The following is a 1,153,433-nucleotide window of genomic DNA, read 5'->3' on the forward strand; positions in this document are numbered from 1 at the left end:
TAAATTGCAACATAATGCCCCATTATCTCTAAATACTTCAGTGGGCATTTGTTTAAATACGGACTTTCTCTCCCTATAACCACCATAGGAGTACTACAAACCAAGAAATTACCATTGATGCAATGTTATTACTTAACCTATAGATATTCAAATGTAGTCAATTGTCCCAATAATGCCCTTTTTTAGCATAAGAAAATGTTTTTTCTGGCTGGGGATCAGCTGTCACTACCGTAGTTTCCGTTAATCTGGAAGAGATCCTCACTCTTCGTGTTTAGTGATCTTGAAGATTTTGAATAGCGCAGGCCAGTAATTTTGTAGACTGTCCCTCAATATGGGTTTGTCTGATGTTCCTTCACGATTAAAAGCATGTTATGCGAATTTTTGGCATGACCAGTACTACAAAATTGGTTCGTGTTTTTCTTAGCACATTATCAGGAGGCACATGATGCCCATTTGTTTAATTTCTGGAGATGCTTATTTTCATTCCCAGATGAAACATTGTTTTGTCAAGTTTTTCCACCTTAAAGTTTCTATTTCGCCCTTTGAAATAGTATCTGGTCGGGAGATACTTTGATACTATGTAAACAAGTTGCCTAAGGTTACAAAGACATGGGAGACACTGTGGGGGTCGGCACTGGTGGCTGCGTTTCCCAGGACCGATTTCTCTTTTCCTCGCTAGATTGTACTAGCATAATGTCTGGCACACAGTAAATGGCTACTTCTTTTATGAGTATTTTTATTTTTAATCTCAGCGGTTAGCAAGGTGTATTGTAATCGAGCTGCTTATATGTTTGTCTTTCCCACAGACTGTGAGCTTGTTGAGGGTAGGCGTCATGGTTTATTGTTTTTCTATTCCCAGTGTCTAGCACATATTAGGTGTTTGGAAAATATATGTTTGAATTAGTAGCCTTAAGTAGATACTACGGAAGAAGATAAGGGCTACGAGTCGGCCTGGGGATGGCACTTTTCCTGTTCGAAAGGGAAGTGAGGGCAAGGGTGGTATAGGGCGCGGCCAGCGACGTCACTCTGCGAAGGGGCCCACGGGTCTGGGCCACCTCGTTGGCCACAGGGCCTTAGGCTTCCTCAGGGTGGGGAGGACCGTGGAGCGGGAAATCGAAAAGTGAACTCGCAGCTCCCGGCATTCTCAGTGGGCGGTGCTCCCCTTTGACCTCTAGCTCGCGTGCTACACATCCGGGCTTCTGTTACTAGTGAGAGGAAGATGGCGGCCGCGACGGTGGTGCTTCCCGTGGAGTGGATAAAGAACTGGGAGAAATCTGGGAGAGGCGAATTGTGAGTGTCTGAGCTGGAGGCGGGCGCACGGCCGGGCCGGGCTCGGAGTTACTCTCACATGTGAGGGGAGGTTGCGGAGTGGGGGTGGGGGGTGATGTGTCCCCTCCCCCATCCGGGCGGCGGGTGTGGATGGCTAGGAGTTTCGAACTCGGGGAGGAGAGCTACTGTTACCGCCGCCGATCTCCTTCCTTCCCTGGCCTCCCCGAAATCCCTGCTGCCCGCCGTAGCCCGCCTTCCTTTAGCCTCTTAGCAGAACTCCCGTTTCGTCCTTGCGCTCCTGCTCTCTCTTTTTGTCCCCCTCTTCGCTTACGCTCACTTGGCTCCTTTCTCCTTACGGGGCCGCGCCGGGTGGGTTCGGACTTTCCATCTCTCTCTGTCCCATTTCTTCACTCTGCACCCATTCGACTCCGCAGTTTGGAGCCCGGCGCCTCCTCTTCCAGAAGTCGGAGGAGGGCGAACCATCCCGGACTCCTTCTCCTCTTCTCCGCCCGCCGCCGCGAAACCCGGGGCGTCGCGAACAGCCCCTCTTGTCACCTCTCGTCCTCCCGGGGAGCGGTCTCTTGGATTGTCCCGGCCTCGTGGGGCGCCGCTGGCCGTGGGAGAAATGTAGCAGGGGTTGTCGCTTTCCACGAAGACGTACCGGCATTTCTTTGCTCCATCTTTTCACCTTAGAGTCATTTCGGGTTGGCCTCAACTTTCGTTATTAAATGTTTCCTAAATCCCATTTTGTCCTGGGACTACAACTAATTTTGGCAACTCTCCAAGGTTCTCGAGTACCTAGAAAAACGCGTTTCCTTTAGTTATAAACTCCCCCCCCCACAAGTAATACAGAAAATACTAATTTGCCTTACTCGCGGTTTCCTCGCCCAATATTTCAGCGCTCTCGGGGGGGGGGGGAATATCGCTTAAGTAGCAAAACAAACCCCAGATTAAAAACAACAACAACAACAACAACACAATTTCTCATTTACTTCTTTGAATCAATTTATTAGCTAAAGCTCAACCCTGTATGAGTTAATGCCTTAGCCATTTTTACCATCGTCAGTTTACGGTTGCTGGTGGAGAAGATAACGAATCTTTGGAACTTCGTTACTTAGAACGAAACGCACGGGGAACGTGTTGCCGGATCTTGCGCCTGTCGTATTGCCTGCCTATATGGCCTCTTCCCCCCCCCCGCATTTGCACCGCTTTACGAAGTCTTAAGAGTGTGAGCTCTAGAATGGAATTGCCTGGGTAAGCGGCGTTCTTAGCCACTTAACTGAGTGACCTTGGGTAAGTTCCTTAACCACTTTGACAGTATCTCCTTGAGTAAATTGGGATAAGTACTCAAAGGATTGTTGTGAAGACTATGTAATGCCTGTAAAACACTGGGCTTATAATAAGTGTTCAAATGATAGCTACTAAGTGTAATATTATTCCAATCTTTAGATATTTAAACTTCCTGGACAGCTCTTGCACTTAAAGTCTGTACCACGAAGGTGAGCAGTTAATTGGTCACTCTTTCATGTGTACTCCTGTTCTCAAGGAATTGAGACCCTTGAAGAGTGGGGGCTGGCTCATTTATTTTGTTTCAATTCTCCAGCCTACCCCCACCCTAGCCTTTCTAGTATTTGCTTGGAGTGCTTGTTGGCTTATTAACTGACAGAGAAGTCTATTTGATAGACATTCATTATTAACTGGAGCATTTTCCAAATCCTCGTACTGCTAGTTAACAGATAGCTGTTAGGTTGCTTGTGTGCAGGGAGGACAAGATGGGAAGTTACCAACCAAACTATCATCGTCATCTATATTACATTAGGGTACCTCCCCACCCCAACCGATAAATCGGTTCAGTGTTTTGTTTACTTTTAAAGCCAACTTATTTATTTAGGGGCTGTCGTTTTTGTAGATTGCTCAGCTTCCTCCTTCTAGCTAACTGTTTTTGACAGTTTTACTATTATGACTGCCACCTTGTAATGAGTAGTTTTAGGGCTAGGAGGTTGCTTGTGACACAAAGAAATGCTGCTTGGCTTCTGATTAGCAGTCGTTGGTGAAAAAAACTCTGATGTAGGAGATCAAAATTCCTAGTCAAAATGGAGTTTTCGATTCACTTTATGTATATTTACATAACATATGCTACCGGTCATAGTTCTGTGTTTGAAGAGCTGCTTCAAAACTGTTATTGGGACTTAAATGTATATGGTTATTGCATGGCTTGTGGAATGTGGTTTGAATTTCAGTAGCTCCAAATCAGTATAGTCAGTTTTATAATTGTTTCCGGTTATATGGAGAGTTTGAAGTTGCTAGTTGTGTTACGTAATGAAATATTTTAAATAGTCGAACACATCACCATCCAGTACTTAGTCTTCATTTATTTGATCTCTTTGCCCTCTGTGAAAACTTTGTTGCATATAATCTAACTGGATATTTTGTATCTTGCTAAAGATAGATGTTAGCGTTTTCATTGTATTAGAACAAATGATGTAACTATATTACAAAAAAATCCTTTCCTTTTCTTAAAACAGCCTCTTAAAAATAAACCAGCAACTGGAAATGTTAAAAATGAAGGTAATGTGCCACTCAGTTATTAGTGAATCCATTTATTGATCTGGCTTTTAGAATATGACCAATATTTAATATTTTATCTTGGACAGATTTTTCCTTTTTATCAAGATAAATTAGCAGGTGAGCTTTAACTTGATTGAAAATTATTATTATTTTTTTTTATAAAGGCATGATGTGTTTCATGAGGTTCATTTCTTTTTTTTCTCTTACCGTTGTAAGTGTATTCCAGGAGTTGTCAACTGTAGCATAATAGTGTTAAAGCAACATATGAGATGTATGGGGCATTTTATAACTTTAAGAGAGGGCAAATTCTTAATTGTGCCTCGTGAAAAGCAACTGTTTATTAAGATGGGAAGTCTTGGCTTTGAAGAATAAGTTTTGTTAGGAAATTAAGGAGAAAAAAACTGTAATTTGCCTGAGTAGTCAGTCACATACTTAGCTAACCTGTTCTGTCCAGAAATATTGATTATGTTTTTAATGGTAAATAACAGAACTCTTTTTTTAAAATTGAAGTTTATTGGGGTGACAATGGTTAGTAAAGTTACATAGGTGTACAATTCTGTAATACATCATCTATATATTACATTGTGTGTTCACCACCCAGAGTCAGTTCTCCTTCCATCACCATATATTTGATTCCTTTTACCCTCATCTACCACTCCTCCCCCCAATTATAGAACTCTTGAAATGATTTTTTTCCAAGTGATATCAAAAGGACAAAGGAGAACTACCAAAACATAATTAAGTGTCCTGTCCAGTAACACTTAGATTACTCTTACAAGTTTCACATCTAAATACACACACTTTCAAATTCTGCGACATATGCAAGATATGGATTTAATCACTTTAATTTTGGAATTAGCATTTTCGTTTCTTGATGATTTCATATTAACATGGGACTTGCCATGATTAAGCTAATAAGCTTACGTGTACTGGTAGATCCAAAGAAGAATTCTATTTTTGGTAGAAATCATTCAGTGAATTCAGCATTTCTTTGTGTTACAAGGAACCTTAATGTAGGATTTATGTTCCAAGCTCGTAATCTGAAGATCTTAGCCTCCTGTCAATACTTAGTCTAATTTTGAAATATTTATATTTGTCGAATATCATCTATTTGAAGAACTTAATTCTTTTAAAAATTTACATTTCAATTAGAGTATTTTAGGTCTTATTATTGGTAATAATAAAAAAGTTTTAAAATTTAATTGTCAAATGTTTTGGTTGCCATTCTTTTCTGCTGCTACTAAATTATTTTACACATTCCGGAACTTATCTAAGTACATTTGTATGTTCATTAAATGTTGTCTGACTTGAATTTTTTGGAAGGAAGTAGAAGGGGTGGGGTGGAGTTTATGGCAAATAATCATTCTAAGGAATTTTAGTCTTGGTAGTTGAATTTCTTTTTCTTCAAAAGGTGCTCTAAATTCAACTGAAGCTTTATCTGAAACTTTTTCTTCATGTTTTAGTTTTCATTTGGCATTTATTTTCTCATTTTGATCTGTATTCATGAGTTAAATACAAGTCTTGGTCTGTTTTCCTGGTAAGAGAAATGCATTCTTCAGAAATTGTTGGAGCAATATGAGATTTTCTAGATTATTACTGTTTTCTTTGTTTTTAGAAAAATTAAATTATTCTACAGTGCTTAAATATTAAGGTAGTGCTATTAATGTACTTGTATGCAGGAACTTCTGTTGTCTTTTTAAACATTTTTTAACATTTCCTGTTCCCTAGCCTCCTTGTAAATGCATGTTTTCATTTTCATAAATGGATGTTTCAAGATAAAACTACATGTCCCAATATTCATTTTTTGTGGGTTATATCTCTCTTCTAACAATGACAATAGAAATAGCACTTTACTCAACCAAATTTAGTCCTTCTTTGTTGTTTTGTTTTTAAGACTTTGAAGCACAGATTAACATTAGTTTTTTTATATGTGAAGCCAGGTTTGAGATGTTGACCATAATCAAGTAGTTCAGGCTTGTGCTGTGTTTCGTTTTTTACTGCAAAATGGGAACAAGTAATGTGGAAAGCTATCATGTTAAGAAGTATTCACAAAATACTTAATTCCTTGATAGAACTTAAGACATTTTATTCAGTTTAAGTTTCACAGATCTTTGACAGAAAGTAGATTCTTTGTTTTCAGGGATCTGAGACAGCATCTCCACAGTAGCACCAAACACTAAGTGGAAAAAAATGGAGTGGAAAAAAACTCAATTATTTGGAGATTATTAAGGGACTGAAATAATCATTCGAGTTTGGACTGAGGTGGAATATTTGGTTATTTTTTTTATACCACATAAAAATGGGCAACTGTTTGTTTCTCCACTAATCATTTAGGATAGAGTACTAAAACTGTTTTAACAGGTGTAGTAAGACATGCAGCATGCAGAAACAGAATTGTTTCTTTAAGGATATTTCATGATCTTCTGTTAGTGGATTACTTAGGGAGAAGAGCATGTACAAATCTACTGATTGGAGGAAAATTTTTTTAGCGATTGTTTTTTAGTTTTCCTCCTACAACTAAGGAAGAAGTGTTTATTCTAGAAAAATGAAAGTATCTGTTAGGCAAGTCAATTGCCTTACTGTAATAATCCCTCAGTGATTCCTTACACAATTTGAGCAAATCTTTGAGATGCTAATTAATAGTTCATGATGACACCATCTGCATCCTAATGAATATGTTTGTGGCTTGTGATGGACAAGATGGAGTTATATTTCAATTATTTCTTAAAATTCTATAACAATGTCTGTACCATTAGATTAGGTAGGAATTGGAACACTGACATTTTCCCTTCCCCACTGGAAGGACTATCACAAAAGACATATACATTATGCATATTAAAACAAATAGAAAATGAAACAACTGAAAATATGAATAAGCACAAACATTCAGCATAAGAAGGAATAGTTGGCTTTGTTTTTTCGTAGCCTGGTACAAAGGGAAAGATGAATTTACTTGATTCCATTACATTCCTCTGTCAAAGACATAATTCCTGCTATTATATTCTAAAGGGAATTGAACCTATGGGGATAGTGAGAACTACAGGGGAGAATTGTTTTAATACTTTGTAGCAAATATTGAAGCAGTCTTGATACACTTTATATTTACTCTACAAAAGAGGAGCTAGATTGCAGACATTTTTAGGTTATATATATTTTATTATTAGTTTCAGGTGTACATAGGTTATATTTTCTGATGCTAGTCTGAAGCAAATGATATTTCTGTGTTGCTTATTGGAAGGAAGATTGATTTTGTTTTATATTCCAGATAAGCTTCTGATATGTTTAACATATTTTGAGAAATTAGAAACTTAACCACTGTTCTCAACACATTCGAAGTAGTTGAAAGTACTTGGAGTCAAACTTAAATCAGTTTATTTTACCATTTTTAAGGTACTCTGAAAAAAGTTTTTTGTTTTTTAATACTTCTCCTTTGAAAACTAATAACTAAATGAGATTTTCAGACTATGCAGATTTAATTTAGTAATTGATCTCCATTGGCAAGTTTTTTTTTTTTATTCTTTGGTTTTTAAAATAATTTTGTGAGACCTACACAAGTGAATTGTTGACCAGAAAAAATTTGCTTTGACTTTTAACAGCCTTACACTGCTCATCCTGATGATGGAGTATTGAAATACTCCAAATACCCAAGGTTTGGGTAATTTGCAAAGTAGATAATCTCTGTGGATGATGGTAATGTGGCATCATATTTCATCTTAGGTGTGATATATAAGCATATTTTATAAGTCTTAAAATTAATTGTTTTATTAACTATGGAAAAAAAAAGGATTGCTTGACATAAAGAATAAGAAATATCTGCCTTCATTGTTTTCGGTTGTTGTTAGAGCCTTGTGAAACTTGTAATAAGAATATTTCTTTTCCTAAATTGTAAAATTGAAAAAAATATAGAAAAGTGCATAAAAACTAACTGTAGAGCTTCACAAATCTCAAAGATGCACACATATGTAACTCACACCTAGGTCAAGACAACAAAACCTCCTTTGCTGATTGCATCCTCTTTACTTTCCCTGAGGTAGCCAGTATCCTGATGTTTATGGTTTTCTCTTCCTTGTTTTTATTTAGTTTTACTACCCATTAAGTTTGTTCTTGGAATTCATATAAATGGAATCAGAGGGGGTGTATTCTCTTGTACCTGGCACTCTTGTACTTTTGCTCAGCATTATGTCTTTAGGATCCATTCATGTATTTGCAAGTATTTGTGTTTTATTTTTTTTGATTTTCATAGTTACAAGATGCTCCATTGTATAACTTTACCACAAATTGTTGATCTCTTATGCTCTTGATAAACAAATTTGTTGTTTTGAGTTTCTGGCTATTACCAACAGCTGCAATAGAAATATTCTTAGACAAGTGTCTTGGTGTATACAAGCATCTGTTTTGTGGCATATATACTTAAGTGTACAATCTCTGGGTTCTAGATTGCGATTAACCTCAGCTGTACTAGATATTGCCAACTAGCTCACAAAATATACTCCTATCAGCATTCTATTTTGTTCACCTTGCTTCACATCCTAGCTAACATTTAATATTGTCAGACTTTAAAATTTTTGTCGGTATGGTATGTATGTAATGGTATTTATTGGGGCTTCTATTTTCATGGGCATCTTTTTTATGTTATTGGTCATTCAGATTTCTTGTGAAAGGCCTCTATATCTTTTTTCCCATTTTTTTCTATTGGATTGTTTGCATTTCTTTTATTGATTTGTAGGATTTCTTTATATAGTTTGTATATGCACTCTTTGTGGGTTATACTGTATGTATGGCAAATATTTATTATTCTTTGACTTGCATTTCCCCTCATAATAGTGACTTCTGATGAACAAAAGTTATTCACTTTAATGTAGTCAAATTTATCAGTCTTTTGCTTTATGATTAGTACTTCTTTTGTATTTAAGCAACCTTTTTCCTATTTCAAGATTAATGAACTTATCCTCCTTTCATTTTCTGGAAACATATTATTTTGCTTTTCATTTTTAGTCTTACCTAACTGGAGTTGATTTTTATGTGTGCTGTAAGGTAGGGGCTGCAATATGTTGTTGTGGTTGATGTATAATGAAGAAAATCCAGTATCACAGATAAAGAGTTGGGAAAAGGAGAAGTATTTTAAATAGCCTTTTTAGATAATTATACATATTCTTCTTTGATAGCATGTCAAAATTCATGATGTGGTAGTTTCTTAATGATTTGTTGCTATACCAAATCCAAAACCACATCAGTGATCTTTTGTAATTTGTTAAATTAAAATCCGTTTGTCTCTTATTTGGAATCTTTTACCCATGCATTATATTGCAACATCATGCATTGGTTAATCGGAAAGCATTGGTTCACTGAATGATGCAGCTCTTCCAAATATTGATACAATACATTGTATAATGATAAAAAAGCATTCTTTAGTGTCATCACTGCACTAATCAGGAAACTTTTTATGAATTGGGAACTTGTTAAGTCCATGGTGGTAGATACAGGCTTTCCAAAATTCTAATTTTTGTTTGAAACCTTACATTTTATCATTGGCAACAAACACTCAGTTGTTTTCCTTGAAGTGACTGGCTACTTGGCTCATTTTTGAGAAAATGCCTGCCAGAGACACAATTCTGAATAACCATAATTTGTCAGTTGTTCTTTGAAGTAAAATGGTGTTCTATGGAAAAGCAGCAGCTCCAATTCTAACAATTGCATAAGTGATTTTCCTTTAGACAACCATAGTATTTTGGAGCATGGCTGAAAGGCTTAATGTGAACTTTCCATTTTGTCACACAGAAATTGAAAATACATGTTCAAAAAAAGATATGTTCTCAGGGCTCCAGATTTAATAAAATTGACATTTTTTACTACTTCATCAGGGCATTTTCTCCCCCCCTTTCTTCTGCCTAACCCCTCCCTCCAGTTGAAGCCGTTGTTTCTCAGTCTAGTTGTGTAGGATACAGCTCCCTGGCCCATGCTGGTATTATGAGCTTTGCACTCCCCCGGGCTGAGGCATTCGGTCGCCAGTCGGTCGCCAGTCGTTGATCGGCTGCTCATAGCAGCTCAGGGTATCTCTCGCTGGCTGCTGGCCGCTCACACCGGCTGCTGTCCATCCATGGTGGCACATAACAGCTGGGGTAGCACTCAGCACCCCACGCCAACCTCCGGCTGATCACGGCAGCCCAGCTCCAGGGAGAGCTGTTGTTCATAATCTTAGCTGTAGGGGGCGCAGCTCACTGGCCCATGTGGGAGTCAAACCAGCTGCCTTTGGCCTTAGGAACACAGCGCTCCGACCGCTGGAGCCACTGGGCTGGCCCAGCATTTTCTTTATTGTTGCTAAAAACACATAACATGACATCAACCTTAACACAATTTTAAGTGAACAGTAAATATAATATTAATGATAAACACAATGTTGTACAACAGATCTCTAGATTTTTTTCATCTTACATGCCTGAAGTTTTATACCCATTGAACAGCCATACCCCATTTCTCTTTCCCCCAACTCCTGGCAACCACCCAAATTCTACTTTAGATACCTCACGTAAATGAAATCATGTAGTATTTATTCTTCTGTGACTGACTTATCCACTTGGCATACTGTCCTCAGGGTTTGTACATGTTGTAGTATGTGACAGGATTTCCTTCTTATGACTGAATAATATTCCATTGTATATGTATGCCACATTTTCTTTCTGCATTCGTCTGTGGTTGGACATTTGGGTCATTTCTACCTCTTGGCTATTGTGAATAATGCTGCAATGAACATGGGAGTGCAAATAACTTCTTTGAGATCCTGATTTTAACTCTTGAGCTAAACTCTTTAACTTCTGGTATTTACCCAGAAGTGGGATTGCTGGATCATATGACATATACACACACACACACACACACACACACGCACACGCACACACACATATATGGTTGGTGCAAAAGTAACTGTGGTTTAAAAGGTTAATAATTGCAAAAACCGCAATTACTTTTGCACCAACCATACATATGTATATATATATTTTTTTCCTTCCTTCCTTCCTTCCTTCCTTCCTTCCTTCCTTCCTTCCTTCCTTCCTTCCTTCCTTCCTTCCTTCCTTCCTTCCTTCCTTCCTTCCTTCCTTCCTTCCTTCCTTCTCTTCCAGACTGTTTTTCATAGCAGCTGCACCATTTTACAGACACACGAACAGAGTTCAAGGGTTCCACTTTCTTCACATCCTTCCCAACACTTGTTATTTTCTGTGTTTTTCTTTTATAAGAATTATGTTTTTTACATCAGTTTTAGGTTCACAGAAAAATTGACAGGAAGGTACAGAGATTTCTTATTTATCCCCTGCCCTCACACATGCATAGCCTCCACCTTTATCGACACTCCCCACCAGAGCAGAGGTGCATTTGTTACAATTGAAGAACCTACATTGACACATTATAATCACCCAAAGTTTGTAGTTTACCTTTAGCTTCTCTCTTAGTGATGTGCGTTTCATTCTCTGGGTTTGGACAAATGTGTAATGGTGTGCATCCATCGCTATGTCAACACAGAGTATTTTCACTGCCCTAAAAAGCCTCTGGCTCTGCTTGTTCATCTCTTCTCCTACCCCCAACCCCTGGCAACCACTGATCTTTTTACTGTCTCCAGTTTTGCCTTTTCCAAAACGTCATGTACTTTCAAACATACTCTATGTAGCCTTTTTCAGATTGACATCTTTCCCTTAATAATATGCATTTAAGTTTCTTTGATGTCTTTTCATGGCTTGAGAGCTCATTTCTGTTCAGTGCTGCATAACATTCCATTGTGTAGATAGACCAGTTTATCCATTCACTTATTGACGGCCATCTTGGTTACTTCTAAGTTTTGACAATTGTGAATAAAGCTGCTCTAAACATCCATGTCCATGTTTTCACCTCCTTTGGAGAAATATGAAGGAATGGGATTGCTGAACTGTAAGGCAAGAATATTTAGTTTTGTAAGAAACTACCGAACTGTGTTCCAATGAATGAGAGCTCCTATTGTGCCACAGGAGGACCTGCGTTTGGTGTTGGCAGTGTTCTAATAGATGTGTGGTGGTATCTCATTGTTGTTTTAATTTGCATTTCCCTGATATGTAATGTGGAACAACATTTCATATTCTTATTTGCATCTGTCTATCTTCCTTGATGAAGTGTTTGTTAAGGTCTTTTGCTCATTTTTAAATTGGGATGTTTGTTTTCTTATTGTTGAATGTTACAATCTGCTACTCTGTGCCTTTTGAGTGGTGAGTTCAGTGCATTTACATTTAGGGTGAATATTGATATATAAGGATATCCTATCATTCTATCTTTGGTTTTCTGGTAGGATTGTGTCTCCATTGTTTCTTTGCTTTTTTGTTGCTGTTATTTAAGTGTGATGGTATTCTATGATTTTTCCCTCTGTTGTTTTATGTTATATGTTTCAGTTTTGGATTTTTTTTTGAGGGGTTACCATTAAGTTTATGTAAAAGAAAGTTTCATATATAGAGTGTTCCATTTTCTTCAGCGTGCTTACCGGTTCAGAGCTTTACTCTCCCCCCTCCCTTTTTAAAATTAATTTATTGGGGAATATTGGGGAACTGTGTGTTTCTCCAGGGCCCATCAGTTCCAAGTTGCTGTCCTTCAATCTAGTTGTGGAGGGCGCAGCTCAGCTCCAAGTCCAGTTGCTATTTTCAATCTTAGTTGCAGGGGGCGCAGCCCACTGTCCCATGCAGGAATTGAACCGGCAACCTTCTTGTTAAGAACTCACGCTCTAACCAACTGAGCCATCCAACCAACTGAGCCATCCGGCCGCTCTCCCATTTTAAGTTTTTGTTGTTACAAATTATCTCTATTTATGCTGTGAGTTGGTTTCTGCACTGCAGTAGCAACTTGTCTTCCTCTTTTTTTAAAAAAAAAGTTGTTTGTTTTCCTTCTTTACCTTGTATGTTATATTTAAGTGTGTAGTGTCTTATTTGGTGTAGGGTTTGCCATTTCCTGCTTCTGTCTGTTCGTAATACTACTTATGATTTTGTATTCTTTTGCTTTTTTTTTTTTTTTCTGTTTCAAGTCAAATACCCTCCTTCAGTATTTCTTGTAGTGCGGGTCCTGTGTTAGAAAATTCCCTCAGCTTCCGTATGTCTGGAAAGGTCTTTATTCCTCCATATCTGAGTGATATCTTTGCTGGATATATTATTCTTGGCCCATAATTTCTCTTTTAATACTTTGAATATTTGATTTCACTCCCTTCTGGCTTCTAGAGTTTCTGCTGAAAAATCCGATGATAATCTAATGGGCTTTCCTTTGTGGGTTACCAATTTCTCTTCCCTGGCTGCCTTGAAGAATCTTTCTTTGTCATTAATTTTTGACAGCTTCAATACAATGTGCCTTGGAGAAGGCCTGTTGGGATTGAGGTAATTAGGTGTTCTATTTGCTTCTTGGGTTCAAAGATCGAGTTCTTTCCACAAGTTTGGGAAGTTCTCATCGACTATTTGTTTGAACATACTCTCTGTTCCCTTCTCTCTTTTTTCTCCTTCTGGTATGCCCATTATTCTTATATTGCTCTTTCTGGTGGAGTCAGAAAGTTCTTGTAGAGTTCTTTCATTTCTTTTAAGTCTCAAGTCTCTCTCTTCTTCCATCAGTGTGATTTCCAGGTTTCTACCTTTGATGTCACTGATTCTTTCCTCCATCTGGTCAACTCTACTTCCTAAGCTGGTTATTTCATTCTTCATTTCTTCTATTGAGTTCTTAATCTCCAGACATTCTATTTGGTTCTTTTTTAAAATTTCAATCTCTTTCGTAAAATGTTCATGTTGTTCTTTGATTGTTTTTCTGAGTTCATTAAATTGCCTTTCTGTGTTTTCTTGCATCTTGTTGAATTTTTTTCAGAACTGCAATCTTGAATTCTCTGTCACTTAAGTCACATATTCCCATGTCTTTCGTTCATTTTCTGGACACTTCATTTTCTTTCTGAGCTGTCTTGTTACCTTGGTTATTCATGGCAATTAATAGATTATTATTTCTCTTCCTGGGCATCTACAGGAGTGGCTTCTGCAAGAGGTTGATAGGAAGAGGTCTTTTTTTTGCTTTCCAGTATGTGTTGGTAGAATGCTTTATTTTCTCTCTGACTGCAGCCTTTTATTCTCTCTCACGCTGTAGTGTTATATTTTCTCTGCACTGTTCTGTCTTCTCACATTGACAGGGGAAAGGGGGTTCCATGGAAAGTGGGCTTCTCCTCTGTGAGCAGATCACCTGGGTGTCAGGGCACCACCTCCTTTGGGGGATGTGGAGAGCTTCTGAAGTTTTGAAGCTCTTCCCACACCAGATTCAGGGCCTGTGTATTTCAAGGGCTCTGTTTACCCCTGCAGCGATCTTCCCAGATAGTTGGGGGTAGGGGTGGGGTGGGTTGTGAGAGGTAGCTCTGAGCAATGGCGGTTACCACCACTACAGCCAATCCTGCACGCAGGGCTCCTTCCCCTTTGCCGGAACAAGTTGGGCTTCGAGTCCATGGCTGCAGGGCTACAGTTTTCAGAACTGTAAATATTCTGTTCTTTTGATCTGACACTGCTACTGTTCAGCTTCTAGCACTGGAAAGCTGGGGGTGGGAACGCTCTGGGACAGTGGGGAGGTGTCAGCTAAGCTCCATGCCTCTGTCTTCTGCTTGGCAGTGAGAGCTTGAACCACTGTTCTTACCCTTCTTCCCTCAGTCTTAGCTCTGAGGTCATGAGTGTTGGGTTCAGCTGTGTATATGCTGATCCCTCAGGCAGGACTGTGGGCCATAAGGGGTGCAGTAGCAGTCCAGATTCTTCCCTGTCCCATGGCTGCAGTAGCTCCAGAATGCAGGGAGCTCGGAGCTACTACATACTAGCTCTAGTCTGCATTCTGTGGTTGGTGGTGCCACTTCTCCACACTTCACCCTTCCCTGCTCCCTCCCCCTCCCTTCCTCCTCGCCCAATTTGCCCACTTTTAGATTATTTCAGTTGCGGGTCTCTTAGTCTTGCCTGTCTGCAATGCAGGGAGTCCTCTGTGGAATTACCGTGTTTCCCTGAAAATAAGACCTAGCTGGACTATCTGCTCTAATGTGTCTTTTGGAGCAAAAATTAATATAAGACCCGTTATTATATTATACCCGGTATTATATTGTATTGTATTATATCACATTACATTACATTATATTCCCAGTCTTATATCATATTATATTATGTTATACCCAGTATTATATTGCATTGCATTGCATTGCATTGCATCATATTATACTATACCTGATCTTATATTAAAATAAGACCGGGACGTGTTGCTCCAAAAGATGCATTAGAGCTGATGGTCTGGGTAGGGCTTAGGCATAGCTGTTCAATTTGTTGTAAATTGGAGGGGGTATTTTAAGAGGCTCACCTCATGCCACCATTTCTGCGATGTAATCTTTTCTTTTCTTTTTTTGATAATCCTTACATGTATAGAGTCATATCTCTTTGTGGGTTTGATTCACCTTTCTCTGATAAGTGACATTGCACATCTTTTCATATGCCTATTGGCCATTTGTATGCCTTTGGAGAAATGTCTATTCAAGTCTTTTGTCCGTTTTTAAATCAGGTTATTATTTTGGTTGCTGAGTTGTCGATATTCCTTATGTATGAGATCTGACAATTCAGTTCGTGAACTTGCCACTGTGCGCTTACATTGGCAGCACTGTACAAACAGCTTGGTAAGGTTTCTTAACCTTGGTATATCAGTGTCTCACAGCTGTGTCCGTGTAGATGTGTGGCAGTGTCTTGCTGAGTCGTGTTCATTATTATTGCATGTTTCTGTGTGTCATAGCGAGAATGTCTGAGCTTGAATTAGAGCAATGAACAAACGTTAAATTTCTTGTTAAACTTTGCAAAAGTGGAAGTGAAATCAGGGACATGTTAGTCCAAGTTTATGGGGATATTGCCATGAAGAAAACGGCAGTGTACAAATGGATTAAACGTTTTTCTGAGGGAGAGAACACATCACTAATGAAGAGAGGTCAGGGTGGCCAGTATGGAGCAGAACTGACGAAAACATTGCAAAAGTCTGTGGAATTGTGCGTCAAAATTGTTGACTGACTGTGAGAAGCATAGTAGACCAAGTAAACATCGATAGAGAAACAGTTAGAAAAATCTTAACTGAAAATCTTGACGTGAGAAAGGTGTGTGCAAAAGTGGTCCTGAAGGAGCTCACTGATGAACAAAAGGAAAGGAGAGTCGAAGTTTGCCAAGACCTTTTGGAGAGGCAAGATGATGTTTTGGGCCGTGTTATCACTGGTGATGAAACATGGGTGTACCAATACAACCCCGAAACAAAGTGCACAATGGAAATCAGCCAATTCTCCACGACCAAAAAAAGTTCTGTCTGTCCAAATGAAGAGTCAAAACAATGTTGCTAAACTTTTTTGATATCAGGGATTATTCATTATGAATTTGTACCAACTGGACAAACAGTTAAGGATGTTTACTATTTGGAAGTGCTGAAAAGGCTGTGTGAAAAAGTTAGACAACCTGAGCTTCTTGCCAACCATTCATGGCTCTTGCATCACGACAATGCACCAGCTCACACGGCACTGTTTGTGAGGGAGTTTTTAACCAGTAAACAAATAACTGCATTGGAACACCCTTCCTACTCACCTGATCTGGCCCCCAATGACTTCCTTCTTTACCCAAAGATAAAGGAAATATTGAAAGGAAGACATTTTGGTGACATTCAGGATATCAAGGGTAATACGACAACAGCTTTGATGGCCATTCCAGAAAAAGAGTTCCAAAATTGATTTGAAGGGTGGAGTAGGCGCTGTTGTCAGTGCATAGATTCCCAAGGGGAGTAGTTTGAAGGTGACCGTAGTGATATTCAGCTATGAAGTATATAGCACTTTTTCTAGGATGAGTTAGTGAACTTAATTGTTAGACCTGGCTGACCAGTTATGGCTATTAATCCCTTTTCAGATACATGGTTTGCAAATATTTTATTCCAAATTCCACAGGTTGTCTTTTCATTCTGTTCATTGTTTCCTTTGCTGTGCACACAATTTTTAGTTTGATGTCCCAGTTGCCTGTTTTTGCGTTAGTAGGCTGTGCTTTTGGTGTCATATCTAAGAAATCTTGGTAAGACCAATGTCATAAAGCTTCCCCCCTATGTTTTTTCTAGAGAGTTTTACAGTTTCATGTCCTATGTTTAGGTACTTAATTCATTTTTTTGAGTTCAGGTTTGTATTATGGTGTAAAATAAGTGTCCAATTTCACTGTTTTGCATAATGCTGTTGAAACTTTCTAGTGAATTTTTTAGTTCAGTTATTACATTCTTTGGCTCCAAAATTTGTTTAGTTCTTATATTTTCTATCCTTTTGTTGAAATTCTCATTTTGTTCATGCATCAAATTCCTGAGCTTGTTCAGTCTTTTCATGATGGTTAATTTAAATTCTTTTCAGATAATTCATGTATCTCTGATTCTTTAGAGTCAGTTTCTGGAGACTTAGTTTGTTCCTTTTGTTGGGTCATTTTCTCTGTTTATGTCCCTTTTAATTTTGTGTTGGTATCATTGCATTTGAAAAGCACTCTTCTCTCCTAGTCTTTATGGACTAGGTTAGTACAGGGAAAGGCCTTTATCAGTCAGCCTGGTTATAGATTCTGGGCGCCTCTCAACGTTTTCTCTAGATGTGTCTTCTCAGGACTTCAGTGCATTGATTCCAAATTAGAAAGATTTTCCAGTTTCTTTTTTTCAGAAGCTTGTACTCTCATATTTTCTTTTGTCTATCTGTTGTACCATGGGTCCTCTGAAGCAGCATCACACCACCCAGCTCTTTTTTGTTCTTAGTGGCCCCCGGGCAGCTAGAGTACACCAGGTACTGTGAGCACCCTAAGTCAGGCTAGACAGAAACCAGTCACTCAGGCAGCCACACCCCCAAAGCTGGAATGTTGGACACACTCCAGTCTTCTCTTTCTCCCCAAGGCAGAGGTTGCTGAGCTGTATTGTATTGGTCTCTGTTTCCTGTATTGTTGGTTTTCTGGAGCTGCAGCTCACCACCCTGCTCTTTTTTATTCTCAGCAGGCCTTAGCCACCTAGAGTATGCCAGGTCCTGTCTGTGCTCCAAGATGTTTGAGAAAGAAACCAGTCTCCCAGAGAGCCTCCCTCCCCAAGTCAGAATGTTAGATGTACATTCCAGTTATCTCTTTTCCTCCTCGGAGAATTTGGGAGCTGGGAGTTTCCTTCCGATTGTGTGGTGCTGTGCCAAGAGGAGGGACTATGGTGAAAGGGTATCATGAATTTTCCTACTCGTTTTAATGCAGCTGGTTTAGTGCTTGCCTTGAGTGCAGGAGCCCCTTAACTGGTTTCTGAATTTCCCATAAAGGGAATTGGTATGTGTACAAGTATTGTTGTTGAATGGGTGTTTCTATGGGAGGAAGGAAGGCCTGGAGGTTCCTATGCTGCCATCTTGATGTCACTCCCATCGAGGACATTCCTAAGTGAAACTGGCTTTTGCTTATGAACAGTCATGAAAAATATAATGAAACTGTTTGGTGACATCTTACATGAGACTGGCTTTATTATGTCCTTCAATTTTTTTTTTTTTTTAGATTTTATTGGGGAAGGGGAACAGGACTTTATTGGGGAACAGTGTGTACTTCCAGGACTTTTTTCCACATCAAGTTGTTGTCCTTTCATTCGTAGTTGTGGAGGGCGCAGCTCAGCTCCAGGTCCAGTTGCAGTTGTTATTTGCAGGGGGCGCAGCCCACCATCCCTTGTGGGAGTTGAACGGGCAACCTTGTGGTTGAGAGGACGCACTCCAACCAACTGAGCCATCCGGGAGCTCAGCGGCAGCTCAGCTCAAGGTGCCGTGTTCAATCTTAGTTGCAGCGGGCAGAGCCCATCATCCCTTGTGGGACTCGAGAAGTCGAACTGGCAGCCTTGTGGTTGAGAGCCCACTGGCCCATGTGGGAATCGAACCGACAGCCTTTGGCATTAGGAGCACTGAGCTCCAACCGCTTGAGCCACCAGGCGGCCCCTCTTTTCTTCAATTTCTTGGTCATGAAGAATTCAATGAGACAGTTTTGTGTTTTGCCTTGATACATGCTAAGGTGCAAGCAGTGTTATCTTCCTTTGTTTTTGAACTATTAGTGCAAATGTCAGTATGGCAAAAAAACGATAATGAAATCTTAGTATTATTACAAATAGAGTTCTGACCTTGTACAACTCCAGAAAGTGTCTTAGTAATCAATGGTTTGTGAACCATAGTATCAGAACTGCTACTTTCAAATTGTAAGTTCTTTTCTATTCCTATTTTTCTAAGAGTCTTTAAAAAAATAGTAATGGATATTGAATATTGTCAAATGTCTTTTATGCATCTATTGAACTATAGTCTGATTTTTTAAAATCAGTTTAATGTGGTGAATTAATTTGAACTAAATTTGTGTATTTGAGATAAATCCACATTAATCTTGATGTATTTTAATATTATTTTTTCACTTATATATCTATATGTTTAATGCTATACATGTTTAAATACCGCAAGACACTATTATTATTCAGTTAATATTCATGTAGAGTTACCCATATGTTACCGGAGCATGAACTCCCCTCAGCGTGGTGTCCAGGTTCTTTGAATCCTGAACAAAGAATTGAATGGGACACCAAAAGGCAGTGGTGAAAGAGCAGCTTATTAGAAGCGAAACTGCACTCCAAAAGGATAGGAATGGGCCTGAGCAACAGAGTGGCTCACAAGGCGCCAACTGGCGAGGACTTGTAGTTATTATTTCCTTCTCTTCTAGAATGGGTTACTCCTCTCTGGATGTGGGGTCTCTTGATTGGCACTTAGGATTGACAGGAGACTATTACCTCATCTGTTCAGATTATGCATGTTCTTTCCCAGAATTCAGTCTGTTAAAATGATACTAATGAACTTCCGGGCATATGTATGATATTACAGTGATGGTGTAATGAGGCTAGTGTGAAATGAAGGTCATTGTAGCCTTTACTACTTAGGTGTGAGTGACAGGTCGAATCTAGTCAGATATTTGTATCCTTTAGCTTCCTTACAGTGGTTGATGGTTATAGTAAATAAGGGAAAGGTTTGGGTGTGGAAGTGAGGTTTCTGGGCGGTTGCAATTCGTAGGTTGTATTGGATGTGCAGGAATGTTTGGAGAGCCAATTCCTGCTACTAACTGCCTGCCTTATTTCCCCCTGAGAGGCATGATCCCCATAAATATCTATGGTAAGTTGAGGAACAGGAGGTCTCTTCTTCTGTTTCTGCTTCCTGCTGAATGTAGTCGTTGTCTCTGCCTATTGGGAATTCACAGAACTCTCGCCCTGTCGGATCTTAAATGAGAGGAAGGGGTCTCGAGATCCACCTGGAAGACCACGTCGGCCTCCTTGGTTGGTGTACTGGAAGCCTTGCTGGGGATACATCATTTGTATCCCGATGGCCCCTAGATGAGGAGAGATAGATTTTGGTTAATAGATTTAAAAATGTTGGCCCAAGAAGCAGGACTCAAAGCTACTGATGCAGGGTGACTACGTGATAGAAAGTCCGTTTAGCTTCATGGAGCCTGTGGCTTTTTCCTCTGGCTTAACCGGTCATTCAGGTGGCGTTATTCATCCAGGAGCTGGCCTAGAAAGAATTCTGGGCCACGGTGATTACAATCAACAAGCATAAATCACAAGTTTCTGGAGCAGGGGGCAGGAAACATTCTGTGGTTCAGGCTAGGAACAATCTTTTGTTTAAGATTAAGAAACTGTTTTGAAAAGTGATTAGGACCAAGGACTAGGGAACTAAGAAACTAGGGAAAAGGAGACTTAAAATCCCTATAGTGGAGAGGGTGGGGGCTCTTTCATTTGGTCCATATCACATACACTTAACCACTTTTTCCTTTGTCATTTCTTGCTGCAACTCTAAGGTTCTATTTAGAATTATTTTTATCCCGCCTAAAGAATGGCCTTGAACTTTTCTTTTAGTGTGTGAACTCAGTTATTGTTTGACGTTTAGTGCTTATTTTGCCTTTTCTTGGAATTCTGTTTTTTGGATATAGAATTTTAGGTTGGCAGATACTTTGTTTTAGCACCTTACAGCTCTCTCTGGCACTCTGTTCTGTTGAGAAGTCATGAAGATAATGTTGTCTTTTATTTTCTGAGTTCCTTAAATTATTTTGTCTTTGATTTTCTGTAGCTTTACTGTAATGTGCCCAGATACGGATTTCATTTCAGTTTTGGAAAACTGAATTCTTGCTTATTATTTCTTCAGATATTGATTTCGCCCATTCTCTCTCCTTTCTGGAGTTGCAAGTGGGCATACCTGTTTTCACTGTAGCCTGTATATCTATTCTTCTTAGCTGTATTTAAGTTAATCTAATGAAGAAGTATTCAAAATACAAGTATTTTTTTCAATTTGTTGAAAACATTCAATGTTTTGTTTTTAAACTTTATTATTGGGAAAAAATCTCAGATGAGACAGTAGAATGGTATAACAGCCTCAATGAAATCATCAAGTAGCTTCTATAGTTGTCAACTGCTGGCCAATCCTGTTTCATCTATAACCCTACTCATTTCCCCATTTTATTGAACTAAATATCATTTTATCTCTAAATATTTCAGGGTCTACCTCTTAAAGATGGCGTCTTTATAAAATATTCCAATTGACTCATAATAAAAATTAACTCATATTAATTTTTAAAATACTTTCTTGAAACAGGATCCAAGTAAGGATTCATGCACTGTGATTGCTGTCTCTCTTATGCCTCTTTTACTCTGAGGATCCCCCATCATCTTTTATTTTTCATAGCAATATATGTTTGTTGAAGAGACTGAGTCATTGTCCTGTAGAGTTACCCGGAATTTAGGTTCATGCCTTTTAATTTTTTTGACAACTTCATAGGTGGGTAGTGTATTCTTTCATCAGGATCAGGCGGCACATAATGTCACATTGTCTCTTTTTGTGATGTGAATAGTCATTGATAGATGATGCCTAGCTCTTTATTAGGAATCTTAAAATGATGATGCAACTCTATCATTCCTTCATTATTTATTAGCTGAAATACTTCAATACAGAGACATTTCTTATCAACTGTTGCTTCCTTTATGAAGGCAGAATAAGTGCTTGATTTTTTATTCTTTTACCAGTTTTCAAAATCATAAATTGATTCACTAGCATCCTCCAGTTCTGACAAATTAGGATTTTTTAGGATTTTTAGGTTTGTTTTATTCTCATTATAAACTAATGGATTTAAATATTTGATACGTTGCCAAATATTTTTAGTTTGTATAATTTGCTCTGTAAGGATCATCTATGTTGGGATTTGAAATTAATGCAGACAATTTCTGTTTTATTCTAGTTTGCATTTATGCCGGATCCTCAGTGAAAATAAAAGTCATGATAGTTCGACTTATAGAGGTAAGACTTTTAAAAGTATCAAAGCTATTATTTTTGGCTTGGTCAAAATTAATAAATATCCTGTTTTCCATCAAATTGTTACAAATGAAAACAAAAGGTATAAGATAGTTCACATTATATAAAGCTTTTGTATAAATATATTACAGTTAAGATTAAAACTATAGTTATAGTAAGACTGTATATTTTTGTATAAGGATGTTATTTGACTTGCATAGTAGTAGTCATATGATATTGCATGGTTTTTATAATTGTGACCTGGTATATTCAGCAGTTGCTAGCTGTATTAAAAATTACTCAGGCTAGTTATCGTCATAAACAGAAGAGAAAAGCTAGCATTGAAAGAAAAACTATTGTGATCTTATTTACACTAGGAAATTTCCAGAAACTGAGGTTCAGTATTTTTACTAAAGCTGATTACCTCGGGATCTTATTAAAGGAAGTTGTCATGGAAAACATTAAAAGCAAAAGGAGTTTACTGCATATCACAAATATAGTTTATTAAGTAAAATGTTATATAATTAAGATATAAATTTGCAGTTATTTTAATTTTGAAGGATGTTACTATTTAATATTCATTAATTTAAAAATTAGGCATATAGATTTAGAAAAGGAGGGGCAAAAACAAAAGCAATTATGTCTAGTAAGTTTAAAGCATTTTCATAGATAGCTTTCATTGGTAGAACCCATAACATTTGTTTCTTGATCTGGAAAAGGTAATTCATAACCAATGTTCTATTTTAAACCAAAACTTATTAGATAAAATTTATTGTAACTATTTAAATTATGCCTTTGTGAATAGAAGATTCAGAACAGAATATTTTCTGTTGGTAAGTTTACTTTTGTTTTATCAAAAGTTAAATATTTCTTAATATGAGAGTATATACTTTTAAAAGAAAATTTGCTTTTTTGAGTGGAAAGCAATTTTATAACAAATGACTGAGCCATTTTTTTTCTGTCATTTGGGTAAGACCTGTTTTAAGACTTAGCATTCCTAGCCTGGGTCCCCAGAGTTTTTTTCCAATTCATCCTGCTTATAAAATTGCATTACCATTCATAAAGATTTCTGGTTGATATAATGCCTTCTTTTTTGAATAAGCAGTTGACTGCCAGAAGTGTAAGAAAGTAAAAAAAAAAGAAAGACTCTAAAAGCACTGGATACTTAATTTTTTTCTTCCCCATGTTTAAAACATATTGTTAACTTCTCAGTTAACTGTGATCTTGTTTGCAATTGAAACCATAAATGGATAAAGAGAAAGAATTCTCAGAAAGACTATAAATATTATTGCATAAGACAGGCTGATTACTCTTAGTTTTAAATGGGGGCTGTGTGGATCTTTAATAACTATCAGATTATTGTTAATTTGCACGGTTGTTCTGATCCATGTTTGAAACAAAAAATAGTTATGAGTATGGTCTCATTGGCTGAATTGCTGGTGCTTTCTGGCTTGCCCTTGCCTGCTTCCTCAGCACGTACACTGTTTGGCTGATATCTGCCAACAATCAGCTTTGGTTTGAGCACACTAGTTGGTAGTAGTCCATGCAAGAAAGTGGATGGTATTTCTTCAAAATTTCCTTTGTTCTATCTAAGGGGGATTGAGTTTGGGTAGTGTTCCCTCAGTCCTTGCCCTTTATGCCCTTGTCTTGAATTGATTTCATTTTAGGCAGGTAGTTTTCCTTTGCACACACTACTTCACCTTGTTTTTTGTAAGTCCCTTCCCCCCTAATAAAATAACATTGTAATGATGGCTGATAAACATGAGTAGTCAGTGATATTTGACAATCAAAAACTGATGTCTTCAATGTTCAAATTCCACAATGAACCTAAGAATCTCTAAAAGTCCCTTTTACTTGTGGCTATTCTTAAAACTGCTTTTTTCTGAAATGTTAGCATTAAGTTAAAATCTTTTTATTTTTTGTGTGTAATTATAAGGGTTGTAAGTTTTCCTCCCAATTGTAAATACAGTTTGTCAACTTTAGTATGAATTTTACAGGATTTTGTAGGGCTAGCCTAGTAGTCTTAAGGCACCACTTACTGTTACCTAACCACTTAAATGGGCATTTAAATAACATGTGAATTGGGGACTATTTTTGCTACTTTGTGAATTACATTATGATGGTTTTATGTCACTTAGTATCAGTAAAATGACCTGGGCCATTTGTTCTCTATTTTAATCTTCTCCTGTGATTATTATTAGAATTCCCTCAGCTGCTGCTGCTTTTTTTTTTTTTTAATTGGGGGAATATTGGGGAACAGTGTGTTTTTCCAGGATGTCAAGTCATAGTTTTTCAGTCTGATTGTGGGGGGCGCAGCTCAGCTTCAAGTCAAGTAGTTTTTTCAATCTAGTTGTGGAGGCTCAGCTCACTGGCCCAGGTGGGACTTGAACCTGGCGACCTGGGTGTTATGAGCACCACACACTAACCACTGAGCCAACTGGCCGCCCACTGCGGCTCAGCTTCAAGCGGTTGTTTTCAATCTAGTTGTGGAGGGCCCAGTTCCCTGGCCTATGTGGGAATCAAACCGGCAACCTTGTTGCTAAGAGCTCGCTTTCTAACCAACTGAGCTATCTGGCAGCCCCAAAGCCTATATTCTTATGGGAATTTAGTTTATGCTCAGCTCTTTTGTCCTTCTAAGAGTGAGTGCTTTTTTAAAAAAAATCTTAGTAATCTAGATAACTTTAAGTATTACTTATTTTAAAAAACATTTTATTAATAGAAATTGAAAGCATATTCCTACCATACTAATAAGTAGAAAGCCTTTATTTTAGCTTTGCAATTAGATTTGCAATTAGCATTTTAGCTTTTATATAGTTTATTATAAGCATAATGAAGACATATTTGTGAAAAAGGTTGAACATATATAATAGAAGGTAAATATATTTAAATACTTCACAAGGAATTGGGATTATCTGGCTATATTTCTTTAGCAAATAATGGGATAAATTTATTTCATTGTAAAATACTGTTTTCATTGTTTAAAGGAGGATTGATATAAGTTTCAATTTCTATTATGTTCCTTTTTTGTGACTAGTAGTCATACCAAGGGACATTTTAAAAAATGTTTTATTTTTTACTTGCTGTTTTGCCCTGAAAGATTTTTGGTTTATCTCAAAAGGAGATTATAAATTGATTTTATTTTACATTAATATTTTAAGAGCTACTTGTTTTCCTACTTTTAATGAGAGGAAGGAAGTAGAGTTTTTAGTGTATGGGACTAAAGAAGAAGGTGGCTGGGAGGAAGTGTTCATTTGACCATTAATTTCCCCCCCCAAAAAAATTCCTTCTTTAGGAAAGGGGTTTATGCTAATTGATAGGGAATGTGACTTCTTGTGGTTGACTCTCATGTTCTCATAGAACTGCCGTTTCATATATTTATGTATGCAGTTTTTGTTTGCATTCTGATGGAAATAGAGGAGAAAAGAGATTTAGATTCTAGGAGAAATTTCTCTGATGGTAGGATAAAATTTGATTTTTATTTTTACTGCTATGCCTTACCTGTTGTCAATGTAGCCCTGATATTGAATTGACTATAATTTGAATATATTTAGGAAAACCTGTGCAATCTTCTTGTGAGAGGAATGGTTAATTTAGTTTATGTCTATGTCCACTTGCTGGAGTTCTGTGCAGTCATTGCAAATAATTTTGGGGACTTTGGTAGCATGAGAACATGCTTTTAAAAGTGTGGGGGAATCAGAATACCAAATGATGTGTGCTGTGAATGCAAATATGTAAAATATATACATATACAGGAAAAGACTGGAAGGAAATGCTCACGCAATAGGTAGTAGTGGAGTCAAGGTTAACTTTTTCCTACTCTTAGTTTTGTTTTTGTGAAAATAAAAGGAAAAAATCTGCTAAAATAAAGCATTAGAAGTATATTTTTCTTATTGTTATTGATGTTTATAATTGATGTTTATGTTGATGTTTATAATTGATGTTTATAATGTTTATAATTTCTGAGAAGTAGGAAATATATAGATCTTCCCAGAGGATCTGCCTTTCATGTTCAAGATACTGCGTCCTTACATTCTCTTTTATGTTCAACAGATTTCCAGCAAGCTCTCTATGAGTTATCATACCACGTCATTAAAGGAAATCTAAAGCATGAACAGGCATCTAATGTTCTTAATGACATTAGTGTAAGTATTTTACACATATGTGTGTGTATGTATGTATATATACATATATATATGTTTTTTAATTTAATAATTGTTACATATTTCTTTTTGCCTTTGATACAAAGATGACTGATGTGTATAACTTGCATTTCATTTTATTTTAAGTTATAATAGTGAATGTTTTAAGGCAATATTGGTAAGCCATTGTTGCTAGACAGAAACAAAGATATTTTAATCTTTTTGTCTGGTTGTAAGTAAAGCAGAAAATATTAGGTAAGTTGGGAGGGCAAAACCGGCATTGTAATAAAATGAAGGTATAATTAATTAAAAATGCTACTATAAAAGTATTTTGGCTAGAGTATTTTTCTCTCAATATAGCAGCATATCAGGGCATTTTCTTTTGTTTGTGGTTATGTTTAGAAAATAATTTTTAAATTGATGATTACATTATTTTAAATTGAGATTGCATAGCCCTAATGTTCACTTGATGTTAATTTTCATGTGTTGGCTGGTTGTTTTAGAAACTATTAGGTACGTAGATTTTTTCCTTAACCTTTAAGTGGTTATTCTGCTTCACTCTTTTATTTATTAGAGAATTGAAGTTAGATTCAGATCAGATACTTTTCATGGTGGTTTGTTATTTGAATTGAAAGATGACCTCTCAAATTGTAAGCGTGTGAAAGGGTGTTTATTGTAAACCAGTTGTTAAGTCTGAGTTTTTACAAGTGGTGTATCATTCTATTATTATTAGGCTGGATTTTAAACTCATATAAATAACATTATCTGCCCAGTTGAGAACAACTTTCATAATGAGTATTACTGATGTGGGACCTAGAACTTCCTGGTATTGGTGCAAATTTCCCTTGTGCAGCTTTAAGGTTCTGTAGCCTTTTTCTGTTAGGGTAGGTAATCTCCTTTGTATGATTTTTGTGCTTTTCTGAGATAGTCTTAAAGAACGTCTATGTTTAGCTATTGTAATCCCTCTTCCCCATATTGCAATGTATTTGAGCAGTAGGGGTTTAATACGAGTTTCTCTTTTATCCCTAAACTGTCTTTATCAGATAACAGCAGCATTAGTCATGTTGGGGTAGTCTATTTCTTAAACAACTAATATTCCATGTTTGAAAACTCTCGTCTTGCTCTTTTGTTTTTGGTTTTCAAGTAGCCTGAGTACTTGCACTCAAGTAGACATAGCCAGAGTTCATAGCCATTAAGAAACTTGAGACTGAAATCTGGTTGACAATTAAGGTTATTTCATTCTGTAAATTGTAGAGTTTAGTGTGGTTATGGAATCTGAGTCTAATACTTTCCCATTTGTTAAAAATGAATAGTCCAAATGAACTTAATGTGTATTTGGTTTTTACTTACCTTCCTCTTTTCTTTGAGTCCTTAGTGATATACTCATATATATTCATATTCTGTAGCTGGATTATCTTTGTCATGGATTTCTCATAGTCTCATATTACACTATCCCATATCTTACCCACAGAAGCATATTTTGCATATCTCTTATAGATGCCAGTTTGTTCTTTAGAATTAAATTTCTTTCCTTTAGTCTCTGAAAATAGGCGAATTTTAGGGTTGCTATAGTACCAGCAAACTAATTGCAGTTTTTGAACTATGATCCTTACTAATGAAAAATGGCTCTAAAATTGGGCATGGGAGTGGGAAGTGCTGAAATTTTCATCCAGAAATGAGGGGAGAATTTTGGGTCAGTTTCTTCAAAGGCTGCAGACATCAGTGCATAAGGAAAATAAAGATAGATTTTTGGTAGTTAATTTTATCTTTAGAGAATCTTGAATTATGGAACAACAGCTTGTAATTGTTTTTGTAATTTTTAGATTTCTGTTCTTCTGATACCACTGTGATTTTTGCATAAATCAGTGTTGGCTCAGGCATGAGCACACCATTTAAAGTTTTGGATGAAAAAATGTACCATTTTAACAGTCTTGCTTTAAGTAGGCAACAGGTACTTCAAATTCCAGTGGTTTCTAACATGAAACTTCATTGGAAAAATGTTACTCATTTGTGCTTTTAATATTTCCTGAGGAGCTTGTGTAGGTTTCTGTTTTTTTTTTTTTTAAATCAAGTTATTTCATGGTAGACATTTAAACATTTTTTCCTAATCATTGTCTTCCTCTTTTTATTTTCTCTATATTACGAAACTTGAAGAATTTTATTTATCAGCATAGTGGTATTGAGGTTTTGTTAGTTTTTAGGTTTTACTGAAGAGTGTTATTCTGAAGCCATAATACTTTGTAGTGTGCTATTCTGATATTTACTATGAATAATTATATTTTTAAAATTAGGAATTTCGTGAGGATATGCCCTCCATTCTTGCTGATGTGTTCTGCATATTAGGTAAGTATTAAGCCTTTATTTTACCATAAAAAGTGCTGTGGTAAATTAATGGTACTGTGTTAAATAAAATATTTCCTTTCAAACTAAAGATTCTACAAATACACAAATATTTCTACAAATGTAGCATATGTGTTTTTTTTACTTTATAAAGAATATAGTATTGCAAGTAAAATGTGAGTATAATCACTGTTCATAAACCAGCTTTAGATAGTTTTAGTTTATAGTTCAAATAGTTTGAGTTTTTAAGAATGTGCCTTTATAAAATTGAGCTAAATTAAGTCTTTTCAAGTAAGTCGTTTTTTGAAGTTAAGTTAGTCTGAATTATTCAGATTTTAGTAACCACATAATGAATCTTATTCAACACAGGTTATCAATGAATGTCAAAATCTCAAATTTAGGGCACTCAAAAGATATTTACTATTTTACTCTTCTGATTGTGTTTAATTTTAGAAAGAGCAAGAAGAGCCAAAGTAATCAAAAGTACTTTTGTTTTGAGGATCAGAATCCAGCTTTGGAAATAACAACTTCTCTATTTGTCCAGAGTAAATAAGAATTCTTGCAAGATAAAAAAGGAAAGTTTCTTTGACTTAGAGCCAAAGGTAGTGTCCCTCCATGGGAAGCATGGATTTTAAAAAATAATGTATATTACAAATTTATTTCTCTGATTTTACATCTGAAATGTTAATTAACTTTGAGCACAGTTTTCCCCATCAGTCTTATGCGTTCTATAACTTTGATCTAATAGAAAACACATCAAATATATGGTGATGGAAAGAGAACAAACTCTCGGTGGTGAACAAACATAGATGATGTATTACAGAATTGTACACTTGAAACCTATATAATTTTACTAACCAGTGTCACCCCAATAAATTTAATAAATTAAAAAAAGAAAAAAAACATGACCAGATATTACAGTATTCACTTTAAAATAAGACTTAACCTCAGAGTTTGTCAAGTTGGAATGAATTACTTTAGCTCATTAATCTTAATTACTAGAATTAGATGGGTTACTTAAATGTCTTACTGAGAGTTTGGAATTCGATCACAACAAATCTAAATGCCTGATGCTTGATCCTTCAGGATGTTTAAGATGTCATAACAGCAGTAATGTTAGGAACAGGTCAGAAGGTATGTGGACTGTGAGTGAGAAATGAAAAGAAGAGACCGTTCATGGGATGACCATATGTCCCAGTCTCGTTTTGTTTTTCCTGGCATAATTATTAGTAGTGTCTTCTTTCAGTCTTAAAACTGTCTTGGTTTGGAGGATAAAGTATATGTTTATGCTATCTGTTGGATTGATTGATTTATGCCAACAACAAATAAACCTCTTTAAGCTTAATTTTTAAGGCAGGCACTACAGATATTACATTACATTACAAATTAACATGAAACAAGTTTCAATTGAAAAAATTGTTTTTATTATAAATTTTAAGACTGAAAATGATTTGTAAGTAACATTTTGTGGAAGCTGTTATTTCTTGATAGTTTCAAAAGTATATTTTATGTTTTTTGGGGGTAATCATTAATTATCAGCTTACTAGTAAGCTCCAGTAGTAATTTCTTTATTGACTTGTTTTATTAGGATATAGTTCCCTTCATAGTTATTTAGTAATACGAATTATTGTTACAAGTCATTGCTTTTTACTAGTAACATGAATTCATGAAGATGATGATTGGTTGCTCTTGGGAAATTTCTTTTAGCCTATCCAGCCCATTTTTACAAGCAACATTAGGACGGCACACTTGGAAAGAGAATTTCCCTCACCTGCCCCCTCACTCACCCACCCCCACCCTTGGCAGAAAAAACATGATCCAAGGGTGACCCCTTGAATCAAGGTAGGGGAATAGCAGTAAGAACATGAGCTATCTCTAATAATAACGATGATGGTGATAATAATGATAACAATGATGATAATAGTAATAATAATATAGGTACCATTTTTGGAGCACTTTCTATGTTCTAGGCATTGTATTAAACATTTAGTTTCATTTTAATCCTCACAGCAACTTGTGTAAGGTAGATGTATAGATCAGAAAATTGAAGCTCAGAGAAGTGACTTTTTTTTTTTTTTTTTTAAGGCCACATAGCCAGTAAAGCAGGATTTGAACCTGAGGCTTTTTGGTTCCAGATCTTTTTACTACATCATGTTGTTTTAATAATATTTTAACAGTTATGTGACAAATGAGTGCTGCACCTTCCTAATTAAGATAACAATTTTCTGAGGGGGCCTGAGATCTATATTAACCTTAAAGGGGGAGTCTGATATAACTTGATGTGCTAATGGGACCTCTGAGCTTGGGTAGATCATTGGTGTAACTGGGACCTAGAGTTGCAAATGGCTGAGGGCTTTTTAGTGAAACCATAGAGGAAATTAAAGAGAACTTATTAGGTACTGATTTAAGGTTGAGGAGACAGAAATAATGAATGAATTTATTAGAACGGTTTCATGAGTTAGGACAAAAAAGGATTAAGAAAACAGGGAAAACATAATTGGGATACTAAGAATTCTGTATTGATTGTTGAGATAGCTCAGCTAAGAAATTTACTGAGGTCCTAATAAAGTATTTCCTAACATGGTTAGAACCCAGAGAACGGTATCTTAATCATGTTAGATGGCTAAGAGGAGAGCAGACTTGACTTGAAGAGGATGAACCTGCCACCCAGGTGCTCTGATTTTAGGAACTTTGGGGGGAGAGCTTAGGGACTTTAGGGCCTTGGACTGTAGATATATGTTGGTTAAAAGAATGGGCCCAGTTTAGTCCCGATCCCTCAAGATCAGTACCCTTGAAGTTCTAGGCTGAGGAGGGACTAGAAGACCAGATAATGGGTGACAACTAGGAGTTCCTCGAAGGAATTGATGAGACATACACGGATTAAAAATCTTATTGAGAGATTGAAATTTGACTGCAATTTACATTGCATAAATTACACCTGAAATTCCTTTAATACACTTGAGCTGACTGTGTGCTCAGCTACAGTGGCCAGGATATTGGGAAATGGCACTGTCCAAGAAGGGAAAGTGGAGAAGGGCCATGAAAATGTAGATATGTTTGATGATAATTGTCCTTCTCATTTGATTCTCAGTGATGGCAATAGAAGGTAAACTGAAGCAAAGCAGTGGTAGGGCATCTTTTTGGGGAGAACCCTAGAACCCTTTGAGGACCATTTTTATTACATCACTAAAATTGGTACCTCTTTTTGTAGCACATTCTAAATTATGAGTTGGCTTTAAAAATAGGACAATAGCATATAATCAGTTAAAGAAATGATCCTGAGATCAACCTGGTAATCAGTCCTGCCAATCCTGGTTGAAATTTTTGGTGCTTGGCATTTAGAGGTAATTCTTTTATTCCTCCGTACTTAAGATCAGAACATTGCTTGACAAATTTTCTGAATAGTTACTGAAGCTCAGTAGTTACTGAAGCTCAAGGAGGTCTCAAAATTTTTTTTAATATTTAGGAAGAAAACAAAAATCTTGAATAGATTTGTTTGCTACCTGGAATTGTAATTCAAAATAAGATGTTAAAAACATCTTTTAATACTGTCTTTTCATAGAGTTGGTGGCAAGGTAGCCTGGTTGGAACATGGTACATGGTACCAAGGTGGCCACTGTCAAGGGTTTCATCTTCATGAGTAATGGAATGTTTAGTATTAGAAGAAGTCTTTCTTGTTACCCAGTTCAACTTTCCACCTAAGAAAGGAATCTCTTCTTCAGCATCTCTGGCATGTGGTCATTGAAACTTTGCTTGAATGTTTCCATTCCTGAAAACAATATATTTTTTTGAAACCTTGTTGCTTCCAGTGCCATAGCACATAGCTTCTTTGTAATCAAATCACCATTTTATGGATATGTCATTGGTGACATGTTCAGTCTCCAGTATCAGGAGAAATCAATGCTAAGGATACATATGCATATGAAGGACAGCTCAGATTTACCACAGTTTAAAATTTTCCCCCCAATTAAGAATGAGGCATTTGTAAATAAGCTAGTTTTAAAGAAAATAAGTATCTTATTACAGTGCTGGAGTAGAAAAATCAATCAAACTTTCATTTTTTCCTTTGTCATTATAGATATTGAGACAAATTGTTTAGAAGAAAAAAGCAAAAGAGACTATTTTACACAATTGGTATTAGCGTGTTTGGTAAGTTTTAAAACATACTTTTCCTTTCTAAATTTTACATTGAACAATTGTAATCACAGTTAATCATGTTAATGGAGAAGGATATCGACATTCAGTTGACTATTCATTATAAGGTGAGATTTGGGTTTTGAAATAGAATGCTTTGTAAAATTAGACATGATAATTATTTCTATGAAATCGGCATGCTACCATATCATTTAAACTATCTATACATATATGAAACCTTTGGTGGTATTCCTGACCTAGTAAGTTTCTAACTAAATAAAAGGTAAGCATCTATCAAGTGAGTAGAAATGATGTGAACAGCTTTTAAACTAAACAATTTTTCATAAATTCTTTATTAGGAAAGGAGAAAAAGAATGGAGGTAGTTTAAAAATAATAAATTCTAGAACTTGTTATAATCATTGTCTAGTAAACCATTTTATGTTCCTAAATTTAGAACCAAGGAGAAATACCACTACTCAGACCTGAAGAATGTCCTTGTCTTTGTTGTACTAGATAGAATTCATTTGACTTAAACAGTAGAAACCAAAGAAGATTTAAGTGCTGTATTATCTTAAAGAAGTTCAATCGACAGACTCAGTTTTAATCAGAATTTCATCTGTATTCTTCTCATTTGTAGGTCGTGTACAGCATGCATATACTTTTTAAGTGAGTTTTTTAAAAAGAGCTATATGTTATACTTTTCAGTATTGGGAGAGTCATCATTTTTGTTCAAGTTCCTACTGTTTTTAAAAATTATAAGTTGGCATACATAATGTGATGTTAATATTAGGTTGAAGCAAAAGTAATTGAGGTTTTAGCTATTATTTTTAACCTTTTAAACTGCAATTACTTTTGCACCAACCTAATATTTTTATTAATTACTTTGAGTATATTTAAGATTGTGGATGCATAGTTGGAATGCTGAGTAATAAATGGCCTTTAATATTTTTTAATGCAGTATTTAGTTTCAGACACAGTTCTAAAGGAACGGTTGGATCCAGAAACATTGGAATCATTAGGGCTTATCAAACAATCACAGCAATTCAATCAAAAGTCAGTTAAAATCAAGACAAAGCTCTTGTAAGTACATATATTTTTATGTGGCAGATCAAGTACCTGAGTATGTGTTTTAATTCTAATTTTAAATTCTAGAAGTTTCGAAGGGCAGTTTGAAGATTTTTTGTTACTGTTAGCATGTGTCCTTTGTTTCTTCCTTTGAAAAGTAGCCTGTGACTGAGTGCCTGTGTGAAACCAATGTTAATTTTTTTTTCCATATTAGAAGTTAAAATAACATTAAGTACTTTTATTAGTACCAATAAAATAATTTACAACTGCGGCTGTACTCTAGGGTATATTCTTAGTCAATGATGGAAATAGTGATATGTTTTTGTTTCTTGGGATTAGCAATATCCTTTCCTTGTGTTCTGGTTTTCTCTGTGTAATTAACATTGGAATGTCCCTTATGAACCACTGTTATTTTCTATCCTAAAAGACATGCAAAGAGGTAAACTTCCAACAACTATTCTTATGGTTGTTGTATATAATAGAGATAAGAAAATTCAATGAGAAGAATACATTACTCGTATGTAAGCTTGTTAATTGAAGTTAATTTTATCCCCTTATGATGTTTATCTACTTTCAGTTATAAGCAGCAAAAATTCAATTTGTTAAGAGAAGAGAATGAAGGTTATGCCAAACTGATTGCTGAATTGGGGCAAGATTTATCTGGAAATATTACTAGTGATTTAATCTTAGAAAATATCAAATCTTTAATAGGTAAGATATATATTGATATATAGTATGTGTTACTAAGATAATTTTTTTTAAACTGTGGATAATATCCATAATGAAGAAATGAGCGCATGCCCTAACTTTTTTTAAAATTAAGAAATGACAGAAGTGTCCACCTTGTACTTTTAAGATTTTATCAATAGTAATAAATTTGGGATGATATCTATGAAATTTTTTTTTTTGTCACTGTTACCTGTGGTGTTTGTATTAGTTTCTGTTCTGTCTAGTATTTCTATTTTTAATTATTTCTTAATAATCTTATAGCAAGCAGGAAATAAGTCATCAAATATGAAAGTATAATAAACTCTTTGGTTTGAACTTTGGAAATGTGGAGATGTTTAGTTCTTTAGAACTTGATTTTAAAAATACCTTTACAAGGGACTTTTATACACACCTTATTTTATATTTACAACAATCTTAAAATTAGTGCAACAGATGTAAAAATGTAACTGATAGGAAAGTGTTATTCTCCCTATCTTTTAAATAGAATTTATTCTTTTTTTGTGGATTTTATTTTTCAATATTATTTGACACTAATTTCAGATGTACAGCATAGTGGTAAGACATTTATGTAATTTAAGACTAGTACCCACCTGGCACTACACACAATTATTATCGTATTATTGACTATTTTCCCTGTGCTATATTTTTTACATCTCCGTAACTATTTTGTAATTACCAATTTGTACTTTTTAAGACATTAAGAATTTATTCTGTTTGCATTGAGCATTTGGAGGAAATAGTTGGCTTCTATAGAAAGAAGGAATGAATGGTAGAAAATAGGGTAATATCCTGATTTTTCAACAATGGAAAGAATTTTTGCTATTGTTTGTTAGGTACTGTGCTGTCTTAGGGAAGATTTTGCAACACCTAGATGTCTTAGGTTTTGAGACTTGTTGAATAAGTCATATTCCCTACTTTACTGATTATATTTTAGGGTGTGGTTTTGCTCAACTTTTTAGTTTTTTCTCTGTTTTTGACATTTATGTATGACTAAAAGAGAGAGAGGAGGTGTCCCAATCCTTATCCCCTTCTTTCAATGTTATGTGTAGGAATCCATATAAAAATAGATTTATTACAGTCATTGCTGTTTTTTTTAATTAAAATTTATTGGGGTGACAATAGTCAACAAAACACAGACAATAGTTTAGTGGTTACCAGAGGGTAAGGGGGAAGGGGAAATGGTAGAAGAGGGTAAAGGGGTTCAAATATAAGGTGATGGAAGGAGAACTGACTCAGGGTGGTGACCACATAATGTGATACATAGATGATATTTTATAGAATTGTACACTTGAAACCTATGCAGTCATTTCTGTTTTTAAGGTAGGCTTTGGGTGACTAACAGGTACAGAAGGTAAGGAACTTTTAGTTTATATTTATCCTTTTCTTTGAAGTAAGTCTAGTTCTGCAGCTGATTTACTACTCTTTGCTACTTCCTCCTGTTGTCAGCTTACATCAAGACTGGCAATCCTTCAGGGCTGCAGGGCTCTTGCTTACCTGTGTAGCAGTGACCCATTTAAAAAAAATCCTCCTGTAGGTTTTCCTTTCTATTCTTTCCATGGTAGGCTCTACATTTTTCCTGCAGCACTTTGATCTAGCTTGAGATGCTTGTCAGTACTGCTTTACTGTAGATTTGTCTTTCCTTGTATCCTGCCATGTACTTTCTTAAGATGGTATTCCCATATAAAAGTTACGTGCTCTGTAAGTTCATTAGCTGTTTTTGTTTTTACTTTACCTGCCTATTTGTTGACATCTCTTTTCTGTCTGTTTCTTCTATTTTTTTGTCTTTGTGAGTTTATACATTTTTAGTCCTTTGTTATTTTAGGAACATTTCAAAAAGGAATTTTCTTGGACGTGTGCTTTTATCTAACTGGGAAAAGGTACATTACTTTCTTTTCTTGAACTTTGCTCTCATAGAGAATAGTTTATGTTACTGTCTCTGAAGAATAGTGGCAATCACAACTGCAAGTTCATGATACACATGGGTATTCCATGAGTGTATACAATTTGATTTCTTGGGCTAAAACTCTATTCTAGTCCATCAAGTGTACTATGAAGCACGCTAGGTCAGAAGCACTCAAATGTCGCCTCCTCAGTGTAGCCGTCCCTAGTTACCCCTCTACACTCCCTGTCATTCACTCTTTTTCTTCTGTGCACTGACCACCATATAACATGCAATGTATTTTATTCCCGTCTCCCACTGGAATGTAAGCTCCATGAGGACAAGAGTTTTTGTCTATTTTGTTTAGTACCTCTGATCTCAGTGCCTGGTAGGTAAATAGGTGCTGAATAAATGATTGTTGAAAAATGAATGAATCTTTCCCCCTTTCTGGTAGAGTTTATAGTGATTCTTACCCTTTTATCCCCTGACATGAAGGATTTTAAAAAGTTCATCTTCCTGGCTCAGTGCTAGTTTTTGTCTGGCTGGCTGACTCCCTGATCTCCCCCATTGCCTGAAAAAGGATTTTTTTTCTTTTTAATTAAAATTTATTGGGCTGACAATGGTTAGTAAGATTACATAGGTTTTAAATGTACAATTCCATAATACATTATCTGTATATCACATTGTGTGTTCACCAGAGTCAATTCTCCTTCCATCACCATATATTTGACCCCATTTACTCTCTTCTACCACCCTCTCCCCCCTTACCCCCTGGTAACCATTTTATATAAAATTTTTCAGAAACCTAACAAAAAAGTATTAATAGCATGGATTTGGCATACTTTTTCCTTATCTCTCTGCTAACGTCTACATATTCCCAGGTTTATATAGATGTCATATGTACTGTGTCCATCAGTAATTTCAGGCAGAGATTCTGAAATAAGACATAGAATTTGAGAACTTCTAGAGTGATCCTCCCCAAGCTACATAATGACAAAATGAGTTCTTAGAGATTTGCAGCAATAGAATTTCTGGAATCCATGCCTTTTCTTGCAAATAACTACTTCATATATTTTTAAAATAAGCTTTATTGACGTATAACTTATAAGCAACACAATTCTTTACCAAGTCCTATTTGGCCTACTTTACTATTATGAATAAACTGTAATCATTGGACTAAAAGTTGTTGTTATCAAAATACAGTATATTTTTATTTCTTCTGGTAAATACGTAGGAGTATAATCTCTCATTGCGTGACAAGTATATAGGTAGCTGCATAAAAATTTACAAAACTGTTTTCCTAAGCGGTTGTACTATTTGGTATTCCTACCATTAATGTATGCGAGTTCCAGTTGCTTTACTTCTTCACCAAAGTTGGTCTTGGTCTTTGGGCAGAATTGATATTGATTGCACCTTGCTGTTACCTGGTGTCATCACTTTCAAATTAAAACTATGTATCAGTTTTGTTTTTGTTTTTATTATGGAAAATGTAAAAAAAAGCGAGCTCAAAAAAATTTGTATTGAAATGACTAATGAAAAGATGCAATAAATATCATTTATCTAGCTAAAAAAATTCAGTGTCAGTATTTCAAACACAATTGTAGCAACAATACTACTCAGGAACTACAAGTACTAACATTTTAGACTGGAGTCACCTCATTCCCTACATTAGGAGCATTTCGCAAGATGTGCAACCACAGTATCAGTACAGGACAGTTATGCAAATGAACTTGCAGAGCTGCTGACATAGCTGCAGAAACATTTCTCAATGAATGGATGATTAAATTACAGTTAGGGAGCAATTTGTACCTCCTATTTGCATGGTAGGGGCCTGGGTTCAAATATATATGGGAGAATTTTCCCTAAATGTACTCCATCCTAGGATTTCTTAACTGTTAAATAGGACAATTGGTGATAATTGGTACATTCTCTTGTCTTGTAACATGACAGCATTTTACCTTCTACCTTTATCAGGTTAATGAGTAGGATGTGTGGAATCTTTAGAGTTGTCTGATCTACTTCTGATACGCATAGAACAAATTAGCTGAGATGTCACATTGAGTGCCATCTATCTGAAAATATGTTCATGTTCATGAACAGATGCTAAACATCATAAGATACAAAGAGCTCTCCAAAAACTAAGATCAATTAATACAGTCAAATTAATTAAATTAAGGATAAAGGTTGCTCTGGCAGTGTTTTTGTTGTCTATTATTTCTGTGTGGTGGTATTCTACGATGTTTCCCTGTTTCTTCTTTTATTACAGTATATATTTCAGTTCTGAATTTTTTTGAGTGATTACCCTTAAGTTTATGTAAAAAAAAGTTTGACATTTAGAGTATTTCATTTTCTTCAGCATGCTTACTTTCTCCATTCCCATATTCCTGTTCAGGCCGTTACTCTCCCACTTTTTATGTTGCCACAAATTGTCCCTGTTGATGGTGGTCGAATAGCCTCCTTTAGTATTTCTTGTAGTTAGTGCAGGTCGTGTATTAGAAAATTCCCTCAGCTTTTGTATGTCTGGAAAGGTCTTTATTCCTCCTTCATATCTAAAGGATAACTTTGCTGGATATATTATTCTTGGCTCATAATTTCTCTTTCAATAGTTTGAATATTTGGTTCCACTCCTTCCTGGTTTGTAGAGTCTGCTGAATAATCTGATGATAGTCTAATGGACTTTCCTTTGTAGGTTACCGTCTTCTTTTCCCCGACTGCCTTGAGGATTCTTTCTTTGTCGTTGATTTTAGACAGCTTCAATACAATGTGCCTTGGAGAAGGCCTGTTGGGATTGAGGTAATTAGGTGTTCTATTTGCTTCTTGGATTCGAGTGTCCAGTTCTGTCCACAACTTTGGGAAGTTCTCATCAACAATTTGTTTGAATATATTCTCTGTTCCCTTCTCTCTTTCTTTTCCTTCTGGTATTCTTATATTGCTCTTTCTGATGGAGTCAGAAGGTTCTTGTAGAGTTCTTTCATTTCTTTTAAGTCTCAAGTCTCTTTCTTCTTCCATCTGTATAATTTCCAGGATTCAATCTTCAATGTCACTGATTCTTTCCTCCATCTGGTCAACTCTACTACCTAAGCTGGTTATTTCATTCTTAATTTCTTCTATTGAGTTCTTAATCTCCAGAAATTCTATTTGGTTCTTTTTTAAAATTTCAATCTCTTTCGTAAAATGCTCATGTTGTTGTTTGATTGCGTTTCTGAGTTCATTAAATTGCCTGTCTGTGTTTTCTTGCATCTCGTTGAGTTTTTTCAGAACTGCAATGTTGAATTCTCTGTCATTTAAGTCACATATTTCCATATCTTTATAAGTTCCTTTTCTGGAGACTTCACTTTCTTTCTGAGCTATCTTGTTGCCTTGGTTATTCTTGGCAATTACTGATTTATTATTTCTCTTCCTAGACATCTACAGGAGTGGCTTCTGCAACAGATTGATAGGAAGAGGTCTTTCTTTTGTTTTCCAATACTTGTTGGTAGAATGTTTTATTTTCTCTCAGACTGCAGCCTTTTTTTTCCTCTCTCACACAGTAGTGCTATGTTTTCTCTGCACTATTTCAGCTTCTCACACAATGGGGGGATTCCCAGGGAGACAGGCTTCTCTTCTGTTAACAGTTCGCCTGGGTCATAGGGCATCATGTCCCTGTGGGGGTGCGGAGAGCTTTTGAAGTTCCAAAGCTCTTTCTGCACCAGATTCAGAGCCCATATGTTTCAGCAGTTCTGTTTACTCCTGCAGGGATCCGCCAGTATAGGTGGGGCCAGGGGCGGGGTGAGTTGTGAGAGGTGGCCCAGAGCAATGGCGGTGACCACCACCACAGCTGATCTTCTTCCACAGCTCTCTCCCCTTTGCCGGAACTAGTTGGGCTGTGAATCTGTGTCTGCGGTTCACAGTTCTCAGAACAGCAAATATTCTGTTCTTTTGATCTGACACTGCTACTGTTCCCCTTCTTGCTCCGGGCGGGGTGGGGGGAGTTCTGGGAGGGTAGGGAGGGGGCGGCTACTCTCAGTGCCTAAGGCTTCCATTCTCTGCTGGACAGTGAGGGCTTACACCACCGTTTTCAGCCTTCTTCCTTCAGTCTTTTCTCCGAGGTCTCTGCTGTGAGCGTTGGGTTCAGCCGTGTTATATGCTGCCTCCTCAGTCCTGTGGGCCATAAGCGGAGGCCTAGCAGTCCGAGTTCTTCCCTCTCCCACAGCTGCGGTAGTTCCGGGATGCAGCGAGCTCGGAGCACTGAGCTAGGTCTGCGTCCTGCACCCATGCGGCTCTGTCTTCGCATTTCTCCCTTCCCTCCTCCCTGGCTCGCGCGATTCTCCCACCTTTAGGTGAATTCAGTAGTGGGCCTCTTCGTCTTGCCTGTATGCTGTGCAGGGAGTCCTTTGTGGAGTTATTGTTGTTTGATTAGTTGTAAATTCCAGGGGAGTTTTATGGAGACTCACCTCACACCACCATTTTGATGCTCTGGCCAGGAATTTTTCATTGATATGAAAATTGAGGTTAAGACTTCTAATTCCAATGAGTATTAGAATGTGTTGGATTCCTTTCAGTGGAAGCTATGTGAAGGCTTTGTCTCATCTGGCCAGAGCAGTTCACTGACACAACATAGTATTTTTCATGGAATTTTTTGATGTTTCCCCTTGTTTATTCCCATTGTATTCTGTTTAGGAGCAATTTAGACAGATAATACCTCATACAGAGCTATCTCAGTTCTGATCTCCTTCACCAGCCATAAGCAGAATGGATATCTAGTTTGGGAGGTATGCATTTTAGATACATTTACATTTCAGTGTACTTGGTTGAATAAGGAGAAAACCTTATTTATCATCCTTTAATTAAATGATAGTCATTTGCTCCCTGAATGATTCTGACATGTCAAAATGTTTATATCCTAAATATGAAAGAAAAAAACAAACAGTGTTTATATCCTGTTAGATAGTCTGGAGCTATTTACTTCATGAGCAAGCAGGGGAGTAGAACTATTATGAGTCTGCATGGTGGTTATGATTTCAAGTATGATACTAAATTTGAAAAACGTATTAAATACGAATGGATAGTGATTAGTTTAGGCTCTTCAGCTGCCAAGTCATAGACCCCACACAAATGATCCCTGAATCAAGTTGGCAAAAAGTTTCTTTCATAAATTGGAGGAAAGTATATCAGAGGTGGACCCCTGTGATTGCTGAACTAAACTATAAGTACTCTAGTGAATGAGCTTCAAAAAAATAATAGCTAAAAATGTTCTTCCCTTTTCTTCTAAATTAGTGGTCAGCAAACTTTGTCTCTAAGCAGCAAGATTATATATATACACACATATATACATATATATATACATATATATTGTATTCTGTATATATATGTATATAAGTATATATATTTGCTTTATAGGACTTGTGGTTTTTGTTGCAACTACTCAACTGTCATTGGCACCCATAGGCAATATGGAAATAAATGAGTGTATGTCTGTGTTCTAGGAAACCTTTATGACAAAAACCTGATAGAGTTGATCCACAGGCCATAGTATGCTGATTCCTGCTCTAAATCAAATGTTCTGGCTGAAAGTTAGTCATGGAGCTAGCTTACTTGAGTTTAGTTTTGGAGAGTGAAAATGGTTCTTCCTGGTTTTGGATGTAGTAGTCCAGGATGTTTTGGCTTAGGATCTATCTCTTCTTACCCAGAATCAGAGCCCTCTTCACCACCCCCCTCCCCCCCAGAACCTTCATTTGTTGCCTGGTATCCAAGACTGTAGATTTGGCTGGGAATGGGGAACGATAAGGTGAGAGTCTCTGCCCCTTCAGTCTCGTAAGTCCTCTTGGTACCTTCTCAAGTGACCACTGAAACATTAAAAACTAAGTAAAACCCCAAGCCAGATGATTTTATTCTTGGGCAGATTATGGGACATTTAATCCCTTTGACTACATTATCGAGTATATTTAGTATTTTATCTTTGGACCAGTTTGAATATGAAGGCCATTCAGCTTAGAAGCATCTTATTGTGTCAGCTCTCTCCTATCCCTTTGAAATGGAAGCCAGTTGACTGCCTCATTTACCTAAGTTTTTGCTTTATTGAAAGTTTCTTTACTACACACTAGTTATGAAGAAGTTGTTTTTCTTCATGAAAAAGGTGACAGCAATTGGTTTTCTCAAGCATAGTTTATTTTTTACAATTAAATTTTTTGTTAAGTGCATTTCTCTGCATCTTGGTTCTCTGGTGGTTCTTGCCTTTGACGTGCAGTTGTGGTTTTTTTCGTTTGTTTTGCCAATACTGTTCTAGAAATAACCTATCACAGGTTTTCATTAGCCTATTTTAGTTCATTCAGGCTGCTATGTGGTAACAAAATACGACAGATTCGGTGGCTTATAAACAACAAAAATGTGTTTCTCACAGTTCTGGAGGCTGGAAGTCCAAGATCAGGGCACTAGCATGTTTGGGTTCTGAGTAAGGCTCTCAGTTGGAGACTGGTGGCTTCTTGCTGTATCCTCACATGGTGGGAGGGGCAAGGAAACTTTTTAAAAATATTTTATTGGGGAAGGGGAACAGGACTTTGGGGAACAGTGTGTACTTCCAGGATTTTTGCAAATCAAATTGTTGTCCTTTCAGTCGTAGTTGTGGAGGGTGTAGTTCAACTCCAGGTCCAGTTGCCGTTGTTAGTTGCAGGGGGCACAGCCCACAAATCCTTGCTGGAGTTGAACCGTTAACCTTGTGGTTGAGAGGACTCGCTCCAACCAGCTGAGCCATCCGGAAGCTCAGCAGCAGCTCAGCTCAAGGTGCCGTATACAATCTTAGTTACAGGGCACAGAGCCCACTATCCCTTGCGGGAGTTGAGGAGTTGAACCAGCAACCTTGTGGTTGAGAGCCCACTGGCCTATGTGGGAATCGAACCAGCAGCCTTTGGTATTAGGAGCACTGAGCTCCAACTGCCTGAGCCACTGGGCCCCAGAACTCTTTTTTTTAAGGGCATTAATCTCATTCATGAGAGCTCTGCTCTGATGACCTAATTACCTTCCAGGGGCCCAATTCCTAATACCATCACATTGGATATTAGAATTTCAACATATGAATTCTGGGGGACACAAACATTCAGACCATAGCGTAGCTTGTTTCTAAAGTAATTCTAGATGCAAGATGTCCTTTTGTTCAAACACGTTTTTTCTCTGACTCAAGGTCCATTCTGTCAGGAACATGATGATTGAAGCTATTGTTCTGTTTTCTTGTCTGAAAGGTACAGGCTAGACATCTCTCCCAGTCATGTTTACAATATTACCTTGGCCTTTTTTTTTCTGTTAAGAATCACAGTTTGACCTGTTCCTAAAAATAGCCATTTTCATTTTAATCATACCTTTTGCCTCTGGTTGCAATTGCTCTAATATGCTGGCCTTCTTGTCCATCTTTGGGGAAATTTCAATTACTTTTCAGTGCATTTCTTCAAAGACGTATTATTCTAAAGGTGTGAACTCTCCTCAAGTGTAGGGAAGATATTTTATTAATCTCCGTATGACAAGCACCTGGCACACAGTGGGTAGTTATTTAATGTTTATTTAAATGAAAGAATGAATCCATGGCCATTACAAGTCGGCTATTTCTTTATTTTTCCACTGTTCCCATCCAGTATGTTTCTCTATTTGTTTCTCAAAAGGCATAAAGGCATTTGTGTGTGTGTGTGTGTGTGTACATACATATATATTCCTTAATGTAGTTGGTGATAGAGGTAGGGAGCTAGGCTTATGATGTCTCTCAAGACCATGTGACTATCCATGCTTGTGTTGGATAAAAGCCTTTCTAACATGCTTGAGCACACCATAGCTGCAATTAGAAAACAATTTATTTTGGACATTTCAAGCTTACTGATTCTTACTAGAGTCTCATTGCGTATGAAATAGTTTGACTGTCACTTAGCAAATTTCTGAGGTTTTTTTTTTTTTTAGTAACTTATTGGGGTGACAACTGTTAGTAAAATTACATAGATTTCAGGTGTACAATTCTGTATTACATCATATGTAAATCCCATTGTGTGTTCACCACCCAGACTCAGTTCTCTTTCCATCACCATATATTTGATCCCCCTTACCCTCATCTCCCTCCACCCACCCATCTACCAGTGGTGACCCTCTGGTAACCACTAAACTATTGTCTGTATCTATGAGTTTTTGTTTCTCATTTGTTTGTCTTGTTCTTTTGTTGTTTTTGGTTTATATACCACATATCAGTGACATCATAGGGTTCTCAGCTTTTTCTGTCTGACTTATTTCGCTTAGCATTATACTCTCAAGATCCATCCATGTTGTCACAAATGTTCCTGTATCATCTTTCCGTACTGCCAAATAGTATTCCATTGTGTATATATACCACAACTTCTTTATCCATTCATCTATTGAAGGACATTTTGGTTGTTTCCATGTCTTGGCCACCGTAAAAAAAGCTGCAATGAACATTGGAGAACACGTGTCTTTATGTATAAATGTTTTCAGATATTTTGGGTAGATACCCAGGAGAGGGATTGCTGGGTCATATGGTAATTCTATTCGTAATTTTTTGAGGAACCTCCACACTGCCTTCCATAACGGCTGCACCAGTCTGCATTCCCACCAACAGTGTATGAGGGTTCCTTTATCCCCATAGCTTCTCCAACACTTGTTACTATTTGTCTTGTTGATGATAGCCATTCTGACTGGGGTGAGGTGATATCTCATTGTGGTTTTTATTTGCATTTCTCTGATGATTAGTGATGTTGAGCATTTTTTCATATGTCTATTTGCCATTTGTAAGTCCTCTTTGGAGGTTTGTCTCTTCAGATCCTCTGCCCATTTTTCAATTAGGTTGTTTGTTTCTTTATTGTTGAGCTTCATGAGTTCCTTGTATATTTTGGGTATTAGCCCCTTATCGGAGGAACTGTTTGCGAAAATCTTCTCCCATTCGGTCGGTTGCCTCTTTATTTTGTCCATGGTTTCTTTTGCTGTGCAGAAGCTTTTAAGTTTCATATAGTCCCATTCGTTTATTTTAGTTTTTACTTCCATTGCCTTTGGAGTCAAATTCATAAAATGCTCTTTGAACCCAAGGTCCTTAAGTTTAGTACCTACGTTTTTTTCTATGCAGTTTATTGTGTCAGGTCTTATGCTTAAGTCTTTGATCCATTTTGAATTAATTTTGGTACATGGTGACAGATAGCAGTCCAGTTTCATTCTTTTGCACGTAGCTATCCAATTCTCCCAGCACCATTTATTGAAGAGGCTGTTTTTCCTCCATTGTATGTTTTTAGCTTCTTTGTCAAAATTATCTGTCCATATTAATGTGGTTTTATTTCTGGGTTCTCAATTCTATTCCATTGGTCTGTGTGTCTGTTTTTCTGCCAATACCATGCTGTTTTGATTATTGTAGCCCTGTAGTACAAGCTAAAGTCAGGGAGTTTAATACCTCCAGTATTGTTCTTTTTTCTTAAGATTGCTTTGGCAATTCGGGGTCTTTTGTGGTTCCAAACAAATCTGATGATTTTTTGTTCTATTTCTTTAAAAAATGCCATTGGCAGAAAAACAGAAAAAAATTTTTGGAAGACTTTGAGCAGGATTGGTATTAGATCCTCTTTGAACGTTTGGTAGAATTCACTCGTGAGGCCATCTGATCGGGGACTTTTTCTTTTGGGAAGGTGTTGGATGATGGACTCAATTTTGTTACTGGTGATTGGTCCGTTTAGATTTTCTAGTTCTTCATGGTTCAGCCTAGGAAGGCTATATGTTTCTAAGAACTTGTCCACTTTTAGGTTATTGAATTTGGTGGCGTATAGTCCTTCATAGTATTCTTGGATGATCATTTGTATTTCTGTGGTGAAAACTTCCGTGATAACTTCCACTTTTTCATTTCTTATTTTGTTAATTAGTGTCTTCTGTCTTTTTATGTTACTGAGTCTAGCCAAGGGTTTGTCAATTTTGTTAGTCTTTTCAAAGAACCAGCTCTTTGTCACATTAATTTTTTCTATTGTCTTTTTGTTCTCTATTTCATTAGTTCTGCTCTTATTTTTGTTATCTCCTTTCTTCTGCTGACCTTGGGTTTCATTTGTTCTTCCTTTTCTAGTTCTTTAAGGTGTCACATGTGGATATGTATTTGGGATTCTTCTTGTTTCTTGAGATAGGCCTATAATGATATAAATTTCATTTTAAAACTGCTTTCACTGCATCCCAAAAATTTTGTAATCTCCATGTATTTGTGTTTCTTCCTGTTTTCTTTCTTCAGTTGATATCCATTTTCAAAGTCTTGTGATCAGAGAATATGCTTGGTATGATTTCAGTCTTCTCAAATTTGCTGAGGCTGATTTTATGTCTCAATGTGTGGTCTGTCCTTGAGAATGTTCCATGGACACTAGAAGAAAATGTATAATCTGATGTTTTAGGATGAAGTGCTCTATAGATGTCAATTATGTCCATTTCATCTAATGTGTCATTTAGGGCTGTTATTTCATTATTCATTTTCTGTTTGGATGATCTATCCATAGCTGTCAATGATGTATTTAAGTCCCCTAGTATAATTGTGTTTTGGTCAGTTTCTCCCTTTTGTTCTATTAGTAGTTGCTTGGTATATTTCGTTGCTCCCTGATTGGGGGCATAAATATTGATGACTGTTATGTCTTGTTGTGTATTCCACTTTAGCATTATGAAATGTCCATCTTTGTCTCTTGTTACCTTTTTCACCCTGAAGTCTGTTTCATCTGATATCATTATGGTACACCTGATTTTTGTCTGGAAACCATTTGCTTGGAGTGCCAATTTCCACCCTTTCACTTTGAGTCTATGCTTGTCCTTGTAGCTTAGATGTGTCTCTTGTAGACAGCATATGGTTGGGTTTAGTTTTTTGATCCAATCTGCTACTCTGTGCCTTTTTATTGGTGGGTTCAGTCCATATACATTTAGGGTGATTATTGATATGTGAGGATTTCCCGACATTGTATCTTTAGTTTTCTGGAAAGACTGTGTCTCCATTGTTTCTTTGCCTTTTTGTTGTTGTCTATTATTTCTGTGTGGTGGTATTCTATGATGTTTCCCTCTGTTTCTTCTTTTACTACAGTATATATTTCAGTTCTTGATTTTTTTTGTGTGGTTACCCTTAAGTTTGTGTAAAAGAAAGTTTGATATTTAGAGTATTCCATTTTATTCAGGACGCTTACTTTCTCCATTCCCATATTCCGGTTCAGGCCTTTACTCTCCCACTTTTTATGTTGCCACAAATTGTGCCTGTTGATGGTGGTCGATAGCCTCCTTTAGTATTTCTTGTAGTGCAGGTCGTGTATTATAAAATTCCCTCAGTTTCCGTATGTCTGGAAAGGTCTCTAGTCCTCCTTCATATTTAAAGGATATCTTTGCTGATTATATTATTTTTTGGCTCATAATTTCTCTCTTTCAATAGTTTGAATATTTGGTTCCACTCCTTCCTGGCATGTAGAGTTTCTGCTGAAAAATCTGATGATAGTCTAATGGGCTTTTCTTCGTAGGGTACCCTCTTCTTTTCCCCGACTGCCTTGAGGATTCTTTCTTTGTCGTTGATTTTAGATAGCATCAATACAATGTGCCTTGGAGAAAGCTAGTTGGCATTGAGGTAATTAGGTGTTCTATTTGCTTCTTGGATTGGAGGATCCAGTTCTGTCCACAAGTTTGGGGAGTTCTGATGAACAATTTGTTTGAATATATTCTGTGTTCCCTTCTCTTTTTCTTCTCCTTCTGGTATGCCCATTATTCTTATATTGCCCTTTCTGATGGAGTGAGAAAGTTCTTGTAGAGTTCTTTCATTTCTTTTAAGTCTCATGTCTCTTTCTTTTTCCATCTGTGTAATTTCCAGGTTTCTATCTTCGATTTCACTGATTTTTTTCCTTCGTCTGGTCAACTCTACTACGTAAGCTGGCTATTTCATTCTTAATTTCTTCTATTGAGTTCTTAATCTCCAGAAATTCTATTAGGTTCTTTTTAAAATTTCAATCTCTTTTGTGAAATGCTCATGTTGTTCTTTGATTGTGTTTCTGAGTTCATTAAACTGCCTTTCTTTGTTTTCTTGCATCCTGTTGAGTTTTTTCCTGACTGCAGTCTTGAATTCTCTGTCATTTAAGTCACATATTTCCATATCTTTAAGTTCCTTTTCTGGAGACTTTTCACTTTCTTTCTGAGCTGTGTTGTTGCCTTGGTTTTTCTTGGCAATTACTGATTTATTCTGTCTCCTCCTAGACATCTACAGGAGTGGCTTCTGGAGCAGGTTGATAGGAAGAGGTCTTTCTTTTGTTTTCCAGTACTTGTTCGTAGAATTTTTTAATTTCTCTCCGACTGAAGCCCTTTTTTCTCTCTCACACGGTTGTGCTACGTTTTCTCTGCACTATTCCAGCTTCTCACAAAATTTGGGGGGATTCCCTGTGAGTCAGGCTTCTCCTATGTTAATAGTTCTCCTGGGTCACAGGGCGCAATGTCCATGTGAATACCAGGAGAGCTTTTGAAGTTCCTAAGCTCTTCCTGCACCAGGTTCAGATCCCTTGAATTTCAGCAGTTTTGTTTACTCCTGCAGGGATCCGCCCCGTTAGGTGGGGTGAGGGGTGGGGTGAGTTGTGAGAGGTGGTCCAGAGCAATGGCAGGGACCACCACCACTGCTGGTCCTGCTTCCACAGCTTCCTTCCCCTTGCCGGAATTAGCTGGGCCACAAATCTCTTTTTGCGGTCCACAGCTATCAAAACAGCAAATATTCCGTTCTTTTGATCTGACACTGCTACTGTTCCTCTTCTAGCATTGCTATTGTTGGGGCGGGGCGAGCCCTGGGAGGGTAAGGAGGTGCTGGCTAGTCTCATTGCCCAAGGCCTCTGCTGTCTGCTCGGCAGTGAGGGCTTTAGCCACTGTTTTCAGCCCTCCTCCCTCAGTCCCCTCTCTGAGGTCTCTGCTCTGAGTGCTGGGCCCAGCTGTGACATATGCTGTACCCTCAACCCTCTGGGCCACAAAAGGAGCCCTAGGAGTCCCGAGTTCTTCCCTATCCCACAGACGCAGTAAGTCCGGGATGCAGAGAGCTTGGAGCACTGAGCCAGGTCTGCGTCCCGTGCCCGCACGTCTCCGTGTCCACATTTCTCCCTTCCCTTCCCCCCCTTCCCGCTTGCACGAATTGTTTACCTTTAGGTGAATTCAGTAGTGGGCCTCTTCGTCCTGCCTGTCTGATGTGCAGGGAGTCCTTTGTGGAGTTATAGCTGCTTCATCAGTTGTAAACTCCAGGGGAGATTTACAGAGGCTTACCTTATGTTGCCATTTTGACTTCTGAGGTTTTAAAAATTATTTTCTAAATCCCTGGTTTGGTTAGGTTTTCCATCCTATGTAGCAAAGGTCATTCTAATTGATTGGAGTATCTTATGGCACCTGAGACACTTAATAGAAAATTTGTAAGCCAGTTTTTCTTTTGTGAAAGATTGATACTGTTACAAATGAAAGTATGTGCCTCTTCTACATTACTGTCTTAAATTGAACCTGGAAAGAAATTGGTAGTTAGTTGACAGTACAGATCACTGATAGAATAACCTTTATGGAGTACTACTATTAAATAAAGCATTATGTCAATGGTTCACATTGTCACACCTTGAAAATACTAACTTTAAAGCAATGTGAGTGAAACACTTAAAAGATTTCCGTGTAACATGTTGCTCTTCTAGTCCTTATACAGGTTTTGCGTATGTAGCTTAATGGGTAATTATTAGCCAGCCATATTTTCAAAATTATATTCAGTGTTTCTTTTGTCCTCTTTGATTTATTGATTGAATTTTTATATTTAGTAAATGTAGGAGCAGTTGTAAGGTTGGAGAATTTGCTGGACCTTGCTTCCATAATCTGCTGTCAGTGTTGCAGCAGTTTGGAGGCATTTTTTCCAGCTTTATTCAGGCATAATCGGCATACAATAAACTGCATATTTAAAGTGCACAACTTGAGTTTTGACATGTAAACACTTGTCAAAACATCACTGCAATCTAGATAATGCAAATTTCTATCACTCCCCCTCCCCCAAATTTCTTCTTGTCCTTTGTATTTCATCCTCTCTCACTCCCCCTTTCCCTCTCCAGGTATCCACTGATCTGCTTTTTGTCACTATAGATTAGTTTGCATTTTCTAGAATTCTTTCATATTTGGAATTATATAGTGAGTATTCTTTTTTTGTCTTGCTTATTTCAGTATAATTATTTTGTGATCATCCATGTTGTTGCTTGTATTAATAGTTCTTTCCTTGTTATTGCTGAGTAGTGTTCCATTTTTTATATATATCTATATATTTGTATTATATTGTAATATATATGTATATATATTACAATTATAGTGTACTATAGTTTACACGTTGATGGACATTTGAGAGTGTCCTATTTTAAATCTTGTATAAATATTTGTGTCTAAGTCTTTGTTTGGACACAGATATTTATTTCTGTTGGGTAAATTCCTAGGAATTATATTGCTGGGTCATATGGTAGATGTAAGTTTGCCTCTTAAGGAAACTACCAGTTTTACACAGTAGTTGTACCAATTTAAATTTTATGTTCCCCCCAACAGCATTTGAAATTTCCAGTTGCTATTTTGGAGTCATTTTGACATTCATAGTCCATACTTTTTGGGGGTACAGGGAGGGCAAACATTTAGATGTTTTCTTCCCAGAACTTTAGGTGTATATGTCTTTTGGGAATTTATAAAAATCTGGAGCTCTTTTCAGTGAGACGTGATCACTGCTTTTATCCATTTTTTCCTTAGTATGAGAAATAGAAGAAAACGTGTTCTTAACTTTGTTTTTCATTTTATTTTATTTTTTAACATTTTTAAAAATTAGTTTGAGGTGTGCAAAACAATGTACTTGTTAGAATTTCATAAAAAGAGGAAAGAAATACTTCTTGTATTTGGAGAGTTTGGTTTTCTAAGTGAGTACTGTTATAAGATACAGCGGGTCCTCATTCAACATTGTTTCATTATAATATTGGTGAAATGCTGTAGGAACTTCACGCTTGTTTATGCCAATTAATCTGTGGTAAAATATTTCATTATACTTCATTTTGCTTAAAGCTGTAGAATATCGACGAAGTTAAATGAGGACTTAACGTACTGTGAATCAGACATTAGTTTTATAGCTTTTAATTAAATGTAGAGTTAATAGAAGTAACTCTGGAAATCTCTTATCAAATAGATTATATGACTTTTCTTTGAAAAATCCCCTAATTTATCCACAAGGTATAGTGTTTAGACCTCACATGTCTCCCTAATTTCAACATAGTTTTTCCTTTTTTCCCTCCAGCATTAGAAGAAATCGTGTTCATTTGCCCCAATGAAAATGTTAGCTAGCATTTAGGGGCTATGTCTAATGAAAAATATGTAATATGAAATGCTAGAATTCCATTCAACTTGATGCACAAAGCATGTGGGAACTGTTATAAATTGAGGGAACTTGCTCGCTCTGGGCCATAAGCATACATTTTTTTGAGAGGAATGATGGGTAGAATGGCCTATATCATTAAAATTACTTCTTTTTTTTCTGTGTATAAATAGGTGCATTCTCATAAATTAAGTGTACGTATGATGTGACTGCATTATAATACAATTATGGTAGCAGCTGAAGCTGAATGCAAATAGAGATAATGTACACATTAAGAGTAGGGTTGCTGATATGAATGTTTATTAAGTCCATGTCAATGGACCCTTTTTAGCTTTTAGGAGATTAGCAAGTATAGGTAGCCATCAGCACTTATTCAGTGCTTCTTTCCTTCGTTTTCCTGTTGTACCTAGATTGTCCTGTTTTTTTCTCTCTTTGCTTGTGTTATCTACATTCTTTTGTTATGTCACCAACTCTTTGGTGTTCTTTCTTTTTAGTATCAGTAGTATACCTGTTTTCCCTCTAGAATGCTGCCAAAACCCATAAATATAAATCAGGTATACAGTTATATTTTGTAGCTTTGTTGTGTATATAAGATAAACTACGAAATTATTCTAAAAATGGTGTACTTTCATGAACTGTTTAGCAACATTTCAAATACTTCTGCATAAAAACTCTTCAGTTGCCTAAATTTGTCAAATGCATTGTTTGATTTTCATATTTTGCTAAGAATTAAAAATGTAGGTCTCTTTCACTAGTGTGAGTAATCAAGAAATCTATGTAAATTTACTAACAATTGTCACCCCAATAAAATTAATTTAAAAAAAAAAAAAAAAAGAAGTAATGAGACAGCGTGGCATAGAAGAAAGTTTATTTGACTTGGTGTCATAGGTCCTGTGCTCTAGTCCCAGCCTTGTCATTAACCCACTTTGTAATCCTGGGCAGGTCACATTTCTCATCTGTAAAATGTGGGGAGTGGACTTGATGATCTTAAAAATTATGGTTTCCCTCTGGGGCAGGGGAAACAAAGTTGTAAAAGAAGTTGTTTTTAAAAATGATTTTATCTTGTTATATAAGTTGTCCATGAAACGTTAATAGCATTACTAGAAATGATGTATAATCACTTTTGAATTTGTGTGTATCTCATTTGTTGCAGGATGCTTTAATCTGGATCCCAATAGAGTTTTGGATGTTATTTTAGAAGTGTTTGAATGCAGGCCAGAACACGATGACTTCTTTATATCTTTATTAGAATCTTACATGAGTATGTGTGAACCGCAAACACTGTGTCATATTCTTGGGTTCAAATTCAAGTTTTACCAGGTAAAAAAAATGTGTGTGTATCTATATTTATCTGTATCTGTATCTGTATATGTATATGTATCTAGTTAATTTCATTATTTTATGTGTACAATTTAATTTGAATTTTATTTGTAAATGATTAGTTTCAGCTCAGCCATTCTAGCAGAGGAGATAGATAAATGAGTAGCTAACAATGTGATGTGATAAATACTATATTGGTTGTATGAATGATGTGATGTGAAAGCCTAGAGGAAAGCATAATAAATTTTTGCCTTAGGAGAGATAGAATCAGAGAAGATTTTATAGATACAAACTTTTAAAAATCTGATCTTTGAAGAATGAGTAGAAGTTTGTTGAGAATTGTCTGCGGAAGTAACAAATGTATGAGAGTGAAGATTTGACAGTATGAATGTACATAACAGATTGAATAAATGTACATGTGGCTGGATTGTAAGATGTGGGGAAAAGAAGAGACAGGAAGTGAAGGTGGAAAGGTAGGAGCACTTTTGATTGTCAGGGGTCTTGAATACTGTGTTGAGTTAGAATTTTATTGTATAGACAGTGACCACTGGAAGTTTTTATGGATATAAATAAATTCTTGAGGTGTATCGTACATCATTTTTTACTTAAACCACTGCAGTAGTTATCTAGCAAATCTGATTATTTATCTTTCAACACATCTTTCATATTATTACTACTGTTATACTTTAAAAGAGCTCTAGTTGACACACTGCTCAAAACCTTTGCCTACAGGATAAAATTCAAACTTCTAAACATGGCAGAAAAGTCTTCACAATCTAGCCACATTCTTTCTTTTCAACCTCATCTTGAGTGATTTTCCCCCTCAAATCTAATATTCTAGTCATAACTAATTATTTGCTATTTCCTGAACTTAGGTCTAGACATTGCTATGTATAGACATTTGTTTACATTCAGTTCCATATAACTAGAAAACTTCTTACCTGTCTTTTCTTCATCTTGTGAACTCCTATTTAGTCTTTAAGATCAAATGCTACTTGATTTATAAAGTCTTGACTAATACTTCACCTATGCAGAATTAGTCACTTCTTGATCTTGGTTCTCTTAGAATTTGACACAGACTTGTAATACTTATCAGGTTATATTAGAATAAATTATATGTATCTCCTTTTCCAGATTGTTAAGACATTTAGGGCAGGGTCTATGTTTTACTAATTTCTCTGGATTAATTTAATGCTTAGTCTGTAGTAAGCTCACTAATTGTAAATGAGTAATCTATATTTTAGGAAGACAACTCTCTTGATAGCATAGAGGATTTAATGTATTAAGGCCTCCATTATCCTTTTGGTATAGCTTTCCTGATTTGTCTTCTTGCTTGGGGTACTCAGCTTGTCAAGAAGTAATAATTTATTGAGTGTTCGTGATATGCTGTTGCTTTGCGAAACACTGAGGATTCTCTGGTGAAGCGTGTCTGTTCCTGTCCTGGAACTCAAGTTAAGGATAGTTAAGGTGATTTCTTTTAGGATTCTTAAATGATATACTACCTACTGCCTCTGGTTATCTTTTATTTCCAACTCTCTGGGATGCTCCAGAGGAGAAATCAGATCAGAACTTAAAAGCACATAGCTTTTTGATACGAAACAAGACACATGGTGGGGTTTTGGGACAAGAGTGCATCACCTTTGTTCAAAAATGTGTTCAAAAATGAGTCATGGCAGCTGTTCTTGTTCCTACCACAGTCCAGAGAGTCCAGTTTTAGTATAGGGAAAGAGAAGTTCAAGTTTTTTACCACATTTTAAGAGGCACTATGATAGCTTTGGGTTTGAGAACATTAAGCCAACGCTAAAAGTAGGAGGGGAGCTGAAATATAATTTGGGCATGATTAATTAGACTGTAAGTTTGGGCTTTGGAGATGGTAGATTTCAGAGCGTACTGTAGTGAGTAATGATGATCTCATAACATCAGGTGTTGTTAGTTGAATGTGACTTTTAGAATTAAATTTTTTGTGTGAAAATGTTCCTCATAATGGTAACACTATGTGAGCTGAATTAAATTATTCCTGGGGGTTGACAGTGTTGGAATAATCCTTTTTTTAATAGGTAATGGGCCTTTTTCTTATATAAGAAATACCCAACCAAGAGACATTTGATTTAGAAATAACCTATTATTGGAAAGAGTGACTTTTGTATTGCTCTGTGTAATACCATTCCCTCATCTCTGTTGCCTGAGCTATCTTGTGAGAATCTGCAATCTTAAGTGTCACTAATGGCAGGGGAAGGAATGTCAGAGATTTTAGGTAATTTGTGGTCTGGGAGGTAAAGTAAGGAAAACCATGAAAATCATGAACTGCTTAAGGGATGTAACCCGGGGAATTGGCTCCTAGGCATGTGTGATCACCATGTATGTTCATTTCTTGCCTTGCTGCACCCTCCCGTCTCCCATCACTACCTGAAAATGTTCATGCCCCCTGCCTACAACCCATATTTTCACCAGTTGGACTTACTTGGATTAACAGGTTGCTTCTTCCTCTCCCCCTCCCCGCCACCCCACCCAATGCTAGGGCTTCTAGGCAAAGCTAATTATTTCTGCTATGAAGTCAGAGTGATTTTATTCTAGTTTCAACCTATGATTGGCTACACTGAATGCTTTGACTTAGAAGAGTGATAAGGGATATAAGCGGTTTTAGAGCATGTGACCATTTTCAAAAATTGGGCAGGCACATCTGCTTGATTCCCCTCATTGCTATAATAGAGGATTTAGGGACAGCATGAGGGGCAGTACAAAGGACAGGAAGAATGGAGTACTAGAAAGTGAGAGGGTACCAAAAGACAAACTTTCCTAGACTTGTTTTGCCACAGGAAAGAAGAAGGAGATGATGACTCATCCATATCATAGCCCCTTGATTTGTGGATGCAAAACACAATAATAGTAGTAATAGTGGTACCATGGTTAGGCACTATTAAAACTCAAATTCAGTCATTTAAGAAATATTGAGTACTTCTAATGTTCCAGGTAATGTTCTAGGTGCTGGGGCTACATCTGTAAACAAATAGAAATTTTTGCCTTCATGATGCTAACATTCTAAGTAAATTATATGGTATGTTAGAAGTTGATCAATGAGATGGGACAACAGAAAATATAGAGCAGGATAAGGAAGATTGGGGGTGCTAGAGTGGCAGGTTGCAATTTTAAGTAGAATAGTGAGAGTAGACCTCATTGAAAAGGTGAGGTTTAAGCAAAGAAATGAAGGATGTGAGGATGTAAACTATGCAGGTATCTGGGGAAGAGTCTTGAGACAAAGAAAATAGCCAATGCAAAGGCTGTGAGCATGCTGATGTGTTGCAGAACAAATGGTAAGGAGGCCAGTGTGGTTGGATCAGAGTGATTGAGTGGGAGAGTGGTAGGAGATGAGGTCAAAAATGAGGGACTAGATCACAGAGATCTAATGCAAGGTTTTCGATATTGGTGCTTGGTGAAGCCAGTGGAGGATTTTGAGTAGGAGAATGATATAATCTAACTTCATTTTTTCATTTTAATATGAACATTTTCAAACATAAGGAAAGAGAATGTAATGGCCATTACCTAGAAGTAAGTTTATTAACATGATGTACTTTTTTGGACATATTAATACTTTTTACTGATATCATGAACGTTTAATCCTAATTACCTTAGTTTGTACTTTTGAAAAAGTAAGAGCATTTTTCTATTTAACCATGATAACAATATCAAATGTAAATAGATTGCTATCATAATAAACCCAGACCTTATTTAGATTTCCCAAATTGCCCCCCAGGTGCATTTTACAACTGGTTTGTTCAAATGATGACCCAGTCAGAGACCACACATTATATTTGATTATTAGGATTCTTCAATCTCTTTTAATTTAGAATAGTATCCCCCTTTCCTTTAATGGCATTGACTTGTTAAAGATATCATTCCCATGGAAGACTCCACCTTTTGGATAAATCTAACTGCTTTTTCATGGTTGGTTTAATTTCTTCTTTGTCCCTGTCTTTCTTATATACTTGGAGTTAGGTCTAAAAGCTTAATTTGACTATGTTCAGGTAAAATGTTAAATGGCAAAAATACTTCAGAGGTTGTGCTTTATGTTTTATATTGAATAGCATCCAATATCTATCTGACTTTTAATGTTCCAGTAAGTTGATGACTCATCCCTCCATTATACAATGACATTATCTGCAGGTTGATACTTTGGCATCATGTGAATACTCACTTTTTCATCAACCTTATATTAAGTGGTTTAGAATACAAGGATGATCCTTTCCTGAGTCAGTTATTTCTTTAAGGTTCCAAGTTGTTGATTTACTAATTGTATCATGCCCTCTACATATATTAGCTGTCATTCTTCTATGAAGAAGAGTTGTTCGTTATCAGTTTTGGTTATTTGATTACCCTGAACTACAGTTCTTACTGGAAAGGCAGGACAAATGCCTTCATTTTTTCCCTATTAATTACTAGCTGTTAGAGTAAGGAGTTTCTTTAGTAGTCACCTCTAATGGTAACATGAGAGATGTGTGAGAGAGAAGGACAAAAAGAGAGATTGCATTTGCATTTTGGCCTAGGTTTTCAGAGAATCAGTATGTTTATGGTAGCAGTGGAAGTTGATGAAATTCTTAATATATTTTGAAAGTAGAGCCAATAGTATTTTCTGATAGATTAGATACAGAATGTGAGAAAGTAGAGTTAGGGACTTTTTTAGACTGAGCAGCTACAAAGATGGTGTTATCATCAACTGAGAGGGTAAATTTCAGGTGAAATGGATTTGGAATGTTGGGGGTAGTAATTAGGAATTAAGTTTTGGACATGTTAAGTTTGAGATGTCTGCTAGATATCCAAGTAGAGATGTTGAGTAAATAACTATGTATGGATCTGATATTCTGGAGAAAGAACTGGGCTAGAAATAGAAATGTGGGTGTCAAAAGCATGTAGATGATATTTAAAGTTGTGTTTACTGGATGAAATCATCAAGGGTTGGCTATAGAGAGACAAGAGATCCAAGGGATGAGCCTCGGCACTCCAATGTAAAAAAAAAAAAAAAAAAAAAGCCTGGGCGGAGAGGAGGAACCAGCAAAGGAGGTACAGAAGGATCATATAAGGTAAGAGGAAAACAAAGAGAATATAGAATCTTGGAAGCTAAATGGAAGAAGGAATGATAAACTCTGTTAAATGCCTCTGATAGGTCATTTAAGATGAGGACTAAAAATTGAGCATTAGATATATTAGCAAGGAGATCAAAACTAACCATTTTGGTAGAGTTGGGGTAGTGTTAAGAGAATGGGGAGAGTGGAATTGGAGATAGTGAGAATATACAACTATAAAGGAGTTGCTACAAAGACAGACAAATGGGGTGGTAGCTGATAGGGGAAGTGAGCTTGAGAGATTTGTTTTTGAAGATGGGAGCGCAAAAACATTTGTATGCTAATTAGAATGATTGAGTAAAAAGGAGGAAAACTGGTAATGTAGGAGATAGAGAAGATAATTATTGGAGTAGTGTTCTTGAGTAGGAAAGAGAGAATGCAGTTTATGGCATACATAAGTGGATGGATTGACTTTAGGAACATAGAGAGTTCATCTATAATAGCAGGTGGAAAGGCAGCATATGTAGGTATAGTTGTTGGTACATGGGGAGATATAGTGAAGGTTTATAGAAGTCCTATTGATTGCTCCAGTTTTCTCACTAAAATAGAAAGCAAGGTAATTAGCTGACAGAATGGGAGAGGAGGTATTGGAGGTTAGGAGAGAAGGTAGGAAATAGTTTTGTAGTGCAGTGGGAGAGTAAATGGACAAGAGAAATAGAGTATGACTGGTCAGCAGCATTGAGGACCCACTTGAAGGTGGATATGTGAAATTGGCATTTTGGAGGTATTGTAGCTATTTGTAGCTATTAAAATTTAGGATATGGAATGGATGGCTGAGATAGGGTAGATGAGAAGATCTTTGGAAGTATCATTTACATGTATATGAAAATCTCCAAAAATTAAGAAAGGAATAGAGCTGGAGAGAGTGACAGTGAATTAGAAGGGCAGTGCTAAATGAAGGGCAGTGATCCAGGGGTCCATAGATGGCAACAGTAGGACATCCCTGGAAATGGCAAAGTAGGGAGCTCCAGAGCTTTTGCCCTCCATAAAAGCAACCAATGAGCTGGCAAAATCTGTCAATCAACTTTTACAGAACTCTGGAATTTCATAAAAAAACTTACAACAACCAAGAAAAGCCTTGGTGAAGAAAGAACTGCTGCTTTGGGATAAGACAGCATTGTGACATTTTAAATTCCCTGCCTATTATCCATCACACCCAGATCAGTGGTGGCTGTGAAGATAGAAGCCTGCACTCCTAGTACAGATTGCTAATGCCACAGGATACAAAGAATTATTCTCAAAGAATTGTGGGTTGCTCCCTGCAGGACTGGCACAAGGGCCTATTTTTGTTTCACCTAACTGGGAGCATCCCCAGAGCTGGGCAGCTTTTGCTCAAAGCATTTAAAGGCATGACTATTGGCTTTAGCAGCCTGGAGCAAGAGGCAACAGTTAGACAGCAGTAGAGAGACTGACAGCCTGGGAAGGAAGAATTTGAATAAGGAGATATGTGGGAGAATAATGGCTTTTTAAAGCTGACACACATATCACCGAATCAGGGAAAAAAAGGCCATGTACATGCCCAGAACTGGATGCATGCTCAGAAAAGGGTGAAAAGACCCTAAGCTTTTACCTCTGGCTGGCTTTCAGGCTCTGAACAAGCAGGAGGTAAAGACTAAGGAAGAATTGTAAATGGCCTGGCCAAATGTTGAAGAGTGCCCTAACAAAGAGTGAATGTGCAAAGAGTGGGAAAGTATTTTTTTCTCTTTTCCTTCCTTTCTGCTTTCCTGCCTTCAAGAAATCTTAAAACAGCTGACCACTAAGCTAACAGAACACAGATTTCTGTGGCCATACATGGCAATGATATAGACTTTATAAAATGAGTTTAGAAAAGTCACTAAACAAGTAAACAACAATAAGCCACAATAAGCAGCATCAACAAACCCTGGAGAAGGTGCAGAAGCTGATTTTCAGAGTTGCCACATAATAGTCAAAATGTCTAATTTTCAACAAGAAATAATGTTGTATGTAAAGAAACAAAGTATGGCTCATTCACAAGAAAAGAAGAAGTTACTAGAAAGTATCCCCGAGGAAGCCCAGGCAATGGACTTACTAGATAAGTAATTTAAATCAACAGCCCTAAATATGCTTATAACCTATAGGAAACCATGGACAGAGAACTAAAGGAAACTAGGAAAGCACTGTCTCACCAGACAAGAGAATATCAATAACAAAATAGAAATTATAAAAAAGAAACCAAACAAATTCTGAGTAAAAATGTACAGTAACGGAAATGAAAGATTCACTAGAGGGATACAAGAGGATTCACTAGAGGGGTACAATCAGCCAGTTTGATAAATCAATTGAAGTTATTGAGTCTGAAGAACAGAAAGAGGAAAAAATGAAGAAAAATGAACAGAGCCTATGAGACCTATATGATACCATAAAATGGACCAATATGTGCATTACGAGTCCCAGAGGCAGAGGAGAGAGAGAGAGAGAGAAAGGGATAGAAAGCATATTTGAAAAATTAATGGTTGAAAACTTCCCAGATTTGATGAAAGATGTTAATCTACACATCTTAGAAGCTCCGCAAACACTCAAAAGAGACCCACATCAAGATACATTATAGTCAAATTGTTGAAAGCCAAAGATAATCTTGAAAGCAGCAAAAGAGATGTGATCCATTGTGTACAAGAGATCTTCAATAAGATTAACAGCTGATTTCTCTTCAGAAGACAGTGGGATGGCATATATTAAGGGCTGAAAGAATAAAACTGTCAACCAAGAATTCTATATCAAGTAAAACTGTCCTTCAAAAATGCGAGATAATGATGTTCCAAGATAAACAAAAGCTGGGGGAGTTTGTTGCTGGTAGACCTGACCTACAAGAAATGCTAAAAGAAGTCCTTTGGGCTGAAATGAAAGGACACTACGTAGTAACTTGAAGCCATATGAAGAAATAATTAACACTTGTAAAGGTAACTATGTAGGTAAATATAAAAAGCCAATACTATTGTATTTTTTTTTTTTTGGTTTGTAGCTTCTTTTTTTCCTATATGTTTTGAAAGACAAAGGAATAAAACAATGACTATAAATCTAATTTATATAAAAAGGGGAGGGATAGAGATGTACAGGTGCGGAGTTTTTGAAGCTAAGTTGGTATTAATTCAAACTGCATTATTATAAGTTTAAAATGTTAATTGTAACGATACCAAAATAACCACTAAGAAAATAACTAAAAACAGAAAAGGAAATGAGAAGGGAATCAAAATGGTACACTACCAAAAAAAAAAAAACCAAAACAAAACAAAAACGAAACAAACACAAAAGAAGGCAGAAACGGAGGAAATGAACAAAAAATGAGACATATAGAAAACAGATAGTGGCAGAAGTCCTTCCTTGACAACAGTTACTTTAAATGTTAATGGATTAAACTTTGTAAATAAAAGGTAGTTCAGCAAAATGTGTAAAAAAGCATGATCCAACTATATGCTATCTATAAGAGACTCATTTTAGATCCAAAGCTACAAATATATTGAAAGTATGGAAATAGTTACGTCATGCAAATAGTATCTAGGAAAGAGCTGGGTGGCTATTCTTTTTTTTTTTTTGGTGGCTATTATAATATCAAACAAAATAGACTCTAAGATAATTTTTTTTACAATAGACAACAAAGAACATTCTGTCAAGAAGATACAGCAGTTGTAAACACATATGCAACAAACAGATTCAAAATATATGAAGCAAACACTAACAGAATTGAAGGGAGAAATATACAGTTCTAGAATAATTGTTGGACATTTCCATACCCAACTCTCATTAATGGATAGTAAAACTAGACAGAAGATCATTAAGGAAATAGAGGACTTGAATAACACTATAAACTAGGGGTGTCCAAACTGTGGCCCGCGGGCCAACTGCGGCCCGCAATCCATTTTTAATTGGCCCGCAGCAAATTCCAAAAATATATTTAGTTTACTTAAATAAACCAGGTGAGGCAATATGTACTTTACCTCGAGTGAGTGGCTCGGCTGTTTGTGTATTTTACTGCATATGGCCCCTGGTGAAAAATGTTGAAAAAAGTTTGGACACCCCTGCTATAAACCAATTAGATTTAACAGACATACATAGAACACTCCATCCATCCTGAATAGATAACACATTCTTCTGAAGTGCACATGGAACATTCTCTAGGATAGACCCTATTGTAGACCACAAAACAAGTCTCAATAAATTTGAAATATTAAAATCATACAAAATACCTAATTTGATCACAATTGAATGAAAATAGCAGCAATAGTGAGGGATACTGAGTGATAGGAAATTAAAAGCTGGGTGGACTTTAGAGAGGCTGGAGGGAGAATAGTGTGAAAAAAACTATAAAAAGCAGAGATGAGTTGTACCCCACTTGTGGCCTTGTAGTGTGAAGGGTCTGGGGAAATAGCCACCACTTGACTAGGTTATAGTGGATGTGGTGTTCCTGGGGAACGCTAAGCTCTGAGCATGAAGGTGGACGGAACATTAGAGGAGAGGTAGGGGATTTTGCTGAGGATGGATCATGAATTCCAGAGGATTCCATGGAAGTTGTTCGAGAATGCAGAAAGGTGGGATAGGACAGAACAGGGATTATGCAGAGCAATATGAGGACCAGATTGTGGGAATTGACGTTTGGCCTGGGACTCAGGGCTTCTTGTGGTGACTCATTTAAACAGATAATGGGAATAATGAAAATACTCTTGGTGGATTCCAGTCAGGTAGTTAGCTTTTGTGGGTTTGCTCTGAAACCCTGACCACCTTTTGTTTTTATGGGAAAATGTTTTGATACTAAATAACCGTTTATAAACATTTAGAATTAAACCATTTTTAAGTTGAAGACGTATTTGTCTTAAAAATTACAGTGAAATGGTGCCTTCTTTATAAGATAATCTGTTAGTTTGGTTAGCTTCACATGTTATGTGCATAATACTTATCACAGTTGTGGGGGGAGCCTTACTTAGAAAGATCTCATTTTCAGTGTTGAGTAGAAGCATAACATAATGTATTGTCATTGCTTTTCATTTCCATTTGGCCGTTTATTGTCAGTTGTCCTCATTTCACTTTTCCATTCATCTGACCCCAAGCAGTTTAAAAATTAGGGAAAAGTCCTTCTTGATAGTGTTCAAAGATCCTTCTGTTTCTTTGTAGGGTCCACAGGGATGGCCTGAAATTGGCCATTCCATATTTTAAAATGTTGATTTATCCATGTGTAATATGTATAGACACCTATTTTGAAGGGGGAAATTAGCTGACCAGCATACATACTTAGCACAAAACCCAAGAAATAAAAGAACAGGGAGAATAGTATAAAGCAGACACAGATGGTTCTGCACTTCCAAATTTGTCAGTCTTGTCTATGTGCGTTTTTACTGAGAACTACTTGAAAAAAGCAAGTTAAGAAAACATACATGTGAACAGAAACCCAAATTAAATGTTACGCAGTTTAAAATCTCCCTTGTATTCGTTTTTTAGATTTATTCAAATATTAGCATGCATTGTAAAACGTGTCCATATTTGAAACTCTTTGTGTTCATCAGAAGATGTCCCAATGTGCAAAGGGATGTTAACATAATTATCTTTGTCCTGAATTCAGATGTTATGTATGCTCAGGAAGAGCAATACAGCTTATTGTAGAGCAGGAATTATTTGATCTAATTGTTCTTAAATATTGGTAGGTAAATGATACGATTTTAGTTACACTTCATGCACTAAACAATCTTTTCTTTTGTTTTTCAAGGAACCAAATGGAGAGACTCCTTCATCTTTATACAGAGTTGCAGCAGTGCTTCTACAATTTAATCTTATTGATTTAGACGATCTTTATGTACATGTAAGTCAAATGGACTGCTAAGAATGTTTGGTTGTCCATCTCAGGGATGGGGAAGAGGGATAGGTAGCCATATAGTACCCAAGGTTAGTCCTAGGCTCTTAAGTCTCAACTTTTGAAGCCCTAATGCATTGTTACTTTATGTTTATTTTATAAAGTGAATTAATTTAATTTTTTCACAAACTTCGGAAATCAGATACCTTTTTATCAGATATCACCCTTATAAAGTTCAAGGTTGGATATGAAGTTCAAGTTCTTAATTGTCATCAGGTCCTATCTCATGGGAAGAGAGGCCAAGTTCTAACCAATGTGGTTTTAGACTTCTGTTGTTCACAAATTATGGGAAATATGGGGTTACCTAGATACTTCTTCCTTCTCCCCAACGTGTTAATTTTAGGCATTCAGGATGAATGGGAAAATCTTCTTTTGACTAATGGAATGAAGTCTACAATATGTAGTTGAATATTTCACTGTTTCCTTTTATTGTTTACTAATCGTTTACTTTGCATTATACTTAGCTTCTGAAATAGATTATGCATTTATAGGGGCAGGAACATACTTTTAACAAATGGCTTTTCTTGTGTTTTTACTGGGTAATAAATGACTAGTATTATGCTTTTATTGCTGGATCCAGGATCTAGAAGAGTATGTATGTGGTTGTGATTGATGACTTTTAATGTGGCTTGTCAATTTGGAAAAACTAGGTTTGTAGTATAGAATTTTCTGTTTTATTAGGTTGTACATTAGGATATCTATGAACTTAAAACAAACCAGTCCAAAGATGACATCATCTTCACTGCCGTTGAGATCACTTTCTAACTTCTTGCCTATCATTATGTATGTACCATGGTTACAGAGTTGAATACAACTTGATCTTTACCCTGGAAGCAGTCATAGTCTAGCAAGATAAAACATTTAGCGTTATATAATAAGACCTATATTGGAGGTGTTCACATAGTGCTCCGGGCGCCCAGGATAGACAGTGATCATTTCTGTCTGAGTGGATTTTGGAAGGCTTTTTTCAAACTAGTGATGTAAAAATGGGATTTTGATAGATGAGTAGGTGTTGGCCATGCTTTAAAGGTAGGAAACTTTGTAGGTAGAATTAATTGAGCATAAAGGCAAGATATATGAAAGGTGTTCATATCACCTTAGGGGAACACCAGGAAGCTCAGTGTGGTTGGGTGGTATATAGGGGAGTTCAGGATGGAAAAGTAGGTTAAGGCAAAAGTGTGAGGGGGAGGGTCTTAAGTGCCATAGTAAGGAGTTTGGATTTTTTTTTCTTGTCAGGAGTAGAGAGTCATTTAAAATTTAGAGTAGAGAAGTGATATACAAACTGAGAACATGGAACATTTGTCAGAAAGAGTAGAATTTGAAGACATAGGTATGAGTTTGTAAGTGTAGACTGGCAGGACAAATGGAAAGTACAAAAATGATAGATTTATTACTGATATCTTTGAGTTTAACAATAAATGCAGGTGGACTGTGTTCCTGTTAAGGTGACAAAGATTTTCAGATGGGATATTAAAAACCAGTTTATCGTTTACATGAGACTTCTAAAACCTAAGGACAAAGAAAGGTTGAAAGTAAAAGGGTCAGAAAAATATACCAGGGAAATTATTACCGTTAGACAAAATAGACTTTTTGGCAACAAGAGAGAGTTACTTCATAATAAAGTTGTGTTCACTAGGAAGATACAACAGTTGTAACTTTATATATACCTAATATACATATTGTCAAAATACACAGAACTAGAAATTGAGAGAACTATAAGAAGAAAACTATAGTTCACCCATTAATTATAATGGGAGATTTTAGAGGCAATTGCAGTAGTCTAGGTAAAAGATAAAGACCTATTGCAGATAAGTAAAGCAATAAAAATGTGGTTGATTGCCAGTGGAGAGCATAAAGAATGAGAAAAAAATCTTGCTTACCTCCTTGCACAAGTCCGCAGTGACTTTTCTCTCCCCCCTTTTGACTAATGGAATGAAGTCTACAATATGTAGTTGAATATTTCACTGTTTTATTGTTTACTGATCATTTACTTTGCATTATACTTAGCTTCTGAAATAGATTATGCATTTCTAGGGGCAGGAACATTTCTTTTATAACTCACTATAGTGCCTACCTGAAACTACTAAATAATGATTTATTGGCTGTATTTTTCTTTGTGTCTGTATTTTATGAAATGTCTGCATTAACCATTTTCCACTCATTACACGATGGCTGTCTTTGAGATACTTGATCCTTTTTCATAATGGTGAACTATACACTTTCTCTTTTGTACTAAACTAGAAACCAGTTTCTGACTTAAGTCAAATAGATATCTAGAAAATGAAAAGTGAGATGTCAAATTCATAACTTTTCTACTTGAGATTTTTCATTTAGAGGAATCAAATTTACCTGTTTATTTAATTCAGTAGCTCACCTCTTCCAAATTGGGTCCATATGCAGTACTTTATTTAATTTTGAGTTTGGCTTTTAAAGGGGAAACCCATAATGTTTTTAATTGAACAAGTACACATTTTGTTGGGTAAGCTAATTTAATGTTAAGCATCATTATTGTAGTATTATATTAATTTAGGACCTCTAATGACAGGAGACACTAAACTTTGAACTACTACCTAATTTTAAAAGGTGTACAAAATTCAAGTACTTAACCTTGTCAAATTTTAAGAAAGTTGTGGAGAGATACTTATTTAGAAGGCAAATCATGGTCATGAATAGGCTAGACTTACTGCTTTTTACATGTGCAAATAGTATTAACTGTTTCATGAAATTTTAATGAACCATTTTTAGCTTCTTCCAGCTGATAATTGCATTATGGATGAACACAAACGAGAAATTGTGGAAGCTAAGCAAATTGTTAGAAAACTTACAATGGTTGTATTGTCTTCTGAAAAAATTGATGAGCGAGAGAAAGAAAAGGAAAAAGAAGAGGAGAAAGTAGAGAAGGTATATATAATTCGTTCTGGTAAAATTGACGTTGTTTTCTGGATTTAGAATTATGAAATTTAACTTGTAATAGTAATCAACTTATGGAAGGATAATTTCTTAATTTTGATTGTGTGAAACCTGGGTTTTGGAATACTAATTTGTAAAGGTGGTTTTGTTTTTAATTTGATTGGCACCTTCCCAAAAGAAGCTGCCATGTTTTTTTCTTACATAAATTTCAAAATATTCTAAGTAAAATCACAAATGTATTCACTATACTATGCTCTGCATATTAATGTCTGTCAAGTCCTAAAGGGATTCTCAAAGGTGAATGAAATCTATTTCCCTGTGGCCCAATAAAAATTAAGTATAACTTAATTCCAAGTCTGTAAACTGTCACACAGTGTCTGCTAAATGAAAAAGAAAGATTCTTTTTTTTTTCTTCAGTAGCTAAGAGACTTGATTGTACTTGGCGGAAAATGCAATTGCATTTCTCGTGATGGCAGCTATTGTTGATATATGTTGTTGTGTTGTTTAGCTCAACTTTTTATTTTTATTTTATTTTTTCCCCTTCTTCCACCTCTCCCCCATCCCCACTCCGGTTCAAGTATTTCTCAGTCTAGTTGTGTAGGACACAGCTCCCAGGCCCATGCTGGTATTATGAGTCTTATGTTCCCCCCAGCTGAGGCAGTTGGTCGCCGGTTGTCGGTCGGCTGCTCACAGCAGCACACAGCAGCCCACGGCCTCTCACGCTGACTGCTGGTCAGTTACGCTGGCGATGAGCCACTCCTGGCAGCACACGGTAGCCCATGGCAGCACAGCAGCCAGGGGCAGCCCAGGGCAGCCCACGATGGCAGCCCAGCTCCAGGGAGAGCGGTTGTTTACAATCTTAGCTGTAGAAGGTGCAGCTCACTGGCCCATGTGGGAATCGAACCTGCGACCTCAGTGTTAGGAGCACGGCGCTCCAACCCCTTGAGTCACTGGGCCGGTCCTAGCTCAATTTTTTAAATGAAAAATATTAAGATCTATTGGTATCTGTATTCTGAATATCTTTTCTGTAATTGCTCATTTTTAGCCACCTGACAACCAAAAACTTGGTTTGTTGGAAGCCTTATTAAAGATTGGTGATTGGCAGCATGCACAGAGCATTATGGATCAGATGCCTCCGTACTATGCAGCTTCACATAAGCTAATAGCCCTTGCTATTTGCAAGCTCATTCACATAACTATTGAGCCTCTCTACCGAAGGTATGTTACTGTATGCTTTGCTAAACATTGAGGTAGAAGTAGTTTATCACTACAAGAAAAATCTGCATGTTTCTCTTGTTTCCTCAAACGATGCAAATATTTTAGTATCTTTTATCAGAACGTAAGAACTGTTCAGAATACATCAGTCTAATATGTCTTAATCATGATTTATCTCCTAATGTCTAGACCAGGTATTGGAATACGTGTGCTGCAGTGTGGTTTAAAAAGTATAGGTTAGACTTCTAGGGTGGGTTTGCTCCTTTGAGAATGAAAACTCCATTCTTCTGTTTTTCACTTTTGCTCCTCTATTGGGGGCAGAGAATCCTAAGGCTTTTACTTAGTGTAATTTTCCTCTATCCATGTTGAATGGCTCTCAGTGAGGACCTTGCCTCTCTCCTTGCCTCATGTCTCCTGGAATATAGGCTGCTGTTCTAGAAATTGCTAGTGCAGCTTCCCTTATTGTCCCTAGTTACAGTGTTGGTTGACTGGTCCTCAAGCCATCAGCCTACTTTCAGGATATTTAAGAGCAGTGTTGGAAGCAGCTCTGGCTTCAGCTCCACAGATCAGAGCCTGCATCAAAAGTCCCAGCCCTTTGACTTGTGTATAGCTGCTGGCTGCTGCCTTTAGTGCCATCCAGGCTGTAGGTCATGAAGTGCTTCCACAGCAGGACACCTGCTCAGCAGGTGAGAACTCTGGGCCTGCTGTCCTTTTTAGTGACACTCTCTTTCATTATGCTGCTGCTCACCTTCCTTACCGCTCCCTACCTCATACTCAGTCTAAGTAGTGGAACCCAAATTGAGAAATGTTTATTGACTTGAATCAGTATTGTTATAGTCATATTTTTTTTTTGTTTCATCTTCCAATGTCTCTGAGGTTCAACCCTTGTTCCCCATTCCCATATCCAAATTGCTGATACTGGCCAAACTTAACTAAAAACAAATTCATATGACACATGTTAAACGTTACTTGGAATCGGCGTTTGTCTGATTTCCTTTTCTTATATAGTTAATTTGAAACATTCTGCTCTGAGGTCTGATTTTTTTCAAATAAGTATTGTTTTTGTCTTTTTCTACCAGTTAAATTAATTGGCATAATAAAGGCAGGCACAATTGAAATATAGAAAGCAAATATGAGCAATGAAAGTTATACTTACTGATAAATATGACCATGTTAACTTAAAATGAGGTATAATATACATATAAATTTTGCTTGTTTTTATAGAGTTGGCGTTCCTAAAGGTGCTAAAGGCTCACCTGTTAATGCTTTGCAAAATAAGAGAGCACCAAAACAAGCAGAGAGCTTTGAAGATTTGAGGAGAGATGTCTTCAATATGTTCTGTTACCTTGGTCCTCACCTTTCTCACGATCCCATTTTATTTGCAAAAGTGGTGCGCATAGGCAAATCATTTATGAAGGAGGTTAGTAAGATTATTTTCTTCCAAGCAAAAAATTAAATTTTGAAATGAAAATGTTCTGAATATATTTGTATTATATGTATCCCTAGAAATAAAAAGAAAGTGAACTCTGATTTAAGAAAAGATTATATTGAGTAAGGTTTATAGAAAGTCCTTTGTGTCTTAACCATTTATTCATATATATACACATATAAACATGTATATATATACACATATATACACATATGTATACATACATATACATATGTATGTGTCTGTGTATATATATACACACACATATAAATTACATAGAGTATGTACTCGTATCTATATAATTATATCTGTCTGTCTGTGTCTCTCTCTCTCTCTCTCTCTCTCTCTCTCTCTCTCTCACATCTATCTAATCTATCCTAAATCTAGCTAGATTATTAGTCAAGTTCCCCACATAGGAAAATGTCCTTTGGACAAGTGAATGCTTTTTAAATCTCCTCTTGTAATTAGTGGTTAACTTGGCATTCTTTCCCCTTGCTCAGTTATTTTCTTGCCTGCTATTTTTCGCCCCCTTCTTCCGCCTCCTCCCTCACTCCGGTTCAAACGGTTGTTTCTCAGTCTAATCATGTAGGATGCAGCTCCCTAGCCCATGCTGGTATTATGAGCCCCCCCGACTGAGGCAGTCAGTCGCCGGTCATCAGTTGGCTGCTCACAACAGCTCACTGCAGCTCTCACGGGCTGCCGGCTGCTGCTGGCCACTCACACTGGCCATCGGCTGCTCGTGGCAGCACAAGGTAGCCCACGGTTGCACACAGCAGCCCACGGTCACTCACACTGGCTGCTGGCTGCCAGCCACTCACGCTGGCCACTAGCCGCTCCTGGCAGCACACGGTAGCTCATGCCAACCTCTGACCTCCAGCTAATCACTGCAGCCCAGCTCCAGGGAGAGCTGTTGTTCACAATCTTCGCGGTAGAGGGCGCAGCTCTGGCCCATGTGGGAATCAAACTGGTGACCTTGGCGTTAGGAGCATGGTGCTCCAGCCACCTGAGCCACTGAGACTCTTGGCTGCTATTTTGAATGATTGCCACTATTTGTATGAAGTCCCTTGAACCTCAGGCTGCTCAGGATTCATTTAAAAATATTTTTAGTGAACTTTTTATTGAAATAAATATACATACAGAAAATACACAAATCATAATCGTACAGCTTAGTGACTTTTTCCAAATTAAACACCCATGTATCCACCACCCAGATCAAGAAATAGAGCAGTATCAGCATCCAAATTTCCTTTCTAGTCACTACCCAAAGGGTAATCTTTTACTTTTTATTTTTAAATCAGCTTTGAGTTATAATTTACATACAGTAAACTTCACTGATTTTAGGTGTACAATTTGAGGAGTTTTGACAAATGTATACAGTTGTATATCCACCACCACAATATTTTCATTACCCCAGAAAGTTCCCTCTTCCTCCTTTGCCATAAATTCCCTCCCTTCATTGTTGGTTCCTGGCAACGACTGATAGTCTTTCTATCACTATAGTTTTGATTTTTCGAGAGCTTCATATAAACGGAATTATACAGAATGTACTGGTTTCTCCCACTTAATGCTTTTGAGATTCATCCAAGTTTTTGCACGTGTCAGAAGTTCTTTTTTGCCAAGTATTGTTTCATTATATAGACACAACTAGAGTTTATTCATCAGTTGGTGGGCATTTGGGTTGTTTCTAGTTGGGAGCTATTATAAATAAAGCTGCTATGAATATTCTTGAATAAGTCTTGGGGGGGGCACATGATTTTGTTTTCCCAGGAATGGGATTTCTGGGCCATATGGGTAATATTTACCTTTTGCCAAACTGTTCAACATGTGTGACTGTTTTGCATTCCTGTAAGCAGTGTATGAGTTCCAATTGCTCCAGATCCGCATCAACACTTGGTATATTGTTAGTCCTTTAACTTAGTCATTCTGATGGGTGTGTATCTATTGTGCTTTCAATTTACGTTTCCCTGATGATCAGTGATGTTGAACATGTTTTCATGTCCTTATTTGCCATTTGTAATCATCTTTATTGAAATGTCTTTTTCAAATCTCTTGCCAATTTTATTTAGGTTGTCTTTTGTCATTTTTCAGTCTAATTTGCCTATTTATTTTGTTAAGTCTTTTGAAAAGCAAAAAATTTTAATTCCAATTTAGTAGTACTTTTTTTATGGCTTGCTCTTTGTATTTTAAGAGATCTTTGTTGAACCCAAGGTCTTGAAACAGAAAAATAATACAAAATTTCTTTTCAATTGTAAAACAAGGCAACCAAAAGAATCCAGAAATTGTTACAAGCACAAACTCAGTTCTTTGGTGTTTGGTGATTGTCTCTAATTTTAATTTTTGACAACAGTAACTGCATAGAAAATTTAACAGCTATTGTATATATTAATCCCTTAACCCCTGAAATATTTGATTGGTTTTTAGTACTTAGCTGGTAGATTAGTTTTTTTAATGTTCACTAATATACTCTGAATAAATCTCCTAACTAGTTTATTACTACAGATATAATTTATTATATAACATTTACATAAAAAGGAAGCATAACAGTGTTTCGTTATCTTGATCCTTATAGTCTAAAAAGGATGACTCATGTTAACTAATGCCTGTTTAAAGAAAAAAAAGTTTGTCTTTCCCAGCATATCATATTGGGAAGCATGTGAAATCAATTTGTCCCATTACTGGTGATGTTAACATTGATCACATTAACCTCGATGGCTGCCAGGTTTCTCTACTGTACAGTTACTCTGTTTCCCCTTTGTTAATATGGATCTTGTGGGGAGATACTTTGAGACAGTGTAAAATAGCCTCTTTTTCATCATACGTTTTACCTACTAATACTATCCCTTTTAAAGGAAAAATGTAATGTTTAGATCTCTTGTTCTGAAATTCTTTCTTTGGCTGCAAGTACCATAAACTTCTAAGCTGGAGATCAAACATCCAACTCGTGGAAGTCCTGTACAGGGACATACGCATAAACATATACAGTATTGTTACCAAGGTACACAGATTTTAGAGCTGTCACCCTTCCTCTCTGCCATCTCCATTGCAGCCCTCCTATACTTCTGTTTATCACAGTTGTGCCTGATGGCTGCCCCTAACTCCAGTCTATATTTTGGCGGAGGTATAAGGGCAGAGGAGATGACAAAAAAAAATGTTTATTTTGATCACAGTGTGGGAAGAAATTTGTCTCCTTCCGTTGCTAAGGCTGTGGTAAGAAAAGTGAATCTTTCCAATGATCTGAGTTCGAAATTTGGTTTATTTTTATTTATTTTTTATTTGATTATTTTCCCCTTTTCTTCTGCCTCCCCCTCCCACTCCAGTTCAAGGCATTGTTTCTCAATCTAGTTGTATAGGACACAGCTCCCCGGCCCATGCTGGTATTGAGCCTTGCGCTCCCCCCAGCTGAGGCAGTCAGTCATTGGTCGTTGGTGGGGCGCTCACAACAGCTCACAGCAGCTCTCGCCAGCTGCCAGCCACTCACAATGGCTGCCAGCCACTCATGCTGGCCACCGGGTGCTCCTGGCAGCACACGGTAGCCCATGTCAGCACAGCAGCCCGCAGCAGCACACAGCAGCCCATGGCAGCTGACAACGATCTCTGGCTGCTCAAGGCAGCCTAGCTCCAGGGAGAGCCGTTGTTCACAATCTTCGCTGTAGAGGGTGCAGCTCACTGGACCATGTGGGAATTGATCCTGCGACCTCAGCATTAGGAGCACGGCGCTCCAACCACCTGAGCCACCAGACTGGCACCTGGTTTATTTTTGACCCATAAAAATATTTCATTATAACAAACCATTTGTTCTGTATTTATAGGTTTAAAGGTTTTTTTTGCCTTAGCTAGAAATTTAACTAAGGTTAATATGATTGCCTTTAAAGGTGAAGTGTGACCTTACCTCCAAATAATGTATTTACAATTAAACTTGTTTTTAAAAATCTCTCATTTATAAGCTCGGAGTTGCTTAAATATATATAAATTGTGCATATTTTTAGAAAGTAGCTTATATACTTACCCATCTATCATTTAACAGACTAGTCTTTCCGTCTGTAGTTATTTGTAATCATTTATCTCTGTGTGTGTGTTAGTAGTCTTTAAATTTGAGGTAGTTAGTATAGGACTACTAGTACAGTAGGTCCTTGAATAATGTCATTTTGTTATAATGTTGATGAAATGCCATAGGAACTTAACTCTTATTTACATCAATTAGCATATAGCAAAGTTGGTTTTATTATACGTTGTTTTGCTTGAAGCTGCAGAACCTATGAACAATATTAACTAAGGGCTTACTGTACAGTGATTCTCACACTTTGGCATGGATCAGAATCACCTGGTAGTCTTCTTAAAACAAATTGTTGAGCTCTGTCCTCAGAGTTTCTAATTCAGTAGGTCTGGGATGGGACCTGAGAATTTGTATTACTTTTTTGTTTGTTTGTTTTTGTTTTGTTTTGTTTTGTTTTATTGGGGAAGGGGAACAGGACTTTCTTGGGGAACAGTGTGTACTTCCAGGACTTTTTTCCAAGTCAAGTTGTTGTCCTTTCAGTCTTAGTTGTGGAGGGCGCAGCTCAGCTCCAGGTCCAGGTCCAGTTGCCATTGCTAGTTGCAGGCAGCGCAGCCCACCATCCCTTGTGGGAGTCGAGGAATCGAACTGGCAACCTTGTGGTTGAGAGGATGCGCTCCAACCAACTGAGCCATTCAGGAGCTCAGCGGCAGCTCAGATCAAGGTGCCCTGTTCAATCTTAGTTGCAGGGGGTGGAGCCCATCATCCCTTGTGGGACTCAAGGAATTGAACTGGCAGCCTTGTGGTTGAGAGCCCACTGGCCCATGTGGGAATTGAACTGGCAGCCTTCAGAGTTAGGAGCATGGAGCTCTAACCTCCTGAGCCACCGGCCCGGCTCGAGAATTTGTATTTCTAACAAGTTTCCAGGTGATGCTGATGCTGCTGATCCAAAGACCAAATTTTGGGAACTACTGTTCTAGAATATGAACCAATTTTGGTCTTTATTTCAGGCTTACAAGTGTGGGGTGGCTCTATAGAATATTTGTATATGAATGGAAACATTTTGCTATCTTTAAATTTTTCTTTAATTGTAAAACACTTTCATATGCTCACTTGACATACTTAAATATTTTTGATAGCACCTACACACTTGAAGATGAATTCCTTGGTGCTTTTTTGCACCCAGTTGATGTTAATGGATTAAGTTGCTTATCATAGTGATAGTGAATTTTGAGCTTTTACTCAGTGCCAGGCCCCATTCTGAGTACTTTATGTGAATCAGCTGATTTAATCTTTACCAAATCCTTTGTGCTATAAGTTAAATAACTTGTCCCAGATCACATATTTGGTATGGGACAGAAACGCGATTTCTTTCTTTCTTCCTTCCTTGTTTCCTTCCTTCCTTCCTTCCTTCCTTCCTTCCTTCCTTCCTTCCTTCCTTCCTTCCTTCCTTCCTTCCTTCCTTCCTTCCTTCCTTTCTTTCCTTAATTAAAGTTTATTGGGGTGACAATTGTCAGTAAAGTTACATAGATTTCAAGTGTACAATTCTGTATTACATCATCTATATATCACGTTGTGTGTTTACCACCCAGAGTCAGTTCTACTTTCATCATCATATATTTGATCCCTTTTACTCTCATTTACAACCCCTCTCCCCCCATAACCACTAAACTGTTGTCTGTGTCTATGAGTTTGTGTTTATTCATTTGTTTGTCTTGTTCCTCTGTTGTTTTCAGTTTTATATCCCACGTATCAGTGAAATCATATGGTTCTCTGCTTTTTCTGTCTGACTTATTTCGCCGACCATAATCATCTCATGATGCATCCATGTTGTCACACATGGCACTATTTCATCTTTTCTTATGGCAGAATAGTATTCCATTGTGTACATATACCACAACTTCTTTATCCAGTCATCCATCAAAGGACACTTTGGTTGTTTCCATGTCTTGGCCACCGTAAATAAAGCTGCAGTGAACATCGGAGCATATATATCTTTATGAACAAATGTTTTCTGATTTTTTGGGTGGATACCCAAGAGAGGGAATGCTGGATCATATGGTAATTCTATTTTTAATTTTTTGAGGAACCTCCACACTGGCTTCCATAGCTGCTGTACCAATCTGCATTCCCACCAACAGTGTATGAGGGTTCCTTTTTCTCCACAGCCTCTCCAACACTTGTGGCTATTTGTCTTGTTGATGATAGCCATTCTGACTGGGGTGAGGTGATATCTCATTGTGGTTTTTATTTGCATTTCTCTGATGATTAGTGATGTGGAGCATTTTTTCATATGTCTATTTGCCATTTGTATGTCCTATTTGCAGAAATGTCTCTTCAGGTCCTCTGCTAATTTTTTAATTAGATTGTTTGTTTTTATGTCATTGAGTTGTATGAGTTCCTTATATAATTTGGATATTAGCCCCTTATTGGAGGCATTGTTTACAGAATTCTTCTACCATTTATGTGGTTGACTATTTTATCCATGGCTTCTATCGCTGTTGAGAAGCTTTTTAGTTTGATGTAATCCTATTGATTTATTTTAGCTTTTACTTCCCTTGCCTTTGAGGTCAAATTCATAAAATACTCTTTGACACCAAGGTCTATAGTACCTATGTTTTCTTCTATGTTTATAGTTTCAGGTCTTATGTTTAGGTCTTTGATCCATTTTGAATTAATCGTGGTACATGGTGACAGATAGCAGTCCAGTTTCATTCTTTTGCATGTGGCTTTCCATTTCTCCCAGCACCATTTATTGAAGAGGGTGTGTTTCCTCCATTTTATGTTTTTGGCTTCATTGTCAAAAATTATCTGTCCATATTAATGTGGTTTTATTTCTGGGTTCTCAATTCTATTCCATTGGTCTATGTGTCTGTTTTTCTGCCAATACCATGCTGTTTTGATTATTGTTGCCCTGTAGTACAAGCTAACGTCAGGGAGTGTGACACCTCCAGCATTGTTCTCTTTTCTTAGGATTGATTTGGCTATTTGGGTCTTCTCTGGTTCCATACAAATCTGGTGATTTTTTCTATTTCTTTAAAGAATGTGATTGGGATTTTGATGGGGAATTGCATTAAATCTGTATATTGCTTTGGGTGATATTCCATTTTAACTATGTTGATTCTTCCAATCCATGAACATGGAATGTCTTTCCATTTCTTTGTGTCTTCTTCAATTTCTTTTAAAAATCTCTTATAGTTTTCAGTGTATAAGTCTTCACATCCTTAGTTAAGTTTATTCGTAGGTATTTTATTCTTTTAGGTGCAGTTGCAAAATGAGTTTTTTAAAAAAACTTTTTTGAGATTTCATTGTTAGTATATAGGAATGCAATGGACTTTTGTACATTGATTTTTGTAGCAGGCAACTTTACTGCATTCATTTATTGTTTCTAATATTTTTGTGGTGAAATCTTTAGGGTTTTCTATATATAGCATCATGTCATCTGCAGAAAGTAACAATTTAACTTCTTCGTTCCCTATGTGGATGCCTTTTAATCCTTCCTCTTGCCTGATTGCTCTGGCTAGGTCTTCCAACACTATGTTGAAAAGCAGAGGTGGTAGGGGACAGCACTGTTGTGTTTCTGAACGTAGAGTGAAGGACTTCAGTTTTTCACAGTTAATTATGATATTAGCTGAGGGTGTGTCATATTTGGCCTTTGTTGTGTTAAGGTATTTTCCTTCTATACCCATTTTATTAATTGTTTTAATCATAAATGGATGTTATATCTTGTCAAATTCTTTTTCTGCATCTACTGACATAATCCAATGATTTTTGTCCTCTATTTTGTTTATGTGGTGTATCCCACTGATTGATTTGCACATGTTGAACCATCGTTCTGTTTCTCGGATGAACCCCACTTGGTTGTGATATATAATCTTTTAAATGCATTCTTGTATTCTATTGCTAGAATTTTGTTTAGGATTATTGCTTCTGTATTCATCAGAGACATTGGTCTGTAATTTTCTTTTTTTTAATTATCTCTACCAGTTTTGGGGATCATGGTAATTTTGGCCTAATAAAATGAGTTAGGGAGCGTTGTGTCTTCTTTAATTTTTTGGAAGAGTTTGAGTATGATAGGCATTAGGTCCTGTTTCAATATTTGGTAGAACTCACTAGTGAAGCCGTCTGGTCCTGGACTTTTACTTTTGGGAAGGTTTCAGATGACTGATTCAATATCCTTAGTGTTATGTGGTCTATTTAGATTTTCCAATTCTTCATGATTCAGCTTAGGAAGGCTATGTGTTTCTGTGAACTATGTTATTGAATTTGGTGGCATATAGTCCTTCATAGTTTTCTTAGAAGATCCTTTGTATTTCTGTGGCATCGGTGGTAACTTCCCCTCTTTCATATCTGATTTTGTTTATTTGTGTCTTTTCTCTTTTTATCTTTGTGAGTCTAGCCAAGGGTTTGTCAATTTTATTAATCTTTTCAAAGAACCAGTTCTTTATGCATTAATTTTATCTGTTGTCTTTTTCTTCTCTATTTCATTTAGTTCTGCTCTGATTTTTATTTCCTTCCTTCTGCTAATTTCGGGTTTCATTTGTTCTTTCTTATTCTAGTTCTTTAAGATTTAATGTGGGGTGGTGTATGTGGGATTTTTCTTCTTTCTTGAGATAAACCTTCAATGATATAAATTTCCCTCTTAAAATTGCTTTCACTGCTTTCCAAAAATTTTGGTAGGATGTGTTGTCATTCTCATTTGTTTCTATGTATCTTTTGATCTCTCCTCCTATTTCTGCTCTGACCCAGTTGTTGTTTAAAAGTATGTCGTTTAATCTCCACATATTTGTGGTTTTTCCTTCTTTTTGCAGTTGATATCCAATTTCAAAGAATTCTGATCAGAGCATATGCTTGGTATGATTTCAGTCTTCTTAAATTTGCTGAGGCTAGTTTTATATCCCAATATAAGGTCTATCTTTGAGAATGTTCCATTTAGAGTAGAAAAGAATGCATAGTCTGACGTTCTGAGATGAAATGCTGTATAAATGTCAGTTATGTCCATTTCATCTAATATGTCATTTAGGGTTGCCATTTCTTTCATTATTTATTTTGTGTTTCGATGATCTATCAATAGCCATCAAGGATGTATTTAGGTCCCCAACTATAATTGTGTTTTGGTCAATTTCTCCCTTTCATTCTGTTAGTACTTACTTGGTATATGTCAGGATTCCCTGATTGGGGGCATAAATATTTATGAGTGTTATGTCTTCTTGTTGTATAGTTCCCTATATTATTATGAAATGTCTGTCTTTGTCTTTTGTAACCTTTTTTTATCCTGAAGTCTGTTTCATCTGATATCATTATGGCTACACCTGCTTTTCTCTGGATACTATTTTCTTGGAGAGTCAATTTCCACCCTTTCACTTTAGGTCTGTATTTGTCCTTGTAGCTCAGAGGTGTCTCTTGGAGGCAGCATATGGTAGGGTTTAGTTTTTTGATCCAGTGTGCTACTCTCTCCCTTTCTATTGGTGAGTTCAGTCCATTTGCGTTTAGGGTGATTATTGATATATGAGGATTTCCTGTCATTCTGTCTTTGGTTTTCTGGTAGGACTGTGTCTCCATTGTTTCTTTGCCTTTGTGTTGCTGTCTGTTATTTCAGTGTGGTTGGATTCTATGATTTTTCCTTGTGTTTCTTCTTTTCTTATGTTTTGTGTTTCACTTCTGGATTGATTTTGAGTGGGTACAGTAAGTTCATGTAAAAGAAAGTTTCATATTTACAGTATTCCATTTTCTTCAGCATGCTTCCTTTCTCCATTCTTTTTGCCAGTTCAGACCTTTGCTCTTTTCCCTTTTATGTTTTTGTTGTCATAAATTATCTTTATTTGTGCTGTGAGTTGATTTCTGCACTACAGTAGCAAGCCTTTTCCTCTTTTTTTAGAAGTGTTTGTTTTTTTTTCTTCTTTAACCTCTATATTTAAATGTATAGGATCCTCTTTAGTGTAGGGTTGTTATTTCTTGTTTCTGTCTGTAATACTACTCATGGTTTTGTATTCTTTTTCTGTTTTGTTTTACTTGGAATAGTCTTCTTCAATATATTTTGTAGTACAGGTTGTATTTTAGAAAATTCCCTCAGCTTCTGTATGTCTGGAAAGGCCTTTATTCCTCCTTCACATCTGAATGATATCTTCTCTGGATATATTATTGTTGTCTCATAATTTCTCTCTTTGAATTCTTTGAATATTTGATTTCACTCCCTTCTGGCTTCTAGAGTTTCTGCTGAAAAATATGCTGTAATCTAATGGGCTTTCCTTTGTGGTTTACTAATTTCTCTTCCTTGGTTGCTTTGTGGAATCTTTCTTTGTTAATTTTTGATAGCTTCAATACAATGTGCCTTGGAGAAGGCCTGTTGGGATTGAGGTAATTAGGTGTTCTATTTGCTTCTTGGATTCGAGGATCCAGTTCTTTCCACAAGTTTGGGAAGTTCTTGTCGACTATTTGTTTGAATGTACTTTCTGTTTCCTGCATTCTTTCTTCTTCTTCTGTTATGCCTATTATTCTTATATTGTTTTTTTCTGATGGAGTCAGAAAGTTCTTGTAGAGGTCTTTCATTTCTTTTAACTCTCAAGTCTCTCTGTTTTTCCATCTGCTTCATTTCCAGATTTCTGTCTTCAGTGTCACTGTTTCTTTCCTCCATCTGGTCATCTGTATTACCTAGGCTGGCTATTTCATTCTTCATTTCTTTTATTGAGTTCTTAATCTCCAAAAATTCTATTTGGGTTTTTAAAATTTTCAATCTCTTTAGTAAAATATTCATTTTGTTCTTTGATTGTCTTTCTGAGTTCATTAAACTGCCTGTGTGTGTTTTCTTACATCTCCTTGAGTTTTTTCAGAACTGTAATTTTGAATTCTCTGTCACTTAAGTCACATATTTCCATATGTTTAAGTTCATTTTCTGGAGACATTTCATTTTCTTTCTGAGCTGCCCTGTTACGTTGGTTATTCGTGGAAATGAATGAATTATTATTTCTCTTCGTAGGCATGTACAGGAGTGCGTTCTGCAACAGGTTGGTAGAAAGTGCTCTTTCATTTCCTTTCCAGTAGGTGTTGGTGGAATGTTTTATTTCTGTCTCTGCAGCCTTTTATTTTCTCTCTCACTGTCGTGTTACATTTTTCTCTTGCACTGTTCTGGCTTCTCACATGATGGGAGTCTTCCCTTGAAGGTGGGCTTCTCCTCTGTGAGCAGGTCAGGTGGGTCTCAGGGCACCCACTCCCTAGAGGGATGTGGAAAACTTTTGAATCCCAAAGGTCTTCCTGCAACCAGATTCAGTTCCTGTGTCTTTCTACTGCTCTCTTTACCCCTGTAGGGGTGCACCCAGTAGTTGGTAGTAGGCATGGGTTGGGTTGTGAGAGGTGGCTCTGAGCAATGGCAGTGACTTCCAGCACAGTTAATCTTGCCCCAAAGTTCCCTTCGCTGGAATTCGTTAGGCTGAGTCTGTTTCTACGGGGCTGCAGTTCTCAGAAATGTAAACATTCTGTTCTTTTTATCTGACACTGCTATCATTCTGCTTCTTGTACCTGGAGAGTGGGAGTAGGATGAGCTCTGGGAGGGTGGGTGGCATCCGCTAGGCTTTGTGCCTATGCCTTCCCTCCTCTGCTTGTCAGTGAAGGCTTAAACCACCATTTTCACCCTTCTTCCCTCAGTCTTTGCTCCTATTTCTCTGCCATAAGTGTTGGGTTCAGCATCGTTATATGCTGATCCCTCACGCAGAATTGTGGGCCATAAGGGGAACGCTAGCAGTCCCAATTTTTCCCTGTCCCACGACTGTTGTAGCTTCCTAGTGCAGGGAGCTCAGAGCTTGGTTTGTGTTCTGCAGCCTTGATGTCCGCATCTCTGCACTTCTCCCATTTATCCTTCCCTGCTTGTCCAATTTGGCCACCTTTACATGATTTCAACTGCATGTCTCTTTGTCTTGCTTGTCTGCTGTGCAGGGAGTCGTTTGTGGAATTATAGCTGTTCAATTTGTTGTAAATTCCAGGGAGATTTCAAGAGGCTCATGTCGCGCCGCAATTTCTGTGACATAATCAGAGCTGTGATTTCAATCCCAGCAATCTGACTTCAGAGGCCAATCTCAAAATTACCATGCTCTATGACCTGTAGAAATGTAGTATGTCTGAAATTGAAGAAATTAGTTATCTGAATTTTGGAATTTGTGAAATTACTTGCTATTCAAATTATATCTGTTTAGTGGGGTTTTGTTAGATTTTCTCTGCGATCTATTTTTATCTCATGTATCTCATTTCCAAGCTTCTCCTGTTTTGTTTTGTTCATTCTTAATAGTTTTTTTCTATGATTGTATATAGATTCTTACAAAGAAGCATCTGCCTCTATCCCTTTGTGTTCTACTTTTGTCCAGACTAAGTTTATTTGTCCTGAATGTGCTTTACTTTTCTGTTCTTTTTTTTTTTTTTTGGCTATTTGTTTCAATAGTATCCACAGCATTTCTTTTCATCTTTATATGGACAGCTCTGTTCAGACCTTCTTTCTCATAGAGTGTGAATAAATCCTTATACCCTCCCCACCTTATTTAAGACCTTATATAAGTCCTCCTCCCTCCAAGCTACTGTTTGAGTACTGGCTTCTCTTTTCAATCTTTTTTGCAGTCTAGGATATAGAGGAATGAGCTTGGTGAGCGCTCATTTAGGGGACCCCTGCTTTCTCACCTGAGATCCTATTACCTAGCCTTTAGTGTGCATGCCCAGCTGAGTGGGCATCCAACTCCCTTGAACGTTGACTTCTTCACCCGTCTGAGCACAGTTCTTTTGAAAGGTATTAAGCCTTGGCAGCTGGTTCTCCCTTTGCCAGAGTCCTGTTGGGCTTCTACTCTCTAAGGTTTTTCCTTAGGCTACTTACTTACCTTGCAGGCCACCTAGTCTAAAATATTTTGTTGAATAACCTTCCTCACTCGGTACTACTGGGGATTGATGTGTGTGTGTGTGTGTGTGTGTCCCCTTGAAGTTAATAGCATAGTTTCTTTTTTTCTTTCTTGACTGGTGGTTAATTTGGGGCATGAAAAAAAAACAAGAAGACATACTTTGTTCATTGCATTAGGGATTAGGGCGAGAAATTCTGTGTTTATGTTTCATTCTGTCATCTTAATTCATTTGCCTGGCTAGGCTCCTTATGAATGACTGTTTCTTATGTTTGCCTTTGGTAAAAGCCAATGTACTTTAAATTTATTCACAGATAAAGCTTAGAGAAACCTAGAGTCACAGGGTCAGAATATATCTTAGACTGGGTATTAGATGATAGTAGCAATAGTTGTGATAATATTGTGGTAATGTGGAAGAATGTCTTTTTTCTTAGGAGATGCATGTGGAAATGTTTAGACAGGAAGTGTCATGTCTAATTTTTTTTATCAGTCAAAATAAAAAGGCAAAATGTTAATTGTGGAATCTACAAGGTAGGTACGTAGGTATTTATGGGTAGTATACTACCCATTCAATTTTTACGTAAACCTGAAATTTTTCATAATTATAAGTTTAGGTTGCTAGGGAGACAGTGTACTTTAGACCATTGATTCCAAAAGTCTAGTTTATGAATCAGCTACTTTAGAATTTTGGCTTGATGTTTACTTTTTTGTTGTTGTTGTTTTTCATCAGCTGTTAGGGGAGGGAGGGGCTGTGATCCTTCTTTACTCCATTTGTTTTCAAATTTGAAGGTCTACCTTGATTGTGTAGGTTAGAGCGTAAAATTAATATTCCATTTGGATGAAGGTACAGGGTTCAAGTACAGTGGAATTGTGCCATACCTGTGCTTAATTTATGTGAATATGGCCAGACTTGTTCCGTCAGAATACTCAGTGTGTATGCCTAGGAGTAAGGGTGAAATTGGAGATACCTTTTCTTTCAGTTTGGTTCAGTTTCTCAGGTCCCTTTGAGAGAGCTCACCACATTGTGTGAGTCTCGCTTTTAAACTAATGTGTTTTCATGTAAACTGGCCCTTACATGCAAGCCAATCAGTTCATCTCATGTTCACATGAATTCATGTTTACAACTCATGTTCACTTACCAGTCATTTCTTCTAATACTGGAGGTGAAAAAACAGGTGTGTTGAACTTAAATGAAAGATAATGTGTTTGTATACTTTATAGACAATTTAAGGGACTCTTTAGGGCAATTGTGAATATGCAGATGTCTGAGAATTCGGTTCGTGAACTCATCCTGGAAAAAGTGCTACATACTTCATTGCTGAATATCACTGTGGTCACCTTTGAAGTCTCCCCTTGGGAAGCTATGCATCAACGCCAGTGCCTAGGCCACCCTTCAAAGCAATTTTGGAACTCTTTTTCTGGAATGGCCATTAGAGCGGTCATCGTATTTATAGGCCTGATGTTCTGAAGGTCATCAAAATGTCTTCCTTTCAGTATTTCCTTTATCTTCAGGTAAAGACAGAAGTCATTGGGGGTCAGATCAGGTGAGTAGGGAGGGTGTTCCGTATAGTTATTTATTTTCTGGCTAAAAACTCCCTCACAGTCAGTGTCGTTTGAGCTGGTGTGTTATCGTGGTGCAAGAACCATGAATTGTTGGCCAAAAGTTCAGGTCGTTTTCGTCTTTTTCCTGCAGCCTTTTCAGCACTTTCAAATAGTAAACTTCTTTAACTGTTTGTCCATTTGGTACAAATTCATAATGAATAATCCCGCTGATGAGAAAAAACGGTTAGCAACATCGTTTTGACTCTTGATTTGGATGGAACTTTTTTGGTCATGGAGAATTGGCTGACTTCCATTGTACACCTTGATGCTTTGTTTCAGGGTTGTATTGGTACACCCATGTTTCATCACCAATGATAAAACAGTCCATAACATCATCTGCCTCTCCAAAAGGTCTTGGCAAACTTCAGCTCTCCTTTGCTTTTGTTCATCTGTGAGTTCCTTCATGACCATCTTTGCACACACCTTTCTCATGCCAAGATTTTCAGTTAAAATTGTGGAGGGCGCAGCTCAGCTGCCGTTGTTAGTCGCAGCTGCACAACCCACCATCCCTCGCAGGCATCAAGGAGTCCAACCAGCAACCTTGTGTTTGAGAGCCTGTGCTCCAACCACCTGAGCCATCTGGGAGCTCAGCTGCATCTCAGTTCAAGGTGCTGTGTTCAGTTGTAGGGGATGGAGCCCACCATCCCTTGTGGGAGTTGAGGAGTCGAACCGGCAACCTTGTGGTTGAGAGCCCACACTCCAACCAACTGAGACATCTGGCCACCTAGGAGCTAAGCAGCAACTCTGACTTCATTCCAGTTATGGCGGGTGGAGCTTACTGGCCCATGTAGGAATACAACCGGCAGCCCCGTTGTCCAGAGCTCGCGCTCTAACCAACTGAAACACCCGTCCACCCAAGAATGTTTTTAAGATAACTAAGACCTTTCATTATGATTCTTATTGTTCTTATTGTTCAAATAGAGATATACATTGCTATCTTTTGCACCATTTGTTAAGCTCTTTTATGTACTTTTGCTACTACAAGTCTTATAAAAAGAAAATGAGGAATTCTAGAGAGTTGGAGACCAAATTTAATCCACAACACTCTTGCTATTGAATGAGCCTGAGCAGGGAAGAACTGTTGGGATGTTTATATTTGCACTTACATTGTCACCTATAATAATTAGTTTGAACTAAGGTCACCTTTGCTATTAGTGGATATCTTCATCTGACACTTCTATACATGGTGTAGAATCATAGTTAAGGTAATAAATTACAAGTAGGATCTTAATTTTTCTCATTAGCTATACTTTTAACCCAAGAGATGTATATAAACATACAAGGTAGGCAGATATTAAGTCCATTAATAGCTAAATGTAGACACTATGTTCAAATAATATAATTCTTTAGAAGTACATTTTATACATGAAAGTGGAATTTTTAGTGTGGGTCAAGTGCACACTGCAAATAATTGATTCAACCCCCATGCCTCCTTTCAAAGACTGTTTTCTAAAATTGAACCTCAATGTTCAGTTTAAAAAAAAATCAAAGTATATAAAAGAGAAGTAACATTTAAAAGTATTTTTGAAAATGCACACCTCTTAGAGGTTTTGCCCTTTGTCTGTGCAGGTCATAGCAGATGCTGTCAGATCCTTTGGCTTTTATGCCAGGTCCTTACCATTTCAGTGTGTGGCAGCCCAGTTTTAAACTGTTGGCACTTGCATCTCTTTGAGGGCTTTTCTGGCCCTGGGAGACTGCATGGATAGTGCAGGAATTGGTAGCCTGGATGCTGGGGAACTAAATTACGTCATCCCCTGTCCCCAACTCTCAACCAATGAAATGATGGGAGTTGCCCTCAAGTGAGATAACCCTGAGATGTATTTTCACATAGACCCTCAGAGTCTCTAGTGAGATTAAACTTCAGTGACCCACAAAAATAATTTCCTATTGGTGATTCCTAGGATTACTTCCCAAATAAACTGTGCCTGAACTTGAATAGGGTCTGCTTATGGGGGAAATCTAAACTAAAACACAGGGCATATTACTTTAAACAAATTCCATATGAAAACCTTCATTTGCCCTAATGATAGGTTTACAGGGCAGTTTTTTGTTTTGTAAGAGACTTCTGTTATGAACTCTCTTTTTATATTTCTATTATTAAAAGGAATTCATTTAAATAAATCACCTATTCATATTCATGAAATGCATTGAAGACACCCATTTTTATACACATCTTGTTAGAACCATGCTTGTGTAAGACAAAGCACACTTTCATATCATAACCGTGTTTTAACCAAAGTAATTACTTTTGGGTGGTGAATTTTATGAAACTGAGCATAGCTATTTAGGAATTTGTTTTGTTTACCATATTTTAATATTTAAACCACCCCCACAAGTCATTTACTGCAACTTGAATATTAAGTAGGGAGACCATGTACATGCTGAATGTACATGAGTGCCTGGTACATGCTGAATGAATGAATGAAGGCATATCTTTTGTTTCTCACTTTCTTCCTCCCATTCCTTCCTGGTCTGGCCAGTCAAAGCTTCTAGTATTGTATTATTGGAATGGAGAGTTTTATATTTACTCTGAATTAAAAAGCAAATTGAACTGAAAAAAAAAGCATCAAGGGGATGGAATGTGTCTATATCTTCTTTTTTTTAAAATTTATTTATTGGGGTGACAATTGTTAATGAAATTACATAATTTCAGGTGTACAATTCTGTATAACATCATCTACAAATCCCAATGTGTGTTCACCACCAAGAGTCAGTTCTCCTTCCATCACCATATATTTGATCCCCCTTACCCTCACCTCCCCCCACCCCCTTACGCTCTGGTAGCCACTATTGTCTGTGTCTATGAGTTTTTGTTTCTCATTTGTTTGTCTTGTTTTTGGTTTATATACCACATATCAGTGAAATCATAGGGTTCTCTGCTTTTTCTGTCTGACTTATTTCGCTTAGCATTATACTCTCAAGATCCATCCATGTTGTCACAAATGTTCCTATATCATCTTTTCTTACCGCCGAATAGTATTACATTGTGTATATATAACAGAACTTCTTTATCCATTCATCTATCGAAGGACATTTTGGTTGTTTCTATGTCTTGGCCCCCATAAACAAAGCTGCAATGAACATTGGAGCACACGTGTCTTTATATATAAATGATTTCAAATTCTTTGGGTAGATACCCAGGAGAGGGGTTGCTGGGTCATATGGTAATTCTATTTGTAGTTTTTTGAGGAACCTCCACACTGCCTTCCACAGCGGCTGCACCAGTCTGCATTCCCACCAACAGTGTATCAGGGTTCCTTTTTCTCCACAGCCTCTCCAACACTTGTTGCTATTTGTCTTGTTCATGATAGCCATTCTGACTGGGGTGAGGTGATATTTCATTGTGGTTTTTATTTAAATTTCTCTGATGATTAGAGATGTTGAGCATTTTTTTCATATGTCTATTTGCCATTTGTATATCCTCTTTGGAGAAATGTCTCTACAGGTCCTCTGCCCATTTTTCAATTGGGTTGTTTGTTTTTTTTGTTGTTGAGTTTCATGAGTTCCTTGTATATTTTGGATATTAGACCCTTATCGGAGGAACTGTTTGCAAAAATCTTCTCCCATTCAGTTGGTTGCCTCTTTATTTTGTCAATGGTTTCTTTTGCTGTGCAGAAACTTTTAAGTTTCATATAGTCCCATTTGTTTATTTTAGCTTTTACTTCCATTGCCTTTGGGGTCAAATTCATAAAATGCTCTTTGAACCCAAGGTCCATAAGTTTAGTACCTATGTTTTCTTCAATGCAGTTTATTGTGTCAGGTCTTATGCTTAAGTCTTTGATCCATTTTGAATTAATTTTGGTACATGGTGACAGATAACAGTCCAGTTTCATTCTTTTGCACGTGGCTATCCAATTCTCCCAGCACGATTTATTGAAGAGGCTGTCTTTTCTCCATTGCATGTTTTTAGCTTCTTTGTCAAAAATTATCTGTCCATGGCCTCAGGGTTTTTTGAAAATTAATTTGGGGAACTTATTCAATAATGTTGTAAAGATTTTGTTAGGTATCCGATGGACATGCGTCCTATTTGGGAGACCACCTCAGAGATACTGTGGATGCCTGATCATGGCATTGTACACCGGAGGCTGGGCATTGATGAATGACAACTATAATTTTATATATGTGGTGTGGTGGATCGGTGTGGGGTTGAGGAGGTGGTGGGTGGGGCGAGGGGAGTTCACAGTGTGAGGGATGTGAATGATGAACGTCTAAGTATTACCTTGTCTTGTACACCTGAAACTAATAAAAAAAAATATCTGTCCATATTTATGTGGTTTTCTTTTTGCGTTCTCTATTCTATTCCATTGGTCTATGTGTCTGCTTTTCTGCCAATACCATGCTGTTTTGATTATTGTAGCCCTGTAGTACAAGCTAAAGTCAGGCAGTGTGATACCTCCAGCACTGTTCTTTATTCTTAAGATTGCTTTGGCTATTCGGGGTCTTTTGTGGTTCAAAAGAAATCTGATGATTTTTTGTTCTATTTCTTTAAAAAATGCCATTGGGATTTTGATGGGGATTGCATTAAATCTGTATATTGCTTTGGGTAATATGGCCATTTTAACTATGTTGATTCTTCCAATCCATGAGCATCGAATGTCTGTCCATTTCTTTGTGTCATCTTCACTTTCTTTTAAAAATGTCTTATAGTTTTCAGCATATAAATCCTTCACATTCTTGGATAAGTTTATTCCGAGGTATTTTATTCTTTTTGCTGCAATTGCAAAGGGAATTGTTTTTATATTTCTTTTTCTGAGATTTCATTGTTAGTATATAGGAATGCAATGGACTTTTGTACGTTGATTTTGTAGCCAGCAACTTTACTGTATTCATTGATTGTTTCTAACAGCTTTTTGGTGGAGTCTTTAGGGTTTTCTATATATAGCATCATGCATCTGCAAAGAAGGATATTTTAACTTCTTCATTCCCAATTTGGACGCCTTTTATTTCTTTCTCTTGCCTGATGGCTATGGCAAGGACTTCCAACACTATGTTGAAAAGCAGAGGTGATAGGGGACAGCCCTGTCGTGTTCCTGAACGTAGAGCAAAGGGCTTCAGTTTTTCACCATTAATTATGAGGTTAGCTGAGGGCTTGTCATAGATGGCCTTTATTATGTTAAGGTATTTTCCTTCTATCACTATTTTATTAAGTGTTTTAATCATAAATGGATGTTGTATCTTGTCAAATGCTTTTTCTGCATCAATTGATATAATCATATGATTTTTGTCCTTTATTTTGTTTATGTGATGTGTGACATTGATGGATTTGCGGATGTTGAACCATCCTTGTGCCCCAGGGATGAACCCCACTTGGTCATGAGAAATAATCTTTTTAATGCATTGTTGTATTCGATTTGTTAAAATTTGGTTTAGGATTTTTGCATCAGTATTCATCAGAGATATAGGTCTGTAGTTTTCTTTTTGTGTGTTGTCCTTACCTGGTTTTGGTGTCAGGGTAATGTTGGCCTCATAAAATGAGTTAGGGAGTACTGTCTCTTCTTCAATTTTTTGGAAGAGTTTGAGCAGGATTGGTATTAGATCCTCATTGAATGTTTGGTAGAATTCACTAGTGAAGCCATCTGGTCCCAAGTTTTGCTTTTGGGAAGGTTTTGGATGACTGATTCAATTTCTTTACTGGTGATTGGTCTGTTTAGATTTTCCAGTTCTTCATGGTTCAGCCTTGGAAGGCTATATGTTTCTAAGAACTTGTCCATTTCTTCTAGGTTATTGAATTTGGTGGCATATAGTCCTTCATAGTATTCTTGAATGATCCTTTGTATTTCTGTGGTGTCCGTGATAACTTCCCCTTTCTCATTTCTGATTTTGTTAATTAGTGTTCTCTCTTTTTATCTTAGTGAGTCTAGCCAAAGGTTTGTCGATTTTATTAATTTTTTCAAAGAATCAGCTCTTTGTCACATTAATTTTTTCTATTGTCTTTTTGTTCTCTATTTCATTTAGTTCTGCTCTGATTTTTGTTATTTCCTTTATTCTGCTGACCTTGGGTTTCGCTTGTTCTTCTTTTTCTAGTTCTTTAAGGTGTAACATGAGTTTATTTATTTGGGATTTTTCTTGTTTCTTGAGATAGGCCTGTAATGATTTAAATTTCCCTCTTAAAACTGCTTTCGCTGCATCCCAAAAATTTTGGTAGGATGTATTTTCATTGTCATTTGTTTCTATGTATCTTTTGATCTCTCCTCTAATTTCTTCTTTGACCCAGTCGTTCTTTAAAAGTATGTGGTTTAATCTCCATGTATTTGTGTTTTTTCCTGTTTTCTTTTCACAGTTGATATCCAATTTCAAAGCCTTGTTATCAGAGAATATGCTTGGTATGATTTCAATCTTCTCAAATTTGCTGAGGCTGCTTTTATGCCCCAATATTTGGTCTATCCTTGAGAATGTTCCATGTACACTAGAAAAGAATGTATAGTCTGATGTTTTAGGATGAAGTGCTCTATATATGTCAATGATGTCCATTTCATCTAATGTGTCATTTAGGGCTGCGATTTCGTTATTTATTTTCTGTTTGGATGATCTATCCATAGCTGTCAATGATGTATTTAAGTCCCCTAGTATAATTGTGTTTTGGTCAATTTCTCCCTTTAGTTCTGTTAGTAGTTGCATGGTATATTTTGGTGCTCCCTGATTGGGGACATAAATATTGATGACTGTTATGTCTTCTTGTTGTATAGTCCCCTTTACCATTATGAAATGTCCATCTTTGTCTCTTGTTATCTTTTTCACCCTGAAGTCTGTTTCATTGGAAATCATTATGGCTACACCTGATTTTCTCTGGGTACCATTTGCTTGCAGTGTCAATTTCCACCCTTTCACTTTGAGTCTATGCTTGTCCTTGTAGCTGAGATGTGTCTCTTGTAGACAGCATATGGTTGGGTTTAGTTTTTTGATCCAATCTGTTACCCTGTGTCTCTTTATTGGTGAGTTCAGTCCATTTACATTTAGGGTGATTATTGATATGTGAGGATTTCCTGTCATTCTATCTTTAGTTTTCTGGTAAGGCTGTGTCTCCATTGTTTCTTTGCCTTTTTGTTGTTGTCTATTATTTCTGTGTGGTGGTATTCTATGATGTTTCCTTCTGTTTCTTCTTTTATTACTGTATATATTTCAGTTCTGGTTTTGTTTTGAGTGGTTACACTTAAGATTATGTAAAAGAAAGTTTGATATTTAGAGTATTCCATTTTCTTCAGCAGTCTTACTTTCTCCATTCCCATATTCCGGTTCAGGCCTTTCCGCTCCCCCTTTTTATGTTTCGGTTGCCACAAATTGTCCCTGTTGATGGTGGTCGAATAGCCTCCTTTAGTATTTCTTGTAGTGCAGGTCGTGTATTAGAAAATTCCCTCAGCTTCTGTATGTCTGGAAAGGTCTTTATTCCTCCTTCATATCTAAAGGATATCTTTGCTGGATATATTTTCTTGGCTCATGATTTCTCTCTTTCAATAGTTTGAATATTTGGTTCCACTTCCTCCTGGCTTGTAGAGTTTCTGCTGAAAAATCTGATGATAATCTAATGGGCTTTCCTTGCTAGGTTACCATCTTTTTTTCCCTGGCTGCCTTGAGGATTCTTTCTTTGGTGTTAATTTTAGACAGCTTCAATACAATGTGCCTTGTAGAAGGCCTTTTGGGATTGAGGTAATTAGGTGTTCTATTTGCTTCTTGGATTCGAGGATCCAGTTCTGTCCACAAATTTTGGAAGTTCTCATTAACAATTTTTTGAGTATATTCTCTGTTCCCTTCTCTCTTTCTTCTCCTTCTGGTATGCCCATTATTCTTATATTGCTCTTTCTGATGGAGTCAAAAAGTTCTTGTACAGTTCTTTCATTTCTTTTAAGTCTCAAGTCTCTTTCTTCTTCCAATTGTGTAATTTCCAGGTTTCTATCTTCGATGTCACTGATTCTGTCCTCCATCTGGTCAACTCTACTACCTAAGCTGGTTATTTCATTCTGAATTTCTTGTATTGAGTTCTTAATCTTCAGAAATTCCATTTGGTTCTTTTTTAAAATTTCAATCTCTTTTGTAAAATTCTCATGTTGCTCTTTAATTGCGTTTTTGAGTTCATTAAACTGCCTTTCTGTGTTTTCTTGCATCTCGTTGAGTTTTTTTCAGAACTGCAATCTTGAATTCTCTATCATTTAAGTCACATATTTCCATATCTTTAAGTTCCTTTTCTGGAGACTTTTCACTTTCTTTCTGAGCTGTCTTGTTGTCTTGGTTATTCATGGCAATGACTGATTTATTATTTCTCTTCCTAGACATATTAGCTTTTCCCCTTTCAGTTCCTAAGGCTTCCGTTCTCAGCTCTCAGCCTGGCAGTGAGGGCTTAAACCACGGTTTTCAGCCTTCTTCCCTCAGTCTTTGCTCTGAGGTACTGCCGGGAGTGTTGGGTTCAGCCGTTTTCTATGCTGCCCCCTCAGCCCTGTGGGCCGTAAGCGGAGCCCTAGGAGTTTGAGTTCTTTCCTCTCCCGCAGCTGAGGTACTTCCGGGATGCAGCGTGCTCGGAGCACTGAGCTAGGTCTGCATCCTGACCCTGCGCAGCTCTGTCCCCGCACTTCTTTCTTCCCTCCTCCCATGCTCGCGCAATTAGCCCACCTGGAGGTGAATTCAGTAGTCGGCCTCTTCGTGTTGCCTGTCTGCTGTGCAGGGAGTCCTTTGTGGAGTTATTGTTGTCGGATTAGTTGTAAATTCAAGGAGAGCTTTACAGAGGCTCACCTCACGCAGACATTTTGATCGTAGTCCCTATATCTTTTTAACCAAAGTAAAGGCGATTACTTTTGCTTGCATGTACCTCTTGATTTACTTTTTGTTCATCTTTGTTATAATTAGCTTTTGATAGGAAGTTTTCTTAACCGTTTCTCTAGATGGTTCCATTTTACTGTCCATATTTCTTTATCTTTTACAGTTTTTTTGTTTATGAAATCTAGAGAACTGATGTAGACATCAGAACCTCGTATAATTATCGAGTAAGGGAATTAGGACAGCTTAGTAACTAAAAAATGTTTTATTTCTATGGAGAAAATTATTTGTAGCTTTATTAAGTTTGTTTGAATAATAGCATACCAGAAAAGGAGTAGCTTAACTGCCTTTATCCCCAACATAATGTATTATAAACCTAGTTCTTCCAATTATGACATACCCTTATTTCTGCCTCCCAGTGTACACCAGTATGTCACCAGAATTTGCCCCTTCCCCAACAAATAGAAAACAGAAGCAACTATGTAATTTGTTTTCTGCCAGGCAATTCCTTCATAACCTGACTCCATATTTGCTGACCGGGGTATATGTTGACTTAATAATTGTTTCTATGAAAGGGAACTATAGCTTTTTATCCTGTCTATTAAAACAAATATGATTGTGTGTGTGTGTTTTCTCATCAAGGTAACATGGCAGCCCCTGAATTAGTCTAAGGTGAAAATTTTGCATAGATGTTATACTTCCCTTTAGTTACACCCATTAAATTGCTTAAGCATGAAAACATAATGCACAAAATACCCTTATCTGCCAAGAAAACAAGAAGCTCGTTAGCTGCATATTAGCTTTTCCCCTTCCCTCACTTGGTGCCCTAAATCCTATACAGGACTCTAGATTGGCCTTGAGTATCTGTGCTTCAGTTGTGCTTTTGGTCTTTGCACAATCCCCCAACCCTCCACCTGCCTATACACATACACAATTATTAATCACTGCTTCATTTGGAATGAATGGACAGCAGTGTCAAACATGGCACTTAAGCTGCCCACCTGCAAATCATTGATATAATACTGGCCCACATTTTTGCAGTGTTCAAGTTAAGCAGTGTCTTTGGCAGCAGCGTTATTAATATTTTGGGCTTATTTCTCAGTGAGGGCTTAAATAATGGTGAATTAAAACATAGCTTTACATTTTTGGTAGTTTAACTTTTTTTCATTGTTGCTTTAGTGTTAGATTTTACCAATTCTGTAGGGGAAAAACTAGAATGTCTGGATAGAAAAATGCAAATGCATTGTAACTAACGTGCTGGCTAAATTTTACAATAAGTACTTTGATTCGTTTTAGGATGCTTTGGTTTGTGATAATGAGTTTGAGAAAAGAATTGGCTTATAAAATTGGTGTTTAAAACCCCCGAATGTTTTAAATTTATTTAGAGGTTAAAAATATAGACGAAATTTTAAAATGTTAATTGGTAATTCGGGCTACATGTGTGTAAATAGTAAGGAAATAATTCACAACCATGTGCAAGCTAATTTTTTTTCAAATTAGAAACTAAATTGACATCATAATCTTAACCTCTCCATTTTATTTATAGTTTTTTTTCTAATTTTAGTTTCAGTCTGATGGAAGCAAACAAGAAGATAAGGAGAAAACGGTAAGAGACTAGAGAAAATCCAGTGTGTCTAATGTTTGTCTAGGTATAGCATACTGCAAATTTTACTGTGGACAAGCGTTAATCACCTGTATAAATAATTGTTTTATACTTTACATGCTGAATATAGCTTTTGGCATATTTTACAAGTTACCTTTTAAGATTTACAACCTCCTATTTTTGAGGATTACCATGTTGAAGAAAGAAGAGAGATAATAAATGTCCCCCATTCTCTTGCTACCCCTTTCTTTCCCTCAAGTCATTGCTTTCTTAGATTGGAGAAACACAATAACCATTGTGAAAAGGACAGTGATAGTGTGGGGAATTAGATATGGTGTGCTATGAGATCAAGGAATGACAGTTTTTCCAAGGCTGACATAAATTTAATTGGGGGAGGGATTATTATGTAGCTCTTGCTGAAATAATTTTTCCTCCCTTCTTCTTAGGAAGTTATCCTTAGCTGTTTGCTTAGCATTACTGACCAGGTACTACTTCCATCTCTTTCTTTGATGGACTGCAATGCTTGTATGTCTGAGGAACTATGGGGAATGTTTAAAACATTTCCATATCAGCATAGGTAAATATATAATATTTTTGTATTTTGAACTACTATTCTAGTGCGTTAACCTCTACGTGTATAACTTTTTCTAATTCTTCATCTCATCACTTTTTAAGATATCGTCTATATGGCCAGTGGAAGAATGAAACTTATAACAGTCACCCACTTTTAGTAAAAGTTAAAGCTCAAACAATAGACAGAGCCAAATATATCATGAAGTAAGTTTCAATTTATTTTTCTTCATATTAACCTAAGTAAACCTGGATCTAATTTACTTTCTTTCAGCCAGCTTATGTCTGAGCCTCAGTTTTAAGGAAGCCTAAGAGTATTTGCTAATGGTATACCTGATTATATACTGCAGATAGAATGACTACTAATTTTTGTGTTTTTTAGCTCATTTTGATCACCAAGTTAGTTTTTGTGTTTGTCATGTTTGCATAGCTATGAAATCTAATAAAAATCCTCTTTAATGCATCATATTATACGATAAGTGTTTTCTTTTTCTTTTAAAGGACACACTGTTAGCCTTTGCTCAGTTTGCAGAATTCATTTAATGACTTGTACAAGACAGTCAAAGTTCTAGGAATTTCCTCTGCTGCAAGTTATTATAATAAAGATTTTTTTCTCTTTGGAAGATTTACTGGAATTATGCAGAACTATCTTCATAGGGAGTCAACTTTAGAAAAATTTCAGTTGTTTTCATTTGTGTGCTTTATTTCCATGTCATTAGGAACACAACAGTTAGGTTTTTTTACTTCCTGGTAAACTGTTTAAAATTTAATTATAAAAATTATGTACTTCAGATTAGTATTGGTTTAAATAACTAAATCCACTGCTGTATTACAGGTGTTTTCAGCAGGGCTATTGCTATTAGGTTGGTGCAAATGTAATTGCGGTTTAAAAGGTTTCAAAAAAATCGCAGAAACAGCAAGTACTTTTACACCAACTTAATATTATTATGATTTTTTTTACCATTCGTGCAGTGGTATGGTGATTCTAATTTAAAGTAGTGTGTTCTCTAGTTTAACTAGATCTCACAGTTTGCAACATCACTGTCTTTGCCTAATGATACTGTCCCTGGTCACAGTCTACTGAGGAAACTGGTGTGTGCACAATCACATTCTGTTTTAATAGAGGCTGTTATACAGTATGTATAAAGTTCTGTGGGAGGATGAAGAAGAGAGTGAATTATGTGGAAGTTGGGGAAGTCATGGAAGGAGATTATATTAAAACTGGTTCTTCTGAAAGAGTTTTGGTCTTAAGAATTCCCCACGTAGAGCTTTTAGCTTAACAACAACAGCATATATTTATGGAGCCATTACTGTATGTGCCAGGCACTGAACTAAGTGCTTTATACAGATTATTTAATAATATATTACATATTATTAAATTTCTTGAATCTGTCTCTTCCACTCTCTACTACTATTAACTTAGTTCTTTTATCTGGAGTATTACAGTGCCTTGTGTTATTCTCTTTCTTCAAAATCCTTTGGTGACTAACCATTGTCTACAGGTTATATGCCAAACTTTATGGTATGGTGATGTAAGAGACCCTCCATGACCTGTACCTCCCTATTTCCAGCCTCATTTTGTGCCAATTCTACCTCCGGCTATGCTAAGCCCACTTATGTTTCTCTGAATGTGCTACAGTCTCCTTTTCCTTTGCATACATTTTCTTTGTTTCTTCTGTTCGTACCAGTTTTCCCTTACCTCTTTTCTCTGTCTGGTGACCTTATGCTTGGTGAGTGGCCTCCAGTGTCACCTCTATGAAGCTTTTCATAACACATACTACCAAGCAGAATCGATTGTTCCTTGTGCCACCACTGTCCCATATGCATATAATGCTATCATACCACTTCGATACATTGCTATGATTATTTTTCTTTTTAAATTATCTAACTTTTGAATAGTTTATACATTCACATGATTTAAACTTCAGTAAATATAAAAAGGTTGACAGTTAAAAGACTCTCACCCCATTCCTCTGTCCACTCAGTCCTCCCAAGGGGAAAAAAAAGTAGCCACAATTTAGTTTCTGATTTATCCTTCCAGATATGTTTATGTATATACAAGTAAATACAAATATATCCCCCCCACCTTTTACACCTTTGATAGCATATAGTAAGTACTGTTCTGTAATTTGCTCTATTTTTTAAAGAACATAAACATTTAACAAATGATTTTTAAATCTGTCTTCCCAGCTGGACTGAGCATGAGAGCATCCTTTTTTCCTAGTGCTTAGCACTTTGCCTGTCGTAGAAGATATTAATATGAATGAATGAATAAATTAATAAAATATTTACCACAGAATATGTGCAGAATTTTTAATGTACTTGGATTTTTGTTATATTCTTAAGCTGTAACTATTTCACAAGGCTTGAACAATATGACTTTGGTGTTGATTGAACATTTTATGTTGAGAATGGAATGTATTAATTTATTACTTGCGGAATATCACAAGTTTTGATTACTGCTTAAAACATGCATTTGCAATATAACATCCAATAATTCATTCTACGTATGTTCATTGATTGTGTTCCATATGTCAGACACCATGGTAGCTTGAGGGGAAGACATAATCAAGAAAGTACTCCTTTTATTTTTGTTTGTTTTTCCCTTTGGGGTGGTGGCAGAAGGGAACAGGATAAGAAGTGTAGAGAAGAAGGGTTAGCTTTGGCAAGTAGGAGGGCCACCTGAAATAGTAAGGTTAGAAGTAAGGACAGGTGGTGGTAAGTATCAAGGTGAAACAGCATAGCCAAAGTTTGAAACTGATGGATGTCTCTTCTGTGGAAAAAAATTAAAAAGAAAGAAATTGGGCCAGGGAGAATAAGAAAAGGAAGCAGTAATTTTGATTGATGGGTCAGTTTTTTTCTTTTTTTTAAGAAGCTTCTTAAGATAATTATTATATCAAGTATGTCACTTCCAGAATGGTCACATTCCTTGAGTTATCAATGAGTTCAGCATTTGCTTCATTATATTTTCATTCTAGAAAGCTTCCTGTCACTTGTAAGCTTTACCAGTTTCACGTTTCTAGATTTATTATGTAATAATCTCATTGGAAGAGTTTAAGATGCTACATAATACTTGTTTTGAACTGTAGACATTTCGTAGATATAAATTTCCAGAATATTAGTAAAATAATACTGAGCAGAGGAAGAATTAAAGAGGAAGGAAAGGCGTAGAATTGATTTTTCACAAATTGTTTACTTTCAATATGAAAACCAGAGAACTTTCTGTATCAAGGAGTACAACAGCATTAGCTACTACTCTATTAGGGTCACCAAGACAGATGGCATGAGGCATTTCATTGTATTACACCAATTTGGATATCTTAATCCCTAAACTGATAAATGAGCCCTTCTAAATCTAAAATAATTATGATTCTCTATAAGAAGAGTTTTATGGACTTTTCGAGTAAATTAAGAGTTTTAATACTTATTAGACTATTACTATAAAATGGAAATGTGTATATTAAAAATATTAAGCATTAATACAGAATATTAATACCTTCTGGGAAAATACCTAATCAAAATAACCTGAGTCCTACAGTAAAGTCTGTGATGAATGTGGTTGTTTGGATGGATCCATTTTGGATATCTGGTTAGGAGTTGTTTTGATGTAACAAAGCTATCAACATTACAAGGGAAATTACTTAAGATGATCCCTATCACTTTTTCTCTCATTATAGGCGTCTAACCAAGGAAAATGTGAAGCCTTCTGGAAGACAAATTGGGAAATTGAGCCACAGCAATCCAACCATATTGTTTGATTATGTATGTTTTGAGGTTAATATTATTTTAAGGGATTTTTCTTTTTGTTGTCTCTAAGTCAGCACAAGTGAATATGGAATGATGTAATTTTTAAAAAGTTTGGTAATAGTTTTAGGGGAAAAAAAAACCTTTAGCAAATGAAACATTGTATGGTTGTTCTAAAAACAAAACTTAGTATACAATATATTTGACACATTGATCTACTTTTTAATATGTAACAATGCTGTTATAAACAGTGTAACATCTTGTTCACCACATTTTGATTTTCTAGAAACATTAAAGAGATTCATTATTTGATTTTAGTTGTTAGAAACATTTGAATCACATTTCATTGTGATTCAGATGTAATACTTTCATATTTAGAAAGATTTTTAAAACACATTTGACATGAGACTAGCCTCTATAATGCTAAAATTCAAGTTTAGATACCCTGGAATTATTTCCTAATTGGAAATTGTAGTCTGAGAAAATATTTTCTAAGGAAATAATAAGATAGTAGGTTTTATATAAATACAAAATGGAAGGAAATTACTTTTGAAATATAAACTGTATAGCATTTATTTAGTTACCACAGTTATCTTGATTAGTTAACACCATCTATTCTTTGTTGCTGCCTTCCAGATCTTGTCACAAATACAGAAGTATGATAACTTAATAACACCTGTAGTAGATTCACTGAAATACCTCACTTCCTTGAATTATGATGTCTTGGCCTGTATCCTTTCAAGTGAAGTAGTACATATATTTCACATTTCATAGATCTTAATGGTGAATATTTTATTTTCATTCTAAGTTCCTTTAGTAACAACCTGAGGTTGATTCAGTTGGCTGATCTGAAGGTTGGGCAGTCAGGAGTTTGTGTGTGTGTCAATGTTGTATATAGGGAGAGACAATGCTATGTTTACTAAACATCTTGATACAGGTGGAATCTGTTTTGCTTGTTGAAAGATGGAAAAGAGGCTAAAGAAGAAAACTTGGTATTACAGTGAGTGTCTTTTTCAATAATTATAATAACTTGAAGCTAGCAATTTAAGTTTTTTCCAAGATTGGCATTTTTTAATTGTTTTAAGGGTCTTTGTTAGAGATGTAGTGATTTAAAATTTTTTTCTTAATGTATGAAAGATTGTATCATTGAAGCTTTAGCTAATCCAGAAAAGGAGAGAATGAAACATGATGACACAACCATCTCAAGTTGGCTTCAGAGTAAGTATTTTTGTTTTTCGAAGGATGAAATTTCCATCTGTTATAATTGCTATGCAGATATTCTATTGCCTATGCTAATAACCTGTTGACAAGAGCTCTTGAGAATATCTAGCCACTCAACTTTTCCTACAGAGTATCCAAGTTCTTGGTTGTGTAAGCAGGTTCATATAGTACTTACTCATTTTCCAACTCAAGAGGCCAGTATTGGCTATGATAGAATTTGGGCAAGCATTACTGGAAAGATGAAAATTCTCTTCTATTATTTTATAGGAATTAATCTTAAGGGAACTATTCTCCCATCTTTCATTTTCATCCGGACATTCCATTCATTTTAATACAACAAAAATTTGGTGGTTTAGTAAAAAACCCTAGCCTTTTAAAAAAATTTTCTTGTACCTTTGATTTCTAGCAGCCAGTTCCCTTTTCTTTCAGCCTATCATGTCTAGTAGCTGAATCTTGCAGTAACTCCCCAGGCCCTTTAAAGTCTGAAATCTGTAGTAAGTCATACAAATAAGTTATTTGGGAACCAGGTTCTTTTTGTTGTTGTTATTGTTTTAAGTCACTTAGTTTTGTTCTTGTTGTTGTTGTTTTTTATTAAATTTGTTGGGGTGGTGTTAGTAAAATTATATAGGTTTCAAGTGTATATTTTTATAATACATCTTACTGTACTAGCCTCATCGTTTGCCTCTCCCCAATATTCTAGGTTCCATTAATACTGAACTTTGACTTTCCATGGCCTGCTTGCACGTTATTCCCTCTACTTGGAATACCCTCCCATGTCTACTCATCTTCTCCATCACATCTTAGATTTCAGCTTAGAAGTCATTTTCTTTAGAAAGCTCTCCCTATGAATGCTCCCACCCAAAAGTCAGAATTAGGTACCCCTCTTCTGTACTCCCATGGAACCTTTTATTAATTATGGTTATTACAGTTTTCTGTATCCCTCATTAGACCATAAGCTCCTTGAGGACAGGACCTGTGTTTTGTCTAGTATCCTTTAGATGCTCAGCAAGTAATTGTCAAAAAGCTACAGATAACTTGATTTAGGATCGCCACCTCTTGACTGGGGTATTCTCTCTATCATGATGTGATAAGGACTGTTGGTTAAAATTGGTCTTTTGTCTACTTCTTGGTCTGGCAATGTTTTACATGTTTCCTTGCCCCTCCACAACTAGTAGCATGCTCCTAGATAAAAAGAGATTTTCTTCATGACTCAAACATTTGAGCGGCAGGTTTTTTGTTGATCATTCAAGTTTACTGAGTCATCTGAAAGATTTTGTTGGGGCCTAATTAATGTCATAGGCTTTGGGATCAGGCCATATAGATTTGAATCATTGCTCTACCTCATGCCAACTATGTGACCATGAGCGGGTTACATGATACATGTGTTCTAAATTTTCATCAGTGATAGGTTTATAGCAACCTGAGATGATTGTTGTAAAGATTAAATGAAATAATTAATATAAAGTGCTTACTACAGTGCTTGGTATATGTATGCTCAATAAATATCAATTACTATCAATTATAAAATTCCGTTAAATGGCATCAACAATACAATTATTCTGACCTCATTTTGTTTTAGAAATTGAGTTAGTTGAAGAAATGACACTTTGTAATATTGTAGTTTTTGTTTTATGAATTGTTTTCTAAAAGTCCTTTTTTTAAAATTTCATATAGGTCTGGCTAGTTTCTGTGGTGCAGTTTTTCGTAAATATCCAATTGATCTTGCTGGTCTTCTTCAATATGTGGCTAATCAGCTAAAGGCGGGCAAAAGGTATTCATGGCAAATTATATGTAAATTAAATTCAATAATTAGAGTACTTCTGGTGATATTGGGATATTGAGATTGCTGTTATCCTGAAAACCTATGTTTGTTGTAGGCTTAATGAGAATAGCTGCTCACTTATTTATGTAGAATTCTTCAATTAAAATAAATGATAATTTAACACATAAAAATATTTTTTTTTGCAGAAAGAAATTAATATTTGGCTATTAGGTAACTCTTAAAAGACTAACTCATTTTGATTACCTGTTAGGCTTTTGAATAAATGGTTAATGTGGTGTATTGTAAATCCTCTTCTGACAAAACATTGCACTATTGATTATGCTGCTGGACAGTTATTAGCTTTTACGTTGACCATTTGGTAAGAACATGTTTATTTTGAGGGTGTGTCTAGTATCTTTAACATAATTATTTTTGGAATTTGAACTTTAGAGAGACGTAAAGCTTACATACCTTGTGGATAGTGTCCACTTTTAAAATAAATACTAAGTTTTATTATTTTATTCTGGACCAATATCAGTGCTTAGAGATTGAATTAGTATGTATATTAAACCTCATCAGTAATAGACTGACTAGAATCAAAGAACCAACTGGAAATTGTTTTCAAAAGCTTTCTGGAAGAAAGCAAACAAAAATCTATAAGCTATCTGGTGTTCCAAACAAGTATTACCTAAGTAATTCTTGACATTATTTTAGTTTAGTGGAAACTTTATTTGAAAAAAAATTAGATTCAGGACTTGATCAGCATATCATTTATGCTATGTGTATCTATCAGACATTCCTACACATTTTATTCTTCTGTGTCTATAGGCCAGAAGAACATAATATTATTTTGAAATCTATCATTCAGTTTTCTGTACTGTGTATATAGTTTTTGTGACTATCTAATTAGAAGATAGTTTAAAGAAAAGTTAAAATATTTCATTGGTACTTGTATACTAATTTGCACAAAGATCCTCTTGTTTTCAAAAACTATATTTAGGGAAGACAAGGCCAGTTGAGAGAGTAAAGCACTTATTAAAAATGTTAGAAAACTGTTCCTTTGTCTGTTAACTTGTCTTGGTTATGTATAGCTTCACCTTTGGAAAAAAACATGTGTATTTGTTTTCTAGGGAACAATGCTTTCACTTTATCTTCATTACTTAACTAATTAAAGAAGATCTTGGAAGTCATAGGTGTTCTTTCCATTGGCAGTCCTAAACTTTGAGAATTAAAATGTATAGCTGTTGGCACAGTAATAAATGTGCTTAAGATTGGCCACTAAACTGTCGTCTTAGGCTCAAATAGCACAACTTGGAACTTCTGTTCCCTTCCTTTTTTCCTTCCCTCTTTCCTTTTCTCCCTCTCTCCCTTCCAACTGTGTGTGATTGTTTAGAGAGATGGCTCTATACCATCAAAAATGTATATTAGCCATCCTGTACTGGATGATTAAAAAATGCTGTGGAGGACATTATTGCGTCAACTGATAATGAACTGTAGGTTAGATAAAAGTATTGTATCAGTGTTAGATTTACTAAAGTTGATCTATGCTGTGGTTAAGTAAAAGAATAACTGTATTTTTAGGAAATGCACTCTTAGATGATGTATTCTTAGGAATTTTAAGGGTAAAATGTACCCTTAAAGTGATGTTACTTACTAAATAAGTTATTCTCAAATAGTTCAAAAAATTGTGTGCATGTGTATGTGTAAAGAGAGAGAGGGGAGTGAGAGAGAAAAACACAAATGATAAAGCAACAAGAGTAAAAATGTTAGGTGAAGTTGAAGTACAGGGTATACATGGATGTGCTTTGTACTATTTTTATTTTTACATGTTATCTGTACGTTTGAAATTATTTCCAAGTAAAAAGTTAAAATAAGGAGGAACCAAGATGGTGCAGTAGGTAAACGCTGTGCTTACCTTCTCTCATAACCACATCAAAATTACAAGTAATCTACAAAACAACCATTATTGAGAATCACCTAAAATCAAGCTGAACTGAAGCCTTTCAACTAAGGGCATGCAGAAGAAGCCACCTCCAGATTGGTAGGAAGGTCAGAAACGTGGAAAAGGCTGGTCCCACACTCGTGTGTGATCACGAGGAGGGCTATTTTGGCTATGGGGGTAGCTCACCATCCCCTAGAAGGGCAAGAGATCACAACCCCCCTCCAGCGGAGGGTTCCATTGCCAGGGAGAGAAGTCCCCATAATTTCTGGATGTGAAAACCAGCGGAGATTGTGATTGAGTGAGACTGAGTACAGCTGCACTCCCAGGTGCTCATCTTAAAAGGACTGCATATGGACTTACCCACCAGTGGAATCACTTGCTCTGAGCTCCAGTGCTGGGGCAGCAGCTGAAAAGGCAGCAGGGACAAATGGTGGGGAATTGAGTTGTCTGGCTTGGGATGGGGACTGGAGAGGCAGCTTTCTCCTGGATGGGGGATCTGGTGGAGGCCATTGTTTCTTTGTTGAGCCCTCTCCCTTCCCATGCATGAACAAAGGCCATATCTGAGTCTCTGCAATTTGTTCTCCCTGGTGATTTGAGACCTGGCCCCGCCCAACTTTCGGTCACACCCAGCCTGCTTTCAGTGGCTTTGCTTACAAACCATCTGCCTTGGCTCAAGCTGCAGACTTTCTTAGACTCTCAGAGGTTTGTGGAACCGAGGCAAACAGCATCTGGCTTGAGTGTGTCCTGTACTTCTGGTTGAGAAGCCCTAAGTTGGCACAAGCGACAGCTGGACTAGGTTTGTGGCTTAGCCTCTCAAGGCACTTCCAAGCATAGCACGGGTGCAGCCATCTGCGGATTTCTTTCTGGCTCCCCTTGGGAGGCCCCGGGTGGGGCACGGGATGTGGCTGAAGTAGACCTAAACGGATCCCGTCCAAGTTGGTCTTCAGGCTGGCGCCCCCGATGGCCACCTTCAAAATGAGCTGGAGCCATAGGGTCATCCCCTGCACAACAGCTCTTCCACTGTAGTCAAGGGCAGTCCTCACAACTAGTGAGCTCAAGTGTTAGTCCCTCACATTGATGTGCAGTTATATGCGAAGGCTCAACTACAAGAGGAGGGCACACACAGCCAACACAAGGGACACGCCTGGAGTGCACCACTCACGTGACCAGAAAGACTGCACAACTGAAACCCACAGCACACCCACTACATAAGGCCATTCTACTCAGACTGGAAGACATAGAAGCTTTGGAAGACATAGCAGTTTGTTCCTAATATATAGAAATAAACACAGGGAGGCAGCCAAAATGGGGAGACAGAGAAATATATCCTGAATAAAAAAACAGAACAAAACTCCAGAAAAAGAACTAAGCGAAACGGAGATTAGCAATCTATCGGATGTGGAGTTCCAAACACTGGTTATAAGAATGCTCAGTGATCTCAGGGAGAACTTCAACAGAGAGACAGGAAGCATAACAATGGAGATGAAAAGCATAAAAAAGAATGAGTGAGAAATAAAGGATACAATAATGGAAATGAAGAATATATTACAGGGAATCAACAGTAGATTAAATGAAGCAGAGGATCCAACCAGCGATATAGAAGATAAGGTAGTAGAAAACACCCAACTAGAACAGCAAAAAAGAATCCAAAAAATTGAGGAGAGTTTTAAGGGGCCTCTGGGATAATATCAAGCATACCAATGTTCACATTATAGCGGTACCAGAAGGAGAAGAGAAATAGCAAGGAATTGAAGACCTATTGAAGAAATAATGACAGAAAACTTCCCTAGCCTGGTGAAGGAAATAGACATTCAAGCCCAGGAAGCCCGTAGAGTCCCGAACAAGATGAACCCAGAGACCAACACCTAGACACATCATATTTAAGACGCCAAAGGTCAAATACAAAGAGAAAATCTTAAAAGCAGCAAGAGAAAAGCAGTTACCTAAAAGGGAGCCCCCATAAGACTGGCAGCTGATTTCTCAACAGAAACTTTGCGGGCAAGAGGAGAGTGGCAGGGAATATTCCAAGTGATGAAAAGCAACGACATACAACCAAGATTGCTCTACTCAGCAAGTCTGTCATTTAGAACTGAAGGACAGATAAGGAGCTTCCCAGACAAGAAAAAGCTTAAGGAGTTCATCACCACCAAACCAGTATTACAAGGAATCTTAGAGGGATTTCTTTAAGATGGGAGAGGGGTTAAGGATGGGTGAAAGGGGAAGGGATTAAGAAGTACAAATTGGTTGTTATACAGTAGTCATGGGGATGTAGGGTATAGCATAAGGAATATAGTCAATAGTATTCTAATAACTATGTATGGTGCCAGATAGGTACTAGATCTATCAGGGTGATAGATGGGAATGGGGTTGGGGGTAGGGTGAAAAAGGTGAGGGCATTAAGCAATACAAATTGGTAGTTAATACAGTATGGGGTACATAATCAATAATGCTGTAAAGATCATGTAAGTTGCCAGATGGGCACTGGACTTATCAGCGGGATCACGTCATAGACTGTGTAGGTGCCTGACCAATGTGCTATACACCTGAAGCTGAAGTAGAATAATATTGAATGTCAACTATAACTAAATATATAGGTACATATAGTCACAGGATATGGAGTACAACATAGGGAAGATAGTCAGTGGTATTGTAGCAGTTACATAAGTTGTCGGGGTCATCGCTTGGGGAGTAGGTTATCATTTTATGAGGGGTTCAAATGTCTATATGTTGCTTTGTACACCTGAAACTAATTAAAAAATGGGGAAAAAAAGTTAAAATAAAGATAAACATATTAGATAGCCCAAATATTTTTCAGTATAGTTCTAGGAATGCAGTTTTTCCTCAAAAACCATTCTAGCCCCTTTTTTCTCATATTTGTATACAGATAATTAAGGGATTCTTAGTATATTAATTATAATATATTGTCACTATTATGTTTGAAGTTTCAACTATAGGCTGTCTCTTATTTTTTCTAAATAGTTTTGACCTGCTTATATTGAAAGAAGTGGTACAAAAAATGGCAGGAATAGAAATTACAGAGGAAATGACAATGGAGCAACTAGAGGCCATGACTGGTGGGGAACAACTGAAAGCTGAGGTGAGTGTTGCTATTTTTGTTTATTGACTTTTTAAATTCAAAACGTGTACATGCGTATAGTAAAGAATCCAAACAATACATAACTGTTAGGTTGGTACGAAAGTAATTGTGGTTTTTGCAGTTTGTAACCTTTTAAACCATAATTACTTTTGCACCAACCTAATACATAAAGCCAAACATTAGAGCCATGCATACCCTCCTCACACTATTGCCCCCTAGCGCCCTTTTAAAAATTGAGATATACTGCTTATTTTAATCTTTTTAAAAAGCTGAAACAAAATATAAAAAGAGTATAAGTAATACGTTTGTAAGATAAATAAATATCAAATCTTCTGTGGTCTTGATATTCTAACTGGCATAAATCTGAACATAGTTAACTCTTTTGTTGAATCTATTCCACACTGTATAAAGAATAATCCTTTATAAGGGACTGCAAGGTAGAAAATGGAAAATATGTAGAAGCTTCAGGACAATTGACAGTTATCTTTAAGCCATTGACTATAACCAGTAATGGTGTCACTAAAATAATTTGTGCAGAAAGGGAATGAATGTAGACTGTGTGAGTTATGTTCAGGATTATAACTGAACCTTTTCTGTCTTTTTTCAAATCAGATGGCATATGTTATGTACTGTACGCTGGTAAATCTATGTCTTCTCTTTCGTAGGGTGGTTATTTTGGCCAGATCAGAAACACTAAAAAGTCCTCCCAGAGATTAAAGGATGCACTATTGGACCATGATCTTGCTCTTCCTCTCTGTTTGCTTATGGCTCAGCAGAGGAATGGGGTGATCTTTCAGGAAGGTGGAGAGAAACATTTGAAACTTGTGGGAAAGCTCTATGATCAGGCAAGTTGAAGTGACTTTTGTGTTCATGTGGATTATTTTTATCCTGATAATGGCAAATATAGAGTGTTATATAACTTGGAAAATATCATTTTGCACATCATATGAGTGTGAAACAGCTCTAATATAAAATAGACATTCTGGAAATATGGGCTATTTCTGTGCAAATTATGATATTTAAGTGATGGATCTTGGAGATGTAATAATCTGTAGAAGTATTCAATTAAGTAGATAACTTGAAGTTGTTTGCTCTCATGTCTTTCCTGATATCTGTAAATCTGTAATTTCAATCACAACAACGTAGATTGATCTTTATTTATAAATGTTAAGCAACAAACCCTATGATTAGCCTACAAAATGTGTTTGACTATCACTATATTACAAGGAAAACAAAAATCATATATGTTTAAATAAAGATTTCATTTTTTAAGAGCTAAAGAATTGAGTTTCATATACATAAAATTGTTGTATGTGATTTAAGTAAATATATTCTACTAAAAGTGATGAACGATAGCTTGGAACTAAAGCCTTAGATTAGTCAACTTTTCAGGATCTCAGTGTCTTTTTTGTAATATGATTATATGATTATGTTTGTAGATTGTCTCTAAAGTTCTTTCAATTTGTAAAATTTGAATTCTTGTTAATCAAAATATTAAAATGACATCTTAATCATTTTGGAAAATGTTTATGTAAAATGGTGGCACATTTGTGTTTTTTTGTCTTATTTTTTAAATTTAGTGTCATGATACCCTGGTACAGTTTGGTGGGTTTTTAGCATCTAATCTAAGCACAGAAGATTATATAAAGCGAGTGCCTTCAATTGATGTGCTCTGTAACGAATTTCATACACCCCATGATGCAGCATTTTTCCTGTCTAGGCCAATGTATGCACACCATATTTCAGTAAGTATAAATCTTTGCTGCCACTCAAGAATGATTCCAAACTAGTTTTTAACTGTTTTATTTGTAATTTCATTTTACTTTGACATAGATATAGATTATGTCTCTTGGGGAGTTACTCTTTTGTTAATACCCAGCACTGAGCAGTGTACAATGTAAATGCCCCCTTTAAAATTAAGAACTAGTCTTACTAGTTCTATAATTTTGCTGTTATTATGCCACCAGCTGTCCAGGTTGATGTCTTATGGACCCTCTGGAACTGTAATTCTCAAACATTAGTGTAGGTGAGAATCACCAGGGAAGCATCTTAAAACCTCAGTCCCATGTCCCTAAATACTAATTTAGTAACTTGAATGGTACCTGTGAATTTATTTTGTTTTGTATGTTTGTTTTTCAACAAGTACTAGGTGACGTGACACTCCTTTTGAATAGTCTTGTTTTCTCAATGACAATATCCCTGTCAGATAGTTGACTTGTCATTACACATACTGTCTTGAAAGAAATAGACTGTTCTAAAACCTCTTGTGGTCTCTGTTGTGTGACTTCTAGGAAAGGTGTATCTGTGGTTCTTGTTTTATTTCTCTCCACCTAAATGAAACAACTAAAACCAAACAACGACAGTCAAACTAGAGCCTTCCCAAACAGGGTATCCCAGTAGTGACTGTATTGAAATTCAAGTAAGGATGTGGAGGAAGGGGAGACAGCCCTCTGTCCTCTATCTGCCACCTGGACTCTGCAAAGAACTGACCTCTAATGGGAATTCGCTTTTCCTTTTCCTTCAGGGCTATGGTCAATCCTTTGGAAACTGTGGTACTTGCCCACTCTGACTGGAGTCCCAGCATATTCTTCATTTTTATGTAGACTTGAATTCTGTTTATTTGTTGTTTTTAAGTCTGTACTATACAAGGCTTTCACTACAGATTTGGGAGATCTTGGTCCTTTCTCTTAAACTAGGATCCTGTCTTTGTTCCCAGTAAGCATACAGGGCTGTGTAGTAAGAGACGTGGAAAAAAGCCTGCTGAGAAATTTGGGGCTAATTAATAATTTAATGGACCACCAGCTCTTAGTGTTTACATACCAACTGCTCCAGTTTCATACCTCCCTCTAACTAAATGTTAATTGATTTAATTATCACTTTATTGTCATTATGCAGCTATTTTGTGCTATATACTCTCTAGAGGGGTAAAGGAGTAGGATTAGGCCTTCTTTTAGAATCCAGAAAATTGTATGCTCTCTTTGCCTAGTTATGTCTTGTGTTGTCGCCCCACCCCACAGTAGATCAGTCTCAGCTATACAACAGGGGACCTGATTTCTTGAAGGACTGAGGTGGGAGAATTTCTTCATCTCAGGAATTCTGCCCTGCCCTGTGCTATACTGAGAAGAGAACACCCTAATCAGCGATATTGAACCCTAGCAAACAGGAACACCTGGTTGCCTGAGGTTGGCTGAACTTTTCCAGGTCAGAAAATGGAGCAGGTCATTCATACCAATAGCTACCTTTTCTGTATCCTGTGTAAAATATTATGTCTTTATCATTTTAAGAGATACAAAAATTGAAACAAAAGAAATGTCATTTCCCTCTCAGGGTTGAGGAGGAAAACAAAGATCTATATAGAGATTGCTATACAGTCAAGTCAAGGATAAGTCTGTTACCCATAGACCCTGATGCCACATGCCACCTTCTGCAAAGGGAGTTCTTTGGAACCTTGGTTGTACTGGATGGTATCTAACCTTCCCTAGATTCTTGCTTTTGCTTCTTGGGTGAAAGCCCCTCTTGAAGAGCCTTCGAAGAGAGAGTATGAGTATTGGAGGACTGCTAGGTCCCTTTCGTAAATTGACTACCAGCAGGCTTTCATGGGAATTCAGCCAACCAAACACTGCTTAGATTATTGAGCCAACAAGAGCTTTTTGAACTATAATTAGAAGTACAGCAGTAACTGTGAATATCAGTTCTATCCATAGATCTAGTTCCTCAGGTGATTTGAGATGTAGAGCGATTATGCTTCTTCATTTGGCTGAAGATGTGAATTTGACAAGGGAATTAAACTGACTTTATACAAGGAAATATTCATCCTAGGTAAATATGAAATGTAGGTGTCTTTTCTGATCATGCCTATCATTTTTAACTAGGTAGGGAATGGGGTGCCTAGCAATAGAAGTCACAGATTCAGAACCAGAGGATTGGGGAGACTGGGACTATCATATAACCTATAAACTATAACCTAATTTTCAGTTTTAACTGCTGAGACCCACCTTGCAACGTGGGTCTGAAAGAAAGTTAATAATCTATATATCTCACCTAAATCAGGTAGCTAAACTATCTTATGCAGGTAGTTTCAGCACTGTTTTATCCTGTGTTTTGTTAGAACATTGACAGATGTCATTCTGCTCACATAGATTTATATTAATAGTTATCATCAATGGACCTGCCCTCAAAATTTAAAAACCCTTTCTTATCCCAGGTGCTATTCTCTCAGGTCTTGATGTAATTGGGGCTTCTCTCTCATAAGTAATGTTCTTTGTAGCTTTGTCACCTGTGTGGTCTCAGTAATTAACAGTGTGCTTTCCAAAATGCGAATAACAAGATGTAAATCTTCCCATTTCTAGAGTAATTATACGATCTCAGAGCCTGCTTGAGATACCCTCTGGAACAAAGAGTACTTGGTATATCTTCAAGTCCAGTGAGCCTGGGATATATCGGCACTCAGGAGGGAAGGCAGCTGGACCATAAGGAACCAAGACTCTTGCCTATCACAATGCAAAACTGGAAGTAGAAGCTTTGACCTCTGACCTTCTAGTTCTGGGTTTCATGTTTAGCACAAACTGAATGATTTAAGTGCTTTTCTAACATAAAGAAGAATCTAGTTTTAGATCTCCTCTTAGGTTCATCTTTAGGGATTTAGCCTAACCCAAACAAAATTTTCTGGGTGAGAGCTCTTTCATCCTAAAAAAACCAAAGGACAAGAAAATAGCAGTAGCTCCACTTGGTATTATTTTCTTTTTGACATTTGGCATATACTTTGTGAACTAATATGTAGGTCCTCCCAATTGTACTAACAGGTTCTTTTTCTCATATGGCCTTCCTCTGACTCTTCCCCCAAATTAGGATAAACCAATCAGACCAAAAAAGCTGCAGTGTTAGTTCCCACACACTTTAAACTTTAGCGTACCATAGCAATTCATAGTAAACCTTATTTAGCTTAGCATTAGGGTGACCAGTTGGTCCTAGCTTACCTAGGACTTTCCCAGTTTTAGCGCTAAAGTCTTATATGCCAGGAAACCCCTCAGTCACTGGCAAACTTGGACAGTTGGTCACCCTACTTAGCAGTCTTACGGTAACTTTCTTATAACCTTTCTTAGTGTTGATCCAGCTTCTTAATTGACGAATTGGAACAGCTGATAGGGGCTACGTAGTGATAAAACATTCTGTCCTGGTTGGCTATTATTAGTTCCATTCTGCCGCTTTACTAGTGTTAAGACCCTCTACTTGGTCCCTTGAATACCTCAAAAGCAGAAGTGGAAACCCTACATGTCCAATCTTTCAAGCAGCAGTAAGAGAGAATAGGGTGGGGGGAATGGATTGGGGACACACATACCCTAGTCACTTATTCGACAGGTCATGTACAGTAAGAATCTTCTTGAAAGCTCCTAGTGAGCACACAGGACTAAAAAGTGGAACAGCTTTCAGGGATGATTTATCTTAAAATAAATGTTCACAAGAAATTAGAATTCCTACAACAGTTTTGATTTGTCGTCTTCTGATTCTTGAAAAGGGAACATAGGTTTTTACACTATGAAAGTCAATGCTATAAATTGTGCTGTGTTTGTGTTTACTTTTTATTTCCAGTCCAAGTATGACGAACTTAAAAAATCAGAAAAGGGAAGTAAACAGCAACATAAAGTTCACAAGTACATTACGTCATGTGAAATGGTGATGGCTCCTGTCCATGAAGCAGTGGTCTCTTTACACGTTTCCAAAGTCTGGGATGACATCAGCCCTCAATTCTATGCCACATTCTGGTCATTGACAATGTATGACCTTGCAGTTCCACACACCAGCTATGAACGGGAAGTCAATAAACTTAAAGTCCAGATGAAAGCAATTGATGACAATCAGGAAATGGTAGGTTTTTGTTTTAGTAGCTCAAGTACAATAACTTCATGGGTTTAATTCAACATTACCCAGACTTTGTATTAGCTCAGGTTTCTTAAAGCTACAATCTTGTTGCTAAATGGGTTTAATGGTGACCTCTCGATGGTTGGGGCAGGTGCTTGGTGGGTACATGGAGGTTTTGATCAATCAAAAGGTGTTTGAGTTTGCTTTTATACTGAAGGTTGTGTTAGCAACTTAAAATGATCTGTGTGACTCCATTTGCAAGAGCAATAGACGTTCCCAAAAGGAGAACTTTTTAGGAGAAGGCTTTATTGATGAGGTGAATCTTGATCTGGGTAGCCCTTAAAGGTAGATTGAGTTTGAAAAAATGGAGGCAAATTGGCTACTCCAGAGATCCAGAAAAGGTGTGAAGTAGTACCAAGTTTAAGGACACCACTTTTACTTTAGTGAATGGGCTTAGTGATAAATTTGAGTGGTTGGGATGGGGCCAGAGTATGTAGAGCAGTGAATGTTAGAAAAGAGGACTTGATACAATTGAGAGCTATTTTAGATTCCTGACTAGGGGTGTGCCAATGGTAAAAAGGTACTTTAGAAAGGTTACTTGTGACAGTGGTATGAGGGATACATTTGATAAGAGGAAGGGACTGGCTTTAGGCTAGAGATCAGTTAGGTGGCTGTTTTCAGTAACTCATTGCGAAGTACTAAGAGCATAGACTATGGTGGAGGTAGTAGGAATGAACAAGACTTGTAAGCAATTGGGATATTGGAATGAAGGAGAAGGAAGAGTCAAACATGAATGCCTCAGACTAAAAGTACCAGTGTTTATATACCACATGTCAGTGAAATCATGTGGTTCTCTGCTTTTTCTGTCTGACTTATTTCACTTAGCATTATACTCTCAAGGTCCATCCATGTTGTCACAAATGTTCCTATATCATCTTTTCTCTGGGTGGTGGACACACAATGGGATTTATAGATGATGTAATACAGAATTGTACACCTGAAATCTATGTAAATTTACTAACAATTGTCACCCCAATAAATTTAATAAAAAAAGTACCAGTGTTGGGAAGGTAGTCTGTTTTGATGGGGTACAAAGACTGGATGACTTTGCCTCGAACTCATTAAGTGGAAGTGAAAGCACATCTAAGTCGACTCCTAACATCCCTGTTTAAGTAATGAATATAAAATATCAGCATTTATCTCTTTTTGAATTTTTTAATTAAAAGAAAGGGAGGTAATGTGCCTGTAGTTAGAAAAGTATCTAACTTATACTTTGTAGCCTCCAAATAAAAAGAAAAAAGAGAAGGAGCGCTGTACTGCTCTTCAGGACAAGCTTCTTGAAGAAGAAAAGAAACAGATGGAACATGTACAGCGAGTTCTACAGAGACTGAAATTGGAAAAGGACAATTGGCTTTTAGCAAGTAAGTTGTTGGAATTGCTAGATTCTTGCTACTGCTAAATTACAAAAGCAAACCACATAACTTTGGAAGTGTCGAAGTGTATTATGTTTGTGTTTCAATTCTGTTCACTATCCCATTCTTTGGTTATTCATTAATGCAGAATTAACTTCTCATGTTCACTGAAGGAACTGATTTAGTTTGCTGGTGAAATTAACATATCTATAATATTGGCAGCTTATCATTCAAGTTTTCTGTATAAATTCATATTTCTGGAGAAATTATAGATACAAAAGTGTCCATAGAGTGAAAATGAAAGTCTTATCCCAGGCATGACCTTTTGGTTACAAACTATAAATAGTTTGTGGTTTTATAGCATTCTCTACACTAAAGTTAATATGTTGTCATGTTTAGTAGCCTTGAGGCACTTGAGGAAGTTTACCACTTAATATATTGTTCCCTTATTTTTAGAATCTACCAAAAATGAGACCATCACAAAATTTCTACAGCTGTGTATATTTCCTCGATGTATTTTTTCAGCAATTGATGCTGTTTACTGTGCTCGTTTTGTTGAATTGGTACATCAACAGAAAACTCCAAATTTTTCCACACTTCTTTGCTATGATCGAGTAAGTTCTTTTTATTGCAACCTTTGAAAAAAGTCTCACACAAAGATAGCTAAACATTATAATCTATAGAAGTATTATTGTGTGTGTTGTTAAAAAGCATGAACTCAAGAGCCAAGTGCCTGAACTTGAATCCTAGCTCTGCTTTCTAGCTACATGATCTTTGATAAGTTTTTTTAACCTCTCTGTGCCTCAGTTTTCTTAACTGTAAAACGGGATAATAGTACTTGCTTTATAAGATTGTTGTGAGGATTAAATAAGTCACTACACACAAGAGCACTTTGAATAGTGCCTGATACATAATAAATACTGCTAGTTAATCTATTAACTCAACATTTGGGTATATATGTTTGTCATAATAGGTAGAAATCTCTTTCCATTTTTAACCTTCACCCCCTCAAAAAGAACAAAAAAAACCTTTATACCTTCACACATACATAAAAGCAGGGATGCTTTTCAGTATAGTTACATTCATAGATTTTTTTTGCAACTGGCTTTTTTCTTAATAAATTACTGCATTTTGTGGTCTAAAAATATATGTTACAGCATGTCAACTTCCTATTTCAAGTTTCTATCAGCCTCACCTCTACTTATTGTCTCCCTAACCCCAGTAGTATCTATGGGCTAAGTCTTTGTTAAAGAAGTTATGATTTAATAATAATGATAGTTTTTTTCTGTCATTGTAAATCAGCTGTCTTTATAAAAGTTATTTTTGTTGTTGCTTCATGAATGTGCTATTTCCTCACGAAAGTCAAAATCTTTGAAGATCTCTGGAATTGTAACTATAAAAGAGGAAGACACATTTTGACTAAACCTACCTGTTTAGTTTATGATTTGCTATAACATGATCTTTTAATCTTTTGAACTAATTTTGACCTTGATTTGTTTTTTATTTTTCAAACATTTTTTTCCTGTAGGTTTTCTCTGACATAATTTACACAGTCGCAAGCTGTACTGAAAATGAAGCTAGTCGATACGGGAGATTTCTTTGCTGCATGTTGGAGACTGTAACCAGGTGGCACAGTGATAGAGCTACATATGAAAAGGTATGATTAATAAATATACTTACATTTATACCTATGCATATGACCACTTCCAGTAATCTCTAGGTTGTTCAGTTATAAAAAGGAAGCTGAGTTGAAGATTCAGTTATAAAACGATGTTTAAAATTTAAGCATAATTCATCCATTATTAAAAAGGGCTATATATATTTTTTATGCTATCTCAAACTGACGACATTCCAAATTAATATCATTGAATAAGATGAACCTAACTGTGAAAACTACTTATTATTCAAATATACATCGTGTTTTCACGTGGAATCATTAGTCTACTTAAGTGACAGAATTTTTCTCTTAAAGTAACAACCTTTTTCCCCTTTAGGAATGTGGAAATTATCCAGGATTCCTTACTATATTGCGGGCAACTGGATTTGATGGTGGAAATAAAGCTGATCAATTAGACTATGAAAATTTTCGACATGTTGTACATAAATGGCATTACAAACTAACCAAGGTAAAAAAAAATGTATTTCTCAAAGGTGGTATTTTCTCTTCATACACATACTTTTATAATAACAGATTTTTAAATGTTTGTTGTAGGCATCGGTACATTGCCTTGAAACAGGCGAATATACTCACATCAGGAATATCTTGATTGTGCTAACAAAAATACTTCCTTGGTACCCTAAAGTTTTGAATCTGGGTCAGGCTTTGGAAAGAAGAGTGCATAAAATCTGCCAAGAAGAAAAAGAGAAGAGGCCTGATCTATATGCATTGGCTATGGGGTAACACAATTATACTTTAATGTGATTTATGAGACTAGATGACAGAAGGATTCTGAAGACTTTAAAATGTTTTACAGTGGTGAAGTTTATCTTCTGCCTTACTTCAGGAGATTATGGGAGATTATGCGATCATGTTCCCACAGGCTGGTGAGAGTTGTCACTTCTAATTATCAGCTTCCAGTCTATACTGGATGATAATTTCACAAGTCATATATAATAGATCTTGGTTTCGAAAAAATGTAGTTTTATCATCAGTTGGGTTATCAGATCTTCAATAGTGAAAAAAGGCATCTTAAAGGATTAGTTTACATTGAAATTTTTATTTTTAAGAAAGTATCTAAGGCTCTCTATAAAGACCTTAAGAACGTACTGAAAATTAAGATTTTTTGTTCCCTGGAACTAAGTAGCAGAGTGAACAACTTGCTAATTTTATTCTTTTAAACCCCATGTTTGTGCTTTTTGATTTGTATTTGTATATTTAAACACTTTGTGCGACTTTCAGCTACTTTGGGCAGTTGAAAAGTAGAAAGTCATACATGATACCTGAAAATGAGTTTCATCACAAAGACCCGCCTCCGAGGAATGCAGCTGCCAGTGTACAAAATGGGCCTGGTGGTGGGCCTTCTTCATCGGCCATAGGAAGTGCGTCTAAATCGGATGAAAGCAGTACTGAGGAGACTGGTATGCTTATTTGTAGAAATTTATAAGTAATATGCTTTGTTTGAACAAACTGAAATGTTTTGTATCACATGACAAGTAAAATACTGGCTTAGTATTACTTTTTTATTGCCTAGGTAAGAGTATGTAACCGTCAAGAAATAATTAATCCTTTGTTTCTTTTTAATTAATCTCTAATCATTTTACTCCGAAATTGTAGTTTACTTGCATTTAGGGACTCATCAAATAAAACCTTACCTTTATTTCAGATAAATCAAGAGAGAGATCTCAATGTGGTGTGAAAGCTGTTAATAAAGCTTCTAGTGCCACACTGAAAGGGAATTCAAGCAATGGAAATAGTAGCTCTAACAGGTAGGAACACTGTGCTCGCTATATAAGTATGTGTATGTCAAAATTCTGAATTCTTACATGACTAACCTCATTAGACATGAATGGAAGAAGGTAGTCGTTGAATGCTATGAAATTCATTTATGTTGGACTTTGACGTTTTGATGATGTGCTTACCATCCTCATTGTGTTTTGTATAATGTTAAGACTGACTTTGTTTCCACTGCTGGGATATGCAGAGGAAGGTAGGTGGTGAAGTTAAAACATTTTACGATTGAGTGTTTTCTGTGGACAATCTGGATAAGGATACTTAACATAAGAGAAGACTACACTGATTTAGGTCAGTGATCCATCCAGCCAAGGAATCTAGTTCCTGATAGTAGCACCCTTGGTTGGCTTATGGGATAATTTTGGTTGTAGTCCTCAAGGTTATGAATGTATACAAAAAAGTGCCTGGCATCACTTTGATCATTCTTTATAATCTGCTATTCATGAATTTGATTATTTATTACTTACGGTACTTCCTTTTTACTTGTCTAAAAGTTGTCCTTTAGTTTTCAAAGGATATTCTTAGTTCTATAATTTTTTTAATTAAAGTTTATTGGTGTGACAATTGTTAGTAAAGTTACACAGATTTCAGGTGTACAATTCAACATAACATCATCTATAAATCCCATTGTGTGTTCACCACCCAGTGTCAGTTCTTCCATCACCATATATTTAATCTCCTTTACCCTCATCTACCAACCCCCTCCCCCCTTACCCTCTGGTAACCGCCAAACTATTGTCTGTGTCTCTTGAGTTTTTGTTTCTCATTTGTTTGTCTTGTTATCTATCTGTTGTTTTTGGTTCTTATACCACATATCAGTGAAATCATATGGTTCTCTGCTTTTTCTATCTGACTTATTTCTCTTAGCATTATATTCTCACGATCCATCCATGTTGTCACAAATGATCCTATTTCATTTTTTCTTGCCACCGAATATTCCATTGTGAATATATACCACAACTTCTTTATCCATTCATGTATCGCAGGACATTTTGGTTGTTTCCATGACTTGCAACCATAAATAAAGCTGCAAGGAACATTGGAGCACACGTGTCTTTATGGATAAATGTTTTCAGATTTTTTGGGTAGATACCTAGGAGTGGGATTGCTGAGTCATACTGTAATTCTATTTTGAAATTTTGAGGAACCTCCACACTGCCTTCCATAATGGCTGCACCAGTCTGCATTCCCATCAACAGTATATGAGGGTTCCTTTTTCTCCATAGCCTCTCCAACACTTGTTACTATTTCCCTTGTTGATGATAACCATTCTAACTGGGATAAGGTGATAGCTCATTGTGGTTTTTATTTGCATTTCTCTGATGATTAGTGATGTTGAGCATTTTTTCATATGTCTATTTGCCATTTGTACGTCTTTGTAGAAATGTCTGTTCAGGTCCTCTGCCCATTTTTCAATTGGGTTGTTTGTTTTTTTGTTGAGTTGCATGAGTTCCTTGTATATTTTAGATATTAGACCCTTATCTGAGGCACTGTTTGCAAAAATCTTCTCCCATTCAGTAGGTTGCCTCTTTATTTTGTCGATGGTTTCTTTTGCTGTGCAGAAGCTTTTAAGTTTCATATAGTCCCATTCATTTATTGTAACTTCAACTTCCCTTGCCTTTGGGGTCAAATTTATAAAATGTTCTTTGAATCCAAGAACCATAAGTTTAGTACCTATGTTTTCTTCTATGCAGTTTATTGTGTCAGGACTTATGCTTAACTCTTTGATACATTTTGAATTAATTTTGGTACATGGTGACAGATAACAGTCCAGTTTCATTCTTTTGCACGCAGCTATCCAATTCTGCCAGCACCATTTATTGAAGAGGCTGTCTTTTCTCCATTGTATGTTTTTAGCTTCTTTGTCAAAAATTACCTGTCCGTATTTATGGGGGTTTATTTCTGGGTTCTCAATTCTATTTCGTTGGTATACGTGTCTGTTTTTCTGCCAATACCATGCTGTTTTGATTATTGTTGCCCGGTAATACAAGCTAAAGTCAGGGCGTGTCATATCTCCAGTATTGTTCTTATTTTGTTAAGACTACTTTGGCTACTCGGGGTCTTTTGTGATTCTAAACAAATCTGATGATTTTTTGTTCTATTTCTTTAAAAAATGCCATTGGGATTTTGATGGGGATTGCATTAAATCTGTATATTGCTTTGGGTAATATGGCCATTTTAACTATGTTGATTCTTCCAATCCATGAGCATGGAATGTCTTTCCATTTCTTTGTGTCATCTTCAATTTCTTTCAAAAATGTCTTATAGTTTTCAGCATATAAATCCTTCACATCCTTGGTTAAGTTTATTCCGAGGTATTTTGTTCTTTTTGCTGCAATTGCAAAGGGAATTGTTTTTTGTATTTCTTTTTCTGAGATTTCATTGTTAGTATATAGGAATGCAATGGACTTTTGTATGTTGATTTTGTAGCCAGCAACTTTACTGTATTCATTGATTGTTTCTAACAGCTTTTTGGTGGAGTCTTTAGGGTTTTCTATATATAGCATCATGTCATCGGCAGAGAGTGACATTTTAACTTCTTCATTCCCAATTTGGATGCCTTTTATTTCTTTCTGTTGCCTGATGGCTCTGGCAAGGACTTCCAACACTATGTTGAAAAGCAGAGGTGATAGGGGACAGCCCTGTCGTGTTCCTGAACGTAGAGCAAAGGTCTTCAGTTTTTCACCATTAATTATGAGGTTAGATGAGGGCTTGTCATAGATGGCCTTTATTATGTTAAGGTATTTTCCTTCTATCACTATTTTATTAAGTGTTTTAATCATAAATGGATGGTGTATCTTGTCAAATGCTTTTACTGCATCAATTGATATAATCATATGATTTTTGTCCTTTATTTTGTTTATGTGATGTATCACATTGATGGATTTGCGGATGTTGAACCATCCTTGTGCCCCAGGGATAGACCCCACTTGGTCATGAGAAATAATCTTTTTAATGCATTGTTGTATTCGATTTGCTAGAATTTTGTTTAGGATTTTTGCATCAGTATTCATCAGAGATATAGGTCTGTAGTTTTCTTTTTTTGTGTTACCCTTACCAGGTTTTGGTATCAGGGTAATGTTGGCCTCTTAAAATGAGTTAGGGAGTACTGTCTCTTCTTAAATATTTTGGAAGACTTTGAGCAGGATTGTTATTAGGTCCTCTTTGAAGGTTTGGTAGAATTCACTAGTGAAGCAATCTGGTCCCCGACTTTTGCTTTTGGGAAGGTTTTGGATGACTGATTCAGTTTCTTTACTGGTGATCGGTCTGTTTAGATTTTCCAGTTCTTCATGATTCAGCCTTGGAAGGCTATATGTTTCTAAGAACCTGTCCATTTCTTCTAGGTTATTGAATTTGGTGGCATATAGTCCTTCATAGTATTCTTGGGTGATCCTTTGCATTTCTGTAGCATTCGTGATATCTTCCCTTTTTTCATTTATGATGTTGTTTATTAGTGTCTTCTCTCTTTTTATCTTAGTGAGTCTAGACAAGGGTTTGTCAATTTTGTTAATCTTTTCAAAGAACCAACTCTTTGTCACATTTTTTTTCTATTGTCCTTTTGTTCTCTATTTCATTTAGTTCTGCTCTGATTTTTATTATTTCATTTCTTCTGCTGAACTTAGGTTTCATTTATTATTCTTTTTCTAGTTCTTTAAGGCGTAAATTGAGGTTATTTATTTGGGATTTTTCTTATTTGTTGAGATAGGTTGTAATGATATAAATTTCCCTCTTAGAACTGCTTTCGCTGCATCCCAAAAATTTTGGTAGGATGCATTTTCACTGTCATTTGTTTCTATGTATCTTTTGATCTCTCCTCTAATTTCTTCTTTGACCCAGTTGTTCTTTCAATGTGTGTTGTTTAATCTCCATGTATTTGTGGTTTTTCCTGCTTTCTTTTTGCAGTTGATATCCAATTTCAAAGCCTTGTGATCAGAGAATATGCTTGGTATGATTTAAATCTTCTTAAATTTGCTGAGGCTGCTTTTATGTCCCAATATATGGTGTATCCTTGAGAATGTTCCATGTACACTCGAAAATAATGTGTAGTCTGATGTTTTAGGATGAAGTGCTCTATATATGTCAGTGATGTCCATTTCATCTAATGTGTCATTTAGGGCTCCTATTTCATTATTTTCTGTTTGCATGATGTATACATAGCTGTCAGTGATGTTTTTATGTCTCCTAGTATAATTGTGTTTTGGTCAATTTCTCCCTTTAGTTCTGTTAGTAGTTGCTTGGTATATTTTGCTGCTCCCTGATTGAGGCCATAAATATTGATGACTGTTACGTCTTCTTGTTATATAGTCCCCTTTACCATTATGAAATGTCCGTCTTTGTCTCTTGTCTTTTTCACCGTGAAGTCTGTTTCATCTGATATGATTATGGCTACACCTGATTTTCTCTGTGTACCATTTGCTTGGAGTGTCAATTTCCACCCTTTCCCTTTGAGTCTATGCTTGTCCTTTAGCTGAGATGTGTCTCTTGGAGACAGCATATGGTTAGGTTTGATTTTTTGATCCAATTTGCTACTCTGTGTCTTTTTATTGGTGAGTGCAGTTCGTTTATATTTGATTATTATGTGAGTGTATCCTATCATTCTGTCTTTAGATTTCTGATAAGATTTTGTCTCCACGGTTTCTTCGCCTTTTTGTTTTTGTGTGTTATTTCCGTGTGGTGGTATTCTATGTGTGTGTGTGTGTGTGTGTGTGTGTGTGTGTGTGTGTGTGTTCTTTTTTCTGGTTGTGCTTTTATTAGAGTATATATTTGAGTTCTGGATTTTTTTTTGAGTGGTTTCCATTAAGATTATGTATAAGAAAGTTTGATGTTTAGAGTATTCCATTTTCTTCAGCACATTCACTTTCTCCATTCCCATATTCCGGTTCAGGCCTTTACTCTCCCCCTTTTTATGTTGCCACAAATTGTCCTTGTTGATGGTGGTCAAATAGCCTCCTTTAGTATTTCTTGTTGCGCAGGTCGTGTATTAGAAAATTCTCTCAGCTTCTGGATGTCTGGAAAGGTCTTTGTTCCTCCTTCATAGCTAAAGGATATCTTTACTGGGTTTATTATTCTTGGCTCGTAATTTCTCTCTTTCAATAATTTGAATATTTGGTTCCACTCCCTCCTGGCTTGTAGAGTTTCTGTTGAAAAATCTGATGATAATCGAATTGGCTTTCCTTTGTAGGTTACAAAGGAAATGGACATCGTCTTCTTTTCCCTGGCTGCCCTGAGGATTCTTCCTTTGTCGTTGTTATTGACACCTTCAATACAGTGTGCCTTGGAGAAGGCCTGTTGGGGTTGAAGTAATTAGGTGTTCTATTTGGTTCTTGGATTTGAGGATCTAATTCTTTCCACAGTTTTGGAAAGTTGATGTCAACTATTTGTTTGATTATATTCTCCATTCCCTTCTCTCTTTCTTTGCCTTCTGGTATACCCATTATTCTTATATTGTCCTTTCTGATGAGTCAGAAAGTTCTTGTAGAGTTCTTTCATTTCTTTGAAGTCGCATGTCTCTTTCTACTTCCATCCATGTCATTTCCAGATTTCTATCTTTGATGTCACTTACTGTTTCCTCCATCTGGTCAACTCTACTTCCTAAGCTGGCTATTTCATTCTTAATTTCTTCTATTGACTTTTTAATCTCCAGAAATTCTATTTGGTTCTGTTTTAAAATTTCAGTCTTTTTGATAAAATGCTCATGTTGTTTTTTGATTGTGTTTCTGAATTTATTAAACTGCGTTTTTGTATTTCTTGCATCTCGTTGAGTTTCTTTTCCTAACTGCAATCTTGAATTCTCTGATATTTAAGTCACATATTTCCATATCTTAAGTTCATTTTCTTGAGACTTTTCAGTATCTTTCTGAGCTGTCTTGTTGCCTTGGTTATTCTTGGCAAGTAATAATTTATTATTTCTCTTCCTCAACATCTGTAGGAGTGTGTTCTGCAGGTTGTTAGGAAGAGGTCTTTTGTTTTCCAGTACGTGTTGGTAGAATGTTTCATTTTCTCTCTGACTGCCACCCTTTTTTCTCTCTCACACTCTAGTGTTATGTTTTATAGTCACTATTCCAGCTTCTCACATAATGGGGGGATTCCCTGGGATACGGGCGTCTCCTGTGTTAATAGTTCACCTGGGTCACAGGGCACAGTGTCTGTGTGGGTATACGGAGAGCTTTTGAAGTTCTAAAGCTCTTCCTGCACCAGATTCAGAGCCTGTGTATTTCAGCAGTTCTGTTTACTCCTGCAGGGATCCGCCCAGATAAGTAGGGACAGGGTCACGGTGAGTCCTGAGAGGTAGCCCAGAGCAATGGTGGTGACCACTGCCATAGCCCGTTCTTCTTGCACAGTTCCTTCTACTTCGGCAGAACTAGTTGGGCTGCGAATCTGTGTCTGTGGACCACTGGTCTCAGAATTGTAAATATTCTGTTCTTATGATCTGACACTGCTACTGTTCCACTTCTATCACTGGGCAGGTGGGGGCGGGCCGTGCTCTGGGTTGGTAGGGAGGGGCGGCTAGTCTCAGTGCCTAAGGCTTCCGTTCTCTGCTCGGCATTGAGGGCTTAAACCACCATTTTCAGCCTTTTTCCCTCATTCTTTGCTGTGAGGTCTGCGATGAGCGTTCGGTTCAGCTGTGTTATATGCTGTCCCCTCAGCCCTGTGGGCCATAAGCGGAGCCCTAGCAGTCCTAGTTCTTCCCTCTCCTGCAGCTTCAGTAGTTCCGGGATGCAGCTAGCTCAGAGCACTGAGCTAGGTCTGTATCCTGTGCCTGCGTTGTTCTGTCTCAGCACGTCTCCCTTCCCTCCTCCCCTGCTCATGTGATTTTCCCACGTTTAGGTGAATTCAGCAGTGAGACTCTTCTTGCCTGTCTGCTGTGCAGGGAGTCCTTTGTGGAGTTATAGTTGTTGCATTATTTGTAAATTCCAGGGGAGATTTCCAGAGGCTCACCTCACCTCGCCATTTTGATCCATTTATTCTCCAGTTGTATAATTTTTGAAGTCAGTAAGAAACCCATAATGATTTAAAGCATGAAATGTGTTTTATGTCAGATTTTATCTCAATATCGTGTATTTTTTTTCTTAAGCAGCAAAACTGTTAAAGAAAATGACAAAGAAAAAGGAAAAGAGAAAGAAAAAGAGAAAAAAGAAAAGACTCCAGCTACTACTCCAGAGGCCAGGGTACTTGGTAAAGATGGTAAAGAAAAACCAAAGGAAGAGCGGCCAAATAAAGATGAAAAAGCAAGAGAGACGAAGGAGAGAACACCTAAGTCTGACAAAGAGAAAGAAAAATTCAAGAAGGAAGAAAAAGCTAAAGATGAGAAATTCAAGACCACTGTCCCCAACGTAGAATCAAAATCGACTCAAGAAAAGGAAAGAGAGAAGGAGCCGTCCAGAGAAAGAGATATAGCAAAGGAAATGAAATCAAAGGAAAATGTTAAAGGAGGAGAAAAAACACCAGTTTCTGGGTCCTTGAAGTCACCTGTTCCCCGATCAGATATTGCTGAGCCTGAAAGGGGCAAGTTTGCCTTTCTTTACATTTGTTTAGCTTTGGTTTTTGTCTCCTTGTTTGGCAAGTTATCTAGGGACTTCACTGGGGGCACCTAGTACTTAATGACCTTAAAAGTTGGTGATTTTTTTTGAAGTGTTTGGAAAAATTGGAAATATACCTTATTGTGACTATTTCTTTTGTCCCCACAGAACAAAAACGCCGCAAAATTGATACACACCCTTCTCCTTCACATTCCTCAACAGTAAAGGTTAGTATAGCCTGAGGAAGGCAGCGTCCATGTTAGGCTCACCTGTTTGGAATACGTGTCCTGACTTCCTTCAAGTCTTGTGCCAAGTATTCACTGGAGCCACTGGAGGTTTTATGGTGCATTATAGAATGAATTTTTTGCATATTGGTGGACTGATATTTTTTCCTATTGAGTATTTTTGTAATAAAAATGTTAAAACTTCAAGGACCTAGCACTAATTTTGTAGTGTTTGAAAGTACAAGAGAAATTTTACCCAGAAGTGCCTCACTGCTTTAAGCAGTCTTTTTGGAGTGCAATGGTAGCTACAAGCAAATGAATCTTTTCATCAGAATGAAGCCTATTTTTCGGAATAAATATTGAAGAATATATAGCAATGAAGACATCCTGGATGATATAGGATAAACAAGATACCTCTGAATTCATCAAGCTTCTTGATGAGCATCATACCGATGTGTGCCTTCTAAGAAGGAGTCTTGAAAGGAGTTCCATTTCAAAGTCTCCTTGGTGATCAGTTCTCCTGTAGTTGTGTATATTCAGTGAGCATGCAGCTTCTGTTGTATCTTCTCTTGGAGGTTTGTTTATACCTGTTGGGTTCCCAACAAGTTGAACCTTGCGTTACGATAAAAGCAGATGTGGCATCCAATCCTACCACCCAGCAAAGAGAAACCCCAGGCATTCAACTGCAGCACAAAATCGTGGGTGTAGCCTTCTTGAAGACTCAGGGTAGCCATTCCTTGCTCCATATTTAATTTTTATTCTAAAGTCATCTAATTTCATGGAATCTTTGAATTTGCAGTACGTTGAACTTTTAAAACTGTAAGTTAACTAATTCTTCATCAAGAACACTGTGGTGGAATACCATAACTGATTTTCTTTCTTTCAAGTGTTGTGTGTGTGTGTGTGTGTGTGTGTGTGTGTGTGTGTTATGAGATTCACCATGAGAGGCAGTTTGCAAAAAAACTGATTACTCTTTTGTAGAATATATTTTATTTTTTTGTTAATATAATGCCACTGAGTTTTCTGTCTAGGATTAAAAAAAATGTATATATTTATGTTGGAGTCAGAGTAAAGTGAAAATTGAAACCTCCCAATTAAAGAAAAAAAACTATGAAAATGTAAGACAGTGTTGTTGTTCTACAGTGACCTCCACTATTTTAAACTTTATGTGGAGAAAAAAAATGTTTTGATTTCTTAAGCCTCTTAATATAACTTAAGTGTAATGAAAAAATGTGGCATTGACATTTATTTTTAAATTCTGAGCAGAGAAAGATTTTTATTCGTTACATTGAATACATATAATTTAGTATTTTTTAACATTAGAATTCCATTACATGGTTTTGCTTTTGTTTTTTATTGTTGATATTCATACAATAATGACATCACGAGATTTATCCTCACAAGAAGTAGCTGGTTTATTTCCAGGTTACAGCCATACTTCCCAAAGTTCCTCTGGGTTCTGAGAACTATGCCAGCTCACCTGTCATCTCCATTCATTTTCTACAGGACAGTCTCATCGAACTCAAGGAGTCTTCAGCAAAGGTTTGAGTCTTTTAAAATCATCATGCCTAAGTAAAGCCAAAAAATTCTTTACTTCATTTATTTAGTAGAAACCCTCACCCTAGTAAATTCAGTAAGCTAGTAAAATAACCTTTAAAAATACCTGTCACAAACTGAAACAATGGATGGCAGTGGTTCCTTTTAATGAGATTGTTATAAAATGTGTGTGATGTGGCAACATTTCTATAATCTCTCCTTGCTTGCTGTGTTATTAATTATCCTTTTATGCTTCAAAATCCTGAAATAAATTTAAGGTTTGGGGAAGGCATTGTTGGTTTGTTTTGGGGAATAGGCTTATTTACTTTCTTAAAACAAATCTGTCAGGCTGTTCTCTGACTTTTTTAGATAACCCGAAAGACCTAAAAATAAATTTGATGCATTCACATAACTGTTCTAAAAACTGAGCCCATCTCAATCCATAAAATTCTTTATATTGCCTCTGCTGAGCTACCTTTTTGGTAGTTGTAGCATAACATCAAGAAATATGGTTAATGTAAACTAATCATTTTTCTGGAGGGGAATACTCAATTTGATGATTGTGTTTACATGTCAGTATTACTTCTTGCCTATTATTCTATTTTCTTGAGCATTCTACTAAAAATGTGCAGTTTGTGTATCTTATTACAGTTCTTTTTATTATTGTAGTTGAATTGTCCATTGTTCATGTTATTTTGTCTTTATTATAAAACTTGTACCCTCCTTTACTTTGATTTTCTACTTTGCCTCCTCTTATATCTGCTAAATATGATTCTTTACTGGTGGACCAATACAAAATGAAATTTTGAAACATAGTCAGTTGACATTACTAACTGCTTTTAGATCTATAGCTTTAAAATGAAATGTCTGTGGATATTGGGCAAATAAGCATTAATTTTTAACAATTTAGATTAGCCAATGTGCCTGAAATTGTAGCATTGTTTTCAGAATATACTGTATTAATCAAAAGAGTATCAGTTGTACTGTGAATGCTTTCTTTTAAAGTAAAACTTTTTATTGGCTAAATTAAATATGTATTGCAATATAGTAGGTTTTCATAACCAGTTTGGGATTGTGTATGTCAGTCTTAACCATCAGTGGTTTATGTGGGCTATTTTAAATTCATGCATTAACAATGTTACTTTGTATTTATTTCCTGAAAAATCCTTTGAAGCAGTTTGAAACCTGCTGTTATAGTTAACTGGATTTTTTAATCAATGATGAAGATTATGGTTCCTTACATTTGTGAAAGCCTTTTGAAAATAAAACATATGTGACAGAAACATATGTTATCTCATTTTATGCTCATTACAGTGCTGTGAGGTAGATAGGGCAGGTGGTAGTGTCTTTTTGACAAATAAGAGACTAAAAACGTTCTTGATCCTTTCCCAGTGGCATATAACTTGTCAGTACTAAAAGTTGGACTACAATTGAGGTTCCTCATTTGTTCTTACCACAATGAAAAAAATTACAAGAAAAGAAATTAATGGTTCCTTGATTCTTAGCACCCATTTCACCAGTAGTTGACAGGGTTCCTAACTCCTGTAGTATGTTTGTCTTGTTTTTAGTTAGTGATTCAAGTCAATCTTTTGACTTCCCTCCCTTTAAAAAACGATGGGGACTGGAGACATTTAAAATTCAATAGATTCATTTCACATTCAACTAGAAAATTTTGAAAATGACAGGCATATGAACACGCTTCTAAAAAATTATGTGACTCATACTACTGGCAATATTATTCAGTGTTCAGTAAATGTTTGAAATGAACTCTCTTAGATCTTTGAACTTTGGTAAAGCATCCAAAGTTTACTGGTCTGCGTAGTAGTTGATGTTAATTTTTTTTGTGTCTAGGAAATTTTAATAGTATTTGAATGTCTTAGAAAAAAATTTACTGGACTTTGAATGATCTCTAAAATTGATGATCTGTGTACACTCACTGTTCGGGGGGTAACTTTTACTTTTTAGAGGACTTGAAAGACGTGTCTTTTTTCATGTTGTCTTGTAACTCTTACATATAAAATTGTTCCCTGCTTTAGTTGAACCTTTTAGTTATGCCCTGGGATCTTCCTTTTTTATGTAAAATTACTTACTATGATCACTTTCTAATCCACGGTAAAATGTAATACATGGAATTGGCTTTTCAAGTAAGATTAGTTAAAGGAGAAAAATCTAGCTTAGTATCCAAATATTTTGTCAGTTCACCTCCCACTCCCAATTTCTAATTGGCGGTTTTGGTCAGTTGTGTTTTTACCTGGCAATCCTACCAGCTACATTTGATGAAGAACGTGTGAAAAGCATGCTCCTATAACCTAGTTTCTCTGTAATTTAGGAGGGCAGCAATAACCACCTCAAAAGAGAATGCTACTTTTAATTCTGTTCACCATCTTAAAAAAAGCATTTACAACCAAACCCAAGTCTGCAAGTGAGGCCATCTTTACATATTGTAGCCTTAATCAGATCAATGTAGCAGTGTTCTATTAAACAGATTTTGAAAATCAGTCATTGTTTTTCGAACCTAATGAGCCCAATGTCAAAAATAAAAGCAAATCAAAAACAAAATTCAACAACACTACATATAGATCTATTTAACAAATCATTAATTTTATTTGGCATACATGTATTGAGTACTCACTGCGTATAAGGCAGTGTTTAAAAGTAGAAAAGGCACATTAGCTTTCTTACCATACTGGAGACTATGTTATGGACAAAAATAAATGGTATGAAATTATTGGGATACCTGTCACAAAAAAGGTTAGGATAAAATAATATGAGTTCACTGGAAAGTGAGTTGCAGAATTGAGGGACAGTCGAACTGCCGGATGACTTTTGAACTGTCTTTGAAGGCTAAGTAGGATTTTAAGAGATTAAGGTATAAGTGAGCAACCATTCTGGTGAAGAGAAGTAGGAAGGATAGGGTGTTAGGGAGCAGTGGTAGCCACAGCATAGAGTGCATTAGGTTGCTCCATAGTAGGATATGATTGTGCAAAGATTGTGAAGAGTTTGGAACACCTAAGCAAAGGAGTATGCATTTTATTCCATAGGTAATGAGAGACTCTTTTAGTGGAAAAGAGTATTGTGATCAGAACAATTCTCTTAGAAGGATAGAAAGAAGGAATAGAATTGAGTCCATTTCTAAACTAAGAATTTCTAGGTTTCTCAATTCCTTGCAATACAGGATTCAAATTAGGCACAGTTAAAAACATTCTTGGGGGGGGGTGCACACGTGTGCTTATTTGTAACCACAAACTATTTTTTTGCCTTTATTGGGAAAATTGAGCAATACTTCCCTTAGAGAAATCTTCTTTGAGTATTGCATAATATTTCCTTTGTCTTAATCAGTTTCATGAGTAATATTAAAATATGAATACACCTTACCATTAGAAAATCTTGAAGTGTCATTTAGGGCATTACACCCAGCAAGAGTACCTTTCAGACAAGCACTTTTATGACTGTTTCTCATTCTCTTGCTCTTTGTTATTAATGAACATTTTGTCTATTTCAGTTGATCATCAACTTTTAAACATTGAAATTTTAAAGAATCTACTTCTGCACTGTTATGGCAGTATTTCTGAGCCAGCTGAATTGAAAATATTTGGTGGTGTTAAAAAATAAGTGTTTCTTTAATTCTCAAACTGATGGTTGTCTTTTTTCATGTATTCCTTTGAATACCAAAGGATTTCCTCATGTAAAATATTTGACTTTTGATTCTCTATTATTTTCATTCTTAAGGTATATCTAGAATTGCATAGTTATATAATAAGTTATGTTCAGTATTCTGCTGCCTAAAACTATTAGTGTCTTAAATTAAACATAAGCTTGTAGCCCAATTATAAACACTGTAAGGTTAGGTATCTGATTACTTCCTTAATATTTTCTTTTATAATGGATTTTCATATTTACAACTTACATAAGTAAGGTTATCTCTTAATTATTTAGAATTAGCAAATCCTTGATCTTTGGCTGTTTTATTGCCCATGGGCCTTTTGACAGAGGAAGAATAAGCAGAGGAGAACACTGATTGATCATTTTTCAGTCTTTGAGTTGTTATGTCATCCTTAGCTGACTAGTTTTCTGAGTTATTTAGAACCAGTAAGACAGATTTCACAGTTAATTGTGATTATTTGATAGAAATTGGAGTGCTTTCAGAAGTAGAGAATATGCAGCCTTTACCTTTGTAAAAATAATTTAGGTTAACCTATGCATGGTGTACACTGAGGCAGAAAGATTTATTAGTCAGTCATGGCTAGGCTTTATTTTACACTTTTGCTCACTGTCATTTATTGCCTATCAATAGATGATAAAACTATTTAAAATTTGCATGATTGTATAGAGGTTTGTATGTGTTTTTTTTTTAAAGCCCAGTAACTATTTTTCACATATCAACTCTTGTAATGATGGTTATAGGTCTTCACAGTAGGGCTATAAAAGGAACTGTAGCTTGTGAATTTATGAATGAGTTACAGTTGAGGCAGGAGTGAACTGATTGAGTTTAAATGATAATTTTTATAAGGCCAAGAATTGAAGTCTTTGTGTAATTTGTGCCATGTTCTTTCATTTTATCTCTTATAATCCACACAGCTAACCAGTTTTGACTTTGAAGTCTAACTACCAATTGTCTTTCATTAAATAAACAATCAAGGAAATGTTGCCCATACTGGAAAACTAATAATCTTTAGTAATATTGCCTTAATTTAACAGCTCTACCTTAATCATACTCCTCCATCACTATCCAAGAGTAAGGAGAGAGAAATGGAGAAGAAAGATTTGGACAAGTCAAGGGAAAGATCCAGAGAAAGAGAGAAAAAAGATGAAAAGGACAGGAAAGAGCGGAAAAGGGTTTGTAATTTTTTATAACTAGTTTGGAAAGCTCATTATCCTGTACAGTAATATGTTTGTTGCCTTTTTTAAAGTACTAGTTTGTTGCATGGGAATCTGTTATTTAGTGTTTTAACTGGTATTTTCACCCTAAACTGTGTTTGGATATTCTACCGAAATGGGAATCTTCAACCTAATAATCTCTTCCAGCTCTGCTTGTCTTTCATGTCATTTTATCAAGTATATGAAACTACCACAAATATTCTTCAGTGCTGCTTAGCTGTGCGCTTTTTGTATAAAAAATAATACTTTAAAACAAAAACATAAACTCTTGATCAATGCAGTTCACAATTCTTGGTTCTAGGATCACTCAAACAATGATCGTGAAGTACCACCAGACTTAACCAAGAGGCGAAAAGAGGAAAATGGAACAAGTAGGTAGACTTATTAACACTTTTGAAGCAATTGTCAAACTGAATTGGAAAAGGCTTTCATGATTTTCTTTTATAATTTTAGTGGGGGTTTCAAAACACAAAAGTGAAAGTCCATGTGAGTCTCCTTATCCAAATGAGAAAGACAAGGAAAAAAATAAGTCAAAATCGTCAGGCAAAGAAAAAGGTGGCGATTCATTTAAATCTGAAAAGATGGATAAAATCTCCTCCGGTGGCAAAAAGGTAAATTAGGAAAACAAAGGAACAGTATACTTTTTTTTAGAAAACTAACTTTGAAAATTTAGCAAATATTGAGGTTTTTTGCAGTCAAATAGTCTTTTGTTGTTTGGGGATAGGGTACGTTATCTGCGGAATTCCAACCAGTTCAGTCCCAAGTTACAGGAAGGGTAGAATTAGTTTACCTCTGAAATTCCTTTTCCTCTCCATTACACTCCTACCTACTTCTGGTCACTGAGTTTCAGCCTTTCTTTCTGTGTTTTCTTTTTCCTTCGCCAACAAATGCTTTTAGTTTCTCTTCATTCATGAGATTGAAATATGCTTAGATGTATTCTCCCTGATTGCTCCATTGTCATAAAGTCCTTATTAACTGTGATTTTCAATATTTTTGTTTCATTTTCTTCTAATAAACTTATGTTTGCAATTTGTAATTGATTTTCAAATTAAGTATAGTATGCATTCTCTTAGATACTAATGGTTGATATTCAAAATACATCCCATGCATCTGTCATAAAGTAAGCAAGTCATTACTAAAGTGTTAAGTGTTTACAAAGCATTAATATGGTATAGATTCAAAATATATGCCATATGTTTATAGTTCTTAAAAGCAGTTTGGGAAAGTTATAAGGTGATAGTTTTAAATTTTCTATATGCTTTAAAAGGGAGGCTGTCCTGTTAAATAAGTATTTTTTAAATTGAGGTAAAATGTGCATAACATAAAATTTACCATTTTAAAGTATACAGTTCAGTGGCATGTAGTATATTGACACTGTGCAATCATCATCTCTGTCTAGTTCCAAAACATCCATACCCATTAAGTAGTCATTCCTCATTTCACCCTCCCTTTATCCCCTGGCAACTACTAATCTGCTTTCTGTCTCTGTGGATTTACCAATTTTGGATATTTCATGTAAATGGAATCATATAATAATGTGGCCTTTTGTGTCTGACTTCTTTCACTCAGCATAATGTTTTTGAGATTCTTCCATGGCGTAGCGTGTATCAGTACTTCATTTGGCTAAATAATATTGCATTGTAGACCACATTTGTTTACCATTCATCAGTTGATGGACTTTTGTGTTGTTTTCCACCTTTTGGTTATTGTGAATAGTGCTGCTATGAAGTATTTGTTTGAATATTTGTTTTAAATTCCCTTGGTGTATATCCATGAGTAGAAATTCTGGGTTAAATGGTAATGCTATGTTTACCTTTTTGAGGAACTGCCAAACTTTTCCACAGTGGCTGCACAGTTTACATTTCTACCAGCAATATATGAGGGTGCCAATTTCTCTGCATCTTTGTCAACACTTGTTATTTTCTGTTTTTAAAAAATTACGTTTATTTTACTTTTTTTATTATAGCCAACCTAGTGGGTATGACATGGTATTTCATTGTGGTTTTGATTTTTGCATTCTTTAATGACTAATGATGTTGAACGTCTTTTTATGTGCTTTTTGGCCATTTGCATATCTTCTTTGGAGAAATCTATTCAGATGCTTTGGCCATTTTTTAAATTGGATTTTGTCTTTTTGTTGCTCAGTTGTAAGAATTCTTGATATAGTCTGATACTAGACCCTTAAGAGATATGATTTGCAAATATTTTCTCCTATTCAGTAGGTTGTCTTTTCACTTTCTCACTAGTGTTCTTTGATGCATGAAAGTTTTTACTTTTGATGAAGTCCAATTTTGTTGTTGTTGCTTGTGCTCTTAGTGTCATATTAAATGAGTTTTTGAAGAAAAAATTATGACTGGTGGGTGACTGAAAAGGGATTTTGAGCTGATTTTTATATTTGGTTTTCCCTTCCCCAACTAATTCCACAATTCCTTATAGGAGTCCAGGCATGATAAAGAAAAGATAGAAAAAAAAGAGAAACGGGACAGTTCAGGAGGAAAGGAAGAGAAGAAACAATATCCTTTTCATCTTATTGATGCTTTTAATCAGTGCAATGGAAAGCTTTGATACTGGTCATGTTTTGAATTGTACCCTTGTAGTATGTGGTGTAAATGTTTAAGAGCTTCTTAGCTTTTAAATCGTCTCTCCAGTTAACCCTCTCAAAGGTACGAAATGTGGAAGTGGGAGTCTTGATAATTTTTTTAACTTTGTTGGTGACTGAGGTTGTTTTACGCCACCAAGGGATTTAGAGTCCCTCTGGCTGTGTTATCACTGAGAGGAAAAAGGGAACACAGAGTCCCTTGGGCTGGGGGTATGGGGAATTGAAGGGCAAGGTGATGCGGACGAGCAGAGCTGGTAGAATTTGAGGCTCCAGTCTGGTTACAGCCAAGTAGGCCTGCAAGCTGAGGGATTGTACTAAAAGATGAGACACGGTTCTTTTTTTTTTTTCAAGTTGTTTTCCCTTAATTTGTCATCTACTCATAAGTCCTCGGACAAGCACAGATAATGAAGACTTTCAATCAAGGTGAGTGTTCTCTCACCTCCTTTTCATTTAAAGAGGAATTTTTATAAAATGAGGTCTGATAATGTTGAAGAAGCTAGATCCATTTTGCAGGGTACTACTAGAATTTTCCACCCAAATATAATGACTAGGTCTTTGTGTATAGATGCAAAACAAGAGTCACAGTTATTTTTGAGCTGTTTTCATTTTAAGTTGGTTGATTAGCTATGCATTTTTTTCTTTTTAAGCATCAAGATGTATTTTAGAATTTCTGGCTTTCTTTTCACCACTCATTCCCATCTTGTCTGGATAATTAATTACCTTTTTTAAAGTGCCTATAGCCTTGTAAGTGGTAGTGGTATCTGCATTTTACAGGTGAAGAAACTGAGACTGAGAGGTTAAGTTGAAGAGTGTGACAGATACTAGCTGGCAGAGCCAACACTTAAACATAGGTCTTCTTGCCATTTAGTATTCTCTGTTTTTTTGGCCTTTTCACACAGATATGTTATTCAGAGATTTTTGTTTTAAGTTTTTGTGCCTCTTTTTCTACCAGTGCCAAACTTTTGCTAAACTAAAAAATGTGGTCTGTGCTTTTAGTTCTGGAATTTAAAATATGCAGCTTTGTTTTCAAGGTAGTTATTATGCCTTATGTGAGATTTAAAGTGTTTTAAACATCTTAGATAAATTTTATGTGGATAGTAATCCACTGTCTTAGTGGACAGTATTGAGAACCTAATATAGACTTTTGAGCACTCAGGTCATTGTCTGAGTAGTTCTTGTTTGGTGATGCCTTAGGATTATTGAGGTATGTAGGAGATTTGCCCTCTACATTTAATGGTTCAATATGGCTGTATTTGAAGGTGTTGATTCTTTTGTGTAGTCCATTTTCTGGTTTCCATATTAGCTGTTACTTCTAAATGATGTAAAGTATACTTGCTGTCTATACCCTCCGCCTAATATTATTTGCTGCTTCTAATCTTTTATGAAACCAGATAGATAACCAAGGCTGTTTACAGTTATTTAAGAGTGAGAAATGCCTGAAAGCCTGTTCTGTATAAGGGTTTGAGCTTTACCGTATAGATTTCGTCATAGTTATTTTGGCTGCAAAGCAGGGATTTGAGGTTGCTAATAAATAGGTAACCTCCTGAGTAGTGTTGTGCTTTTTCTGCTTTGTTATTCTGTGCTTGTTATCTAAGTAGTAGAGTATGGTAAAATGAGGGCATTTAGAATTTAGTGATTTTTTAAAATAGAAATATTGTAAAAGAAATAATTGTTGCCCATTCTTCAATTGTAGCCATCCCGTGCCCCAAGAACTAGCTGTCTTCACTAGTGAACTACAAAGTCTTAATCTTCTTTTTCTTTCTTTTAAAATTCTTCATTTTAACCTTTTTTCTAGTTTGGCGTTTTGCTTTTTACTTCTTGCTTTCCTATGGTCTCCATATTAAAGAAAACCCAAAAAAACCCTACCTCTTATATCTTTAGTAGGAATGGGCCAACCATAGTCACTGATAACTTTCACTGTGATTTTATCTCTCTCTCTTCACTTAGTACCTAAATATTATGCTTTGGTATGTGAAGGTTATGCTACAGATTCCTTTTGAGTTCTTCTTCACACAGGCCATGGATTTGTACTCTACCTCTCTATATAGAATCTCTCAGGAACAAAGGCATGAAAAGACTGACCTGGGTGTTAGATCTTAGGTTGGTGGTATTGTAGCAGAGCTACTCAATTCAGATACCCTTTTAAGATACATTTAGCTTGATGTTCATCCTGTTCAATTTCTTGTTGACAGTTACGTACTGTACTTTCTGGCTGTTCTGGCTGCCTCCTATTGGATACATTTTAGGGTCGGTCACATCTTCTTCTTGTTCTTTCTTTACCTTTAAAGGTCTCATCATTTTGGATTGGCACCATTTACCTTTAGGTTACTTCACATTTGCTGCTCCCTACTCTGCTTTTTCCTTATTTTACATTCTGAAAAAAAAAAGAGCTGCTGCGTATGTCACATTTCTGTGATTCAAAGATGTCATTAATTATAAGATTTATTATTGGTTTCTAGAACTATTTTGTGAGAAGGGTGAATAGAGAAATGACATTGATTTGTAAGTACCACCCTGATTTCAGAAACATTGAAATGATTGCATTAGAATTAAGAAAATGCAATGTGTAAATGTGACCCAGATTAAATTGTTTCCCTCTTTCATAATTTCAGTTGCACAATTCTTTCTGCTTGTTCTCTGTATCTTCTGTTACTTGTTATTGCTAGAGTCTTTGTCCAAATTCCTTATCTCTCCTTGATTTAGTCCCTTGAACATTACTAGCTACTTTGCCTTTAATCTTTTCCTCTAATTTATTTTAAATTTCTGCCTATTAAAATTTCCTTTTTAAAACCATCCTTTAGGTTCTTAATTTTAATTTGATACATGTGGTCCTCAATTCATGAATGTTGAGTTCAGCTAACTTACTGAAAGTCCTTTTATGAACCAGATACTGTGCTACACTGAAACTTGCTCCCAGACTTTGAGAAGCTCAATCTTCTTGAATTTTATTTTTGATTTCAAAGAACATTAGCAGTTAGCTCTATCCTATCCATCTGTATTTGTAATATACTACATTCCTATTCTAATCCTCCACACCAATGAAGCCTAATATATTTTACAGGTCCATCTCTTACCTCAAGTCTTGTATGTGTAACCTAACTCTTTTATCCTTTAAACCCAAGGTTGTAAAAACTCAGCCCTTGGGCATAATGTGGCTTGTTAGATGTATCTTCTGGGTCTCACAACAATATTTAACATTTTAAAAAAGTGGTTGCCTTTAAAAATCAGAAGAGTTGACAAAAATTTAAATTTCAGTTTCTGTTGAAGAATTGAGACATCTGGCAATATTGTGTCCTGATTTCAGCATGGCAGCAATCGGCTAAACCTGCCTAGGAGCTGCCCTCCTTATAAAGAGAATGGGTGCTTTTTATAGTTTAGCTCAATCAATTGCCACCAAGCTTACTTTGTTTCCATTATATACTAATCCCTGTAAATAATATATTTTGTAATTATTGTCATGAGTCTTTTTTCTTCAGTCCATACTTGGAAACTGACTTCCTAAAGGCTCAAAGATTGCTTATTTGGGGACTGTGTTGCCATACTGAGCCATAGTCCTAGATGCTGGCAATATGTGTTGAAGTAAGGAGTGTTCAATTAAGTTTCTTTCTCAGTGGTTTTCCATTGCTTACGTGTTTGGGGGCTTGTCTACAGAGTCCTAATCACTGATTCTTATCTACATATGAATATGTTACATACCCGTCTACTTACAGTGTGATCTTATAGAAGGCAGGAACTGCCTTCTAATCAAACAACGAAATATTTTTATTTATAACCTGCTATGTTTCAGTTACTTTGTTAACTTTACATGGTAACTGTTAACTTTACATGGAAAACTATGTACAAAAGTATTAAGTATATCTCTTTGGGGTTGATAAGACACAGCACTGACTTCTTTTTGCCCTCAAAGGAATGTTCCATTTATTTACAGCATTTTATAGTATACTGTTTAAAAAGAAGTTGCTTTATGTGCTGCAGCATATTTTTTTGAGGGCAGGTTTATTATGCTTTCATTTGGGTCTGTAGTAATCATTGAATGTGTACAAAAGTTTTGTTTGGTTGAAATGATAGGCACAAACTATTTTTCCTTTTCGTTGTCATCCTTTATGCTTTTAAAAGTACTGGGTGTGAGTTCTGTGCACTGGCATTCATGGGCACCAAACAGTTGGAGAGAGCAGGAGGAGTTTTCCATTTCATTTATTCCACTTAAGGTAGACCAAATATTCACTAAGGGGCTGTGCTGTTTTTTAGACATACAGTCGTTAGCAATTACAGAAGGCCTCCCATGCCACATCTACCCTTGAGTGTGACTATCCTCTACAGACACATTTATCCTAAGAGGCACCGCTAGGTACGCTAAGATTCAGGTCAACACAATCCCAGTTTTAACTCTGAGTCACATTTTATCTACATGAAACATCCCAGGAAGTGTGTTTGCTATGTTAAGAATTCCTAGGTAGCAGTATAGGGGTAAATGAAGGAGTAAAGTGGAATTAGGATGGCTGTCCTTATGTCTTTCTCCTATAACTTATTTCTTCCTCATAAATGTTCATTTGACTTTTTAGCTGTCAACTTCATCCATATATGAGTTTCTATTTGGAGTGAGTATGAGAGAGAGAGAGAGAGAGAGAGAGAGAGAGAGAGAGAGATAGTTTATAAAAGCATACCTCTGATAAGAAGGCTGAATTTATATTTGCCTTTCTTTACTTTGATCACCAGTCTAGCTATTGTTTCTTTCTCCAGACCACCCTACTTTTCAAAATTGCTTCTTGCTGTCACAGCTCTCTATAAAATACCGTCATTTAAAATCAGCTGTGTCTGCCCAAAGTGGGTGCTCTTTCATGAGGTCATTTCATGCAGTTTTCTGATGCATGAGTAGAAGTATGGCATGGTGGAAAATAGGCAAATGACAATCTAATACAGCAGGTCTTATTTTTGGCAAGAAAAGAGAGGAATAAAACCCTGGATGTGCAGATAATTCCCAATAGAAAGTGATGTTTATAAATGTAATTTTGTCTTAGCAGAATAGAGGGACACTTTGTTGGAATGTGTCCTGCAAAGATGGTATTACCAATGCAGTTTGTAGCACCAGTAGAGTAGAGGTGTCTAGGATAGAGGGCAGCCAACTCTGAACTGAGCCTGAAGTAGAAACCCTTTGAGAAACATCAACTGTCCTAGGTCTGAAAAAGATAGATCTGTGTGATCCCTTGCATTCTTATATGTAGTGGTTAAAAGCAGCCCATGTTTTTTTAAAAAAGAATTAATTAAAAAAAAACTTTAGAGAATGTTCCAGGTAATATGGTATAAACTCATTGTTAATGAGAAGAAAATATTACTCTGCTGGAGGATAGAGTCCTGAAGGCTGAGTTTGGCACTGTTTCGTCACTATGTGACTTTCTTCTTGATGGCAGTTTTCTTTCTGAAGTTCACTGAACTTGGGGCGGTTTTCAAGTTTGTAATCTCAACACCTCAGCACTATTTTATAAATACTGAGAGACTGACATCCAGTATCTTCTTTCCACTGGCTCTTGTGCTTGCTGATTTGTCATTCCAGGGTGTGGACAGACCCCTAAACTGAAGGTCTCCCAGAGGAGGATGCCAAAGCCCCATGCGTCACTCTCAGAACGATATCTCCCATAATTCAGAGCTTCTGGTGCTGTCCATTTAATGGGAATCTGCTTTAAGTCAGAAGATGAATACAAACCACCATCCTCTTGACGAGACATTCCAAAGTCATTGATTTTCAGAACATTATATTTTCACCTCCAGGCAGTGTCTTGCAGCAAGGTCCCTGTGCATACAGTTTTTACTCGAGATTCGTCATCCAGAAGCAGCATCTAATGAAAATTTCACTAACTGTTTTAGTTCATCCTTCTTTCTCAGAAAGGAGAGGAAATCGCCTCCTGGAACCAGTTCCTTAATGATGTAGATAGGCTGTATTTGTGTGCAAACTCTTATAAGTTTGACAATTTTGGGATGATTATATTGCTTGAGGATTTTGGCTACTTGTAAAAATTTTAATTTCAGTTCCTGGGAAAGATCATCTTTACATGTTTGAACAGCAATAACAGTTTTATCCTTCAATGTGCCCTTAAATATGTCATCAGAATTTCCCTTGTCCAGTAATACTCCTATTGTGACATCTTCATGATTGAGAACCCATTTCTTATTCTAATTATGGCCATACTGATATCATGATACTCTTCATTGGAACGTTGACTTTTTTTTGCCATTTAAAAAATTGAGATGAAATTCACATAACATAAAACTTGCCGTTTTAAAGTGGTTTTTAGTATATTCACTATGTTGTATAATCATTACTATTGATTTAATCACCCCAAAGAGACCCCACACCTGTTAGCAGTCACTCCCAATTCTCCCCTTCCCTCAGGCCCTGGAAATGATTTAATGTACTTTCTGTCTCTATAGATTTGCCTGTTTTGGACATTTCATAGAAATGAAATCATGCAATACGTGGCCTGTTATGTCTGGCTTCTTTCACATAGCATCATGTTTTCAAGGTTCATCCATGTTGTAGCATGTATCATAACTTCATTTCTTTTTATAACTGAATAATATTCCATTGTATGAATGTATACCACATTTTGTTTATCCATTCACCAGTGATGGACAGGAACAATGATTTTTAAGTATTAAAATTGTAAGTTCAACATTAGTGTATCCACAATTAAATTGATAATGTCAGGATTATACATGGTGTGAACAGAATGTTGTATAGAAATGATTATGTAAATTATTTGTTAGCATTTCATGCAAGTGTGATTATTTTCTAAGGCTCTTCTAGCTCTGGTTTTATGAAATGTGAATGTAGTATTTTCATCAATAAAGTTTAATGCGTTAAGCATTAGTTTAAAAATTGAATGAGAACAATGTTAGGCAGATAAGAAGTTATTTGCCACATGTTGTATTAATCATGTTTTGAATTTATTTCAATATGCAGTATTTGAAAAATTGTCAATACATAAAGGAAAGTAAATGAGTATAATTAAGTCAATATATTTTTAAAGCAATTTTTATAATTTAGCAGACGTTGCATCTTAATATAAGTCACTATTAAAATCATGTCCTTGTAAAAAATGTGATGTCATTTTTCTCTTTTTTTGTTGATCATGTAAAATTGGTTTCTTTTCATTGCTGTGTTCTGTTTACTTTTGACAAGCTATTGCTTGCCCCTGTGGAATGTTTTACCTGTTTCTATTTCATTATTTCCTTCCTCCCTTCGCCCCACCCCTCCCTCTCTCACAGACAAAGATGTTCAGCATTTTTTTTAAGTCATCACAGTGTGCCTATCTTTAATGGTTTCTGAGAGTGGGCAATGAGAAATACACAGACATTTCATCCTTATCTGGGGACTTAATCCAAGCCTTTGTTATTGACAGAACTAACTGATTTATTTTTCTTTCTTAAACCCTCCTTCCTTCCTGCCTTCCCTCCCTCTCTCTCCTTTCCTTCTTTCCTTCTTTCCTTCTTTCCTTCCTCCCTTCCTCCCTTCCTCCCTTCCTCCCTTCCTCCCTTCCTCCCTTCCTCCCTTCCTCCCTTCCTTCCTTCCTTCCTTCCTTCCTTCTTTCCTTCCTTCCTCTTTTCCTTTCTTCCTCCTTCTCCCTCCCTCTCTCCCTCTCTTTTACCTCCTCCTGTCTTTCCCTCTTCTTTCTTCCCTCCTCCCTCCCTCCTTTTCTCCGTCTCTCCCTTCCTCCTTCCCTCCGTCCTTCCTCCCTTCCATCGTCACTTCCTTCCTTCTTTCTCCCTCCGTCTCTCTCCCTCCCTCCCTCCTTCCTTCCTATCTTTTTACCTCCTCCTCTTCCCTCTTCTTTTTTCCCTCCTTCCTCCCTCCTTTCCTTTCCTTCCTTCCATCCTTCCCTCCTCCCTTCCTTTTTACTTCCTCCTCTCCTTTCCTCTTCTTTCTTCCCTTCTCTCATTCTCCTTTTCTCACTCTCTCCCTTCCTCTTTATATCCTTCCCTCCTTCCCCTCTCCCTTTTTCCCTTCCTTCCTTCTTCCTTCCTTCCTTCCTTCCTTCCTTCCTTCCTTCCTTCCTTCCTTCCTTCCTTCCTTCTTTCCTATCAATATAATTACTTTGTTTCTTTCAGGTGAGATTGGAATGAAATTATTCAGCTGTGACCAGAAATTTATTTTCCTGAGTAGATTGCCAAGAATTATGAATGAAGAGGGCCCATTTGCATCTCCTTAAATTACTTAGTCATCTGTTTTATTGCTTCATGCCAAGAACTTAAAATTGTTGAGTTGTGCATTACTGTATTTAACTTGTTGCTTAGTTTCTACATGTTTATTTTCAGTAAATGGCTGAAAGTGTTCACTATTCCATATTTTTAGCACAATGTGCTGCATACAATTCCCAACAAGCAAATAAGGTTACATTTGTACAGAATTTTACTTTAGGTTAACTAAATATGCCTGGGTTTAGCTTTTTTTTTAATTTTACTCTGAAATGCTTCCTTTTTATTGTTTGAAACTGAAAATAAACACTTATTGAACCATTTTGAATTTACTTCATTTTAAAACTCAGTTTTAATTTATTGGCCTATTTTTAATATTACTCACTAAATCTAAGTGGGAGCAGTGTCTAATGCAGTGCTTAGGAATCATTTTACATAGTATATGTACAACATTAAAACCTGTTTAAAAATGAAAAAGGTACCAGCACTCACTTGTCTCTTGCCATTTTTTCTTGTAATTATGTTAGACAAATCTACAGGGGTGGAATCAAAAGTAAATTGTGTTTTAACTCTACAGCTATAGGAGCTTTGTATTGCTGAACTTTCATGTGGAAAAATTTCACAGTGACATTTTTAAAAGAAAATTTTTTTATCTACTAAATTCTACCAGTGTAACATTTTTTCTAAATAAACAATAGTTTTATCAAATGATTGTATATCACTGTGTATATTGTTACTTATTCAAAATAGCTTAGCAAAGATAATTTAGTAAGGTTCCTAGCCCTTCTCCTCTCTCTTCTTAGTTCATGGACTATAATGTTTTCAAATGACATCTCATTCAATAATATGAAAAAAATCCTATTTGCTCACTTTTGTACATGGGGTAAACAGAGGGCTGAAATCATGCCGAAAATTACCACTTGCTCTTCAGTTCCTTGGAACCAATGAGAGTGACAATAAAGGCTATAATTTTTAAAAGAATTGTGCAATGCTGAGCATATTTTGGCATTGGCAAAGAGCTATAAATCTTGATGCCCCTTTACAGGTACGGGTAATTTGCCAAATTGATGACCACAATAATTATTTATAGGAGAATGATCCATTCAGTGACGGTTGAGTACCTATAATGTGCCTGACATAAAAAGAAATTATACATTTTAGCATGATTTTGACATTGAGAAAATAACTGCTTTATCTCAAAATCATTTGTCTGAACTATATCAGGGAAGAGTTTGCCAGTTGTTATATTGTGTTCACATTTTAAAGATTACATGATTTTAAGTTTGAATGAGAAAGTTTGCTGCTACTTAGCATAGTATCTCTTCTCCCTGTTTCCCAAATTATTGCACACTTTTTGTTGTGGCCTTGCTAGAACTGCGTCGACGATGGAAAACTAACTTTGGATTTAACTGTGCAAAAATAATTTATGTTGGAGGTAGCAAATCTGGGTTTGTATAGTGATAGCTGTTTTTAAGCATCTCCTCTGTTCTATGTACAAAGAAGTATTAAGTCCTAACTTTTGTGCCTAGGTGCTTCCAATCTAGCTTGAGAAATGAGGACCAAATGAGTGCTATTGGTAGTCAGTAAGCTTTTTTTGTAAGGGACCGGGTAGCAAATACTTGAGACTGCAGGCTATGTCAATCCTGTTGTACCTCCTCAGCTCTGCCATTATAGTGCGAAGACAGCCATGGATGATACGTACATGAATATGACTGAGTTCCAGTAAAACTTTATTTACAAAGACCTGTTATAGAGAATCCTATAGAAAATTTATTTAACAAATATTTGAGTGCCTTTTAATGCAAAACAAAGTCCCTTCCCTCATAGAACTTCCATTCTAGTCAACGGAGGCAAACAATAAATAATGTGGAGGGAGGTCCCCTGAGGAAAAATAAACCTGGGTAAGGAGGTTGGGTGAGATGGGGCTTACTGCTTTATATACAGAGTGATCATATGGAGTGCAGATATGCAAAGCAGGATATTTTGAGGCAGTTATCACAGTATGAATATTTTCTGACTAAGTAATGGGAGCAGGAGCTGTCCCTAATTCCCCATCCATCTTTGAATCTTTTGCATGAAATTGTGAAATATACAGGATTTCTCTTCAGGATCTAGGCTCTGAGCTCTAGTGGCTGGCATCTAAGCTTGCCATTTTCTAGAAGGGAGTTCTTTACGCTGATAAATGGACTTGGAGGATATCCGTAGACCCCCCAGAAATTGAATGCAAGTTGTGGTTACGTGCATTTTTCTGGGTCTATAGCTTTTACTCAGTTCTCAAAAAGATAAATCTAAGGTGTTGAGTTTGTTTTTGTCTTGTACCAAAGAACTCTAAAACCTTTATAACCCTCTACCTTTCTCTGGAGCTGGCGAGAAGTTTGAAGATAGTTGTCCATCCCCTACCTTGTCTTAAATGGTAGGGGCAAAAGTTACGACATCTTGCCTTATCAGATGAATCTACAAGTGATTTGCAATTTATTGGAAAGTCACTGGTACATGTTATAGAGCCGTTTTCTATTTCAAGGAAACACTTCAGTCAAATATGGGTACAAGTCCTAGTAGCCTTATTTTTTCCCAAAAGTTAAGTAATTGTTTTATTTGTACCCTACCATGTTCCAAAAAGGATTTATGAAGAAAACATTCAGTGCAAGATTTAAAAAGTAAATGAAAAATTTTGATTTCTAGGTGAAATTAATACCTAAAATGAGGTTAATATCCCAAAATGTCATGTACACCTGGGCCAAGAATTGGCTCTGAGAAACCTGGCAGGCCACACAGAGAAGGTAATGTGGTCAGTTACAGTAATTATAGCGTCTATCGTATAAAAAGCGAGTTACAGTGGAGAAGAACATTTTTCTAGCAGTGAAGCCTGAAAGTCACTTCTTTGCATTCTCATAAAGAAGAATCCCTGCCTTTTTAGTGAATAAAACAAAGGTATGTTACCTTCTAATGGCCCTAAGTGTTAGCTGGTGGCCAGCACCTCAACTATTCTAGTAAGGATATGTCTACAATGGCACCAAAATATGTGGTCTAGGCATCCAGGTCTCTGATGGTTTGGTTTAATCCGGGAAAACATTTTTGAATATTTGAGACAGGTTTCCTCAACTGGGACTTATGATGACCTTTTTATAAGCATGTTCGTAAAGATCAGAAATTCATGCAACCATCGTTTGGTTCCCACAATACAAGTAGCAAACAATCTCATTAATTTAAATGCTGTGCCTGGCCTTTGCTTTTCTTTTTTCATTTTTATGGATACTAATCTCTAAGGCTGCCTCAAAGGTAGAATGAAGCTTATAATATAACAGCTGCTTAATATTATCTTCACACTTGTCAGAAGCATGGTTTAAGTATTTACTTTTTAAAATTAAAGTAACATTTCTAGAGACAGTGTCAGAGCCAAAGATTTTATTGGGTCTAGAGAATAAAAAGAGGAGCTGCTTAAAAGATGCTAATTTATGCTAATGGAATACAGACACTGCATTTATAGACATAAATTGACATGATAATTAAGAATAACAATAGAAGGGATATTGGAAATAGTGACTAAAGGAAGTATGGCAACTTGAGAAGGTAACACTTTAAGAATAGTTGCTTTTTGTTTCTGATTCTTAGGTACTGTTTTTACCCCCAATAAACTTTATTTTTAAAAAATTAAATAGGATACTTTTAATTAAATGTAACAGGAAAGATTAGTTAACTTAGGTACTGTTTTGAGCTCTAATCACCATTATCTATACATGGGTCAGGCTAACAAAGCTTAATTCCTTTGAGATGTTGTTAAATGGAGGTGTTTAATGGAGGAAAAGGGAAAGGAGAATATTTTGATTAAGAACAGGGTACATAAACTTGAGAAATGCAACATTGTAAGTCAGAAGTAGCCTTCATTTCAGGGATAGGAGCTAAAAAATAACCTGGTACTTAACCTCTCGCTTAGTCTGAACTCTGGTTTTTGTCAGATAATAACAGCTCGATGTCCTTGGACTTGAGTATCAGGTTGATGAAGAGCTACTATTGCCTCTGTCTCCACAAAATTTTAACCACAATGATATTGTACTATATTCAATCTTAATTTTGTGCAGTATGTAGTAACTCATCTCCTAGGGTTACATATCTATTATCTAAGAGTATTTATGAATTGTAGTTAGATATGCCACTGCAGGATACTATTATGCAGGCACCTTTTGTGCTTTCCAGGATAATTGATCCAAGTTGTCAATAATACAGACAAAAGATCATGCTAACAAGATACAAACAGGAAGTGAGATGTAAAATGAGTAAGGTATTCCTACCATATACATCTGGGGGCCAGTTTTATTTTAAGGTAATGGTGAGAATGACTTTAGGTGTGATTTGGAAAGTCTTGTTCTGAACAGGTTGACCTGGGAAGACGTCATGAAGGATTTGGATGTTCAAGAAGCTAATCGATTTCTACTCAGACCTAGAGGGTGTAGGTCTTTTGGGGTCTGGTTTAACCCTAAATTGGCACTGGAGGACAAAGAATGTTGAACTTGGAATTTAGACCCCTTTCTGGTATAGTGCAGAATCCTGTAAGCCAAACCTGTCATACTAGCCCAAGATTGGATCATATTTGAGAGCCAAATCCTCCCTACGTCTTTGGACAGTGTTCCATGCTGCCTAAAGATTTTTTCCTCTTTTGGTCTTTTTGTCACGGCTAAGCTTGACATCACCAACCTTTTCATTGCCTTAATCAGTGTTTTTCATATCTTTATAGGTAATCAAAAAGTTATTGCCTCTATGTCAAGATTCCTTTCTTTCCTCTAAGCGGGAATGAGCTCCATTTTGTACTTCCTCACCTGGTCTTCACAATGCTTTTTGTTAACTAATTTTAAAATATAGACAATAACTGTTAGAATTGTTATTAGTGGTAATATTTATACCAATAGTTTGCAAACTGGGAATCATCACAATCAGAACTAATTGGAAAACTAAGCCCCCTACTCTAAATATACTGAATCAGATTCTCTCTTGGGAGTGGGAGCCTGGAGTGTATTTTAAAACAGTTTCTCAGTTGATCCTAATATAGGGTTGATACTTGGGAATTACAAAATGTAACCAGCCTGTGATACCAGCATTTCTGTTTTTAGGGACAAAACCCATCCAGAGGCTTCTTATTTCGGGGGGGGGGGTAAGTATATTACTTTCCAGGGACAACCCATCCTTAGCAAGAGATACTTTAAAAGCAAGAGCAATAGCCTTGGTCCTGGGATCAGAATTCATCAACTCTGCTGGACCATGTTGCTCCTGTTAACTCTGACCCCCTGTCTTCTCCAGACTATCTTCATTGACCTTCCTGGATCTAACCTCTTGTTAGCCTAGATGTGTACTGCATCTATTACCAAGGTAAGCAGGTTAGAGTTCAGAGTTACTTTTGATACCACTTACACCTACTCCTTTAACTTTTGTCTGTAGTGGTTCACTTTTATATGATCAGAGTCGTTTCAGAGCTGAGTTTTGTTTTCCATTCCTTACTTTGCCTTGCATAATATCGGATGTTGGTGAATAGTGGGGTGCACAAATGTTTAATAATTCAATGCTATAAATTTCTCTCTGACCACTGCTCTAGCTGCGTCCCACAAATTTTATGTGTAGTATTTTAATTTTCATTTGGCTCAAAGTATTTTCCAACTTCCCTTATGATTCTTTGACCTACGTATTTAGAAGTGTGTTGCTTAATTTCCAAATATTTGCAGATTTTCCAGTTATCTTTATTTTCCTGTTATTGATGCCTAGATTAGTTCTGTTGTGATCATAGAACATACTTTGAATTATTTAAATCCTCTTATATTTACTGAGACTTGCTTTATGGTAGAGCAGCTGGTCTACCATCATGAATATTCTACATGCACTTGAAAAGAATATGTATTCTGTTCTTGTTCGATGTAGTGTTCTGTAAATGCCAATTGAGTCAAGTTGATTTGGTAGTATTACAAATCTGTATCCTTGCTGATTTCTGTCTGCTTGGTCTGTCAATTACTGAGAGAGGTATATCGAAATTTACAAATATAATTGTGGATTTGTCTTATTTTTTCTTTTAGTTTTGTCAGTTTTTGCATTATGTGTTTTGAAACTGTGATTAGGTCCGTACACATTTAGGATTATATATTCTTGATGAATTGACATCTTTATCAAAATGAAGTATCCCTCTTTATTGCTGGTAATAATCATCATTCAAATAACTACTTTAATATTAATATAGCTTCTCAAGCTTTCTTTTGACTATATTTGCATAGTATGTTTTCCCATCCATTTCCTTCATGTTGAAAATGTGTTATTTTTTAAAATTCAATAGACGAGCGCTTCCTTTTAATTGGGTTTATAGCATACATTTAATGTTATTGTTGATATGGTTGGGTTTAAATCTGACATCCTGCTGTTTGTTTTCAATTTGTCCTGTCTCTCTTCTTTTCCCCCTCTTTTCCTGACTTTTAGATGGTTTCTGCCTCAGTTTCCTTATTGGTAAAATGAATCTAATAATAACAGCCATTTCATAAGGTAGTCCTAAGGATTAAACAAGATAGCTTATACAGTGGTGCTTGAAACATACTTATATGGAGCTCGATAAGTGACACCAACTCTCCAGGTTCTAGACCTGTTATGTATGTATGTGGGTGAAGTAGGTAATTGTCTATAGGTGTAGTTTGAGTGGGCACTGAAAGACTATGGTTCCAAATATCTCCCCTGCTAGCTAGCTGTGGTGTGTGAAATTCTCACAAACACTTCACAGGAACTTCTGGAGATGTACATATTCATTAAGCTAAAACATTATATAGCAATTCTCTCACTAGCACTGAAGCAAAAATGATTTCTGATGATACACCATAATGCTTCTTTATTCCCTAGGAAAGTACTGAGAGGTTTTGCCTAGGCAAAAGTAAGAGAAAAGGATGCTGCCTGATCCTGGGAGAGCACCATAGTGGGTAGCTCAGATGGTTATTTTAATGTCAAAGGAGAGGGGTGAAAGTTACCAAAAAAGACCTGGCCCACTTGGTGGTTTTATCTCGGGCTGATTTGTGAAGTTGAGCTTCTGGTTTTGTATTTGCTGGTTTCCTCCAGTTTCTTTGTAGTGGCAACTGATATTTAACTGTTTGACTCATGTAATAGTTGACTCGGTCATACTTTCTCCATTTTACTCACCTCCAAAACATGAAATGGCTGGTTTGGAAGTCTAATTGGTTCATTGAGGATTTGTTTGGTCCCTGTGAATTCTGCAACACTGATATAGAATATAAGTGATACGAGTGCAGGAACTGTTTAATGCCAGCATCTAGCACAGTGCATGACACTGTAGGTATTCAATAAGTATTTGACCTATTTGTCATTTCCTCCAAATGAATAGAAACATTTTAATCTGATCATTGTCACCTCTCTGATTCCCTGCCCTCACTGTTCTTCAGTTCATCTCACTTGGACCACCTTCTCTAACTAAGCCCCAGACATAGGTACTGGGTCCAATCCTATCATTCTTCCCTATCATTCATTCTCCCCTCCCCCTCCTTTTTTATCCAAAGGCCTTTAGAAGTCAGAGACCTATTAGCATGTAAGCTAAACTTCTTCACTATCCTGGGTACACATGGTTCACGTTACACAATAAATAGGTTCATAAAAAGCACTCTAGAGCACACACATGCATAAATCAAATAATTTTCTCATTGACTTTCATATTTTCACTTCTGATCTTCATTTGTCAGTGGATTCTAAAACTAACCCAGTTGGATAGTTCATAAAAGGTACTTAAACACCGAAGGAGATCCTATTGTTTCAGGAAACTCTAGTGAATTATTTCATAAAACAAAGAAACTTGAGGAAAATGAATATGAACTCTTGTAGCCTAAATTTTAATTTCATATATTGGCCTTCCTGAAAGTGAGGACGAGTTATACTTTCTGTTTTGGTTTTTTTCTCCTATGGCTGTGTCTATTTGATAGTTTCCCATGAATTCTAGAGACCAAGTTTTCTTGCTTCCTTTATTCATTTTAGTTATTTGTCATCAACTTGCAACAACTAAAGAGCAATCACTCATTCTACAAATGTTGATTGATCATGTAGGATGTGGCAGATGCTGTACTTGGCCCCGGGGATCCATAACCAAGCAAGGCAAGATCCGTGCCAAAGTGCTCACAGTCTGGTAAGGGAGGAAGATACATCAATAGGCAAGTCCTATGTAGTGTGAATAGTGAATACTTTGGTAGTATAAGTGTAGGGTGCTGTGGGAACACAGAGGATGCATGGGAAGTTGGAGGAAGAGGGGTCCAGGGAAAATTGCTTGGAGTAGGTGAGTCTATAAAAGCACAAGTCTCAGACAAAGTAATTTGCTAGGACATGTAAAAGTTTTATTTAACCAATTAATGAAAGAATCAGATACACATGAATGCTTGTTCAAAGAGCATTTGGAAAACAGGAATTTGTCCAGCCAGTTGAGAAAAGAATGCCAAAATAAGATGACTAAGTTAGATTCAAAACTGACTAATGTTTTCTAGTGCAATAAACAGAAAATTTTGGGGTTATTTACTGGACCAACTACCCTCCAAAAGGTATATCACATGTAGTTTTCTGCAAGGTGACCTGTAACTTTATAAGACTAAAGTTCTCTGGACCCTAATGAGTTGTGAATAGTTAAGTCAAAGTTACAAATCCTGAGAGAGGTAACTGGCAGACTTATTAGAAAGTGTGCTGCCTTGATATTTAACCAGTCATGCAATCAAATTTTCCCTTATTTTCAAGTTTCAGATAACTTTTCCTATATAGTCTTCTTTGTGACCTTGGACAATTTATAAAGAGTGGTCTTGCTCACAAAAAATAGCTGCTCTTATTGTGTTTTTGTGTCCAGATAATTGAGTTTATTGCTGAGTTAATCATTTCATATAATTCTTAGTGGTAATAGAAATAGATATAGACTCAGTAGGACAGATGATATTGTTCACAGTGATTTGCTCCCCACCTTTCCTGTAAAAGGATTGTGTGTCCCTGCTCATTGCCATGTGACTTGCCATATCTGTTGTGGGAGGAGTACAGATTTGATTTTGAGCTCAACTGACGTGCTTTGGCTGTAGAGTGTGAGTGGACATGACATATGCCACATCTAAACAGAGGTTTAAAGTGATTATATGGTTTGGTTTGGCTTGGCTTCTTGTATTTACCCTCTGCCAAGAGAATAGTATAGCCCAGGTAAGGACTCAGGTTGGGTCCTGAAATGAAAGACATCTATCTATGCCTATGGAGTAAAACTGAGCACAATTGCAGCTGACCTGCTGCCAGCCCACAGTTTACATGTAATATTAACTAAGCAAGTAAGTAAAGATTGTAAGCCACTGAAATTTCCCTCTCAGGTCAGGAACAAGACAAGAATGTCCACTCTCACTTCTATTCAGTATTGTACTGGAGTTCTAGACAGGGCAAGTAGAAAAGACAATGAAATTACAGGCATCTAAATTGTAAAGGGAAGAATACAAATATCTCTGTTTGCAGATGACATTTAGTATATAGAAAATCCTAAGGAATCTACTAAAATGTTAGAACTGACAAACGAGTTCAGCAAAGTTTAAAGATACAGAATTAATATACAAAAATCAACTGCATTTCTATACAATAGCAATGAGCAAATTGAAATTAAGAAAAACAATTCCACTTATAATAGCATCAAAAAGCTTAAAATATGTAGGAATAAATTTAACAAAAGTGCAAACCTTATGTTCATAAGACTACAAAATATTTTTGAAAGAAATTAAACAAGATGTAAATAAATAGACATCCTGTATTCATGGATTGGAAGACTTACTGTCATTAAGATGGCAATACTTCCCCAATTGATCTATAGATTCAACCCCGTCTTGATCAGCATTCCAGCTAGCTTCTTTGTAGAAATTCACAAGCTGATCCTTAAATTCATATGAAAATTCAAGGGAGCCAGAATAGCTAAAATAATGTTGAAAAAGAACAAAGTTGGAGGTCTCACACTTTCTGATTTCAAAATTGTGTAAAATGCAAAAATAATTGAGACAGTGTGGCACTGGCATAAGGATAGACATATAGATAAATGGAATAGAATTAAGCATCTGGAAATAAACCCTCATGTTTATAGTCAATTGATTTTTAACAAGAATACCAAAATAATTCAATGAGGAAAAAACAGTCTCTTCAGAAAATGGTGCTGGGACAACTGCATATCAACATACAAAAGAATGAAAGTCGACCCCTACAATGATATACAAAATATAACTTGAAATGGATCAAAGACCTAAATGTAATATCTAAAACTATAAAACTCCTACAAGAAAACATAGAAGTAAATCTTTACAACCTTGGATTGGTCAGTGGTTTCTTATATATGACACCACATGCATTAGCAAAAAAGGAAAAAAAAATAGATAAACTGGACATGATCAAAAGTAAAAACTTTGGTGCTTCAAGGGATACTATCAAAAAAGTGAAAAGACAACCCACAGAATGGAAGAAAATATTTTTGAATCATATATCTAATACGGGAATTGTAATGGGACTATATAAAAAATTGTAGCTCAACAATAAAAACACGTAACTCAATTAAAAAGTGGGCAAGCAATGTGAAATTATATCTAAAGAGGATATAGAAATGGTCAACATGCACATAAAAAAATGATCAACATCCTTAGCTATCAGGGAAATGCAAATCAAAATCACAGTGAGATGCCACTTCACACCCAGTAAGATGCCTATAATAAAAAAGACAGATAATAACAAATGTTGACCAGGATGTTGAGAAATGAAAACATTCATACACTGCTGGTGGGAATGTAGAATGATACAGCCATTTTGGAAAAGAGTCTAACTGTTCCTCAAATAGTTAAACATAGAGTTACCATTTGACCCACCAATTCCACTCCTAGGTACATACTGAAGAGAAGTGAAAACATTCTTCTACACAAGAAACTGTAAACAAATGTTCATAACAGCATGATTCATAATATTAAAAAAGTTGAGTTGATCATCAATTGATGAATGAATAAACAAATATGGTACATCCATACTATGGAATATTATTTGACCATAAAAGGGAATGAAGTTTACAACATGGATGAACTTTGAAAATATTATGCTAAGTAAAGGAATCTAGTCTGAAGATATCATGTATTATGTGATTTCATTGATATGAAATGTCCAAATATAGGCAAATCTATAGACATTGAAAGTGGATTACTGACGGCTAGATCTGGTTATTAGGGGGTAAAATAGTAATAGCTAAAAGGTATAGGGTTTCTTCTTGGGGTGATGAAAATGTTCTAAAATTGATTATAGTAACGATTGCAAAACTATACTAAAAACCTTTGAAATGTACAATTTAAATATATGAATTATGTGGTATGTGAGTTGTATTTCAATAAAGCTGTTATTCCCTGAAAGGTCAGTTTTTTTTGACTGTGCATATGAGCATGATTATACTTCTTTCATCCTGAGGAATATAGTAGATGAGATATTCATATTAACACTTGACCTATAAAAAATGGTGGAATTGGAACTTCTCTTCTTTATTTGGAAACTTTTCTCATATTGTGGGTTTGATGACAAGAAATCTCTTTTAATAATGTGGATATAATTTTAAAATGTAAAACAGGTTTCCAGTAATTGTGGAGGAATGAACTGGTCACATGAAACTTCTTGTAGGTAACAATTACAATTTTTATCTTTTTTAAAATTAAAGTTTATTGGGGTGACAATTGTTAGTAAAGTTACATAGGCTTCAAGTGTATAATTTATAATACATCATATATATATATATATATATATATATATATATATATATATATATATATATATATATATATATATATATATATCATGTTGTGCGTTCACCACCCAGTCAGTTCTCCTTCCATTATAAAAATTTATTTAAGAAATTTGTTAAAAATTTCCGATCAACAATGTCCAAGATGGTGGATTAGGTAAACGCTTGCCTGCTGCCTCCCAGGATCATGCCAAAGTTACAACTAAATTATGGAACAATTAACCTCATGAATCATCTAAAGAATAGCTGAACATAACCCCTGTAACTGAAAATATCAAGAAGTGGCCACATCGAGACTGGTAGGAGGGGCAGAGACATGAAACAGGCTGACCCTAAACCCACAGGTAGTAGTTGGACACTAGGAGGTACACCTTGGTAGAGGTCTTCCTTGAAGAGGGAGCAGTTCCCAGCCCCACACTGGACTCCCAGCCCAGGAGTCCTGTGCTAGGAAGAGGAATCCCCACAACATCTGGTGATGAAAATCAGCGAGGACTCTATCCATCTGTCCTGGTGAGTCTGAAGGCAGCTGGAAACCCTGCCATTCACTGAAAGGGCTCCCACACAGACTCACTCACTTGGGCTCTGGTGGAGGGGCAGCAACTTGAGAAGTGCCAGACATAAGGGGAAAGATTTGAGTTGTGTGGCCTCGAGGTGAGGACTGGAGGGACAACTGCCAATCTCCCTATTTGGAGCCTGCCTCACACATAGCCTACAGGAGGGCACAATCTATTTCTCCCAAAGGGCCAAATCTGAGACCACATTAATCTGGTAAAATTCATGCATGCACACTACCTTTGTGATGCCCTGGGTCCCCACCTTCCCCCCACCCCCAGCTACAGCTGCATTACCCAGGGTACCCTCGGCTCCTGGGTGGTTAACCCTGTCCCACAAGCTGCGGAAACCTTTTACAGTAGTGGAAGGCCTATGGTGGTCTGGGGAAATTTGGGTTGCAGAAAGCCACAACATGCACTGCAGCCTCTCTTGGGTGCCTCTCAGGGATCCATGGGCCTGAGGTGAGCAGTGGTTGGCCACAGTGTTCTCAGGGTATTTTGCAATGTGGTCACAGCCCCTCTCCTCTCAGAAACAACACACCCAGAGGCTGGCTGCAGACCACACCAGAGCCCTACCTGGTGATCCCCACAAGTGACCACCCCACAGTGGGTGGTCTCAACAGGCAAAAGAGCCCACTGGGGTGAATTCCCCTCTGCAGGGTCAGCCTACACACAGCAGCTCATGTATTGTGGGCATAGCAAATCCTCATAGTCAGTCAGCCTGAGAGTCAATCCCACCCACTGACACAGCAAGAGCAATCAAGGCTCAGCTACAATAGGAGAATACAACACACACAAGGGACACTCCAGGAAAACACACACAAGTGATCACAGAGACTATGCAGTTTGATCACACAGGATACGTACTACATAAGGCCACCTGGCAAAGACTGAGAGACATGGGAGATCTACCTAATGCATAGAAGCCAACACAGAGAGGCAGCCAAAATGAGGAAACAAAGAAACATGTCCCAAATAAAAGAACAGGAGAAACCTACAGAAAAATAACTAAATTAAATGGAGGCAACCAACCTACCAGAGACAGAGTTTAAAACACTGGTTATAAGAATGCTTAAGGGACTTAGTGAGAACTTCAGCAAAGAGATAGCAAAAGAGATAGCACAAAGAAGGACATAAAAACTATAAAAAAGAACCAGTCAGGAACAAAGAGTACAGTAATTGAAATGTGCACAATTTCTTTTAGAAAGAAGCAACAGCAGATTAGATGACACAGAGGATCGAATCAATGATTTAGAAGACAAGGTAGCAGAAAACTCCCAATCAGAACAACAAAAATAAAAATGAATAATAACAATAAAAAAACCTAAGATAGTTTAAGGGACCTTTGGGACAACATCAAGCGTAACAACATTCACCTCATTTGAGTACCAGAAGGAGAAGAGAGGGAGCAATGGATCGAGAATCTATTTGAAGAAATAATGACTGAAAACTTCCCTGACCTAGTGAAAGAAATAGACATACAATTCTAGGAAGTACAGAGAGTCCCAAAAAAGATGAACCCAAACAGGCCCACACCAAGTCACATTATAATGACAAAGATTAAGACAAAGAAAGAATCTTAAAAGCAGCAGAAGAAAAGCAGATACCTATAAGGGAGCTCCCATGAGACTGTCAGCTGATTTCTCAAGAGAAACTGCAGGTAAGAAGGGATGGGCATGAAATATTCAAAAAGATGAAAAACAAGGACATACAACCAAGATTATTCTAGCCAGCAAAGCTATCATTTAGAATCAAATGACAGATAAAGGGCTTTCCAAACATGAAAGGCTAAAGGAGTTCATCATGACCAAACAAGGAATCTTAGACAGACTTATTTAAGATGAAAAAAAAGATAAAAATATGAATAGTAAAATGGCAATAACTATATATCTATCAACAGTTACTTTAAATGTAAATGGATTAAATGCTTCAATCAAATGGCTTAGGGTAGCTGAATGGATAAGAAAACAAAACCCTTACATATGCTGTGTAGAAGAAACAAACTTCAGATTGAAAGACACACACAGAACAAAAGTAAAGGGATGGGGAAAAGGTGTTCATGAAAATGGAAATGAACAACAAAAATATCTAAGGTAGCAGTATTTATGCCAGATAAAACAGACTTGAAAACAAAAGCTATAATAAGAGACAGTAATCCCACTTCTGGGTATTTATCAGAAAAAAGCCCAAAACACTTTTCGTAGCGACGTGTGCATCCATGTGTTCGTTGCAGCACTATTTACAATGGCCAAGATATGGAGGCAGCCTGGGTGTCCATCCATGGATGAGTGGATAAAGAGGAGGTACATATATACAATGCAGTATTGATTGGCCATTGAAGCGAATGTATTCTTGCCATCTGTGGTGGCATGGGTGGACCTGGAGGGTATTGTGCTGAGTGGAGTATGTCAGACAGACAGACAGATGCAATATGATTTCACTTATATGTGGAATCTAAAGAACAAAATAAACAAACAAAACAGAAAAATCAGATACTGAGAACATTTTGATGGTTGCCAGATGGGAGGGGTTGGGATGAGGATGAAAACAGGGAAGGGATTAAGAAGTACAAATTGGTTGTTGAACAGCACTCATGGGGATGTAGGGTATAGCATAAGGAATATAGTCAATAATATTGTAATAACTATGTATGGTGTCAGATGTGTAGTAGATTTAACATGGTGATAGATGGGAGGAGTCTGAGAGTCAGGGTGAAAAAAGATGAAGGGATTTAGATGTGGAAACTGGTAGTTACAAAGCAGTTTTGGGGATGTAAAGTAATGCATAGGGAATATAGTCAATGATATGTTAATAACTATGCATAGTGCCAGGTAGGTACTAGACTAGTTAGGGTGGTCACTTCTTAAATTATATAAATGTGTAACCATTATCCTATATACCTGAAATTAGTACAAAATAATATTGAATCTCAACTCTAATTGAAAAATCAAAAAAGGGGGAGGGGAAGGTGAAGAGAAGTAAGAGGCTCAAATTTCCAGGTATAAAACAAGTCATGGAGATGTAATATACAGCACAAGGAATGTAGTCAGTAATATTGTGATACCATGGTACAGTGTCACATGGTTGCTTCACTTATTCTGGTAATCACTTATTTAGATACATAAATGTTGAACAACTATGGTGTACACCTGAAACTAATATAATGTGTGTTAGCTATATTTTAAAAAATCTTTTTAAAAATTGGGGAGATGTCATCAAAATGGCGGCATGAGGTGAGGCTCTGTAAAACTCCCCTGGAATTTACAACTAATCGAACAACAACAACTCCACAAAAGACTCCCTGCACAGCAGACAGGCAAGACGAAGAGGCCCACTACTGAATTCACCTAAAGGTGGGTGAATAGCACCAGCGGGGGAAGGGAGAAGGAAGAAGTGCGGGGACTAAGAGGCGCGGGCACAGGACGCACACCTAGCTCAGTGCTCCGAGCTCGCTGCATCCCGGAACTACCGCAGCTGCTGGAGAGGGAAGAACTCGGACTGCTAGGGCTCCGCTTATGGCCCACAGGGCTGAGGGGGCAGCATATAACACTGCTGAACCCAATGCTCACGGCAGAGACCTCGGAGCAAAGACTGAGGGAAGAAGGCTGAAAACGGTGGTGTACGTCCTCAATGCCAAGCAGAGAAAAGAAGCCTTAGGCACTGAGACTAGCTGCCCCCTCCCTACCCTCCCAGAGCTCTCCCCAACCCCAGCTGCCCGGTACTAGAAACAGAACAGTAGCAGTGTCAGATCAAAAGAACAGAATGTGTGCAGTTCTCAGAACTGTGGACTACAGACACAGATTCACAGCCCAACTAGTTCCGGCAAAGGGGAGGGAGCTGTGGGAGCAGGACCCTCTGTGGTGGTGGTTGGCCATGGTTCAGGGCCACCTCTCAAAACTCACCCTGCCCTTGGCCCCACCGATCTGGACTGATCTCTGCAGGAGTAAACAGAAATGCTGAAACATACGGGCTCTGAATCTGGTGTAGGAAGAGCTTTGGAACTTCAAAAGCTCTCCGCATACCCACACGGGCACTGTGACCTGTGACCCATGCAAACTATTAACAGAGGAGAAGCCTGTCTCCCAGGGAATCCCCCCATTGTGTGAGAAGCTGGAATAGTGCAGAGAAAACATAGCACTACTGTGTGAAAGACAAAAAAGAGCTGCAATCAGAGAGAAAATAAAACATTCCACCAACGCGTACTGGAAAACAAAAAAAGACCTCTTCCTAACAACCTGCAGAACCCACTCCTGCAGATGTCTAGGAAGAGAAATAATAAATCATTAATTGCCAAAAACTAACCAAGGCAACAAGACAGCTCAGAAAGAAAGTGAAAAGTCTCCAGAAAAGGAACTTAAAGATATGGAAATGTGTGACTTAAATGACAGAGAATTCAAGATGGCAGTTCTGAAAAAATTCAACGAGATGCAACAAAACACAGAAAGGCACTTTAATGAACTCAGAAACACAATCAAAGAACAACATGAGCATTTTACACAAGAGATTGAAATTTCAAAAAAGAACCAAATAGAATTTCTAGAGATTAAGAACTCAATAGAAGGAATGAAGAATGAAAAAACCAGCTAAGGTAGTAGAGTTGACCTGATGGAGGAAAGAATCAGTGACATCGAAGATAGAAACCTGGAAATTACACAGATGGAAGAAGAAAGAGACTTGAGACTTAAAAGAAATGAAAGAACCTTATAAGAACTTTCTGACTCCATCCGAGAGAGAAATATAAGAATAATGGGCATACCAGAAGGAGAAGAAAGAGAGAAGGGAACAGACATATTCAAACAAATTGTCGATGAGAAATTCCCAAACTCGTGGACAGAACTGGATCCTCAAATCCAAGAAGCAAATAGAACACCGAATTACCTCAAGCCCAATAGGCCTTCTCCAAGGCACATTGTATTTAAGTTGTCTAAAATCAATGATAAAGAAAGAATCCTCAAGGCAGCCATGAAAAGAAGACGGTAACCTACAAAGGAAAGCCCAATAGATTATCACCAGATTTTTCAGCATGTACTCTACAAGCCAGGAGAGAATGGAAGCAAATATTCAAACTAATGAAAGAGAGAAATTATGAGCCAAGAATAATATATCCAGCAAAGATATCCTTTAGATATGAAGGAGGAATGAAGACCTTTGCAGACATACAGAAGCCGAGAGAATTTTCTAATACACGACCTGGACTACAAGAAATACGAAAGGAGGCTATTCGACCACCACCAACAGGGGCAATTTGTGGCAACCAAAACATAAAAAGGAGGAGAGTAAAGGCCTGAACTAGAACATGGGAATGAAGAAAGTAAGCGTGCTGAAGAAAATGGAATACTCTAAATATCAACGTTTCTTTTACATAATCTTAAGGGGAACCACTCAAAAAAAATCCAGAACTGAAATATATACTGTAATTAAAGAAGAAACAGAGGGAAACATCTTAGAATACCACCACACAGAAATAATAGATAACAATAAAAAGGCAAAGCAACAATGGCGACACAGCCTTACCAGAAAACTAAAGATAGAATGGCAGGAAATCCTCACATATCAATAGTCATCCTAAATTTAAATGGACTGAACCCACCAATAAAAAGGCGTAGAGCAGCAGATTGGATCAGAAAACTAAACCCAATCATATGCAGTGTCCAAGAGACACACCTCAGCTACAAGGACAAGCATAGACTCCAAGTCAAAGGGTGGAAATTGACACTCCAAGCAAATGGTACCAAGAGAAAATCAGGTGTAGCCATAATGATTTCCGATGAAACAGACTTCAGGGTGAAAAAGATAACAAGAGACAAAGATGGATATTTCATAATGGTAAAGGGGACTATACAACAAGAAGACATAACAGTCATCAATATTTATGCCCCCAATCAGGGAGCACCGAAATATACCAAGCAACTACTAACAGAACTAAAGGGAGAAATTGACCAAAACACAATTATACTAGGGGACTTAAATACATCATTGACAGCTATGGATAGATCATCCAAACAGAAGACAAATAACGAAATCACAGCCCTAAATGTCACATTAGATGAAATGGACATAATTGACATTATGAGAATTTCATCCTAAAACATCAGACTATACATTCTTTTCTAGTGTACATGGAACATTCTCAAGGATAGACCATAAAATCAGCCTCAGCAAATTTAAGAAGATTGAAATCATACGAAGCATATTCTCTGATGACAAGGCTTTGAAATTGATTTCAACTGCGAAAAGAAAGCAGGAAAAAACACAAATACATGGAGATTAAACAACATAATTTTAAACAACGACCTGGTCAAAGAAGAAATTAGAGGAGAGATCAAAAGATACATAGAAACAAATGACAATGAAAATACATCCTACCAAAATTTTGGGGATGCAGCGAAAGCAGTTTTAAGAGGGAAATTTATATCATTACAGGTCTATCTCAAGAAACAAGAAAAATCCCAAATAAATAACATCATGTTACACCTTAAAGAATTAGAAAAAGAACAAGTGAAACCCAAGGTCAGCAGAAGAAAGGAAATAACAAAAATCAGAGCAGAGCTCAATGAAATAGAGAACAAAAACACAATAGAAAAAAATAATGTGACAAAGAGCTGGTTCTTTGAAAAAATTAATAAAATCGACAAACCCTTGGCTAGAGTCACTAAGATAAAAAGTGAGAGGACACTAATTAACAAAATCAGAAATGAAAAAGGGGAAGTTATCACGGAAACCACAGAAATACAATGGATGCTCCAAGAATACTATGAAGGACTATATGCCACCAAATTCAATAACCTAGAAGAAATGGACAAGATCTTAGAAATATATAACCTAACAAGGGTGAACCATGAAGAACTGGAAAATCTAAACAGACCTATCACCAGTAAAGACATTGAATCAGTCATCCAAAACCTTCCCAAAAGCAAAAGTCAGGGACCAGATGACTTCACTAGTGAATTCTACCAAACCTTCAAACAGGATCTAATACCAATTCTGTTCAAACACTTCCAAAAAATTGAAGAAGAGTCAGTACTCCCTAACTTATTTTATGAGGCCAACATTACAGTGATACCAAAACCTGGTAAGGATAACACAAAAAAAGAAGACTGCCGACCTATATCTCTGATGAATACTGATGCAAAAATCCTAAACAAAATTTTAGGGAGTCTAACACAACAATGCATTAAAAAGATTATTCATCACGACCAAGTGGGGTCCATCCCGAGGGCGCAAGAATGGTTCAACATCCGCACATCCATCAATGTGATACATCACATAAACAAAATAAAGGACATAAAATCATATGATTATATCAATTGATGCAGAAAAGGCACTTGACAAGATGCAACATCCATTTATGAGTAAAACACTTAATAAAATAGTTATAGAAGGAAGATACCATAACATAAGAAAGGCCATGTTTGACAATCCCTTAGCTAATCTCATAATTAATGCAGAAGAACTGTAGCCCTTTGCTCTACGTTCAGGAACATGACAGGGCTGTCCCCAATCACCTCTGCTTTTCAACATTGTGTTGGAAGTCCTTGCCAGAGCCATCAGGCAAGAGAAAAATATAAATGGCATCCAAATTGGGAATGAAGAAGTTAAAATATCACTCTTTGCAGATGACATGATGCTATATATATAAAACCCTGAAGACTCAACCAGAAAGCTGTTAGAAACAATCAACGAAGACAGTAAAGTTGCTGGCTAGAAAATCAATGTGCAAAAGTACATTGGATTTCTATATACTAACAATGAAATCTCAGAAAAAGAAATAGAAAAAAACAATTCCTTTTGTAATTGCAACAAAAAGAATAAAATACCTAGGAATAAACTTAACCAAGGATGTGAAGGACATATGCTGAAAACTGTAAGACAATTTTGAAAGAAATTGAAGAAGACACAAAGAAATGGAAAGACATTCCGTTCTCATGGATTGGAAGAATCAACACAGATAAATGGCTATATTACCCAAAGCAATATACAGATTTAATGCAATCCCCATCAAATCCCAATGGCATTTTTTAAAGAAATAGAACAAAAAATCATCAGATTTGTTTGGAACCACAAAAGACCCCGAATAGCCAAAGCAATCTTAAGAAAAAAGAACAATGCTGGAGGTATCACACTGCCTGACTGTAGCTTGTACTCAGGGCTAAAATAATCAAAACAGCATGGTTTTGGCAGAAAAACAGACACATAGACCAATGGAATAGAACTGAGAACCCAGAAATAAAACCACATAAATTTGGACAGATAATTTTTGACAAAGAAGGTAAAAACATACAATGGAGGACGGACAGCCACTTCAATAAATGGTGCTGACAGAATTGGATAGCCACGGGCAAAAGAATTAAACTGGAATGTTATCTGTCACCATGTACCAAAATTAATTCAAAATGGATCAAAGACTTAAGCATAAGACCTGGCACAATAAGCTCCATAGAAGAAAACATAGGTACTATACTTATGGACCTTGGGTTCAAAGAGCATTTTATGAATTTGACTCCAAAGGCAATGGAAGTAAAAGCTAAAGTAAACATAAATGGGACTATATGAAACTTAAAAGTTTCTGCACAGCAAAAGAAACCATCGACAAAATAAAGAGGCAACCGACTGAATGGGAGAAGTTTTTGCAAACAGTTCCTCTGATAAAGGTCTAATATCCAAAATATACAAGGAACTTATAAAACTCAACAACAATAAAACAAAAAACCCAATTCAAAACGGGCAGAGTTCCTGAAGAGACATTTCTCCAAAGAGGACTTACAAATGGCAAATAGACATATGAAAAACTGCTGAACATCACTACTCATCAGAGAAATGCAAATAAAAACCACAATGAGACATCACCTCACCCCAGTCAATATGCCTATCATCAACAAGACAAACAGCAACAAGTGTTGGAGAGGCTGTGGAGAAAAAGGAACCCTCATTTACTGTTGGTGGGAATGCAGACTGGTGCAGCCGCTATAGAAGGCATTGTGGAGGTTCCTCAAAAAATTACAAATATAATTACCATATGACCCAGCAATCCCTCTCCTGGGTATCTACCCCAAAAAATTTGAAAACATTTATACATAAAGACACGTGTGCTCCAGTGTTCATTGCAGCTTTGTTCACAGTGGCTAAGACATGGAAACAACCAAAATGTCCTTCAATAGATGAATGGATAAAGAAGTTGTGGTATATATACACAATGGAACAATATTCGGCGGTAATAAAAGATTATATAGGAACATCTGTGACAACAGGATTGGATCTTGAGAGTATAATGCTAAGTGAAATAAGTCAGACAGAGAAAGCAGAGAACCCTATGATTTCACTCATATGTGATATATAAACCAAAACAACAAAAGAACAAGACAAACAAATGAGAAAGAAGAACTCATAGACACAGACAATAGTTTAGAGGTTACCAGTGGGTAAGGGGGGTGGGGGGTGGGAGATGAGTGCAAAGGGGATCAAATATATGGTGATGAGAGGAGAACTGAATGTGTGTTGAACACACAGTGGGATTTATAGATGATGTAATACAGAATTGTACACCTGAAATCTATGTAATTTCACTAACAATTGTCACCTGCGTAAACGAAAAATAAAAATAATAATAATAAAAAAGAGACAACGTAAGATATTACATAATAATACAGGGATTGAAACAAGAAGACGATATAACCCTTGTAAACATTTTGGCACCCAACATAAGAGCACCTAAGTATAAAATAAACATTGACCAACATGAAGGGAGAGATTGAAAACAATGTAACCATATTATGGGACTCTCACACTCCATTGAAACCAAGGGACAGTCCTTCGAGACAGAAAATCAACAAGTGGCCTTAAGTGACACACTAGTCATAATGGATGTAGTTGGATGTAATTGATATTTTGAGAACATTTCACCCCAAAGCAGCAGAATATACATTCTTCTCAAGTGCACGTGAATCATTTTCCAAGATAGGCCACATGTTAGGACACAAAACAAGTTTCGATAAACTTAAGAAGATTGAGATCATATCAGGTTTGTCTCTGGCCACAATGGTGTAAAACCAGAAATCAATTATAAGAAAAATACTGACAAACACACAAACACATGGAGGCTAAATAACATGCTACTAAATAATGAATGAGTCAACAATAAGATCAGAGAAGAAATCAAAAGATGTCTTGAGACAAATGAAAATGAAAATACAATGAACCAAAATCTATGGGATACAGCAAAAGCAGTCCCAAGAGGGAAATACATAGCAATACAGGGCTACTTCAAGAAACAAGAAAAATCTCAAATAAACCATTTAACTTTTCGCCTACGAGACCTGGACAAAGAACAGGAAACAAAGCCCAAACTGAGCACAAGGAAGGAAATAATAAAGATCATAGTGGAAATCAATGAAATACAGGCTAAAAAAATACAAAAGATCAATAAAACCAAAACCAAGAGCTGGTTCTTTGAAAAGATAAACAAAATTGACAAACCTTTAACCAGACTCATTAAGAAATAAAGAGAGAGGACCCAAATACATAAAATCAGAAATGAAAGAGAAGTGACAACCGACAACATGGAAACACAAAACATTTTTTAACAAAATACTACGAGTGAATATATGCCGACAAACTGGACAATCTGGAAGAAATGGAGAAATTCCTACTAGCATACAATATTCCAAGGCTAAATCAAGAAGAAACAGAAAATCTGAACTGCCCAATTACTACTAATGAAATCAAATCCAAAATCAACAAGCTACCAACAAACATACATGTTGGATCAGATTGTTTCACAGATGAATTTTACCATACATTCAAAAGGAACTGGATAGGAAAAAAAATGGCGGCGTGAGGTGAGCCTCTGTAGCGCTCCCCTGGAATTTACAATGAATTGGACAACAATAACTCCACAAAGGACTCCCTGCACAGCAGACAGGCAAGACGAAGAGGCCCACTACTGAATTCACCTCCAGGTGGGTGAATCGCGCGAGCGGGGGAGGAGGGAGAGGAGAAGTGCGGAGACGGAGCCGCGCGGGCGCAGGACGCAGACCTAGCTCAGTGCTCCGTGCTCATTGCATCCAGGAACTACCGCAGCTGCAGCTGCGGGAGAGGGAAAGACTCGGACTGCTAGGGCTCCACTTACGACCCACAGGGCTGAGGGGGCAGCATACAAAACGGCTGAACCCAACGCTCGCTCACAGTAGATCTCAGAGCAAAGACTGACAATAGAGGGCTGAAATCGGTGGTTTAAGCCCTCACTGCCGAGCGGAGAACGGAAGCCTTAGGCATGGAGACTAGCCGTCCTTCCCTACCCTCCCAGAGCTCTCCCCGCCCCCACCTGCCCGGCGCTAGAAGCGATAAAGTAGCAGTGTCAGATCAAAGGACAGAATATTTGCTGCTCTGAGAACTGTGGACCGCAGACACAGATTCGCAGCTCAACTAGTTCCGGCAAAGGGGAGGGAACTGTGAGAGCACAGGACTGGCTGTGGTGGTGGTCGCCACCATTGCTCTGGGCCGCCTCTCACAACTCACCCCGCCCCTGGCCCCACCTATCTGGGCGGATCCCTGCAGGAGTAAACAGAACTGCTGAAACAAACGGGCTCTGAATCTGGTGCAGAAAGAGCTTTGGAACTTCAAAAGCTCTTTGCATACCAATCAACCTGTTGCAGAAGCCATTCCTGTAGATATCTAGGAAGAAAAATAGTAAATCAGTGATTGCCATGAATAACCAAGGCAACAAGATAGCTCAGAAAGAAAGTGAAAAGTCTCCACAAAAGGAACTTAGAGATATGGAAATATGTGATTTAAATGACAGAGAATTCAAGATTGCAATTCTGAAAAAACTGAACGAGATGCAAGAAAACACAGAAAGGCTGTTTAATGAACTCAGAAACACAATCAAAGAACACCACGAGCATTTTACAAAAGAGATTGAAATTTTGAAAAAGAACCAAATAGAATTTCTGGAGATTAAGAACTCAATAGAAGAAATTAACAATAAAATATCCAGCTTAGGTAGTAGAGTTGACCAGATGGAGGAAAGAATCAGTGACATCGAAGATAGGAACCTGGAATTTACACAGAGGGAAGAAGAAAGAGACTTGAGACTTAAAAGAAATGAAAGAACTCTACAAGAACTTTCTGACTCCATCAGAAAGAGCAATATAAGAATAATGGGCATACCAGAAGGAGAAGAAAGAGGGAAGGGAACAGAGAATATATTCAAACAAATCGTCGATGAGAACTTCCCAAACTTGTGGAAAGAACTGGATCCTCGAATCCAAAAAGCAAATAGAACACCTAATTACCTCAATCCCAACAGGCCTTCACCAAGGCACATTGTATTGAAGCTGTCTAAAATCAATGACAAAGAAAGAATCCTCAAGGCAGCCAGGGAAAAGAAGACGGTAACTTACAAAGGAAAGCCCATTAGATTATCATCAGATTTTTCAGCAGAAACTCTACAAGCTAGGAGGGAATGGAACCAAATATTCAAACTATTGAAAGAGAGAAATTATGAGCCAAGAATAATATATCCAGCAAAGATCTCCTTTAGATATAAAGGAGAAATAAAGACCTTTCCAGACATCCAGAAGCTGAGGGAATTTTCTAATACACGACCAGCACTACAAGAAATACTAAAGGAGGCTATTAGACCACCATCAACAGGGACAACTTGTAGCAACCAAGACATAAAAAGGGGGAGCGTAAAGGCCTGAACTGGAATATGGGAATAGAGAAAGTAAGCGTACTGAAGAAACTGAAATACTCTAAATATCAAACTTTCTTTTACATAAACTTAAGGGTAACCACTCAAAAATCATCCAGAACTGAAATATATACTGTAAGAAAAGAAGAAACAGAGGGAAACATCATAGAATACCACCACACAGAAATAATAGACAACAACAAAAAGGCAAAGAAACAATGGAGACACAGCCTTACCAGAAAACTAAAGATAGAATGACAGGAAATCCTCACATATCAATAATCACCCTAAATGTAAATGGACTGAACTCACCAATAAAGAGACACAGGGTAGCAGATTGGATCAAAAAACTAAACCCAACCATATGCTGTCTACAAGAGACACATCTCAGCTACAAGGACAAGCATAGACTCAAAGTGAAAGGGTGGAAATTGACACTCCAAGCAAATGGTACCCAGAGAAAATCAGGTGTAGCCATAATGATTTCCGATGAAACAGACTTCAGGGTGAAAAAGATAACAAGAGACAAAGATGGACATTTCATAATGGTAAAGGGGTCTATACAACAAGAAGACATAACAGTCATCAATATTTATGCCCCCAATCAGGGAGCACCGAAATATACCAAGCAACTACTAACAGAACTAAAGGGAGAAATTGACCAAAACACAATTATATTAGGGGACTTAAATAAATCACTGACAGCTATGGATAGATCATCCAAACAGAAGATAAATAACGAAATCACAGCCCTAAATGACACATTAGATGAAATGGACATAATTGACATATATAGAGCACTTCATCCTGAAACATCAGACTATACATTCTTTTCTAGTTTACATGGAACATTCTCAAGGATAGACCATATATTGGGACACAAAATCAGCCTCAGCAAATTTAAGAAGATTGAAATCATACCAAGCATATTCTCTGATCACAAAGCTTTGAAATTGGATATCAACTGCAAAAAGAAAGCAGGAAAAAACACAAATACATGGAGATTAAACCACATACTTTTAAAGAACGACTGGGTCAAAGAAGAAATTAGAGGAGAGCTCAAAAGATACATAGAAACAAATGACAATGAAAATACATCCTACCAAAATTTTTGGGATGCCGCGAAAGCAGTTTTAAGAGGGAAATTGATATCATTACAGGCCTATCTCAAGAAACAAGAAAAATTCCAAATAAATAACCTCCTGGTACACCTTAAAGAACTAGAAAAACTAGAACAAGCGAAACCCAAGGTCAGCAGAAGAAAAGAAATAACAAAAATCAGAGCAGAACTGAATGAAATAGAGAACAAAAAGAGAATAGAAAAAATTAATGTGACAAAGAGCTGGTTCTTTGAAAAGATTAACAAAATTGACAAACCCTTGCCTAGACTAACTAAGATAGAAAGAGAGAAGACACTAATTAACAAAATCAGAAATGAAAAAGGGGAAGTTATCACGGACACCACAGAAATACAAAGGATTATCCAAGAATACTATGAAGGACTATATGCCACCAAATTTAATAACTTAGAAGAAATGGACAAGTTCTTAGAAACATATAGCCTTCCAAGGCTGAATCATGAAGAACTGGAAAATCTAAACAGGCCGATCACCAGTAACGAAATTGAATCAGTCATCAAAAACGTTCCCAAAATCAAAAGTCCTGGACCAGATGGCTTCACTAGTGAATTCTACCAAACCTTCAAAGAGGATCTAATACCAATCCTGCTCAAACTCTTCCAAAAAATTGAAGAAGAGTCAGTACTCCCTAACTCATTTTATGAGGCCAACATTACCCTGATACCAAAACCTGGTAAGGACAACACAAAAAAAGAAAACTACAGACCTGTATCTCTGATGAATGCAGATCCTAAAATCCTAAACAAAATTCTAGCAAATCGAATACAACAATGCATTACAAAGATTATTCATCACGACCAAGTGGGGTTCATCCCCGGGGCACAAGGATGGTTCAACATTCGCAAATCCATCAATGTGATACATCACATAAGCAAAATAAAGGACAAAAATCATATGATTCTATCAATTGATGCAGAAAAAGCATTTGATAAGATACAACATCCATTTAAGATTAAAACACTTACTAAAATTGGTATAGAAGGAAAATAGCTCAACATAATAAAGACCATATACGACAAGCCCTCAGCTAATGTCATAATTAATGGTGAAAAGCTGAAGCCCTTTGCTCTACGTTCAGGAACACGACAAGGTTGTCCCCTATCACCTCTGCTTTTCAACATAGTGTTGGAAGTCCTCGCCAGAGCTATCAGGCAAGAGAAAGAAATAAAAGGCATCCAAATCGGGAATGAAGAAGTTAAATTGTCACTCTTTGCAGATGACACGATGCTATATATAGAAAACCCTAAAGACTCCACCAAAAAGTTATTAGAAACAATCAATGAATACATTAAAGTTGCTGGCTACAAAATCCACGTACAAAAGTCCATTGCTTTCCTATATACCAACAATGAAATCTCAGAAAAAGAGATAGAAAAAACAATTCCTTTTGCAATTGCAGCAAAAAGAATAAAATACCTAGGAATAAACTTTAACCAAGGATGTGAAGGATTTATATGTTGAAAAGTATAAGACATTTTCGAAAAAATTGAAGAAGACACAAAGAAATGGAAAGACATTCCGTGCTCATGGATTGGAAGAATCAACATAGTTAAAATGGCCATATTACCCAAAGCCATATACAGATTTAATGCAATCCCCATCAAAATCCCAATGGCATTTTTTAAAGAAATAGAACAAAAAATCATCAGATTTGTTTGGAACCACAAAAGACCTTGAATAGCCAAAGCAATATTAAAAAAAAAACAAACAATACTGGAGGTATCGCACTCCCTGATTTTTCCTTGTACTACAGGGCTACAATAAGCAAAACAGCTTGGTATTGGTGGAAAAACAGACACATAGACTAATGGAATAGAATTGAGAACCCAGAAATAAAAACAGATAAATATGGACAGATAATTTTTGACAAAGAAGCTAAAAACATACAATGGAGGAAAGACAGCCTCTTCAATAAATGGTGCTGGCAGAATTGGATAGCTACGTGCAAAAGAATGAAACTGGATTGCTATCTGTCACCATGTACCAAAATTAATTCAAAATGGATCAAAGACTTAAGCATAAGACCTGACACCATAAACTGCATTGAAGAAAACATAGGTACTAAACTTATGTACCTTGGGTTCAAAGAGCATTTTATGAATTTGACTCCAAAGGCAATGGAAGTAAAAACTAAAATAAACGAATGGGATTATATGAAACTGAAAAGCTTCTGCACAGCAAAAGAAACTATTGACAAAATAATAAGGCAACCAACTGAATGGGAGAAGATTTTCAAAAACAGTTCCTCTGATAAGGGGCTAATATCCAAAATATACAAGGAACTCATGAAAGTCAACAACAAAAAAACAAACAACCCAATTGAAAAATGGACAGAGGACCTGAAGAGACATTTCTCCAAAGAGGATATACAAATGGCAAATAGACATATGAAAAAATGCTCAACATCGCTAATCATCAGAGAAATGCAAATGAAAACCACAATGAGATATCACCTCACCCCAGTCAGAATGGCTTTCATCAACAAGACAAATAGTAACAAGTGTTGGAGAGGCTGTGGAGAAAAAGGAACTCTCATACACTGTTGGTGGGAATGCAGACTGGTGCAGCCGCTATGGAAGGCAGTGTGGAGGTTCCTCAAGAAATTACGAATAGAATTACCATACGACCCAGCAATTGCTTTCCTGGGTATCTACCCCAAAAATATAAAAGCATTTCTCTATAGAGACACATGTACTCCACTGTTTATTGCAGCTTTGTTTACGTTGGCCAAGACATGGAAAGAACCAAAATGTCCTTCGATAGATGAATGGATAAAGAAGTTGTGGTACATATACACAGTGGAATACTATTCGGCGTTAAGGAAAGATGATATAGGAGCATTTGTTACAACATGGATGGATCTTGAGAGTATAATGCTAAGTGAAATAAGTGAGACAGAAAAAGCAGAGAACCCTATGATTTCACTGACATGTGGTATATAAACCAAAAACAACAAAAGAACAAGACAAACAAATGAGAAACAAAAACTCATAGACACAGACAGTAATTTAGTGGTTAACAGAGGGTAAGGGGGTGGGGGGTGGGTGATGAGGGTAAGGGGGTCAAATATATGGTAATAGAAGGAGAACTGACTCTGGGTTGTGAACACACAATGGGATTTATAGATGATATAATACAGAATTGTACACCTGAAATCTATGTAAATTTACTCACAATTGTCACCCCAATATATCTAATTAAAAAAAATTAAAAAAAAAGGAACTAACACCTCTTCTTCCCAAACTATTCAAAAAAATTCAAGGGGAGGGAAGGCTCCCAAACTCATTTTACAGGGCCCCCATTATTCTGATTCCAAAACCAGACAAAGACTTACAAAAAAACAAAACAAAACAAAACTGTAGGCTGTATTCCCTAATGAACACCAATCCAAAAATGTTCAACAAAATAATAGCAAAACGAATTCAGCAATACATTAAAAAAAAAACTAATAAAAATAATTTTTAAAATGTTTAACATATCTACCCCTCATCAGTTATATAAAGCATTCCTTATGTATATTAAATGCAATATTTAGGAAATCATGGAAATTCTCAAAAATTCAAATTTTGTAAATATCAAAAAAAAATTAAAACAATAAATTTATAAACATTGAAAATAAAAAAGATCATACATCACGATCAAGTGGGATTCAATATTCACAACTCAATTAACATGATACACCACATAAAAATGAAAAATTAAAAGCATATGGTTATATTAATAGATGTAGAAAAAGCATTTCACTAAATCCAGCATCTATTTATGATAAAAACTCGCAGCACAGTGGGAGAAGAGGGAACATATCTCAACATAATAAAGGCCACATATCATACAAACACAGCTAATACCATACTCAATGGGGAACAGCTAAAAGCATTCCACTTAAGATCAGGAACAAGACGAGGATGCCCATTTTCACCACTTTTATTCAACATCGTACTGGAAGCTCTAGCCACAACAATCAGACAAGAAAAAGAAGTAAAAGGCATCCAAATGGGACAAGAAGAAGTAAAATTTATCTCTTGCAGATGATGTAATACTATATAGGTAACCCCAGAGATTCTACCAAAAACTATTAGAACTGATAAATGAATTCAATAAAGTAACAGGATACAAAATTAATATTCAGAAATCCGTTGCATTTTTAATCCACCAATAATGAATTATCAGAAAGAGAAATGAACAAACCCATTTATAATTGCATCAAAAAATAAAGTACCTGGAAATAAATTTAACCAAGGATGCAAAATACCTGAACTCAGGAAATTATAAACCACTGATGAGAGAAATTAAAGAAGATACAAATAAATGGAAACATACAATGCTCATGGATATGAAGAATTACTATAGTTAAAATGCCCATACTACCCAAAACTATCTATAGATTTAATGCAATCTCTATCAAAATAAGTGGTTACACAACAGCCTAGCCATTTGTCCCCCCTCACCTTTCCTTAAGGAAAGAAGAGTCTGTGGGACTGTACTTGTCTGCGACTGAATTTGTTACACCTTGTGTCTCTCTGTTTGGTCTCCAAAAGAAAGGTTTGCAGTCAAAGATGAGTAAGATTCCCCATGGGGGAACAACTCAAGCCAGAGGGAACCCCATTGAGACCCCCCATGAGCTGCCTTGGAACTTCTGGGAAGGAACCTTGCCTCCACTTCCCCCATGCTTGAGAAAAGCTGCTGCTGACTCTTGCTGCTCCCTCTCACCTAATTGTGAGAGAAGTCTTTAGAGGGATAAGATGAATCTCTGTCTGCTCATACAATTGTTTCACCACGAGAGACTTTGCCCCCCAGGGAGGTGATGACCGCACCTTAGTCATCATGGGACTATATGCTTCGGCTGTTTTGGGACAAATAATTTCGGTTTGAAGTCATTTTCTAGTAGTGGTTGAGTTTCACAGACCGCGTCTTAAACAATGTAACTTCCTTGTGTGTAATCAATAAATACCGTCAGTCGTTCCGATTCGGGGCTCCAGTCTTTCGAGGCTGCTAGACCCTTGACCCTCTGAGATTTAATTGCATTGAGTCTCTGCTTCTTTTTTATAGCTTAACCCAAAGCCACCTCTTTTCACCTTCCCACAGCCTGTGTTGCGCAGGACACAACAAAAATACAAATAGCATTTTTCACAGACGTAGAACAAATAATCCTACAATTCAAATGGATCTATAAAAGACCCGGAATAGCACAGCAATCTTGAGAAAGAACAAACCTGGAAGTATCACACTACGTGATATCTTTGTCATTAATTTTTGACAGTTTCAACATAATGTGCCTTGGAGAAGGCCTCTTAGGATTGAGATAATTAAGTGTTCTCTTTGCTTCTTGGATTCAAGAATCCTCTTCTTTCCATAGGTTTGGAAAGATCTCATTGACTATTTGTTTGAATAGGCACTCTTGTGAACTTCTCCTTCTCTTCTCATTCTGGTATACCCATTATTCTTATATTGCTCTTTCTGATGGAGTCAGTGCTCATAGACTACTTTCAATTCTTTTTTTAAATAGTTTCAGGTGTACAAAACAATGTAATACTTAGACATTTAACATTTATATACCTCACAAAGTGATAACACCCCTCCCCCACTCTATTACCCCTCTGACATCACACACCGCTGTTGCGTTTCTACTGTCTCTATTCCTAAAGCTGTACTCCACTTCTTGTAACCATATATATAATATTATAATATATATTATAATAATATTATAATATATATAATATTGTATGTATATAACTAATGTATATATTAGTTGACATATATTAGTTGACATTAGTTGACAATATAATATAATATAATATAATATAATATTATATACAATATAATATAGGTATACAGGTATAAAGGTATACAGTGCAGTGGTCAGGCATCTACATCATCTCTGTAGTGGTATCCCTAATAAGACAAGTGTCCATTGGATACCCTAAAAATCTTTACAACATTATTGATTACATTCCCCAAATTGACTTTCATATCCCTGTGGCAATCTGGTGGTTACCCATTGTGCTTTCTATACCCCTCACCTTCCCCCTTATACCCACCTCTGTCCCATCTAGAAACCCTGTTTTTCCTTTATGTCTCTGAGACTGTTTCTGATTAGTTCCTTCGTTTATTCTTTTTTTAGATAACACATATAAGTAACATCATATGGTATTTGTCTTTCTCTGTCTGACTTCTTTCACTTAGCATAATGTTTTCTAGGTCCATCCATATTGTTGCAAATGGTAAGCATTCATTCTTCTTTATAGCTGCATAATACTCCATTGTATAAACGTACCACAGTTTCTTAATCCAGTCGTCTACCCATGTGCATTTTGGTTGTTTTTATGTCTTTGCTATACTGTATAGTGCTGCAATAAACATAGGGGTGCATACATTTATTCAAACTAAAGTTTTGGATTTCTCCAGATAGATACCTATGAGTGGAATTGCTGGGTCATAAGGTAGTTCCATTTTCAGTTATTTGAGATACCTCCATACTGTTTTCCATAGTGGCTGCACCAATCTTCAATCCCACCAACAGTGCACAAGGGTTCCCTTTTCTCCACATCCTCTCCAGTACTTATTGTTTGTTGATTTATTGATGATAGCCATTTTGACTGGGGTGATGTGGAATCTCATTGTGGTTTATATTTGCATTTCTCTAATGATTAGTGAGGTTGATCATTTTTTCATATGTCTGTTTGCCATCTGTATGTCCTCTTTAGAAAACTGTCTCTTCATGTCCTCTGCCCATTTTTTAATTGGGTTGTTTCTTTTTTTGGAGTTGAGTTGAGTGAATTTTTAAAATAAATTATGGATATTAACTCCTTATCGGATATAACATTGACAAATATCTTCTCCCATTTAGTAGGATCCCTTTTTGTTTTATTGAAGGTTTCCTTTGCTGTGAAAACTTTTTAGTTTGACGTAATCCCACATGTTTACCTTTCTCTTTCTTCCCTTGCCTGAAGGGATGTATAAGTAAAAATCTTACTCCGGGTAATGTCTGCAAACTTTTTTTCTATATTTTGTTCTAGGAGTTTAATGGTTTCAGATTTTACATTTAAGTCTTTAATGCATTTTGAATTTATTCTTGTATATCATATAAAGAGGTGGTCCAGCTTCATTTTTTTGCATATGTCTGTCCACATTTCCCAGCCCCAGTTATTGAATAGACTGTCTTTCAGTCCAACGTAAATTCTTGCTTCCATTGTCTTAGATTAAATGACCATATAGGCATGGATTTATTTCTGGGCTCTCTGTTCTATTCCATTGATCCATGTGTCTGTTTTTATGCCAGTACCATGTTGATTTGATTACTTTAGACTTGTAGTATAACTCGATGTCAGGTATCATTATACCTCCCACTTTGTTCTTATTTTTCAAGATTGCCAAGACTGTCTGGGGTCTTTTATGGTTCCATATAAATGGTAGAATTTTATATTCTATTTCTATGAAAAATGTCCTTGGTAGTTGGATAGGAATTCTGTTGAATCTGTATATTGCCTTAGGCAGTATGGACATTTTAATAATATTAATTCTTTCTATCCATGAGCATGGTATGTGTTTCCATCTACTTGTATCTTCTTTAATTTCTCTCTTCAGTGTCATAATTTTCTGAGTACAGATCTTTTACTTCTTTTTTTATTTTTTTAAATTTATTAGTTTCAGGTGCACAAGACAAGGTAATACTTAGACGTTTATCATTTATATCCCTCACACTGTGAAGCCCCCTCCCCCCACCCATCCCCCCCCGACCCCACACCGAGCCACCACACCACATATATAAAATTATAGTTGGCATTCATTAATGTTTAGCTTCTGGTGTACAATGCCATGATCAGGCATCCACAGTATCTCTGAGGTGGTCTCCAAAATAGGACGCATGTCCATTGGATACCCAACAAAATCTTTACAACATTATTGAATAGGTTCCCCAAATTAATTTTCAAAAAACCCTATGGCCATCTTTTGGTTACCAGCTGCTTCCTAAACCCTGCACCTTTCCCCTTCTCCCCAACCCCTCCCCCGCCCATCTAACAACTCTGTTTTTTCTTTGTGTCCTCAAAACTGTTTCTGATTAGTTCATTCACATATTCTTTTCTTTAGATTCTGTATATAAGTGAGATCATATGGTACTTGTCTTTCTCTTTCTGACTTATTTCACTTAACATAATGTTCTCTAGATCCATCCATGTTGTTGCAAATGATAAGATTTCTTTCTTCTTTATGGCTGCGTAATACTCCATTGTATAAATGTACCACAGCTTCTTAATCCAGTCGTCTACCTATGGGCATTTCGGTTGTTCCCATATCTTGGCTATTGTGTAAAGTGCTGCAATAAACATAGGAGTGCATACTGATTTTTGAATTGGAGTTTTGGATTTCTCCGGGTAGATGCCTAGGAGTGGAATTACTGGATCATAGGGTAGATCCATTTTCAGATTCCTGAGATACCTCCATACTGTTTACCATAGTGGCTGCACTAATCTGCAATCCCACCAACAGTGCACTAGCGTTCCTTTTCTCCACATCCACGCCAGCATTTGTTGTTTGTTGATTTATTGATGATAGCCATTTTGACTGGGGTGAGGTGGTATCTCATTGTGGTTTTTATTTGCATTTCTCTGATGTTAGTGAGGTTGAGCATTTCTTCATATGTCTTCTTGCCTTCTGTATGTCCTTTTTAGAAAAATGTCTCCTCAAGTGCTCTGCCCATTTTTTAATTGGGTTGTTTGCTTTTTTTGGAGTTGAGTTGAGTAAGTCTTTTATAGATTTGTGATATTAATCCCTTATCAGATATATCATTGGCAAATATCTTTTCCCATTCAGTAGGATCCCTTTTTGTTTTATTGATGGTTTCCTTTGCTGTGAAAAAACTTTTTAGTTTCATGTAATCCCACATGTTTATTTTTTCTCTTACTTCCCTCGCGCGAGGGGATATATCAGTGAAAATCTTACTCCGGGTAATGTCCATGAAGTTTCTTCCTATATTTTCTTCAAGATATTTTATGGTTTCAGATCTTACATTTAAGTCTTTAAGCCATTTTGAATTTATTTTTGTATATGGTGTGAGGAGGTGGTCCAGCTACATTTTCTTGCATGTGTCTCTCCAGGTTTCCCAACAGCACTTATTGAACAGACTGTCTTTACCCCATCGTACATTCTTGCTTCCATTGTCGTAGATTAGATGGGCATATAGGCATGGATTTACTTCTGGACTCTCTATTCTGTTCCATTGATATATGTGTCTATTTTTATGCCAGTACCATGCTGTTTTGATTTCTGTAGCCTTGTAGTATAGTTTGAAATCAGGTATCTTTATACCTCCCACTTTGTTCTTATTTCTCAAGATTGCTGAGGCTATCCGGGGTCTTTTATGGTCCCATATAAATTTCAGGATTATATGTTCTATTTCTGTGAAAAACGTCGTTGGTAGTTTGATAGGAATTGCGTTGAATATGTATATTGCCTAAGGCAGTATGGACATTTTAACTATATTAATTCTTCCTATCCATGGACATGGAATGTGTTTCCATCTATTTATGTCTTCTTTCATTTCTTTCTTCAGTGTCGTATAATTTTCTGAGTACAGATCTTTTACATCTTTGGTTAGATTTATTCACAGATATTTTATAGTCTTTGGAGCAATTGTAAATGGAATTGTTTTTTTAATTTCTCCTTCTGATATTTTATCATTGGTATATACAAATGCAACTGATTTCCAAATATTAATTTTATATCCTGCTACTTTACTAAATTCATCTATCAGTTCTAATAGTTTCTTGGTGGAGTCTTTAGGGTTCTCTATATACAGTATCATATCATCTGCATATAGTGATAACTTTACTTCTTCCTTACCAATTTGGATGCCTTTTATTTCTTTCTCTTCTCTGATTGCTGTAGCTAGAACTTCCAGCACTATGTTGAATAGAAGTGGAGAAAGTGGGCAACCTTGTCTTGTTCCTGATCTTAGGGGTAATGGTTTTAGCTTTTCCCCATTGAATATGATGTTAGATGTGGGTTTGTCATATATGGCCTTTATTATGTTAAGATATGATCCCTCTATTCCCACTTTCTTAAGGGTTTTTATCATAAAAGGTTGCTGTATTTTATCAAATGCTTTTTCTGCATCTATTGATATGATCATGTGATTTTTATTTTTCATTTTGTTAATGTGGTGTATCACATTAATTGATTTGCGGATGTTGAACCAACCCCTGCATACCAGGGATGAATCCCACTTGATCATGTTGTATGATCTTTTTAATGTATTGCTGAATTCTGTTCGCTAATATTTTGTTGAGAATTTTTGCATCTATGTTCATTAGAGATATCGTCCTGTAGTTTTCTTTTTTTGTGGTGTCTTTGTCTGCTTTTGGGATCAGGGTGATAGTGGCTTCGTAAAAAGTGTTTGGAAGTCTTCCTTCCTTCTGGATTTTTTGGAATAGCTTGAGTACAATAGGTGATAATTCTTTTTTGAATGTTTTGAAAAATTCACCTGTAAAGCCATCTGGTCCAGGGCTTTTGTTTGTTGGGAGATTATTGATTAGTGATTCAATTTCCCTGGTCGTAATCAGACTGTTCAGGCTTTCTGTTTCTTCTTGAGTTATCCTTGGAACGTTGTGCCCCTCTAGGAAATTGTCCATTTCTTCCAGATTGTCAAATTTGTTGGCATATAGTTGCTCATAGTAATTTCTTAAAATTTTTTGTATTTCTGTGGTGTCTGTTGTCACTTCTCCTCTTTCATTTATGATTTTATTAATTTGGGTCCTCTCTCTACTTTTTTTAATGAGTCTGGCTAAGGGTTTGTCAATTTTGTTTATCTTCTCTAAGAACCAACTCTTGGATTCGTTGACCTTTTTTATTGTTTTTCTGGTTTCTATTTCATTTATTTCTGCTCTGATCCTTATTATCTCCTTCCTTGTGCTCCCTTTGGGCTTATTTTTCTGTTCTTTTTCCAGATCCCTTAAGTGTGAAGATAAACTTGATTAGTGATGTTTCTTGTTTCTTTAGGTAGACCTGCAGTGCTATGAACTTCCCTCTGAGGACTGCTTTCGCAGCATCCCATAGTTTTTGGGTCGTCGTGTTTTCATTTTCCTTTGTCTCGAGATATCTTTTGATTTCTTCCTTGATCTCCTGCTTCACCGATTCATTATTTAGTAACATGTTATTCAGCCTCCATGAATTGGTGTGTCTTCCAGTTTTTTTCCTGTAGTTCATTTATAATTTCATAGCACTGTGGTCAGAGAAGACAATTGGTATGATTTCAATTTTCTTAAATTTATCAAAACTTGTTTTGTGGCCTAACATGTAGTCTATCTTGGGAAATATTCCATGTGTGCTTGAGAAAACGTGTATTCTGCAGCTTTAGGGTGAAATGCTCTGAAAATATTGATTAAATACAAGTGGTCCAATGTGTCATAAAGCTGTTGTTTCCATATTGATTTTCTGTCTGTAAGACTTGTCGTTTCTTGTCAGAGGTGTGTTCAAGTCCCCTACTATGATAGTGTTACTTTTGATCTCTGTCTTTATGTCAGTCAATATCTGTTTTATATATTTAGGTGCTTCTATGTTGGGTGCATAGATGTTTACTAGGCTTATGTCCCTTTGTTGGATCAATCCCTTTCTTATTATATAGTACCCATCTTTGTCTTTTAATATGTTTTTCATTTTAAAGTCATTTTGTCAGATATATGTATTGCAACTCCAGCTTTTTTCTCATTTCCATTTGCGTTAAATAACTTACTTTAACGCTTCACTTTCAACCTGTGTGTCTTTTGATTTGAGTACTCTTGTATACAGCATTTACAAGGGTCTTGCTTTCTTATCCACTCAGCCACCCTATGTCTCTCGATTGGAGCATTTAATCCATTTATACTTAAAGTGATTATTGACAGGTACATAGTTTTTGCCATTTTTAAATTTATAATTAGATTGTTTGCATCTTTCTTCTATTTACAGAAGTCCTTTTAGTATTTCTGTAATGCTGGCTTGTTGGTAATAAATTCTTTTGCTTTTCCTTTCCTGTGAAGCTCTTAATCTCTCCATCAACTTTAAATGATACCCTTGCTGGATAAAGCAATGTAGGTTGTAGGCCTTTGTTTTCCATCACTTTGAGTATCTCTTGCCACTCCCTCCTGGCCTTCAATGTTTCTGTAGAAAAGTCATTTGATTGTCTTATAGGAGTTCCCTTGTATGTAACCCTCTGTCTTTCTCTTGTTGCTTTTAGGATTCTCTCTTTGTCTGTAAGATTTGCCATTTTAACTATAATGTGTTTTAGTGTGGACCTGTTTGGGTTTATCCTGGTTGGAACTCTTTGCACTTCCTGGGCTTGTATGTTGGTTTCCTTCATCAGGTGAGGGAAGTATTCGGACATTATTACTTCAAATATGTTCTCAATACCTTGCTTCCTCTCTTCACTTTATGGTATTCCTCTAATGCACATGTTGTTGCCTTGATGATATCCCAGAGGTCTCTTAAACCCTCTTTATTGTTTTTTATTCTTTTTGCTTTCTGTTGTTCTTTTTGGGTGATCTCTGCTAACTTGTCTTCTAAGTCACTGATTCGATCCTCTGCTTTATCTAACCTGCTGTTAATTCCTTCAAGTGAGTTCTTTATTTCAGTTATTGTGGTTTTTATTTCCAACTGGTTGTTCATTATGATTTCTACATCCTTCTTTATGTCGTCTCTAAGTTCCTTAAACATTCTTATCACCAGTGTTCTGAACTCTGTCTCTGATAGGTTTGTTATCTCAGTTTCAGTTGGTTCCATTTGTGGAGGTTTCTTCAATTCTTTTATTTGGGACATGTTTCTTTGTTTCCCCATTCTAGTTCACTCTCTGTGTTTGTTTCGATGTATTAGGTAGATCCCCTAGAGTTCTTAGTTCTTGCTGGGTTATCTTATGTAGTATGCATCCTTTATATTTGCGCTACTTTGTTCTTCTCCTCTGTGTGTGCTCCAAAGGTGACTCTTGTGTTGTGTATATTGTCCTCTTAAAGAAGATCTTTAATTGCTTTTTGCTTGTGAGTTGTTGGGGTTAACTCCTAGGCTGACTATTTTTGAGACTTGGCTGTGCCCGCCGCAGGGTATTCTGCTGCGTGAGGGTTGACCACTTAAATGTGGTTTGTCCTCTATGGGCTCTTGTGCCTGTAGAGAATTCCCACTGGTGTGTCACTTGTAGGTCAAAATTGGTAGTAGTCTGGTTTGTCTGGAGTTGGCCTCTGGGTGTGTTGAATCTTGTGCCTCTTAAGCTGGGCCTTTCAAGTAATCCTTGCACGAGTCTCGTAGCTGTACTGCGTGATGAGCAGAGAGTCCTTTGATGGGTTATAGATGTCTCATTTGTGATAAGATCCGCAGGAGAACTCAAAAAGTGTGCCCCGTTGCCCCCATTCCTATGACATCACTCCTGGGATTGTTTTCTTAAATTCTCCTTCTGATATTTTTTGATTGGAATATACAACTACAACTGATTTCTGAGTATTAATTTTGTATCCTGCTACTTTACTAAATTTATTTATTAGTTCTAATAGTTTTTTGGTGGCGTCTTAAGGATTCTCTCTATATAGTATGATGTCATCTACATGTAATGACAATTTTACTTCCTCCTTAGCAATTTGGATGACTTTTATTTCTTTTTCTTGTCTGATTGCTGTGGCTAGAACTTCCCGCATGATGTTGAATAGAAGTGGAGAAAGTGGGCAACGTTGCCTTGTTCCTGATCTTAAGGGGAATGGTTTTAGCTTTTCATTATTGAGTATGATGTTAGCTGTGGGTTTTTCATATATGGCCTTTATTACGTTGAGATATGAGCCCTCTATTCCCACTTTTTAAGAGTTTTTATCATAGATGGCTGCTGGATTTTGTCAAATGCATTTTCTGCATCTATTGATATGGTCATATGATTTTCACTTTTCATTTTGTTAATGTGGTGGATCACATAAATTGATTTGTGGTTATTTGCATACCAGGAATGAATCCATTGCATACCAGGAATGAATCCCACTTGATCATGGTGTATGATCTTTTTAATATATTGCTGAATTCTATTTGGTAATATTTTGTTGAGGATTTTTGCTTTGGTGTTCATTAGGGATATTGGCCTGTAGTTTTTTGTTTGTTGTTTGTTTTTTTTTGTAATGTCTCTGTCTGATTTGGGGATCAGGGTGATAGTGGCCTCGTAAAAAATGTTTGGGAGACATCCTTTCTTCTGTTTTGTTTGTAATACCTTGAGGAATATAGGTGATAATTCTTTTTTGAATGTTTTGTAAAATTCACCTGTTATGCCATCTGGTCCAGAGCTTTTCTTTTTTGGGAGCTTGTTAATTAGTGATTCAATTTCCCTGGTGCTAATCAGTCTATTCAGGTTTTCTGTTTCTTCTTGAGTTAGCCTTGGAACGTTGTGTGCTTCTAGAAAATTGTCCATTTCTTCCAGATTGTCTAATTTGTTGGCATATGGTTGCTCATAGTAATCTGTTAATTTTTTTTATTTTATTTCTGTGCTGTCCATTGTCACTCTTCCTCTTTCATTTCTGATTTTATATATTGGGTCCTCTCTCTCTCTTTTTCTGATGAGTCTGGCTAAAGGTTTGTCAATTTTGTTTACCTTCTCAAAAACACAGCTCTTAGATTCATTGATCTTTTGTATTGTTTCCCTGGTTTCTGTTTCATTTATTTCTGCTCTGATCTTTATTATCTCCTTCCTTGTGCTCCCTTTGGGCTTATTTTGCTGTTGTTTTTCCATTTCCCTTAAGTGTAAAGATAAACTGTTGATTGATGATGTTTCTTGTTTCTTTAGGTAGGCCTTCATTGCTATGAATTTCCTTTTTAGGACTGCTTTCACTGCATCCCATGGATTTTGGGACATTATGTTTTCATTTTCGTTTGTCTTGAGATATCTTTTGATTTCCTCCTTGATCAAATTGTTGACTTATTCATTATTTAGTAAGATGTTTTCCACCTTCCTGTATTTGCATGTCCTGACGTTTTTTTCCTGTTCTTGATTTCTAATTTCATGGCACTGTGGTCAGAGAAGACAGTTGGTGTGATTTAAAGTTTCTTAAATTTATCAAGGCTTGTTTTGTGACCTAACATGTAGTCTATCTTGGAAAATGTTCCATGTGCTCTTGAGAAGAATACATATTCTGCAGCTTTGGGGTGAAATGCTCTGAGAACATCGATTAAATTCAAGTGGTCCAATGTGTCATTTAAGGCCATAGTTTCCATATTGATTTTCTGTGTGAAGACCTGATCCTTGTTGTCATAGGTGTTGAAGTCCCCTATGATGATAGTGTTACTGTTGATCTCTGTCTCTATGTCTGTCAGTATCTGTTTTTTATATTTAGTTGCTCCTGTGTTGGGTGCATAGATGTTTACTAGGGTTATGTCCTCTCGTCGGTTCAGTCTCTTTATTATTATGTAGTACCTTTCTTTGTCTTTTAATATATTCTTCATTTTAAAGTCTATTTTGTCAGGTACAAGTATTGCAACTCCAGCTTTTTTTCTCATTTCCATTTGCATGAAATATCTTACTCAAACCCTTCACGTTCAGCCTGTGTGTGTCTTTTGATCTGAGGTGAGTCTCTTGTATACAGCATATGCAAGGATCTTGCTTTCTTATCCATTCAGCCAATCTATGTCTGTTGATTGGAGCATTTAATCCATTTTCATTGAAAGGGTTATTGATAGGTACATACTTATCAACATTCTTTTATTTGTAGTTAGATTGCTTTCATCTTTCTTCTGCTTACAGAAGCCCTTTTAATATTTACTGCAATGCTGGCTTGGTGGTAATAAATTCCTTTAGCTTATTCTTTTCTGGGAAATTCTTTATCTCTCCTTCAATATTAAATGATAGCCTTGTTGGATAAAGCAATCTAGGTTGTAGGCCTTTGTTTTCCATCACTTTGAGTATCTGCTGCCACTCCCTCCTGGCCTTCAATGTTTCTATAGAAAAGTAATTTGATAGTCTTATGGGAGTTCCCTTGTATGTAACCCTCTATCTTTCTCTTGCTGCTTTTAGGATTCTCTCTTTGTCTTTAAGATTTGCCATTTTAACTACAATGTGTCTTGATGTGGACCTGTTTGTGTTTATCCTGGTTGGAACTCTCTGCACTTCCTGGGCTTGTATGTTGGTTTCCTTCATCAGGTGAGGGAAGTTTTCGGACATTATTACTTCAAATATGTTCTCATTCTCTTTTTTTTTTTTTTTTTTTAATTAATTAATTTATTTATTAGTTTCAGGTGTACAAAACAAGGTAATACTTAGACGTTCATCATTTGTATCCCCCTCCCCCCATCCACTATCCCTCCGACCTCACACTGAACCATCACATTATATATATAAAATTATAGTTGGCATTCATTAATGTTTAGCTTCTGATGTACAATGCCATGATCAGGTATCCACAGTATCCCTGAGGTGGTCTCCCAAATAGGACGCATGTCCATCGGATACCCAACAAAATCTTTACTACATTATAGAATACCTTCCCCAAATTAATTTTCAAAAAAACCCTGAGGCCATCTTGTGGTTACCAGCTGCTTCCAAATCCCTTCACCTTTCCCCTTATCCCCAACCCCCTCCCACACACCCATTTAACCACTCTCGGTTTTTTCTCTGCGTCCCCAAAACTGTCTCTGATTAGTTCATTCACATAGTCTTTTCTTTAGATTCCATATATAAGTGAGATCATATGGTACTTGTCTTTCTCTTTCTGACTTATTTCACTTAACATAATGTTCTCTAGATCCATCCATGTTGCTGCAAATGATAAGATTTCTTTCTTCTTTATGGCTGCGTAATACTCCATTGTATAAATGTACCACAGCTTCTTAATCCAGTCATCTACCGATGGGCATTTCGGTTGTTTCCATATCTTGGCTATTGTGTAAAGTGCTGCAATAAACATAGGAGTGCATACAGATTTTTGAATTGGAGTTTTGGATTTCTCCGGGTAGATGCCTAGGAGTGGAATTACTGGATCATAGGGTAGTTCCATTTTCAGATTCCTGAGATACCTCCATACTGTTTTCCATAGTGGCTGCACTAATCTGCAGTCCCACCAACAGTGCACTAGCGTTCCCTTTTCTCCACATCCGTGCCAGCATTTGTTGTTTGTTGATTTATTGATAATAGCCATTTTGACTGGAGTGAGGTGGTATCTCATTGTGGTTTTTATTTGCATTTCTCTGATGGTTAGTGAGGTTGAGCATTTCTTCATATGTCTTCTTGCCTTCTGTATGTCCTTCTTAGAGAAATGTCTCCCCAAGTCCTCTGCCCATTTTTTAATTGGGTTGTTTGTTTTTTTGGAGTTGAGTTGAGTAAGTTTTTTATAGATTTGTGATATTAATCCCTTATCAGATATATCATTGGCAAATATCTTTTCCCATACAGTAGGATCCCTTTTTGTTTTATTGATGGTTTCCTTTGCTGTGAAAAAACTTTTTAGTTTGATGTAATCCCACATGTTTATTTTTTCTCTTACTTCGCTCGCGCGAGGGGATATATCAGTGAAAATCTTACTCCGGGTAATGTCCATGAAGTTTCTTCCTATATTTTCTTCTAGATATTTTATGGTTTCAGATCTTACATTTAAGTCTTTAAGCCATTTTGAATTTGTTTTTGTATATGGTGTGAGGAGGTGGTCCAGCTTCATTTTCTTGCATGTGTCCGTCCAGGTTTCCCAACACCACTTATTGAACAGACTATCTTTACCCCATCGTACATTCTTGCTTCCATTGTCGTAGATTAGATGGGCATATAGGCATGGATTTATGTCTGGACTCTCTATTCTGTTCCATTGATCTATGTATCTATTTTTATGCCAGTACCATGTTGTTTTGATTACTGTAGCCTTGTAGTATAGTTTGAAATCAGGTATCGTTATACCTCCCACTTTGTTCTTATTTCTCAAGATTGCTGAGGCTATCCGGGGTCTTTTATGGTCCCATATAAATTTTAGGATTATATGTTCTATTTCTGTGAAAAACGTCGTTGGTAGTTTGATAGGAATTGCGTTGAATATGTATATTGCCTTAGGCAGTATGGACATTTTAATTATATTAATTCTTCCTATCCATGAACATGGAATGTGTTTCCATCTATTTATGTCTTCTTTCATTTCTTTCTTCAGTGTTGTATAATTTTCTGAGTACAGATCCTTTACATCTTTGGTTAGATTTATTCCCAGATATTTTATAGTCTTTGGAGCAATTGTAAATGGAATTGTTTTTTTAATTTCTCCTTCTGCTATTTTATCATTGGTATATACAAATGCAACTGATTTCCGAATATTAATTTTATATCCTGCTACTTTACTAAATTCATCTATCAGTTCTAATAGTTTCTTGGTGGAGTCTTTAGGGTTCTCTATATATAGTATCATATCATCTGCATATAATGATAATTTTACTTCCTCCTTACCAATTTGGATGCCTTTTATTTCTTTCTCTTGTCTGATTGCTGTGGCTAGAACTTCCAGCACTATGTTGAATAGAAGTGGAGAAAGTGGGCAACCTTGTCTTGTTCCTGATCTTAGGGGGAATGGTTTTAGCTTTTCCCCATTGAGTATGATGTTAGCTGTGGGTTTGTCATATATGGCCTTTATTATGTTAAGATATGATCCCTCTATTCCCACTTTCTTAAGGGTTTTTATCATAAAAGGTTGCTGTATTTTATCAAATGCTTTTTCTGCATCTATTGATATGATCATGTGATTTTTATTTTTCATTTTGTTAATGTGGTGTATCACATTAATTGATTTGCGGATGTTGAACCACCCCTGCATACCAGGGATGAATCCCACTTGATCATGGTGTATGATCTTTTTAATGTATTGCTGAATTCTGTTTGCTAATAATTTGTTGAGAATTTTTGCATCTATGTTCATTAGAGATATCGGCCTGTAGTTTTCTTTCTTTGTGGTGTCTTTGTCTGCTTTTGGGATCAGGGTGATAGTGGCTTCGTAAAAAGTGTTTGGGAGTCTTCCTTCCTTCTGGATTTTTTGGAAGAGCTTGAGGAGAATAGGTGATAATTCTTTTTTGAACGTTTTGAAAAATTCACCTGTAAAGCCATCTGGTCCAGGGCTTTTGTTTGTTGGGAGATTATTGATTACTGATTCAATTTCCCTGGTGGTAATCAGACTGTTCAGGCTTTCTGTTTCTTCTTGAGTTAGCTTTGGAAGGTTGTGCGCCTCTAGAAAATTGTCCATTTCTTCAAGGTTGTCAAATTTGTTGGCATATAGTTGCTCATAGTAATTTCTTACAATTTTTTGTATTTCTGTGGTGTCTGTTGTCACTTCTCCTCTTTCATTTCTGATTTTATTAATTTGGGTCCTCTCTCTCCTTTTTTTAATGAGTCTGGCTAAAGGTTTGTCAATTTTGTTTATCTTCTCTAAGAACCAACTCTTGGATTCATTGATCTTTTGTATTGTTTTTCTGGTTTCTATTTCATTTATTTCTGCTCTGATCCTTATTATCTCCTTCCTTGTGCTCCCTTTGGGTTTATTTTGCTGTTCTTTTTCCAGATCCCTTAAGTGTGAAGATAAACTGTCAGTTAGTGATGTTTCTTGTTTCTTTAGGTAGGCCTGCAGTGCTATGAACTTCCCTCTTAGGACTCCTTTCGCAGCATCCCATAGATTTTGGGTCGTCGTGTTCTCATTCTCATTTGTCTCAAGATATCTTTTGATTTCTTCTTTGATCTGCTGCTTGACCGATTCATTATTTAGCAACATGTTATTCAGCCTCCATGAATTGGTGTATCTTCCTGGTTTTTTTCCCCTGTAGTTCATTTCTAATTTCATAGCACTGTGGTCAGAGAAGACAGTTGGTATGATTTCAATTTCCTTAAATTTATCGAGGCTTGTCTTGTGTCCTAACATATGATCTATTTTAGAAAATGTTCCATGAGCACTTGAGAAGAACGTGTATTCTGCAGCATTGGGGTGAAATGCTCTGAAAATATCAATTAAGTCCAACTGCTCCAAAGTATCATTTAAGGCTGTTGTTTCCATATTGATTTTCTGTCTGGAGGACCTGTCCCTTGTTGTCAGAGGTGTGTTGAAGTCCCCTACTATGATAGTGTTGCTGTTGATCTCTGTCTTTATGTCCATCAGTACCTGTTTTATATATTTAGGTGCTCCTATGTTAGGTGCATAGATGTTTACTAGGGTTATGTCCTCTTGTCGGATTGATCCCTTTATTATTATATAGTGCCCATCTTTGTCTTTTAATATTTTTTTCATTTTAAAGTCTATTTTGTCAGATATAAGTATTGCAACTCCAGCTTTTTTTTTGCTTCCATTTGCATGAAATATGTTACTCCAACCCTTCACTTTCAGCCTGTGTGTGTCTTTTGATCTGAAATGAGTCTCTTGTATACAGCATATACAAGGGTCTTGTTTCCTTATCCACTCAGCCACCCTATGTCTCTTGATTGGAGCATTTAATCCATTTACATTTAAAGTGATTATTGATAGGTACATAGTTATTGCCATTTTTAGATTTGTAGTAAATTGTTTTCATCTTTCTTCTATTTACAGAAGTCCTTTTAGTATTTCTTGCAATGCTGGCTTGGTTGTCATAAATTCTTTCAGTTTGTTCTTTTCTGGGAAGCTCTTTATCTCTCCATCAACTTTAAATGATAGCCTTGCTGGATAAAGCAATCTAGGTTGTAGGCCTTTGTGTTCCATCACTTTGAGTATCTCCTGCCACTCCCTCCTTGCCTTCAATGTTTCTGTAGAAAAGTCATTTGATAGTCTTATGGGAGTTCCCTTGTATGTAACCTTCTGCCTTTCTCTTGCTGCTTTCAAGATTCTCTCTTTGTCTTTAAGCTTTGCCATTTTAACTATAATGTGTCTTGGTGTGGGCCTGTTTGGGTTTATCCTGGTTGGAACTCTCTGCACTTCCTGGGCTTGTATGTTGGTTTCCTTCATCAGGTTAGGGAAGTTTTCTGACATTATTACCTCAAATATGTTCTCAATCCCTTGCTTCTTCTCTTCGCCTTCTGGTATTCCTATGATGCGCATGTTGTTGCGCTTGATGTTATCCCAGAGGTCTCTTAACCCATCTTCATTGTTTTTTATTCTTTTTTCTTTCTGTTGTTCAGTTTGAGTGATCTCTGCTAACTTGTCTTCTAAGTCGCTGATTCGATCCTCTGCTTCATCTAACCTGCTGGTCATTCCTTCAAGTGAGTTCTTAATTTCGGTAATTGTGTTTTTTAGTTCTAGCTGGTTGTTCGTTAAGATTTCTACATCCTTTTTTAGCTCTAACTGGTTGTTCTTTATGATTTCTATATCCTTCTTTATGTCTTCTCTAAGCTCCTTAAACATTCTTATCACCAGTGTTCTGAACTCTGTCTCTGACATGTTGGTTACCTCTGCTTCATTTGGTTCCAGTTGTGGAGGTTTCTTCTGTTCTTTTATTTGGGACATGTTTCTTTGTCTCCCCATTCTGACTGACTCTCTGTGTTTGCTTTGATGTATTAGGAAGATCCCCTAGAGCTCTTAGTTCTTGCTGGGTTATCTTATGTAGTATGTGTCTTTTATATTTGACTTGGACTACTTCGTTCTTCTCTGCATGTGCTCCACAGGAGGCTCGTGTGTTTAGTATATCGTCCTGTTCAAGAAGAACTTTGATTGCTTTTTGCTTGTGAGTAGGTGGGCTTAACTCCTAGGCCGTCTAGTTGTGAAACTTGGCTCTGCTCACCACAGGGTGTTCTGCTGGGTGAGGGTTGGCCACTTAAATGAGGTTTGGCCTCTATGGGCTCTTGTGCCTTCAGAGAATTCCCTCTGGGTGTGTGACTTGTAGGTCAAACTCGGTAGTACTCTGGTTTGGTCCAGAGTTGGCTTCTGGAAAATGTTGAATCTTGTGCCTCTTAAGCTGGGCCCTGGTAGGGCAGTTTCAGCACAAATCAAGTTACCAAGTACAACAACAACAACAACAAAGAAAACAAATCAAGTACATTCACAAATAAAATACAACCGACAATCCCCCCTCAACATAGGCAAAGATATCAAAGCAATAATGACAGAACAAAGCAAATCACTACAAGCAGAAAAAAAAAAAAAAAAAAAAAAAAGGAAATACCAAGCAAAGCAAAACAGAAAGCAGAACCAGTCTTGGCTTAAGCCCACCAGGTAATCTCCAGGTTGTCCTCTGCTGTGCCAAAGAGTTCCCTGCCTATTGCGCAGGCAGCGCTGGTCACCTGGTGCCCAGAGTGAATTTGGGAGTGTAGATTTAAATGCGAGGGGCTGAGGGGTCTGGATGACAGTTTTCAGAGAGACCATGCAGTTTCTGTCCTTTCCTGCACAAATGCACGCTGAGAGTAGCTCCACCAGCCCTGTGGTCAGTATTCCTGAGTCTTAGGGCCCTCCTTCCATGGGTGACTTGTAGGTCAAACCCGGTAGTACTCTGGTTTGGTCCAGAGTTGGCTTCTGGATATGTTGAATCTTGTGCCTCTTAATCTGGGCCCTGGTAGGGCAGTTTCAGCACAAATAAAGTTACCAAGTACAACAACAACAACAACAACAACAAGGAAAACAAATCAAGTACATTCGCATGTAAAATACAACCGACAATCCCCACTCAACATAGGCAAAGATATCAAAGAAATAAAGACAGAACAAAGCAAATCACAACAAGCAAGGAAAAGAAAAAAAAAGAAGAGAAAGAAAGAAAAAAAAGAAAAAGAAAAGAAAGGAAAAAAGAGAAGAACAAAGCAAAACAACACAAAACAAAACAAAAACAAAAGCAAAAAAACAAAAAAGCAAAACAAAACAAACAAACAAACAAACAAAAAAAAAAAATCACCAAGCAAAGCAAAACAGAAAGCAGCACCAGTCTTGGCTTAAGCCCACCAGGTAATCTCCAGGTTGTCCTCCGCTGTGCCAAAGAGTTCCCTGCCTAGTGCACAGGCAGCGCTAGTCACCTGGTGCCCAGAGTGAATTTGGGAGTGTAGATTTATATGCGAGGGGCTGAGGGATCTGGATGACAGTTTTCAGAGAGACCATGCAGTTTCTGTTCTTTCCTGCACAAATGCACACTGAGAGTAGCTCCACCAGCCCTGTGCCCAGTACTCCTGAGTCTTAGGGCCCTCCTTGCGTGGGTGACTTGTAGGTCAAACCCGGTAGTACTCTGGTTTGGTCCAGAGTTGGCTTCTGGATATGTTGAATCTTGTGCCTCTTAAGCTGGGCCCTGGTAGGGCAGTTTCAGCACAAATAAAGTTAGCAAGTACAACAACAACAACAACAACAAAGAAAACAAATCAAGTACATTCACAAATAAAATACAACCGACAATCCCCACTCTACATAGGCAAAGATATCAAAGAAATAAAGACAGAACAAAGCAAATCACAACAAGCAGAAAAAAGAAAAAAAAAAAGAAGAGAAAGAAAGAAAAAAATAAAATAAAATAAAAAAAAATAAAAAAAAATAAAAAATAAAAATAAAAAAATAAATAAAAATAAAGACCATCAAGCAAAGCAAAACAGAAAGCAGCACCAGTCTTGGCTTAAGCCCACCAGGTGATCTCCAGGTTGTCCTCCGCTGTGCCAAAGAGTTCCCTGCCTAGTGCGCAGGCATCGCTAGTCACCTGGTGCCCAGAGTGAATTTGGGAGTGTAGATTTAAATGCGAGGGGCTGAGGGGTCTGGATGACAGTTTTCAGAGAGACCATGCAGTTTCTGTCCTTTCCTGCACAAATGCACGCTGAGAGTAGCTCCAACAGCCCTGTGCCCAGTACTCCTGAGTCTTAGGGCCCTCCTTCCAAGGATGAGTGGGAGGGGGCGGGCGGGAGATCTCTAAGCTGCTGAAAGCCGGGAGCTGCGACTGCCGCTTACTGCTGAACTCAGGGATTGCTTCCGCGGTTGCCCTTGCCCCGCCGCAGGCCAGCCAGAAAGGGTGGGGCCTGGGGATGGAGGGGTCTCCACCCTCCCAGGCCAGCCACTCACACTCCTCCCGCAGGCCTGAAAAGGTGGTGGCTGGGGGTGTGGGAGTCTCCTCTCTCCTCGTCCAGCGAAAATCCCCTCCTCCCAGCCTCTTCCGATGGTCAGAGCCGGCTGCCAATCTTCCCAGCGCCTGAGCGCAGACGCCCCTCTGTAATCTGACACTGTTTCTCAGTTAGGGGTAGTTTGAGTCTCTGGAAGGGCGGGGGGAGGATTCGAAAAGCGCGGTGAGGGGCCCAGGTGTGGCGTCTCAGTTCTTTGTCTGCCCTAGGGCCCACGAGCCGCCCGCCCCGGCGGGAGTGATCAACTGTGGGACGCAGGGAAAGAGCTCACCTCCTGGACCCTACGCTCTCCGCCACACCCTGGGCTCCCGTGGGACTCTAGAGCCCTGGGTGCTGCCCTCCACTTTTTCTGTGAGCACGCTCCTCCCCCCCGCTCGCCCACCTAGTGCACCTCAAAGCAAACCTTCCACGAGCCTCCGTCGGACCTGGGAGCCGCGCAGCAACGCTGCACGGCCTGTGCTCCGCTTCCAGGAGTCTGCGTTCCGTAGTCCCGCCCGCCTCGGCTCCGCGTGGGTGGGGGTGGGGGGGCGCGCTTCCACTTCGCTGTCCCGCCTCCTCCCCTGCTTGTAATCCGCGCACACCTTCAGGCAAATTCCTCCACGAGTCTCCCCGCTGTTCTGCGTGTTCTATATCTCCCTGTGTCTTTAGAGCTGCAGTTTACCGCCAGCCGCCGCCGCCGGCTTGATTCCACCGCGCGACCGCGCGTTTCCTCTCCGCTCCCTTCTTTCTTCCCCTGCTCGCCCAATTTGCGCAGCTTCAAGTAATCCTTACACGAGTCTCTTAGGAGTCTCTTAGCTGTTCTGCGTGATGAGCGAAGAGTTGTTTGATGGGTTATATGTCCCGTTTGTAATAAAATCCGGAGGAGAACTCAGAAAATGTGCCCCGCTGCCGCCATTCCTATGACGTCACTCCCTGTTCTCATTCTCTTGCTTCCTCTCTTCACCTTCTGGTATTCTATGATGTGCACGTTGTTGCATGGGATGTTATTCGAGAGGTTTCTTAAACCATCTTCATTGTCTTTTATTCTTTTTTCTTTCTGTTGTTCTGTTTGGGTGATCTCTGCTAACTTGTCTTCTAAGTCGCTGATTTGATCCTCTGCTTCATTTAACCTGCTGGTAATTCCTTCCTGTGAGTTCTTAATTTTGGTAATTGTGTTCTTTAGTTCTAGCTGGTTGTTCGTTATGATTTCTACATCCTTCTTTATGTCGTCTCTAAGTTCCTTAAACATTCTTATCATCAGTGTTCTGAACTCGGTCTCTGATAGGTTGGTTACCTCTGTTTTAGTTGGTTCCATTTGTGGAGGTTTCTTCTGTTCTTTTATTTGGGACATGTTTCTTTGTTTCCCCATTCTGGCTGACTCTCTGTGTTTGCTTTGATGTATTAGGTAGATGGCCTAGAGTTCTTAGTTCTTGCTGGGTTATCTTATGTAGTATGTGACCTTTATATTTGACTTGCACTGCTTCATTCTTCTCCTCTGCGTGTGCTCCAAAGGTGACTTTTGTGTTATGTATATTGTCGTGTTAAAGAAGATCTTTTTTTTTGTTTTTTGTTTTTTTTTTGTTTGTTTTTTATTAATTTTATTGGGGTGACAATTGTTAGTAAATTTACATAGATTTCAGGTGTACAATTCTGTATTACATCGCCTATAAATCCCATTGCGTGTTCACCACCCAGAGTCAGTTCTCCTTCCATCACCATATATTTGATCCCCTTTACCCTCATCACCCACCCCCCACCCCCTTACCCTCTGGTAACCACTAAATTATTGTCTGTGTCTATGAGTTTTTGTTTCTCATTTGTTTGTCTTGTTCTTTTTGGTTTATATACCACATATCAGTGAAATCATAGGGTTCTCTGCTTTTTCTGTCTGACTTATTTCACTTAGCATTATTCTCTCGAGATCCATCCATGTTGTCACAAATGCTCCTATATCATCTTTCCTTAACGCCGAATAGTATTCCATTGTGTATATGTACCACAACTTCTTTATCCATTCATATATCGAAGGACATTTTGGTTGTTTCCATGTCTTGGCCACCGTAAACAAAGCTGCAATGAACATTGGCGTACACGTGTCTCTATAGAGAAATGCTTTTATATTTTTGGGGTAGATACCCAGGAGAGCGATTGCTGGGTCATATGGTAATTCTATTCGTAATTTCTTCTTCTTTTTTTTTTAATTAATTAATTTATTTATTAGTTTCAGGTGTACAAAACAAGGTAATACTTAGACGTTCATCATTTATATCCCTCATACTGTGAACCCCCCTCCCCCCATCCACTATCCCTCCGACCTCACACTGAACCATCACATTATATATATAAAATTATAGTTGGCATTCATTAATGTTTAGCTTCTGATGTACAATGCCATGATCAGGTATCCACAGTATCCCTGAGGTGGTCTCCCAAATAGGACGCATGTCCATCGGATACCCAACAAAATCTTTACAACATTATAGAATACCTTCCCCAAATTAATTTTCAAAAAAAAAAAACCCTGAGGCCATCTTGTGGTTACCAGCTGCTTCCAAATCCCTTCACCTTTCCCCTTATCCCCAACCACCTCCCACACACCCATCTAACCACTCTCGGTTTTTTCTCTGCGTCCCCAAAACTGACTCTGATTAGTTCATTCACATAGTCTTTTCTTTAGATTCCATATATAAGTGAGATCATATGGTACTTGTCTTTCTCTTTCTGACTTATTTCACTTAACATAATGTTCTCTAGATCCATCCATGTTGCTGCAAATGATAAGATTTCTTTCTTCTTTATGGCTGCGTAATACTCCATTATAAATGTACCACAGCTTCTTAATCCAGTCATCTACCGATGGGCATTTTGGTTGTTTCCATATCTTGGCTATTGTGTAAAGTGCTGCAATAAACATAGGAGTGCATACAGATTTTTGAATTGGAGTTTTGGATTTCTCCGGGTAGATGCCTAGGAGTGGAATTACTGGATCATAGGGTAGTTCCATTTTCAGATTCCTGAGATACCTCCATACTGTTTTCCATAGTGGCTGCACTAATCTGCAGTCCCACCAACAGTGCACTAGCGTTCCCTTTTCTCCACATCCGCGCCAGCATTTGTTGTTTGTTGATTTATTGATAATAGCCATTTTGACTGGAGTGAGGTGGTATCTCATTGTGGTTTTTATTTGCATTTCTCTGATGGTTAGTGAGGTTGAGCATTTCTTCATATGTCTATTTGCCATTTGTATATCCTCTTTGGAGAAATGTCTCTTCAGGTCCTCTGTCCATTTTTCAATTGGGTTGTTTGTTTTTTTGTTGTTGAGTTTCATGAGTTCCTTGTATATTTTGGATATTAGCCCCTTATCAGAGGAACTGTTTGCGAAAATCTTCTCCCATTCAGTTGGTTGCCTCATTATTTTGTCAATAGTTTCTTTTGCTGTGCAGAAGCTTTTCAGTTTCATATAATCCCATTTGTTTATTTTAGTTTTTACTTCCATTGCCTTTGGAGTCAAATTCATAAAATGCTCTTTGAACCCAAGGTCCATAAGTTTAGTACCTATGTTTTCTTCAATGCAGTTTATGGTGTCAGGTCTTATGCTTAAGTCTTTGATCCATTTTGAATTAATTTTGGTACATGGTGACAGATAGCAGTCCAGTTTCATTCTTTTGCATGTAGCTATCCAATTCTGCCAGCACCATTTATTGAAGAGGCTGTCTTTTCACCATGGTATGTTTTTAGCTTCTTTGTCAAAAATTATCTGTCCATATTTATGTGGTTTTATTTCTGGGTTCTCAATTCTATTCCATTGGTCTATGTGTCTGTTTTTCCGCCAATACCAAGCTGTTTTGATTATTGTAGTCCTGTAGTACAAGGAAAAATCAGGGAGTGTGATACCTCCAGTATTGTTCTTTTTTCTTAAGATTGCTTTGGCTATTCGGGGTCTTTTGTGGTTCCAAACAAATCTGATGATTTTTTGTTCTATTTCTTTAAAAAATGCCATTGGGATTTTAATGGGGATTGCATTAAATCTGTATATGGCTTTGGGTAATATGGCCATTTTAACTATGTTGATTCTTCCAATCCATGAGCACGGAATGTCTTTCCATTTCTTTGTGTCTTCTTCAATTTCTTTCAAAAATGTCTTATAGTTTTCAGCATATAAATCCTTCACATCCTTGGTTAAGTTTATTCCTAGGTATTTTATTCTTTTTGCTGCAATTGCAAAAGGGATTGTTTTTTCTATCTCTTTTTCTGAGATTTCATTGTTGGTATATAGGAAAGCAATGGACTTTTGTACGTTGATTTTGTAGCCAGCAACTTTACTATATTCATTGATTGTTTCCAATAGCTTTTTGGTGGAGTCTTTAGGGTTTTCTATATATAGCATCATGTCATCTGCAAAGAGTGACAATTTAACTTCTTCATTCCCAATTTGGATGCCTTTTATTTCTTTCTCTTGCCTGATAGCTCTGGCGAGGACTTCCAACACTATGTTGAAAAGCAGAGGTGATAGGGGACAACCTTGTCGTGTTCCTGAACGTAGAGCAAAGGGCTTCAGTTTTTCACCATTAATTATGAGATTAGCTGAGGGCTTGTCGTATATGGCCTTTATTATGTTGAGGTATTTTCCTTCTATACCAATTTTAGTAAGTGTTTTAATCATAAATGGATGTTGTATCTTATCAAATGCTTTTTCTGCATCAATTGATAGAATCATATGATTTTTGTCCTTTATTTTGTTTATGTGATGTATCACATTGATGGATTTGTGAATGTTGAACCATCCTTGTGCCCCGGGGATGAACCCCACTTGGTCGTGATGAATAATCTTTTTAATGCATTGTTGTATCCGATTTGCTAGAATTTTGTTTAGGATTTTAGCATCTGTATTCATCAGAGACATTGGTCTGTAGTTCTCTTTTTTGTGTTGTCCTTGCCAAGTTTTGGTATCAGGGTAATGTTGGCCTCATAGAATGAGTTAGGGAGCACTGACTCTTCTTGAATTTTTTGGAAGAGTTTGAGCAGGATCGGTATTAGATCCTCTTTGAAGGTTTGGTAGCATTCACTGGTGAAGCCATCTGGTCCAGGACTTTTGATTTTGGAAAGGTTTTTGATGACTGATTCAATTTCGTTACTGGTGATCGGCCTGTTAAGATTTTCCAGCTCTTCATGATTCAGCCTTGGAAGGCTATATGTTTCTAAGAACTAGTCCATTTCTTCTAAGTTATTAAATTTGGTGGCATATAGTCCTTCATAGTATTCTTGGATAATCCTTTGTATTTCTGTGGTGTCCGTGATAACTTCCCCTTTTTCATTTCTGATTTTGTTAATTAGTGTCTTCTCTCTTTTTATCTTAGTGAGTCTAGCCAAGGGTTTGTCGATTTTGTTAATCTTTTCAAAGAACCAGCTTTTTGTCACATTAATTTTTTCTATTGTCTTTTTGTTCTCTATTTCATTTAGTTCTGCTCTGATTTTTGTTATTTCCTTTCTTCTGCTGACCTTGGGTTTCGCTTGTTCTTCTTTTTCTAGTTTTTTAAGGTGTAACATGAGGTTATTTATTTGGGATTTTTCTTGTTTCTTGAGATAGGCCTGTAGTGATATAAATTTCCCTCTTAAAACTGCTTTCGCAGCATCCCAAAAATTTTGGTAGGATGTATTTTCATTGTCATTTGTTTCTATGTATCTTTTGAGCTCTCCTCTAATTTCTTATTTGACCCAGTCGTTCTTTAAAAGTATGTTGTTTAATCTCCATGTATTTCTGTTTTTTCCTAAGAAGATCTTTAATTGCTTTTTGCTTCTGAGTAGGTGGGGTTAACTCCTAAGCTGACTAGTTGTGAGACTTGGCTCTGCCCACCGCAGGGTTTTCTGCTGCGTGAGGGTTGACCGCTTAAATGTGGTTTGGCCTCTATTGGCTCTTGTGCCTGTAAAGAATTCCCTCTGGGTGTTTTTCTTGGAGGTCAAACCCAGCGTACTTTGGTTTTGTCTGGAGTTGGCCTCTGGATATGTTGAATCTTGTTCCTCTAAAGCTGAACCCCAGTAGGGCAATTTCAGAACAAAGCAAATCACCAAGCACAACAACCAAAACAACAAAGAAAAAAATCAAGTACATTCACATGTAAAAACAACCTACAATCCCACTCAACACAGGCAAAGATATCAAAGATATAAAGACAGAACAAAACAAAACAAAGCAAAACAATCAGCTGCGCCAGTCTTGGCTTAAGCCCACCAAATAATCTCCAGGTTGTCCTGTGCTGTACCAAAGAATCTCCTGCCTATTGTGCAGGCAGAGCTGGTCACCTGGTGCCCACAGTGACTTTGGGACTGCAGATTTAGATGCGTGGGGCTGAGGGGTCTGGATGGTAGTTTTTACAAAGTCAGTGCAGTTTCTGCCCTTGCCTGCACATAATGCACACTGAGAGTAGCACCACCAGCCCTGTGTCCAGTTTTCCTGAGTCTTAGGGCACTTCTTCCGTGTGTGTGTGTGTGTGTGTGTGTGTGTGTGTGTGGCAGGCGGGAGATTTCTGAGCTGCAGAAAGCCAGAAGCTGCATCTGCCGCTTACTGCTGATCTATGGGAGTGCCTCCACAGTTGTACTTGCCCCGCCCTTGGCTGGCCAGAAAGGGTGTGGGCTGGGGATGGAGGTGTCTTCTCTCTCCCAGCCCAGCAGTGTTACACTCCCAGCCTCTTCCCTGGGTCAGAGCTGCAAGCCGGGTCTTCCCAGATTATATTCCCAAATCCTAAATACTTAGGCTCCTTTGTAATTTAACACTACTCCTCAGTTCGGGGACCAGCTTGAGTCTCTGGAAGGGTGGAGTTATGATTGGGCCAATGGGCGGAGGGGCCCAGGATGGTGTTTCAGTCCTTTGTCTGACCTCGGGCCCAGCTGGAGGTCTCAGCTTAGGTTATCTGCCTCAAACCCTGGATATACTGCTCTCTCAGCTGGAGAGATGAGCTGTGTGATGCCGGGAAAGAGCCCACCTCCTGGCTCTTGTGACCTCTGTTCCATCCTAGGGCCCCCTGCGTGTCCGCAGCCATGGATGTGGTTCACATCTCCACTCTGCTCCCTTCCCTCTTCCCCTGCTCGCCTAGTTTGCCCACCTTCAAGTAATCCTCGTATGAGTCTCTTAGATGTTCTGTGTAATGAGCAGAGGGTCCTTTGATGGGTTATCGATGATCCGTTTTTGGTAAGTTCTGGAAGAACACTCAAGAAGACCACCTCGCTGCTACCATTCCTATTGACTTTTTCATTTCTTTTAACTCTCGTATCTCTCTTTTCTTCCATGTGTGTCATTTTCAGATTTGTATCATTAATATTACTAATTATTTCCTTCATGTGATTTGCTCTAGTTTCTCAGCTCACTATTTCATTCTTCATCACTTTTTTTGCATTCTTTAGCTCAAGAATTGTTATTTGGTTATTTTGAAATTTTTCAATCTCAGCCAGCCCGCTGGCTCAGGTGGTTGAAGTGCCATGCTCCTAATGCCGAGGTTGTCGGTATGATTCCCACATGGTCAGTGAGCTTCACCCTCTACAGCTAAGATTGTGAACGATAGCTCTCCCTGGAGCTTGGCTGCCATCAGCAGCTGGAGGTTGTTGGCTGGTGGCTAGCATGAGTGGCCATCAGCTATCGTGAGTGGCCAGCTGCCATGAGTGGCTGACCGACAACTGGCAACCAACTTCCTCAGCCTGGGGGAGCACAAAGCTCATAATACCAGTATGAGCCAGGGAGCTGTGCCCTACACAACTAGACTGAGAAACAACATCCTGAACCGGAAGGTGGGAGTTGGAAAAAGAGGAAAAAAATTTTCAATCTCTTTGGTATTCATTTTGTTCGCTGATTTGATTTCTGAATTCATTATACTGCCTATGTGAGTTTTCTTGCATCTTGTTGAGTTTTTCCAGAACTGCAATCTTGAATTCTCTGTCATTGAAGTCACATATTTCCATGCCTTTGAGTTTATTTTCTCAAGATTTTTCATTTGCTTTCTCTGCTGCCTTGTTACCTGGGTTTTTCATAGTAATTGATAGATTACTTCTCTTCATAGGCATCTACAAGAATGAATTCTGCAGTAGGTTGACACGAAAAGATTTTTCTTTTCTTTTTCATTAGGTGCTGCTGTAGTGTTTTTTTTTTTGTTGTTGTTGTTGTTGTTTGTGTATTTGTTTGTTTTCCTCTTGCCTTGTTCTGGCTTCTCTGGGCGGAAAATTCCCTGGGGAGGTGAGCATCCCTTCTGTGACCAGGTCATCTATATCTCAGGGCACCATCTTTGTGTGAGGATGTGGTGGGCGATTGGATTCTGAGACCCTGAAATCCCAGTGCTGCCCCTGCAGCTAGAGGGAGAGTTGTGCTGCCTGAGCAGTCTTTGATGCCCCTGCTGGAATCATCCACAAAAGGCGGGAGTGGGATGGGCTGGGAGGGGCTGCTGGTGTGTTTGTGCATTTGTTCTCCTCCAGATAATAGCTGCTGCCAGATCACAGTTGCTTCACCCCTATACCTCCACCCTTGTCACTTGGGATTAGCTGCATTGTGTGTCTGCCACTCAGGAACTGTCTCTTCAGTTCTCAGGGCTATAGATATTATGCTCATTAGCCCACTGACTGTTACAGTTTCTTCTGTGGATAGCTCTGGGAGGTTGTGGGGAATTGAGTTCTGGGAGAGTGGGGGGAGGTGGCTAGGCTCTGAGGCTTTGTTTACTGTTCTGTGGCGAGAGCTGCTAGACCATAGCTGTCACAGTTCTGTAACAAGTCTGGGCCCCAATCACTGGTTTCAGCTATATTATATGCTGATCACTCAGGCAGGAATGCTCGGAGCCACAGATAATGCATCTGCAGCCTGAATCCTTCCTTCTCCTACTGTGTTTCCCCGAAAATAAAACCGGGACTTATATTAATTTTGCTCCAAAAGATGCATTAGGGCTTATGTTCAGGGGATGTCATCCTGAAAAATGATGCTAGGGCTTATTTTCCAGTTAGGTCTTATTTTTGGGAAAACACGGTAGGACTATAGTAAGCTCCGGGCTATGTCCATGACCCCTGTCTCTGCTCTTTTCCTTTCCCTCCTCCCCCATTGGCCTGATTCACCCACTTTCAGATGTTTCGTTATATGGATCTCTGAGATGTGTTTGTGTGTTGCACAGGGAATCCTTTGTTGAATTATAGCTATGCAACTTATAACTTCAAGGGGAGAGATCAAGGGGGACACCCTCATGCCACCATGTTTCTGACAATACTGATAGGAATTCATTTTAAAGTGGTAATATATTAGATATCAGAAACATGGCAGCATGAGGGGTGCTCCTAGATATGTCTTTCTGAAGTTACAACAGCTATAATTCCACAAAGGATTCCCATACAACACATAAGCATGACTGAGAGATCTGTGCATTGAAACATCTGAAGCTGGGCAAATCAGGGTGAACAGGGGAGGAGAGAAGGGAGAAGTGTAGAGATGTGCCATTGGATACAGCCCAGAGCTCTCTGTGGTCCCGGGAAAGGGGAGATTGAGACTGCAGGTGTACTTTCTGTGGTTCCATAAATCCTGCCTATGAGATCACTATATAATACAGCTGAACCCAGCAATCAGGACAGAGACCTCAGGACAAAGACCAAATATAGAAAGGCACCAATAACGGCGGTCTAACAGCCCTCACTGTCAGGCAGAAAACAAAGTCACAAAACCTGACCCCGTCCTTCCAACTTCCCAGAGCTTACCTCCCACAAACCCTTCCAGTGTCTGCAGTGGACCCCAGAGGTTAAAAAAAGGTATCTGTGTCAGTTAAAGAGCAGAGTATCTACAGCTCTATGAACTGGAGGGACCGTTCCTGAGCAGAAAACACACAGTGAGGCTAATTCTAGTGACAAGGGAGGAGCTATAGGGGTTAGGCCGATGTGGTCTGGCAGTCACCATTACTCAGAAGAGTAGAAAGCCAAAAACATACCTGCCATCTCTCCCAGCTCACCCCACCCCCGCCTTTCCCGGATGATAACAGCTGGGGCACCCAGGGCTGCTCAGGCAGCACAACTTTTCATCTGGCTGTAGGAGATGCACTGGGATTTAAGAGGCTCAGAAGCTCATTGCCCACCATATCCTCTCATTGAGGTAGTGTCCTGAGACCCAGGAGACCTGGTCACAGAGAGAAAGCCCACCTACCCAGGAAATCTACCACTGCGTGAGAAGCCTGAACTGTGTAAAAGAAAATAAAATGCTCCAGTAGAAGAGGGAAAATAAAATGCTCCAGTGCCACCTACTGGAAAGCAAAAGAAAGACCTCTTCATATCAACCTGCTGCAGAACCCACTCCTGTAGATGCCCAGGAACAAATCCATTAATTGCCATGAATAACCAAGGTAACAATTCAGCTCAGAAAGAAAATTAAACTTCTCCAGAAAATGAACTTAAAGACATGGAAATATGCGATTTCAATGACAGTTCAAGATTGCAGTTCTTAAAAAACTCAACAAGATGCAAGAAATCTCCCATAGGCAGTTTAATGAACTCAGAAATCAAATCAATGAACAAAATGAATACCAAAGAGATTGAAATTTTAAAAAAGAACTAAATAGAAATTCTGGAGCTGAAGAACACAATAACAGAGATGAACATTGAAACAGTGAATTTAGGCAATAGAGCTGACCAGATGGTGGAAAGAATTAGTGATATCGAAGATAGAGATCTGGAAATGATGTAGACGGAAGAAGAGAGAGACTTGAGCGTTAAAAGAAATGAAAAACTCTGCAAGCACTATCTGACTCCATCAGAAAGAGCAATATAAGAATAAAATGGGTATTCCAGAATAAGAAGAGAAGTGCACAGAGAGCCTATTCAAACTAATAGTTGATGAGATCTTCCGAAACCTATGGAAAGACATGGATTATAATGAAGCTGTCAATAGTTAATGAGAAAGAAATAATTCACAAGGCAGCCATGGAAAAGAAAACTATAGTAACCTACAAAGGAAAGCCCTTTAGATTATCATTAGACTTTTAAGCAGTAACTCTACAAGCAAGGAGGGAGTGAAATGAAACATTTAAACTATTAATACAGAGAAATTACTATCCAAGAATAATGTACCCAGCAAAGTTATCCTTTAGATCTGAAGGAGAAATAAAGACCTTTCCAGATATACAGAACCTGAGAGAATTTTGCACCGGAAGGCCTGCATTACAGGAAATACTGAAGGAGGCCATTCGACCTGAAAAACAAAAAAAGAAGAGAGACAAAAGGATAAAACCGTGAGCAACATGACTAACAAACAGACAGACACAATCGGGGGATGGCAAACTCTACACAGAATAAGGCACTGTACATTTCAACATATTGTGTAGTGTAAAGGAGATAAAACTAGAAAAGAAAAAGAAGACAATTTGCTACTGCAACTGTGAGAACAACTCACAGCATAAATAGGGAAAATATGTGACAACAAAAACAAAAAAAGGGAGGGAGTAAAGGTCTGAATCTTCAAAGAGTAATGGAGATAAGAAGCATGTGGAAGAAAAAGGGCTACGGTATATATTAAAATATCTTTTACATAAACTTCATGGCAACCCCTCAAAAAAAATCCAGAAATTAGAAATTTAACATAAAAAGAAGAAACAAAATTACAAATAGAATTACCATATGACCCAGCAATCCCTCTCCTGGGTATCTACCCAAAGAATTTGAAATCATTTATACATAAAGACATGTGTGCTCCAATGTTCTTTGCAGCTTTGTTTACGGTCGCCAAGATATGGAAACAACCAAAATGTCCTTCGATAGAGGAATGGATAAAGAAGTTGTGGTTTATATACACAATGGAATACTATTCGGCATTAAGGAAAGATGATATAGGAACATTTGTGACAACATGGATGGATCTTGAGAGTATAATGCTAAGCGAAATAAGTCAGACAGAAAAAGCAGAGAACCCTATGATTTCACTGATATGTGGTATATAAACCAAAAACAAGACGAACAAATGAGAAACAAAAACTCATAGACACAGACAATAGTTTAGTGGTTACCAGAGGGTAAGGGGGGTGGGGGGTGGGAGATGAGGGTAAGGGGGATCAAATATATGGTGATGGAAGGAGAACTGACTCTGGGTGGTGAACACACAATGGGATTTATAGATGATATAATACAGAATTGTACACCTGAAATTATGTAATTTCATTGACAATTTTCACCCCAATAAATAAATTTTTTAAAAAAAGAAACAGAGAGAAAAATCATAGAATACTATCACACTAAAATAATTGACAGCAACAAAAAGGCAAAGAAATCATGGGACATCAAGATATCAGAAAAAAAAAGACAAAATGGATGTAGGAAATCCTCATATATCAATAATCACCCTAAATGTAAATGCACTGAACTCACCAATATAAAGGTATACAGTAAGAGGTTGGGTCAAAAACCAAACCCAACAATATGCTGCCTTCAAGAGTCACATCTCAGCTACAAGGACAAATAGTGACAAAGTGAAAGAGTGAAAAACAATACACAAAACAAATGGCAACCAGAGAAAAGCATGTGTCATGCAGGGTGACAGGCGGGGTCTCTTCTGGGGTCTCTAGTCTCATAAGAACTCTAGCCCGCATAAGAATGCAGGATATGGCAAGGCCAAAAAGGAACACCCACGGAGCCATAGGTAGGGGAGTCATACCACTGTAGTCTCACTGGTGGCTGGGTTGGAAACACTGGAGGCAGGAGCCACATGATCCACAGCCCGCCATCCACTTGTCTCTGTCAACCAACCTCACTTGCTAGCTGCAATCTGCCTCTCTGCAATCCACAATCCTCACTCAGCCATGACTATGCCACGCCAGGACGCCACATCACCACACCACATTTTGCTAGCTTAGCCACGGCAGTTGTATCAGTGGCTAATGACTAACCGGTAACAGCCGATGACTAACCGGTAACAGCCGATGGCCAACTAGTCACAGTTGATGACCATCTACTACCTGAGCCAGCACCTTTCTATGTGAGGCTGAGAGCCTGGAAACTGCTCTCTGGGGCTCTGTCCCCACAGCATGTATATTCATACTTCTATCTGAAGAAACAGGCTCAGGATATTAAGGGTAACAAGAGACAAAGATGGACATTTCATAATGATAAAGGGGATAATACAGACATCATAGAAATGGTGGTGTGGGGTGAGACTCTTGAAATCTCCTTTGGAATTTACAACAAATTGAACAGGTATAATTGCACAAAGGACTCCTTGCACTGCAAGCAGGCAACACTAAGAGACACAAAACTGAAATTATTTAAAGGGGGGCAAATTGGGCGAGTGGTGAGGAGGGAGGGAGGAAGTGTAGAGACGCGGACCACTCGGGCCACAGAATGTAGACCGGAGCTCCCAGCTCCCTGCATTCTGGAGCTATAGTAGTCGTGGGAGAGGGAAGAATTCAGACTGCTAATGCTCCCATTATGGCCGACAGTCCCACTTGAATGATCAGCATATAACACAGCTGAACCAGTGCTCATGGCAGAGACCTTAAAGCAAAGACTGAGGGAAGAAGTGTGAAAATGGTTGATTAAACCTTCACTGCCAAGCAGAGGATGGAAGGCATAGGCACAGAGCCTAGCCTACCCCTCCCACCCTCCCAGAGCTCACTCCTTCCCTACATGCCCAGTACTAGAAGTGGAACAAGAGCAGTGTCAGATCAAAAGAACAGAATATTTGCAGTTCTGAAAAATGCAGCCTACAGCCACAAACTCATGGTCCAACTAGTTACAGCGAAGGGGAGAGAGCCTTGGGTGCAGGATTGGCTGTGCTGCTGGTTACCACCATTGGTCAGAGTCACCTTTCACAACCCACCCTGCCCCGGCTGACACCTATCTGGGCAGATCTCTGCAGGGGTAAAGAGAGCCTCTGAAACACAGTTTCTGAATCTAGTGCAGAAAGAGCTTCGAAACTTCAGGAAATCTCCATGTCTCCCTATGGAGGCAGTGCCCCAAGACCCAGGAGATCTGCTCACAGAGGGGAAGCCCACCTTCCAGGGAATCCCCGCATCATGTGAGAAGCCAGAACAATGCAGAGAAAATGTAAAACTACAGCATGAGAGAGAACAAAAGGCCTAAGTCAAAGAGAAAATAAAATATTCTATCAACACCTACTGAAAAGCAAAAGAAAGACTTCTTCCTACCAACCTGTTGCAGAATGCACTCCTGTAGATGCCTACGAAGAGAAATAATAATTCATTTATTGCCATGAATAACCAAGGTAACAAGGCAGCTCAGAAAGAAAATGAAAACTCTCCAGAAAATGAACTTAAAGACATGGAAATATGTGACTTAAACGACAGCGAATTCAAGATTGCAGTTCTGAAAAAATTCAGCGAGATACAAGAAACTGCAGAGAGTTCAATGAACTCAGAAACACAATAAAAGAACAAAGTGAACACTTTACCGAAGAGATTGAAATTGAAAAAAAAACAACAACAAAGAATTTCTGGAGATTAAGAACTCAATAAAAGAAATGAAGAATGAAATAGCCAGCTTAGGTAACAGAGCTGAGCAGATGGAGGAAAGAGTCAGTGACATCGAAGACATAAATCTGGAAATGACACAGATGGAAGAAGAGAGAGACTGAGAGATGAAAAAATGAAAGAACAAGAACTTTTTGACTGCATCAGAAAGAGCAATATGAAAATAATGGGCACACCAGAAAAAGAAGAAAGGGAGAATGGAACAGAGAGTATATTAAAAGAAATAGAAAAAGAGAACTTCACAAACTTGTGAAAAGAACTAGATCCTCGAGTTCAAGAAACTAATAGAACACCTAATTACCTCAAGCCCAACAGGCCTTCTCCAAGGCACATTGTATTAAAGCTGTCAAAAATTAGTGAAAAAGAAAGAATCCTCAAGGTAGCCAGGGAAAAGAAGACAGTAACCTACAAAGGAAAGCCCATTAGGTTATCAACAGATTTTTCAGCAGAAACTCTACAAGAAATGAGGGAGTGGAATCAAATATTCAAAGTATTGAAAGAAAGAAATTATAAGCCAAGAGTAATATATCTAGCAAGATATCCTTTAGACATAAAGCAGGAATAAAGACCTTTCCAGACATAAAAAAGCTGAGGGAATTTTCTAACACATGACCTGCATTACAAGAAATACTGAGAGAGGCTCCTAGACCTGAAACAAAAAAACCCCAAAAGAATACAAAGCCATGAGTCGTACTACAAGCAGACAAAAGCAGGAAACAGCAACCTCTACACCAAATAAGACACCATACACTTAAACAACATATAGGATAAAGAAGAAGACAAAGACACTTAAAAAAAAGGGAGGAAAAAGACAACTTGCTGCTGCAGTGCAGAAATCAACTCACAACACAAATAGGGATAATTTTTGAGAACAAAAACATGACAGGGGAGAAAGTAAAGGTCTGAACTGGCATAAGTGAATGGAGAAAGTAAGCCTGCTGAAGAAAATGGAATACCATAAATATGAAACTTTCCTTTACAGACACTTAATGGTAACCATTCAAAAAACAATCCAGAACTGAAATATGTAACATAAAAAAAGAAGAAACAGGAAAAATTCATAGAGTAGCACCACTCTAAGATAATAGACAGGAACAAAAGGCAAAGAAACAATGGAGATACAGTCCTGCCAGAAAACCAAAGATAGAATGATAGGATATCATCATATATCAATAATCACACTAAATGTAAATGGACTGAACTCACCAATAAAAAGGCACAGAGTAGCAGATTGGATAAAACAAACAAACAAACAAACAAACGAACATCAACAACAAAAAAACCCAACCATAGGCTGCCTCCAAGCAACACATCTCAGCTGCAAAGACAAATATAGACTCAAATTGAAATGGTGAAAATTTTTTTATTAGTTTCCAGTGTACAAAACAATGTAATAGTTAGACAATTATTGTTTATAATCCTCACACTGTGTCAACAACCCTCCCCCCTCCACTATCACTCTGACATAGCACACAACCATTACATTTCCACTGTCTCTATTCCTAATGCTGTACTCCGCTTCTTATAACTATACACACACACATATATACAAACATATATATATATATACATATATATGATATATATATATATACGTATATATATATAAAATATAAACTTGTAGTTGACATTTATTATTGTTCAGCTTCAGCTTCAGGTGTACAGTGCAGTGATCAGGCATCTACATCATCCCTGAGGTGGTCTCCCTAACGAGACAAGTGTCCATCGATAACCTACAAAATCGTTACAACATTATTGATTACAATCCCCAAAATAACTTTCGTGATTCCGTGGCAATCTTGTGGTTACTGACTGTGCTTTCTAATCCCCTCACCTTCCCCTTTATCGCCACCGCCCTCCCCTCTACAACCCTGAGTTTTTCCTCTATGTCTCTCAAAATGTTTCTGATTAGTTCATTCATTTATTCTTTTCTTTAGATTCCACATATAAGTGAGATCATATGGTATTTGTCTTTCTCTGTCTGACTTATTTCACTTAACATAATGTTCTCTAGGTCCATCACGTTGTTGCAAATGGTAAGATTTCTTTCTTCTTTATAGCTGTGTAATACTCCATTGTATAAATGTACCACGGTTTTTTAATCCAGTCGTCTATTGATGGGCATTTTGGTTGTTTCCATGTCTTGGCTATTGTGTAAAGTGCTGCAATAAACATACAGGTGCATAAATTTTTTTTGAATTAGAGTTTTGGATTTCTCTGGATAGATACCTAGGAGTGGAATTGCTGGATCATAACGTAGTTCCATTTTCAGCTTTTTGAGATACCTCCATAATGTTTTCCATAGTGGCTGCATCAATCTGCAATTCCACCAACAGTGCACAAGGGTTCCCTTTTCTCCACATCCTCTCCAGCACTTGTTGTTTGTTGATTTATTGATGGTAGCCATTTTCACTGGGGTGAGGTGGAATCTCATTGTGGTTTTTATTTGCATTTCTCTGTTTGCCATCTGTATGTCTCTTCATATCCTTTGCCCATTTTTTAATTGAGTTGTTTGTTTTTGGGGAGTTGAGTTGAATGAGTTTTTTATAAATTTGTGATATTAACCCCTTATCAGTTATATCATTGGCAAATATCTTCTCCTATTTAGTAGGATCCCTTTTTGTTTTATTGATGGTTTCCTTTGCTGTGAAAAAACTTTTTAGTTTGATGTAACCACATGTTTATTCTTTCTCTTACTCCCCTTGCCCGAGGGGCTATATCAGTAAAAATCTTACTCCTGGGTAATGTCTTTTAAGTTTCTTTCTATATTTTCTTTTAGGAATCTTATGGATTCAGGTCTTACATTTAAGACTTTAAGCCATTTTGAATTTATTTTTGTATATGGTGTAAGGAGGTGGTCCAGCTTCATTTTTTTGCATGTGTCTGTCCAGTTTTCTCAGCACCATTTATTGAATAGACTGTCTTTACCCCACTATAAATTCTTGCTTCCATTGTCGTAGATTAAATGACCATGTAGGCATGGATTTATTTCTGGGCTTTCTATTCTGTTCCATTGATCTATGTGTCTGTTTTTATGCCGGTACCATGCTGTTTTGATTACTGAAGCCTTGTAGTATAATTTGATGTCAGACATCGTTATACCTCCCACTTTGTTCTTATTTCTCAAGTTTGCTGAGGCTATCTGGGGTCGTTTATGGTTCCATATAAATTTTCGGATTATATGTTCTATTTCTGTGAAAAACGTCGTTGGTAGTTTGATAGGAATTGCGTTGAACCTGTATATTGCCTTAGGCAGTATGGGCATTTTAACGATATTAATTCTTCTTATCTATGAACATGGTATGCGTTTCCATCTATTTGTATCTTCTTTCATTTCTTCAGTGTCTCATAATTTTCTGAGTACAGATCATTTACTTCTTTGGTTATATTTATATCCCAGGTATTTTATAGTCTTTGAAGCAATTGTAAATGAGATTGTTTTCTTAATTTCTCCTTCTGATGGTTTATTATTGGTATATACAAATGCAACCGATTTCTGAATATTAATTTTGTATCCTGCTATTTTACTAAATTCATTTATCAACTCTGATAGTTTCTTGGTGGAGTCTTTAAGTTTCTCTCTATATAGTATCGTGTCATCTACATGTAATGACAATTTTACTTCCTCCTTAGCAATTTGGATGACTTTTATTTCTTTTTCTTTTCTGATTGCTGTGGCTAGTACTTCCAGCACTATGTTGAATAGAAGTGGAGAAAGTGGGCAACCTTGCCCTGTTCCTGATCTTAAGGGGAATGGTTTTAGCTTTTCCCCATTGAGTATGATGTTAGCTGGAGTTTATCATATATGGCCTTTATTATATTGAGGTACGATCCCTCTATTCCCACTTTCTTAAGGGTTTTTATCATAAATGGCTGCTGGATTTTGTCAAATGCTTTTTCTTCATCTATTGATATGACCATATGATTTTTATTTTTTATTTTGTTAATGTGGTGTATCACATTAATTGATTTGTGGATGTTGAACCACCCTTTCATACCAGGGATGAATCCCACTTGATCATGGTGTATGATCTTTTTAATGTATTGCTGAATTCTGATCGCTAATATTTTGTTGAGGATTTTTTGCATCTATGTTCATAGAGATATCGGTGTGTAGTTTTTTTTGGTGGTGTTTTTGTATGATTTTGGCATCAGGGTGATCGTGGCCTCGTAAAAAGTGTTTGGGAGTCTTCCCTCCTTCTGGATTTTTTGGAATAGCTTGAGGTGAATAGGTGATAATTCTTTTTGAATGTTTTGTAAAATTCACCTGTAAAGCCATCTGATCCAGGGTTTTTGTTTGTTGGAAGATTGTTGATTACTGATTCAAGTTCCCTGGTGGTAATTAGTCTATTCAGGTTTTCTGTTTATCTTGAGTTAGCCTTGGAAGGTTGTATGCTTCTAGAAAATTGTCCATTTCTTCCAGATTGAAAAATTTGTTGGCATATAGTTGCTCATAGTAATTTCTTAATTTTTTTTTGGTATTTCTGTGGTATCTGTTGTCACTTCTCTTTCATTTATGATTTTATTAATTTGGGTTCTCTCTTGTTTTAAATGAGTCTGGCTAAAGGTTTGTCAATTTTGTTTATCTTCTCAAGAAACCAACTAACTCTTGGATTCATTGAACTTTTGTATTGTTTTTCTGGTTTCCATTTCAATTATTTCTGCTCTGATCTTTATTGTCTCCTTCCTTGTACTTCTTTTGGGTTATTTTGCTGTTCTTTTTCGAGATCCCTTAAGTGTGAAGATAAACTTTTGATAACTGATTTTTCTTGTTTGTTTAAATAGGCATGCAATGCTATGAATTTCCCTCTTCGGACTGCTTTCACTGCATCCCATAGACTTTGGGTCGTCGTGTTTTCATTTTCGTTTGTCTCGAGATATCTTTTGATTTCTTCCGTGATCTCATGGTTGACCCATTAATTATTTAGTAACATGTTATTCAGTCTCCATGAGTTGATGTGTCTTCCAGTTTTTTTCCTGTAGTTCATTTCTAATTTCATAGCATAGTGGTCAGAGAAGACAATTGGTATGATTTCAATTTTCTTAAATTTATCAAGACTTGTTTTGTGGCCTAACATGTAGTCTATCTTGGAAAATGTTCCATGTGCACTTGAGAAGAACGTGTATTCTGTAGCATTGGGGTGAAATGCTCTGAAAATATCAATTAAATCCAAGTGGTCCAATGTGTCATTTAAGGCTATTGTTTCCATATTGATTTTTTTTTGCCTGGGTGACATCTTCCTTGTTGTCAAAGGTGTGTTGAAGTCCCCTACTATGATAGTGTTACTTTTGATATCTGTCTTTATGTCAGTCAATATCTGTTTAATATATTTAGGTCCTTTTATGTTGGTTGCATAGATGTTTACTAGGGTTATATCCTTTTGTTGGATCGATCCCTTTATTATTATATAGTGCCCGTCTTTGTCTTTTAATATATTCTTCATTTTAAAGTCTATTTTGTCAGATATAAGTATTGCAACTCCAGCTTTGTTATTATTTCTATTGGCATAAAATATCTTACTCCAATGCTTCACTTTCAGCCTGTGTGTGTCTTTTGATCTAAGGTGATTCTCTTGTATACAGCATATGCAAATGTCTTGCTTTTTTATCCACTCAGCTACCCTATGTCTCTTGATTGGAGCACTTAATCCATTCACATTTAAAGTGATTATTGATAGGTACATAGTTATTGCCAATTTTTTAAATTTATAGTTAGATTGTTTTCTTCTTTCTTCTGTTTACAGAAGCCCTTTTAATATTTCCTGCAATGCTGGTTGGTGGTAATAAATTCTTTTAGCTATTCTTTTCTGGGAAGCTCTTTATCTCTCCTTCAATTTTAAATGATAACCTTGTTGGATAAATCAATCTAGGTTGTAGGCCTTAGTTTTCCATCACTTTGAGTATATCCTGCCACTCCTTCCTGGCCTGCAATGTTTCTATAGAAAAGTCATTTGATAGTGTTATAGGATTTCCCTGTTACGTAACCCACTGTGTTTCTCTGGTGCTTTTCGGATTCTGTCTTTGTCTCAACCTTTGCCATTTTAAGTATAATGTGTCTTGGTGTGAACGTGTTTGTGTTTATCCTGGCTGGAACTCTCTGCACTTCCTTGACTTGTATGTCGGTTTCCTTCACCAGATTAGGGAAGTTTTCGGACATTATTACTTCAAATATGTTCTTGATCCCTTGCTTCCTTTCTTCACATTCTGGTATTCCTATGATGCACATGTTTTTGCGCTTTGTGTTATCCCAGAGGTCTCTTAAACCATTCTCATTGTTATTTTTAATCTTTTTTCTTTTTGTAGTTCTGTTTGGGTGATCTCTGCTAACTTGTCTTCTAAGTTGCTGATTCGATACAGATATCATCTAACCTGCTGTTAATTTCTTCAAGTGTGTTCTTTGTTTCAGTTATATATTCTTTAGTTCTAACTGGTTGTTTGTTATGATTTCTCTATCCTTCTTTATGTCGTCACTGAGCTCCTTAAACATTCTTATCATCAGTGTTCTGAACTCTGTCTCCGATAGGTTGGTTACCTCTATTTCATTTGGTTCCAATTCAGGAGATTTCTTGTGTTCTTTTATTTGGGACATATTTCTTTGTTTTCCCATTCTGGCTGACTCTCTGTGTTGCTTCGATGTATTAGGTAGATGCCCTAGGGTTCTTAGTTTTTGCTGGGTTATCTTGTGTAGTATGTGTCCTTTATATTTGAATTACATGACTTCCTTCCTCTGCTCCATGTGTGCTCCAAATGTGACTCTTGTGTTGTGTATATTGTCCTGTTAAAGTTGATCTTTAATTGCTTTTAGCTTGTGAGTAGGTGGGGTTGACTCCTAGGCTGACTAGTTGTGAGACTTGCCCTGCTCATAGCAGGATATTCTGCTGCATGAGGGTTGACAGCTTAAATGAGGTTTTGCCTCTATGGGCTCTTGTGCCTGTAGAGAATTCCCTCTGGCTGTGTAACTCGTAGGTCAAACCCGGTAGTATTCTGGTTTGGTATGCAGTTGGCCTCAGGGTGTGTTGAATATTGTGCGTCTTAAAGTGGGCCCTGGTGTAGGGCAATTTCAAAAGAAACCAAATCACCGAGCACAACAACATCAACAACAAAGAAAAAGCCAAGTACATTCACATGTAAATACAACCGACATCCCTCACTGAACACAGGCAAAGATATCAAAGTTATAAAAACAAAATAAAACAAAAGAAGCAGTGCCCATCTTGGTTTAAGCCCACCAAGTAATCTTCAGGTTGTGCTCTGCTGTACCAAAGAGTACTCTGGATAATTTGCAGGTAGAGCCTGCCATCTGGTGCCTAGAGTGACATTGGGACTGCAGATTTAGATGAGTGAGGCTAAGGGGTCTGGATGGTAGTTTCTAAAAAGTAAGTGCAGTTTCTGGTCTTGCCTGCACATATGCACACTGGGAGTAGTACCACCAGCCCTGTGCTCAGTTCTGAGTTCTCCTGAGTCTTAGGGCACTTGTGTGTGTGTGTGTGTGTGTGTTTGTGGTGGGTGGGAGATTTCTGAGCTGCTGAAAGCCCAGAGCTGTGTCTGCTGCCTACTGCTGATCCCTGGGAGTGTCTCCACAGTTGTGATTGCCCTGCCATAGTCAGGTAAGAAAGGGTGGGGCTGGGGATGGAGGGGTCTTCACTCTCCCAGCCAAGCAGTGTCACACTCTTCCCGAAGGCCAGAAAAAATGGTGGCTGCGGGTGCCGTAGTCTCTTCTCTCCTAGTTCAGCAATATCAAACTCTTCCTAGCCTCTTCCCTGGGTCAGAGCTGCATGCCAGTCTTCCCAGATCCTGAGCAGTATGGCTCCTCTGTAATCTGACACTACTCCTCAGTTCAGGGGCCAGCTTTAGTCCCTGGAAGGGTGGGGGTAGGATTGGGAGAGTGGCAGAAATGGCCCTCGTATGGAGTTTATGTCCTTTGTCCGATCTAGGGCTCAGTTGGAGGTCTCAGCTGAGGTTACTGCCTCAAATGCTGGATATGCTGCTCTCTCGGCAGGAGAGATCAGCTGTGGGATGCGGGGAAAGAGCCCACCTCCTGGCTCTTGTGTTCTCTGTTCCTACCTGCGATCCCCTGCTTCTCTGCAGCTGCGGATGTGGGTGGCATCTCCACAATTGCAGATGTGGGTCGCATCACCACTATGCTCCCTTCCCTCTTCCCCTGATCACCCAATTTGCCCACCTTCAAGTAATTCTCGTACAAGTCTCTTATCTGTTCTGTGTGATGAGCAGTTAGTCCTTTGATGGGTTATAGAAGTTTAGTTTGTGGTAAGATACGAAGGAAAACTCAAGATGTCCTTCTCGCTGCCGTCTTTCTTATGACGTCACTCTGAAATGGTGGAAATTGACATGCCAAGCAAATGTTATTCAAACAAAATAGTATGTGGCCATATTGATAGCAAATGAAATAGACTTCAGTATAAAAAAGGTAAGAAGAGAGAAAGATGGACATTTCATAATGGTAAAGGGGACTATACAACAAGAAGGCATAACAGTCATCAATATTTATGCCCCCCAATCAGGGAGCACTGACATATACCAAGCAAATATGAACAGAACTAAAAGGAGAAATTGACCAAAACACAGTTATACCAAGGGAACTAAATACATCATTGACATCTACGAATAGATCATCCAAACAGACAATAAATAAAGAAACAGCAGCCCTAAATGACACATTAGATGAAATGGACATAATTGAAATTTATAGAGCACTTCATCCTAAAATATCATACTATGCATTTTTTTCTAGTATACATGGAACATTATCAAGGAAAGTCCATATATTGGCACATAAAAGAGCCTTAGCAAATTTAAGAAGATTAAAATCATACCAAGCATATTCTCTGGTCACAAGGCTTTCAAATTGGATGTCAACTGCAACACAAAAGCAGGAAACACCACAAATTTGTGGAGATTAAACAACATACTTTTAAAAAAACTTTATTGGGTTGAAAATTGTTAGTGAAATTACATAGATTTCAGTGTACAATTCTGTATTACATCATCTATAAATCCCACTGTGTGTTCAACACCCAGAGTCAGTTCTCCTTTCATCACCATATATGTGATCCCCCTTACACTCATCTCCCTTTCTCCACCCCCCTTACCTTCTGGTTACCATAAAGCTATTGTCTGTGTCTATGAGTTTTTGTTTTTCATTTGTTTGTCTTGTTCTTTTTTTGTTTTTGGTTAATATACCACATCTCAGTGAAATCATAGGGTTCTCTGCTTTTACTGTTTTTTTTCTTTATTTTTTATTTTATTTTATTTTTTTAATAGTTTTATTTTATTTTATATTATTTTTACATCCCTCACACCGTGAACCCCCCTCCCCCCATCCACCACCACCCCGACCTCACACCGAGCCATCACATTATACACATAAAATTATAGTTGGCATTCATTAATGTCCAGCCTCTGGTGTACAATGCCATGACCAGGCATCCACAGCATCCCTGAGGTGGTCTCCCAAACAGGACACATGTCCATCGGACACCCAACAAAATCCCCAAACACTATTGAATAAGTTCCCCAAAGTAATTCTCAAAAAACCCTGAGGCCATCCTGTGGTCACCAGCCGCCCCCCAATCCCTTCAACCTTCCCCCCATCCCCAACCCCCTCCCCCCCGCCCATCTAACAACTCTCGGTTTTTTGTGTCCCCAAAACTGTTTCTGATTAGTTCATACACATATTCTTTTCTTTAGATTCCACATATAAGTGAGATCATATGGTACTTGTCTTTCTCTTTCTGACTTATTTCACTTAACATAATGTTCTCTAGATCCATCCATGTTGTTGCAAATGATAAGATTTCTTTTTTCTTTATGGCTGCGTAGTACTCCATTGTATAAATGTACCACAGCTTCTTAATCCAGTCATCGACCGATGGGCATTTCGGTTGTTTCCATATCTTGGCTATTGTGTAAAGTGCTGCAATAAACATAGGAGTGCATACGGATTTTTGAATTGGAGTTTTGGATTTCTCCAGGTAGATGCCTAGGAGTGGAATTACTGGATCATAGGGTAGTTCTATCTTCAGATTCCTGAGATACCTCCATACTGTTTTCCATAGTGGCTGCACTAATCTGCAATCCCACCAACAGTGCACTAGCATTCCCTTTTCTCCACATCCGCGCCAGCATTTGTTGTTTGTTGATTTATTGATGATAGCCATTTTGACTGGGGTGAGGTGGTATCTCATTGTGGTTTTTATTTGCATTTCTCTGATGGTTAGTGAGGTTGAGCATTTCTTCATATGTCTTCTTGCCTTCTGTATGTCCTTTTTAGAAAAATGTCTCCTCAAGTCCTCTGCCCATTTTTTAATTGGGTTGTTTGTTTTTTTGGAGTTGAGTAAGTCTTTTATAGATTTGTGATATTAATCCCTTATCAGATATATCATTGGCAAATATCTTTTCCCATTCAGTAGGATCCCTTTTTGTTTTATTGATGGTTTCCTTTGCTGTGAAAAAACTTTTTAGTTTGATGTAATCCCACATGTTTATTTTTTCTCTTACTTCCCTCGCGCAAGGGGATATATCAGTGAAAATCTTACTCCGGGTAATGTCCATGAAGTTTCTTCCTATGTTTTCTTCTAGATATTTTATGATTTCAGATCGTACATTTAAGTCTTTAAGCCATTTTGAATTTATTTTAGTATATGGTGTAAGGAGTTGGTCCAGCTTCATTTTGTTGCATGTGTCTCACCAGGTATCCCAACAGCACTTATTGAACAGACTGTCTTTACCCCATTGTACATTCTTGCTTCCATTGTCGTAGATTAGATGGGCATATAGGCATGGATTTACTTCTGGACTCTCCATTCTGTTCCATTGATCTATGTGTCTATTTTTATGCCAGTACCATGTTGTTTTGATTACTGTAGCCTTGTAGTATAGTTTGAAATCAGGTATCGTTATACCTCCCACTTTGTTCTTATTTCTCAAGATTGCTGAGGCTATCCGGGGACTTTTATGGTCCCATATAAATTTCAGGATTATATGTTCTATTTCTGTGAAAAACGTCGTTGGTAGTTCGATAGGAATTGCGTTGAATATGTATATTGCCTTAGGCAGTACGGACATTTTCACTATATTAATTCTTCCTATCCATGAACCTGGAATGTGTTTCCATCTATTTATGTCTTCTTTCATTTCTTTCATCAGTGTCGTATAATTTTCTGAGTACAGATCTTTTACATCTTTGGTTAGATTTATTCCCAGATATTTTAGAGTCTTTGGAGCAATTGTAAATGGAATTGTTTTTTTAATTTCTCCTTCTGATATTTTATCATTGGTATATACAAATGCAACTGATTTCCGAATATTAATTTTATATCCTGCTACTTTACTAAATTCATCTATCAGTTCTAATGGTTTCTTGGTGGAGTTTTTAGGGTTCTCTATATACAGTATCATATCATCTGCATATAGTGATAACTTTACTTCCTCCTTACCAATTTGGATGCCTTTTATTTCTTTCTCTTGTCTGATTGCTGTGGCTAGAACTTCCAGCACTATGTTGAATAGAAGTGGAGAAAGTGGGCAACATTGTCTTGTTCCTGATCTTAGGGGGAATGGTTTTAGCTTTTCCCCATTGAGTATGATGTTAGATGTGGGTTTGTCATATATGGCCTTTATTATGTTAAGATATGATCCCTCTATTCCCACTTTCTTAAGGGTTTTTATCATAAAAGGTTGCTGTATTTTATCAAATGCTTTTTCTGCATCTATTGATATCATGTGATTTTTATTTTTCATTTTGTTAATGTTGTGTATCACATTAATTGATTTGCGGATGTTGAACCACCCCTGCATACCAGGGATGAATCCCACTTGATCATGTTATATGATCTTTTTAATGTATTGCTGAATTCTGTTCGCTAATATTTTGTTGAGAATTTTTGCATCTATGTTCATTAGAGATATCGGCCTGTAGTTTTCTTTTTTTTGTGGTGTCTTTGTCTGCTTTTGGGATCAGGGTGATAGTGGCTTCGTAAAAAGTGTTTGGAAGTCTTCCTTCCTTCTGGATTTTTTGGAAGAGCTTGAGGAGAATAGGTGATAATCTTTTTTGAAAGTTTTGAAAAATTCACCTGTAAAGCCATCTGGTCCAGGGCTTTTGTTTGTTGGGAGATTATTGATTACTGACTCAATTTCCCTGGTCGTAATCAGACTGTTCAGGCTTTCTGTTTCTTCTTGAGTTAGCCTTGGAAGGTTGTGCGCATCTAGAAAATTGTCCATTTCTTACAGATTGTCAAATTTGTTGGCATATAGTTGCTCATAGTAATTTCTTAAAATTTTTTGTATTTCGAGAATTCCGGAAAAAAATGGCGGCGTGAGGTGAGCCTCTGTAACGCTCCCCTGGAATTTACAACGAATCGGACAACAATAACTCCACAAAGGACTCCTTGCACAGCAGTCAGGCAAGACGAAGAGGCCGACTACTGAATTCACCTCCAGGTGGGTGAATCGCGCGAGTGGGGGAGGAGGGAGAGGAGAAGTGCGGAGACGGAGCCACGCGGGCGCAGGACGCAGACCTAGCTTAATGCTCAGAGCCCGCTGCTCCCGGATCTTCCGCAGCTGCGGGGGAGGGAAGGACTCGGACTGCTAGGGCTCCGTTTACGGCCCACAGGGCTGAGGGGGCAGCATACAAAACCGCTGAACCCAACGCTCGCTCACGGCAGACCTCGGAGCAAAGACTGAGGGAAGAGGGCTGAAATCGGTGGTTTAAACCCTCACTGCCGAGCGGAGAACGGAAGCCCTAGGCACGGAGCCTAGCCGCCACCTCCCTACCCTCCCAGAGCTCGCCCCGCCCCCACCTGCCTGGTGCTAGAAGTGATAAAGTAGCAGTGTCGGATCAAAGGACGGAATATTTGCTGCTCTGAGAACTGTGGACCGCAGACACAGATTCGCAGCTCAACTAGTTCCGGCAAAGGGGAGGGAGCTGTGGAAGCAGGACTGGCTGTGGTGGTGGTCGCCGCCATTGCTCTGGGCCACCTCTCACAACTCACCCCGCCCCTGGCCCCACCTATCTGGGCGGATTCCTGCAGGAGTAAACAGAACTGCTGAAACAAACGGACTCTGAATCTGGTGCAGAAAGAGCTTTGGAACTTCAAAAGCTCTTCGCATACCTATCAACCTGTTGCAGAAGCCACTCCTGTAGATGTCTAGGAAGAGAAATAGTAAATCAGTGATTGCCATGAATAACCAAGGCAACAAGATAGCTCAGAAAGAAAGTGAAAAGTCTCCAGAAAAGGAACTTAGAGATATGGATATTTGTGATTTAAATGACAGAGAATTCAAGATCACAATTCTGAAAAAACTGAACGAGATGCAAGAAAACACAGAAAGGCAGTTTAATGAACTCAGAAACACAATCGAAGAACACCATGAGCATTTTACAAAAGAGATTGAAATCTTGAAAAAGAACCAAATAGAATTTCTGGAGATTAAGAACTCAATAGAAGAAATTAACAATAAAATATCCAGCTTAGGTAGTAGAGTTGACCAGATGGAGGAAAGAATCAGTGACATCGAAGATAGGAACCTGGAATTTACACAGAGGGAAGAAGAAAGAGACTTGAGACTTAAAAGAAATGAAAGAACTCTACAAGAACTTTCTGACTCCATCAGAAAGAGCAATATAAGAATAATGGGCATACCAGAAGGAGAAGAAAGAGGGAAGGGAACAGAGAATATATTCAAACAAATCGTCGATGAGAACTTCCCAAACTTGTGGAAAGAACTGGATCCTCGAATCCAAGAAGCAAATAGAACACCTAATTACCTCAATCCCAACAGGCCTTCACCAAGGCACATTGTATTGAAGCTGTCTAAAATCAATGACAAAGAAAGAATCCTCAAGGCAGCCAGGGAAAAGAAGACGGTAACTTACAAAGGAAAGCCCATTAGATTATCATCAGATTTTTCAGCAGAATCTCTACAAGCTAGGAGGGAATGGAACCAAATATTCAAACTATTGAAAGAGAGAAATTATGAGCCAAGAATAATATATCCAGCAAAGATCTCCTTTAGATATGAAGGAGGAATAAAGACCTTTCCAGACATCCAGAAGCTGAGGGAATTTACTAATACATGACCTGCACTACAAGAAATACTAAAGGAGGCTATTAGACCAACATCAACAGGGACAACTTGTGGCAACCGAAACATAAAAAGGGGGAGCGTAAAGGCCTGAACTGGAATATGGGAATAGAGAAAGTAAGCGTACTGAAGAAACTGGAATACTCTAAATATCAAACTTTCTTTTACATAAACTCAAGGGTAACCACTCAAAAAACATCCAAATCTGAAATATATACTGTAATAAAAGAAGAAACAGAGGGAAACATCATAGAATACCACCACACAGAAATAACAGACAACAACAAAAAGGCAAAGAAACAATGGAGACACAGCCTTACCAGAAAACTAAAGACAGAATGACAGGAAATCCTCACATATCAATAATCACCCTAAATGTAAATGGACTGAACTCACCAATAAAGAGACACAGAGTAGCAGATTGGATCAAAAAATTAAACCCAACCATATGCTGTCTGCAAGAGACACATCTCAGCTACAAGGACAAGCATAGACTCAAAGTGAAAGGGTGGAAATTGACACTCCAAGCAAATGGTACCCAGAGAAAATCAGGTGTAGCCATAATGATTTCCGATGAAACAGACTTCAGGGTGAAAAAGATAACAAGAGACAAAGATGGACATTTCATAATGGTAAAGGGGACTATACAACAAGAAGACATAACAGTCATCAATATTTATGCCCCCAATCAGGGAGCACCGAAATATACCAAGCAACTACTAACAGAACTAAAGGGAGAAATTGATAAAAACACAATTATACTAGGGGACTTAAATACATCATTGACAGCTATGGATAGATCATCCAAACAGAAGATAAATAACGAAATCGCAGCCCTAAATGACACATTAGATGAATTGGACATAATTGCCATATATAGAGCACTTCATCCTAAAACATCAGACTATACATTCTTTTCTAGTGTACATGGAACATTCTCAAGGATAGACCATATATTGGGACACAAAATCAGCCTCAGCAAATTTAAGAAGATTGAAATCATACCAAGCATATTCTCTGATCACAAAGCTTTGAAATTGGATATCAACTGCAAAAAGAAAGCAGGAAAAAACACAAATACATGGAGATTAAACAACACACTTTTAAAGAACGACTGGGTCAAAGAAGAAATTAGAGGAGAGCTCAAAAGATACATAGAAACAAATGACAATGAAAATACATCCTACCAAAATTTTTGGGATGCCGCGAAAGCAGTTTTAAGAGGGAAATTTATATCATTACAGGCCTATCTCAAGAAACAAGACAAATCCCAAATAAATAACCTCATGTTACACCTTAAAAAACTAGAAAAAGAAGAACAAGCGAAACCCAAGGTCAGCAGAAGAAAGGAAATAACAAAAATCAGAGGAGAACTAAATGAAATAGAGTACAAAAAGACAATAGAAAAAATTAATGTGACAAAAAGCTGGTTCTTTGAAAAGATTAACAAAATCGACAAACCCTTGGCTAGACTCACTAAGATAAAAAGAGAGAAGACACTAATTAACAAAATCAGAAATGAAAAAGGGGAAGTTATCACGGACACCACAGAAATACAAAGGATTATCCAAGAATACTATGAAGGACTATATGCCACCAAATTTAATAACTTAGAAGAAATGGACAAGTTCTTAGAAACATATAGCCTTCCAAGGCTGAATCATGAAGAGCTGGAAAATCTTAACAGGCCGATCACCAGTAACGAAATTGAATCAGTCATCAAAAACCTTCCCAAAATCAAAAGTCCTGGACCAGATGGCTTCACCAGTGAATTCTACCAAACCTTCAAAGAGGATCTAATACCAATCCTGCTCAAACTCTTCCAAAAAATTGAAGAAGAGTCAGTACTCCCTAACTCATTTTATGAGGCCAACATTACCCTGATACCAAAACCTGGTAAGGACAACACAAAGAAAGAAAACTACAGACCTATATCCCTGATGAATACAGATGCTAAAATCCTAAACAAAATTCTAGCAAATCGAATACAACAATGCATTAAAAAGATTATTCATCAAGACCAAGTGGGGTTCATCCCCGTTGCACAAGGATGGTTCAACATTCGCAAATCCATCAATGTGATACATCACATAAACAAAATAAAGGACAAAAATCATATGATTCTATCAATTGATGCAGAAAAAGCATTTGATAAGATACAACATCCATTTATGATTAAAACACTTAGTAAAATTGGTATAGAAGGAAAATACCTCAACATAATAAAGGCCATATACGACAAGCCCTCAGCTAATCTCATAATTAATGGTGAAAAGCTGAAGCCCTTTGCTCTACGTTCAGGAACATGACAAGGTTGTCCCCTATCACCTCTGCTTTTCAACATAGTGTTGGAAGTCCTCGCCAGAGCTATCAGGCAAGAGAAATAAATAAAAGGCATCCAAATTGGGAATGAAGAAGTTAAATTGTCACTCTTTGCAGATGACATGATGCTATATATAGAAAACCCTAAAGACTCCACCAAAAAGCTATTAGAAACAATCAATGAATACAGTAAAGTTGCTGGCTACAAAATCAACGTACAAAAGTCCATTGCTTTCCTATATACCAACAATGGAATCTCAGAAAAAGAGATAGAAAAAACAATTCCTTTTGCAATTGCAGCAAAAAGAATAAAATACCTAGGAATAAACTTAACCAAGGATGTGAAGGATTTGTATGCTGAAAACTATAAGACATTTTTGAAAGAAATTGAAGAAGACACAAAGAAATGGAAAGACATTCCGTGCTCATGGATTGGAAGAATCAACATAGTTAAAATGGCCATATTACCGAAAGCCATATACAGATTTAATGCAATCCCCATTAAAATCACAATGGCATTTTTTAAAGAAATAGAACAAAAAATCATCAGATTTGTTTGGAACCACAAAAGACCCCGAATAGCCAAAGCAATATTAAAAAAAAAGAACAATACTGGAGGTATCACACTCCCTGATTTTTGCTTGTACTACAGGGCTACAATAATCAAAACAGCTTGGTATTGGCGGAAAAACAGACACATAGACCAATGGAATAGAATTGAGAACCCAGAAATAAAACCACATAAATATGGACAGATAATTTTTGACAAAGAAGCAAAAAACATACAATGGAGGAAAGACAGCCTCTTCAATAAATGGTGCTGGCAGAATTGGATAGCTACGTGCAAAAGAATGCAAGTGGACTGCTATCTGTCACCATGTACCAAAATTAATTCAAAGTGGATCAAAGACTTAAGCATAAGACCTGACACAATAAACTGCATTGAAGAAAACATAGGTACTAAACTTATGGACCTTGGGTTCAAAGAGCATTTTATGAATCTGACTCCAAAGGCAATGGAAGTGAAAACTAAAATAAACGAATGGGATTATATAAAACTGAAAAGCTTCTGCACAGCAAAAGAAACTATTAACAAAATAATGAGGCAACCAACTGAATGGGAGAAGATTTTCGCAAACAGTTCCTCTGATAAGGGGCTAATATCCAAAATATACAAGGAACTCATGAAACTCAACAACAAAAAAACAAACAACCCAATTGAAAAATGGACAGAGGACCTGAGGAGACATTTCTCCAAAGAGGATATACAAATGGCAAACAGACATATGAAAAAATGCTCAACATCGCTAATCATCAGAGAAATGCAAATGAAAACCACAATGAGATATCACCTCACCCCAGTCAGAATGGCTTTCATCAACAAAACAAATAGTAACAAGTGTTGGAGAGGCTGTGGAGAAAAAGGAACTCTCATACACTGTTGGTGGGAATGCAGACTGGTGCAGCCGCTATGGAAGGCAGTGTGGAGGTTCCTCAAGAAATTACGAATAGAATTACCATATGACCCAGCAATCGCTCTCCTGGGTATCTACCCCCAAAATATAAAAGCATATCTCTATAGAGACACGTGTACTCCAATGTTCATTGCAGCTTTGTTTACCGTGGCCAAGACATGGAAACAACCAAAATGTCCTTCGATAGATGAATGGATAAAGAAGTTGTGGTACATATACACAATGGAATACTATTCGGCGTTAAGGAAAGATGATATAGGAGCATTTGTGACAACATGGATGGATCTTGAGAGTATAATGCTAAGTGAAATAAGTCAGACAGAAAAAGCAGAGAACCCTATGATTTCACTGATATGTGGTATATAAACCAAAAAGAACAAGACAAACAAATGAGAAACAAAAACTCATAGACACAGACAATAATTTAGTGGTTACCAGAGGGTAAGGGGGTGGGGGGTGGGTGATGAGGGTAAAGGGGATCAAATATATGGTGATGGAAGGAGAACTGACTCTGGGTGGTGAACACACAGTGGGATTTATAGACGATGTAATACAGAATTGTACACCTGAAATCTATGTAAATTTACTGACAATTGTCACCCCAATAAATTTAATATATATAAAAAAAAAATTTTGTATTTCTGCAGTGTCTGTTGTCACTTCTCCTCTTTCATTTCTGATTTTATTAATTTGGGTCCTCTCTCTCTCCTTTTTTAAATGAGTCTGGCTAAAGGTTTGTCAATTTTGTTTATCTTCTCTAAGAAACAACTCTTGGATTCGTTGACCTTTTTTATTGTTTTTCTGGTTTCTATTTCATTTATTTCTGCTCTGATCCTTATTATCTCCTTCCTTGTGCTCCCTTTGGGCTTATTTTTCTGTTCTTTTTCCAGATCCCTTAAGTGTGAAGATAAACTGTTGATTAGTGATGTTTCTTGTTTCCCTAGGTAGGCCTGCAGTGCTATGAACTTCCCTCTGAGGACTGCTTTCGCAGCATCCCATAGATTTTTGGTCGTCGTGTTCTCATTCTCATTTGTCTCGAGATATCTTTTGATTTCTTTTTGAACTGCTGCTTGACCCAATCATTATTTAGTAACATGTTATTCAGCCTCCATGAATTGGTGTGTCTTCCTGGTTTTTTTTCCCCTGTAGTTCATTTCTAATTTCATAGCACTGTGGTCAGAGAAGACAATTGGTATGATTTCAATTTTCTTAAATTTATCAAGGCTTGTTTTGTGTCCTAACATATGATCTATCTTGGAAAATGTTCCATGTGCACTTGAGAAGAACGTGTATTCTGCAGCATTGGGGTGAAATGCTCTGAAAATATCAATTAAATCCAACTGCTCCAAAGTATCATTTAAGGCTGTTGTTTCCATATTGATTTTCTGTCTGGAGGACCTGTCCCTTGTTGTCAGAGGTGTGTTGAAGTCCCCTACTATGATAGTGTTGCTGTTGATCTCTGTCTTTATGTCCATCAGTACCTGTTTTATATATTTAGGTGCACCTACGTTAGGTGCCTAGATGTTTACTAGGGTTATGTCCTCTTGTTGGATTGATCCCTTTATTATTATATAGTGCCCATCTTTGTCTTTTAATACGTTCTTCATTTTAAAGTCTATTTTGTCAGATATAAGTATTGCAACTCCAGCTTTTTTCTCGCTTCCATTTGCATGAAATATCTTACTACAACCTTTCACTTTCATCCTCTGTGTGTCTTTTGATCTGAGATGAGTCTCTTGTATACAGTATATACAAGGGTCTTGCTTCCTTATCCACTCAGCTTCCCTATGTCTCTTGATTGGAACATTTAATCCGTTTACATTTAAAGTGATTATTGATAGGTACATAGTTATTGCCATTTTTAAATTTGTAGTAAATTGTTTTCATCTTTCTTCTATTTACACAAGTCCTTTTAGTATTTCTTGCAATCCTGGCTTGGTGCTAATAAATTCCTTCAGTTTATTCTTTTCTGGGTAGATCTTTATCTCTCCATCAACTTTAAGTGATAGACTTGCTGGATAAAGCAATCCAGGTTGTAGGCCTTTGTGTTCCATCACTTTGAGTATCTCCTGCCACTCCCTCCTGGCCTTCAATATTTCTATAGAAAAGTCATTTAATAGTCTTATAGGAGTTCCCTTGTATGTAACCCTCTGTCTTTCTCTTGCTGCTTTTAGGATTCTCTCTTTGTCTTGAAGCTTTGCCATTTTAACTATAATGTGTGTTGGTGTGGACCTGTTTGGGTTTATCCTGGTTGGAACTCTTTGTGCTTCCTGGTCTTATATGTTCGTTTCCTTCATCAGGTGAGGGAAGTTTTTGGACATTATTACTTCAAATATATTCTCAATATCTTGCTTTCTCTCTTCACCTTCTGGTATTCCTATGATGCGCATGTTGTTGCGCTTGATGTTATCCCAGAGGTCTCTTAACCCATCTTCATTGCTTTTTATTCTTTTTTTTTTCTGTTGTTCAGTTTGAGTGATCTCTGCTAACTTGTCTTCTAAGTCGCTGATTCGATCCTCTGCTTCATCTAACCTGCTGGTAATTCCTTCAAGTGAGTTCTTAATTTCGGTAATTGTGTTCTTTAGTTCTAACTGGTTGTTCTTTATGATTTCTATATCCTTCTTTATGTCTTCTCTAACCTCCTTAAACATTCTTATCACCAGTGTTCTGAACTCTGTCTCTGATAGGTTGGTTCCCTCTGTTTCATTTGGTTCCAGTTGTGGAGGTGTCTTCTGTTCTTTTATTTGGGACATGTTTCTTTGTCTCCCCATTCTGACTGACTCTCTGCATTTGCTTTGATATATTAGGTAGATCCCCTAGACTTCTTAGTTCTTGTCGGGTTATCTTATATAATATGTGTCCTCTATCTCGTTCTTCTCCTCTGCGTGTGTTCCAAAGGTGACACTTGTGTTGTGTATATTGTCCTGTTCAAGAAGAACTTTAATTGCTTTTTGCTTGTGAGTAGGTCATTTAACTCCTAGGCTGACTATTTGTGACACTTGTCTCTGCCCACCGCAGAGTGTTCTGCTGGGTGAGGTTTGACCACTTGAATGAGGTTGGCCTCTATGGGCTCTTGTGTCTGCAGGGAATTCCCTCTGGGTGTGTGACTTGTAGGTCAAACTTGGTGGTACTCTGGTTTGGTCTGGAGTTGGCTTCTGGATATGTTGAATCTTGTGCCTCTTAAGCTGAGCCCTGGTAGGGCAGTTTCAGAACAAAGCAAATCACCAAGCACAACAACAAGTACAACAATAACAAAGCAAAAAAAAACAAAACCCAAGTACATTCACATATATAAATGACCGACAACCCCCACTCAACACAGGCAAATATATCAAAGAAATAAAGACAAAACAAAGCAAAACAAACAAACAAACAAACAAACAAACAAAAACGAAACAGAAAAAAACAAAACAAAACAAAAGAAACGGAAACAAAAGAAAAAGAAAAAAGAAATAAAAAAGAAAGAAAAAGGAGAGAGAGAAAAAAAAACAACAAAGCAAAGCAAAACAAGGAACAGCACCAGTCTTGGCTTAAGCCCACCAAGTAATTTCCAGGTTGTCCTCTGCTGTGCCAAAGAGTCGCCTATCTATTGTGCAGGCAGCACTGGTCACCTGGTGCCCAGAATGAATTTGGGACTGTAGATTTAAATGCCAGGGGCTGAGGGGTCTAGATGACAGTTTTTAGAGAGTCAGTGCTGTTTCTGCTCTTGCCTGCACAAATGCACGCTGAGAGTAGCACCCCCAGCCCTTTGTCCAGTACTCCTGAGAATTAGGACACTTCGTCCGTGTGTGGGGGGAGGGCGGGCAGGAGATTTTTGAGGTGCTGAAAGCCAGAAGCTGCTTCTGCCGCTTTTCCCTGCCGATCTCCAATAGTGCCTCCGCAGTTGCCCTTACCCCGCCCCAGGCAGCCAGAAAGGATGGGGGCTGGGGATAGAGGGGTCTTCTCTCTTCCAGGCCAGCTGAGTCACACTCCTCCCGCAGGCCGAAAAAGGTGGTGGCTGGGGGTGGAGGGGTCTCTTCTCTCCTTGTCCAGCGAAAATCCCACTCCTCCCAACCTCTTCTGTGGGTCAGAGCTGGCTGCCAATCTTCCCAGAGCCTGAGCACTGAGGCTCCTCTGTAATCTGACATGACTCCTCAGTTCAGGGGTCAGTTTAAGTCTCTGGAAGGGCGGGTGTAGGATTGGTATAGTGGGGGGAGGGGCCCAGGTGTTGAGTCCATATTCTTTGTCTGCCCTAGAGACCAGTAGCTGCCCGCCCAGGCGGGCGAGATCATCTGTGGGATGCAGGGAAAGAGCCCACCTCCTGGCTTTTGTGTTCTCTGTTCGGCCCTGGGCTCCCGTGCAGCAGCGCGCTGCAGGGTCGCAGCTCTACCACGGGGGGAGGGGTGCATGGCGCGTTTCCTCTTGCCCTCCTCTCTCCTCCCCCGCTCGCCCACTTAGAGCACCCCTAAGCAAACCTTCCACGAGTGTCTTAGCTGTTCTCCTGGCTTCTGTGCTCTGCTTTCCACCCTGGACTCCTGTGTGTCGTTAGTGCTGCGGGAGGCGACTTTATTGGGGGAGTGTGCGTCTCTGACGGGGGAGTGCAGGTCTCCACTTCGCGCCCCTCTCTCCTCCCCCGCTCGCCCTACTAGCGTACCCCTAAGCAAACCTTCCACGAGTCTCTTAGCTGTTCTCCTGGCATTTGTGTTCTCCGTTCCTCCCTGGGACCGGTGCGTCCCTGGGGCTTTGGGCGCTGCTGGCAGGGGCTCCGCCGTGGGAGGGGGCGCGTTTCCACTTTGCTGTCCTGCCTCCTCCCCTGCTCGCAATTAGCGCACACCTTCAAGTAATTCTTCCACGAGTCTCCCAGGTTTTCTGCATGATGAGCAAAGAACTCCTCGATGGGTTATATGTCCCGTTTCCAGCAAGATCCTAATGAGAACTCAAAAAAGAGCACCCAGCTGCCGCCATTCCTATGACGTCACCGTGGTCTTGCTTTCTTATCCACTCAGCCTATGTCTCTTGATTGGAACATTTAATCCGTTTACATTTAAAGTGATTATTGATAGGTACATAGTTATTGCCATTTTTAAATTTCAGTTAGATTGTTTTCATCTTTCTTCTATTTACAGAAGTCCTTTTAGTATTTCTTGCATTGCTGGCTTGGTGGTAATATATTCCTTTAGCTTATTTTTTTCTGGGAAGCTCTTTATCTCTCCATCAACTTTAAATGATAGCCTTGCTTTATAAAGGAATCTTGTTTGTAGGCCTTTGTTTTCCATCACTTTGAGTATCTCCTGCCACTCCCTCCTGGCCTTCAATGTTTCTGTAGAAAACTCATTTGCTAGTCTTATGGGAGTTCCCTTGTATTTAACCCTCTGTCTTTCTCTTGCTGCTTTTGGGATTCTCTCTTTGTCTTTAAGCTATGCCATTTTAACTATAATGTGTCTTGGTGTGGACCTGTTTGTGTTTATCCTGGTTGGAACTCTCTGCACTTCCCGTGCTTGTATGTTGGTTTCCTTCATCAGATTAGGGAATTTTTTAGACATTATTACTTCAAATGTGTGCTCAATCCCTTGCTTCCTCTCTTCACCTTCTGGTATTCCTATGATGCGCATGTTGTTGCGCTTGCTGTTATTCCAGAGGTCTCTTAAACCATTGTCATTGTTTCTTATTCTTTTTTCTTTCTGTTGTTCTGTTTGGGTGATCTGTGCTAACTTGTCTTCTGTCTCTGATTCGATCCCCCGCTTCATCTAACCTGCTGGTAATTCCTTTAAGTGAGTTCTTCATTTTGGTAATTGTGTTCTTTAGTTCTAACTGGTTGTTCGTTATGATTTCTACATCCTTCTTTATGTCTTCTCTAAGCTCCTTAAACATTCTTATCACCAGTGTTCTGAACTCTGTCTCTGATAGGTTGGTTACCTCTGCTTCATTTGGTTCCAGTTGTGGAAGTTTCTTCTGTTCTTTTGTTTGGGACATGTTTGTTTGTTTCCCCATTCTGTCTGACTCTCTGTGTTTGCTTTGACATATTAGGTAGATTCCCTAGAGTTCTTAGTTCTTGCTGGGTTATCTTATGTAGTATGTGTCTTTTACATTTGACTTGCACTACTTCCTTCTTCTCCTCTGCGTGTGCTCTAAAGGTGACTCTTGTGTTGTGTATATTGTCCTGTTAAAGAAGATCTTTAATTGCTTTTTGCTTGTGAGTAGGTGGGTTTAACTCCTAGGCTGACTAAATGTGAGTCTTGTCTCTGTCCACCGCAGCGTGTTCTGCTGGGTGAGGTTTGACCACTTGAATGAGGTTTGGCCTCTATTTGCTCTTGTGCCTACAGAGTGTGCCTCTGGGTTTGTGGGTACAGCGTCCCAAAAAGCAGTTTCCAAGCTCTCGGCCTCACATAAAAAAGTGCTGGCTCGGGTAGTAAATGGCCATCAACTGTGATCAGATGGCCATCAGCTGAGGCTAGTTGGCCATCAGCTGTAACCCATAAGCCATTGGCCACTAATATAACTGCTGTGGCTACGCTAGCAGAAAGAATTGGGGCTAGCAAGAGCAGATTGCAGAGAGGCGGATGCCGCCGGTGAGAATATAGTGATTTGACTTCCCTACCTATGGCTCCGTGAGTGTTCCTGTTTGGCCTTACTGTGTCCTGCGTTCTTATGAGGGGAGCGGTACAGGAGGCCCTGCCTGATGACTTCCTGCATGGCAGGGTGTGTAACTTGTAGGTCAAACATGGTAGTACTCTGGTTTGGTCTGGAGTGACCTCTGGATATGTTGAATCTTGTGCCTCTTAAGCTGGGCCTTGGTAGGGCAATTTCAGAACAAAGCAAATCACCAAGCACAACAACCACAACAACAACAAAGAAAAAAATCAAATACATTCACATGTAAAAACACCCGATAACCCCCACTCAACACAGGCAAAGACATCAAAGATATAAAAACAAAACAAAAGGAAAAGCAGTGCCAGTCTTGGCTTAAGCCCACCAAGTAATCTCCAGGTTGTCCTCTGCTGTACCAGAGAGTCCCGCGCCTATTTTGCAGGCAGAACCTGGTCACCTGGTGCCCAGGGTGACTTTGGGACTGTAGATTTAAATGCGTGGGGCTGGTGTGTCTGGATGATAGTTTTTACAAAGTCAGTGCAGTTTCTGCCCTTGCCTGCACATATGCACACTGAGAGTAGCAACACCAGCCCTGTGTCCAGTATTCCTGAGTCTTCGGGCACTTCTTCCTTGTGTGTGTGTGTGTGTGGGGGTGCATGTGGGAGATTTCTAAACTGCTGAAAGCCAGGAGCTGCGTCTGTCACTTATTGCTGATCTCTGGGAGTTCCTCTGCAGTTGCAGTTGCCCCGCCTTAGGCAGGCCAGAAAGAGTGGGGGCGGGGGATGGAGGGGTCTTCTCTCTCCTAGCCCAGCCGCAGTCACACTCTTCCTGGAGGCCAGAAAAGGTGGTGGCTGGGGGTGGAGGAGTCTCTTCTCTCCTAGCCCAGCCAAAATCACACTCTTCCCAGCCTTTTCCCTGGGTCAGAGCTGCCTGTCAGTCTTCCCAGAGCCTGAGCACTGCGGCCCCTCTGTAATCTGACACTACTCCTCAGTTCAGGGGCCAGTTTAAGTCTCTGGAAGGGGGGGTAGGATTGGAGGAGCGGGAGGAGGGGCCCAGGTATGGAATCTGTGTTCTTTGTCCACCCTAGAGCCCACCAAGCTGCACCCCCGGCGGGTGTGATCAGCTGTGGGACGCAGGGAAAAAGCCCACCTCCTGGCTTTGGTATTCTCTGTTCTGCCCTGGGGACCCCTGCGTCTTTAGAGCTGCGTGTTAATGCTGCCACCACCACCGCAGCCGCCGCTGCAGCGGCAGCCACTGGCCGCAATTCCACTGCAGGACCGCGCTTTTCCACTCTCCTCCCTTCCTTCTTCCCCTGCTCGCCCAATTTGCGCACCTTCAAGTAATCCTTCCATGAGTCTCTTAGCTGTTCTGCATGATGAGCAAAGAGTTCTTTATAGGTTATATGTTCCGTTTGTAATAAGATCCAGAGGAGAACTCAGAAAGTGCGCCCCGCTTCCGCCATTCCTATGATGTCACCCCTCCCTCAATGTTTTCTACTTTTGTCTAATAAATCCTATTTTAAGTAAATAAATAAAATGTTATCCCAAATGAAAGAAGCCAGTCTCAAAAGGCTATATACTTCTATATGACTCCATTTACATAGAATGTCCAGAATAGGCAAATCCTTAGAGACAGAAAACAGGTCAATGGTTGCCTGGGGGTGAGGGAGGTTGAAATGGGGAGTGACTGCTAATGAACATGGGATTTATTTTGAGTTTGATGGAAATGTTTTGAAATTAGATAGTGGTAATGCTGGCACAACCTTGTGAATATATTAAAAACCACTGGCTTGAATATTTTAAAAGGGTGAATTTTTATGGCATGTGAATTACATTTCAATAAAGCTGTTATGAAAATAATAACAGAAAAACAAACAAACAAACAAAAAAGATGGAATAGAAGACCATGAAGCAGAAGAGAAATTAGCAGCAGCAGACTAGGAGGAAAACCAGGAGATAGTGCTATCACAGAAGTCAAAGGAATAGAGATTTCCAAGATGAGAGAGGTTAGCAGTGCTAAATTCTGGAAAGAAGTCAAATAAAATAATTACTATCAAGTAGGTTAAAATAGGTGTTAGCAAGCTTATTCTGTAAATAGTAAGTTAGTGAATATTTCAGACTTTGTTGGCAATACTGTTGCAACTACTCAACTCTGCCATAGTAGGGTGAAAGCAGCCACAGACAATATGTAAATGAATGGGTGTGACTGTGTTCCAATAAGACTTTATTAACAAAAACAGGTGGTTGGGCCAGATTTAGCTTTGTGGGCCAAACTCTGTGGGCCAAAGTTTGCCATCCCTTGCTATAAACTATGGATAACAGTTTATTGATGACTTTGGCGAGAGCAATTCCTGTAGAGTGGTGGGGCAGGAGCCATGGTGCAATAATTGAGGAAGAGGAGATAGAACGTAACAAGATTTTCTGAAGCAATACTGTAAATGGGGGGAAATGTGGGCCTCACAGGGCTCCACCAGGTTTAGAGGTTTTCCAATCTTTCAAGAAAACTAGCACTCTCATGGGGGAAGACAGCAATGTTTTTGGAGATATTTGTAAAATGCTGTCTTTGTGAGCTGATGCCAGATATTTAATTGACTTATTTAGGCTTAATGAATATTTATTAGGAAAACTTTAAATCAACCATTTTGCTACAGGATTGAAACTCAATGAAACTACTGGAGGGGCAATTTTCCCAAAGATACTGGCATGGGACAAGGATTATTTCTTAGGCTGTCATTACAGATTATTTTGTACTTTTATAGCTCGTGTATTATGAGTCAATAAATAAGCAAATACCTCCTGCTCAGAGGGTGGACATGCTGGCAAGAAAGTGGTCATTCTGAAGTTCTCAGCAGCTGGAGGCTAACGGGGGCCAGGTGTGACTCCTCACAGCTTTTGAGGCACAAAGAGATGTTCAGTTAGGCTCCAGTTGATTGTATTAAGAAGGGCATTTCCAAATGAAGGGACAGAGGGAAAGTCTTAATTTTGGGTTCCTTATAGTTCTTTCTCTGAGCAGAGCATTGGGCATGAATGTATGCAGATTCTTTCTAGTCATCATCTACCTTGTCACCAGGACTGTAAGCCCCCTGAAGGCAGGAGCTAAGTTTGTTCCTTCATCATCTGTGCTTTCCCCTTAGACTGGAGAAGAAAGGAAGAGAGTGTATGCCCTTCCCCAATTGTCTTGTCCAGGTGATATTTGTTTACAATGTGTCTCTCAAAGAGCTTGGGCATCTTGCCAAGTCAAAAGTTTGTGAATACTCAATGTGGAGGATGCTAAGAGGCAGTAGGTTTGGAGCAATGACAGACTCACCCCACCTCTCTCCATCCTCTCCTAACAACAGTGCCTTCCCAGGAAGCCTTTGAGTAAATCCAAGTACTTTGTGTCCTAACCATATATAAATGGCTTGGATATGACTCTTAGTCTTAGATGTACAGGAAGTCTCCTAGCAAGTACTGCATTCTTCCACTTTCAGTCTAGAGGCAAGTTTCCTTAATTGTCACTGCCACCTACCACTCTCTTCCTAGACTCTCCTTTCTTTCAGTCCAGAATGGTAGAGGTAAAAGTGTAAGTCCTTCTAGTACCCTCAGATTCAAAAGAAATTTCCTGATGGCATGCTAAGTTCCATCTGCACCCACAACTGAATGCAGATATACTGCTGTTGAGTTTCATATATGCTAAGTGATATGATAATAAATTGGCATTCAAGAAGCCCAGTACAACAGGATGAAGATAAAATGAAAGGGGTATGGCCCAGAGTAGCTGAATAGTTGACACAGGTTTTGACACTCTCCTACTAGTAATAGATTTTGATGGTATAACTGGTGTCTGACCCTTATGAGACAGCACAGTAATACATCTTCTGCTTCACTGAGTCTGGATTCTGAAGAATAATGCTTTTGCTTCTTGCTTCTCAATTTGTTCTCCTCCTCCTCTATGTTCATATCTCTAAGTCACAGTCAACCCTTTCCTCCCACCCAGTATCAGGAGATTTGCAGCACTGTTTCTTCCATGATCCTACCGAGATTTTCTTAAATACTTTTGACCTTCCTGTTTAAAGAATGTACTATTTACAGAGTATGATCATATGTGAGCCTTAACAGGGCAAGAAAACCAATGTGGGGACCAAAGAGGCATTCTAATTTTGTGCATAGGAGGAGTGTGCTATTTGAAGCTCAAGACTTTTTTGCACACCTGGTTGGCAAGTCTGACTCTATGTGTAAGCAAGATATAGCCACTTGTAGTCTAATTTGAGAAAGACTTCTCCCTTCCTCCAAAGAGAAAAAACAAACAAATCCCACTTAAATCCAAATTGCATTCCACCATCATCTACCACAGCATCTGAGATTAGCTACTCCTTTAGGGTAAGGAATTGGAGTTCCTGTTAAACAAGAATCTATTATTTTGGGAGATCTGGGGATATAATTTGGTACAGTAAGTCCTCACTTAATGTTGTTGATAGGTTCTGTGAATTGAAGCTAAATAATGTATAATGAAACCACTTTTATCATAGGCTAATTGATATAAACAAGAGTTAAGTTCCTATGGCATCTCATTAATGTTATAATGAAACGACTTGAACAAAATGACGACAACCAAGGACTTGCTGTACTTGAACTGATTTCAGCATCTACCAAGGGGATCATAACTCTAATCTAGTCACTTAATCTGCTTCCTAGAAAATCAGTTCACTTCTGGTGGGATTGCTATGGTAATCCTAATCAAAGAAAAGGAAAGCAGTTGAAGAGTTTTAAAGTGCAAGTGGTTTGCCAGCTAATTGACATTTCAGAGGACATTGAAAATGATAGTAATATCTTCATATCAGGTATAGTTTTTATGTTAAATTGCCACTCTTAGTAATTGATTTTTGGGGTGTTAGTGTTCACATGATAAATCTTTCTCTAAACTTTCAACAGTTCTGTAGCTTTATCTTTACAACGTGTCTCTTGATACGTTAGGTTTAGGTTTTGACTCAAATCGTTTTACAATATTAGTGCCTAATTTGGAGAATTTAACCCCTATTCAATATAATAACTGATATTGTTGGGTTTTTACCTATAATGTTATTCTATTTTCTATTTGACTCATCAAAATATGATCCTATTTTCCTTCTATGTTGTCTTCTTTTCAGTTAATGAAAACGAGGAAGAAATTTTTTTTAAAAGTACTCATAAAATAAAAGGTAGTAATATGCTGAGGGCCCACAGGCAAAATTAACCACAGTGTGTTTATATGAGCCTACACTTCAGAATCTTCTAAGAGTTTTCCTTTCCCACTCCTGTTTTTCTTCTTTTCCCAGGCTTTGTGTTCCTTGTTCCCTAGCTCCCTACTGCTAGGTGTCTTTTTTCCTTTATCTCTCTAGCATTTCAACTGCAGTTTTCTTCTTTTATGGCTTAGTTGAAAATTATCTCTTTTCCCTTCCTACTTTCATTATCCCATTTTCTATGGTGATCATAATATAAAACTGGTTTATATTTGAACACTTGCTTTATTTATTGGATAAAACTATATTCCATGTTTATTATTTACAAATCAGACTAGATCGTTAGCCTTTTGTTTCTCTCTATACTGATTCTAAAATCAGTACAGTCTTCAGTTCATTATTCTTCCCTCTAGATCAGTGATCCTTGGTAAAGATTTTACAATGGGACATTAAGTTATTGTCAATAATTAAGGCAGCAGCACAAAACTTAACCAATAAATCAGGAGTACTAGGACATATATTTTGTGATGACTTGGGAAAGGAATTGGAAGTGTTTTTGAGGTTCATCAGTCCTGAGTTTGAGCACTTTCTTGGGAGGTCAGATCTGGAGACGGGAGAATAGGGAGGAGGCAGACCTCTGAGGAGAGAGGGTCCCAAAGAGTGTAGGAGACAAAGAATGGGAATGGAATGCCTTGCATTCAAACTTTTCCTCCTCTGCACATGAACTGAGGTCCTGCTTCTTGCTTTTTGTAGACACCATCTCACAGTTGGTGGTCCTAACAAACCTAATCTAAGGACTTGATGGTACAATTCCATTTAGGCCCAGGGATCCGAGTCTGCCTGCAGTGGCAGTTGGGGTAGGGAGAAGCATAAATCTTTTTTGAAAGTCACCAGTAAGGTGACTGTTACATCATTGGCAAAGCTTCTGGTGGGAAATAATTAGTGACTAATTAGTTCTTGGCATCTGCATCCAAGTAAACTTTAAATAAAGCACAGAAACAGAATTCTTTCTTTACAGTTTAATTTACAAAATGTATTAAAACTTTGTACAATACCTCATGGCAATGAGGCTCTGTAATTTATGCCCACACATGCAATTTACACTTTTACGGCCATTAGTTTGCTTGGCAAGTTTTCTGTTCACTGAAGTACAGATTTAACAACAAAAAGAAAGGAATTGGAAAAAAAAATTCTCAAGTGACTACCGCCAAACTCCCATAGCTTGAAGTTAGTAGCAGAAATTTGAAGCAATCATTGCTTTTTTAAACATGCAAGTTTTAAAAAAATAACAAACCAATTTACCCGTCTCTTCATTCCCAGTGAAGTTTCCTCTCTGAAAAACTAATTTGGGTCAATAAACATACATTTCTCTTTACACAATGCCTATGAAAATGTTTGTGGGTAGGTTGGTTGGTTTGTTTTATACAACTTCATATTCGCACAGCGTTAGCTTCCCGTGCTGGGACATTATAGCATTCAGAAGTTGAAAAATCGCAGTTTCATGAAAACAAAACAAAAACACAACAGCTTTCTTTTTTTGTTGTTCAATGCCATTTAAAATTTGACAGATGAATTATTTGACACATTTTTTGGAATGAAATTTTATATTACACTTTTCTGGAAACATTTCGTTGGAATGAGGCTTCTTTCTTTTCTGAAGATAAGAGCAAATACATGGCAAGTCAACTGAGCATCTAAAGGTCACACTTGGGAAATGAATTCGAGCTCCTAGTTTTTACAGTCTGGAAACTTCCCAATGCATGACACTGATGAGAGCAAACTACTGAACTACAGAAAGCATACATCGTTATATAGGAGGTAATTAGTGAGCAGAGACTATTTCCTCTGACTGTTCTGATGATGCCAACATCAGGTACACAGTTACTTGATAGCCTGTGAAGCAGTGCAGTGATCTTCTGAGTCAGTAGAGAGACTGCTCCAAGCAAGGACCCTGGGAGTGATGCTGAGGCCCTCAGTTTAGCAGTAGGTTTGGGAAAGCATTTTTGTATTTGCAAACTAGAAAAGGACACATGCAATCTGATGGAGAGCTGCAGGCAGTAGCAGGCAACAGCTGGTAAGACAGACCTAGCAAGAGTAAAGTCAGGTTGAGAACTGTGGTCTAAACCCACTGGCCTGCTTTGCAATGCAGTCCTGTCTCCGTGGTGTACACTTGAAAGGCATACTTAGCAGAGAAGCAGAGCTAAACACAGTGTTGTTTTTGAGAAAGATATTCTAAACACATTTGGGAATACAGGCAGCTTTTCCCTCACCTCAATGCTAAATACTCAGCCATATTGGCTTAAAATGTACACTGAAGCAAGAAAAACAGATCTGTGAGCTGAAATTCCAGGCTTCTTGGAAAGCCCCAGATCAGTTTTAGGAAAGCACCGAGAGGTATGCCTGATAGTGCCCCATCCATCACTATACCCAAAAGTCAATTTCAAAAGCTCTGTTAATCCCATCACTGAGTGGGAAGTTATCAAGGCATTTTCACAAAACCATTTCAAGAACACAGAGAAGTTGCCGTTTAGTCCCTTTTCCAAATTGTTTGAATTTTCTTAAGTGTTGCACTTACAGTCTAAAGATATACACATTTCAGCAATGTTGAAAGGAAATAGGGTGCACAGAACATCACCACCAACACGAAATACCAAAATATCTGGTCAGCAGATCCTAGAAGAAATGCCAGTCTCTCTTCCCAAACACAGGGAGTCAAAGATAGTTTTTTTTAATCAGGAGGAATAATTTTAGTTAGGATGGGCCTATTTGCTGAATTGGAATTTTAAATGTGTGTGTGTGTGTGTGTGTGTGCGTGTGTATTAAAGAGCATGGTGTTTGTATACTTTGCAGTGGTATCAAAGAATGGCTTTTGTTGAATTGACTTTTTAATGAGATTTATTTTGCATACAGGAATCTTGCAAGTCCATTTTTTTTGTTGGTTTTATTTTAATTTTTTTCAAGCAAAGCAAAAAGATATCAATGATGGTTTGCATTGTCGCGAGTCTCAGAGTGTTCCATAAGGCACTAAAGGAAAAAGGTCATTGCACCATCAGCAATATTCGTGTCATGTCCGACACCAAGGAGAGTGAAGTCTGGCTCAGGATCCTTGAAGCAGCCACATTTTCAGTGATTCCTTTCATCTCATGCATCTAGTGGGAAGGGATCTGCAAAGTCAAGGGGACAATTTAAATTTGAATAGGCTTTTTATTGGGAATTGAGTTTATTATGGCTCAGCCTATCTTGGACAACACCAGCTGTTTTCTGAAATTGGCATCTCTGGGGCTGCACCTGGTTTGACTGGCTTTAGGCAACAAGTCTATATTCTTTATATGAGTTTATATTCTTTAACTTGATGCAAATGCTTTGCATCAGGTTAAATTAGATTCCTTCTCTACTATGCAGTGTACTAAGGAATATATTGGCAGTGAATGAAGTCTAACTCAAGACATTAAATCACTTAGGATGTAGGTATAATAGAAAGTCTTAGTACCCTTGAAATATAGATATTCAGGACAACTACGCTGCTTATTGTATTCTGATTGCAGAACCTGTGACTGAGGACTGTTTACCTGGGACAGAGGGTAAACAATATTCTATGTCTTGCTCAATTTAAATCTATTTGCCTGTGAGAAGAAAATTTGCTGCTCATTGCCAAAAAGGTGTCAGCTTGTGTCTCTTAATACCTACAACCTTAGTTATTAAAGTCTGAAAATAGCACAGAGACTTTAAAGAGAAAACACATTCCAGGAAAAGGCCAGAACAGTGATACCCATGAAAGGGCTTGGCATCCATGGGGTCTTTGCCCTGATATTGTGGACCTGATTGACATACTGATACTGCTCTACTCTTGGAGGTATTAATTAGTGCAGGGGATTCATTTGCCCCGACTCTGAAAACTTAAGGCCACTTTCCTGTTTCCTCTTCAAACTCACATACTTCCTCTCCATACTTTCCCTCTACACTAGTAGGACCCTTCTCTTTCTCCTGGGCTAACAATGAATTTTATTCCAAAGAAATGACATAATCATTTTCTACCACTGGCTCTGGAATAAAAGTACCTGTAAGAAGAATGTCAAAGATGCACCGGCGGGCCAAAAGTCCCAAAGAGGGCAGAATAAGATTAACATGGACATGGGTAAACCTTTTCCTTGGAATGTCCAAAGTCCTGAGTTATATCTTTCTCAGAAGCTTGGAGAAATTTTATATCTATGGAAGAAAGATCAAAATCCCCTTGTCCCTCCCCATTGGCCATAGCATGTCATTACCTAGCTGCATAACTTTGGGAAATCCACCTAATCTCTCAATGCCTCTGTTTCCTGCTTTTAAATAGGGATAGATGAAGTATAGGTTGGTGAAAAAGTAATTTCAGTTTTTGAAATTATTTTCAACCTTTTTAACTGCAATTACTTTTGCACCAATGTAATATTATCACTGACGTAAAAGTCCTCTGGGGACAAAGAACATCCCCACTTCAGTTATCCAGAATATGTTTTCCACTTAACATAAAATGAAGTCTTTAAGCAGGAAATTTCCCCAGCAAGAAGGTCTACACATAGGCTGCAGAAGGAAAATCTATGACTTTGAAAATGGGCTGCATGAACAAAGTTAATATTTTCTAGGAAGACTAAACATAACTGTCTTAGAGAAAAAAAATGCAAATATTTTTCCTTCCCTTCAGCATCTTGAGGTCTTAAAAATGAGAAGGATTTCAAAAATATTGTTGAAGAAACCAAAGAAGCCAGAAGTAGTTCTGAACAGCAATGAAGAAATTGGAAAAGATTTCTTAAAGCAATTAGCAGAGTGTATTTGCTAGGGTGTAGTGAATTTGGAACAGTTAGCAATCGGTCTCCTGCCAAGGCATGCTTGGGGGCCACACTTCCAGTGGTAGGTCAGTAATCCAGAGAAGCATCAGGAAGTTAAGAGGCCATCTGCTCCTTAGTGGGTGCTGGATCTGAGTCTCAGGCACGTGTTCCCACAAGGAGTCTAATAATTCTGACTCTACTCTCACCTATAGAAAATGAAAGATGACTCCGTCCTCTTTCAAGGATGCCTTTTTATTAACCAGATTTCACCTAGATCATATTTTTTTTTAGGTGATTTGCCCTTGAGTCATTTTTCCTGAAGAATTACCAGTACCATAATTTCCCAAGGCTGGCTCTGATAATTAGCATCAGAAGTGAAATCTCAGGGCGCCTCACCATCTCTAGTAGACCCTGACAGATCTAGGTCAACTCATTGAACTGGAAGCCTAATAACTAGGCAAGAAATTAGAAGTCATTGTAAGATATTCCAGAACTTTTTGGGAAATAAAAGATATATGGATGAAGAACTCACTCCACTTAACCAACATTCCCCTAACATTATATCACCAAACTGACTGAGGACAGCAGAGAGGTTTCTGTTTCCTCTTCAGCCTATCTTGTGCCGTTTGACTGGCACATGTAAGGTTTTTTTCTGGTATCCTCGAAAGCTTTTTTTTTTCCCTCTTGTCTGGAGACATCACACAGACTTCGAGAACAGATTTGTTTGCAGAGGCATTCCCAGGTTTTCTTTTCATCCTAGGGATGATTGCCAAGGTGCTAGCTAACTGGGCTGTAATCACATTGGCATCGATGTCAATTAAAATGTGATTTTTGCTTTAATTAGCCTGAATTTTGCTTCATAAAAATGGATCAACCAAGATGACTAGAGGAAAGCCAGAGAGCCAGAAGTTGTGTCAAGTTCATTTCTGAATTTTTTTCCCCAGGTTTGATGTCCTGGGCCTCTAGGACTGCAACATTCTGGCCAAAGGTTTGCTGATCCCAGTTTCTTTCTTTCTCTCTTTTTCCCTTTCTTTTTCCCTCTCTTTTCCTCTTTCTTTCTTTCTTTCTTTCTTTCTTTCTTTCTTTCTTTCTTTCTTTCTTTCTTTCTTTCTTTCTTTCCTCCCTCCCTCCCTCCCTCCCTCCCTCCCTCCCTCCCTCCCTCCCTCCCTCCTTCCTTCCTTCCTTTTCTTTCTTCTTTCCTTTCCTTTCCTTTCCTTTCCTTTCCTTTCCTTTCCTTTCCTTTCCTTTCCTTTCCTTTCCTTTCCTTTCCTTTCCTTTCCTTTCCTTTCCTTTCCTTTCCTTTCCTTTCCTTTCTTTTCCTTTCCATTCTTTTTCTTTCTTTCCTTCTCCCCTCTCTTCCCTTCTCTCTCTCTCTCTCTCTCTCTCTCTCTCTCTCTCTCTCTTTCTCTCTCTCTCTCTCGTCTCTCTCTGTTTCTTTCTCTTCTTCCTTCCCTCTCCCCCTCCTGCCCTTCTTCCTTCCTTCTTTTCTATCCTTAAGTTACATGCACTGAGATAATATTCTCTACAATATTACTACTACCTGGACCAGCAGCATCAACATGACCTGGGAGCTTGTGAGAAATGTAGAATCTCAAGTCCCATCCCATACCTGCTGAATCAGGATCAGCACTTTTATAAGATCCTCAGGTGACTCACATGCACACTGACATTTGAGAAGCACTGCTCTGAGGCTTTAATAAGAGACTGAGGCTATAGTAATTGGGAAGTGGGGACCTAGATTCTAAGATGGAATGGCTGGTAATAAAGAGAGTCTGGAGGCTGTGTGACCCTGAGCCCTTGTACCCTTCTGTTTCAGAAAGATTCTTTGGGGAAAGTAGGAGTGATTGAATATACCACCTCATGTCAAGTGCATGAGTTGGGCATATGGAGTCTTGGTGAAGTCAGTCTCTCAAGACTGTTTTTGTAAACAAGGGGACATAAACTTAGAATCTGCCCTCCGTTTGATAGGATCCCATTAGGATTTCAAGGTTCCTGGAGACTACCAGGTCATGGGTGGTTAGAGGAAGCATGTTTAATAAAGAATACAGCTATAGGAAGAAGAGGGCTGGACTCTGGTCCCAGAACTGTCACTACGTAGTTGTGTTGCCCTGAGCAAGTTATTTGTGTGACTGGATCTTAGTTACTTAACAGAGAAAATACTTTCTGAGCCATTACCTCAAATGAGGCAATAGATGTGAGAGCACTTGGAAAACTGCTATGTGGATTTAAGGTATATTATTTCTTTGGATACTAGTATCTCAGAATTTGGGATAATTAAGCTAGGCTGAAACCACTCATGTTCTATCCTGTAAAAAAAGCAAATAGTGTGCACCAAATGTAATGGCCTATGTAACCTACTCAAGAATAAAATATTTTAAGCACACTGGAACATTAAATGCTTGCATGCAAACAGTGCTATTTATAAAAGAATCCATGTGTTGTACATTCAGCAATGCAATGGGAACATTTTGTTAGTGGGTTAGTTAAGTGTACTGAATTTGTTGTGGCAGTGTGATGAAAAGGTTGCAGTATGCAGCAGAAAAGAACAACCAGCAGCTTCATCAAACAAGATAATGCTTTACATAGTTATGACAGATGGTTTATTTGGATGAAGTATTATTAAAAATTGGCTGAATTTAGATCCACAGTGTGAAATATAAAAAATATCAAAACACAAATAAATGCATTTGTAGACATTCAAGCACATTTACAATAAGGGCTATGAAGCTGCTAAATGTTCTGTTTCTCTTCAGATAGGTATGTTAGTGATGACAGCTGCTCTTGAAGAATACTATATTCTTTTAAATACTTCCAGAATGGATGCATTATCCTAATTCAAGCTTGCCTTTGAACATATCTGAGTTATTGGTGGTGAGGGTGGGGTTGGCTACAGCTGCCAGAGTTAAAGTGGCATTAGTCAGGTTCATCTAAGTATGAATTTGGGGCAGCCAGCAGCAAGGAGCCTAGACTGTTCTTTGGGAGATACTTACCTGAATATTAGTTCCAAGAAAGGAACAGCAAAAACACTCAAAGATTAAAGAAATTGTCTCAGGCTTACACTTAAAAGAACCACTGCTCTGCTATGTAAGCACTGTATTTCCCAAGGCAGCAGTGCCCCACTTCCATTCTTCATTTTAACTTAGTTCCAGAGCAGCTGCTTTCTCTAGAGCTGCACTGTCCAATACAGTAGTCACTAGCCACATGTGACTATTGAACACTTAGTATGTGGCTAGTATGTGTTGAGATGCATAAAATATACCCCAGATTTTAAGATGTAGTATGAAGAAAAGAATGTAAACTGTCTCATTCATTTTTATATTGATAACATTGAAAGTATGTCTTGGGTTAAATAAAATATATCATTAAATTGATTTCACTTGTGTTACTTTTTAAAATGTGGCTATTAGAGCACTTAAAAAAACTACACATGTGGTTCACACATGTGGCTTGCAAATGTATCTATTGAACAGTGCTGCTCTAGAGAATATTTTTTCCCTTTTGGGGCACAGACAACAATTTAATTACAGCTATGCTATTAGAAAAGCACTACTGCCTGACAAAAACAGAACAAGCATTGTTTTCAAAGAATCAAATGGTTGCAAAGAACAGACAATGCTTGAAACAATAAACAAAACTAAGAAACAAAAGAAAGAAAAATAGAGACTAACATACAGTAATGTCAGACTGATTAATGTACTAGACCTTAACCGTACCCCTAGATCTTAACACTCTCTGTTCCATACACGTTGTAGCCTTCTCTGTATGTAGCGTAATTTTGAGTGTTGGTGGCAGGAGCAGGTTTAAAGTTTTGGGTGTTCTTTGTAAGTTTCATGCGTTTGGACTCTGCCCGTGATTTGTAACAGAATTCTATCAAAGCCACCATCATGGCCAGCCCCAGACCTCCGACAAGTATATAGAAAACGCCTGCCACATTGCTCAGGCTCAGAGCGCTGGTCTTGTCCTAAGAGAAATGAACAATGTGATTAGTTCTTGGGGAAAACAAAGGCAATGGGACATTATAATACAGTACAACAGTATAGGATAGTTCTAAGTTGTAAGATAACTAAACATTGATGTAAGTGTTATGACTCAACTCTGGCAACTGACTGATGTTTCACAACAGTCAGCAAGATGGTAGATTGTGCTTCTGTTGACACTTGTGGTCCTCACCTGTCTGTTCTTTTATTTTGACTCCTTAAATCCTTTAGTACCTCAAAATAGTGTCAACAACTAAATAAAACAGCACTTGGCCACTGGAGCAAAAGTGTAAACACAAACACAACTGATTCCTCTGCCAGTCTCCATAAACACCATTTGCCAGAGTTGAGCTGTGACATAATCTCTATAAATGTAGCACTCTTCATTTGGGAACTTGAAGCACTCTTTCCCCTCTCTGCCCCGCAACACCCCTTTCTATTTTGTTTTCCCTGTAACAAACTTGTCAACAGCTAGTCTTTAAGATACCAGGTGAGAATATTAGAGGTTCCTGATATTCTTATCTGGGGAGTTACTTCACAAAGGTTTGTTTAAAAAGGATTAACTCTCCTGTTTCTCCCAGTGGCTGAGAAATTGTTCCCTTTGGGGAATGGTTGCTAAATATTCATCCTCATGGCAGCAAGTCTTTGTGCTGCTGAAACAAGGGTGCAACAGAAAGAACTGGCTCTGTTCCATCTTCCTGAGAATTTAAGGAAACTCAGGGGGGTCCTGAATTGGTTCCATACAAATCAGAAAGCTTTTCCAGGAGGCTGATGATTTTTTTAAAAATCCAGCTCATTTTCAGCTTTTACTCTGGTGAATGTAGCAAGTAATTTTAAAAAAGTACTACACTTATCTGTTTTCTATTCAAAATAGGAGAAAAGTTGAGGAAGCCGGTCAGTGACTTTCAGGTCAAACTGTGCAAATCTGACTAAGCTATCTGCCTGTATGAAAAAGCAAAACTGAACTGCTGAATCATGGAAAGAAAAAAAAGTTGGTGCCTTGAGCCCTACCTTGAGGTAGGACACACCAAGGGCCAGGAGTCTTTCTTTGAAAAAAATAAAATAAAATAAAATAGCATTTTGTAGTCTTTTTAGAGAGAACGTAACCATTTTGCTGCTGAATGCAATTGAGTGGAATACCCAAAGTGTTAACTCAGTGACTTGAGAATCTTATTGAAATGATAACACAGTGAACAGATGATGGCCATTGCTGACACTCAACACTCTGCGGAGCAGCTAGTCCTGGTATCATTTAAAGAATTAAATGTAAAGACAATATGGCCATGTCTGGATTCTATTTTCATAGGATCCAGTCCTGTACTTGTTTACCTTAATAAAAATGGCAATTGGAATTGAATCACATGGTTAGGAAGGGTGGTATGTGTGTGCCTCAACAACCTTGCAAATAAATAGTCACTCTTCTAGGATGAATGACAGCTACACAAGTGGTAAGAATTTTTATTACTTCTGGAACAATGGATCATTTCCTTAAGGAAGCTGGTGAGGCTATCTGCAAGGATGTTCCACAGTACATTGGGAAATGGACCAATTTCTGGTAACCCTCCTTCTGCCATGAGATTTTTATATGTATGTGGTATTTGATGGGGGAAAGGTATCCTTTACATAACCCATGTAAGTTGTAGTAACAAGAACAGTTTCAAGTTCCACGTATTTAAGTTTCACAGAATTCCCTGTTGTGGGATATAGAAAACCAGTAGCAAAATGGTTCACTGCACAGGGAAAATGAGTGGCATTTTATGAAATGAATTAACTGATACCACAATATTAGTTCAAAAAAAAGGAAAGGCAAAAATTGAAATTAAAAAGAACTTTCTTAGGGGAGCAAAAGGGGGCAGGAAGGAGGCGGGGAAGAGTGTTTCATGCTTATCAATGTGATGTTATTCTGACAATGTATACCCTTAAGGAGCATGCGAACAAATTTAAAAAGTATTACAGAGATTCAAATGACACCTTTGGAGAAGTGTGAGAGACTTAATGATATTCAAGATCCAAATAGATGCTGAACTCCATGTAACAGCAGCTGGGGGGAGGGTAATCATTCTGCTTACAGAGACCAGTCTTTGTTATTTATTTCTTTGACTGTTTTCAGATGGGATCGACATAATATATTAATAACCAAAGATATTTACAACTATAAAGTCTCTGACAATGTAAGAGGTTAAGAAAAAGTACTGTCACAACTGGATCTTTGTTTTTTTTTTTAGTTGTTATTGTTATACTTCTGCTTTGAACTTTGGAAGTATGAAATACAGTAAAACCCCCTTATAACACAGCTCCTTATTTTACAGCTTTGGAAATGCAGTAGGCCAGATTGAGTTCCCTAACAACAATAGTTTTCTAGAGTCAGTGATTGATGTCAAGTGGCAGGCTTCTGAGGCTGGTGTTTGCCTTATTCCTTTAGTGCTGGTGTTATAAAGGGGTCCCACTGTGTCAGGGAGTGTGTGTTGGGAAGGAAAGCCATTTTAGGGTAGAAAATAAACAGTGGTTCAAAATGTGATTGCTAATCAGTACAAAAAGACCTTCAGCGACTGACCTTACTCCCGGAGTCCTTGGCTCCACATTCCCCCTTATCGTACCACCATTTGTTTTTCAGCTTGTCTAAGATGCCTTGTTCACTGAGTTTCAATACTGCAAGGTTTACAGGCGTTCTTCACGTGGGAAATAACATAAATAACATTATATTATGTTATTTTATGTTATTCAAGCTTCAAACTACTTTAAATCTATAGAAAGCGATAAAGCAGGGGACCCTGGCCACAGAATAATTTTAGACACTGCAGGCAACCTGAGCATTACCTTATAAAAAGCTAACACTACAGCAACGCTATATTTACCAGGGCCTGCCCATATCGCTTTGAGTAATCGGCACACACTGTTAAATAATGAGGATAGAAAAAAGGCACTCCTCAGATAGGCGGTGTGTGATGAGGAGGGTCTCCCCTCAGTGACAATTATTGGCAGCAGCTTGCAGTAACTTTGTGACGGAGGTGTGTTAAGTTTGATCTAACCAGGTGTCTTGTTGTACTTCCAGACAGAAAGCAAGTTCTATGGAGAAGGGGACCAGGCTAGAAGGGGAACCGTTTTCATATGTGAAACTAGACAAAAGGATGAATCAGAATAGAATAGAAAATAGATTCTGCTTGAATAACATGACTTCTGATTAATTGTCTTTTATTACACAAATATCTTGCCAAGCTAAAAATCATCACAGAAAGAACTGTACTCCATACGTCTTCACTCCACAAACTGAGTTTTTATGTACGTCCCGATCTCAGTATTAAAAATGTAATGTGGACCTCTGCATTTTGGATAAGAGGAATACTTTCAACAGTGGGAGAACTAACCTATGGATTGTTTTTTGAGTTACTGACTGGCTGTCTTTCTGAGATGGTCATATGTCTGTAGTCAACTCAGATCACCGGAGGGTGAACCAGATTGTTTAAGAATAGATTATTAAGGTGGCATGACCTAAAATGCAAACTGACTCTGCCACCGTGGGTAGCACTGTAGAGGAACAGTTTAGGTAACCTGTTCTGGGAAGACAAGACTTCTTTAACTGAGAGGCTAATGCATCTCCAGGAGGCTAGGCCACCTCTCCCTAGACCACCACTCTCTAAAGCATAAGGACTACAGTCAGAGCCACTGGCCAAATACAGGAAACCCTATTGGTCCTAGGATAAAGATTTTCTCTCAGAAATTTTATCAGCTATAAAATGGGAATAATGAACTTTACCCTATTGTCTTTCTAGAGCTAATGGATTTTAAATAAAGTATCCCTTATAATTTTGGATAAAAAATGCATTATATATAGAGGGTGGCATACTTTTATTATGAGGAAATAAACTACTGTTTGTTCAGATTCATATGAACAATATTGCCAATACTAGTACATATTATTTTGAATGCCACCAATTTAACAAGGAAAGCAGACATATTTATATAACTATGAACATGCCATAACATTTCTTAGCTTATTTTGGATAAGTTAGACCCTTCAACATATCCGTCATTGACAAGACTTCCTATTGTCACAGACATCTGGCTTCAATCAGACCAAGGCCCCAACACCTATTTCTTTTCTTCCCTACTTTGCTGTTGAGAACAGAGGGACCATCTCATCTTTATATATTCTGAGAAATGTATCATCATTTAAAAATAATATGCAATTTCAGAGTACTTGAGATTTGCAAAACTATAAACCTTTAGTGTCAGGGAGGTGACACTTTATCAGTTAGTGCAAGGCTTGGAAGCCAGAATATTTGCATTTTGTAGCTCACCAGGAAATTAAGGTCCTTTTATACTTTAAACAAGTCCTTTCAATCAATGCTCAGAGACTTAGGCTTCTCAAATGCCAACTAGTTGCTTAGAATGTAAAGCAACAGGAAATACTAAAATCTTTGAACCTATTTAAGATATTATTGACAGTGAAAGTTAAGTCTTAGACTTTTAAAGGACAGACAGGCCATCTACAGTCCTGAGATCAGTGTTGTAATTGCCTTCTCTCTTAAACCCCACTCTTCAGCTCCTCTCTCTCTCTCTCTCTCTCTCTCTCTCTCTCTCTCCTCTTCCTCCTATTATTTTTTGTTTTATCACGATTAACTCTCCCCCAGCGCTATGCCTTATGCTAGGCACTGGCACCTAGGCTCAAGATTCTGGCAGTTAGCTCCGATTACAGGGAAGATGCTTTCCAACGGCATGTGGGTGACTGATTCCATCAGGACCACAAGAAAAAGTACAAAGTATTCCCTTCATCCTTTCTGTGCTTCCTTTTTTTTTTTTTTATTGCAAAGGGCCCAGCATCCTTATGCTGCGCTCTGACTAAGCCCTTACCAGCTCCTGTTCTCCCTCAAGATACTATGTTCTTCAAATTACTTCATTCAATTTTTTCAGTACAGCTACTCTCAAGAACAGAGCAGTCTGATTAAAGGCACTTACACTAAGGTCCAAATAGAGATCTCTACCTAGAAATCCTGGGTTTTAAAAATGTTTGTCGACTCTTAAATGAGCTAGGTTGATAAAAGTGTGACATGGTAGTTTAGAGCAGTGGTTCTCAAAGTGTGGTCCAAGAACCCCTGGAGGATCCCTGCAACCATTTCATCAGAGGGTCTGTGAGGTCAAAACTATTTTTATAATAATACCAAGACATTCTTGCCCTTCTCATTCTTATTTCCTAATGATGTACAGAAGCTACATGACATGTGCTATCACAACAGATCAAATAAAACAACGGCAACGAGAATCCTGTTCTCTTATATTACGCCAGAAAGTAAAGAGATTTGTAAGAATGTAAGGCAATGCCACTTCTTGCTAATTTATTTTTGTTTTGGAAAAATATATTTATTTTTCATAAAAGTGTGGTATTTATGTTAACATATTATATTTATTATTTTCAAATTAATTGAATACATTTGTGCATTTGAATTTCTGATATGCTAAATATTAATACACATAACACACACACCCAAATTTTGGGGGTTACCTGTAAGTTTTAAATGTATAAAGGGATCCTGGGGCAAAAATGTTTGAAAAGCACTGGTTTTGGAGGAAGGAAGGTGCTTCCTGTGATGGGCCTATTCTGAGCTGCCACCATCCACTCTTGCCAAAACCCAGGCTCAGTATGTTGGCAATTTAGCATCTTTCTCCTGACAAATCCACTATCCCTGCCTTAGGCTATACAGTGGCTTCCACAGAATGGCTGGTAACTGTTCTGTAAGCCCATGGCCTCCACAGTTGCAGTGGAGGTTACCTTAGAGCAATGGTTTTCAAATGGGGGTGATTTTGTTCTCCAGGTATTATTTGGCAATGTCTAGGGTAATTTTTCATGGTCACAGCTGGGTGGGGGGTAATTTTTCACAAGTACAACTACAGCATATAGGCCAGGGATACAGCTAAACACCCTACTATGCAAAGAACAGCCCCCACAACAGAGCTCCAAATGTCAATTGTACCGAGGTTGAGAAACACTGCCTTAGAGCATCCAGACCTCATCTGATATCCCAGGACATTAGATAAATCTGACAAATGATATACTCTTAGAGGTTTATTATTTGATTGGAGAAAAATAAAGTCCCAGGGCTTATCAAATCTGGCAGGGATCCAATGTGCATTTGTGAACTTCCGAATAATAATGAAAGAGAAGTACATTTCAAGCAGCAGCACAACCAAGGAGCATACATCAGATAATACCACTTAACAAGGTTAGGATAGCTGCCAAGAAAAGAAACTACTTTAAAGGCCAAATCTCCTAGAACACTATGTTACTATGGGGTGGAATACATTCCCAAGATGGCAGAGAAAAACTGCCGTAATTTTTTCTTTTACTGTATGTTACTGGATGTATTGCCTAGCTCGATCCAAATCAACCAAATCTATTGACACACCCCTGACACACTTACAATTTGGTAAAGGAAGTGGAACTGGGTGGGCATTTGGTCATTTAAAATGTCACTTTCTCCATGAAACCATTTTTTTCTTCCTGCTCCAATATATTTTCTCCTCTTCTTATTCTTCTACCTTGCCTAATTATTTCTGCCCATGTCTTGTATCTCCCACGACACTGTGTGCTTTCCAAGGTCAGTGACCATGGCTTATGTATTTATATCCCCACTTAGAATAATAGTTCTCTCAATAAATATTTGTTGAATAGATAAGTCTCTTTAAGAATTTTGTATTTCAGCTTAGTACTCACATAATTATTATAAGAACTATTATTATTGGTCAAGTTTAATGGTCACTCTAAGAAGGTAGATTTATGGTCTCTACTTTACAAGTAAAGGAATTGAGGTACAAATATGTTAAGCAATATACTCAAGCCTGCACAGCAAATTGTGGGGCAGGTCAGAAGGAAAATTAACATACATCCAACTCTGTACTGTGCATTCTCCAATGGAAACCACGTAAGGGCAGTTCTCCTTATTTTTGTTCTTTGGGCTTGGATGTTTATAATTAATTTTTTTTTTTAGGGACGACCATACTCCAAATAACTATCAACCTAGCAAGGGCATATTTTGCAGCTGTGGCCTGCCACTGTGGTGTAGCAATATGTCTCCAGGGTAATGTTTCAGAGCAATTACTGGTACCTAAGAGAATTATAAGTCAGAAATATTTATTGTACTCACCTCAATAGAGAACAGAAAGAATTAAACAAATTCTTATCATGAAAATTAGTTGGGCATTCTTTCCTTTGAAGTGCTTGATATGAACTTTTTTGCGGAGTAGAACCCTACTAAGACAAGGGCATGAGGTGGCAAGCTTAGGGAGAGAACAGGAGAGCTTTGTGATGTAATTTCAGGGGATCTGGGAATGTCCCCCCTGTCCAAAAATATTTTCCTTAGTGATACCTGAAATTCCACCATGAGAATTGCACACCTTTAAGTTTGAACAACATTCCTTGTTAAACTACACAGCTTCTTGAGAGATGGGACATGAAACAAGAAGTAACTGTTTACAAATGCCAACTCTTTGTTCCATTTTGTTTTAAAAATGTTCAGGGTGGGGTGGGGGCAAGGTGTAAAGTTCCCCTAAGAAGAAAACGGTTTACTGCACCTAAGTTACAAAAAAATGTATATGCATTGTTGATCAGATGAAGAGGGTAAGAGCAAATGAGAATTAGATAGTCATTTAAAAGTATGGGAAGGTAGTGCTGACCTGTGGCAAGATGATGATTATTGAGTGTGGGGAACAGTCATGGAATGTTGTCTATTTTTTTTTAATTAAAGTTTATTGGGGTGACAATTGTTAGTAAAGTTCATAGATTTCAGGTGCACAATTCCATATTTTTTTTAAATAGAGGTTGTAAGTAATTCATAATGCCTTGAAAATGAGTTCTACTTTTAAAGAAAACAACTGACTGATACATATTTCTTCTTATCTCTGTCATCCACACCTAGCAATAACTCAGCTACAAAGGTCTGTGCTCACTAATCCAAGGCATGTAGCCACAGGTGACAATGGTCCAGGTTCCCAGCTCGTCCCTGCAATATACCAACCAGCCATTTCAAAGTTCAATGTTATCTTAGTAATAGCCAACATTAAATATGAAGACAGTTTTATGATGAGAAGACCATTTTTTCCCCTGCGAAAGTAGAAGCTGTTTATTTTTTTGAAGTAACTAAAATTTTTATATATTTCAAAAGAACTGTCCAATTTATTTTATAATTTTCATTTCAGGAAATACCTAAAATAGGTAGTTGGAACCACGTTAGATTCTTTTTTATGATCACAGAAATGTGAAGAGAGTGGTCTGAGGGTGCTGAGTTTCCCCGTAGTGGAAAAGAGAAAAAAATGGCCTTGCAAATTAATGACCAACTTGATTTCTCTAAATAATGATCTTAGAAGGGTTGAGATAAGAATTTGTACTATGGATATGGTTCTAGGACTGAAAAATATAGGAACCCAGAATGTAGTATTATTCATTCACCCGAGAGATTGTGGGGCATATTCTGCTCTAAATGACTTTAGAGCTAAAAAGCAAATGTTTGTTTAATTAATGATGCCAGGAGTTCTTCAGTAGTGTCCTTAGGAAGGATAGATACATGTGTAAATATGCAGGTTATGGAGAAAGACAAGGATCACAAAGAAACAAAAGAAATATATGAGCAAGGACGCATTTGCATATTTAGTTAGAAACCTGCTCTAACAACACAATTATCTGGATGATGGAAATGGAAACTTATCACAGCCTAAGCTGGAAGCCTTCCCCTCACTTTATGCCTCATCCAAACTTCATTCCAAGTTACTAACAGTTGTTTCTTGGTACCTAGTGATTTTTTTTTGAATAACATTTTAGAATTATCTTCACCCCACTGGAGGAAGGACAGCCATTCTCTGTTTTGCTGGCTTTTTTACTGAAGGTATTTTAGGTTTCATTGGTGACAAGTCAACTTTTCCAATAGCTCACGTTCTTTCCTAACCTTTTTTGAAGAAGTCCTAGCATCACTTGGGAAATCACAGACATGTACAATAAGCCTTCACTTAACACCGTTGATAGGTTCTGCTACTTTAATCAAAAAGACATATAACAAAACCAATTTTACCAAAGGCTAATTGATATAAACAAGAGTTAGGTTCCTACCACATCTCACTGTTATAATGAAATGATGTTGAATGAAACGACATTATTCGAGGACCTGTTGTAAAGATAGGCAGGTGCATATGTCTCTGCCCAGGTAGGTCTTGTTCTATTAAGTTGAAGCCAATTGATGAACAAGCAAGAGAAGATTCTTTGCTGGGTGAAAAAATTTACTCTAAGGTCCTTTACATTCTTTTCAGTTTGGGATATGTGTAGTGAAAGGATTTACCTCTCCATATAGTATCTCTTAGAGGCTGTGGCAGTTCAAAATACGGCCTAGACTACACTAGTGTCTGCAGCCCTCTTTAAAAATTTTTACCCATTTATTTTCACAGGGGTTTGTGGATGCAAGATTCTAGAAAAATGAGTGTTTAAGCTATTTCAATCCTTCTACCCTTGGAGAAAAACTGAGCTTTCTCCATAACCAGGGAGCATGCACATACTGGACTCTGGCCACCAGGGCAACCCTCATTTCACAAGTACAACTACAATGGTTTGCAATTATGCAGTGCTTAGCTGTTGAAAGCTCCCTCTGAGAGAGTATTTATATCTATGTAGTTTAAAAATGTAGCTCAAACTTATTTAACTCCTTTCTAATGAGATCATAATTTAATAGAGTGCAAAGAGCAAATTCAATAATGCATGCATATAGCATTAGGAGTTGAAAGCTGTGAATCATTTTACTGAGGGCCTAAGAATACCAGTGATTGAAAACTACTGATGAGCGTTTATGCTAGGGAAGCAGTCTCAGAAGTCACTTGTAGATATGGGGCTAAAGCCAGTGCATTTCCAAAAAATTCAAAGTGATAAACTTCTTGATTCTACAAGTAGTGAATTTTACTGATGGATTTCTGCCAAACTGGGACTTTGTCCAACCTCTCCCTCTAGAACAGGAATCTAAAACCATTAGTGGTTGTGGACTTTCTCATATAACCCAATTTGTCTGGGGAGACTTCTAACTTGATTTATCCTTGACAAAGAGAAGGACCTCAGGAAAGAGGTCCTAGTAGAGAAACTTAAAATGTTGCTGCTGATATTTTCCCAAGTACATAATTGATATGATTCACTTGAAAACTTGGTTTTAAGATCCATTAAAAACTCAAACTATAAAATTTGGTTGGGTTTTTTTTACGTATAAGTGTGTTTATTTTATTTTATAATTAAAATAAAAAAAAAACATTTTATTTATTTAAGTGTGTTTTTCCAGGACTCATAAGCTCCAAATCAAGTAGTTTCAATCTAGTAGTGGAGGGCGCAGCTCACACTGGCCCATGCAGGGATCAAACTGGCAACCTTGTTGCTAAGAGGCTGCTCTAACCAACTGAGCTAACCAGCTACACATAGTGTGTTTTCTTTAGATCATCCCAGTGGCACACAGAAAGAGAGGCATAGACTGATAATAGAGAAACTGATCTGTACCAGAGACTGTATTTCTGAAGACTTCTAGTTCATTTCCCTGACTCTTGGCAAGATACCATTCAGAGTTTAATCTGATGCATGCCAGCACCCTCTTTTCCCCCTAACAGCTCTCCCTTGACCCTGACCCATAGAAAAATAATTAGTTTAGCTTATACCCAAACAGATTACAACAAATGGAGTCTAGATATCAGATATGAAAGCTGACTACTGGTTGCCATGCCAGGCCAGATAATGCCCTCTTCTAGCAAGCATTCTAGCATTCACTTATTTGCATTTCCAGCAGTGATGCTAGACACGAAACACTAGCAGAGTCAGTCTCTCCCTCTCATTTTATCTCTCTCTATTTTTTTCTAATGTAAAGCATGTTATTGCCTTAGGTCTATATTTTGAGATATATCTGTTTCAAGTCCAGATGAAATTAATTTTTAACTTAACTTGGACCACACTTTTGTCACCTCTGACCAATAGGGATTTGCTTCATGTGCCAAGGGCCAAATGCTATACCGCTCTCTAGAAAATCAAAAGAGAATGGATTTCAACTGTTCTCCATAAAAGGAATCTGTCCCCACCCTGCTCCACCAACCTCAGCTCCCACCCTCATTGAAAGTATTTCAGTCATTTCAAATGTTTCATGTTACTTTTCCATGGGCTATCCTATGTTTCAGAGATTGAGGAGAGACTTCTCTCCAAATGAAAGGAAACCAAATGGTCTTAGAGGCGCAGAAAGGGCACAGATGTTAACATTGCATTCTGCCACTGCACCAGTGTCTTTCCTTTTGGTAATTGTATAACAGCATTCTTACCTTCAGGCTTTTCACTCCTGCTGCTCTTTCTGTAGCTCTGGTGTTGGGCATTTGGTCATTATGTGTTAATAAGAAGCACATTCAAGTTATCAGGATAACACCAAAAACAAATAATCATATTTTAATCATAGAAACCATTTAAGGTCACCCAGTCAATTAGAAAAAATCACTAGAATGGGTTAATTAATATATATATATTTTCTTTCTGGATTACATTACACCCCTCCTCCCGGTGGTAGAATTTATTCTTTAACACCATCTGGCAAAATCAATGATTTTGGCAGTCGTTGGACTGGTTGGTTCAGTTCTTAAGGAAAAGAGGTCCCTTGCTTGGAGCAGCCACTTGAGAGAAAGTGAGGGTTTGCTCTTGGGAGAAAGACCTGAATAAGTTCAAGGAGCAAATTTATTCACTTCCAGAAAAGAAAACTGTCAGGTTCTTCATACTTCCAGGAGGCAGCACCAGCACAGAGACATGCAAACCAACGAAGATCATAATATACTCACCCTACTCTTCGATCTCAAACCAGTCTTGGTGATTCATAGGAACTTCTTCTAAGACCCAGGAAATGCCGTCGATCTGTAATGATTCTTGCCTACACACATAACAGTGTCAATAAGGAGTCATCGGGATCCATCTTAACTCTCGGTATCCAAAATGTCTACCTTTAGGGGTGGTTCCTGCCCTTAAAAGGTCTATCTTGTTGCAGGTAAAAGGCAGATGCAGATTCACATCTGTTATTCAAGGCCCAAGAATGTCAAAGAATTCTGGGTGTGGAAGAGAAGAGCTTAAGAGACAGTGGAATAGGAGAGGAGAATTGTAGACATACATGGAAGAAGAAGAAATACACATAAAATTGAGGATCTCATTTATACATATGGGAAATACAGTATCGCCTCATTTATCTATGTACCACTGAATAGGAAGACAAGGACAATTGGAAATGGGTTGTCTTAAAATATAACTTTTCACTGTCTTTGAATAGAAGACTTGCTAAGCAAATGCATGGGATTAAAAAAATATAAGATTGCTAGTGACAGGGAGGAGAAACGTGTTTGAATTTCTTAAGAGAACAAATTGTTTTTAGGTACTTTAAAAGCACTTGTGCAAAAGAACACAACTAATTTTAATTGCAAGCTGTTTTGAACTTATTAAAATAAGTTCCCTAAGTTCTTTCCTAGCATTACATTAACTAGTTTAATCTAGTCCCTATACAGATTTGAAGATAATTAAAATGCATTTCTCTATCAATATTATATAAATTATAATTATCATCCAACCATTTATTTAATTAATGGAAGTTTAACTGCATATTTCATCCTCATTCCTTACTTCCCTATATGCCTTACAAGATACATATTATATAACTCTCCTTGCAGTCAAGGGGTTCAGAATGGTCCTATTTAAACATATTGTTCCAATGTTCCCAAAAGCATACAAAGTGTGCTGATTTTCAGTTTAGAAAACATGGACACTGGAAGTCTATTTAAACTCCTGGGTAGAACTAAACCCAGGGCAATTCTAGGGTGAGGTGGGGTTCATAATACTTTGTCCCCCCCAGTCACAAATAGCGTTTTTCACTGACCATACCTTTTCTTGTAAGGTAGGGTTACACAGGGAAAGCTAAATTGGTGCCCTTTACCCAAGATTAAGGGAATGAAGCATAGTGGGGGCGGGGATAAGAAGAATTTGAAAGTTTGAGGTGACAGGCAGCTATGGAGAGAGACTGATGTGTTATGTGGCAGTTCAGAAGCTAAATCCCCATTCTGCTGTGATTTACAACAACAGGCTTTCATTGGTTGTGTCACAAACCTCTGGTGATCTGGGTTTATCACTGAAACAACCTGCTAGCTCTTAATTACTACATTTGCACACACATTGTAATAAAGTACTAACACAAAAGGGCGATTTGCAGATTAAAAAACAGCTCTAATTTCTATGATCCTTGCCCGTGCATTTACAGTCCTTTAAGGAAGGATCAAGTCTGATTTGTTTAGGCCCTATTAGACCAGGTTTAGGAAATTGGTAAAACCAAGCATTATTTTAATTCTAGCCTGTAGGTCTGGTTCAGGGGCTACTTCAGTAACTGACCTTGTCTTAGTTCCTTGTATCCCTTGTAAAATAAAAAAATAAAAATAAAATAAATCTATTTCATTAGTTTAAGCGTGTGCACATTTAAAACAGCCTGAAAAGTTGCCAGCTCCTTCCATAGACTAGTAATTTTTTGAGAAAAGGCTTAGAATGTGTAATGTTTCATGGGTGGGGGGAGTCAACAATTTAACATAATTGCCAATTTATTTTTACTTGAAGGTTGCAGGTGACAGACAGAGAGATAAGTAGTACAGGTTTTTCTCCCTCTCCTGGTTTCAGAGATAATAGGTGTGGATGTGTTTCTGCAAAAATAGAAGCACTCATAAATGTCAGGCTTTGTGATTACTGTCATTTCTAGTAATCAGTCCTGAGGGCTGGAATGGTTTAAATATGCTATTTGCCTTGTAACCAAGGTTGAGAATGAACCTGATTTTTATGGCAATATGTCGCATTCAATCAGATTCACATCGCTCATTGGATGGATAGATGTGATAAATTGCTGTCTGCAATATTATCACAAGAGATGACCCTGAAAATCTGCAGAGATTTGTGACAGCATTAGTTGTGTGACCTTCTCAAAGTTACCACTATCTCTGGGTCTCACTTTCTCTATGAGATGATAGTACATTCAGCAGTCAATTGTCATGTTAACTGGGGATGGGATACAATAAAGAAGTATAATTCTCAAACCATTTTGCTAATGCAGTTAAACCTCACTGATTTGGACTAATAGGGAGGGATTGTCTGAATGAGTAAGTCCTGAATTACAAAATCCATTTGAAGAACAACAGTTTTATTACCTTATGTCTATTTTGTAATTCAAACTCACTATAAAACGTTGCATTAGTGGAGGTTTCATGAGCACTACTTTAGCAGATAGATTTGTAATGAATATGATTATATCTAATACATGCTCCCAACATTTGAAAAAAGTTTGTTGTCTTAAGGAAAAATTCAACTAGCAATCTAGTCCAAATTCATCATTTGCTTAACAAACCTCTATTCACCTCGCCCCCGATAATATAAAGTTAGATTGTAAACTGGACCCCGTTCCGTTTATCGCAGATTATAAATTACAGGGCTCCAAATTAATGAGGTTTCACTGCCTTTTCTGCTTTCTTCTTCATTGATTTATTTTTGGCATTACCACTAAATAGTGGTAAAACATAGTCAAGTTCATCTCTTGCTCCTTCTTTCGCTCACTCTTAGAAAATAGCAGATAGCAAGAAGGAAGAAGATAAAGGCAAACTTCTTGGTAATCCAGAAATTAAATAAGCAATCCTGGGATATGCAGCACTGATCACATTATTATCCACAGTTGAGAAAGGGGTTGACGTTCTTCAAAAGTTTGGCTGGAGGAATGACTGAAAAAACTGATTTGAAAGATACCTGGCAGGTAGACCTATGGTCAAAGAAGTTGAAAACATTTAGGATCTACTGAAATATTTTTCTATTTGCATATCAAAAACAGATAACCTGGAAATCATGGGCTGGCAGTAAAGTTACTTGATAAATTTCAGTACTATCAGCTGAGAAAAAAATGTTTGATTGCTGGTTGTAATTAGTAAATAGCTGGTCTAAATTGTTAGGGGTCTTCATGACACCAAAACATCTGGGTGAAAAGTAAAAATTTAGTCAAATGTGTGCAGATAATTTTTTGTTTATGTAACATCAAATATTTGGTTATTTGAAAACTTCTGGCAACTTGGCATCATGTGGATGTTTTAGAGTCATCTTGATACAGCCCATGGCTCCTTTTTAGCCATGCTGAGTATGAATGGTGAATTCCTCAGAGCAATGTATCCAATTCAGCTCAATTTTCATTCTGCAACTCACATCAGTGGCATAGTTTCTCCACGGCCTGTTATTAACACGAGTAAAAGACCAGGAAGAAGGTGCTAAATACTGTAGGCCTCAGGTTAGCCATTGCAAAACTCAAACGTGCCAAAAGCTTGGCTAAATTGTCCATGTTATTAGTTCAAACTAGTAAGAAAGGAAGTTACTGTTTTTTAACCCATAGTAAAATCTTGACTAATTGGAATCCAAATGAGATAAATGGAATGTTCAATAAGAGTACTCATTTTGTTTCATTCTTGGCTAATAACATATTTTTTTCTCAAAATACTTGTATCCACTTTCTCGCCTCAGGAAAATAGTCTCTAATGTTTGAGGGTCAATCCAGATGGAGAGAAGACACATGAGACAGAGCTGAATGTGACTTAACTACAGATCATCTCTTGGCAAGTGATTTAAAAAAAAAGCAATTTCTTGCAGTATTCTCTTTTAGTACTATTGCTGCTTTCTCATCAATGTCGGTACTAAGGGGGGGGGTAAGTTCAATTAGTTTGGGTACTGGTTAGGTGAGTTCTGGTTAATCAAGGCTTTACAACAAAAGACCTTGTCAGTGCTTGGTAAGATATATGCTAAAGAAATTTGTCCCTAAATTTGTTTCTTTGAAAGTGCTTTGTACCAGTGTTTCCAAACCCATGTTATACTGCAGACCAGCAAACTAACTTTTCTGTCAGTATTTCGAGGAATGGAGAGGGAAAGAGAGGAGCAGATGTGTAACCATTGTCTGTAAAGGAGAAAAGTTTTCGCTTTGCCTGCTTGTTGGTCTGCGGTTGGGAAACACTGTTCTTCACCTTAAGATGCCATGGATTCTTGGATTCAGAAGAACTGATCATGCTTCAATATAATTCTCATGCCTTTGGGTCATGGAGGATTCTGTTTTCAGGTCCTCTCCTGTACTTACCAAATGGGTCTTTACATCACTTGGTATCATGGCTTCTGAGCTTGCCCTTATTTCTTTTCCTTGGATGAAGTTTATTCATTCTTATTAGCCCCAAAGAGCATTAAGGAGCCAAATTAATGCCAAGTAAGATGGGTTTTCTCACGGTAGCTGCCTGGATAACAATTTGACCTACCTAAACGAGAACATGGCTAAGGAAAAGCCAAATCAAATATGCATACACACAGAGTATCACAGTTAGGTGACACACTTGTTTTAATATACAAAATGTCTTTGCAAAGTCTGTATATGGGGTGGCCTATTGAAGAAAGACCCCATTTAACTTGAAACCGAGCTTGTTCTTTGGATTTCAAGTTAAATGGGGCCAGCTTAACTAGGCCATCACATATACAGAACAACATCTCATCATTTAAACACATAATTGAAAAAGCCATCTCTAATCAACTAACCAACCTCTGTGTGCAATATCATGCCTTAGGGAAAAAAAAGGCTATAACCTTTTAAAGATTGATTTGATTTCTCATACCACTTAACTGAGGCAGGCGGGGACAGTCTTAAGGAAAGCCTTTGGCTCTTGAAAGCCTAGGGCAGTGAAACCCATACCATACCCTTCATAAGGCAACCAGTCTACTGTGTGAGAGGAGAAAAAGGATGTGGATAGGGAGCCTCTGTCTGGGAGTTTAAGAAGGGACCCAAGTTAGATCAAAAATGCGGGCAGTGCCCTGAAGTCTTTCTAGTTCCCAAAGCTGCCAGGCAGTCGAATAACCTGGTCATTCCACTTTATGTGTGAGTCTTGTGCTCTCTCCTCAATAATAAGATAACAGTCTTGCCGATTACTCGTCACTAAGGGTACCCGGTTGTGGTGACATTGAGGCTGACCTTGGAGTCACCGCCCCCGCTGCCGCACTCTCCTTTGTCGTACCACCATTTGTTTTTCAATTTGTCCAAGAGGCCTTGCTCATTCAGTTTTAATACTGCCAGGTTAACAGCATTTCTTGAAACGATAAAACATAACTTGTAAGAAAATGCACAAATGCTTAGGAAATAGTTAACGTATAAAAAGGAGCACAAGAGGACAAATTGGCTAAATTTCACAGAACGTGGAGCTATAAAAATGTCTGTACAGCAAATACAGGGTTAAATATTGGAAGGTGGCATGGAGGATAACATTTGCTTAAAACTGAAGTGTGCGGGATGGGGAAATTGTCTTTGAGAAAAAAAGTAACAAGAACACCACATCCATGCAATTAACATTTGTCACATATGGCACCATAACTTGGCTTTTACCATCTAAATTGAAAAAGCTGTTGAACTATAAAATTAAAACAGCAACAAACAGTCAGAGAGGACAACACAGAGAGAGAACATTGAAAAAGTGGATGTATTAAATAGATGAAACCATAATTTACCGTCTTATTTGACTCCATGGAATATTGTAGGTTTTAAAGTTTTAAACGTTACCTCAAAATCCACAAGAAAGAAAATGACAACAAAATGCATCAGGGTAGGTGGAATACTATAACAACACGGATATTGTTATATTATTCCACCCACCTTAATGCTGAGCCTTTAGGGGTTGCCACACCATAGCCTTTGGAATCCAGATTTCCACCAACTTTCATCGTATCACATGGTTTTCTCTGCTCAATGTATTCATTCATGGTTGACTCCAGCAGGAAGGCAAACTTTCCCTTGGACTTCCGCACTCGGGCCACGCCATCTGCTGTTGTTTTGGTAAACACAGATGGCTCTGCTGATTTCATGTAAGACCACATTTTCTCATAGACAGCAATTTTGGACCTCTGCAACAGAGATAAAAATTCTTAGAGCTACCATATTTATAACTGCAAGAGGCCTCAGGGCAGTGGTTTTCAAACATTTTTTATTGTCATTAATAGTAAGAAAAACATGTTACACTGCAACCCAGTAGATACATTCATACATAGGGATATGTAAACATGGTTTCAGAATAGATTTCTCAAAACCATACTCATCCTTGCTATGTATGATATTCTCTGATATTTTCTGTTCTATTCTAATTTATTTAAAAATGCTGATCAGGATCCACTAAATTGATTTCATGGCTCCACTAATTGGTTGCAATCTAGTTTCAAAAACACTTTCTTAGTTCAATCTTAATGCAGAAATCTCCCTTACAATGTCCTGCTAAATGATTATCCTTTACCTACCTGAAAAAAAAAGCCATTGGAAGGGAGTGCACTTCCTTTTAGCCAGCCACTCCAGCACAGGGTATTAATTATTGTAAGAAAATATTTCCAAAAAAAAAAAAAGAAAATATTTCCTTATTCAGGGATGAAATTTGGTTCTCTATAACTGTCACTCTTTAGTACTACCTGCTACAGCTATGCAAACACAATTCTGTTCCTTCTGTGACATGATAGCCCTTCAAATATTGCAAGGTTGTTATTATGTACCCTCCTCATCTCTTCATCAGGCTAATTTCACCTACACCTAATACTATTTACAGAACCCTCACAATTTTGGTCTTTCTTCCATAGGTACATTCTTAAATTGGAGTGTCTAGAAATAAACATAGCACCCCAGATATATGATAAGGACAGAATAAACATGAAAACTGCTTTTTGTCAGTAGAGCATTATTTTCTATCAGTACTTCCTGAGTTTGCATTAAGATATTTAGCCTTTCATCCATCCTTTCAACAAGTGTAAAACACTCTACTGGAGGTGTGAAGAATATCATAGAATGACTAGAGTCCTTCCCTCAACTCAGTTTGAGGCCAAATCAAAACTGTTCTTTCTACCAAGCCAAGTTTCCTTCATCTTTACCCTTTTGATTTTGAATTTAATTAAATTCCATTAAATTTCATCTCAATTCAGATGGTCCTTAGAACATGTACTAAATGCTTGTAGCTCTATGTTAGGTATTCTGGAGAATATGAAGGAAGCATGGTCTCAATGACTCCATTACTTCCAATTGAGTTGAGAGCTTCGTCCTGAGGAATGAAAACTCTAGAGAAAAATTCTAAAGTAATAGTTGATCAGAACTGAGATAGTATACTAGAAACTACAAACATATGCCATGTTTTTAAGTGTCCTTTTATGGGGTTTCCTGGCCCATGTCTTAGCCTTTTTGATTATTTAGTTACTATTCTCTGGACTTTAGCCAGCTACATTGCACCTTTTTTGAGGCCTGCTTGGACCTACTCAAATAATTACAGAGGGCTGGAACTCCCAGAGCTATCACCATGGAAACTATGCATTGTATTCATGACAAGCAGACCTTTAATGAGTCACTGAAACTGTTCACTGAGATGGGAACATAAAGAACAGGAAAAAAGCCAATATGGCTGAAGCCAGATGAATAAAAGAATGTGGTAGGAAATGAGCTTAGGAGAATAATCAGAGGCCAGATCTTGTTGGGCCTTGTAAGCAGTGGTAAAAAGTTTGGAATTATTCTACATGTAATAGGAAACTACTGGAAAATTTTGAGGCATGTGTGGTAAGATCTGAATTAAAATTTTAAAACGTTATTCTTGCTGCTGTATGGAGAACAGACTAAGGTGGGCCAGAGTGGAAGCAAAAAGATTGGTTAGGCAAGTCTTCTAATAGTCTAGGGGAGGAGGTATGGCATGGATTTTGCTGGGAGAAATGGAGGTAGAGAGAAGAGGTTGGATTCAAGATATGTTTCAGGGAGAAAGTAAACAAGCCTTCCTGATGGACATCTTCATCTTATGGTCCTACAGACACTTTCAGATTAAACATTTCTAAACCAAATTTATTATCTTCCTTGTAAAGCCTGGATCTCCTTCTAAATTCTATCAGTAAAGCACCTTACATCCAAGCTGAAAAGTTTGGTTTTTATTCCTTCTTCAGCTTCTCATTATTCCATGTTTATTCTAACAGAAATGCCTATAGGATCTGTCCTTTTGTTGTTTCCATTCTCATTACCATTGCCTTGGGGCAGGCTCACATCAGTTTTTGGTCTGCACTACATTACCACCTAACTGATCTATGAGTTTCAGCTCTCCAATTTATCCTCCAGTGATCTTTCTAAAAATGTAAATATTTCAAGTTACTTCATTGTTTAAAATTCTCTGATAGTTCCCAAATACCTACAGGACAAAATCCAACTTCTTTTATATGATGTCCAAGAGTCTTTATGATCTTGGCTACACTCTCCTTTGATCTGGTCATACTGAGCTACTCACTGTTCACTGAAATATGCTACATACTTTCACATCTTATGCCTTTGGTTATGCTTTACTTCTTCCTGAATTATTCCTATTCATCTTACAAGATCCGGAGCAAATATCATATCTTTTGTGAAATCTTTCCTCACTCTTTTCTGTCCCACAGATGTGCTTTCTTGGCTTTTCTCTCAAAGCACTTTGCTCATAGCTTTGCTATAGAGCTTACTACAGTGCATTAAGGTCAGTGGGCTATATGTCTGTCTTCCCCCATGTTACTGGGTGTTCTTGAGGACAAAGTCCATGCCTGATTTATTTTTGTGGCCCTCTTAGTAGCCAGCACAATGTCTGATACATGCAATTCAAGATATATTTACTTAAAAACTGAAGCTTAGGCCTGATCATGGTGACAACTAGATTGCTGGCCAAAGATATCAGGAGGTTGGTGAAAAATGGCTACCAGCACTAGTTTTATAGCCTTGCAGAATTCTAGAGCTGAAGTTACTCTAAAGATCATTGGGTCTGATTCGTAGCTAAACCAATCAGGGTATATGCTTTATAATCCATTTTTTTTTACCACTTAACCTGCTTCTGATGTCCACACCAATAATGTCCCCTAATAATCAAGGCTTTCTAAGATTGAAATCTCACTCATTGACATTTATGCTCATTTCATATTACATCATCTTCATCCGACACAGAAAACAATTTCTAAGCATCATAATGAAATACATTCTCAATGATTTTATTTTATTTCAGTAGGAATTTCCTAGTCAGCTGCTCAAAGAATTTACAAAATAGTAAATAATTCAGATTTTTGGTCAAGATGGTGGAGTAGGTAAATGCTGTGCTTGCTTCCTTTCATGACAACATCGAAACTACAACTAACCTACAGAATCATCACTGAAAATTGCCTGAAATCTAGCTGAACAGAAGTCCTACAACTAAGAATATGTAGAAGAAGCCATCTTGAGACTGGTAGAAGGGTCAGAGATGTGGAATGGGCTGGTCTCAAACCAAATGTGGTGGTTAAAAATCAGGAGAGATGTCTCAGCTGCAGAGGTCCCCCTGAGGAGTGAGGGGTCCCAGCCCCACACCAGAAACCCCCACCCAGTGTTCAAGTGCTGGGAAGAGAAGTCCCCACAACTTCTGGCTGTGGAAACCAGTGGAGATTGAGGCTGAATGAACATGATGGCAGCTAGAATCCTAGGTGTTCCTCTTAAAGGGCCCATGCAAGGACTTACTCACTGATGGACTCACAAGTTCTGAGCTCCAGCACTGAGGCAGCAGCTCAAAAGGCACCAGGGATGTACGGGGAGTAGTCATGGGAATTGAATTGTCTGGCTTCAGGACAAGGGCTGGAGGGGCAGCTTTCTCCCAGATAGAAGGGCTGGCAGAATCTATTATTTCTTTGTTGAGTTTTCTCTCCTCCTGGTGTGCCAATGCAGGTGGCCACCATATCTGAGTCTCTAACACCGTTTGCTCCACTGTGGTGATTCTGAGACCCCTCCTTACCAAACTTGTGGACCCACTCAAGCTGCTTCCAGTGGCTTTTCCATACAAATAGCCTTTCTTGGCTCAAGCTGTGGAATTTTTGAAAATCTCTCAAGGGTTCATAAAACCCAAAGAAGAAGCATCTTGCTTCAGTGAATCCCATACCTCTTGCTGAGCAGCCCCAAGCCTGGCACTAGCGGCAACGGCCTTGGTTCATGGCTTGGCCTCTCAAAGTACTTCCAAGCCCAGTGCAGGTGGATGTCATCTACAGATTGCTTAGTGGCTTACTCCAGATTGTCCCAGACAGGGATCTGACTGTGGCTGAACTTGGCTAGTGGTGGGGCCCATCCCAGGAGGCCCTAGGGCCAGCACACCTGGTTGCCAGCTTTAGACCAAGACAGAGTACCACCAGCTGCCTCCATGGGTGACATAGCCAAAGGGCACGCTGAGTAGGCACCAGCCCTGCTAAAGGGAATCCTGCTCCATAGGGTCAGCCCCTGCACAAAAGGTCCTGCACTGTAGTCACAGCCAGTTCTCATAACCAATGAGCCCAAGGATCAATCCCTTCAACAGATGTGCAAACAACCAAGGTTCAAGTACAACAGGAGGGCACACACAACCCACACATGGGACACACCTAGAACACATGGCTCAGATGACCAGGGAGACTGTCACTGGGCTCCACAGGACACCTAATATACGGCCCCTCTACTGAGACAGGAGACATAGAAGCCCTACCTAATACACAGAAACAAACACAGGGAGGCAGACAAAATGGGGAGGCAAAGCAACATGTCCCAAATGAAAGAACAGAACAAAGCTCCAGAACAAGAACTAAACAAAATAAAGACAAGCAATCTACTAGACCAACAGTTCAAAACACTGGTTATAAGGTGCTCAATGAACTTAGGGGAAGAGTTGATGAAATTAGTGAAAACTTAAAGAGATAGGAAACATAAAAATGGAGATGGAAAACATGAAAAGATTCAGTCAGAAATGAAGAGTACAATAACTGAAATCAAGAATACATTAAAGGGAATTAACAGTAGATTAGATGAAGCAGAGGATAAAATCAGAAATTTAGAAGTGAAGATAATAGAAAACACCCAGACATAACAGCAAAAGAACAAGGAAAAAAATGAAGATAGTTTAAAGGATCCCCTGGACAACATCAAGTGTAACAACATTTGCATCATTGGGGTACCAGAAGGAGAAGAGAGAGAACAAGGAATTGATAACTAGTTAAGGCTATAATGACAGAAAAGTTTTCTAACCTGGTGAAGGAAATAGACATACAAGTCCAGAAAGCACAGACAGTCCCAAACAAGATGAACCCAGAGAGGCCATCACCAAGACACATCAAAATTAAAATTTCAAGGTAAAAGACAAAGAGAGACTCTGAAAAGCAGCAAGAGAAAAGCAGTTAGTTACATACAAGGGAGCTCCCAATAAGACTGTCAGCTGATATCTCATCAGAAACATTCCAGGCCAGAAAGGATTGGCACGGAACATTCAAAGTGATGGAAAACAAGGACCTACAACCAAGATCATTCTACCCAGGAAAGATATAATTTAGAATTGAAGGGCAGATAAAGAGTTTCCCAGACAAGAAAAAGCTAAAGGAGTTCATCAACACCAAACAAATATTACAAGAAAAGTTAGAGGAACTTCTTTAGGAAGGAGAAGAAAAAAATATGAATAATAAAATGGTAATAACTACATATCTAGCAACAATTACTTTAAATGTAAATGGATCAAATGCTTCAATCAAACACAGTTTTGCGGAATGAATTAAAAAACAAGATCCTCACATATGCTGCCTACAAAAGACTCACTTCAGATTGAAAGACACAAACAGACTGAAAGTAAAGGGATGGAAAAAGGTATTTGATGAAAAATGGAAATAACAACAACAACAACAACAACAACAACAAAAAGCTGGGCTAGCAATACTTATAGACTTAAATATTTAAATACTTATAGACAAAATAGACTTAAAATGAAGGCTATAACAAGAGACAAAGAAGGACCCAGTAATCCCACTTCTAGATATTTATCCAAAGAATCCCAAAACACTACTTTGAAGTGATATGTTTGTCCAATATGTTCATTGCAACATTATTTACAATTACCAAAATATAGTCAACCTGGGTGTCTATCAATGAATAAAGAAGAGATGGTACATATATACAACAAAATATTACTCAGCCATAAAAAAGAATGAAATATTGCCATCTACAATAATATGGATGGACATAGATGTTATTATGCTGAGTGGAGACAGACAGAGAAAGATAAGTACCATATGATTTCACTTATATGTGGAATCTAAATAACAAAATAAATAAACAAATCAGACACAAACTGATAGATACAGAGACGGTTGCCAGCTGGGAGGGGGGTTTGGGGATGGGTGAAAAAGGGGAAGGGATTAAGAAGTACAAATTGGTAATTACAAAATAGTCATGGGGATGTAAAGTATCGCCCAAGGAATATAGTCAATAATATTGTAATAAATATGTATGCAGTCAGATGGGTACTAGATTTGTCAAGGTGATTACTTCATAAATTAGATAAATGTCTAATTACTATGTTGTACATCTGAAACTAATATAATATTATGTGTCAACTGTAATTGAAAAAACACAATTAAACCTGTGTACCTCCCATAAAACTTAAAAAGTAAGAGAGTGACATCATAGGAATGGTGGCAGCCAAGTGGTCTTCTTGTGTTCTTCTCCAGAACTTACCACAAATTGAACATCTACAACCTATCAAAGGACTCTCTGTTCATCACACAGAACAGCCAAGAGACTCGTTCAAAGATTACATGCAGGTGGGAAACCTGGACGAGCAGGGGAAGAGGGAAGGAAGTGGAGTGGAGACGCGGCCCGCATCCGCATCTGCGGAGATGCAGGGGGTCCCAGGACAGAACAGAGACAACAAGAGCCAGGAGGTGGGCTCTTTCCCTGCATCCCACAACTGATCTCTCCTGCCGTGAGAGCAGCATATCCAGTGTTTGAGGCAGTAACCTCAGCAGAGACCTCCAGCTGGACCGTAGGCCAGACAAAGGAAGTAAACACCATACCTGAGCCCCTCACCCTACTCTCCCAATCCCTTCCAGAGACTCAAGCTGGCCCCTGAGTCTCTGGCCCCTGAGACTCAACTACTCCCTGAACTGAGGAGTAGTGTCATATTACAGAGGATCAGTAGCACTCAAAATCTGGGAAGACCCAGTTTGTAGCTGCTGTGACCCAGGAAAGAGGCTGGGAAGAGGGTGACACTGCTGGCCTGGGAGAGAGAAGACTCCTCCATCCCCAGCCCCCACTTTTACTGGCCTGCCTACGGCAGGGCAATTACAAATGCAGAGACATGCCCATGGGTCAGAAGCAGGTGGCAGAGGTAGCTCTGGGCTTTCAGCAGCTCAGAAATCTAGCATCCTACACACACACACACACACACACACACACATACACACACACGGAAGAAGTACATTAAGACACAGGAGACGTGGGCACAGGGCTGGTTGTGTTACTTTCAGTGTGCATATGTGCAAGCAAGGGCAGAAACTGCACTGACTTTGTAAAAACTACCATCAAGAACCCACAGCCCCAATCATCTAGAACTGCTGTTCCAGGGTCACTCTGGGCACCAGGTGACTGGCTCTGCCTGCACAAGACGCAGAGTACTCTTTGGTTCAGCAGAGGACAACCTGGAGGCTACTTAGTGGGCTTAAGCCAAGACTGGCACTACTTTTTGTTTTGTTTTGTTTTGTTTTGTTTTTGTATTTTTGATATTTTTGCCTATGTTGAGTGTGGGTTATCAGTTGTTTTTACATGTGAGTGTATTTGGTTTTTTCTTTGTTGTTGTTGTGCTTGGTGATTTGCTTTGTTCTGAAATTCCACTACACCAGGACCCAGCACAAGAGGCATGAAATTCAAAACACCCAGAGGCCAACTCCATACCAAAACAAAGTTTTACCAGGTTTGACCTACAAGTGACACACACAGAGGGAATTCTCTACAGGTACAAGAGGCCATAGGGGCCAAGCCTTATTTGAGTGGTCAACTATCACACAGCAGATCATCCACTGTGGGCAGAGCCAAGTCTCACAACTAGTCAGCCTAAGAGTCAATCCCAGCTCCTGACAAGCCAAAAGCAATTAAAGCTCACCTTTAACAAGACAATATACACAACACATGGGTCAGCTATGGAGCATACGCACAGAAGAATAGGGAGTGGAGCAAGTCAAATATAAAAAAACACACACTACATGAGATAACCCAGCAAAAATCAAGAACCTAGGGGATCTACCTAATACATTGAAGCAAACACAGAGAGTCAGCCAGAATGGGAAACAAAGAAAGATGTTCCAAATAAAAGAACAGAAGGGACCTCCAGAACTGGAACAAAATGAAATAGATGTAAACAACCTAGCAGAGACAGAGTTCAGAACACTGATGATCAGAATGTTTAAGGAGCTTAGTGATGACATAAAGATAGATAGAGAAATCATAATTGAACAACCAATTAGAACTAAAGAATACAATAAATGAACTAAAGAACAGACTTGAAGGAATTACCAGCAGGTTAGATGAGGCAGAGGATTTAATCAGCGACTTAGAAGACAAGTTAGCAGAGATCACCCAAATGGAAAAACAAAAAGAAAAAAAGAATAAAAAACAATCAAAATGGTTTAAGAGACCACTGGGATAACATCAAGTACAACAACCTGCGCATCACAGGAATACCAGAAAGTGAAGAGAGGGAGCAAGGGATTGAGAACACATTTGAAGTAATAATGACCGAAAATTTGCCTAACCTGGTGAAGGAAATTGACATACAAGCTCAAGAAGTGCAGAGAGTTCCTTCCTGGATAAATCCAAACAAGTCCACACCAAGATACATTATAGTTAAAATGGCAAAGGTTAAAGACAAAGAGAGAATCCTAAAAGCAGCAAAAGAAAGACAGCAGTTTACATACAAGGAAACTCTTTTAAGACTATCAAATGACTTTTCTATAGAAACTATACAGGCCAGGACGGAGTGGCAGGAGGTACTCAAAGTGATGAAAAACAAAGGCCTACAACCTTTACAAACAAAGGCCTACAATTGCTTTATCCAGCAAGGCTATCATTTAAAATTAAAGGAGAGATAAAGAGCTTCGCAGAAAAGAATGAGCTAAAGGAATTTATTACCACTAAGCCAGCATTGCAGGAAAGCTTCTGTAAGCAGAAGAAAGATGAAAACAATCTAACTACAAGTAACAAAATGGCAATAACTATATACCTATCAATAATCACTTTCAGTGTAAATGGATTAAATGTGCCAATCAAAAGACATAGGCTGGCTGAGTGGATAAGAAAGCAAAACCCTTGCATATGCTGTATACAAGAGACTCATCTCAGATCAAAAGACACAAACAGGCTGAAAGTGAAGGGCGGGAGTAAGATATTTCATGCAAATGGAAATGAGAAAAAAGCTGGAGTTGCAATATTTATATCTGACAGAATTGAGTTTAAAATGAAGAATATATTAAAAGACAACGATGGGCACTACATAACAATAAAAAGATTGATCTGACAAGAGGACACAACCCTAGTATACTCTATGCACCCAACATGGGAGCACATAAATATATAAAACAGATATTGACAGACATAAAGACAGAGATCAACAGTAACACTATCATAGTAGGTGATTCAACAAATGTCTGACAACAAGGGACAGGTCTTCCAGACAGAAAATCAATATGGAAACAATAGCCTTAAATGAAACATTGGACGAGTCGGATTTTATCAATATTTTCAGAGCATTTCAGCACAAAGCTGCAGAATACACGTTATTCTCAAGCACACCTTAAACACTTTCCAAGATAGGCCACATGTTAGGCCACAAAAGAAGTTTTCATAAATTTAAGAAAATTGAAATCATACCAATTGTCTTCTCTGAACACAGTGCTATGAAATTAGAAATCAACCACTGGAAAAAAAAAACTGGAAGACACACAAATACATGGAGGCTGAATAACATGTTACTAAATAATGAATGGGTCAACAGTGAGTTCAAGGACGAAATAAAAAAAATGAAAATGAAAACACGATCCCCAAGATCTATGTGATGCAGCGAAAGCAGTCATAAGAGGGAAAATCATAGTAATGCAGGCCTACCTAAAGAAACAACAAAAATCACTATTCAACAGTTTGTCTTTACATTTATGAGATCTGGAAAAAGAACAGCAAAGTAAACCCAAATGGAGTACAAAGAAGGAGATAATAAAGACCAGAGCGGAAATAAATGAAATACAGATCAGAAAAACAATACAAAAGATCAACGAATCCAATAAGGAGTTTTTAGAGAAGATAAACAAAATCAACAAACCTTTAGACAGACTCATCCAAAAAGAAAAAAAAAAGAGAAAGAGAACTGAATTTAATAAAATCAGAAATGAAAGAGGGGAAGTGACAACAGACACCACAGAAATACAAAAAAAAAATTAAGAAATTACTATGAGCAACTATATGCCAACAAATTTGAAAACCTGGAAAAATGGACATTTTTTCTAGAAGCATACACCCTTCCAAGGTTAACTCAAGAAGAGACGGAAAACTTGAATAGACTGATGAGCAACAGAGAAATTGAATCAGTAATCAACAAGCTTCCAACAAACAAAAGACCTGGACCAGATGGCTTTACAGGTGAATTTTACAAAACATTCAAAAACGAATTATCACCTATTGTACTCAAGCTATTCCAAAAAATCCAGAAGGAGGGAAGCCTCCCAAACACTTTTTACATGACCACTATCACCGTGATCCCAAAAGCAGACAAAGACATTACAAAAAAAGAAAACTACAGGCTGATATCCCTAATGAACATAGATGCAAAAATAATCAACAAAATATTAGCAAACAGTTTTCAGCAATACATTAAAAAAAATCATGCATCATGATCAAGTGGGATTCACTCCTGGTATGCAAGGGTGGTTCAACATCCGCAAATCAATTAATGTGATACACCACATTAACAAAATAAAAAGTAAAAATCATATGATCATATCAATAGATGCAGAAAAAGGATTTGACAAAATCCAGCAGCCATTTATGATAAAATCTCTAAAGAAAGTGGGAATAGAGGGACTATATCTCAACATAGTAAAAGCAATGTATGAGAAACCCACAGTTAACATCATAATCAACAGGGAAAAGCTAAAACCATTCTCCTTAAAATCAGGAACAAGGCAAGGTTGCCCACTTTCCCCTCTTCTATTTAACACAGTACCGGAAGTTCTCGCCACAGCAAGCAGACAAGAAAATGAAATAAAAAGCATCCAAATTGATAAGGCAGAAGTAAAATTGGCATTATATGCAGATCACATTATGTTACATATAGAGAACCCTAAAGACTCCACCAAAAACCTATTAGAACTGATAAATGAATTTAGTAAAGTAGCAGGATACAAAATTAATATTCAGAAATCAGTTGCATTTGTATATACCAATAATAAAATATCAGAAGGAGAAATTAATAAAACAATCCATTTACAATTGCTTCAAAGACTATAAAAGATCTACGAATAAATTTAACCAAAGAAGTAAAAGATCTGTAGTCAGAAAATTATGACACTGAAGAGAGAAATTAAAGAAGCTACAAATAGATGGAAAAACATACCATGCTCATGGATAGGAAGAATTAATATCCTTAAAATGTCCATACTGCCTAAGGGAATATACAGATTCAATGCAATTCCTATCAAACTTCCAAGTACACTTTTCAAAGAAATAGAACATATAATTCTAAAATTTACATGGAACCGTAAAATACCCCGATAGTCTCGGCGATTTTGAGAAATAAGAACAAAGTGGGAAGTATAACGATACCTGACATCAAATTATGCTACAAGGCTACAGTAATCAAAACAGCATGGTACTGGCATAGAAACAGACACAGAGATCAATGGAACAGAACAGAGAGCCCAGTAATAAATCCTTGCCTATATGGTCATTTAATCTACGACAATGGAAGCAAGAATTCATGGTGAGGTAAAGACAGTCTATTCAATAAATGGTGCTGGGAAACCTGGACAGATAGATGCAAAAAAAATGAAGCTGGACCACCTCCTTACAACATATACAAGAATGAATTCAAAATAGATTAAAGACTTAAATGTAAGATCTGAAACCATAAAACTCCTGGAAGAAAATATAGAAAGGTACTTTACAGACATTATCCGGGGTAAGATCTTTACTGATATATTCCCTCAGGCAAGGGAAGTAAGAGAAAAAATAAACATGTGGGATTACATCAAACTAAAAAAGTTTTTCACATCAAAGGAAACCATCAATAAAACAAAAAGGAATTCTACTGAATGGGAGAAAATATTTGCCAATGAAATATCTGACAAGGGTCATCAAAAAGGCGGCGTGAGGTGAGCCTCTGTAAAGCTCCCCTGGAATTTACAACTAATCAGACAACAATAACTCCACAAAGGACTCCCTGCGCAGCACATAGGCAAGACGAAGAGGCCCATTACTGAATTCAACTCCAGGTGTGCGAGTTGCTCAAGCGGGGGAGGAGGGAAGGGAGAAGTGCGGGGACGGAGCCGCACGGCGCCAGGACGCAGACCTAGCTCAGTGCTCCAAGCTCGGTGCATCCCGGAACTACCGTAGCTGCCGGAGAGGGAAGAACTCGGACTGCTAGGGCTCCGCTTATGGCCCACAGGGCTGAGGGGGCAGCATACAACACGGCTGAACCCAACGCTCTCGGCAGAGACCTCGGAGAAAAGACTGAGAGAAGAAGGCTGAAAACAGTCGTTTAAGCACTCACTGCAGAGCGGAGAACGGAAGCCTTAGGCACTGAGACTAGCCGCCCCCTCCCTACCCTCCCAGAGCTCGCCCCACCCCCAAATGCCCGGTGCTAGAAGCGATTAAGTAGCAGTGTCAGATCAAAAGGACAGGATATTTGCTGTTCTGAGGAATGTGGACCAAAGACACAGATTCGCAGCCCAACTAGTTCTGGCAAAGGTGTGGGAGCTGTGGAAGCAGGACCAGCTGTGGTGGTGGTTGCCGCCATTGCGCTGGGCCACCTCTCACAACTCACCCTGCCCCTGACTCCACCTATCTAGGCGGATCCCTGCAGGAGTAAACAGAACTACTGAAACATACGGGCTCTGAATCGGGTGCAGAAAGAGCTTTGGAACTTCAAAAGCTCTCCACACACCCACAGGGACGGGGCACCCTATGACCCAGGTGAACTGTTAACAGAGGAGAGGCCCGTCTCCCAGGGAATCCCCCCATTGTGTGAGAAGCTGGAATAGTGCAGAGAAAACACAGCACTACTGTGTCAGAGAGAAAAAAAAAGGCTGCAGTCGGAGAGAAAATAAAACATTCTACCAACAAGTATTGGAAAATAAAAGAAAGACTTCTTCCTATCGACCTGTTGCAGAAGCCACTCCTGTAGATTTCTAGGAAGAGAAATAATACATCAGTAATTGCCATGAATAACCAAGGCAATAAGATATCTCAGAAAGAAAGTGAAACGTCTCCAGAAAAGAAACTTAAAGATATGGAAATACGTGAGTTAAATGATAGAGAATTCAAGATTGCAGTTCTGAAAAAACTCAACGAGATGCAAGAAAACACAGAAAGGCAATTTAATGAACTCAGAAATGCAATCAAAGAACAATATAAGCATTTTACGAATGAGATTGAAATTTTAAAAAAGAACCAAATGGAAGTTCTGGAGATTAAGAACTCAATAGAAGAAATTAAGAATGAAATAACCAGCTTAGGTAGTAGAGTTGACCACATGGAGGAAAGAATCAGTGACATCGAAGATACAAACCTGGAAATGACACAGATGGAAGAAGAAAGAGACTTGAGATTTAAAAGAAATGAAAGACTCTACAAGAACTTTCTGACTCCATCAGAAAGAGCAATATAAGAATAATGGGCATACCAGAAAGAGAAGAAAGAGAGAAGGGAACAGAGAATATATTCAAAGAAATTGTTAATGAGAACTTCCCAAATTTGTGGACAGAACTGGATCCTTGAATGCAAGAAGCAAATAGAACACCTAATTACCTCAATCCCAGCATTCCTTCTCTGGGGTACATTGTATTGAAGCTGTCTAAAATTAACACCAAAGAAGAATCCTCAAGGCAGCCAGGGAAAAGAAGACGGTAACCTACAAAGGAAAGCCCATTACATTATCATCAGATTTTTCAGCAGAAACTCTACAAGCCAGGAGGGAGTGGAACCAAATATTCAAACTATTGAAAGAGAGAAATCATTAGCCAAGAATAATATATCCAGCAAAGATATCCTTTAGATATGAAGGAGGAATAAAGACCTTTCCAGACATACAGAAGCTGAGAGAATTTTCTAATACATGACCTGCACCACAAGAAATACTAACGGAGGCAATTCGACCACTATCAACAGGGACAATTTTTGGCAACATAAAAGGGGGAGAGTAAAGTCCTGAACCGGAATATGGGAGTGGAGAAAGTAAGCGTGCTGAAGAAAATGGAATACTCTAAATATCAAACTTTCTTTTACATAATCTTAAGGGTAACCACTCAAAAAAAAATCCAGAACTGAAATACATACTGTAATAAAAGCAGAACCATAAGTGAATTAACAGAACCATAAGTGAATTAACAGATTATCCAGAACTGAAATACATACTGTAATAAAAGCAGTATAAATAAAAACAGAGGGAAACATCATAGAATACAACCACACAGAAATAATAGACAACAACAAAAAGGCAAAGAAACAATGGAGACACAGCCTACCAGAAAACTAAAGACAGAATGATAGGAAATCCTCACGTATCAATAATCACCGTAAATGTAAATGGACTGTACTCACCAATAAAAAGGCACAGAGCAGCAGATTGCATCAAAAAACTAAACCCAACCATATGCTGTCTCCAAGAGAGACATCTCAGCTACAAGGACAAGCATAGACTCAAAGTGAAAGGGTGGAAATTGACACTCCAAGCAAATGGTATCCAGCGAAAATCAGGTGTAGCCATAAGGATAATAGATGAAACAGACTTCTGGGTGAAAAAGCTAACAAGAGACAAAGATGGACATTTCATAATGGTAAAGGGGACTATACAATAAGAAGACATAACAGTCATTAATATGTATGCCCCCAATCAGGGAGCACCGAAATATACCAAGCAACTACTAACAGAACTAAAGGGAGAAATTGACCAAAACACAATTATACTAGGGGACTTAAATACATCATTGACAGCTATGGATAGATCATCCAAACAGAAAATAAATAACGAAATAGTAGCCCTAAATGACACATTAAATGAAATGGACACCATTGACATATATAGAGCACTTCATCCTAAAACATCACACTATAGATTCTTTTCGAGTGTACATGGAACATTTTCAAGGATAGACCATATATTGGGGCATGAAAGCAGCCTCAGCAAATTTAAAAAGATTGAAATCATACCAAGTATATTCTCTGATCACAAGGCTTTGAAATTGGATATCAACTGCGAAAAGAAAGCAGGATGAAACAGAAATACATGGAGATTATACCACAGACTTTTAAAGAACGACTGGGTCAAAGAAGAAATTAGAGGAGAGATCAAAAGATACATAGAAACAAATGACAATGAAAATACATCTTACCAAAATTTTTGAGATGCGGCGAAAGCAGTTTTAAGAGGGAAATTGATATCATTACAGGCCTATCTCAAGAAACAAGAAAAATCCCAAATAAATAACCTCATGTTACACATCAAAGAACTAGAATAAGAAGAACAAGTGAAACCCAAGACCAGCAGAAGAAAGGAAATAACAAAAATCAGAGCAGAACTCAATGAAATAAAGAACAAAAAGACAATAGAAAAATTAATGTGACAAAGAGCTGGTTCTTTGAAAAAATTAACAAAATCGACAAAACCTTGGCTAGGCTCACTAAGATAAAAAGAGAGAAGACACTAATTAACAAAATCAGAAATTGGAAAGGGGAAGTTATCATGGAAACCACAGAAATACAAAGGATCATTTAAGCATACTATGAAGGACTATATGCCACCAAATTCAATAAACTAGAAGAAATGGATAAGTTCTTAAAAAACATATAGCCTTCTAAGGCTGAACCATGAAGAACCGGAAAATTTAAACAGACCAATCACCAGTGAAGAAATTGAATCATCATCCAAAACCTTCCCAAAAGCAAAAGTCAGGGACCAGATGGCTTCACTAGTGAATTCTACCAAACCTTCAAACAGGATCTAATACCAATCCTGTTCAAACTCTTCCAAAAAATTGAAGAAGAGTCAGCACTTCCTAACTCATTTTATGAGGCCAACATTACCCTGATACCAAAACCTGGTAAGGACAACACAAAAAAAGAAAACTACAGACTTATATCTCTGATGAATACTGATGCAAAAATCCTAAACAAAATTTTAGCAAAACAAATACAACAATGCATTAAAAAGATTATTTCTCATGACCAAGTGGGGTTCATCCCTGGGGCACAAGGATGGTTCAACATCCGCAAATCCATCAATGTGATACATCACATAAAGAAAATAAAGTACAAAAATCATATGATTATATCAATTGATGCAGAAAACGCATTTGACAATATACAACATCCATTTATGATTAAAACACTTTATAAAACAGGTATTGAAGGAAAATACCTTAACATAATAAAGGCCATCTATGACAAGCCCTCACCTAATCTCATAATTAATGGTGAAAACCTGAAGCCCTTTGCTCTACGTACACGAACACGACAGGGCTGTCTCCTATCACCTCTGCTTTTCAACAGAGTGTTGGAAGTCCTTGCCAGAGCCATCAGGCAACAGAAAGAAATAAAAGGCATCCAAATTGGGAATGAAGAAGTTAAAATATCACTCTTTGCAGATGACATGATGCTATATATAGAAAACCCTAAAGACTCCACCAAAAAGCTGTTAGAAACATTCAACGAATACAGTAAAGTTGCTGGCTACAAAACCAACGTACAAAAGTCCATTGCATTCCTATATACTAACAATGAAATCTCAGAAAAAGAAATAGAAAAAACAATTCCCTTTGCAATTGCAGCAAAAAGAATAAAATACCTAGGAATAAACTTAACCAAGGATGTGAAGGATTTATATGCTGAAAACTATAAGACATTTTTGAAAGAAATTGAAGAGGACACAAAGAAATGGAAAGACATTCCATGCTCATGGATTGGTAGAATCAACGTAGTTAAAATGGCCATATTACCCAAAGCCATATACAGATTTAATGCAATCCCCATCAAAATCCCAATGGCATTTTTTAAAGAAATAAAACAAAAAATCATCAGATTTGTTTGGAACCACAAAAGACCCTGAATAGCCCAAGCAATCCTAAGAAATAAGAACAATGCTGGAGGTATCACACTCCCTGACTTTAGCTTGTACTCAGGGCTACAATGATCAAAGCAGCATGGTATTGGCATAAAAACAGACACATAGACCAATGGAATAGAAGTGAGAACCCAGAAATAAAACCACATAAATATGGACAGATAATTTTTGACAAAGAAGCTAAAAACATACAATGGGGGAAAGATAGCCTCTTCAATAAATGGTGCTGGGACAATTGGATAGCCACGTGCAAAAGAATGAAACTGGACTGTTATCTGTCACCATGTAAAAAAATTGATTCAAAATGGATCAAAGACTTAAGCATAAGACCTGATACAATAAACTGCATTGAAGAAAACATAGGCACTAAACTTATGGACCTTGGGTTCAAAGAGCATTTTATGAATTTGAGTCCAAAGGCAATGGAAGTAAAAGCTAAAATAAACAAATGGGACTATATGAAACTTAAACGTTTCTGCACAGCAAAAGAAACCATCGACAAAATAATGAGGCAACCGACTGAACGGGAGAAGATTTTTGCAAACAGTGCCTCCGATAAGGGTCTAATATCCAAAATATACAAGGAACTCGTGAAACTTTACAACAAAAAAGCAAACAACCCAATTGTAAAATGGGCAGAGGACCTGAAGAGACATTTCTCCAATGAAGACTTACAAATGGCAAATAGACATATGAAAAAATGGTCAACATCACTAATCATCAGAGAAATGCAAATAAAAACCACAATGAGATGTCACCTCATCCCAGTCAGAATGGCTATCATCAACAAGACAAATAGTAACAAGAGTTGGAGAGGCTGTGGAGAAAAAGGAACCCTCATACACTGTTGGTGGAAAAAATTTTTTAAAGTCCCTCATAAAATGTTGCCCCAGAATTCACCACAATATGCTCAATATAGTGGCACAAGAGCAAAGGACAATGAGACCATATCTTCTCATGATCTGGACATGAGCACAATTTTTCACTTTGACAGGCTTCAACAGGCATGTTTAGATATGTTGATAGTCAAGAATTAACTGCATTAACAAAACAGACCAATAAATTGGAAGCATAATTGTCAACAGAGGCATAATCTGTTAATTCACTTATGGTATTAATTTACTGTCAGCTTGCAGACAAAGTATTACATAATTTGCAAAGAGAATATTGGTGTTTGTGATATCTCTATGTCCCAAATATGTGAAATGTGTTCCAAGTTATTAATTTGAGAGTACAGAATGAAGGACAGGTCAGGGGAAGATTGTTTTGGTACTTTGCACTCCACTGTTCCTCAAAGAGGAATGGTCTAGCTTCATGTATTTATTTATTTTTTGGCCACTGTTGTCATCATTTCTATATTGCCCATTTCCATCACTGTATATACAAGACTAGCCTTGTATAGACATGTCAAAGACAGGATAGATATGACTTTCGGTTCTCAGCCTCTACTCCTCTCCCCTGATTTCACTGTCTTCCTTTCTCAGAAATCCATTTTTATGACATCAGTGGTCTTGATTCTCATGGATATGTTCATTGATATTATAAGGGCTTCTGTAACACTTGAGCAAGGGGCCATTTTTATTTGAATAAAGGACTCATGTCCCAGAGAGGAGAATGGGTTTCTTGGTATTGTAGAAGGTGACTTTTAGGGGTACAGAATGCCAGCCCATGAACAGGACTCTAACAAAGGGGGTGGGAGGAAATGGCAAGAGTTTCTAACAAAAATGCCTTCCTCTCACGCATTTTTGCCTTTTATAATTTTATTGTGGACTATTTATTGCCCAACAAATTGGTCAATTTCTTCTGTGGCTTGTGCCTTTAAGAGAATATCATTAAAAATTATAATCTGCTTTTTCTTCAGAATTATTTAGCCCCCTATGAACTTTCTGTTTTTAATAAAGGTTCAGGTGGCATTGCTAGCTGGTACAAATTCAAAAAAGTGCCTTTGGGCCTCTGTTTGCCTGAACTGAGCACTTACAGATCCCCTGTATGCTTCCTGTGACCTCCCTAATGTTCAGGAGAAAATGTTGCCTCATTGACTTTCTCAAATACTAGGATATGGAAAGGCAAGCCTTATAAGGCAAGATACTGGAAGGGAAGGAAAGGAAGCAGGAGATGCAATTACTTGAGAGATCTCCTAACCTCTCCTTTTTTCTTCCCTCTCTTCTTTGCCTTTCCTAATATTTCATGGCATTGGAAAAGGACAAGGTACTTTTATATTCTAGTGAGGTGGGAAGGGTAAGAGCAAGGTCTGGAGGAATGGGACAATTATCAAGTTCTTCAACATGGTTATGTCTCAGGTCTATAGAAAATCTTTAAAGTTAGGCCTGTAAAGGGGAGAGTTTTGTGGCAAGAGTATTTTGCTTGTCATACAACCTTTCAAGTATTACCCTTTTCCACTCAGAGAGGACTTAGATTTGTCACTACCAGAAGCAAAGGATAATTGGATTTATTTAAACCTTATATTTGCATAAGGTTTTTTGGTTGCCAAGGTGATATTACACACGCCATCTCATTTAAACCATATAGCAACCCTGTGAGATAGGAGCAGCAGGTATTTTTTGTTCCCTGCTTAATCTCTCTAGCACCTAGAACACTGTCTGGCACCTAGGTGCTCAATAAATTTTAGTTGAATGAAAGAATGAATGTCTATTTTATATATGAGGGAATCAAGGGTGAAAGAGGGTAAGCACAGAGGCAATGCCAAGAGGTGCCACAATGGGCTTTAGTTTACCCACTCATTTCCATTAATCCACCCCAAAGACACCACAAACAAGTCTCAAAAAAAGTGTGTTTGCTATGCAACCATGTCTCGGGATAAATCCCAAACAAAATGCCACCCTGAAGGGCTTCCTATATAGAAACTTAGAGATTGCCGCTGGCTCAATAACTTGCCCCAGATCACACAGCTAATGAAGAAGAAAGCTGAGACCTAATCCAAGTTTGCTGAATTGAAGGTTACGGACAGATTTTTTTCCCCTCATTACAAACTCAGTCTATTTAGCTCTAACATTGACAATGTTCTTTTTGGTGAAAGAGACCAACTCACCTTCAAAAAAATAAATAAAATAAAACACACGTTCTTTAGTTCGTGTTCAAGTTTGATTTTGATTTTATTTTATTTTTATTTTTAACATGGGTAAATTGTAAATTAACCCCAATCCCTTCCCACTAAAGACTTGAGTAAGTGAATGTTTTTGTTATACACTGTAACCCTGTAACAGGCCCCTCTTGTTCACACTTTACCATGTGATGGGATCAGAGCAAATTGGAGCAAAAGAGAAAGAGCACATATAGTTTGCCAAATGCATCTGACATGTTTTTCTTCCAAATCTGCTTTAAAGAAATAACTAGCTCTCATGAGGTGAATTTGGAAAAAGAAATCATTAAATTTTAGAATTCTTTTAAAAAAGATTTCCATTTGATTTGAAGCAAGGCACACACATGATTTTATTTCAAATCATGACCAAAGCGTTAATCCCATAGTCTTTTTCTGCTTCATTTAGGACCGCAAATTCCTAAACGTTCAGACAAGTACTTCTTGTCACTTTCCTTTTGCCTCAGAGAATAAGCGACTGCCATGTGATTGTGTGTTGGTGAGAGCAGGGGGAAGAAGGTTAAAGAAATTGTGGTTTCTATTCTTAGTTTTTCTATTGGTGTGTTATGATCCAGGCTGAATTATTTTGGGGGCTGTGTTTTTATAACTTCATTGGAGTTGGAGGTCACCTTTTGCCTAGACATCGAGTTTTGCTCTCAAACATCAAGTACTCATTCCAAATGTCTTTGTCTAACATTCTCACACTTTGTTCTGAAGTTCAGGGACAGGTTTCCTCCTACCTCAAGGAGTATTATTTCTGATGTCTCCTTTCTAAAGGTGCAGGCGACAACCAAAATAAGTTCCCAGTGACCTTTATGGTGTCCCTCCTTGACATGCAAAGTCAGATTAATATTCCAATTTGTCTTCTGCTTCTCTTGCCAAGTTAGACTAAGAATATTCCAATGGGTAGAAAGTAACATCAGTGGCTCTATGAATTCGAAAGCCAGAGTCAATAAATTCTTGGACAAAATGGTTCTAAGGTATTGTTGCTCTATTCTTGGAAATAGAGGAAGGGACATAGTATCCTCTACCCCCGTGACTCTCAATCTGTAATGATTTTGCCTCCTAGGAGACATTTGGCAACAACTGGAGACAATGTTTTATTGTCATAACTTGGGGAGAGGAGTGCTACTGTGTCTAGTGAAGAGACGTGGGGATGCTACTAGACATTCTACAATGCATAGGACACCTCTGCAACCAACAATGGCCCCAAATGTCAGTAGTGCCATGTTTGAGAAACCCAGCTATATAGGCTGTCATGGAGCCACAATTAAGTGGGCAAAACAATACTAATTAACTTTTGATTGAGCCCATATTTTGCTTCAGTCTCTGTTTTAGGTGTTTTACATGTGTTAAGTCATGTAATACAACTCTACAAAATACATATCATTATCATTTAAAAAGTACAGAAACACAGCAGTAAACAGAGGGCCTTGTCTTGAGTACCACTGGAGGTATATTCTGTGGTGGGCAATCAGCCCAAACTCATGCTGCAGTCTTTCTGGGACAACTCTCAGGGCATGTGGGCCTGAGGTGGGTGGCAGCTGGCCTCAGCATGCTCTGAGTCTTTTGTGAGGGTCTCCAGGCTAAGCATTGAAATAAAACCTGAATCTGCATTAGTCCGTTGAACTCTCATACCACCCTAGTGACTACCTGGTAATATTTTACCAAACTTGCATACTGTTTGAGGCTCTTCCAGCAGCTGAGCCTTATGGGCAGCCTTCAGGTGAAGTTAGGCTGTGGAGTGCCCTGGGCCTTTTATTAAGCTGCCTCAGGCCTGAAATTGGTGGCAGCCAGTTTTGATTCTCAGCATAGCCTCTCACATTGGCCTGCAGGTCCAGAACAGACAGAAATCAACCAGGGATAGCTATGTAGCTCCTACTAGGTAGCTCTGGGTCAGTCACAGGTAGCAGCTAACCTTGGTCTGCACAAGTTCCCCTCCCAAGAGGCCTTAGAAACAACATACCCAGTGGCCAGTTTCAGACAACAACAGAGCACTACCTGATTAGCCCTATAAGCAGCACACAAATAGCGGTCTCAACAGGTACATGAGTCCATTGGGGCAAACCCCCAATGTGGGGTCAACCCACACACAGCAGTTCATAAGCTATGGATATTACTTAACCTCACAGACACTCAACCTGAGACTCATTCCCATCAACTGAAGTGGCAAGAGAAATAAAGGCTCAATTACAATAGGAGGGCACACACAAGGCACACAAGAGACACTCTTGGAGCACATGGCGCAGGTAATCAGTGAGACAGCACCACTGGATCATACAGGACTACTGCTATATAAGGCCACTCAATGAAGATTGAGAGACATAGGAGATCTGTCTAATATACAGAAATGAAAACGGAGAGGCAGCTAGAATGAGGAAACAAAGAGATATGTCTAAGAGGAAAGAACATGAGAAACTCCAGAAAAATACTAGATGAAATGGAGTCAAGCAACCTACTAGAGACAGCGTTAAAAGCACAGGTTATAATGATGCTCAAGGAACTCAGTGAGAATTTTAACAAAGAGACTATAAGAATAATAAAGGACATAAAAACCATAATAAAGAACCAGTCAGAAATAAAGAATACAATAGTTGAAATAAAGAATACAGAAGAACATGAGCAACTATATGCCAACAAATTAGACAATCTGGAAGAAATGGATAAATTCCTAGAAATATACAATCTTGAAAGAGTGAATGCAGAAGAAACAGAAAATCTGAACCTACTGATTACTACTAATGAAATCGAAACAGTAATCAGCAAGTTCCCACCAAACAGAAGTCCTGGACCGTATGGCCACAGAGTTGAATTTCAACACACATTCAAAGAAAAATAAACAGATATTCTTCTCAAAATATTCCAAAAAACTCAAGAATGTGGAGGTGTCCCAAGTTCATTTTACAAGGCCACCATTACCCTGATCCAAAAACAAGATAAAGACATTATATAAAAAAAAAAGAAAAACTATAGGCTAATATTCTTAATGAACATAGATACAAAAATCCTCTGCAAAATATTAGCACACCAAATTCAGCAATACATTAAAATGATAATAAACCACAATCAAGTGGGATTTATTACTGGTATGCAAGTTTTGTTCAACACCTGCAAATCAATTAATATGATATATCACATAAACAAAATGAAAAATAAAAACCATATGGTCATATCAATAGATGCAGAAAAAGCATTTGACAAAATCCAGCATCCATTTATGATAAAAACTATCAGCAAAGTGGGAATAGAGGGAACATATCTCAACATAATAAAGGACATATACAACAAACCTACAGCAAACTTCATAGTCAATGGGGGAAAAGCTAAAAGCATTCCCCTTAGGATCAGAAACAAGGCAAGGATGCCCACTTTCACCACTTTTATTCAACATAGTACTGGAAGTTCTAGCCACAGCAATCAGACAAGAAAAAGAAATAAAAGGCATCCAAATTGGAAAGGAGGAAGTAAAGTTGTCATTATTTGCAGATGGCATGATACTATATAGAGAGAACCCTAAAAATTCTACCAAAAATATTAGAAATGATACATGAGCTCAGGACAGTAGCAGGTTTCAAAATTAATATTGGGAAATCAGTTGCATTTTTATGTATCAATAATGAACTCTCAGAAAAAAATTAAGGAAACAATCCCATTTACAATTGCATCAAAAAAATTATCTAGGAGTAAATTTAACCAAGGAGGTAAAAGACTTGTACTTGGAAAACTAAAAGACGCTGAAGAAGATCCAAGTAAATGGAATCATATACCATGCTCATTGATAGGAAGATAAACATCGTTAAAATGTCCACACTACCCAAAAGAATCTATAGATTCAATACAATCCCTATCAAAATACTAATTGCATTTTTCACAGAATAACAAACAATCCTAAAATTATATGGAACCAAAAAATACCCTGAATAGCCACAGTGATCTTGAGAAAAAAGAATAAAGATGGAGGCATCATGCTAACTGATATCAAACTACACTATAATGTTTCCTAACACAGCTTGGTACTGAAACTAAAACAGACACATAGATCAATGGAACAGAATTGAGAGTCCAGAAATAAATCCATGCCTACATGGTCATTTAACTTACGACAAAGGAGGAAAGTATATACAATTGGGGTATAGACTGTCTATTTAATAAATGATGTTGGGAAAACTGGACAGATACATGCAAACAATTGAAACTGGTCTACCGTCATACTCCACATACAAGAATACACTTAAAATGGGTTAAAGTCTTAAATGTGAGACCCGAAACCAGAAAACTCTGAGAAGGAAAAACAGGCAGTAAACTCTTGGACATTGCTCTTAATAATATTTTTTTCTGATATATCTCCTTGGGTAAGGGAAACAAAAAAAATAAACAAATGGGACTACATGAAACTAAAAAGAGTTTGCACAGCAAAGGATGCCATCAACATAACAAAAAAAAATGTACTGAACGAGAGAAGATATTTGCCAATGATATCTCTGATAAGGAGTTAATGTGCAAAATTTATAAAGAACTCATACAACTCAACACCAAAAAAAGAAAAAAATCCAAATAAAAAATGGGCAGAGTATCTAAGTAGACATTTCTCCAAAGAGGACATACAAATGGCCAATAGACATATGAAAAGATGCTCAATGTCACTAATCATCAGAGAAATGCAAATTAAAACCACTATGAGATATCACCTCACACCTGTCAGAATGGCTATCATCAATAAATCAAGAAGCAACGGTGCCCACTGATAGATCATTGGATAAAGAAACTGTGGTACATGTATACAATAGAGTATTACTCGGTCATAAAAAAGAATGAAATCTTACCATTTGCAGCAACATGGATGGACCTAGAGAATATTATGCTAAGTGAAATAAGTCAGACTGAGAAAGACAAATACTATATGATCTCATATTTATGTGGAATCTAAAGAACAGAATAAACAAGCAAACAAAACAGAAGTAGACTCAGAGATATAGAGAAAAAAACCCGATGTTTGCTAGATGGGAGGCATGGGGATAGGAGAGAAAGTGAAGGGATTAGAAAGTACAAATTAGTAGTCACAATGTAGTCACAGGAATATGAAATAGAGTATGGAGAATATAATCAACATTGTAAAGATTATGTAGAGTGCCAGATGGGTACTGGACTTGTCAGGGGAATCACTTCATAGACTGTGTAGCCTGCTCACTGCATTATACACCTGAAGCTGAAGTAGAATAATATTGAATGTCCAGTATAATTAAATTTATATATATAAATGTATACATATATATACATATATGTATATATATGTATACACACACACACACACACACACACACACATATATATATATATATATATATATATATATATATACACACATAGTTACAGGAAGTAAAGTACAGCATAGGGAATATAGTCTCAGTGGTATTGTAAACAGCAATATACAACGTCAGGAGGGTAGTAGATTGTGGGAGGATATCACTTAGTGAGGGGTGCAAATTTCTAACTATTATGTTGCTTTGTACAACTGAAACTAATTTAAAATAAAGCATCTGTCTAGTATCCAAAATTTCCATGACATAGCATTATTCAAAATGGTGAATTACTTGCTAGGGAACCAGTGCAAAGAGATGGACACTATATTTTAAAATCAAATACCATCTAATTTCAACCTAAAAGAAATTCTAATATAAAGTTTTTCAAGTGTAATTTAAAAAAATAAATGAGAACCATTAAAAAAATAAACTTCAGATGCGAGAGAGAGAGAGAGAGAGAGAGAGAGAGAGAGAGAGAGAGAGAGAGAGAGAGAGAAAGAAAGAAAGAAAGAAAGAAGGAAAGAAGAGAAAGGAAGGAAGGAAGGAAGGAAGGAAGGAAGGAAGGAAGGAAGGAAGGAAGGAAGGAAGGAAGGAAGGAAGGAAGGAAGGAAGGAAAGAAAGAAAGAAAGAAAGAAAGAAAGAAAGAAAGAAAGAAAGAAAGAAAGAAAGAAAGAAAGAACTAGCGAGGATGTGGTGAAAAGGGACTCCTTAGGCGCTTTTGGTGTGATTGCAAATTGGTGCAGACACTATGGAACACAGTTTGGAGGGTCTTCAAAAAATTAAAATAGAAGTACCTTATAACGCAGCAATTCCACTTCTGGGTATTTATCCAAAAAAATTCCAAAGCACTAATTTGAAAAGATATATGCACCCCTATGTTCATTGCAGCATTATTTACAATAGCCAAGCTATGGAAGCAACCAAAGTGTCCGTCAATAGGTGAATAAAGAAGAGGTGGTACATATATACAATGGAATATTACTCAGCCATATAAAGGAATGAAATCTTGCCATCTGCAAAAACATGGATGGGCCTAGATGGTATTATGCTAAGTGAAATATGTCAAAAAGAGAAAGACAAATACCATATGATTGCATTTGTATGTGAAATCTAAAGAACAAAACAAACAAACAAAACCACCAAACAAAAACAGACTCATAGATACAGAGAACACACTGATGGTTACCAGATTGGAGGGGCATTAGGGGGCTTGTTGAAAAAGGTGAAGGGAGTTAGAAAGACAAATTGGTAATTACAAAGTAGTCATCGGGATGTAAATACATCACAGGGAATATAGTCAGTAATATTATAATAATTATGTATAGTGTCAGATGGGTACCAGACTCATTGGGTGGATCACTTCATAAATTATATAAATGTCTAACCACTATGCTGTACACCTCTAACTAATATAAAATAATATTGAATGTTGAATATAATTGAAAAAAAAGTGCAGAAAGATAGGCACAGAGAAGTTAAGTAACTTGCCTAGTTAAGTAACTACCTAGTAGGTAGTAGAGCTGGGAACTCACTCATGTGTGCTCCAAAGTCTGTGCTTGCAAACAGTACACTGTTCCCAGGTGGGTTAAGAGATGGTTGTAAATCATATGGTACAGTTGGACCAGGTCCACATAAATTCTGCTTGAAATAATGCATATACTTTAGCTTAACTTCAAGGGGCATGCTATTTCTTTTTTCTTATTTTTTTAGGAGCATATTTCTATTATTCTCTCCCTGAAATGCCTGATTGGAGACCAAGATGTCTTGTTTTTAACTCATATGAAAGCCATACATTTTAAATGAGAAGTCAAGAAGTTATTTTTTCTCTTTATTTTGAGAATGAAAATACATAAATATGGACTACTAGGTTTGTTATCAATGGACTCAGTAGTCAACTTTTAAAAATTAAATTCGAAGACATAAATAGATGGAAACACATTCCATGTTCATGGATAGGAAGAATTAATATAGTTAAAATGTCCATGCAATATACATATTCAATGCAATTCCTATCAAACTACCAACGACATTTTTCACAGAAATAGAACATATAATCCTGAAATTTATATGGGACCATAAAAGACCCCGGATAGCCTCAGCAATCTTGAGAAATAAGAACAAAGTGGGAGGTATAACGATACCTGATTTCAAACTATACTACAAGCCTACAGTAATCAAAAGAGCATGGAACTGGCATAAAAATAGACACATAGATCAATGGAACAGAATAGAGAGTCCAGAAGTAAATCCATGCCTATATGCCCATCTAATCTACGACAATGGAAGCAAGAATGTACGATGGGGTAAAGACAGTCTGTTCAATAAGTGCTGTTGGGAAACCTGGAGAGACACATGCAAGAAAATGAAGTTGGACCACCTCCTTATACCATATACTAAAATAAATTCAAAATGGCTTAAAGACTTAAATGTAAGATCTGAAATCATAAAATATCTAGAAGAAAATATAGGAAGAAACTTCATGGACATTACCCGGAGTAAGATTTTCACTGATATATCCCCTCGCGCGAGGGAAGTAAGAGAAAAAATAAACATGTGGGATTACATCAAACTAAAAAGTTTTTTCACAGCAAAGGAAACCATCAATAAAACAAAAAGGGATCCTACTGAATGGGAAAAGATATTTGCCAATGATATATCTGATAAGGGATTAATATCACAAATCTATAAAAAACTTACTCAACTCAACTCCAAAAAAACAAACAACCCAATTAAAAAATGGGCAGAGCACTTGAGGAGACATTTTTCTAAAAAGGACATACAGAAGGCAAGAAGACATATGAAGAAATGCTCAACCTCACTAACCATCAGAGAAATGCAAATAAAAACCACAATGAGATACCACCTCACCCGAGTCAAAATGGCTATCATCAATAAATCAACAAACAACAAATGCTGGCAGGGATGTGGAGAAAAGGGAACGCTAGTGCACTGTTGGTGGGATTGCAGATTAGTGCAGCCACTATGGAAAACAGTATGGAGGTATCTCAGGAATCTGAAGATAGAACTACCCTATGATCCAGTAATTCCACTCCTAGGCATCTACCTGGAGAAATCCAAAACTCCAATTCAAAAATCCGTATGCACTCCTATGTTTATTGCAGCACTTTACACAATAGCCAAGATATGGAAACAAGCGAAATGCCCATCGGTCAATGACTGGATTAAGAAGCTGTGGTACATTTATACAATGGAGTATTACGCAGCCATAAAGAAAAAAGAAATCTTATCATTTGCAACAACATGGATGGATCTAGAGAACATTATGTTAAGTGAAATAAGTCAGAAAGAGAAAGACAAGTACCATATGATCTCACTTATATGCAGAATCTAAAGAAAAGAATATGTGTATGAACTAATCAGAAACAGTTTTGGGGACACAAAAAACCGAGAGTTGTTAGATGGTCGGAGGGGAGGGGGTTGGGGATGGGGGGAAGGGTGAAGGGATTGGGGGGCGGCTGGTGACCACAGGATGGCCTCAGGGTTTTTTGAGAATTACTTTGGGGAACTTATTCAATAGTGTTTGGGGATTTTGTTTGGTGTCCGATGGACATATGTCCTGTTTGGGAGACCACCTCAGGGATGCTGTGGATGCCTGGTCATGGCATTGTACACCAGAGGCTGTACATTAATGAATGCCAACTATAATTTTATGTGTATAATGTGACGGCTCGGTGTGAGGTCGGGATGGTGTTGGATGGGGGCAGGGGGGTTCACAGTGTGAGGGATGTAAAAATAAAATAAAATAAAATAAAACTATAAAAAAAATAATAAAAATAAAAAAATAATAAATAAAAAAATAAACCTTGCAAGAATACCCTAAAAAAAATTAAATTCATTGGGGTGACAATGGCTAGTAAAATTATATAGGTTTCAAGTATACATTTTTATAATACATCATCTATATATTGCCTTGTGTGTTCACCACCCAGAGTCAGTTCTCCTTCCATCAACATATATTTAAACCCCTCCCCCTCAACCGCTGTTAACGACCAAACTGTTATCTGTGTCAGTGAGTTTTTGGTTCTTTATTGTTTGTCTTGTTCCTTTGTTGCCTTCAGTTTTATATCCCACATATGAGTGAAGTCATATGGTTCTCAACTTTTTCTGACTTATTTCACTTAGCATATGTGGGGACAAAGCCCCAAAAAGCAGTTTCCAGGCTCTCGGCCTAACATAGAAAGGTGCTGGCTCAGGTAGTAAATGGCCATCAGCTGTGGCTAGTTGGCCGTCAGCTGTAACCAATAAGCCATTGGCCACTAACATAACTGCCGTGGCTATGCTAGCAGGAAAAAAAGAAAGAATGGGGGCTAGCAAGAGCTGATTGCAGAGAGGCGGATGCTGCCGGTGAGAGTATAGTGATTTGACTCCCCTACCTATGGCTCCGTGGGTGTTCCTTTTTGGCCTCACCATGTCCTGCGTTCTTATGTGGGGAGCGGGAACAGAGACCCCGCAGGCCTCCCCACGGGACGCCCCGCACGACAGCATAATAATCTCAAGATTTGTCCATGTTATCGCAAATGGCAGTATTTCATACTTTCTTATGGCACAGTGGTATTTTATTGTGCATATATACTACATCGTCTTTATACGATCATCTGTTGAAGGACACTTTGGTTGTTTTCATGTCTCGGCCACAATAAGTAATGCTGCAATGAACATTGGAGTACATATACCTTTATGGATAAATGTTTTCTGATTTTTTGGGTAGATACCCAGAAGGGGAATTGCTGAGTCATATGGTAATTTTATTCTTAATTTGTTGAGGAACCTCCATACTGTTTTCCATAGCACCTGTAGCAAATTACATTCCCATCAACAGTGTATGAAGGTTCCTTTTTCTCCACAGCCTCTCCAACACTTGTTATTATTTGTCTTTTAGATGATAGCCATTCTAACAGGTGTGAGGTGATAGCTCATTGGGACTTTGATTTGAATTTCCCTAACAGCAAGTGAAGTTGAGCATGTTTCTCATACATCTTTTGCCCAATTGCATGTCTTGTTGGGGGAAGTTTCTGTTCATGTCCTATGCCCATTATTTAATTGGATTGTTTGTCTTTTTGTTGTTGAGTTGTATATGTTCCTTATACATTATGTATATTAGCTACTTATAAGAAGTGCTGTTTGCAAAATCATTTCCCATTAGGTTGGTGGCCTCTTTGTTTTGTTGATGTTTTCTTTGCTGTGCAGAAACTTTTTAGTTTGGTATAGTCCCATTCATTTATTTTAGCTTTTACTTCCCTTGCCTTTGAGGTCAAATTCATAAAAATCCTCTTTGAACCCAAGGTCCATAAATTTAGTATCTATGTTTTCTTCTATGTAGTTTGTTGTTTCAGATCTTTCTAAGGTCTTTGATCCATTTTGAGTTAATTTTGGTATATAGTGACAGATACACTAATTTCATTCTTTTGGACGTGGATTTCCAATTTTCCCAACACTATTTATCGATAAAAGATGTTTTTTCTCCATTGTATGTTTTTGGCTTCTTTGTTGAAAATTATCTGTTTATATTTATGTGGGTTCTCAATTCAATTCCATTCGTCTGTGTATCTATTTTTCTGCCACGTCTGTGTGTCTATTTTTCTGCCATTACCATGTTACTTTTATTATTATCTCTTGTAGTACAAGCTGAATTGAAGGTGTGTCATACCTCCAGCGTTAGACTTTTTTTCTTAAGATTGCTTTGTCTATTCGGGGATTTTTGTGATTCCATACAAATTTGATGATGTTTTGTTCTATTTCTTTAAAAAATGCCTTTGGGGACGTCATAGGAATGGTGACAGCGGGGCACATTTTCTGAGTTCTCCTCCAGATCTTATTACAAACGGGACATATAACACATCAAACAACTCTTTGCTCATCACGCAGAACAGCTAAGAGACTCCTAAGAGACTTGTGGAAGGATTACTTGAAGGTGCGCAAATTGGGCGAGCAGGGGAAGAAGGAAGGGAGCACAGTGGAAATGCGCGGTCTAGTGGTGGAATCAGGCCGGAGGCGGCTGCGGCAGCGGAGATAAACCGCAGCTCTAAAGACACAGGGAGATATGGAACACCGAGGAGTCCCTTGCTCATTACGCAGAACAGAGGGGAGACTCGTGGAGGAATTACCTGAAGGTGAGCACTGATTGCGAGCGGGGGAGGAGGCAGGACAGTGAAGTGGAAGCGCGCTTCCCCCCATGGCGGAGCCAAGGCCTGCCGGTGACCGCCGCCGCGATGCCCAGGACGGAGCGCAGACTCGTGGAAGGTTTGCTTTGGGGTGCGCTAGTTGGGCAAGCGGGAGAGGAGAGAGAGGCGCAAAGTGGAAACGCGCCCCCCCCTCCACGGCAGAGCCCAGGCCTGACGGCGACCGCAGCGCGAATCCCAGGACGGAGTGGAGACTCGTGGAAGGTTTGCTTTGGGGTGCGCTAGTTGGGCAAGTGGGGGAGGAGCGAGGAGGGCAAGAGGAAACGCTCCTCGCTCTCCCCACCCCCCACGGTAGAGCCGCGTTCCTGCAGCGTGCCCACAGCAGCAGCGGCAGGCAGCACCCGGGGCTCTAGAGTCCCACGGGAGCCCAGGGTGCTGCAGAGAGCGCAGGGTCCAGGAGATGGGCTCTTTTCCTGCGTTCCACAGCTGATCACTCCCGCCAGGGTGGGCAGCTCGTGGGCCCTAGGGCAGACAAAGAACTCAGACGCCACACCTGGGCCCCTTAACCCACTTTTCGAATCCTCCCCCTACCCTTCCAGAGACTTAAACTGACCCCTGAACTGAGGAGTAGTGTCAGATTACAGAGGGGCGTCTGTGCTCAGACGCTGGGAAGATTGGCAGCCAGCTCTGACCTTTGGAAGAGGCTGGGAGGAGGGGATTTTCGCTGGATGAGGAGAGAGGAGACTCCCACACCCCCAGCCACCACCTTTTCAGGCCTGCGGGAGGAGTGTGACGTGGCTGGCCTAGGAGAGAGAAGACCCCTCCATCCGGAGCCCCCACCCTTTCTGGCTGGCCTGGGGCGGGGCAAGGGCAACCGCGGAAGCACTCCCTGAGTTCAGCAGTAAGCAGCAGACGCAGCTCCCGGCTTTCAGCAGCTTAGAGATCTCCCGCCCGCCCCCTCCCACACACCCACGGAAGGAGGGCCCTAAGACGCAGGAGTACTGGTCACAGGGCTGGTGGAGCTACTCTCAGCGTGCATTTGTGCAGCAAAGGACAGAAACTGCACGGTCTCTCTGAAACTGTCATTCAGACCCCTCAGCCCCTCGCATTTAAATCTACACTCCCAAATTCACTCTGAGCACCAGGAGACCAGCACTGCCTGCGCAATAGGCAGGGAACTCTTTGGCACAGCGGAGGACAACCTGGAGATTACTTGGTGGGCTTAAGCCAAGACTGGTGCTGCTTTCTGTTTTGCTTTGCTTGGCGTTTTTTTTTTTCTGCTTGTTGTGATTTGCTTTCTTCTGACTTTTTTTCTTTGATATCTTTGCCTATGTTGAGTGGGGATTGTCGGTTGTATTTTACATGTGAATGTACTTGATTTGTTTTCTTTGTTTTTGTTGTTGTTGTACTTGGTAACCTGATTTGTGCTGAAACTGCCCTAACAGGGCCCAGCTTAAGAGGCACAAGATTCAACATATCCAGAAGCCAACTCTGGCCAAAACCAGAGTACTACTGGGTTTGACCTACAAGCCACACAACCAGAAAGAATTCTCTGAAGGCACAAGAGCCCATAGAGGCCAAACCTCATTTAAGTGGCCAACCCTCACCCAGCAGGACACCCTGCAGTGGGCAGAGCCAAGTTTCACAACTAGACGGCCTAGGAGTTAAACCCACCTACTCACAAGCAAAAAGCAATTAAAGTTCTTCTTGAACAGGACAATATACTAAACACACGAACCACCTGTGGAGCACATGCAGAGGAGAAGAACGAAGTAGTCCAAGTCAAATATAAAGGACACATATTACATAAGATAACCCAGCAAGAACTAAGAGCTCTAGGGGATCTTCCTAATACATCAAAGCAAACACAGAGAGTCAGTCATAATGGGGAGACAAAGAAACATGTTCCAAATAAAAAAAACAGAAGAACCTTCCACAACTGGAACCAAATGAAGCAGAGGTAACCAACCTGTCAGAGACAGAGTTCAGAACACTGATGATAAGCATGTTTAAGGATCTTAGAGAAGACATAAAGAAGGATATAGAAATCATAAAGAACAACCAGTTAGAACTAAAAAAGGATGTAGAAATCTTAATGAACAACCAGCTAGAACTAAAGAACACAATTACCGAAATTAAGAACTCACTTGAAGGAATGACCAGCAGGTTAGATGAAGCACAGGATCGAATCAGCAATTTAGAAGACAAGTTAGCAGAGATCACTCAAACTGAACAACAGAAAGAAAAAAAAAGAATAAAAAACAATGAAGATGGGTTAAGAGACCTCTGGGATAACATCAAATGCAACAACATGCGCATCATAGGAAACCAGAAAGTGAAGAGAGGAAGCAAGGGATTGAGAACATATTTGAGGTAATAATGTCCGAAAACTTCCCTAACCTGATGAAGGAAACCAACATACAAGCCCACGAAGTGCAGAGAGTTCCAACCAGGATAAACCCAAACAGGCCCACACCAAGACACATTATAGTTAAAATGGCAAAGCTTAAAGACAAAGAGAGAATCTTAAAAGCAGCAAGAGAAAGGCAGAAGGTTACGTACCAGGGAACTCCCATAAGGCTATCAAATGATTTTTCTACAGAAGCATTGAAGGCCAGGAGGGAGTGGCAGGAGATACTCAAAGTGATGGAACACAAAGGCGTACAACCTAGATTGCTTTATCCAGCAAGGCTATCATTTAAAGTTGATGGAGAGATAAAGAGCTTCCCAGAAAAGAACAAACTGAAAGAATTTATTACAACCAAGCTAGCATTGCAAGAATTACTAAAAGAACTTGTGTAAAAAGAAGAAAGATGAAAACAATTTACTACAAATTTAAAAATGGCAATAACTATGTACCTATCAATAATCACTTTAAATGTAAATGGATTAAATGCTCCGATCGAGAGACATAGGGTGGCTGAGTGGATAAGGAAGCAAGACCCTTGTATATGCTGTATACAAGAGACTCATTTCAGATCAAGAGACACACACAGCCTGAAAGTGAAGGGTTGGAGTAACATATTTCATGGAAATGGCAGCAAAAAAGAAAGCTGGAGTTGCAATACTTATATCTGACAAAATAGACTTTAAAATGAAGAACATATTAAAAGACAAAGATGGGCACTATATAATAATAAAGGGATCAACCCGACAAGAGGACATAACCCTAGTAAACATCTATGCACCTAACATAAGCGCACCTAGATATATAAAACAGGTACTGATGGACATAAAGACAGAGATCAATAGCAACACTATCATATTAGGGGACTTCAACACACCTCTGACAACAAGGGACAGGTCCTCCAGACAGAAAATCAATATGGAAACAATAGCCTTAAATGATACTTTGGAGCAGTTGGATTTAATTGATATCTTCAGAGCATTTCACCCCAATGCTGCAGAATACACGTTCTTCTCAAGTGCACATGGAACATTTTCCAAGATAGATCATATGTTAGGACACAAAACAAGCCTTGATAAATTTAAGAAAATTGAAATCATACCAATTGTCTTCTCTGACCACAGTGCTATGAAATTAGAAATGAACTAAAGGGAAAAAAAAACAGGAAGACACACCAATTCAAGGAGGCTGAATAACATGTTACTAAATAATGAATGGGTCAAGCAGCAGATCAAAGAAGAAATCAAAAGATATCTTGAGACAAATGAGAATGAGAACACGACGACCCAAAATCTACGAGATGCTGCGAAAGCAGTCCTAAGAGGGATGTTCATAGCACTGCAGGCCTACCTAAAGAAACAAGAAACATCACTAATTGACAGTTTATCTTCACACTTAAGGGATCTGGAAAAAGAACAGCAAAATAAGCCCAAAGGGAGCACAAGGAAGGAGATAATAAGGATCAGAGCAGAAATAAATGAAATAGAAACCAGAAAAACAATACAAAACATCAATGAATCCAAGAGTTGTTTCTTAGAGAAGATAAACAAAATTGACAAACCTTTAGCCAGACTCATTAAAAAAAGGAGAGAGAGGACCCAAATTAATAAAATCAGAAATGAAAGAGGAGAAGTGACAACAGACACCACAGAAATACAAAAAAATTTAAGAAATTACTATGAGCAACTATATGCCAACAGATTTGACAATCTGGAAGAAATGGACAATTTTCTAGAGGCGCACAACCTTCCAAGGCTAACTCAAGAAGAAACAGAAAGCCTGAACTGTCTGATTACCACCAGGGAAATTGAATCAGTAATCAATAATCTCCCAACAAACAAAAGCCCTGGACCAGATGGCTTTACAGGTGAACTTTTCAAAACGTTCAAAAACAATTATCACCTATTCTCCTCAAGCTCTTCCAAAAAATCCAGAAGGAAGGAAGACTCCCAAACACTTTTCACGAAGCCAGTATCACCCTGATCCCAAAAGCAGACAAAGACACCACAAAAAAAGAAAACTACAGGCCAATATCTCTAATGAACATAGATGCAAAAATTCTCAACAAAATATTAGCGAACAGAATTCAGCAATACATCAAAAACATCATACACCATGATCAAGTGGGATTCATCCCTGGTATGCAGGGGTGGTTCAACGTCCGCAAATCAATTAATGTGATACACCACATTAACAAAATGAAAAATAAAAATCACATGATCATATCAATAGATGCAGAAAAAGCATTTGATAAAATACAGCAACCTTTTATGATAAAAACCCTTAAGAAAGTGGGAATAGAGGGATCATATCTTAACATAATAAAGGCCATATATGACAAACCCACATCTAACATCATACTCAATGGGGAAAAGCTAAAACCATTCCCCCTAATTTCAGTTACAAGACAAGGTTGCCCCCTTTCTCCACTTCTATTCAACATAGTGCTGGAAGTTCTAGCCACAGCAATCAGACAATAAAAAGAAATAAAAGGCATCCAAATTGGTAAGGAGGAAGTAAAATTATCACTATATGCAGATGATATGATACTATTTATAGAGAACCCTAAAGACTCAACCAAGAAACTATTAGAACTGATAGATGAATTTAGTAAAGTAGCAGGATATAAAATTAATATTCGGAAATCAGTTGCATTTGTATACACCAATGATAAAACATCAGAAGGAGAAATTAAAAAAAAACAATTCCATTTACAATTGCTCCAAAGACTATAAAATATCTGGGAATAAATCTAACCAAACATGTAAAAGATCTGTACTCAGAAAATTATACGACACTGAAGAAAGAAATGAAAGAAGACATAAATAGATGGAAACACATTCCATGTTCATGGATAGGAAGAATTAATATAGTTAAAATGTCCATACTGCCTAAGGCAATATACATATTCAACGCAATTCCTATCAAACTACCAACGACGTTTTTCACAGAAATAGAACATATAATCCTAAAATTTATATGGGACCATAAAAGACCCCGGATAGCCTCAGCAATCTTGAGAAATAAGAACAAAGTGGGAGGTATAACGATACCTGATTTCAAACTATACTACAAGGCTACAGTAATCAAAACAACATGGTACTGGCATAAAAATAGATACATAGATCAATGGAACAGAATAGAGAGTCCAGACGTAAATCCATGCCTATATGCCCATCTAATCTACGACAATGGAAGCAAGAATGTACGATGGGGTAAAGATAGTCTGTTCAATAAGTGGTGTTGGGAAACCTGGATGGACACATGCAAGAAAATGAAGCTGGACCACCTCCTTACACCATATACAAAAACAAATTCAAAATGGCTTAAAGACTTAAATGTAAGATCTGAAACCATAAAATATCTAGAAGAAAATATAGGAAGAAACTTCATGGACATTACCCGGAGTAAGATTTTCACTGATATATCCCCTCGCGCGAGCGAAGTAAGAGAAAAAATAAACATGTGGGATTACATCAAACTAAAAAGTTTTTTCACAGCAAAGGAAACCATCAATAAAACAAAAAGGGATCCTACTCTATGGGAAAAGATATTTGCCAATGATATATCTGATAAGGGATTAATATCACAAATCTATAAAAAACTTACTCAACTCAACTCCAAAAAAACAAACAACCCAATTAAAAAATGGGCAGAGGACTTGGGGAGACATTTCTCTAAAAAGGACATACAGAAGGCAAGAAGACATATGAAGAAATGCTCAACCTCACTAACCATCAGAGAAATGCAAATAAAAACCACAATGAGATACCACCTCACTCCAGTCAAAATGGCTATTATCAATAAATCAACAAACAACAAATGCTGGCGAGGATGTGGAGAAAAGGGAACGCTAGTGCACTGTTGGTGGGACCTCAGATTAGTGCAGCCACTATGGAAAACAGTATGGAGGTATCTCAGGAATCTGAAAATGGAACTACCCTATGATCCAGTAATTCCACTCCTAGGCATCTACCCGGAGAAATCCAAAACTCCAATTCAAAAATCTGTATGCACTCCTATGTTTATTGCAGCACTTTACACAATAGCCAAGATATGGAAACAACCAAAATGCCCATGGGTAGATGACTGGATTAAGAAGCTGTGGTACATTTATACAATGGAGTATTACGCAGCCATAAAGAAGAAAGAAATCTTATCATTTGCAGCAACATGGATGGATCTAGAGAACATTATGTTAAGTGAAATAAGTCAGAAAGAGAAAGACAAGTACCATATGATCTCACTTATATATGGAATCTAAAGAAAAGACTATGTGAATGAACTAATCAGAGTCAGTTTTGGGGACGCAGAGAAAAAACCGAGAGTGGTTAGATGGGTGTGTGGGAGGGGGTTGGGGATAAGGGGAAAGGTGAAGGGATTTGGAAGCAGCTGGTAACCACAAGATGGCCTCAGGGTTTTTCTTTTGAAAATTAATTTGGGGAAGGTATTCTATAATGTTGTAAAGATTTTGTTGGATATCCGATGGACATGCGTCCTATTTGGGAGACCACCTCAGGGATACTGTGGATACCTGATCATGGCATTGTACATCAGAAGCTAAACATTAATGAATGCCAACTATAATTTTATATATATAATGTGATGGTTCAGTGTGAGGTCGGAGGGATAGTGGATGGGGGGAGGGGGGTTCACAGTATGAGGGATATAAATGATGAACGTCTAAGTATTACCTTGTTTTGTACACCTGAAACTAATAAATAAATTAATTAATTAAAAAAAAAAGATATGGAAACAAGCGAAATACCCATCGGTAGATGACTGGATTAAGAAGTTGTGGTACATTTATACAATGGAGTATTACGCAGCCATAAAAAGAAAGAAATCTTATCATTTGCAACAACATGGATGGATCTAGAGAACATTACGTTAAGTGAAATAAGTCAGAAAGAGAAAGACAAGTACCATATGATCTCACTTATATGCGGAATCTAAAGAAAAGAATATGTGAATGAACTAATCAGAGACAGTTTTGAGGACACAAGGAAAAAACCGAGAGTTGTTAGATGGGTGGAGGCGAGGGGGTGGTTGGGGATAAGGGAAAAGGTGAAGGGATTAGGAAGTAGCTGGTAACCACAAGATGGCCTCAGGGTTTTCTGAAAATTATTTTGGGGAACTTATTAAATAATGTTGTAAAGATTTTGTTGGGTATCCGATGGACATGCGTCCTATTTGGGAGACCACTTCAGAGATAATGTGGATGCCTGATCATGGCATTGTACACCAGGAGCTAAACATTAATGAATGCCAACTATAATTTTATATATATAATGTGATGGCTCGGTGTGAGGTTGGAGTGATAATAGATGGGTGGGGTTTCACAGTGTGAGGGATATAAATGATGAACGTCTAAGTATTACATTGTCTTGTACACCTGAAACTAAAAAAAGAAACAAAATAAAAAAAAAACCAAAAAAAACCCTCAAGTAGTTCTGATGTTCTGCATGACATCAAAAGAGAATAATTTGTTTCCTTATATATACTTTCCTTAAGAATTTAAGGAAGTGTTCTACATGATATCTTACATAAATTATTGATTGACTCAACCTATGGAAAGGTTGCTAAGCAAAGGAAAACTTCACTTCATAAAAATTAACAAACAGAAACCTCATTTAAAGTGAAGAAGGGAGGCCAGAAGATGGACCCCTCGTGCCTTACATGATCACAAAGCCCACATGGAGAAACCCATTGTAATAGCCTTCTGAATTTCCTTCTGCCCGTCTATAAAAGAGCTCCAGACTTAGCCTGCCATGGCTGCATGTTCCAGATTGCAATACTTTATTGTTCCCCAATAAACCCTTTTTGCTGGAAAAAAAAATGCCTTTGGGATTTTGATAGGGATTGCATTAAAACTCTATATTGCTTTGGGTGATATGGCCATTTTAACTATGCTGATTCTTCCAATCCATGAACACAGAATGTCTTTCCATTTCATTGTGTCTTTTTCAGTTTCTTTTAAAAATGTCTTGTACTTTTAGGTGCATAGGTCCTTCACATTCTTTGTTAAGTTTATTCCTAAGTATTGTATCCTTTTTGTTGTAATTGCAAAAGGAATTTTTAAAATTTCTTTTTCTGAAATTTCATTGTTAGTAGATAGAAATGCAATGGATTTCTGTATGTTGATTTTATAGCCAGCAACTTCATTGAATTCATTTATTGTTTCTAATAGCTTTTTGGCAGAATCTTAAGATCTTTCTACATAAAGAATCATGTCATCTGCAAAAAGTGACAATTTAACTTCTTCATTCCTGATTTAGATGTCTTTTATTTCTTTCTCTTGCTTGATTGCTCTGGCTAGGACTTCCAATACTACGTTGAATGACAGTGGTGATGGGGGACAGCCCTGTCGTGTTCCTGAACGTAGAGCAAAGGGCTTCAGTTATCACCATTAATTATTATATTAGCTGAGGAATTGTCATATAGGGCCTTTATTAAGTTAAGGTATTTTCCTTCCATATCCATTTGATTAAGTGTTTTAATCATAAATGAATGTTGTATCTTATCAAATGCTTTTTCTGCATCTATTGATATCATCATACGATTTTTGTCCTTCATTTTGTTTATGTGGTGTATCACTGATTGATTTGCATATGTTTAACTATCCTTGTGGCCCTGGGATGAACCCTACTTGGTCGTGATGTATAATATTTTTAATGCATTGTTTTATTCTATCTGCTAGAATTTGTTTAGGATTTTTGCATCCGTATTCTTCAGAGATACTGGTGTGTAATTTTCTTTTTTGTGTGTTATCCTTACCAGGTTTTGGGATAAGGGTAATATTGACCTCATAAAATGAGTTACGATGTATTACCTCTTCTTCAACTTTTTGGGAAAGTTTGAGAACAGGTGTTAGATCCTCTCTGAATGTTCTGTAGAATTCAATAGTGAACCCAGCTGGTCCTGGACTTTTGCTTTTGGGAAGGATTTGCATGACTGATTCAATTTCCTTACTGTTGATCGGTCTTTGTAGGCTTTCCAGGTCTTCCTGATTCAGTGTAGGATGGCTATAGGTTTCTAAGAACTTGTCCATTTATTCTAGGTTGTTGAGTTTGATTAGGTATAGTCTGTCATATTATTCTTTTTTTTATTTATTGGGGTGACAATTGTTAGTAAAATTACATAGATTCCAGGTATACAACTCTGTATTACATCAACTATAAATCCCATTGTGTATTCACCACCCAGAGTCAGTGCTCCTTCCATCACCATATATTTGATCTCCCTTACCCTCATCTCCCACCCCCCAAAACCTTTTACCCTCTGGGAATGACTAAACTACTGTCTGTGTCTATGAGTTTTTGTTTCTCCTTTGTTTGTCTTGTTCTTTTGTTCGTTTTGGTTTATATACCACATGTCAGTGAAATCAATGGTTCTCTGATTTTTATGTCTGACTTTTTTCACTTAGCATTATACTCTCAAGATGCATCCATGTTGTCACAAATGTTCCTATATCATCTTTTCTTACGGCCGAATAGTATTCCATTGTGTATATGTACCACAACTTTTTATTTATTTATTTATTTATTTTTAGTCTGTAAAATACATTTAATTCTCAAGTTCTAAATCGTCTTATTTAATGATACCTGTATGTTAGGAGTTATAAACTCTTTGCCTCTTTGACTTAACAAGAGTGACCAAGTGTCAAAAAAAAATGGCGGCGTGAGGTGAGCCTCTGTAACGCTCCCCTGGAATTTACAATGAATCGGACAACAATAACTCCACAAAGGACTCCTTGCACAGCAGACAGGCAAGACGAAGAGGCCCAATACTGAATTCACCTCCAGGTGGGTGAATCGTGTGAGCGGGAGAGGAGGGAGAGGAGAAGTGCGGAGACGGAGACGCGGGCGCAGGACACAGACCTAGCTCAGTGCTCGGAGCCCGCTGCTCCCGGATCTTCCGCAACTGCGGGAGAGGGAAGGACTCGAACAGCTAGGGCTCCGCTACGGCCCACAGGGCTGAGGGGGCAGCATATAGCACGGCTGAACCCAGTGCTCCTGGCAGCAACTACTGAGGGAAGACGGCTGAAATCAATGGTTTAAGCCCGCACTGCCGAGAGGAGAACGGAAGCCTTAGGCACAGAGACTAGCCGCCCCCTCCCTACCCTCCCAGAGCTCGCCCCGCCCCCATCTGGCCTGTGCAAGAAGCGATAAAGCAGCAGTGTCGGATCAAAGGACAGAATATTTGCTGCTCTGAGAACTGTGGACCGCAGACACAGATTCGCAGCTCAACTAGTTCCGGCAAAGGGGAGGGAGCTGTGGAAGCAGGACTGGCTGTGGTGGTGGTCGCCACCATTGCTCTGGGCCACCTCTCACAACTCAACCCGCCACTGGACCCACCTATCTGGGCAGATCCCTGCAGGAGTAAACAGAACTGCTGAAACAAACGGGCTCTGAATCTGGTGCAGAAAGAGCTTTGGAACTTCAAAAGCTCTTCGCATACCTATCAACCTGTTGCAGAAGCCACTCCTGTAGATGTCTAGGAAGAGAAATAGTAAATCAGTGATTGCCATGAATAACCAAGGCAACAAGATAGCTCAGAAAGAAAGTGAAAAGTCTCCAGAAAAGGAACTTAGAGATATGGACATTTGTGATTTAAATGACAGAGAATTCAAGATTGCAGTTCTGAAAAAACTCAACGAGATGCAAGAAAACACAGAAAGGCAGATTAATGAACCCAGAAACACAATCAAAGAACACCATGAGCATTTTACAAAAGAGATTGAAATGTTGAAAAAGAACCAAATAGAATTTCTGGAGATTAAGAACTCAATAGAAGAAATTAACAATAAAATATCCAGCTTAGGTAGTAGAGTTGACCAGATGGAGGAAAGAATCAGTGACATCGAAGATAGGAACTTGGAATTTACACAGAGGGAAGAAGAAAGAGACTTGAGACTTAAAAGAAATGAAAGAACTCTACAAGAACTTTCTGACTCCATCAGAAAGAGCAATATAAGAATAATGGGCATACCAGAAGGAGAAGAAAGAGGGAAGGGAACAGAGAATATATTCAAACAAATCGTCGATGAAAACTTCACAAACTTGTGGACAGAACTGGATCCTCGAATCCAAGAAGCAAATAGAACACCTAATTACCTCAATCCCATCAGGCCTTCTCAAAGGCACATTGTATTGAAGCTGTCTAAAATCAATGACAAAGAAAGAATCCTCAAGGCAGCCAGGGAAAACAAGATGGTAACTTACAAAGGAAAGCCCATTAGATTATCATCAGATTTTTCAGCAGAAACTCTACAAGCTAGGAGGGAATGGAACCAAATATTCAAACTATTGAAAGAGAGAAATTATGAGCCAAGAATAATATATCCAGCAAAGATCTACTTTAGATATGAAGGAGGAATAAAGACCTTTCCAGACATCCAGAAGATGAGGGAATTTTCTAATACATGACCTGCACTACAAGAAATACTAAAGAAGGCTATTAGACCACCATCAATAGGGACAACTTGTGGCAACTGAAACATAAAAAGAGGGAGCGTAAAGGCCTGAACTGGAATATGGGAATAGAGAAAGTAAGCGTACTGAAGAAACTGGAATACTCTAAATATCAAACTTTCTTTTACATAAACTCAAGGGTAACCACTCAAAAAATATCCAAATCTGAGATATATACTGTAATAAAAGAAGAAACAGAGGGAAACATCATAGAATACCACCACACAGAAATAACAGACAACAACAAAAAGGCAAAGAAACAATGGAGAAACAGCCTTACCAGGAAACTAAAGACAGAATGACAGGAAATCCTCACATATCAATAATCACCCTAAATGTAAATGGACTGAACTCACCAATAAAGAGACACAGAGTAGCAAATTGGATCAAAGAACTAAACCCAACCATATGCTGTCTACAAGAGAAACATCTCAGCTACAAGGACAAGCATAGACTCAAAGTGAAAGGGTGGAAATTGATACTCCAAGCAAATGGTACCCAGAGAAAATCAGGTGTAGCCATAATGATTTCCGATGAAACAGACTTCAGGGTGAAAAAGATAACAAGAGACAAAGATGGACATTTCATAATGGTAAAGGGGACTATACAACAAGAAGACATAACAGTCATCCATATTTATGCCCCCAATCAGGGAGCACCAAAATATACCAAGCAACTACTAACAGAACTAAAGGGAGAAATTGACCAAAACAGAATTATACTAGGGGACTTAAATACATCATTGACAGCTATGGATAGATCATCCAAACAGAAGATTAATAAAGAAATAGCAGCCCTAAATGACACATTAGATGAAATGGACATAATTGACATATATAGAGCACTTCATCCTAAAACATCAGACTATACATTCTTTTCTAGTGTACATGGAACATTCTCAAGGATAGACCATATATTGGGACACAAAATCAGCCTCAGCAAATTTAAGAAGATTGAAATGATACCAAGCATATTCTCTGATCAAAAAGCTTTGAAATTGGATATCAACTGCAAAAAGAAAGCAGAAAAAAACACAAATACATGGAGATTAAACAACATACTTTTAAAGAACGACTGGGTCAAGGAAGAAATTAGAGGAGAGCTAAAAAGATACATAGAAACAAATGACAATGAAAATACATCCTACCAAAATTTTTGGGATGCCGCGAAAGCAGTTTTAAGAGGGAAATTTATATCATTACAGGCCTATCTCAAGAAACAAGAAAAATCCCAAATAAATAACCTCATGTTACACCTTAAAAAACTAGAAGAAGAAGAACAAGCGAAACCCAAGGTCAGCAGAAGAAAGGAAATAACAAAAATCAGAGCAGAACTAAATGAAATAGAGAAGACAAAGACAATAGAAAAAACTAATGTGACAAAGAGCTGGTTCTTTGAAAAGATTAACAAAATCGACAAACCCTTGGCTAGACTCACTAAGACAAGAAGAGAGAAGACACTAATTAACAAAATCAGGAATGAAAAAGGGGAAGTTATCACGGACACCACAGAAATAGAAAGGATTATCCAAGAATACTATGAAGGACTATATGCCACCAAATTTAATAACTTAGAAGAAATGGACAAGTTCTTAGAAACATATAGCCTTCCAAGGCTGAATCATAAAGAACTGGAAAATCTTAACAGGCCGATCACCAGTAACGAAATTGAATCAGTCATCAAAAACCTTCCCAAAATCAAAAGTCCTGCACCAGATGGCTTCACCAGTGAATGCTACCAAACCTTCAAAGAGGATCTAATACCAATCCTGCTCAAACTCTTCCAAAAAATTGAAGAAGAGTCAGTACTCCCTAACTCATTTTATGAGGCCAACATTACCCTGATACCAAAACCTGGTAAGGAGAACACAAAAAAAGAAAACTACAGACCTATATCTCTGATGAATACAGATGCTAAAATCCTAAAGAAAATTCTAGCAAATCGAATACAACAATGCATTACAAAGATTATTCATCACGACCAAGTGGCGTTCATCCCCGGGGCACAAGGATGGTTCAACATTCGCAAATCCATCAATGTGATACATCACATAAACAAAATAAAGGACAAAAATCATATGATTCTATCAATTGATGCAGAAAAAGCATTTGATAAGATACAACATCCATTTAAGATTAAAACACTTACTAAAATTGGTATAGAAGGAAAATACCTCAACATAATAAAGGCTGTATACGACAAACCCTCAGCTAATCTCATAATTAATGGTGAAGAGCTGAAGCCCTTTGCTCTACGTTCAGGAACACGACAAAGTTGTCCCCTATCACCTCTGCTTTTCAACATAGTGTTGGAAGTCCTCGCCAGAGCTATCAGGCAAGAGAAAGAAATAAAAGGCATCCAAATTGGGAATGAAGAAGTTCAATTGTCACTCTTTGCAGATGACATGATGGTATATATAGAAAACCCTAAAGACTCCACCAAAAAGCTATTTGAAACAATCAATGAATACAGTAAAGTTGCTGGCTACAAAATCAACGTACAAAAGTCCATTCCTTTCCTATATACCAACAATGAAGTCTCAGAAAAAGAGATAGAAAAAACAATTCCTTTTGCAATTGCAGCAAAAAGAATAAAATACCTAGGAATAAACTTAATCAAGGATGTGAAGGATTTATATGCTGAAAACTATAAGACATTTTTGAAAGAAATTGAAGAAGATGCAAAGAAATGAAAGACATTCTGTGCTCATGGATTGGAAGAATCAACATAGTTAAAATGGCCATATTACCCAAAGCCATGTACAGATTTAATGCAATCCCCATCAAAATCCCAATGGCATTTTTTAAAGAAATAGAACAAAAAATCATCAGATTTGTTTGGAACCAAAAAAAGCCAAAATAGCCAAAGCAATATTTTAAAAAAAGAACAATACTGGAGGTATCACACTCCCTGATTTTTGCTTGTACTACAGGGCTACAATAATCAAACCAGGTTGGTATTGGCGGAAAAACAGACACATAGACCAATGGAATAGAATTGAGAACCCAGAAATAAAACCACATAAATATGGACAGATAGTTTTTGACAAAGAAGCTAAAAACATACAATGGAGGAAAGACAGCCTCTTCAAAATATGGTGCTGGCAGAATTGGATAGCTACGTGCAAAAGAATGAAACTGGAATGCTATCTGTCACCATGTACCAAAATTAATTCAAAATGGATCAAAGACTTAAGCATAAGATCTGACACAATAATTGCATAGGAGAAAACATAGGTACTAAACTTATGGACCTTGGGTTCAAAGAGCATTTTATGAATTTGACTCCAAAGGCAATGGAAGTAAAAACTAAAATAAACGAATGGGATTATATGAAACTGAAAAGCTTCTGCACAGCAAAAGAAACTATTGACAAAATAATGAGGCAACCAACTGAATGGGAGAAGATTTTTGCAAACAGTGCCTCTGATAAGGGCCTAATATCCAAAATATACAAGGAACTCATGAAACTCAACAACCGAAAAAGAGGATATACAAATGGCAAATAGACATATGAAAAAATGCTCAACATCGCTAATCATCAGAGAAATGCAAATGAAAACCACAATGAGATATCACCTCACCCCAGTCAGAATGGCTTTCATCAATAAGACAAATAGTAACAAGTGTTGGAGAGTCTGTGGAAGACAAGGAACCCTGATACACTGTTGGTGGGAATGCAGACTGGTGCAGCCGTTATGGAAGGCAGTGTGGAGGTTTCTCAAGTAATTACGAATAGAATTACCATATGACCCAGCAATCGCTCTCCTGGGTATCTACCCCAAAATGTGAAAGCATTTCTCTATAGAGACACGTGTACTCCAATGTTCATTACAGCTTTGTTTACGGTGGCCAAGACATGGAAACAACCAAAATGTCCTTCAATAGATGAATGGATAAAGAAGTTGTGGTATATATACACAATGGAATACTATCCCGCATTAAGGAAAGATGATATAGGAGCATTTGTGACAACATGGATAGATCTTGCGAGTATAATGCTAAGTGAAATAAGTCAGACAGACAAAGCAGAGAACCCTATGATTTCACTGATATGTGGTATATAAACCAAAAAGAACAAGACAAACAAATGAGAAAGAAAAACTCATAGACAGAGACAATAATTTAGTGGTTACCAGAGGGTAAGGGGGTGGGGGGTGGGTGATGAGGGTAAAGGGGATCAAATATATGGTGATGGAAGGAGAACTGACTCTGGGTGGTGAACACACAATGGGATTTATAGACGATGTAATACAGAATTGTACATCTGAAATCTATGTAAATTTACTAACAATTGTCACCCCAATAAATTTAATAAAAAAAAGAGTGACCAAATTATATGTAAACCAAATGTTCTAAAAAGTTCAAAGTGACATGGTATGCCACAACTTCTTTATCCATTCATGTATCGAAGGACATTTTGGTTGTGTCTATGTCTTGGGCACTGTAAACAAAGCTGCAGTGAATATTGGAGCATACGTGTCCTCATGGGTAAATGTTTTCAGAATTTTTGGGTAGATACCCAGGAGAGCTCTTGCTGGGTCGTATGGTAATTCTATTTGTAATTTCTTGAGGAACCTCCACACTGCCTTCCATAGCGGCTACACCAGTCTGCATTCCCATCAACAGTGTATCAGGGTTCCTTGTCTTCCACAGACTCTGCAACAGTTGTTACTATTTGTCTTGTTGATGAAAGCCATTCTGACTGGGGTGAGGTGATATCTCATTGTGGTTTTCATTTGCATTTCTCTGATGATTAGCGATGTTGAGCATTTTTTCATATGTCTATTTGCCATTTGTATATCCTCTTTCGAGAAATGTCTCTTCAGGTCCTCTGTCCATTTTTCAATTGGGTTGTTTGTTTTTTGGTTGTTGAGTTTCATGAGTTCCTTGTATATTTTGGATATTAGGCCCTTATCAGAGGCACTGTTTGCAAGGACTTCCAACACTATATTGAAAAGGAGAGGTGATAGGGGGCAGCCTTTTTGTTCTCTATTTCATTTAGTTCTGCTCTGATTTTTGTTATTTCCTTTCTTCTGCTGACAGTGGGTTTCATTTGGTCTTCTTTTTCTAGTTCTTTAAGGTGGTCCTGAACATAGAGCAAAGGGCTTAACTTTTTCACCATTAATTACTGTGAATTAATTATGAAATCATGCTGGGTGTTTGTCATATATGGCCTTAATGATGTTAAGGTATTTTCCTTCTATACCTGTTTTAATAAGTGTTTAAATCATAAATGGATGTTGTATCTTGTCAAATGCTTTTTCTGACTCAATTGATATAATCATATGATTGTTGTCCTTTATTTTGTGTTTGTGATGTATCACATGATGGATTTACATATGTTGAACCATCATTTTGCCCCTGGGATGAACCCCACTTGGTCGTGTTGAATAATCTTTTTAATGCATTGTTGCATTCGTTTTGCTAGAATTTTGTTCAGGATTTTTGCTTCTGTGTTCAAGAGAGATATTGGTCTGTAGTTTTCTTTTTTCGTGTTGTCCTTACAAGTTTTTGGTATCAGGGTAATGTTGGCCTCATGAAACGAGTTAGGGAGTACTGTCTCTTCTTCAATTTTTTGAAAGAGTTTGAGCAGTCTTGGTATTAGATCCTGTTTGAAGGTTTGGTAGAATTCACTAGTGAAGCCATCTGGTCCCGGACTTTTGCTTTGTGAAGGTATGGATGACTGACACAATTTCATTACTGGTGATCACTCTGTTTAGATTTTCCAGTTCTTTTTGGTTCAGCCTAGGAAGGCTGTATGTTTCTAAGAACTTGTCCGTTTTTCCTAATTGATTGAATTTGGTGGCATATAGTCCTCATAGTATTCTGGATGATCCTTTGTATTTTTGATACAAAGTGATAACTTCCCCTTTTTCATTTCTGATTTTGTTAATTAGTATCTTCTCTCTTTTTATCTTAGTGAGTCTAGCGAAGGGTTTGTCAATTCTGTTAATCTTTTCAAAGAACCAGCTCTTTGTCACATTAATTTTGTCTGCTGTCTTTTTGTTCTCTATTTCATTTAGTTCTGCTCAGATTTTTGTTATTTCCTTTCTTCTGCTGACCTTGGGTTTCATTTGGTCTTCTTTTTCTAGTTCTTTATGGTGTAACATGACGTTATTTACTTGCGATTTTTTTTTTGTTTCTTGAGATAGGCCTGTAATGATATAAATTTCCCTCTTAAAACTGCTTTCGCTTCATCTCAAACATTTTGGTAGGAAGTATTTTCATTCTTATTTGTTTCTATGAATCTTTTGATGTTTCCTCTAATTTCTTCTTTGACCGGTTCATTCTTTAAAAGTAGGTTGTTTAATCTCCATGTATTTGTGTTTTTTTACTGCTTTCTTTTTGCAGTTGATATCCAATTTCAAAGTCTTGTGATCAGAGAATATGCTTGGTATGATTTCAATCTTCTTAAATTTGCTGAGGCTGATTTTATGTCCCAATATATGGTCTATCCTTGAGAATGTTCCATGTACACTAGAAAAGAATATATAGTCTGATGTTTTAGGATGAAGTGCTCTATATATGTCAATTATGTCCATTTCATCTAATGTGTCATTTAGGGCTCCGAATTCATTATTTATTTTCTGTTTGGATGATCTATCCATAACTGTCAATGATGTATTTAAGTCCCCTGGTATAATTGTGTTTTGGTCAATTTCTCCCTTTAGTTCTGTTAGTAGTTGCTTGGTATATTTTGGTGCTCCCCGATTGGGGGCATAAATGTTAATGACTGTTATGTCTTCTTGTAGTTTAGTCTTCTTTACCATTATGAAATGTCCATCTTTGTCTCTTTTTACTTTTTTCACTCTGAAGTCGGTTTGATCTGGTATCATGACTACAGCTGATTTTCTCTAGATACCATTTGCTTGGAGTGTCAATTTCCACCCTTTCACTTTGAGGCTATGGTTGTCTTTGTAGCTGAGTTGTGTTTCTTGGAGACAGCATACGGTTGGGTTTAGTGTTTTGATCCAATCTGCTACTCTGTGTCTTTTTATTGGTGAGTTCAGTCCATTTACGTTTAGCGTGCTTATTAATATGTGAGGATTTTCTGTCATGCTAACTTTAGTTTCCTGGTAAGGCTGTGTCTCTATTGTTTTTTTGCCTTTTTGTCGTTGTCCATTATTTCTGTGTGGTGGTATTCTATGATGTTTCCCTCTGTTTTTTGTTTTATTACAGTATGTATTTCAGTTCTGGATTTTTTTTGAGTGGTTATCCTTATGTTTATGTGAAAGAAAGTTTGATATTTAGAGTATTCCATTAACTTCTGCACACTTAGATGGACCACCACCACCTCCATTCTCATAATCTGGTTCTGTCCTTTACTCTCCCTCTTTTTATGTTTTGGTTGCCACAAATTGTCCCTGCTGATGGTGGTCGGATAACCTCCTTAGTATTTCTTGTAGTGGAAGTTGTATATTAGAAAATTCCCTCAGCTTATGTGTGTCTGGAAAGGACTTTATTCCTACTTCTTTTTTTTTAATGTGAACTCTACTTTTTATTTATTTCTATTACAAACTACAGATTATTATTCCATATAGAATAAGTGAAGAACGTGGTTAGGTCTGTGGCATCAAATTCTAAGATCACTGTGCAGAACTCTATGCTTTTTTTTTTTTAACTTGTTTCCCTCTTCTCTTAGTTAACATTTTTGTTCTCTACCTTCATATGTATTTTTTTATTTATTTTTATTTTTTTTAATTAATTAATTTATTTATTAGTTTCAGGTGTACAAAACAAGGTAATACTTAGACGTTCATCATTTATATCCCTCATACTGTGAACCCCCCTCCCCCCATCCACTATCCCTCCGACCTCACACTGAACCATCACATTATATATATAAAATTATAGTTGGCATTCATTAATGTTTAGCTTCTGATGTACAATGCCATGATCAGGTATCCACAGTATCCCTGAGGTGGTCTCCCAAATAGGACGCATGTCCATCGGATACCCAACAAAATCTTTACAACATTATAGAATACCTTCCCCAAATTAATTTTCAAAAAAAAACCCTGAGGCCATCTTGTGGTTACCAGCCTACTTCTTTTCTAAAGGAGATCTTTGCTGGATATATTATTCTTGGCTCATAATTTCTCTCTTTCAGTAGTTTGAATATTTGGTTCCACTCCCTCCTGGCTTGTAGAGTTTCTGCTGAAAAATTTGATGATAATCTAATGAGCTTTCCTTTCTAGGTTACCATCTTCTTTTCCCTGGCTGCCTTGAGGATCTTTCTTTGTTGTTGATTTTAGACAGCTTCAATACAATGTGCTTTGGAGGCCTGTTGGGATTGAGGTAATTAGGTGTTCTATTTGCTTCTTGGATTTGAGGATCTATTTCTGGCCACAAGATTGGGAAGTTCTCATCGAGAGTTTGTTTGAGTATATTCTCCGTTCTCTTCTCTCTCTCTTCTCCTTCTGGTATGCCCATTATTCTTATATTGCTCTTTCTGAAGGAGTCAGAAAGTTCTCGTAGAATTCTTTTTTTCCACCCACATTCCTTTTATCTTTATTTGAAGTCAGGATACAAATTCTCAAGACTTCTTCATTAACTACTAAGATCTATATCTTGTCTTGTAGAGTTCTTTCATTGCTTTTAAGTCTCAAGTCTCTTTCTTCTTCCATCAGTGTAATTTCCAGGTTTCTGTCTTCGATATCACTGATTCTTTCCTCCATCTGGTCAACTCTACTATCCAAGCTGGCTATTTCAATCTTAGTTTCTTCTATTGCGTTCTTAATCTCCAGAAATATTATTTGGTTCTTTTTTAAAATTCCAATCCCTTTCATAAAATGCTCATGTTGTTCTTTGATTGTGTTTCTGTGTTCATTAAACTGCCTTTCTGTGTTTTCTTGCATCTTGTTGAGTTTTCTCAGAACTGCAATCTTGAATTCTCTGTCATTTAAGTCACATATTTCCATATCTTTAAGTTCCTTTTCTGGAGACTTTTCACTTTCTTTCTGAGCTGTCTTGTTGCTTTGGTTATTCATGGCAATTATTTATTTATTATTCCTCTTACGAGACATTTACATGAGTGGTTTCTGCAACTGGTTGATAGGAAGATGTCTTTCTTTTGTTTTCCATTAGTTGTTGGTATAATGTTTTATTTTCTCTCCGACTGCAGCCTTTTTTTGTGTCTCACACGTTAGTGCTATGTTTTTCTGCACTATTCCAGCTTCTCACACAATGGGGCAATTCTCTGGGAGATGGGCTTCTCCTGTGTAAAAGTTTGCCTGGGTCCTTGCACAGGGTGCAGTGTCCGTGTGGGTATGTGGAGAGGTTTTGAAGTTCCAAAGCTCTTCCTGTTCCAGATTCAGAGCCCGTATGCTTCAGCAATTCTGTTTACTCCTGCAGGGATCCGCCCAAATAGGTGGGGCCAGGAACGGGGTGAGTTGTGAGGGGTGGCCCAGAGTAATGGCAGGGCCCACCACCACCGCTGGTAGTGTTTCCACAGCTCCCTCCCCTTTGCCAGAACTAGTTGGGCTGTGAATGTGTGTCTGCATCCCATAATTCTTAGAATATGTAATATTCTGTTCCATTGATCTGACACTGCTACTGTTCTACTTCTAGCACCGGGCAGGTGGTGTCGGGGAGAGCTCTGGGAGGGTAGAGAGGGGGTGGCAAGTCTCAGTGCCTAAGGCTTCCGTTCTCTGCTCAGCAGTGTGGGCTTAAACCACCGTTTTCAGTCTTCTTCTCTCAATTTTTTCTCCCAGGTGTCTGCCAGGAGCGTTGGGTTCAGCCGTGTTATATCCTGTCTGCTTAGGCCTGTTGGCCATAAGCAAAGCCCTGGCAGTGTGAATTCTTCCCTCTCCTGCAGCTGCGGTAGTTCTGGGATGCAGCGAGCTCAGAGCACTGACCTACGTCTGTGTCCTGCGCCTGCGTGGCTCTGTCTCCATCCTTCTCCCTTCCCTCCTCCCCCACTTGCATAATTTGCTCACCTTTAGGTGAATTCAGTAGTGGGTCTCTTTGTCTGGCCTGTCTTCTGTGCAGGGAGTCCTTTGTGGAGTTATAGTTGTTTGATTAGTTGTAGATTCTAGGGGAGTTATACAGATTGGTGGCATAAATATGGATAAGTGTTATGCCTTCCTGTTGTATTGTCCCCTTTATCATTGTGAAATGTCCATCTTTGTCTTTATTACCTTTTTAATCCTCGAGTCTTTTTCATCGGATATAATTATGGTTACACTTGCTTTTCTCTGTTTATTATTTGCTTAGGGTATCAATTTCCTCCCTTTCACTTTGAGTTTGTATTTGTCCTTGTATCTGAGATGCATCTCTTGGAGGCACCTTATTGTTGGGTTTTGTTTTTGGTTCCATCTGCTATTCTGTGCCTTTTTATTGGTGAGTTCAGACCATTTACGTTTAGGGTCATTATTGATATATGAGGATTTCCTATCATTCCATCTTTTGTTTTCTGGTAAGACTGTGTCTCCATTGATTTTTTGCCTTTTCGTTGCTGTGTGTTCTGTCAGTGTGGTGGTAGTCTTTGATCTTTCTCTTTGTTTCTTTCTGTTTTTATGTTATATATCTCAGTTCTGGATTTTTTGTGTGGTTACCATTAAGTTTATGGAAAAGTAAGTTTGATATTTACAGTAGTTCCTTTCCTCAGCATGCTTCTTATTTCCATTCCCCTTTGCAGATTCAGACCTTACTCTCTCCCCTTTTGTTTTTTTGTTGTCACAAGTTATCTCTACTTGTTCTGTGAGTTGATTTCTGAGTTGCAGTAGCAAATTGTCTTTTACTTTTCTTCCCCATTTTAAAACTTTTTTTTTTTTTTTTTTTTTTTTTTTTTTACCCTTTATGTTATGTTTAAATATATAGTGCCCTATTTTCTGTAAGGTTGACATTTCCTGCTTCTGTCTGTTTTTTCATAATATTACTCATGGTTTTATACTCTTCATTTTTTTGTTTCAGATCAAATAGCCTCCTTCATTATTTCTTGTAGTACAGGTCGTGTGTTAGAAAATTCCCTCAGCTTCTGTATATTTGGAAAGGTCTTTATTCCTCCTTCATATCTAAAAACTATCTTTGGTTGATGTATTATTCTTGGCTCTTTCAATAGAATTTCAAAGAGATTTTTTCTCTTTCAATAGTTTGAATATTTGATTCCACTCCCTTCTGGCTTATAAAGTTTATGCTGAAAAGTCTGATGATAGTCTGATGAAAGTCTAATTGGCTTTCCCTTATAGGTTACTACTTTTTCTTCCCCTTGGCTGCCTTGAGAATTCTTTTTATGTCTTTAATTTTTGACAGCTTCAATACAATGCGCCTTGGAGAGGGCCTGTTGGGACTGAGGTAATTAGGCGTTGTATTTGCTTCTTTGATTTGAGGATCCTGTTCTGTCCATTTTGGGGAAATTCTCATAGACTATTTGCTTGAATATACTCTCTGTTCCCTTCTCCCGCTCTTCCCTTTGTGATATACCCATTCTCTGTCAGAAGATGTGGATGACAATAGAATTCTTATGTCACTAATTCTTTCCTCCCTCTGATCAGTTCTATTACCTAAGCTGGCTATTTCATTCTTCATTGCTTTTGTTGAGTAAATTTCCAGAATTACTGTTTGGTTCTTTTTTTAAAATTTCAATCTCTTTTGTAAAGTGTTCATTTTGTTCTTTGTGATTCTGAGCTCATTAAACTGCCTTTCTGTGTTTCCTTGCATCTCATTGAGTTTTTTCAGAACTGCAATCTTGAATTCTCTGTCATTTAAGTCACATATTTCCATGTATTTAAGTTCATTTTCTGGAGAATTTTCATTTTTTTCTGAGCTGCCTTTTTACTTTGGTTATTCATGGCAAATACTGAATCATTATTTCTCTTTCTGGGAATCTACAGGAGTTGGTTCTGCAACAGGTTGATAGGAAGAGATCTTTCTTTTGCTTTCCAGTAGGTTTTGCTGGGCTTTTAAATTTTCTCTTTCGCTGGATTTTTAAATTTTCTTTCATGCTGTCGTGTTTTATTTTCTCTTGCACTATTCTGGCTTCTCCTATGATGGGGTATTTCCTGGAAGGTGGGCTTATCCTCTGTGAGCAGGTCGCCTGTGTGTCAGGGAACTACCTCCATTGGTGGATGTGGATGGCGATAAGAGTTCTGAGCTTCTGAAATTCCAGTGCTGCTCCTGCAGCCCAATGCAGAGCCTGTGTGTTTCAGTGGTTCTGGTTGCCCTTACATGGATCCACTCAGAAAGGTGGGCGTGGTGTGGGCTGTGAGAGGCAGCTGTTGCTTTTGTGGCTTCGAGCAATGGCAACTACCTGTCTCACCCCTGCAGCTCTTTCCCTATTGCTGGTAGTAATCAGTTGCACTGTGCTTCTGTGGCTGCAGGGCCAGTCACTCCAGTTTTCATGGCTGTAGATATTCTGTATTTTAATCTGACACTGCTACTGTTTCTTCTGGAGCCTGCTTCTAACACTGGGAGTTTGGGGGTGGGGCAAGCTCTGGGAGGGTGGGGACCATGTCAGTTGAGTGAGTTGACCAGGCACCATGTCTTTGTTTTCCTTTTCTTGCCTGACAGTGAGAGCTTACCCCACAGTTCTCACCTGAGGTCTCTAGCCCAAAAGCTGGGTTCAGCCACATTATATGCTGATCTATCAGGCAGGACTGTGGGCCACAGGGAATGCACCTGCAGCTTGGATTCTTCCCTTTCTCCAGACTGCAGTGAGCTCTGGACTACATCCTGTGGCCTGTGACCCCATTCCTTCACTTTACCCTCCCCTGCTTGCCCAATTTGCCCACTTTCATGTGATTTGATGTGTAGATCTCTCAGATGTATTTGTGTTTCTTAAGTTATCCTTTGTTGAATTATAGCTGTTCAGTTTATTGTAACTTCCATGGGAGATTTCAAGAAGCACTTTTAATGCTGCCATTTCTGTGATAGCCTTTCCCTTAGTTGATTTTTATTATTTCTGATACTGTTCATTTTCCACTCTCCCACCTGGTCTGTACCACTTCTTCCCCATTTGTCTGACCAGGTACAAGGTGCCTTCCCCGACCCCACCCTGTTCATAGAAAAGGATTGGAAACATTCCTGCTAAGCAATAAATGATGAAAACAGCCTAAAGTATGATCCTCTTGCAGGAGAACTTGCATTTCAGACAAGATCAAAATACATGATAGGAATGATAATCTAATTGTGGACACAACAACTGGTTAAGGAGAGCTGCGTGCATGTAGTATAAAGCTGACTTTGCAAACTACATACCCTCACCTTTAGATTGCAGAATCTATTTTTGGAACAGAGAATGGGCCACAGAGAAAGTGTGCCTGCCACACCCTTTTACTATTAACTAGAGCAAAGCCACAAATTTCCTGACTCCTAAGCAATAGATACCCTTTAGGCCTACCATAACTATTGAACACTCCAGGGTCATTTTCCTCAGTTTGCCAGTTTAATTTTTTCAATGAAATTTTGTCTTCAGCAATCCAGAGCCTATTACCCTTGACCAATAGGATTTTACTTTCCAACTGTGTTTTTTAAGTAACAATAATGTTTAAATGAGATCAATACTCTTATTATTCTTGATTCAATCAATTGTAAGTTAGAGGCCAAACCTGACAATGTAGAGCCTAAAGAGTGAGAGAAACAAATATTCTTATATTAAAGAGAAAAATCTATCCTTGAATTGCAGTATTTTAATTTTCTACAGTGACTGTTTCTTCCAGGTCCTTAGAGCAAAAATTGTTTTCATACTAAGGGGTGGGGGGAGAAGCAATGAATAAAAGAAGTGAAATGCTTAGGGATATCAAGAAGAACCCAAAATTTGTTTGTGGGGGTGGGGGAGTTTGTTTCCCAAAAGATGAGCTGCAACTAATCTGAAGAGAAGTTCTCTTAAAGCCAGCTCATCTGTTCTCTATGTGAAGGTAATACATACTTGGGAAGCTACTGATCACTGCTGCTGTGATTCTGATTTAATTGGCCTGAAGAGGGGCCAACATTAAAAAATAGCTTCTTAGCTGATTCTAATATTCAGTCTGGGTTTAGAACAATCAACAAAGATTCTGCAATAGCAACAACTAAGTGCCAGTTATTGCAATAATACTGACAATGAGAAGACTATCATTTATTAAGCACTCGTGTGCACCAGCAATGGTGCTTCACATTTTGCATACATTATTGTGAATCCTTAAAATGACATGTGAAACAAATATTATCCCTGTTTTATTGATGAGGTAACTGATGCTTATAGAAGTTAATTTGCTGGTTCAGATGACATAGCTGGTAAAATTTCTACCCCTGACCTCTCCAAACTCTGAACTCATTTATCTAGCTGCCTATGTGATATCTCTACATAGATTCTCATAGGCACCTACAACTTAGCATGGCCAAAATGCAACTCTCGATGCTCCTCCCCCAACCCTGCTACTCCTCTAGTCTATCAGAGAAAAAGACACTAACATCCAATTCATCCAGTTGCTTAGGCCAGAGTCCTTGCGGTCATCCTTGACTTCATTTGTCCTCACGTTCCAGACCCTGTCAGCTCAATTTTCACAATATATTCACAATCCAACCACTTCTTACCACTTTCACCCTAGTCCAAGCTAGTCATTTTTCATCTGAAATATTGCACTTGCTTCTTAAGTGGTCTCCTTGCTTCTCAACTTTCACCCTTGCTTAGTAGTCTGTATGATCCTTTTGCACAAAACTGTATCATGTGATTTCTCTGCTCAAAGTCCTTGAAATGACTTTTTATTAAACACAGAATAAAATCCAAAGTCCTTACCAGGGTTTAGAAAGCCCAACACAACAGTCTCTGGTTTGTCTTCACTGCCCTCATCTCTTAACACTCTTTCCCTTTCCCACTTCACTCCACCCACATGGGTCTTTACCGTCAAAACTACCAAGTACATTCCTGTCAGGGCCTTTGTTCATGTTGCATCTGGAAGGCATTTCTCCCCACCACACCTCATGTTTGCAATACCTGCTCCATCACTTCATTCAGGTGTCTGGTCAAATGACACATCAGCAGAGAGGTTTTACTTAATCATCAGGATGAAATAGCACTCCCAACATTTTGTCTCCTTATCTGTTTTTTTTTTCCATTTTACTTAATACCAACTGAAACATATATGTTATTTACATGTTTGTTTTTTTGGGTCTCATCCACAAAATGAGCACAAGGACTTTGTTTTGTTTGAGTACTTAGAACAAGAACTGTCACATAGTATGTACTCAATAAATATTAACTGAATGAATAAACCCCGATTTAAACCCAGATCATTTTACACCAAAGTCTATATTCTTAATTACATTGTCATCGTTTGTCTCCCTCACCCCCTTTCAAAGCTTAGAGAAGTAAAGTGACAATCCCAAGATTGCATAGATGCAAAGTAGCAGAATCAGTACTCCAATCTAGGTCTGTTGGTTTCCAAACCTGTGCTCTTTCTACTACTCCGCATTTCCTCTTAGTGGAAAAATGACATGACTACATTGACCAAAACGCCAGTGAATTGATTGAGATTTACTTCTTTGACCTGTCATTTCAACATGATTTTAAATAGGCTTAGTCTTTCTTGATTCAGCGTTGAAGCCTGTGCAATATGCTATGAAGTAAAAGGCATCAATATAGGGGCTGGCCTGGTGGCTCAGGCGGTTAGAGCTCCATGCTCCTAACTCCGAAGGCTGCCAATTCGATTCCCACATGGGCCAGTGGGCTCTCAACCACAAGGTTGCCAGTTCAATTCCTCGAGTCCCACAAGGGATGGTGGGCTCCACCCACTGCAACTAAGATTGAAACATGGCACCTTGAACTGAGCTGCCGCTGAGCTCCTGGATTGCTCAGTCGGTTGGAATGTGTCCTCTCAACCACAAGTTTTCCGGTTTGACTCCCGCAAGGGACGGTCGGCTGCCCCCCCTGCAACTAGCAACGGCAACTGGACCTGGAGCTAAGCTGCACCCACCACAACTAAGACTGAAAGGACAACAACTTGAAGCTGAACAGCACCCTCCACAACTAAGATTGAAAGGTCAACAACTTGACTTGGAAAAAAGGTCTGGAAGTACACACTGTTCCCCAATAAAGTCCTGTTTCCCTTTCCCAATCAAATCTTAAAAAAATAATAATAATAAAATAAAATACAATAAAAAAATAAAAGGCATCATTATAATACTCTATTAGCCTGTCACAAGGCCCTAAATCCTACCAGTAGAGATCATGCTTTCTGTTTGACTTGGACATATTTCTTAAAATTCTCTAAGACGCTAACAATTATCTCTGAAATGTAGATAGACTATTAAATGAGATGATTTAGAGAAAGCAGCCAGCACAGTGCTGTGCATGTAGTAAGTCCTCAGTAAATTAGATTATGCCATCATAGTAAATGAGAGGGTAACACAACCTAGCTCCACCAACTTTGTATGATTTGGTTCGTTTGAGAATTTGTGCTGAGGAATATTGGTGGGAAGGCGAATCAAGATAGATCTCAGGGAAGGCAGGCAAGATGGAGTGCCACCCTGATAAGCCAGGAGGCACATGAGGGCATGGGCACATGTGGGTGGGAGTCAGCATGGTGACTGGTTATGTGCTGTCAGTTCTACTAAGGCACAGACTAGAATCAAAGCTAATTCACTAGGTGCTTAGCAGAGAATACTTTATAAGGCCAAATGGTACCGCTAAAATATTCGATTTCAATATATTCACATTTCACTTTCACTTATGGCTCTCAATTTTCAGCATTCAGGTTTAGATTTGTCTTTTCCTTGTTGTGTTAGGAGTGTTCTGGTAGTATGATTTCTAAAAGTACTATTTTGATTTAAAAAGTGGCTGGCTGGGGTTTTTTCTGACAAACACACTGACTATAAAGGCTATAGGAAAATTGATTTTGTGGCATTCTCATGTGCTGGCACAAACTGTAGCATGGAAGTTCAAGTTACAGAGACTTCTGGTAAGTGCAGCACATGGGGGTGACTTCACAAAATGATTACGTTTCAGGAATCTTCATTATTGGGTACCAAGGCAATAGTCCCATATGAAAAATGACAGATAAAACTACTAAGTTGCTGTTATTTCATTTAGAGAAGTAGTCAGATAGTCACTTAATTTGATACCCACACTCAAACACAAATTAACATACTTCTTTACACCCTCATTCTTCATGCTCCAGTCTTGATCACACCCTGTCTTTATTCTGATTTGGCTAGCATGAGCATTGTGGAGAAGCCACCCAGTCATCAATGTTCTGCAAGAGGCTTGCCTCTCCATGGTGAAATTTGTAGTTATCTGTTTTCTTTTGATGCATAGAGGAGTGGTTAACAACATAGGTCCTGAAGTTATAAACCATGTTTTGGTACTTATTAGCAGTGTGACTTCAGGCAAATCATTTAACCTCACTCAGTTTCCTAATCTGAAAAATGGGGATAGTAAGAGAACCCACCTTATAGTGTTCTTGCAATGATGAGATGAGAGATTGCTTATAATGAATTTAGCAATGCTCTTGACAATATAGTAAACATTTAGTTACTTAGTTAAGAAACTTAGCTAAGTTAGAAACATAGTTAAATTTCTTTGCCATTCAATAGGTGTTTCAGACACTATGGCAGAATGCTTCAGGGCATGGAGATGTGGAAGACATAGTCCTTGTCTTCAAGAAGCCAAAGGAACTAATGGTAATAAGTGCTGTCCACTAAAACTTTCTGAATTGTTTTATATCTTTGTTATCTAATATGGTAGCTTGTAGCCACACATGTCTATTGAGCATTTGAAATATGGCTAGTGCCATCGAGCAACTGAATTCTAAATTTAATTTTAATTAATTTAAATTTAAACAGTCACATGAGACTAGTGAGTACCATATTGGATAGTACACGTGTATAGCTTAAGTAAAGGAGAAGGCAGAGAGGTACTAAAAGGCAATAAAAGGGCACCAAGAACTACTTTGTCTACTTCACAATATTTTCCTTGTTTGCCCTGATGATGGAAGTGGTGGCTGCATCAAATGGGAGTTCTGCATGTACCAGTTGGAGGGGTTATCTACAGCCTAAGTTAAGGGGCAAGAGAGAAGAGGGCATAACTCCTTCCCTATTCAGGGCCGATCTGTAGCTGTGGAATAACTTACCTAGCCTGTGTTTATGGAAGGCTTCTCTAGAGAAAGGGAAGCTGTATTATTTGCTTGGACAAATATCCCTTGAGCATACATAGGAACTGTTTCTTTTAAATCTATCCTATTTTTGTAAAATTGAAAGTAAATGAAGTCCTTGTCTAGGTAGGCCATGAAAGATTATTCTTATTACTGCTGTCTGAGAAATATACTTTCCTTCAAAAGAACTGATTACTATACAAGAAAACATTTGTGCAAAAAATAGTAGAGTATACTCCCTTAACTCCCACCCAGGCTGATTCTCTCTTTCTGGCTCTGTGAGTTGCTACCTTAAGTTGTTTGGAGCCCATGTCCCTGAATTCTCATTTGCAAGGGAAGAATTCTAATAGAGGTGAGCATGTAGGTGACAACATTCACAATTCCACTCAACTATTTTTTAAAATGGTATTTTCCTGTATAGGCTCTGATAGATGCATTGAATTCAGTAAAATCAAAATTGAAAGTGGTAGAGCCTCCAGAGATACTTTAAAAATTTCAAGTGACTTTGTCAAGTACTCATTCCAAATGCCTTTGCCTAACATTTTCAAACTGTGTTACAGTTACATTAAAGTCACAACTGTAAATTTGCCTTTTCTGAGTCACCAGAAAGAGGATGGGACTGGCATTTCATATGGAGGTTAAGACTAGGGTAATGAGGTGGGTTGAATGTTAGACCCATTCAGCTTGGTTAATGTCACACATTGACTACGGGCTTGAACCAAGTGTGGGGACAGAGCCCCAGAGAGCAGTTTCCAGGCTCTCGGCCTCACATAGAATGGTGCTGGCTCAGGTAGTAAATGGCTATCAACTGTGATTGGATGGCCATCAGCTGTGGCTAGTTGGCCATCAGCTGTAACCAGTGAGCCATTGGCCACTAATATAATTGCCGTGGCTACGCTAGCAGAAAATGGGGGCTAGCAAGAAGATGGTGGCTGAGCTGGCAAGCGTGGATTGAAGTTAGCAAGTGGGGTTGGTTGGCTGGTAAAAAAGCAGAAGGCAGGTTGCAGATCGTGTAGCACCTGTTTCCTGTTTCTCCAACAGAGCCACCAGCGAGACTGTAGTGGTATGACTCCCCTATTTATGGCTCCATGGGTGTTCCTTTTTGGCCTCACCATGTCCTGCATTCTTATGTGGGGAGCAGGACCAGAGACCCTGCATGACACCAAGGTATACCAAAAGCCCTCAAGTGAAACAATTGCTGCCGAATTTCAGATTTGCAAATCCAACTCCATTAGAAATAAATAATAAAACAAAACAGGAAAAAGAATCACGAGCTGAAGCATAGTTGTGTGTGTGTATGTGCATGTGTGTGTGTGTTTTAAAGAATTATCTAGAAAACTAAATTGTTTTATATTAAGGCCTGTGTATTTTCTGCCCCTATTGAACAGAAACCAACACCAAAGTATGAAAATTCTCCGAAGTAAACCTAATCAAACCATTATTTAATATGACTTGAGTTTCTGATACATACAGTTATCACCTCTGTTCAGTAAAGATCAATAGTGAAACTGTAGTAGGAAGCCACATTGAATCCTAAAAGATTTAGAAGACTAAAGGGAAACTGAAAGCTAGAGCTGCATTTCAAAATGTCAAATGTATTTCCTAGTACCTGTGAAACTTGTGGCTTATAGGATAATTCATTAGCAGTTTTTGGTTTGAAATGCATTTCCCTTAAGTCCCCATTTTTGTGCTAGCACTGTATTACCAAAGAAATACAGTAACTCGAAAAACAGGCCCTCTATATCTCAAGCAAGACTGTTAATATCTGTTGCTATTCCAGAGAACAGGAGTAGGCCAATAATACTTTAAAAAAGAATTATGTATTTTTTCTTAAAAACTCATCTGCTTACCTTCTATTCCAACTTGGATCAACTAATGGCAGACGTTTGTCGACTGTAATGCTTACTGGCCGTGACCTCCCATCCTCCATCCTAATCAGTGTGCCTGTGAGGACAGAGCCCCAGAGAGCAGTTTCCAGGCTCTCGGCCTCACATGAAAAGGTGCTGGCTTGGGTAGTAGACGGCCGTCAGCTGTGGCTAGTTGGCCGTCAGCTGTAACCCTTGAACCATTAGCCACTAATATAACTGCCGTGGCTGCGTTGGGGAGGGGAGTAGAGTCAAGTCGGTCGGCTGGCAGAAAGGCAAACAACAGGTCGCATGTTGTGTGAATCCAGACTCCAGTGAGACTATAGTGGTATGACTCCCCTACCTATGGCTACGTTGGTGTTCCTTTTTGGCGTAGCCACATCCTGCATTCTTATGTAGAGAGCGGCAGCAGAGACCCCGCAGGCTGTCCCGCGTGACAGTGCCACAAATAGTAGTTAATTTAACAAATTAAAGAATGCTTATGCATACCTGAATGTTTTTTAGAGCTTATTAGTATGAACTGTGGTTAAGAGTTAGTGGGCTTCAAAGGGAGTACAAGGAAGGAAATAATAAAGACCAGAGCAGAAATAAATGAAATAGAGACAAAAAAATACAAAAGATCAATGAAACCAAGAGCTGCTTTTTAAAAAGGTAAACAAAACTGACAAACACTTAGCCAGACTCACCAAGAAAGAGAGAGAGAGAGGACCCAATTTAATAAAATCAGAAATGAAAGAGAAGTGACAACAGATACAGAAATATGGGAAATTTTAAGAACATACTATGAGCAACTATATGCCAACAAATTAGACAACCTGGAAGAAATGGATAAATTTCTAGAAGCATACAATCTTCCAAGACTGAATAAAAAAGAAACAGAAACTCTGAACAGAGCAATTACTACCAAAGAAATTGAATCAGTAATCAACAAACTCCCAAAAGGCAAAAGTCCTGGATCAGATGGCTTCACAGGTGAATTTTATCAAACATTCAAAAAAAGAATTAACTCCTATTTTCCTCAGACTATTCCAAAATACCCAAAAAAGGGAAGGCTCCCAAGCACATTGTACGAGGCCACTATTACTGTGATCCCAAAACCAGACAAAGACATTACAAAAAAAGAAAACTACAGGCTGATATTCGTAATGAGCATAGACACAAAAGTCCTCAACAAAATACTAGCAAACCAGATTCAGCAACACATTAAAAAGAATATATACCATGATCAAGTGGGATTCATTCCTGGTATACAAGGTTGGTTCAATATCTGTAAATCAATTAACGTGATACACCACATTAGCAAAATGAAAAATAAAAATTACATGATCATATCAATAGATGCACAAAAATCATTCAACAAAATTCAGTAGCCATTTATGATACAAAAAAACTCTTAGCAAAGTGAAAATAGAAAGATCATATCTTGATATCGATCAAAATGGCGGGTGAGGTGAACGTCTGTAAATTTTCCCTGGAATTTACAACTAATTGAACAACAATAACTCCACAAAGGACTCCTTGCACAGCAGACAGGCAAGACGAAAAGGCCCACTATTGAATTAACCTAAAGAGAGAATCTCGCAAGCGGGGGAGGAGGGAGAGGAGAAGTGAGGAGACGGAGCCGCGCAGGCGCAGGATACAGACCTAGCTCAGTGTTCCGAGCTCGCTGCATCCCGGAACTACCGAAACTGTGGGAGAGGGAAGAACTCGGATTGCTAGGTCTCTGCTTATGGCCCACAGGGCTGAGGGGGCAGCATACAACACGGCTGAACCCAATGCTCACAGCAGAGACCTCAGAGAAAAGACTGAGGGAAGAAGGCTGATAACGGTGGTTTAAGCCCTCACTGCCGAGCAGAGAACAGAAGCCTTAGGCACTGAGACTAGCCGCCCCTCTTTACCCTCCCAGAGATTGCCCCACCCCTACCTACCCCGTGCTAGAAGCGGAACAGTAGCAGTGTCAGATCAAAAGAACAGAATATTTGCTGTTCTGAGAACTGTAGACTGCAGACACAGATTCGCAGCCCAGCTAGTTCCAGCAAAGGGGAGGGAGCTGTGGAAGCGGGACTGGCTGTGGTGGTGGTCGCTGCCATTGCTCTGGGCCACCTCTCACAACTCACGCCGCCCATAGCCCCACCTGTCTGGGCGGATCCCTGCAGGAGTAAACCGAACTACTGAAACATATGGGCTCTGAATCTGGTGCAGAAAGAGCTTTGGAACTTCAAAAGCTCTCCACATCCCCACAAGGATGTGGCGCCCTATGAACCAGGTGAACTGTTAACAGAGGAGAAGCCCGTTTCCTAGGGAATCACCCCATTGTGTGAGAAGCTGGAATAGTGCAGAGAAAACATAGCACTACGGTGTGAGAGAGGGAAAAAAAGGCTGCAGTTGGAGAGAAAATAAACCATTCTACCAACAAGTACTGGAAAACAAAAGAAAGATCTCTTCCTATCAACCTCTTGTGGAAGCCACTCCTGTAGATGTCTAGGAAGAGAAATAATAAATCAGTAATTGCCATGAATAACCAAGGCAACAAGACAGCTCAGAAAGAAAGTGAAAAGTCTCCAGAAAAGGAACTTAAAGATATGGAAATACGGGACTTAAATGAGAAAGAATTCAAGATTGCAGTTCTGAAAAAACTAAACGAGATGCAAGAAAACACAGAAAGGCAATTTAATGAACTCACAAAGGCAATGAAAGGACAACATGAGCATTTTACGAAAGAGATTGAGATTTTAAAAAAGAACCAAATGGAAGTTCTGGAGATTAAGATGTCAATAGAAGAAATTAAGAATGAAATAACAAGTTTAGGCAGTAGAGTTGACCAGATGGAGGAAATAATCGGTGAAATCGAAGATAGAAACCTGGAAATGACACAGATGGAAGACAAAAGAGACTTGAGACTTAAAAGAAATGAAATAACTCTACAGGAACTTTCTGACTCTATCAGAAAGAGAAATATAAGAATAATGGGCATACCAGAAGAAGAAGAAAGAGAGCAGGGAACAGAGAATATATTCAAACAAATTGTTGATGAGAACTTCCCAAACTTGTGGACAGACCTGGATCCTCGAATCCAAGAAGCAAATAGTACACCTAATTACCTCAATCCCAACAGGCCTTCTCAAAGGCACATTGTATTGAAGCTGTCTAAAATCAACAACAAAGAAAGAATCCTCAAGGCAGCCAAGGAAAAGAAGACGGTAACTTACAAAGGAAAGCCCATTAGATTATCATCAGATTTTTCATCAGAAACTCTACAAGCCAGGAAGGAGTGGAACCAAATATTCAAACTATTGAAAGAGAGAAATTATGAGCCAAGAATAATATATCTAGCAAAGGTATCCTTTAGATATGAAGGAGGAATAAAAATCTTTCCAGACTTACAGAAGCTGAGGGAATTTTCTAATACACGACCTGCACTACAAGAAATACTAAAGGAGGGTATTCGCCCACCATCAACAGGGAAAATTTGTGGCAGCGTAACCATAAAAAGGGGAGAGTCAAGGCCTGAACCGGAATATGGGAATGGAGAAAGTAAGCGTGCTGAAGAAAATGGAATACTCTAAATATCAAACTTCCTTTTACATAAACATAAAGGTAACCACTCAAAAATCATCCAGAACTGAAATACATATTGTAATAAAAGAAAAAACACAGGGACACATCATAGAATACCACCACACAGAAATAATAGACAACAACAAAAAGGCAAAGAAACAATGGAGTCACAGCATAACCAGAAAACTAAAGACAGAATGACAGGAAATCCTCACGTATCAATAATCACCCTAAATGTAAATGGACTGAACTCACCAATAAAAAGGCAGAGAGTAACAGATTTGATCAAAAAACTAAACCCAACCATATGTTTTCTCCAAGAGACACATCTCAGCTACAAGGACAAGCATAGACTCAAAGTGAAAGGGTGGAAATTGACACTCCAAGCAAATGGTACCTAGAGAAAATCAGGTGTAGCCATAATGATATCAGAGGAAACACTCTTCAGGGTGAAAAAGATAACAGGAGACAAAGATAGACGTTTCATAATGATAAAGGGGACTATACAAGAAGAAGACATAACAGTCACCAATATTTATGCTCCCAATCAGGGAGCACCAAAATATACCAAGCAACTACTAGCAGAAGTAAAGGGAGAAATTGACCAAAACACAATTATACTAGGGGACTTAAATACATCATTGACAGCTATGGATAGATTATCCAAACAGAAAATAAATAACAAAATAGCAGCCCTAAATGACACATTAGATGAAATGAACACAATTGACACATATAGAGCACATCATCCTAAAACATCAGACCATAAATTCTTTTTAGTGTACATGAAACATTCTCAAGGATAGACCATATATTGGGACATAAAAGTAGCCTCAGCAAATTTAAGAAGACTGAAATCATACCAAGCATATTCTCTGATCAAAAGGCTTTGAAATTGGATATCAACTGCAAAAAGAAAGCAGGAAAAAACACAAATACATGGAAATTAAACAACATACTTTTAATGAACGACCGGGCCAAAGAAGGAATGAGAGGAGAAATCAAAAGATACATAGAAACAAATGACAATGAAAATACAACCTATCAAAATTTTTGGGATGCAGCGAAAGCAATTTTATGAGGGAAAATTATATCATTACAAGCCTATCTCAAGAAACAAAAAAAATCCCAAGTAAATAACATCATGTTACACCTTAAAGAACTAGAACAGGAAGAACAAGTGAAACACAAGGTCAGCAGAAGAAAGGAAATAACAAAAATCAGAGCAGAACTAAATGAAATAGAGAACAAAAAGAGAATAGAAAAAAAATGTGACAAAGAGCTCGTGCTTCGAAAAGATTATCAAAATTGACAAACCCTTGGCTAGACTCACTAAGATAAAAAGAGAGAAGACACTAATTAACAAAATCAGAAATGAAAAAGGGGAAGTTATCATGGTACCACAGAAATACAAAGGATCATCCAAGAATACTATGAAGGACTATGTACCAGAAAATTCAATAACCTAGAAGAAATTAACAAGTTCTTAGAAACATATAGCCTTCCAAGGCTGAACCATGAAGAACTGGAAAATCTACAGAGCGATCACCAGTAATGAAATTGTGTCAATCATCCATACCTTCACAAAGCAAAAGTCCGGGACCAGATGGCTTCACCAGTGAATTCTACCAAACCTTCAAAGGGGATCTAATACCAATCCTGCTCAAACTCTTCCAAAAAATTGAAGAAGAGTCAGTACTCCCTAACACATTTTATGAGGCCAACATTACCCTGATACCAAAACCTGGTAAGGACAACGCAAAAAAAGAAAACTGCAGACCAATATCTCTGATGAATACAGATGCAAAAATCCTAAACAAAATTCTAGCAAATCAAATACAACAATGCATTAAAAAGATTATTCACCCAGACCAAGTTGGGTTTACCCCTGGGGCACAAGGATTGTTCAACATCCGCAAATCCATCAATGTGATACATCACATAAACCAAATAAAGGACAAAAATTATGTGATTATATCAATTGATGCAGAAAAAGCATTTGACAAGATACAACATCAATTTATGATTAAAACACTTAATAAAATAGGTATAGAAGGAAAATACCTTAACATAATAAAGGACATATATGACAAACACTTAGCTAATCTCATAATTAATGGTGAAAAACTGAAGCCCTTTACTCTACGTTCAGGAACACGGCAGGGCTGTCCTCTATCACCTCTGCTTTTCATGATAGTGTTGGAAGTCTTGTCAGAGCAATCAGGCAAGAGAAAGAAATAAAAGGCATCCAAATTGGGAATGAAGAAGTTAAAATATCACTCTTTGCAGATGACATGATGCTATATATAGAAAACCCTAAAGACTCCACCAAAAAGCTGTTAGAAACAATCAACGAATACAGTAAGGTTGCTGGCTACAAAATCAATGTAGAAAACTACATTGCATTCCTATATACTAACAATGAAATATCAGAAAAAGAAATACAAAAAGCAATTCCTTTTGCAATTGCAGCAAAAAAAATAAAATACCTAGGAATAAACTTAATCAAGGATTTGAAGGACCTATATGCAGAAAACTATAAGACTTTTTTGAAAGAAATTGAAGAAGACACAAAGAAATGGAAAGACATTCCGTGCTCATGGATTGGAAAAATCAACATAGTTAAAATTGCCATATTATCCAAAGGAATATACAGATTTAATGCAATCCCCATCAGAATCCTAATGGCATTTTTAAAAGAAATAGAACAAAAAATCATCAAATTTGTTTGGAAATACAAAAGACCCCGAATAGCAAAAGTAATCTTAAGTAAAAAGAATAATGCTGGAGGTATCACACTCCCTGACTTTAGCTTCTGGTACAGGCCTACAATAATCAAAACAGCATAGTATTGGCAGTAAAACAGACACATATACCAGTGGAATAGAATTGAGAACCCAGAAATAAAACCACATAAATATGGACAGATAATTTTTGACAAAGAAGCAAAAAACATACAATGGAGAAAAGACAGCCTCTTCAATAAATGGTGCTGGCAGAATTGGAAAGCCACGTGCAAAAGAATGAAACTGGACTGCTATGTGTCACCATGTACCAAAACTGATTCAAAATGGGTCAAAGAATTAAGCATAAGACCTGACACAATAAACTGCATAGAAGAAAACATAGGTACTAAACTTATGGACTTTGGGTTCAAAGAGGTTTTCATGAGTTTGACTCCACAGGCAAGGGAAGTAAAAGCTAAAATAAATGAATGGGACTATATCAAATTTAAAAGCTTCTGCACAGCAAAGGAAACCATCAACAAAATGAAAAGGCAACCGACTGAATGGGAAAAGACTTTTGCTAACAGTGCTCCAATAAAGGGCTAATATCCAAAATATGCAACGAACTCATGCAACTTAACAGTAAAAAAACAAACAATCCAATTGACAAATGGGCAGAAAACCTTAAGCGACATTTCTCCAAAGAGGACATACAAATGGAAAATAGACATACGAAAAAATGCTCAACATCACCAATCAATAGAGAAATGCAAATAAAAACCACAAGGAGATATCACCTCACCCCAGTCAGAATGGCTTTCATCAACAAGACAAATAGTAACAAGTGTTGGAGAGTCTGTGGAGAAAAAGGAACCCTCATACACTGTTGGTGGGAATGCAGACTGGTGCAGCTGCTATGGAAGGCATTGTGGAGGTTCCTCAAAAAATTAAAAGTAGAATTACCATATGACCCAGCAAGCCCTCTCGTGAGTATCTACCCCCAAAATTGAAATCATTTAGCCATAAAGAAAAGTGTGCTCCAATGTTAATTGCAGCTTTATTTACGGTGGCCAATACATGGAAACAACCAAAATGTCCTTCAATAGAGGAATGGATAAAGAAGTTGTATATATTCACAATGGAATACTATTCAGTGGTAAGGGTAGATGAAATAGGACCATTTGTGAAAACATGGTTGGATCTTGAGAGTATAATGCTAAGGGAAATAAGTCAGACAGAAAAAGCAGAGAACAATAGGATTTCACTGATATGTGGTATATAAACCCAAAACAACAAAAGAACAAGACAAACAAATGAGAAACAAAAACTCACAGACACAGACAATAGTTTAGTGGTTACCAGAGGGTAAGGTGGGGTGGGGGGTGGGAGATGAGAGTAAGGGGTATCAAATATATGGTGATCGAAGGAGAATGGATTATGGGTGGTGAACACAATCGGATTTATAGATGATGTAATACAGAATTGTACACCTGAAATCTATGTAACTTTACTAACAATTTTCACCTTGATAAACTTTAATACATAAATAAATAAATAAATAAATAAGAATGAAATGTTACTATTTGCAATGATATGGGTGGACGAGAAGTACATGCTAAGTGAAATAAGTCAGTCAGAGAAAGACAAGTACCATATGATCTCAATTATATGTGGAATCTAAAGAACTCAATAAATGAGCAAAGCAAATGGAAATAGTCTCTGATATATAGAAGAAACACTGATGGTTGCCAGATGGGAGTGAGTTGGGGATGTGGGAGAAGAGGAAGGGATTAGACAGCATAAATTGGTAAGTACATTATTGCCACAGGGATATGAAATTCAGTTTGGGGAATACAATCAGTAATGTTGTAAAGATTTTGTAGGGTGTCAGATGGGCACATGTCTTATTATGGATGGTGTAGATGCTTGACCACTGCACTGTACATCTGAACCTGAAGCTGAATAATATTGTATATTAGTTATACAACTAAAATTTAATAGATATGTAGTCATGGGGTATTGAGTATTGCATAGAGAATAGAGTCAATGGAATTATAATAGAAAAATACAATGTCAGAGGGGCAATAGATTTGGGGAGGGCGTTATCATTTTGTGAGCTGTGAAATGTCTAACTATTGCATTGTTTTGTACACCTGAAACTATTAATAATAATAAAAAAAGAGTTAGCGGGCTTTCTTCTTCATAATTAAATGGCTTGTTTCCATTAACCCAAGATTTTAAAAGTCATTTGCAAATTTCAATTTCCATTAGAGTGACTTTTCCTTCACAGTCCTTCATGTGAAGACTACAGAATGTTTAATTAAGAACCCTTCTTGACAGTCCTCTCTCTTTGAGGCCTGCTTTCTTTAAGCTTTGTCTTGAAATTGCTTGTCAGAGTTATGGGGAAAGTGGATTTCTTACCCCTTTCTCCATTTAATGGCAATATGCATTTCTACTGATCTCTATCCAGGTCATTCATTATCCACTACTGAAATGTATATTATTAATAAGAAACAAGTAGGAGTCATGTGGTCCTCCCCAGGTTTAAATGGATTTTTAAGATGGTACAATCAAACAGATATGCAAAACAGGCCATTTAATGTGATGTTAAGTTTACAAGTTCCAACACAAAATCAAGGAATACAGAATTTTTAAAGTTTCTTGTTTCAGTCTTGGCAACATGGGACATGCTAAATATATAGTACAGACTCAAGAAGTTATGGATCCAAAAGTATTGAATAAATGACATGTTTGTAAGGAAGACTCCAAGATTAGCTACCAGACTGGGATGCTGTAACCACACCTATGTAGATTGGCTCAGTCTCAGTAAGTTAGATTTTCGACACCTTTGAAATTTCTTTTTTTGTGGTTTGTGTTGCTTTTGGCTAGATAAGAGTATGCTTTCCATCATGAAACATGAATTAATAGGAAAAAACTGTGCCATAAATTAGATTTATTTTTTCAAACGTGTTGATTTTTTCTTTTTTTTTTTAAAGAAGGGTGCTTCTCACAGTGCAATGGCCCATGCGGGGGTCGAACTGGCAGTCTTGGTGTTATCAGCACCATGCTCTAACCAACTGAGCTAACTGGCCACCTCCTAGATTCATTTTTGAAAATCAAATTTTATTTCTCTATTGATGCATGGGCTGTTTTATGTTTATTTCTGAAAACCCTTCTTTTTCGTTTCTCTGACAAGCAGTTAATGATCTGTAAACATCAAAATGCATGAGGGGTTCTCCATTTTTTTCAAGGAAGAATATATTTCTAATGTGAATAATTCCTGTTTATTGCTTTTATCAGTTGTGAATTTTCTGATATATGGATTACTTGAGGTAGAGTCTAGCCCTGTTGTGTAGCCAAATGTTTGGGAAGAAAAGAGAACAAATGGTTTTAACTCATCTTGGTTAATCTCTGGACTGGAAGAAGGGCAAGCCCAGTAATTACCCAGAAAGACAAAAAAACTAGTACAAAGTGATTTAAGGTGGGATGTTCTGATACAATTTATACTGTGCTGTATTCCCTAAGTGCCACTGGCCACCAGAAGAGGTATCCATGGTAATAGTAAGGGTCTCAGTGGAACAGAGTGGATAAAGATCAGACACTAGCCTTACGAAAGCTGATCTGGTCTCCATAAAAGAGAGAGAAATTACTCTTCAGCAAGGGGTGGGTGGATGGGTAGAAGCCTCTTTTCTGTAGTAATCATGATCCACACTTTTGTTTGGGAGGTGATGGCACCTCAAAGGAGGTTAGAAATGTATAAAGGTTCTTCTTAAGTATTTGTTAGTGTTGCAAATAATTTGTGGTGGAAATACTCTATCTACCTTGTTAACAGTTCCCAGCACCAGCTTAACACGGAATGAATGAGTCTTAGCAATGCCCAGAGCTTGCACTGATTACAAAATTGACCAACTGCCCCCCACCCCAGCTGATAGTGTGGCCAAAGGCTTGGCAATCTGTCCCATGGGCTAGAAAGTATTTCTCTCTTGCTTGGGAATTAGAATGCTTCTGTTACCACCCTAGCTCATCACACTTCTATTTACTGAATACCAATAGCATGTAAAAATGGCAATGGCAATGTTGAATTAACCAAAAGGAAGGAGGGAGAAAAGATCACAGCAATCTCACTTCTTTCTCTAAGATTTAAAAAGCCAGTATTTTAGTATGGTTACAAATATCTACCATACCACACTTTATCACCATATCACTCTAGAAAAATGAGCCCTCACTAACTCTTCTTAGTAGAGATACCAAATAGAAGGGTCCAGCTCAAATTCCCATCACCAATCATTTTCACTTACTCTCAGGAGGCTTCACCCTGCCTTAGGGGTAGTTGGGGTTGACCACTCAACAAGTCTCCTATGTGGGGAAGGTTTAATCCATGGTCTCCCTAATGGCTCTGTAAGAAATGAAGGCAATTGCATTGTTTGCCCAATGCTAAGATCCAGCAGGTTAAAACAGGAAAAGGAAACAGAGGTAAGGAATAGGGAGTGGTAATTAGAAAAGTATTTCCGGCTGAAGGGCAGGAGTTTCCTCGCTCCTGGTCCATCTTTTCCTTCTTCACCAGTTTTAATATATGTTCTTCTCCCTTATAGCACTTATGTCCTCCCAATTTTGAGCTCTTCCTGGTGATCAGGTTCATGTCTACCCAGCTAAGGTCCTCTGAGTTGGAAACTTTGAGGTGTGAAACTCCCAGAAGGCTCTGAAAAGCAGCAACACACAACAGCTGCCTCGTAATAGAAGGCATGGAAAAGCACCAAGAGGGAAGGAGGTGTGGGGTGATGTGATAGTAGGAGACAGCTTTGGTTAATGGCCAAGAACTTAAAGCTCTTGCTGGCAATTTTTCATTCTGCCTCTTTTCATTTTTAAGGACATTTCTTTTGCCCATAGCTTCCAACCATATTTTAATACTTGAATTTTCCCATGTGAAGGCCAACTCACTGTCCTGGGGACTAGGGAATTTTGAAGCCTCTGTAAAAACACCAACACAGCAGCTCTGACCACCTGAGACCATGTGGGTTAAATGGAAGAAGGAAATAGTGGGAGGGGCTTGTAAGTCAACTTCTTCCATGTTGGCAGGATATTTCAAGCTCCGGAGCAATCTCTTCCTTCTGTTTTCTTTCTCTTTAAAAATTTTCTTGTGCCCCTACTTCTTTCCAGCTTCTATTGCTTTTGCTTTCCCATGCTGACTAGTACCTAGGGATGTTCACCTAAATTCTTCCAGGTAGGGACATTTGAGGTAGGCGGTTCTCTGAAGCCTCTGTAAAAGCACTAATATAGCATCCCTGAGCACCCAGGACCCAGCATGGAAAAGGACGAAGTCGTATGAATCATAGGAGAAAAGGTTAGGTCAAAACTGTAAACATTTTGAGGCTTCTGGGCATTATTCCCCTGCAGTCTCGTTTCCCCCTCACTTTTAGTTTTCCTAAACTTTTATTGTCTGTAGTCTCCAGCTAGACAGCATTGCTTGAGCTTCCCTATAGTTTTCTGCACTCAAGGCACCCTAAAGCCTCAGTGCCAGCTCAGTCTCAAATTCCAGCTCCTGAAACAATCATCTCCAATTAGTCCCTGTTGATGAAAGGATAAATTTTCCTTTCTTTCTTTCACTGACAGCAATACTCAGAGAAGGAGACTACAACTCAGGTAGTCAGCTGTGGTCACTCGCAATACACATTTTTTCTGTCAGGACTCAGCTAATTTCTCTTCAGGCTTCTCTCTGCCCCATAGGCCCAGCCTCTAGCCTCCTCCATGTATCCTTCACATAAGATTAATAGCAAAAAAAAAGAAAATCAAAATCATCAAAGCAGAAATTCATATATGTTATGAATATAGTCAAATATTCTTCAAAGAGTGGCTCTAAGTGAACTATGTTAGAGTCTCTTGGGGTGCTAGTTTGAAAATGTAGATTAATGGAATCTATGGAATCAACATCTTGGCAGGGGATGCAGGATACCCAATAATTTGTATTTTAAAATAGCTCTCCAAATGATTTATATACAACCAGTGTCAGAAAACCCTGGTCTAGTGTAGTCATTCATCACATTATTGAGTCTCATATTCAACATCTCTGACAAGTGGCCATTAGCCTATTTTTGAATCCCTTCAAAGATGAACAGCTCACTCTCTATGGAGACAGCCCATTCTGTTTTCAGATTGCTCTATTAGAATGTTATTTTTACAATAAGAAAAATCTCTATCCCTGTAATATCCACTCTGATTTTTGTTGTGTCCCTTAGGGCCCCACAGAACAAGTACAATTCATCTCTAAAATGTCTGCCCTTCAAATATTTGAAGACAATCTTAATACATTCTACCACTGTATATTTTCTCCAGGCTAAATAGTCTCAATTTTTGTGATGTGGGAAACAATCTTGTACAACATTGTAGACCTGTCCCTGTAGGTCAGCTTTTTAGGCAATTTAGGTATAGGTGTTTTAAGACAAGATCAACAAAGAACTCTGAGAAGCCATGGATGTCCTCTTGATGTCAGCTCTAAAAATATGAAGGTATCCTTCAAGCACCTGTCCCTTATTTTTAACTATTTTCTATGGATATATATTTCATTAATTTACCCAAATCTCCATGAATTTATTTATATTTCTCCTTCACAATTGACCATACTATTTTCAACTTTCTTGTTTATATAATTGGATGAAATCCCAAGCCAAGAAAATAAAGCAAAAGACTTCTTCAGGATCTGGTTAGTGGGGACAGTTTACTCCCTGCTGCTTTCATATATAATAAACTTCAATTATTTGCTGATCACAATTACCCAAAATGTGTGTGTGTGTGTGTGTGTGTGTGTGTGTGTGTGCATGTGCACACATGTGTATGTGCATCTGTCTCTTTGGAAGAAAGGGGTAGGATACAAATATTTGGAAATCAAACTTCAAAATTCTGTGCATAGGGGCTTAATATGATTCTCTTCATGATTACCCTATTAATGCTACCACATTCAGGAAAGAGGTTGTTTATTTTGGTTGAAATAATGTCTTATATAGTGGGCTTGTTTTTAAATATGAGGGACTCATTACAAAATCTTCTTTCATTTGGTACAATTTGCCAAGCCATAGATGACATTTGCTTTTCAACACTGGTTCCTCAAACTCATATAAAAAAATGTGAAGTATTCTTTGGAGAGTTCTTTTTCAATGAACCTCATCCTCACATTCAAAATGTGAATTATGAAATTAGAAACAACACCGTGCTCAGAGCACCTTGGTCTCAAGCAAAAATTTATAACTTACCCTTGGAAGTCTATATATTGATTTCTACTATGATAGTATTATTTCAAAGCAATAATTTCTTCTTGGAAACTATTTTTTCCATTCTTATCTTGCTCCTCTTAAATATATATATATATACATACACTATTTTGTGCAAACAAATCTTAGTGTGAATCCTAGAGAGAACTAATAGTTCCTCAGTCAATAGTGGCCACATCTAACATGACATAATGCCATGATCTTGTTTTTTTCCCCCCCCGGGGTTCATGAATATATTCTCACATACCCCTTGAACTATTTTTGAATTCTCATTTCTCTCCAAATATTTTAAAATTCCCCTTTCTCTAGAAATCTTTCTGATTAACTCACCTGACTCCTTCATTGTTTTCATACTGGGCTCAAGGGTCTGGTTGACATCTCCTATTCATTCCCAGAGTGTCTAGGACAGGGTTCTTTACCCAATGGTTTGGAAAATCAATGTTACTGAATGATACAAGATATCATCTCTAACTCAGACCAGAGACTCAAAGGAAATAAAATTGAGAGTCAAATAAATCAGGCTGTAAACACATAAGAATTTTGATAAAACCAGAAACTAAGACAGATCAAGCATTCAGGTTTCTATAAACATAGCAGCTAACAACTTTCAGAAAAATCTTCATTACGGCACCAGGGAGTGTGCAGATAGATCAGTTTGGGGGATAACATACAGACAGATGCCTACAATTAGAACTGGAAAGAAATGCAATAGATAATCTTTATCCAAGCCCTTCCCTTTAGACACATAACATTCTAAGCCATATAGAACAGGAGGGCAATAGGTTTCATTCTACCATCCATCCTCTGCATTCTAGTGCAATCTTGGTTGGACATCAGAGTTGCAGCCCAAACACAGAAAGAAGGAGCATGCTCCCTAAATTTTTGCTATAAGCTGGAATCACTAGGTAATATATTCAAGATCCTCTGTACATGTGTGTGGGATAGACAGGACTTTAGGTTTTTCATAACACATACATACATAAACAACTTTCTCCTCAACTTCAGTTATACATCCAGATGAAAGTTGGTCATACTAACTGAAGTTCTGCCCCCAACACCATTTACCCAGTGAACTTATTCTTACTGGGACAGAGGAATCTATGGCCTAAGAGAAGATTAGGATTGTTTGAGTAGGAATGGGAAGGAACAGAAAAGAAAATGGCTTAATCTCGAGCCGGGAAAAAATGGCGGCGTGAGGTGAGCCTCTGTAGCGCTCCCCTGGAATTTACAACGAATCAGACAACAATAACTCCACAAAGGACTCCTTGCACAGCAGACAGGCAAGACGAAGAGGCCCAATACTGAATTCACCTCCAGGTGTGTGATTCGCGCAAGCCAGGGAGGAGGGAGAGGAGAAGTGCGGAGACGGAGGCGCTCGGGCGCAGGATGCAGACCTAGCTCAGTGCTCAGAGCACGCTGCTCCCGGAACTACCCCAGCTGCGGGAGAGGGAAGGACTCAGACTGCTAGGGCTCCGCTTACGGCCCACAGGGCTGAGGGGGCAGCATATAATACGGCTGAACCCAATGCTCGCTCATGGCAGACCTCGGAGCAAAGACTGAGGGAAGAGAGCTGAAATCATGGTTTAAGCCCTCACTGCCGAGCGGAGAATGGAAGCCTTAGGCACGGAGACTAGCCGCCCGTCCTTACCCTCCCAGAGCTCGCCCCGCCCCAACCTGCCGGTCCTAGAAGCGATAAAGTAGCAGTGTCAGATCAAAGGACATAATATTTGCTGCTCTGAGAACTGTGGACCACAGACACAGATTCACGCTCAACTAGTTCCGGCAAAGGGGTGGGAGCTGTGGAAGCAGGAATGGCTGTGGTGGTGGTCGCCACCATTGCTCTGGGCCACCTCTCAAAACTCACCCCGTCCCTGGCCCCACCTATCTGGGCGGATCCCTGCAGGAGTAAACAGAACTGCTGAAATATTCGGGCTCTGAATCTGGTGCAGAAAGAGCTTTGGAACTTCAAAAGCTCTTCGCATACCTATCAACCTGTTGCAGAAGCCACTCCTGTAGATGTCTAGGAAGAGAAATAGTAAATCAGTGATTGCCATGAATAACCAAGGCAACAAGATAGCTCAGAAAGAAAGTGAAAGTCTCCAGAAAAGGAACTTCGAGATATGGAAACATGTGATTTAAATCACAGAGATTCAATATAGCAATTCTGAAAAACCTGAACGAGATGCAAGAAAACACAGAAAGGCAGTTTAATGAACTCAGAAACACAATCAAAGAACATCATGAGCATTTTACAAAAGAGATTGAAATTTTGAAAAAGAACCAAATAGAATTTCTGGAGATTAAGAACTCAATAGAAGAAATTAACAATAAAATATCCAGCTTAGGTAGTAGAGTTGACCAGATGGAGGAAAGAATCAGTCACATCGAAGATAGGAACCTGGAATTTACACAGATGGAAGAAGAAAGAGACTTGAAACTTAAAAGAAATGAAAGAACTCTACAAGAACTTTTTGACTCCATCAGAAAGAGCAATATAAGAATAATGGGCATACCAGAAGGAGAAGAAAGAGAGAAGGGAACAGAGAACATATTCAAACAAATCGTCGAGGAGAACTTCCCAAACTTATGGAAAGAACTGTATCCTCGAATCCAAGAAGCAAATAGAACACCTAATTACCTCAATCTCAACAGGCCTTCACCAAGGCACATTGTATTGAAGCTGTCTAAAATCAATGACAAAGAAAGAATGCTCAAGGCAGCCAGGGAAAAGAAGACGGTAACTTACAAAGGAAAGACCATTAGATTATCATCAGATTTTTCAGCAGAAACTCTATAAGCCAGGAGGAAGGGGAACCAAATATTCAAACTACTGAAAGAGAGAAATTATGAGCCAAGAATAATATACCCAGCAAAGCTATCCTTTAGATATGAAGGAGGAATACAGACCTTTCCAGACATCCAGAAGCTGAGGGAATTTTCTAATACACGACCTGCACTACGAGAAATACTAAAGGAGGGTATTAGACCACCATCAACAGGGACAACAGGGCAACCAAAACATAAAAAGGGGAGAGTCAAGGCCTGAAATGTAATATGGGAATAGAGAAAGTAAGCGTGCTGAAGAAACTGGAATACTCTAAACATCAAACTTTCTTTTACATAAACTAAAGAGTAACCACTCGAAAAACATCCAGAACTGAAATATATACTGTAATAAAAGAAGAAACAGCGGGAAACATCATAGAATACCACCACACAGAAATAAAAGACAACAACAAATAAACAAAGAAACAATGGAGACACAGCCTTACCAGAAAATGAAAGAAAGAATGACAAAATATCCTCACATATCAATAATCACCCTAAATGTAAATGGACTGAACTCACCAATAAAGAGACACAGAGTAGTAGATTGGATCAAAACACTAAACCGAAGCATATACTGTCCACAAGAGACACATCTCAGATACAAGGACAAGCATAGACTCAAAGTGAAAGGGTGGAAATTGACACTCCAAGCAAATGGTACCCAGAGAAAATCAGGTGTAGCCATAATGATTTCCGATGAAACAGATTTCAGGGTGAAAAAGATAACAAGAGACAAAGATGGACATTTCATAATGGTAAAGGGGACTATACAACAAGAAGACATAACAGTCATCATATTTATGCTCCCAATCAGGCGGCACCAAAATACCCCAAACAACTAGTAACAGAACTAAAGGGAGAAATTGACCAAAACACAATTATACTAGGGGACTTAAATACATCATTGACAGCTATGGATAGATCATTCAAACAGAAGATAAATTAAAATAGCAGCCCTAAATGACACATTAGATGAAATGGACATAATTGACATATATAGAGCACTTCATCCTAAAACATCAGACTATACATTTTTTTCTAGTGTACCTGGAACATTCTCAAGCATAGACCATATATTGGAACATAAAATCAGCCTCAGCAAATTTAAGAAGATTGAAATCATACCAAGTATATTCTCTGATCACAAAGCTTTGAAATTAGATATCAACTGCAAAAAGAAAGCAGAAAAAAACACAAATACATGGAGATTAAACAACATACTTTTAAAGAACGACTGGGTCAAAGAAGAAATTAGAGGAGAGATCAAAAGATACATAGAAACAAACGACAATGAAAATACATCCTACCAAAATTTTTGGGATGCCGCGAAAGCAGTTTTAAGAGGGAAATTTATATCATTACAGGCCTATCTCAAGAAACAAGAAAAATCCCAAATAAATAACTTCATGTTACACCTTAAAGAACTAGAAAAAGAAGAACAACCGAAACCGAAGGTCAGCAGAAGAAAGGAAATAACAAAAATCAGAGCAGAACTAAATGAAATAGAGAACAAAAAGACAATAGAAAAAACTTAACGTGACAAAGAGTTGGCTCTTTGAAAAGATTAACAAAATTGACAAACCCTTGGCTAGACTCACTAAGATAAAAACAGAGAAGACACTAACAAAATCAGAAATGAAAAAGGGGAAGTTATCACGGACACCACAGAAATACAAAGGATTATCCAAGAATACTATGAAGGACTATATGCCACCAAATTTAATAACTTAGAATAAATGGACAAGTTCTTAGAAACATATAGCCTTCCAAGGCTGAATCATGAAGAACTGGAAAATCTAAACAGGCCGATCACCAGTAACGAAATTGAATCAGTCATCAAAAATCTTCCAAAATCAAAAGTCTTCACCATTTGAATCTTCCAAAATCAGACGGCTTCACCATTGAATTCTACCAAATCTTGAAAGAGGATCTAATACCAATCTTGCTTGAACTCTTCCCAAAAATTGAAGAAGAGTCAGTACTCCCTAACTCATTTTGTAAGGCCAACATTACCCTGATACCAAAACCTGGTAAGGATAACACAAAAAATGAAAACTAGAGATCTATATCTTTGATGAATACAGATGCTAAAATCCTAAACAAAATTCTAGCAAATCGGATACAACAATGCATTAAAAAGATTATTCATCAAGAACAAGTGTGGTTCATCCCCGGGGCACAAGGATGGTTCAACATTCGCAAATCCATCAATGTGATACATCACATAAACAAAATAAAGGACAAAAATCATATGATTCTATCAATTAATGCAGAAAAAGCATTTGATAAGATGCAACATCCATTTATGATTAAAACACTTAGTAAAATTGGTATAGAAGGAAAATACCTCAACATAATAAAGGCCATATACGACAAACCTTCAGCTAATGTCATAATTAATGGTGAAAAGCTGAAGCCCTTTGCTCTATGTTCAGGAACACGACAAGGTTGTCCCCTATCACCTCTGGTTTTCAACATAGTGTTGGAAGTCCTTGCCACAGCAATCAGGCAAGAGAAAGAAATAAAAGGCATCCAAATTGGGAATGAAGAAGTTAAAATATCACTCTTTGCAGGTGACATGATGCTATATGTAGAAAACCCTAAAGACTCCACCTAAAAGCTATTAGAAACAATCAATGAATACAGTAAAATTGCTGGCTACAAAATCAATGTACAAAAGTCCATTGCTTTCCTATATACCAAAAATGAAATCTCAGAAAAAGAAATAGAAAAAACAATTCCTTTTGCAATTGCAGCAAAAAGAATAAAATACCTAGGAATAAACTTAACCAAGAATGTGAAGGATTTATATGCTGAAAAGTATAAGACATTTTTGAAAGAAATTGAAGAAGACACAAAGAAACGGAAAGACATTCCGTGCTCATGGATTGGAAGAATGAACATAATTTAAATGGCCATATTACCCAAAGCCATATACAGATTTAATGCAATCCCCATCAAAATCCCAATGGCATTTTTTAAAGAAATAGAACAAAAAATCATCAGATTTGTTTGGAACCACAAAAGACCCCGAATAGTCAAAGCAATATTGAAAAAAAAGAACAATACTGGACGTATCACACTCCCTGATTTTTGCTTGTACCACAGGACTACAATCATCAAAACAGCTTGGTATTGGCGGAAAAACAGACACATAGACCAATGGAATAGAATTGAGAACCCAGAAATAAAACCACATAAATATGGAGAGATAATTTTTGACAAAGAAGCTAAAAACATCCAATCGAGGAATAACAGCCTCTTCAATAAATGGTACTGGAAGAATTGGATAGCTGCGTGCCAAAGAATGAAACTGGACTGTTATCTGTCACCATGTACCAAAATTAACTCAACATGGATCAAAGACTTAAGCATAAGAACTGGCACAATAAACTGCATTGAAGAAAACATAGGTACTAAACTTATGGACCTTGGGTTCAAAGAGCATTTTATGAATTTGACTCCAAAGGCAATGGAAGTAAAAACTAAAATAAACAAATGGGATTATATGAAACTGAAAAGCTTCTGCACAGCAAAAGAAACTATTGACAAAATAATGAGGCAACCAACTGAATGGGAGAACATTTTTGCAAACAGTGCCTCTGATAAGGGGCTAATATCCAAAATATACAAGGAACTCATGAAACTCAACAACAAAAAAAACAAACAACCCAATTGAAAAATGGACAGAGGACCTGAAGAGACATTTCTCCAAAGAGGATATACAAATGGCAAATAGACATAGGAAAAAATGCTCAACATCGCTAATCATCAGAGAAATGCAAATGAAAACCACAATGATATATCACCTCACCCCAGTCAGAATGGCTTTCATCAACAAGACAAATAGTAACAAGTGTTGGAGAGGCTGTGGAAAAAAAGGAACTCTCATACACTGTTGGTGGGAATGCAGATTGGTGCAGCCGCTATGGAAGGCAGTGTGGAGGTTACTCAGGAAATTACGAATAGAATTACCATATGAGCCAGCAATCGCTCTCCTGGGTATCTACCCAAAAAATCTGAAAGTATTTCTCTATAGAGACACGTGTACTCTAATGTTCATTGCAGCTTTGTTTACGGTGACCAAGACATGGAAACAACCAAAATGTCCTTCGATAGATGAATGGATAAAGAAGTTGTGGTACATATACACAATGGAATACTATTCGGCGTTAAGGAAAGATGATATAGGAGCATTTGTGACAACATGGATGGATCTTGAGAGTATAATGCTAAGTGAAATAAGTCAGACAGAAAAAGCAGAGAACCCTATGATTTCACTGATATGTGGTATATAAACCCAAAACAACAAAAGAGCAAGACAAACAAATGAGAAACAAAAACTCATGGACAGAGACAGTAATTTAGTGGTTACCAGAGGGTAAAGCGGTGGGTGATGAGGTTAAGGGGGATCAAATATATGGTGATGGAAGGAGAACTGACTCTGGGTGGTGAACAGACAATGGGATTTATAGATGATATAATACAGAATTGTACACCTGAAATCTATGTAAATTTACTAACAATTGTCACCCCAATAAATTTAATTAATTAAAAAAAAGACAAAAAAAAGACAAAAAGTGAATGGATAATGAAAATGTTGTACACACAAACAGACACACACACACACAGACACACACACACACAGAGTGACATCTTCATTCAGCCATAAAAAGGAATGAAGTTTTTACACATTACTATAACATGGGTGAAGCCTGAAGACACTGTGCTAAGTGAAATAAGCCAGACACAAAAAGACAAATATGGCATGATTCCACACAAATTCATAGATATAGAAAGTAGAATAGTAACTAGGGGCTAGGTGAAGGGATGGAAAGTTATTGATTAATAGTTACAGAGATTGTTCGAACTGATGAAAATGTTTTGAAAACCAACAGTGATGGTGTGCACAACATTGTGATAGTAATAAATGCCATTGAATTGTGTACTTAAAATAGTTAAAATTGCAAATTTTATTTCATATATATTATAATTTTTGAAATTAGTAACATAATATACTATAAAACTCATTGAATTGTACGTTTTATTTTATTTATTTCATTTATTTTATTATTTTTACTTTTTTTTGAATTGTACATTTTAAATGAGTGAATTACATGGTATATGACTTGTATCTCAATAAAGCTGTTTTTAAAAGTTATAGCAAAGACGATTATCTTATTTTTTTCTTCAGTGTACTTATTTATTTATTTATTTATTTATTATTTATTTATTTCTTTTTTGTTAATTAAAGACGATTATCTTGAAAGCCAAGTTTTGGATTAGTAAAACCAAGTTTTGGAGAAAAAAGGTTTTTGGGTTTCAAAATTCTAAGGCTTAAAGTACACAAAGGAGACATGAAGTTTACGTCATAGTCAATAAATTGGAAAGCATATGGATAAAGAGCCAGGTTAACCACCCCTTGCAGTCCAGATAAGAGCCAAGGCAGTGAGAAGTACAAGAGAAGTCAGAGGTACTCTGAGAAAGGTCTTTGTGTCCTGCCCCTCCATACTTGCCTTCCCCCACTCCCTGGCTCTCCGTAAGGGGGAAAGATGATACAACTTCTAGCTATTTGAGGATCCCACGGCAGAAGCAATGAAGCCTTAGTTCCCAGGGTGTGGCATAGGGATGATGAATCTAAGAGAATAGCCCACATCTAGCTTGGTGTTGGTATGGTAGAATAGAAAGTCTATATGAGGTCTCTAGGAGGAGGGAATTGAAAGAAGTCTGAGTGTCCTCAGAATGGTAGAAGGAGAGAAACTGACTTTTCCAGTAGCCCTACAATGTTGCAGGGAGAGTGAGCGAGAGAGCGAGTTAGAGAGAGAGAATGAATGAATGAGTCAGAGTATCTGCAGGGTCAGGGCTGATGAGGTCTTGTGGCCTGGATGAAGGGATGCTGCAGCAAATGTCACTGAGGATTTGGATGGTTACATCTCAGATATACTAACATGGAGGACAAAGACTACTTGAGACATGAACTAGATGGTACAGCTCAGTGAATGCCTGGAAGTGATCATGAAGACATGGGGTTAGTGGCTGCCACTGATGACGTGATATCACATAAACTCCCTAGAACTTGGACGTCATCCTAGGGAGGATGGAGTGAAAAATGCTAAAACAACTAGGAAATCACTAAATTTGTCTGAATTTATCTGGATGTATCTTTTCTGCCATGTGGCAAAAATGGGGTGTCAGTTACAGAATATGAAGAAAATTATGATTTTGCAAAATGGAGCTGGTCACCTGTGAAAATATATCTCTATCATAAAAACATCTTCTAAGAAGACAGGAATAAGGACATCATAAAAATGGCAATGTGACGTGAGCCTCTAGAAATCTCCCCTGGAATTTACAAAAAAAATTGAACAACTATAATTCCACAAAGGACTCCCGAACAGCAGACAAGCAAGACTAAGAGATGCACAATTGAAATCATCTAAGGCAGGCAAATTGGCGTGGGGGGAGGAGAAAAGGGGGAAGTGCGGAACTGTGGGCAGCAGGGGCGAAGGAGCTCAGACTGAGCTAACAGCTCCCAGGTACCTGCATTCCAGAGCTACAGCAGTCCTGGGAGAGGGAAGAATTCAGACTGCTAGTGCTCCCGTTATGGGCCACAGTCCAGCCTGAGAGATGAGCATATAACACAGCTGAACCCAATGCTCACAGCAGAGACCTCTGAGAAAAGACTGAGGGAAGAAGGGTGAAAACGGAGGTTTAAGCCCTCACTGCCAAGCAAAGAATGGAAGGCTTAGACATGAACCCTAGTCACCCCCTCCCCACCTCTCAGAGCTCGCCCCACCCCTACACTGCCAGAGCTAGAAGCTTAATGCTAGCAGTGTCAGATCAAAAGAACAGAATATTTGCAGTTCTGAGAACTGTGGCCCCAAAACCAAAGACTCCCAGCCCAACTAGTTCTGGTGAAGGGGAGGGAGTCCTGGGTACAAGATTGACTGTGCTGGTGGCCATTGCTCTGGGCCACCTCTCACAACCCACCCTGCTCCTGCGCCCACCTATCTGGAAGGATCGCTGCAAGGGTAACAGAGCTGCTGAAACACACAGGCCCTGAATCTGCTGCAGGAAGACCTTAACTTCAGTAGTTCTGCACATCCCCCAGTGGAGGTGGTACACTGAGACTCAGGCAACCTGCCCACAGAGGAGAAGCCTACCTTTCATTGGATCCCGCCAATGTGTAAGAAGCCGCAGTAGTGCAGAGAAAATACAACACTACAGCGTGAGAGATAATAAAAGGCTAAAGTGGGACAGAACATAAAACATTCTACCAACATCTACTGGAAAACAAAAGAAAGTCCTCTTCCTACTAACCTGTTGCAGCACCCACTCCTGTACATGCCTAGGAAGAGAAATGATAATTCATTAATTGCAATGAATAACAAAGGTAACAGGGCAACTTAGAGAGAAAATTAAAAGTCTCCAGAAAATGAACTTAAATACATGGAAATATGTGACTTAAATGACAGAGAATTCAAGATTACACTTCTGAAAAAACTCAATAAGACGCAGGAAAACACAGACAGTCAGTTTAATGAACTCAGAAACACAACTAAAGAACAAAGTGAACATTTTACCAAAGAGAATGAAATTTTTAAAAAGAACCAAATAGATTTCTGGAGATTAAGAGAACAATAAAAGAAATGAAGAATGAAATAGCCAGCTTAAGTAAGAGAGTTGACCAGATGGAGGAAAGAATCAGTGACACTGAATATAGAAATCTGGATATGACACAGATGGAAGAAGAGAGAGACTTGAGAGTTAAAAGACATGAAGGAACTCTACAAGAACTTTCTGACTCCATTAGAAAGAACAATATAACGGTCATACAAGAAGGAGAAGAAAGAGAGAAGGGAACAGAGTATATTCAAACAGTCGATGAGAACTTCCCAAACTTGTGGAATGAACTGGATCCTCGAATCCAAGAAGCAATAAGAACACCTAATTACCTCAATCCCAACAGGCCTTCTCCAAGGCACATTGTATTGAAGCTGTCAAAAATGAACGACAAAGAAAGATTCCTCAAGGCAGCCAGGAAAAGAAGACGGTAACCTATAAAGGAAATACCATTAATTATCATCAGATTTTTCAGCAGAAAGTCTACAAGCCAGGAGGGAGTGGAATCAAATATTCAAACTACTGAAAGAGAGAAATTATGACCAAGAATAATATATCCAGCAAAGATATCCTTTAGATATGAAAGAAGAATAAAGACCTTTTCAGACATACAAAATGTGACGGAATTTTCTAACACACGACCTGCACTGCAAGAAATACTGAAGGAGGCTATTCGACCTGAAACAAAAATCAAAGGAATACAAAGCCATGACTAGTATTATGAAGAGACAAAAGCAGGAAATAGTAACACCTACACTAAACAAGACACTATATACTTAAACATAATATATAGGGTAAAGAAGGAAAAATAAAATACTCAAAAAAAGAGAAAAGACAACTTGCTATTGCAGTGCAGAAATCAACTCACAGCATAAATAGGGATAATTTGTCACAACAAAAAACATAAAAGGAGAGAGAGTAAATGTCTGAACTGGCACAAGAGAATGCAGAAAGTAAGCATACTGAAGAAAATGGAATACTCTAAATATGAAACCGTTTTTACATAAACTTAATGGTAAACACTCAAAAAATCCAGAACAGAAACATGTAACATAAAAAAGAACAAATAGAGGGAAAAATAATAGAACCGAAATACTGAAATAATAGACAGCAACCAAAGGGCAAAGCAACAATGGAGACACCATCTTACCAGAAAGCCAGAGACAGAATGATAGGGAATTCTTCTATATCAGTAATCACCCTAGATGTAAATGGACTGAACTCACCAATAAATAGGCGCAGAGTAGCAGACTGGATCAAAAAACTAAACCCAACCATATGCAGCCTCCAAAAGACACATATCAGCTACGAGGGAAAAGATAGACTCAGAGGAAAAATATAGACTCAAAGTGAAAAGGTGGAAATTGACACTCCAAGCAAATGGTATTCAGAGAAAAGCAGGTGTAGCCATGCCGATATCAGATGAAACAGACTTCAGGATGAAAAAGATAACAAGAGACAAAAATGGACATTTCATAATGATGAAGGGGACTATACGACAATAAGATAAACAGTCATCAATATTTATGCCCCCAATCAGGGAGTACCAAAATATACTAATCAACTACTAACAAAATTAAAGGGAGAAATTGACCAAAACACAATTATAGTAGGGGACCTAAATACATCATTGACAGCTATGGATAGATCATCCAAACAGAAAATGAATAACGAAATAGCAGTCCTAAATGACACATTAGATGAAATGGACTTAATTGACATTTATAGAACACTTCATCCTAGAACATCAGACTATATATTTTTTTTCTAATGCTCATGGAACATTCTCAAGGATAGATTATATATCGGGACATAAAACTAGCCTCAGCAAATTTAAGCAGATTGAAATAATATCAAGTGTATTCTCTGATCACAAGGCTTTGAAATTGGATATCAACTGCTTGAAGAAAGCAGGAAAACGCACAAATATGTGGAGATTAGACAACATATTTTTGAAGAACGACTGGGTCAAAGAAGAAATAAGAGGGGGTGGCTGCTTAGCTCAGTTGGTTAAAGTGTGGTGCTGATTAACATCAAGGTTGCTGGTTTGATCCCCATATGGGCCAGTGTGAGCTGCCCCTCCTTAAAAATATATATATACATATATCCTAAAATATATTTTTTAAAAAGATGAAATAAGAGGAGAGATCAACATATATATAGAAACATATGAGAGTGAAAATACATCCTATAAAAATTTTGGGGGATGCAGAGAAAGCACTTTCAAGAGTAAAATTTATGTCACTACCAGCCTATCTCAAGAAACAAGAAAAATCCCAGATAAACAACCTCACGTTACACCTTAAAGTACTAGAAAAAGCAGAACAAATGAAACCTAAAGTTAGCAGAAGGAAGGAAATAATAAAAATCAGAGTGGAAATAAATGACACAGTCTAAGAAACTATGCTAAAGTCAAAAAAATCAAGAGCTGGTTCTTTGAAAAGATAAACTAAATTGATAAAACGTTAAGGAGAGTCATCACTAAAAAACAGATAGAACCCAAATAGTCAACTGGCCAAAATAATTTTCTAGACAATCCACCAAAAAGCAGTGTATTTGGAAAAAGAAACAAAACCACCACAGTGTGAGAACGCAGTCCTCTGGCCGGGCTCCAACCGGCTGGACATCTGTTAAAATGAGAGAGCCCATGTAATTTTACTAACAGTTGTCAGCCCAAATTACAAATCAAACAAACAAACCACAAAACACAAATGAAACTCAAAGTCAGCAGAAGGAAGGAAATAATAAAAATCAGAACAGAACTAAAAGAAATAGAGAACAAAAAGACAGCAGAAAAAAATTAATGCAACAAAGAGCTGGTTCTTTGAAAGGATTAATAAAATTGACAAACACTTGGCTAGACTCACTAAGATAAAAAGAGAAAAGACATCAATAAATGAAATCAGAAATGAAAGTGGGGAAATTACCACGGATGCCACAGAAATACAAAGGATCATCCAAGAATATTATGAAGAATTATATGCCACCAAATTCAATAACCAAGAAGAAAAGCACATGATGTTAGAAACATATATCTTTCCTCCGCTGAGTCACAAAGAATTGGAAAATCTAAATAGACTGATCAACAGTAAGGAAATTGAATCAATCATCTGAAATCTTCCCCAAAGCAAAAGTCCAGGACCAGATGGCTTCACTAGTGAATTCTACCAAACATTCAAAGAGGATTTAACACCTCTCCTACTCAAACTCTTCCGAAAAATTGAAGAAGAAACAATACTCCTTAACTCATTTTATGAAGCCAACATTACCCTGATACAAAAACCTGGTAAGGATAACACTAGAAAAGAAAATGACAGACCAACATCTCTGATGAATACAGATGCAAAAATCCTAAAGAAAATTCTAGCAAATCGAATGCAACAATGCGTTAAAAAGATTATTCATCACAACCAAGTGGGGTTCATCCCAGGGGCACAAGGATGGTTCAACAGATACAAATTGATCAATGCCATACACCACATAAACAAAACAAAGGATAAAATCATAGGATTATATCAAGAGTTGCAGAAATAGCATTTGATAAGATAAAACATCTGTTTGTGATTAAAACAATTAATAAAATGAGTATGGAAGGAAAATGCCTCAACATAATTAGGCCATATATGACAAAATCTCAGCTACTATCATAATTATTGGTGAAAAACGGAAGCCCTGTACTCTATGTTCAGGAATACAGCAGGGCTCTCCCCTATCACCTCTGCTTATCGAAGTAGTATTGGAAGTCCTAGCCAGAGCATTCAGGTAAGAGAAAGGAATTAAAGGCATTCCAATTGGGAATGAAGAAGTCAAATTGTCACATTTTGCAGATGACTTGATGCTATATATAGAAAATCCTAAAGACTCCACCAAAAATCTATTAGAGTCAATAAACAAATACCGTTAAGTTGCCAGCTACAAAATCAATGTATAAAAGTCTATTGCATTCCTATATACTAACAATGAAATCTCAGAAAAGAAGTAAAAATAAACAATTCCTTTTGCAATTGCAACAAGAAGAATAAAATACCTAGGAATAAGCTTAACCAAGGATGTGACAGACTTGTATATTGAAAACTATAAGACTTTGTTAACAGAAATTGAAGAAGACACAAATAAATGGAAAGACATTCCGTGTTCATGGGTTAGAAGAATCAACATAGTTAAAATGGCCATACTACTAAAAAAAAAAAAATTAAAAAAAATGGCCATACTACCCAAAGCAATATACAGATTTAATGAAATCCCCATCAAAATCCCATGGAATTTTTAAAGAAAATAGAACAAAAAATTATTAGATTTGTAGGGAACCACAAAAGACCTCCAATAGTAAAGACTTGACACAATAAAATTCATAGAAGATAACATAGGTAATAAACTTGTGGACCTTGAGTTCTAAGAGGATTTTATGAATTCGACTTCAAAGGCAAGGGAAGCAAAAGCTAAAAGAAATAAATGGGATGAATGAAACTAAAAAAAAAAAAAACTGCACAGCAAAAGAAACCATTGACAAAACAAAGAGGCAACCAACCGAATGGGAGAAGATTTTTGCAAACAGTGCCTCCAATAAGGGGTTAATATCCGAACTATATAAGGAACAGATACAACTCAAAAGCAAGAAAAAACCAAACAGTCCAAATAAAAAATAAGCTGAGCATTAGGAATAGAGTCAGTGGAAATGTAATGTCTCTGTGCAATGTCAGAGGGATAGTGGATGGGGGGAGAGAGTTCACAGTTTTGAGGGATATAAATGATAAACGTCTAAGAATTACTTTGTCATGTGCACCTGAAACTAATAAAAAAAATAAACTGAGGACCTGAATAGACATTTCTACAAAGAAGACATACAAATGGCCAATAGACATGAAAAAATGTTCAACACCGTTAATCATCACAGAAATGCAAATAAAAACTACAATGAAATATCACTGCACATCAGTTAGAATGGCTATTATCAACAATACAAATAATGACAAGTGTTGGAGAGGCTTTGGAAAAAAAAGGAACCCTCATACACTGTTGGTGGGAATGTAGATTGGTGCAGACATTATGGAAGGCAGTGTGGAGGTTCCTCAAAAAGTTAAGAATAGAGTTACTATATGACCCAGCAATCCCTCTCCTAAGTATCTAACGAAAAAAATCTGAAAACGTTTATCCGTAAATATATATGTGCTCCAATGTACGTTGCATCTTTATTTATGGTGGCCAAGAACTGTAAACAACCAAAGTGTCCTTAGACAGGTGATTGTATAAAGAAGTTGTGGTATATATACACAATGGAATACTATTTTGCCATAAGAAAAGACTAAACAGTGCCATTTGCAACAACATGGATGTATCCTTAGATTATTAAGCTGAGCAAAATAAGTCAGACAGAAAAAGTTGAGAACCATGTGATTTCACTGATATGTGGTGTATAAAACTGAAAGCAACAAAAGAATAAGACCAACAAATGAAGAAACAAAACCACATAGAGACAGAGAATAGTTTAGTGGTTTCCAGAGGGTGGTTGATGAGGTTAAAGGGGATCCAATATATGGTGATGGAAAGAGAACTGACTCTAGGTGGTGAACATACAATGCAATACATAGATGATGTATTACAGAATTGTACACCTGAAATCTATGTAACTTTACTAATAATTGTCACCCAAATAAACTTTAATTTAAAAAAATGATTTTAAGACTTGTTTTTTTCCAACTTGGAAAAATTTCATAATCAGTCCTACTGTACATTTTCAGCGCTCAGTACTACAGTTTAGCAAGTATCCTCGGATCATTTAAAGAACGTAAGACTTACAGATTTCATTAGTGGTCACTAAGAGTAATGTAGGCCAAAAATTGGAGTCATCCTTGGCTCACAAGTGTTACCCATCAGCAAATTCTGTGACCCTACTTGCAAAATATATCCTACATTTGACCAATTTACACAGTCTTCATCACTATAATTCTAGTATGGAATTTCATTCTTCAGCCACACTGGTCGTCTTCCTGTCCCTTAAAAATGCCAGGATTGTTCCTACCCCAGGACCTTTGCAGTTGTTAGTCCTTCTGTTTGGAACTTTTCTATCAAATTTTCACATGGGTATCTTTTGTCATTCAGGTCTCTAGTTAAATGTTACCTCCTTAAAGAGGCTTTCCCTCCCAAACTCCCAGTTAAAACAGTGTTCTTAAACTCTAAGTTATTCTTTGTCATAATACCCTATAGTACTTATTGGTATCTGAAATTATTTTATACATGTATTTGTTTACATGTTTATTGTTTTTATCCTAATAGAATGCAGTCTCCTTGAATGTAGGGATTGTGTTGTGTTTTATTATTCTATCCCCGGTGCCTAACTGATATGGTACACACTCAATATTTATTTACTTGCTGATTTAAAATATAAAAGATGTTGAAGATTGGAATGAATCTGACCATAGGACATTACCTAGTAGCCTTTAAAAAAAGTTATATCAAGGTTGTCATTGTATAAATTGCCTTTTCTTTCAAAAGTGGAGTGTAACGAAGCAGTCCATTTAAATGAATGTTCTTGTTAGTTGAGTTTCAGTAAGTTGAAATTTTACTTGATCCTTATCTTTACTTTACTTGGTCAAGGTTTTTAACTTCTGCATGGTGATGAAGGGGAATTGGAAATAATTACCTTGCTCTGGCTAGTCAGGTGAACACAAGGAAACTCTAATTGAACAGATGGGCTCCAATCATCTAACTGGTGATTTGACTTCGTCAGATAAGAAAAGAAAGTCTGTTCCTGAGTTGAGTTCCTTTAGGGAAGAGAGTTTTGGAGTTCTCACAAAGATCTGGGAGTCCTGGTAATTACCCTGGTGTTGTCTGAGAGAGTTGGCAGCCTCAAAGTGAATGAAGACTTAACCCCCTGAGGCTTTCTGGGCTGTGAAACGCTCTTATAAGTAAGTAGGATGCCTGGGAGGACTAACGGAGTTGGACTAATGAAATCCATATGGTTGGTTAGTTTGGGCAGATGGCCTGATTGCTCCCTTGGAAGAACCTGAAATTGCTACGTGGCCTTCAAGGGCAGCTCTAAATTGTGTATGTTGAAGTTGCTGAATATGCAGGCCACAAAAATGGCTTAAAATTGACTGACTAGGAGATGAGGTCAGTAGTAACATTTTTAAATAGGGGTAGGAATGGGATTAGGATTGGGGATGACATGAATGAGCTTTCTTGCTCCTCCAAAGCCAGAAAAAAAAAGAGCACCACACCTCTCTTCCACTGAGCCAGCAGAGATTATTTTTATTTTATTTTATTCTTATTTTATTTTTTTCTGTCTGACTTATTTCTTTTTAATTTTATTTGTTTTTTTTATTTTATTTTTTTGAATAGTACCCTTCACTCACATCTCCACAATGCCTTGTCTGGACATTATTTATGCTCTAATTGTGGTACTGCTGGGCCCTTCCCATAAAGTCTCCCAGGAATTGTATAATCTTTCATACTTTTAAAGAGCTTTTTGTGATATTGTGCTCTTACCAACCCCATAAGGAAGCTAGAGCAGAGACATTCCCCTTAATAAAAGAGGAATCTGAGACCAAAGGCCCTTTACCCAAAGAGAAAACAAGAAAGTCATCAGTGGATGTGGTACTAGAAATAATTTTCTTCTCTCTTGTTCTTTCCAGTTGTATTCGCACCATAAAATGATCTTTGGCATATCAGGAACTATAACAAGTCAAGAATAGTAGAGGTTTGCTGTGTCCGTGCAATTCATTCTAATTTTATGGATGTCTTCCTTTTCTTTGCTTTCTTATCTTGGATTTTTTTGAGGTTGTCAGAGCATGGACAGATGTTGTTTAAAAGTGTGTATAAGGAGACGTCATCAAAATGGCGGCATGAGGTGTGCCTTTGTAAAGCTTCCCTGGAATTTACAACTGGTCGAGCAGCAATAGCTCCACAAAGGACTCCCTGCACAGCAGACAGGCAAGATGAAGAGGCACACTACTGAATTCACCTAGAGGTGGGCGAATCACATGAGCAAGGGAGGATGGAAGGCACAAGTGCGGAGACAAAGCCCCGTGGGCGCAGAACGCAGACCTGACCCAGTGCTCCAAGCTCGCTGCATCCTGGAACTACTACAGCTGTGGGAGAGGGAAGAACTCAGACTGCTAGGGCTCCGCTTATGGCCCGCAAGGCTGAGGGAGCAGTATATGGCACGGCTGAAACCAGTGCTCATGCCAGAGACCTCGGAGAGAAGATTGAGGGAAGGGGACTGAAGACTGTGTTTTATGCCTCACTGCCAAGCAGAGAATGGAGGCCTTGTGCATTGAGACTGACCGCCCCCTTCCTACTCTCCCAGAGCTTGCCCCTGTCCCATCTGCCCGGTGCTAGAAGCAGAACAGTAGCAGTGTCAGATCAAAAGAACAGAATATTTGCTGTTCTGAGAACTGTGGACTGCAGACACAGAATCGCAGACCAACTAGTTCCGGCAAAGGGGAGGGAGCTCTGGAAGCAAGACTGGCTGTGGTGGTGGTAGAAGCCATTGCTCTGGGCTACCTCTCACAACTCACCCTGCCCCTGGCCCCACCTATCTGGGCGGATCCCTGCAGGAGTAAACAGAACTGCTGAAACATACGGGCTCTGAATCTGGTGAAGGAAGAGCTTTGGAACTTCAAAAGCACTCCGCATACCCACACGGACACTGCGCCTGTAACACAAGTGTACTATTAACAGAGGAGAAGCCCATCTCCCAGGGAATCCCCCATTATGTAAGAAGCTGGAATAGTGCAGAGAAAACATAGCACTACTGTGTGAGAGAGAAAAAAAGGCTGCAGTCAGAAAGAAAAATAAAACATTCTACCGACAAGTACTGGAAAACAAAAGAAAGACCTCTTCCTATCAACCTGTTGCAGAAGCCACTCGTGTAGATGTCTAAGAAGAGAAATAATAAATCAGTAATTGCCATGAATAACCAAGGCAACAAGACAGCTCAGAAAGAAAGTGAAAAATCTCCAGAAAAGGCACATAAAGATATGGAAATATGTGACTTAAATGACAGAGAATTGAAGATTGCAGTTCTGAGAAAACTCAAAGAGATGCAGGAAAACACAGAAATGCAGTTTAAGGAACTCAGAAACACAATCAAAGAACAATATGAGCATTTTACGAAAGAGACTGAAATTTTAAAAAAGAACCAAATAGAATTTCTGGAGATTAAGAACTCAATAGCAGAAATCAAGAATGAAATAACCAGCGTACGTAGTAGAGTTGACCAGATGGAGGAAAGAATTAGTGACATTGAAGATAGAAACCTGAAAATTACACAGATGGAACAAGAAAGAGACTTGAGACTTAAAAGAAATGAAAGAACTCTACAAGAACTTTCTGACTCCACCAGAAAGAGCAATATAAGAATCATGGGCATACAAAAAGGAGAAGAAAGAGAGAAGGGAACAGAGAATATATTCAAACAAATTGTTGATGAGAACTTCCCAAACTTTTGGACAAAACTGGATCCTCGAATCCAAGAAGCAAATAGGATATCTAATTACGTCAATCGCAACAGGCCTTCTCCAAGGCACATTGTAATGAATCTGCCTAAAATCAACGACAAAGAATGAATCCTCAAGGCAGCCAGGGAAAGGAAAACGGTAACCTACAAAGGAAAGCCCATTAGATTATCATCAGATTTTTCAGCAGAAACTCAACAAGCCAGGAGGGAGTGGAACCAAACATTCAACAATTAAAAGAGTGAAACTTTGAGCCAAGAATAATATATCCTGCAAAGATATCCTTTAGATATGAAGGAGGAATAAAGACCTTTCCAGACATATAGAAGCTGAGGGAATTTTCTAATACAATACCTGCAACAAGAAATGCTAAAGGAGGCTATTCGACCACCATCAACAGGGAAAATTTGTGGCAACCAAAATACAAAAAGGGGGAGAGTGAAGGCCTGAACCTGAATATGGGAATAAAGAAAGTAAGCTTGCTGAAGAAAATGGAATACTCTAAATATCAAACTTTCTTTTATATAAGCTTAAGGGTAACCACTGGAAAAAAAAATCAAGAACTGAAATATGTATCGTAACAACAGAAGAAACAGAAGGAAACATCACAGAATACCACCACACAGAAATAATAGACAACAACAAAAAGGAAAAGAAACAATGGAGACACAGCCTTACAAGAAAGCTAAAGACAGAATGACAGGAAATCCTCACATATCAATAAGTACCCTAGAATGTTATAGGAATGGCGGCAGCGGGGCACATTTTCTGAGTTCTCCTCTGGCTCTTATTACAAACGAGACATATAACCCATCAAACAACTCTTTGCTCATCATGCAGAACAGCTAAGAGACTTCTAAAAGACTCGTGGAAGGATTACTTGAAGGTGCGCAAATTGGGCGAGCAGGGTAAGAAGGAAGGGAGCCGAGTGGAAACTCACGGTCTCGTGGTGGAATCAGGCTGGCCGCGGCTGCCGCAGCGGCGGTAAACCGCAGCTCTAAAGACACAGGGAGATATAGAACACCAAGGAGTCCTTTGCTCATCAAGCAGAACAGCGGGGAGACTCGTGGATAAATTACCTGAAGGTGAGCACTGATTGCGAGCAGGGGAGGAGGCAGGACAGTGAAGTGGAACCACGCTTCCCCCCCCCCCACGGCAGAGCCGAGGCTGGCCGGCGACCGCTGGGCGAATCCCAGTATGGAGCGGAGACTCATGGAAGATTTGCATTCGGGTGCACTAGTTGGGCAAGGCTCTCATTTAAAGTTGATGGAGAGATAAAGAGCTTCCCAGAAAAGAACAAACTGAAAGAATTTATTACAACCAAGCCAGGATTGCAAGAAATACTAAAAGGACTTCTGTAAATAGAAGAAAGATGAAAACAATTTACTACAAATTTAAAAATGGCAATAACTATGTACCTATCAATAATCACTTTAAATGTAAACGGATTAAATGCTCCCATCAAGAGACATAGGTTGGCTGAGTGGATAAGGAAGCAAGACCCTTGCATATGCTGTGTACAAGAGACTCATTTCAGATCAAAAGACACACACAGGCTGAAAGTGAAGGGTTGGAGTAAGATATTTCATGCAAAAGGAAGTGAAAAAAAGCTGGAGTTGCAATACTTATATCTGACAAAATAGACTTTAAAATGAAGAACATATTAACTGACAAAGATGGGCACTATATGATAATAAAGGGATCAACCTGACAAGAGGACATAACCCTAGTAAACATCTATGCACCTAACATAGGAGCACCGAAATATATAAATCAGGTACTGATGGACATAAAGACAGAGATCAACAGCAACACTATCATAGTACGGGACTTCAACACACCTCTGACAACAAGGGACAGGTCCTCCAGACAGAAAATCAATATGAAAACAACAGCCTTAAATGATTCTTTGGACCACTTGGATTTAATCGATATTTTCAGAGAATTTCACCACAATGCTGCAGAATACACGTTCTTCTCAAGTGCACATGGAACATTTTCCAAGATAGATCATATGTTAGGACACAAAACAAGCCTTGATAAATTTAAGAAAATTGAAATCATACCAATTGTCTTCTCTGACCACAGTGCTATGAAATTAGAAATGAACTAAAGGGAAAAAAAAAACCAGAAAGACACACCAATTCAAGGAGGCTGAATAACATGTTACTAAATAATGAATGGGTCAAGCAGCAGATCAAAGAAGAATACAAAGGATATCTCGAGACAAATGAGAATGAGAACACGACGACCCAAAATCTATGGGATGCTGCGAAAGCAGTCCTAAGAGGGAAATTCATAGCACTGCAGGCCTACCTAAAGAAACAAGAAACATCACTAATTGACAGTTTATCTTCACACTTAAGGGATCTGAAAAAAGGACAGCAAAATAAGCCCAAAGGGAGCACAAAGAAGTTGATAATAAGGATCAGAGCAGAAATCAATGAAATAGAAACCAGAAAAACAGTACAAAAGATCAATGAATTCAAGAGTTGGTTCTTAGAGAAGATAAACAAAATTGACAAATCTTTCGCCAGACTCATTATAAAAAAAGAGAGAGGAACCAAATTAATAAAATCAGAAATGAAAGAGGAGAAGTGACAACAGACACCACAGAAATACAAAAAATTTTAAGAAATTACTATGAGCAACTGTATGCCAACAAATTTGACAATCTGGAGGAAATGGACAATTTTCTAGAGGCGCACAACATTCCAAGCGTAACTCAAGAAGAAACAGAAAGCCTGAACAGTCTGATTACCACCAGGGAAATTGAATCAGTAATCAATAATCTCCCAACAAACAAAAGCCCTGGACCAGATGGCTTTACAGGTGAATTTTTCAAAACGTTCAAAAAAGAATTATCACCTATTCTCCTCAAGCTCTTCCAAAAAATCCAGAAGGAAGGAAGACTCCCAAACACTTTTTACGAAGCCACTATCACCCTGATCCCAAAAGCAGACAAAGACACCACAAAAAAAGAAAACTACAGGCCGATATCTCTAATGAACATAGATGCAAAAATTCTCAACAAAATATTAGCGAACAAAATTCAGCAATACATTAAAAAGATCATACACCATGATCAAGTGGGATTCATCCCTAGTATGCAGGGGTGGTTCAACATCCGCAAGTCAATTAATATGATACACCACATTAACAAAATGAAAAATAAAAATCACATGATCATATCAATAGATGTAGAAAAAGCATTTGATAAAATACAGCAACCTTTTATGATAAAAACCCTTAAGAAAGTGGGAATAGAGGGATCATATCTTAACATAATAAAGGCCATATATGACCAACCCACAGCTAACATCATACTCAATGGGGAAAAGCTAAAACCATTTCCCCTAAGTTCAGGAACAAGACAATGTTGCCCACTTTCTCCACTTCTATTCAACATACTGCTGGAAGTTCTAGGCACAGCAATCAGACAAGAGAAAGAAATAAAAGGCATCCAAATTGGTAAGGAGGAAGTAAAATTATCACTATATGCAGATGATATGATACTATATATAGAGAACCCTAAGGACTCCACCAAGAAACTATGAGAACTGATAGATGAACTTAGTAAAGTAGCAGGATATAAAATTAATATTCGGAAATCAGTTGCATTTGTATATACCAATGATAAAACATCAGAAGGAGAAATTAAAAAAAAAAACAATTCCATTTACAATTGCTCCAAAGACTATAAAATATCTGGGAATAAATCTAACCAAAGATGTAAAAGATCTGTACTCAGAAAATTATACGACACTGAAGAAAGAAATGAAAGAAGACATAAATAGATGGAAACACATTCCATGTTCATGGATAGGAAGAATTAATATAGTTAAAATGTCCATACTGCCTAAGGCAATATACATATTCAACGCAATTCCTATCAAACTACCAACGACGTTTTTCACAGAAATAGTACATATAATCCTGAAATTTATATGGGACCATAAAAGACCCCGGATAGCCTCAGCAATCTTGAGAAATAAGAACAAAGTGGGAGGTATAACGATACCTGATTTCAAACTATACTACAAGGGTACAGTAATCAAAACAGCATGGTACTGGCATAAAAATAGACACAAAGATTAACAGAAAAGAATAGAGAGTCCAGAAGTAAATGCATGCCTATATGCCCATCTCATCTATGACAATGGAAGCAAGAATGTACGATGGGGTAAAGACAGTCTGTTCAATAAGTGCTGTTGGGAAACCTGGACAGACACATGCAAGGAAATGAAGCTAGACCACCTTCTTACACCATATACAAAAATAAATTCAAAATGGCTTAAAGACTTAAATGTAAGATCTGAAACCATAAAATATCTAGAAGAAAATATAGGAAGAAACTTCATGGACATTACCCGGAGTAAGATTTTCACTGATATATCCCCTCGCGCGAGGGAAGTAAGAGAAAAAATAAACATGTTGGATTACATCAAACTAAAAAGTTTTTTCACAGCAAAGGAAACCATCAATAAAAGAAAAAGGGATCCTACTGAATGGGAAAAGATATTTGCCAATGATATATCTGATAAGGTGTTAATATCACAAATCTATAAAAAACTTACTCAACTAACCTCCAAAAAAACAAACAACCTAATTAACAAATGGGCAGAGGACTTGAGGAGACATTTTTCTAAAAAGGACATACAGAAGGAAAGAAGACACATGAAGAAATGCTCAACCTCACTCTCCATCAGATAAATGCAAATAAAAACCACAATGAGATACCATCTCACTCCAGTCTAAATGGCTATCACCAATAAATCAACAAACAACAAATGCTGGCGAGGATGTGGAGAAAAGGGAACGCTAGTGCACTGTTGGTGGGATTGCAGATTAGTGCAGCCACTATGGAAAGCAGTATGGAGGCATCTCAGGAATCTGAAAATGGATCTACCCTATGATCCAGTAATTCCACTCCTAGGCATCTACCTGGAGAAATCAAAAACTCCAATTCAAAAATCAGTATGCACTCCTATATTTATTGTAGCACTTTACACAATAGCCAATATATGGGAACAAGCGAAATGCCCATCGGTAGATGACTGGATTTAGAAGCTGTGGTACATTTATACAATTGAGATTTTACGCAGCCATAAAGAAGAAAGAAATCTTATCATTTGCAACAACATGGATGGATCTAGAGAACATTATGTTAAGTGAAATAAGTCAGAAAGAGAAAGACAAGTACCATATGATCTCACTTATATGCGGAATCTAAAGAAAAGAATATGTGAATCAACTAATCAGAGACAGTTTTGAGGACACAAAGAAAAAACCGAGAGTTGTTAGATGGGTGAGGGCGGGGGGGAGTTGGGGATAAGGGGAAAGGTGAAGGGATTAGGAGGCAGGTGGTAACCACAAGATAGCCTCAGCGTTTTCTGAAAATTAATTTGGGGAACTTATTCAATAATGTTGTAAAGATTTTGTTGGGTATCCGATGGACATGCGTCCTATTTGGGAGACCACCTCAGAGATAATGTGGATGCCTGATCATGGCATTGTATACCAGAAGCTAAACATTAATGAATGCCAACTATAATTTTATACATATAATGTGATGGTTCGGTGTGATGTCGGAGGGATAATGGATGGGGGGAGGGAGGTTCACAGTGTGAGGGATATAAATGATGAACGTCTAAGTATTACCTTGTCTTGTACACCTGACACTAATAAAAATAAAAAATCAAAAAAAAGTACCCTAAATGTAAATTGACTGAAGTCACCAATAAAAAGGCACAGAGTGGCAGATTGGATCAAAAAACTAAACTCAACCATATGCTGTCTCCAAGAGACACATCTCAGATACAGGGACAAGCATAGACTCAAAGTGAAAGGGTGGAAATTGACACTCCAAGCAAATCGTACCCAGAGAAAATCAGGTGTAGCCATAATGATATCAGATGAAACAGACTTCAGGGTGAAAAAGATAACAAGAAACAAGATGGACATTTCGTAATGATAAAGGGGACTATACAACAAGAAGACATAACAGTCACCAATATTTATGCTCCCAATCCGGGAGCACCGAAATATACCAAGCAACTACTAAGAGAACTAAAGGGAGAAATTGACCAAAACACAATTATACTAGGGGACTTAAATACATCATTGACAGCTATGGATAGATCATCCAAACAGAAAATAAATAATGAAATTGCAGCCTTAAATGACACATTAGATGAAATGGATATAATTGACATATATAGAGCACTTCATCCTAAAACATCAGACTATACATTCTTTTCTAGTGTACATGGAACATTCTCAAGGTAGACCATATATTGGTACATAAAAGCAGCCTCAGCAAATTTAAGAAGATTGAAATCATACCAAACATATTCCCGGATTACAAGGCTTTGAAATTGGATATCAACTGCAAAAAGAAAGCTGGAAGAAACACAAATACATGGAGATTAAACAATATACTTTTAAAGAACGACTGGGTCAAAGAAGAAATTAGAAGAGAGATCAAAAGATAAATAGAAACAAATCACAATGAAAATACATCCTACCAGAATGTTTGGGAGGCAGCGAAATCAGTTTTAAGAGGGAAATTTATATAATTACAGGCCTATCATAAGAAACAAAAAAAATCCCAAGTAAATAAGATCATGTTACACCTTAAAGAACTAGAAAAGGAAGAACAAGTGAAACCCAAGGTCAGCAGAAGAAAGGAAATAACAAAATCAGAGCAGAACTAAATGAAATAGAGAACAAAAAGACAATAGAAAAAAATTAATGTGACAAAGAGCTGGTTCTTTGTAAAGATTAACAAAATTGACAAACCCTTGGCTAGATTCACTAAGATAAAAAGAGAGAAGACACTAATTAAGAAAATCAGAAATGAAAAATGGGAAGATATCATGGACAGCACAGAAATGCAAAGGATTATCCAAGAATACTATGAAGGACTATACACCACCAAATTCATTAACCTAGAAGAAATGGACAAGTTCTTACAAATGTATAGCCTCCCAAGGCTGAGTTATGAAGAACTGGAAAATTTAAACAGACCGATCACCAGTAACAAAATTGATTCAGTGATTTAAAACGTTCCCAGAAGCAAAGGTCCGGGACCAGACGGCTTCACTGGGGAATTCTACCAAACCTTCAAAGAGGATCTATTACCAATCCTGCTCAAACTCTTCCAAAAAATTGAAGAAGAGTCAGTACTCCCTAACTCATTTTATGAGGCCAACATTACCCTCATAGCAAAACCTGGTAAAGACAACACAAAAAATGAAAACTACAGACCAATATCTCTGATGAATACATATGCAAAAATCCTAAACAAAATACTAGCAAATCTAATACAACAATGCATTAAAAAGAGTATTCATCAAGACCAAGTGGGGTTCATCCCCGGGGCAGAAGGATGGTTCACCATCTGCAAATCCATCAATGTGATACGTCACATGAACAAAATAAAGAATAAAAATTATGTGATTATATCAATTGATGCAGAAAAAGCATTTGGCAAGATACAACATCCATTAATGACTAAAGCACTTAATAAAATAGGTGTAGAAGGAAAATATCTTTTTTTTTAAATTAATTGTATTGGGGTGACAATTGTTAGTAAATTTACATAGATTTCAGGTGTACAATTCTGTATTACATCGTCTATAAATCCCATTGTGTGTTCACCACCCAGAGTCAGTTCTTCCATCACCATATATTTGATCCCCTTTACCCTCATTACCCACCACCCACCCCCTTACCCTCTGGTAACCACTAAATTATTGTCTGTGTCTATGAGTTTTTGTTCCTCATTTGTTTGTCTTGTTCTTTTTGGTTTATATACCACATATCAGTGAAATCATAGGGTTCTCTGCTTTTTCTGTCTGACTTATTTCACTTAGCATTATTCTCTCGAGATCCATCCATGTTGTCACAAATGCTCCTATATCATCTTTCCTTAACGCCGACTGGTATTCCATTGTGTATATGTACCACAACTTCTTTATCCATTCATCTATCGAAGGACATTTTGGTTGTTTCCATGTCTTGGCCACCGTAAACAAAGCTGCAATGAACATTGGCGTACACGTGTCTCTATAGAGAAATGCTTTTATATTTTTGGGGTAGATACCCAGGAGAGCGATTGCTGGGTCATATGGTAATTCTATTCGTAATTTCTTGAGGAACCTCCACACTGCCTTCCATAGCGGCTGCACCAGTCTGCATTCCCACCAACAGTGTATGAGAGTTCCTTTTTCTCCACAGCCTCTCCAACACTTGTTACTATTTGTTTTGTTGATGAAAGCCATTCTGACTGGGGTGAGGTGATATCTCATTGTGGTTTTCATTTGCATTTCTCTGATGATTAGCGATGTTGAGCATTTTTTCATATGTCTATTTGCCATTTGTATATCCTCTTTGGAGAAATGTCTCTTCAGGTCCTCTGTCCATTTTTCAATTGGGTTGTTTGTTTTTTTCTTGTTGAGTTTCATGAGTTCCTTGTATATTTTGGATATTAGCCCCTTATCAGAGGAACTGTTTGCGAAAATCTTCTCCCATTCAGTTGGTTGCCTCATTATTTTGTCAATAGTTTCTTTTGCTGTGCAGAAGCGTTTCAGTTTCATATAATCCCATTTGTTTATTTTAGTTTTTACTTCCATTGCCTTTGGAGTCAAATTCATAAAATGCTCTTTGAACCCAAGGTCCATAAGTTTAGTACCTATGTTTTCTTCAATGCAGTTTATTGTGTCAGGTCTTATGCTTAAGTCTTTGATCCATTTTGAATTAATTTTGGTACATGGTGACAGATAGCAGTCCAGTTTCATTCTTTTGCACGTAGCTATCCAATTCTGCCAGCACCATTTATTGAAGAGGCTGTCTTTCCTCCATTGTATGTTTTTAGCTTCTTTGTCAAAAATTATCTGTCCATATTTATGTGGTTTTATTTCTGGGTTCTCAATTCTATTCCATTGGTCTATGTGTCTGTTTTTCCGCCAATACCAAGCTGTTTTGATTATTGTAGCCCCGTAGTACAAGCAAAAATCAGGGAGTGTGATACCTCCAGTATTGTTCTTTTTTTTTAATATTGCTTTGGCTATTCGGGGTCTTTTGTGGTTCCAAACAAATCTGATGATTTTTTGTTCTATTTCTTTAAAAAATGCCATTGGGATTTTAATGGGGATTGCATTAAATCTGTATATGGCTTTGGGTAATATGGCCATTTTAACTATGTTGATTCTTCCAATCCATGAGCACGGAATGTCTTTCTATTTCTTTGTGTCTTCTTCAATTTTTTTCAAAAATGTCTTATAGTTTGCAGCATATAAATCCTTCACATCCTTGGTTAAGTTGATTCCTAGGTATTTTATTCTTTTTGCTGCAATTGCAAAAGTAATTGTTTTTTCTATCTCTTTTTCTGAGATTTCATTGTTGGTATATAAGAAAGCAATGGACTTTTGTACGTTGATTTTGTACGTTACTGGTGATCGGCCTGTTAAGATTTTCCAGTTCTTCATGATTCAGCCTTGGAAGGCTATATGTTTCTAAGAACTTGTCCATTTCTTCTAAGTTATTAAATTTGGTGGCATATAGTCCTTCATAGTATTCTTGGATAATCCTTTGTATTTCTGTGGTGTCCGTGATAACTTCCCCTTTTTCATTTCTGATTTTGTTAATTAGTGTCTTCTCTCTTTTGATCTTAGTGAGTCTAGCCAAGGGTTTGTCGATTTTGTTAATCTTTTCAAAGAACCAGCTCTTTGTCACATTAGTTTTTTCTATTGTCTTTGTCTTCTCTATTTCATTTAGTTCTGCTCTGATTTTTGTTATTTCCTTTCTTCTGCTGACCTTGGGTTTCGCTTGTTCTTCTTTTTCTAGTTTTTTAAGGTGTAACATGAGGTTATTTATTTGGGATTTTTCTTGTTTCTTGAGATAGGCCTGTAGTGATATAAATTTCCCTCTTAAAACTGCTTTCGCGGCATCCCAAAAATTTTGGTAGGATGTATTTTCATTGTCATTTGTTTCTATGTATCTTTTGAGCTCTCCTCTAATTTCTTCTTTGACCCAGTCATTCTTTAAAAGTATGTTGTTTAATCTCCATGTATTTGTGTTTTTTCCTGCTTTCTTTTTGCAGTTGATATCCAATTTCAAAGCTTTGTGATCAGAGAATATGCTTGGTATGATTTCAATCTTCTTAAATTTGCTGAGGCTGATTTTGTGTCCCAATATATGGTCTATCCTTGAGAATGTTCCATGTACACTTGAAAAGAATGTATAGTCTGATGTTTTAGGATGAAGTGCTCTATATATGTCAATTATGTCCAATTCATCTAATATGTCATTTAGGGCTGCTATTTCGTTATTTGTCTTCTGTTTGGATGATCTATCCATAGCTGTCAATGATGTATTTAAGTCCCCTAGTATAATTCTGTTTTGGTCAATTTCTCCCTTTAGTTCTGTTAGTAGTTGCTTGGTATATTTCGGTGCTCCCTGATTGGGGGCATAAATATTGATGACTGTTATGTCTTCTTGTTGTATAATCCCCTTTACCATTATGAAATGTCCATCTTTGTCTCTTGTTATCTTTTTCACCCTGAAGTCTGTTTCATCGGAAATCATTATGGCTACACCTGATTTTCTCTGGGTACCATTTGCTTGGAGTGTCAATTTCCACCCTTTCACTTTGAGTCTATGCTTGTCCTTGTTGCTGAGATGTGTCTCTTGTAGGCAGCATATGGTTGGGTTTAGTTTTTTGATCCAATCTGCTACTCTGTGTCTCTTTATTGGTGAGAGGAAAATATCTTAACATGATAAAGGCCATATGTGACAAGACCTAGCTAATCTCATAATTAATGGTGAAAAAGTGAAATCCTTTGCTCTACATTCATGAAAACGACAGTTCTGTCCCCTATCACCTCTGATTTTCAACATAGTGTTGGAATTCCTTGTCAGAGCAATCAGGCAAGAGAAAGAAATATAATGCATCCAAATTGGGAATGAAAAAGTTAAATTATCACTTTTTGCAGATGACATTATGCTGTATATAGAAAACCCAAAAACTCCACCGAAAAGCTATTAGAAACAATCAACGAATACAGTAAAGTTGCTGGCTATAAAATCAATGTACAAAAGACAGCCTCTTCAATAAATGGTGCTGGGAGAATTGGATAGCCACATGCTAAAGAATGAAACTGGAGTGCTGTCTGTCACCATGTACCAATATTAGTTCAAAATGGATCAAAGACTTATGCATAAGACCTGACACAATAAACTGCATAGAAGAAAACATAGATACTAAACTTCTGGACCTTGGGTTCAAAGAGAATTTTATGAATTTGACTCGAAACGCAATGGAAGTAAAAGCTAAAATAAACGAATGGGAGTATATAAGTCTTAAGAGCTTCTGCACTGCAAAAGAAACCATCGACAAAATAAGGAGGCAACAAAGGAATGGGAGAAAACTTTGCAAACAGTGCCTCTAATAAGGGGCTAATATTCAAAATATACAGGGAACTCATGAATTTCAATATCAAAAAAAAAAAAAAAACCAAACAACCCAGTTGAAAAATGGGCACAGGACCTGAAGAGACATTTCTCCAAAGAGGACACACAAATGTCAAATAGAGATATGAAAAATTGCTCAACATCACTAATCATCAGAGAACTGCAAATAAAAACCACAATGACGTATCACCTCACCCCAGTCAGAATGGCTATCATCAACAAGACAAATAGTAACCAGTGTTGGAGAGGCTGTGGAGGAAAAGGAACCCTCACCCACTGTTGTTGGGAATGCCGACTGGTGCAGCTGTTATGGAAGGCAGTGTGGAGGTTCCTCTAGAAATTACGAATAGAATTACCATATGACCCAGCAATCCCTCTCCTGGGTATCTACCCAAAGAATCTGAAAACATTTATCCATAAAGACATTGTGCTCCAATGTTTATTATAGCTTTGTTTATGGTGGCTAAGACATGGAACAACCAAAATGTCCTTTGATAGATTACTGGATAAAGAAGTTGTGGAATATATGCCCAATGGAATACTATTCAGCGATAAGAAAAGGTGATATAGGAACATTTGTGACAACATGGATGGATCTTGAGATTATGATGCTTTGCGTAATAAGTCAGACAGAAAAAGGAGAGAACAATATGATATGTGGTATATAAACCCAAAACAACAAAAGAACAAGACAAACATAGGAGAAACAAAAACTCATAGACACAGATGATAGTTTAGTGGTTACCAGAGTAAGTGGTGTGGGCGGTGGGAGATGAGGGTAAGGGGGATCAAATACATGGTGATGGAAGGAGAACTGACTCTGGGTGGTGAACGCAGAACGGTATTTATAGACGATGTAATACAAAATTTTACACCTGAAATGTGTGTAATTTCAGTTACAATTGTCACCCCAATAAATTTAAAAAATGAAATAATCAATAAATTAATTAATAAAGAAGTAAAAAATAGTGTGTATAAGTTTCATTTTCTAATTGATCAGGATAAAAAACAAAACAAAACTAAATCAACCAGAAGCTGATACATATACCTTAACACGGGCTGTTTCAGAAGATTGATTTATGCAAAGCCCCCCATGTTTCTGTGTATTTTCACCCAAAAATAGGCAGTGAAATGGAATGGAAACAGGATCCAGTTGGACTCAGAGCGACAATCTGGGCTGAGAATTCTAGTTCTTTCCCACTGAGCTGAGTGACATCATTGTCATCTTGCCTCATGAGTTTCCTCTTTGAAGTAGGTGTAGTAATACCTCATCTTGTTGCATTGCAGTATTGTTGTGTGTATTGAATATGGTAATATACATGATTAGGCATTGAAAATTTACAACCCACTAGATTGTCAGCTCACACAGGGTAGAAGCCATTTCTGGTTTTATTCATCATCTAGCTGACCTTCCTGCTGGGTTATCATTAACCCTACTATTATTCACCATGGAGCAGACCCATAGATTGGCACATGCTGAAAGTAGCTCCATAGAAATAAACATGGTCAGTTGCCCTGGATGGAGAATCATTTAGTTCTCTGAGATGCCTATATTTTGAAAAAAATATTAAAGTATATTTGGCATACAGTAAAATATTGTTTTAGGTGCACAACATAGTGATTCAACATTTTTATACCTTATGATATGATCACCAGACTAAGTCTAATAAGCATCTGTCAACCTGCCAATATTTTAAATCAACGTATTCCAAAAAAATAACCTCCAAAATATGGTGAAAAAACTGTCTAGGTATTTTCATGTGGTTTGGCAAAAGACATAAGTTTAGTTTTATTTACAGAGATGGATCCTTAGTGCTTAGCCTGGAGTATGGCACATAGAACATACACAAAACAACAGTTGTTAGAAAAGTGATAAATAAATAATGGAATCTTGAGTATTATTAGATGCTTTTTGTTGCCACACTTTCTCCTTTCTCTTATAGACAGATATTACGTTTGTTATCAGTTGTATACATTGTTGTCAGATCAACTTCACTCATTTGGAAAGTGTCCTTTCCACCCAGCTTGAGACTTGTCCACAAGGAAGACCTATGGAACCATAGATCCCTGATGGCTGAGGGATGGAAAAGGCCAACAGCTGTCTGAATCTACCTTCCCCTATTCCAGAGGCCTGTTTGGCCAGGCCTCAGCATCTCTCACCTTGTGACTGCTGCTTTACCTCCAGTCTTGACCTATAAGGTCTATGAGTCTTGCTGGTTCATATAGTATATGACATAGGAAAATAAGAATTTTTTTTTGATAAGGTGACCTCAAAACATCCTTGTCAAAGTTAAAAAACAAACAAACAAATTTTCATTTTTAAAAAGTTCCCAGTAGTATGTACAACAATTGTCTCTGACCTACCATTCCTTGGTGTCAACTTTTCTCATATTATTGCTATTATGTGTTCCCTAGTGTGTGGTTTGGCTGTGTCCTCAAATATTTGGTCACATCATATGTGTCTTCAAATTTACTAAATTTGGTTGTTCTTGTCCAGGTATATTTTTTGTGAAGATCTCAAATTCATCATAGTACTTTGGTGAGAAATTTTTTAACAAAATGATTTTTACAGTTTGATATGTTTCCTAAGGCTAGGGGATGGGTTAACGGGCATGGAAGTTCTGTTGTGTACATAGCTCAGTTGTAATAAAGCTTAAAGACCATGTCAAGATGTCAGTATACTCAGGATAGGTGCATTTGTGGGGAGATTTTTCTTCTTTTCCTATATTCTTCAAAAGCCCTATCATAGATAACCAATAAATGTTGAAATCTGGACTCCAATTGAAAATGCTTTTGTGTAGGAGAATCCAAGATGGAGGAGTAGACGTATGCTGTGCTTGCTTCCTCCAGTGATCACATTAAAATTACAAGTAAATTATACATCAATTGATCTGGAGAACTATCTGAAGTCTAGCTGAACAGATGTCCAATAAGTGGGTACATAAAGAAGAAGCCATGTTGAGACTGGTAGGAGGGGTGGAGATGTGAAACAAGCCATTCCCACATCTGTGTGTGGTGGTTGATAATCGGGAAAAATATCTTGGCTGTGGAGGTTCCCTTCCTGGAGGAATGAGGGACCACAGCCCCACACTGAGTTCCACCCCCAGAGTACCAGTGCCAGGAGGAGGAGCTCCCACACCATCTGGCTGTGAAAAACAGTGGAGATTCTGATCATCTGGGTGAGACAGAAGGCTGCAGGAAACCCAGATGTCCTTTTACAAAGCCTGCACACAGACTTGCTCACAGACTTGGGCTGCGTCAAGGGTACGGATACATTGGAGGAATCAGAGACATACAGGGAGAGACTGAGTTGTATGGCTTCAGGGCAAAGACTGGAAAGACAGTTGCCATTTTCCCTGTGTAGAATCCTTTTTCTGTGTAGCCAACAGGTAGGTGCCATCTTTCCTGTGTTGAGCCCTCCCCCATACTCTACCCTGGTGACTCCCAGGGACCCTGCCCCACCCAACTTGTGAAATGTGGCAAGATCTTTTTTGACTAGCAGTAAGCCTCGCTTGAATTGCACTCTTTCTTGGACAACTCTTGGGGGTTTATTTGCCCCAGGCAGGTGGCAGCTGGCCTCAGTGTGCTCTAAGATGTTTTCTGAGGAGCTTCAGCTCAGCACTGGCACCAAACAAAAATCTACATTAGCTTGGTGAACACCACTCATCCCACCCTGGTGACTCCCTGAGATCCTGCTCACTCACCTTGCAGACTGCAGGAGGCTCTACCTGTGGCAAAGCCTTACAGAAGCTGGCAGGTGGCAGCAGGCCTCTGGGTATCCTAGGCTTTTTACAGAACTACCTGAGGACTGTTACTATTGGCAGCCATCCTCAGTTTACAGTGTTGCTTCTCCCATGTGCCTCCAGGTACACCAGAGGGAATGAACAACCATGGATTTCTTTATAGCTCTTACCAGGTAGTCCCTTGCTATTCACAGACAGTGGTTGGCAAGACCCTGCAATGGAGCCCCCAGCAAGAGGCCCCAGAACCAATATACATGGGGGTTGGCTTTGGACCACAGCAGAGCACCACCCAATTAACTCCACAAGTAGAACACCAAATTGTGGTCTCAACAGGCACCAGAGCCTGCTGGGGTGAATCCTGCTCCATGGAAAAGATCCCCTCACAGCAGCCCATAAACTGTGGAAGTGGCCAAAACCCAAAGCCAGTCAACCTAAAGGTAAATTCCACCCACTGACATGCCAATAGCAATCAAGGATCAACTATAACAGGAGGGCACACACAACCCACACAAGGGACACTCATGGAGCACCAAGTGTGGATGACCAGAGAGACTGCACCACTGGGCTCCACAGGACACTTGGCACATAAGGACACTCTACTAAGACTGTGAGGCATAACAGCCATACCAAATATAGAGAAACAAACACAGAGAGGCAACAAAAATTAAGAAACAGAGAAATCTGTCACAAATGAAAGAACAAGAGAAAGCTTTAGAAAAAGAACTAAATGAAATGGAGGCAAGCAATCTAACAGATACAGAGTTCAAAACAATGGTTATAGAATGCTAAATGAACTTAGGGAAAGAATAGATAAAATCAGTGAGAACTTCAGCAAACAGATAGTAAGCATAAAAAAGGAAAAACCATAAAAAGAACCAGTCAGAAAAAAAAAAGAACAACATAATAACTGAAATGAAGAATGCACTAGGAGGAATCACCAGCAGACTACAGGAAGCAGAGGACTGAATCAGCAATTTGGAAGATGAGGTAGCAGAAAACAAACAATTAAAACGAAAAAAAAAAGAATCACAAAAAAAAATGAGTATAGTTTAAGAGTCCTCTGGGGCAACACCAGGCATAACAACATTCCCATCATAGGGGTACTCAAAGGAAAGGAAAGAAAGAAAGAGATTGAAAAACTATTTGAAGAAATAATGACTGAAAAATTTCCTAACCTGTTGAAGGAAATAGACATACAAGTCCAGGAATTGCAGAGTTCTAAACAAGATGAACCCAAAGAGGCCCATGCCAAGAGACATCATAATTCAAGTGAAAAAGGTTAAAGACAAAGAGAGAATCCTAAAGGCAGCAAAAGAAAAGCAACTAGTTTTTTAAAAATGGAGTTCCCATAAAATTGTCAGCTGATTTCTCAACAAATTTTGCAGGCCAGAAGTGATGGGCACGAAATATTCAGTGATGAAAAGCAAGGACCACAACCAACACTACTATACCCAGCAAGGCTATCATTTTAAATTGAAGGAGAGATGAAGGGCTCCCCAGACAAGAAAAAACTAACGGAGTTCCTCACCACCAGACCAATTTTACAAGAAATGATAAAGAGACTTCTTTAAGAAGAAGAAGGAGGGGGAAAACAATATAAAGATCAATAATAAAATGGTAGTAACTATGTATCTGTGAATAACCACTTTAAATATAAATGGATTAAATGCTGCAGTCAAAAGTCATGGGTAGCTGAATAAGAAAACAAGAACCATAAAAATACTGTCTACAAGAGTCCCAGTTCAGATTGAAAGATACACACAGCCTGAAAGCAAAGGAATGCAAAAAAGATATTCAAGCAAATGGAAATGAAAAAAACAAAGCTAGGGTACCAATACTTATATCAGACAAAATAGACTTTAAAATAAATGTCTCATATGGTACTTGTCTTTCTCTGTCTGACTTATTTCACTTAACATAATGTTCTCTAGGTCCATCCATGGTGTGATGTCAGAGAGATAATGGATGGGGGGAGGGGGTTCCACAGTGTGAGGGATATAAATGATAAACGTCTAAGTATTAGTTTGTTTTGTGCACCTGAAACTAATAAAAATATATTTTAAAATGTCTCTATTATAAGAGACAAACAGGGACATTATATTATGATAGAGGGATCAATCCAACAAGAAGATATGACCTTTGTAAACATTTATGCACCTAACATAGGAGCACCTAAACATATAAAGCAAATATTCACTGACATAAGGGAGAGATCAACAATAATGCAGTCATACTAGGGGACTTTAACATCCCATTGACACCAATGGACATATCTTCCAGACAGAAAAATCAACAAGGAAACAGAGGCCTTAAATGACACACTAGATAAGACGGATTTAATTGCTATTTTAAGAGCATTTCTCCCCAAAGCAGCAGAATACACATTCTTTTCAAGGGCATATGGAACATTTTTCAGGATAGACTATATGTTAGACAACAAAACAAGTCTTGATAAGTTTAAGAAGATTGAAATCATATCAAGTATCTTCTCTGACCACAATGGTATGAAACTAGAAATCAATTACAAGAAAAAAAAAGAAACACAGAAATACACATGGAGGCTAAATAACATGCTACTGAATAAAAAGTGGTTAAACAATGAGATCAAGGAAGAAATCCAAAGATACCTTGAGGCAAATGAAAATGAAAACACAATGAGCCCAAATCTGTGGGAAACAGGAAAAGCAGTCCTAAGGGGGAAATTCATAGCAATACAGGTCTACCTCAAGAAACAAGAAAAATTTCAAATAAAAAAATTTAACCTTACACTTAAAGGAACTAGAAAACAAAACAAAAAATGCGCAGCAAACAGAGCCCAAAATTAGTAGGATAGAAATAATAAAGATCATAGTGGAAATAGATGAAAGAGAGTCTAAAAAAAAAATTGAAATGATTAATGAAACCAAGAGCTGGTTCTTTGACAAGATAAACAAAATTGGGTAACCTTTAACCAAACTCATCAAGAAAAAAAAGAAAGGATCCAAATATATAAAATCAAAAATGAAAGAGAAGTGACAATGGACACCACAGAAATACATAGGATTGTAAGAAAATACTATGAGCAATTATATGCTAAGAAAATGAACAATCTGGAAGAAATGGATAAATTCCTAGAAACATTCAATCTTCCAAGGCTGAATTAAGAAGAAACAGAAAATTTAAACCAACTGATTACTACTAATGAAATCAAATCAGTAATCAAAAAACTCCCAACAAACACAAGTCATGGACCAGATGGTTTCAAGAGGTGAATTTTGCCAATCATTCAAAGAAGAATTAACACTAATCCTTCTCAAACTGTTTCAAAAAATTCAAGAGGTGGGAAAGCTCCCAAGATCATTTTTGAGGCCACCATCACTGTGATTCCAAAACCATACAAAGACATTACCAAAAAAAAAAAAAGTTATAGGCTGATATCCCTGATGAAGATAAATGCAAAAATCCTCAACAAAATATTGACAAACTGAATTCAGCAATACGTTAAGAAGATCATACACCATGATCAAGTGGGATTTATTCCTGGGATGAAAATATAATTCAATATCTGCAAATCAATTACCATGATACACCACACAAACAAAATCAAAGATAAAAATCATGACCATATCAATAGATGCAGAAAAAGCATTTGACAATATCCAGCATCCATTTATGATAAAAACTCTCATCAAAGTTGAAATAGAGGGAACATACCTCAACATAATAAAGGCCAATAAAACAAACCCACAGCTAACATCACACTCAAGGTGGAAAAGCTAAAAACATTCTCCTTAAGATCAGGAAGAAGACTTGAAAGTACACTTTCACCACTCTTATTTAACATAGTGTTGCAATTCCTAGTTACAGCAATCAGATAAGTAAGAGAAATAAAAAAGCATTCAAATTGGAAAGGAAGAAATAAAATATCATTACTTTCAGATGACATGATACTATAAAGAGAGAACCCTGAAGATTCCACCAAAAAACTATTAGAACTGATAAATTGTTTGCATTTTATAAACCAATAATGAACTATCAGAAAGAGAAATTAAGAAAACAATCCCATTTAAAATTACATCAAAAAAATTACCTAGGAAAAAATTTTAACCAAGTAAGTAAAAGACATACTCAAAACTATCAGAAAGTGAAGCAGACACAAATGCAAGCATATACTATGCTCATGGATAGGAAAATTAACATCATTAAAATGTCCAAACTACCCAAAGAAATCTATAGATTGAATGCAATCCCTATCAAAACACCAATGGCATTTTTCACAGGAGTAGAACAAATAATCTTAAAATTTATGTGGAACAAATAAAAGACGCCAAATACCCAAAACAATCTTGAGAAAGAAGAACAAAATTGGAAGTATCACACTGCCTGATATTAAACTATACTACAAAGCCATCGTAATCAAAACAGCATGGTACTGGCATAAAAACAGACACATAGGTCAATGGAACAGAATAGAAAGCCCAGAAATAAATCCATGCCTTTATGATCATTTGATCTATGACAAAAGAAACAATAAAATTCACTGAGGGTAAAGACAGTATATTCAATAAGTGGTGCTGGGAAAACTGGACAGATACATGCAAAAAAAAAAGAAACTGGAGTACATTTTTACATCATATACAAGAATAAACTCAGAATGCATTAAAGATTTAAATGTAAGATCAGAAACCATAAAACTCTTAGAAGAAAACATAGGCAGTAAACTTTCTGACATTGCTCTTAGTGATATTTTTTCTGATCCATCTCCTTGGTTAAGGGAAACAGCTGCTAAAATGTAAACAAATGGAACTACGTCAAACTCAAAAGCTTTTGCACGGCAATGAGAACCATCAACAAAATAAATGCTGAATGGGAGAAGATATTTGCCAGTGATACATCTGATAAGGAGTTAATACTCACAATTTATAAAGAACACATACAACTCAACACCTGATAAACAAACAATCCAATTAAAAAATGGCAGAAAACCTGAATAAACATTTTACTAAAGAGGACGTACAGATGTCTAATAGGCATAAAAAGATGCTCAACATCAGTAATCATCAGAGAAATGCAAATTAAAACCATAATGAAGTATCACCTCAAACCTGTCATGATGGCTATCATCAATAAAATCAACAAAGAACAAGTGTTGGCATGAATGCGGAGAAAAGGGAACACTCATGCATTGCATGGTGGGATTGCAAATTGGTGCAGCCACTATGGAAAAATTGTTTGGAGGTTCCTTAAAAAATTGAAAATAGAACTACCATATGATCCAGCAATTCTATTTCTGGGTATTTATCAAAAGAAATCCAACACACTATTTCGAAAAGATGGATGCACCACTGTGTTTCCTGCAGTACTCTTCACAATAGCCAAGATATGGGAACAATAGAAATGCCCATAAATAGACGATTGGATAAAGAAATTGTGGTACATATATACAAAGGAGTATTACTTGGCCACAAAAAAGAATGAAATCTTACCATTTGCAACAACATGGATGGACCTAGATGATATTATGCTAAGTGAAATAAGTCAGACAGAGAAAGACAAATACCATATGATCTCACTTATATGTAGAATCTGAAGATCAGAATAAACTAACACAAAAAACAGAAATAGACTCAGATACAGAGAACAAACTGATGGCTCCTGGATGTGAGGGTGGTTGGGGTGATGGGTGAGAAAGGTGAAGGGATTAGGTAGTACAAATTGGTAATTACAAAATAGTCATAGGGATTTGAAATACAGTATGGTGAACATAGTCAATAATATTTTGAAAACTATATATAGTGTCAGATGGGTACTACTTTTCCGGGAGATCACTTCATAAATTATATAAATGTTTAACCACTATGTTGTACACCTGAAACTAATGTAAAATAATACTGAATGCCAACTATAATGAAAAAAAATAATCATGGGGATGTATAGTACTGTATAGGGAACATAGTTAATAACATTCTAATAATTATGTACAGTATCAGATGGTTAATAGACTTATTGGGGTTATAACTTCATGAGGTATATAAATGTTTAATCACTATTGTGATTTGTACACCTGCAAATAATAATAATAATTAATAGGTTGTGGAAAAATATATATGCACCCCTATGTACACTGCAGTGTTATTTACAATAGCCAAGATATGGAAGCAACCCAAGTATCCATCAAAGGAGAATTGGATAAAGAGGTTGCATATATATACAATGGACTATTACTCTGCTGTAAAAAAGAATGGCATCTTACCATTTTTGACAAGTTGGATGGACCTGAGGGTACTATGCTAAGTGAAATAAGTCAGATTGAGAAAGGCAAATACCATGTGATCTCACTTATATGTGGAATGTAAAGAACAAAATAAATGAACAAACAAAACAGGAAGAGACTCATAGATGCAGCAAACAAACTGATGGTTGTCAGAGAGGAGGGGTGTTGGGGTGCTGGGTGAAAAAGGTGAGGGGATTAAGAAATACAAATTAGGAGTTAGAAAATAGTCATGGTGATGTACAGTACAGCATAGAGAATATAGTCAATAATGTTGCAACAACTACATATATTAGACAAATCAGGGGAAATCACTGCATAAATTATATAAATGTCTCACAACTATGCTGTACACATGAAACTAATGTAAAATAATATTGAATGTCAAATGTAACTAAAAAAAAAGAAGTAAATTATTTAAAAATATAAATAAAAAGTGACTGGAAAACATTCAGTAAGCTAAGGTGAGAGAAAAATATCATATGGTTGTTTTTACCTGGTTGGTAAAAACATAGCAGGTTCTCAGAGAAAGTAAAGTTAATTCTTACACCAAAAGAGGATAGAAATGTCTCACCAGGATCTTAGTACAGTTCCTAACATCTTCTAAGTACACAGTAAATGTTAGCTCGTGTTGCTGTTATAATATTATTATTTGTAAAGTGCAGAAATATCTCTTTTAACAACTCTTAACAGAAGTCAGAGCATGATACTATGAAAATTAACAAAAGGAAACCTCACTAAAAAGGAGTTGGGAGGCCCCAAGGGGAAACTCTCATGCCCTACCACTCATCCCCAATTACCCCAAACAGGAAGAGATTTACCTTTCATCTCCAGCAGGACGATATTTTGTACTTTACTACCCCAGCGGGAGGAAGGAAATTTTTTCTCCTTGCTCGGCAATACCTCAGCCAGTGAGAGACTGTCACAGCTTGGGGATGAGGGCAATGAAAAGCCACTACACTTGAACTCCCAGTTTCCTCCTATGAATTTTTTGTTTGCAACAGCCCCTCCCAACTCCCTCTTTTCCTTTATAAAGGAACACTCCTCCTCTTCTTTGTTATCAAAACTTGCCTATGGTTTTACTATAGCTTGTGTGTCCTGAATTGCAATTCTTTGCTCTTCCAGAATAAACACATTTTTGCTTGTAAAAAAAGAAAAAGGAAGAGAAAGAAAGAAAGAAAGAAAAAAAGAAAGAAAGAAAGAAGATAGAAAATGCTATGTTTGTGTCTATACGTGTAAGAGAAATTCTGAATGTGTAAGCAGAATCTAAATACTATTAGCAGGGACTACTTCCCAAATCACTTTGGGAGGGCTCTTATTTTTGGTGCTTGTATTTAAAAAATTAAAATTAAAATTAAAATGACCTGTGACAACTGTAACAGAGTCTAGTGTGAAGACAAAACATTCTCCATAAGTAATTCAATTGTGGTTTATGAGGTTTAGAATGCTGAAACTCAGAAGCCAGAACAATACCCTTGGTGGTCTCCAGATCAAGTTCAATTCTTCTGTCCTGTCTAGGGCACTGGCGTAACTCACATCTCTCCCCACTCCTCGCCTTTTATGTTTATTTTCTTGAAGGAGTTTAAATTAGTATAACACATTTCATTTAAAAAAAAAAACAACCTCCTTTTATCCCCTGAACTATCTTCAGTGAGGATATGGCCAAGTATCTGGAAAAGAAATCAAACATCATATGGTAGTTGTCTTCTAATATTTCTAGGGATCTGAAGGCAGAGGGAATTTTAGAATTGTTTTTTTCTCCCAGTGCTACTTTTTAACATGAATCTGTAGCAGGTTAAATTTTCAAAACCTAGTGGAAAATGATCATTTCAGTGCAGCTTTCCAAATCATGTGGCATTTCTCTGGGCAATGACAATAAACTTGTTGACTTGTTTCTTAGTCTGGGTGTCTCCACTTCTGGTTGGGACATTTAGTTTTGGTGCTGCTGTCTGAGGAAATCTGTTTTCAACTCAAGAGGGTTTTTGGTAATATTTCAGATGTCTCTTCCAGCTGCATCCATTTTGCTCCCTCCCTTTCTGCCTTTCCTGATGGAACAGGCTCCTCTGTGCCAGTGAGTTTATGTGATTTATAAGATTACAACTAAGGATAGCTCAGCAAGTGAAAGAAACAAAGGAATCATTTAAACTCTTGCTGCATTAATTGATTTCAAGTTTTTTTCCAAAATGTGTCAGAAATCCACAAAAACCAAAAAGTTGATATTTTGATTATTTTATGCATTTAATAATAACAATTTGAGCTGCTTTGTATATCAATGACATTGTTTTTATGTATAAAAATTTCGGATATATTCATTTGGATATATCTGACTGTCGCGGCAAAAGGGTTAAAAGACCAGCATTTTAATGGCAGCCTTACCCAGGAGGAGTAAAAATGTCTGCAGGGCAAAATCAATTAATGTGATACACCACATTAACAAAATGAAAAATAAAAATCACATGATCATATCAATAGATGCAGAAAAAGCATTTGATAAAATACAGCAACCTTTTATGATAAAAACCCTTAAGAAAGTGGGAATAGAGGGATCATATCTTAACATAATAAAGGCCATATATGACAAACCCACAGCTAACATCATACTCAATGGGGAAAAGCTAAAACCATACCCCTAAGATCAGGAACAAGACAAGGTTGCCCACTTTCTCCACTTCTATTCAACATAGTACTGGAAGTTCTAGCCACAGCAATCAGACAAGAGAAAGAAATAAAAGGCATCCAAATTGGTAAGGAGGAAGTAAAATTATCATTATATGCAGATGATATGATACTATATATAGAGAACCCTAAAGACTCCACCAAGAAACTATTAGAACTGATAGATGAATTTAGTAAAGTAGCAGGATATAAAATTAATATTCGGAAATCAGTTGCATTTGTATATACCAATGATAAAATAGCAGAAGGAGAAATTAAAAAAACAATTCCATTTACAATTGCTCCAAAGACTATAAAATATCTGGGAATAAATCTAACCAAAGATGTAAAGGATCTGTACTCAGAAAATTATACAACACTGAAGAAAGAAATGAAAGAAGACATAAATAGATGGAAACACATTCCATGTTCATGGATAGGAAGAATTAATATAGTTAAAATGTCCATACTGCCTAAGGCAATATACATATTCAACGCAATTCCTATCAAACTACCAACGACGTTTTTCACAGAAATAGAACATATAATCCTAAAATTTATATGGGACCATAAAAGACCCCGGATAGCCTCAGCAATCTTGAGAAATAACAACAAAGTGGGAGGTATAACGATACCTGATTTCAAACTATACTACAAGGCTACAGTAATCAAAACAACATGGTACTGGCATAAAAATAGATACATAGATCAATGGAACAGAATAGAGAGTCCAGACGTAAATCCATGCCTATATGCCCATCTAATCTACGACAATGGAAGCAAGAATGTACGATGGGGTAAAGACAGTCTGTTCAATAAGTGGTGTTGGGAAACCTGGACAGACACATGCAAGAAAATGAAGCTGGACTACCTACTTACACCATATACAATAACAAATTCAAAATGGCTTAAAGACTTAAATGTAAGATCTGAAGCCATAAAATATCTAGAAGAAAATATAGGAAGAAACTTCATGGACATTACCCGGAGTAAGATTTTCACTGATATATCCCCTCGCGCGAGCGAAGTAAGAGAAAAAATAAACATGTGGGATTACATCAAACTAAAAAGTTTTTTCACAGCAAAGGAAACCATCAATAAAACAAAAAGGGATCCTACTGTATGGGAAAAGATATTTGCCAATGATATATCTGATAAGGGATTAATATCACAAATCTATAAAAAACTTACTCAACTCAACTCCAAAAAAACAAACAACCCAATTAAAAAATGGGCAGAGGAGTTGGGGAGACATTTCTCTAAAAAGGACATACAGAAGGCAAGAAGACATATGAAGAAATGCTCAACCTCACTAACCATCAGAGAAATGCAAATAAAAACCACAATGAGATACCACCTCACTCCAGTCAAAATGGCTATTATCAATAAATCAACAAACAACAAATGCTGGCGCGGATGTGGAGAAAAGGGAACGCTAGTGCACTGTTGGTGGGACTGCAGATTAGTGCAGCCACTATGGAAAACAGTATGGAGGTATCTCAGGAATCTGAAAATGGAACTACCCTATGATCCAGTAATTCCACTCCTAGGCATCTACCCGGAGAAATCCAAAACTCCAATTCAAAAATCTGTATGCACTCCTATGTTTATTGCAGCACTTTACACAATAGCCAAGATATGGAAACAACCGAAATGCCAATCGGTAGATGACTGGATTAAGAAGCTGTGGTACATTTATACAATGGAGTATTACGCAGCCATAAAGAAGAAAGAAATCTTATCATTTGGAGCAACATGGATGGATCTAGAGAACATTATGTTAAGTGAAATAAGTCAGAAAGAGAAAGACAAGTACCAGATGATCTCACTTATATATGGAATCTAAAGAAAAGACTATGTGAATGAACTAATCAGAGACAGTTTTGGGGACGCAGAGAAAAAACCGAGAGTGGTTAGATGGGTGTGTGGGAGGGGGTTGGGGATAAGGGGAAAGGTGAAGGGATTTGGAAGCAGCTGGTAACCACAAGATGGCCTCAGGGTTTTTTTGAAAATTAATTTGGGGAAGGTACTCTATAATGTTGTAAAGATTTTGTTGGGTATCCGATGGACATGCGTCCTATTTGGGAGACCACCTCAGGGATACTGTGGATACTTGATCATGGCATTGTACACCAGAAGCTAAACATTAATGAATGCCAACTATAATTTGATATATATAATGTGATGGTTCAGTGTGAGGTCGGAGGGATAGTGGATGGGGGGAGGGGGGTTCACAGTATGAGGGATATAAATGATGAACATCTAAGTATTACCTTGTTTTGTACACCTGAAACTAATAAATAAATAATTAAAAAAAACATTAAAAAAAAAAGAAAAGACAGAGTTCAAAGTATAGCTACAAAGATGTCAGAAACAAATGCTGGATGGATTTGAAAATAAATGCACTGCTTTTGCATTTGAAAAAAAAAATGTCTGCAGGGCAATTAGAAAGGAATTTTATTTTATTTACTTATTTCTCTTAGGGGAAGATCCAGAGGGCTGGCCTCAGGCTGTTTTATGGCATTATTATTTGGTCCCTGTAGTTTTAGTATGGAAAAAATGAGCTCATGTAATTTTTGTGAATGTTACATGTGATCTTGTTTTATCCTAAAGTTCAGAAAGCATGCAATCAGAGTTCCCCAATTTTTTCATGTGTGGAAGAGTTATTATTTTTAAAATTGCCTTGAGATTATTGAGGATTGAGGGGGACGTGACATGCTATGGCAGGTAAGCCCCTGAGTGAGAGATGATGTGTTCTTGCTGGCTGCTTTCTCTGATCTGTGGAACTCAAGGAGGGTGGAGTAGAGACATAGAGAGGACAAATAGCTTTGAGAACAATTGGTTGGGCCCCCCTATATTATATGAATACAAAGCTTACCCTTTGTTATGTTTAAATAACATTTTAGTACAAGCAGGCTAAAAGAGTCGATTTATCTATACTGCTCGCTTCCGCACTGAGATCTTCAAAATTTGTGTGCTGCCCTTAAGAACTTTCCTATAAAGTCCTAATGCTGTTACCAGCAATCAATCGGAGAAAACTAAAAAGTGGCACGTGGAAATTAGAAAATGATTTGCACTTCCTTATATCTAGAAGTATCCAGCTCCTTCTCTAATCAGATTTTCAACAGTTCCATTTCCATACAAATTACTCATTGGCTGCAAAGGTCACTAGGAATTGGTGAGCATAAGAAACCGTAAACCAATTAGAATGTGGCAGTAGCTTTGCTTAGAATTGAATGTTGATTCAAATTGACTCCAGTAATATGATGCTCTGTAATTGAATGGGTTAGTACATGCTTTCATGATTTTTGAGAAAGACTTAAAATGTGTAGGGGATGGGCTGTGGGTTTGGGGACAATGACTATTTGGTCACACTTTCAAGACTTTATGATAATAAATAGTCCCAGAGGTCCTTCTTTGCCTGCAATATGGATGGATTGCTTTTAAAAGGTTAATTGGAAATTGATGCCATCTATTGATTACCATATAAAGCATACCTTCCTAATTTCTAATTGTTGTTGAAGGAAAAATGCTTTCCCGTGGAACAAGTATTTCTCATCAAAGGGTATGTCTGGTGTCTTGATAGTCTAAGTGGTCAATTGTTTCATTTAGCAACTTGATGCCTATTGGGATGGTGAACATAAGCTCTTTTGAAGTTGATACCAAACCAGATTTCCATGGAGCTGATTATGGGCTAACTACTCAGCAGATGGAAATCCCTGGCTTCCTGCCCTGAAATGTGTGAGTGATTTCATAGGAACAGGAGATTATTCCCAGATAAACTTCTGGTACTGTCATAGTAGTGATGGTCAAGGCCAGGTTATTTACAGAGGGTCTTCGTATCATTTTTAAAAAAAAATTAATTTTGATACTTCCAGTACTGGGCTCCTCTCCCTGGTTGGAGATTATGATCTGCTTTGTCAACAGTGGTAGAAGTGAAATAGGGATATCCAGAGTCAATGAGAATTTTCGAAGGGTCCCAGAACTATCTGTTTCTCCTTCAGAGAATGAAAAGTTTTTAGTTAATTGCTATAATTTCAAGAAACACACTCCTCCTGGTTTCTCACAAAATAATTGGACAAATCTCATGATAATACATGTAGAAATATATTTCTTACTGATTTCTTGAAACAAGCTGGTTTAAACAATATTTCTTTACTCTGGACCTTTGAGGAAAAGTCAGTAATTACACCTGTCATCCAATAACTTAATTATTGGTTGGATAGAAAGACTAAACATTTCCTCTCTACCTACTACACAAGTGGTTTTTGAATCATTGCTAGAACCAGTTGCAGTGATTAAAGTAGCAGGCAGTGATAATGCATAGAATGGGTTCATTTTCTAATGGAAACTAGCATATTTTCCCAGTTGGGGCAACTGAAAAAACATTTGCGTTCTTAATGACTTCATTGGTAGCCTTTCTTATAGTCCAGTTGCTATAGAACAAAGATCTTGATAGTTTATGTGAAAATGGTCTGTCTGTTATATTATCCTTCTATAATTCTCTGTCTCTATCTCCTTTTATCTTTCCTCTTGACAGTGTTTATGTAGTGTTACTAACTTTTGCTAGTCAGCAACTTGCTGTTTCCCCACTAAGATTTGGCCTATAGAGGGGAGAGTTTGAGGGCAGAATAAGTGTACTCATGAAATTAAAACAGTTATCAGCTTTCCTGAAAATTGAGTTATCAGCATGTACACGAATATTTGAAACAACTGTAATAAATTTCAATAGAAAACCAATGTCTAAAATTAAATATGTAATTTTATAGTCCATCACTCCTCAGAGTCTCAGACAGAGTCAATTACCTAACTTCTGTGAACTTCTGAGACATAAAATCACCACTTTTGTACAAGCAAGAAGGGAGAATAGATATCATTTAGTTCAATTGCCTCATTATTCAAGTAAGGGGACAGAGGCTGACAGAAGCTAAATAACTTGCTCAAGGACAATCACTTTGTGGCAGGATTGGGATTCAAACCGGGGAGTTCAAGCTTAGAGCTCTTGACATGCTATTTATTATGTCACAAAGGAGTCTTAGTTCTAAAGAATAATGAATTAGATCACCAACCAAAGAGTGCTGTTTTTAAGATGCTATAGCTTGATAACATTACCAGTCTTTCCCAACCCTCCCTTAAAAGCACTGTGAATTTGCCCTTGTTAGAAAATGATAAAATAAAAATCAGCAGTCCCAAATAACTGCAAAGAACTTACTCTGAAAAATTCTTTTGTTGATCCTGAGTCCAGGGTCCCGTATGCAATTTCAGTCTGCTTAGCTAAGTCTTCAGCACTCTCTATGGGAGAAACCATCCTCTCCACAGTCAGAAAAGCAGCAAGATTGGCAGTATAGGAAGAAATTATGATCAGGGTGAAGAACCACCAAACCCCTCCAACAATGCGCCCGGAGAGTGACCTACAAAACAAAACAAAGACCAATCCAGACCCAGAGGGGCCAGATTTCAGTTTAAGAAATATTTATCTTTATTTCTGGAAAGAAAATTGCTTTCAATGTATTTTATGAAGGAGGGAAGTAAATGATGTCAAGGAATTAACACATCAAACAAAAGTAACACATCAACAACACCCCATGTCATGATGACAAATGATGATGATTCATGCATAATTCTCTTCAGGCCTATGCGGGTTTCAAAGCATGGTTGTTAGTTTTTTTTCAATCACAGGAAAAAATATCTTCTTTGTGCCAGTTCCAGCTCACATAGTAATTTTACTTATCAGATTTTTTTCCCTTGAACTTTGCTGGGCACACCTGTGGAAGACTGCTCCATTTCCTTTAAGGCAAGTGGTTCTCAGCTTTACCTGCAGAGTAGAATCATCTGAAATCTTTTTTAAAAAGCTCAAACTCAGGCCTATCCAAGAACAGTTGACTCAGAACCTGGAAGGTCGAACCTAGACATATGTATGTTTCTGAAGCTCACCAGGTAATTACAGTGTGGAGCCAAGGTTGAGGACCACTGATGTAAGGTGATGTCATGGGAGAAACAAACAGTCATAATAAACATTTACATATTTGAAGATAAATGGGTAGGTGCTGGTGAGTATTCATCACTTTGAGTTTAATAAATTTAATAAAGACATTGCCATTTTGTGGAGTTGGTCACTCATGGGGCAAGGAGCCATAAGATAATATTTATTATTATCTTTATATAAATGGCTATTGGGGCTCCGGAGCTTAGCTCCAGGGATCAAAACTCTTCCCTTCTACTAAGACTTAGCACATGGACAGGCCTCAACTGAAGCAGGCAACTACCTGTATAATAGGATTTGTGAGGCACTAAAAGGTTTGTCTTCCCCTCACCCCACACCAATAACCAAATAAACAAAATCACCCTTACCGGCCTATCATAGAAATTCTTACTATTGGGATTACCCTCTGCATTTTCTTCAGGAAGCTTGATCAAAATGTAACACTTGACTTCAACAGCACCCATAATGACTTTATTCTGGATTAGTCTATCCAATTAGTAGTGAATGGGACAGAAGATAGGCAAGTTTTAATAAGGGAAAATTTTGTTCTTAAATGTAACTATGAATTGGCATTACCTGGGGTGTTTGATAAAATGCCGATTCAGAATATCTGCATTCCTTTTTAAAAAAGGAAAAGAACCTGCATTGCTTTTTAAAATGTATTTTTAAATTATCATTAACATGATATTTTATTAGTTTCAGGTGGACATGATAGTGATTAGGCATTTATATACCTTGCAAAGTAATACCATGATAAATCTAGTGACCATCTGGTATCATACATAGTTATTATAATATTACTGACTATATTCCCTATGCTATACTTCACATCCCTGTGACTATTTTTATAACCGGAAGTTTGTGCTTCTTAATACCCTTCACCTCTTTCACCCATGCCCCCACCCTTTAAGCATCACTGGTGATTGCAGTGGTCTGCAAACACAATTGAGAAATGTTATTCTTCTACATTAGTGATTCTCAACTCTACCCGCACATCAATATCATCTGGGGAGCTGGAGAGAAAATAAATCAAAACAACAAAAAACTATGCCTAGGCTCCACCCCACATCAATTAAATCAGAATCTCTGGTGGTTGAGCCTAAACAACAGCATTATAAAGCTTGGTGCAGCCAGGATTGAAAGTCATGGTGCTACATCATGAGTACTACTCAGGGAAAAGGTCTATGGGAAGTTAGGGGGCAGTGTGAGGACATTGAATGTTCAGAGATGTGTGATGGCTTGCAATGAGGAAACTTCGTCTCCTTCACAATGTTGCTGAAGGCTGGCTTTGTCTGCAGAAATGAAACTCTGGTCGCTAGATTTTATAAAACATTGTCACATTATCCCTAGGGTAGTTCTGTTCTGTGGCAGAGCTCCATCCTGGTTAGGCTATGTTCTCTCATGCCCAGAAAAGCTCACAGGAAAAGAACTTACTCTGTTATAAAGTCAAGAATAGGTATAGGAGCCTGGCACATTTCCAGGCTATGTGGGAAGAGGGTAGTTCTGGGTTGTAAGACGGCAAATCAAGCTCTCCTTTGTACTTACATTTTACCACTTTGAAACAAATCTAAATTCCTGTGCCCCAAGATAACCTTTTATTAGCCTCTGGAAAATTCAGTTGTTTAAGATTTTGCACTTTGATCAAATAATTCTGGCAGGTGTTTTGATAGTGTTCTTTATTGATTAACTACCAGATTTCCCCGAAAATAAGACCTAGCATGATTTTTCAGGATGACATCCCCGGAACATAAGCCCTAATGCGTCTTTTGGAGCACAACTTAATATAAGACCTGGTCTTACTTTTGGGGAAACACAGTATAACAAAACTACTTGATTTTTTTAAAAAAACTCTGTAATTCCTATCGATCCCTGGATGCTTAAAACAACCCTTATTTATTTCTGAACATCATCACTTGTAGCTTTTCAGATGTGAAAATCTGCTTTGCAACAGATTTTTCTAATAGTTGTCCTCTCTCAGTATCTTAATGGTGAACATTTCCCTTTTAATCAGAAAAGAGGTTAAAACATCTGGGTGAGTCAGAAAGAATGTCACACTTCCAAATGCTAAAAGTTTACAGAATACTTCAATAATGAATTTGGAGCTTTCATAGTCTTCCTTCATTATTGCTTACTTCATATACGTTTAATTTATTTTTGACTGATCTGACTCTGGAAGTAATTTAATGTATAAAAAAATAATCCTCCAAAGTAGTATTTATAGTAATAGGGTAATACAAATAAAAGCAATAATAGCTAACACTTATAGAGCACTTCCTATGTGCCAGAGTCCTAATTGCTTTCTATGTGTCAACTCTTTTAATCCCTATGGTTAGGTACTATTTTACAGAGAAGAAAACGGAGGTATTGTACGGATAAAGAAATTGAGACACAGGGAGGAAAAATAAGAAATAAATAATCTATACGTATACAATAAGAAAGAAATGCCCACATTTTTGTAGTATGAAATATTCATAATTGTATATGAAAATTCAGAATGGTGTGTAAATTATAAAAGGTGCAATGTTCCTAAAAACACTGAGAAATATAATTGTAGAAAAACCAAACATGTTTGTATAATTTTTGTTTATTATCCGTTGTTCATTTAGAATGGAACTGTGAATGCATTCTTATTTGGAATGGTGGGATTTTACTGAGACCAAGGGGAAAATTGATTTTGGAGTATTTCCAGAATCACGGTTTGATATGGAAAGGGGTATATTATGCTGTTGTAAATACTAATAATAGTTTATGCATTGTCTGTTTGAAATGTGGAGAAAATACAGTAATTTATGGAAATTACAATTGTGCCATTCTACTGAGGCTAATGGATTATGTGTCTGTGTGATCTAAAATCAAACCTGCATATCATAATCAAATTTTGGCCACCATAAGAGCTGACTCAATCATGTGCTTAATCTGTATGACTTAGTTGAGATTGGCTGTTGACATAACTAAAAATAAATCCAAATGCAAAATGGTCATTTTTGTGGCCTCCTTGTCTATATGGCTATTGACATTGGTAATTATACAGCTAATAGTATGCTATACTTATGGGCATGGATAATTTTGGTAAATATCCACATAGAAATGGTATAATAGTATCCAGAATCCTCAGCATAGATGGAAGAGGGAGCTTCCTTGGAATCAGTGTTGAATGTACAAGGTTGTATTCAACATTTCCCCCTAAGACAATAGTTTTGAGAAGAGTATTGGTGGAATTTCTACCACTTTCCTCCCTTCTATGGCATTGATGCCTAAATTGTTTCACTGGGAAAAGGTGCAGTGTAACTCATAGGGAAGAAGTTCTATAAGAATTTTTACATTTCCCTTTTCTTATCAGTGAAACTATAGCCATTTAAACCCACATTTCACATGGAGACTATATAAAAACTGACCGATGGGTCAGCCCCATGACATTATTTTATTTTTAATTTTTTAATTAAATTTATTGGGGTGACAATTGTTAGTAAATTTACATAGATTTCAGGTGTACAATTCTGTATTACATCGTCTATAAATCCCATTGTGTGTTCACCACCCAGAGTCAGTTCTCCTTCCATCACCATATATTTGATCACCTTTACCCTCATCACCCCCCCCCACCCCCTTACCCTCTGGTAACCAATAAATTATTGTCTGTGTCTATGAGTTTTTGTTTCTCATTTGTTTGTCTTGTTCTTTTTGGTTTATATACAACATATCAGTGAAATCATAGGGTTCTCTGCTTTTTCTGAGCCCCATGACATTCTTAAAAGACCTATTAAAACAAGACAAGACTTTATAATTTATTTAAAAAGACCTGTCACTTTCCTGTATCTTTCCCTTCATTACTGCAGCTTTAAAATGTTTAATATTCATTTCAAATAGTTTTGTTGCACAAGACAGATTTTGAGATTAGCATAATGAAATGACTGTAAAATGCTGAACATTTAGTATTTACAAAAATGCATTTTAAGGACCATATCATACCTTTCAAAGAAATGTAAGAGGAGGTGTGAAGTTAATGGAAGTAAATTAGCAACAAGAGAAAAGTAGACATAAAAATACTGCAAAAATCTTTGTTTACGGTGGCCAAGACATGGAAACAACCAAAATGTCCTTTGATAAGTGAATGGATAAAGAAGTTGTGGTATATATACACCATGGAATACTGTTCGGCGGTAAGAAAAGATGATATAGGAACATTTGTGACAACATTAATGGACCTTGAGAGTATAATGCTAAGTGAAATAAGTCAGACAGAAAAAGCAGAGAACCATATGATTTCATTGACATGTGGTATATAAACCAAAAATAACAAAAGAACAAGACAAACAAATGAAGGGTGACGTCATAGGAATGGCGGTAGCTGGGCACATTTTCTGAGTTCTCCTCCGGATCTTATTACAAATGGAACATATAACCCATCAAACAACTCTTTGCTCATCACGCAGAACAGCTAAGAGACTTCTAAGAGACTCGTGGAAAGATTACTTGAAGGTGCGCAAATTGGGCGAGCAGGGGAAGAAGGAAGGGAGCAGAGTAGAAATATGCGGTCTCCTGGTGGAATCAGGCTGGCGGCGGCTGCGGCAGCGGCGGTAAACCGCAGCTCTAAAGACACAGTGAGATATAGAACACCAAGGATTTATTTGCTCATCACGCAGAACAGCAGGGAGACTTGTGGAGGAATTACCTGAAGGTGAACGCTGATTGCGAGCAGGGGAGGAGGCAGGACAGCGAAGTGGAAGCGCGCTCCCCCCCCCCCACGGCGGAACCGAGGCTGGCACGCGACCGCCGCCACGGCGCCCAGGATGGAGGGCAGACTCGTGGAAGGTTTGCTTTGGGGTGCGCTAGGTGGGCAAGCGGGGGGGAGAGAGAGAGGCGCAAAGTGGAAACGCGCCCCCCCTCCAAGGCGGAGCCCAGGCCGGAGGGCGACTGCTGCACCAATCCCAGGAGGGAGAGGAGACTCATGGAAGGTTTGTTTTGGGGTGCACTAGTAGGGCAAGCAGGGGAGGAGCGAGGAGGGCAAGAGGAAACGCACTGCGCTCTCCCCACCACCCACGGTAGAACCACGGCCCTGCAGCGTGCCCACAGCAGCAGCGGCAGGCAGCACCCGGGGCTCTAGAGTCCCACGGGAGCCCAGGGTGCAGCAAAGAGCGCAGGGTCCAGGAGGTGGGATCTTTCCCTGCATCCCACAGCTGATCGCTCCCGCCGGGGCGGGCAGCTTGTGGGCCCTAGGGCAGACAAAGAACTCAGACGCCACACCTGGGCCCCTCACCCCACTTTTGGAATACTCCCCCTGCCCTTCCAGAGACTTAAACTGACCCCTGAACTGAGGAGTAGTGTCAGATTACAGAGGGGTGTCTGTTCTCAGGCGGTGGGAAGATTGGCAGCCAGCTCTGACTTTCGGAAGAGGCTGGGAGAAGGGGATTTTCACTGGACGAGGAGAGAGGACAGTCCCACACCCCCAGCCACCACCTTTTCGGGCCTGTGGGAGGAGTGTAACGTGGCTGGCCTGGGAGAGAGAAGACCCCTCCATCCCCAGCCCCCACCCACTCTGGCTGGCCTGGGGCGGGGCAAGGGCAACCGCGGAAGCACTCCCTGAGTTCAGCAGTAAGTGGCAGACGCAGCTCCCAGCTTTCAGCAGCTTAGAGATCTCCCACCCGCCCCCTGGCACACACCCACGGAAGGAGGACCCTAAGACTCAGGAGTACTGGGCACAGGGCTGGTGGAGCTACTCTCACGGTGCATTTGTGCAGGAAAGGAAAGAAACTGCACGGTCTCTCTGAAAACTGTCATCCAGACCCCTCAGCCTCTCGCATTTAAATCTACACTCCCAAATTCACTCTGGGCACCAGGTGACCAGCGCTGCCTGCACAATAGGCAGGGAACTCTTTGGCACAGCGGAGGACAATCTGGAGATTACTTGGTGGGCTTAAGCCAAGACTGGTGCTGCTTTTTGTTTTGCTTTCCTTGGTGTGTTTTTTTTTCTGCTTGTTGTGATTTACTTTGTTCTGCCTTATTTCTTTGATATCTTTGCCTGTGTTGAGTGGGGATTGTCAGTTGTATTTTACATGTGAATGTACTTGATTTATTTTCTTTGTTGTTGTTGCTGTTGTACTTGGTAACCTGATTTGTGCTGAAACTGCCCTAACAGGGCCCAGCTTAAGAGGCACAGGATTCAACATATCCAGAAGCCAACTCAGGACCAAACCAGAGTACTACTGGATTTGACCTACAAGTCACACAACCAGAGAGAATTCTCTGAAGGCACAAGAGCCCATAGAAGCCAAACCTCATTTAAGTGGCCAACCCTCACCCAGCAGAACACCCTGCGGTGGGCAGAGCCAAATTTCACAACTAGATGGCCTAGGAGTTAAACCCACCTACTCACAAGCAAAAAGCAATTAAAGTTCTTCTTGAACAGGACAATATACTAAACACACAAACCACGTGTGGAGCACATGCAGAGGAGAAGAACAAAGTACTCCGAATCAAATATAAAGGACACATACTACATAAGATAACCCAGCAAGAACTAAGAGCTCTAGGGGATCTTCCTAATACATCAAAGCAAACACAGAGAGTCAGTCATAATGGGGAGACAAAGAAACATGTCCCAAATAAAAGAACAGAAGAAACCTCCACAACTGGAACCAAATGAAGCAGAGGTAACCAACCTGTCAGAGACAGAGTTCAGAACACTGGTGATAAGAATGTTTAAGGAGCTTAGAGAAGACATAAAGAAGGATATAGAAATCATAAAGAACAACCAGTTAGAACTAAAAAAGGATATAGAAATCTTAACGAACAACCAGCTAGAACTAAAGAACACAATTACGGAAATTAAGAACTCACTTGCAGGAATGACTAGCTGGTTAGATGAAGCAGAGGATCGAATCAGCGACTTAGAAGACAAGTTAGCAGAGATCACTCAAACTGAACAACAGAAAGAAAAAAAGAATGAAAAACAATGAAGATGGGTTAAGAGACCTCTGGGATAACATCAAGCGCAACAACATGCGCATCATAGGAATACCAGAACGTGAAGAGAGGAAGCAAGGGATTGAGAACATATTTGAGGTAATAATGTCCGAAAACTTCCCTAACATGATGAAGGAAACCAACATACAAGCCTAGGAAGGGCAGAGAGTTCCAACCAGGATAAACCCAAACAGGCCCACACCAAGACACATTATAGTTAAAATGGCAAAGCTTAAAGACAAAGAGAGAATCTTAAAAGCAGCAAGAGAAAGGCAGAAGGTTATGTACAAGGGAACTCCCATAAGGCTATCAAATGATTTTCCTACAGAAGCATTGAAAGCCAGGAGGGAGTGGCTGGAGATACTCAAAGTGATGGAACACAAAGGTCTACCACCTAGATTGCTTTATCCAGCAAGGCTATCATTTAAAGTTGATGGAGAGATAAAGAGCTTCCCAGAAAAGAACAAACTGAAAGAATTTATTACAACCAAGCCAGCATTGCAAGAAATACTAAAAGGACTTCTGTAAATAGAAGAAAGATGAAAACAATTTACTACAAATTTAAAAATGGCAATAACTATGTACCTATCAATAATCACTTTAAATGTAAACGGATTAAATGCTTCGATCAAGAGACATAGGGTGGCTGAGTGGATAAGGAAGCAAGACCGTTGTATATGCTGTATACAAGAGACTCATTTCAGATCAAAAGACACACACAGGCTGAAAGTGAAGGGTTGGAGTAACATATTTCATGCAAATGGCAGCGAAAAAAAAGCTGGAGTTGCAATACTTATATCTGACAAAATGACTTTAAAATGAAGAACATATTAAAAGACAAAGATGGGCACTATATAATAATAAAGGGATCAACCCGACAAGAGGACATAACCATAGTAAACATCTATGCACCTAACTAGGCGCACCTAAATATATAAAACAGATACTGATGGACATAAAGACAGAGATCAACAGGAACACTATCATAGTAGGGGACTTCAACACACCTCTGACAACAAGGGACAGGTCCTCCAGACAGAAAATCAATATGGAAACAACAGCCTTAAATGATAATTTGGACCACTTGGATTTAATCGATATTTTCAGAGCATTTCACCCCAATGCTGCAGAATACACGTTCTTCTCAAGTGAATATGGAACATTTTCAAGATAGATCCTATGTTAGGACACAAAACAAGCCTTGATAAATTTAAGAAAATTGAAATCATACCAATTGTCTTCTCTGACCACAGTGCTATGAAATTAAAAATGAACTACAGGGAAAAAAACCCAGGAAGACACACCAATTCATAGAGGCTTAATAACATGTTACTAAATAATGAATGGGTCAAGCAGCAGATCAAAGAAGAATACAAAGGATATCTCAAGACAAATGAGAATGAGAACACGAAGACCCAAAATCTATGGGATGCTGCGAAAGCAGTCCTCAGAGGGAAGTTCATAGCACTGCAGGCCTACCTAAAGAAACAAGAAACATCACTAATTGACAGTTTATCTTCACACTTAAGGGATCTGAAAAAAGGACAGCAAAATAAGCCCAAAGGGAGCACAAGGAAGGAGATAATAAGGATCAGAGCAGAAATCAATGAAATAGAAACCAGAAAAACAGTACAAAAGATCAATGAATCCAAGAGTTGGTTCTTAGAGAAGATAAACAAAATTGACAAACCTTTAGCCAGACTCGTTAAAAAAAAGAGAGAGAGGACCCAAATTAATAAAATCAGAAATGAAAGAGGAAAAGTGACAACAGACACCACAGAAATACAAAAAAATTTAAGAAATTACTATGAGCAACTATATGCCAACAGATTTGACAATCTGGAAGAAATGGACAATTTTCTAGAGGCGCACAACCTTCCAAGGCTAACTCAAGAAGAAACAGAAAGCCTGAACAGTCTGATTACCACCAGGGAAATTGAATCAGTAATCAATAATCTCCCAACAAACAAAAGCCCTGGACCAGATGGCTTTACAGGTGAATTTTTCAAAACGTTCAAAAAAGAATTATCACCTATTCTCCTCAAGCTCTTCCAAAAAATCCAAAAGGAAGGAAGACTCCCAAACACTTTTTACAAAGCCACTATCACCCTGATCCCAAAAGCAAAGACACCACAAAAAAAGGAAACCACAGGCTGATATCTCTAATGAACATAGATGCAAAAATTCTCAACAAAATATTAGCGAACAGAATTCAGCAATACATTGAAAAGATCACACATCATGATCAAGTGGGATTCATCCCTGGTATGCAGGGGTGGTTCAACATCCTCAAATCAATTAATGTGATACACCACATTAACAAAATGAAAAATAAAAATCACATGATCATATCAATAGATGCAGAAAGAGCATTTGATAAAATACAGCATACTTTTATGATAAAAACCCTTAAGAAAGTGGGAATAGAGGGATCATATCTTAACATAATAAAGGTCATATATGACAAACCCACATCTAACATCATACTCAATGGGGAAAAGCTAAAACCATTCCCCCTAAGATTAGGAACAAGACAAGGTTGCCCACTTTCTCCACTTCTATTCAACATAGTGCTGGAAGTTCTAGGCACAGCAATCAGACAAGAGAAAGAAATAAAAGGCATCGAAATTGGTAAGGAGGAAGTAAAATTATCACTATATGCAGATGATATGATACTATATATAGAGAATCCTAAAGACTCCACCAAGAAACTATTAGAACTGATAGATGAATTTAGTAAAGTAGCAGGACATAAAATTAATATTCGGAAATCAGTTGCATTTTTATATACCAATGATAAAACATCAGAAGGAGAAATTAAAAAAAAAACAATTCCATTTACAATTGCTCCAAAGACTATAAAATATCTGGGAATAAATCTAACCAAAGATGTAAAAGATCTGTACTCAGAAAGTTATACGACACTGAAGAAAGAAATGAAAGAAGACATAAATAGATGGAAACACATTCCATGTTCATGGATAGGAAGAATTAATATAGTTAAAATGTCCATACTGCCTAAGGCAATATACATATTCAACGCAATTCCTATCAAACTACCAACGACGTTTTTCACAGAAATAGAACATTTAATCCTGAAATTTATATGGGACCATAAAAGACCCCGGATAGCTTCAGCAATCTTGAGAAATAAGAACAAAGTGGGAGGTATAACGATACCTGATTTCAAACTATACTACAAGGGTACAGTAATCAAAACAGCATGGTACTGGCATACAAATAGACACATAGATCAATGGAACAGAATAGGGAGTCCAGAAGTAAATCCATGCCTATATGCCCATCTAATCTACGACAATGGAAGCAAGAATGTATGATGGGGTAAAGACAGTCTGTTCAATAAATGCTGTTGGGAAACCTGGAGAGACACATGCAAGAAAATGAAGCTGGACCACCTCCTCACACCATATACAAAAATAAATTCAAAATGGCTTAAAGACTTAAATGTAAGATCTGAAACCATAAAATATCTTGAAGAAAACATAGGAAGAAACTTCATGGACATTACCCGGAGTAAGATTTTCACTGATATACCCCCTCGCGTGAGGGAAGTAAGAGAAAAAATAAACATGTGGGATTACATCAAACTAAAAAGTTTTTTCACAGCAAAGGAAACCATCAATAAAAGAAAAAAGGATCCTACTGAATGGGAAAAGATATTTGCCAATGATATATCTGATAAGGGATTAATATCACAAATCTATAAAAAACTTACTCAACTCACCTCCAAAAAAACAAACAAACCAAATAAAAAATGGGCAGAGGACTTGAGGAGACATTTTTCTAAAAAGGACATACAGAAGGCAAGAAGACATATGAAGAAATGCTCAATCTCACTAACCACCAGAGAAATGCAAATAAAAACCACAAGGAGATATCATCTCACTCCAGTCAAAAGGGCTATCATCAATAAATCAACAAACAACAAATGCTGGCGCGGATGTGGAGAAAAGGGAACGCTAGTGCACTGTTGGTGGGATTGCAGATTAGTGCAGCCACTATGGAAAACAGTATGAAGGTATCTCAGGAATCTGAAAATGGATCTACCCTATGATCCAGTAATTCCACTCCTAGGCATCTACCCGGAGAAATCCAAAACTCTAATTCAAAAATCAGTATGCACTGCTATGTTTATTGCAGCACTTTACACAATAGCCAAGATATGGAAACAACCGAAATGCCCATCGGTGGACGACTGGATTAAGAAGCTGTGGTACATTTATACAATGGAGTATTACACAGCCATAAAGAAGAAAGAAATCTTATCATTTGCAACAACATGGATGGATCTAGATAACATTATTTTAAGTGAAATAAGTCAGAAAGAGAAAGACAAGTACCATATGATCTCACTTATATGCGGAATCTAAAGAAAAGAATATGTGAATGAACTAATCAGAGATAGTTTTGAGGACACAAAGAAAAAAACGAGAGTTGTTAGATGGGCGGGGGGTGGGGGTTGGGGTTAAGGGGAAAGGTGAAGGGATTAGGAAGTAGCTGGTAACCACAAGATGGCCTCAGGGTATTTTGAAAATTAATTTGGGGAACTTATTCAATAATGTTGCAAAGATTTTGTTGGGTATCCGATGGACATTCGTCCTATTTGGGAGACCAACTCAGAGATAATGTGGATGCCTGATCATGGCATTGTATACCAGAAGCTAAACATTAATGAATGCCAACTATAATTTTATATATATAATGTGATGGCTCGGTGTGAGGTAGGAGGGATAATTGATGTGGGGAGGAGGGTTCACAGTGTGAGGGATGTAAATGATGAACGTCTAAGTATTACCTTGTCTTGTACACCTGAATCTAATAAAAAAATATAAAAATAAAATAAAATTTATATGGGAAGACAAAAAAAAAATAAAAGGCCGAAAAAAAAAAGTATGTTGTTTAATCTCCAAAAAAAAAAAAAATGCTGTATCTAAAGTATTGATTTTGAACTCTGTGAAATATATAGGTTTGCACTGTATCTATCAGAATTTTTACCTTTCATAAAATGATGAGCTACTAGCATCATTTACCTAAAAATAAATGATAAAATCACTTGCTTTCCAAAAAAAAGACAAACAAATGAGAAAGAAAAAAAAGTACTGTGAAATAACATACAATGTTGTTATTATCTGTAATTGTAAGAAACTAGAGTTTCTAAGTTAGTAATAAAACATGTTTTATGACACCTGAAACATAAAAAAAGTGAGCTATGTGTTGTAGCCTTCATCCTGTAAGTAAATTTTAAAATCTGCACTAGCTTCACAAGGTGAAGAGCTGAAACTGCAAATTGCTTTTACTTTTCACAAACTCTTTATCATTCCACGTTCCCCTCTTTTTTTCTTTCAAAGTATGCATTATTTCTACACTCCACTCAATGGTGCGTCTAAGACAGATTTTTAAAAAATGTGCAGAATCATATATCAAAAAAAATGGCGGCGTGAGGTGAGCCTCTGTAACGCTCCCCTGGAATTTACAATGAATCGGACAACAATAACTCCACAAAAAACTCCTTGCACAGCAGACAGGCAAGACGAAGAGGCCGACTACTGAATTCACCTCCAGGTGGGTGAATCGCACGAGCGGGGGAGGAGGGAGAGGAGAAGTGCGGAGACGGAGCCACGCGGGCGCAGGACACAGACCTAGCTCAGTGCTCGGAGCCCGCTGCTCCCGATCTTCCGCAGCTGCGGGAGAGGGAAGGACTCGGACTGCTAGGGCTCCGCTTACGGCCCACAGGGCTGAGGGGGCAGCATACAAAACCGCTGAACACAACGCTCGCTCACGGCAGACCTTGGAGCAAAAACAGAGGGAAGAGGGCTGAAATCCGTGGTTTAAGCCCTCACTGCTGAGCAGAGAACGGAAGCCTTAGGCACGGAGACTAGCCGCCCCGTGCCTACCCTCCCAGAGCTCGCCCCGCCCCCACCTGCCCGGTGCTAGAAGCGATCAAGTAGCAGTGTCGGATCAAAGGACGGAATATTTGCTGCTCTGAGAACTGTGGACCGCAGACACAGATTCGCAGCTCAACTAGTTCCGGCAAAGGGGAGGGAGCTATGGAAGCAGGACTGGCTGTGGTGGTGGTCGCCGCCATTGCTCTGGGCCACCTCTCACAACTCACCCCGCCCCTGGCCCGAACTATCTGGGCGGATCCCTGCAGGAGTAAACAGAACTGCTGAAACAAACGGGCTCTGAATCTGGTGCAGAAAGAGCTTTGGAATTCCAAAAGCTCTTCGCATACCTATCAACCTGTTGCAGAAGACACTCCTGTAGATGTCTAGGAAGAGAAATAGTAAATCAGTGATTGCCATGAATAACCAAGGCAACAAGATAGTTCAGAAAGAAAGTGAAAAGTCTCCAGAAAAGGAACTTAGAGATATGGACCTTTGTGATTTAAATGACAGAGAATTCAAGATCGCAATTCTGAAAAAATTGAACGAGGTGCAAGAAAACACAGAAAGGCAGTTTAATGAACTCAGAAATACAATCAAAGAACACCATGAGCATTTTACAAAAGAGATTGAAATCTTGAAAAAGAACCAAATAGAATTTCTGGAGATAAGAACTCAATAGAAAAAATTAACAATAAAATATTCAGCTTAGGTAGTAGAGTTGACCAGATGGAGGAAAGAATCAGTGACATCGAAGATAGGAACCTGGAATTTACACAGAGGGAAGAAGAAAGAGACTTGACACTTAAAATAAATGAAAGAACTCTACAAGAACTTTCTGACTCCATCAGAAAGAGCAATATAAGAATAATGGGCATACCAGAAGGAGAAGAAGGAGGGAAGGGAACAGAGAATATATTCAAACAAATCGTCGATGACAACTTCCCAAACATGTGGACAGAACTGGATCCTCGAATCCAAGAAGCAAATAGAACACCTAATTACCTCAATCCCAACAGGCCTTCACCAAGGCACATTGTATTGAAGCTGTCTAAAATCAATGACAAAGAAAGAATCCTCAAGGCAGCCAGGGAAAAGAAGACGGTAACTTACAAAGGAAAGCCCATTAGATTATCATCAGATTTTTCAGCAGAAACTCTACAAGCTAGGAGGGAATGGAACCAAATATTCAAACTATTGAAAGAGAGAAATCATGAGCCAAGAATAATATATCCAGCAAAAATCTCCTTTAGATATGAAGGAGGAATAAAGACCTTTCCAGACATCCAGAAGCTGAGGGAATTTTCTAATACACGACCTGCACTACAAGAAATACTAAAGGAGGCTATTAGACCACCATCAACAGGGACAACTTGTGGCAAACGAAACATAAAAAGGGGGAGTGTAAAGGCCTGAACTGGAATATGGGAATAGAGAAAGTAAGCGTACTGAAGAAACTGGAATACTCTAAATATCAAACTTTCTTTTACATAAACTCAAGGGTAACCACTCAAAAAACATCCAAATCTGAAATATATACTGTAATAAAAGAAGAAACAGAGGGAAACATTATAGAATACCACCACACAGAAATAACAGACAACAACAAAAAGGCAAAGAAACAATGGAGACACAGCCTTACCAGAAAACTAAAGACAGAATGACAGGAAATCCTCACATATCAATAATCACCCTAAATGTAAATGGACTGAACTCACCAATAAAGAGACACAGAGTAGCAGATTGGATCAAAAAATTAAACCCAACCATATGCTGCCTACAAGAGACACATGTCAGCTACAAGGACAAGCATAGACTCAAAGTGAAAGGTTGGAAATTGACACTCCAAGCAAATGGTACCCAGAGAAAATCAGGTGTAGCCATAATGATTTCCGATGAAACAGACTTCAGGGTGAAAAAGATAACAAGAGACAAAGATGGACATTTCATAATGCTAAAGGGGACTATACAACAAGAAGACATAACAGTCATCAATATTTATGCCCCCAATCAGGGAGCACCGAAATATACCAAGCGACTACTAACAGAACTAAAGGGAGAAATTGACCAAAACACAATTATACTAGGGGACTTAAATACATCATTGACAGCTATGGATAGATCATCCAAACAGAAGATAAATAACGAAATCGCAGCCCTAAATGACACATTAGATGAATTGGACATAATTGACATTTATAGAGCACTTCATCCTAAAACATCAGACTATACATTCTTTTCTAGTGTACATGGAACATTCTCAAGGATAGACCATATATTGGGACACAAAATCAGCCTCAGCAAATTTAAGAAGATTGAAATTATACCAAGCATATTCTCTGATCACAAAGCTTTGAAATTGGATGTCAACTGCAAAAAGAAAGCAGGAAAAAACACAAATACATGGAGATTAAACAACATACTTTTAAAGAACGACTGGGTCAAAGAAGAAATTAGAGGAGAGCTCAAAAGATACATAGAAACAAATGACAATGAAAATACATCCTACCAAAATTTTTGGGATGCCGCGAAAGCAGTTTTAAGAGGGAAATTTATATCATTACAGGCCTATCTCAAGAAACAAGAAAAATCCCAAATAAATAACCTCATGTTACACCTTAAAAAACTAGAAAAAGAAGAACAAGCGAAACCCAAGGTCAGCAGAAGAAAGGAAATAACAAAAATCAGAGCAGAACTAAATGAAATAGAGAACAAAAGGACAGTAGAAAAAATTAATGTGACAAAAAGCTGGTTTTTTGAAAAGATTAACAAAATCGACAAACCCTTGGCTAGACTCACTAAGATAAAAAGAGAGAAGACACTAATTAACAAAATCAGAAATGAAAAAGGGGAAGTTATCACGGACACCACAGAAATACAAAGGATTATCCAAGAATACTATGAAGGACTATATGCCACCAAATTTAATAACTTAGAAGAAATGGACAAGTTCTTAGAAACATATAGCCTTCCAAGGCTGAATCATGAAGAACTGGAAAATCTAAACAGGCCGATCACCAGTAACGAAATTCAATCAGTCATCAAAAACCTTCCCAAAATCAAAAGTCCTGGACCAGATGGCTTCACCAGTGAATGCTACCAAACCTTCAAAGAGGATCTAATACCAATCCTGCTCAAACTCTTCCAAAAAATTGAAGAAGAGTCAGTACTCCCTAACTCATTTTATGAGGCCAACATTACCCTGATACCAAAACCTGGTAAGGACAACACAAAAAAAGAAATCTACAGACCTATATCTCTGATGAATATAGATGCTAAAATCCTAAACAAAATTCTAGCAAATCGAATACAACAATGCATTAAAAAGATTATTCATCACGACCAAGTGGGGTTCATCCCCGGGGCACAAGGATGGTTCAACATTCGCAAATCCATCAATGTGATACATCACATAAACAAAATAAAGGACAAAAATCATATGATTCTATCAATTGATGCAGAAAAAGCATTGATAAGATACAACATCCATTTATGATTAAAACACTTACTAAAATTGGTATAGAAGGAAAATACCTCAACATAATAAAGGCCATATACGACAAGCCCTCAGTTAATCTCATAATTAATGGTGAAAAGCTGAAGCCCTTTGCTCTACGTTCAGGAACACGACAAGGTTGTCCCCTATCACCTCTGCTTTTCAACATAGTGTTGGAAGTCCTCGCCAGAGCTATCAGGCAAGAGAAAGAAATAAAAGGCATCCTAATTGGGAATGAAGAAGTTAAATTGTCACTCTTTGCAGATGACATGATGCTATATATAGAAAACCCTAAAGACTCCACCAAAAAGCTATTAGAAACAATCAATGAATATAGTAAAGTTGTTGGCTACAAAATCAACGTACAAAAGTCCATTGCTTTCCTATATACCAACAATGAAATCTCAGAAAAAGGGATAGAAAAAACAATTCCTTTTGCAATTACAGAAAAAGAATATAATACCTAGGAATAAACTTAACCAAGGATGTGAAGGATTTATATGCTGAAAACAATAAGACATTTTTGAAAGATTGAAGAAGACACAAAGAAATGGAAAGACATTCCGTGCTCATGGATTGGAAGAATCAACATAGTTAAAATGGCCATATTACCCAAAGCCATATACAGATTTAATGCAATCCCCATTAAAATCCCAATGGCATTTTTAAAAGAAATAGAACAAAAAATCATCAGATTTGTTTGGAACCACAAAAGACCCCGAATAGCCAAAGCAATATTAAAAAAAAAGAACAATACTGGAGGTATCACACTCCTTGATTTTTCCTTGTACTACGGGGCTACAATAATCAAAACAGCTTGGTATTGGCGGAAAAACAGACACATAGACCAATGGAATAGAATTGAGAACCCAGAAATAAAACCACATAAATATGGACAGATAATTTTTGACAAAGAAGCTAAAAACATACAATGGAGGAAAGACAGCCTCTTCAATAAATGGTGCTGGCAGAATTGGATAGCTACGTGCAAAAGAATGAAACTGGACTGCTATCTGTCACCATGTACCAAAATTAATTCAAAATGGATCAAAGACTTAAGCATAAGACCTGACACAATAAACTGCATTGAAGAAAACATAGGTACTAAACTTATGGACCTTGGGTTCAAAGAGCATTTTATGAATTTGACTCCAAAGGCAATGGAAGTAAAAACTAAAATAAACAAATGGGATTATATGAAACTGAAAAGCTTCTGCACAGCAAAAGAAACTATTGACAAAATAATGAGGCAACCAACTGAATGGGAGAAGATTTTCGCAAACAGTTCCTCGGACAAGGGGCTAATATCCAAAATATACAAGGAACTCATGAAACTCAACAACAAAAAAACAAACAACCCAATTGAAAAATGGACAGAGGACCTGAAGAGACATTTCTCCAAAGAGGATATACAAATGGCAAATAGACATATGAAAAAATGCTCAACATCACTAATCATCAGAGAAATGCAAATGAAAACCACAATGAGATATCACCTCACCCCAGTCAGAATGGCTTTCATCAACAAAACAAATAGTAACAAGTGTTGGAGAGGCTGTGGAGAAAAAGGAACTCTCATACACTGTTGGTGGGAATGCAGACTGGTGCAGCCGCTATGGAAGGCAGTGTGGAGGTTCCTCAAGAAATTACGAATAGAATTACCATATGACCCAGCAATAGCTCTCCTGGGTATCTACCCCAAAAATATAAAAGCATTTCTCTATAGAGACATGTGTACGCCAATGTTCATTGCCGCTTTGTTTACGGTGGCCAAGACATGGAAACAACCAAAATGTCCTTCGATAGATGAATGGATAAAGAAGTTGTGGTACATATACACAATGGAATACTATTCGGCGTTAAGGCAAGATGATATAGGAGCATTTGTGACAACATGGATGGATCTCGAGATAATAATGCTAAGTGAAATAAGTCAGACAGAAAAAGCAGAAAACCCTATGATTTCACTGATATGTGGTATATAAACCAAAAAGAACAAGACAAACAAATGAGAAACAAAAACTGATAGACACAGACAATAATTTATTGGTTACCAGAGGGTAAGGGGGTGGGGGGGGTGATGAGGGTAAAGGTGATCAAATATATGTTGATGGAAGGAGAACTGACTCTGGGTGGTGAACACACAATGGGATTTATAGACGATGTAATACAGAATTGTACACCTGAAATCTATGTAAATTTACTAACAATTGTCACCCCAATAAAATTAATTAAAAAAAAAAAGAAAAAAAATGTGCAGAATTAATCTTGGGCTCTTACAGTTTTTTCTGAAGGGAATAAGCAACCATTGACTAAAGACTGAAAACTACAGCTTTCAGCCAGAAAAGTCATAAAATAATTATAATAAAAACCGTGCTATTACATCATTAATTTATTACCACAACACTACTGTTTTAAAGTGAATTTGCAGTAGGATGAAGACACTGGCCATACAGCAGCAAAGGAAAGGACAGTGCTTAAAATGAAGCCAAAATATCCTGTTGTCTTTGCTTCTATTCATTTTATGCTCTTCACGTCTTTTATTATTGGGCACATACTTTTCATTTTAAAGGAGGACTGATGTGCCAACTAATTTGGATAAGTCCTCTTCCCTCTCCTCCAAAATATTTGATATCTTGAAAACGACAGGAGAGTACTGCTTTTGGAATAATATGCACATAGTAATCAGGTTCAGTTAGTGTGTTCTTTAAATTTTTCTCTGTTATAACTCCTCCAACCCTCATATCTTCAATATGGCTAAGTCCTCAGCTGTCCCTGCAGCTTCAAAGAAAGTCAGCAGGGGGAGCATTTGTCTGGAATGACTTGGACTTTGGACTGCTTAACGGTTCTATCAAAGTTTTACAAATGAAATAAATTTCAGATTTTAAAAATATTCAACCTCCTGTCAATATCAGTAAGACATCATGGAATAATACAACCAAAATATTTGCGAGTAGTATAATCCTTAAGGAAAGCACTATATGGGTTCAAGAAGTAATGTTGGTTATTTCTCATCAGAAATCAGATATTTGGCACTGACTAAAATTTCAGCTGTATTCCTACAGAATTTTAAGGACTAAAATGCAAATGCAATATTAACTATTTTTACTTGTGAAATTGGGATGGCTAAGAGCAGCCCATTTAAAAATGATAATAGCTAACATTTATTGAGAACCTACTGTACACCAGGCACTGTGCTTTACATTTTACACAGAAAGAATTGGGGTTTAGCAATGGTTACACAACTGCTAAGCAGATTGTCAATCTAGTGAGGCTAATTAGAGAGACTAATTCCACACCCACATACTTAAACATTATGCTCCCTCCATCTACATCAACTGTCTATTTCTTCATCTCCCAGTCAGGGGGAAGAGGGTTGAATGAAATTTCATATCTCCTTATCCTGACACCTTATATCACTTTATACATGAATATAACCTCAGCTTATTACATTGATTACTCTCTCTAAAAGTGATTCAGCCTCCAGCTGAATTGTTCACTCTGAACAATTGGGGTAGTTGAAAATATCAAACCTAATATTGACAGACTCTTTAAGTTTCTAGTTACTGTCAGTAACATTATTTGACAGAAGCGGAATGATGCTCAGTTTTCCTCATGTCTTATTGCTGATTTTCTAGTTTTATTTTATTTTATTTTTTTTACTTTGAGTGAACAAAAACTCAGCAGCATTTAAATGTTCAGCGCCTATTTTCTTTAAGAACAAGGGCAAAGGCAGTTTCATCAGCGGCTGGTGAACTGGGAAACAACTCTTGTGCTTGAACATGAGGAAAATAATGGAATAAGTGATGCACCTTGAGGTTCGCAGTGACATGCAGTGAGTGATAATGGAAACAATTGTACTGCTAGCTCTTAAAATATCTGTGACCATGATTTCCATCACATTAATTCGCTTGGTACTGTTTCTTAGTCTATAATAACAAAATGTAGCATGAAGTGGAAAGAGCATGGGTTTTGGAGTTGGAGTTAGGTTTAAATACTGTCTTTGCCATTAACTGGTTGCCTGGCAAATTATTTAACCCGAGCTTCACTTTCTTCAACTTAAAAATACATATAGGAATTATGTCACAGACCTGGCAGCATTAGGAGTGCCTCTTGAAATCTCCCCTGGAATTTACAGCAAATTGAACAGCTATAATTCCACAAAGGACTCCCTGTGTGGCACACAGGCAAACCTAAGAGATATGCAATTGGAATCATCTAAAGGTGGGCAAATTGGATGAGCAGGGGAGGAGGGAGAAAGGAAATGCAGAGATGAGGGCCACGGGCTACAGGCCATGGAACTCAGACTGGAGCTCAGAGCTCCCTGCAGTCTGGAGCTTACCACAGTCATGGGACAGGGAAGAATTTGTACTGCTAGCGCTCCCCTATGACCCACAGTTCTGCCAGAGGATCAGCATATAACAAGGCTGAACCCAAAGCTCACAGAAGAGACCTTGGAGCAAAGACTGAGGGAAGAAGGGTGAGAATGTTGGTTGAAGCCCTCACAGGAAAGTAGACGATGGAAGATATAGACAGGGAGACTGGCCAACCCCTCCCTACCCTACCCTTCCAGAGCTTACCCCACCCCAGCAGCACAGTGCTACCGGGAGAATTGTCACAGTGTCAGATCAAAAGGACAGAATATTTACAGCTCTGAGAACTACAACCGTGCAGCTACAGACTCACAGAGTCTGGTGAAAGGAAAGGAACTGTTGGGGTAAAATAAATGGGTGGTGGTGATCACCATTACCACCTCCAAAACCCACCCTGCCTCTGCTCCCAAGTATGTGGGCAGATCCCTGCAAGGGTAACCAGGGCCACTGAAAAATAAAGGCTGTGAATCTGGCTGCAGGAATAGCTTTGGGGATTCAGAAGCTCTCCACATCCCCCCACAGCGGTGCCTTGAGACCCAGGTGACCTGCTCACAGAGGAGAAGTCCACTTTCCAGGGAACCCCACCATCACGTGAGAAGCTGGAACAGTGCAGAGAAAATATAATGATACAGAGGGAGGGAGAATAAAAGGCTGCAGCAGGAGAGAAAATAAAACATTCCACTAACACCTACTGGACAGCAAATGAAAGATGTCTTCCTATAAACCTGTTATAGAACCCAATCCTGTAGATGCCTAGGAAGAGAAATGATCATTCATTAATTGTCATGAATAACCAAGGTAACAAGGCAGCACAGAAAGAAAATGAAAATCTCCAGAAAATGAACTTAAAGACATAGAAATATGTAACTTAAATGACAGAGAATTCAAGATTGCAGTACTTTTTTGTTTGTTTTTTTAATTAAAGTTTATTGGGGTAACAATTGTTAGTAAAGTTACATAGATTTTGGGAAGGAGTACAATTGCATAATACATCGTCTGTATATCACATTGTGTGTTCACTACCCAGAGTCAGTTCTCTTTCCATCACCATATATCGGATCTCCTTTACACTCATCTACCAGCTGCTTGCCCCATTACCGTTTGGTAACCACTAAACTGTTTTCTGTGCCTATGAATTTTTGTTTCTTCATTTGTTTGTGTTGTTCTTCTGTTATTTTCAGTTTTATATGACAAATATCAGTGAAATCATATGGTTCTCTACTTTTTCTATCTGACTTATTTTACTTAGCATTATAATCTCAAGATCCATCCATGTTGTCGCAAATGGTACTATTTCAACTTTTCTTATGGCAGAATAGTATTCCATTGTGTACATTTACCACTACTTCTTTATCCATTCATCTATTGAAGGACGCTTTTGTTGTTTCCATGTCTTGGCCACTGTAAATAAAGCTGCAATGAACATTGCAATGAACATTGCAATGAACATATGTCTATATGGATAAATGTTTTCAGATTTTTTTGGTAGATACCCAGGAGAGGGAATGCTGGGTCTCAATTCTTTCAGGAACATCCACACTGGCTTCCATAGCAGCTGCACCAATCTGAATTCCCACCAACAGTGTATGAGAGTTCCTTTTTCTCCATGGCCTCTCCAAAACTTGTTATTATTTGTCTTGTTGATGATAGCCACTCTAACTGTCTTGAGGTGATATACCATTGTGGTTTTTATTTGCATTTCTCTGATGATTAGTGATGTAGAGAATCTTTTCATCTGTATGACCTCTTTAGAGAAATGTCTATTCAGGTCCTCTGCCCTTTTTTTAAATCGGATTTTCTTTTTGTTGCTTAGTTGTATGAGTTTCTCATGTATTTTGGATATTAGCCCCTTATCAGAGGCATTGTTTACAAAAATCTTCTCCTATTCAGTTGGTTGTTCCTTTATTTTGTGGATGGTTTCTTTTGCTGTGCAGAAGCTTTTAAGTTTGATATACTCCCATTCATTTATTTTAGCTTTTACTTCCCTTGCTTTTGGAGTCAAATTCATAAAATGCTCTTTGAACCCAAGGTCCATAAGTTTAGTACCTATGTTTTCTTCTATGCATTTTATTGTTTCAGGTCTTATGTTTAGGTCTTTGATCCACTTTGAATTAATTTTGGTACATGGTGACAGATAGCAGTCCAGTTTCATTTTTTTGTACCTGGCTTTCCTATTCTCCCAGCACCATTTATCGAAGAGACTGTCTTTTCTCCATTGTATGCTTTTGGGTTCTTTGTCAAAAATTATCTGTCCATATTTCTGTGGATTTATTTCTGGGTTCTTAATTCTATTTATTGGTCTGTGTGTCTGTTTTTCTCCCAATACCATATTGTTTTGATTATTGTGGCCCTGCAGTACAAGCTGAAGCCAGGGAATGTGATACCTCCAGCAGTGTTCTTTTCTCTTAGGATTGCTTTGGCTATTTGGGGTTTTTGTGGTTCCATACCAATCTAACGAGTTTTGTTCTATTTCTTTTTAAGATGCCATTGGAATTTTGGTGGGGATTGCATTAAATCTGCATATTGCCTCGGATAATGTGGCAATTTTAACTATGTTGATTCTTCCAAATTATGAGCACGGAATTGGAATGTCTATCCATTTTTTTGTGTGTCTTCTTCATTTTTTTTAAAAAAAATGTCTTATAGTTTTCAGCATATAGGTCTTTCACATCCTTGGTTAAGTTCATTCCTAAGAATTTTATTGTTTTTGTAGCAATTGCAAAATAAATTTTATTTTTTGTATCTTTCTCTGAGATTTCATTGTTAGTAAAAAGGAATGCCATGAACTTTGTACATTGATCTTGTAGCCGGCAAATTTAGTATATTTGTTTATTGTTTCTAATAGTTTTTTGGTGGACTCTTTAGGGTTTTCGCTATATAGCATTATGTCATCTACAAAAAGTGACAATTTAACTTCTTCATCCCCAATATGGAAACATTTTATTTCTTTCACTTGCCTGATTGCTCTGGCTAGGACTTCTAGTACTATGTTGAAAAGCAGATGTGATAGGGGACAGCCCTGTTTTGTTCATGAACTTTGAGTAATGGGCTTCAGTTTTTCACTGTTAATTACGATATTAGCTGAGGTTTTGTCATCTATGGCCTTTAATACGTTAAGGTATTTTCCTTCCATACCTATTTCATTAGTGTTTTAATCATAAATGGATGTTGTATCTTGTCAAATGCTTTTTCTGAATATGTTGATGTAATCATATGATTTTTGTCCTTATTTTGTTTATGTGATGGATTTTGTTTACTGATGGATTTGCATATGTTGAACTATCCTTGTGCCCCTGGGATGCATCCCACTTGGTCATGATGTATAATCTTTTTAATGCATTATTGCATTTGATTTGCTAGAATTTTGTTTGGAATTTTCCATTCATATTCATTAGATATATTGGTCTATAATTTTTTTTTCCTGTTATCCTTACCATGTTTTGTTATCAGGGTAACGTTGGCCTCATAAAATTTTGAGAGAATATTTTGAGAGAATATTGTCTCTTTTTTAACTTTTTGGAAGAGTTTCAGTAGGAGAGGTATTCGATCCTCTTTGAATGTTTAGAAATATGTATAAAATGAGAGAATATTGTCTCTTCTTTAATTTTTTGGAAGAGTTTCAGTAAGAGAGGTATTGAATCCTCTTTGAATGTTTGGTAGAATTCACTAGTGAAGTCATACAGTCCCAGACTTTTGCTTTTGGGAAGGTTTCAGATGACTGATTCAATTTCTTTACTGGTCATCGGTCTATTTAGATTTTCCAGTTTTTCTGGATTCAGTCTAGGAAGGATATACATTTCTAAGAACTTGTTCCTTTCATCTAGGTTGTTGAATCTGGAGGCATATAGTCCTTTATACCATGTTTCCCCAAAAATAAGACCTAGCTGGACAATCAGGTCTAATGCGTCTTTCAGAAAAAAATTAATATAAGACTCTGTCATATTTTACTATAACACCGGGTCTTATATAATGTAATATAAGACCCGGTCTTATTTTACTATAAGACCAGGTTTTATATAATAATATAATGTAATGTAATGTAATGTAATATAATATAATATAATATAATATAATATAATATAATATAATATAATATAATATAATATAAAAGAGTCTTACATTCATTTTTGCTCCAAAAGACGCATAAGAAGTGATTGTCCGGCTAGGTTTTATTTTCAGGGAAACACGGTGGTATTCTTGGAAGATTCTTTGTATTTCTGTGGCATAGGTGATAACTTCCCCTCTTTCATTTATGATTTTGTTTATTTGTGTCTTTTCTCATTTTATCTTAGTGAGTCTAGCCAAAGGTTTGTCAATTTCATGACTGTTTTCAAAGAACCCACTTTTCGTAGCATTGATTTTTTTCTACTGTCTTTTTGTTCACTGTTTCGTTTAGTTCTACTCGGATTTTTATCACTGTCTTCCTTCTGCTGAGTTTGGGTTTCATTTGTTGTCCTTTTTCTAGTTCTTTAAGGTATAACATGAGGTTATTTATGTGGGGTATTTCTTATTTCTTGAGATAGACCTGTAATGATATAAGTTTCTCTCTTAGAACTGTTTTCATTGCAAAAATTTTGGTAGGATGTATTTTCATTGTCATGTGTTTCTATGTACCTTTTGATCTTTCCTCTTATTTCTTCTTTGACCCAGTCATTCTTTAAAATTATGTTCCTTATTCTACATATATTTGTGGTTTTTCCTGCTTTCATTTTGACATTGATATTCAATTTCAAAGCCAGTGATCAGAGAATATGCTTGGTATGATTTTAGTTTTCTTAAATTTGCTGAGGCTATATTTATGTCTTAATATATGGTCTATCTAGAAAAGAATGCATAGTCCGCTGTCGTAGAATGAAGTGCTCCATTAATGTCAATTATGTCCATCTCATCTAATGTGTAATTTAAGGCTGATATATCTTTATTTTCTGTTTGCATAATCCATCCATAGGTGTCTGTCATGTATTTAGGTCGCCTACTATAATTACCTTCTGGTGAATTTCTCCCTTTAGTTCTGTTAGTAGTTGCTTGGTATATTTCAGTGTTCTCTGATTGGTGGAATAAATATTGATGACTGTTATGTTTTCAAATTGTATAGTCCCTTAATCACTATGCAACGTATGTCTCTGTCACTTGTTTCCATTTTTATCCTGAAAAGTGTTTCATCTAATATCACTATGGTTACTCCTGCCTTTCTCTGGATACCATTTGCCTGGAATGTCAATTACCACCCTTTAACTTTGAGCTTATATTTGTCCCTGTAGCTGAGATGTGAGGCAGCATATGGTTGGGTTTAGTTTTTGATCCAATCTGCTACTCTGTGCCTTTTTATTGGTGAGTTCAGTCCATTTACATTTAGGGTGATTATTGATATGCGAGGATTTCCTGTCATTCTATCATTTGTTTTCTGGTAAGACTGTGTCTCAATTGTTTCTTTGCCTTTTTGTTTTGTCTATTATTTCAGTATGGTGGTATTCTATGATTTTCCCCTCTGTTTCTTCCTTTATTATGACATGTATTACAATTCTAGGTTCCTTTTGAGTGGTCGCTATCAAGTTTATTTAAAAGAAATGTTCATATTTAGAGTATTTCATTTTCTTCAGCATGCTTACTTTGTCTATTCCCTTATGCCAGTTCAGACCTTTACTCTCCACCTTTTATGCTTTTGTTGTCACAAATTATTCCTATTCATGCTAGGCAAATAGCCTCCTTTAGTATTTTTTGTAGTGCAAGTTGTGTGTTAGAAAATTCCTTCAGCTTCTGCATGCCTGGAAATGTCTTTTTTCCTCCTTAGTATCTAAAGACATCTTTGCTGGATATATTATTCTTGGCTCATAATTTCTCTCTTTCAATAGTTTGAATATTTGAATCCACTCCCTTCTGGTTTGTAGAGTTTCTGGTGAAAAATCTAATGATAACCTAATGAGGTTTCATTTTGTATGCTACCATCTTCTTTTCCCTGACTGCCTTGAGGATTCTTTCTTTGTCATTAAATTTTGACAGTTTCAATAAAAGGTGCCTTGGAGAACGCCTGTTTGGATTGAGGTTAATTAGGTGTTCTACTCACTTCTTTGATTTGAGGATCCAATTCTTTCCACAAGTTTGAGAAGTTCTCATCAACTATTTGTTTGAATATACTCTCTGTTCCCTTCTCCCTTTCTTCTTTTTCTGGTATGCCCATTATTTTCATATTGCTCTTTCTGATGGGGTCAGAAAGTTCTTGTAGAGTTCTTTTATTTCTTTTAGCTCTCAAATCTCTCTTCTTCTATCTGTGTCAATTCCAGATTTCTATCTTCAATGTCACCTATTCTTTCCTCCATCTGGTCAGCTCTATTAGCTAAGCTGGCTATTTCATACTTCATTTCTTTTATTGAGTTCTTAATCTCCAGAAATTGTATTGGAATCTTTTTAAAAGTTTGAATCTCTTTGGTAAAGTGTTCATTTTGTTCTTTGATTTTTTTCCTGAGTTCATTAAACTGCCTACCTGTGGTTTCTTGCATCTCTTTGAGTTTTTTTCAGAACTGCAATCTAGAATTCTGTGTCAGTTAAGTCACATATTGCCGTATCTTTAAGTTCATTTTCTGGAGATTTTTCATTTTCTCTCTGAGTTGCCTTGTTACCTTGGTTATTCATGGCAATTAGTGAGTTATTATTTCTCTTCCTAGGCATCTACAGGAGTGGGTTTTGCAACAGTTTGGTAGGAAGACGTCTTTCCTTTGCATTTTAGTAGGTGTTGGTAGAATGCTCTATTTTATTTCTAACTGCAGGCTTTATTTCTCTCTCACACTCTAGTGTTATATTTTCTCTGCACTGTTCTGGCTTCTCACACAATGGGGGATTCCCTGGAAGGTGGACTTCTCCTGTGTGAATAGGTTGCCTGGGTCTCAGGGCAATGCGCTGTTGGTGGATGTGGATACCTTCTGAACTTCTGAAGCTCTTCCTGCAAGAGATAATGGCTTGTGTGTTTCTGCAGCACTGTTTACCCTTCCAAGGATCCGCCCCTATAGGTGGGCGCAGGGGTGGGTTGGTTGTGGGAGCTGCCTGTGAGCAATGGCGGGCCACCAGCAGCACAGCTTGTCTTGCACCCAGGGCTCTGTACCCTTTCTTGGAACTTGGTGGGCTGCAAGTCTGTGGCTACAAGTCGCAGTACTCAGAAATGCAAATATTCTGTTCTTTTCATCTGACAATGCTACCTTTTGGCTTCTAGCACTGGGAGGGTGGGGGGAGGTGAAAAGTCTCCATGGTTAAGCGTTCCATCCTCTGCTTGGCAGTAGGGCTTAAATGGCCGTTTTCACCCTTCCTCCCTCAGTCTTTGCTCTGAGTTCTCTGCTGTGAGTGTTGGGCTCAGTCGTGTTATATGCTGATCCCTCATGCAGGAGTTTGCACCATAAGTGCAGCAATAGCAGTCCCAATGCTTCCCTCTCCCATGATTGTAGTGGCTCAGCAATGCAGGGAGCTGTGAGCTCCGAGGCCACTCTGTGTCCTGGGCCAGTGTAGCCTGCGCTCTGTACTTCCCAGTTCCCTCCTACCCCGCTCATTTAATTTACCCACCTTAAGATGATTTCAGTTGTTTCTCTCTTAGTGTTGCCTGTCATCTAGGCAGGGAGTCCTTTGTGGAATTGTTGTTCAATTAGTTTTAAATTCCAGGGGTGATTTCAAGAGGCTCACCTCTCGCCAACATTTCTATGATGTCATCTCCTTGGTAAAATCGAAGTTCTTAAAATACTCAATGAAATGCAAGAAAACACAGACACGCAGTTTAATAAATTGAGAAACACAATCAAAGAACAAAATGAACATTTTACCAAAGTGATTGAAATTTTAAAAAAAGAAATAAATAGTAATTTTCGATCTTACTCAATAAAAGAAAAGAAGAATGAAATAGCCAACTTAGGTAACAGAGCTGACCAAATGAAGGAAAGAATCAGTGACATTGAATATAGAAATCTGGAAATGACACAGATGGAAGAAGAGAGAGCCTTGAGAGTTAAAATAAATGGAAGAACTCTACAAGAACATTCTGATTCCATCAGAAAGAGCAACAAAAGAATAATACCAAAAGGAGAAGAAAGGGAGAAGGGAACAGTGAGTATATTCACACAAATAAATGATGAAAATTTCCCAAACTAGGGTAAAATACTGGATAGTTGAATCCAAAAAGCAAATAGAACACCTAATAGCCTCAATCCCAACAGGTCTTCTCCAAGGCACATCGTATTGAAACTGTCAAAACTCAATTTGGGAGACCACCTCAGGGATGCTGTAGATGCCTGATCATGGCACTGTACACTGGAAGCTAAACAATAATGAATGCAAGCTATAATTTTATATATATAATGTGATGGCTTGGTGTGATGTCGGAGGGATAGTGGATGGGAGGATGGGGGGAGGTGGGTCAACAGTGTGAGGGATATAAATGATGAACGTCTAAGTATTACCTTGTCTTGTGCACCTGAAACTAATAAAAAAAATGTAATGAAACCAATAATAATAAAAAAACTTAATGAGAAAAAAGAATTCTGAAGGCAGCCATGGAAAAGATGATGGTAACCAACAAAGTAAAGCACTTCAGGTTATCATCAGATTTTCAGAAGAAACTCTACAAGCCAGAAGGGCGTGGATTCAAATATTCAAACTATTGAAAAAAAAAATTTGAGTCAAGAATATTATATCCAGCAATGATATTCTTTAGATATGAAGGACAAATAAAGACCTTTACAGACATACAGAAGTGAAAGGAATTTCCTAACACACGACCTGCTCTAGAAGAAATACTGAAGGAGGCTATTCAACCTGAAACAAAAAAATCAAAAGAATACCAAATCATGAGTAGTATTGTGGAAAGACAGACAGAAGCATGAAATGGCAACTCCACCAAATAGGAGACTGTACCCTTAAATATAACATACAGGGTAAAGAAGAAAAACAAACTTTTTAAAAAAAGACGAAAAAGGCAACTTGCTATGGCAATGAAGAAATCAACTCATACCATAAATAGGGATAATTTGTGACAACAGAAACATAAAAGAGAAAGTAAGTGTCTGAAACAGCACACGGGAATGGAGAAATTAAGCATGATGCAGAAAATGGAATACTCTAAATATGAGACTTTATTTTACATAAACTTAATGGTAACCACTCAAAAAAATCCAGAAATGAAATACATAACATAAAATAAAAAGAAACAGTGGGAAAAATCATAGAAAACCACTACACTGACAACACACAGCAACAAAAAGGCAAAGAAACAATGGAAACACTGTGCTAGAGAAAATAAAAGATAGAATGATAAGAAATTCTCATATATCAATAATCACCCTAAATGTAAATGGACTGAACTCACCAATAAAAAGGCACGGAGCAGAGGAATTGGATCAAAAAACTAAACCCAACCATATGCTGCCTCTAAAAGAGACATCTCAGTTACAAGGACAAATATAGACTCAAAACGAAAGGGTAGAAATTGAAACTCCAAGCAAATGGTATTCAGAGAAAAGTAGGTGTAGCATACTGGTATCAGATGAAACAGACTTCAGTTTATAAAAGGTGACAAGAGACAAAGATGGACATTTCACAACGGTAAAGGGGACTATACAACAAGAAGACATAATAGTCATCAATATTTATTCCCCCAATGAGGGAGAACCAAAATATACAAAGCAACTACTAACAGAACTAAAGTGAGAAATTCACCAAAACACATTATAGTGGGGGACCTAAGTACATCATTGACAGCTATGGATAGATCATCCAAACAGATAATAAATATGGAAATATCAGCCCTGAATGATACATTAGATGAAACGGACATAATTGTCATTTATAGAGCATTGCATCCTATAACAGCAGACTATGCATTATTTTCGAGTGTACATGGAACATTCTCAAGGATAGACCATATATTGGGACATAAATGTAGCCTCAACAAATTTAAGAAGATTGAAATCATAGCAAGACTATTCTCTGATCACAAGGCTTTGAAAGTGGATATGAACTCCAAAATGAAGGCAGGAAAAATCACAAATATGTGGAAATTAACATACTTTTAAAGAATAACTGGTTCAAAAAAGTAATAAGAGCAGAAATCAAAAGATACATAGGAACAAATAAGAATGAATGTACATTCTACCAAAATTATTGGGATGCAGCGGAAGCAATTTTAAGAGGGAAATTAATATCATAACAGGCCTATCTCCAAAACAAACAAAAATCCCAGGTAAACAACCTCACAATACACCTTAAAGAACGAGAAAAACAAGAACAAATGAAACCCAAAGTCAGCAGAAAGAAGGAAGTAATAAAAATAAGAGCAGACCTAAATGAAATATAGAACAAAAAGATAATAGAAAACATTAATACCACAAATATCTGATTCTCTCAAAAGATTAATAAAATTGACAAACCCTTGTCTATTCTCACTAAGATAAAAAGAGGAAAAACTCAAATAAAATGAGAAATGAAAGATGGGAAGTTACCATGGATGACACAGAAATACAAAGGATCATCCAAGGATAGTATGAATGATTATCCGCCACCAAATTCAATAACCTATAAAAATGGACAAATTTTTAGAAACATATAGACTTCCTAGTGTGAATCACAAAGAACTGGGAAATCCAAATAGAGGGATCAACAGTAAGGAAATTGAACCAGTCTCCCAAAACCTTCCCAAAAGCAAAAGTCCAGGACCAGGTGGTTTCACTAGTGAATTCTACAAAACACTGCAAGAGCATCTAATATCTGTCCTACTCAAATTCTTCCAAAAATTTGAAGAAGAGACAATACTCCCTAACACATTTTATGAGGCCAACATTACCTTGCTACCAAAACCTGGTAAGCATAATACCAAAAAAAAAAAAAAAAAAAAAAATCACAGACCAACATCTCTGATGAATACAGATGCAAAAATCCTAAACAAAATTCTAGCAAATCGAATGCAACAATACATTAAAAAGGTTATTCACGACCAAGTGGAGTTCATCTCAGGGACACAAGAATGGTTCAACATCCGCAAATCCATCAATGTGATACATCACATAAACAAAATAAAGGACAAAATCATGTGATTATATCAATTGATGCAGAAAAATCATTTGACAAGATACACCATCCATTTATGATTAAAACACTTAATAAGGGCCTGCCCAGTGGCTCAGGTGGTTGGAGCATCATGCTCCTAACGCCAAAGGCCTCAGGTTAAATTTCCACATGTGCCTCTACAGCTAAGCTTGTGAACAACAGCTCTCCCTGAAGCTGGGCTGCAGTGAGCAGCAGCAGATTGGTGCAGGCTGCTGTGTGCTGCCTTGGGTTGCTGTGTGATGCAGTGGGCTACCGTGTGCTGCCATGTGTGGCCGGTGGCCATCATGAGTAGCCGGCAGCTAGCCTGACTATCCATCAGTCGTTGTGAGCCGCCGGCAGCCGGTTAGAGCTGGTGTGAGTGTCAGACAGACAACTGGCAACTGACTGCCTCAGCCGGGGGGGGGGGGGGAGCGCAAAACTCATAATACCAGCATGGGCCAGGGAGCTGTGTCCTACACAACTAGACTGAGATACAACGGCTTGAACTGGATTGGCATGGGGGTGGAGGAAGAAAGGGGGAAAATGGTTAAAATAATAAATTTAATGTTATGTATTTTTAAAAAATCACTCAATGATATAAGTATAGAAGGAAAATACCTTAACATAATAAAGTCCATAAATGACAAACACTCAGCTAATATCATAATTAACAGTGAAAAACTGAAGCCCTTTGCTCTACGTTCAGGAACCCGACAGGTCTGTCCTTTATCACCTCTGCTTTTCAACATAGTGTTGGAAGTCCTTGCCAGAGCGATAAGCAAAAGAAAGAAGTAAAAGGCATTCAAATTGGGAATGAAGAAGTTAAATAGTCACTCTTTGCAGACCACATGATGCTATATATGGAAACCCTAAAGTCTCCACCAAAAAGCTATTAGAAACAATCAACAAATACAGTAAAGTTTCCAGCTACAAAATCAACATATGGAAGTCCATTGCATTCCTATATACTAGCAATGAAATCCGAGGGTAAAATAATAAAACACAATTCCTTTTGCAATTGCAACAAAAATAATTATATACCTAGGGATACGCTTAACCAAGGATGTGAAGGAGTATATGCTGAAAAGTATAAGACATTTTTGAAAGAAATTGAGGAAGACACAAAGAAATGGAAAGACAGTCTGTGCTCATGGATTGGAAGAATCAACATAGTTAAAATGGCCACATTACCCAAAGCAATATACAGATTTAATGCAATCCCCATCAGAATCCCAATGACATTTTTAAACGAAATAGAACAAAAAAAATCATTAGATTTGTATGGAACCACGAAAGACCCCATATAGCCAAAAGAGTCCTAAGAAAAAAAATACTGCTGGAAGTATCACACTCCCTGACTTCAGCTTGTTGTACATCGCAACAATAATTAAAACAGTATGGTAGTGGTGGAAAAACAGACATACAGACCAATGGAATAGAATTGAAAGCCCCAAAATAAAATCACATAAGTATGGACAGATAGTTCTTGACAAAGGAGCCAAAAATATATAATAAAGACAGTCTCTTCAATAAATGCTTCTGGGAGAATTGGAAAGCCACATGGGAAAGAATGTAACTAGACTGCCATTTGTCACTGTGCACCAAAATTCACTCAAACTGGATCAAAGACGTAAACATGAGACCTAAGACAATAAACTGCAAAGAAGAAAACTTAGGTACTAATCTGATGGTCTTTAGGTTCAAAGAGCATTTTATGAATTTGATTTCCAAGGCAAGGGAAGTAAAAGCTAAAATAAATGAATGGGACTGTATCAAACTAAAAAGCTTCTCGGCAGCAAAAAACCCCAAAAACAAACACAAAAACAAAAACAAACCATCGATAATATAAAGAGGGAACCAACTGAATGGGAGAAGATATTTGCAAACAACACCTCTGATGAGGGGATAATATTCAAAATATATAAGTAATTCATATAACTCAACAAGAAAAAATGAAGAATCCAATTTAAAAATCCGCTGATGACCTGAATAGACATTTCTCCAAAGAGGACATACGGATGGCCAGTAGGCAGATGAAAAGATCCACATCATTACTAATCATCAGGGAAATGCAGAGGACATGTGTCCTGTTTGGGAGACCACCTCAGGGAAGCTGTGGATGCCTGGTCATGGCATTGTACACCAGAGGCTGGACATTAATGAATGCCAACTATAATTTTATGTGTATAATGTGATGGCTCAGTGTGAGGTCGGGGTGGTGGTGGATGGGGGGAGGGGGGTTCACGGTGTGAGGGATGTAAAAATAAAATAAAAAAAAAAACTAAAAAAAAAAACCACAATGAGATATCGCCTCACATCAGTTAGAACGGCTATCATCAACAAGACCAACAATAACAAGTGTTGGAGAGGTTTTGGAGAAAAAGGAACTCTCATGCACTTCATGCACTGTTAATGGGAATGCAGATTGGTGCAGATGCTATGGAAGGCAGTTTGGAGGTTCCCCCCAAAATTAAGAATAGAATTACCATATGACGCAACAATGCCTCTGCTGTGTATTTACCCCCAAAATTTGAGAACATGTATTGATAGAGACATATGTGCACCAATGTTCATTGCAGTTTTATTTGCAGTGGCCAAGACATGGAAACAACCAAAGTGTCCTTCAATAGGTGACTGGATAAAGAATATGTGGCATATACGAGGTTAACAATTAAGTTCGCGAACTCATCCTAGAAAAAGTGCTATATACCTCATTTCTGAATATTACTACAGTCACCTTCAAAGTATTCCCCTTGGGAAGCTATGCACTGACTCCAGTGCTTAGTCCACCCTTGAAAGCAATTTTGGAATTCTTTACTGGAATAGGTATCAGAGCTGTTGGTGGTATTACCCTTGATGTCCTTAATGTTATCAAAATGTCCTCCTTTCAATATTTCCTTTATCTTTGGGGAACGGAAGAAGTCAGTGGGGCCAGGTAAGGTGAGTTATTTGTTTACTGGCTAAAAACTCCTCACAGACAGTGCCATGTGAGCTGGTCTATTGTCGTGGTGCAAGAGCTGTGAATTGTTTGTGAAAAGTTCAGATTGCTTTCATCTAACTTTTTCATGCAGCCTTTTCAGAACTTCCAAATAGTAAACTTGGTTAATTATTTGTCCAGTTAATACAAATTCACAATGAATCCCTCTGATATAAAAAATGTTTAGCAACATCTTTGCAACAAGTTCACAAACATAGTTGTCCAACCTCGTATACACAATGGAATACTATTCTGTCATCAGAAAAGATGAAATAGTGCCATTTGCGACAACATGGATGGATCTTGAGATTATTATGCTAAGTGAAATAAGTCACACAGAAAGAGTTGATTTCACTGATATGTGGGATATAAAACTGAAAGCAACATAGGAACAAGACAAACAAGGAAACAAAAACTCATAGACACAGACAATAGTTTAGTGGTAACCAGAGGATAAGGGGGGAAGAGGGTGGTAGATGAGGGTAAACAGGGTGAAATATATAGTGATGGCAGGAAAACTGACTCTGGGTGGTGAACACTCAATGTGATATATAGATGATGTTTTACAGAATTGTATACTTGAAATCTATGTAAATTTACTAACCATTGTCACCCCAATAAACTTTCATTTAAAAAAAATAAGTATAATGCCCACTCTTTGGCAGTGTTATGAGTATTATACACATGATAATGCGGGTAAAAAGCTTGTACATGGTGGGAGCTCAGTGCAGGTTGTTGTTTCTCTGCCCTCAGTAAATGGGTGCAGTTGGGTTTATTTATGCTTGACGTTTCCTCCTGCTATAATTTTTGATAATTCTGCTTTAAAATGGTGTCTTGTAATCTCTTGAATTGCTCTATTTTTTAGAAAAGTCAGAGTATACCACGCATGCTCACGTTCCACATTTTGTCATTAGAAAAGAAATAAAGTATATTGTTGGTGTTTGCAGTCAAGGCAACCATCAATCTTAGAGTGCAAATATGTTGTCTTCAGCAATTTCTAAGTCTGTTAATAGAGAAGCACATTTTGGTGAGGTTTGCTCTTATATAATTGAGCACAAATATAAGACCAATAGAGCTCTGAAGACAAGGAGAAATGTTTCCTTCTTATTGGTATATATGCAAAAATGTATAACATTTTATCAAGAGGCTTAAAGATATAATTGTTTTTGAAAGACCCAAAAGATAGTATTGGAGAAGGGACCATCCATATGGTAGAAAATTTAGAGCTCATAAAGGCAATAATTTATTACTCAAAAGTACAATGAAGATAATACTTGTTACTGTAGAGCAGTATTATTCCATACGCTGTGTGCCCCATTGAGTTGCAACCAACAATTAAAAGAAAAAGAAGAAAATAAGGAACAGAATAGAAACTATCAAAGTATATGGCACACTGTAAGGGTAATGTCTGGTAAAACTTTTGTTATATACATATATGTGTACTGAATCACGTTGGACAGTTTCTTACTGAGGGCCCTGGTAAAAAATTTGAAAGCCATTGCTCTGTATGACAGTATCTAGGGCAGTATAATAAAATCTGTATCTTGAAAAAAAGCATTTGGCATATTTCAGTGCCACACAAGAGCTGCAGCTTAAAATGTGCTACAAAAAACAAAAAACCAAAAACCTGTACAGCTTGTCATTTTAAGATTATCATCTTTAATTTATGACTTAACCAAACAATATGCATAAATACTTTTAAAAACAAGTGGCTTTTTAAGAGTCCTGTTTAAGTAGGCAGAGTAGTATGCAGCACTCCAGTGGGGATATAAAAAATTTAGTTTTGAAATGACACTCACAGAAACCAATAAAATCTCCAGCCTTACCGACTCTTTTTAGCATTGTCTCAACATGGATTACCAGTCATGTTAAAAATCTTTCAATTGTGGTCTCATTCAGAAACCCTAGTCTTTTGAAGTGAACATTTAAAAAACAGGAAAAGAAACTGGTAAAATAAATGAACTCCCAAATGATATCACAAAACGACACACATTCTAAGTACAAATGGAACAGAGAGTGAAATAATTTGGAGAATCTAACCAAGCAGATTGAGGGTGGCAAAAAAAGTATGACTTAGAAAAATGGGGCTTGTTCTACATGTTTTGCTAAAAAGCTGCTGAAGATGGTTACCAGTGAGTCAAACTGCAAAACTTCATTTTAAATGTTCTGTGATCCAAGTGGATAATCTCAAAATGAAATATACTTTAGAAACATGTCAGTGACCTTCTTTTTTTACATTAGTTCCAGGTGTACAAATCAATATAATACACATTTACACCCCTCACAAAGTGATAACCCCCCCAAAACTACTACCCCTCTGACATCATATATAGCTGTTACAAAACCATCGACTATATTCCCTATGCTATACTACACATCCTGTGATTATATGACCATATATATATATGACCACATATGTATATATATAGTCAAAAAATGTATTCACATTTTAAGAAAGAAAAAAACTGTATTAAAATTGTAATACAATGAATGACGCTAGCATTCATTTGATTAACGCCATCTTTTGAGCAAATTTCATACTACACATTGCTACCCTAATTCAAGTTAAAAAAGTAATACATAAATAACATCCCTTAAAATGGCTACATTTTTTGGATATATACTGTCATTATATATATATGACATATATGTATATATAAAAAATGACAGTTGACATTCGTGAAAATCCCTCTCTGTTTGTATAATTGATTCTGGTCAGTATCTGGATACATGTTCAATTTTGCCTAACCTACAAATTTTTACTTTAGAAAAAAAGTTTTCTGATTATAAAGATGTTATGTTTGCTTCCAATATTTTATGATTATGAATTCACCACCATTTTTGTTTAGGTGAGTTAACACTTAAATTAAGTGGTTGAGATCCAAGACATTCACATTCAATATTTTTAAAAGCTTCAGTGAGATAAAATTTGCATACCATAATTTCATCATTTTAAGTGTACAATTAATAATCTTAGTAAATTTAGAGTTGTAGAATCACCACCACAATCGTTTTTGAACATTTAGCCTCCCAAAAGTTCCCTCATGCCCATTTGTAATTAACCTGACAGGGCTGGGACTAGGGTGAGGCAAGTGAGGTGTTTGCCCCACACACAAAATTTAAGGGGGGAGCCAAAATCTTACCAATCAAGATAAATAGAATGTTATTTATTTTAAATTTACTATTTTTTGAGCTTCTTCTTTAAAATATTAGTTTATACAAAACAACACAGTGATAGTTGGCTTTCTCAGTCTCACTTATTTCACTTAGCATAGTACCCTCCCATATTGTTTCAAAAGGTAAGATTTCATTCTTTTTTATGGCAGAGTAATACTCCACTGTATATATGTACCACAATTTCTTCATCCAATCATTTATTGATAGGCATTTTGGTTGTTTCCACATCTTGGCTACTGTAGTCATTGAATGTAAAGTACAGTATAGGGAATATAGTCTAATGTATTGTAACATTTATGTATGGTGTCAGATGGGTAGTAGACTTGTGGTTATCACTTTGTGAGGTGTCTAATCACTACGTTGTTTTGTACAGCTGAAGCTAATGATAAAAAATGTTAAATATAACAACATAGTGATTAGACATTTATATACCTCACAAAGTGATAACCACAATAAGTCTATTACCCATCTGACACAGTACAAAATTATTACAAATATTACTGACTATATTCCTATGCTGTATTATATATCCCCATGACTATTTTTTAAAAATTATACTTGACATTCAACGTTGTTTTAGTTTCAGGTATACAGCATAGTGGTTAGACATTTACATAGTTTATTAAGTGATCCCCCTGATAAGTCTAGTACCAATCTGACACCATACATAGTTTTTACAATATTATTGACTATATTCCCCATAGTGCTCTTTACATACCCATGACTTTTGTAACTACCAATTTGTAATTCTTCATCCCTTCACCTTTCTGACCCAGGCTCTAACCCCATCAGTTTCTTCTCTGTATCTATGCAATGTTGAAAAAAATCAAAATTAATGCCAAAAATCCACAATGAACAATCAAAATTTTAAATAAAACTGGATCCAACTCTTGTATTTGCTCTACTCAGCCTCGCTTGACTCGCCCTAATCCTGGTCCTGATTAGGCCCTTTCTGCTCCCTCCAAGTACCTGGAAACCATTAATGTACTTCCTGTCTCTAAGGAGTTGCCTGTTTTGAACAAATGGAATAATACGATATGGGATAATCAGTAAATGGAATTCAACAAGTGGATTCCAATAGTGTGGTCTCTTGTGTCTGGCTTCTTTTATTTAGTACATAATGTTTTCAAAGTTGATCCATGTTGTACCATGTATCAGTGATCTGTTCTTTTTAATTGCTGAGTAGTATTCCATTGTATGTATATGCTACATTTTCATTATCCATTCACTTGTTGACGGACATTGGGTTGTTTCCACTTTTCAGCTCTCATAAATAAAGCTCTTATGAACATCTGTGTATAAGTCTTTATGTGGATATGTTTTCTTTTCTCTTAGTGAGTAAGTAAGAGTAGAATTGCAGTGTCATATTTTTTTTTAACTTATTGGGGTGACAATTGTTAGTAAAATTACATAGATTTCAGGTGTAAAATTCCGTATTACATCATCTATAAATCCCACTGTGTGTTCACCACCCAGAGTCAGTTCTCCTTCCATCACCATATATTTGATCCCCCTTACCCTCATCTCCATCTCTCCACCCTCCTTACCCTCTGGTAACAACTAAACTAACGTCTGTGTCTATGAATTTTTGTTTCTCATTTGTTTGTCTTGTTCTTTTGTTGTTTTTGGTTTATATACCACATATCAGTGAAATCATAGGGTTATCTGCTTTTTCTGTCTGACTTATTTCGCTTAGAATTATACTCTCAAGATCCATTCATGTTGTCACAAATGTTCTTATATCATCTTATCTTACTGCCTAATAGTATTCCATTGTGTATATATACCACAACTTCTTTATCCATTCATCTATCGAAGGACGTTTTGGTTGTTTCCATGTCTTGGCCACCGTAAACAAAGCTGCAATGAACATTGGAGCACACGTGTCTTTATGTATAAATATTTTCAAATTTTTTGGGTAGATACCCAGGAGAGGGATTGCTGGGTCATATGGTAATTCAATTCTTAATTTTTTTAGGACCCTCAGCATTGCCTTCCATAACGGCTGCACCAGTCTGCATTCCCACCAACAATGTATGAGGGTTCCTTTTTCTCCACAGCCTTTCCAACACTTGTTACTATTTGTCTTGTTGATGATAGCCATTCTGACTGGGGTGAGGTGATATCTCATTGTGGTTTTTATTTGCATTTCTCTAATAATTAGTGATGTTGAGCATTTTTTCATATGTCTATTTGCCATTTGTATATCCTCCTTGGAAAAATGTCTCTTCAGGTCCTCTGCCCATTTTTCAATTGGGTTGTTTGTTTTTTTGTTGTTGAGTTTCATGAGTTCCTTGTATATTTTGGATATTAGCCCCTTATCAGAGGCACTGTTTGCAAAAATCTTCTCCCATTCAGTCGGTTACCTCTTTATTTCTCAATGGTTTCTTTTGCTGTGCAGAAGCTTTTAAGTTTCATATAGTCCCATTCGTTTATTTTAGTTTTTACTTCCATTGCCTTTGCAGTCAAATTCATAAAATGCTCTTTGAACCCAAGGTCCATAGTTTAGTACTTATGTTTTCTTCTATGCAGTTTATTGTGTCAGATCTTATGCTTAAGTCTTTGATCCATTTTGAATTAATTTTGCTACATGGTGACAGATAGCAGTCCAGTTTCATTCTTTTGTGTGTGGCTATCCAATTGTCCCAGCACCATTTATTGAAGAGGCTGTCTTTCCTCCACTGTATGTTTTTAGCTTCTTCGTCAAAAATTATCTGTCCATATTTATGTGGTTTTACTTCTGGATTCTCTATTCCATTGGACTATGTGTCTGTTTTTCTGCCCATACCATGCTGTTTTGATTACTGTAGCCCTGTAGTACAAGCTAAAGTCAGGGAGTGTGATAACTCTAGCATTGTTCTTTTTTCTTAAGATTGCTTTGGCTATGAGGGATTTTTCGTGGTTTCAAACAAATCTGATGATTTTTTGTTCTATTTCTTTGAAAAATTGGGATTTTGATGGGGTTGCATTAAATCTGTATATTGCTTTTGGTAATTTGGCCATTTTAACTATGTTGATTCTTCCAATCCATGAGCACGGAATGTCTTTCCATTTCTTTGTGTCTTCTTCAATTTCTTTCAAAAATGTCTTACAGGTTTCCGCATATAGGTCCTTCACATCCTTGGTTAAGTTTATTCCTGGGTAGTTTATTCTTTTTGCTGCAATTGAAAAGGGAATTGTTTTTTGTATTTCTTTTTGTGAGATTTCATTGTTAGTGTATAGGAATGCAATGGACTTTGGTATGTCGATTTTGTATCCAGCCACTTTACTGTATTCGTTCATTGTTTCTAAGATCTTTTTGGTGGAGTCTTTAGGGTTTTCTATATATAGCATCATGTCATCTGCAGAGTGATAATTTAACTTCTTCATTCCCAATTTGGATGCCTTTTATTTCTTTCTCTTGCCTGACTCCTCTGGCAAGTATTTCCAACACTATGTTGAAAAACAGAGGTGTAGGGGACAACCCTGTCTGTTCCTGAATGTAGAAGAAAGGGCTTCAGTTTTTGACCATTAATTATGAGATTAGCTGAGGGCTTGTCATATGTGGCCTTTATTATGTTAAGGTATTCTCGTTCTATACATATTTTATTAAGTGTTTTAATCATAAATGGACGTTGTATCTTGTCAAATGCTTTTTCTGCATCAATTGATATAATCATATGATTTTTGTCCTTTATTTTGTTTATGTAATGTATCACATTGATGGATTTGTGGATATTGAAACATCATTCTTCCTTGGGGATGCACCTCACTTGGTCGTGATGAATAACCTTTTTAATGCATTGTTGTATTCAATTTGCTAGAATTTTGTTTAGGTTTTTTGCATCTGTATTCATCAGAGATATTGGTCTGTAGTTTTCTTTTTCTGTGTTGTCCTTACCAGGTTTTGGTATCAGGGTAATGTTGGCCTCATAAAATGAGTTAGGGAGTATTGTCTCTTCTTCAATTTTTTGGAAGAGTTTGAGCTGGTTTGGTATTAGATCCACTTTGAAAGTTTGGTAGAATTCACTAGTGAAGCCATCTGGTCCCAGACTTTTGCTTTGGGAAGGTTTTTAATGACTGATTCAATTTTGTTACTGGTGATCGTCCTGTTTAGATTTTCCAGTTCTTCATGATCCAGCCTTGGAAGGCTATATGTTTCTAAGAGCTTGTCCATTTTTTCTAGGTTATTGAATTTGGTGGCATATAGTCCTTCATAGTATTCTTGCATGATCCTTTTTATTTCTGTGGTGTCCATGATAACTTCCCCTTTTTCATTTCTGATTTTGTTAATTAGTGTGTTCTCTCTTTTTATCTTAGTGAGTCTAGCCAAGGCTTTGCCGATTTTGTTAATCTTTTCAAAGCACCAGCTCTTTGTCACATTAATTTTTTCTATTGTATTTTTGTTTTCTATTTCATTTACTTCTGCTCTGATTTTTGTTATTTCCTTTCTTCTGCTAACCTTGGGTTTCACTTGTTCTTCTTTTTCTAGTTCTTTAAGGTGTAACATGAGGTTATTTATTTGGGATTTTTCTTGTTTCTTGAGATAGGTCTGTAATGATATAAATTTCCCTCTTAAAGCTGCTTTAGCTGCATCTGATAAATTTTTGTAGGATGTATTTTCATTGTCATTTGTTCCTATGTTTCTTTTGATCTCTCCTCTAAATTCTTTTTTGACCCAGTCGTTCTTTAAATGTACGTCATTTAATCCCCATGTATTTGTTTTTTTCTGCTTTCTTTTCATAGTTGATATCCAATTTCAAAGCCTTGTGATCAGAGAATATTCTTGGTATGATTTTTCAATCTTTTTAAATTTGCTGAGTCTGATTTTATGTCCCAATATATGATCTAACCTTGAGAATGTTACATGTACACTGGAAAAAAAGGTATATTCTGATGCTTTAGGATGAAGTGCTATATATTGTCAATGGTGTCCATTTCATCTAATGTGTCATTTAGGGCTGCTATTTTATTATTTATGTTTTGTTTGTATGATCTATCCATAGCTGTCAATGATGCATTTAAGTCCCCTAGTATAATTGTGTTTTGGTCAATTTCTCCCTTTAGTTCTGTTTGTAGTTGCTTGGTATATTTCGGTGCTCCCTGATTGGGGTATAAATATTGATGACTGTTTTGTCTTCTTGTTGTATAGTCCCCTTTACCATGATGAAATGCCCATCTTTGTCTCTTGTTATCTTTTTCACTTTGAAGTCTATTTCATCTGATATCATTATGGCTACAGCTGATTTTCTCTGGGTACCATTTGCTTGGAGTGTCAATTTCACCCCTTTCACTTTGAGTCTATGCTTGTCCTTGTAGCTGAGATGTGTCTTTTGGAGACAGCATATGTTTGGCTTTAGTTTTTTGATCCAATCTGCTACTCTGTGCCTTTTTATTGGTGATTTCAGTCCATTTACATTTAGGGTGATTTTTGATTCGTGTGGATTTCCTGTCATTCTATCTTTAGTTTTCTGGTAAGGCTGTGTCTCCATTGTTTCTTTGCCTTTTCGTTGTTGTCTAATATGTCTGTGTGGTGGTATTCTATGATGTTTCCCTCTGTTTCTTGTTTTGTTACCGTATATATTTCATTTCTGGATTTTATTTGAGTGGTTACCCTTAAGTTTATGTAATAGAATGTTTCATATTTAGAGTATTCCATTTTCTTCAGCACGCTTACTTTCTCCATTCCCATATTCCTGTTCATGCTTTTACTCTCCCCCTTATTATGTTGCCACAAATTGTCCCTCTTGTCGTGGTCGTATAGCCTCCTTTAGTATTTCTTGTAGTGCAGGTCGTGTATTAGAAACTTCCCTCAGCTTCTGTATGTCTGGAAAGGTCTTTATTCTTATTTGATATCTAATGGAAATCATTGCTGGATATATTATTCTTGGCTCATAATTTCTCTCTTTCTATAGTTTGAATATGTGGTTCCACTCCCTCCTGGCTTGTAGTGCTTCTGCTGAAAAATCTGATGATAATCTAATGGGCTTTCCTTTGTAGGTTACTGTCTTCTTTTCCCTGGCTGTTTGAGGATTCTTTCTTTGTCGTTGATTTTAGGCAGCTTCAATACAATGTGCCTTGGGGAAGGCCTGTTTGGATTGAGGTAATTTGGTGTTCTATTTGCTTTTTGGATACGAGGATCCAGGTCTGTCCACAAGTTTGGGAAGTTCTCATTGAGAATTTGTTTGGATATATTCTCTGTTCCCTGCTCTCTTTCTTCTTCTTCTGGTATGCCCATTATTCTTATATTGCTCTTTCTGATAGTGTCAGAAAGTTCTTGTAGAGTTCTTTCATTTCTTTTAAGTCTCAAGTCTCTTTCCTCTTCCATCTGAGTAATTTCCAGGTTTCTATCTTTGACGTCACTGATTCTTTCCTCCATCTGGTCAACTCTACTACCTAAGCTGGTTATTGCATTTTTAATTTCTTCTATTGAGTTGTTACTCTCCAGAAATTCCATTTGGTTCTTTTTTAAAATTTCAATCTCTTTCATAAAATGCTCATGTTGTTCTTTGATTGCATTTCTGAGTTCATTTCATTGCCTTTCTGTGTTTTCTTGCATCTCGTTGAGTTTTTTCAGAACTGCAATCTTGAATTTTCTGTCATTTAAGTCACATATTTCCATTTCTTTAAATTTGTTTTCTGGAGACTTTTCACTTTTTTTCTGAGCTGTTTTGTTGCCTTGGTTATTCATGGCAATTACTGATTTATTATTTGTCTTCCTATACATCTACAGGAGTGATTTCTGCAACAGGTTGATTGGAAGAAGTCTTTCTTTTGTTTTCCAATACTTGTTGGTAGAATGTTTTATTTTCTCTCCGACTGCAGACTTTTTTTTTTTCTTCTGACACAGTAGTGCTATGTTTTCTCTGCACTATTCCAGCTTCTCACACCATGGGGGGATTTCCTGAAAAACGGGCTTCTCCTCTGTTAAAAGTTTGCCTGGGTCATAGGGCGTCACCTCCCTGTGGGGATGTGGAGAGCTTTTGAAGTTCCAAAGCTCTTTCTGCACCAGATTCAGAGCTATTATGTTTCAGCAGTTCTGTTTACTCCTGCATGGATCCACTCAGATAGTTGGGGCCAGGGGCGGGGTGATTTGTGAGAGGTGGCCCAGAGCAATGGTGGCGACCACCACCATAGCCCGTCCTGCTTCCACAGCTCACTCCCCTTTGCCCGAACTTATTGGGCTTCAAATCTGTGTCTGTGGTCCACAGTTCTCAGAACAGCAAATTTTCTGTTCTTTTGATCTGAGACTGCTACTGTTCCACTTCTAGCACCGGGTAGGTGGGGCAGGGCGAGCTCTGCGAGGATAGGGAGGGAGCGGCTAGTCTCAGTGCCTAAGGCTTCCGTTCTCTGCTCGGCAGTGAGGGCTTAAACAACCATTTTCAGCCTTTTTCCCTCAGTCTTTTCTCTGAGTACTCTGCCGTGAGCGTTGGGTTCAGCCGTATTATGTGCTGCCCCCTCAGCCGTAAGCGGAGCCCTAGCTGTCAGCGTTCTTCCCTCTCCCGCAGCTGCGGTAGTTCTGGGATGCAGCGAGCTCGGACCACTGAGCTAGGTCTGCATCCTATTCCCACGCGTCTGCGTCTCCACACTTCTCCCTTCCTTCCTCCCCGGCTCGCGTGATTCTCCCACCTTTAGGTGAATTCAGTAGTGGGCCTCTTCGTCTTGCCTGTCTGCTGTGCAGGGAGTCCTTTGTGGAGTTATTGTTGTTCGATTAGTTGTAAATTCCGGGGGAGCTTTACAGAGGCTCACCTCACGCAGCCATTTTGATGACCCATCGCTGTGTGTTATTTTAAGTTATGTCTAACTACAAGAAACTGCCAAATCACTTTCCAATTTGGCTGTAGCATTTTGCATTTACACTATAAATGGATAAGAGCTACATTCATTCCATATCCTTGCCACCACTGGGAATTATCTGTCTTTTTTATAGCCATTCTAGAAGATGTGTAGAGGTATCTCACTGTTATTTTAATTTTCATTTCCTTAATGACCAATGACGTTGAGCATCTTTACATATGGTCATTATCCATTTGTATATTTTCTTTGAGGAAATGTCTATTCAAATCCTTTGTTCATTTTAAAAATGGGTTGTTTGTCTCCTTTTCATTTAATTTCAAGAGATCTTTACATATTCTGGATATAAGTCCTTTATCAGATGTATGATTTGCTAATATTTTCTCCCGGTCTGTGGCTTGTCTTTTCATTTTCTTAATGATGTCTCTTGAAATGCAAAAGTTTTGAAATTTGATGAAGTCCACTTCACAATTTTTTAAATGGATTGTACTTTTTGTGTTCTGAAACTCTTTGTCTAATCCAAGGTCATATAGATTAACTTCTATATTTTCTTTTAGAAGTTTTATAGTTTTATTTATAAAACTGGACAAGATACTACAATGGATAGTTCTAGGCAATTTGACAGCAAAATGAAAAAGGAAGGACACTGAAAGGGGAAGGTAGGAAGGTTTTAAAAAAGAGTTGTCTCGTCTTTCAAATTTTTTCTAGATTCAGTCTCTGGACAAATGAGAAAATGTTTTAACACAATTTATGAGGAAACTATGCCTGTTCTATCTGATAAAGATTTAGAGTTATCTTTATCTGGATAATATTAATATTAGCTGGTAATGTTGCCTTTATCCAGAGTTCAAATATTTGCTGTAATATGTATAAATATACAACACCATAGAAATGCATGGAAGACACTAAAGCAGCACCAATGACACACTCACTTCATGGACATAAGGGAAAAAAATGGCTTGATGATAATTTGTCATTGGATGGAATGTTAAATGAAAGGAATCTGGACCTGAGATGGCTAAATATCAGATGTACATGAATGGATCATGGTCATAAAATGGAAGGTGGCATTGGGTATGACATGGAAACAAACCTTGGAGAAATATCACATCCTTGCTGCATAAAGGCACCCAAGGAAAACCAAAGACTGTTAAATATTCCAAATTCATTTGGAGGATCAGGAGGGCTTTGTGGGTCACGAGGTTCTTCATTGTTGTCTTCCAAGTGCCATTCATACGGGCTGAATCTGCTGACCAGGAAAAGAACCACACTGACTCCAATGTAAGCGAAGACGATGCACATCCAGATTTCATAAGCCAAGGGATCCAGAAATGAGAATACTCCTGGTTTTGATTTCTGTGGCTTCTTTATCATGATGGAGATACCCAGGCTCATAAATGGCTTTGAGAAATCTATGACTTCTTCACGGACCAGCGTTATAGTGAGTGGAGCAACAGCTATATCAGCCCTCTGGAAAAAAAAAGAAAATTATAGTTTTCATGTTTAGAGACAGTAGTCCCATCAGTCATTTCCCACTTAATATACCTCTTTGGTGGAAATATAAAGTCTTACATCACCACAACCAATTGATTTATATGTGCTTTGGTTAGAAAAGTAGTAGCATTCAATGGTTTTAAAAATGATTTAACCTGACGATAAGTTAAGGAAAGAACACTGGCTGGCCTTTCGTCCTCTGAGACATAATGGCTTAGGGGAAATGACTCAATTTTTTTCCTAGATTTTTTTGTTACCTTGCAACTCAACTAGTACTCTTTTGTAACATATCAGTGTTTAACTCCTGTTTTCTTATTTTAATTTTCATACTCTTACATCTTATCTCCCTCATTTGACTGGAAATTCTTGTGGGGCAAGCATAATATTCCACATTTCTTGTATGTGCCTCCCTCCCCACCATGAGGTGTAACAGAGAACTGCGGAAGTCAGTTTAATACTTGAGCGTTTGCAATTATCCTTGAATTATTTTTTGAGAGTATGACTATTAAAACATAGGTTCTTTGAAAGCAGGGACTCAATCTTCTTTTCTTTACATCTATCACTGCAACAAATCCTAACTAAAGAAACAGTAGGTGCCTAAAAAGTAAGTTGTTGATTATTGAATATGATATATGCAAACATGTAAGAATTCTGTATGGGCAATAACAAGGGTAAAGCAGTTATTGGAATACATATTATGTAGTAAGCCATCATTTCTAGTGATAAATATCAGTGTACCACTCACATGTACTGAATCAATAAAATAAATGTGTCAATTGTGCACTGCATAATTAGCTCCAGCGAAGTCAGGAAATGTTTTTATATTCATCCCATGAAAATAGGCACTAGGAATTTCTGCACTTATTTATTTTGTCTTCCACAATTGTTCTTTTATGACAGTAGTAGATTTTAATCTGGAGCCAGACCTTAAAAAGCATACCTAGAAAAATGCTCCTGATCAAGGAAAGGCTTTTGGATAGGATGTTAGATATGAAGTGAAAAAACACTTTTACAGATCATTTTTTTCTTTTAAATAGTTATGCTTCAATATCTCTATCAGTGGGGAGAAGTGGAGGGGAGAATGATGAAGTCTGAGATGGAATATGTTTTCAAAGAAATGATGTTTTACTACCTTGAATTACATATGGTGTCTCAAACTGGTTAAGAAACACTGCTTAGGAAACGCGCCCCCACTCCATGGCAGAGCCCAGGCCGGTCGGCGACAACTGCACGAATCCCAGGACGGAGCGCAGACTCGTGGAAGGTTTGCTTTGGGGTGCGCTAGTTGGGCAAGCGGGGGAGGAGCAAGGAGGGCAAGAGGAAACGCGCCACGCTCTCCCCACCCCCCACGGTACAGCCGCGGCCCTGCAGCGTGCCCACAGCAGCAGCGGCAGGCAGCACCCTGGACTCTAGAATCCCACGGGAGCCCAGGGTGCAGCGGAAAGCACAGGGTCCAGGAGGTGGGCTCTTTCCCTGCGTCCCACAGCTGATCGCTCCCGCCGCGGTGGGCAGCTCGTGGGCCCTAGGGCAGACAAAGAACTCAGACGCCACATCTGGGCCCCTTGCCCCACTTTTCGAATCCTCCCCCTGCCCTTCCAGAGACTTAAACTGACCCCTGAACTGAGGAGTAGTGTCAGATTACAAAGGGGCGTCTGTGCTCAGGAGCTGGGAAGATTGGCAGCCAGTTCTGACCTTCGGAAGAGGCTGGGAGGAGGGGATTTTCGCTGGAGGAGGAGAAAGGAGACTCCCACACCCCCACCCATTAGTTTTTCAAGCCTGAGGGAGGAGTGTGACGTGGCTGGCCTGGGAGAGAGAAGACCCCTCCATCCCCAGCCCCCACCCTCTCTGGCTGGCCTGGGGCGGGGCAAAGGCAACTGCGGAAGCACTCCATGAGTTCAGCAATAAGCGGCAGATGCAGCTCCCGGCTTTCAGCAGCTTAGAGATCTCCCGCCCGCCCCCTCACACACACCCACGGAAGGAGGGCCCTAAGACTCAGGAGTACTGGGCACAGGGCTGGTGGAGCTGCTCTCACGGTGCATTTGTGCAGGAAAGGACAGAAACTGCATGGTCTCTCTGAAAACTGTCATCCAGACCCCTCAGCCCCTCGCATTTAAATCTACACTCCCAAATTCACTCTGGGCACCAGGTGACGAGTGCTGCCTGCGCAATAGGCAGGGAACTCTTTGGCACAGCGGAGGACAACCTGGAGATTACTTGCTGGGCTTAAGCCAAGACTGGTGCTACTTTCTGTTTTGCTTTGCTTGGTGTTCTTTTTTTTTCTGCTCGTTGTGATTTACTTTGTTCTGCCTTATTTCTTTGATATCTTTGCCTATGTTGAGTGGGGATTGTCAGTTGTATTTTACATGTGAATGTACTTGATTTATTTTCTTTGTTGTTGTTGCTGTTGTACTTGGTAACCTGATTTGTGCTGAAACTGCCCTAACAGGGCCCAGCTTAAGAGGCACAGGATTCAACATATCCAGAAGCCAACTCAGGACCAAACCAGAGTACTACTGGATTTGACCTACAAGTCACACAACCAGAGAGAATTCTCTGAAGGCACAAGAGCCCATAGAGGCCAAACCACATTTAAGTGGCCAACCCTCACCCAGCAGAACACCCTGCGGTGGGCAGAGCCAAGTTTCACAACTAGATGGCCTAGGAGTTAAACCCACCTACTCAGAAGCAAAAAGCAATTAAAGTTCTTCTTGAACAGGACAATATACTAAACACACAAACCACGTGTGGAGCACATGCAGAGGAGAAGAACGAAGTACTCCGAATCAATTATAAAGGACACATACTACATAAGATAACCCAGCAAGAACTAAGAGCTCTAGGGGATCTTCCTAATACATCAAAGCAAACACAGAGAGTCAGTCATAATGGGGAGACAAAGAAACATGTCCCAAATAAAAGAACAGAAGAAACCTCCACAACTGGAACCAAATGAAGCAGAGGTAACCAACCTGTCAGAGACAGAGTTCAGAACACTGGTGATAAGAATGTTTAAGGAGCTTAGAGAAGACATAAAGAAGGATATAGAAATCATAAAGAACAACCAGTTAGAACTAAAAAAGGATGTAGAAATCTTAACGAACAACCAGCTAGAACTAAAGAACACAATTACCGAAATTAAGAACTCACTTGCAGGAATGACCAGCAGGTTAGATGAAGCAGAGGATCGAATCAGCGACTTAGAAGACAAGTTAGCAGAGATCACTCAAACTGAACAACAGAAAGAAAAAAAGAATGAAAAACAATGAAGATGGGTTAAGAGACCTCTGGGATAACATCAAGCGCAACAACATGCGCATCATAGGAATACCAGAAGGTTAAGAGAGGAAGCAAGGGATTGAGAACATATTTGAGGTAATAATGTCCGAAAACTTCCCTAACCTGATGAAGGTTACCAACATACAAGCCCAGGAAGTGCAGAGAGTTCCAACCAGGATAAACCCAAACAGGCCCACACCAAGACACATTATAGTTAAAATGGCAAAGCTTAAAGACAAAGAGAGAATCTTAAAAGCAGCAAGAGAAAGGCAGAAGGTTATGTACAAGGGAACTCCCATAAGGCTATCAAATGATTTTTCTACAGAAGCATTGAAAGCCAGGAGGGAGTGGCTGGAGATACTCAAAGTGATGGAACACAAAGGTCTACCACCTAGATTGCTTTATCCAGCAAGGCTATCATTTAAAGTTGATGGAGAGATAAAGAGCTTCCCAGAAAAGAACAAACTGAAAGAATTTATTACAACCAAGCCAGCATTGCAAGAAATACTAAAAGGACTTCTGTAAATAGAAGAAAGATGAAAACAATTTACTACAAATTTAAAAATGGCAATAACTATGTACCTATCAATAATCACTTTAAATGTGAACGGATTAAATGCTTCGATCAAGAGACATAGGGTGGCTGAGTGGATAAGGAAGCAAGACCCTTGTATATGCTGTATACAAGAGACTCACCTCAGATCAAAAGACACACAGAGGCTGAAAGTGAAAGGTTGGAGTAAGATATTTCATGCAAATGGAAGCGAGAAAAAAGCTGGAGTTGCAATACTTATATCTGACAAAATAGACTTTAAAATGAAGAACATATTAAAAGACAAAGATGGGCACTATATAATAATAAAGGGGTCAACCCGACAAGAGGACATAACCCTAGTAAACATCTATGCACCTAACTAGGCACACCTAAATATATAAAACAGGTACTGATGGACATAAAGACCATCAGTCTTTATCAACAGCAACACTATCATAGTAGGGGACTTCAACACACCTCTGACAACAAGGGACAGGTCCTCCAGACAGAAAATCAATATGGAAACAACAGCCTTAAATGATACTTTGGACCACTTGGATTTAATCGATATTTTCAGTGCATTTCACCCCAATGCTGCAGAATACACGTTCTTCTCAAGTGCACATGGAACATTTTCCAAGATAGATCATATGTTAGGACACAAAAGAAGCCTTGATAAATTTAAGAAAATTGAAATCATACCAATTGTCTTCTCTGACCACAGTGCTATGAAATTAGAAATGAACTACAGGGAAAAAAAACCAGGAAGACACACCAATTTATGGAGGCTGAATAAAATGTTACTAAATAATGAATGGGTCAAGCAGCAGATCAAAGAAGAAATCAAAAGATATCTCGAGACAAATGAGAATGAGAACACGACGTCCCAAAATCTATGGGATGCTGAGAAAGCAGTCCTAAGAGGGAAGCTCATAGCACTGCAGGCCTACCTAAAGAAACAAGAAACATCACTAATTGACAGTTGATCTTCACACTTAAGGGATCTGGAAAAAAGAACAGCAAAATAAGCCCAAAGGCAGCACAAGGAAGGAGATAATAAGGATCAGAGCAGAAATCAATGAAATAGAAACCAGAAAAACAGTACAAAAGATCAATGATTCCAAGAGTTGGTTCTTAGAAAAGATAAACAAAAATGACAAACCTTTAGCCAGACTCATTAAAAAAAGGAGAGAGAGGACCCAAATTAATAAAATCAGAAATGAAAGAGGAGAAGTGACAACAGACACCACAGAAATACAAAAAAATTTAAGAAATTACTATGAGCAACTATATGCCAACAGATTTGACAATCTGGAAGAAATGGACAATTTTCTAGAGGCGCACAACCTTCCAAGGCTAACTCAAGAAGAAACAGAAAGCCTGAACAGTCTGATTACCACCAGGGAAATTGAATCAGTAATCAATAATCTCCCAACAAACAAAAGCCCTGGACCAGATGGCTTTACAGGTGAATTTTTCAAAACGTTCAAAAAAGAATTATCACCTATTCTCCTCAAGCTCTTCCAAAAAATCCAAAAGGAAGGAAGACTCCCAAACACTTTTTACAAAGCCACTATCACCCTGATCCCAAAAGCAGACAAAGGCACCACAAAAAAAGAAAACTACAGGCGGATATCTCTAATGAACATAGATGCAAAAATTCTCAACAAAATATTAGCGAACAGAATTCAGCAATGCATTAAAAAGATCATACACCATGATCAAGTGAGATTCATCTCTGGTATGCAGGGGTGGTTCAACATCCGCAAATCAATTAATGTGATACACCACATTAACAAAATGAAAAATAAAAATCACATGATCATATCAATAGATGCAGAAAAAGCATTTGATAAAATACAGCAACCTTTTATGATAAAAACCCTTAAGAAAGTGGGAATAGAGGGATCATATCTTAACATAATAAAGGCCATATATGACCAACCCACAGCTAACATCATACTCAATGGGGAAAAGCTAAAACCATTCCCCCTAAGATCAGGAACAAGACAAGGTTGCCCACTTTCTCCACTTCTATTCAACATAGTACTGGAAGTTCTAGCCACAGCAATCAGACAAGAGAAAGAAATAAAAGGCATCCAAATTGGTAAGGAGGAAGTAAAATTATCATTATATGCAGATGATATGATACTATATATAGAGAACCCTAAAGACTCCACCAAGAAACTATTAGAACTGATAGATGAATTTAGTAAAGTAGCAGGATATAAAATTAATATTCGGAAATCAGTTGCATTTGTATATACCAATGATAAAATAGCAGAAGGAGAAATTAATAAAAACAATTCCATTTACAATTGCTCCAAAGACTATAAAATATCTGGGAATAAATCTAACCAAAGATGTAAAGGATCTGTACTCAGAAAATTATACAACACTGAAGAAAGAAATGAAAGAAGACATAAATAGATGGAAACACATACCATGCTCATGGATAGGAAGAATTAATATAGTTAAAATGTCCATACTGCCTAAGGCAATATACATATTCAACGCAATTCCTATCAAACTACCAACGACGTTTTTCACAGAAATAGAACATATAATCCTAAAATTTATATGGGACCATAAAAGACCCCGGATAGCCTCAGCAATCTTGAGAAATAAGAACAAAGTGGGAGGTATAACGATACCTGATTTCAAACTATACTACAAGGCTACAGTAATCAAAACAACATGGTACTGGCATAAAAATAGATACATAGATCAATGGAACAGAATAGAGAGTCCAGATGTAAATCCATGCCTATATGCCCATCTAATCTACGACAATGGAAGCAAGAATGTACGATGGGGTAAAGACAGTCTGTTCAATAAGTGGTGTTGGGAAATCCAGGTGTTTCTAATGCTTGTTGTAATTTTAAAACCATTGATTGATCTTGTTCACTTAAAATGAAACAGGTAATTCTGCTTATTGGCAAATAAAAATGAAACAAAAAACCCATTCTTTCCACCTTCTTTTGATCCTGCTACCCTCTTAACCATATGACAGCTCTCCTTATCACCATTGATCTTCTTGAAAAATACACCTTTACTAACACCACTTTGTTCTCATAAACCTGTGATCAAACTTCCATCCCCTCCAATTTACTGAATTTGTTTCTTGAACTATATACATGGTTAACAAATTCAAAGACCTTCCCTCAGACCTCAACTGCTCATGTGACACCAATGGCCTTTTGCACTATACAGGCATACCTCGCAGGTATTGTACGTTCAGTTCTAGACTGCTGAAATAAAGTGAGTATTGTAATAAAGCAAGTCATAATCTTTTTGCTGCTGGAGTGTCTTGTTTTTGATTTGTAGAAAAAAATGCAACATCAGTGACACAGAATAAAGTGGAGTGCAACAAAACGAGCACTCTATATACCCTCTTCCAGTGGCTCTCTGATACTGAAGATGATGGGTCCTCCTACTTCTCTATATGTACCTTCTCTAGCTTTTCTTCCTAGTTCTGCTTTCTCAATGAAAGTGTAACTGCATCTCCACAGTCTATTCATGGGGCCCAGTTTAGGAGATATGAAATGTGATCAAAAACTACAGTGAAGGTTTAAATAAAATGTATTACAGTAAAAAAACATATTGCCATTAATCCCCCTCAAAATACACCCCCTTGCTTGAAACACACTTATCCATTCTTTCCACTTTCTGAAGCAGTTCTTGAAGTCCTCTTTTGTGAGTGTCTTTAGTTGCTCTGTAGTGGCTGCCTCGATGTCCTGAATCGATTCAAAATGAATACCTTTCACGGTCATTTTAACTTTGGAGTAGAGCCAGAAGTCACACAGTGCTAGATTCAGTGAATAAGGTGGATGAGGACACAGCGTAATGTTTTTATTTGACAGAAATTGTCATATACCAGAAGTGATGAGTAACACAGAACATTGTTATGATGGAGGATAAGTAAAGACACTCATGAAAGAGGACTTCCAGAACTGCTTCAGAAAGTGGCAAGAAGAATGGGATAAGTGTGTTCAAAGTAAGGGGGAGTATTTTGAGGGGTATTAATGGCAGTGTGTCTTTTACTGTAATATTTTTTTAAACTTAAACGTTCACCATATCTTTTGATCATACCTCATAATCATTGAAAACTTGTGGGATAAGTAAGATACTTTTAAGGTTCTGTTTTTCACTTTCTTCCTTCAGTATTATTATCTATGGCTTCACCTCTTTCCTCATTGCAGTTAACTCCTAAATCACTAGTTCTACATTTCTAACTGGAAGGGAGCCAAAGACAAATTTTATCTATTTTACCCTGTTGCTTGGGGCCAGAGCTGGTCCTAGAAACAAAAGCTACTGAGAACAATGGAATTGGCCAGAATGCTAGTGTTTTTTGTTTTGTTTTGTTTGTTTGTTTGTTTGTTTTTTTGCAGAGAGAGAGAGTCTGAATCAGTTAGAATGAGCCTTCTCAGGCCAAGAGAAATCACAGATGAAGCCACCTTCTGTCCTGGCCAACATATTTCCTCGTCTTGCTTCGAGTGTGCTAATGCCCCACTAGTATCATTTTCAATTGATCTCATTTGAATTTAATTACTTAATTTAACTGGTTTTTGATGTTTAAGTCTAAATCATTGACAGTTCTAAGAGAAATTGTCATTTCTTTGTTTCGGAAAGAAGATGTAAGGGGAATTTGAAAAATCACTTTGGATTGAATTTAGGAGAATTAAATTCTTTCTTGAACAGGTAAAGAAAGGAGTTTGAGAGAATCTTGACACCCTCTAAAAGAAAAAAAAAAACACAACTCAGTAACTAAAACACCCACCAGATGATAAGCACAGATAAGTATTAACAAGAGATGGAAATACAGACAAAGTGGGACTTCTCCTCTAGCACCAGGAACAGGCAACAAAAGAACAGATTCCCAAAGGAAGCCCTTACTAGTATGAACAAGACAAGGATTTTTTTTGTGTGTGTTTTTACACAAGACAACAGGAAAAAACTGCCCCCTCAAGCAGTTACCTATTTCCTCAGCCTGTCTTTTCTACTTTTTCTGAATTGTTCCTTTACAAGGACCTTTCTCTGCTTTTTTTTTTCTTTTTTTCATGAAAGTTTATTGAGGTGATAATTGTTAATAAAGTTAGATTTCAGGTGTACAGTTCTGTAATACATCATCTATATATCACAGTATGTGTTCACCACGCAGAGTCAGTTCTCCTTCCATCACCATATATTTGATCATTTTTACTCTCATCTACCGTCCCACGTTCCCTTTACTCTCTGGTAACCACTAAATTATTGTCTGTCTAAGACTTCATTTCCTCATTTGTTTGTCTTGTTTCTGTGTTGTTTTCAGTTTTATATACCACATATTAGTGAAATCATATGGTTCTTGACCTTTTCTGTCTGATTTATTTTGCTCAGCATAACAATCTCCAGATCCATTCATGTTGTCCCAAATGGTACTATTTCATCTTTTTTTTATGGCAGAATAGTATCCCACTGTGTTTATATAGCACATCTTCTTTATCCAATCATCTATCGAAGGTCACTTTTGTTGTTTCCCTGTCTTGGCCACCGTAAATAAATCTGCAACGAATAGAAGAGCACATATATCTTTACGGATCAATGTTTTCAGATTTTTTGGGTACTCAGGAGAGGGATTGCTGGGTCATACAGTAATTCTATTGATTTTTTTTTGAGGAACATCCACATTGCCTTCCATAGCGGCTTCACCAATCTGCATTCCCACCAACAGAGCATAAGAATTCCTCTTCCTCCACAGCCTCTGCAACACTTGTTATTATTTCTCTTGTTGATGATAGCCATTCTAACTGATGGGAGGTAATATCTCACTGTGGTTTTTATTTGCACTTCTCTGATGATTAGTGATGTTGAATATTTTTTCATATGTTTATTGGCCATTTATATGTCTTCTTTGGAGGAATGTTTATTCAGATCCTCTGTCCATATTTTATTTTTTTATTTTTTATTTTTTTATTTTTTTAATTTTTTTATTAATTTTTTTATTAGTTTCAGGTGTACAAGACAAGGTAATACTTAGACGCCCACCATCTACATCCCTCACACTGTGAACCCCCCTCCCCCCACCCACCATCCCTCCGACTTCACACCCAGCCATCACATCACACACATAAAATTATAGTTGGCATTCATTAATGTTTAGCCTCTGGTGCACAACGCCACGATCAGGCATCCACACCATCCCTGAGGTGGTCTTCCAAAAAGGACGCATGCCCATCGGATACCCAACAAAACCCCTAAAACATTATTGAATAAGTTCCCCAAATTAATTTCCAGAAAACCCTGAGGCCATCTTGCGGCCAGCAGCCGCCTCCCAATCCCTTCACCTTTCCCCTTATCCCCAACCCCCCCACCCCGCCCATCTAACAACTCTCGGTTTTTTCTTTGTGTCCTCAAAACTGTCTCTGATTAGTTCATTCACCTATTCTTTTCTTTAGAGTCCGCATATAAGTGAGATCATATGGTACTTGTCTTTCTCTTTCTGACTTATTCACTTAACATAATGTTCTCTAGATCCATCCATGTTGTTGCAAATGATAAGATTTCTTTCTTCTTTATGGCTGCGTAATACTCCATTGTATAAATGTACCACAGCTTCTTAATCCAGTCATCTACCGATGGGCATTTTGGTTGTTTCCATATCTTGGCTATTGTGTAAAGTGATGCAATAAACATAGGAGTGCATACTGATTTTTGAATTGGAGTTTTGGATTTCTCCGGGTAGATGCCTCGGAGTGGAATTACTGGATCATAGGGTAGTTCCATTTTCAGATTCCTGAGATACCTCCATACTGTTTTCCGTAGTGGCTGCACTAATCTGCAATCCCACCAACAGTCCTCTGCCCATTTTTTAATTTGATTGTTTGCTTTTTGTTGTTGTTGAGTTATATCAGTTCCTTATATATTAGCCCCTAATCAGAGGAACTGTTTGCAAAAATCTTTTCCCATTCAGTTGGTTGCCTCTTTATTTTGTCGATGGTTTCTTTTGCTGTGCAGAAGCTTTTAAGTTTGATATAGTCCCATTGATTTATTTTAGCTTTTACTTCCCTAGCCTTTGAAGTCAAATTCATATCATGCTCTTTGAACCCAAGGTCCGTAAGTTTAGTACCTATGTTTTCTTCTATGTAGTTTATTGTTTCAGGTCTTATGTTTAACTCTTTGATCCATTTTGAGTTAATTTTAGTACACAGTGACAGATAACAGTCTAGTTTCATTCTTTTGCACGTGGCTTTTCAATTCTCCCAGCACCATTTACTGAAGCAGCTGTCTTTACTCCATTGTATGTTTTGGTTCTTTTGTCAAAAATTATCTGTTTATATTTATGTGGATTTATTTCTTGGTTTTCAGTTCTGTTCCAGTGGTCTCTGTGTCTATTTTTCTGCCAATACCATAGTGCTTTGATTATTGTTGCCCTGTAGTAGAAACTGAAGTCAGGGAATGTGGTAATTCCAGCAATCTTCGTTTTTCTTAAGATTGATTTGGCTATTTGTGATGTTTTGTGGTTCCATACAAATCTGATGATTTTTTTTCTATTTCTTTAAAAAATGCCATTGGGATTTTGATGGGGATTGAATTAAATCTGTATATTGCTTTGGATAATATGGCCGTTTTAACAGTGTTGATTCTTCTAATCCACGAACATAGAATATCTTGCCATTTCTTTGTGTCTTCTTCAGTTTCTTTTAAAAATATCTTATACACAGACAATAGTTTAATGATTACCAGAGCGTAAGGAGGGAGATGAGTGGTATACGAATGTAAAAGGGATCAAATATATGGTAATAGAAAGAGAACTGACTCTGGGTGGTGAACACACAATGTGATATATAGATGATGAATTACAGAATTATACACCTGAAATCCATGTAACTTTACTAATAATTATCACTCCAATAAACTTAATAAATAAATAAATAAATAAATAAATAAACAAATAATAAAATAGAAGGAATGCAATGGATTTTTTACATTGATTTTGTAGCAACTTTACTATATTTGTTTATTGTTTCTAAAAGCTTTTTGTGGAGTCTTTAGGGTTTTCTATATATAGCACATGTCATCTGCAAAAAGTGACAATTTAACTTCTTCATTCCCAATTCGGATATTTATCATTTCTTTCTCTTGAATGATCACTCTGTCTAAGACTTCCAATACTATGTCGAAAAGTAGAGGTGATAGGGCACAGCCCTGTCATGTTCCTGAATGTAGAGAGAAGGGCTTCAGTTTTTCACTGTTAATTATGTTATTAGCTGAGGGTTTGTCATATATGGCCTTTATTTTAAGGTGTGTTCCTTCTGTGCCCATTTTATTAAGTGGTTTAATCATAAATAGATGTTGTATTGTGTCAAACACCTTTTCTGCATCTATTGATATAATCATATGATTTTTGTCCTTTGTTTTGTTTATGTGGTGTATTGCATTGATTGATTTGCACATGTTGAACCATCTTTGTGCCCCTCACTTTTTAATGCATTGTTGCATTCGATTTGCTAGAATGTTGTTTAGGATGTTTGTATCTTTGTTCATCAGAGATATTTGTTTGTAATTTTCTTTTTTGTGTGTGTGTGATATCCTTACCAGGTTTTGGTATCAGGGTAATGTTGGCCTCATAAAATGAGTTAGGGAGTGTTGTCTCTTCTTCAATTTTTTGGAAGAGTTTGAGTAGGACAGGTATTAGATCCTCTTTTAATGTTTGGTAGAATTCATTAGTGAAGGCATCTCTAAGGACGTTTTTCATAGAAGGTAGAGTTTTGTTTTGTTTTTGGAAGGTATTCACTCAAAGAAGAACAGTGTTAACTCTGCTCAATTAAGGCTTATTGATATGGGCCTGGCTCCAAATTGAAAATTCCCATGCTGAACCTTAAAAAAGACCTATTGCATCTCAGATGGGTAAGTTAGACATTTATATAATGTCTAATCACTATAGTGTACAGCTGAAACTAATATACTATTGTATGTCAACTGTAATTGGAAAAATAAAACTATTATAGACAGAAAAAGCAAAGAAAACCAAAATGCAAGTAGAAGAGGCTCAACCAAGAGAATGGAAGGGGGTTACTGATAAAGTCTTAAGGACAGCCAGCTTGGTAGGGGAGTTGGCAACCCTTTCCCCCTCTTGTATCCTTGTTGAGACCAAAGCAGTCGAATTGTCATATTAGCCTTGAAGAAGCCCTTGCAGTCTGCCACCACTATCCCTTCAATATGAAAAGGAAGTAGTGATAGTTGATTATTTCAGAGGTCAGAACCTGCTTGGCATAAGATTTGGGGAGATATCCATATGACTATTACAGAAATGGGGAGGAGTAGGTAACCAGAGTCAGAAAATATCTGTTTAGTTCTGCTGGGACTGTCATAGCATGCAAATGAGGGGGAAGTTCACTGTCAAAGCAAGTTAAAGATTTAGAAGGCTGTGGGGACAGAGCCCCAGAGAGCTGTTTCCAGGCTGTTGGCCTCACGTGGAAAGGTACTCGCTCAGGTAGTAAATGGCCATCAGCTGTGGCTAGTTGGCCATCAGCTCTAACCAGTAAGCCATTGGCCACTAATATAACTGCTGTGGCTACGCTAACAAAAAATGGGGGATAACAAGAAGATGGTGGCTGGCAAGTGCGGATTGCAGTTAGCACGGTGGATTGCAGTTAGCAAGGGAGTCAGTCGGTTGGCTGAAAAGCGGATAGCAGGTCACACGTCGTGTGAATCCAGCCTCCAGTGAGACTATAGTGGTATGGCTCCCCTACCTATGGCTCTGTCAGTGTTCCATTTTTGCCTAGCCACATCCTGCATTCTTATGTGGGGAATGGGAGCAGAGACCCTGCGTGACTCCCTGCACGACAAAGGCCAACATTGATGAAAAATCAGAAAGAGGCAATTTCCCAAATGTCATTCCTTTCTTGGTCTCTGCTCCTTAGGAAAGCCAGCTGTGGCTGGGAGAGAGTGTGAAGAACTATCCATGGGGGATAGGGAGTACGTGAACTTCTGACTCAGTAGTGAAGTGTTTTACTTGTGGGGTTCTGAACCAGTTCAGTGGCCTTTTTCCCTCAAGCCTCTTCCTGTGCTAGCAGTATGCATGTCATTTTCAGAAACTTCAGTGGGTAAGTAAGTGTGTGGGGACAAAGCCCCAAAAAACAGTTTCCAGGCTCTCGGCCTCACATAGAAAGGTGCTGGCTCGGGTAGTAAATGGCCATTAACTGTGATTGGATGGCCAGCAGCTGTGGCTAGTTGGCCATCAGCTGTAACCCGTAGGCCATTGGCCACTAATATAACGGCTGTGGCTACGCTAGCAGAAAGAGAAATGGGGGCTAGCAAGATGGTGGCTGGCAAGCGCGGACTGCTGTTAGGCAGATTATGTAGATCCTGCTTCCTGTGTCTCCAGCCCAGCCGCCAGCGAGAATATATTGGTTTGACTCCCCTACTTATGGCTCCATGGGTATTCCTTTTTGGCCTTACCGTGTCCTGCGTTCTTGGGCGAGGAGTGGGAGCTGAGACCCTGCACGACAAATGGCGCGGTGAGCAGGGTCCTCCGCACGACAAAGTGGTATAAGGGTGTTCCAGTGACAGACAGGACCCAGCAAATTAAAAGGGTTCAGGATAAGTGTTTGCTAGGGCTTTTGGTTACATCTTGATTACTTAAAAGATTTTAATTGAGTAGCTTGAGAGTGGCTGTGTGGGCTCAAAAAACACACGAAATTAGGTTTGATGTTTCCACTCACCACTGGCAAACCAGGAGCAACTTCATTATTGGAGGGAGAATATAATCCCTTTCATAGGTGGGTTGACAAAGTCATAAATTTCGTAAAACACTGTGGGGACAGAGCCAGGAGTGCAGTTTCCAGGCTCTCAGGCTCACATGCAAAGGTGCTCACTTGAATAGTAAATGGCCATCAACTGTGATTGGATGGCCATCAGCTGTGGCTAGTGTGCTGTCAGCTGTAACCAGTGAGCCATTGGCCACGAATATAACTGCCATGGCTATGCTAGCAGAAAATGGGGGCTAGCAAGAAGGTGGTGGCTGAGCTAGCAAGCATGGCAGATTGCAGTTAGCACAGTGGATTGCAGCTAACAAGTGGGGTGGCTTGGTTGGCAGAGAAGCAGACAGCAGGTTGCAGATCATGTGGATCCTGTTTCCTGTTTCTCCAACCCAGCTGGCAGTGAGACTGTAGTGGTATGACTCCCCTCTCTATGTCTCCATTGGTGTTCCCTTTTGGCTTCATCATATCCTGCGTTCTTATGTGGGGAGTGGGAGCTGAGACCTGCATGACACCCAGCATGACAACTTAAAACCCAACAAACTCATACATACAGGGATGATGTACTTAAGTCTGACACGTTTGAGACAGAAATGACAATTTAAATGTTATTAATTATTTTAGCTGAAAAATTTACATTATACCTTAAAAGTATTTTCACCTGATTATCTGATATAAAAGTTGGAATCCACCTGGAGGCTATGAATGAGCTTGTCAGCCATCATTATAAAGCACTTTCTGAAAGCGAGGAGGAGGATGGGAGAGAGGAGGTAGGTAATGTACTGGCATGTAATGCATAAGATATTATATGTTATCTGAGAGAAAAGGTAGGCATGACCTGTCTTATCCTTAAGTTTCTAGTAGCCTTGGGCAGACATTTCATTTGAAAAGTTTAAATGTATTTGCCATGAAGGGAGTCAGGTGGGGTCTCAGCTCTCACTCCCCACATAAGAACACAGGACATGGTGATGCCAAATAGGAACACCCACGGAGCCATAGATAGGGGAGTCATACCACTAGAGTCTCGCTGGTGGCTGGGTTGGAGACGCAGGAAGCAAGAGCCACACAATCCGCAACCAGCTGTCCATTTGTCTCTGCCAACCAACTTCACTTGCTAGCTACAATCCGCCCTGCTAACTGCAATCTGCTGCTCTTGATAACTCAGCCACCATCATCTTGCTAGCCCCCATTTTTCTGTTAACACAACCACAGCAGTTATATTCGTGGCCAATTGCTGACTGGTTACAGCAGATGGCCAACTAGCCACAGCTGATGGCCATCCAATCACAGTTGATGGCCATTTACTACCTGAGTCAGCACCTTTCCACGTGAGGCTGAGAGCCTGGAAATTGCATTCCTGGCTCTGACCCCACAGTATTGAAAAAGGAATGGAAGAGCGAGATCAAAATGGCAGCGTGAGGTGAGACTCTGTAAAGCTCCCCTGGAATTTACAACTAATCGGAAAACAATAACTCCACAAAGCACGCCCTGCACAACAGACAGGCAAGATGAAGAGGCCCACTACTGAATTCACCTCCAGGTGGTCGAATCGCGCTAGCGGGGGAGGAGGGAAGAGAGAAGTGCGGGGACGGAGCCACGCGGGGGCAAGACACAGACCTAGCTCAGTGGTCCGAGCTCGCTGCATCCTGGAACTACCACAGCTGTGGGAGAGGGAAGAACTCGGACTGCTAGTGCTCCGCTTACGGCCCACAGGGCTGAGGGCAGCATATAACACGGCTGAACACAACGCTCACGGCCGAGACCTTGGAGCAAAGACTGAGGGAAGAAGGCTGAAAACAATGGTTTAAGCACTCACTGCTGAGCGGAGAACTGAAGCCTTAGGCACTGAGACTAGCCGCCCCCTTCCTACCCTCCCAGAGCTCGCACCACCCCCAACTGCCTGGTGATAGAAGCGATAAAGTAGCAGTCTCAGATCAAAAGGACAGGATATCTGCTGTTCTGAGAACTGTGGACCGCAGACACAGATTCTCAGCCCAACTAGTTCAGGCAAAGGGAAGGGAGCTGTGGAAGCAGGACCAGCTGTGGTGGTAGTCGCCGCCATTGTTCTGGGTCACCTCTCAAAACTCGCCCCGTCCCTGGCCCCACCTATCTGGGCAGATCCCTGCAGGAGTAAACAGAACGGCTGAAACATACGGGCTCTGAATCGGGTGCAGAAAGAGCTTTGGAACTTCAAAATCTCTCAGCACCCCCACAGGGACGTGGCGCCCTATGACCCAGGCGAACTGTTAACAGAGGAGAAGCCCGTTTTTCAGGAAATCCCCCCATGGTGTGAGAAGCTGGAATAGTGCAGAGAAAACATAGCACTACTGTGTCAGAGAGAGAGAAAAAAAAGGTCTGCAGTCAGAGATAAAATAAAACATTCTACCAACAAGTATAGGAAAACAAAAGAAAGACCTCTTCCTATCAACCTGTTGCAGAAACCACTCCTGTAGATGTCTAGGACGAGAAATAATACATCAGTAAATGCCATGAATAACCAAGGCAAGAAGACAGCTCAGACAGAAAGTGAAAAGTCTCCAGAAAAGGAACTTAAAGATATGGAAATATGTGACTTAAATGACAGAGAATTCAAGATTGCAGTTTTGAAAAAACTCAACGAGATGCAAGAAAGCACAGAAAAACAGTTTAATAAACTCAGAAACAATCAAAGAACAACATGAGAATTTACGAAAGAGATTGAAATTTTAAAAAAGAACCAAATGGAATTTCTGAAGATTAAGAACTCAATAGAAGAAATTAAGAATGAAATAACCAGCTTAGGTAGTAGAGTTGACCAGATGCAGGAAAGAATCAGTGGCATCGAAGATAGAAACCTGGAAACTACACAGATGAAAGAAGAAAGAGACTTGAGATTTAAAAGAAAAGAAGAACTCTACAGGAACTTTCTGACTCTATCAGAAAGAGCAATATAAGAGTAATGGGCATACCAAAAGGAGAAGAAAGAGAGAAGGGAACAGAGAATACATTCAAACAAATTGTTGATGAGAACTTCCCAAATTTGTGGGCAGAACTGGATCCTCAAATCCAAGAAGCAAATAGAACACTTAATTTCCTCGATCCCAACAGGCCTTCTCCAAGTCACATCGTATTGAAGCTGTCTAAAATTAACACAAAAGAAAGAATCCTCAAGGCAGCCAGGCAAAAGAAGACGGTAACCTACAAAGGAAAGCCCATTAGATTATCATGAGATTTTTCAGCAGAAACTCTACAAGCCAGGAGGGCGTGGAACCAAATATTCAAACTATTGAAAGAGAGAAATTATGAACCAAGAATAATATATCCAGCAAAGATATCCTTTAGATATTAAGAACGAATAAAGACATTTCCAGACATACAGAAGCTGAGGGAGTTTTCTATAACACGACCTGCCCTACAAGAAATACTAAAGGAGGCTATTCGACCACCATAAACAGGGACAATTTGTGGCAACAAATAAAGGGGGAGAGCCTGAACTGGAATATGGGAATGGACAAAGTAAGCATACTGAAAAAAATGAAATCCTCTAAATATCAAACTTTCTTTTACATAAATGTAAGGGTAGCCATTCAAAAAAAAATCCAGAACTGAAATATATACTGTAATAAAAGAAGAAACAGAGGGAAAAATCACAGAATACTACAACACAGAAATAATAGACAACAAAAAAAAGGCAAAGAAACAATGGAGGCACAGCTTTACCAGAAACTATAGATAGAATGACAGGAAATCCCCACATATCAAAAATTACCCTAAATGTAAATGGACTGAACTCACCAGTAAAAAGTCAGAGAGTAGCAGATTGGATGAAAAAACTAACCCCAACCATATGCTGTCTCCAAGAGACACATCTCAGCTACATGGACAAGAATAGACTCAAAGTGAAAGGGGGGAAATTGACCCTCCAAGGAAATGGTACCCAGAGAAAATCAGGTGTAGCCATAATGATATCAGATGAAACACACTTCAAAGTGAAAAAGATAACAAGAGACAAAGATGCACATTTCATAACGATAAAGGGGACTATACAACAAGAAGACAAAACAGTCATCAATATTTATGCCCCTAATCCGGGAGCACCAAAATATACCAAGCAACTACTAACAGAACTAAAGGGAGAAATTGACCAAAACACAATTATACTAGGGGACTTAAATACATCATTGACAGCTATGGATAGATCATCCAAACAGAAGATAAATAACAAAATCGCAGCCCTAAATGACACATTAGATGAATTGGACATAATTGACATATATAGAGCACTTCATCCTAAAACATCAGACTATACATTCTTTTCTAGTGTACATGGAACATTCTCAAGGATAGACCATATATTGCGACACAAAAGCAGCCTCAGCAAATTTAAGAAGATTGAAATCATGCCAAGAATATTCTCTGATGACAAGGCTTTGAAATTGGATATCAACTGCGAAAAGAAAGCAGAAAAAACACAAATAGATGGAGATTAAACAACATACTTTGAAAGAACGACTGGGTCAAAGAAGAAATTAGAGGAGAAATCAAAAGATATAGAGAAACAAATGACAATGAAAATACATCCTACCAATATTTTTGGGATGCAGCGAAAGCAGTTTTAAGAGGCAAATTTATATCATTACAGGCCTATCTCAAGAAACAAGAAAAATCCCAAATAAATAATCTCATGTTACACCTCAAAGAACTAGAAAAAGAAGAACAAGTGAAACCGAAGGTCAGCAGAAGAAAGGAAATAACAAAAATCAGAGCAGAGCTCAACGAAATAGAGAACAAAAAGACAATAGAAAAAATTAATGTGACAAAGAGCTGGTTCTTTGAAAAGATTAACAAAATCGACAAACCCTTGGCTAGACTCACTAAGATAAAAAGAGAGAAGACACTAATTAACAAAATCAGAAATGAGAAAGGGGAAGATATCACGGACACCACAGAAATACAAAGGATCATTCAAGAATACTATGAAGGACTATATGCCACCAAATTCAATAATCTAGAAGAAATGGACAAGTTCTTAGAAACATATAGCCTTCCAAGGCTGAATCATGAAGAACTGGAAAATCTAAACAGACCCATCACCAGTAAATAAATTGAATCAGTCATCCAAAACCTTCCCAAAAACAAAAGTCCGGGACCAGATGGCTTCACTAGTGAATTCTACGAAACCTTCGAAGAGGATCTAATACCAATCCTGCTTAAACTCTTCCAAAAAATTGAAGAAGAGTCAGTACTCCGTAACTAATTTTATGAGGCCAATATTACACTAATAGCAAAACCTGGTATGGACAACACAAAAAAGGAAAACTACAGACCTATATCTCTGATGAATACTGATGCAAAAATCCTAAACAAAATTTTAGCAAATCGAATACAACAATGCATTAAAAAGATTATTCATCATGACCAAGTGGGGTTCATCCCTGGGGCACAAGGATGGTTAAACATCCGCAAATCCGTCAATGTGATACATCACATAAACAAAATTAAGGACAAAATCATATGATTATATCAATTGATGCAGAAAAAGCATTTGACAAGATACAACATTCATTCATGATTAAAACACTTAATAAAATAGGTATAGAAGGAAAATACCTTAACATAATAAAGGCCATCTATGACAAGTTCTCAGCTATTCTCATAATTAATGGCGAAAAACTGAAGCCCTTTGCTCTACATTCAGGAACACGACAGGGCTGTCCCCTATCACCTCTGCTTTTCAACATAATGTTGGAAGTCCTTGCCATAGCCATCAGGCAAGAGAAAGAAATAAAAGGCATCCAAATTGGGAATGAAGAAGTTAAAATGTCACTCTTTGCAGATGACATGATGCTATATATAGAAAACTCTAAAGACTCTACCGAAAAGCTGTTAGAAACAATCAATGAATACAGTAAAGTTGCTGGCTACAAAATCAACGTACAAAAGTCCATTGCATTCCTACATACTAACAACTAAATCTAAGAAAAAGAAATACAAAAAATATTTCCCTTTGCAATTGCAGCAAAAAGAATAAAATACCTAGGAATAAACTTAAACAAGGTTGTGAAGGATTTATATGCTGAAAATTGTAAGACATTTTTGAAAGAAATTGAAGAGGACACAAAGAAATGGAAAGACATTCCATGCTCATGGCTTGGAAGAATCAACATAGTTAAAATGGCCATATTACCCAAAGCCATATACAGATTTAATGCAATCCCCATCAAAATCCCAATGGCATTTTTTAAAGAAATAGAACAAAAAATCATCAGATTTGTTTGGAACCACAAAAGACCCCAATAGCCAAAGCAATCTTAAGAAAAAAGAACAGTGTTGGAGGTATCACACTGCCTGACTTTAGCTTGTACTACAGGGCTACAATAATCAAAACAGCATGGTATTGGTAGAAAATCAGACACAAAGACCAATGGAATAGAATTGAGAACCCAGAAATAAAACCACATAAATTTGGACAGACAATTTTTGACAAAGAAGCTAAAAACATACAATGGAGGAAAGACAGACTCTTCAATAAATGGTGCAGGCAGAATTGGATAGCCACGTGCAAAAGAATGAAACTGGACTGCTATTTGTCACCATGTACAAAAATTAATTCAAAATGGATCAAAGACTTAAGCATACTGCCTGATACAATAAACTGCATAGAAGAAAACATAGGTACTAAACTTATGGACATTGGGTTCAAAGAGCATTTTATGAATTTGACTCCAAAGGCAATGGAAGTAAAAGCTAAAATAAACAAATGGGACTATATGAAACTTAAAAGTTTCTGTACAGGAAAAGAAACCATGGACAAAATAAAGAGGCAACCGACTGAATGGGAGTAGATTTTTGCAAACAGTTCCTCCGATAAGGGTCTAATATCTAAAATATACAAGGAACTCATGAAACTCAACAACAAAAAAACAAAGAACCCAGTTGAAAAATGAACAGAGGACCTGAAGAGACATTTCTCTAAAGAGGACTTACAAATGGCAAATAGACATATGAAAAAATGCTCAACATCACTAATCATCAGAGAAATGCAAATAAAAACTACAATGATATATCACCTCACCCCAGTCAGAATGGCTATCATCAACAAGACAAGTAGTAACAAGATTTGGAGTGGCTGTGGAGAAAAAGGAACCCTCAGACACTGTTGTTGGGAATGCAGACTGGTGCAGCTGCTATGGAAGGCAGTGTAGAGGTTCCTCAAAAAATTGGAAATAGAATTACCGTATGACAGAGCAATCCCTCTCCTGGGTATCTACCCAAATAATTTGAAATCATTTATCCATAAAGACACGTGTGCTCCAATATTCATTGCAGCTTTGTTTACGGTGGCCAAGACATGGAAACAACCAAAACGTCCTTCGATAGATGAATGGATGAAGAAGGTGTCGTATATATACACAATGGAATACTATTCGGCGTTAAGGAAAGATGATATAGGAACATTTGTGACAACATGGATGGATCTTGAGAGTATAATGTTAAGCGAAATAAGTCACACAGAAAAAGCAGAGAACCCTATGATTTCACTGATATGTGATATATAAACGAAAAACAACAAAAGAACAAGAGAAACAAATGAGAAACAAAAACTCAGACACAGACAATAGTTTAGTGGTTACCAGAGGGTAAGGGGCGTGGGGGGAGGGAGATAGGGTAAGGTGGATCAAATATATGGTGATGGAAGGAGAACTGAGTCTGCGTGGTGAACACACAATGGGATTTATAGATGATGTAATACAGAATTGTACACCTGAAATTATGTAATTTTGTTAACAATTGTCACCCCAATAAATTTAAAAAAAAGAAAGAAAAAGGAATGGGTTCAGAATCAAACTAGACAATATGAATATAACTGCTGCATGTTGGGGGGACAGGTTGTAAACTGCTTTATTGGCTCTACTCTGGGGATATATACTGGCTCCAGTTGTTAAGATCTGTAGAATGGGAAGAGCTCTATTTAAATCTGTGCAACAACAAGCAGTATCACAACAGGATCTTGTTTCTTTATCCAGAACAAATGTCCCAGTATGTCCCAGGGCTTCTTATCCTTGAGGATTTGAGAGAGCTAAAGACAAAATAAAGATAAAAGAGTGTCCCTGGATCTTGGTCAAGGCAATGTGAGACTAAATTTGGTTGGAAATATTTCCCCACTGTCTCTTCTCAGAATGGCTGACTTCCATGTGTCATTAATGCTCCTTCCTGGAGTTCATATGCATCATTTGAAAGAGGGACATTCTCATCAAACAATCAGCCGTCCTGCCAAAGCCCAGTGTAATCACCTGAAGAATGGAAGAGAACACTTGGCATCTGTTACTGCACCCTTGCTTCTTTGTCTTTTAGCTGGAAGGAAAGAACAACTTCCTTTCTTAATTGAAAATGAATCTATCTTAGAATAGTGACAACCTAAGGGATAATTTCTTCTACGTAGAGAAATGTCAGTTTGAGTAGCATCTATAAAATTGCCATTTGTCCTGAGAATGTAAAGGAGTCTGAGGATACCTAAGGGATGTGACCTGGAATCAACCATCCCCAACCCCATCTTTGACTCCAAGATCTCTGCTTTCTTGTAAGCCAGAGGAACCAATTTGGGCTGTAGTTTGTCTGGCCTTTCTCAGGGCAACTACTCTCCCCATCTTTAGTTCTTTAAATTTTTTTTTATTAGTTTCAGGTGTACAAAACAACATAATGATTAGACATTTACACACTGCACAAAGTGATAACCCCATCAAGTCTACTACCCCTCTGATATCGTACATAGGTATTACAATACAATTGACTATATTTCCTATGCTATAGTTTACATCCCATGGCTATATATGAATATATATATATATATATATATATATATATATATATATACACACACACACATATATATGGCTATATATATCCATATATATGTATGTGTGTATATATATACATACACATATATATGTATATATATGTATATGTATATCTATATCTATCTATCTATCTATCTATCTATCTATCTATCTATCTATCTATCTATATAGTGGGGACAGAGCCAGGAGTGCAGTTTCCAGGCTCTCAGCCTCACGTGGAAAGGTGCTGGCTTAGGTAGTAAATGGCCATCAACTGTGATTGGATGCCCATCAGCTGTGCCTAGTTGGCCATCAGCTGTAACCAGTGAGCCATTGGCCACTAATATAACTGCTGTGGTTATGCTAGTAGAAAATGGGGGCTAGGAAGAAGATGGTTGCTGAGCTAGCAAGTGTGGATTGCAGTTAGGATGGCGGGTAGCGGACAGTGTGTATCCAGCCTCCAGTGAGACTATAGTGCCGCCAGCGAGAATATGGTAGTATGACTCCCCTATCTATGGCTCCGTGGGTGTTCCTTTTTGGCCTCACCATGTCCTGTGTTCTTATGTGGGGAGCAGGACCAGAGACCCCACCTGACACCCTGCACGATATATATATATATGTATATGTATATGTATGTATGTATGTATATATATATATATATATATATATATATATATATATATATATGAAACTGTTGACATTGAATATTATTGTATATTAGTTTCAGGTGTACAAAATAGTGGTTAGGCATTTACATAACTTATGAAGTGATTCCCCCCATAATTCTAGTACCCATCTGTCACTGTACATAGTTTTTACATTATTGACTATATTCTCCATACTGTATTTCACATCCCCATGACCATTTTGTGACTAAAAATTTGTACTTCATAATTTCATCACCTTCCTCACCCATTCCCCCAACCACCCTCCCATCTAGTAACTATCAGTTTGTTCTCTGTAACTATGAATCTATTTCTATTTTGTTTATTGATTTATTCTGTTCTTTAGATTCCACATATAAATTAGATCATATGGTATTTGTCTTTCTCTGACTTATTTCACTTAGCATAATATCCTCTAGGTCCATCCATGTTGTTGCAAATGGCAAGATTTCATTCTTTCTGATGGCAGAGTAATATTCCATTGTATAAATGTACCACAATTTCTTTATTCAATCGTGTATTGGATGGGCATTTCAGTTGTTTGCATGTCTTGGCTATTGTGAACAGCACAGCAGTAGACATACGAGTGGATATTTTTTTTTCACAACAGTGTTTTGAATTTCTTTGGTTAAATCCCCAGGACTGGAATTGCTAAGTCATAAGGTAGTTCTGTTTTTAATTTTCCGAGGAACCTCCATAATGTTTTCCATAGTAGCTGCACCAATTTGCAATCCTACCAACAGAGCACAAGGTTTCTCTTCTCTCTACTTCCTCTCCAACACCCCATCCTTAGTACCAAGTCCTAGAAACATAAGGAACATGGCAGCTGTTCGCTGGGAGGCTTCCTTTTGTCAATTAGGACAACAATGTTCTTTCTGACTCTCTGACTCTTCCTGACTCTCTGTTTCTGTTATGTGATATTCATTCTCAAAGGGTATAAACCCCCCAGATGTCTACACTGGGTTTTCTAATATTTCAAGTGGTAACTACAGATGTATATTACATTTTCCTGGAGGCCACATATAAGCAGAATGTATATCTTGGATGGAAAAATTTATAATCCAACTGGATTATGAAGGCGGGGGGGGTGATGCTGTATCTGATACAAAAATAATCTTCCCATAGTCTCACAAGCTTAATAAACTGAGCCAGTATGACCCAGTGGATAGACCACTGGACTAGGATTTATGAAATCTGAGTTATAGTCTAAATTCTGTCAAACTGTATCAGTGTTTGGCCTTGTCACAATTCATGCCACCATTCCTATCATTCCTGGTTTACACAATGGGCAGTTTTAATGTCTGGTCCTGGCTGGTTCCCACATTTATCTGTGAAATGAATGAAAACATATACTAAATGATGCTTAAGAGCCTTGCTAGCAACAAAATGTTTTTTCAAAAAACGTTTATTTAAATGTGTTTTTCCAGGACCCATCAGCTCCAAGTCAAGTAGTTGTTTCAATCTAGTTGTGGAGGGCACCGCTCACAATGGCCCATGTGGGGATCGAAATTGCAACCTTGTTAAGAGCACCACTGCTCTAACCAACTGAGCTAACCAGGTGTTCCAACAAAATGTTTTTAAATATCCTCTTAAAATTCATGCTATTTGGAAACCATAAAACTTGTGGTCTACAAGTCATTTGAGCTAGAGACAATTACCAAGTGACAATGTTACAAACATCCAACTCAAAATCAACACTAATAAAAGCAAGTAGACAGTTTCAAGTTTGTAATGTTCTGAAGAGCTTACATAATAGGGCACATTGTGTCCTACTGACATCTGTTTCAAAAATAGATGATACAAGATACCCCAAATATCAATCTTGTTTTCTTTAGAGGAAAAAAGACCATTTAGAAATCATCTGAAAAGTGGCCAATTGACTTCTTTCTTCCGAAACAAATTTAATTCATTTTGATTCTTTCTTGAGACTTATAGCACATATTGAAATCTCCTTTGCAAATTTTTTTTTATCTCTGCCTTTCTTCATTTCCCCCCCTACTCTGATGTGTTTTATGTACTATAAGCATACAAGAAAATACCCTCAAGATAAAGATAAAGCTATCTGTGTAGTTTTCATGTTCATTGCAAGAAGTAGATCCATGTTCTCTATCCTTTTGCTTATTAAGCACTTACGGAAATCACCGGGGATTTTCTGCCCTTCTTTTTCTTACACAGCTCGCAAACCACAAGAGGCCAGGCCTATAGGAAATGAATGTCTGTGTTTTCACTTTTCTCCATTTCTATCAATGATAGACAAGTTAAAAACTTCCCAATGCTGAAAGATTAAAACTTCTAAATAAAAATGAAAACATACTTAGCTTATGAGATCATCATCCTCCCTGACAGAGCTCTCACTCCAAGCATGAAAAGAATATCCATTTTTTGTTGTAAAGATTTTGTTGGGTATCCGATGGACATGCGTCCTATTTGGGAGACCACCTCAGGGATACTGTGGATACCTGATCATGGCATTGTACACCAGAAGCTAAACATTAATGAATGCCAACTATAATTTTATATATATAATGTGATGGTTCAGTGTGAGGTCGGAGGGATAGTGGATGGGGGGAGGGGGGGTCACAGTGTGAGGGATATAAATGATGAACGTCTAAGTATTACCTTGTCTTGTACACCTGAAACTAATAAATAAATTAAAAAAAAAGAATATCCATTTTTCATAGCCACAGGTTTTAGCGGGGAGTAAAATTTGGCAGTCAACTCAAATGGGTTATTTTGCTATCAGTTTCCTGGAATCACCATGTGTTATAATCCCAGAAAGCATCCCAAACTTATTCTAGGTCAGGGAAGGGAGGAGGACATTACTGTAAGACCCTTCTCTCGTTATTACTTTTGTCTTCAGTAGAAAGAACTGAATCTGGATGGTGAACACACAATGTGATTTATAGATGATGTAATACAGAACTGTAACCTGAAATCTATGTAAATTTACTAACAATTAACTTTAATTAAGAAAAAAGAAAGAGATCAAAATGGCGGTGGGAGGTGAGCATCTGTAAAGCTCCCCTAGAATTTACAACTAATCGATCAACAATAACTCTGAAAAGGACTCCCTGCACAGCAGAGAGGCAAGAGGAAGAGGCCTACTACTGAATTCACCTAACGGTGGGAGAATTGCGCGAGCAGGGGAGGAGAGAAGAGAGAAGTGCGCAAACGGAGCCGTGCGGGCGCAGGAAACAGACTTAGCTCAGTGCTCCAAGCTCGCTGAATCCCCAAACTACTGCAGATGCGGGAGAGGGAAAACTCGGACTGCTAGAGCTCCGCTTATGGCCCACAGGGCTGAGGGGACAGCATATAACATGGCTGAACCCAACGCTCATGGCAGAGACCTCGGAGCAAAGACTTAGGGAAGAAGGCTGAAAACGGTGGTTTAAGCCCTCACTGCCGAGCAGAGAACGGATGCCTTAGGCGCTGAGACTAGCCGCCCCCTCCCGACCCTCCCAGAGCTCACCCTGCCCCCACCTGCCCCGTGCTAGAAGCGGAACAGTAGCAGTGTCAGATCACAAAAACAGAAAATGTGCTGTTCTGAGAACTGTGGACTGCAGACACAGATTTGCAGCCCAACTAGTTCCAGCAAAGGGGAGGGAGCTGTGGAAGTGAGACCTGCTGTGGTGGTGGTCGCAACCGTTGTTCTGGATCACCTCTCACAACCCACCACACCCCTGGCCCCACCTATCTGGGCGGATCCCTGCAGGAGTAAACAGAACTGCTGAAACATAAGGGCTCTGAATCTGGTGCAGAAAGAGCTTTGGAACTTCAAAAGCTCTCCACAGCCCCACAGGGAGGTGGCGCCCTATAAACCAGGTGAACTGTTAACAGAGGAGGATCCCGTTTCCCAGGGAATCCCCCCATTGTGTGAGAAGCTGGTATAGTGCACAGAAAACATAGCACTACTGTGTCAGCGAGGCAAAAAAAAAAAAGGCTGCAGTCTGAGAGAAAACAAAACATTCTACCAACAAGTATTAGAAAACAAAAGAAAGACCTCTTCTTATCAACCTGTTGTAGAAACCACTCCTGTAGATGTCTAGAAACAGAAATAACAAATCAGTGATTGCCATGAATAACCAAGGACACAAGAAAGCTCAGAAAGAAAGTGAAAAGTCTCCAGAAAAGGAACTTAAAGATATGGAAATGTGTCCCTTAAATGACAGAGAATTCAAGATGGCAGTTCTGAAAAAACTCAACGAGATGCAAGAAAACACAGAAATGCAATATAATGAACTCAGAAATGCAATCAAAGAACAACATAAGCATTTTACAAAAGACATTGAAATTTTGCAAAGAAACAAATGGAATTTCTGGAGATTAGGAACTCAATAGAATAAATTAAGAATGAAATAACCAGCTTAGGTAGTAGAGTTGACCAGATGGAGGAAAGAATCAGTGACATCGAAGATAGAACCCTGGAAATTACACAGATGGAAGACGAAAGAGACTTGAGACTTAAAAGAAATGAAAGAACTCTACAAGAACTTTCTGACTCTATCAGAAAGAGCAATATAAGAATAATGGGCATACCAGAAGGACAAGAAAGAGAGAAGGGAATAGAGAATATATTCAAACAAATAGTTGATGAGAACTTCCTAAATTTGTGGACAGAACTGGATCCTTGAATCCAAGAAGCAAATAGAAAACCTAATTACCTCAATCCCAGCAGGCCTTCTCCAAGGCACATTGTATTCAAGCTGTCTAAAATCAACGACAAAGAAAGAATCCTCAAGGCAGCCAGGGAAAGAAGACAGTAACCTACAAAGGAATGCCGATTAGATTATCATGAGATTTTTCAGCAGATACTCTACAAGCCAGGAAGGAGTGGAACCAAATATTCAAACTATTGAAAGAGAGAAATTATGAGCGAAGAATAATATATCGCGCAAAGATATCCTTTAGATATGAAGGACGAATAAAACCTTTCCAGTCATACAGAAGCTGAGGGAATTTTCTAAAACACAACCTGCACTACAAGAAATACTAAAGGAGGCTATTCGCCCACCATCAACAGGGACAATTTGTGGCAACATAAAAAGGATGAGAGGAAAGGCCTGAACCAGGATACGGGAATGGAGAAAGTAAACATGCTGAAGAAAATGGAATATTCTAAATATCAAACTTTCTTTTACATAAACTTAAGGGTAACCACTCAACAAAAACCTGGAACTAAAATATATACTGTAATAAAAGAAGAAACAGAGGGAAAATGAAAGAATACCACCACACAGAAATAATAGACAACAACAATAAGGCAAAGAAACAATGGAGACAGAGCTTTACCAGAAAACTAAAGATAGAATGACAGGAAATCCTCACGTATCAATAATCACCCTAAATGTAAATGGACTGAACTAATTAATAAAAAGTCAAAGAGTAGCAGATTGGATCAAAAAACTAACCCCAACCATATGCTGTCTCCAAGAGACACATCTCAGCTACAAGGACAAGCATAGACTCAAAGTGAAAGCGTGGAAATTGACACTCCAAGCAAATGGTACCTAGAGAAAATCAGGTGTACCATAATGATATCAGATGAAACAGACTTCAGGGTGAAAACGGTAACAAGAGACAAAGTTGGACATTTCATCATGGTAAAGGGGACTATAAAACAAAAAGACATAACAGTTATCAATATTTATGCCCCCAGTCAGGGAGCAACAAAATATACCAAGCGACTACTAACAGAACTAAAGGGAGAAATTGACCAAAACACAATTATACTAGGGGACTTAAAAGGTTACCAGAGTCTAAGTGGGTTGTTGGGAGGGAGATGATAGTAAGGGGGATCAAATATATGGTGATGGAAGGAGAACTGACTCTCGGTGGTGAATACACATTGGGATTTATACATGATATAATAGAGAATTGTACACCTGAAATCTTTGTAATTTCACTAACAATTTTTACCCCAATGAATTAAAAAAAAGAGAAAAAGAAAGAACTGGAGGGGAAAGACAGGAAGGCTCCAGGAAATTTTTTACCTATCCAGTAGTAGAGAGATGGCTTTTAAATTAGTAAACAAATAAGGGACTCTCTAATTCTGAAGCTCCCTCACTCATACAGGCACAAATTGGAAAGAGGAATATAATGTGGAGATTAAGTGGTTACAGTACAGAGGACATGCCAGAGGAGAGACCAAAACGAAGTGAGAAATCTGCTTTGCTCTATGCCACTGTGTCTAATGTTCTGCTCAATGCCAGGAGGTCACTGAGTTATTCATATCGTGTGACATGTTTTCTTTTCAAACCCTAGAGAGTTCTGGCTATTGAGTCACAATGGGCTGGAAGAGCTCGTGTCAGTTCTTCTCTGGCCCATTAGAAAGTGACACCCTAAATTTCTTGCCATGCTTCTGTGGCCAAACACTTTTCTCAGAATGGCTAAGGCACCAAGGGCCTTTGCAGTAAATTTCAACTGTATTTTCGGATGGGATGAGTCTGAAACAACACTTTGGCTATAAGGTAATACAGGGCAATGGTTAAAGAACATGGGCTTCATACTCAGAGACTTGGGTTCAAATTATTGGGTCACTACAAGCTGTTTGACATGTGACTTCACCTCTCTAGGCTTCAATTGCCTCATGTGTAGAATGATGTCAATAATGGCACCTCCCTTGGAAGTATGTTGTGAGGATTGGGTTACATAATGCCTGTAAAGCACTTAGCACAGTATCTGGCAACCAGGAAATATACAACAAATGGTAGCTAACAACAACAACAACAACAAACAACATTATAGTATTACCTCCTACCATGAACTCAACTTAAGGAATTATTGTATGTCAGGCATTCATTAGTTAGAGCAAAAAGTGACTATCTACTATGTACCAGGAAATGTGCTAAGAACAGGGGAGAGCTTTGAGCAAGACAGGACGTTTTTGATCCTGAATGTTGGGAAGAAGAGGAATCAAGAGAAGACTTGATCACCAACTTGTAAAATGAGAGGTTAGAGCTGTGTCAAGACCATTCAGAGCTTCTCAGTGTCCTTGGAAAACATGACAGGTGCTCTGCCCCTTATTCAGCTCCATCTTTTCTGGCATTAAAAGCTCTTTTCTTTATCGTAACTGGCTGGGTTCACTTGAATCTTATCTTCAACTCAGCCCTGTCCTGGTTCCCAGAACCAAACTTGGCCCAAGACAGGAGATAATTGGCTCCAGCCCCATAGCTGTGGGCTAAGGTTAAAATTGCCTTCCTGCTTGTCTGGTTGGAAGATGGTGCCCTAGTTTTGATATTTGAGGTCCAGTCTCATTTTAAGTCTTAATTCCCTTTCCATGTCCTTATTTTTAGAAATGAACTGCCTTTGTGCTTGTTCCCAAGGACCTGTTCCAAAAACTTATTTAAAGACCACAGTACTATCTTATAATTGAATACTTACACCATATTCTTGCTGATTACCATTTCAAGTATTAGAGTCCTTATCCTGAACCTCAGTTCAATGGGTAACTTGGACCTTTGCTTCTTGACAGCTTCATTTCAGTATATCCACCTTCTAGATTCTTCTGTCTTCCCCTAACCTGTGGTCTAGACAGCTTTGCAAGTAATCCTTGTCTGTTATAACTAAACCTTTGACAATCACCACCTGCACTGGGGTGAGTTCTCTAGTGACTAGTTTGCCTACTGTGCTGTTCTTATGCCCAGTTATCTCCATACATCTTACTGGGTGGCCCGAGATCTGACATTCCTAATCAGAGGCCAAAACCTTTTAAAGCAAAATCATGGAGGAGCTCTGAAGATATGCTATACCTTCTTAAAAAGCCATAATTATCAGTATAATTATTTTGTACTTGGTCTCTGGACAAGCCCTTGGCAATGGCATTCTGTTTATTCATTAATTTATTCAACAAGTATTTGTTGAACTTCTGTTATGTGCCAGCCTCTGAGATATTGAATTAATATTTGTCCTCAAAGGAGTTCATAGTCTAGTTGGCACAGCTGAATTTGTAAATAGATCATTATAATACAAGTTCAAAAGTACTGTAAGAAAGCAAAAAGGACAGTGATAACAGGTAAAGATTTGAAGTCCACCAGACTTATGTTCAAACATGTTTTCCATCATTTTTTTTTGCTCATTTAAAACTTGATGTTAGGTGGAACGGAGAACACAAGAGCCAGGAGAACAGCTAAGAGACTCGTGGAAGGTTTGTTTAGGGGTACGCTAGTTGGGCGAGCGGGGGAGGAGGGAGGGGCGCGAAGTGGAGACGCGAGCTCCCCCGGTGGAGACCTGCAATCCCCTAGTAAAGTTGCCAAAGGCAGCGGTGCGCAGCAGCAGTGCAGCAGCAACCCCCGCAGCTCCAATGACACACAGGAGTCCAGGGCGGAAAGGAGAGCACGGAAGCCAGGAGAACAGCTAAGAGACTCGTGGAAGGTTTGCTTGGGGTGCGCTAAGTGGGCAAACGGGGGAGGAGAAAGGAGGGTGAGAAGAAACATGCTAGACCCACCCCCTCCACGGTAGAGCCACGACACTGCAGCACACTGCTGCAAGGGAGCCCAGGGCGTAACAGTGAACACAAAAGCCAGGATGTGGGCTCTTTCCCTGCGTCCCTCGGATGATCTCGCCCGCAGGGGCGGGCAACTATTGGGCCCTAGGGCAGACAAAGAACACAGATTCAATACCTGGGCCCCTCCCCCTGCTCTTCCAATCCTACCCCCACCCTTCCAGAGACTTAAACTGACCCTTGAACTAAGGAGTGGTGTCATATTACAGAGGAGCCTTAGTACTCAGGCTCTGGGAAGATTGCCAGCCAGCTTTGACCCATGGAAGAGGCTGGGAAGAGTGTGATTTTTGCTGGGCTAGGAGAGAAGAGACTGCTCCACCCCCAGCCACCACCTTTTCGGGCCTGCGGGAGAAGTGTGATGCAACTGATCTGGGAGAGAAAAGACCCCTCCTGTCCCCAGCCCCCACCGTTTCTGGCTGGCCTGGGGCGGGGCAAGGCCAACTGCAGAGGAACTCCCTGAGGTCAGCAGGGAGAAGCGGCAGAGACAGCTTCTGGCTCTCAGCAGCTAAAAATCTCCTTCCCTCCCCCCCCCACACGGACGAAGTGTTCTAAGTCTCAGGAGTACTGGACATAGGGCTGGTGGTGCTACTCTCAGTGTGCATTTGTGCAGGCAAGGACAGAAACAGCACTGACTCTCTAAAAACTGTCATCCAGACCCCTCAGCCCCTCGTATTTAAATCTACAGTCCCAAATTCACTCTGGGCACTAGGTGACGGGCGCTGCCTGCGCAATAGGCAGGACACTCTTTCGCACTGCGGAGGACAACCTGGAGATTACAAGGTGGGCTTAAGCCAAGACTAGTGCTGCTCCGTGTTTGCTTTGCTTTGTTTTTTTTGTTTTTTGTTTTTTCTTTTTCCCTTTTTTCTTTTTCTTTTGTTTTGTTTTGTTTTTTTTGTTGTGTGTTTTTTATTGTTTGTTTTCTTTTTTTATTGTTTCTTTGTTTTGCTTTGCTTTGTCTTTATTTCTTCAATATGTTTGCCTCTGTTGAGCAGGGGTTGTCGGTTGTATTCTACATGTGAATGTACTTGATTTTTTTTCTTTGTTGTTGTTGTGCTTGATGATTTGCTTTGTTCTGAAACTGCCCTACCAGGGCACAGCTTAAGAGGCACAAGATTCAACATATCTAGAAGCCAACTCAGGACCAAACCAGAGTACTACCGGGTTTGACCTACAAGTCACACACCCAGAGGGAATTATCTGAAGACACAAGAGACCATAGAGGTCAAGCCTCATTCAAGTGGTCAAACTTCACCCAGTAGAACACCCTGCGGTGGGCAGAGCCAAGTCTCACAACTAGTCAGCCTAGAAGTTAAACCCACCTACACACAAGCAAAAAGCAATTGAAGTTCTTCTTGAACAGGAAAATATTCACAACACAAGAGTCACCTTTGGAGCACACGCAGAGGAGAAGAACGAAGTACTGCAAGTCAAATATAAAGGACACATACTACATAAGATAATCCAGCAAGAACTAAGAACTCTAGGGGTTCTACCTAATAAATCAAAGCAAACACAGAGAGTCAGCCAGAATGGGGAGAAAAAGAAACATGTCCCAAATAAAAGAACAGAAGAAACCTCCACAACTGGAACCAAATGAAGCAGAGGTAACCAACCTATCAGAGACAGAGTTCAGAACACTGGTGATAAGAATGTTTAAGGAGCTTAGAGAAGACATAAAGAAGGATGTAGAAATCATAAAGAACAGCCAGTTAGAACTAAAGAAGGAGGTAGAAATCATAACAAACAACCAGTTAGAACTAAAGAACACAATTACCGAAATGAAGAACTCACTTGAAGGAATTACCAGCAGGTTAGATGAAGCAGGGGATCGAATCAGCGACTTAGAAGACAAGTTAGCAGAGATCACCCAAACAGAACAACAGGAAGAAAAAAGAATAAAAAACAATGAAGATGGTTTAAGAGACCTCTGGGATAACATCAAGCGCAACAACATGCGCATCATAGGAATACCAGAAGGTTAAGAGAGGAAGCAAGGGATTGAGAATATATTTGAAGTAATAATGTCGGAAAACTTCCCTAACCTGATGAAGGAAACCAACATACAACTCCAGGAAGCGCAGAGAGTTCCAACCAGTATAAACCCAAACAGGTCCACACCAAGACACATTATAGTTAAAATGGCAAAGCTTAAAGACAAAGAGAGAATCCTAAAAGCAGCAAGAGAAAGACAGAGGGTTACATACAAGGGAACTCCCATAAGACTATCAAATGACTTTTCTACAGAAACATTGAAGGCCAGGAGGGAGTGGCAGGAAATACTAAAAGTGATGGATCACAAAGGCCTACAACCTGGTTGCTTTATCCAGCAAAGCTCTCATTTAAAGTTGATGGAGAGATAAAGACCTTCCCAGAAAAGAATAAACTGAAGGAATTTATTAGCACCAAGCCAGCATTGAAAGAAATACTAAAAGGACTTCTGTAAATAGAAGAAAGATGAAAACAATCTAACTAGAAATTTAAAAATGGCAATAACTATGTACCTATCAATAATCACTTTAAATGTAAATGGATTAAATGCTCTAATCAAGAGACATAGGGTGGCTGAGTGGATAAGGAAGCAAGACCCTTGTATATGCTTTATACTAGAGACTCACCTAAGATCAAAAGACATACACAGGCTAAAAGTGAAGGGTTGGAGTAAGATATTTCATGCAAATGGAAGCAAAAAAAAAGCTGGAGTCGCAATATTTATATCTGACAAAATAGACTTTAAAATGAACAACATATTAAAAGACAAAGATGGGCACTATATAATAATAAAGGGATCAATTCGACAAGAAGACATAACACTAATAAACATCTATGCACCTAACATAGGAGCACCTAAATATATAAAACAGGTACTGACTGACATAAAGACAGAGATCAACAGTAACACTATCATAGTAGGGGACTTCAACACACCTCTGACAACAAGGGACAGATCTTCCAGACAGAAAACCAATACGGAAACGACAGCCTGAAATGATACATTGGACCACTTGGATTTAATTGATATTTTCAGAGGATTTCACCCAAATGCTGCTGAATATACGTTCTTCTCAAGCGCACATGAAACATTTTCCAAGATACATCATATATTAGGCCACAAAACAAGTATTGATAAAGTTAAGAAAATTGAAATCATACCAATTGTCTTCTCTGACCACAGTGCTATGAAATTAGAAAACATACAGGAAAAAAACTGGAAGACACACCAATTCATGGAGGCTGAATAACTTATTACTAAATAATGAATGGGTCAAGCACAAGATCAAGGAAGAAATCAAAAGATATCACGAGACAAATGAAAATCAGAACACGACGACCCAAAATCTATGGGATGCTGCAAAAGCAGTTCTAAGAGGGAAATTCATAGCACTGCAGGCCTATCTAAAGAAACAAGAAACATCACTAATTGACAGTTTATCTTCACACTTAAGGGATCTGGAAAAAGAACAGCAAAATAAGCCCAAAGGTAGCACAAGGAAGGAGATAATAAGGATCAGAGCAGAAATAAATGAAATAGAAACCAGAAAAACAATACAAAACATCAATGAATCCAAGAGTTGGTTTTTTTTTTTTTTTTTAATTAATTTATTTATTAGTTTCAGGTGTACAAAACAAGGTAATACTTAGACATTCATCATTTATATCCCTCATACTGTGAACCCCCCTCCCCCCATCCACTATCCCTCCGACCTCACACTGAACCATCACATTATATATATAAAATTATAGTTGGCATTCATTAATGTTTAGCTTCTGATGTACAATGCCATGATCAGGTATCCACAGTATCCCTGAGGTGGTCTCCCAAATAGGACGCATGTCCATCGGATACCCAACAAAATCTTTACAACATTATAGAATACCTTCCCCAAATTAATTTTCAAAAGAAAAACCCTGAGGCCATCTTGAAGATAAACAAAATTGACAAACCTTTAGCCAGACTCATCAAAAAAAGGAGAGAGAGGACCCAAATTAATAAAATCAGAAATGAAAGAGGAGAAGTGACAACAGACACCACAGAAATACAAAAAATTCTAAGAAACTAGTATGAGCAACTATATGCCAACAAATTTGACAATCTGGAAGAAATGGACAATTTTCTAGAGGCATACAACATTCCAAGGCTAACTCAAGAGAAACAGAGAACCTGAATAGACTGATTACCATCAGGGAAATTGAATCAGTAATCATCAAACTCCCAACAAACAAAAGCACTGGACCAGATGACTTTACAGGTGAATTTTACAAAACGTTCAAAAAACAATTATCACCTATTCTCCTCAAGCTCTTCCAAAAAATCCAGAAGGAGGAAAGACTCCCAAACACTTTTTACAAAGCCACTATCACCCTGATCCCAAAGTCAGACAAAGACACCACAAAAAAAGAAAACTACAGGCCGATACCTCTAATGAACGTAGATGCAAAAATCCTCAAAAAAATACTATCGAACAGAATTCAGCAATACATTAAAAAGATCATTCACCATGATCAAGTGGGATTCATCCCTGGTATGCAAAGGTGGTTCAACATACTCTAATCAATTAATGTGATACACCACATTAACAAAATGAAAAATAAAAATCACATGATCATATCAATAGATGCAGAAAAAGCATTTGATAGAATCCAGCAATCATTTATGATAAAAACACTTAAGAAAGTGGAAATAGAGGGATCATATCTCAACATAATAAAGGCCATATATGATAAACAGACAGCTAACATCATACTCAATGGGGAAAATCTAAAACCATTCCCCCGAAGATCTGGAACAAGGCAAGGTTGCCCACTATCTCCACTTCTATTCAACATAGTGCTGGAACTTCTAGCCACAGCAATCAGACAACAAAAGAATTAAACGTCATCCAAATTGCTAAGGAGGAAGTAAAATAATCATTATATGCAGATGATATGATACTATATATACAGAACCCTAAAGACTCCACCAAGAAACTATTAGAGCTGATAGATGAATTTAGTAAAGTAGCATGATACAACATTAATATTCAGAAATCAGTTGCATTTGTATATAACAATAATAAAATATCAGAAGGACAAATTAAGAAAAGATTTCCGTTTACAATTGCTCCAAATACTATACAATACATGGGAATAAATTTAACCAAAGAAGTAAAAGATCTGTACTCAGAAAATTATAAGACACTGAAGAAAGAAGTGAAAGAAGACATAAATAGATGGAAACACATTCCATGTTCATGGATAGGAAGAATTAATATAGTTAAAATGTCCATACTGCCTAAGGCTATATACATATTCAACGCAATTCCTATCAAACTACCAACGACGTTTTTCACAGAAATAGAACATATAATCCTGAAATTTATATGGGACCATAAAAGACCCTGGATAGCCTCAGCAATCTTGAGAAATAAGAACAAAGTGGGAGGTATAATGATACATGACTTCAAATTATACTACAAGGCTACAGTAATCAAAACAGCATGGCACTGGCATAAAAATAGACACATAGATCAATGGAACAGAATAGAGAGTCCAGAAATAAATCCATGCTTATATGCCCATTTAATCTATGACAATGGAAGCAAGAATGTACGATGGGGTTAAGACAGTCTGTTCAATAAATGGTGCTGGGAAACCTGGACAGAAACATGCAAGAAAATGAAGCTGGACCACCTCCTTACACCATATACAAAAATAAACTCAAAATGGCTTAAAGACTTAAATGTAAGATCTGAAACCATAAAATATCTAGAAGAAAATATAGGAAGAAACTTCATGGACATTACCCGCAGTAAGATTTTCACTGATATATCCCCTTGCACGAGGGAAGTAAGAGAGAAAATAAACATGTGGGATTACATCAAACTAAAAAGTTTTTTCACAGCAAAGGAAACCATCAATAAAACAAAAAGGGATCCTACTGAATGGGAAAAGATATTTGCCAATGATAAATCTGAGAAGGGGTTAACATCACAAATCTGTAAAAAAACGCACACAACTCAACTCTAAAAAAACAACCCAATTAAAAAATGGGCAGAGGACATGAAAAGACATTTTTCTAAAAAGGACATACAGATGGCAAACAGACATATGAAGAAATGCTCAACCTCACTAACCACCAGAGAAATGCAAATAAAAACCACAATGAGATACCACCTCACCCTGGTCAAAATGGCTATCATCAATAAAGCAACAGACAACAAGTGCTGGCACGGATGTGGAGAAAAGGGAATGCTTGTGCACTCTTGGTGGGATTGTAGATTGGTGCAGCCTCTATGGAAAACAGTATGGAGGAATCTCAGAAATCTGAAAATGGAACTACCCTATGATCCAGTAATTCCACTCCTAGGCATCTATCCGGATAAATCCAAAACTCCAATTCAAAAATCTGTATGCACTCCTATGTTTATTGCAGTACTATACACAATAGCCAATACATGGAAACAACCGAAATGCCCATTGGTAGATGACTGGATTAAGAAGCTGTGGTACATTTATACAATGGAGTATTACACAGCCATAAAGAGAAAAAAAATCTTAACCTTTGCAACAACATGGATGGATCTAGAGAACATTATGTTAAGCGAAATAAGCCAGAATGAGAAAGACAAGTACCATATGATCTCACTTATATGCGGAATCTAAAGAAAAGAATAAGTGAATGAACTAATCAGAAACATTTCTGGGGATAAAGAGGAAAAACTGAGGGTTGTTAGATGGGCGAGGTGGTTGGGATAAGGGGAAAGGTGAGGGGATTAGAAAACAGTCGGTAACCACAAAATGGCAGCACGTTTTTTTTTTTTTTTTTTTTTTTAGCACGGTTTTTGAAAAATAATTTTGGGAACATAATCAATAATGTTGTAAAGATTTTGTAGGGTATCTGATGGACACAGGTCCCATTTGGGAGACCATCTCAGGGAAGATTTAGATGCTTGATCAATGTACTGTCCACCTGAAGCTGAACAATAATGAATGCCAACTATAATTTTATATATATATAATGTGATGGCTCGGTGCGATGTCAGAGGTATACTGGATGGCGGGATGGGGGAGGGAGGGTATACAATGTGAGGGATATAAATGATGAACGTCTAAGTATTACCTTGTCTTGTGCACCTGAAACTAATAAAAATAATAATAAAAAACAAGAAACCAAAAAGTACTCTAAGGAAGCAAAAAGTAGGGGCACCTAACCAGACTGCAGCTGGGTGAAAGGTATTAGGGGAGGTGTCCTGAAAGAGGTGATACCTCTGAATTCTGGACAACTGGTAAGTGATGTTAGCTGGCTAAGAGAGACAAAGGCATTTTCAGGCATGCCCTAATATAGAGCTGGGCACCTTTAGGGAACTTCACATTATTTTCTATAGCTGGAACATTGAGTATGAACGGGAAAGAGTACAAGATGAAGCTAGAGAGGTAGGTGGGTGCCAGATTATGAAGCACCTTATTTGTTGTGCTAAAGAACAGAAATTTTATCCTGATTTTTAAAGTGGTAAATTACAATAATGTAGATATCTGATTTGCCAGGGCAAGCCCAGAGGTAGAGAAACCAATAGAAGACTGCAAAATGGTAAGAAACTTAATTAAGATGATGATAGTGGGAATGAAGAGTGTGTCTGGATTTGAAAGACCAAAGAATTCAATTGATAGGGTATGGCAATTGACTAGATATGAGGGGAGCAATGAGAAAAGATGATCAGGTTGCTTAAGAAACTAGGTGGGTGGTGACTCTGCTTTCTGAGACAGGAAAAACAGAAAAAAGAAATTTTCATTAGAGGGCAGTTTGTACGTAATGTTGCCAAATAGAGTTCCCCAATTTTAATTTCCTTTAGTAAAATAATCCTGTTGCCCAAAGTATGCCATTGACAAGCTAATTTTACAAAATTCAGGTGTAAAATAAAACCATTTTTTTTTGGATACTACATCAAAATGGCGGTGTGAGTTGAGCCTCTGTAAAGCACCCCTGGAATTTACAACTAATTGAACAATAATAACTCCACAAAGGACTCCCTGCAGAGCAGACAGGCAAGACAAAGAAGCCCTCTACTGAATTTACCTAAAGGTGGGAGAATCGCGTGAGCCGGAGAGGAAGGAAGGGAGAAGTGCGGAGACAGAGCCACGTGGGCTCAGGATGCATACCTAGCTCAGTGTTCCAGGCTCGCTGCATCCCGGAACTACCGCAGCTGCTGGAGACGGAAAAACTCGGACTGCTAAAGCTCCGCTTATGGCCCACAGGGCTGAGGGGGCAGAATATAACACTGCTGAACCCAACGCTCACAGCAGAGGCCTCAGAGAAAAGACTGAGGGAAGAAGGCTGAAAACGGTGGTTTAAGCCCTCACTGCTGAGCAGAGAACAGAAGCCTTAGGCACTGAGACTAGCCACCCCCTCACTACCCTGCCAGAACTCGCCCCGCCCCCACCTGCCTGGTTGTAGAGGCGGAACAGTAGCAGTGTCAGATCAAAAGAACAGAATATTTGCTGGTCTGAGGACAACAGACATACATTCACAGCCCAACTAGTTCTGGCAAAGCGGAGGGAGGTGTGGAAGCAAGACCAGCTGTGGTGGTGGTCGCCGCCATTGCTCTGGGCCACCTCTAACAACTCACACCGTCCCTGGTCTCACTTATCTGGGCAGATCCCTGCAGCACTAAACAGAACTGCTGAAACATACGGGCTCTGTATCTGGTACAAGAAGAGCTTTGGAACTTCAAAAGCTCTCCACATACCCACACGGACACTGCGCCATGTGACCCAGGATAACTATTAACAGAGGAGAAGCGAGTCTCCCAGGGAATCCCCCAATGTCTGAGAAGATGGAATAGTGAAGAGAAAACATAACACTACCGTGTGAGAGAGAGAAAAACGGCTGCAGTTGGAAGAAGATAAAACATTCTACCAACAAGTATTGGAAAACAAAAGAAAGACCTCTTCCGATCAATCTGTTGCAGAAGCCACTCCTGTAGATGTCTAGGAAGAGAAATAATAAATCAGTAATTGCCATGAATAACCAAGGCAACAAGACAGCTCAGAAAGAAAGTGGAAAGTCTCCAGAAAAGGAACTTAAAGATATGGAAATATGTGCCTTAAATGACAGAGAATTCAAGATTGCAGTTCTGAAAAAACTCAACGAGATGCAAGAAAGCACAGAAAGGCAGTTTAATAAACTCAGAAACACAATCAAAGAACAACATGAGCATTTTACGAAAGAGATTGAAATTTAAAAAAAGAACCAAATGGAATTTCTGGAGATTAATAACTCAATAGAAGAAATTAAGAATGAAATAACCAGCTTACGTAATAAAGTTGACCAGATAGAGGAAAGAATCATTGATATCGAAGATAGAAACCTGGAAAATACACAGATGGAAGAAGAAAGAGTCTTGAGACTTAAAAGAAATGAAAAAACTCTACAAGAAGTTTCTGACTCTATCAGAAAGAGCAATATAAAAATAATAGGCATACCAGAAGGACAACAAATAGAAAAAGGAACAGAGAATATATTCAAACAAATTGTTGATGAGAACTTCCCAAACTTGTGGACAGAACTGGATCCTCGAATCCAAGAAGCAAATAGAACACCTAATTAGCTGAATCCCAACAGGACTTCTCCAAGGCACATTGTATTGAAGCTGTCTAAAATAATCTACAAAGAAAGAATCCTAAAGGCTGCCAGGAAAAGAGACAGTAACCTACAAAGAAAAGCCCATTAGATTATCATCAGATTTTTCAGAAGAAACTCTACAAGCCAGGAGGGTGTGGAACCAAATATTCAAACTATTGAAAGAGAGAAATTATAAGCCAAGAATAATATATCCAGCAAATATATCCTTTAAATATGAAGTAGGAATAAAGACCTTTCCAGACCTACAGAAGCTGAGGGAATTTCTAAAAATAATCCCAGACTGAAATATATACTGTAATAAAAGTAGAAACAGAGAGAAACATCATAGAATACCACCACACAGAAATAATAGACAACAACAAAAAGACAAACAAACCATGCAGACATGGTCATACCAGAAAACTAAAGACAGAATGACAGGAAATCCTCACATATCAATAATCACCCTAAATGTAAATGGACTGAACTCACCAAAAAAGAGACACAGAGTAGCAGATTGAATCAAAAAACTAAACCCAACCATATGCTGTCTACAAGAGACACAGCTCAGCTACAAGGACAAGCATAGACTCAAAGTGAAAGGGTGGAAATTGACACTCCAAGCAAATGGTACCCAGAGAAAATCAGGTGTAGCCATAATGATTTCCGATAAAACAGACTTCAGGGTGAAAAAGATAACAAGAGACAAAGATGGACATTTCATAATGGTAAAGGGGACTATACAACAAGAAGACATAAGAGTCATCAATATTTATGCCCCCAATCAGGGAGCACCGAAAAATCTAAAGCAACTACTAAGAGAACTAAAGGGAGAAATTGACCAAAACAGAATCATACTAAAATAAAATAAAAAAAATAAAATAGAATAGAATAAAATAAAATAAAAATAAATAAAATAAAATAAAATAAATAAAATAAAATAAATAAAATAAAATAAATAAAATAAAATAAAATAAAAAAATAAAATAAAATAAAATAAAATAAAAAACGTAAAAAAAAAATCATACTAGGGGATTTAAATACATCATTGACAGCTATGGATAGATCATCCAAACAGAAAATAAATAACGAAATAGCAGCCCTAAATGACACATTAGATGAAATGGACTTAATTGAGAAATAAGGAGCACTTTATCCTAAAACATTAGACTACACATTCTTTTGTTGTGTACATGGAACATTCTCAAGGATAGACCACATATTGGGACAAGAAAATCAGCCTCAGCAAATTTAAGAAGACTGAAATTGTACCAAGCCTATTCTCTGATCACAAGGCTTTGTAGTTGGATATCAACTGCAAAAAAAAAAGCAGGAAAAAACACAAATACATGGAGGTTAAACAACATATTTTAAAGAACGACTGGGTCCAAGAAGAAATTAGAGGAGACATGAAAAGATACATAGAAACAAATGACAATGAGAATACATCCTACCAAAATTTTGGGGATGCAGCGAAAGCAGTTTTAAGAGGGAAATTTATATCACTACAGGCCTATCTCAAGAAACAAGAAAAATCCCAAATAAATAACCTCATGTTACATCTTAAAGAAGTAGAAAAAGAAGAACAAGTGCAACCCAAGGTCTGCAGAAAAAAGGAAATAAGAAAAATCAGAGCAGAACTAAATGAAATAAAGAACAGAGAGACAATAGAAAAAATTAATGTGACAAAGAGCTGGTTCTTTGAAAAGATTAACAAAATCAACAAACCCTTGGCTAGACTCACTAATATAAAAAGAGAGAAGACACTAATTAACAAAATCAGAAATAAAAAAGGGGAAGTTATCATGGACACCACAGATATACAAAGGATCATGCAAGAATACTATGAAGGACTATATGCCACCAAATTCAATAACCTAGAAGAAATGGACAAGTTCTTAGAAACATATAGCCTTACAAGGCTGAACCATGAAGAACTGGAAAATCTAAACAGACTGATCACCAGTAACGAAATTGAATCAGTCATTTAAACCCTTCCCAAAAACAGAAGTCCGGGACCAGATGACTTCACTAGTGAATTCTACCAAAGCTTCAAACAGGATGTAATATCAATCCTGCTCAAACTCTTCCAAAGAATTGAAGAAGAGACAGTACTCCCTAACTGATGTTATGAGGCCAAGATTACGGTGATACCAAATCCTGGTAAGGACAACACAAAAAAAGAAAACTACAGACCAATATCTCTGATGAACACAGACGCAAAAATTTTAAACAATTCTAGCAAATCGAATACAACAATGCATTAAAAAGATTATGCATCACGACCAAGTGGGATTCATCCCTGGGGCACAAGGATTGTTCAACATCTGCAAATCCATCAATGTGATACATCACATAAACAAAATAAAGGATAAATATTATATATCAATTGATGCAGAAAAAGCATTTGACAAGATACAACTTCCATTTATGATTAAAACACTTAATAAAATATGTATAGAAGGAAAATACCTTACCATAATAAAGGTCATATATGAAAAGCCCTGAGGTAATCTCATAATTAATGGTGAAAAACTGAAGCCCTTTGCTTTACGTTCAGGAACACGACAGGGCTGTCCTCTATCAACTCTGCTTTTCAACATAGTGTTGGAAATTCTTGCCAGAGCAATCAGTCAAGGGAAAGAAATAAAAGGCATCCAAATTGGGATGAAGAAGTTAAATTATCACTCTTTGCAGATGACATGATGCTATATAGACAACCCTAAAGACTCCACCAAAAAGCTATTACAAAACAATCAACAAATACAGTAAAGTTGCTGGCTACAAAATCAACGTACAAAAGTCCAGTGCATTCCTATATACTAACAATGAAATCTCAGAAAAAGAAATACGAAAAACAATTCCTTTTGTAATTGCAGCAAAGCGAATAAAATACTTAGGAATAAGCTTAACCAAGGAATAATACTTAACCTACCTAGGAATAATCCATAACCAAGGATGTGAAGGAGTATATGCTGAAAAGTATAAGACATTTTTGAAAGAAATTGAAGAAGACACAAAGAAATGGAAAAACATTCCATGCTCATGGATTGGAAGAATCAAATAGTTAAAATGGTCATATTACCCAAAGCAATATACAGATTTAATGCAATCCCTATCAAAATCTCAATGGCATTTTTCAAAGAAATAGAACAAAAAATCATCAGATTTGTTTGCAACCACAAAAGACCCCGAAGAGCCAAAGCAATCTTAATGAAAAAGAACAATACTGGAGGTATCACACTCCCTGACTTTAGCTTGTACTACAGGGCTACAATAATCAAAAGAGGATTGTATTGGCAGAAAAACAGACACATAGACCGATGGAATAGAATTGAGAACCCAGAAACAAAACCACATAAATATGGACAGATAATTTTTGACAAAGAAGCTAAAAACATACAATGGAGGAAGAGTGCCTCGTCAATAAATGGTGCTGGGAGAATTGGATAGCCACGTGCAAAAGAATGAAACTGGACTGTCAACTGTCACCATGTACCAAATTAATTCAAAATGGATCAAAGACTTAAGAATAAGACCTGATACAATAAACCGCATAGAAGAAAACATAGGTACTAAACTTATGGACCTTGGGTTCAAAGAGCATTTTATGAATTTGACTCCAAAGGCTAGGTAGTGAAAGCTAAAAGAAATGAATGGGACTATATGAAATTAAAAGCTTCTGCACAGGAAAGAAACCATCGACAAAAAGAGGCAACCACTGAACGGGAGAAGATTTTTGGAAACAGTGCGTCCGATAAGGGGCTAATATCCAAAATATACAAGGAACTCATGAAACTCAACAACTAAAAAACAAACTACCCAATTAAAAATGAGCAGAGGACCTGAAGAGACATTTCTCCAAAGAGGACATACAAATGGCAAATGGACATATGAAAAAATGCTCCACATCACTAATCATCAGAGAAATGCAAATAAAAACCACAATTAGATATCACCTCACCACAGTCAGAATGGCTATCATCAACAAGACAAATAGTAACAAGTGTTGGAGAGGATGTGGAGAAAAAGGAACCCTCATACACTGTTGGAGGGAATGCAGACTGGTGCAGCCGCTATGGAAGGCAGTGTGGAGGTTCCTCAAAAAATTACGAATAGAATTACCATATGACCCAGCAATTCCTCTCCTGGGTATGTCCCCAAAAAATCTGAAAAATTTATACATAAAGAAACATTTTCTCCAATATTCATTGCAGCTTTGTTTACAGTGGCCAAGACATGGAAACTACCATAATGTCCTTCAATAGATGAATGGATAAAGAAGTTGTGGTATATATACAGAATGGAATACTATTCAGCGGTAAGAAAAGATGATATAGGAACATTTGTGACAACATGGCTGGATCTTGAGAATTATATGAGAATATAATGCTAAACCAAATAAGTCAGATAGAAAAAGCAGAGAACCCTATGATTTCACTGATATGTGGTTTATAAACCAGAAACAACAAAAGAACAAGACAAACAAATGAGAAACAAAAACTCATAGACACAGACAATAGTTTAGTGGTTTCCAGAGAGTAAAGGTGTTGGAGAGTGGGAGATGATGGTAAGAGGTATCAAATATATGGTGATGGAAGGAGAACTGATTCTGGGTGGTGAACACACAATGGGATTTATAGATGATGTAATACAGAATTGTACACCTGAAATCTATGTAATTTCACTAACAATTGCCACCCCAATAAATGAAAAAAAAAACAAAACATTTTTTTTACAAATCATATGAAAACAATATAGTCGGATCAGTATTGCATTTTAAAATTAAATCCTCTATCTTTGTTAATTGAAAAGCTTAGAAGTAAATGAAAATAGAGTTGAAAAGAACTTACCCCATAGACAAGTTCTCCAACCATGCCATTCCATATTTTAGTCTCTGGATCTCTTGCACCATATTTCCCGTCACCAACAATGGACAATTTGTATTTGATTCGTACATGTTTGGCTATTTCATAGGCTAAGTCTACACAATAGCCTTCATATCGCTCATTTCCTTCTAGTTGCTCATGGTTCTTCTTATACATTACATATGGTGATTCCTTTGGGACCAGAAGGAAGATCAAAGGATTACTCCTATACATTTTTCTAAGTGATGATAAATGTAATCACGAAGTCGTCCTTCCCTCCATCCCTGCTGTGGCTATTGACCTTTGGTGTGTGAAAAGCGATTTTAATTTTTTTTTGCTTAATAAGCAAAAGAGCCTCAATCAACTATTCATTGGGCTCTATATTCCTCGGAGTCCTTAACTGATAATTTAAGGAAGTAGAGAAGGGTTTAAGTTATTTTTGACAGTATGAAAGAATGATCTGTTTCTACCTGTATAGTCTTTGATTTAGTCAAACCATGTAAGTTCACCTTACATGAAGGTAAACTGCCTTTGATTTCTTGGGATTTACCATGTAGGAACCACAGCCAACCCACGCAAACCCTAGGGAAACATTGTGATATTTGTGAAGTGAGAGTCTGTGGCTTATTCATTTTTACATCCACAGGGCCTAGTACAGTACCTAGGACAAAATAAGTATTTGATATGTATGTTTAATTGAAAGGTAAACTTCAGTCTAATCTCCATTCAATTAATCACAATTTCAGGTTACTGGCATACTCATTTTTAACTGAGGTTTGTATTTTATTCAATAAAAACATACCAGCTTTTAGAAAAAACATTTTAAAACTAAATGAGAATACTATCTCACATTTCAGTAGAGTTTTGAATTTTGCATGAAAGCTTTACATGGTGAATATTGCCTTGAAATGGCCTTATGACATATGTAGGATATTATTATATCCATTCTATAAATTTAAAAAATCCACACAACCTGAGGCTCAGAGAAGATGTGACTTGTACAATTAAGCGCACGTTTACTAGTCTACTAGTGGTAGACCTATTATTAGAAACCCAATTTACTCTCTCCTCTGCACAATGCTGTCTCCTGCACAGTGAAGAATTAAATTTCATGTCCAGATGAAACATCAGTCCTATAGTGTAAGGAGGGGGGTAAAGAAGAGAATGATATCTGAAACTGTTCCAAATTTCTATTATTTTTCTTTTAAAAATGAGATTCATTTCATTATAATGGCACGGTATTTCAAGAGGTTCCTAAGCTGACCTATTGGAAGTTTTCACTGTTTGAACTTGAGGTCTTTCTTACTGGCTGAATAATGTTTTTCAGAAAGCAGAAGTCTTGATGGACAGAAAACCCACCTACCTTCTTCTATACTTACCAGAATGGTAGTCACTACTATAGTCCGGTTCTCTGAGGATGTACTATCATTGCTGATTTGCTGATCTGAGAATGGTACAAACCTTTCATATTCATTCCAGTAGCCAGCCTAGAAAGAGCAGACACTTGACTTGTTGCCTATTTTTCACTCAAAAAGCACACCATGAAATTCAAGTGCTGTGGAATGAAACGTTTTTTAAGTCGCTTGATTTTTACAGGGATTGATGTCCTGTTTCCCTCTGTCTTGCTATCCAAACCAGGACCCCAAAACCAACACACATCTGAATTGTGAAACAGATGTTCTGTTTCTTCATCCTGGGGGTACCCATCCCTACCTTACCTTTACCGATATTTTGTAAAATAATTTAGCTCACTGTAGGATGATTTACCATTCATATAGCAGAAAAATGCTTTGAACTATAGGAAAGCTGGGATTTGTGGAGTGGGAAACCAGTGAGTATCCCGTAGAAATGACACAGGACATTTTATGTACTGAGGTTTTATCAAATAGCTACTAAATTCCCACTGCATACCTAACTCAGCTATTAGTGTGATAGAAGCAAAATGGTTATTATAACACTTAGCTGTAGAAAAACATACTTTGTTCAGAGTCCTTTTGGTGGGTAAGTTGGCAAACTGAAGAGATACCTACTTTTCAATTCTTTTGCTAAAACTGCGTGTACCTTGGCAGCTTCTGTTTAAATAAAAATATGTTGTAAAATTTATAATTCCTTCCTTTTATTGTAGGAAGCTGTTAATAACTCCTTTGTCTACCACTTATAGAATCAACCTCAGAGAGAAATAATCTGGAACACTGATTATAAAACAACTCTGCATCATATCTATACTACTGACTAAATGGAAAAGCAAAAATGATGTGTGGGAATTTGCTTTGTGTATGTTTCCTAACACCTGTTTTCTTGCATCTGAGTTCAGTCACCTTTCAAAAGACTTTTTCTTTGGACATATGTTTTGGTTACTTACTTTTCGAGAACCAGTGACTTTCATTTCATACACATCGATGGTATAATTTGTCCTACGTCCATAAGTGTCAAATTGGATGTTTCCAGTCATTCCTTGTACTTGTACCTGGTAGAAAGGAAAATGTAAAATTTTAAACTAGCACCACATTACTGAAGGCAGTGGGATGCCCTAGGTCTCTGGGATGAGGTCTGCCAACAGATCTTGGAGTTTTGGAGAACTTTTATCTTGAGTCATTGAAATATATATTTACCAGATAATGTCTGTACAGATCTTCGTTTCCTCTCCAGTGTTTTCTAGGTATGCCTTTTTAAAAATGAAGCTTCAAGTGGGTATGATAGGTGATTACCTATATGATATAATGAGGGCCCTACCACCACTTTTTCAAGGGTCTTAAATTTCTATCTTTAGTCACTTAAGGGAGTAGCCTGAAGACTAGTCTTAACTAGGTTAATGCATTCTTCTAAACAGTGAGTTCCTTGGGGACTGTGGCTGTGTCTTATCTTAGTATTTCCAATATATGAACATAAACTGGTTTCATTAACATGGCCTCTGGAGCTCCTGAATTCATATTTTAGCTTTCTCACTTACTAACTGTATGACCTTGAGTATGTTCCTTAATACTTTTGTACCTCAATATCCTAATCTGTAAAATGGGAAATCCTAGAAGTACTTATCCCTCTAAATTGTTGGGAGGATTAAATGAGTTATACACATGTTATGTTTAAAACAGTGTCTGGCATGTAATAAGCATTGAAATACATGGTAGCTATAATGATAATTATTATTAATCAAAATGAATTTAGTGCTGTTTCTTAAAAGAGTTACACACTTATCAGCTACCATATTAACATGTTTGAGTTTTTCCTTATTTTTAACCTATGCCCAGCTACAGACAGGTAGCAGAGAGCTAGGCCATGGAGAGATAACCCATAGACTGATGAGGTTGGTCAAGTCTAAGGAATCAGAAGTATGGAGTACCAGATAAGAAAGTTAGAGATACTGGAATAGCCTGAACACCTTTTGTTATGCCAAATGCAGATTCATGTATGCCACTATTTTTCCTGGGTCTGGGCCCAGTGTTATAAACAAACAAGAGGCCATTTCTTCTGGGTGGAGAGATTTTCTTAACTACTTTACAGTTAAGGGATACTGCATGAAAGACCCTCTATAAATATGTCAATATTGTTATCCACTTGAATTACTCATTTGGCAAATAAGGGTTGAGGAATTTGCTTCAAAGAAAAATAATCTCATTTTTCTAGGATAAAAGATGGAATACTTTTACATCACTTATAGAAAGTGACAAGCTGTGGGCACATCAGAAGTGGTAATAGGCTTGTGCTAAAGAAGACAAAATTGATGGCAAATATTAGGGAACATCTTTTTAAAGGGAAAGAGGCTTCTTCACTACCAACAAGAAATTGGAATTCTGTTGAAGGAGAAATGCTCCAATGTGACTTCCTGAAGACAAGATGGCTGTCCTATTGACCAAACAAACTTAAGCAGTATTGTCAGCTTAGGCTTGCAGAGAAGGTGATATCACTTTTATAGTTAAAGACAAAGTTCTTTCTTGAGATAGAAATTACTTTTCCAGTAGAATGGATCAGGTGCATTCTATGATGCATGAAAAGTTCTTTACAGTCTATTTTGAACATTGAATTCTAGGAGAGAAGATAGATAGGACAGAGACACTGGCAAAGGAACTTATTAAGGAAATCCTTCATTACTGAAAATAGCAAAGGTTTCAAGTCTCATTAAAAATTGTATATTTCTCGATTATATCACAGAAATGGCAACATGAAGAGTGCTTCTTGAAGTCTCTTCTGGAAGATAAAACAAATTGAACAGCCATAATTCAACAAAGGATTTCCTGTATGGCGCACAAGAACACCTAAGAGACGTGCAAATCAAATTATCTGAAGGTGGGAAAATTGGGCAAGGGAGGGAGGAGGGAAGGAGAAAGTGCAGAGACATGGACCACAGGTCACAGCACACAGACTGGAGTAGTCATGAGAGAGGAAAGAATCCGGGTTGCCAGTACACCCCCTATGGCCTACAATCCAATCTGAAGGATCAGCATATAATACCGCTGAATCCAGCACTCGTGGCATAGACCTCGGGGCAAAGACTGAATATAGAAGGGTGAGAATGATGGTTTAAGCCCTGACCCCTAAGCAGAAAACAGACACAGAGCCTGGCTGCCTCCCCCAGCCTCCCCACAGCTTGTCCCACAGCTACCCTCCCAGGGTTAGAAGCAGGCACCAGAAGAACTGATAGCAGTGTCACATTAAAGAACAGAATATTTCCAACCCTGAGAAATGCAGCCTTCCACAATAGACTCAAAGTGCAACTACTTATGGGAAAATGGAAGAAACTGTAGGGGCAAGACAACAGTGGACTGGTAGTTGCCATTGCTCAGAGGCACCTCTTACAACACATCCTGCCCCCACATTTCTGGGTGGATCCAAGCAGGGGCAACCAGAGTGCTGAGAAACATAGGCTCTGCATTGGGCTGCAGGGGTAACATTGGGACTTCCGAAGCTCAGATGTCTATCGTCCTACGCAACCTTCCATGGAAGGGATACACTGAGACCCAGGGAACCTGCTCACAGAGGAAAAACATACCTTCCACGGAACACCACCATCACATGAGAAGCTGGAACAATGCAAGAGAAAATATAATGCTACAGTGTGAAAGAGAATAAAAGGCTGCAGCAGGAGAGAAAATAAAACATTCCAGCAACATCTACTTGAAAGTGAGATAAAGACCTCTTCATATCAACCTGCTGCAGAACCCACTTCTGTAGATGCCCAGGAAGAGAAATATAAATTCATTAATTACCACAAATAACTAAGCAAACAATTCAGCTTACAAAGAAAATGAAAACTCTACAGAAAGTGAACTGAAAGACATGGAAATATGTGACTCAAATGACAGAGAATTCAAGATTGCAGTTTTGAAAAAACTCAATGAGATGCAAGAAAACACAGACAGTTTAATGAACTCAGAAACACAATGAAAGAAAAAGATGAATGTGTTACCAAAGAGACTGAAATTTTAAAAAAGAACCAAATAGAAATTCTGGATGTTAAGAATTCAATAAAATAAATGAAGAACGAAATAGCAAGCTTAGCTAATAAAGCTAACCAGATTGAGAAAAGAATTAGTGACATCGAAGATAGAAATCTGGAAATGACACAGATGGAAGAAGACAGAGACTGGAGTTAAAAGAAATGAAAGAACTCCACAAAAACTTTCGACTCCATCAGAAACAGCAACATAAGAATAATGGGTATACCAGAAGAAGAAAGAGAGAAGGAAACAGAGAGTATCTTCAGATATATAGTCAATGAGAACTTCCCAAACTTGTGGAACAACTGGATCTTAAATCAAAGAAGCAAATAGAACACCTAATTACCTCAATCCCAGCAGGCCTTCTCAAGGCACATTGTATTGAAGCTGTCATAAATTAATGACAGAGATTTATGTAACTTTACTAACAATTGTCATCCCAATAAACTTCAATTAAAAAATTAATGACAGAGAAAAATCCTCAAAGAAGTCAGGGAAAAGACGGAAAAGCCCATCAGGTTATCATCAGATTTTTCAGCTGAAACTGTACAAGCCAGGAGGGAGTGGAATCAAATATTCAAACTATTGAAAGAGAGAAATCATGAGCCAAGAATAATATATCCAGCAAAGATATCTTTTAGATATGAAGGAGGAATAAATACCTTTCCAGACATACAGAAACTGATGGAAGCTGATGGAATTTTCTAACACACGACCTGCATTACAAGAAATACTGAAGGAGACTATTCAACCTGAAACAAAAAAATTAAGAGAATACAAAACCATGAGTAATATTACAAATAGACAGAAGCAGAAAATGGCAACCATGACAAAAAACAGGACACTATATACTAAAGCATATTATGCAGGATAAAGAAGAAAAATGCATTAGAAAAAGGGAAAAATAAGAAAAAGGCAACTTGCTACTACAAATCAGAAATCAACACAGAAGTAGGGATAATTTGTGACAAGAAAAACATAAAAGGGGAGATAGTAAAGGTCTGAAACTGCCAATGGGAATGGAGCTAAGAAGCATGATCAAGAAAAAATACTACTGTAAATATGAAACTTTTTTTTTACAATGGTAACCATTCAAAAAAGAAAAACGAAGTAAAATTTAAATATATGACTTAAAAAAACACAGAGGGAAAATCATAGAATACAACCACACTGAAACAACAGAGAGTAGCAAAAAGGCAAAGAAACAAAGGAGAGACCGAACCCCAGAAAACAATAGACAGAATGCTAAGAAATCCTTACAATATCAATAATCACCCTAAATGAAAATGGATAGAACTCACCAATAATAAGGCACAGAGTGCCAAGTTGGATCAAAAAGCAAAACCCAACTATATACCTCCAACAGACACATCTCACTACAAGGACAAATACAGACTCAAAGTGAAACCGTGGAAATCTATACTCCAAGCAAATGGAGAAAAGCAGGTATAGGCATACTTATATCAGATGAAATTGACGATAGATACAAAAAGTAACAAGAGACAAAGATGGACGTTTCATAGTGATAAAGGGGGAAATACAACAAGAAGGCATAACAATCATCAATATTTATGCCCCCAATCAGGGAGCACAAAAATAAACAAAGCAACTACTAACAGAACTAAAGGATAACACACAAAAATAAAACTACAGACCAATATCTCTGATGAATATAGATGCAAAAATTCTAAACAAAATTCTAGCAAATTGAATGCAACAATGCATTAAAAAGATTATTCATCACAACCAAGTGGGGTTCATCCCAAGGGCTCAAGGATGTTTCAACATACGCAAATCCATCAATGAAATATACAGCATAAAATAAAGGACAAAAATCATATGATTATATCAATAGATGCAGAAAAAGAGTTTGACAAGATACAACATCTATTTATGATTAAAACACTTAATAAAATTTGTATGAAAGAAGAATACCTTAACGTAATAAAGGGCATATATAAGAAACCCTCAGATAATACCATAATTAATGGTGAAAAACTGAAGCCCTTTGCTCTACGTTCAGAAGCACGACAGGGTTGTCCCGTATCACCTTTGCTTTTCAACAGTGTTGGAAGTCCTCGCCAGAGCAATGAGGCAAGAGAAAGGAATAAAAGGCATCTAAGTTGGGAAAGAAGAAGTTAAATTGTCACTCTCTGCAGATGACATGATGCTATATATAGAAAATCCTAAAGACTCCACCAAAAAGGTATTAGAAATAATAAACAACTACAGTAGAGGGCTACAAAATCAATATACAAAACTCCGTTGCATTCCTCTATATTAAAAATAAAATCTGAGAAAAAGAAATAAAAAAAGGTTCCTTTTGCAATTGCAAAAAATCAATCAATCAAACAATCAATCAATCAATCAATCAAATATCTAGGAATAAACTTAACCAAGTATGTAAAAGTCCGATATACAGAAAAGTATAAGAATTTTTTTAAAAAATAAATGTTTATTGGGGTTACAATTGTTATTAAAGTTACAGAGATTTCAGGTGTACATTTCTGTGATATATCATATATGTATCACGTTATGTGTTCACCACTTAGAGTCAGTTTTCCTTTCATCACCATGTATTTGTTCCCTTTTACCTTTGCCTGCCACTCCGCTCCCTCCTTACCCGTAGTTAACCACTAAACTATTGTCTGTGTATAAAAAATTATTAAAAGAAATTGAGGACGTCATCAAAATGGCGGCATCAAGTGAGCCTCTGTAAAGCTCTCCCAAAATTTACAACTAACTGGACAACAATAACAACACAAAGGACTCCCTGAACAGCAGACAGGCAGGATGAAGAGGCCCACTACTGAATTCACCTAAAGGTGGGAGTATTGCACGAGCAGGGGAGGAGGGAAGGGAGAAGTGCAGAGACGGAGACACACAGGCACAGGAAGCAGACCTAGCTCAGTGCTCCGAGCTCGCTGCATCCCAGAACTACCGCAGCAGCGGGAGAGGGAAGAACTCGGACTGCGAAAGCTCCGTTTATGGTCCACAGGGCTGAGGGGGCAGCATATAACACTGCTGAACCCAACGCTCAAAGCAGAGACCTCAGAGAAAAGACTGAGGGAAGAAGGCTGAAAACAGTGGTTTAAGCCCTCACTGCCGAGCAGAGAATGGAAGATTTAGGCACTGAGACTAGCCTCCCCCTCACTACCCTCGCAGAGCTCGCCTTGCCCCACCTGCCCGGTGCTAGAAGTGGAACAGTAGCAGTCTCAGATCAAAAGAACAGAATATTTGCTGGTCTGAGGACCACAGACATACATTCACAGCCCAACTTGTTCTGGCAAAGGGGAGGGAGGTGTGGAAACAGGACCTGTTGTGGTGGTGGTTGCCGGCATTACTCTGAGCCACCTCTAACAGTTCACCCAGTCCCTGGCCTCACCTATCTGGGGAGATCCCTGCAAGAGTAAACAGAACTGGTGAAACATATGGGCTCTGAATCTGGTACAGGAAGAGCTTTGGAACTTTAAAAGCTCTCTGCATACCAACACGGACACTGCGCCCTGTGACCAAGGATAACTATTAACAGAGGAGAAGCCTGTCTACCAGGGAATCCCCCCACTGTGTGAGAAGCTGGAATAGTGCAAAGAAAACATAGCACTACCATGTGAGAGAGAGAAAAAAAGGCTGCAGTCGGAAGAAAATAAAACATTCTAACAACAAGTACTGGAAAACAAAAGAAAGACCTCTTCCTATCAACCTGTTGCAGAAGCCACTCCTGTAGATGTCTAGGAAGAGAAATAATAAATCAGTAACTGCCATGAATAACCAAGGCAACAAGACAGCTCAGAAAGAAAGTGGAAAGTCTCCAGAAAAGGAACTTAAAGATATGGAAATAAGTGCCTTAAATGACAGAGAATTCAAGATTGCAGTTCTGAAAAAACTCAACGAGATGCAAGAAAGCACAGAAAGGCAGTTTAATAAACTCAGAAACACAATCAAAGAACAACATGAGCATTTTACGAAAGAGATTGAAATTTAAAAAAAGAACCAAATGGAATTTCTGGAGATTAAGAACTCAATGGAAGAAATTAAGAATGAAATAACCAGCTTACGTAGTAGAGTTGACCAGATAGAGGAAAGAATCAGTGACATCGATGATAGAAACCTGGAAAATACACAGATGGAAGAAGAAAGAGACTTGAGACTTAAAAGAAATGAAAGAACTCTACAAGAACTTTCTGACTCTATCAGAAAGAGCAATATAAAAATAATGGGCATACAAGAGGAGAAGAGAGAAGGGAACACAAAATATAATCACACAAATAGTTGATGAGAACTTCTCAAACTTGTGGGCAGAACTGGATCCTCGAATCCAAGAAGCAAATAGAACATCTAATTACCTTAATCCAAAAAGGCCTTCCGCACAGCACATTGTATTGAAGCTGTCTAAAATCAACAACAAAGAAAGAATCCTCAAGCCAGCCAGGAAAAAGAAGATGGTAACCTACAAAGGAAAGCTCATTAGATTATCATCAGATTTTTCAGCAGAAACTCTACAAGCCAAGAGGGAGTGGAACCAAATATTCAAACTATTGAAAGAGAGAAATCATAAGCCAAGAATAATATATCCAGCAAAGATATCATTTAGATATGAAGTAAGAATAAAGACCTTTCCAGACATACAGAAGCTGAGGGAATTTTCTATAACACGACCTGCACTACAAGAAATACTGAAGGAGACTATGCAACCATCATCAGCAGGGACAATTTGTGGCAAAATAAATAGGGGGAGACTAAATTCCTGAACCGGAATATGGGAATGGGGAAAGTAAACGTGCTGAAGAAAATGGAATACTCTAAATATCAAACTTTCTTTTACATAAACTTAAGGGTAACCACTCAAAAAAATCCAGAACTGAAATATATACTGTAATAAAAGAAGAAACAGAGGGAAAGTCATCGAATACTACCACACAGAAACAATAGACAACAACAAAAAGGCAAAGAAACAATGGAGACAAAGCCTTACCAGAAAACTAAAGATAGAATGACAGGAAATCCTCACGTATCAATAATCACCCTAAATGTAAATGGACTGAAGTCACCAATAAAAAGTCACAGAGTAGCAGATTGGATCAAAAAACTAAACCCAACCATATGCTGTCTCCAAGAGACACATCTCAGCTACAAGGACAAGCATAGACTCAAATTGAAAGTGTTGAAATTGATACTCCAGGCAAATGGAGTGTCAGGGAAATTCAGAGAAAATCATTTTCTCTACACCCAGAGAAAATCAGGTGTAGCCATAATGATACCTGAAGGAACAGAGTTCAGGGTGAAAAAGATAACAAGAGATAAAGATGGACATTTCATCATTGTAAAGGGGACTATACAACAAAAAGACATAACAGTCATCAATATTTATGCCCCCAATCATGGAACATCAAAATATACCAAACAACTACCAACAGAGCTAAAGGGAGAAATTGACCAAAACACAATTATACTATGGGACGTAAATGCATCATTGACAGCTATGGATAGATCATCCAAACAGAAGATAAATAACAAAATAGCAGCCCTAAATGACACATTAGATGAAATGGACATAATTGACATATATAGACCACTTCATCCTAAAACAACAGACTATACATTCTTTTCGAGTGTACATGGAATATTCTCAAGGATAAACCATATATTGGGAAATAAAAACAACCTCAGCAAATTTAAGAAGATTGAAATCATACCAAGCATATTCTCTGATCACAAAGATTTGAAATTGGATATCAGCTGCAAAAAGAAAGCAGGAAAAAACAAAAGTACATGGAGATTAAACAACATACTTTATAGAATGACTGGGTCAAAGAAGAAATTAGAGATGAAAAGATACATAGAAACAAATGACAATGAAAATACATCCTACCAAAATTTTTGGGATGCAGCGAAAGCAGTTTTAAGAGGGAAATTTATATCATTACAGGCCTATCTCAAGAAACAAGAAAAATCCCAAATAAATAACCTCATGTTACAACTTAAAGAACAAGAAAAAGAATACAAGTGAAACCCAAAGTCAGCAGAAGAAAGGAAATAACAAAAATCAGGGCATAACTAAATGAAATAGAGAACAAAAACCAGTAGAAAAAATTAATGTGACAAAGAGCTGGTTCTTTGAAAAGATTAACAAATCGACAAACCCTTGGCTAGGCTCACTAAGAAAAAAGGGAGAAAACACTAATTAACATAATCAGAAATAAAAAAGGGGAAGTTTTCATGGACACCACAGAAGTATAAAGGATCATGCAAGAATACTATGAAGGACTATATGCCACCAAATTCAATAATCTAGAAGAAATGGACAAATTCTTAGAAACATACAGCTTTCCAAGGCTGAACCATGAAGAACTAGAAAATCTAAACAGACCGATCACCAGTAACAAAATTCAATCATTCATCCAAAACCTTCCCAAAAGCAAAAGTCCCGGACCAGATGTCTTCACCAGTGAATTCTACCAAACCTTCAAAGGGTATCTAATACCAATCCTGCTCAAACTCTTCCAAAAAATAGAGGAAGAGACCGTAATTCCTAACTCATTTCATTAGGGCAAAATGACCCTGATACCAAAACCTGGTAAGGACAACACAAAAAAAGAAAACTACAGACCAATATCTCTGATGAATAATGATGCAAAAATCTTAAACAAAATTCTAGGAAATGAAATACAACAATGCATTATAAAGATTATTCATCACGAGTGAGTTGGGTTCATCCCCGGGGCACAAGGATTGTTCAATATCCGCATATCAATTCATATGATACATCACATAAACAAAAAAAAGGACATAATCATATGATTATATCAATTGATGCAGAAAAAAGATTGACAAGATAGAACATCCATTTATGATTAAAACACTTAATAAAATAGGTATAGAAGGAAAATACCTTAACATAATAAAGGCCATATATGACAAGCCCTAAATTAATCTCGCAATTAATGGTGGAAAACTGAATCCCTTTGCTCTATGTTCAGGAACACGACAGGGCTGTCCCCTAACACCTCTGCTTTTCAATATAGTGTTGGAAGTCATTGCCAGAGAAATCAGGCAAGAGAAAGAAATAAAAGACATCGAAATTGGGAGTGAAGAAGTTAAATTATCACTCTTTGGAGATGACATGGTGCTATATATAGAAAACCCTAAAGATTCCACCAATAAGCTGTTACAAACAATCTACGAATACAGTAAAGTTGCTGGCTACAAAATCAACGTACAAAAGTCCATTGCATTCCTATATACTAGCAATGAAATCTCAGAAAATGAAATACAAAAAACAATTTTGCAATTGCAGCAAAAAGAATAAAATACGTAGGAATAAACTTAAACAAGAATGTGAAGGATTTGTATGGTGAAAATTGTAAGACATTTTTGAAAGAAATTTAAGAAGACCCAGAGAAAAGGAAAGACATTCTGTGTTCATGGATTAGAAGAAAAAACAGTTAAAATGGCCATATTACCCAAAGCAGTATATAGATTTAATACAATCCCCATCAAAATCCCAATGGCATTTTTAAAAGAGAACAAAAAAATCATCAGATTTTTTTAAAATTTATTGCAGTGACAATTTTTAATGAAATTACATAATTTCAGGTGTACAATTCTGTATTACATCATCTATAAAACTCACTGTGTGTTCACCAGCCAGAGTCAGTTCTCTTTCCATCACCATATATTTGATCCCCCTTACCCTCATCTCCATTACCCACCCCCCTTACTCTCTGGTAACCACTAAACTATTGTCTGTGTCTATGAGTTTTTCTTTCTCATTTGTTTGTCTTGTTCTTTTGTTGTTTTTGGTTTATACACCACATATCAGTGAAATCATAGTATTCCCTGCTTTTTCTGTCTGACTTATTTGGCTTAGCATTATACTCTCAAGATCCATTCATGTTGTCACAAATGTTCTTTTATCATCTTTACTTAACACCTAATAGTATTCCATTGTGTATATATACCACAACTTCCTTATCCATTCATCTATCGAAGGACATTTTGGTTGTTTCCATGTCTTGGCCACTGTAAACAAGTTGCAATGAATATTGGAGCACACGTGTCTTTATGTATAAATGATTTCAAATTCTTTGTTAGATACCCAGGAGAGGGATTTCTGGGTTATAGGGTAATTCTACTCATAATTTTTGAGGAACCTCCACACTGCCTTCCACAGGGACTGCACCAGTCTGCATTCCCACCAACAGTGTATCAGGGTTCCTTTTTCTCCACAGCCTTTCCAACACTTGTTGCTATTTGTCTTGTTGATGATAACCATTCTGACTGAGGTGAGGTGACATCTCATTGTGATTTTTATTTGCATTTCTCTGATGATTAGTGATGTTGAGCATTTTTTCATATGTCTATTTGCCATTTGTAAGTCCTCTTTGGAGAAATGTCTCTTCAGGTCCTCTGCCGATTTTTCAATTGGGTTGTTTGATTTTTTGTTGTTGAGTTTCATGAGTTCCTTGTATATTTTGGATATTAGACCCTTATCGAAGGCACTGTTTGCAAAAATCTTCTCCCATTCAGTCGGTTGCCTTTTTATTTTGTCGATAGTTTCTTTTGCTGTGCAGAAACTCTTAAGTTTCATATAGTCCCATTTGTTTATTTTAGCTTTTACTTCCATTGCCTTTAGAGTCAAATTCATAAAATGCTCTTTGAACCCAAGGTCCATAAGTATCCAACCTATGTTTTCTTCTATGCAGTTCATTGTGTCAGGTCTTATGCTTAAGTCTTTGATCCATTTTGAATTAATTTTGGTACATGGTGACAGATAGCAGTCCAGTTTCATTCTTTTGCACGTGGCTATCCAATTCTCCCAGCACCATTTATTGAAGAAGCTGTCTTTCCTCCATTGTATGTTTTTAGCTTCTTTGTCAAAAATTATCTGTCCATATTTATGTGGTTTTATTTCTGCATTCTCAATTCTATTCCATTGGTCTATGTGTCTATTTTTCTGCAAATACCATGCTGTTTTGATTATTGTAGCACTGTAGTACAAGTAAAAGACAGGGAGTGTGATACCTCCAGCATTGTTCTTTTTTCTTAAGATTGCTTTGGCTATTTGGGGTCTTTTGTGGTTCCAAACAAATCTGATGCTTTTTTTGTTCTATTTAAAAAAAAAATGCCTTTGGGATTTTGATGGGGATTGCATTAAATCTGTATATTGCTTTGGGTAATATGGCCATTTTAACTATGTTGATTCTTCCATTCAATGAACACGGAATGTCTTTCCATTTCTTTGTGTCATCTTCAATGTTTTTCAAAAATGTGTTATAGTTTTCAGCATATAAATCCTTCACATCCTTGGTTAAGTTTATTCCTAGGTATCGTATTCTTTTTGCTGCAATTGCAAAAGGAATTGTTTTTGTATTTTTTTTCTGATATTTCATTGTTAGTATATAGGAATGCAATGGACTTTTGTACGTTGATTTTGTTGCCAGCAGCTTTACTGTATTTGTTGATTGTTTCTAACAGCTTTTTGGTGGAGTCTTTAGAGTTTTCTATATATAGCATCATGTCATCGGCAAAGAGTGACATTTTAACTACTTCATTCCCAATTTGGATGCTTTTTATTTCTTTCTCTTGCATGATGGCTCTGGCAAGGACTTCCAACACTATGTTGAAAAGCAGAGGTGGTAGGAGACAGCCCTGTCGTGTTCCTAAACATAGAGCAAAGGGCTTCTGTTTTTCACCATTAATTATGAGATTAACTGAGGGCTTGTCACAGATGGCCTTTATTATGTTAATGTGTTTTCCTTCTGTACCTATTTTATTAACTTTTTTATGATAAATGAATGTTGTATCTTGTCAAATGCTTTTTCTGCATCAATTGATATAATCATATGATTTTTGTCCTTTATTTTGTTTATGTGATATATCACATTGATGGATTTGCGGATGTTGTACCATCCTTGTGCCCCAGGGATGAACCCCACTTGATCATGATGAATAATCATTTTAATGGATTGTTGTATTCGATTTGCTAAAATTTTGTTTAGAATTTTTGCATCAGTATTGATCAGAGATATAGTTCTGTAGTTTTCTTTTTTTGTGTTGTCCTTACCAGGTTTTGGTATCAGGGTAATGTTGGCCTCATAAAATGTATTAGGGAGTACTGACTCTTCTTCAATTTTTTGGAGAAGTTTGAGCAGGATTGGTATTAGATACTGTTTGAAGGTTTGGTAAATTCACTAGTGAAGCCATCTGGTCCGGGACTTTTGCTTTTGGGAAGGTTTTGGATGACTGATTCAATTTCTTTACTGGTGATCGGTCTGTTTAGATTTTCCAATTCTTCATGGTTCAGCCTTGGAAGGGTATATGTTTCCAAGACCTTGTCCATTTCTTCTAGATTATTGAATTTTGTGGCATATAGTCCTTCATAGTATTCTTGCATGATCCATTGTATTTCTGTGGTGTCCATCATAACTTCCCCTTTTTCATTTCTGATTTTGTTAATTAGTGTGTTCTCTCTTTTTATCTTAGTGAGTCTAGCAAAGGGTTTGTCGATTTTATTAGTTTTTTCAAAGAACCAGCTCTTTGTCACATTAGTTTTTTTCTATTGTGTTTTTGTTCTCTATTTCATTGAGCTCTGCTCTGATTTTTGTTATTTCCTTTCTTTTGCTGACCTTGGGTTTCACTTGTTCTTTTTCTAGTTCTTTAAGGTGTAACATGAGGTTATTTATTTGGGTTTTTACTTGTTTCTTGAGATAGGCCTGTAATGATATATATTTCCCTTTTTAAACTTCTTTCGCTGCATCCCAAAAATTTTGGTAGGATGTATTTTTCATTGTCATTTGTTTCTATGTATCTTTTGATCTCTCCTCTAGTTTCTTCGTTCACCCAGTCTTTCTGTAAAAGCATGTTGTTTCATCTCCATGTATTTGTGTTTTTTCCTGGTTTATTTTCTCACTTGATATCCAATTTTAAAGACTTGTGATCAGAGAATATGCTTGGTATGATTTCAATCTTCTTAAATTTGCTGAGGCTGGATTTATGCCACAACATATGGTCTTTCCTTGAGAATGTTCCATGTAACTTCTAAAAGAATGTATAGTCTCATGTTTTAGGGTGAAGTGCTCTATATATGTCAATGATGTTCATTTCATCTAATGTGTCATTTAGGGCTGCTATTTCGTTATTTATTTTCTGTTTGGATGATCTATCAATAGCTGTGAATGATGTATTTATGTCCCCTAGTATAATTGTGTTTTCGCCAATATCTCCCTTTAGTTCTGTTAGTAGTTGCTTGGTATATTTCGGTATTCCCTGATTGGGGGCATAAATATTGATGACTGTTTTGTCTTCTTGTTGTATAGTCCCCTTTACCGTTATGAAATGTCCATCTTTGTCTCTTGTTATCTTTTTCACCCTGAAGTCTGTTTCATCGCATATCATTATGGCTACACATGATTTTCTCTGTGTACCATTTGCTTGGAGTGTCAATTTCTACCCTTTCACTTTGAGTCTATGCTTGTCCTTGTAGCTGAGATGTGTCTCTTGGGGACAACATATGGTTGGGTTTAGTTTTTTGATCCACTCTGATACTCTGTGCCATTTATTGGTGAGTTCAGTCCATTTACATTTAGAGTGATTATTGATATGTGAGGATTTCTTGTCATTGTATCTGCAGTTTTCTGATAAGTCTGTGTCTCCATTGTTTCTTTGCCTTTTTGTTGTTGTCTAATATTTCTGTATGGTAGTATTCTATGATGTTTCCCTCTGTTTCTTCTTTTATTACAGTGTATATTTTTGTTCTGCATATTTTTTGAGTGGTTGCCCTTAATATTATGTAAAGGAAAGTTTGATATATAGAGTATTCAATTTTCTTCAGCACGCTTACCTTCTCCATTCCCATATTCCTGTTCAGGCCTTTACTCTCCCACTTTTTATGGTTCCGTTGTCACAAGTTGACCCTGTTGATGGTGGTTGAATACCCTCCTTTAGTATTTCTTGTAGTGCTGGTCATGTATTAGAACATTCCCTCAGCTTCTGTATGTCTGGAAAGGTCTTTATTCGTCCTTCATATCTAAACAATATCTTTGCTGGATATATTATGCTTGGCTCATGATTTCTCTCTTTCAATAGTTTGAATATTTCATTCCACTCCCTCCTGGCTTGTAGAGTTTCTGCTGAAAAATCTGATGATAATAATCGGCTTTCCTTTGTAGGTTACTGTCTTTTTTTCCCTGGCTGCCTTGAGGATTCTGTCTTTGGTGTTAATTTTTGACAGCTTCAATACTATGTGCCTTGGAGAAGGCCTGTTGGGATTGAAGTAATTAGGTGTTCTATTGCTTCTTAAATTTGAGGATCCAGTTCTGTCCACAAATTTGGGAAGTTCTCATTAACAATTTGTTTGAATATATTCTCTGTTCCCTTCTCTCTTTCTTCTCCTTCTGGTATGCTCATTATTCTTATATTGCTCTTTCTGATGGAGTCAGAAAGTTCTTGTAGAGTTCTTTCATTTCTTTTAAGTCTCAAGTCTCTTTCTTCTGCCATCTTTGTAATTTCCAGGTTTCTATCTTCGATGTCACTGATTCTTTCCTCCATCTGGTCAACTCTACTACCTAAGGTGGTTATTGCATTCTTAATTTCTTCTATTGAGTTCTTAATCTCCAGAAATTTCTTTCGGTTCTTTTTTACTATTTCAATCTCTTTCGTAAAATGCTCATCTTGTTGTTTGATTGCGTTTCTGTGTTCATTCAATTGCCTTTCTGTGTTTTCTTACATCTCTTTGAGTTTTTTCAGAATTGCAATGTTGAATTCTCTATCATTAAATCACATATTTCCATATGTTTAAGTTCCTTTTCTGGAGACTTTTCACTTTCTTTCTGAGCTGTCTTGTTGCCTTGGTTATTCATGACAATTACTGATGTATTACTTCTCTTCCTAGACATCTACAGGAGTGGCTTCTGGAACAGGTTTATAGGAAGAGGTCTTTCTTTTGTTTTTTAATCCTTGTCGGTGGCATGTTTTATTTTCTGTCAGGCTGCAGCCATTTTTTCCTCTCTGACACAGTTGTGCTATGTTTCTCTGCACTATTGCAGCTTCTCACACAATGGGGGGATTCCCTGGGAGACAGGTCTCTTTTCTGTTAACAGTTCACCTGGGTCATAGGTCGCCACATCCCTGTGGGGATGTGGAGATCTTTTGAAGTTCCAAAGCTCTTTCTGCACCCAATTCTGAGCCGGTATGTTTCAGCAGTTCTGTTTACTCCTGCAGGGATCCGCCCAAATAGGTGGGGCCAGGGGCGGGGTGAGTTATGAGAGGTGGCCCAGAGCAATGGTGCCGACCACCACCACATCTGTTCCTGCTTCCACAGCTCCCACCCCTTTGCCGGAACTAGTTGGCTGCGAATCTGTGTCTGCGGTCCACAGTTCTCAGAACAGCAAATATCCTTTCCTTTGGATCTGACACTGCTACTTTATTGCTTCTAGTACTGGGCAGTTAGGGGTGGTGCGAGTTCTGGGAGGGTAGGGAGGGGGCGGCTAGTCTGAGTGCCTAAGGCTTTCATTCTCCATTCGGCAGTGAGGGCTTTAACCACTATTTGCAGCCTTCTCCCCTCAGTCTTTGCTCCGAGGTCTCTGCCATGAGCGTTGGGTTCAGACATGTTATATGCTTCCCCCTCAGCCCTGTGGGCCATAAGCGGAGCCCTAGTAGTCGGAGTTCTTCCCTCTCCCATAGCTGCAGTAGTTCCAGGATGCAGCAAGTTCGAAGCACTGAGCTAGGTCTGCGTCCTGTGCCCGCGCGGCTCTGTCACAGCACTTCTCCCTTCGCTCCTCCCGCGCTCACGCGATTCGTCCAACTGGTGGTGATTTCAGTAGTAGGCCTCCTCCTCTTGCCCGTCTGCTGTGCAGGGAGTCCTTTGTGGAGTTATTGTTGTCCGATTAGTTTAAATTTCAGCGGTGCTTTACAGAGGCTCACCTCACGCCGCCATTTTGATCACCAAAATCATCAGATTTGTATGGAACCAGAAAAGACCCCGAATGGCCAAAGCAATCCTAAGAAAAAATAATACTGCTGGAGGTATGACTCTCCTTTACTTCAACTTGTGTAACAGGGTAACAATAATCAAAACAGTATGGTATTGGCAGAAAAGCAGACACACAGACCAATGGAATATAATCTAGTATCCAGAAATGAGTTCATATATATCTAGACAGATAATTTTCCAGAAAGGAGCCAGAAACATACAATGGAGAAGACAGCCTCTTTAATAAATGGTGCTGTGAGAATGGGAAAGCCACATGCAAAAGTATGAAAGTAGACTGCTATCTGTCACTGTGTACCAAAATTAACTCAAAATGGATCAAAGACCTAAACATAAGACTTGAAACAATAAACTACATAAAAGAAAACATAGGTTCTAAATTTGTGGACCTTGGTGTCAAAGAGCATTTTATGTATTTGACTCCAACGTCGAGGGAAATAAAAGCTAAAATAAATGAATGGGACTATATCAAACTAAAAAGCTTCTGCATAGCCAAAATTAACATCGACAAAATAACGAGACAATCAACTCAATGGGTTTGTGTTTTTGTAAACAATGCCTCCGATAAGGGGCTATTATCCAAAATATATAGGAACTCACACAATTCAACAAAAAAACCCAAACAATCCAATTTAAAAATGGGCGGAGGACCTGAATAGACATTTCCCCCCCAAAAAAAACCTCAAACATACAAATGGCCAATAGACATATGAAAAGTGTTCAACAACGCTAAACGTCAGAGAAATGGAAATAAAAACCACAATGAAATTTCACCTCACCCCAGTTAGAATGGCTATCATCAAGACAAATAATAACGAGTGTTTTATAGAGGCTGAGGAGAGAAAGGAATCCTCAAACACTGTTGGTGGGAATGCAGATTGGTGCAGCCTCTATGGAAGGCAGTGTAGAGGTTCTTCAAAAAAATTAATAGAATTACCATATGACCCAGCAATTCTTCTCCAGGGTATCTACCCAGAACATCTGAAAAGATTTATATTTAAAGATATATGCACTCCATTGTTCATTATGACTTTATTAACAGTGGGCCAGACATGGAAACAACCAAAGTGTCCTTCGATAGATGATTGGATAAGGAAGATGTGGTATATATACACAATGGAATACTTTTTGCCATAAGAAAAGTTGAAGTAATATCATTTGCAACAACATAGATGGACATTCATGAGATTATTATACTAAGTGAAATAAGCCAGACAGAAAAGTGAAGAACTGTATGAACTGATATGTGGTATATAAAACTGAAAACAACAAAAGAACAAGACAAACAAATGAGAAACAAAAACTCATAGACACAGACAATAGTTTAGTGGTTAACAGAGGGTAAGGGGAGTGGGGGGTGGGAGGTGAGGGTAAGGGGGATGAAATATATAGTGATGGAAAGTGAAATGACTCTGGGTGTTAAACATACAATAGGGTTTTAGATGATGTAATACAGAATTGTACACCTGAAATCTATGTAATTTTACTAATAATTGTTATCCCAATAAATAAAAAAACATGAAAATCACATTTGTTTTCAACAAAGAGAAAAAAATACCAAAAAAACCCTAAAAGAACAAGACAAACAATTGGAGAAATAATAACTCAGAGACACAGAAACTAGTTTAGTGGTTACCAGAGGGTAAGGGGGGAGGGGTGTGGTAGATGAGGGTGAAGGGGATCAAATATATGGTGATGGAAGGAGAACAGACTCTGGTTGGTGAACACACAATGTGATATATAGATGATGTATTACAGAATTTTACACCTGAAATCTATTTCATTTTGCTAACAATTGTCACCCCAATAAACTTGAATTTAAAAATACTAGTATTTAATAACCACCCCCAAATTGTATATTTGTAAAGATCCAGCCTATTTAGACATAATTTACAAACTGGACAACAGTCTATACCTTGGTATTTTGAAGCAATTCCCGACCCCAGGAATAGAACTTTTGTGGAGCATAACTAAAATTGTACAACCACTCAGACAGAATTCTATTTTTAAGGATGTGAATGTCAGTGACTGTTTCCTACTATCCATCTAGGATACTTTATTAATCCTTCCTGCCCCCACCCCTATCTATATTAGGTGCTTCTCCTCTGGGTTACCATCACTTCCGCTGTAGAAATGAACCATAGCATTTTAATCATCTATGTATTTCTATCACCCCTACTTGATTGGGAGCGTCTCAAGATGAGAGACATTATTTTTCTGTTTTCTCAGCAACTAATACAGAGCCTGGAATTGAGCACATGCTGAATAAAATGTTTACTGAACAAGTGGATATATCTTCTGAGTTAAAATTGTGACATATTTCAGTAGACTGGGCTGAAGGTGATCTTTGCACTATCTATAGTTTGTGAGCAAAATGATTACCCAATTTGCAAGTGGCTTTAAGGTCTTTCAAAACATCTCTTTATATATTAACCATTTAAATGTGAGCTCCCTTCATCTTATTTCATGTATGCATATTAACTTGGAGTTTGATACATAGTTGATGGTACTCAATAAATATTTACTGAATGAATGATATTCTTATTTATTAATTAAAACAGGCCCCTTAGGAGTCTCTATCAGGCAATGATTTGGTATAGTAGACTGCTTTGGAGGATGAGAATGATGTATTGAGCAACAGCTATGTGTTAGTCACAATGAGGGATGCTTTTAACATCATGCATTCTCACTTTTAATTAACTCAAATAAAATCGATTTCTTTTAATATAGTAAAACCTTAGGTGCTTCAAACCATCCTCCCTTTCAGTCCCTCTGAATAGTGGACTTTTACTGAGCATTTATTACAGGGGAACATCTACTGTTGGAGAAGTGTTGATACTTTCCAGCCTCTGGAGCAATAGGAAGAGATTGGCCTGTAGAAAGAGATCATTAAAGAGAGTCAACTACACAAATTCTTTTGGTTGAGTGTTTGATCTTTATTACTTGGGGAAAAATTACTTATTTGGCTCATAGCTTGAACTTTATTAGTGACTTAGACATACAGAAACTATTTGTGCAATAATATGATCAATATAATTTTTTTTCTATTCAAATTTATTTCTTGTCCTTCACTTTGGTAGCCAGTTCTCTATTTGGGGAAGATAGTTGTTTGTCTCATGAATGGGGTGTCAATTGGAGATGCTAGAACTTGCCCCTTGAGGTTTTGTTGATGAAAACTCCTTTTGATTCACTGCAGGGGAGTTTAATATTTCACACATCACTATGTTTCACCTGACAATGCAAACTTTATAACTGCTGTGAAGGTTGAATTTAATTAACTGCTCTTTAAAATTGTATAGTGTTACCTCTATAAACCACACTTAGGGCATTCACTAGGGAACTGACGTATGACATAAAAATCTACGTGATGGGAGAATGAATCATATCTCTTTCTTAGAAAGACACTGGGGTTACTAACCCCTTTTGATTGAATGCTTCCAACTTGGCAAATTTAAGGCAGCTGTAAGAGAGTCAATTACACAAAATGATGTACGTTATGAGGCCATTACAAATTCTTTGTTGCTGGGTTGTGCACAGAATTATCTTATCATTGCCTATCTCTTTGTTAATTTGGATGTACCAAACATCAGGATAATTAAATAAGTAGAAATAAGAGAGTCTTGTACTCTTGAAGTCTCATTTTAATGCATACAGGCACATATAGCATAAAGCAAAATATTCAGGAAAGAGCTCTTGCTTGCAAACCTGCAATGAATGGGTGATCCTGCTCCTAGTGTGAATAATGGAACCTGTTCAAAGGACACTGCAGAAGCCTTAAATAATCTCCTACCCTGTAAATACTAAAAACAAGTGACCTATTTGACTGTCTATCCATTGAGTCCTTGTACTTTAAGATTTTTCTTTGGGGTATTAGGGATAGCCTTTTAAGTAGGCCTAGAAATGGATCATATTTCTGCATTTACCCATGTAGAATAGTATAAAGGTTCTTTTTGATAATAGAAATACTATCACACTGACTTAGTTCCAAAGTCTATCCAGGCTAATCATTTGTCTGATGAGCCAGAGGATTTTGCTGTCCTTTGTAATGTCTACCTTGAAGTTAGGAGCTTCCTATAAAATATCCCAGTCCCCCTAGTAACATATTTCTGGAAAGTTTGAATTTTTAAAAGCCATTTACAATGTCAATCCACAACTTTTGAGTTTAATTTACTACCTACACTGTAGCACAGAACTAAATATTCACTTGCCTTAAATCTGCCATTTTTTAAGTTTCAAGGAAGAAGCTTCTAGTTTTAGATTTCTAGGTTTTGGTAAATAAGTATCTTTGGTCATATTTCTGCACACTGACCTTCGATTGAGTCTGATCCTATTCCTTTTTTGTTTTTGCTAGAACTATAGGTCTTTTTTGTATTAGTTTCAAAGGTACAAAACAATATAATAGACATTTACACCCCTCACAATGTGATACCTCCCACTCCCTTATGATCCCATTCCTTTTACTATGTCTTTTCTCAAGATTGAGGTTTCTTTTCTTGTGTGTCTTTATAAGCTGCTCCACCCCCACCCAATAATCCATTGTGGTTGTTACCATTTTCAGAGCTCTCTCAATGTCAATTCCTTGACTCCAGGGCACAGCAGGATTTGCTAAGCAGTCTCCAGCACTGCCTCTGCGGGACACATCCACTCGCTGCCTCCTCAGGTAGCGGAAAGCTTCTGCTATGACCAGTATTGCATCGTGCGTCAGTGCAGATGTATACTGAAATGGATGTATAGAAAACAAGATATCATGACAAATGATGCCCTCAAAACTTGCCTTGTTCCTTATTGTTTTCATTTATCTCCACCTCTTCCTTGAAGAAGTCATCCTCTTAATTCTTGAATGAAGAGGTCTCTCTGGGAAAGCCTGACTTTGATTTATTCTAGAATAATGCTTCTCCCCTTATGTGTGCACATGTTAAGATTACTAAAATCATGTGGCTCAAGGGAATCTCTCTCTCTTACTCTCAATACTGTCTTTTGTTTTGAGTGAGTGACTACTAAAAGGCCAGGTCCTTTATAGAGAAATGCCTGTGAAGTTAAAAGATGGCATATGTAGATTGGAGAGGAAACAGGATATCCTAAAGCAAGACTGGATTATTGCTGTTTGTAATAGAAAATTCAGATTTGGTATTTACTTAGGGGAAAATGGAAATAGCTAAGTTAGCCAGTTTGAAATTATTTTGGAGGGAAACATTAATCATTTCTGTCTGGACCACGTTTCTGGTGAACTAGGACCCCTGGCCAGCAATAAATCAGTTTTTGTTTCCTGGAGAAAGGGAAAACCAAAGCCGGATTTCAATTTTAGAAAATGACAATTGTTATAGAGTTTTAAAACTGATAATGTTGGAAGCCTACCAATGGTATCTGGACCTCCGTCGATTTGGATCTGTGCCACATGGAGGTTTTGGGATGGGATTTGAACGCTATCTGCAGTGCATCTTGGGAATTGACAATATCAAAGATGTTATCCCTTTTCCAAATTTACTCATTTATGTCTTTTGTAGCTGGAAGACTGGTTAATGAAAACCACCCCAAAGCAGAGGTACCGCACATGAATATGCATACAGGAGGATGCGTGTTTGAATTTTAAAAATGCAGACGTTTTCAAAATGTAATTGTCCGTCCATAACACATAACGTATGAAAAATAGACGTGATCATGTTTTTCTTAGAAAGTTGAGGGCATTTCATAGAAAGATGGACTTTCAAAAAGAAGTACTTACAGCAGATAGAATCTCAAATCTGTTAGGTCAACTAAGAAGAAATGAAGAAATTGAACTAGATGGTCTCAAAGCTCCTTTCAAACTCTAAGACAGGATGGGATAGTAGTGTATTTTACTTGTCTTTAATGATTAGATCTTGTGTGACCCTTGAGAAACAACTAGTAGCTAAAACTACAATGTTGTTGATCTTTTCTCCCTTGTCACTTAACCTATGATAAATGTTCATCTTATTCTCAGTGTTTTACTGAAAATTACAAAAGAAAATATTCATTTTTTGGGGTCTCGAGTGAATAAAGTTCCTATTCTGAATTGAAAAAAAAAAAACTGATAATGTTGAAAATTTACAGGCAGTACTTTATGATGCTAGCTCTTTCAGGCAAGAACACTTACTTTCTATTCCTTGGATATACAGGTACGCTCAATTAGGGATGGGGACAGTCACTTAATACAAGGGATTGGATTATCTGCAATTTGACATGGTGGATGCCTTTTCATTAAATGAGTGAATATTTGATTAAAATAAGCTGTCTCCTACTTTACAGGGGTTAAAGTAATATAGTCAAATATATGTTGACTATACATTTCAGTAGAATATAGAATTTTTTTATTTTTTAAAAATGAAGCAAATGTTCTAGGGAGAGTTTTCTCTATATACAGTATGTCCAAACACAATTGGGAGTGAATACATTGTCATCTTTACCACTACTAACTTACTTATCAGTATAATGACTTTTATTCATGTTACTGTTCTTTTTTTAAATTTTTAATATTTTTAAATTGGGGAATGTTGGGGAACAGTGTGTTTTTCCAGAGCCCATCAGCTCCAAGTCGTCATTCTCCTTCAATCTTGTTGTGGAGGGCGCAGCTTAGCTCCAAGTCCTGTCGCCGTTTTCAATCTTTAGTTGCAGGAGGCGCAGCCCACCATCCCATGGGGGAATTGACCACACAACATTGATGTTGAGAGCTCCTGCTCTAACCAACTTAGCCGTCAGGCTGCAACTCACCACCCCACCCCTGAAGTTCAGCTGCATCTAATTGTCTTGAATCTAGTACTGGAGGGAGCAGCTCACTGGCAAATGTGGAAGTTGAACCAGCAACCTTGTTGTTAAGAGCTGGCGCTCAAACCAACTAAATCATTCAGCTGCCCCGGTTCTTTTTTCTTTAATGAAAGTTTATTGGGGTGACAATTGTTAGTAAAGTTACACAGATTTCAGGTGTACAATTCTGTAATACATCATCTGTATATCACATTGCGTTTTCACCACCCAGAGTCAGTTTTCCTTCCATCACCGTATATTTGATTCCCTTTACCCTCATCTAACATCCCCCTACCCCTTACCCTCTGGTAACTGTTGTCTCTGTCTATGAGTTTTTGCTTCATTTGTTTTTCTTGTTCTTTTGTTGTTTTTAGTTTTACATACCACATATCAGTGAAATCATATGGTTCTCAACTTTGTCTGTCAGACTTATTTCACTTAGCATTATAATCTCAAGATCCATCTATGATGTCGCAAATGGTACTATTTCATCTTTTCTTATTACAGAATAGTATTCCATTGTGTATATATACCATACTTCTTCATTCATTCATCTATTGAAGGACACTTTTGTTGTTCACATGTCTTGGCCACTGTAAATAAAGCTGCAATGAACACTGAAGCACGTAACATTATGGATAAATGTTTTCAGACTATTTTGGGTAAATATTCAGGAGAGGGATTGCTGGATTATATGGTAATTCTATTCTTAATTTTTTTTAGGAACCTCCACACTGCCTTTCATAGCGGCTGCACCAGTCTGCATTCCCATCAACAGTGTATCAGGGTTCCTTTTTCTCCACAGCCTCTCCAAATCTTGTTACTACTTGTCTTGTTGATGATAGCCATTCTGACTGGGGTGAGGTGATATCTCATTGTGGTTTTTATTTGCATTTCTCTGATGATTAGTGATGTTGAGCATTTTTTCATATGTCTATTTGCCATTTGTAAGTCCTCTTTAGAGAAATGTCTCTTTAGGTACTCTGCCCATTTTTCAATTGGGTTCTTTGGTTTTTTGTTGTTGAGCTTCATGAGTTCCTTGTATATTTTGGATATTACACCCTTATCAGAGGAACTGTTTGCGAAAATCTTCTCCCATTCAGTCGGTTGCCTCTTTACTTTGTGGATGGTTTCTTTTGCTGTGCAGAAACTTTTAAGTTTCATATAGTCCCATTTGTTTATTTTAGCTTTTACTTCCATTGCCTTTGGAGTCAAATTCATAAAATGCTCTTTGAACCCAAGGTCCATAAGTTTCCAACCTATGTTTTCTTCTATGCAGTTCATTTTGTCAGGTCTTATGCTTAAGTCTTTGATTCATTTTGAATTAATTTTGGTACATGGTGACAGACAACAGTCCAGTTTCATTCTTTTGCAAGTGGCTATCCAATTTTCCCAGCACCATTTATTGAAGAGGCTGTCGTTCCTCCATTGTATGTTTTTAGCTTCTTTGTCAAAAATTATCTGTCCATATTTATGTGGTTTTATTTTTGGGTTCTCAATTCTATTCCATTGGTCTATGTGTCTGGTTTCCTGCCAATACCATGCTGTTTTGATAATTGTAGCCCTGTAGTACAAGCTAAAGTCAGGCTGTGTGATACCTCCAGCATTGTTTTTTTTTTTTTTTTTCTTAAGATTGCCTGGCTATTCAGGGTCTTTTGTGGTTGCAAACAAATCTGATGATTTTTCGTTCCATTTCTTTAAAAAATGCCATTGGGATTTTGATGGGGATTGCATTAAATCTGTATATTTCTTTGGGTAATATGGCCAATTTAACTATGTTGATTCTTTCAATCCATGAGCATGGAATGTCTTTCCATTTCTTTGTGTCATCTTCAATTTCTTTCAAAAATGTCTTATAGTTTTCAGCATATAAATACTTCACATCCTTGGTTAAATTTATTCCTAGGTATTTTATTCTTTTTGTTGCAATTGCAAAAGGAATTGTTTTTTGTATTTCTTTTTCTGAGATTTCATTGTTAGTATATAGGAATGCAATGAACTTTTGTACGTTGATTTTGTAGCCAGCAACTTTACTGTATTCGTTGATTGTTTCTAACAGCTTTTTGGTGGAGTCTTTAGGGTTTTCTACATATAGCATTATGTCATCTGCAAAGAGTGATAATTTAACTTCTTCATTCCCAATTTGGATGCCTTTTATTTCTCTCTCTTGCCTGATTTCTTTGGCAAGGACTTCCAACACTATGTTTAAAAGCAGAGGTGATAGGGGACAGCCCTGTCGTGTTCCTGAACGTAGAGCAAAGGGCTTCAGTTTTTCACCATTAATTATGACATTAGCTGAGGGCTTGTCATATATGGCCTTTATTATGTTAAGGTGTTTTCCTTCTATACCTATTTTATTAAGTGTTTTAATCATAAAAGGATGTTGTATCTCGTCAAATGCTTTTTCTGCATCATTTGATATAATCATATGATTTTTGTCCTTTATTTTGTTTATGTGATGTATCACATTGATGGATTTGTGGATGTTGAGCCCTTCTTGTGCCCCAGGGATGAACCCCACTTGGTCATGATGAATAATCTTTTTAATGCATTGTTGTATTCGATTTGCTAGAATTTTGTATAGGATTTTGGCATCTGTTTTCATCAGAGACATTGGTCTCTAATTTTCTTTTTTTCTGTTATCATTTCCAGGTTTTGGTATCAGTGTAATGTTGCCCTCAAAAACTGAGTTAGATTCGATTTGCTAAAATTTTGTTTAGGATTTTTGCATCAGTATTCATCAGAGTTATAGGTCTGTAGTTTTCTTTTTTTGTGTTGTCCTTACCAGGTTTTAGTATCAGATTTTTCTAGTTTTTTAACGTGTAACGTGAGGTTATTTATCTGGGATTTTTCTTGTTTGTTGAGATGGGCCTGTAGTGATATAAATTTCCCTCTTCTTACTGCTTTTGCTGCATCCCAATAATTTTGATAGGATGTATTTTCATTGTCATTTATGTCTATGTAACTTTTTATCTCTCCTTTAATTTCTTTTTTGACCCAGTCGTTCTTTAAAATGTGTTGGTTAATCTCCACATATTTGTGGCTTTTCCTCCTTTCCTTTTGCAGTTGATATCCAATTTCAAAGCCTTGTGATCCAAGAATATGCGTGGTATGATTTCAATATTGTTAAATTTGCAGACAGTAGTTTTATATCCCAATATATGGTGTATCTTTGAGAATGTTCCATGTACACTAGATAAAATGTATAGCCTGATGTTCTATGATGAAGTGCTCTATAAATGTCAATTAAGTCCTTTAAGTCTAATGTGTCATTTAGGGCTGATATTTCCTCATTTATTTTCTGTTTGGATGATCTATCTATAGCTGTCAGTGATGTATTTAGGTCTGCTACTATAATTGTGTTTTAGTCAATTTCTCCCTTTAGTTCTGTTAGTAGTTGCTTCATATATTTCGGTTCTCCCTGATTGGGGGCACATATATTGATCATTGTTATGTCTTCTTGTTTTTAGTTCCCTTTATCATGATGAAATATCCAAATTTGTCCCTTGTTACTTTTTTTTTTTATCCTGAAGTCTGTTGCATCTGATATCAGTAGGGATACAGCTAATTTCCTCTGGGTACCATTTGCTTGGAGTGTCAATTTCCACCCTTGCACTTTGAGTCTGTGTTTGTACTTGTAGCTAAGATGTGTCTCTTGAAGGCTGCATATGATTGGGGTTAGTGTTTTGATCCAATCTGCTACTCTGTGCCTTTTTATTTGTGAATTTAGTCCATTTACATTTAGGGTGATTATTGATATGTGAGGATTTCCTTTCTTCTATCTCTAGTTTTCTGGTAGGACTGTGCCTCCATTGTTTGTTTGCCTTTTGTTGCTGTCTATTATTTCAATGTGGTGGTATTCTATGATTTTCCTGCAGTTTCTTCTTTTATTATGTTATATCTTTCATTTCTGGATTTTTTTTTTGAGTGGTTACTGTTAAGTTTATGTAAAAGAATGATTTATATTTAAAGTATTCCATTTTCTTCAGCATGCTTACTTTCTCCATTCCCTTATGCCAGTTCAGACCTTTACTCTCACCCCTCTTAATTTTTTTCAGTCACAAATTATCTCAATTTATGCTTGTCAAATAGTCTCATTCAGTCTTTCTTGTAGTGCAGGTCATTTGTTAGAAAATTCCCTCAGTTTCTGTATATCTGGAAAGGTCTTTTTTCCTCCTTCATATCTGAAGAATATCTTTTCTGGATATATTATTTTTTGGCTCAAAATTTATCTCTTTCAATACTTTGAATATTTGAGTCCACTCCCTCCTGGCTTGTAGAAGTTCCACTCCTTCCTGGCTTGTAGGGCTTTCCTTTACATGTTATCATCTTTTTTTCCCTGGCTGCCTTGAGGATTCTTTCTTTGGCATTGATTTTAGACAGCTTCAATACAATGTGCCTTGGAGAAGGCCTGTTCTGCTTGAGGTAATTAGGTGTTCTATTTGCTTCTTGGATTTGAGGATCTAGTTCTTTCCACAAGTTTGTGAAGTTCTCGTTGACTGTTTGAATATACACTCTGTTCCCTTCTCCCTTTCTTCTCCTTCTGGTGTGCCCATTATTTTTTTTTTATTGCTCTTTCTGATGGAGTAAGAAAGTTCTTGTTGAGTTATTTCATTTCTTTTAACTGTCAAGTCTCTCTCTTCTTCTGTCTGTGTCATTTCAAGATTTCTGTCTTCAATGTCACTGATTCTTTCATCCATCTGCTCAGCTCTATTACCTGAGCTGGCTATTTCATTCTTCATTCCTTTATTGAGTTCTTAGTATCAAGAAATGGCATTTGGTGCTTTTTAAAAATTTTTCTATGTCTTTGTAAAGTGTTCGTTTTGTTCTTTGCATTTCTGAGTTCATTAAACTGCTTCTCTGTGGTTTCTTGCATCTCGTTGAGTTTTTTCAGAACCAGTCTTGAATTCTGTTGTTTAAATCACACATTTCCATTTCTTTAAGTTCATTTTCTGGAGACTTTTTATTTTCTTTCTAAGCTGCCTTTTTACCTTGGTTATTTATGGCTATTAGTGAATTATTATTTCTCTTCCGAGGCATCTACAGGAGTGGGTTCTGTGCGTGTGTTCCAGAGGTGTTGGTAGGAAGAGGTCTTTCCTTTGCTTTCCAGTCGATGTTGGCAGAATGCTTTATTTTCTTTCCAACAGCAGCCTTTAATTCTCTCTCATGCTGTAGTTTTATATTTTCTCTGCAGTGTTTGGGCTTCTCACACAATGCGGGAATTCCCTGGAAGGCAGTTTTCTCCTCTGTGAGCAGGTTGCCTGGTTCTCAGGGCACTGCCTCCGTTGGTGGATGTGGAAAGCGTCTGAAGTTCCAAAGCTCTTTCTGCACCAGATTCAGGCATGGTGTGTTTCAGCGACTCTGTTTACCTCTGTAGGGATCCGCCTAGATAGGCAGTGCTGGGGGGCAGATGGGTTGTGTGTGTTGGCCCACAGCAATGATGGCAACCATCAGCACAGTCCTTCCTGCACCCAAGGCTTCCTCTCCTTTTCTGAAACTATTTGGGCTGAGAGTCCATGTCTGCTGGCCACAGTTCTCAGTACTGCAAACATTCTGTTCTTTTGATCTGACACTGCTATTTTTCTGCTTCTAGCACTCGGCAGGTGGGGGTGGGGTGAGCTCTGGGAGGGTGGGGAGAGGGTGGCTAGTCTGCACTCCTATGCCTTCTGGCCTCAGCAGTGATGGCTTAAACTGCTGTTTTCACCCATCTTCACTCAGTCGTTGCTTTGAGGTCTCTGCAGTGATCATTGGGTTCAGCCGTGTTACCTGCTGATCTCTCAGGTGTGAATGTGGGCCATAAAAGGAGCACTAGCATTCCAAATTATTCCCTCTCCCATGACTGCAGTAGTTCTGGAATGCCGGGAGCTCGGAGCTGTGAGCTCGGTCTACGTCCTGCGCCCATGTGGCCTGTGTCTCTGCACTTCCCGCTTCCCTCCTCCCCTGCTAGCCCAATTTTCTCACCTTTAGATTCTTTGAGTTGCACGTCTCTTAGTTTTGCCTGTCTGCTGTGCTGGGAGTCTTTAGTTATTTAATTATTTAACTATTCAATTATTCAATCATAGTTATTCGATTTTTTTGTAAATTCCAGGGGAGATTTCAAGAGGCTCACCTCATGCCGCCATTTCTATGATTTTATGTCAAGAAGATGGTTAAGCATTCTTATAATCAGTGTTTTAAACTTTGTCTCTCATAGGTTGGTTGCCTTCATGTCATTTAGTGTTATTTCTGAAGGTTTCTCTTGTTCTTTTATTTGGGACATGTTTTTTTGTTTCCTTATTCTGGTTCCTGCTCTGTATTTGCTTCTATGTATTAGGTAGATGTCTCCTATGTCTCTCAGTCTTTTCTGAGTAGCCTTAGGTAGTATTTGTTCTTTGTAGTCAAATTGTGCAGTCTCCCTAATCTACTGTGCGTGTGTTCCAGAGGTGTCCCTTGTATTGTGTGTGTTCTCCTTTTGTAGTTTAGCCTTGATTGCTTTTGATGAATCAGTGGGTGGGATTGACCTCAAGGCTTACTGACTGTGAGAATTGCCTATAACCTCAGTGTATGAGCTGCTTTGTGGGGACTGACCTTTCAGAGGAGGATTCACTCCCACAGGCTCTGGTGTCTGTTGTGATGCCACTTGTCGGTCTAACCAGGTAGTGCTCTAGTGTGGTCTGAAGCTGGCCACTTGGTATGTTTCTTCTCATGTCTCTTGAGAGGGTTTCCCATGCAGGCCAATTTCAGCCTTGCCTGTTACCAGCTTGTGACTACCTGGTAGGAGCCACAAAGCTACATGTGGTTGGCTGCTGCCTATAGTGGACCTGTAGGCATGATGGAGTGGCCTCGCTGTGAACTGAGTGTGGCTGCCACCAAATGTGGGCCTGAGACAGCTTAGAGAAAGGCCCAGGGCCCCCTAGGCCTATTGCTACCGTCCAGATGCCTGTAAGGCCCAGGCATAGAAAAAGTCCCCTTAAGTGCACGGTCTGGTCCAGAGTGCCCTCAGCAATACAGCAGTTGCTGGGCAGGATGGATTCCTAGGATGTTACGAGATGTGGCCTGTGGTTTTTACAAAGTTAATGTAGATTCAGTTCTTATGCCAGTGCCCAGCCTGTGACCCCTTGGCACAGTGCCTGAAGATCATTGCAGCCAGTCACTGCTCACCTTTGGGCAACACCTGGCCTGTAACCACTTTGCACAATGACCTTAGAACACCACAGGTAGCCACCGTTTGTCTCAGGCTTGTACATTACCAAGAGCTGCCCAAGAGTGTCTGTGGTGCAGGTTTTGGGTTACTGTCCACCACCAATATCTCTCTGGGCCTTCGCAGACCATCTGCCTCTGTAAAAGGTTTTTGCAGCTTGTGGGGTGGGGCTGGTCACCCAGCTGTCCACAGTGCCCCTGGCAATGCAGCTCTAGGTAGGTGGGGTGGTGTTCCAGGGAGCTCAGGATTTTGGTTAATGATTTCTACAAAGTCAATGCAGTCCTGGCTCCCACACTGGTACTAGGCCCATGACCACCCCTCAAAAGTACCCTGAGAACACAACAGCCATTCCCTGCTCGCTTCAGGCCCATAGGTTCCCAAGGGCTGCACTAGAGATGCTGCAGCACAGGTCTTGAGTTACTGCCATGAGCAAATGTTTCCTGGGCTACTGCAGACTGTCCATCCACTGCTAAGAGAGTTCTGCAGCCTGTAGGGTGGGGCCAGCAATCCAGCAGGCAAGAGTTTCCTGGGTGATGTAGCACCAGCTGTGTGGGGGCCAGGGACCTAGGGCATCACCAAGGTGGTGCGCACACATGGATTCCACTGACCAATGTGATAGCACCTTCTTATAGGCCACATATGTGTCAGGCTCCTCACATGGACAACAATGGCTCACGTTTCTCCAATTCCCACCCAGAAGCCACACAACTCAGTCCTTCTCTACACATCCCTGGGCTTCCCCAGCTGCCACCCTTCCAACAGTGACCAGGTGAGTGCACACAGCGATTGAGTCCATGTGCTGACTCTACAAGAGGACATCTGGGTTTTCAGCTGCCCTCTACTCCACCAGGAAGGGCAAAAAGAATCGTTGCTGATTTTCACTGCCAGATGCAGTGGGACCTCCTCTTCTCAGCAGAGGACCCAAGGGCTGGGGAGCCTGGCATGGGGCTGGGACCCTTCCCTTTTCAGGGGAAACCTCTGTCACCGAGGTGTCCCACCCCTAGTGTTCAACTACTATCTGTGGGTTTGGGGTCAGCTCGTTTCATGTTTCAGTCCCTCCTACCAGTCTGAATGTGGCCTCTTCTATATATCCTTACTTATAGGGGTTCTGCTCCACTAGTGTTTAGATGATTCTTGAGATTGATTGTTCTATAATTTATTTTTAATTTTGATGTGAACTTGGAATGCAGTAGGCATATCATTTATCTAATCCACCATCTTGGACAAGTTGTCTTGATAATTATTGATAGATATGTAGTTATTTGTAGTTTATTATACATATTTTAAATTTATTTTTCTTTTAAAGATTCCTTGTAATTCTGGCTTGGTGTTGGTAAAATCCTTTTGCCTTTTATTGTTTGGGAAGGTATTTATCTGTTCTTCAATTCTAAATGATAGCTTTGTCATGTAATCTAGGTTGTAAGTCCTTGCTTTTCATCACTTTGAATATTTCATCTTAATCTCTCCTTGCCTGTAATTTTCTGTTGAGAAATCAGCTGATGGTCTTGTGGGAGCTCCCTTATAGGCAACTAACTGCTTTTGTCTTCCTGCTTTTAAGATTCTCTCTTTCTCTTTAACTTTTGACATTTAAATTTTGATGTATCTTGGTGTGGGACTTTTTGGGTTCATCTGGTTTAAGACTCTCTGCTTTCTGGGGTTGTATATCTATTTCCTGCACCAGGTTAGGGAACCTTTCTGTAATTATGTCTTCAAATAGGTTTTAAATTGTTTGTTCTCTCTTATCTGCTTCTGGTACCCTTATGATGTAAATATTGGTATACTTGATATTGTCTCAGAGGCCCCTTAAAGTGTCCTTAATTTTTTGCATTCTTTTTTCTTTTTGATTGGCTGTTTTCTGCTACTTTATCTTCCAAATCACCAACTCAGTACTCTGCTTCATCTAATCTACTTTTGATTCCCTCTAATGTATTCTTCATTTCAGTTATTGTATTCTTTATTTCTGACTGGTTCTTTTTCATGTTTTCTATCTTCATTTTTATGTTTTCTATCTCTTTGCTGAAGTCCTCCCTGACATCATTGAACATCCTTATAATCACTATTTTGAACTCTGCATCTGGTAGATTGCTTGTCTCTATTTTGTTTAATTCTTTTTTTTTAAGCGTTGTTCTGTTCTTTTATTCGGGACATGTTTCTTTGTCTCTCAAATTTAGTTGCCTCCCTGTGTTTGTTTCTATGTATTAGGTAGGGCTGCTATGTCCCCAGGTCTTAGTAGAGTGGCCTTATATAGTAGGTATGCTATAGTGTTCCGTGGGGCAATTTCCCTTGTCACCTGAGCTGGGTACTCCAGGTGTGTCCATTTTGTGAATTGTGTGTGCCTTCCTGCTATAGTTGAGACTTGGTTGCTGTTTGCACATGAATGGAAGGAATTGATTGTCAGGCTGAATTGTTGTGAGGACTGGCAATTACTGCAGTGAAGAAGTTGTGGTGCATGGGCTGACCCTACAGAGCACGATTCACTTTAGCAGGGCTCCAGTGCCTGCCCAGTGTGCCCTTTGGGTGTGTCATCCCTGCAGGTGGCTGGGTGATTCTGTCTGTTCCAAAGTTGGCCACTGGGCATGCCAGCCTTGGGGCCTCCTGTGAGAGGCCCTACAACAGTCCAAGTTCAGCTGAAGAATGTGCCCTGCCTGGGGCCACCTGCAAGGAGCCACAAAGCAATCTGCAGCTGGCCACTGCCTGCTCTGGGCTTGGAGGTGCCTTGGGAGGCCAAGCCATGAACCAAGGCTAGCTGTTACTAGTGCTTGGCTTAGGGGTGCTCAGCCAGTAGTATGGGACATGCTAAAGTCAGGTGCTGCTTGTTTAGGTTTTGTGAACTTTTGAGAGATTTTAGGAAACTCTGCAGCATGAGCCAAGGCAGGTCATTTATTCAGTAAAGGCACTAGAACCAGATTGTGTGGGCCCAAAATTTGGGTGGGGTGGGTTCTCAGGGAATCAGAGTGAACGGACCATATTAGCCAGGTTGATGGAGACTTAGATGTCGTGGTCACCTGTGTCTGCATGCCAGGAGAGGTGAAAGCAAAATAAAGAAACAATGGTTTCCACCATCTCCTTTATCCAGGAGAAAACTGCCCCTTCAGCCCTCACCCACAATCAGACAATTCAGTTTCTCCCCATATGTTCCTGGTGCCTCTGCAGCTGCTGCCCCAGTGCCGGAGCTCAGAGTGAGTGAGTCCATCAGTGAGTAAGGTTGTGTGTGGACCCATTAAGGGGATCACTTGGAACTGCAGCCATTCTAGTCTCACTCAGCCACAATCTCTGCTTGTTTTCACAGCCAGAACTTATGGGGACTTCTCTCCCTAGCCCTGGATATGTGGGCTAAAGAGCCTTGTGTGAGGCTGGGGCTCCTCACTCCTCCAGGGTGGGAGATCTCCAAAGCTGAGGTAGCACTCTCGGTTTTCAATGGTCACATGTGGGTGTGGGACCAGCCTGTTCCATGTCTCTACCCCTCCTATCAGTCTTGAGATGGCTTCTTCTGCATGACCTTAGTTGTAAGGCTTTGGTTGTACTAGACTTCAGGAAATTCTCAATAATGGTTTTTCTGTAGTTTAGTTGTAATTTTTATGTGGTCATGACAAGAGATAAGCTCAGCATTTACCTATTGTGCCATCTTGACTGGATCTTCTGTTCTCCCTTATTCTATTCTTGCCAGGGAAGATATGGGTATTGGTATCTTGAAACCATGAGAGAGGAAATATTTCCCCTATCCTTTCCTTTTTTCAGGAAGGGTCTTGACTCTACTTTGACCCCTTGTCTTGATCATAGGAGTCCCACAGCTATAGTGTACATATGTACTTCCATTATATTAGGGAGGAAGAATTTCAATTTTGTTTCACACTTGAATTAATGTATTGAGGGAATGGTTACTTAAAAAATACATTTGTAGGCTCTTTTGTATAACATAAATAACTTTCCCCTATTTTTTCTGTTTTAATTCCTGATTTTTAAGTAATAGGATTTTTAGCAATAGGGGAATACATATGAAAAAAATGTGCACTTTAAGCCTGACTTCTACTTTTAATATTCCTGTCTTGATTTCATGAAAATGAGCAATTTAGGTAATCTAATTATTTTTAAAGATATTTTTGCAGGCAGAAAAATAATCTGTCCAATATATGTATAGGCAACTCACACTTTGTATTAGAGCCTAATTCACTGGGGTGTACTGAAATTCATGAAACTTATTAACATAAAGCAATCACACAAATAACGTAAAATCGAATTTTCTGTTTCAGACTATCAATCTCCCTTAGCTATTTCCACTACCCCCATCTTTTGTTCAACTCAGTTTCTTGTAATACTGTAAGTTATTATGAGCATATTATGATGAAATTTATTAAAATATTAAGTTAACATTCCCCAATACTGGGTTTTAAAAAACCTCTTTCTTAATAGCTTTTTTATTTGGGAGTTTTGTTTTCAAATTCAGTAGCATCACCTGCGATTGTGTTTTAGCATCCTTGAAACACTTTTGAGGGAAGACCACTTGATCACATGATTGCTGTAAATATATAAAGACCATACTGAGATGCTTTAAAAAGCAGGCCTAAGGTTTCTACATGCCATGGATCATTACCTTTAATGGCGCATTCTTGGCTTCAGGGAATTCCCTTTCATCCAGTCTCACCCAGCGCTGTATGAACTGCTGAACCATAGGGTTTTCGTTGTTGACAATCTGGAATCCTGTAATGTTGGCTCCGCCATTCATGACCCTTTCAAGCAAAATATCAGTAAAACCCTGGAAAGAGATTGAAAGAGAATCATGATTGTGGGAAGTAGTGAGTTCTTATTCACCATATTTGTTGATTAGACTGCTAAGGAGGAAATGAAAGTTCCTTCACTAGGATCACTCTTAAACAAATCAAGAAAACCCTGGACACAATGTTTTATGTTATCTATATCTCAATTAAAACAACAACAAAAAACAAACAAAAACCCTGGATATGGACTACTTCTTAGGGCACTATGTCTCTGAAACAACAGGCATAAAGGAGAAAATATTCTTTCTTCCATTTTAGTGCTTGCGTCTATGCTGCAGGAAGGACAAACATAGATGCCAACTTCAAGCAAGTGTTTTGATTTGTTTCATAACCTGTATTTTTAGTGTTTCTTCATTGAGTACAAGTAAAATGCTTCATGTAACTGGAAAATGTTTAAAAAGTTTCACCCTAACTAGAGGAATAAAAAGCATTTCTTCAGATTAACATGCCAAATACAGCAGGTTGCTTCAGATTCTCATGAAGAGTACTTTCAACATTTGTGACTTACAGAAATGCCAAAGAGCAAAATTGATAGTGTGGTTGTATATGATGGTACAAACCCCAGGATATGTCTCAAATGTGTCTATAAAGGAGTTTTTACAACCACTTCATAGCATCCATCATTTTCTTCTTCTCTTGCTCTGGTTGTGGTCTGGTGGCTCTGCCTCGTAAGCCTCCTGATGGAATCTCTTTATGTTCACACCAAGCCATCTTCACCTGGGTACCATCAGTTCCACTGAGCATTGCTATTTTCCAGGACACCTCTCCCAGGAATTGTGCAATTTTTACTGGATACCTGTCTCTTGATAGTTGCTGCTGATATATTTGGGTCTTCAGTGGGCTGAAGCCAACATTTATATTCATGTATATTCAACATTGGGAGAATTCTTTTTCCCTTCTTTAGATTCTCGTACCCAATATTTTAGTATAAATATATTAAATATACAGAAAAGTTGAAAGAGTTGTACAGTGAACATCCATATAGTTACTACTCATATTTTACAAGTAGTATTTCTCTATCCATCCACCAATCCTTTCATTTTTGGATATATTTCAAAGTTGCAGACATCAGTTCATTTCACACAAAAACACCTCAGTGTGCAGGTCATTAACTAGAGTTCAATGTTTGTTTGCAGTCCTTTTCCTCCTTCCCTCATTTCTTTCCTTCCTTTTTTCCTTCCTTCCTTCCTTCCTTCCTTCCTTCCTTCCTTCCTTCCTTCCTTCCTTCCTTCCTTCCTTCCTTTCTTCCTTCCTTCCCTTGCTTTCCTTTCTTTCTTCCTTCTTTTATCAGGAAAAATTTGCATTACACAAAATGTACACTTTTTATTTTCTTTATTTTCAGCTATAATTGACATACAATATTATATTATTTTCAGATGTACAACATAGAGTTTAGGCATTTATATAACTTACAAAGTGATCACCATGATAAGTCTAGTACCCTGTGACACCATATATAGTTATTAAACTATTATTGACTGCATTCCCTATGCTATACTTGACATCCCTGTGACTACTTTTTTTAATGTTTCAATTACAGTTGACACTCAATATTATTTTATATTAGTTTCAGGTGTACAGCATTGTGGTTAGACATTTATATAATGTACAAAGTGATCCCTCTGATTAATCTAGTACCCACCTGGCACTATACAGTTACAATATTATTGACTATATTCCCTATGCTGTACTTTACATCCCCATGACTATTTTTTTTAATTAAAGTTTATTGGGGTGTCAATTGTTAGTAAAGTTACATAGATTTCAGGTGTACGATTCTGTATTACATCAGCTATAAATTCCAATGTGTGTTCACCACCCAGAGTCAGTTGTCCTTTCATCACCATATATTTGATCACCTTTACCCTCATATATCACTCCTCTCCCCCTTTACTCTCTCGTAACCACTAAACTATTGTGTCTATGAGATTTCGTTTCATTTGTTTGTCTTGTTCTTCAGTTGTTTTCAGTTTTATACACCCCATATCAGTGAAATCATATGGTTCTCGACTTTTTCTGCATGATTATTTATATAACAGGAAATTTGTACTTCTTTTTTTAAAATTTATTGGGGTGACAATTGTTAATAAAACTACATAGATTTCAGGTGTACAATTCTGTATTACATCATCTATAAATCCCATTGTGTGTTCCCATCCAGAGTCAGTTCTCTACCCATCACCATAAATTTCATCCCCCTTACCTTCATCTCCCACCCTCCCACCCCCATACCCTCTGGTAAACACTAAACTATTGTCTGTGTCTATGAGTTTTTGTTTCTCTCTTTTTTAAGTTTTTTTTTTTTTTAATTTACTGGGGTGAGAATTGTTAGTGAAATTACATAGATTTCAGGTGTACAATTCTGTATTACATCATCTATAAATCCCATTGTGTGTTCACCACCCAGAGTCAGTTCTCCTTTCATTAACATATATTTGATACCCCTTACCCTCATCTCCCTCCCCCCATACCCCTTACCCTCTGGTAAACACTAAACTATTGTCTGTGTCTATGAGTTTTTCTTTCTCATTTGATTGTCTTGTTCTTTTGTTGTTTTTGGTTTATGTACCACATATCAGTGAAATCACAGGGTTCTCTGCTTTTTCTGTCTGACTTATTTAACTTAGCATTGTACTCTTAATCCATCCATCTGGTCACAAATGTTCCTATATCATCTTTTGTTACCACCTAAAAGTATTCCATAGTGTATATATACCACAACTTCTTTATCCATTCATCTATCGAACGACAGTCTGTTTTTTCCCATGTCTTGGCCACCGTAAACAAAGATGCAATGAACATTGGAGCACATGTAGCTTTATGGATAAATGTTTTCAGATTTCTTCGGTAGATACCCAGGAGAGGGATTGCTGGGTCATATGGTAATTCTATTTGTAATTTTTTGAGGAACCTCCACACTGCCTTCCATAGTGGCTGCACCAGTCTGCATTCCCACCAACAGTGTATGAGAGTTCCTCCGATATTAGCCCCTTATCGGAGGCACTGTTTGCAAAAATCATCTCCCATTAAGTCGGTTGCCTCTTTATTTTGTCGATGGTTTCTTTTGCTGTGCAGAAGCTTTTAAGTTTTATATAGTCCCATTTGTTTATTTTAGCTTTTACTTCCATTGCCTTGGAGTCAAATTCATAAAATGCTCTTTGAACCCAAGGTCCATAAGTTTACTGCCTATGTTTCTTCTATGCAGTTTATTGTTTCAGGTCTTACACTTAAGTCTTTGATTCATTTTGAATTAATTTTGGTACATGGTGACAGATAACAGTCCAGTTTCATTCTTTTGCAAGTGGCTATCCAATTTTCCCAGCACCCTTTATTGAAGAGGCTGTCGTTCCTCCATTGTATGTTTTTAGCTTTTTGTCAAAAATTGTCTGTCCTTATTTTTTTTTTAATTAATTTTATTTGGGTGACAATTGTTAGTAAATTTACATAGATTTCAGGTGTACAATTCTGTATTACATCGTCTATAAATCCCATTGTGTGTTCACCACCCAGAGTCAGTTCTCCTTCCATCACCATATATTTGATCCCCTTTACCCTAATCACCCACCCCCCACCCCCTTACCCTCTGGTAACCACTAAATTATCGTCTGTGTCTATGAGTTTTTGTTTCTCATTTGTTTGTCTTGTTCTTTTTGGTTTATATACCACATATCAGTGAAATCATAGGGTTCTCTGCTTTTTCTGTCTGACTTATTTCACTTAGCATTATTCTCTCGAGATCCATCCATGTTGTCACAAATGCTCCTATATCATCTTTCCTTAACGCCGAATAGTATTCCATTGTGTATATGTACCACAACTTCTTTATCCATTCATCTATCGAGGGACATTTTGGTTGTTTCCATGTCTTGGCCACCGTAAACAAAGCTGCAATGAACATTGGCGTACACGTGTCTCTATAGAGAAATGCTTTTATATTTTTTGGGTAGATACCCAGGAGAGCGATTGCTGGGTCATATGGTAATTCTATTCATAATTTCTTGAGGAACCTCCACACTGCCTTCCATAGCGGCTGCACCAGTCTGCATTCCCACCAACAGTGTATGAGAGTTCCTTTTTCTCCACAGCCTCTCCAACACTTGTTACTATTTGTTTTGTTGATGAAAGCCATTCTGACTGGGGTGAGGTGATATCTCACTGTGGTTTTCATTTGCATTTCTCTGATGATTAGCGATGTTGAGCATTTTTTCATATGTCTATTTGCCATTTGTATATCCTCTTTGGAGAAATGTCTCTTCAGGTCCTCTGTCTATTTTTCAATTGGGTTGTTTGTTTTTTTGTTGTTGAGTTTCATGAGTTCCTTGTATATTTTGGATATTAGCCCCTTGTCCGAGGAACTGTTTGCGAAAATCTTCTCCCATTCAGTTGGTTGCCTCATTATTTTGTCAATAGTTTCTTTTGCTGTGCAGAAGCTTTTCAGTTTCATATAATCCCATTTGTTTATTTTAGTTTTTACTTCCATTGCCTTTGGAGTCAAATTCATAAAATGCTCTTTGAACCCAAGGTCCATAAGTTTAGTACCTATGTTTTCTTCAATGCAGTTTATTGTGTCAGGTCTTATGCTTAAGTCTTTGATCCATTTTGAATTAATTTTGGTACATGGTGACAGATAGCAGTCCAGTTTCATTCTTTTGCACGTGGCTATCCAATTCTGCCAGCAGCATTTATTGAAGAGGCTGTCTTTCCTCCATTGTATGTTTTTAGCTTCTTTGTCAGAAATTATCTGTCCATATTTATGTGGTTTTATTTCTGGGTTCTCAATTCTATTCCATTGGTCTATGTGTCTGTTTTTCCGCCAATACCAAGCTGTTTTGATTATTGTAGCCCTGTAGTACAAGGAAAAATCAGGGAGTGTGATACCTCCAGTATTGTTCTGTTTTTTTAATATTGCTTTGGCTATTCGGTGTCTTTTGTGGTTCCAAACAAATCTGATGATTTTTTGTTCTATTTCTTTAAAAAATGCCATTGGGATTTTAATGGGGATTGCATTAAATCTGTATATGGCTTTGGGTAATATGGCCATTTTAACTATGTTGATTCTTCCAATCCATGAGCACGGAATGTCTTTCCATTTCTTTGTGTCTTCTTCAATTTCTTTCAAAAATGTCTTATAGTTTTCAGCATATAAATCCTTCACATCCTTGGTTAAGTTTATTCCTAGGTATTTTATTCTTTTTGCTGCAATTGCAAAAGGAATTGTTTTTTCTATCTCTTTTTCTGAGATTTCATTGTTGGTATATAGGAAAGCAATGGACTTTTGTACGTTGATTTTGTAGCCAACAACTTTACTATATTCATTGATTGTTTCTAATAGCTTTTTGGTGGAGTCTTTAGGGTTTTCTATATATAGCATCATGTCATCTGCAAAGAGTGACAATTTAACTTCTTCATTCCCAATTTGGATGCCTTTTATTTCTTTCTCTTGCTGATTGCTCTGGCGAGGACTTCCAACACTATGTTGAAAAGCAGAGGTGATAGGCGACAACCTTGTCGTGTTCCTGAACGTAGAGCAAAGGGCTTCAGCTTTTCACCATTAATTATGAGATTAGCTGAGGGCTTGTCGTATATGACCTTTATTATGTTGAGGTATTTTCCTTCTATACCAATTTTAGTAAGTGTTTTAATCATAAATGGATGTTGTATCTTATCAAATGCTTTTTCTGCATCAATTGATAGAATCATATGATTTTTGTCCTTTATTTTGTTTATGTGATGTATCACATTGATGGATTTGTGAATGTTGAACCATCCTTGTGCCCCGGTGATGAACCCCACTTGGTCGTGATGAATAATCTTTTTAATGCATTGTTGTATTCGATTTGCTAGAATTTTGTTTAGGATTTTAGCATCTGTATTCATCAGAGATATAGGTCTGTAGTTTTCTTTTTTTGTGTTGTCCTTACCAGGTTTTGGTATCAGGGTAATGTTGGCCTCATAAAATGAGTTAGGGAGTACTGACTCTTCTTCAATTTTTTGGAAGAGTTTGAGCAGGATTGGTATTAGATCCTCTTTGAAGGTTTGGTAGAATTCACTGGTGAAGCCATCTGGTCCAGGACTTTTGATTTTGGGAAGGTTTTTGATGACTGATTCAATTTCGTTACTGGTGATCGGCCTGTTAAGATTTTCCAGATCTTCATGATTCAGCCTTGGAAGGCTATATGTTTCTAAGAACTTGTCCATTTCTTCTAAGTTATTAAATTTGGTGGCATATAGTCCTTCATAGTATTCTTGGATAATCCTTTGTATTTCTGTGGTGTCCGTGATAACTTCCCCTTTTTCATTTCTGATTTTGTTAATTAGTGTCTTCTCTCTTTTGATCTTAGTGAGTCTAGCCAAGGGTTTGTCGATTTTGTTAATCTTTTCAAAGAATCAGCTTTTTGTCACATTAATTTTTTCTATTGTGTTTTTGTTCTCTATTTCATTTAGTTCTGCTCTGATTTTTGTTATTTCCTTTCTTCTGCTGACCTTGGGTTTCGCTTGTTCTTCTTTTTCTAGTTTTTTAAGGTGTAACATGAGGTTATTTATTTGGGATTTTTCTTGTTTCTTGAGATAGGCCTGTAATGATATAAATTTTCCTCTTAAAACTGCTTTCGCGGCATCCCAAAAATTTTGGTAGGATGTATTTTCATTGTCATTTGTTTCTATGTATCTTTTGAGCTCTCCTCTAATTTCTTCTTTGACCCAGTCGTTCTTTAAAAGTATGTTGTTTAATCTCCATGTATATGTGTTTTTTCCTGCTTTCTTTTTGCAGTTGATATCCAATTTCAAAGCTTTGTGATCAGAGAATATGCTTGGTATGATTTCAATCTTCTTAAATTTGCTGAGGCTGATTTTGTGTCCCAATATATGGTCTATCCTTGAGAATGTTCCATGTACACTAGAAAAGAATGTATAGTCTGATGTTTTAGGATGAAGTGCTCTATATATGTCAATTATGTCCAATTCATCTAATGTGTCATTTAGGGCTGCGATTTCGTTATTTATCTTCTGTTTGGATGATCTATCCATAGCTGTCAATGATGTATTTAAGTCCCCTAGTATAATTGTGTTTTGGTCAATTTCTCCCTTTAGTTCTGTTAGTAGTTGCTTGGTATATTTCGGTGCTCCCTGATTGGGGGCATAAATATTGATGACTGTTATGTCTTCTTTTTGTATAGTCCCCTTTACCATTATGAAATGTCCATCTTTGTCTCTTGTTATCTTTTTCACCCTGAAGTCTGTTTCATCGGAAATCATTATGGCTACACCTGATTTTCTCTGGGTACTATTTGCTTGGAGTGTCAATTTCCACCCTTTCACTTTGAGTCTATGCTTGTCCTTGTAGCTGAGATGTGTCTCTTGTAGACAGCATATGGTTGGGTTTAATTTTTTGATCCAATCTGCTACTCTGTGTCTCTTTATTGGTGAGTTCAGTCCATTTACATTTAGGGTGATTATTGATATGTGAGGATTTCCTGTCATTCTGTCTTTAGTTTTCTGGTAAGGCTGTGTCTCCATTGTTTCTTTGCCTTTTTGTTGTTGTCTGTTATTTCTGTGTGGTGGTATTCTATGATGTTTCCCTCTGTTTCTTCTTTTATTACAGTATATATTTCAGATTTGGATGTTTTTTGAGTGGTTACCCTTGAGTTTATGTAAAAGAAAGTTTGATATTTAGAGTATTCCAGTTTCTTCAGTACGCTTACTTTCTCTATTCCCATATTCCAGTTCAGGCCTTTACGCTCCCCCTTTTTATGTTTCGGTTGCCACAAGTTGTCCCTGTTGATGGTGGTCTAATAGCCTCCTTTAGTATTTCTTGTAGTGCAGGTCGTGTATTAGAAAATTCCCTCAGCTTCTGGATGTCTGGAAAGGTCTTTATTCCTCCTTCATATCTAAAGGAGATCTTTGCTGGATATATTATTCTTGGCTCATGATTTCTCTCTTTCAATAGTTTGAATATTTGGTTCCATTCCCTTTTAGCTTGTAGAGTTTCTGCTGAAAAATCTGATGATAATCTAATGGGCTTTCCTTTGTAAGTTACCGTCTTCTTTTCCCTGGCTGCCTTGAAGATTCTTTCTTTGTCATTGATTTTAGACAGCTTCAATACAATGTGCCTTGGTGAAGGCCTGTTGGGATTGAGGTAATTAGGTGTTCTATTTGCTTCTTGGATTCGAGGATCCAGTTCTGTCCACAAGTTTGGGAAGTTCTCATCGACGATTTGTTTGAATATATTCTCTGTTCCCTTCCCTCCTTCTTCTCCTTCTGGTATGCCCATTATTCTTATATTGCTCTTTCTCATGGAGTCAGAAAGTTCTTGTAGAGTTCTTTCATTTCTTTCAAGTCTCAAGTCTCTTTCTTCTTCCATCTGTGTAAATTCCAGGTTCCTATCTTCGATGTCACTGATTCTTTCCTCCATCTGGTCAACTCTACTACCTAAGCTGGATATTTTATTGTTAATTTTTTCTATTGAGTTCTTAATCTCCAGAAATTTTATTTGGTTCTTTTTCAAGATTTCAATCTCTTTTGTAAAATGCTCATTGTGTTCTTTGATTGTATTTCTGAGTTCATTAAACTGCCTTTCTGTGTTTTCTTGCATCTCGTTCAATTTTTTCAGAATTGCGATCTTGAATTCTCTGTCATTTAAATCACAAAGGTACATATCTCTAAGTTCCTTTTCTGGAGACTTTTCACTTTCTTTCTGAGCTATCTTGTTGCCTTGGTTATTCATGGCAATCACTGATTTACTATTTCTCTTCCTAGACATCTACAGGAGTGTCTTCTGCAACAGGTTGATAGGTATGCGAAGAGCTTTTGGAGTTCCAAAGCTCTTTCTGCACCAGATTCAGAGCTCGTTTGTTTCAGCAGTTCTGTTTACTCCTGCAGGGATCCGCCCAGATAGGTGGGGCCAGGGGCGGGGTGAGTTGTGAGAGGTGGCCCAGAGCAATGGCGGCGACCACCACCACAGCCAGTCCTGCTTCCACAGCTCCCTCCCCTTTGCCGGAACTAGTTGAGCTGCGAATCTGTGTCTGCGGTCCACAGTTCTCAGAGCAGCAAATATTCTGTCCTTTGATCAGACACTGCTACTTTATCGCTTCTAGCACCGGGCAGGTGGGGGCGGGGCGAGCTCTGGGAGGGTAGGGAGGGGGCGGCTAGTCTCCGTGCCTAAGGCTTCTGTTCTCCGCTTGTCAGTGAGGGCTTAAATCACCGATTTCAGCCCTCTTCCCTCAGTCTTTGCTCCGAGGTCTGCCGTGAGTGAGCGTTGGGTTCAGCGGTTTTGTATGCTGCCCCCTCAGCCCTGTGGGCCGTAAGCGGAGCCCTAGCAGTCCGAGTCCTTCCCTCTCCCGCAGCTGCGGAAGATCCGGATGCAGCGGGCTCCGAGCACTGAGCTAGGTCTGTGTCCTGCGCCCGCGCGGCTCCGTCTCCGCACTTCTCCTCTCCCTCCTCCCCCGCTCGCGCGATTCACCCACCTGGAGGTGAATTCAGTAGTCGGCCTCTTTGTCTTGCCTGTCTGCTGTGCAAGGAGTCCTTTGTGGAGTTATTGTTGTCCAATTCGTTGTAAATTCCAGGGGAGCGTTACAGAGGCTCACTTCACGCTGCCATTTTTTTTGATCCCATATTTATGTGGTTTTATTTTTGGGTTCTCAATTCTATTCCATTGGTCCATGTGTCTGGTTTCCTGCCAATACCATGCTGTTTTGATTATTGTAGCCCTGTAGTACAAGCTAAAGTCAGGCTGTGTGATACCCCCAGCATTGTTTTTCTTTTTTTTTTTTCCTTAATATTGCCTGGCTATTCGGGGTCTTTTGTGGTTGCAAACAAATCTGATGATTTTTTTGTTCCATTTCTTTAAAAAATGCCATTGGGATTTTGATGGGGATTGCATTAAAGCTGTATATTTCTTTGGGTAATATGGCCATTTTAACTATGTTGATTCTTTCAATCCATGAGCATGGAATGTCTTTCCATTTCTTTGTGTCATCTTCAATTTCTTTCAAAAATGTCTAATAGTTTTCAGCATATCGGTCTTTTACATCCTTGATTAAGTTTATTTGTAGATATTTTATTTTTTTGCTGTAATTGCAAAATGAATCTTTTTAAATTTCTTTCCCTGAGGTTCAATTATTAGCATATAGGAATACAATGGAGTTTTTTACGTTGATTTTGTAGTTGGCAAATTTACAGTATTCATTGATTGTTTCTAATAGCTTTTTTCTGGAATCTTTTGGGTTTTCTATGTATAGCATCATGTCACCTTCAGAGTGACAATGTAACTTCTTCATTACCAATTTTCATGCCTTTTATTTCTTTCTCTTGCCTGATGACTCTGGCAAGGACTTCCAACACTGTGTTGAAAAGCAGAGGTGATAGGGGACAGTCCTGTCGTGCTCCTGAGCTTAGGGCAAAGGGCTTCAGTTTTTAACCATTAACTATAAGATTAGCTGAGGGTTTGTCATATATGGCATTTATTATGTTAAGATATTTTCCTTCTATACCTATTAAGTGTTTTATTCATAAATGGATGTTGTATCTTGTCAAATGCTTGTTCTTCATCGATTAATATAATCATGAGATTTGTCCTTAATTTTGTTTATGTGATGGATTTGCATATGTTTAACCATCCTTGTGCCTCTGGGATGCACCCCACTTGGTCATGATGAATAATCTTTCTAAAGCATTGTTGCATTCCATTTGCTAAAATTTTGTTTAGGATTTCTGCATCTGATTCATCAGAGATATTGGTCTGTGGTTTTTTTTTTTTGTGTTGTGCTTACCAGGTTTTAGTATCAGGATAATATTGGCCTCTTAAAATGAGTGAGGGAGTACTGTCTCTTCTTCAATTTTTTGGAAGAGTTTGAGCAGGTTTGATATTAGATCCTTTTTGAAGGTTTAGTAGAATTCACTATTGAAGCCATCTGGTCCTGAACTTTTGCTTTTGGGAAAGTTGGATGACTGATTCAATTTTGTTACAGGTGATTGGTCTGTGTAGATTTTCCAGTTCTTCATGATTCAGCATAGCAAGTCTACATGTTTCTAATTACTTGTCCATTTCTTCCAGGTTATTGAATTTGGTGGCATATAGTCCTTCATAGTATTCTGGGATGATCCTTTGTATTTCTGTGGCATGCTTGATAACTTCCCCGTTTTCATTTCTTATTTTGTTTATTAGTGTCTTCTCTCTTTTTATATTAGTGAGTCTTGCAAAGGGTTTGTCGATTTTATTAATCTTTTCAAAGAACCAGTGCTTTGTCACATTAATTTTTTCTATTGTCTTTTTTTCTCTGTTTCATTTAATTTTCCTCTGATTTTTAGTATTTCCTTTCTTCTGCTGACCTTGGGTTTCATTTGTTCTTCTTTTTCTAATTCTTGAACGTGTAACATGAGGTTATTTGGTTGGGACTTTTCTTGTTTTTTGTGATAGACCTGTAATGATATAAATTTCCTTGTTAAAACTGCTTTCACTGCATTTCAAAAATTTTGGAAGGATGTATTTTCTTTTTCATTTGTTTCTATTTATCTTTTGATATCTTCTCTAATTTCTTCTTTGACCCTGTCGTTCTTTAAATGTATGTTGTTTAACCTCTATGTATTTGTGTTTTTTCCACTTTCTGTTTACAGTTGAAATCCAATTTCAAAGCCTTGTGATCAGAGAATGTTCTTGGTATGATTTCAATCTTCTTAAATTTGCTGAGGGTAGTTTTATGTCCCAATATATGGTGTATCGTTGAGAATGTTCCACGTACAGTAGAAAAAAATTATACTCTGATGTTTTTGGATGAAGTGCTCTATAATTGTCATTATGTCCATTGCATCTAATGTGTCATTTAGGGCTGCTATTTCATTATTTATTTTCTGTTTGGATGATCTATCCATAGCTGTCAATGATGTATTTAGGTCCCCTAGTTTAATTGTGGTTTGGTCAATTTCTCTCTTTAGTTCTGTTAGTAGTTGCTTGGTATGTTTCTGTGCTCCCTGACTAAGGGCATACGTATTGATGACTGTTATGTGTTCTTGTTTTTTAATCCCCTTTACCATTATGAAATGTCCATCTTTGTCTCTTGTTACCTTTTCACCCTGAAGTCTGTTTCATCTGATATCATTATACCTACACGTGATTTTTTCTGAATCCTATTTGCTTGGAGTGTCAATTTCCACACTTTCACTTTGAGTCTATGCTTGTCCTTGTAGCTGAGAAGTGTCTTTTGGAGACAGCATATGGTTGAGTTTAGTGTTTTGATCCATTCAGCTACTCTGTGCCTTTTTATTGGTGACCTCAGTCCCTTTACATTTATGGTGATTATTGATACATGAGGATTTCTGATCATTCTATCTTTAGTATTCTGGTAAGACTGTGTCTCTATGGTTTCTTTGCCTTATTGTTCTTGTCTACTATTTCTGTGTGGTTGTGTTCTATGATTTTTCCCTCTGTTTCTTCGTTTACTGGAGTATATATTTCAGTTCTGGATTTTTTTTTGTGTGTGTGTGGTTACATTTACGTTTATGTAAAAGAAAGATTGCTATTTAGAGTATTCCATTTTCTTCCTCATGCTTACTTTCTTTAGTTCCATATTCTGGTTCAGGTCTTTACCTTCCCCTTTTTTATGTTTTGATTACCACAAATTGTCCTAGTTGACGGTGGTTGAATAGTCTCCTTTAGTATTTCTTGTAGTGCAGGTTTTGTATTAGAAAATTCCCTCACATTCTGTATGTCTGGAAAGGTCTTTATTCCTCCTTCATATCTAAAGGATATCTTTGCTGGATATTTTATTCTTGGCTCATAATTTCTCTTTCAATAGTTGAATATTTGGTTCCACTCTCTTCTGGCTTGTAGAGTTTCTGCTGAAAAATCTGATGATAATCTAATGGGCTTTCCTTTGTAGTTTTCCGTCTCGTTTTCCCTGGCTGTTCTGAGGATTCTTTCTTTGTCGTTGATTTTAGACAGCTTCAATACAATGTGCCTTGGAGAAAGCCTGTTGGTGTTGAGGTATTAGGCGTTCTATTTACTTCTTGGATTCGAGGATCCAGTCTTTTTCACAACTTTGGGAAGTTCTCATCGGGTATTTGTTTGAATATACTCTCTGTTTCCTTCTGTCTTTTTTCTCCTTCTGGTATGCCCATTATTCTTATATTACTCTTTGTGATGGAGTCAGAAAGTTTTTGTGGAGTTCTTTCATGTCTTTTAAGACTGATGTCCTTTCTTCGTCATGTTATTTTTGGTTTCTATATTCGATGTCACTGTTTCTTTCCTCCATCTGGCCAACTATACTATCTAAGCTGGCTATTTCATTCTCATTTCTTCTATTGCGTTCTTAATCTCCATAAATTCTATTTGGTTCTTTTTCAAAATTTCAATCTCTTTGGTAAAATGTTCATGTTGTTGTTTGATTGTGTTTCTTTGTTCATTAAACTGCCTTTCTGTGTTTTCTTGTGTCTTGTTGAGTTTTTTTAGAACTGCAATCTTGAATTCTCTGTCATTTAAGTCACATATTCCATATCTTCATGTTCATTTTCTGGAGACTTTTCACATTCTTTCTTAGCAGTCTTTTTGCTTTGGTTATTCATGGCAATGAATGATTTGTTATTTCTCTTCCTAGATGTCTGCAAAAGTGGGTTCTGCAACAGGTTAATAGGACGAGTTGTTTCTTTTGTTTTCCAGTATGTGTTGGTAGTATATTTTATTTTCTCTCCGATTGCAGCCTTTTTTTCTCTCTCACATTCTATTGTTGTTTTCTATACACTATTCCAGCTTCTTACACAATGGGGACCTTCTCTGAATGGCGAGCTTCTTTTCTGTTAACAGTATACCTGGATCATAGGGCACCACGTCCGTGTGGGGATGTGGAGAGTCTTTGAACTTCCAAAGCTCTTCCTGCACCACATTCAGAGCCTGTGTGTTTCAGCAGTTCTGTTTACTCCTGCAGGGATCCACCCAGATGGGTGGGGACAGGGCAAAGGTGGGTTGTGAGATGTGGCCCAGAGCAATGGCGGGCGACCACCACCACAGCCAGTCCTGTTTCCAAAGCTCCCTCCCTTTTGCTGGAATTAGTTGGGCTGCAAATCTGTGTCTGCAGACCACAGTTATCAGAACTGCACATATTCTGTTCTTTTCATGTGACACTGCTACTCTTTCGTTTCTAACACTGGGCTGGTGGGGGTGGGGCGAGCTCTGGGAGGGTCAGGAGGGGACGGCTAGTTTCAGTGCCTAAGGCTTTCGTTCTCTGTCACAATGAGGGCTTGAACCAGTGTTTTCAGACTTCTTCCCTCATTCTTTGCTCTGAAGTCTCTGCTGTGAGCATTGGGTTCAGCAGTGTTATATGTTGTCCCCTCTTCCCACGTAGCCTTATCAGTCCAAGTTCTTCCCTGTCCCACATCTGCTGTAGTTCTGGGTACAGGGAGCTCGGAGCACTGAACTAGGTTTTCGTCCTGCGCTCACGGCCCGTCTCAGCACTTCTCCCTTTCTTCCTCCCCTGCTCGTGCAATTTGCCCGTCTTTAGGTGAGCCTCTTCGTTTTGCCTGTCTGCTGTGCAGGGAGTCCTTTATGCAGTTATAGTTGTTCAATTTGTTGTAAATTCCAGCGGAGATTTCCAGAGGCTCATCTCATGCCGCTATTTTGATGAAGTCTCGCCTGTGGTTTTCTAAATGCATGGTAGGAAGTTGAACCCCAACCCACTCCCACTCCTCATTCCCTTGGTGCTCTGCTATATCCTTTTTCCATTTGATAAAGAAAGTGAATTGACCAGTGAGATTGTGCACTCAGGGGAGGTGACTATGCTTGTGCAATTTTGGATGAGTGGGAGTTATCCCTTTCACCCCCACCTGCTTTTCTTGTAAGGTCCAGTTCCATCCAATGATCTCTGTGTTTACATGCCATTTGATGAGGTGTCAGTGATTACACCACGTGGCTTTGGGCATTTGCATTTTTTATTTAAAACATTAACATGAAAAACAAAGGAGTGGAAAGAGTAGAGAAAAGAACAAGAAGACTTGGAAAGGTAAGGAACAGTCATTATTGGCAAGTAAAACAGCATGACTCAATCTTATTTAAACATGCTTTGTCTCTAAACAAAGTGGGATGTTTTCTGTTTCAGGTACAAACCAAGATATGGTAAGTAGCTGAGTTCACGTCTTTAAGCTTAGGTTATTCCTGTCTTCCTCTTTTGTGTTCTAGTTTATGAATAATTGTTTTGTTTAGTAAAATCTTGGAAAAATTAGATGTAATTTAGTACCCTTCCCATCATTATTTCCTGGCATACTAATAATAGGAAACAGGAAGACAGGAAGGGAAAGAGAAAAGATAGAGCAAGAGAAACAAATAGGATGAGAGAGCAGTGGAAAGGATTGTGTGTGTGTGTTTGTTTACAAGTTTCAAACCCAGATTCACAAAGCTGTGCTTGTTTTTTAAGCCTTTCTCTCTGATCACGTCACCCTCATAAATTTATAGTTCATATTTCATTCATATATGATTATGTCTTTGCAAATATTTTTTTATGGGATCTTTGTGGGGCTGGCCTTCTGTCTCACTGAGATGCTTGCTTGCGTAGGTGAAATAGGAGAGTAAGATGCTCTATCGAGAGTCTGATCAACCTGGAATGTAAACCTAGCTTGGCAATGGGTTAGCTATGAGACTTTGGGCAAGTCATGTATCTTTTCTGAGCCAATTTTCTGATCTTTAAAGAAATTGCGGAGGTGGGTTGATAGAAATATCTCCTCATAGGAGTTCTGGGGCAAGCCAGAAGTCGAAAGAAAACAACTGGCACAGCATGGAGGAAAGAGTCTAAGATACTTCCTTCCCCTTTCTCTCCTAGCACAGTGGCCTGCTTGATTGCCTGCTCCCAATGGCTCTCTACCACTGGCAGCTGACATTATCTAACTTCCACTTGCAGGGTCAACAAACCCCCAATTCTGTGATTAGTCTCTACCTAGGCAGGGAAATTGTCAAGTCTCTAAGGTAGAGGTTGACTGGTGTAGCACTGAATGAGTCTTACTACTGCTAACAATCTCACCTGAGCAACTCAAATGCTTGTGGGTTTTTTGTTTGTTTGTTTCTTTTGTCTAATTATTGGGGCTAGGTACAAAACATCTGTTATTGGACAATTTCAACCCAGATCTAATTGATTTTGTGTCAACTTTTAGACTACTTTGATTGATCCTTTAGGTTATCAGCTCTGTTATAACTTAGCAAAGGGTGCTCACACCTCTATTGGCCTTTTCCCACCTGGGCTGATTTTAAGTCTGTTTTATGACTGTGTATCCACAAGGATAACATGGCTTTGGTTTTGCTCCCTGATTTATATGCACAGTGTTCACCCAGCTGAGGTGCCTACACTCTCACTCCTGGCCTTCCCTGTTCCAAACTGACCCCACATGAGGAAGAAATGTAGAGCTGGAAGTGACCTTGGATTTTTTTCCAAATTTTATCATTAATATACCATCTTTACAGTTTTTTAATTCATTTATTGAGGTGACAATTGTTAGTGAAATTACATATATTTCAGGTGTACAATTCTGTAATACATCATCTATAAATCCCTCTGTGTGTTCACCACCCAGAGTTAGTTCTCTTTCCAACACCATATATTTGATCCCCTTACTCTCATCTCCCTCCCTGCATCCCCCTTACACTCTGGTAACCACTAAACTATTGTCTGTGTCTATGAGTTTTTCTTTCTCATTTGTTTGTCTTCTTCTTTTGTTGTTTTTGGTTGATATAACACATATCAGTGAAATCATACGGTTCTCTGCTTTTTCTGTCTGACTTATTTCGCTTAGAATTATACTCTCAAGATCCATCCATGTTGTCACAAATGTTCCTATATCATCTTTTCTTACCGCCGAATACTATTCCATGGTGCATATATACCACAGCTTCTTTATCTATTCATCTATCGAAGGACATTTTGGTTGTTTCCATGTCTTGGCCACCGTAAACAAAGCTGCAGTGAACATTGGATTACACGTGTCTTTATGTATAAATATTTTCAGATTTTTTGGGTGGATACCTAGGAGAGGGATTGCTGGGTCATACGGCAATTCTATTTGTAATTTTTTGAGGAACCTCCACACTGCCTTCCATAGCGGCTGCACCAGTCTGCATTCCCACCAACAGTGTATGAGAGTTCCTTTTTCTCCACAGCATCTCCAACACTTGTTACTATTTGTCTTGTTGATGATAGCCATTCTGACTGTGGTGAGGTGATATCTCATTGTGGTTTTCATTTGCATTTCTCTGCTGATTAGTGATGTTGAGCATTTTTTCATATGTCTATTTGCCACTTGTATATCCTCTTTGGAGAAATGTCTCTTCAATTCCTCTGTCCATTTTTCAATTTGTTTGTTTGTTTTTTTGTTGTTGAGTTTCATGAGTTCCTTGTATATTTTGGATATTAGCCCCTTATCAGAGGCACTGTTTGTGAAAACCTTCTCCCATTCAGTTGGTTGCCTCTTTATTTTGTCAATAATTTCTTTTGCTGTGCAGAAGCTTTTAAGTTTCATATAGTCCCATCAGTTCATTTTAGCTTTTACTTCCATTGCCTTGGAATCAAATTCATAAAATACTCTTTGAACCCAGGTCCATAAGTTTAGTACCTATGTTTTCTTCTATGCAGTTTATTGTTTCAGGTCTTATGCTTAAGTCTTTGATCCATTTTGAATTAATTTCGGTACATGATGACAGATAGTAGTGCTGTTTCATTCTTTTGCATGTAGCTATCCAATTCTGCCAGCACCATTTATTGAAGAGGCTGTCTTTCCTCCATTGTATGTTTTTAACACCTTTGTCAAAAATTATCTGTCCATATTTATGTGGTTTTATTTCTGGGTTCTCAATTCTATTCCATTGGTCTATGTGTCTGTTTTTCTGCCAATACCAAGCTGTTTTGATTATTGTAGACCTGTAGTACAAGCAAAAGTCAGGGAGTGTGGTACCTCCAGCATTGTTCATTTCTTTTTAAATATTGCTTTGATTATTCAGGGTCTTTTGTGGTTCCAAACAAATTTGATGATTTTTTTTTCTATTTCTTTGAAAAATACCATTGGGATTTTGATGGGGATTGCATTAAATCTGTATATTGCTTTGGGTAATATGACCATTTTAACTACGTTGATTCTTCCAATCCATGAGCACGGAATGTCTTTCCATTTCTTTGTGTCTTCTTCAATTTCTTTCAAAAATATGTTATAGTTTTCAGCATATAGGTCCTTCACATCCTTGGTTAAGTTTATTCCTAGGTATTTTATTCTTTTTGCTGCAATTGCAAAAGGAATTGTTTTTTGTATTTCTTTTTCTGAGATTTCATTGTTGGTATATAGGAAAGCAATGGACTTTTGTACGTTGATTTTGTAGCCAGCAACATTACTGTATTCATTGATTGTTTCTAATAGCTTTTTGGTGGAGTCTTTAGGGTTTTCTATATATAGCATCATGTCATCTGCAAAGAGTGACAATTTAACTTCTTCATTCCCAATTTGGATGTCTTTTATTTCTTTCTCTTGTCTGATTGCTCTGGCAAGGATTTCCAACACTATGTTGAAAAGCAGAGGTGATAAGAGATAGCCCTGACGTGTTCCTGAACGTAGAGCAAAGGACTTCAGTTTTTCAGCATTAATTATGAGATTAGCTGAGGGCTTGTCGTATATGACCTTTATTATGTTGAGGTATTTTCCTTCTATACCTATTTTATTAAGTGTTTTAATCATAAATGGATGCTGTGTCTTTTCAAATGCTTTTTGTGCATCAATTGATATAGTCATATGATTTTTGTCCTTTATTTTGTTTATGTGACGTGTCATATTGATGGATTTGCGGATGTTGAACCATCCTTGTGCCCAGGGGATGAGCTCCACTTGGTCCTGATGAATAATCTTTTTCAGGTATTGTTGTGTTCGATTTCCTAGAATTTAATTTAGGATTTTAGCATCTGTATTGTTCAGAGATATTAGTCTGTAGTTTTGTTTTTTTGTGTGTCCTTACCAGGTTTTGGTATCAGGGTAATGTTGGCCTCATAAAATGAGTTAGGGAGTATTGTCTCTTCTTCAGTTTTTAGAAGAGTTTGAGCTGGTTTGGTATTAGATCCTCTTTGAAAGTTTGGTAGAATTCACTAGTGAAGCCATCTGGTCCCAGACTTTTGCTTTGGGAAGGTTTTTAATGACTGATTCAATTTTGATACTGGTGATCGTCCTGTTTAGATTTTCCAGTTCTTCATGATCCAGCCTTGGAAGGCTATATGTTTCTAAGAGCTTGTCCAGTTTTTCTAGGTTATTGAATTTGGTGGCATATAGTCCTTCATAATATTTTTGCATAATCCTTTGTATTTCTGTGGTGTCCGTGATAACTTCCCCTTTTTCATTTCTGATTTTGTTAATCAGTGTCTTCTCTCTTTTATCTTAGTGAGTCTAGCCAGGAGTTTGTCGATTTTATTAATCTTTTCAAAGAACCAGCTCTTTGTCACATTAATTTTTTCTATTGTCTTTTTGTTCTCTATTTCATTTAGTTCTGCTCTGATTTTTGTTATTTCCTTTCTTCTGCTGACCTTGGGTTTCACTTGTTCTTCTTTTTCTAGTTGCTTAAGGTGTAACATGGGGTTATTTATTTGGGATTTTTCTTGTTTCTTGAGATAGGCCTCTCATGATGTAAATTTCCCTCTTAAAGCTGCTTTCACTGTATCCCAAAAATTTTGGTAGGATGTATTTACATTGTCATTTTTTTCTATGTATCTTTTTATCTCTCCTCTAATTTCTTATTTGACCCAGTCGTTCTTTAAAAGTATGTGGTTTAGCTATCATCAATAAATCAACAAACAACAAATGCTGGCACAGATGTGGAGAAAAGGGAACGCTAGTGCACTGTTGGTGGGATTGCAGATTAGTGTAGCCACTATGGAAAACAGTATGAAGGTATCTCAGGAATCTGAAAATGGAACTACCCTATGTTCCAGTAATTCCACTCCTAGGGATCTACCCAGAGAAATCCAAAACTCCAATTCAGAAATCAGTATGCACTCCTATGTTTATTGCAGCACTTTACACAATAGCCAAGATAAGGAAACAACCGAAATGACCATCGGTAGATGACTGGATTAAGAAGCTGTGGTACATTATACAATGGAGTATTACACAGCCATAAAGAAGAAAGAAATCTTATCATTTGCAACGACATGGATGGATCTAGAGAACATTATGTTAAGTGAAATAAGTCAGAAAGAGAAAGACAAGTACCATATGATCTCACTTATATGCGGACTCTAAAGAAAAGAATAGGTGAATGAACTAATCAGAGACAGTTTTGAGGACACAAAGAAAAAAAACGAGAGTTGTTAGATGGGCGAGGGGGGGGGTTGGGGATAAGGGGAAAGGTGAAGGGATTAGGAAGCAGCTGGTAACCACAAGATGGCCTCAGGGAGACAAAGAAGAGTCAGAGTCCGAGAAAGAGATGTAAAGACGGAAAGAGAGGTCAGAGAGGAGAAGAGATTCTATAGAGATGGCTTTGAAAATGGTGAAAAAAAAAAAAAGAAAAAAAAAAAAAAAAAAAGATGGCCTCAGGGTTTTTTGAAAATTAATTTGGGGAACTTATTCAATAATGTTGTATAAAATTTGTTGGGTATTTGATAGACATGCATCCTATTTGGGAGACCACCTCAGAGATAATGTGGATGCCTGATCATGGCATTGTACACCAGAAGCTAAACATTAATGAATGCCAACGATAATTTTATATATATAATGTGATGGCTCCAGTGAGGTCGGAGGGATAATGGATGGGGGGAGGGGGGTTCACAGTGTGAGGGATATAAATGATGAACGTCTAAGTATTACCTTGTCTTGTACACCTGAAACTAATAAAAAAATAAATAAATAAATAAATAAAAGAAAAATAAAAAAGTATATTATTTTAAACTTTGGGTTCTAAAATGAGGGTAAGTATTTCAATTAAATGTTTGATGAAAACTAAATGCACTTTTAATGCATTTTATCATTTATATACTCTGTGTATATGAGAACATATGTGTTACTTCAGGCATTAATCCAAAATGATGTAAAAGCATACAAGAAAAGACATTTGAAATATTGCCAGGTAAGTATGATGTGGAAGAAGCAAAGAGAAATTAAAAGAGTACCCACAAAAAGAAAAAAAAAAGTATGTGGTTTCATTTCCATGTATATGTGTTTTTTCCTGCTTTCTTTTTGCAGTTGATATCCAATTTCAAAGCCTTGTGAGCAGAGAATATGCTTGGTATGATTTCAATCTTCTTAAATTTGCTGAGGCTGCTTTTATGCCCCAATATATGGTCTATCCTTGAGAATGTTCCATGTACACTCGAAAAGAATGTATAGTCTGATGTTTTAGGATGAAGTGCTCTATATATGTCAATGATGTCCATTCCATCTAGTGTGTCATTTAGGGCTGCTATTTCGTTATTTATTTTCTGTTTGGATGATCTATCCATAGCTGTCAATGATGTATTTAAGTCCCCTAGTATAATTGTGTTTTGGTCAATTTCTCCCTTTAGTTCTGTTAGTAGTTGCTTGGTGTATTTCAGTGCTCCCTGAATGTGGGCATAAATATTGATGACTGTTACGTCTTCTTGTTGTATATTCCCGTTTACCATTATGAAATTTCCATCTTTGTCTCTTGTTATCTTTTTCACCTGAAGTCTGTTTCATCTGATATCATTATGGCTACAGCTGATTTTCTCTGGGTACCATTTGCTTGGAGTGCCAATTTCCACCCTTTCACTTTGAGTCTATGCTTGTCCTTGTAGGTGAGATGTGTCTCTTGGAGACAGCATATGTTTGGGTTTAGCTTTTTGATCCAATCTGCTACTCTGTGCATTTTTATTGGTGAGTTCAGTCCATTTACATTTAGCGTGATTATTGATACGTGAGGATTTCCTGTCAATCTATATTTAGTTTTCTGGTAAGGCTCTGTCTCCATTGTTGTTTTGCCCTCTTGTTGTTGTCTATTATTTCTGTGTGGTTGTATTCTATGATGTTTCCCTCTGTTTCTTCTTTTATTACAGTATATATTTCTGTTCTGAATTTTTTTTTGAGTGGTTACCCTTAAATTTATGTAAAAAAAAGTTTGGTATTTAGAGTATTCCATTTTTTTCAGCACGCTTACTTTCTTCATTCCCATATACCGGTTCAGGACTTTACTCTCCTTTTTTTTGTGTTGCCACAAATTGTCCCTGTTGATAGTGGTCGAATGGCCTTTTTTAGTGTTTCTTGTAGTGCACGTCGTGTATTAGAAAATTTTCTCAGCTTCCGTATGCCTGGAAATGTCTTTATTCCTCCTTCATATCTAAAGGACATCTTTGCTGGATATCTTTGCTGGATATCTTGGCTCATGATTTCTCTCTTTAAATAGTTTGAATATTTGGTTCCACTCCCTCCTGGCTTGTAGAGTTTCTGCTGAAAAATCTGATGATAATCTAATGGGCTTTCCTTCATAAGTTACCGTGTTCTTTTCCCTGGCTGCCTTGGGGATTCTTTCTTTGGTGTTAATTTTAGACAGCTTCAATACAATGTGCCTTGGAGGAGACCTGTTGGGATTGAGGTAATTAGGTGTTCTATTTGCTTCTTGGATTCGAGAATCTATTTCTGTCCACAAGTTTGGGAAGTTCTCATCGACAATTTGTTTGAATATATTATCTGTTCCCTTCTCTCTTTCTTCTCCTCTGGTATGCCCATTATTCTTATATTGCTCTTTCTGATAGAGTCAGAAAGTTCCTGTAGAGTTCTTTCACTTTTTTTAAGTTTCAAGTCTCTTTCTTCTTCCATCTGTGTAATTTCCAGGTTTCTATTTTTGATGTCACTGATTCTTTCCTCTATCTGGTCAACTCTACTACCTAAGCTGGTTACTTCATTCTTAATTTCTTCTATTGAGTTCTTAATCTCCAGAAATTCCATTTGGTTGTTTTTCAAAATTTCAATCTCTTTCGTGAAATGCTCATGTTGTACTATGATTGTGTTTCTGAGTTCACTAAAGTGCCTTTCTGTGTTTTCATGCGTCTCGTTGAGTTTTTTCAGAACTGCAATCTTGAATTCTCTGTCATTTAAGTCACATATTTCCATATCTTTAAGTTTCTTTTCTGGAGACTTTTCACTTTCTTTCTGAGCTACCTTGTTGCCTTGGTTATTCATGGCAATTACTGATTTATTATTTCTATTCCTAAACATCTACAGGAGTGGCTTCTTCAACAGGTTGATAGGAAGAGGTTTTTCTTTTGTTTTCCAATGCATTTTGTTGAAATGTTTTATTTTCTCTTTGACTGCAGCCTTTTTTTTCCCTCTCTCTCACAGTAGGGCTATGTTTTCTCTGCACTATTCTGGCTTCTCACAAAATGGGTGGATTCCCTGGGAAATGGGCTTCTCCTTTGTTAATAGTTCGCCTGGGTCATAGGGCGCCATGTCCCTATGGGGATGCGGAGAGCTTTTGAAGTTCCAAAGGTCTTCCTGTACCAGATTTAGAGCCCGTATGTTTCAGCAGTGCTGTTTACTCCTGCAGGGATTCGCCCAGATAGGTGGAGCCAGGGGTGGGGTGAGTTGTGAGAGGTGGCCCATAACAATGGGGTCGACCATTACCACAGGCCTTCCAGCTTTCACAGCTCCCTCCCCTTTGCCGGAACTAGTTGGGCCTTGAATCTGTGTCTGCGGTGTACAGTTCTCAGAATAGCAAATTTTCTGTTCTTTTGATCTGACACTGCTACTGTTCTGCTTCTAGCACCGGGCAGGTGGTGGCGGGGGGAGGTCTGGGGGGTAGAGAAGGGGTAGCAATTCGCAGTGCCTAAGGCTTCCTTTCTCTCCTTAGCAGTGAGGGCTTAAACCACCGTTTTCAGCCTTCTTCCATCAGTCTTTTCTCCGAGGTCTCTGCCATGAGGATTGGGTTCATCCGTGTTATATGCTGCCCCTTCAGCCCATTGGTCCATAAGTGGAGCCCTGGCAGTCTCAGTTCTTCCCTCTCCCGCAGCTGCGGTAATTCCAGGATGCAGCGAGCTCACAGCAGTGAGCTAGTTCTGTGTCCTTCACCGGCGCTGCTTTGTCTTGCACTTCTCTCTTCCCTCCTTTCCCGCTCGTGTGATTCTCCCACCTTTAGGTGAATTCAGTAGTGGGCCTCTTCGTCTTGCCTGTCTGCTGTGCAGGGAGTCCTTTGTGGAGTTATTGTGTTCGATTAGTTGTAAATTCCATGGGAGCTTTCCAGAGGCTCACCTCACGCTGCCATTTTGATGACGTCTCCTACATTTTTTTTTTAATTTTGCGATACGTGATCATCTGAACTATTATTTCCCTAACATTTTTTCGTTACATTGACTTTGTTTTTTAACCTAAATATCTATTTAGCCTCATTCTGAGTAATGGTATCTGTACAAGCACAGAATAATTGGGATAGTTATTATATTTTCCTATTACAAATTTAATATAAATTCAAAACTAATCAGTTTAAGAACTTTAGCTATGTACTACCTAAAATCATCTCATGTACAAATAGCACACTTTGAAAACAGCTTCAGAGAGGTTTGGTTTGTTGCAAGGCTAGTTAGATGAACTCTTGGGATTTAAACCTGCCTTCCATCCCCTGATCTTGTGCTTTCTTTCATTACGCCTAGGGTTAATATAGGGTTCTTTGTTTAATTAAAGTTTATTCCAGTGACAATTGTTTGTAAAGTTACATAGGTTTCAGGTGTACAATTCTGTGATACATCATCTATATATTACATTGTGTGTTCACTACCCAGAGTCAGTTCTCCTTTCATCACCATATATTTGATCCTTTTTATCCTCAACTACCCCTCCCCTCCCCCCTTACCTTCTGGTAACCACTAAACTATTGTCTGTTTCTATGAGTTTTTGTTTGTTCATTTGTTTGTCTGTTCCTTTGTCGTTTTTAGTTTTATATACCACATATCAGTGAAATCATATGGTTCTCAATTTTTTCTGACTTATTTTGCTGAGCTATTATTGACATATATGAAAAAATTAAATGACAGTACGTAACATGTCTGGGAATGCAGTGTAAAGGATCCTTTCTTTCTTACCATGAAAGAAAGAGGCTGCTTGAGTGACAAATTATATAAATACTGGTTACCTCTGGTATTAGAGTGGAGAAACATTACCACCTGAGAGAGAAAAAGGAAGAGAAAACAACAATTAATTATGGAACGACTCCTAAGAAGAAATGACATCATCAACTAATACAGAATTTATAAGAGACTTACTTGTTCTATTGAGATGTCCACTTCTTGCATGAACAGACCACGTATGTGGCCTGTGTTCCTGATGGAATCTTTTGTTTCTTCCAGGGATTTCAACAATTTGAATTGTTTTGCACCTTGTTGTCCACACTGCAAACGTACACCCTGACATGTGAAAGGCCTTTGTTGAAGCATTCATGGACTATCCAAGTTTTCTTATTTCAGGATTGTTGCCAGGGAAGGTCCATGTAAAAGCACATAGAAGTCTTTGCCAGATAGATGGGGCTCAATAGCAAAGGGGACACCTGGGGCTCTAGTGCAGGTGATTCCAGAAAGATTAGATAAGCTGTGTGGCTATCTTTGATTTTGCATCTGTAGAAGGAGGCAGTGGTTCTGTGCTGTTGTTACACCAAGAATCAGATTGACTTTGTTCTCCTGTATATACCTTCAGTTTTCATCCAGGTGGCTCATCTTGAAAGGAAACATTTTCTTAGCTCCACTTACCATTTTTTTTTTGCCATCTAATTGACTTCTATGTAGTTTTGGTTTGCTGTGTATGTTTTGTGTATGTCTTTCATGGAGAGGTTTGGTTTTTTAAAAAATCCACTTTAAAAATCTGGAAACCACGGTAGGGATAATCTGTCTCATTATTTTTTTTTATCAGAGATTAGCAACAGTTCCTATCACTATTGCCATATGCAATGTGTTGTAGAGTACAGGGACTTCTGGAAACACAAGGCTGTGTTACAATGAAAAGATTACTAGAGGAAGAGACGGGGGGGCAACTCAAAGCATGGAGAATGAGTTCATATTTTCATTACCCAGACTAACATGATATTATACATTACATTCATTTTCAAGGAACAAACTTTGCTTGTTTCTTGTAGTAGCATCCCCCCAAGGTTTCATAATTCTGAGTTCTGTGTTAGACATTCATTTTACCATCTTTTCCCCAACCTTCTCCTAGTGATTCTCTCTTGCAGTTGTATCACTCCGTAGTCTTTCTTTTTGTCATGTGTGTGTCTCAAAGTTGAAACCAGAACTCACCTGAAGGCTTATCAGTAGGAATAGGAAGACCCACTAGAATTTTAGAATGGGAAAGGTCTTTATAGATCATCTGGTCATTTTAGTCCAACTGAGACAGCCATTGGTGTACGTCGCTCAGCTCTCCCTTTAAGATAGAACTTACCTCCAGGAATTGAGTTAGCTGACAGCCTCCAGCTTCAGGTGCCTTCAGGGTCTACCTCAGCTTTCAAGCCAGAGGTGTGTGCTTCCTGGGCTGCTGCCAGCCAACGGCTGAGCAAAGTGGGGGGTACAATGGCTCACCATTTTGGGGCAGCATGGGGTTCTTTTATGAACAGTATTTGCAGCAGAGCTCCTAGTTGTGCTGCCCCAGACTTTCTTAGAGATATGTCACAGTCTAAAGCTCTTCTTATCAAACTTCCTTCTTTTCCATCTGCTTCATTTATATCAGAACTGTATTGTGGTCTGAAGCTCTCCTTGTTTACTTGTGTCTCTTTCCCTTTTATTTTTCACATGTATTACTCCCAATAAATGTCTTACATTTCTAATTATATCTTAGCATCTATTTCCAAAGGACCAAACCAATACATCAATACCCCCACTCCCATCTGAGTTTTATAGTAAGGAAACTGAGGTCCACAGAAGTGAAATGAATTACCCAAAGGGCCATAGCTAACTAGTGGCAAAGACAATATGACATCCCAAATTTTCTGACCCCCAGTTCAATGTTCTTTACAAAATTTCAGTTGTCCACCACCAGTCATGTATACAAAAAACAGATTTTGCTGTATCTGTTTATCCCTCATGCTGTTACTTCTGTAACACATTTGACACATTAAAAAATATTTCATTTGTTGTTAAATCTCTACTTTCGTCCTGTATGAAGTAATAATACCCATAAAATTTGGATTTTGATATGCTAATTTTATGTTTTTCTAATACATATCAAATAAATACATTATCATTATAATAAAAAGTTTTTGTATGTACTACCTAGCGTCATATCACTTACTGTCAGTGATGAGTGAACCCTAGGAATTACAAGGTGGAGGAGAAGGGAAAGAAAGAGTGAGAAAGGAAAGAAGGAAGACAGGGAGGAAGGGAGGATGAAAAGTGAAAACTTATTGGTGAGGAAGAAATGGTAAAAACCAATCAATAAGTGCCCCACATGCTATGCCACGACTTCCTTGTTTCCTGCCAAGTTTGGTCCAACCTCCAGTGAGTGAAAAAACATCCTTTACCTATTGGTTGCCTAAAAAACAAATTCAATGTATTCAAATGTAAATTAAGAATCAAGATTTTTTTTTCCTAAAAGAGACCCTTCATTTATCTCCAAATGGACTGCAGTGCTACACTTTGAGCAATTTGTTGGAAAAGATGCATGCTATATGTTTTTGCATGCTATATTTCTTTTTTTTGACATTTTAACACCTTTAATGAGTTACAATTGACATGTGATAAATTGCATGTATTTAAAGTATACACTCTGCTAAATTTTGATACATTTATATGCCCATGAAACCATCACCACAATCAAGATAATGAACATATCCATCACCCCCAAAGTTTCCTCATGTCCCTTTGTAAACTTTTCCTCTTTCCACCCGTTTCCAACATACCATTCCCTCCCCCCACCCCACCCCCTGCCCCATATTTCCAGCCAGTCACTGATCTAATCTCTGTCACTACAGATCAGTTTGTATTTTCTAGAACTTTATATAAATGGAACCCTATATTGTATTAGTTTTCTAAGATTGCAATAATATTTCAAAGCAGTATTTCTAATCTTCATCTTATACAGTTTTTTAGTGTACACACTGCCTGAGAAAGGGGTTCAAAAACATTTCATTTATCATTTAAAAAAATACTCATTATTAAAATAAAGTAAGATTTTTTCCCTTTGATTGAAGAAATCTAAGAATATAATTACAATTATCTTTCAAATGTGTTGATATTCTTTTGTTTTAAGAGCCTTGTAATGGTTATGGGTCTATCGTACTAATGAAACAAAATTGGGATTACAGCATATGTTATGTCATAATTTAATAGATTCTTAGTTTCAGAGTAATAATTTAACATTTCTCTTGGAATATTATTCAGAACCTCTGCCAAATATATGTTACTCATTTAGAAACCATTTTGTTAATCCCTAAACCAATTATCCCTTTAGAAAAAGAAGAGCTTAAAATAATATAAATGAAATACTAGCTTCTAGAATGTCACAAATTTTAAAGGCATGGAATGTTTGAAGGTAGAGATTCAAGTTGTGTTTTATAAGTAAAAAGGTAGATATGCATTTTGGCAGAGTTACTTAATATTCCATGTTCAACCTATTTCTGGCATCTGGCTTGAAAAGATTTGGCAGTAGTCTGCTTCAGAAAAACAAATCCAGTACTGATGTGCACATACACTTGGATTATTTAGGGAAAGAGTCATGTGCCCCCATCTTTTGTTTTAAATTTCAAACCTGGGTGCAATAGTTTACATTTCAAATCCAAATTGAATCTAAGAATAATCAGCAAAGAAACACATCAAATTATTATTTTTTAAATGAGGAGAGAATATAATAAGCTTGACAGCTAAAACAGAGACAACATAATTGAAAATAAAGCTATTACATTCAGGTTTTGGTATTTACTGATTCATTCTCCAAGCATCTAGAGAACAAATTAGGTAATTCATGTATTTCTTTTTTAGACAATTACACACGACACAAATGAAATAGAATACATTGCCCTGGGAAACTTAAACATTGTTTGTTCTTACCAGATTAGCAAGGATGTAGTGATAACCTCTTGAATGTTTCCCCAGGATCACAACCTACAGAAATAAAAAAGAAATATTGCTTATTCAAGAAGAATATTTTCAATTGCACAATCAGTGTGATGGCTAGAACATTACTTTTAAATAATCAACGAAATGTTAGGCCTTTAAACAGTAAAATCACAGTTAAGTGGACCATATTTGCTTTTATTGCATTTCACTTTCAGGCAGAGAATACAGGAGGAATTGCGAATATCAAAGTTAAAAAATGTCAACAACAAAGGAAAACAACTCTAAATTTTCAGGTCAGTAACATCACTCTCCCTTAAAATAGATGGTGAAAGCAATGAAGCTGATGATTCCCCCATCCCATGAACTGGATTTCTGTACTTAGCTTTTGAGATGGCAAATGGACTGAACTTCGCATACAAATGAGAAAATAGAATGTATGGTACTTTTCGTGTTGTTATCTGGAATGCTGAGGGACAGAACAGTCAAGGAATGGGGTTAATGGGATTTTCAGGTTAATTGAGTTTGCTTTGCTTATTGAAAACTTTTCTAAAATGCTTGCATTCCTTTTTCCTGCTTTAATATGAAAAATTTGTAACCATCTGTACATCTTTTGGGGCTGAATGTGATGCCTTAGGGCAGTGGGGAAGGAAATTTTCCTCTAGGGGATATTTGGCAATGCCTAGAGACATTTTTGGTTGTTATATCTGGGAGTGGTGACTAGCATCTAGCAGGTAGAGGCAAGGGATGCTTCTGAATGTGCTACAATAGACACAAAAGCCCCCCACAACAAAAAATTATCCAGCAAAAAAAGTCAGTGGAGCAAAGGTTGAGAAACCTTGCCTTAGGGTCATTATTCTTATTGTAATTTTCATGAGCAAAACTGACTCATATCCTTATCATTTACAAAGTGCATTTTTTATTATTTCAAAATATGTAAGTGGATTCAATATGTTCCAATGAATTGTATTGGTTGGCAGTTGGAAATTTTTGACTGAATGCCAGAAATAAGCTTATTTCCAGATAGCTAAGTACATCAAAAATTCTAGTTAATTGAGGATTTTATAAAACGTCATTTTATTGACTACCAAGTATGTGCAAAGTACTGTTCTGAATACAGGGAATAGGAACAAGGAGGTGGGTAACATAAAGTTTAAGGACACAACCAGAGGTGGAACCAGGATTTGTACAGGCCTGAAGCTAATAGCACCTTAGGAACACTTTTTAAGAAAAATAATACAAAATTATGAATACAATATTTGCAATAAGGCCTTGAAAAGAATCCATACAAGTAAGAGACCATTAAGTTTAAGCTTCATGATAAGTTCCATCTGGACACAGCTGTCACAGGGTCACAGGTTAAAAACAACTTGTGGAGATTACGTCATCAGAATGGCAGCATGAGTTAGGCCTCTGTGGGGCTCCCCTGAAATTTACAGCTAGTCGAAAAGCATTGGCTCCATAGAGGACTTCCTGCTCGGGGGAGAAGCGGGACAAGGGGGCCTGCTGCTGCGTTCGCCTAGAGGTGGGTGAGTCGCGCTAGCGGCAGAGGAGGGAGGGGAGAACTCGGACTGCTGGGGCACGGCTTGTGGCCCACAGGGCTGGGGGGGCAGCATGTGGCAGGGCTGAACCCAAAACTCATGGCGGAGACCTCGAAGAAAAGACCGAGGGAGGAGGGCTGTGAACGGTGGTTTGGACCCTCACTGCCCAGCAGAGAATGGAACCCTTGGGCACTGAGATTGACCCTCCCATCCTCCCGAGGCTAGCTCCGCCCTCACCTGCTGAGTGCTGGAGGTGGAACAGTAGTGGTCTCAGATCAAGGCAACAGAACATTTGCTGTTCTGAAAACTATGGACAGCAGACACAGATTCGCAGCCCAACTAGTTCCAGCAAAGGAGAGAGAGCTGTGGAGGCGGAAGTGGCTGTGGTGGTGGTCTTCGCCATTGATCTGGGCCACCTCTCACAACTCACCCTGCCCCTGGCCCCACCTATCTGGGAGGATCCCTGCAGGAGTAAACAGAACTGATGAAATAAACGGGCTCTGAATCTGCTGCAGGAAGAGCTTTGGAACATCAAAAGTTCTCCGAATACCCACATGGACACTGTGCCCTGTGACCCAGGAGAACTATGAACAGAGGAGAAGCCGATCTCCCAGAGAATCCCCCCTTGTGTAAGAAGCTAGAATGGTGACTAGAAAACATAGCACTACTATGTGAGAGAGAAAAAAGAGGCTGCAGTAGGAAAGAAAATAAAACATTCTACCAAAAAGTAATGGAAAAAAAAAAGAAAGACCTCTTCCTACGAACCTGTTGCAGAAGCCACTCCTGTAGATGTCTAGGAAGAGAAATACTAAATCTTCCAAAAAATTGAAGAAGAGACAGTACTCCCTGACTCATTTTATGAGGCCAACATTACCCTGATACCAAAACCTGGTAAGGACAACACAAAAAAAGAAAACTACAGACCTATATCTCTGATGAATACTGATGCAAAAATCCTAAACAAAATTTTAGCAAATCGAATGTAACTCAGTTTTTGAGGGCAACATTACCCTGATATCAAAACCTGGAAATGATAACACAAAAAAAGAAAATTAGAGACCAATATCTCTGATGAAAACAGATGCCAAAATCCTAAACAAAATTCTAGCAAATCGAATACAACAATGCATTAAAAAGGTTATACATAAAGACCAAGTGTGGTTTATCCCAGTGGCACAAAGGTAGTTCAACATATGCAAATTGATCAATGTGATATACCACATCAATAAAATAAAGGACAAAAATCCTACGATTACATCAACAGATGCAGAAAATATGTTTGACAAGATAAACATCCACTTACGATTGAAACACTTAATAAAATGGGTATAGAAGAAAATACCTTAACATAATAAAGGCCATATATGACGAACTTCAGCTAATATTATCATTAATAGTGAAAAACTGAAGCCCATTGTTCTATGCTAAGGAACATGATATGTCTGTCCCTTATCACCCCTGCTTTTCAACATAGTATTGGAAGGCCTAGCCAGAGCAATCAGGCCAGAGAAAGGAAGAAAAAGCATCCAAATTGAAAGTGAAGAAGTTAAATTGTCACTTTCTCCATGAGACACTACGCTATAGATAGAAAACCCTAAAGACTCCACCAAAAAGCTATTAGAAACAATCAAAGTCTACAGTAAACTTGCTGTCTACAAAATTAATGTCCAAAAGTCCATTGCATTCCTATATACTAACCATGAAACCTCAGAAAAAGAAATAAAAAAAAACCTCGTTTTGCAATTGCAATGAGAAGACTAAAATACCTAGGAATAAACTTAACCAATGATGTGAAAGTCCTATACACTGAAAAGTATAAGACATTTTTTAAGGAAATTGAAGAAAACATAAAGAAATGGAAACACATTCCATTTCTTCCATGGATTGGAAGAATAAACATATTATAGTTAAAATGGCCATGTTACCCAAAGCAATATACAGATTTAATGCAATCCCTATCAAAATCCCAATGTAATTTTTAAAGAAATAGAGCAAAGAATCATCAAATTTGTATGGAGCCATAAAAGACCCTGGAAAGCCAAAACAATCCTAAGAAAAAAAGAACAATGCTGGAGGTATTACACTCCCTGACTTCAGCTTGTTCTACAGGACAATAATAATCAGAACAGTATGGTACTGGCAGAAAAACAGACACAGAGACTAATGGAGTAGAATCAAGAACCCAGAAATAAACCCACATAAATATGGACAGATAATTTTCGAGAATGAAGACAAAAACATACAATGGACAGCCTCTTCAATAAATGGTGCTGGGAGAATTGGAAAGGCACATGCCAAAGAATGAGATTAGACTGCAATCTGTCACCATGTACCAAATTAACTCAAAATGGATCAAACCTAAACATAAGACCTGAAACAAACTGCATGGAAGAAGACAAATATACTAAATTTATGGACCTTGGGTTCAAAGAGGATTTTATGAATTTCACCTGAAAGGGAAGGGAAGTAAAAGCCAAAATAAATGAATGGGAGTATATCAATCTAAAAGGCTTCTGCACAGCAAAAGAAACCATTCACACAATAAAGAGGCAACCAACCAAATGGGAGAAGATTTTTGCAAACAACACCTTCAATAAGGGGCTAATATCCAAAATATGAAAGGACTCCATATCACTGGACTCATATAACTCAACAACAAAAAACAAACAATGCTATTAAAAAATGGGTGGAGGATGTGAATAGACACTTTCCCAAAAAGGACATACAAATGGGTAATAAATATATGAAAAAATGCTCAACATCCCTAATCATCAGAGAAATATTAATAAAAACCACAATGAGGTATCACCTCACTTCAGTTAGAATGGCTATCATCAACAAGACAAATAATAACAAGTGTTGGAGAGGCTGTGGAGAAAAAGGAACCCTCATACATTGTGGATGGGAATGCAGATTGGTGCAGCTGCTATGGAAGGCAGTGTGGAGATTACTGAAAAAATAAAAAATAGAATTACCATATGATCCAGTAATCCCTCTTTTGGATATTTACCCCAAAAATCTGAAAACATTTATCCATAAAGTCATATATGCTCCGATATTCACTGCTGGTTTACTTATAGTGGCCAAGACATGGAAACAACCAAAGTGTCCTTTGATAGATGATTGGATAAAGAAGATGTGGTATATATACACAATGGAATACTCTTCTGCCATAAGGAACGATGAAATAGTGCCATTTGCGACAACATGGATAGATGTTGAAATTATAATGCTGAGCGAAATAAGTCAGATAGACAATGTTGAGAATCATATGATTTCACTGATATGTGGTGTATAAAACTTAAAATAACAATGGAACTAGATAAACAAATGAAAAAACAAAAACTCATAGACACCGACAATAGTTTAGTGGTTACCAGAGGGTAGGGGGTGCGGAGGGTGGTAGATGAGGGTAAAAGTGATCCAATATATGGTGATGGAAAGAGAACTAACTCTAGGTTGTGAACACACAATGTGATATATAGATGATGTTACAGAATTATACACCTGAAACCTATGTAAGTTTACTTACCATTGTCACCCCAATAAACTTTAATTAAGAAAAAAGATACTGTTGTTCTATGGTAATCTATTTAATTTCAGCTGTGTTGGGAGTTAACTGGTGGTATGCTACAGAAAGCAGCCTTAGAATATGTCATTCTTCCCAGAAGAAATCTCCTATCACATATGACAATACGTGTTCATTTTCTTGACTGAAAATCTGAACTACTAAATTGTTTTGCTCTTAGTAAACACAGAAGTCAATTCTATAAGAATTATTTTCTAATAATCTCAATTTGCAAACATATGCTCTCCTATATCTGAATGGCAATACTTCATATTACAGTCATCTGACTTGAATAAATGTGCTGGATTAGTGAGACAAAGACCTAATCACCGGTACCAATGTCAGCCCAATGGCAGTAGGGGTGAGAATGGTGGAGATGGGGAAAGAATTGCTGAAGCTTTTCATAAAGAAGGAAAATGGGAGTACACCTGAGAAATGTCATCAGTGCTTATGCTGTCTACAGGGGAAGCTTATGCAGAGAGAAGGCACTTGAATAAGGCATCAATATGAAATGCTAGGATGTGAGGATTAGAGGAAAAAATTTCACCAAAGAACATATCTTTGGGAAGTTTTATTTTCCAGGCTTTTGCATTCACTATGACTGAATGGAATATTTGGAAGGTGTAATACTAATTAGCAGGAGAGGCAAAGAGAAAATACAAATAACAGGAAATAATTGGCCACAAGTAAATTAAAGAGCAACAGATTCTTCTTGTTTCTAGGTAGGGGTAAGGAATCATTTCAATGCATGGTGACCTTGGTGGGAACACCTCATTGTATTAACCCTAGAACAGTATTTCTCAAATTTTATTCCTTCACAAACTTCCTTAATGATTTACATCCTAGCCACATACCACAATACTATTATTTACTTAATATTTATGTATATGTCTACTTCTTTACTTAAATTTAGCCACATCCACAGCAATAATATCCATGAAAGTCCACACAGGAAAATAAATACAGCTGTATGAAAATAAAATGGATTCATCCAAATGCTATTGAAAATTCTCTGCTGGACCACCAGGGGTGGTGGGAAATACTGCCTTAAAGCAGTAGTGTCTTTAGGGAACAGAATGCAGATCATTTCTCCCTGTCCTGATAAAATAAAATAAGGTTACTTTGCTTTATGGCTCAAATCTTAAGAGTATCCCCATCTACTTTCAAAGGTTTATGAGTCTTGTAAGGAAGCAAAATGATTGGCAGAGTTTGAGAGGCAACAAATAAAGTCTGAGACTGAGTACAAATGACAAATCAGGAAACTTACAAAAGCACTTTCTAAGGCAATTTACATGTATTGCCTCACCCAGGAAGCCCCACAGCTTTGATCAGCTGGACTCCTTGGTCATGGGGCCAATAATAAATATTTAAAGCACCTGGATCTTTACACCAGCTAACTTCCTGTAAATGATGCATTTCCAAACACTGTGCCTTTTCTTGGTGTACCTTATCTTGAAGTTCTTTCGCACTACGCTATTTATATTTGGAAATATTCTAGACATTTCTTCAGGGAGATGAGGTAGGGGTGATTTTAACTACTATTGAACCTAGAATAATACAGCACAAAGGACATTAATTTCTCTTCAGCATTAGGACACACATATGACATTTTTAGTCTTTGTATTTTGTATTGGCTATCACCCAGATTAGTAATAATTTATTTTTGTCTTTTATTTAATTTTTTCACATTTATATTAAAAATATAGCTAACATACAATATTATATTAGTTTCAGGCTTGTGACATAGTTATTCAGCATTTATATACCTAAAAAGGTAATCATCACAAGTTCAGCAACTATCTGAAACTTTAGGACACTATCACAGCATTATTGATTATATTCCCTGTGCTGTACATTGTATGTCCAGGACTTATTTGTTTTGTATCTGGAAATTTGAACCTCTTATTCCTATCACCTTTTCCCCCCTTTTTAATTTTTCAATTATAGTTGACATTCAGTGTGTGTACAGCATAGTGGTTAGACATTTGTATAATTTAAAAAGTGATCTCCCTGACTAGTCTAATACCCACCTGGCACTATATAGTTATTACCATATTATTGACTATATTCCACATGCTTTACTTAACATCCTCATGACTGTTTTGTAACTATCAATTTGTACTTCTTTTTTTTAAATTTATTTATTGGCGTGACAATTGTTAATGAAATTATATAATTGCGGGTGTACAATTCTGTATTACATCATCTATAAATCCCATTGTGTGTTCACCACCCAGTCAGTTCTCCTTCCATCACCATATATTTGAACCCCATATGCTCATCTCCCTCCCCCCACCCCCGTTACCCTCTGGTAACCACTAAACTATTGTCTGTGTCTATGAGTTTTTGTTTCTCATTTGCTTGTCTTGTTTTTGGTTTATATACCACATATCAGTGAAATCATAGGGTTCTCTGCTTTTCCTGTCTGACTTATTTCGCTTAGCATTATACTCTCAAGATCCATCCATGTTGTCACAAATGTTCCTATATCATTTTTCCTTAACGCCGAATAGTATTCCATTGTGTATATCTACCACAACTTCTTCATCCATTCATCTATCGAAGGACATTTTGGTTGTTTCCATGTCTTGGCCACCGTAAACAAAGCTGCAATAAACATTGGAGCACATGTGTCTTTATGTATAAATAATTTCAAATTCTTTGGGTAGATACCCAGGAGAGGGATTGCTGGGTCATATGGTAATTCTATTTGTAATTTCTTGAGGAACCTCCACACTGCCTTCCATAGCGGCTGAACCAGTCTGCATTCCCACCAACAGTGTATGAGAGTTCCTTTTTCTCCACAGCATCTCCAACACTTGTTGCTATTTGTCTTGTTGATGATAGTCATTCTGACTGGGGTGAGGTGATATCTCATTGTGGTTTTTATTTGCATTTCTCTGATGATAAGTGATGTTGAGCATTTTTTCATATGTCTATTTGCCATTTGAAAGTCCTCTTTGGAGAAATGTCTCTTCAGGTCCTCTGCCCATTTTTCAATTGGGTTATTTGTTTTTTTTTTTGTTGTTGAGTTTAATGAGTTCCTCGTATATTTTGGATATTAGACCCTTATCGGAGGAACTTTTTGCAAAAATCATCTCCCATTATGTCGGTTGACTCTTTATTTTGTCGATGGTTTCTTTTGCTGTGCAAAAACTTTTAAGTTTCATATAGTCCCATTTGTTTATTTTAGCTTTTACTTCCATTGCCTTTCGAGTCAAATTCATAAAATGCTCTTTGAACCCAAGGTCCATAAGTTTAGTACCTATGTTTTCTTCTCTGCAGTTTATTGTGTCAGGTCTTATGCTTAAGTCTTTGATCCATTTTGAATTAATTTTGGTACATGGTGACAGATAGCAGTCCAGTTTCATTCTTTTGCACGTAGCTATCCAATTCTGCCAGCACCATTTATTGAAGAGGCTGTCTTTCGTCCATTGTATGTTTTTAGCTTCTTTGTCAAAAATTATCTGTCCATATTTATGTGGTTTTCTTTCTGGGTTCTCAATTCTATTCCATAGGTCTATGTGTCTGTTTTTCTGCTAATAGCATGCTGTTTTGATTATTGTAGCCCTGTAGTACAAGCTAAAGTCAGGCAGTGTGATACCTCCAGCATTGTTGTTTTTCCTTAAGATTGCTTTGGCTATTCGGGGTCTTTTGTGGTTCCAAACAAATCTGATGATTTTTTGTTCCATTTCTTTAAAAAATGCCATTGGGATTTTGAAGGGGATTGCATTAAATCTGTATATTGCTTTGGGAAATATGGCCATTTTAACTATGTTGATTCTTCCAATCCATGAGCACGGAATGTCTTTCCATTTCTTTTTGTCATCTTCAATTTCTTTCAAAAATGTTTTATAGTTTTCAGCATATAAATCCTTCACATCCTTGGTTAAGTTTATTCCTAGGTATTTTATTCTTTTTGCTGCAATTGCAAAGAGAATTGTTTTTTGTATTTCTTTTTCTGAGAATTCATTGTTAGTATATAGGAATGCAATGGACTTTTTTTTTTATTAATTTTATTGGGGTGACAATTGTTAGTAAATTTACATAGATTTCAGGTGTACAATTCTGTATTACATCGTCTATAAATCCCATTGTGTGATCACCACCCAGAGTCAGTTCTCCTTCCTTCACCATATATTTGATCCCCTTTACCCTCATCACCCACCCCACACCCCCTTACCCTCTGGTAACCACTAAATTATTGTCTGTGTCTATGAGTTTTTGTTTCTCATTTGTTTGTCTTGTTCTTTTTGGTTTATATACCACATATCAGTGAAATCATAGGATTCTCTGCTTTTTCTGTCTGACTTATTTCACTTAGCATTATTCTCTCGAGATCCATCCATGTTGTCACAAATGCTCCTATATCATCTTTCCTTAATGCCGAATAGTATTCCATTGTGTATATGTACCACAACTTCTTTATCCATTCATCTATCGAAGGACATTTTGGTTGTTTCCATGTGTTGGCCACCGTAAACAAAGCTGCAATGAACATTGGCGTACACGTGTCTCTATAGAGAAATGCTTTTATATTTTTTGGGTAGATACCCAGGAGAGCGATTGCTGGGTCATATGGTAATTCTATTCGTAATTTCTTGAGGAACCTCCACACTGCCTTCCATAGCGGCTGCACCAGTCTGCATTCCCACCAACAGTGTATGAGAGTTCCTTTTTCTCCACACCCTCTCCAACACTTGTTACTATTTGTTTTGTTGATGAAAGCCATTCTGACTGGGGTGAGGTGATATCTCATTGTGGTTTTCATTTGCATTTCTCTGATGATTAGCGATGTTGAGCATTTTTTCATATGTCTATTTGCCATTTGTATATTCTCTTTGGAGAATGTCTCTTCAGGTCCTCTGTCCATTTTTCAATTGGGTTGTTTGTTTTTTTGTTGTTGAGTTACATGAGTTCCTTGTATATTTTGGATATTAGCCCCTTATCAGAGGAACTGTTTGCTAAAATCTTCTCCCATTCAGTTGGTTGCCTCATTATTTTGTCAATAGTTTCTTTTGCTGTGCAGAAGCTTTTCAGTTTCATATAATCCCATTTGTTTATTTTAGTTTTTACTTCCATTGCCTTTGGAGTCAAATTCATAAAATGCTCTTTGAACCCAAGGTCCATAAGTTTAGAACCTATGTTTTCTTTTTTTTTTTTTTTTTTTTTAATTAATTTTATTGGGGTGACAATTGTTAGTAAATTTACATAGATTTCAGGTGTACAATTCTGTATTACATCGTCTATAAATCCCATTGTGTGTTCACCACCCAGAGTCAGTTCTCCTTCCATCACCATATATTTGATCCCCTTTACCCTCATCACCCACCCCCCACCCCCTTACCCTCTAGTAACCACTAAATTATTGTCTGTGTCTATGAGTTTTTGTTTCTCATTTGTTTGTCTTGTTCTTTTTGGTTTATATACCACATATCAGTGAAATCATAGGGTTCTCTGCTTTTTCTGTCTGACTTATTTCACTTAGCATTATTCTCTCAAGATCCATCCATGTTGTCACAAATGCTCCTATATCATCTTTCCTTAACGCCGAATAGTATTCCATTGTGTATATGTACCACAACTTCTTTATCCATTCATCTATCGAAGGACATTTTGGTTGTTTCCATGTCTTGGCCACCGTAAACAAAGCTGCAATGAACATTGGAGTACACGTGTCTCTGTAGAGAAATGCTTTTATATTTTTGGGGTAGATACCCAGGAGAGCGATTGCTGGGTCATATGGTAATTCTATTCGTAATTTCTTGAGGAACCTCCACACTGCCTTCCACAGCGGCTGCACCAGTCTGCATTCCCACCAACAGTGTATGAGAGTTCCTTTTTCTCCACAGCCTCTCCAACACTTGTTACTATTTGTTTTGTTGATGAAAGCCATTCTGACTGGGGTGAGGTGATATCTCATTGTGGTTTTCATTTGCATTTCTCTGATGATTAGCGATGTTGAGCATTTTTTCATATGACTATTTGCCATTTGTATATCCTCTTTGGAGAAATGTCTCTTCAGGTCCTCTGTCCATTTTTCAATTGGGTTGTTTGTTTTTTTGTTGTTGAGTTTCATGAGTTCCTTGTATATTTTGGATATTAGCCCCTTGTCCGAGGAACTGTTTGCGAAAAACTTCTCCCATTCAGTTGGTTGCCTCATTATTTTGTCAATAGTTTCTTTTGCTGTGCAGAAGCTTTTCAGTTTCATATAATCCCATTTGTTTATTTTAGTTTTTACTTCCATTGCCTTTGGAGTCAAATTCATAAAATGCTCTTTGAACCCAAGGTCCATAAGTTTAGTACCTATGTTTTCTTCAATGCAGTTTATTGTGTCAGGTCTTATGCTTAAGTCTTTGATCCATTTTGAATTAATTTTTGTACATGGTGACAGATAGCAGTCCAGTTTCATTCTTTTGCACGTAGCTATCCAATTCTGCCAGCACCATTTATTGAAGAGGCTGTCTTTCCTCCATTGTATGTTTTTAGCTTCTTTGTCAAAAATTATCTGTCCATATTTATGTGGTTTTTTTTCTGGGTTCTCAATTCTATTCCATTGGTCTATGTGTCTGTTTTTCCGCCAATACCAAGGTGTTTTGATTATTGTAGCCCTGTAGTACAAGGAAAAATCAGGGAGTGTGATACCTCCAGTATTGTTCTGTTTTTTTAATATTGCTTTGGCTATTCGGTGTCTTTTGTGGTTCCAAACAAATCTGATGATTTTTTGTTCTATTTCTTTAAAAAATGCCATTGGGATTTTAATGGGGATTGCATTAAATCTGTATATGGCTTTGGGTAATATGGCCATTTTAACTATGTTGATTCTTCTAATCCATGAGCACGGAATGTCTTTCCATTTCTTTGTGTCTTCTTCAATTTCTTTCAAAAATGTCTTATAGTTTTCAGCATATAAATCCTTCACATCCTTGGTTAAGTTTATTCCTAGGTATTTTATTCTTTTTGCTGCAATTGCAAAAGGAATTGTTTTTTCTATCTCTTTTTCTGAGATTTCATTGTTGGTATATAGGAAAGCAATGGACTTTTTTTTAAATTAATTAATTTATTTATTAGTTTCAGGTGTACAAAACAAGGTAATACTTAGACGTTCATCATTTATATCCCTCATACTGTGAACCCCCCTCCCCCCATCCACTATCCCTCCGACCTCACACTGAACCATCACATTATATATATAAAATTATAGTTGGCATTCATTAATGTTTAGCTTCTGATGTACAATGCCATGATCAGGTATCCACAGTATCCCTGAGGTGGTCTCCCAAATAGGACGCATGTCCATCGGATACCCAACAAAATCTTTACAACATTATAGAATACCTTCCCCAAATTAATTTTCAAAAAAAAAAACCCTGAGGCCATCTTGTGGTTACCAGCTGCTTCCAAATCCCTTCACCTTTCCCCTTATCCCCAACCCCCTCCCACACACCCATCTAACCACTCTCGGTTTTTTCTCTGCGCCCCCAAAACTGACTCTGATTAGTTCATTCACATAGTCTTTTCTTTAGATTCCATATATAAGTGAGATCATATGGTACTTGTCTTTCTCTTTCTGACTTATTTCACTTAACATAATGTTCTCTAGATCCATCCATGTTGCTGCAAATGATAAGATTTCTTTCTTCTTTATGGCTGCGTAATATTCCATTGTATAAATGTACCACAGATTCTTAATCCAGTCATCTACCGATGGGCATTTTGGTTGTTTCCATATCTTGGCTATTGTGTAAAGTGCTGCAATAAACATAGGAGTGCATACAGATTTTTGAATTGGAGTTTTGGATTTCTCCGGGTAGATGCCTAGGAGTGGAATTACTAGATCATAGGGTAGTTCCATTTTCAGATTCCTGAGATACCTCCATACTGTTTTCCATAGTGGCTGCACTAATCTGCAGTCCCACCAACAGTGCACTAGCGTTCCCTTTTCTCCACATCCGCGCCAGCATTTGTTGTTTGTTGATTTATTAATGATAGCCATTTTGACTGGAGTGAGGTGGTATCTCATTGTGGTTTTTATTTGCATTTCTCTGATGGTTAGTGAGGTTGAGCATTTCTTCATATGTCTTCTTGCCTTCTGTATGTCCTTTTTAGAGAAATGTCTCCCCAAGTCCTCTGCCCATTTTTTAATTGGGTTGTTTGTTTTTTTGGAGTTGAGTTGAGTAAGTTTTTTATAGATTTGTGATATTAATCCCTTATCAGATATATCATTGGCAAATATCTTTTCCCATAGAGTAGGATCCCTTTTTGTTTTATTGATGGTTTCCTTTGCTGTGAAAAAACTTTTTAGTTTGATGTAATCCCACATGTTTATTTTTTCTCTTACTTCGCTCGCGCGAGGGGATATATCAGTGAAAATCTTACTCCGGGTAATGTCCATGAAGTTTCTTCCTATATTTTCTTCTAGATATTTTATGGTTTCAGATCTTACATTTAAGTCTTTAAGCCATTTTGAATTTGTTTTTGTATATGGTGTAAGGAGGTGGTCCAGCTTCATTTTCTTGCATGTGTCCGTCCAGGTTTCCCAACACCACTTATTGAACAGACTATCTTTACCCCATCGTACATTCTTGCTTCCATTGTCGTAGATTAGATGGGCATATAGGCATGGAGCAATGGACTTTTGTACGTTGATTTTGTAGCCAGCAACTTTACTGTATTCATTGATTGTTTCTAATAGCTTTTTGGTGGAGTCTTTAGGGTTTTCTATATATAGCATCATGTCTTCTGCAAAGAGTGACAATTTAACTTCTTCATTCCCAATTTGGATGCCTTTTATTTCTTTCTCTTGCCTGATAGCTCTGGCGAGGACTTCCAACATTATGTTGAAAAGCAGAGGTGATAGGGGACAGCCCTGTCGTGTTCCTGAACGTAGAGCAAAGGGCTTCAGTTTTTCACCATTAATTATGAGATTAGCTGAGAGCTTGTCATAGATGGACTTTATTATATTAAGGTATTTTCCTTCTACCTATTTTATTGAGTATTTTAATCATAAATGGATGTTGTATCTTGTCAAATGTTTTTTCTGCATCAATTGATATAATCATATGATTTTTGTCCTTCATTTTGTTTATGTGATGTATCACATTGATGGATTTGCGGATGTTGAACCATCCTTGTTCCCCAGGGATGAACCCCACTGGTCATGATGAATAATCTGTTTAATGCATTGTTTTATTCGATTTGCTAAAATTTTGTTTAGGACTTTTGCATCAGTATTCATCAGAGATATAGGTCTGTAGTTTTCTTTTATTATGTTGTCCTTACCAGGTTTTGGTATCAGGGTAATGTTGGCCTCATAAAATGAGTTAGGGAGTACTGACTCTTCTTCAATTTTTTGGAAGAGTTTGAGCAGGATTGGTATTAGATCCTCTTTGAAGGTTTGGTAGAATTCACTAGGGAAGCCATCTGGTCGTGGACTTTTGCTTTTGGGAAGTTTTTGGATGATTGATTTTATTTCTTTACTGGTGATTGGTCGTTTTAGATTTTCCAGTTCTTCATGGTTCAGCCTTTGAAGGCTATATTTTTTTAGAAACTTGTCCATTTCTTCTAGGTTATTGAATTTGGTGGCATATAGTCCTTCATAGTATTCTTGAATGATCCTTTGTATTTCTGTGGTGTCCGTGATAACTTCCCCTTTCTCATTTCTGATTTTGTTAATTAGTGTCTCCTCTCTTTTTATCTTAGTGAGTCTAGCCAAGGGTTTGTCGATTTTATTAATTTTTTCAAAGAACCAGTTCTTTGTCACATTAATTTTTTCTATTGTCTTTTTATTCTCTATTTCATTAAGCTCTGCTCTCATTTTTGTTACTTCCGTTCTTCCGCTGACCTTGGGTTTTACATGTTCTTCTTTTTCTAGTTCTTTAAGGTGTAACATGAGGTTATTTATTTGGAATTTTTTTTGTTTCTTGAGATGGGCCTGTAATGATGTAAATTTCCCTCTTAAAACTGCTTTCGCCACATCCCAAAAATTTTGGTAGGATGTATTTTCATTATCATTTGTTTCTATATATCTTTTGATTTCTCCTCTAATTTCTTCTTTGACCCAGTCGTTCTTTAAAAGTATGTGGTTTAATCTCCATGTATTTGTGTTTTTTCGTGCTTTCCTTTTGCAGTTGATATCCAATTTCAAAGCCTTTTGATCAGAGAATATACTTGGTATGATTTCAATCTTCTTAAAATTGCTGAGGCTGCTTTTATGCCCCAATACATGGTCTATACTTGAGAATGTTCCATGTACACTCGAAAAGAATGTATTGTCTGATGTTTTAGGATGAAGTGCTCTGTATATGTCAATGATGTCCATTTCATCTAATGTGTCATTTAGGGCTGCTATTTCGTTATTTATTTTCTGTTTGGATGATCTATCCATAGGTGTCACTGATGTATTTAAGTCCCCTAGTATAATTGTGTTTTGGTCAATTTCTCCCTTTAGTTCTGTTATTAGTTGCTTGGTGTATTTCGGTGCTCCCTGATTGGGGGCATAAATATTGATGACTGTTATGCCTTCTTGTTGTATATTCCCGTTTACCATTATGAAATGTCCATCTTTGTCTCTTGTTATCTTTTTCACCTGAAGTCTTCTTCATCAGATATAATTATGGTACAGTTTATTTTCTCTTGGTACCATTTGCTTACAGTGTCAATTTTTACCCTTTCACTTTGAGTCTATGCTTGTTCTTGTAGCTGAGATGTGTCTCTTGGAGATAGCATATGGTGGGATTTAGTTTTTTGATCCAATCTGCTACTCTGTGCTTTTTTATTGGTGAGTTCAGTCCATATACATTTAGGGTGATTATTGATACGTGAGGATTTCCTGTCATTCTATCTTTAGTGTTCTGGTAAGGCTGTGACTCCCTTGTTTCTTTACTTTTTTGTTATTGTCTATTATTTCTGTGTGGTGGTATTTTATGATGTTTCTCTCTGTTTCTTCTTTTATTACAGTATATATTTCAGTTCTGGACTTTTTTGAGTGGTTACAATTAAGATTATGTAAAAGAAAGTTTGGTATTTAGAGTATTCCATTTTTTTCAGCACGCTTACTTTCTTCATTCCCATATTCCGGTTCAGGCCTTTACGCTCCCCCTTTTTATATTTCGTTTGCCACAATTTGTCCCTGTTGATGGTGGTTGAATAGCCTCCTTTAGTATTTCTTGTAGTGCAGGTCGCGTATTAGAAAATTCCCTCAGCTTCTGATTGTCTACAAAGGTCTTTATTCCTCCTTCATATCTAAAGGATATCTTTGATGAATATATTATTCTTGGCTCATGATTTCTCTCTTTCAATAGTTTGAATATTTGGTTCCACTCCCTCCTGGCTTGTAGAGTTTCTGCTGAAAAATCTGATGATAATCTAATGGGCTTTCATTTGTAGGTTACCGTCTTCTTTTGCCTGGCTGCCTTGAGGATTCTTTCTTTGGTGTTAATTTTACACAGCTTCAATACAATGTGCCTTGAAGAAGGCCTGTTGGGATTGAGGTAATTAGGTGTTCTATTTGCTTCTTGGATTTGAGGATCCAGTTCTGTCCACAAGTTTGAGAAGTTCTCTTCAACAATTTGTTTGAATATATTCTCTGTTCCCTTCTCTCTTTCTTCTCTTTCTGGTATGCCCATTATTCTTATATTGCTCTTTTTGATGGAGTCAGAAAGTTCTTGTAGAGTTCTTTCATTTCTTTAAAGTCTCAAGTCTCTCTCTTCTTCCATCTGTGTAATTTCCAGGTTTCTATCTTCGATGTCACTGCTTCCTTCCTCCATCTGGTCAACTCTATTTCCTAAGCTGGATATTTCATTCTTAATTTCTTCTATTGATTTCTTAATCTCCAGAAATTCCATTTGGTTGTTTTACAAAATTTCAATCTCGTTCAGTAAAATGCTCATGTTCTTTGATTGCGTTTCTGAGTTCATTAAATTGCCTTTCTGTGTTTTCTTGCATCTCTTTGAGGTTTTTCAGAACTGCAATCTTGAATTCTCTATCATTTAAGTCACATATTTCCATATCATTAAGTTCCTTTTCTGGAGACTTTTTACTTTCTTTCTGAGCTGTCTTGTTGCCTTGGTTATTCATGGCAATTACTGATTTAGTATTTCTCTTCCTAGACATCTACAGGAGTGGATTCTGCAACAGATTGCTTGGAAGAGGTCTTTCTTTTGTTTTTTAATACTTGTTGGAAGAATGTTTTATTTTCTCTCTGACTGCAGCCTTTTTTTTTTCTGTCTGACACAGTAATGCTATATTTTCTCTGCCCTTTTCCAGCTTCTCACACAATGGGGGGATTCCCTGGGAGATAGGCCTCTCCTCTGTTAACAGTTCACGTGGGTCATAGGGCACCACTTCCCTGTGGGCTGTGGAGAGCTTCTGAAGTTCCAAAGCTCTTTCTGCACCTGATTCAGAGCCCGTATGTTTCAGCAGTTCTGTTTAGTCCTGCAGGGATCCATCCAGATAGGTGGGGCCAGGGGCAGGGTGAGTTGTGAGATGTGGCCCAGAGTAATGGCAGGGACCACTACCACAGCAGGTCCTGCTTCCACAGCTCCCTCCCCTTTGCCGGAACTAGTTGGGCTGCGAATTGTTTCTGCGGTGCACAGTTCTCATAACAGCAAATATCCTGTCTTTTTGATCTGACACTGCTACTTCTTCGCTTCTAGCACCGGGCTGGTAGGGGCAGAGCGAGATCTGGGAGGGTACAGAGGGGCGGCTAGTCTCCGTGCCTAAGGCTTCTGTTCTCCGCTCGGCAGTGAGGGCTTAAACCACAGTTTTCAGCCTTCTTCCCTCAGTCTTTGCTCCGAGGTGTCTGCTGTGACCGTTGGTTCAGCCGTGTTATATGCTGCCCCCTCAGCCCTGTGGGCCGTAAGCGAAGCCCTAGCAGTCCGAATTCTTCCCTCTCCCGCAGCTGCAGTAGTTCTGGGATGCAGCGAGCTCGGAGCACTGAGCTAGTTCTGCGTCCTGCGCCCACGAGGCTCCGTCCCTGCACTTCTCCCTTCCCTCCTCCCCTGCTCGCATGATTTGCCCACCTGGAGGTGAATTCAGTAGTGGGCCTCTTCGTCTTGCCTGTCTGCTGTGCAGGGAGTCCTTTGTGGAGTTATTGTTTTCCGATTAGTTGTAAATTCCAGGAGAGCTTTACAGAGGCTCTCCTCACGCCGCCATTTTGATCCGGAATCCCAATTTGTACTTCTTAATCCCTTCAGATTTTTCATCCTGCCCCCATTCCCTCCCATCTATTACTTTGGCAAATCGACTACCCATCTGACACCATACATAGTTATTACAATATTATTGACTATATTTCTTATGTTATACCCTGTATCCCCATGACTACTGTATAACAAACAATTTGTACTTATTAATCCCTTTCTCTTTTTCATCCATTTCCATCTCCCCTTCATCTGCAACCATCAAAATGTTCTCTGTATATATGAGTTTGTTTCTGTTTCGTTTGTTTATTTTGTTCTTTTGATTCCACTTATAAGTGAAATCATATGACATTTGTCTTTCACTGTCTGACTTACTACACTCAGCACAATATCCTCTATGTCCATCCATGTTGCCACAGATGGCAAGATTTCATTTTTTCTAATGGCTGAGTAATATTCCATTGTATGTATATACCACCTCTTCTTAATCCATTCATCCATTCAGGGACACCCAGGTTGCCTTCATATCTTGGCTATTGTAAATAATGTTTCAATAAACATATGGATGAGTACCTCCCCTCGTTGTTGCATTTTGGGTTTCTTCAGATAAATACCCAGAAGTGGGATTACTAGGTCCTTTGTCACCTGTTATAGTATTTGTTTTAAAGTTTATTTTGTCTGGTATAAGTATTACTACCCCAGCTTTTTGTTTGTTTCTGTTTTCATGAAATATCTTTTCCCAGCCCTATACTTATAGTCTCTGTGTCTTTTGATCTGAAGTGAGTCTCTTGTACACAGCATATGTAAAGGTCTTGTTTTCTTATTCATTCAGTCCCCCTATCTTTTGATTGGAGCATCTAATCCATTTACATTGAAAGTAATTGTTGATAGGTATGTAGTTATTGCCATTTTCTTATTCTTATTTTTAATCTTTTGTTGTTACTGTTGTTGTTCTAAAGAAGTCCCTTAAAGATTCTTTGAAATACTGGTTTGGTGGTGATGAACTCCTTTAGCTTTTTCTTTTCTGGGAAGCTCTTTATCTATCCTTTAGTTCTAAGTGATAGCTTTGCTGGGTAGAGTAATCTTGGTTGTAGGTTCTTGCTTTTCATCACTTTGAATATTTCCTGCCAATCCCTTCTGGCCTGGAAAGTTTCTGTTGAGAAATCAGCTGATAGTCTTAGGGGAGCTCCCTTGTAGGTAACTAACTGCTTTTCTCTTGCTGCTTTTAAGATTCTTTCTTTGGCTTTAACCTTTTGCAGTTTTAACTATGGTGTGTCTTGGTGTGGGCCTCTTTTGGTTCACCTTGTTTGGGACCTTCTGCACTTCCTAGGCTTGTATATCTATTTCCTTTGCCAGGTTAAGGAAGTTTTCTGTCATTATTTCTTAAAATAGGTTTTCAATTTCTTGCTCTCTTTCCTCCTTCTGGTTCCTCTGTAATGTGAATGTTGGTACACTTCATGATGTCTTAGAATACTCTTAAACTATCCTCATTTTTTTATTCTTTTATCTTTTTGCTGTTCTTACTGGGTGTTTTATGCTATATTATCTTCCAAATTGCGGATTAAATCCTCTGCTTCATCTATTCTACTGTTGATTCCCTGTAGTGTATTCTTCATTTCTGTTATTCTTTATTTCCAACTGGTTCTTTTTTATGTTTTCTGTCTCCATTTTTATGTTTTCTATCTCTTTGTTGAAGTGCTCCCTGAGATCACTGAGTATCCTTATAACCAGTTTTTGGAACTCTTTGTCTGGTAGATTGCTTGTCTCCATTTTGTTTAGTTCTTTTTCTTGAGCTTTGTTCTGTACTTTTATTTGGGACATGTTTCTTTGTCTCCCTATTTTGGCTGCCTCCCTGTGTTTGTTTCTATGTATTAGGTAGGGCTTCTATATCCCCTGGTCATAATAAAGTGACTTTATGTAATAGGTTTGCTGTGGGACTCAGTGGCATAATCTTCCTAGTCACGTGAGCTGCACATTCCAGCTTTGTGCCTTGTGTAGGTTGTGTGTGCCCTCCTCTTGTAGTTGAGTCTTGGTAGTTGTTTGCATGTCAATGGGAGGGATTGACCCTTGGGCTCATTGGTTTTAAGGATTGGTCGTGACTACAGTGGAGGAGTTGTGGTACAGAAACTGACCCTACAGACCAGTATCTGCCTCACCAGTGCTCTGGTGCCTGCCTACTCCAGTCCTTGTGTGTGTCGTCCTTGGAGGCAGCTGGGGTGATGCTCTAGCTCATTTTAAAGCTGGATACTGGGTGCACCAGCCCAAGGGCCACCTGGAAGGGGACCCACTGCAGGTCAAGTTCAATCACAGCCCCTGCCTCAGTGGGGTCACGTCACAGGACCCACAAAGCAATCCACACATGGTTGCTGCCCATGCTGTGTTTGGAAGTGCTTCAAGAGGCGAAGCCACGAATCAAGGTCAGCTGCTGCTTGTGCTAGGTTTAGGGCTGCTCAGCTAGAGGTATGTGATATGCTCAAGCCAGATGCTGCTTGTCTGAGTTCCACAAATCTTTGAGAGACCTTGGGAATGTCTGTAGCATGAATCAAGGCAAGCGGTTTAATAAAAAAGCCACTACAAGCAGCATGGTTGTGCCTGAAAGTTGGGTGAGGCAGGGTATCATAATCACCTGGATGTGGTGAATGAATGGTGTCAGCCAGCTTGATGGAGACTCAGATATATCAGCCACCTGTGTCTGCATGCTGGAGAAGGGCATGGGCTCAACAAAGATGCAATGGCTTCTGCCAGCTCCTCCTTTTGGGAGAAAGCTGCCCCTCCAACCTTCATTCTGAAGCCAGACAACTCAGTTACTCCCCAAATGTCCCTGTTGTCTCTCCAGATGCTGCCCCAGCGCTGGAGCTCAGAGCCAGTGATTCTGTCCATGAATATGTCTGTATGTGGTTCCTTTAAGTGGAGCGCCTGGGACTCCAGTTGCCCTTCATCTCACTCAGCCACAATCTCTGCTGGTTTTCACAGCCAAAAATTATGGGGTTTATCTCCCTGTCACTGGAACCCTGGCCTGGGGAGTTTGGTGTTGCACTGGGATCACTGGCTCCTTCAGTGGGGGACCTCTCCAGTTGAGCTATTCCTCCCAATGATCACACGAGGGTGTGGGGCCAGCCTGTTCTGTGTCTCTGCCCCTCCTACCAATCTTGAGGTAGCTTATTCTGTATGTCCTTATTTGTAGGGCTTTGGTTCAGCAAGATTTCAGGCAATTCTCAAAAAAGGTTGTTTTGTAGTTTAGTTGTAATTTTGATGTGGTTGTGAGAGAAGGTAAGCACAGCAGTTATGTACGCCACCATCTTGAGTGGAACTCTCAGTCTTGACATGGCTCCTTCTTTTTAGCCTTAGTTATAAAACTTCTATTCAGTTATATTTCAGATGGTTCTCCAGGTTGATTGTTCTATAATTTAGTTGTGATTTTAATGTGTTCGTGGAAGGAAGAACACACAGCGTACTACTCTGTCAGCTTGGATCTGTGATAATTTATTTAAACAATACATTTTAAATAATAGTGTTTTTCATCTATCCTTCCATGAAATTTACTATCAAGTATTTTATGTTCATAGTTACAGTGACTTTGAATATTTACAACTTTTTTCCAAGTATCAAATTGTATCTTTTTTTTCTTTTCTTTGTAGATTTTGCAAAATCATTTGGACCCGTAGCATTATAATCCTGAATTTCTCACTAACACCTACTGGTAGGACAATATGGGTGATGACTAGAAGTCTTGAGCATGCCAGTGGACTCATTACTTGGATTTCTTTTTTTTAAAGAATGGCAATGACAGATGACTGAATAATCACTCAAATGTGTGTTGTTTCTAGCTACAACCAGTTGGGGATAGGTGGAATAACGCAGGATTTCCTTAATTGGCCCAGGAGTCATGCCTCCCTATCTTTAGGTATTTGTCGGAATCAACAACTCTAGCATCACACCTAAAATGACACCTTATACTGTTTAAACTTGTAAGAGTCTAAAAGTCTTTATATATGCAATTGTATCACTCAAAGCTTGGAACAAATAGGTATTTATTAAAGGTGATGTACAAAAAAGAGCAATGAACCTTGACATCAGGTGATTCTAGAATCCAATCATGACATTTATATTAGCTCCATTACTGTGTGTAAAATTGAATCATGCATGGTTGGGTAGAGTATTAGAGACCCAGGTTCAGCCAAGAACGATGGAGCCTCCAAGTTGGGAGGGGATATGAAGAAACGTGGTGTGGAGATGATGAGAATGAGATTTTCTCCTTAGAGTTCCCTGATTATGCCTCTGTGAATACATTTGATGTTTGTGTAATGCTTTCAGGATTCAATACTCTAATCTTTGAGATTTTCCATTTGCTGAAGAAAGTGAGTGATCATGTCTACGTTTTCAAATAAAAGTAAATATCTCTCTAAAACCCAGTGTGTTTATTTTGGCCTTTGATTTTTCAGGATAGTTGCTTGCTTGTCAGATTTCTCCCTCTTCTGGGAGCCATGTCATTTAAGTGTATGTCAATTTGTAGATGGATGATAAATAATTGAGGCTTAGGTTTTGGGAGGCAAAACACAGAATACTCCTAATTCACAAATGTTTAATGTTTACTTTCGTCTTTCACTCTTGTTATTTGAATTTGGCATTACCTTCCCCACTCTGATAGCTCATTCACCTTTCTGATCACACTGACACAATAACAGTTCAAACATTCTAGGCAGAATTACAGACTTTCATCCAAAAATAAGGATCTCCCGAAGGCTGATTATTAAATATTCAGGAATTTTGTGAGCCAGTTATTAAACCATTGGTAGTTTGAAGTCAGCCATGGTGGGGGTATTTACACTACAAAAATCATCCAACACTGCAAATCAGGGCCTCTTCCTTTCGCTTACCTTGAGAGCATTTAACTGCATACTATGGGACTCAGAAGGAATATGGATTGAAGTTCCTATTGGATGGAAATGCTGCCTCTCTTAACCACATTTCATTCTCTTTCAATGAACATTATTGAGTGCCTTCTCTGTGACAATCCTGGAGCCAGCCACTGGGGAGACATAGGTCACCAAATCCTGCCCTAGCCCAGAGGATCTCAACATCAGAGTAGGAAACACTGCCAATTTAATGGACAATTATAACCCAGCAGGAGAAGTGTGAGAACAGAAATATGTACAAGGTACAACTGAGGAGAGAATGATTAACACATAACCTACTATTAAGTACTTTGTCTCTAACTAAAGACCTAAAGAATTTTTTCCTGTGTTTTTGTAAGTGGAATCCTGACAAACAGGTAACTTAAAGAGAATGCTGCTTTGAAAACAAAACGAGATGTATTTCACAGAACTATTTCTTTGGAATTTGGGAGAGCCTTTGCTGTTTTACAGTGCTTACACACTAGAGAAAAGATTTTTATTTGGACGAACTACAGGCATTTGTTGTGATGGTAGTCAGGGATGGCTCCATAAGAAATTGTGACTGAAATGATTGGTGGAGAAAGCTCAGTTAGATGGGATATATATGGTTATATAGTAAATATAATGGTATCTCTTAAGGGCAATGCATCCCAGCTTTGCAAATTATAAGCTGTGTAACCTTAGGCAAGTCATTTACGTCTTAGTTTTCCATCTATAAAACAGGGGATATGATATAGTAGTCACCCATTATCTACAGTTTTACTTTCCATGGTTTCAGTTACCCGTGGTCAACTGTGGTCTGAAAATATTAAACGAAAGATTCTAGAAATAAATAAGTCATAAGTTTTAAATTGTATCCTGTTCTGAGTAGTGTGATGAAATCTCATGCCATCCTGCTCCATCCCACCTGGGATGTGAATCATTCTTCTGTCCAGTGGATCCACGTGGTATATGACCCCTGACTGTTAGTCATTTAGTAGTAGTGTTGGTTATCAGATTGACTGTCATGGTATGGCAGTACTTGTGTTCAAGTAACTCTTATTTCACTTCCTAATGGCCCCAAAGTGCAAGAGTAGTGGTGCTGGCAATTAGAATATGCCAAAGAGAAGCCTTGAAGTGCTTCCTTTAAGTGAAATGGTATGTATGTATAGGAATAAACAGTATGTATAGGATTTGGTACTACTGTATTTCCCTGAAAATAAGACAAGGTCTTATATTAATTTTTGCTCCAAAAGACGAATTAGCGCTTATTTTCAGGTGATGTCTTATTTTTTCATGTGATTTTCAGCATCCACTGGAGGTCTTGGAATGTATCTCCTACAGATGGGGGGGAGTGTACTGTAATTGAGAGGCAGTGGAGTAGGGTGGTCAAGAGTGCAAACTAGACTTCCTGGGTTAGAGGACCTACTTTGCCGTTTAATAGCTGTAACTTTGGGCAATTAACTTAAACTCTGTTTCAGTTTCCTCATCTGTAAAATGAGTCTATCATTAGTATCTACTTTATTGAATTGAAGTGAAGAATAAATGAAATAATATATCTAGAGTTCTTGACAAAGTGCCTGATGCTTATCCTATGTTTCCCCTTCCTTATTCCTGTTGAAATGCCCCCTCCCTCCATAGTTCCCTGTGGAAATCACATCTATCCTTCAAGTCTCAGTTTATATGCAGTCTCCTTCATGAAGCCTTTCCAGGTTTTGTGTCCTTCACTCTCAAAATGGGAAGTGATTTTCTGCTGCTATGGGGTGAAGGAAATGGAAACACATCAGAGCTTGGTGCAGAGGGGTATGGGACCACTATTTAGGACAGCACTGGTTGAGGTAAGGAAAGGAGTTGATGTTTGTATTTGGAATTCAGATATTTGAGTTGAGGGTGAAAAAAAAAAGACAAGAATCTGGGGGAAACCAACAACAAAGTAACCCACACTGCCACCCTCCACTCTTCCCTCTTCTCTTGCCTCCAAACATTGATCAAAATCATGAATTCAAATCACACAGAAAGCATGGTTGGGAAGAAGATGTGTGTGCAGAGGTGAAAGTGGAGGATTCCACCCAGAGACAAAGGATCACAGGCCATAACCTAATTGATTATGTGTAGTCTTCACAGTGTTTGTACCACAGGATAGAATGGGGGTTGAAGGCAGGCAGTGAGAGAAGTAAGAGCAGAAATTTAGCTGAGTCAGTAAGAGAGATCTCTCCTCTACATTATAGACTGTTGCCCAGGAGTCTTGGGCTACCCCACTGGGACATTAACAATGGACCCTGGCCGTATCCATGCTTATTTCAGGAGCAGGGAGGCATAGCTATTTCAGGCTTTCTTACTTGAACCCACAGAGGCCTTGAGAATAGAGAGAACTCTAAGGAACACAATCCACATTTCTTGGAGGCTCAGGCTACGGGAATGTTTTAGGATAGTATTTCTCAAAGTGTATGTTGTATTGATCATCTGGGGAATCTATGAAAATACAAGCACCTGAGCTCCTCTCAGAAAATCTGATTCAGAAAGTACAGGATAGGGCCAGGCAGTTTGCATTTTAACCCTCAGGTGATTCTGATGTACACGAAAATTTTAAAACTATCTTTCCATATGACAATAAAGGCACTTTGAAAAGCTAAAACCAAGATTCTCAATAATGGGATTATTATGAAAGGGGGAAAGAAGAGAGACATTGAGCTTATGGAATGCTCCTTTTGGGAGCTCCCATGGGAAGACCTGGGCAGGGAGGGGGTAACATGGGGACACTCACCTGGAATCCTGGGAAAGTCTTCAAGTGGAGAATAGCATGTGCTTACAATAGGATACTGTTGGTATGTGTAAAAAAGTCTAGTGCCAAGGGAATATGGGTAGGCCACCAACAGCATCTGGTATAACTATAATGACTTTTATATCACATATATTGTACTTTATAGTTTACATATTGCTTTGATATAAATTATTGCAATTAATAAAATAATGAGGTGAGTAGTGAAGCACAATGGTGGTGGGAGTGGACTCTGGAGTCAGACCAACCTAGAACACCAATTCTTCCTCTTCATATTTGAGTGACTTTGGACAAGTCATTTTACCTCTCTGAATCTCAGTTTCCATATCTGTAATATAGGGATCATAATGGCACCTACTTCTTAAGGTTATTGTGAGACCTAAATGAAGAAACATGTTTAAAATTCCTAGCACAGTGCTTGAGATATAAGGGGATTCAACCAATATTGCTTTCCTTTCTCCCACCCCTATCTTTTTACTCATCTCATGAACGTCACACAGCCCCAATGTATGGCACTGCGGTGGTATTCAATAAATGTTTCTAACATGGAAGGGTGAAGTTCACACTGGAGAAAAGCTGAGATTGATTATGTAACAGAAGAAGGTGCCATTTAAAATAATATAAAATCTAGAAAAGTGTACTGAGGGTATGGGCATTGAACTAATTTATATTCATGAAAGCCTTTCCCCCTGGAGAGGAAGATGTCTTTTAGACCAGATTTTGAATGATGGGGGGATTCTGTTGCTGGCAGAGAGAGAAGGGAAAATGGTATCACAGGTGGGAAGATGTCCTGGACCAAGGCCTGGTGGTGGGGCATACCAGAAGACAAATATAAGCTATCACCTATTGAGCACTTACTATGTATAAGGCACTGTGTAAAATATTTTTTAACATGTTTTATCTCATCAAATCATCATCACAATTATTTAAGATAGGTACTACGATTAATTGCATCTTCTATGTTAGGAAATTGAAGCACAAAAATTTGGGTGACTTGCCTCAGGCCTCACAGGCAGAAAATGATGGAGCCTGGAGTGAAAATCAGAGATGTGTGACTCCAAAGCTCAGTCATGAAGTGTTAGCAGGTATAATAATAATTACTGATCACAAGAACTATCATTATTACTGAGGGAAAATCAGCTCTCACCATGAATTTAATTTAACAAAGACTTAGTCCCTATTACTATCATATATTATTACCTAAGTGGGGAGCAGATATAGCTTGACTCTTGGGGAAGAGTCCTTCTCCTTTGTTGTGGGACATCCTGAGAATTTCCCTTTGGTTTTCCTCAATTATTTCTCAAAGCTTTGGTCTTTGTTCATGTGATCATGACTCTAATTTTCGATTTCCTATCAGTATATGACATGAATTGACATTGTTTAATCACAAGCTACACTTGTGATGAATGTTGGAACAAAAGCCCAGGAAAAATAATTAGAGGGAACCAAAGGGAAGAGGCTCATGGCTTTGAATACGAGATCATGTGTGAAGGTTTTCAGGACTCAGTCCCTGAAGCTCTGACAATGTCTTTTGATTCTTGTCTGAATTCAAATGAATGACTCCATCAAATCATAGGCAGTTTGTCACAGTGCAGGTTATTTAGCTAGTTAATTAAAAGTATGAGTGAGCTGGTGCCTCTCTGCACTGCACTCTGAAGATAACCAAACCTGTGTTCTGACCAGGCAAGTTAATTTAAAGTAAGTGACCTCAATTGGGTAATGGTTGCAAGTTCAAACTCAAGAATTGCTATAATTAGTCCCAGATGTATCTTAATTGTTCTTTCAGGAAATCAGGAAATAGAGTGAAGAAGGGGAAAAGAGAAATGCCCAATCCCAAAGTAAATGTTATTAGCCATATCTTTCAAAAGCAGGGGAACTGACTGCGGCAGGGCATAGTTAATGTGGTATAACAAGAGTTCCATTGCTGCTTTTTCAAATGCATCTTTCTAGATGTGGTACATAAAACAGGCCTAGTTCTTCTGGAAATAAGGAATAAAATTCAGCACTTAACAATGTGGTCTCAGGAAAGTGATTCAACTTTCTTATGTCTGTTTCTCATCTACCTAATAGAGAAAATACTATTAAGCCTACCTACCTCAGAGGATCAAAGGAGATAACTTGCAAAACAGCTTTGAAAAAATATGAAAAGCTCTACAAGGCAGTATTTCTTCTTGCCAGGAGAATTTCCTAATCAAACATTTTAAAAAATTATTTTAGAGTATAAGGATACTGTGGGGACAGAGCCCCAGAGAGCAGTTTCCAGGCTCTCGGCCTCACATGGAAAGGTGCTGGCAAGGGTAGTAGATGGCCACCAGCTGTGACCAGTTGGCCATCAGCTGTTACCGGTTAGCCATTAGCCACTAAGATAACTGCTATGGCTATGCTAGCAGCAGATGGGGGCTCGCAAAAAGATTGTGGCTGAGCTAGCAACGGTGGATTGCAGTTAGCAAGTGAGGTTGTTTGGCACAGACAAGTGGACGGCGGGTTGCAGATCATGTGACTCCTGCATCCTGTGTCTCCCACCCAGCGGCCAGCAAGTCTATAGTGGTATGACTCCCCTATCTATGGCTACATTTGGCGTTCCTTATTGGCCTCACCATATCCTGCGTTCTTATGCAGGGACTGGGACTAGAGACCCTGCATGACACCCCGCATGACAGATACTCTAGACATGTGCCTCTTTTTAATTTTTTCTTTAGACTGTGCTATAAACCAGGTACTTTCTGAATCTCTTACAAAGTGAAAGGATTACAGTGGGCAATATGTTTAGCACCATATCTATATGATGATATACGATGTTCTAATATCTTAGGAGGTGCGCCCACAGAGCTGAAAATGATTTTGGCTTTGTGGAATTTTGGAAGAAGTCAGAGAACTCACACACTTAGCATTTTTTTTATTATGAAATTGGATCCTTTCCATTTGTGTCAATATAAATCTTTGACTTGACATTACATGCTGGCACAACACTGTGGTACCACAAGGTTAGTGTAAATCACAGTGAGAGAAGGATGGCTTTATCCCCACTTATTATTTTTATATGAATGCTTGGGTTTCCCTTAAGTGTTCTCATAGATTATAATTACCCATATCTTCCTAAGCCCTGGAAGCCAAAAGTAACAAGAATTTGTACAATGGTAAAAATAAAATAAGTGAAAAATACAACCTAGTACAAAGTCTTGGAAGACCAAGAATTTGACCATTTTGGGATGCACAAATGACTGCTTTTGAAGATGCTTTTATTTCCCGATTTTACTTTTTAAAGGGAATTGTGTTGTGCTGCCCGTGTGAGTACCCCTGAATGGAATGTAAAGATCTAAGGCAGAGATTTACAGCCTATGCTTACTGACAGTAATCACGTCTGTTTATCTTTCAAGCCTAACCAAAACTCATTAAAAGAGTTTTCTTTTAAATCAGAATCTATGTTTTGCTTTGTTAGATGTGCCAAGCAAATAATGGAGTTGTGTCTCCCAAAATTGCATTGCTATGTAAGGGCTGTGCCTTTTGCTGAAAAGAGCTTGAGGTCATAATGCACAAATAAATAAACAAAAAGCCCTGGCTCCACATTACCCTTCATCGTTGAGAAACCCCCATCCATGGTGGGGAGCAGCAAGGGACACAGCTTTGCAAGGATTTTGCAAAGGTTTAAGTCATAGGCTGAGAGTCATGGCTACAGGTCTCCCTGGGGAGTTCTCTGGTGCAGCATAAGTAAAAGCCACAATATATAGTGCATACAGGATTGGAAATTATTCTCCAAGTGATAAAAATCAGGAAATTTTTTTCTTTTCCTGAAAAAAGTCAAGAAGCTATTTATTTAATTCAACAAATATTTATTGGTTAGTTATACTAGGTTCAAAACTTTTTTAAGATGCTGGGAATACAGCAGTGAACAAAACAAAAACATCCTACTTTCATGGAGCCTATATTCTCGTTCAGCTGTCTAGTAATCATTCCCTCCTGTGAATCCCTATATGATTTCTACCTCTCATATTTCCCTCGAAGACTACTAATTAGTTACCCAACTTAGGCATGTGTCCTGCCATCCCAATTAGACTATAAGTCCTTGAGGCGGGGCCCTAGTTTAAAATTGTTAGTTTGTACATTGTTCAGTACAGTGTCCTATAGGCATATATTCAGTGTTTGTGGGTGATGAAAAAGGAGAGGACTACAAATATAGGGAAGAAGGATAAGAAGTGATATTTACTTCAAACGTTATATTTCCAGTGTACAATGTTTTAATAAAAAGAGAGTATCTTAACCTAAACTCTAATTCCAGGCAGTTGGGTGTGAAGTATGATGGGGATGAGAAGGCGTGGCCTATTCAGGGGAAGTCACATGTAGATATCTATTTGGTCTATGTCTTGACATAATCTTGAGTAGTGTGCTCCAAAGAATATAGACATTAGAATCAGATGTGGGTGTAGATCCTTACTCTCTCACTCATGTGGCCATTGTACATGTTAGTCCCTTTCTTCATTACAAAATGAGGTGGTAGTTTAATCCCTAAGCAGAATCTTCTTATTTCAGATACCACATTACTGTATTTCTTGATGGAAAAATTCCATTTCTTGAGGGTCAAAAGGTCATGATAAAAGGTAGAGTTGTATTATGGCCTGTGTTCATCTTGGTATTAAGTTTCTATCATTCTGTTTATTTTTAAGGTGGGGTGAACAAGTATAGGTCCAGATATGAGCAGTATGGCATTGCTGCAGCTGGTCCCCTACCGAGACCCCCATACCATGGGGGAGCCTCTTTCTGGGCACCCGTGTGCCTTAGAGGTGCCTGTGGGCACAGGGGTTGGGGGAGAGAGGGAGTGTAAACTCACCCTGATGGGAACAAGACAAATGGTAACAATAATGATAACCTCACCCCCCAGGGATGTTTTCAGCAGCTCTGTTTCTAAGGAGAAACTGACATCAACATGAATAGCCAGTGACAGGATTGGGAAATCCACTGCAGCCCCCACAGCAGCACGGGTGAACCCTAAACCACAATGTGGAGACAAGAAAACAAACTGCAGGATACTACATTTTTATCCCCCACCCCAAGTAAAGCTAAACAATATTGTCTGAGACATTCATATGTACATGAAAGAACTACAGTTGGCCCTTGAGCAACATGGGTTTGAACTGCACAGGTCCACTTATACACAGAATTTTTTCAGTAAATATACAGTCAGTCCTCCTATCAGTGGGTTTTACATCTGTGAAGCCAATCAATTGAGGGTCAAAAACAGGATTTTTTATCCGTTGTTGTGAATCTGTGGATGCGAAAGGCTGACCTCTATCATTCTGTTTTATGACATCTGAGTTATTCTCGATTTCCTAATTTGGGACTGCTTATTAGCATTCACTCTGACAAGTAAATGGGGCTTACCATATGTATAAAAATATAAATTTCCACCCCCCTGAATCACCATGAGAACATCTCTCTGGTCTCCAAGTCAGGCTGAGTTAGGCATGTTTCTTCGGCATTCCTCTTAGAACCTGTTTTTACCTCTGTAACTGCACTTATCACACTAGAGTATAATCATCAGTTTACTTGACCGCTTCCCTACTAAATTACAAGCTCCTTGAGGGCTGGAACCATTGTCTTTTTTTTCACTTTAAAAAAACACACTTATTAATATTCTTATCCAGGACAACTGTCAGAGGCAGCATGAATAGGAATGTTGTCTTGCTTTCAAGGACAGCTTGAAATCATCTCCTTACATTTCAGCAGATCTATTGGAATGGAGTGTGCAAAAAGTTTCCTTTTTTTCATGCAGTTAAAAAGATAAAGCCATTCACTTGTTTCTTTCACTTCAAATATTATTCCTATTTATGTAGATTCTATAAAGAGGACACTTGAGTAATGGGTCCTTTTCAGTTTCTATAAAGAACCAAGTCTGAGCTAGATCTCTTCATGCAAAAAGTCTTTGTTACATATCTTGGGTTCTGTTTTAATCAAATTGCAGATGGAACCATCCACATCTTCCTCTGGAGCACATACAGTGAAATTCATCTCTATCTGACAATTTTTCAGCTAAGTTCTGAACAAAGCAAATAAAATGGAACTCATAAAAACAGTTTGCAGACTAAGCAGCTCTCTCTGTATTTGGAGAAAACATTTCATTTTCTATTGGGTCATAAATCCTCTAATACCTGGACCATTATTAACTTTTCCCTTTAAATACACACACACACACACACACACACACACACACACACACACAGAGGGTGCCAAAAATGCATACACTTTTTTTTAAATTAAAGTTTATTGGGGTTACAATTGTTAAGAAAGGAAAAAAATGCATTAAAATTAGCCTGATGGTAACCACTTTGAGCACCTCCTGTAATTGCAGAAGTCAAACATGACTTGTATTCATCTTTTGTGTATTACAATTTTAATATCGTTTTCCCTTTCTTAAAATGTGTATATATTTTTGGCACACTCTGGTGAGAGAGAGAGAGAGAGAGAGAGAGAGACAGAGAGAGACAGAGAGAGAGAGAGACAGAGAGAGAGAGAGACAGAGAGAGACAGAGAGAGTTGCAGGTCACTGAGTGATAAGGACCATAAAAGAAAGTGGCTAGGATTTTATGTGTATTGGCTTTTGAGGGATTCGAGATCACTGGCTATAGTTTAGCAAGCAGGGTGTTGTGGGAGGCTGCAGTGGACAGTCACTGGGAAAGTACACCATTGGGAAGGTTTTCCAGCAAATCTGTCCAATTTAGTTTTAATATTTCACAATTACTGCTTTATCTTCAACAAGCTGGGTGTGAGAAGAAGCGCATAATTATTCTAGGGAGAAGACATGAACGATGTTCCCACCCCCTAATGAAAGCAAATGCCTGAGGATTAAGGGTTGGGCTTGCTGCCAGCTGTTATCTATGTAGCTAATGCAAAGGAGCTAATGGTTCTGTTAGGAGATGAACTTTCCTGCCAATCCTTGCAACTATCTGAGTGGCTTGGTGGTGGTTGCCATGGACACCAAATAGCAAAGGCATCTGGGTCAGAGTTTGAAAGATTGTGCTCTGCTTGAGTGTGTAAGACTGAAATTAATTTAATGGGTGTAAAAATAAGGTGTGTTTCTCTGTGCCTTTGAGAAAACTGCAACAAAGAAGTCTGTCAAGCAAAAATTGATTTTATATTGGCCAGAGAGAGGAGGAGCAATTTATTCAGTAGGAGATTCTGAAGTTAAGCACAGGCACTAGTTTAAAATAGGTTGTCGTGCAGGACGGCCTGTGGGGTCTCTGGTCTCACTCCCCATATAAGAACGCAGAATATGGCTAGGCCAAACAGGAACACCCACGGAGCCATAGATAGGGGAGTCATACCACTATATTCTTGCTGGTGGCTGAGTTGGAAACACAGGAAGCAGGAGCCACACTGTTTGCAACCCTCACTGCTTCGCTTGCAGGCTCAGCCACCATCTTCTTGCTAGCCCCCATTTTCTGCTAGCATAGCCACGGCAGTTATATTAGTGGCCAATGGCTCACTGGTTACAGCTGATGGCCAACTAGCCACAGCTGATGGCCAGCCAATCACAGTTGATGGCCATTTACTACCCGAGTCAGCACCTTTCTATGTGAGGGCGAGAGCCTGGAAACTGCTCTCTGGGGCTCTGTCCCCACATAGGTGAAGAAAAGGGAAAAGGACTCTCAGAGCTGTTGAAGAGATATCAGTAATGGCAGCACTTAAGAATGGCCATGAAGAAGCTTTCTATACTACAGTTTTTGACTGCCTAGTCTGTTGCTTCAGTGTCCGTGGATCCTCATCTCTTAATCTAAGACCCAGTATTACTGAGGTTTCTTTCTGTTTTGGTTCTTCCCTCTTATTTACCTCTGCAAGTCTGTGTGTGTCTTAAATAGAATAATTTTAAGGTTCTGATCTGGAAATCAATTCACTCAGTTATCCCTTTTCTATGTCCACATTCTTAAGATTGGTGGGCATATTTTCTGCCAATGCTGAAACCTGAAAGAGACCGCACATTTTCTTCTCCTTTCCTTACTGATGATCCAGTTGTGCCGAGAGTTAGAATTTCCGCTGTTGGGACAATTAAAGGCATGAAAACAATTTAAGTTAAGCCACGTAAGTTTGAACACAATACCCTTGTTTATGACGAGTTAACCCCACTATGGTTAAACAGGCCTGTTTCGTTCACAAAACCAGTCAAAGCACTTGCCACTCTCTTGCTGGCATTTACAAATCCAAACCTTTAAGATGATGACAGTAAAGTAACATCATACTGTCAATGACAAACATGAAGACTCCAAATATCCAGGGAGCATGTCCTAACCATTGAACTCTACTCTGACTCCACCACATCAGTCTCCCTGTCTTGAGACCTGCCTCAGAGTATAGAAGGAGTTTTGAATTCTCAGGCTCAGTGACCACACATTCCTTTCCTTATTTGTTTTCTTTTTAAGAAATGAGGTGCAGTGACTCTAATTATAATGCTTGATGTTTATAGACTTGCCCTCTCTGAGGATCTTAGAATACCTTAGAGAAATTGTCTGATTCATTTTAACATCATCCTAGTAAGGCAGGGAAGGACTTTTATATTTTATGGTTGAAGTTGCTAAGATGATGAAGGGCGAGGTGGCTTGCAAGGTCAAAAAATGATCTTGAGATAGAACTCAGCCAACTTTCTGGTTTTTGGCCTAGCGCTGGATTATTTCTGAAGATATTTGTCAATTGCTGTTCTTTTTCAGAGTATGGCATTGGTGGTACATGTATATTTGGCAGGCTGTTTGGTAGCTATACCTATATATTTTTTTAAAGTTGGAGGAGAATAGTGGTGTTTGGATACTATTCCCTTCCATTTTAGCTCTACCTCTATTGACATGCCACTAATTGTCACCAATCTCCCCACGCTCTGGGCCATTGAACTTGTTAATTGCCCCTTACTTGTTAGTTTGTTATAATCTTTGGGCAGAGACAGTTGGAGCCTGTCAAATCTGGACTGAAAGAAAGCTGCCTCAACAAGGAAGGGATTAATTTGACTGGCAGGGCCAGGTGGGTGGTCGGTAAAAATGGTATCAAACTGATCAAGGGCTCTTTCTCACACTCAGTTTCATCAAAGTCCAGACCGTGGCATGGATCAATCAATGGCCTTTGCCCTTCAGTGATAATGGAGTAAAGAACTTGAGTCTGCACATTTCATTTTATTTTTTGTTACTAAACTTATTTTGCATTTGTTTGGTGCCTTTCTGTAGGGGAGGCCAGAGGTCTAAATTATTGTAAACATAAGGGTCCTGGGGCAATATGAGATTGAGCAAAGAATTTATGTTGCTTTTGTAAACTGTGGTTCTCACTGCCCTTATGAAACTGTTACCATATCTGTTAGAATTTAGAACAAGACTTCTGTGATGAACTTTCTAATTCCTACATTTTTATTGCTTTTAAATTGGGGAAATTTCCTAACAAAAATGGATGATGGTTCTAAAAAATTCATTAATTTTTACAAGCCAGTAATTTTAACCCACAAGACTTTGTCATCCTCTCAGTGCCTAAAAAGGCTTTACGAGGGTATTCATAGTGCAAGCCATAGAAAAAAAAAAGGATCAGTGTATTTTCCACCCATGCCAACTAAAAATATATTCATTGCCTGTAGAGATAAATTAGCTATATATGGTTAATGTTTCCTTTTTTCTATTTTTTTAAAAGAATGAACCTGAGGTCTTACTTCATTTAACTGATGGAATTAACTCAAAACAAAGGAAGATATTTGTATTAGTTTTATTTTTCAATTTGAATTGATTTATATTTTTATAATTTTGAAATAAATTACCCATATTAATCCTAAAGTGTTGGTGTTAATAGGTGGAAGAGTAGGTCTTTTTATTTAATAAATCTTTACTGCAATCTACAATATGTTGCTATGTGCAAAGGGCATCTGGGAAGGAGTATAACAGTGGATATGGATATAATTAGGAACTTGTGATAAGCTTGTGAAGAACAGGAAAACCTCAGTTAATCAGAATCCAACTACCAGAAATTTCTAATTAATAGGATTTTTTTCCCAGGCATTTTCCAGATATTATAAGGGCTGATGGGATATTTATATAGAGATATGTGGCACAGCCATGATCAATTAGAGACTCCTATTAATGGGAACATTTCTTGTTTTGTACTCTAGGGATAGAGGTAAATGATAAACTTCCAGGCTATGTCTTGACCTTGGAGCATATCATTTCACTCTCCCCCTTCATCTGTGTTTCCAAGTCTAAGAAAAGTTCATTGATGTTGAGGCTAGCAAGATACTCCGTCAGCAGAAAAACATTCAGTGATGATCATTAGCCTGTCAATCTGAGAGTGCAGGAAAGTTAACTCACACATTTTTAGATACTTATCATATTCTGCCTTCCGGAATTGTTGAATTGCCTTATCATTCCTACTACTGTAGCATGGAAGACATGTATGGTGAAATGGGTTGGGTCACAATCAGTATTTCTGGAATTTAATTTCCTACCTTGTTTTTCACAGCTCTGGAATCATAACCTGTTGAAACTGGAAGGGGCCATCACCGTCAACACACTGATTTTACAGCTTAGGAAATGGAGGTACAGAGAGCTTAAGTGACTTTTTGAAGTCATACAGCTTAGGGCTAGAACCCATGAATCCTGCCTCGAGGCTTCTGTACTCTGCTGTATAAAACTCCATGGTGTCTCCAGTCATGTCAAAGATTTTCACGAGGTTCCCTAATACAAATAATTTTAATTTGTGTTGATTTTCAAAATAAACCCCCCAAACCTCATAGAAAATAATCAAGGAAATAATGAGATATCATTAATTTTTAAAAATAAGGGGAGGAAACTGTTGGTTGAGTAGAAGCATTTACATTTTGAAACCAAAAGGAAAGCTGAAATAAACAAGAATCTTGCTGTTTCAAACTAATGATCTTGAATGAGATGTTTTTCTTTATATTCCCAGAGGGGATTTGCTTCTAAATAGTCTCAAAGCCAGTCTAGCCAGTCTACTGTGAAGTATGACCAGAGAAGCATACCACCTTTTTTAATAAGGCAAAGATAAAATCTCTAAACATAGAGATGGTGTCTGCTACTAAGTCTTTGCAATTTAGGGAACAAGTTTATGTAAGTCTGCCAGTGAGTGTTGAAATCACCTAACATGTTGATGGCTTTTACTGCAAATTCAGAGTCCCACTCACTCAGGGCCCGAAGGATCTTAGGCTGGACTTAAGAGAAACCATGCTTGTAGTGAGCATCTTTAAGAAATCTAACCACAGGTTTTATTTATTTTTTATTAAAACATATTGGGGTGACAATGATTAACAAAACTACACTTGTTTCAATATATTGCATTGTGTTCACCACCCAGATTCAATTCTTCCTCCAAAATATATTTGACCCCCTTTAATATCTTATACCATTTCCCCACCCTCCTTACCCTCCAATAACCACGAAACTGTTGTCTGTGTCTATGGATTTTTGTTTCTTTATTTGTTTGTCTTGTTCCTTTGTTGCCTTCGGTTTTATATCCCACATATGAGTGACGTCATATGGTTCTCGACTTTTTCTGTCTGACTTATTTCACTTAGCATAATTACTTTTGGGACACTGTTCTGCAATTTTGGGATACACTTTTGCTTCAAAATATTTATTACGCTGGTCCAGTATATGTTACATAATAGCATTAAATCACTTCCATTAGGGTAAGAAATAAAGACCACTGGATACTATGATTTGTGATGTGACAAAAAAGGTCTCTGAAAAGGTGGATGAGACAGCCAGTTTATAGCAAAAAGCCTGGAATTGTTGGATGTAGGGGAAAAAAGGGAACATCTAGTAAGATACAATAAGAGATAAAGGAAGGCCAGTGGTATGTTTGTCTATGCATTTATCTACATCTGGCAGCATACACATTAGAATATTTGGGAGCAAGGAAAGCAAAGAGGAATGGGATCTATGCCTTTTAACATATGGGCCTTAACATGTGCCTAGGGGAAGAAGATAGAGAGAAAGGCATAGGTATTAGAAAATACTTTGACCTTATATTTTATGATTAATTTACTCACATGCAAAATAAGCTGTAAGCTTTTCTAATTCCTTTTTTTTAAATTTATTTATTGGGGTGACAATTGTTAATGAAATGACATAATTTCAGGTGTACAATTCTGTATTACATCATCTATAAATCCCATTGTGTGTTCACCACCCAGAGTCAGTTCTCCTTCCATCACCATATATTTGATCCCCCTTACCCTCATCTCCCTCCCCCCACCCCCCTTACCCTCTGGTAACCACTAAACTATTGTCTGTCTCCTGGGTATCTACCCAAAGAATTTGAAATCATTTATACATAAAGACACGTGTGCTCCAATGTTCATTGCAGCTTTGTTTACGGTGGCCAAGACATGGAAATAATTCCTTTTATTCTACCAGCACGTATGTATCTAGTTTTTATTATATTATTTTACATTTGTTGAGATGCTGCTCTATAATTTGATTTACATTGGTAGGGGTTATTATACATTTTAAAAATGAAAGAAAGAGAACTTTTGTTTTTCCCAATAGTGCCTAGTATAGTACTCTGAATATAAGTCCTCGTGTGATGTTGAATTCAGAACAACTGACTGGCCCTTGTCTGGGAAGTTTTCCATATAAATTACAATGCATGTTCTATAGTTCTGATCACTTTGCCTTTGCTCTTCTTCAAGAGTTACCTCTTGATTATACAGTGATTACTTAAGTAGCTAAGCAATAGTTTATGCACTCCAAGAGGTCCCATTTTCTACAGCACTTGCTTCACTATCATGGGGATATGGCCTCAGATCACCCTTTGAGATCCCAGTTAACACCTGCCAAGTCCCTTACCTGTCCTTGTCTTTTGTCTTATTCAATCTACCTGTAGACACAGGCTGGTAAATAAATGGCATCTTGCTTTGGTTTAAGAGGTCTCTAGTGTAACTGTACTTCTTCTATCTAGTACTTAGCCCACAATATAATTTGAATACTACAAAGGACATACACCTAAATATGAAGTATAGAACCAATACTATGTAGTGGTGGAAGAATATTTAATCCTCAGCTTACAACTATGCCTCTGAAAGAAGGTCTATAGAAGAACTGTGGCAGTGGTGTGGAAAAGAGGAGAAATTGAGTAATTTACTTCCTCGTCGCTGTCCCTCTAGATCTATGATTTGTCATAACTGTGTACCCTGACTATCTCCTTTTTTTGGACTTTTGATAGAGCATAAGGGAATATCTATGGAATAAAGCAAAATATATGAGAGTATCAGGAAGATTCTCTGGAGTAGCCTTTACCCACCTCTGATGGAAAGAAGTAGGATAAAAATATTCCAAAAGAATGATGGGAGCATCACTCTCTGTCCAGGTTTTACTAAATATTTGATTAATTTTTCAGAGCACTTAATCTACTCAGGGAATCCATTACTGTGCAAAAACACCCTCCTCAACTCTGCTGCACCACGAAAATATCATGACAGATGACTGGAAGAGCTACATTTACACTGAATTAGAATGTTCAGAAAAACTGGTTCCCCAGGAATAAACCAGACATTTTGACAGGGGCATTTATGTTTTTAGGCCATGAAAGACATACGTGAATAGAAGCAGGCTCATCTTTAACATTTTTGTGGCCCATGACAAGACCACAAATTGAGGACCACATACCATATACCAAAATGTTAAAAAGTCAAAAAACAAGGCGTGCCTTGTCCTGGTGCATATCCACCTGTCAAGTAAATAAAGACCCTTCACAGAGGATATGTGGAATCAGAGGATATGTGGAGTTGTACGGTTTAGTGCCTTCTGCTATCTGAAATCAGTGGGGGCCACTGGATTTTAACCATTTGTGGGCATTTCATGCAGGTTCTGCAGAAAAGTGAGAAAGGGCCCCCTGTCATCAATGCCTCAGTGAGTGCTAGGGAGACAAGATGCTCATGCCTGCTCCAGTGAGCTGGAGGCAAGGGTGCCACGCCCTCCTGCCCAAGCCACTCATTGTGCTGTAGACCCTGCTGCAGGTTCTCTCCTAGGAAGAGCGTGGACTACAAAGAAAACTGCCTTTTCTGAGAACAAGCCTCTTGAAGGCCTGGGGTACCTGCTTGGCTCGACCACGAGAGCCCCATCAGGCTTCTTTCTGACTCTTGTTTTCTTTTTATTATCAAATACAGTGAGCACGTATTTCCTGCCCTCTCACTTCTTAACTACCACAACTAAGGAAGGATGTGATATGAGGCATGAGGACATAACTCCTTTAGAACAAAGGAAATTTATTACATCATAGAAATGGTGGCATGAGGTAAGCCTCTTGAAATCTCCCCTGGAATTTACAGAACAGCTACAATTCCACAAAGAACTCCCGTGCAGGAGACAGGCAAGACTAAGAGACTCACAATTGAAATCATCTAAAGGTGGGCAAATTGATTGAGCGGGTTGGAGTGGGGGGAAAGAAAGAGGAAGTGCTGAACTCCAGCTGTCTGCATTCTGGAGATACAGCAGTTGTGGGAGACGGGGGAATTCAGACTACTAGTGTTCCCCTTTTGGCCCACAGTCCCACCTGAGGGATCTGCATATAACACGGCTGAACCCAACACTCACTGGCAGAGATCTCAGAGCAAAATGGAGGGAAGAAGGGTGAAAATGGTGGTTTAAGCTGTTACTGCCAAGCAGAGGACAGAAGGCATAGGCACAGAGCCTAGCCGACTCTTCCCTACCCTCACAGAGCTCACCGCACAACCCCCTGCCCAGTGCTAGAGGCAGAATGGTAGAAGTGTCAGATCAAAAGAACAGAATATTTGCAATTCTGTGAAATGTGGCCCCACAACCAAGGACTCACGGCCCAAATAGTTCTGTCAAAGGGGTGGGAGTCTTGGGTGGAGACTGGCTGTACTGATGGTGGCCTCCATTACTCAGAGCCACCTCTCACAACCCACACCACCCCTGTCCCGACCTATCAGGGTGGATCACTGCAGGGGTAAAAACAGCTGCTGAAACACAGAGGCACCAAAACTGGTTAAAGAAGAGCTTTGGAGCATCAGTAAATGTAGTCGCACAACAGCCTAGCCAACTGTCCCTCCATGTCTTTCCTTAAGGAAAGAAGAGTTTGTGAGATTGTGCCTTTCTGGGACTCTGTTCCATCCTTGTGTTTACACCTTATGTCTCTCTGTCTGATCCCCAAAAGATGGTTTGCAGCCAAAGACGGGTAAGATATCTCACGGGAGATACAACCTAAGCCAGGCGGAACCAAATGGGGACCCCTAATGAGGTACCTTAGAAAAATAAGGGAAGGGGCTTTGCCTCCCCTTCCCCCTGCCTGGGAAAGTCTGTTGCGCGCCCTGGCTTTTCCCTTGCAGCTGTTTGTGAGAGAAGTCATGAGGACAACAAAGATCAGTCCTCTCTACTTATCTCTACGGAGCTGTTACAATATGAGAGACTTGACCCTGAGAAGGTACAGACCTTAGGTAAGACATCATGGGAACTTGTGCTTCGGCTGTTTGAAGGTTAAAATAATTGGCTTGGGATGTTTCTATAACGTGATAAGTGCGTCTCACAAACCGTGCCAAAAACACTGCTACTCCCTTGTATACTTATCAATAAAAGCCTCCAGTCGGCTTTGTTCAGGGCTCCAGTACTCTGAGACTGAGAGACCCCTGGCCTTCAGAGAGATTTAACAGCATTAAGTCTCTGTTTGTTTCTTTCTTAAAAACTTAACCCAAACCACCCCTTCTCGCCTCCTCACTGCCCTTGTTGCGCGGGACGCGACAAGAAAATCTCCACACCTCCCCACAGAGGCAGTGCCCTGACATACATCCAGGTGACCTGCTCACAGAGGAGAAGCCCACCTTTTAGGGAATTCCCCATTGTGTGAGAAGCCAGGGCAGTGCAGAGAAAATAATGATATTTATAGAATATATATAGAATATAAAATAAACATTCTACCAACATATTTGGGAAAGCAAAAGAAAGACCATTTCCTATATATCTGCTGCAGAACCCATTCCTGTAGATGCTTTGGAAGAAAAATAATAATTCTTTAATTGCCATGAATAACCAAGAATACAAGGCAGCTCAGAAAAAAAAAAAAGAAAACTATTCAGAAAAGGAACTTAAAGACATGGAAGTATGTGACTTAAATGACAGAGAATTCAAGATTACAGTTCTGAAAAACTCAGTGAGATGCAAGAAAACAGAGAGGCAGTTTAATGAACTCAGAAACACAATCAAAGAACAAAATGAACACTTTACCAAAGAGATTGATATTAAAAAAAAACAACAACAGCAACAAATAGAAATCCTGGAGAGTAAGAAATCAATAAAAGAAATGAAGAAAGAAATAGCCAGCTTAAATAATAGAGCTGACCAAATGGAGGAAAGAATCAGTGACATCGAAGACAGAAATCTAGAAATGGCACAGATGGAAAAAGAGACTTGAGAGTTAAAAGTAATGAAAAAATCCTACAAGAACTTTCTTACTCCATCAGAAAGAGCAATATAAGAATAATGGCCATACCAGAAGGAGGAGAAAGGGAGAAGCAAACACAGAGTAAATTAAAACAAATAGTCAATGAGAACTTCCCAAGCTTGTGGAAATAACTGGGTCCTTGAATCCAAGAAGTGAATAGAACACCTAATTACCTCAAACCCAACAAGCCTTCTCCAAGGCACATTGTAGTGAGGCTGTCAAAAATTAATGATAAGAAAGAATCCTCAAGGCAGCCAGGGAAAAGAAGATGGTAACCAACAAAGGAATACCCATTAGATTGTCATCAGATTTTTCAGCAGAAAATCTATAAGCCAGGAGGGAGAGGAATGAAACATTCAAACTATTGAAAGAGATAAATATTGAACCAAGAATAATATACACAGCAAAGATATCGTTTACATATGAAGGAGGAATAAAGACCTTTCCAGACATACAGAAGCTGAGGGAATTTTCTAACACACGACCTGCACTACAAGAAATACTGAAGGAGGCTATTTGACCTGAAAAAAAGAAACAAACAACCAAAACAAAAGACTACAAACCAATGAGTAATATTATGAACAGACAGAAAGAAGCAGGAAATGCCAACTGTTACACCAAACAGGACACTATACATTTAAACATAACATACAGGGTAAAGAAGAAAAACACTTAAAGAGAGAGAGGAAAAAACAACTTGCTACTGCAGTGCAGAAATCAACTCAGAGCATAAATAAAAATAATTTTTGACAACAAAAACATAAAAAGGGGAGACAGTAAAGGTCTCGACTAGCAAAGGGGAATGGAGAAAGTAAGCATGCTGAAGAAAATGCAATACTCTAAATAGGAAACTTTCTTTTACATAAACTTAATGGTAACCAGTCAAAAATATTCCAGAACTGAAATATGTATCATAAAAAAGAAGAAAGAGTGCAAAAAATCATAGACTACCATCACACTGAAATATTAGACAGCAATCAAAAGGCAAAGAAACAATGGAGACACTGTCCTACCAGAAAACCAGAGGTAGAATGATAGGAAATTTTCATGTCAACAATCATCCTAAATGTAAATGGACTCAACTCGCCCCCCCCCAAAAAAAAAGGCACAGACAAGCAAATAGAATAAAAAATTTAAAATCAACCATATGCTGTCACCAAGAAACACATCTCAGCTACAAGGACAAATACAGACTCAATGTGAAAGGGTGTAAAATGATATTCCAAGCAGATGGTATTCAGAGAAAATCAGGTGTAGCTATACTGATATCAGATAAAACAGACATCAGAATAAAAAAAAGGTAACAACAGACAAAGATGGACATTACATAATGATAAAGGGGACTATACAACAAGAAGACATAACAGGTATCAATATTTGTGTCCCCCAATCAGGGGCAACAAAATATACAAAGCAATTACTAACAGAATGAAAGGGAGAAATTGACCAAAACACAATTATAGTGGGGACCAAAATACATCATTGACAGTTATGGAAAGATCATCCAAACAGAAAATAAAGAGAGAAAGAGCAGCCCTAAATGACACATTAGATGAAATGGACATAATTGGTGTTAATAGATCCCTTCATCCTAGAACATCGGACTATACATTCTTTTCTAGTATACATGGAACATACTCAAGGATAGACCATATATAGAGACATAACACTAGCCTCAGCAAACTTAAGATCAAAATCATACCAAGTATGTTCTCTAATAACAAGGCTTTGAAATTGGATATGAACTGTAAAAAGAAAGCAGGAAAAACCACAAATATATGGAGATTAAAAACCATACTTTTAAAGATGACTGGGTCAAAAAGAAGTACACGAGAGATCAAAAGATACATAGAAAAAATGAAAATGAAAATAAATCCTACCAAAAGTTTTGGGATGCAGCGAAAGCAGTTCTAGCAGGGAAGTTTATATCATTACAGACTTGTCTCAAGAAAGAAGAAAAATCCCAGATAAATAACCTCACGTGCACATTAAAGAACTAGAAAAAGAAGCACAAATGAAACCCAAAGTCAGCAGAAAGAAGGAAATAATAGAAATCAGAGCAGAACTAAATGAAATAGAGAACAAAAAACACTTGAAAAAATTAATGCAACAAAGAGCTGGTTCTCTGAAAGATTAATAAAATTGACAAATCTTTGGTAAACTCACAATGATAAAAAGAGAAAAGAAACAACTCAGAAATGAAAGAGGGGCAGTTATCACAGATGCCACAGAAATACAAAAGATCATCCAAGAATACTATAAAGGATTATATGCCACCAAAATTCAATGAGTTAGATGAAATGGATATAGTCTTAGAAACATATATCTTTTCTAGGCTGAATAACAAAGATTGAAAAATCTAAATAGAGCAATCACCAGTAAGGAAATTGAATCAGTCATCTGAAACCTTCCGAAAAGCAAAAGTCCAGGACCAGAAGGCTTCACAGGTATATTCTACCAAACATTCAAAAACTATATAATAACTGTCCTACTCAAACTCCTCCAAAAAATTAAAGAAGAGACAATACTCCCGAACTTATTTTATGAGGCCAACATTACCCTGATACCAAAACCAGGCAAGGATAACACACACAAAAGAAAATTACAGACCAATATCTCTTATGAATACACATGCAAAAATCCTAAAGTAAATTCTAGCAAATTGAATGCAACAATGCATTAAAGAGATCATACATCACCACCAAGTGGGCTTCATCCCAGGGGTAAAAGGGTGGTTCAACAGATGCACAATGATCAATGTGATACACTACAAAAACAAAATAATGGACAAAAAGCATTTGATTATATTAATAGATGCAAAAAACGTTTGACAAGATACAACATCCATTTATGATGAAAACTCTTAATAAAATGGGTATAGAAGAAAAATACCTTAACATAATAAAGGCCATATATGACAAACCCTCAGCTACTATTATAATTAATGGTAAGAAACTAAAGTCCTTTGCTCTATGCTCAGGAACACAACAGGGCTGTCCCCTATAATCTATTCTTTTCAACATAGTATTGGAAGTACTAGCCAGAGCAATGAGGCAAGAGAAAGAAATACATGGCATCCGATTTGACAATGAAGAACTTAAATTGTCACTTTTTGCAGACGACATGATGCTATATATAGAAAACCCTAGAGAATCCATCAAAAAGCTTTTAGAAACTATCAACGACTACAGTAAAGTTTCTAGCTACAAAATCAACACACAAAAGTCCATTGCATTCGTGTATACTAACAATGAAATCTCAGAAAAAGAAATAAAATAAATTCCTTTTGCTATTGAAACAAAAAGAACAAAATACCTAGGACTAAACTTAATGAAATTTGTGAAAGACATGCTGAAAACTATGAGACATTTTTAAAAGAAATTGAAGAAGACACAAAGAATGGAAAGACATTCCATGCTCATGGATTGGAAGAATCAACATAGTTAAAATGGCCATATTACCCAAAGCAATATACAGATTTAATGCAATCCCCATCAATATCCCAATGGCATTTTTTAAAGAAATAGAACAAAAAATCATCATATTTGTATGGAACCACAAAAGACCCCGAATAGCCAAAGCAATCTTAAGAAAAAAGAACAATGCTGGAGGTATCACACTCCCTGACTTTAGCTTGTACTACAGGGCAACAATAATGAAAACAACATGGTATTGGCAGAAAAACAGATACACAGACCAACGGAATAGAACTGAGAACGCAGAAATAAACCCACATAAATATGGAAAGATAATTTCTGACAAAGAAGGCAAAAATATACAATGGAGAAAAGACAGCCTCTTCAATAAATGGTGCTGGGACAATCGGAAAGCCATGTGCAAAACAATGAAACTAGACTGCTATCTGTCACCATGTACCAAGATTAATTCAAAATGGATCAAAGACCTAAGCATAAGACCCGAAACAATAAACTGCATAGAAGAAAACATAGGTACTAAACTTACGAACTTTGAGTTCAAAGAGGATTTTATGAATTTGACTTGAAAACAAGGGAAGAAAAAAATTAAAATAAATGAATGGAACTATATCAAACTTAAAAGCTTCTGCACAGCAAAAGAAACCATCGACAAAATAAAGAGGCAACCAACTGAATGGGAGAAGATTTTTGCAAGCAGTGCCTCTGATAGGGGGCTAATATCCAAAATATGAACTCAGACAACTCAACAATAACAGAAAAACAACCCAATTGAAAAATGGGCAGAGGACCTGAAGAGACATTTCTTCAAGGAGGACATGCAAATGGCAAATAGACATATGAAAAAATGCTCAACATCACTAATCATCACAGAAATGCAAATAAAAACCACCCCAGGTGAGATATCACCTCACCCCAGTCAGAATGGCTATCATCAACAAGAGAAATAGGAAGAAGTGTTGGAGAGGCTGTGGAGAAAAAGGAACTCTCATATACTGTTGGTGGGAATGCAGATTGATGCAGCCACTATGGAAAGCATGGTGGAGGTTTCTCAAAAACTTAAGAATTGCATTATGTCCCAGCAATCTTTCTCCTGGGTATCTACCCAACAAATCTGAAAACATTTATCCATGAAGTCGTGTGCTCCAAGGTTCACTGCAGCTTTATTTATGGTGGTGAAGAAATGGGAACAACCAAAATGTTCTCTGATAGATAAATGGGTAAAGAAACTCTGGTGTATGTACACAATGAAATAGTATTTGGCGGTAAGAAAAGATGAAATAATACCGTTTGTGACAACATGGATAGATCTTGAGATTATAATGCTAAGTGAAATAAGTCAGACAGAAAAAGTAGAGAACCATATGATTTCACCATATGATTCCAGGGTAAACCGTGTCTAATATGTGGTGATGGAAAGAGAACTGACTCTGGGTGGTGAACACACAATGTGAGATATAGATAATGTGTTACAGAATTTTACACCTGAAATTTATGTAAGTTTACTAACAATTGTCACCCCAATAAACTTTAATTAGAAAGAAACAAAAAACTATTCTAGGGGCGGTGGGATGGCTCAGTTGTGTAGACCGCAAGCTCTGAACAACAGGGTTGCTGGTTTGATTCCCACATGGGCCACTGCGCTGCGCTGTCCACAGCTAGATTGAACACACTGAGCTGCTGCTGAGCTTGGCGGTGGGGGTGGGGGAACGCTGGATTGCTTAGTTGGTCAGTGGTCAACAAGAAGGTTGTTTGTTCAATTCCCACCTGGTATGGTGGGTTGCGCCCCCTGAAACTAAGATTGAAAATGGCTGTTTCCATGTCTTGGCCACTGTAAACAAAGCTGCAATGAACATTGGAGCACATGTGTCTTTATGTATAAATATTTTCAGATTCTTTGGGTAGATACCCAGGAGAGGGATTGCTGGGTCATGTGGTAATTCTATTTGTAATTTTTTGAGGAACCTCCACACTGCCTTCCATAGCGGCTGCACCAGTCTGCATTCCCACCAACAGTGTACCAGGGTTCCTTTTCCTCCACAGCCTCTCCAACACTTGTTGCTATTTGTCTTGTTGATGATAGCCATTCTGACTGAGTCAGTTCTCCTTCCATCACCATATATTTGATCCCCCTTACCCTCATTTCCCTCTCCCCACCCCACTTACCCTCTGGTAACCACTAAACTATTGTCTGTGTCTATGAGTATTTGTTTCTCATTTGTTTGTCTTTTTTTTGGTTTATATACCACATATCAGTGAAATCATAGGGTTCTCTGCTTTTTCTGTCTGACTTATTTCGCTTAGCATTATATTCTCAAGATCCATCCATGTTGTCACAATTGTTCCTATATCATCTTTCCTTAACGCCGAATAGTATTCCCTTGTGTATATATACCACAACTTCTTTATCCATTCATCTATCTAAGGACATGATGTAATACAGAATTGTACACCTGAAATTATGTAATTTCATTAACAATTGTCACCCCAATAAATCAATTAAAAAAAAGAAAGAAAATGGTGACTGAACTTGGAGCTGAGCTGTGCTATCCACAACTAGATTAAAGGACAACTTGGAGCTGATGGGCCCTGGAGAAATACACTGTTCCCCAATTTCCCCAATTAAAAAAAACATAAAAAAAGAATAGAGGGGCCGGCCAGGTGGATAAGGCGGCTAGAGCTCCATGCTCCTAACTCCAAAGGCTGCCGGTTCGATTCCCACATGGCCCAGTGGGCTCTCAACCACAAGGTTGCCAATTTGATTCCTCGACTCCTGCAAGGGATGGTGGGCAGCATGCCCTGCAACTAAAATTGAACACGGCACCTTGAGCTGAGCTGCCGCTGAGCTCCCGATGGCTCAGTTGGTTGGAGCGCGTCCTCTCAACCACAAGGTTGCCAGTTCCATTCCTTGACTCCTGCAAGGGATGATGAGCTGCGCTGCCTGCAACTAGCAATGGCAACTGGACCTGGAGCTGAGCAGCACCCTCCACAACTAAGACTGAAAGGACAACAACTTGAAGCTGAATGGCACCCTCCACAACTAAGATTGAAAGGACAACAACTTTACATGGAAAAAAAAAAAGGCCTGGAAGTACACACTGTTCCCCAGTAAAGTCTGTTCTCCTTCCCCAATAAAAATCTTAAAAAAAAAAAAAAAGAATAGGAAAAATGAATAGAACAGAAAACTGTGGGGGAGATGTAAATAAAAATGATTCTAAGAAACTATTCTGTATCTGACTTGTCACTAATTCAGAATGGGCTCATCTACATATAACTTCAGCTGGTGACATTTTACTTTTTTCCAGTTTACTTTCTTTGTAATGAGTTCTTTCTAATGCTGACACTCTTTCTAGTCTAGCTAAGCTCATTTGCTCTGGTACTATCCTTAGGCATGCAGAACAGTTGATCAGTGTCCTCTTTATGATTACCCTTCATACTTGAGGATGGTGATTAAACTGCCTCTTGGCTCTCTTTCACCAGGCTAAATAACCTTGACTAATTTAGACTTTCCTCGAAGGCCCTATTTTCTAATGCTTTAATCCGTTTTCTTGCTGCTCCTCTGTGGATCTTCTCCAATTGCCTTGCAATTCTTTAAAATGGTAACCTGATGAATGAGCATAACCTAGGGTTTGACATTCACTAAATATTTAACACATGATTTAGAAATTAAGAAAGGTGGTTTAGCGTAGGAGTAAGAGCATTGGACTTGGAGTGAGAAGACTTGAATTTTGTAAGGACAAAACTCTGCCACTTACTGGGATTGAGCAGAGAGCCACATTTGGACAAATCATTTAAATGTCTCTAATCATCAATTTATCACCTGTAAATCTGGAATAATCACATCTGCCCTGTCTGCCTCCTATAGTGAGGCTCAAATGAGATAATCTATGTGAAAACACTTTTTTTTTTAGCATCAAAACATTTTTAGCATAATACAAATACTATGTGTAGGGCACCTTTCTAAATGCTTGGCATATATCAAGATATTAAGGTACATTCCCATTTTACAACCAGGAAATGGAGGCAAAGAGTTTTAAGTAACTTGCCTCAGCCCACACAGTTACTAAGTGACAGAATCCATGCAGACTGTGTCCAGAGTGCATTCTCTGAAACTCTATGCTGTGTTGTCTCTCTAAATAAACATTAAACATCCAACAGAACCATTCATTTTATAGGGCCTGACCTTCAAAAGCAGTTCACAGGTATATGGTTCTGTGATGGAAGATCTATTCAGTCATGGGTAGATAACTCTAGAGGTAACCCTTTCTTTTATTTATTTTTCTTTCTCTTTTTATTAAAATCAATTGGGATGACAGTGGTTAACAAAACTACACAGGTTACAAGTGCAAAATTCTATAATACATTATCTATGTATTGCATTATGTGTTCACCACCCAGTCAGTTCTCTTCCATCACCTTATATTTGACCCCCTTTACACTCTTCTACCACTCCCCCTCCCTCCTTACCCTCTGGCAACCACTAAATTATTGTCTGTGTCTATTAATTTTTGTTCCTTTATTTGTTTGTCTTGCTCCTTTGTTGCCTTCAGTTTTATATCCCACAAATGAGTGAAGTCACATGGTTCTCTACTTTTTCTGTCTGACTTATTTCACTTGGAATAATGATCTCAAGATGGATCCCTGTTGTCATAAATAGCAGTATTTCAACTTTTCTTATTGCAATTGCTATGGAAAACAGTATGGAGCTTCCTCAAAAATTAAGAATAGAATTACCATATGACCCAGAAACCCCTCCCATGGGTGTCTACCCTCAAACTCTGAAAATATTTATCCATAAAGATATACCGGTCCTAACAATTAAGTTTGCTAACTTGTTGCAACGATGTTGCTAACCTTTTTTGATATCAGAAGGATGATTCATTATGAATTTGTACCAAGTGGACAAACAGTTAACCAAGGTTACTATTTGGAAGTGCTGGAAAGGCTGCATGAAAAAGTTAGACGACCTGAACTTTTCGCCAACAATTCATGGATCTTGCATCACGACAATGGACCAGCTCACACAGCACTGTCTGTGAGGGAGTTTTTAGCCAGTAAACAAATAACTGTATAGGAACACCCTCCCTAACTCACCTGATCTTGTCCCCAATGACTTCTTTCTTTACCTGAAGGTAAATGAAATATTGAAAGAAAGATATTTTGGTGACATTCAGAACATCGAGGGTAATATGATGACAGCTTCGACGGTCATTCCAGAAAAAGAATTCCAAAATTGCTTTAAATGGGTGCACTAGGCGCTGGCATTGGTGCATAGCTTCCCAAGAGGAGTACTTCAAAGGTGACCATAGTGATATTCAGCAATGAGGTATGTAGCATTTCTTCTAGAATGTGTTCGTGAACTAATTGTCTGACCTCACATGTACTCCAGTGTTCATTGCAACATTATTTACGGTGGCCAAGATATGGAAACAATCAAAGTGTCCCATCATAGATGATTGGATAAAGAAGATGTGGCATATATACACAATGGAGAGGTAACCTTTTCAAAACTTAATATTTATTCTGGTCATTGAATTAAGGCAGCTGTTTACCAGCGGGGAGGGCCTCATGAATACAATACAGTAATAGGAAGGCTATATCAGGTTAGATCAGTGCTTCATTCATCCTAGTACACATACTTCTTCCAGTAGAAGATGTTTTTAATTCTTAGATCCAGGATCCACAGTTTTTAAATATTGTCTTTGAGCTCTGACAATCCTTAATACTTTCATTTGTCTCTAGCTCTGTCCTTTCATATGTTAATTATTGTAGCTGTGAATTTAGAATACTTTATAGATTAGCTAGTAAGGAGAAATATTAAAGACAGATTAGTACCTCACCGAGTCTTTTTTTTTTTTTTTTACCTACTGTAATCTGAAGTGTTGAAAGAGATAAAAAAGAACTTTAGAGCTTCTGGTCAAGATGGCAGAGCTCCTGGTCAAGATGTTCTTGCCTCCTCCAACAACCACATCAAAATTGCAATTAAAGTACAGTACAACTATTATTGAAAATCACCTGAACTCCAGCTGAACAGAAGTCCTATAAATAAGGACACAAGAAGCCTCATCAAAACTGCGAGGAGGGGCAGAGATGAGGAATTGGCTGGTCCCACATCCAAGTGTGGTGTTTAAAAATCATGAGGGATATTGGCTGTGAAGATTCCCTCTCAGAGGAAAAAGGCATTCCAATCCCACACCAGCATCTCCAGTCCAGGGTTCCAGTGCCATGAAGAGAAGTGCACACAACTTCTCACTGTGAAACCCAGTAGATATTGTGGCTAAGTGAGACACAGCGTGGCTGGTGTCCCAGGTATTCCTCTTAAAGGGCACGCACATGCACTTACTTGCTGCTAGACTCACTCCAGGGACATATGAGGAAGAACTGAATTGTTTGGCTGCAAGACAAGGGCTGGAGGGGCAGCTTTATCCCAGACAGAAGTGCTGGCAGAAGTCATTGCTCCTTTGTAGAGCCCTTGCCCCTCCCAGCATACAGACTTAGGTGGGTGCCATACCTGTGTCTCCATCAACTTGGCTAACACTGGTAACCCTGCCCTAGTGATTCCCAAAGACCCCATTCCACCCAACTTTTGGCCCACGAGGCCACTTCTAGTGACTTTTCCATAGAAATGGCCTACCTTGGCTCATGCTTCAGACTTCCCTAAAATCTCTCAATGGTTCACAAAGCACAAACAAGCAGCATCTGGCCTTTGCATGCCCTATACCACTTGCTATGCAGCCTCAAGCCTGGCATTGGTGGCAGCTGGCCTGGGTTCATAGCTTAGCCTCTCCCAGGCACATCCCAGGCACATCCAAGCCCAAGGGATAACCATCTGCAGATCGCTTTGTAGCTCAAGTGGCCCCAGCAGGGCACATGCAGGCCCCCCCACCCCGGACTGCACCAGAGCCCCTCTCAAGTGGCTCCATAACCAACACACCCAGAGGCCACTTCAGACCACAACAGAGCAGCACCATATTATCCTCAGAAGCGGAACACCCAAAGGGTGATCTCAAAGTACATGGGGGAAAATTCTGCTCCATGAGGTCAGCCCAAACACAGCAGTTCATACATTGTGGTCATAGCCAATCCTCAAAGCCAGTTAGCCTGAAGTCAAATGCCACCTACTGAAGTGCAAACAGGAATCAAGGCTCAACTACATCAGGAGGGCACACACAACCCACATAAATGACACACCTAGAGCACCCAGCTCAGGTGAATAGGGATACCATGCCACTGGGACCCACAGGACACCTACTACATAAGGCCACTCTACCAAGACCAGAAGACATATCAGCTCTCCATAATATGTAGAAACAAACACAAGGAGGCAGCCAAAATGGGAAACAAGAAACATTTCCCAAATAAAAGAACAGAACAATGCTCCAGAAAAAGAACTAAACAAAATGGAGACAAGCAATCTACCAGACACAGAGATCAAACACTAGTTATAAGGATGCTCGGTGATCTCAGGGAGAGCTTCAAGAAAGAGATAGAAAATATGAAAAAGAACCAGTCAGAAATGAAGGATACAATAACTGAAATAAAGAATATATCAGAGGGAATGAAGAGTAGACTAGATGAAGTAGAGCTTCAAATCAGTGACTTGGAAGACATGGTAGAAGAAAACACTGAATTGGAACAATAAAAAGAAAAAAAAACAGTAAAAAGTGAAGATGGTTTAAGGGACCTCAAGGACAACATCAAGCATACCAACATTTGTAGCATAGGAATACCAGAAAAATAAGAGAAAGCACAAGGAATTGAAAACCTATTTGAAGAAATAATGATGGAAAAGTAACCTAACCTGGTGGAGGAAATAGACATATAAGCCCAGGAAGCACAGAGAGTCCCAAACAAGATGGATCCAAAGAGGCCTACATCAAGACACATCATAATTAAAATGCCAAAAGTTAAAGAGAAAAAGAGAATCTTAAAAGCAGCAAGATAAAAGCAGTTAGTTGCCTGTAAGGGAGGTCCCATAAGACCATCAGCTAATTTCTCATCAGAAACTTTGCAGGACAGAATGGATTGGCATTAAATATTCCAAATGATGAAAAGCAAGGACCTACAACCAAGATTACTCTACCCAGCAAGGCTATCATTTAAAATTGATGTACACTTGAAACCTATATGACTTTACTAACCACTGTCACCCCAATAAACTGTAATTAAAAAAAGAAAACAAATTGAAGGTGAGGTAAAGAGCTTTCCAGATAAGAAAAATTTAAAGGAGTTCATCACAACCAAACCAGTGTTATAAATGTTAAAAGGACTTCTTTAAGAAGAAGAAAAATATATAAAAAACATGAATAATTCAACGGCAATAAGTACGTATCTATCAACAATTACTTTAAATATAAATGAATTAAATAGTCCAATCAAAAGACATAGTGTAGCTGAATAGATAAGAAAACAAGACCCTTGAACATGCTGCCTATAAGAGACTCACTACAGATCAAAAGACACACACAGCCTGAAAGTAATAGAAAAAGTTATTTCATGAAAATGGAAACAAACAAAGAGATGGGGTAGTAAAACTTATACGAGATAAAACAGACTTTAAAACAAAGCCTATCGCAAGAGCAAAAGAGGACCCAGTAATTCCACTTCTGGGTATTTATCCATAGAAACCCAAAACACTAATTTGAAAAGACATATGCATCCATATGTTTATTGCAACATTGTTTTCAGTAGCCAAGATATGCAAGCAACCTAAGTATCATTCAGTAGATAAATGGATAAAGAAATAGTGGTACCTATATACAATGGAATATTAGCTAACAAAAAGAATAAAATCTTGCCATGTGCAGCAACATGGATGGACCTAGAGGATATTATGCTAAGTGAAATAAGTCAGATAGTGAAGAACAAATACCATATGATTTCACCTATATGTGGAATCTAAAGAACAAAATAAATTAACAAAGAAAACAGAAACAAACTCATAGACACAAATATTTTGAGTGTTGCCGGATGGGAGGGTGGGTTGGGGAGATGGGTGAAAATGGTGAAGGGATTAAGAAGTACAAACTGGTAGTAACAAAATAGTTATGGGGGTGTGAAGTACAGCATAAGGAAAATAGTCATTATATTGTAATAACTATGTATGGTGTCAGATGGGTACTATATAGATTTACTGGGTTGACCACTTTGTAAGTTATATAAATGTTTAATCACCATGTTGTGCACATTAAACTAATATAATATTGTATGTCAATTGTAATTTAAAAATAAAATGTTATTTAAACATTCACAGGGAAATTTAGAATCTGTATCATGAAATGAGGAAGTTATGCTATATACTTTATTGATGATTCGCTTATATTTGAAAACTTACACAACATTAAGATCTTTTCATTAACATCCATTGAATATAGTGTACAATATGAACTTAGTTTATGCCAAAATATGATATATAATGAATAGGGTTGTAGTGGTATAACAGGCTTATCTACCTCAAGTAGTGGCATTAAATGTCATTTTGTGGGAGACTATAGAAGTTTCCTTCTGTGAAAATAACTTCAAAAAATGTTGAAAACGCCTTTGGAAAATGTGGGTATCTTTTGGGAGAACAATACTGATTGAGTTATATTCCAACCCAGGATCTATATAGTGAATTATGATAAGTTTGCCAAGAATGGTTAAGAACCAATGAAAAAAACGGTGTCTCTGTATCTTAGTATAAAATTCATTTTAAAAAATGTTTTCTTTAAGAAATATCACCTTGAATTTGTTACTTAATTTAAAAAATTTGTTTAATGAGAAATCTACTCTAATACACACACAAAAAAGGCAAATTCCTGATAGCATTAGAATAGGCTTGAGCAGAAAGCCACCATCTGAAAAACTTTGAGAAAATGTGTGCTTTAATAATCATGTCATGAAGCTGCAGATACTCTTTTGCCTCTGGGTGGAACATAACAAAGTTACAGTGACACTTATTGAAATGTGCTTGTTCAATATTCATCCATCTATCCATTCATCCACCGATCCATTTATCCATCCAACACTATTAGCCAGATACTCTATTTGACATTGCAGACAAAACAATGAACAAGACAAACATGGCCCTTATCTCAAAGTACTTATGGCCTAGTAGAAATTCCTTAAATGGTAGAAAACAATAATAAGTTGATAGTTTTGTGACAATTTCTTCAAAGGGAAAAAAAAACTAAGTGAAATCAACTATGTGGCCTTACCTGGATGTTGCTAAAACTTTTCGTTGAACAATGTTCCCTGAAAAATGGGAGAGAAAGTATTTTGAGGGGTAACGTGAGTGTGCATATAGAGGAAAGGAAGATAGTGAGATATGAAAAGAGAGAACAGGGTTTTTGAATGTTAGTTTAATTTTCCTGAAAGTGTTTAGTAATAATGAATATGTTTTTCTCTAACATTTTATGCTTTTCAAAGCAATTAAACCAACCATATTAGGTAGAGCAAATTTTGTTTCCCCATTACATAGATGAGACAACTGAGGCACAGATATTTAGATATTAATATTTAAGTGCCCAAGATCCTACAGCTATATAGGAGTCAGAGTTCTATTCACTTCTTTTTCTTTTACATTGTGCTGAAAAAATTCAGACTCCACTACAAGGTCCTATAAAACCCAAAAGATTTAACAGAATGTAAGATATTCAAGAAGCCAAAGTCACTAGTACAAAAGAAAGAAAACAAAGTACAACAAAGAGGATGTTCCTTTGCTCTAGACTACTAAGTAGGTCACCCACTAAAAGGCTATTTTGGTATTAAATTTTAGAGGGCATTTAGTACATAAACCAATATTACTGACCTGATTCTTCACTTTCAAGATCTAAGAAAATGAAAGGCAGGTTTTTGTGTGTGTGTTTTTTTGTTTGTTTGTTTGTTTTGTTTTGAAAGGGAGAGGTCTATCATTTGGATAGCTCAAGAGAATATTAGTTGGGAAATTAGATTAAGTCAAACTAATGCTCTAGATTTTCTGTGAGGTGTAATTCACTAGACGTGATGCTATTCTTAAGAAAAGGACAGCTTTGTATGTGTGTAATGCAGAGTCAGCGATCTTTCCTTCTTCCTTTCTCTCTCTCTCTCTCTCTCTCTCTCTCTCTCTCTCCTTCCTTCAATCTCTTTCTCTCCTCCCGCCTTTTTTTCCCTTTCCTTTCCTTTCCTTTCCTTTCCTTTCCTTTCCTTTCCTTTCCTTTCCTTTCCTTTCCTTTCCTTTCCTTTCCTTTCCTTTCCTTCCCTTCCCTTCCCTTCCCTTCCCTTCCCTTCCCTTCCCTTCCCTTCCCTTCCCTTCCCTTCCCTTCCCTTCCCTTCCCTTCCCTTCCCTTCCCTTCCCTTCCCTTCCCTTCCCTTCCCTTCCCTTCCCATTTTTGTCTCTCCCTCCTTCCATTCCCTCTTTTCCTCCCTCCCTCTCCTTCTCTATCCTCTCCTTCCCTCTCTTCCCTTCCCTTTCCTTACCCTTTTTGTTTTTTTAATTCTCTGCTTATGGAAACATATCTGACAAATTTTTAATATTTAATTTGCTATAAAACAGTTCTCCCAGGCAATGACAGCTCACGATAATTTTAAAATCTGAAGCTGTTTTACCCCCCAGGTACACTAGGACCAAATTAGAATGTAAATGTTTCCCTTATAGTTTTGTTTATGGCAGCAAAGGCACTTTGTTATTAACTGGTAATAAAACTACTAAGGAAAATAATAAACTTCCACCACATTTCAATGTGACTGTACTCCACACAGAGTATCCGTTTGGCTTAGGGTGAAACATTTTTACTAATACTTTTTAATCTTAAATGTAAATATCTAAGCTTAATAATAAATACATTTTAGCCCATTGAATCACATCCCCCCCAGTGTAAATCTTTTTCACTTTGTTCACATTTTAAAAGCCATGAACATCTTTACTCATGTGTCATCTTAAAAAATGGGCTTAAATTACACACACATATCTCCTCCCCACCCCATTCCTCTCTCTTTCACCGCAGGGATATTCTGCAAAAATATCCAGAATTTTCAAACCCATTGAGGACTGCCCTGACATTCTGTAACAAAGCCCATAAAGTAGAAACGCTACCCTTCTGCCCTGCCCCATCCCTTGTCTCTTCCCTGCTGGGAAGAAGGAATGGGAAAGGAAGGGGATTACTTTGAAAGAATCAGCTATCTATGAAACAGGTGTGGAAGAGTGTTTATCTGATAGGTAGCATTAAATTGCAGAGACTTCCAGATTAATCATGGCAATGCAACTTTCAACAGCTTAGATTTTCTTTCTTTTTCTGCAACCACTGGGAAAGAAAGGATTAGAGAGACTATCAAAAACTATTGGCACATTTAGTCAGGTTGGCTACTTAATTTATTAGCAGGTATGGGAACTGCCTCAGGCAGAAGATTTAAAATGTTGACTGTGGGTGGAATAAATCTTGAATGTACCTGTTCCAAAATTGTGTTAATCCTTTCGACTTCGCAGTCAATCAAGTATCGCTTTTCCTGCCTCCTGTCCATTTCTTCAATGATGCGCCTGAATTCTTGGACGTCCTTTATGTTTCCCACAGACCGTGCTGTCACTTGCCAGTTGTTCTGCACTGCTGCTTCCATAATTGCTTGGAGGATAGAAAATCCTGAAAGAAGGAAAAACATCTACAATGATTTTATTCTTTTTTAAAAATTAATTATTTTTTTCGGTTACAGTTGACTTTGAATATTATTTTATTTTACTTTCAGGAGTACAGTGTAGTGGTTAGACATTTATATAATTTATGCAGTGACCTCCCCGATTAGTAGCCACCTGGCACTATACATAGTTGTTGCAACATTATCGATTACATTTTCTATGCGGTGCTTTACATAACCCTGAGTATTTTGTAACTAACAATTTGTATTTCTTAATCCCTTCACCTTTTCCACCCAGCTCCCCAACTCCCCTCTCCCATTTGGCAACCATTAGTTTGTTCTCTATATCTATGTGTCTGTTTCTATATTGTTTCTTCATTTGTTTTATTCTTTAAATTTCACATAAAAATTAAATATTTATTTCAGTTAGCATAATATCCTCTAGGACCATCCATGTTGTCACAAATGGCAAGATTTCATTTTTTTTTATTGCTGAGTAACACACCTGTGTGTGTGTGTGTGTGTGTGTCACATCATCTTTATCCATTCATCTATTGAAGGGCATCAATAAAGTTGTTTAAAAGGAAAACATTCAGACGATTAAGTAATAAATGGTAAGTAGCTGATAAAATACAAAAATATATGAATTTTCTCTATGTCACCGCGTAATGAAAAGTATCTATTGCTCGTCATTGGTGTTAACTGTGTATTATTTTAAACCCTTAAATTTCTGAATATATAGGCACATGAAACTACTTACAAAGTTTTCCTGAATGAGGATATTTTGTTAATATTATATTTACTATGGCTGTTACACCTCAGAAAGCACAAAGCCAACATGTGTCAAATTAACAAAAGAAAAGAAAAGAAGCAACACACTACAGTGCAATAGGAGGTAATAGAGCACCAGAGTCAGAGCAACCTGGCTAAGAAGTCAGGCTGGTGTAGATCTGAACTGAAACTGTGCCGCTTGCAAATGTTAAGAGTTCATTCTTTTTTATGACTAATATTCTACTGTATATAAGTACCACCTCTTCTTTATCCAATCATCTATTGCACTATGGAAAACAGTATGGAGGTATCTCAGGAATCTGAAAATGGAACTACCCTATGATCCAGTAATTCCACTCCTAGGCATCTACCCAGAGAAATCCAAAACTCCAATTCAAAAATCACTATGCACTCCTATGTTTATTGCAGCACTTTACACAATAGCCAAGATATGGAAACAACCGAAATGCCCATCGGTAGATGACTGGATTAAGAAGCTATGGTACATTTATACAATGGAGTATTATGCAGCCATAAAGAAGAAAGAAATCTTATCATTTGCAACAACATGGATGGATCTAGAGAACATTATGTTAAGTGAAATAAGTCAGAAAGAGAAAGACAAGTACCATATGATCTCACTTATATGCGGAATCTAAAGAAAAGAATATGTGAATGAACTAATCAGAGACAGTTTTGAGGACACAAAGGAAAAACCGAGAGTTGTTTGATGGGTGGGGGTGGGGGGGGTTGGGGATAAGGGGAAAGGTGAAGGGATTAGGAAGCAGCTGGTAACCACAAGATGGCCTCAGGGTTTTCTGAAAATTAATTTGGGGAACTTATTCAATAATGTTGTAAAGATTTTGTTGGGTATCCGATGGACATGCGTCCTATTTGGGAGACCACCTCAGAGATAATGTGGATGCCTGATCATAGCATTGTACACCAGAAGCTAAACATTAATGAATGCCAACTATAATTTTATATATATAATGTGATGGCTGGGTGTGAGGTCGGAGGGATAATGGATGGGGGGAGGGGGGTTCACAGTGTGAGGGATATAAATGATGAACGTCTAAGTATTACCTTGTCTTGTACACCTGAAACTAATAAAAAAAAAACAGTGAAAGTTGACATGCTTGTATTATTCCTGATCTTAAGAAAAAAAATGGTTTTAGCTTTTTAGCACTGAATATGATGTTAGCTGTAGGATTGTCATATATTGCATTTTTATGTTGAGGTATGTTCCCTTTGAGAGTTTTTATCATAAATGGATGCTAGGGTTTTTTAAATATGCTTTTTCTGCATCTATTGATATGATTATATGACTTTTATCTTTCATTTTTTACGTGGAGTATCACAATAATTGATCTGCAAATATTGAACCAAATTTGCATCCTCAAAATAAATACTATGTGATCATGGTGTATGATCTTCTTAATGTATTGCCGAATCAGGTTTGCTAATATTTTGTGGAGGATTTTTGCATCTATGTTCATCAAAGATATCGGCCTACAATTTTCTATTTTTGTAATATGAGGTGTGATCAAACAATATGGTTTGTGTTTAAATAAAAAAATGTATTACAGTAAAAGACACATTGTCATTAACACCCCTCAAAATACTCCCCCTCACTTCATGCACACTATCTCATTGTTCTTGTCACTTTTTGAAACAGTTCTGGAAGTCCTCTTTCGTGTGTGTCTTTAGTTGTGCTGTTGTGGCTGCCTCAATATTCTGAATCATTTTGACTTTGGGGAAGAGCCAGAAGTTGCACGGTGCCAGATCCAGTGAATAAGGTAAATAATTATTTAATCCAGTGAATAAGGACACACAATAATGTTTTTATTTGACAGAAAATGCCACATACCAGAACTGGTGTGTGATACTGAGTGTTGTCATGATAGAGGATGATTTATGGTACACTTTAAAACACACCTTCTCTGAACCATAGTTCACACTTGACTGACTTCACCAAACAAGTTGAAACTTGTCACACATTGTTACTAAGGTTTGAGGTGCTGCTTCCCCTATTGAATATCTCTTTCTTCTTTATTATACTTATTTTTTTTAAAATTTATTTATTGGGGTGACAATTGTTAATGAAATTACATAATTTCAGGTGTACAATTCTGTATTACATTATCTATAAATCCCATTGTGTGTTCACCACCCAGAGTCAGTTCTCCTTCCATCACCATATATTTGATCCCCCTTACCCTCATCTCCCTTCCCCCACCCCCATTACCCTCTAGTAACCACTAAACTATTGTCTGTGTCTATGAGTTTTTGTTTCTCATTTGTTTGTCTTGTTTTTGGTTTATATACAACATATCAGTGAAATTATAGGGTTCTCTGCTTTTTCTGTCTGACTTATTTCGCTTAGCATTATACTCTCAAGATCCATCCATGTTGTCACAAATGTTCCTATATCATCTTTTCTTAACGCCGAATAGTATTCCATTGTGTATATATACCACAACTTCTTTATCCATTCATCTATCAAAGGACATTTTGGTTGTTTCCATGTCTTGGCCACTGTAAACAAAGCTGCAATGAACATTGGAACACACGTGTCTTTATGTATAAATGATTTCAAATTCTTTGGGTAGATACCCAGGAGAGGGAGTCTCAAATCTCTTTCTTCTACCATCTGTGTAATTTCCAGGTTTCTATCTTCGATATCACTGATTCTTTCCTCCATCTGGTCAACTCTACTACCTAAGCTGGTTATTTCATTCTTAATTTCTTCTATTGAGTTCTTAATCTCCAGAAATTCCATTTGGTTCTTTTTCAAAATTTCAATCTTTTTCGTAAAATGCTCATGTTGTTCTTTGATTGCGTTTCTGAGTTCATTAAATTGCCTTTCTGTGCTTTTATGCATCTCTTTGAGGTTTTTCAGAACTGCAATCTTGAATTCTCTATCATTTAAGTCACATATTTCCATGACTTTAAGTTCCTTTTCTGGAGACTTTTCACTTTCTTTCTGAGCTGTCTTGTTGCTTTGGTTATTCATGACAATTACTGATGTATTATTTCTCTTCCTAGACATCTACAGGGTGGCTTCTGCAACAGGTTGCTAGGAAGAGGTCTTTCTTTTGTTTTCCAATACTTGTTGGAAGAATGTTTTCTTTTCTCTCTGACTGCAGCCTCTTTTTTTCTCTCTGACACAATAGTGCTATATTTTCCCTGCACTTTTCCAGCTTCTCACACAATGGGGAGATTCCCTGGGAGACGGGCCTCTTTTCTGTTAACAGTTCACCTGGGTCATAGGGCGCCACGTCCCTGTGGGGGTGCGAAGAGCTTTTGAAGTTCCAAAGCTCTTTCTGCACACGATTCAGAGCCTGTATGTTTCAGTAGTTCTGTTTACTCCTGCAGGGATCCACCCAGATAAGTGGGGCCAGGGGCAGGGTGAGTTGTGAGAAGTGGCCCAGAGCAATGGCGGCGACCAACACCACAGCCAGTCCTGCTTCCACAGCTCCCTCCCCTTTGCCAGAACTAGTTGGGCTGCGAATCTGTTTCTGCGGTCCACAGTTCTCAGGACAGCAAAAATCCTGTCCTTTTGATCTGACACTGCTACATTGTCGCTTCTAGCACCGGACAGGTGGGGGTGGGGCAAGTTCTGGGAGGGTAGGGAGGGGCGGCTAGTCTCAGTGCCTAAGGCTTCCGTTCTCCGCTCGGCAGTGAGGGCTTAAACCACAGTTTTCAGCATTCTTCCCTCAGTCTTTGCTCCGAGGTCTCTGCCGTGAGCGTTGGGTTCAGCCGTGTTATATGCTGCCCCCTCAGCCCTGTGGGCCATAAACAGAGCTTTCGCAGTCCGAGTTCTTCCCTTTCCCGCAGCTGTGGTAGTTCCGGTTTGCAGAGAGCTCGTTACACTGAGCTAGGTCTGCTTCCTGCGCCCGCGGGGCTCTGCCCTCGCACTTCTCCCTTCCCTCCTCCCCTGCTCGCGCGATTCGCCCACCTGGAGGTGAATTCAGTAGTGGACCTCTTCGTCTTGCCTGTCTGCTGTGCAGGGAGTCCTTTGTGGAGTTATTGTTGTCCGATTAGTTGTAAATTCCAGGGGAGCTTTACAGAGGCTCACCTCACGCCGCCATTTTAATGGTACTATCTCTGTCTTTCTGTTGGATGTTACTCGGTACCAGCATTTACTGTATTTTGTGATCACAACGGGAAAGGCTCCATGTCAGACATTGCTGCTGGTATGGCAGTTTCTGTCCAATAAAAACATAACACTGTGTCTTCTTCCACCTTATTCACCGGATCTGGCACCCTGTGACTTCTGCTCTTTCCCAAAGTCAAAATGACCATGAAAGTTATATGTTTTAAATCAATTCAGGACATTGAGGCAGCCACAGCAGCACAACTAAAGACAGTCATGAAACAGGACTTTTAGAACTGTTTCAGAAAGTGACTTGAAAAACGACATAGTGTGTTCAAAAAAGGGGGAGTATTTTGAGGGAGATTAATGACAATGTATCTTTTATTGTAATATATTCTTCTAATTTAAACATGCACAGTAGTTTTTGATCAGACCTCCTTTGTCTGTTTCTAGAATCAAGATAATGGTGGGCTTGCATAATGAACTTGGGTGCTTCCCCTGTTCTTCAGTTTTTTGGAATAGTTTGAGAAGAATGGGTTTTAATTCTTTTTTGAAAGTTTGGTGAAATTCACTTGTGAAGCCATCTGGTCCAGGACTTGTGTTTGTTGGTTGCTTGTTGATTACTGATTTTATTTCATTAGTAGTAATCTGTCTGTTTGTATTTTCTGTTAATTCTTGATTCAGCCTTGGAAAGTTGTGTTTTTCTAGGAATTTATAGGTGTCTTCCAGATTGTCCAATTTATTGGCATATAATTGTTCATCATTTTTTCTCACAATCCTTTGTATTTCTGTGGATTGAGTTGTTACTGTTCTTTCATTTCTGATTTTATTTTGATAAAAGTGAACTGACATCTTAAGATGAGTAGCCATAGAGCTAGGAGGACTATGGGTGGGCCTGGGCCCCTTGTTAATTCTCTAGTATGGACTTCCTGTTGAAACTTTGTGGTAACTTCCAGGGGAGGGATCCATTTATATGGAGGACATAAGGAGCTCTCTCTTTTTGCACATGGGTGGCTGGTTGAGAACCCAGCCAGAGTAGTGGATTCTCACACTTCTTTGGTGGTTTGTATCTATTTTCTTTTCTGAACGAACTGCTCTTTTGGTGGATTGTCTGGAGAGTTATTTTGGCCAGTCGACATTTTGATGGCCCATATGGAACTAGAGAAGGTTGGAGCTCTGGCAGCTTCTGACCGGTGAGCAAACCAATAAGGCCCCTGCTGAGATACTTTGGCTGATGTTTTGCTCCTCGGCTTAGAGGCTGAGGGTAAGTTGTCTCCTGTATCTGAGCCAGCTGCTTTTTGCAACTCGTGGTCTCCAGGCTTTATTTGGGAATTGTTTCATTTTTTTTTTGTTGTTGTTTGTTGCTGTGTGTGCAAATGTGTTAAAGGCCTATTTGTTTGTCTATGTTGTCTGAGTACTCCTTGTGGCACATTGGCTTGAATTCTTTGGAAAGCAAGCTGTCCTTTGAGTCAAAAACTGGCCTTCACCTAATGTCCCTTTTGGGGATAGAGTTTATTTCTACTGAAATTGGTCAGTTTTAGCCAGTATTAGATCATACTGCCTCATTGAGAAAGTTAACAGAGTGCCACCCAGCTCAGTCAGTAACTGAACTCCCTAAGAGTTGGTTATTTCCTGGAACTGGCTTTAGCCTTCAGTTTGGTTCGCAGTAATCAGACTGTTCCAGAGAGTGTAGCGAGCTGATGATTCCCGGGCTGCTTCAATTGTGAACTTGTTTGGGCCCAGTGCCAGATCAGCCAGTAACTTAACTTCCTAAGAGTCGGTTATTTGCCTGGAACTGGCTCTAGCCTTCAGTCTGATTCACAGTGATCAGACTGCTCCAGAGAGAAAGTGAGGTGAGCTGAAGACCTGCAGGTTGCTTGACTTGTAAATTGTTTCAGGCTCAGTGTTAAAAATGGGATCCCTGCTGTCTAAGCCTTCTAAAACTGCTTCTCCTCCTCCAAGGACACCCGCCAAATATATGTTTAGAACTCTTGGGGAATTTTCATGCACATATTTAACTAAATGGACAGATCTGACTAAGAGTAATTTTAAATATCATTGGCCACTTTGGGGAACTTTTGAAATTCCCAAACATGATTTCCTGAAAACTAAATTGGATAGTAACAGAGCTGTAACTAAGAATGAAGAATGGAATGCTTATTTGGAGTCATATACTGAGGCTTCCAAACAAGACTATAAATCTACAGTTGCCTCTATACATAATAAAGTCTCAAAGTTAACAGAAACTGTTAAAAAATTCTAAAAGACAAAATGGTGACTGAAACATCGTGTTCTCCATCTACAATACTGCCTAACCCTTCCCCGACTGCTCCTTTGTCTCAGACTCCACCTCTGACACCATCTTCTTCCTCATTGCTGCTGCCTCTGCTTTCAACTCAACCCTCAGGGGCAACTTCTTTCGAATCTCCTCTCTCTTCTTCCTTGGAGCTTATCAGTACTTTTCCATTTGAGATTAAACCCTTTAGAGATCTTAATAATTCCCACATCTCCTATGTCCCCTGGACTAACGCTGTTACAAGCCATTATAAAGGAATTTCCTAAGGTAACTGAGGATTCTAATAAGTTTCCTGAGGAATTAGATATTACTATTCAGGCCTAGCAGCCTGGGTTTTGTGATTTGCACCAACTAATCCATATGTTGGTTGGTGAAGCCCAAGCTAAACATTGGATGAGGATTGCCATATGGGAGCACCCTGATAGGGAGTTAGAAAAGCAAACATCCAATTATTGGAACTTGGAACTTGATCGAAAACTACATCAAGCAATTCCTAAGGCCTTCCCAAGGTCTATCAATTGGAAAAACTCACACTTTGCTCACAATGGCCTGATGAATCTGTTCATGACTATTATAATAGGTTTCAGATAGTTTTTAAGGAAAATTCTGGTCTTCCTTCAGATATTAACATCACGTGTAATTTTCAATTCTTTATTTGTCAATGAGCTAAATAAAAACCTTTCATTCCTGGTTAGGAGATCCAGGATGGGATAGAGAACTATGACTACTCTAGACTTGGTAAATTTGGTTAATGAGCTTGCCAGTACCCTAGATAAGCCACCTAGAAGTAAGATTGCCAAGACTTTTGACTTTCAGCAGTTGCAAATGAGAGGCCCTGTGGAAAACCAGAGAACTCCAACGTTTTGTCACTCCTGCAAAGAGCAAGGTCTCTTCCTTGAAAAAAGATTGCTGTAAGTTGAAGCATACAAGATGCTCTCTGCCTACTAACCAGTCTCTTTGAAGGCCTTCCTAATTCCCAGTAATGGGGTTCTGAGGAACTACAGGGGCTTTTTCTGGTTCTTCTCCCTATTCATCTTGGAAAAACTTCTCTTCAAATTTGGAAGGAAATTATTTCTGCTCTTATTGACACCGATGCTTCACTCTCAGTACTCACCTCAGTATTATAAACCAGCCCCTGCCTCAGAGTAATAAGATATTTCACAAAGTAGGGATTTCAAATAAACCTCAACAGGCTCATGTATCTGAACCTATTCCATTTTGTTTAGGTACCTTAAGAGATTAACATTGTTTTCTCCTTAGTTCTTCTGCCTCTACCCATTTATTAAGAAGAGACTTCTTAGAGAAGTATCATGCTGGAATATTCTTTTTTCGAAAAGGAGAAATAGTGTTTGGGTTTGATGGTCAATGTCAGAATCACCAATCAGGTGAATTACAGACTTTTCAGCATCTTTTATTTGTGCTGTCTCTGATGGTACAGTAACTAAATCTGAAAACACTGATCAATGGTCCCTATTGGACAAACTACTACCTTCTTTATGGGCAAAATCTTCAACTGATATTGGCAGAATTCACAGTCCACCTCCTATCAAGGTTCAAATTAATCCTTCAAAGCCTCTGCCCAGAATTAATCAATACCCTGTAAGTAAGGAAGCCGTCCAATGTGTAAAGCCCATAATAGAAGATTACATAACTCAGGGTCTCATTATTCCTTGCACTACACCTTGTAACACTCCTACCTTTGATAAAGCCAAAGGGACGAGGGTGGAGGTTTATCCAGGACCTCCGAGCAATAAACCACATTGTTATCCTTTGACACCTTGTCATTCCTGACCTTCACACACCGCTGGCATCCATCCCAACTGGAAGAAAATTCTTTTTTTTTTAATTTAAATTTATTTATTGGGGTGACAATTGTTAATGAAATTACATAATTTCAGGTGTACAATTCTGTATTACATCAACTATAAATCCCATTGTGTGTTCACCACCCAGAGTCAGTTCTCCTTCCATCACCATTTGTGACAACATGGATGGATCTTGAGAGTATAATGCAAAGCGAAATAAGTCAGACAGAAAAAGCAGAGAACCCTATGATTTCACTGATATGTGGTATATAAACCAAAAACAAGACAAACAAATGAGAAACAAAAACTCATAGGCACAGACAATAGTTTAGTGGTTACCAGAGGGTAAGGGGGGTGGGGGGAGGGAGATGAGAGTAAGGGGGATCAAATATATGGAAGCAAATTCTTCACAGTAATCGATTTGTGCAGTGTATTCTTTAGCATCCCAGTTGATGAATGGAGACAATACCTTTTTGGTTTTGTTTACTGTTCTTTTTCTAGTTCACTTAGGTATCAGGTTAGATTATTTATTTGAGATTTTTCTTGTTTCTTGAAGTAGGCCTGTATTGCTATGAATTTCCTTCTTAGGTTTGCTTTCACTGTGTCCCATAGATTTTGGGTCATTTTGTTTTCATTTTCATTTTCCACAGGTATCTTTTGATTTCTGTTTTGATCTCATTTTTAATCCATTCATTGCTTAGTACCATGTCATTTAGTCTCCTTGTGTAATAACACAAGGAGGCTAAACACAAGAGTTTTTCTCTTGTAATTGATTTCTAGTTTCATACAATTGTGGTTGGATAAGATAATTGATATGAATTCAATCTTCTTAAATTTATTGAGGCTTGTTTTATGGACCAGCATGTATTCTATTTTGGAAAATGTTCCATGTGCACTTGAAAAGAATGTATTTTTTGCTACTTTGGGTGAAATGCTCTAAAAATACTAATTAAATTCATCCGGTATACTGTACCATTTAAGGCCACTATTTCTGTGTTGATTTTCTGTCTGTAAGATTTACCCATTGGTGTCAACGAGGTGTTCAAGTCCTCTAATGTGATTTTATTACTGTTGATCTCTCCTTCGGTGGTGGTCAATATGTGATGTATACATTTAGGTGCTCCTATGTGGGGTGTATAGATGTTTACAAGGGTTATATTTTCTTGTTTTATTGATCCCTTTTTCCTTATATAATGTTTCTCTTTTTCTCTTATTACAACCTTTGTTTTGAATAGACAGCTACCCCACCTTTTTTAAATTTCCATTTTCATGAAATATCTTTTAACTATTCCTTAATTTCATTCTGTGTGTTTTTCAATCTGAGAGGAGTCTCTTGTAGACAGCATATGAAGGTCTGACAATTAAGTTCGCAAACTCATCCTAGAAAAAGTGGTACATAACTCATTACTGAATATCACTCCAGTCACCTTTGAAGTACTCCCCTTGGGAAACTATGCACTGATGCCAGTGTATAGTCCACCCTTCAAAGCAATTTTGGAACTCTTTCTCTGGAATGGCCATCAGAGGTGTCATTGTATCACACTTGATGTTCTGAATGTCATCAAAATGCCTTCCATTCAATATTTTCTTTATCCTCAGGTAAAGAAAGAAGTCATTGGGAGCCAGATCAGGTGACTAGAATGGGTGTTCCAATACAGTTATTTGTTTACTGGCTAAAGACTTCCTCACAGACAGTGCCATGTGAGTTAATGCATTGTCATGATGCAAGATCCATGAATTGTTTCTGAAAAGTTCAGGTTGTCTAATTTTTTTCATGCAGCCCTTTCAGCCTTCGAAATAGTAAACTTGGTTAGCTGTTTGTCCAATTGGTACAAATTCATAATGAATAATCCTTCTGATATCAAAAATGTTTAGCAACATCATTGGAACATGTTACCAAACTTAATTGTCTGACCTCGTATGTATAGGTCTTGTTTTCTTGCCCCTTTAGCTACCCATGTCTTTAAAAAAAAAAAAAATATATGCAATACATTTTTTTTAAATTAAAGTTTATTGGGGTGACAATTGTTAACAAAGGATAAGGGGAGAGAAGGGGGGTAGATGAGTGTAAAAGGGATCAAATATATGGTGATGGAAGAACTGACTCTGGGTGGTGAAAACACAATGTTATATATGGATGATGTATTACACAATTGTACAGCTACCCATCCATGTTTTGTGATGAGATCATTTAATCCATTTGCATTTAAAGTAATTATTGATAGATATGTATAGATAAGTAATTATTGATAGTTATTGCCATTTTATTATTGATATTTCTTCTTCTTCTTCTTCTTTTTCTTCTTCTTCTTCTTCTTCTTCTTCTTCTTCTTCCTCTTCCTCTTCTTCTCTTCTTCTTCTTCTCCTTCTTCCTCTTCCTCCTCCTGCTTCTCCTTCTCCTTCTCCTTCTTCTTCTTCAAGAAGTCCTGAGAGTGACGTCATAGGAATGGCGGCAGCGGGGCACATTTTCTGAGTTCTCCTCCGGATCTTATTACAAACGGGACATATAACCCATCAAACAACTCTTTGCTCATCACGCAGAACAGCTAAGAGACTCCTAAGAGACTCGTGGAAGGATTACTTGAAGGTGCGCAAATTGGGTGAGCAGAGGAAGAAGGAAAGGAGCAGAGTGGAAACGCGCAGTCTCGTGGTGGAATCAGGCCGGCGGCGGCTGCGGCAGTGGCGGTATACCGCAGCTCTAAAGACACAGGGATATATACAACACTCAGAACAGCGGGGAGACTCGTGGAGGAATTACCTGAAGGTGAGCGCTGATTGCGAGCAGGGGAGGAGGCAGGACAGCGAAGTGGAAGCATGCTTCTCCTCCCACGGCCCGCCGCTGCAGCGCCCAGGACAGTGCGCAGACTCGTGGAAGAGCCCAGGCCGGACGGTGACCTCTGCGTGAATCTCAGGACAGAGCAGACACTCGTGGAAGGTTTGCTTTGGGGTGCGCTAGTTGGGCAAGCAAGGGAGGAGCGAGGAGGGCAAGAGGAAACGCGCCATGCTCTCCCTACCCCCCACTGTAGAGCCGCGGCCCTGTAGGTGCCCACAGCAGCAGCAGCAGTCAGAACCCAGGGCTCTAGAGTCCCACGGGAGCCCACGGGAGCCTACGGTGCAGCGGAGAGCGCAGGGTCCACGAGGTGGGCTCTTTCCCTGCGTCCCACAGCTGATCGCTCCCGCCGGGGCGGGCAGCTCGTGGGCCCTAGGGCAGACAAACAACTCAGACGCCACACCTGGGCCTCTCACAGCGCTTTTCGAATCCTCCCCCGCCCTTCCAGAGACTTAAACTGACCCCTGAACTGAGGAGTAGTGTCAGATTACAAAGGGGCGTCTGTGCTTAGGCGCGGGGAAGATTGGCAGCCAGCTCTGACCTTCGGAAGAGGCTGGGAGGAGGGGTTTTTCGCTAGACGAGGAGAGAGGAGACTCCCACACCCCCAGCCACCGCCTTTTCGGGCCTGCGGGAGGAGTGTGACGTGGCTGGCCTGGGAGAGAGAAGACCTCTCCATCCCCAGCCCCCACCCTCTCTGGCTGGCCTGGGGCGGGGCAAGGGCAACCGCGGAAGCACTCCCTGAGTTCACCAGTAACCAGCAGACGCAGCTCCCAGCTTTCAGCAGCTTAGAGATCTCCCGCCTGCCCCCTCCCACACACCCACGGAAGGAGGGCCCTAAGACTCAGGAGTACAGGGCACAGGGCTGGTGGAGCTACTCTCAGCGTGCATTTGTGCAGGAAAGGACAGAAACTGCACGGTCTCTCTGAAAACTGTCATCCAGACCCCTCAGCCCCTTGCATTTAAATCTACACTCCCAAATTCACTCTGGGCACCAGGTGACCAGCGCTGCCTGCGCAATAGGCAGGGAACTCTTTAGCACAGCGTAGGACAACCTGGAGATTACTTGGTGGCCTTAAGCCAAGACTGGTTCTGCTTTCTGTTTTGCTTTGCTTGGTGTTCTGTTTTTGTTTTTTTCTGCTTGTTGTGATTTGCTTTGTTCTGTCTTTATTTCTTTGATATCTTTGCCTATGTTGAGTGGGGATTGTCGGTTGTATTTTACATGTGAATGTACTTGATTTGTTTTCTTTGTTGTTGTTGTTGTTGTACTTGGTAACTTGATTTGTGCTGAAACTGCCCTAACAGGGCCCAGCTTAAGAGGCACAAGATTCAACATATCCAGAAGCCAACTCTGGACCAAACCAGAGTACTACCGGGTTTGACCAACAAGTCACACACCCAGAGGGAATCCTCTGAAGGCACAAGAGCCCATAGAGGCCAAACCTCATTTAAGTGGCCAACCCTCACCCAGCAGAACACCCTGCGGTGGGCAGAGCCAAGTTTCACAACTAGACGGCCTAGGAGTTAAACCCACCTACTCACAAGCAAAAAGCAATTAACTTCTTGAACAGGACAATATACTAAACACACGAACCACCTGTGGAGCACATGCAGAGGAGAAGAACGAAGTAGTCCAAGTCAAATATAAAGGACACATACTACATAAGATAACCCAGCAAGAACTAAGAGCTCTAGGGGATCTTCCTAATACATCAAAGGAAACACAGAGAGTCAGTCAGAATGGGGAGACAAAGAAACATGTCCCAAATAAAAGAACAGAAGAAACCTCCACAACTGGAACCAAATGAAGCAGAGGTAACCAACCTGTCAGAGACAGAGTTCAGAACACTGGTGATAAGAATGTTTAAGGAGCTTAGAGAAGACATAAAGAAGGATATAAAAATCATAAAGAACAACCAGTTAGAACTAAAAAAGGATGTAGAAATCTTAACGAACAACCAGCTAGAACTAAAGAACACAATTACCGAAATGAAGAACTCACTTGAAGGAATGACCAGCAGGTTAGATGAAGCAGAGGATCGAATCAGCGACTTAGAAGACAAGTTAGCAGAGATCACTCAAACTGAACAACAGAAAGAAAAAAGAATAAAAAACAATGAAGATGGGTTAAGAGACCTCTGGGATAACATCAAACGCAACAACATGCACATCATAGGAATACCAGAAGGCGAAGAGAGGCAGCCAGTAATTGAGAACATATTTGAGGTAATAATGTCTGAAAATTTCCCTAACCTGATGAAGGAAACCAACATGCAAGCCCAGGAAGTGCAGAGAGTTCCAACCAGGATAAACCCAAACAGGCCCACACCAAGACACATTATAGTTAAAATGGCAAAGCTTAAAGACAAAGAGAGAATCTTAAAAGCAGCAAGAGAAAGGCAGAAGGTTACATACAAGGGAACTCCCATAAGGCTATCCAATGACTTTTGTACAGAAACATTGAAGGCCAGGAGGGAGTGGCAGGAGATACTCAAAGTGATGGAACACAAAGGCCTACAACCTAGATTTCTTTATCCAGCAAGGCTATCATTTAAAGTTGATGGAGAGATAAAGAGCTTCCCAGAAAAGAACAAACTGAAAGAATTTATTACAACCAAGCCAGCATTGCAAGAAATACTAAAAGGACTTCTGTAAATAGAAAAAAGATGAAAACAATTTACTACAAATTTAAAAACGGCAATAACTATGTACCTATCAATAATCACTTTAAATGTAAACGGATTAAATGCTCCAATCAAGAGACATAGGGTGGCTGAGTGGATAAGGAAGCAAGACCCTTGTATATGCTGTATGCAAGAGACTCATCTCAGATCAAAAGACACACACATGCTGAAAGTGAGAGGTTGGAGTAAGATGTTTCATGCAAATGGAAGTGAGAAAAAAGCTGGAGTTGCAATACTTATATCTGACAAAATAGACTTTAAAATGAACAACGTATTAAAAGACAAAGATGGGCACTATATAATAATAAAGGGATCAATCTGACAAGAGGACATAACCCTAGTAAACATCTATGCACCCAACATAGGAGCACCTCAATATATAAAACAGGTACTGATGGACATAAAGACAAAGATCAACAGCAACACTATCATGGTAGGAGATTTCAACATACCTCTGACAACAAGGGACAGGTCCTCCAGACAGAAAATCAATATGGAAACAACAGCCTTAAATGATACTTTGGAGCAGTTGGATTTAATTGATATTTTCAGAGCATTTCACCCCAATGCTGCAGAATACACGTTCTTCTCAAGTGCACATGGAACATTTTCCAAGATAGATCATATGTTAGGACACAAAACAAGTCTTGATAAATTTAAGAAAATTGAAATCATACCAATTGTCTTCTCTGACCACAGTGCTATGAAATTAGAAATGAACTACAGGGAAAAAAAACCAGGAAGACACACCAATTCATGGAAGCTGAATAACATGTTACTAAATAATGAATGGGTCAAGCAGAAGATGAAAGAAGAAATCAAAAGATATCTCGAGACAAATGAGAATGAGAACATGACGACCCAAAATCTATGGGATGCTGCGAAAGCAGTTCATAAAAAGAAGTTCATAGCACTGCAGGCCTACCTAAAGAAACAAGAAACATCACTAATTGACAGTTTATCTTCACACTTAAAGGATCTGGAAAAAGAACAGCAAAATAAGCCCAAAGGGAGAACAAGGAAGGAGATAATAAGGATCAGAGCAGAAATAAATGAAATGGAAACCAGAAAAACAATACAAAAGATCAATGAATCCAAGAGCAGGTTATTAGAGAAGATAAACAAAAATGACAAACCTTTAGCCAGACTCATTAAAAAAAGGAGAGAGAGGACCCAAATTAATAAAATCAGAAATGAAAGAGGAGAAGTGACAACAGACACCACAGAAATACAAAAAAATTTAAGAAATTACTATGAGCAAATATATGCCAACAAGTTTGACAATCTGGAAGAAGTGGACAATTTCCTAGAGGCGCACAACCTTCCAAAGCTAACTCAAGAAGAAACAGAAAGCCTGAACAGTCTGATTACCACCAGGGAAATTGAATCAGTAATCAATAATCTCCCAACAAACAAAAGCCCTGGACCAGATGGCTTTACAGGTGAATTTTTCAAAACGTTCAAAAAACAATTATCACCTATTCTCCTCAAGCTCTTCGAAAAAATCCAGAAGGAAGGAAGACTCCCAAACACTTTTCACGAAGCCACTATCACCCTGATCCCAAAAGCAGACAAAGACACCACAAAAAAAGAAAACTACAGGCCGATATCTCTAAAAAACATAGATGCAAAAATCCTCAACAAAATATTAGCGAACAGAATTCAGCAATACATTAAAAAGATCATACACCATGATCAAGTGGGATTCATCCCTGGTATGCAGGGTTGGTTCAACATCCGCAAATCAATTAATGTGATACACCACATTAACAAAATGAAAAATAAAAATCACATGATCATATAAATAGATGCAGAAAAAGCATTTGATAAAATACAGCAAAATTTTATGATAAAAACCCTTAAGAAAGTGGGAATAGAGGGATGATATCTTAACATAATAAAGGCCATATATGACAAACCCACATCTAACATCATACTCAATGGGGAAAAGCTAAAACCATTCCCCCTAAGATCAGGAACAAGACAAGGTTGCCCACTTTCTCCACTTCTATTCAACATAGTGCTGGAAGTTCTAGCCACAACAATCAGACAAGAGAAAGAAATAAAAAGAAATAAAAGAAATAAAATTGGTAAGGAGGAAGTAAAATTATCAATATATGCAGATGATATGATACTATATAGAGAGAACCCTAAGGACTCCACCAAGAAACTATTAGAACTGATAGATGAATTTAGTAACGTAGCAGGATATAAAATTAATATTCAGAAATCAGTTGCATTTGTATACACCAATGATAAAATATCAGAAGGAGAAATTAGAAAAACAATTCCATTTACAATTGCTCCAAAGACTATAAAATATCTGGGAATAAATCTAACCGAAGATGTAAAAGATCTGTACTCAGAAAGTTATACGACACTGAAGAAAGAAATGAAAGAAGACATAAATAGATGGAAACACATTCCTTGTTCATGGATAGGATTAATTAATATAGTTAAAATGTCCATACTGCCTAGGGCAATATACATATTCAATGCAATTCCTATCAAACTACCAATGACGTTTTTCACAGAAATGGAACATATAATCCTGAAACTTATATGGGACCATAAAAGACCCCGGATAGCCTCAGCAATCTTGAGAAATAAGAACAAAGTGGGAGGTATAACGATACCTGATTTCAAACTATACTACAAGGCTACAGTAATCAAAACAGCATGGTACTGGCATAAAAATAGACACATAGATTAATGGAACAGAATAGAGAGTCCAGAAGTAAATCCATGCCTATATGCCCATCTAATCTACGACAATGGAAGCAAGAATGTACGATGGGGTAAAGACAGTCTGTTCAATGAGTGCTGTTGGGAAACCTGGACAGACACATGCAAGAAAATGAAGCTGGACCACCTCCTCACACCATATACAAAAATAAATTCAAAATGGCTTAAAGACTTAAATGTAAGATCTGAAACCATAAAATATCTTGAAGAAAATATAGGAAGAAACTTCATTGTCATTACCTGGAGTAAGATTTTCACTGATATATCCCCTTTCGCGAGGGAAGTAAGAGAAAAAATAAACATGTGGTATTACATCAAACTAAAAAGTTTTTTCACAGCAAAGGAAACCATCAATAAAACAAAAAGGGATCCTACTGAATGGGAAAAGATATTTGCCAATGATATATCTGATAAGGGATTAATATCACAAATCTATAAACAACTTACTCAACTCAACTTCAAAAAAACAATCAATCCAATTAAAAAATGGGCAAAGGACTTGAGGAGACATTTTTCTAAAAAGGACATACAGAAGGCAAGAAGACATATGAAGAAATGCTCAACCTCACTAACCATCAGAGAAATGCAAATAAAAACCACAATGAGATACCACCTCACCCCAGTCAAAATGGCTATCATCAATGAATCAACAAACTACAAATGCTGGCGGGGATGTGGAGAAAAGGGAACGCTAGTGCACTGTTGGTGGGATTGCAGATTAGTGCAGCCACTATGGAAAACAGTATGGAGGTAGCTCAGGAATCTGAAGATAGAACTACCCTATGATCCAGTAATTCCACTCCTAGGCATCTACCCGGAGAAATCCAAAACTCCAATTCAAAAATCTGTATGCACTCCTATGTTTATTGCAGCACTTTAAACAATAGCAAAGATATGGAAACAACCGAAATGCCCATCGGTAGATGACTGGATTAAGAAGCTGTGGTACATTTGTACAATGGAGTATTATGCAGCCATAAAGAAGAAAGAAATCTTATCATTTGCAACAACATGGATGGATCTAGAGAACATTATGTTAAGTGAAATAAGTCAGAAAGAGAGAGACAAGTACCATATGATCTCACTTATATGCGGAATCTAAAGAAAAGAATATGTGTATGAACTAATCAGAAACAGTTTTGGGGACACAAGAAACCGAGAGTTGTTAGATGGGCGGGGGGGAGGGGGTTGGGGATGGGGGGAAGGGTTAAGGGATTGGGGGACGGCTGGTGACCACAGGATGGCCTCAGGGTTTTTTGAGAATTACTTTGGGGAACTTATTCAATAGTGTTTGGGGATTTTGTTGGGTGCCCGATGGACATGTGTCCTGTTTGGGAGACCATCTCAGGGATGCTGTGGATGCCTGGTCATGGCATTGTACACCAGAGGCTGGACATTAATGAATGCCAACTATAATTTTATGTGTATAATGTGATGGCTCGGTGTGAGGTCGGGGTTGTGGTGGATGGGGGGAGGGGGGTTCACGGTGTGAGGGATGTAAAAATAAAATAAAATAAAATAAAATAAAATAAAAAAGAAGTCCCTTTCACATTGTTTGTAATCCTTGTTTGCTTGTAATGATCTCCATTAGTTTTTTTTTTTTTTTTTTTTTTTTGCTTTTCTTTTCTGGAAAATTCTTTATCTCTTCTTTGATTTTCAATGATACTCTTGGTGGGAATAGTAGTGTTGGTTGTAGGTCATTGTGTTTCATCACTTTGAGTATTTTGTGCCAATCTTTTCTGGCTTGGAAAGCTCTGTTGAGAAATCAGCTGACAGTCCTGTGGGACCTCCAGTGTATGTAACTAATTGCCTTTCCCTTGCTGCTTTTAAGGTTGTCTCTGTCTTTAAACTTAAGCATTTTAATGATAATGTGTCTTGGCACTGTCCTCTTTGAGTTTATCTTGTTGGGGACTTTCTGTACTTCCCAGACTTGTATGTGTATTTCCTTCATCAGGTTAGGGAACTTTCCTGCCATTATTTTTTCAAATGTATTCTCAATCCCTTGCTCTCTCTCTTCTCCTTCTGGTACCCCTATGATTTGAATGTTGTTACATTTGATGTCCTGGAGGGCCATTAACTTTTCTCATTTTATTAGACTCATTTGTCTTTTAGCTGTTCAGATTGGATGTTTTGTGTTACTTTGTCTTCCAAAAGATCTGATTTGATCTTCTACTTCATCTAATGTGCTTTTGATTCCTACTAATGTATTCTTCATTCCAGTTATTGTATTCTTCATTTCTTACTGGTTCATTTTTATGGGTTCTATTTTTTCTATGGTTGCTATCTCTTTGTTTAAGTTCTCACTGTGTTCCTTTAGCATCCTTATCACTAGTGATTTGGGAGCATGCTCAGGCAATATCAGAGCCAAGAGCAACAGCACTGAAAAAAGAACTCTGGGATTTCGATCAAACTGGTGGCATGAGGTGAGCCTCTGGAAAACTTCCCTGAAGTTTACAACTAATCGAACAACTATAACTCCACAAAGGACTCCTTGCACAGCAGACAGGCAAGAAGAAGTGTCTCACTGCTGAATTCACCTAAAGGTGGGCAAATGACGCAAGCCGGGGGGGAGGGAAGGGAGAAGTGCGGAGACGGAGCCGCGTGGGTGCAGGACACAGAACTAGCTCAGTGTTCTGAGCTTGCTGCATCCCAGAACTACCGCAGCTGCGGGAGAGGGAAAAACTCGGACTGCTAGGTATCCATTTATGGCCCCTAGGGCTGAGGGGACAGCATATAACACGGCTGAACGCAATGCTCACAGCAGAGACTTCAGAACAAAGACTGAGGGAAGGAGGCTGAAAATGGTAGTTTAAGCCCTCACTGTCAAGCAGAGAACAGAAGCCTTAGGCACTGAGACTAGCTGCCCCGTGCCATGCTCCCAGAGATCGCCTAGCCCCCACATGCCCAGTGTTAGAAGCGGAACCGTAGCAGTGTTAGATCAAAAGAACAGAACATTTGCAGTTCTGACACTGTGGTCCACAGACACAGATTTGCAGTCCAACTGGTTCCAGCAAAGGGGAGAGAGCTGTGGAAGCAGAACAGGCTGTGGTGATGGTTGCTGTCATTGCTCTGGGCCATCTCTCACAACTAAGCCTGCCTCTGTCCACACCTGTCTGGGCGGATCCCTGTAAGAGTAAACAAAACTGCTGAAACACACGGGCTCTGAATCTGGTGCAGAAAGTGCTTTCGAACTTCAAAAGCTCTCCACATCACCCCAGGGACTTATTGCCCTATGAGCAAGGCAAAATGTTAACAGAGAAGCCTGTCTCCCAGGAAATCCCCACATTGTGTGAGAAGCTGGAATAGTGCAGAGAAATCATAACACTCCAGTGTGAGAGAGAAAAAGGGGCTGCAGTCAGAGAGAAAATAAAATATTCTACCAACATGTACTGGAAAACAAACGAAAGACCTCTTCCTATCACCTGTTGCAAAATCCACTCCTACAGATGTCTAGGAAGAGAAATAATAAATCAGTAATTGCCATGAATAACCAAGGCAACAAGACAGCTCAGAAAGAAAGTGAAAAGTCTCCAGAAAAAGAAGTTGAAGATATGGGGAAAAAAGTGACTTAAATAACAGACAATTCAAGATTGCAGTTCTGAAAACATTCAACGAGATGCAAGAAAATACAGAAAGGCAGTTGAATGAACTCAGAAACACAATCAAAGAACAACATGAGCATTTTACCAAAGAGACTGAAATTTTAAAAAAGAACCAAAAAGAATTCCTGGAGATTAAGAAGTCAATAGAAGAAATTAAGAATGAAATAGCTGCTCGGGAAGTAGAGTTGACCAGATGGAGGAAAGAATCAGTGACATCAAAGACAGAAACCTGGAAATGACACAGATCAAAGAAGAAAGAGACTCGAGACTTAAAATAAATGAAAGAACTCTACAAGAACTTTCTGACTCCATCAGAAAGAACAATATAAGAATAATGTGCATACCAGAAGAAGAAGAAAAAGAGAAGGGAACAGAGAGTATATTCAAACAAATAGTCGACGAGAACTTTCCAAACTTGTGGAAAGAAGTGGATCCTAGAATCCAAGAGGCAAATAGAACACCTAATTACCTCAACCCCAAGAGGCCTTTTCCAAGGCACATTGTACTGAAGCTGTCAAAAATCAACGACAAAGAAAGAATCCTCAAGGCAGCCAGGGAAAAGAAGACAGTAACCTACAAAGGAAAGCCCCTTAGATTATCATCAGATTTTTCAGCAGAAACTGTACAAACCAGGAGTGGGTGGAACCAAATATTCAAAATATTGAAAGAGAAATTATGAGCAAAGTATAATATACTCAGCAAAGATATCCTTTAGATATGAAGGTGGAATAAAGACCTTTCCAGACATTCAGAATTGGAGGGAATTTTCTTTTATTTATTTATTTATTTATTTATTTATTTATTTATTTGGAGGGAATTTTCTCATACATGACCTGCACTACAAGAAATACTAAAGGAGACTATTCGAGCACCATCAACAGGGACAATTTGTGACAACCAAAACATAAAAAGGGCGAGAGTAAAGGCCTGAACCTGTATACGGGAATGGAGAAAGTAAGCATGCTGAAGAAAACGGAATAATCTAAATATCATACTTTCTTTTACATAAACTTAATGCTAACCACTCAAAACAAATCCAGAACTAAAATATATACTCTAATAAAAGAAGAAATAGAAGGAGACATCATAGAATACCACAACACAGAAATAATAGACAATAACAAAAAGGCAAAGAAACAATTGGGACACAATCTTACCAGAAAACAAAAGATAGAATGATAGGAAGTCCTCACATATTAATAATCACTCTAAATGTAAATGGACTAAACTCACCAATAAAAAACACAGAGTAGCAGATTGGATCAAAACAATTAAACCCAAACGTATCCTTTCTTCAGAAGACACATCTCAGCTATAAAGGCAAGGATAGACTCAAAGTGAAAGGGTGGAAATTGACACTCCAAGCAAATGCTATCCAGAGAAAAAAATCAGGTGTAGCCATAACGATATCAGATGAAACAAACTTCGGGATGAAAAAGATAACAACAGACAAAGATGGACATTTCATAATGGTAAAGGGCATTATACAATAAGAAGATATAACAGTCATCAATATTTATGCCCCCAATCAGGGAGCACCAGAAATATGCCAAGCAACTACAAACAGAACTAAAGGGAGAAATTGACCAAAACACAATTATACTAAGGGACCTAAATACACCATTGACAGCCATGCATAGATCATACAAACAAAAAATAAATAATGAAATGGCAGTCCTAAATGACACATTAGATGAAATGGACATAAGTGTCATTTATAGAGCACTTTATCCTAAACATCAGACTATACATTTTTTTCTAGTGTACATGGAACATTCTCAAGGATAGACCATATATTGGGACATAAAACTAACCTCAGCATTTTAAGAAGCTTGAAATCATAGTAAGCATATTCTCTGATCACAAGGGTTTGAAATGGGATATTAACTGCAAAAAGAAAGCAGGAAAAAACCACAAATAGATGGAGATTAAACAACATACTTTTAAAGAACGACCAGGTCAAAGAAGAAATTAGAGGTGAGATCAAAAGATACATAGAAACAAATGACAATGAAAATACATCCTACCAAAATTTTGGGATGCAGTGAAAGCAGTTTTAAGCGGGAAATTTATATCATTACGGGCCTATGTCAAGAACAAGAAACATCCCAAATAAATTACCTCATGTTACACCTTAAACAACTAGAAAAAAAACACACAAATGAACCCTAAGGTCAGCAGAAGAAAGGAAATAATAAACTTCAGAACAGAAGTAAATGAAATAGAGAACAAAAAGATAATAGAAAAAATTAATGTGACAAAGAGTTGCTTCTTTGAAAAATTTAACAAAATTGACAAACCCTTGGCTATGCTCGCTAAGTTAAAAAGAGAGAAGACACTAATAAACAAAATCAGAAATGAAAAGGGGAAGTTATCACCGACACCCCACAAATACAAAGGATCATGCAAGAATACTATGAAGAACTATATGCCACCAAATTCAACAACCTAGAAGAAATGGACAAGTTCTTAGAAACATATAGCCTTCCAAGGCTGAACCATGAAGAACTGGAAAATATAAACAGACCGATCACCAGTAAGGAAATTAAATCAGTCATCCAAATCCTCCCCAAAAGCAAAAGTCCGGGATCAGATGGCTTCACTAGTGAATTCTATCAATCCTTCAAAGAGGATCTAATACCAATCCTGCTCAAAGTTTTCCAAAAAATTGAAGAAGAGACAGTACTCCCTAACTAATTTTATGCGGCCAACATTACCCTGATACCTTGCAGGGACAACACAAAAAAGGGAACTACATACCAATATCTCTGATGAATACAGATGCAAAAATTCTAAACAAAATTCTAGGAAACTGAATGCAACAATGCATTAAAAAATTATTCATCACGAGCAAGTGAGGTTCATCCTCGGGGTACAAGGATGGTTCAACATCCACAAATCCATCAATGTGACACATCACATACACAAAATAAAGGACAAAAATCATATGATTATATCAATTGACGCAGAAAAAGCATCTGACAAGATGCAACATCCATTTATGAATAAATCGCTTAATAAAATAGGTATAGAATGAAAATACTTTAACATAATAAAGGCCATATATGAGAAACCATCAGCTAATCTCATAAATAATGGTGAAAACCTGAAGTCCTTTGCTCTACATTCAAGAACACTACAGGGCTGTCCCCTGTCACCTCTGCTTTTCAAAATAGTGTTAGAAGTCCTCGCCAGAGGAATCAGGCAAGAGAAAGAAATAAAAGGCATCCAAACTGGGAATGAAGAAGTTAAATTATCACTCTTTTCAGATGACATGATGCTGTTTATAGAATACCCTGAAGACTCCACGAAAAAGCTATTACAAACAATCAATGAATATAGTAACGTGGCCAGCTACAAAGTCAATGTACAAAAGTGCATTGCATTTCTATATACTAACAGTGAAATTTCAGAAAAAGAAATTTAAAATATCAGTTCCATTTTTAATTGCAGCAAAAAGAATAAAATACTTAGGAACAAACTTAACCAAGGATGTGAAATACTTATATGCTGAAAATTACGAGACATTTTTGAAAGAAATTGAAGAAGACACAAAGAAATGGAAAGGCATTCCATGCTCATGGCTTGGAAGAACAAACATAGTTAAAATGGCCATATTACCCAAAACTGTTTCTGATTAGTTCATTCACATAGTCATGGCATTGTACACCAGAAGCTAAACATTAATGAATGCCAACTATAATTTTATATATATAATGTGATGGTTCAGTGTGAGGTCGGAGGGATAGTGGATGGGAGGAGGGGGGTTCACAGTGTGAGGGATATAAATGATGAACGTCTAAGTATTACTTTGTCTTGTACACATGAAACTAATAAATAAATTAATAAATTAAAAAAATGGCCATATTACCTAATGCAGTATGCAGATTTAATGCAATCCCCATCAAAATCCCAATGGCATTTTTTAAAGAAATAGAACAAAAAATCATCAGATTTGTTTGGAATCACCAAAAGACCCCAAATAGCCAAAGCGATCTTAAGAAAGAAGAACAATGCTGGAGGTATTAGACTCCCTGACTTTACCTTGTACTACAGGGCAACAATAATCAAAACAGCATGGTATTGGCAGAAACAGACATGTAGACCAATGGAATAGAATTCAGAACCCAGAAATAAACCCCCAGAAATACGGACAGATAATTTTTCTCAAAGAATCAAAAAATATACAATGGAGGAAAGACATCCTCTTCAATAAATTGTGCTGGGAGAATTGGATAGCCTCGTGCAAAAGCATGAAACTGGACGGTTATCTGTCACCATGTACCAAAATTAATTTAAAATGGATCAAAGACTTAAGCAAAAGACTTGAAACAGTAAACTGCATAGAAGAAAACATAGGTACTAAACTTATGGCTCTTTGGTTCAAAGAACATTTTATGAATTTGACCCCAAATGCAAGGGAAGTGAAAGCTAAAATATATGAATGGGACTATATGAAACTTAAAATCTTCTGCACAGCGAAAGAAACCATTGACAAAATAAAGAGGCAACCAACTGAATGGGAGAAGATTTTTGCAAACGGTGCCTCCGATAAGGGGCTAATATCCAAAATACACAAGGACCTCATGCAACTTAGCAAAAACAAAACAAAACAAACAACCCCATTGAAAAATGGGCAGAGGACCTGAAGAGACATTTCTCCAAAGAGCACATACAAATGGCAAATAGACACATGAAAAAATGATCAACATCATTAATCATCAGAGAAATGTAAATGAAAACCACAATGAGATATCACCTCACCCCAGTTAGAATGGCTATCATCAACAAGACAAATAGCAACAAGTGTTAGAGAGGCTGTGGAGAAAAAGGAACCCTCATACACTGTTGGTGGCAATGCAGACTGGTGCAGTTGCTATGGAAGGCAGTGTGGAGGGTCCTTTAAAAATTACGAATAGAATTACCATATGACCCAGCAATCCCTCTCCTGGGTATCTTCCCAACAAATCTGCAAACATTTATACATAAACACACGTGTGCTACAATGTTCATTGCAGCTTTATTTAGGGTGGCCAAGACATGGAAAGAACCAAAATGTCCCCGATAGATGAATGGATAAAGAAGTTGTCGTATGTATACACAATGGAATACTATTTGATGTTAAGATGAAATAGGACCATTTGGGACAACGTGGTTGGATCTTGAGAGTATAATGCTAAGTGAAATAAGTCAGACAGAAAAAGCAGAGATCCCTATGATTTGTCTGATATGTGGTATGTAAACCAAAAACAACAAAAGAACAAGACAAACAAATGAGAAAGAAAAACTCATAGACACAGACAATAGTTTGGTGGTTAACAGAGGGTAAGTGGCGAAGAGGGTGGTAGATGAGGGTAAAGGGGATCAAATATATGGTGATGGAAGGAGAACTGATTCTGGTTGGTGAACACACAATGGGTTCTATAGATGATGTAAGATCGAATTGTACACCTGAAATCTATGTAACTTTACTAACAATTGTCACCCCAATAAATTTTAAGTAAAAAAAGCACAAAAAACTAGTGATTTGAACTTTGTGTATGGTATGTTGCTTACCTCCATTTTTTTGAGTTGTTTTTTTCTGGAGTTTTTCCATGTTGTTTTATCTTGGACATGTTTCTTAGTTTTCTCATTTTGGCTCACTTTCTTGTTTGTTTCTATGCAGTAGGTAAATGTGCTACATATTCTAGTCTTTACAATGTGGCCTTATTTATTAGGTATCCTGTGGGGCCCAGTGGTGGAGTGTGTGGATTGTTTGTGCCTTCCTGTTGTAGTTGAGACTTGATTGCTGTCGGCATGCCAGTAAATGGTACTGGAGCTCAGGCTGACTAGTTGTGAGAATTGGACATGTCCACAGTGTATGTGCTGATACGTGGGCACTGACCTCTGGCTTCAAGATTTACCTCAGCAGGCTCTGGTGCCTGCGAAGTCCACTGTTTAGGTATGCCCCTTAGGGGCCTAATCAGGTGGTGCTCTGTTGTAGTCGGAAGCCATCCGCTGGGTGTGTTTTTTCTGTGGCCTTTTGGTAGGGATTCCCATGCAGTCTAAAGTCAGCTACTGCCTGTGACTGGCCTGGGGCGACCTGGTAGGAGCTGCAAAGTTAACTGTTGTTAGGTGCTGCCTTGGCTGGTTCTGGAGTCCTGCTGTGAACCAAGGCCAGCTGTCACACCTTCTGGTCCTGGGGTAGTTCAGAAAATAACTCATTGTACCTCAAGTCCTGTCAATGTCTGCTGGCTACCAGCAATAACCGGCTGTTGAAATAGCCTGGTGCAGTAGCAAGGTGGGTGAAGTGGGATTTCAGGGAGTTACCAAGTGGGACAAATGGTGTTCACCAGTTTAATGCAGATTCAGATTTTATGACAGTGTTGAACCTGGGATCACTTAGCAAAAGTTACCAAGGTCAGCTGCTGCCTGCCTAGAGCCTGAGGACTTTCGAGATTTTTTAAAGAAAGTCTACAGCGTGAGCTAAGGCTGGCTGGCTGCCTCGTAAAGAACCTCTGTGGGTGCATGAGTTGTATAAGGCAAGGTCTTAAGGAGTCATCAGGTTGGAGTGAGTGGCATTCTGCAAGCTAATGCAGATTCAGATTTGTTCATGTGGAAGGAGGGCTCAACATAGGGACAATGGTGGCTGTCCCTCCAACATAGGGACAATGGTGGCTGTCCCTCCAGCCCTAGCCATGAAGCCATACAACTCAGTCTCTCCTAGTATGTCTCTGGCACCTCCTGAGCCACTGTCTCTATGGTGGAGCCCAGTGTTAATGATTGTAAGCAAGTTTGTGCACAGTTCCTTTTAAAAGACACTTGGGTTTCTAGTAGCCTTCTGTCTCACCCAGATAGATGGAACCTCTACTGATTTTCAGTCAGCTGGTGTGGGAGCTCCTCTTCCCAGCACTGATGCTCCGGGCTGGGGAGGCCAGTTTTGGACTGGGATCCCACATCCTCAGGAGGGATGTCTGCAGCTGAGATATCCTTCCTGATTCTCAACTACCACATGTGGGTGTGCGGCCAGCCCATTTTACATCTGTGCCGCTCCTACGAATATTGTCATGGTTTCTTCTTTATATTCTCAGTTATAGGACTTCTGTAGAGCTAGCTTTTAGATGGTTCTCCAGGATGATTATTGTATAATTTAATTGCAATTTTGATGTGGTCTTCGGAGGAAGTGAGCACAGCTTTTACCTACTTTACCATACTGACCAGAACTTGGTTCTATTGAGTTTTCATTCACAGTCCATTGGTGCTGTGTAAGCCTTGTCCATTGTGGAAAACAGGTTTACTCATAACATCAACGTTAACCTTCCAGACAGTTGGCACCACTCTCCTTTTTTTTTTTTTTAACTGGGGAATATTGGGGAACAGTATGTTTTTCCAGGATGCATCAGCTCCATGTCAAGTCATTGTTTTCCATCTAGTTGTGGGGGCTGCACCTCAGCTCCAAGTCAAGTAGTAGTTATTTTTAATCTAGTTGTGGAGGGCACAGCTCATTGGCCCATGTGGGAATTGAACTGGTGACCTTGGTTTTATGAGCACTGCATTCTAACCACGGAACCAACCGGCTGCTCCAGCACCACTATTTTGTTTTAAAGGAAAGAAGATTCCACAACTTCTTCTGTGCACTAGTCTAGGTGTTTATCAAACCTGCTCTTCAGTAATCACAGCTGACTTATAGTACCTAATTGTTTTCATTGACATGCATTATCAAAATATCTATGGAATAAATGTTATGACCTTCTTTCTGGCCTTCATTTTCATATTGTAGCTGAAGCTCATTTCTTTTCGTTTTCCAGATAAACATTGTTCAGAATTAGACATTGCTTTAGTAGAGATAGAACCATATAATATGGCTGATCCTTACATAGATGTGGCTATCCAACAAGGTAAATTGTGTCTTCCGAGTAAAACAACTCTAAGGAAACCTGATAAAAACAGTCTATAACAAAGATATCATACTGATTCTTTGAGTATAAAATTATGAAAAAGTTCAATTATATTAAGTCTTTCTGAGTTCTTCCCCTTTTTCAATTACATTTACTAGGGATTCTTGGTTCCTTTTTAGTTAATTTATATCAGACATCTTAGTTAATAACACCCTGGATCTATGCTCAATGGGAAAGAGAAAAAATCCGATGCTTGAATTTTGGGTAACCTTTTTGGAGTCTTTCAAAGTATTCATATTTCTATATTATTTCATGCCTCTATTTTTGCTTCTGGTTTGAATATGTAATCTGAGTATAATTACATCAAGTGTAGACATAATTTTATTGGGATATGGTCAAAAGCAGCTCCCTTCTGCCCATAAATTTACATTGTTTTTCATTTATATTTAGGTAATGACTAATAGGAGTGGGTGATGGAGATGATTTGCAAATCCAAAATGATCCGTAACATAACAAGTTGGGCATAGGAGGAGTAGAGAATTGAAGAAGATTGTGCTGCCCTTTGAAAAATTTCTAGGTTCTGTGCTGTCTTGGGCTCACCCTGTAGTAAAAGCCGGCTATGTTGGGAATCTTCTTCACTGCACCAAAGAAAATAGTATTCCCATTTGGAGAGCACTCTTCAGGGAGATGGTAGCAGTGACTCAGCTGGTCCTTATCACTCCTTTGTGTGCTGGGTGCATGTAAAAAGATCATAAATGAGCTATTACTTCATAATTTCCAAATGAACAATTTCAGCACAAGAGCTCAAAAGTACAGAGCAGAGTAAATTAGTATTGTGTTAAATGTTAATTCTTACTCTTTTGAAACCAACCATGTATATTTATTTCTCAGATTTACATTTTTGTGTCTCTTTTCTATATGCTCTCTGCTTCAGTGGGCGTTAAGAGCACAAGGCGTGGGATTAAGAAATAAACATAGGAAGAAAGAGATTAAAGTATTTGAAAACTTTCTCAAGTCATGTACCATTAGGCCTTATTATTATAAATTTCACTAATTAACAATTTAAGAAAACTCAGCAAGGACTACGTTGAATTTTACTTCTGTACTATTCATGAAGAAAGTATTGGCTGAATAATAATGGTAATTAAACTAGACTGTGTCTTCGATATATTTAAATTAAACTTTTAAAAAGATTAGGAAAATACAAGCTTTCTGTCTGTTGAGTCAAAACCTATATTCTTGTAATCTCTACTTATTAGGCTTATACCAACATTTTGAGATCAAAGAGACCAGTTTAATCCCTTTTCCACATGACAGTCCTTCACATTTTAAAAAGTAGTTGGCATATTTCTCTTTATCTTCCTTTTCTTCAAGCTAAAGATGTCCTAATACTTCAACAATTACTTTTGTGACATGATAATAGGTTCCCTCACTATTCTGTCTTTTGCCTATGGATATTTGTCATATTTTATTGATCCTGATAATTCAGATGTGATCTGACCAGTGTGGATGACAATGGGATTATTCCTTGTTTTGATACAGGCTGTTATTTCAGCAGTCTAGGATTGCTAATATTTTTTTATTTTTTTATTTTTATTTTTTATTAAATTTATTGGGGTGATAATTGTTAGTAAATTTACATAGATTTCAGGTGTACAATTCTGTATTACATCATCAATAAATCCCATTGTGTGTTCACCACCCAGAGTCAGTTCTCCTTCCGTCACCATATATTTGATCCCCCTTACCTCATCACCCACCCCCCACCCCCTTACCCTCTGGTAAACACTAAATTATTGTCTGTGTCTATGAGTTTTTCTTTCTCATTTGTTTGTCTTGTTCTTTTGCTGTTTTTGGTTTATATACCACATATCAGTGAAATCATAGGGTTCTCTGCTTTGTCTGTCTGACTTATTTCACTTAGCATTATACTCTCAAGATCCATCCATGTTGTCAAAAATGCTCCTATATGATCTTTCCTTAACGCCGAATAGTATTCCATTGTGTATATATACCACAACTTCTTTATTCATTCATCTATCGAAGCACATTTTGGTTGTTTCCATGTCTTGGCCACCGTAAACAAAGCTGCAATGAACATTGGAGTACACGTGTCTCTATAGAGAAATGCTTTCAGATTTTTTGGGTAGATACCCAGGAGAGCGATTGCTGGGTCATATGGTAATTCTATTTGTAATTTCTTGAGGAACCTCCACAGAGCCTTCCATAGTGGCTGCACCAGTCTGCATTCCCACCAACAGTGTATGAGAGTTCCTTTTTCTCCACAGCCTCTCCAACACTTGTTACTATTTGTCTTGTTGATGAAAGCCATTCTGACTGGGGTGAGGTGATATGTCATTGTGGTTTTCATTTGCATTTCTCTGATGATTAGTGATGCTGAGCATTTTTTCACATGTCTATATGCCATTTGTAAGTCCTCTTGAAGAGAAATGTCTCTTCAGGTCCTCTGTCCATTTTTCAATTGGGTTGTTTGTTTTTTTGTTGTTGAGTTTCATGAGTTCCTTGTATATTTTGGATATTAGCCCCTTATCAGAGGCACTGTTTGCGAAAATCTTCTCCCATTCAGTTGGTTGCCTCATTATTTTGTCAATAGTTTCTTTTGCTGTGCAGAAACTTTTCAGTTTCATATAATCCCATTCGTTTATTTTAGTTTTTACTTCCATTGCCTTTGGAGTCAAATTCACAAAATGCTCCTTGAACCCAAGGTCCATAAGTTTAATAACTATGTTTTCTTCTCTGCAGTTTATTGTGTCAGGTCTTATGCTTAAGTATTTGATCCATTTTGAATGAATTTTGGTACATGGTGACAGATTGCAGTCCAGTTTCATTCTTTGGCGCATAGCTATCCAATTCTGCCAGAACCATTTATTGAAGAGGCTGTCTTTCGTCCATTGTATGTTTTTAGCTTCTTTGTCAAAAAATATCTGTCCATATTTATGTGGTTTTACTTCTGGGTTCTCAATTCTATTCCATTGGTCTATGTGTCTGTTTTTCCACCACTACCAAGCTGTTTTGATTATTGTAGCCCGGTAGTACAAGCAAAAATCAGGGTGTGTGATACCTCCAGTATTGTTCTTTTTTTTTTCAATATATATTGCTTTGGCTATTTGGGGTCTTTTGTGGTTCCAAACAAATCTGATGATTTTTTGTTCTATTTCTTTAAAAAATGCCATTGGGATTTTGATGGGGATTGCATTAAATCTGTATATGGCTTTGGGTAATATGGCCATTTTAACTATGTTGATTCTTCCAATCCATGAGCACGGAATGTCTTTTCATTTCTTTGTGTCTTCTTCAATTTCTTTCAAAAACGTCTTATAGTTTTCAGCATATAAATCCTTCACATCCTTGGTTAAGTTTATTCCTAGGTATTTTATTCTTTTTGCTACAATAGCAAAATGAATTTTTTTTTCTATTTGTTTTTGTGAAATTTCATTGTTGGTATATAGGAAAGCAATGGACTTCTGTACGTTGATTTTGTAGCCAGCAACTTTACTGTATTCGTTGATTGCTTCTAATAGCTTTTTGGTGGTGTCTTTAGGGTTTTCTATGTATCGCATCATGTCATCTGCAAAGAGTGACAATTTAATTACTTCATTCCCAATGTGGATGCCTTTTATTTCTTTCTCTTGCCTGATAGCTCTGGCGAGGACTTCCAACACTATGTTGAAAAGCAGAGGTGATAGGGGACAACCTTGTCTTCCTAAACGTAGAGCAAAGGGCTTCAGCTTTTCACCATTAATTATGAGATTAGCTGAGGGCTTGTCGTATATGGCCTTTATTATGTTGAGGTATTTTCCTTCTATACCAATTTTAGTAAGTGTTTTAATCATAAATGGATGTTGTATCTTGTTAAATGCTGTTTTTGCATCAATTAATATAATCATATGATTTTTATCGTTTATTTTGTTTATGTGATGTATCACATTGATGGATTTCCAAATGTTGAACCATTCTTGTGCCCCAGGGAAGAACCCCACTTGGTCGTGATGAATAATCTTTTTAATGCATTGTTGTATTCGTTTTGCTAGAATTTTGTTTAGTATTTTAGCATCTGTATTCATCGGAGATATTGGACTGTAGTTTTCTTTTTTTGTGTTGTCCTTACCAGGTTTTGCTATCAGGGTAATGTTGGCCTCATAAAATGAGTTAGGGAGTACTGACTCTTCTTCAATTTTTTGGAAGAGTTTGAGCAGGCTTGGTATTAGATCCTCTTTGAAGGTTTGGTAGAATTCACTAGTGAAGCCATCTCGTCCAGGACTTTTGATTTTGGGAAGGTTTTTGATGACTGATTCAATTTCGTTACTGGTGATCGGCCTGTTTAGATTTTCCAGTTCTTCATGATTCAGCCTTGGAAGGCTATATGTTTCTAAGAAGTTGTCCATTTCTCTAAGTTATTGAATTTGGTGGCATATAGTCCTTCATAGTATTCTTGGATAATCCTTTGTATTTCTGTGGTGTCCGTGATAACTTCTCCTTTTTCACTTCTAATTTTGTTTATTAGTGTTTTCTCTCTTTTTATCTTACTGAGTCTAGCCAAGGGTTTGTCAATTTTGTTAATCTTTTCAAAGAACCAGCTCTTTGTCACATTATTTTTTTCTATTGTCTTTTTGCTCTCTATTTCATTTAGTTCTGCTCTGATTTTTGTTATCTCCTTTCTTCTGCTGACCTTGGGTTTTGCTTGATCTTCTTTTTCTAGTTCTTTAAGGTGTAACATAAGTTTATTTATTTGGGATTTTTCTTGTTTTTTGAGATAGGCCTGTAATGATATAAATTTTCCTCTTAAAACTGCTTTCGCGGCATCCCAAAAATTTTGGTAGGATGTATTTTTATTGTCATTTGTTTCTATGTATCTTTTGATCTCTCCTCTAATTTCATCTTTGACCCAGTCGTTCTTTCAAAGTATGTGGTTTATTCTCCATGTATTTGTGTTTTTTCCTGCTTTCTTTTTCAGTTGATATCCAATTTCAAAGTCTTGTGATCAGAGAATATGCTTGGTATGATTTCAATCTTCTTAAATTTGCTGAGGCTGCTTTTATGCCCCAATATATGGTCCATTCTTGAGAATGTTCCATGTACACTCGAAAAGAATGTATAGTCTGATGTTTTAGGATGAAATGCTCTGTTTATGTCAATGATGTCCATTTCATCTAATGTGTCATTTAGGGCTGCTATTTTGTTATTTATTTTCTGTTTGGATGATGTATCCATAGCTGTCAATGATGTATTTAAGTCCCCTAGTATAATTGTGTTCGGTCAATTTCTCCCTTTAGTTCTGTTAGTAGTTGCTTGATATATTTCGGTGCTCCCTGAATGTAGGCATAAATATTGATGACTGTTATGTCTTCTTGTTGTATAGTCCTCTTTACCATTATGAAATGTCCATCTTTGTCTCTTGTTATCTTTTTCACCCTGAAGTCTGTTTCATCAGAAATCATTATGGCTACACCTGATTTTCTCTGAGTACCATTTGCTTGGAGTGTCAATTTCCACCCTTTCACTTTGAATCTATGCTTGTCCTTGTAGCTGAGATGTGTCTCTTGTAGACAGCATAGGGTTGGGTTTAGTTTTCTGATCCAATCTCCTACTCTATGCCTTTTTATTGGTGAGTTCAATCCATTTACAGTTAGGGTGATTATTGATATGTGAGGATTTCCTGTCATTCTATCTTTAGTTTTCTGGTAAGGCTGTGTCTCCATTGTTTCTTTGCCTTTTTGTTGTTGTCTATTATTTATGTGTGGTGGTATTCTATGATGTTTCCCTCTGTTTCTTCTTTTATTACAGTATGTATTTCAGTTCTGGATGTTTTTTGAGTGTTTACCCTAATGTTTATGTAAAAGAAAGTTTGATATTTAATGCATTCCAGTTTCTTCAGTACGCTTACTTTCTCTATTCCCATATTCCAGTTCAGGCCTTTACTCTCCCTATTTTTATGTTTTGGTTGCCACAAGTTGTCCCTGTTGATGGTGGTCGAATAGCCTCCTTTATTGTTTCGTGTAGTGCTGGTCGTGTATTAGAAAATTTCCTCAGCTTCTGGATGTCTGGAAAGGTGTTTAAATCTCCTTCATATCTGAAGGAGATTTTTGCTGGATATATTATTCTTGGCTCATGATTTATCTCTTTCAATAGTTTGAATATTTGGCTCCATTCCCCCCTAGCTTGTAGAGTTTCTGCTGAAAAATCTGATGATAATCTAATGGGCTTTCCTTTGTAAGTTACCGTCTTCTTTTCCCTGGCTGCCTTGAGGATTCTTTCTTTGTCATTGATTTTAGACAGCTTCAATACAATGTGCTTTGGTGAAGGTCTGTTGGGATTGAGGTAATTAGGTGTTCTATTTGCTTCTTGGATTCGATTATCCAGTTCTTTCCACAAGTTTGGGGAGTTCTCATCGACGATTTGTTTGAATATATTCTCTGCTCCCTTCTCTCTTTCTTCTCCTTCTGGTATGTCCATTATTCTTATATTGCTCTTTCTGATGGAGTCAGAAAGTTCTTGTAGAGTACTTTCATTTCTTTTAAGTCTCAAGTCTCTTTCTTCTTTCATCCGTGTAAATTCCAGTTTCCTATCTTCGATGTCACTGATTCTTTCCTCCATCTGGTCAACTCTACTACCTAAGCTGTATATTTGATTTTTAATTTCTTCTATTGAGTTCTTAATCTCCAGAAATTCTATTTGGTTCTTTTTCAAAATTTCCATCTCTTTTGTATAATGCTCATGGTGTTCTTTGATTGTGTTTCTGAGTTCATTAAACTGCCTATCTGTGGTTTCTTGCATCTCATTCAGTTTTTTCAGAATTGCAATCTTGAATTGTCTGTCATTTAAATCACATATTTCCATATCTCTAAGTTCCTTTTCTGGAGACTTTTCCCTTTCTTTCTGAGCTATCTTGTTGCCTTGGTTATTCATGGCAATCACTGATTTACTATTTCTCTTCCTAGACATCTACAGGATTGGCTTCTGCAATAGGTTGATAGGTATGCGAAGAGGTTTTGAAGTTCCAAAGCTCTTTCTGCACCAGATTTAGAGCTCGTATGTTTCAGCAGTTCTGTTTACTCCTGCAGGGATCCGCTCATATAGGTGGGGCCATGGGTGGGGTGAGTTGTGAGAGGTGGCCCAGAGCAATGGTGGCGACCACCACCACAGCCAGTTCTGCTTCCACAGCTCCCTCCCCGTTGCCCGAACTAGTTCAGCTATGAATCTGTGTCTGCAGTCCACAGTTCTCAGAGCAGCAAATATTCTGTCCTTTGATCTGACCCTGCTATTTTATCGCTTCTAGTATGGAGCAGGTGGGGGCGGGTGAGCTCTAGGAGGTTAGGGAGAGGGCGGCTAGTCTCCGTGCCTAAGCCTTCCATTCTCTGCTCGGCAGTGAGGGCATAAACCACAGATTTCAGCCCTCTTCCCTCAGTCTTTGCTGCCGTGAGCGTTGGGTTTAGCCGTGTTATATGCTGCCCCCTCAGTCCTGTGGGCCGTAAGGGGAGCCCTTGCAGTCTGAGTCCTTCCTTCTCCCGCAGCTGTGGTATTTCCGGGAGCAGCAAGCTTGGAGCGCTGAGCTAGGTTTGCGTCCTGCGCCCCAGTGGCTCCGTCTCCGCACTTCTCCTCTCCCTCCTCCCCCGCTCGTGCGATCCACCCACCTGGAGGTGAATTCAGTAGTGGGCCTTTTCCTCTTGCCTGTCTGCTGTGCAGGGAGTCCTTTGTGGGGTTATTGTTGTCCTATTCGTTGTGAATTCCAGGGGAGAGCTACAGAGGCTCACCTCACGCTGCCATTTTTTCCCCTCTTCTACGCTAATATTTTGAAATAGCCACATTATGTTCGTAATTGATGTCAACCTTTGATTCAACTAAAGCATGTCGGTTTTTTCTGTAAAATGTTTGCTCTGTAACAACTCACTATCCATGTCTCAATATTCTTCCATTTAACTTGCTTTTATCTCCTTTGCTATAATCCGTTACCACATCCCAATCCCTACCTCTTTCCTGCTTGTTCATTTGCTCAAATCTGAAAGATGATCTTGCCCACTTATTCAGTACTCTCATTGTTACCTACTCAAGGCAATTGCACCAGTCTGTCCCTTTTCCTGGCACCCCATGCTATCCATAGACCTTTGTTGGTGATCCTCTTTCCCCGTGAAGTTTCCCATACTGACTTCTTATTTACTTCTCCAGAGATGAGATTTAAATTCAAGCAATAGAGAAACCAGTTTGAATAACTGTATGATAGAAATTAAAAAATTCAAAATAAAACTGTAGAAATAAATTATACTACATACACATGAACTTTTATGGTGCTGTTCAAAGAGAGCTCAATCTCTATGTAATAAAAAGAAAGATTTCCTTAATATATTATTACATAGAAAAAGGCTACAAAATACCATGTATACTGTAATTTCATTTTTGTAAAAAAATACATATTTGTACATGTACAGAAAAAATTAGAAGGCATTGGCAGTGGTTTTCTCTCATGTATAGGATTACCAAGAACTTCTACTTGCACTGTCATTTATTTATATAATGTTTGGGTATTTTACTAGAAGCAGGTATTATTTCTTGTAAGTAAAAAAAAAACAATACAGGTTAAAAAATACAACTCATGATATTCTCTCAGAGCATAAGCTCCTGCAGACATGGATGACAGATGAGTGCAGCTCTATATACTGCCTATTGCCATGAATGAGAGACCTCTTAATAATTCTATAGATTCTATTATACTTTCATTTCTTGAACCAAGTGAATGTATTATCTATTCAAAATCACACTGATTTCTTAAAGCTTGGGGTTTGGGCCTCCTGGGCTATGAGACTTGCTCACATTTCTGAGCAAGTCACAACTGTGGCTTAACACTCCTGTATCTTTTACCATGCATAGATTCTCTGTGTATGCTTGAGCATATGGCTATGTACTTGAGAACTCTTGGGCAAGTGGTCACCTCAGTACATGTGAGTAAGCAATCCAAAAACAGCTTTTATTTGTTTTCATACCTAATTTATTATACATTGGGTGTTCCCTGTTGCAGCTGACCAAAAAGAGTAAATATGAGTTTGACGGAGAAAAAAAGAAATAAACACTTTTCTCTGGAGGCAGAGCAAAAGCAGGCATTAGTGTTTGTAGGAGATGAAGTTTGTGACAAAGCTTTGGTTTTGTAAAAATAAGTTTGCTGTTTTAGCAGCTTTAGAATTGTCCTCCACTCTGTGTGAACTGTAACACGCCCAACTTCACAGTAATGAAAACTAACTTTGATTTGAGTAGCAAATTGTCTTATTCTGATTCCAGACCACTGTTGCTATCCACCTTCTTTTTCTTCCTTGTTTTAAAGAGTGGGAGTTACTACATAGGTAATTAGGTGAATGCTAGATTGTCATTTGCATTCAACCAAGATAACATAGTAGTGTGACAATAGAGGAGTGGTAAGTCGATTATGGATGAAGGAACTGAACCACAGCTATATGAATCAAATTCTACTGGACTGGTTGTTGGGCTACTCTTGCTAAACAAGGAGGCCATCTTGGTAAAGGCTGATATAGGGATGCTTTGCTGTATCATCCAATCTCCCTTCAGCAGCAAAGGACTTATTCCTTTATCTTCCGGGAAAGTTGTTGACTAAAGAGTAGCTGCCTAACTTAAAGTTATACTCCCTTCCCAGGACAGCCTGCATTCAATGACTGGTTGTTATGGGGAATATAGATGCAACTCTTTTACCCCAAATGGGATAACTCTAAAGGGCCACCGCAACTTCAGAGTTCCCTGAAGGGTAGTTTGAGACCTTGTTATGACTGCACCACAGCCATCTCCTTCTGCCCAAACCTGCTTCCTTCTTTTCCTCCCACAAGTGTTGGTAATGAGACTACGCCCCAATAAACTTTTGTATGCAAATCTCCATCTCAAACCCTGCTCCTAGGGGATTTTATATGTGACTATTAGGTTGACTTCATGACAAGGATGGAAGCAGATACAAAAAGATCTCACATCTACAGTTGTCAAACCCATTTTCACTGGGGAAAAGAAGGCCAGGATTTTGTTCAATACACACACACAAAAAAAAAAACACACAAAAAAATCTGCTCCATGCTGAGGAAATTTAGTATTTGATCTGAAAACACGTAAGGATAAGAAACAGGATTTTGACATATGGAAGTCGGCAATGAAGACACCCAAGGAAATATAGTTGAGGATAATTTTCTTTTTTCTGCTTTGCATCTTCCAGCAGGGACTATCAACACCTGTTGTTGCTCATGAACCTGTACCAGATCTCCCAGAACCACATCATCTATACTCCTGACATAGTTTCTAGCAGTCCCCCAAATGATGTGGGTCTCTGATGTTGACAAATAGGCTTCTCATGAGTGTTGACATTTATAACGTTCTGTGCCTGGCTGGGATTCTTAGAGGATTTTCCATAAAGATTCAAAAGGTATTGTTGGCCCTCTGGAAATGTCCCAGACAGGCAAATTGGTCTTTCCCAGAGTGTAATTTAATATTTGTTCCATTGGCCTTTGCTAGAAACCTCATTTTAAGTATTTGGAGGTTGAACAAGAGAGGCTCAAATTGGCCCATGAAAATTCTTGTGATTTGCACTTTTCAGTCATAGAATCACAGCATTGTAGCATAGAGGGACTCTTACAGATGACTCAGAACACTAGGATAGAATTTTTAAAGCTCTGTAACTTTTTTTTTCAAATGAAATATTTATGGAAGCCTGATATATGAGATAGATAAAAATGAAGCTGCTTTGGGGCGGGAGGGAGGTGTTGGTTAGAGAGGATAAGTGGCTTGTCCAAGATCAGACAGTTAGCTTAAAGTCAGAAGCAAGAATACAAAAGCAGGGCCAGGCAAGAAAAGCACCTAGGGTATAAAAAGCTTTTTGTCTCTTTTTTCCCGACTGTATTGAGGTATAATTGACACATAGGAATTGTGTATATTTAAGGTATAGAACTTGATGTTTTGATATACATATACATTGTGAAATAAAACTAATGAATGTATCCATTACCTCACAGTTACTATTTTACTTCTCTTTTTTTGTGGTGAGAACACTTAATATTTACTGTCTTTGCAAATTTCAAGTATACAATGCAGTATTTACTGTAGTCGCCATGCTGTACATTAGATCTTTAGAACTCCTTCACCTTACATAACTGAAACTTTGTACCTGTTGACCAACATCTCCTCCTTCCCCTATCCCCTCAAGAAGGTATTTTCTGAGGGTTGTGCAAATGTCGCCTTGCTTGCTTCACCCTAGTTCCTGCTCTGGAAGCAAGTCTATTCACTTTCAATTTAGTGCTCTTTTAAGTACATCATGCTGCCCAGCCTACTTTATAGGTCTCATTTCAGGATGCCCCTTGGCAATCTTGTGAAGTGCTTGAAGAGCTTGTCTTTTTTGTGCTCTCTCGTTTTCTTGATGCTACATAAGGCCATGATGTTCCCTGTCTACTCAGTATGCAACTAGACCTACCACCACCATTTCCTGCTTTTTTCCCTCCTTACACAAATCAAAAATTACCTGTCTTATGTCCCTTTCTCTCAGCAGTCTCTTTTTCCAGATGCCAGCATAAGAAGGCCTAATGGCCCAATGTGTTACCCCTCCAGCTAACATAGTTGTATTTTAGCAGTGGTCTTAACACAAGTGAGTTAGGAAGAAAAGGAAAACAGGACGTTGAACATCGTTTTGTGAGGTCTGCCCATTTCATGAAGTCATTCGGATGATGAATGTGAAAGTTGGTGATATGCTTTATGATCTTTAGGCTACAGAACTTAACAAATGAATAGCTCAGTTGTGGATATTTCAGGGGCTAGTGGTGGAATAGGTCCCTAGGGGGTTATTTGTATCCATTGTGCCTATGTTACTCAACTTAATTGAGATGAAGAAAGCATTACTCTATTTTTTTGTGTTTTCACTTACCTCTGTGGTTCTCAACTCTGGTTGTACATTATAATCACCTTGGGAGCTTTAAAAAAATTAATGTTCAAGCCTGGACCAATTAAGTCAGAATCACTGGAAGTGATTTCTGGCATTTTTTTTTTTTTTTGTATCTTAATTCCTTGAGTCCTTGAGTGATTCTCATGTATAACCAGGGTTGAGAACCACTAACCTAACCCAATACAAATGAGGTATATAGACTCATATCTGTTTTCTTAGGTGTCCTTGACTGGCAGAAAGGTTCTGGGTTAGAAAAGTATGATTCAAGAAAGGGAGAAGGGGGTGATAGATGAGGGTAAAAGGGATCAAATATATGGTGATGGAAGGAGAACTGACTCTGGGTGGTGAACACACAATGGGATTTATAGATGATGTAATACAGAATTGTACACCTGAAATCTATGTAAATTTACTAACAATTGTCACCCCAATAAACTTTAATTAAAAATAAATAAAAAGCAAAAAAAAAAACAAAACAAAACAAAAAGAAAACCAAACAACAACAAAAATAAACCTATGGTGACTCTCAAAAAAAAAAAAAAAAGAAGGGTTATATATCATCTAAAAATAAGCAAACAAAGGCAAAGAGGCAAGAGGGGAAGTTACAGGCTAGGGTTACAAATTGCTTCTGTGGTAGATTAGGAATCTGGGAACACTGAGTATGTGGAAAGCAGACCCTAATGTATTAAAAGCACTTTACAAATGGTTTTCTTCTTCTGAGGTAGCATCTGTGTTGTTTTTTTTTATAAGTATAAAATTAATATGTGTTCATTTTAGAGATTTGAGAAGACACAAATAGTTTAAAAATAAAATTAAAGTATGGGTGACTCTATTCCTCTGGATAACCACCTTTAACATTCGATGTATTTCTTTCCATTCTACTTTATATAAATATACTGCATACTTTTCATTTTGGTAAAATGGATTTTACTATTTGTGTCCTGTCTTTAAAATAACAATCATTATATTTTGAATATTTCCTTATGTTATTAAATGTTTTCAAAACATGATTTTAATAGATATATAATATTCCATCTTATACACATACTGTAATTTAACTATTTCCCAACATGAACATTTCAATTGTTTCCAGTTTCTTCTTATTGTAAATAATACTGTGATAACAACACATATACAATATCTCTAATTTCCATAGGATAAATGTCTAGAGATAGAAATATCAGACAAAACATTTATGGACAATTTTAGGCTTTTAATACGTATTCCCAAATTGCCCTCCAGAAAGGTTATTCCACTTTATGTTCCTGTAAGCAGTATAAGAGGTACATGTTTCTCTATCCCTTTGTTAGCACTGAATAATATATTTGCCCATTGGATAGGGGAATATAAAAAGACTAGTTTTGTTAGCATTTCTTTGATTATCAGTAAAGTTAGTGACTTTTATTTTTGTATCCACGTTTATACTTATTTTAAGAATTCCCTGTTTATTTCCTTTGTCCGCATTTCTATTGTGATGTTAATGTCTTATTGATTTATAAGAGCATTCATGCATTAATAATGGTGTCTGTAAAAAGGAGAGAGAGGACCCAAATTAATAAAATCAGAATACTATGAGCAATTATATGCCAACAAATTTGACAATCTGGAAGAAGTGGACAATTTTCTAGAGGTGCACAACCTTCCAGGGCTAACTCAAGAAGAAACAAAAAGCCTGAACAGTCTGATTACCACCAGGGAAATTGAATCAGTAATCAATAATCTCCCAACAAACAAAAGCCCTGGACCAGATGGCTTTACAGGTGAATTTTTCAAAACGTTCAAAAAACAATTATCACCTATTCTCCTCGAGCTCTTCCAAAAAATCCAGAAGGAAGGAAGACTCTCAAACACTTTTTACGAAGCCACTGTCACCCTGATCCCAAAAGGAGACAAAGACACCACAAAAAAAGAAAACTACAGGCCGATATCTCTAATGAACATAGATGTAAACATCCTCAACAAAATACTAGCGAACAGAATTCAGCAATACATTTAAAAGATCATACACCATGATCAAGTGGGATTCATCCCTGGTATGCAAGGGTGGTACAACATCCGCAAATCAATTAATGTGATACACCACATTAACAAAATGAAAAACAAAAATCACATGATCATATCAATAGATGCAGAAAAGGCACTTGATAAAATACAGCAACCTTTTATGATAAAAACCCTTAAGAAAGTGAGAATAGCTCAACATAATAAAGGCCATATATGACAAACCCACAGCTAACATCACACTCAATGGGGAAAAGCTAAAACCATTCCCCCTAAGATCAGGAACAAGACAAGGTTGCCCACTATCTCCACTTCTATTCAACATAGTGCTGGAAGTTCTAGCCACAACAATCAGACAAGAAAAGACATAAAAGGCATCCAAATTCGTAAGGAGGAGGTAAAATGATCATTATATGCAGATGATATGATACTATATATAGAGAACCCTAAAGACTCCACCAAGAAACTATTAGATCTGATTGAGGAATTTAGTAAAGTAGCAGGATATAAAATTAATATTCAGAAATCAGTTGCATTTGTATATACCAATGATAAAATATCAGAAGGAGAAATTAGAAAAACAATTCCATTTACAATTGCTCCAAAGACTATAAAATATCTGGGAATAAATCTAACCAAAGATGTAAAAGATCTGTACTCAGATAATTATACGACACTGAAGAAAGAAATGAAAGAAGACATAAATAGATGGAAACACATTCCATGTTCATGGATAGGAAGAATTAATATAGTTAAAATGTTCATACTGCCTAAGGCAATATACATATTCAACGCAATTCCTATCAAACTACCAACGACGTTTTTCACAGAAATAGAACATATAATCCTAAAATTTGCATGGGACCATAAAAGACCCCGGATAGCCTCAGAAATCTTGAGAAATAAGAACAAAATAGGAGATATAACGATACCTGATTTCAAACTATACTACAAGGCTACAGTTATCAAAACAGCATGGTATTGGCATAAAAATAGACACATAGATCAATGGAACAGAATAGAGTCCAGAAGTAAATCTATGCCTTTATGCCCATCTAATCTACGACAATGGAAGCAAGAATGTACGATGGGGTAAAGACAGTCTGTTCAATAAGTGGTGTTGGGAAACCTGGACAGACACATGCAAGAAAGTGAAGCTGGACCACCTCCTTACACCATATACAAAAATAAATTCAAAATGGCTTTAAGACTTAAATGTAAGATCTGAAACCATAAAATATCTAGAAGAAAATATAGGAAGTAACTTCATGGACATTGCCCGGAGTGAGATTTTCACTGATATATCCCCTTGCGAGAGGGAAGTAAGAGAAAAAATAAAAGTGTGGGATTACATCAAACTAAAAAGTTTTTTCACAGCAAAGGAAACCATCAATTAAACAAAAAGGGATCCTACTGAATGGGAACAAATATTTGCCAACGATGTATCTGATAAGGGATTAATATCACAAACCTATAAAAAACTTACTCAACTCAACTCCAAAAAAACAAACAACCCAATTGAAAAATGGGCAGAGGACTTGAGGAGACATTTTTCTAAAAAAGGACATACAGAAGGCAAGAAGACATATGAAGAAATGCTCAACCTCACTAACCATCAGAGAAATGCAAATAAAAACCACAATGTGATACCACCTCACTCCAGTCAAAATGGCTATCATCAATAAATCAACAAACAACAAATGCTGGCGCGGATGTGGAGAAAAGGGAACGCTAGTGCACTGTTGGTGGGATTGCAGATTAGTGCAGCCACTATGGAAAACAGTACGGACGTATCTCAGGAATCTGAAAATGGAACTACCCTATGATCCAGTAATTCCACTCCTAGGCATCTACCCGGAGAAATCCAAAACTCCAATTCAAAAATCAGTATGCACTCCTATGTTTATTGCAGCACTTTACAACCGAAATGCCCATCGGTAGATGACTGGATTAAGAAGCTGTGGTACATTTGTACAATGGAGTATTACGCAGCCATAAAGAAGAAAGAAATCTTATCATTTGCAACAACATGGATGGATCTAGAGAACATTATGTTAAGTGAAATAAGTCAGAAAGAGCAAGACAAGTACCATATGATCTCACTTATATGCGGAATCTAAAGAAAAGAATATGTGAATGAACTAATCAGAAACAGTTTTGGGGACACAAAGCAAAAACCGAGGGTTGTTAGATGGGTGTGGGGGGGGGTTGGGGATAAGGGGAAAGGTGAAGGGATTAGGAAGCAGCTGGTAACCACAAGATGACCTCAGAGTTCTTTGAAAATTAATATGGGGAACTTATTCAATAATGTTGCAAAGATTTTGTTGGGTATCCGATGGACATGCCTCCTATTTGGGAGACCACCTCAGGTATACTGTGGATGCCTGATCATGGCATTGTACACCAGAAGCTAAACATTAATGAATGCCAACTATAATTTTATATATATAATGTGATGGCTCGGTGTGAGGTGTGAGGGATAATGGATGGGGGGAGGGGAGTTCACAGTGTGAGGGATATAAATGATGAACGTCTAAGTATTACCTTGTCTTGTACACCTGAAACTAATAAAAAAAATTACATTAAAAAAAAAGAAATGCTCAACCTCACTGACCATCAGAGAAATGCAAATAAAAACCACAATGAGATACTACCTTACCCCAGTCAAAATGGCTATCATCAATAAATCAACAGACAACAAATGCTGGCACGAATGTGGAGAAAAAAGAACACTAGTGCACTGTTTGTGGGATTGCAGATTAGTGCAGCCACTATGGAAAGCAGTATGGAGGTATCTCAGGAATCTGAAAATGGAACTACTCTATGATCCAGTAATTCCACTCTTGGGCATCTATCTGGAGAAATCCAAAACTTCAATTCAAAAATCAGTATGCACTCCTATGTTTATTGCAGCACTTTACACAATAGCTAAGACATGGAAACAACCGAAATGCCCATTGATAGATGACTGGATTAAGAAGCTGTGGTACATTTATACAATGTAGTATTACGCAGCCATAAAGAAAAAAGAAATCTTATCATTTGCAACAACATGGATGAATCTAGAGAACATTATGTTAAGTGAAATAAGTCAGAAAGAGAAAGACAAGTACCATATGATCTCACTTATATGTGGAATCTAAAGAAAAGAATAAGTGAATGAACCAATCAGAAACAGTTTTGGGGACAAAAAGAAAAAAACTGAGTTGTTAGATGGGCGTGGGGGGGATAAGGGGAAAGGTGAAGGGATTAAGAAACAGTCGGTAACCACAAATGGCCTCTGGGTTTTTGAAAATTAATTTGGGGAACGTAATCATTAATGTTGTAAAGATTTTGTTGGGTATCCGATGGACATGTGTCCTATTTGGGAGACCACCTCAGGGATACTGTGGATGCCTGATCATGGCATTGTACACCAGAAGCTAAAGAATAATGAATGCCAACTATAATTTTATATATATCATGTGATGGCTCAGTGCGAGGTCAGAGGGATAGTGGATGGGTGGAGGGGGGTTCACAGTGTGCGGGATATAAATGATGAACGTCTAAGTATTACCTTGTCTTGTACACCTTTAACTAATAAATTATAGAAAAATAGTGTCTGTAAATATACGTCACACATATTTTAATTCAGTCTGATTGCATTTAATGTTGTTTGTGATAGATTTTGATGAACCAAAGTTAAACATTTTATAAAATTAATATTCTTATCAAAAATTATGTGAGATATAATGAAGCAAATGAAAATTTCTCTTCTGCTTTTATTATATAACCTGGGCTTTAATCCCCAACCTTATGTGCACCACTCATTCCAATTCTCAGAACTTCATTGGTCTGTGGAATTTAGAATAAATTTCTGTTGTATATTATGGCAAAGTAAGAAGATACATATGGAATGTGAAGGTGGTTTCTGAGACACAAGTGAAGAGCAGAAAAATAGAGGCAGAGGAAAGACTGAGAGATGATACACCTAATTCAGTTATATTGTGTTATATTTTGCCATATCTAAGAAACCTGATATTCAAAATCTGAATTCAAATCCAATATTTCATGGTACGAAGTGTACTTTCTTTCAAAGAATTTATGAAAAGATTCCCATAGCACATTTGAATGCACATTTTGTTTGTTTGTTTTTGTTTTAACTTGATTTAAACACATTTGTTTTCCACATATATTAATATAGTGATTGTATAAATTTGAGATGCTAATTCAGAAGCACTTCTTTTTTATTATTAGTTTCAGGTGTACAAAACAACATAGGGATTGGACATTTATACACCTCACAAAGTGATGACTTACTTAATAGTAAGACTATTACCCATCTGACACTGTACATAGCTATTACAATACCATCGACTATATTCCCTATACTGTACTTTACATCCACAGAGAACAAACTGATGGTTGTTAGATGGGAGAGGGATTGTGGCGATGGGTGAGAAAGGTGAAGGGATTAGGCAGTACAAATTGGTAGTTACAAAATAGTTACAGGGGTGTGAAATACAGTATGGATAGAATATAGTCAGTAATATTGTAAAAACTATGTATAGTATCAGATGAGTACTAGACTTAGTGAGAGGATCACTTTATGTATTATATAAATGCCTAACCACTATGCTGTACACCTGACACTAATATGAAATGAAGTTAAATATCAGGTACAATTTAAAAAATTATATAGTCAGAAACAATTCTATGTATAAGGAACTTGAGACAGGGAAATCAAGAACCCCTCTATGTTTGCATATGGATGTCAGTCTGTGGATTTTATGGAACAGGATAAAAAAAAATATTCACCCACACCCAACCCAATTTACCCTGAGCAAATTTAAGATTTTCCTGAAGCCTTCATTCCTCGTAATTCTGCTTGTTGAAGTTTCCGTTTAATTAAGAGCTGACCTTCTGCAAATCTTCTCTTTGTTGCAGCAGTATTAGGATGGAATCTTATCTCACCTGTGGGATTAGTGAACAGAAGGTGGTATCCCAGTGTCCCAGTTTTATGTCCTTTCCTCTTTCCAAATACAGATTTGTATTTCGTTCACTCCAAATAGAATCTTTTGCTCATACTAGACTGTTCATGACTGTCTATTGTGTTTCAATTATGATCCCCTCCATGAAAGATTTATGTTTTTAAATTAAAATCAACACCTTAATGGGACAAATTCTAATGAAAAAATTGTAGATAACAGTAAGTGGGAGAGTATTGCTTGTCAGCCTGAGGTATTCCTGTTATCCAAATATCTCACTTGAAGAGGCAACTATCGACTACTTGTCAAGTTTAAAGTTGACTCTGAAGCTGGCAGTTCATATAATCCTGCCTTTTCCATTTTTCTCTTTCATCCTGTTCTTTATTATGAACTTTGTCTCCCTGCTGGTGAATTATGTAGCTCCATTCTCCTAACCATAAGCTGAGAAAGTATGCCCGAATAAACATATCAGTTTTTTTGAGTGAAAGGAAATTTGTTTTGCATTGCCAGATGAAAGAAAATTCAGAAGATCATCTGGAGTAGATTTGCTTAACATCTGGAAAAAGCAAAATAAGCAAACCTTCTGGTCCTCAACCACACAAGGTCTGATATATTGGTATTTTCTTGGGCTACTTGAAAGCAATTGGAATTTGGATTAAGAGGAATACTACAATGCTTGTGCATAAATACTTCGTGTTTGTTCGGTATTCAGATAATTGTTCTGGGATAGACTGACTGAAATGCAAAATCACAGAGGGTTCAAGTCATCTCAAAGTTGCTCTGTGGACTGCTGCAGACTTAATAGATGGCATGTGATGATTGACCATGACAATTAATAGGGTTTCTTATACAACATTTCTTCACTTGGCTTTTAATCCTCCTGAAATCAGTAATTCCCAGCACTGAATATGTTGCTGTGTCTCCTATTTAAGCAAGTTGTGACTGGCTTGGGTGTTAGCAGGCATTTTATAGGCACCTGGGGGAGAGCGTCTACTATAGATCTCAACCAAAGAATGAACTTTCCAGCTCAGGTTGTGTGGCAGTGGAGGGAAGCCTTTATGCATGAGTCAAAAAAAGGCTCCACTTAGAGCTTGGAAGAAAAAGTGGTATCTATCAGCCACAATGTATCTTCTCCCCAGGTTCAATTTATTCCAAATAGAACTTAGTGGCCACAAATAAGAAGATGGCCTTTCACCCTGCCACCCCTCCTCCAGCAGGGGATAATCTTTGAGTAAGTTCCCAGAAGTGGATATATTTTGCATTGAACATCCACATCCTGGGCTTCCCAGTAGTGTACATTGTGGCCTGTGCTTATGGAGTAGTAAAGTGAATTGACCCAGGTGAGACTTGAGGTGAGAAAATATGTGCTTGTGATCCATTAAACAAAAAGCTTCTCTTCAAGAAAGTGACATATCTGGAAATATTCTTTATCATTCACAGTTTTGAGAAAGCCAGGCCAAGCCAAACGTCTTAAAATTCCTCAGCTTTGGGGGTGAGGTACTAGCAAAAAGGAAAGCGGGAGGAAAGTGGGGGTAAATATATGTCAAACATGAAAGGGATCTGGATCTGATTGCAAAGAACTGTGGCGATTTCTGCCTGTTGCAGTGCTGAGACTTCTTGATCCTGACACTGTTGTAAGGCTCTGAAAGGTAATATTAAGGGCAAGCTTTTGCCTAGAGGATACAGAGGGGTCAAAGATAGAGTTCTGAGGACAACTGAGAATACATTTTTCCCTCTGAGGAAAAGAAGTTCTCCTGACTTAATACTGGGGTCTATAAACTGCTTGGATAACAGTCAAAAGAGGATGTGCAAAACTTACAATGTAAAGAAGAATTTTCATGTGCCCCCCCTCATATTAAAAATAAAAAATGCTTAAAAGCACCACTGAGATCAACTCATTTGATTGTTTTCCTTCAGTTGAGTTTTTCCAGTGGGTAAATGAGAGTGGATTTAGCAATATGAAGGAGGATTATAGGCTAATGTTTTATCTTATGCAGGCCTTTGGCTCCAGGAAGAGTGGCTGAATCTTGCCTTAGCTGCAGAGAAGTTAGGTTGTCTGAGGTGGCCAGAGTTCTACTGTGTCTCTTAGAATTCCCAAATATGAGAGCCAGAATTTAGCAATGGTCCCAATCTCTTCATTGTACAAATGAAAAAGTGAAGTCCAGAGAGAGAAAATGATTTATCCAGTGGTAGTTCCCAGCCTGATCATGACCACAGCCCCTTTCTTGTATTAACCTTCACTATGAATGAAAAAATGACATTTCTCTTGTATTTTATGGATAGAGATCCATTTTGGTATTGAGCAAAAAAAATTCAACAGGACATAATGACGGATACACTTTGCAGCTTTGTCTTCTAAACTTCAGTGAGTTCCTTAAGGGCTTTGTTCCTCTTTTTTTCAATATCCTTCCATGGAGGAGCCAGAGAATCCACAAGTTTGTGTATTAGAGTATATCATCCTCCTCAAATCTAGCTGGGACTCTCATTTGGTGTTGGAACCCACTGTAATCTACACAACCTTTGAAACCCATGGTTTGGGTCATTCTGCCTAATCACAGAGTCCTTGTTCAAGGCACATAGCCTGCTTCAGCATTTTGGATTTCTAAATCTCTAGTGATTTACTCTGGCTTTCCTCCACAGCTAGAAAAACCTCATTCCCATCCCACAAACCTATTATTCATTAAGATCCAGCTCACAACAGATCTTACCAAATGATTGAGATGGTGAGAAATGAAGGTTCCAAGCTCTCATGCCTATCTTTTTTTTTTTTTTTTTTTTTTTAGTGGTTACCAGAGGGTAAGGGGGTGGGGGGTGGGTGATGAGGGTAAAGGGGATCAAATATATGGTGATGGAAGGAGAACTGACTCTGGGTGGTGAACACACAATGGGATTTATAGACGATGTAATACAGAATTATACACCTGAAATCGATGTAAATTTACTAACAATTGTCACCCCAATAAATTTAATGCCTATCTTTTATTAGCCTGAGAATTTTAGACTGCAGAAGGTGACGACTATCTCTCAGGGGTTATGGTTGACTGTCACCTTTAAATCATTGTTAAAATTATATATATATATATATATATATATATATATATATATATATATATATATATACATATATATATTTGTATTTTGTGAATGAACTTTTCACTTTTGTCCCTCAGATTTTAAATTGAATTGCTTTTCCTTTCACTGTCAAGTTTGCAATAGGACTATAAACTCATATTTATTGAATGCCCACTTTGGGCCGGGCATTATACTAAGCATTTATACACTTTATCACATATAACCCTCCCAACAAAACCTAAGCATAGGTAGTTATTTCCAATTAACAGATGAGGAAATTGAGCCTCACAGAGACACATGATTATGAATACAAGCACAGAACTAGTAAATTTTGGAGCTGGATCTGGCTTCCAAGCTCACAGTCTTCTTTCCCCTTGTCAATGGCTAAAATTATTGAGATATGTGCAGTTGCCCAGAAAAGATGGCATCATACATTTTTCTATGTTTCTCCTTGACAGGGAAGGATCTAGAAAACAGTGTTTTGTAACTACCTGAAGATACCCCAGGCTTTTTCAGGCCCGCTAGGATGCATGCCATGCAACTGTAAGTGAATGCTTAATGGGAACATAGTCAGGTCTCTGGATAGTGGCATATCTCTCATCAATTAATTACCACCTTTGGAGTTGAGCTGAAGTTACTAGATGGGGCAGGTTTTATCATTGCTTGAGTCCTTATTTATTTCTCACACTGTCTCAGATGCCCTTTGCTTCCAAAGCAGCTGTGTTTTATTTTTCCCGACTTCCCTATTTCTGTCAATTTTCCTAGTTATCAAACCTGAGCATTATGTTTGATTCTTCCATTGCCCTAAGCAAACATAAAGTCAAATTAATTAATCTTTTCCTTTATTTACCAGCTATTTTGAAGTTGTTATTGGTGTTTTCTTGGTCTACTGCAACAGTCCTTTCCCTTCCATCCTAGCTGCTCACAAACACCAGCTTTAACTTTCTCACTCTTTTGATTATGTAATAGCCATGCTCCTTCTCAAAAATCTTCAAAAGTTTTTATTTGCCTGTAGGATAAAGTTCAGAGGAAGTATTATAAATGTTTAAACCTGCTTTCAGTCTAGGATTTACCTTCGAGGAAAGTCTCAAAGGACTTATTAAACTGGATGACCTTGTGGTTGTTACTTACCAATTCTGTAACTCAGTTTCTTCAATATTATATTTTGAGGGGTCCCTTGAGAATTGTATTAATAGGTACTGTCAGACAGTGTTTGGAGGGTAGATCAAGAACATGGTATCCTGACAATAGACAAATGGAGGCCAGGACTTAGAGAAAAGTAAAGATAATCTGAAAAATGAACAGATAGAGCAAACATCTTTCTAAAAGTTTCTGCTCACTTACCCTCAATGTTCTTAATTAGTGTTTCACTTGGAAATGGACACTTTAGCTAGATCTATGTGCATAAAGGAAAGAGATGTACACAAAGCCAGCCCCATCATTAGGTCCAGCCTTCTCTGCCACCAATGGCACAGATTACGAAGAAGTTTGCTCTGATGTTCATTGCAGCTTTATTTACAGTGGCCAAGACACAGAAACAACCAAAATGTCCTTCCATAGATGAATGGATAAAGAAGTTGTGGTATATATACACAATGAAATACTATTCGGCGGTAAGAAAAGATGATATAGGAGCATTTCTGACAACATGGTTGGATCTTGAGAGTATAATGCTAAGTGAAATAAGTCAGACAGAAAAAGCAGAGAACCCTATGATTTCACTGATATGTGGTATATAAATCAAAAACAACAAAAGAACAAGGCAAACAAATGAGAAACAAAAACTCACAGACACAGACAATAGTTTAGTGGTTACCAGAGGGTGAAGGGGACGGGGGGTGGGAGATGAGGGTAATGGGGATCAAATATATGGTGATGGAAGGAGAACTGACTCTAGGTGGTGAACACACAATGGGATTTACAAATGATGTAACACAGAATTGTACACCTGAAATCTATGTAATTTTACTAACAATTGTCACCCCAATATTTTTTTTTAAGAAAGACTTGATATATATATACATACACACAATGGAATACTATTCTGCCATAAGAAAAGATGAACTAGTACCATTTGCAACAACATGGATGGATCTTGAAATTATTATGCTAAGTGAAATAAGTCAGACAGAAAAAGTCGGGAACTGTATGACTTCACTGATATGTGGATGTGAAACTGAAGGCACGAGACAAGCAAATAAAGAAACAAAAACTCATAGACACAGACAATAGTTTAGTGGTTACCAGAGGGTAAGAGGGGAGGGGGCTGATAGATGAGGGTAAAAGGGATCAAATATATGGTGATGGAAGGAGAACTGACTCTGGGTGGTGAACACACAACATGAGGTATCAATGATATATTACAGAATTGTACACTTGAAACCTATGTAACTTTACTAACAATTTTCACGCCAATAAACTTTAATTAAAAGGAAAGAAGAAGAAGATTGTCTAGCCAAAGTAGAGGAAAAAGTCTAGACCTGTGGACTACAAGGAAGCTAATTGGCCTTGGCAGCCATCAAAATAATGGCCTTGGCTTCATTTAGCCAGATGATGTACCCAACTGAGCTAACTAGTTGCAGAGGACAAACAACCATATGGTTATGGCTGAATTTAAGAGTGCTTCAGGAAACTAGAATCTGGAAGGTTTACAGATGGAGAGCCCTGAGTAACTGAGAGTTAAGATGCAGACTCCATTGATGGACTTCTGGGAAGTTGTACTGGCTAGGAATGTATTTAAATAAAATGAATCTAATTACAAACTATATAGCTAGTCATCATAATGATTTGCTTAGTGGAGGGACTAGTCAACCATGCCCAGAAAGCTTCTGTGCTCATTCAGGCAAAATGCTTAATGACAGAACTTAACAAAATGGCTAAGTGAGTTCCTCTTCGCTGGAAATTTGATCCCACTGGCCAATGTGCTACATACATTTTATGTATCATTTTGAAGGAGAGGTGGAGTTGTAGAGGAGCCAGCAGTAGGCCAGTTCAGTAAAACTTGTTCTTATGCAGCCCCTGGGGAGTGTAAGTGTGAGACTATTCCAAATTCCTAAGTAGGCCTACTTTTAAAACCATCTTAAATTTGCCAATGCGTTCTAAAACACTGTTTGACAACCCCCTTAGGTCATGAGACATATTTATATTTTGGATCAAAACCACATAATCATAATGACCTGGAATTTTCATAGGGGAACCTTCTCATCTACAATGTTTATAGCTCCACAAATATCGATGCAACAGAGCATTCCCTAAACCAAATATAAATATTTCTTAAGGTTTATTTTGAGCAAAGGAAACAATCAGCAGCAATGCTAAAAAGGAAAGGATTCAGGAATTACTTCAGAAGAGAAACAAAGCAGTGAATATCTCCAGCAGATTTATGTTTTAACAATCCCAGAAGTTATATACCTTGCACCTTAGAGGATAAATGGGCTTTCTCTGTCCCTCACAGCATTGATGCACTAATGACATCTGGGGCCTCCTTAACGGGTACATTGCTCTCCACTGAGGATCTAACTAGTGAAAAAGGCATATATTTTTTAATAACCTTAAAGCTGTGGGAGCTGCCCAGCTTAGCTGGTCCCACTTGGATAAAAGATTGTTTTTTCCAGCATGAAATAAATGAATTGTGCCTTGGATGAAGTAGCTGCTTCCGTTGTCTTGACCACTGATGCAGATCACAGTATGAATGATGTTGCAGCAGCAACCATCCAGAGTCGCTGTGAAAGGATGTGATGGATGCAGTAGCTGGACCCAAAATGAGTTTTGCTTGCATGATTGGTTTCAGGAAACAGGGCAGGTGCCCAGGAAGGCTTACTCAACTAACCCAGATCCCAAGAAAGATAGTCTATGCCAAGGTCCACATTTGCCATGCCCTCTGCACAGCTCTGGTTATACTAAAGAATTATTTTGGCCTCAATATAAAATGATGTTATTACTAACTGGTAAGAAGAGATGATGTGCCACTATCTCTTACTCTAAGCAGCACAGTTGGGTTTAATTCATTCAAAAGATGGTATATGTTCTTACTATTTAAAGTGTGGCCCTTGGATCAGCATATCAATTATAGAAAAAGACCCTAAAGATATTGTACTGGACATGTTTTCTATTTAAAGTATGGTCCATGAAACAATGACATTGGCATCATAAGGTTGCTTGTTAGAAATGCAGACTCTCAGGTTCTATCCCAGACTTAAATGAAACATAACCAGCATTTCAACAGACGCCCCAGATGTGATTTATGAGCACATCAAAATTTAAGAAGCACTAGTCAGGTCATTATATATATATATATATATATATATATATATATATATATATATATATATATATATATATATATATATATATATAGAGAGAGAGAGAGAGAGAGAGAGAGAGAGAGAGAGAGAGACAGAGAGAGCGAGAGACAGAGAGAGAGAGAGAACTAGTTACCACAGTTTGGCTGCTAAACACACATGGGTGATTCAGAAGAAGGAAAAGCCCAGGATTCAGTAGAGGTTAGGATTAGAGGTGAATAGTACAAGGCTAGGAGGGGACCAGGTATGAACTGAAAAAGGTTGGAGAGTGACTTACTTGCTCAACCTAGGCCCAGGATAAGTCTCTTGACAACAAGCTAAGAAATTTATGCTGTTGACTCTATGACATACTGAGTAGTAAGTCAGGGTTCTAAGCCACTAGGGATATTGCAAGGCTCCAACCAAGACAGACCCATGGAAAATTCTAGCATTACTGAGTGGGAAGGAACTCTCTAGTATTCTGCCCAAATGGGCAGCCTAATCTTCTCTATTACTCTGTTATCTGTCTTGTCTTTCCTATCAGCCATAGAGGCTCAAAAGAGTCTGTAGCCAAAGAATTCCTGGCAGAGAAATTATAGAGCATAGTGTTTCCCAATACAGGTATGCAGGGCTGCATGTAGAGAAAACCTTGGATTGAATCCTGTGGAACTAAAGATCCAGAGGGCTGTATCCTGTCTATCTGCCTAAGCAGCATGGAGACTTTAGATAGCTGATGGGAAAGTCTTAAACCTGGTCAGATGTGGAGAGTGGGGAGTAAAAGACACCAGAGGAAGAACTGCAGTATTGTTACCCTTCAGTTGTGTCTTTGTTCTACCAGAAATGCTGCTATTCGATTCCGAAAAAAATGTTCTACCAGAAATGCTGCTATTCAATTCTGAAAAAATGCTATTCAATTTTTGAAGTGCTCCACAAGTTTTGCCTCTGGTGGTTGTTGCCAAAGAACAAATTCCATAAATCCCACACCAAATCCTACCAAATTGAAGCTATCAAGTTTTTGCTCTTCTTGAACGAACCACAAAGCCAATATGACAGTACAAAGAGAAATGCTATCCTATTAGTATCCCTCTCCTTACACATACCCTAACCCCAATTTAGTCAGTAAGTTCTGTGGAGCTGTGCAAAATTGTATAGTTGATGGGATATTTACATTAATAAAAATTCTAAAGTTGGCTTTCAAGGCATCCCACGATTGTTTCAAGGGTGAAGGTGCTGTGAGAACTTTATCCTGATTTTGCTTGATGGTGGCTGATTTAAAGATGAAAATCTTCTAAACTGTTTCCTGTCCCTAGAGCCTGACAGTCTCTGGTGCCATTTTAATTTGAGCTTTTTGGATTGGAATAGAATAAATGTACAGGGGAAGTTAATTATCCTAATTAGAAAAGAAGTTAAACCATGGCTCTTCTAGGTCAGGGACTTGGACAAACCTCCTCTGGCTCTAAGCTTTGGGCATTAGCTTCTCCCTTGAATGCCAGAGGTTACACAAAGCATACTCCCGAATCTTCTGTCGAAGTCCTCAGAGCAAGAGAGAGGATAATTCTTTTCAGGAAATGGTGTGTGATAAGCCTGTGCCCCAGGGCTAGAGAGAGGGTTATCTAGAGGTAACAGGTATGTGGGCACAGCTGGATGGGTACAAGTGTTGTTTGTTTGTCCAACCTCAGGCTCCCCTATTATGTAGTTCCAAGCAAGCTTAATGTAGCTTGGAGAAATACTGCTATTGTGATCATTTCGAAAGATATGCATCATTCCCTGAACCTCTTGATATCCTCTCTTCAGCTGGCTGAGGATATTGGGTTCTTTATGGAAGGTAAACACCACTGGTAATTTTTGGATTAATACTTTGTTGTTGGATTTATTGATTCCCAGATACAACACCCTCTTCTTCCTCTTTTCCCATGCACCATCTATTCTCTGAAGAGATAAACCCTGCTCCCAATCTTGAACATGCTTTAGATGATGTTTGTGAAAGTTCTTAGCACAGTGTCTGGCACATAGTAGGTGTTTACTAAAAGGTACTTTATCCCTTCCTCCTACTAAAAAATAGGGACACAGCCACAACAGTCACTTGTTTTGATCTCTGAGCCTTGTATTTGATGTATGACATCTAACCAATTTGTGATTTGGTGACATAAAAGGAAGCGTAGAGCCTCAGAAAAAGCAAAAGTAGTGACTGTGTAATATTAAAAATCAAGCTCGCCAATTAGCTAGGCAAACTCAACAGATATGTCTAGTACTTGACTTTGAATTAGCCACATAACTTAGGGATGAATAATAATAAAAAAGGACTTCAGATCCATCTTTCAAAAGAGGCCTCAGATTGTTGAATGACTAATCTGTGGATCTATTACAATTTGCCTTATCCATACAGAATAGTCCAAGAACATCAATTACTCCTAACAGAATGATATAGCAAGTAGAGGTCTCCATAGACTACTTAGTCTACCCATTCCTGTTTCCCCTGGCCTCCCATCTCAAGTCATCCTGTCTACCTGCTCTTTAAAATTTACTCTTCTTCATTATTTGCAAAAGGGACACAGAACCAAGATGTTAATAGTACCGAATAATGGATACATTTAAATCCACTTATATTTAATTTCGGAATTTTTTAATATTTTGTAATTGAACATGTTTCTGCATGATATGAGAGTGAATTTAAATACATAGGGCTGGTGCTAGAGGAAATGGGAAACCATCTAGTTTCTTCTACTTCTCTCTAGTGCATTTTGTAGTCATAACTCTCTCTATGCTCCTCTCTTAGACTTTAGAAAATACTCACCCATGTAGAATAGCCCTCTCCCCAAATCTTCCCTAGTGCAGAGGGGATGATTATAAGTTTTAAAAGATGAGTGGGAAGTCAATAGAGGACATTGAGGGATGGGAAGTAATTAAGAAAAATGGATGCTAATTGTCAAATTCAAAAGGAGAATTGGTATTATGGATAACTAATCCTTATAATTGGGCAAGGATAATACAGGAGACAAGTCTTCTGAAATCTCGGTGTTTATTTTTGGTATAAGAAGTATCTTTAGGATCTGTGTAGGAAATCTTTATGTTGGGATATATAATTTATACAGATAATATAGTGCTCATGCAATAATTTTTTCTGATTTCTTGGTCTTGTTTATTTTTTGCTTTGTTTTGTTAGTTCCTAAGTCTTGGCATCACAGTCTTTAGTATAGTAATCAGAATTGGTAGCAGAGATTTACTTTATGTTTGGGTCGGTGTAGGTTCAAAATCAGGTCATTTGGTATAAACTTAATTTAAATGTAACTTTTTCTTAGACTCCTAGAAGTTTAAGTCCCAAATTCGATGACTATAGCTCAGGAGAGCTTCTAGTGCCAGTTTCTATCATGGGAGGAAGTATCCAGTTGCTAAATTTTTGGGGGGGACTAAGTAATGTCCTCAGAAATATTGAACATTATAGAACTTCCAAGGTTTTCTTTTTTGTTAATGAAGCTTTATATTGCCACCATTTAAGGAAGAGAGGACCAGAAAATGCATTTTGAACTTGCTGAGAGTTGGCAGAGAAAAATCTTACAAAAATAAGACATTTTTGTTAAGACTGCCATCAAATTCCAAAACTGCCTGTGGCATTATTGACAATAAGTAAAATCATCTCGTTATTTATTTTATATGATCTGATTCAAGACTCTCTTCTTGCCTTTCAATTAATAATACAAAGTTGACATCATCAAAATGGCAGCTTGAGGTGAGGCTCTGTAAAGCTCAACTGGGATTTACAACTCGTCGAGCAGTAGTAACAAAGGACGTCCTGCACAGCAGACTTGCAGGATGAGGAGGCCTAAAGGTGGGCAAATCAATCGAGCGGGGTAAGAGGGAGAGGAGGGGTGTGGAGGCAGAGCCGCCAAGACACAGGCATGGGACGTAGACCTGGCTCCGGACTCTGAGCTGGCTGCATCCTGGAGCTCCCACGGCTGCAGGAGGGGGAGGAACTCCCACTGCTAGGGCTCCGGTTGTGGACCACAGGGCTGAGGGGGCAGCATGTAGCACAGCTGAGCCCAGCGCTAACGGCGGAGACCTCTGAGAGAAGACTGGAGGGGAGGGGAGGGCTGGGAGAAGTGGTTTGAGCCCTCACTGCCAAGCAGAGAATGGAAGCCTTGGGTACTGAGACTAGCCGCCCTCTCCCTACCTTCCCAGAGATCGCACGCACCCACCTGCCCGGTGCTAGAAGCGGAAGAGTAACAGTGTCAGATCAAAAGAACAGACTATTTGCTGTTCTGAGAACTGTGGCCCGCAGACACAGAGTCCCAGCCCAGCTAGTTCCGGCAAAGGGGAAAAAGCTGTGGAGGTGGGACCAGCTGTGGTGGTGATCACCGCCATTGCTCTGGACGATCTCTAACAACTCACCCCGCCCTTGGCCCCACCTATCTGGCCGGATCCCTGCAGGAGTAAACAGAACTGCTCAAACATACGGTCTCTAAATCTGGTGCAGGAACAGCTTTGGAACTTCAAAAGCTCTGCCTTTACCCTAACGGACAGGCAAACTGTGACCCAGGCGAACTATTAACAGAAAAGAAGTCCGTCTCCCAGGGAATTCCCCATTCTGTGAGAAGCTGGAATAGTGCAAAGAAAACATAGCACTACCATGAGAGAGAGAAAAAAAAAAGTCTGCAGTCGGAGAGAAAAATAAAACGTTCTACCAACAAGTACCGGAAAACAAAAGAAAGACCTCTTTCTATCAACCTGTTACAGAAGCCACTCATGTAGATGTATAGGAGAAAAATAATAAATCAATAATTGCCATGAATAAACAAGGCAAGAAGACAGCTCAGAAAGAAAGTGAAAAGTCTCCAGAAAAGGAACTTAAAGATACGGAAATATGTGACATAAATGACAGAGAATTCGAGAGTACAGTTGTGAAAGAGATGCAAGAAAACACAAAATGAACTCAGAAACACAATGAAAGAACAACATGAGAACTTTACAAAAGAGATTGAAATTTTTAAAAAGAACCAAATAAAAATTTTGGAGATTACAAATTCAATAGAAGAAATTAAGAATGAAATACCCAGCTTAGCCAGTAGATTTGACCAGACAGAGGAAAAAAATCAGTGACATTGAATAAAGCAACCTGGAAATTACACAGATGGAAGAAGAAAGAGACTTGAGACTTAAAAGAAATGAAAGAACTCCTTAGAAAAATATAGCCTTCCAAGGCTGAATCATGAAGAACTGGAAAATCTAAACAGTCCGATCACCAGTAACAAAATTGAATCAGTCATCAAAAACCTTCCCAAAATCAAAAGTCCTGGACCAGATGGCTTCACCAGTGAATTCTACCAAACCTTCAAAGAGGATCTAATACCAATCCTGCCCAAACTCTTCCAAAAAATTGAAGAAGAGTCACGACTCCCTAACTCATTTTAAGAGTCCAACATTACCCTGATACCAAAACCTGGTAAGGACAACACAAAAAAAGAAAACTACAGACCTATATCTCTGATGAATACAAATGCTAAAATACTAACCAAAATTCTAGCAAATCGAATACAACAATGCATTAAAAAGATTATTCATCACGACCAAGTGGGGTTCATACCCGGGGCACAAGGATGGTTCAATATTCGCAAATCCATCAATGTGATACATCACATAAACAAAATAAAGGACAAAAATCATATGATTCTATCAATTGATGCAGAAAAAGCATTTGATAAGATGCAACATCCATTTATGATTAAAACACTTACTAAAATTGGTATAGAAGGAAAATACCTCAACATAATAAAGGCCATATACGACAAGCCCTCAGCTAATCTCATAATTAATGGTGACAAGCTGAAGCCCTTTGCTCTACGTTCAGGAACAAGACATGGTTATCGCCTATCACCTCTGCTTTCCAACATAGTGTTGGAAGTCCTCGCCAGAGCTATCAGGCAAGAGAAAGAAATAAAAGGCATCCAAATTGGGAATGAAGAAGTTAAATTGTCACTCTTTGCAGATGACATGATGCTATATATAGAAAACCCTAAAGACTCCACCAAAAAGCTATTAGAAACAATCAATGAATACAGCAAAGTTGCTGGCTACAAAATCAACATACAAAAGTCCATTGCTTTCCTATATACCAACAATGAAATCTCAGAAAAAGAGATAGAAAAAACAATTCCTTCTGCAATTGTAGCAAAACAGAATAAAATACCTAGGAATAAACTTAACCAAGGAGGTGAAGGATTTATATGCTGAAAACTATAAGACATTTTTGAAAGAAATTGAAGAAGACACAAAGAAATGAAAAGACATTCCGTGCTCATGGATTGGAAGAATCAACATAGTTAAAATGGCCATATTACCCAAAGCCATATACAGATTTAATGCAATCCCCATCAAAATCCCAATGGCATTTTTTAAAGAAATAGAACAAAAATCATCAGATTTGTTTGGAACCACAAAAGACCCCGAATAGCCAAAGCAATCTTAAGAAAAAAGAACAATACTGGAGGTATCACACTCCCTGATTTTTGCTTGTACTACAGGGCTACAATCATCAAAACAGCTTGGTATTAGTGGAAAAACAGACACATAGACCAATGGAATAGAATTGAGAACCCAGAAATAAAACCACATAAATATGGACAGAAAATTTTTCTCAAATAACCTAAAAACATACAATGGAGGAAAAACACCCTCTTCAATAAATGGTGCTGGCAGAATTGGATAGCTACGTGCCAAAGAATGAAACTGGACTGTTATCAGTCACCATGTACCAAAATTAATTCAAAATGGATCAAACACTTAAGCATAAGACCTGACACAATAAACAGCATTGAAGAAAACATAGGTACTAAACTTATGGACCTTGGGTTCAAAGAGCATTTTATGAATTTGACTCCAAAGGCAATGGAAGTAAAAACTAAAATAAATGAATGGGATTATATGAAACTGAAAAGCTTCTGCACAGCAAAGGATACTATTGACAAAATAATGAGGCAACCAACTGAATGGGAGAAGATTTTCACAAGCAGTGCCTCTGATAAGGGGCTAATATCCAAAATATACAAGGAACTCATGAAACTCAACAACAAAAAAACAAACAACCCAATTGAAAAATGGACAGAGGACCTGAAGAGACATTTCTCCAAAGAGGATAAACAAATGGCAAATAAACATATGAAAAAATGCTCAACATCGCTAATCATCAGAGAATTGCAAATGAAAACCACAATGAGATATCACCGCACCCCAGTCAGAATGGCTTTCATCAACAAGACAAATAATAACAAGTGTTGGAGAGGCTCGGAGAAAAAGGAACTCTCATACACTGTTGGTGGGATTGCAGATTGGTGCAGCCGCTATGGAAGGCAGTGTGGAGGTTCCTCAAGAAATTACGAATAGAATTACCATATGACCCAGCAATCGCTCTCCTGGGTATCTACCCAAAAAATCTGAAAGCATTTCTCTATAGAGACACGTGTACTCCAATGTTCATTGCAGCTTTGTTTATGGTGGCCAAGACATGGAAACAACCAAAATGTCCTTCGATAGATGAATGGATAAAGAAGTTGTGGTACATATACACAATGGAATACTATTCGGCGTTAAGGCAAGATGATATAGGAACATTTGTGCAAACATGGATGAATCTTGAGAGTACAATGCTAAGTGAAATAAGTCAGACAGAAAAAACAGAGAACCCTATGATTTCACTGATATGTGGTATATAAACCAAAAACAACGAAATAACAAAAGAAACAAATGAGAAACAAAAACTCATAGACACAGACAATAATTTAGTGGTTACCAGAGGGTAAGGGGGTGGCGGGTGGGTGATGAGGGTAAGGGGGATCAAATATACGGTGATGGAAGGAGAACTGACTCTGGGTGGTTAACACACAATGGGATTTATAGATGATATAATACACAATTGTACACCTGAAATCTATGTAAATTTACTAACAAGTGTAACCCCAATAAATTTAATTAATTAAAATGAATAAATAAATAAAAGAAATGAAAGAACTCTACAAGAACTTTCTGACTCCATCAGAAAGAGCAATATAAGAATAATGGGCATACCAGAAAAAGAAGAAAGAGGGAAGGGAACAGAGAATATATTCAAACAAATCGTCGATGAGAACTTCCCAAACTTGTGGACAGAACTGGATCCTCGAATCCAAGAAGCAAATAGAACACCTAATTACCTCAATCCCAACGAGCCTTCTCCAAGGCATATTGTATTGAAGCTGTCTGAAATCAAGGACAAAGAAAGAATCCTCAAGACAGTCAGGGAAAAGAAGACGGTAACTTACAAAGGACAGCCCATTAGATTATCATTAGAATTTTCAGGAGAAACTCTACAAACCAGGAGGGAATGCAACCAAATATTCAAACTATTGAAAGAGAGAAATTATGAGCCAAAAATAATATATCGAACAAAGATATCCTTTAGATATTAAGGAGGAATAAAGACATTTCCAGACACAGAGAAGCTGTGGGAATTTTCTAATACACGACCTGCACTACATGAAACAATAAAGGAGGCTATTTGACCACCATCAACAGGGACACTTTGTGGCAACCGAAACATAAAAAGCGGGAGAGTAAAGGTCTAAACCAGAATATTGGAATAGAAAAGTAAGCGTGCTGAAGAAAATGGAATACTCTAAATATCAAACTTTCTTTTATAGAAACTTAACGGTAACCACTCAAAAAAAATTCAGAAGTGAAATATGTACTGTAGTAAAAGAAGAAACAGAGGGAAACATCATAGAATACCACCACACAGAAATAATGGACAAAAACAAAGAGACAAAGAAACAATGGAGACACAGCCTTACCAGAAAACTAAAGATAGAATGACAGGAAATCCTCACGTATCAATAATAACCCTAAATGTAAATGTACTGAACTCACCAATAAAAAGGCACAGAGTTGCAGATTGGATCAAAAAACTAAACCCAACCATATGTTGTGTCCAAGAGACACATCTCAGCAACAAGGTCAAGCATAGTCTCAAAGTGAAAGCGTGGAAATTGACACTCCAAGCAAATAGGATCCAGAGAAAATCAGGTGTAGCCATAATGATATCCGATGAAACAGACTTCAGGGTGAAAAAGATAACAAGAGACAAAGATGGACATTTCATAATGGTAAAGGGGACTATACAACAAGAAGACATAACAGTCATCAATATTTATGCCCCCAATCAGGGAGCACCGAAATATACCAAGCAACTACTAACAGAACTAAAGGGAGAAATTGACCAAAACACAATTATACTAGGGGACTTAAATACATCATTGACACCTATGGATAGATCATCCAAATAGAAAATAAATAATGAAATAGCAGCCCTAAATGACACATTAGATGAAATGGACATAATTCACATACATAGAGCACTTCATCCTAAAACATCAGAATATGCATTCTTTTCGACTGTACATGGAACAGACTCAAAGATAGACCATATATTGGGACATAAAATCAGCCACAGCAAATTTAAGAAGATTGAAATCATACTAAGCATATTCTCTGATCACATGGCTTTGAAATTGGATATCAAATGTGAAAAAAAAGCAGGAAGAAACACAAATACATGGAGATTTAACAACATACATTTGAAGAACGACTGGGTCAAAGAAGAAATTACAAGAGAAATTAAAAGACACATAGAAACAAATGAAAATGAAAAAACGTCCTAGCAAAATTTTTGAGATGCAGCGAAAGCAGTTTTAAGAGGGAAATTTATATCATTACAGGCCTATCTCAAGAAACAAGAAAAATCCCAAATAAGTAACCTCATGATACACCTTAAATAACTAGAAAATAGAAGTGAAACCCGAGGTCAGCAGAAGAAAGGAAATAACAAAAATTAGATCAGAACTAGATGAAATACGGAACAAAAAGACAAGAGAAAAAGTTAATGTATGAAAGAGCTGGTTCTTTGAAAAGACTAACAAAATCGAGGAACCCTTGTCTAGACTCACTAAGATAAAAAGAGAGAAGACACTAATTAACAAAATCAGAAATGGAAAAGGGGAAGTTCTCACAGACACTACAGAAATACAAAGGCTCACGCAAGAATACTATGAAGGACTACAGGCCACCAAATTCAATAACCTAAAAGAAATGGACAAGTTCTCAGAAACACATAGCCTTCCAAGGCTAAACCATGAAGAACTACAAATGTAAACAGACCGTTCACCAGTGACAAAATTGAATCCGTAATTCCAATACCTTCCCAAAAGCAAAAGTCTGGGAACAGATGGCTTCACTAGTGAATTCTACCAAACATTCAAACAGAATCTAATACCAATCCTGCTCAAACTCTTCCAAAAATTGAAGAAGAGACAGTACTCCCTAACTCACTTTATGAGGCAAACATTACCCTGATACAAAAACCTGGTAAGAACAACACGAAAAAAGAAAAGTACAGACCTATATCTCTGATGAATACAGATGCAAAAATCCTAAACAAAATTCTAGCAAATCGAATGCAACCATGCATTAAAAAGATTATTCATCATGACCCAGTGGGGTTCAACCCCGCGGCACAAGAATGATTCGTCATCTGCAAATCCATCAATGTGATACATCACATAAACAAAATAAACGATAAAAATCATATGAGTATATCAATTGATGCAGAAACAGCATTTGACAAGATACAACATCCATTCATGATTAAAACACTTAATAAAATATGTATAGAAGGAAAATACCTTAAGATGATGAAGGCCATATATGACAAACCCTCAGCTAGTCTCATAATTAATGGTGAAAAATTGAAGCCCTTTGCTCTACGTTCAGGAACATGACAGGGTGTCCCGTATTACCTCTGCTCTTCAACATAGTATTGGAAGTCCTTGCCAGAGCAATCAGGCAAGAGAAAGAAATAAAAGGCATCCATATTGGGAATAAAGAAGTTAAATTATCACTCTTTGCAGATGACATGATGCTATATATAGAATACCCTAAAGACCACCAAAAAGCTATTAGAAACAATCAACAAACACAACAAAGTTGCTGGCTACAAAATCAACATACAAAAGTCCATTGCATTCATATATACTAACAATGAAATCTCAGAAATGAAATACAAAATGCAATTCTATTTCAATTGCTGCAAAAAGAATAAAATACCTAGGAATAAACTTAACCAAGGATGTGAAGAATTTATATGCTGAAAACTATAAGACATTTTTGAAAGAAATTGAAGAAGACACAAAGAAATGGAAAGACATTCCGTGCTGATGGTTTGGAAGAATAATCATAGTTAAAATGGCCATATTACCCAAAGCCATATACAGATTTAATGCAATCCCCATCAAAATCCCAATGGCATTTTTTTAAAGAAATAGAACAAAAAATCATCAGATTTGTTTGGAACCACAAAAGACCCCGAATAGCCAAAGCAATCTTAAGAAAAAAGAACAATACTGGAGGTATCACACTCCCTGATTTTTGCTTGTGTTACAGGGCTACAATAATCAAAACCACATGGTATTGGCAGAATAACAGACACATAGACAAATGGAATAGAATTGAGAACCCAGAAATAAAACCACATAAATATGGACAGATAATTTTTGACAAAGAAGCTAAAAACATACAATGGAGGAAAGACAGCCTCATCAATAAATGGTGCTGGGAGAGTTGGATAGCTACATGCAAAAGAATGAAACTGGATTGCTATCTGTCACCATGTACCAAAATTAATTCAAAATGGATCAAAGACTTAAGCATAAGACCTGACCGAATAAACTGCATAGAAGAAAACATAGGTAGTAAACTTATGGACCTTGGGTTCAAAGAGCATTTTATGAATTTGACTCCAAAGGCAATGGAAGTAAAAGCTAAAATAAACGAATAGGACTATATGAAACTTAAAACCTTCTGCACAGCAAAAGAAACTGTTGGCAAAATAAAGAGTCAACTGACTGAATGGGAAAAGATTTTTGCAAACAGTGCCTTTGATAAGGGGTAGTAACTAAGATATACAAGGAACTCATGAAACTCAACAACAAAAAAACAAACAACCCAATTGAAAACTGGGCAGAGGAACTGAAGAGACATTTCTCCAAAGAGGACATACAAATGGCAAATAAACATATGAAAAAATGCTCAACATCGCTAATCAGCAGAAAAAATTCAATAAAAACCACATTGAGATATCACCTCACCCCAGTTAGAATGGCTATCATCAACAAGACAAATAGGAACAAGTGTTGGAGAGGCTGTGGAGAAAAAGGAACCCTGATTACTGTTGGTGGGAATGCAGACTGGTGCAGCCGTTATGGAAGGCATTGTGGAGGTTCCTCAAAAAATTACGAAAAGAATTACCATATGACCCAGCAATCCCTCTCCTGGGTATCTACATAAAAAATCTGAATACATTTATCCATATAGACAAGGGTGCTACAATATTCATTGCAGCTTTGTTTACGGTGGCCAAGACATGGAAACAACCAAATGTCCTTCGATAGATGAATGGATGAAGAAGTTGTGGTATATATAAACAATGGAATAGTATTCTCCGGTAAGAAAAGATGATATAGGAACATTTGTGACAACATGGATGTATCTTGAGAGTAATGCTAAGTGAAATAAGTCAGACAGGAAAACCAGAGAAGCATGTGAGTTCATAGATATATGGTATATAAACCAAAAACAACAAAAGAACAAGACCAACAAATGAGAAACAAAACCTCATAGACACAGACAATAGTTTAGTGGTTAGTAGAGGGCAAAGGTAGTGGGGTGTGGGAGATGAGGGTAAGGGGGATCAAATATATGGTGATGGAAGGAGAACTGACTCTGGGTGGTGAACACACAATGGGATTTACAAATGATGTAATACAGAATTGTACACCTGAAATCTATGTAATTTTACTTACAACTGTCACCCCAATAAATTAAAAAAAAATAATGCAAACTTAATTTCACACGTGCTGTAGGTCAATATACCCTCTTGGAAGCAGTTGGCAAACTTTCCTTTATGTAATTTTTATTTAATAATTCTGTTTGTCAGATGGACTTCTGTTCTCACATGGGATTTGGCCTCATCAACCCTCTTGAGGGATAAGCAACAAAGGGACTGTGCTAGTCTTCTACAGATGGTATCAGCAAAACCACAGCAGAAGGAGTAGAGTCAGTGAAATTGTAACAGCTATATATGATGTGAGAGGCGTATCAGATTGAGGGTGGGCGGCTATCACTTTGTAATGGGTATAAATGTCTAACCATTATATTGTTCTGTACACCTGAAACTAAAACAAACAAACATACAAATGTTCTCCACTGACTTTAGTCAACTTGGGCTAATAGTCTTGAGACTGCCTTCCTGGCCTTTCGTACTTCAAAGGCACTGGAGAAGAGAGGGAGCCTAGGTGGAACTATTTTCCTCTGAAGTAGGCCCTGCTAGAATTATGTATAATGCCAAAAATATAGAAACCATGTAAAAGATCACAGAGATGACATAATCAGAGAACATCAGAATGGAAAGGGAACTTTGTTATCATCTAATCTAATCTTTTTATTTTATTGATGCACACTAAGGGCCAGAGGGTCATGTAGCATGCTCAGAGAATAGTAAAGGAATGGGGAGGGGAACAGGGCCTTCTAATAACATTTGCAGAATTTTCTAGGTACTTCAGTGCCTGACAGAAAGTGCTTTTTGTTACTGAAATGCTATTGAAAATATCTCTAACACATGCAAGTCTACTTTTCTTCCTGAATAAATATAACCAAGTGAATATTGTGGAATTTTCCTTGGTGCCCAAGAATCTTGCAATACCTCAGGGTAATCATTCTGAACATAAGTATTCATTGCCCAGGACTGTAGAAATCGAAAGTGGAAGTAGTTGGCCAAATGTGTACTGATGCTGAAGCAGGCCAAAAACATTGTCACTTTTACTAAATCTCTGATATTACCTGCTCTTAAAAAAAAAAAAATCACTTGTTTGTTTTCTAAAAACTCTGGGCAGAAATTCTGGCTATTTGAAGATTCTGACCCATCAGGCTCTGATTGAGTGATTGAAATTGTACTATAAAAAGATAGCTGAATGCTATTTTGGAACTTGAAATTAGGGCAGACACATGGTGTGCCCTCATTGGATTCTCCTTGGGCTCAGCACTAAAACTGCAGCCTTTTGGGTTGTGAATGATCCTCCCTACAGAGGAAGTGCCTAAAGCAATCCAGGATGCTCCTGGGCATGGAAGTTGGAAGTCTGGGTATAGGTGGGGCCAAAGAACATAGCCTTATTGCAGAGTGGCACTAGACTAGCACTGAACCTGCCAGAAATCGGTAACAGCAAAGTGTGAAGAATAGATGAAGTCTGAGGGAAAAGGAGGGATCTTTCAACCACAGTCCCTTCCCATATACCCATTTCCTTAAAATGTTTAAATGGATGACAGACGATTCCCAGTTGATGTCCCACTGAATTAATTATTTATTTTAATTCACCTTAATATTCTTTCCTGTGTATAGTATATTGTCTCCCAAACCATAGTGACAAATATTCCTTGGAAGTATCCTTTTATTTCTCTGGATAGTCCCTGACGAGGGAGAACTAAGCCTTCCTACTTAGACCAAAACACTTCTCTAGAAAACAATGAGTGATTTTATGACTTGTTTGATTGGTCAAATGACAAACTTAGATCTCACATTTTATTCTCATGGAATACATAATAATATGGAAATTTGAGACTAGTAATGAACAACTATTCATTTATCAAGCCCTCATTAAAATCCCCACTACATATAAAGCTTTGTGCCAACAGTTACTGTGAACAATATGAAGATGAGTTTAAGGTGTAGGCTACACATTGCCATGTGGATTGTCAACTTTGGGAAAGGTTTCCACTTCTTGCTCTAGTGAATTAAGTGGACTTTGCATGTCTAAATTGAAGTTTGAAAGGAAATTAATATAATTATTTATTTGTGTGCAAGAAAGAGTAATGCCAATTAAGGCCATTTAGATTTGCTTATTGTACTTAACACTGTGTTTTCCACTCTTTATTACTATAGTAATTGTTCGTGTCAAAGCATTTCTGAGGGTACATAGTGTAATCTATCTCATATCCCATTTAGATGATCTGAACAGTTCAGCCTCTTGAAGGCTGTGGAATAGTTTGTGGAGATAGGGTGGGAGATGGGGGTATGCTGGTAAAAGTGGGGGAAGATGAACCAGTTTGAGTCATGAGCATAAAGTAAGAAAACAACATTGTAGACATTTACTTGCATATTTTTCTCAAAACAAATTAACCAGGTCAGCACAGGCTATAGATAGCATAGTTAAGTAGTAAGAATATTGGGCTCGAAGTCAGAAGATATGCAATCTAGTCTGTCCTCTATATTGATCTAGTTGTGGGACATTGAATAAGTTGCCTCACCTCTCCAAGCCTGCCAAAGTGGAGTTAATTATACCAATCTTAGTGGTCAGAACCAAAGACATTATCTGAGGATGATAGTTAACAAGGAAAAGTGGTATACAAAGTCAAGGTAGCATTAGCAACTATTTTGCACACATTTAAATCAAAAATTGTTCTTCAAACTTCCTACATTATGTGATGGAAAACCAAAGATTATTCTCCATTCACTACAAGGTGGGAGTGGGAGAAATTTTGTTCCCCACTGTGGGAAAAATTTTTGTTCTAACATAAAGAATGCCTATTATGTTAGAGAAAGAAAAGGTCTCTACCTACATATCATTTATCTTAGTGATACGTTCAACATTTTAAGGGTAGAGATAGAAAAGAGGTATAGGAGATTGGACCCTCTTCCATGCTTCCACCAATATGTTCTTGATTAAAGAAATATATGTACTATGAGCCTTGTGTGTGTACATGTGTGATTTATCTCTTATCTAAAAATTGGAGTGTTCCAAAAATCCAATAAGAACTAAAAAATGTTTCTGATCAATCTGTCCCTAGCCAATGTAGGTTTTATTGGGACAATCATTCATTCCCTTTCTTATAGATCCTAATTTTGACGCAATGAGCATCTGGCTCAAGCTATGGGCTACAACACCTAAATCATGGTGTATTTTGGATAGTGCCCCTCTTACAGAGTAACCATAACTCAGAACACTCCCTGGGTATGCTCTTCAAATATCTAACTCAGCATCATGCAGTATAGAGAACACTTCCATACCATTTGTTATGATAGGTTATGTGAGGCATGACTCTGATTCCAGGCACTCAAATGTACAATAAATCCAACTGCATTCTGCTGGCAATGCACATAATTATAAAATATGCAAAATTTTTGTTATTAACCAGTCTCATAGAGAAGATCTACTGTGCCATGCAGGACATATTGTGGAATAGGGCTACAATCAGTGATTGATTTTTAAAAATTCATGTCTCTCTTACCCTTTTAATCATTCAACCTCTAAAAACTAGCAAATATTTATACACATTTCATGAATGGGACACAAGGCCCATTTCCAAAAGCTGATACAAATTATTGTTCACCCTTTAAGTGAAGATTAAGTTCCAGTTTTGTTTTTAATATGAAATTATTTAACAGGTTTTTATGGTGTGTATGCAGAAATAGAGACCAAGATATAAATGAGCTGGGAATTATGAAGGGAGCCCCCTGATAGTTATAAAAACAATGAAAGACATTCACTATCTTTTAAATCTTTAACTGTTTGAATCCCAGATAGATAGGCTACCATTTTGTGACCAATATTTATTCCCAGAATACAGGCTTTCATGCACATTAAAAATAAAACAACGAGAGACGTTGTGGGGACAAAACCCCAAAAAACAGTTTCCAGGCTCTCGGCCTCACATAGAAAGGTGCTGGCTCGGGTAGTAAATGGCCATCAACTGTGATCAGATGCCAGCAGCTGTGGCTCAGATAGTGGATGGCCGTCAGCTGTAACCCGTAAGCCATTGGCCACTAATATAACGGCTGTGGCTACGCTAGCAGGAATGAAATGGGGGCTAGCAAGAAGATGGTGGCTGGCAAGCGCGGACTGCTATTAGGCTGATTATGTAGATCCTGCTTCCTGTGTCTCCAGCCCAGCCGCCAGCGAGAATATATTGATTTTACTCCCCTACTTATGGCTCCATGGGTGTTCCTGTTTGGCCTTACTGTGTCCTGCGTTCTTGGGTGGGGAGCGGGAGCAGAGACCCTGCACGACAAATGGTGCAGCGAGCAGGGTCCCCTGCGAGACAGACGTCATCAAAATGGCGGTGTGAGGTGAGCCTCTATAAAGCTCCCCTGGAATTTACAACTAATTGGACAACAATAACTCCACAAAGGACTCCCTGCACAGCAGAAAGGCAAGAGGAAGAGGCCCACTACTGAATTCACCTCCAGGTGGCCGAATTGCGCGAGCGGGGGAGGAGGGAAGGGAGAAGTGCAGCGACGGAGTCGCGCGGGCACAGGACGCAGACCTAGCTCAGTGCTCCAAGCTCGCTGCATCCCGGAACTACTGCAGCCGCGGTAGAGGGAAGAACTCGGACTGCTAGGGCTCCGCTTACGGCCCACAGGGCTGAGGGGGCAGCATATAACACGGCTGAACCCAACGCTCACGGCAGAGACCTCGGAGCAAAGACTGAGGGAAGAAGGCAGAAAATGGTGGTTTAAGCCCTCACTGCTGAGCGGAGAACAGAAGCCTTAGGCACTGACACTAGGCCCCCTCCTTACCCTCCCAGAACTTGCCCCACCCCCAACTGCAAGGTGCTAGAAGCGATAAAGTAGCAGTGTCAGATCAAAAGGACAGGATATTTGTAGTTCTGAGAACTGTGGACCGCAGACAAATATTCGCAGCCCAACTAGTTCCAGCAAAGGGGTGGGAGCTGTGGAAGCAGGACCAGCTGTGGTGGTGGTTGGCGCCATTGCTCTGGGCCACCTCTCACAACTCACCCTGCCCCTGGCCCCACCTATCTGGGTGGATCCCTGCAGGAGTAAACAGAACTACTGAAACATACGGGCTCTGAATCTGGTACAGAAAGAGCTTTGGAACTTCAAAAGCTCTCCAAACCCCCACAGGGACATGGCGGCCTATGACCCACGTGAACTGTTAATAGAGGAGAGGCCCATCTCCCAGGGAATCCCCCCATTGTGTGAGAAGCTGGAATAGTGCAGAGAAAACAGCACTACTGTGTGAGAGAGAAAAACAAAAGCTGCAGTCAGAGAGAAAATAAAACATTCTATCAACAAGTATTGGAAAACAAAAGAAAGACCTCTTCCTATCAACCTGTTGCAGAAGCCACTCCTGTAGATGTCTAGGAAGAGAAATAATAAATCAGTAATTGCCATGAATAACCAAGGGATAAAGACAGCTCAGAAAGAAAGTAAAAAGTCTCCAGAAAAGAAACTTAAAGATATGGAAATATGTGACTTAAATGATAGAGAATTGAAGATTGCAGTTCTGAAAAACCACAAAGAGATGCAAGAAAACACAGAAAGTCAATTTAATGAACTCAGAAACACAATCAAAGAACAACATGAGTGTGGGGACAGAGCCCCAGAAAGCAGTTTCCAGGCTCTCGACCTCATGTGGAGAGGTGCTGGCTCAGATAGTGGATGGCCGTCAGCTGTGGCTGGTTGGCCATCAGCTGTAGGCATTAAGCCATTGACCACTGATATAACTGCCATGGCTACAGAGGGGAGCCAAGGAGAGTGAAGGAGGAGACTGAAGGAGAGTGAAGGAGAGTCAAGGAGAGTTGGTCGGTTGGCAGCAAAGCGGAGAGCACTTCACACGTTGTGTAAACCCAGCCTCCAGTGAGACCATAGTGGTATGACTTCCCTACCTATGGCTCCGTGGGTGTTCCTTTTTGGCCTCACCATGTCCTGCGTTCTTATGTGGGGAGCAAGAGCAGAGACCCCGCAGGCCGCCCCGCCGGATGCACCGCGCGACACATGGCGTAGTCGGCAGGATATGGTGTTGGCTGAAACTCTAAGGAATGTACTGGAGCAGTTTACACGTATAAAAGTTCAGTTTCGTAAGCACGGTACGGTGCTGGCCAAAACCTACCAAAGCATGGTGGAGCGGTTTGTGCGTGTGAGAGCCGAGCTTCAGGAGGCCCATGAGGAGCGACACTGGGAACGGGAGGCGCGGTCTGCCTGGGAGACTCAAGCCTCCAGCTGGCACACCACCTTCTTGGTCATGGACGGCGTTACCTTCATTTTGGTGTTCTGCTGGGGCCTTAGGCTCCGAGGCTGGTGGACATCGTCCGCGGAGGCCTCCACCCACTCAGACACCTGGCACGATGAGCAAGATTCCGACCAGGAAGGAATGGAGTCTGACTCTGGGCAGGAGGACGTGTGGCCTCCGCACAGTGTGTGGTGCTCGGTGGCCACTGTTCTCAGGAGTTGGACCCCCAAGGAGGGGTGGCAGGACATGGACAGCTCACCGGCCACCACTGAGAGGGCCCTGCAAGCTCTGACTGAGCAGTTGCTGGAAGAGGAGAAGGCTACAGCTGGCCGCGTGGGCTGTATGTTCCTCAGGGCCTTGAGTCTCAACACGGAAAATGCGCTTAATGAAATGGCCCAGGTGCCGGACCAGGTGTCCCGGTTGGAGGCGCTGAAAGCCCGGGTCCGCCTGTTAGAAGAGGGGCCCCACAGTGGAGACAATGTAGCTCCCAACGCCCAAGCCCGGCCAATCTTGAATCAAAGGGTAAAACGTGAGCAACCTTTGAGCCCCGGGGGTGTTGCTGCCGGCAACCCAGCTGTGACTGAGTTCACATTCTACACCCCTTACACTCCCACTGAGTTGCAGGAGCTGGGGGGCGCGGTGCCAATAGCACCCTGGAGAGCCAGTCTCGTCTTGGCTACTACGTTTATGGGATGAGGGACCAGGCAACATTCTCTGCTCCCCAGGCGAGATGGAAAAGCTAGCCTTTGTGACAGTGCATCCATCCCTGCGACAAAGGTTACAGAACTGCCATAGGTTGACCCAGGACCACAGTAACCACTCTCTAATGGAGTGGCTCACTGCTGTGGTATGCACAGTATGGGGACAGGATAGCGAACTGCCAGACACTGTGAGTCAATGGCATTCATATACAGAACTCATGCAAATTATCCGTGAAATGGGTATGAGAAATGTTATTTTTAACCTTAACATACAGGAGAGGGATGACAAGCTTTTTATAGCCAGCATGAGAGATCTGGTTTTGGATACTGCACCTGAGAGTGCTTTTGGATCCTTGGTTGCTATTCTTACGCCTTATGTAGGGCGATGGATCCATGAAGTTACAACTGCCATGGCCACCCTAGGGGATGTTGAAAGCCGGAGGCGAACAAAGTTAAGAAAGGAGGTCCGCACAGTTAAGAACTGGAAGCCCAAACCAAAGGTAAACGGGTAAGGTCGCGGGCCTCAGAGAGTAACATGCGCACAGATGTGGCGTGATCTTGTAGCAGCAGGGGTTGATCAGGAGAAAACAGACCAACAACCCAATACACTCCTGCTGGAACTTTGGAAACAGATGCGTCCTGAACAGAAATTCCGAAGCCTAAAGGAGAAGTCTGGGAAAGTATGACCCGAGTCCCTCCAGGACTTCATGCCGCCGCTTGAGGACAAATACTTTCACCTTGATTAGGGGCGAGGCCAAGGTACCTGGTCAGAGGGGAAGATCAGGGACCGGAGGCCCCATGTGGAACTGTCCATACATTGGTCCCCTTCTAATGTGCAGAGGGTTTTCACCCTAGTTGACACTGGCGCAGACTGCAGTCTCGTTCATGGGAACCCAGAACTGTTCCCTGGACCAGCAATCTGCATTGATGGCTATGGGGGAAAGACTGTGACTATGAAAGCTGTTTCCTTACCACTGGGTAGAGGAAGGCTTCCCCCTTGTACCAACAAGGTTTATGTCTCCCCGTTCCGGAGTATATTCTATATACTCCGGAATGGATGTGTGGATGTGCTATATGGCCTCAGCTTACAGACGTCGGTAGGAGTGTTCCGTCTCCGGATTTGAATAGTGAAAGCAGTGACACACGGGCATGCTCACCACCCTCCTCAAGTGTTGCCACAGCCCAGGCGCGTGGTTACAGTGTGACAGTAAGGCCTGCTAGGAGGGCAGGAGGAGATTGGTCGTACAATATTGGAGTTGGAGAAGACACATATTGTGAGGCCAATGCACAGTCCTTTTAACTCCCCAGTATGGCCTGTCAAGAAGCCAGATGGGACCTGGCGAATGACTGTGGACTATAAGGAGTTAAATAAGGTGACACCACCCTTACATGCAGCAGTGCCTTCAATACATAATTTAATGCATCGTCTGACTGTCAGCCTGGGGACATATCACTATGTAGTGGACTTGGCAAATGGTTTTTTCTCCATTGACATTGCACCCGAGTGTTAAGAGCAGTTTGCTTTTACTTGGGACGGGCGGCAGTGGACTTTTCAAGTCCTTCCAGAAGGATACTTGTACAGCCCCACTATCTGCCACTGGCTCGTCGTCCAGGATTTGGCACAGTGGGATCACCCGTCCTCTGTGGCCTTGTTTCATTATGTCGATTATATTCTATTAACATCAGATTCTCTTTCTGATTTAGAGCAAGCAGCTCCCTCTCTTCTCTAACACCTGAAGTCACTCGGTTGGGCGGTGAATGAGGAAAAGGTCCAAGGCCCTGGCTTATCCGTCAAGTTTTTGGGTGTTCTGTGGTCGGGTAAGACAAAGGTTATACCTGAGGCGATTATTGATAAGATACAAGTCTTTCCCCGGCCGACCAAGGTCTCCCAACTGCAGACATATTTGGGTCTGCTAGGATATTGGCGGGCGTTTGTACCCCATTTGGCACAAACGGCAAGGCCTTTGTACAACATGATTAAAAAGGGGGCCTCATGGGATTGGACAGAGGCTATAGAGGAAGACTTTGTTGCCACGAAACGGGCAGTGCAGCAGGCACAGGCTCTGCAAGTAGTGGACTCCGACTGCCCATTTGAACTTGATCTTCACGTAACCCAAGAGGGGTATGGATGGGGCCTTTGGCAACAGCAGGTGCGTCTCCGATTGCCAGAGGGATTTTGGTCCCAATTATGGAAAGGAGCGGAGGTCCGCTACTCTTTAATAAACAGCTGACTGCTGTGTACGCAGCCCTAGAGGCCACAGAAGCCATCACAGGAATGGCACGGGTAGTGATTCAAACAACCTATCCTGTCCAGGGGTGGGTCCGTACGTGGACCCATGGACCCAAAACGGATGTGGCACAGACCACCACCCTCGCCAAGTGGGGTGCCTACTTGGAGCAACGTAGCACCCTTAGCTCACGCCCTTTGAGCACAGAGCTACAACAGGTCCTGGGGCCTGTGCAGCTTGTAGCCCAGGCTGAGCCAAGCGCTCTGCCTAGAGGGTAGGACTTGGAGCCCTCGCCCTACAAAGAATGACAGTCCCCAGTACCTGAGGATGCCTGGTTTACCGATGGTTCTAGCCGAGGGGTTGCAGCTGTTTGGACGGCAACTGGTGTGCAGCCCAAAACAGATACCATTTGGTTTGATACTGGGATGGGCCAGAGTAGCCAATGGGCTGAATTACAGTCTGTGTTGATGGTAATCAGCCACGAGCCTGGGACCCTAGTTATTTGTACTGACAGCTGGGCAGTGTTCCAGGGCCTAACATTGTGGCTCCCTACATGGAAACACCAAAACTGGTTGGTAGGACACTGTCCACTGTGGGGTCAAGCCATGTGGCAGGACCTCTGGAACCTAGGGCAGAGAAAGGAGGTAACACTAATGCATGTCACAGGTCACTCCCCCTTAGTGTCCCAGGTAATGATGAAGCAGATGCCCTAGCATGGGTCTGATGGTTAGAAAGGGCTCTTACCACTGATGTGGCCCATTGGCTGCATAGGAAATTGCAGCACGCTGGAAGCCAAACCACGTGGCAGGTGAGCAGATGCTGGGGTCTGCCTTTGAAATGGCAGGAGATAGCAGATGTCTGCTATGACTGTGCTGTCTGTGCGTAGGACAGCCCCCAAAGGCGGAGGCTCCCTTGGGAGACACAGCAGATTACACGAGGGAGGGTGCCCCTCATTCGCTGGCAAGTGGATTACATTGGACCCCTGCCTAAGGTCCGCAATGCGATATACGCATTTATAGCAGTGGAGACTGCTACGGGGTTGATGTTCCCTTGGCCGTGTCCGGCTGCTTTTCAGCGGAATACAGTCGTCGCTCTTACACGGCTGTGCGCCCTCTATGGGCGCCCCCAAATCATTGAAAGTGACAGGGGTACCCATTTTATGGGGCAAGAGATGCAGCGCTGGGCTGCCAGGATGGACGTGCAATGGTTGTTTCATGCTCCGAACAACCCACAAGCAGCTGGCCTGATTGAACGCTATAATGGCCTTTTGAAGCAAGGTCTCCGGGTGTCAAAACACCCTCCCACGATGTGTGATTGGGCCTGTCGTCTATGGGATGTCCTGAGAGTCCTGAATGAGAGACCACGGAAGGGAGGGCCCACACCAGTAGAAGCTCTGCTACATCGAACGGCCGCTCCCATTCAATTACAAGTTACCACCAGTGAGACTCTGTTATAGCCAGGTTATGGCAGAAATGGAAACATTTTGCTGCCAGCACCCACATGCTTGAAAGCAGGGGAACGGCAGCAATGGACTTGGCTCTGGCTGGTCAAAAGCCCCCACTGTCGATGTTTGGGCCTGATAGCCCCATGGGGGGCCGGTTTGACTCATGATTTGCAAGTGACTCCTGGGGTGGTTGCTGAGTGGCCACCGCAAGTAACTGTAGTATATGGAGGTCCCGATAACGAGATGATTTTGTAGGGAACCTATGTGCTCTCTCTATGGCCTATTATGGGGTTCCCTGTACTGTTACATGTTGAAACTGTGCAAGGGATCCCAAGCACTGCCATAGAAGTCTGGTACCACAAACCGGGAAAGGTGCCAGTAGCAGCGACCATTCTTTCCCAGGACAAAAAACTAGCGTGTATCCTCCCAGATGGAAGGGATTTGCCATTATTTGTTCCTAAGACTATCGTTTCTTTTCGTCCATAGGTGTCAATAGTCTAATATGGCACAGGGACCCTCGCGGAAGGCGCTTGTCGTGTAGATTATGAGGCGAGAAAGTGTAGGGGTGGAGTGTGGGGACAGAGCCCCAGAAAGCAGTTTCCAGGCCCTTGGCCTCATGTGGAGAGGTGCTGGCTGGGATAGTGGATGGCCATCAGCTGTGGCTGGTTTGCTTTCAGCTGTAGCCATTAAGCCATTGGCCACTGACATAACTGCCGCGGCTACAAAGGGGAGCCGTGGAGAGTGAAGGAGGAGACTGAAGAAGAGTGAAGGAGAGTCAAGGAGAGTTGGTTGGTTTGCAGCAAAGTGGACAGCAGGTCACACGTAGTGTAAATCCAGCCTCCAGTGAGACCATAGTGGTATGACTTCCCTACCTATGGCTCCATGGGTGTTCCTTTTTGGCCTCACCATTTCCTGCGTTCTTATGTAGGGAGCGGGAGCAGAGACCCCGCAGGCCGCTCCACCGGATGCCCAGCGCGACAATGAGCATTTTAAGAAAGAGATTGAAATTAAAAAAAAAAGAACCAAATGGAATTTCTGGAGATTAAGATTTCAGTAGAAGAAATTAAGAATGAAATAACCAGCTTAGGTAGTAGAGTTGACCATATGGAGGAAAGAATCAGGGACATCGAAGATAGAAATCTGGAAATTACACAGATGGAAAAAGAAAGAGACTTGAGACTTAAAAGAAATGAAAGAATTCTAGAAGAATTGACTCCATCAGAAAGAGCAATATAAGAGCAATAGGCATACAAGAAGGAGAAGAAAGAGAGAAGGGAACAGAGAATATATTGAAAGAAATTGTTAATGAGAACTTCCCAGATTTGTGGACAGAACTGGATCCTCGAATCCAAGAAGGAAATAGAACACCTAATTACCTCGATCCCAAAAGGTCTTCTCCAAGGGACATTGTATTGAAGCTGTCTAAAATTAACGCCAAAGAAAGAATTGTCAATGTAGCCAGGGAAAAGAAGACGGTAACCTACAAAGGAAAGCTCAGTAGATTATCATCATATTTTTCAGAAGAAACTCTACAAGCCAGGAGGGAGTGGAATCAAATATTCAAACTGTTGAAAGACAGAAATCATGAGCCGAGAATAATATATTCAGCAAAGATATCCTTTAGATATGAAGAGGAATAAAGACCTTTCCAGACATATAGAAGCGGAGGGAATTTTATAATACACGACCTGCACTACAAGAAATATTAAAGGAATCTATTCGACCACGATCAACAGGGACAATTTGTGGCAACCTAAACATAAAAAGGGGGAGTGTAAAGGCCTGAACCGGAATATGGGAATGGAGAAAGTAAGCATTCTGAAGAAAATGGAATACTCTAAAAATCAAACTTTCTTTTACATAATCTTAAGGGTAACCACTCAAAAAAAATCCAGAATTGAAATACATATCATAATAAAAGAAGAAATAGAGGGAAACATCATAGAACACCACCACACAGAAATAATAGACAACAACAGAAAGTCAAAGAAACAATGGAGACACAGCCTTACCAGAAAACTAAAGATAAAATGACAGGAAATCCTCATACATCAATAATCCCCTAAATGTAATGGACTGAACTCACCAGTAAAAAGGCACAGAGTAGCAGATTGGATCAAAAAGTAAACCCAACCATATGCTGTCTCCAAGAGACACATCTCAGCTACATGGACAAGCATAGACTCAAAGTGAAAGGGTGGAAATTGACACTCCAAGCAAATGGTACCCAGAGAAAATCAGGTGTAGCCATAATGATATCAGATGAAACAGACTTCAGGGTGAAAAAGATAACAAGAGACAAAGATGGACATTTCATAATGGTAAAGGGGACTATACAACAAGAAGACATAACAGTCATCAATATTTATGCCCCATCTGGAAGCACCAAAATATAACAAGCAACTACTAACAGAACTAAAGGGAGAAATTGACCGAACACAATTAAACTAGGGAACTTAAATACATCATTGACAGCTATGGATAGATCATCCAAACAGAAAATAAATAACAGAATAGCAGCCCTAAATGACACATTAGATGAAATGGACATCATTGACATATATAGAGCACTTCAACCTAAAACATCAGAATATACATTCTTTTTGAGTGTACATGGAACTTTGTCAAGGATAGACCATATATTGGGGCATAAAAGCAGACTCAGCAAATTTAAGAAGATTGAAATCATACCAAGCATATTCTCTGATCACAAGGCTTTGAAATAGGATATCAACTGCAGAAAAAAACTAAACAAAACAAAAAAAAACAGCATGAGAAACCACAAATAGATGGAGATTAAACAATATACTTTTAAGAATGACTGGGTCAAAGAAGAAATAAGAAGAGAAATCAAAAGATACATACAAACAAATGACAATGAAAATGCATGCTACCAAAATTTTTGGGATGCAGCGAAAGCAGTTTTAAAAGGGAAATTTTTATCATTACAGGCCTCTGTCAAAAAAGAAGAAAAATCCCAGATAAATAACCTCATGTTACACCTTAAAGAACTGGAAAAAGAAGAACAGATGAAACCCAATGTAAGCAGAAGGAAGGAAATAGTAAAAACCAGAGCATAACTAAATGAAATAGCAAACAAAAGGATAATTGAAAAAAATCTTAAGATGAAAAGAAGATACATAATATGAATAATAAAATGGCAATAAGTATATACCTATCAATAATTACTTTCAATATAAATGTATTAAATGTTCTAATCAAAAGATAGGGGAGCTGAATGGATTAAAAAACAAGTCTTTACATATGCTGCCTACAAGAGACTCACTTCAGATCAAAAGACACACACAGACTGAAAGTAAAGGATGGAAAAAGACATTTAATGAAAATATAAAGAAAAAAACAACACTGTGGGTTGGCAATATTTTTATCAAACAAAATAGCCTTTAAAACAAAGACAACAACAAGTGACAAAGAAGAGCCCAGTAATCGCACTTTTGGGTATTTATTCAAAGAAAGCCAAAATGGTACTTAGAGGGGACTTGCACATCCATATGTTCAATGCAGCATTATTTACATAAGCCAAGATATGAAGGCAACCGGTGTGTCCCTGAATGGATGAATGAATAAAGAAGTGGTACATATATACAATGGAATATTACTCGGCCATAAACAGGAATGAAATCTTACCATTTGCAACAACAGGATTGGACCTAGAGGCTATTGTGCTTAGTGTAGTAAGTCAGTGAAAGACAAATGTCATGATTTCACTTATAAGTGGAATCTAAAGAACAAAATAAGCGAATAATCAAAATGGGAACAAACTCATAGATACAGAGAACATTTTGATGGTTTCCAGATGGGAGTCGGGTTAGGGGAATGTGAAAAGGGGAAGTGATTAAGAAGTACAAATTGGTTGTTACACAGTAGTCATGGGGATGTAAGCTACAGTATAAGAAATATAGTCAATAATATTTTATATCTATGTTTGGTGTCAGAGGCGTACTAGATTCATTGGGTGATAGACAGGAGAAGGATTGGGGGGCAGGGTGAAAAGGTGAAGAGATTACAAAGTACAAATAGGTAGTTACAAAATAGTCATGGGGATATAAAGTAAAGCATAGGAATATAGTCCATAATATAATAACTATCTGTAGTGCCAGGTGGATACTAGAGTAGTCAGGGGGATCAATTCTTAAATTATATAAATGTCTAACCACTATGCTGTACACCTCAAACTAATATAAAATAATATTGAATGTCAACTGTAATTGAAAAATTTTAAAAGGAGGGAAAACAATGAAGCAGAATAAGAAGTTCAAATTCCCAGGTATAAAGCAAATAAGTCAGGAGGATGTATTGTACAGCATAGGGAATATAGTCAATAATTTCTGACAGCATGGTATAGTGTCAGATGGTTGCTGGACTTATTATGATGATCACTTCTTTAGGTATATAAATGTTGAATAAGTATTATGTACACCTGAAACTAATGTAATATTCTGTTAGTTATATTTTAATAAAAATCTCAAAAAAGAAAATTAATTTGAAAATATTAATAGATATCTTAATTAGTTAAGCTAAAATTTTATTTTAATGAAATAATATATAAAACAATGAAATAAGTTCTTGATAAGACTTAGTGTTCAACAATTATTGGCTAATATTATCACTGTTGTTGCAATTGTCTCATAACTCTCTGGTTATACTTCTGTCATCCTCTGATAGTTGTCTTATAAAGAAGGAAGAGTGAACATGTTTAAATCCAAATCATAGTGTTATAGCCTTGCTTATATCTCTTCCCAATATATTTAAAATTAAACCCAATCTTTACCTTGATCTGTAAGAAACAGAACAATCCTTCTCCACCTATGTCTCAACTTCAGCTTTAGCCACTGCCCAACACAAGCTTCCAGCACTTGAGCTTCTTTAAGCTTCTTATATGTCAATCCCTTTTGTGCCTCAGGATCTATGCATGTGCTGTTTTCTCTACGCAGAAAGGTCTCCTCCCACCCCTGCTTGCATGACTGGATCCGTCTTTAGGTCTCAGTTTAAATGTTTCCTTCTCAGAAAGTATTTTCCTGACTACTGCCTTCATTCATTCAACAAGTATTTATTAAGCATCTTTTCTGTTCCAGGGACTATTGAAGTATCAGAAAAAAAAATACACAATAAAGAGGCAACCTCGTAGAACTTACAAATGAGTAAGGAGGCAGAAAAACAAAATAAGTAAATTATATGTGTGTACATGTATGTATCATAAAATAAAGGTGAGAAAAAGATAAGGAGTGCTAGAGTACAATGACTGCTCATTCTTTTTTTTAATTAAAGTTTATTGGGATGACAATTGTTAGTAAAGTTACATAGATTTCAGGTGTACAATTCTGTATTACATCATCTATTAATCCCATTGTGTGTTCACCACCCAGAGGCAGTTCTACTTCCATCACCAGGTATTTGATCCCCGTTACCCTCATTGACCACCCCCCTCCGGCTTACACTTTGGTAACCACAAAACTATTGTCTGTGTCTATGAGTTTTTGTTTTTCATTTTTTTGCATTGTTCTTTTGTTGTTTTTGGTTCACATACCACATATGAGTGAAATCATATGATTCTCTGCTTTTTCTGTCTGACTTATTTCACTTAGCATTATATTCTCAACAACCATCCATGTTGTCACAAATGGTCCTATTTCATCTTTTCTTACTGCCAAATAGTATTCCATTGTATATATATAACACAACTTCTTTATCCATTCATCTGTCGAAGGACATTTTGGTTGTTTCCATGTCTTGGCCACCGAAACAAAGCTGCAATGAACATTGGAGCACACGTGTCTTTATGGATAAATGTTTTCAGATTTTTTGGGTAGATACCCAGGAGAGGGATTGCTGGGTCATATAGTAATACTATTCGTAATTTTTTGAGGAACCTCCACAATGCCTTCCAGAACGGCTGTACAAGTCTGCATTCCCACCAACAGTGTATGAGAGTTCCCTTTTCTCCACAGCCTCTCCAACACTTGTTCCTATTTGTCTTGTTGATAATAGCCATTCTGACTGGGGTGAGGTGATATCTCATTGTGGTTTTTATTTGCATTTCTCTGATGATTAGTGATGTTGAGCATTTTTTCATATGTTTATTTGCCATTTGTATGTCCTCTTTGGAGAAATATCTCTTCAGGTCCTCTGCCCATTTTTCAATTGGGTTTTTTTTGGTGTTATTGTTGAGTTTCATGAGTTCCTAGTATATTGTGGATATTAGCCCCTCATCAGAGGCACTGTTTGCAAAAATCTTCTCCCATTCATTCGGTTGCCTCTTTATTTTGTCGATGGTTTCTTTTGCTGTGCAGAAGCTTCTAAGTTTCATATAGTCCCATTTGTTTATTTTAGCTTTTACTTCCATTGCCTTTGGAGTCAAATTCATAAAATGCTCTTTGAACCCAAGGTCCATAAGTTTAGTACCTATGTTTTCTTCTATGCAGTTTATTGTGTCAGGTCTTATGCTTAAGTCTTTGATCCATTTTGAATTAATTTTGGTACATGGTGACAGGTAACAGTCCAGTTTCATTCTTTTGCACGTGACTATCCAATTCTCCCAGCACCATGTATTGAAGAGGCTGTCTTTCCTCCATTGTATGTTTTTAGCTTCTTTGTCAAAAATTATCTGTCCATATTTATGTGGTTTTATTTCTGGGTTCTCAATTCTATTCCATTGGTCTATGTGTCTGTTTCTCTGCCAATACCATGCTGTTTTGATTATTGTAGCCCTGTAGTACAAGCTAAAGTCAGGGAGTGTGATCCCTCCAGCACTATTCTTTTTTCTTAAGATTGCTTTGGCTATTCGGGGTCTTTTGTGGTTCCAAGCAAATCTGATGATGTTTTGTTCTACTTCTTTAAAAATTGTCATTGGGGTTCGATGGGGATTGCATTAAATCTGTTATTTCTGTGAGTAACATGGCCATTTCAACTATGTTGATCTTTCCAATCCATGAGCACGGAGTGTCTTTCCATTTCTTTGTGTATTCTTCAATTTATTTCAAAAATGTCTTATAGTTTTCAGCATATAGGTCCTTCACATATTGGTTAAGTTTATTCCTAGGTATTTCCTTTTTTTACTGTAATTGCAAAAGGAATTGATTTCTGTATTTCTTTTTCTGAGATTTCATTGATAGTATATAGGAATGCAATGGAGTTTTGAACATTGATTGACCCAGCAACTTTACGGTATTCATTGATTGTTTCTAATAGCTTTTTGATGGAGTCCTTAGGGATTTCTATATATAGCATCTTGTCATCTGCAAAGAGTGACAATTTAACTTCTTCATTCACAACTTGGATGCCCTTTATTTCTTTCTCTTGCCTGATTTCTCTGGCAAGACTTCCAACACTATGTTGAAAAGCAGACGTGATAGGGGACAGGGACAGCCCTGTCGTATTCTTGAACATAGAGGAAAGGGCTTCAGTTTTTCACCATTAATTATGAGATTAGCGGAGGGCTTGTCATATGTGGCCTTTATTATGTACGGTATTTTCCTTCCATACCGATTTTATTAAGTGTTTTAATCATAAATGGATGTAGTATCTTGTCAAATGCTTTTTTTGCATTAATTCATATAATCATATGTTTTTTGTCTTTTATTTTGTTTATGTGATATATCACATTGATGGATTTACAAATGTTGAACCATGCTTGTGCCCCGGGGATGAACCCCATTCGGTCCTGATGAATAATCTTTTTAATGCATTGTTGTATTTGATTTGCTAGAATTTTGTTTAGGATTTTTGCATCTGTATTCATCAGAGATATAGGTCTGTAGTTTTCTTTTTTTGTGTTGTCCTTACCAGGTTTTGGTATCATGGTAATGTTGGACTCATAAAATGAGTTAAGGAATACTGTCTCTTCTTCAATTTTTTGGAAGACTTCCAGCACGATTGGCATTTGATCCTCTGAAGGTTTTGTAGAATTCACTAGGGAATCCATCTGTTCCTGGACTTTTGCTTTTGGGAAGGTTTTGGATGACTGATTCAATTTCTTTACTGGTGATCGGTCTGTTTAGATTTTCCATTTCTTCACGGTTCAGACTTGGAAGGCTATATATTTGGTTTTTTTTCTTTTCATTTTTTAAAATTTATTGGGGTGACAATTGTTAGTGAAATTACATAATTTCAGGTGTACAATTTTGTATTACATCATCTATAAATCCCATTGTGTGTTCACCACCCAGAGTCAGTTCTCCTTCCATCACCATATATTTGATACCACTTACCCTCATCTCCCACCCCCATTCCCCTTACCCTCTGGTAACCACTAAACTATTGTCTGTGTCTATGAGTTTTTGTTTCTGAATTGTTTGTCTTGTTCTTTTGTTGTTTTTGGTTTATATACCACGTATCAGTGAAATCATAGTGTTCCCTGCTTTTTCTGTCTGACTAATATCGCTTAGCATTATACTCTCAAGATCCATCCATGTTGTCACAAATGTTCCTATATCATCTCTCCTTAATGCCGAATAGTATTCCACGGTGTATATATACCACAACTTCTTTATCCATTCATATATTGAAGGACATTTTTGTTGTTTCCATGTCTTGGCCACCGTAGACAAAGCTGCAATGAACATTGGAGCACACTTGTCTTTCTGTATAAATTATTTCAAATTCTTTTTGTAAATATCCAGGAGACAGATTGCTGGGTCATATGGTAATTCTATTCGTAATTTTTTGAGGAACCTCCACACTGAAGGCTATATATTTCTAAGAACTTGTCCATTTCTTCTAGGTTATTGAATTTGGTGGCATATAGGGCTTCACAGTATTTTTGGATGATCCTTTATGTTTCTGTGGTGTCCGTGATAACTTCCACTGTTTCATTTCTGAATTTGTTAATTCGTTTCTTCTCTCTTCTTATCTTAGTGAGTCTATCGAAAGGTTTGTCAATTTTACTATTTTTTTCAAAGAACCAGCTCTTTGTCAGATTATTTTTTTCTATTGTCTTTTTGGTCTCTATTTCTTTTAGTTCTGCTCTGATTTTTGTTATTTCCTTTCCTCTGCTGACCTTGGGTTTCCTTGTTCTTCTTTTTCTAGTTCTTTAAGGTGTAACTTGAGGTTATTTATTTCGGATACTTCTTGTTTCTTAAGATAGGGCCTGTATTGTTATAAATTTGCCTCTTAAAACTGCTTTCGCTGCATCCCAAAAATTTTGGGAGGAAGTATTTTCATTGTCATTTATTTCTATGTATCTTTTGATCTCGCTTGTAGTGTCTTCTTTGACCTGGTCGTTCTTCAAAAGTTTGTTCTTTAATCTCCATATATTTGTGTTTTTTCTTGCTTTCTTTTTTGCAGTTACTATCCAATTTCAAAGCCTTGTGATCAGAGAATATGCTTAGTATGATTTCAATCGTCTTTAATTTGCTGAGTCTTATTTGATGTTCCAATATATGTTCTATCCTTGAGAATGTTCCAGGTACATGAAAAAAGAATGTATAGTCTGATATTTTAGGATGAAATGCTCTATATATTTTATTTATGTCCATTTCATGTAATGTGTCATTTAGTCCTGCTGTTTCGTTGTTTATTTTCTGTTTGGATGATCTATCCATAGCTGTCAAAGATGTATTTAAGTCCCTTAGTCTAATTGTGTTTTGGTCAATTTCTCGCCTTAGTTCTGTTAGTAGTTGCTTGGTATATCTCGTTGCTCCCTAATTGGGGTCATAAATATTGATGCGTGTTATATCTTCTTGTTGTATCATCCACTTTAGCATTATGAAATGTCCATCTTTGTCTCTTGTTACATTTTTCACCCTGAAATCTGTTTCATCTGATATCAGTTTGGTTACACCTGATTTTCTCTGGATCCTTTTTGCTTGGAGTGTCAATTTCCACCCTTTAACTTTGAGTCTATGCTTGTCCTTGTAGCTGAGATGTGTCTCTTGAAGACAGCATATGGTTGGATTCAGTTTTTGATCCAATCTGCTAGTCTGTGTCTTTTTATTGGTGAGTTCAGTCCATTTACATTTAGGTTGATTTTTGATAAGTGAGGGTTTCCTGTCAATCTATCTTTAGTTTTATGGTAAGGCTGTGTCTCCATTGTTTCTTTGCCTTTTTGTTGTTGTCTATTATTTCTGTGTGGTGGTATTCTATGACGTTTCCCTCTTTTATTACAATATATATTTCAGTTCTGGATTTTTTTGAGTGGTTACCCTTAAGTTTATGTAGAAGAAAGTTTGATATTTAGAGTATTCTGTTTTCTTCATCACACTTACTTTCTCCATTCCCATATTCTGATTCAGGCCTTCACTCTCCCCCTTTTTATGTTTTGGTTGCCACAAATTGTCCCTGTTAATGGTGGTCGAATAGCCTTGTTTAGTATTTCTTGTAGTGCAGGTCGTGTATTAGAAAATTCCCTCAGCTTCTGTATGTCGGAAATGTCTTTATTCCTCCTTCATATCTAAAAGAAAATTTGCTGCATATATTATTCTTGGTTAATAATGCATCTCTTTCAATTGTTTGAATATTTGGTTCCACTCCCTCCTGGCTTGTAGAGTTTCTGCTGAAAAATCTGATGATAATCTAATGGGCTTTCCTTTGTAGATTACCGTCTTCTTTTACTTGGCTGCCTCGAGGATTATTTCTTTGCTGTTGATTTTAGAGAACTTCAATAAAATGTGCCTTGGAGAAAGACTATTGGAATTGAGGTAATTAGGTGTTCTATTTGCTTCTTGGATTCAAGGATCCAGTTCTGTCCACAAGTTTGGGAAGTTCTCATTTACAATTTGTTTGAATATATTCTCTGTTCCCTTCTGTCTTTCTTCTCCTTCTGTTATGCCCATTATTCTTATATTGCTCTTTCTGATGGAGTCAGGAAGTTCTTGTAGAGTTCTTTCATTTCCTTGAAGTCTTAAGTCTCTTTCTTCTTCCATCTGTGTAATTTCCAGGTTTCTATCTTTGATGTCACTGATTCTTTCCTCCATCTGGTCAACACTACTTCCTAAACTGGCTATTTTATTCTTAATTTCTTCTATTGAGTTCTTAATCTCCAGAAATTCTGTTTGGTTCTTTTTTACAATTTCAGTATCTTTCATTAAATGCTCATGTTGTTCTTCGATTGCGTTTCTGAGTTCATTAAATTTCTTTTCTGTGTTTCGTTGCATCTCGTTGAGGTTTTTCACAATGGCAATCTTGAATTCTCTCATTTATGTCACATATTTCCATATATTAAGTTCCTTTTCTGGAGACTTTTTTCTTTCTTTCTGAGCTGTCTTCTTGCCTTCTTATTCATGGAAATTACTGATTTTTTTTATTTCTCTTCCTAGACATCTACCGGATTGGGTTCAGCAACACGTTGATAAAGAGTTCTTTCTTTTGTTTTCTAGTATGTGTTGGTAGATTGTGCTATTTTCTCTGCGAATACAGTTTTTTTTTTTTCTCTCTCACACGGTAGTGCTATGTTATTTTGTGCACTATTCCAGCTTCTCACACAATGGAGGGATTCCCGGGGAGATGGGCTTCTCCTCTGTTGATAGTCCGCCTGGGTCCCAGGGTGCAGTGTCCGTGTGGGTATGTGGAGAACTTTTGAAGTTCCAAAGCTTTTCCTGCATCAGATTCAGAGCCCATGTTTCAGCAGATTTGTGAACTTCTATAGAGATCGGCCCAGATAGATGGGGCCATGGGCGGGGTGAGTTGTGAGAGGTGGCCCAGAGCAATGGCGGTGACCACCACCACAGCTGGTCCTGTTTCCACAGAACCCTCCCCTTTGCTGTTACTTGTTTTTCTGCGAATCTGTGTCTGCCTGTGTCTGCGGTCCACAGTTGTCAGAATAGCAAATATTCTGTTCTTTTGATGTGACACTGCTACTGTTCCACTTCTAGCACCAGGTAGGTGGGGGCAGGGCAAGCTCTGTTTGCGTATGAAGGGGGCAGCTAGTCTCAGTAGTGGGCCTCTTCGTCTTGCTTGTCTGCTGTGCAGGGAGTTCTTTGTGAAGCTATAGTTGTTCGATTAGTTGTAAATTCCAGGGAAGATTTACAGAGGCTCACTTCTCGCCGCCATTTTGATGATGTCTCTTTTTAAATCTTTTTTTCTTTTATTTTTTTCTCTGTCACGTTTTTGGTTTTCTCCTTTTTCTTTCATCTGTTTCTTTTTCTGTTTTTGTGTTTCTTTGGGTGTTTTGCTGTTGTTGCTCTGGTTTCTCTTGGTATTGCTTTGGATACTATTTTTCTGACTTGTTCTGCTGTTTTTGTTCTTTTACATAATTTCGTTTCTCCTGTTTGATCATTGTTGTGTTTTGGTGGTGGTGTATTTGTTTACTTGGTTTTGTTGGTTTGCCTTGCTTTATTTCTGTTTTGTGAAGTGGACGTGGGCCCAGCATTGGTCGAGGAGCTGAGCCTACACTGAATTTGTAGAAACCACTTACCACAGACTTAAGCCACCTCTAACACCACCTTGCCCACATACAGCTGCAAGGTCAGGGGCACTCTGGGTGCCTAAGTGATTGGCCCCACCCCCACAAACTGAAAAGGTTTTTATACAATAACAGATGGTCCGCAGAGTTCTGGGGACATCTTGGTAGTGTTCAGTGACCCAAAACTTGCACCACGGCCACTTGGGAACAGCTTCAGAATTTAGATGCTTGAATTGGAGCCTGGCTGCAGTGCCCTTGGGACACTGTAAAATGGGGTCACAGGCTAGGTACTTGCATAAGATCTGAATCTGCATTAATGTTGTAAAAATCAATGGTCTCATTTCGTGACTCACTTAAACTCTGTCCTGACCAGCTGGTGTGCATCATCAAGGGCACCCTCAACATTGGGCCAACCAGCCAGACACATGCTCCTAAGAAGCCTCTTTCAACAGTTGGGCTGTAAGGGCAACTAAAATGTGACAAAAGGCCTCAGGTCCCTGGGCTTTCTTGTTAAACAGCCTCAGGACCAATATTTGTTGCAGCCAACCTCAGATCACAGAGATGTCACTACCACATGTCTCTAGGCTAAGCGTGGGCAGGAGCAAACTGCATACAGCTTTGAGTCACCTAGCAGATAGCCAAGTGTTTATAACAGACAGGGTTGAAACAGCACTGAATGGGATCCCCACCCACGAGATACCAGAAACACACCCAGAGGCCAGTGCCAGACCAAACCAGAGCACTACCTGGTTCAACATGCAAGCAGCTCTGTCAAATGAAATTCTATACAGGCATGAGAGCCTGCAGGAGCAGAGCCTCCTCTGAAGGATCAACCTCCACACAGCAGCCCATATACTGTGAGCAGAGCTATTTCTCCCAGCTAATCAGCCTGAGGATCAATCCCACTCTCTGAAAAGCCAAAAATAATTAAAGACCAACTTCAATAGTAGCACCTCTAGAACACACAGGACAGGAGAACTGGAAGATTGTTCAATTTGGGTATAAAGGACACATACTACATAAGACCACCCAGAAAAGACTAAGAGACATAGGTGATTTACCTAATATATCGAAGCAATCACAGAGCGAAGCCAGAATGAGGAAGCAAGGAAACACATCCTAAACAAAAGAGCAGAAGAAACCTCCAGAAATGGAAGTAAATGAAGAAAAGGCAACCAACTTATCAGAGACAGAGTTTAGAACACTGATGATAAGAATGTTTAATGAACATAGTGAGAATCTTGACAAAGAGATAGCAAACATAAGAAAGAAGATAGAAATCATAAAAAGTAACCAGTCAGAAATAAAGAATACAATAACTGAAATAAAGAACACACTCAAAGTAATCACCAGCCAATTAGGTAAAGCAGAGGAACGAATAAGTGATTTAGGAGACAAGTTATCAGGAATCACCCAATTGGAACAATAAAAAAGAAAAACAAATTGAAATAAACAATGAAAATCGTTTAAGAAACCTATGGGACAACATCAAGTGCAACAACATTTGCATCGTGGGAATACCAGAAAGAGAAGAGATGTAGTAAGGGATCAAGAACACATTTGAAGAAATAATGACTGAAAACTTCCCTAACCTGGTGAAGGAAATTGACATACAAGCCCAGGATGCGCAGAGAGTTCCAAACAAGATGAACCCAAGCTGGCTAACACCAAGACATATCCCAGTTAAAAGGCAAAGGTTAAAGACAAAGAATCCTATAAATAGCAAGAGAAAGACAGCAGGTTACATACAAGGGAATTTCTATAAGGCTATAAACTGACTTTTCTACAGAAACTCTGCAGGACAGAAGGGAGTTGCAGGAAATATCCAAAGTGATGAAAAACAAAGGCCTACAACCAAGATTGCTCTACTCAGCAAGGCTATCATTTAAAATAGAAGGAGATAAAGAGTTTCCCAGGAAAGAATAAGCTAAAGAAATTCATTACCACCAAGCCAGCATTGTAATAAATGTTAAAATGGCTTTTTTAAGCAGAAGAAAGGGGAAAACAAACTAACAAACGAAGACCAGAAATATGGTTAAAAATGACAAGAAATATGTACCTGTCAATAATCACTGTAAATGTAAATGGACTAAATGTTCCAATAAAAAGACATAGAGTAACTGAGTGAACAAGAAAACCGGACCCACACATATGCTGTTCACAAGAGAAAACAGGACCCATGCATATGTTGTTCACAAGAGATTCACCTAGATAAAAGGAAACACACAGACTGAAAGTAAATGGCTGGGATAAGATATTTCATACAAGTGGAAATGAAGAAAAACCTGGGGTAGCCATACTTATTTCAGACAAAATAGGATTTAAAATGAAGACTACAATAAAAGACAAAAAAGAGAAATACATAATAATAAAAGGATTGATCCAACAAGTTCTATAAACAACTATGCACCCTACATAAGAGCTCCTAAGTATATAAAGCAGTTTATGGCAGACATAAAGTCAGAGATCAACAGTACCATTATTGTAGTACGGGACTTCAACACCCCGTTGTCACCAATGGACAGATCCTCCAGACAGATAATCAACACGGAAACAGAGGCCTTAAATGACACTTTAGATCAGTTCAATTTAATTCACATTTTTAAAACATTTCACTCCCAAACAGCAGAATATACATTCTTCTCAAGTGCAGATGGATACTTTTCCAAGATAGACCACATGCTAGGCCACCAAACAAATTTCAATATATTTAAGAAGATTGAAATCATATCTAGTGTCATCTATAACTACTGCTATGAAACTAGAAATCAATTATAAGAAGAAATCCAGAAAACACACAAATACATACATACAATACATACATACAATACACAAATACAGTCTTCCAAGACTGAATCAAGAAGAAACAGAAACTTTGAATAGAAAGATTCCTACCAAAGAAATTGAATCAGTAATCAACAAGCTCCCAACATACAAAAGTCCTGGACCAGATGGCTTCACAGGTGAATTTTACAAAACATTTATAAAAGCATTAACACCTATTTTCCTGAAAATATTCCAAAAAATCCAGAAGGAGGGATGGTTCCCAAGCACATATTATGAGGCCACTATTACTCTGATTCCCCAAACCAGACAACGACATTACAAAAAAAAGAAAACTTTAACAGCCATGAACATAGACACAAAATCTTCAACAAAATACAAGCAAACCAGATTCAGCAATACACTTAAAAGGTCATATGCCACGGTCAAGTGGGATTGATTTCTGGTATGCAAGTTTGGTGCAATATCCACAAATCAATTAATGTGATACACCACATTAACAAAATGAAAAATAAAAATCATACGGTCATATCAATAGATGCAGAAAAAACATTTGACAAAATCCAGCAGTGATTTATAATAAAAACTCTTAGCAAAGTGGGAATAGAGGGATCATATCTCAACATAATAAAGACCATGTATGATAAACCCACAGCTAACATCATGCTCAATGGGGAAAGGCTAAAACCTTTCCTCTTAAGATCAGGAAAAACACAAGGTTGCCCACTTTCACCACTTTTATTTAACTTAGCTCTGGAAGTTCTAGCCACAGAAAACAGACAAGAAAAAGAAATAAAAGGTATCCAAATTGGAAAGGAGGAAGTAAAATTGTCAGTGTATGCAGATGACATGATACTATATATAGAGAATCCCAAATACTCCACCAAGGAACTATTAGAATGGATAAATGAATTTAGTAAAGTAGCAGGATACAAAATTAATATTAAGAAATCAATTACATTTGTATACACCAATAATAAACTATTAGAAGAAAAAACAAATCCCATTTAAAATTGCCTCAAAAACCTAGGAATAAATTTAACCAAAGAAGTAAAAGACCTGTACTCAGATAATTGTAAGACAATGAAGAGAGAAATCAAAGAAGATACAAATAAATGGAAACACATACCATCGTCATGGATAGGAAGAATTAATATAGTTATAATGTTAATACTACTTAAGGCAATATATGGATTCAACACAATTCCTATCAAACTACCAATGACATTTTTCTCATAAATAGAACATATAATCCTAAAATTTATATGGAACCATAAAAGACCCCAGATAGCCACGGCAATCTTGAGAAATAAGAACAAAGTGGGAGGTATCAGTCTACCCAACAAGGCTATAGTAATCAAAACAGCATGGTAACGGCATAAAAACAGACACATAGATCAATGGAACAGAATAGAGAGCACAGACATAAATCCATTCCTATATGGTCATTTAATCTATGACAATGGAAGCGAGAACTTACCTTGCGGTAAAGACAGTCTACTTAATAAATAGTGCTGGGAAAACTGGACTGACACATGCAAAAAAAAAATGAAACTGGACCACCTCCTTATGCCATATGCAAGAACAAATTCAAAATGAATTAAAGAATTAAATGTAAGAACCAAACCATAAAGCTTCTAGAAGAAAACATAGGAAGCAAATCAGTAATATTTTTACTGATATGTCCCCTTGGGCAAGGGAAGTAAAAGAAAAAATAAACATAATATATTACATTAAAATAAAAAGTTTTTTTCACAGCAAAGGAAACCATTAATACAACAAAGAGGCATCCTATTGAATGGCATAAAATCTTTGTCAATAATACATATGATAATGGGTTAATATCCAAAATTTATAAAACACTCATTGAACTCAACAGCAAAAAAGCAAAGAACCCAATTAAAAAATGGGCAGACCCCAATAAAGTCCTGTTCCCCTTCCCCAATAAAATCTTTTTAAAAAATGTGCTTTTAAAAAAAAAAAAAATAAAAAAAAAATAAAATAAAAAATGGGCAGAGGACATGAAGAGACATTTCTCTAAAAGGATATACAGATTGCCAACAGACGTATGAAAAGATGCTCAACCTCACTAATCATTAGGGAAATGCAAATAAAAACCACAATGAGATACCACCTCACTCCTGCCTGAATGGCTATCATCAATACATCAACAAACAAGTGCTGGCAAGGTTGTGGAGAAAAGAGAACCCTGGTGCACTGTTGGTGGGATTGTAGATTGGTGCAGCCACTATGGAAATCAGTATGGAGGTATCTCAGGAAACTGGAAATGGAACTACCTTATGACCCAGCAATTCCACCTTTTAGGTATCTATCCGGAGAAATCCAAGACAGTAATTCAAAAAAAATATATGCACTCCTATGTTTATTGCAGCATTATTCACAATAGCCAAGACTTGGAAACAACTGAAATGCCCATCAGTAGACAACTGGATTAAGAAACTGGTATATTTATGTAATGGAGTATTACTCATCTATAAAGAAAAACAAAATCTAATAATTTGCAAGGGCATGGATGGACCTAGAGAACATTATGCTACGTGAAATAAGTCAGTCGGAGAAATACAAATACCATATGATCTCACTTATATGTGGAATCTAAAGAACTGAGTGCATGCACAAAGTGATCAGAAATCATCTCAGAGTCATAGAGGAAAAACTGATGGTTGTTAGGTGGGAGGAGGTGGGGATGAGGGAGAAGCGAAGGGGATTAGAAAGCACAAATTGGTAACTACAATATTGCCATGGGATATGAAAGACATTTTGGGGGACACAATCAATAATGTAAAGATTTCGTAGGGTGTCAGATGGGCACATGTCTTATTAGGGAGACCACTTCATGGATTGTGTAGATGGTTGACCACTTCACTTTATACCTGAAACTGAAGCTGAATAATATTGCATGTCAACTATAATTATATATATTCATGGGATATGGAGTGCAACATAGGGAATGGAGTCAATGGGATTCTAATAGATATATATGATGTCAGAGGGGCAATAGGTTGGGGGAGGCGGTTATCACTTTGTGAGGGGTGAAATGTAAAACTATTACACTGATTTGTACAACTGAATCTAATAAAACAATCCCATTTGCAATTGCATAAAATACAAAATACTGAGGAATAAATTTAACCAAGAAAGGAAAAGACCTGTACTCAGAAAATTGTAAGACATTAAAGAGAGAAATTAAAGAATATACAAATAAATGGAAACACATGTCATGCTCATGGATAGGAAGAATTAATATATTTAAAATGTCTATAGAACCCAAAGCAATATACAGATTAATCGCAATTACTATTAAAATACCAATGACATTATTCACAGAGCTAGAAAAAATAATCCTAAAATTTATATGTAGCCATAAAAGATGCCAAATAACCATGCAATCCTGAGAAATAAGAACAAAGCTTGAGGTATCATGCTACCTGATATCAAATTATACCCCAAGGCCATAGTAATCAAAACAGCATGGTATTGGCCTCAAAACAAACATACAAATTAGTGGAACAGAATAGAAAGCCCAGAAATAAATTGTTGTTTAAATGGTCATTTAATCTATGACAAAGGAAACAAGAATTTACATCAGAGTAAAGACAGTTTATTTAATAAAAGGTGCTGGGAAAACTGGACAGAAGCATGCAAAAAATCAAACTGGGTCACCTCCTTGTGCCATATAAAAGAATAAATTCAAAATGGATTAAAGACTTAAATGTAAGATCCCAAACCATAAATCTCCTAGAAGAAAATATAGGAAGTTAATCCTTGGATATTACCCTGAGTAATATTTTTACTGGTATAGCTCCTTGAGAAAGAGAGAAAAAAAGAAAAAATAAACAAATAGGACTACATCAAAATAAAAAGATTTTTCACAGAAAAGGAAACTATCAACAAAACAAAAAGACATCCTACTGAATGAGAGAAGATATTTGCCAAAGATACACCTGATAAGGGGTTAATATCCAAAATTTATAAAGAAATCATACAATTCAACAATGAATAAACAAAAACAAAAAATGCAATTTTTAAAAAATAGGCAGAGGACTTGAATAGACATTTCTCCAAAGACATACAGATGACCAATAGACATATGAAAAGATGCTCAACATCATTAATCATCACAGAAATGCAAATGAAAACCATAGTGAGATACCACCTCACTCCTGTCAGAATAGGTATCATCAATAAATGAACAGACAGTGAAGTGTTGGTGCATATGTAAAGAAAAGGGATCCCTTCTGCACTGTTGTTGGGATTGCAAGTTAGTGCAGCCACTATGGAAAATGGTTTAGAGGTTCATAAAATAATTAAAAATAGAACTAGTTTATGACACAGCAATTTTACTTCTGGGTATTTAAGAAAATCCTAACACTAATTGAAAAAAAAATACACCCCTGTGTTTACTGCGGCACTATTCACAATAGATAAGATATGGAAACAACTGAAATGTCCTTCGATAGAAGGCTTGATAAAGAAATTGTGGTACATTTATATGATGGAGTATTACTGTGCCATAAAAAAGAATGAAATCATACCATTTGCAACAACATGGATGGACCTAAAGGATATTATGTTAAGTGAAACAAGTCAGACTGACAAAAACAAATACTTTATGATCTCATTTATATGTGAAATCTAAAGAACAGAATTAAAGATCAAACAAAACAGAAATAGTCTCATAGATACAAACCGATCTGTTTGTTCTCATAGAGAACAATGAGACAACAATCTCCATTGCTAGATGCGATGGAGTTTAGGGAGTGTGTGAGGAAGTACAAATTGGTAGTCACAAAATAGTCATGAAGATGTAAAATACAGTATGGAAAATATAATCAATGTTGCAAGTCTATGTAGGATGGCAGATGGGTACTGGGCTTATCGGAGGCATCACTCCATAGATTATATAAATGCCTCACCACTGCACTGGACACCTGAAACTAATATAAAATAATATTACATGTCATACACACACACACACACACACAAACGGGATGTAAAGTTCAGCATAGGGAATATAGTCAATGATATTGTAATAGCTATGTAAAATTTCAAATTGGAAGTAGACTTGTGGGGGGTTATCATTTTGTGAGGAGTGTAAATGTCTAATTATTATGTTCTTTTGTACACCTGAAACTAAGAATACAGATGATAATAATGGGATAATAATAATAATAATAATAATAATAAATCTATTTGGTAGGATTATTGTGAAAATTAAATGAATTACAGCATGTGAAGTGCTTCCAACAGGGCTGGTCACATAGTGGCCCTTATATAAGAGTTAGTTATTATTGTTAGTGTTATTATTATTTTAATATCCAATGTCTCTTTTTTTCTGTATTTTCCTTTTATAACTTTTTAAACTTTTTCAATTACAGTTGACATTCCATATTATTTTATATTAGTTTCAGGTGTCCAGCAGAGTGGTTAGACATTTATATAACTTACAAAGTGATGCCTCCATTAGTTTAGTACCCACCTGGCACTATACATAAATATTAACATGTTATTGACTATATTCTGTACCCTGTACTTTACATCCCCCCAACCATTTTGTAACTCCCATTTGTTCTTCTTAATCCCTTCACATTTTTCACCATGACGATGAATTCCCTTCTCATCTAGCAACTATCATCTTTTTATGACTTTAGGAGTCTCTCTGTTTTGTTTGTTCATTTATTTTATTCTTAAGAATCTACACATAAGTGAGATCACATAGTATTTCTCTTTCTCAGTCTGATTTATTTCACTTAGCATAATACATTCTATGTCCATCCATGTTGTCAAAATGGTGAGATTTCGTTCCTTTTTATGGCCAAGTAGTGTTCCATTGTATATATGTACAATCCAATTTTCTATTGGTGGACACTGAGGTTGCTTCTATATTTTAGCTGTTGTAAATAATACTGCAGTGAACATAGGGGTGCATACATCTTTTTGAATTTGTGTTTTGGATTTCATTAGATAAATACTCAGAAGTAGAATTGCTGGGTCATAAGGTAGCTTTAATTTTTTGAGGAAGCTCTAAACCGTTTTCCATAGTAGCTGCAACAGCTTGATATCCCACCAACTGTGCCTGAAGTTTCTCTTTTCTTCACATCCTTGCCAGCACTTGTTTGTTGATTTATTGGTGATGGCCCTTCTGAGAGGTGTGAGGTGATATTTCATTGTGGCATTTCTCTGATGATTAGTGACTTTGAGCATCTTTTCATATGTCTATTGACCATCTGTATGTCTTGGGAGAAGTGTCAATTCAGGTCCTCTGCCATTTTTTTCATTAGATTGTATGGTTTTGTTCTTGTTGTTGTTGAATTATATGAATTGTTTACAAATTTTGGATATTAACACATTATCAGATGTATAAGTGGTGAATATCTTCTCCCATTCTATAGGTTGTCTTTATGTTTTGTTGATAGTTTCCTTTACTGTGCAACAAACTTTTTAATTTGATGTAGACAGATTTTTTTCTTTTCTTTCCCTTGACCAATAACATATATCAGAAAAAATCTATTACTACGATCAATGTAAGAGAGGTTACTGGCTATGTTTTCTTCTAGGAGTCTTATGGTTTGAGATTTTACATTAAAGTTTTTAATCCATTTTGAGTTTATTGTTGTTTATGATGTATGAAAATAGTCCAATTTTATTTTTTGAAATGTATCTGTCCAGTTTTGTCAACATCAGTTATTGAATAGACTGTCTTTACTCCACAATGTATTCTTCCTCCTTTGTCATAGAGTAAATGACCATATAGACATGAGTTTATTTTGGGGCTTTTTATTCTGTTCTATTGATCTATGAGTTTGTTTTTATGCCAGTACCATAACTTGTAGTGTAGTTTGATGTCAGGTAGCGTGATGCCTCCAACTTTGATCTTTCTCAAGATTGCTGTGGCTATTTGGGGTCTTTTGTGGTTCCATATAAATTTTAGGACAATTTTTTTCTAGTCCTGTGACAAACATCATTGGTATTATGATAGGGATTTCATTGATTCTATAGATTACTTTGGTTAGTATGGACATTTTAGTAATGTTAATTCTCCCTATCCATGACAATAGTATATGCTTCCATTTTTTTGTATGTTCTTCAGTGCCTTCTAGTTTTCCAACTACAACTCTTCTATCTCTTTAAATTTATCCCTACATTTTATTAATGCAATTTTAAATAGGATTGTTTTCTTAATTTCCCTTTCTGACAGCTCATTATGGGTATATAAAAATGAAACTGATTTCTGAATGTTAATTTTGTAACCTTCTAGTTTCCTAAATTCATTTATCAGTTCTAATAGTTTTTGGGTGAAGTCTTCAGGGCTCTCTCTATATAGTATCATGTCATCTGCAAATGATGACAATTTTATTTCCTCCTTTCCAGTTTGGATGCCTTTTATATCTTTTCTTTTCTGATTGCTGTGGCTAGGACTTCCAATACTATGTTGAATTAAAGTGGTGAAAGTGGACATCCTTTTCTTGTTCCTGATCTTAAGAAGAATGCTTTTACCTTTTCGCATTTGAGTATAATGTTAGCTCTGGTTTATCCTTTTATGGCCTTTATTATGTTGTGGTATGTTCCCTCAAGTCCCACTCTGCTGAGAGTTTTTATCATAAATGGATGACATATTTTGTCACATGCTTTTTCTGCACTTACAACAGTGTCATATGATTTTTATCTTTTCTTTTGTTTATGTGGTGTATCACATTATTTGATTTGCAGGTATTGAAACAACCTTGCATCTCAGGAATAAATTCCACTTGATCAGGTTCTCTGATCTTTTTAATGTATTGCTGAATTCGGATTGCTAATAATTTCTTGAGGATTTTTGCATTTATGTTCATTGGAGATATTGACCAATAATTTCCCTTTTTTTTTTTTTTGTAGTATCTTTGTATGGTTTCGGTATCAGGGTAATGGTGGCCTCGTGAAATGTCATTGAAAGCTTTCTATCCTTTTGAATATTTTTTGGAATAGTTTGAGAAGAATAGGTGTTAATTCCCCTTTGAATGGTTTGCAAAATTCACCTGTAAACCCATCCTGTATAGGACTTTTGTTTGGGATGTTTTTGCTTACATATTCAATTTCAGTACCAGTAACCAATTGGTTCAGATTTTCTGTTTCTACTTGATTCAGTCTTGGAAGATTATGTGTTTCTAAGAATTTACCAATTTTTTTCAGATTGTCCAATTTGTTGGCACATAATTATCCATACTATTTTTTTTTATAATCTTTTGTGTTTCGTTGGTCAGTTGTCATTTCTGCTCTTTCATTAGTGCATTTATTAATTTGGGTCCTCTTTCTTTCGTTCTTGATGGGTGTCATTAAAGGTTTATCAATTTTGTTTATCTTTTGAAAGAAACACCTGTTGGTTTCATTGACATTTTAATTGTTTCTTTAGACTCTATGTCATTTATTTGCACAATGATGTTTACTAACTCATTCTTTCTAATCATTTTGGACTTTGTTTGCTGTTCTTTTTTTTAATTTATTGGGGTGACAATTGTTAATGAAATTACATAGATTTCAGGTGTATAATTCTGTATTACACCATCTAAAATCCCATTGTGTTTTCACCACCCAGAGTCAGTTTTCCTTCCATCACCATATATTTGATCCCCCTTACCCTCATCTCCTTCCCCCCACCATCCTTACCTCCGGAAACCACTAAACTATTGTCTGTGTCTATGAGCTTTTGTTTCTCATTTGTTTGTCTTGTTCTTTTGTTGTTTTTGGTTTATATACCACATATCAGTGAAATCATAGGGTTCTCTGTTTTTCTGTCTGACTTATTTCACTTAGCATTATACTCTCAAGATCCATCCATGTTGTCACAAATGCTCCTATATCATCTTTTCTTACTGCCGAATAGTATTCCATTGTGTATATATACCACAACTTCTTTATCCATTCATCAATCAAAGGACATTTTGGTTGTTTCCATGTCTTGGCCATCGTAAACAAAGCTGCAATGAACACTGGAGCACACGTGTCTTTATGGATAAATGTTTTCAGATTTTTTGGGTAGATACCCAGGAGAGGGATTGCTGGGTCATATGGTAATCCTATTCATAATTTTTTGAGGAAACTCGACACTGCCTTCCAGAACGGCTGCACAAGTCTGCATTCCCACCAACAGTGTATGAGAGTTCCTTTCTCTCCACAGCCTCTCCAACACTTGTTACTATTTGTATTGTTCATGATAGCCATTATGACTGGGGTGAGGTGATCTTTCACCGTGGTTTTTATTTGCATTTCTCTGATTATTAGTGATGTTGAGCGTTTTTTCATATGTTTATTTGCCATTTGTATGTCCTCCTTGGAGAAATATCCCTTCAGATACTTTACCCATTTTTTAATTGTGTTGTTTGTGGTTTTTTTGTTGTTGTTGTTGAGCTTCAGGAGTTCCTTGTATATTTTGGATATTAACCCCTTATGGGAGGCACTGTTTCCAAAAATCTCCCATTCAGTTGGTTACCTCTTTTTTTTTTGATGGTTTCTTTTGCTGTGCAGAACCTTTTAAGTTTCATAGAGTCCCATTTATTTATTTTAGCTTTTACTTCCATTGCCTTTGGAGTCAAATTCATACAATGCTCTTTGAACCCAAGGTCCATAAGTTTAGTACCTATGTTTTCTTCTATGCAGTTTATTGTGTCAGGTCTTATGCTTAAATCTTTGATCTATTTTGAATTAATTTTTGTACATGGTGACAGACAGTAGTCCAGTTTCAGTCTTTTGCACATCGATATCCAATTCTGCCAGCACCATTTATTGAAGAGGCTGTCTTTCCTCCATTGCATGTTTTTAGCTCCATTGTCAAAAATTATCTGTCCATATTTATGTGGTTTTATTTCTGGGTTCCTAATTCTATTCCATTGGTCTATGAGTCTGTTTTTCTGTCAATACAGAGTGCCATGGTATTCTGTAAACTGCCAATGCTATTTTGATTATTTTAGCCCTGTAGTACAAGCTAAAGTCAGGGAGTGTGATACCTACAGTATTATTTTTTCTTAAGATTGCTTTGGTTATTCGGGGTCTTTTATGGTTCCAAACAAATCTGATGATTTTTGTTCTATTTCTTTAAAAATGACATCGGGATTTTGATGGGGATTGCATTAAATCTGTATACTGCTTTGGGTAATATGCCATTTTAATCATTCTTCCAATCCATGAGCACGGAATGTCTTTCCATTTCTTTGTGTCTTCTTCAATTTCTTTCAAAAATGTCGTATAGGTTTCAGCATATAGGTCCTTCACATCCTTAGTTAAGTTTATTCCTAGGTATTTTATTCTTTATGCTGCAATTGCAAAGGAAATTTTTTTTTATTTCTTTTTCTGAGATTTCATTGTTAGTATATAGGAATGCAATGGACTTTTGTACATTGACTTTGTAGCGAGCAAATTTACTGTATTCGTTGATTGTTTCTAACAGCTTTCTGGTGGAGTCTTTAGGGTTTTCTATATATAGCATCATGTCGTCTGCAAAGAGTGACACTTCAACTTATTCATTCCCAATTTGGATGCCTTTTATTTATTCTCTTTCCTGATTGATCTGGCAAGGACTTCCAATACTATGTTGAAAAGCAGAGGTAATACGGGACAGCCCTGCCGTGTTCCTGAACGTAGAGCAAAGGGCTTCAGTTTTTCACCATTAATTATGAGATTAGCTGAGGGTTTGTCATATATGGCCTTTATCATCTTAAGGTATTTTCCTTTTATACATATTTTATTAAGTGTTTTAATCATAAATGGATGTTGTATCTTGTCAAATGCTGTTTCTGCATCAATTGATATAATCATATAATTTTTATCGTTTATTTTGTTTATGTGATGTATCACATTTATGGATTTGCGGATGACGAATCATCCTTGTGCCCTGGGGTTGAACCCCACTGGGTCATGATGAATAATCTTTTTAATGCATGGTTGCATTTGATTTGCTAGAATTTTGTTTAGGATTTTTGCATCTGTATTCATCAGAGATATTGGTCTGTAGTTTTCTTTTTGTTTGTTGTTCTTACCAGGTTTTTGTATCAGGGTAATGTTGGCCTCATAAAATGAATTAGGGAGTACTGTCTCTTCAATTTTTTGGAAGAGTTTGAGCAGCATTGGTATTAGAGCCTCTTTGAAGGTTTGGTAGAATTCACTAGTGAAACCATCTGTTCCCAGACTTTTGCTTTTGGGAAGGTATTGGAATTACTGATTCAATTTTTTTTTTTTTTTCTGATTCAATTTTGTTACTGGTGATCGGTCTGTTTACATTTGTAGTTCTTCGTGGTTCAGCCTTGGAAGGCTATGTGTTTCTGAGAACTTGTCCATTTCTTCTAGGTTATTGAATTTGGTTGCCTATCGTACTTCATAGTATTCTTGCGTGAGCCTTTGTATTTCTGTAGTGTCTGTGAGAACTTCCCCTTTTTCATTTCTAATTTTGTTAATTAGTGTCTTCTCTCTTTTTATCTTAGTGAGTCTAGACAAGGGTTCCTCGATTTTGTTAATCTTTTCAAAGAACCAGCTCTTTTATACATTAAATTTTTCTATTGTCTTTTTGTTCCGTATTTCATCTAGTTCTGCTCTGATTTTTGTTATTTCCTTTCTTCTGCTGACCTCGGGTTTCACTTCTAATTTTCTAGTTATTTAAAGTGTAACATGAGGTTACTTATTTGGGATTTTTCTTGTTTCTTGAGATAGGTCTGTAATGATATAAATTTCCCTCTTAAAACTGCTTTCGCGGCATCCCAAAATTTTGGTAGGATGTATTTTCATTGTCATTTGGTTCTATGTATCTTTTGATCTCTCCTCTTTTTTTTCTTTGACCCAGTCGTTCTTTAAAAGTATGTTGTTTAATCTCCATGTATTTGTGTTTTTTCCTGCTTTCTTTTTGCAGTTGATATCCAATTTCAAAGTCTTGTGATCAGAGAATATGCTTGGTATGATTTCAATCTTCTTAATTTTGCTGAGGCTGCTTTTATGTTCCATATATGGTCTATCCTTGAGAATGTTCCATGTACACTAGAAAAGAATGTATAGTCTGATGTTTTAGGATGAAGTGCTCTATATATGTCAATTATATCCATTTCATCTAATGTGTCATTTAGGCCTGGTATTTCATTATTTATTTTCTATTTGGATAATCTATCCATAGCTGTCAATGATGTATTTAAGTCACCTAGTATAATTGTGTTTTGGTCAATTTTTCCCTTTAGTTCTGTTAGTAGTTGCTTGGTATTATTTGGTGCTCCCTGATTGGGGGAATAAATATTGATGACTGTTATGTCTTCTTGTTGTATAGTCCCCTTTACCAATATGAAATGTCCATTTTTGTCTCTTGTTATCTTTTTCACCCTGAAGTCTGTTTCATGTCATACCATTATGGCTACACCTGATTTTTTCTGGGTACCATTTGCTTGGAGTGTCAATATCCACCCTTTCACTTTGAGTCTATGCTTGTCCTTGTAGGTGAGATGTGTCTCTTGGAGACAGCATATGGTTGGGTTTAGTTTTTTGATCCAATCTGCTAGTCTGTGCCTTTTTACTGGTGATTTCAGTCCATTTACAGTTAGGGTGATTATTGATATGTGAGGATTTCCTGTCATTCTATCTTTAGTTTTCTGGTAAGGCTGTGTCTCCATTGTTTCTTTGCCTTTTTGTTGTTGTCTATGATTTCTGTGTTGGTATTCTACGGTGTTTCCCTCTGTTTCTTCTTTTATTACAGTATATATTTCAGTTCTGGATTTTTTTTGAGTGGTTACCCTTAAGTTTATGTAAAAGAAAGTTTTAAATTTAGAGTATTCTATTTTCTTCAGCACACTTCCATTCCCATATTCCGTTTCAAGCCTTTACTCTCCCCCTTTTTATGTTTCGGTTGCCACAAACTGCCCCTGTTGATGGTGTTCAAATAGCCTTCTTTAGTATTTCTTGTAGTGCAGGTTGTTTATTAGAAAATTCACTCCGCTTCTGTATGTCTGGAAAGGTCTTTATTCCTCCTTCATATTTAAAGGATATCTTTTCTGGATATATTATTCTTGGCTCATGATTTCTGTCTTTCAATAGTTTGAATTTTGGTTCCACTCAGTCCTAGCTTGTAGAGTTTCTGCTGAAAAGTCTGACGATAATCTAATGGGTGTTCCTTTGTACGTCTTCTGTTTTTTTTTTCTTTTTTTTTGTTTTTGTACCGTCTTCTTTTCCCTGGCTGCCTTGAGGATTCTTTCTTAATTCATATTTTCAGACAGCTTAATATAATGTGCTTTGGACAAGGGCTTTTGGGATTCAGGTAAATAGGTGTCCTATTTGCTTCTTGGATTCGAGTATACAGTTTTGTCTACAAGTTCAGGATGTTCTCATTAACAATTTGTTTGAATATATTCTCTGTTCCCTTCTCTCTTTTTCTCCTTCTGATATGCCCATTATTCTTATATTACTCTTTCTGATGGAGTCAGAATGTTCTTATAGAGTTCTTTCATTTCTTTTAAGTCTCAAGTCTCTTTTTTCTTCCATCTGTGTAATTTCCAGGTTTTTATCTTCAATGTCACTGATTCTTTTCTCCATCTGGTCAACTTTACTACCTAAGCTGGTTATTTCATTCTTAATTTCTTCTATTGAGTTCTTAATCTCCAGAAATTCTGTTTGGTTCTTTTTCAAAATTTTAATCTCTTTCGTAAAATGCTCATGTTGTTCTTTGATTGCGTTTCTGAGTTCATTAAATTGCCTTTCTGTTTTTTCTTGCATCTCATTGAGGTTTTTCAGAACTGCAATCTTGAATTCTCTGTCATTTAAGTCACATATTTTCATATATTTAAGTTCCTTTTCTGGAGACTTTTCACTTTGTTTGCCAGCTGTCTTGTTGCTTTGGTTATGCATGGCAATTACTGATTTATTATTTGTTTTTCTAGACATCTACAGGAGTGGCTTCTGCAACATGTTGATAGGAAGAAGTCTTACTTTTTTTTTCCAATACTTGTTGGTAGAATGTTTTATTTTCTCTCAGACTGCAGATTTTTTTTCCTCTCTCACACAATAGTGCTATGTTTTCTCTGCACTTTTCCAGCTTCTCACACAATGGGGGAATTCCCTGGGAGATGGGCTTCTCCTCTGTTAACAGTTTGCTTTGGTCACAGGGCGCCATGTCCCTGTGGGGATGCGGAGAGCTTTTGAAGTTCCAAAGCTCTTTCTGCACCAGATTCAGAGCCCATATGTTTCAGCAGTTCTGTTTACTCCTGCAGGGACAGGGACAGGGTGAGTTGTTAGAGGTGGCCCAGAGCAATGGCAGCGACCACCACCACATCAGTTCCTGCTTCCACAGCTCGCTCCTCTTTGTTGGAACTAGTTGGGCTGCAAATCTGTGTCTGTTGTCTGCAGTTCTCAGAACAGCAAATATTCAGTTCTTTTGATCTGACACTCCTACTGTTCCACTTCTAGCGCCAGGCAGGTCGGAGTGGGGCGAGCTCGGGGAGGTTCGGGAGGGTGCGGCTAGTCTCAGTGCCTAAGGCTTCAGTTCTCTGCTTGGCAGTGGGGGCTTAAACCACCATTTTCAGCCTTCTTCCCTCAGTCTTTTCTCCGAGGTCTCTGCCGTGACCGTTAGGTTCAACCGTGTTACATGCTGCCCCCTCAGCCCTGTGGACCATAATCAGAGCGCTAGCAGTCCAAGTTCTTTCCTCTCCCGCAGCTGCGGTAGTACTGGGATGCAGCAAGCTCGGAGTACTGAGCTATGTCTGCATCCTGTACCCGTGTGACTCTGTGTCAGCATTTCTCCCTTCGCTCCTCCCCTGCTCGCATCATTCTCCCACCTTTAGGTGAATTCAGTAGTGGACCTTTGAGTCTTGCCTGTCTGCTGTTCAAGGAGTCCTTTGTGGAGTTATTGTTGTTCGATTACTTGTTAATTCTAGGGGAGTTTTACAAAGGCTCACCTCACGTCGCTATTTTGATGACATCTAACTGTTACTATCTTAGCAATGATTTTCACCTAAGCTATTCTCAGTGCTACAAAAGTTGAGCTCACCTTCAGACATTTCTTTGACTGTAGTGAGATTAGCCCCATGTGGCCTGCTTGGGAGGAATCAATGGAAATATAGCGGAATTAGAATGGTCATAGATATTACTGTGTGATATGTTGAAAGGAACACCAGATTGAGACTCCAAACCCTTGATAAAGTAATCTCAGCCTTGGACAAACTCCTTGGCATCTCTATGTCTCAGTTTACAAAATGAGGAATCTGCCTCCTAAGAGTGCAATGAGGATCAAATGAGATCCAGATGTGAAGATGTATGGAAAAGTTGAAAGTGTTGTGACAATAATTTTTGTTTAACCAGAACCACAATTAAGGAGATTGTCCTCTTCGCATGTCCTTGATTTAAAAAAAGACAATAGACAATTAACCTGTGAAATTGGAGATTTCACCAAAGCTGTGTCTTGAACTATTTCTATATTATACCATGTTTCCCCAAAAATAAGACCTGCCCTGAAAATAAACCCCTGTTAAGATAGTCAACTAGAAGGATGCATTTAGTATATTATGATGATGTTCCAGAAGAAGATGACGTGACTTTATTTGAATAAATGTAGATTGTTGTACATGAAAAAATAAGACATCCCCTGAAAAGATGCCCTAATGCATCTTTTGGAACAAAAATTGATATAGGACCCGGTCTTATCTTTGGGGAAATATGATATAAGACCCAGTCTCATTTTCAGGGAAACAGGGTAGATGGATCTATCTTCATTTCTCCCTCTGGACACAGGGAGCAGATGTACAAAATGATAATCCCAAAGCTCTGCAAGAGGCTCAAATTCCAAACAAAGATTCAATGGTATTTCTAAGACAGGGACATGAAACCAGACATTTCAGAAAATTTGCCAGAAATATACCAAAGTAAATGGGCTTGTTCAACATTCTTTAATTTCAGCTAAACAGATTGTCAGAAGATTCTGTTCATGTGATTAGTCCATTCCCTGAGAATTTTGATTAACTAATCCTCAGTTGTCTTACCTTTAATAATAAAAAAGTGAGTGTATTTAATTTGGCTTTCTGCTGTAGAACTGGTTAGATAGCCAAACCTAAAAGTACTACAAACAAAGATTAAATGTTTTCTGTATAGTTTAGGGGCAACAGTTGAACAAGACATAAGGTAAGAATATAGTGAAAGAAGAAACATCTTTTTAATATGTTTTGGTTTTGGTGTCTAAAACTTTTGAATATGTTTTCAAGAAGGGCTCAGGAATGTGGCTATGACTGGTGATCGAGGCAGTGATGATTGCTCTGAGAACCCTTTTGGAGCTACGACATTTGTTTGTGAAGTGAGAGATAATGATCTCCATTTGATTCTTTTTTAAAAAAATTATTGGGGTGACAGTGGTCAACAAAATTACATAGGTTTCAAGTGTATAATTCTATAATACATCATCTATATATCACATTGTGTGCCCACTACCCAGAGTCAGTTCTCCTTCTGTCACCATCTGACCCCCTTAACCCTCTTCTACCATCCCACACCCCCTTACCCTCTGGTAACCAAAAAGGAATAAGACAAACAAATAAGAATCATTTGATTCTTTTTCTCTGGTTTCAAGATGGAGTTACAAACACCAACAATCCTACAGATTTTGTTTTATGCAGTTGGGAATGAGGTGCCTTAATTCCACAAATATTCTAGAAAAATAGAGTGCTTCCCTATTCACCCTTTAGAGATTTCTGATTTTCAAGAGTGAATAAAAAGCAAAATATAATTAATAATGTTCCATCAAGTTGAGCATAATTTTATATTTCTTTGGTAATTGAAGGAGGTACTTCAAGACCTTGAAGGGTTCCTAAGCCAAGAAGTCAGGTCTCCATGTGTTGTTGATATGCAGAAGTGCTGGCTAACAGAGATGCCTTTGGAGGATTAAAATGCTAGGAAATTAGCTTTGGATGTGCTATATTACTGGTGTCCAACATGTTGCTCTCTGAATTCTTTAGAACATTCTCTTCCTATATCTCTCTCCCTCTGCCAACTTCTCTCAGCCCTCTTCACCTTGTATACCTCTGTACTTCCATCTGCCTGCTGTTTTGAAACTTCCATTTCCTTGAAATAAAGCAATTTTGTGTGATTGGAGGAATCTGAACCAATATGTACACGTGAACTCTAAATCCATTGGCACTGTTTAATGATTCATTTTTAATGACAATAAAAATGCATGGGGTTATAGACCTGGGATAGAGTTTCTGGGTGCATCTGTCACTTGGTAGGGAGGGACTCTACCAAGAAGCTAGCACTGACCATGAACTCTCATCAAAGATGCTGCTTTACTTGGAAATATGGCCTATCCATGATTTAGCTGCAACTAATTGCATCATTAGGCTGCAACACTGTTTGTGAAGCCTGCAGCCTGCAGTGGGGATATAGGTGAGTATTTCGTCCAAACTGACTTCTGACCCCTTTTACTATGGGTCAAGGCTTGAAGTTCAAAGGTTAAAGAGACCTCAGAGACCTTGTAGTTTTATGATTTTCAACCCTGGTTACTCCCTAGAATCACAATGGAAAATTTTAAAGTCCAGGTCCCACCGCAGAGCATTATCTTACTTTCTTAATTACATAGTACCTCAGTTTTAGAATGTCTCCGTTGACAAACATTTCGGTTTATTAACGCCGTAAACCCAGAAGTAAATGCTTCGTTTTTCGAACACACCTCAGAAGTCAAACCTGTCACGCAGCTTCCCCTGAGTGGAAGATCCTGAGGCCTAGCTGTAGACTGTTTTCAAACGTTTCGGAACTCTAATGCTTTTCTGGAATGGAGTATGTTAAAAAACCGAGGTACCACTGAAATTTTATTGTCACACAAATCTGGAAAGTAAGTATTATTGGCTATATTTTACAGAGAGGCAAAGAGAAACACAATAATGTTAAGTGGTATACTCAATATTACACAGCTCATGAGTAGCAAAGCTGTGATTTTGAACACGGGTCCTTGACTCCATTTTGAATGTGAGATCTTTCTCTTTTCTGTAAGCATTGGAACCCTTCCTGTCACTACTGGGGAGCATGCAGTCAACAGGGTGACATGATCTTCAGACTTCTCTGATTATGTACTCAGACTTCCTGAAAGAGACAAGTTTGAATCAGGTCTCAACATACACTGGGTCTATCTATTCTTAGGAAGGAAATCCATCATGTCCTACCTGATGAGACCTCACTTCCTTGCTGTGGCCCTTCACCCTCCAGTTCCTGCTGCTTTGTCAAGCCTCATTTCTTAATCCTTATTTCTGCCTCTTTGCTAGCATGTTAGAGGAATGAGATGGTAAAATACTTGAAATACCAGGCAGAGGAGTTCAAAGTTTAGTATCTACAACAGCACTGTCCAACAGAACTTTCTGCAATGATGTAAATATTCTCTATTTTTGCTGTTAATATGGTAACTACTATTTGCATGTGGCTTTTAGCATTTGAAATGTGGCTAGTGGGACTGAGGAGCTGCATTTTAAATGTTCATTTAATTTTCATTTAAAGTTATATTTACATAGCCACATGTGTCTATCTAGTAGCTTCCATATCAGACAACACATATCTAGAGGCAGTAGGGAAGGACACAATAATGACATACTTAAGGAAAAGTACTCCAGCAGCAGTAGATTGCAAAGGGGATCGCGTAAAGACTGAGAGCATGGACACTAATATTAGACTGCCTGGATTAAAATTCCACTCATGTCACTTACTAGCTGTGTAACCTTGGGAATGTGATCACTTAAGCTGTCTGAGCCTCAGGAACCTCACATGCAAAATGAGGACAATAATAGTGCCTACATGATAGAATTATTGTGAAAATGAAATGAGATAAAATTCATGCCTTGTTTTAGCACCATGCATGGCACACAGTAGGTGCAGCTCAGTAGAATTTTAGAATTTTAATCTCAAGGCTTAGTGAGGGAAGAAAGGGGGAGAGGTCCTCTGTTGCTTGCTGTTATATAAAATCCAGCTGCATCTCTGTCAATTAAAAAAATGTAATATTTAGAAAATTATCACCTAGATATAGGATTTTATGAAGAAGATGAAAAAGCAATCCCAAGGTAGAGGGATAGGTGGTGGGAGAGGAAATAGAATGACTATTTTCCAAATAAACTTCAAAAGCATGGAACCAGCTGGTTCTGGGAACAAAAGAAAATGCACTAGAACAGCAAGAATGTAGAAAACAAGGCATTGCCTAGACCAATGTCATGAAGCTTTTCTTTTATGTTTCCTTCTAGGAATTTTATAGTTTGGGATCTTACTCATATGTTTACATCTTTAATGTGTTTTCAGTTGATTTTCATGTATGGTATAAGATAAAAGTCCAATTTCATTCTTTTTCCTGCAGATATTCAGTTTTTCCAACATCTTATTGAAGAAACTATCCTTTCCCCATTGTATGTTTTTGGCACTCTTGCCAAAGGGCAGTTGACTGTATTTGCATAGGTTTATTTATGGGCTCTTTAATTCTGTTACATAGGACTGTATGTCTCTTTTTATGCCAATACCATACTGGTTTTAATTATTCTAGCTTTGTAATATATTTTGAACTGAGGAAGTGTGATGCCTCCAGCTTTGTTTTTCTACCTCAAGATTGCTTTGGCTATTTGCAGTCATTTGTAGTTCAGTAAATTTGGGGATGTTTTCTATTTCTGTAAAAAAAAAATTGGGATTGAGAGGGATAGCACTGAATCTGTAAATCCTAGGCAAAGATTTCCTGAATGTGACATCAAAAGCACAGCAACAAAAGAAAAAAATAGACAAGCGGGACTACATCAAATTAAAAAAAAGCTTTTCTACTGCAAAGGAAACAATTGACAGAGTGAAAAAGGCAACCTACAGTATGAGAGAAAATATTTGAAAATCATATATCTGATAAGAGGTTAATATACAAAATATATACGGAACTCCTACACCTCAATAGCAAAAAAAAGAATACACATATAATACATACATACATATACATATACATATACATGTATATATATATATATACATATACATGTGTGTATATATATATATATATATATATATATATATATATATAGTACATGATAGAATTATTGTGAAAATGAAATGAGATAAAATTCATGCCTTGTTTTAGTACCATGCATGGCACACAGTAGGTGCACCTCAGTAGAATTTTAGAATTTTAATCTCAAGGCTTATATATTTATATGGCCAAAGGACTTCAATAGCTATTTCTTCAAAGAAGACATACAGATGCCAAGGACGTCATAAAAATGGTGGCATGAGTTGAGCCTCTTATATCTCCCCTGGAATTTACAACAAATTGAACAATTATAATTCCACAAAGGACTCCCTGTGCAGCAGACAGGCCAAACTAAGAGGCACACTACTGTAATCATCTAAAGGTTGGGGAAATTGCGTGTCCAGGGAAGGAAGGAAGGGAGAAGTGAGACAGGGTCATATGGGTGAGGATGCAGACCTAGTTCAGTGCTCCGAATTTGCTGCATTCCATAACTACCACTGCTGTGGGTAAGGGAAGAACTCGGACTGCTAGGGCTCTGCTTATGGCCCACAGGACTGAGGGGACAGCATATATTCCAGCTGAACGCAACGATCACGATGGAGAACTCAGATCAAAGACTGAGGGAAGAAGGCTGAAAACGGTGGTTTAAGCACTCACTGCTGAGCAGAGAACGGAAGCCTTAGGCAATGAGCCTAGCTACCCTCACCACCCTCCCAGAGCTCACCCCACCTCCACCTGTCCAGTGCTAGAAGCAGAACAGTAGCAGTATCATTTCAAAAGAACAGAATATTTGCAGTTCTTAGAACTGTGGACTGCAGACATGAACTCGCAGTCCAACTAGTTCCAGGAAAAGGGAGGGAACCATGGAAGCAGCACTGGCTGTGATGGTGGTCGATGCCATTGCTCTGCGCCATCTCTCACAACCCAACCCGCCCTGGTCCCCAACTTTCTGGGCAGATCCTTGCAGGAATAAACAGAGCTGCTTAAATACACGGGTTCTGTATCTGATGCAGGAAGAGCTTTGGAACTTCAGAAGCTCTCCACATTTCCTCACAGAGGCAGTGCACTATAATCCAGGAAAACTGTTCATGGAGAAGAAGCCTGTCTTCCAGGGAATACCCCCATTGTGTGAGAGGCCAGAATAGTGGAGAGAAAATATAACATAGAGTGTGAGAGAAAATAAAAGACTGCAATTGGACAGAAAATAAAACATTCTATCAACACCTAGTGGAAAATAATACAAAGACTTTGTTTGTTCTATCAACCTGTTGCAGAACCCACTCCTGTAGATATCTAGGAAGAAAAATAATAAATCATTAATTGTGATGATTAACCAAGGGAACAAGAGAACTCAGGAAGAAAATGAAAAGCCTCCAGAAAATGAACTTAAAGACGGTGAAGTATGTGACTTAAATGACAGAGCATTCAAGACTGCAGTCCTGAAAAAACTCAATGAAATACAATAAAACACAGACAGTTTAATGAAGTAAGAAACACAATCAAAGAACTAAATGAATATTTTACAAAAAGATTGAAATTTTAAAAAAGAACCCAATAGAATTTCTGCAGATTAAGAACACAATAGAAGAAATTAAGAATGAAATAGCCAGCTTAGGTAGTAGAGTTGACCAGATGGAGGAAAGAATCAGTGACACCAAAGGTAGAAACCTGGAAATGACACAGATGGAAGAAGAAAGAGGCTTGAGACTTACAAGAAATGAAAGAACTCTACAAGAACTTTCTGCTCCATCAGAAAGAGCAATATAACAATAATGGGTGTACCAGAAGAAAAAGAAAGGGAGATGGGTACAGAGAGTATGTTCAAACAAATAGTCGATGAGAACATCCCAAACTTGTGGAAAGAGCTAAATCCTCGAATCCAAGAAGAAAATAGAACACCTAATTACCTCAACCTCAACAGGCTGTCTCCAAGGCACATTACATTGAAGCTGTCACAAATTAACAACAAAGAAAGAATCCACAAGACAGCCAAGGAAAATAAGATGGTAACCCACAAAGGAAAGCACATTAGATTATCATCAGATTTTTCAGCAGAGACTCTACAAGCTAGGAGGGAGTGGAACCAAATATTCAAACTTTTTTTTTTAGTTTTATTTATTTATTTATTTATTTATTTATTTATTTATTAGTTTCAGGTGTACAAGACAAGATAATACTTAGACGTTCATCATTTATATCCCTCACACTGTGAACCCCCTCCCCCCATCCACTATCCCTCCGACCTCACACTGAACCATCACATTATATATATAAAATTATAGTTGGCATTCATTAATGTTTAGCTTCTGGTGTACAATGCCATGATCAGGTATCCACAGTATCCCTGAGGTGGTCTCCCAAATAGGACGCATGTCCATCGGATACCCAACAAAATCTTTACAACATTATTGAATACCTTCCCCAAATTAATTTTCAAAAAAACCCTGAGGCCATCTTGTGGTTACCAGCTGCTTCCAAATCCCTTCACCTTTGCCCTTCTCCCCAACCCCCCCACACCCATCTAACAACTCTCGGTTTTTTCTTTTTGTCCCCAAAACTGTTTCTGATTAGTTCATTCACATAGTCTTTTCTTTAGATTCCATATATAAGTGAGGTCAAATATTCAAACTTTTGAAAGAGAGAAATTATGAGCCAAGAATAATATATACAACAAAGATATCCTTTAGATATGAAGCAAGAATAAAGACATTTCCACACATATAGAAGCTGAGGGAATTTTCTGATCTGCACTACAAGAAATATTGAAGGAGGCTATTCGACCAGCATAAATAGGGATAATTTGTGACTATCAAAGTATAAAAGGGGGAGAGTAAAGGACTGAACCTCAATATGGGAATGGAGATACTAAGCATATGAAACATTTTTTTTTAATGTTTCACTATTTTTTTATTAGTTTCAGGTGTACAAGACAAGGTAATACTTAGACGTTCATCATTTATATCCCTCACACTGTGAACCCCCCTCCCCTCATCCATTATCCCTCCTACCTCACACTGAGCCATCACATTATATATATAAAATTATAGTTGGCATTCATTAATGTGAAATATTTTTTTACATAAACTTAATGGAAATTAATCATAAAAATCCAGAACTAAAATATATAATGTAATAAAAGAGGAAACAGTGGGAAAAATCAGAGAATACCAGCAGACAGAAATAATGGAAAACAACAAAAAGAAAAGAAACAATGGAGACAAAGTCTTACCAGAAAACAAAAGCTAGAATACCAGGAAATCCTCATGTATCAATAATCACCCTAAATGTAAATGGACTGAACTCACCAGTAAAAAGGCACAGAGTAGCAGACTGGATCAAAAACCTAAACCTAACCTTATGCTGCCAACAAGAGATACATCTCAGGTACAAGGAAAAATATAGACTCAAAGTGAAACGATGGAAATTAACACTCCAAGGAAATGGTATCCAGAAAAAAGCAGGTATAACCATACTGATATCAGATGAAACAGAATTCAGTATACAAAAAATAACAAGAGACAAAGACGGACATTTCATAATGATAAAGGAGACTATACAACAAGAAGACATTACAGTCATCAACATGTTTGCCCCCAAACAAGGAGCACCGAAATATACCAAGCAACTACTAACATAAAGGGAGAAATTGACCAAAACACAATTATACTAAATACATAAATGTCAGCTATGGATAGATCATCCAAACAGAAAATAAATAACGAAATACCAGCCCTAAATGACACATTACATCAAATTGATATAATTGACCTTTATAGAGCACTTCATGCTGAAACATCAGACTATACATTTTTTCTAGTGTACATAGAACATTCTGAAGGATAGACCATATACTGACACATAAAACTATCTTCAGCAATTTTAAGAAGAATGAAATCATACCAAGCATATTCTCTGATCACAAGGCTTTGAAATTGGATATCAACTGCAAAAAAGAAAGCAGAAAAACACACAAATATGTGGAGATTAAATAACATACTTTTAAAGAACAACCAGCTCAAAGAAGAAATGAAACAGAGATCAAGAGTTACATAGAAACAAATGAGAATGAAAATACATCCTATCAAAATTTTGGGGATTCAGCAAAAGCAGTTTTAAGAGGGAAATTTATATCATTACAGGCCTATCTCAAGAAATAAGAAAAATCCCAGATGAACAACCTCACGTTACACCTTAAAGAACTAGAAAAAGTAGAACAAATGAAACCCAAGGTCAGCAGAAGAAAGGAAGTAATAAAAATCTGAGCACAACTAAATGAAACAGAGAACAAAAAGACGATAGAAAAAGTTAAAGTGTCAAAGAGCTGGTTTTTTGAAAAGATTAATAACATTCACAAATCCTTGGCTAGAATCACTGAGATAAAAAAAAAGACACTAATAAAGAAAATCAGAAATGAAACAGGGGAAGTTATCACCGATGCCACAGAAATATATAGATAGGATCATCCAAGAATACTATGAAGGACTATATGCCACCAAAATGAATAACCTAGAAGAAATGGAAAAGTTCTTAGAAACATATAGCTTTCCTAGACTGAATCAGAAAAAAATTGGAAATTTAAATACACCAATCACCAGTAAGGGAATTGAATCATTTATGCAAAACCCTCCCAAAAGCAAAAGTCCAGGACCAGAAGGCTTCACTAGTGAAATCTCCCAAACTTTCAAAGAGGATCTAATACCTTTCCTAGTGAAACTCTTTCAAAAAATTGAAGAAGAGACAGTACTTCCCAACTCATTTTATGAGGCCAACATTACCCTGATACCCAAACCTGCTAAGGACAACAAAGAAAAAGAGAACTACAGACCAATATCTGTGATGAATACAGATGTACAAATCCTAAACAGAATTCTAGCAAATCGAATGCAACAATGCATTAAAAAGATTATTTATCATGACGAAGTGCCGTTCATCCCAGGGGCACAAGGATGGTTCAACATATGCAAATCCATCAATGTGACACATCACATAAACAAAATAAATGACAAAAAAAAAACATATGATTATGTCAATTGATGCAGAAAAAGCATTTGACAAAATACTACATCCATTTATGATTAAAAACTTAACAAAATAGGTATAGAAGGAAAATACCTTAACATAATAAATGCCATATATGTCACACCCACAGCTAATATCATAATTAACTGTTAAAAACTGAAGTCCTTTGCTCTACATTCAGGAACAAGACAGGGCTGTGCTGTATCACCTCTGCTTTTCAACATAGTGTTAGAAGTCCTCACTAGAGCAATAAGCAAGAGAAAGAAATAAAAGGCATCCTGATTGGGAATGAAGAAGTTAAATTGTCACTCTTTGCAAATGAAATGATGCTATAAATGGAAAACCCGAAAGACTCAGCCAAGAAACTATTAGAAACAATAAACGAATACAGTAAATTTGCCAGCTGCAAAATTAACGTACAAAAGTTCATTGCATTCCTATATACTAATAATAAAATCTCAGGGAAAGAAATAAAAAAGAAAAACACAATTCTTTTGCAATTGCAAGAAAAAAAATAAAATATGTAGGAATGAACTTAACCAAGAATGTGAAAGACTTATATACTGAAAGTATAAGACATTTTTAAAAGAAATTGAAGAAGACACAAAGAAATGGAAAGACGTTCCATGTTCATGGATTGGGAGAATCACCATAGTTAAAATGGCCATATTATCCATGGCAATAAATAGATTTAATGAAATACCAATCAAAATCCCAATGGCAATTTTTAAAGAAATAGAAAAAGAAATAATGAACAAAAACAACAAAAGAAAAAGACAAACAAATGAGAAACAAAAACTCATAGACACAGACAATAGTTTAGTGGTTACCAGAGGGTAAGGCAGGAGGGGGGGTGGTTGATGAGTGTATAGGGGATCAAATATATGGTGATGGATGGAAAACTGACTCTGGGTGATGAACACACAATGTGATTTATATATGATGCAATACAGAATTGCACACTTTAAATCTATATAACTTTACTAACAATTGTGTCTTATGGGAGACCCTGCTCGCTGTACCATTTGTCATGCGAGGCGGCCTGTGGGGTCTCAGCACCCGCTCCCCACATAAGAATGCAGGATGTGGCTAGGCCAAAAAGGAACATCCATGGAGCTATAGGTAGGGGAATCATACCACTATAATCTCACTGGTGGCACTAGTCTCATTGGAGCCTGGAGTTACACGACCTGCAACCTGCTGTCAGCTTCTCTGCCTCCCAACAAACCAACCTATTAACCAGCGCAGACACGGCAGTTATGTCAGTGGCTAACTGGCTAACTGATTACACCTGACAGTCAACTAGCCACAGTTGATGGCCATCGACTACTCGAGTCAGCATCTTTCCACTTGAGGCCAAGATCCTGGAGACTGCTCTCTGGGACTCTGTCCCCACACTGCACCCCTGCAGGGTCTCGCCTCACAATCTACGTGACAAGCGTCTTCCGTGAGGGGCCCTATCCGAGGATCCTGGAGGTGAATGCAATATCCTGGACACAGCCAGGCTCTCTGGGCACAGCCTGGGTTTCTCAGGGCACCACCAGTTCTTCTGGACACAGCCAGATTTCCTTGATTTCTAGGGTACCACCAGTTTCCTCCTGCCCTCCTGGCAGGCAGTACTATCACACTGTAACCACTCGCTGGAGCTGTGGCAACACTGGAGGAGAATGGTGAGCATGCCGGCATGTTACTGCTTTTACAACCCGGATCCGGAGACAGGACTCTCCCACCGACGTTTATAAGCTGAGGCCATGTAGCACATCCATCACTAGAGTATACTCTGGAACGGGGGAGACATAAACCTTGTAGGTACGAGGGGGAAGCCTTCCTATACCCAGTGGCAAGGAAATGGCTTTCACAGTCACAGTCTTTCCCCCGTGGCCATCAATGCAGATTGGTGGTCCGGGGAACAGTTCTGGGTTCCCATAAACAAGACTGCAGTCTGCGCTAGTGTCAACTAGGGCCAAAACCCTCTGCACATTAGAAGGGGACCAATGTATGGACAGTTCCACGTGGGGCCTCTGGTCTCCACTTGTCCTCTCTGTTCAGTACCTTGGCCCAACCCCTAATCAAGATGGAAGGAGTCAGCCTCAAGCAGCCGCATGAAGTCCTGGAGGGACACGGGTCATGCTTTCCCAGACTTCTCCTTTAGGCTTCACTGGAATTGCTGGTCCGGACGCAACTGTTTCCAAAATTCCAACAAGAGTGCATTGGGTTGTCGGTCTATTTTCTTCCGATGGACCCCTGCTGCCACGAGATCACGGCAGGCCCTCAACCTCGCCCCCTTACTTTTTATTTGGGCTGCCAGGTTTCAACTGCTCAGACCTCCTGTCTTAACTTCCTCTGCCTCTGGCTTTCAACATCCCCTAGGGTGGCCATGGCAGTTGTAATTTCATGGATCCATCGCCCCCTGTAGGGCATAAGAATGGCAACCATGGATCCAAAAGCACTCGCAGGTGTAGTATCCAAAACCAGATTTCTCATGCTGGCTGTAAAAAAGCTTGTCATCCAGCCCTCGCATATTAGGGTTGAAAATAGCATGTCTCATACCCATTTCACGGATAATTTGAGTAAGTTCTGTATATGACTGCCATTGACTCACATCATCTGGCAGGTCGTCAGCCTGTCCCCATACTGTGGGGGTACTGCCTCCCCAAATCCGACAACTCAGTGGGAGTGTAAGAGGTATAGGTTGTCAACTCAGTCACAGCTGGGTTGCCTGCAGCAACGCCCCCGGGGCCCAAAGGTTTCTCACATTTTACCTTTTGCTTCAAGATTGGCCGGGCTTGGGGGTTGGGAACTACATTGTCTCCACTGGCTTCCTCTTCCTCTGCCCCAGAGTCTCCACTGTGGGGCCCCTCTTATAACAGGCGGATCCGAGCTTCCAGCGCCTCCACCCGGGACACCTGTCCAGCACCTGGACTATTTCATGAAACACATTTTCCGTGTTGAGACTCAAGGCCGTGAAGAACATCTAGCCCATGCAGCTGGCTGTAGCCTTCGGCTCCTCTGACAACCACTTAGCCAAAACCTGCAGGGCCCTCTCCATGCTGGCCGGAGAGCCATCCATGCCCTCCCACCACTCCTTGGGGGTCCAACTCCTGAGAACAATGGCCACCGGGCATCACACACTGTGTGGGGGCCACATATCCTACTGACCAGAGTCAGAATCCATCTCTACCTGGTCGGAATTTTGCTCATCGTGCCAGGTGTCTGAGTGGGTGGAGACCTCTGTGTAATATATCCAGAATTCTAGGAGCCCACAGCAGCAGCAGACCACCAAAAGGAAGGCACCAACAGGGCAGCGTGCCATCTAGAGGTTTGAGTCTCCCAGGCAGACCGCGCTCTTGTTCCCGGTGTTGCTCCTCATGGGCCTCCGAAGCTGAGCTTTTACACACAAAAACTATTCCACCATCCTTCGGTAGGCCTTGGCCAGCAACACACCCTGCTCGCTGTGCCATTTGTCATGCGAGGCGGCCTGCGGGGTCTCAGCTCCTGCTCCCTACATAAGAATGAAAGATGTGGCTAGGCCAAAAAGGAACACCCATAGAGCCATAGGTAGGGGAGTCATACCACTATAGTCTCACTGGTGGCACTATAGTCTCGGTGGAGCCTGGAGTCACACGACCTGCAACCTGCTGTCCGCTTCTCTGCCTGCCTACCAACCGACCGATTAACCACTGCAGCCACGGCAGTTAAATCAGTGACTAATTGGCTAACTTTTTACAGCTGACGGTCAACTAGCTGCAGCTGATGGCCATCTACTACCTGAGCCAGCACTTTTCCACGTGAGGCCGAGATCCTGGAGACTGCTCTCTGGGACTTTGTCCCCACAAATTGTCACCCCAATAACTTTAATTTTTAAAAAAAGATGATCAGATTTGTATGGAACCACAAAAGACCCCGAATAGCCAAAGCAATCCTAAGAAAAAGAAAAATGCTAGAGGTATCACACTCGCTGACCTTAGCTTATACTACAGGGCAACAATAATCAAAACAGCATGATATTGGCAGGAAAACAGACATTTACCAATAGAATAGAATTGAGAACCCAGAAATAAAACCACATAAATACGGACAGATAATTTTTGACAAAGAAGGCAAAATATACAATGGAGAAAGGAAAGCTTCTTCAATAAATGGTTCTGGGAGAATTGGAAAGCTATGTGCCAAAAGAATGAAACTGGACTGCTATCTGTCACCACGTACCAAAATTAATTCAAAATGGATCAAAGACCTAAGCATAAAACCTGCAACAATAAACTGCATAGAAGAAAACATAGGTAGTAAACTTATAAACTTTGGGTTCAAAAAGTATTTTATGAATTTGACTCCAAAAGCAAGGGAAGTAAAAGTGAAAATAAATTAATGGGACTATATCAAACTTAAAATCTTCTGCACAGCAAAAGAAACCATCGACAAAATAAAGAGGAAGCCAACTGAACGGGAGAATATTTTTGCAAACAGTGCCTCTGATAAAGGGCTTATATCCAAAATATACAAGGAACTCATGCAACTCAACAACAAAAAAACAAACACACCTGAGAAATGGGCAGCAGAGCTGAAGAGACATTTCTCCAAGGAGGACATACAAGTGGCAGATCGACATATGAAATAATGCTCAACATCATTAATCATCAGAAAAATGCAAATAAAAACCACAATGAGATATCACCTCACCCCAGTTAGAATGGCTATCAACAAAAAGACAAATAGTAACAAGTGTTGCAGAGGCTGTGGAGAAAAAGGAACCCTCATACACTGTTGGTGGGAATGCAGACTGGTGCAGCTGCTATGAAAGGCAGTGTGGAGGTTCTTCAAAAAATTACGAATAGAATTACCATATGACCCAGCAATCCCTCTCCTGGGTATTTACCCCCAAAATGTGAAAACATTTATCCATAAAGACAAGTGTGCTCCAGTGTTCATTGCAGCTTTATTTATGGTGGCCAAGACATGGAAACAACCAAAATGTCCTTCGATAGATGAATGGATAAAGATGGTGTTATATACATACACAATGGAATACCATTTGGCGGTAAGAAAAGATGAAATAGTACCATTTGTGACAACATGGATGGATCTTCAGATTATAATGCTAAGCGAAATAAGTCAGACTGGAAAAGTAGAGAACCACATGATTTCACTGATACGTGGTATATAAAACTGAAAACAACAAAAGAACAAGAGAAACATATGAAGGAACAAAACCTCATAGACATAGACAATAGTTTAGCGGTTTTCAGAGGGTAAGGGTGGAGCGGGGCTCTCGAACAAGGTAAACAGGTCTAATATATGGTGATGGAAAGAGAACTGACTCTTGGTGGTGAACACACAATGTGAGATATAGATAATGTATTACAGAATTGTACACCTGAAATCTCTAAATTTAATAACAATTGTCACCCCACAAAATTTTAATTTAAAAAAAAGTTATACAGATGGCTAACAGGTTTATGAAAATTTGCTCAATATCACTAATCCTCAGGGAAATGCAAATCTGTATCACAAAGAGATATTACCTTTAGGTTGGCTTTTATATATATATATTTAAAAATATAACAAGTGCTAGTGAAGATGTCGAAAAATTGGAATCCTTTTACACTAGGGGCAGGAATTTAAAATGGTAACAGATATTATTAAAACAGTATGGATTTTTCTCAAATTAAAACTAGAACTACCATATGATCAGACAATCTAACTTCTGGGTATATATTCAAAAGAATTGAAAGCAGGATCTCAAAGAGATACGTATCTGTTCGCAAATGTTCATAGCAGCATTATTTACAGTAGCCAAGATATGAACAACCTATATGTTCATTGACAGATGAATGGATAAACAAAATGTTGTGTTGTACTTACAATGGTATATTAATCAGCCTTAAAACCGAAGGAAATGTTGCCATATGTGAGCAACATGAATTAACTTGGGGGACATTATGCTAAGGGATGTAAGCCAGTCTCAGAAGGCCAAATACTGCATGATCCCATTTATATGAGGTATCTAAAAGAATCAAACTCACAGAAACAGAGGAAACGGGCTGGAGAGAGGGGGAAATGGTGAATTGCTTTCAATGGTATAAATTTATACAAGATGAATAAGTTCAAGAAGGGTGGTGTACAACATTGTCTATAGTTAACAATACTGTATTGTGCACTTAAATTTTCTTATGAGGGTAAATTTCATGTTAAGTGTTCTTCAATAAAAACAAAATAAAACTAAACTAAAAGAACCATAAAAAAAGAATGTGGAGGAGAAAAATCTGAACTGTTTTAGAACCTCCAGAAAAGCATCCTTGGAGAGTGGAAGGAGCACTGGATTGGGAGTCAGAAGACAGCCACTGACATGCTCTATGACCTTAGGTAAGTCACTTCCCCCTCTGGGACTTTGTCTTCTTATCTGTAAAATGATGGTTTAGAGTAGCTTTCTTTGTTTAACACACTCAATCTGTGTGTTTGGAGAAATGTATTCTTTTTTTTTTTTAATTAATTTTATTGTATTCTTTAAACTTTGCTATTGCTATCATCTTCATCATCATCAGTAGTATTATTACTACTCAAAGACTAAATTTCTTGAATTTGCATTCCTTAGCCTCTACTACTATCTTGGAAATGAGTCAACCCACTGTTCCTGCTCTAATTTGGTCATTTTCTCAATTTCAACATCTTAGTAGTTGCTTTAGCCATTGGACTTGGCCAACTAGCAAGAGCGTAGTGCTACCCCCTCTCTTATGAAAGGGTACAGTCCAGCTTTCATAGTGTCAGTCCATAATGCTGCCTGATGCTGGCAAAATTTTTAACTCTGGAGTTGTGCAAATTGCTAATTAGGCTTGTAAACATTCTCCACTGAACTTCCCTAATATTTTTTTGGTACTCTCCCACTGTTACTCCTGAGGTCTGCTGCTGGTGCTTAATTACATTTGCGCAGCCCTGCTGCCTGTGCAGCAACCTGGCCATGCCCCTCCATCCCGCCTTGCTGTTTGCTTGCAACATGTCTTCTGAGGTCCAGATCACTCTTTGAGAACACAAGGTTTGGCACTTGCCAATACATGTTCCATTTTCATTTCTGAAAGAGCAGAATAGAGTAGAATAGCATAACAGATGGGTGCAGGGGGTAGATTTGATGAGAGGCAAATAGGACTAGTTATATTTTCTAAAAAGGTCTGGTGACATTACTTTTGTGTCATGTACACATGACTAAGACTAGCCTCATGATGGGCTGAATGGTATATATTTCTCTGTCTCTTTCTTCCTCACCACCTCCTGACCTTTCAGTGTTATATGAAAGCAGATGCCCAAAAGGTACTTCTTGATGGTAATTCTCAGTGGACCAGGTCTTACAATTAAGCTAGGGTTGCCAGATATAGCAAATAAAAAATCAGGAAGCCCAGTAAATTTGAATTTCAAATAAACAATGAATAATTATTAATGTAAGTATATCCGATATTTAAGACATACTTATATCAAAAAAACTTGTTACTCTGAAAATCATGTTTAACTGGTCATCCTGTATTATATCTGGTAACTCTAAATTATGCAAAATAGAGGGTCACTTAGGTAGCATAAGTTAGAGACATGAGAAGTTCATTTGCCCAATTATATTGCCCTCAATGGCCTGGATCATTGCTTGAAATTCTTGCCATGCAGGCATACCTCATTTTATTGTGCTTCATAGATGTTGAGTTTTTTTTTTACAAATGGAAGCCAAGACCCTCCACCAGCAAAAAGATTACAACTCACTTTATTGTGATATTCACTTTATTGCCATGGTCTGGAACCAAACCCACAATATCTTTGAGGCACACCTGTACAGTGTCCTTGAGTTAAGTTATTAGAAGCTTTTGTCAAAATATGGGAGCCATTAACCAGTATTAATGCCGTAGCGCAGATTAGTTCTACAAGTGAATTCACTGTTCATCTTATGAAGTTTCCATAAAATGAGACACAAAACATGTGAATTTAATTTGGGAGAGAGGAGGATGGGAAAATACTAGAGCCAGGGTGGTGCCCAAGAATGGGCACCAGAATGGAGGACCCAGAGTTAATCTCATACACAGAAAGTTACTGTGGGGACAGAGCTAGGAGTGCAGTTTCCAGGCTCTCGGCTTCATGTGGAAATGTGCTGGCTCGGATAGTAAATGGCCATCAACTGTGATCAGATGACCATCAGCGGTGGCTAGTTGGCCATCAGCTGTACCCAGTAAGCCATTAGCCACTAATATAACTGCCGTGGCTATACTAGCAGCGGATGGTAGGTGAGCTAGCAAGCGCAGATTGCAGATAGCACGGTGGATTGCAGCTAGCAAGTGGGGTTGGTTGGTTGGTAGAGAAGTGGACGGCACGTTGCAGATCGTGTGGCTCCTGTTTCCTGTGTGTCCGACCCAGTTGCCAGAGATACTATAGTGGTATGACTCCCCTATCTATGTCTCTGTTGGTGTTCCTTTTCGGCCTTACCATATCCTGCATTCTTATGTGGGTAGTGGGACCGGAGACCCCGCATGACACCCTGCATGACAGTCACCTAAATGATAGGGTTGAAGAGGTGTTGAGTACAGTCACAGGCATCCTAAAATACTTCCCCCACCTACAGCCACAATGCTTGATAGGTCACCATTAGCTTTCTTTTTGGGTTATCGTTGCTTTCTCTCCAGGCATCCTACCAGATGAGAGGTAGCCGTGTATAATTAAAAGAACCCATTTTTTAATTGGCTTGTTTGTTTTTTTGGAGTTGAGTTGAGTAAGTTTTTTATAGATTTGTGATATTAATCCCTTATCAGATATATCATTGGCAAATATCTTTTCCCATTCAGTAGTATCCCTTTTTGTTTTATTGATAGTTTCCTTTGATGTGAAAAAAACTTTTTAGTTTGATGTAATCCCACATGTTTGTTTTTTTCTCTTACTTCCCTCGCGCGAGGGGATATATCAGTGAAAATCTTACTCCGGGTAATGTCCATGAAGTTTCATCCTATATTTTCTTCTAGATATTTTATGGTTTCAGATCTTACATTTAAGTCTTTAAGCCATTTTGAATTTATTTTTGTATATGGTGTAAGGAGGTGGTCCAGCTTCATTTTCTTGCATGTGTCTGTCCAGGTTTCCCAACACCACTTATTGAACAGGCTGTCTTTACTCCATCGTATGTTCTTGCTTCCATTGTCGTAGATTAGATTAATGAATGCCAACTATAATTTTACATATATAATGTGATGGCTCAGTGTGAGGTCAGAGGGATAGTGGATGGGGGGAGGGGGGTTCATAGTGTGAGGGACATAAATGATGAACGTCTAAGTATTACCTTGTCTTGTACACCTGAAACTAATAAATTAAAAATAAAATAAAATAAAATAAAAGAACCCAGATATAAGAGTTAGACCTGAGTTCAAGTTCTAATTGCAACTCGCTAGCTGTGTGACTTAGGTAAGCAGGGAGTCCTCTCTTTTATCTCTTCACCTCTAGGGCTGTAATAATGATTCTTGCCTTGGAAATCTTGTAGGATTGTGAGAAGTTAATCAAACACTATATGTATAAGTGCTTTGAAAATAAGTACTGACAAAATACTTAATCAGTATTAAAATGCATGTCCTCTTGGGAAGGGTAGCAGAGTTTTGTTACCTAGTATATCACATAACTGTCCTTCCTGAGGGGGAGAGATAGACCCATAGGAAGACTAGAGATATCAGAGGTGGTAGCTGCTATGGGGTTAGTATAGAGAGGAGGAAGGGCCTAGGCAAGGAAAACTGACTGCTTCCCTTCACCCCCTGAATAAACTGCCAGCTGTAGTGCCAACAACTGACCCCATGGCATGAGCTCAGAGCAGGAAGGCAGGACTGGAGGGAGGAGGCACGGAAGACTCCCTTGAAATACTGCAAATGGCATTCACTAGCTCTCAAGGAAGAGCTCCAAGTTTATGGGGCAGGTGGCCAGTGGAGGTTTTGAATCTACCAGAGGAAATTATCCTCCCTCTGTGTGCCCAGGATAAGATCTCTGAGCCAGGGAATGTTTGTAAATGGGCTCTCTCATTTAAATAAATCCCACTTAAATATTTATCAGATCATGAATATGCATGTTTCTCTCAGTGATTGAAAGAGAACGGCCATGTAATTTTTAGATGGCACATAAATAATGTAAGGGGGGAAAAGAGATCTTTGTTCTGTGTTGACTGTGTATTTACAGGGTCGCAAGAGGTCTTGAAATAACGAACTGATTTTTCCCTTTCCCAGTCTAAATGTGCACGTGAATCTTCACCTTTCCTGTTTTTAGGGTGATTTGCAATCATTTGTATCCTCACAGAAGGATTTCTGGAAGCAAGAAAATGAGGATGATCAAGTTTCAATTATTAGTGAGTTAGTTAGCCATATCAATGCACACCTTATCCTCTCCTAACTGACTATCCTCCTGTCAGATTGAGACAAGAAGGGGCAGGGAGCAGAGCTAGTCCTGCATCCCCCAGTTTAGATGCTCAATGGTGAAGGACTAGAAGGCGCTTCTTAAAAAAGTGAATGCCAATAACATGTGCAACCACTGTCCTATCCAGCCATGAGAACTTGAACTTGGTTCTAGATATCCAGCAAAATTCTAGGGAAAAGGGAAATGGTCAATTTTGATGAGGGGTAGGTTGGAACATGAGCAGTGAAGGGAGTAAAGACTCACTATGCCTACTTCACCCGTCTATTTATTTGAGAAACCCTTGTGACTGGACCCCAGGGTGTGATCAAGTGAAACAAGATGGTTCTGTACACCTGAGTTCTCTTTGCTGGATTCAGTGTCCCAAACTGTCCTTTCACAGCTGCACAGTCATGTGCACAAGCTTTTTGATGAGACATACTTTTCCTGTTTTCTATACTTCTCTCCTTTATCAGTATGAGGAATTGAAAGAGGACTGACTTATCTTTTTGCCTTAAAGCATATTTAAAATAACATCTTTTCCTTGTTAATAAGAGAGTTGTAAGTTCCTCTCAAGGTGGAAACACTTCTAAAGTAGTAGAGGACGCCATAGGAATGGCGGCAGCAAGGTGGTCTTCTTGAGTCCTCCTCTGGAAGTTGCCACAAATTGAACATCTATCACCCATCAACAGACTCTCTGCTCATCACACAGAACAGGTAAGAGACTCAGAGGAGGGTTGATTGAAGATGGGCAAAATGGGCAGATAGGGGAAGAGGGAAGGGAGCAGAGTGGAGACACGCCTGAATCAATAGCTGCAGAGACACAGGGAGTCCCAAGACTGAACAGAAACCACAAGAGCCAGGAGGTGGGCTCTTTTCCTGCATCCAACAGCTGATCTCTCCTGCTTAGAGAGCAGCATATCCAGCCTTTGAGGCAGTAACCTCAGCTGAGACCTCCAGCTGGGCCCTAGGTCTGACAAAGGAAGTAAACACCATACATGGGCCCTCCCCGCACTCTCCCAATACTATCACTGCCCTTCCAGAGACTCAAGCTGGCCCATGAACTGAGAAGTAGTGTCATATTACAGAAGAGCACTAGCTCTCAAGATCTGAGAGGACCCTATTTGCAGCTGCTTTGACCAGGGAAGAGGCTGGGTAGAGTGTGACACTGCTGGGCTAGGATAGAGAAGACTCCACCATCCCCAGCCCCCACCCTTTTTGGCCTGCCTAGGGCAGGGCAATGACAACTTCAGAGACACTCACAGGGGTCAGCAGCAGGTGAAAGAGGCAGCTGAGGGCTTTCAGAGCTCAGAAATCTCGCACACTACACACACACACACACACACACACACACAGACACAAAAGTATCCTAAGATTCAGGAGATCTAGGCACAGGGCTGGCTGTGTTACTCTCAGTGCACATATGTACAGGCAGGAGGAAAAACTGCTCTGACTTTGAAAAACTACCATCCAGACCCCATAGCCCCACTCATATAGACTGCAGTACAGGGGTCACTCTGGGCACCAGGTGACCGGCTCTGCCTACACAAGACACAGAGGACTCTTTGGTACAGCAGAGGACAACCTGGAGATTACTTGCTGGGCTTAAGCCAAGACTGGCGCTGCTTTTTTGTTTCTTTTGTTTATATATTTTTGATATTTTTGCCAGTGTTGAGTGTGGGTTATCGGTTGTTTTTACATCTCAGTGTATTTGTTTTTTTCTTTGTTATTGTCGTTGTTGTGCTTGGTGATTTGCTTTGTTCTGAAATTGCCCTACAACAGGGCCCAACACAAGAAGCACAAGATTAAATACACCCAGAGTTGAACTCCAGACCAAAACAGAGTTTTACCGGGTTTGACCTACAAGTGACACACCCAGAGGGAATTCTCTACAAACACAAGAGCCCATAGGGGCAATGCCTCATTTGATGGTCAACCCTCACACAGCAGATCATCCACTGTGTGCAAAGCCAAGTTTCACAATTAGTCAACCTAGGAGTCAATCCCACCTGCTGACAAGCCAAAAGCAATTAAAGTTCAACATTAACAGGACAATATACACAACACACGCACAGGAGAATAGGGAAGTAGTGCAAGTCACATATAAAGGACACATACTACATAAGATAACCCAGCAAAAACCAAGAACCATAGGGGATCTACGTAATACATAAAAGCAAACACAGAGAGTCAGCCAGAATGGGAAACGAAGAAACATGTCCCAAATAAAAGAATAGAAGAAACCTCCAGAATTGGAACCAAATGAAATAGAGGTAACCAACCTATCAAAGACAGAGTTCAGAACACTGATGATAAGAATGTTTAAGAAACTTAGTGACGACATAAAGAAAGATAGAGAAATCGTGATGAACAAGCAGTTGAAACCAAAGAATACAATACTGAAATAAAGAACACACTTGAAGGAATTATCAAAAGGGTAGATGAGGCAGAGGATAAAATCAGTGACTTAGAAGACAAGTTAGCAAAGATCACACGAGCGGAACAACAAAAAGAAAAAAAGAATAAAAAACAATGAAAATCATTTAAGAGACCTTGGGAATAACATCAAGTGCAACAACTTGTGCATCATAGGAATACCAGAAGGAGAAGAGAGGGAGTAAGGGATAGAGAACATATTTGAAGTAATAATGACCGAAAATTTCCCTAACCTGGTGAAGTAAACCGACATACAAGTCCAGGAGGGGAGCAGAGAGTTCCAACAAGATAAACCCAAATAGGTACCCACCAAGATACATTATAGTTAAAATGGCAAAGGTTAAAGGCAAAGAGAGAATCCTAAAAGCAGCAAGAGAAAGACAGCGGGTTACCTACAAGGGAACTCCTATAAGACTATCAAAAGACTTTTCTACAGAAACTTTGCATGCCAGGAGGGAGTGGCAGGAGGTACTCAAAGTGATGAAAAACAAAGGCCTACAACCTAGATTGCTTCATCCAGCAAGGCTATCATTTAAAATTGAAGTAGAGATAAAGAGCTTGCCAGAAAAGAATAAGCTAAAGGAATTCATTACCACCAAGCCAGCATTGCAGGAAATATTAAAAGGGCTTCTGTAAACAGAAGAAAGATGAAAACAATCTAACTATAAATTTAAAAAATGGCAATAACTATGTACCTATCAGTAATAATTTTAAATGTAAATGGACTAAAACTTCCAATCAAAAGACATAGGGTGGCTGAGTAGATAAGAAAGCAAGACCCTTGCATATGCTGTATTCAAGAGACTCACCTCAGATCAAAAGACACACGCAGGCTGAAAGTGAAGGGTTGGAGTAAGACATTTCATGCAAACGGAAATGAGAACAAAGCTGGAGTTGCAATACTTATATTTGAGAAAATAGACTTTAAAATGCAGAATATGTTAAAACACAAAGTTGGGCACTACATAATAATAAAGGGATCAACCCAACAACAGAACATAACTCTAGTAAACAGCTATGCACCCAACATAGGAGCACCTAAATGTATAAAACAGATATTGACTGACATAAAGATAGAGATCAACAGTAACACTATCATAATAGGGGACTTCAAAACACCTCTGAAAACAAGGGACAGCTCTTCCAGATAGACAATCAATATTGAAACAATAGCCTTAAATGACACATTGGAACAGTTGGATTTAATCGATATTTTCAGAGCAATTCACACCAAAGCTGCAGAATACACGTTCTTCTCAAGCGCACATGGAACATTTTCCAAGATAGACCACATGTTAGGCCACAAAACAAGTCTTGATAAATTTAAGAAAATTGAAATGATACCAGTTGTCTACTCTGACCACTGTGCTATGAAATTAGAAATCAACTACAGGAAAAAAAAAAACTGGAAGACACACAAATACTTGGAGGCTGAATAACATGTTACTAAATAATGAATGGGTCAACCAGGACATCAAGGAAGAAAAAAAGATATCTCAAGACAAAAGAAAATGAAAACACGATGACCCAAAATCTATGGGATACAGGGAAAGCAGTCCTAAGAGGGAAATACATAGCAATGCAGGCCTACCTAAAGAAACAAGAAAAATCAGTAATCAACAGTTTGTCTTCACACTTAAGGAATCTGGAAAAACAACACCAAAATAAGCTCAAATGGAGTACAAGGAAGGAGATAATGAAGATCAAAGTAGAAATAAATGAAAGAGACCAAAAAAAATACAAAAGATCAAAGATCCAAGAGCTGGTTTTAGTAAAGATAAACAAAATCAACAAACCTTTAGCCAGACTCATCAAAAAAACAAACAAGCAAACAAACAAAAAAAAAAAAAAACAGAGAGAAGACCCAAATTAAGAAAATCAGAAATGAAAAAGGAGAAGAGACAACAGACACTACAAAAATACAAGTTTTGGTGTTTTTTTTTTTAATTAAAGTTTATTGGGGAGACAATTCTTAGTAAAGTTACATAGATTTCAGGTGTACAATTCATATATTACATTATCTATAAATCACATTTTGTGTTCACCACCCAGAGTCAGTTCTCCTTCCATCACCATATATTTGATCCCCTTTACCCTCATCTACCACTCCCCTCCCCACTTACCCTCTGATAACAGTTGAAGGTATTAGTGTCTATAAGTTTTTGTTTCTCATTTTTTTTCTTGTTCTTTTGTTGTTTTGGTTCATATACCACATATCAGTGAAATCATATGGTTCTCTGCTTTTTCTGTCTGACTTATTTTGCTTAGCATTATACTCTCAAGATCCATCCATGTTGTCACAAATGGTCCTATTTCATCTTTTCTTACCGCCAAATAGTATTCTATTGTGTATATATACCACAACTTCTTTATCCATTCATGTACCAAAGGACATTTTGGTTGTTTCCATATCTTGGCCACCGTAATTAAAGCTGCAATGAACATTGGAGCACCCGTGTCTTTATGTATAAATGTTTACAGAATTTTTTGGGTAGATACCCAGGAGAGGGATTGCTGGGTCATATGGTAATTCTATTCGTAAATTTTTGAGGAATCTCCACATTGCCTTTCATAGTTGCTGCACCAGTCTGTGTTCCCACAAACAGTGCATTAGGGTTCCTTTTTCTCCACAGCCTCTCCAACACTTGTTACTATTTGTCTTGTTGATGACAGCCATTCTGACTGGGGTGAGGTGACATCTCATTGTGGTTTTTATTTGCACAGAAATACAAAAAAATGTAAGAAATTACTATCAGCAACTATATGCCAACAAATTAGACAACCTGGAAGAAATGAACAATTTTCTAGAAGAATACAACCTTGCAAGGCTAACTCAAAAGAAACCAAAAACCTGAGTAGACTGATTACCACCAGGGAACTTGAATCAGTAATCAACAAGCTCCCAACAAGTAAAAGCCCTGGAGGAGATGGCTTTACATGTGAATTTTACCAAATATTCAAAAAGGAATTATCACCTATTTTCCTCAAACTATTCCAAAAAATCCAGAAGGAGGGAAGGCTCCCAAACACTTTTTACGAGGTCACTATCACCCTGATCCCCAAATCAGACAAAGACATTACAGAAAAAGAAAACTACAGGCCGATATCCTTAATGTTCATAGATGCAAAAATCCTCAACAAAATATTAGTGAACAGAATTCAGCAATACATTAAAAAGGTCATACACCATAATCATGTGGGATTCATCCCTGGTATGCAAGAATGATTCAACATCCACAAATCAATTAATGTGATACACCACATTAACAAAATGAAAAGTAAAATTCATATGGTTATATCAATAGATGCAGAAAAAGCATTTGACAAAATCCAGCAGACATTTATGATAAAAACTCTTAAGAAAGTGGGAATAGAAGGGCCATATCTCAACATAATAATGGCCATATATAATAAACACACAACTAACATCACATTCAATGATTCAATGGGGAAAAGCTAAAACCATTTCACTTAAGATCAGGAACGAGGCAAAGTTGCCCACTTTCTCCATTTCTATTCAACATAGTGCTGGAAGTTCTAACCACAGCAATCAGAGAAGTAAATAAATAAAAGGCATCCAAATTAGTAAGGAGGAAGTACAATTTTCATCATATGCAGATGGCATAATAGTATATAGAGAGAACCCTAAAGACTAGACCAAAAAACTATTAGAACTGATAAATGAATTTAGTAAAGTAGCAGTATAAAAATTAAAATTCAGAAATCAGTTGCATTTGTATATACTGATAATAAAATATCAGAAGGTGAAATTAAGAAAACAATCCCATTTACAATTGCTTCAAAGACTATACAATATCTAGGAATAAATTTAACCAAAGAAGTAAAAGATCTGTTCTCAGAGAATTATAAGACACTGAAGAGAGAAATGAAAGAAGATACAAATATGATGGGAACACATACCATGCTCATGGATAGGAAGAATTAATATCCTTAAAATGTCCATACCGCCTAAGGCAATATACAGATTCAATGCAATTCCTATCAAACTACCAAGGACATTTTTCACAGAAATAGAACATATAATCCTCAAATTTACATGAAACCGTAAAATACCCCAGATAGCCTCGGCAATCTTGAGAAATAAGAACGAAGTAGGCCGGAGAAATCCAAAACTCCAATTCAAAAATCTGTATGCACTCCTATGTTTATTGCAGCACTTTACACAATAGCCAAGACATGGAAACAACCGAAATGCCCATCGGTAGATGACTGGATTAAGAAGCTGTGGTACATTTGTACAATGGAGTATTACGCAGCCATAAAGAAGAAAGAAATCTTATCATTTGCAGCAACATGGATGGATCTAGAGAACATTATGTTAAGTGAAATAAGTCAGAAAGAGAAGTACCATATGATCTCACTTATATATGGAATCTAAAGAAAAGACTATGTGAATGAACTAATCAGAAACAGTTTTGGGGACATAAAGAAAAAACCGAGAGTTGTTAGATGGGTGTGGAGGGTGGGGTTGGGGATAAGGGGAAAGGTGAAGGGATTTGGAAGCAGCTGGTAACCACAAGATGGTCTCAGGGTTTTTTTGAAAATTAATTTGGGGAAGGTATTCAATAATGTTGTAAAGATTTTGTTGGGTATCCGATGGACATGCATCCTATTTGGGAGACCACCTCAGGGATACTGTGGATACCTGATCATGGCATTGTACACCAGGGGCTGGGCATTGATGAATGCCAACTATAATTTTATATATATAATGTGGTGGTTCGGTGTGGGGTCGGGGGGGTGGTGGGTGGGGGGAGGGGGGTTCACGGTGTGAGGGATGTGGATGGTGGGCGTCTAAGTGTTACCTTGTCTTGTACACCTGAAACTAATAAATAAATTTTAAAAAAAACGGAAGAAAAAAACAAATTAAAAAAAAAAGAACGAAGTAGGAAGTATAAGGATACCTGACATCAAATTATACTACAAGGCTACAGTAATCAAAACAGCATGGTACTGGCATAAAAACAGACACAGATAAATGGAACAGAATAGAGAGCCCAGAAATAAATCCATGCCTATATGGTCATTTAATCTACGACAATGGAAGCAAGAATTTATGGTGGGGTAAAGACAGTCTATTCAACGTATGATGGAGAGAAGCCTGGACAGACACATGCCAAGAAATGAAGCTGAACCACTTCCTTACATCATATACAAGAACAAATTCAAAATGGATTAAAGACTTAAATGTAAGATAAAATTCCTAGATGAAAATATAGGAAAAAAATTTACAGACATTACCTGAAGTGAGATTTTTACTGATATATCCCCTTAGGCAAGTGAAGTGAGAGAAAAACTCAGAGTGGCCCAGTGGCTCAGGTGGTTGGAGTTCCATGCTCCTAATTCCGAAGGCTGCCGGTTAGATCCCACATGGGCCAGTGGGCTCTCAACCACAATGTCACAATGTTGCTGGTTCAACTCCTCGAGTCCCGCAAGGGATGGTGGGCTCCGCCCCCTGCAACTAAGTTTGAACACGGCACCTTGAGCTGAGCTGCCTCCCGGATGGCTCAGTTGGTTGGAGCATGGGCTCTCAACCACAAGGTTACCAGTTCGATTCCTCGACTCCCGCAAGGGATGGTGGGCTGCACCCCCTGCAACTAGCAAGAGCAACTGGACCTGGAGCTGAGCTGTGCCCTCCACAACTAAGACTGAAAAGACAACAACTTGACTTGGGAAAAAAAGTCCTGGAAGTACACACTGTTCCCCAATAAAGTCCTGTTTCCCTTCCCCAATTAAAAAAAAATACATATATATATATATATATATATATATATATATATATATATATACATATATATATGTATATATATATGTATATATATACATATAAGAGAAAAACTAAACATGTAGTGATATATCAAACTAAAGAGTTTTTTCACAGCAAAGGAAAACATCAATAAAACAAAAAGGGATCCTACTGAATGGGAGAAGATATTTGCCAATGATATATCCGATAATGGGTTAATATCCAAAATTTATTTAAAAAACTCACTCAACTCAACTCCAACAAAACAAACAACCTAATTAAAAACTGGGCAGAGGAAATGAAGAGACATTTTTCTAAAGAGGACATACAGATGGCAAACAGACATATGAAAAAATGCTTAACCTCACTAATCATTAGAGAAATGCAAATAAAAACCACAATGAGATAGCACCTCACCCCAGTCAAAATGGCTATCATCAATAAATCAACGAATAACAAGTGCTGGTGAGAATGTGGAGAAAAGGGTACCCTTGTGCACTGTTGGTGGGATTGCCTATTGGTGCAGTGTGGGGACAGAGCCAGGAGTGCAGTTTCCAGGCTCTGGCCCTTACGTGGAAAGTTGCTGGCTCAGGTAGTAAATGGGCATCAATGTGATTGGATGGCCATCAGCTGTGGCTAGTTGGCCATCAGCTATAACCAGTGAGCTATTGGTCACTAATATAACTTCCATGGCTATGCTAGCAGAAAATGGGAGCTAGCAAGAAAATGGCGGCTGGGTTAGCAAGCGTGGATTGCAGTTAGCACAGCGGATTGCAGCTAGCAAGTGAGGTTAGTTGGCAGAGAAGTGAACAGCAGGTTGCGGATACTGTGGCTCCTCCTTCCTGTGTCTTCAAGCCAGCCACCAGCGAGAATATAGTGTGGTCTGAGTCCCCTATCTATGGCTCCGTGGGTGTTCCTTTTTGGCCTCAACATATCCTGCGTTCTTATGTGGGGAGTGGGACCAGAAACCCCGCCTGCCATCCCGCATGACATGCAGCCACTATGGAAAACAGTATGGAGGTATCTCAAAAATCTGAAAATGGAACTACCTTATGACCCAGCAATTCCACTCCTAGGTATCTATCAGGAGAATCCAAATTCCAATTTGAAAAAATTTATGAACCCCTATGTTTATTGCTGCACTATACACAATAGGCAAGACATGGAAACAATTGAAATGCCCTTTGGTAGACAACCAGATTAAGAAACTGTGGTACATTTATACAATGGAGTATTACACGGCCATAAAGAAGAATGAAATCTTAGCATTTGCAACAATATGGATGGGTGTAGAGAACAGTATGCTAAGTGAAATAAGTCAGATAGAGAAAGGCAAATACCATATGATCTCACTTATATGTGGAATCTAAAGAAAAGAATAAATGAATGAACTAATCAGAAACAATCTCAGAGACATAGAGGAAAAACTGAGGGTTGATAGATGGGAGTGGGGGTGGGGATAAGGGGGAAGGTAAGGGGATTAGAAAGCACAATCGGTAACCACCAGATTGCCACGGGGATACGAAAGTCAATTTGCAGAATGTAATCAATAATGTTGTAAAGATTTTGTAGGGTATCAGATGGACACTTGTCTCATTAGGGAGACCACCTCAGGGATGATATAGATGCCTGATCACTGCACTGCACACCTGAAGCTGAAGCTGAACAATAATGAATGTCAACTACAATTTTATTTATATATATAAATATTGTTACAAGAAGTGGACTACAGCATTAGGAATAGACAGTGAAAATGTAATGGTTGTATGCAATTTCAGAGGGGTAGTAGATGAGGGAAGGTGGGTTATCACTGTGTGAGGGATATAAATGATAAATGTCTAACTATTACATTGTTTTGTACACCTGAAACTAATACAAAAAACCAGCCATAATTAAAAAAAATAAAATAACAGAAACAACACTTTACTGGGAGTTACAAAACAGGGTGTCCAGTACTAGCTCCATCATTTACTAGGAATGTTACATTGAGCAAATCACTTAACCTTTCATGCCTCTACTTTCCCATCTGTAAAATGAGGTTTTACAAAATGAGTATGTCCCTTGTAAAATTGTTCTGAAGATTGAAGGAGACGATGCATTTAAGAGGTTTAGTACAGAGTTTGGCACTTAGTGAGTGCTCAGTCAAGGGAGCATATTAGTCTGAGAAACTGATTATTCATTAGCCCCCAAACTTCCCCCCAAAGCTGGAGTTTTTCATTGTCTTTAAGGAAATAATCTCTTGATCTAAAATTGTGCATCAGCCTGATGGAATGGAAATGTTGCTGGACTGAGTGTTGGGAAATCTGGATTTAGTCCTGTTTTCACTGCTCATTATCTCTGTCACTTTGGATAAGTCACTTCCCCTTTCTGGGAATATAGATTTTTTTCAACTGTATACCATCAGTGATACACATGGACTGCCCTCCTCATTGGGAGTGAATGATTGTAAAAGACATGGGAAAAGTGCCTGGAAGTGTAAAATGATAGGTAGGTTTTCATTTGAAAGTTAATTAACATTACTGCTCTTCCATTTCAGTGGGTTCCAGTTAAGCAATAATTTTGAGCTCTCTCACATATTAGGCGAGGTCTTGAAAGCAAATGGTTTATGGAATATTTCTCTAATTTTGAGTTGGAACATTCAAAGAGTAAAAAAGATAGGGCCTAGGAGCAGAAAATAAGATCCACAGATCTCTAAATAGCTCATCAGCAGCTATAAGGAATTATGGCGTCAGTGAGAAGGTTGTCTTTGCCTCCTATTTTTGTCTTTTTATCTCTTCTTCTAAGATGCCTTATTAAACTGAAGGAAAAAAAAACAGTACGTATAGATACAATGATAACATATCCAGGATTTTCTGGGACAGTCTGAAATTCACGTATTTTCCTTCATTTCTAATAAGGTGATTTGTGAAATTAGTAACTGAGGTTGATGATTTTGTAAAATTTTAATCATTACAATTTATTGGGTATATTTCTGTTTATCAAACACTGTGCAAAACCCTTTCACCACATTTCATTTAGTTTTTTTAAACAGTCCTATTCGGTGGATACTTTAACCATTGCCATTTTATAGATGCTCAGAGAGGTTTTAGCCCAAGGTCACACAGCTGATCGTGTCAGAGCTGGGATTGAAATCCTCAGGCCTGACTTAGAGAATCCAGAAAGAAAACACATCATTAGATCACATGTCCTAGTTCTGGGTTCAAAAGGTATGGCCCCTGTACCAAAGAATCTTGAACATTTGCTCGGTGGGGACAACCTCTAAGGTAAAGTGATGAGGAAGCTGGAGTTTGGGGGATGTTGATTTTAAATTTTTGAAGACCGTCAGTAAAGGTAGTTATTATATCTGTTCATCTTTTAAAGCCAGAAAAAGAATCCTTCCCATGATCTCCTACAAAATGACCAGAAATTTCCCCATGCTCTCCAACTGTTGTCCTTTGCTTTCTTTTCATAGCCCGCCTAGGGGGTGATGCACACACATGACTGGGTCCATCTAGTCCTATGACAATGGCTGCAGGGAATGGGCCTCTGAGTGAAGGGAGAGACTGGAAGAGAACTTGCAACTAAAAATATTGTTATTACTCCCCTTTCCCAATATTTGCCAGCTTAAGTTAAATAAATGTAAGACAATAAACTGAGCTTTGCTTCATGATTCTAGGATTCAATATGCATACTATGAATCCAAGAGAGCCTAAAATGTGTCAGAGAAGACATATGCTTTACTTTCTGTCAGCTTATTAAAAAATGAAAATATAGATTCTTTTGGTGGAGCCACTGGTTTTAATATTTTCCAAAGAGTTTGTCTGTTCAGCTTTAGGCCTTTCTATTTGCTTGTGGATGAAGCAAATGCCATTTTCTGTTTTATTATTCTGTAGAACTTGTGCCCAGTAAAACCACAAAAATGCATTGGTTCAGCTTTTCTAGTCACTCCTTTCTCCTCAGCAATGGGCCTAACCTTAGCAGTATATGGGATAGACAGAGGGCTGGCTGTAAAGTTAGAATCGAAGAAAGCAAATTAGTCCCCTGCTCCATCACCACTATTCTAATTCCAAAAGGAAGGCTTCCTTCCTTTGTCCTGAGGCTTTCTGCACTTCCCTAAAACACAGAGATGCCTAAGTGAGGTTGTGCATCAACCATTTCTACCCCCACATAATGTAAATCAGTTTCCAAGATCCTTTCCAAGGAACAGATTCTGATAAAGGTGAACCAAACTTAGCAAATTGGAGAGATGAGCAGGTACAGGTTCCGCAAGGTACAGAAGAGACCAGACAGGGCAGCTAAGGATCTTTATTCTGTGTCTCACCCCTTTCCTGTGACTCTAGTATAAGCATAATAATAATGACTAACAATTATAGAATAGTTACTAGGTGCCAGGAACTGTTCTAGGTGCCTTTCACATCCGTATAACAATCTTATGAATTAGGTACAATTGTTATTTCACTTTAAGGATGAGGAAATGCACACACAACCCAGAGCCTAGGGAGTGTATTATAGGAGCCACTGGTCTGATTAGCATTTGTGGACTATTCCCATTCAAACAGTGACTTGTTGACTTGCTAATTGATGTGAGGGATGGATAGAACAGACTGGATCCCCTGGGTGGGTGAGTATATGAGGAATGTGGAAAGCTATATAAATTCTTTAAATTCTGATGGGTAAATCCTTACAGAATGCACTGTGACTGTGGGCAGAGAGGATGAGCCTGTCTTGTTGCATCTTAACCACTTATCTACAGAAGAGTTCTTTTATCCCAATCATACTCGGCATTTAATTTTAGCTAACACCATTACACCATTCCTCTTTATTCCCATGAGATAAGGTGCAAAGTATAGTACTGCCTTTATGTAGCAAAAAGAATTGAGACAGAGTAGAAACTTTTATATGATAAACCTGTGGCTAGCCTTTAGATTTTTGGAATCCCACATTTTAAGAATTACAGATTAGGAGACTCATCAGCTTGACAAAATATGGGGGCAATTCATTTTTCAGAACAGGAAACCTCAGACTTAAGAACTTTAAAGATCTTTCCAGCTTGACGCATCTAAGATTTTTTTAAATGCTATTCTCCAGCACTGTGCTAGATGGATAAAAGTGGTGGGATAAAACAATCACTTAGATAAGCCTTAGACCCTACTCTTGAAAGTTACTGCCTTATTGATGAACCATAACACATTCATATTATTGGAAAGAGTAAAATAAAAGAAGACAATAGCTTGTTTGGGTAAATAATATTGTACTGCTTTCTGTCATACTGTGACAAATGGAAACCAGTTATTCCTTCTCCAGGATTTTCAGGAGGAATACATCTTCACCGAGTACTTCCCAAGAGATAAAGAGACCTGATTAATCTTTAGAAGCCTTTTCTCAGTGTCTCGGAAGTACAGAATGCTTCTGTGTAATAATCCTGTAGTTTGATTGTTGGATCCTGGAAATTTTATAGCTTATGCAATTCTTTTGAATTCCTTAAGCAATATAAAGCATCATGTCAAGTATCTTTAGTAAAAATCACCAGGCTTACCATGTTTATTACTGATTATCTTTGTTCTTATTTTGTGTCTGTCAGTCATTATGGTTTCAGAAACAGGGCTAGACATTGTGAAGATCAGCAAAGTTTATTTTGGGGGCCTTCACACCACCCCATTTTATTCCTGAACTCAGGGTTCTTCTCTTTTCTTCTGTGTCCCTCTTACCCATTTCTATTTCTCCATACAACTATTTCGTCTCTTATTCCTTCTAGTCCCTCAAAAGGGTGCTTCCTGTCTTTTGGGGATTTATAATTGAAGGGACATCTTTAAAGGTCCCTTTCCCTGGGGCACCTCACTTTATTCCCATGCTCAGTGAAGCCTAAGTAGGATAGAAACAAGAAGGAAAATCTGTTATGAAAAGGCACTATTCATGCCCACAGAAATGACCTTTGGATTATTTGTGCCTGGCTCACTTCATTTGGTACAAGTAACTGTGAACTGACTGGCTCAACTCTCATGTGACTTTTCATCCTTGTCACCTTGATTACACAGACATTTTGAAATAATTTGCCTTATTCACGTTTTCACTGGGAGCTGTGGAAATTAATATCATGCTGCTCTTGTCTTTATAGAATTCATGTAGACCTCTAAATACCATTGGTTGGTATGAAATAGTGCAGTATCTACACCCTAGCTCTTGGGACTCTCCAAATGTTAATCACTCTGTATTGGCTGACCCTCAGAAACTACCGTGTTTCCCTGAAAATAAGACTTAGCCGGACAATCAGCTCTAATGTGTCTTTTGGAACAAAAATTAATATAAGACCCAGTATTTTACATTATATTGTATTATATTATATTACATTACATTACATTATATTATATTATACTATACTATATTATATAAGACGTGGTCTTATATTGTAGTAAAGTTAGACCAGGTCTTATATTAATTTTTGCTCCAAAACATGCATTAGACCTGATTGTCTGGCTAGGTTTTATTTTTGGGGAAACACAGTATCTAGTGCACTGAAGGTTTGTACATTACCAAGAAACCCATAATGAAAGTCCCCAGAACTAAAATATTTGTTCTGCTTCGAAGTTGGTTGAACCAAGAAAGTGATCTATTTGGTAAGAAGTTGGGTCACAGAAAGACTCAAAATCAGAGTCAGCCTAAGGTATTGGAGAAAGGTGGGCATCTAATGTCTGATCTGAGGACTTAATCTACCCAAATTCATCTCCTTTACCAGCTTTTCAAGGCTCTTGAAATCTCCAATTTTCTTTTATTTAACATTCTGTCATTCACTTATTCATTTGTTTAATTTACAAATAATAATAATCCATGTACTGTATTATACTTATCACTTAGCACAGTGCTGGCACAGATGAAAAAGACAACAATCTTGTCTTCATAAAGTTCACAACCTTGTGAGGATAAAGACATAAACAGATAATCATAATACTATAGTGATGAGTTCTATACTACAGGCATACCAAAGTACCATGAGGACACAGGGCAGGCAGTGATGGACACCTAGGCCAGGGGAAGTGAATATCTGAGCAGAGTTTTAAAGGGTACATCATTTACGAGATGGAGAGACTGTATGTGTACATGTGTGTGTGTGGGGGGGGGGTGGAGTGAGGAGCCTGAGTGCCAGAAAATCGGAACAGTATGTGCAAAGGTATGGAGATAAATAAATAAAAACTCACTACATGTGGCATTTTGAAAGTAGCATAGTTTCATATGATGAAAGTATAGAGCACCAGTGGGTAAGGGATGGGAGGACACGAGGCTAGGAAAATGGGTCAGAGTTTAGTTGGATCATAAAGGGACTTCTGTGGCATGCTAAGAAGCTAGGACATTATCCTAGGAGTAATGTGGCGCCACTGAAATATTTTAAGACAGGTGAATGATGTGACAGGAAGATTGCTTTCTGGTGGCAGTGGAGGGGGTGAGGGGTAAGATCAGGGAGATCAGTTATGAGGATAGTGCAGACGAAGATGGTAGCCTGAACTTGAGTCAGTGATGGTAGGAATGTAGAAAAGGGTCCCTTGGTTTTGAGATGTGAGGAATGATAAAGGGATGAGCTTCATTCAAGGATTATGTTTTTCACTTTGGGCAGCTGGGCAGCTGGGCAGTGCCATTCATTGAGCCTGAGAACATAGGTGGAGGAGAGGATTTTCTGGAGAGATGATAAATTCAGAGTTCAGCATGTTGAGTTTGAGGTCCCAGTGGGGAATCAAGGTAAAGGTTTCAAAGGAAACTAGATATATGGATCCAAACTTGGGGAGCCTCTGGAAAGCTAATGTGAAATTAACTGTTTTGCTTTGTGAAGCATTCTGAGTCTTCAGAGAAACTGGATATATTCAAGAAACAAAACTACATTATCTATTATCCTAGAAATTAACATCACTTTTGGTAAGAAACAATCTGTTCATTTTACAGAAGCCTTGAAATTGCAAAAGGATGTGTAGGAATGTTTTAAACAGGAGACCACCTCAGGGATGATGTAGATGCCTGATCACTGCACTGTACACCCGAAGCTGAAGCTGAACAACAATGAATGTCAACTACAATTTTATATACATATATAGTTACCAGAAGTGGAGCACAGCATTAGGAATAGAGACAGTGGAAATGTAATGGCTATGTGTGATGTCAGAGGGGTAGTGGATGGGGGGAGAGGGGTTGTCACTGTGTGAGGGATATAAATGATAAATGTCTAACTGTTACATTGTTTTGTGCACCTGAAACTAATAAAAAAATGTTAAAAACAATTGCAGGGTGTTGGCAGTAAAGGCCTTGAGTGGAGGACAGGGCACTGTTGAGAAAACCTTGTTAGAAGTAAACTTGTAAGAAGTGTGTTGTGGCATGTCCCTGATTTGGAGATCAACCAAGAAGGGTTTTAAGATCTATCCTGACATTCTAATCTACCAGCCAGGCATTGTTTTCTTTGCTCTTCAACTGAGCAGGATCCTGGAAGGATTAAGGGCTCAGTGATAAGGGGTGAACAAGAAAGACATGTGAGTGTGTGGAAGGTCTCTGGGTATTTTCCAAAGCCAATGTGGGTAAATCTTCGTGTCTCCATAATCCTCACTAAGAATAACCATTTGAAAAGGAGTTCTGGCTCATTATAAACAGAAGTGCTATAATAGCCCACAAAATTTCAGAACCTAAAGGAATCAATCTAGATTCTACTTACTTATTTACATGTCTGAACTCCCCTTCTAAGCTGTGAGATATTAAGGGCAGGCATTCTGTTTCATTCACTTTCATGATCCAGTAATGCCCGTGACATAAAACCCCCACATTTGGGAATTGTTAGTTGAAGAATGATTGAGCCCACTCCCTTATTTTACAGATGTAGAATCTGAGGACTATATAGGTTTTGTGACTTGCCCAAGATCACACAGCTACTTAGTGGCAGAGCTGAGCATGGAACTGAGGTTATGGTCTCATGATGCTTTTCTACATTATCCTTAACTGAACCAATCATCTCTCACAACAGGGTGTTCTTGATGTGTGGTTGGAGGCTTTGATTATATGAGAAGAGACAAAATGTTTGTGGAGAACTTTCCTCTATTTCTCAGTGTGGGGACAGAGTCCCAGAGAGCAGTTGCCAGCCTCTCGGCTACATGGAAAGATGCTAGCTCAGTTATTAGATAGCTATCAGCTGTAATCAGATGGCCATCTGCTGTGGCTGGATGGCCATCAGCTGTTACCGGTTAGCCATTAGCCACTAATATAACTGCCATGTCCACTCTAGGGGTTTGGTAGGTTGGCAGAGAAGTGGTGAGGGGACAGATTCCAGGCTCTCAGCCTCACATGGAAAGGTGGTGACTCACGTAGTAAATGGCCATCAACTGTGATTGGATGGCCATCAGCTGTGGCTAGTTGTCTGTCAACTGGAATCAGCGAGCCACTGGCCACTAATATAACTGCCATGGTTACTCTAGCAGCAAATGGGGGCTAGCAAGAAGATGGTGGCTGAGCTATTAAGCGGCTGAGTGTGGATTGAGGATAGTGTGGCTCCTGCTTCCTGTGTCTCCAACCCAGCCGCCAGAGAGAATATAGTGGTATGACTTCCCTATCTACTGCTCCGTGGGTGTTCTTTTTTGGCCTAGCCACATCCTGCATTCTTATGTGGGGAGCGGGGCCAGAAACTCCGCATGCCACCCTGTGTGACAAATGGCACAGCGAGCAGGGTAACGATTCTCTAATGGCGTAGCTCACTGCTGCAGTACACACAGTATGGGGACAGGCTGGCGAGCTGCCAGACACTGTGAGTCAATGGCATTCATATACGGAACTTACACAAATCATCAGTGAAATGGGTATGAGACATGCTATTTTTAACCTTAACATGCAGAGGCCAGATGACGAGCTTTTTACAGCCAGCATGAGAGATCTGGTTTTGGATACTGCACCTGCGAGTGCTTTTGGATCCTTGGTTGCTATTATTACACCTTATGTAGGGCGACAGATCCATGAAGTTACAACTGCCATGGCCACCCTAGGGGATGTTGAAAGCCGGAGGCGAAGGAAGTTAAGAGAAGAGGTCCGCGCAGTTGAGACCTGAAAGCCCAAACCAAAGGTAAAGGGGCAAGGTCCCGGGCCTCAGAGAGACACTCACACAGATGTGGCGAGATCTCGTGGCAGCGGGGGTCGATTGGGAGAAAATAGACCGAGAACCCAATGCACTCCTGCTGGAACTTTGGAAACAGTTGCATCCGGAACAACAATTCCGGAGAAGCCTAAAGGAGAAGTCTGGGAAAGCGTGATCCGTGTCCCTCCAGGACTTCATGCAGCCTCTTGAGGCCGACTCCTTTCAGCTTGATTAGGGGTGGGGCCAAGGTACCTGGTCAGAGGGGACGAGCAGGGACTGGAGGCCCCACGTGGAACTGTCCATACAATGTTCCCCTTTAATGTGCAGAGGGTTTTGGCCCTAGTTGACACTGGCGCAGACTGCAGTCTTGTTTATGGGAACCCAGAACTTTTCCCCAGACCAGCAATCTGCATTGATGGCTACGGGGGAAAAACTGTGACTGTGAAAGCGGTTTCCTTACAACTGGGTATAGGAAAGCTTCCCCCTCGTACCTACAAGGTTTATGTCTCCCCCGTTCCGGAGTATATTCTAGGGGTGGACATGTTACATGGTCTCAGCTTACAGGCGTTGGTAGGAGAGATCGGTCTCTGGATCCGGGTGGTGAAATCGCTGACACGCGGGAATGCTCACCATCCTCCTCAAGTGTTGCCCCAGCCCTGGTGCATGGTTACAGTGCGACAGTACCACCTTCCAGGAGGGCAGGAGGAGATTGGTCATACAATATTGGAATTGGAGAAGGCACATATTGTGAGGCCAACGCACAATCCCTCTAACTCCCCAGTATGGCCTGTCAAGAAGCCAGATGGGACCTGGCGAATGACTGTGGACTATAGGGAGTTAAATAAGGTGACACCACCCTTACACGCTGCAGAGCCTTCAATACATAATTTAATGGATCGTCTGACTGTCCTCCTGAGGACATATCACTATGTAGTGGACTTGGACAATGCTTTTTTCTCCATTGACATTGCACCCGAGTGTCAAGAGCAGTTTGCTTTTACTTGGGACGGGCGGCAGTGGACTTTTCAAGTCCTTTCGCAAGGACACTTGCACAGCCCCACTATCTGCCACGGGCTTGTGGCCCAGGATCTGAAACGGTGGGATCACCCATCCTCTGTGGCCTTGTTTCATTATGTCAATGATATTTTATTAACATCAGATTCTCTTTCTGATTTAGAGCAAGCAGCTCCCTCTCTTCTCCGCCACCTGAAGTCACATGGCTGGGTGGTGAATGAGGAAAGGGTCCAAGGCCCTGGCTTATCCGTCAAGTTTTTGGGTGTTGTGTGGTCGGGTAAGACAAAGGTCATACCTGAGGCGATTATTGATAAGATACAAGCCTTTCCCCTGCCGACCAAGGTCTCCCAACTGCAGACGTATTTGGGACTGCTAGGATATTGGCGGGCGTTTGTACCCCATTTAGCACAAATAGCAAGGCCCTTCTACAATATGATAAAAAAGTGGGCCTCATGGGATTGGACAGAGACTGTAGAACAAGGCTTCGTTGCCACAAAACGGGCAGTGCAACAGGCAAAGTCTTTGTAAGTAGTGGACCCCAGCCAACCATTTGAACTTGATGTTCACGTAACACAAGAGGGGTACGGAATGGGCCTCTGGCAACGGCAGGAGTGTCTCTGGTTGCCAGTGGGATTTTGGTCCCAATTATGGAAAGGAGCAGAGGTCCGCTACTCTCTAATAGAGAAACAGCTGGCTGCTGTGTATGAAGCTGTAGTGGCCACAGAAGCCATCACAGGAACGGCACAGGTGTTGGTTCGAACAACCAATCCTATCCAGGAGTGGGTCCATACGTGGACCCAGGGACCCAAAACGGGGGTGGCACAGACCACCACCCTTGCCAAGTGGGGTGCCTACTTGGAGCAACATAGCACCCTTAGCTCAAGCTTTTGGAGCACCGAGCTATAGCAGGTCTTGGGGCCTGTGGAGCTTATAACCCAGGCTGAGCCAAGCGCTCTGCCTAGAGGGGAGGACCTGGAGCCCTTGCCCTACAAAGAAGGACAGTCCCCAGTACCTGAGGATGCCTGGTTTACCTATGGTTCTAGCTGAGGGGCTGCAGCTGTTTGGATGGCTATCAGTTTGTAGCCCAAAACAGACACCATTTGATTTGATACTGGGACGAGCCACAGTAGCCAGTGGGCTGAATTACGGGCTGTGTGGATGGTAATCAGCCATGAGCCTGGACCCCTAGTTATTTGTACTGACAGCTGGGCGGTGTTCCGGGGCCTAACTTGTGGCTCCCTACATGGAAACACCAAAACTGGTTGGTAGGACACCGTCCACTGTGGGGTAAAGCCATGTGGCAGGACCTCTGGGACCTAGGGCAGAGAAAGGAGGTGACCCTAATGCATGTCATAGGTCACTCCCCCTTAGTGTCCCCAGGTAATGATGAAGCAGATGCCCTAGCATGGGTCTGATGGTTAGAAAGGGCTCCTACCACTGATGTGACCCATTGGCTGCATAGGAAATTGCAGCACGGTGGAAGCCGAACCATGTGGCAGGTAAGCAGACGCTGGGGTCTGCCTTTGAAATGGCAGGAGATAGCAGATGCCTGCTATGACTGTGCCGTCTGTGCCCAGGACAGCCCGCAAAGGTGGAGGCTCCCCTGGGAGACACAGCTGATTACGTGAGGGAGGGTGCCCCTCACTAGCTGGCAAGTGGATTACATTGGACCCCTGCCTAAGGCCTGCAATGCGATATACACATTTACAACAGTGGACACTGCTACAGGTTGATGTTTGCTTGGCTGTGTCCGGCTGCAGATCAGCGGCATACAGTGGTCACTCTTACACAGCTGTGCACCCTCTATGGGCACGCCCAAGTCATTGAAAGTAACAGGGGTACCCATTTTATGGGGCAAGAAGTGCAGCGCTGAGCTGCCATAATGGACGTGCAATGGTTGTTTCATGCTCCGTATAACCCACAAGCAGCTGGCCTGATTGAACGCTATAATGGCCTTTTGAAGCAAGGTCTCCGGGTGTCAAAACACCCTCCCACGATGTGTGATTTGGCCTGTTGTCTATGGGATGTCCTGAGAGTCCTGAATGAGAGACCCGGAACGGAGGGCCCACTTCAGTAGAAGCTCTGCTACATCGACCAGCCGCTCCCATTCAATTACAAGTTACCACCAATGAGACTCTGTTAAAGCCAGGCTACGGCAGAAATGGAAACATTTTGTTGCCAGCACCCACATGCTTGAAAGCAGGGGAATGACAGCAATGCACTTGGCCCTGGCTGGTCAAAAGCCCCCACTGTCGATGTTTGGGCCTGATAGCCCCATGGGGGGCCGGTTTGACTCATGATTTGCAAGTGACGCCAGGGGTGGTGGCTGAGTGGCCACCGCAAGTGACTGTAGTATACAGAGGTCCCGATACCGGGATGATTTTGCAGAGAAACTATGTGCTCTGACTATGGCCTATTATGGGGTCCCCTGTTCTGTTACATGTTGAAACTGCAAGGGACCCCAAGCACTGCCATAAAGGTCTGGTATCACAAAGCAGGAAACGTGCCATAGGCAGCGACCCTCCTTTCCCAGGACAAAAAGCTAGCATGTATCCTCTCAAATGGAAGGGATTTGCCATTATTGGTTCCTAAGACTACTGTTTCTTTTCATCCGTAGGTGTCAATAGGCTAATATGGCACAGGAAATCTAGCGGAAGACACTTGTCATGTAGATTGTGAGGCGAGACCCTGTAGGGGTGGAGTGTGGGGACAGAGCCAGGATTGCAGTTTCCAGGCTCTTGACCTCACGTGGGAAGGTGCTGGCTCAGGTAGTAAATGGCCATCAACTGTGATTGGATGGCCATCAGCTGTGGCTAGTTGGCCGTCAGCTGTAACCAGTGAGTCATTGGCCACTAATATAAGTGCTGTGGCTACGCTAGCATAAAATGGGGGCTAGCAAGAAGATGGTGGCTGAGCTATTAAGCGGCTGAGTGTGGATTGAGGATAGTGTGGCTCCTGCTTCCTGTGTCTCCAACCTAGCCGCCAGCGAGAATATAGTGGTATGACTCCCCTATCTATGGCTCCATGGGTGTTCCTTTTTGGCCTAGCCACATCCTGCGTTCTTATGTGGGGAGTGGGGCCAGAGACTCTGCATGCCACCCTGCGTGACAAGTTTATTGCGGCTAACAAGGTTGGTTGGCAGAGAAGCGAACTGTAGATTGTGGATCGTGTGGCTCATGCTTCCTGTATCTCCAACCCAGCTGCCAGCGAGAATATAGTGGTGTGAACCTCCTATTCATGGTTCTGTTGGTGTTCCTTTTTGGCCTCACCATATCCTGTGTTCTTGTGCTGGAAGCAAAACCAAAGACCCTGCATTACACTCAGCATTCCTCCCCACCTCCTAGATGCATAGTAAAGTCTGGGATTATTTTTAAAAACTTGTGGCATAGAACTCCAGTACTCCATGTGGCTGTTTGCCTACGAGAAGGCAAATATGGCCCCTTAAGTCTACTGTGCAATTTGTTTCAACCTCAGTTTAGAGAAATCTCCAAACATCTCTTTCCCTTAATAACTCACTCTGGGTCTATCATACATGAATTCATCTAAACCATTATTTGTGGGGAGGGGAACCATTTACATTTTTAATCTAATTCACCACTTGGTGTAATGAGTTCCATGTGTTTCCTCCATTTTCTACCTGCTGTGAGAATTAGGTCTTCCTTTATTTGTCCTAAACTCACCTCTATGTGCTATATGCTGGTAACACACACGCACGTGCGTGCACGGGCACACACATACACACACACAGAGACACACTGTAGGAGGGAAAATGATCCCTCTTTTAATTCCTATCTTTGTTTACAAGCATATTAAAAATTCAAATGAAAGGAAGCTTGAAGTAATGCAACTGAAAGTGAACACAGTGGCAGCTAATTAACCAAAGGAGGGGGATGTAAATCCTTGACAAAACAGAGGCCTGTGATGCAGGAATTGATGGAAATAAATAAGAGGCCTGTTATGGAATCACTGCCTGGCCATGCACTGCCTGCCTGTGGGGCAATTGAAGCATCCTCTGAAAGTTCAGTGTGGCCCAGTGAACATAACCTGTCAGTCTCCACACGTGACATGATCTTAATTAGCCTTTGTTCTACTGCCAGAGAAAGCCCGCTGAGGCAATTAGCACCAGAGAATTAATCAGATCATTTGTGGAGTCGACAAAGCAGGACAGCAGCTGACACTGCCAACTTATCGATTGGAAAGGATTCAGGAAGACGGGGAGTAATGTAGTCTCTATTTGTGCCCCCCTTTTCACCTGAATGAAGGTGCTCCACAGAGACTGTGGTATAGGAGATATTGGGTGGAGTGAGCTGTACTCTACCTTATCCTCTGCTCCTCTCTCTTCCCCAGTCCTGTTCTGTCTTCCTAGCTTCCAGTCCCTACACTTTTCTGTGAAGGCATTATATGTAGCCATGCTAATGCCAAACAATGTGTTTGACTGCAAGAGAGAGGGTGAGAGCACTGTTGATTTTATTGCAAATTGCACTTTTGCTACAGAATTAATTGGGAGAATGGAATTTTGCCAGTATTTCCCTCCTTCCCTTTGTTTACTGCCTATTTTCAACAGCTCTGTAATTGCTTTCCATTTAGTAAAAGGAACATTGTTCCTTTTTGTATTTTTCTTTTAATTGTGTTTCTTGCCCTGAGCTCTGATGTTAGTTGATGGGAATGCCATGTTGTTTTGGTTTTAGAAACCAACTTGGTCTTAATAATCAAGGCAAGGTCATTGCTAGGGTAGGCAGTTGGGTTGTGGGCTCAGCAAAATGTGTAACTTCTTCCATGGAGCCTTCCGTGATGAGTCCAGTGTGCCTGTAGTGAACCCTATCTTATTTGGACACCCACGGCACCTTAAATCTGTACTACACAATCTAGCTCTTGCCTTACACTCTTTTGTACTTTACTTCATGTGCATTAATCTGATCTTCTCTCTGACCACAATGTAAGTTCTCATAAATCAAAGGCTCTACCTCATATTGAACATAGCTCTTAACACCAATCTATGCACAGTATGAGACACTCAACAAGTGCTAGATTAGTTCATTGACAACCCCTTGAGGAGTTCCTGCAGCCATTTGTCTTTCAATTTTGCTGCTACCTTGGCACTTTTGAAATTTTGGCCCAGACAGTCCTTTGACTGGGGATGGGAGTTATTGTCCTGTGCCCTACAGGATGTTTAGCAGCATTCCTGGCTTCTATCCACTACTAAAAAATGTCTCCAGACATAGCCAAACGGCCCCTGCAGGGGGCAAAATCACCCTCCCTCCCCATTGAGGACCACTGTTATATAATGGTAATAAAATAATGAAACAAAATTATTGAGCACTTTACTATGTTCAGCTTGGTGCTAAAGACATTACATGCATTCTTCTGTTTCACTTCTACAACAACCCTGCCTGCTTTAATTGTTGTCTTAGGGGTTCCAGGGGACAAATCTCAAAGTCATAGCCATATATAGGTCTACACCACAGTCTGTTCCTTTCCCAAGACACATTTAGAAGAGGCTTCTGAAGGACCTCTCAGGCTCAAACCTGAATTTATAGAATATATCAGCTAATCCTTAGTGATGTAAAGACCACTCATTCATTGAAAACTAGATATTCAGCTTCGTGAGGGTTAATTCCTCAAGGGGTTCAATGAAAAGCAATGAAAGGTCAGAGCAAAAGAAACCGTGCCAGCTGTCACCTCTTTTTTTCAGAGATGTGAATACTATTCCAAACAGCATGGGAGGGGGCTAGAGATCTATTTCTTTCGCTAATTTGGTGGCCTTGTAGCTCAGGAAGCAGAATTTCTAGCTATCCTACTGAAAATCCAGGCCAGCTGTCTTGCAAACAATGCCATTAGTCACCAGAGGGACTGGGTAAAGAAAGGTGGATAAACCAGTGTAAATTTATCTTTCTGTGGGGGAAAGTGACTACTCAAAGCACATCTCCTGATGGTGACACCATCTCTGAATATAAAGGAGAACCCAAGAAAGAAAATTTGAAACTTTAGCTTAATGTGTCTCTGGAGAGGAATGTATCTCTCTGGCTGTGAAGTCAATTCAAACTCAAATTCACTGCCATCAAGGAGTTAACAATACATTAAAATTAGTCATGCCATTTGATGAAGAAATATTCTACTTATAGAAAATACCTTTATAGGAAAACTGTCTTTCTGAGTCTGAAAATATTACAGTAAACAGGATCTAATCTCAGTGAAGCCTTTTTTCAGCTTTGCATGACAGCTGTAAAATATGACAGCATTTATTAATAGTCACTGAAGTCTAATATGCAGCATTGGAGAGCTATAGCAAAATATGTTAAGTTACTGAGAGAACAATTTCCACAGTAACTAATATTCAGCTTTTGAAAGAGTAATGTCTTGTGATTTTTTCCCCCCTACTGATGATCCAACTCCAGGAACAAGCTAGGAAGCTAATAACCTTTGTGGAAAGAAAGTGTTTAAATAACAATTTATTTCAAGAGCTTGACAAAAAATTGCTTGGCACTTTCTCTTTTTATGTCCCAAAGCAGTCAAGGATGTGCAAATCGAAGTATTGAAAAATATGACAGCTTTAGTATTTTCATTTTCAATGAAATTCTCATTACAGACATATGTACAGTCTTTTATTCACAATCCCGTCCAAATAGTCATTTACTGTTATTATTGTGCAGGCTCTCAAGATGCTCTTCTAGTGGAAGACTCATCACAATAGATTAGGCAGACTGCAGAAACTACCAAATATGTCAAGAACTTTCAACCCCGATTATTACTGCTCAAACAGGGAAATTTAGTATCTGTCGCTCATAGGATAATGTACTCTTTGGGCCTTCCTAATTTATTCAGATGTGAAAAGTAGCTTGAATTTCAATAAAAACTATCTTGGCTTCGCTTTTCCCAGAAATCAAATGGACATGAGTAGAATTGGAGCCATCTGTTACCTTCACACATCCTTTAGTCAGTTCTTAAAATGTAGGAGAAAAAAGAATATATTGATAGTCTGTCTTTTTTTTTCTTTTTAAATAAAGGTACCTGCTATTTTCATTTAAAGTTCCTGACAAGCTATCATGGCAGAACCTATCATTGGTCTGTCCTTGCTTTCTTCCTCTCCAGCCAAAACAGCCCTTTAGTGATGAGAACCTGCAGGTTCAGCTCTTTCTATGAGCTGGAAACTGTCTGCCCCAGAGAGGAATCTATGAGTTCCCCTCACCTCAGAGTCAGGCCCCCACGACTGCACTCCATGAGTGTGCACCATGGGCAAACCTACCTGTCTGACTGCATTTAATATTTTTGCTACTCATCTGTCTTTTAACATGGAGTTTTGACCTGCAGCCTCTTTGGATCCCTTGGACTATGGAACCACAAGCTCTTGTGTTCATTTGTGGACATCAGACTTGAAGAATGAAACTGACAACCGGAGTGCATCCACAGGAAGACAACTAAGTTAGGGAGGTTGTAGGTGGCAGATTCTTTAAGAATGGCAGTAGGAAAGACTTCCAGAAGAAGCAATAGTAGTTTTCAAATGTCAAAAGTGTGGAAGGCAGCAAGTCAGCCCAGTGAGCAGCATGCATAGACTGTGGAATGTGGCAGATCTGATTTGAAATCCTGGTTTCATTACTTTGGCATACTAAGCTGTGTGACCCTAGAAGTCATTATGTAACCTTTTTATGCCGTGGTTTTCTCAGTTGTAATGACGCAGGGATGCCATAAGGATTAAATGTGATGATCCATAAACTCAGGGCCTAGTGTGTAATAAATGCTTAAGGAGTGGCAGCTGTTTTTATCCAACTAAGATGATAAAATGATGACAATAGGGATTTGTTGATTTGTGCCACTTATTGATGCACGTGTGTGTGTGTGTGTGTGTGTGTGTGTAAAGCAAGAGGAAGAGAGGAAAGAGGAAGGGAGGGTGAGAGAAAGACAGAGAGGCACAGAGAGCGGGGAGACACAGAGAGAGTCTGTGATTTATTTGGGAAAGTAGAACTGGATGAAAAGGACAAAGCTAAGTTATGTAAGTAGGTGGTAAATGGCAACATGCAGGAAGGTGTGAGGAAGCTCTGTTTGTCTCTCAGTAGAGTTAAAATCTAGCCAATCTGAAAATATTAACAATCTTCTGAGAAAAGGCCTTTTTCTCCTTGTCTTGGGAATTTCTTTAGCTCTTACACACTTTGGGATCATCCAACATTTTTCCACCTTCCTAGGAATCTGGCAAAATTTTAACATTTGCACAAGGTGCCTGCTTCAGTGAATGCAAATGCCGTAGGTGGATGGGGAACAGTTGTGTTAAAATTTATTTTTTTCCAGGCCTCTGAGATGACTCACTGTTTCAGCAACAATATTGTTAACTCCTCAAAGGCGAGACCTAATTCTGCTTCTCTTAAAACACTGCCAGTGGCCTTGTACAAGGTAGCACTAGGAAATGCCCAATAATTGCTTGTTGACTAAAGGACTACTTGTTGCACTGCCCATTGTCCCGCTACAACTTTCTAGAGCAAATAGAAAGGTCTGTTAGAAGGCCGTTGACTACCAGACAGTTACTTGGGAACTGAGTAGGGAGTTTCAGGTTAAGAGTAGGAAACAGCAGGAGTTTATTGAACACTGGCAAGAAGGTAGGGGCTAGTTGCCTGAAAGGGCACTTAGAGTTACTATCTCGTTATCTAAGCTGAGTGCCATAGCCTGGGCCAGATTCTTTAATGTCTGTGGGCTGTGCCCATTGAAGCCAAGGAGAGTTGGCAGGTGCAGGAGAGAGACCAGCTGTAGTTCTCAAGTATGTTGCTGTTCTGGAGAAAATGTTACCACCACAGAGAACCAGGTCACTTGCGTACAAAGGATAGGTCTAATAGAAAACTGGAAGAAGTGGCCACCTCCCTGGCATGGCTTTAGGACTTTCTATATAGGAAAGTGTGTGGTCAAGGGACCTCCAAATTGGACTCGTGGTGCCTGTGATCCCAGAATTAGAAGGTCACACTTTGGATTAGGATTTTATTTCATAGAAGGCCCTTACCTGAATTGAAATTTCTTCCCTGGATTCACTAACAAATCAAGTCAGTAGTAGCCATAGATAAATTAGCATGAATAAATTGATCAGCTGAACTGTTGTCACTAGCAGAGAAAGACTGTTAATCAGTGGAATCAAAATATAGAACAGGAAAGTTTTTATGGAGGTGTGGAGACAAAGCCCCAAAAAGCAGTTTCCAGGCTCTCGGCCTCACATAGAAAGGTGCTGGCTCGGGTAGTAAATGGCCATTAACTGTGATCAGATGGCCATCAGCTGTGGCTAGTTGGCCGTCAGCTGTAACACGTAAGACATTGGCCACTAATATAACTGCTGTGGCTACGCTAGCATAAAGGATTGGGGGCTAGCAAGAGCAGATTGCAGAGAGGCGGATGCCGCTGGTGAGAATATAGTGATATGATTCCCCTACCTATGGCTCCGTGGGTGTTCCTTTTTGGCCTCACCGTGTCCTGCGTTCTTATGTGGGGAGCGGGAGCTGAGACCCCGCCTGCCGCCCCGCACGACAGGTGTGGAGGCAGGTTCAGTCAGAGACGTCTAGGCTTTACTCCTGCCAGGAAGGGCAGGTGTCAACAAGTGCCATAGTGAGGAGCCCGGATAAATAAAAAAGGGGTGTCAATAAAGAGGAGAGGGAAAGAGAGAGCAGATATCACACTTAGTCAACCTCATAATTTTCCCAAGAGCTGACTTTTTAATAATAGTACCAAGAGCATAATTCAACTTTCTATTAATGAACCAAGGTGGTGACTAAGTAATTAAGCAAAGTGATGACCTGCAAACACCAATCAGACCTTTCTCTACAGACAGAAATCAAAGCATAGCCAACCGAACCTTGAAGTCCACTCGATGTTTCATAATCTGTCATAAACTTTTCATAAACTTTCATAAACTTTTCATAAATCTTTTCATAAACTATCACAGATAGTATTACCCTGATTGTTTTATAAATCTTTAAAAAGACCTCGAACGTTTAACCCATTTCTCATCTCCTCACTCATCTCTTCCCTTATACAGTGGAGTCAAATCATTTCTATATTTAACTCCTTTGAATATAATTATAAGTGCTCCCTTCTGTCTGTCTTCCATTTCTCTCTTGTGTAATTTAAAATATTCTAAAATTATAATTTCAGTTGTAATTTCTCCCCATAATTTTTACTACAGTAATAGATAATCTTTGTAGAAAATGAGAAGGTATATAATACTTTATTGAATATTTTAAAGACCTGTATCACATCATTTGATTTATAAACTGAGTTTTTTCTCTTTCTCTCTTTCTCTCTCCCTCCCCGTCCGCTAGCTTCCCTCCCTTCCCTTCCCTTCTTTGTTTCTCTCTCTTTCTTTCAGCCCAACATTGAAAAAACAAAACAAAACATTGCCTTATTCTTGATGATTCAATAATGGATTTAGGAAAATATTAACTATGTATCCATACCTATGCTATGTACCAGGCTGGGCAAAATGTATAAATTTATGGGTCAACCAATTGTTTATTATCATGCTGGAGAGAAGGATTTGGGAAAGCATATAACAGACCAAGTAAAATAATAATGGAAAGCAGTTATGTTAAGTGCCAAGGGAACGACATGGACAAAAGGGTTCTGTGGGGGTTCAGAAGGAGGCAAGGTCTATGCTCCTCAAAACTGGGTCTCCTCCTCCCTAGTCACCTCAGTAAATAGGATCACCATCTTACCCAGTCTCTCAAGCCAAAGCTCAGCAGTCATCCATAAATCCTTGTCCCCTCACATCCTGTAGTCAATCTGTCCCCAAGTTCAGATTCTGTGTCTAAAATGTATTTCAACTTCATTCACTTTTCTCCATCTCTAGCCTAGTCTAAGCTGCCATCATTTCTCACCTAGATGACCACAGTGACCTTTTAATTTGTTTCCCTTCCTTCACTCTGGCACCACACTCCATTCTCTACAGAAACTTATATGAGATCGTGTGTCTCCTCTGCTCAGAATCCTCCAACGACTTCCCACTACAGTTAGAATAAAATTCATACTCCTTACTATGGCTCTTGTCCATACTCCATCGCTATTATCTGGCAACTGTCTACCTCTATATTCTCATCTCAGGCCACTCTCAACCTCATCACTAATGTTTAGCCACACTTGTCTAATTTCAGTTCCTCAAATATACCAAGCTTTGCACTCACTATTTCCACTGCTTGAAACAATTTCCCTCTATACTTCACATGGCTGTCCAATTCTAATCCTTTACCATATTTCCCTGACAATAAGATCTAACCAGAAAATAGGCCCTAGCATGATTTTTCAGGATGCTCGTAATATAAGCTCTAACCCAAAAATAAGCCCCAGTTAAGATCGTAAGCCAGATGGACGCATTTAGTAGGGCCATTGAAACACAAGACAGATGTATTGAATTATAAAATAATAATATTAATATATAATTAAATATAAATAAATAATATTGACATTAATACTTAAAATAAATGACAATATAATTTTTTTTTTGAGTCAAAGGAAAAAAGTTATTTAAGATTTTACAAAAAACAGAGCTACAGAATATAAAATGCCATAAAGTCAGGTGGAGCTGCATAAGGCATTTTCACATCTTTTTCTTAGGAGAAGGGAGTTATACGGAAACTTATCATCCCCCCCCAACCCCCCATTCCTCCATGTCCAAAGTTGAAGGCAGGATATACTGTAGGGTCCATCCCATCTTCAGAGCAGAAAAACCACATGTCACCTTTCTTCCAGCCTAGCAGCACAGAAAACCGTCTCAAGAGCTATATAAGACTCCATAAAGAAGAATGAAGTAATTGGTAATATAGCAGCCTCTCATCCTACAGAGGTGAATAGGGTTCCATGACTGGACTCAAAACTTTTGTTTCTTTTTACCAATCTTTCACTAAACCCAAGCATGCATTCATAGGGTTAGCAGCTGCACAGTGTGGTCCTTTGAAGAATGAAAAAAACATTTAAAAATACCAAATGTCCAAAGACTTCTGAGAAAGAACAGCTTCTTTTTCTAGGAGAAAAATTCCTCTTCTCATTCAAAAATGTGGATTCACACATGTAAAAATATGGATTTTTACAGAGATTGGGATGGTTTATTCATATATGAAATTAACCTTGCAATATTTTGTCTTTATGCTTCTTTATCACATCAAAGGTTTTACTGCAAAATTGGACCTTTGTTCTTATCCAGTTAATCTATGGCAGTGTGAGCCAGGATTTAGATACATATGTAATTTTTTAGCATCTCTTTCATTTCAGAGTTCAACACATTATTTGGAATTTGCTACTGCAGTCTCAACTGTGCTTATTATGATAGTGGCTGAAACTGGAAGATATTTAAAGAAAACTCTAATGTCATCCATACTTGCTATTTATATGTAAGTCTTTTTGTTGGGAACAAAAGGTAGAGAATTCACAAATACCACCATCTAAGCACCTGTTTCAAATTAAACATCAGCCTTCAGTTTGCAAGATAATCTCTTTACAATTAAGAAAGTAGCAGCAGAAAACATATGTCAGTTGCTTCTTTCTTCCTGGAGAAGTCTGCAGGATAACTGCACCCTAGGATCTTCTCTGAGTTGAATTTGAGAGGTGGAAAAAAAAGAAAAGCATCCTTTTTCCAATCCAAATCATGGAGGTAAGTGTAGAGAAGAGACATCCATATTTCAAGATTAGAAAAAGTGGCTGGATAAACAAAGCAGGACTATCCACTCCAGGAGACAACACAGAAATACTTGCCAAATCCTGAGTTCAGGGTTTTGTTTTCTTTTCGAGATGAATATACAAGTACCTAAAAGTCAAGGAAAATGTTCTTCCTCGCACGAGCCAGCAGAACTTGACCGCCCAGGGGCCGGCCCATCCCCGGCCCACAGGCCGGTATGCCACGGAACACCTCAGTCCGCCATCTTTGCTTTTTCCCCGACAATATAAATTATAATTAAGTATTTGTAAATACTCAAGCGGTGCCTTTGAATGAGAGGTAAATGCCTACGTAAACAGATAAACTCAAGACTTATTGCCTAATGACCAATCGGAGTACAGACACAACGCATGAATAACGTGTGCACTTGATAACGAACGGATGTGGTTGTGTCTAATATGAATCTTCATAATTAAATACGTCTTGGTTTGTAATGGATGTACTTAATGCACTCGTGTAAAATAAAGAAATGTTTTCTGAATTTTGGTGCCTGCAATTTTTCGTCACTTTTGTGTGGACCATCATTCTTAACTGTCATCACTTTTGTTGCCACTCCTGTCATGTAAGTCTTCAATTAACAATTGATTTAATGGTAGATTTAAAGGGAATAATATTTTGACCCCCAGACAAGATGAGTGCAAAAACAAAGAGCTATTCCATCAAGTACAAGTAAGGAGTCGTGGAGGATTCCTGGGGCAAAAATCTTCCGGCTTTCTGCAAAGAGAAGTTGGATCTCTGAATTATCCAAAAATGGTGAGCAGAGTAAGATAACCTCAGTCAACAGGTGGACAAGGGAAATGCTAAGAAGTGCAAGTGTGGATCAGGTCGGCAACCATTATTTCCAGAGCTGGAAGACATCGTCTGTGAATGGATTGGTGACAGGAGAGCAAAAGCTTTGGTTGTGTGCAGGGCTGATATTCAAGCATTTGCCCTTGTAATGTCACCACAGTTAGAAATATCCCCAGAAGAATTCAAAGCATCACAACACTGGCTGGACAGCTTCCTTCAGTGATACAAACTGTCTCTAAGATTGACAACACTGTTTAAGCTGGAAGATACTGAAGTTATTAAACGTGCACTTGCATTCAAGTCTTTTGTTGATGGCATCAACTTTTCTAAATACCAACTCTCCAACATGATTGCCATGGATGAAACTGCAGTGTTTATGGGCCAAGGAACTCAAATGACAATTGATAAGAGGGGTGCCTCCTCAATCTACATTCCCTCCACTGGTTATGAAAGTGCACATGTTACCTGTATTTTGGCAATTTGTCTGGATGGAAAGAAAGCCCCACGTCTAATCATCACTAAGGGCAGGAAAGATAAGGTTGAACGTGTTTCAGGCATTTATTTTCTTGAAACCGAAAAAGCTTGGTGCACACAAGAAGTTATAAGTAAGTGGGTTGATTTAATGCTGACACTTGTTTTGCAAGATGGCCAAAGAGGTATGCTAGTCTGGGATTCATCCAGCACTCACTGTGCTAAAGACATGAAGAACTTCCTCGCAGAGAGAAGAAAAGATCAAATAATGATTCCCGCAGGAATGCCTGCCTATCTCCAGACTCTTGATATTGCAATAAACAAGCCACTCAAGGACAATTTGCTCATGGAAAAAAAATGACTTCATTGAGAATAGAATGGAGAGAAATCAACATGGAAACTTTGTGAATCCTAGCATGAAAGAGGTCGTGACTTGGGTGAAGAATTCATGAGATAAAATCACTGACAATTGTGTGGCCAATGGACTATGGGCAGGATACAGGGACAAGAAGTGCTCATTTAAGTAGAACTGTATTGCTGGACATGAGAGATTAGGGCCAGTGTTCTACAGGAAATGGAGTCGCAAGAAATTCAAGCCGGAATTTGGGATTTGGAGAGTTATGATGATGTTCCAGAAGATGACATGACTGTATTTGAATAAATGTAGATTTTCATACATGAATAAATGAATAAATGTAGATTGCTGTACATGATAAATTTTGATTGTAGTACATGAAACAATATGACATCCCCTGAAAATAAGTCCTAATGCGCCTTTTGGAGCAAAAATTAATACAAGACTCAGTCTTATTTTGGGGGAAATACGGTAGTTCTCACTTTAATTGCTTCCTCCCAATGAGGTTTTCACTGAGAATTCTTGTAAAATTAGGTCATATCCGTTAATATCTTCATTTCCTTCATATCACCTTACCTAAATGTTTAATTATTTTATTTGTTAGTTTACTTGCTTTTTTCTATATTTCTCATTAGAATGTAAGCTTTATAACAGCAGGAACCATGTCTATCTTGTTCATTATTGTAACCCTAGCCCTACTGAATGAATAAATGAATGAATCATTGTGAGCTGAAGTAGTTAGGGAAGGTTACCTTGGGGAGGAAGTACTTGGAGTGCATTTTGAACAATGGAAGGATAGGAAGGATTTTTATCATTAAGATGAAGGAAAGAATTCCAGGTAGTTGTAGAAGTTAAGTTGCTGAGGCAAGCATGATTCTGGCACATTTAGGCAACAGTGAAAAATGGAAGCAGCCTGCAGTAGAAGGTACTCATTAGGTGATATAAAGACAACTGTTCTGTTAGTTGGTTGAGGCATAATTATGTTGAATCTTGAAGACTACACTATTTTTTCTTTTCAATGTGGGCAATAGAAGCCATTAATAAATTTAAAAAGAAAAGAAATTTTGGAACAAGGTCATGATGCAGTGTTTTAAGAAGGCTTACCAAGGGGAAATTAGTATAAAAGTTTACAGAAAGTATTTCTTAAACAGAACAGATTCATCCCACCAGCTAAATGGCTATAGAGGAAAAAAATATGAACACACATGAGTCAGAAAGGTTTCTTTTGCCTCCAAGACCCTATAATTGTCTGAACTATTTATGGAGATGATTGGGGGAAAAAGATGAAGGGACAAAAAATAGACATAGGTGGAATTTTGATTCCTTTCCTCTCATAAAAAAACTAATGAAGAATTTAACAAATTATGTCATAAAAATGGTGGAGTGAGGTGAGCCTCAGACAGCAAAGACTGAGAGGCACACAACTGAAATCTCTAAAGGTGGGCAAATTGCGTGAGTGAGGGAGGAGGGAAGTGAGAAATACTGAGAGGGGGTAAACGGGGGCACAGGACACAGACCTAGTTTGGTGATCCGAGATTGTTGTATTCTGGCACTACTGCAGCTTCGGGAAATGAAATAACTCGGACTGCTACGTATCCACTTATGGCTCACATGGATGGGGAACAACATATAACATGGCAGAACCCAATGCTCACGGCAGAGACCTCGGAGGAAAGACTGAGGGAAGAAGGCTGAAAACAGTGTTTTAAGCCCTCACTGCCGAGCAGAGAATGGAAACCTTAGGTGCTGAGCCTCGCTGCACACTCCCTATCCTCCCAGAGCTCTGCCCCCACCTGCTCAGTGCTAGAAGCAGAACAGTAGCAGTGTCAGATCAAAGAACAGAATATTTGCAGTTCTGAGAACTGTGGCCCACAACATGACTTTCAGCCCAACTAGTTCCTGCAAAGGGAAGGGAGCCATGGAAACAGGACTGGCTGTGGTGATGGTCCTCACCATTGCTCTGGGCCACCTCTCACAACAACCCATCCTGCCCCTGTCTGCACCTATCTGGGCGGATCCCTGCAGGAGTAAACAGAGCCATTGAACCACACAGGCTCTGAACCTAGTGAAGGAAGGGCTTTGGAACTTCAGAAGCTCTCCAAATCCCCTCACAAGGTGGCACTCTGTGACTCAGGCAAACTGTTCAGAGGAGAAGCCTGACTTCCAGGGAATCTCCCTAATTTGTGAGAAGCCAGAACAGTGCAGAGAAAATATGACATTACAGTGAGAGAGAATAAAAGGCTGCAGTCGAAGAGAAACTGAAACATTCTACCAACACCTACGTGCAAACAAAAGAAAGACCTCTTCCTATCAACCTGTTGCAGAACTCACTCCTGTAGAAACCTAGGAAGAGAAATAATAATTCATTAATTGCCAAGAATAACCAAGGTAACAGACTAGCTCAGAAAGAAAATGAAAAGACTCCAGAAAATGAACTTAAAGACATGGAAATATGTGACTTAAATGACAGAGAATTCAAGATTGCAGGTCTCTTTTTTCTTTTTTTTCTTTTCTGGATTCATTATGGGAAGGTATATAAAAATACATTAGTAGGAATTTCAATTACATAGATGAGACATGAAAAGGACCAGTATATAAAATAGATCTTTAAAGAAAGTTGATAGAAATATGTTGTCCAACATAAAACTCATGCTGAGCTACACAATTTCCAGAGTATTGAACACAATAAAATTAGCACTAATTTATTACAGTTGAATTAGTGTATGCAAAAAACTGTCATGAACTATACATGTAAAGCACAGAAATACTAATGAAAAGAGGGTTTTATTTACAAACCATTACTGCAAATTCAGCAGTCACTATAGTTCTGCTAAGTTAATTTACTTCTGCTTAAACATGTTATTTAATAGATTTCAGCCATTTATTTTGACTTTAACTAACAGCAGCATTGTGAATTAAATTTCTGTAGTTTTCTTGAGTATAAAATCATCTCAAGTAAAATTTTCATTTATATTTCTGGGTGTTTAAAGGGCATGTTAATACACATAAATTCATGTACGGATTAAGTTTCATTAGATTTCCTTCTCTGTATCACATTAACAACAATCATCCCTAGATGATAACAAAGGATATATTGCATTACTATATTTTATAGTAGAATAGACTCTTTTAAGTTCTTTCCACCAGAATCTAAAGTCTAATGGATGCTAACCATTCTCACTATTGCCTTGGGTTTGAAAGAGATGACAAGATAAGTAAATATATCATGATCAAGAGTGAGTATAGATTCTGTGGCTTTCTCTTACCCTGTGATAGTCCTACTTTTAGGTAGCAGTTAGAAAATATAGGACAAGATTGCAGTTCTTAAAAATCTCAACAAGACGGAAGAAGACAGAGACAGGCAGTTTAATGAACTCAGAAACGTAATCAAAGAACAAAATGAATATTTTACCAAAGAGATTGAAATTTAAAAAAAGAACCAAAAAGAATTTCTGGAGATTAAGAATTCAATAAGAGAAATGAAAAATGAAATAGCCAGCTTAGGTAGTGGACTTGATCAAGTGAATAAAAGAATCAGTGACATCAAAGATAGCAATTTGGAAACGATGCAGATGGCAGAACAAAGAAACTTGAGATTTAAAAGAAATGAAATAACTCTACAAGAACTTTCTGACGACATCAGAAGAGCAATATAACAATATGGGCATACCAGAAAGAGAAGAACGGAGAAGGGAACAGAACATATATTAAAACAAATAGTCAATGAGAACTTCCCAAATTTGTGGAAAGAACTGGATCCCCAATTCCAAGAAGCAATAAAAACACCTAATTACTTCAATCCCAATAGGCGTTCTCCAAGGCACATTGTATTGAAGCTGTCAAAAATTAACAACAAAGAAAGAATCCTCAAGGAAGCCAGGGAAAAGAAGACAGTAACCTACAAAGGAAAGCCCATTAGGTTATCATCAGATTTTTCAGCAGAAACTCTACAAGCCAGGAGAGAGTGGAACCAAATATTCAAAGTAATGATAGACAGAAATTTTAAGCCAGGAATAATGTATCCAGCAAAGATATCCTTTAAATATGAAGGAGAAATAGATGTTTCCAGACACAGAGAAGCTGAGGGAATTTTCTACACATGACTTACACTATAAGAAATACTGAAGGAAGGTATTTGATGTGAAACAACAGAGCAAAAGAATACAAAACCATGAGTACTATTCTGAAGAGACAGAAGCAGGAAATGACAAGACCTGCATCAAATAGGGCACTATACACTTAAACATATCATACAGGGTAAAAAGGAAAAGGACTAAAACAAACAAACAAACAAACAAAACCACTTAAAAAAGGGGAAAAAGACAACTTGCTACTGCTGGTCAGAAATCAACACACAGCATAAATAAGGATAATTTATAACAAGAAAAACATACAAAGGGAGAGAGTAAGGTCTGAACCAGCCCAAGGGAATGGAGAAAGTAAGCACACTGAATAAAATGGAATATTCTAAATATGAAAATATCTTTTACATAAAATTAATGGTAACCACACACAAAAAAAAATCCAGAATTGAATTATATAACATAATAAAAGAAGAAACAGAGGGAAAAATCATAGATACCACCACACCAAATTAATAGACAGCAACAAAAAGGAACAGAAACAAGGGAGAAACAATCCTATCAGAAAACCACAAAAAGAATGATAGGAAATTCTACTATATCAATAATGATCTTAAATGTAAATGAACTGAACACACCAATAAAAAGTCACAGAGTAGCAGAACGGATCAAAAAATTAAACCCAACCATATGCTCCCGTCAAGAGACACATCTCAGTAATAAGGAAAAGCATAGACTCAAAGTGAAAGGATGGAAATTGCAAATGGTATTCAGAGAAAAGCAGGTGTAGCTATACTGATGACAGATGAAACAGACTTCAGGATAAAAAAGGTAACAAGAGACAAAGACGGACATTTCACAAAGGATAAAGGAATTATACAATAGAGATGACATAATATTCATCAATATTTATGCCACCAATCAGAGAGCACTGAAATACACCACACAACTACTACCAGAACTAAATGGATAAATTGACCAAAACACAATTATAGTAGGGGACTTAAACATATAATTGACAGATATGAGTAGATCATCCAAACAGAGCATAAATAGTGAAATAGCAGACCGAAGTGACACATTAGATAAAATGGACTTAATTGACATTCATAGAGGACTTCATCCTAGAACATCAGGCTATACATTCTTTCCTAGTGTACATGGAACATTCTCAAAAATAGAGCATATATTGGGACATCAAACAAGCCTCAGGAAATTTAAGAAGATTAAAATCATACCAAGCATGTTCTCTGATCAAAAGGCTTTGAAATTGGATATCAACAGCAAAAAGAAAGCAGATAAAAAACACAAATATGTGGAAATTAAACAACATACATTTAAAGAACGATGGGGTCAAAGAAGAAATAAGAGAAGACACAAAAAGATATATAGAAAGAAATGACAATGAAAATACATACTGCCAAAATTTTCAGGATGCAGTTAAAACACTTTTAAGAGGGAAATTTATATCATTACAGGCCTATCTCAAGAAAGAACAAAAATCCCAGATAAATAACCTCACATTACAACTTAAAGAACTAAGAAAAAAAGAACAAATGAAACCCAAAGTCAGCAGAAGGAAGAAAATAGTGAAAATCAGAGCAGAACTAAATGAAATGGAAAACGAAAAGACAATAGAAAAAATTAATGGAACAAAAAGCTGTTTGTTTGAAAAGATTAACAAAATTGACAAATCCTTGGCTAGACTCACTAAGATAAAAAGAGAGAAGACACTAACAAATAAAATCAGAAATGAAAGAGGGGAAGTTACCATGGATGTCACAGAAATACAAAGGGTCCTCCAAGAATACTATGAAGGATTATATGCCACCAAATTCAATAAACTAGAAGAAATAGACATGTTCTTAGAAACATATAGCCTTCCTAGGCTGAATCACGAAACACTGGAGTATCTAAATAGACCAATCAACACTAAGGAAATTAAAGAATCATCAGAAACCTTTCCAAAAGCAAAGATATAGGACCAGATGGCTTCGCTAGTGAATTCTACCATTCAAAGAAGATCTAATACCCATCTTGCTCAAACTGTTCCAAAAAATTGAAGAAGAAACAATGCTCCTTAACTCATTTTATGAGGCCGATATTACCCTGATACCAAAACCTGGTAAGGATAACACAAAAAAAGAAAATTACAGACCACTATGTCTGATGAATACAAATGGAAAAATCCTAAACGAAATTCTAGAAAATCGAATGCAACAATACATTAAAAAGATTATACATCGCAACCAAGTGGGGTTCATCCCAGGGGCACAAGGATGGTTCAACGTACACAAATCAATCAATGTGATACACCATATAACCAGAATAAAGGACAAAAATAATGTGTAGATGAAGAAAAAGTGTTTGACAGGATACGACATCCATTTAGTTTTAAAACACTTAATAAAATAGGCATAGAAGGAAAATAACTTCACATAATGAAGGACATATATGACAAAACCTCAGCTACTATCATAATTAATGGTAAAAACCTGAAGTTCTTTGCTCTATGTTCAGGAACACAGCAGTGCTGTCTTCTATCACCTCTGCTTTACAACATAGTACTGGAAGTCCTTGCCAGAGCAATCAGGCAAGAGAAAGACATAAAAGGCATCCAAATTGTGAATGAAGAAGTTAAATTTTTACTTTTTGCAGATGACATCATACTATAGATAGAAAACCTTAAAGACTCCACCAAGAAGCCATTAGAAACAATAAACAAATACAGTCAAGATGCTGGCTACAATATCAATGTACAAAGGACCATTGCATTCCTATATACTAACAATGAAATCTCAGAAAAAGAAATTTAAAAAAAAAACACAATTCTTTTTGCAATTGCAGCAAAAGAAATAAAATACCTTGGAATAAATTTAACCAAGGCAGTAAAAGACTTATATACTGAAAACTATATGACATTTTTAAAAGAAATTGAAGAAGTCACAAAGAAAGACATTCCATGTTCATGGATTGGAAGAATCAACATAGTGAAAATGGCAATATCACCCAAAGCAATATACAGATTTAATGCAATGTACATCAAAATACCAATGACATTTTTTGAAGAAACAGTACAAAAAGTATCAGGTTTGTTTGGAACCACAAAAAGAACCCTAATAGCCAAAGTAATCATAAGAAAAAGAACAGTGCTGGATGTATCACACCCCCTGATTTCAGCTTGTACTACAGGGCTACGATAATCAAAACAGTATCGTACTGGCAGAAAAACAGATACACAGACTAATGGAATAGAATTGAGAACCCAGAAATAAACCCACATAAATATGGACAGATAATTTTTGACAAAGAAGCAAAAAACAACAATGGAGAAACAACACCCTCTTCAATAAATGGTGCTGGGAGAATTGGAAACCCGCATGCAAAAGAATGAAATTAGACTGCTATCTGTCACTGTGTACCAAAATTAACTCAAAATCGATCTAAGACCTAAACATAAGACCTGAAACAATAAATTTCATAGAAGATAACATAGGTACTAAACTTGTGGACCTTGGTTTCAAAGAGCATTTTATTAATTTGATCCCAAAGGCAAGGGAATTGAAAGCTAAAAAAAATGAATGGAACTATATCAAACGAAAAATCTTCTGCATAGCAAAAGAAACCATCGACAAAATAAAGAGGCGACCAACCAAATGGGAGACGATTTTTGGAAACAACGCCTGCGATAAGGGGCTAATATTCAAAATATATAAGGAACTCATACAACTTAACAAAAACAACAAAACAAACTATCCAATTAAAAAATGGGCAGAGGACCTGAAGACACATATCTACAAAGACATACAAATAGCCAATAGACATATGAAAAAATATTCAACATCAGTAATCATCAGAGAAATGCCAATCAAAGCCACAATGAGGTATCACTTCACACCAATTAGAATGGCTATCATCAACAACACAAATAATAACAAGAGTTGGAGAGGCTGTGGAGAAAAACGGACCCTCATACACTCTTGGTAGGAATGTAGATTGATGCAGCCACTATTGAAGGCAGTGTGGAAGTTCCTCAAATATTAAGAATAGAATTACCATCTGACCTAACAATTCCTGTCCTGGGTACCTACCCGAAAAATCTGAAAGCATTTATCTATAAAGATATGTGTGCCTCGATGTTCATTGCAGATTTATTTATGGTGGCCAAGACATGGAAACAACCAAAATGTCCTTTGATAGATTATTGGAAAAGTTGTGGTATATATGCATAATGGAGTACTATTCTGCCATAAGAAAAGATGAAATAGTACCATTTGCAACATTATGGATGGATTTTGAGATTATTATGCTGAGTGAAATTAGTCACACAGTAGAAGTCCAGAACCATATGACTTCACTGATACATGGTATATAAAACTGAAAACAACAAAAGAACAAGACCAACAAATGAAGAAAAACTCATAGACACAAATAGTTTAGTGTTAGAGGGTAAGAGGGGGTAGTGGTGTTAGATAAGGGTAAAAGTGATCAAATGTATGGCGATGGAAGAACTGACTCTGGGTGGTGGACACACAATGTGACATATAGATGATGTATTACCGAATTGTACACCTGAAATCTATGTAACTTTACTAACAACCCCAATAAACCCCAATAAACTTTAATTAAAAAAAAAAGCTGATGAACAAAGAAGGATTACGGGAGATACAGAAAGTATACATTAAGATAATCTCCTGATTTGGAATAAATGGGAGGTTACAGTATTAGTAGAACTTATATTTAGTTTCTAAAAGTTTCAGGAGAGAAGCTACCTGATTTACAAACTTTAGTTGTGAAAATTTGATTGTTATGCACTAGATTACAGTGTATGCAGTGCATGGAAATAGGCTATTTCATCCTCAGTGTTTGAAAGAAATGAAATGCATTAAAATTTACCAAATTATGAATTAGAATGTTCAAACTCTTTGGTTGCCCTAGTCAAGCAAGGCTTTGCAGGAACAGCCAGCACTGCCTGATTCTGCCCTTTTTTTCATGTTCTTTTCTCTTCTCGAAACCCCTGCCCCCTTTTCTCTTGTCATCCACAACTGACATGTCCTTCAAACTCCTCCAGCCAGCCTTCTCTGAAATCTCTACTTTCCTGGAGTCCTACCTTTTCACAATTATTACAGTAGGCATAGTCTTTAGTGCAACACTCAATTTGCTATTTTTTTGTGTTGTTGATGAATTGTTTCATAAATATCCTTTTCTGTCTATCCTCATTGGAACCGTATTATACAAACATGTATCACAAGATTTGAATATACCATTGGGGGTTGATAACAGCATACAGAATTGGTTGACTAACTGATAATTTATAAGTGAGGATTAATAGCAACATACAAAGTGTCCTGTATCTAGTATACTATCTCAAAAAAACAGTCATAGAACAATACATTGAGAAGGGACATAACTTTGGTGAGGAGACCAAGGCCAAGAGAGCTTCAATGAGTTGGTCAAAGTCTGAGAACTAGGTAGTGGCAGAACTTGGACTATAACTCTGGTCTCCTGCTTTAGGTTCATGAAATTTGATAATATTTTGAAGATGAATACCATAGGCAAATAAATATAAGCCTTAGTATTTCCTGGCAGGGTTTGATGACATATGAAAATGAGAATTAAGTGAAAAGTTCTCTGGGCTCCCCAAAACAAAATGGCTCTTCAGGTTAAGTTACCTAGAAGGACATTCTTTCCAGGGACCGCCACAGGCAGCCGGCCTCCCGTTTGCTCCTTCCTTCTCTGAGTCCAAAAACCTTGAGTTAGAGAGAACCATTCTCAGCCTATAACCAGGTTTACAGGCAAACAAATAAGGCAAGATTGTCTTTTGGAATCTCATGGTGATAGGATCCCCTGGTTTTACTGAGGAGCCCCTCAAAGATAACTGAGCTTTAGAAGAGTCTATTTAGCTGAATTATGATGTGTATACCTAATTTTATACTGTTTAAGATCAGACCCTAAATTTCTGACACTGTTTCAATATAATGTATCCTCAATATATTATCTCACTATTAGAAAAAAACATTCATCCCTAAAGCCCAGTTTAGCCAGACTGCACTCATTATTTCCATCAGATAATTAGTTGTTGAGGATCTATAATCTGAAAACCTAATGTGATCTGGTGGAAAAGAATCAGGCTTAGAAGCAGGAGACATTGACACCAGTTCCAGCTCTGTGGTTAAGCTATGTGAAAAAGCACTTTTCCTCTTTTGGCTCCAGTTTTTTTATCTATGAAATGGGGATAATCAGTCTCTGACAGAATTAATTCTCCAAAACTTTTCAGCTTAGGCCTCTCCCTCTATTTTAGATTATGCTGCTTTTCACATTGTATATTTTAGACCAGATAAATTATTTTGGCAGGCGCTGTTTATCAACAACAGTGACTCATCCAGGAATGTATCCTAGACCCATTTTTAGAGTTGGGAGTAAGAGTACATATAAAGTTTGAAAAACTAGATTCTAAAATTACCACTGCTACAATTTTTTGGTCTTAGACTTCAATTCTCTTTAAATGTTAAATACAATTTAAAGCAGTACTAAATTTTACTTATTGGAAGAGAAGGGAACAAACATGAGTTGAGGAAGGTTAAACACAACTGCTACATGAATATTCAAAGAGGAGGGCAGATGCCTCTTCTTACCTCTTTCTGTGTCATAGAGGTACACAAACTTCTCCCACTTGTAGTGACCCAGAAGACTCAGAATAACACCCTTCAAGGCTGGGCGCATCTGGATGACAAACTGCACATCTGCATCAGTGGGGAAGCTGGGTGTGACAAAGGACGTGTGCAGGGCCCCACAGAAGGAGGTCAGAGTGTTCATTGACATCTGGTCATAGAATCCAAAGATGGCATACACCCCTCTCGAGAACTGGGAGCAGACTGCAATGAGAAAAATAGAAATAAATTTCAATAGCCCTATGGTCCCTTACTGTAGCTTATAGGGTTGGAAATACAATAGTTAGGCTTTGTCTCTAAATGACATACATCAAAAGAAAACCAAGATCTCTGAAATCCCTAGAAGCCCTTAAAAGCCTGGTTACCTAGTGGAAACATAAGGAAGGGAAGAATTTATTTGATACAGTTGCATATTCCATATATCTACCCTGGGCAGGAAACTAAGAAAGTGTGCGAACGAAAGAGGTGAATGTTGTCTTTCCATTTTTCAGTAACCCTCCCAACTCACATCCAGGGCACTTGGTGCTCTCATCCTTCTACCAGATCTGCCCAGGAGCCCCTTGGTGTACCCACGACCCCATCGAGGTACAACTGTCTTGTGTTTTACCCCTTCATTGTGTTTTCTACTAGGTGACAAGAATGACTAATGATTTACTCACACAAACTGCTAATGTGTCTGCTGGGAAATGTGTTATTCCTCATATGTTACATAATGCTTTAAGCATAGTTATATTATGACTGTAAAAAATCTGAAAACATTTATCCATAAAGACACGTGTGCTCCAATGTTCATTGCAGCTTTGTTTACGGTGGCCAAGACATGGAAACAACCAAAATGTCCTTCGATAGATGAAAGCATTTCTTTTCTTTTAATTAAAATTCATTGAGGTGACAACAGTTAATAAAATTACAGAGGTTTCAAGAGTACAATTCTGTAATAAATCATCTATATATTCCATTGTTTGTTCACCACCCAGAGTTAGTTCAACTTCCATCACCATATATTTGACTCCTTTTACCCTCTTTTCCCACCCTATTCCCCTCTTACCTTCTGCTAACCACTAAACTATTATCTGTGTCTATGAGTTTCTGTTTCTTTATTTGTTTGTCTTGTTCCTTTGTTGCTTTCAGTTTTATATTCCACATATCAGTGAAGTAATATGGTTCCTGACATTTTCTGTCTGACTTGTTTCACTTAGCATAATAATCTCAAGATCCATGTTGTTGCAAGTAGCACTATTTCATCTTTTCTTATGGCAGAGTAGTATTCCACTGTGTTTATTTACATCTTCTTTATCTAATCATGAATCAAATGACACTTTGGTTGTGTCCATGTCTTGGCCACCATAAATAAAACTGCAATGAACATCTTAAAGATATATGTGTTCCAATGCTTCATTTCAAAGTAGGGCACACCACCAGCTCTTCCCTCTTCTGGCCAGATAAGCTTAAAAATGTGAACCAAGATCAAGGTCATCAAAATGGCAGCGTGAGGTGAGCCTCTGTAATGCTCCCCTAGAATTTACAACTAATCGAACAACAATAACTCCACAAAGGACTCCCTGCACAGCACACAGGCAAGACGAACAGGCCCACTACTGAATTCACCTAAAGGTGGGAGAATAGCGCGAGCTGGGAGGAGGCAAGGGAGAAGTGCGGAGACGGAGCCCCGCGGGTGCAAGACACAGACCTAGCTCAGTGCTCTGATCTCGCTGCATCCCGGAACTACCGAAGTTGAGGACAGGGAAGAACTCAGACTACTAGGGCTCCGCTTCTGGCCCACAGGGCTGAGGGGACAGCATATAACATAGCTGAAACCAAAGCTCACGGCAGAGACCTCAGAGAAAAGACTAAGGAAAGAAGGTTGAAAACGGTGGTTTAAGCCCTCACTGCAGAGCAGAGAATGGAAGCCTTAGGCACTGAGACTAGCCGCGCCCATCCCTACCCTCCCAGAGCTCGCCCCGCCCCCACCTATCCAGTTCTAGTAGAGGAACAGTAGAAGTGTCACATCAAAAGAACAGAATATTTGCTGTTCTGAGAACTGTGAACCACAGACAAAGAATCACAGCCCAACTAGTTCTGGCAAAGGGAAGGGAGCTGTGGAAGCAGGACCGCCTGTGGTGGTGGTCGCTGCCATTACTCTGGGCCACCTCTCACAACTCACTCCTCCACAGGCCACACCTATCAGGTCGGATCCCTGCAGGAGTAAACAGAACTGCTGAAACATATAGGCTCTGAATCTCGTGCAGAAAGAGCTTTGGAACTTCAAAAGCTCTCCGCTTCCCCTCAAGGAAGTGGCGCCCTATGACCGAGGCGAACTGTTACCAGAGGAGAAGCCCACCTCCCAGGGTATCCCCCCATTGTGTGAGAAGCTGGAATAGTGCAGAGAAAACATAGCACTACTGTGTGAGACAGGAAAAAAAGGCTGCAGTTGGAGAGAAAATAAAACATCCCACCAAATACTGGAAAACAAAAGAAAGACCTCTCCCTATCAACCTGTTGCAGAAGCCACTCCTATAGATTTCTAGAAAGAGAAATAATAAATCAGTAATTGCCATGAATAACCAAGGCAACAAGACCACTCAGAAAGAAAGTGAAAAGTCTCCAGAAATGGAACTTAAACATATGGAAATATGTGTTTAAATGACAGAATTCAAGATTGCAGTTCTGAAAAAACTCAATGAGATGCAAATAAACACAGACAGGCAATTTAATGAACTCAGAAACCCAATTAAAGAACAACATGAGCATTTTACGAAAGAGATTGAAATTTTAAAAAAAAGAACCAAACAGAATTTCTGGAGATTAAGAACTCAATAGATAAAATTAAGAATGAAATAACCAGCTTAGGTAGTAGAGTTGACCAGATGGAGAAAAGAATCAGTGACATCAAAGATAGAAAGGAGAACTGACTCTGGGTGGTGAACACACAATGGGATTTATAGACAATGTAATACAGAATTGTACACCTGAAATCTATGTAAATTTACTAACAATTGTCACCCCAATAAAATTAATTAAAAAAAAACAAACAAAAGATAGAAACCTGGAAATTACAAAGATGGAAGAAGAAAGAGACTTGAGACTTAAAAGAAATTAAAGAAATCTACAAGAACTTTCTGACTCTGTCAGAAAGAGCAACATAAGAATAACGGGCATACCAGAAGGAGAAGAAAGAGAGAAGGGAACACAGAATATATTCAAACAAATTGTTGATGAGAACTTCCTAAACTTGTGGACAGAAGTGGATCCTCCAATCCAAGAAGTAAATAGAACACCTAATTACTTCAATTCCAACAGGCCTTCGCTAAGGCACATTGTATTCAAGCTGTCTACAATCAACGACAAAGAAAGAATTCTCAAGGCAGCTACGGAAAAGAAGACGGTAACCTACAAAAAAAGCCCATTAGATTATCATCGAATTTTTCAGCAGAAACTCGACAAGCTAGGAGGGAGTGGAACCAAATATCCAAACTATTGAAAGTCAAATTATGAGCCAAGAATAATATATCCAGCAAAGATATCCTTTAGATATGAGGGAGGAATAAAGACCTTTACAGACATACAGAAGCTCAGGGAATTTTCTAATACACAACCTGCACTACAAGAAATACTAAAGAAGGATATTCAAACACAATCAACAGAGACAATTTGTGGCAACATAAAAAGGGGGAGAGTAAAGGCATGAACCGGAATATGGGAATGGAGAAACTAAGCGTGCTGAAGAAAATGGAATAGTCTAAATATCAAACTTTCTTTTACATAACTTAAGGGTAACCTATTCAAAAAAGTCCAGAACTGAAATGCATACTGTAATAAAAGAAGAAACAGAGGGAAACATCATAGAATACCACCACACAGAAATAATAGACAACAACAAAAAAGGCAAAGAAACAATGGAGACACAGCCTTACCAGAAAAATAAAGATAGAATGACAGGAAATCCTAACGTATCAATATTCACCCTAAACGTAAATGGACTGAACTCACCAATAAAAAGGCACAAAGTGGCAGATTGGATCAAAAAACTAAACCCAACCATTTGCGGTCTCCAAAAGACACATCTCAGCTACAAGGAAAAGCATAGGCTGAAAGTGAAAGAGTGGAAATTGACACTCCAAGCAAATGGTACCCAGAGAAAATCAGGTGTAGCCATAATGATATCAGATGAAAAAGTCTTCAGGGTGAAAAAGATAACAAGAGACAAAGATGGACATTTCATCATGGTAAAGGTGACTATACAACAAAAGACATAACTGTCATCAATATTTTTGCACCCAATCAGGGAGCACCAAAATATACCAAGAAACTACTAACAGAACTAAATGAAGAAATTGACCAAAACACAATTATACTAGGGGACATAAATATATCATTGACAGCTATGAATAGATCATCCAAACAGAAAATTAATAACAAAATAGCAGCACTCAATGACACATTAGATAAAATGGACATAATTGACGTATATGGAGCACTTCATCCTAAAACATCAGACTACACATTCCTTTCGAGTGTACATGGAACATTCTCAAGGATAGACCATATATTGGGACGTAAAGTAAGCCTCAGCAAATTTAAGAAGATTGAAACCATACCAAGCATATTCTCTGATCACAAGGCTTTGTAATTGGATATCAACTGCAAAAAGAAAGCAGGAAGAAACACAAATACATGGAGATTAAACAACATACCTTTCAAGAACGACTGGGTCAAAGAAGAAATCAGAAGAGAGATCAAAAGATACATAGAAACAAATGACAATGAAAATACATCCTACCAAAATTTTGGGGATGCAGCAAAAGCAGTTTTAAGAAAGACATTTATATCATTACAGGCCTATCTCAAGAAACAAGAAAAATCCCAAATAAACAACCTCCTGTTACACCTTAAAGAACTAGAAAAAGAAGAACAAGTGAATCCAAAGGGAAACAGAAGAAAGGAAATAAAAAATCTGAGCAAAACTGAATGAAATAGAAAACAAAAAGACAATAGAAAAAACTTAATGTGACAAATAGCTATTTCTTTGAAAAATTTACAATATCGACCATCCCTTGGCTAGACTCACTAAGATAAAAAGAGAGAAGACACTAATTAACAAAATCAGAAATGAAAAAGAGGAAGTTATCATGGAAACCACAGAAATACAAAGGCTCATGCAAAAATACTATGAAGGACTATAGGCCACCAAATTCAATAACCTAGAAGAAATGGACAAGTTCTTAGAAACATAGTCTTCCAAGGCTGAACCATGAAGAACTGGAAAATCTAAACAGAACGATCACCAGTAACGAAATTGAATCAGTCATCTAAAACCTTCCCAAAGGCAAAAGTCCAGGACCAGATGGCTTCACTTGTGAATTCTACCGAACCTTCAAACGGGATCTAATACCAATCCCGCTCAAATTCTTCAAAAAAATTGAGGAAGAGACAGTACTCCCTAACTCATTGTATGAGTCCAATATTACCGTGACACCAAAACCTTGTAAGGACAACACAAAAAAAGAAAACTACAGACCAATATCTCTGATGAATACTGATGCAAAAATCCTAAACAAAATTTTAGCAAATCGTATACAACAATGCATTAAAAATATTATTCATCACGACCAAGTGAGGTTCATCCTCAGGCACAAGGATGGTTCAACATCCGCAAATCCATCAATGTGATCCATCACATAAACAAAATAAAGGACAAAAATCATATGATTATACAATTGATGCTGAAAAACATTTGACAAGACACAACATCCATTTATGATTAAAACACTTAATAAAACAGGCATACAAGGAAAATACCTTAACTTATAAAGGCCATCTATGACAAGCCCTCAGCTAATCTCATAATTAATGGTGAAACCTGAAGCCCTTTGCTCTACATTCAGGAACATGACAGAGCTGTCCCCTATCACCTCTGCTTTTCAACATAGTGCTGGAAGTCCTTGCCAGAGCCATCAGGCAAGAGAAAGAAATAAAAGGCCTCCAAATTGGGAATGAAGAAGTTAAATTATCACTCTTTGCAGATGACGTGATGCTATATATAGAAAACTCTAAAGCCTCCATGAAAAAGCTCATAGAAATAATCAACGAATACAGGAAAGTTGTGGGCTAAAAAAATCAACGTACAAAAGTCCTTTGCATTCCTATACACTAAAAATGAAACCTCAGAAAAAGAAATACAAAAACAATTCATTTTGCAATTGCAGCAAAAAGAATAAAATACCTAGGAATAAACTTAACCAAGGATGTGACGAACATATGTGCTGAAAAGTATAAGACATTTTTGAAAGAAATTGAAGAAGACACAAAGAAATTGAAAGACATTCCAGGCTCACGGATTGGAAGAATCAACATAGTTAAAATGGCCATAGTACCCAAAGCACAACACACATTTAATGCAATCCCCATCAAAGTCCCAATGGCATTTTTTAAAGAAATAGAACAAAAAATCATCAGGTTTGTTTGGAACCACAAAAGACCCCGGATAGCCAAAGCAATCTTATGAAAAAAGAACAATACTGGAGGTATCACACTCCCTGACTTTAGCTTGTACTACAGGGATACAATAATCAAAACAGCATGGTATTGGCAGAAGAACAGACACATAGACCAATAAAATAGAATTAAGAACCCAGAAATAAAACCACATAAATATGGACAGATAATTTTTGACAAAGAAGCTAAAAACATACAATGGAGGAAAGACTGCCTCTTCAATAAAAGGTGCTGAGAAAATTGGATAGCCATATGCATAGAATGAAACTGGACAGTTGTCTGTCATCATGTACCAAAATTAATTCAAAATGGATCAAAGACTTAAGCAAAAGACCTGACACAATAAACTGCATAGAAGAAAACATAGGTCCTAAACTTACGGACCTTGGGTTCAAAGAGCATTTTATGAATTTGACTCCAAAGGCAATGGAAGTAAAGGCTAAAATAAACAAATGGGAGTATATGAAACTTAAGAGCTTCTGCACAGCAAAAGAAACCATCAACAAATTAAAGAGGCACCCAACTAAATGGGAGAAGATTTTTGCAAACAATTCCTCCAATAAGGAGCTAATATCCAAAATATACAAGGAACTCATGAAACTCAACAACAAAAAAACAAACAACCCAATTGAAAAATGGGCAGAAGACCTGAAGAGACATCTCTCCAAAGAGGACATACAAATGGCAAATAAACAAATGAGAAAATGCTCAACATCACTAATCATCAGAAAAATGCTAATAAAAACGACAATGAGATACCACCTCAACCCAGTCAGAATGGCTACCATCAACAAGACAAAGAGTAACAAATGTTGGAGTGGCTGTGGAGGAAAAGGAACTCTCATACACTGTTGGTGGGAATGCACACTAATGCAGCCGTTATGAAAGGCAGTGCAGAGGTTCCTGAAATAATTATGAATAGAATCACCATATGACCCAGCAATGCCTCTCCTGGGTAGCTACCCAAAATAATCTGAAAACATTTATCCATAAAGGCACGTGTGCTGCAATGTTCATTGCAGCTTTGTTTACAGTGACCAAGACATGGTAACAACCAAAATGTCCTTCAATAGATGAATGAATAAAGTAGTTTTGTTATGTATACATAATGGAACACTATTCGGCATTAAGAAAAGATGATATTGGAACACTTGTGACAAAGTGGATGGATGTTGAGTTTATAACGCCAAGCGAAATAAGTCAGACAGAAAAAGCAGAGAACCCTATGATTTCAGTGATATGTGGTATATAAACCAAAAACAACAAAAGAACAAGACAAACAAATGAGAAATAAAATCTCATAGACAAACAATAGTTTAGTGGTTATCAGAGGGTAAGTGGGGTGGGAGGAGGGAGATGATGGTAAGGGGGATCAAATATATGGTGATGGAAAGAGAACTGACTGTGGGTGGTGAACACACAATGGGATTTATAGATGATGTGATACAGAATTGTACACCTGAAATCTATTTAATTTTTACTACCAATTGTCACCCCAATAAATTTTTAAAAAGAAACTGCTAACAGAAATAAAGGGAGATTTAATAGGGGTGCTAAACACATCATTGAGAGTTCTGTATATATCATCCAACCAGAAAATAAAAAAGGAAATAGTAGTGTCAAATTATACATTAGACCAAATGGACATAACTGACATTTATAGAGCACGTCATCCTAGAACGTCAGACTATACGTTCTTTTCTATTACACGTGGAGAATTCTCAACAATTAAAATATATGTTGGAAAATAAGAGTAACTCGACAAATTTAAGAAGATTGAAATCATCCTAAGGATATTCTCTGATCACAAGGCTTTGAAATAACATATCAACTGACAAAAGAAAGCAGGAAAAACCACAAATATGTGGAGATTAAACAACATACTTTGAAAGAACTACTGGGTCAAATAAGAAATAAGAGGAGGGATCAAAAGATACATAGAAACAAATCACAATGAATGTATACCCTACTAAAATTTTTGGGATGCAACAAAAGCATTTTTAAGAGGGAAATTTATATCACTACAGTCCTATCTGAAGAAATAAAAGACAAATCCAAGATACACATCTGAACACTACACATTAAAGAATAATAAAAATAAGAAATAGTGAAACCTAAGTCAGCATAAAGGAAATAATAAAAATCAGACCAGAATTAAATGAAATAGAAATTAAAAAAATACAAAAAGCAATAAACAAAGAGCTGGTTCTTTGAAAAGATTAAATAAAATTGACAAATCCTTGGCTAGATTCATTAAGATAAGAAGAGAACAGACACAAATAAACAAAATAAAAAACGAAAGAGGAGAAATTACCATGGGTACTTCAGAAATACACAGGATCATAAAAGAACAGTCTGAGATTATATGCTACAAAATTCAATAAACTAAAAGAAATGGACAAGTTCTTAGAAACATATGTCAATGCATTAAAAAGATTATCCATCACGACCAAGTGGGGGTCATCTCAGGGGCACAAGGATGGTTCAACATACACAAATCCATCAATGTGATACATCACATAAGCAAAATAAAGGACAAAAATCATATGATTATATCAATTGATACAGAAAAAGCATTTGACAAGACACCACATCCATTTATGATTAAAAGACTTAAAGAAATATGTATAGAAGGAAAATACCTTAACAAAATACAGGCCATATATGACAAATCCTCAGTTAGTCTCATAATTAATGGTGAAAAACTGAAGCCCTTTGCTCTCCGTTCAGGAATACGACAGGGCTATCCCCTATTAATGTAGTGTTGGAATTCCTCGCCAGAGCAAACTGGCAAGAGAAAGAAACAAAAGCCATCCAAATTGGGAATGAATAAATTAAATTGTCACTCTTCGTATGTGACATGATGCTACATATAGAAAACCCTAAAGACTCCACCAAAAAGGTATTAGAAACAATCAACGAATACAATAAAGTTGCTGGCTACAAAATCCACGTACAAAAGTCCATTGCATTCTTGTATAGTAACAATGAAATCTCAGAAAAAGAAAAAAAAAAGAAAAATAAAATTTCTTTTGCAATTGTACCAAAAAGAATAAAATACGTAGGAATGAGGATGTGAAAGACCTATGTGCTGAAAACTATTGGACATTGTTAAAAATAAATTGAAGAAGACACAAAAAAATGGAAAGACATTCCATGCTAATGGACTGAAAGAATCAACATAATTAAAATACTCTTATTACCCAAAGCAATATACAGATTTAATACAATCCCCATCAAAAACCCAATGGCATTTTTTAAAGAAAAAGAACAAAAAATCATCAAATTTGTTTGGAACCACAAAAGACCATGAATATCCAAAGCAATCCTAAGAAAAAAAGAACAATTCTGTCAGTGCAGCCACTATGGAAGGCAGTGTGGAGGTCCCTCAAGAAATTACGAATAGAATTACCATATGACCCAGCAATCGCTCTCCTGGGTATCTACCCCAAAAATATAAAAGCATTTCTCTATAGAGACACGTGTACGCCAATGTTAATTGCAGCTTTGTTTACGGTGGCCAAGACATGGAAACAACCAAAATGTCCTTCGATAGATGAATGGATAAAGAAGTTGTGGTACATATACACAATGGAATACTATTCGGCATTAAGGAAAGATGATATAGGAACATTTGTGACAACATGGATGGATCTCGAGAGAATAATGCTAAGTGAAATAAGTCAGACAGAAAAAGCAGAGAACCCTATGATTTCACTGATATGTGGTATATAAACCAAAAAGAACAAGACAAACAAAGGAGAAACAAAAACTCATAGACACAGACAATAATTTAGTGGTTACCAGAGGGTAAGGGAGTGGGGGGTGGGTGATGAGGGTAAAGGGGATCAAATATATGGTGATGGAAGGAGAACTGACTCTGGGTGGTGAACACACAATGGGATTTATAGACGATGTAATACAGAATTGTACACCTGAAATCTATGTAAATTTACTAACAATTGTCACCCCAATAAAATTAATTAAAAAAAAAAAAGAACAATTCTGGAGGTATCACACTGCCTGACTTTAGCTTGTACTACAGGGCAACAATAATCAAAACAGCATGGTATTGGCAGAAAAACAGACACATAGACCAATAGAATAGAATTGAGAACCCAGAAATAAGGCCACACAAATATGGAAAGATAATTTTTGACAAAGAAGCTAAAACATACAATGGAGAAAAGACAGCCTGTTCAATAAATGCTGCTGGCAGACTTGGAAAGACATGTACAAAAGAATGAAACTGGACTGCTATGTTTCACCACTTACCAAAGTTAATTCAAAATGGATCAAAGACTTAAGCATAAGACCTGGAACAGTCAACTGCATAAAAGAAAATATAAGTACCAAATTTATGGATCTTGGGTTCAAAGAGCTTTTCACGAAATTGACTCCAAAGGCAAGGGGAGTAAAAGCTGAAATAAATGAATGGGACTACATCAAACTAGAAGCTTCTGCACAGCAAAAGAAACCATCGACAAAACAAGGAGGCAACGAACTGAATGGGGGAAGATTTTTGCAAACAGTGCCTTCGATAAAGGGCTAATATCTAAAATATACAAGGAACTCATGCAGCTCAACAATAAAAAAAAACAAACAACCCAATTGAAAAATGGGCAGAGGACCTGAAGAGACATTTCTCGTAAAAGGACATACAAATGGCAAATAGACATATGAAAAAATGCTCAACATCACTAATCACCAGAAACATGCAAGTAAAAACCACCATGAGATATCACCTCACCTCAGCTAGAATGGCTGTCATCAATAAGACAAATAGTCACAAGTGTTGGAGAGGGTGTGGAGAAAAAGAAACCCTCATACACTGTTGGTGGGAATGCAGACTGGTGCAGCCACTATGAAATGCAGTGTGGTGGTTCCTCAAAAAATTATGAGTAGAATCACCACATGACCCAGTAATCCCTCTCTTGGGTATCTACCCAAAACTCTGAAACATGTATACATAAAGATAAGTGTGCTCCAATGTTCATTTCAGGTTTATTTATGATGGCCAAGACAGGGAAACAACCAGTGTCCTACGATAGATGAACGGATAAAGAAGTTGTGGTTTATATACACAATGGAATACTATTCAGTGGTAAGAAAAGATGAACTAGGACCAGTTGTGACAACATAGTTGGATCTTGAGATTATAAAGCTAAGCATAATAAATAAGACAGTAACAACAGATAACCATATGATTCCACTGATATGTGGTTTATGAACCAAAAACAACAAAAGAACAAGACAAACAAATGAGAAACAAAAACTCATAGGCACAGACAATAGTTTAATGGTTACCAGAGGGTAATGGGCACGAGGGTGGTAGATGAATGTATAGGGAATCAAATATGTAGTGATGGAAGGAGAACTGACTGTGGTCAGTGAACACACAATGGGAATTATAGATGATGTAATACAGAATTGTACATCTGAAATCTATGTAACTTTACTAACAACTGTCATCCCAATAAACTTTAATTAAAAAAAATATTTACGGTGTCCAAGACATGGAAACAAACAAAGTGACTTTCAGTAGATGTCTATATAAGGAAATTGTGGTTTATATAAACAATGTAATACTACTCTTCCATTAGAAAGAATAAAATAGTGCCATTCGTGACAACAGGGATGGATCCTGAGATTATTATTGTAAGTGAAAGAAGTGAGACAGAAAACATCAAGTACCATATGACTTCACTCATATGTGGGATATAAAACTGAAGGCAAGAAAGAAACAAGACAAGTAAATAAAGAAACAAAATCTCATAGACACAGACGGCAGTTTAACGGTTATCAGAAGGGAAGGGGGGAGGGAGATGATAGAGGAGGGTAAAGGGTGGCCAAATATATGGTTACAGATGGAGAACTGACCTCTGAGTGGTGGACACATAATGCATTGTATACATGATGTATTATAGAATTGTACACTTGAAACCCATGTAGTTTTGTTGACCATTTTCACCGCAATACTTTTTAATTCAAAAAATATATATGATCAGGTATCCACAATATCCCTGAGGTGGTCTCCCAAATAGGACGCATGTCCATCGGATACCCAACAAAATCTTTACAACATTATTGAATACATTCCCCAAATTAATTTTCAAAAAAACCCTGAGACCATCTTGTGGTTACCAGCTGCTTCCAAATCCCTTCACCTTTCCCCTTAATCCCAACCCCCCCCCACACCCATCTAACAACTCTCGGTTTTTTCTTTGTGTCCCCAAAACTGTTTCTGATTAGTTCATTCACATAGTCTATTCTTTAGATTCCATATATAAGTGAGATCATATGGTACTTGTCTTTCTCTTTCTGACTTATTTCACTTAACATAATGTTCTCTAGATCCATCCATGTTGCTGCAAATGATAAGATTTCTTTCTTCTTTATGGCTGCGTAATACTTCATTGTATAAATGTACCACAGCTTCTTAATCCAGTCATCTACCGATAGGCATTTCGGTTGTTTCCATATCTTGGCTATTGTGTAAAGTGCTGCAATAAACATAGGCGTGCATACTGATTTTGGAATTGGAGTTTTGGATTTCTCCGGGTAGATGCCTAGGAGTGGAATTACTGGATCATAGGGTAGTTCCATTTTCAGATTCCTGAGATACCTCCATACTGTTTTCCATAGTGGCTGCACGAATCAGCCATAAAAAAGAAAGAAATCTTATCATTTGCAACAACATGGATGGATCTAGAGAACATTATGTTAAGTGAAATAAGTCAGAAAGAGAAAGACAAGTACCATATGATCTCACTTATATGCGGAATCTAAAGAAAAGAATATGTGAATGAACTAATCAGAAACAGTTTTGGGGACACAAAGAAAAAACCGAGAGTTGTTAGGTGGGGGGGGTGGGGATAAGGGAAAGGTGAAGGGATTAGGAAGCAGCTGGGAACCACAAGATGGCCTCAGGGTTTTTTGAAAATTAATTTGGGGAATTCAATAATTCCCCAATATTCAATAATGTTGTAAAGATTTTGTTGGGTATCTGATGGACATGCGTCCTATTTGGGAGACCACCTCAGGGATACTGTGGATACCTGATCATGGCATTGTACACCAGAAGCTAAACATTAATGAATGCCAACTATAATTTTATATATATAATGTGATGGTTCAGTGTGAGGTCGGAGGGATAGTGGATGGGGGGAGGGGGGTTCACAGTGTGAGGGATATAAATGATGAACGTCTAAGTATTACCTTGTCTTGTACACCTGAAACTAATAAATAAATAAAAATAAAAAAAATAAATTAAAAAAAATATATATATATATATATATATGTCTTAGTTATAAGTATTGCTTTTGGTTACACGATGTGATTGAAAAATATGGTAAATGTTTAAATTAAAAACAACAACAACAAAAAAAAACCCAAAACAGTGAAAGACACATTGCCATTAATACCCCTCAAAATACTCTCCCTTGTTTAGAACACACTTATTCTGTAGTTTTTGCCCCTTCCATAATCAGTTCGGGAAGTCCTCTTTCATGAGTGTCTTTAGTTATCATCCATTGACTATGCTCCGTGTCACACACATAGCTTCTGGTATGCCGCAATTACTGTCAAATAAAAATATTATGCTGTGTCCTCATCCACTAAATTCACCGGATTTGGCACCGGCCAACCTCTGGCTCTTCCCCAAATTCAAAATGACCATGAAAGGTAACCCTTTTGAACCGATTCAGAACATCAAGGCAGCCATGACATCACAACTACAGAGACTCACAAAAGAGGTCTTGAAGAACTGCTTCAGAAAGTAGCAAGAATAAAAATGGCTTCGTGAGGTGCACCTCCTAAAATATCCCCCGGAATTTACAACAAACTGAACAACTATAATTCCACAAAGGACGCTCTGCACAGCAGACAGGCAAGACTAAGAGACACCGAACTGAAGTCACCTAAAGTTGGGCAAATAGGGCAAGTGGGGAGGAGGGCACAGGAAGTAGAGAGATGTCGCCGAGCTGATGCAGGATGTAGAATTAGCTCAGAGCTCCGAGCTCCCTGCATTGCAGAACTACCACAGGTGAGGGAGAGGGAAAAACTTGGACTGCTAGTGCTCCCCTAATGGCCCAAAGTTCCACGTGAGGGATCAGCATATAACAGTGCTAAACCCAGCGATCATGGCAGAGACCTCTCAGGAAAGATTGAAGAAATAAGGGTGAAAACAGCAGTTTAAGGGGCCGGCCCGGTGGCTCAGGTGATTAGAACTCCATGCTTCTAACTCCGAAGGATGCTGGTTGGATTCCCACGTGAGCCAGTGGGCTCTCAACCACAAGGTTGCCGGTTCAACTCCTCCAGTCGTGCAAGGGATGGTGGGCTCCGTCCCCTGCAACTAAGATTGAACATGGCACCTTTAGCTGAGCTGCTGCTGAGCTCCCGGATGGCTCAGTTGGTTGGAATGCGTCCTCTCAATCACAAGGTTGCCAGTTTGACTCCAGCAAGGGATGGTGGGCTGTGCCCCCTGCAACTAGAAAACGGCAACTGGACCTGGAGCTGAGCTGTACCCTCCACAACTAAGACTGAAAGGACAACAACTTGAAGCAGAATGGCACCCTCCACAACTAAGATTGAATGGACAACAACTTAACTTGGAAAAAAAAAAGGCCTGGAAGTACACACTGTCCCCGAATAATGTCCTGTTCACTTTCCCCAATAAAATCTTTAAAAACAAAACAAAACAAAACAACAAAAAAACAGCAGTTTAAGTCCTCACTGCCAAGCAGAGAATGGAAGACTTAGGCACTGATCCTAGCCACCCAATCCCCATTCTCCCTGAGCTCGTGCCAACCCCACATGCCTAGTGCAACCAAGTTTCCCCGAAAATGAGACCTAGCGGACCATCAGCTCTAATATATCTTTTGAAGGAATAATTAATGTAAGATCGGGTATAATATAATATAATATAATACAGTATAGTATAATATAATATAATAAAAAATGGGTATTATTCTAATTTTTGCCCCAAAAGATGCATTAGACACATAAGCAAAGTCTTCTTTCAGGAAAACACAGTAGAAGCAGAGCGGTAGGAGAGTCAGATCAAAAGAACAAAATATTTGCAGTTCTGAGAACCGTGCCCCACTGCCATGGACTCGCAGCCTAAGTGGTTCCAGCAAAGGGGTGGAAGCCTTGGGTGCAGACTGGTTGTAGTCCCTGCCATTGCTCTAGGCCACCTCTCATAATCCACCCCGCCCATGTCCCCAACTATCTGGACAGATCCCTGAAGGAGTAAAGAGAGCTGCTGAAACACAAAAGCTCTGACCTGCTGCAGGAAGAGTTTTGGAATTTCAGAAGGTCTCTACATCCCCCCAGAGAGGTGGTGCCCTGTGACCCAGGAAAACGGCCCACCTTCCAGGGAATCCCATACTTTGTGAGAAGCCGGAACACTGCAGAGAAAATATAACACTACAATGTGAGAGAATAAAAGCCTGCAGTCGAAGAGAATACAAAACATTCCACCAACACCTACATGCAAACAAAAGAAAGAAGTCTTCCTATAAGCATGTTGCAGAAACGACACCTGTAGATACCTATGAAAAAATAATAATTCATTAATTACCATAGATAACCACGGTAACAACACAGGTCAGGAAGAAAATGAAAAGTCTCCATAAAAGGAACTTAAAGACATGGAAATATCTGACTTAAATGACAGGGAATTCAAGATGGCAATTCTTAAAAAACTTGATGAGAAGCAAGAAAACACAGACAGGCAGTTTAATGAGCTCAGAAACACAATCAAAGAACAAAATGAACATTTTACCAAAGAGATTGGAACTTTAAAAAAGAAACACATAGAATTTCTGGAGATTAAGAACTCAATACAAGTAAAAAAGAATAAAATGGCCAGCGTAGGTAGTAGGGTTGAATAGATGGAGGAAAGGATCAGTGACATCGAGGATAGAAATCTGGAAATGACACATGGAAGAAGAGAAACTTGCGACTTAAAAGAAATGAAAGAACTCTACATGAACTTTCTGACTCCATCTGAAAGAGCGATATAAGAATAATGGGCATACCAGAAGGAGAAGAATAGGAGAAGGGAACAGAGAATATATTCAAACGAATATTTGATCAAAACTTCTCAAACTTGTAGAAAGAATTGGATCCTTGAATCCAAGAAGTAAATAGAACACCTAATTACCTCAATCCCAGCAGGCTTTCTCCAATGCATATTGTATTGAAGCTGTCAAAAATTAACGACATAGAACGAATCCTCAAGGCAGCCAGGGAAAAGAAGTTGATAAGCTACAAAGAAAAGCCCATTAGATTGTCACTACAAACTCTACAAGCCAGGAGAGAGTAGAAACAAATATTCAAACTACTGGGAGAGACAAATTTTGAGCCCAGAATAATATATCCAGCAAAGATATCCTTTAGACATGAAGGAGGAATAAGACATTTCCAGGCATACTGAACCTGAAGTAATTTTTTAACACACAACCTGCCCTACAAGAAATACTGAAAAAGGCCATTTGATGAGGATAAATAGGGATAATTTGAGAAAAAAAAGAAAAAAAAAACATAAAAGGGGGAAGAATAAAGGCCTGAACCGAAATATGGGAAATGAGAAAGTAAGCGTGCGGAAGTAAATGGAATACTCCAAATATGACACTTTCTTTTACATAAACTTAATGGTAACCACTCAAAAAATACAGAACTCAAATATAAAACATAATAAAAATAAGCACAAAGAAAAATCATAGAATACCACTATACATAAATAATAGACCACAACAATAAGGCAAAGAAACAATGGTGAAACCATTACCAGAATACAAACATAGAATGATAGGAAATCCTCATATATCAATAATCACCCTAAATGTAAATGGACTGAAATCTCCAATGAAAAGTCACAGAGTAGAAGATAGGAACAAAAAATTGAACCCAACTATATGCTGCCTCCAAAAGACACATCTCTGCTACAAGGACAAACATAGACTGTAAGGGAAGAATGTAAATTGACACTCCAAGCAAATGATATACAGCAAAATTCAGGTGTATCCATACTGATTTCAGATGAAAAAGACTTAAGAATAAAAAAAAAAATGTAACAAGACACAAAGGTGGACTTTTCATAATGATAAAGGGGACTATACAACAAGAAGACATAACAGTCATCAATATATATGCCCCCAATTAGGGAGCACTATAATATACCAAGCAGCTACTAACAGAAATAAAGGGAGAAATTAACAAAAATACAATTATACTCGGGGACCTAAATACCTCATTGACAGCTATGGATAGATCATCCATATTTGAAAATATCCATTTATTTGAAAATAAATAACAAAAGCAGTCCTAAACGACACATTAAATGAAATGGACATAATTGACACATAAAGAGCACTTCATCCTAAAACATCAGACTATACATTCTTTTCTAGTGTACATGGAACATTCTCAAGGATAGACCATATATTGGGACATAAAATCAGCCTCAGCAATTTTAAGAAGATTAAAATCATATTAAGCATATTCTCTGATCACAAGGCTTTGTAATTGGATATCAACTGCAAAAAGAAAGCAGGGAAAAACACAAACACATGGAGATTAAACAACATACTTTTAAAGAACGACTGGGTCAAAGAAGAAATTAGAGGAGAGATCAGAAGATACATAGAAACAAATGACAATGAAAACATCTTATCAAAATTTTTGGGATGCAGTGAAAGCAGTTTTAAGAGAACAATGTATATTACTACAGGCCTATCTCAAGAAGCTAGGAAAATCACAGACAAATAACTTTTCGTTATATATTAAAGAACTAGAAAAAGAAAAATACTTGAAAAAAATGGTGGCATGAGGTGAGCCTCTGTAACGCTCCCCTGGAATTTACAACGAATCGGACAACAATAAATCCACAAAGGACTCCCTGCACAGCAGACAGGCAAGACGAAGAGGCCCACTGCTGAATTCACCTCCAGGTGGGTGAATCACGCGAGCAGGGGAGGAGGGAGAGGAGAAGTGAGGAGACCGAGCCGCGCGGGCACAGGACGCAGACCTAGCTCCGCGCTCACTGCATCCCAGAACTATCGCAGCAGCTGCGGGAGAGGGAAAGACTCGGACTGCTAGGGCTCCGCTTACGGCCCACAGGGCTGAAGGGGCAGCATACAAAAAGGCTGAACCCAACACTCGCTCACAGCAGATCTCAGAGCAAAGACTGAAAATAGAGGGCTGAAATGGTGGTTTAAGCCCTCACTGCCAAGCAGAGAACTGAAGCCTCAGGCACAAAGACTAGCCGCCCCCTCCCTACCCTCCCAGAGCTCGCCCCGCCCCCACCTGCACGGTGATAGAAGCGATAAAGTAGCAGTGTCGGATCAAAGGACACAATATTTGCTGCTCTGAGAACTGTGGACCGCAGACACAGATTCGCAGCTCAACTAGTTCCGGTAAAAGGCAGGGAGCTGTGGAAGCAGGACTGGCTGTGGTGGTGGTCACTGCCATTGCTCTGGGCCACCTCTCACAACTCACCCCACCCCTGGCCCCACCTATCTGGGCGGATCCCTGCAGGAGTAAACAGAACTGCTGAAACATACAGTCTCTGAATCTGGTGCAGAAAGAGCTTTGGAACTTCAAAAGCTCTTCGCATACCTATCAACCTGTTGCAGAAGCCACTCCTGTAGATGTCTAGGAAGAGAAATAGTAAATCAGTGATTGTCATGAATAACCAAGGCAACAAGATAGCTCACAAAGAAAGTGAAAAGTCTCCAGAAAAGGAATTTAGAGATATGGAAATATGTGATTTAAATGACAGAGAATTCAAGATTGCAATTCTGAAAAAACTGAACGAGATGCAAGAAAACAAAGAAAGGCAGTTTAATGAACTCAGAAACACAATCAAAGAACACCATGAGCATTTTACAAAAGACATTGAAATTTTGAAAAAGAACCAAATAGAATTTCTGGAGATTAAGAACTCAATAGAAGAAATTAACAATAAAATATCCAGCTTAGGTAGTAGAGTTGACCAGATGGAGGAAAGAATCAGTGACATCGAAGATAGGAACCTGGAATTTACACATAGGGAAGAAGAAAGAGACTTGAGACTTAAAAGAAATGAAAGAACTCTACAAGAACTTTCTGACTCCATCAGAAAGAACAATATAAGAATAATGGGCATACCAGAAGGAGAAGAAAGAGGGAAGGGAACAGAGAATATATTCAAACAAATCGTCGATGAGAACTTCCCAAACTTGTGGAAAGAACTGGATCCTCGAATCCAAGAAGCAAATAGAACACCTAATTGCCTCAATCCCAACAGGCCTTCACCAAGCACATTGTATTGAAGCTGTCTAAAATCAATGACAAAGAAAGAATCCTCAAGGCAGCCAGGGAAAAGAAGACAGTAACTTACAAAGGAAAGCCCATTAGATTATCATCAGATTTTTCAGCAGAAACTCTACAACCTAGGAGGGAATGGAACCAAATATTCAAACTATTGAAAGAGAGAAATTGTGAGCCAAGAATAATATATCAAGCAAAGATCTCCTTTAGATATGAAGGAGGAATAAAGACCTTTCCAGAGATACAGAAGCTGAGGGAATTTTCTAATACATGACCTGCACTACAAGAAATACTAAAGGAGGCTATTAGACCACCATCAACAGGGACAACTTGTGGCAACCGAGACATAAAAAGGGGGAGTGTAAAGGCCTGAACTGGAATATGGGAATAGAGAAAGTAAGCGTACTGAAGAAACTGGAATACTCTAAATATCAAACTTTCTTTTACATAAACATAAGGGTAACCATTCAAAAATCATCCAGAACTGAAATATATACTGTAATAAAAGAAGAAACAGAGGGAAACATCATAGAATACCACCACACAGAAATAATATACAACAACAAAAAGGCAAAGAAACAATGGAGACACAGCCTTACCAGAACACTAAAGATAGAATGACAGGAAATCCTCACATATCAATAATCACCCTAAATGTAAATGGACTGAACTCACCAATAAAGAGACACAGAGTAGCAGATTGGATCAAAAAACTAAACCCAACCATATGCTGTCTCCAAGAGACACATCTCAGCCACAAGGACAAGCATAGACTCAAAGTGAAAGAGTGGAAATTGACACTCCAAGCAAATGGTACCCAGAGAAAATCAGGTGTAGCCATAATGATATCACATGAAACAGACTTCAGGGTGAAAATTATAACAAGAGACAAAGATGGACATTTCATAATGATAAAGTGGACTATACAACAAGAAGACATCACAGTTATCAATATTTATGCCCCCAATCAGGGAGCACCAAAATATACCAAGCAACTACTAACAGAACTAAAGGGAGAAATTGACCAAAACACAATTATACTAGGGGACTTAAATACATCATTGACAGCTATGGATAGATCATCCAAACAGAAGATAAATAACGAAATGGCAGCCCTAAATGACACATTAGATGAAATGGACATAATTGACATATATAGAGCACTTCATCCTAAATCATCAGACTATACATTCTTTTCTAGTGTACATGGAACATTCTCAAGGATAGACCATATATTGGGACACAAAACCAGCCTCAGCAAATTTAAGAAGATTGAAATCATACCAAGCATATTCTCTGATCACAAAGCTTTGAAATTGGATATCAACTGCAAAAAGAAAGCAGGAAAAAACACTAATACATTGAGATTAAACAACATACTTTTAAAGAACGACTGGGTCAAAGAAGAAATTAGAGGAGATCTCAAAAGATACATAGAAACAAACGACAATGAAAATACATCCTACCAAAATTTTTGGGATGCGGCAAAAGCAGTTTTAAGAGGGAAATTTATATCATTACAGGCCTATCTGAAGAAACAAGAAAAATCACAAATAAATAACCTCATGTTACACCTTAAAGAACTAGAAAAACAAGAACAAGCGAAACCCAAGGTCAGCAGAAGAAAGAAAATAACAAAAATCAGAGCAGAACTAAATGAAATGGAGAACAAAAACACAATAGAAAAAATTAATGTGACAAAGAGCTGGTTCTTTGAAAAGAATAACAAAATTGACAAACCCTTGGCTCGACTCACTAAGATAAAAAGAGAGAAGACACTAATTAACAAAATCAGAAATGAAAAAGGGGAAGTCATCACGGACACCACAGAAATACAAAGGATTATCCAAGAATACTATGAAGGACTATATGCCACAAAATTTAATAACTTAGAAGAAATGGACAAGTTCTTAGAAACATATAGCCTTCCAAGGGTGAATCATGAAGAACTGGAAAATCTAAACAGGCCGATCACCAGTAACGAAATTGAATCAGTCATCAAAAACCTTCCCAAAATCAAAACACCTGGACCAGATGGCTTCACCAGTGAATTCTACCAAACCTTCAAAGAGGATCTAATACCAATCCTGCTCAAACTCTTCCAAAAAATTGAAGAAGAGTCAGTACTCCCTAACTCATTTTATGAGGCCAACATTACCCTGATACCAAAACCTGGTAAGGACAACACAAAAAAAGAAAACTACAGACCTATATCTCTGATGAATACAGATGCTAAAATCCTAAACAAAATTCTAGCAAATCGAATACAACAATGCATTAAAAAGATTATTCATCACAACCAAGTGGGGTTCATCCCCGGGGCACAAGGGTGGTTCAACATTCGCAAATCCATCAATGTGATACATCACATAAACAAAATAAAGGACAAAAATCATATGATTCTATCAATTGATGCAGAAAAAGCATTTGATAAGATACAACATCCATTTATGATTAAAACACTTACTAAAATTGGTATAGAAGGAAAATACCTCAACTTAATAAAGGCCATATACGACAAGCCCTCAGCTAATCTCATAATTAATGGTGAAAAGCTGAAGCCCTTTGCTCTACGTTCAGGAACACGACAAGGTTGTCCCCTATCGCCTCTGCTTTTCAACATAGTGTTGGAAGTCCTCGCCAGAGCTATCAGGCAAGAGAAAGAAATAAAAGGCATCCAAATTGGGAATGAAGAAGTTAAATTGTCACTCTTTGCAGATGACATGATGCTATATATAGAAAACCCTAAAGACTCCACCAAAAAGCTATTAGAAACAATCAATGAATACAGTAAAGTTGCTGGCTACAAAATCAACGTGCAAAAGTCCATTGCTTTCCTATATACCAACAATGAAATCTCAGAAAAAGAGATAGAAAAAACAATTCCTTTTGCAATTGCAGCAAAAGGAATAAAATACCTAGGAATAAACTTAACCAAGGATGTGAAGGATTTATATGCTGAAAAGTATAAGACATTTTTGAAAGAAATTGAAGAAGACACAAAGAAATGGAAAGACATTCCGTGCTCATGATTGGAAGAATCAACATAGTTAAAATGCCCATATTACCTTAAATAATATACAGGTTTAATGCAATCCCCATCAAAATCCCAATGGCATTTTTTAAAGAAATAAAACAAAAAATTATCATATTTGTTTGGAACCACAAAAGACCCCGAGTAGCCAAAGCAATCTTAAGAAAAAAGAACAGTGATAGAGGTATCACACTGCCTGACTTTAGCTTGTACTACAGGGTTCCAATATTCAAAACAGCCTGGTATTGGCAGAAAAACAGACACATAGATCAATGGAATAGAATTGAGAAACCAGAAATAAAACCACATATATATGGACAGATAATTTTTGACAAAGAAGCTAAAAACATGCAATGGAGGAAAGACAGCCTCTTCAATAAATGGTGCTGGGAGAATTGGATAGCCACGTGCAAAAGAATGAAACTGGACTCTTATTTGTTACCATGTACAAAAATTAATTCAAAATGGATCAAAGACTTAATTATAAGACCTGACACAATAAACTGCATAGAAGAAAACATAGGTACTAAACTTATGGACCTTGGGTTCAAAGAGCATTTTATGAATTTGACTGCAAAGGCAATGGAAGTAAAAGCTAAAATAAACAAATGGGACTATATGAAACTTAAAAGTTTCTGCACAGCAAAAGAAACCATCGACAAAATAAAGAGGCAACCACCTGAATGGGAGAAGATTTTTGCAAACAGTTCCTCCGATAAGGGTCTAATATCCAAAATACACAGGGAATTCATAAAAGTAAACAACAAAAAAACAAACAATTTTATTGAAAAATGGCCAGAGGACCTGAAGAGACATTTCTCCAAAGAGGACTTTCAAATGGCAAATAGACATATGAAAAAATGCTCAACATCACTAATCATCAGAGAAATGCAAATAAAAACCACAATGAGATATCACCTGACCCCAGTTAGAATGGCTATCATCAACAAGACAAATAGCAACAAGTGTTGGAGAGGCTGTGGAGATAAAGGAACCCTGATACACTGTTGGTGGGAATGCAGACTGGTGCAACCGCTATGGAAGACAGTGTGGAGGTTCCTCAAAAAATTACAGATAGAATTACCATATGACCCAGCAATCCCTCTCCTGGGTATCTACCCAAAGAATTTGAAATCATTTATACATAAAGACACGTGTGCTCCAATGTTCATTGCAGCTTTGTTTACGGTGGCCAAGACATGGGAAGAACCAAAATGTCTTTCGATATATGAATGGATAAAGAAGTTGTGGTATATATACACAATGGAATACTATTCGGCAGTAAGGAAAGATGATATAGGAACATTTGTGACAACATGGATGGATCTTGAGAGTATAATGCTAAGCGAAATAAGTCAGACAGGAAAAGCAGAGAACCCTATGATTTCACTGATATGTGATATATAAACCAAAAACAAGACAAACAAATGAGAAACAAAAACTCATAGACACAGACAATAGTTTAGTTGTTACCAGAGGGTAAGGGGTGTGGGGGGAGGGAGATGAGGGTAAGGGGGATCAAATATATGGTGATGGAAGGAGAACTGGCTCTGGGTGGTGAACACACAATGGGATTTATAGATGATGTAATACAGAATTGTACACCTGAAATTATGTAATTTCATTAACAACTGTCACCCCAATAAATAAATTATAAAAAAAGATGGAGAGCCTGGGACAACAGCTTATTTTTCATCTGCAAGGATAGCATTATTTTTCTGGGGCCCCATGGTGTTACTCATGAAAATGGAAGGAAGCAAGAAGAAAATGAGTGGAGTATTTCTGGCTATAAAATAGGGGCCGTTATTTTCCTAAGTTTAGTGTAGTCTTTCCTTTCAAGAAAGGAAAACATGAAAAAAGATTAAGTATGTAGGTATTATTCATAGGAGTACTTCTAATTCCTATCAACAAGCTAACAGCTTTATATAACTAATACTTCTCAAATATTTACTTTTCATGGCTTCAACCTCTGATCATCAAATTCTCTGGCAGAAGACATTCTTCTCATTCTTTCATTTCTAGACCTTAAGCATAAAAGGACTTAGGGATAAAGGCATAAAATAGTAGGAATGGCTCTTCAAGAGGTATGAAATCACTGAATTCTGCATATTTGGTAATTGCAGACAGATTTATTAGCAACTGAATGTCCAGAAAATTCTCAAGGTACCAGACTTATTTACAGGACTTTGTCAAGGGGAGGTAGGCCATTACGGGTAGGATAGTTGGAGATCTGGGGTACTAGTGCATTAGTCATGAAGGCTCGCAAGCTACAAGAGACCTGGGAGATGAACAAGTAACTGAGGCTCAGAGAAGGCAAGCAATTTTCAAAGAGATTCTCCATTTCACAGATAAAAAATTTGAAGCTCAGTGAAGTAACATACCGTGACCAACATCGCACAGTAGCAAATGTCAGAGCTAATGTGAACCTGGAACTATCTGAAATGCCCTAATGATAACTAAGCAGGGTCTGTGGCATCTGCAAGGCTGTTCAGCTAGGGGTGTCCCTAAGCTTAAGTGTTATGTCTGGATGATTATAAAACTTGGGAAGCCTGGCAGTGAAAAATGAGCAGTTAGGAGCACACTGTGATTTCCAGATAAGAGATTACAAGGACTTAAATGTATGAGAACTAATAAATAGAAACCTTAGAGGCAGTGAGTTCAGTGAGTAAGTAGAATGTAGAAAGAAGACTGCTTTAGTTGTACTCAGACTCCACAAAATATTTACTGAGCACTTGCTCTGTACCAATCACTATTCTTGATGCTGGGGATATGACAGTGAGCAAGGCAGACACAAATCCCTGTCCTGTGGGGGAATTTATTATTGGGGTGACCTTGGCCAAATTGTTCAGCTTCTCAGAAGCTTAGTTTGCTTAGCTACAAAATGGCAAGAATGGAGCTCAGGTCATAGGACTGCTGTGAGGATTAAACAATATAATGCGATATAAACATGTAGTGCCTGAAATAGTAGCTTTATTATCATCCCGCATGTGACTGATCACAGTTAATGTCAGCAGTTAATTTTAATCTGAGGTGAAATTGGGTTGTGGAGGATGCTGGATTGTAGGCATATTGAAGGTGACATAGCAGAAACAGGGACCTCTGAGAGCATCAGAGTTGTCCTTTCACATGTGGGGTGCAGGACTCCAAGCCCTTTGTGCATTAGCACCTGCTGCATAGTTTTAGTTGCTTGCCCTTGTGGACTGGACTCTTCTAGTGTGAGCTGGAAGGGGTTAAGGCCTAGTCTCTATCTGCTGACATATTGCTATGCATATCATTTTCTGTATACATAAGTGGAAATGTCCCCATTTCTTATTTCTACTTCAAACTGTGGACTTGTTTACTGTGAGTACCACTTAAAATCTACTTTTTAAGTATAAGTTTATTTTCAGGTTCCATGCAAAAGGAGAAGCATGTGACCCTTTCTGAAGCTTGATACACTGGTTATCTGCCTTGGTGTATGGCATTGAAAAGTAAAAATAACTGTTATTTAATAAGTTCAGATGGCTACAATACCTTTTTCTCCAGTACACCTGTACTTCTGAACTGTACTTCTGAGGAAATAAAGTATATTAGAGATCATGCTGTTTTATAAAAAGGGCAGTATGTCTGGACTGTGAGAGTGGCAGCATGAGGGAGTTGGGCTAGCTTTGGGCTGACTACACTTTTCCATATGCTATCTAGAATGTTCCCTTCCCCTGCATCTCCACCCCCAACCACATAGACAATTTTTACTCAGCTAGTGAACTCGCCCTTGTCTTTTTTTTGTTTTAAGTTTCTTTGTTTTTATTAGCTTCAGGTGTACAAAATAACATAATGATTAGACATATATACCTCTCACAAAGTGATAACCCCCCTCCCAGTCTACTATCCCTCTGACATCATATGTAGTTGTTACTATTCCATTGACTATATTCCCTACGCTGTACTTTACATCTTGTGAACATATACAGAGGGTGCCAAAAATATACACATTTTAAGAAAGGAAAAACTATTAAAATTGTAATACTCAATATAGATACCAATAACAAAAGATGAATACAAGTCATGTTTGACTTCTGCAATTACAAGAGGTGCTCAAAGTGGTTACCATCAGTGTCCAGACACTTCTGATTATGGAGAACTACTGCTTGAACAACGTTGACCAAAGTATTCACTTGTATCACTGCACATGCAGTTTCAATTTCTTCATACAGTACCATGCGTCTCAAACTTATTACGAATGTATTCAACTGTCAGGCCTGTTGGAGGTTCTATTGCATACTCATTCCTCCATTGTCGTACTTTCACAATGTTCTCGAATTTCAAATACCACTTCAAAATTGTCTTGCACTCCTTGAATGACAATTGTACTTCCGCCATTTTCTTTGATTGTCCTGCCTCTCACATGGTGACACTAGCATTTATTTGATTAACGCCATCTTTTGAGTGAAGGTCGTACTACACATTGGTACCGTAATTCAATTCAACTTTGAAAAGTAATACATAGATAGCATCTCTTAATATATGTTTACATTGTTTAGGCACCCCTGCTATATATATTTAATTATAGTTGACATTCGATGTTATTCTACATCAGCTTCAGGTATCCAGCACAGTGGTCAGGCATCTACACAATCAATGAAGTGATACCCCTGGTAAGTCCAGCACCCATCTGGCACCCTACATAGTAATTAGAATGTACAAATTGGTAGTCATAAAATAGTCAGAGGAATGTGAAATACAATATGGGAAATACAATTGCCCTTATCTTCTATTTTTTAGCCTAAACCATGACTTCCTTGGGGAGACTTCTCTTACTCCCTCATCAAGGCTAGATCACTCTCATAATATTTGTACTTATACTTCACAGAATGGAATATATTTACAAATAATTAAGGAGTCATTTGTTCAATGTCTGTCTCCCCCTGCTTTCTAAGAGCAGGAATAGAGACCACTTGAATAGCCCATACCCCTTGACCTTAGTATAATGCTTGGCACATAGTTGGTGCAAAAGAAATTTAGTTGACTGACTAGATGAATGGATAAGTAGCATTCAGGAACTCCGGATTCTGGTCCCAACCCTACTATTTTCTAGATGCGTGGCCACAGGTATGTCATTTGACCTCTTTGAGCCTTAAGTCTCTCTCCTCACCTAAAAAATGAGGATTCAGTGATCTTTAAGGTTCTTTCTGGCTTGAATAGTTTATCATTCCATTGAAGTCAGAATTCTGATTCTTACCAGAGGGGGAATATATTCCAGTTAAACTACCTGAGATATGCTGCCTCCTATTTCCAGAGATCTCCAGTGTGCTATAATGCTTTGATTTCTCATGGTAAAAACAAGTTTAATTAGTGGATTCCTCTTCAATGGTCTTGTAAAGGGTTAATGTTGGTTTAATTGGGAAAATACTAGTGATTTGCCAACTTTAGACTTTACTTTTCTGATCACTTGCTCTTTGTTTAGCTTTTACCTCTAAAATTAGGTGCTTCACAGGGAGATCTTCATTTTCTTCGTGTTTGAAACAAAAAGAAGTATTTAAACTAAGGAGGAAAGTCTCTGTTGGTAAGTGATGATAATCAAAACAGCTGCCAGATTTTTCTGCTGTTTTATTTCCTCTGTCAACCGAATAAACAGTTCCAAGTTTGTTAGAGGCCACAGCTAGACGATAGAACTAGGAGCTCCAAGATATGTCATAGCCATCTTTGTATCCACAGCAGCCAGCACAGTGCCATATTCAAAGTAGGTGTTCAAAATGTCTACAGAATTAAATAATGTAGACATTTAATAATTAAATAATAAGGTGACTGCTTGGAGGCTCTACAGATAGACTGAGTATGAAATTCCTATATTTTGTATTTTTATAATTTGTACCAGTTGACTTCCAGAATGATCTGAAGCACAGCTTCCTACACAGTGTGGTTTGAGGACTACCAAAATGCTCCTATATGTCCCTGAATCACTCCAGTGCCAGGAATTTCTATCAAATTGCTTTAGGTTGGCATGGAGGGTTCATTAAAATAAAAGTATTACATTTGGATCAGCTGGAATAAATGAGGTATTAGTGATCATTAACACCTTGGAATGAATTACTTTTTATATTAGCTAATGCCAGTGTCCTAGGTGCGTAGGACACAGGATGGGTAAGTTTTGATTAGGATCTTATGGATGAATTAAGAAAATTGTGGAACATGGGGTACTATTCAGGAAAAGATTAGGAGAATATCACAAGTAGCTAACATTCAGCTGGAGGGCATTGGTCTCCCCCACTTGGGAGTGGGACCAAAAGTTCACTGGGGTGCTGAAAACCATTTAGGACTACTCCACAGTGCCAGGCAAACCTTGTGCCTGGTCTTGAGAAAGCTTGAGCACCTCAGCTGAAAATGTTGACAAGTTGTCCTTAAGTATAGGAACTGGGAATTATTTAGGGTTTTTTTTCTGACCAACCCTCCCCCAATATCATGCATTTAGCAAAGACTTCTAGATTTTAACATCCTCATTTCCCTCTTAGCATCTGACTAGTGTGATCTATACACCCTGGGCAGCTTTAGTTCTTATGAAACACATTATAATAATAGTAACAATGAATACCATTTGATGAGTTCTCACTATTTGACAAGACACGCTGTTAAGCCCCTACATATGTTATCTCAAATATTAGGTCCATTTAAGTACAAAACACATCTTTCTGTTAAGCTATAATGACTTATCTTATTTAGCCCATGGCCTACTCTTCCATCTCCAGCAGAGCATCATAGACTTGGTACCTCTGTGATCAACCAGTCAACAGTTATGGAAATTACTGTGTGTTCCATACTATACTAAGCTCTATGGAGGAAACAAAATGAGAAAATAGTTCCAGACAAATACCTCACTCTGACAGCTGGCCTCTGTCCTTTACTCCCAGTTTCCTTTCTCTAGTTCTTCTTGGAAAGAGACATGGATTCCCTAAATAAGCCAGGAGATGGATGCCAAGGGAAAGAGCACATTCCATTGCCTAGCACAAGATGTTACCTGGCAGGCTTAGGGAATAGGCTATTTAGATTAATTCAAAGTTGTGTTTAACGCAGAATTCTTTTAGATACAAAAGGGCAGAAAAGTAAATGCACTGAAATTCATGGCACACTGGCAATAGAAGGAAGAGATTATGATTTTATCTAACAATTCAGAAGGTACCTCAGGCTCTTTTACAATTTCAAGGTCATCATGATGAATATATTACAAACAATGAGAGATAGGTTGGTATAATGGAAAGTGCATACACCTAGGGAGTCAGAGGACCTGAGTTATAGTCCTACAAAGCAACCTTTGGTGTAACCCTGGGCCTTAGTTTCTGCACCTGCAAAGAGGAGAGGCCAGTCTCTAATCTCTAAGGAATCTTTCAGCTCTCAGATTATTCCACTGCTAATTTTCACTACATAGCATGGAGACGGGCAAAGTCCTGGTGGGTTGACGGACTGAACATAGAGTTTTCAACTTTTCACCCTCAGTGAGACACTCCTCCTTTTGAATTAAGCAAGTATATTGCTTGTGGTGATCAGGCTTCAATAAAGTGTATGTCTTTTTTTATTACAATGTGTTATATAATCAAATCAACTCCTTTGTTGACCTCTATGTTGAAGTGTTCTCCGTGTTTGGAAACCCTAACTTTCCTCCATCGGCAAACTGGGAACCTGATTTTCCCAGGTCTCTGCAATTCAAATGAGCCTTCCTCCCTTCCTAGTCCTACTAAGATGATTGTCTGATTTTTTCCTTTAGAGTGGATATATTTTATATGTGATTGCTAAACTGCTGAGGGGTGAGAGTGAAAGTGAATGATGTTGGACATAGAGAGGCATTATCATAAAACGTCAGATACAGACATCTGCTTTTGAATGGATTATTAATATCAGAAGGAATTACTGAGGCCAGGCTTTGAACTCAACGGTGTTATTAAATTTCTCCATAAAAATATTGATTTTTTTTGTTTTTATCTGAAATGCACATTTTTCATTTTTATTTCTTTAATTTTTTTTAAAATTAAATTTATTGGGGTGACAATTGTTAGTAAACTTACATATATATAAGGTGTACAATTCTGTATTACATCATCTAAAAATCCGATTGTGTGTTCACCACCCAGAGTCAGTTCTCTTTCCATCACCGTATATTTGGTCCCCCTTATCCTCATCTCCCACCCCCCACCCCCTTCACCCTCTGGTAACCACTAAACTATTGTCTGTGTCTATGAGTTTTTCTTTCTCATTTGTTTTTCTTGTTCTTTTGTTGTTTTGGGTTTATATACCACATTTTTGACTTGCCTGCCAAGAGCTTCTACTGTAAAAACAAAAACAAATGCCCTGTGACGTCATAGAAATGGTGGCAGCGGGGCGCACTTTCTGAGTTCTCCTCTGATTCTTATTACAAACGGGACATATAACCCATCAAAGAACTCTTTGCTCATCAGGAAACCACCATACAAGCATGGGAAGTGCAGAGAGTTCCAACCAGGATAAGCCCAAACAGGCCCACACCAAGACACATTATAGTTAAAATGGCAAAGCTTAAAGACAAAGACAGAATCCTAAAAGAAGCAAGAGAAAGACAGAGAAATCAATACCAGGGAACTCCCATAAGACTATCAAATGACTCTTCTACAGAAACATGAAGACCAGGAGGGAGTGTCAGGAGATACTCAAAGTGATGGAAAACAAAGGTCTACAACCTAGATTTCTTTATCCAGTAAGATTATCATTTAAACTTGATGGAGAGATAAAGAGCATCCCAGAAAAGAATAACTAAAGGAATTTATTACCACCAAGCCAGCATTGCAAGAAATACTAAAAGGACTTCTGTAAATAGAAGAAAGATGAAAACAATCTAACTAGAAATTTAAAAACAGATCTGGGGAATATAATGCTAAGCGAAATAAGTCAGACAGAAAAAGCAGAGAACCCTATGATTTCACTGATATGTGGTACATAAACCAAAAACAACAAAACAACAGGAAAAACAAATGAGAAACAAAAACTCATAAACACAGACAATAGTTTAGTGGTTACCAGAGGGTAAGGGGCTTGGGAGGTGGGATATGAGGGTAAGGGGGATCAAATATATGGTGATGGAAAGAGAACTGACTCTTGGTGGTGAACACGCAATGGGATTTATAGGTGATGTAATACAGAATTGTACACCTGAAATTATGTAATTTCATTAACAATTGTCACCCCAATAAATAAAAAAAGAAAAACATAAATTGGGAATAACTATGTACTTATCAATAATCACTTTAAATGTAAACGGATTAAATGCTCCAATCAAGAAACATAGGGTGGCTAAGTTGATAAGAAAGCAAGACCCTTGTATAAGCTGTATACAAGAGACTCACCTCAGATCAAAAGACACACACAGGCTGAAAGTGAAGGGTTGGAGTAAGATATTTCATGCAAATGGAAATGAGAAAAAAGCAAGCATTGCAATACTTATATCTGACAAAATAGACTTTAAAATGAAAAACATATTAAAAGATAAAGATGGGCATTATATAATAATAAAGGGATCGATCTGACAAAAGGACATAACCCTAGTAAACATCTATGCACCCAACATAGGAGCACCTAAATATATAAAACAAGTACTGACTGACTTAAAGACAGAGAACAAGAGTAACACTATCATAGTAAGGGATTTCAACACACCTCTGACAACAAGGGACGGGTCTTCCAGACAGAAAATCAATATGGAAACAACAGCCTTAAATGATACATTGGACCACTTGAATTTAATTGATATTTTCAGAGCATTTCACCCCAATCCTGCAAAATACACGTTTTTCTCAAGCGCACATGGAACATTTTCCAAGATAGACCATATGCTAGGCCACAAAACAAGTCTTAATAAATATTAAAAAATTAAAATCATACGCATTATCTTCTCTGATCACAGTGCTATGAAATTAGATGTGAACTACAGGAAAAAATTTGGAAGACACACCAATTCATGGAGGCTGAATAACTTATTACTAAATAATGAAAGGATCAAGCAGGAGATCAAGGAAGAATTCAAAAGACATCTCGAGACAAACGAAAATGAAAGCACGACGACCCAAAATCTATGGGATGCCGTGAAAGCAGTCCTAAGAGGGAAATTCATAGCATTGCAGGCCTACCTAAAGAAACAAGAAACATCACTAATGAACAATTTATCTTCACACTTAAGAGATCTGGAAAAAGAACAGCAAATAAGCCCAAAAGGAGCACAAGGAAGGAGATAATAAAGATCAGAGCAGAAATAAATGAAATAGAAACAAGAAAAACAATAAAAAAGATCAATGAATCCAAGAATTGGTACTTAGAGAAGATAAACAAAATTGACAAAGCTTTAGCCAGACTCATTAAAAAAAAGAGAGCTGACCCAAATTAATAAAATCACAAATGAAAGAGAAGTGACAACAGACACCGCAGAAATACAAAAAGAAATTAAGAAATTACTATGAGCAATTATAGGCCAACAAATTTGACAATTTGGAAGAAATGGACTATTTTCTAGAGGCGTACAACCTTCCATGGCTAACTCAAGAAGAAACAGAAAACCTTAATAGACTGATTACCACCAGGGAAATTGAATCAGTAATCAACAATCTCCCAACAAACAAAAGCCCTGGACCAGACGGCTTTACAGGTGAATTTTCCAAAAGGTTCAAAAAACAATTATCACCTATTCTCCTCAAACTCTTCCAAAAAATCCAGAAGGAGAGAAGACTCCCAAACACATTTTACGAAGCCACTATCACCCTGATCTCAAAATCAGATAAAGACACCATAAAAAAAAAAAACTGTAGGCCAATATCTCTAATGAACATAGATGCAAAAATCCTCAACAAAATATTAGTGAACAGAATTCAGCAATACATTAAAATGATCATACACCATGATCAAGTGGGATTCATCCCTCTTATGCAAGGATGGTTCAACATCCGCAAATCAATTAATGTGATACGTCACATTAACAAAATGAAAAATAAAAATCACATGATCATATCAATAGATGCAGAAAAAGCACTTGATAAAATACAGCAACCTTTTATGATAAAAACCATTAAGAAAGTGGGAATAGAGGGATCATACCTCAACATAATAAAGGCCATGTATGACAAACCCACAGCTAACATCATACTCAATGGGGAAAAGCTAAAACCATTTTCCCTAAGCTCAGGAACAAGGCAATGTTGCCCACTATCTCCACTTCTATTCAACATAGTGCTGGAAATTGTAGCCACAGCAATCAGACAAGAAAAAGAAATAAAAGGCATCCAAATTGGTAAAGAGGAAGTAAAATTATCATTATATGCAGATGATATGATACTATATAGAGAGAACCCTAAAGACTCCACCATGAAACTATTAGAGCTGATAGATCAATTTAGTAAAGTAGCAGGATACAAAATTAATATTCAGAAATCAGTTGCATTTGTATATACCAATAATAAAACATCAGAAGGAGAAATTAAAAGAGGAATCCCATTTACAATTGCTCCAAAGAATATAAAATACCTGGGAATAAATTTAACCAAAGAAGTAAAAGATCTGTACTCAGAAAATTATAAGTCACTGAAAAAAGAAATGAAAGAAGACATAAATAGATGGAAACACATTCCATGTTCATGGATAGGAAGAATTAATATTGTTAAAATGTCCATACTGCCAAAGGCAATATACATATTCAATGCAATTCCTATCAAACTACCAATGACGGTTTTCACAGAAATAGAACATATAATCCTAAAATTTATATGGGACCATAAAAGACCCCAGATAGCCTCAGCAATCTTGAGAAATAAGGACAAAGTGAGAGGTATAACAATACCTGACATCAAATTATATTACAAGGCTACAGTAATCAAAACAGCATGATACTGGCATAAAAACAGACCCACAGGTCAATGGAACATAATAGTGTCCAGAAATAAATCCATACCTATATGGCCATTTAATCTACGACAATGGAAGTAGGAACGTACGGTGGGGTAAATACAGTCTATTCAATAAATGCTGCTGAGAAACCTGGACAGTCACATGCCAAAAAATGAATCTGGACCACATCATTACACCATATAGAAGAATAAATTCAAAATGGCTTAAAGAGTTAAATGTAAGATCTGAAACCATAAAATACCTAGAAGAAAATATAGGAAGAAATTTCATAGACATTACCCGGAGTAAGATTTTTACTGATATATCCCCTCGCGCAAGGGAAATAAAAGAAAACATAAACATGTGGGGTTACATCAGACTAAAAAGATTTTTCAGAATAAGTTTTTTTCAAAATAAGTGAATGAACTAATCAGAAACAGTTTTGGAGATAAAGAGGAAAAACTGAGGGTTGCTAGATGGGCGGGGGGTGGGGATAAGGGGGAAGGTGAGGGGAGTAGAAAACATTTGGTAACCACACGATGGCCATGGGGTTTTGAAAATTAATATGTGGAATGTAATCAATAATGTTGTAAAGGTTTTGTAGGGTATCCGATGGACACGTGTCCCATTTGGGAGACCACCTCTGGGATGATGTAGATGCGTTATCATTGCATTTTACACCTGAAGCTGAACAATAATGAATGTCAACTATAATTTTACATATATATATATATATATATATATATATGTATATATATATATATATATATATATACATATATATATATATATATATAAATATATATATGCATATACTTACAAGAAGCGGAGTACAGCATTAGGAATAGAGACAGTGGAAATGTAATGGCTCTGTAAGATGTCAGAGGGAGAGTGGATGGGGTAGGGGGGTTCACACAGTGTGAGGGATATAAATGATAAACATCTAAGTATTACTTTGTCTTATGCATCTGAAACTAATAAAAAAAAGTTGAAGGTCCATATCTCTTAACATACACCAATGCATCAGCTATTTTCTGTTCTAATGAATAATCAATGATTAACTGCTCACAAGAATGATTATTTGCATATTGTATTGTTCTTTGAGGATCAGAATAGAGTTTCTCAATGTTTTCTGCCTTTTAATTTTTATTTTTTTAATATCATAAAGATTGAAGTCATTGTCAATAGGTAATTCCATTCTCATTCCATTTCTTTTTCAGAGTCCAAATTGAAGGAAAGGTGCTGACCCCAGCTTTTGTACAAATTAGTAATGAACACTGTTTGTCATCAGATAGTCACCAAAGATCAGCACATTAGCTGATCACCAATACCTTGTCTTGGAATTGGTGGTTTGTGTGCAGAGAGATTTCTTTCTTTTTGTTTTTTTTTGTAAATTTATGACATTATGCCATCTTTACTCTTAGAGTATTTTTCTCTGAAAAACTAAAGCCATGGAAAAACCTTCAAGGAAGTCTTTCAATTAAAATTAGTTTTTTTCTGAAGTTCTTAAAATCTCCTTAGTGTACTTGGGATGCTTGGGAGGCAAGCACTGACAGAACGCAGGGAAATGAAAATGAATGGAAAAAATATATACAAAAACAATTCTAGTTTTGAATGAATTCTTACGCCCATTTTCTAAACTTCTTGAACTGTTCTTATATTTTCAAAATAATAACAATAATGACACTTGAAATTTCAGGTTTCCACACTCATTTACAATTGACATAACATATATATATTCCTCTATGCATTTTCTAGGATCAAGTAAACGGAAAGACTATATAATGTTTGCTTTTTCCACAGAATAGGGCAATGTTTGAAAGCATGCAGAATTTGGAATTTTTAACGGACATTCCTTATCAACTGATATTAAACAGATTACTCTGGGTTCAACATAAATGGTAACCTTTAGAATTTCATTACTAAAATGGAGGCCAAGAAATTAAGATAGGTAGATGTCATCAAAACGGCAGCGTAAGGTGAGCCTCTGGAAATCTCCCCTGGAATTTACAACAAATTAAACAGCTATAACTCCAGAAAGCATTCCCTGCACAGCAGACAGGCAAGATGAACAGTCTCACTACTGAATTCACCTAAAGGTGGGCAAATTGCACAAGCAGGGGTGGAGGGAAGGGAAAAGTGTGGACACAGGGATGCATGGGCACAGGAGGCAGACCTAGCTCAGTGCTCCGAGCTCGCTGCATCCCGGAACTACCGCAGCTGCGGGAGAGGGAAGAACTCTGACTGCTAGGCCTCAGCTTATGGACCACCGGTCTGAAGGGCAGCATATAACACGGCTGAACACAACGCTCACGGCAGAGACCTCAGAGGAAAGACTGAGGGAAGAAGGCTGAAAAAAAAAGTTTAAGCCCTCACTGCCACAGAAAATGGAAGACTTAGGCACTGAGAGTAGCCACCAACTTTCTACCATCCCAGAGCTCACCCTGCCCCCACCACCCAGTGCTAGAAGTGGAAGAGTAGCAGTGTCAGATCAAAAGAACTAAATCTTTGCAGTTCTGAGAACTGTGGTCCACAGACACAGATTTGCAGCACAAGTTCTGGAAAAGGGGAGGGAGCTGGGGAAGCAGGACTGGCTGTGGTGGTGGTCGCTGCCATTGTTCTGGGACAAATCTAACAAATAAACCCAACCCTGTCCACAGCTATCTAGATGGATACCTGCAGGAGTATACAGAACTCCTGAAACACACAGGCTCTGAATCTGGTGCAGAAAGAGCTTTGGAACTTCAAAAGCTCTCTGCATCCCCACAGAGACATGGTGCCCTATGACCCAGGTGAACTGTTAACAGAGGAGAAGCCCACTTTCCAGAGAATCCAAACAATTGGGTGAGAAGTTAGAATAGTGCAGAGAAAACATAGCACTACCCTGTGAGAGAGAGAAAAAAGTCTGCACTTGGAGAGATAATACAACATTCTACCAACAAGTACTGGGAAACAAAAGAAAGATGTCTTCCTATAAACATGTTGCACAATCCACTCCTGTAGATGTCTAGGAAGAGAAATAAAAATCCATTAATTACCATGAATAACCAAGGCAACAACGACTCAGAAAGAAAGTGAAAAGTTTCCAAAAAATGAACTTAAAGATATAGAAATATGTGACTTAAATGACAGAGAATTCAAGATTGCAGTTCTGAATAAACTCAAAGAGTTGCAAGAAAACACAGAAACACAGTTTATTGAACTCAGAATCACAATAAAAGAACAACAGGAACATTTAACCAAAAACATTGAAATTTTCAAAGGACCCACATAGAATTTCTGGAGATTAAGAATTCAATAGAAGAAATGAAGAATGAAATAGTGAGCTTAGGTAGCAGAGTGGACCAGATGGAGGAAAGAATCAGTGACATCGAAGATAGAAACCTGGAATGACACAAATGCAAGAAGAAAGAGACTTGACAATTAAAAGAAAGAAAAAAAAACTCTACAAGAACTTTCTGACTCCATCAAAAGAACAATGTAAGAATAATGGCCATACCAGAAGGAGAAGAAAGAGTGAAGGGAACAAAGAATATATTCAAACAAATTGTGGATGAGAACTTCCCAAACTTGTGGAAAGAACTGGATCATTGAATCCAAGAGGCAAATGGAGCACCTAATTATCTCAACCCCAACAGGCCTTCTCCAGGGCACATTGTATTGAAGCTGTTAAAAATCCACAATAAAGAAAGAATCCTCAAGGCAGCCAGGGAAAAGAAGATGGACACCTACAAAGAAAAGCCATTAGATTATCATCAAATTCCTCAGCAGAAACTCTACAAGCCATAAGGGAGTGGAACCAAATATTCAAACTATTGAAAGAGGGAAATTATGAGCCAATAATAATATACCCAACAAAGATATCCTTTAGATATCAAGGGGGTAAAAAGACCTTTCCATACATACAGAAGCTGAGGGAATTTTCTAATACACGACCTGCACTACAAGAAATACTAAAGGAGACTTTCTGACCACCATCAAAAGGGGCAATTTGTGGAAACCAAATCATAAAAAGGGGGAGAGTAAAGGCCTGAACCGGAGTATGGGAATGGAGAAAGTAGGCATGTTAAAGAAAAAGGAGTACTCTAAATATCGAACTTTCTTTTACATAAATTTAAGGGTAAACACTCAAAAAAAATTCAGAACTGAAATATATACTGTAATAAATGAAGAAACAGAGGGAAACAACATAGTCTACTACCACACAGAAATAACAGACACCAAGAAAAAGGGGGAAAAAAATGGAGACACAGTCTTAGCAGACAGCTAAAGATAGAATGATAGGAAATCCTCACATGTCAATAATCACACTAAATGTAAGTGGACTGAACTCACAAATAAAAATGCACAGAGTAGCAGATTGGAACAAAAAAACTAAACCCAACCATATGCTATCTCCAAGAGATGCATCTCAGCTACAATGACAAGCATAGACTCAATGTGAAAGGGTGGAAATTGACACTCCAAGCAAATGGTACCCAAAGAAAATCAGGTGTAGCCATAATGATATAACGATATAAGATGAAACAGACTTCAGGGTGAAAAAGATAACAAAAGACAAAGATGGACATTTCATAATGGTAAAGGGGACTATACAACAAAAAGACATAACAGTCATCAATATTTATGCCCCCAGTCAGGGAGCACCAAAATATACCAAGCAACTACTAACAGAACTAAAGGGAGAAATTGACCAAAATCCCATTATACTAGGGGATCTAAATACATCATTGACCGCTATGGATAGATCATCCAAACAGAAAATAAATAAAGAAATAGAATCCATAAATGACACATTAGATGAAATGGACATAATGGACATTTATAGAGAACTTCATCCTGAAACATCAGACTATACATTTTTTTTATCTAGTGTACATGGATATTCTCAAAGATTAAACCATATATTGGTACATAAAACTAATTTCAACAAATTTAAGAAGACTGAAATCATACCAAGCATATTTTCTGATCACAAGGCTTTGAAATTGGATATCAACAACAAAAAGAAAGCAGGAATAAATACAAAACCATGGATATTAAACAAAGTACTTTTAAAGAATGACCAAGTCAAACAAGAAACTAGAGGAGATGTCAAAAGATACATAGAAAAAAATGAGAATGAAAATACATCCTATCAAATTTTTTGGTATGCAGTGAAAGCAGTTTTTTTCTTTAATCTGTTTTAATTTTTCTTTTATTGAGGTGAAAATTGTTAGCAACATTACATAGATTTCAGGTGTACAATTCTGTATTACATCATCTATAAATCCCATTGTGTGTTCATCACCCAGAGTCAGTTCTCATTCCATCACCATACGCTTCATCCCCTTTACCCTCATCGCCCAACCCTCCCCTCCCTTAAGCTCTGCTAACCAATAAACTATTGTCTATGTCTATCAATTTTTGTTTCTCAGTTGTTTGTCTCGTTCTTTTGTCGTTTTTGGTTTACATACCACATATCAGTGAAATCATATGGTTCTCTGCTTTTCCTGTCTGACTTACTGCGCTTAGCATCATACTCTCAAGATCCATCCATGTTGTCACAAATGTTCCTATATCAACTTTTCTTACCGCCAAATAGTACTCCATTGTGTACATATATCAAAACTTCTTTATCCATTCATGTATCGAAGTACATTTTGGTTATTTCCATGTCTTGGCCACCATAAACAAAGCTGCAGTGAACATTGGAGTACATGTATCTTTATGTATAAACGTTTTCAATTTTGTGGGTAGATACCCAGGAGAGGGATTTGCTGGGTCATATGGTAATTCTATTCGTAATTTTTTCAGGAACCTCCACACTGCCTTCAATAATTGCTGCACCAGTACACATTCCCACCAACAGTATATGAGGGTTCTTTTTTCTCCACAGCCTCTCCAACACTTGTTAATATTTGTCTCGTTGATGATAGCCATTCTGACTGGGGTGAGGTGATACCTTACTGTGGTTTTTATTTGCATTTCACTGATGATTAGTGATGTTGAGCATTTTTTCATGTCTGTTTGCCATTTGTATGTCCTCTTTGGAGAAATGTCTCTTGAGGTCGTCTGCCCATATTTCAATTGGGTTTTTTTGTTTTTTTTGTTGTTGAGTTGCTTGAGTTCCTTGTATATTGCGTATATTAGCCCCGTATCGGAGGCACTGTTTGCAAAAATCTTCTCCCATTCAGTTGTTTGTCTCTTTATTTTGTCGATGATTTCTTTGCTGTGTAGAAGCTTTCAAGTTTCATATAGTCGCATTCATTCATTTTAGCATTTACGTCCCTTGCGTTTGCAGTCAAATTCATAAAATGCTCTTTGAACCCAAGTTACATAAGTTTAGTACCTATATTTTCTTACATGCAGCTTATTGTGTCAGATCTTATGCTTAAGTCTTTCATCCATTTGAATTAATTTTGTACATGGTGACAGATAGCAGTCCAGTTTTATTCTTTTGCACGTGGCTATCCAATTCTCCCAGCACCATTTATTGAAGAGGCTGTCTTTTCTGCATTGTAAGTTTTTTGCTTCTTTGTGAAAAATTGTCTGTCGATATTTATGTGGCTTTATTGCTGGGTTCTCAATTCTGTTCCATTGCCTAGTTTTATGTCCCAATATGTGGTCTATACTGGAGAATGTTCCATGTACACTAGAAAATAATGTATAGTCTGATGTTTTAGGATGAACTGGTCTATAAATGTCATTATGTGAATTTCATCTAATGTGTCATTTAGGGGTGCTATTTCATTATTTATTTTCTGTTTGGGTGATCTATCCATAGCTGACAATGAAGTATTTTGTTCCCCTAGTATAACTGTGTTTCAGTCAATTTCTCCCTTTGGTTCTGTTGGTAGTCGCTTGGTATATTTTGGTGCTCCCTGACTGGGGGCATAGATATTTATGACTGTTATGTCTTTTTGTTGTATAGTCCCCTTTATCATTATGAAATGTCCATCTTTGTCTCTTGTTATCTTTTTAAACCTGAAGTCTGTTTCATCCGATATCAGTATGGCTACAACTGAATTTCTCTGGGTACCATTTGCTTGGAATGTCAATTTCCACCCTTTCACTTTGAGTCTGTGCTTGTCCTTGTAGCTAAGATGTGTCTCTTGGAGACAGCATATGGATGGGTTTAGTTTTTTGAGCCAATCTGCTACTCTATGCCTTTTTATTGGTGAGTTCATTTACAGTTAGGGTGATTATTGATATGTGAGGACTTCCTGTCATTCTATCTTTAGTTTTCTGGTAAGGCTGTGTCTCCATTGTTTCTTTGCCTTTTTTTTGTTGTCCATTATTTCTGTGTGGTGGTATTCTATGACGTTTCCCTCTGTTTCCTCTTTTGTTACAGTACATATTTCAGCTCTGGATTTTTTTTTTTTGAGTGCTTACCATTAAGTTTATGTAAAGAACGTGTGATATTTAGAGTATTCCATTTTCTTCAACATACTTTCTCCATTCCCATATTAGGGTTCAGGCTTTACTCTCCCCCTTTTTACGTTTTGGTTGCTACAAATTGTCCTTGTTGATTGTTGCCAAGTAGCCTCCTTTAGTATTTCTTGTAGTGCACGTTGTGTATTAGAAAATTCCCTCAGCTTCTGTATGTATGGAAAGGTCTTTTCTCGTCCTCGATACTAAAGGATATCTTTACTGGGTATATTATTCTTGGCTCATAATTTCCCTCTTTCAATAGTTTGACTATTTGGTTCCACTCCCTCCTGACTTGTAGAGTTTCTGCTGAAAAATCTAATGATAGTCTAATGGGCTTTCCTTTGCATGTCACCATCTTCTTTTCCCTGGCTGCCTTGAGGGTTCTTTCTTTTTTGTTCAGTTTAGATTGCTTCAATACAATGTGCCTTGTAGAAAGCCTGTTGGAATTGAGGTAATTAGGTGTTCTATTTACTTCTTGGATTCGAGGATCCAGTTCTCTCTACAAATTTGGGAACTTCTCATCCACAATTTGTTTCAATATGTTCTCTGTTCCCTTCTTTCTTCCTTCTCCTATTGGTATGCCCATTATTTTATATTGCTCTTTCTGATAGAGTCAGAAAGTTCTTGTAGAGTTCTTTCATTTCTTTTAAGTGTCATGTTCTTTCTTCTTCCATCTGTGTCATTTCCAGGTTTCTATCTTCGATGTCACTGATTCTTTCCTCCTTCTGGTCAACGCTACTACCTAAGCTACCTATTTTGTTCTTAATTTCTTCTTTTGAGTTCTTAATCTCCATAAATTCTATTTGGTTCTTTTTTAAAAATTTCAATCTCTTTTGTAAAATGCTCATGTTGTTCTTTGATTGTGTTTCTGAGTTCATTAAACTGCCTTTCTGTGTTTTCTTCCATCGCGTTCAATTTTTTTCCGAACTGCAATCTTGAATTCTCTGTCATTTAAGTCACATATTTCCATATCTTTAAGTTCATTTTCTGGAGTTTTTTCACTTTCTTTCTGAGCTGTCTTGTTGCCTTGGTTATTCATAGCAATTACTGATTTATTATTTCTCTTCCTAGACATCTACGGTTGTGGCTTCTGCAACAGGTTGATAGGAAGAGGTCTTTCTTTTGTTTTCCAGTACTTGTTGGGAGAATGTTTTATTTTCTGTCCAATTGCAGCCTTTTTTTTCTCTCCAACACGGTAGTGCTGTTTTCTCTGCACTATTTCAGCTTCTGACACCATGAGGGGATACCATGGGAGATGAGCTTCTCCTCTGTTAATAGTTCTCCTGGGTCACATGGCGCAGTGTCCATGTGGGTATGTGGACAGCTTTTGAAGTTACAAAGCTCTTCCTGCACCAGATTCAGAGCACGTATGTTTCAGCAGTTCTATTTACTCCTGTGGGGATCTGCCCAGATAGGTGGTACCAAAGGCGGGGTGACTTGTTAGAGGTGGCCAGAGGAATGGTGGTGACCACCACCACAGCCAGTCCTGCTTCCCCAGCTCCCTCCTCTTTGCCAGAACTAGTTGTACTGCGAATCTGTGTCTATGGTCCACAGGTCTCAGAACATCAAATATTCTGTTCTTTTGATCTGAGACTGCTACTGTTCTGCTTCTAGAACCGGGCTTCTAGAACTGAGCTCTGGGAGGGTAGGGATGGTGTTGCTAGTCTCATTCCCTAGGTCTTCCTTTCTCTACTCAGTAGTGAGAGCTTAAACCACCTTTTTCAGCTTTCTTGTCTCAGTCTTTTCACTGATGTCTCTGCCATGCACGTTGCATTCAGCCATGTTATATGCTGTCCCCTCTGTCCTGTGGGCCATAAGTGTAGCCCCTGAAGTCTCAGTTATTCCCCCTCCCACAGCTGTGGTGGTTCCGGGATGTAGCCAGCTCAGAGCACTGAGCTAGGTCTGCGTGCTGTGCCTGCGCAGCTCCGTTTCTGTACTTCTCCCTTTTCTCGTCCTCCACTAGCACGATTCCCCCACCTTTAGGTCAATCCCGTAGTTGGCCTCTTCATCTTGCCTGTCTGCTCTGCAGGAAGTTCTTTGTGGAGTTATACTTGTTCCATTAGTTGTAAATTACAGGGGAGTGTTACAGAGGCTCTCCTCACACCACCATTTTGATGATGTGAAAGCAGTTTTAAGAGGGAAATTTATGTCATTACAGGCCTATCTCAAAAAGCAAAAAAAAAAATCTCTAGTAAATAACCTCACATCTAACCTTAAAGAACTAGAAAAACAATAATAAATGAAACCCAAGATCAGCAGAAGAAAGGAAATAATAAAAATCAGAGCAGAACTAAATGAAACAGAGAATAAAAAGACAATAGAAATAATTAATGTGACAAAGAGCTTGTTCTTTGGAAAGATTAACAAAATTGACAAGCCCTTGGCTAAGCTCACTAAGATAAAAAGAGAGAAGACACTAATAAACAAAATCAGAAATGAATAAGGGGACATTATCACAGATGCAACAGAAATACAAAGAATCATCCTAAATACTATAAAGGACTATAAGGTACCAAATACAATAACCTAAAAGAAAAGGACAAGTTCTTACCAAATATGGCATTCCTAGGCTGAACCATGGAGAACCGGAAAATCATCAGTAACGAAATTGAATCAGTCATCCAAAACTTTCCCCAAAAAGTGTCCGGGACCACATGGCTTCACGAGTAAATTCTACTAAACCTTCAAACAGGATCTAATACCAATCCTGCCCAAACTCTTCTAAAAAATTTAAGAAGAGAAAGTACTCCGTAACTCATTTTATGAGGCCAACATTACCCTGATACCAAAATCTGGTAAGGACAACACAAAAAAAGAGAACTGCAGAGCAATATCTCTAATAAACACAGATGCAAAAATCCTAAACAAAATTGTAGCAAATCGAATGCAACTACACATTAAACAGATTATTCATCACGACCAAGTGGGGTTCATCTCTGGGACACAAAGATGGTTCAAAATTTGCAAATCCATCAATGTGATACATCACTTAAAAAAATAAAGGATGAAAATCATAGCATTATATCAATTGATGCAGAAAAAGCTTTGACAAGATACAACATCCATTTATGATTAAAACACTTAATAAGATAGGTATGAAAGGAAAATACCTCCACATAGGAAAGGCCATATACGACAGACCCTCAGCTAATCTCATAATTAATGGTGAGGAACTGAAGCCCTTTGCTCTACATTCAGGACACGACAAGGCTGTCCCCTATCACCTCTGTTTATCCACATAGTGTTGTAAGTCCTTGCCAGTGTAATGAGGCAAGAGAAAGAAATAAAAGGCATCCAAATTGGGAATGAAAAAGTTAAATTGTCACTCTTTGCAGATGACATGATGCTATATATAGAAAACCCTAAAGACTCTACCAAAAAGCTATAGGAAACAATGAATACAGTAAAGTTGCTGGCTACAAAATCAACGTACAAAAGTCCATTGCATTCCTATATACTAACAATGAAATCTCAGAAAAAGAAATAAAAATAGAATTCCTTTTGCAATTGTAGCAAAAAGAATAAAATATCTAGGAATAAACTTAACCAAGGATGTGAAAGTCTTTTATGCTGAATACTATAAGACATTTTTAAAAGAAATTGAAGAGGACACAAAGAAATGGAAAGACATTCCATGCTCATGGATTGGTAGAATCAACATAGCTAAAATGGCCATATTACCCAAAGCTAAATACAAATTTAATGCAATCCCCAGCAAAATCTGAATGGCATTTTTTAAAGAAATAGAACAAAGAATTATCTGATTATTTGGAACCACAAAAGACCCTGAATAATGAATGGGATCTTAAGAAAAAAGAACAATGCTGGAGCTATCACACTCCCTGACCTTAGCTTTCACTACAGGGCAAGAATAATCAAAACAGCATGTTATTGGTAGAAAAACAGACACGTAGACCAATGGAATAGAATTGAGAACTCAGAAATAAAGCCCCATGAATATGGACAGATAATTTTTGACAAAGAAGCAAAAAACATACAATGGAGAAAAGATAGTCTCTTCAATAAATGATGCAGGCTGAATTGGGTCGCCACATGCAAAAGAATGAAACTGGACTGCTATCTGTCACCATGTACTAAATTTAATTCAAAATGGATCAAAGAGATTAGCATGCGACCTGACACAATAAATTGCATAGAAGAAAACATAGGTACTAAACCAGGGGTGTCCAAACTTTTTTCAACGTTTTTTACCAAGGACCATATGCGGTAAAATACACAAACAGCCCAGACCTCACTCGAGGTGAAGTACAGATTGCCTCACCTGGTTTGTTTAAGTAAACTAGATATACTTTTGGAATTTGCTGCAGGCCAGTTAAAAATGCATTGCGGGCCACACTTGGCTCGCAGGTCGCAGTTTGGACATCCTTGCACTAAACTTATGGATCTTGGGTTCAAATAGCATTTTATGAATTTGACTCCAAAGGCAAAAGAAGTAAAGCCAAAATGAATGAATGGGACTATATTAAACTTAAATGTTTCTGCACAGCAAAAGATACCATCAGAAAAATAAAGAGGCAACCAACTGAATGGGAGAAAATTTTTGCAAACAGTTCCTCCGATAAGGGGCTAATATCCAAAATATACAAAGAACTCATGCAACTCAACAATAAAAAAAGAAGCAACCCAATTGAAAAATGGGCAGACAACCTGAAGAGACATTTCTCCAAAGAGGACTTACAAATGGCTAATAGATATATGAAAAAATGCTCAACATCACTAACCGTCAGAGAAATGCAAATAAAAACCACAATGAGATATCACCTCTCCCCAGTTGGAATGGTTATCATCAACAAGACAAACAGTAACAGGTGTTGGAGAGGCTGTGGAGAAAAAGGAACCCTCATACACTGTTGGTGGGAATGCAGACTGGTGCAACCTCTATGGAAGGCAGTGTGGAGTTTCCTCAAAAAATTACACAAATAATTACCATATGACCCAGTAATCCCTTTCCTGGGTATCTACCCCAGAAATCTGAAAACATTTATCCAGAAAGACATGTTTGCTCCAATGTTCATTGCAGCTTTATTTACAGTGGCCAACACATGGAAACAACCAAAATGTCCTTTGATAGGTGAATGGATAAAGAAGTTGTGGTATATATACAAAATGGAATACTATTCAGTGGTGATAGAAGATGAAATAGGACCATTGTGACAACATGGATGGATCTTGAGAGTACAATGCTAAGCAAAATAATTCAGACAGGAAAAGCAGAGAACCATATTATTTCACTGATATGTGGTATATGAACCAAAAAACAACAAAAGAACAAGACAAACAAATGAGAAAGAAAAACTCATATACACAGACAATAGTTTAATGGTTACCAGAGGGTAATGGGCAGGGCGGTGGTAGATGAGGGTAAACAGGATCAAATATATGGTAATAGAAGGAGAACTGACTCTGGTTGGTGAACACACAATGTTATTTATAGATGATGTAATACAGAATTTTACACCTGAAATGTATGTAACTTTACTAACAATTGTCACCCCAATATACTTTAATTTAAAAAAAAGTAATTAAGATAGATTATAGGTGGAAGCAGGTAAGAATCATAAATGTTATTAATTAAATTTGTGTTGGCTGAAGTGTTTGTAATGAATTAAGCCTTAATGTCCTAACTTCAAGACATGTTGCTAAACCTGACTCAGAGAATGGTATTTTCAAGCATGCTGGGCTCAGTTATCATTACATCTTAAATGTTATTGCTTGGTGTAGTAAATAATTATCATATTAATTGACTCATCCGATTTGTCAAATACTAAAGTAGAAAAAAGTCTTTGGATTTATCTATTAAAAGAAATTTGAAATGCACAGTTCAAAACTTGTATTTGCTGTGGATAAAGATGTAATAGGTCCAGCTTCAAAAGATAAAATGCAAAACTTTTGGTTTCCCCAATTGCTATCGTAATGATCTGACTACAGAGAAAGAAATTCATTATGTAACTCAATTTTTGTGCCTCGGACAATAATTCCAAGATCCAACAAAAAGAAACTATGCATTTAGCAAAGGTTCCTAGGTCTTCCATGCTAAGGTTAATTTATTCAGTAACCATTTATTAACTATTGCTCTCTACAAGACCATGTGGTTACTCACTACAAGACCATACAGAAAAAAAAAGTAATAGATAACATTTATTGAATGTTTATTATGTATCAGGCACTATAAGTGTTTTATATGTTTCATCTCATTTATTCTTCTTGAAACACTATTGTTGCCTCAGTTTTACAGATGAGAACACTGAGGCTTAGAAAAGTTAGTTACGTTGTGCAAGATTACACAGTGCTACTAAATACCACAGCTGGTCCTCAAATCCAGGTCTGACTGATTCCAGAGTTTGAGACATTAAACACGAAGTTTGAGGCAGAATCCTAGCCCTTAAAGAACTCTCATGTACCTAATCGTAAAACAGTGTGCATGAGTGATAGAGTTATGGTCTGTACAAAGTTCACAGTTCAGAGCAGGCCACAATTAATTCTGCCTGGAGATGTTACACAGGAGATGACATTATAGTTTGACAAGGTGACATTTTAAAAATGTGAATTGGAAATGAGGAGAGAAGATTCTTCCTGCTACAGGAAGTAGCAGGAAGGCACTGAGAAATGCGCTAGCACAACATATTTAAGGAGTGGTAGATCATAGTTTAAGTGGGATTGAGGTTTTGGGTAGTGGTGAGAATGCCAGGAGTAAAACTAAGGAGGTAAAACAGGACCAGCTTGTTAGGTACTTGGAATGTTATGGGGTAAGGATTAGATTTATTCTATATGTAGAGGGAAACCCCCTCCACTAACAGTTTTTAATCAGAGTGACAATATCAGATATGTCTATATTTTCAAGAGAAAACTCTGGAGACAATGAGGAAGATAGAGGTGAGAAAGAGACTGGAGATGAGAAGACAAATTATGAAGTTATTGTAATAACTGAAACACTATGAAATGAAGAGCAGTTTGAGAATGGGGAAGTGTTGGCTGAAGATGTCCAAAAGAGAGTTGACTACATGAGTTTGGAGTGTGGGAGAATAATTGGGACAAGAGAGAAAGATTTGAGAGTCATATGAGTCACATCATGGGAGTATTTGTAAGGTGAGAAAAGGGCCAAGAAAAAATGTCCATCATATAAAAGATAGAAACGGGAAAAATAGCCTAAGAAGGCAATTGAACATAAAAGTGGAGAAATAGGAGGAGAATCTGGACAGAGATTGTGTCACGAAGGTCAAAGAAGGAAAGAGCAGTCAACAGTGTTAAATAATGTAGCTGTGTCAATCAGAATGAGGATTGAGATGACCACAGGATTTGGCCATTAGGAAATCATTGATATCTTAATGAGAGCAGTTTTAGCAGAGCGGAAAATATAGGAGGCAAATTTGAAGAATGAATAAAAGATGAAGAAGTAGAGCCAAGGAGAATTGATGACTATTCTTCCAAGGCATTTGTCAATGAAGGGAATGATCTCATATAACTTTGGCAATTTGACCAAGGGTGTACAATAAAGGACCTCTGCACTTTCCTGTGTTTGAAGGGCACCTAAGCTGTATATCATTAAAAGGCCATGTCAGATTCTAATTTTTCAAACCTGTATTTTAGGATATTTGTTGTTGGGGAATTTTTCATTGAATCGTGATATATGTTTCTTTCCACCCTTATCTTGCCCCATTTCCAGCCTTTTTTATCTACATATAGAGCAGCAAATATTTCTAGTTGCATGCTTCTAGAATAGAGCTATCTTATGACCTTGAGGGACGCTCTGTTCCCTGTATAGTGTTCACACTGTTCATCTGAGAGAGAGTCTTCCTTTACAAGTCCTATGTATTGAAAAAGCATTGTTGATAGAATGCTAGAGGTTAAAAAGGCTCACATCTTTTTGAAAATAGCCCAGAATATTTTAATTTGACATTTTAAAATCCTTGGCATGTCTGCTGTTCAGTAAGCCTAGAGCTCAGGAATATTTTGACAGGTTAAGAAAACACTAGGATGAATATTTTCCTGGCCAATGAGGCATTGGATCTTGCTGTAGCATTCAAGGGCCATTATGTTGTTTGTATGTTAAATCGATACCTTATAAAGCTCCTTGTAACTGTTGGCTTATTATTTAAAGTAAAGGAAGAACAAATCAATTCCATAAGTATCAAGGACATTCTTGATAAAAGGCATAATGGAATGGGAAGGCTCAGTGCCATAAGAAAGTCCAGTGAGATGGAAAGTTGTGCATTGTGTTTATGGATTCCTTCCAGATCAGTGGGTGCATTCCCACTGCTCATATTTGCTCATTGGTCTTTTCCAGCCTGAAAGCAGGGCAGGCCATCTAATGTTTTAGGGATACATCCTGGGATGTAAAAATAACCCCTTTGACATTGAAAAGTAGATCTGAATAGCAGTGCTCAGGAGCCCCATAAATACACACAAACTTCTAAGTCAATAGGTAAATGGATAAAGCAAGATGTTAGGCTATTGAGTAATTCATTTGATAGATCTTGTGGTGTGTGGTATTAGGGAAGAAAGTGGGGAACAGGCAGAGCAGCCCTGATATCAAGAGAGACACAGCTGTAGTCAGTATATTGATTTATAGAGGAAGAAGGGACTCACTGGAGTGCTTCAAAAAATTACTGAAGCTCAAGACTCACCCTGCATCGTTTAAATCAGAAACCCTGGGCAGGATTTAGCATCAGTAGTTCTAAAACCTCCCCACGTGATTCAAGTGTGAAGTCAGGGATGAGAACCACTGTTCTAACTCAACATTGTTAATTTAAAAATGGAAAAACTCAGACTTAAAGAGGGGGGATATCTTATTCTACTTCCTCTGACTGGTGATAATAGATTTGAGACTATAACAATTCTTATTAGGTTAGTGACTGAGGAAGAGGTGAGTTTCCAAGTAGAAGCTAATTATTAGTTTCATCTCAATTTATTTTTTTTTGTGTGTATAATCTCTGACAAAATTTCCCAAGAATTCTAGTGTAATTAAGATATTTAGGACACAATCTTACTGCACATGATGAGAGCATGGTTTTTATTCATTCATTAAGTATTTGGAGTGTCTGCTATGTGTCAAGCCCTGTACTGGATGCTATGCAGACTATTTGGATAGACTGCTGCAGGAAACATCTTGGCCTTCAAGGATCTTTGTGTCTGGGAGGCCAAGCAAAGATGAGGGAGAAAAGATGTGGCCATGGGAGAGTTTGAGCCCCTGGGAGAATTAGTTAGCTTTGTTAATGGAGATCAGCTCTAAAAAAAAAGAAGAGAGAGATCAGTTTTGTTTCTTCATCACATATTCTAACCCTTTAAACAGGGAAACAGTGGTGTGTACAACTTGTAGGAATGCTTGCAAAAATCAGTCATGTGTGAACAGTGGGGTGATCATAGTAAGGGGTGCATAGGTTAAGACAGGGACAAGAGCAGTGTTTTACTATCCCCCAAGGGTTTGACACCATTTCTGAGAGAGAATATTGTTTGGGGGAAGTAGTACATTTTCTTGGAAAAGACGTGGATATGGAAAGGTCATATATATTTTGCTTTGAATCCCAATTTCATTATCTACATGCCTAGGAAATAATTTTCTGGGCCCCATTTTCTTTATCTAACATCAGGATAAAAATGTAGACAATCCTTATCTTCCACTCTCTACACTCAGGGGTCTCATCCCTCCTTTGTTTGCTATAAGGAAAAGGTTTAGTTACAGCAGTAGCGTGTCGCTGGTGGGGGAAGAAACTACAGGTCTTCAATACCCTGGATATTCTCACATGTGTGCTTGCATTTTCACAGTTATAGAAATCAACTTTTGTTTCTTTGTTCCCCCCGTTCATCACCACTTGGGTTTCTATTCAATATCTAACTCAACATGTATACTCCCTTGGCAGGTCACACAGTGTTGCTACTTTAAGTCCAATATAAGTTTGCATTTTTTCGTCTGTGTACAATATCATTTCAACATAGGTAGTTGTTTGGACTTATTGGCTAACTTTTGAGCTTCTCTGCATTTCTCCCAGGGTGATACTCCTTCCCTAAATGTGTTTTCATTTTCTGCAAAGCATATTAATACTTCTGTGATATAAATTATGGAAAGTGTCACACATTTACTTTCAATTTTATCTTAGAGATTCAAGTTGATGCCAAACTGATCTGTTGTGACAGTCAATTGTATGTTAGATTTTATTTCTGTGTGTGCCAGCTTATTTTTCTTTAAGATCAAATCTACTTCTTTCTAAAATATAATCAGAATTTGAACATACTGATATATTTTTGTCATTTTCATCCATCATTATTTTACATGCAACAACTAATATCTACTTCATAAGATTGTTGTAAAGATAAATGAAACTAATGAACATAAAAGTGCTGGGGACATAGTAGGTGTTTCATAAATGTTTGTTTGCACATGCCTATTGAGCATTTCTGAAGACAGTCATATTTCCTTACATTTTAGAAAGTATTGGAATGTTCAAACAGTTTTATTATCTATAAGAATATTTTCTTCCTATGCTGACCCTTGAGGCAGGTAGCAACATCATCCCTATTTTATAAATGAGGAAAATAAAATGAAAGAATGTGCCTCCCTTTATGTTACCAAGGGGTTTAGCAGAGTCAAGACTAGAACTCAGACCTTACAAATATTCAAACACGAGACTCATTCTGCTTCCCTTTATCACAAATCAGCTTCCTGCAGTTGTAATGGCAGACAGCACTAATCTCATTAGTTAGTGCACAAGAATCAGAACTAATTGGAAGATGACTATTTTATTAGTGTAAGGTTAACAGTAGCCAATGAGCATTGGGACAATGAGTGAGCTTTTATCTGAGGCAGAATGAATGAGATACTTCTTGAGTTACAAATAAAGACAACAAGCAGAAGCTCAGTGTATATTCACCTATATCACAAGACTACCAGAAGTCTGACTCTCCAGGATGGCTGATTAAAGAGAGACTTACCACCATCATCCTTCTTCCTTACCTATGTTTATTAACATCCTTCCAAAGCAATTTCTCAAGCTACTTATAAATAAAGAATATGAAAGTTTTTGTCAGGTCTTTCTCATGGATTGAGGCAGCTCAAATTACCCCTGTTATGGGTTGTTTATAATCCCTTTCTTTTAATTCTCCACTCAGTAGCTGAGTCACCATATAACCTTGAATGGAGGGTTTTGTTCTAAAGTCAACATTTGAAGCATGAGACTGAGAATAGGGACATGCTCTCAGGGCACTCAGGTGTACTAGATAATTTGTGCTTTTCAAATGTAAAGGATTTTCTAGTGAGTCCCATGAGGCTGAGGATCCCCTGAGGTGATGTGACAGGGGGCTGGCCCATCATGCCCACAGTCTGTGTCTGCTGTCCCTGTCCAAGTCTAGGCTGCCTGCCAAGTGCTATTTTAGAAGCAGCACAAGTTGTCCGTCTTTTGAAGGTCATGGACATTCTGCTCCATGGGAATGCATGTGGTAGAGTAGGCTGAGATAAACCTCAGTATCACTACTAGAGCTTTAAGCAAAGTGATTATGGTCTACATTCAGGGCCAAACCTAGGACCCTGTTACACAATATCTTTGATCTTGTGGATGATATTCACTTGGTGAGGCATAGGAAACAACAAACCAGAATAGGTTCCAGCTATAGTCCTGGATCAAGGACCTGAAGGTCTGGGCACCCCAGAGTAGAATCTGAAGCAGTCAAGGCAAGGGATAGTGGTTATCTACCAAATGGTGGGGGAGTATTTACAATTTTAACAAAAGGTGTGCCTTGATGGTCAACCCAATCAAAGAGCAGCCTTGTGCTTTGTTGTTGAATGAATGGATCAGATCATTTGGAATTTTTTACATTACAAATTGATTCAATGAGTTGTTTCTACTGATATTGCCCTTCCTACATACACATCTTTTCAGTAGTGCAATTGTTGGATAAAGTGAGGACTAATATTAAAGCCTTAAAAGAAGGTGAGGTATGGGGTTTGGGGTAGGCTCATTGCAAAATATTAGTAAGGAAGACAAGTTTTTAGATAACCCAGGGGAAAAAAATGCAATACCTATTTAACAACCTCACTTTGCCTCAGTTAAAAAAAAAAAGGGGCAGAAGTGAGAAAGAAAAAGCAAAAATTGTGCGCAAAATACAAAACTTATTTGGAATGGACAACTGCCTATAAATGGATTTTTGGCAACATTAATAGGTTATTTGTGAATTAAGCTGGTTGCTTCCATTCCCTAAACCAGCCAAGGTAACTCCTCTGTCCTATTTTTACAGCAAAGTAGGTAGACATATCCATTGTGTGATGAGAGGTATGTCAAATAATTCCCCATCCCCAAGTACGATTTCTACCAGCCTACTACAACCCTGAAATGTTATTATTAATAATTCATTCCTTGTCAACCAGCCTGCTCTAATTAAAGGGGCAAGAATTTAACTCATTATCAGCCATGACTACTTTAACACATAATAGTTCATTAGCCCCCATATGTCTCTTTGGAAAGTAGGCAACAGGGCCTTCAAAAGAGGGGATAGAATCTTGGGATGGAGGGAGGAGGGAGAGAAGCACTAGAGACTGTGGAGGCATAATGAGCAGCCTGGACTGGGTAGAGCCATGAGGAGGCCTAAGCTTCAGGGAGAAGAGGGAAATGGTAGGAGTGTAGGGAGACTGAGCTATGGAAAAGGAAGGAGAAGAAAACAAAACACAAGCTTGGTCCATTTGTCAGGATGGCTCAGGTAAGTCCACTTGCAACAAACAATCTGAGGTCACAGCATCCTTTGTCCTGGGAAGACTTATTATTAGACAATAACTCTCATTTGGAATAAGCATCACTAGATGTTTTCTTAGATACTCTGTAACTCAGAATTCCACACTACATGTTTTTATTCTAAAAATTCAGCTGTAACTCAGCACAGGATGCTAGTAAGTCAGACCCACCCATCACAAAATGGTGCTCTGAATAGTCTACAGCATCTAAAAAGCTGGATAATATAAATATCAGTTGTTTCTTATCCTCAGTCATCTTAGAAAAGGCCTCTACTGTCTTTCATCACCTGCTTCCTTCCAGCAAAGCCCTCCCCCACTCCTATTTGCCAGGCTCATGAGCTAATGCCATGGGCAGGTCTTTCATGTTCTACACTCTTTTATTTAGAACCTTGGAGCAATGTAAGGGGTTACAAAAACTACTAAGTGGGCTTTTTTTTTTTTTGTCAAACTGTGGTTGCTTTAAAAATTGTCTTCCTCACAGTTTGATAATAGGGTCAATTCTCTTAACTCCTGTATTTGCTTTTGTCCCCCCAAGCAATGACATCACAAATTAGCAGTTTGCAATCTGTCGGAAATAGTTTAGATGAAGTTCTTGTATCTTGGGGCCCACATAAGGAGGTATCTTGGTGTTGTGCATCCTAATTTGGTTTATGCTTTTGACCAAATGGATATCTGTCAGGCTAGCTTACACTTAAACAGAAGGTAGGTGGTTTTTCCTTCACATGGAATTGAATGGGGGGGCCCTCAGGAACTCTCTCTCTCTGAGGTCCCCCCATTATTGGAAATCCTTTTACTACATATAATCTTCAGAGTAAAAGTACTCTGTTCCTAAGAGATAGTTGTTTAATTGCCATTATGTCACTCTGGTGAGGCCCACGCTAACTCATGAATAGCCATTGGTGCACTGGCCCAGATCAGTCATCAGGAAGTGACAAGTCAGAGCAGTGCTGAGGGAACAAGACATTGCATTGAAAGACAGTGGGATACTGGGGAAGATCTGAGGAAGGTTGGCCTGTTGGGGGAGGGGAGACCTGAGGCTGGTAGGAAATGCCTAGTCAGCTGGCATCAGCATGGAGGGCTCAGGTGCATTGGGGACAGAGAGGATATTGAAAGTGGGATAGGGACATATCAAGGATAAATCTGGCCTGCTTCCTTCTTTTGCCGATGCTGAGGACAAGTAGTTTTGTCTTTCTATTACTGCTATCCTCCACCTTCTCCTCCATTATCAGGGTGTTCTAGAGCTTCTTCCTTGGCTGTCTTATGAAAGGACTGGCTCTGGGGACTGGCTGGGCTTTCTCAATTCTCCTGACTCATCCTGCAGACTCGTTGTCCTCTCTAGCAACCTTCTGAGGGCCCTGAGCTCACAGCCTTGACTTTGCTGGCTCAGGGAGGTCTCTGATGAGGGGGTGTTTGCAGCTGACGTATGCTGCGGTTCTGTTGGCTTTGCAAGATCTGAACAATATTTGTTCTACTGAGGGTGGAAGGTGGGCATTGTAGCAATGTCCATGGTCCCTGTCAACACCTTTTACCCTTTACCAGCCTCAAATAGTCAGTGCTGAAAGGCTATTTGAGGAGTTAGATGTTAGGAATGCAGCATGGGTGTCCAGTGGATTCTAGGCTGAACCATTGAGACCAGACCAGAGCTTTAAACCTCACAGTTTCCTTTGAGATGGCTTACATAGTTTAGTCTGAGTATTTATTCAGATATGTAATGTAGTCTCTTCATACACACATTTCTGGAAGAAAATCAGGGAAAGAAATGTTTGCACAATATAATCTCTTCTCCCATCATTTGTTTTCCTATTTAGAAACAATAATGGTGCTATTCACAGAGCCTTCTCTAATTACAGAAAGGCTTCTCCTCAGTGGTAGGGGAGGGACGTGGCATAGGGTTAAATGGAAGGTACAAGAGCTTGCTGGTCAAGCCTGCACTTCATCCTCTAGTCCAACTACATAACCACTGCCCCCACCCCCTCCATGTCTGAGAGGTGCCAACCTTGTCAATCCCGAAAGTACTGCTAGATTTGGGAAGACATGTAGGTGGAGAGAGACACCGCAGCAGCTGCCTGTCATTTATCCCACTGACCAAAGAAGCTTAAGGTCCATATGGGAGCCTTAATAGGGAAGGAAATATTCCATTCAAAGCATCTTTGAAAGCTCTCTCTCTCTCTCTCTCTCTCTCTCTCTCTCTCTCTCTCTCTCTCTCTCTCTCTCTCTCTCTCTCAACAAAGCAGAAAGAATTGCTAAAAGGAGGAAGAAATATTAGAAAAAACATACTTCAATTAGTCTGACCACTGTTATGCAACTCTGGTGAAATGAATGTTTTAAAAAAATAATAATGGCAAGAATCTCCAACTTTCTTGATGGATTGTGGAGGTAGGGCTGGCTGGGGCATTAAGGCTCATTTATTTTGGTCTCATCTAAGCTTTTCCATCATATAGAAAAATGAACAGGAATCTAAGAAAAGAATGATATGAGTGAATGTAATATTTATCTGTTTGCGTGGTTCTAACTTTTTGATTATTTTCATGTGCTCTAGAGGTTTGAGTTAATCACTGTTTTTCTTCCTAGAGGGCAGGGGTCACCTCTGCTTTACAACATTTGTCCTATATGTAGTGTAGTATAGCACCAGGCACAAAGCACAAAGCAGCCTGTGACTGAGTTTGTGATGGCTGCAGGAACTGAGCCCTGGGTTAAGTCAGCACTTGGCTTTTTCTGGGTAAAGATGACATTGAGTGCACTTGGACTTTCTGATTTAACTCAGCCATAATGTGTTTTGCATTAGTTTGGCTTGCCCCTGTGACCAGCTGCACTCCTCTGTCTGGCCTCAGAAAGAGATCCCATTTTATGCCACACTAGGCACACTAGGTACTTTCACTACTGTGTCATGGACAACTTGAGGACAGGACTTGCCTTTTTACTTCTGCATACCCCAGTGCATGCTGACTCCTACCGGTAGTTAACTGAATCAAATTGAATGGGTGCTTCAGTACCTTGCAGTTGATCTTATATTGCTGACATGAGGGCTCATTAAAGAAAACTACCCTTGGAAGAGAGTAGCTACTCCAAAACCAATAGCAAACTTTCTTGTCCTCCCTGCAGTAATTAAGCTGACATCCCAATGCTACACTAGAGGAAGAAGGAAGGGAGAAAAGGGGAAAAGGAAGCTAACATTTTTATGTTTCCTGTTTGTAACAGAAAATTTATATGCACTGCCTTGTTCAGCTCTCACAGTGGCTCTCTGAGGTAGGGATAATCATTCTCATTTTACAGATAAGGAAACTGAGAGTCAGAGTGGTAAAGTGACTTTCTTAAAATCTTACAGCCTAGCAAGTGGTACAGCAGATATGCCTACCTATGTTATCCTAGTATATCCTGAAGTGGCAGCAGAATTTTTGGGAACATTTAGTTGGGCTTGTTATGTGCAACTTTTCTGGACCCCAGTTGCTTAAGGACAAGCATTTTCACTTGTAAACAGCCCCTTTTTTTTGGACTGGTCAGATGGTGAAATATCAAGTGTCAAAATGTAGTCAGCTCATAGTTTCCATCTTAGGAAGTTGTTTAATTTTCCATTAACCTTGTTAATGTAGCTATAAAGATTTCCTTCAGTTGTCACCTTTGGAGCAACTACTGATTCTTCTGGTATAGTCTAGAGCATTGCACTTAAGCGTTACCTAAGAATACAGATTCCTTATTACGCCACCCCCCCTTCCCTCACACAGATGGAGCCTATAGGTCCGAGGTAGGGCCGGTGATGTTACATTTTGATATCACTGACAACACTTTTAGAAACACTGGCGCATAACAGCATATCCTCAAAGTGCACATCGGGAGATTTTCCTCATAAAATGGGCATATGATTAAATAGGTTTGGGTAATTCTGAGTTAAGTAAAATAAATTGATTTCTTGCCTGCAAGACTTTCTCAGAGCTCTTCCTAGGTTCATGAGCATTGTGAATGTTCAAAAGGAATTTATAGAGGTAAAATCACCTCATGATGGAACCTTGTAATCCAGTAGTATTTCATGTCTGTAATAGTACCTGGTACACAATAAGCATTCAAACAATTGCTATTTACTATAGAGGCTTCTATTTTTACTTTAGTCTTGAACTCAATTGTGAGAAGAGAAATATAGTTCAACTTCATTATTTAGGGATAAATCAAAGTTAAGATCAGTCTTAATTAGGGTAAAGTATGAGTTACAAAATGTTCTTAGGTGAACATTGAACTTTATATAGGGACCTTTAAAGGCTAAAAAAGGGCTGCTGAGATATTTTGCATGGACAAGTTACAGATCCTATGTCTTACTATAATGAATAGATGCAAGGATGTGAACTCACCTTAACCATATGTTTGCCAATACATGCTTAAGTACCTTAAAAACTTTTGTTTAGTAACTTATTAATATTAATTGACTCAAAGGAGCCTTTCCTTATATAGGATGAAAATAAATCCAGCTTATCTGTGTGTGAGCATCCCAAATTTGGAACTGGTAAAGCCTGAGAGAGGAGAGTTTTATTGCTTTGTACAGTGATTCTCAAACTTTACTGTATATACAAGTGATCTGGGGCACTTGTTAAAATGCACATTCACAGGTCCTGCTCTCAGGGGTTGGATTTGCATATCTGCATTTTTAACAATTATTCCAAGGGATTTCTATGAGAAATGCTGATGGAGTCTTTCTAGTTGGAGAGGATTTTAAGGCTTTTAGGCAACCGAGAGTAGAGTGACTGGCTTCTTATATTAAGGTGGATATCTAGCGTCATGGAAGAGTTAATTCATCATCTCAGAGGAAACTGTCCTGCTGCATATCAATAAGTTTAGATAGTTTTAGTGTTATTTTTTCTTTATTTGACGTAAAATAATTTTGCAGAACGGCTCCAAAATGTTCCCATTCACTGCTCTGAAAACTAAAAGCAATCAGAATGCTGTTAACCCTGTGTCCCATAGGATAACAAACTGTATAAAGGAGAAATGGAATTTATTGTTAGCATTGCCATTGGGATTGGCTTTCATGACTAAGGCTTTAGTTCAAAGGAAACAGAATATGGATGGAATTCATTATTAAATGAAATGTATTTTCTCTTTTGCTGGTTTGATTTTACTTTATAGTGGAAAGGGCATGACCTTTAGGATTGAACCTATCTAAATTAACATCCGACCTCTGCTTTTGCTAGTAACATGACCTTGGGAAATTTTCTTAACTTCTTTGAACTTGTCTTCCATATATCTGTAAAGTGTGTTTAAAGTAACAATCTCATAAAGTTGATAGGAGTATTAAACGAGGCAACTTATGTAAAGCACTTGGCCCAGTTCCTGGCACATGGTAGATGCTCACTAAATATTAATGCTCCTTCACAGGAAATAACTAAGGCAATTCTAAATGTGTTTCTGAATGCCGGTCATTTGTCTGAGCAAAAGATCCTGTGGGCACCCATACTTCTCTAGGCTTCAGTTTCCTTATTTGTAAAATGGGGATAACAAATGTACCCATGTCATTGGTTTGTTGTATGGATTTCAAGGACATAATATATGTAAAAGCATTTAGCAAATGCTTGGCATTATATAAAAGGTCAGTGTTAGCAGTTATTATTGCAGATACTATTATTACCCATTATTCTCTTCTTGACACTGCAAAAACTCCCCAAACAAATGGTGTTGCTGCTTTGGATGGAAGACTATTGGGATATTTCTTGTTTTTATAAAATGTTTTAAGTAGTTATTAATATGAGCCAGAAACCTAAATATAATTTTTGGCACATTACAGCAAACTATTTGTCACTGGCACCATACCACCTGGATCTCTTGATAGATAAAGTGGCATTTATTTGAACCTATTTAAGCCTGAAGTTGTGAAAATGCAACACAGTAAAAATGACCTCTAAGGTTATATCTTAAAAGTCCAAAACATGAAGATGTTTCTAGAGAACTAAACATTCTGAGTTTCAAAATAAGATATCACATTATCCATTTTAAGAGAAGAACATTGGGATTTCTCATTTGAAGTTAAAGGAAACGCAGGATAGTTTGCAATCTCAAGGTAGGACTGTTTTTTTTGGATTTTATATAACAATTCTGGCAATTTTTATACACTTGAAAAATAATCTAGGTTGTTTCTGTTCCCAGAGACCTTAGGATCAGTTGTTTTTCCTTAAACAGACTTTCATAGTCCTGTCATTCCAAAGATGACACATTTTATTCAACTACATGAAATCCTTCCAGGACACTGCTGAATCATCAATGAAAGATAACTTTATGTACAGTATATATTTAGTCATGAATAATTTTATTTTCTTCTAACTTTTAAAAATTGGTAGACTTTGCATTAAATACTTAGTGGTTGTCTAGTAACTTGAATACTCATGTATATTAATTTTAATGTTCTACTCCCTGATGACAAAACTGTATGATACCAAAAAATCAGTACTTCAAGCAGATTTTTGATAAGCTCTAAGGTCATATGTGGTGTATGTGTGTGAAAGAGAGAGAGGGAAGGAGGGGGAGAAGAGGAAGAGAGCAGAGTAAGAGTGGCACTGAGCTATAGTCATATTGTGTGTAATTGAGTCATTTTTGACAGGGATTTGAGGACCTGTTGACTCAGCCACTGACTCTTAGGACTTTGGGCAAGTCATTGAATTTCTTTTGTTACAGGAGGGATGATCATATATCATGCCTTGTTTTTTATTTATTTATTTATTTTTTATTAGTTTCAGGTGTACAAGACAAGGTAATACTTAGACGTTCATCATTTATATCCCTCACACTGTGAACCCCCCTCCCCCCATCCATTATCCCTCCGACCTCACACCGAGCCATCACATTATATATATAAAATTATAGTTGGCATTCATTAATGTTTAGCTTCTGGTGTACAATGCCATGATCAGGCATCCACATTATCTCTAAGGTGGTCTCCCAAATAGGACTCATGTCCATTGGATACTCAACAAAATCTTTACAACATTATTGAATAAGTTCCCAAAATTAATTTTCAGAAAACCCTGAGGCCATCTTGTGTTGTTGAGACAGACACTTTTATGTTCCATGGATCGAGAGAACTCGTTTGTGAGCAAAGTCTTTCAAATTCAGATATTCTTTGGTAACAACAACAATAACAACAACAACAAAACCCTCAGCTGCTTTTTTTAATGTAGCTTGCCATGGAGGCAGCTTGAGGACCCCTATCCCCACGCTTGACTATCTTCCTTTGCAGAGAGAGGCATTATCTACTTTGAACACTCCAAAGTTTTCTTTTTTAACATTTTCATTACCAAAATATATTTATTGTGTGCTCCTTGGATTCAGGCATTCCATTACTGACTTTTAATTGGGAGAAGAGAAAACATTATTCAGGTGACTTGGAGAGATGCCTTTTAAGGCATGAATTGTAAATCTTTTGCCCTCAGGCAACTCTCTTGAAGGTGTCATGTACAGCACATAAAGTATGTGTGAAGGAAAAAATATCAGTTGATAATGTATTGTATTATTACGTCCTCTTGAATGTCTTCAAATGATGTTACTTGGAGATTCACAGGGTACATTATACTCCTACAGTCCATTTCTTTACAACATATAAATTTAGTATTAAACTCTCATATAGGGATTGACATCATCAAAATGGCAGCATGAGATGAGCCTCTGTAAAGCTCCCCTGGAATGTACAACTAATCAAACAACAGTAACTCCACAATGGACTCCCTGCACAGCAGACAGGCAAGACAAAGAGTCCCACTAATGAATTCACCTAAAGGAAGGCGAATTGCCCGAGCGGGGCGAGGAGGGAATGGACAAGTGCAGAGACTGAACCGCAAGGATATTAGACGCAGACCAAGCTCAGTGCTCCGAGCTCGCTGCATCCCGGAACTATTGCAGCTCTGTGAGGGAAGAACTCAAACTTCTAGGGCTCCACTTACGGCCCACAGGGCTGAGGGGGCAGCATATGACACGACTGAAACCAACGGTCACGGCAGAGACCTCGGAGAAAAGACTGAGGGAAGAAGGCTGAAAACGGTTGTTTAAGCCCTCACTGCTGAGCAGAGAATGGAAGCGTTAGGCACTGAGACTAGCCGCCCCATCCCTACTCCCCCAGAGCTCGCCCCACCCCACATACCCAGTGCTAGAAGCAAAACACTAGCAGTGTCAGATCAAAAGAACAGAATACTTGCTGTTCTGAGAACTGTAGACCACAGACACAGATTCGCAGCCCAACTAGTTCCGGCAAAGGGGAGGGAGCTGTGGAAGCAGGACTGGCTGTGGTGGTGGTTGCTGCCATTGCTCTGGGTCACCTTTCACAACTCACCCCGCCCTTGGCCCCACATATCCGGGCAGATCCCTGCAGGAGTAAACAGAACTGCTGGAACATACTGGCTCTGGATCTTGGGCAGGAAGAGATTTGAAACTTCAAAAGCTCTCCACATACCCACATGGACACTGCGCCCTGTGAACAAAGTGAACTATTAACATAGGAGAAGCCCATCTCCCAGGGAATCCCCCGATTGTGAGAAAAGCTGGAATAGTGCAGAGAAAACATAACACTACCATGTGAGAGAGAAATAAAAGGCTACAATAAGAGAAATAAAAGGCTACAATCAGAGACAAAATAAAACATTCCAAGAACAAGTACTGGAAAAAAAAAAAGACCTCTGCCTATCAACCTGTTGCAGAAACCATTTATGTAGATGACTAGGAAGAGAAATAATAAATTAGTAATTGCCATGAATAACAAAGGCAACAAGACAGCTCAGAAAGAAAGTGAAAACTCTCCAGAAAAGGAATTAAGATAAGGAAATATGTGACATAGATGACAGAGAATTCCAGATTGCAGTTCTGAAAAAACTCAAAAAGATGCAAGAAAACACAGAAACGCAGTTTAATGAATTCAGAAACACAATCAAAGAACAACATGAGCATTTTACGAAAGAGATTGAAATTTTGAAAAAGAATGAAATAGAATTTCTGGAGATTAAGAACTCAAAAGAAGAAATTAAGAATGAAATAACCAGCTTAGGTAGTAGAGTTGACCAGATGGAGGAAACAATCAGTGACATCGAAGATAGAAACCAGGAAATAACACAGATGGAAGAAGGAACAGGCTTGAGACTTAAAAGAAATGAAAGAACTCTACAAGAACTTTCTGACTCCATCAGAAAGAGCAATATAAGAATCATGGGCATACCAAATGGAGAAGAGAGAAGGGAACAGAGAATATATTCAAACAAATTCTTGATGAGAACTTCCCAAACTTGTGGACAGTACGGGATCCTCGAATCCAAGAAGCTAATAGAACACCTAATTACCTCAATCACAAAAGCCCTTCGCCAAGGGACATTGTATTGAAGCGGTCTAAAATCAAAAACAAAGAAAGAATCCAGAAGGAAGCCAGGGAACAGAACACGGTAACCTACAAAAGAAAGCCCATTAGATTATCATCAGATTTTTCAGCAGAAACTCTACAAGCCAGCAGGGAGTGGAACCAAATATTCAAACTATTGAAAGAGAGAAATTATGAGCCAAGAATAATATATCCAGAAAAGATATCCTTTAGATATGAAGGAGGAATAAAGACCTTTCCAGACATACAGAAGCGGAGGAAATTTTCTAATACACGACCTGCACTACAAGAAATACTAAAGAAGGCTATTCGACCACCATCAACAGGGACAATTTGGGGTAACCAAAGCATAAAAAGGAAGTGAATAAAGGCCTGAATTGGAATATGGGCATGGAGAAAGTAAGCGTTTTGAAGAAAATGGAACACTCAAAATATCAAACTTTCTTTTACATAAACTTAAAGGTAGACACTCAAAAAAAAAGCAGAACTGAAATACATACTGTAATAAAAGAAAAACAGAGGGAAACATCATAGGATACCACCACACAGAAATAATAGACAACAACAAGAAGGCAAAGAAACCATGAAGACACAATCTTACCAGAAAACTAAAGATAGAATGATAGGAAATCCTCACATATCAATAATCACCTTAAATGTGAATGGACTGACCTCACCAATAAAAAGTCACAGAGAAGCAGATTGGATCAGAAAATGAAAACAACCATATGCTGTCTCCAAGAGACACATCTCAGCTACAAGGACAAGCATAGACTCAAAGTGAAAGAGTGGAAATTGGTACTCCAAGCAAATGGTACCCAGAGAAAATCAGGTGTAGCCATAATTATATCAGATGAAACAGACTTCAGGGTGAAAAAGATAACAAGAGACAAAGATGGACATTTCATAATGGTAAAGGGGACTATACAAAAAGAAGACATAACAGTCATCAATATTTATGCCCCCAATCAGGGAGCACCGAAATATACCAAGCAACTACTAACAGAACTAAAGGGAGAAATTGACCAAAACACAATTATACTAGGGGACTTAAATACATCATTGACAGCTATGGATAGATCATCCAAACAGAAAATAAATAACGAAATTGCAGACCTAAATGACACATTAGATGAAATGGACATCATTGACATATATAGAGTACTTCATCCTAAAACATCAGACTATACATTCTTTTCGAGTGTACATGGAACATTCTCAAGGATAGACCATATATTGGGACACAAAACCAGCCTCAGCAAATTTAAGAAGATTGAAATCATACCAAGCATATTCTCTGATCACAAGGCTTTGAAATTGGATATCAACTGCAAAAAGAAAGCAAGAAAAAACACAAATACATGGAGATTAAACCACATACTTTTAAAGAATGACTGGGTCAAAGAAGAAATTAGAGGAGAGCTCAAAAGATACATAGAAGCAAATGACAATGAAAATACATCCTACCAAAATTTTGGGGATGCAGCGAAAGCAGTTTTAAGAGGGAAATTTATATCATTGCAGGCCTATCTCAAGAAACAAGAAAAATCCCAAAGACATAACCTCATGTTACACCTTAAAGAACTAGAAAAAGAAGAACAAGTGAAACCCAAGGTCAGCAGAAGAAAGGAAATAGCAAAAATCAGAGCAGAAATAAATGAAATGGAGAACAAAAAGACAATAGAAAAAATTAATGTGACAAAGACCTGGTTCTTTGAAAAAATTAACAAAATCGACAAACCCTTGGTTAGAAGCACTAAGATAAAAAGAGAGAAGACACTAATTAACAAAATCGGAAATGAAAAAGGGGAAGTTATCACGGACACCACAGAAATACAAAGGATCTTGCAAGAATACTATGAAGGACTATGTGCCACCAAATTCAATAACCTAGAAGAAATGGACAAGTTTTAGAAACATAGCCTTCCAAGGCTGAACCATGAAGAGCTGGAAAATCTAAACAGGCCGATCACCAGTGAAGAAATTGAATCAGTCATCCAAAACCTTCCCAAAATCAAAAGTTTGGGACCAGATGGCTTCACTAGTGAATTCTACCAAACCTTTAAACAGGATCTAATACCAATCCTACTCAAACTCTTCCAAAATATTGAAGAAGAGACAGTACTCCCTAAGTAATTTTATAAGTCCAATATTACCCTGATACCAAAACCTGGAAAGGATGACACAAAAAAAGAAAACTACAGACCTATATCTGTGATGAATCCTCATGCAAAAATCCTAAACAAAATTTTAGCAAATTGAATACAACAATGCATTGAAAAGATTATTCATCAAAACCAAGATGGGTTCATCCCTGCGACACAAGGATGGTTCAATATACGCAAATCCATCAATGTGATACATCACATAAACAAAATGAAGGACAAAAATCATATGATTATATCAATTGATGCAGAAACAGCATTTGACAAGATACAACATCCATTTATGATTAAAACACTTAATAAAATAGGTATAGAAGGAAAATATCTTAACATAATAAAGGCCATCTATGACAAGCCCTCAGCTAATATCATAATTAATGGTGAAAAACTGAAGCCCTTTGCTCTACGTTCAGGAACACGACAGGGCTGTCCCCTATCACCTCTGCTTTTCAACAGTGTTGGCAGTCCTTGCCAGAGCCATCAGGCAAGAAAAACAAACAAAAGGTATTCAAATTCGGAATGAAGAAGCTAAATTATCACTCTTTGCAGATGACATGATGCTACATAGAGAAAACCCTAAAGACTCCACCAAAAAGCTGTTAGAGACAACCAACGAATACAGTAAAGTTGCTGTGTACAAAATCAACGTACAAAAGTCCATTGCATTCCTATATACTAACAATGAAACCTCAGAAAAAGAAATTCAAAAAACAATTCCCTTTGCAATTGCAGGAAAAAAGAATAAAATACCTAGGAATAAACTTAACCAAGGATGTGAAGGATTTCTATGCTGAAAACTATAAGAGATTTTTGAAAGAAATTGAAGAAGACACAAAGAAATGGAAAGACATTCTGTGCTCATGGATTGGAAGAATCAACTTAGTTAAAATGGCCATATTACCCAAAGCAATATACAAATTTAATGCAATCCCCATCAAAATCCCAATGGCATTTTTTAAAGAAATAGAACAAAAAATCATCAGATTTGTTTGGAACCACAAAAGACCCCGAATAGCCAAAGCAATCTTAAGAAAAAAAGAACAATACTGGAGTTATCGCACTCCCTGACTTTAGATTGTACTACAGGGTTCCAATAATCAAAACAGCATGGTATTGGCAGAAAAACAGACACATAGACAAATGGAATAGAATTGAGAACCCAGAAATAAGACCACATAAATATGGACAGATAATTTTTGACAAAGAAGCTAAAAACATATAGTGGGTGAAAGACAGCCTCTTCAATAAATGGTGCTGGGAGAATTAGATAGAGTTGTGCAAAAGAATGAAAGTGGACTGCTATCTGTCACCATGTTCCAAAATTAATTCAAAATGGATCAAAGACTTAAGCATTAGACCTGACACAATAAACTGCATAGGAGAAAACATAGGTACTAAACTTACGGAACTGGGGTTCAAAGAGCATTTTATGAATTTGAGTCCAAAGGCAATGGAAGTAAAAGCTAAAATAAATGAATGGGACTCTATGAAACTTAAAAGCTTTTGCACAGCATAAGAAACTCTCGACAAAATAAAGAGGGAACCGACTGAATGGGAGAAGATTTTTGCAAACAGTGCTTCAGATAAGGGGCTAATATCCAAAATATACAAGGAACTCATGAAGCTCAACAACAAAAAAACAAACAACCCAATTGAAAAATGGGCAGAGGACCTGAAGAGACATTTCTCCAAGGAGGACATACAAATGGCAAATAGACATATGAAAAAATGCTCAACATCACTAATCATCAGAGAAATGCAAATAAAAACCACAATGAGATATCATTCACCCCAATCAGTATGGCTATCATCAACAAGACAAATAGTAACAAGTGTTGGAGAGTCTATGGAGAAAAAGTAACCCTCATACACTGTTGGTGGGAATGCAGTGTGGTGCAGCCATTATGGAAGGCAGTATGAATGTTCCTCAAAAAATTATGAATAGAATTACCATATGACCCAGCAATCCCTCTCCTTGGTATCTACCCAAAAATTCTGAAAACATTTATGTGTAAAAATATGTGTGCTCCAATGTTCATTGCAGCTTTCTTTACGGTGGGGAAGACATGTAAACAATCAAAATATCCTTCGATAGATGAATGGATAAAGAAGTTGTGGTATACATACACAATGGAATACTATTTGGTGGTAAGAAATGATGATGTAGGAACATTTGTGACAACATGGATGGATCTTGAGAGTAAAATACTAAGCGAAATAAGACAGACAGAAATAGCAGAGAACCATTTGATTTCACTGATATGTGGTATATAAACCAAAAACAACAAAAGAACAAGACAAACATATGAGAAATAAAAACTCATTGACACAGACAATAGTTTAGTGGTTATCAGAGTGTAACAGGGTGGGGGGTGCGAGATGAGGGTAAGGGGGATCAAAGATATGGTGATGGAAGGAGAACTGACTCTGGGTGATGAACACACAATGGGATTTATAGATGATGTAATACAGAATTGTACACCTGAAATCTATGTAATTTCACTAACAATTGTCACCATAGTAAATTTAAAAAAATGCAAAGTACTCAATGGGAGAAGACATTCGCCAATGATACATCTGCTAAGGGGTTAATATCAAAAATTTATAAAGATCTCATACTACTCAACACCCAAAAAAACAAATAATCAATGGAAAAATGGGCAGAGGACCTTAATAGACTTTTCTCCAAAAAGGACATACAGATGGCTAATAGATATACGAAAAGATGTTCAATGTCACTAATCATCAGAGGAATATAAATTAAAACCACAATGAAATTTTAGCTCACACATGTCGGAATGGTACCATCAATAAATCAACAAACAACATGTGTTATCGAAGATTTGGAGAAAATAGAAACTTTGTGCACAGTAGGTGGGACTGCAAAGTGGTGCAGCCACTATGGAAAACGTTTTGTAGCTTCCACAAAAATTTAAAAATAGAACTACCTTATGACCTAGGAATTCCACTTCTGGATATTTATCTGAAGAAACCCAAAATATTTATTTGAAATGATATATGCGCCCCTATGTTCATTGCAGCATCACTTACAATAGCCTAATTGTGGAAGCAAACTCAGTGCTCAGCAATAGACAATTGGATAAAGAAGAGGTAGTACATATATACAATTCAATATATAAACTCAACCATAAAAAAATGAAATCTTACTATTTACGACAACATGAATGGACCTAGAGGGTATTATGTTAAGTGAATTAGGTTAGACAATAAAGACAAACACTGTATGACCTCACTTATATGTGGAATCTAAAGAATAAAATAAGTGAACAACAAAACAGAAATAGACTCATAGATCCAGAGAATAAACTGATGGTTGCCAGATGGGAGGGGATTTGGGACCAGGTTTCAAAAGGTAAAGGGATTAAGGAGTACAAATTGGTAGTTACAAAATAGTTATGGGGATGTAAAGTACAGCATAAGCTATATGGTCAATACTATTGTAATAACGATGTATAGTGCCACGTGGATACTAATTAGAGGGATCACTTTGTAAATTACATAAATGTGTAACCATTAAGCTGTATACCTGCAACTAATATAAAATACTATTGAATGTCAATGGTAATTGGAACATACAAAATAATTTTAAAAATTAAAAAAGAAAACTAAACTAAAAAAATAAGAATTCTATATCTTTGTGCTTTGTTTTCTATTGAAGTTTGCTTTCAAGATAGGATCTGCTATAAGAATCACATGCATCATGATATGAATTTACACAGTGCCAGCTCTTCCTAAGGGATTTGTATCTCATATATATTCAGTGTAGAATTGAAAGTCTAGGCCATCTGCTAACAGAGCTTTGGGCATCCCTGAGCAGGAAGAAGAGCTATTTGAGTGCGAGGGTCATAGGGCCCATCCCAGAACCTGTGATGTCTAGCCAGGTAAGCAGCACCTTTTCTAGTTATGCAAAAAGCTGGCACTGGTCCTGTGCTTAAACTGGCTGTGTTTGGACAAAGAGGAGCCCAGCCCTGAAGGGAGATGGGAAAAGGTCACCTTTAACGTCCTTTCTATCCTAGAGATTCAATTTGATGACTCAGAGGGGTGAGCAATTACCTAGCAATATCAACTGGGAGACATCAGGCCAAAAAGAAATCTACTTTCTGATTCCAGTGATCTGAGTTGTTTGCTCAGAAACACCCCCCAAATAGCTTAAATTTGTTTCATTTGGCCAAATCATCCTGAGTGTCCTTGTTTCTCTAGGGCAAATCATCTTTCATTAAAATGTCGGGGACAAAAATAATGTGGGGGGCTAAAATCAGACAATAATTAATGTTGGAAAAGCCTTTATAGCCTATTCACTCTATCTCTTTCAGTTTACAAAATGGTCTGAGACCCAGAGAGGTCATGGTTTCTTAGAGACAGAGGTGGAGTTGGAACCCAGGACTCCTGGCTCCCAGCCCAGAGTTCTGTTTAACATACCCTGCTGTCTGCTAATATCCTTTTCCAAAATCGTATTTTCATTTAGTCCCTGGTAAAGCCAGAAAAATAGAATCACCAAAGTGAGGTTTAGTGAGGTAAACCATGGCCTCTCCACCCAATCCCTTCCCACTGGGGGTTTTTCTTTTGAACAATTTGATACTCCAGTAAATTCCTAGGCCTGGAGTGCATGTATTTAATTAAAGAAAGCCAAATCTTATTTGCTTTTCCAGTTTAACTGGCTTCTGAGTAGTAGGAAAAAGGCTGGACTTCAATGGTGTTTGGTTTGTGTGGTGACTCTGCCTGTAGGTAGAGGGAAGTACTAAGCCTGAAGCAGGGTGACCGAAGGGCATGTTCCCCCATCCCAGCACAGTCCCTACCTGGTCAATTGGTGCAGATGGGAGCTTTGTGAGCCTTACTGCTTTTGGCCTTCTCTTGTCAGAACTGTTGGGTGTATTAGTGCATAGTGCTGAGATGACTGATGACTAGCACCCCACCTCCCACCTAAAAACCTAGGCTTTTCTCCTGCCTGCCTGCCTGCTTCCTCAGCTTGATTTGCCTGACTCACCTTAGTCTTAATGGCAGTGACACATGCAAATAGCACACACATTTAGCAAGGAACAAACCCTACTTATGTAGAAGCCTTATTCTAACTTGCACAGAAGTCTGAGCAAAGAAAAACTACTGCAGATCTGAAAGAAAACAATAGCTTACTTCCAAGGAGATTGGAATTTGTGGCTCTTCCAGAACAGTATAGCATGGTACTGTGATTAAAAGCGAAGGGTCTAGGGCCAGACTGACTGACTGTTCATCTCTAGGTCTGTCACTTAACTTGTGCAGCCTTGGGCAAGATACTTAACCTCTCTATGCTTAAGCTTCCACATCTGTGAAATAGACCTAAGTCATAGGGTTGTTTTGATCATTGAAAGAGTAAATAAATATAAATCACTTAGAAGGATGCCTGGTATATAGAAAGTACTATGTTAGCTCTTATTATTTCAAATACTATTCCTAGTAGTAGCTACAACGGAGTCATAGGAAGAATAAATGAATGTGTGGTCTTCTGCAGTTGTTTGAAACTGCCATTCTTTTGGTTCCTAGGATTTTGGGCAAATTAAAACATTGAGGTGATTTCCCCCTTCGTCTCTAAATTGATTTTGAAGATCTATGTCTTGCATAGATCTTGCAGGCATCCACATTTTCTCCAAAGGAAGGAGCGGTCCTGTTGCTGCAGCAGAAATGAATACTGTGCTGAGTACACAGAAAGCAAAGGGCCCTTGTAAATAAAGTAGCAAATTATCAATGATTATGCCAGCAGTTTTAAAACAAATGGACTGAAAGAGACTTCAATAACTGTATGCCTAACTTAGAGCTGCACTCAAAGTATTTAGCAAGCATGTCATTCCAATATTGGAAACAGCATCTAATCAAAGCATGTTTATAATTAGACATCACATATAATATCTCTCAAAATTATGTTTTGTCAGGTGAGAGGCCATTCCCAGGGAAACTGAAATCAACTATTTGTTAGGCCTTTGTTATTATTAAAAAGAACAGGTTGGGGGTAGCAAGAGAGGCTCAGATAAATGAAAATGCTTAATTTTAAATAGCAAGACAGAAATCAAACAATATAGGTAAACTGTATGGAGAATCTTATGTCAGTAAAACCGGCCTCAAAAGGTATGACTCTATATTAATTTAAATCAAACAGACATTGGCACTGCATTCTTTTATTTTTCATTAACATTTTGATTTAGAACAACAGATTGCTGCAGTGAGGGGACAAGAACAGCAGCCAGTGAGCCATCTGCCGAGCATCTCGCTGACAACTCCACTAGCTAAAGCCAATGATTCTGGAATACATGCAAGAGGGACACACACCATTAGCTAAGTGACAGGATGAAAGATGGGAAACTTTGCCGGGTCAGAGAAGACAGAGATGGAGAAAGCAAAGCAGGAACCATTCAGATTGGAACTTTAAAAGATCCAAGTATTTTCAACAGATCAATAGGATGGCAATCTGTGGTGGGTTTACTTGTAGGGATTTTTTTTCTTTGAAATTATAGGTGGGACAAGGAAAGGACTGTGACAGACTAAACACACAGTAATTTACCATGCACCTCACACGGGACACATTTTCCAGATCAGTGAAGATTTGCCCCATTATACACACTAATTCTTGAGCCATTTGAGATAGAAATCTTTCTAAAATGGAAAACCCCCTCCCTGCCTTTTTAAACACAGTAGAGCTGTGGCACACCAAGGTGGGGTGGCAGGAGTGATCTGACCAGGATGCAAACAATAAGAGGATTCACTGTGTATAAGGAATTCAAGGATAAAAATAATCTAAAAGTCTGTCTTTCACTGTCACTATGAAAAGGCAATTCAGTGAAATATCAGTGAAAAAAATACCCCTCCCAGCTGGGATGTACCTCTCGCATTACCCCTTCCCCCTAGATACACCAGTGCAGTAGAATGAACACAATTCAGTTTTCTATTTATGTATCTGGTTATGATGGGATCTCCAGTTCCAGTGCTACCTAGCTGTGTTGTCTGTGAGGCTATTTGCCTCTCAGGCCTATTTGTCCCTGCACTCAGTACCCCTACACCACTGTACCTTTATAATTGGTGATTCTGTATGCTGTCCCCTCACTGTCAGCTGCACATTTCAGTATGCTTGCTTCTAGGAGTGCCCTATTTCTAATATATTATCTTCAGTAACCTAGAAAGTATTGAACGTTGTCAGCCTCACAGTGAGAGAAGATAGAAGACTATGAAAATAGACGATAAAAAGCACAGTAATCTGTATCCTCTGCATAATAAAGTGTGAGGTGTGGGATGCACTGTAGAAAGCTTTTCTTCAAAAATGGTTAAAATAAAAATAGCACTTGTACTGCTGAAAGGTGTGTGCTTCAATTATCTGGAAAATTAGCTTAGATGGAATTGATCTTTGATTTTCTTTTTTTTCTCATTAAAAATCTTGTTTAAAAATGTTTTTTAAATGACATTTTTTTTTTAAAAAATGAGTTTTCAATTACAGTTGACATACAATATTATATTATTTTCAGGTATACAACATAGTACATGCGTGACAAAATGATCGCCCTGGTAATTCTACTACCCATCTGCCACTATATTAAATGACAATTTTTAATTTTAGTGCCAGAGTGTGAAATTGGAATTTTTTAGTTAAATGGAGAAAGCATGGTTAATGGAAAGAGCAGATTTGGAGATTGGCTTAAGTCCTACCCCTGCCACTTACTGGGAGCAACACAAAAGTTCTTTGAGCCTCAGTTTTTTAACTGTCAAGTGGATACAGTAATAATATCTGCCTCTCCTACATTACTGTGAAGTGTATTTTCTACCAGCCTTCATCCATGCCTACTCCCAGTAAAGTGACACCAGTCAGTACAGGTAACTATCTTTCTCAGCCTCCCTCACACTGGACCTGGTATATACCTTTAGGGATGATCTCTATCTCTTTACTTACTTACTTGACACATTAAACTCTTAAGGCATATTTATGTTCATGCACATATTCCAATTAATGACTGGGGTCTTTCCCCCAAAGATTGAGCTTTTCACTCACAAAAGCTTAAGAAGAGAAACTATCTTTAGGTAAACTGTGTAAGATGAGCAATAGTGTCAGCTCAAACTGACACTCTAGACAATGGTCAACTGAAATTGCATTAAGAGAAGCTGATGCATCATATTATCTGTTCCCACCTCCCCTCAATCCCCAAACACACCCATGTAGCACAACACAGAGTCTGAGGAATAAAGTAATGATCCTTTATTGACCTTTCTTGCAATTTCACCAACTTGTGGTGCTGTCCTATCTCAGCTTCATCTTGTTATTTTATCTCCAAAGGACAGTTCCTCTTTTCTCTAAAATGAGTTTGGACTCAACCTGCTGTCTTCCAGCTGTGCACACTCAGGCTGAGCCTCTCTCTTCATTTTCTTTTCATGGTGGTTCACTTAGTGAAAACCCCAGAAGGGAGGAGATAGTAGCAACTTTAGTAGGCTTGTTCTCACCTCACAGTTTAACTTTACACCCTAAAGAAGAAAGGTTACATTGTTCAACACTATGAGTGGATGAGCCCATCAAGGAGTCACCTTTTCGATCTTCCCTCTCTGTCAGTCTCCCTGAAGGATCCCCACAGGCTGTGCCAGTTTTACAGAGAGGTGAAAGTAGCATCCATCTAATTTGTGTGATTTGGAGGGTAATCCAAATGCCATCAGAAATGGCTCTCATTGGCCTGTGCAATTTCCAGAATGCCCCTGTTAAACTGTAAATATGTAATATAGGAACCAAAACATGGGGTCTCTCAGAACGTAAACTATTTATCACTGATTAAAAGTTATTGTCTTGATTATTAACTCAATTGATTTACTAGTTTTGATTTTTAGCTCAACATCTATTTTTGTAATTGTTATAAAAGTTTATTTGATGGCATATGCTGGGGACCAAGATCTCAAATGCTCCCTACATCTATTTAGTGGAGAGTAGAGAAGTACACCAATTGGTGGCATAATTTATGGCATAATTTACAATGTGCCCAGCACTATACTAAGTATTTAACATGAACGCTCTCATTTAATCCTGACACTCTAGAAGGGAGGCAGGATTGTGACTGTTACTCCACAGATGAGGAAACTGAAGCACAGAATATTTAGGTCACTTGCTAAAGGTCACATAGCCGGAAGTTGCAGAATCAGTATTCTAACCCAGATCAGCTCTAGCTTTAAAACCCACACAATGCTTCCTCTAATATTTGGAGCCCAAACACGCCTATTGCACTGAACAAAACAAAACCCCTACATAGAACCAGTTCTACCTCCTTACAAGGGAGTTGGTGGTTTGGGGAGTGGGGAAATAGGCCATGAGATATAAATTCCAGAGCATGGGTCTCTGCTGTGGAAGCCTGTCTTGAGCGAGGCATGTTGATGGAGTCCAAGGAATATTCTTAGCATACTGAAGGCCCTGAGCTCCTGAGCAAGGAAGGACAAGGAAGGGTGCCGAGGCCCTCCAGAACACTCCCAGGGAACCTTGTGATGTCATCTGAATTAAACATTTGAAGCTAGAAATGATCTTTGAGGTCACCTAGTCTAATACTCTTACTGTACAAATGGGAAAAGGTGAGCCCTAGAGAGTCAGTCGTATAGCTGGTTAGTAGTGACAAGGCAAGGGCAAGGTTTTTTCTTTCATAACATATTGCCTCCCTTATATGTGTGGAAGAATTAATTCTGAACAAACCAGAGATTTGAGCAACTCATTTTGAGCCAACCAACCCTAAATATCACCTCTTCTTTTCTAGCTTAATTGGAACACAAAATCACAATCTGAAACCATGTTCAAGACTCTTTCATTGAGGCTGTCAGAGGATCTGGTTGCCCTCACTGATTTTGAACTGAGAGATTAAAGATGTCCCCAAACAGCATGAATGTATTCAACTTTTTCTGACTGTATTTATATTTTCAGCTGGCACAAACTCTGGGCTAAAGGGTTCCATATGTTTACTTTCCACTCTATAAAGTAGGCCTACCTTTGACTTGCCTGGAATTTGTTCCTTCCAATTGCCAGGAGGAGTCCCTTGTTCTAGCATAATTGAGCTTGGTGAACAAGGTCATTTTACCTTTCCATTCATCTTGCTGATTTCAAACTGTGTCCACTTACTTCAGATATAAGAGGCCTGATTTTGGCTGGCCCCCACCTGGTGAACATTTTCGGTACAGCATCCAGTGATCTCTGCAGCATGATAGAGAGTTTTCTAACTGCTTTCTCCTCCCTTCCCCCAGTGCTTCCTGGTCAACATAGGGAGACCCTCTCTACTGTAACTGTGCAGAGGACAAGATGAGGGTGAGCTGCCCCTGGCAATAGGGTCTCCTTCAGCTAAAGGGAGGAATGGGGACACTTCAGGATTGGGGTAGTGGGTGAACGTTGATGGATTCTGCCTGGGCCACAGTGGCAGGTAGGGAAGTCAGCCAGCTAAATTCTGCAGGTAAGAATAGTGAGATCTCATTTGGGTTTATCATATTAACACATTTCATACTACATTTCTTGACAGGCTACCTTGTTGGATGGCATTTTTAGTCACCTTTGGAGTTTCCAATTGAAAAAAAAATCCTTTCTTATTTCTTTTTAAAATAACCTTCTGTGGTGTTGAACTTGAAAAGGTTGTCAGGTGAAAGTGTTTATGTGCTCTCATCTCAGCTAAAATAGTGTAAAGATAAAAACATCTAACACATATATTTACTGAGTATCTGGAGGGATATAATTCAGGGGATACAGTGACATCTCAGCTGCCATCAATCATGCAGCTCTTACTTGATGTAGGCTATAGGTATGCCAGGGTAAAATAAATAGTTCTCTGGCTGTAATCAATTGACTTCATTTAAACAATTGACAATTGTATTTTCAAGCAATTGGCAATTTCATCTGCTCTACCAAATTTTCCAAAAAACACACAACTGAAGACTGACTGCAAAGATAAATATTAACAATCAAAAAAAGGCCATCTGTAGTGGTCATTCTGGGGACAACAGAAGTCCCTTGGGAATCAGGTCAAGTCTGAGGGCACTCAACCCACTTGACTAAGACCTCTCCACCCCATCACCTTCCTGTACTCTTACTCTCCCTTACTTGGAATGAGGTTGGCATTTAAAAATATAGTAGAGCTATGCTATATGTGGTATGTCCTTACAATAAAACCCCAACTAATCAGTTCCTACCCACATGGATTCCACAAATAATAGGATTTTTCCTCACCCCCTTTTAGACAAAGGTCAATAAATAAAGCTGCAGTGATTGCCTTAAGACTCGGCTCAGAAAATCAGGAGACCTGAGCTCTAGTCCCATTTCTATGATTGATTCTGTGATTTCAAGATTTCTCTTCTCTGAATCTCTTTTCTTGTAACATTAGGTTATTGGGCTAGATGATCTCTAGGTTCCTTCTGTCTATGTTTCCAATGCTAGGGGGTTAATTTTAGAAACATCCTTCTAGTCTCAGCACATTCAGCCTAGTCTCCTGCACCTTCTGTATCTCCAGTCCTACCTACGACAGTTATATATTACATCTAAGTTTACATACTTAGAAATCATACTGTACTTCATAATTTTCAAAGCACCTTCGTATTCATTGTCTCATTTGATCTTCATAAAATCCTGATAAGGTGGACAGCTTAGGCATTATTATTCCCTTTTTGTAGATGGAGAAGCTGAGACCAAGACAAGTGAAGTAACTCCTACAAGTCCATAGGGTTAGATAATAGCAGAGATAGAACAAGAACCCAGGTATTCTGACTCCAAGTCTGGTGCTTTACTCCTTTGACAGACATAATATTAACAATGACAACTAATATTTGTTGAGTACTCACGATATACCAAGCACTTTCCACATATTTTATCATTCAACTTTTACCACAACCTAACGAGATGGGCACTATTATTTCCCCCATTTGTCAGACAGAATAACTGAGGCTGGGAGGGGTTAAGTTCCTCACCTATGGCTATACTACTAGAAAGTGATGCATCCAGGATGTGAGCCCAGATTGTCTGGCTTCTGAGCATAACGACCATTGCTGTAGTGTCAGTTTTATTAGGTTGGTACAAATGTAGTTACGGTTTCTGCAATTATTTTTAACCTTTTAAACTGCAATTACTTTTGCACCAACCTAATATATAACATGTGCCTTACAGAGGATGGAATGTCAAGTTCTCACTTTGGTTGTTGCACTATCTGGTGGAGGAATAATTATCATTCAAGAAAGGTCAGTGCTAATCAGTCAGCAAATATTTATTAGTATTTACTATGTGTTCAGACCTGTGCGAGGATGTAGATATGACAGGAGGTTAAGGCATAATTTTGCACCTCAGTGAATTGGGAATCCACCTAAATGCACAAAATTGGGTGATGGTTATATAAATCATGGCATATATGTCATAAAACGATACTATGTTAAACAGTAATTTATATACATTAAAAAATCAAAAAATTCAAAGAACATTTAAGGGGTCTAGAAAAGTTATCCCTCTGTAATATAAAGTATAAAGACAGGATACAAATCTGTACATATGGTAAAATTTGGGGTGAATTTTTTAATTTACTTGGATGGATATTTCTTATCTATATTTTGGAAGTGTTTTCTTTTCAACGAGCATGAATAATTTTAGATTTTCACTTCTATAATCATAAAAAGTCCTACATTTAAAAAAATCTATTTGAGGTAATATGACATATGCATGAAACAATTAGAGGGGGAAAAACATATAAACAATGGTAATGTAATAAAACCTGTGGTGTTGCTTCAGCATAACAGTGCTGTTAAGGTTGCAAAACATTGTGGAAAAGACCCTACTCTGGGAATCTAGCAGTCTAGATTCTTATCTTGCTTCTGCCACTAGAGAGCTGCACCACCTTTGGCAAATCTCTTCTTGATCTCACTTTCCTCATCCACAAGATAAGGTCCTTAGATAGAACTACTTGATCTATCTCCAACAGTGTAACCTATAACAAGACTGCAAGAGTTTGTTTTGCTTGTTCTTGACTATAAATTACAGGGTGGTAAAATGACAGGCTAACATTTGAGGCACTAAATAGAAGATATCATTAACCGTGGCCCCTGAAAGTCACATTTTACTGCATTGCTAATTCACTTGCTGTGGATTTATTCTTCCTCTCAGCCACCTATTTTTCAAAAAGACAGGGTTGTCATTATTTTCATATATAGCATCATTATATAGCAGTGAAAGTTAAAAGTAGGAGGATTATGTTGGGAAGACATTTTACAGAAGTACCATGAGTTAGAAGACCTACATTATAATCTCAGCTCAGCCATCCACTAGCTGTGTGATCTTGGGCAAGTCACTTAGCTTCTCTGTTTCTCAGTTTCTTCATCTGAGAGAGAAAATATCAGTGATCCCATGAGACAACATAGGAGTGGCCTTGGATAGGAAATGAGAAGTACAAGTAATGCAGATAGAGCAAGGGCGCTCTGGGGTATGAAGGGAAATTTTTTGTTTTTGATAATCACCCAGGTTTGGGCCTGTTGGGGACAGCATGCTGATAGATCAGCTCCAGAATACAAAGCAAAAGAGGGTAGAAAAAAGACTGCATTGCCTAGTAGTCCTCAGCAGGATCCTTTCTAGTGAGTCTGTGCTTGTAGAATCAGCTAGTTAACCTTTGCTGTGGAGAGAAATGGAGACTGAAATGCTGGAAAATCACATTAGCAAAATTTATCTTTCAACCTTTTCCATATCTCCTTCCTTTGCTATTTCTGGTCTTACGTAGGCAAGTAACATCAGAAGAAGAAAATCCATCCACTCAAACTGATATGCTCTAAACTCCCATCTACACATCACCCTCAGCTTAAATAACTCAAAATAAATCATGGCTTGGAGAGCTCAACTGGCACCACATTTTTCCAGGTCTGAATGAAGATTCCAGGATCTACTTTTCCACTCTCACACTTTCAACAACATTAAAATAGACTTTACATTTGAAGAAGGGTTGTTCTTTCCTTCGAGCAAGCAAATGCCAAAGTTATCAAATTACTACCCATGCTGCTTTATATCAAACATATCTAGTTCAGATAACATGTCAGAAGGCGTCATGTCCTTCTAGACAATTCCACTCAATGATGGCATTATTAAAACTAGCCATGTGTATGTCTTGGATTTTTGGGGCATCAAATCAATTCATTCTTTCTCCTTTGCTTGCCCCAAAGTAAATCTCTTATGTCTGAAGGAGCATTGTGAGTATACTCAAGGATGACCCCATATGGTCTTGTTCCAGCTACTCAGGAACCCAGATTCACAGAGGGTACAAATTAGTTTGGAGGGCTTTAGGGATGACCACAGATGGGAAGAATCTCTTCTACAGTTTGGTTTTGACGAATTCTATTCCTTTCCTCCACTCACCAATCAGCTCAGTACTACGTTTATAATAGCTACCATTTATTGAACATTTACAATATGCCAGGCATCATAGTAAATACTCTACATGGATAATCTCAACTTTCTAAGGTAGTTACTATTATATTCACCTTCATTTCATATATGAGGAAACTGAGGCTTAAAGAGGTTAAGCAATTTGCCCAAGGTCATATAACTAGTAAGAGAAAGTGCAACGATTCAAGTGCAGTCTAGTTTAGAGCCATTCTTTGCCCTCTGGTTGCTCTCAAACAAAGTAGGAGAAACAGGCTTCTCCTACCATGTTTCCCCGAAAATAAGACCTAGCCAGACAATCAGCTCTAATGCATCTTTTGGAGCAAAAAATTAATATAAGACCCAGTCTTATTTTACTATAGTATAAGACCGGGTAATATAATTATAATATAATATAATATAATGTAATGTAATGTAATATAATATAATATAATAATTATAATATAATATAATACCAGATCTTATATTAATTTTTGCTCCAAAAGACACATTAGAACCGATTTTCTGGCTAGGTCTTATTTTCGGGAAAACATAGTAGGCAAGGGTCAAACAGCAACTCCTTGCTCCAGAGTTAGGTGCAAAATCCAAGGGCCAGAAGTGAGACTATAAATAGCTAGGCAGCTCCAGGTGTCTTAAAGAGGTTAAGAGAAAACTCAACGTTCCTCATTGTTTTATTCTCATGTTCTATAGACCTATAGACAGTAGAATCACAATATGAGTCATCATTTCTGTTCCTTTATTATAATTCATTATGTAAACTGTACACAAGTAGCTCCCCTGGTTTTCAAAAAGCTTAGGAGGAATTCATATGTCTTCTGATGGTTCATTCAGAAGAAAACACTTTAGCCAACAACCCAGGTTACAGGCTCTGCAACCAAGGCTCTAGAGCTGCTCTTAGAAATGGGACTGCCACCAAGAGAAAAGCAGCAAGGAACTGCTCAAGGCAGTTCAAGAAGGAAGAGCTGGGTACAGTAAGAGTTGGAACCAGTAGGTCAAAAAATACTCTTAGTAACTCTTGCACAAAGTGGACCAAGAGGCTGTAATATTTAGTCAAACAGTTGACAAGATTCAGAAATGTATCAGAAGTAGGTCACTGTGGAGCTGTCATCATCTGGATGGCAAGAGACTAAAATAATTATCACATGCTAAGTGTCACCAGGTAATGGGAAGGGCCAGGGAAAGATATATGCAATATGTATGTGCCAGGGAAGTGCCTCCTCTGGAAAAGAATGGGCAGTATGGAGTGCCTCTCTCCCGTTTCCTAGGCTCTTGACTCTGGGACACATAGAGAAATTGCACTCACCAATGGCCCTGCAATACCCAAAGAAATAAAAAGGCTTCCTCCTGTGGGGCCTTGAGCAGTTCCTTGTTGCTTTTCCCTTGGTGGCAGTCCCATTTGTAAGAGCAGCTCTAAAGCCTTGGTTGCAGAGCCTGTAACCTGGTTGTTGGTTAAAGTGTTTTCTTCTGAATGAACCATCAGAATACATATGAATTCTTCCTAAGCTTTTTGAAAATCAGGGGAGCTACTTGTGTACAGTTTAGATAATGAATTATAATGAAGGAACAGAAAGAAATTAGAGATGAATGGAGTTTACTTGGTAATGAAGACTTTAGGTCTTCCCTTGAACCTGTAATCTTTAGATTATGTAGAAAAATGCATCTCTGAGTTCTTTGACCACAGAGTATTTGAGTAGCTGTTGCTCACAAGAGATAAACTGGGTGGGCAAATTTGAATGCATGAGTGAGAGATCTAGGAGGTCCAGGTGGCGGGCTGGTGATCTGAAGGGGTGTTGTGATGGCTTTCATGGCAGAAAAAATATATTGGGTTTGAGAAAGAGCTGAGGACTATAGAAAACTTCAGAAGGCAGCTGTTCAGAAAGGAAATATGGTCCCTAAAGTGACAAGTGATTTTACTTTTTAACTGAAACTAGGTTTCTGTTTTTAGGACAAAAAGCTCAAAGGATTTTAAATTAATGATTACACTGATAATAACAATATTCAATACGTGCCAGGCACTATTCTAAGTACTTTATGGGAATTGGTGGATTATCTTGTTTGAAACTCTCAACAAACCCTATGAGGTAAGGACTATTATTATCCCCACTTTATAATTGGGAAACTTGAGGCACAATGAAGTTAAATAACTTGCCCTAAGGTCTCATACCTAGTAAATGGAAGAGTTGAGATGTGAGCAAGGATAAGCCACAGCTGGCTAGAAGCACTTTCCAGTAGTTTAATAGATTCAGTATTTTCATCATAGTCATATAAAAAGGCAGAGAATAGATGAATATGAAATTTCTAGATGTAGAAGGGCTTTGTTTTAGATGACCATTCCTCAGCATGAAATGAAGTTACCAGAAAGAGACGTAGTAGGAATTGGACAAGAGTTAATGCTGTCAAAAATGAAAGCCTCCTTAGAGATCATCCAGAAGAACCTCCCCATTTTACAAATTATAAAAACTAGAACCAAAGAACAGAGTGACTTGCCCAAGGTTATTTAAGCAGTTGGTGGCAGAGCTGAGACTAGAGCCCAGATCTCCTAATTTCTGCTCCATTGCTCATTCCACTATACCCTTAAATCCCCTACAACTTTTACTGCTTCCCAAGGCCATAAGTAACATGGTATCGCAAATGTTATATTCTCTGCGATTTACTTTATAAGACTTCAATATAAATTGTGTGGCATCTGAAAGGTCAGACAATTAAGTTCACGAACTTTCCACTATGTAAGTGCATGGTGGAAAGTTTGGGAACTTAATTGTTTGACCTTTTCATATATGTCTGAACCTATAACCTTGGGGTGGTCAGTTACCCTTATTGGGAAATACCTAGTATAGGACTGATTATTTAGCAATTAAAAATTCTAATCAAGAGGTGGTTCTACAAGTACTTCAGGTATCTTTATCTCTAATGAACACCAGGGGCTTTGCTGATTAATATTAAATTTCTCATTGGTGAAATCAGTAGTGTTCGAGATATGTGGATTGGCTAGAAATATGGTAGAGGTGTTTCCAAACGAGAAGAAAAAGGGTATAAGAATCTAAAAAGATCTCTAGTGTTATCCCTCTGAAATGGTATCCTAGTCTTATTTGTAAATAGTCCTATGGGCAGTTACTAATAAGGATTGTTAGCTGCATACTGAAACTAGAATATTGTTTTGTCTGCCTCAAGTGTAATTTCATGCAAGGTGCTATTGGAGCACCTAAAAGGAAAAGGAGCTAGACTTTACTGAGCCTACATAACAGGCTGTCCAGTTATTTTTATGCCTGTTTAATGAGAACCATTATTTTAATGAGAAACAGAATTTTGTCTAAGGCTTACTTTCATACCTGGTAGTGAGATTATGCGGACAAGACCTATAGCCCTCACTCTAACTATGGCAGGCTACTGATATCCAACAAAACATACCTCATGATTGTGAATGACCAAGTTGGTTTATGTCAGTTTTACAACTCCAGACTTTATTTTGGATGCCAGTCTAAAGTTGGTGAGCCTCTTTCTTGGGGTATATGGGAAGCTCCTACCCTGAGTGCATGTTAGTAGAGTCTTACTTTCCCAGCAGCTTCCTAGTTATGGGCTTGGGATTTGCATGTACCAGAATCTAAGCAGTTGTCCCCATAGCATCCCCTAGAAATACCTCTTCCGACCTGCTGAGCACTTGTTAATGACCCTGTGCCAGAGTTCTGACCTTGCTGTAGGCCTCAGCTTTGCCTGGGGAAGGTTGGTTAGAGTTGAGCTGGCACTAAACCACGAAAGGCCACTGGATATAGTGTATGCATGTAGGGCCCATAAGGATGTGCACAAAAGAGAGAAGGTTCTGCCATATTGAGGTACCTTGATGGCACATGAATAGGAGAAAGTCTAAATAGGGTATTTACTAAGAAGAGTTTTTCTCTCTACTGTTCCCAGTAATTATAACTCCCAGTCAATTGTGATTCCCTCAGTCAGTAAATTAGCTGCTAGGAGGAAGTCGATAGTGAAGCTTAGAGATCAGAAATTTGCATCTTCTACCTCCTACCACCCCAAGTCCTGTTGCAAATGTTTTGTTTGTCCCACAGTACTTTTTAAAAAGTTGAATTTGAAAGTCTTGAGGTAAGGCTATGGACTCTCCAGAATGCCACAGGCCCTACCACTCCATACCTGGACCAATTTCCACATTTATATGATAAAATTGGCCCTCGTAATCATTTCATATTTCAATCCAAGTTTAAATTGAGTCCAGGCTCTATACACAGGAATATATCAGGTAGAGTCCTGGCTTCACTAATTAGCCAGCTGTGTGACCTTGAGCTAGTTGCATATATGTTTAACCATCTTTGATTCATTTTTTAAAATATAAAACGGGGATGAGAATGCCTCCTTTCTAACGACGTTGTGATGATTCCATGAGATAAGACATGTAAAATGCTTAGTGCAGTGTCTTCCACATAGTATGGGTTCAATGAATGGTAGATGTGGTTATTATTAGCTCAGCCCTGGTTTTAAATACCATGTTTCCCTGAAAATAAGACCTAACTGGAAAATAGACCCTAGCATGATTTTTCAGGATGACATCCCCTGAACATAAGCCCTAATGCATCTTTTGGAGCAAAAATTAATATAAGACCCGGACTTATTTTTGGGGAAACATGGTAAGATGTACAATAAGTTACTGACTCCGGGTGGTAAGCATACAGTATGATATATAGATGATATATTACAGCACTGTATGGAAATCTATGTAACTTTACTAACAATTGTCACCCCAATAAACATTAATCTTTTTTAAAAATTTGTTGATAGCAAGGATGGCACAATGAATGCTATATAAACTGATTGCAATACATCTATTTTTAACAAATGGGTTGGCATTTGCCATGACATCTAGTTTATAGTATGGCTAAGGACCAATCATTAGCTAACAAAGAAGAGAAGAAGCATTATCAAAATAAAAATAATTTTCTTGTTTCTAATTACCATCTCAAAGAGGATTTTTTCTTTGTTTACCTCTGAGATTGTAGTTTGAGACTGGTCTCATTTCTTTCAAGTCTTGGATTTCCAACCTGAGAGCCAAACTCACTAATGCTTACATAGGCCAACAGCACCTCATTACTTATAGAAGTAACATATGTGAAAGTGCCCGGTGCAATGCCTGGTGCTTAGTGGGCACTCAACAAGTATTCAGTCTGGATCCATTTATTTCTGTTCGCAGTATCAAGGTTTATTAACCTAGTGATTCCAAAAATGAGTGTGTATTAGAATCACCCATAGAGCTTGTTAAAAAGGCCTATCCTTATGTTTTCTGATTTAATACATATGGAGTGTGACCTAGGATTCATATGTTTAATAAGCATCACTGGTGATTCGATACAAGTGGTCCAATTCAAAAAAAAAAAACTGTTTTAAACTAAATAACAATTAATTTGGAAATAGCAATGAAATATTAGAGAATTTGGGAATCTGTAACAGGTTCTGGCTGACTGTGGCTGTCAATGTCCTTTCTACCTAAAATTTACAAAGGTGTTCACCCACACAGAGACCGTCAACCACATTTCCTCAATTACTCCTCTGTGGGATGGGCCTTGATCCCTTTCTGTCTCATCAATTGCTGGGAGCTTGATTCCTTTTTGGTCAGCTGCAAGGATGAGGGCCCTGGTTGCAATGAGTGATTGGCAAGGTAGATCGGCTAATCATGGATAATTAAAAGGGGACTATTTTTTATTGCAACATTTTCTTAAAAGGTTAAAAAATTCTCACCACCCTCCATCACAAACTTATTTTACTTCTGAAAATATCCCACAGTAATTGTGAGGAATCCAGAGACTGAGATCACCAATTGTAGCAAATAACCATGCACGACAGAGGCAACAGACCCACTACTATCAGAAGAGTGTGACTTGAAGGGTCAAAGACAACTAAAATCTTAGTGAATAAACTACCAGAATTTATCCGTGAAGGTCAAATGTTGCAAAATAGGCATTTAAGGTGTATTTGAGGGACTCTTCCTCATCTTCAAGGGACTCTCAGTGCCTCTTGAGTGCGCATCATCCATTTGGTGCCCCACTTCCTTGGACAGGTGTCTTGTTCTGTGTCACTCACCTATCTTGGAAAGTCTCCTCTGAGGATCCTGTAAGGTAATAGGTGGTAATCTGATGCAAGAATTCTGGTAGAACTATTAATGAGCGATAAAGATTTAACTCATTCCAGATAGCATGCTTACATTTTAGCACAGGCTTTCAGTGCAATAACACAAATAAATGAATTCATGGAATTTCAGACTAAAGACAGACTGATGGGGGGAAATATTTTGGGTAATAAGTTGCCATTTGGCAGTCCTCAAATGATAATGGATAAGCTTTTAATGACTTCACTGGAGCAGTCCTCAGCTCAGCAGCTCAAATACGTTGGAAAGTGATATTACTTCTCTTCCCTCCCCTCTACCTCACAATGAGTGTCTGGCACCGGCCTTGAAAATGGAGTCCATTTTTCAGGAACTTAGGGAACCAGAATTAGGATTGTGTTGTACATCTTGTTTTTAACCCTACTGAAGGGAAGTCAGACAGCTGAGAAGCAGATGCTACGTGCCTCCTTCTGGCATGCCTTGACCTAGAGAAGCAAAGTGGAAAGGCAGTTGGAATTGCATGCTCTCTTGGGCAGATTGTTTCTAAAAGGGACACTTTTGGGTGTGGCAAGAAGCCAAGATACAGCCGTCTTGGCTGACGAGCTACCTTCCATCTCAGCCAGCTTTCTAGTGTCCATTTCAAATCTCTACAAAAAGAAACTCTACACAGATGCTCTCATCAGACATCTAATCATGCCACCTACAGACATGGATGAAACAGACACAGGTTGTTGGGAATATAGTAGGGATATCCTTCAGTCAGAATAAGCCAAATGTGTCTCTTACAGAACCTTCTGTGGAAGGCAAGAAGGTACAAATGTAGATAAGAATTTGTTAGGGAGAGCTGTTTACTTTAGTAGTCAGTCTCTGTGCTCTGGACTATTCTTACTCAAAGTGTGCTTTGAACACCAGCAGCACTGGCATCACCTGGGAGCTTGCTAGGAATACAAATTCTTGGACCCCATCACAGACTTATTGAATCAGAATCTTCATTTTAACAAGATCCTCAGTTGACTGATGTGCACATGAAAGGTTGAGAAGTGTTCTAGACTGAATTGTGTGTGCCCTATAGGGTTAAGGCAGGTGTGTCCAAACTTTTTTCAACGTTTTTCACCAAGGGTCATATGTGGTAAAATACACAAACAGCCAGGCCACTCACTTGAGGTGAAGTACGTATTGCCTCACTTAGTTTATTTAAGTAAACTAAATATGTTTTTGGAATTTGCTGCGGGCCAATTAACACTGGATCATGGGCCTCAGTTGGCCCGTGGGCTGCAGTTTGGACACCCCTGGGTTAAGGGATCATTACCAGCTATGTTTCCTCTCCTCATTATTATCGGTGCTCCTGTGCCTCTTCCAAATAAGGACAAATGATTGTTCTATTAAGGGCAATTGCTAAAGAATCCACTGGCAGTTAGGAACTGAGAAGGGAGGTCCAGACTGGGGGATATAAACATTTACATCTCTGACCAATGCTCAAATGAAAATCCAGACAAGAGTATTCTGGTTATTTCTATTGGGAGGGAAGCCAAAGTACACTTGAGACAAGGCAAGGAAGGGATGGAGGAAGTCAGGAGAAGACACTGCTTGGCTAGGCTTCCAAGTCCCTCCAAAACTACCCATTTAACATTTGTGAAGGGGATGCTTCCTCATAATCATTGCATTCTACATGCTATCCCAGGGAAAGAAAATTCAGTCTGAGATCGAGCTTCCCTACTACACCTCTCTTCTTCTCTGACCTCCTTTCCATGCCAGTGCATCTCCTGCCAATGCCCACATAGGCATATTCAGACTCTACAATAGCCTGCTCTTGTTTTGTAATACATATAAAAGTTTACACTTTCTGAAAACCATATTATTGAGGCATGACTGACATACCAACAAGCTGTACATATTTACCTCCTTAAGAAAACAAATTCCTTTGAACTTTGGCTGCTTCTCAAATTACCCCAAAGGCTTTTCAGTTCAACATGGTATAGCTTCACCTGCCCTATGCCTTGGGTGTATTTATACCAAACCTACCATGTACAGGTAGTTTTTTACTTTGGCGTGTAGAAGTCTTTCATGACCAGAGCCAGGTAATCTTTGGTTTGGGTAGAGTGAACAGCCACTCTGTGTGTCATGTCCAGAAACACCCCCATTTGAGTATCTTTCCTTGAAATTGAGGCATTTTGGTTTCTATAACAAGCACTCCCCTGTTAGATATATCAACCCATTTTAAGTCACTTTCAGCTAGATTCCTATAATAGATAAAAAGCTATCGCCCTCAAAGTAGAGTGCAGGCCCTGAGGAGGATGGAACAAGAACAGAGATATTCTGAAGGAAGAGCATTAGGCCTACAAAAGTCCAGAACAGGAAACCATTCTTAGGTAAGTTTATTACAGATGGGATGCCAGAATCAGGGGCCAGTCAGTTAGAGTCCAGCAAAAAGGCATAAGCTAGGTACACACAGCATAAGGGGAAAATAATGGCAAGAGACGAAGAGGTAGAAGTGTGAGGAGGACAAATCCTGTCCATGTTAACCTTTTGCCAAGTACTGACCTCTTTCAGAGGCTACTGCCCTAGCTCAAGCCTCATCCTACATAAAAGCTCAGGCTATTTGTAGCTGTTCGTCCGGAGCCCCGACATTTCCAAAAAAAAAAAAAGGGAGTTTCTTTTCTGTCTTTACAGTTTCCACACTCCTGCTGAAGTATACCCATCACCCATAGCTAGGGTTTTAATTCCACCTTCCTGTGGACGTTTCATTGAATTAGACCCAAAGTATCAAAGCCAAAGGAAGAAAGTTGAAGCTTGATTTTTTTTAATGAACCAGGTAAAGTATGAAGATAATTTTCCTGACCCTCTGAGAAGATAGACAGTTTATGGAAGTTCCTTCAAACATATTTGCAGTCTCAATCTAAGAAGTTTAAAGTTAAATCATCTGAATAAGCACGTTATTCCTCTACCCGAAAGTTAGGAATTCTATCTTGTAAAATTCTGGCCCTCTCTTAAAATTCACACATCCTTTTAATCCTATACCCAATTGTATAAAAAGGATAAATTCCGGGTGAGATGTCATCAAAATGGCAGCGTGGGGTGAGCCTCTGTAGAGCTCCCCTGGAATTTACAACTAATCGAACAACAATAACTCCACAAAGGATTCCCTGGACAGCAGACAGGCAAGATGAAGAGGCCCAATACTGAATTCAACTAAAGGTGGGTGAATCGCGTGAGCAGGGGAGGAGGGAAGGAAGAAGTACTGAGACACAGCCTTGCGGGCCCAGGATGCAGACCAAGCTCAGGGCTCTAAGATCACTATATCCCAGAACTACTACAGCTGTGGGAGACAGAAGAATTCGGACTGCTAGGGCTCCGCATATGGCCCACAGGACCGAGGGGGCATCATATAACACGGCTGAACCCAACGTTCATGGCAGAGACCTCGGAGAAAAGACTGATGGAAGAAGGCTGAAAATGGTGTTTTAAGGCTCACTGTAGCAGAGAATGGAAGCCTTAGGAACTGAGACTAGCCGCCACCTCCCTACCTTCCCAGTGCTCGCCCCGCCCCCACCTGCACGGTGCTAGAAGTGGAACAATAGCAGTTTCAGATCAAAAGAACAGAATATTTGCTGTTCTGAGAACTGTGGACCTCCAGACACCGATTCGCAGCCCAACTAGTTACAGCAAAGGGAAGGAAGCTGCAGAAAAAGGACCAGCTATGGTGGTGGTCACCAACATTGCTCTGGGCCACCTCTCACAACTCACCCCGCCCCAGGCCCCACCTATCTCGGCGGATCCCTGCAGGAGTAAATAGAACTGCTGAAACATATGGGCCCTGAATCTGGTGCAGGAAGAGCTTTGGAACTTGAAAAGCTCTCCACATACCCAAAGGGACAGTGCGCAATGTGACCCAGGCGAACTATTAACAGAGGAGAAGCCCATCTCCCAAGGAATCCCCCCATTGTGTAAAAACCTGGAATAGTGCAGAGAAAACATAGCACTACCATGTAAGAGAGAGGAAAAAAAAAAACAAAACGCTGCAGTTGGAGAGAAATTAAAACATTCTACCAACAAGTCCTAGAAAACAAAAGAAAGACCTCTTCCTATCAACCTGTTGCAGAAGCCACTCCTGTAGCTGTCTAGGAAGAGAAATAATGAATCAGCAATTGCCATGAATAACCAAAGCAACAAGACAACTCAGAAAGAAAGTGAAAAGTCTCCAGAAAAGGAACTTAAAGATATGGAAATATGTGACTGAAATCACAGAGAATTCAAGACTGCAGTTCTGAAAAACTCAACAAGATGCAAGAAAACACAAAAAGGCAGTTTAATGAACTCAAAACACAATCAAAGAACAACATGAACTCTTTACGAAAGAGACTGAAATTTTAAAAAAGAACCAAATGGAATTTCTGGAGATTAAGAACTCAATAGAAGAAATCAAGAATGAAATGACCAGCTTAGGTAGTAGACTTAACCAGATGGAGGAAAGATTCAGTGACATCAAAGATAGAAACCTGGAAATTAAACAGATGGAAGAAGAAAGAGACTTGAGACTTGAAAGAAGTGAAAGAACTCTACAAGAACTTTCTGACTGCATCAGAAAGAACAATAAAAGAATAATGGGCGTATCAGAAGGAGAAGAAAGAGAGAAGGGAACAGAGAAGATATTCAAACAAATTGTTGATGAGAACTTCCCAAACTTGTGGACAGAACGAGATACTTCAATCCAAGAACCAAATAGAACACCTAATTACCTCAATCCCAACAAACCTTCACCAAGACATATTGTATCGAAGCTGTCTAAAATCAACAACAAAAAAAGAATCCTCAAGGCAGCCAGGGAGGAAAACACAGTAACCTACAAAAGAAAGCCTATTAGATTATCCTCAGATTTTTTAGCAGAAACTACAAGCCAGGAGGGAGTGGAACCAAATATGCAAATTATTGAAAGAGTGAAATTATGAGCCAAGAAAAATATATCCAGCAAATATCCTCCCGATATGTAGGAGGAATAAAGACATTTCCAGACATACAGAAGCTGAGGGAATTTTCTAATACACGACCTGCACTACAAGAAATACTAAAGGAGGCTATTCGACCACCATCAACAGGGACAATTTGTGGCAACAAAAACATAAAAAGAAGGAGAGTAAAGGCCTGAATGGGAATATGGTGATGGAGAAAGTAAGAGTACTAAAGAAAACGAAATATTCTAAATATCAAAATTTCCTTTACATAAACTTAAGGGTAACCACGCAAAAAAAAAAAAAATCCAGAACTGAATTATATACTGTAATAAAAGAAGAAACAGACAGAAACATCATAGAATACCACAATAAATAAATAATACACAAAACCAAAAAGGCAAATAAACAACGGAGACATAGCCTTCACCAGAAAACTAAAGATAGAATGACAGGAAATCCTCACATGTCAATAATCACCCTAAATGTAAATGGACTGAATTCACCAATAAAAAGGCACAGAGTAGCAGACTGGACCAAAACACTAAACGCAACCATATGCTGTCTCCAAGAGACATATCTCAGCTAGAAGGACAAGCATAGACTCAATGTGAAAGGGTGGAAATTGACACTCCAAGCAAATGATACCAAGACAAAAATCAGATGTAGCCATAATGATATCACATGAAACACACTTCAGGGTGAAAAAGATAACATGAGACAAAGATGGACATTTCATAATGGTAAAGGGGCATGTACAACAAGAAGACGTAGCAGTCCTCAATATTTATCTCCACAATCAGGGAGCACCGAAATATTCCAAGCTACTACTAACAGAACTAAAGGGAGAAATTGACCAAAACATAGTTATACTAGGGGACTTAAATACATCATTGACAGCTATGGATAGATCATCCAAACAGAAAATAAATAACGAAATAGCAGCCTTGAATGACACATTAGATGAAATGGACATAATTGACAAATAGAGAGCACTTCATCATAGAAAGTCAGACTATACATTCTTTTCAAGTGTACATGGAACATACTCAAGGATAGACCATATATTGGGTCATAAAATCAGACTCTGCAAATTTAAGAATATTGAAATCATACCAAGCATATTCTCTGATCACAAGGCCTTGAAATTGGATGTCAACTGCCAAAAGAAAGAAGGAAAAAAACACAAATACAGGGAGATTAAACAACATGCTTTTAAAGAACGACTGGGTCAAAGAAGAAATTAGAGGAGAGATCAAAAGATACATAGAAACAAATGACAATGAAAATACATTCTACCAAAACATTTTGGATGCCGCAAAAGCCGTTTTAAGAGAAAAATTTATATCATTACAGGCCTATGTCAAGAAACAAGAATAACCCAAATATATAACCTCATGTTACACCTTAAAGAACTAGAAAAAGAAGACCAAGTGAAACCCAAGGTCAGCAGAGAAAGGAAATAACAAAACTCAGAGCAGAAATAAATGAAATAGAGAACAAAAAGACAATAGAAAAAATTAATGTGACAAAGAGCTGGTTCTTTGAAAAGATTAACAAAATTGACAAACCCTTGGGTAGACTCACTAATATTAAAAGAGAGAAGACACTAATTAACAAAATCAGAACAGAAAAAGGGGAAGTTATCACGGAACCACAAAAATACAAAGGATTATCCAAGAATACTATGAAGGACTATATGCCACCAAATTCAATAACCTAGAAGAAATGTACAAGTTCTTAAAAACATATAGCCTTCCAAGGCTGAATCATGAAGAACTGGAAAATGAAAACAGACCTATCACCAGTAACGAAATTGAATGAGTCATCAAAAACCTTCCCAAAATCAAAACACCTGGACCACATGGCTTCACCAGTGAATTCTACCAAACCTTCACAGAGGATCTAATAACAATCCTGCTCAAACTCTTCCAAAAAATTGAAGAAGAGTCAGTACTTTCTAACTCATTTTATGAGGCCAATATTACCCTGATACCAAAACCTGGTAAGGACAACACAAAAAAAGAAAACTACAGACCAATATCTCTGATGAATACAGATGATAAAATTCTAAACAAAATCTAGCAAATCAAAAAAAACAATGCATTAAAAAGATTATTCAACATGACCAAGTGGGGTTATTCCCCGGGACACAAGGATGATTCAACATTCGCAAATCCATCAATGTGATACATCACATAAACAAAAAAAGGACAAAAATCATATGATTATATCAACTGATGCAGAAAAAGCATTTGATAAGATACAACATCCATTTATGATTAAAACACTTAATAAAATTGGTATAGAAGGAAAATACCTCAACATAATAAAGGCCACATATGACAAGCCCTCAGCTAATCTCATAATTAATGGTGAAAAACTGTAGCCCTTTCTTCTATGTTCAGGAACATGACAACATTGTCCCCTATCACCTCTGCTTTTCAACATAGTGTTGGAAGTCCTTGCCAGAGCAATCACGCAAGAGAAAGAAATAAAAGGCATCCAAATTGGGAAGGAAGAAGTTAAAATGTCACTCTTTGCAGATTACATGATGCTACATATAGAAAACCCTAAAGACTCCACCAAAAACCTATTAGAAACAATCAATGCATACAGTAAAGTTGCTGGCTACAAAATCAACGTACAAATGTCCATTGCTTTCCTATCTACCAACAATGAAATCTCAGAAAAAGAGGTAGAAAAAAACAATTCCTTTTGCAATTGCAGCAAAAAGAATAAAATACCTAGGAATAAACTTAACCAAGGATGTGAAGGATTTATATGCTGAAAGCTATAAGACATTTTTGAAAGAAATTGAAGAAGACACAAAGAAATGGAAAGACATTCCATGGTCATGGATTGGAAGAATCAACATAGTTAAAATGACCATATTACCCAAAGCCATATACAGATTTAATGCAGTCCCCATTAAAATCTCAATGGCATTTTTTAAAGAAATAGAACAAAAAATCATCAGATTTGTTTGGAACCACAAAAGACCCCGAATAGCCAAAGCAATATTAAAAAACAAAAAAAAAGAACAATACTGGATATATCACACTCCCTGAGTTTTGCTTGTACTACAGGGCTACAATAATCAAAACAGCTTGGTAGTGGCCCAAAAACAGACACATAGACCAATGGAATAGAATTGAGAACCCAGAAATAAAACCACGTAAATATGGATAGATAATTTTTGACAAAGATGCTAAAAGCTACAATGGAGGAAAGACAGCCTCTTCAATAACTGGTGCTGGCAGAATTGGATAGCTACGTGCAAAAGAATGAAACTGGACTGCTGTCTGTCACCATGTACCAAAATTAATTCAAAATAAATCAAAGACTTAAGCATAAGACCTGACACAATAAACTGCATTGAAGAAAACATAGGTACTAAACTTATGGACCTTGGGTTCAAAGAGCATTTTATGAATTTGCCTCCAAAGGCAATGGAAGTAAAAACCAAAATAAACAAATGGGATTATATGAAACTGAAAAGCTTCTGCACAGCAAAAGAAACTATTGACAAAATAATGAGGCAACCAACTGAATGGGAGAAGATTTTCGCAAACAGTGCCTCTGATAAGGGGCTAATATCCAAAATATACAAGGAACTCATGAAACTCAACAACAACAACAAAAACAAACAACCCAATTGAAAAATGGACAGAGGACCTGAAGAGATATTTTTCCAAAGGGGATTAACAAATGGCAAATAGAAATATGAAAAATGCTCAACATCGCTAATCTTCAGAGATATGCAAATGAAAACCACAATGAGATATCACCTCACCCCAGTCAGAATTGCTTTCATCAACATGACAAACAGTAACAAGTGTTGGGGAGGCTGTGGATAAAAAGGAACTCTCATAAACTGTTGGTGGGAATGCAGCCGCTATAGAAGGCAGTGTGGAGGTTCCTCAAGAAATTACAAATAGAATTACCATATGACCCAGCAATCCCTCTCCTGGGCATCTACCCAAAAAATCTGAAAGCATTTCTCTATAGAGACACGTGCACTCCAATGTTCATTGCAGCTTTGTTTACGGTGGCCAAGACATGGAACAAACAAAAATGTCCTTCGATAGATGAATGGATAAAAAAGTTGTAATATATATACACAATGGAATACTATTCGGCGTTAAGGAAAGATGATATAGGAGCATTGGTGACAACATGGATGGATCTTGAAGTCTAATGCTAAGTGAAATAAGTCAGAAATAGCAGAGAACCCTATATTTCACTGATATGTGGTGTACAAACCAGAAACAACAAAAGAACAAGACAAACAAATGAGAAAGAAAAAAATCATAGACAGAGACAATAATTTAGTGGTTACCAGAGGGTAAGGGTGTGGAGGGTGAGTAATGAGGGTAATGGGGATGAAATATATGGTGATGGAAGGAGAACTTTCTCAGGGTGGTGAACACACAATGGTATTTATAGATGATATAATACAGAATTGTACATATGAAATCTATGTAAATTTACTAACAATTGTCACCCCAATAAATTTAATTAATAAAAAAGGCAATAGAAAAAATTACTGTGACAAAGAGCTGGTCCTTTGAAAAGATTAACAAAATTGACAAACCCTCGGCTAGACTCACTAAGATGAAAAGAGAGAAGACAATAATTTACAACATCAGAAATGAAAAACGGGAAGTTATCACGGACTCTATAGAAATACAAAGGATCGTCCTAGAATACTATGAAGGACAATATGCCACCAAATTCAATATCGTGGAAGAAATGGACAAGTACCTAGAAACACATAGCTTTCCAATGCTGACCCATGAAGAACTGGGAAATCTAAACAGACCTATTACCAGTAACAAAATTGAATCAGTCATACAAAACATTCCCAAAAGCAAAAGTCCGCGACCAGATGGCTTCACTAGTGAATTCTACCAATCTTCAAAGAGTATCTAATACCAATCCTGCTCAAACTCTTCCAAAAATTGAAGAACAGACAGTACTCCCTAACTCATTTTATGAGTCCAACATTACCCTGATACCAAAACCTGGTGAGAACAACACAAAAAAAGAAAACTACAGACCGATATCTCTGATGAATACAGATGCAAAAATCGTAAACAATATTCTAGCAAATCGAATACAACAATGCATTAAAAAGATTATTCATCACGACCAAGTGGGGTTCATCCCCGGGGCACAAGGATGGTTCAACATCCGCAAATCCATCAATGTGATACATCAAATAAACACAATAAAGGACAAAAATCATATTATTGTATCAATTGATTCAGAAAAAGCATTTGATAAGATACAACATCCATTTATGATTAAAACAATTAATTAGGTATAGAAGGAAAATACCTTCACATAATAAAGGCCATATATATGACAAGCCCTCAGCTAAAGTCATAATTATTGGTGAAAACCTGAAGCCCTGTGGTCTACGTTCAGGAACACGACAGGGCTGTCCCCTATCACCTCTGCTATTCACATAGAGTTGGAAGTCTTTGCCAGAGCAATCAGGCAAGAGAAAGAAATAAAAGGCATCCAAATTGGGAATGAAGAAGTTAAATTATCACTTTTTGTAGATGACCTGATGCTATATATAGAAAACCCTAAGGACTCCCCCAAAAAGCTATTAGAAAGAATCAATGAATTCGGTAAAGTTGCTGGCTACAAAATCAACATAGAAAAGTCCATTGCATTCCTATATACTAACAATGAAATCTCAGGTAGAGAAATACAGAAAATAATTCCTTCTGCAATTGCAGTAAAAAGAATAAAATACCCAGGAATAAACTTAACCAAGGATGTGAAAAATTTATGTGCTGAAAACTGTAAGACATTTTTGAAAGAAATTGAAGAAGACTCATAGAAATGGAAAGACATTCCATGTCATGGATTGGAAGAATCACCATACTTAAAATGGCCATATTACCAAACCAATATACAGATTTAATGCAATCCCCATCAAAATCCCAATGGCATTTTTTAAAGAAATAGAACAAAAAATCACCAGATTTGTTTGGAACCACAAACACAACGAATAGCAAAAGCAATCTTAAGAAAAAAGAACAATACTGGAGGTATCACACTCCCTGACTTTAGCTTGTACTACAGGGCTACAATAATCAAAACAGCATGGTATTGGCAGAAAAACGGACACATAGACCAAGGGAATAGAATTGAGAACCCACAAATAAAACCACATAAATATGGATAGTTTTGACAAAGAAGCTAAAAACATACAATGGAGGAAACACAGCCTCTTCAATAAATGGTGCTGGGAGAATTGGGTAGCCATGTGCAAAACAATGAAACTGGATTGCTATCTGTCACCATGTCCCAAAATTAATTCAAAATGCATCAAAGACATAAGCATAAGACCTGACACAATAAACTGCATAGAAGAAAACATAGGTACTAAATTTATGGACCATGGGTTCAAGAGCCCATTGCTGTTTAAATTTGACTCCAAAGGCCACTGAAGTAAAAGCTAAAATAAACGAAGGAACTACATGAAACTTAAAAGCTTCTGCACAGCAAAAGACACCATCAACAAAAGAAAGAAGCAACCGACTAAATGGGAGAAGATTTTTGCAAACAGTGCCTCCAAAAAGGGGCTAATATCCAAAATGTACAAGAACTCATGAAACTCAACGACAAAAAAACAAACAACCCAATTGAAAAATGAGCAGAGGACCCGAAGAGACATTTGTCCAAAGAGGACATACAATTGGCAGATAGACATATGAAAAAATGCTGAACAAAACTAATCATCAGACAAATGCAAATAAAAAACACAATGAGATATCACCTCACCCCAGTCAGAATGGCTATCATCAACAAGACAAATAGTCACAAGTGTTGGAGAGGCTGTGGAGAAAAAGAAACCCTCATACACTGTTGGTGGGAATGCAGACTGGTGCAGCCGCTATGGAAAGCAGTGCGGTGGTTCCTCAAAAATTTACGAATAGAATTAACATATGACCCAGCAATCCCTCTCTTGGGTATCTACCCCAAAAACCTGAAAGTATTTATACATAAAGACATGTGTGCTCCAATATTCATTGCAGCTTTGTTTACAGTGGCCAAGACATGGACACAACCAAAATGTCCTTCAATAGATGAATGGATAAAGAATTTGTGGTATATATACACAATGGAATACTATTTGGTGGTAAGAAAAGATGATATAGGTACATTTGTGACAACATGGCTGGATCTTTAGAGTATAATGCTAAGTGAAATAAGTCAGGCAGAAAAAGCAGAAAACGATATGATTTCACTGATATGTGGTCTATAATCCAGAAACAACAAAATATCAAGACAAACAAATGAGAAACAAAAACTCATAGACACAGACAATAGTTTAGTGGTTACCAGAGAATAAAGGGGTTGGGGGCTGGGAGATGAGGGTAAAGGGGATCAAATATATGGTGATGGAAGGAGAACTGACTCTGGGTGGTGAACACACAATGGGATTTATAGATGATATAATACAGAATTGTACACCTGAAATCTATGTAATTTCACTAACAATTGTCACCCCAATAAATTTAAAAAAAGAGGACAAATCTCTTGTCCACAAAGGAAGACTAGTAACAATGCTGTGGGGACAGAGCTAGGAGTGCAGTTTCCAGGCTCTTGGCCTCACATAGAAAGGTGCTGGCTCAGGTAGTAAATGACCATCAACTTGATTGGATGGCCATCAGCTGTGGCTAATTGGCCATCAGCTGTAACCAGTGAGCCATTGGCCACTAATGTAACTATCATGGCTTTGCTACCAGAAATTGGGGCTAGCAAGAAGATGGTGGCTGGCAAGTGTGGACTGCAGTTAGCAGGGTGGATTGCGAGTTACAGATTGTAGAGAAGTGAACAGCAGGTTTTAGACAGTGAGACTCCTGCTTCCTGTGTCTCCAACCCAGTCCCCAGCGAGTGTATAGTGGTATGACTCCCCTATCTATGGCTCCATGGGTGTTCCTTTTTGGCCTCACCATGTCCTGCATTCTTTTGTGGGGAGCAGGAGCAGAGACCCTGCAGGCCTCCCCCCGTGACTCCCTGCATGGCAGATGCTTTGGCAGCTTCATTTATTTTTTAATCTGTTAAAATGAAGCCATCCAGTCACCTCTGACTATCCATAATAATAAAATTTAAAAATATACAGTAGCTAAAAATATTTAATAAAAATCTCAACCAGCCCCCACTACTCTCATTCAATCCTGGGGGGTAGGGAAGGAAATGCAGCATTAAGGAAACAACCTCTGATGGAGGCAGAAGTGAGGGATATAGAAAATGTTTCATTTTAAGGAAAAAGTTAAAATTGCTGAGTTGAAAAATGTAGCTTATTTTTCAGTAAGCATAGAGAACAAAACAGTTTTCTTTGTTCCTTCCCTTCCAACCCTTGCTGTCTCCCCCATCCCCTTTAGAAGATCAACAGGAAGGTGACTTATAGGGGAGATATACACATTGCTCAAAGCTCACCTTTACAGTCTGCTGATTGTCACCTATTTTTATGGCCCAAATGAACAGTCATGTTCCTCCCTCCTCCACATAAAAAAAAAAAAAGATGGAAAACAAAATATACCTTGTGAGAAGGGGACTTAAATCTTTGACTGGCAGCACTGAGGCAACCTCTTACTGCTTCAGTAGGCTAAGCCAGTGGGCCAGAGGAGCTGATAAGTTAGTTAAGCCAGTGAGCTTATTGAAGACTGGCCAGCACTGAGCGGAGAGGGAGAGCAGCAAGGGCATGAAGATAGGGAAGTGAAGGGTGGGCGGGGCTGGAGCTGGAGGAGTCCACGTTGTTTAGTTTGTAAAGATCTGTTTGAGGGCAGAAGCCATGATACTGCATGTCTTCACCCTGGTTCCAAATATTAAATGAAAAGGACAAACACGAAACAAAACAAAACCCACCAAACAGCAGAGAATACGATCAGGAGAGACATTCCTTTTCCAAATGGACTTAAACAGTTAAATGGATCCTGGCAATTAGATAATTAGATTGTGACTCTATGGGCAAGAAATGGAAGAAGCCTGTCTCAGCTAAGTACACTTAGTAGCAAAATGTGCTGTTATAAAAGCAGTGTGCTCTCAGTTAGCAGGTATATTTCAAGTTGCTCAGGGAAAAAAAAAATGGAATAAAAATTTGCAGCTGATGAGTTAGATTTACCCAGCAAAATGGATTTTGCATGGGGCTCTATTAGAGGCTGTACTCCTAAATCCCACTTTCACTCCCACCATCACTTGTGCCTCTGTCAACAGATTTTTATTTAAGCCAATGCATTTAGAGCACAATTCCATAGCGAATAACCTTTAAGGTTACATTTTCCTTATCCTTGCTTCTTGCAAACAGTGCGTAATCCATGAGCACATTTGTTGGCTGTAAAGGTGTACAACAGCAATTTTTGCAATGACAGTGCAGAGAGGGAATATGAGATCTGTGTGCTAATGAGCTGACACTGCAGAGGCTGGGGCGATGTAATGTGGAGTGCACTACAAGTGCACAGCAGCAAGACACAGGAGGGGACTTCAAGAGAATTGGATGCATTTCCTGAGGAACCAGGGTAGCAGAGCCCCACCAATGGGACCCAGCAGTCCTTAGGTGTTTCCACATCTCCAAAGCCCTAAAATGATCAACTCTGTTTTTCAAAGAACAGACATGTAACTTAAAATATATGCAAATTTCTTTTAATATATACTGATTATGTGTGTATGGGTGCTGGTGTGTGTATGTGAATGTATGTATCCTGAAATCATAATATTCACATCATCCTTCTTTCTGGGATTATCTAGCTAAATTGAAAAGTAAGGCAGCAAACTCAATCCCTCTGAAATGAGAACATGTGTTCCAAATCAGATGAGTCTCCTTGATAAACTTCAATTCACCTTTGAGCTGAGATCCCAAATGAACCACCTTTCAAAGCCAGAGAGGCTTTTATTGGCCTCTTAAGACACAGAATGCAGTTTGAGTCTGTCTTTAGCAAATCTCTTGGGGGTTGTGCTTAATATATATATATATATATATATATATATATATATATATATATATATATATATATATATATATATATATATATTAGTTACTGGTGCAGTAACTGATGTCTGGGATTCATTGCAGGGAAACCTTCTATATACACTGTGGAAAAGGATGTGGAGGAAGAGCAGAGAGCAGGGGCACAAGGAAGGCATTGCCTTTTATTTATTCTTTGGGTATTTGTTTACCTGAATAACAAAAGTGTGTGCTGCCCCAGTATTGAAGGTGCGAAAAGATCATAGGAAGAAATCAATGCTAGTGCTAGGGGAAACTGAAACTAGAAATTCTGAATAGGAACAGGGGAAGTTTCTTTAATTTTTGCCATCCTATTCCATATTGAACCAGATAAGAGAGGTGGGTGACCAGATTTGGACTTATCTGGGGTTTTCTTCAATTCTCCCTATGCCTCCAGGGAGGGGCAGGCCGGAGCTACCCAGGGGTCTTTTTCTCTGCACAATAGTGCAATCTGTTGGAAGAATGGAAACTGGGATCACCTGCCAGGCTGCAGCACTGAACTAGTATTATTGCTGACATCTGAGATATGTGATCTTCCCTTCCATAAGAAAAAGAACAATTAAGGCCAAGGGAGAAATGACATATACTTCCAGGGCTATCCTGGCCCTGTGAAATTGTTTTCTGCATTTAGAGACTATCATATCAGACTGTGGTTAGACTAGTCATCTTCTCATACTAAGCTTCTAGGCAGCAGCTGCCCGGAGACAGCTTGAGAACAGGCCCCCACTCAATGATAGTGACATTCAGAGAAGATTGTTTCCAGGACCAGAGAAGACGACAGCTTTCCTCCTCTGTCTGCTGAGCTGTAAAGCCTGAGAGTGCAACATGCAGCTGGGTACACATCATTGATTTCTGGATATTTCTCCTGTGTGTGCATATGAGTGTATTTGGCATAACTAAGGGCAAAGTCACCTTTTTGTTTCATCTTTCTTGTTGCTTAGTGAGCCACACCTCTTATCCCACATTTTTAAGCCCCAAACCATAAACCAGCCTTGTAAACTTGCTAGCAGAGTTGCTGTGGATTTAAGGTGCCTGTGAGTGTGGGGGGGAATTGATCTCTTTTCTTTGCATGGTTGTTCCTCTATTGCCCTTAGAGGTAAGGCATTAAGGCAATGCAACATAAAATGGATAACGTACTGCCTGTTCTCAAGCCTGAGCTTTTCATATGGCAATGATCATTTCCTGACTGCTCCTTGAGTACAGGGTTCCAATGGCCCTGAGCTGGAGGGTGTCAATTTGATTTGACCATAAAAATCAGAACTAAAATCCTTGGAAATCAATCATTTCTGAGAAGTCAGTTGGCACTCTTATTCCAGTCCTCATCAGAGGAAAGATACTAAAGTCAGTTGAAATATTATTTGTTAATAACAAATAACAATTTGTTATTAACAACAATAAATGCTGGTAGTTTCACATATTAGGTCTTAAATCTATTCTAATTGATCCTTAGGAAACTGAATTTGAACATCAGCCTCTTGACAAGATCAGCGCTACAAGATTAAGAGTCAGCTGTGTGTTGTAAGTGCTATAGGGACAGGCTGGGATTACTGAAATAAGATGCAAAGTATAGAGACATTTTGTAACTTTCACTGTTAGCTGAAATTAATAAGTTCCTATTTTCGTCAATGTCAGAAAGGCAAAAAATGTCAAATACAGAGTATCTCAGAACATGTTCATATAAGGATCTGGACCTTCAGCTAAAATTTTCTTAAAGGTGATAACTGTCACATTTCTTGCAAAGTACTTCACTCCCATCTCCTTGACCTAAGTCTTCAAATCCAAGGAGCCTGTGACTTTGGAGACCCTTTCAACAGTTTTTGGAAATCATATATCTTTTGAGACAGAAGCATTTGCAGAAAGTCATATATAAAATTTCACACAACTGAACATAAATTTCTCCTCTGAATGAAAGTCAGAAAAAAAAAATTGCAAACTCTACTGGCCATAAAAGCAAAACATATTTATACCATTATCAGCTTCATTGCTGTGAAAACATTTAGTGAAATAAACTTAGAAGAAGAATTATCAGTCTTCCTCATAAAAGATTCCACTCAAGAAAAACCTGTATCCAACAGGCTGTCATCTGGGTTCCTGTGGTTTTACTTCTCAAAATGTCCCCTTTCCAGAGGAACCATCACTGGGGCACAACTAGGTATTTCAGAAATGGGTTTGGGGCTGGTGAAATTCCTCCTTTTTGATATTCAGTTTCCCAGCTGCAATCCTTCCCCTTCCATCATTTGCTCTGAATTAAGAACTGTATTGTCCTTAACAATGATGGGATAAACAACAGGAGGGGAGACAAAACAAAAGCAGCTTTCCAAATAGCCATCTAAACACTGTCTACTCCCTTACCCTCCTTTTACCCAGCACTCATCATTTGTAATCAGATTGTAGTCTTATAAGAGCCTATTAGAGCTCTCTCAGTAAGAAAGTTGATATTCTAGGACAGAAAGAGTCCAGGGAACCCAGCCTGATCTATCCTTCAAGGTCACTTGTTTGCAGAATTTCTCATATTTGACTCCTATCTATTATGCAATTGTCAAATTCAGCTCATTTCTACAGCCAGGCACTAGCTTTAACAGTCAAATAATGTACACACTGAATTGACTAAATCAAGAGGCTTCTTTTTTTTAATCCCATCTGAAGAAATTTCCCTGAACAACCATGCTATTTTTTCTTTCTCTTTCTTTCAGGAAAAAAAAAAAAAAAAACGTGTGGGGGAGGAAATGCCAGTTTAGCAGAGAAGAAAATGAAACTTTTACATCAAACATTATTCACCACAGAGTTCTGTGCACTGCCTGAAGTCCCTCCCACAGCAGGATCTTCTTGAGTTGATTTATGCAGCATAAAACCTGGATTGACTAAAGCCTCTATGTCTACTGAGGCAATCAGCCCTCCCCCGCACATATGCAGACCCCCAAGCCCACAAACAAAATGCAAATTAGGTCCCCAAGGTCCCAAAGGGAGGAAAAGCAGATCTACTTACAAGCATTAGTCACAGAAAAACTATTGGAGGAATCCAAGTGATCTACGTGGTAATTCAAATGGAAGGGCTTCTCGGTGGTGTTCTGGTTGGTGTTGTATAACTGCACCGCAAAGCGGAAAGCGCTGTGCTCCTGCACCGTGTTTCTCATGAAAAGTCCACCTATAAGCAAAAGGAACCAATATTTGGCTTGTGTCCCCCAGCACGGGTTAGAAATTGGGGAGCACTGCAGATACAAGATACCTCTCGATGGTACGTGTGAGATGATGATTGATTTTCAACCTGTGTGTCTTTCAAGACTCTTGTGAACATAGATTTTGGCCAATAGAAACCTGGTTTTCCTCTAGATTGAAGAGGAGGAGGAGAGGCTGGAGAGAAGGGGGAAAGGGAAAAGAGGGAAGAGAGTGCTGCTTTAGAGTAGAACGAGGGAACCAAGAGTGGGACTTGGCTCTTTCTCAGGCAGTGGCTTCCTCTCCACTGCCCCCACTACCGACTCACATCCATACAAGATGGTTCATGTTTCCCTGGCGCAAAAGGAAAGGTTGGGAAGAAAGACAATTTCATTATTCCTGATGCCCCATCCTGTTCCCCATAGCCACCCCCCCCACTTCCACCACCCCCATCACCATGACAATACAGGGGTTTGGTTCAGTAATGGCAACAATTCTAACTTCTCGACTTGTAAATATAGAAAGAAGCTGAGAGAACTCCCTCTCAGGGCCAGGCAGCCGGGCTCCAGACAGACACAGCGGCAATTCATGAAATCCTGGTCTGCGTGACTTCGCGGTTTCCTGGCTCACTCAGCTCCTTGTCTGTCCCTCACTCCTACTTCATCCGCCACCCACCCCAATTCCGATTGATGTCCGGGTCTGGGGGATCCAGACTAGGTTTCCACCTCCCCCAACACTAGCCTGTCTCCGGAGAATCGGAGACCTGGGACAGGACGCGCCGGGCCGCGTTACGCGCCCTGGCGCGGCCAGACAGGCAGGATCACCCTGGGACAACTTCCAGCAGCGGCACACACGCCATGGCAAAGTCCAAAGCAGAGAGCGGAAAAGCCACGACTCTTCGCCCCTTTGCAGCCTCCCAGCCCCCTGCATGCCTTCCCTGCTCTCCTCATCTAGGAAAACCCGCAGTCCACTCCCCTCTCCAGTCCCAGGAGACCCCTCTCTTGTGCCGGATGCTCCCCAGACTGGCTACCTCTTTGGGGCTCAAATCCCCGCGATTCCTGCAATGTCCCCGTCCCCAGTACCCTCCCCAGGCCATGCAGGACAGGGACCCGCGGCCGCAATAGCCACGCCAGAGCAGTGGTCTGGGGGATGCAGGAGAGCCTGGCCCGACAGGCTGCCTAGCTTGTGCTTACCTATGCTGATGGTGTTGGGGAATCCTCCGTGAGAATGACCCAAAAGCCCCAGGACTAAAAAGAAGACCGCCCGGAACACGCTTTGCCCCATTTTCTTCTGCCTGGCCATGCTATGCCTAAAAGGAAGCTGACAAGAGCATGGGCACAACTCGGGAGTCGTCAAAATAATAACAGGAAAAGGAAAAGAAATCGCCAGTTCTTACAGCTCCTCCCTTCAACTTGTTCTCCCTCACTCTTCCTTTCCACCCTACACTAGTCTTCCTCCTCCACCTCCTTTCCCTCTCCCTCTCCTCTCTCTCTCTCTCTCTCTCTCTCTCTCTCTCTCTCTCTCTCTCTCTCTCTCTCTCTCTCTCCTCCCTCTGGCTCCCAGGCGCTCGCACACCCCCTCCCTGCCCCCCACACCTCACTTCTGTCTTCACACTAATCTGGAAGGCGGGTTCACTGGCTGCAAGCTCGGTTAGCCAAAGCGATCTCTCTCCCTATCAGAAAGAAAGAGAGAGAGAGAGACAGAGAGAGAGAGACAGAGAGAGAGAGAAAGGCCTAAAACACAGAACGAAACAAACAAAAAAGACAAAACACCGAGAGAGAGAGAGAGAGAGAGAGAGAGAGAGAGAGAGAGAGAGAGAGAGAGAGAGAGAGAGAAATTATAAAGAAAATCCGAGACTTCTCCAGAAGATGGTGGGTCTAAAGGGGGGGGGGTGAGGAAAGAGCGAAAAGGCTCAGCGCCTGTGAATTGGGCTCTTCCAATTGGGCGGGTAGGAGGATATTGATCAAAGTTGATCTGACGTGGAATTAAAGCCGCACACCGCTTAGTTCTACTGCAAACTGCAGCCCCGGACTGCAAAGCCTGGGCGGCGCTGGCTTGTCAACACGGGAGACGGCATTAATAGAAATACACTAGTCCTCACCTGGATCAGCCTTCCAAGCTGCAACCAGTCCTGAGAGAGAGAGAGAGAGAGAGAGAGAGAGAGAGAGAGAGAGAGAGAGAGAGAGAGAGAGAGAGAGAGAGAGAAAAGAAAAAAGATGCATTGTCTCCGCCTTTGTATGTCCCTCTTAAAAAAGGGGTGGGGGTGGTTAGTGGTTACTCAGGAGTCTTTGTAGAGACTAGGAGAAGCAGTTCCCATCACAATGCGCCTGAACATGCTGCGCATTCCCGGTCCCTGCCGCTTGGTTTTTACAGCAGAGATCCGAGGTCAAGTGAACAAACGCCCCCCAACCCCCACAGCTCCAGAAGGCGAGTACCTCCCCTTCTAAAGTGCAGAACCGGGTTGAGGTGGGGAGAGGGCAGTGATGGGCAGTGTGGGGCTGAGTGCTTTGGATGAGATAGAAAATTATGTGCTTGGAGATGGTAACTAAAAGGTTAATGAAAAGGATGCTCAGTCCCTCCTATGAAGGAGGAGAGACGTGAGAATGAGCTTGGATGAGATGGAGATTGAAAGTTAAGGTTGGAAGAAACTATGGTTAGCTGCCTTGTTTCCTTGGTGTTGCCTATGGACATAGCAGCTTAGGCCCTTGACTGATGACCCCAGAAGGTTATCAATTCTCCCCTACTCTTCTTTCACTCTGTGCTAGAGGAGGAAAGAATCTTCCAAGTCAGGCAATGCAGCTGGATCTCAGTTGGGGGTGGTCCCCTCTATAACATCTTGTGGATGAACCCCTTGGGTTGTAAACTCCTCTCCCTCGCCCCTTTCTCCAGTGGTGAGAAAAAGGCAGACACTTTATCTTCCAAGTCTTTCACTCCTACACCAGCTACTCTGGAAAGAGAAAGGTTTTATCCATCCCTACACCAGCTATTCTACTTTTCATATCCTCTCCTCCTGGTCTAAGTGGAAAATGAACCTGCTGCCAGTGTACAACAAACTGGTACACGTGGGGCAGGAGATATGGGGCAGGGCCTAGGGGCCCAACTGGTACACCGATTACTCCAGAACTTTGGATTGGGCGTGACTTTTGTCTCCATTTGCTAGTCCATGGCTAGAAATAAGGGAGAAACCTGGGAGTCATAAGAGACTGAACTTGCAAGTGGTTGGAGCATTGGGGCAGAGACTAGGTTAGCCACCCCTTGTCAAATCTGAGGAGTGAGATAGCATGATTCAGAAACATAGGCTTAGGAAGCAGGTCCAGGTTCAAGTCTACATTCCATCACATATAGGCAGTGTGTGACCCTGATTGACTTTCTTAATCTGAACTCCAGTTTTCTCATCTGCAAAACGGGAGTATTAATATTTCTTTCCCTATAAAGCAATTGCAGATTAAATAAGGATTAAATAAGACAGTAGATGTGAAAGCATCTAATTCAGTGCCTGACTCACAGAAGAATCAATAAATATTAATTTCCAAATTCTCTTCCCTGTTTCTCACCTTTTAAAAGTTCCCTTCTGTCCCCTCTAAGCTCCTCATGCTGTCAGCTTCCCCTTTCTCCACTATCTCCCTAACCTCAGACTCTGCTACAGTCTTTGCCAGTGTTTCACATCAAAATCTTCCATCATAGCTCCTGAAGAGCCTTAGAAGACAGGAGAGAATCTGGTAGATGAATTTTTACTAAGGTTCTAATGACAGGCAGTGACAATTTAATATTAAAAATGACACATTTAGAGAACCTATATTCTGTGCCAGGCACTATATGTTCCTGCTTTTAGATAACATAGTTGCATTTTAATAGGAAACTTCAATGCTTTGACCCAAAGGAATTATTTTAATAAGGAGTTTTAGTTTTCATTTCAGATGGGTGGACAATACATTTTGGATGGAGGCATTTGGCTTTTGGCACACTTTACTTCAATCCTGAAGGAACCTAGGTCCCTGTCCATGCTTTGCCAGCTGTGAGAAGAGATGGACAGAGATATTGTGGCCATCTTCACGGTCATTTGGCTTAAAAAGTAATGGGGGTGGGTCAGTAACAAAAGATGAGAGGAAGAAAGGTTTTTCAGTGCCTTTTCACTTGAAAATCCCCAATTGAATTAATCATTGTAAATGGCACGCATCCCTTCCATTATTAGATTCACCTGCCTACGACCTTTTTTCCTCTCTTTCATTTGCTGACACTCTTTCAACTTTTAGCTGTCAGTGAGAGAACTTGACAGAATTAGACTAGTCCCATCTAAGCCAGTAGGAACATAGTGGTGGACTAGGCATATTGCTGTCTGTTGCAAAGCCTGTATAATACATGCAAATTCTTTAGCAATTGATCCTTTACCCAAGAAAGCAATGAGCAACTTTCTGAACTTCATCTTTTATTTTCCGATGAACAGCTAGAAATTTTACTAGCAACATCAAAGCCACCAGAAGTTGCCAACAAAGCCCCAAATCTAGCTGCCCCTCTGTATTTAAGAGGTATCCCTGATGGATTAAGGGTTACCTGATAGTCTTAGGACCATGGTTTGCACTTTTATTTTATTTTACTATTTATAATTTTTTAAAAAAATTATTGGGGTGACAATTGTTAATGATATTACATAATTTCAGGTGTACAATTCTGTATTACATCATCTATAAATCCCATTGTGTGTTCACCACCCAGAATCAGTTCTCCTTCCATCACCATATATTTGATCCACTTTAACCTCATCTCCCTCCTCAAACCTCCCTTACCCTCTGATAACCACTAAACTATTGTCTGTGTCTATGACTTTTTGTTTCTCATTTGTTTGTCTTGTACTTTTGTTGTTTTTGGTTTATATACCACATATCAGTGAAATCATAGGGTTCTCTGCTTTTTCTGTCTGACTTATTTATCTTAGCATTATACTCTCAATCCATCCATCTTGTCACAAATTTTCCTGTATCATCTTTCCTTAATGCCGAATAGTATTCCATTGTGTATATATACCACAACTTCTTTATCCATTCATCTATTGAAGGACATTTTGGTTGTTTCCATGTCTTGGCCACCATAAACAAAGCTGCAATGAACATTGGAGCACACGTGACTTTATGTATAAATGATTTCAAATTCTTTGGGTAGATACCCAGGAGAGGGATTGCTGGGTCATCTGGTAATTCTATTCGTAAATTTTTGAGAAACTTCCACACTGCCTTCCATAACGGCTGTACCAGTCTGCATTCCCACCAACAGTGTATGAGGGTTCCTTTTTCTCCATAGCCCCTCCAACACTTGTAACTATTTGTCTTGTTGATGATAGCCATTCTGACTGGGGTGAAGTGATAGCTCATTGTGGTTTTTATTTGCATTTCTCTGATGATTAGTGATGTTGAGCATTTTTTCATATGTCTATTTGCCATTTGTAAGTTCTCTTTGGAGAAATGTCTCTTCAGATCCTCTGCCCATTTTTTAATTGGGTTATTTGTTGTTTTGTTGTTGAGTTTCATGAGTTTCTTGTATATTTTGGATATTAGACCCTTATCGGAGGAACTGTTTGCAAAAATCTTCTCCCATTCAGTTGGTTGCCTCTTTATTTTGTCGATGGTTTCTTTTGCTGTGCAAAAACTTTTAAGTTTCATATAGTCCCATTTGTTTATTTCAGCTTTTACTTCCATTGCCTGTGGAGTCAAGTTCATAAAATGCTCTTTGAACCCAAGGTCCATAAGTTTAGTACCTATGTTTTCTTCTATGCAGTTTATTGTGTCAGGTCTTATGCTTAAGTCTTTGATCCATTTAGAATTAATTTTGGTACATGGTGACAGATAACAGTCCAGTTTCATTCTTTTGCACATGGCTATCCAATTCTCCCAGCACCATTTATTGAAGAGGTGTCTTTCCTCCATTGTATGTTTTTAGCTTCTTTGTCAAAAATTATCTGTCCATATTTATGTGGTTTTATTTCTGGGTTCTCAATTCTATTCCATTGGTCTATGTGTCTGTTTTTCCGCCAATACCAAGCTGTTTTGATTATTGTAGCCCTGTAGTACAAGCAAAAATCAGGGAGTGTGATACCTCCAGTATTGTTCTTTTTTTTTTAATATTGCTTTGCCTATTCGGGTCTTTTGTGGTTCCAAACAAATCTGATGATTTTTTGTTCTATTTCTTTAAAAAATGCCATTGGGATTTTGATGGGGATTGCATGAAATCTGTATATGGCTTTGGGTAATATGGCCATTTTAAGTATGGTGATTCTTCCAATCCATGAGCACGGAATGTCTTTCCATTTCTTTGTGTCTTCTACAATTTCTTTCAAAAATGTCTTATAGTTTTCAGCATAGAAATCCTTCACATCCTTGGTTAAGTTGATTCCTAGGTATTTTATTCATTTTCCTGCAGTTGCAAAAGGAATTGTTTTTTCTATTTCTTTTTCTGAGATTTCATTGTTGGTATATAGGAAAGCAATGGACTTTTGTACGTTGATTTAGTAGCCAGCAACTTTACTGTATTCATTGATTGTTTCTAATAGCTCCTTGGTTGAGTCTTTAGGGTTTTCTATATATACCATCATGTCATCTGCAAAAAGTGATAATTTAACTTCTTCATTCCCAATTTGGAGGCCTTTTATTTCTTTCTCTTGCCTGATTGCTCTGGCAAGGACTTCCAACACTATGTTGAAAAGCAGAGGTGATAGGGGAAAGCCCTGTCGTGTTCCTGAACGTAGAGCAAAGGACTTCAGCTTTTCACCGTTAATTATGAGATTAGCTGAGGGCTTGTCGTATATGGCCTTTATTATATTGAGGTATTTTCCTTCTATATTAATTTTAGTAAGTGTTTTAATCATAAAAGGATGTTGTATTTTATCAAATGCTTTTTTTGCATCAATTGATAGAATCATATGATTTTTGTCCTTTATTATGTTTACCTGATGTATCACATTGATGGATTTGCAAATGTTGAACCATCCTTGTGCCCCGTGGATGAACCCCACTTGGTCATGATGAATAATCTTTTTAATGCATTGTTGTATTCTATTTGCTACAATTTTGTTTAGGATTTTATCATCTGTATTCATCAGAGATATAGGTCTGTAGTTTTCTTTTTCTGTGTTGTCCTTACCAGGTTTTGGTATCAGGGTAATGTTGGCCTCATAAAATGAGTTAGGGAGTACTGACTCTTCTTCAATTTTTTGGAAGAGTTTTAGCAGGATTGGTATTAGATCCTGTTTGAAGGTTTAGTAGAATTCACTAGTGAAGCCTTCTGGTCCAGGACTGTTGATTTTGGGAAGGTTTTTGATGACTGATTAAATTTCGTTACTGGTGATCGGCCGGTTTAGATTTTCCAGTTCTTCATGATTCAGCCTTGGAAGGCTAAATGATTCTAAGAACTTGTCCATTTCTTCTAAGTTATTGAATTTGGTGGCATTAGTGCTTCATAGTATTCTTGGATAATCCTTTGTTTTTCTGTGGTATGTGTGATAACTTCCCCTTTTTCTGTTCTGATTTTGTTAATTAGTGTCTTCTCTCTTTTTATCTCAGTGAGTCTAGCCAAGGGTTTGTCAATTTTGTTAATCTTTTCAAAGAACCAGCTCTTTGTCACATTAATTTTTTCTATTGTCTTTTTGTTCTCTATTTCATTTAGTTCTGCTCTGATTTTTGTTATCTCCTTTCTTCTGCTGACCTTGGGTTTCACTTGTTCTTCTTTTTCTAGATCTTTAAGGTGTAACATGAGGTTATGTATTTGGGATTTTTCTCGTTTCTCGACATAGGTCTGTAATGATATAAATTTCCCTCTTAAAACTGCTTTCGCTGCATCCCCAAAATTTTGGTAAGATGTATTTTCATTGTCATTTGTTTCTATGTATCTTTTGATCTTTGCTCTAATTTTTTCTTTGACCCAGTAGTTCTTTAAAAGTATGTTGTTTTATCTCCATGTATTTGTGTTTTTTCCTGCTTTCTTTTTGCAGTTGATATCCAATTTCAAAGCCTTGTGATCAGAGAATATGCTCGGTATGATTTAAATCTTCTTAAATTTGCTGAGGCTGATTTTATGTCCCAACATATGGTTTATCCTTGAGAATGTTCCATGTACACTAGAAAAGAATGTATAGTCTGATGTGTTAGGATGAAGTGCTCTATATATGTCAATTATGTCTAGTTCATCTAATGTGTCATTTAGGGCTGCTATTTCGTTATTTATCTTCTTTGGATGATCGATCCATAGCTGTCAATAATGTATTTAAGTCCCGTACTATAATTGTGTTTTGGTCAATTTCTCCCTTTAGTTCTGTTAGTAGTTGCTTGGTATATTTCGGTGCTCCCTGATTGGGGGCATAAATATTGATGACTGTTATGTCTTCTTCTTGTATAGACCCTTTACCATTATATAATGTCCATCTTTGTCTCTTGTTATCTTTTTCACCCTGAAGTCTGTTTCATCGGAAATCATTATGGCTACACCTGAATTTCTCTGGGTACCATTTGCTTGGAGTGTCAATTTCCACCCTTTCACTTTGAGTCTATGCTTGTCCTTGTAGCTGAGATGTGTCTCTTGTAGACAGCATATGGTTGGGTTTAGTTTTTTTTTGATCCAATCTGCTACTCTGTGTCTCTTTATTGGTGAGTTCAGTCCTTTTACATTTAGGGTGATTATTGATATGTGAGGATTTCCTGTCATTCTATCTTTAGTTTTCTGTCAAGGCTTTGTCTCCATTGTTTCTTTGCCATTTTGTTTTTATCTATTATTTCTGTGTGGTGGTATTCTATGATGATTCCCTCTGCTTCTTCTTTTATTACAGTATATTTTTCAGTTCTGGATGTTTTTTGAGTGGTTACCCTTAAGTTTATGTAAAAGAAAGTTTGATATTTAGAGTATTCCAGTTTCTTCAGCATGCTTACTTTCTCTATTCCCATATTCCAGTTCAGGCATTTACTCTCCCCCTTTTTATGTTTTGGTTGCCACAAGTTGTCCCTGTTGATGACAGTCTAATAGCTTCCTTTAGTATTTCTTGTAGTGCAGGTCGTGTATTAGAAAATTCCCTCAGCTTCTGAATGTCTGGAAAGTTCTTTATTCCTCCTTCATATCAAAAGGAGATCTTTGCTGGATATATTTTTCTTGGCTCATAATTTCTCTCTTTCAATAGTTTGAATATTTGGTTCCATTCACTGCTAGCTGCTAGAGTTTCTGCTAAAAAATCTGATGATAATCTAATGGGCTTTCTTTGGTAAGTTACCGTCTTCTTTTCCCTGGCTGCCTTGAGGATTCTTTCATTGTCATTGATTTTAGACAGCTTCAATACAATGTGCCTTTGAGAAGGCCTGTTGGGATTGTGATAGTTAGGTGTTCTATTTGCTTCTTGGATTCGAGTATCCAGTTCTTGCCACAAGTTTGGGAAGTTCTCATTGACAATTTGTTTGAATGTATTCTCTGTTCCCTCATCTCTTTCTTCTCCTCCTGGTATGCCCATTATTCTTATATTGCTCTTTCTGATGGAGTCAGAAAGTTCTTGTAGAGTTCTTTCATTTCTTTTAATTCTCAAGTCTCTTTCTTCTTTTGTAAGTGTAAATTCCAGGTTCCTATCTTTGATGTCACTGATTCTTTCCTCCATCTGGTCAAATCTACTACATCAGCTGGATATTTTATTGTTAATTTCTTTTATTGAGTTCCTAATCTCCAGAAGTTGTATTTGGTTCTTTTCAAAATTTCAATCTCTTTTGTATAATTCTCATGTTGTTCTTTGATTGTGTTTCTGAGTTCATTAAACTGCCTTTCTCTGTTTTCTTGCATCTCCTTCAGTTTTGTCAGAATTGCAATCTTGAATTCTCTGTCATTTAAATCACATATTTCCATATCTCTAAGTTCATTTTCTGGAGACTTTTCACTTTCTTTCTGAGCTATCTTGTTGCCTTGGTTATTCATGTCAATCACTGATTTACTATTTCTCTTCCTAGACCTCTACAGGAGTGGCTTCTGCAACAGGTTGATAGGTATGCGAAGAGCTTTTGAAGTTCCAAAGCTCTTTCTGCACCAGATTCAGAGCCCGTATGTTTCAGCAGTTCTGTTTACTCCTGCAGGGATCCGCCCAGATAGGTGGGGCCAGGGGCGGGGTGAGTTGTGAGAGGTGGCTTACAGCAATGGTGGCGACCACCACCACAACCAGTCCTGCTTCCACAGCTTCCTCCCCTTTTCCAGAACTAGTCGAACTGCGAATCTGTGTCTGCAGTCCACAGTTCTCAGAGCAGCAAATATTCTATCCTTTGAACTGACACTGCTACTTTATCGCTTCTAGCTCCGGGCAGGTGGTGGCGGGTTGAGCTCTGGGAGGGTAAGGAGGGGGCAGCTAGTCTCCGTGCCTAAGGCTTCTGTTCTCCGCTCGGCAGTGAGGGCTTAAACCACCGATTTCAGCCCTCTTCTCTCAGTCTTTGCTCCGAGGTCTCTGCCGTGAGTGTTGGGTTCAGCCGTGTTATATGCTGCCCCCTCAGCCCTGTGGGCCGTAAGTGGAGCCCTAGCAGTCGGAGTCCTTCCCTCTCCTGCAGGTGCGGTAGTTCCAGGAGCAGGGAGCTCGGAGCACTGAGGTAGGTCTGTGTCCTGCGCCCGCTCGGCTCCATCTCCGCACTTCTCCTCTCCCTCCTCCCCTGCTCCTGGGATTCACCCACCTGGATGTGAATTCAGTAGTGGGCCTCTTCGTCTTGCCTGTCTGTTGTGCCGGGAATACTTTGTGGAGCTATTGTTTTTTGATTCGTTGTAAATTCCAGGGGAGTGCTACAGAAGCTCACCTCACGGCGCCATTTTTTTCAGAAAACCACAATCTTTTGATTATTGAAACTTACACTTCTATTTTTTTTTCTGAGATTTCATTGTTAGTATATAGGAATTCAATGGATTTTTGTATGTTGATTTTGTCACTTGCAACTTGAATGTGTACTTTTATTGTTTCTAATAGCTTTTGGATAGAGTCTTTACTGTTTTCTATATATAGCATAAAGTTCTCTGCAAAAAATGATAATTTAATTTTCTTATTCCTAGTTCAGATGTCTTTTACATCTTTCTCTTGCCTGATTGCACTGGCTAGGACTTCCAATACTATGTTGAAAAGCAGAGGAGATTGGGGAAAGCCCTGTTTGTTCCTGAACATAGGGCAAAGGGGTTCAGTGTTTTACAATTAATCATGGTAGTAGCTGAGGATTTCTCACATGTGGCCTTTATTATGCTGAGACATTTTCCTTCTATATACATTTTATTAAGCATTTTAATCATAAATAAATGTTGTATCTTAGTAAATGCATTCTCTGCCCCTACTGATATAATAATATGATTTTTGCCTTTGTTTTGTTTATGAGGTGTATCACATTGATAAATTTGCCTATGTCAAACCATCCTTGTTCCCCAGGGATGACCCCCACTTGGTTGTGATGTATAATGTTTTTAATGCATTGTTGCATTCAATTTCCTATAATTTTGTTTAGGATTTTTTCATCTGTGTTTATCAGTGATATTGGTCTGGAATTTTTTTTGTGTGTGTGTGATATCCTTACCAGGTTTTGGTAACAGGAAACGTTGGCCTCATAAAATGAGTTAGGGAGTATTGTCTCTTCTTCAATTTTTCGGAAGAGTTTGAGTAGGACAGGTTAGATCCTCTTTGAATGTTTGGTAGATTTCATTAGTGAAGCCATCTGGTCCTGGGCTTTTGCTTTTGGGAAGATTTTGGATAACTGATTCAATTGCCATACTGTTGATAGGTCGATTTAAATTTTCCAGTTTTTCATGATTCAGGCTAGGAATGCTGTATGTTTCTAAGAACATGTCCATTTCTTCTAGGTTATTGAATTTTGTGTCACATAGTCCTTCATAGTATTGTGGGATGATCCTTTGCATTTCTGTGGCATCTGTGGTAACTTCCCCACTTTCATTTCTGAATTTGTTTATTTGTGTCATTTCCTTTTTTTATATTTGTGAGTCTAGACAAGGGTTTGCAATTTCATTAATATTTTCAAAGAACCAGCTCTTTGTTGCATTAAATTTTTACTATTGTTTTTTATTCTGTTTTATTTATTTCTGCTCTGACTTTTATTATTTCCTTCCTCTGCTGACTTTGGATTTCATTTGTTCTCCTTTTCCTAGTTCTTTAAGATGTAACATGACGTTGTTTATCTGAGATTTTTCTTCTTTCTTGAGATAGCCCTGTATTGACATATATTTACCTCTTATTACTATTTACACTAACTCCCAATAATTCCTTTTGCAATTGTAACAAAAAGAATAAAATACCTAGGAATAAACTTAACCAAGGATGCATAAGTCCTATACACTGAAAAGAATAAGACATTTTTAAAAGAAATTGAAGAAGACACAAAGAAATGGAAAGACGTTCCATGTTTATGGATTGGGAGAATCACCATCATTAAAATGGCCATATTATCCATGACAATAAATGGATTTAATGAAATACCCATCAAAATCCCAATGGCAATTTTTAAAGAAATAGAACAAAATATCATGACCAAAAACAAGAAAAGAACAAGACAATGAGAAACAAAAACTCATAGACTCAGACAATAGTTTAGTGGTTACCAGAGTGTAAGGGGAGTGGGGGATGAGAGATGAGGGTAAGGGGGATCAAATAAATGGTGATGGAAGGAGAACTGACTCTGAGTGGTGAACCCACAATTGGATTTATAGATGATGTATACAGAATTGTACACCTGAAAGCTATGTAATTTCTCAACAATAGTCACCCCAATAAATTAAAATAATAATAATAATAATAATAATAATAATAATAAAAGAAGTTGAAGGAGACACAAAGAAATGGAAAGACATTCTGTGTTCATGGATTGGAAGAATCAACATAGTTAAAATGACCATGTTACCCAAAGCAATATGCAGATTTAATGCAATCCCCTTTAAAATTCCAATGGCATTTTAAAAAAAGAAACAGAACAAAACATCACCAGATTTGTTTGGAAACACAAAAGACCCCAAATAGCCAAATCAACCCTAAGAAACAAGAACAATGCTGGAGGTATCCCACTCCCTGACTTTAGCTTGTGGTACAGGGCAACAAATATTGAAACAGCATGGTATTGGCAGAAAAACAGACACATAGACCAATGGAATAGAATTGAGAAACAAGACATAAAACCACATACATACGTTCAGATAATTTTTAACAAAGAAGCCAAAAACATACAATGGAGAAAAGAGAGCCTCTTCAATAAATGCTGCTGGCAGAATTGTAAAGCTGCATGCAAAAACTTAAACTGGAATGCTATCTGTCACCATGTACCAAAATTAATTCAAAATGAATCGAAGACTTAAGCATAAGACCTGACACAATAAACTGCTTAGAAGAAAACATAGGTACTAAACTTATGGACCTTGGGTATAAAGAGCATTTTTGAATTTGACTCCAAAGGCAATGGAAGTAAAAGAGAAAATGAAAATGAATGGGACTATGTCAAACGTAAATTCTTCTGCACAGCAAAAGAAACCATCGACAAAACAAAGAGGCAATCAACTGAATGGGAGAAGTATTTTGCAAACAGTGCCTCTGATAAGGCGCGAATATCCAAAATATACAAGGAACTCATGCAGCTCAAGAACAAAAAAGCAAACAATGAAATTGAAAAATGCACAGAGGACCTGAAGAGACATTTCTCCAAAGAGGACATACAAATGGCAAACAGACATAAGGAAACATGTTCAACATCACTAATCATCAGAGAAATGCAAATTAAAACCACAATAAGATATCACCTCACCCCAGGTACAATGGCTATCATCAACAAGATAAATAGTAACAAGTATTGGAAAGGCTGTGGAGAAAAAGGAGCCCTCATACACTGTTGTGGGAAGGCAGACTGGTGTAGCCACTATGGAAGGCAGTGTGGAGGGTCCTCAAAAATTTATTAATAGAATTATGACCCAGCAATCCCTCTCCTGGGTACCCCAAAAAATCTTAAAACATTTATCCATAAAGAAAAGTGTGCTCCAATGTTCATTGCAGATTTATTTACAGTGGCCAAGGCATGGAAACAACCAAAATGTCCTTAGATAGATGAATGGATAAAGAAGTTGTGGTATATATACACAATGGAATACTATTCAGTCTTGAGCAAATATGAAATAGGACCATTTGTGACAACATGGATGGATCTTGAGAGCATAATGCTAAGTGACATAAGTCAGACAGAGAAAGCAGAGAACAATATGATTTCAGTGATATGTGCTGTATGAACCAAAAACAAGAAAAGAAAATAACGAACAAATGAGGAACAAAAATTCGTAGACACAGACAATAGTTTAATGGTTACCAGAAGGTAAGGGGGGAGGGAGGTGGTAGATGAGGATAAGGGGATCAAATATATGGTGATGGAAGGAGACCTGATTCTGGGTGGTTAACACACAACGGGATTTATAGATCATGTAATACAGAATTGTACACCTGAAGTCTATGTAACTTTACTAACAATTTTCACCACAAAACTGTAATTAAAAAACAAAATTTGATATCATAGAAGAAAACATAGGTACTAAACTTGTGGATTTTGGCTTCAAAGAGGATTTTATAAATTTGATCTCAAAGGCAAGGGAAGTAAAAGCTAGCATGAATGAAAGGGACTATATCAAACTAAAAGCTTCTGCATAACAAATGAAACCATTGAGAGAATGAAGGTAAAACCAATCAAAAGGGAGAAGATTTTCGCAAACAACACATCTGATAAGTGGCTAATATCCAAAATATATAAGAAACTCATACAAGTCAAAAACAACAAAAAACAGACAAACAATCCAATTAAAAAATGGGCAGAGGACAGGGAGATGTCATCAAAATGGCGGTGTGAGGTGAGCCTCTGGAAAAATCACATGGAATTTACAACAAATTGAAACACTATAACTCCACAAAAGACTCCCTGCACAGCAGATATGCAAAACGAAGAGTCTCACTACTGAATTCACCAAAACATGGGCAAATTGCTCGAGCAGGGGAGGAGGGAAGGGAGAAGTGTAAAGATGGAGCCGCGTGGGCTCAGGACGCAGACCTAGGTCAGTGCTCCGAGCTCGCTGTAACCTGGCAGCTCTGGAAGAGGGAAGAAATCAGACTCCGAGGGCTCCATTTATGGTCCAGAGGGCTTAGGGGACACCATATCACACGGCTGAACCCAACACTCACAGCAGAGACCTCAAGGAAAGACAGAGGGAAGAAGGCTGAAAACGGTGGTTTAAGCCTTCATTGCCACAGACAACAGAAGCCTTAGGCACTGAGACTAGCCGCCCCCTCCCTACCCTCCCAGAGCTTGCCAGGTCCCCACATACCCAGTGCTAGAAACAGAACAGTAGCAGTGACAGACCAAAAGAACAGAATATTTGCTATTCTGAGAACCGTGGACCGCAGACACAGATTTGCAGCACAACTAGTTTTGGCAAAGGGGAGGGAGCTGTGGAAGTAGGACCGGCTCTGATGGTGGTCACAGCCATTGCTCTGGGCCACCTCTCACAACTCACCCTGCCCCTGGCCCCACCTATCTGGGTTGATCCCTACAGAAGTAAACAGAACTGGTGAAACATACGGGCTATGAATCTGGTGAAGGAAGAGGTTTGGAACTTCAAAAGCTCTCCGCATACCCACAGGGACACTGCGTCTTGTGACCCAGGTGAACTATTAACAGAGGAGAAGCCCATCTCCCAGGGAATTCCCCCACTGTGTGAAAAGCTGGTATAGTGCAGAGAAAACATAGCACTACCGTGTGAGAGAGAGAAAAAAGGTGCAGTAGGAGAGAAAATAAAACATTCTACCAAAAAGTACTGGAAAACAAAAGAAAGACCACTTCCTAATAACCTGTTTCAGAAGCCACTCCTGTACATGTCTAGGAAGAGAAATAATAAATCAGTAATTTCTACAAATAATCAAGGCAACAAGACAGCTCAGAAAGAAAGTGAAAAGTCTCCAGAAAAGGAACTTAAATATATGGAAATATGTGACTGAAATGACAGAGAATTCAAGATTGCAGTTCTGAAAAACTCAACGAGATGCAAGAAAACAGAGAAAGGCAGTTTAATGAACTCAGAAACACAATTAAAGAACAACATGAGCATTTCACAAAAGAGATTGAAAATTTAAAAAGTAACGAAATAAAATTTCTGGAGATTAAGAGCTCAATAGAAGAAATTAAGAATGCAATAACCAGCTTAGGTACTAGAGTTAACCAGATGGAGGAAAGAGTCAGTGACCTCAAAGATAGAAACCTGGAAATTACATAGATGCAAGAAGAAAGAGACTTGAGACTTAAAAGAAATGAAATAACTCTACAAGAACTTTCTGACTCCATCGGAAAGAGCAATATAAGAATAATGGGCATACCAGAAGGAGAAGAAAGAGAGAAGGGAACACAGAATATATTCAAACAAATTGTTGATGAGAACTTCCCAAACTTGTTGGCAGAACTGGATCCTCCAATCCAAGAAGTATACAGAACACCTAATTACCTATCCCAAAAGGCCTTCTCCAAGGAAGATTTTATTGAAGCTGTCTAAAATCAAAGACAAAAAAGAATACTCAAGGCAGCCAGGGAAAAGAAGACGGTAACCTACAAAGGAAAGCTAGTTAGATTATCATCAGATTTTTCAGAAGAAACTCTACAAGCCAGCAGGGATTGGACTCAAATATTACAACAATTAAAAGAGAGAAATTATGAGCCAAGAATAACGTGTCCAGCAAAGATATCGTTTAGATATGAAGGAGGAATAAAGACCCTTCCATACATACAGAAGCTGAGGAAATTTTCTGACACACAACCTGCACTACAAGAAATACTAAAGGAGGCGACTCGACCACCATCAACTGGGGCAATTTATGGCAACCAAAACTTAAAAAAGGGGAGAGTAAAGGCCTGATCCAGAATATGAGAATGGAGAAAGTAAGTGTGATGAAGAAAATGGAATACTCTAAATGTCAAACGTTCTTTTACATAACTTACATAAGGTAAGCAATTTTACGTATGGTAAACACACAAAAAAATACAGAACTGAATTATGTATAGTAAAAAAAGAAGAAACAGAGGGAAAAATCATAAAATACCACCACACAGAAATAATAGACAACTACAAAAAGGCAAAGAAACAATGGAGACACAGCCTTATCAGAAAACTAAAGACAGAATGAAAAGAAATCCTCACATATCAATAATCACCCTAATGTAAATGGACTGAACTCACCAATAAAAAGGCACAGAGTAGCAGATTGGATCAGAAAACTAAACCCAACCATATGCTGTTTCCAAGAGACACATCTCACCTACAAGGACAAGCATAGACTCAAAGTGAAAGGGTGGAAATTGACACTCCAAGCAAATGATACCCAGAGAAATTCAGGTGTAGCCATAATGATATCACATGAAACAGACTTCAGGGTGAAAAGGACAAGAAGAGACAAAGATGAACATTTTGTAATGGTAAAGGGGCTTGTACAACAAGAAGACGTAACCATCATCAATATTTATGCTACCAATCAGAGATAACTGAAATATACGAAGCAACTACTAACAGAACTTAAGAGAGGAATTGACTGAAACACAATTGTACTAGGGGAATTAAATACATCATTGACAGCTATGGATAGATCATCCAAACAGAAACTAAATAACGAAATAACAGCCCTAAATGACACATTAGATGAAATGGACATAATTGACATATATAGACCACTTCATCCTAAAACATCTGACTATACATTCTTATCTAGTGTACATGGAACATTCTCAAGGATAGAACATATATTTTGCCATAAAATCAGCCTCAGCAAATTTAAGAAGATTGAAATCATACCAAGAATATTCTCTGATTACAAGATTTGAAATTAGATATCAACTGCAAAAAGAAAGCAGGAAAAAACACAAATACATGGAGATTAAACAACATAATTTTAAAGAATGACTGGGTCAAAGAAGAAATTAGAGGAGAGATCAAATTAATTTGGGGAACTTATTCAATAATGTTGTAACGATTTTTTTGGGTATCCCAATGGACATGTGTCCTATTTGGGAGACCACCTCAGGGATACTGTGGATGCCTGATCATGGCACTGTATACCAGAAGCTAAACATTAATGAATGCCAACTATAATTTTATATATATACTGTGATGGCTCGGTGCGAGGTCGGAGGGATAGTGGATGAGGGGAGGGGGGTTCACAGCGTGAGGGATATAAATGATGAACGTCTAAGTATTACCTTGTCTTGTACACCTGAAACTAATAAATTAAAATTAAATTAAATTTAAAAATATACATAGAAACAAATGACAATGAAAAGACATTCTACCAAAATTTTTTCGACACAGTGAAAGCAGTTTTTTTTTTTAATTAAATTTATTGGGGTGACAATTGTTAGTAAATTTACATAGATTTCAGGTGTACAATTCTGTATTACATCGTCTATAAATCCCATTGTGTGTTCACCACCTAGAGTCAGTTCTCCTTCCATCACCATATATTTGATCCCCTTTACCCTCATCACCCACCCCCCACCCCCTTACCCTCTGGTAACCACTAAATTATTGTCTGTGTCTATGAGTGTATATCATTACAAGCCTATCTCTAGAAACAAGAAAAATCCCAAATAAATAACCTCATGTTACACCTTAAAAAACTAGAAAAAGAAGAACGGGCAAAACCTAAGAAAGGTCAGCAGTAGAAAGGAAATAACAAAAATCAGAGCAGAACTAAATGAAACGAAGAAAAAAAGACAATAGAAAAAAATTAATGTGACAAAGAACTGGTTCTTTGAAAAGATTAACAAAATTGACAAACCCTTAGCTATGCTCACTAAGACAAGAAGAGAAGACACTAATTAGCAAAATCAGAAATGAATATGGGGAAGTTATGACGGTAACCACAGAAATACTAAGGATCATCCAAGAATACTATGAAGGACTATATGCCAGCAAATTCAATAACCTAGAAGAAATGGACAAGTTCTTAGAAACATATAGCCTTCCAAGGCTGAACCATGGAGAACTGGAACATCTAAACAGACCAATCACCAGTAACGAAATAGAATCATTCATCCAAAACCTTGCCAAAAGCAAAAGTCTGGGACCAGATGGCTTCACTAGTGAATTCTACCAAACCTTCAAAGAGGATCTAATACCAATCCTGCTCAAATTCCTCCAAAAAATTGCAGAAGAGACAGTACTCCCTAACTCATTTTATGAGGACAATATTACCATGATACCAAAACCTAGTAAGGACAACACAAAAAAGAAAACTACAGACCAATATCTGTGATGAATACTGATGCAAAAATCCTAAACAAAATTCTAGCAAATCAAATACAACAATGCATTAAAAAGATACTGAAACTAATAAATTAAAAAAAAGGATTATTCATCACAACCAAGATGGGTTTATCCCTGTGGCACAAGATGGTTCAACACCCGCAAATCCATCAATGTGATACATCACATAAAAAAAAGACAAAAAAAAACATATGATTATATCAGTTGATGCAGAAAAAGCTCTGACAAGATAGAACATCCGTTTACAATTAAAACACTTAATAAAATGGGTGTAGAAGGAAAGTACCTTAACATAATAAAGGCCATATATGACAAGCCCTCAGCTAATCTCATAATTAATGGTCAAAAACTGAAGCCCTTTGCACTATGTTCAGGAACACGACAGGGCTGTCCCCTATCACCTCTGCTTTTCAACATAGTGTTGGAAGTCCTTGCCAGAGTAATCAGGCAAGAGAAAGAAATAAAAGGCATCCAAATTAGGAATGAAGAAATTAAATTATCACTCTTTGCAGATGACGTGGTGCTATATATAGAAAAGCATAAAGACTATACCAAAAAGCTGTTAGAAACAATCAACGAATACAGTAAAGTTGCTGACTACAAAATCAACTTACAAATGTCCATTGCATTCCTATATACTAACAATGAAATTTCAGAAAAGAAATACAAGAAACAATTGCATTTGCAATTGCAGCAAAAAGAATAAAATACCTTGGAATAAACTTAACCAAAGATGTGAAGAATTATATGCTGAAAACTATAAGACATTTTTGAAAGAAATGGAAAGATATTCCGTGCTCATGGTTAGGAAGAATCAACATAGTTAAAATGGCCATATTACCCAAAGCAATATACAGATTTAATGCAATCCCCATCAAAATCCCAATGGCATTTTTTGAAGAAATAGAACAGAAAAATCATCAGATTTGTTTGGAACCAGAAAAGACCCGGAATAGCCAAAGCAATCTTAAGAAAAAAGAACAATACTGGAGGTATCACACTCCCTGACTTTAGCTTGTACTACAGGGCTACAATAATCAAAATAGCATGGCATTGGCAGAAAAACAGACTCATAGACCAATGCAATAGAATTAGGAACCCAGAAATTAAACCACATTTATATGGACAGATAATTTTTGACAAAGAAGCTAAAAACATACAATGGAGGAAAGACAGCCTTTTCTTTAAATGGTGCCTGGAGAATTGGATAGACACGTGCAAAGAATGAAACTGGACTGTTGTCTCTCACCATGTACCAAAATTAGTTCAAAATGGATCAAAGACTTAACCATCAGACCTGACAAATAAACTGCATGGAAGATATCATAGGTACTAAACTTATGCACCTTGGGTTCAGAGAGCATTTTATGAATTTGACTCGAAAGGCAATGGAAGAAAAGCTAAAATAAACGAATGGGACTATATGAAACTTAAAAGCTTCTGCACAGCAAAAGAAACCATCAACAAAATGAAGAGGCAACCAACTGAATGGGAGAATAATTTTGCAAACATTTCCTCCGATAAGGGGCTAATATCCAAAATATACCAGGAACTCACGAAACTCAACAACAAAAAAACAAACAACCCAATTGAAAAATGGGCACAAGACCTGAAGGAACATTTCTCCAAAAAGGATATTCAAATGGCAAATAGACATATGAAAAAATGCTCAACATCACTAATCATCAGATAAATGCAAATAAAAACCACAATGAGATACCACCTCACCCCAGTCAGAATGGCTATTATCAAGACAAAGAGTAAAAAGTGTTGGAGAGACTGTGGAGAGTAATGAACCCTCATACACTATTGGTGGGAATGCAGACTGGTGCATCTGTTAAGGAAGGCAGTGTGGAGGTTCCTCAAGAAATTACGAACAGAATTACCATATGACCCAGCAAATCCCTCTCCAGGGTATGTACTCAAAAAAATCTGAAAACATTTATTCATAAAGACATGTGTGCTCCAATGTTCATTGCAGTTTTGTTTACGGTGGCCAAGACATGGAAACAACCAAAATGTCCTTTAATAGATGAATGGATAAAGAAGTTGTGGTATATATACACAATGGAATAGTATTCGGCGGCAAGAAAAGATGATATAGGAACATTTGTTACAACATGAATGGGTCTTGAGAATATAATGTTAACTGAAATAAGTCAGAGAGAAAATGCAGAGAACTATATGATTTTACTGATATGTGGTATATAAACCAAAAACAACGATAGAACTGGACAAACAAATGAGAAACAAAAACTCATAGACACAGACATTTGTTTAGTGGTTATGAGAGTGTAAGGGGATGTGTGGGTAGGGAGATGAGGGTAAGGCGGATCAAATATATGGTGATGGAAGAAGAACTGACTCTGGGTGGTGAGTCAGTGAACACACAATGGGAATTATAGATGATGTAATACAGAATTGTACACCTGAAATCTTTGTAATTTCACTAACAATTGTCACCCGAATAAATTTTAAAAAAGATAACAACAAAGAAACAATCCTCAAGTCTTCCAGGGAAAAAAAAAGACTGTAACTTACAAAGAACAGCCCATTAGAGAATCATCAGTATTTTCAGCAGAAACTCTACAAGCCATGAGGGAGTGGTATCAAATCTTCAAATTATTGAAAGAGAGAAATTGTGAGCCAAGATTAATATATCCAGAAATCATATCCTTAAATATTAAGGAGGAATAAAATTATTTCCAGACACACATCAGCTGAAGGAATTTTCTAACACACGACCTGCAATACAAGAAATACTGAAGGAGGCTATTTGACCTGAAACAAAAAAAAGCAAAAAACAAAACATAACAAAAAAGCAAAAAAAACAACAACAAAATAATGGGTAGTATTATGAACAGTCAGACAGAAGAAGGAATTGCAAGCCCGACACCAAATAGGACACTACACACTTAAACATGACATGCAGAATGAAAAAGAAAAACCATTTTTTAAAAAGAGGAAAAATACCATTTGCTACTGCAGCACAGAAATCAACTCACAGCATAAACAGGGGTAATTTGTGACTACGAAAGTAAAAGGGGAGAGAGTGAAGGTAAGAATTGGCAAAGGAGAATTGACAAAGGAAGCATGCTGAAGAAAAAGGAATACTCAAAATATTAAAAAATGTTTTATATAAACTAAACGGTACCACCCAAAGAAAATCCAAAACCAAAATATATAACATGAAAAAAGAAGAAACAAAGGGGAGAAAGCATAGAATACAACCACACCGAAATAACACACAGCAATAAATAGGCAAGGAAACTATACAGACACCACCCTAACAGGAAATGGGAAATAGAATGATAGGAAATCCTCATATATGAACAATCACTCTAAATGTAATTGGACTGAACTCACCAATAAAAAGACACAGACTAGTATATTGGATCAAAAAATCTAAACCCAAGCATAAGCTGCCTCCAAAAGACACATCTCAGCTCCAAGGACAAATATAAACTCAAAGTGAAAGTGTTGAAATTGACATACCGAACAAATGGTATTCAGGGTAAAAAAGGTGTAGCTATACTGATATCAGAAGAAACAGACTTCAGGATGAAAAAACTAAGAACAGACAAAGATGAACATTTTATAATGATAAAGGGGACTATACAACAAGAAGATATAACAGTCATCAGTATTCATGCCCCTAACCAGGGATCACCAAGACATACAAAGCAACTAACAACAGAAATAAAGGGAGAAATTTATCAAAACACAAATACAGTACAGGAACTAAATACATCACTGACACCCATGGATAGATCATCCAAACAGAAAATAAATAAGGAAATATCAGGCCTAAATGACACATTAGATAAAATGGATATAATTGACATTTGTAGAACACTTCATCCTAGAAATCAGACTATATATTTTTTGCTAGTGTGCATGGAACATTCTCAATGATAGACCACATATTAGGACATAAAACTAGACTCAGCAAATGTAAGAAGATTGAAATAATACCAAGCATATTCTCTCATCACAAGGCCTTGAAATTCAATATCACTGCAAAAATAAAGCAGGAAAAATCATAAGTATGTGGAATTAAGTAACATACTTTTGAAGAATGACTGGATCACAGAAGAAATCAGAGAAGAGATCAAAAGATACATAGAAACACATGAGATTAAAAAAAATACATCCAATCAAAAAATTGGAATGCAGCAAGATCAGTAATAAGAGGGAATTGTATATCATTACAGGCCTATCTCAACAAACAAGAAAAACCCAGATAAACAACTCCACATTACACCTTAAAGAACTAGAAAAATAAGAACAAATGAAATGCAAAGTCAGTGGAAGGAAGAAAATAATAAAAATCAGAGCAAGAATAAATGAAATAGAGAACAAAAAGACAACAGAAAAATTAATGCAACGAAGAGGTGGTTCTTTGAAAAGATTAACAAAATTGACAAACCCTTGGCTAGACTCACTAAGATAAAAAGAGAGAAGACACTAACTAACAAAATCAGAAATGAAAAGGGAGAAGTTATCACGGACACCACAGAAATACAAAGGATCATCCAAGAATACTATGAAGGACTAAATGCCACCAAATTCAATAACCTAGAAGAAATGGACAAGTTCTTAGAAACATATAGCCTTCCAAAGGTGAACCATGAAGAACTGGAAAATCTAAACAGACCGATCACCAGTAACAAAATTGAATCAGTCATCCAACATCTTCCCCAAAACAAAAGTCCCGGTCCACATGGCTTCACTAGTGAATTCTACCAAACCTTCAAAGAGGATCTAATACCAGTCCTGCTCAAACTCTTCCAAAAATTGAAGAACAGACAGTACTCCCTAACTCATTTTATGAGGACAACATTACCCTGATACCAGAACTTGGTAAGGACAACACAAAAAAGGAAAACTACAGACCAATATCTCTGATGAATACTGAATCAAAAATCATAAACAAAATTCTAGGAATTTGAATACAACAATGCATTCAAAAGGTTATACATCACGACCAAGTGGGATTCATCGCAGGGGAACAAGGATGGTTCAACATAGGCAAATCCAGCACTGCGATACACTACATAAACAAAATAAAGGACAAAAATCATACGGTTATATCAATAGATGTAGAATAATCATTTGACAAGATATAACATCCATTTATGATTAAAACACTTAATAAAATGGGTATAGAAGAAAAATAACTTAACATAATGAAGTCCATATATGACAAACTCTCAGCAAAATATATAATTAATGGTGGAAAACTGAAGTGCTTCACTGTACATTCAGGAACAAGACAGGGTTCTCTTCTATCACCACTGCTTTTCAACATGATATTGGAAGTCCTAGCCAGAGCAATCAGGCAAGAGAAAGAAATAAAAGGCATCGGAATTGGGAATGAAGAAGTTAAATTGTCACTTTTTGCAGATGACATGATGCTATATGTAGAAAACCCTAAAGATTCCACTAAAAAGCTATTAGAGACTATAACCAAATATAGTAAAGTTGCTGGCTACAAAATCAACATACAAAAATCCATTAAATTCCTATATACTAACAATGAAATCTCAGAAAAATGAATAAAATAACAATTACTTTTGCGATTGCAACAAAAAGAATAAAATACCTTGGAATAAATGTAACCTAGGATATGAAAGACCTATACACTGAAAACTATAAGACATTTTTTAAAAGAAATTGAAGAAGACACAAAGAAATGGAAAGACATTCCACATTCATGGATTGGAAATATCAGTATAGTTAAAGTGGCCATATTACTCAAAGCAACATACAGATTTAATTCAATCCCCATCAAAATCCCAACGGCATTTTTTTTAAGAAATAAAAGAAAAAAATCATCAGATTTGTATGGATCCCCAAAGCACCTCAAATAGCCAAAGCAATCCTAAGAAAAATGTGTAATGCTGGAGGGAACACACTCGCTGTCTTCAGTTTGTACTACAGAGCGACTATAATCAAAACAGTACTTTACTGGAAGTAAAACAGACACACAGACCCATGGAATAGAACTGAAATCCCATATAAATAAATATGGACAGACAATTTTTGATAAAGTAGACAAAAACATTCAATGGAGAAAAGAAAGCCTCTTCAATAAGTGGTGCTGGGAGAATTGGAAAGCCACATGCAAAAGAATGAAACTAAACTGTTATCTGTCACCGTGTACCAAAATTAACTCAAAATTAACTTAGGATCAAAGACCTAGACATAAGACTGAAACAATAAACTGCATAGAAGAAAACGTAGGTACTGAACTTACAGACCTTGAGTCCAAAGAGGATTTGATCTTAAAGGCAAAGGTAGTAAAATTTAAAACAAATGAATAGGACTATATCAAACTAAGAAGCTTTTGCACAGCAAAATAAAAAACAAACAAACAAACAAACAAACAAAATCCACAAAATTACGTGGCAACCAACCCAATGGGAGAAGATATTTGCAAACAATGCCTCTGATAAGGGTCTAATACAACAAACAAACAAACAAACAAACAAACAATCCAATTAAAAAATGGACAGAGTACCTGAATAGACTTTTCTCCAAAGAGGACATAGAGATGGCCAATAGACATATAAAAAGATGCTCAACATCACTAATCATCAAAGAAATGCAAATAAAAACCACAATGAGATATCACCTCACACCAATTGGAATGGCTATCATCAACTAGGCAAATAATAAGTGTTGGAGAGGCTGTGGAGAAACAGGGACTCTCATGCACTGTTTATGGGCATGCAGATTTGTGTAGCCACTATGGAAGGCAGTGTTGATATTTCTCAAAATATTAAGAAGAAAATGACCATATGACCCAGCAATCCCTCTCCTAGGTATCTACCCAAAAAATCTGAAAACATTTGTCCATATAGATATATGTACTCTGATGTTCATTGAAGCTTTATTTATGGTGGCTGAGACATGGATACAACCAGTGTCCTTTGAAAGATGATTGGATAAAGAAGATGTGGTGTATATACACAATGGAATGCTATTCTGCCATAAGAAAAGATGAAATAGTGCCATTTGTGACAACATGGATGAATCTTAAGATTATTATGTGAAGCGCAATAAGTCAGACAGAAAAAGTTGAGAACCAGATAATTTCACCGATATGTCGGATATAAAACTTGAAAGCAATAAAGGAGCAAGACAAATAAATGAAGAAACAAAAACTCATAGACACAGACAATAGTTTCGTGGTTATCAGAGCGTAAGGGGGGAGGGAAGTGGTAGATGAGGGTAATTGGGATCAAATATATGGTGATGGAAGGAGAACAGACTCTGGGTGGTGAACACACAGTGTGCTATATGATTGATGTATTATAGAATTGTACACCTGAAACCTATGTAATTTTACTAACCACTGTCATGACAATAAATTTTAAAAAAATAAAACTTTAGTGAATGTTAGAAAAGAAAGAATATTCTAGACATGGGAGCGAAGATGAGCACTGGGAATTTTGAAAAAGAGACAGTAAACGACTCGAAGAAAATACCAAAAGAGAAAGCTGGTGAAGACTCAAATAGCACCAATTTGCTGCTGGATCCCAAATGACTCTTGTGCTTCCTGGTTTCCTGGTTCCCCATGTCTGATGAAAACCTAATGGGGAAAACAGCATTTAGTCTTTGTCTGTCTCTTCGTCTAAAAAAAGAGGCTGAAGAAAGACATAATGATAGTAGGTGATAGCAGCTGCATAAATAGAAAGGCAGATAAGGAAAAACACTAATCGAGAAAATAAACTAGAGAAGTACAAATTTTAGAGGTTTGGTACTAGTAGGGATAGTCCAAAAAAACTAACTTGGGTTAAGGTGTGATCGACTAGGGTGACCAAATTTCCTAGATTATACAGTTTGCTTGATGTCCTGGCTTAATTATTAATAGTGTTCTCTTTCACTCCAAATGTGTCCCAGGTTGGACAATAAATTATATGGTTGCCTTCATGAAAGACTGGTGATGGTGTCATGTGGATAGATTAGAGGTGTACTGAGTTACTAATTGCCTTCATGTCTGAAGGCCTGAACTGGCCAGAGTCTCCCACTTTGTTGACTCCAGTTCTGAGGAGCTGTCTATGTGCCATGATGTAGAAATGTACCAAATACAGGCAGTACCACCATTTTAACAGACGGAATCCCAAAGTAGAGGGTTGAAGATGAGAATTTCAGAAAGCACAGGGCCCCTGATGAAAATACAAAGAGGGTGAGGTGGAGGCATAGAAGCCCCTCACATCACACTGAAAACAAGTACTCACTCACTGCCTAAGTCAGCTCTGGACCTGATCTATGTATCCAAACAGTTGTCATGCCTCCATTCCCATCCATAAAGGAAATAATGTTTGCTGTAGACAGGAGCACTCAGTCCTGGGTTGGGCTGACATTCATAGATGGGTCTGGCCATTTACTTAGCCTTCAGTTTGGTAAAAGCAGATTGGTCTTCATGCAGTGTGAAGTCCCGAATAGCAATTATAACAACCAAAATATAATAATAATAGTAATAATAATAGTAAGTAATAATAAATGCCCAAAGAAAATACAATATGAAAATAATCTGTTACATTTGATGTGGAAAAAAGAATCATTTGATTATAAACATTGGATTTGAATTTTCATCTTACAGCACCAGAGAGAAAATTGTTCCAAAATTGATAACTTGTGTTTTTCCTTCCCAAAGTTTTTGTTCCCATTCATATTACACTAAATCTTTAGAGGCATTGCCTTCTGAGCCTAAAACCTATTTCCCCACCTAATTCTCATCTCTCAGCAAATACTTGTAATGTATGTAGGAAATCGAAGACATAATTTCTTATTCAATATATGCAAAGACATTTGTCTCCCGTTGTTGAGGGGATGAGTTAAATGTTACAAAGAAATCAGAGGATGGTGGATGGGGGCTTTGATGTAGCTCCTTGTCCCTCTAGCATTAGTTTTATTACCCTACAACAGCACCGATGTGTGGAAAAAACCCAAGGTTTTAGCCTCTTGGCTGCTTCCCAAAAAAGCCAGCATTATCTCAATGTAAACTGAGGAGCAGGTGAGGAGAGAAAAATAAAAAAGATAATCAAAGCTCTCTCACCACCGTCCCTCCCTTGCCTCTAAAATCTTCACCAGGAGGCACAGACTCGGCTATTCTATCTTCTGCTGTGTGCATAGAGAGCAGGTAATCTGCAAAGCTAATCAAAAATGCATTCATTACTGCAGAGCAGCAGTGGATGAAAGTGACTGCAGCTTTCATTTGGCAAGTGGCTTCTGGACTGGCACAATGCAATCTCCATAGCTCTTTGGCAAACCTTTTTTGCATTCCCCTGCCCTCTCCCTCTCCCCTTACCATCGCTGCCATCTCTGACATGCTCAACTCTGCTTCTCCATTAAAGGCAATCTAATTTATTCACTTGACAATGCTTTCCCCTCAATCATCACAATGTTGCTCTTTAATAGCTGTTTTCTATATAATAAGTCTTCTGAATGATTTTTAAAAAGTGTTTCTTCACTTCAAAATATTTTTTCTTTGTTTTCAGAGCAGAAAGACATTTCTTGCCGGGGCTAAACAAACTCAAATGCTGACAGATTCTTCAAATGCACAAGTTTCCTGCTTTCTCAAACTTAGCAAAACGGACTCTCTCAAAGTCCTGAGAACCAAAAGAATCTCAGAAGAAACGATGCTAAAATATGCTGATGGGTCTAGAGCTAATAATAATAATAGCTAACATTGCTGAGCATTTATGACATGCCCGACATCATTCTGTACATTTTAATTATCTCCTTCAATCCTTACAAAAGTCTTGTTGGAGTATGTATTACTATTATCATCCCATTACACTAATGAGGATGGTGAGACCCAAGGAAACCATTTTACCCTAAAACAAGTTGTGGATGGAGGACTTTGGACTCAGGTAGAGTAGTCCTTGCTCTAAACAACCACCACGGTTCTGATGGAAGAAAACAAGCATACCATCATACACATTGCCTCATCCACTCTCAGACACTAATGTTAACCCCTCCAGGGTATGTGGTTACCATTTAGTAAATAACTATTTTCTGGGACATATAAACTGTATTCCTTCTGTTCCCTGAAAAAATAAATGTGCTTTAGCTAAGGTGGAGAGGGAAATTCATAAAAACAAAAGTTTTTCCCAAGTCTTTGTTTGCTCCAAACTACAATGCAGGTTGAGTAGGCAGTGAGTATGGCATAGAGGCAGCTATCTGCTCCCTGATGCTTTGAGAACATGCACAGTAGTAGGGATCTCAGAACACACACACACATACACACACACACACAAACTGTGATGTGGATGCAGGTTGTCACAGAAGCTTCCTGGATTTGATTTCACCTCTGCAATTTAGAGCTATGTGACCTTGGGCAAGTCACTAAATCTCTCTGTGAGTCTCGGTTTCTTCAGTTATAAAATTGAAATAATAGTAGTATCTAACTCATAGGGGACTATGAGGATTAGATTATCTAATGTATTAAATCACTTAACACATAGCAAGTACTTGATAAATAGTAAATAGCTAATATTATAATTCCTTTCTCATTAACATGAAATGTATAGCTTATATAACCAAGGCTTCAGGGAAGAAGTGAATGGTGGTAATTTGAGGCAGGGGAGGATAATACTATATATGTTTCATTAACACTTTGACTTTGTCCAAGATAATGTGGCAACATTTTGACCCTTCTTCAGAAGTATGCTATGAAAAGATACCAGACTGGAATATTGAAGTTTTGAGGAAGCCAGATATTTCCTGATTTAAGCTTTGGTAACATAGAAGTTTTGAAAAGCAAACAGCCTCAAGCTACATATTTTTTTAACCAAAAGATTCTGCCTTCTAAGTTATAGACAAAGTTGTTGTTGTTGCTGATTTTGTTATTGTTGTTTAGTACATGTAGGAAACCACAAAAATGACAAAACAGCAGATTTTTCACTTGAAAAATGATTTGCTTCAGGGTTCCTTTAAGTGACAAGCACTTGTCCTGGATTTAAAATGGGAATCAATTTACCTAAATTCATTTTCTACACAAAATTTTAAGTGCATGCCCAGTGCATAAATCAAGATTTTCCAGTATTTTTACAAGATATAGCAGCAAATTGCTGACGTCCATTTCCTCTTTGTCGGTATTGACTATCCAGCCTCTTATCATGCTGTGGCCAGCTACAGACAGAGTCAGCCAATTTCAGTGTTCTTAAAAAATAGGAAATGTTACACTAACTCAGACCTTCAATTCTTCTCAACTGCCATCCATTCCTTAATGGTAACACAAGTACCAGTTAGTTCTTCTGCCAAGTACCCTGTGGAATATACCAACCACTCATCTAACAGAATCCTGAAGAAAAGACGGAAAGGGCAGGTAAGTTGTGACCACAAAGAGACAAGAAAACTTATTCTCCTTTTTCTCCCCCCATCAGATCCACCCGCCACTGTGCTCTGCACCTCAAGAGGCGTTGTCCTAAGTATATCATATGGCAACTGCTCTCTAAGAGTTTGCGAAATCTAAACACCAAGACAAAAGTGCAGTTGGTCTCTTCTAGTCCATCCATGAAAAAAACCAAAAATTTTCTCCCTTGTAATCCTCCTGATTCATGAACCATAATGTAAAACAGAGCACCATTGGATCTTGTTTTGGGTTAATTCATGCATTCATTCTTTTGGAAAAAATATTTAGCATCAATTACATTCCATACATTGTTCTGGGTGTTGGGATTACAGCACTAAATGTATTGTTTAGTTTTGTCAAAAACAACAACAACAAAGAATCGTCCCAATAGAGCTCAAAAACTTAAACAAAATAAGCAAAATATCTTGTTAGACTTAAAATACAGAGTTAAGAACTTGCTTACCTCAAGCTTCACTAAGTTTAGAAGCATAATAAAGAGTTTATAATATTTACAAATGGACCAGTTTGGAGAAATGTCTATTCAGGTCCTCTGCCCATTTTTCAATTGGGTTGTTTGCTTTTTTTGTTGTTGTTCAGTTGCATGACTTACTTGTATATATTGGATATTAGCCCCTTATCAGAGGCACTGTTTGCAAAAAAATTTGTTCAATTCAGTTGATTGCCTCTTTATTTTGTCGATGGTTTCTTTTACTGTGCAGAAGCTTTTAAGTTTGATATAGTCCCATTCATTTATTTAGCTTTTACTTTCATTGTCTTTGGAGTCAAATTCAAAAATGCTCTTTGAATCCAAGGTCCATAAGTTTAGTACCTATGTTTTCTTCTATGCAGTTTACTGTTTTGGGCCTTATGCATAAGTCTTCGATCCATTTTCAAATAATTTTGGTACATGGTGACAGATAGCAGTCCGGTTTCATTCCTTTGCACGTGGCTATCCAATTATTCCAGCACCATGTATTGAAGAGGCTGTCTTTTCTCCATTGTATGTTTTTGGCTTCTTTGTCAAAAGTCATCTGTCCATATTTATGTGGTTTTATTTTGAGTCCTCAATTCTATTACATTGGTTTACGTGTCTGCATTTCAGCCAATACCATGCTGTTTTGATTATTGTAGCGCTGTACTACAAGCTAAAGTCAGGGAGTGTGATACCTTCAGCATTGTTCTTTTTTTCTTAAGATTCCTTTGGCTATTCAGGGTCATTTGTGGTTCCAAACAAATCTGATGATTTTTTGTTCTATTTCTTTAAAAAATGTCTTTGGGATTTTGATGGAGATTGCATTAAATCTATATATTGTTTTGGGTAATATGACCATTTTCACTATGTTGATTCTTCCAATCCATGAGCACGGAATGTTTTTCCATTTCATTAAAAATGACATAGTTTTCAGCATATAGGTCTTTCATATTCTTATTTATTTATTTATTTATTTATTTATTTATTAGTTTCAGGTGTACAAGACAAGGAAATACTTAGACGTTCACCATTTATGTCCCACACACTGTGGGCGGGGGGGGGTAGGGATAAGAGGGAAGGTGAAGGGATTAGGAAACAGTTGGTAACCTTAAGAGGGCCTCAGGGTTTTTGAAAATTAATTTGGGGAACGTAATCAATAATGTTGTAAAGATTTTGTAGCGTATCCGATGGACACGTGTCCCATTTGGGAGACCACCTCAGGGATGCTTTAGATGCCTCATCATGGCACTGTACACCAGAAGCTAAACAATAATGAATGTCAACTATAATTTATATATATAATGTGATGGCTTTCATATTCTTTTTTTTAAAATTTATTGGGGTGAAAATTGTTAGTAAAATTACATAGATTTCAGGTGTATAATTCTGTATTACATCATCTATAAATACCATTGTGTGTTCATCAGCCAGAGTCTGTTCTCCTTCCATCACCATATATTTGATCCCCCTTACCCTCATCTGCATCCCTCCACCCCCCTTACACTTTCGTAACCACTAAGCTATTGTCTGTGTCTATGAGTTTTTGTTTCTCATTTGTTTGTCTTGTTCGTTTGTTGTTTTTGGTTTATATACCACATATCAGTGAAATCATAGGGTTCTCTGCTTTTTCTGTCTGACTTATTTCGCTTAGAATTATACTCTCAAGATCCATCCATGTTGTCACAAATGTTCCTGTATCATCTTTTCTTACTGCCGAATAGTATTCCATTGTGTATATGTACAACAACTTCTTTATCCATTCATCTATCGAAGGACATTTTGGTTGTTTCCATGTCTTGGCCACCGTAAATAACGCTGCAAGGAACATTAGAGCACACTTGTCTTTATGTATAAATGTTTTCAGATTTTTTGGGTAGAAAACCAGGATAGGGATTGCTGGGTCATATGGTAATTCTGTTCGTAATTTTTTGAGAAATCTCCACACTGCCTTCCATAACGGCTGCACCAGTCTGCATTCCCACCAACAGAGTATGAAGGTTTTTTTTTTCACTACAGCCTCTCCAACACTTGTTACTATTTGTCTTGATGATAGCCATTCTGACTGGGGTGAGGTGATATCACATTGTGGTTTTTATTTGCATTTCTCTGATCATTAGTGATGTTGAGCATTTTTTCACATGTCTATTTGCCATTTGTGTGTCCTCCTTGGAGAAATGTCTCTTCAGGTCCTCTGCCCATTTTTCAATTGGGTTGTTTGCTCTTTTGTTGTTGAGTTTCATGACTTCCTTGTATATTTTGGATATTAGCCCCTTTCTAGAGGCACCGTTTGCAGAAATCTTCTCCCATTCAGTCTTGCCTCTTTATTTTGGCAATGGTTTCTTTTGCTGTACAGAAGCTTTTAAGTTTGATATAGTCCCATTCGTTTATTTTAGGTTTTACTTCCATTGCCTTTGGAGTCAAATTCATAAAATGCTGTTTGAATCCAAGGTCCATAAGTTTAGTACCTATGTTTTCTTCTATGCAGTTTACTGTTTTGGGCCTTATGCATAAGTCTTCGATCCATTTTCAAATAATTTTGGTACATGGTGACAGATAGCAGTCCGGTTTCATTCCTTTGCACGTGGCTATCCAATTATTCCAGCACCATGTATTGAAGAGGCTGTCTTTTCTCCATTGTATGTTTTTTGGCTTCTTTGTCAAAAGTCATTCGTCCATATTTATGTGGTTTTATTTTGAGTCCTCAATTCTATTACATTGGTTTACGTGTCTGCATTTCAGCCAATACCATGCTCTTTTGATTATTGTAGCGCTGTACTACAAGCTAAAGTCAGGGAGTGTGATACCTTCAGCATTGTTCTTTTTTTCTTAAGATTGTTTTGGCTATTTGGAGTCATTTGTGGTTCCAAACAAATCTGATGATTTTTTTGTTCTATTTCTTTAAAAAATGTCTTAGTGATTTTGATGGAGATTGCATTAAATCTGTATATTGCTTTGGGTATTATGACCATTTTAATTATGTTGATTCTTCCAATCCATGAGCATGGAATGTCTTTCCATTTCTTTGTGTCTTCTTCAGTTTCTATCAAAAATATCTTATAGTTCTCAGCATATAGGTCCTTCACATCCTTGGTTAAGTTTATTCCTAGGTATTTTATTCTTTTTGCTGCTATTGCAAAAGGAATTGTTTTTTGTAATTCTTTATCTGAGATTTCATTGTTAGCATATAGGAATGCAATGGACTTTTGTACGTTGGTTTTGTAGCCAGCAACTTTACTGTATGCATTGATTGTTTCTAATAGCATTCTGGTGGAGTCTTTAGGGTTTTCTATATATAGCATCATGTCATCTGCAAAGTGTGACAATTTACCTTCTTCATACCAAATTTGGATGCCTTTTATTTCTTTCTCTTGCCTGGTTGCTTTGGCAAGTATTTCCGACACTATATTTAAAAGCAGAGGTGATAGGGGACAGCTCTGTTGTGTTTCTGAACAAAGGGATTCAGTTTTTCACTATTAATTATGAGATTAGCTGAGGTTTGTCATATATGGTCTTTATTATGTTAAGGTGTTTTTCTTCTATACCTATTTTATTAGAGTGTTTTAATGATAAATAGATGTTGTATCTTGTCAAATGCTTTTTCTGCATCAGTTGGTATAATAATATGATTTTAGTCCTTTATTTTGTTTATGTGATGTATCACATTGATGGATTTGTGGATGTTGAACCATCCTTGCTCCCCGGGAATGGACCCATCTTGGTCGTGATGGATAATATTTTTAATGCATTGTTGTATTCGATTTGCTAGAATTTTGTTTAGGATTTTTGCATCTGTATTCATCAGAGGTATTGGTCTGTGGTTTTCTTTTTTTCTGTTGTCCTTACCAGGTTTTGGTATCAGGATAATGTTGACTTCATAAAATGAGTTAGGGAATACTGTGTCTTCTTCAATTTTTTGGAAGAATTTGAGCAGGATTGGTATTAGATCCTGTTTGAAGGTTTGGTAGAATTCACTAGTGAAGCCATCAGGTCCCGGACTTTTGCTTTTGGGAAGGTTTTTGATGACTGATTCAATTTCGTTACTGGTGATAGGTCTGTTTAGATTTTCCAGTTCTTCATGGTTCAGCCTAGGAAGGCTATATGTTTCTAAGAACCTGTCCATTTCTTCTCTGTAATTGAATTTGGTGGCATACAGTCCTTCATAGTACTCTTGGATGATCCTTTGTACTTCTGTGGCATCCGTGATACCTTCCCTTTTTCATTTCTTATTTTGTTTATTAGTGTGTTCTCTCTTTTTATCTTAGTTAGTCTACCCAAGGGTTTGTCAATTTTGTTAATCTTTTCAACGAACCTGCTTTTGGTCTGATTAACTTTTTCTATTATCTTTCTGTTCTTTATTTCATTTACTTCTGCTCTGATTTTTTGTTATTTCCATTCTTCTGCTGACCCTGGGTTTCACTTGTTCTTCTTTTTCTAGTTGTTTAACGGATAACATGAGGTTAGTTATTTGGGGTTTTTCTTGTTTCTTGAGATAGGCCTGTAATAATATAAATATCCCTCTTAAAACTGCTTTAGTTGCATCCCCAAAATTTTGGTAGGATGTATTTTCATTGTCATTTGTTTCTATGTATCTTTTGATCTCTCCTCTAATTTCTTCTTTAACCCAGTCGTTCTTTAAAAGTATGTTATTTAATCTCCATGTATTTGTGTTTTTTCCTGCTTTCTTTTTGCAGTTGATATCCAATTTCAAAGCCTTGTGATCAGAGAATATGTTTGGTATGATGTAGGGACATAGCCCTAGAAAGCAGTTTCCAGGCTCTCGGCCTCATCTGGAGAGGTGCTGGCTCAGATAGTGGATGGCTGTCAGCTGTGGCTGGTTGGCCATCAGCTGTAGCCATTAAGTTATTGGTCACTGATATAACTGCTGCGACTTAGAGGGGAGCAGAGGAGATTGAAGGAAGAGACTGAAGGAGAGTAAAGAGAGTGGAGGAGAGTTGGTCAGTTGGCAGGAAAGCCGACAGCAGGTCGCACGTCATGTAAACCCAGCCTCCAGTGAGACCACAGTGGTATGACTTCCCTACCTATGGCTCCGTGGGTGTTCCTTTTTGGCCTCACCATGTCCTGCGTTCTTATGTGTGGAGCGGGAGCAGAGACCCCGCAGGCTGCCCCGCCGGATACCCTGCACAAAATATGATTTCAATATTCTTCAATTTGCTGAGGCTGATTGTGTGTCCCAATATATGGTCTATCCTTGAGAATGTTCCATGTACACTTGAGAAGAATGTATAGTCTGATGTTTTAGGATGAAGTGCTCTATATATGTCAATTATGTCCATTTCATCTAATGTGTCACTTAGGGCTGCTATTTCGTTATTTATTTTCTGTTTGGATGATCTATCCATAGCTGTCAATGATGTATTTAAGTCCCCTAGTATAATTGTGTTTTGGTCAATTTCTCCCTTTAGTTCTGCTCGTCGTTGCTTGGTATATTTTGGTGCTTTCTGATTGGGGGCATATATATTGATGACTGTTATGTTTTCTTATTGTATAGTCCCATTACCATTAAGAAATGTCCATATTTGTCTCCTGTTATCTTTTTAACCCTGAAGTCTGTTTCACTTGATATCATTATGGCAACACCTGATTTTCTCTGGGTACCATTTGCTTACAGTGTCAATTTTCACCCTTTCACTTTGAGTCTTTGCTTGTCCTTATAGCTGACATGTGTCTCTTGAATACAGCATATGGTTTGGTTTAGTTTTTTGATCCAATCTGCTACTCTGTGACTTTTTATTAATGAGTTCAGTGCATTTACATTTAGGGTGATTATTGATATGTGAGGATTTCCTGTCATTCTATCTTTAGTTTTCTGGTAAGGCTGTGTCTCCATTGTTTCTTTGCCTTTTTGTTGTTGTCTATTATTTCTGTGTGGTGGTATTCTATGATGTTTTCCTGTGTTTCTTCTTTTATTACAGTATATATTTCAGTTCTGGATGATTTTTGAGTGGTTACCCTTAAGTTTAAAAAGAAAGTTTGGTATTTAGAGTATTCCATTTTCTTTAGCAGCGCTTACTTTCTCCACTCCCGTATTCTGGTTTAGGCCTTTACTCTCCCCCTTTTTTATGTTTTGGTTGTCACAAATTGACCCTGTTGATGGTGTTCGAATAGCCTCATTTAGGATTACTTGTAGTGCAGGTAGTGTATTAGAAAATTCCCTCAGCTTCGTTATGTCTGTAAAGGTCTCTATTTCTCTAGATATCTAAAGGATATCTTTGCTGGATATATTATTCTTGGCTCATAATTTCTCTCTTTCAATAGTTTGAATATTTGGTTCCACTGCCCCCTGGCTTGCAGAGTTTCTACTGAAATATATGATGATAACCTAATTTTCTTCCCTTTGTAGTTTACTATCTTATTTTCCCTGGCTGCCTTGAGGATTCTTTCTTTGTCGTTGATTTTAGACAGCTTCAATACCATGTGCCTTGGAGAAGGCCTGTTGGGATTGAGGTAATCAGGTGTTTTATTTGCTTCTTGGATTCGAGAATCCATTTCTGTCCACAAGTTTGGGAAGTTCTAATCAACGATTTCTTTGAACATATTATCTGTTCCCTTCTCTCTTTCTTCTCATTCTGGTATGCTCATTAATCTTATATTGCTCATTCTGATGGAGTCAGAAAGTTCTTGTAGAGTTCTTTCATTTCTTTTAAGTCTCAAGTCTCTTTCTTCTTCCATCTGTGTAATTTCTAGCTTTCTATCTTTGATATCACTGATTCTTTCCTCCATCTGGTCAACTCTACTACCTTAGCTGGTTATTTCATTTTTAATATCTTCTATTGAGTTCTTAATCTCCAGAAATTCCATTTTGTTCTTTTTAAAAATTTCAAACTCTTTCGTTAAATGCTCATGTTGTTCTTTGATTGTGTTTCTGAGTTCATTAAACTGCCTTTCTGTGTTTTCCTGCATCTCGTTGAGGTTTCTCAGAACTGCAATCTTGAATTCTTTGTCATTTCATGCACATATTTCCATATCTTTAAGTTCCTTTTCTGGAGATTTTTCACTGTCTTTCTGAGCTGTCTTGTTGCCTTGGTTATTCATGACAATTACTGATTTATTCTTCTTCTTCCTGGACATCTACAGGAGTGGCTTTTGCAATAGGTTGATAAGAAGAGGTCTTTTGTTTTCCAGTACTTGTTGGTAGAATGCTTTATTTTCTCTCTGACTATAGCCTTTTTTTTCTCTCGCACATGGTAGTGCTATGTTTTCTCTGCACTATTCCTGTTTCTCATACAATGGGGTGATTCCCTGCGAGATGGGCTTCTCCTCTGTTAATAGTTCGCCTGGGTCACAGGGCGCAGTGTCCCTGTGGGTATGCGGAGAGCTTTGAAGTTCCAAATCTCTTCCTGCACCATATTCAGAGTCCATATGTTTCAGCAGTTCTGTTTATTCTTACAGGGATCTGCCCACATAGGTGGGCCAGGGGCGAGGTGAGTTGTGAGAAGTGGCCCAGAGCAATGGGGGTGACCACCACGGGAGCTGGTCCTGCTTCCACAGCTCCCTCCCCTTTGCCAGAACTAGTTCGGCTGTGAATCTGTGTTTGTGGTTCACAGTTCTCAGAACAGCAGATATTCTGTTCTTTTGATCTGACACTGCTACTGTTCCGCTTCTAGCACTGGGTAGGTGGGGGCGGGACGAGCTCTGAAAGGGTAGGGAGTGGGCGGCTAGTCTCAGTGCCTAAGTCTTCTGTTCTCTGCTTGGCAGAGAGGGCTTAAACCACCGTTTTCAGCCTTTTTCCCTCAGTCTTTGCTCCGAGGTCTCTGCTGTGAATATTGGTGAGCGTCTGTGTTTGTTTTTTTTTTGCATGTCATTGAGTTTTTTTGGAACTGCAATCTTGAATTCTCTGTCATTTATATCAAATATTTTCATGTCTTTTAGTTCATTTTATGGAGACTTTTCATTTTCTTTCTGAGTTGGCTTGTTACCTTTCTTATTCATGGCAATTAGTGAATTAACATTTCTCTTCATAGGCATCTACAGGAGTGTGTTCTACTACAGGTTGATAGGAAGAGGTTTTTCTTTTGCTTTCCATCAGGTGTTGGTGGAAAGTTTTATTTTCTGTCCCACTGCAACCTTTTATTTTCTCTCATGGTGTAGTGTTATATTTTTTGTTGCACTATTCTGGCTTCTCACATGATGAGCAGTGGTCCCTGGAAGATGGACTTCTGCTCTGTGAGCAGTTCACCTGGGTCTCAGGACACCACTTCTGTGGGAGCTTGTGGAGAGCTTTTGAAGTCCCAAATCTCTTTCTGAAACCCACTTTATAGCCTCTGTGTTTCAGCGGCTCTTGTTAACCCTATAAGGATTCATTCAGATAGGTGGACGTGTGGGTAGGGTAGCTTGTGAGAGGTGTCTCCGAGCAATAGAGATTACCAGCACAGTTATCTTGCTCCTACTGGAATTAATTGTACTGTGTCTGCGACTGTGAGTCTGCAATTCTCAGAGCTCTAAATATTCTGTTCTTTCGATTTGATACTGCTTCTAGTATTGGGAGTGTGTTGGTGGGGCAAGCTCTAGGAGGGTAAGGAAGGTTTCGCCAAGCTCTGTGTCTATGTCTTCCATCCTCTGTTTGGCAGTGAGGGCTTATACCACTGCTTTCACTTTCTTCCCTCAGTCTTTGCTCCGAGGTCTCTGCCATGAGTGTTTGGTTCTGCCTTGGTATATACTGATCCCTCAGGTCGGATTGTGGGCCACAAGGGGAGCACTAGCAGTCCAAATTCTTCCCTCTCCTTGGACAGCGGTAGCTCTAGAGCAGGGGTGTCCAAACTTTTTTAAACTTTTTTACCAAGGGCTATATGTGGTAAAATACACAAACAGCCAGGCCACTCACTTGAGGGGAAGTACGTATTGCCTCACCTGATTTATTTAAGTAAACTAAATATATTTTTGGAATTTTCTGCAGGCCAATTAACAATGGATTGCGGGCCACAGTTGGGCCGTGGGTCGCAGTTTGGACACCCCTGCTCTAGAGTGAAGGGAGCTCCGAGCTTTGGTCTGAGTCTTGCATCCTGTGGCCCATGTCTCCACACTTCCCCCTTCCTTCCTCTACTACTTTCTTAGTGTGCCCACATTTAGATGATTCTTATTTTGCGTCTCTTAGGCTTGCCTGTATGCCATGCTGGGAGTCCTTTGTGGAATTATAGCTGTTCAATTTTTTGTAAATTCCAGGAGCAATTTCTAGAGGCAGTCCTCATGCCAACATTTCTGTAATGTAATGAATGATGTCCACGAACGTTTAATTGTCCTCTACATTATTCCATTACCACAGGATTTTGCCCTTGTTCAAAAACAAATGCTGACAAATTAATGTATTAACCTCTCTAGGCATTATATTCCCTTTTAAATAGGGGAATTCTGGAGACATTCGTGTTAATCCAATGAAGCTGTGCTAACGGTGAGAATTCAGGAACCTTGGCAAACTGAGGACATTTTGGGGGGTAAGAAGATATAGCCTCTCAGTATAACCTGACTCATACCACATAAAGCCTGTCTTCGTCAGGGTTTTCAAAGATGGATGAGGTATAATGTCTCTGGACAAGACTGCTGCCACCATCTATATGACATGCTCTACTGGATTATGCAATCATCTTAGGTTTAGTTGAATTTGTAAAAAGGTAATAAAAGTGTTTTTTTATAACAGTCAAAATTGGTGAAAGTGTAAAGAAGTAAAATAATGTAGGTTATGTGCCTGATCTTCTCCATGTCCATAATTTTCTTTCTTTTTTCACATCCATTAAAGCTTAACTGGTTAATGTGGTAGAGGTTTGGAAATGATTATCTTTTTTTCTTTTGCCTCCTTGGAATAATGAGACACAGACTGGATAGAGGATGGATAAGAGCTCTCAGAGCTAAAAGTTCACAGTCCTCCATTTTAGTATCTTTTCCATCTGCATCGCTTTGAAAGTGAAATTTAAAACATCAGGCATCAATATTTTTTAGAAAATCATTTTCATTGTACAATTACAATTTATTTCTTAGTGCTTGTTTATATCCTCTACCTTACCAATCACTATCTAAACAAACTAGTTGGTTTTCCCTGTGGATGTGACATTTGGTCATTTATTTAACAAATATTTCTTGAGTACCTATTATGTGCCAGATTATGTGGTAGACACAGTTGGACATGATATGCATAGACTCTGCTCTAATGGAAGTTAAACAAACAGGTAATCAATATGGTAAGCACTTATTTTGATTTGCTTACAAAAGAAAACCAATAGGATGCTATAATAGAGAATAGAAGCTCAAGGCTAAATTTGACAGCCACTAATGGAAAGCCAAACTAACTTTAGGTCAAATAATATGGAGTTTATTATCTCACTAATAAGAAGTCTGGAGATAGGGGGATCCGGGGTCAATTCAGATTCACAATGCAATTATTATGAGACACCCAGGAACATTCCATCTTTCTATTCTACCATCCTTAGAGCAGGGGTAATGCTTTACACGTAGACATACAATAGCTAGTTAAAGTAAATTGGTGTTCTCTCTTTCTGTCTCTTTCTCTCTGTCTCTGTTTCTCTCTCCCCTCAGGAAGGACATTCCAAAAGCAAATTTCTTTCTTTGTCACATTGGTCAGATCTGAGTCATGTGCTCATCTCTAAACAAGTCACTAAAAAATTGGCAAGATATGATCATTATTGTCTAAGACCAGTTATGATCTACCATTTGAGACTGGGAAGGAATCAACCTCCTCTGACCACATAATAGCTATACCCTTGAATCAAAGTATCACTGGGCTAGCAAATTGTGTATATACATTTTATATATTATATATATATATATATATATATATATATATACATATATGTATATATATATGTGTATATATATATATATATGTTGTTGTTATGAAGGCAGTCAATATTTTATGTCTTAGATGGGGTTGTCAGGAAAAACTCATTTGATGGAATTACATCTTAACTGAGACATGAAAAATCAGACAGATTCAGTCATATGAAGTGTGGAAGATAGGGTGTTTTTAGCAGAGGGAAGAACTGTGCAAAGTACCTGAAATTGAAAGAGTTCAGCATCTTTGAAGACACGAAAGAGGGCTAGTATAACGAAAATGTAGTAAGTGAGGAGAGAGTTCCATGAAATGAAGTTTGGGAGCAAAATATAGGCTGGAACAATTACAACTTTGCAGGGGATGGCATAGATTTAAGATTTATTTTAAATGCAGTAGGAAGCCATTGAAAGGTTTTAAATCGGTGTGGGGCGTGATTTATATTTTAGGACACTCTTGCTGCTATAGACAATGAGTTGAAAGGTGGGCAGGCAAGAGAAGAATTTGGAGACCAATTAGGAGATTTGTGCAATGTTCCAGGCAAGAAATGGTGAGCCTGAGCGTGGAATAGGGAGGTAGTAATGTCAGTGAGTAGAAGTGGATAAATAAATTTTATAGGTGGGTGGCTAAAAAAATGGCGGCGTGAGGTGAGCCTCTGTACCGCTCCCCTGGAATTTACAACGAATTGGACAACAATAACTCCACAAAGGACTCCCTGCACAGCAGACAGGCAAGAAGAGGCCCACTACTGAATTCACCTCCAGGTGGGTGAATCGCGCGAGCAGCGGGAGGAGGGAGAGGAGAAGTGCGGAGAAAGAGCCACTCGGGCGCAGGACACAGACCTACCTCAGTACCCCGTGCTCACTGCATCCCGGAACTATCGCAGCTGCAGCTGCGGGAGAGGGAAAGACTTGGACTGCTAGGGCTCCGCTTACGGCCCACAGGGCTGAAGGGGCAGCATACAAAACGGCTGAATCCAACGCTCGCTCACGGCAGATCTCGAAGCAAAGACTGAGGATAGAGGGCTGAAATCGGTAGTTTAAGCCCTCACTGCCGAGAGGAGAACGGAAGCCTTAGGCATGGAGACTACCCGCCCCTCCCTACACTCCCAGAGATCGCCCCGCCCCCACCTGCACGGTGCTAGAAGCGATAAAGTAGCAGTGTCAGATCAAAGGACAGAATATTTGCTGCTCCGAAAACTGTGGACCGCAGACACAGATTCGTAGCTCAACTAGTTCCAGCAAAGGGGAGGGAGCTGTGGAAGCAGGACTGGCTGTGGTGGTGGTCGCCACCATTGCTCTGGGCCACCTCTCACAACTCACCCCACCCCTGGCCCCACCTATCTGAGTGAATCCCTGCAGGAGTAAACAGAACTGCTGAAACATACGGGCTCTGAATCTGGTGCAGAAAGAGCTTTGGAACTTCAAAAGCTCTTCGCATACCTATCAACCTGTTGCAGAAGCCACTCCTGTAGATGTCTAGGAAGAGAAATAGTAAATCAGTGATTGACATGAATAACCAAGGAACAAGATAGCTCAGAAAGAAAGTGAAAAGTCTCCAGAAAACGAACTTAGAGATATGGAAATATGTGATTTAAATGACAGAAAATTCAAGATTGCAGTTCTGAAAAAACTGAACGAGATGTAAGAAAACACAGAAAGGCAATTTAATGAACTCAGTAACACATTCAAAGAACACCATGAGCATTTTACAAAAGAGATTAAAATTTTAAAAAAGAACCAAATAGAATTTCTGGAGATTAAGAACTCAATAGAAGAAATTAACAATAAAATATCCAGCTTAGGTAGTAGAGTTGACCAGATGGAGAAAAGAATCAGTGACATCGAAGATAGGAACCTGGAATTTACACAGATGGAAGAAGAAAGAGACTTGAGACTTAAAAGAAATAAAAGAACTCTACAAGAACTTTCTGACTCCATCAGAAAGAGCAATATAAGAATAATGGGCATACCAGAAGGAAAAGAAAGAGGGAAGGAAACAGAGAATATATTGAAACATATCGTCGATGAAAACTTCCCAAACTTGTGGAAAGAACTGGATCCTCGAATCCAAGAAGCAAATAGAACACCTAATTGCCTCAATCCCAACAGGCCTTCACCAAGCACATTGTATTGAAGCTGTCTAAAACCAATGACAAAGAAAGAATCCTCAAGGGAGACAGGGAAAAGAAGACGGTAACTTACAAAGGAAAGCCCATTAGATTATTCAGATTTTTCAGCAGAAACTGTACAAGCTAGGAGGGAATGGAACCAAATATTCAAACTATTGAAAGAGAGAAATTATGAGCCAAGAAAAATATATCCAGCAAAGATCTCCTTTAGATATGAAGGAGTAATAAAGATCTTTCCAGACATCCAGAACCTGAGGGAATTTTCTAATACACGACCTGCACTAGAAGAAATACTAAAAAAGGCTATTAGACCACCATCAACAGGGACAACTTGTGGCAACCAAGACATAAAAAGGGGGAGCATAAAGGCCTGAACTGGAATATGGGAATAGAGAAAGTAAGCGTACTGAAGAAACTGGAATACTGTAAATATCAAACTTTCTTTTAGATAAACTTAAGGGTAACCACTCAAAAATCATCCAGAAGTGAAATATATACTGTAATAAAAGAAGAAACAGAGGGAAACATCATAGAATACCACCACACAGAAATAATAGACAACAACAAAAAGGCAAAGAAACAATGGAGACACAGCCTTATCAGAAAACTAAAGATAGAATGACAGGAAATCCTCACACGTCAATAATCACCATAAATGTAAATGGACTGAACTCACCAATAAAGAGACACAGAGTACCAGATTGGATCAAAAAACTAAAACCAACCCTATGCTGTCGACAAGAGACACATCTCAGCTACAAGGACAAGCATAGATTCAAATTGAAAGAGTGGGGATTGACACTCCAAGAAAATGGTACTCAGAGAATATCAGGTGTAGCCATAATGATTTCAGATGAAACAGACTTCAGGGTGAAAAAGATAACAAGAGACAAAGATGGACATTTCATAATGGTAAAGGGGACTATACAAAAAGAAGACATAACTGTCATCAATATTTATGCCCCCTATCAGGGAGCACCGAAATATACCAAGCAACTACTAACAGAACTAAAGGGAGAAATTGACCAAAACACAATTATACTAGGGGACTTAAATACATCATTGACAGCTATGGATGGATCATCCAAACAGAAGACAAATAACGAAATAGCAGGCAAATGACACATTAGATGAAATGGACATAATTGACATATATAGAGCACTTCATCTTGAAACATCAGACTATACATTCTTTTCTAGAGTACATGGAACATTCTCAAGGATAGACAACATATTGGGACACAAAATCAGCCTCAGCAAATTTAAGAAGATTGAAATCATAACAAGGAAATTCTCTGATCCCAAAGCTTTGAAATTGGATATCAACTGGAAAAAGTAAGCAAGAAATAACACAAATACATGGAGATTAAACAACATACTTTTAAAGAACGACTGGGTCAAAGAGAAATTAGAGGAGAGCTCAAAAGACACATAGAAACAAATGACAATGAAAATACATCCTACCAAAATTTTTGGTATGCTGCGAAAGCAGTTTTAAGATGGAAATTTATATCATTACAAGCCTATCTGAAAAACCAAGAAAAATCCCAAATAAATAATCTCATGTTACACCATAAAGAACTAGAATAACAAGAACAAGTGAAACCCAAGGTCAGCAGAAGAAAGGAGATAAGAAAAATCAGAGCAGAACTAAATGAAATAGAGAACAAAAACACAATAGAAAAAATTAATGTGACAAACAGCTGGTTCTTTGAAAAGATTAACAGAATTGAGAACCCCTTGGCTAGACTAACTAAGATAAAAAGAGAGAAGACACTAATTAACAAAATCAGAAATGAAAAAGGAGAAGTTATCACGGACACCACAGAAATACAAAGGATTATCCAAGAATATTATGAAGGACTATGTGCCACCAAATTTAATAACTTAGAAGAAATGGACAAGTTCTTAGAAACATATAGCCTTCCAAGGCTGAATCATGAAGAACTGGAAAATCTTAACAGGCCGATCACCAGTGACGAAATTGAATCAGTCATCAAAAACCTTCCCAAAAGCAAAAGTCCTGGACCAGATGGCTTCACCAGTGAATTCTACCAAACCTTCAAAGAGGATCTAATACCAATCCTGCTCAAACTCTTCCAAAAAATTGAAGAAGAGTCAGTACTCCCTAACTCATTTTATGAGGCCAACATTACCCTGATACCAAAACCTGGTAAGGACAACACAAAAAAAGAAAACTACAGACCTATATCTCTGATGAATACAGATGCTAAAATCCTAAACAAAATTCTAGCAAATCGAATACAACAATGCATTAAAAAGATTATTCATCACGACCAAGTGGGGTTCATCCCGGGGGCACAAGGATGGTTCAACATTCGCAAATCCATCAATGTGATACATCACATAAACAAAATAAAGGACAAAAATCATATGATTCTATCAATTGATGCAGAAAAAGCATTTGATAAGATACAACATCCATTTATGATTAAAACACTTACTAAAATTGGTATAGAAAGAAAATACCTCAACATAATAAAGGCCATATACGACAAGCCCTCAGCTAATCTCATAATTAATGGTGAAAAGCTGAAGCCCTTTGCTCTACGTTCAGGAACACGACAAGGTTGTCCCCTATCACCTCTGCTTTTCAACATAGTGTTGGAAGTCCTCGCCAGAGCTATCAGGCAAGAGAAAGAAATAAAAGGCATCCAAATTGGGAATGAAGAAGTTAAATTGTCACTCTTTGCAGATGACATGATGCTATATATAGAAAACCCTAAAGACTCCACCAAAAAGCTATTAGAAACAATCAATGAATACAGTAAAGTTGCTGGCTACAAAATCAACGTACAAAAGTCCATTGCTTTCCTATATACCAACAATGAAATCTCAGAAAAAGAGATAGAAAAAACAATTCCTTTTGCAATTGCAGCAAAAAGAATAAAATACCTAGGAATAAACTTAACCAAGGATGTGAAGGATTTATATGCTGAAAACTATAAGACATTTTTGAAAGAAATTGAAGAAGACACAAAGAAATGGAAAGACATTCAGTGCTCATGGATTGGAAGAATCAACATAGTTAAAATGGCCATATTACCCAAAGCCATATACAGATTTAATGCAATCCCCATTAAAATCCCAATGGCATTTTTTAAAGAAATAGAACAAAAAATCATCAGATTTGTTTGGAACCACAAAAGACCCCGAATAGCCAAAGCAATTTTAATAAAAAAGAGCAATACTGGAGGTATCACACTCCCTGATTTTTCCTTGTACTACAGGGCTACAATAATCAAAACAGCTTGGTATTGGCGGAAAAACAGACACATAGACCAATGGAATAGAATTGAGAACCCAGAAATAAAACCACATAAATATGGACAGATAATTTTTGACAAAGAAGCTAAAAACATACAATGGAGGAAAGACAGCCTCTTCAATAAATGGTGCTGGCAGAATTGGATAGCTACGTGCAAAAGAATGAAACTGGACTGCTATCTGTCACCATGTACCAAAATTAATTCAAAATGGATCAAAGACTTAAGCATAAGACCTGACACAATAAACTGCATTGAAGAAAACATAGGTACTAAACTTATGGACCTTGGGTTCAAAGAGCATTTTATGAATTTGACTCCAAAGGCAATGGAAGTAAAAACTAAAATAAACAAATGGGATTATATGAAACTGAAAAGCTTCTGCACAGCAAAAGAAACTATTGACAAAATAATGAGGCAACCAACTGAATGGGAGAAGATTTTCGCAAACAGTTCCTCTGATAAGGGGCTAATATCCAAAATATACAATGAACTCATGAAACTGAACAACAAAAAAACAAACAACCCAATTGAAAAATGGACGGAGGACCTGAAGAGACATTACTCCAAAGAGGATATACAAATGGCAAATAGACATATGAAAAAATGCTCAACATCGCTAATCATCAGAGAAATGCAAATGAAAACCACAATGAGATATCACCTCACCCCAGTCAGAATGGCTTTCATAAACAAAACAAATAGTAACAAGTGTTGGAGAGGCTGTGGAGAAAAAGGAACTCTCATACACTGTTGGTGGGAATGCAGACTGGTGCAGCCGCTATGGATGGCAGTGTGGAGGTTCCTCAAGAAATTACGAATAGAATTACCATATGACCCAGCAATCGCTCTCCTGGGTATCTACCCCAAAAATATAAAAGCATTTCTCTATAGAGACACGTGTACGCCAATGTTCATTGCAGCTTTGTTTACAGTGGCCAAGACATGGAAACAACCCAAATGTCCTTCGATAGATGAATGGATAAAGAAGTTGTGGTACATATACACAACGGAATACTATTCGGCATTAAGGAAAGATGATATAGGAGCATTTGTGACAACATGGATGGATCTCGAGAGAATAATGCTAAGTGAAATTAGTCAGACAGAAAAAGCAGAGAACCCTATGATTTCACTGATATGTGGTATATAAACCAAAAAGAACAAGACAAACAAATGAGAAACAAAAACTCATAGACACAGACAATAATTTAGTGGTTACCAGAGGGTAAGGGGGTGCGGGGTGGGTGATGAGGGTAAAGGGGATCAAGTATATGGTGATGGAAGGAGAACTGACTCTGGGTGGTGAACACACAATGGGATTTATAGACGATGTAATACAGAATTGTACACCTGAAATCTATGTAATTTTACTATCAATTGTCACCCCAATAAAATTAATTAAAAAAAACACTTAATAAAATTGGTATAGAAGGAAAATACCTCAACATAATAAAGGCCATATACGACAAGCCCTCAGCTAATCTCATAATTAGTGGTGAAAAGCTGTAGCCCTTTGTTCTATGTTCAGGAACACGACAAGGTTGTCCCCTATCACCTCTGCTTTTCAACATAGTGTTGGAAGATTTTGCAGAGCAATCACGCAAGAGAAAGAAATAAAAGGCATCCAAATTGGGAATGAAGAAGTTAAATTGTCACTCTTTGCAGATGACATGATGCTATATATAGAAAACCCTAAAGACTCCACCAAAGACCTATTAGAAACAATCAATGAATACAGTAATGTTGCTGGCTACAAAATCAACGTACAAAAGTCCATTGCTTTCCTATATACCAACAATGAAATCTCAGAAAAAGAAATACAAGAAACAATTCCTTTTGCAATTGCAGCAAAAAGAATAAAATGCCTAGGAATAAACTTAACCAAGGATGTGAAGGATTTATATGCTAAAAGCTATAAGACATTTTTGAAAAAAATTGAAGAAGACACAAAGAAATGGAAAGACATTCCATGCTCATGGATTGGAAGAATCAACATAGTTAAAATGGTCATATTACCCAAAGCCATATACAGATTTAATGCAATCCCTATCAAAAACAAAATGGCATTTTTTTAAAGAAATAGAACAAAAAATCATCAGATTTGTTTGGAACCACAAAAGACCCCGAATAGCCAAAGCAATATTAAAAAAAAAAGAACAATACTGAAGGTATCACACTCCCTGATTTTTGCTTGTTCTACAGGGCTACAATAATCGAAACAGCTTGGTATTGGCGGAAAAACAGACGCAGTGTATAAATGGCATCCAAAACCAAAAGACTGGATGAGCTCACTTAAGGAAAGTGGGTAGAGAGGGGGGAGAAAGAAGAGGGTTTAATATCAAGTCCTAAAGAACATGAACATTGAAATATTGGGAAGATGAACAGGAATCTGTAAAGGAAATTGCAAAGTAGAAGCCATTTAGGTAGGAGGAAAAACCAAGGGAGACTACATGATTTATCTAGGGTTACACAGCTCATATACTTCTTGAGGAATCAGGAAAATTATAAAGAAGTCTTTTAAAGAACAAAGTAGATGAGAAAAGGAAGAGGTAATTTTACACATGTTAAAATTATTTTAATACAAAATTATACATATTCATTGTTGAAAATTTAGAAGACACATATAAAAATACACAAATGAAAATCACCCATAAGTTTATTCTCTCTCTCTCTCTACAAACACACACACACACACGCACACACACACACAGTATGAGCAACGATGGGCTAGGCTATGGTGTGATAATAAACAAACAACCCTGAATTCCCGTCACTTCATACAATAAAAGCTTTTTACATATGTGGATAGAGATCTTCTGCATCTCATAGTCACTTAGATACCCAGGCTGATAGAAGACTCTTTTCAGTACATGCTTCCACAATTGTCAAGGAAGGAAAAGTGGTATGGGGAATATTGAACACTGGCCCTTAAAAGTTCCACTTACATTTCACTTGCTCAGTTGTGTCACACGGCCATGCCCAACATCAAAGGGGTTGGGAAAGCACAATCATACTAAGTGCCTTGAATGAGAGGATGAAAGTATTTATGAACAATCCTAATGATTACTACAAACATATGTGCGTATGTAATGTGTGTGTGTGTGTGTGTATAATTTTCACACTCTACATAGTGTTTTTCAACCAGACTTTTAGTACAATTATTTTTAAAACAGAAGGTGTAAATATTTTTCCATACCATTCAAACTTCTCCTATAATGTATTATTAATAGCTGCATATATAAATTACAATAATTTATTTAATCTGTTATTATTGACTATTTAAACTATTACCAATATTTCACTATGGCAAATTATTCTGCAGTGAAGCCCTATTAACATATACTTTTGTTCATAGTTGTGATTCTTTTTCCAGGATAAATTCCTAAATATTCCTAAAAATTCCTAAATATGGCATTGCAGAGTCAAAAGATATACAAATATTAAGACTTTTGCTACTTATTGTTAAATTTTCCTCCAGAAAAGTTGTAGCAATTTATACTACTATAAGCAATGTGCAAGAGTGTACATTTCCCTGGATCTCACCAGTTCTGGCTGTTTCCATTTAAAAAGAATACATTTGCTAATTTTCCACCAAAAAAATCACATTGATTTTACTTGTGTTTTTCATGGATTAATGGTGAGTTTGAGCATTTTTATATGTTTTATTTCTATTCTTATTTTTTGAATTGCTTATTTGTGTTGTGTGCACTTGTTTTTGGAGTGACACACCAGTATCAATACAGCCTCCACTCATACTTATCTTTTCTCTTTCCCTTCTAGGCTTTAAATGCTTAATAGTAACTAAGGCAACAAAACATGCTAAGTGGTTGCACACCAAAATAGTGGCAGTGATCATCCCGAAACTCTTAACAATAGCTTTTATTAACTGTACATGACCTAAACAAAACTGTATTGTGTATTTGGAGTGTCTGTCAGAGATACAGAGACATTTTTCATGAGTCATTTTCAATGCATATGTAGTCCCTATTCTGAGTGCAGAGCTGCTTCATTCTATATGAATGTTACCTCCTGGAGTTGTGCAATGTTCTTGCCTTGGCAAGGGCCTAAATGTTTGAGGATCTGGGTCTTATTCAAAACTACTTGCTCTAGCTGATTCTAATACTGGATTTCTATTTCTTCTCCTCTCTCTCATTTCAATTCTGAACATCAAGTGAATAATATTTTTCACCATAAAGGACATTATAAGTTAGCATGGGTAAATGATTGCTTGTACTTAAGAAAAAAATAGTAGCAACATAATTTATGTAAAATCTGATACAAAACCTCAATGTATAAAAGAGATGAATGCAAACATACTCTAATTGAAGCAGTTGTGTGTTCTCCATTTGGCCTCCCCCACATGCTCCCTTCACAACTCAAGATTTCCATGGAGCATAATTTGACATCTATTGATCTAATGGAATAGGCATTGGACTTGGGATAAAGAGTGGAACTATCTGGCTGTGGGACCTTAGATATGTTAATAACTCTGAGCCTTACTTTCTGAATCTATAAAATGGGGAAAATATAAAATTGATAGTTATATATTGAGAATGTACTTTGTATAAAATCACCATACTGGAAACTAGGGAAGATTCAAATAATATTAGAGTCAGTCCTTGCCATTAGGAGGTTTATAATTCACTTAATACCTACTCTACTGATTTTTCAAGAGGCCTATGAGGTCCAGAACAGGTGCAAATAACAATGACAATGTGAAAATTGTTGGAAGAAGTAAAAAAAATCATACAAATGTAAAATAGTATTGTAAATATTGAACTACCACTAATATTTTATGGAATGCATCAGAATATCAGAGATTCCTGAAGGGTTGAACAAAACTGCCCTATATAGCTTGATCCAGTCAATTGAGAAGTGGTAGTTGTCATCCTGTCTCCTGCCAGAGCTCACCAGTATTTCAAAGAGTAATGAGGAAAACACTGTCGAGTCACGTAACCTGGCAGGAAACTGAGAAAGGGCAGTCATTGAGGTAACTTTCTAGGATTCAGAGACTGAGCTTAGCTTGGTGGTACATCTAAGTAGGAGTCAAGCAACAGTCAACACTGGAGTGTAGGTTGTTATGTTAGTGTGTTAGAAAGGTAGAATGCAACACATTATAGGTTCTCAGTGCTCAGCAAGCACGCAGGTGCTATTGAGGGATTTGTCTATTGGTACCAGAATCCTAACACACAGATGGAAACCCTGGGGAGGGAGCTGAGACTAGCAGGAGTATTGGAGCCCTAATTGGGAGTACCTGGAAGAACTGGGTACTAGGAACCTGGTCAGAAGTCTAAGCTAAGTGGAGGAGATCCTTGAGTTCTTAGGGTCTTTCAACCATAAACTTGTACAAGGTGAGCAGAATGCATGAATATTTTTTTTCTATTGCAATATTGATGAGGTGATAGATAAAATGCAGAGAGAAGTAACAGGACAAGGTTGTTAGAGAAACTCATTAGAAAGCAACTGTTTCAACTCCCGCCACCCCCACAACCACCAAAGGGTATCACATTTGAAAGAATTTAAAACACATTTTATTGTTATATTTCCTGTGCTCAGTGGCACAAGATACAAAGTTTTAGGGAAAGGGGTTTTATGACTCAAAATGTTTTCCAGATACAAAAGCTGTAATTACTTTTAATAACAAAAGGCAATTGCATTATTTAGGCTGTGATTATGATAATGCTGCATTGTTTTCTGTCTGATCAAGAGCAATTAGGGCAAAAGTTTTCCAAATTGACAACTCTCTTTGCTTTCATAATGTACGGTAGAGGATGAATTAAGGTAGACTAGAGTTGATATGGACAAACTAGTTGGGTGAGTACTTTGTAGCAATCCAAGTGAGAGATACTGGTAATTTTCCGAAGAGTGGTGGTAATGGATGAAATGAAAATAGATTAGAGATGTATTTTGGTTACAAAATCAACACAACTTGGTTATGGGGTGGATATTTATGAGGTCTGACAATTATGTTCATAACTTGTACCGTGTCCTTACATTGGCAGCACTGTATAAACAGCTCCATATGGTTTCATAACCTTGATATATCAGTGTCTCACAGCTATGTTGGTGTTGATGTGTGGTGGTGTCTTGCTGAGTGGCATTCATTTTGTTGTTGTGTGTTTTTGTGTGCGGTCACAAGAATGTCTGACCTTGAATTAGAGCAATGAACAAACATTACATTTCTTTTTTCTTTCCTTTATAGGCTTTTTTAAAAAAAATTACTGGGGTGACAATTGTTAATGAAATTACATAATTTCAGGTGTACAATTCTGTATTACATCATCTATAAATCCCATTGTGTGTTCACCACCCAGAGTCAGTTCTCCTTCCATCACCATATATTTGATCCCTCTTACCCTCATCTCCCTCCCCCCACCCCCTTACCTTCTGGTAACCACTAAACTATTGTCTGTGTATATGACTTTTTGTTTCTCATTTGTTTGTCTTGTTCTTTTGTTGTTTTGGGTTTACATACCACATACCAGTGAAATCATACGGTTCTCCGCTTTTTCTGTCTGACTTATTTCACTTAGCATTATACTCTCAAGATACATCCATGTTCTCACAAATGTCCCTATATCATCTTTCGTTAACGCCAAATACTATTCCATTCTGTATATATACCACAACTTCTTTATCCATTCATCTATCAAAGGACATTTTGGTTGTTTCCATGTCTTGGCCACCGTAAACAAAGCTGCAATGAAAATTGGAGCACACATGTTTTTACACATAAATGTTTTCATATTTTTTGGGTAGATACGCAGGAGAGGGATTGCTGGGTCATATGGTAATTCTATTTGTAATTTTTTGAGGAACCTCCACAGTGCCTTCCATAGCTGTTGCACCACTCTGCATTCCCCCCAAGAGTGTATGAAGGTTCCTTTTTCTCCACAGCCTCCCCAACACTTGTTATTATTTGTCTTGTTGATGTTCGCCATTCTGACTGGGGTGAGGTGACATTTCATTGTGGTTTTTATTTGCATTTCTCTGATGATTAGTGATGTTGAGCATTATTTCATATGTCTATTTGCCATTTGTATGTCCTCTTTGGAGAACTGTCTCTTCAGGTCCTCTGTCCATTTTTCAATTGGGTTGTTTGCTTTTTTCTTGTTGAGTTTCATGAGTTCTTGTATATGTTGGATATTACACCCTTTTGGAGGAACTGTTTGCAAAAATCTTCTCCCATTCAGTTGGTTGCCTCTTTATTTTGTCGATGGTTTCTTTTGCTGTGCAGAAACTTTTAAGTTTCATATAGTCCCATTTGTTTATTTTAGCTTTTACTTCCATTACCTTTGGAGTCAAATTCATAAAGTGCTCTTTGAATCCAAGATCCATAAGTTTAGTACCTATGTTTGCTTCTATGCAGTTTATTGTGTCAGGACTTATGCTTAAGTCTTTGATCAATTTTGAATGAATTTTGGTACATGGTGACAGATAACAGTCCAGTTTCATTCTCTTGCACATGGGTATCCAATTCTCCCAGCACCATTTATTGAAGAGGCTGTCTTTCCTTCATTGTATGTTTTAATGTTCTTTGTCAAAAATTATCTGTCCATATTTAGGTACTTTTATTTCTGGGTTCTCAATTCTATTCCATTGGTCTATGTGTCTGTTTTTCTGACAATATCATGCTGTTTGGATTGTTGTAGCCCTGTAGTACAAGCTAAAGTCAGGTAGTGCGATACCTCCAGCAATGTTCTTTTTTCTTAAGATTGCTTTGGCTATTCGGGGTCTTTTGTGGTTCCAAACAAATCTGATGATTTTTTGTTCTATTTCTTTAAAAAATGCCATTGGGATTTTGATGGGGATTGCAGTAAATCTGTATATTGCTTTCGGTAATATGGCCATTTTAACTATGTTGATTCTTCCAATCTATGAGCATGGAATATCTTTCTATTTCTTTGTGTCATCTTCAATTTCTTTCAAAAATGTCTTCTAATTTTCAGCACATAAATCCTTCACATCCTTGGTTAAGTTTAATCCTAGGTATTTTATTCTTTTTGCTGCAAATGCAAAGAAAATTGTTTTTTGTGTTTCCTTTTCTGAGATTTCATTGTTACTATATAGGAATGCAATGGACTTTTGTACGTTGATTTTGTAGCCAGCAACTTAACTGTATTCGTTGATTGTTTCCAACAGCTTTTTGGTGGAATCTTTCGGGTTTTCTATATATAGCATCATGTGATCTTGAAAGAGTGATATTTTAACCTCTTCATTCCCAATTAGGATGCCTTTTATTTCTTTCTCTTGCCTGACAGCTCTGGCAAGGACTTCCAACACAATGTTGAAAAGCAGAGGTGATAGGAGACAGCCCTGTCATGTTCCTGATGAAAGAGCAAAGGTCTTTAGTTTTCACCATTAATTATGAGATTAGCTGAGGGCTTGTCATAGAATGCCTTTATTATCTTAAGGTATTTTCTTTCTGTACCTATTTTATTAAGTGTTTTTATCATAAATAGATGTTGTATCTTGTTAAATGCTTTTTCTGCATCTATTGATATAATCCTATGATTTTTGTCGTTTATTTTGTTTATGTGATGTATCACATTGATGGATTTGCGGATGTTGAACTATCCTTGTGCCCCAAGGATGAACCCCACTTGGTCATGATGAATAATCTTTTTAATGCATTGTTGTATTCGATATGCTAATTTTTTTTTAGTATTTTTGCATCAGTATTCATGAGAGATATTGTTTTGTGGTTTTCTTGTATTGTGTTGTCCTTACCAGGTTTTGGTAGCAGTGTAATGTTGGCCTCATAAAATGAGTTAGGGAGTACTGACTCTTCTTCAAATTTTTAGAAGAGTTTGAGCAGGATTGGTGTTAGATACTGTTTGAAGGTTTGGTAGAATTCACTAGTGAAGCCATCTGGTCCCTGACTTTTGCTTTTGGGGAGGTTTTGGATGACTGCTTCAATTTCTTTACTGGTGATCGGTCTGTTTAGATTTTTCAGTTCTTCATGGTTCAGCCTTGGAAGGCTATATGTTTCTAAGAACTTGTCCATTTCTTCTAGGTTATTGAATTTGGTGGCATACAGTCTTTTGTAATATTCTTGCATGACCCTTTGTATTTCTGTGGTGTCCGTGAGTGATAACTTCCCCTTTTCATTTCTGATTTTGTTAATTAGTGTCTTCTCTCTTTTTTCTTAGTGAGAATAGCCAAGTGTTTGTCCATTTTATTAATTTTTTCAAAGAACCAGCTCTTTGTCACATTAATTTTTTCTATTGTCTTTTTGTTCTCTATTTCATTGAGCTCTGCTCTGATTTTTGTTATTTCCTTTCTTCTGCTGACCTTGGATTTCACTTGTTCTTCTTTTTCTAGTTCTTTAAGGTGTAACATGAGGTTATTTATTTGGGATTTTTCTTCTTTCTTGAGATAAGCCTGTAATGATATAAATTTCTCTCTTAAAACTGCTTTTGCTGCATCCACAAAATTTTGGTAGGATGTGTTTTCATTGTCTTTTGCTTCTATGTATCTTTCGATTGCTTCTCTAATTTCTTCTTTGACCCAGTCGTTCTTTAAAAGTATGTTGTTTATTCTCCATGTGTTTGTGTTTTTTTCCTGCTTTCTTTTTGCAGTTGATATCCAATTTCAAAGCTTTGTGATCAGAGAATATGCTAGGTATGATTTCAATCTTCTTAAAATTGCTGAGGCTGATTTTGTGTCCCGATATATGGTCTATATTTGAGAATGTTCCATGTACACTAGAAAAGAATGTATAGTCTGATGTTTTAGGATGAAGTGCTCTATATATGTCAATTATGTCCATGTCACCTAATGTGTCATTTAGGGCTGCTATTTCGTTATTTATCTTCTGTTTGGATGATCTATCCATAGCTGTCAATGATGTATTTAAGTCCCCTAGTATAATTGTGTTTTGGTCAATTTCTCCCTTTAGTTCTGTTAGTAGTTGCTTGGTATATTTCGGTGCTCCATGATTGGGAGCATAAATATTGATGACAGTTATGTCTTCTTGTTGTATAGTCCTCTTTACCATTATGAAATGTGCATCTTTGTCTCTCGTTATCTTTTTCACCCTGAAGTCTGTTTTATCTGATATCATTATGACTACACGTGATTTTCTTTTGATACCATTTGCTTGGAGTGTCAATTTCCACCCTTTCACTTTGAGTCTGTGCTTGTCCTTGTAGCTGAGATGTGTCTCTTGTAGACAGCATATGGTTGGGTTTAGTTTTCTGATCCAATCTGCTAATCTGTGCTTTTTTATTGGTGAGTTCAGTCCATTTACATTTAGGGTGATTATTGATATGTGAGGATTTCCTGTCATTCTGTCTTTTGTTTTCTGGTAAGGCTGTGTCTCCATTGTTTCTTTGCCATTTTGTTGTTATCTATTATTTCTGTGTGGTGGTATTCTATGATGATTCCCTCTGTTTCTTCTTTTGTTACAGTATATATTTAGGTTCTGGATATTTTTCGATTGGTTACCCTAAGTGTATGTAAAGAAAGTTTGATATTTAGAGTATTCCATTTTCTTCAGCACACTTACTTTCTCCATACATATTCTGGTTTAGGCCTTTTCTCTCCCCCTTTTTTATGTTTTGGTTGCCACAAATTGTCCCTGTTGATGGTGGTCGAATATTCTCCTTTAGTATTTCTTGTAGTGAAGGTCGTGTATTAGAAAATTCCCTCAGCTTCTGTATGTCTGGAAAGGTCTTTATTCCTCCTTCATATCTAAAGGATATCTTTGCTGGATATATTATTCTTGGCTCATGATTTCTCTCTTTCAATAGTTTATATATTTGGTTCCACTCCCTCCTGGCTTGTAGAGTTTCTGCTGAAAAATCTGAAGATAATATAATGGGCTTTCTTACAATGTGCTTTGGAGAAGGCCTGTTGGGTTGAGTTAATTAAGCGTTCTATTTTCTTCTTGGATTCTAGGATCCAGTTCTGTCCACAAATTTGGGAAGTTCTCCTTAACAATTTGTTTGAATATGTTCTCTGTTTCCTTCTCTCTTTCTTCTCCCTCTGCTATGCCCATTATTCTTATATTGTTCTTTCTAATAGAGTAAGAAAGTTCTTGTAGAGTTCTTTCATTTCTTTTAAGTCTCAAGTCTCTTTCTTCTCCCATCTGTCTAATTTCCAGATTTCTATCTTCGATGTCACTGATTCTTTCCTCCATCTGGTCAACTCTACTACCTAAGCTGGGTATTTCATTCTTAATTTCTTCTATTGAGTTCTTAATCTCCAGACATTTCAGTTGGTTCTTTTTTAAAATTTCAATCTCCTTTGTATAATGCTCATGTCGTTCTTTGATTGAGTTTCTGAGTTCATTAAATTGCCTTTCTGTGTTTTCTTGCATCTCTTTGAGGTTTTTCAGAACTGCAATCTTGAATTCTGTATCAATTAAGTCACATATTTCCATATCTTTAAGTTCCTTTTCTGGAGATTTTTCACTCTCTTTCTGAGCTGTCTTGTTGCCTTGGTTATTCATGGCTTTTACTGATGTATTATTTCTCTTCCTAGACATTTACTGGAGTGGCTTCTGCAATAGGTTGATAGGAAGAGGTCTTTCTTTTGTTTTCCAATATTTGTTGGTAGAATGTTTTATTTTCTCTCCGACTGCAGCCTTTTTTTCTCTCTGTCACAGTAGTGCTATGTTTCCTCTACGCTATTCCAGCTTCTCACCCAATGGGGGGATTCCCTGGGAGATGGGCCTCTCCTCTGTTAACAGTTCACCTGGGTCATAGTGCGCCACCTCCCTGTGGGGATGCGGAGAGCTTTTGAAGTTCCAAAGCTCTTTCCTCACGAGATTCAGAGCCCGTATGTTTCAGCAGTTTTGTTTACTCCTGTAGCGATCCACCCAGATAGGTTGGGCCTGGGGCTGGGTGAGTTGCTAGAGTTGGCCCAGAGCAATGGCGGTGAGCACCACCACAGCTGGTCCTGCTTCCACAGCCTCCTCCCCTTTGCCACAACTAGTTGGGCTCCGAATCTGTGTCTGTGGTCCACAGTTCTCAGAATAGCAAATATCCTGCCCCTTTGATCTGACACTGCTACTTTATAGCATTTAGCACCAGGCAGTTGGGGGTGGGGCGAGCTCTGGGAGGGTAGGGAGGAGGCGGCTAGTCTCAGTGCGTAAGGCTTCCATTCTCCGCTCAGCAGTTAGGGTTTAAACCACCGTTTTCAGCCTTCTTCCCTCAGTCTTTGCTCCGAGGTCTCTGCCGTGAGCATTGGGTTCAGCCATGTTATATGCTGCCCCTTCAGCCATGTGGGCCGTAAGCGGAGCCCTAGCAGTTCGAGTTCTCCCCTCTCCCACAGCTTCGGTAGTCCTGGGATTCAGTGAGCTCGGAGCACCGAGCTAGGTCTGTGTCCTGTGGCCGCACGGCTCCGTACCTGCACTTCTCCCTTCCCTCCTCTTCTGCTCGCACAAACATTACATTTCTTGTTAAACTTGGCAAGAGTGGAAGTGAAATCAAGGACATGTTACTCCAAGTTTATGGGTATAATGCCATGAAGAAAATGGCAGTTTACAAATTGTTTCAATGTTTTTCTGATGGTACTGAATGCGTCACTGATGAAGAGATGTCAGGGCCGCCAGTAGAACTGATGAAAACATTGCAAAAATTCATCAAATTGTGCGTCAAAATCATTGGGAGACTGTGAGAAGCATAGCAGACCGAGTAAACATCAATAGAAAAACAGGAAAATCTTAACTGAAAATCTTGGCATGAGAAAGGTGTGGCAAAAATGGTCCCAAAGGAGCTCACCAATAAACAAAAGCAAAAGAGAGTCAAAGTTTGCCAATACCTTTTGTAGAGGCAAAATGATGTTTTGGGCCATGTTATCACTGGTGATGAAACATGGGTGTACCAATACAACCCTGAAACAAAGTGCACAGTGGAAGTCAGCTAATTCTCCACGACGAAAAATTTTGCATCAATCCAAATCAAGAGTCAAAACAATGTTGCTAAACTTTTTTGATATCACAGAGATTATTCATTATGAATTTGTACCAACTTTAAAAAGTTAACCAAGTTTACTATTTTGAAGTGCTGAAAACGCTGGATGAAAAAGTTAGATGAAAACGACCTGAACTTTTCAACAATTCATGGCTCTTGCATCATGACAATGCATCAGTTCACAGGGCACTGTCTGTGAGGGAGTTTTTAGACAGTAAACAAATAGCTGAATTGGAACACCCTCCCTAGTCACCTGATCTGGCCCCCAGTGACTTCTTTCTTTACCTAAAGATAAATGAAATATTGAAAGGAAGACATTTTGATGACATTGAGGACATCAATGGTAATACAATTACTGCTCTGTTGGCCATTCCAGAAAAAGAGTTTTAAAATTACTTTGAAGGGTGGACTAGGCACTGGTGTTGGTGCATAGCTTCCCAAGGAAAGCACTTAAAAGGTGACCATAATGATATTCAGCAATGAGGTATTTAGCACTTTTTCTAGGATGAGTGTGTGAATGTAATTGTCAGACCTTGTATAGATTAATGTCATTTAATAGCCATATAATATTCCCTAGTATGTAAAAATGTTTTACAATTTATTCAACCATTCTCTTATCAACAGACATTTAGATTGGCTCCAGTATTTTTTAAAGTATTACAAATGCTGCAATAAACCAACATATACATATATCTTGATATACAAGTACTTTCATGTTTGATGGATAAATTTTCAGAAGTTGGATTGCTGGGTCAAAATCTATACACATTTTAATTTTAATAAATATTTCCAGGTTGGCAGTATAGTACAGTGGTTGAGAGCATGAACTCCAGAATAAAAGTGTTAAGTTTCAATCTTAACTCCACCACTTATTAGCCTTATAACCGTAGACAGGTTATTTAATCTTCTCTGCCTTATTCAGTTTCCTCATCTGTAATTAAGAAATACCTATCTCATATAGCTGTTGTAAAGACTAAATGTGAGAATAGGCTTATATTAAATAGCTTAGAAAATTTAAGACACATAATGAGCTCAATAAATGTCATTTACTATTATTATTTTTAAAAAACGTGTTATTCATTTATAGTTCTACCCACAATGCTAGAGAATACATACTTTCTTCACAAACTCAACAGCACAGTACATTACAGGTTAAAAAAAAATACCATGACTTCCAGTTCTGACCACAATGGAGTAGCTGGTATTAGGCTTACTCTGCTGCCATGAACAAGCATAAAAACATCACAAAATATATAAAACAACTATTTATAGGCATGTGACAGCAGTCAAGGCAGAAGTGCAATTATTGAGAGAGAGGTGAACTATATGATTCAAGCCAAATATTCAGCCAGGTGTACTCTCTGGGTAAATTTCCCAGGGTGGCAAAACCCAAGCAGAGTAGTCTCACTAGACAAAAGAGGCGGAGATCATACTTGTGGGACTACTAAAGTGTCTGGAATTTATGAGCAAGTTACCAGAAGGATTAGATGAATGGAGAGGTAACCCCAGAAGCCTGCATCTTGTCATAATAACTTTTAACATGTGCCAGGCAGTGAACTAACTGCTTTTAGCTTTAATTAAATCCTCACAATAATTCTATGAGGTGGTTTTCTAGAGTATGTTTATTATTTTCTAGTTTTTAAGCTGTTACGTGAGTTATTTATTTGGGATTTTTCTTGTTTCTTGTGATAGGCCTCTTATGATATAAATTTCCATCTTAAAACTACTTTCGCTGCATCCCAAAAATTTTGATAGGATGTATTTTCATTCTCATTTGTTTCTATGTATCTTTTGAGCTCTCCTCTAGTTTCTTCTTTGACCCAGTCGTTCTTTAATAGTATGTTGATTAATCTCCATGTATTTGTGTTTTTTTCCTCCTTTTTTTTGTACTTGATATCCAATTTCAAAGCCTCGTAATCAGAGAGTATGCTGGGTATGATTTCAATCTTCTTCAATTTGCTGAGGCTGCTTTTATGCCCCAATATATGGTCTATCCTTGAGAATATTTCATGTACACTCAAAAAGAATGTATAGTCTGATGTTTTAGGATGAAGTGCTCTATATATGTCAATTATGTCCATTTCATCTAAAGTGTCATTTAGGGCTGCTATTTCGTTATTTAGTTTCTGTTTGGATGATGTATCCATAGCTGTCAATGATGTATTTAAGACCCCTAGTATAATTGTGTTTTGGTCAATTTCTCCCTTTAGTTCTGTTAGTAGTTGCTTGGTATATTTTGGTGCTCCCTGATTGGGGGCATAAATATTGATGACTGTTATGTCTTCTTGTTGTATAGTCCCCTTTATCATTATGAAATGTTCATTTTTGTCTCTTGTTATCTTTTTCACCCTGAAGTCTGTTTCATCCGATATCATTATGGCTACACCTGATTTTCTCTGGGTACCATTTGCTTGGAGTGTCAATTTCCACCCTTTCACTTTGAGTCTGTGCTTGTCCTTGTAGCTGAGATGTGTCTCTTGGAGACAGCATTTGGTTGGGTTTAGTTTTTTGATCCAATCTCTTACTCTGTGCCTTTTTATTGGTGAGTTCAGTCAATTTACATTTATGATGATTATTGATACATGAGTAATTTCTGTCATTCTATCTTTAGTTTTCTGGTAAGGCTATGTCTCCATTGCTTCTTTTCCTTTTTGTTGTTGTCTGTTAATTCTGTGTGGTGGTATTCTATGATGTTTTCCTTTTTTCTTCCTTTATTACAGTATATATTTCAGTTCTGGATTTTTTTATTTTGAGTGGTTACCCTTAAGTTCATGTAAAAGAAAGTTTGATATTTAGAGTTTTCCATTTTCTTCAGCACGCTTACTTTCTCCATTCCCATATTCTGGTTCAGGCCTTCACTCTCACCCTTTTTATGTTTTCATTGCCACAAATTGTCCCTGTTGATGGTGGTGGAATAGCCTCCTTTAGTATTTCTTGTAGTGCAGGTCGTGTATTAGAAAATTCCCGAATGTGTAAAAAAAAATGGCGGCGTGAGGTGAGCCTCTGTAACGCTCCCCTGGAATTTACAACGAATCGGACAACAATAACTCCACAAAGGACTCCCTGCACAGCAGACAGGCAAGAAGAGGCCGACTACTGAATTCACCTCCAGGTGGGTGAATCGCGCGAGCCGGGGAGGAGGGAGAGGAGAAGTGCGGAGACGGAGCCGCGCGGGCGCAGGACACAGACCTAGCTCAGTGCTCGGAGCCCGCTGCTCCCGGATCTTCCGCAGCTGCGGGAGAGGGAAGGACTCGGACTGCTAGGGCTCCGCTTACGGCCCACAGGGCTGAAGGGGCAGCATACAAAACCGCTGAACCCAACGCTCGCTCACGGCAGACCTCGGAGCAAAGACTGAGGGAAGAGGGCTGAAATCGGTGGTTTAAGCCCTCACTGCCGAGCGGAGAACGGAAGCCTTAGGCACGGAGACTAGCCGCCCCCTCCCTACCCTCCCAGAGCTCGCCCCGCCCCCACCTGCCCGGTGCTAGAAGCGATAAAGTAGCAGTGTCGGATCAAAGGACAGTATATTTGCTGCTCTGAGAACTGTGGAGCGCCGACACAGATTCGCAGCTCAACTAGTTCCAGCAAAGCGGAGGGAGCTTTGGAAGCAGGACTGGCTGTGGCGGTGGTCGCCGCCATTGCTCTGGGCCATCTCTCACAACTCACCCCGCCCCTGGCCCCACCTATCTGGGCGGATCCCTGCAGGAGTAAACAGAACTGCTGAAACAAACGGGCTCTGAATCTGGTGCAGAAAGAGCTTTGGAACTCCAAAAGCTCTTCGCATACTTATCAACCTGTTGCAGAAGACACTCCTGTAGATATCTAGGAAGAGAAATAGTAAATCAGTGATTGCCATGAATAACCAAGGCAACAAGATAGCTCAGAAAGAAAGTGAAAAGTCTCCAGAAAAGGAACTTAGAGATATGGACCTTTGTGATTTAAATGACAGAGAATTCAAGATCGCAATTCTGAAAAAACTGAACGAGATGCAAGAAAACACAGAAAGGCAGTTTAGTGAACTCAGAAACACAATCAAAGAACACCATGAGCATTTTACAAAAGAGATTGAAATCTTGAAAAAGAACCAAATAGAATTTCTGGAGATTAAGAACTCAATAGAAGAAATTAACAATAAAATATCCAGCTTAGGTATTAGAGTTGACCAGATGGAGGAAAGAATCAGTGACATCGAAGATAGGAACCTGGAATTTACACAGAGGGAAGAAGAAAGAGACTTGAGACTTAAAAGAAATGAAAGAACTCTACAAGAACTTTCTGACTCCATCAGAAAGAGCAATATAAGAATAATCGGCATAGCAGAAGGAGAAGAAAGAGGGAAGGGAACAGAGAATATATTCAAACAAATCGTCGATGAGAACTTCCCAAACTTGTGGACAGAACTGGATCCTCGAATCCAAGAAGCAAATAGAACACCTAATTACCTCAATCCCAACAGGCCTTCACCAAGGCACATTGTATTGAAGCTGTCTAAAATTAATGACAAAGAAAGAATCCTCAAGGCAGCCAGGGAAAAGAAGACGGTAACTTACAAAGGAAAGCCCATTAGATTATCATCAGATTTTTCAGCAGAAACTCTACAAGCTAGGAGGGAATGGAACCAAATATTCAAACTATTGAAAGAGAGAAATCATGAGCCAAGAATAACATATCCAGCAAAGATCTCTTTTAGATATGAAGGAGGAATAAAGACCTTTCCAGACATCCAGAAGCTGAGGGAATTTTCTAATACACAACCTGCACTACAAGAAATACTAAAGGAGGCTATTAGACCAACATCAACAGGGACAAATTGTGGCAACCGAAACATAAAAAGGGGGAGCGTAAAGGCCTGAATTGGAATATGGGAATAGAGAAAGTAAGCGTACTGAAGAAACTGGAATACTCTAAATATCAAACTTTCTTTTACATAAACTCAAGGGTAACCACTCAAAAAACATCCAAATCTGAAATATATACTGTAATAAAAGAAGAAACAGAGGGAAATATCATAGAATACCACCACACAGAAATAACAGACAACAACAAAAAGGCAAAGAAACAATGGAGACACAGCCTTACCAGAAAACTAAAGACAGAATGACAGGAAATCCTCACATATCCATAATCACCCTAAATATAAGAGACAGAACTCACCAATAAAGAGACACAGAGTAGCAGATTGGATCAAAAAACTAAACCCAACCATATGCTGCCTACAAAAGACACATCTCAGCTACAAGGACAAGCATAGACTCAAAGTGAAAGGGTGGAAATTGATACTCCAAGCAAATGGTACCCAGAGAAATTCAGGTGTAGCCATAATGATTTCCGATGAAACAGACTTCAGGGTGAAAAAGATAACAAGAGACAAAGATGGACATTTCATAATGGTAAAGGGGACTATACAACAAGACGACATAACAGTCATCAATATTTATGCCCCCAATCAGGGAGCACCGAAATATACCAAGCAACTACTAACAGAACTAAAGGGAGAAATTGACCAAAACACAATTATACTAGGGGACTTAAATACATCATTGACAGCTATGGATAGATCATCCAAACAGAAGATAAATAACGAAATCGCAGCCCTAAATGACACATTAGATGAATTGGACATAATTGACATATATAGAGCACTTCATCCTAAAACATCAGGCTATACATTCTTTTCTAGTGTACATGGAACATTCTCAAGGATAGACCATATATTGGGACACAAAATCAGCCTCAGCAAACTTAAGAAGATTGAAATCATGCCAAGCATATTCTCCGATCACAAAGCTTTGAAATTGGATATCCACTGCAAAAATAAAGCAGGAAAAAACACAAATACATGGAGATTAAACAACATACTTTTAAAGAACGACTGGGTCAAAGAAGAAATTAGAGGAGAGCTCAAAAGATACATAGAAACAAATGACAATGAAAATACATCCTACCAAAATTTTTGGGATGCCGCGAAAGCAGTTTTAAGAGGGAAATTTATATCATTACAGGCCTATCTCAAGAAACAAGAAAAATCCCAAATAAATAACCTCATGTTACACCTTAAAAAACTAGAAAAAGAAGAACAAGCGAAACCCAAGGTCAGCAGAAGAAAGGAAATAACAAAAATCAGAGCAGAACTAAATGAAATAGAGAACAAAAAGACAATAAAAAAAATTAATGTGACAAAAAGCTGGTTCTTTGAAAAGATTAACAAAATCGACAAACCCTTGGCTAGACTCACTAAGATAAAAAGAGAGAAGACACTAATGAACAAAATCAGAAATGAAAAAGGAGAAGTTATCACGGACACCACAGAAATACAAAGGATTATCCAAGAATACTATGAAGGACTATATGCCACCAAATTTAATAACTTAGAAGAAATGGACAAGTTCTTAGAAACATATAGCCTTCCAAGGCTGAATCATGAAGAACTGGAAAATCTTAAGAGGCCGATCACCAGTAACGAAATTGAATCAGTCATCAAAAACCGTCCCAAAATCAAAAGTCCTGGACCAGATGGCTTCACCAGTGAATTCTACCAAACCTTCAAAGAGGATCTAATACCAATCCTGCTCAAACTCTTCCAAAAAATTGAAGAAGAGTCAGTACTCCCTAACTCATTTTATGAGGCCAACATTACCCTGATACCAAAACCTGGTAAGGACAACACAAAAAAAGAAAACTACAGACCTATATCTCTGATGAATACAGATGCTAAAATCCTAAACAAAATTCTAGCAAATAGAATACAACAATGCATTAAAAAGATTATTCATCACGACCAAGTGGGGTTCATCCCCGGGGCACAAGGATGGTTCAACATTCGCAAATCCATCAATGTGATACATCACATAAACAAAATAAAGGACAAAAATCATATGATTCTATCAATTGGTGCAGAAAAAGCATTTGATAAGATACAACATCCATTTATGATTAAAACACTTACTAAAATTGGTATAGAAGGAAAATACCTCAACATAATAAAGGCCATATACGACAAGCCCTCAGCTAATCTCATAATTAATGGTGAAAAGCTGAAGCCCTTTGCTCTACATTCAGGAACACGACAAGGTTGTCCCCTATCACCTCTGCTTTTCAACGTAGTGTTGGAAGTCCTCGCCAGAGCTATCAGGCAAGAGAAAGAAATAAAAGGCCTCCAAATTGGGAATGAAGAAGTTAAATTCTCACTCTTTGCAGATGACATGATGCTATATATAGAAAACCCTAAAGACTCCACCAAAAAGCTATTAGAAACAATCAATGAATACAGTAAAGTTGCTGGCTACAAAATCAACGTACAAAAGTCCATTGCTTTCTTATATACCAACAATGAAATCTCAGAAAAAGAGATATAAAAAACAATTCCTTTTGCAATTGCAGCAAAAAGAATAAAATACCTAGGAATAAACTTAACCAAGGATGTGAAGGATTTATATGCTGAAAACTATAAGACATTTTTGAAAGAAATTGAAGAAGACACAAAGAAATGGAAAGACATTCCGTGCTCATGGATTGGAAGAATCAACATAGTTAAAATGGCCATATTACCCAAAGCCATATACAGATTTAATGCAATCCCCATTAAAATCCCAATGGCATTTTTTAAAGAAATAGAACAAAAAATCATCAGATTTGTTTGGAACCACAAAAGACCCCGAATAGCCAAAGCAATATTAAAGAAAAAGAACAATACTGGAGGTATCACACTCCCTGATTTTTCCTTGTACTACAGGGCTACAATAATCAAAACAGCTTGGTATTAGCGGAAAAACAGAAACATAGACCAATGGAATAGAATTGAGAACCCAGAAATAAAACCACATAAATATGGACAGATAATTTTTGACAAAGAAGCTAAAAACATACAATGGAGAAAAGACAGCCTCTTCAATAAATGGTGCTGGCAGAATTGGATAGCTACGTGCAAAAGAATGAAACTGGACTGCTATCTGTCACCATGTACCAAAATTAATTCAAAATGGATCAAAGACTTAAGCATAAGACCTGACACAATAAACTGCATTGAAGAAAACATAGGTACTAAACTTATGGACCTTGGGTTCAAAGAGCATTTTATGAATCTGACTCCAAAGGCAATGGAAGTAAAAACTAAAGTAAACGAGTGGGATTATATGAAACTGGAAAGCTTCTGCACAGCAAAAGTAACTATTGAGAAAATAATGAGGCAACCAACTGAATGGGAGATTTTCGCAAACAGTGCCTCTGATAAGGGGCTAATATCCAAAATATACAAGGAACTCATGAAACTCAACAACAAAAAAACAAACAACCCAATTGAAAAATGGGCAGAGTACCTGAAGAGACATTTCTCCAAAGAGGATATACAAATGGCAAATAGACATATGAAAAAATGCTCAACATCGCTAATCATCAGAGAAATGCAAATGAAAACCACAATGAGATATCACCTCACCCCAGTCAGAATGGCTTTCATCAACAAAACAAATAGTAACAAGTGTTGGAGAGGCTGTGGAGAAAAAGGAACCCTCATACACTGTTGGTGGGAATGCAGACTGGTGCAGCCGCTATGGAAGGCAGTGTGGAGGTTCCTCAAGAAATTACGAATAGAATTACCATATGACCCAGTAATCGCTCTCCTGGGTATCTACCCCAAAAATATAAAAGCATTTCTCTATAGAGACACGTGTACTCCAATGTTCATTGCAGCTTTTTTTACGGTGGCCAAGACATGGAAACAACCAAAATGTCCTTCGATAGATGAATGGATAAAGAAGTTGTGGTACATATACACAATGGAATACTATTCGGCGTTAAGGAAAGATGATATAGGAGCATTTGTGACAACATGGATGCATCTCGAGAGAATAATGCTAAGTGAAATAAGTCAGACAGAAAAAGCAGAGAACCCTATGATTTCACTGATATGTGGTATATAAACCAAAAAGAACAAGACAAACAAATGAGAAACAAAAACTCATAGACACAGACAATAATTTAGTGGTTACCAGAGGGTAAGGGGGTGGGGGGTGGGTGATGAGGGTAAAGGGGATCAAATATATGGTGATGGAAGGAGAACTGACTCTGGGTGGTGAACACGCAATGGGATTTATAGACGATGTAATACAGAAGTTTACACCTGAAATCTATGTAAATTTACTAACAATTGTCACCCCAATAAAATTAATTAAAAAAGAAAAGAAAAGAAAAGAAAATTCCCTTAGCTTCTGTATGTCTGGAAAGGTCTTTATTCCTCCTTCATATCTAAAGGATATCTTTGTGGGATATATTATTCTTCATTCATAATGTCTCTCTTTCAATAGTTTGAATATTTGTTTCCACTCCCTTCTGGCTAGTAGAGTTTCTGCTGAAAAATCTGATGATAATCTAATGGGCTTTCTTTGTAGGTTACCGTCTTCTATTCCCTGACTGCCTTGAGTATTCTTTGTTTGTCATTGATTTTAGATATCTTCAGTACAATGTACCTTGGAGAAGGCCTGTTCGGATTGAGGTATCAGGTGTTCTTTTTTATTTTGGATTCGAGGATCCAGTTCTGTCCACAAGTTTGTGAAGTTCTCTTCAACAATTTGTTTGAATATATTCTCTGTTCCCTTTTCTCTTTCTTCTCCTTCTGGTATGCCCATGATTCTAATATTTCTCTTTCTGATAGAGTCAGAAAGTTCTTGTAGAGTTGTTTCATTTCTTCTTCCATATGTGTAATATACAGGTTTCTATCTTTGATGTCAGTGATTCTTTCCTCCATCTGGTCAACTCTACTTCCTAAGCTGGTTATTTCATACTTAGTTTCTTCTATTGAGTTCTCAATCTCCAGAAATTTCATTTGTTTCTTTTTTTAAATTTCAATCTCTTTTGTAAAATGTTCATGTTGTTTTTTGATAGCGTTTCTAAGATCGTTAATTGCCTGTCTGTGTTTTCCTGCATCTCGTTGATTTTTTTTAGAACTGCAATCTTGAATTCTTTGTCATTTCAGTTACATATGCCATGTCTTTAAGTTCCATTTCTGGAGACTTTTCACTTTCTTTCTGAGCTCTCTTCTTACCTTGGTTGTTTTGGCAATTACTGATTTATTGTTTCTCTTCCTAGTCATCTATAGGGGTGGTTTCTGCAACAGGTTGATAGGAAGCGATCTTCCAGTTTTCCAGTACTTGTTGGTAGAATATTTTATTTTCTCTCGACTGCAGCCTTTTTTTCCTCTCTCACACACTAGTGCTATGTTTTCTCTGCACTTCTAGCTTCTCACACAATGGGTGGATTCCTTGGGAGACGGGCTTCTCCTCTGTTTACTTGGGTCATAGGGCACCACGTCCCTGTGGGGATGTGGAGAGCTTTTGAAGTTCCAAAGCTCTTTCTGCACCAAATTCAGAGTCCGTGTGTTTCAGCGGTTCTGTTTAGTCCTGCAGGTAATCAGATAGGTGGGGCCAGTGGTGGGGTGAGTTATGAGAGATGGCCCAGAGCAGTTTTGGCGACCACCACCAGAGCCGGTCCCACTTCCACAGCTCACTCAACTTTGCTGGAACCAGTTGGGCTGTGAATCTGTGTCTGCGGTCCACAGTTCTCAGAACAGCAAATATTCTGTTCTTCTGATCTGGTACTGCTACTGTTCCACTTCTAGCACCAGGCAGGTGGGGACATGGCGAGCTCTGGGAGGGTAGGGAGGGGCGGCAAGTCTCAGTGCCTAAGGCTTCGTTCTCTTCTCGGCAATGAGGGCTTAAACCACCGTTTTCAGCCTTCTTCCCTCAGTCTTTTCTCCGAAGTCTCTACTGTATGCGTTGGGTTCAGCTGTGTTATATGCTGCCCCCTCAGCCCTCTGGGCCATAAGCGAAGCCCTAGCAGTCCGAGTTCTTCCCTGTCCTACAGCTGCGGTAGTTCCGGGATGCAGCGAGCTTGGAGCATTGAACCTGGCCTGCGTCTTGCGCCTGCGGGGCTCCGTCTCCGCACTTTTCCCTTCTCTCTTCCCACACTTGCGCGATTATCCCACCTTTAGGTGAATTCAGTAGAGGGCCTCTTCGTCTTGCCTGTCTGCTCTGCAGGGAGTCCTTTGGGGAGTTATTGTTGTTCAATTAGTTGCAAATTTTGGGGAGCTATACAGTGGCTCACCTCACGCCACCATTTTGATTATGTCTCCTCATTTACATCTTAAAGTTAACACACAGCTAAGAAGTATATTACTGGAGCTGAGATTCAAATTCACGTATTTAGGTTCTAATATTTTTGCTCTCAAATACCTCACATCACCTCTATTTTTTCATTCTTTGGAGTTTTATCTGGAATGGTTACAGAATTTATTATCTTTTAATTATTATTTGTTCACTTGATTGTATGTATTTTATCTTTTTAAAATTTTAAATGCAAGGTATGATGTTAGATTTCCTGTCTTTCATAAACTCCTGTATTTTTTGCTATTTTACTTATATTGTTTACATTTATATGATGAGTGATTTTTTCTTCTTTTTTGAGTTTATAATGTTTATAAGTCACACAAAAATAGTCGAGAACCATACGATTTCACTGATATGTATATATGAAATTAAAAACAACAAAGGAACAAGACAAACAAATAAAGAAACAAAAACTCAGACACAGCCAATAGTTTAGTAGTTACCAAAGGGTAAGGGATGGGAGTGGTAGATGAGGGTAAGCATGATCAAATATACTGTGATGTAAGGAGAACTGACTCTGGGTGGTGAACACACAATGTGATATATAGGCGATGTATTACAGAATTGTACACTTGAAACCTATGGAATTTTACTAACCATTGTCTCCCCAATAAAATTTAATTTAAAAAGTTTTTTCAATGACTTCCATGTCTAAAAAAAAAACTGTAAATAAATTGGAAAGTTTTTCATCTTCTATACATATCTCATGGTTTTCATTTTTTCTGTTTCTATTTTTTATTGTGATAAAATACACATACAATCTACCATCTTAACCATTTTAAGTGTACAGTTTATTGGTATTAAGTGCATTCATATCATTGTGCAATCATCACCACCATTCATCTACAAAACTCTTCACATCTTTCAAAGTTGAAAATCTATTAAAGAATAAATAACTCTTTATTTTCCAGTCCCCCAGTTTTTGACAATCAACATTTCACTCCTTGGGTGTATGTACTTGACTACTCTATATACATTATAAAAATGGAATGACACAGCATTTGTCTTTGTGTTTGGCCTACTTCATTCAGCATAATGTCCTCAGGGTTCATCCATGTTGTAGCATCTGTCTGAATTTCCTCCTTTTTTAACCCTGAATATCATTCCATTGTATGTTTTAAAAAATTTGTTTTAGGTGTACAAAGCAACATAATATTTAGACAATCACAACCCTCACAAAGTGATAACCTCCCAATCTACTATCCCTATGACATCATATATAGCTGTTACAATACCATTGACTATTCCCAATGCTGTACTTTCCATCCCGTGACCATATTTAATTATAGTTGACATTCAATGTTATTCTATTTCAGCTTCAGCTGTATAGCACAATGCTCAGGAATCTACACAGTCTATGAAGTGCTCCCTCTGATAAATCCAGTACCCATTTGGCACACTACATAATCTTTACAGCATTGTTGATTATATTCCCCATATTGCATTTCATAACCCTGTAACTATATTGTGACTACTAATTTGTACTTTCTAATCCCTTCACCTTCTCCCCTACCCTATCCCCCCCCATCTAACAACTATCATTTTTTTCTCTATTATCTCTGAGTCCATTTCTGTTTTGTTTGCTCGTTTATTTTGTTCTTTAGATTCCACATATAAGTCAGATCATATGGTGTTTCTCTTTCTCAGTCTTACTTATTTCACTTAGCGTAAGATTCTCTAGGTCCATCCATGTTGTTGTAAATAATAAGATTTCATCCTTTCTGTATGGCCGAATAAAACTCCATTGTATAAATGTACCATAGTTTCTTCATCCAATTGTCTATTGATGGACATTTCAGTTGTTTCCATATCTTGGCTATTGTACATAGCGCTGCAGTAAATATAGGGGTGCATATCTGTTTTTCAAATTAGTGTTTTCGATTTCTTTGGATAGATACCCAGGAGTGGAATTGCTTGGTCATAAGGTAGTTCCATTTTTAATTTTTGGAGGAAACTCCGTACTGTTTTCCATAGTTGCTGTACTAATCTACAATCCCACCAAGAGTGCACGACGGATCCCTTTTCTCCACATCCTCACCAACACTTGCTGTTTGTTGATTTATTAATGATAGCTTTTCTGACAGAAGTGAGGTGGTATTTCATTGTGAGTTTTATTCGCATTTCTCTAATGATTAATGATGTTGAGCATCTTTTCATATGTCTATTGGCCATATGTATGTCCTCTATAGAGAAATATTTCTGTGTGTCCTCTGCCCATTTTTAAAAATTGGGTTGTTTGTTTTTTTGGTTGAATTGTATGAGGTGTTTTTTAAATAAATTTTAGATATTAAGCCCTTACCAGATGTATCATTGGCAAATATCTTCTCCCATTTAGTAGGATGTATTTTTTTGTTTGACTGATGGTTTCTTTTGCTGTGAAAAAAATTTTTAGTTTGATGTTGTCCCACATGTTTATTTACTTTCTTTTATGCTTCCCTTTCCTGAGGGGATACATCAGTAAAAATGTTACTGAGCGTAATGTCTGCAAATTTACTTTCTATATACTCTTGTAGGACTTTTATGGTTTTAGGTCTTACGTTTAGGTCTTTAATCCATTTTGAATTTATTCTTGCATGTGGCGTGAGAAGGTGGTCCAGTTTCATGTTTTTTGCATGTGTCTGTCCAGGTTTCCCAGCACCATTTATTGAATAGACTGTCTTTACCCCATCGTAAATTCTTGCTTCCGTTGTCTTAGATTAAATGACCATATAGGCATGGATTTATTTCTGTACTCTCCATTCTGTTCCATTGACCTATGCGTCTATTTTTATGCCAATACCATGCTGTTGTGATTACTATAGCATTATAATACAATTTGATGTCAGGTAGTGTGATACCTCCCACCTTGTTCTTATTGCTCAAAATTGCCGTGGCTATTCAGGGTCTTTTACAGTTCCATATAAATATTAGAATTATTTGTTCTAGTTCTGTGAGAAATGTCATTGGTAATTTGATAGGGATTACATTGACTCTATATATTGCCTTAGGTAGTATGGACATTTTAACTATATTAATTCTTCCTATCCATGAGCAAGGTCTATGTTTCCATTTATTTGTATCTTCTTTAATTTCTCTCTTCAATGTCTTATTATTTTCTGAACACAGGTTTTCACTTCCTTGGTTACATTTATTCCTAAGTATTTTATTGTTTTTCAAGCAAATGTGAATGGAATTTTTTCTTAATTCCTCCTTCCAATAGTTTGTTATTGCTATATGCAAATGCAACTAATTTCTGAATATTAATTATGCATTTGGCTACTTTACTAAATTCATGTATGCGTTCTAATAGTTTTTTTGTGGAATCTTTGGGGTTTTCTATATATAGTATCATGTCATCTGAAAATAATAACAATTTTACTTCTTTCTCTCCAATTTGGATTCCTTTTATTTCTTTTTCTTGTCTGATTGCCGTGGCTAGAATTTCCAGTACTCTATTGAATAAAAGTGATGAAAGTGGGCATCCTCGTCTTGTTCCTGATCTTAAAAGGAAAGCATTTAGCTTTTCCCCATTCAGTATGATGATACCTATGGGTCTATCATATATGGCCTTATATTGAGATACGATCCCTCAATTTCCACTTTGCTAAGAATTTTTAGCATAAATGCCTTCTGGATTTCGTCAAATACTTTTTTCTGCATCTATTGATATGACCATATATTCTTCTAATTTTCATTTAGTTAATGTGATGTATCACATTCATTGATTTGCAGATATTTAAGCAACCTTGCATACCAGGAATGAATCCCACTTGATTGTAGAGTATGATTTTTTAAATATATTGCTGAACTTGGTTTGCTAATATTTTGTTGAGGATTATTCATTAAGATATCGGCCTATAGTTTTCTTTTTTTTTTTTTTTCTTGTAACGTCTTTGTCTAGTTTTGGGATCAGGGTAATAGTGGCCTCATAAAATGAGCTTGGGAGCCTGCCCATGTTCTGGACTTTTTGGAATAGTTTGAGAGGAGGTGATTCTTTTCAAATGTTTAGTAAAATTTACCTGTGAAGCCATCCAGTCCAGGACTTTTGTTTGTTGGGAGTCTGTAGATTACTGATTGAATTTTGTTGGTAGTAATTAGTATGTTCAGATTTTCTGTTTCTTCTGCATTCAGCCGTGGGAAATTGTGTGCTTCTAAGAATTTAACAACTTCTTCCAGATTGTCTAATTTGTTGTTGTATAGTTACTCGTAGTATATTCATATATATACATACATATATATACACATATATATATACATATATATACATACATATATATATATATATATACATACATATATATATATATATATATATATATATATATATATATATATATATATATATTTCTGTGGAGTCTCTTGTCACTTTCCACTTTCATTTCCAATTTTATTAATTTGGATCCTTTCTCTCTGTACGTTGATGAGTCTGGCTAAAGGTTTATCGATTTTGTTTATGTTATCATAAAACCAGCTCTTGGTTTCATTGATTTTTTTTTGTCTCTATTTAGATTATTTCCACTCTGATCTTAAATATTTCCTTCTTAGTACTCAGTTTGGGGTTACTTTGCTGTTCTTTTTCCAGTTCCCTTAGGTGTAAAGATAGACTCCTTTGTTATTTTTAATTTAAGTTTGTTGGGGTGACATTTGTTAGTAAAGTTACATAGATTGCAGGTGTACAATTCTGTATTACATCATCTATAAATCCCATTGTGTGTTCACAACCCAGAGTCAGTTCTCATTTCATCAACATATATTTGATCCCCTTTACCCTTATCTACCACACCCGTCCACACTTACACTCTGGTAACCACTAAGCTATCGTCTGTGTCTATGAGTTTTTGTTTCTCATTTGTTTCTCTTGTTCTTTTGTTGTTTTTGGTTTATATACCACATATCAGTGAAATCATATGGTTCTCTGCTTTTTCTGTCTGTCTTATTTCACTTAGCATTATATTCTCAAGGCCCATCCGTATTGTCACAAATGTTCCTATGTCATTTTTTCTTACCGCGAAATAGTATTCCATTGTGTATATATACCACAACTTCTTTATCCATTCATCCATCGAAAGACATTTTGGTTGTTTCCATGTCTTGGCCACCATAAATAAGGCTGTAATGAACGTTGGAGCACACGTGTCTTTATGGATAAAATTCTTCAGATTTTTTTGGTAGATACCCAGGAGAGGGATAGCTGTGTCATATCATAATTCTATTTGTAATTTTTTGAGGAACCTCCACACTGCCTTCCATAGCAACTGGACCAGGCTGCATTTCCACCAGCAGTATATGAGGGTTCCTTTTTCTCCACAGCCTCTCCAACACTTGTGATTATTTGTCTTGTTGATGATAGCCATTCTGCCTGGGGTGAGGTGATATCTCATTGTGGTTTTTATTTGCATTTCTCTGATGATTAGTGATGTTGAGCATTTTTTTATAAGTCTGTTTGTCATTTGTATGTCCTCTTTGGAGAAATGTCTCTTCAGGTCCTCTGCCCATTTTTCAATTGGGTTGTTTGTTTTTTTGTTGTTGAGTTTCATGAGTTCCTTATATATCTTGGATATTAGCCCCTTTCTGGAGGCACTGTTTGCAAAAATCTTCTCCCATTCAGTTGGTTGTCTATTTTGTCAATGGTTTCTTTTGCTGTGCAGAAGCTTTTAAGTTTGACATAGTCCCATTCATTTATTTTAGCTTTTACTTCCCTTGCCTTTGGAGTCAAATTCATAAAATGTTCTTTAAACCCAAGATCCATAAGTTTAGTACCTATGTTTTCTTCTATGCAGTTTATTGTGTCAATTTGCTTAAGTCTTTGATCCAGATTGAATTCATTTTGGTACATGGAGACAGAGAGCAGTACAGTTTTATTTTTTGCACATAACTTTCCAATTCTGCCAGCACCATTTATTGAACAGGTTGTCCTTTCTGCATTGTATGTTTTTTGCTTTTCTATCAAAAAATATCTGTACATATTTATGTGGTTTTATTTCTGAGTTCTCAATTTTCTTACATTGGTCTACATGTCTGTTTTTCTGCCAATACCATGCTGTTTTGTTTATTGTTGCCCTGTAGTACAAGCTAAATTCAGGGAGTGTGATACCTCCAGCATTGTTCTTTTTTCTTAAGATTGCTTTGGCTATTCGGGGTCTTTTGTGGTTCCAAACAAATCTGATTATTCCTTTTGTTCTAGTTCTTTAAAAAATGCCTTTGGAATTTTGATGGGGATTGCATTAAATCTGTATATTGCTTTGGGTTACTATTTTAACTTTGTTGATTCTTCCAAACCATGAGCATGGAATATCTCTCCACTTTCTTGTGTTTTCTTCAATTTCTTTTAAAGATATCTTGTAGTTTTCTACATATAAGTCTTTCATATCCTTGGTTAAGTTTATTCCAAGGTATTTTATTCTTTTTGCTGCAATTGCAAAAGTAATTTTTTTTTAAATTTCTTTTTCTGAGATTTCATTGTTAGTATATAGAAATGAAATGGACTTTCGTACGTTGATTTTGTAGCTGGCAACTTTACTGTATTCGTTGATTGTTTCTAATAGCTTTTTGGTGGAGTCTTTAGGGTTTTATATATATATATATATATATATATATATATATATATATATATATATATATATATATATATAGCATCATGTCATCTGCAGAGTATAATTGTGTTTCGGTCAATTTCTCCCTTTAGTTCTGTTCACAGTTGCTTGGTATACTTTGGTGCTCCTTGATTGGGAGCATAAATATTGATAACTGTTATATCTTCTTGTGCTGTTGTCCCCTTTACCATTATGAAATGTCCATTTTTGTCTCTTGTTACCTTTTTTACACTGAAGTCAGTTTCATTTGATGTCAGTATAGCTACACCTGATTTTCTCTGGATACCATTTGCTTGGAGTGTCAATTTCCACCCTTTCACTTTGAGTCTATGCTTGTCCTTGTAGCTGAGATGTGTCTCTTGGAGACAGCATATGGTTGGGTTTAGTTTTTTGATCCACTCTGCTACTCTGTGCCTTTTTATTGGTGAGTTCAGTCCATTTATATTTATGGTGATTATTGATATGTGAGGATTTCCTAACATTCTACCTTAGTTTTCTGGTTCGACTGTGTTTCCATTATTTCTTTGCCTTTTTTTTTTGTTGTCTATTATTCTGTGTGGTCGTATTCTATGATGTTTGCCTTTATTTCTTCATTTATTACAGTATATATTTCAGTTCTCGATTTTTTTTTTCAGTGGTTACCTTAATTTTATGTGAAAGAATGTTTGATATTTACAGTGTTCCATTTTCTTCAGGATGCCTACTTTCTCCATTCCCATATTCAGATCAGGCCTTTACTCTCCTTTATATATATATATATATATATATATATATATATATATATATATATATATATATATAATTTATTTATTGGGGTGACAATTGTTAATGAAATTACATAATTTCAGGTGCACAATGGGATTTATTGATGATGTAATACGGAATTGTACTCCTTTTTATATTTTGATTGCCACAAATTGTTCCTGATGATGGTCGTTAAATAGCCTCCTCTAATATTTCTTGTGGTGCATGTCTTGTATTAGAAAATTTCCTCTGCTTCTGTATATCTGGAAAGGTCTTTATTCCTTCTTCACATCTAAAGGATATCTTTGCTGGGTATATTATTCTAGGTTCATAATTTCTCTCTTTTAGTAGTTTGAATGTTTGGTTCCACTTCCTCCTGGCTTGTAGAGTTTCTGCTGAGAAATCTGATGATAATCTAATGGGCTTTCTTTGTAGGTTACTCTCTTCTTTTCCCTGGCTGCCTTGAGGATTCTTTCTTTGCCATTGATTTTTGAGAACTTCAATACAATGTAGTATTGAATGCAGCCTTGGAGAATTCCTGTTAGGATTGAGGTAATTAGGTGTTGTATTTGCTTCTAGGATTCGAGGATCAAGTTCTTTCCACATGTTTGTGAATTTCTTATTCATTATTTTTTTCAGTATACTCTCTGTTCCCTTCTCTTTCTTCTCCTTCTGGTATGCCCATTATTCTTATATTGCTCTTTCTGATGGAGTCAGAAAGTTCTTGTAAAGGTCTTTCATTTCTTTTAAGTCTCAATTCTCTTTCTTCTTCCATCGATGTAAATTGCAGGTGTCTACCTTCCATGTCTCTGATTCTTTCCTCCATCTGGTCAACTTTACTACCTATGCTGGGTGTTTCTTTCTTCAATTCTTCTATTGAGTTCTTAATCTCCAGAAATTCTATTTGGTTCTTTTTTAAAATTTCAATCTCTTTGGCAAAATGTTCATGTTGTACTTTGATTTTGTTTCTGAGTTCATTGAACTTCCTTTCTCTGTTTTCTTGCATCTCACTGTGTTTTTTCAGAACTGCAATCTTGAATTCTCTGTCCTTTAAGTCACATATTTTTATATGTTTGAGTTCATTTTCTGGCGAATTTTCACTTTCTTTTTGAGCTGTCTTGTTGCCTTGGTTATTCATGGTAATTACTGACTTATTATTTCTATTCCTAGAAATTGACAGGAGTGGTTTCTGCAACAGGTTGATAGGAAGAGGTCTGTCTTTTGTTTTCTAGTACATGTTTGTAGAATGTTTTATTTTATCTTTGGCTGTAGCCCTTTTTTTGTCTCTCACACTGTAGTATTATGTTTTCTCTGCACAATTCCAGCTTCTCACACAGTGGGGGGATTCCTTGGAAGGCATGTTTTTCCTCTTTGAACAGTTCAGCTAGGTCATAGGGCATTGAGTCCCTGTGGGTATGTGGAGAGCTTTGCATCCCAAAGCTCTTCCTGCACCAGCTTCATAGCCAATGTGTTTCAGCAGTTCTGTTCATTCCTGCAGCGATCCACCCAGATAGGTGGGGACAGAGGTGGGGTGAGTTGTGCGAATTGACCCAGAGCAATGGCGGCGACCACCACCATAGCGGGTCCTGCTTGTACGGCTCCCTCCTGTTTGTTGGAACTAGTTGGGCTGCGAATCTGTGTGTGCAGACCACAGTTCTCAGAATTGCAAATATTCTGTTCTTTTGATCTGACATTGCTACTGTTTCTCTTCTTGCACTGGGCAGGTGGGGGCGGGGTGAGTTCTGGGAGGGTAGGGAGGGGGCGGCTAGTCTCATTGCCTATGGCTTCAGTTGTCCGCAGGAGTGAGCCCTACAACCATCATTTTCAGCCTTCTTCCCTCAGTCTTTTCTCCGAGGTCTCTGCCATGAGCGTTGGGTTCAGCTGTGTTATATGCTGTCCCCTCAGCCCTGTGGGTCAATAACGGAGCCCTAGCAGTCCGAGTTTTCCCTTTCCTGCAGCTGCGGTAGTTCCGGGATATAGCGAGCTCGGATCACTGAACTAGGTCTGTGGCCTGCCCCCGTGCAACTCCGCCTCCGCACTTCCCTTTTCCCCCCTTCTGTGCTCACGCAATTTGCCCACTTTAGATGAATTCAGTAGTGAGACTATTCATTTTGCCTGTGTGCTGTGCTGGGAGTCCTTTGTGGAGTTATATTTCCTCAGTGTGTTGTAAATTCCAGGGGAGATTTCCAGAGGCTCACCTCATGCTGCCATTTTGATGACGTCTCCTAAAGATAGACTGTTGATTTGATATATTTCTTGTTTCTTTAGGTAAACCTGCATTGCTATGAGTTTCCCTCCTAGGAGTGCTTTCACTACATCCTATAAATTTTGTGTCAATGTCTATTTAGTTTCATTTTTATCAAGGCATCTTTTGATTTCTTCCTTGATCATTGTTGATTCATTCATTATTTAGTAGCATGTTATTCAGCCTCCATGTGTTTGTGTGTTTCCCAGTTTTCTTCTTGTAATTTCTTGTTTCATAGCACTGTGGTCTGAGAAGATGCATGATATGATTTCAATGTTCTTAAATTTACTGAGACTTGTTTTTGTAGCTTAGCATGTGGTACCATTTTGAGAATGTTCCATGTGTCTTGAGAAGAATCTATATTCTGCTGCTTTGGGGTGAAATGCTCTAAAAATATCGATTAAATCCAGCTGGTCTAATGTGCTATTTAAGACCACCGTTTCCATTTTGGGTTTTCTTCTGGAAGATCTGTCCATTGGTGTCAGTTGGGTGTTGAAATCCCCTATCATGATTTTGTTTCTGTTGATCTGTCTTTTTGTCAGTTAATATCTGTTTTATATATTCAGGTGCTCCTATGTTGGGTGCATTGATGTTTACTAGTTATGTCCTCTTGTTGGATCAATCCCTTTATTATGGAGTGTCTTTCTTTGTCTTTTATTATAATCTTCATTTCAAAGTGTATTTTGTCCGATATAAGTATTGCTACTCCATTTTCTCTCATTTCCATTTGTATGAAATATCTTTTTCCATTCCTTTACTTGCAGCCTGTGTATATCTTTTGATCTGAGGTGGGTCTCTTATAAACGGCATATGCATGGGTCTTATTTCTATCCACTCAGCTACCCTATGTCTTTTGATTGGAGTATTTAATCCATTTACATTTACAGTGATTATTGATTAGTACGTAGTTATTGCCAGTTTGTTTTTTATATTTCTGGTCTCTGTTAATTTGTTTTCATCTCTCTTGTGCTTAAAGAAGCCCTTTTAACATTTGTGCAATACTGGCTTGGTGGTAATTAATTTTTTACCTTATTTATTTCTGGGAAAGTCCTAATCTATCCTTCAATTTTAAATGATAGCCTGGTTGGGTAGATCAATCTAGGTTGTAGGCCTTTGTTTTTCATCACTTTGAATGTTTCCTGTCATTCCCTTCTGGCCTGCAAAGTTTCGAAGAAAAGTAAGCTGATAGTCCTATGGGAGTGCCCTTGAAGTAACTCACTTTCTTTTGCTGCTTTTAGGATTCTCTCTTTGTTTTTAACCTTTGCCATTTTAATGATGATGTGTCTTGGTGTGGGCCAGTTTGGGTTCATCTTGTTTGGGACTCTGTTTTTCTGGGCTTGTATATGATTTTCCTTCACCAGGTTAAGGAAGTTTTCGATCATTATTACTTCAAATATCTTCTCAATCCCTTGGTCCCTCTCTTCTCTTTCTAGTATTCCTATGATGCAAATGTTGCACTTGATGTTGTCCCACAAGTTTCTTAGACTATTTTTGTTGTTTTCTTTTTTACTTTTATTTTATTCTATTCTATTTTATTTTATTATTTTATTTTATTTTTTGTTCTAAGTGGGTGAATTCTGCTACCTTGTCTTCTAAATTGCTGATTTGATCCTCTGCTTCATGTAGTCTGCTGGTGATTCCTTTTAGTGTATTCTTCATTTAAGTGATTGTATTCTTTATTTCTGACTGGTTATTTTTCATGGTTTCTATACCCTTCTTTATGCTTGCTATTTCTTTGTTGAAATTCTCATTGAGTTCCTTAAGCATTCTTATAATCAGTGTTTTAAACTCTGTCTCTTGTAGGGTGGTTGCCTCCACCATTTCATTTAGTTCCATTTCTGGAGATTTCTTCTGTTCTTCTATTTGAGACAGGTTTCTTTGTTTCCTCATTCTCGCTGTCACTCTGTGTTTGCTTCTATGTATTAGGTAGATCACCTATGGTCTCTCAGTCTTTCTTGGTGGTTTTCTGTATTACCTATCCTTTGTAATCAACTTGCAGTCTTCCTAATCGCCTGTGCATGTGTTCCAGAGCTGTCTCTTGTGTTGTGTGCATTTTCCTGTTGTGGCTAACACTTGATTGCTTTTTGGCTTGTCAGTTGGTGGGATTGCCTCCCATGCACACTAGCTACGAGGACTGGCTATACCCACAGTGTGTAAGCTGCTGTGTGAGGGCTGACCCCTCAGAGGAGGCTTCACCCCTGTAGACTTTTGTGCCTGTTGAGAACCCCGTATGGGTGTGCCACTTGTGGGTCTAACCAGGCAGTACTTACTCTGGTGTGGTCTGAAGGTGGCTTCTGTGTGAGTTTTCTCTGGTGTCTCTTGGGCAGGACTCTTGAGCTTGGCAATTTTAGCCCTGCCTGTCACCAGCTGGTGGCTACTTGGTAAGTGCCTCAAAGCTGTATGTGGTTAGCTGATGTCTGTGCTGGACATGGAGGCATGTGGGGGTGGCCTCGCTGGCTGACACCAATATTGGGCCTGAGGCAGCATAGCTAAAGGCCTAGGGCTCTCTAGGCCTGTTGCCATCTGTCAGCTCCTGTAAGGCCCAGCTGTTGAAAGAGTCTCATTAGGAGTGTTTGTCTGGCTGGTTGACCTGGTGTTGAAAGTGCTCTTGGTGATGCAGCCCTAGTTGGGCAGGGTAGAGTTCAAGTGACTCATGAGATGTGATCAATGTTTTTTACAAAGTTAATGCAGATTGAGATTTTATACCTGTACCTGGCCTGTGATTAACTTGTACAGTGCCCCGAGGACAATACAGCCAGCCACCACCTCAGGCTCTCAGATTCCCAAGAGCTGCTCCTGAGTGGTTGCAGTACAGTTTTGGGGTCACTGTTCACCATCAAAATCTCTCCAGGCCATAGCAGATTGTCTGCTGGTGTAGCAGACCTACTGTGTGGTTTGTGGGGGCAGGACCAATATTCAGGTGCCCAGAGTGCCCCTGACAATGCAGCTGTAAGTGGACAGAGTGGGATTACAGGGGGCTACAGGGTGTGGTCACTGGTTTCTACAAATTCAGTGTAGTTTTGGATCCTGGACCAGTTCTGGGTCCTTGACCATGCTGAAAAACAAAACAAACCAACAGCAACACACACACACACACAAAACAAACAACAATCAAAACAAACAAAAATACAAAAAAGCAAAACTCAAAAAACAAAAAAAAACATAAAAATGCAGAAAAACACTAAAAGACACCAAAAATCCAAAACCAAAGCAAACAAAACAAACAAAAGATAACAACAACAACAACAAAAAAAACAGAAAAAAGAAGAAAAAGAAAAAAGAGAAAGAGACAGATGAGAGAGAGAGAGAGAGAGAAAGAGAGAGAGAGAGAGAGAGAGAGAGAGAGAGAGAGAGAGAGAGAGAGAGAGAGAGAAACGTCAAGTCCAGCCACTACCTCTCTATGCTGCAGCACAGGTCTTGGCTTAATGCCCCACAGCAATCTTCCCAGTCTGTTGTGGGTTGTCCACTGCTGTAAAAAACCTTCTTCCTGGCTTGTGGAGATAGAGCCAGCCACCAAGCACCCAGAGTGCCCCTGGCAATGCATCTGTAGTTGGTCGGCACAGGCTTTCGGGGTGCTATGAGGTGTGGTCATTGGTTTCTACGAAGTCAGTGCAGTTTCTGCCCTGACCCACATAAATGTTCTGAGAACACCATAGCCAGCCATAGGAAGGTGGACTTCTCCTCTGTGAGAACATTGCCTGGGTCTCAGGGCACCATTTCCATGGGAGGATGTGGAAGGCGATAGAGTTCTGAGCTTCTGAAATCCAATGCTGCCCCTGTAGCTCGATGCTGAGCTTGTTTGTCTCAGCAGCTCTGGTTGCCCCATAGGGATCCACCCAGAAAGGTGGGGGTGGGATGGGCTGTGAGAGGTAGCTGGTGCGTTCATGGCTCCAACCAGCTCAAACTGTTTCTTCTGGAACCTGGGAGGGTAGGAGTAGGGAAAGTCTGGGAGGGTGGGGTAAAGGCAGCCAGGCTCTGTGTCTTTGTTTTCTGTTTTCTGCCTGGAAATGAGTGTTTAAACCACAGTTCTCACCTGAGGTCTGTGCTCTGAACACTGGGTTCAGCCATCTTATATGCTGATCCCTCAGGCAGGACTGTGGGCCACAGGGAGTGTGCCTTCAGCCTCGTTTCTTACCTCTCTCAAGGCTGCAATGAGTTCCAGTCTGCATCCTGGGGCCCTATGGCCCACATCTCTGCACTTCCCCTTTCTTTCCTCCCCCTCTCACCCAATTTGCCCATCTTCAGGTGTGGGTCTCACAGATATACCTATGTAATGAGCAGGGAATCCTTTGTTGAATTATAGTTGTTCAATTTGTTTCAACTTCTAGGGGAGGTTTCAAGAAGCACTTCGCATGCTGCCATTTCTGTGACATCATGTGTTGTATGCTTATACCTCATTTTTTAATCCACTTATCTGTTGACGGGTACTTGGGCTGTTTAAACCTCTTGGCTATTATGAATAATGTTTCTATGAAATGGTTGTAGAAACATCTCTTCAAAACCTTGACTTCAGTTTTCTACGGGTGTATACCCAGAAGTGGATTTGCTGGGTCATATGGTAATTCTATTTTTAAATTTTTGAGGAATAGTAATTACTGTTTTCCACAATGTTTGTATACCATTGTACATTCCCACCAACAGTGTACAAGTGTTCCAAATTCTCCACATACTCATAAATACTTGTTATTTTCCGTTTCTTTTTTTCCTGATAGTAGCCTTCCTAATGGATGTGAGGTGGTATCTTATTGTGGTTATGGTTCGTATCACCTTAATAATTAGTGATGTTGAGCATCTTTTCATGTACTTATTATCCATTCTTATTTCTTCTTGGAAGGAATATCTATTCGAGTCCTTTGCCCATTTTTGATTATTGTTGAGTTTTAGGAGTTCTCTTTATATTCTGAGTATTAATTCCTTATTAAATATATGATTTACAAATATTTTCTTCCATTATGTAGGTTGTCTTTTAACTCTCTTGATAGTTTCCTTTAATGAACAAAACATTTTAATTGTTATGAAATCCAATTTGTCTTCTTTTGCTTTTGTTGCCTGTGCCTTTGGTATTATATCCAAGAAATCACTGCCAAACCCAATGTTGTGAAGGATTTGCCCTGTGTTTCATTCTAAGAGTTTTATTGTTTTACCTCTTATATTTAGACCTTTGATCCATTTTGATGTAGTTTTGGTATATGGTGTTAGGAAAAAATCCAACTTTATTCTTTCACACTTGAATATCTAGTTTTCCTAGCACCATTTATTGAAAAGACTGTAGTTTCCCTCCTTGAATCGTTTTAGAACCTTTGCCAAAAAGTCATTTGACCATATATGTATTTCTGATCAAATAACTGGGCTTTATTTCTGGACTTTCTATTCGACTTTATTGGTTTATAAGTGTGTTGTTATGCCAATACCACACTGTTTTGATTACTGTAGTTTTGTAGTAAGTTTTGAAATCAGAATGTCTTGAGTCCTGCAACTTTGTTTTTTGTTTGTTTGTTTGTTTTCCCAAGATTGTTTTGGCTATTCCAGGTACCTTGATATGCCATGTAAATTTTAGGATGGACTTTTCTATTATTGCAAAATAAATGTCATTGTGATTTTGCTAGGGATTACATTTAATCGGTAGATTACTTTTGGTAGTATTGAAATTTTAACAATACTGACCATTCCAATACATGAACATGGAATAACTTTCCATTTGTGTCTTCTTTAATTTTATTTAGAGATGTTTTGTAGTTTTCATTATACAAGATTTTCACTTCCTTGATTAATTCCTAAATATTTTATTTTTTGATGTTATCATAAATAGAATTGTTTTCTTAATTTCCTTTTCAGATTGTTCACTGTTAGTGTACAGAAATGCCACACATTTTTGTGTGTTGACTTTGTATACTGCTACTTTATTGAATTCATTTATTTCTTAGTTCTAATAGTTTGTGTGTGTGTGTATCTCTGTGTGTGGATTCTTTAAGGTTTTCTACATGTAAGTTCACATCATTTGGAAAAAGAGATAATTTTACTTTTTGTTTTGCAATTTTAATGCCTTTATTACTTTTCCAAATAAGAAATAATAACCTAGTTAGTCTAATAGCCTAATTTCTAATTTCTAATAGTCTAATTGCTGTGGCTAGGATTGAAAGTCCCGTGTTGAATAGAAGTGTTAAGAGTTGGCATCCCTGCCTTATTTCTTTTTCTTTTCTTATTTTTTTATGTTTGTACTTTTCTTTTTTTTCTTTTTTTTAATTTATTTATTAGTTTCAGGGGTACAAGACAAGGTAATACTTAGACGTTCATCATTTATATCCCTCACACTGTGAACCCCCTCCCCCCATCCACTATCCCTCCGACCTCACACTGAACCATCACATTATATATATAAAATTATAGGTGGCATTCATTAATGTTTAGCTTCTGGTGTACAATGCCATGATCAGGTATCCACAGTATCCCTGAGGTGGTCTCCCAAATAGGACGCATGTCCATCGGATACCCAACAAAATCTTTACAACATTATTGAATACCTTCCCCAAATTAATTTTCAAAAAAACCCTGAGGCCATCTTGTGGTTACCAGCTGCTTCCAAATCCCTTCACCTTTCCCCTTATCCCCAACCCCTTCCCACACCCATCTAACAACTCTCGGTTTTTTCTTTGTGTCCCCAAAACTGTTTCTGATTAGTTCATTCACATAGTCTTTTCTTTAGATTCCATATATAAGTGAGATCATATGGTACCTGTCTTTCTCTTTCTGACTTATTTCACTTAACATAATGTTCTCTAGATCCATCCATGTTGCTGCAAATGATAAGATTCCTTTCTTCTTTATGGCTGCGTAATACTCCATTGTATAAATGTACCACAGCTTCTTAATCCAGTCATCTACCGATGCGCATTCATTTCAGTTGTTTCCATATCTTGGTTATTGTGTAAAGTGCTGCAATAAACATAGGAGTGCATACAGATTTTTGAATTGGAGTTTTGGATTTCTCCGGGTAGTTTATTTCTCATCTTAGCGGAAAAGTGTTTCACCATTGAGTATGATGTTTTCTGAAAGTTTTTCATATGTGGCTTTTATTAGGTTGGTGCAAAAGTTATTGCAGTTTAAAAGGTTAAAAACAATTGCAAAAACCACAATTACGTTTGCACCAACCGAATATTATGTTGAGGTAGTTTCCATCCAATCCTACTTTGCCCATAGCTTTTAATACAAGGTATAAAGTACTTTTGGGGAGATAAATTTTAGATAATTCAAGATTTCTATTTTCATTCTTTTACCAAACCATGTCTCAGTCTCCCGATGGCTAATATATTGTTGTACTTTTGTTATTGATTTTTAATGTTTGTTCTATTGCTAGGTAATAAGGCCTTTTAAAACTTTATGAATTTATTAAAATTCCTTTGTGTCAAGCACATGATTGACATAGAGGAAACATAAGAGGAAAATGTATATTCTTTCTTTGAAGGGGACAGATTTTTTTTAAATTTATTGGGGTGACAATTGTTAGTGAAATTACATAGATTTCAGGTGCATAATTCTGTATTACATCATCTGTAAATCCCATTGTGTGTTCACCACCCAGAGTCAGTTCTCCTTCCATCACCATATATTTAATCCCTCTTACCCTCACCTCCCTCCCCCCACCCCACCTTACCCTCTGGTAACCACTAAACTAGGGGACAGAAATTTTTTTTTTTAATTAATTTTATTGGGGTGACAATTGTTAGTAAATTTACATAGATTTCAGGTGTACAATTCTGTATTACATCGTCTATAAATCCCATTGTGTGTTCACCACCCAGAGTCAGTTCTCCTTCCATCACCATATATTTGATCCCCTTTACCCTCATCACCCACCCCCCACCCCCTTACCCTCTGGTAACCACTAAATTATTGTCTGTGTCTATGAGTTTTTGTTTCTCATTTGTTTGTCTTGTTCTTTTTGGTTTATATACCACATATCAGTGAAATCATAGGGTTCTCTGCTTTTTCTGTCTGACTTGTTTCACTTAGCATTATTCTCTCGAGATCCATCCATATTGTCACAAATGTTCCTATATCATCTTTCCTTAACGCCGAATAGTATTCCATTGTGTATATGTACCACAACTTCTTTATCCATTCATCTATCGAAGGACATTTTGGTTGTTCAGAAATTTTTGATTGAATGACTCCCATTTCCTATAGCCTTATTAACTTTTCCCTTCTTGACCTATCATATTCTGTTAGATATCTATTAACATTATTTACTATACGTGTAGTTAAATTGCTTTCTTTTTCTAATTCTAAGAGTTTTTACTGTTATACTGTTTGGTGCATAAACATTTGTGACTTATACCTTCTTAATACCTTTTGCTATTACAGCTGTTTTAAGTCTTTACTCAAATTTTACCTTTTCAGGTAGGCTTCTCACACCCCAACTGAGATATTCCCCACTATTACCTTCTACCTTTTCTCTCTCCATAGCATTTATCATATTCCAATGTATCAAATAATTTAATTTTTTTATTTTATTTTATTATTTTTTTATTTAAATTAAATGGGGTGGGGGAGGGAAAAAAATGGCGGCGTGAGGTGAGCCTATGTAACGCTCCCCTGGAATTTACAACGAATCAGACAACAATAACTCCACAAAGGACTCCTTGCACAGCAGAAAGGCAAGACGAAGAGGCCGACTACTGAATTCACCTCCAGGTGGGAGAATCGCGCGAGCGGGGGAGGAGGGAGAGGAGAAGTGCGGAGACGGAGCCGCGCGGGCGCAGGACACAGACCTAGCTCAGTGCTTGGAGACTGCTGCTCTCGGATCTTCCGCAGCTGCAGGAGAGGGAAGGACTCGGACTGCTAGGGCTCCGCTTACGGCCCACAGGGCTGAGGGGGCAGCATATAGCACGGCTGAACCCAACGCTCCTGGCAGCAAAGACTGAGGGAAGAGGGCTGAAATCGGTGGTTTAAGCCCTCACTGCCGAGCGGAGAACGGAAGCCTTAGGCACGGAGACTAGCTGCCCCTTCCTACCCTCCAGAGCTCGCCCTGCCCCCACCAGCCCAAAGCTAGAAGTGATAAAGTAGAACTGTCGGATCAAAGGACAGAATATTTGCTGCTCTGAGAGCTGTGGACCGCAGACACAGATTCACAGCTCAACTAGTTCTAGCAAAGGGGAGGGAGCTGTGGAAGCAGGACTGGCTGTGGTGGTGGTCGCCGCCATTACTCTGGGCCACCTCTCACAACTCACCCCGCCCCTGGCCCCACCAATCTGGGCGGATCACTGCAGGAGTAAACAGAACTGCTGAAACAAACGGGCTCTGAATCTGGTGCAGAAAGAGCTTTGGAACTCCAAAAGATCTTCGCATACTTATCAACCTGTTGCAGAAGACACTCCTGTAGATGTCTAGGAAGAGAAATAGTAAATCAGTGATTGCCACGAATAACCAAGGCAACAAGATAGCTGAGAAAGAAAGTGAAAAGTCTCCAGAAAAGGAACTTAGAGATATGGACCTTTGTGATTTAAATGGCAGAGAATTCAAGATTGCAATTCTGAAAAAACTGAATGAGATGGAAGAAAACACAGAAAGGCAGTTTAATGAACTCAGAAACACAATCAAAGAACACCATGAGCATTTTACAAAAGAGATTGAAATTTTGAAAAAGAACCAAATAGAATTTCTGGAGATTAAGAACTCAATAGAAGAAATTAACAATAAAATATCCAGCTTAGGTAGTAGAGTTGACCAGATGGAGGAAAGAATTAGTGACATCGAAGATAGGAACCTGGAATTTACACAAATGGAAGAGAAAGAGACTTGAGAATTAAAAGAAATGAAAGAACTCTACAAGAACTTTCTGACTCCATCAGAAAGAGCAATATAAGAATAATGGGCATACCAGAAGGAGAAGAAAGAGGGAAGGGAACAGAGAATATAATCAAACAAATCGTCGATGAGAACTTCCCAAACTTGTGGACAGAACTGGACCCTCGAATCCAAGAAGCAAATAGAACACCTAATTACCTCAATCCCAACAGGCCTTCACCAAGGCACATTGTATTGAAGCTGTCTAAAATCAATGACAAAGAAAGAATCCTCAAGTCAGCCAGGGAAAAGAAGACGGTAACTTACAAAGGAAAGCCCATTAGATTATCATCAGATTTTTCAGCAGGAAACTGTACAAGCTAGGAGGGAATGGAACCAAATATTCAAACTATTGAAAGAGAGAAATCATGAGCAAAGAATAACATATCCAGCAAAGATCTACTTTAGATATGAAGGAGGAATAAAGACCTTTCCAGACATCCAGAAGCTGAGGGAATTTTCTAATACACGACCTGCACTACAAGAAATACTAAAGGAGGCTATTAGACCAACATCAACAGGGACAACTTGTGGCAACCGAAACATAAAAAGGGGTAGCGTAAAGGCGTGAACTGGAATATGGGAATAGAGAAAGTAAGCGTACTGAAGAAACTGGAATACTCTAAATATCAAACTTTCTTTTACATAAACTCAAGGGTAACCACTCAAAAAATATCCAAATCTGAAATATATACTGTAACAAAAGATAAAACATAGGGAAACATCATAGAATACCACCACACAGAAATAGCAGACAACAACAAAAAGGCAAAGAAACAATGGAGACACAGAATTACCAGAAAACTAAAGACAGAATGACAGGAAATCCTCACATATCAATAATCACCCTAAATGTAAATGGACTGAACTCACCAATAAAGAGACACAGAGTAGCAGATTGGATCAAAAAACTAAACCCAACCATATGCTGCCTACAAGAGTCACATCTCAGCTACAAGGACAAGCATAGACTCAAAGTGAAAGGTTGGAAATTGACACTCCAAGCAAATGGTACCCAGAGAAAATCAGGTGTAGCCATAATGATTTCCGATGAAACAGACTTCAGGGTGAAAAATATAACAAGTGTCATAGATGGACATTTCATAATGGTAAAGGGGACTATAAAACAAGAAGACATAACTGTCATCAATATTTATGCCCCCAATCAGGGAGCACCGAAATATACCAAGCAACTGCTAACAGAACTAAAGGGAGAAATTGACCAAAACACAATTATACTAGGGGACTTAAATACATCATTGACAGCTATGGATAGATCATCCAAACAGAAGATAAATAACGAAATTGCAGCCTTAAATGACACATTAGATGAATTGACATAATTGACATATATAGAGCACTTCATACTAAAACATCAGACTATACATTCTTTTCTAGTGTACATGGAACATTCTCAAGGATAGACCATATATTGGGACACAAAATCAGCCTCAGCAAATTTAAGAAGATTGAAATCATACCAAGCATATTCTCTGATCACAAAGCTTTGAAATTGGATATCCACTGCAAAAATAAAGCAGGAAAAAACACAAATACATGGAGATTAAACAACATACTTTTAAAGAACGACTGGGTCAAAGAAGTAATTAGAGGAGAGCTCAAAAGATACATAGAAACAAATGACAATGAAAATACATCCTACCAAAATTTTTGGGATGCCGCGAAAGCAGTTTTAAGAGGGAAATTTATATCATTACAGGCCTATCTCAAGAAACAAGAAAAATCCCAAATAAATAACCTCATGTTACACCTTAAAAAACTAGAAAAACAAGAACAAGCGAAACCCAAGGTCAGCAGAAGAAAGGAAATAACAAAAATCAGAGCAGAACTAAGTGAAATAGAGAACAAAAAGACAATAGAAAAAATTAATGTGACAAAAAGCTGGTTCTTTGAAAAGATTACAAAATTGACAAACCCTTGGCTAGACTCACTAAGATAAAAAGAGAGAAGACACTAATTAACAAAATCAGAAATGAAAAAGGGGAAGTTATCACGGACACCACAGAAATACAAAGGATTATCCAAGAATACTATGAAGGACTATATGCCACCAAATTTAATAACTTAGAAGAAATGGACAAGTTCTTAGAAACATATAGCCTTCCAAGGCTGAATCATGAAGAACTGAAAAATCTTAACAGGTCGATCACCAGTAACGAAATTGAATCAGTCATCAAAAACCTTCCCAAAATCAAAAGTCCTGGACGAGATGGCTTCACTAGTGAATTCTACCAAACCTTCAAAGAGGATCTAATACCAAGCCTGCTCAAACTCTTCCAAAAAATTGAAGAAGAGTCAGTACTCCCTAACTCATTTTATGAGGCCAACATTACCCTGATACGAAAACCTGGTAAGGACAACACAAAAAAAGAAAACTACAGACCTATATCTCTGATGAATACAGATGCTAAAATCCTAAACAAAATTCTAGCAAATCGAATACAACAATGCATTAAAAAGATTATTCATCACGACCAAGTGGGGTTCATCCCCGGGGCACAAGGATGGTTCAACATTCGCAAATCCATCAATGTGATTCATCACATAAACAAAATAAAGGAAAAAAAATCATATGATTCTATCAATTGATGCAGAAAAAGCATTTGATAAGATACTACATCGATTGATGATTAAAACACTTACTAAAATTGGTACAGAAGGAAAATACCTCAACATAATACAGGCCATATACGACAAGCCCTCAGCTAATCTCATAATTAATGATGAAAAGCTGAAGCCCTTTGCTCTACTTTCAGGAACACGACAAGGTTGTCCCCTATCACCTCTGCTTTTCATCATAGTGTTGGAAGTCCTTGCCAGAGGAATCAGACAAGAGAAAGAAATAAAATGCATCCAAATTGGGAATGAAGAAGTTAAAATATTACTCTTTGCAGATGACATGATACTATATATAGAAAACCCTAAAGACTCCACCAAAAAGCTATTAGAAACAATCAATGAATACAGTAAAGTTGCTGGCTACAAAATCAAAGTACAAAAGTACATTGCATTCTTATATACTAACAATGAAATCTCAGAAAAAGAAATACAAAAAACAATTCCTTTTGCAATTGCAGCAAAAAGAATAAAATACCTAGGAATAAACTTAACCAAGGATGTGAAGGATTTATATGCTGAAAACTATAAGATATTTTTGAAAGAAATTGAAGAAGACACAAAGAAATAGAAAGACATTCCGTGCTCATGGATTGGAAGAATCAACATAGTTAAAATGGCCATATTACGCAAAGCCATATACAGATTTAATGCAATCCCCATTAAAATCCCAATGGCATTTTTTAAAGAAATAGAACAAAAAATCATCAGATTTGTTTGGAACCACAAAAGACCCCGAATAGCCAAAGCAATATATATATATATAAAAAAAGAACAATACTGGAGGTATCACACTCCCTGATTTTTCCTTGTACTACAGGGCTACAATAATCAAAACAGCTTGGTATTGGCGGAAAAACAGACACACAGACCATTGGAATAGAATTGAGAAACCAGAAATAAAATCACATAAATATGGACAGACAGTTTTTGACAAAAAAGCTAAAAACATACAATGGAGGAAAGACAGCCTCTTCAATAAATGGTGCTGGCAGAATTGGATAGCTACGTGCAAAAGAATGAAACTGGACTGCTATCTGTCACCATGTACCAAAATTAATTCAAAATGGATCAAAGACTTAAGCATAAGACCTGACACAATAAACTGCATTGAAGAAAACATAGGTACTAAACTTATGGACCTTGGGTTCAAAGAGCATTTTATGAATTTGACTCCAAAGGCAATGGAAGTAAAAACCAAAATAAACAAATGGGATTAAATGAAACTGAAAAGCTTCTGCACAGCAAAAGAAACTATTGACAAAATAATGAGGCAACCAACTGAATGGGAGAAGATTTTTGCAAACAGTTCCTCTGATAAGGGTCTAATATCCAAAATATGCAAAGAACTCATGAAACTCAACAATAAAAAAACAAATAACCCAATTGAAAAATGGACAGAGGACCTGAAGAGACATTTCTCCAAAGAGGACATACAAATGGCAAATAGACATATGATAAAATGCTCAACATCGCTAATCATCAGAGAAATGCAAATGAAAACCACAATGAGATATCACCTCACCCCAGTCAGAATGGCTTTCATCAACAAAACAAATAGTAATAAGTGTTGGAGAGGCTGTGAAGAAAAAGGAACTCGCATACACTGTTGGTGGGAATGCAGACTGGTGCAGCTGCTATGAAAGCCAGTGTGGAGGTTCCTCAAGAAATTACGAATAGAATTACCATATGACCCAGCAATCGCTCTCCTGGGTATCTACCCCCAAAATCTGAAAGCATTTCTCTATAGAGACACGTGTACTCCAATGTTCATTGCAGCTTTGTTTACGGTGGCCAAGACATGGAAACAACCAAAATTTCCTTCGATAGATGAATGGATAAAGAAGTTGTGGTACATATACACAATGGAATACTATTCGGCTTTAAGGAAAGATGATATAGGAGCATTTGTGACAACATGGATGGATCTTGAGAGTATAATGCTAAGTGAAATAAGTCAGACAGAAAAAGCAGAGAACCCTATGATTTCACTGATATGTGGTATATAAACCAAAAAGCACAAGACAAACAAATGAGAAACAAAAACTCATAGACACAGACAATAATTTAGTGGTTACCAGAGGGTAAGGGGGTGGGGGGTGGGTGATGAGGGTAAAGGGGATCAAATATATGGTGATGGAAGGAGAACTGACTCTGGGTGGTGAACACACAATGGGATTTATAGACGATGTAGTACAGAATTGTACACCTGAAATCTATGTAAATTTACTAACAATTGTCACCCCAATAAAATTAATTAAAAAAAATAGGGTAAAAAAAATTAAATGGGGTGACAATGTTAGTAAATTTACAGAGATTTCAGATGTACAATTCTGTATTACATCATCTATAAATCCCATTGTGTGTTCACCATCCAGAGTCAGTTCTCCTTCCATCACCATATATTTGACCCCCCTTACCCTCATCACCCACCCCCCACCCACTTATCCTCTGGTAACCACTAAATTATTGTCTCTGTCTATGAGTTTTTGTTTCTCATTTCTTTGTCTTGTTCTTTTATTGTTTTTGGTTTATATACCACATATCAGTGAAATCATAGGGTTCTCTGCTTTTTGTGTCTGACTTATTTCTATCTGACTTACCATTATACTCTCAAGATCCAATCATATTGTCACAGATGTTCCTATATCTTCTTTTCTTACCGCCTTATATTATTCCCTTGTGTATATATTCCACAACTTCTTTATCCATTCATCTATGGAAGGACATTTTCGTTGTTTCCATGTCTTGGCAATTGTAAACAAAGCTGCAATGAACACTGAAGCACACGTGTCTTTATGTATAAATGTTTTCAAATTTTTTGGGTAGATACCCAGGGGAGGGATTGCTGGGCCGTATGGTAATTCTATTCCTAATTTTTTGAGTAACTCCACAGTGCCTTCCATAGAGGCTGCACCAGTCTGCATTCCCACCAACAGTGTATGAGGGTTCCTTTTTCTACACAGCCTCTCAAACACTTGTTACTATTTCTCTTGTTGTAGATAGCCATTCTGACTGGGGTGAGCTGATATCTCATTGTGGTTTTCACTTGCATTTCTCTGATGATTAGCGATGTTGAGCATTTTTTCATATGTGTATGTGCCATTTCTATGTCCTCTTTGGAGAAATGTCTCTTCAGGTCCTCTGTCCATTTTTCAGTTGGGTTGTTCATTTTTTTTGTTGTTGAGTTTCATGAGTTCCTTATATATTTTAGTTATTAGCCCCTTATCAGAAGAACTGTTTGCAAAAATCTTCTCCCATTCAGTCGGTTGCCTCTTTCATTTGTCGATGGTTTCTTTTGCTGTGCAGAAGCTTTTAAGTTTCATATAGTCCCATTTGTTTATTTTAGCTTTCACTTCCATTGCCTTTGCAGTCAAATTCATAAAATGCTCTTTGAACACAAGGTCCATAAGTTTACTACCTATGTTTTCTACTATGCAGTTTATTGTGTCAGGTCTTATGCTTAAGTCTTTGATCCATTTTGAAATAATTTTGGTACAAGGTGACAGATAACAGTCCAGTTTCATTCTTTGCACGTGGCTATCCAATTCTCCCAGCACAATTTTTTGAAGAGGCTGTCTTTCCTCCATTGTATGTTTTTAGCTTCAAAAATTATCTGTCCATATTTATGTGGTTTTATGTCTGGGGTCTCAATTCTATTCCATTGGTCTGTGTTTGTTTTTCTGCCAATACCATGCTGGTTTGATTATAGTAGCCCTGTAATACAAGCTAAAGTCACTAGTGTGATACCTCCATCATTTTTCTTTTTTCTTAAGATTGCTTTGGCTATTCGGGGTCTTTTCTGGTTCCAAACACATCTGATGATTTTTTGTTCTATTTCTTTAAAAAATGCCGTTGGGATTTTGATGGGGATTGCATTAAATCTGTATATGGCTTTGGGTAATATGGCCATTTTAACTATTTTGATTCTTCCAATCCATGAGCACTGAATGTCTTTCCATTTCTTTGTGTCTTTTTCAATTTCTTTCAAAAATGTCTTATAGTTTTGTGAATATAAATACTACACATACTTGGTTAAGTTTATTCCTAGGTATTTTATTCTTTTTGCTGTAATTCCAAAGTAAATTGTTTTTTGTATTTCTTTTTCTGAGATTTCATTGTTTGTATATAGGAATGCAATAAATTTTGTACGTTGATTTTGTAGCCAGCAACTTTACTGTATTCATTGATTGTTTCTAATAGCTTTTTGCTGGAGTCTTTGGGGTTTTCTACATATAGCATCATGTCTTCTGCAAAGAGTGTCAATTTAACTTCTCACTTCCCAATTTGGATGCCTTTTATTTTTTTCTCTTGCCTGATTCCTCTGGCAAGGACTTCCAACACTATGTTGAAAAGCAGAGGTGATAGGCGACAGCCCTGTCGGGTTCCTGAACGTAGAGCAAAGGGCTTCATCTTTTCACCATTAATTATGAGATTAGCTGAAGGCTTGTTATATATGGCCTTTATTATGTTGTGGTGATTTCCTTCTATACCAATTTCATTAAATGTTTTAATCATAAATGGATGTTGTATCTTATCAAATGCTTTTTCTTCATCAATTGATAGAATCGTATGATTTTTGTCCTTCATTTTGTTTATGTTATGTATCACATTGATGGATTTGCGTATGTTGAACCATCTTTGTGCCCCGGGGATGAACCCCACTTGGTAGTGATGAATAATCTTTTTAATGCATTGTTGTATTCGATTTGCTGGAATTTTGTTTAGGATGTTTGCATCTGTATTCATCAGAGATATAGGTCTGTAGTTTTCTTTTTTTGTGTTCTCCTTACCAGGTTTTGGTATCAGGGTAATGTTGGCCTCATAAAATGAGTTAAGGAGTACTGACTCTTCTTCAAATTTTTGGCAGAGTTTGAGCAGGATTGGTATTAGATCCTCTTTGAAGGTTTGGTGGAATTCACTGGTGAAGCCATCTGGTCCAGGACTTTTGATTTTGGGAAGGTTTTTGATGACTGATTCAATTTCGTTACTGGTGATCGACCTGTTAAGATTTTTCAGTTCTTCATGATTCAGCCTTGGAAGGCTATATGTTTCTACGAACTTGTCCATTTCTTCTAGGTTATTGAATTTGGTGGCCTGCAGTTCTTCATAGTATTCTTGGATGATCCTTTGTATTTCTGTGGTGTCCGTGATAACATCCCCTTTTTCATTTCTGATTTCATAATTAGAGTCTTCTCTCTTTTTATCTTAGTGAGTCTAGCCAAGGGTTTGTCAATTTTGTTAATCTTTTCAAAGAACCAGCGCTTTGAAACATTAATGTTTTCTATTGTCTTTTTGTTCTCTATTTCATTTAGTTCTGCTCTGATTTTTGTTATCTCCTTTCTTCTGCTGACCTTAGGTTTCGCTTGTTCTTCTTTTTCTAGTTATTTAAGGTGTAACATGAGGTTATTTATTTGGGATTTTTCTTGTTTCTTGAGATAGGCCTGTAATGATAAATTTCCCTTTTAAAACTGCTTTCGGGGCATCCCAAAAATTTTGGCAGGATGTATTTTCATTGTCATTTGTTTCTATGTATCTTTTGAGCTCTCCTCTATTTTCTTCTTTGACCCAGTCGTTCTTTAAAAGTATGTTGTTTAATCTTCATGTATTTGTGTTTTTTCCTGCTTTCTTTTTGCAATTGATATCCAATTTCAAAGCCTTGTGATCAGAGAATATGCATGCTATGATTTCAATCTTCTTAAATTTGCTGAGGATGATTTTATGTCCCAATATATGGTCTATCCTTGAGAATGTTCCATGTACACTAGAAAAGGATGTATAGCCTGATGTTTTAGGATGAAGTGCTGTATATATGTCAATTATGTCCAATTCCTCTAATGTGTCATTTAGGGCTGCGATTTCGTTATTTATCTTCTGTTTGGATGATCTATGCATAGCTGTCAATGGTGTATTTAAGTCTCCTAGTATGATTGTGTTTTTGTCAATTTCTCCCTTTAGTTCTGTTAGTAGTTGCTTGGTATATTTTGGTGCACCATGATTGGGGGCATAAATGTTGATGACTGTATGTCTTCTTGTTGCATAGTCCCCTTTACCGTTATGAAATGTCCATCTTTGTCTCTTGTTATCTTTTTCACCCTGAAGTCTGTTTCATCGGAAATCATTATGGCAACACCTGATTTTCTCTGGGTACCATGTGCTTGGAGTGTCACTTTGAGTTTATGCTTGTCCTTGTAGCTGAGATGTGTCTCCTGTAGACAGCATATGGTTTGGTTTAGTGTTTTGATCCAATCTGCTACTCTGTGTCTCTTTATTGGTGAGTTCTGTCTGTTTATATTTAGGGTGATTATTGATATGTGAGGATTTCCTGTCATTCTATCTTTAGTTTTCTGTTAAGGCTGTGTCTCCATTGTTTCTTTGCCTTTTTGTTGTTGTCTATTATTCTGTGTCGTGGTATTCTATGATGTTACCCTCTGTTTCTTCTTTTGTTACAGTATATAGTTCAGTTCTGGATGTTTTTTGAGTGGTTACCCTTTAGTTTATGTAAAAGAAAGTTTGATGTTTAGAGTATTCCAGTTTCTTCAGCACGCTTGTTTTCTCTATTCCCATATTCCTGTTAAGGCCTTTACTCTCCCTCTTTATATGTTTTGGTTGCCACAAGTTGTCCCTGTTGATGGTGGTCTAATAGCCTCCTTTAGTATTTCTTGTAGTGCAGGTCGTGTATTAGAAAATTCCCTCAGCTTTTGGATGTCTGGAAAGGTCTTTATTCCTCTTTCATATCTAAAGGAAATGTTTGCTAGATATATTATTCTTGGCTCATAATTTCTCTCTTTCAATAGTTTGAATATTTGGTTCCATTCCCTCCTAGCTTGTAGAGTTTCTGCTGAAAAATCTGATGATAATCTAATGGGCTTTCCTTTGTAGATTACCGTCTTCTTTTCCCTGGATGCCTTGAGGATTCTTTCTTTGTCATTTATTTTAGACAGCTTCAATACTATTTGCCTTGGTGAAGGCCTGCTGGGACTGAGGTAATTAAGTGTTCTATTTGCTTCTTGGATTAGAGGATCCAGTTCTTTCCACAAGTTTGGAAAGTTCTCATCAACGATTTGTTTGAATGTATTCTCTGTTCCCTTTTCTCTTTCTTTTCAACCTGGTATGCCCATTATTCTTATATTGCCCTTTCTGATGGAGTCAGAAAGTTCTTGTAGAGTTCGTTCATTTCTTTTAATTCTCAAGTCTCTTTCTTCTTCCATCTGTGTAAATTCCAGGTTCCTATCTTCGATGTCACTGATTCTTTCCTTCATCTGGTCAACTCTACTAACTAAGCTGGATATTTTATTGTTAATTTTTTTATTGAGTTCTTAATCTCCAGAAATTCTATTTGGTTCTTTTTCAAAATTTCAATCTCTTTTGTAAAATGCTCATGTTGTTCTTTGATTGTGTTTCTGAGTTCATTAAACTGCCTTTCTGTGTTTTCTTGCATCTCGTTCAGTTTTTCAGAATTGCAATTTTGAATTCTCTGTCATTTAAATCACATATGTCCATATCTCTAAGTTCCTTTTATGGAGACTTTTCACTTTCTTTCTGAGCTATCTTGTTGCCTTGGTTATTCATGGCAATCACTGATTTATATTTCTCTTCCTATACATCTATAGGCGTGGCTTCTGCAACAGGTTGTTAGGTATGCAAAGAGCTTTTGAAGTTCCAAAGCTCTTTCTGCACCAGATTCAGAGCCCTCATGTTTCAGCAGTCCTGTTTACTCCTGCAGGGATCCGCCCTGATAGGTGGGGCCAGGGGCGGGGTGAGTTGTGAGAGGTGGCCCAGAGCAATGGTGGCGACCACCACAACAGCCAATCCTGCTTCCATAGCTGCCTCCCCTTTGCCGGAACTTGTTGAGCTGCGAATCTGTGTCTGCGGTCCACAGTTCTCAGAGCAGCAAATATTCTGTCCTTTGATCTGACACTGCTACTTTATCACTTCTAGCATTGTGTAGGTGGGGGCGGGTGGAGTTCTCATAGGGTAAGGAGGGGGCGGCTAGTCTCCGTGCCTAAGTCTTCCGTTCTCCACTCGGCAGTGAGTGCTTAAACCACCGATTTCAGCCCTCTTCCCTCAGTCTTTGCTCCGAGGTCTCTGCCATGAGTGTTGGGTTCAGCCGTGTTATATGCTGCCCCCTCAGCCCTGTGGGCCATAAGCGGAGCCCTAGTAGTCCAAGTCCTTCCCTCTCCCTCAGCTGCGGTAGTTTCGGGAGCAGAGAGCTCGGAACACTTAGCTAGGCCTGCGTCCTGCGCCCGCGCGCTTCCGTCTCCGCACTTCTCCTCTCCCTCCTCACCGCTCTAGCGATTCACCCACCTTGAGGTGAATTCAGTAGTGGGCCTCTTCGTCTTGGCTGTCTGCTGTGCAGGGAGTCCTTTGTGGAGTTATTGTTGTCTGAGTCGTTGTAAATTTCAGGGGAACGCTACAAAGGCTCACCTCCCGCCGCCATTTTTTCCCCAACTCCCTAATTTTTTATTTGATATCTGTCTTCTGCTACAATAATGCAAGGTCGATAAGAGCAGTTCTTTCATTTTATTTTGTCATTGTTTGTTCCTTGTACCCAAAACAAATCCTGACACTTTACTCAATGAATAAATCAGTTACAAAATGTTCCTTTTTGTGCCATTTAATACTTTTCACTTTGATTTTCATTTCCTGATACCAGTATCACCACTCTACTTTTTTTTTTGTTGATATTTGCATGATATGTTTTTGCTTATTCCTTTATTTTCAATACTTCTTAATTCAATCCAAGGTGTTTTTCATTTCGTTTGTTTGTTTATTTGTTTTGGTCTCTTTATAGTGAGTCCAATCCACTAACATTTGTTGGGATAACTGATATATTTGTATTTGTTCTTTTTTCTTATTTTATGTTTATTACTTATTATTTTTGCTTATTTACCCTTTATTATATTTGCTAGATTTCTCAGTGAGAAAAATTTATTTTTTTTCCTTTGTTAATTCATAAATTATCCTCAAATGGATTGTGAATTTTTAGTGCTTGCTCATGGGTGGGTTTATTCAGCACACATATACAAGGTCAGACTATTAAATCCGAGAACTTATCCTAGAAAAATGCTACATACCTCATTGCTGAATATCACTATAGTCACCTCCAAAGAACTCCCCTTGGGAAGCTATGTACCAATTCCAGTGCCTAGTCCACCTTTCAAAGCAATTTTGGAACTCTTTTTCTGGAATGGCCATCAGAGCTGTCTTCATATTACGCTTGATGTCTTGAATGTCATCAAAATATCTTCTTTTCAGTATTTCCTTTACCTTTGGGTAAAGAAGGAAGTCACTGGGGGCCAGGTCAGGTGAGTAGGGAGGTTGTTCCAATACAATTGTTAATGTACTGGCTAAAACTTCCCTCACAGACAGTGCCCTGTGAGCTGGTGTGTTGTCGTGATGCAAGAGTCATGAATTGTTGGTGAGAAATTTAGGTCATCTAACTTTTCCATGCAGCCTTTTCAGCACTTCCAAATAGTGAACTTGGTTAACTGTTTGTCCAGTTGTTACAAATTCATAATGAATAATTACTCTGATGTCAAAAAAGGTTAGCAACATCGTTGCAACAAGTTCGCAAACTTAATTGTCTGAACTGGTAGGTGAGGCTGTTTGTGGTCTCTCTGGCAATCGTTAACTGGAAGGTGTTGGAAGACACAATAAGAAGTTTTATTCCAGTAGTCCCTTAGCAAATGAAGAAATAAATGGAACATCTCTATGGTGTGTGTGTGTGTGTGTGTGTGTGTGGCCTTTCTGTTATCAGTCTTCTTTAGGTGGAAGTAGAAAAGTACATGAAATGGGAACAATGCAGCGATTTCCCTCCAAAGATGCCTGGGGTCAGCATGATGAATTATCCTCATTGGACTACTTTATAAAGTGGAAGAACTTGTCAATGACATTCACTCCCTCTTGATTCCTCCTTTATTGTTCTGAAAAATGGCACACACTCGTTATGTCTTCTTGAAACGTGACATTCTCAGATGCAATTAAGATTCTAGGTTGTTTTCACCATCAAACTATACTTACTTCAATTAAATAACCCTCAAACATTGCTAGATATTAGAGTCACATTGGGGGCATTAAAGTACTGATTATCTGCTCCTTTCCTTCTCCAAGGACAATTGAATCAGAAGTTTTGTTGGTAGAAACTGGGCACTCAGGCCAGCATTTCCCAAATTGAGTGGTTGATAGTTTCCTCTGCTATATATCTTTTTATTGCTCTACTCTTAGGTAAGAGGTCAATAGCATTTTCCTAATAAATCATTGCAATGTAATTTAAAAATTATAATAACTACTCATTTGAATATAAAGTACTTTCACGTTCTATTAAACCCTAAAACCCCTAAATATATACAGCATATCTCCATTCTAGCTGTTTCTTAGTAAGCCAGTTCCTCTCCCTAGAGGAAACCACTTGCTAGTTTCTTAAGTATTCTTCCGGAGATATTCCATGCATATTAAAGCATATAGTTATCAACCAGTCTTCTGTGAATGCACCTTCAAATGGTTTTCCATCTGTTGTTATTGCAAACAGTGCTTAAATGAATAAATACTTTTCCTACCTTAATCTCTTCCTGTGTGTGAGTGCATCTGTATAATTCCTATAAATTAAATGATTAGGTCAAAGGATATGAAATGTCGTATTCCTAGAATTAGCTCCACTTAGTTACAATAGTTTATTCTTTTAATATACTATAGTATATTATCTGATAATATTTAATTTGGAGTTTTTTGTGCAGTTTTTATATAGCCATTCATAAATGAGACCCGTGTGTCTTTTTTTCCAATTTATTATTGTTGTTTTTTTAACTACATAAAACTTTGGTAAAGATTGATAAACTGTTAATGTGTTATCCCTCACAGATAATATATTTGTATTCAAATCAAAGCTTTTTGGAAAATTGTGTTCTAATTCAATATTTTCTCAATTCTTTTCCTGTGCATTTAAATCACTTATAAAGAAAAAATTACAGGTGTCTAGGCTTTGCTAGAGAACATAGTTCTGCAAACTGTGGTCTGTGGGCCAAATCCAAGCTGTCACCTGTTTTTGTAAATAAAAGTTTATTTGAAGACAGACATACCCTTTCATTTATATATAATCTATGTCTGCTTTGGCACCACAGTGCAGAATTAGGTAGTTGTGACTGAAGCCATACCCTGGGAAATCTTAAAATATTTGCTATCTGAACCTTTACAGAACAAGCATGTTAACCCTGGCTCTATACCCATGGAATTGAAATCTGGTACTGAAACCTTGGTGTATGTATTGTGGGGGAAAAAAAATAAACCCAGTAGAGCTGATCCTTGTTTGCAGTAAAGTTTGAGAACCAATATTTTAATACAAAGTTAAATAGCTAGGTGATTGTCATTTTTTTTTCCGATGCCAGAATTTCCTTCCTATCTCTTTGCCTACTATCTTGTCCTGACCTTGAACCTCTAACCCTTTGGTTGGAGCTCTATGAATTTCCACCAGATGCTTTTGCCATTATGTTCCCCTCACCAGCCTGTAATCAAAGCAATAGTGACCAAATTAATAAATGTTTATAGAATAAACAATGTGCTCAACCTTATTTTAAACACATTTTAGCCTGTATTCTGTCACATACACTGCTTGTAGGTATACAGGCAAGAATCTATGTTCACAAACTCATGTGTAGGAGAAACTATATTTTCTAATACATTTCAGTTAAAAATCTTCATTCCAACTAGATTTAAAAACTTAATTGTAGTCAGTTTGGGGATTTCAGACTTCTTTCCTTTGCCTTGTATCTAATTTATAGAGGGGTAGGTGGAGAATGCATATAGTGCCAAGATATGGGGAGGTGATCTATTACATCTTCAGTATCATTTGCCCATATAGATATCTTCTGAGATACCCATGGCTCCATCTTAGCGTACATCAATGATCCTTGCTCTATCTTCATAGCTCCTTTACATTGACTCTTTTTCTTCTGCTATTTCCATGGTACTCTTGCTTGTACTCACAAATATCACTCAGGTGTTCTATGGTGTAGTAAAGTTCTGTGAGACTATCTAGGTCTCCTTCTGCTGAATCACATTTAAGAGCTATTTGTTACTTATGTATCTTATTGTCTCCCAAGGCTTTATTTGAAAATAGGCCTAAATTCCCTATCTCCACAAAACTAAAAACCTATGTGTCTTTTTTTCCTCTTGCCTTTTGTCTTGTAACATTTGACATCTATGTTCTCTTTGCTACCTCTCCATTTTTTCTTTGTCCTTTCATCTTAGGAAATAATTTCCTGGTCTGGTGAGGGATGGTTGAGGTAATCTTTGCTTTCTCGCAAATATTATTTGGCTATGTTGTGAGCCTTTTGCTTGACTTTTGAAATCCAAAATAAAGATGAGAGGCCATTTGTTCTCCTTTTGTTTTCTGCTGTCTGTTGTCTGCCAAAACAAATGAGCATAGAACTATTTAGCTATTCAATGAGGAGAAGTGAAAGGAAAAAAGAAAAACTCTCAGGAAGAAATTATTGATATTTTTAAAAATATCATGACAAAAATTTACATAGCTATCACTTAATGACCATGAATTAACATACATGTGCCTTGTCAGTATTTTCTTCTTTTTAGTATGTTCCTTTGTCTTTGCCAGTTAGGTCCTTAAAGAACCTAAAGAATTCTCAACTTATCAAGAGTTATTTATTAAGTGTGTATTCTAAGCTCAGTCATGCTCCTTTGAATTGCCTCAGGCAGTAAATAAATGTGAAATCCCATTTATTTGCTTCTGCCATTTTTTCACATACTTATTTTCCCGGGAGTAGTCAATGATCATAAAAGGTTGAGTCCCTAGTTGGTGGAAATGTAAACCTGAGCAAACAGTAGAAGACAAATTTACTATCCAAAAATAAATAGAAAGATTAAGAAAATTCACAGATAAACTAAAGGTCCAAGATGGCCAATTAGGTAAACATTGTGTCTGCTGCTTCCCAGGATTACACCAAAATTACAAATAAATTATAGAACAATTAGCATCAAGAATCATCTGAAGACTAGCTGAACAGAGCACCTATAACTAAGGATTTTAAAAACAGGCCACATTGTCACTGGTAAGAAGGGCAGAGATGCAAAATTGGCTGACCACAAACCCACAGATAGTGATTGAACACTGGGAGGGACCTTCCTTTGTTGGTGTTCCCCCAAAAGAGAAAGGGGTCCCAGCCCCACTCCAGGCTCCACAGTCCAGGGATTCTATATTGGGAAGAGGATTTCTCACAAAATCTGACAGTGAAAATCAGTGAGGACTCTGTCTGCTCATCCCAGTGAGACTAAATGTGGCTGGAAACTCAGATGCCCTTTTAGAGGGACAGCACAAAGACTCACTGGCTTACAAATAATCACTTGGTCTCTGGTGGAGGGATGGCAACATGAAAGATGACAGAAATATACAGGGAAAGACTGAGTTGTGTGGCTTTGGGTGAGGGTTAGAGGGAAGAGCCATTGTACTTCTGTGGAGCCTGCCACATGTGTAGCCAACAGGAGGGCACCAACTTTTTTATGTTGAACCATCCCCCAAAGGGCCAAACATGAGTCCTCATTGGTCTGGTAAAATCTGTACATGCACACCACCTTGGTAATGCCCTGGGTTCATGCTCCACAGAACTAGAACTGCATCACTGGGGATACTCTCACCTCTGGATCAGAGCAGTAGACCCACCTCATGAGCTGTGGAAGCATTTTACAGCAAAAGATGGCCTGCTGTGGCCGGGGAAAATTTTGGTACTGAGTGGTGACTCAGTCTTGCACCGCAGCCACTTTTGGCAACTCTTGGGAATTTACAAGCCCAAGGCAAACAGTGGCTTGCTGTGGTGTTTTCAGGGCATTTTTGTGCAGTGCTTGCAGGCCTGGCACCAGTGCAAGAACTGAAATTGCATTAACATCACACACACCCTATAAATCCCTGGAACTCAGCCCTGCCTGACTAGGAGTGCATTGTCAGGGCACTTACAACATCGAGTCAACCAGCATGGCCTGTGCATTGAAGAAGGCTCTTTCAGTGGCTGAGCTTTATCGGCAGCCAGCAGATAGTAATAGTCAACGGGGCCCTGGGCCTTCTGCTAAGCTCTCCAGGCTCAATACTCAAGGCAGCCAGCCTCAATTCACAGCAAGGCCACCGCCACATGCATCTAGGTCCAGTGCAGGCATCAACCAACCACGTAAAGCTACATAGCTCCTACCAGGTAACACAGGGCTGGTCACAGGCAAAGCTGAAATAGGCCTGCATGGGAGCCCCTCCCAAGAGACACCAGAGACAACACATCCAGACTGGCTTCAGACCATACCAGAGCATTTCCTGGTTAGCCCCATATGTGGCACACCCAAAGGGTAGGCTTCACAGGCAAAAGAGCCCACAGGGATGAATCCCACTCGGAAGGGTCAGCCCCTACACAGCAGCTCATAGATTGTGGGTGAATCAAACCCTCACTGTCAGTAAATCTGGGAGTCATTCACACCCTCTCATGCACTAAAAGCAACTAGGCTCAACTATAATAAAAGAATACACAGAACAGACAAGTGACACTCCTGGAACACATGCACAGGAGATTAGGAGATTGTGCAATTGGACCACACAGGTCTCATAATACATCAGGCCACCTGGCAAAGACTGAGAAAGAGAAGATGTACCTAACACATAGAATCAAAAACAGAGAGATAGTCAGATGAGGAAAGAAAGAAACATGTCTCAAAAAAAGGGCGGGGGGAACCTCCAGAAATATAAGTAAACAAAATGGAGTCAACCAAACTACTAGAGACAGAGTTTAAAACACTGGTTATAAGAATGTTTAGGATCTTGGTGAAAGTTTCAATGAAGAGATAGTAAGCATAGAGATGGACATATAAACAATAAAAATAACCAGTCAGAAATAAAGAAAACAATAATGCAAATGAAGAAAAATTTTAAAAGATAGTTTAAAGAACTTTTGGAAAACATCAACTGTAATGGCAATCCCATCATAGGACTACCAGAAAGAAAAGAGTGGGAGCAAAGGATCAAGAACCTATTTGAAGAAATAATGACTGAAAACTTCCCTAACCTGGCAAAAGAAATAGACATGCAAGCCCAGGAAGTGCAGTGTCCTAAACAAGATGAAACCAAACAGGCCCACACAAAGACACATCACAAATAAAATGGCAAATGTCAAAGACAAACAGTAAATCCTAAAAATAGCAAAAGAAAGACAAGTAGTTATATACAATAGAGCTCCCAAAAGACTATAAGCTAATGTCTCAACAGAAACTTTGCAGGCCAGAAAGGAGTGGCAAGAAATATTTAAAGTGATGACAAACAAGGGCCTACAACCTAGATTACTGTACACAGCAAAGCTATCATTTAAAATTGAAGGAATTGCCAAGACATGGAAACAACCAAAATGCCCATCGGTAGATGACTAGATTAAGAAACTGTGGTACATTTATACAATGGAGTATTACACAGCCATAAAGAAAAAAGAAATCTTACCATTTGCAACAACATGGATGGATCTAGAGAACATTATGTTAAGTGAAATAAGTCAGAAAGAGAAGGACAAGTACCATATGATCTAGCTTATATATGGAATCTAAAGAAAAGAATAAGTAAATGAACTAATCGGAAACAGTTCTGGGGACAAAGAGGAAAAACTGAGGGTTGTTAGATGGGTGGGGGGGTGGGGATAAGGAGAAAGGTGAGGGGATTAGAAAACAGTCGGTAACCACAAAATGGCCTCAGGGATTTTGAAAAATAATTTGGGAAACGTAATCAATAATGTTGTAAAGATTTTGTAGGGTATCTGATGGACACGTGACCCATTTGGGAGACGACCTCAGGGAAGATGTAGATGCTTGATCAATGTACTGTACACCTGAAGCTGAACAATAATGAATGCCAACTATAATTTTATATATATATATATATATATATATATATATATATATATAATTTTATATATATATATATAAAATAAAATTGAAGGAGAGATAAAGAGATCCCCAGACAAGAAAAAGCTAAAGGAATTCATTACCACCAACGCAGTTTTACAATAAATATTAAAAGGATTCATTTAAGAAGAAGAAAGGAGTGAAAATAACAAACAAATGAAGGTCAAATATATGAATAATAAAATGGAATTGACTATGTACCTATCAATAACCACTGTAACTGTAAATGGATTAAATGCTCCAATCAAAAGACATAGGGTAGATGAATGGATAAAAAAATAAGATGCATGCATATGTTGTCTACAAGAGATCCACTTCAGATTGAGAGACACACACAGACTGAAAGTAAAGGGATAGAAAAAAATATTTAATACAAATGGAAATGAGAAAAAAGCTGGAGTATAAAAACTTACATCAGACAAACTACCCATTAAAACAAAGACTATAATAAGAGACAAAACAAAATATTACATAATAATAAAAGAATCAGTCCAACAAGAAGATATAGCCCTAGTAAACATTTGTGCATGCAACATAGTAATACAATCATAGTAGGGGACAATAACATCTCACTGACACCAATGGACAGAACTTCCACAAATAAAATCAATACAGAAACAGTGTTAAATGACATACTAGATCAGATGGATTTAACTGATGTTTTACAGCATTTAAACCAAAGCAGCAGAATACACCTTCTTTTCAAGTGCACATTGAACATTTTCCAAAATAGAACACATGTTAGGCCACAAAAGAAGTCAATAAATTTAAGAAGATTGAAATCATATCAAACTTTTCTCTGATCATAATGGCATGGAACTAGAAATCAATTACAAGAAAAAGAAACTGAAAAACACAGGACGTCACGGGAATGGTGGCAGTGGGGTGCTCTTTTTGAATCCTCCCCGAAATTTTATGGCAATCGGGACATATAGAACACCAAGGAGTCCTTTGCTCATCACGCAGAACAGTGGGTAGACTCGTGGAGGAATTACCTGAAGGTGACCACTGATTGCGAGCAGGGGAAGAGGCAGGACAGCAAAGTGGAAGCACGCTCCCCCACCCCACGGCGGAGCCGAGGCTGGACGGCGACCGCCGCGTGGCACCCAGGTTGGAGCGCACAATCGTGGAAGGTTTGCTTTGGGGTGTGTTAGTTGGGTAAGCGGGGGAGGAGAGAGGGGCGTGAAGTGGAAACGCATCCCCCCCATGGCAGAGCCCAGGCCGGAAAGCAACCGCTGCGCTGCGTGGCTCCCAGGACGGAGCGGAGACTCGTGAAAGGTTTGCTTTGAGGTGCGCTAGTTAGGCGAGCAGGGGAGAAGCGAGGAGGACAAGAGGAAACGCGCCGCTCACTCCCCACCCCCCACAGTAGAACCGCGGCCCTGCAGCGTGCTCACAGCAGCAGCAGCAGGCAGCACCCGGGGCTCTAAAGTCCCACCCGAGCCCAGGGTGCAGCGGAGAGCGCAGGGTCCAGGAGGTGGGCTCTTTCCCTGTGTCCCACAGCTGATCGCTCCCGCCGGGGCGGGCAGCTCGTGGGCCCTAGGGCAGACAATGAACTCAGACGTCTAAACTGGGCTCCTCACCCCACTTTTCAAATCCTCCCCCCGCCCTTCCAGAGACTTAAACTGACCCCTGAACTGAGGAGTAGTGTCAGATTACAGAGGGGCGTCTGTGCTCAGGCGCTGGGAAGATTGGCAGCCAGCTCTGACATTTGGAAGAGGCTGGGAGGAGGGGATTTTCGCTGAACGAGGAGAGAAAAGACTCCCACACCCCCAGCCACAACCTTTTCAGGCCTGCGGGAGGAGTGTGACGTGGCTGGCCTGGAAGAGAGAAGACCCCTCAATCCCCAGCCCCCACCCTCTCTGGCTGGCCTGGGACGGGGCAAGGGCAACCGCAGAAGCACTCCCTGAGTTCAGCAGGAAGCGGCAGACACAGCTCCCGGCTTTCAGAAGCTTAGAGATATCCCGCTCACCCCCTCCCACACACCTAAGGAGGTGTGGAAGGAGGGCCCTAAGACTCAGGAGTACTGGGCACAGGGCTAAAGGAGCTACTGTCAGCGTGCATTTGTGCAGGAAAGGACAGAAACTGCACGGTCTCTCTGAAAACTGTCATCCAGACCCCTCAGCCCCTCACATTTAAATCTACACTCCCAAATTCACTCTGGGCACCAGGTGACCAAGCTGCCTGCGCAATATGCAGGGAACTGTTTGGCACAGCGGAGGACAACCTGGAGATTACTTGGTGGGCTTAAGCCAAGACTGGTGCTGCTTTCTGTTTTTCTTTGCTTGGTGGTTTTTTTTTTTTTTCTGCTTGTTGTGATTTGCTTTGTTCTGCCTTTATTTCTTTGATATCTTGGCCTATGTTAAGTGGGGATTGTCAGTTGTATTTTACATGTGAATGTATTTGATTTGTTTACTTTGTTGTTGTTGTTGTTGTTGTACTTGGTTACTTGATTTGTGCTGAAACTGCCCTAATAGGGCCCAGCTTAAGAGGCACAAAATTCAACATATCCAGAAGCCAACTCTGGACCAAACCAGAGTACTACCGGGTTTGACCTACAAGTCACACACCCAGAGGGAATTCTCTGAAGGCACAAGAGCCCATAGAGGCCAAACTTCATTTAAGTGGCCAACTCTCACCCAGCTGAACACCCTACGGTGGGCAGAGCCAAGTTTCACAACTAGACGGCCTAGGAGTTAAACCCACCTACTCACAAGCAAAAAGCAATTAAAGTTCTTCTTGAACAGGACAATATACTAAATACACAAACCACCTGTGGAGCACATGCAGAGGAGAAGAATGAAGTAGTCCAAGTCCAATATAAAGGACACATACTACATAAGATAACCCAGCAAGAACTAAGAGCTCTAGGGGATCTTCCTAATATATCAAAGCAAACACAGAGAGTCAGTCAGAATGGGAAGAGAAAGAAACATGTCCTAAATAAAAGAACAGAAGAAACCTCCACAACTGGAACCAAATGAAGCAGAGGTAACCAACCTGTCAGAGACAGAGTTCAGAACACTGGTGATAAGAATGTTTAAGGAGCTTAGAGAAGACATAAAGAAGGATATAGAAATCATAAAGAACAACCAGTTAGAACTAAAAAAGGATGTAGAAATCTTAATGAACAACCAGCTAGAACTAAAGTACACAATTACCGAAATTAAGAACTCACTTGAAGGAATGACCAGCAGGTTAGATGAAGCAGAGGATCGAATCAGCGACTTAGAAGACAAGTTAGCAGAGATCACTCAAACTGAACAACAGAAAGAAAAAAGAATAAAAAACAATGAAGATGGGTTAAGAGACCTCAGGGATAACATCAAGCGCAACAACATGCGCAACATAGGAATACCAGAAGGCGAAGAGAGGAAGGAAGGGATTGAGAACTGGTAATAATGTCCGAAAACGTCTCTAACCTCATGAAGGATACCAACATACAAGCCCAGGAAGTGCAGAGAGTTCCATCCAGGATAAACCCAAACAGGCCCACACCAAGACACATTATAGTTAAAATGGCAAAGCTTAAAGACAAAGAGAGAATCTTGAAAGCAGCAAGAGAAAGGCAGAAGGTTACACACAAGGGAACTCCCATAAGACTTTCAAATGACTTTTCTACAGAAACATTGAAGGCCAGGAGGGAGTGGCAGGAGATACTGAAAGTAATGGAACACAAAGTCCTACAACCTAGATTGCTTTATCCAGCAAGGCTATCATTTAAAGTTGATGGAGAGATAAAGAGCTTCCCAGAAAAGAACAAACTAAAAGAATTTATTACAACCAAGCCAGCATTACAAGAAATACTAAACGGACTTCTGTAAATAGAAGAAAGATGAAAACAATTTACTACAAATTTAAAAACGGCAATAACTATGTACCTATCAATAATCACTTTAAATGTAAACGGATTAAATGCTCCAATCAAAAGACATAGGGTGGCTGAGTGGATAAGGAAGCAAGACCCTTGTATGTGCTGTATACAAGAGACTCATTTCAGATCAAAAGACACACACAGGCTGAAAGTGAAAGGTTGGAGTAAGATATTTCATGCAAATGAAAGTGAGAAAAAAGTTGGAGTTGCAATACTTATATCTGACAAAATAGACTTTAAAATGAACAACGTATTAAAAGACAAAGATGGGCACTATATAATAATAAAGGGATCAATCCGACAAGAGGACATAACCCTAGTAAACATCTATGCACCTAACATAGGCGCACCTAAACATATAAAACAGGTACTGATGGACATAAAGACAGAGATCAACAGCAACACTATCATAGTAGGGGACTTCAACACACCTCTGACAACAAGGGACAGGTCCTCCAGACAGAAAATCAATATGGAAACAACAGCCTTAAATGATACTTTGGAGCAGTTGGATTTAATTGATATTTTCAGAGCATTTCACCCCAATGCTGCAGAATACACGTTCTTCTCAAGTGCACATGAAACATTTTCCTAGATAGATCATATGTTAGGACACAACACAAGCCTTGATAAATTTAAGAAAATTGAAATCATACCAATTGTCTTCTCTGACCACAGTGCTATAAAATTAGAAATGAACTACAGGAAAAAAAAACACACAGGAAGACACACCAATTCATGGAGGCTGAATAACATGTTACTAAATAATGAATGGGTCAAGCAGCAGATCAAAGAAGAAATCAAAAGATATCTCGAGACAAATGAGAATGAGAACACGACGACCCAAAATCTATGGGATGCTGCGAAAGCAGTCCTAAGAGGGAAGTTCATAGCACTGCAGGCCTACCTAAAGAAACAAGAAACATCACTAATTGACAGTTTATCTTCACACTTAAGGGATCTGGAAAAAGAACAGCAAACTAGGCACAAAGGGAGCACAAGAAAGGAGATAAGAAGGATCAGAGCAGAAATAAATGAAATAGAAACCAGAAAAACAATACAAAAGATCAATGAATCCAAGAGTTGGTTCTTAGAGAAGATAAACAAAATTGACAAACCTTTAGCCAGACTCATTAAAAAAAGGAGAGAGGAGACCCAAATTAATTAAATCATTAATGAATGAGGAGAAGTGACAACAGACACCATAGAAATACAAAAAAAATTAAGAAATTACTATCAGCAACTCTATGTCAACAAATTTGACAATCTGGAAGAAATGGACAATTTCCTAGAGGCGCACAACCTTCCAAGGCTAACTCAAGAAGAAACAGAAAGCCTGAACAGTCTGATTACCACCAGGGAAATTGAATCAGTAATCAATAATTTCCCAACAAACAAAAGCCCTGCACCAATGGCTTTACAGGTGAATTTTTCAATACGTTCAAAAAAGAATTATCACCTATTCTCCTCAAGCTCTTCCAAAAAATCCAGAAGGAAGGAAGACTCCCAAACACCTTTTACGAAGCAACTATCACCCTGATTCCAAAAGCAGACAAAGACACCACAAAAAAAGAAAACTACAGGCTGATATCTCTAATGAACATACATGCCAAAATTCTCAACAAAATATTAGCGAACAGAATTCAGCAATATATTAAAAAGATCATACACCATGATCAAGTGGGATTCATCCCTGGTATGCAGGGGTGGTTCAACATCTGCAAATCAATTAATGTGATACACCACATTAAAAAAATGAAAAATAAAAATCCCATGATCATATCAATAGATGCAGAAAAAGCATTTGATGAAATACAACAACCTTTTATGATAAAAACCCTTAAGAAAGTGGGAATAGAGGGATCATATCTTAACATAATAAAGGCCATATATGACAAACCCACAGCTAACATCATACTCAATGGGGAAAAGCTAAAACCATTCCCCCTAAGATCAGGAACAAGAGATGGTTGCCCACTTTCTCCACTTCTATTCAACATAGTGCTGGAAGTTCTAGCCACAGCAATCAGACTAGAGAAAGAAATAAAAGGCATCCAAATTGGTAAGGAGGAAGTAAAATTGTCATTATATGCAGATGATATGATACTATATAGAGAGAACCCTAAAGACTCCTCCAAGAAACTATTAGAACTGATAGATGAATTTAGTAAAGTAGCAGGATATAAAATTAATATTCGGAAATCAGTTGCATTTGTATATACCAATGATAAAATAGCAGAAGGAGAAATTAAAAAAACAATTCCATTTACAATTGCTCCAAAGACTATAAAATATCTGGGAATAAATCTAACCAAAGATGTAAAGGATCTGTACTCAGAAAATTATACAACACTGAAGAAAGAAATGAAAGAAGACATAAATAGATGGAAACACATTCCATGTTCATGGATAGGAAGAATTAATATAATTAAAATGTCCATACTGCCTAAGGCAATATACATATTCAACGCAATTCCTATCAAACTACCAACGACGTTTTTCACAGAAATAGAACATATAATCCTGAAATTTATATGGGACCATAAAAGACCCCGGATAGCCTCAGCAATCTTGAGAAATAAGAACACAGTGGGAGGTATAACGATACCTGATTTCAAACTATACTACAAGGCTACAGTAATCAAAACAACATGGTACTGGCATAAAAATAGATACATAGATCAATGGAACAGAATAGAGAGTCCAGACATAAATCCATGCCTATATGCCCATCTAATCTACGACAATGGAAGCAAGAATGTACGATGGGGTAAAGATAGTCTGTTCAATAAGTGGTGTTGGGAAACCTGGACGGACACATGCAAGAAAATGAAGCTGGACCACCTCCTTACACCATATACAAAAACAAATTCAAAATGGCTTAAAGACTTAAATGTAAGATCTGAAACCATAAAATATCTAGAAGAAAATATAGGAAGAAACTTCATGGACATTACCCGGAGTAAGATTTTCACTGATATATCCCCTCGCGCGAGCGAAGTAAGAGAAAAAATAAACATGTGGGATTACATCAAACTAAAAAGTTTTTTCACAGCAAAAAAAACCATCAATAAAACAAAAAGAGATCCTACTGTATGGGAAAAGATATTTGCCAATAATATATCTGATAAGGGATTAATATCACAAATCTATAAAAAACTTACTCAACTCAACTCCAAAAAAACAAACAACCCAATTAAAAAATGGGCAGAGGACTTGGGGAGACATTTCTCTAAGAAGGACATACAGAAGGCAAGAAGACATATGAAGAAATGCTCAACCTCACTAACCATCAGAGAAATGCAAATAAAAACCACAATGAGATACCACCTCACTCCAGTCAAAATGGCTATTATCAATAAATCAACAAACAACAAATGCTGGCGCGGATGTGGAGAAAAGGGAACGCTAGTGCACTGTTGGTGGGACTGCAGATTAGTGCAGCCACTATGGAAAACAGTATGGAGGTATCTCAGGAATCTGAAAATGGAACTACCTCATGATCCAGTAATTCCACTCCTAGGCATCTACCCGGAGAAATCCAAAACTCCAATTCAAAAATCTGTATGCACTCCTATGTTTATTGCAGCACTTTACACAATAGCCAAGATATGGAAACAACCAAAATGCCCATCGGTAGATGACTGGATTAAGAAGCTGTGGTACATTTATACAATGGAGTATTACGCAGCCATAAAGAAGAAAGAAATCTTATCATTTGCAGCAACATGGATGGATCTAGAGAACATTATGTTAAGTGAAATAAGTCAGAAAGAGAAAGACAAGTACCATATGATCTCACTTATATATGGAATCTAAAGAAAAGACTATGTGAATGAACTAATCAGAGTCAGTTTTGGGGACGCAGAGAAAAAACCGAGAGTGGTTAGATGGGTGTGTGGGAGGGGGTTGGGGATAAGGGGAAAGGTGAAGGGATTTGGAAGCAGCTGGTAACCACAAGATGGCCTCAGGGTTTTTCTTTTGAAAATTAATTTGGGGAAGGTATTCTATAATGTTGTAAAGATTTTGTTGGGTATCCGATGGACATGCGTCCTATTTGGGAGACCACCTCAGGGATACTGTGGATACCTGATCATGGCATTGTACATCAGAAGCTAAACATTAATGAATGCCAACTATAATTTTATATATATAATGTGATGGTTCAGTGTGAGGTCGGAGGGATAGTGGATGGGGGGAGGGGGGTTCACAGTATGAGGGATATAAATGATGAACGTCTAAGTATTACCTTGTTTTGTACACCTGAAACTAATAAATAAATTAATTAATTAAAAAAAAAACAAAACAGCATGGTATTGACATAAAAATAGACACATAGATCAATGGAACAGAATAGAGAGTCCAGAAGTAAACCCATGCCTATAGCCCATCTAATCTACGACAATGGAAGCAAGAATGTACGATGAGGTAAAGACAGTCTGTTCAATAAGTGCTGTTGGGAAACCTGGACAGACACATGCAAGAAAATGAAGCTGGACCAGCTCCTCACACCATATACAAAAATAAATTCAAAATGGCTTAAAGACTTAAACATAAGATCTGAAACCATAAAATATCTTCTAGAAAATATAGGAAGAAACTTCATGGACATTACCCGGAGTAAGATTTTCACTGATATATCCCCTTGCGCGAGGGAAGTAAGAGAAAAAATAAACCTGTGGGATTACATCAAACTAAAAAGTTTTTTCACAGCAAAGGAAACCATCAATAAAACAAAAAGGGATCCTACTGAATGGGAAAAGATATTTGCCAATGATATATCTGATAAGGGATTAATATCACAAATCTATAAAAAAACTTACTCAACTCAACTCCAAAAAAACAAACAACCCAATTAAAAAATGGGCAGAGGACTCTACGAGACATTTTTCTAAAAAGGACATACAGAAGGCAAGAAGACATATGAAGAAATGCTCAACTTCACTAACATCAGAGAAATACAAACAAATACCACAATGAGATACGACCTCACTCCAGTCAAAATGGCTATAATCAATAAATCAACGAACAACAAATGCTGGTGCGGATTTGGAGAAAAGGGTACGCTAGTGCACTGTTGGTGGGATTGCAGATTAGTGCAGCCACTATGGAAAACAGTATGGAGGTATCTCAGGAATCTGAAAATGGAACTACCTCATGATCCAGTAATTCCACTCCTAGGCATCTACCCGGAGAAATCCAAAACTCCAATTCAAAAATCAATATGCACTCCTATGTTTATTGCAACACTTTACACAATAGCCAAGATATGGAAACAACAGAAATGCCCATCGGTAGATGAATGGATTAAGAAACTGTGGTACATTTATACAATGGAGTATTACGCAGCCATAAAGAAGAAAGAAATCTTATCATTTGCAACAACATGGATGGATCTAGAGAACATTATGTTAAGTGAAATAAGTCAGAAAGAGAAAGACAAGTACCATATGATTCACTTATATATGGAATCTAAAGAAAAGAATAAGTTAATAAACTAATCAGAAACAGTTTTGGGGACACAAAGAAAAAACCGAGAGTTGTTAGATGCGCCCGGGAGGGGTTGGGGATAAGAGGAAAGGTGAAGGGATTAGGAAGCAGCTGGTAACCACAAGATGGCCTCAGGGTTTTTTGAAAATTAATTTCAGTAACTTATTCAATAATGTTGTAAAGATTTTGTTGTGTATCTGATGGACATGCGTCCTATTTGGGAGACCACCTCAGGGATACTGTGGATGCCTGATCATGGCACTGTACACCAGAAGCTAAACATTAATGAATGCCAACTATAATTTCATATATATAATGTGATGGCTCGGTGTGAGGTCGGAGTGATAGTGGATGGGGGGAGGGGGTTCACAGTGTGAGGTATATAAATGATGAACGTCTAAATATTGCCTTGTCTTGTACACCTGAAACTAATAAATTTAAAAAAAAAGAATCAGAAAAAAGAAGAACAAAAAAAAAATCACATACACACGTGGAAGCTAAATAACATGCTACTTAATAATGAATAGGTCAACAAGGAGATAAAAGGAAGAAATCAAAAGATTTTGAGACAAACTAAAATGAAAACACAATAACCCAAAGTCTATGAGACATAGTAAAAGCAGTTCTAAGGGGGAAATTCATAGCAGTGCAATCCTACCTAAAGAAACAAGAAAAATCTCAAATTAGCAGTCTAACTTTACACATAAGGAATCTGGAGGAAGAACAGCAAACAAAGACCAAAGTGAGTACAAATAAAAATAATAATAAAAATCAGAGGTGAAATATACAAAATAGTTTAAAAAAAATACAAAAGAGCAATGAAAACAAAAGCTGTTTTTTGAAAGATAAAAATTTGCCAAACTTTTACCCTGACTGATTAAGAAAAAAATGAGAGAGGACACAAATGAATAAAATCAGAAATGAAAGATAAGTGACTACACCACAAAAATACGAAAAAATTTAAGAAAACACTACGAACATCTATCCACCAACAAATTGGACAATGTGGAAGAATTACCCAAATCCCTAGCAGCATATCATCTTCCAAGGCTTAATCAAGATGATACAGAAAATCTGTACAGACCAATTACAACTAACAAAATCAAATCAGTTGTCAAAAAGCTCCCAACAAACAAAGTCATGGGTCTGATGGCTTCACAGGTGAATTTTACCAAATATTTAAAAAAAAAAAAAAAAAAAAAAAACACCTATTTTCCCCAGACTATTCTGAAAAATTCAAGAGAAGGGAAGTCTTCCAAGCTCATTTTGGGAGTCCAACATTATTACCCTTATTTTAAATGCCATATAAAGACATTATAAAAATAAATAAAACTATGGGCTGATATCCCTAATGAACATCGATGCAAAAATCCTCAACAAAATTTTAGCATACAGAGTTCAGCATTACACTAAAAAGCTAATACACCATGATCAAGTGAGATCCATTCCTGGTATGCAAGGTTGGTTTAATATCTGCGAATCAATTAATGCGATACACCACATAAACACATTAAAGTAAACATCACGTGGTCTTATGAATAGATGCAGAAAAAGCATTTGTCAAAATCCAGCATCCCTTTATGATAAAAACTCTCAACAAAATGTGAACAAAGGGAACATATCTCAAGATAATAAAAGCTACAGGTGACAAACCTACAGTCAATATCATAATTATTCAGGAAAAGATAAAAGATTCCATTTAAGATGAAATACAATATAAGGATGCCCACTTTCACCACTTTTATTCAACATTGTTCTGTAAGTTCGAGACACAGCAATCAGAAAAATAATAAAAATAAATAAATAAATAAATAAGATAAGACATCTAAATTGGAAAGGAGTAAGTAAAATTATCATCATTTGCAAATTACATTATACTATATATAGAGAACCCTAAAGATTGCACCAAAAAAGTATTAGTACTGACAAATATATTCATAAAGTAGCAGGATACAAAATTATTATTCAGAAATCAGTTGCATTTGTATACACCAATAATGAACTATCAGAAAGAGAAATTAAGAAAACAATCCCATTTACAATTGCACCAAAAATACAATACTTAGGAATAAATTTAAACAAGAAAGTAAAAGACCTATACTCAGGGTTTTTTGAGAATTACTTTGGGGAACTTATTCAATAGTGTTTGGGGATTTTGTTGGGTGTCCGATGGACATGTGTCCTGTTTGGGAGACCACCTCAGGGATGCTGTGGATGCCTGGTCATGGCATTGTACACCAGAGGCTGGACATTAATGAATGCCAACTATAATTTTATGTGTATAATGTGATGGCTCGATGTGAGGTTGGGGTGGTGGTGGATGGGGGGGGGTTCACGGTGTGAGGGATGTAAAAATAAAATAAAATAAAATAATAAAATAAAAATATAAAAAAAGACCTATACTCAGAAAATTATAAGACATTGAAGAGAGATATTTAAAAAACTAGAGATAAATGGAAACATATACCATAGCCACATATGCCATCACTAATCATTAGGGAAGGATGAAGGTAGTTAAAATGTCTAGACTACCTAAAGCAATGTATAGATTCAACGCAATCCCTATCAAAATACCAATGGCATTTTCCCCAGAACTAAAACAAATAATCCTGAAATTTATATGGAACCATAAAAGACCCCAAATATCAACAACAATCTTGAGAAAAAAGAACAAAACTGGAGGTATCACACTCTCTGATATCAAGATATACTACAAGGCCAGAGTTATCAAAACAGCACAGTATTGGCATTAAAAACAGACACATAGATCAATGGAACATACTACAGAGCCCAGAAACAAATCTATCCCTATATGGTGATTTAATCTATGATAAAGGAAGCAAGGACTTACACTGGAGTAAAAGTCTGTTTGATAAATGGTGCTGGAAAAACTGGACAAATAGATGAAAAAAATGAAACTGGATTGCTCTCTTATGCCATATACAAGAATAAATTCAAAATGACTTAAAGAATTAAATATTAGGTTGGTGCAAAAGTAATTTCTTCTTTTGCAATTATTTTTAATGTTTAAACCACAATTACTTTTGTACCAACCTAATATAAACCCCAAACCATAAAATTCCTTGAAGAATATATAGCAAGTAAATTCTCAGATATTACCTTTAGTAATATTTTTACTGATATAGCCCCTCAGGAGAGAGAAACAAAAGAAATAATAAACAAATAAGACTACATCAAGCTAAAAAGTTTTTTCACAGGAAGGAAAACCATTAACAAAATGAAAAAAATATCTTACTGAATGGGAGGAGATATTTGCCAATGATACATCTAATAAGGGGTTAATATTCAAAATTAAAAACAAAACACTCATATTACTCCACACCAAAAACAAAAACAAAAGCAAAAAACCCAAGCAATTCAATTAAAAAATGAGGAGTGGATCCGAACAGACATTTCTTAAAGAGAATATATAGATGGTCAGTAGACATATGAAAATATGTTCAACATCACTAATCATCACAGAATTGCAAATAAAAACAACACTGAAATATCACCTCACTGCTTTCAGAATGGGTATCATCAATAAATCAACAAACAACAAATGATGCAGAAGATGTGGAGAAAAGGAAACACTGTGCATTATGGTGGGACTGCAAATTGATGCAGCTATAGTGGAAAATACATGGACATTCCTCAAAAAATTAAAAGCAGAAATACCTTATAACTCAGCAATTCCACTTCTGGGTATTTATCTAAAGAAATCCAAAACACTAATTCAAAGAAATATGTACATTCCTATGTTTACTGCAGCACTATTCACAATACCAAAGATATGGAAACAACTGTAATTCCCATCAGCAGGCATAAAGAAGTAGTGGTACATTGATAAAATGGAGTATTACTTGGCCACAAAAAGAATGAAATCTTACTATTTGCAATAACAGGGAAGGACCTATAAGAAATAATCGTAAGAGCAATAAATCAGAGGGAGAAAAATATCATAATGGCTCACTTATACATGGAATCTAAAGAACAGAATAAAGGAAGAAACAAAACAGCAATAGACCCATAGACACAGAGAACATACTGATGATTGCTAGATGGGAAGGGGTGTGGGGGAATGGGTGAGGAAGGTAAAGGGATTAGGATGTACAAATTGTTAGTCACAAAATAGTCATCAAAATGTGCAAGATAGTATGGGAAATATAGTCATTAATGTTGTAAAAACTATGTATGGTGTTAGATGAGTACTAGACTTATCACGGCAATCACAGCATAAATTGTATAAATGCCTAACAACTGTGTGTACACCTGAAACTAATATAAAATAATATTAAATGTCAACTATAATATATATATTACATATATATATATATAATATACATGTATATAGTCACAGGTTGTAAAGCACAGCATAGAGAATATAGTCAATGATATTGTAGTAGCTATTTCTTTTGGTCTATAGGTTAATATCTGTCTATAGGTAGATATTTGGTCTATAGGTTAATATCTGGTCTATATCTGTAATGCAGGGCATCATGCGGGGTCTTTGGTCCTACTCCCCACATAAGAACACAGAACATCGTGAGGCCAAAAAGGAACACCAACGAAGCCATAGATAGGGGAGTCATACCACTATTGTCTCGCTGGCGGCCTGGTTGGAGACACAGGAAGCAGGAGCCACACGATCCGTAACCCACCATCCACTTGTCTCTGCCAACTAACCTCACTTGCTAACTGCAATCCACCTCTCTGCAATCTGCAATCCACACTTCGCCACACCATGCCACACCATCATCTTCTTGCTAGACCCCATTTTGCTGCTAGCATAGCCATGACAGTTATATTAGTGGTCAATGGCTCACTGGTTACAGCTGATGGCCAACTAGCCACAGCTGATGGCCATCCAATCACAGTTGATGGCCATTTACTACCTGAGCCAGCACCTTTCGACGTGAGGCCAAGCGCCTGGAAACAGCACTCCTGGCTCTGTCCCCACACTCCACCCCTACAGGGTCTCGCCTCACAATCTACGTGACAAGTGTTTTCTGCGAGGTGCCCTGTACGAGGAGACTGGAGGTGAATGCAATATCCTGGACATAGCCAGGCTCTCTGGGCACAGCCAGAGTTTCTCAGGGTACCACCAATCTCTTCAGGAACAGCCAGAACTCTCAGGGAAATGCCACTCTTTCGGGGCACAGCCAGACTTTCTGGACACAGCCAGGGACTTTCAGGGCACTGCCACTCTCTGGGCCCATCCAAACTTCCTGGCCTCAGCCAGGGTTCTCAGGGCACTGCCAACTTCTCTGAGCCCAACCAGACCCCTTGGACACAGCCAGGGCCTTGCAGGGCACTGCCACTCTCTGTGGGCCTCTCAGGGTACCGTGGTGGAATATCAGCAGCTTACAGTCAAGATGCTTACATATCCTCAATGACAGCCGGTAAAGACACAAAAGCAAACATCTGCCAGTTCCACTACATGGTGGTACTTTCCCAATCAAACAGTCAAGCGGTCCATTCAACTAAGGATGGAACGCAATTCCACATAGTCCACAATTATTCACCAGGGCTGTGCATTGGCCTCACAATGTGTGACCTCTCCGCAGGGTGAGGACTCTAAGTCCTCCCCAACCTGGGGGTGAGGGCCTCAGCAAGCAATTCCCAGCCCACAGGGCCACAACGACCTTTGCTTTCTCCAGCCTATGCTGGTTGGGGAAACAACCATGTCTTTTCACCCCTTCACGGGGGTCCAGCTCTCCAACAGCTGCTTCTCCTGGTCTTCCTGAAACTGAGTGTTCATATGCACAAACTGCTCCACCACCCTTCAGAGAGCTTTGGCCAGCACTGTACCCTGCTTGCTACACCATGTGTCATGCAGGGTGTCAGGTGTGGGGGGGTCTCTGGTCCTGATCCCCACATAAGAATGCAGGGAATAGTGAGGCCAAAAAGGAACACCAACGGAGCCATAGATAGGGGAGTCATACCACTCTAGTCTCACTGGCGGCCGGGTTGGAGACACAGGAAGCAGGAACCACACTATCTGCAACCCGCCATCCACTTGTCTCTGCCAACCAACCTCACCTGCTAACTGCAATCCACCTCTCTGCAACCCGCAATCCACACTTCGCCACACCATGCCACACCATCATCTTCTTTCTAGACACCATTTTGCTGCTAGCGTAGCCACGGCTGTTATATTAGTGGCCAATGGCTCACTGGTTACAGCTGACGGTCAACTAGCCACAACTGATGGACATCCGACCACAGTTGAAGGCCATTTGCTACCTGAGCCAGCACATTTCCACGTGAGGCTGAGAGCTTGGAAACTGCACTCCTGGCTCTGTCCCCACAATATCCCACGGAGACAGTAGGTAAAGTTCATATCTTACATTTATAATGTAATATACGAAATCTGACAATTAAGTACATGGATTCAACCTAGAAAAAAGTGATACATAGCTCATTGATGAATATCACTACTGTCACCTTCAAAGTACTCCTCTTGGAAAGGTATGCATGATTCCAGCACCTAGTTCACCTTTCAAAACAATTTTGGAACTTTCTCTGGAATGGCCATCAGAGGTGTCATCACATTAACCTTGATCTCCTGAAGGGCATCAAAATGTCTTCCTTTCAGTATTTTCTATATCTTCAGGTAATGAAGGAAGACATTGGGGGCCACATCAGGAGAGTAGGGAGGGAATTTCAGTACAGTTATTTGTTATTGGCTAAAACCTCCCTCACAGACATTGCCATGTGAGCTGGTGTATTGTTGTGATGCAAGAGTCATATATTGTTGGCATAAAGTTCAGGCCGTCTAACTTTTTCATGCAGCCTTTTCAGCACTTTCTAATAGTAAACTTGGTTAATTGTTTGTCCAGTTGTTACAAATTCACATTGAATAATCCCTCTGATATCAAAAAAGGTTAGCGTTAGCGGTTCCACCTCATCAAAATGGCGGCATGAGGTGAGCCTCTGGAAATCTACCCTGGAATTTACGACGAATTGAACAATTACAACTCCACAAAGGACTCCCTTCAGAGCAGACAGACAAGACAGAGGCTCACTACTAAATTCACCTAAAGGTGGGCAAATTGCGCAAGCAGGGGAAGAAGGTAGGGAGAAGAGCTGACATGGGGCCACCCTAATGCAGGATACAGACCTAGCTCAGTGCTCCGAGCTCCCTGCATCCCGGAACTACCACAGCTGCAGGAGAGGGTAGAACTCAAATTGCTTGGACACTGCTTATGGCCCACAGGGCTGAGGGGACAGTATGTAACACATCTGAACACAATGCTAAAGGCAGAGACCTCGGAGCAAAGACTGAGAGAAGAAGGCTGAAAACTGTGGTTTAAGCCCTCACTGCTGCACAGAGTACAGAAGACTTATGCACTGAGATTATATGCCCCATCCCTACTCTCCCAGAGTTTGCCCCGCCCCCACCTGTGCAGTGCAGGTAGTGGAACAGTAGCAGTGACAGATCAACAGAACATAATATTTGCAGTTCTGAGGACTGTAGTCTGCAGACACAGATTCGCAGCCCAAGTAGTTACAGCACAGGGGAGGGAGCTGTGGAAGCAGGACTGGCTGAGGTGGTGGTCTTTGCCATTGCTCTGGGCCACCTCTCACAAACCACTCCACCCCTGCCCCCACCTATCTTGGAGGATCCCAGCAGAGTAAACAGAAATGATGAAAAACACACAGGTTCTGAATCTGTTGCAGGAAGAGCTTTGAAACTTCAAGAGTTCTCCGCATCCCCACAAAGAAGCAGTACTCTATGACCAAGGCAAACTGTAAACTGAGGAGAAGCCCTCCTTCCAGGGAATCCACTCATTGTGTGAGAAGATAGAATAGTGCAGAGAAAACATAACACTACAGTGCATGAGAGAAAAAAAGGCTGCAGTCAGAGAGAAAATAAAACATTCTACAAACACGTACTGGAAAAGAAAAGAAAGACCTCCTCCTATCAACCTGTTGCAGAACCCACTCCTGTAGATGTCTAGGAAGAGAAATAACAAATTGTTAATTGCCATGAATAACCAAGGCAAAAAGACCGCTAAGAAAGAATGTGAAAAGTCTCCAAAAAATGAACTTGAATGTATGGAAATATGTGACTTAAATGGCAGAGAATTCAAGATTGCAGTCCTGAAAAAACTCAACGAGATGCAAGAAAACACAGAAAGGCAGTTTAATAACTCAGAAAGTCAATGAAAGAACAACATGAGCATTTTATGAAAGAGATTGAAATTTAAAAAATAACCAAATAGAATTTCAGGAGATTAAGAAAAAAATGGAAGAAATGAAGAATGAAATAGCCAGCTTATGTAGTACAGTTGACTAAATGGAGGAAAGAATCAGTGACATTGAAGATAGACACCTGGAAATTACACAGACGGAAGAAGAAAGAGACTTGAGACTTAAAAGAAACGAAAGAACTCTACAAGAACTTTCTGACTCCATAAGAAAGAACAGCATAAGAATAATGGGCATACCAGAGGGAGAAGAAAGAGAGAAGGGAACGGAGAGTATATTCAAACAAAGAGTTGTTGAGAACTTCCCAAACTTGTGGACAGAATTGGATCCTCGAATCCAAGAAGCAAATAGAACATCTCATTACCTCAACCCAAACAGGCCTTCTCGAAGTCACATTGTATTGAAGCTGCCAAAAATCAATGACAAAGAAAGAATCCTCAAGGCATCCAGAAAAAAGAAGACTGTAACCTACAAAGGAAAGTCCATTTGATTATCATCAGATTTTTCAGCAGAAACTCTACAAGCCATGAGGAGTGGAATCAAATAGTCAAATCATTGAAAGAGAGAAATTATGAGTCAAGAATAATATACCCAGCAAAGATATCCTATAGAAATGAAGGAGGAATAAAGACCATTCCAGACTTACACAGATGAGGGAATTTTCTAATACACGACCTGCACTACAAGAAATACTAATTCAACCACCATCAACAGGAACAATTTGTGGCAACCAAAACATAAAAAGAGGGAGAGTAGAGGCCTGAACGTGAGTATGGGAATGAAGAAAGTAAGCATGCTGAACACAATGGAATACACTAAATATCAAATTTTCTTATATGTAATCTTAATGGTAACCACTCAAAAAAAAATCCACAACAGAAATACATATTGTAATAAAAGAAGATACAAAAGGAAAAATCATAGAATATCACCACACATAAATAATACACAAAAATAAAATGGCAAAGAAACAATGCAGACACAGTCTTACCAGAAAACTAAAGGTAGTATGATAGGAAATCCTCACATATCAATAATCACCCTAAATGTAAATGGACTGAACTCACCAATAAAAAGGCACAGAGTAGCACATTGAATCAAAAAACTAAACCCGACCATATGCTGTCTCCAAAAGACGCATCTCAACTACAAGGACAAGGATAGACTCAAAGTGAAAGGGTGGAAATTGATACTCCAAGCAAATGGTATCCAGAGAAAATCAGATGTAGCCATACTGTATTCAGATGAAACGAACTTCAGGGTGAAAAAGATAACAAGAGACAAAGATGGACATTTCATAATGGGGACTATGTAACAAGAATATATAACAGTCATCAATATTTATTCCCCTAATCCGGAAGCACTGAAATATACCAAGCAACTACTAACAGAACTAAAGGGAGAAATTGACCAAAACACAATTACACTAGGGTACCTAAATATATCATTGACAACTATGGATAGATCATCCAAACAGAAAATATATAACGAAATTGCAGCCTTAAGTGACACATTAGATGAAATTGACTTTATTGACATTTATAGAGCACTTCATCCTAAAACATCAGACTACCTTTTTTTTTTTATGTACATGGAACATTCTCAAGGATAGGCCGTTGATTGGGACATAAAACTAACCACAACGAATTTAAGAAGACTGAAATCACCCCAAGCATATTCTCTGATCACAAGGCTTAGAATTGGATATCAACTTCAAAAAGAAAGAGGAAAAACGACAAATAAGTGGAGATTAAACAACCTACTTCTAAAGAACGACCGGGTCAAACAAGAAATTAAAGGAGAGATCAAAAGATACATAGAATCAAATGACAATGAAAATACAGCCTACCAAAATTTTTGAGTTGCAGCAAAAGCAGTTTTAAGAGAAATTTATATAATTACAGGCCTATCTCAAGAAACAAGAAAAATCCCAAGTAAACAACCTCATGTTACACCTTAAAGAACTAAAAAAAGGAAAACAAATGAAACCCAAGGTCAGTAGAAGGAAGGAAATAATGAAAATCAGAGCAGAAGTAACTGAAATACAGAACAAAAAGACAATAGAAAAAACTAATGTCATAAAGACTCGTTCTTTGAAAAGATTAACAAAATAGAGAAATCTTTGTCTATCCTCACTAAGATAAACAGAGAAAAGATAGTAATAAACAAAACCAGTAATGAAAAAAAGGGAAATTATAATAGATGCCACAGAAATACAAAGGATCATCCAAGAATACCATGAAGGAGTATATGCCACCAAATTCAATAAGCTAGAAAAAATGGACAACTTCTTAGAAACATGTAGCCTTCCAAAGCTGAACCATGATAAATTAGAAAATCGTAACAGACCTATCACCAGTAACAAAATTGAGGCAGTCATCTAAAGCCTTCCCAAAAGCAAAAGTCTGGGAACAGATGGCTTTACTAGTGAATTGTATGAAACCTTCAAAGAGGATCTAATACCAATCCTGTTCAAACTCTTCCAAAATTTAAAGAAGAGACAGTACTCCCTAACTCATTTTATGAGGCCAACAATACCCTGCTATCAAAACGTGGTAAGAAAAACAACAACAAAAAGAGAACTATGGACCAATATCTCTGATGAATACACATGCAAAAATGGTAAACAAATTTCTAGCCAATCGAATGCAACAATGCATTAAAGAGATTATGCATCATTACCAAGTGGGGTTCATCGCAGGGGCTCAAGGATTGTTCAACACATGTAAATACATCAATGTGATACATTACATTAAAAAAATAAATGACAAAAATCATATGATTTTATCAATGATGCAGATAAAGCATTTGACATAATATAACATACTTTTATGATTAAAACACTTAATAAAATAGGTATAGAAGGAAAATAACATAATGAAGGCCATATATGACAAACCTTCAGCTAATCTCATAATTAATGGTGAAAAACTGAAGCCCTTTGCTCTACGTTCAGGAACACGACAAGGTTGTCCCCTATCACCTCTACTTTTCAACATAGTGTTAGAAGTCTTCACCAGAGCAATCAGGCATGACAAAGAAATAAGACATCCAAATTGGGAACGAAGTAGTCAAATTGTCATTCTTTGCAGATGACATGATGCTATATGTAGAAAGGCCTAAAGACTCTACTAAAAAGCTATTGGAAACAATCAACAAATAGAATGAAGTTGCCGGTTACAAAATCAACGTACAAAAGTCTATTGTATTCCTATATACTAACAATGAAATGTCAGAAAAAGGAAAAAAATATGTTTGCAATTGGAGCAAAAAGAATAAAATACCTAGGAATAAACTTAACCAAGGATACGAAAGACCAATACTTTGAAAACTGTAAGACATTTTTAAAAGAAATTGAAGAAGACAAAAAGAAATGGAAAGACATTCTGTGCTCATGAATTGGAAAAATCAACATAGCTTCAATAGCCTTATTACCCAAAGCAATATACAGATTTAATGCAATCCCCATGAAAATCCCAATGGCATTTTTTAAAGAAATAGAAAAAAAAATATTAGATTTGTTTGAAACCACAAAAGGGCCTGAATAGGCAAAGCAATCTTAAGAAAAAAAAGAACAAAACTGCAGGTATCACACTCCCTGTCTTTTACTTGTACTACAGGGCTACAATAATCAAAACAGCATGGTATTGGCAGAAAAACAGACACATAGAACAATGGAATAGAATTGAGAACCCAGAAATAAAACCACATAAATATGGACAGATAATTTTTGACAAAGAAGCAAAACACATACAGTGGAGAAAAGACAACCTCTTCAATAAATGGTGCTTGCAGAATTGGAAAGCTACGTACAAAAGAATGAAACTGGACTGTTGTCACCATGTACCAAAATTAATTCAAATGGATCAAAGACTTAGGCATAAGACTTGAAACAATAAACTGCATGAAAGGAAACATAGGTACTAAATTTGTGGACCTTGGGTTCAAAGAGTACTTTATGAATTTGACTCCAAAGGCAAAAGAAGTAAAAGCTAAAATGAGTGAATGGGACTACTTCAAACTTAAAAGCTTCTGCACAGCAAAAGAAACCATCTACAAAATAAAGAGGCAACCTACTGAATGGGGGAAGATTTTTGAAAATAGTGCCTCCGTTAAGGGGCTAAGAACAAAAATATACAAAGAACTCATGAAATTCAACAACAAAAAAACAAACAACCCAATTGAAAAATGAGCAGAGGACCTGAAGAGACATTTCTCCAAAGAGGACATACAAATGGCAAATAGACACATGAAAAAATGTTACACATCACTAATCATCAGAAAAATGCAAATAAAAACCACAATGAGATATCACCTCACCCCAGTTACAATGCCTATCATCAACAAGACAAATAATAACAAGTGTTGGAGAGGCTGTGGAGAAAAAGGAACCCTCAGACACTGTTGATGGGAATGCAGACTGGTGCAGCCATTATGGAAGGCAGTGTGGAGGTTCCTCAAAAAATTACGAGTAGAATTACCCTATGACCCAGCAATCCCTCCCTGGGTATCTACCCAAAATATCTGAAAACATTTATCCATAAAGACACGTGTGCTCCAATGTTCATTGCAGCTTTGTTTGCGGTGGTCAAGACATGGAAACAACCAAAATGTCCTTCAATGGATGAATGGATAAAGAAGTTGTGGTATATATACACAATGGAATACTATTCGGCGGCAAGAAAAAATGATATGGGAACATTTGTGACAACATGGATGGATCTTGAGAGTATAATGCTAAGTGAATTAAGTCAGACAGAAAAAGCAGAGAACACTATGATTTCACTGCTATGTGGTATATAAAGGAAAAACGACAAAAGAACAAGACAAACAAATGAGAAACAAAAATTCATAGACACAGACAATAGTTTAGTGGTTACCAGAGGGTAAGGAGTGTGGGGGGTGGAAGATGAGGGTAAGGGGGATCAAATATATGGTGATGGAAGGAGGACTGATTCTGGTTGGTGAACACACAATGAGATTTATAGATGGTGTAATACAGAATTGTACACCTGAAATCTACATAATTTTACTAAGAAATGTCATATAAATAAATAAATAAATAAATAAATAAACTAATAAAGACATAGGGAAGATGAATAGTTAAAAAAATAATACCAATACACATGCTGTCTACAAGAGACCTACTTCAGATCACAGACACACAGTCTGAATTTTAATGGATAAAAAAAGGTATTTCAAGCAAATGGCAATAAAAAAATGGGGTAGCAATACTTATATCAGACAAAATAGTCTTAAAACAAAGGCTAAAATATGGGAAAAAGAAAAACATTTCATAATGATAAAGGGATAAATTCAACATGAGAATGTAAACCTTGTAAGCATTTATGGACCCAACATAGGAGCACTTCAATATATAAAGCAGATAATGACTGCCATGAAGAGAGAAATCAACAGCAGTACAATCATAATAGGGGACTATAACACCACATTTACACCCCTGGACAAATCTTCAAGACAGAAAAATCAAAACGGAAACAGTGGCCTTAAATGATACACTATATCAGATGTATTTAATTGACATATTTAGAGTATTTCACCCCAAAGTAGCAGAATATACATTATTTTCAAGTGTACATGGAACGTTTTCAAAGGTGGACTATATTTTAGGCCACAAAACAAGTCAAAATAAATTTAAAAGATTGAAATCATATCAAGCATCTTCTCTGACCAGAATTATATGAAACTAGAAATCAATTAAAGGAGAAAAAACTGAAAACACACAAACAAATGGAGGCTAAATAGCATGCTACTAAATAATCAATGAGTCAACGATGAGTTCAAGAGAGAAATCAAAAAGCACATTGACAAAAATGAAAATGAAAACATAATGATCCAATCTCAGTGGGGAACAGCTCAAGCTGACCTAAGAGAAAAATTCATAGAAATATAGTCCTATTTCAAGAAACAAGACAATTCTCAAATAAACTGCTAACTTTACACGTAAAAAGACGGAGATGTAGGACAGCCACAAAGCTCAAAGTAAGTAGAAGGAAGGAAATTAATAAGATGAAAGCGGAAATAATTGAAATGGAGTCTGAAAAAAAAAAAAAAACAACATAGAAGATCAATGAAACCAAGAACTTGTTCTCAGGAAAAATAAAGAAAATTGATAAGCCCTTAACAAGTCTCAGCAGGAACAAAAAAGAGGAACCATATAAATAAAATCAAAACTGAAAGAGAATAAGTGACAAAGGAAACGAGAGAAATTAAAAAAATATATATAAGGAAATACTACAAGCAATTATATGCCAACAAATTGGACAACCTGGAAGAAATCAATAAGTTTCTAGACACATACAATCTTCTAAGTCTGAATCAAGAAGAAACAGAAATTCTGAGCAGACCAATTACTAAGGAAATCAAATCATTAATCAAAAACTCCCAAGAAACAGAAATCCTGGACTGGATCACATCACAGGTGAATTTTTCCAAACATTCAAAGAAGAATTAACACCTATTCTTCTCAAAGTATTCCAAAAAATTCAAGAGGAAGGAACACTCCCAAGCTAACTCTACAAAGCCACCATGACCATGATTGCAAAACCAGACAAAGACATTGCAATAAAAGAAAATTTTAGGCCCATTTCCCTGATGAACATAGATGTAAAACTCCTCAACAGAATATTAGTACACTGAATTCAGAAAAACATTGAAAAGTTCATACACTATGACCAAGTGGGCTTTATTCCTGAGATGCAAGGTGCTTCAAAATCCACAAATCAATTAAAGTGATATACCACATAAATGAAACGAAAAAAAAAAATCATGATTATATCAATAGATACAGCAAAAGCATTTGACAACATCCAACATTTATTTAAGTTTAAAACTCTCAGCAGAGTCGGTCATGTCTCAACATAATAAAGGCCATGCATGAAAAGCCCACACCTAATCTCATATGCATTGGGTAAAAGCTAAAATCATTCTCCTTAAGATCAAGAACAAGACAATGATGTTCATTTCCACCACTTTTATTCAACATAGTATTGGCAATCCTAGCCACAGCAGTCAGACAAGAAAAAGAAACAAAAGGCATATGAATGGAAAGAAAAAAAAGAAGTAAAATTTTCATTATTTTCAGATTATATGATACTGTATGTAGAGAACCCTAAAGATGTCACCAATAAACTGTTTCAACTGCTAAATGAATTCAATGAACCAGCAGAATACAAAATTAATATTCAGATAGTGGTGGCATTTTTATACACCAATAACAAAGTATCAGAAAGAGAAATTAAAAAAAGAAAACAATCCCATTTACAATTGCATAAAAAATGCCTAGGAATAAATTTAAGAAAGTAGGTAAAAGCCCTATACTCAGACTATTTTAAATCATTGAATAAATTGAAGAAGATACAAATAAATGGGATCATAGTCAGTGTTCAGGAATAGATAGAATTGACATAGTTAAAATAGCTATACTAGCCAAAGCAATCTATAGATTCAATGCAATCCCTATCAAAATACAAGCAACATTTTTCACAGAACTAGAACAAAAAAATTAAAATACCTATGGAAGAATAAAAGACCTTGATTAGCACTTGCAATTTTGAGAAGAAGATAAAAGTTGGAGGTATCATGCTACTTGATATCAAACCTTACTACAAGGCCATAGTAAGCAAAACAGCATGGTGTTAGCATAGAAACAGACACAAAGATCAGTGTAACAAAATAGAGAGCCCAGAAATAAACCCACAATGTGGTTATTTAATCTATAACAAATGAGGCAAGAATATACAATGGTATAAAAACAGTCTATTTAATAAATGGTGCTGGGAAAATGGTGCTGGGACAGATACATGCAAAAAAATGAAACTGGACCACCTTATTACACTATATATAAGAATAAACTCAAAATGGATTAAAGAGTTAAATGTAAGACCTAAAACCAGAAAACTCTTTGGAGAAAACAGGCAGTAAACTCCAAGGTTGCTCTTAGTTACATATTTTTCTGATATATCTACTCAGGAAACAAAGAAAAAATAAACAAATGGGATTACATCAAGCTAGAAAGTTTTTGCACAGCAAAGAAAACTACCAACAAAACAAAAAGACAGACTACTGAATGGGAGGTATTTGCTAGTGATACATATGTTAGGGGTTAATATCCAAAATTTATAAAGAACACATACACCTCAACACCAAAAAAACAAACAATTCATTTTACAAATGGGCAGATGACTTGAATAGACATTTCTCCAAAGAGGGCTTTCAATGGCTAATAGACATATGAAAAGATCCTCAATGTCACTAATCTTCAGAGAAATGCAAATAAAAACCTACAATGAGATAACACCTCAGACATGTCATGATGGATATCATCAATAAATCAACAAAAAAGAAGTGTTGGCGAGGGTGTGGAGAAAAGGGTACCCTTATGCCCTGTTAGTGGAATTGTGAATTGGTGCATCCACTGTTGAAAACAGCATGGAGGTTCTTTAAAAATAAAATTATCTTATGACCTAGCAATTCCACTTCTGTGTATTTTTCTGAAGAAATCCAAAACACTAATTCAAAAAGATATATGCCCCCTATGTTCTCTGCAGTGCTATTTAAAATAGCGAAGATATGGAAACGACTGAAATGACCATTAATAGATGAGTGGACAAAAAAGAGTTGGTATATATATTCAATGGAATATTACTCAGCTATAAAATAATGAAATCTTCCCATTTGTGACAGCATCGATGGACCTAGAAGGTATTATGCTAAGTGAAATAAGTTGGAGACACAGAGACAAATACCATATGATCTCACTTTTATGTGGAATCTAAAGAACAAAATAAACAACAATGAAAAAGAAAACAAAAACAAAGTCATAAATATAGTGAACAAACTGATGGTTACCAGATGGGAGGGGCTTTGGGAGGGCTGGGTGAATAAAGTAAAGGGATTAAGAAGTATAAAATAGGATGTAAAGTACAGCATAGGGAATATAGTCAAAATATTGTAATAACTATGTATCATGCCAGGTGGGTAATAGACTTATCAGGGGGAATCACTTCATAAATTATATAAATGTCTAACCACTAAGCTGTAGACTTGAAAGTAATATAAAATAATACTGAATGTCAACTACAATTGAAAAATAAAAAATAAAAATAAAAATGGTCTTGAAAAAGTTTTAAAAAAATTAGATAAAAGGATTAATTTAACAAGAGAATGTAACCCTTGTAAACATTTATTCATCCATGTGGTGTGGTGTGTCATTTAAGTACTCTGTTTCCTTGTTTATATTTTCTGTCTGGAAGATCAATTCTTTGATGTCAACGGTCCGTTAAAGTGTCCTACTGTGACTGTATTATAGTTGATCTCTCCTTTTATGTCTGTCAATATTTGCTTTACATATTCAGATGCTTCTATATCGGGTGCATAAATGCTTACATAGCTTACATCCTCATGTTGGATTGATCATGTTGGATTTATCATTATGAAATGTCTTTCTTTGTCTCTTCTTATAGCCTTTGTTGTAAAGTCTGTTTTGTCTGATATAAGTGTTGTTACCTCAGCTTATTTTTCATTATCATTTATATGAAATACATTTTTCCATCCCTTGAGTTTTAGTCTCTGTGTGTCTTTTGATCTGAAGTGGGTCTCTTGTAGGTAGCATATGGATGGGACTTGTTTCCTTATCCACTCAGCTACCCTATGTCTTTTGATCGGAGCATTTAATCCACTTACATTTAAAGTGATTACTGATAGGTGCATAGTTATTGCTATTTTATTATTCATATGTATGCTCTCCCACCATTTTTTCTTCTTAAAGAAACCCCTTTAACATTTTTTGTAATATTGTTTATGTGGTAATAAAGTCATTTAGCTTTTTCTGGGAAGCTCTTTATGTCTCCTTCCATTTCAGATGATAGCCTTGCAGGGTAGAATAGTGTTGGTTGTATGTCCTTGCTTATTTTCACTTTGACTATTTCATGTCAGTCCCTTCTGGGTGCAGTGTTTCTGTTGAGAAATGAGCTGAAAGTCTTATGGAAGCTCTCTTGTAGGTAACTAAATGCTTTTCTCTTGCAGCTTTTATTATTCTCCTTTTGTCTTTAACCTTTGACATTCTCTTTATGATGTGTCTTCTTGTGGCCCTATTTGGGCTCGTCTTGTTTGGGACTCTCTGCATTTCTTGAACTTGTAAGTGTATTTCCTTTCCCAGGTTAGGGAAGTTTTCTGTCATTACTTTTTGAAATTAAAGTTTATTGGGGTGACAATTGTTAGTAAAGTTACATAGGCCTCAGGTGTACAATTATGTAACAAAACATCTCTATATCACACTGTGTGTTAATCACTCAGAGTCAGTTCTCTTTCCGTCATCATATATTTGATCCCTTTTACCCTCATCTATCACCACTTCCCCTCTTACCCTTTGGCAACCACTGAACTATTGTCTACACCTATGAGTTTTTGTTTCTTCATTTGTTTGCCTTGTTCCTTTGTTGCTTTCAGTTTTACATAAAGAAGATGAGGTATATATACACAATGGAATACTAGTCTTCCATAAGAAAGATGAAATAGTGCCATTTGTGACAATGTGGATGGATCTTGAGATTATTATGCTAAACGAAATAAGTCAGACTGAAAAAGTTGAGAACCATATGATCTCACTGTCATTACTTCTTTAAATAGGTTCTCAATGCCTTACTCTCTCTCTTCTCCTTCTGGTGTCCCTATGATGTGAAAGTTGTTGTGCTAGATGTTGTCTAAGAGGTCTCTTAAACTATCCTCATTTTTTTAAAAAATATTTTTTCTTTTTGTTATTCCTATTGTGCATTTTCTGCCACCTTGTCTACCATATTGCTGATTTGATCCTTTGCTTCATCTAATCTGCTGATTATTTCTAGTGTAGTCTTCATTTCAGTTATTGTATTCCCCATTTCTGATTGGTTTATTTTATGGTTTCTACATTCTGTTTTATGTTTACTTTTTTTTTTTTTTTTAGTTCTCACTAGGTTCCTCATTTATCCTTATTAGCAATGTTTTAAACTCTCTATCTGGTGGATTTTTTGCCTGTGTTTTGTTTTGTCTTTTTCTGAAGTTTTCACCTGTTGTTTCATTTGTGGCTTGTTTCTTTGTCTCCTCATTTTGGCTGCCTCTCTTTGTTTGTTTCAGTGTATAAGGCTTATGTTACATCTTCCAATTTTGACAGGATGACCTTATGTAGTAGATGTCCTGTGGCTCAGTGGTGCAGTTTCCCTGAGCAGGGTGCTCCAGTAATGTCTCTTGTGTATGTTTTTATGCCCTCCTGTTGTAGTTGAGCCTTGATTGCTGTTGGCAAGTCAGTGGGTGGGGCTGACCCTCAGGCTGACTGCCTGTGAGGATTGTCCACAGCCACCATTTATGAGCTCCTGTGTTACAGCTGACCCATGGAACAGGATTCATCCCAGGTGCCTCTGGCATCTGCTAAGACCACCTTTTGGGTTTGTTACTTGTGAAGGTAACTGGGTATTGCTTTGTTTTTGTCTGAAGCTAGCCACCATGTGTGTTGTGTCTGAGGCCTCTTGGGAGGGGCTCTGGTGCGGGCCAAGTTTAGCTGCTGTCTGTGACTGGTTCAGGGCTATCTGGCAGGAGTTAAAAAGCAATCCACAGTTTGTTTTCGTCTGTGCTGAACCTGAAGGTGCATCAGAGAGCCATGATGTGAACCGAGACCATCTCCCACTAGTACTGGGCCTTGGGCAGGTCAGCGAAAGGTCCATGGCACCCCAATGCATGCATCCACATGCTGGCTGACTATAAGGCTGAGCAGCTGAAAGAGCCTCTGACAGTATGTGAGTTGGGTGAGGTTGGATCTTAGGGAGTCACCAGGGTAGGGCAAATGGTGTTCACCAGATAAGTGAAGATTCAGATTTTGTACCAGTGCTGAGTCTGGGGATACTCAGCTATAGCCACAGAGCATACTGAGACTAGCCGTCACCTACCTGGGGCCCACAGACCTCTGAGAGTTGTCCATGAAAGACACCTTTCTACTGCCAAAATAGCCTCAGGTGATATGTGACTGGGTTGGGACTTGGTGCAAGGGAGTTAATAGGGTGGAGTGAGCAGAGTTCACCAGCCCAGTGCAGATTCACATTTGGCTGTGTAGGGGGAGGGATTAACACAGGAAAGATGGCACCCACCCACTGGCTATTCAGGAGAAGAATTCAATATAGAAACAATGGCAGCTGTATCTCCAGGCATTACCCTAAAGCCACACAATTTGGTCTCTCCTTGTATGTGTCTGGTGCCTCCCAAATGGCCATCCCTCCACAGGAGCCTAGGGTAAGTTCCTGGGAGAAAGAAAGTCTGTGTGTGGACCCTTTAAGAGGATGCCTTTGTTTCAAGCAGCCTTCTATTTCACCTGGATGGACAGAATCCACACTGATTCACACAGCCAGATGGTGTGGGACAAGCCCATCTCATGTCTCTGCCCCTCCTTTCAGGCTCAACATGGCTTCTTCTTTATATCCTTAGATATAGAACTTGTGTTTAGCTAGTCTTCAGATAGTTTTCCAGGTTGTTGTATAATTTAATGTAATTTTAATGTAGTCATTGGAGGAGGCAAGCACAGAGCTTTCCTACTCCACCATCTTGGTTAGAACTTCGTGTACACACAACCTTTCAAGAAGGAAGTAATAAGAACAGAGTGTTTTGGAGAGGTAGGAAAAAAGTCAGACATGTATTTGAAGGTCCTTGAATTTCCCCCCCCCCATGCTGTTGAGCCAAATCTGAGGAATAGTAAAACTTGAGGGAAATATCACTTAAAGGTTGAGGAAATCAAAAGAGGAAAGATTAAGCTTTACATTCTGGGTGGGTGGGGACCATTGAGCTCAGAATCCTGGTTGAGCAATCCACTTCCTTTCTATCCAATGCAGCAGTCTTATATTAGAGATGTACTGTGTGACAGGCCTAGGCAAGAAATGGTCAAAAATAAGTCTCCAATATTCTACCATCTGCCAACCCTAAACCTCTTAAGTTTTTTCAACTCTCCAGGGGCATGGGAGACCATGTTAAAAGGTCCTGTGATATCCTGAATTGAGGGAGAAATTATTTCTGAGACAAAGAACAAATGCATATCTAAGGTACTTTTAGCCAAGATGAGAGGATTCTCTGTATGGTGTCAACAGTTTCTGCCCTGAATTGCGATATGTAATACCTCTCACTGGCTCATCAACACAAGAGAGCTAAGTAGGAGCTAAATATCTATAAAACAAGCAATTTTCACTTGTGGCAGGTTGGTGCAGTAATGATTTCTAATTTACTCAAGCCTTCCTATTTCTTTTTTATGATCTATTTTTTTTCAACTTTTTTTTTATTAAATTTATTGGGGTGACAATTGTTAGTAAATTTACATAGATTTCAGGTGTACAATTCTGTATTACATCGTCTATAAATCCCATTGTGTGTTCACCACCCAGAGTCAGTTCTCCTTCCATCACCATATATTTGATCCCCTTTACCCTCATGACCCACCCCCCACCCCCTTACCCTCTGGTAACCACTAAATTATTTTCTGTGTCTATGAGATTTTCTTTCTCATTTGTTTGTCTTGTTCTTTTTGGTTTATATACCACGTATCAGTGAAATCATAGGGTTCTCTGCTTTGTCTGTCTGACTTATTTCACTTAGCATTATACTCTCAAGATCCATCCATGTTGTCACAAATGCTCCTATATCATCTTTCCTTAATGCGGAATAGTATTCCATTGTGTATATATACCACAACTTCTTTATCCATTCATCTATCGAAGGACATTTTGGTTGTTTCCATGTCTTGGCCACCGTAAACAAAGCTGCAATGAACATTGGAGTACACGTGTCTCTATAGAGGAATGCTTTCAGATTTTTTGGGTAGATACCCAGGAGAGCGATTGCTGGGTCATATGGTAATTCTATTCGTAATTTCTTGAGGAACCTCCACACTGGCTTTCATAGCAGCTGCACCAGTCTGCATTCCCACCAACAGTGTATGAGGGTTCCTTTTTCTCCACAGCCTCTCCAACACTTGTTACTATTTGTCTTATTGATGAAAGCCATTCTGACTGGGGTGAAGTGATTTCTCATTGTGGTTTTCATTTGCATTTCTCTGATGATTAGCGATGTTGAGCATTTTTTCATGTCTATTTGCCATTTGTATATCCTCTTTGGAGAAATGTCTCTTCAGGTCCTCTGTCCATTTTTCAATTGGGTTGTTTGTTTTTTTTGTTGTTGAGTTTCATGAGTTCCTTGTATATTTTGGATATTAGCCCCTTATCAGAGGCACTGTTTGCGAAAATCTTCTCCCATTCAGTTGGTTGCCTCATTATTTTGTCAATAGTTTCTTTTGCTGTGCAGAAGCTTTTCAGTTTCATATAATCCCATTCGTTTATTTTAGTTTTTACTTCCATTGCCTTTGGAGTCAGATTCATAAAATGCTCTTTGAACCCAAGGTCCATAAGTTTAGCACCTATGTTTTCTTCAATGCAGTTTATTGTGTCAGGTCTTATGCTTAAGTCTTTGATCCACTTTGAATTAATTTTGGTACATGGTGACAGATAGCAGTCCAGTTTCATTCTTTTGCACGTAGCTATCCAATTCTGCCAGCACCATTTATTGAAGAGGCTGTCTTTCCTCCATTGTATGTTTTTAGCTTCTTTGTCAAAAATTATCTGTCCATATTTATGTGGTTTTATTTCTGGGTTCTCAATTCTATTCCATTGGTCTATGTGTCTGTTTTTCCGCCAATACCAAGCTGTTTTGATTATTGTAGCCCTGTAGTACAAGCAAAAATCAGGGAGTGTGATACCTCCAGCATTGTTCTTTTTTCTTAAGATTGCTTTGGCTATTCTGGGTCTTTTGTGGTTCCAAACAAATCTGAAGATTTTTTGTTCTATTTCTTTAAAAAATGCCATTGAGATTTTAATGGGGATTGCATTAAATCTGTATATGGCTTTGGGTAATATGGCCATTTTAACTATGTTGATTCTTCCAATCCATGAGCACTGAATGTCTTTCCATTTCTTTGTGTCTTCTTCAATTTCTTTCAAAACTGTCTTATAGTTTTTAGCATATAAATCTTTCACATCCTTGGTTAAGTTTATTCCTAGGTTTTTTATTCTTTTTGCTGCAATTGCAAAAGCAATTGTTTTTTCTATCTCTTTTTCTGAGATTTCATTGTTGGTATATAGGAAAGCAATGGACATTTGTACGTTGATTTTGTAGCCAGCAACTTTACTGTATTCATTGATTGTTTCTAATAGCTTTTTGGTGGAGTCTTTAGGGTTTTCTTTATATAGCATCATGTCATCTGCAAAGAGTGACAATTTAACTTCTTCATTCCCAATTTGGATGCCTTTTATTTCTTTCTCTTGCCTGATAGCTCTGGCGAGGACTTCTAACACTATGTGGAAAAGCAGAGGTGATAGGGGACAACCATGTCGTGTTCCTGAATGTAGAGCAAAGGGCTTCAGCTTTTCACCATTAATTATGAGATTAGCTGAGGGTTTGTCGTATATCAAGCCTTCCTATTTCTATACACTTTGATAGCAACCTTCATATTGATTCCTGGCTTGTCCATATCCCTTGATTTGGCCAATGAGGCAACATGAAAATGATGGCAAGTAGAACCTTGAAGGAGTGCGTACATATTGGAGTTTCCCTTCTCTTGATTTTGTTGGAACTCCTGAATAATCTGTTATCAGCCTTTTGGATTATGAAAGACATATGGTCCAGTTACTCTCTTATCACAACTTACAGCCAGCCAATCTCCAGATATGTGAATGAGGTCCTTTACTGCCAGATGACTGTAGATGCATAAATGAGTGCAGCCCAAATTGCATACCAAGTGTTCTGAGCTAAATAAATGGGTGTTATTTTAAGCTACAGGATTTTGAGGTACATTGTTAAACAGCAAACATTAACTGATACCGAATTCAAAGGAGCACTGTGCAATAAGTATGCCTAGGAACAGGTGGTATGAGTTACATCTGGAGCAGTAATATAGTGGTATTCCATTTAGCTGCCTACCCATTCCCAAACATACCCAGAGCTGATCACTGATCCTGAGGAAGAATAGAAACAAAGAGGATAATATAAATTATGACTGAGGATTGCACTTGAACTGACTGAGAAATTGCTGAACTTGCCTGGGCATAACTGGATTAAATTTTCTGCATTAGGCAGAATGATGGCTCAGAGGAACTTATTTTTTTTTCTTTTTTTTTACAGCATGTCTGATCTTGTGACCAGGGAAATCCATGCTTGCTGTACTTGATATTTCTGTACTGATGCCCTAGACTGAACTTAATGTAGCTAAATGATGAAGCCTAGAGCCATGCATTGTACTCGTGTGTGTGTTTGTGTGTGTATTACATATATATATATATATATATATATATATATATATATATATATACACATATGACTTGAGTCAAAGTCTGTTTTGAGTTACTTGCAAAGGTGCTCAAAAAGGGTGGTTGCCTTGCTGTGAGTTGGAGAAACATGAGAATGTATGGACACCTGTAATTGGTTCTCATTATTGTTTTAACTTTGCTTTAATGGAGGGCACAATGAAAAGGGAAAACTATATACATTTCCAAAGGTTATATTTATTAATATTAATATTTTAACACCTAATCGTACTTGTAGATTAAATACTCATCACTTTGCTAAACTCTTTATATGCATTGCCTCATTTAATCTTTGCAAAAACCTATGAGGTCATGTATTTTTTCCCCCATTTTACGCAAATAAATTGAGACTCAGAGAAATTACTTAAATTTATGCAATGAATAAAATGGCTGAAAGCTAGAATTGCCTGGCTCTAAAGAATTTGATTTTATTTTGGCAAAACTTTGCTTCTCAAATGCATGGTAGCAATGTGAAATTTATTACTAACTATGATTTTCTTTGTGAGAGAAAACAAATATTGTGAAGAGCTAGAGAGTAAAATTAAATGCTGAAGGACCAGCGTTTAAAATTTCATTGGGGGACTCAGGACATTGGACAGAGAAAATTTAGGATAGGAGCCACTTCGTGGCTTTTTCTTGGATGATCTGGCTAGAGGGGCTTCACATAGACTAAAGATGAATCCCATTGAATTTGGCCTGGGGAAGGAAAAGCCAAGTTTTTCTCTTTAAAGTAATAGTGCTTTACAATGAACTGTCCTGATAATAGTTTTCTTATAGAGAAAATAAAGAAGGTAGACCATCAGAGAAAGCACAATTGGTTTTTAGGCCTCCCCCAATGTCCAGATAAGTACTAATTCCCTAGCATATAGGAATTGGTATGTTTGATAAAATTAGTCCTCATTGTGATTTTCTGCATAATATCACTAATTTAAAAAATGAAACATTTGCAGGCAAAAAAGATTCTTACCTGAAATAGCTTGTTATGTGTCAAAGTCATCACGTCTCCCAATCACCACTCCCAAGCTCCAGCAGAGGTCTTGGAAGACAGAAAGCTCTGTGCTTTCTATCTATTCTATCTTAAGGTATCATCAGCATGGCACTAAGCTTTGGCAGAGCTGTTTGAGCCAGTGCTTTCTGACATTCTTGCAGTCTGTGGTAGAGATCAACATGAATTTGTCTTGCAGCACTGACTGTTTTGGCCATAAGGTCACTGAAACCCCAACTGCCTCAACTGCTGCCAGACCTGCATCCGTCTGCGTATTGGTTGTGTATCCAACTAATACACAGTCACCCAATGGACTCTCTACACTTGACCCCAAGTTTTTTCTACCATAGTTAAATGTGTTCATTTGGAAATAGTTTTCTTGGAAGCATGAAATAAAATGATTGGGTTAAATGTAAGATATGAAAGCCATCTTCAGAAAAAAACGGAGGCACTTAACAAATATTTGTTTAATTCCTTCTTCAATTTCACTTTAAAATAAATGAATATGATGTAAGAAAAAAGTAAGGATCTTTTAAAAAAATATTTGTGGTGGCCAAAACATGGAAACAACCAAGGGTACATTTTATATGAGAAACTGAAATATTTTAAAGAGTGTCAGTCAACAATGAATCTAGTTTCTAAATATTTTTCAACGAAATCTGCTCCATAATTTTGTGAAACATGTGCCCTTTGGTTATGCTAGAGGTTGTCAACATTCATAAAAACCACTTCCAATATCTTTTTCCACATATATTTGATTTTCTTTTTTAATAACAGCAAAATGCATGATTCTGTATGACATACTGCATCCTTTTAGAATATGATTTCTGAAATGTTAGAAATTTTATTTAAACTCCAACCAAGTTGTTAGTTCCTTGTTGCTAAGGAAACCATTGTGTGTAAATCACTAGTAAATACAATACATGTTATTTAGGCTTATGTTTAGTGGGGGCAAGTGCCTCTCTCCTTTGAAGTTAGACAATTACTACCTTTTGATTGGAAAGAACAATCAAAGGGTTTAGGCTATTGCTTTACAGAAAAACACCTGCAGGACTCTGTCATGATTTCCTTTCATTTTAGTAGTGGGTGAATAATCAGGGATCCTAGGAGTAGCTTTTAGAAAGAACTCACAAATACATGAAACTGTCTTTCTCATTTCTTGCAGATTTCCCATTCCTAACAGTAAAAGAGGCAGCAACCTTCACCAGTGTCTCTCAAATCAATGCCTCCATTTTTCCCCACCTCTATCACCCTGATCCAGCCCTCATCATCTTGAACTGAGGCTTTACAATAATCTCTAAATTGGTGTCCCTATGTCAGACTCTTTTTCCTGTATTTCATCCTTCACATTATGCATTAGATGAATTTCTGAGCCAAACTGCTTATGCTCAAATCCCAACTATGCCCCTCACAGACTCTGTAACCTTTGGGCAAGTTACTTAATTTATCTGTCTCAATTTACTCCTACGTGAAATGCAGATAAAATAATATTTACCTCATAAAATAAAGGTTATTGTGATTAAAAATAAGTTAATCCATGTAAAACACTTAATACAATGTTTGACACATAGTAAGCACTCAATAAAATTAGCTCTTACTAGTTTTCCTAAAACATTACTTTCCATACCACTATTCTCTCTTACCAATTCAAATATTTCAATGATTCTCTATCATACTGCTTGCCCTGACATTTAGAGCATTCTCTGAATGCCAATTTATAGCAATATACAATGTAATAAATTACAATAGTCAATTCTTACACTTCCAAACGCATGTCTCTAAATAGCTCTGGAAGGTGGCAGTGTGTAGTGGCAAGAATACTGGCTTCAATGTAATTCAATTCAATTACTGTATAATCTTAAACTTTTGGTCTTCAGTTTCCTCTTCTATAAAATTCAAGTAATAAGTGCCACTGTCATGGGAGTTCTTTGGAGATTTAAACAAGAAAACCTTTATAAAAGCACCTAGCACAGTATTTCCTATAGATGGTACTTAACAAACATTATTTCCTTCCCTCATTTCTTCACCCCTCTTCAGTTATTGTGATTATTATGGGCTGAATTATGTCCCCCCAAAATTCATATGGTGAAGCCCTAATCTCCAGTACTTCAAAATACGACTATATTTGGAGATAGTTCCTTTAAAGAGGAAATTAGGTTACAATGAGGCTGTTAGGGGTCCTAATCCAATTTGATTGTTTTTATAAGAAGAAAAATTTGGACACATGGAGAAAAACCAGGGATACACACCATGTGAGAAGGTGGCCATCTGCAAGATAAGGAGAGGAGCTCAGGAGAAACCAAATCAGGTGACACCTTGATCTTGGACTTCTAGCCTCCAGAACTGTGAGAAAATAACTATCTATTGCTTAAGCCACCCAATTTTAGGTATTTTGTTATGGCATCCCTAGCAAACCAACAAATACACTGATCTACTTATTACTTCCCAAACATGTGTAAATTACTACCTTTCTATCTCCAGCTTGGTGGACAAACCATGAAAATGGGACCAGATATACTACCCCCTGTGAGAAGCCTTTCCCATTGCTCTTTCTGAGAATTTCCCCATGGATCACTACCATTCTTTGTGCCAAATGACCCTACTATCCTAGCCACCACTGAAAGGGCCTTACTCAAACTCCATCATCCTGACAGGTGAGTGATCTATGGGTGGCTTAACATAAGAGCACTCCTAAAAGGGGTGCTCCAAACTTGATAGTGACAGGTCAACTCATTTATATTCTCTGTGTTGTGGCACATGTATGAAAAACACACAAAGTGTAAGTAAATGGTAGAGTGGGCAAGAACCTACAGACACAAAGAATATTATAAACATCAGAAGCTACAAATAAGTAGAGACACAGTTGAGGGAAAGACTATCAAGTCATTCATAGAAGAGTAGGAATGTAGGAAGATACAAACAGAAAGAGAAAAACAGAGACAAGGTGAAAATCGTTGATGATGTGTAATAATGACGAGTTATTAAAGTAATAGATCCCTTCTTGTCTGGTTACTTGTTGCGTTTTTAGAGTTGCCATTCAATTACTAAAACTGCACATCCTAAAAGATATATAAGGTCCACACAATGCCTGGCTGTGGAACTGCTGATATCATTTCCTATATTTCCTACTTTCCCACATAGTCTTACACTGGAAGGTTACTTCTCATCTCACTGTGGTAATCTGATTGTGTCTTTGTTCCTTGAACTTAAAGGGACTAACACATTTGGAAAGTCATCACCTCTCCTCTTTGCTTTTCTAAGTCCTGCCCTTCCCTATTGACCTAACTCAAGTCCTACTGTTCCAATAAAGCCCTCTTTGACTGTTCAAGATTGGAAAATGTCTACAGCATTTATTGGCTTAACTATGTATTTGGTTCTTAGCAGTTAATTTAAATACTTATTTCTGCATTAAAGAACCCCTGGATGGATCCCTTGCTTATGGACTCCTGAGTCACTGGACATGTGTGAATGGCCTAAAGCTCTGTAGATTCATTAATATGAAATTTAGACTTATACTAATTAACAGTAGTCTTTTCCATATCATTCAATTTAATGAGGTAAGATTGTGTCAGCCCAACCTCACATTTGATCTTATTGTCAAGAGAGATCCTGATAGGTCTTTATTTGGCATCGAACCTTCTAGTGTCTTAACACCTGTGGCACTCAGATGAGGCCTTATGTCACATGAATTGTATTAAGGCACTAGATTGATCTGTAAAGTCATTCTTTAAAGACCAAGAAGTCAACATTACACCCTGGGATGATTCTGTTGTGTTTTAATAAGTAGCCATAAAAAATCTTGTGCATTTCCCCCACTGCCCATTGGTCTGGACTTCCTCTGCAGTGACATGACGGCACACTAACAACTGTGTGTGCCTGCCTGTCTTGAGTAATAAAGGTGATGGCCACAGCCATCAACTTACCTCTTGTCAGAAAATTACAATTGTTATGGAAGACAGTGTGGAGGCTTCTCAAGAAATTACGAATAGAATTACCATATGACCCAGCAATCGCTCTCCTGGGTATCTACCCAAAAAATCTGAAAGCATTTCTCTATAGAGACACGTGTACTCCAATGTTCATTGCAGCTTTGTTTACGGTGGCCAAGACATGGAAACAACCAAAATGTCCTTCAATAGATGAATGGATAAAGAAGTTGTGGTATATATACACAATGGAATACTATTCGGCATTAAGGAAAGATGATATAGGAGCATTTGTGACAACATGGATGGATCTTGAGAGTATAATGCTAAGTGAAATAAGTCAGACAGACAAAGCAGAGAACCCTATGATTTCACTGATATGTGGTATATAAACCAAAAACAACAAAAGAAAAAGACAAACAAATGAGAAAGAAAAACTCATAGACACAGACAATAATTTAGTGGTTACCAGAGGGTAAGGGGGTGGGGGGTGGGTGATGAGGCTAAAGGGGATCAAATATATGGTGATGGAAGGAGAACTGACTCTGGGTGGTGAACACACAATGGGATTTATAGACGATGTAATACAGAATTGTACACCTGAAGTCTATGTAAATTTACTAACAATTGTCACTCCAATAAATTTAATAAAAAAGAAAAAAAAAGAAAATTACAATTTGTTCATCAGTGAATTAAATCCTGGTGGAATAAACTACCTGTCCTTATAATAACCTAATTTACAAGGGTGTTTCTAAGCTAATGTCTGATCCTCTCTATCCCCTCTCTTTCATATGTATTAGTGCCCAGGGGTTTAAATGAGTTTGGAAATATCTGAAATAGCTATTCTGAGAGGGTGAAAACCCTTGTGCAATATTTGAAAAAAGTAGGAGAACTGCGCTATTATTATTCTGAGGAAGACAGACTAGATAGTTCCTGAGCACTAAAATACGAATGGATTTGTTCTGGCATGACTTTACTGTAAGCACAGGACACCCCCTTTACTGTCTCTTGTTGCAGTTCCCTAGATGTTGATTAGCTTTACTAAATGCCTTTGGAAAAGTAGTCCACAAATGAGGAAATGATGAACTGCCACCAACTCTGGATAAATTGAAGGTACTGAAAGCCAGCAGAAGCTCTAGAATAGATGATGGAACTATTCTTCAGTTCTGGCTAATAGCCTCCCGGGGCATATTTGGTGCCAACATATTGGGCTTTTGATTTTTTTCTCGTGACCCCTGGGTAATCACGTGGGTGAAATAAAAACATAAGACCATTGAGAGCTACAACAAGTAAGTTGTTTTGGCAAAAAATAGAGATTAGGAAGGTAGGGATAGAGATAACAAATACTGAATACCTTCTCTATGCCAGGTACTCTATGCGATGCTTTATCTTATGTAACACAAATTCTGTGAAGTAAGTACTACACAATTGCTCAGTGTGGGGAATCTGAGGCACAGAGGGGTTAAACGTTCAAGATTGCACAGCTTATAAAAGTGGCAGAGATGAGAGCATACACCATATGTGTTTTACACAAGAACTGATATTTAAAACCACAAAGACAACATTTCTTAATATATTTTCATTTTCTTATGAAGCCTTAAATGCTTAATAACCCACTTTGTTGATTTATCACAATAGCTAGCATTCCTTTTCTTTTTTTATATTAAATTTATTGGGGGGACAATTGTTAGTAAATTTACATAGATTTCAGGTGTATAATGATGTATTACATAATCAATAAATCCCATTGTGTGTTCAACACCCAGAGTCAGTTCTCCTTCCATCACCACATATTTGATCCCCTTACCCTCATCTCCCACCCCGCAACCCATTGCCATCTGGTAATCACTAAACTATTGTCTGTGTCTATGAGTTTTACTTTCTCATTTGTTTTTCTTGTTCTTTTGTTGTTTTGGGTTTATATACCACATGTCAGTGAAATCATATGGTTCTTTGATTTTTCTGTCTGACTTATTTCACTTAGCATTATACTCTCAAGGTCCGTCCATGTTGTCACAAATGTTCCTATATCATCTTTTCTTACCGCCAAAGAGCATTGCATGGTGTACATATACCACAACTTCTTTATCCATTCATCTATCGAAGGACATTTTGGTTGTTTCATGTCTTGGCCACTGTAAAAAAAGCTGCAATGAACATTGGAGCACACGTGTCTTTATGTGTAAATGTTTTCAGATTTTTTGGGTAGATAACCAGCAGAGCGATTGCTGGGTCATATGGTAATTCTATTCGTAATTTTTTTTTATTTAAATTTATTTATTGGGGTGACAATTGTTAACGAAATTACATAATTTCAGGTGTACAATTCTGTATCACATCAACTATAAATCCCATTGTGTGTTCACCACCAAGAGTCAGCTCTCCGTCCATCACCATATATTTGATCCCCCTTACCCTCATCTCCCTCCCCCCACCCCCCTTACACTCTGGTAACCACTAAATTATTGTCTGTGTCTATGAGTTTTTGTTTCTCATTTGTTTGTCTTGTTTTTAGTTTATATACAACATATCAGTGAAATCATAGGGTTCTATGCTTTTTCTGTCTGACTTATTTCGCTTAGTATTATACTCTCAAGATCCATCCATGTTGTCACAAATGCTCCTATATCATCTTTCCTTAACGCTGAATAGTATACCATTGTGTATATATACCACAAATTCTTTATCCATTCGTCTATCGAAGGACATTTTGGTTGTTTCCATGTCTTGGCCACCGTAAACAAAGCTGCAATGAACATTGGAGTACACGTGTCTCTATAGAGAAATACTTTCAAATTTTTTGGGTAGATACTCAGGAAAGCGATTGCTGGGTCATATGGTACTTCTATTTTTAATTTCTTGAGGAACCTCCACACTGCCTTCCATAGCGGCTGCACCAGTCTGCATTCCCACCAACAGTGTATGAGGGTTCCTTTATCTCCACAGCCTCTCCAACACTTGTTGTTATTTGTCTTGTTGATGATAGCCATTCTGACTGGGGTGAGGTGATATCTCATTGTGGTTTTTATTTGCATTTCTCTGATGATTAGTGATGTTGAGCATTTTTTCATATGTCTATTTGCTATTGTAAGTCCTCTTTGGAGAAATGTCTCTTCAGGTCCTCTGCCCATTTTTCAATTGGGTTGTTTGTTTTTTTGTTGTTGAGATTTATGAGTTCCTTGTATATTTTGGATATTACCCCTTATCAAAGGAACTGTTTGCAAAAATCTTCTCCCATTCAGTCGGTTACCTCTTTATTTTGTCAATAGTTTCTTTTGCTGTGCAGAGACTTTTAAGTTTCATATAGTCCCATTTGTTTATTTTAGGTTTTACTTCCCTTGCCTTTGGAGTCAAATTCATAAAATGCTCTTTGAACCCAAGGTCCATAAGTTTAGCACCTATGTTTTCTTCTATGCAGTTTATTGTGTCAGGTCTTATGCTTAAATCTTTGATCTATTTTGAGTTAATTTTGGTACATGGTGACAGATAACAGTCCAGTTTCATTCTTTTGCACATGGCTATCCAATTCTGCCAGCACCATTTATTGAAGAGGCTGTCTTTCCTCCATTGTATGTTTTTAGCTTCTTTGTCAAAAATTATCTGTCCATATTTATGTGGTTTTATTTCTGGGTTCTCAATTCTATTCCATTGGTCTATGTGTCTGTTTTTCTGCCAATAGTATGCTGTTTTGATTATTGTAGCCCTGTAGTACAAGCTAAAGTCAGGCAGTGTGATACCTCCAGCATTGTTCTTTTTTCTTAAGATTGCTTTGGCTATTCTGGGTCTTTTGTGGTTCCAAACAAATCTGAAGATTTTTTGTTCTATTTCTTTAAAAAATGCCATTGGGATCTTGATGGGGATTGCATTAAATCTGTATATTGCTTTGGGTAATATGGCCATTTTAACTATGTTGATTCTTCCAATCCATGAGCACGGAATGTCTTTCCATTTCTTTGTATCTTCTTCAATTTCTTTCAAAAATGTCTTATAGTTTTCAGCATATACATCCTTCACATCCTTTGTTAAGAGTATTCCTAGGTATTGTATTCTTTTTACTGCAATTGCAAAGGGAATAGTTTTTTGTATTTCTTTTTCTGAGTTTTCATTGTTAGTATATAAGAATGCAATGGACTTTTATACGTTGATTTTGTAGCCAGCAACTTTACTGTATTCATTGATTGTTTCTAATAGCTTTTTGGTGGAGTCTTTAGGCTTTTGTATATATACCATCATGTCATCTGCAAAGAGTTGCGGATGTTGAACCATCCTTGTGCCCCAGGTATGAAACCCAATTGGTCGTGATGAATAATCTTTTTAATGCATTGTTGTATTCGATTTGCCAAAATTTTGTTTAGTATTTTTGCATCAGTATTCATCAGAGATACTGGTCTGTAGTTTTCGTTTTTTGCGTTGTCCTTACCAGATTTTGCTATCAGGGTAATGTTGGCCTCATAAAATGAGTTAGGGAGTACTGACTCTTCTTCAATTTTTTGGAAGAGTTTGAGCAGGATTGGTATTAGATCCTGTTTGAAGGTTTGGTAGAATTCGCTAGTGAAGCCATTTGGTCCCGGACTTTTGGTTTTGGGAAGGTTTTGGATGATTGATTCAATTTCTTTACTGGTGATAGCTCTGTTGAGATGATCCAGTTCTTCATGGCTCAGCCTTGGAAGGCTATATGTTTCTAAGAACTTGTCCTTTTCTTCTAGGTTATTGAATTTGGTGGCATATAGTCCTTCATAGTATTCTTGAATGATCTTTTGTATTTCTGTGGTGTCCGTGAACACTTCCCCTTTTTCATTTCTGATTTTTTTAATTAGTATCTTCTCTCTTTTTATCTTAGTGAGTCTAACCAAGGTTTTGTCCATTTTGCTAATCTTTTCAAAGAACCAAGTCTTCGTCACATTAATTTTTTCTATTGTCTTTTTGTTCTCTATTTCATTAAGCTCTGCTCTGATTTTTGTTATTTCCTTTCTTCTGCTGACCTTGGGTTTCACTTGTTCTTCTTTTTCTAGTTCTTTGAGGTGTAACATGAGGTTATTTATTTGGGATTTTTCTTGTTTCTTGAGATAGGCCTGTAATGATATAAATTTCCCTCTTAAAACTGCTTTCGCCGCACCCCAAAAATTTTGGTAAGATGTATTTTCATTGTCATTTGTTTCTATGTATCTTTTGATCTCTCCTTTAATTAATCCTTTGACCCAGTCGTTCTTTAAATGTATGTGGTTTAATCTCCATGTATTTGTGTTTTTTCCTGCTTTCTTTTTGCAGTTGATGTCCAATTTCAAGCCTTGTGATCAGAGAATATGCTTGGTATGATTTCAATCTTCTTAAATTTGCTGAGGCTGCTTTTATGCCCCAATATATGGTCTATCCTTGAGAATGTTCCATATACACTCGATAAGAATGTATCGTCTGATGTTTTAGGATGAAGTGCTCTATATATGTCAATGATGTCCATTTTATCTAATGTGTCATTTACGGCTGAAATTTCGTTATTTATCTTCTGTTTGGATGATCTATCCATAGTTGTCAATGATGTATTTAAGTCCCCTAGTATAATTGTGTTTTGGTCAATTTCTCCCTTTAGTTCTGTTAGTAGTTGCTTGGTATATTTTGGTGCTCCCTGATTGGGGCATAAATATTGATGACTGTTATGTCTTCTTGTTGTATAGTCCCCTTTACCATTATGAAATGTCCATCTTTGTCTCTTGTTATCTTTTTCACCCTGAAGTCTGTTTCATGTGATATCATTATGGCTACACCTGATTTTCTCTGGGTACCATTTGCTTGGAATGCCAATTTCCACCCTTTCACTTTGAGTCTATGCTTGTCCTTGTAGCTGAGATGTGTCTCTTGGAGACAGCATAGGGTTGGATTTAGTTTTTTGATCCAATCTGCTACTCTGTGTCTCTTTATTGGTGAGTTGAGTCCGTTTACATTTAGGGTGATTATTGATATGTGAGGATTTCCTGTCATTCTATCTTTAGTTTTCTGGTAAGGCTGTGTCTCCATTGTTTCTTTTCATTTTTGTTGTTGTCTATTATTTCTGTGTGGTGGTATTCTATGATGTTTCCCTCTGTTTGTTTTTTTATTACTATATATATTTCAGTTCTGGATTTTTTTTTGAGTGGTTACCCTTAAGATTATGTAAAAGAAAGTTTGATATTTAGAGTATTCTATTTTCTTCAGCACGCTTACTTTCTCCATTCCCATATTCCGGTTCAGGCTTTTATGCACCCCATTTTTATATTTCGGTTGCCACAAATTGTCCCTGTTGATGGTGGTCGAATAGCCTCCTTTAGTATTTCTTGTAGTGCAGGTCGTGTATTAGAAAATTCCCTCAGCTTCTGTATGTCTGGAAAGGTCTTTATTCCTCCTTCATATCTAAAGGATATCTTTACTGGATATATTATTCTTGGCTCATGATTTCTCTCTTTCAATAGTTTGAATATTTGGTTCCACTCCCTCCTGGCTTGTAGAGTTTCTGCTGAAAAATCTGATGATAAACTAATGGGAAAGAATCCCTGGTTGCCTTGAGGATTCTTTCTTTGGTGTTAATTTAAGACAGCTTCAATACAATGTGCCTTGGAGAAGGCCTGTTGTGATTGAGGTAATTAGGTGTTCTATTTGCTTCTTGGATTGGAGGATCCAGTTCTGTCGACAAATTGGGAAGTTCTCATTAACAATTTATTTGAGTATGTTCTCTGTTCCCTTCTCTCTTTCTACTCCTTCTGGTATGCCCATTATTCTTATATTGCTCTTTCTGATGGAGTCAGAGAGTTCTTTTAGAGTTCTTTCATTTCTTTTTAGTCTCAAGTCTCTTTCTTCTTCCATCTGTGTAATTTCCAGGTTCCTATCTTCAATGTCACTGATTCTTTCTTCCATTTGGTCAACTCTACTACCTAAGCTGGTTATTTCATTCTTAATTTCTTCTATTGAGTTCTTAATCTCCAGAAATTCCATTTGGTTCTGTTTTAAAATTTCAATCTCTTTCGTAAAATGCTCATGTTGTTCTTTGATTGCGTTTCTGAGTTCATTAAATTGCCTTTCTGTGTTTTCTTGCATCTCTTTGAGGTTTTTCAGAACTGCCATCTTCAATTCTCTGTCATTTAAGTCGCATATTTCCATATCTGTAAGTTCCTTTTCTGGAGACTTTTCACTTTCTCTCTGAGCTGTCTTGTTGCCTTGGTTATTCATGGCAATTACTGATTTGATATTTCTCTTCCTAGACATCTACAGGAGTGGCTTCTGCAATAGGTTGATAGGAAGAGGTCTTTCTTTTGTTTTCCAGTACTTGTTGGAAAAATGTTTTATTTTCTCTCTTACTGCAGCCTTTTTTTTTTTTCTCTCTGACACAGTAGTGCTATATTTTCTCTGCACTTTTCCAGATTCTCACACAATGGGTGGATTACCTGGGAGACGGGTCTCTCCTCTGTTAACAGTTCACCTGGGTCATAGGGCACCACGTCCCTGTGGGGGTGAGGAGAGCTTTTGAAGTTCCAAAGCTCTTTCTGCACCCGATTCAGAGCCCGTTTGTTTCACCAGCTCTGTTTACTCCTGCAGGTATCTGCCCAGATAGGTGGGGCCAGGGACGGGGTGAGTTGTGAGAGGTGGCGCAGAGCAATGGCAGTGACCACCACCACAGCCAGTCCTGCTTCTACAGCTCCCTCCCCTTTGCCGGAACTAGTTGAGCTGCGAATCTATGTCTGCGGTCCACAGTTCTCGGAGCAGCAAATATTCTGTCCTTTGATCTGACACTGCTACTTTATCGCTTCTAGCACCGTGCAAGTGGGGGCGTGGCGAGCTCTGGAAGGGTAAGGAGGGGCGGCTAGTCTCCGTGCCTAAGACTACCGTTCTCTGCTCGGCAGTGAGGGCTTAAATCACCGATTTCAGCCCTCTATCCTCAGTCTTTGCTTCGAGATCTGCCATGAGCGAGCGTTGGGTTCAGTGGTTTTGTATGCTGCCCCCTCAGCCCTGTGGGTCGTTAGCGGAGCCCTAGAAGTCCAAGTCTTTCCCTCTCCCGCAGCTGCAGCTGGGGTAGTTCCAGGATGCAGTGAGCACGGAGCACTGAGCTAGGTCTGCGTCCTGCGTCCTGCGCCTGCACAGCTCCGTCTCCGCACTTCTCCTCTCCCTCCTCCCCCCACTCGCGATATTCACCCACCTGGAGGTGAATTCAGTTGTGGGCCTCTTCGTTTTGCCTGTCTGCTGTGCAGGGAGTCCTTTGTGGAGTTATTGTTGTCAGATTCGTTGTAAATTCCAGGGGAGCGCTACAGAGGCTCACCTCATGCCACCATTTTTCCCTCTTCTCCTGGATTTTTTCTTTTTTGAGTGTTTACCCTTAAGTTTATGTAAAAGAAAGTGTGATATTTAGAGTATTCCAGTTTCTTCAGCACGCTTACTTTCTCTATTCCCATACTCCATTTCAGGCATTACTCTTCCCCTTTTTATGTTATGCTTGCCACCATTTGTCCCTGTTGATGGTGGTTGAATAGCCTCCTTTAGTATTTCTTGTAGTGCAGGTCGTGTATTAGAAAATACCCTCAGCTTTCGTATGTCTGGAAAGGTCTTTATTCCTTCTTCATATCTAAAGGATAACTTTGTTGGATATATTATTCTTGGCTCATGATTTCTCTCTTTCAATAATTTGAATATTTGTTTCCATTCCCTCCTGGCTTGTAGAGTTTCTGCTGAAAAATCTGTTGATAATCTAATGGGCTTTCCTTTGTAGGTTACTGTCTGCTTTTCCCTGGCTGACTTGAGGATTCTTTCTTTTTCTTTTTTTTTTTAGAGATCTTCAATACAATGTGCCTTGAAGAAGGCCTGTTGGGATTGAGGTAATTAGGTGTTCTATTTGCTTCTTGGATTTGTGGATCCTGTTCTTTCCACAAGTTTGGGAAGTTCTCATCGACAATTTGTTTGAATATATTCTGTGTTCCCTTCTCTCTTTCTTCTCTTTCTGGTATGCCCATTATTCTTATATTGCTCTTTCTGATGGAGTCAGAAAGTTCTTGTAGAGTTCTTTCATTTCTTTTAAGTCTCAAGTCTCTTTCTTCTTCCCTCTGTGTAAATTCCAGGTTCCTATCTTCGATGTCACTGATTCTTTCCTCCATCTGGTCAACTCTACTACCTAAGCTGGATATTTTATTGTTAATTTCTTCCATTGAGTTCTTAATCTCCAGAAATTCTATTTGGTTCTTTTTCAAAATTTCAATCTCTTTTGTAAAATGCTGATGGTGTTCTTTGATTGTGTTTCTTAGTTCATTAAACTGCCTTTCTGTGTTTTCTTGCATCTCATTCAGTTTTTTCAGAATTGCAATCTTGAATTCTCTGTCATTTAAATCACATATTTGCATATCTCTAAGTTCCTTTTCTGGAGACTTTTCCCTTTCTTTCTGAGCTATCTTGTTGCCTTGGTTATTCATGGCAATTACTGATTTACTATTTCTCTTCCTAGACATCTACAGGAGTGGCTTCTGCAACAGGTTGATAGGAAGTGGTATTTCTTTTGTTTTACAGTGCTTGTTGGTAGAATGTTTTATTTTCTCTCTGACTGCAGCCTTATTTTTCCTTGCTCACTCAGTAGTGCTATGTTTTCTCTGCACTATTCCAGCTTCTCACACAATGTGGGGATTCCCTGGGAGATGGGCTTCTCCTTTGTTAATAGTTCACCTAGGTCCAAGGGCACAGCAACCTGTGTTAGTATGTGGAGAGTTTTTGAAGTTCCAAAGCTCTTTCTGCACCAGATTCAGAGTCCGTATGTTTCAGCAGTTCTGTTTACTCCTGCAGGGATCCACCCAGATAGGTGGGACCATGGGCGGGGTGAGTTGTGAGAGATGGCCCAGAGCAATGGCGGTGACCACCACCACAGGTGGTCCCGCTTCCACAGCTCCCTCCCCTTTGCTGGAACTAGTTTGGCTGCGAATCTGTTTGCGGTCCACAGTTCTCAGAACAGCAGTTATTCTGTTCTTTTGATCTGACACTGCTAACTGTTTGGGTTCTAGCACCGGGCAGGTGGGGCAGGAGAGAGCTCTGGGAGGGTAGGGAGGGGGCGGCTAGTCTCAGTGCCTAAGTCTTCTGTTCTCTGATACGTAGTGAGGGCTTAAACCACCGTTTTCAGCCTTCTTCCCTTAGTCTTTTTTCAGAAGTCTCTGCCGTGAGTGTTGGGGTCATCAGTGTTATATGCTGCCCCCTGATCCCTGTGGGCCATAAGCGGAGTCCTAGCAGTCTGCGTTCTTCCCTCTCCTGCAGCTGTGGTGGTTCCGGGCTGCAGCGAGCTCGGAGTACTGAGGTAGGTCTGCATTCTGTGCCCACTCGGCTCCGTCTCTGCACTTCTCCCCTCCCTCCTCCTCCATTCTCGCGATTTGCCCACATGGAGGTGATTTCAGTAGTGGGCCTCCTTGTCTTGCCTGTCTGCTGTGCATGGAGTCCTTTATGGAGTTATTATTGTTTGATTAGTTGTAAATTCCAGGGGAGCTTTACAAAGGCTCTCCTCACGCTGTGGTTTCTTTTCACATTCCTGCTAGCATTCATTTTCAATGGGTATGTCTTTATGATACATAGGGCAGGGGAGTTTTAAGGGGTGGTTAAAAGAAGCCTGGTTGAAAGCAAAGATCTAAACCTGATAAATCTAACTGGTATGCAGGGAAATAAGCCCAACTTCATCAAGTGACTTCTGTGGGGGTAACAGGAATAACCTCAACAAATAGATCACCATCTACTGGTAGATATTGCAACTTTACCTGGTAGATCTCCATGTTATTTGTCATTGTCATACTCTATGCATCTATTAAAATTTCCTGTTCTGAAAAATTCAGTTACATCTTAGTGTTTGATGTTGACAAGGTTGTAACATGGCAAGGATATTAAGAAATTGTAACAATTGGATTCATTTTTTTGTACTGTACTATGTTGTGTTTTATTGTATTGTATTAGTTTTATTATTATTATTATTATTATTATTATTATTATTATTATTACTACCATCTTTACAAAGAATTCTGAAGCATGGTAGAGCTAAGTGGTTGGCAATTGGATATTGCATGTGGACAATGACTATATTTACTAGAGTCAACTTTTAGGCTAACCCCATGGACAAACTTTTATAAGTTCTTACTGATATTGTGTACCTAGTTTGTTGATTTAAGCCTTTTGTTGACAGAAAGAAGATAATTATTTACTCTTGCTTAGCAGAAATGCAAACAGCTCTCTCCCTTTCTCTAACCTATCACTTTTTTTTGCCTTCAATCTGACTTCCTAATTAGACATTAGAATTCTAAAATGAAACTTATATCTGATGGCCATAGAATTGTGGCATTATTAGAAAGTTTAGAAATTATTGGCTAACCCAATTACTTAGGCATAAATTGAAAATTGAAACCAGAGGAATGATGCGACCTGCCCAAAGTTAGTCTTCTTGGTTAATGCTGAAATGAAAAATACCCTGATCTCTAATTCAATGCTGATATACTATAAGACTCTTTTATTTTAAAACACAGAAGTCATATAAATAAAAACCTTACTTCTCCCACGATTATTTAATATATATATATATATATATACATATATAATATATATAAACTTTAATTTATATATATACACATATATACATACCTATATATGTATTTTATATACATGTATCCACGTATGTATATATGTGTGTGTGTGTGTGTGTATATATATATATATATATATATATATATATATATATATATATATATATAAAAATTAAAGTTTATTGGGGTGACAATGGTTAGGAAAGTTACATAGGTTTCAGGTTTATAAATCTGTAATACATCATCTATATAGCACATTGTGTATTCACCACCCAGAGTCAGTTCTCTTTCCATCAAATGTTTTTCATCTCTTTTACCTTCATCTACCACTCCCCTCCCCCCTTACTCTTTGGTAACTACTAAACTACTGTCTGTGTCTATGAGTTTTTGTTCCTTCATTTGTTTGTCTTGTTCTTTTGTTGTTTCCAGTTTTACATACCACATATCCGTGAAATCATACAGTTCTCAACTTTCTCTCTGACTCATTTCGCTTAGCATTATAATCTCATCCATGTTGTTGCAAATGGCACTATTTCATCTTTACTGATGGCAGAATAATATTCCATTGTTTATATATACCACATCTTCTTTATCCAATCATGTATTGAAGGACACTTTGGTTGTTTCCGTGTCTTGACCACCGCAAATAAAGCTGCAAAGAACATCAGAGCACATATATCTTTATGTATAAATGTTTTTAGCTTTTTTTGGTAGCTACCCAGGAGAGAGACTGCTGGGTCATACGGTAATTCTATTCTTAATTTTTAGAGAAATCTCTACACTGCCTTTCACAGTGGCTGCACCAATCTGCATTCCTACCAACAGTGTATGAGGGTTTCTTTCTTTCCACAGACTCTCCAACACTTGTTATTATTTGTCTTGTTAATGACAGCCGTTCTAAATGGTGTGAGGTGAAATCTCACTGTGGTTTTCGTTTGCATTTCTCTGATGATTAGTGATGTTGAGCATCTGTATGTCCTCTTTGAAGAAATGTCTATTCAGATTTTCAACCCATGTTTTAATTGGATTATTTGTTTTTTTATTGTTGAGTTGTATGAGATCCTTATATATTTTGGATATTAGCCCTTTATCAGAGGCGTTGTTTCCAAAAATCTTCTCCCATTCACTTGGTTGTGCATCTTTGTCGATGGTTTCTTTTGTTGTGCAGAAGCTTTCTAGTTTGTTATAGTCCCATTCATTTATTTGAGCCTTCACTTCCTTTGCCTTTGAAATCAAATTCATAAAAAATTTTCTTTGAACCCAAGATCCATAAGTTTAGTATCTATGTTTTCTTGTATGCAGTTTATTGTTTCAGGTATTATGTTTAGGTCTTTGATCCATTTTGAGTTAATTTTGCTATGCGAGGCCCGTGAGCAGTCGAGTTTCATTCTTTTGCACGTGGCTTTCCAATTCTGCCAGCACCACTTATTGAAGAGGTTGTCTTTTCTCCATTGTATGTTTTTGGCTTCTTTGTTGCAAATTATCTGTTCACATTTACGTGGGTTCATTTCTGAGTTTTCAATTCTATTCCAAAATTTTCTGTGTCTGTTTTTCTGCCAGTACCACACTGTTTTGATTATTGTTGCCCTGTAGTACAAGGTGAAGTCTGGGAGTGTGATACTTCCAGCATTCTTCTTTTTCTTAGGAATGCTTTGGCTATTCAACATCTTTTGTGGTTCCATACAAATGTGATGTTTTGTTGTATTTCTTTAAAAAATGACATTGGGATTTTGAAGTAGATTGCATTAAATCTGTATATTGCTATGGGTAATACGGCCAATTTAACTATGCTGATTCTTCCAATCCACAAACACAAAATATCTTTCCATTTCTTTGTGTCTTCTTCAATTTGTTTTAAAAATGTCTCATAGTTTTCAGTGTATAGGTCTTTCACATCCTTGGTTAGCTTTATTCTTAGGTACTTTGTTCTTTTTGTTGAAATTGCAAGAGGAATTTTTTTTAATTTCTTTTTTAGGAGATTTCATTGTTAGTATATAAAAATGCAATGGACTTTTGTACATTGATTTTGTAGCCAGCAACTTTATTGTATTCATTTGTCTCTAATAGCTTTTCAGTAGAGTCTTTAGGGTTTTCAATATGTAGCATCATGTCATCTGCAAAGAGTGACAATTTGACTTCTTCATTCTCAGTTTGGATGACTTTTATTCTTTCTCTTGCCTGATTACTCTCGCTAAGACTTCCAATACTATGTTGAAAAGCACAGGTTATAGGGGACAACCCTACTGTATTCCTGAAGGTAGAGTAAACAGCTTCAGTTTTTCACCGTTATATATGATATTAGCTGAGTGTTTGTCGTATATGACCTTAATTATGTTAAGGTGTTTTCTTCCTATACCCATTTTATTAAGTGTTTTAATCATAAATGGATGTTGTATCTTGTCAAATACTTTTTCTTCATCAATTGATATAATCATATGATTTTTGCTCTTTATTTTGTTTATGTGGTGTATCACATTGATTCATTTGCATACATTAAACCATTCTTGTGCCTGCAGGAAGAACCCCACTTGCTCTTAATGTACAGTCTTTTTAATGCATTATTGCATTCGATTTGCTAGAATTTTGTTTAGGATTTTTGCATTTGTATTCATCAGAGGTGTTGGTTTGTAATTTTCTTTTTTTGTGTTATCCTTACCAGATTTTGGTGTCAGGGTAATGTTGGCCTCATAAAATGACTTGGAGAGTTGGCTCTTCTTCAATTTTTTTGGAAGAGTTCGAGTAAGAAAATTATTAGCTCCTGTTTGAATGTTTGGTAGAATTCACTAGTGAAACGTTCTGGTCTCGGAATTTTGCTTTGGGAAGATTTCTGGTAACTGATCCAATTTCACTACTGTTGGTCGGGTTATTTAGATTTTCTAATTCTTCTTGATTTAGCTTAAGATGGGCATATGTTAGTAAGAACTTGTCCATTATTTCTAGGTTATTGAATTTTGTGTCATATAGTCCTTCATAGTATTCTTAAATGATCTTTTGTATTTCTGTGGCATCTGTGGTAACATCCCCTTTTTTATTTCTGATTTCTTATTTTGTTTATTTGTGTCTTTTCTCTTTTATCTTACTGTGTCTACCCAAGGGTTTGTCAATTTTATTAATCTTTTATTAATCTTTGTTGCATAAATTTTTTTTCTATTGTCCTTTTGTTCTCTATATCATCTACTTCAGTTCTGATTTTTATTATTTCCATCCTTCTGCTAACTTTGGGTTCCATTTGTTCTTTTTAGTTGTTGAAGGTGTTAACGTGAGGTTATTTATCTGGGATTTTTCTTGTTTCTTGACATAGGCCTATAATGATATACATTTCCCTCTTAAAACTGCTTTCAGTGCGTCCCAAAAATTTTTGGTAGGATGCATTTTCAGTTTCATTTCTATCTATGTTTCTTTTGATCTCTCCTCTTATTTTTTCTTTGACCCAGTCATTTAAAAGTATGTTTTATCTCCACCTATTTGTGGGTTTTCTGCTTTCTTTTTGCAATTGATATTCAATTTCAAAACCCTGTGATCAGAGAATATTCCTGATATGATTTCAATCTTTTTAAATTTCCTATGGGTATTTTTATGTCCCAACATATGGTCTATCCTTGAGAATGTTCCATGCACACTAGAAAAGAATGTACAGTCTGATGTTGTGAAATGAAGTGCTCTATAAATGTAAATGAAGTCCATTACATCTAATGAGTCATTTAGGGCTGATATTTCCTTATTTATTTTCTGTTTATGTGATCTATCCATAGCTGTCAATGATGTATTAGGTCCCCTACTATAATTGTGTTTTGAAATTAAACAGATTTCAGGTGTACAATTCTGTATTACATTATCTATAAATCCCACTGTGTGTTCACCACCTAGAGTCAGTTCTCCTTCGATCACCATATATTTGATCCCCTTCACCCTCATTTCCCACCCCACAACCCCCTTACCCTCTGGTAACCACTAAATTATTCTCTGTGTCTATGAGTGTTTGTTTCTCATTTGTTTGTCTTCTTCTTTAGTTGTTTTTGGTTTATATGCCACATATCAGTGAAATCATAGGATTCTCTGCTTTTTCTGTCTGATTTATTTCGCTTAGAATTATACTCTCAAGTTTGATCCATGTTGTCACAAATGTTCCTATATCATCTTTCCTTACTGCCAAATAGTATTACATTGTGTATATATACCACAACTTCTTTATTTATTCATCTATCGAAGGACATTTTGGTTGTTTTTGTGTCTTAGCCAGAGTAAACAAATCTTCAATGAACATTGGGGCACACGTGTCTTTATGTATAAACGTTTTCAAAATTTTAAGGTAGATTCCGCATATAAGTGAGATCATATGGTACTTGTGTTTCTCTTTCTGACTTATTTCACTTAACATAATGTTCTCTAGATCCATCCATGTTGTTGCGAATGATAAGATTTATTTCTTCTTTATGGCTGCGTAATACTGCATTGTATAAATGTACCCCATCTTCTTAATCCAGTCATCTACCGATGGGCATTTTGGTTGTTTCCATGTCTTTGCTATTGTGTAAAGTGCTGCAATAAACATAGGAGTGCATACAGATTTTTTGAATTGGAGTTTTGGATTTCTCTAGGTAGATTCTTGGTATATTTTGGTGCTCCATGACTAGGGACATAAATATTGATGACTGTTATGTCTTCTTGTTGTATAGTCCCCTCTACCATTATGAATTGTCCAGCTTTGTCTCTTGTTATCTTTTACACCCTGAAGTCTGTTTCATCTGATATCATTATGGCTACACCTGATTTTCTCTGGGTACCATTTGCTTGGAATGTCAATTTCCACCCTTTCACTTTGAGTCTATGCTTGTCCTTGTAGCTGAGATGTGTCTCTTGGAGACAGCATATGGTTGGGTTTAGTGTTTTGATCCAATCTGCTACACTGTGCCTTTCTATTGGGGAGTTCAGTCCATTTACATTTAGGGTGATTATTGATATGTGAGGATTTCCTGTCATTCTATCTTTAGTTTTCTGGTAAGGGTGTGTCTCCGTTGTTTCTTTCCCTTTTTGTTGTTGTCAATTATTTCTGTGTGGTGGTAGTCTATGATGTTTCCCTCTGTTTCTTCTTTTATTACTGTATATATTTCAGTTCTGTATTTGTTTTGAGTGGTTACCCTTAAGATTATGTAAAGAAAGTTTCATATTTAGAGTATTCCATTTTCTTCAGCACACTTACTTTCTCCATTCCCATATCCCAGTTCAGGCCTTTACTCTCCCCCTTTTTATGTTTCGGTTGCCACAAATTGTCCCTGTTGTAGGTGGTCGAATTGCCTCCTTTAGTATTTCTTGTAGTGGAGGTCGTGTATTAGAAAATTCCCTCAGCTTCTGTACGTCTGCAAAGTCTGGAAAGTTCTTTATTCCTCCTTCGTCCTTCATATCTGATATATCTTTGCTTGATATATTATTCTTGGCTCATGATTTCTCTCTTTCAATATTTTGAATATTTGGTTCCACACCCTCCTGGCTTGTAGAGTTGCCGCTGAAAAATCTGATGATTATCTAATGGGCTTTCCTTTGTAGGTTACTGTCTGCTTTTCCCTGGCGGCCTTGAGGATTCTTTCTTTGGTGTTAAAATTAGACAGCTTCAATGCAATGTGCCTTGGAGAAGGCCTGTTGGGATTGAGGTAATTGGTGTTCTATTTGCTTCTTGGATTCGAGGATCCAGTTTGGTCCACAAATTTGGGAAGTTCTCATTAAAATTTCCTTAAATATATGCTCTGTTCCCTTCTCTCTTTCTTCTCCTTCTGGTATGCCCATTATTCTTATATTGCTCTTTCTGATAGAGTTAGAAAGTTCTTATAGAGTTGTTTCATTTCTTTTAAGTCTCAAGTCTTCTTTCATCTGTGTAATTTCCAGGTTTCTATCTTCGATGTCACTGATTCTTTCCTCCATCTGGTCAACTCTACTACCTAAGCTGGTTATTTCATTCTTAATTTCTTCTATTGAGTTCTTAATCTCCAGAAATTCCATGTGGTTCTTTGTAAAATTTCAATCTCTTTCGTAAAATGCTCATGTTGTTCTGTGATTGCGTTTCTGAGTTCATTAAATTGCATTTCTGTGTTTTCTTGCATCTCGTTGAGTTTTTTCAGAACTGCCATCTTCAATTCTCTGTCATTTAAGTCACATATTTCCATATTTTTAAGTTCCTTTTTTGGAGATTTTTCACCTTCCTTCCGAGCTGTCTTGTTGCCTTGGTTATTCATGGCAAGTACTGATTTATTATTTCTCTTCCTAGACATCTACAGGAGTGGCTCCTGCAACAGGTTGATAGGAAGAGGTCTTTCTTTTGTTTTCCAATACTTGTTGGTAGAATGTTTTATTTTCTCTCTTACTGCAGCCTTTTTTTTTATCTCTCACACAGTAGTCCTATGTTTTCTCAGCACTATTCCTCCTTCTCACACAATGGGGGAATTCCCTGGGAGACGGGCCTCTCCTCTGTTAATAATTCACCTGGGTCATAGGGCGCCACGTCCTTGTGGGGGTGCGGAGAGCTTTTGAAGTTCTAAAGCTCTTTCAGCACCCGATTCAGAGACTGTATGTTTCAGCAGTTCTGTTTACTCCTGCAGGGATCCACCCAGATAGGTGGGGCTAGGGGCGGTGTGAATTGTGAGAGGTGGCCCTGAGCAATGGAGGTGACCACCACCACAGGTGGTCCTGCTTCCACATCTATCTCCCCTTTGCCAGAACTAGTTGGTCCACGAATCTGTGTCTGCGGTTCACAGTCTTCAGAACAGCAAACATTCTGTCCTTGTGATCTGACACTGCTACTTTATTGCTTCTAGCGCTGGGTAGGTGGGGGCGGGGCGAGCTTGGGATGGTCGGGAGGGGGCGGCTAATCTCAGTGTCTAAGGCTTCCATTCTCTGCTCGGCAGTGAGGGCTAAAACCACACTTTTCAGCCTTCTTCCCTCAGTCTTTGCTCCAATGTCTCTGCTGTGAGCTTTGGGTTTAACCGTGTTATATGCTGCCCCCTCAGCCCTGTGGGCCATAAGCGGAGCCCTAGCAATCTGAGTTCTTCCCTCTCCTGCAGTTGGGGTAGTTCCGGGATGCAGTGAGCTCGGAGCACTGAGCTAGGTCTGCATCCTTTGCCCGCAGGTCTCTGTCCCCGCACTTCTCCCTTCCCTCCTCCCCAGCTCGCGCGATTCACCCACCTGGAGCTGAATTCAATAGTGGGCTTCTTTGTCTTGCCTGTTTGCTGTGCAGGGAGTCCTTTGTGCAGTTATTGTTGTCCGATTAGTTGTAAATTCCAGGGGAGCTTTACATAGGCTCACCTCACGCCGCCAATTTGATGACCTCAATGTTTCTTTTGATTCCCTCCTTGATCTCATGGTTGATACATTTATTATTCAGTGGCATGTAATTTTGCCTCCAAGTGTTTGTGTGTTTTTCATTTTTTGTTTTTGTTTTGTAATTCATTTCTATTTTCATGCCCTTGTGATCAGAAAACACACTTGATATGATTTTAAGCTTCTTAAAATTATTGAGACTTGTTTTGTGGCCTAACATGTATTCTATCTTGGAATATGTTCCATGTGCTCTGGAAAATAATGTGTATTCTGCTGCTTTAAGGCAAAAATGCTATAAGAATACTGTTGCAAGCCAACACTTGCCTCAGGCCCACAGGTCTCTGAGAGCAGCCTAAGAAAGGCTGTGGTACACTTTGTAGCTCACTGCTCATCACCAAAGTTGCCTGGCAGTTGCAGGCAAGTCACCACTGCAGAAATCTTCCACAGGTTGTCGGGTGGATCTGGCCACTTAGCAGCCTAGACTGCCCCTGGCGAAGCAGCACCAGCTGTGTTGGTCGGGGACCCAGGGAATCACCAAGGTGGTGTGCATGCCCACATTTTACCAGACCAATATATTCTCATACTTGGCCCTTTGGGGTAGGATTCAACACAGAATAGATGGTGCCTTCCTATAGGCAGGCTCCACACAGGGACAATGGCTGATTTCCCCAGACCTCCCTCAGGAGCCACACAACTCAGTCTTTCCTTGAATGTCTCTGGTACCTCTCGAGATGTTTCCCCTCTACTGGAGACCATGTTAGTGTTTAAAAGTGAGTGAGTCTATGTGCACTCCACTTAAGATGGTGACTAAGTTTCCAGCTGCTTTCCATCTCACTGGGACAGACTGATAGAATCCTCGCAGATCTTTACTGCCAGATGTTGTGGTAATTCCTCTTCCCAGAACAGGATCCCAGGACTGGGAAGCCCAGTGTGGGGCTAGAACTACCTCTGTTTGGGGGACCCCCACCAAGGAGGTATCCATCCCAATGTTCAACCACTATCTATGGGTTTGAGGTTAGCACGTTTCACATCTCCAACCTTCCTACAATCTCAATGTGGCCATTTCCCCAGATCCCCAGTTATATGGATTATATTCAGGTAGTCTTCAGATGTTTAGTATTCTATAATTTGTTTGTAATTTTGGTGTGATCCTGGGAGACAGTATGTATAGCATTTATCTAATCTGTCATCTTGGACCTTCTCTCTTGCAATCAGTAAACAATCACTTTAAATGTAAGTAGATTAAATGCTTCAATCAAAAGGTGTAGGGTGTCTTGGTTATTGTGAATAGGGCTGCAATAAACATAAGGGTGCATATATTTTTTTGAATTAGTGCTTTGGATTTCCCTGGATGGATACTTAAGAGTGAAATTGCTGGGTCATAAGGTAGTTCCATTTTCAATTTTTTGAGATACCTCCATAGTGATTTCCATAGTGGCTGTACCAGTCTTCAATCGCACCAACAGTGCATGAGGGTTCCCTTTTCTCTACATCCTCAACATCACTTGTTGTTTGTTGATTTATTGATGATAACCATTCTAACTGGAGTGAGGTGGTATCTCATTGTAGTTTTTATTTGCATTTCTCTAGTGATTAGTGAGGTTGAGTACTTTTTCATATGTCTGTTGGCCATCTGTACGTCCTCTTTTGAGAAATGTCTCTTCATGTCCTCTGTCACAATATTGCCATGGGGATATGAAAGACAGTTTGGGGAACATATGTTTTAATAGTCAGGGAATAATATTTTAAAGATTTTGTAGGGTGTTAGCACTTGTCTTATTAGGGAGACCACTTCATGGACTGTGTAGATGCCTGACCACTGCACTGTACATCTGAAGCTGAAGCTCAATAATATTGAATGTCAGCTTTAATTTATATGTATATATGTATATGATGTGCAGTACACCATAGGGAAAAGAATCAATGGAATTGTAACAGTTATATATGATGTCAGAGGGGTACTAGATTGGAGGAGGGGGTTGTCACTCTGTGATAGGTGTAAATGTCTAACTATTACATTGTTTTGCACACCTGAAACTAATAAAAAATAAGGTATAGGGTGGGTGAATAGATAAGAATATCAGACCCTTACATATGCTGCCTACAGGAGACTCACTTCAGATGCAGAGACACACAGAGACTGAAAGTAATGGGATGGAAAAAGACATTTCATGAAAATGGGATCAAAAAAGCCTGGTATAGTTATACTTATACCAGACAAATTAATCTTTAAAACAAAGGCTATAGTCAGATACAAAGAAGGACCCATCAATCTCATTTCTGGTATTTATCTGAAGAGTCCCAAAACACTACTTGAAGGGACATGTGCATCCATATGTTTATTGCAGCGTTATTTACAATAGCTAAGATATGGTGGCAACCTGGGTGTCCATCAATGGATGAATGTATACAGAAGAGGTGGTGCAATGGAATATTACTCAGCAATAAAAAGAATGAAATCTTGCCATCTGCAACAACATGGATGGACCTACACAGTATTGCGCTGAGCAGAGTACATCAGAGATAGATAAATGCCGTGTGATCTTACTTATATGTGGAATCCAAAGAAAATAATAATAATAATAATAATAATAATAATAATAATAATAATAATAAAATGGAATCAGACTCATATTTACAGGAGCATTTTTAGGGTTGCCAGATGGGAAGAGGATTGAGGGGATGGGTGAAAAAGGGGAAGGGATTAAGGAGTACAAATTGGTAGTGGCAAAATCGTTATGGGGATGTAAAGTATAGCATAAGGAATATAATCAATAATGTTGTATTAACTATCGATGGTGATTGATAACTACTAGATTTATTGGGGTGATCACTTCAGAAGTTACATAAATGCCTAACTATTATGTTGTACATCTAAAACTAAAGTAATATTGTATATTAACTGTAACTGAAAACAATATATATATATATATATATATATATATATATATACATATATATATATATTAAAATTTAAAAAAATACATGCTAGCATCCAAGACTTCTTTGACTGAGCCCATTATAATAGGAGGCTGTGTGTGTTGGTGTTATAGTGGTGAGCATAGCTGCCTTCCATTATAATAGAAGACAAGTATTCCTGCCCTCTACATTTTAGCCCATTGTTGTGTTCCCTCTGTGTTTACCCACTAGCAAGTGTGTCCCCTCCATCATCATTTTTGGGTGGAAAATGTAAGAAGCTCCATTCCAGGTCTTCTAAGGACTTTCTCTTCACTTTCTTCTTCTGGGTTCTGGTTCTATAATTTGGAGCTTGGTGACCTTGACAAACTGCTTGACTTATGAGCCTCAGTTTTCTCATCTGCCATATCTAGATAACATTAAGAACCTGGCAGGACTGTTGTAAGGAGTGTTAAAAATAATTAAGATGCTAATACACTAGGAAACACTGTACAGGGGTGGCCCAGAGGCTCAGGCAGTTGGAGCGCCAAGCTTCTAACGCCAAAGGCCGCTGGTTCAATTCCCACATGAGCCGTGAGCTGCACCCTCTACGTCTAGGTCTGTGAACTATGGCTCTCCGTGGAAATGGGCTGCTGTGAATAGCTGGAGGTCGGTGTGAGCTGCCATGGGCTACTGTGAGCTGCGAAGGGCTGCTGTGTGCTGATGTGTGCTACCGTGAGCGGCTGGTGGCCACGCTGGCTGGCAGCTGGCATAAGTGACCAGCAGCTGTTTGTGGCTGGCAGCCATCATGAGCAGCTGGCAGCTAATGAGAGCTGCTGTGATCTGCTGTGAGCGGCCGACCAACTACCTGCGACCAACTGCCTCAGCTGGGTGGACCTCAAGGCTCATAATACCAGCATGGGCCAGGGATCTGTGCCCTACAACTAGACTGAAAAACAGTGGCTTAAAAACCAGGGGGAGGGTGGGAGGAAGGGAGGGAGCAAAAAAAAAAAAAAGAAAACACTGTACAAACCTGGTTTTAGGAGATAATTGAAGAAAAATTGGAGGTGAGATATGATAGGCATGTTCTAAGTGTGGCAAATGTGGCCAGATCTTAGAGCCCCTTGTATTCCTCTTCTCTTTATTATCCCACTTGCCTTCCCTTCTTGCTTTCTCCTCTTTTCCCCACACCTAAGATTTGTCAATGATGGGGAAATAAAGGCAGATTGGGTAGAGGTGAAGGAGAACTGAACCAAAGGAATTCAACTCTCTGCCCTATTATATCTCTGGCAAGCTTGCTACCCCAGCCTCCTGTGACCACCCCCACCGAAGTATGACCATGCTCTAATATCCAGAAGTCATGAATGTTACCTTATTTCACAAAAGGGGCTTTATAAATGTTATCAAGTTAAGAATCATGAGATGGGGATATTATTCTGGATTATCTTAATGGGCCTAATGTACCCACAAGGATTTTATATGAGAGATGCAGGAGCAGCCAGAGATAGGCAGAAGATAATATGCAGATGGAAGCAGAGAGATTTGTAGATGCCACACTGCTGACTTTGAAACTGGAAGAAGGGACCACAAGTCAGGGAATGTAATTAATGTAGCTCTAGAAGCTGGAAAAGGCAAGGAAACAAATTTCCCCCAAGAACCTCTGGAGGGAGCATAGCCCTCCTGCCACCTTGATTTCAGCCTAGAGGTACCCATTTCCTGCTTCAGTCCTCAGAACTGTAAGTTAATAAATTTGTGTTGTTTTAACACATGGAGTTGTGCTTTTTAGTCATAGCAGCAATAGTAAACTAATGCAATAGGAGCAGGGATTAAACAGTATTTTTAGATTCTGTGGGCAACTATGTTAAGTGCTCTTCACATCTTTAACTCCACCTGGCTCATTAACTAATGACCAGGATCAGATGCACCTGGACTGACCAACCATCCCAGTTTACTCTGCCTTAGAACTGAAAGTCCTGCCTTGCATGAAACCCTTCAATCCCACGCAAACAGGGACAGTTGGTCTCCCTACATGCTCCCAAATTTCCAGACTATTCTTAGTTTTAGTTAGGAGGTCTCTGTCTGTAAGATCTCTTCTGTTGTTTATAATTCCAATTTGTTACCCGTTTTTCAGTTTCAATTTAGTCACCAAGTCAGCTTGACTTGGGTTTCTTTGGTTCACACTTCCAACTGTGGTCCTGGCCTCACCCTGAGTCACTTCTCTTTACCTCATGTTCTGAAAGGATATCGCTGCTTCTTTTCTGCTGATGTCTACTCCAATCCTCACACTCCCTGCTCTCAGTCTTTCTGCTGTCCAATGTTGTTCTGGGCTTGAAAGGCCATGTTTTGCTTTGGAACATCCATGAATTTGTCTGCAAAGTTGTGTCACTCTTGCTTGGACTGTGAGGCAATAGAAGCAACCATGAATCATTGCCCTTTAAATGTCACATTCTGAGTCTGGCAATGTTTGCTATGTTGAATGTTCACAAGTGGTGCCTCATTCCAACATTATCCCTTATTATGAAAGGTCCCCACTTTAAGGGCATTTCATACACCAATATGAAAACATAATCAGGGGGAAATTACTCACATAACACAAGAGATTCTCAACTTTACAAAAGGTTTAACTTCTTGGTTTACTTTAAAGGCAAGTCCCCATAGTGGAGTTACGATGATTTGATTTGCTTTTTTTTTCCCAAGAGAAATTTACAATTTCAAGGACATTTAAGATGATAAATGTTATAAGCCTATATTAACTCTGTAAATACTATGGATATTTGAATATATATTTGAATTCTTTTAATTGAATTGATGATGCATCTCTGAATTTACAAAGTACTATATTCCAAGGAAATAAAACATTTTGTACCTATCATATCTATTCTTACATTCATCTGAGAGGTTACCAGCCAGTCATCCACATGGACCTGATGCTAATTGGTAAAACTTTACATCAATTTTTTCCTTCTCTATGGTGGGTCTCTTCCTTCTCACCCCCCTTCCATCACCAGTAAGAGGGCAGTTCATTTTTACTCTGGGATGTATCCCTGTCAGAGGCTTTTAACAGTTACAGACTAATATTCTTGTACTCATCCTTAATTATCTTTATTGCCAGACTAGCCCTGACCTTTCCCTTCAATTCTGATAATTGGTTAACTGTCTTATTCTGAGAACCAGTCCTTGCTTTGTATCTTGGCTCTGATTAGTGTCTTTTTTTTGTGTGCTTGAGACTGTACCTTAGTAGCTTGCTCAACATCTTCCTCTAGGACTGACTCCTATCTTGACTTTGTCAGCACTACTGTGCCTCCCACAACATTATGAAGACACCCTGAACTCCAGTTCAGTGTCTGGATTCTGCTAGCTTTCAACATGTCAATAGAAAGTCAGGTTTAAGGATTATCAAAATGCCAGCCTTTCTTGGATTTTCTGTTCCCATTTTCTATCTAAAAAACATAAGGACAGGAACTATGTCTCACTAATCTCAATTTCCCAAGTACTCACCTCAAGGCTTTTTGTGTCCTCAGTGAAGTTTATTCAATAAGTGAGAAATCGATAAATGAATTAATAAGTTAATTAATAAATAAAATGCCAATCAGGAGATAGCTATCACTTTGGTATTGGGACCCTGGATACCAACTGATTATCTGGACTATTGCACATTACTTATTGCCCATGCTTTAGATACAAAGGGACTAATTAAAAATGCATGGATGGGGTATAGGGCACCATAAGGCCTAGTCAGCAATGATAGGCTAACAGTTTTGAAGCTGTTGCCACCTTTAGGCCCAAAAAATGAAGAAGAAATGTGTACACTGGAGCCTGAAGGAGAACTTGGAGTAGAGGAAGTGATACTGAGAAGAACAGTGACTTTCTGTTGAGAGACAGAATTAGCCCAAGATGACCCTGTAAGAAGGTAGCCAAAGGAATGAATACTGTGGTCTTACTCCTTTTTCACTTCTAATTTCCTACTGGAGCTCTTCTTTAGCTGAGCTCAGCTAAAAGCCAGAGGGCAAGGGTCCCCTCCTATGGCAGAGAGCAGGGTGGAGAAGCATAGAGAGTGGCTTTGGAGGTAAAAAGAAGATAACTAGCACTCTTGCTATGTGCTCAAAAGGTTTCTAGGAGGCATGATGTCTTCAATGGAATTTTGAAGAAGAGTAAAAACATCAACTATCTGACAATACAAACAAGTTTCATTAATAAAGTCTTTAGAGTTTTAATTAACTCAAAATAATACACATACATAAATAAGGTAATTCAAAACCACTATCTGTCTCGCACTGTTTCCAGCCTAGTGTCCCTTTTATTAGCTTATGGTTTTCCTTGTGCTCAAATTCCATCTCTGAATATCGCTTGAAGGCTGAATGTGAATGAAGCTTTTGGTTTAGTCACTTTGTCTGACTTTCCATAGCTTTTAGAGACAAGTATCCTAACAAGCAATGGTGTCTACCTTGATCTTTCCTCCTAAAAGCTGATAATTGGTGGACACCAGTCTTTCTGGTGTCGCATGACCTCTGGGATATAACTCTGGCCTATCTGGTCTCCAACTATTAACATGGTCATTAGTTTCCTTAGCAGTGTTGGTTAATTCATTCCATTTGTCTGCTTACTATGTGTTGAGATTTAGGGAGGTGATTAGCAGTTAAAATCAATAGCAATAAGAGCATGGAGCCTATTGGAATGAAATCACCAGGGTTTAGTTGGAAGCTTTTATGATTGCTCCAAGGTTTACAGAAACATTGAGACTGCTAAAAACCCTGCAGTCAGAATTAACCAACAACAAAGTAGACACCATCAGACTCTGGTATAATAAAATACTGGACTAATAGAATGTGATGTTGGATGTTGGCTGGTTCTACAATAGAATGTTGTGACAACTGTACAATACAGAGAGCACCCATCCAAGAGAATTCACATATTCAATTTAGAACAATACTGTGGAAGACAAACAAAACACCTCTGAGGGCAACTTCTGGGCTTCCTGTGTATATTCTGTGACTTCTGAATTCTGCCTGACTAATAATTAGAGGGTGGCTAGTGGCAAAGTTTAGGAATGGGGGAAATGTGATAAGATGGCTATACTCTTGATAGCCAAAAGGTGGGGAGGGAGTCTTAACATTCATTTGAAGAAAGACTCAGAAAATATTCTCAGAGAAGATGACTGTTGTATTCTCATGGGATTCTGATGTTACCCTGGCACCAGTATCTGCCAGTATCTTGATCTACCAGATCTTACCAGTATCTTGCTTACTGCTAAGCTCTGGGAAAAGTTTACAAATGAACTGTATATCTTTCTGTAAGTGCCTCACACAAGGGGGAGATTTGGAGGCATTGGGCCTAACCAATTAAGAGATAGCTTAACCTATTTTCATGACTATTATTTTTAAATTCCATATAAATTCTTAGAAAATAAGGTTTATGAGTTAGGTATTTTAAAATTTAGTGTAATATTTATTCTTTCATGCCTCTTTTATGTTAGTAAATCATGGTAGGATTAGCATTAATCTGTCAGTAATATGTTGAGCCATCCAATTCTCTGTTAATTTTGTTAGGCCAAATTTTCTACCTCATTCTTTAATATGCTCTCTTTGATGACTAAATGTACAAGGTCTGACAATGAAGTTCGTGAACTTGTTACAACAATGTTGCTAACATTTTTTTTAATGTCAGAGGGATTATTCATTATGAATTTGTCCCAACTGGACAAACAGTTAGCCAAGTTTGCTATTTTGAAGTGCTGAAAAGGCTGCATGAAAAAGTTAAATGACCTGAACTTTTCACCAACAGTTCATGGCTCTTTCATCATTATAATACACCAGCTCACATGGCACTGTCGGTGAGGGAGTTTTTAGCCAGTAAACAAATAACTGGAACACCCTCCCTTCTCACCTGATCTGAACCCCAATGACTTTTTTCTTTACCTGAAGATAAAAGAAATATTGAAAGGAAGACATTTTGATGACATTCAGGACATCAAGGGAAATATGACAACAGATCTTATGGCCATTCCAGGAAAAGAGTTCCAAAATTGCTTTGAAGAGTAGACTAAGCATCAGTGCATAATTTCCCAAAAGGAGTACATCGAAGGTGACCGTAGTGATATTCAGCAATGAAGTATGTAGCACTTTTTCTAGGATAAGTTTGAGAATCTTATTGTCAGATCTCGTATAGCTACTCACCCACCTTACCCCCAGAATACATTTTCTAAATCATTTTTACTTAGAAAATCCTTGGAAATGTTTTGGACTTAGCAGTAGTTTAAGGAATATGAATATAGAAGAAACCAGAATACGATTGTTGGAATTTGGAACTGGGGCTGGCCAGGAAAGACTTAGATGCTAAGTATAGCCAAATAGTGGAATCTGGAAGGTATCATAAATTGTTGCAGAAATGGGGTGAAGTCCAGAAAGGCCAACATAAGCAATGGGGTAGCAGATAAAGGCCACAGTATAGGGTGTCTAACAATATAAATGGTTGGGTGTGTCAATCTTGAGTCTGATGGCACTCTGCTCTCTTAAAGCATTTGTAAATTCACAGAGTTGTTCTGCTAGTGAGACCAGGTAGTCAAAGACTTATAGATCAAAGGCAGAGATACTGGTATCATTAGATATTTTTCACACCTGGTTTCCTACCATATATGTCTTAGATAACACCATGGACAACACAAAATGAAAACCTGGCTCTCAAACAATCCGTCCTGTTTTTCTAAAATAAACCTGGGACAGCGTTATATGTGGATGTAAATTGGCTAATGCTGATACCTTCCCAGAAATGAAGGCAGTTCACCAAATTTAGGCAGTGATGTTGAGTGAGCTTCTTATAGGCATTCCAGAAATAGCTCTTGGAAATTATCCAGTTGTGGCATCTCACCATTGGGTCTGAAGAAATGGCAGGCATTGAAAACTGCTGTATATTTTAATAGTTTTCCAGAGGAACAGAAATAAATATACATATTACATAGTCTAAATTACATAATCAGGTTTTATTTTTCCACTGAACTCAACTGTTTTAATTCTTTTTACTTAGTTGAGTCACACAGATTTGATTTTCCAGTCTGCAAGAAAGCAGATTGGTTATGGAAAGGTTAATTTCCTTTAGGGGATGGCAAGTGTCTTTCAGGCAGATTATTTAACTAAGGCTGATGAGGGGATTTCTGATTGACCAGTTTAAGATTTCAATTTTGGGACAGCTGAAACTGTAAATAAGTAAATAAGTTATATTTGTTATATGTGACAAATATATTTAAGGTATATGTGACTCCATTTGGGGATTGTTTATTTTGTTTCTAAGAGTAAAAACCTGAAAACTTGAATATACGGTGGTTTAAATGTAATTTTCAGATTTGATTTGTTTTGTATAGAACCGTGAGTAAAATAAAAACTTTCTGAATTTTAGTGTGAGATTTCACCTCCTGGATTTTAATTACTGTATTTTTCAGGTAATGATGGTGCTTCTGCATTTTAATAATCATCAGATTCAGTAACTAATACCAGTGTATATCAGTAATAAGCTTTGCTTTATGAATGAATTAATGAATGTATTGGCCATTTTCCACCCAAAGGAGATGTTAGTGACATTTCCCGAAACCCAATGACTATAGTGAGTCTTCAAAATATGAAATTTTAATATGGAAATTGTGCATTTTATCTCAGTCTGGGGGAACCCTGATGTTGCTTTATTGTTATTTTCTTAGTTGTTTCTTTTGAATTTCAAGATTCAAGTAATGCTTTGGAAAATATGAGAAGCTAAATGCCACATTTACAATTGTTTTTGAAAGGTCTAACCTTTATTAAAGTAACTGGGTAAATACAATTAAAAAGGGTTTACTTCTCTTGTAAATTAAATGCCGTGTTTTTAGACTGAAACATCAATTTTTCAGTGATAGTTTTCAAAAACTATCACTTTTTGTCTATGGTAAATCAAGAAATCTAATTTGTTTTACATGTATGATACATGTAATAATGCTGTTCCTCTGATTTCAAACTCAGATATTTGTGGTATGAAAACTGTTTAAAAATTATTATTTTTAATTTTTAGTTTCAGGTGTACAAAACAACATACAAAGTATTCATTTACACACCTCAAAAAGTGATAACCCAACAAGTCTACTACCCACCTGATACTGTACATAGATATTACAATACCACTGACTACATTCCTTATGACATACTTTACATCCTGTGACTATATATTTTTTAAATTATAGTTGGCCTTCAATATCATTTTATTCATTTTATGTTAGTTTTAGGTATACAGTATAGTAGTTAGGCATTTATATAATTTATAAAGTGATCCCCCCAATAAGTCTAGTACCCATCTGACATTATGCATAGTTTTTACAATATTATTGCCTATATTCCCTATACTTTACATTCATGTGACTGTTTTGTAACTGCCAATTTGTACTTCCTAATCCCTTCACCTTTCTCACCCAGCCCACCAAGTCCCCTCCAATCCAGCAACCATCAGTTTGTTCTCTGTATCTGAGTCTATTTCTGTTTTGTTTGTTCATTTATTCTGTTCTTTAGAGTCAACATATAAGTGAGATCATATGGTACTTGTCTTTCTCAGTCTGATTTATTTCACTTAGTATAATATCATCTAGGTCCATCTATGTTGTTGCACATGATAAGATTTCATTTTTACTGCATAGTAATACTCCATTTTATGCATATACAACATTTTTTTATCCAATCATTTATTGATATAGATGATTTTATCCAATCATCTATTGATAGGCATTTTAATAGTTTCCATATTTTGCCAATTGTGAATACTACTGCAGTAAAAACAGGGGTGAATATATCTTTTCAAATTAGTGTTTTGGATTTCTTTAAACATATCCCCAAGAGTGGAATTTCTGGGTCATAAGCTAGTTCTATTTTTAATTATTTGAAGAACCTCCATATTGTTTCCCCCAGTGGCTGCACCAATTTGCACTCCCACCTACAGTGCACAAGGGATTCCTTTTCTCCACATCCTAGCCAACATTTGTTTGTTTATTTACTGATGATGACCATTCTGACAAATGTGAGGTGATACCTCATTGTGATTTTTTATTTGAATTTCTCTGATGATTAGTGACATTGAGCATCTTTTCATATGTGTACTGGCCATTTGTACATCCTCTTTGGAGAAATGTCTATTTAGGTCCTCTTCCCATTTTTTAATTGGATTGTTTTATTTGGTGTTGAATTGTATGAATTTTTTACAGTAAATATTGGATATTAACCCCTTATCAAATGGATGATATTGGACAGTTAAGTTTGCGAACTCATCATAGAATATTGCTAAATATCACTACAGTCACCTTTGAAGTACTCCCCTTCGGAAGCTATGCACGGATGCCAGAGCGTAGTCCACTCTTCAAAGCAATTTTGGAACTCTTTTTCTGGAATAGACGTCAGAGCTGTCATCATATTACCCTTGATGTCCCGAATGTCATCAAAATGTCTTCTTTTCAATATTTCTTTTATCTTCAGGTAAAGAAATAAGTCATTGGAGGTCAGATCAGGTGAGTAGGGGGAGTATTCCAATATAGTTATTTGTATACTGGCTAAAAACTTGCTCACAGACAATGCCATGTGAGCTGGTGCATTATCATGATGCAAGAGCCATGAATAGTTGGTGAAAAGTTCAGGTTGTCTAACTTTTTTGTGCAGCATTTTCAGCACTTCCAAATAGTAAACTTGGTCAACTGTTTGTCCAGGGGGTACAAATTCATAATAAATAATCCCTCTGGTATCAAAAAAGGTTAGCAACATCATTGCAACAAGTTCACAAACTTAATTGTCTCACCTTGTACTATTGGCAAATTACTTCTCTCATTCAGAGGATCTCTTTTCATTTTGTTGATGATTTCTTTTGCCGGGCACAAACTTTTTAGTTTGATGCAGTCCCATTTGTTTATTTTTGTTTGTTTGTTTTTTCCCTTGCCCGAGGAGGTATAGAAGTGAAAATATTACTAAGGTTAATGCCCAAGACTTTATTGCCTATGTTATCTTCTAAAAGTTTTATGTTTTCCAGTCTTATATTTAAGTCTTTAATTCATTTAGAGTTTATTCTTGTATGTAGTATAAGAACGTGGTACAGTTTCATTTTTTTTGCATGTATCTGTCCAGCTTTTCCAGCGTCATTTATTGAATAGACTATTTTTACCCCCAATGTATATTCTTGTTTCCTTTTTCAGAGATTAAATGACCATATAGAAATGGATTTATTTCTGGGCTCTCTATTGTATTCTATTGATGTATGTTTCTGTTTTTAGGCCAGTACCACATTGTTTTGAATACTATGGCCTTGTAGTATAATTTGATATCAAGTAGGGTGATACCTCCAGCTTTGTTCTTCTTTCTCAGAATTACTGTGGCTATTCGATGTCTTTTATAATTCCATATAAAATTTAAGATTATTTGTTCTACTACTATGAAAATGCCATTGGTCTTTTGATAGAGATTGCATATAGAATGCTTGGATAATATGGGCAGTTTAACTATATTAATTCTTTCTATCCATGAGCATGCTATATGATTCCATTTATTTGTGTCTTCTTCAATTTCTTTATTCAGTGTCTTACTACTTTCTGAGTCTTTTACCTCCTTGGTAAAATTTATTCCTAGGCATTTTAATAGTTTTTGATGCAATTGTAAATGGGATTGTTTTCTGAATTTCTCTTTCTGATAGTTTGTTATTGGTATATAAAAATGCAACAGATTTCTGAATATTAATTTTGTATCTTGCTACTTTACTAAATTCCTTTATCAGTTCTAATAGTTTTTTGGCAAAAGTTTTGGGATTCTTTATAAATAGTATCATGTCATCTGCAAATAATGACAATTTTAATTCCTCCCTTCAAATTTGGATACCTTTTATTCCCTTTTCTTGTCTGATTGATGTGGCTAGGACTTCCAGTACTATGTTGAATAAAAGTGGTGAAAGTAGACATCCTTGTCTTGTTCCTGATCTTAAGAAGAATGCTTAAAGCTTTACCCCGTTGACTATGATATTAGCTGTGAGTTTTTCTTATATGGCCTTTATTATGTTGATGTATATTACCTCTATTTCCACTTTGCTGAGAGTTTTTATTATAAATGAATGCTGGATTTTGTCAAATGCTTTTTCTGTATCTATTGATATGACCATATGATTTCTATTCTTCATTTTGTTTATGTCATGTATCACGTTAATTGATTTGCAAATATTGAACAAACTTTGCATACCAGGAATGAATCTCACTTGATTGTGGTGTATGATCTTTTAAATGTATTGCTGAATTCGGTTTGCTAATATTTTGTTGAGGACTTTTACGTCTATAATCATCAGGGATATGGGCCTATAGTTGTTTTTTGTTTTATAATGTGTTTTCTGGTTTTGGAATCAGGGTAATGTTGGCTTCATAAAATGACCTTGGGAGACTTTCCTCCCTTGAATTTCTTAGAATAGTTTGAGAAGAATAGATGTTAATTCTTTGTTGAATGTTTGATAAAATTCACCTGTGAATCCATCTGGTCCAGGACTTCTGTTTTTGGGGAGCTAGTTGATTACTGAATCAATTTTGTTTCCATGTTTCCCTGGAAATAAGACCTAGCCGGACAATCATCTCTAATGTGTCTTTTGGAACAAAAGTTAATATAAGACCTGGTCTTATTTTACTATAATATAGGATGGGTCTATAATATAATAATATAATATAATATAATATAATATAATATAATACAATACAATACAATATAATACCGTGTCTTATATAATATAATATAAGACTGGGTTTTATATTAATTTTTGCTCCAAAATACGCATTAGAGCTGATTGTCTGTCTAGGTCTCATTTTTGGGGAAACATAGTAGTTGTAATCAGTATGCTCAGATTTTTTGTTTCTTCTTGATTCAGCCTTGAAACATTTTATGCTGCTAGGAATTTATCCATTTCTTCCAGACTGTCCAATTTATTGACATTTAGTTGCTCATAGTATTTTCTTAAATTGTTTGTATTTCTGTGATGTCTGTTGTTACTTCTCTTTCGCATCTCATTTTATTTATTTGGGTTCTCTCTCTTTCTCTCTTTTTCTTGATGAGAATTGTTAAAATTATTCAATTTTGTTTATCTTTTCAAAAAGAATCTCTAGGTTTCATTGATCTTTTTTTTTCTTTAAGCCTCTATTTAATTTATTTCCACTCTGATCTTTTTTATTTCCTTCCTTGTACTCACTTTGGGCTTTGTTTTCCTCTCTTTTTCCTGTCTATCCCCTTAGTTGTTAGGTTAAACTGCTTATTTAAGATCTTTTTTTTTTTCTTTTTTTTTTCTAGGTAGGTCTGTATTGCTATGAATTTCCCTCTTAGGACTGCTTTCTTAGTGTCCTAAAGATATTGTGTCATTGTGTTCACATTTTTGTTTGTCTAAATGTATCTTTTGATTTCATATTTGATTTCATTGTTGAGCCATTTATTAGTTAGTAACATATTATTTCGCCTACAAATGTTTGTGTGTTTTCCAGTGGTTTTTTTTTTTTCTTGTAATTGATTTCTAGTTTCATACCATTGTGGTCAGAGAAGACACTTGATATGATTTCAATCTTCTTAAATTTACTGAGACTTGTTTTGTGGCCTAACATGTGGTGTATCTTGGAAAATGATCCATTTGCACTTGAGAAGAATATATATTCTGATGCTTTGGGATGGAATGCTCTAAAAATATCAATTAAATTCATCTGGTCTTGTGTGTCATTGTTGGCCACTTTTTCCATGTTGATTTTCTGTCTAGAAGACCTGTCCATTGGTGTCAATGGGGTGTTAAAATCTCCCACTATGATTGTTTTATTGTTGATTTCTGCGTCTATTTAACTCAATATTTGTTTTACATATTTAGGTGCTCCTTTGTTAGGTGCATAGACGTTTACTAAGGTTACATGCTCTTCTTGGATTCATCCTTTTATCATCACTTAATGTCCTTCTTTGTCTTTTTTTTTTGTATATAAATGCTGATATTCCTTTATTGAGCCAATATGTAAAATTTGTTTTGAAGGTATCCATTTTTTGTTTAAACATCCCTTCTTCTGTTTTTGCAGCTGTTATACAAGTTTGTTATTCATGGCAAGGCCCCTTTGGATCACTGCTCCTTCCACCCTTTCTCTCCATCTTTTTCTCCCACTGTCTCCCTCACCAGTCTCTTTTTTTTTATAGTTTTATTTTATTTTATTTTATTTTTACATCCCTCACACCGTGAAACCCCTCCCCCCATCCACCACCACCCCGACCTCACACCGAGCCATCACATTATACACATAAAATTATAGTTGGCATTCATTAATGTCCAGCCTCTGGTGTACAATGCCATAACCAGACATCCACAGCATCCCTGAGGACACAGGTCCATCGGACACACAACAAAATCCCCAAACAGTATTGAATAAGTTCCCCAAAGTAATTCTCAAAAAACCCTGACGCTATCCTGTGGTCACCAGCCACCCCCCAATCTCTTTACCCTTCCCCCCATCCCCAACCCCCTCCCCCCCGCCCATCTAACAACTCTCGGTTTTTTGTGTCCCCAAAACTGTTTCAGATTAGTTCATACACATATTCTTTTCTTTAGATTCCACATATAAGTGAGATCATATGGTATTTGTCTTTCTCTTTCTGACTTATTTCACTTAACATAATGTTCTCTAGATCCATCCATGTTGTTGCAAATGATAAGATTTCTTTTTTCTTTATGGCTGCGTAGTACTCCATTGTATAAACGTACCACAGCTTCTTAATCTAGTCATCGACCGATGGGCATTTCGGTTGTTTCCATATCTTGGCTATTGTGTAAAGTGCTGCAATAAACATAGGAGTGCATACAGATTTTTGAATTGGAGTTTTGGATTCCTCCGGGTAGATGCCTAGGAGTGGAATTACTGGATCATAGGGTAGTTCTATCTTCAGATTCCTGAGATACCTCCATGCTGTTTTCCATAGTGGCTGCACTAATCTGCAATCCCACCAACAGTGCACTAGTGTTCCCTTTTCTCCACATCCCTGCCAGCATTTGTTGTTTGTTGATTTATTGATGATAGCCATTTTGACTGGGGTGAGGTGGTATCTCATTGTGGTTTTTATTTGCATTTCTCTGATGGTTAGTGAGGTTGAGCATTTCTTCATATGTCTTCTTGCCTTCTGTATGTCCTTTTTAAAAAAATGTCTCCTCAAGTCCTCTGCCCATTTTTTAATTGGGTTGTTTGTTTTCTTGGAGTTGAGTTGAGTAAGTTTTTCATAGATTTGTGATATTAATCCCTTATCAGATATATCATTGGCAAACACCTTTTCCCATTCAGTAGGATCCCTTTTTGTTTTATTGATGGTTTCCTTTGCTGTGAAAAAACTTTTTAGTTTCATGTAATCCCACATGTTTATTTTTTCTCTTACTTCCCTTGCGCGAGGGGATATATCAGTGAAAATCTTACTGCGAGTAATGTCCATGAAGTTTCTTCCTATATTTTCTTCAAGATATTTTATGGTTTCAGATCTTACATTTAAGTCTTTAAGCCATTTTGAATTTATTTTTGTATATGGTGTGAGGAGGTGGTCCAGCTTCATTTTCTTGCATGTGTCTCTCCAGGTTTCCCAACAGCACTTATTGAACAGACTGTCTTTATCCCATCGTGCATTCTTGCTTCCATTGTCGTAGATTAGATGGGCATATAGGCATGGATTTACGTATGGACTCTCTAGTCTGTTCCATTGATCTATGTGTCTATTTTTATGCCAGTACCATGCTGTTTTGATTACCGTAGCATTGTAGTATAGTTTGAAATCAGGTATCGTTATACCTCCCACTTTCTTCTTATTTCTCAAGATTGCTGAGGCTATCCGAGGTCTTTTATGTTCCCATATAAATTTCAGGATTATATGTTCTATTTCTGTGAAAAACGTCGTTGGTAGTTTGATAGGAATTGCATTGAATATGTATATTGCCTTAGGCAGTATGGGCATTTTAATTATATTAATTCTTCGTATCCATGAACATGGAATGTGTTTCCATCTATTTATGTCTTCTTTCATTTCTTTCTTCGGTGCCGTATAATTTTCTGAGTACAGATCTTTACATCTTTGGTTAGATTTATTCCCAGATATTTTATAGTCTTTGGAGCAATTGTAAATGGAATTGTTTTTTTAATTTCTCCTTCTGATATTTTATCATTGGTATATACAAATGCAACCGATTTCCGAATATTAATTTTATATCCTGCTACTTTACTAAATTCATCTATCAGTTCTAATAGTTTCTTGGTGGAGTCTTTAGGGTTCTCTATATATAGTATCATATCATCTGCATATAATGATAATTTTACTTACTCCTTACCAATTTGGATGCCTTTTATTTCTTTCTCTTGTCTGATTGCTGTGGCTAGAACTTCCAGCACTATGTTGAATAGAAGTGGAGAAAGTGGGCAACCTTGTCTTTTTCCTGATCTTAGGGGGAATGGTTTTAGCTTTTCCCCATGGAGTATGATGTTAGATGTGGGTTTGTCATATATGGCCTTTATTATGGTAAGATATGATCCCTCTATTCCCACTTTCTTAAGGGTTTTTATCATAAAAGGTTGCTGTATTTTATCAAATGCTTTTTCTGCATCTACTGATTTGATCATGTGATTTTTATTTTTCATTTTGTTAATGTGGTGTATCACATTAATTAATTTGCGGATGTTGAACCAACCCTGCATACCAGGGATGAATCCCACTTGATCATGGTGTATGATCTTTTTGATGTATTGCTGAATTCTGTTCGCTAATATTTTGTTAAGAATTTTTGCATCTATGTTCATTAGAGATATCGGCCTGTAGCTTTTTTCTTTTGTGGTGTCTTTGTCTGCTTTTGGGATCAGGGTGATAGTGGCTTCGTAAAAAGTGTTTGGGAGTCTTCCTTCCTTCTGGATTTTTTGGAAGAGCTTGAGGAGAAAAGGTGATAATTCTTTTTTGAACGTTTTCAAAAATTCAACTGTAAAGCCATCTGGTCCAGGGCTTTTGTTTGTTGGGAGATTATTGATTACTGATTCAATTTCCCTGGTGGTAATCAGACTGTTCAGGCTTTCTCTTTCTTCTTGAGTTAGCCTTGGAAGGTTGTGCGCCTCTAGAAAATTGTCCGTTTCTTCAAGGTTGTCAAATTTGTTGGCATATAGTTGCTCATAGTAATTTCTTAAATTTTTTTGTATTTCTGTGGTGTCTGTTGTCACTTCTCCTCTTTCATTTCTGATTTTATTAATTTGGGTCCTCTCTCTCCTTTTTTAAATGAGTCTGGCTAAAGGTTTGTCAATTTTGTTTATCTTCTCTAAGAACCTACTCTTGGATTCATTGATCTTTTGTATTGTTTTTCTGGTTTCTATTTCATTTATTTCTGCTCTGATCCTTATTATCTCCTTCCTTGTGCTCCCTTTGTGCCTAGTTTGCTGTTCTTTTTCCAGATCCCTTAAGTGTGAAGATAAACTGTCAATTAGTGATGTTTCTTGTTTCTTTAGGTAGGCCTGCAGTGCTATGAACTTCCCTCTTAGGACTGCTTTCGCAGCATCCCATAGATTTTGGGTCGTCGTGTTCTCATTCTGATTTGTCTCAAGATATCTTTGGATTTCTTCCTTTATCTGCTGCTTGACCCATTCATTATTTAGCAACATATTATTCAGCCTCCATGAATTGGTGTATCTTCCTGGTTTTCTTCCCTTGTAGTTCATTTCTAATTTCATAGCACTGTGGTCAGAGAAGACAATTGGTATGATTTCAATTTTCTTAAATTTATCAAGGCTTGCTTTGTGTCCTAACCTATGATCTATCTTAGAAAATGTTCCATGTGCACTTGAGAAGAACGTGTATTCTGCAACATTGGGGTGAAATGCTCTGAAAATATCAATTAAATCCAACTGCTCCAAAGTATCATTTAAGGCTGTTGTTTCCATATTGATTTTCTGTCTGGAGGACCTGTCCCTTGTTGTCAGAGGTGTGTTGAAGTCCCCTACTATGATAGTGTTGCTGTTGATCTCTGTCTTTATGTCCATCAGTACCTGTTTTATATATTTAGGTGCTCCTATGTTAGGTGCATAGATGTTTACTAGGGTTATGTCCTCTTGTCGGATTGATCCCTTTATTATTATATAGTGCCCATCTTTGTTTTTTAATATGTTATTCATTTTAAAGTCTATTTTGTCAGATATAAGTATTGCAACTCCAGCTTTTTTTTCGCTTCCATTTGCATGAAATATGTTACTCCAACCCTTCACTTTCAGCCTGTGTGTGTCTTTTGATCTGAAATGAGTCTCTTGTATACAGCATATACAAGGGTCTTGCTTCCTTATCCACTCAGCCACCCTATGTCTCTTGATTGGAGCGTTAAATCCATTTACATTTAATGTGACTATTGATAGGTACATAGTTATTGCCATTTTTAAATTTGTAGTAAATTATTTTCATCTTTCTTCTATTTAAAGAAGTCCTTTTAGTATTTCTTGTAATGCTGGCTTGGTTGTAATAAATTCTTTCTGTTTGTTCTTTTCTGGGAAGCTCTTTATCTCTCCATCAACTTTAAATGATAGCCTTGCTGGAGAAAGCAATCTAGATTTTAGGCCTTTGTGTTCCATCACTTTGAGTATGTCCTGCCACTCCCTCCTGGCCTTCAATGTTTCTGTAGAAAAGTCATTTGATAGTCTTATGGGAGTTCCCTTGTATGTAACCTTCTGCCTTTCTCTTGCTGCTTTCAAGATTCTCTCTTTGTCTTTAAGCTTTGCCATTTAACTATAATGTGTCTTGGTGTGGGCCTGTTTGGGTTTATCCTGCTTGGAATTCTCTGCACTTCCTGGGCTTGTATGTTGGTTTCCTTCATCAGGTTAGGGAAGTTTTCGGACATTATTACCTCAAATATATTCTCAATACCTTGCTTCTTCTCTTCGCCTTCTGGTATTCCTATGATGTGCATGTTGTTGCACTTGATGTTATCCCAGAGGTCTCTTAACCCATCTTCATTGTTTTTTTATTCTTTTTTCTTTCTCTTGTTCAGTATGAGTGATCTCTGCTAACTTGTCTTCTAAGTCGCTGATCCGATCCTTTGCTTCATCTAACCTGCTGGTCATTCCTTCAAGTGAGTTCTTAATTTCAGTAATTGTGTTCTTTAGTTCTAGCTGGTTGTTCGTTAAGATTGCTACATCCTTTTTTAGTTCTAACTGGTTGTTCTTTATTATTTCTATATCCTTCTTTATGTCTTCTCTAAGCTCCTTAAAGATTCTTATCACCAGTGTCCTGAACTCTGTCTCTGACATGTTGGTTACCTCTGCTTCATTTGGTTCCAGTTGTGGAGGTTTCTTCTATTCTTTTATTTGGGACATGTTTCTTTGTCTCCCCATTCTGACTGACTCTCTCTGCTTGCTTTGAAGTAGTAGGAAGATCTTCTAGAGCTCTTAGTTCTTGCTGGGTTATCTTATGTATTATGTGTCCTTTATATTTGACTTGGACTACTTCGTTCTTCTCTGCATGTTCTCCACAGGTGGTTCGTGTGTTTAGTATATCGTCCTGTTCAAGAAGAACTTTAATTGCTTTTTGCTTGTGAGTAGGTGGGTGTAACTCCTAGGCCGTCTAGTTGTGAAACTTGGCTCTGCCCACCGCAGGGTGTTCTGCTGGGTGAGGGTTGGCCACTTAAATGAGGTTTGGCCTCTATGGGCCCTTGTGCCTTCAGAGAATTCCCTCTGGGTGTGTGACTTGTAGGTCAAACCCGGTAGTACTCTGGTTTGGTCCAGAGTTGGCTTCTGGAGATGTTGAATCTTTTGCCTCTTAAGCTGGGCCCTGTTAGGGCAGTTTCAGCACAAATCAAGTTACCAAGTACAACAACAACAACAACAACAACAAAGAAAACAAATCAAGTACATTCACATGTAAAATACAACCGACAATCCTCACTCAACATAGGCAATGATATCAAAGAAATAAAGACAGAACAAAGCAAATCACAACAAGCAGAAAGAAAAAAAGAAGAAGAAAAGAAAGAAAAAAAAGAAAAAGAAAAGAAAATAAAAAAGAGAAAGAAAGAAAAAAAAGAAAAAGAAAAGAAAGAAAAAACGAGAAAAAAAGAAAAAAAAACAAAAACAAAAAATTAACAAACAAAAAAAAAACAAAAAAAAAACAATAACCACCAAGCAAAACAAAACAGAAAGCAGCACCAGTCTTGGCTTAAGCCTAGCAAGTAATCTCCAGGTTGTCCTCCACTGTGCCAAAGAGTTCCCTGCCTAGTGCGCAGGCAGCGCTAGTCACCTGGTGCCCAGAGTGAGTTTGGGAGTGTAGATTTAAATGCGAGGGGCTGAGGGGTCTGGATGACAGTTTTCAGAGAGACCGTGCAGTTTCTGTCCTTTCCTGCACAAATGCCCACTGAGAGTAGCTCCACCAGCCCTGTGCCCAATACTCCTGAGTCTTAGGGCCCTCCTTCCGTGGGTGTGTGGGAGGGGGCGGGCTGGCGATCTCTAAGCTGCTGAAAGCCGGGAGCTGTCTCTGGGGCTTACTGCTGAACTCAGGGAGTGCTTCCGTGGTTGCCCTTGCCCCGCCCCAGGCCAGCCAGAAAGGGTGGGGCTGGGGATGGAGGGGTCTTCTCCCTCCCAGGCCAGCCACGTCACACTCCTCCCGCAGGCCTGCAAAGGTGGTGGCTGGAGGTGTGGGAGTCTCCTCTCTTCTCGTCCAGGGGAAATCCCCTCCTCCCAGCCTCTTCCGAAGGTCAGAGCTGGCTGCCAATCTTCCCAGCGCCTGAGCACAGACTCCCCTCTGTAATCTGACACTATTCTTCAGTTCAGGGGTCAGTTTAAGTCTCTGGAAGGGCGGGGGGAGGATTCGAAAAGCGCGGTGAGGGGCCCAGGTGTGGCTTCTGAGTTCTTTGTCTGCCCTAGGGCCCACTAGCTGCCTGCCCCGGCGGGAGGGATCAGCTGTGGGACGCAGGGAAAGAGCCCACCTCCTGGACCCTACGCTCTCCGCTGCACCCTGGGCTCCCGTGGGACTCTAGAGCCCCGGGTGCTGCCTGCCGCTGTTCCTGTGGGCACGCTCCTCTTGCCCTCCTCGTTCCTCCTCCGCTCGCCCAACTAGCGCACCTCAAAGCAAACCTTCCACGAGTCTCCGCTCAGTCCTGGGAGCCGCGCAGCGCAGCTGTTGCTGTACGGCCTGGGTTCCACTGTGGGGGGGTTAGTGTTTTCACTTTGCGCCTTTCTCTCCTCCCCCGCTTGCCTAACTAGCGCACTCCAAAGCAAACCTTCCAGGAGTCTGCGCTCCGTCGTCCTGGGCGCCGCTGCGGCGGTTGCAGCTGGCCTCGGCTCCACGGGGGTGGGGGTGGGGTGCGCGCTTCCACTTCGCTGTCCTGCCTCCTCCCCTGCTTGCAATCCGCGCACACCTTCAGGAAATTCCTCCACGAGTCTCCCCGCTGTTCTGCATGTTCTATATCTCCCTGTGTCTTTAGAGCTGCGGTTTACCGCCGCTGCCGCAGCCGCCGCCGGCCTGATTCCACCACGACACCGTGAGTTTCCACTCCGCTCCCTTCCTTCTTCCCCTGCTCGCCCAATTTGCGCACCTTCAAGTAATCCTTCCACGAGTCTCTTAGGAGTCTCTTAGCTGTTCTGCGTGATGAGCAAAGAGTTGTTTGATGGGTTCTATGTCCCGTTTGTAATAAGATCAGAGGAGAACTCAGAAAATGTACCCTGCTGCCGCCATTCTTATGACGTCACTCTCTTGTTACCTTTTTTGCCCTGAAGTCTGCTTCATCTAATATCAGTATGGTTACACCTGATTTTCTTTGGAAACCATTTTCTTGGAGTGTCAATTTCCACCCTTTCAATTTGAGTCTATGCTTGTCCTTGTAGCTGCGATGTGTCTCTTGGAGACAGCATATGGTTGGGTTTAGTTTTTTTTATGCAGTCTGCTATTCTGTGCTTTTTATTGGTGAGTTCAGTTCATTTACATTTAGGGTGATTATTGATATGTGAGGATTTCCTATCATTCTATCTTTAGTTTTCTGGTACAACTGGGTCTCCATTGTTTCTTTGCCTTTTTGATGTGCCTATTATTTCTGTGTGGTGGTATTCTATGATGTTTCCTTCTGTTTCTTCTTTTATTACAGTATATATTAGAGTTATGGACTTTTTTGAGTAGTTACCCTTAAATTTATGTAAAAGGAAGTTTGATATTTAGAGTATTCCATTTTCTTCAGCATGATTACTTTCTGCATTCCCATATTTCGGTTCATTCCTTTAGTCTCCCGTTTTTTATATGTTGGTTGCCATAAGTTGTTCCTGTTGAAGGTGGTCAAATAGTCTCCTTTGGTATTTCTTGTAATGCAGGTCGTGTGTTAGAAAATTCCCTCAGCTTTTGTATGTCTAGAAAGGTCTTTTTCCTCCTTCATATCTAAAGGATATATTTGCTCGGTATATTGTTCTGGCTCATAAGTTGTCTCTTTTAATAGTTTCAATATTTCGTTCCCATCCCTCCTGGCTTGTAGGGATTCTGTTGAAAAATGTGATGATAATCTAAAGGGCTTTCCTTTTTAGGTTACCATCTTCTTTTCCCTGGCTGCCTTGAGAATTCTTTCTTTGTTGTTGTTGATTTTTGACAGCTTAGATACAATGTGCCTTGGAGAAGGCCTGTTGCGTTTGACGTAGTTAGATGTTCTATTTGCTTCTTGGATTCGAAGATCCAATTCTTTTCACAAGTTTGCGAAGTTCTCATCAACTATTTGTTTGAATATACTCTCTGTTCCCTTCTCTCTTTCTTCTCCTTCTGATATGTCCGTTATTTTTATATTGTTCTTTCTGATGGAGTCAGAAAGTTCTTGTAGAGTTCTTTCATTTCTTTTAAGTCTCAAGTGTCTTTCTTCTTCCATCAGTGTCATTTCTAGGTTTCTATCTTCGATGTCACTGATTCTTTCTCCATCTGTTCAACTCTACTACCAAAGCTGGCTATTTTATTCTTCATTTCTTCTACTGAGTTCTTAATCTCCAGAAATTCCATTTGGTTCTTTTTTAAAATTTCAATCTCTTTGGTAAAATGTTCATGTTGTTCTTTGATTATGTTTCTGAGTTCATTAAACTGCCTTTCTGTGTTTTCTTGCATCTCGTTGAGTTTTTCAGAACTGCAATGTTAAATTCTCTGTCATTTAATTCACATGTTTCCATATTTTTCATTTTATTTCCTGGAGACATTTTATTTTCTGTCTGAGTTGTCTTGTTGCTATGGTTATTCATAGTAATTAATTGTTTATTATTTCTCTTCCTAGACATCTACAGGAGTGGATTCTGCAATAGGTTGACAGGAAGATGTCTTTCTTTTGTTTTCCAGTACATGTTGGTAGAATTTTTCATTTCTCTCTGACTTCAGCCTTTTTTTCTGTTTCGTACTGGAGTACTATGTTGTCTCTGCACTATTCCAGGTTCTCACACATTGGGGGATTCCCTGGAAGGAGGGTTTCCCCTCTATTAATGGTTCGCCTTGGTCATAGGGTACCGCATCCGTGTGGGGATGCAGAGAGGTTTTGAAATTCCACAGCTCTTCCTTCGTCAGATTCAGAGTCCGTGTGTTTCAGCTGTTCTGTTTATTCCTTCAGGTAACTTTCCAGATAGGTGGGGACAGGAGCGGACTTGGTTGTGAGGGATGGCTCAGAGCAATGGCAGCTACCACCACCACAGGTAGTCCTCGTTCCGCAGATCCCTCCCCTTTGCAAGAACTACTTGTCCTTGAATCTGTGTCTTTGGACCACTTTTCTCAGAACTGCAAATAGTCTGTTTTTTTTTTTTTTTTTTTTTTTTTGATCTGACACTGCTACTGTTGTACTTGTAGCACTGGGCATGTAGGGACAGGGCATTCTCTGTGAAAGTAGGGAGGGTGTAGGTTGTCTCAGTGCCTAAGTCTTCAGTTCTCTGCTTGGCTGTTGGGGCTTAAACCACCGTTTTCAGCCTTCTTCCTTCAGTCTTTTCCTGAGGTTTTTGCCATTAGTGTTGTGTTCAGCTATGTTATATGCTGTACCCTCAGCTCTGTGGGACATAAGCGGTGCCCTAGCATTCCGTGTCCTTTCCTCTCCTGTAGCTGTGGTAGTTCCCTCTCCTGTAAGTAGAGAGGTCGGAGCACTGTGCTAGGTCTTTGTCCTGCACCCAGAAGGCCCCATCTCTGCACTTCTCCCTTCTCTTCCCCTCCCTCGCTTAATTTGCCCACCTCTAGGTTATTTCTATAGTGTGACTCTTAGTCTTTCCTGTCTGTTGCACAGGGAGTCCTTTGTGGAGTTATAGTTGTTCAATGTGTTGTGAATTCCAGGGACGATTTCAAGAGGCTCACCTCATGCTGCCATTTTTATGACTTTCTAGCAATTCTTTATGTACCCTTTCATGTTATCTTTCCTTTAGTAGTTCCTAAAATGGACTGGTTGTCAGAATTATTAGAAGAGCTTGTTAATAAATACTGATTTTTGAACTCCATCACCTGTGATTTTGAGTCAATGTGAAAATGGTGGGCCCAGGAATCTGAATTTTCATAAGAACACAAACTAATTCTCACAAATAACTGCTCTACATGTTTCACGTAGATTACACTTTTCTCTGGATATAGATGGAAGTTCCTTGACAATAGGGATCATCTTCAAATTCTTTTGTACTTCCCCCTCCACTGCCAATCCTTCCAGAAGCCTACAGTAAATGCTTGTTGACTTGATTCCCTCATCACATTACTTATTCTGTTATTTCTGGGTATTCAATTATAGTTTACTGTCCTATGTCATCTCTAGGTGAAAGAACATTGTATGCAGTAAATATGCCAACATATTTGTATGAGTATGTGTGTGTATTTTTAGAGTTGACTTGACCAAAATTCAATCTTGAAGAGTTCTCAAGCCTTCTTATTGAAATACATGAGACCATGTGTTCCTCCCAAGACCTTATTTCATTTTACACAGTTCCAAATAATACTGCAATCATCATTACTCACCATTTCAAAGAACACTGTGCAATGCCCTTTGTATTGGGAATTTCTTTTTAATGTAATTTAGGAAAAGAAACAGTAGTCTTTGCAGGGAACTATGTTGTTATAACCCAGGAGAGTTTTCCCTCTGAGTTGTTACAAATAAGAACTGCCAGATTTAAATATGAAAACTGCTGCTCTGTTGATGAAGATGGTAAGTGTGAGTAATATCAAATGCTTCTTTCTTAATGCTTTTAGAATGCCAAACTAAGCCTTTTGAAGATACATGTGTGTGTGTGTGCATGTATATATATACATATATATATATATATATATATATATATATATATATATATATATATATATATGGGCAATCTTTGTGCATGGAAATTGTACTTTAGACATTTTATGAATTCTAGGATCTCAGGCTTAAAAGATTTCTTAGATCTCTCTTTTTCTAACATCTTTGTGTGTATGTCTGTCTCTCTATTATCCATCTATCTCTCTATCTATCATCTATCTATCTATCTATCTATCTATCTACTATCTATCTACCTATCATCCTCATCCATCTGTATTTATTATAGGCTTTACAGAGGAGAATATAGCTATAAAAATGCAGGAAAATCTAGTTTGAAAACACACACACACACACAAGCACAAAAACAGTGAGAGTTGTGTTTTGAAATATAGATTCCATCATTCTAACTGGCTAATTTACTGTATTCTAACTCAGACGTTTGATTGGTTTTAGTGATTACCTTGTTATTTCATGAGGTTCTGGATTTCTTCACTCACTAATAATTTTTCATAGTAGCTTGAAGGTGATGGTGAGATGGCTGGTGTTTGTGGTTGTGTGCACATGCAGGCACATATGCTTGTATGTTAGAATGTATTTGAGGAAAGTGGCTGCATATTTACCCATGGTAGTTGATTGCTGATGGCTGAATAAAGGGAATTTCTTGCATCAAATAATGAGTCCCAGCAGTTACAGGTAGACAACATTTTGAACAAAGGGGAAATTTTGGCACAATCTATCTTTGATATATGTGCCTCAAATGTTAGTATTTTAGGCTACTATTTTTCTCCCTTTTATGTATTTTCTTTTTTTATAGCACAAATAATAGATGAGTGCATGCTTATTATAAAAAGTAATCAAAGAGTACAGAAGAATATACAGTAAAAGATAAATGTCTAATTTCAACCCCAATCCCACTCCTCTCTGTAAAATAAACATTGTTAATGAATGTTTATATTTTCAACTATGTTTTTACGTGAACTTTTACATACAGGGAAAGGAGGAGGTCAATCCTTTCCAATTCAAAAAACAGGTCATGGAATTTTCTTTTGGTTTCTGTACTTAGGCTTCTGTCATGAGAAATCCTTTTCCTTTTGTGAGGCATGTGTGTGTGTGTGTGTGTGTGTGCATGTGTGTGTACGCATGTGGTTGTGCACACACATGCACGTGCATGTACCTGTATGCACTTGTACATTTTGGATGAATGTGTGCCCAATAAAATTTTTAAAAGATGATTTTATATACATTTTCCAAACCTGTATCAATTGATGAAGTTAAGTCTTCATGGGGTGGGAGTAAGAATGAGAGGTTGTTTTTATTTCAGTTGCAATCACTGTAAACAATCATCTTATAGTCCAGTGGGTTTTATGGTTAGTACCTGCTATATTTTTACTTTTCTGGGGCTGAATCTTTTAAAGAGGACCCAAGGAAGCATTGGGCTGCCTTTTGCTCTTCAGAGTCTGTTCAGTGGTTCTAGAATTCTATTTTGACAGAAGGGCAGTCAGTCATCACAACTACAGGTCCATCATAGTCTGTGTGTATGTGTGTGTGTGTGTGTGTGTGTGTGTGTGTGTGTGTGTGTTACCATCCTTTGGCTGAATACTGATTTCAGTTTCTTTTCCCCTTTAACAATAGTACAGCTTCCAAAGCCACCCAGTTACTTTTCAAAACAATAATGCTATGTGGTGCAAATGAATGTCTCTTTGGTTTGACATGTGGTCGGTGATTCAGTTCATCATGAAATCCATTCTATTTGCAAGAACAGATTTGCCTAAGTAAGGAAGTTTCTATGTAGTTAGTGATTTAAAATGGTTGTGTTACTGCTGTGTCTATTGAAATTAAAATAATTTAAAATGTCAATTGAGTCATGGCAAAGAGATTTGTATCTGCCAAATCATCATAAATAACTCTATAAATGGGGGATGGATTAAGGAGCTCAGAAAAAAAGACCTAAAAAGGAAACTAATGAAAATCATTGTTTGTGTCCCAAGAACAAGGAAACCTGGGGGTGGAGGAATTGTGACAATTTGCTTACATCTGAGCAAATTCTCATATTGAAAAAGTTTGTCCTTGGAATCAGTAATGTGCTTAGGGTACAAGACTGAAATTATGGCTAAAGATTTCTTTCCCAATGGGATCAGTCAGCTATACCTGTATTATTATTATTATTATTATTATTATTATTATTATTATTATTACTATTATTTGTCAATAGCCTATACCTAATATAGACACACAAACTGTCAAAGATGTTATCAGTCACTCACAAAGAGGTCCAGACAAGAGATTCTGTGTATTGAGTGCAAACCCATGCTCACACACAATAATCATAAATTCTACAATTTTTTTCTGAATTTTTACTCTGCCAGGCATTTGGCTGAAGACTTGGGAGTATGAAATACAAATTAAATAGTTTCTATTTCCAAGGAGGTGTGTATATGTAGCTGTATGTGTATATGTATGCACATGGGTGGACTTATAGGTGTGGTTGCTAGTGCACGTGACATATAATGGAATTGCTATAGAGGTTGGTAAATGAGGCCAAAGAATGACTATACTTTGTGATACTGGGATAGCTTCGCAAGGCTGTCTTAAATTATGAGTGGAGAAGAGGGGGAAAATGGAGGAAAGAGCATGTGTGAGGGTGAAGAGACCTGAAAGTGTCTGGCCTATTTGAGGGTTGGAAAGTATTTCAGGGTGTCAGGAGTAAAGTATTTTGGGGGAGGTTTGGAGAATGTCAGGAGATGATGCTGTAAAATAGGAGTAAGAAAGATTGTGAAGGACCTTATGTGTTGTAATAAAGACCACATCCTAAAATGTGTTGGGAGCCACTGAAGATTTATTTTAAGGGGAGGAGTTATGATGCATCGGTAGTGCCATTTGCTGATGTAATGGAAATGCACATTTTAAAATAAAACTTGCTTCAGCCAATAAAACATTTAAGTGGGGCTAGCATTGCCCACAGTTTGTCTTAAATCTATTTCTTGTTAAACAAAAAGGTAGGTTTCAGTCATTGCATCTGACAAAGATGTTGGCTGCAAGCCAGTTAGAACATCCAAGCATTTGGGCGTCACTTCCACTATTATTACAATAATAAAACACTGCTCACAAAAGTTTATATAGAACTCTTGGGCCTTTGGGGTCCTAAGCTTTTCCAAAGTGGTTGCTTAAAAAAGAAAATAATAATAACAAAAAGATTCTTATGTTCCCTCCATCTTTGCACCTCTTCTCTTTTGCATTCTTTAATCTTGACAAGAGAAGACTTTATATGCTGTAAAAAGATTTGATTAATACTTTTAAAACTTCTTTCAAAGTCTTGTGACTTTAACTGGAGAGATTTTATTTAATGTCTCCCTGATCAAAGTTACCAAAATAGATAGTCTGTGAATTAAATGAAATGGCTGTATTTTTATATTGGCTTGAAATATTTGACAGTAAATCATTTATAAAAACAAGTGCTCTGCCTTGTACTGTATAGTTTGTGCTTCCTCTTCACCATAGAAATATGATGCTGAGCCTCTAGGTAACCAAGCAAATCAGTGGGATGCCTGCCAAGCAGAAAATAAGAATCTACAGCATTCTATGAAGCTGAGTTTCAGATATTAGAGCTAAAGCCATCAGTAAATCTGGAATTTTTTATGAGAGAACCCTAGGCTTGATGGAAAATACTGTGTCACAGTAAAGCTAATCTCATGTTGGTTTTGATACCCTTTGAGACTTAGGTTCAGGAAGGGGCATGATCAAAACAAATTACTTGAGATTGCCTCATTAATGGTAATAATGTAAAATTTCCCAGGTATTAGACCCCTTACAAAGTTTACTTCATCACACTTATATAACTCACAGCAGTGAGGGTGTTTAGAACCTATATAGCTATCTCTATTAAATGATACATTAGTAAGAGCTGATAGTGAGAGAGTCCATGTGAAGAGCTTCTAGTGAATCTATGTGAGCTTTCAAAGCCTTGGACATGTCTTAAGAACTGATTCAAGATTAGCTCAGGTGGGTGTGGAACTACAGATGCTCAGAGCTTTGAGAGCCAAGATTCTTTCTGAATCAAAGCTGGAAATCAGCACAATGTCACCCCACTCTTTACATGTTCTGAAAAGAGAAGAAATGTGCATATCTATTCTAGTCACTCAGTCTCATTGATTATTTATGGAAGTTTTGAAGTAAGTGAAATATTCCCTGATATCTCTTGAAGCTGAAATAGACAGCTTGAAAATAGATAACTGGCAGTACTGGGTATGTCTGTGGAGGGCAGGATAAATTTTAAAGAGTCACGCAGGAATTTTCAAATGTGCCCTGTCTTGGTGATTTACTATAAAACTAGTGAGTTCTTCTGAAATCCATCAGATTAGGAAGAAATCAAAGCAAAGCAAGATTAAAAAGAAAAAGAGGCATCTTTAAACAAATGTTCATCAGTGCTTAATAATGCAAGTACTTAATTTAGTTGCGCAACACAGTAGAGGTTTCTGTTTCAGTTCAACTCCTTGCCATTTTGTACCACTCCATATATTTTGTTGTCCCTAAATTATTTCCAGTAAATAATTTCCAGTAAATAGGACTCTTTAAATAAAGGATCTCTTTTTTAAATTTATTTTTTATTAGTTTCAGGTGCTCTTGATTACACAAAAAAATAATAAATCCACAGGAAATTTCAGATAAGGACGATTTGTTATAACTGTAGCCAATATCACAGACTTAGGAACCAGAGTACAGTCACATCTCTTGAGAAGTGGAGTTGGGAAGGTTCTAAGCCAAAGCCAATCTCTTTTTCTCAGGAACTTTGGAAGATTGGTTGCATTATGGTTTTAATTAATGACCTTCCTATATCCACATCTTGTGCCCTGTAACTTTGAAGTTCCTCCTCACTCTGAATCTGGGCTTAGACATTTGAATTACTTTGGTCAATGGGATTTTAGCATACATGATATAAGCAGAGACTTGAAAAGTATGCACACATTTCCTATCTCACTCCTCTGACTTTGCCATAAGATCATGCCTAAGTTAGTCAGTCGACAAATATACACATGGAGGAGAGCCAAGTCAGTTCAGTTATCTTAGCTGAAGCTCTATATATGTGAGAATTTCCAGCTAATATTAGCAAAGCTACCTAGCCAAAATATAGTTGGCCACAGATGCATGATCACATGGAGACTAGGTCAGATCAAAAGAACTGCCTAGCCAACACAGAGACTCAAGAGCAAATTTAAGTGTATACTATTGTTTGCTACTAATGTTTTCTGGTTGTTTATTATATAGCAATGTTGTGGCCAACAGATGATAGAAACAAGGGATAAATTGTCTTTCATTTGTTTCTCCTTCTCTTCCTGCCACTCAGTCCCCAGCCTGAACATTGCCCAGTATTACTACCAGATCTTTGTCTGCCTAACCTTACAGTTCCAATGCACAGCAAAAACTGTAGTCTCTGTGTCTCTTGGTTCCAATTTTTCACATAGGAAAAGCTCTGATTAGTCTATGAAAATGTATTGAATTGGTTTGCTCTGGGTCAGGTGCCTATCTTGTTAAGGTGGTGGTAGTGGTGAAAGAACAATATCACATTGTCTAGAGGTAAGAGAGAGCAGATTTTTGCAGAAGGAGGCTGTAGCCATAGACCACTGTAATTTATATCTTTAGTTAAAGTGCAATCCTACAAGGTAGCAAAATACACAGCAAATTTGATTTGTGGATCAGTACACCATCTTGAAATAAAATGCTAATAAATTCTTTCAAATGTGTTGATAATACAGCTTATCTTAGTGAGTCTTGACTACATGATAGATGCTGTGGTAAATATTTTATGTTATTTAATCTTTACTACAATGTTATGAATGTGAGACTATTATTACCATTCTTATTTTACAGGAGGGAACTGAGACTTAGGAAGGTTATATTGCTCTCTATCATACAATGAGAGAAAGGTAGTCAGAAATGGAATATAGGTTAAGCTGAATCCAGGGCCCATGAACTTTTTCCTTTGTCAATTACTGCATTTATCATTTGTAGAATGAAAAGGAGAGTAAGACTGTAAATCAACACGTAATGGTAAGGGTTACCAGGTGCCTAGTTGGGCAGGCAGTGGTTGATTAATCTATGATTCAGAAGGTGACTAGGAGATAGTGCTGCTGGGTATGACAAAGGTCTTTCTTGCTTGTTTTCTTCCTCAGAGATTTACTCAGCTTGTGCTTTTGGGGGCTCAATGTTAGCTTCCAATTTCTGTACTATGATTTCACTATTTACTACACAGGTAGACTTTCACTTAATCTCCCTGTTTTTAGCCTTGTACCTCACCGCAGTCTTCCATAATGTCTAATGTTACCACATTCAAAGACTCTTAGGTTCAATATCTTTAAGTAGTAAACCTCTTGTCTCATTTAGGAGGGAGGGTAGTGACTTGTCTGCTCAAGGTAGAGGTTTGGGACTGGGAGGTCCAATTTCTCAGTAGAAAGACTGAGTCAATCTCTGTTTCCCGTACTGTGTGTGCATCATCCCTGAATGCTTGATGCCTCCAAGACATGACATTTCCTTGGTTTTGAAGAAAAAACTGATTTTTTCTAAAGAATTTCACCTCCCTATATAGATTTTTAGATTGTAACATCCTCCACTCTGCTAAATTAATTACCTCCCTTCCATCTACTTTCAGTGTTCAAAAGTTTTATTAAGACATCTAGTCCACTGTTTATTTTTTCTCTGTCCTTGTGAGTTTATCTACTTTGAAAATTTGTTTACTAATAGTTGTTTTTTTTTGAAGGAGAGGAGACATATAGGTGATTAATCAACTATGTTTAGGAAATTATACCTCTCCATGAGTTTTTCAATTAAAACTTTTTAACTGGGTTGTTCGAAGCTTTATCTGAAAAATTCATCAGCAATAATAGTTAATAATAGATTCTAGCATCAATTCTTTATGAAGATTTCAAAAAATAAACTAAACACTTAATAAATTGAGGTCCTATGTGCAGTGAGATGATTTTTTCCGCACTATTCAAGTTTTAATTTTTTTTAATCTGGTTTTATGTGATTGTTCTATTTTTTTAATTTTTTTTAAATTTATTAGTTTCAGGTGTACAAGACAAGGTAATACTTAGACGTTCATCATTTATATCCCTCACACTGTGAACCCCCCTCCCACCATCCACAATCCCTTCGACCTCACACTGAGCCATCACATTATATATATAAAATTATACTTGGCATTCATTAATGTTTAGCTTCTGGTGTACAATGCCATGATCAGGCATCCACAGTATCCCTGAGCTGTTCTCCCAAATAGGACACATGTCCATCGAATACACAACAAAATCTTTACAACATTACTGAACACGTTCCCCAAATTAATTTTCAAAAAACCCTGAGGCCATCTTGTGGTTACCAGCTGCTTCCTAATCCCTTCACCTTTCCCCTTATCCCCAAACCCCCCGCCCATCTAACAACTCTCGTTTTTTTCTTTGTGTCCCCAAAACTGTTTCTGATTAGTTCATTCACATATTCTTTTCTTTAGATTCCGCATATAAGTGAGGTCATATGTTACTTGTCTTTCTCTTTCTGACTTATTTCACTTAACATAATGTTCTCTAGATCCATCCATGTTGTTGCAAATGATAAGATTTCTTTTTTCTTTATGGCTGCGTAGTACTCCATTGTATAAATGTACCACAGCTTCTTAATCCAGTCATCGACCTATGGGCATTTCGGTTGTTTCCATACCTTGGCTATTGTGTAAAGTGCTGCAATAAACATAGGAGTGCATACAGATTTTTGAATTGGAGTTTTGGATTTCTCCGGGTAGATGCCTAGGAGTGGAATTACTGGATCATAGGGTAGTTCCATTTTCAGATTCCTGAGATACCTCCATACTGTTTTCCATAGTGGCTGCACTAATCTGCAATCCCACCAACAGTGCACTAGCATTCCCTTTTCTCCACATCCGCGCCAGCATTTGTTGTTTCTTGATTTATTGATGATAGCCATTTTGACAGGGGTGAGGTGGTATCTCATTGTGGTTTTTATTTGCATTTCTCTGATGGTTAGTGAGGTTGACCATTTCTTCATATGTCTTCTTGCCTTCTGTATGTCCTTTTTAGAAAAATGTCTCCTCAAGTCCTCTGCCCATTTTTAATTGGGTTGTTTGTTTTTTTGGAGTTGAGTTGAGTAAGTTTTTTATAGATTTGTGATATTAATCCCTTATCAGATATATCATTGGCAAATATCTTTTCCCATTCAGTAGGATCCCTTTTTGTTTTATTGATGGTTTCCTTTGCTGTGAAAAAACTTTTTAGTTTGATGTAATCCCACATGTTTATTTTTTCTCTTACTTCCCTCGCGCGAGGGGATATATCAGTGAAAATCTTACTCCTGGTAATGTCCATGAAGTTTCTTCCTATATTTTGTTCTAGATATTTTATGGTTTCAGATCTTACATTTAAGACTTTAAGCTATTTTGAATTTATTTTGGGATATGGTGTAAGGAGGTGGTCCACCTTCATTTTCTTGCATGTGTCTGTCCAGGTTTCCCAACGCCACTTATTGAACAGGCTGTCTTTACTCCATCGTACATTCTTGCTTCCATTGTCATAGATTAGTTGGGCATATAGGCATGGATTTACTTCTGGACTCTCTATTCTGTTCCATTGATCTATGTGTCTATTTTTATGCCAGTACCATGCTGTTTTGATTACTGTAGCCTTGTAGTATAGTTTGAAGTCAGGTATCGTTATACCTCCCACTTTGTTCTTAATTCTCAAGATTTCTGAGGCTATCCGGGGTCTTTTATGGTCCCATACAAATTTTAGGATTATACGTTCTATTTTTGTGAAAAACGTCGTTGGTAGTTTGATAGGAATTGCGTTGAATATGTATATTGCCTTAGGCAGTATGGATATTTTAACTATATTAATTCTTCCTATCCATGAACATGGAATGTGTTTCCAACTATTTATGTCTTCTTTCATTTCTTTCTTCAGTGTCGTATAATTTTCTGAATACAGATCTTTTACATCTTTGGTTAGATTTATTCCCAGATGTTTTATATTATTTGGAGCAATTGTAAATGGAATTGTTTTTTTTAATTTCTCCTTCTGATATTTTATCATTGGTATATACAAATGCAACTGATTTCCGAATATTAATTTTATATTCTGCTACTTTACTAAATTCATCTATCAGTTCTAATAGTTTCTTGGTGGAGTCTTTAGGGTTCTCTCTATATAGTATCATATCATCTGCATATAATGATAATTTTACTTCCTCCTTACCAACTTGGATGCCTTTCATTTCTTTCTTTTGTCTGATTGCTGTGGCTAGAACTTCCAGCACTATGTTGAATACAAGTGGAGAAAGTGGGCAACCTTGTCTTATTTCTGATCTTAGGGGGAATGGTTTTAGCTTTCCCCCATTGAGTCTGATGTTAGCTGTGGGTTTGTCATATATGGCCTTTATTATGTTAAGATATAATCCCTCTATTCCCATTTTCTTAAGGGTTTTTATCATAAAAGTTTGCTGTATTTTATCAAATGCTTTTTCTGCGTCTATTGATATAATCATGTGATTTGTATTTTTCATTTTGTTAATGTGGTGTATCACATTAATTGATTTGCGGATGTTGAACCACCCCTGCATAACAGGCATGAATCCCACTTGATCATGGTATATGATCCTTTTAATGTATTGCTGAATTCTGTTCGCTAATATTTTGTTGAGAATATTTGCATCTATTTTCATTAGAGATATCGGCCTGTAGTTTTCTTTTTTGTGATGTCTTTGTCTCCTTTTGGGATCAGAGTGATAATGGCTTCTTAAAAAGAGTTTGGGAGTCTTCCTTCCTTCTGGATATTTTGGAAGAGCTTGAGGAGAATAGGTGATAATTCTTTTTTGAACGTTTTGATAAATTCACCTGTAAAGCCATCTGGTCCAGGACTTTTGTTTGTTGGGAGATTATTGATTACTGATTCAATTTCCCTGGTGGTAATCAGACTGTTCAGGCTTTCTGTTTCTTCTTGAGTTAGCCTTGGAAGGTTGTGTGCCTCTAGAAAATTATCCATTTCTTCCAGATTGTCAAATTTGTTGGCATATAGGTGTTCATAGTAATTTCTTATTTTTTTTTTTATTTCTGTGGTGTCTGTTGTCAATTCTCCTCTTTCATTTCTGATTTTATTAATTTGGGTCCTCTCTCTCCTTTTTTTAATGAGTCTGGCTAAAGGTTTGTCAATTTTGTTTATTTTCTCTAAGAACCAACTCTTAGATTCATTGATCTTTTGTATTGTTTTTCTGGTTTCTATTTCATTTATTTCTGCTCTGATCCTTATTATCTCCTTCCTTGTGCTCCCTTTGGGCTTATTTTGCTGTTCTTTTTCCAGATCCCTTAAGTGTGAAGATGAACTGTCAATTAGTGATGTTTCTTGTTTGTTTAGGTAGGCCTGCAGTGCTATGAACTTCCCTCTTAGGACTGCTTTCGCAGCATCCCATAGATTTTGGGTCATCGGGTTCTCATTCTCATTTGTCTCGAGATATGTTTTGATTTCTTCTTTGATCTGCTGCTTGAACCATTCATTATTTAGTAACCTGTTATTCAGCCTCCATGAATTGGTGTGTCTTCCTGGTTTTTTTTTTTTGTTGTTGTTGTGTGTGTGTAGTTCATTTCTAATTTCATAGCACTGTGGTCAGAGAAGACAATTGGTATGATTTCAATTTTCTTAAATTGATCAAGGCTTATTTTGTGTCCTAACATATGATCTATCTTGGAAAGTGTTCCATGTGCACTTGAGAAGAATGTGTATTTTGCAGCATTGGGGTGAAATGCTCTAAAAATGTCGATTAAATCCAAGTGGTCCAAAGTATCATTTAAGGCTGTTGTTTCCATATTGATTTTCTGTCTGGAGGACCTGTCCCTTGTTGTCAGAGGTGTGTTGAAGTCCCCTACTATGATAGTGTTGCTGTTGATCTCTGTCTTTATCTCCATCAGTACCTGTTTGATATATTTAAGTGCTCCTATGTTAGGTGAATAGATGTTTATTAGGGTTATGTCCTCTTGTCGGATTGATCCCTTTATTATTATATAGTGCCCATGTTTATCTTTTAATATGTTCTTCATTTTAAAGTCTATATTGTGAGATATAAGTATTGTTACTCCAGATTTTTTTCGCTGCCATTTGCATGAAATGTCTTACTCCAACCTTTCAGTTTCAGCCTTTTCAGTGTCTTTTGATCTGAGATGAGTCTCTTGTATACAGCATATACAAGGGTCTTGCTTCCTTATCCACTCAGCCACCCTATGTCTCTTGATTGGAGCATTTAGCCATTACATTTAAAGTGATTATTGATAGTTACATTGTTATTGCCATTTTTAAATTTGTTGTAAATTGTTTTCATCTTTCTTCTATTTGCAGAAGTCCTTTTAGTGTTTTTTGCAATGCTGGCTTTGTTGTAATAAATTCTTTCAGTTTGTTCTTTTCTGGGAAGCTCTTTATCTCTCCATCAACTTTAAATGATAGCCTTGCTGGAGAAAGCAATCTAGGTTGTAGGGCTTTGTGTTCCATCACTTTGAGTATCTCCTGCCACGCCCTCCTGGCCTTCAATATTTCTGTAGAAAAGTCATTTGCTAGTCTTTGGGAGTTCCCTTGTATGTAACCTTCTGCCTTTCTCTTGCTGCTTTTAAGATTCTCTCTTTGTCTTTAAGCTTTGCCATTTTAACTATAATGTGTCTTGGTGTGGGCCTGTTTGGGTTTATCCTGGTTGGAACTCTCTGCACTTCCTGGGCTTGTATGTTGGTTTCCTTGATCAGGTTAAGGTAGTTTTCGGACATTATTACCTCAAATATATTCTCAATCCCTTGCTTCCTCTCTTCGCCTTCTGGTATTCCTATGATGAGCATGTTGTTGCGCTTGATGTTATCCCAGAGGTCTCTTAACCTATCTTTATTGTTTTTTATTCTTTTTTCTTTCTGTTGTTCAGTTTGAGTGATCTCTGCTAACTTGTCTTCTAAGTCGCTGATTCGATCCTCTGCTTCATCTAACCTGCTGGTCATTCCTTCAAGTGAGTTCTTAATTTCCGTAATTGTGTTCTTTAGTTCTAGCTGGTTGTTCATTAAGATTTCTACATCCTTTTTTAGTTCTAACTGGTTGTTCTTTATGATTTCTATATCCTTCTTTATGTCTTCTCTAAGCTCCTTAAACATTCTTATCACCAGTGTTCTGAACTCTGTCTCTGACAGGTTGGTTACCTCTGCTTCATTTGGTTCCAGTTGTGGAGGTTTCTTCTGTTCTTTTATTTGAGACATGTTTCTTTGTCTCCCCATTCTGACTGACTCTCTGTGTTTGCTTTGATGTATTAGGAAGATCCCCTAGAGCTCTTAGTTTTTGCTGGGTTATCTTATGTAGTATGTGTCCTTTATATTTGAGTTGGACTACTTCGTTCTTCTCCGCTGCATGTGCTCCACAGTTGGCTCGTGTGTTTAGTATATTGTCCTGTTCAAGAAGAACTTTAACTGCTTTTTGCTTGTGAGTAGGTGGGTTTAACTCCTAGGCCGTCTAGTTGTGAAACTTGGCTCTGCCCACCGTAGGGTGTTCAGCTGGGTGAGAGTTGGCCACTTAAAAGAGGTTTGGCCTCTATGGGCTCTTGTGCCTTCAGAGAATTCCCTTTGGGTGTGTGACTTGTAGATCAAACCCGGTAGTACTCTGGTTTGGTCCAGAGTTGGCTTCTGGATATGTTGAATTTTGTGCCTCTTAAGCTGGGCCCTATTAGGGCAGTTTCAGCACAAATCAAGTTACCAAGTACAACAGCTACAACAAAGAAAACAAATCAAGTACATTCACATGTAAAATACAACCGACAATCCCCACTCAAGATAGGCAAAGATATCAAAGAAATAAAGACAGAACAAAGCAAATCACAAGAAGCAGAAAAAAACAAAAACAGAACACCAAGCAAAGCAAAACAGAAAGCAGAACCAGTCTTGGCTTAAGGCCACCAAGTAATCTCCAGGTTGTCCTCCGCTGTGCCAAACAGTTCCCTGCCTATTGTGCAGGCAGCACTGGTCACCTGGTGCCCAGAGTGAATTTGGGACTGTAGATTTAAATGCGAGGGGCTGAGGGGTCTGGGTGACAGTTTTCAGAGAGACCGTGCAGTTTCTGTCCTTTCCTGCACAAATGCACCCTGGGAGTAACTCCACCAGCCCTGTGCCCAGTACTCCTGAATCTTAGGGGCCTCCTTCTGTGGGTGTGTGGTAGGGGGCGGGTGGGAGATCACCAAGATGCTGAAAGCCGGGAGCTGACTCTGCTGCTTACTGCTGAACTCAGGGAGTGCTTCCGCGGTTGCCGTTGCCCCGCCCCAAGCCAGCCAGAAAGGGTGGGGGCTGGGGATGGAGGGGTCTCCTCTCTCCCAGGCCAGCCACTTCACACTCCTCCTGCAGGCCCGAAAAGGTGGTGGCTGGGGGTGTGGGAGTCTCCTCTCTCCTCGTCCAGGGAAAATCCCCTCCTCCCAGCCTCTTCCAAATGTCAGAGCTAGCTACGAATCTTCCCAGCGCCTGAGCACAGACGCCCCTTTGTAATCTGACACTACTCCTCAGCTCAGGGGCCAGTTTAAGTCTCTGGAAGGGTGGGGGGAGGATTCGAAAAGTGGGGTGAGGGGCCCAGGTGTGGTTTCTGAGTTCTTTGTGTGCCCTAGGGCCCACGAGCTGCCCGCCCCTGCGGGAGCGATCAGCTGTGGGACGCAGAAAAGAGCCCACTTCCTGGATTCTGCAGTCTCCACTGCACCCTGGGCTCCCGTGGGACTCTAGAGCGCCAGGTGCTGCCTGCCTCTGCTGCTGTGGGCACGCTGCAGGGCCGCGGCTGTACCGAGGGGGGTGGGGAGAGCGTAGGGCGTTTTCTCTTGCCCTCCTCGCTTCTCCCCCGCTCGCCCAACTAGCGCACCCCAAAGCAAACCTACCACGAGTCTGCGCTCCGTCCTGGGATTTGCTCAGCGGTTGCTGTCTGGCCTGGGCTCCGCCATGGGGGTGGGGTGCATTTCCACTTCGCGCCCCTCTCTCCTCCACCACTTGCCCAACTAGTTCATCCTAAAGCAAACCTACCACGAGTCTCCGCTCCGACCTGAGCGCCGCGTGGCAGTTGCCCTCCTGCCTCAGCTCCGCCGTGGGGGGGAGTGGCGCGCTTCCACATTGCTGTCCTGCCTCCTCCTCTGCTCGCAATCAGCGCGCACATTCAGGTAATTCCTCCTGGAGGTGAATTCAGTAGTGGACCTCTTTGTCTTGCCTATTTGCTGTGCAGGGAGTCCTTTGTGGAGTTATTGTTGTCCGATTAGGTGTAAATTCCAGGAGAGCTTTACAGAGGCTCACCTCACACCCCCATTTTGATCCGGAAGTCAGAAATTTTAATTTATAGTACTCTAATTTTAATAGTACTCTCAATTCCAACTTTCTTGATCTTGAGCTAGTATTTTGTGAAATAGTCATTCATCTTGTTTTCTTCTTGGGTAGAGGAAATCGCCTTGTCCTTCACCTTGGGAGAAAGTGAAAGACAGTGTTGGGCTAAGGAGTCAACATCTAAACACATTACATATACTAATGTGTTGCTAATTCCTACCAAAAATATTACCCCTAGTTCATGATTTGAGATTCATCTAGGTTACTTTGGCCTCATGTTCTTTTGTAGTATGTATGTTTCAATGAGGTTATAACATTTAAAAATATTAATAAATATTGGTTCCTAGAAATCCATGGGAATGTTACTTCTAAATATAACCCACTCATATACTTGCATTGGAAATATCCAGTTCTGCTAGGAGAAAAGCTCTTAAGAAGGACTTTCAGGGTTTGTGAAGATTAGTATATGCACTCCAATCTACAGGAGACTTTTTTTTTTTTTGATGAGAATCAATCTACACTTATTGTTCTTAAAAACAAGAAAGGCTTAAACAAGGCCCCATGTTTCCAGCTCCCATGCCAATTGTCAGAAAATTGAAAATCCAGAGAAGTCCTAGGCATGGAAGCATTTAAAAATATTCTTGTAGAGGAGCTCTGGTCAAGATGGTGCAGTCGGTAAACACTTTCTTAACCTCCTCTCATGACCACATCAAAATTACAACTAAACTACAAAAAAAAAAAACATAATAGAATCACCTAAAATCAAAGCCCTACAACTAAGGATGTGAAGAACAAGCCACTTAGACACTGGTAGGAGAGGCAGAGACGTGGAACAATTTTGTCCCACACCCATATTTGACCATTAGAAATTGGGATATGGCTGTGGAGGCCTCCTGCAGAGGGGGTCCCAGCCGCTCCCTAGCCCAGGGTTCCAGTGCTGGAGAGAGAAAGCCCCATAATTTCTGGTTGTGATAACCAGTGGAGGTTGCAACTTACTAAGACAGAGTGCTGCTGTAGTCCCAGATGCTCCTCTTAAATGGACTATGCAAGGCCTTATTTCACCAATGGAATCACTGGCTCTGCGCACCAGTGCTGGAGTAGCACCTGGAGAGGTGGCAAGGACGTATGGTGGGGTAATGAGTTGTCTGGCTTTGGGATGGGAGCGGAACAGGCAGCTTTCTCCCAGACGGAAGAGCTGATGGAGGCCATTGCATATTTGTTGAGCCCTTCCCCTTCCCAGTATGCAGTCACAAGTGGCCGCCACATCTGTGTCTCCATTAAACTGGCTAATGCTGTTCATTCAGCACACACTCATGATTCCTAGAACCCACCCCACCCAATTTTTAGGCACACAAAAGCAGCTTCCAGTAGCTCTTTCATACAAACCACCGGCCTTGGTTCATGCTGCAGACTTTCCTAGAGTCTCTTAAAGATTTGTAGAACCCAGAGAACAACCTTCCCTCCAGCAGAGTGTCACCTCCTGGTTCAGGATCATCAAGCTTTGCTGACTGGACCTCACCCTGCATGCAGGATCACATTGCAAGGCTTTCACTCTTCCCCACCTTGTCTGGGGCTAAATCTCTTCTGCAGAATCTTAGAAAATCAAATTCCACCCTAAGAATATTTCACCAAGAATTTTCTTAGGAGCTGTGCTGGTGCTAATCGGCAGAAGGGGAAAAATGGCGGCGTGAGGTGAGCCTCTGTAGCGCTCCCCTGGAATTTACACCGAATCCGACAACAATAACTCCACAAAGGACTCCCTGTACAGCAGACAGGCAAGACGAAGAGGCCCACTACTGAATTCACCTCCAGGTGGGTGAATCGCGCGAGCAGGGGGAGGAGGGAGAGGAGAAGTGCGGAGACGGAGCCGCGCGGGCGCAGGACTCAGACCTAGCTCAGTGTTCCGTGCTCATTGCATCCCGGAACTATCGCAGCTGAAGCTGCGGGAGAGGGAAAGACTTGGACTGCTAGGGCTCCGTTTACGGCCCACAGGGATGAGGGGCAGCATACAAAACGGCTGAACCCAACGCTTGCTCACGGCAGATCTCGAAGCAAAGACTGAGGATAGAGGGCTGAAATCGGTGGTTTAAGCCCTCACTGCCAAGCGGAGAACGGAAGCCTTAGGCACTGAGACTAGCCGCCCCTCCCTACCCTCCCAGAGCCCGCCCTGTCCCCACCAGCACGGTTCTAGAAGCAGTAAAGTAGCAGTGTCAGATCAAAGGACAGAATATTTGCTGCTCCGAGAACTGTGGACCGCAGACACAGATTCGCAGCTCAACTAGTTCTGGCAAAGGGGATGGAGCTGTGGAAGCAGGACTGCCTGTGGTGGTGGTCGACACCATTGCTCTGGGCCACCTCTCACAACTCACCGCGCCCCTGGCCCCACCTATCTGGGCGGATCCCTGCAGGAGAATACAGAACTGCTGAAACATACGGGCTCTGAATCTGGTGCAGAAAGAGCTTTGAAACTTCAAAAGCTCTTCACATACCTATCATCCTGTTGCAGAAGCCACTCCAGTAGATGCCTAGGAAGAAAAATAGTAAATAACCATAAATAACGAAGGCAACAAGCTAGCTCAGAAAGAAAGTGAAAAGTTTCCAGAAAAGGAACTTAGAGATATGGAAATATGTGATTTAAATGACAGAGGATTCAAGATGGCAATTCTGAAAAAACTGAACGAGATGCAAGAAAACGCAGAAAGGCAGTTTAATGAACTCAGAAACACAATCAAAGAACACCATGAGCATTTGACAAAAGAGATTGAAATTTTGAAAAAGAACTAAATAGAATTTCTGGAGATTAAGAACTCAATAAAAAAATTAACAATAAAATATCCAGCTTAGGTAGTAGAGATGACCAGATGGAGGAAAGAATCAGTGACATCGAAGATAGGAACCTGGAATTTACACAGATGGAAGAAGAAAGAGACTTGAGACTTAAAAGAAATGAAAGAACTCTACAAGAACTTTCTGACTCCATCAGAAAGAGCAATATAAGAATAATGGGCATACCAGAAGGAGAAGAAAGAGAGAAGGGAACAGAGAATATATTCAACCAAATCGTCGATGAGAACTTCCTAAACTTGTGAAAAGAACTGGATCCTTGAATCCAAGAAGCAAATAGAACACCTAATTACCGCAATCCCAACAGGCCTTCACCAAGGTACATTTTATTGAAGGTGAATAAAATAATGACAAAGAAAGAATCCTCAAGGCAGCCAGGGAAAAGAAGATGGTATCTTACAAAGGAAAGCCCATTAGATTATCATCAGATTTTTCAGCAGAAACTCTACAAGCTAGGATGGAATGGAACCAAATATTCAAACTATTGAAAGAGAGAAATTATGAGTCAAGAATAATATATCCAGCAAAGATCTCCTTTAGATATGAAGGAGGAATAAAGACCTTTCCAGACATCCAGAAGCTGAGGGAATTTTCTAATACACGACCTGCACTACAAGAAATACTAAAGGAGGCTATTCGACCACCATCAACAGGGACAACTTGTGGCAACCAAGACATAAAAAGGGGGAGCGTAAAGGACTGAACTGGAATATGGGAATAGAGAAAGTAAGCGTACTGAAGAAACTGGAATACTCTAAATATCAAACTTTCTTTTACATAAACTTAAGGGGAACCACTCAAAAATCATTGAGAACTGAAATATATACTGTAACAAAAGATAAAACAGAGGGAAACATCATAGAATACCACCACACAGAAATAATAGACAACAACAAAAAGGCAAAGAAACAATGGAGACACAGCCTTACCAGAAAACTAAAGATAGAATGAAAGGAAATTCTCACATATCAATAATCACCCTAAATGTAAATGGACTGAACTCACCAATAAAGAGACACAGAGTAGCAGATTGGATCAAAAACTAAACCCAACCATATGCTATCTACAAGAGACACATCTGAGCTACAAGGACAAGCACAGACTCAAAGTGAAAGGGTAAAATTTGACACTTCGAGCAAATGGTAGCCAGAGAAAATCAGGTGTAGCTATAATGATTTCTGATGAAACAGACTTCAGGGTGAAAAAGATAACAAGAGACAAAGATGGACATTTCATAATGGTAAAGGGGACTATACAACAAGAAGACATAACAGTCATCAATATTTATGCCCCCAATCACGGAGCACTGAAATATACCAAGCAACTACTAACAGAACTAAAGGGTGAAATTGACCAAAACACAATTATACTAGGGGACTTAAATACATCATTGACAACTATGGATAGATCATCCAAACAGAAGATAAATAACGAAATAACAGTCCTAAATGACACATTAGATGAAATGGACATAATTGACATATATAGAGCACTTCATCCTAAAACATCAGACTATACATTCTTTTCTAGTGTACATGGAACATTCTCAAGGATAGACCATATATTGGGACACAAAATCAGCCTCAGCAAATTTAAGAAGATTGAAATCATGCCAAGCATATTCTCTGTTCACAAAGCTTTGAAATTGGATATCAACTGCAAAAAGAAAGCAGGAAAAAACACAAATACATGGAGATTAAACAACATACTTCTAAAGAAGGACTGGGTCAAAGAAGAAATTACAGGACAGATCAAAAGATACATGGAAACAAATGAGTATGAAAATACATCCTACCAAAATTTTTGGGATGCCGCGAAAGCAGTTTTAAGAGGGTAATTTACATCATTACAGGCCTATCTGAAGAAACAAGAAAAATCCCAAATAAATAACCTCATGTTACACCTTAAAGAACTAGAAAAAGAAGAACAAGCGAAACCGAAGGTCAGTAGACGAAAGGAAATAACAAAAACCAGAGCAGAACTAAATGAAATAGAGAACAAAAAGACAATAGAAAAAATTAATGTGACAAAGAGCTGGTTCTTTGAAAAGATTAACAAAATCGACAAACCCTTGGCTAGACTCACTAAGATAAAAAGAGAGAAGACACTAATTAACAAAATCACAAATGAAAAATGGGAAGTTATCACGGACACCACAGAAATACAAAGGACTATCCAAGAATACTATGAAGGACTATATGCCACCAAATTTAATAACTTAGAAGAAATGGACAAGTTCTTAGAAACATATAGCCTTCCAAGGCTGAATCATGAAGAACTGGAAAATCTTAACAGGCCGATCACCAGTAACGAAATTGAATCAGTCATCAAAAACCTTCCCAAAAGCAAAAGTCCTGGACCAGATGGCTTCACCAGTGAATTCTACCAAACCTTCAAAGAGGATCTAATACCAATCCTGCTCAAACTCTTCCAAAAAATTGAAGAAGAGTCAGTACTCCCTAACTCATTTTATGAGGCCAACATTACCCTGAGACCAAAACCTGGTAAGGACAACACAAAAAAAGAAAACTACAGACCTATATCTCTGATGAATACAGATGCTAAAATCCTAAACAAAATCTAGCAAATCGAATACAACAATGCATTAAAAAGATTATTCATCACGACCAAGTGGGGTTCATCCCCGGGGCACAAGGATGGTTCAACATTCGCAAATCCATCAATGTGATACATCACATAAACAAAATAAAGGACAAAAATCATATGATTCTATCAATTGATGCAGAAAAAGCATTTGAGAAGATACAACATCCATTTATGATTAAAACACTTACTAAAATTGGTATAGAAGGAAAATACCTCAACATAATAAAAGCCATATACGACAAGCCCTCAGCTAATCTCATAATTAATGGTGAAAAGCTGAAGCCCTTTGCTCTACGTTCAGGAACACGACAAGGTTGTCCCCTATCACCTCTGCTTTTCAACATAGTGTTGGAAGTCCTCGCCAGAGCTATCAGGCAAGAGAAAGAAGTAAAAGGCATCCAAATTGAGATGAAGAAGTTAAATTGTCACTCTTTGCAGATGGCATGATGCTATATATAGAAAACCCTAAAGACTCCACCAAAAAGCTATTAGAAACAATCAATGAATACAGTAAAGTTGCTGGCTACAAAATCAACGTACAAAAGTCCATTGCTTTCCTATATACCAACAATGAAATCTCAGAAAAAGAGATAGAAAAAACAATTCCTTTTGCAATTGCAGCAAAAAGAATAAAATACCTAGGAATAAACTTAACCAAAGATGTGAAGGATTTATATGCTGAAAACTATAAGACATTTTTGAAAGAAATTGTAGAAGACACAAAGAAATGGAAAGACATTCCGTGCTCATGGATTGGAAGAATCAACATAGTTAAAATGGCCATATTACCCAAAGCTATATACAGATTTAATGCAATCCCCATTAAAATCCCAATGGCATTTTTTAAAGAAATAGAACAAAAAATCATCAGATTTGTTTGAAACCACAAAAGACCCTGAATAGCCAAAGCAATATTTAAAAAAAAGAACAATACTGGAGGTATCACACTCCCTGATTTTTCCTTGTACTACAGGGCTACAATAATCAAAACAGCTTGGTATTGGCGGAAAAACAGACACATAGACCAATGGAATAGAATTGAGAACCCAGAAATAAAACCACATAAATATGGACAGATAATTTTTGACAAAGAAGCTAAAAACATACAATGGACGAAAGACAGCCTCTTCAATAAATGGTGCTGGCAGAATTGGAAAGCTACGTGCAAAAGAATGAAACTGGACTGCTATCTGTCACCATGTACCAAAAGTTAATTCAAAATGGATCAAAGACTTAAGCATAAGACCTGACACAATAAACTGCATTGAAGAAAACATAGGTACTAAACTTATAGACCTTGGGTTCAAAGAGCATTTTATGAATCTGACTCCAAAGGCAATGGAAGTAAAAACTAAAATAAACAAATGGGATTATATGAAACTGAAAAGCTTCTGCACAGCAAAAGAAACTATTGACAAAATAATGAGGCAACCAACTGAATGGGAGAAGATTTTCGCAAACAGTTCCTCTGACAAGGGGCTAATATCCAAAATATACAAGGAACTCATGAAACTCAACAACAAAAAAACAAACAACCCAATTGAAAAATGGACAGAGGACCTGAAGAGACATTTCTCCAAAGAGGATATACAAATGGCAAATAGACATATGAAAAAATGCTCAACATCGCTAATCATCAGAGAAATGCAAATGAAAACCACAATGAGATATCACCTCACCCCAGTCAGAATGGCTTTCATCAAGAAAACAAATAGTAACAAGTGTTGGAGAGGCTGTGGAGAAAAAGGAACTCTCATACACTGTTGGTGGGAATGCAGACTGGTGCAGCCGCTATGGAAGGCAGTGTGGAGGTTCCTCAAGAAATTACGAATAGAATTACCATATGACCCAGCAATCGCTCTCCTGGGTATCTACCCCAAAAATATAAAAGCATTTCTCTATAGAGACACGTGTACGCCAATGTTCATTGCAGCTTTGTTTACGGTGGCCAAGACATGGAAACAACCAAAATGTCCTTCAATAGATGAATGGATAAAGAAATTGTGGTACATATACACAATGGAATACTATTCGGCGTTAAGGAAAGATGACATAGGAGCATTTGTGACAACATGGATGGATCTGGAGAGAATAATGCTAAGTGAAATAAGTCAGACAGAAAAAGCGGAGAACCCTATGATTTCACTGATATGTGGTATATAAACCAAAAAGAACAAGACAAACAAATGAGAAACAAAAACTCATAGACACAGACAATAATTTAGTGGTTACCAGAGGGTAAGGGGGTGAGGGGTTGGTGATGAGGGTAAAGGGGATCAAATATATGGTGATGGAAGTAGAACTGACTCTGGGTGGTGAACACACAATGGGATTTATAGACGATGTAATACAGAATTGTACACCTGAAATCTATGTAAATTTACTAACAATTGTCACCCCAATAAAATTAATTTAAAAAAAATGTAAGATCTGAAACCATAAAACTCATAGGAGAAAATGTAGGAAGTAAATTTACTGATGTTACCCTTAGCAGTATTTTTACTGATATATACTCTTAGGCAAGGGAAGTTAGAGAAAAAAATAAACATATGGGATTTCATTCGGCTAAAATTTTCATCACCGCAAAAAGAAACTACCAATAAAATAAAAAGGACTCTTACTGAATTTGGAAGATATTTGTCAATGATACATCTGATAATGGGTTAATATCCAAAATTTATAAAAATCTCATTCCACTCAACACCAAAAAATCAAGCAACCCAATTAAAAACTGGGCAGAGGATATGAAGAGACATTTTTTCTGAAGAGGACATACAAATGGCCAACAGACGTATGAAAAAATGCTCAACCTCACTAATCATTAGAGAAATGCAAGTAAAAACCACAATGAGATACCACCGTATTCTGGTCAGAATGTCTATCATGAATAAATCAACCAATGCTTGCTGGCAAGGATGTGGAGAAAAGGGATTTCAGATTGTTGTAGTCACTATAGAAATCAGTATGGAGGTATCTCAAAAAACTGGAAATAGAACTACCTAATGACCCAGGAATTCCATTCTTTGATATCTATGCAGAGAAACTGAAAACATTAACTTGAAAAAATATATGTACCCCTATTTTTATTGCAGTACTATTCACAATGGACAAAACGAGGAAGCAACTGAAATGCCCATGGGTAGATGACAGAATTAAGAAACTGTGGTACACTTATACAGTGGAGTATTATTTGGCCATAAAGAAGAATGAAATCTTACGATTTGTAGCGATATGGATGGACCTAGAGAACATTATGCTAAGTGAAATAAGTCAGACAGAGTAAAACAAATGCCATACGATCTCATTTATATGTGTATTCTAAAGAATAGAATAAATGAACAAACTAATCAGAAATAGTCTCAGAGATATAGAGGAAAACTAACGGTTGCTAGATGGGAGGCGATGGGAATGAGGGCGAAGGTGAGGGGATTGGAAAGCACAAATTGGTGATCACAAATTGGAAAGCAAAAGACTGCCACAGGGATAGAGTTTGGGAATATAGTCAATAAAAATTTTGTAAAGATTTTGTAGGGTATCCAATGAACAGTTGTCTTATTGGGAAGACCAATTCAGGGATGGTGTAGATGCCTGACCACTGCACTGTACATCTAAAGCTGAAGCTGAAGCTGAATAACAATGAATGTCAACTATAACTATATGTATATAATATGTGTGTGTATACGTATATATACGTATATATATATGTATGTGTGTATATATATATATATATATATATATATATATATATATATATTCACAGGATGTGGAGTAAAGTGTAGGGAATACAGTCAATGGAATTTTAACAATTATATATGATGTCAAAGGTGTAGATTGGGGAAGAGGGTTATCACATTGTGAGGTGTGTAAGTGTCTAACTATTACATGTTTTCTACCCCTGAAACTTAAAAAAAGTATATTGTTTAATTTCCACATATTTGTGGTTTTTCCTGCTTTTGTTTGCTTCTGTGTTTGTGCAGTTGATATCCATTTTCATAGCCTTGTGATGAGAGAACATGTTTGGTATGATTTTGATCTTCTTAAATTCGCTGAGGCTAGTCTTACGTCCCATTATATGATCTGTTCTTGAGACTGTCCCATGTACACTAGAAAATAATGTGTAGTCTGATGTCCTAGGATGAAGTGCTTTTTAAATGTCAATTATGTCCAGTTCATCTAATGCGTCGTTTAGGACTTACATTTCTTTATTTATTTTCTGTTTGGATAATCTATCCATAACTTTCAGGGATGTATTTAGGTCTTCTATGTATTATAATTGTGCTCTGGTCAATTTCTCCCTTTAGTTAGTAGTTGCTTGTTATATTTCAGTGCTCCCTGATTGGGGGCATAAATATTGATGACTGTGATAACTTCTTGTTATATCGTCCCCTTTATCATTATGAAATGTCCATCTTTGTCTCTTGTTACCTTTTTTATCCCGAATCTGTTCCATCTGTTATCACTATAGCAACACCTGCTTTTCTCTGAATAGTTTTTGCTTGCAGTTCCAGTTTCCACCCTTTCACTTTGAGTGTATATTTGTCCTTGGAGCTGCGATGTATCTCTCAGAAACAGCACACAGTTGGTTTTAGTTTTTTGTTTGTTTGTTTGTTTTGTCAGTTCTGCTACTCTTTTTATTGCTTTCATTTTATTGGTGAGTTCAGTCCATTCACGTTTAGGGTGATTATTGATATATAAGGATTTAATATCATTCTATCTTTCATTTTCTGGTAAGACTGTGTCTCCATTTTTTCTTTACTTTTTGTTGCTGTCTATTATTTCAGTGTAGTGGTATTCTACGGTTTTTCCCTGTATCTCTTCTTTTTTTGTTATATATTTCAGTTCTAGATATTTTTTGAGTGGTCACATTAAGTTTATCGAAAAGTAAGTTTCGTATTTGTAGTATTTCATTTTCTTCAGCATGCTTCCTTTCTCCTTTCCCTTGTGCCAGTTCAGACCTTTACTCTCTCGCCTTTTATATTTTTGTATTCACAGATTATCCCTATTTATGTTGTGCATTGATTTCTCTGCTGCAGTAGCAAGTTGTGTTTTCTCATTTTTTAAGTGTTTTTCATTTCTCTTTACCCTGTATGTTATGTTTAAGTGTATAGTGTCTTATCTGTTGCAGTGGTTGCCATTTCCTGCTTCAGTTTGTTCCTACTACTCATGGTTTTATATTCTTTTGCTTTTTTGTTTCAGGTCAAAGAGCCTCCTTCACTATGTCTTGTATTGCAGGTCACGTGTTAGAAAATTCCCTCAGCTTCAGTATGTCTGGAAAGGTCTTTATTCCTCCTTCATATCTAAAAGATATCTTTGTTGGATATATTATTGTTGGCTATAATTTCTCTCTTTCAACAGTTTGAATATTTGTTTTCACTCCTTCCTGGCTTGTAGAGTTTTTGCTGAAAAATCTGATGAAAATCTAATGGGCTTTCCTTTGTAGGTTACCATCTTCTTTTCCCTGTCTGCCTTGAGGGTTCTTTCTTTGTCATCAATGTTTGACAGCTACAATAAAATGTGCCTTGGAGAAGGCCTGCTGGGGTTGAGGTAATTAGGTGTTCTATTTGCTTCTTATATTTCAGGATCCAGTTCTTTCCATAATGTTAGGAAGTTCTAATGAACTATTTGTTTGAATATACTCTCTGTTCCCTTCTCCCTTTCTTGTCCTTCTGGTATGCCCATTATTCTTATATTGCTCTTTTTGATGGAGTCAGATTTTTTTAATAGAGTTGTTTCATTTCTTTTAACTCTCAAGTCTTTCTCTTTTTCAATCTGTGTCATTTCCAGATTTGTATCTTCAATGTCACTGATTCATTCCTCCATCTGGTAGCTCTGTTACCTAAGCTGGCTTTTTCAGTCTTCATTTCTTGTGTTGAGTTCTTAATGTCCATAAATTCTTTTTGATTCTTTTTAAAAATTTCAGTCTCTTTGTTAAAATGTTCATTTTGTTCTTTGATTGTGTTTCTCAGTTCATTAAACTTCTTGTCTGCGTCTTTTTGTATCTCGTTGAGTTTTTTAAGAACTGCTATCTTGAATTCTCTGTCATTTAAGTCACATATTTCCATGTCTTTAAGTTCATTTTCTGGAGACTTTTCATTTTTTTTCTAAGCTGCCTTGTATCCTTGGTTATTCATGGAAATTAATGAATTATTATTTCTCTTCCTAAGCTTCTACAGGAGTCAGTTCTGAAATATGGTGGTAGGAAGAAGTCTTTCTTTTTCTTTCCAGTAGGTGTTGGTAGACTATTTAATTTTCATTCCAACTGCAGCCTTTTATTCTCTCTCATGCTGTACTGTTATATTTTCTCTGCACTGTTCTGTCTTCTCACACAATGGTGGCTTCCATTGAAGGTGGGATTCTCCTCTGTGTCCAGGTCGCTTGGGTCTCAGGGCACCACATCTGTTTGGGGATGTGGAGAGCTTCTGAAGTTCTGAAGCTCTACCTGCACCACATTCAGGGCCTGTGTGTTCAGCATCTCTATTTACCCCTGTAGAGATCCACCCAGATAGGTGGGGACAGGGTTGGGGTGGGTTTTGGGAGGTGGATCTCAGCAATGGTGGCGACCACCAGCACAGCCAGTCCTGCACCCTATTCTCCCTCCCCTTCACCCGAACTAGTTGGGCTGTGAGTCCATGGCTGAGGGAAGCAGTTCTCATAACTACAAATATTCTGTTATTTTGATCTGACACTGCTACTGTTCCACTTCTAGTACTGTGCAGGTGTGGGTGGGGCCAGCTCTGGGAGGGTACGGAGGAGTCAACTAGGCTCTGTGCCTATGCCTTCTATCATCTGCTTGGCAGTGAGGGCTTAAACCGCTGTGTTCACCCTTCTTTCCATAGCCTTTGCTCCAATGTCTCTGCCAGGAGCATTGGGTTCAGCAGTGTTATATGCTGATTGCTCAGGCGGGACTGTGGGCCATAAATGGAGCACTAGCTGTATGAATTCTTCCCACTCCTGGAACTGCTATAGCTCCAGAATGCATGGAGCTGGGAGACCCAGTCTGTGTCCTGCAGCCCACTAGATGTGCCTCTCTGTACTTCCTCCTTCACTTCTCCCCTGTTAGCCCAATTTGCTCACCTTTAGATTATTTCAGTGGCACTTCTCTTAGTCTTGTCTGTCTGTTGCTCATGGAGTCCTTTTTGGAATTACAGTTTTTCAATTTGTTGTAAATTCCAGGGGAGATTTCAAGAGGCTCACCTCACACAGCCATTTCTATGACATCATCTCTGGAATGTGTAATTTTTTATGACCAACATTATCCTCTCCGTCTAGGCAGATGGATGTTGGAAGTCAAGTCAAAATTGTGGAACTTTTAGCAAGCCACTTCACCATGAAGCTTGATGAGCTTTGAATCAGGTCAAGGTGAGTTAGATGAAATAAATATTTAATGACATAAATCTAAGATAGACTGACATATCTCAAATATGGGGAGGTCTTAGCAATGGGAATAACATACTTGATCTCTATTGTCTCAAACTTCCTTTATTCATTATCATAATAGAGATTTCTCGATAATAAAATTAAAATGCAAAATCCTTCAGCTAAGGTGTTTTTTTCCTGAACAAGTGCTCAAATGGACACTGTCAACAGTTAATATTTGTTCATTGACTATCACTTTTTCTATATCTGTCCATTCAATACCCATTCAATTCCCCCTTCTTATAGTCATATTCTTCTTCTAGCTATATTACTAAAGTTAATCAAGTTAAGGTCTAATTCTGCTGGCCTTCAAAAATTCAATTTCTTGAAAATGATTTTGCCTATTATTTTTCTTACTTATTATGTGTTTTCTTATTAATTCTGAAGGCAGTCTCATTTCACTCATTTCCAAATTCTTGTGCATGTGTGTGAGGGGTGGAGTATCTCATTGTAGGCTCCTATATAAAGTCGGTATTAATGATCCACCAATGATTATTCAATTAAGATGCATTTTGGCTTAGTCTTATCACTGTGGAAAATACAAGTGGCATATATATTGTTTATCCAATAAAGGGAAATATATATATTTGCACTGAGTCATCCACACATTTGTTGATAAATCTAGAGATGTACATTGTACTGTAGCAACCCAGATCAGTGGGGAAAGAGGAAAATTTTGGAATGTGGCAGTGCCAAGGACTATGTTGAATGACACTCCTACAGTACTGAACTATGTGGGAGTGGACCCAAAGTCCAAAGTAATCTGGTTTGATGGAATTTGGCTCCATCAGTATTCAGCATTAATATTCAAGGGTTATCTCATTGGTGGAACTTGGCAGTAGTATAGGAGTTAGTGACACCTAATCATGCAGGAGACAGGGTTGTAATTTGAAAAATCCTTCAGGTTTGAAGCAAGTCTCTAGGGTGTAGCTGAAAGTGGAGAGACAAAATTCATACCCTAAGTAAAAGAAAGAAGTTGGTAATTGTTCAACAGGCAATCAGGATCTCAGTTATATTGGGCTGAGGTTCACATAGTGTCTGCCAGGGATTATTCAGCACCCACCTTTACACTCCTAGAAGCATAGAGGTTGACTAGATGACTTGAAAGTAACATTTAAACTTATATGCCAGGATCTTCCTAAAAAGTGTAAAGTATAAAGTGAGATGCGGCGGGTTTGAAAGGCACAGTTGTATTTAGTTACTTCTGAGAAGATGAACTCCCTAATATGAATGCGTTATGGGGAGAACATTGTTACTTCCTGAGAGTATTATTAACAAGTTATTTTTGAGACTCAAATAACTTACAATGGAATTTAAAAAGCATGGATGAGCTTCAGATGACAATGATGAGAAATGAGAATTGTATATATAATCTGGTAACATGTCTCACTAGAGAAGTTTGGCTTCTATGATGAGAAGAAATACAGGGTTTAAGTGGCTAAAAAAAGGCTGCATATGTCTGGAATTGGTTGGGGAAGCTGGTATCTCCAAGGCTACAGTATCCAGAAGTAAAAAAGCTAATAGTGAAAGGACAGCCTGAGGTTTTTTTGCTCTTCAAATACATTTCTTGAACTTACTCTGAATTGATCAAAAATATTTTTGAACAATATCCTTTTCCGGATATTGATTTTTTTCTCTTTAATTAAAAAGCATGCATTCAACTGTCAGTTCTGGGTTCTTGAGTACTAAATCAATATTTTTAAACTCCCTCTGCTTCTTTTAAATCCTCAAAATATCTTTATTGTTCACTGGGTATCTCTATTGGATGTCATGTGGGGCCCTCGAATTTGACAGATATAAAAATTAACTCACCATCTTCCTCCTTTCCCTTGCTATATTTCCCAGTTTTTGTATATTTTATCAATGATTCACAGGCTCAGACCATCAGAGTTTAATGATTTTCTTTAAGTTACACAGTTGACAAATCACAGAGCTAATACTGGAATTCATATCCAATCCAAATCCTGTGTGTTGTAGTGGATTGGACTAGATGATCAAATCCCTGAGTGTGACAATCAAGGCCCTTCACACTTCAGTCCTTAACCTACCTTTCCAATCTCACCTCCCACCACTTCCTCTCATGTACTTTTTGTCTAATCACACTGTGCTCCTTTTAGTTTAACAAGCACATCTGGCATTGTTCCATTTCCATGCCTTTTTTCACACTGTTCACTTCATTTGGCATGTCTTCCCTCATCCCCACATCAAATTTTGTGTAATCTTCATAGACCAGCACAAACATAAATTTTTACCAACATTTCTCTAATTCATCTCAGTTAGAAGTGCCCTCTGCCTCCAATAAATGCCTGCAGCAACTTAACTAAGTTATTCATGGTGTTTTTATTACTTCTTACCTTGTATTGTTAATTCGTCATTTATTAGATGTCCATCATGTGCCATTTCTATTAGAAATGTGGGGATACCTCAGTGAACAAACTGGCCAATTTCACTGGCTTTATGAGAGTCATTGCCTAGTCAGGGAAGAAAGAAGTTAAAAAGTAATGGTCATAGGGTCTAGAGTCACAGAGCCATAGCGTAAAGAGCAGGTGCTATTGGACCCTAGAGAAATGTGCCTTACCAGACTTGGAATGGTAGGGACAATCAAGAAAGGCCTCTTGGAGAGCATGACATTCTAACTTCTTTAGGGCAGAATACTTGCTTGATCAATGTTCCCCTGCAGAACACTCCAACCCTGTGCTATGTACTGAGCAGACTCTCTCTGGCATTGTATTTCCTATCTGGGGATACTCCCTTGTTTAAAGGTAGTCAGTTACACCTCATTCTTTTCCTGACATTGGGAGTGCAGTTTTAATTAATATTTGACAGGGGATGTCTAAAGATAGAATGAAAATATGAATTAAGATCTTTCATAGTTGTGTTTTTCCCCTTCACATGTGTCCCAGTCTTAAATGGCAATATAGATGGCCACATGCTCATTCCAAAAACAATCCTTGAAGAGCAGCCTATCTTCACTTCATAGCACTTATAATGCTTTGTCATTATGTATGTGTATAATTATTTCATAGATATTAATCTTCCACACAAGATTAAAAACTTAGTGAGGGAAGGTATTATTTCTGTTTGCTCAGATTTATATCTCCAGGGTCTAACACAGTGCATTACATTAGTAGCCACTCAATAAATATTTATTGACAGAATGAATAAATTGACTAAATAGCCAAAATTTGATATAATTTCTCACTACTTACTTTGAATGATTGTTTTATAGTTCTACATTGAAACAAAAAAAAAACAGTGATAAGAAAGTCTATATTATAGGTACTCTTTCTTTTTTGTAAGGGGGAAATACTGTGTTTTCCTATAAAAAGACAAGAGACATACAGATATGCATATGTATTTATAGCTTCCTAACAAATCCCCCTGCTTCTCCTCCTGCCTCATGTAGAGTCTATTCTTAGCACAGCAGCCAGAGTGATCCTTTTAAAGATGTAAACTAAATCATATTGCTGCCTAAAACTCTCAATATACTCAGAGTTAAGCAAAACTCCATACCATGAACTAAAGAAGTTTTTATGAGTCTGCCCCTGCCTACCTCTCTTCCTTTTGCTCATTCTACTCCAGACATACTGGCTTTCTTTCTGTCCCTTGATCTTGTCATTGTATTTTCTTCCTGAGGACCTTGGTACTTGCTCTTTCCTCTGCTTGGAGTGCTTTTCACCTGGATATTTTGCATGATTTGCTCCTTGCTCAAAGAGCCTTTCCCTGGCCACCTCATCACCTCTGCCAGCATATGCTGTTACCATTTCCATTCTAACACCAATTATCATTATGGGAAATAATAATTATTGTAATTATATTATTATTATTTAACTTTTGAGGGGACAGTCTCCCTACTGTAATATAAGCTCCATGAGGGTAGACTTTTTTTTTCTGTTGTATTCATTATTTTATTTTCAGCACTTAGAATACACACTCATTAAATATATATTGAATCAATAACTATTTCATTATCTATTTCAAATAGGAGAAGGGACCATGCTATTTTTCTTCACCATTTTATTCCCAATGCTTTCAACGGTGCTTAGGACATAGCAGATGCTCAATAAGCATTGTTTAACTGAACATAGTCAAACCCACAGACATATGAATTAAATAGTCTCCTAATTTATTTTTAATATTGCTGATCCTTTTATGAAATAATAAGCTCTCCAGAGAACCCACAGATATTGAAACAAACTTTGTTTGTAAACCGTTAATATCTAACTAATGTACAAAATAGGATTAATTCTTTCTTACCCACAACTCTGGCATCCTCTTTGATTTCTCCAACTAAAAATTAGTCATTTACCAAGTGAGACAGATTGTATTGTTGGATCCACCCAATCTTTCCCATGCCCACTGACACTCTTCTAATAAAGGCCCTCATTGCCTTTTGTCTGGACTATTACAGAAATCTTCTAGCACGTCTCCATGCCTCTTGTCTTTTTTGCTTCCTAGCCATCCAACATAAAAGATGCCAGATTAATCCTCTGATGATTCATATTTGGAAATATAATTTCTTCATTCAAAAACCCCTAGGCCAATAAGGTATGTGTGGCCCTGTATAACTAACCCCCCTCTGCTAAATTAAGTATACCAGGTTGGACAATTAAGTTTGGAAACTCATCCTAGAAAAAGTGCTACATACCTCAATGCTGAATATCACGATGGTTAACTTTGAGCGACTCTCCTTGAGAAGCTATGCACCGATGCCTGCGCCTAGTCCAACCTTTAAAGCAATTTTGGAACTTGTTTTTGGGAATGGCTATCAAAGCTGTCCTTATATTACCCTTGATGTCCTGAATATCATCAAAATATCTTCCTTTCAGATGACATCATAGAAATTGTGCCGTGAGGTGAGCCTCATGAAATCTACCCTGGAATTTATAACTAATTGAACAGTTATATTCCAAAAAGGACTCCCTGCACAGCAGACAGGAAAGACTAGGAGACATGCAGCAGGAATCATCTAAAAGTGAACAAATTGGACAAGAAGGGGAGGAAGAAAGGGGGTGGTAAAAAGATGCGGACCACAGCAAAGACAGGATGAAGACCAGAACTCAGAGCTCAAAGCACCCTGCATTCCAGAGCTACAGTAGTCATGGGAGAGGGAATAATTCATGATGCTGGCACTCCCCTTATGACCCACAGTCCCACCTGAGGGATCAGCATATAACACGGCTGAACACAATGCTCACAACACAGACGTTGGAGCAAAGATTGAGGGAGGAAGGATGAGAACATTGGTTTAAACCTGCACTGCCAAGAATAAGATGGAAGGCATAGGCTCGGAGCCTAGCTGACCTTTCCCTACCCTCCCTGAGCTCACCCCACACCCACCTGCCCTGTGCTAGAAGTAGAACAGTAGCAGTGTCAGATCAAAAGAACAGAATATATGCAGTTCTGAGAATTGTGCCTGCAGCCACAGACTCATGGACCAATTAGATCTGGTAAAGGAGAAGGAACCTTGGGTACAGGACTTGCTCTGCTGGTGGTCACCACCATAGTTCCGAGCCAATTCTCTCAACCTACCCCACTCCACCCCTGCCCCCAACTATCTGGTCAGTTCCCTACAGGGGTAAACAGGGCTGCTAAAACACACAGGTCCTGAAACTAGTGCAGGAATAACTTTGTAACTTCGAAAGCTCTCCACGTCGACCCTTGGAGGTGGTACCTTAAAACCCAGGTGAACTGCTAACGGAGGACAAGCCAACTGTACAGGGAAAAATCCCCCATTGTTGGAGAAACCAGAACAGTGCAGAGAAAATATAACACTACAGTGAGAACCAGAAAAAAAATTTGCAGTTGGAGAGAAAATAAAACATTCTACCAATAACTATTGTATGGCAAAAGAAAGACTTCTTCCTACTAACCCATTGCAGAACCCACTTCTTTACAAGCCTAGCAAAATAAATAATCATTCACTCACTGCCATGAATAACCAAGGTAACAAGGCAGCTAAGAAATAAATGAAAAGGCTCCAGAAAATGAAATTAAAGACATGGAAATATGTGACTTCAATGACAGAGAATTCAAAATTGCAGTTCTTAGAAAAATCAATGAGATACAAGAAAACAGAAAGGCAATTTAAAGAACTCAGAAACAATCGAGGAAGAAATTTAACATTTTACCAATGAGATTGAAATTTTAAAAAAGAACCAATTAGAATTTCTGGAGATTAAAAACTCAATACAAGAAATTGAAAATGAAATATCCAGCTTAGGTAATATAGCTGACCAGATGGAGGAAAAAATCAGTGACTGAAGACAGAAATTAAGAAATTACACAGAGGAAAGAAGAGAGAGAGTTGAGTGTTAAACGAAATGAAAGAACTACAAGAACTTTCTGGCTCCATCAAAAGATCAATATAAGAATAACTGGCATACCAGAAGGAGGAAAAAGGAAGTAAGAAACAGACAAAATATTCAAATAAATACTTAATGAGAACTTCCCAAATTTGTGAAAAGAACTGGATCTTAGAATTCAGGAAGCAAATAGAACACCTAATTACCTGAATCCCAACAGGCCTTATGAAAGGCATATTATATTGAAGCTGTAAAAAATTAATAACAAAGAAAGAATCCTCAAGGCAGCCATGGAAAGAACAAGGTAACCTACAAAAGAAAGCCCATTAGATTATCATCATATTTTTCAGCAGGTACTCGAGAAACCAAGAGGGAATGTACCCAAATATTCAAATTATTGAAACAGAAAAATTATAAGCCAAGAGTAATATGTCCAGCAAAGATATCTTTTAGATATGAAAGAGGAATAATGACCAACCAGACATACAGAAGCTGAGGGAATTTTCTAAAACATGACCTGCACTACAAGAAATAGTGAAGGAGGCTATTCATTTTTTTTAATTTAGTGGGGTGACATTTGTTAGTAAAATTACGTACATTTCAGGTGTACAATTCTGTACCATATCATCCATAAATCCCATTGTGTGTTCAACACCCATAATCAGTTCTCCTTCCATCACCATATATTTGATCCCCCTTAACCTCATCTTCCACCTGCCCACCTCCCCCATTACCCTCTGTTAACCGCTAAGCTATTGTCTGTGTCTATGACTTTTTGTTTCTCATTGGTTTGTCTTGTTCTTTTGTTGTTTTTGGTTTATATACCACATATCAGTGAAATCATATGGTTCTCTGCTTTTTCTGTTTGACTTATTTCACTTTGCATTATACTCACAAGATTCATCCATGTTGTCTCAAATGTTCCTATATCATCTTTTCTTACTGCCGAATAGTATTCCATTGTGTATATATACCACCACTTCTTTATCCATTCATCTATCGAAGGACATTTTGGATGTTTCCATGTCTTGGCCACCGTAAATAAAGCTACAATGAACACTGGAGCACACGTGTGTTTATGTATAAATGTTTTCAGATTTTTTTGGTAGATACCTAGAAGTGGGATTGCTGGGTCATATGGTCATTCTATTCATAATTTACACACACACACACACACACACACACACACACACACACATATATGTATTATATATATGTATATATATGTATATATATAATGTATATTTATTTATTTATTTATTTATTTTTATTTAATTCATTAATTTCAGGTGTACAAGACAAGGTAATACTTAGAAGTTCATCATTTATATCCCTCACACTGTGAACCTCCCAACCCCATCCACTAACCCTTCGACCTCACACCGAGCCATCATATTATATATATAATATTGTAGTTGGCATTCATTAATGTTTAGCTTCTGCTGTACAGTGCCATGATCAGGCATCCACAGTATCCCTGAGCTGGTCTCCCAAATAGGACACATGTCCATCGAATACCCAACAAAATCTTTACAACATTACTGAACACGTTCCCCAAATTAATTTTCAAAAAACCCTGAAGCCATCTTGTGGTTACCAGCTGCTTCGTAATCCCTTCACCTTTCCCCTTATACCCCAACCCCCCCGCCCATCTAACAACTCTAGGTTTTTTCTTTGTGTCCCCAAACCATTTCCTGATTAGTTCATTCACATATTCTTTTCTTTAGATTCCGCATATAAGTGAGATCATATGGTACTTGTCTTTCTCATTCTGACTTATTTCACTTAACATAATGTTCTCTAGATCCATCCATGTTTTTGCAAATGATAAGATTTCTTTCTTCTTTATGGCTGCGTAATACTCCATTGTATAAATGTACCACAGCTTCTTAATCCATTCATCTACCGATGGGCATTTCAGTTGTTTCCATATCTTGGCTATTGTGTAAAGTGCTGCAATAAACATAGGAGTGCATACAGATTTTTGAATTGGAGTTTTGGATTTCTCCGCGAAGATGCCTAGGAGTGGAATTACTGGATCATAGGGTAGTTCCATTTTCAGATTCCTGAGATACCTCCATACTGTTTTCCATAGTGGCTGCACTAATCTGCATTCCCACCAACAGTGCACTAGCGTACCTTTTCTCCACATCCGCGCCAGCATTTGTTGTTTGTTGATTTATTGATGATAGCCATTTTGACTGGAATGAGGTGGTATCTCATTGTGTTTTTTATTTGCATTTCTTTGATGGTTAGTGAGGTTGAGCATTTTTTCATATGTCTTCCTGCCTTCTGTATGTCCTTTATAGAAAAATGTCTCCTCAAGTCCTCTGCCCATTTTTTAATTGGGTTGTTTGTTTTTTTGGAGTTGAGTTGAGTAAGTTTTTATAGATTTGTGATATTAATCTCTTATCAGATATATCATTGGCAAATATCTTTTCCCATTCAGTAGGATCCCTTTTTGTTTTATTGATGGTTTCCTTTGCTGTGAAAAAACCTATTAGTGTGATGTAATCCCACATGTTTATTTTTTCTCTTACTACCCTCACGTGAGGGGTATATCAGTGAAAATCTTACTGCGGGTAATGTCCATGAAGTTTCTTCCTATATTTTCTTCTAGATATTTTATGGATTCATATCTTACATTTAAGTCTTTAAGCCATTTTGAATTTATTTTTGTATATGGTGTAAGGAGGTGGTCCAGCTTCATTTTCTTGCATGTGTCTGTCCAGGTTTCCCAACAGCACTTATTGAACAGACTGTCTTTACCCATTGTACATTCTTGCTTCCATTGTCGTAGGTTAGATGGGCATATAGGCATGGATTTACTTCTGGACTCTCTATTCTGTTCCATTGATCTATGTGTCTATTTTTATGCCAGTACCATGCTGTTTTGATTACTGTAGCCTTGTAGTATATTTTGAAGTCAGGTATCGTTATACCTCCCACTTTGTTCTTATTTCTCAAGATTGCTGAGACTATCCGGGTTCTTTTATGGTCCCATATAAATTTTAGGATTATATGTTCTATTTCTGTGAAAAACGTCATTGGTAGTTTGATAGGAATTGCGTTGAATATGTATATTGCCTTAGGCAGTATAGACATTTTAACTATATTAATTCTTCCTATCCATGAACATGGAATGTGTTTCCATCTATTTATGTCTCCTTTCATTTCTTTCTTCGGTGCCGTATAATTTTCTGAGTACAGATCTTTTACATCTTTGGTTACATTTATTCCCAGATATTTTATAGTCTTAGGAGCAATTGTAAATGGAATTGTTTTTTGAATTTCTCCTTCTGATATTTTATCATCAGTGTATACATATGCAACTGATTTCCGAATATTAATTTTATATCCTGCTACTTTACTAAATTCATCTATCAGTTCTAATAGTTTCTTCGTGGAGTCTTTAGGGTTCTCTGTGTATAGTATCATATCATCTGCATATAATGATAATTTTATTTCCTCCTTACCAATTTGGATGCCTTTATTTTTTTCTCTTGTCTGATTGCTGTGGCTAGCACTTCCAGCACTATGTTGAATAGAATTGCAGAAAGTAGGCAACCTTGTCTTTTTCCTGATCTTAGGGTAATGGTTTTAGCTTTTCCCCATTGAGTATGATGTTAGCTGTGGGTTTCTCATATATGGCCTTTATCATGTTAAGATATGATCTTTTTATTCCCACTTTCTTAAGGGTTTTAATCCTCAGTCATAAAACGTTGCTGAATTTTATCAAATGCTTTTTCTGCATCTATTGATATTATCATGTGATTTTTATTTTTCATTTTGTTAATGTGGTGTATCACATTAATTGATTTGCGGATGTTGAACCACCCCTGCATATCAGGGATGAATCCCACTTGATCAGGGTGTATGATCGTTTTAATGTATTGCTGAATTCTGTTCGCTAATATTTTGTTGAGAATTTTTGCATCTATATTCATTAGAGATATCAGCCGGTAGTTCTCTTTTTTTGTGGTGTCTTTGTCTGCTTTTGGGATCAGAGTGATAATGGCTTCTTAAAAAAGTTTGGGAGTCTTCCTTCCTTTTGGATTTTTTGGAAGAGCTAGAAGAAAATAGGTGATAATTCATTTTTGAACGTTTTGAAAAATTCAACTGTAAAGCCATCTGGTCCAGGGCTTTTGTTTTTTGGGAGATTATTGATTACTGATTCAATTTCCCTGGTGGTAATCAGACTGTTCAGGCTTTCTCTTTCTTCTTGAGTTAGCCTTGGAAGGTTGTGCGCTCTAGGAAATTGTCCATTTCGTCCAGATTGTCAAATTTGTTGGCATATAGTTGCTCATAGTAATTTCTTAATTTTTTTTTTTTATTTCTGTGGTGTCTGTTGTCACTTCCCCTCTTTCATTTCTGATTTTATTAAATTGGGTCGTCTCTCTCCTGTTTTTGATGAGTCTGGCTAAAGGTTTGTCAATTTTGTTTATCTTCTCTAAGAACCAACTCTTAGATTCATTGATCTTTTGTACTGTTTTTCTGGTTTCTATTTCATTTATTTCTGCTCTGATCCTTATTATCTCCTTCCTTGTGCTCCCTTTGTGCTTATTTTGCTGTTCTTTTTCCAGATCCCTTAAGTGTGAAGATAAACTGTCAATGAGTGATGTTTCTTGTTTCTTTAGGTAGGCCTGCAGTGCTATGAACTTCCCTCTTAGGACTGCTTTCGCAGCATCCCATAGATTTTGGGTCATCGTGTTCTCATTCTCATTTGTCTCGAGATATCTTTTGATTTCTTCTTTGATCTGCTGCTTGACCCATTCATTATTTAGTAACATGTTATTCAGCCTCCATGAATTCGTGTGTCTTCCTGTTTTTTTTGTTCCTGGAGTTCATTTCTAATTTCATAGCACTGTGGTCAGAGAAGACAATTTGTATTATGTCAATATTCTGAAATTTATCAAGGCTCGTGTTGTGTCTTAACATATGATCTATCTTGGAAAATGTTCCATGTGCACTTTTAGAAGAATGTGTATTCTGCAACATTGGGGTGAAATACTCTGAAAATATCGATTAAATCCAAGTGGTTCAAAGTATCATTTAAGGCTGTTGTTTCCATATTGATTTTCTGTCTGGAGGACCTGTCCCTTGTTGTCAGAGGTGTGTTGAAGTCCCCTACTATGATAGTGTTGGTGTTGATCTCTGTCTTTATGTCCATCAGTACCTGTTTTATATATTTAGGTGCTCCTATGTTAGGTCCATAGATGTTTATTAGGGTTATGTCCTCTTGTCGGATTGATCCCTTGATTATTATATAGTGCCCATCTTTGTCTTTTAATATGTTCTTCATGTTAAAGTCTATTTTGTCAGATATAAGTATTGCAACTCCAACTTTTTTTTCGCTTCCATTTGCATGAAATATGTTACTCCAACCCTTCACTTTCAGCCTGCGTGTGTCTTTTGATCTGAAATGAGTCTCTTGTATACAGCATATACAAGGGTCTTGCTTCCTTATCCACTCGGCCATCCTATGTCTCTTGATTGGAGCATTTAATCTGTTTACATTTAAAGTGATTATTGATAGGTACATAATTATTGCCATATTTAAATTTGTAGTAAGTTGTTTTCATCTTTCTTCTATTTACAGAATTCCTTTTAGTATTTTTTGCAATGCTGGCTTGGTTGTAATAAATTCTTTTAGTTTGTTCTTTTCTGGGAAGCTCTTTATCTCTCCATCAACTTTAAATGATAGCCTTGCTGGAGAAAGCAATCTAGGTTGTAGGCCTTTGTGTTCCATCACTTTCAGTATCTCCTGCCACTCCCTCCTGGCCTTCAATGTTTCTGTAGAAAAGTCATTTGCTAGTCTTTGGGAGTTCCCTTGTATGTAACCTCTGCCTTTCTCTTGCTGCTTTTAAGATTCTCTCTTAGTCTTTAAGCTTTGCCATTTTAACTATAATGTGTCTTGGTGTGGGCCTGTTTGGGTTTATCCTGGTTGGAACTCTCTGCACTTCCTGGGCTTGTATGTTGGTTTCCTTCATTAGGTTAGGGAAGTTTTCGGACATTATTACCTCAAATATGTTCTCAATCCCTTGCTTCTTCTCTTCGCCTTCTGGTATTCCTATGATGCGCATGTTGTTGCGCTTGATGTTATCCCAGAGGTCTCTTAACCCATCTTCATTGTTTTTTATTCTTTTTTCTTTCTGTTGTTCAGTTTGAGTGATCTCTGCTAACTTGTCTTCTAAGTCGCTGATTCGATCCTCTGCTTCATCTAACCTGCTGGTCATTCCTTCAAGTGAGTTCTTAATTTCGGTAATTGTGTTCTTTAGTTCTACCAGGTGTTCATTAAGATTTCCACATCCTTTTTTAGTTCTAACTGGTTGTTCTTTATGATTTCTATATGCTTCTTTATGTCTTCTCTAAGCTCCTTAAACATTCTTATCACCAGTGTTCTGAACTCTGTCTCTGACAGGTTGGTTACCTCTGCATCATTTGGTTCCAGTTGTGGAGGTTTCTTCTGTTCTTTTATTTGAGACATGTTTCTTTGTCTCCCCATTCTGACTGACTCTCTGTGTTTGCTTTGATGTATTAGGAAGATCCCAGGAGCTCTTAGTTCTTGTTGGGTTATCTTATGTAGTATGTGTCCTTTATATTTGACTTGGACTACTTCGTTCTTCTCCTCTGCATGTGCTCCACAGGTGGTTCGTGTGTTTAGTATATTGTCTTGTACAAGAAGAACTTTAATTGCTTTTTGCTTGTGAGTAGGTGGGTTTAACTCCTAGGCCGTCTAGTTGTGAAACTTGGCTCTGCCCACCCCAGGGTGTTCTGCTGGGTGAGGGTTGGCCACTTAAATGAGGTTTGGCCTCTATGGGCTCTTGTGCCTTCAGAGAATTCCCTCTGGGTGTGTGACTTGTAGGTCAAACCCTGTAGTACTCTGGTTTGGTCCAGAGTTGGCCTGTGGATATGTTGAATCTTGTGCCTCTTAAGCTGGGCCCTATTAGGGCAGTTTCAGCACAAATCAAGTTACCAAGTACAACAACAACAACAACAACAACAACAAAGAAAACAAATCAAGTACATTCACATGTAAAATACAACCGACAATCCCCACTCAACATAGGCAAAGATTTCAAAGAAATAAAGACAGAACAAAGCAAATCACAACAAGCAGGAAAAAAAAACAACAAAAAAAAAACACCAAGCAAAGCAAAACAGGAAGCAGCACCAGTCTTCGCTTAAGCCCACCAAGTAATCTCCAGGTTGTCCTCCGCTGTGCCAAAGAGTTCCCTGCCTATTGCGCAGGCAGCGCTCGTCACCTGGTGCCTAGAGTGAATTTGGGAGTGTAGATTTAAATGTGAGGGCCTGAGGGGTCTGGATGACAGTTTTCAGAGAGAACGTGCAGTTTCTGTCCTTTCCTGCACAAATGTACGCTGAGAGTAGCTCCACCAGCCCTGTACCCAGTACTCCTGAGTCTTAGGGCCCTCCTTTCGTGGGTGTGTGGGAGGGGGCTGGCGGGGGATTTCTAAGCTGCTGAAAGCCAGGAGCTGCGTCTTCCGCTTACTGCTGAACTCAGGGAGTGCTTCCGTTTTTGTCCTTGCCCTGCCCCCGCCAGCCAGAGAGGGTGGTGGCTGGGGATGGAGGGGTCTTCTCTCTCCCAGTCCAGCCACATCACACTCCTCCTGCAGGCCCGAAAAGGTGGTGGCTGGGGGTGTGTGAGTCTCCTCTCTCCTTGTCCAGCGAAAATCCCCTCCTCCCAGCCTCTTCTGAAGGTCAGAACCTGCTGCCAATCTTCCCGGCGCCTGAGCACAGAAGCCCCTCTGTAATCTGACACTACTCTTCAGTTCAGGGGTCAGTTTATGTCTCTGGAAGGGCGGGGGGAGGATTTGAAAAGTGGGGTGAGGGGCCCAGGTGTGGCGTCTGAGTTCTTTGTCTGCCATAGAGCCCACGAGCTGCCCGCCCACGCGGGTGCGATCAGCTGTGAGACGCAGGGATAGAGCCCACCTCCTGGACCTTGTGCTCTCCACTGCACCCTGGGCTCTTGTGGGACTCTAGAGCCCTGGGTGCTGCCTGCCGCTGCTGCTGTGGGCATGCTGCAGTGCTGCTGTTCTGCCAACGGGGGTGGGGAGAGCGCAGCACGTTTCCTCTTGCCCTCCTGTCTCCTCCCCTGCTTGCCCAACTAGCGCACCCCAATGCAAACCTTCCACGAGTCTTTGCTCCGTCCTGGGAGCTGCGCAGCGGTCGCCGTCAGTCCTCTATTCATAATTTTTTGAGGATCCTCCACACTGCCTTCAATAAGGGCTGCACCAGTCTGCATTCCCACCAACAGTGGATGAGGGTTCCTTTTTTTGCACAGCCTCTGCAACAATTGTGACCAATTGTCTTCTTGATGACAGCCATTCTGACTGGGGTGAGGTGATATCTCATTGTGGTTTTTATTTGCATTTCTCTGATGATTAGTGATGTTGAGCATTTTTTCATATGTCTATTGGCCATTTGTATGTCCTCTTTGGAGAAATGTCTCTTTAGGTCCTCTGCCCACTTTTCAATTGGGTTGTTTGTTTTTATAGTGTGGAGCTTCATGAGTTCCTTGTATGTTTTGGATATTAGCCCCTTATTGGAGGCACTGTTTGCAAAAATCTTGTCCCATTCAGTTGGTTGCCTCTTTATTTTGTCGATGGTTTCTTTTGCTGTGCAGAAGCTTTTAAGTTTCATATGGTCCCATTCATTTATTTTAGCTTTTACTTCCATTGCCTTTGGAGTCAAATTCATAAAATGCTCTTTGTACCCAAGGTCCATAAGATTAGTACCTATGTTTTCTTCTATGCAGTTTATTGTGTCAGGTCTTATACTTAACTTTTGGATACATTTTGAATTAATTTTGGTACATGGTGACTGATAGCAGTCCAGTTTTATTCTTTTGCACGTGGCTATACAATTCTCTCGGCACCATTTATTGAATAGGCTGTCTTTCCTCCATTGTATATTTTTAGCTTCTTCTTCAAAAATTGTCTGTCCATATTTATGTGGTTTTATTTCTGGGTTCTCAATGCTATATTTTTGATCTATGTGTTTGTTTTTCTGCCAATACCATGCTGTTTTGATTATTGTAGCTCTTTAGTACAAGATAAAGTCAAGGAGTGTGATACCTCCAGTATTGTTCTTTTTCTTAAGATTGCATTGACTTTTCGGAGTCTTTTGTGGTTCCAAACAAATCTGATGATTTTTTTCCAATTTCTTTAAAAAATGCCATTGGGATTTTGATGGGGATTGCATTAAGTCTGTGTATTGCTTTGGGTAATATGGCCATTTTAACTATATTCCAATACATGAGCATTGAATGTCTTTACATTTCTTTGTGATTTATTCAATTTCTTTCAAAAATGTCTGATAGTTTCCAGCATATAAATCCTTCACATCCTTAGTTAAGTTTATTCCTAGGTATTTTATTCTTTTTGCTGCAATTACAAAAGGAGTTGTTTTTTTTGTTGTTGTTGTTGTTTCTTTTTCTGAGATTTCATTGTTAGTATATATAAATGCAATGGACTTTTGTACGTTGATTTTGTAGCCAGCAACTTTACTGTGTTCGTTGATTGTTTCTAATAGCTTTCTGGTTGAGTCTTTAGGGTTTTCTATATATAGCATCATGTCATCTACAAAGAGTGGTATAATAACTTCTTCATTCCCAATTTGGATGCCTTTTATTTCTTTCTCTTGCCTGATTGCTCTGGCAAGGACCACAAACACTACGTTGAAAACCAGAGGTGATAGGGGACAGCCCTGCCGTTTCCTGAAAGTAGAGAAAAGGGCTTCAGTTTTTCACCATTAATTATGAGATTAGCTGAGGGCTTGTCATAGATGGCCTTTATTATGTTAAGGAATTTTCCTTCTATACCTATTTTATTAAGTGTTTTAATCATAAATGAATGTTGTGTCTTCTCAAATGCTTTTTCTGCATCAATTGATACAATCATATGATTTTTGTCCTTTATTTGTTTATGTGATGTATCACATTGATGGATTTGTGGATGTTGAACCATCCTATGCCTTGGGAATGAACCACACTTGGTCGTGGTGAACAATCTTTTTAATGCATTGTTGTATTCGATTGCCTAGAATTTTGTTCAAGATTTTTGCATCTGTATTCATGAGAAATATTGCTCTGTAGTTTTTTTTTTGTATGTGTGTGTTGTACTTACCAGCTTTTGGTATCAGGGTAATATTGGCCTCATAAAATGAGTTGGGGAGTACTGTCACTTCTTCAATTTTTTGGAAGAGTTTGAACAGGATGGGTATTGGATCCTCTTTGAAGGTTTGGTAGAATTCACTAGTAAAGCCATCTGGTCCAGGACTTTTGCTTTGGGGAAGATTTTGGATGACTGATTCAATTTCGTTATTGCTGATCATTCTGTTTATTTTTTCCAGTTCTTCATGTTTCAGCCTTGGAAGGCTATATGTTTCTAAGAACTTGTCCATTTCTTCTAGGTTATTGAATTTAGTGGCATATCGTCCTTCATAGTATTCTTGCATGATCCTTTGTATTTCTGTGGTGTCCGTGATAACTTCCCCTTTCTAATTTCTGATTTTGTTAATTAGTGTCTTCTCTCTTCTTATCTTAGTGAATCTAGCCAAGGGTTTGTCGATTATATTAATTTTTTCAAAGAACCAGCTCTTTGTCACATTAATTTTTTCTATTGTCTTTTGTTCTCTATTTCATTGTGCTCTGCTGTGATTTTTGTTATTTTCTTTCTTCTGCTGACCTTGGGTTTCACTTGTTCTTGTTTTTCTAGTTCTTTAAGGTATAACATAAGGTTATTTATTTGGGAATTTTTTTCTTTCTTGAGATAGGCCTGTAGTGATTTAAAATTCCCTCCTAAAACTGCTTTTGCTGCATCCCCAATATTTTGGTAGGATGTGTTTTCATTGTCGTTTGTTTCTATGTATCTTTTAATCTCTGTAATTTCTTCTTTGACCCAATTGTTCTGTAAAAGTATGTTGTTTAATCTCCATGTAATTGTGTGTTGTTTTGCTTTCTTTTTGCAGTTGATATCCAAGTTCAAAGCATTGTGATCAGGGAATATACTTGGTATGATTGCAGTCTTTTTTTTTTTGCTGAAGCTGATTTTATGTCCCAATATAAGGTCTATCCTTTTTAATGTTCCATGTACACTAAAAAATAATGTATACTCTGATATTTTAGGATGAAGTGCTCTATATGTCAATTATGTCCATTTCATCTAACGTGTCATTTAGGGCTGCTATTTCATTATTTATTTTCTGTTCGGATGATCTGTCCATAGCTGTGAATGATGTATTTAAGTCCCCTAATACATGTGTTTATATGTCAACTTGTCCCTTTAGTTCTGTTAGTAGTTGCTTGGTATATTTTGGTGCTCCCTGATTGGGGACACAAATATTGATGACTGTTATGTCTTCTTGTTGTATAGTTCCCTTTACCATTATGAAATGTCCATCTTTGTCTCTTGTTATCTTTTTCACCCTGAAGTTTGTTTCATCTGACATCATTATGGCTACACCTGATTTTCTCTGGGTACCATTTGTTTGGAGTGTCAATTTCCACCCTTTCTCTTTGAATCTATGCTTGTCCGTATAGCTGAGATGTGTCTCTTGGAGACATCATATAGTTTGGTTTACTTTCTGATTCAATCTGCTACTCTGTGCCTTTTTATTGGTGAGTTCAGTTCATTTACACTTAGGGTGATTATTGATACATGAGGATTTCCTGTCATTCTATCTTTAGTTTTCTGGTAATGCTGTGTCTCTGTCTCCATTATTTCTTTGCCCTCTCATTGTTGTCTATTATTTCTGTGTGGCGGTATTCTATGATATTTCCCTCTGTTTCTTATTTTATTACAGTACATATTTCAGTTCTGGAATTTTTTTGAGTTGTTACACTTAAGTTTATGTAAAAGAAAATATGATATTTAGATTATTCCATTTTCTTCAGCTCGCTTACTTTCTCCATTCCCATATTCTGGTCAGGCCTTTACTTTCCCTCTTTTTATGTTTCGGTTGCCACAAATTGTCCCTGTTGATGGTGGTCGAATAGCCTACTTTATTATTTCTTGTAATGCAGGTCTTGTATTAGAAAATTCCCTCAGCTTCTGTATGTTTGGAAAGGTCTTTATTCCTCCTTCATATCTAAAGTATATCTTTGCTGGATATATTATACTTGGCTCCTGATTTCTCTCTTTCAATGCTTTGAATATTTGGTTCCACTCCCTCCTGGCTTGTCAAGTTTCTGCTGAAAAATCTGATGATAATCTAATGGGCTTTCCTTTGTAGGTTACCGTCTTCTTTTTTCTGGCTGCCTTGGGGATTCTTTCTTTGTCGTTGATTTTAGACAGCTTCAATAGAATGTGCCTTGGAGAAGGCTTGCTGAGATTGAGGTAATTAGGTGTTCCATTTTCTTTTGGATTCGAGGATCCAGTTCTGTCCACAAGTTTTGGACATTCACATCAACAATTTGTTTGAATATATTCTGTGTTCTCTTCTCTCTTTCTTCTCTCTCTGGTATGCCCATAATTCTTTTTTTTTCAATTAAATTTATTGGGGTGACAATTGTTAGTAAATTTACATAGATTTCAGGTGTACAATTCTGTGTTACATCATCTATATATCCCATTGTGTGTTCACCACCCAGAGTCAGTTCTCCTTCCATCACCATATATTTCATCCCACTTACCCTCATCTCCCACCCCCATCTTCCATTATTCTTATATTGCTGTTTCTGATGGAGTCAGAAACTTCTTGTAGAGTTCTTTCATTTCTTTTAAGTCTCATGTCTCTTTCTTCTTCCATCTGTGTAATTTCCAGGTTTCTATCTTCGATGTCACTGATTCTTTCCTTCATCTGGTCAACTCTACTATGTAAGCTGGCTATTTCATTCTTATTTTTTTCTACTGAGTTCTTAATCTCCAGAAATTCTAATAGGTTCTTTTTTAAAATTTCAATCTCTTTTGTAAAATGCTCTTGTTAGTAGAATGTTTTATTTTCTCTCTGACTGCAGATTTTGTTTATCTCTCACACAGTAGTGCTAGGCTTTCTCTGCACTATTCCTGTTTCTCACACAATGGAGGCATTCCCTGGGAGATGGGCTTCTCCTCTGTTAATAGTTCTCCTGCGTCACAGGGCGCAGTGTTCGTGTGGATATGCAGAGAACTTTTGAAGTTCTAAACCTCTACCTCCACCAGATTCAGAGCCCGTATGTTTCAGCAGTTCTGTTTACTCCTGCAGGGATCCGCCCAGATACGTGCGACCAGGGGTGGGGTGAGTTGTGAGAGGTGGCCCAGAGCAATGCCTGCAACCACCACCACAGCTGGTCCTGCTTCCACAGCTCCCTCCCCTATGCCGGAACTAGTTGTGCTGTGAATCTGTGTATGTTGTCCACATTTCTCAGAACAGCAAATATTCTGTTCTTTTGATCTGACACTACTACTCTTCCACTTCTAGCACCGGGCATGTGAGGGCAGGGCGAGCTCTGGGAGAGTAGGGGCGGAGGTGTGTTGACAGTGCTCGAGAAAGTAGTTTCCAGGCTCATGGGCTCACATAGAAAGTTGCTGGCTTACGTAGTAAATGGCCATCTACGGCCGTAGTAAACGGCCATCCAACAGTGATTGGATGACCATCAGCTGTGGCTAGTTGGCTGTCAGCTGTAACCAGTGAGGCATTGTCCACTAATATAACTTCCATGGCTATGCTACCATAAAAATGGGGACCAGCAAGATGATGGTGGCTGAGCCTGCAAGCATTGCAGTGAGTGTTGCAAACAGTGTGGCTCTTGCTTCCTGTGTCTCCAACCCAGCCGCCAGCGAGAATATAGTATTATGACTCCCTTACCTATGACTCCATGTGTGTTCCTTTTTGGCCTCACCATATCCTGTGTTCTTATTTGGGGACCGTGACCAGAGACCCTGCCTGACACCCTGCATGACACATGGCACCTCGAGCAGCGTATGGTGTTGGCAAAAGCTGTCTGAAAGGTGATGGAGCGGTTTGTGTGTATGAACACTCAGTCTCAGGAAGACCAGGAGGAGCTGCTGCTGGAGATCTCGAGCGCCGTGGAGAGGTGGGAAGACTTGGGCAGTTCCCCAACCAGCAGAGGCCAAAGAAAGCGAAGGTTGTTGCGGCCCTGTGGGCTGGAAAGTGCTTCCTGAGGCAGCCCAGATGCAGGACTTGTAGTCCCAGGAGGAAACACTTGCTCAGTCCTCCTTGGGAGATGAGGGTGAGGTCAAGGTCATCCCTCACCTCTAGGACAGTCATTGCGAATGACTATGGACTATGGGTAATTGCCTTCCATCCCTAATTTAATGGACCACTTGACTGTTTGGGAACATACCATAATGTAGTGGAACTGGCGGATGTTTGCTTTTGTGTCTTGATCGGCCACCATTGAGAATATATAAGCATCTTGACTGTTAGTCGCTGTAGTTCCAGCACGGTACCCTGAGAAGCCCAGAGAGAGTGGCAGTGCCCTGAGAGGCCCTGGCTTGTGTCCAGGATATCTGGCTGTGCCCAGAGAGTGGGGCAGTGCCTGAGAGCCCTGGCTGAGCCCAGGAAGTCTGGCTGTGCCCAGAAGGACTGGTGGTGCCCTGAGTAACCCTGGCTGTGCCCAGAGAGTTTGGTTGTGTCCAGAATATTGCATTCACCTCCAGGCTCCTCACACAGGGCCCCTCACGGAAGACGCTTGTCATGTAGATTGTGAGGCGAGAGACCCTGTAGGGGTGGAGTGTGGGGACAGAGGCCCAGAAAGCAGTTTCCATACTCTTGGCATCACATAGAAAGGTGCTGGCTCATGTAGTAAATGGCCATCAACTGTGATTGGATGGCCATCAGCTGTGGCTAGTTGGCCATCAGCTGAGCCATTGGCCACTAATATAACCAGTGAGCCATTGGCCACTAATATAACTGCCATGGCTATGCTAGCAGAAAAATGGGGGCTAGCAAGAAGATGGTGGCTGGCAAGCGCGGATTGCAGTTAGGATGGCTAGTTGTGGACAGTGTGGCTCCTGATTCCTGTGTTTCCATCCCAGCTGCCAGCAAGACTATAGTGGTATGACTGCCCTACCTATGGCTCCGTAGGTCTTCCATTTTGTCCTAGCCACATCCTGTGTTCTTATGTAGGGAGCAGGACCAGAGATTCCACCTGTCACCCTGCACGACAAGCGGCTAGTCTCAGTGCCTAAGGCTTCCATTCTCTGCTCGGCAGTGAGGGCTTAAACCACCATTTACAGCCTTCTTCCCTCAGTCTTTTCTCTGAGGTCTCTGCCATGAGCGTTTGGTTCAGCCGTGTTATATGCTGCCCCCTCAGCTCTGTGGGCCATAAGCGGAACCTTAGCAGTCCGAGTTCTTCCCTCTTCCGCATCTGCGGTAGTTCTGGGATGCTTGGAGCTAGGAGCACTGAGCTAGGTCTGCGTCTTGTGCCCGCGCAGCTCCATCTCCACACTTTTCCCTTCCCTCTGCCCCAGCTCTCACGATTCGCCCACCTTTAGGTGAATTCAGTAGTGGGCCTCTTCGTCTTGCCTGTCTGCTGTGCCTTTGTGGAGTTATTGTTGTTCGATTAGTTGTAAATTCCAGGGGAGCTTTGCAGAGGCTCACCTCATGCCACCATTTTGATGACTCTGGAAGGTCCATTATTCTTACATTTCTCTTCCTGAAGGAGTCAGAAAGTTCTTGTAGTTTTCTTTCATTTATTTTAACTCTCAAGTGTCTGCCTTCTTCCATATGTGTCATCTACAGATATCTATCTTAAATGTCACTGACTCTTTCATCTGGTCAACAATATTACATTTTTTATTATTATTATTATTGAGTTCTTAATCTCCATAAATTCTGTTGGGTTCTATTTTAAAATTTCAATCTCATTGATAAAATTTTCATTTTGTTCTTTGCGTTTCTGAGCTCATTAAATTGCCTGTCTTTGTTTTCTTACATCTCGTTGTTTTTTTAAGAACTGCAATCTTGAATTTACTGTCATTTAAGTCCCATATTTCCATGTCTTTAAGTTCATTTTCTGGAGACTTTTCATTTTCTTTCTGAGGTGCTTTGTTACCTTGGTTATTCATGGCAATTAATGAATTATTATTTCTCTTCCTAGCGCTCTACAGGCGTGGGTTCTGCAACAGGTTACCATGTTTCCCCAAAAGTAAGGCCTAGATGGACAATCAGCTCTGAAATAGTCTTTTGGAGCAAAAATTAATATAAAACCTGGTATTATATTATATTATATTATATTATATTAATTATATATTACATTAAATTATATTGTATTATGTTATATTAGACCAGGTCTTTATAATGTAATATCATATCATATCACATAATGTAATACCGGGTTTTATGTTAGTTTTTGCTCCAAAAGACTCATTAGAGCTGATTGCCGAGCTATGTTTTATTTTCGAGGAAACAGGGTAGTAGAAATAGGTCTTTCTTTCGTTTTCCAGTAGGTGTTCGTGGAATGTTTTATTTTCTCTCTGACTGCAGCCTTTTATTCTCTCTCAGGCTGTAGTGTTATATTTTCTCTGCATTATTCCGGCTTCTCACACAATGGTGGGATTCTCTGGAAGGTGGGTGGGCTTTGTTTCTGTGAGCAGGTCACCTGGATCTCTGGGCATCACCTCTTTTGGTAGGTGTGGAGAGATTCTGATATTTCAAAGCTCTACCTGCACCAGATTCAGGGCCTGTGTATTTCAGTGGTTGTTTACCCCTGCAGGGATCTGCCCAGATATGTGGGAATAGGTGTGGGGTGGGTTGTGAGATGTTTCTCTGAGCAATGGTTGCAACCACCAGCACAGCCAGTTCTCCACCCAAGGCTTCCTACCCTTCACTGGAACTAATTAGGTCATGGCTGCGGGCTGCAGTTCTCAGAACTGCAAATATTTTGTTCTTTTATTGTGACACTGCTACTGTTCTCATTCTAACACTGGACAAGTGAGGGTGGGTGAGCTCTGGGAAGGTAGGGAGGGGTCAGCTCTGGTCTATGCCTATGCCTTACATGCTCTGCTTTATAGTGAGGGCTCAAACTGCCATTTTCACCCTTCTTCACTCTGTTTTTGCTCTCAGATTTCTGCCATAAGCAGTGGTTTCAGCCGTATTATATGCTGAACCCTCAGGCGGGACTATGGGCCATAAAAGGGGTGCTAGCAGTCCGAGGTCATCCCTCTCCCATGACTGCTGTAGCTCCAGAATTCAGGGAGCTGGGAGCTCTGGACTGTGTTCTGCCTACCGAGCAGCCTGTGTCTCTGCACTTCCCCCTGCCCTCCTCCCCTGCTCACCCAATTTGCCCAACTTTAGATAATTTCAGTTTCATGTCTCTTAATCTTGCCTGTCTGTTGCACAGTGAGACCTTTGTGGAATTATAGCTGTTCAGTTTGTTGTAAATTCCAGGGGAGATTTCAAGAGGCTCGCCTCATGCTGCCATTTTTATGATGTCCTCACTTTCTCTAACCTAACCACAAGTCTGGCCATCCTCTGTCATGCCACCACTTATTCCACACTATAAAAACTACCTTCTTTCACCTTGAGCAAATTATCTGCCTCTACCAGGAACATGAGGCTTTGGGCACAGAATGTGCTGTCAATTTTCTTTATCAAACTTGAAAATGTTATTTCCAATTTCCTATGTCTGCCATCATGTTTACTTGTTCTCTGGCCTGTACCCTTAGCATTCTCTACCTGATAAACTAAGTCCTGTTGAGTTGTTGATCACTGAGAATACCCTGATAAGTTGCCCTATAGATAAGAATTTCCTTCTTAGTTACTAAAGAAAGAAAAATGCCAGAACACAAAATGAATAGCTATGGTAGAGTTTCTGGCACTCTGGTAAAATAGTTGGATTATTACTTGGGAAATAAGAACAAAATAGTTGTACACTTTGAGTTACACTACAAATGCCCCCTTCTCCACTTATGCAAAAGGCTGGTCCTTTATAGAACATATATAGCAGCCTACTCTTATCCATGGTGGATATGTTGTAACACCCCCCTGTAGATCCCTTACACCACAGATACTAGTGAACCCTGTATATATTATACTTTTTCCAATACATACATACACACATAACTTTTTCACTTAAAGGAAACACTTTAGAAAGGCTTCTCTTTGGCATACTCAAATTGCCAGCATCACTATGCTTGTGGTTTGGGGCCATTATTAAGTAAAATAAGGGTTTTTGAACACAAGCAATATGATACCATGACAGTCAATCAGATAACCGAGATGGCTACTAAGTGACAAATGGGCAGGTAGTGTATACAACATGGATATACTGGACAAATAGGTGATTCACATCCTGGGAATAATGGAGTGGAATGGCACAAGATTACATCATGAGAGAATGGCACACAATTTAAAACTTATGAATTGTTTATTTTTTTTTACTTTTCCATTTAATATTTTTAGACTGCTGTTGGCAGTGGGTAACTGAAACTGTGGAGAGCAAAACTACAGATACGGGGTGATTACTATATACCTATGTAGCTTCAAGTCAACCTTAGGTAAAATCTTAGTTCATAGAGTTAAGAGGAACCTAGGTTGCTAAAGCTTTCCTTAACATTTGAGACTGATAACAAAGGACAACTAGTCCCTCCTGCCTTGGGGCTCAGATATAGAACTTGAAGCTACGTAGATGATAAAGCTGAGGTTTCATTCATGTCAAGCTCTCTAATGAGCCAGTTAGCATAGTTGCCTTTAAGTTAGATGCAAATTTATTGCCAAGTCAGCAATGCCAGTGTGACATGGTGCAAAGCATCATGAACTTTGGGACATAAGTGACCTATAAGAATAGTTACATTTACTTTGTTCATCTGGGATTTATGACAGGCATGTAAGAGTCACGTCTTGTACAGGTGAAACTATAGATGTCTAGAATAGATTTGTCATTTACTTGCAATGGCCAAGCTACTTCCAGATTCAAACAAGATATATGCACATCAATATTTGGCTTAAATGGAATAGTTTTATTCAATAAATAATTTTATTACATGTTAATTTCCTTTTTATTTGTCTCTTGATTCTCCCCATGAAAATGCAAACCTCAACATTTAGATCAAAATGGCGGCGTGAGGTGAGTCTCTGTAAACCTCCCCTGGAATTTACAACTAATCCGACAATAACTCCACAAAGGACCCCCTGCACATCAGAGAGGCAAGAAGAAGAGGTCCACTACTGAATTCACCTCCAGGTGGGCAAATCACATGAGCAAGGCAGGAGGGAAGGGAGAAGTGCGGGGATGGAGCCACGCAGGCACAGGACGCAGACCTAGCTCAGTGCTCTGAGCTCGCTGCATCACGGAACTACCGCAGGTGCGGGAGAGGGAAGAACTCGGACTGCTAGGGCTCCACTTATGGCCCACAGGGCTAAGGAGGCAGCATATAACACGACTGAACACAACACTCACGGCAGAGACCTCGAAGGAAAGACGGAGGGAAGAAGGCTGAAAACTGTGGTTTAAGCCCTCACTGTCGAGCAGAGAACAGAAGCCTTAGGCACGGAGACTAGCCGCCCCATCCTTATCCTCCCAGAGCTCGCCCTACGCCCACATGCCCAGTGCTAGAAGCGATAAAGTAGCAGTGTCAGATAAAAAGGACAGGATATTTGCAGTTCTGAGAATTGCTGACCGCAGACACAGATTCGCAGCCCAACTACTTCCGGCAAAGGGGAGGGAGCCGTGGAAGCAGGACCAGCTGTGGTGGTGGTCACCGCCATTGCTCTGGGCTACCTGTCACAACTCACCCCGCCCCTGGCCCCACCTGTATGGGTGGATACTTGCAGGAGTAAACAGAACTGCTGAAACATACGGGCTCTGAATCTAGTGCAGAAAGAGCTTTGTTATTTAGAAAGCTCTCCACACCTCCACAGGGATGTGGCGCCCTATAAACCAGGCGAACTGTTAACAGCAGAGAGGCCCATTTCATAAGAAATCCCCCCATTGAGAGAGAAGCTGGAACGGTGCAGAGAAAACATAGCACTACTGTATGAGAGAGAAAAAAAAAGGTTGCAGTTGGCACGAAAATAAAACATTCTACCAACAAGTATTGGAAAACAAAAGAAAGACCTCTTCCTATCAACCTGTTGCAGAAGCCACTCCTGTAGATGTCTAGGAAGATAAATAATAAATCAGTAATTGCCATGAATAACCAAGGCAAGAAGACAGCTCAGACAGAAAGTGAAAAGTCTCCAGAAAAGGAACTTAAAGTTATGGAAATATGTGACTTAAATGACAGAGAATTCAAAATTGCAGTTTTGAAAAAACTCAACGGGATGTAAGAAAGCACAGAAAAACAGTTTAATAAACTCAGAAACACAATCAAAGAACAACATGAGAATTTTACGAAAGAGATTGAAATTTTAAAAAAGAACCAAATGGAATTTCTGGAGATTAAGAACTCAATAGACAAAATTATATATGAAATAACGTGGTTAGGTAGCACAGCTGACCAGATGGAGGAAAGAGTCAGTCACATCGAAGATGGAAACCTGGAAATTACACAGATGGAAGAAGAAAAAGACTTGAGACTTAAAAGAAATGAAAGAACTCTACAAGAACTTTCTGACTCCATCAGAAAGAGCATATAAGAATAATGGGCATACCAGAAGGAGAAGAAAGAAAGAAGTGAACAGAGAATATATTCAAACAAATTGTAGATAAGAACTTCCCAAATTTCTGAACAGAACTGGATCCTCGAATCCAAGAAGCAAATAGAACACCTAATTACCTCAATCCCAAAAGGCCTTCTCCAAGGGGCATTGTATTGAAGCTGTCTAAAATTAACACCAAAGAAAGAATCCTCAAGGCAGCCAGGGAAAAGAAGACGGTAACCTACAAAGGAAAGCCCATTAGATTATCTTCAGATTTTCAGCAGAAACTCTACAAGCCAGGAGGGAGTGGAACCAAATATTCAAAGCATTGAAAGAGAGAAATCAGGAGCCAAGTATAATATATCCAGCAAAGATATACTTTAGATATGAAGGAGGAATAAAGACCTTTCCAAACATACAGAAGCTGAGGGAATTTTCTAATACAAGACCTGCATTACAAGAAATAATAAAGTAGGCTATTGGACCACCATCAACAGGGACAATTTGTGGCAACCGAAACATAAAAAGAGGGAAAGTAAAGGCCTGACCAGAATATGGGAACGGAGAAAGTAAGCGAGCTGAAGGAACTGGAATACTCTAAACATCAAACTTTCTTTTACATAAACTCAAGGGTAATCACTCAAAAAACATCCAAATCTGAAATATATACTGTAATAAAAGAAGAAACAGAGGGAAACATCATAGAATACCACCACACAGAATTAATAGACAACAACAAAAAGGCAAAGAAACAGTGGAGACACAGTCTTATCAGAAAACTAAAGATAGAACGACAGGAAATCCTCACGTATCAATAATCACCCTAAATGTAGGTGGACTGAAGTCACCAATAAAACGGCACAGAGTAGCAGATTGGATCAAAAAACTAAACCCAACCATATGCTGTCTACAAGAGACACATCTCAGCTACATGGACAAGCATAAACTCAAATTAAAGGGTGGAAATTGACACTCCAAGGAAATGGTACACAGAGAAAATCAGGTGTAGCCATAATGATATCAGATGAAACAGACTTCAGGGTGAAAAAGATAACAAGAGACAGAGATGGACATTTCATAAAGGTAAAGGGGACTACACAACAAGAAGACATAACAGTCATCAATATTTATGACCCCAATCAGGGAGCACCAAAATATACCAAGCAACTACTAACAGAACTCAAAGGAGAAATTGACCAAAACACAATTATACTAGGGGACTTAAATACATCATTGACAGCTATGGATAGATCATCCAAACAGAAGATAAATAACGAAATAGCAGCCCTAAATGATGCATTAGATGAAACGGACATAATTGACATATATAGGCACTTCATCCTAAAACATCAGACTGTACATTCTTTTCGAGTGTACATGGAACATTCTCAAGGATAGACCATTTATTGGGACATAAAAGCAGTCTCAGCAAATTTAAGAACATTGAAATCAATCCAAGCATATTCTCTGATCACAAGGCTTTGAAAGTGGATAACAACTGTGAAAAGAAAGCAAGAAAAAACACAACTACATGGAGATTAAACAACATACTTTTAAAGAACGACTGGGTAAAAAAAGAAATTAGAGGAGAGATCAAAAGATACTTAGAAACAAATGATAATGAAAATATATCCTACCAAAATTTTTGGGATGCAGCGAAAGCAGTTTTAAGAGGGAAATTTATATAATTACAGGCCTATCTCAAGAAACAAGAAAAAACGCAAATAAATAACCTCATGTTACACCTTAAAGAACTAGAAAAAGAAGAACAAGTGAAACCCAAGGTTAGCAGAAGAAAGGAAATAAAATAACAAAAATCAGAGCAGAGCTCAATGAAATAGAGAACAAAAGACAATAGAAAAAATTAATATGACAAAGAGCTTGTTCTTTGAAAAAATTAATAAAATCGACAAACCCTTGGCTAGATCACTAAGATAAGAAGAGAGAAGACACTAATTAACAAAATCAGAAATTAGAAAGGGGAAGTTATCACGGACACCACAGAAATACAAAGGATCATGCAAGAATACTATGAAGGACTATATGCCTCCAAATTCAATAACCTAGAAGAAATGGACAAGTTTTTAGAAACATATAGCCTTCCAAGGCTGAACTATGAAGAACTGGAAAATCTAAACAGACCAATCACCAGTAAAGAAATTGAATCAGTCATCAAAAACCTTCCCAAAAGCAAAAGTCTGGGACCAGATGACTTCACTAGTGAATTCTACCAAACATTCAAACAGGATTTAATACCAATCCTGCTCAAACTCTTCCTGAAAATTGAAGAAGAGACACTACTCCCAAACTCATTTTATGAGACCAACATTACCCTGATATCAAAACCTGGTAAGGACAATACAAAACAAAACAAAACAAAACAAAAAAAAAACAACTACAGGCCTATATCTCTGATGAATACTGATGCAAACAAAATTTTTGTAAATCGGATACAACAATGGATTACAAATATTATTCATCATGACCAAGTGGGGTTCATCCCTAGGGCACTAGGATGCTTCAAAATACGCAAATCCATCTATGTGATACATCACATAAACAAAATAAAGGAAAAAATCATATGATTATATCAATTGATGCAGAAAAAGCATTTGACAAGATACAACATCTATTTATGATTAAAACATTTAATAAAATAGGTATAGAAAAAAATTACCTTAATATAATAAAGACCATCTATGACAAGTCCTGAGCTAATCTCATATTTAATGGTGAAAAACTGAAGCCCTTTGCTCTACGTTCAGGAACACGACAGGGATGTCCCCTATCACCTCTGCTTTACAACATAGTGTTGGAAGTCCTTGCCAGAGCCATCAGGCAAGAGAAAGAAATAAAAGGCATCCAAATTGGGAATGAAGAAGTTAAATTACCACTCTTTGCAGATGGCATGATGCTATATATAGAAAACCCTAGACTCCCCCAAAAAGCTGTTAGAATCAATCAACGAATACAGTAAAGTTGCTGGCTACAAAATCAACGTACAAAAGTCCATTGCATTCCTATATACTAACAATGAAATCTCAGAAAAAGAAACACGAAAAACAATTCCCTTTGCAATTGCAGCAAAAAGAATAAAATACCTAGGAATAAACTTAACTAAGGATGTGAAGGATTTATATGCTGAAAACTAGAAGACATTTTTGAAAGAAATTGAAGAAGACACAAAGAAATGAAAAGACATTCCATGCTCATGGATTGGAAGAATCAACATAGTTAAAATGGCCATGTTACCCAAAGCCATATACAGATTTAATGAAATCCCCATCAAAATCCCAATGGCATTTTTTAAAGAAATAGAACAGAAAATCATCAGATTTGTTTCGAACCACAAAAGACCCCGAATAGCCAAACCAATCTTACGAAAAAAGAACAATGCTGGAGGTATCACACTGCCTGACTTTAGTTTGTACTACAGGACTACTAAATCAAAACAGCATGGTATTGGCAGAAAAACAGACACATAGACCAATGGAATAGAATTGAGAACCCAGAAGTAAAACCAGATAAATATGGACAGATAATTTTTGACAAAGAAGCTAAAACATACAATGGAGGAAAGACAGCCTCTTCAATAAATGGTGCTGGGAGAATTGGATAGCCACGTGCAAAAGAATGAAACTGAACTGCCATCTGTCACCATGTACCAAAATTAATTCAAAATGGAACAAAGACTTAAGCATAAGTCCTGACACAATAAACTACAAAGAAGAAAACTTAGGTAGTAAACTTATGGGCCTTGGGTTCAAAGAGCATTTTATTAATTTGACTCCAAAGTCAATGGAAGTAAAAGCTACAATAAACAAATGGGACTATATGAAACTTAAAAGTTTCTGCACAGCAAAAGAAACCATCGACAAAATAAAGAGGCAACCGACTGAATGGGAGAAGATTTTTGCAAACAGTTCCTCCTATAAGGGTCTAATATCCAAAATGTACAAGGAACTCATTAAACTCAACAACAACAAAACAAACAACCTAATTGAAAAATATGCAGAGGACCTGAAGAGATATTTCTCCAAAGAGGACTCACAAATGGCAAATAGACATATCAAAAAATGCTCAACATCACTAATCATCAGAGAAATGCAAATAAAAACCACAATGAGATATCACCTCACCCCAGTCAGAATGGCTGTCTTCAACAAGACAAATAGTAACAAGTGTTGGAGAGGCTGTGGAGAAAAAGGAACCCTCATACACTGTTGGTGGGAATGCAGACTGGTGCAGCCGCTATGGAAGGCAGTGTGGAGGTTCCTCAAAAAATTACAAATAGAATTATCATATGACCCAGCAATCCCTCTTCTGGGTATCTACCCCAAAAATTGAAATCATTTTTACATAAAGACACGTGTGCTGCAATGTTCATTGAATCTTTGTTTACGGTGGCCAAGACATGGAAACAACCAAAATGTCCTTCGATAGATGAATGGATAAAGATGTTGTGGTATATATACAGAATGGAATACTATTCGGCGTTAAGGAAATATGATATAGGAACATTTGTGAGAACATGGATGGATCTTGAGAGTATAATGCTAAGCGAAATAAGTCAGACAGAAAAAGCAGAGAACCCTATGATTTCAGTGATATGTGGTATATAAACCAAAAAGGTCTATACTTTCAATCTTCAGTACACTTAAGTAAGCTCCTATTATCATCACTCCTTTAAATCTACTTTTACTAACCTCCTTTTATCGAGTTCATTGGACACTTTTTTTTAAACTTATGTGTTGCGTCCCGCGCAACACAGGCAGTGAGAGAACGAGAAGGGGCGGCGAAAGGTTAAGAAAGAAAGTTATGAAACAGGGGACCAAGGGTCTCTTAGCCTCAAATGACTGAGGGCCCCGAATCGGGCCACCTTCTAGCTTTTATTGATATACACACAAGGAAGCAGTATTGTTTTCTCCACGGTCTGTGAGTCTCATACATCACAGCAGAAAACTGATTTAAATCAATCACCCTTGTCTGCAAACAGCCGGAATAGAAAGTCCCATGATGTCTTAACAATTATGGTATGTGCCTCCCCAGGGACAAATCCTTTGTGTTGAAACTTATTGATAAGAATGGAAGGAGAACTGATGTTATCACATCATTGACTCACTTCCCAAGCAGGTTTTGGGAAGGAATATAAACACATGTGCAGAAGCTCTTTTTAGCCGGGGGAAGGTTATAGGCTGTGCCCACCTCTATAGACCCCGTGAGATTTTCTGGTGGTCTCCATGCGGTTCTGCCTGGCTTGGGTTTTCCTCCTGTGAGGAATCTTACCCGTCATTGGCTGACCACCATCATTTGGGGGCCAAACAGAGCGACATGGAGTGTAAGCACAAAGGTGAAGTAAAGTCCCTAAAAGGAACAGTCTCACAGACTCTTCTTTCTTTAGGGACAGGCACGAGGGGGCAGACAGGCTGCTGCTTGACAACAATTATGAATTGTTTATTTCTAAAATTTTTCATTTAATGCTTTCAGACTTTGCAACTGAAACCATGAAAAGAAAACAACATGGATAAGGGGGAACTACTGTATAAGCTAGAAATAAATTATTCTAAAAAAGCATCTCATCACATTGACCTGCTGAAGCTGTGTTTACCTACATAGCTTGGAATATTTGGATATAACCTTATGCAACCAAGAATTTCTCTAAAAGTCTTTTAATTTTTTAAAAAATAAATGGACAATGGTACATTACATGGGAAGTACACAACTTTACCTATTGTCAGACCAACATCCTCTGACTAGCGCCCCTTTTAGACTTTTGAAAGCATAATTACTGCCAGCTATCAAATTCCTACTGTACATAAGGTTCTCAAAAAGAATCATCATATCTATTGTGCAGAAAAATTAAGTACTATTTTATATAGCACTGTTTTCAAGGTATAGAGTGTCCCAAGCTATAAAAAAAATTGTTTGATAAATGAACTTTTGATAGTCAACTATTTTGCAAATTAGGAATTACTTGTTAAGTATGTGGTATTTTCTCGAGTTTTTAAACACTATGTTAGAAGAGATCCTGAAATTCTTTGTTAATAAGAAGAAATCCAAATTATTTTCATGATTCTCACCAACATACACTGAGAGACATGCACCACCAGATCCCAGACTGGGTACAAAGATGTCTTGGTGCATTACAGAAATATCCTTAGTAAACATCCTTAGTAGGTCAAGGCATATTGAGCCGTCTGAATCTCTCTTGCTTCCCACATGTACACACATTCTCAGGTGACCCCTAAATAAACAAAATCTACCTCAAAAGTATAAACAAATGACATTATTAATATAATTCCTCTTCTAAGGAAAGGAAAGGAACAAAACCAACAACCAAATTAAAGATTTAATTAGAGACCACTCACATGTGGTGTCTTAACACCACACAAATTGATCCCCATCTCCTTTCCTTGGTGCCAGACTAATCTTGGCCTGGCTTACATGGACCTTCACAATCAGGCCCCAGTTTAACTTTCCAGGCTCTTCTTCCTTTCTTTATATATTTATATCTTCCGTACCAGTCAGATGTTCCTTTAATTGATCCCTAAACAACAGTTCCTATGTGCCTTTGCTTGCCTCACTTCCCCCGCCTTTAGGCAAAGTTTAATATTAATAGTTTCTCTAAACCTTAGTTCCCTCACCTGAAAGTGAGGATGATAATGTCACCTATATTTTTAGGAATATTATATGGGTTAAATGAGATAATACATATAAGACATCTATCCCATATTAGTGATTCAAACAAATAGGATATATCGTCATCATTATTGTCCTTTTTCATTTTATTAGTCATGGTCCATAGCTCAATCTTTAGCCAAGCCCAAATTAATATTCACTTTCCCTGAACTCCAATATCTTGCTACATCTAAATCACATATATGGGACTTTAATATTATGAGTATTAGATTTATTTGTTGATGCAAATATTTTATCTACCCATGTACACTGTAAGTTCATTCAGGGCTAGGAATATGTCAATCTTCTCTGTACTATCCCAGGTAAACTTTTATACCCACATAGTTATAGAAACCCCCATATATTTGTTGATTGTCTAAGATAGATGCAGAATCAGTAGGCACTGATTGGCAGGATAATGACATAGGGCTTGAAGGATAATAAAATTAAATAATAAATAATGCTGCTTAAGCTAACATTTTATTGAACACTTCTTGTTACTAAAAACAATATACAACAAGTATTTATTTATTATATGGAAGACACTGCCAAGGACTTGACAGATATGTCATTCCATCATCACGATAACACTGTGAGGTAGGTATTATTGGCTCCATTTTACAGATGAAGAAACTGAGCCTCACAGAGGTTATGTAACTTTTCTGGGATTACATAACTAATAAGTGGAAGAGCCAGAACCTATGTCATTTGGCTTCAGATTCTGAGTTCTAAACCAACAAGCATACTGCTTTACTAAGGTCAGATACTGTCCTAAAGACTTTACAAATTATCAAATGTCACTTCACTGTTGGTAACTAGACTGCATCTTGCTGAGGTAAAAAGATGTACATAATAGGAAGATTTTCAGCATTCATGGTTGAAAAAAACCACAAACAAACAGGGAGTTCTAATTCGCCACACAATCCCCACACTCATTCACTGCATGTGATTTCTGATCATTCTTGAATTGAAGATCTAGTCTATGTGGAGGAAAAGGGGAGGGTGATCAAAAGGAGGCAGATAGATGGGCAGATGGCTGGAGGAGTAGATGGCCATGTGGTAGAGTACAGGGACTGTTGCTTGCTGTGTCCCAAGAAGGTTCAATGTCCACCAAGAAAAGAAAACGATTTGGAAAAACTTCACAGTGCAACACACCAAATGGAATAAGAGCCTATTCATCCACTTGGAGAAAGAAAAAAGTAACAGTGCCCACCACTTGTGTGCATGTTCTTGGCCTTTTCCAGCAAGGTGTGTGTTTAAAAAAAGATTAGTACAATTGGGCCCAAATAGTCCTATTGAAAACAGCTGCCTGCATAGACTTGGCAGATTTGTGCTGTGGAACAGTTCTGTCTGACAAAACTACTTAACTTCAATTTTAAAAATAAGTTTTCTATAGCACCCTATTTTCTTCTTATAAGAATGAGTTCAATGGAGATGGCATTATGAGTTTAACAGGATGGCCCCCAGAATGAATGCTTGCCAAAGACAAGAATATGTGGCACTAAGGGATGACAAACTGATTAGGCTGCAATGATTCTGAGACTCACACCTGAGAAGACTACTTTCTCAATAAATAAAACTTGTTGGTGGAATTTGGATTGGGGGTTGGATTTGGATACAGCTTCAAACCACTGCAGCCCAATTCACAAAAGGAACATGAGATCAAAATCTTCTCTTTGGTAAAGAGTGATATATTTTAGTCAACATATGGCAGAGTAAAGGGAACAGAGGGGGGCATTTTCTGTAATGTCACTGAAGGGACAGGTGACTTGGGCCTGCATCCTGATTTCTCACAGTGGTTGAATTTGGTGAAAAGGAATGCAAAACTTTGGTTGAATAGGTCATGTAGAATAGCTGCTGGCTTATTCTTGTTCCACAGGATAATGATTGGAAACTTTTCTTGAGGAACTCAATAGAGAGACTTTTTTTCTCTCTAGTGAGATACTAACTCAAAAGGATCTATCCACATTCTCTAAACAATACCCCTGCTTTCTTCCTGATGCCTTTTGCTAGAACCATGGCCAGGAGCTAGAGAACATACTGTCACTATACAATAAAAGCTTCCTTGTTTTGAGTGTTGTAAAGGGAAATTCCACCCTTCTCTCCAAATTTCTGCCTCTTTTTTGTTCCCTTAACAGTGCTGCCGCAAGGGAAGAGGAGTTAATATGCTTATCATTCAAAGTGTGAAACATAGCTTGTGTCACATTTGAATAGTGGATATAGTTATTGTTCCAGAACCTATTCAGAACACTCTCTTACTTATACTTCTAGCAAAGGTCTACATTGTTGATGAAGATTCAAGTTTTCCCCTTCTTCCATACCTTCCTCTTTCTCAGAACATTTCTTCCTCATGAAAAAACTTGGCATTCTTTTTTGTATTTTCTGTATGCCACTCCCTGTAGCCAGTTGGACCAATGGGCTGAGGGCCACTCTTGAGATCTGGCTTCTCTCTCTCATTCACTCTCTACTTACCCCCTGCCCCAAGCAGGCACATCTAAGTTGAAAACCCCCAAGATTAGGATTAGGAAGTGGAGGTGACTGAGATACTCTATTGAGTCTCCGTCTTAAGCCTTATCATCCCATTTAGTTTTACTCAATGATTATTGAGTTCTTGCTCAGCTATTAATGGAGTAGTAATTAGATTCCCATTTGATTACTTTTCTTTCCAAATAGGTTTCTTGATAGAGAGCCCTACAAGAAGCGATGGGTCACTGAATGGGCAAGAACCAGGGATTTTAGAGTCTCTGGCTATAATACCAATCTGAGATAGAATGACCATAAAACCCAGCAACCCCTCTCCTGGGTATCTACCCCAAAATTCTGAAAACGTTTATCTGTAGAGATATATGTGCTCCAATATTCACTGCAGCTTTATTTATGGTGGCCAAGACATGGAAACAACCAAAGTGTCCTTTGATAGATGATTGGATAAAGAAGATATGGTATATATACACAATGGAATACTATTATTCTGCCATAAGAAAAGATGAAATAGTACCATTTGTGACAACACGGATGGATCTTGAAACTATAATGCTGAGCAAAATAAGTCAGACAGAAAAAGTAGAGAACCATGTGATTTCACTTATGTGTGGTATATAAAACTGAAAACAACGAAAGAACAAGGCAAATAAATGAAGAAACAAAAACTCATAGAGACAGACAATAGTTTAGTGGTTACCAGAGGGTAAGGGGGAAGGAGGGTGGGAGATGAGGGTAAAGGGGATCCAATATATGGTGATGGAAAGAGAACTGACTCTGGGTGGTGAACACACAATGTGATCTATAGCTGATGTATTACAGTATTGTACACCTGAAATCTTTGTTAACTTTACTAACAATTGTCACCCCAATAAAATTTACTTAAAAAAACACCCTATCTATAACTACTATTCTGTGATTGGAAATGTATCTTGCCTGGATTACTAAAACAGACACCTGTCTATTACTTTCACCTCTATTTTCACCATTCGCCATTTTTCTCACTATAACTAGAGTGAACTTCTCAATCAAAAAGCCTTTTCATAGTACTCTTTTCCTTAAAACCAGTTTTTTTGTTTTGTTTTTTTCCCTAGCATGACTTTGAAGACTCTTGCTAAAATGTCCCTGGTCAACTCTAAACGAGTGGTTCTCAAAATTTGTGTCAACAAGAATAACTTGGCATGTTTGCCCTACCCTCAAAATAGGTTCAGTAACTCAGGAGAAACCTGGAAACCTGCAATAGAAAAAAATGACTTAGATTATTCTGACAGATATTCTGGGCACCACATTTCGAGAGGTACTTCCTTGTCATGGTACAGTCTGACCTGCCCTCATCATATTGTTCTCCTCAGCAGACTCCCTTTACTCTTCCTGAAATATTGTGTTTATGGACTCATAGAATCTTGACTTAGGATAAAACTTAACTATCATTGAAGTAGCTTTTACACTCTACATAAGCACCCTCTCCATAGGTTGTCTCATAGGTAGGTCTCCAACCTCTGCACCTGATCACACTGTTGAATAAAGTCTAAAAAGTCGAAATTTCATCCAATAGGAGAAAAATCTAGTGGTAGTGGAAAGAGCACCAGATCATTAGTCACAATGTAGATCCTGACTGCCACTTTCTAGCTGTATGATCTTAAGCAAACCACTTGATCTATCTGCAACTCAGTTTCCTTCTCTGTAAGAAGGTGATAACGTGAAAGGCAGTGTGATATAACAGTTAAGAGTATGCAATGAAGCCCAGACTGAGGGGAATAAAACCTTGGCTCTCCCAGTTGCTAGATGTGTGATCTTGGGCATGTTACTTCACCCCTCCATGCTTCATGTTAGTTTTCTGTAAGGTATACCTTATAATAAGAGTAACTAACTCAGTGTATTAAAATGTAAATGAGTTTATATGTGCTAAGTGGTTGGCACATAGTAAGCACAATATAAGTATCAACTAGTACTATTTTCTATTATATTAGGGTAAAATCCCAGTAGTAACTACCTCATAGGGTAGGTATAAAAATAAAAATCACAAAAAATGATGTATGATAAAGTACTCAATAAACAATATAAATGTTACCAGATTTAACTGAAATCTTTTAGTTTTAAAACTTACCTCAGACTACATAGAAAAAGTCTAACACCTCTTCTACATAGCAATATCTGAAGATAGCTTATCATGTGTCCCCAGGCTTTTCAAAATTTTCATAGATGATCTTGGTCATATTTTATGGACTTGGTTATTTTTTTAAATTAATCAAACATTTCATGAACATCTCTAACATTCTAAGCACTTTGCTATGTATTAGAGATACAATGACTAAAACAGTTTCTATCATCAAAAAATGTTGCCCTGTGGTCAAATGCTTCTTCAAATATGACATTAGAACCAAATGTTAACAGAGAACTGGCTGGGCCAATGCACCCCTCTTGTTTTGTGTAGTACATTTGTATCAGTGTAGCCTAAGGCCCCATTAGCATGGCTGATAAATGTTGAATCATATTGATCATATAGTCAAATAATCCTCTGGGATTCTGTGTCAGGTGGATCACAGATTTATTGAGATTATTATTTTGTGAGCTATATAAATGTCTAATCACTATGTTGTTTTGTACACCTAACACTAATAATTATTTTTAAATATTCTGTTAGACCAGATATTATGCACCATACATTTGTACCATTGATTTGAAACCCAAGAATTAGGACTTATAATTTACACTTACTAAATGAGCTATTTTTATAATTTCACCCCATCTTTTAAAAATTTTTAATATCTACTGAGTTAATAGGCATGCTGTCTACATATTCAACAATTTCATTGATTAAAATGATGAACAGAACAACATTAGAAATTTCCTTTCTGATTGACATTAATTAATTATTTAGTGTGTTTGCACTGGAGTTATTCAACTACCTATGGAACCATTTACCACTATTGCTGTGCATCTCACATTCCAGGCACCCAAATAATAATAGCTAATACTTATTGATCAATTGCTAGATAACGCTCTAAAGTCCTTAAATATCATTCCAAAACTTTTACATACATAAGCACATATTACCCTCACAACAATCCTATGAAATAAAGCTACTTCTATTTTGATTTTACAGATCAGAAAACTGGAGAACTGAGTCATGATATCAGTTGTTTGAGATTCCACAACTCATAAGTGGTAGAGCTATTGTTACAGATACCAGGACCGGAAAGAACCCAAGTGACACTCAGAGAGTTAGGAAGGTCGGCTTTATTAGCCAGCGGGCTCAGCGGGATCCTTCCCAAAGACTGAGCCCCTAGCAAGATTTTGAGCAGGTTTTTATGGGTTGGGGACTTCCTTGAGTTGGAAAGGGGTAGGTGTCCTCTGGTGATTGGCTCGAGGTGTGGCTTTGAGGGGGATAAGTAGAAGTAGGCTGAGGCTTAGTCTGGGGACTTCTCTCTCTGCTCGGGCCACCATTTTAGGTCAGTTTCTCCATCGTGTCTCCCCCGTTGATGACTGTAAGTGGTAACAACTTAGAGATCATCATATTAGCTAAGAGGACGATAACCCCACAGGGCAAGGATCTGGGCTGTAGCCTGACGGTTGACGGAGTTCTCTATGAAATGTATGACAGCATTAACTAGGCATGGCCCGATGGTAGCAAGAAGAAGGATCATGAGGAGGGGCCGGCTAGGGGTAGGAGCCAAGAGGACCAGTAAAGGCTAGAGATAGTAGGAGTCCAGTGACAGTGAAGACAGAGGCCAGGCGGACGACTGCGAGGTTCATCCGGGCTGTTTCTTGAGGGTCAGATGGAGTGGATGGGCTGGGTCAGGCTGGGCGATCCAGGTGTTGTCCTCCGGCTGGGCTCTTTTAATCCGAGTGTGATGGATCCACAGAGTGATGCCTGAAACTTTAAGAGCGGGGAGAATAACAAGTATAACCATGTGAGGACCTGTCCACCAGGGTCGGAGAGGCTCGCGCTTCCAATTTTTGACCCAGACTTGATCTCCCAGGGTAAAGGGGTGTACCAGGGCCCCGAGAGAAATGGTGGCCCTTTCCAGAATATAAGCACGTACATCTGTGAGGACATTGCTTAGTGCGGCCATCTTGTTTTTGAGGTTGGAGAACCCCAGCTGGCGAATGTCACCAGAGAGGCTGGTCAGCAGGGGGAGGAGCCTCCCGAACATAATTTTGAAGGGAGAAAATCCAGATTTGCCAGGGGTGCAGCACGCCCGAAGGATGGCTAGTGGTAGGAGGTCCACCCACCCTAGGGAGGTCTCCTGGTGGAGTTTAGCTAATGTCTCCTTGGGGGTACGGTTCATGTGTTCAACTTTTCCTGAGCTTTGTGATTGGTGTGCTGTATGGAGTCTCCAGTTGATGCCCATGGCTCTGGTTACCGTCTGGAGGAGTTCTGCTATGAAGGCTGGCCCATTGTCACTGTGGATAGAAAGTGGAATCCTATAGCAGGGGATAATCTCCCTAAGGAGGACCTTGGCTACTTCGCAGCTCTTCTAAGTCCGAGTGGGGAAGGCTTTGACCCACCCGGAGTAGGTACAGACCAGGACTAGCAAGTACTTAGTACTGTGGCAGTTTGTCATGTCAGTGAAGTCGACTTTGAGGTCCTCAAAAGGTGCTGTACCGCTTCTCTGAATCCCAGGGATGGGACTAGGGCTGGACTTTGGATTGTTCTTTGCACAAGTGAGGCAGTGTTCTCCAATTGACTTGCAAAGAGCTGACAGCTGGCTAATGTAGAATTTTTTGGCTAGGAGGCCCTCGAGAGCAGTTTTTCCTAAGTGGGTTAACTTGTGATATTCAGCTGTTACTTGAGGACCTAGCTGGGCTGGATGAAGAGTCTTCCGTCAGGCAGTTGCAACCACCCTTGTGGCAATCTGGTGGCCCCTTCTGACTTTGCCCATCTGAGTTCTGTTTTGTGTACTGTGAGAGGGATGTGGTGGTAATGTTAGTGACCAAGAGTCGTTTACTAGGGCTTCCCATCACCGCTAATTTGGCCGTGGTGTCGGTGAGCCTGTTCCCAACTGCTGAGGGCTCATTGCCTCTCTGGTGGCCCCATCAATGGATAACTACAACCTGCTGGGGAAGCTAAATGGCTTGTAGGAGCTTAAGCATTTTTTATTTATTTTTAATAGTTTTTCCCTCCACGGTCAGAAGGCCTCTTTCTTTGTATATAGCCCCATTGATATGGATGATTGCAAAGGCATACAGAGAGTCGGTGTAGATGTTGACTTTTCGGCACTCGGATAGAGTATGGGCTCTTATTAGTGCCCATAGTTCTGCCCGTTGGGCCGACCATCCTGATGGAAGTGCCCCTGCCTTGAGTACCTTATCTGTGGCAATTACCGCATACCCTGCGTGACGTTTTCCATCCCTCAGGAAGCTGCTGTCATCAGTATACAGAGTAAGGTCTGGGTTAGAATGTGGGCTGTCCCGGAGGTCGGGTATGGTGGCGTAGACCTCATTGATAACTTTTATACAGTCATGTTCTTGATCCCCTTCCTCAGTTGGCAGAACGGTGTCTGGGTTCAGGGTGTGCACAGTTTCTAACGAATTCCAAGGGTGTTCCCTTGGAATAGCTCTTGATACTGAGTCAGCTGTGCATTCGACAGCCATCGGCGTCCTTGACTGTTCATTAAGTGGTGACCGAGTGGGGTACCTTAACTATGAGTCTCTGGCTTACGGTGAGCTTATCTGCCTCTTTTATGAAAATCACAGTGGCTGCTAGGGCTCGCAGGCATGGTGGCCAACCTGCTGCTACCGGGTCTAGTTTCTTTGAGAGGTAGGCGATGGGACGGAGCCATGGTCTAACTGTTTTGGCCAGCAGTCCTAAGGCTACTTTCTCTCTTTCATGGATGAATAAGTGGAATGGCCTCCCAGCATCAGGTAACCCGAGGGTTGGGGCCTGTCCAAGTGAGCTCTTGAGATGCTGCAAGCCGTGTCCTTGATCTTCTGCCCATAGCATGGGGGCCTTTTCTTGACAGTGAGAGCCTCATATAAGAGCTGGGCTATTGCTGAAGCGCCAGGGATCCAGATCCGGCGGAAGCCGGTGGCCCTGAGGAACTCAGGGAGTGCTCTCTGGTTGGTAGGCCGAGGGAGGGAAGTGATGACTTTCTTTCGCTCGGTGCTGAGGTCCCTCTGTCCTTTGGAGATGATAAAGCCCAAGTATTCTACTTGTTCTCTGCAGAGCTGGGCTTTCTTCCAGGAGACTCTATACCCCATCTCGGCTAAGTGGGAATGGAGTGCCCGTGTCATGGTTTGGCACTTGGTTTCAGTGGCACAGGCAAGGAACAGATCATCCACGTATTGCAATAGAGTGCAGCAGTATTCTTCTTGAGGGAAGGTGGCTCAATCTGAGGCTAGTGCTTTCCCAAAGAAGGTTGGGGAGTTTTTGAAGCCCTGTGGGAGCCAAGTCCATGTCAGCTGGAGAGCCTGGCATGTATCAGGTTCAGTCCATTCGAAAGCGAACAGTGATTGGCTCTGGGGTGCCAACCGAATGCAGAAGAATGCATCTTTCAGGTCCAAGCAGGTGAACCATCCAGCCTCCAGGGGCAGCTGATTGAGGAGGGAATATGGATTTGGGACTACGGGATGTAGGGAGACTGTGACTTGGTTGACTGCTCTTAAATCTTGTACTGGCCGGTATTCTCCATTGGACTTCCTTACCGGCAGGAGGGGTGTATTCCATGGCGACTGGCATTCTACAAGTATCTCTGCTGCTCTGAGATGGGCGAGGTGTTCTTGAATTCCTGCCTGAGCTTCCCTGGAGATGGGGTATTGGCGTAGCCGTTGGGGTTGGGCTCTGAGTCTCAGTTCCACCAGAACTGGGGCCTCATGTTTTGCTAGCCCAGGTGGGTTATCTTCATCCCAAACCTCCAGGAAATCGTTCCTGTATGCTTCCGGGTTCTGTTCTACACTGCTGGTCCCATGAAGCCTCCATTCTTCTTCCCTTGGAGTGGTGATAGACAGAATAAGTCCCTCAGATGGGGGCTGCAGTGACATGGTAGCTTGGCCTGATGGTTCGAAGGAGATTTGCGCTCCTAACTTGGTAAGGAAGTTGCGTCCCAAGAGCGGGATTGGGCAGTCTGGTAAGTAGAAGAACTCATGCAACATGGTGTGTCCTTCTAATTTACAAGTCCGAACCTGGCAGAATGGTCGGCTCTTAGCTTGATGGCTGGTGGCTCCAATTATGGTGACTCTGCAGTCCCTGAGTGGTGCCACCGGTGTGGTGACTACCGAGTGTTTTCCTCCGGTGTCTACCGTAAAAGTCATTGTTTGGCCCCCTACATCTAAGTCAACCGTGGGCTCGTGGGAGCCAAGTTCAAATGAGCCAGGTCCTCTTCAGTCCTACTCGATTCCCACTAATCCTATAAAGTCGGGGTCCGGACTGTTTGGGTTGGGACCACCGGGAGGCTGAGG

General features: G+C 38.1%; 2 protein-coding genes and 1 pseudogene across 25 annotated transcripts; 1 reads left to right on the top strand and 2 right to left on the bottom strand.

Annotated features, from left to right (window-relative positions):
- Positions 1–978: 978 nt before the first annotated feature.
- On the top strand, positions 979–143,183 carry THOC2 (THO complex subunit 2; the record flags this gene model as incomplete). 18 transcript variants are annotated; one of them, XR_013992946.1, is made up of 39 exons in its annotated part: positions 979–1,290; positions 22,131–22,189; positions 26,234–26,325; positions 28,614–28,665; positions 32,741–32,811; positions 33,756–33,877; positions 34,440–34,573; positions 52,958–53,124; positions 63,955–64,047; positions 66,844–66,999; positions 68,054–68,226; positions 69,448–69,643; positions 94,425–94,466; positions 94,910–95,040; positions 95,139–95,240; positions 98,711–98,807; positions 99,414–99,507; positions 99,915–99,995; positions 101,673–101,769; positions 106,682–106,799; positions 107,465–107,644; positions 108,380–108,544; positions 112,389–112,664; positions 113,938–114,079; positions 114,527–114,684; positions 115,599–115,727; positions 116,065–116,196; positions 116,283–116,467; positions 116,970–117,148; positions 117,394–117,496; positions 124,597–125,027; positions 125,210–126,084; positions 126,772–126,807; positions 131,500–131,637; positions 131,981–132,050; positions 132,133–132,290; positions 134,116–134,192; positions 134,656–134,701; positions 139,830–139,968. XR_013992946.1 is itself a non-coding variant. In XM_081042748.1 (39 exons), the coding sequence occupies exons 1-38, from the start codon at positions 1,220–1,222 to the stop codon at positions 134,681–134,683; spliced, it is 4,875 nt and encodes a 1,624-aa protein (XP_080898874.1). In that variant the 5' UTR covers positions 979–1,219. The 18 variants fall into 18 exon arrangements, 15 of the variants coding, with proteins under 15 accessions (XP_080898874.1, XP_080898876.1, XP_080898873.1 ...); XM_081042748.1 differs by lacking the exon at positions 139,830–139,968 and adding an exon at positions 142,382–143,183 and having other exon boundaries at positions 125,210–125,268; positions 126,691–126,807; XM_081042750.1 differs by lacking the exon at positions 139,830–139,968 and adding an exon at positions 142,382–142,518 and having other exon boundaries at positions 125,210–125,268; positions 126,691–126,807; positions 134,116–134,191; positions 134,661–134,701.
- On the bottom strand, positions 139,661–140,991 carry LOC308494435 (tyrosine-protein kinase Fer-like; annotated as a pseudogene). The gene is made up of 2 exons: positions 140,962–140,991; positions 139,661–140,446 (listed from the first exon to the last, which is right to left on the bottom strand). The product of its transcript is annotated as a tyrosine-protein kinase Fer-like (transcript).
- Positions 143,184–237,752: 94,569 nt separating the features above from the next.
- On the bottom strand, positions 237,753–890,257 carry GRIA3 (glutamate ionotropic receptor AMPA type subunit 3). 6 transcript variants are annotated; one of them, XM_081042113.1, is made up of 17 exons: positions 890,138–890,257; positions 889,736–889,862; positions 888,376–888,534; positions 783,539–783,778; positions 610,121–610,308; positions 551,947–552,000; positions 522,796–522,957; positions 508,815–508,982; positions 487,203–487,307; positions 486,220–486,327; positions 484,826–485,032; positions 437,443–437,819; positions 389,862–390,060; positions 263,222–263,469; positions 248,071–248,185; positions 245,253–245,500; positions 239,625–239,901 (listed from the first exon to the last, which is right to left on the bottom strand). In XM_081042113.1, the coding sequence occupies exons 2-16, from the start codon at positions 889,842–889,844 to the stop codon at positions 245,255–245,257; spliced, it is 2,685 nt and encodes an 894-aa protein (XP_080898239.1). In that variant the 5' UTR covers positions 889,845–889,862; positions 890,138–890,257; the 3' UTR covers positions 239,625–239,901; positions 245,253–245,254. The 6 variants fall into 6 exon arrangements, 5 of the variants coding, with proteins under 5 accessions (XP_080898238.1, XP_080898239.1, XP_080898240.1 ...); XM_081042114.1 differs by having other exon boundaries at positions 889,736–889,851; positions 890,138–890,205; XM_081042112.1 differs by lacking the exons at positions 248,071–248,185; positions 890,138–890,257 and adding an exon at positions 262,547–262,661 and having other exon boundaries at positions 237,753–239,901; positions 889,736–890,096.
- Between the last annotated feature and the right edge of the window lie 263,176 nt (positions 890,258–1,153,433).

This window comes from Rhinolophus hipposideros, assembly GCF_964194185.1.
Source record: "Rhinolophus hipposideros genome assembly, chromosome: X".
Lineage (NCBI taxonomy): Eukaryota > Metazoa > Chordata > Mammalia > Chiroptera > Rhinolophidae > Rhinolophus > Rhinolophus hipposideros.

What these genes read in the sequence shown, in the direction of transcription:
- GRIA3 (XM_081042112.1), bottom strand. Translation starts at nt 889,844, where the DNA reads ATGGCCAGGCAGAAGAAAATGGGGCAAAGCGTGTTCCGGGCGGTCTTC. An exon ending in TTGAGAGAGCTCTGAAAATG is followed by an intron (nt 487,308 to 508,814) that starts GTAACAACCACA and finishes CCTTTCTACCAG; the next exon opens with GTACAAGTACAAGGAATGAC. An exon ending in CCTAAAGGCTCAGCATTAAG is followed by an intron (nt 262,662 to 263,221) that starts GTGGGTGGAATA and finishes TATCGTTTCAAG; the next exon opens with AAATGCTGTTAACCTGGCAG.